The sequence below is a fragment of the Schistocerca nitens genome, chromosome 8 (genome assembly GCF_023898315.1).
Source record: "Schistocerca nitens isolate TAMUIC-IGC-003100 chromosome 8, iqSchNite1.1, whole genome shotgun sequence".
Taxonomy (NCBI): Eukaryota; Metazoa; Arthropoda; class Insecta; order Orthoptera; family Acrididae; genus Schistocerca; species Schistocerca nitens.
This window is the reverse complement of record NC_064621.1, coordinates 358,126,171-359,279,603: the sequence shown is the minus strand read 5'-3', so window position 1 is coordinate 359,279,603 and position 1,153,433 is coordinate 358,126,171. Positions and strand designations below refer to the sequence as shown.

General features: G+C 44.2%; 3 protein-coding genes, 1 non-coding gene and 2 pseudogenes across 4 annotated transcripts; 4 read left to right on the top strand and 2 right to left on the bottom strand.

The window, feature by feature from the left end:
- Positions 1-169,003: 169,003 nt before the first annotated feature.
- LOC126199891 (5S ribosomal RNA) lies at positions 169,004-169,121 on the top strand (annotated as a pseudogene).
- Positions 169,122-195,663: 26,542 nt separating this feature from the next.
- On the top strand, positions 195,664-565,903 carry LOC126199567 (paired box protein Pax-6). Its single transcript, XM_049936489.1, has 9 exons — positions 195,664-195,744; positions 300,246-300,411; positions 305,358-305,538; positions 401,182-401,401; positions 492,347-492,502; positions 509,433-509,515; positions 529,828-530,009; positions 535,023-535,183; positions 565,815-565,903. Exons 1-9 carry the CDS (start codon positions 195,732-195,734, stop codon positions 565,901-565,903), a joined length of 1,251 nt encoding a protein of 416 aa, XP_049792446.1. The 5' UTR covers positions 195,664-195,731.
- Positions 565,904-569,583: 3,680 nt separating this feature from the next.
- LOC126199254 (transmembrane 7 superfamily member 3-like) lies at positions 569,584-574,590 on the bottom strand. Its single transcript, XM_049936052.1, has 8 exons — positions 574,258-574,590; positions 573,725-574,069; positions 573,104-573,366; positions 572,788-572,959; positions 572,542-572,709; positions 572,312-572,464; positions 571,964-572,233; positions 569,584-570,622 (listed from the first exon to the last, which is right to left on the bottom strand). Exons 1-8 carry the CDS (start codon positions 574,385-574,387, stop codon positions 570,351-570,353), a joined length of 1,773 nt encoding a protein of 590 aa, XP_049792009.1. The 5' UTR covers positions 574,388-574,590; the 3' UTR covers positions 569,584-570,350.
- Positions 574,591-574,651: 61 nt separating this feature from the next.
- On the top strand, positions 574,652-1,151,407 carry LOC126199566 (ankyrin repeat and SAM domain-containing protein 1A-like). Its single transcript, XM_049936488.1, has 12 exons — positions 574,652-574,856; positions 706,270-706,350; positions 803,094-803,250; positions 882,710-882,855; positions 885,387-885,503; positions 969,442-969,668; positions 974,805-975,063; positions 1,028,089-1,028,248; positions 1,051,761-1,052,120; positions 1,052,220-1,052,459; positions 1,146,573-1,146,816; positions 1,151,388-1,151,407. Exons 1-12 carry the CDS (start codon positions 574,753-574,755, stop codon positions 1,151,405-1,151,407), a joined length of 2,115 nt encoding a protein of 704 aa, XP_049792445.1. The 5' UTR covers positions 574,652-574,752.
- Positions 970,759-970,833, bottom strand: Trnas-cga (transfer RNA serine (anticodon CGA)). The gene has a single exon. It is a non-coding gene; the product is annotated as a tRNA-Ser (tRNA).
- On the top strand, positions 1,077,782-1,077,899 carry LOC126199771 (5S ribosomal RNA; annotated as a pseudogene).
- Positions 1,151,408-1,153,433: the final 2,026 nt, after the last annotated feature.

Here is a 1,153,433-nt window from a genome sequence, read left to right as displayed (position 1 = left end):
TTTTGTTCGGAGAGCTTATCATTATTTAAGTGAGGATTTAGCCCTTCGACCAGTCAGAATCGGGCACTTTCATTGGGCATTTTCTGCTCCCACTGATAGAGATTCTGTGAGGCGCTTTTCCTGCCAAGACTTTCAGAAGTTTCTCAGCAAATGGTATTGGAAAAAACCGGGTTCGTCGGTGCCAACCACCATACATGCAGGAAAATTAAGGAAAGATCGACTCGTCATCTTCAGGACGACAAAAACTCCCTTCCCCCTGCAACAGGAAAGTGGACCCAGTAATCCTCCATTTAGAAAGTGATTTCTGCATCTTACATGCCTGACTAAGAGGCGATTGACGCTGCTCCAGATTTTTCTTGGCAGCTGAATGCCAATAGGATGTACGGCTGACTCACTTTATTTCTCCACATCTCGTCCACCAAACAGTATCCATTTACCCCTCTAACAGAAGAAGTAAGTTGATGGTCATTGTTCAAATATCAAACAGGTTTCCTGTATTGAAGCAAGGTATAGAGAAGGAGAGAGAGAAATGAATTTCTAGAAACTGATTTGTTGCAAATTTTGCTCCATTCTCCAAAAAAAAAAAAAAAAAAAAAAATGGCTCTGAGCACTATGGGACTTAACATATGTGGTCATCAGTCCCCTAGAACTTAGAACTACTTAAACCTAACTAACCCAAGGACATCACACACATCCATGCCCGAGGCAGGATTCGAACCTGCGACCGGAGCGGTCACGCGGTTCCAGACTGAAGCGCCTAGACCGCACGGCCACACCGGCCGGCGCTCCATTCTCCGTTCAGTGCTTATTTTCACCTATATTTGATGGTACTGCATGAGACAAGATAAGAAGCCAGTGAGCTGGCGTTAAGGCTAGCATATCTGTGTAAATTCTAGTTTTAATTTTTTGACCAGTTATTGTTTCCTAAGCGATACAGAGTGATCAAGTATTACGCCTAGATGCCTGTAAGTACGATATTGGTCGCGTTTTAAATGTTTTCCGCAGATGTCGATTTTATGTCGTGGATCTTCTTACTTACGTGAAATACGCACATTTCCATCTTAAAGAGGCTGGGACTGCCTATAATATTTTATCAAATTCTTCCAAGAATAAAATAGCTTATATTACTGTTCTGGAAATTTGCAGTAGGTCTTCGTCTTTCTCATATAGTTGGCGTTAGCAGTCTCACGGCCCAGCTCAGTCCCTGTTCTGATGTATTCTTCTTTGTCGTATAAAACTGGCGTATTGGCCAACTGCTAATTTATCTTTCAACGTTTTGTGGTTGTGGACATTGTCTTGCTCATGTGAGAAACTTTCTACACGACTTCATTTTGGGGTTACTTTGGCCTAGGCTAAAGCAACCCCACATTTTGGAAAAATTTATGCCATTGTACAGACAAGTTACGTGGCCGAAAGAACAGACACCACATATACACCGAAGCGCCAAACAAAATGGTATAGGCATGCTTATTCAAATACAGAGATATTTAAACAGGCAACGCCTGTGTAAGGCAACAAGTGTCTGGCACGGCTGTTAGATCGGTTGCTGCTGCTGCAATCGAGATTCTCAAGAGTTAAATGAGTTTGAACGTGGTGTTATAGTCGGCACACGCCCGATGGGACACAGCATTTAGGAGGTAGTGATGAAGTGAAGATTTTCCCGTACGACCATTTCACGCGTGTACCGTGAATGTCAGGAATCTGGTAAAACATCAGATCTCCGACATCGCTGCGCCTGGAAAAAGATCCTGCAAGAACGGGACCAACGACAACTGAAGAGAATCGTTCAACGTGACAGAAGTGCAACATTTCCGCAAATTGTTGCAGATTTCAATGCTGGACCATCAACAAGTGTCAGCGTGTGAATCATTCAATGAAACATCATCTATATGGGATTTCGGAGCCGAAGAACCACTCGTGTACCCTTAATGACTGCTCGAAACAAGGCTTCACGCCTCACTTGGTCCCATCAACACCGACATTGGACTGCTGCCTGGTCAGACGGGTCTCGTTTCAAATTTTATCGGGCGGACGGAGGTGTACAGACATGGAGACAATCTCATAAGGCCATGTCAGCATGTCATCAAGGGCTGTTCAGGCTGGTGGAGATTGGAGTGATACGGGACCCCTGATACGTCTAGATACGACTCTGACAGGTGACACGTACGTAAGCATCCTATGTGATCACCTGCATCAATTTATGTCCCGTATGCATTCCGACGGACTTGGGCCATTCCAGCAGGACAATGCGACAGCCCACACGTCCAGAATTGCTGCAGAGTGGCACTCTCCTGAGTGTAAACACCTCCGCTGGCCGCCAGACTCCCCAGACATGAACATTATTGAGCACATCTGGGATGCCTTGCAGCGTGCTGTTCAGAAGAGATCTCCACCCCGCCGTACTCTTACGACCGGTGATTGCAAATGCACACCAGGCTCGAACCCTAACGAGAATCGGCGAAATTTCGCGAATAATGACGATGCCGGGCGAGGGATACTATATTAGTAGTGTGTGGATAAGCTGAGAATTTGGGTCTGACAGGATTCGTACTGGGGTAGTCCACAACAGCAATGACCACTGTGTCCGGCTAGCGCGGTGGTCAGCGCATCTGTCTAGTATGATGGAGACCTGGTTTCTAACCCGGTCCAGTACAAATTTTCTACTTTCCCCATTTATTTAAACCAATGCCAGCTCAAAGCCGATTCTTGTAATTTCTTCGTATCTAAACTGAATTTCACACAAACGACAGTACCTCGCCTTATTACCTGATACTTACAGAAGCAAAAGTACACTCACTGTATTTTTAGCTTAACTTACGTGATTTCTCCAGGCAGAGGTTATTGGGTGTAGCAACTGTTAAAATATTTACGAACAACATTGATTCCAGTGGTGCCGACACAATGTTGATTCATAGAACTAACACCCTTCTAGACTGTACTTCGCACGTTGTGGATGCATACTGCCCTATTTACTCCATGCTAATGTGGTAATTTTTGCGGGAAAAACTTCCGAACTTTTTCTGACCAGTGGGCCAAAGCTACCTGCGAAGGGCCAGAATCACTCCATCTTACGTTAGCAAACATATGAGTTCAGATGCTAGAAAATCCAGAACCATTGGCATCGAGTGTAACTCAAAATAGGGTCCTGGATAGATTGGAAGGGAACTGAGCTGAAGCTGCTGGAAGATGGATACGGTAGAAAATGATAAGAACGGGATGGACGGCATGAGAAACGAATCTTAAAGGGTTAACAGATGTCAACAAAGCAAAAAAATTAAATAAAATGGAAAAGAGGAAAAAAAGTGTTGGTGGACATGTCATGAGGCAGAAACCTTCATCATTAAGATTCTTGAAGGGCAAGTATTGGGAAAGAAATAAGACGACATAGGTAGACGTATGTGGAAGTCATCGAGGAAAGGATAGGATGTGACAATTACGTGGAACTGAAACGGAAAAGAGTGACTGAATCGACAACTCATTAGCCTTTAGAATATGTAAGTACCCTTTCCAGTTTCGAGATTCTTAGATTTCATGCTACTTTAGTCTAGGAAAGTTTGCTGAGAGATTAGGAAATTGATATACGTAAACAACAAGCTGAGTGGAGGAGATGTTTTGTGGAAGTCTGAGTTGTGTGAAAGTGGTAAATAAAAGAGAGATTGGTTCGAGTAAACAGGTAGTGTCAAAGAAAGCATTGCGTTGTCACACCTGCTTTTCGTTGTGATGTTGGGTAATGACTAAGGTAGCAGTAAAAACTGGAGAAGACAAGATGGAAGCAATGATGTTCGTGAATGTCTTGATGATTGGGGAACAGGAAGGAGGAGAGTCAGGAACAGCTGGATGCTTGGGAAGAAACAGTGAGACAATATAGAATGAAACTTAATGTAAGCAAATGAGAGATCCTGGTTGCAACTAGAAAGAAAGGTAGACAGTACAATGGAGTAATGTTTGGAGATTTACAACTGAGGAAGGTGGAAAGTCTTCAGCACTCGAGAAATGTGATAGAGGAAAATGGAAGAAATGAGAAAGAGATCAGTGAAAGTAGCAAGCAGGCGGAAGCATTCGTGTAAAGTGTTAGGAGCCTGGTTGGAATAAAGACGTCACACAAAAAAAGCAAAGAAGTTATATACAGAAGTTACTACATCCTAATACAGACCTTTGCATCTGAAACACCGCTGATGAAGAAAGCAGACTACAGATATGTGAAAATTTCCTCAGAAGTGGGATAGGAGTAACAAGGAGATATAGGATGAGGAATGACAGAGCGAGGGAAATAGTGAAAGAGAAACTCTTGCAGAGCAGCACAAAAACACCAATGCTAAAATGGAGCTGGCACTTAAAGAGGAGGGAAAACAATAGGATTCCCAAGCAGATACATAAATGGAGATGAGAAAGAAACTATAAAGGGGAAAACCACGGATAGACGGCTGAAAGGTGCGGTGGAGTCTGTTGAAAAAAGGAGCGAACGCTGGAAAACAATGATCACAGAAAGACAGTGAGAAAACAGGACCAGATGGCGAGGCTTATTTTCCAAACAAATCCAGCCTGGGGCTGGAAACTGTTCAAGATAATGATGATGATCTTTTTATCTATCGTTATTTCACTCCCCTGCATTCCACATGGGCGAGGGGGGTGGGGGGGTGTCTGTCAGTGGTAAAGGAAACCCGCTCTTCAAGTGACACTAAAAATTAAAAGGAATTGATTGAATTTAAAACCTTTCTGAGGCGAAAAACAAAAAGGAAATTTTTAGATATACGCGAGATATGACATCTTGCACTGGTAGTTAAAAACAGCAATAATTAAAAGTAAAACAAAACTCAATAAGCGCACGTTTAAAAACACTCAAAACTTGAAGCCGAAGTACTGCTATTTAAAAGAAGCACTTTCCTGCCATTAAGAACCAGAAGGACCTCTCCTGGGATTGGGAGTCTGTCGTTGACAGAAGAAAGCTTGGCTGGTGAGGAGGGTAGGGATGTGGTGGTATAAGAATGGCTGACTGGTGCGTAGCAGCGATGAGTAGGAATGTCTGTTGGAACAGAAGAAGGGGTGAAGCAGTGGGGGGAATTGGTGACACTAATAGTTGTTGGGATAAAAGGGGGGGGCGGGGGGAAGAAAGGCAGATGAGGGAAGAAGGGGATGATTAAGGGGTTAGAGAAATGTGAGGAGGGGAGGGACAGAAAGCCCTGATGAGGCGGTAGCTGGTAGGATGTGTATATACAGGGGTGGAGTTCATGACATGAGAGGCTGAGGTGGTGGGGGAATATGTGAAGGTTGTGTAGGTGTAGGTTTGCTGGAATCTGTTGGTAATGGCGCGATAGGATATGAGGACTCGGAAGTAGAGAGAAAACGATAGGATTATTGGAGTCGAATTTCCGTATGATGTGGATTGTACAGATGTGTTCAATGTGATTCAGGAGAGGTGGGAATTCGAAGAGTTGGTAAAGGATCCTTGTGGGGGAAGGTAAACGGATGCAGAAAGTGAGACGGAGTGCATGGCTTTCCAGGATCTGGAAGGACTGATAGAACTTGGGTGGGATAGAGGCCCACGCAACATTCGCACAGCAAAGGATGGATCAGATCAAAGATTTATTGGTGTAGAGAACAGTAGAAGGCTGTAATCTCCAAGTCCGGCCAGTTAGTAGTTTTAGTCGATGGTGGGCTTTCTGTTGGATGGGTAGTAGGTGATGTTTACACGTTAGTTGTCTGTCAGACGTTAGTCCAAGGTATTTTAGAGTGTTATTTCATAACGACGATGATATATGTAAACATAAAAACGCTTTAGTAAAGTTTCGTGGGTCCGCAGCTGGCCAGAGAACGCCTGCCACCGCGTGTGCGTGTGCGGCGCTACCTCGTGATTAGGCTGTGAGCGCTGCAGCGAGGGGCAGAGCGATCCATGCCCGCAGCCGGCCAGTGCAGCGGCTGGGATCTGGGCGCAGCGAGATGGGTGTCGGCGGCCTTTGATGGCGCGCCTGCCCGGAATCCCGTATTGTGTTACAGGGGCCGGACCGGTTCCAGCCGCTAGACGCCGAGATGCCGCCCACGCCGCCGCTTCTTTGTTTTGTGAACGCTGGCAGCGGCCGTCCTGTCACCTGCCGCCATAGCCCCGCCTGCCGCCCAGGAATGTCGCCACAAAACAAACAGCCGGCCGGTTCGCGACGCTGCGCCGCGGAAGGGGTGTGGCGTCTCAGCTGCGACACGAACTTGTGTGAGCGTCCTGGTTCGAGCAGACTGCAGGCGTCTCGAGATACGTGCAGCTCCTACCACAAACCAAAAGAAAGTTGCATAGGAAGTTCTGGCATCAAAAATTAATATTTAAAAATCGCTGAGAGCTCTTGTTTAAAGCCGGCCGTGGTGGCCGAGCGGTTCTAGGCGCTTCAGTCCGGAACCGCGCGACTGCTACGGTCGCAGGTTCGAATTCTGCCTCGGGCATGGATCTGTGTGATGTCCTTAGGTTAGTTGGGTGTAAGTAGTTCTAAGTTCTAGGGGACTGATGCCCTCAGAAGTTAAGTCCCATAGTGCTCAGAGCCATTTGAACCATTTTCTTGTTTAAATACACTGTCACAAAAGTCATGGCATAGCGATATGCGGATATACAGATGGCGGTGGTGACACGTACACAAGATATAAAAGGGCAGTGCAACGGCGGAACTGTCATTTGCTCTCACGTGATTCGTCTGAAAAGGTTTCCGACGTAATTGGGCCTCACGACGGATACCAACTTTGGACGCGGAGTGATGATTCGAGCTACGTACATGAGCCATTCCATTTCGGAAATCGTTACGGAATTCAATATTCCGACATCCACAGTGTCAACAGTGTACAAAAATACCAAATTTCAGGCATTATCTCTCATCACGGACAACGCAGAGGCCGACAGCCTTCACTTAACGACCGAGAACAGCAGCGTTTGCGGATTTGTCAGTGCTAACAGACGTGCAAAACTGCGTGAAGTAAGCGCAGAAATCAATGACAGACGTACGACGAAGATATTCGTTAGGACAGTGCGGCGAAATCTAGCGTTAATGGGCTATGGCAGTCGACGACCGACGCGAGTGCCTTTGCTCAAAGCCGGCCGTGGTGGCCGAGCGGTTCTAGGCGCTTCAGTCCGGAACCGCGCGACTGCTACAGTCGCAGTTTCGAATTCTGCCTCGGGTATGTGTGTGATGTCCTTAGGTTAGTTAGGTTTAAGTAGTTCGAACTTCTAGGGGACTGATTGACCGCAGATTTTAAGTCCCATAGTCCTCAAAAAATGTTCAAATGTGTGTGAAATCTTATGGGACTTAACTGCTAAGGTCATCAGTCCCTAAGCTTACACACTACTTAACCTAAAGTATGCTAAGGACAAACACACACACCCATACCCGAGGGAGGACCAGCACAGTCCGCTCGGCTAATCCCGCGCGGTCCCAGAGTGCTCAGAGCCATTTTGCTAAAAGCATGACCTTACGTGCAGGGTCTTTCCTGGGCTCGTGACCACATCAGTTGAACCCTAGATGATTGAAAAACGGTGGGCTGGTTAGAAGAGGCCCGATTTCAGTTACTAAAAGTTGATTGTAGCGTCCGAGTTTGGCGCATACGCCAAGAAACCACAGAGCCAAGATTGTTAACAAAGCACTGTACAAGCTAATGTTGGTTGCATAATGGTGCGAGCTGTGTTTGCAAGGACTGGACTTGGTCCTTCGGTCCAACTCAAACAATTGACCCCATTTGTATTTTTATGGATGATAATGCGTCATGTCACCGGGCCACGATTGTTCGTGATTGGTTTCAAGAACATTCTGGACAATTCGAGCGAATGATTTGGCTACCCACGTCGCCCAACATGAATGCCGCTGAGCGAGGCTGGCGCGCAGTTCGAATCGTGGCGGGCGTTTGCATCCGGGCAACACGGGCCCTAGTATTACTAGGCCCATGTTGCAGAAAAATTAACATCCGGTTGCGCAATGGCGCAGATAAGGCGCGCTGGCACCGACTTGGCGCGCCGAGACCGGAAGTTGTGGTCGCGATAAGCGCTACTGGGGTCCAGCTGCGCCGCAGCACGGAGTGTCATTCGCTCTGCGAACGTCGAGGAGTGCGGACGCATAGCTCTGGGTGTCTCGCTGGGCGTTGGCTTGCTACGTTCACTTGTGTTAACGTGCCACAGCAATGCCTCGGCGGCGTGCATGGCGTCGTCGCTCGCGGCGCAGCGTTCCTGTGTATCGCAGTTTGAAGGCTATTGACATTGATTTGGCTGGACAGTTTAATAAACAAGAATTAATTGGATTGATATAGTTATTGATTGTGGTGGTTATTGGTCGCGCCAGACCGCTCGTGAAATTTTTTTTAAAATCAATTGAAATCGTTGTTCTGTTTGTACTGTTATAGCCTCAATATAATAAAACCTCAAAGTCCTTCTCAGACACACAGCCGAAGGCCTTCCTAGAGAATGGCCTCACGGTAAGTGAGGTCTCCTTGTCAGGGTGATTCATATAGGTTTCACTGTTAAAAAACTATTTCATTGTTAAATCATTTCATTGTTGAATGATTTCATTGTTAAATGATTTCATTGTTAAATGATTGTTGCCCGTCCGGACAAAATCCTGCGCCGACAACTCGTTCGCAATAAGGGATGTCTATAGGTGCAGCATTGCTCAGTGTTTCTGCAGGGGACTTCCATCGACTTGTTGACTACATTCCACATTGAGCTGCTGCACTACGCCCGGGAAAAAGGAGGTCCAACAACTCTGTGTAATTATTTATTATAGGTTTATATTTTCTGTTATCGTAAAAGTATTTATAACAGGCCACGTGACAAGGATTTTCCTGTGGCTTCTTTAGTGTGGTAAAATATTGCAATGTAGGTTGTCGTAATTTACGTTTATAGATTACGCCGCCGGTACTTGGAGGAACTTAGGCATATTAAAAGGAGAAACACATATTATTTGTGTTCCACAATAATATTAATTTTATATTTTGTTGTGAACTGACCAAAGTCATCTAGCTGTAAAAAGACAGTTATCTGCAAAGGTGTTTGTTGACAGTAAGATCATGCATCCACAGGAAAAACATATTACAACGCTTCAGTTTGACATGAGTAAAAAGCAAGAAATGCTGAAACTTTCCTGGCAGATTAAAACTGTATGCCGGACGGAGACTCGAACTCGGGACCTTTGCCTTTCTCAGGCAAGTGCTCTATCATCTAAGGTACCCAGGCACGACTCAGACGCCGTCCGCCCAGTACCTCGTCTCCTACTTTCCAAATTTCACACAAGCTCACTGCGAATCTTGTAGAACTAGCACTCCTGGAAGAAAGGATATTGCAGAGACATGGCTTAGCCACAGCCTGGGGGATGTTTCCAGAATGAGATTTTCACTCTGCGGTGGAGTGTGCGATGTTATGAAACTTTCCTGTCAGATTAAAACTGTGTGAGTCGTGCTTGGGTAGCTTAGTTCGTAGAGCACTTGCCCGTGAAAGGCAAAGGTCCCGAGTTCCAGTCTCGGTATTGCACGCAATTTTAATTTGCCAGGAAAGTTTCATAACAGCGCACACACCGCTGCAGAGTGAAAATCTCATTCACCAAGAAATGTTATTTATTTGTTTTTCCTGCTACCAATCACATTTATTTGTTTTATGTTTAATTTAAAGTACTGCAACACGTTTCGAGCATGTTCTGCTCATCTTTAGACATCTATACATACAGAAAACTGTTACTTAAAAATAAACTGTCTTAAACTAAATTAACAAAGAATTTTTCATTTACTGTTTGCTGCAGGAGTGTCTGTTGCGATATTTGGAGGTGGGTGGGACGGGCAGTGGTTGACCAGAAAATGATGTCCAGTGATGTCTTGTGTTGGTATGGAGATGTGTCTCGTGTTTCATTGTGATTAACAGCACAGCCTGTATGAGATGAGGGAACATTGAATCGGTTATTCCGTTGCGAAAGTGTGATGCACTTTTTTATTTGACAGTTGTTGACTTGCGAGTTTGGCGTCCCAAGGCTTCGTTTTTGATCTTTGCTATACTGGTGGAGCTACAGTGTAACATTACACTACTGCACTATTTATTCCGTCACTGTTTTTTGGCGTAATTGACTGCACAAATTTTTCTACGCACATGTAAACACTGTATACTTAATAGAATATACGGTCCTGCAGCGTGTGGATGAGTATCGATTATCGCATTTTACAGCGATATTCACGATACTTCAGTCTGGTAGTCGTTTGATTTACATCGGCATGGCTTAAGTCCGTTGCATTAGAACCGACTTTAGGCTACTGAAGAATTTTCAGTTTTTGAATTCGGCTATATCAGTAAGAATACTATCTACATATTTTGTATTATGAATGAAAAGTTCCGTTTCTTCCCTGATACTCATTTTTCGCCTTTCCCAGATTCTGTGTAGAACTACAAGGTTGTCTTCGATTCTACTTACACATAAACAGCTTCTGCGGTAACTACAATTTTTTTGCTTTAACAACAATAATTCGTGAGCCTCAGTGGGGTCGTGAAAGTCCCTAACCTATCCCAGTTATCCAACCGGGGAAAGGGAACCTACAGTTTAAGATGGACATTTGAGGTCATCAGTCCAGTAGAATTAGAACAACTTAAACCTAACTAACCTAAGGACATCTACCTCTCATACATCCATGCCCGAGGCAGGATTTGAACCTGCAACCGTAGCAGCAGCGCCTCTTTCATATAATTGGACTTGTAATATCAGTGTGGTTTCCGTACATGTTGTACAAACCTTTTGCATCCTTCTTTCACCCAGCCATATTCAGAATTTCAGAGATTGTATTCCAGTTTGCGGTGTCGAAAGCTTCCTCTAAACCAACAAATGCCATAAACGTTGAAAAGTTCCTTTCGTCAGTCATCGAACCATCCGTGACGTCACGTGAAAACACGCTCGCAGCCGCAGGCAGAACCCTTACATTTTGGCGATGTGCGATGCGCGACACCAGTTAAGCGACGTACTGCTCTGCAGATATCAGCGGCATAGTTTACTGACGGATCCGAATTGATTCTCTGCGTTGCTACACACGTAAAAATAACAGTCGCCACCCTCGCTTTCACCAGCGAGACAGCGTTAAACTTCTTAAGCCTAGTTTACACGACGACATTGGGCTGCGCCACTCGTTGGGTGGAATGAGTTGCACGCAAATGGTTTCATATTTGACTGTAGACACGGGGCCACCAGTATACACTTAAGTTTCGTCGATTTGAGGGTCTCTGAGTCGCGTCTGAAATGAAAGTTTTGGCAGCTTCACGCCGCACGAGTTGTGATGGAGTTAAAGCTTGTTTCGTGGAATCGCTGCATAAGAAAAAAAAAATAAGAAACGTGTTTCGATTCGTGAATGTATGAAGAACACATGTCAGCTCGGCTGCACAGCATCCTTGCTGAAATAATTTATAATGGAACACCAGAGAAGTTCTTTCAGTTGTCTTAGAATGTCACCAGAACTGTTCACGTTTCTTCTAAATAGAGTTCATTATGCGATAAGGAATGAAGATACTGTAATGCACGAAGCACTGCCGCCAGAACTGAAATTACATATCATATTGCGTGCATTACAATCGAGAAAACTCGGCACGTTGTAAGATGCGGTTTTTGGTTGGTGATAGCACTGTTTCATTAACACCAATAATTATTAATATTAACAGCAATAATTATTCGAAGCAGGGTACATTAAGAAGAGAATGGTTTGCAAACTACTCTCTTGCAGATAGGTCTGTACAGTGACAATATTTCAAAACTCTTAACATATGTGAATGGGGATCACCGCTGGGACGTTTTAAATAGATGAGTATTGTATAAAGAATGCAGCTTCTTGATTTGTGTAGCCTCCCCTCCTGTCAACAGTATTCCGTAAGGGGGATAGGACGTCAAACGGGTCGACTTGGAGCAGGAGAGGCACCAGAGGACATTTTAATTTCCACTGTCTATACTTTTACGAATAAATTCATAAAACTTTGTCAAAGCGGCCAGAAAAGATTCAGGATTTACACTCATAGCAGTGGAAGTTCAAAAATATAAGAAAATAATCTATTTTTACATTTGAAATTTGGCCTCTTTTCACTTACCATTGGCTGCATTTGTTGCTATAGGTACATTTTTCTTCATAAGTAAGGGAGATTCTTCGATGAATTTTGCACAGCATACAAACTATAATTAGAGGTGTATGAAACTCTAGAATTTTCCAAATCTATTGAAAACTGTGGTAGAAATTGAGATAATTAACGATAAAATTTGAGTTTTTTCTAAACATGAAGTTTAAAATGTAACAGCACGTTCATTTTTTCATAAATTAAGTAATTTATAGAGTTTCATACACCTGTAAGTATGGTTTGTATGGTGTGAAAAATTCATCGAAGAATCTCTCTTACTTATGGAGAAACGTGTACCTATAGCAACAAACGCATCCAATAGAAGTGAAAAAATGATGAACTTTCACGTGCAAAAAAATTGTTTTGTTATTTTTTTGAACTTCCACTGCTATGATTGTGAATCCTGAATCCTTCCTGGTCATGCTGACAAAGTTTTATGAATTTATTCGTAAAAGTATAGACAGTGGAAATTAAAAAGTCCTGTGGTGCCTCTCCTGCTCCAAGACGGCCCGTTTGACGTCCTACCCCCCTCAACAAAGAGTCGGCCAACTCTAACGATGAGATTTTAGTCTTGTAGATGAGAGCATTGCCACATCTAGAAATACTCGCTTGAATTTTTCTTGATTCAGTTGTATATGTGCTCCTAACCCTATAAGTTTTTCCCTGCAGCTCAGACACTGTCAAACCATCTGTGTTCTGATCGCACATGACGGTCTCAGGAGCAGCAATATGTTACTTATTTTTGTAATCGGCATCACTGAAATCCCACAAATACATATGCAAAGCATAGATGTCCAAAAAGCGAACATTATTCTCCGTTCCCCAATTCATATCTCAGTTTGTCTACACTCTTCGAACACACATAACCTCAAAACTCATGCAACTAGTGTCGCCAAAGTTGGAACACGCCGAAAGTGTTTAGTTTCACCAACGAGTTGCGCAAAGGCGCGGCGCGCATGCGCAGTGGCCAGTAACATAGTTGCCTGCAACCTAGTGTCGTCGTGTAAACTAGGCTTTACACGATCAAAGTCAACAATTTAAAGTTCTACATCTACATCTACATCCATACTCCGCAAGCCACCTGACGGTGTGTGGCGGAGGGTACCCTGAGTACCTCTATCGGTTCTCCCTTCTATTCCAGTCTCGTATCGTTCGTGGGAAGAAGGATTGTCGGTATGCTCCTGTGTGGGCTCTAATCTCTCTGATTTTATCCTCATGGTCTCTTCGCGAGATATACGTAGGAGGGAGCAATATACTGCTTGACTCTTCGGTGAAGGTATGTTCTCGAAACTTTAACAAAAGCCCGTACCGAGCTACTGAGCGTCTCTCCCGCAGAGTCTTCCACTGGAGTTTATCTATCATCTCCGTAATGCTTTCGCGATTACTAAATGATCCTGTAACGAAGCGCGTTGCTCTCCGTTGGATCTTCTCTATCTCTTCTATCAACCCTATCTGGTACGGATCCCACACTGCTGAGCAGTATTCAAGCAGTGGGCGAACAAGCGTACTGCAACCTACTTCCTTTGTTTTCGGATTGCATTTCCTTAGGATTCTTCCAATGAATCTCAGTCTGGCATCTGCTTTACCGACGATCAACTTTATATGATCATTCCATTTTAAATCACTCCTAATGCGTACTCCCAGATAATTTATGGAATTAACTGCTTCCAGTTGCTGACCTGCTATTTTGTAGCTAAATGATATTCTATGTATTCGCAGCACATTACACTTGTCTACATAGAGATTGAATTGCCATTCCCTGCACCATGCGTCAATTCGCTGCAGATCCTCCTGCATTTCAGTACAATTTTCCATTGTTACAACCTCTCGATACACCACAGCATCATCTGCAAAAAGCCTCAGTGAAATTCCGATGTCATCCACAAGGTCATTTATGTATATTGTGAATAGCAACGGTCCTATGACACTACCCTGCGGCACACCTGAAATCACTCTTATTTCGGAAGACTTCTCTCCATTGAGAATGACATGCTGCGTTCTGTTATCTAGGAACTCTTCAATCCAATCACACAATTGGTCTGATAGTCCATATGCTCTTACTTTGTTCATTAAACGACTGTGGGGAACTGTATCGAACGCCTTGCGGAAGTCAAGAAACACAGCATCTACCTGTGAACCCGTGTCAATGGCCCTCTGAGTCTCGTGGACGAATAGCGCGAGCTGGGTTTCGCACGACCGTCTTTTTCGAAACCCATGCTGATTCCTACAGAGTAGATTTCTAGTCTCCAGAAAAGTCATTATACTCGAACATAATACGTGTTCCAAAATTCTACAACTGATCGACGTTAGAGATATAGTTCTGCACATCTGTTCGACGTCCCTTCTTGAAAACGGGGATGACCTGTGCCGTTTTCCAATCCTTTGGAACGCTATGCTCTTCTAGAGACCTATGGTACACCGCTGCAAGAAGGGGGGGCAAGTTCCTTCGCGTACTCTGTGTAAAATCGAACTGGTATCCCATCAGGTCCAGCGGCCTTTCCTCTTTTGAGCGATTTTAATTGTTTCTCTATCCCTGTGTCGTCTATTTCGATATCTACCATTTTGTCATCTGTGTGACAATCTAGAGAAGGAACTACAGTGCACTCTTCCTCTGTGAAACAGCTTTGGAAAAAGACATTTAGTATTTCGGCCATTAGTCTGTCATCTATAGGTATCCATTTACTTTCAAGAAAGATTCCAACCATAGAAATATGGTTACACGACAACCTAATCAACCGCAACAGTGGCTACCATCTCAGCACGGCCTGGGAGCCTGTAATCAGGAAAATAAGAGAAGAACGTTCCGTTCCACCAAGGGCCGCGGACGGAGCAGACAGAGACGGACGCCGGGACTCGAACCCCGTGCACGCGTCCCCCTCACCACCGGCCGATCCAGGCGCATCGGGCGATTCCGCGGGCGCTTGATTGGCCGGCCACGGGAAGCGGAGAGCGGTCCAGCAGAGATATAAGCCCGCGACCGACGATATCCCGGGCTCTTGAACTTTTGAACACTACACCACAATCAAAACACTTCTTAATAACAAAAACATACACCACTACACATTCACCACCACAAAGACACGAAACAAAAACATTGTGATCCGAGACCTCCCGAGGCGACTGTCCCCCCAGGCGATCAAAACAGACTTGACTGCCCAGGGGTATGTCGTCAAGGCGGTCCAGCAGATGGGCAACATAGGGAGCAAATGGCCACTATATCAGGTCACACTGCCAGATATTGCGCAAAACAAGAGGGAAATAAAGACGATCCTGGCTGTCCCTGTGACCACTGAACCACTGCACTGCGAAAAACAAGACGGTGCAGTGCTTCAGGTGCCAGGGCCTTAATCATATTGCAGCACACTGCACCATGGCAGTAAGGTGCAGAGAATGCGCCGACGCCCATGACACAAGGACATGCACACTAAAACACACGGACCCACAAATAAGGTGCGAGCTGTGTGGTAAAAACCACACAGTGGGTTACCAAGGTTGTGAGGATCACAAAACACACTGACAGCAGGCAAAGGGCGCCAAGGCCGCCCCCCATGCACGCGAACAAAACACTACCAACCCAACCAGTCACACAAGGAAACAAAACACAACACACACAGACAAGGCCTGGGTAAAACCAAGACTGGACACACCAAGGGCAACATACGCGGAAGTGGTTTCTCCTTCGAGAAGACATGGAAACGTAGCCCCATCACTACAACACCAGACACCATCACAAGAACAACACCGGGAAACACATAGCAACAACGACCAGGTCCACCATGACAGAGAAAGCTCTAGGGAACCCCACACGCTGCCCACACCCTCGGATCAGATGTTAGGCATTATGGTGCAGACCATGAACCTCGTCATGGATATGATGAAGGAATTCAGGGAGGCTAAGAGGCAGAACACACAGATCCTCGTTGCCCTTCAGGCAGCAGTCCAGCAGTCGCTCCCCTCTGCGACTTCCTCAGTAGTTTCAAAACCCCATCATGGATGAACGCCCCAACATCCAAGGCCTGACAATGTGCGCCTTTAACGCAGACGGCATTGTTAATCAAGAGGTCGAGTTCAGAGAACTCATGAAGGAGTTCTCCATCGACATATGCATGATGGGGGAAACCGCCTAAAACTGGGAATAAAAGCGACAGTTCCCAACTACGTTAGCTACCGTAAAGACAGGCCAACCCAAGGCGGAGGAGTGGCCATATACATAAAAAGAGGGATCCCACACCACCAAGTATTCTTACCAGTTACCAAAAAAATCGAAGCAGTGGCATTGGAAGTAACCACTACCACCGGACCCCTAACAACTGTTGCAATTTACCGACCCCCACAAGACCAGATAGACGAGGGAGACATAGCTGCTCTAAGGCAAACTGAAGGCAAACTCATAATATGGGGCGACTTCAATGCCAAACACCCTGATTGGAATTCTAGAGTAACCTCCAGAGCAGGCGCCAAATTGCAACAACTAGGGCGCATCCACCACTTCGAAACATGGGGTCCGGTCGAGCCCACACATTTTACAAAAAATGGAGGCAGGCCTGACGTGTTAGACATAGCTCTCACTAGGAGGATCGCAGGATTTGTGACCGGAAGGACAATCAACAGAAAGTCCTCCGACCACAACCCAGTGATCCTAGAAGTCGATGTGGGAGAATGGGTAGCACTCCCACGGTACCGGACGTCTTACAAACGTACAGACTGGTAGCGATACCGAGAAACTGTCGCCTCTGATATCGCTCGCGCTCCGCCACTTACTGCCAAAACAGAACAAGCTCTACAAGACTTAACAGGCACCATCTTGCAGGCAGCGGAAGAGGCCACCCCTCCACAAAGGGATGGCCCACCGCCGCAAATACAGCTCCCGGAACACTTGCTAGCTCAAATTCGACATAAGAACAGAGTGAAAAAAGAGTGGAAGATCACCAGAAATCAGGCCACCAGGAGGCTGCTCAATCGTCTACAGAGAGAACTGAAGGTAGCGCTCAATGAGCACAGAAACCAGCAATGGCAAAACCGCCTCACAGCTCTCAAAGTAGATGATCATGCACTATGGCAAGGAACCAAACAGTTCACAAAAAGACGCGCTAGGATGCCGCCACTGCACGGCGAGCGGGGTCTGGTCTACAGCCAGCTGGGAAGTCGAACGCCCTCGCCGACTCCTTCGAGAAGCAGTTTCAAGCGGCTGAACCCCAGGATGAAGAGCATGAAGAGGTAGTCAGTCGTCAACTGGCTGTCTTCCTCCATGCTGAGGAGGACCCGAGGACGAACCCATACTTTTTGCCCCCGAGGACGTGGCAAGAGTAATTAGGTCCCTCCCTACAAAAAAGGCGCCAGGACACGACAGTGTCACCAATCAGTTAGTCAAAAATCTCCCACCCATAGCGATCACACACCTCGCGAACGTCCTTAACGAGATCACGCGAGTTCCCAGCTTGCTGGAAACACGCGGAAGTGGTCGCGATACACAAACCAGGGAAGACCCTCTATTCCCGCAGCACTACAGGCCGATTAGCCTCTTGCCAACTCTCAGCAAGATCTATGAGCGCCTCCTGCTAAGACCCATACAAGAACATATTACCACTAGAGCAAATTCTGCCGGATTTCCAATTCGGGTTCCAGCAGAACCACTCTGCCCCACAGCAGGTCATGAGAATGGTTGAAGCAGCCACAGAGGCCTTCAACCACAGAGGCTACTGCGGGATAGTGCTACTAAACGTAGCCAAAGCCTTTGACTCAGTATGGCATAGAGAGCTACTCTACAAGTTGTACACAGAAGGGTTTCCCGGGAGTATAGTTCATCTGATCAAAAGCTATCTCACGAACAGAACTTTATCCATCAAAGTAGAAACTGCCACCTCCACCAAAAGGCGTATTTGTGCTGGGGTGCCAAAGGGATCGGTCCTTGGGCCCGTCTTGTACAGGGTTTTAGACGACACAGAAACCTGGGCCCGTCGTTGGCGCATCACCATCAACTCTGAAAAGACGCAGGCTGTGCTGATTACCCGCAGGCTCGGAAGGCGTGAACCTCCTCAATGTCCCCCCCTCCCCCTCCACCTTCACCTAAACGGAACCCAACTCCCCTGGCGCAGAAACGCCAAGTATCTTGGCGTAACCTTGGACTCTCGTCTTACGTGGAAACCCCACATAGATGAGATCCACTGGAAGGTCTGCGCCAGAATGTCCATCCTATACCCAATCCTGAACTCAACCAGCTCCCTTCCTTGCCCAGTAGGAGTAAATGTGTACCAGGCCCTGATCAGGCCAGTAATGGAATATGCGTGCCCTGTCTGGGGATACGTGGCAAAGCAGCGCCTGGACATACTCCAGAGGCTGCAAAACCGCGCCCTCAGGAGGGCATTGCATTTACTTCTTGGATTCCCCATAGATGATCTGCACGCCGCAGCCGAAATCCCACTCTTGAGAGAGCGTTTCCAAGGTCTGGCAAGGGCCTTCTATGAGGGTTCTTCCAAATCAGGAAACGCCCTCATCCACTCCCTAGGTCGGTATGACGTGTCCCGCGACAGGCACAAGCGCCCCATGACGATCTTCGACGATTAAGTCGAAGAGAAAATCCCAATATCCAATCCCTAATCCTGCTCCTTCCCATATAACACCAAACACCTCGCCAACCTCAGGCAAATACCAGACACAAACAGAACAGTCATCACATTTCACAGGCACCAAAAAACTACAGATATAATCACACACACACGCACACAGGGGAGTAAAAGCCGAAAGGCTACAAACTCCCCCTCACACTTCCACAAAGAGGGGAAAGTAACAGATGAGAGCAGCAGCGATATCCCCACACTTTGCCTGAAGATGATGGAGACGCATTCCATCGAAACGTTGCTACGAGACGACGATGCTACTCGGCTGACAACCCGTGAAGACTTCATATATTAAATTTTCGTCTACCTTCACTATCTGAATAATTTCTTTTATCGCACGCATCATACGCGTCTTCAATCTCTTCATCCTCTGAGGAGCTAGTTGGCATATAAACTTGTACTACAATGGTAGGCCTGGGCATCATGTCTATCTTGGCTACTATAATTCGTTCACTATGCTGTTCGTAGGAGCTTACCCACGCTCCTATTTTTTTATTCATTATTAAACCTACTCCTGCATTATCCCTATTTGATTTTGTATTTATAACCCTGTATTCACCTGACCAGAAGTCTTATTCCTCCTGCCAACACCGGCCGCGGTGGTCTAGCGGTTCTAGGCGCTCAGTCCGGAGCCGCGCGACCGCTACGGTCGCAGGTTCGAATCCTGCCTCGGGTATGGATGTGTGTGATGTCCTTAGGTTAGTTAGGTTTAAGTAGTTCTAAGTTCTAGGGGACTAATGACCACAGATCTTAAGTCCCATAGTGCTCAGAGCCATTTGAACCATTTGAATCTCCTGTCAACGGATTTCACTAATTCCCACTCTATCTAACTTTAACCTATCCATTTCCCTTTTTAAATTTTCTAACCTACCTGCCCGGTTAAGGGATCTGACATTCCACGCTCCCATAAGTAGAACGCCAGTTTTCTTTCTCCTGATAACGACGTCCTCCTGAGAAGTCCCCACCCGGAGGAATATTTCACCCATCATCATTTAACCATACAGCAAAGCTGCAATGCCCTCGGAAAAAATTACGGCTGTAATTTCTCCTTGCTTTCAGCCTTTCGCAGTAACAGCACAGCAAGGCCGTTTTGGTTAATGTTACGACGCCAGATCAGTCAATCATCCAAACCGTCGCCCCTGCAACTACTGAGAAGGCTACTGTCCCTCTTCAGGAACCATTCGTTTGTCTGGCCTCTCAACAGATACCCCTGCGTCGTGATTGCAGCTACGGTGCGGCTATCTATATCGTCGAGGCACGCAAGCCTCCCCACCAACGGCAAGGTTCATGGTTCATGAGGGGGATCATAGGCCTCTTATATTTTCCTTCAATATTTCAGATTTCTCTTCTACGATTACTACTTCCTTGCCGTCTGAGCTATTGCTGTTTACACACCTGGTTCTCTTTTCTCTGAAGCCTCTCAAAAGTTCGTATAGCTAACACTCCTCTCCCCCTACTTATGCAAGCTCTTGCAGCCTTGTATTTATCTTCTAGCCATTATTTCTTAGCCATTTTACATTCTCCGTCGATATCGTTTATCAGGCATCGTTATTCTCTTTTGCTTACTCTATTTTCTGCATTTTTGTATTTTCTTCTTTGTTCAGTTGGATTAAATATTTTCTGTGTTATCCAAGAATTTCTGCTAGGCCTGGTCTTGTTAGTCATTTGACCTTCTGCTGCCTTCACTACATCATTTCTCAAATTACCCATTTGTCCTCTATTGTAAGTTCAAATGGTTCAAATGGCTCTGAGCACTATGGGACTTAACATCTGTGGTCATCAGTCCCCTAGAACTTAGAACTACTTAAACCTAACTAACCTAAGGACATCACACACATCCATGCCCGAGGCAGGATTCGAACCTGCGACCGTAGCAGTCGCGCGGTTCCGGACTGAGCGCCTTAACCGCGAGACCACCGCGGCCGGCTCTATTGTAAGTCTTTCCCTGTTTCCGTCAATTATAGCGTGATATTCCCTTTGTAACTTTTAACAACCACCGGTTCTTTCTTTTTATCCAGATGCCAGCTCCTTAATTTCTTACATTTTTGTCATTTATTCAGTTAATAATCTGCAGTTCAAAAGCAATAAATTTTGGTCAGATTACACGTCTGCCCTGGAAATGTCTTACAGTTTGCAATCTCATTCTGAAATCTCTCTCTCTCTCTCTCTCTCCCTCTCCCTCCCTGTCTGTTGGCCTGTGTGTGTGTGTGTGTGTGTGTGTGTGTGTGTGTGTGTGTGTCTTACCATTCGAAACTTTTCAGTGATTTCTAGTCAGCTACTACCCCTTTCATTCCCGTCCCCCTAGTCATGTTCTCTTACCTTTTATCCTTCTCTTCCTTTTGCTGCTATCGAATGCCAACCCACCAAAATTAAATGTTCGCCTCCCTTAACTAACTGAATAACTTCTTTTATCTGACCAAACATTCTTTCAATCTCATCATTATCAGTGAAGCCAGCTGGCATGCAAACTTTTACTACTGTGATGGGTACTGGTTTCGAGTCCGTCTTGGCTGCAATAATGGATTCACTACGCTGTTCATAGTAGCTTATGCATATCCCTATTTTCTTATTCATTTTAACACTTACTCCTGCAATATCCCTATTTGATTTTGTATGTCGTGCGTTTGATCCTGTCCCTACACGTAGGTAATCCAAAGGCCAGTTTGGGTCCAAAATCGTCGCTGCATTCCAACTTATGGGATTTAAATAAAGGTAAGAAAAAAAACTGCATTACCTAAATTCAAACCTTCAACATTATGACTAGAAGACTTAAGTTCACAAAGGTACATGTATCACATTGGAACAACCGAAATAAATGTTCAAACGTACCTATGTTCTGTATTTTAATTTAAAAAACCTACCTGTTACCAACTGTTCGTCTAAAATTGTGAGCCATATGTTTGTGACTATTACAGCGCCATCTATCACAAAGCGAAAAAAGTGGTCCAACTAAAACATTCATATGTCTTTATTTCTTTACGTACTACACGAATATGTAATAAAAATGGGGGTTCCTATTTTAAAAAAAACGCAGTTGATATCCGTTTGACCTACGGCAGCGCCATCTAGCGGGCCAACCATAGCGCCATCTGGTTTTCCCCTTCAAACTAAACAAGTTTCGTTCTTTGTAGTTTCTTCGTTTGATGCTTATTTCGTGAGATATTTGGCCCGGTCACTATCAATGGACCACCCTGTATATCAGTAAATTAATGTAACGAGAAATGTGCCGTTTTCGGCAAAAAGCCCTGAACGGTGTCAGTTACAAACTCCATAGTAGACACATCACACGGCCTGTATGTTTTTTGTCAAGGTAATGCCATCAACACTGATAGAGCAAGGATCTGTTTGATCTGAAAATAAGCATTTTACAAACATGTGCCCCAAATTCGTTTTTCATGCAACGCTTCATAATTCCTCAAACATTAATTACTGACCAGTATATATTAATCACACTGTAAGGTGACCATATCCTCGGACATCTCAGATGCCGGCCAGTGTGCCCTGCGGTTCTAGGCGCTTCAGTCTGAAACCGCGTGACCGCTACGGTCGCAGGTTCGAATCCTGCCTCGGGCATGGATGTGTGTGATGTCCTTAGGTTAGTTAGGTTTAAGTAGTTCTAAGTTCTAGGGGACTGATGACCACAGCAGTTGAGTCCCATAGTGCTCAGAGCCATTTGAACCATTTTGAACATCTCAGATGTCATCTGGCATCCTTATTAATTCATATTTCTTTAATCTTTAATTTGTACATTATTATCTACATTTGCCCCAGGACTCAGGGCCTCTTTGGTTACTATTTTGTTCACAAAAGTATTCTGCAAAAACGAATCATTCAGAAAAATACTGTGTTCGTCAGATACCACATGAGAGACGCATGTTTTGCTACTGGGAACCCGTTGCGTGGTGTTCACGTGATCAGAGTGTGAAAGGCAGGTGGACACACCTCTGTAATGGATACTAGCGGTGCAGACGCAATGTGGTGCTGGTCGCAGAGGTATGGGCGAGAGAGGTAGGCTGGCGTGGCGTCAGTGAATGGCGTGTGGCCACGGTCGCGATTTGAGTGCGAAACTGACGAATGTTAACGATTGTAAATATCATGTCAAGGCTGTAAAACGGCGTAAGTATCGTGATGGAATAATAGGCGAAGTACTACATTCTTTTCAGTGTTCGCCAAAGTGTCTGACGTGGTTGAAAAACATGTTAACTGGTTCTAGATTTGAACAGTAACAGCTACTGCCAAGAATCTAAGTGATTAATAATAATTTGTAACGCAAAAGCAAATACAACTGTGGGCTTCTCATTTAAAATCTACATCTACTTCTACATACATACTCCGCAATCCACCATACGGTGCGTGGCGGAGGGTACCTCGTACCACTACTAGCATCTTCTCTCCCTGTTCCACTCCCAAACAGAACGAGGGAAAAATGACTGCCTATATGCCTCTGTACGAGCCCTAATCTCTCTTATCTTATCTTTGTGGTCTTTCCGCGAAATGTAAGTTGGCGGCAGTAAAATTGTACTGCAGTCAGCCTCAAACGCTGGTTCTCTAAATTTCCTCAGTAGCGATTCACGAAAATAACACCTCCTTTCCTCTAGAGACTCCCACCCGAGTTCCTGAAGCATTTCCGTAACACTCGCGTGATGATCAAACCTACCAGTCACAAATCTAGCAGCCCGCCTCTGAATTGCTTCTATGTCCTCCCTCAATCCGACCTGATAGGGATCCCAAATGCTCGAGCAGTACTATAGAATAGGTCGTATTAGTGTTTCATAAGCGGTCTCCTTTACAGATGAACCACATCTTCCCAAAATTCTACTAATGAACCGAAGACGACTATCCGCCTTCCTTACAACTACCATTAAATGCTTGTCCCACTTCATATCGCTCTGCAATGTTACGCCCAAATATTTAATCGACGTGGCTGTGTCAATCGCTACACTACTAATAGAGTATTCAAACATTACGGGATTCTTTTTCCTATTCATCTGCATTAATTTACATTTATCTATATTTAGAGTTAGCTGTCATCCTTTACACCAATCATAAATCCTGTCCAAGTCATCTTGTATCCTCCTACAGTCACTCAACGACGACACCTTCCCGTACACCACAGCATCATCAGCAAACAGCCGCACATTGCTATCAACCCTATCCAAAAGATCATTTATGTAGATAGAAAACAACAGCGGACCTACCACACTTCCCTGGGGCACTCCAGATAATACCCTCACCTCCGATGAACACTCACCATCGAGGACAACGCACTGGGTTCTATTACTTAAGAAGTCTTCGAGCCACTCACATATTTGGGAACCAATCCCATATGCTCGTACCTTAGTTAGAAGTCTGCAGTGGGGCACCGAGTCAAACGCTTTCCGGAAGTCAAGGAATATGGCATCAGTCTGACACCCTTCATCCATGTTTCGCAAGATATCATGAGAAAAAAGGGCGAGTTGCGTTTCGCAGGAGCGATGCTTTCTAAAGCCGTGCTGATGCATGGACAACAGCCTCTCTGTCTCAAGGAAATTCGTTATATTCGAACTGAGAATGTGTTCGAGAATCCTGCAACAAACCGATGTTAAGGATATTGGTCTGTAATTTTGAGGATCCGTCCTTCTACCCTTCTTATATACAGGCATCACCTGCGCTTCTTTCCTGTCGCTCGGGACTTTACGTTGGGCAAGAGATTCGCGATAAATGCAAGCTAAGTAAGGAGCCAATGCAGTAGAGTACTCTCTGTAAAACCGAATTGGAATTATCTTACCACGAATAGCAAGATGAATATTTACAGTGACATCATTGTGATGGGAGCAATGCTCTCAACCGGAATTCACCACCATGGTACAGGTGAAACAGAGCACATTATTGGCATGGTCCTGAAATAATCACTTTGTGCATAGACAGATCAAGGCTCACTTCAAATATGTTTCTCTGCAGTTATGTTTCTCTGATAAATACGTGCTTCTTCTTACAAATTCTTAGATTGTCAAGAGCCCACAAAATTTTTATCACCTACTAAGTAATATCACAATGGCTATTTTGTCAGACCCAGTAAAGGTGCTGAAACGTTTACGCTTCCCGGCTGGCGGATGGATACACTTCCGCATGACTGAGTAACATCGGCAGTTAGAGCTTGGAAACATTTTTACGCTCACGCTCCCCTACTAGTTTTGTCGCGTGACAGTGTTTTGACGCCATAAGAAAGTGAACCAAACGACTGTGCACTAGCTTGGGGGGGCGGAGGGGGGGGATAGTTGTTCCTTTTTTTGTGGGGTTTACGGCTCTGAGCAGGCGGCGTTTCCCGAGACTGCTGCTGAGAGTCGCAATTAAGGCGACGAATGCGGCAATGTAGGAAAACTAAAGTAGGTTTAAATGTACCGAAAAATTCGGAGTGAAGAACCAGATCGGTCAGGGATGATGATAGGATCCCTGTTGGTACGTCAGAGAGGCTTTAACACGAGTCAAAAGAAAAACATACTAAGTGTCAGTGGATAGAGTGGTGGAACCATAGCTTAACTAACAGAATACTGACATGTGATCACGACGACAGAAAACGGAAGGACTCGTCACTGTGCGTGCACACCTGATACGATTAACACCAAGTAGCTGTAAATAAAATACAGACACGCACGGAGGTGTGCCAAAGACCTTGCCGCAGTGCTTACACCGCTACCCGTCAGATCCACAAAGTTAAGCGTTGTTAGGCTTGGTCATTTCTTGGATGAGTCACCGTCCGTGTCTGCTGAGCGCTGTTGGCAGGTGGGATACACTGGTGCTGTGAATGCAAGTAAGATGTATAAAAGGAGGACTGAGTTTAACGTCCCGTCGACGTCGAGGTTTTAGAGACGGAGCACAAGCTCGGACTCTGTCAAGGATGGGGAAGGAAATCAACCGTGCCTTTTCAAAGGAACCATTCCGGCATTCTCATAGAGCGATTTAGGGAAATCACGGAAAACCTAAATCTGGATGGTCGGAGGCGGGTTTTGACCGTCCTCCTCCCGAATGCGAGAAAGAAAGACGTGTAGAAATGTTTCCATATGTAATGGATTAGAAACGGGACGTGGGCAGAATGGATCAAACAAGTGAGAAAGGCATAACGTTCATTTTATTATTAACCGTCCCGCATGAAAATAGTGGTTTCTGCACAGTTGCGCAAGGAGGTCCTGATGACGTGTAGACGTCACGGTATCCTTGACAAGCTCTCTGGGAGTATTCACTTCAAAGAAGAACGGCCCAGGAATAAAGGTGCCTGTGAATCCACACCTTACAGTCACATACAACGAGTGCACTGGCTTTCCGAGCGCAACAAGCGGTTTAACAGTACCCCAAATTCGGAGGTCCTATGTATTCACTATGCACCCAGTAATGTAACAAGTGCCTCGTCACTCCACAGAATATTGCCCGGACACATATCATCAACTACGATCCGTGCCAGAAACCGAAGAGCAAGTTCTGATCGTTGTTGCTGACAAGGGAACCTCCCCATCGCACCCCCCTCAGATTTAGTTATAAATTGACACAGTGGATAGGCCTTGAAAAACTGAACACAGATCAATCGAGAAAACAGGAAGAAGTTGTGTGGAACTATGAAAAAATAAGCAAAATATACAAACTGAGTAGTCCAAGTGTAAGATATCCAACATCAAGGACTCTGTAAGCTGAAGAGCGCCGTGGTCCCGTGGTTAGCGTGAGCAACTGCGAAAAGAGAGGTCTTTGGTTCGAGTCCTCCCTCGAGTAAAAATTTTACTTACTTTATTTTCGCAAAGTTACGATCTGACCGTTCATTCATTGACGTCTCTGTTCACTGTAATAAGTTTAGTGTCTGTGTTTTGCGACCGCACCACAAAACCGTGCGATTAGTAGACGAATGGACGTGCCTCTCCAATAGGAACCGAAAACATTTGATCGCAAATTCATAGGTCAACCGATTACTCCACAGGAAAACACGTCTGAAATATTCTATAGGACACTGGTGGGGGCATGTGCGTCACATGACAGGAATATGTTGTCGACCCACCTAACTTGCACACTTGGCGAATGGGTAAAAAGATTCTTCTACCTTGCCCGATTTAGGTTTTCTTGTGGATGTGATAATCACTCCCAAAAAAGTGATGAAAACATAAGAGTTTGTCACATAAACGGCAACAAATGAATGCAACAGTTTCACAGTCGCACAGTTTTCCCTGTGCTCTGTCAAAACATACGTTTTTAACGTTTTCAAGTTTTTCCGTGTGTAGACCGTCAAATCCTGCATGTGTCCAAGCAAATCTGAACATGTCCTGGAATTTTGGAGAGCAAAGTTGATCATGTCTGAGTGCGTGAACTTTGATAATTGTCTGAAAATAAAAAATTAAAACTTTTCACTCGAGGGAGCGTTGAACCAGGGACCTTCCGTTCCGTAGCTGCTCACGATAACCACGGGACCACGGTGCTCCTCAGTGAACAGGTACCTTAATGTGACATATCTTGCACACGGACTACTCAGTTTGTATATTTTGCTTATTTTTTTCATAGTTCCATACAACTTCTTCCTGTTTTCTCGATTGATCTGTGTACAGTTTTTCATGGCCTATCCCTGTGCCAACTTATAACTAAATCTGGGGGGGGGGGGGGGGGGGTGCGATGGGGAGGTTCCCTTGTGAGGATTCATGTACCGCCTGGGCCTTGTACGGGTACCTGCATAATACAGACCCCAAAACTTGCCGTACCGTTGGCCACTGCATGAACAGTTCTCGTGACGCTGCAGAAGCACTACAACTACCCGGCGCACGCGCTGCATGTTCAGTTATAGCGACAGCAACCTCGTCAATAATTTTCGCCGAGATACGACGTCTCTCTCTTCCCGGTGCCACACCGACCTCAACCGTCTTTGCGAATTTTATTATCATCATCTTTAAACCACTTAATGACATCGGGCCTCTCCTCTGACCTTCCGGTCGGCTACACTCTCTCAATGCGGAACTGTAATTGCTGCCGTTGAAATAATACAGTTTCACCAACAGCGCACGATCTCTCTTCTAACTCACACTGTGGCCTGTCAAATGACAGTGTGGATGTGATGCTGTCATACAAACAGTCTAAAAAGGTGTGTGAAATCTTATGGAACTTAACTGCTAAGGTCATCAGTCCCTAAGCTTACACACTACTTAACCTAAATCATCCTAAGGACAAACACACACACCCATGCCCGAGGGAGGGCTCGAACTTCCGACGGGACTAGCCGCACACAAAGTCTACAGCGCCAGATTTGCACCTGGTGTTCAAAACTGGAACTAATTTTTTTCCTGTGTAAATCCGTTCCGCATTGCCTCATTACCATATCTACAAAGTTTCGCTGTCATACGATAATTACAGCCCATACTGGATCTCCGTGAGCGACTGCACTTTAATTATAATCACAGGGTACATTATGACTGCCTCTTGCTATTTACTCGGCTTTATCAACAGGCTACACGATTTTGTTTTCGATCCTCTGGCGGTGTGCTATTGTACAGTAATGTGGTGTACTGTAGTGAGAATTTCAGGTGTACCAGTGCTGCAAATATGTACATGAAAACGAACACAAAAATTGATTTCGTAACCTTATTTTGCCGAGCTAGTAACTGAAACTTTATGACTACCGTCGTAGATTTTTTATACTAGTTGACAATTTTTTTTTGACCTCTCTTTGCATTTGATAATCTGCTTCGCGTGTCCTCCGCACTACGTGCGCTATCAGTTATTTTGCTTCTGAGGTATCAGAATTCTTTCACTTCGTCTATTACAATCTGTAGTTTACTGAGACTACTTACGTTTTTCAAAAAGTCAGTATAAATTTGAAAACTTAATAAACCACGGAATAATGTAGGTAGAGAGGTAAAAATTGACACACATGCTTGGAATGACATGGGGTTTTATTAGAACTAAAAAAAAAACAAAGTTCACTAAATGTCCCACAGATGGCGCTGGACAACGTGACTGCGCATGACAATCGTGTATAAAAGGAGCTGTAATGAGAGAGAGAATCGCTGATGACACCGCCTTCCTTGCCCTTGCCCCCACCCTGCAGCGCTCCCAACACCTTCTCCAATCCCATCTTGACCAGTTCACCGCTTGGTGCAACCAGTGGTTGCTCAAGGTCAATCCCTCCAAAACCCAGGCGATCATTGTAAGCAAAACCACCCCTTCCTTCCGCCTCCTTGATTTCTATCTCACCATCTATGGCTGTCCTATCGCCCTCACCCCCACCCTCAAGTACCTTGGCGTCACCCTCGACCGTCGCCTCTCCTGGACCCCCCATCTCCGGACAATCCAAGCCAAGGCACGCTCCCGACTCCGTCTCCTCAAGCTCCTTTCCGGCCGTACATGGGGTCTGGACTCCTCCACCATCCTCCACACCTATAAATCCCTCATCCGCCCTATCCTTTGTTACACCCATCCGGCCTGGATCTCCGGCCCCCTACCTTTTATAAATCCCTTCAAATCCTTGAACGCCATGCTCTCCACCTCGCCTATCGCATCCGTCTCCCCTCCCCCACGCGGATCCTGTACGATCTCATTCTGTTCCCCCACCTCCTCCCTTTTCTTGAAAGGATACGGATCCTGTACACCTCCCGCAAACTCGATCATCCTCACCCGCTTGTCTCGCCCATCCTCTTCCACCCCCGCCTGCTGCCGCACCTGTATTCCACGTCCCACCTGGTCTCCATCTCTCCACCCTCCTTACCCTCTGCCAAGGTGGCTTCCGCCAGCTCCCCCTCCATGATGATGTCCTCCTCCCCTCCATCTACCCCTCCTATCAACTTTGATCATCCCCCCCACTTCCTGTGTCCTTTCCTTTAGGCACCCTCCCTCCCTTCACTTTCCTTTTCCCCTGTCCCCTCCTCCACACCTCTTCCCTCGGGATTCCCCTCCCCCTTCCTCCCTTCCCCTATCTCCCCTGCCCATGGCATCTGCTCTCCCCTCTCCCTCTCCCCCCACCCCTTCTTCTCTCTTGGCAGGTCCCTGGACTCGTACACGGTTAGTGAACATTCGCGCGCCGGAGATCAACGCCTCGTGTTTCTGTGTGTGCCGTCATTTTGTGCTTAAGTGGTTCAGTGTTATTCGTTTTGTGCACCTACGTTTGCGTGTGACAATTTTCGTCTATCTATGTGTCCAAGTGTCTGAACAAATTTTATCTTGGACTCTACACCCGTGAACGGCTCCATGTATTTTAAAAAGTGTTTGTCTCCGTTTATATGTCCACCGTATTTTTATCTCACGTTGTTTTCATTTGTATCTTTTGTGTTTCTCTGAGGCCAAAGAGCGGCGTAGTATGCTGCTGCTGGCCTGCCTGTAAACAGGTTTAAAAATAACAATAAAGAAAAAAAAAAGGAGAGAGAATCAGATGCGCCAGCAGTCGCAGCATATTGACGTTACCTGAAAAGGCGCTTTTAGTGAAGCTGTATTATGAGAATGGGAAATGTGCTAGTTCAGCGTTACGATCCTATCGCCATAGGAAGGGGATTCGAACGGGTAAAGGTCCGTTGACAAATGTAGCTGTGGCGAGAATGATTTCGAAGTTCGAAACCACGGGTTGTTTAGACGATAGACCCCGTAGTGGCCGACTGAGCACAAGGCGTAATGCTGCTGAGACAGTTCAGGAAGAAATGGAGACTGTAGCGGGTTCGCCTATGCACGGGGAAGTCAGCTCTCGTGCAGTCGCACCGGCATTCCATACACTACTGTTTGGTTGACACTGAGGCGTACCCTACGATGCTATCCGTACAAAATCCATCGGCATCATGAACTGTTACCTGGCAATTTAGTGGAGCGGAGGGCATTTGCGGTGTGGGCGTTTCAAAAGATAGTGGAAGATGACGATTGGTTGAGTAACGTGTTGTGGACCGACGAAGCTCATTTCACGCTCCGAGGGTACAGTACACCTGAATAAACTTTCTTCCTTGCCAGACTGAGTCCATTATCAACACTAGCATCTAAAAAATGGGACTCACAGGAACTGCGAAATTGGTAAGCAGGAATGGCTACAGGACAAATGCAAGGTCGTAGAAGCTTACGTGACTAGGGGAAAGATAGACGCTTTCTAGAGGAAAATTTAGAGAGTGCTTCAGAGAAAAGGCAGGAAGGTGAGAAGTGTAGATAAACAAGTATGAGCACAGCCCGCATTTTTGCCAGTGTTCTGATGTCATCATTGATGACGTCACCACGCACTCCCGCACCCCTCTGGCATAGCAGGTCAACTGGCCACGTAAAAATTGGCACAAAATTCAAAATAGCCAGTTGTGCTACGGGCTTTTCCCCCACTTCTATGATGTCGTAGCTCAACCACAATTGTAATAAGTGTAAATTATCAGGAAAGTCAAAAATGGACTGCTGGCGTATTGTTCGGAATTAAAAACAGGTCACTTATGCTAAATGCAGAACTGAAGATGGTTGACCTGATTATACAGGAGACATAAGCACACCCTGAATGGTTGCCAGGTCAGTTGGGGTAAGTTTAAAATGGTGGTAGCCCACTCCTCTGACGTCCCAGTTCACTAGTGATGCTTAAAAATTTATCCTGAAATGGGATACAAAACCAAAAAATGGGGGAGGGCCACCACGTCACCATACCCAAGTGCTGCCACCAGGTCCCACTTTCGTACAACACGCCCACCAGCACCAACCATCTTGGCCACACAGACCGTTGACTGGGCAGGGTAGACTCGTGTGCAATGACTCACGCTGTTCGACTTTCTGATGAGAAGTTTGAATGATCACATTTCGACAAATCAACACTTTAAATGAAGTGTAAATCGATTTTTACCTATAGAAAAGATACGAGGTGTGGCTAGAAAAAAACCGGACTAGTACTGGTGAAACAATAAAACGAATGCAATAAGGCTGAAAGTCGCGTGGCCTGTCACGTGACTCTCGCTCCGCCTACTGCTCGAGTTTCATCTGCCTCCTGCACTCAGTCTGCCCGTGGCGTCTGTTTTAAGTAGTTGACGTTTTGTCTGTGCGTCGGAAAATGTTGAGTGTACAGAAAGAACAGCGTGTTAACATCAAATTTTGTTTCAAACTAGGAAAATCTGCAAGTGAAACGTTTGTAATGTTACAACAAGTGTACGGCGATGATTGTTTATCGCGAACACAAGTGTTTGAGTGGTTTAAACGATTTAAAGATGGCCGCGAAGACACCAGTGATGACACTCGCACTGGCAGACCATTGTCAGCAAAAACTGATGCAAACATTGAAAAAATCGGTAAACTTGTTCGACAAGATCGCCGTTTAACAATCAGAGCAGTGTCTGAGTTAACAGGAGTTGACAAGGAAAGTTTTAGGCAGATTCTTCATGAAAGTTTCAACATGAACAAAGTGTGTTCAAAAATGGTTCCAAAGTGTCTCACAATTGAACAGAAGGAACGCCGAAGAATGATTTGTTCTGACATCCTGGAAAACATTGAAAGTGATCCCACCTTCTTACAAAATGTTATTACTTGCGATGAATCGTGGTTTTTTACTTACGATCCCGAAACTAAACGCCAATCGATGCATTGGAAAACTCCTGGTTCTCCACGACAAAAAAAGCACGAATGTCAGAATCGAAATTCAAGGCAATGATGATTGTTTTTTTTGACATCAAAGGGATTGTGCAAACAGTGAATCAGCATTACTACATTAGCGTCCTGGCTACCCTACGTGAGCGAGTACGGAGAAAACGGAACGATTTGTGGAGAAAAAAGTCATGGATCCTTCACCAAGACAATGCCCCAGCTCACAGTGCGTTGTCAGTGAAGACGTTTTTGGCAAAACACAACATTCCCATCTTAGATCATCCACCCTACTCACCTGATTTGGCCCCCTGTGACTTTTTTCTTTTCCCTAAAGTCAAGTCAGCTTTGAAAGGAACTAGATTTGAGACTGTTGAAGCAGTAAAAGAAAAAGCGACGGAAGTATTGTATGGACTTACCGAAAATGATCTGCAGCATTGCTATGAACAGTGGAAAATTCGTATGGAGCGGTGTAGAGACCGAGGAGGAGAGTACATTGAAAGAGATAATATGAAATTGTAAATAATTGTAAATAAATGTTTTTTCCAGCATCAGTCCGGTTTTTTTCTAGCCGCACCTCGTATGTGCAATGTAAATGTGTCTACTTACTGTATTCAGTGAAACTGAACGCTATTAATGAAGTGTAAATGTGACCATTTATATAGAAAAGACATGCAGGTGTAACTGCGCGTTATCAACAATTACTGGCGGGTTTGAGGCAGAAAGAAAGAAAACGAATGATTAGAGTTTAACAAAACAGACTTACCTCTAATATGTTTACTTTCTTCTAAATAGAATTTTACATTTTGGATAACAATTGTGGTTTTTTTTAATGTATACATCCCACAAGTTGGATAAATTCATGTACACCACACAGCAAAATATATGTCCCACAAGTTGGATCAGTCCATATAAATTTTGCAGTTCTGATAATATGTTTTTTTACAGAAAAATAAGGTATAAAAACTGTGTACACAATATTATTAACAAATAACTAGACAGAGTCTCAAGGTTGGAACAATTTCACACACTGATGCAATTACACTTCTTTATCATACTCTTGGAATACACGTTAAGTTGACATTGATTCACTCAGAAATGTTTTCACTAGTTTGGAATACACTCTAACTGCAGTATCGAAGTTTGCAGATTGACAGAATTATATGTTTTTCACACTGACTGAAATACACTTTACAGTTGACATTGCAATACATGAACAGAACATTTACAGTTCACCTGTGGGACATACCATTACTAAGCTAAATATAGATATGCTTAACACCATCACCGGGAAAGGAACTACATTAACTCACACAAATAGTGTGCAAAAAATATATACAGTATGCAATCTAATTCACACACAGTGTGCAAAATACACTAACTCACACACATAATGCGCTCTCTATCTCACATGCATAGCATTCACATATAGTGTGCATCCTATCCATTGTACAGGGTGGTCCATTGATAGTGACCGGGCCAAATATCTCACGAAATAAGCATCAAACGAAAAAACAAAAAAGAACGAAACTCGTCTAGCTTGAAGGGGGAAACCAGATGGCGCTATGGTTGGCCCGCTAGATGGCGCTGCTATAGGTCAAACGGATATCAACTGCGTTCAACCGTGGTGAACATCCATAAATAGTTGGTGCGCTGTACGGCTATGCTGCAGTTGATAGGAGTACAGTTGGGCGATGGGTAAGGAAAGTTACAGCCCCAGGAAATGCAGAAACAGTGCTTCAAGGTAAGCCACGCTCGGGACGACCTGTCACAGCCACTGCTTCACACATGTGGAATCGTGCGGATGCCATTATTCGTACCGACCGGCGCATCACAACTCGACAATTGGCTCTACAGTTGTCCGTCAGCAATGGAAGTGCGTCTGCAATGATCGAGACTCCCGGATATTCAAAGAGCTGCTCACGATGGGTTCCACGAATGCTCATAGCTGACCACAAGATTCAAAGAAAGGTCATTTCATCTGAATTGTTGGAGCTTTCTGAGACCGACGGAGAGGCCTTTCTGTCACCGATCGTTACGGGGCACGAAAGCTGGGTGCACCACTTTGCGCCGGAAACATGGCTATGCTTATAGGACAAAAGCTTTTACCAGCAGGGAATGCACACTCTTCCACAACGTTGGCTTACGGCCATAGAACGTGACGGAGACTACGTAGATAAATGGGACATGGACAAGACATGTTGATGTACATTGTCACCAAATTTTGACTCTTAATAATAAATGTGTTAGCCCGCATCTCGTGGTCGTGCGGTAGCGTTCTCGCTTCCCACGCCCGGGTTCCCGGGTTCGATTCCCGGCGGGGTCAGGGATTTTCTCTGCCTCGAGATGGCTGGGTGTTGTGTGCTGTCCTTAGGTTAGTTAGGTTTAAGTAGTTCTAAGTTCTAGGGGACTTATGACCACAGCAGTTGAGTCCCATAGTGCTCAGAGCCATTTGAACCATTTTTGAATAAATGTGTTCTGAGAAAAAAATGTGGGGCATTACTTATTGGTGCTGAGCAATTACGTTTTTCATGCAACACGAAAAACTACCATTTCTCGGAGAGCACCTAATAATACTGGAGAGGAAATTTAGATTAGTTATTGTCTGGAGTAATGACGGATGTTCAGCTCCAATGGACATATACTGCAAGTACAAGTGGCTACAAAGTACGTAACCCCCTGGCTCTGTTCTACCCCAGTGGCAGATCCTGTAAGCCGGCTAGGAGAGGCGTATTGTCCACGGGCAATGGTGCACACGCGAGTACCAGCACCGCGCGCGCAGTGAGTGCCGATAAAGAACCGGGCGTCCCAACCACGGAAGCGCCCACAGCGTTGCACAGTTTTTCAATTGCGTCTGGTGACATCCTTGAGCGTCTCGATATCCGACAGATAATCACTGCTAGTCGTCCATAGATCTGCGAGCTCTAGCTCAATGAAGTGGAGGCCATAAACGCTTAAATGATGTCGAACAAAGGACAAGTGATGCACTGGCGAGCCGCGGTGCACCGCAGAGGACGCATTAAGTGGGGAGCCCGCAGCTACGCAGCGCCGGTTGCTCGGAATACTAGCGCAAATTACCCGCGCCAGCAACAAGTGCCTCTCGTCTATGTTACCGAGAGCGCTCACCACTCGCCGCTTGCAAGCAGCCACTAGCCGCTCTCCACATTCCTGTCTCGAGTATCTCCACGATATTCCATACAATCAGCGCTATGTCGATCGCGACTATTGCCGCGTGGCGGCACACAAGAAAGGGATAAGTACCGGGTGTTCAAAAAGTCAGTATAAATTTGAAAACTGAATAAATCACAGAATAATGTAGATAGAGAGGTAAAAACTGACACAAATGCTTGGGATGACATGGGGTTTTATTAGAACCAAAACAATACAAAAGTTCAAAAAAATTCCGACAGATGGTGCTTCATCTGATCAGAATAGCAATAATTAGCATAACAAAGTAAGACAACGCAAAAATGTTCTTTACAGGAAATGCTCAATATATCCACCACCATTCCTCAGCAATAGCTATAGTCGAGGAATAATGTTGTGAACAGCACTGTAAAGCATGTCCGGAGTTATGGTGAGGCATTGGCGTCGGATGTTGTCTTTCAGCATCCCTAGAGATGTCGGTCGATCACGATACACTTGCGACTTCAGGTAACCCCAAAGCCAATAATCGCACGGACTGAGATCTGGGGACTTGGGAGGCCAAGCATGACGAAAGTGGCGGCTGAGCACACGATCATCACCAAACGACGCACGGAAGAGATCTTTCACGCGTCTAGCAATATGGGGTGGAGCGCCATCGTGCATAAACATCATACGTTCCAGCAGGTGTTCATCACCCAGGCTGAGGATGATGCGATTCTGTAACATATCGGCGTACCTCTCATCCGTCACGGTAGCAGTTACAAAACCAGAATCACGCATTTCCTCGAAGAAAAAAAAAAGGCCCGATAACGGTAGATGTGGTAAATCCAATCCATACCGTGACTTTCTCGTCGTGCAATGGAGTTTCCACGACAGTTCTAGGATTTTCGGTAACCCAAATTGTGCAGTTGTGGGCGTTGACAGACCCTCGGAGCGTGAAATGAGCTTCGTCGGTCCACAACACGTTACTCAACCAATCGTCATCTTCCACTATCTTTTGAAACGCCCACACCGCAAATGCCCTCCGCTCCACTAAATTGCCAGGTAACAGTTCATGATGCCGATGGATTTTGTACGGATAGCATCGTAGGGTACGCCTCAGTGTCAACCAAACAGTAGTGTATGGAATGCCGGTGCGACTGCACGAGAGCTGACTTCCCCGTGCATAGGCGAACCCGCTACAGTCTCCATTTCTTCCTGAACTGTCTCAGCAGCATTACGCCTTGTGAGTGACCCTGATAATTAGAGCCTGTACAGCTACCAAACTGTATGTATGAAGAAGGCTAGGATACTTGCTGTTCCGAATAGTCCCACACATTTTCTGTGGGATAAAGATCAGGTTATTTAGCGGGCAAGTCGTGGTGTGATGCGGTATCTTAGTACTCATCAAACCATGAACATACAAGTACTGTCCTGTGATCGCGACTGTAGTGATCTTGGAAGACTAAATTTTCCACAGCGTACCAATCGTGAAGATGTAGTAGAAAAGGCAATAACTGATCATTGATAATGTTGAAATTAACATCTTGGTTCATGTTCATGATAGCGTGAATAATTGGAGTCTTTCAATATCGTTTGATCCATTGAAGAGGAGCATTTTCATGTGTGAACAATGGCCTTTTGTGAGGAATCTGACTCCAAATATCTATCGCATGCAGTTTCCTCATATTCGCTGGGAAACTGGTTGAGATGGACCTGTATATAACATATTTCCTTAGGGGAGAAAACGTCTGTCACAAACCAGCGCGGTTTTAGAAAGCATCGGTCGCGCGAAATTAAGTTTGCTCTTTTCTCACATGAGATCCTGAAAACCACGGATGAAAAGCAACAGGCGAATTCCACATTCCTAGCGTTTGACACGGTACCACACTACCAACTGTGAACGAATAGGTTCCCAGGTATGTGAGTGGCTCGAAGACTTCTGAAGTAACAGAACCCCGTACGTTGTCCTCGAGTGCGACTGTGCATCAGACAGAAAGGCATCGTCAGGGGTGCCCCAGGGAGGTGCGATAGAGCAGCTGTTATTTACTATATACATATGATCTGGCGGATACGGTAAGCAGCAGTCTGGGATACTAGATGAGTTAGACAAATTTTCTAGTTGATGTGATAATTGACAGATAGCTCTAAATGTAGAAAAATGTAAGTTAATGCAGATGAGTAGAAAAACAGATACATAATGTTCGAGGGATAGCGTCTTTTATCAGTAATTAAACCGTCTTCAGTCCCGAGTTCGAACCCTGAAACTACTAAGACCTTTAAATAAATTTCATCAACAGTGGTGAACAAAGACTTCCGGCATAAGAAGTTACCTTCATTCTGCCAACGGCCTTGCCAATAAGGAAGGAGTAGCGGTCAGAGATTCAGGGCACTCTGTTGCCCTTCGGGTGGGAAACTGTCCCTAAAAGGCGGAAGAATCAGCAACGATCAACGACATGACGGTGCAGAAGGCAATGGAAACTACTGGATTAAAGACACTTGACGTGTGTGGTGTCACCGCCAGACACCACACTTGCTAGGTGGTAGCCTTTAAATCGGCCGCGGTCCGTTAGTATACGTCGGACCCGCGTGTCGCCACTGTCAGTGATTGCAGACCGAGCGCCACCACACGGCAGGTCTAGAGAGACTTCCTGGCACTCGCCCCAGTTGTACAGCCGACTTTGCTAGCGATGCTACACTGACAAATACGCTCTCATTTGCCGAGACGATAGTTAGCATAGCCTTCAGCTACGTCATTTGCTACGACCTAGCAAGGCGCCATTACCAATTTATATTAAGCTTCTTATTACTGTACCGTCAGACCGATGTTCTACAGTTATGGATTAAAGTTAAGTATTACATCAACTACGTACTTTATTTGCTACTAAAAATTCCCTTAACTGTTCCAGACCTCACGCCAGTCTGCGTGTAATTAAACGCGTGCATTTCTGCCTCCTCTAGCGACACGGTGTTGGCTCTTCTCCCAACACAGCAACGTGGATCCACAGGACGTATAGCCTTTAATTGAAGCAGTGTGATGATGATGTCTCCATTGGATAAAGATTCCGTACAAGTCCCTTGTTCAGATCTCCGGGAGGTGTCTTCCAAGGGGTAGGCGACAGTGAGGAAAAGAGTGAATAACCAGTGACAGTGCAAGGTTTTGCAAATTGGGACAAGCAATGTCAGAAGTTTGAACATGGCGGGGAAGCTAGAAAATCTGAAAAACAGAAGTGCTAAGGTTCAAATCTTGATGTAGTGGGCGCCAGTGAAGTGAAATTCAAAGAAGACAAGAATTTATGGTCATACGAGTATAGGGTAATATCAACAGCAACACAAAATGGCATAACAGGAGTAGGATTAGTTACGAATAGGAAAGCAAGACAGAGAGTGCGTTACAGAGATCACTTCAGTGGTAGGGTTTCTCTTATCAAAATCTACGGCAAATCAACACAACATTAATTCAGGTGTAAATGCCGACATCACAAACAGAAAATGAAGATATATGGAAAAAGTCTATGAGGATAATTAACGGGTGATTCAGTACGTAAAGGGAGATGAAAATGTAATAGTCATGGTGGATTTTAATACGTTTGTATTGAAAGAAATAAGAGAAAGGGTAACTGGAGAATATGATCATGATAGTAGGAATAAGAGAGGAGAAAGAAAAATGGTTCAAATGGCTCTAAGCACTATATGACTTAACATCTGAGGTCATCAGTCCCCTAGACTTACAACTACTTAAACCCGACTAATCTAAGCACATCACACACATCCGTGCCCGAGGCAGGATTCTAGCCCGCGACCGTAGCACCAGCGCGGTTCCGGACAGAAGCACCTAGAACCGCGGCCGGCGAGGAAAAAGACTAATCGAGTTTTTCAATAAATTTCATATGGTAATAACGAATACTCTACTCAAGAATCACAATAAAGAAGGATATACTTCGAAACGGCTGGGAGATACGGGAAAATATCTGTTACATTACATCATAGGCAAAGCAAACACTGGGGCAGATATAGACTCATACTCAATTTGGTAATGATGAAGAGTAGGCTGAAGATTAAGAAAATAGTCAAGAAGCATAAATCGCAAGGCAGTGGGATGCGAAAGTACTAAGGAATGGAGAGATACGCTTGAAGTTCTCTGACACTAAGGATGCTGCGATAATGAATAGCTCAGTAGGCAGGTCAGTTGAAGAGGAATGGACATATCTGAAATGGGCAATCACTGAAGCTGGAGAGAAAGACATAGGTACAAGGAAGGTAACTATGAAGAAACTATGAATAACAGAAGAAATACTTCAGATGGTCGAAGAAAGAAGGAAATACAAAAAGGTCACGGAAATTCACGAATACAGAATACAAGTCACTTAGCTATAAAATAAACAAGAAACGCAGGGAAGTTAAGTCGAAATGATTATATGAAAAATGTGAAGAAACCTAAAACGAAATGATCATCGGCAGGAATGACTCAGCAAACAGAAAACTAAAAAACAAAAACTTCGGTAAAATTAATAGCAAGGGCTGTAGCATGGAGAATACAAGGGGAATTTCTCTGTTAAATGCAGTGGGGAGAGCGGATAGGTGGATAGACTACATTGAGGATCTCTATGATGAGAAGGACTTATCTGGTGACGTGATACAAGAAAAATAAGAGTCGATAGGGAAAAGATAGGGGATCCAGTATTAATATCGGAATTTAGAAGAACTTTGGAAGACCCAAACTCAGGTAAGGCAGAAGAGATAGATAACATCGGAATTTCTAAAATCATTGCGGGAAGTGGCAACAAAACGATTATTCACGTTGGTGTGTAGTATATATTCGACTGGGGATATACCATCAGACTTTCGGAAAAGCATCATCCACACAATTCCCAAGATTGTAAGACACGACAAGCGCGAGGATTATCACTCAATCAGCTTAACAGCTGACGCATCTAAGTTGCTGACAACAATGATATACGGAAGATAGAGAAAGAAAATTAAGGATGTGTTGGATGACGATCAGTTTGGTTTTAGGAAAGGTAAAGGCACCAGAGAAGCAGTTCCGACGTTGCGATTGACAGTGGAAACAAGACTAAAGAAAAATAAGGTCACTTTCAAAGGATTTTCTATTTGTTCTTTGAGTTTTTTCTTTGTTTTTTTTTCAAGAACTATGATCTTTATTTTAGGTATCTATTGTTTAATAATTGATTATAGAGTTTTTGTTTAATGAGAACTTTTTAATTTGAATGGTTCTATGGTTGTTATGAAACTGTGAAATGGAGCACGATGTTCGGAATCCTGACAAAAAGAGGGATAAGCTATAGGAGAAGATGGGTAATATACAATATGTACAAAACCCAAGAGGGAACAGTATGACTGGAAGACCAAGAACGAAGTGCATAGATTAAAAATGGTGTCAGACAGGGATGTAGTCTTTCGTCCCTGCTGTTCAATCTCCACATCGAAGAAACAATGACGGAAATAAAAAAAGGTTCAGAAGTAGAAATAAAAATTCAACGTGAAACGATATCAGTGTTAACACTCGCTGATGACATTCGTATCATCAGTTAAAGTGAAGAATTTCAGGGTCTGTTGAACGGAATGAACCGCCTAATAAGTACAGAATATGGACCGACAGTAAACCGGAAAAAGACGAAAGTAATGAGAAGTAGCAGAAATGAGAATAGTGAGAAACTTAACATCAGAATTGGGGATCACGAAATAGATGAAGTTAAGGAATTCTGCTGTCTATGCAGCAAAATAACTCACGACGGACGGAGCAAGGAGGATATAAAAAGCTGACTAGTACTGGCAAAAACGGCATTCCCGACCAAGAGAAGTCGACTAGTATCAAACATAGGCCGTAATTTGAAGAAAAATTTCTGAGAATGTACGTTTGGAGCACAGTATTCTATGGCTATGAAACATGGATTGTGAGAAAAAAGGAACCGAAGAGAATAGAAGCATTTGAGATGCGGTGCTACAGAAGAATGTTGAAAATTAGGTGGACTGATAGGGTAAGGAATGATGATTAAATGAAACAACAAGTTTACTTTAAAGGAATGATGAGGTTTTCGGCATAATATGCGAGGAAAGGAATAACGGAAGACACCGAGTAGAAGAAGGGACAGGGTGTTAGGTTACATGATAAGATCAGGGAATAACTTCCATGGTAATAGAGGGAGCAGTAGAGGGTAATAACTCAGGGATTGGGATACATCCAGCAAATAACTGAGGAAGCAGGTTGCAAGTGCTACTCTGAGATGAAATCGTGGTGAGTTGAATCAAACCAGTTAGAGGACTAACGGCAAAAACAGTTCGGATATAGCATTCCTAGTGTGCTGCTTGACGGTCGCGTGATTAAATACCTAGGCGTAACTTTTCAAAGTAATATGAAATGAAATCAGCATGCAAGGAATGTAATAAGGAAGGCCAATTGTCGCCTTCGGTTGAGAATTTTAGGAAAGTGTGGTACATCTGTAAAGCAGAACGCATATAGGATACTAGTGCGACTCATTGTTGAGTAATGTTCGAGTGTTTGGGATCCGCTCCAGGTCTTGTTAAAGGAAGACATCGAAGCAATTCAGAGGTGCGCTGTTAGATTTGTTATTCGTAGATTCTAAATATGTGCAAATCCTACAGAAATGCTTCGGGTACTCAAATGGGAATCACTGGAGGGAAGGTGACGTCCTTTTTTTTTTTTTTTTTTTTTTTTGGTTTTTCAAGGCGCACTATTGGCAAAATCCAGAGAACCGGCATTCGAGGCCGACTGCTGAACGATTCTACTGCGGCTTAAATACATTTCGCCGAAGGACCATGAAAGATTTAGAGAGATTAGGGCTCTAACGGAGGCATATAAAAAGTCATTTTTCACTCGCCCTATTTGCTAGTGGAACAGAACAGAAAATGCGATTCTTGAGTTTCTCCCGGCGTATTTGATAATCAAAATATCCACGGCTGTACTGCCGGTCTACAGTGTCCAACGGGCACAATATTTCGGCGATCATACATGTCGCCATCATCAGGTGAACTGACGGGCTGAGCTCCTGTGTACGTGCCGGCACGAAGATCCGAACGCTATGGCTGCTCATAGGGAACTGGGTTCAGTCGCGGCGGCGGTAGATTTAAATACCCTCTGCCCGCGGCGCGCTCCCTCCGCTGTCCGCGCCACGGTCGCGCGGTGGAACAGATTGCGAAGGCGTCTGAGATGACGTCGCTGTGATGGCTCTGTCCGCCGTGGTCGTCACAACTATACGTTTGCTCGATTTACTCTTGATTAACCCAATCGCTGGTTCCCAAGCCTTGCTAAGATTATAGCCACAGTCACGGTTTATGAGGTCGTCATTGGTGCGAATTTCGATGGCCTCTCTAACAACGCTGTCCCAGTATCTCGACGTCTGTACCACAATCCTCGTGCGTTCATACTCCATAGCGTGATTTTCCAACAAACAATGTTCAGCGACCGCCGTCTTGCTCGGATACATCAGTCGAGTGTGCCTCTGGTGTTCACGGGATCGATCCTCGACGGTACGTATCGTCTGACCAATATACGACCTGCCACATTGACACGGAATCTGGTACACGCCAGCCTTCCTCAAACCGAGGTCATCTTTGGCGCTCCCCACCAGTGCACGAGTTTTATTCGGAGGACAAAACACAGTTCCGAACCGATGTTTCTTCAAAATGCGGGCGGTTTTCACCGAGAGTGCGCCTGTACATGGAATAAACGCAGTGCCTACCTCCTCCCTCGTGGTTTCATCCATCTCCACAGGTTGTGCTGTAGTGGTTGGGCGGAGTGCACATTGAATCTGCCACTCTGAGTACCCATTTATTCGAAATACAGTTCTCAGATGTTCCAATTCCTGGGGTATACTCTCTGCATCAGAGATAGTGCGCGCCCGATGTATTAGAGTTTTAAGTACCCCATTCCTCTGTGAAGGGTGGTGGCAGCTGTCTATGTGCAAATACAGATCAGTGTGCGTTGTCTTCCGATACACCCCATGACCTAGTGTGCCGTCAGCCCTTCTCTTGACCAAGAGACGTTTCAGTCTCCATAGTGAATTTGATGTTGGGGTGTACGGAGTTTAGATGTGTAAGGAAGTCAAGGAGTTTATCCATACCATGTGGCCAGATGACGAACGTGTCGTCCATGTAACGGAAAAAGCAAGTAGGTTTCCATTCGGATGACGACAGGGCTTCCTCCTCGAAGTTCTCCATGTACAAATTCGCTACCACCGGTGAGAGTGGGCTACCCATGGCTACTCATGGGGTGTATCGGAAGACAACGTACACTGATCTGTATTTGCACGTAGTCAGCTGCCACCACCCTTCACAGAGGAATGGGGTACTTAAAACTCTAGTACATAGGGCGCGCACTATCTCTGACGCAGAGAGTCTACCCCAGGAATTGGAGCATCTGAGAACTGTATTTCGAATAAATGGGTACTCAGAGTGGCAGATTCAACGTGCTCTCCGCCCAACCACTACAGCACAACCTGTGGAGATGGATGAAATCACGGGCGAGGAGGTAGGCACTGCGTTTATTCCATATACAGGCGCACTCTCCGGGAAAATCTCCCGCATTTTGAAGAAACACCGGTTCGGAACTGTGTTTTGTCCTCCGAATAAAACTCGTGCACTGGTGAGAAGCGCCAAAGATGACCTCGGTTTGAGGAAGGCCGGCGTGTACCAGATTCCGTGTCAATGTGGCAGGTCGTATATTGGTCAGACGATGCGTACCGTCGAGGATCGATGCCGTGAACACCAGAGGCACACTCGACTGATGTATCCGAGCAAGACGGCGGTCGCTGAACATTGTTTGTCGGAAAATCACGCTATGGAGTATGAACGCACGAGGTTTCTGGTACAGACGTCGAGATACTGGGACAGCGTTGTTAGAGAGGCCATCGAAATTCGCACCAATGACGACCTCATAAACCGTGACTGAGGCTATAATCTTAGCAAGGCTTGGGAACCAGCGATTGGGTTAATCAAGAGTAAATCGAGCAAACGTATAGTTGTGACGACCACGGCGGACAGAGCCATCACAGCGACGTCATCTCAGACGCCGTCGCAATCTGTTCCACCGCGCGACCGTGGCGCGGACAGCGGAGGGAGCGCGCTGCGGGCGAAGGGTATTTAAATCTACCGCCGCCGCGACCGAACCCAGTTCCCTCTGAGCAGCCATAGCATACGGATCTCCGTGCCGGCACGTTCACAGGAGCTCAGTCCGTCAGTTCACCTGATGATGGCGACATGTATGATCGCCGAAATATTGTGCCCGTTGGACACTGTAGACCGGCAGTACACCCGTGGATATTTTGAGAACAGGAAATGACTAGTAGAGGTAAAGGGTACCCACCGCCGTGCACCATATGGAAGCTTGCGGTGTTTTTATGTAGTGAGACGCCCTGCTAAACCCGCAAGACAGGTCACGTACTTGGAATTGTGGAAATGGGCCAAATGAGCGGCTGTCGGTTAAACTCGAACACATATAACTTTATTTATTTGACCAAACATTACAGTACAAATTCCTGAACTTAGTTATCGGCTGAATACGCAATGCTATCTTATGCCTTAAGGGCACAACCACTTTAATAAAAAAAAACGGTTAAAAGCCATTAACTCAATATTCAGACGGCCCAAAAATCTAACTCTTGAAAAGCAACAATCTTAATTTAAAGACGGCTGAAGGCCGATGATTTAAGGTAAAATTAAACAAAAAAAAAACATAAGGCAGAAGGCCTTATCTTCAATTAGGCGGAAAGACAAAAATCCTTAATTTAAAAAGGCTGAAGGCCTCAAGACTTAAAACTCAAGGTAAAATAAATTTAAACAACAAAGTCTTATCTTAAATGAGGCTGAGGACCCCAAACAATCTAACACTTGACAAGCACGGAATTTTAATTTTAAAACGGCTGAAGGCCCATGACATAAAACACAACTAAAATAATTTTTAGTAGGCGGAAGGCCCAAGGCTTTATCTTAAAACAATATTTTAATAAGGCTGAAGGCCCAAACAATGTAACACTTGAAAAACAAGGAACTTTAATTTTAAAGCGGCTGAAGGCCAATGACTTAAAACACCACTAAAAACAATTCAACTTTAATTTAAAACCATCGGCTATGAGTCATACAAATACACACAACAGAAAATAAGAAAAGGCGGCGCAGCCAACGGCGCTCAGAAGTTTCGGGGGTCGGCCAGCACTTGAAATACTAACGTTCACTTAGGTGAGACAGGCAGTCGGCCCAACCATTCTCGTTCTGACGACAACCCAACCAACAGACAGTCAACGGACCCACCGACAAGGTAACTTGCTCTCCACTCGACCAGCACACAACTGGGATTTCAATGCAAAACGTAAAAGGCATGGACGCCCACAACCAAGCATACATTAAGCTGTCAGACTACACACCATGCTGGACAGCGACAACACGGTGAGGAAAGGACACTGCCTAAATTTACGTCAACGACGATGGCAGGTAAACGGAACGTCAACGGCCACAAGGCAGAAAATTCCGCTGGTGAACTTCAGTTCCAAATAACCAAATCCAGTTAGACTCCACCAGATGGTGGCTAAACTTTCGCCAACTCGAACACACACGTTGTTGCTCGCAGGAATGTCCCAAAAGCCAACAACGAGAACCAGACGGCACAATATGAACAGTCTTGACTTGCTGATAAATTAAATCCAAACTCAACTTTCGTGTCCAGTGTCGGTGAGCCACGGACCTCGAAGCAATGGGAACAGACTCACACACTCCGACACTGCGTAGAGACCGCCAGTGGGCCTGACCAAACTACGTTCCACGGAGATTTCCTCGCTGCTTCACGCCAACCGACCGACTACCACACATCAGCACGGAGACAGCACTAAAATAACTGAGCAGTCGACATCACAAGCTACACACAGTTTCATGAACACTTGCACGAAGGACTAGGCAATTCTAACGGCAGCAACTGTGTAATAACAAGGACGAATCACGAGTCGGCACACGCAGGGACCCCATAAGCGATCACTGGCTAACATACACGTCGTCCGAGAAGACGACCGACCGGCGACCAACCAAGGTAGTCCGCACTCAAGTGATGTATCGGCAACCGTCGGGCGAGTCGTGGCTGTCCGGTCCTTACTGCAGCTGCGCCCCGACTGAACTTCTGCTGCGTCCTACGTCAAACGCTGCCAGGTCCGAACTGCACTGCTAGCGCCTCCCAACTCACTGGCAGATCCGAACTAACTCCGAACACTCGAGAACCGGGAAGTAATAGCAGTCAGCAAAGATAATACGCCGGGGTTTATATCGGTAAGCGCCGATGCTGCCGCTCACAGGGAGGCAAAGCAGCAACTCAGTGACAACAGAAATTGAAACTAACATATCGAGTTGGCAGTATGGTAAAAAAGAAAAAAAAAGAGAATGTAAAATAAGAGATACGCGAACACGAGCCACGCACGGCTCACACTCAGTGACAGCAGTAATTCACGTGAAACAGATTGTCACTGACAAGGCATGTCGCCTGTTTCCGGTCCCTGCCTGTCAGGACCTTTGTACGATCATTGTTGGCTCAAATGGCTCTGAGCAGTATGCGACTTAACTTCTGAGGTCATCAGTCGACGATCATTGCTCCTACGCCGTGGAGTCTAGTTGTACACGGTTTACTGTGGACACGTTAGTGTGCCGACATAAATCCACGTCGGTACAGTAACATATTAAACAGAGCAAACATGATAGTTCCTTTCTGCCATTCTATCAAGTCTTCAAGTCGACCCATTCTGCTGCACTGATTCGATACAACCGACTGACAAATAGGTATTATTTCACTGACGGGACTTAATGTCAACGGTTGAGGGTCACATGACCGCCTAGTACCAGTTCTATACCATCTACACCTGAATTGAGCGACCAGTACGCTCTTTTGAGGGAGTATCCGCTGAGCCTACTGTGTCAATTGATTCTAGTACGAAGTTAGTCATTGGAGTAGACCATCAACTAATCTTTAGTGTCCTTGTGGTGTCACTGCCAGACACCACACTTGCTAGGTGGTAGCTTAAATCGGCCGCGGTCCATTAGTACATGTCGGACCCGCGTGTCGCCACTGTGTGATCGCAGACCGAGCGCCACCACACGGCAGGTCTCGAGAGACGTACGAGAAATCGCCCCAGTTGTACGACGACGTTGCTAGCGACCATACTGACGAAGCCTTTGCTCTCATTTGCCGAGAGACAGTTAGAATAGCCTTCAGCTAAGTTAATGGCTACGACTTAGCAAGGCGCCAATTGTATCAGTGCATGTATCTTACGAGTCTCATTTGTACAGTCAAGAGAGATTTACCAAAGGAAGCATTAAAAGTTAAGTATATTCCACAGCTAAGTATTTTCTTTATAGCAGTCATAACTTATCCTGTTCCAGACTTGACGCCAGTCGGCGTGTGTGTATGCGTGCCTTTCGGCTTCCTCCTCAGTGTGGCGTGACTAGCTTGTTACGCCACAACAGATTGGCGACGAGGATGGGATCAGGTTCTTTCTACTTGCTTTGCTCTGAATTATTTGTGTCATGGCTTCGCCACATTCTCCAGATGTACTGTCCGACTTTTATCGCTTGCAGAATCAGCAGACGCAGGCGTTATTGGATGCCCTGGGACAGCTCGTCCAGGGTCAACGTGCGCTGCAAAACGATGCGGCCGCCGCCGCTTCATCGCTACCGCAGCCACAACACGCCGTTGCACCACCGTTTTGTCCGTATAACGCGGACGACGAAACGTGGCCGGAATGGTCCCGACAGTTTGGCTTCCATCTAGCCGCCTACAGAATTCAAGGTAATGAGCGGCAGCCATTTTTGCTTTCTTGTGTCGGTGTGTCCACCTACCGTGTGATAGTGAAATTGTTTCCCCGATGCGACATAGCAACTCTGTCCTATGAAGAAATTTTGTCTGCTTTAGATGCCTATTTCAAAGAAACGGTTAATGTCGTTGCAAAACGGTATACGTTCTTTCGTACCAAACGCACGGCCGGTCAGACTAATAGGGAGTGGGTTGCAACATTGCAAGGACTTACTAGGGATTGTGATTTTGCATGTGAATGTGGACTTCCGTATTCAGATACTATGGTGCGTGATGCAATAGCACAGAACGTTTCTGATGTTCGCATACGAGAACAGATTTTGAAACTAGTTCATCCCTCCCTTCAACAAGTGATAGACATATTGGATAGGCAAGACACACTTGACTTTGCTCAGGAATCATTTGAAACTTCGCCAGCAGTGTGTCGCATTGACCGGCCCGCCGGGCGCGCAGCTTGGGACGCTAAACGGCCCTCGCGCACGTCCGCGCAGCTGCAGCCTAGCTCGCAAACACGTGTGCCGCGTAAGCATGCCAATGCCGTTCTAAAATCATGCCCGCGGTGTGCCACTCGACATTCGCATGACAATTGCCCGTCACGCCAAGCTATTTGCTTTTACTGTCATAAGAAAGGACATGTTCAAAGTGTTTGCCACAAAAAGCTAAGATCAGACAATCAAAACCATTCCAGGCCCTTTGCTTCGCGCCGGAATCGAACCAGGGACAATCAGGCTCGTGGACCTTCGCCCATGGACATTCATGTCGTTAATTCCACCCCGTCCAGTGCTACTTTATCTAACAGTGCCTGTGTTCGTCCCACAAAAAGTGTGCGTCGACGTCGCCAGAACTCCTGTAAAGTCGCAAGTGCTTCTGTACCTGTATCAGTTCAAATTGCACGTGAAAGTCGCTCTTGTCGTCAGCAGGACAATAAACTTTTTGTAGACTTAGACTTTGGAGGCAAAGTAATACCATTCCAGCTCGATACCGGAGCTGCAGTTTCATTGCTCAATCAAGACACGTACAAACAACTGGGCCAACCTCCGTTGCGTGCCGCAAATGTTCAGCTCCATAGTTATTTAGGACAGCAGATACCTGTGTTAGGACAGTGCAGCCTTCCTGCCACATACAAGGGACAAACAAAACTTGTGTCCTTTTACGTTCTTCGTTCTTCTACGGCAGTGAACTTGTTTGGTTTAGATTTATTTCAGTTGTTTAACTTGTCTATCGTAAATCAGGTCCTATCAGTGAATCAGACTGTGCCTTCTGCCAGTGTTTCTCGTCTTTGTGAAGAATTTGCAGACATTTTTGCACCGGATCTTGGTTGCGCTAAGAACTATGAAGCGCAATTGGAACTGAAAGTGGACGCGCAACCGAAATTTTTCAGGGCGCGCAATGTTCCCCACGCATTGCGTGATGAGGTCGCACGAACATTAAACGATTTAGAATCTCAGGGTGTAATTGAACGTGTGCAGGCTTCTCTCTGGGCCTCACCCTTAGTAATTTTGCCAAAACCATCCGGAAAATTGAGACTTTGTGTGGACTTCAAGGCAACTGTAAATCCACAACTTGTGACTGCAACTTTTCCTTTGCCCCGCCCGGAAGATCTTTTTGATAAACTGTGCCCGGGTAAATACTTTTCGAAATTGGACCTAGCAGATGTGTACTTGCCAATACCAGTGGACGAAGAATCCCAGCGAGTCTTGGTGGTTAACACGCATCTTGGATTGTACCGATTCAAAAGACTGCCATTCAGGTGTGCATCCGCCCCTGCATTGTTTCAGCAATATCTACAAACTGTTTGTGCGTCGGTCCCTACTGCTGCGACCTATCTGGACGATATTGTGATCTCCGGAAAGACAGACGACGAACATTTAGCCAACCTACGAACGTTATTTCAGGTCTTGCGACAAAATGGTCTTCGCTTGAGGAAGGACAAATGTGTGTTTTTTGCTCGTGACTTACCATATCTGGGCCATGTCATAAATGCACAAGGCATACATCCGAGTCCAGAGCACCTCCGTGCCATACAGGAGTTGCCTTCGCCACAGAACTTGAAACAGCTCCAGAGTGTGTTGGGTAAAATTAACTACTATGCCAGGTTTGTGCCGCGCGCTTCTTCCATTTCAGCTCCGCTTCATCGCTTACGCCGTAAAGGTGTTCCGTTCGTCTGGACGACGGAATGCGAACGCGTCTTTCGCCGGTTGAAATCGGCGTTGCTTTCAAATACTTGCCTTACGCCATTCGATCCCCGGAAACCCCTTTTGTTGATGGTCGATGCATCGGAATTCAGGATCGGTGCTGTGCTTGCGCACAAAGATGGATCGCATGATCGTCCTCTTGCCTTTGCTTCAAAATTACTCTCGTCTGCGCAACGCAATTATTCCCAGATAGAGAAAGAAGCTTTAGCTCTCGTGTTTGGTGTTACTAAGTTCCATGATTTCTTGTATGGTCGTCACTTTACCATCATCACAGACCACAAACCTTTGACATCGCTTTTTCATCCGAACAAGCCTGTACCTCCACGTACAGCGCAGAAATTCATTCGCTGGTCTCTTTTCCTCTCGCAGTACTGCTACGATATCTTGTATCGGTCCACTGCTAAGCACGGAAACGCTGATGTGTTGTCCCGTTTGCCTGTTGCTGAGGATACAGCATTCGATTCTTCCGAACTTGCTTGCATGTTCATTGATGCGGAAACCGATGACGTGGTCGAATCGTTTCCGATTGATTTTCGTCGTGTCGCTACAGCCACAGCTGCTGACCCTGTCCTTGCTCCCGTTTTGCGTTTTGTTGCTACGCAATGGCCCTTGTCCAAGTCACGGATCGAGGATCCGTTGGTTCGCCGATTTTTTGCTCACAAGGAGAGACTTTTTGTACGACGTGGTGTTTTGTTGTTGCGTTCGGATAATAATCAATCCAGAGTCGTGGTCCCACGTTTGTTACAGTCCTCTGTCTTACGGCTTCTTCACCAAGGACATTGGGGTATAGTGCGCACGAAACAACTTGCTCGTCAGCACTGTACTTGGTTCGGAATCGATGCTGCGATTACGAAAATGTGCTCTTCTTGCGTGGCGTGTGCCGAATTACAATCCGCCCCGCCGCGGAAATTCTTTGCATGGCCGACAGCCACTTCCCCTTGGCAACGCTTGCACATCGATTTTGCTGGTCCATTCTGGAATGCTCGATGGTTGGTTGTGGTGGATTCCTTCAGTAATTTTCTATTTGTTGTCCGGATGTCTTCCACGACGTCATCTGCCACCATCCCAGCGTTGTCCGCTATTTTTTGCATTGAAGGTCTTCCCCAGACTATTGTTTCCGACAATGGCCCACAATTCATGTCCACAGAATTTCAGTCATTCTGCAAGGCCAATGGTATTCAACATCTGACATCCACGCCGTTTTCGCCTCAGTTAAACGGTGCCGCTGAACGGTTGGTCCAGACTTTCAAGTCACAGATGTTGAAGTTGAAAGAGTCGCATTCTAGGGAGGACGCATTGTTGCTCTTTTTGTCTTCGTATCGCTCTCAGCCCCGCGATGGTCGTTCGCTGGCTGAGTTGCTCCATGGTCGTCCTCATCGAACCTTGATGTCTTTGCTGCATCCGCCGCATCAGGTTCCAGTGCAGCGGCAGACTACTGCTTTTGCTCCTGGCGACGTTGTTTTCTATCGCAACTATCGCGGTTCACGGCGTTGGCTCGCAGGGCGCATTCTTCGCTGCCTCGGCCGCGCGATGTATTTGGTTTTGGGGGCCTCTGGTGAGGTGCGTCGGCATCTCAATCAGCTGCGCCTCTGTCGTCGCCTGGGTTCTGCCGCTCCCCGTCTGCTTTCAGCGACGGTGCCGTCCGGTCAGCGCCCTGGGGACCCATCTACTGGCTCACCTCATCCCCAGGTGTTACCGACGCTGCCTTCCATTTTGCCTCATGGCGACGCGCCGCCGCCGCCGCCGCCTGTTCTCCCGCCGGCGCCGCCCGCAGTGGACGCGTCGCTGCAACCGCCTGGCGCCTCCCTGGGTCACGCGCCGCCGCTCGCTTCCCGTGACCGGCTGTCCTCCACCATGGACCTCTTGCCCGCTCCGGACCAGATGTCGTCTTCGCCCGTCGGGTGCCCCGACCACATGGAGGTCGACCCTTCGGCCCCTCCTGTCTCTCTCCGGGCGCATACACCGCATGTTGACGTGCACCCTGGACTAGGTTTTCAGGCGTTTCCTAGCTCCCCTCGGACCGAATGGCCGGGTGCGGGTGGCACAGCCTCGCCTGTTGTTAGGCTCCCCACCTCATCGCATACGTCAACATGGGGTCCTCCCCACGGCGGGCGGAAGCCTTATAACACGATCGTTCGCCGATTTGCGGGGGAGGAATGTGGTGTCACTGCCAGACACCACACTTGCTAGGTGGTAGCTTAAATCGGCCGCGGTCCATTAGTACATGTCGGACCCGCGTGTCGCCACTGTGCGATCGCAGACCGAGCGCCACCACACGGCAGGTCTCGAGAGACGTACGAGAAATCGCCCCAGTTGTACGACGACGTTGCTAGCGACCATACTGACGAAGCCTTTGCTCTCATTTGCCGAGAGACAGTTAGAATAGCCTTCAGCTAAGTTAATGGCTACGACTTAGCAAGGCGCCAATTGTATCAGTGCCCTGTTCCAGACTTGACGTCGGCGTGTGTGTACGCGTGCCTTTCGGCTTCCTCCTCAGTGTGGCGTGACTAGCTTGTTACGCCACAACAGTCCTCTTAAACTGAACCATATTAGCCGTTAAAGTTTTTATGGCTGTTGGCAAGTTATTAAAAATGGTACTCTCGAAAAACTGAGACCTCTCTGGACCAAACTACGTGACTTTAGTTAGTTAGTTAGTTACGTGTTCCATTGATCAATAGCACGGAAAACCGTTACGACGTGGAACTGTCAAATGCACAAGAAATGCGCACAGTAAACAAGTTTTTTTTCTTTTTTTTGTTTACATTATAGTGTTATACATAAATATTTCTATTATCTATCCCATTCCCTTAAATGGCACAAAATGCATATATTATATCTCCAGATTTATTTACTCATATCCAAGAATTCATCTATGGTATAGAAGGAGTTGTCAAGGAGGTATGATTTCAATTTGTTTTTGAAACTATTACTGCTGTCTGTCTGATATTTTATTTCATCTGGTAATTTATCAAAAAGTTTTATAGCAGTGTATATTACCCCTTTCTGTGCCAAAGATAGGCTAAGTAAAGGATAGTGTAGGTCTTTCTTTTTTCTGGTATTGGAATCATGAATGTCGCTGTTGTTGAGAAAAAATTTCATTACTGAGTAAATGTACTGTGAAGCAGTTGTAAGAATTCCTAACCTTTTAAACAGATGCCTACAAGATGTGCGACTATGAACCCCACACATTATTCTAACTACTTTCTTTTGAGCAGTGAATACCTTTTGCCTAAGTGTTGAGTTGTCCCAGAATATTATTCCGTATGACATCAGAGAGTGGAAGTATGCAAAGTATGTTAGCTTACTAATTTCTATACCCTCAAAATTGGCAATTATTCTGATTACAAAAGTTGCTGAACCTAGTCGCTTTAGGATATCCAAAATATGAATTTTCCAATTAAGATTCTCATTTATATGTACACCCAAAAACTTAGTATGCTCTACCGTGGCTACTGACTTCTTTTGATGTGTTATGTTTATTGAAGAAATTATACTTTTTGCAGCAGAAAATTGAATGTTCTGTGTTTTTTCAAAGTTCCGAGCAAGCCCATTCGCAGAAAAGCAATAAATAACTTTTCCAAAGACCTTATTTGTATCATTTTCTATCGGACTTTCTTTTACTGTATTAATAATTATGCTTGTATCATCAGCAAACAGTGTCAATTCAGCGTCTTGTTTCACATAAGAAGGGAGGTCATTCACATATATATTAAGAACAGGAGCGGACCCATGATCGAACCTTCTGGAACACCTAATGTAATTTCACCCCATTTAGATGAAGTGGCAAACTCTTTTGAAGCACTTGAAACATATAAGAGACTTTTTGCTTCCTGTTCTGTAGATATGACTTAAACCACTCACATGCTGTTCCATTTATACCATAGAATTGTAATTTCTCTTAATGGTTCACACAATCAAATGCTTTGGATGAGTCACAGAATATTCCTACTGGTGACATTTTACTATTTGAAGACTCTGTTATGTGGACAGTGAAATTGTATATTGCTGTTTCAGTGGAACAGCATTTCTGAAATCCGAAATGTGATTTACTAAGTATCCCATTACTGTTGAGATGGCTAACCACTACTGAGTACATTACTTTCTCAAAGATTTTTGAAAATCCTGTAAGCAAGGATATTGGCCGGTAATTATTGACATCTGTGGTTTCCCCTTTTTTGTAGAGAGGCCTGACAGTGGCATATTTTAACCTGTCTGGAAAATTCCCTGAGTCAGTGATGCATTACATATGTGACTCAAAATATCAGCTGTAATTGCTCCACATTGTTTTAATAACTTGTTAGAGATGTCATCTAATCCAACAGAACATTTATTTTTCAAAGATTTAATAATTTTCCTTATTTCACAAGAGGTTGTTAGATGAAACTCAATCTGAGCAAAATTTTTCAAAACTGACTCTTCCATGTACTGCCTGGCTTTTTCTTTTGAACTATTCTCACCAATTTTTCTCCTACACTTGAGAAGTGATTGTTAAATACATTAACATCTTAATTCTTGCTCCTAGCATTAATTCCATGAACTGAGCTTTTGGATTGAAAATGAGGTACATTATCTACGATAAATTTCTTTAAATTCCCTGTTACTTGAACAGCCCTTTGCAACAAGTTCTTGAGTTGACACCACAAATAATTCGTATTACATACTTTTGGGTCCGGAAAGCGTATATCGACTTGGTAAGTTACGCAAAAAAAAAAAAAAAATAATGTTCCCATATGACATTATGGAACAAAATTATGCGATGTGTATCAGTTTTTTCATATCACTAACGTGTGACAACACACGCATTACAAATAAAGATTTGTTCAGCTGCTTTAGCTGTTTTGTGATATGTTCTTGCCAATGAATTCATTATGAACTTCTAATCCCCAGAATTTGACTGTACTAGCCTATTCTACATGCTTGTCCTATTTTACACATGTAGGGAGAAAGAGTTTTACATGTTCTGAAATGATCATTTCCACTGATGGATATCTGAGTCGTTTACTCTCCTAAATTAGAAAAAAAGTTATTAAATGTGTACTACAGGGTATTTTTATTACATTCGTAGCGAGACCTTTGCTACAATTTTTCTTCATCCGCAGTCTCCCTTGACCGCGGAACGCGGAACTGTAGCTTCAGCGATTTTGTTTTTCATCTGTCGGTGCCTCTTCACCTGGGAAAGCAATCAAAGTGAGATGGGAACTGTCACAAACTCTTTGGATAATGAAATGATCGTATGCCATTATTGGTTGGGCGACCCTATGTCAGGGTCTATGGGGATGAAATGATGAAGACAACCCAGCAGCCTGTCCCCGAGAGGATAAAAACTCTGACCCTGCTGGTAATCGAACGCGGGCCCCCCGTATGTTCAAAATGTGTGTTAATTCCTAAGGGACCAAAGTGCTGAGGTCATCGGTCCCTAGACTTACACACTACTGAAAGTAACTTACACTAACTTACGCTAAGGACAACATATACGCGCATGCCCGAGGGAGGTCTCGAACCTCCGACCGGAGGGGCCGCGCAATTCGTCGCGGCCACTCCGCCCAGCCAACCCCCCCCCCTCCCCTCCCCGTCTGCCCCCTTGCATGGCAGGCAGCTACGGAGACGGACACTCTTTAGATAACAGAGATATATTCAGGTATCGACCTGACAACGTTTTCAACTTGCGTCCATCTAGTTCCTTCTCACATTCATTGGAGAAACTATCATGGCATAGCGAGGTACACATAGGTAATAGAGAATAATATATCAGCGAACAATTCAATTACACTATTCATCTCGGATAAAAGCATTTGTCGAACTCAGAAACTCTGTTGAACTTTTACTTAAACCAAATACAATGTGATTACAAATTACTGGACGTTTATTAACGATTCTATAAATAGTTTCAGTATTTACTTAGTGTGAGGTCATCCACATGAGAGCTATAAGAAACCCGTTAAACTTCGGTTACACCATTAATCAGTCAAAACTAAAGGCCGTAAATTCAACTAAATACCTAGGAATTATAATTACGAACAACTTGAATTGGAAAGAACGCATAGAAAATGTTGTAAGGAAGGCAAACTACAGTCTGCTTTAATTGGCAGAACACTTATAAAGTATACCAGATTTACTAAAGAGACTGCCTACACTACAGTTGTCCGTCCTCTTTTGGAGTACTGCTGCGCGGTCTGGGATCCACATCAGATAGGATTAACGAAGTACATCGACAATGTTCAAAGGAGAGCAACACTTCCTCTATGTAGGGGAGAGAGTGTCACGGACATGATACAGGATTTGGGGTGGACATCATTAAAACAAACGCGTTTTTCGTTGCGGCGGAATCTTCTCACGAAATTTCGACCTCCATCTTGCTCTTCCGAATGTGAAAACATGTTGTTGATCCGGCCTACATAGGGAGAAACGATCATCATAATAACATAAGGGAAACCAGAGTTCGCACGGAGAGATATAGGCGTTCGTTTTTTCCGCGTGCTGTTCGACACTGGAACAACAGAGAATTATTGTGAAATAATCATCTTGGGGTCGAAGCTCTTTTCTTCCGTGTTTGCTTTAACAATACACATGTTTTTGGATAGGGTCCGCCTTTAGCAAAACACAATTTTGTTTTTTAACCCAAACATGTTTCACTGCAGTTGCAGCATCTTCAGTGGGCTTTTATTTTATGGCTGTTAAAGATAAAGAATGTTCTTTACTGTTTGTATACATGTAACTATTAGTTTTTAAATCGTAATTACAGATATTTGAAAAAACACATAAAATTACGAATACATATCTTTTTACCACACGATATGATTTTTCTGATGTATTGTATTTCTACAGTGACTGTTTTGTTCCACAGTTTGTCATCTGCAACCACTTACACCATAAGGTAGATAAATTGTTTAAGGCAAAATTACGATTTGAAAATTATTATTTCTATGCCTGAAGTTAATTAGTTCTATGTGTGTGTGTGTGTGTGTGTGTATTTACATCATGTTTCACTTACGTTTTCTTTTTCCTCATCCTCATCACTGTCAAACTCTATATATTGAGCTGTCTTCCATTAATCCGACCTGGTGAAGATCCAAAACACTCGAGCCAGTTGAGTAGTACTCAAGAATGGGTCACACTAATGTTCTACAAAAGGTCTCCTTTATAAATAAGCTCCATTTTCCTGAAATAGTCCCAGCAGACCGAAGTTGACATTCGCCTTCCCTTCTACCAATTTTACGTGCTCGATCCATTTCACATCGCATTACTACCTTACGCCCAGATGTATTTCTTTATTCGTATGCCTCACGTGCAGTGTAAAAACACAGGGATGGTGACATTAGTATATGAATATAACAAGAATACAGAACGACAAAGCTACATATGAAACTAACTAAATGTCAGTATCTAAGATTCTAATCCATGTAAGAGCTCCAACTTCCCTGAAATGAACGCAAGGGGCATTCATTTCTAATGTGCTTGATTGTCTGGTTCGGAGCCCCACAGTCACAAACCGGAGACTGTGTAGCACACCATTCGTAAAGTAAGTCTGGGAATCGACCGTGTCATGTGAGAGCTCTGTTCAGTTTGACCCATAGCTTCCTGTCGAATTCCGTGCCAGCAGCATCACTGCTATATTTTCGGAACCACTCACGCTCTTCAGGATTTTCAATAAGTTGACAGCTTCGATATAACTGGCATCTAGCTGTTTTTCTTCCCGTAAGCCGGATGGAGTGGCCGAGCGGTTCTAGGCGCTTCAGTCTGGAACTGCGCGACCGCTAAGGTCGCAGGTTCTTATTCTGCCTCGGTCATGAATGTATGTAATGTCCTTAGGTTCGTTAGGTTTAAGTAGTTCTAAGTTCTAGGGGACTGATGACCATAGATGTTAAGTCCCATAGTGCTCAGAGCCATCTGAACCATTTTTCTTGCCGTAACGATGGGTTTCCTGAATGGAGTCTATATCGTCGTAGGCTTGGTACGTCTTTCTGTACGGGTAATACCATGTTCTCCTGTAGCTTGCGCTGTTCCCCAAGCAAAGCATCGCTTCTACGAATTGTTCAGCGGAGGAAGCCAATAAATGGATGTCTGTCAAATTGTCCCAATTATTAACCGCATAGCGTGGTTCAATTGTTCGTTAATCAAGTTGGTGTGACAGCTGTTTATCCACACCGGGGCACTATACTTGACTACTGAGAAGACTTGCGCAAATGATGATGTGCGAAAGATACCTACTGAAGCTCCCTCTCATTCCACACAGTTTTTGAATAATATTGTTACCAGTTTTTATCTTGGCAGCGGTATTTTCAATATATTTTTTACATGAATGTGTGCGGTCAAGTCCGCATCTCGTGGTCGTGCGGTAGCGTTGTCGCTTCCCACGCCCGGGTTCCCGGGTTCGATTCCCGGCGAGGTCGGGGATTTTTTCTGCCTCGTGATGACTGGGTGTTGTGTGATGTCCTTAGGTTAGTTAGGTTTAAGTAGTTCTAAGTTCCAGGGGACTGATGACCTCAGATGTTAAGTCCCATAGTGCTCAGAGCCATTTGAACCATTTGGTGCGGTCAAGGGTAACACCAAGGCACCTAGGGTACTTGTTATGGCAAAGATTGTTTCCGTCAAGTTTCATTCGGAACTCCCAGTTAGCTTGTTTGTCGTTCAGATGGAATGTACATACGTCAGTTTTACTTGTCCTGGGTTTAAGTCTCCACTTTCTAAAATAGAAGCTCATAACTGCTAGATGATCTGTGAGAATTGTCTCCGCTTGTCTGAGATCTTCGGTTCTACTACTAAGAGCTATATCGGCCGCGTAGCAGAATTCTGTTGACCTGGTATTGGGGAGATCGGAGATACATAGACTGAATAATGGAGGAGCTAAGACGGAGTCTCGTGGTAAACCATTACCTAATTTTCTCTCCTTGCACTCGTTTGCTCCCTAGTTCACGCGGAAATATCAGTAGTTTGTCATGGTGTTGATGAGAGTTACAGTTTTTCGTCATCGGATTGTTTTAGTAACTTCTATATCATTCCTGCTCTCCAGACTGTGTGATATGCCGCGGTTAAGTCTACGAACGCGACAGATGTCTTCTTGTTTTCTTGGAAACCAGCCTCAATTAAAGTTCTTGGGACTAGTACCTGATCCCAACATCTCCTCTGCGGTCTGAAATCTGCTTGCTCAGCTGGGATACGTTCCAGAACGAAACCATTAATTCAGTTATAAATGATCCTCTCCAAGAGTTTATAAGTATAGTTCAAAAGGGAAACTGGTCTGAAACTTTGAGGGTGGTCAGCTGGTTTACCTGGTTTCAAAACTGCCACTATTTTTGTTCTCTTTAGTTCGTGGGTCAGTGGTACATTATACAGGATGTTGGAGAAGAAGCGGACCAGCCATTTTTTTCCGCCATTCCCAATGTTTATCAGACATTTTGGGTGTATATTATCCAGATCAGGTGGTTTACCATGTTTAGTTTGTTTCAAGGCCTCGTCCGTATACATGGCGAAGAAAATTGGATTCGTTTGGACACTGAGCTTATAGAGAGGTAAGTTCTCGCTTTATTTTGTCGTATGTTTGTCACGGGACAATCTAGATGATTCCACTACACGATTAGCGATATGGTTACCTGAAATACCAGCTTGCTGACTGGATTTATTGGATGCCCCGCCAAACTTACACAGAAGCCTCCATTCCTTTCTACTTGAATATTTGAAGTTCACATTTTCTACCGTCTAGCACCATCGTACTCTTCTAGCAGCTTCAAGACTTTGCAGGAGGTCGTCTGCAATATCGCTGTCGCCATTTTCACTATATTCTTCATAAAGTTGTTTGCTGTGTTCATTCCACCCAGGTATGTATTCCTTTCGGTTTCCACGAGGTGGAAACTTCTTAGCAGCAGTAAGAACGGTCCCGGCAAATTGAGGGTAATTTTTAGGTTCTGGTGGAATAAAATAGATATATAAATGGTCGGCAAAACTCCGACAGTCAGCCCTGCAGAAATTCCATCTGTGTCGCAGTACACGTCTCGCTACTGGGACAGAGGGCTCATATCGAGGATTACTGGCCTGTGTTGGCGGTATGGGAAATTAGGTATGACCTCTCTGGATATAGGCACTGGGTGCCCTCTGCAGTCCTGGGTCGCAAGTTAGAGACAATTCCAATGACCACGGTGACTGTTAAAATCTCCAGCATAAATTGATGGATGGGCAGTAATCGGCAGATCATCCATTGGGCACGGCACATTTGGCGGCTTGTAAATATTATTCATAATGGTCTCCTTCATTTGTATCGAGACATAATGGATCTCATTTTCTGTATTAGTTGAAATGAGGCGAACATGCTCGATATTGCTCCTTACATAGGTGGCAACACCGTACACACTGTGCTACGTAGCACCCTTAAGATCTAGCCATGGATCCTACCTCTTTTACGTTGGCCTTCCATAGTTGGAGCGTGTTTCCTGGCTTAGAACTACGTCAATATCATTATCTACAAGGAGCTTAGATAAGTACTTGCTTTTAGTTCGGCTAATGTCTTTTATGTTTAAAAGGCATACTGGGAGTGAAGGGCCAAGGCATTAGATCAGTTAGACCTGAAAAGGTTCATTTTTAAGGAATTTTGATTTGTCTGCACGTTAATAGCCAGGAAATCCAATATTTGGTCTGGCTGCAGATTCGCCCAGATATATAATCGACGTGACTATGCCATGCAGCGCACTACTAATCCCTTATTCGAAAATTACAAGATTGTTTTTCCTACTTATCTTCATTAACTTACATTTTTCTACATAACAGAAAGCAGAATTTCTCTCTAAACCATCCTGTATTCTTCTACAGTCACTCAACGACTATATTACTCGTATACTACAATCTCATCAGCAGTCACAGACTACTGCACCCTATCTGTCAGATGGTTTATGTATATACAGGTTGATGACGTAATGATGTTACAAACTTTCAGGGACGATGGAGAAGGGTAAGTATATCAATTTGAGGTACGGAACCCTAGTCCGGAAGCGACCTAGTGGAAAGGTATAAGCGAAAATCTACTCATGTTCCGCATTAGCCTCGTGCTAAGCTGAAACTAAGGGCCTCAAGATCCGAACTCTGATCATGGCGTATAGATAATTTCCCTTATTGATGAACTAGTAACGGCGCGTGTAACTTGCTGCCAGACAGACCGAAGATTGTAAGTCTGCGGTTCAGTGATAAGGAACTCCCTTTACCATCAATGGTTTTACAGGTGGCTACATTCACAATAGTTGATAAAAATGCCGTCCACCAGCGGCAATGCGGGCACTGCATCATCGCACAAAATTCTGACATACCCGCTCAAACTCCCCGGTGTCGTTTGAACAGTGTCGGAAGAAGGGAGAAATCTTGGTAAGATATACCCTTCAGTCTCGAAACGCGTCTCGTACACAAGACTTTTAGCATGAGCCCACAAGAAGGACTCAAGTGGTGTGAGATAAGCTGAACGTGCTGGCCACGACATAGGATCTCCTGTGCCTAACCGCTTTTCAGGGAATGTGTGAGCCAGGTGCTCACGAACTATTAGTCGAAAGTGAGGCGGGGCTCCGCCATATTGGAATCACACGCGTCGAAAAAGAACAAGTGGGACATGTTTCACAAACATACCCCATCCCACTGTCTTAACAACAGTACCGGTACACATATTCCACTTCAGAGCTGTCAGAACGACTTTCGCTTATAAATTTCAAACCCGTCGTTTCCGGACCAGGGTCCCTCATCTCAGATTGATACATTTAGGTAAATCCCTGCATTACGAAATCATCCTGCAGAGAATAAGAGCGGCCTTATCGCACTTGCAGCGCCGAGGGCAACGTGTTGGGCCTATTACTTAAAAATTCTGCGAGCCACTCACATATCTGGGAAAAACTGAAGATGACGAGCGTCTTGGGTGCCTCGGAATATTATCAGCTGATGAAATCATGGAAAACGGAGAGAACTGAATATGAACGATGGCCGAATGGCACTCAGAGAAGTCGCTGATGATGCTGACGTACCAATGAGCGCATTTTTCGCATATTTTTGGTATGAAACTTATGAGTGCAAAATTTGTTCCAAAGGCAGCGGCGAATGCAAATTTCACAGGAGTTGCTAGAGTGATTCAGAAGCAATACGGAAGTGAAATGGGTCATAACAGGCGATGAAACATGGGCTTACGGATATGACGTCGAAACTATGGCTCGAACGTCCCAGTGGAAACATTCTAGATCGTCAAAGTTATTAACACCATATTGCACCGTGATTTGTAGCCACAAGATCTATCAATAAAGATGATGATGAGGTCCCATACTCCGAGGAGCTTAGGGAACGATGCGGGAGACCCGCACCGCCTACTGGCAAGGTACTAGCGGAGGGGGTCTGCCATTGCCTTCCTCCGACCGTAATGGGGATGAATGATGATGATGACACAACAACACCCAGTCATCTCGAAGCAGGGAAAATCCCTGAACGCCCGGGAATCGAACCCGGGAGGCGAGAACGCTACCGCAAGACCACGAGCTGCGCACATCAATAAAGAAATAACATACTAATTCAACGCATTTAGCACGAAGAAATCTGAAAAAAAACTACGTCCGTATTTATGATGAGATGTTTCATTGTTTTGCCCCCTGCAAATGCCCTTGCTCACACTTCGTTGCTTGTTCGTGAATTTTTATCCAAAAACAATTCTGTAATGATGCCTTTGGCTCCATATTTGCCAGACGTGGTACCATGTGACTTTTTTCACATTCGCAAAATTAAAGCAAACCTTAAAATACCATCGTTTTACAAGCCTAGATGCGATTCAAAGCGCATCTCCGTGAGAACTAAAAACTGTCCCTAAGATCGAGTTCCATCAATGTTTGCCGGCCGGCGCGCCTACCCGAATCCAGGAAGAAGCGGGTTAGCGCTCTCGGCTATCCTGGCGGGTCACAAAAGTCATGGGACACCTCCCAAATATCGTGTCGGACCTCCTTTTGCAAGGCGTAGTGCAGTAACTCGACGTGGCTTGAACTCAATAAGTTGTTGGAAGTCCCCTGCAGAAATATTGAGCCATGCCGCCTCTACAGCGGTCCATAACTGAAAGCGTTGCCGATTCAGAATTTTGTGAACGGACTGACCTCTCGATTATATCTCATAAATGTTGGATGGAATTCGTGTCGGGCGACCGGGTGGCCAAGTCACTCGCTCAAACTGTCCAGAATGTTCTTCAAATCAATTATGAACAGTTGTGGCCCAGAGACATTTTCATCCTTGTTTGGGAACACAAAGTCCATGAACAGCTGCAAATGGTTTTCAAGCAGCAGAACATAACAATTTCCAGTCGATGGTCGGTTCAGTTAGAACAGAGGACAGTGTCCATTACATATAAGCACAGCCCACACCATTATGGAGCTACCACCAGCTTGCACAGGGTCTTGTTTACAACTTGGGTTCATGTAGAGATAGAGAAGATGCAACGGAGAGCAGTGCGCTTCGTTACAGGATCATTTAGTAATCGCGAAAGCGTTACGGAGATGATAGATAAACTCCAGTGGAAGACTCTGCAGGAGAGACGCTCAGTAGCCGGCCGCGGTGGTCTAGCGGTTCTGGCGCTGCAGTCCGGCACCGCGGGACTGCTACGGTCGCAGGTTCGAATCCTGCCTCGGGCATGGGTGTGTGTGATGTCCTTAGGTTAGTTAGGTTTAAGTAGTTCTAAGTTCTAGGGGACTGATGACCTCAGAAGTTTAGTCCCATAGTGCTCAGAGCCATTTGAACCATTTGAAAACCATGAGGATAAAATCAGAGAGATTAGAGCCCACACAGAGGCATATCGACAATCTTCCTTTCCACGAACAATACGAGACTGGAATAGAAGGGAGAACCGATAGAGGTACTCAAAGTACCCTCCGCCACACATCGTCAGGTGGCTTGCGGATTATGAGTGTAGATGTAGATGTAGATAGCTTCGTGGGGTCTGCACCACACTGCAACGACACCATCAGTTCTTACCAAATGAAATCGGAACTCATGTGATCACACCACGGTTTTCCAGTCATCTATGGTCACGAGCCCAGGAGAGGCGCTGCAAGCGATGTCGTGCTCTTAGCAAAGGCGCTCGCGTCGGAGGCCTGCTGCCGTAGCCCATTAAGGGAAAATTTCACCGCACTGTCCTAACCGATACGTTCGTGGTGCGTCATACATAGATTTCTGCGGTTGTTTCACGCAGTGGTGCTTGTCTGCTAGCTCCGACAACTCCACGCAAACGCATCTGTTCTCGTTGGTATAGTGAAGAATGTCGGCTACTGCCCTCTCCGTGGTGAGCGGTAATGCCTCAAATGTGGTATTCTCGGCACATCCTTGACACTGTAGATATCGGAATACTGAATTCCCTAACGATTTCGGAAATGGAACGTCCCATGCGTCCAGCTCCAACTATCACTCCGCGTTCAAACTCTGTTGATTATCATCACGCATGCTTCGGAAAAAGGTTTACATGTATCACCTGAGTACCTATGACATCTCCACCAATGCACTGCCCTTTGAAACCTTGTGTACGCAATACTACCGCTATCTGTATAAATGCCTATTACTGTCCCTTCGCTTTTGTCATCACAGTGTATACTCTGTAAGGTAAAGTTACTTTACTAGATTATAAATCACCTTTACTGAGAAAACTTCTACATGTACATCTACATCTACATGGTTACTATGCAATTCACACTTAAGTGCCTGGCAGAGGGTTCCTCGAACCATTTTCATACTATTTCTCTATCATTCCACTCTCGAATGGCGCGTGGGAAGAAGAAACACCTAAATCTTTCCATTCGACCTCTGATTTCTCTTATTTTATTATGATGATCATTTCTCCCTACATAGGGAAAGTTGGTGATTGAAATTTCGTAAATATATCTCGCAGCAAAGAAAACCGCTTTTGTTTCAGTGACTGCCACCCCAACTCGCATATCATATCAGTGACACTCTCACCCCTATTGCGCGATAACACGAAACGGGCTGCCCTTCTTTGCGCTTTTTCGATGTCTTCCGTCAATCCTACCTGGTAAGGATCCCACACTGCGCAGCAATATTCCAGCAGAGGGCGGACAAGTGTAATGTAGGCTGTCTCTGTAGTGGTTTTGTCGCATCTTCAAAGTGTTCTGCCAACAAAGTGCAGTCTTTGTTTCGACTTTCCCACAATATTATCTATGTGATCTTTCCAATTTAAGTTGCTCGTAATTGTAATTCCTAGGTATTTAGCCAAACTGACAGCCCTTTAGATTTGTGCGATTTATCGGATACCCAAAATTTATCAAAAAATGGATCAAATGGCTCTAAGCACTATCGGACTTAACATCTGTCATTAGTCCCCTAGACTTAGAACTACTTAAACCTATCTAACCTAAGGACATCACATACATCCATGCCCGAGGCAGGATTCGAACCTGCGACCCTAGCAGCAGTGCCGTTCCGGACTGAAGTGCCTAAAACCGATCAGCCACAGCGGCCGGCCCAAAATTTATCGGATTTCTTTTAGTACCCATGTGGATGACCTCGCACTTTCTTTTGTTTAGTGCTAATTGCCACTTTTCGCACCATACACAAATTCTCTCTAGACAATTTTGTAATTGGAATTGATCGTCTGATGATATTACTAGACGGTAAATTATAGCGTCACTTGCAAACAATCTAAGGGGGCTGCTCACATTATCACCTAGATCATTTATATAAATCAAGAACAGCAGAGGGCCTATCACACTACCTTGCGGAACGCCAGATATCACTTCTGTTCTACTCGATGATTTACCGTCTACCGCTACGAACTGTGACCTCTCTGAGAGTAGGGTTAGAAAATTTTACACCTAACAGAGCGACAAACGAGAGTACAGGTGAAAAATGTTGAGTATCCATGCTCTAGATGAATAATTAAAAATACGAGGGGGGACCCAAAAGTAACCGGAATCGTAATGAAGCACATCGTGTACTTGTAGTAGCGGGTTGCGCCGCCAGAGGGTTGTAGTAGGAGCTCTGCTGAGTCATTCTGCCACGCGGCGTCACCCAACAGTGTGAGAAGCGTGGTTTCTTTGGCAGTTCTTTGAGTGTGCATACAGTGCAGACGTGACACGAGGAAATGGAGAGTTCTTACGAACAACGTGCGGCAGTGAAGTTTTGTTTCTTGCTCGGCAAGAACGCAGCAGAAACTGTTGCGATGACTCAGACAGGCTACAAAGACCATGCTCTCAGTAAATCGCAAGTGTACGAATGGTGTTCTCGGTTTAAAAAGGGAGAAATGGTGGTTGAAGATCAGCCCCATTCCGGTCGACCTCCAACTGCTCGAAGAGAAGACAACAGCGACAAAATCCGTGATCTCATCAGTGAAGATCGACGCAGGACAATCGACCAACTCGAGAACTTGCCCGGGTTCTCCTGCAGCTCAGTTCAGCGTATCTTGACCATCGATTTGGGGATGCGAAGAGTGGCAGAAAAATTCGTGCCGAAGTTTATCAAAGGGATCGTCGCGTTCAAGCCTGCCTCGAAATGAAGGACGCGTTTAAAGATGATCCACATTTTTTCAACAAAATCATTGCAGGTGATGAGTCATGGTGCTATGGGTACGATCCAGAAAGTAAACAACAGTCATCACCATGGAAGTCACCTGTCTCACCTCGACCAAAAAAAGCTCGACAAGTGAAATCGAATGTGAAAACGATGTTGATCTGTCTTTTTGACATCAAAGGGATCGTACACTCTGAATTTGTCCCTGAAAACCAGACAGAAAACCAACAATTCTATTTGGAGGTTATGAAACGGCTTCGCAGAAGTTTGTCACGAAAACGTCCGGCTTTGTGGGATTCTGGCGTGTGGTTCCTGCATCACGACAACGCTCCCGCGCACACGGCTCTCAGCGTTCGCCAGTTTTTGGCCTCAACGAAGACGACTAGCTTGACCCACGCGCCCTATTCACCGGATTTAGCATCCTCGGACTTCTTCCAATTCCCGAGGATTAAAATGTGACTTGAGAGGGAAGCGTTTTGCGTATGTGGAAGACGTAAAACGCAATGTCATGAAAGTGCTAGCAGGTATCAAAGAGTACGAATTTAAAAGGTGCTTCAAACACTGGAATGAACGTTTGAACAAGTGTATTAATGCTAATGGAGAGTACTTCGAAGGAGATTAAGATTGTATTTGAAAACAGTGAAGTATATGCTTTTTAGAAAGAAATTCCGGTTATTTTTGGGTCCCCCCTCGTATAGCTCTTCCCAAAAAGCAAAAATTCCCTATTTATTTTGAACAGACTTCATACATATTATGCCTATAGTTTCGTGAACGTTGTACCCTCCATCATTCACCGTTCGAATGCAGAAATGCCGGGATGCGCAGTGTTTAGCTGTTCGTGGACGAGCGTGGCTGCAGCGGCGGGGAGGTGGGCGCGCGGAGCAGTTAGCTGTCGAGGGGAGCGGCGTGGCGGCGTGTGGGGATGCGCCGCCAGGGGGAGCTGCCCTCTGCGAGCCGGCACCCGCTCTCGCCAGCCACTCACCGCTGCGGTCGATTCGTTTTTCATTATTTAAGACGTCCATTCACTGCTGGGTACAGCCTCGACGTGATTATACAACACTAGAGACGAGCGCCGCCAATTTAATAAGGGCGATACTTTTCCAAGCAGAGCTCCGAGGCAGCAAACCTAGAAAAAATCTCCACCACAACAACAATTACTCTCAGAAACAAGCACTATTACTTTCTGAGCGTTGTTAACAGGAAATATACACTATGTTATCAAACGTACCCGGACACCTGGCTGAAAATGACTTACAAGTTCGTGGCGCCCTCCACCGGTAATGCTGGAATTCAATATGCTGTTGACCCACTCTTAGCCTTGATGACACCTTCCACTCTCGCAGGCATACGTTCAATCAGGTGCTCGAAGGTTTCTTGGGGAATGGCAGCCCGTTCTTTACGGAGTGCTGCACTGAGGAGAGGTATCGATATCGGTCGGTGAGGCCTGGCACGAAGTCGGTGTTCCAAAACACCCGAAAGGTGTTCTATCGAATTCAGGTCAGGAATCTGTGCAGGCCAGTCCATTACAGGCATGTTATTTCTCGAGTAACCACTCCGCCACAGGCCGTACATTACGAACAGGTGTTCGATTGTGTTGAAAGATGCAATCGCCATCCCCGAATTGCTCCTCATAGGTGGGAAGCAAAAAGGTGCTTAAAACATCAACGGAGGCCTGCGTTGTTATAGTGCCACGCAAAACAACAAGGGGTGCAAGCCCCTACATGAAAAACACGACCACAAAGTAACACCACCGTCTCGGAATTTTACTGTTGGCACTACACAAGCTGGCAGATGACGTTCACCGGGCATTTGCCATACCCACACCCTGCCATCGGATCGCCATAGTGTACAGTGATTCGTTACTCCACACAACGTTTTTCAACTGTTCAGTCGTCCAATGTTTACGCTCCTTACACCAAGCGAGGCGTCGTTTGGTATTTACCGGCGTGATGTGTGGCTTATGAGCAGCCGCTCGACAATGACATCCAACTTTTCACACCTCCTGCCTAACTGTCATAGTACTCGGAGTGGATAGTGATGCAGTTTGGAATTCCTGTGTGATAGTCTGGATAGATGGCTGCCTATTACACATTACGATCCTCTTCAGCTGTTGGCGGTCTCTGTCAGTCACCAGACAAGGTCGGCCTGTACGCTTTTCTGTTGTACGTGTCCCTTCACGTTTCCACTTCACTATCACATCGGGAACAGTGGACCCAGGGATGTTTAGGAGTGTGGAAATCTTGCGTACAGACGTATGACACAAGTGACACCCAATCACCTGACCACGTTCGAAGTACGTGAGTTCCGCGGAGCACCCATTCTATGTCTAATAACTACTGAGGTTCCTGATATGGAGAACCCGGCAGTAGGTGGCAGCACAATGCACCTAATATGAAAAACGTATGTTTTTGGGTGTGTCCGGATACTTTTGATCACATAGTGTATCAGTAACTCGTCTCAGCTAATGTAAACCAGTAACTGGACATGTAGACAGCGTTATGAGACACTGTTGAGTCACATTAATAGACGATCTGTCAGAAACCTGAAAAACCACCTTTCGTAGCCCGGACTGTTGCGAAACGTGCAGGAAGTGCGTCACTGAGTTTGTGGAATTCTGAACATAGCGGGAGTAAACACGACAGGGAGCGAAAGATGAAACTAGTCTGTAGATGTAGGAATGTAAGGATATGAAAGGGAAGCAGTAATTGAGAAGGGAGTGAGACAGGATAGCAGCTCTTATGTTATTCAATCTGTAGATTGAGCAAGCAGTAAAATAAAACAAGGTGAAATTTGGAAAGAGAAATGAAGTTCACGGAGCAGAAGTTAAAAACTTTCAGATTTGCCAATGATACAGTAAAAATGTAAATATCGTGTGACTAGGGCCTCGCGTTGGGTAGACCGTTCGCCGGGTGCAAGTCTTTTGATTTGACGCCACTTCGGCGTCTTGCGCGTCGGTGGGTATGAAATGACGATGATTAGGACAACACAACACCCAGTCCCTGAGTGGAGAAAATCTCCGACCCAGCCGGGAATCCAACTCGGGCCCTTATGATTGACATTCTACACGCTGACCACTCTTTTTTTTTTTTAGTATCACAGAATTTGCACTCGTACTACAAAAACGAACATTTAAGCGGAAGTCAAACTGTAGCCTCCAACAGTTTCATCTTATGAAGCTCAAACGGTAACCACTTTTTTTTTAGTAGAGTGGTCAGTTACGAGCAGGTGGAGACAAGGCGGGCAGGGGTTGGTACCCGAGGCCTGGCCGCGATACCTCCCCCCTCCCATCCCTGAATCACTCCCTCGCCACTCAGCTACCGGGGGCGGACAATGAAACAGGAATTCTGCTAGAGACGGCAAAGGACTCGGTAGAGCAGCTAAACAGAATGGATAATTTGTAGAAAATAGATTATAAGATGAGTATCAATAAAAGTGAAACAGCAGTAATGGAACGTATTCGATGGTGAGGGCATTAGATTAGGAAATGAGAAACTACATGTTGTCAACAAATTTGGCTATTCGGGTAGCAATATAAATGACCACCGACGAAATAGAGACCAGACAAAATGCAGAATGGCAATAGCAAGAAAGAACGTTCGGAAAAGAGGTATCTAACATGGAATAGAAGTGTAAGTCGGTAATGTTTTCTGATGGCATTTGTCTGATTTGTAGCCTTGTACGGAAGTGAAACCTGGACTGCAAATAGTTCAGACAAGAAGATCATAAATGTTAAAAAAAGTACAAAAATCCAATTGCCGAGTGGTCTCCCTCCAAATTTGGAAATATTCTTCGAGGTATGCTGACAGACCGAATAGTATGCACAAGGTACCCTGTCCGGTTAACGGTTGGAGACAATGCACTCTGCTGAGCTGGACTGGGAAAAAAGGTTTGTCTTTAACGACACCACACAGGTGGTTGTATGCAGCATATTCGACTCAGAAGAGGGGCTATTGAGAAAAAGATTATTCGGATAAAAGCGCACACACAACGATGAGAGTGGAGCCGACCGGATTGGCCGTGCGGTTCTGGGCGTTACAGTCTGGAGCCGAGCGACCGCTACGGTCGCAGGTTCGAATCCTGCCTCGGGCATGGATGTGTGTGATGTCCTTAGGTTAGTTAGGTTTAATTAGTTCTAAGTTCTAGGCGACTGATGACCTCTGCAGTTGAGTCGCATAGTGCTCAGAGCCATTTGAATCATTTGGTGAGAGTGGGGCAAAACGTTCCTGAGCACGAATGCGAAACAGCGATGCCTATATTATTAAGAAGTACGATATGCGTGGCTGTCTGAAGCAGGATTGCCACATGCTTCCTAATAACACAGGCGCTGCTATTTTGCATTTATTCGGCAGTACCAGGCCCTCGGCTCTCAATAAAAATGTCCTTCCTGGACGGGAATATACGTAATCTACGAGTGCAGATTGTGACACATGGACGACGACAAACTGAAATTTGGGTCCGGCCATCATTCGTGTACGGATAGCCGAAGCGGATAAGGCGACCGCTCGCGTAAAGTCGAAAAAAATGGTTCAAATGGCTCTGAGCACTATGGGACTTAACATCTGTGGTCATCAGTCACCTAGAACTTAGAACTACTTAAACCTAACTAACCTAAGGACATCACACACATCCATGCCCGAGGCAGGATTCGAACCTGCGACCGTAGCGGTCACGCGGTTCCAGACTGTAGCGCCTAGAACCGCACGGCCACACCGGCCGGCGCGTAAAGTCGAAAATCCCGGTTCGACTCACGGTCTGGAACAAATTTTTGTTGTGTCATTCCAATATTCACCCCATGGTGGTTCACATTTGTAACTGCGAATACATTTCCTGTTATTCGAGCAGTTTATATAGTGACGAGCTAACACACCCCAGCATCCTCTAATGTGGTAACTATAAGACTAGGTGTGCGGCTGATCCCGGCAGAGCTTCGAGTCCTCCCTCAGGCATGGATGTGTGTGTTTGTGCTTAGGATAATTTAGGTTAAGCAGTGTGTAAGCTTATGGACTGATGACCTTAGTAGTTAAGTCCCATAAGGTTGACACACATCTGAATATTTTTTTATAAGACTAGGTTGCAATAACAGGATACACTTTCAGTATTATACCAGGTGGATAACAATGGAAGAGTGCTCCAAGATGAAGACGTAGTTGCTTCGAGTTCGACTACAAATAAATTAAAAAAATAAAAACAGCTAAGTGGAGGAAAGCGGTTTCTACTGCTACGCTCCACAGTCAGTTTGGAACTCCAGTGTGTCACATACAAAACTTTTCGAATAACTTTACGTGATTTACGGACTTGGTAAATTGGTATGACAAGATACCAGTGGTTATCTTCTATCCCTTCACGAACGTACTTCGTTGAATCGATATACCAGGGTATGCTGAAAAGTAATGCCTCCTAATATTTTACGTGTATCTCTTAAAGCTTTTTAAACAAAACAAAATTACTGACATTCTACAACTTTAATCTTCACGTCTACATACTTATTTCTCAACATAATCACATTTCTCCCAAAGAGAGACCAGTTTGTCGATACCGCCACTGTTGAATGTTTGACTTCATTGACAGAACCACGACCTAAGCTCCGTTTGCACCGCTTTATCACTGTCAAAGTGAAGTCTTCGAAGGCGTTCTTTAAGTTTTGTAAACAGATGTAAATCGGATGGGGTGAAATTGGGACTGTATGAAGGGATGATCGAAGATAGAGAACCGAAGGTGTCGGATGTCGCAGCGCTCGTCTGTGATCTGCCCTTGTCATGCTGAAGGAAAGGGTGCCACATATGAGGACGAACTCTCTGAAATCGAAATTCGATTACAACACACTGTTTCTGATGGTAACGTTACACCTCGCCAAGTTACACGCTGAAGTTCGAAGGCCTCTGGTGACAGCTGCAAATATGTAGACATGAAGAATAAAGATGAAAAATGATAGTAACATTAGTTTTATTTAAAGACCTTTAAGAGTTTTCACATAAAAAGTTCGAAGGCATTACTTTTCAGCATACTCTCATAGATGTGGCACGTTTCCCCAGTATGCTAATGAATGTATATTCTGGAATGTGCGTTACATCAATGACGAATATGACTAAATTAGAGCATTAGGAAATTTGCAATCTTCCATATAATAAAATTTATTACGGCTGGCTATCTCCGTGATGCCATAGCAGACGACGATAGAGAGATTAAATATAAATGATAACTCGATGTGGACATCGAGGTATATCAACAACACCTGTCGGCAGCTGAGGTTTTCAGTTAGTCATCATTTATTCCAGGGAAAAGCTACATGGTCATCAACAGTAACTGTTCTTTCGAGAACAAATTACTGTCTTCGTATATATGATTAAATATAAGACAACATAAATTGTTGTCCATAGCAAGATATATGTATTTTCGTAGGAAAGAATGTCATGCGAGTTGAGCCATCGAAGAAGATATATTGAAATCCAAGAGAAGTCAACTTTAATTTTCTTTATGCCCAGAACATGATCGGCAACGGCCTTGCCGCAGTGGATATACCGGTGCCCGTGAGATCACCGTAGTTAAGCACTGTCGGGCGTGGTCGGCACTTGGATGGGTGACCATCCTGGCCGCCATGCGCTGTTGCCATTTTTCGGGGTGCACTCTGCCTCGTGATGCCAATTGAGGGGCTACTCGACCGATTAGTAGCGGCTTCGGTCAAGAATACAATCACAACGACCGGGAGAGCGGGGTGCTGACCCCACGCCCCTCCTATCCGCATACTCCACTGAGGATGACACGGCGGTCGGATGGTCCCGGTAGGCCACTCGTGGCCTGAAGAGGAGCACTTTTTTAAGAGTTTTCACATAAAAAAATTCGGAGGCATTACTTTTCAGCATACTTTCGTAGAAGTGGCACGTTTCCCCAGTATGCTTACGAATGTATATGCTGGAATGTGTGTTACATCAATGACGAACATGACTACATTAGAGTATTAGGAAATTTGCAATCTTCCACATAATAAAATTTATTACAGCTGGCTATCTCCGTGATGCCCTAGCAAACGACGATAGAGAGATTAAATAGAAGACAATATAAATTGCTGTCCATAGCAAGATATGTCTATTTTCATAGGAAGGAATGTCATACGAGTTGAGCCATCGAAGAAGAGATACTGAAATCCCAGAAAAGTCAACTTTAATTTTCTTTACGCCCAGAGCATGATCGCAAACATAGATGAGTTTATTATCAATTTCAGATCTGAACATTGACGTATAAAAACAGTCCATGGAATACAAACAGTTACTCCAATATGGAGGAGTCAATTACGCATTTGATTTTAACTGATGTCGCCATAATGGATTTATTCTACATACTTTTCTACATAGTGCCATATCAAAATGGATAGTAAAATGTTGTACCGCTGCGATCAAATACGAGGATTAAAATGAATTAAAATTAGATAAGAATATGTTGTGATGTTTCTTCCCTAATGGTTTTCTCCTCGGCGTGACGATGGTATCTGAGCAGGAAAGAAGACGCGTTCGACACAGTTCTCATTTAAGGGAGGATGAAGGAGGGGTGGTACTCCTTGGGAAGGGGAAGGGGCAAAGTATGAGAGGGGTTGGGGGGAGGGGAGAGATCTGGGGACAGGGAGGGGAACCCCACGTTCTGACTGTGCCCAGGTTCTGCGCGCCGTAGGCATCGGCGATTGTGTACCGAGAGGATAGGTTTGTTTACTCCAGAATGTACGGTTGCGGCAAGAGGCGAGCGGGCAGCGCGGAGAGGTGGCGCAGCGCCGGCGGCGACGCGCTGTCCGCTTATCGGGTATATCGGCGGCCGTGGTCGACCGGAGCGATGCGCGCGGCGCCGCCAATCGATAGCAATCCGCGCCGCCCGCCATTCCGGCCGACGCGCCGCCCGGAACCAATCCCGCTCGGCCGGCGCCCGCGCTGAGGCGCGACGCCAGCGCCGCGTCGCGACGCTTCACCACGCCGCGCCGCGCGACGCCGCTGGCCGGACGCCGCCGCCGCCTGGGCCGGCGACGCCGCGGCTGCGGCTTTACGACGCGCGGCCGCCGCCAACAAAAGAAGGCGACGCGACGCCGGGCCGGCGCTGGCGGCCGGTTCTGTCATCTTCCCGCCCTGCCATCCCCTCCCCCGGTCCTCGGGCGCACCCCCTCCACTTCCCCCCACCACCACCGCCGCCGGCGGCGTCGCCACGCCCACCGGCGCGCCACGGGGAGGAACTGGAGTCGGGCCGCGCGCAGTACACCGTTGATACCGGCGCGGCCTCGTGAACGCTGGCCGCGAACAGATGCCGCACGGCGGTGGTCAGACGGCTAACCATCTGAGCGGGGAGCGCGCCTCACTGCCCTACGACACCCCTCTCCGCTTCATTAAGTGGCGCGGCGCGGCGCATGCCCAGCGGCCGTAGCGCGCAAGTGTGCCTGACGCCACAACAAAGCCCGCCCGACCCCGCCGTCTCTTGATTACCGCAAGCACTGGTTTCTTCTTTCGATTCTAAACGCCGCTCCGTGCTTCTTTTTTTCGCATTTAACGTCCCGTGAACAATCACGTCGTTATATGTGTACCACCAGCCAGCTTTGCGGATGACGGGTGAAAGAGGGGATGCGATGAGGAGAGCATGGGGGTGGGGGTGCGGGGGAGGGGATTCCACATCTACATACTTATTCTACAAGCCACCAGGGGAGGATTCAGGGTTCGGTTCTGGGGCAGGGGGACAGTATTTTACTGTATCCCTGCCACAATCCTACCCACCCACATGTAATTTACGGTTACACCCACAACTAACATACACAGGCCTCTAGAATATAATAAAAATAAACTATTGGGCTGGTGCATAGGTTAGTAGCGTTTTTCTATAAGTTTAATAAACACAAAAGAGACCTTATCATTAATAACATATACTTCTTCACTATTTACAGCAGTTTGCTTTTCGATCCCGCGACTGGGGAGAAATCACGTGGTTTTAAGGCGAAAACTCGTCGAGCACTGTTAGGGTCTCATTTTAATCTGGAAGGAAGTTCCTTGAAGGTAGTTCGATAGAGAGTGGACAAGGTGAAAATCTGTGGGCGCTAGATCAGGTGAATAATCCAACTCCGATATAGTATTTTTTGTCATACTAACAGAACACAGGCAGCAGTTATTGTGGAGCAGTATCACTTTACTCAGTTTTACTGGTCGTTGTTCTTGGACTGCGTCTGCAAGATGTCTCAGTTGTTGACAATAAATGTCAACAGAGGTGGTTACACCTCGGGGAAGCAATTCGTAGTTCACCACATAGTCGCTGTTCCACTAGGTTGCACAACATTATCTTTCGTGGATCGCAGAGGTCTTTGTAGGGAGAGTCGCTGCTTCTCTTCCTTATATTAGCATAAAGACACCACATGTTAGCATAAAGACACGCCAACGATACGGATAGGAACGGTCAGTGTTGTTCATGAGTCACCTGACGGCGACCAAGCTGAGACGCACTTATGACCAGCCACTGATTTTTTGTGATATTGGCTTAGAGCAAGCGATACCTATACATCCTCTTTCTGAACCTTCCCCGTTGCGTGCAAATGTCGCACGATGGTAGAATGATCACATTTGCGAGTTCTCCAGTACAGTGACATGCATAATCGGAGGTTAGTGCCTTTAAACATATATCTGTCAAGCCCCGAAGTTCTTCCTGAACACGGAGAGTCACTAATGTCAAAACGATCCTCCTTAAAACGAGAAAAACTTTTTCTTGCCGTGCTCTGTACAATGGCAGTATCCTCATGCGCGGCGCAAACGTTCTGGTTGCCTCGGCTGCTGTCACTCCTCTACTGAACTCTGAGAAGAATACGTCGGAAATGTTTCGATTTCTCCACTTTCTTCCGACTCCATTTTCCAGCGTCCAGAGCTCCACTCACTGTCTCCGAATGACAAAAGCACAATATGCAAACAGAAATAGCAACAGTGAACTACAAATAAAAAATGGCAATCGATAAATAAACCAATAGCAACTGGATTACTACCAAACAAAACAAAAACGCTACGGAACTATGCACTTATCTTATACATAAAATGTTTCAATATAATCGTAACGATTTGTTGACAGCGTGGTGTTACTCCCCCCACCCCCTCCCCCTCCTCTAGGATCGGCACCTGTAAGCCACTGTACTGTGCATGTCAGACGGTACATCGTACCTGTATTATTAGCTTTCTTTCCCTAATAGTGTGGTCTCGGGTGTGCTGCTAAGTAGTTGTTTAGTTCTTACGCATACTAATTCGAAGACCGACACAGGCGTCTTTTTCAGGTGCCATGGAGTTTTCTTTTATGTGTAGGACTATTGTTGGTCTCGCGCCGCTATTTGATAACCGAGTTCGAATGCAGACGCCCTCTACGTCTTTTGATCCTCTTTTGTGTTTCATATTTCGTGAACCACAGATTCTCTCAGCGTCTTCCAGTTCCAGTGGACGTGGTGGCCAGCGAGATTTAAAAAGGAAAGGTACATACTTTGAGTGCTGATACTGATTTTGAACAGAAAACTTCGTATGCATATGCCTTATCTGAATGTTTTACGAGATACAACAAATTTAGTATCATTTTTGTACGTTTTCGTCGAATAACTCGAAAGCTGCACACTCCACCAAAAACGTGTCGAAATACAAAATTAAACTAAATTAAATTTCCTACAAAAAAGGTCCTGCTCATTTTTTTCTCTAGGACTGATAGCTTGCGCGTAGAGAGCGTGGGAATACTGAAAACCTCGGGCGGCGCGCATGCGCTGTAGCTTGGGAAGGTGTTTGTAGACTAATTTGAGGTAACTTTCCGACTCGATGGATCACAAGTGTTCTGCACCAAATTGTTCGTCTCACCGTCCGATTTACTACTGTGGTACATTGTAAACAATGGTAGCGTTTGAATAATGCAGAAAATAAATAGTAATGTACATTAAATGTTTTCTCTCTCGGAAACCATTCGCAGTATGGCATATGTCCTTTCGAAGCTTGTTTCGAATCAATGACACTATCATCCCTAAAGCATGTGTCTTTCCTCCTGACTCACCCTGTTTACTGAATGCCGGACCCCAAGCGTTATTTAAATTGAAAGCCGCGTCCCCGTTTATTAAGTTTTCTGACAACCTTTTTTCGATAGACTCCTTAATTATGCTACCCCACAAGCTTGGTGTTTGCACCACAATACAGGTCTCGTTGTGCGATACACATAGATCGTCTTCAACATTAAAAATAAATTTTTTTATTTTAGTTGAAGGGATCGAAACACACTGGATGTCATGTTTCTGTAGGAGTCTGTCGAACTATTGTTCAGTAAATGGCTAATAGTTAAGTTAGTTCTAATGGACAAGGAAACATTTTATTTGCTATCGACATATTACATGCTGTAACGATGACATTCGCATTTTTTACGTTTGATTACGATTTCATTGCTATTGGTGTAGAACCAGTCTCTTTTTTGTGCAGTTACAAACAAAATTTTTCATTGGACTTGCCTCTCACACAAGTGCAAGTTATTGCATTGTGTGACTGTCACTGGCACATCCAGTCCTTGTTCAAATGAACTTTCCATACGGGCATGGTCTGAGGATGGTAGTGTTGACAAATGAAATTATTTTATTTCTATATATGTATGCGATGTAGGCAATTAAAAGACTTTAAATTTTTTTTTTTAATTTTAAGAAATTACGTGTGATCGGTTTCTCCTTCCCTCAAAATGTCAGGCATTACTTCTTCCTCTTTATTAAAGATATTATCTTACACAAGCGACTCTGGCAGTGTTTCGCAAGAGCTAAAAAGGTATGTGAATTTGATGTACGTCGTAATGTGTAGTATTCCTGGGAATGGCGTCAGCACGCGAACTTCGGCTCCTTGTTGTGACTTCGTAGACTTTGATGGTATGTAACTCGAAATCAAAATAAATCATAAAGAATGTGAACAAAAAACTCCATTGTTTTGGTTTTCGGTTGTTATTGTTTTGAGGGATTTTTAAATTTTTGTTCACAACACAATTACAAAACTTCAGAATACCCAACATTTTTCGTGTTTTGGATACTCTATGGTAACAGCATGAACTGCATTTGTGAACTACCAATTCTGGAAAGGGCAATGTACAACTGACAATAAGAAAAATTTGTCTAATTTTTAAATTGCCCTACTTTCATTGCTAAAACTGACTGCGAGGAAGAAAACAAAGCAGCACGTTAATATGTATAAATTTTTGGTTAAAATTATGTACGCCGAGAAACTATATGTATGGGAGAAACAAATTGTCTAATGGTTTAAATGTCGTGCTATTGTAGTCTAAACCGACTGTGGGAAAGAAAAATAAACCACTCTTTTTCTCAACACTGCATAGCATTTTAACAGAAGAGTTGTATATTCATTTTATTTCTTTATATTTCACGCCCGTGTCAGTCCAAATGTTTAATAGAATATCCTATAAAATTTGAAATATATCGGTCAAGAACTTCTCGAAATTTTTGCTAACAACGTTTCCGCTTTAGATATTATATTTAATTATTATGTAACAGGGTGATCCAGAAATGTTGTGACAATCTTCGAGGGGCTGTAGATGTCTTGAGGAACAAATAGAGATAGGGACTTCTGTCCGGACACGACATCCAGCAACGCTACAGAACGTCGAAGTTATAGGCCACCTCTTCAGCAGCAAATATGTCTTTGTACGTTGACAGACCGTAGGCGAAGTGTCTCGCAATGTTGTTTGTTATTCAGTAATCACGACTGATTTCTATAATGACCAATGGAGAAGACGGAGCTAGCTGATGTGCAGACAGGCCCAATGCACTGTTGCCTCCGTGGATGACGATTTCGGACACAGATTTCCATACCCAATTTATTTTTCTCCTGTACACCGAAAAACATTGAGGGTTCCAAGAGAAAAATAAACTGCGAATGTACCAGGGGCGTTTGAGAAGTCCGTGCAAAGCCCGAGAGATGGCACGAGCGGCACGTATCGAGGTCATGTTTAGTTAGTAGCATCTTTGGAAAGAATGCACACCACGTTTCAGCCATATTAGTCTATTTCTTTGTGTTTGGCACTCGTGTCAATTAAGGAAGTCGATTGATTGTCAAAAAATGGACGAAAAAGAATTTCATGTGGTGATAAACATTACTTTATGAAAGGCAAACGCCTCAAGGGAGTAAAGAGAAGCTTGATAAACATTACGGTGACCCTCCACCTTCGATTAGAACAGTTTATAAGTGGTTTCAAAATTTTCGGAGTGGCCATATGGGCACAAGTGATGCTGAACGTTCTGGAGGCCCTGTGGAGGTTACGACTTCAGAAATCATTGATAAAATCCATGATATGGTGATGCATCACAAAAGAGTTAAGGTGCGTGAGATTGCTAGTGCTGTGGGCATCTCGAATGAAGGGTACATAATATTTTGCATAAACATTTGGACATGAGAAAGCTATCCGCAAGATGGGTTCCGCGATTGCTTACGCTTGACTAAAAACGGAATCGTGTGAAGTGCTGAAAGGATGGTTTGCAACTGCTCAGGAAGAACCCGCAGTACTTTAAGCGTCGTTTCGTCACTGTGGATGAAACATGGATACACTAATATACTCCTGAGACCAAACAGCAATCTAAACAATGGATTACCAAGGGAGAATGTGCACCAAAAAAGGCGAAAACCATTCCTTCGGTCGGAAAGGTTATGGAGATTGTCTTTTGGGATTCGCGAGGGATAATACTCATCGTCTATCTGGAAAAGGGTAAAACTATTACCGGTGCATATTATTCATTGTTTCTGGACTGTTTGAAAATCGAGCTGCAAGAAAAACGCCGGCGATTGGACTGCAAAAAATGTCATTTTCCATCACGACAATGCACCAGCACACACCTCAGCAGTTGTGGTCGCAAAATTATTGGAAATAGGATTCCAACTCGTTTCACATTCCCCCTATTCTCCAGACTTGGCTCCCTCGGACTACTATTCGTTCCCCAATTTGAACAAATGGCTGGCGGGACAAAGATTTTATTCAAACGAGGAGGTGATTGGAGCAACTAATAGCTATTTTGCAGACTTGGACAATTCCTATTATTCGGAAGGGATCAACAAATTAGATCAGCGTTGGACGAAGTGTATAAGTCTAAAAGGAGACTATGTCGTAAAATATAAAATGTTTACACCAAACACGTATAACAGACTTTTCAAACGCCCCTCGTAAACTTGTGCCCGAAACCGTCATTCACCGAGGCAACAGAGCATAGCATTCAGGGGAGACTATGCCGTTCTGCGCAGTAGCTAGCTCCATATTCACCACTGGCGATCGTGGCAATTAGTAGCGATCATTGCCAGACGTTTGCCACGTTTGCTGCTGACGGGGTAGCCTAGTGGCAGGCGCTAGCGCCCGTGATTTCAAAGTTCTGTAGCGCCATTGGATGACGTTAACTGATACGGTTTTCCCATCCACTGCTTGTTCCTCAAAACACCCTCTAAAACCCCTCGAAGTTCGTCGCAACATTTCTAGGACACTCTGTGTTAAAAAGTATACAAGGTGTTTCCATAAGGGCGTACAAAAATTTAACGGTACATAGAGGATGCTCCACTGAACAATTTGACGTAGGAAATCTGGTGTCATTGAAGCCAGCTTAAGCAGAAAATAGGAATAAAATAAAATTACTGTGTCCTTTTTTATTTACATTAATTACATTTTAATGCAAATACCATCACTGACACAATGAATGTACCATTTGTACTGTATCTTAAAAATGTGCTGAAACTGACGGCCATCAACCTCAATGCAAGCATGACATCGACGAACAAGATTCTGACGCACCCTGACAAATACCCCTGGTGTGTTTCGAATCACATCACGGGCAGCTACAACTCTGGCAACTAATTCCATCTCCGTATTCACTGGGGTCTCATACACAAGTGAGTTTAGATATCCACAAAGGAAATTGTTGTGTCTTGTTTACAGCATAGACACAATGAGGTAGCTAGGTGCACGCTAAACTAACGCAGACGGGCTTGAAGTTCTGGAACATGAGACTTATTAATGAATAAGAAGAAAAGTACGTAGCTGGAATAATATACTTATCTTTATTCTCTTGTTGGAATACATCTCTCTTGAATTTTAGTACGCTATAAGCACTGATACAAATGGCGCCTTGCTAGGTAGTAGCTATGGACTAAGCTGAAGGCTATTCTATCTGTCTCTCGGCAAATGAGAGGAAGACTTGGTACGTCTGGTCGCAAGCTATGTAGTCCGTACAACTGGGGCGAGGTCATGTCCGTGTCTTGTGACCTGCCATGTGGTGGCGCTAGGTTTGCGATCGTACAGTGGCGACACGCGGGTCCGACATGTACTAAGGACCGCGGCCGATTTAAGTTACCACCTAGCAAGTGTGGTGTCTAACGGTGACACCACAGAAATAATCAAGGGGATTGAGGCCAGGTGACCTCGCAGGCCACGGAATAGGACCTCGCCTTCCAGTCCAGCGACCAGGAAATACAGCATTGAGATGGCTGCGAACATCCACGTTGAAGTGAGGCGGTGCTCCATCAGTTGTATCCACATCCTCACGTTCTCCAACAACTCAGGTAGAACTCTGCACGAATCTGAAGTTCAGGTGGCCGTTCAGACGCCAGGTAGAAGATAATGCCTAATGAGATTGTCGCTTACAATGCCGGCCCGGGTAAAATAAAATTTTGAAATTATGACAAGTTCTATGGGACCAAACTGCTGAGGTCATCGCTCCCTAGACTTACACACTACTTAATCTAACTTCAACCAACTTACCCCGCGCGGACGGCCCGGATTTGACAGCAAAACGTACTTGATGGTATGACTCTACTGCAGCGTGAGGGTTTTCCTAATCCCACACATGGCTGTTTCTGCTGTTCGAAACACCATCACGGTCAAATTAGGCCTCGTCAGTGAACAGCACGATCTGGAGGAAATCTGGTCGATCAAGCCGTTGTTAGAGCAACCACTGACATAATGCGACCCTTGGTGCAAAGTCATTGCATGGACTCGTTGTGGGTGATATGGGCGTAATTGTTGGTGGAGCACTCGCCACACACTTGTATGTGCAGCGCACATTCACGTGCAATACGACGAGTACTTGTAGTGGTGCCTGCTGCAACACGCTCCAAAACCTCCCCTTCAAAATCGGGTGTGTAGGCGGTCCTCTTTTTGCCAACTCCTTCGTTTCTTCTTTCCAACGAACCAGTCTCCCGTGTTCGTCGATCGAGAGAAATAAATAATCGTCGTGACGGATGATGCTTGTTAGGAAATCGTTCCCTGCACAGCCTTTCAGTAGCGAGAGCACTGCAACGTACTTTCACATACACATGTGCATGTCAGTGAGTTCTGGGAATCTGTACCGATACTGCTCTGTCATATTGTACTGTACATCTGTGAACGGGTCTGTCGATTCGTAGCACGTTCTGTCACGGTAAATATAAATGCGATACAACAGGGCAACCTAATGCACAAGTTAAGTAAACAGAACCTGCATCATGAGTTCCTAGTAATCAGGCCTGGTTCCCTTGTTTCCTTGCAGGAAATAAAGAATGTACATGTAAATAAACAGCACAGCACGTGTGCTAGGCAAAGCGGTAATAGTAGGCAAAGCGGTAGATAAGTTTACTTCCATATCTCCTTACGATAGCTTCTCCAATCCCAGATTCCCTACCTCAAATTATTGAGTGGAGCATCCTCTATGTCCCGTTACAGTTTTGCACGTTCTTACGGAATCATCCTGTATAGACTATGCTCGTCAGAACGTTTATTAGAATATCACGTAAAAATGTAAAGTAAATTGGCCAATATCTCTTCGCGATCTTTGGAAAGAACATTTCCCCTTTATACAGGGTGTCCCAGAAGGAATGGACAATATTAAGGGATGTGGCAGGAACGATCACTCGAAACAAAGAAGTCTAGTACACACGGCCTCTAAAATGCGTACATTAACAGCTAGGAGCACTTGTTTATCTTCGCTACTGCGAAACACATCTCCTCTTCTGAACAAGGGCTCAGAGCTGTTAATGTAAGCATTTTTATAGCTCTTGCTTACTAGACTTTTTTGCATCGAATGATCGTTTCTGTCACATCCCTGAAAACTGACCATTCCTCTTGGGACGCTCTATATGTTAGTATAAATTCCCACATTTAAAGAGAGCTACTAAGCATTACACCAAGTGGAAATGCGGTACTAGTCTTTCTGTGGTTTCTTATGCACAACAGGATCGTCAGCGAACAATCTTATAGAGCTGATGACCCTGTCTGAGGAGTCATTTATGTATACTGAGAACATTAGAACTCCTACGCAGCTTCCTTGAGGAACACACACATGTTGCTTTCGTTTCTATGCAGCTTTTGCTACCCATATAATGCTCTGGATAAGTTACTGAAACATCTCGAGCCAACCACGCACTTCCGAAAACACACCTTGTGACCGTGTCTTGGTCAAAAGACAAGATGTGGTGAAGTGTCCAATGCCGTCTGCAAATCTTAGAAAACGGAATCTGTACGGTCTCCTTCATCTGTTGTTTGCAAGATATCGTGTATGAATAAAGCAAGGTGTGTTTCACGCGAGTGGTTTCGTGTGTGTGTGTGTGTACGATTAGTGCAGCCTCGTTAAAATTATTCGTTTGAATTCACCCGTAAAACAATAGGAACGATAATTATGAAATGTAATGTCGTAATTATGATTTGATTCCTTATGGATACAAGACAATGTCATACCTTAATCAGAAAGCTGTTGAGATATATTGTCAGCTTAAATACGTAGGGTGCTCAGAAAAAGTATCAGAAGCTCATCAGGATGTTAAAGGTTACATTGTGCTGAGAAATAGTTGTTAAGAAAAAAAATTCGACACATTGCGCCGTTTCCGAGTTAATTAGTACTGAAGTTAGCCAATCACGCTAATTCAAGCATGCGCCACAGACGGCGTCACCAAACGTGTACTTCATTTGGTTTCCTAAAAGCGAACAAGAGAGCAGTACAGAAAATGGGCGTGGGACGGTAGTAAGGATCGAACCGGAGCCAAAGGCAGGGCAGTTTCGTGCGCTATCGTCTACGCTATGAGAACAACTGTCACTACTTGTGTCTGACGGGGCACTAGAAACCGCGCGCGATGGCTCGAGTGGCTAAATTCAACGCTAATTATGGCAGAAACGGCACAACTTATCGAATTTTTTTCTTAGGAGTCATTTCTCAGCACAATGTACCCTACAACACCCGAACGAGATTTTCATACTGCTGCTGAACACCCCGCATATAGTGGACCGACACTTGAACCCTGCCTCTTGCCTTTCACGGGTCTTACGAATGTAACTGCTGCAGTCTGGTGTAGAAACTTCTTCCTGCCAGTAAAGCTATGGTCTGTCTGGAAACATAAGATCGAGCAGCACTAGTGATGGTGGAAATGGCTGTTCCAGAACAACGCTGCAATTGGCATATGAGGGCCTGAAAATCAGTTTCCTCTCTGGCAGTGTACTGCTGTGTGGTGAAAGCAAAGTCAGTTCGTTACATTATTGCATTAGTTACTAAGTTCTGTGTTAATGCATTTACTGAAAAACAAACACTCCTAGCGTGTGTCTGATCAGTTTCGCCGCTGGGCACGTTGCGAAGGCCGTTTATAGCCTTCTGAAACAGTCTGTAGTTTCTTCCGGTTTTACTCGATCTACTGTCTCAGTCTATAGTGTGATACTGACCCTCTCCACCTCACCTCCCGCGCCATTATCCTCCCACTTGAAATCTTCGTTGTGGCGACAGACAGTTCTGTAGCGTAGAGCAAGGTGTAGATTAGGTTGAAAATTGACAAACTGGGAGTCAGTTGTCACAGTCAACGAATTTGTGTGCGAGACGATTTTTTTATTTTAATTTTTTACGTTCGAACATTACCAACTCAGTGATCCTCTAAATAAAGGTTCTGGTAACAGTTCGCATTGCAGTGTAGTCCGATAACCACGTTCGCGCTTTATTCAATACATCTTTCGTTACGAAGGGCAAAACTCCGAGGTAAATCCAGAAGAGCTGTATTAGATAATATATCAATATGTGACGAGTGTTTTGGTGTATGACATGTGCATCTGTCGTACATAAACTACGAAAAACACAAGGATGGCTTCTACGTAGCTCTTATCTTCACTTACGGGTCCTGATACGAAATAAAACTTTACAGTGTCAGGAAAACGCATAACGCGTGTAAGGGTATCAGGGCTGTGACAGATATACGTGACGCGTGACATACTGGCAGAAACGAGCTACCGTATGCACGTGCTCGTGACGTCAGAAAAAAACGTTCCCAATTAGGTGGCTGAACCTGCCCTTCGCAGTTTTCTAGATAATCATGCCATACAACTTTACTGTTTTGTTTGTTTCCCTAAATCTCTTGTCACAAATGCCGGAATGGTTCCTGTGAAAAGGGCGCGGCCGATTTCCTACCCCACACTCCCCCAATTCGGGCATTATCAGCTGACAGCAGAACGAATCTACCGTCACCAACATACATGTCCGCACCCGGTAGCTGAGTGGTCAGCGTGACAGAATATCAATCCTAAGGGCCCGGGTTCGATTCTCGGCTGGGTCGAAGATTTTCTCAGCTAAAGGACTGGGTGTTGTGTTCTCCTAATCATCATCATTTCATCCTCATCGACGCGCAAGTCGCCGAAGTTGCGTCAAATCGAAAGACTTGCACCCAGCGAACCGTCTGCCCGACGGGAGGCCCTAGTCACTTGACATTTACATTTATTTACCAACGTACATATCGCGTAAGCACCCTGAAGCAAGACAAGAGAAATTAGGGATTGTACGGAAGCATACAGACAGTCGTTTCTCCCCGGTACATTTGCGAGCGAAACAAGAAATAGTGGAAAAAGATACACTCATTATCGTGGCTTGCGAAGCATGAATGTAGATGTGGATGTACTCCGCCTCTAATGAATTCGTCGTCGACGGGATTTGGATTCCCTGTCTTTCTTCTTTTCGCATACAAAGAAATTGTAAGCACCCAGTTTCATGAACGCGCATATCTGAGTTTGCCAGATGGCGAAGAAACAGGCCTAATGCACCTGAATACACGCTCCGCTATGCGGTGGGTCCGTAGTGTGCACGCTCTGGCTTCGAGGCCCGGGCGCAGTCCGCGTGGACGGCGAACCACCAAAGGCGCATTACGCCGGGAATTACGTCATTATCCCGGCCGTGAGCCAGTTAAGCAATTCCAATTAAAATCTAATTTCCAGAATGAGGCCCGCGGCCGCGATTCATACAGACGGGCAAATGGGCCGCAGTGGCGCGCGCTCGTTAACTTTCACCGCCCCCGCCCCCACCCCCACCCCCACCACCGCACACGTGCGACCCACGTGCTGCCTCCTGCCCTTTGCCGCTGCAGCGCTCCCTTCGTCCCGACTCAACTGCAACTGCAACAGTTTATAGCTTCTCGCGGGCGAGTGATAGCACAGAATGGAGGTAAGTGATCGCGGGACGGAAAATAAACTCACTGGTGGCCATTAAGACTGCAACAACATGAAGGCGGAATGAAACAGTCGTCAGACTGGCGTGAGGGGTTCTACATGTGTGGATATGCACAAAGTACACTCATGCTTATAAATTAAGGATAATGCTGATACATGGTGAAACAACGCTCTGGTGGGCGGTTTGCGGGTTTAAATCACCTCGGGGTATGACCATGCGGTGCATTTGACCTGCGGTCGTCCCACGTTGGCGCTGGCAGCAGTCCACATATGCACAGGTGTGTTGGTGCATGTCAGAGTACGGTGCAGCGAGTAAGTGTGCAGACGTTTCCAGACGTGCTAATTGTGGCTGTGTGTTGAAAATAGCTCAAAGAACACATATTGATGACGTTTTGATGGGTAGAATACTAGGGCGACTGGAGACTGGTCAAACACAGAAGGTCGTAGCACGGGCCCTCCGTGTGCCACATAGTGTGATCTCAAGATCATGGCAATGATTCCAGCAGACAGGAAACGTGTCCAGGCGCTACAGTAGGGGACGTCCACAGCGTACAACACCAAAAGAAGACGGATATCTCAGTATCAGTGCCCGCAGACGGCCACGGAGTACAGCAGGTAGCCTTGCTCTGGACCTTACCGCAGCCACTGGAACAGTTCTCTCCAGACACACAGTCTACAGACGACTGAACAGACATGGTTTATTCGTCCGGAGACCTGCAAGGTGCATTCCACTGACCCCTGGTCACAGGAGAGCCCGTAAATCCTGGTGTCAAGAACACAGTACATGGTCATTGGAACATTGGTCCCAGGTTATGTTCACGGACGACTCCAGGCATAATCTGAACAGTGATTCTCGCCGGGTTTCCATCTGGGGTGAACTAAGAACAAGACACCAACCCCTAAATGTCCTTGAAAGGAGGTATGGAGGTCGTGGTGTGATGGTGTGGGGTGGGATCAGGATTGGTGCACGTACACACTTGCATGTCTTTGGATAAGGAATTGTAGGAGGTCAGGTCTATCGGGACGTCATTTTGCACCAGTATGTCCGCCTTTTCAGAAGTGCAGTGGGTCCCATCTTCTTCCTCATGGATGATAACGCATGGCCCCACCGATCTGACATCGTAGAGGAGTACCTTGAAGCAGAAGATATCAGGCGAATGGAGCGGCCTGACTGTTCTCCAGACCTAAACTCCATCGAGCACGTCTGGGATGACGTCTTCAAACCCCTATGACACTTCAGGAGCTCCGACAAGCACTGGTGCAAGAATGGGAGACTATACCCGAGCAGCTGCTCGACCACCTGACCCAGAGTACGCCAACCCGTTGTGCGGTCTGTGTACGAGTGCATGGTGATCATATCCCATACTGATGTCGGGGAACATGCGCAGGAAACAGTGGCCTTTTGTAGCACATGTGTTTCGGGACGGTTTTCTTGACTTATCACCAATACCGTGGACTTAAATATCTGTGTCGTGTGTGTTCCCTATGTGCCTATGCTATTGGCGCCAGTTTTGTGCAGTGTCACGTTGTGTGGCACCACATTCTGCAATTAGCCTTAATTTATGAGCATGAATGTAGATAACAGTAATGTCATCTACAGGGTATCCCGGAAATAATGCGATGAACATCGAGGGGTTATAGAGGGTGTCTTGAGAAAAAAATAAGTTAGGAAGCCGTGTCCGGAAACGTCATCGAACGACGCTACAGGGCGTCGAAGTTATAGGCGCCGGCGCCTGCCACTGAGCCACCCGTACGGCAGCAAATGTGGCTTTGTACTCTGACAGACCGTAGGTGGAACGTTTCGCACTGTTGTTTGTTAATCAGTGATCGCGGATGACTGCCACGATCGCCAATGGAAAACGATCTTGTATCCTGTGAATGAGACGCTTTGTTGCCTCGGTGGATGACTGTTTCGTACACGGGTTTACACCCTTAGTTTATTTTTCTTCTGAACCCTCTAAAACCTATGTTTTTTGGTATACAGGAGTAAAATGAACAGCAAATGGAAACAAGTGTCAAAACAGTCATCCACCAAAGCAACAGAGCGTCGTATTTAAATGAGACAAGGCCTGTCTACGTAACAGCTAACTGCATCCAGTGGCCTTCACGGCAATCGGTCACGATCAGTAAATAACAAACAGCATTATAAGACGCTCCGCCTACGCACGAAGTTACGATTTCTGCCGAAAGGGTGGCCTAGTAGCAGACTCCGGGCCCTACAGGGCTAACTGCTCTATAGCGTCGTTGGATGGAGTTTCCGGATATGGGTCCTCACCCTGGATATATTCCTTGACATCCTCGACAACCCCACGGATTTTGTCGCAACATTTATGAGACAACCTGTATATTGTGTATATAAGAAAACATTACGTATTGGGTTTCTTATCAAGAAATCGCATTTAAACGTTGTTTCTGAGCACGTCCTATTATGCCTCGTGTAAGGAGAATAACCTATCAGCAGGTCTAGAACGTCAATAGCGGTTGGATCGAGGCTTATAAACGATGCGAGTTATCTTACGGTGACATTCCTGGTTCAGATGGTTCAAATGGCTCTGAGCACTATGGGACTTAACATCTGAGGTCATCAGTCTCGCCGGCCGGGGTGGCCGAGCTGTTCTAGGCGCTACAGTCTGGAACCGCGTGACTGCTACGGTCGCAGGTTCAAATGCTGCCTCGGGCATGGATGTGTGTGATGTCCTTAGGTTAGTTAGGTTTAAGTAGTTCTAAGTTCTAGGGGACTGATGACCTCAGAAGTTAAGACCAATAGTGCTCAGAGCCATTTGAACCATTTCATCAGTCTCCTGGAAATTAGAACTACTTAAACCTAACCTAAGGGCATCACACACATCCATGCCCGAGGCAGGATTCGAACCTGAGACCGTAGCGGTCGAGCGGTTCCAGAATGAAGCGCCTAGAACCGCTCGGCCACAGCGGACGACGACATTCCTGGTCGCATTGAACGGGATCCCCTAACTGTCATGCAAATGTGGATTTCAAGAGAGTCATACTTAACGCTATGGACGAGCTCAGTGGCGTGACTAGCGCCCGAGAGGACAAATTGTCCGCTCTGTTGTGCAGGTTCTTACAACCACGCCACGTACCTTGTATCAGGAAATGGGCTATTTTGCGGCGATACAATTATACACTTGGACAATGCGATGGCGCCTGCAGCATCAAGGACCATCAGCACTGCGACCAATGTTGCGGATTGCCTTAACCCGGCAGGAGGAAGAAGCGCACCGACAGCAGTGCGTTCGATGAGCTCACTGCGCGTGCAAGTGACACCATGCCGTCTTTCCAGACGAATTCAGCCTCTGCAGGCGGCGCTGCGATGGACGTATTCACGTCTGCAGGGTCCGAAAATAATGGACATAGCTAGACTGCGTTCGTCGTTTTCATAAGGATCCAGTAGTTGGTGTGATAGTATGGAGTGTCATGAGGTACACTACTCGACTACCCCTGGTTCGCGCAGTCGGTAATTTGGACGGTACCCGTTACAATATGACGGGTTAAGACTAGCGGCAGTGCCACCCAGGCCTGTGCAGAAGTCGACTGCCTCCCCTGCGGATCCACTTCAGTTGGTGTCAGAAGAGACAACTTCCATACAGCACGGTGTCACAACCACAACTTGCAGTGTCATCACACTGAGAGGTGACTACGTTTGTGATTTTACTTTCATATACGGAGGAGATGCAGTCTAGGTGGGAGATACACTGAAACTCGAACGTTGTGTTTGTCAAACTATCTGGCCGACTTGCTGCATCTTCATGGTAACTACAACGAGTATTATTTTTAACCAGTAAGATGTGCTCATGCAGCCTGTTGGGGCATAGTACACCATGTGCAAAATCAGTGTCAGTAGAATGTTTTACATGTCACCATTATAGCCATACTCCTAGGTAGTGTACTAAGACTAGGTGGTTGATAAAAATGCTATAAGGTGGCAGTAATTTCGCACTTTACAAGCACCCATCCACATACTTTGCGGTGAGCTACAAACACAATTAGGTGTCATGTGATAGGATGTACATCGTATATATGAATATACAGGGTGATTCAAAAAGAATACCACAACTTTAGGAATTTAAAACTCTGCAACGACAAAAGGCAGAGCTAAGCAATATCTGTCGGTGAATTAAGGGAGCTATAAAGTTTCATTTAGTTGTACATTTGTTCGCTTGAGGCGCTGTTGACTAGGCGTCAGCGTCAGTTGATGCTAAGTTGGCGACCGCTCAACAGAAAGCTTTTTGTGTTATTGAGTACGGCAGAAGTGACTCGACGACAGTTGTTCAGCGTGCATTTCGAACGAAGTATGGTGTTAAACCTCCTGATAGGTGGTGTATTAAACGTTGGTATAAACAGTTTACAGAGAATCGGTGTTTGTGCAGAGGGAAAAGTTCTGGACGGCCGAGAACGAGTGATGAAAATTTAGCACGCATCCAGCAAGCATTTGTTCGCAGCCCAGGAAAATCGACTCGCAGAGCTAGCAGAGAGCTGCAAATTCCACAATCAACTGTATGGAGAGTCCTACGAAAAAGGTTAGTTATGAAACCTTATCGTCTGAAATTGGTTCAAGCACTGTCTGCAGCTGATAAGATTAAAAGAATCGATTTCTGTGATTTTATCCTTGCTCAAATGGAAACAGATGAATCTTTCGTTTCAAAGATTGTGTTTAGTGATGAAGCAACTTTCCACACTAACGGGAAAGTCAACCGTCACAATGTCTGTCCTAAGGTGAACGTTTTCTGTGCCACTTCAGCCAATAAAGTTTTTGGTCCCTTTTTCTTCGAAGGTGCTACTGTAACTGGACTACAGTATCTGGAGATGTTAGAGAATTGGCTGTTCCCTCAGCTCGAACAAGAAGCACAACAATTCATATTTCAGCAGGATGGTGCGCCACCACATTGGCACTTATCTGTCCGTAACTACCTGAACGTCAACTACCCGAGGCGATGGATCGGCCGCCAGGCAGCCCGTGACAGAGCACTTCATCACTGGCCTCCAAGAAGCCCTGATCTTACCCCCTGCGATTTTTTCTTATGGGGGTATGTTAAGGATATGGTGTTTCGGCCACCTCTCCCAGCCACCATTGATGATTTGAAACGAGATATAACAGCAGCTATCCAAACTGTTACGCCTGATATGCTACAGAGAGTGTGGAACGAGTTGGAGTATCGGGTTGATATTGCTCGTGTGTCTGGAGGGGGCCATATTGAACATCTCTGAACTTGTTTTTGAGTGAAAAAAAACCTTTTTAAATACTCTTTGTACTGATGAATAACAGAAGGTTATATTATGTTTCTTTCATTAAATACACATTTTTAAAGTTGTGGTATTCTTTTTGAATCACCCTGTGTAAAGGAGACTGACATTGTCACTTATGCCTTGTAAATAATAGTTAACGCTTATTGCATGAAAGGTGACGGAGTGACTTTATTATCATACTAGTAGAGGTTCGAACGACAGTGGAAATGAAATGGCAGGCAGAACTCAAGCCCTGGATGGAAGGCCTGCACAGGTGTTGGTCCTACTGAAACACAGGAAGTGGCTAGACGGACGTCTTGACACCTGACACCTGGGGCACAATAGAGTCGCAACCGGCCGTTTTTGTAGCCGGTAGGGAAGGATTATACTTCGGAAACTACGAAACCCTTGGATGCAGCTGAGAGCAACGACGAAGCGTCACCTCGGATACCACGCAGGCTGTGTTATTTCCAAGCATATTTACTCAGAAGCGTACCATTGTATGAATATAGGTTTTTCCTCGCAAACTTTCCGCGCTGGACGACAAAAGACTAAAATACGGTTGGTCGGCGTTCGGAAGAATCTTTAGAGAGGGAGAATATTTCGTGGTATTGGAAAATGATTCGTTTTCGGAATTACGAGGGTGGGGAGCCGAGCCTTGCTGGGAGGCCAGCGCTGGAGAGACGAGGTCTTCTGTTGTGAGCGACCGTGTGTGACGGTCGCTCGATATCAGTTTTGTTGGTACAGATGGACATGGTGTCTTTGCTCTCAGAAGAGTTTATAGTTAGAACAGTTAGGCACTGTACTGTTGCGAACCTATATGATTCTGGACTTCACCTCTGGGTTGGAAGTCGTCGTTGAGTACGCAGCGTTCAGTAATTGAGAGCACTTCCTCTGCCTATACTTACGTTGAGACGTTACCTGAAGTCCGTCCTTGTGGCTGGGAGTTCACGTTTCTCGTCTGTAGAACACAGAGAGGAGAAGACAGTATTAGAGTATATTAGTCAGAGGACCGCTTTCTGCCGTCCTAGTGTTTGAAAGAGTTTATTTGTGGCTGGAGTTCTTCCATCGTCGCAGACAAGTACGAGAACCACCACTTCGATGCACTGGACGCAGTAGATACGGTGATATCGCAAATTGCTTCGGCTTATTAGGACTATAAAAGTTAAACAGCTGTGATCACGTTAGTTTATTTCCACTGAGATTCCACACCATCGTAGATCATCTTTGAAAGTAGTGTCTTCTAGTGTCTGGTACATAGATGATGTCAGTCATTCCGCGTTATTGATATTAGACCGCGCAGTCATAATAAGGGGCAGAGTTGGACAATTGATCAGTAATTTTACTTAGGAAATGTAAACTTTGTAATATAAAGGTTTTTTTTAAATCTACAATAAATGTATAAGCAGGAACAACGTTTATCATTTAGTAGGATTAGTTGCCTTCATTATTCATTTATGTTTAGATTGTAATTTACAGAATTAAGAGATCCTAAAATCTGCTTCAGGGGGTAGTCAGACAGGGCCAAATCTTCGCTTTAGTGTTTATTACCTTCCGTTGCGCACATTCATTTTACATCCACCTGGAGTAAAATCTTGGAAGGCATACAGTATAAGTTGATTGTAATATTGATTGTGTGGGTTTTTGTTAATTAATACTGTGTTTTATTTGCTTGTTTCACAGTGGCAGAGCCTGGGACAAATGGTGTTTCCTAGTGAGAGACAAAGCAGGTGTCACTATACAGGGTGAGTCACCTAACGTTACCGCTGGATATATTTCGTAAACCACATCAAATACTGACGAATCGATTCCACAGACCGAACGTGAGGAGAGGGGCTAGTGTACTTGTTTAATACAAACCATACAAAAATGCACGGAAGTATGTTTTTTAACACAAACCTACGTTTTTCTAAATGGAACCACGTTAGTTTTGTTAACACATCTGAACATATAAACAAATACGTAATCAGTGCCGTTTGTTGCATTGTAAAATGTTAATTACATCCGGAGATATTGTAATCTAAAGTTGACGCTTGAAACCTCCGACGTTCAGTTGCGTGTTGTAACAAACACGAGCCAAGGTCGGCGAGCAGCATCTGCAGGGACATGTTTACGATGACGACCGTGTTTACGAGTGTGGCTGTAGTGCACTGTTGTGGTTTGGTCTAGCTGTCGCAGTGTCCGCATGTAGCACTTGCTGCTATTGTTATTCTGCATTCGTCTCCGCCCGCAGACCAACTGTAGTACACCGTGTTACCAGACGTTTGTGATAGTGTAGTGTTGTAGGAACTGTGACCATGGTGTATTCGAACTCTGAAAAGGCGGAGATAATACTCATCTATGGCGAGTGTCGAAGAAATGCAGCTGAAGCCTGCAGGGTGTATGCAGAACGGTACCCGGACAGAGAGCATCCAACGTGCCGCACATTGCAAAACATCTACCGCCAACTGTATGCAACAGGTATGGTCGCAGCACGCAAACGAGTCCGTAACAGGCCCGCCACAGGTGAAGCGGGTGCAGTTGGTCTGTTAGCTGCTGTTGCCATGACCTCACACATGAGTACACGGGACAAAAAAATGGTTCAAATGGCTCTGAGCACTATGGGACTTAACATCTATGGTCATCAGTCCCCCAGAACTTAGAACTACTTAAACCTAACTAACCTAAGGACAGCACACAACACCCAGTCATCACGAGGCAGAGAAAATCCCTGACCCCGCCGGGAATCGAACCCGGGAACCCGGGCGCGGGAAGCGAGAACGCTACCGCACGACCACGAGCTGCGGACATACACCGGGCATTGCGAGAGCCGGTGGACTGAGTCAAAGTAGTGTCATGCGCATACTGCACCGTCACCGCTTTCACCCGTTTCATGTGTCGCTACATCAGCAATTACATGGTGATGACTTTAATCATAGAGTGCAATTCTGTCAATGGGCATTAACAGAGAATGCGTTGCAGTTCTACCTGTTTACCGATGAAGCGGGTTTCACAAACCACGCGGCAGTGAATCTACGGAACATGCATTACTGGTCCGTGGACAATCCTCGCTGGCTCATACAGGTAGAGCGACAGCGACCGTGGACTGTAAATGTATGGTGCGGAATCATTGGGGATCACCTCATTGGTCCTCAGTTCATTGCAGGGCCCAAACAGCTGCAACATACATCGCGTTTCTACAGAATGATCTGCCAACGTTGCTCGAAAATGTCCCACTGGAAACGCGTCGACGTATGTGGTATCAGCATGATGGTGCACCTGCACATTCCGCAATTAACACTAGGCTGACCCTTGACAGGATGTTCGACGGGCGTTTCATAGGACGTGGAGGACGCATAAATTGGCCAGCCCGTTCTCCTGATCTTACACCTCTGGACTTCTTTCTGTGGGGTACGTTAAAGGAGAATGTGTACCGTGATGTGCCTACGACCCCAGAAGATATGAAACAACGTATTGTGGCAGCCTGCGGCGATATTACACCAGATGTACTGCGGCGTGTACGACATTCATTACGCCAGAGATTGCAATTGTGCGCAGCAAATGATGGCCACCACATTGAACATCTATTGGCCTGACATGTCGGGACACACTCTATTCCACTCCGTAATTGAAAACGGAAACCACGCGTGTACGTGTACCTCACCCCTCGTGGTAATGTACATGTGCGTCAGTGAGAAAGACCAATAAAAAGGTGTTAGCATGTGGACGTAATGTGCTGTTCCAGTCTCTTCTGTACCTAAGGTCCATCACCGTTCCCTTTGGATCCCTACGTCATTCGGTGCTCCCCGATACACACGATCGAACAGCGGAGGAGTGGTACTCAAGCGTCAACTTTAGGTTACAATATCTCCGGATGTAATTAACATTTTACAATGCAACAAACGGCACTGATTACGTATTTGTTTATATGTTCAGATGTGCTAACAAAACTAAAGGGGTTCCATTTAAAAAAACGTAGGTTTGTGTTAAAAAACATACTTCCGTGCATTTTTTTATGGTTTGTATTAACCAATGACACTAGCCCCTCTCCTCACGTTCGGTCTGTGGAATCGATTCGTCACTATTTGATGTGGTTTACAAAATATATCCAGCGGTAATGTTAGGTGACTCATCCTGTATAAGGTAAAGCAGTTGACACAGCCTAAAAGAGAGTTTCTAGGATAAATTGTAATTAAAGGTGAGCAGTTAGCAAGATTCCAGTAGCCAGAGCCCCAGACACATCCAGCTACCAGCTGTTTATTAACTCCCTTTTCTGGTAGGTCAAATGAGGATGTGATGTCTTTCTTGGAGGACCTGAAATCTTTGGCAGGGCGGGATTTTGGTTGTTACAGGTGACGAAGTTACAGTTGGTAGCAAAGGCAAAAATTTCTGTTTGGTGCACAGAGGAACTGAGAATCGCACAGGCACTTGAGCATTTGGGGGAGGGCCTCAACACAGTGATATAAGAAACAAAACGATGAAAGGGTTTTCGTGAGCAGTCAAATGAAGTGACAAATAACGTCATACTTCAGGAAACCGAGCATAAGCACTTCAAGCTTATTCGAGAGACCCATCACAAGATAATTTGAGAAGGGCTTGGACATGTACCCAAAAGATCTGTTCTCTGTTGTTACCTTGGCCATAGAATATGAGGTCATTGATATGGCAACAAGGATATGGGATAAAGGCAGTGTGTCCTCCACTAACGTGAAACGCTATAGAAGTGGATGAATAGAGTATGACCAAAGGCAGTGTCAACAATCTCAGTGGGATAAAACATGTGGATACCAGCAACGGGATGGTGGAAGAACGAAGACTAAGGTCAAATGGACAAGTGTTAAACGCAGGAGGAAACCCTACGTCCGCCGAGCGGTGTTCCCATTAAATATTGATGCAGTGATGCATGTGTAGGTGGAATGTGCTATATTAGAGATTGTGAGAGGCAGGAAACATATTTTTTGTTGGAAATAGCGGCGCATGTGTCAATGGCAACCATGGACGTCGTGGGTCAGAAGCGATTGAACTGACCATACTATGGATTGCTTGGAGCGGAAGAAAGTATTTTGAGGTCACTGGAGTCAGTAGGCTAAATTTTCAGTTTTGAGTGGTTCATATTGAACAATATGTGGAAGTAGTATCTCACGGAAGCGAAGGTTACTGTGTGATTCTGAGGTTATACTTTTTACATGAACAGCATGCTAATACTGATCTTCAGCAATGTGTGACGGAACTTAGTGGAACAAACTTCCAACTATGGGAAGCTGTCACCTCTGAAGTACAGTCAGAAGCGTCATCATGTTAAGAGACAACTCAAAGAAACTGCATACAAAAACACTAAGTCTTTATTCACATGTACTGGAGGACACCATTCAGTTGCTTTGGGTGCGTGTGGAACTGGAGTGCCTGTAGTATGTTGCCACTAGACGAAAATGATGTATTGGATACAACACGTTGTTTTGTTAACAGAAGCATTGTACACATACAGGAGAGAGATTGAAGGAAAGTGACATTCTTGTATTTGGATAATTTTGGCACCGATGAAGTAAGGCTGACAAAGGAACTGCTAGTAGCAAATTTGGACATCCTGGAGGTGGGAGATCGGGACACATCGAGTGTGAACCGTGGTCAGCCATAGGCCACTGCTAAAACTGCATTAAATGAAATCCAGACCATTATAGCTGCTTACAGGTATTGATAAATAGCAACAGGGACAGTCTAAAATGTGTGCCCCTACCGGGATCTCCCGCTTACATGGCAAACGCTCTATCCGACTGAACCATCGAGCACCAACCTCCGATTGCAGGAACTTATCTCTGACACGCTCCCCATGAGATCCACATTTACAACTTACTGTCCACACACTACATTTGTAGTGCCCCTGCCCACTATACTCATTACTCGCGGCAGTCAATCTACCGAATCCCGTAAGAGTTTGAGCAATGTGAGTGCATCCACACTGAAGATGATCATTGGGCGGTAATCTTCATCTATATGAAGATGGCATATGTTCTTTCGGGCATGTTCAAAAGAACAGGCACCATTGGTGATCTTGCAGCTGTCGAAGAATGAAATTACAATGGAACCCAGACCATTCTGTCACAGAGAATTGTATCTCTAAATATTTACAAGTGTTCAACACACCTACTGTGTACCGAGCGAGGTGGCGCAGTGGTTTGCACACTGGACTCGCATTCGGGAGGACCGCGGTTCAAACCCGCATCCGACCATCCAGATTTAGGTTTTCCGCGAATTCCCTAAATCGCTTCGGGCAAAAGCCGGCCGATTTCCATCCACCATCCTTCCCTAACACGAGCCTTTGCTCCGTCTCTAATGATCTCGTTGTCGACGGGAGCCGGCCGCTGTAGACGAGCGCTTCTAGGCGCTTCAGTCCGGAACCGTGCTGCTGCTACAGTCGCAGGTTCGAATTCTGCCTCGGGCATGGATGTGTGTGATATCCTTAGGTTAGTTAGGTTTAAGTAGTTCTAAGTTATAGGGGACTGATGACCTCAGCTGTTAAGTCCCACAGTGCTCAGAGCCATTTGAACATTTGTCGACGGGACGGTAAACACTATTCTCCTCCTCCATTCTGAAGCGTAGCCGTAGGTTTAGATATGCTGATGCACGTTAGCTCAGCGCTGTGCTCTTTAGAAGATAAATCTCACAACAACATAAAATCCGCCCATCCGAACTTTAGAAGCGAAGACCAATCAAACGGCGAATACTCCCCTAGGGAGCGTCGTCACATCTTTATCTGGGAGAATGTTTGCTAAAGTATTGGCCTTAAAATTTTTCTGCGAGGTTTGTGCTATGCACCCAGCTCTCAGCAAAGCCACGGGAAGTACCTAGGCTGATTAAGCCTGGCTATGTTACCAGATCTGATGACGCATTTTTGTTCATTTGTAGTACAAAATAGCCAATCACCCAGTGATCTTCAATAGACTGTATTTTCTCGTTACGATTCTGTTGCCACTACAACTACGAGCGAATCTGCTACAGTTACAACTGTGTACCTTTTGCATTAATATTCTTGCTTCAAAAACTACCACTACTGATAACCACAGGTCTGTCCCTGCCTACTACACTTCTAAAATTTATCGTATATTCTGCGGTACTAGTTTAACACATGATTTTTATCGTTTCACTTAACTTTTTTCTAGAATTTAAGAGTTTTTACTTAGTATTCTTAAAACAGACCCTACATTTTACAATCTTGACCTATAATAATGCAAACTGAGTCTTATAAAAACATAAATCCTTTTTAGCGAGGAGTATTAAAATACAGAAATACTAACAAACTAAAAAGAACGTGGAGTAAATTAGTATTAAAAATACGGAAATACTAACAAATTAAAAAGAACGTCGAATAATTTCTAAATTTTAATTAGTTGTACAGGACGCGAAAGGTATTACATGAGAACATTTCGGTAGTATAGGACAGGGTAGGTGAGGAATGGAGCAAATTCCACCAATATTACCGCTCCATGGCTGGAAGCCCCTGAAAGAATTGACGCCTGTGCAGTACGCCCGTTGTTACACGTGTCTCTTGATATTCTGTGATGTGCCATTCAAGCAGATCATTGTACATTAGCAGGAATATTTTATACTACATTCTACCAGTATACTATGTTGTACTACGGTGGACGTCTTCTGCTAAGTTTCTATGTGCAGGTTTTACATGCCCACATGGCACAATTTCTGGACGTAATCTATATTTAGCTTTAGACATGTGACTGACACTTTACTGCCCTGCAAACCAAATTTACTATTGCTCGTTTCGATGTTTGCGCAATCACTGGAGAGCTTGCACTATTGTAGTTCTTCATTCATCTTGGAACGGGGCCTTTAGTAATCTTCCGCAGCTGCTGGTCAACTTCTGTTTTTCTTAGCCCAGATAGGTTTTACATGCCTCTCGTTAGGAAATGATGTTTGTGAAGCCGTTTCTTGCTAGATGGTTCAGTCCGTTATTCTCATGCCAATTTTACGTTCCTTTCTTTGTGGACTCTGGTTTTGCGTGCCTGCTTGTAAGTAAGGCCGCATTTGTCTCTGAACGTTGCATTGTGCTTTCGGATTTAAATCCGTATATATTTTTTAGATTCTCCCATTTATCGGCTTGTCTAATTGATGGGTTGTGATGATACAGCAGTTACGGTGGCTAGGACAGTTGCAAAGTCTAAGAGAAAGAAGAAGGTTCTGCTGTTAGGTAGCTCTCATGGTAGAGGTGTAGGCCAGCAGTTGCAGGAAGTTTTGGGGAGTGAGTACCAGGTCACCAGCATTGTGAAGCCTAATGCAGGATTGGCTCAGGTGACTGTTAACATAGGGGGGTTATGTAGGGATTTTACTAAAGAGGATCAGGTAGTGATTGTGGGTGGGGCTGGTAATAGTATTGATAGGGATGGGGAGTATGACATAGATGGTGACCTGGAAAAGATAGCCACTCAGACTGGCAACACGAATGTGCATTTCGTGGAACTGTTTCAGCGTCACGATCGGCCTCATCTTAATACAGCCGTCAGGCGTAATAACATGAGACTTGGGGGTGCGCTGATGACAGAAGGCATGAGTCACATTTCAGTGGTGTCGGTGGAGTCTATCAGCAGGACGGGTTTCACTAGACATGGCCTGCACCTCAACAGATATGGAAAGGGGAGGTTGGCAAAGCTTATAGGTGACAGCATAGGTGGGGGTGGTGGGATCATTCATGGGAAAATTCCTGCAGTAGTGGGTGTTAGAGCTGTACCTTTTTTAGAATGAAGTCAGCTGATAGGTATTCCTACTTAAGGGAAGTCTCTCTAACAAAGAAACCACTTTCGACAAAGCTTAGGTATCCGATTAATGAGGGAATTAGTATATTTCATCAAAATATACAAGGTATTAGAGATAAAGTTAGTGAACTGCTTATAGATGTTGACTCTGAAATTATTGGTATATCTGAACACTTCTTAAATAAGGAGATAATTCAGAGGCTTCCTTTACCAGGATACAGGTTGGCTGGCAGCTTTTCTAGGAGCTCTTTGCGGTGTGGGGGAGCAGCCATGTATGTGAAAAACGGTATCCCATTTGAGTCAATTGATGTTTCAAAGTACTGCACTGAAAAGGTGTTTGAATGTTGTGCAGGTGTGGTTGAATTTAGTGGAGCTAAACTTCTTACTGTTGTTGTTTATAGATCCCCAGACTCCGATTTCACAACATTTTTGCTGAAGCTAGAGGAGGTTCTTGGTTCACTTTATAGGAAATACAAAAAGTTAGTTATATGTGGTGACTTCAATATTAATTGTACAAGTGAATGTGCAAGGAAAAGGATGCTGGTAGACCTCCTTAATTCATATAATCTTATGCAAACCGTATTCTTTCCAACGAGAGTGCAAGGGAACAGTAGAACAACCATAGACAACATTTTTGTTCATTCCTCATTACTAGAAGGGCATTCTGTTAGCAAAAAGGTGAATGGCCTTTCAGATCTAGATGCACAAATTTTAACTCTAAAAGATTTTTGTGCTGCAACACATGTTAAATATAGTTATCAACTGTGTAGGAAAGCTGATCCAGTTGCTGTACAGACCTTTGTATACCTTGTCAAAGAACAAGAGTGGCAAGATGTTTATAGCGCTGATACAGTAGACGATAAATATAATGCTTTTCTCAAGAGTTTTCTCGTGCTCTTTGAAAGTTGCTTTCCGTCAGAACGTTCAAAACAGGGTACTAGCACAAACAGGCAGCCTGGGTGGCTGACTAAAGGGATAAGAATATCTTGTAGAACAAAGTGGCAATTATATCAAAACGTTAGAAAACAGTCACAATCTAAATGCAGCAGCCCATTACAAACAGTATTGTAAGGTGCTTAAAAAAGTTATTAGGAAGGCAAAAAGTATGTGGTATGCAGATAGAATAGCTGTCTCAGGATAAAATTAAAACCATATGGTCAGTCGTAAAGGAAGTGGCTGGTCTGCAGAGACAGGTCGAGGATATAGAATCAGTGCGTAGTGGGAATATCCGTGTTACTGATAAGTCGCATATATGTACAGTATTTAATAATCACTTTCTGAATACAGCAGGTGAACTAAATAGAAACCTAGTCCCAACAGGGAATCATATAGCGCTCGTAGAAAAAAGTGTTCAGAGACTGTTACCTGAAATGCTCCTCTATGATACTGACAAGAGGGAGTTTGAGTTAATAATTAAATCACTAAAGACCAAGAACTCTCATGGATATGACGGGGTATCTAGCAGAATACTGAAGTATTGTTCCATGTATGTTAGCCCAGTACTTAGCCACATCTGTAACTTTTCCTTTAGGAGTGGTCGGTTTCCTGACCGATTAAAGTACTCGGTAGTGAAGCCACTTTATAAAAAGGGAGACAGGGATAATGTTGACAATTATTTACCTATTTCTATGCCATCTGTGTTTGCTAAAGTTATCGAGAGGGTTGTATATACAAGGTTACTGGAACATTTAAATTCACATAATTTGCTGTCAAATGTACAGTTTGGTTTTAGAAATGGCTTAACAACTGAAAAGGCTATAGTCTCTTTTCTCTGTGAGGTTTTGGACGGATTAAATAAAAGGTTGCGAAAGTTAGGTGTTTTCTTTGATTTAACGAAGGCTTTTGACTGTGTTGACCACAAAATATTACTGCAGAAGTTGGACCATTATGGAGTAAGGGGATTAGCTTACAATTGGTTCGCCTCTTACTTTAAGAACAGAAAGCAGAAGGTAATTCTCCGCAATATTGAGAGTGGTAGTGATGTTCAGTCCCAATGGTGCACTGTTAAGTGGGGCGTTCCCCAAGGGTCGGTGCTGGGGCCACTGCTGTTTCTTATTTATATAAATGATATGCCTTCTAGTATTACAGGTGATTCAAAAATATTTCTGTTTGCTGATGACACCAGCTTGGTAGTGAAGGATCTTGTGTGTAATATTGAAACATTATCAAATAATGTAGTTCATGAAATAAGTTCGTGGCTTGTGGAAAATAATTTGATGCTAAATCACAGTAAGACGCAGTTTTTACAGTTTCTAACTCACAATTCAACAAGAACTGATATTTTAATCAGACAGAATGGGCATATTATAAGCGAGACGGAACAGTTCAAGTTCCTAGGCGTTCGGATAGATAGTAAGCTGTTGTGGAAAGCCCATGTTCAGGATCTTGTTCAGAAACTAAATGCCGCTTTATTTACCATTAGAACAGTATCTGAAATAAGTGACATTTCAACACGAAAAGTAGTCTACTTCGCATATTTTCATACGCTTATGTCATATGGTATTATTTTTTGGGGTAATTCTTCTGATTCAAAAAGGGTATTTTGGGATCAAAAACGGGCTGTTCGAGCTATGTGTGGTGTAAGTTCGAAAAGCTCTTGTCGACCCCTATTCAATAGTCTGGGAATTTTGACATTGCCCTCACAGTATATATTTTCTTTAATGTCGTTTGTTGTTAGCAATATTAGCTTATTCTCAAGAGTTAGCAGCTTTCACTCAGTTAATACTAGGCAGAAATCAAATCTGCATGTGGAATGCACTTCCTTGACTCTTGTGCAGAAAGGAGTGCAGTATTCTGCTGCATCCATTTTCAATAAGCTACCACAAGAACTCAAAAATCTTAGCAGTAGCCCAAACACTTTTAAGTCTAAACTGAAGAGCTTCCTCATGGCTCACTCCTTCTATTCTGTCGAGGAGCTCCTGGAAGAGTGTTACATTCTTGATTTTCTTTATTTAAACTAACGACTTGTCGCCTGAATATGTTTCTTATATTTCATTTTATCTGTTTCTACAATCTACAACTGAATATGTTTCTTATATTTCATTTTATCTGTTTCTACAATCGTGTTATAATTTCATGTATTGACTCGTTCCATGACCATGGAGACTTCTTAATGTGGTCCCACGAAAAAATAAATAAATAAATAAAAAAAGATCGTCCCGACGGATGCTGCAGACACTTCGGACGAAAGTCGATCCCTTTGTACAACATCCTTCTAGAAAGGATCGGCCGAACGTTACGCTGACACTGAGAGTCGTTTTACACATAGAATTCATAACTTTCATAAAATTAGTAAAGCAATAAAAGTCACCTGGTGTTATAAAAGTTATAAGAAGAGTTATAAGAATTCAGGGACATTATTTTTAAAATCTCAGTATTGTATGTTCCCACCGTGCATCACCTAGTACCGCATTGTACACTAGCTAATGGCTGTTATGAAACGAACTCGATATCGAACCGGTTGACAAGGTCTGTCCTCCTTTCCCGCTATTGTTCTGTGAATGTTTTCCTCGTGGCACTCGTTTACCCTGCAGTCTATTTCAGTCGCTGGCTGGTGCTCCTGTTACAATTTCTCCTCACCGGATTGGCTTTGTCTAAAAACAAATCCGACTTCCTATATTCGAAGAATCACATAAGTGTGCCAGTCACCCATATTAAAAGAACGTTTTACAAGTCACTTAGGAATGAAATAAATAAGAAGTGCAGGGAAGCTAAGGCGAAATGGCTACATGAAAATGTGAAAAAATCGAAAAAAAAAGATTGTTGGAAGGACTGACTCAGCAAACAGAAAAGCCAAAGCAACATACGGTGAACTTAAAAGCAAGAGTTGCAAAAATAAGAAAGCAGTGGGAATTACTCCTTTAAATTCAGAGGAGACAGCGGGAAGGTGAATAGAGCAGACCGTGGGCCACTATGAGGGGGAGGAAGTATCTGATGACGTGAAAGAAGAAGAAACAGGAGTCAATAGGGAAGAGATAGAGATTACAGTATTAGAACCAGAATTTAGAAGAGCTTTGGAAGGTTCACCGGGAGAAGTGGCAAAAAAACGATTATTCACGTTGGTGTGTAGAATGTATGAGACTGGCGATATACCATCAGACTTTGGAAAACATCATCCACATAATTCCCAAGATTGTTAAGAGCCGAAAAGTGCGAGAATTATCGCACAATCAGCTTAACAACTCATGCAGCCAACTTGCTTACAAGGATAATATACAGAAGAATGGAAAAGAAAAGTGAGGACGTCTTAGATGATGATCAGCTTGGCTTTAGGAAAGGTAAAGGCACCAGAGAGACAATTCTGACGTTGCGGTTGATAATGGAAGCAAGATTAAAGAAAAATAAAGACACATTCATAAGATTTTTCGACCTGGAAAAGGCGTTCGACAATGTCGAATGGTGAAAGATGTTTGAAATTCCGAGAGAAACAGGGAGAGCTATAAGGAGGGACAGGTAATAAACAATGTGTTAAAGAGCCAAGAGAGAACAATAAGATTAGAAGACCAAGAACGAAGTATACCGACTACAAAGGTGTAAGACAGGGATGTGGTCTTTGGCCCCTGCTGTTCAGTCTGTACTGCGAAGAACCAATTATGGAAATAAAAGGAAGGTTCAAGAGTGGGATTAAAATTCAACGTGAAAGGGTATCAATTTTAGGATTCGTTGATAACATTGCTATCGTCAGTGAGAGTGAATAAGAATTCGGGATCTGTTGAATGGAATGAACAGTGTAATGAGTACAAATATGAACTAGGAGTAAATCGGAGAAAGACGAAAGTAATGAGGAGTGGCAGAAATGAGAACAGCGGGAAGCAACATCATAACTGGTTATCACGAAGTAGATGAAGTTAAGGAATTCTGCTACCTAGGCACAAAATAACCCATGACGGACGGAGCAAGAAGGACATAAAAAGCAGACTAGCTCTGGAAAAAAGAGCATTTCTGGCCAAGATAGGTCTACTAGCATAAAAAATAGGCCTTAATTTGAGGAAGAAATTTCTGAGAATGTTCGTTTGCAACACAGCACTGAATGGCAGTGAGACATGGACTTTAGCAAAACCGGAACCGAAGAGAATAGAAGCTTCTGAAATGTGGTGCTACAGAAGAATGTTGAAAATTAGGTGGATCGGTAAAGTAAGAAATGAGGAGTTTTTCAGCAGAATCAGCGAAGAATGGAACGTATGAAAAATAGAAGAAGAGGGGACAGGACGATAGGACACATGTTAAGACATGAGGAAATGACTTCCATGGTACTAGAGGGAGCTGTAGAGGGCAAAAACTGTAGAGGAAGGTAGAGATTGGAACACATCCAGCAAATAACTGAGGACGTAAGTCTCAAGTGCTACTCTGAGAGGTTGCAGTGGTTGGCAGAGGAAAGGAATTCGTGGCGTGCCAGTCACAAGTCTGAAACTAACTAGCTCTACATTACAAATTCACGAGCCTGCCTTAGCCTCGACTAGTCCAACTTACCCCTAACAGTGCGACTTCCATACCTGCTGTTGATGGCAGTTCTCACATAGTAGAGTTACCTGACTTTGAAGTTTCGTGTTTCACTTTAAATCAAACAGGGATACCACTACAGTAATCTATTGTGGCCTTTGTTGTCACTGCAGCACTCTTTGTCCGTGGTACATAAAAGCCCATAATTACAGGAAAAATCTTACACTTCACTAGCATACACGGTTTGGGTGGTGTTACTGAATCACGTTGGCTGACAGCACATTCTATACAATTATGAAAGGTCGTGCACGTTCGGACTCTGCCGGAAAACACTTCACACACCACCTGATCAAATGTATTTGGATACCTGCTAATAGACATTAATATGGGGTGTGTACACCCTTCGCCTTTATGGCGGATAGAACACTGATGTCTCTCAATGTATGTGGAGATGCGGCAGCCCATTGTTCCTCAAGAGCGGAAACTAGAGATTATAATGCTGGTGGACGCGGGTGTCTGGAGCCAAGTCGACGTTCTAACTCATCCCACTGATTTCAGGCAGGGACTCTGGGCAGGCAATGTTGTTGTCCACAAGCCGTTGATGATGTGTCGGCAGCTGGGCCAACACCTTGTAAATAGAGGTGGCTTAAAGGGCACGCGAGACTAACGCAGACGGGCGTGAAGTACTGGAACAGGATACGTAATTAATGCTATGAAGAAAAGAACGGAGCTTCTCATATACTTATCTTTAATGTCTTCTTGTACATCTCTATGGAGAACACAAGTGAGACTCTAATTACAATCACTGTAAGGCTAATGGCGCCTTGCTAGTTCGTAGCCATTAACTTAGCTGAAGGCTATTCTGTCTCTCGGCTAATGAGAGAGAAAGGCTTCGTACGTCTAGTCGCTAGCTCTGTCGTCCGTACAACTGGGCTGAGTTCGAGTCAGTCTCTCGAAACCTGCCTTGTGGTGGCGCTAGGTTTGCGATCACACAGTGGCGACACGCGGGTCCGACATGTACTACAGGACCGCGGCCGATTTAAGCTACCACCTAGCACGTGTGGTGTCTGGCTGTGACACCACAGTTGATGCCTCGGGCATGGATGTGTGTGATGTCCTTAGGTTAGTTAGGTTTAAGTAGTTCTAAGTCTAGGGGACTGATGACCACAGATGTTAAGTCCCATAGTGCTCAGAGCCATTTGACACAAGCCGTTGCCTCACAGGTGCTGCTCTAAGACAGGGTGCGCTGTTATAGTGATACTAACAATCGTCTCCGAACTATTCCTCTGCTGTACGTAATACACGATGCTGTAAAAGGTCTTCTCATTCTCCCTCATTTAGGTTTCCTTGAGCGCAATAAGGTAACCATACCCTAACCACGAAAACCACTTCCACATGGCGACACCACCTCTCAGCACTTCATTGTTGGCACTACACGTCATTGCAGATAAAGTTTTCCGGACATTCGCCAAATCCATCCCTTCCAATGGATTGCAACAGCGTATTGCCTGATTCGCCGCTACAAATCACTCTTTTCCTTGCATCCTCTGTCCTGTAGCCTCGCTCTTTGCATCACCTCGAGCGTCGCTTAGCACTGAATTCAGAAATGTGCGGCTTGTGAGGAGCTTCCAGACCATTGTAACTCTTAATTCCCTACGTACAATCATTGTGTTAGCTGGACTACTAGCAGCACTTTTGGAACTCGCGAGTGATGCTTTCTGCTGATTTCACGTGAATTTTTGCAAGCATCTTCCGCAATGCTCGACAGTCCCTGCCGGAAATATGTGAGGCCTGCCTCGTCTTAACTTTGGTGTGTTTGTTCCTCTATGTTTCCACTTCACAACCACGTTACCAACATTGAACTTGGGCAACTTTAGAAGGATTGAACGGTCCCTGACGGACTTGTTACTCAAGTCCTACGACGAGTGCTCGTTCGGAGTTACTCAGTTCTCCCAGCCGACCCATTTTGGTGTTACTGATACACTGGAGCTACACAGTATTCACCGTCTCCTTTTATACTGGTAGATCCACATCTCGTGACATCTAGTGGCCAACTGCGCACTACATAGGGATATCCGGATCCTTCTGATCAGTGTATTTTGCTGATTTTATAACTGGATATTGTGCAGAATTATTATTCAATTTAGGGACGGCTAGACACTTCAACAATAACAACAAACAACAGGATTAGCGTTGCCACAACTTAACAAATAGCCTCTAGTTCCCTAATGTTACATCCACGCCCGTTCCCAACTGGCCATGGTTGATTGGCTAATGGAGATGGGCGCCTTCAATAACTGCGTACACAAAATTACTAATTTACGTAATAGTAATAGTTCACCAAAACAACAAGTCTTAAAACACTTCATAAAAGACTGATTAAAAAACTGTTCCTTTGGGTAATAAATTCTCAACCAAAAACAGTAGCAAACAACATCACTTCCGAATAAAAACTTACAGAATCGTAATGTTAGAAAGGTAGCTTTCAAACTTCAAAATTTTCATTTAACATGCAGATGTAAAAACATATACAAAACTCACAGTTAGCAGATATGGCAAATTCCAGCATTTATAACCCGCTGAGGCACAGCGCAGAATTGGATTTCAAATCTATCCAATGAGTAATCCTGATAACAAAATTATGTTCACAAATGAGAAATATAATAACTTTATGACAACGCCCATCCGGCATTGGCCACACTTTTACACACTCGTCAGTTCCTTTGGAAAGTGACAGTTACTGCTCAATCTCCACACAGTTAAGCAAACTAACACCGCAAAAGTCACTGAAGGTTAATACACGTACCGTATTCTACTACTTTCTTCTCCAATATCATGACATCCTTATTGTAGGCGAACATGCTACAGCGCAGAGTATTCAGGTTGGGCTCACGCTGTCTTGTTTATCTGCCGTGGCAAAACACCCACAAACGACATCGGCCACCGCTCGCAGTAATAGCGTCCATACAACTGCAGAGCCCACGGCGTATCGTTCCACAGCAGCGTTGAATTCCCAAGCGTCTCGATTTCACCATCAGTCCACAACCACAGACTGCCAAAATTATTAAATGCACAATTCGGACCAGCCGGACCCCAACACTCTGCCGTTCTGTACTTCTCGCTCGGTACTGTTTAATCCTCCACTCCTCGTCGCCAGAGGGCCACTCGCCGCCAACTCGCCCCCCCCCCCCCACCCCAGTATCTCTGGCGAGGCCAATATCGACCTTAACACTCGCGGCTGGAACACAATCGTGCCGAAAATCGGCACAATACGACTTACTTTACAAAAGACATTATCTGACTTTCTGTATTGGCTGGCTCTGAGCACTATGGGACTCAACTGCTGCGGTTATCAGTCCCCTAGAACTTAGAACTACTTAAACCTAACTAACCTAAGGACATCACACACATCCATGCCCGAGGCAGGATTCGAACCTGCGACCGTAGCAGTCCCACGGTTCCGGACTGCGCGCCTAGAACCGTGACTTTCTGTATCTAATCAGGTTCTCCCTTGTCCCTCCTTAGAATTTTAACCATGTTACAACAACCTAATTATTATTTACTATGTGGGCAATTGAGGAAACGGCCTTGCCGCAGCGGATACGCCGGTTCCCGTCAGATCACCGAAGCTAAGCGTGGCCGGCACTTGGATGGGTGACCTTCCGGACCGCCATGCGCTGTTACCTTTTTTCGGGGTGTACTAAGCCTCGTGATCCCAATTGAGGAGTTACTTAACCGAATAGTAGCGGTTCTGGTCAAAGGAAACCATTATAAAGACCGACAGAGCGGTGTGCTCACCATACCCCCCTCCTATCCGCATTCTCAGCTGAGAATGACACGGCGGCCGGATGGCACCGAACGACGGCATGAGTGAGTATGTGGACAGTTCACCGCTCGAACTTGGCCCTACTTCCGGTGTTCTAGAACTCAAGCGCCTCTCTACGAATGGGGCGCTTGTACAACTAGGCCTACACCAAGCAATCTCCGCAATGGGAACAAGTGCGTTCAGGAAGCACTCACCAGCAACGGCTTAGCTCAAAGCATATCTGTAGAAACGATGCATATCGATCAGCGGTGACTATTTTCAGACTGGTAAGATGATGTACGAATCACCGCATACAAATGACAAAATTGCCCTACTGTCTTCATTTACGAACTTAAGATGCAAACGACGACGACCCAGCTAATAAAACAGTGATACTGTACTGAAGGTATACACTACGTTATCTTTGTACTGCATGGTGATAATTAAAGTGCATCTGATCACGGAGTTCCACTGTGGGCTGTAATTATCGTACGGAAGCCAAACTTGCTAATGCGTCAATGCGAAACCGACTCACGCTGGAAAACAAATTTGTTCCATTTGTGACCACCAGGTGAAACTCTGGCGCTGTACGCTGTTTGTATGACAGTATCGCATCCACGATGTCATTTGACAAACCACAACATGAGTTAGAATAGAGATCGTGCGCTGTTAGTAAAACTGTTTTATGTGAACGGCAGAAATTAAAACGCTGCACTGAGAGAGTATCGCCGACCGAAAGGTCAGAGGAGAGATGCGATATCATTAAATGGTTTAAAGAAGATGATAATGAAATTCGAAACCACAGGTGATCTTGAGGTGGCACCAGGAAGAGAAAGGTGAAAATTATTGAGAAGGTTGCTGTTGCTGTAACTGACTATGGAGCACGTGCAGTTACACTTGTACCCATATTAGAGCCAGACGGTACAGCAACTGAACCCTCCCGATCCGCAGCAATGTTCTTAATTTGCTCTTCGGTTTCTGGCACGGATTAAAGTTGATGACATGTGGCAGGGTAATATTCAGTGGAGTGACGAAGCATATTTTACACTACATGGTAAAGTGAAAACACAAAACTATCGAATTTGGGGCACTGTTAAAGCACGTATAGTGCCGCATGTTACTGTATGGTGTGCATTCGTAAGCATCCTTATTCTCGGTCCGTTCTTGTTTGAAGAGAATACTGAGAGGGCCTGTCAGGGGTACCATGACGTCTGCACTTCATAGGGACCTTCTTTTGCAGCATATGATTTCCGCTTTGGAAGAACGCAACTGTTTTGAAACCAATATTCTTATGTAAGATGGTTAATAATAAAATGAACGTCATGCGTTTCTCTCTTGTTTGACTTTTCTGCTAACGTCCCATTCCTAAGCCACTATACCCGTATATGGAAACATTTTTATACGAAATTAGAATTATATTCATACCTTCAGCTGCTGACGAGTGTTGATATATATCAACGGGGACAGGTGAAAATGTGTGCCCCGACCGGGACTCGAACCCGGGATCTCCTGCTTACATGGCAGACGGTCTATCCTTCTGAGTCACCGAGGGCACAGATAATACTGCGACTGCAGGAATTATCTCGCGCACGCCTCCCGCGAGACCCACATTCTCACCTTGTATGCCCACACACTACATTCGTAGTGTCCCACCCCAACACACTCATTACTCGTGGAAGACCAAGTCCTGTAAGAGTTCGGGGAATATGTGTGCATCCACACAGAAGAAGAAGGTCATGGCCGGTATTGCCAGAACTATATACTTATATATAGTACATATAAGTACATTTCTATACGTCTTTAGTGCATTCACAGCGTTATATTTTCAGCTTTTGGCCGAAATTACAACTATATTCCACATTAACGCATTAGAATACCTACCAAGTACGCCGTACGATAAATACAGCCCACAATAGACCTACTTGAGTAGCTGCACTTTAACTTCCCTGTATTCACCCTACCCAGCCCCACATTACACGACGGCCAGAAGGGCAGCCAAAGTTTCATACTGCCTCGCTACGTTTTAGCTATGGAAATTTCCTCCAGCACCATTACCACCCTACTCGTAACTGCGACGGTAATATAACTGAAGGTCATAATCGTCATTTCTTTTGATGCCTTTTTTGACACTCTTTGACTTCTTACTGGAAGCTGTGAAATTGTCTTACGCCCTTCCCAGAAGTGTCACAACTTGGTTTACAACTAATGATATTATTGTATACAGGTACTCGTATTTATGAGATCTTTTAATAATAAAAATATATGTACGAAGGTAGTGAACTATATTACATCTTAAGAACTGACATAAAACGTACAGTTGTCTACTAGATGAAAATGATGGTGTAACGTTTCCTTGTTATGCCGTTCGTCTCTATAACGTAATGGGGGACTGTTTTGTTTGCACGATTATAAGGCGTGCTGAAAAACACTGGTTTCTCAGTACTCTAGCACAAACCGGCGCCTACTATTTGCCTCTATGGATGCCTGAAAATGAGCCATCGCTTCATTCCTTACCCTCATTCGTTGCTGCACCCAGCTATTTGTATTGACACTGATTCGGGTGTCTTTATATTTCTCTTTTTTTAAACTCGAGTGACACCCTTTGCTCCAAGCTGACTGCTGGAAGGGCCGTGATAGACTCCTTTAATGCACGAGTAATCTTTGTGATTCACATATGTCTGCTCGACTCAGCGTTATCGATCTTCTACTTAGTAATCTAATGTTTCGATAATTCTGCAATTTGTTGTTTCTACCGTTTCTTTCAGTGTCGTGATTATTATTTCTGGTGCAACGACTTGCGTTGTGCCTCACGTCTCACGAATGTTGCCTTGACCAGTTTTAACACTTTCGCAAGTCATTGTCTGGCGATTTGACTGCATTATGCAGTAGCTTGTCAAAGTACAACCGACCAGGTCAAGAGTGGTGCCTCTCGTGAAGCCGAAAAATATAATAAAAAGTTATTTTGCAGCGTAAGCAATATGTTCCCCTAAGGTGGTGTGCCTAGGCTCAGTATTTTTCTAGCTTACTTGCCTTTTTCTCTAGAAAGAAACCGCCTTAGGGATTTCTCCTCACTTGTTCTTCTAATAACTGTCCGTTTCATATTACTGGTGTATAAAGTAGTTGTTATCAGGAGGTTTGTTGCACGCGGCCACTATACAGCCACGTCACAGGGCCAAATAGGGCTAGGCAAACTATGACAAGGGTAACACAAATTAACAACAACTTACAATAATTTATTGAAATAAATTTCATAAAAGTCACCTAAAATGTGGAGATGATGCATGGCATTGTAATTCCTAATTTTTCAAAGATATGTAAACACTTCGATTTTATACTGTAGATAGATTTCATTTATTTATAGGATTTGAAGAAGAACGACGAAAAAAATTGCAGCACCAAAAAATAATTAATGTAGGGTGATGAAATTTCGGGAATACATTTGCCTAGGCAACATATTGAAGTAATTAACATTGCAAGATCCCAGGTTAATGTAAGCGCGAGATAAGCCATCGCAAATGTGAAATGCTTGTGCATAAATAACCGGTGTAGCCGCCAGATTGTTGAATGCAAGCATGCAAATGTGTATGCATCGTATTGTACCGTTGGCGGTTGTCAGGTTGCGAGATGGAGTTCTATGACTGTTGCACTTGGGTCGGGCAATACAGAACGGATAGTGCTGTTTCTGGATGACCCTGTAGTAATCGTCCGAAGATATCCCATATGTTTTCGATTGGATACAGGTCTGGTGATCGTGCAGGCCAAGGCAACATGAAGACACTCTGTGGAGCATGTTGGGCTATAGCAGCAGTATGTAGGGAATGTTATCCTGTTGATACACACCACCTGGAACGCTGTTCATAAATGGCAGCACAACAGGTCAAATCACCAGTTTCACGCAGTTTTGCAGTCATGGTGCGTGGGATAACTATGAGATTATACAATGAAGGCTTTCACGACCGGATGTTTCAGCTGCCGAGAATTCTTCCGGGTTGTATGGCCGTGGTCCATGGAAGTCTTCTTTCCCTGACGTTTCGTCCAAAGCTACGTTGGACATCTTCGGAGGTGCTCCTGGTTGTGCTGAGTCTTGCCGACTGACGAGTCGGACATCGAAGAACGGCCTATATACCGTGGAAAGTGGGCGTGGTCTGGATTTCACGTGATAGCAGAGATAAACTTTGTCAAGGATAAAATATAACTATCGATCATAGTACGTCAAAGATAAAAACTTCTCATCGATTTTGTAGCGCCACCGTCCATATATCGCTGAGTTTCATAGCTTCAACGTCCGACACATCAGTCGGCAAGACTCAGCACAACCAGGAGTACCTCCGAAGATGTCCAACGTAGCTTTGGACGAAACGTCAGGGATAGAAGAGTTCCATGGACCACGGCCATACAACCGGGAAGATTCTCGGCAGCTGAACTATGAGATTGCTCCTGCTGTTTTACGAAATCGCACCCCAGACCATAGCTCCGAATGTAAATCCATTGTGTCCAGCACGCAGACATATTGGCCGTCAGTTGGCTTCCTTCTAAACAACACAAGGCCATCAGTGGCACCGAAGCAGAACCAGCTTCCATCACAAAACATAACAGACCGCCCTGCCCTCCAGTGAGCTCTCACTTGACACCACTTAAGTCGCAAATGGCGATGATTTGAGATCAGTGGAATGCACGGTACAAAGCATCTGGCTCGGAGCTGTCCTTGAAGTAACCGATTTGTCACAGTTCGTTGTGGTGCCAACTGCTGCTCAGATCGCTACTGCAAATAACGTACGATGCGCCAGAGCCATGCGCCGAACACAATGATCTTCTCTCTCGGTGGTACCACATGGCCAGTCTTCTTGTGACCGTACCGTCTCGTAACCACCGCCGCCAGCATTCATGTACAGTGGGTACATTCCTGACAAGTCTTTATTCACTATCACAGAAGGAACGTTCAGCTTCTCGTAGCCGCCTTTCACAACCTCGTTCAGACTCAGTCAGATGTTGATAATGGCGTCTTTGTCGCCTTAAAAGCGTTCTTCATTATCATCAACTCACGACGTCAAATCTCAAACGTAACTAACACTAACGACGGTTACAGCGTGTGTTTAAAGCAAACCTGATTCGCATTCTTACAGTGACACTGCTAGCGCCACTCGTAAGCGGCTGGCGTGAAATTTTAATAGACATTATGTAGTGTCGGCAGACTTGCCAACACTACGCACACTAATTGAAAGAGGCGGCCAAGATGCACGCGCTAACTCACGAAGGATGGAGTGAGGTCTGAAACAGGAGACTTAATGAATGCTATAAAGAAAAGTACGTATCTTCTGGACTACTTAACTTTTAATCCTTCCTTTGTATACATCGTTCTTGATGAGACATCTGGAGATTGTGGCGATACAAGTGAGACTCTTTAGATACAAGCTATCTAAGGCTAATGGCGCCTTGCTAGGTCGTAGCCATGGACTTAGCTGAAGGCTATTCTAACTGTCTCTCGGCAAATGAGAGAAAGGCTTCGTCAGTGTAGTCGCTAGCAACGTCGTCGTACAACTGGGGTGAGTGCTAGTCAGTCTCTCGAGACCTGCCGTGTGGTGGCGCTCGATCTGCGATCCTGACAGTGGCGACACGCGGGTCCGACATGTACTAATGGACCGCGGCCGATTTAAAGCTACCACCTAGCAAGTGTGGTGTCTGGCGGTGACACCACATTATCTTGATGTAGAAACACGCGTAACAGCATTAGTTTGTCGCACGACTCCTTCTTGGTGTTGCTATTTTTTCCGTCAGTGTAAATGTTGTGGCGTAACAAGCGAGCTACGCCACACTGAGAAGGAAGCCGAAAGGCACGCGTACACACACGCCGACTGGCGTCAAGTCTGGAACAGGATACGTTATGACTGCTATAAAGAAAATACGTAGCTCTGGAATATACTTAACTTTTAATCACTCCTTGTGATACATCTCTCTTGACTATACAAATGAGACTCGTAAGATACATGCACTGATACAATTGGCGCCTTGCTAAGTCGTAGCCATTAACTTAGCTGAAGGCTATTCTAACTGTCTCTCGGCAAATGAGAGCAAAGGCTTCGTCAGTATAGTCGCTAGCAACGTCGTCGTACAACTGGGGCGAGTTCTCGTACGTCTCTCGAGACCTGCCGTGTGGTGGCGCTCGGTCTGCGATCACACAGTGGCGACACGCGGGTCCGACATGTACTAATAGACCGCGGCCGATTTAAGCTACCACCTAGCAAGTGTGGTGTCTGGCGGTGACACCACAGTAAATAACTAGGTAATAAGAATGAGATATTCGCTCTGCAGCGGAGTGTGCGCTGATATGAAACTTCCTGGCAGATTGGGACTTTGTGCGTGACCGAGACTCGAACTCGGGACCAGGTCGGGACCCGGTAACTAGTTCGAGTCTCGGTCCGGCACAGTTGTAATCTTCCTGGAAATTTCAACTGCGCAATCAGCTAGTTATCTGTGAATCATACTTGTATTAGGACTCAGGATTCTATTCATATAAATGCAGCAGAGTCCCGCTAATCCGAGCCCCTGTAACCCGAACGTCCGGTTAATCCGAACATGAAAAATGTTAGTCTAAGTATGGAAAACTGTGCGGTAAACTGCTGTACATACACACTTCTTTAATTTACACAATACAGTAAAAACGTATTAGAAAAATTGGCAAGAAAACATTAGATTCAAACAATGCATAGCAATGAAAGAAAAGCTGTCAAACTTACTAAAATACGCTAATAGTCACACGATCTTTGCACATTTTTAAGCCAGGAGCATGATCTTCTGCTTTTGATGCCAGGCTTTTTGTTGGAAATGCCCTAAAATTAAGGCCAGTCTCGTCAGCGTTATAAATTTGTTGGGGAGAATACTTTCCCTCTCTTATCATTTTTTTCAAACTCACCCAAGTATTCCTTCGCTGCATCACGGTCAGAAGAAAGCTTCTCTCCAGTAATTGTTAGCTGACGGATTCCATGATGTTTCTTGAATCTGTCCAACCAACCAGTACCCGCACGAAAAGACTCATCACCATTCATTAACTTGTTCAGGTAAACAGCCTTCTCCGGAACCAGTCCTCCTCTCAAAGGAGTTCCCCTTTCTCTTTCCTACGTAAACCAAAGGAAAAGAGCTTCATCCAATTTATCGTACTGGGACTGTTTCAAAGTCTGCCGAATTTCGAGTGTTTTTCCCGAAGACGTTGCACAGAACTGTTCAAGCTTCGCTCCGTTCTTCTTCCAATCACAGATGGTTACTTTACCAACATCCAGTCCCGTGCTGCTTTAGGTACATTCTCACCATTGTCTATACGCTTCAAAGCATTCAGTTTTTCTTAGAGAGTTAGCGTTATATGTTTCTGTTTACTCATAACGAAAATACGTACACCACTACACCTGAACGAATATAATACAACTGTTACGCGTGCCAGCGATCGAATGATAACTAACATAACCATGCGTTTTGCGAGCCAACTGGCAGTGCACTGACCTCAGACACTACAGAGGTCTCAACAATGCACAACAACAAGGGCAGGGAGTGAGAGTGAGCCATTGTTCCCACACTTGTTCCCATTTGTTACCATGTTGTACCTCCTTATGTGCTCGGTATACTTCATTCTAGAAACTAGTCACTGAATTCCGGCTAATCCGAACAAATCGGTAATCCGAACAAGGTCCGGTCCCAATTAGTTTGGATTAACATAACCGTATGGCATTGTTGGCCGGGAGGCCCCATGCGGGGGAATTCAGCCGCCGAATTGTAAGTCCTTTTTAGGTGACGCCACATAGGCGACTTGCGAGTCAATGATGATGAAGGACACACAACACCCAGTCGCCTGCCGGGAATCGAAACCAGGCCCCCTGCTTAGCAGGCGGGTAACGCTACCGCTACGCTACGGAGGCGGACTTCTATTCATAAACAAGTCTCGAAAAAAATGCACTTGAAGCGTATTGTGCTTCTCAAGTGCTGAGTAATAAGTTTGTTCTTGTCTATCATGGCTAGTATATCAGTGTTTTATTCCACCGTAGCTAACGGCCATGTGATCATCTTCAGGTGACAGGCGTGCATTGCAATATACCCTCTTATTTGGCTTCAACATCGTATATATGCTGCATATGGATTAGGTTTGATGTTTTATAAGATCCACGATGAAAATTTGAGTTGTAGCGTGATATAAAATTAAAACGTGTGCCTCCCCCTGAATATGGTCATGCGATATAGTCGGTAGTGAAACTAATGCACTTACTGTGGAAGTGAATTTAGAAATGCTGGTAAGGTGCAAAAGTAACATGATATAGATGGTATTGAATCGTTTATTGGGCTCGTGACTCGTTTCGGGCACAGACTATCATCAGATGACTGGTAACAAATACCAAAGAGAAGGGCGAGTAATGATATCGTACAGTACAGCTTTACCAGAGAAATGAGGTTATATAAATCTCAAATGAAATTCATTGAGCAAAATTTTGAAGAACATAAGCACATACCATCCAAGATCGTTATATGCATTGACAAGGGCGCTGGATAATGTCCGTACAAATATCAAGCAAAAGACGTGTTGTATTCAAGAAGTAGATCTAACCGGTAGCTGACTACAGTTACGGCGTCAAGAAACCGCTAACAGAGTCATAACGTAAGCACGTTCCGCTAGAGGGCAGCACTTTTGCTGACGTGTAAAATCGCAATGTTAAGAGAAAAAAACAGAAGCTCAGTCAGCACTGGCGTGCAAGAAGGTCAATTGTGAAAACAGTATAAGAGTAACAGACATTCCATTCACAGCAACGTCATATAGAACCACATTCGGTACTATTTGTTCATAATTTCAGTAGAGGGCGTCACATCCGATATAAAGATAATTAAAATAATTATCTTTAAATAAAACCAAATTAATTAAAATAATTATTTCGTTTTTACTAGCACGGTTGTGCAAGAAAGTCAACATTAAAAGACAACGCAATAGTGCGGGTGTCATAAAACATAGTTACATATCATTTCGACGTTTCCTGTATGACTTGCGAAAAACAGGTCGCTAATAAAATTACATGTGGTCATTAAGGATTCCATAAAACCTAGAGAAAGTTTTTTAAAAAAAGAGGAGCCAAATGTGGACCCTTTTTTTTCCTGTCCACGAATAAATCATTGAAAAAATAAAAAATACCACAGCGCATGTTTTGCTTGACATTTGTATGGACATTATTCACCGTTCTTGTCAATACATATAAGATGGTATGTACTTATCTTCTTCAAGACTGCATAATTAATTTTATTTCAGATTTATGTAACCTCATTTTTTTGGTGAAGCTGTATTGTGTGATATCACTATTATTACTTGTCGCTACATCTTCTGATGATAGGGTATGCCCGAAAGCGTCGTGAACACAGTAAAAGATTCTGTGTCATCTCGATCTGTATAGCTTATGCGATTTACCAGCATTTTTAAATTCACTTCCTCTACAAGGAACAACAAATGCACTTATCTTGTAGCTGTGTTGGACAAAACTGAGTTTATTTATGGAAAAAAATTATACCAGCTTTACGTAGTAGTTCTGTGTATGAACACATCATTTGTACGCACGACTGCAGGTTATGCATCGGATGTGACGGCTCGTTAGCTAGGGGTAGCCTATAATCTTCAGGAGGCCTCATTTCGTTACATACTCAGTCGCAAGTCAAAACATTTCATTCTACTGTTATACAACACAAAAAATATAAGATATCCATTTTAATTAATTCCAAAATACGTTAGGGTATCAACGTTGGGACTTGTGTACTCTGTAGCAGAAGCAGCAGCGGCTAAAGAATTCATACTGGTCAATTCCCATAAATCAACGAAAAGAAGAAATGGATAAAGATTCGCAACGTGTCAAGACTAATGCGCGGAGCTGTCTCGGTTTCAAATAGTGAATTAACTTCCTTCCATAATTAGTTTACGAAACTATTCCAGAAATATTTCGTTATCGCCCGCCCTCAATTGGTGGATGTCTGTGCAGATTCTCTTAGCACTTCTGAAGATGTTGCATCTACAAAACGAGTGAAGTTCTAACAACAAGAGAAGAAGCAACGGCGAAACCACGTAATAAACCCATATGACTACTTTCTGACCAAAGGTTGCAGTTTTCGAAATGCTTCCTGATCCATTAAAAAGAGGTAAGAACATTTTGGTCAAGATTTGTCCTTTCCGTACTATCAAAAAATTCGTTGTTTAATTGTAGTAGTACATAAAATGTATGGATTAAAAATCGTAGGTCAAGATTGCAAAAATGTAACTGTCAACCGCTTTCTACATTCTATTTCGTCGTAGTTATTTGATAGATAGTAATACAGTTCTTATGCCATTTTCGCAGTTCATTTCGTTGCAGATATGTACGTCATAATACAGTCCTTAAACCATTTGCGCATTTTATTTTGTCATAGCGGTACTTAATTCATTTTTACGTTTTGTCTCGTTCCTGTTGTATCTAATAGTACCTTTGCAGGAATGAAATTGCTACTGACACCTTCAGTGGCTGAATTAAACAACTTTATTCAGCACAAGTTTCAGTCTGCATGACCATCTTCAGGTACAAAAGTTGAAATTCATAATTTGTGTCAGCAGTATACAGTGGTCAAAGACTGCTTTACAATCCGTTTGCAAGATTTCAAGCTTCAGATTCCACTGCAGACAGCCACATAGTGTTACTTCAGCCATCATGTGCTTGTACTAATTTGATTATAACTGATTGTTTACGTCCACTTAATCCACAAATTACAGTACATTCGATTGTCCGCATTTGAAGGTTCGCACGCGTATGAAATAGTACGTCGAAAAAATTCGTTATTGTATAATACAGGTACAACAAGGATTGAAATATCTTAATGCATTAGTCGTACCCTTTGTGTTTGCTACCATTGTCCGAACAGCTGCAATATACGAGTGTCACGGTTGTGGAACGCTACATATCAAAAATCTCCAGTACCTACATTTATTTTGGTCAAGAGTGAAGTTCACCTTGAGGACATGCACATGCTTCCATCCAACTTAATACAGCCCTTTATAGTATGTGCCATTATGGTATGTGGATGAGAAAATCACTGAATGCAGCTGTAAAGCAAGTACAGCTTACGTGTGCTGTCGACTTCAAATATGTATATTCTCAGAAGCGGAATACCTACATAATTATTATTTTTTCACAGGACAACTGCAATAATTAAATTGCAACAGATGGGAAAGAACGATCAGTATAAACATCCCAAGATGGACATAAGACCCAATCGCGATATGACAGATTAAAATGGAAATAGATGACTGCATTCAGTGTTCCTTTAATTTATTGAATCCGTGGGCACTGTTCTCAACCATCAATATAATAGATGAGACACTTCATAAACTTGTCCATCTTAAGAAAATGAAAGGGTGACGACCATGTGTGCCTAAGAATGAGACAGTGATAAAATAAATGTTCAACCCGTGCCACTGCGGAATGCTTTATTCAGCACACTTTCAGAGGCTGGGTGATGTGGCGTAAAGTGAATAATTAAACTGTTGCACAACCTGGTTAAGTCAGCAGTCCAGAAGTTGTCGCTTGTGGCCTATCTTGGTCCTGTGTTTCTGGAAATAGTTAGTAAGCTTTAGGGTGTTGTAGATTTTCTTACTTTCCGTGCTCTCATAGAAAACTGGAGAGAATTCTCGTCTTAAGGAAGACACAGCTTGAAACTTCCTGGCAGATTAAAACTGTGTGCCGGACCGAGACTCGAACTTGGGACCTTTGCCTTTCGCAGGTAAGTGCTCTACCATCTGAGCTACCCGTCCTCACAGCTTCAATTCTGCCAGTACCTCTTCTCCTAATTTCCAAACTTCACATAGACACAGTTTATTTATTTTTGTTCTACCCAAACATGTTTCAGCATTTTCGGCGCTGTCGCCAGTGAATTTTTGCATCTTACTCGGCTTCATAAAACGCTAACAGTTGTTTTCTGTTGCTAGTGCTGTATGTGCCATATTTTACACAGCTTGCCATGGTTTCTGGTACTTTTACCTTGTTTGCCGTTGTATTAATCGAGTTAGGCCATTTATTTTGTTCACTATTTATTATGTCTAGAACTTCTGCACTTTTGCAATACATGGCAGTAGCGGCAAAAAAAAAAATGGTGGTGCATAAAATAAGTTTAGACGTTTGTAAACATAACGCCAACAAAATATTAGTCGATTTCTGATTGCACCATAACGTTATTCACGACTGCATATGTCAGCTTATGAGCCCAGTTCTCGTCACCTCCGGGGCATTTTAATTTTCTGCTTAAACGTGAAGAAATCTGCGGTTGAGGCTCATAAAAAGCTGGGTAAGACCTACGGTAAGGTACATGTTAGTGAAAGAACGTGCAGAGAATGGTTCCAACGCTTCAAGAATGGTGATTTTGACGTCGGAGATTAGCATATCAGTGGATGAGCTACTGAAAGCGACGGAAACAATCACATAGATCGTTATCGAAAGCAGTTGATGCGTTTGTGCCAAGCTCTGAAAGACAAGCGGCCACAATACGGCGATAGGATTGAAAAGGTGATTTTACAGCACGACACTGCTCGATCCCATGTAGCAAAACATTGCTCCATGTAACTACCAACTTTTCGATCAGCGCTTCCGGTCACACGCAAAATTTGATCGATTGATGGATCTCCTCGAAATACGCCCAGTTCTTCCGTCTAGGGAGTCGTATGCTATCCGAAAGATGAGAGAAACTAATGGCCAGCGATGGCCAGTACCATGACTAGTAATTTTATGTAAGTTATTCACAATAAAGCCTCGAAAAACGGCGGAAGCAAACTTGTAGACTTAATGGTTACAAGAACACATAAGCTGACGGCAGTAACGTTGTGTTTCCGTTTTAAAATAAAATCGTGTGTAACTGTTAAAACATCGACAATGAACAAAATTAAGTACTTTAACACGTCTATTACAATGGTAAGTAAGAGAAAAGCTTTAGAAACTACGAAAATCTGTGTAAAGTACGGCACATTTTTTTATTATTTACTGCTTCTTGCGTGTTATGAACCGCTCCCGGAACCTCTATGACATGCGGCCACTTGCGCTCACAGGTTGCGCCTGATCGGCCAACACTAGCAGTTTGGACCGGTTGCATATCTGTCTGCGTGGTGCCAACGTGGACGTGTTCAGTGGCCCATTATATGGGCTTCCTCTGCAACATGTGTTATAAATGAAAAATCGTTAATAACAGGAAAGCAAAGGAAACTTCAGTACAAAAAGGGCGTTGCTAAAGATATTAAAGAAAGAAACATTTGATATATTAGGAGTGGTACATACAACAATATCGACACAGAATAATTGATATCTTTATGTGAGAAAGAATAATACTATAAGTAACAGTCCACTCAAGACAGCTAGCACATGCAGAGCTGAAAGATGCAAGGTTAAAATTAAAACAAATATTTTTTTAGATGACTTCATATTCATCACCGACTGTGCTGTTACTTAATGTTGTAAGTAACTATTGCAGTTTTGACCTTAGGTTCGACCTTATGCCATTTTTAGATCGTTACAGGCGCTGAAAACACAGCAGCAGCCAACATTAACAAAATGCGTGAAAACTATGTCAGCCTCTACGGCTCCTGGCAGCCTTTGTGAAATATACCATCGGTATTGACAAATGGGACAAAAGCTCGTGAAACTAGATTCGTGCTTGTTGATTAAAAGCAATATAGTGTTTGTTATTGCCGTGTGCAGTAAGCACAAATCTAGTTTCATAAATTTTTATCCTATCTGTCAGTACTGACGGTATGTTTGACAAAAGCTATCGCGAGCCATAGAGGCTCACGTAATTTTTATGCATTTTATTAATGCCGGCTACTGCCGTGTTTTCAGCAATTGTAACCACTTGAAAATGACCTAAGCTCCAAATAGCAGTACCTAGTGGATATTGCAATAAATAGTACGGTCGACGGTGGATATGTAGGCATTAAAAAAATATACGAGGCTATGATAGCGCAACGAATACAGTTGTATAAGAATAAATAATCTTTCATGAATCGGGAATTCTGTCCAATAATAGCTTAATTCTTCACCCTACCACAGCTGTTGGAGTAAGCTCTCATAGTACACGTTGAACGTTCCTTTTTTCAGTGGATAAAAATTATTTCTGTATCTAGTTCTATGTTATCGTTGTTTATCTTTAAATCTCTAACCGCAGACTAGTTTGCAGACCAAATTATCGGAAACCAGGTCCGTCTCTTACGGAAATGATTTATCTTTCTACTGCCCAAACATATTTCGGCACAATTAGGTCATAACCAACGGATACTATACTCAAGTAAATATAATACAAACCGTTTATTAAATAGAGCTATTTTTCGCTCCAGTATCAGAATTATTTGATTTTATTGCACACTTTTTAACTGCTTATGTTTCCAGTAATTTCAGCTAACTACTTTAAGTGTTGAACCTGAGTGATGTTGGCTATTTCGTCGTGGTGGACCCCTAGTCAGCGGGTTTGGAGTCGATATACTGAGTCTTCCCGTAAGTGATGCGGAGGACAGTTTTGACAATGATCTCATGAACTTTTTCTACGAAAAATGCGGCTTCCTTGCAATAATTATTATTTAATACACGTAATAGATTCCAGATTAGGACCTGTCCGGATCATTGCGGATGCGAGACTGCGTGGATGACCGGAAAATAGGGATAATAATAATAATAAAAAAATTAAAACCCACTGCATTACTCACGTGTTACTCGGCGAATTTGACAACTTATTTACAAAATTACATTTAAGACTCCCTGTATTTCTTGTCACTTGCTTTCAGTTCACTTTCAAGAATCAATCTTCCACTTTTCCTGCCTCTGTTTTGCATTCATTTATTTTCTGAAGATGGTTCTCGTTCCCAGGAAATCAAAACAATGGTAGTCACGCGACTTCTCTTCTACATACTTGAATAGCATATCAACGCATTTCATTGCCTCGGAGTGCGTGTTAACAGGCTCCTCGATACCCTTGTCTTCGTTCTCTTTTTCTACCGAACACACTTTTTTCACTACACCCGTGTCGCTTGGCTGCCTAATGCCGGTTCATAGGGACTGCTATTTAACCATTATCACTATTTTCGCAAACTATGTCTTCACATCCAGATTTGTATCCCCAACAAAGTATCCGTTATAATTACAGCAGAATTAGTTTTAACCGCCGACTTACGCACAGACGAGCCATAAGCCAGATAATTCTTGCTGGGACAATCGGGAACTTGATGCACTTTTTTGTGTACCTTAAGGATCCTAATAAAATTTCCCATTGTTGACACATATTTGTCGAAGGATACTTGGACAATAAAGAGACTGGCTGTTTGCGTAATAGGCAGATCTGATTCACCTTGACTCTTATATCAGTTCGCTTCCCACGCCCGGGTTCGATTCCCGGCGGGGTCGGGGATTTTCTCTGCCTCGTGATGGCTGGGTGTTGTGAGATGTCCTTAGGTTAGTTAGGTTTAAGTAGTTCTAAGTTCTAGGGGACTGATGACCATAGATGTTAAGTCCCATAGTGCTCAGAGCCATTTGAACCATTTTATCAGTGAATGTCAAATTGTTTATCGTGATGCTTTCCTATAATTTGCAGTTTCACTGCCCTCTTTATTTCAGGAACGCGAGAACACGCGGGCATTGACACGAGGGGAGGCGATGCGTCAGGATTCAGTCAGCAGTCGGGATCTAGCTAGCTACGCGCTTTCAAGAGCGGCCCTCGAGTTATTTCGGACAAGGCAATTGGGCGTGCTTGGCCACGGTCAAGGCTGGCAGGTACCGCTCAGCTTCGCAAACGATTTCACGGCCCCGCTGTGTGTCGGAGTAGAAGGAAAGTTGTCGGCGGCGGGTTACGGGATGAGCCGGCGACCTGCCGGCAGCTGCTCGTACGATCATCCCCTTCCTTCTGCCCCAGATGCGCCCCGGCGCGGCGCGGCGACACGGAAGGCCTGCCGGCGCCGACTCCGCTTCCGCCCCTGCAACCCGCCCCGCCCCCCGCCGGCGTGGCGCGCGGCCGTCACGCGGAGCGGCCGCCGGAGGGGAGGGGCGAGCGGCGGGCCTCGCGGATAAGCCCCGCCCAGCGCTAACCCCGGCCTAAAACTACACGGCTCACTGCCGCCGTCATTCAGTCATCAGCTGGAAAGCACGACGGGCATAAATATTTGCACGTGTCCGGACGGGAAGCGACGGCACGGAAAGAATAGGATCTGCGCCGGAGTAGCGTGGGCGGGAGCGTGGCGGGCGCGCGCGACCCGGCCTGTGGCTTCGACCTGCTGTGGCGGCCGGCTGCGCTTCTCGGCCCGCCGCTAGCGAGCCACGCCGCCTCCGCCAGCCCCCTGGGCGACTCGGCGCGGCCAGCGTCGCCACAGCAGCGCTGCCTCGGCTCGCACGCGGTAAGTACGCGACGCCGTCACCCAGCGAGTGCTGCGAGCCGACTGTGTAGTGCCCAAAGCAGCCCGGCTACTGCCGTCTCGACGAGTGTTCCGAGACCCGCTACTTGGTAGAAAACTCGTCGATTGCCTGAAATACTCGTGCCTGACTGCACTAGGCGTACCTTGCAGTGCAGAGGGAAGAGTATATCATGTAGCGTGTGACAGAAAATTTATAAATAGTCCGGGTACCGATGTATCTTCCACTGTGCCGGTAGGTCTTTGACAGAAAATCTGTAGGCTGCCCAAAATGCCTATCAGACCATAACACGTAATATATCAGCTAGTATGTATTAGAAACTGTAACGTCTATAAATAGTCCTGATATCCATGTTCCAACAAATGTTTCGGGAGCTCGTTGTTTGGCAAAAAAAAAAAAAAAAAAAAAAAAATGACTATCTGAAACGCCGGTGGCTGACTACTAAATGTCCCCAGTAGTTCAGAGGGCGTGATATATCATCTAGCGTGTGACACATAAACAATTAATAGTTCATCCAGCGATGACTCAAGTATTTCCCAAGCTCATTATTTGACGGAAATTTCATTGAATGCTCAAAATGTTTTGCAAGTAATAGCGCTTAACATAGCATCTAGCGTGGTTTAGAAATAGTATAATGTTCTAGATTGTCTTGACAAGTATTCCAAAGAGCTCGGTGTTTGACAGAACCAATGTTAGTTGCTTGAAATGCTTGTACCCCATTGCATTACCTGTGCCTGTCAGTTGACATTACCTAGCGTCTGCTAGAAACGGTATAACAATCCAGATACCAATGTCTCGTCAAATGTTCTGGTAGCTCGGTGTCTGACAGAAAATTCGTTTGGTGCTCAAAATGCCTAGAAGATCATAGCGCGTAATAAATCATCTAGCTTGTGTCAGAAATGATAAAATAGTACAAATACCGACCCCGTGACATGTGTTCCGGAAGATCGCTATTTGACAGAAAAGTATTTTGCTGCCTGAAATGCATAGCAGTTCAGAACGTGTAATATATCATTTAGTGTATGTAAAAATGATAAAATAAGACTGACCCTCTTGACAAATGTTCCGCAAGCGTGGTATTCGACAGAAAACACCTGGGCCGCTTGAAATGCTCATGCCTGATTTCCCTAGCCGTCACCAGCAGTTTATATCACGCAGTGTATCATCTGGCACACTATCTGGCATGTCCTTGCAGAAGATCGTAAAATAGTTGAGATCGTCTCGACAAGTGTTGGGCAGTCACGATACTTGACGCAAAACTCGTTGGCTGCATTAAATGCCAATGTGTCTCATTGCTGATCGTGTTTAGAAGTTCAGAGAGCATAATGTATCATTTTGCTCGTGACAGAAAATGTAGACATAGTCAACACACCGACGTGTCGACTAATGTTGCGGACGTTTTCTGACCAGCAAAAGTTACGTTGCCGGGCTAGAGTGCCGACACTATCTTCCAACGAACCTCCTTGCAGAAGGTCAGTAGACATTCCATGGCACTTTACTGACAAATAGCTGCGGAGCAGATTTGCTGTGTAATCGCAAGTGCTAGGGACACTAGTCAGAAAATTTTCGCAATAATAGAAAATCTTGATTAAAGACACTGGCGCTATTTTTAACAGCCGCAATATTTACCAACCACTACCATCAGTGGATAAATCTGTTTTAACATAACGAAATCGAGGTGATTTCGTAGGCCTGTTGTTGCCTGTATTGCAACTACGCGAATTCCATACTAGAAATGTTACATTACTTGAGAACAGTGTGTGCCGTGCTGCTAAATACTCCCTCAACAACGCAAAACTTGGCAGTCATTACCTTTTCTCGAAAAGAGCCTGTGACAAGAAAATGAGTGACGTTTGTTGTAACTTGACAGACGAGAATCCAACAATAATTCATTTGGCTCGCTTGTTATTACTTGTTGGTTTTTATTTTAGTTTTCATAGAGTTGTTACCGTTTCACCAAGACGAATAAAAGACATTCAGTTGTTGGTCAAAGCCGTATTGTGCTGTATGAGAAATAGTGACTGACGAATTCTTGTCGAATACGTTCGTGGCTGGATTTCGTGAGTATGATCCAATGATCTGAATAATGTAAAACTGCAGATAACGACGATAAAATGCCGTTACGCGATGAAATTATAGGAAGTTAATCGTCAAAGAAAGAAACAGGCAGACGTATGGAGTCAAGGTGTCGCTCTTTCTTCCATAATCTGTCGCTGAAAGTAATAAATGAAGATAAAAATTGCGAAGCTAGGGCGGTGAATTCGAAAGTGCGTGTACGTGTGTGCAAACGCAGCTGCGGCGTTGCACGTGCCCCCGGCAGGGAACCGTAAACGCCCGTAACACATCTATTCTCGGAGCACACTCAGCCTTCCGCGCCTTGATCACGTCCATAAGGTTTGTAAAGCCGTAGCTATGATCTTCACGCAACCACTGCAGCAATTCGCCGTCAACGGCGAACGCAGTTTTAGGCTAGAAAGCTTTTGGCACCATCGAGAAAAATGCTGTCTACTTCTGCTTTACATCACTAATCTATGCGCCGACAATGAGAACTTCAGTTAGGAAATGCGTCATTCCCATGTTTAGTTCTCAAAAGAAACAGACTACTGCAGTCACCAAAAGAAAAAGGGATCAGCCTAGTGTTAATATTGGTTCTTAGTTCTTAATCATGAGAAACATTAAAGCCTGTGCTTCTGGAGTTAAAAATATTGCAGCTTTTGACTATGGGACTGATGAGTCAGTAATTTCATCAAAGAAATGTGAGCGTAAAAGTGAGTGAGGATATGCAGTGGAACGATCGCGTAAGTCAGTCGTTGGTGAAACGAATAGTAGACTTAGAATTTCAATTTGTCTAATAAGCAATATTGATTTAAAGCTCTTGTACGGTCTACTTAAAAACATTATTACAGTTAGTAGGATCCATGTCGGGCTGAACTAAAGGAAAATCATGGAACGTACGGAGAGAGATCCCGAATGTTCTGTAGCACATTTAACTGCCAGAAAAGTTGTCTCTAAAATGCTCGAAAATCTTATTTTACCAACATCCGAAGACTGAGACTTTATACCTAGGGCAAGTCTTATAAGAAACGAGAAACCAGAATCGTGCGTGGATAAAATTAGATTGACAGTTCGCACAAAGACTCGCTGGCAATCCTACGCTCCATATTTGTACGAACAGCTAAAGATACTCAATATTTGATAGAAAGAAACGTCCTCTCAGCAACACATGTCTTCAGTGATCTGTTACGCGAAGTTGCAGCTGCTCAAAGTATACTGATTGGTGGCCTAGTGCAACACAGTTACGGAATTTCAGGCTACATCACATGGATTTAAAACCAAACAAAATGTAATTAGGAGTGCTGGTTCGACTGCGCAAACAGTCTGTGCTAACTAGGCTTTCAGTTATCTCAGGTGTTGTATCTGTTCTCAAAAAACACGCGTTTACGCTCCATGTATCACATTGCCTCTAAAAGTGCTAAACTCGAGAACACACTCAAAGCTGTACTCTTAACCAACGTTGCATCACCAATTAACTGGAACTGGCAATAATTATTGAGGTTTACTTTACCTGAACGAACGGCACTCTTCAGACAGCTGGTGACAGAAAACGCTCCTTTCAACTGCGGAGTGCTTATTTTCTAGGTACAATTCGGGACGAACTGTGGATACCCAGAAATGCAAATGGAAAAATATGAAGAATTTATGGTAGTAAAATTTGTACTGTTCTGTCCACAATTCTTTCAAAGCTCTTCACCAGGTGGATTAACAGCTACAAGAATAATCGAGTTTTGCATAATGCTTCCGTAAAAAGTGGTTTGTTTGTTCGTGTTGTCTTACAGTTTCTCGATATGACTCGGCTTTCTACCAGTTCCATTGTTTTATTCAGAATAATAAATTTTCCCTAGTCTTCAACTTTAACAAAATACAAATCGCCTTCTGCACTAAATTTGGCGATAGTCTGCCATTACAAGAAGCCGAATTTACTTGTCGTAAACGTACTAAAAATCATAACAGTACCAACCAAATATCCAGACTCTCATAGTTTATTAAAGTTATTCACCCAGGTTTTAACGTCTAACGAATTAAAAAAAAAATGCTGGAGTGTTAGTCACGTGATATTAGGCGGTGGCCTAGTGCCTAACATTTGCTAGCGCGCAATCCGTGAGCTGAAGTTGAAGATGTGCATAAGCAAGGTTTTAATGGAAAACATCGAGATATTATAGATGGGTGGCTGTGAAGACAGATTTTTGTATTCCAACTGCTGATCTAGGAAATGTTCGCCTAAGCGGTTTTAGTCACAGGAAATACGCCGAGCGTTTATTTACAATAACTAAATCACTATCGTAACGTAGCAATAGAGAAACTGTCTTACTTTTTTGTATGACGTTAATATGACGTGTTAAAAATTATAGTTGGAACGCTCATAGTGGTCTCGACGTTCGTACGGGGACGTAGGTTTTCACCGCTCGTCACTAAAACGCCCAAATAACGGCAGACAGACATGGCATTAAGCGGCATATGTATGTCAAGAGTACGTGAGGGTAAGAGTTTGGCAGCGCAGATGCATTATACTGAACTGTTATTGTTACATGTGTCTGGCCGCGATGTTTTGTTCGTTTTCCTTCTAAACGGATTGTGTTATGCAGCTACTGTTGTACGCAGCTCCACAAGCCAACGAGGATTGCGGTCAGTTGACGTATTTACGCCTACTTTGCGTTCAGTCGGACAGCGCAATACATGCGAATATTAATTCCCAGCTTTAACTTCTTTATTCCGTATTTGCTACAATTAATTGTGTTGCTCCTCGAACTCGATGCTCTATGTTGTCGCTCATCTATTCTCCCCTAATTGCTACAGATGCGTATATCCACTGCTATACAGAGCAAATGCTCGCTGCTCGAAGTGTCGCATGTTATTTTACTACGGTACACATATGCGAAATAAAATAATTTTTATGCCTGGCAAACATATCGTTGAACAGCTGCTGAGATTTAGACTCACGCTCCACCACATGCTGTTTGGCGGAAGGTATCAGCTCATTCGTCTTCTTTTCTACTCTATTCATGGAAGGTATAAGCAAGAATCGCTACCTATATGCTGGCAAATGTCCTCCACCTTCCTTAACTCTTCCAATGTGGGAATTGTTAGTTGTCTTTGCAAGAAGTACTAATGTATCTTTCGGGACCTACTCATCGCGAGGTACAATGCCCGGCTGTGCGCTTTCAGAGTGAAGTTTGTTGGTGACTACTCCAAGTTCTTGTTATGACTAAATGAGCAAGACCCCAACGACGGGCGACAGCGCAGAGATGCAAGCGAAAACTTCCGTACCTATCTCCGCCCTCTCGTATTTGCTGTTCTTCATTTACTTTCTCCACTATTAGATTGACGTAGGGGCTCCATCTCATTTCGCCTCGAGTGGACTACTCTAAATATTACCCACAGTGATCGACTCCAGTGGCAATATCCAAAATCAATATCTGATGGTTCTGTCTGTTTACGCTCGTTATGTTAATTTACTTGTGTACACCGCTTACTGTTTAAATCCCGGTAGCATCAACTTCACTATTCAACTGTGTTATCCAACTATTACAGAGAAAATATTTATTTTATTTGTATTGCCTTCTCAGTGTTTTATTATTACGTAGGTGATGAACTGTCGCGTTCTTGCAATTTTTGACTTACAAACACTTTCTACTTTGTTTTTTCGCAATAAGCTATCGTTTTCTTGCTGTTACTCGGCCTACAAACACTTTCTATTTTGATTTTAGAAACTGACATTTTCTGTTCAATCGATATGTTTCGTATTCCTTGCAGAGTCTCAAGCGAGATCTCGTCTCCTCCAGATATAATTAATTTTGAGGTGACTGATTTATTACACTGCGGATGTCTGCTTGTAAAGGACGAAGCAAACAGACGTTAACAGCGCATACAGATGTATTTCAGTTTTAATTTTTCCCATCCTCCATATAAGAATGGAGCAGGAAGGAACCATAATATTGTGTGATATAGTAGGAAATATTCTCTGCTATGCACTTCACAGTAGTTTGCAAAGAATAGCTGTAACTTACCTGTAGAACTACAGAGTGATATTTGAACGGCAGTGTTGGTGGCTACTGTATGGTATGCAGGAAAATCAAAACGATTTTGAACGAAGTGAAAAAGACCAGATGAAAAAAGTTTCGTAGTCAAAATTACACCAGTGAATAAGAGTGACTACTCGAAACAGAAAGAAAGAAGAGCTAGAAGGAGAGACAGAATTCGAAATTTTCTCCTAGACGCTACACAACTGCAAGAACAATAGTTTTATTCAAATACACTCAGTTACTTTTGTAAATTAACGCAATTTTTCCACGTCAAGTGTTACCTTTCTCTTTTTATGTATCTATCTGAACATGACCTGATTGAATCTCCCTACATTCCTTGACTGGTTTTAAATTACACTAAGCATTCAGTCAATTACACTTAAATTTATCCGTTACGTGTTTGATAATTCTTATTGAAAATATCATGCAAGCAGGAAGTACTTTGTATTTGCGTTCAGTCATAGCAGAAAAATAAATACAAATGTGTTTTTAAACCAACGAGGAGAAATTTGTCAGAAACAGCTTGTAACTACAAATTATAAGGATAGACAGGTTCGCGCTACAAAGTAACGGCAATGAATTACTCGGTCTCAGAGTATAAAGCAGATGTTGACGTATTTTTTACTGTCCACTCATCTTTCCTTGTTTTTATATGTGCTGTTCCATTTTCTTTAAATTATTATGTTCACATTAAAAATGGCTCGAATACTAAAAAAAAGTCGTTATATATGTCATAAAACGGTAAACCACTGGTAGCTACCGAACTATGGTTTACCAGCATTAAAATTTAAAAGGAAATGTTTTAACAAGATATTAACTTAGTTCCTGATCAAACATCAAATAGAAACAGAGAAAAAAATGTTTATCCACTTCTAGTTTAACATCGATTGTCAGTTAGATTTGAGGGAAGTACTTTTTTCATCATTCTCAGACGTATTCCTCGTTCGTAGTGATTTGCTATAGTGTGCTATGTATTTCTGAATACCTTTACCAGACTACGTGATAGTATATGGGTAGTAGGCATTGTCGCCAGCACGCTTGAGAAAATTGGTAATTCCTCCTTATTCAGGCTTCGTGAATCTTCGAATTTACTGTGACACTAGTGACTTCCGACCCATCGATGAGCAATCACAACACTATTTAATTTTACCTCAGTCACGTACACATACCGAATAAGGTTAGTGCTGTGTTTTTTTTTTTTTTTTTTAATATACAATGACCCACACAGCTCGCAGTTTGCTCCTGATTTCTTAATCTTTATTGATTATTACTTAAACTACTAAGTATAAAGTTTGTCAGTTTTCACTAGTGTTATCGACTGCAAATGATACAGCGAAAAGTTGCATTTCTAAGGTTCCGGTTCAAAAGTCAACATGATAATGCTGTCAGTACTGAACAAAGGTAAGGTTGTAATCTTTTCAGTACGGCTCCCGCTTTTTCTGTTTAAAGAACCAGATCGTACTTTTATTTCTGAATATAATCTCACAAGTTTCATACCTATCAGTATTTTAGGGAATGTGAGAGCATTACCAGGTGCTGCTATAAAGAAATTTATCCATTACGTGCATCAGAGTTTAAGTGCCTCGCTGAACATGCAAAGCTACTTTGTTCCTCTGACACTGAGAGTTTGTCGCTAGTTTGTTCTAGTTTCTAGCCGAGATAAATAAATTTACCAGTTTAATTACTTTACATCTAACTAGAAGTTTCTGCAAAGTCATACGCTAGGAACGCAAATAGGCAAATAGGCCTCAGTATGTTAGCTGTACTAAGGACCAAACAAAGGAGTTTGTGAAAGAGATTAAGTATAGTAAAACGACATAATATTGGCAGTCACTGGTGGTAATATTTTTCCTCAAGACAAGCTAAACGCTGTCGTCATAGGCAAACTTGCGCGGCTCTCCATCCACGCAGCATTTCCCGCGCATGCTGCTTGCACGTGCCGCTAACAACACGCTTCTGTTTGCTGGAGCCTCTTCGCAAACAAATGCACGGTGACGGGCCAGAACGCTTCATGGTAATTTGCGCAGTGTGAGAGCCTGGTATACATGTTCACTACCCACCCTTCCTCGCGCAAAGAGTCCGTGTATACACAGGCGAGAGTTGGTAACCTATACGGAGGACCGCAACGGCTGTGACAATAGATTATGAGTGTCCTACGCACGCGTGAAAACGTCCAGAGAAGGGAATTGCACAATGGTTATCGCACTGACATAGAAACTGTCTTTTCTAGTAAGCTGCTGAAGAATCTCGCTTCGTCGGCCATAATTACAAAAACGTGGCATGTAGGTATACAGGAAGCGTAGAGCATATTAACGCTCCGAGCTAGACAGCAAATAATAATGGAGGAATTTATCGAGCCGCAGACTTCCTCCGATATCTCACTTCTTATTTCTCTTCATCAGCGGGGCAGTCATAAAGTTATAATTACCGCCTGGAAAAGAAATAGAACTGAGACAGTAATAGTATGAGTCCATCTCTATACATTCACTCTGCAATGCAACACATTTTTCGCAACGACGGGGGACTTTGCAGAAACCTTATTTGTAGAAGTCAGCGTTTTTTCTGTTCAGGAAATGTTAGACCTCGAAGATTACTTCACCGTCATTCTGTAAATGTTGGCCCCGTAATGGTTTCTTAATCGGAGAACAGAGGAAGAAAGTCGCCGAATGCTATGTGATGAGAATACGGAGGTGAGAGACAAAATTTTATTGTCCAATGTGTCGCACTGGGCGGTGAATATGTGGAGGAGGTCGTATACATTCACGACTTTTCTTGGCCGCAGTTTGATGTTTTCCAAGTGATAAGTAAAACGTTATAACCGGCTCTCGCCTAATTACGTGGTATTCTGTTCCTGTTTCCACCAACGTGTTCTTTGTGGTCTTTCTACGAGACAACGTTAATCATACCTGATAAGCCAAGTATTTTTTTAATATTGGCGGACCTTGTATGTTAACTGTTGTTCTACCTTACCGGAAACCTTTGCACACGTGGTTCATAAAATGCATATTATGAACATCATTTCTTTTAATTATTTCTATTCGTCTCAGCAAACATTTTGAGTACCAAGTAATAAAATTTCCGACGTCATCAACTATACAGTTAATGCTGAGAACGGTCCACCTACTCCCGCACTGACAATAATTTCAGTAGACGATTTCTGCAACTAGAGAAGTAACGGGTACGTTGACAAGAGCAGATTCGGACGAGCCAAAAAATGGTTCAAATGTCTCTGAGCACTATGGGACTTAACTTCTAACGTCATCAGTCCCCTAGAACTTACAACTACTTAAACCTAACTAACCTAAGGACGACACACACATCCATGCCCGAGGCAGGATTCGAACCTGCGACTGTAGCGGTCGTGCGGTTCCAGACTGTAGCGCCTAGAACCGCTAGGCCGGCTCGGACGAGCCAAGAAATAATTTTTGAGAATGTACGTTTTGAGCACAGCACTGTATGGTAGTGAATCATGGACATTGGGAGGCTGGGAAGGGAAGGGAATTTAAACGTTTTTGACGTTCGTCTTGAAAATCAGGTGGACCGCTAGGATAAGAAATGAGGTTCTCGGCAGAATTGGAGAATATGGAATACAGGGAAAATGTAAACAGCGGGACAGGATGATAGGACTACGTTATGAAACCAGGGAATAATCTGCATCGTACTTAGAAGAACAGTAGAGGATAAAAACTGTAGGGAAGGGCAAATAATGGACACATCCAGCAAATAATTAAGGACGTAGCATGCAAATGCTACTGCGAGATAAAGAGATCAGCAAACGAGAGGAGTCAGTGGCGAGCCGCATCAAACCAGTCAGATGGCTGAGACAATAAATAAATAAATAAATAAAATACCTTTAATCCCAGAGGTGAGGGCCGGCCGTTGTGGCCGAGCGGTTCTAGGCACTTCAGTCCGGAACCGCGCTGCTGTTACGGTTGCAGGTTCGTATCCTGCCTCGGGCATAGATGTATGTGCTGTCCTTAGGTTAGTTAGCTTTAAGTAGTTCTAAGTGTAGGGGACTGATGACCTCAGATGTTAAGTCCCTTAGTGCTTAGAGCCATTTGAACAATTTTTGAACCAGAGGTTAGGTATAGTCCCACGAAAGTGCATTCAGAAACAGATAACAAACAGAGGAAATGTCAGGGTTCTACTTGATGACTTTCCTAAAACGTGGAGATATAGGACTTGCGTATACAACAAAGTTGTTTTGTGTTAATTTCTGTTAGGTTGAGAGTCAAATCATTAAGCAACTCGTACGTCCACACATACACACACAGGCGCGCGCACACACACACACACACACACACACACACACACACACACACACGCACCCTCAAACACCTCCACATTAACTATTTGTGTGGTTTATTTCTTAGTGAAGCCCACCGCATGTACCTTTTTCCAGCAAACAAATAATTCAAACCATTGTACTGATTTATTTGCGCGTAGAAATTCATCTCAGTTGTCTGTCTTCATTGATAACGATTTTTAGTGCGTCCTTAGTTAAAGCGGAAAATCCTCAATTCGGTAAGCAAGTTTCAAACCTGTTGCACAATGAGTGTCATTCACCAGTATTGGCTTGCCAAAACGGTAGTGATTACTTGTCGGATAGCGACCTGGCTACTCTATTTTTTCCTGAAGTCATTACGGGGCCTTTATGCTGTAACACATAACGCTATGAAATTTTTCTGTACTCTCCTCGTTACGGATCTTATAACACAGCTATTTTGGGAAATATCTGTAGTGGACCTTCAATTTCCTTCTTCTAGGATTAACCTATTTAACAGCACGACTCCATACTACTTGTCGTACATCACTCAACAATCACCATTTACAATTATTAGAATTTGCGCTGTGTCTGGTGCTACTTTGGAGATTGCGTCAGAATGTAACTTTTCGTATAAAACTTCCAGCTAATGACAAGAGCTACTAAAAGTCGATGAAGCCAATATATTACCTAAGAAAGACTGAGAAACCTATGAAATGAGAATAATACAGAAAACGGTATTTAATACCGAAAAGAACATGTGTAAAGAGAAAGCGAGAAGTAAGAGGAACTTCACATGATTGGATTCCAATACAAAATGTACCAACCAGTAAGGAAATCTTATGAGTAGTATGATTTTCGTAGAAAATTAGTGGATGTGAGGAAGGGAGAACGGATATATTTAATGTCCCCTTGATGAGTTCATCGAAAACAGAGTCTCAGGCTCGGTTTGGAAGAAGCATAGGTAACAAAATCGGCCACGTTATTTTCAAAGGAACCATTCCCGCATTTGTCTTAAATCATTTAGGAAAACCATGGAAAAATTTGGATGCATGGACGAAGATTTGAACGACTGCCCTCGAAAATGCGAGACCAGTGTCACTGCGCCACATCGCTCGCTATTAACGAATGTAACATAGAAATGAATAATAGAGGAAAATAGACATAGGCTTAGCTAGCGGCTTGGCTGCAGGTAATGGCCATTTGAATGTTAGTTAATGTTGACTCTCCGGTCCACGAAGTGACCTGCTTCCCAATGATTCTTGTCGTGGTCGCCTTAGATCTTGGATGTGGTCCACACACAGACTAAACGAGATGAACAGCAAATGCAGAGATGGTTTAGCAGAGGAAATAATTTCTTCTTGATAATGTCTTTAATAGCGAGCCCTTGACTGAAATATGTGTGAAAGGTGGTACTCGTGTACGACGCTGCGTTTAAATGGCAATTGGGCCAATAGTGTTGTTTCTATGAGCAAATTCCCGCTTGTTTGAATGAGGACCGTATAAATAACAATAGAATATTGGAAGAGCTTTACAAAACGCAACACGAATCGCGGATATAAAAAAGCTCTAGTGACCTTACTTTCCCTAAATCGTCATTTACAAAACAAAAGCGGGAACACAAAGTTTATAGTTTCCTGACACCTGATTTGCGGTTACAAAATTGATTCCCTGATTCAACCACCTACTTGTATATTGTAAAAGTTGTGCCTTCATTATATTGGCAAATATATGGCCGGTACAGAAGCCCCTTATTCTCGGCAAGGTCACCTGTAAATTACAAATAAATGGATCTAAGCACTATGGGACTTAACATCTAAGGTCATCAGTCCCCTAGACTTAGAACTGCTTAAACGTTACTAACCTAAGGACATCACACACATCCATGCCCGAGGCAGGATTCGAACCTGCGACCGTAGCAGCAGCTCGGTTCCGGACTGAAGCGCCTAGAACCGCTCAGCCGCAAGGTCGGCTGTTAATTACAGTAAATGAGTAGATTTCCCTGGGAAATCCCTACAACATTTAAAGATTGGTATATGTGATAGAAAGTAAAAACTGGTTACACTTAATCCTGCAATCATTTTTCTATTATTTAAAAGCAAGCTGTGTTAAGACAGGAGGTGTGCGTGAACCATGCAACGGCAGCCTCGAAAAAGAACGAGAGAGTTCTGATAGGCGAATGTCTCGAACACAGTTTTTCAGCAGATATGGTTACTAATTGTTATTCGCGCTCTGGTATAAAAGAGAATAAGAAAAAATGAAATAAAATTAGCACTTTCATATTATACCATCATCCATTTTGATTCAGACTTCTGATATAGGTCTCATTCGAACTTCATGCGTAGATTATTATAACCTTCATTTTGTGATTGAAGCTCGTTTTTTGTCTGTGTTTGCTTTAAAATATTTCTACATTTAGGTATTGTTATCACTGGATTTACTTCCCCTTGTATCCTAACGTTTTCTGCCCGTCTTGCATTAGACTGTTATTGATGCGGTTTCTTATTACATGGACGGTAGTCCATAGACCATTTTCCGCCGGCCGCAGTGGCCGTGCGGTTAAAGGCGCTGCAGTCTGGAACCGCGAGACCGCTACGGTCGCAGGTTCGAATCCTGCCTCGGGCATGGATGTTTGTGATGTCCTTAGGTTAGTTAGGTTTAACTAGTTCTAAGTTCTAGGGGACTAATGACCTCAGCAGTTGAGTCCCATAGTGCTCAGAGCCACCATTTTCCGACTGTTTGGCCATATGCCCAGCGTAGTTCCATTTAGATTTCATCACATACACTCTGCATTCTCAACTTCTATACGTTTGCTTACGTTTTTATTTGCCTTCCTGTCTCTTCTGCTATTCACAATATGCCTCTTTGCACTGCCTGTAGTACACATTGGGTATACGAATTCCGTTTCAGTCACATTTGAAATTCAGATTCTATGAAGCCATTCAGTTTATAAAATGGACTGCCAAACATTTTTATTGGCCCATTTCCGCTTTAATGTTTCCAGTTGTAACGTGTACACAAGTTTGTTAATTTACTTAAAAACTACGTCATTAGCCACCGATGTAATCAATCTGACGCAGATTATTTACAGTAATCTTAAGTCGCGCAAACAACAATGATTATAGTTTACATCAACGCCGAGATCTTTAGTGACGGTAGGATAGCTAATTTGGAAAAGGTGGAGGTAAGAAAGGTGCCTTGGCGAAATTTGCAGGCAATCATTTATAGAAACTACAGTAAATCGGTATGGCCGGATAGGTCAGATGCAGACATCCTCATTTGATCGTCTCACAGTTCAGTGCAACAGCAATGGCTACAATGGTTAGAGACTGTCGCCCAGTTAGAGTCTGACATTGAGAGGTGCAATAACATCTGTACACTTTTTTACGCTCGTCGCATGTGGGTGGGATGCTAGCATTAACATAGAAATATATGATAAAGGAAAATTTCTAATGTCATAAACATATATAACAGGGATAAATAATTAAATTATATTAACATAGGTTTAATTTAAAGTGTGTTTCTACGTTAACTATTTCTATTACTAAATGGCTAACCCGGTGCATGGTGTATGGTCGCAGTTGCAGGTTGTCTAACTTCATCCAAGGCAACAAAAAATAGGTTTTCAGTATTTTGTCTAATTATTGACTGAATATAAAAATTTAAAATGCTGATATAATCTCCTCATTATGAGGGGTAATATCATGTGAAGGTTTTAACACAGTAAGGCAAATAGTCTACTATAGTTAGAAACTCTGTGCGTGTCTCGAGCCAATGTAATAACTCACGGCGTGCGACTTAGCCAGATTATATTCATCCGTTATTTGAAAATGGGAGCGACTTCCATAAAATTTTACACATAATTTAAAACCTTTACGAACTTTGTCCTCGCTGATAGCCCCCACAAAATCACGAAAGACTAAAAGTTTACCGCTTACTACACTTTCGCTCTTCATGCAGCAACCTACAGCGTCAGGCATAATGTCTTAATTTATTATTTCTTTACTAGTAACTCTGTTCGCAACACATTTTGCAGACAGTATTCACATATACTAGTTAATGTACCTGCCACATTATATCACTGTACGACACATACTTCAAGAGACACTGAGAGCCGGGAAAAACTAGCTTCTGTTTAAAATGGAGAGCTAATTAGCCAGGCTTAACTGATCCTGTATTAGGCGATTAGAGCACTTAGCGATTTCCAACAACGTTTAAACGTAACTTCGAACGTTGTCTAAACTTTTTCTCGCTTACATGCTTAAAGTCAAATATTAAACACATTAACCCATTTTTAAAGCAGTCACACGTTTGAAGATGTTCTGTACATGGGAGTCTCGATTATTTATAGAAGCGGGAGGGGTAGGATGGTTGTCATGTAATGGACTAACGCGTAACACATTACCATTAGAAACGTAGTCGTAGTTCACTAACACATTAACGAAACCTAGCCTGATAGTATACTTATTTTGTTGAACGGAATACGTGTGAAATCAGTTAAAAATTTATAAGTATAGCTGTAACAAGAACTGCTTTACTATCTAGGCACCAAGTCAGTATTTCATTATAAAAAGACCTAAGTCCTCCCGAACAGGCCATGAAGGCCCAGCGGCACCGACCGGCCGCCGTGTCATCCTCAGCCCATAGGCGTCAAAAAAAAAGGTTCAAATGCCTCTGAGCACTATGGGACTTGACATCTTAGGTCATCAGTCCCCTAGAACTTAGAACTACTTAAACCTAACTAACCTAAGGACATCACACACATCCATGCCCGAGGCAGGATTCGAACCTGCGACCGTAGCAGTCGCGCGGTTCCGGACTGAAGCGCCTAGAACCGCACGGCCACCTCGGCCGGTGTCATAGGCGTCACTGGATGCGGATATGGAGGAGTGTATGGTCAGTACACCGCTGTCCCGGCCGTATTTCAGTTTCCGAGACCGGAGCCGCTGCTTCTCAATCAAGTAGCTCCTCAGTTTGCCTCACAAGGGCTGAGTGCACCTCGCTTGCCAACAGTGCTCGGTAGACCGGATGGTCACGCAAGTGCTAGCTCAGCCTGACAGCGCTTAACTTCGGTGGTCTGACGGGAACCGTTGTTACCACTGCGGCAAGCCCGATTTCATTATTATTATTTCAATTTGTTGGCTTTCGGTACCTGCTCAAGCAGCCATCTCAATAATGATAAGACGATACGAAAGTGTGTTTAAGGCGACTTTATTATCTGTAATGCCGATAAGAATGTAAGGACAACACAAGAGCCAGTCGGCGAGCGGAGAAAAGTCTCCGACCCGCCCGGGAATCGAACCCGGGCCCTTTTGGCAACCCATAGCCACCGCAGCAGACGTGTGTCAATGTTAAGCGTCAGTAAATAAATAATTACTGTGTCCGGATGGGGATTTGAAGCCGGTCCCTTCCCTACGCAGGCCCCGCGCCTTGATCAGTGGGCGCTTCGCCCGGTTTGCGCCGTGTGTACGCGCCACGGAGCGCAAGGTATTCGGAAACTCTATCCGCCCGGCCGGCCAGCCACTGCTCTATTTCTCCGCTCAGACCGCAGCCGCAAGCCCGTAGCCCCCCGGACCTCTTATACGACTCTCGCATTCGGTCCCAGCCGCTGTTTCGCCTAATGGCTCGAAACCGACCCGTAATGTCTGCTACCAGATTACCATACGCTATCGCCTTTCATTGGCGGGCACCAGCACCGTCTAAAGCTCGTCTCAGCAAAAAACGGTAGTTATGCCGCTCAGGTTTTCTCGGAGTGATTTATTACTGGTGTACTTTCGGGAATTAGGCCGACTTGTGGTCGCTGATCGACCCAGTCTTCGTCTCTGGGTGATGCGAGCAGTGTTGTCATGTGTAACGTTGACGGCAACCTAGATCTTTGAAAGCGGGATGTGTACTGTATACTAAGCGAATGTGGCATGTCTTGTGTGGGACAGTAAATAAGAGAGCTGTTCGAAAAATGAGGCCTGGTAGGTCGCGAAATGGAAACGACAATGAAAATCCGATGGAAGCTCTGAATACATGTGTTGGACAGTACGCCCGCCTATCGCATCACGTCGCTCTTTTCAGTTCTGAGCGCACAGTTAGCACGTAAAAAGATGCCTAGAGAAAAAAGCGTGAGTGTCTGTGAGAGATTTTGCCTGATTTTATGCAACGCCACACAACATAACTCGTATGTATCTCTTCCTTCATGACAATTATCGGCCGCACACTCCAAGGGCAATGAGGACCTCCTACAGCGTTTTCGATGAGAAATGTTTGATCACCCACAATACAGCCAATAATTCTCTCCTTCTGAGTACCTCCTCTGCTCACATGAACCGCTGGCTATGAAGACATTTTGGCAAAGACAATGAACTGCAGACCAGGGTAGAGGAGTGGCGGAAAGAGCAGGCGCCTGCCTTCTATGAAGAGGGTATCGGAAATTTGGTACAGTGCTACGATATATTTCTAAGTCAGAGCGGCGACTATGTAGCGACGTAGCTGGAAGGTGTAGCAAACTGTCACAGATAAAACAGTTTTCATTTTCACTGTGGTTCCGGTTAGCGACCAATCGGACCTTTCTTTCCGAATAGCCCTCGTAATTTTGTACATCTTCTGCACTGTGCTGCCACAGCTCTCTTAATAATGTAAGGTACGTGTAAAATATAACCTCAGCTGCTGTTAAGAAATATTTTGATTTCCACTACCAGCTACTTTCATTGAACACCTTCAAGTGATCAGCATCATAACAGAGACGGGGTCAGTAAAAGTAGCTATCGTTACAAGATAAGAACGTTTAAGAAATCGGTACATTACAATACTTACTACAGTTTAGGAGCTTGCCGAGTGCTTTGGTATATACGAAAACAGCTTAAGTTGCTTGTGGTTTTATGCCAAGCCTCGTAAGAGAATAAACTATAGATGCCGATGCATTATAATGAGGAAAGCCAAGCCGAGGTAGCCGGGTATACATCGTACCAAGTGAAGGAACAACAATTCGTGCTGATGTACGCCGTCCGCCGTAAAGTTCAGAGACTGATGTGGTTTCAACCAGTCAGTTCTCAACAGGCAGCCTCAAGCAGTGGACCTACGACCCCACTATGCCAACGTTGCTGTGTCAGCAGTCGCAACGGAGCTACGAACTCAACATCTGCAAACCAATAGTTCAAGACATTCTCCAGAACGCATTTAAGGAGAGAAAACTGTGTGCAAAGTTTGTCCCGCTAAAGTTGACTTCCGAACAAAAACAAAGACGCGTGGACACCTGCCATGACTTGATAAAAATGAGAAACATGGGCGCTTCTTTCGTGGAAAAAATCGTCACTGGTGACGAGATTTGGCGTTGCCAATAAGAAAGTACCGAAAAAGGGCAACCCGTAGAATGGGCCTCTTATGGTTCGCCAAGACCGAAGAAGGTGCGCATTTGGTGCGCGAGAACTTTCCTAACAGTTTCACATAATTGTATGGACAGTGGTGAGACCGGGGGGGGGGGGTGGAGTTGATGTGTGACACCATAAGCTTTAAACTACCATTTTAAATTTTCTCTTTGTCTTATTAATCAAGTCTCGCAACCGTTTGGACTGTCGGAGTATGTACGTTTATTAGAGCAATGGAGAAGAGGTACGAGGGACATCAGCGACACACCAAACTGAAAAAACTAAGCAAATCAGTCATTGTGAGCACTACCTCACCTATAATACTGAAATGAAATACGGTGAGACCAGTATCAAGGTACAAATATCGAGTTTCTGGGAGAGCATAACTAAGAAGTGTATTGAAGCAAAGATGCCGGAAAACTGAAAAAAAGTTTCACTTGAATCAAGGCTTGGGATCCGGCACTCAGTTTCTTAAGATCTTGACGGTCACCTCATCCACCAAAGCTGGTAAACGCTGTGAGAATGTGCGTTTCGTGGAATAACAGTGCAGGCTCCGAATAAGGAATAAGCGTCAAAGGTTGTAACTGGCGCTGGGAGTCGAACTCGGCTACAATAAAGCGACGTGACACAACAATACTTCGTAGTGTGGTTAGAGTCCAGGCAGGGAGTGCTCGCAGCACCTGAAGGACTAGGTCGCTCGTCCACATATCGTACAGAAAAAAATGGTATCGCTTCCCGGCTGACCGCCTCCAGGAGTACTCTGATGAGTGCGCGAGGAAGTGTCGTAGGCAGTCTGCGCCGATTAAAGTTAACGAAAAGCTTGTGCTGAACTTTGCAGAAAGTTGGCGCGCCCGTAACAGATCTCTCTGGCGCCAGGTTGCAGGCGGCGGTAAAACGCTTGCGTATCGCTTTGAGTGTTCTCTGCCGTCCTGTGCGCTCCACATCCACGCCGCAGCCTGCAGCAGGCGCGTGAACTTTCGGCGGCGGTAATTGGCGGCGCGTCTGCGGCTTGCAGACATCCGAGCGCTGCCGCTGACGCTCCAGCGCGAGAAATGTTCGGAAACCCCGCAATCGACCAGCGCCTGGCGCGGCGTCAAAGAGCTCGGTTAATCTCAGAGCGGCTGCATACGGCACGCGCCAACTGACAAGTCGCTGCTGCAGTCGCCGACACAAACGTTTCACAAACTCTGCTCTCTTAGATGACAGATGGTTTCGCTTCTCGCGCTAAGGATGCTGTAGGAAAATCTAGTGGAAAACACGGCAGTAGAAACCTACAGTAGCGTAAGAAAGACCATAAATTGCTGGAAAAACTCTCCGCAACTGACTTCCTTAAGGGGGGTAGGACGTCAAACGGGCCGACTTGGAGCAGGAGAGGCACCACAGGACATTTTAATTTCCACTGTCTATACGTTTACAAATAAATTCATAAAACTTTAACAGCATGACCAGGAAGGATTCAGGATTCGTACTCAGCAGTGGAAGCTCGAAAACGTAAAAAACACTTTTTTTTACATTTGAAATTTCATAATTTTTTCACTTACTACTGGCTGCATTTGTTGCTAAAGGTACACTTTTCTTCCTAAGTAAGAGAGATTCTTCGATGAATTTTGCACAGCATACAAACCATAGTTACAGGTGTATGAAACTCTAGAAGGTATTTAATTTATGAAAAAATGAATGAACTGTTACATTTTAAACTTCATGTTTAGAAAAAACTCAAGTTTTATAGTTAATTATCTCAATTTTTTCCACAGTAGTTTAATAGATTTGGAAAATCCTAGAGTTTCATACACCTCTAACTACTTTTTGTATGCTATAAAAAATTCATCGAAGAATCTCTCTCACTTAGGAAGAAAAGTGTACCTGTAGCAACAAATGCAGCCAGTAATAGGTGAAAAAATGACGAAATTTCACATGTAAAAAAAAGGTATTTTGCTACGTTTTTGAACTTCCACTGCGATAAGTGTGAGTCCTCAATCCTTCAGGTGTCAAAGTTTTATGAATTTATTTGTAAAAGTGTAGACAGTAGAAATTAAAATGTCCTGTGGTGACTCTCCTGCTCCAAGTCGGCCCGTTTGTCGTCCTACTCCCCCTTAACCTGCACGCCGTTGATTGGTGGTGAAAGGCATTGGGAAGGGTTTCCGACTCGTCGAAAACACTATCACTAGTGACGTTTTGTCGTGTGGAACGCGCATAATGCCCACGGACAACATCTGTTAAATATCACAGTTTGTTAGACTGGCGCATAAATTCATAGCGTTCTCCCAGAAGTACAGTAAACACAGCAGGTACACAACAACAGTGACTTTACTCATCAACAATATATTCTCCATCACTACTGACATCACTGGCAACGCTGTCGTAACTTTTCGATTCCGCGACTGTAGAAATTTCCTCGTTTTGAGGCGAAGAACTCGACGAGCAGTGCTCGCAGAGCATTTTCATACGGAAAGGAAGATCCTTGAAGGTTGTTCGATAGAGAGTGGAAAAAGTAAAAATCTGAGGGTGCAAGGTCTAACAATACCACCACTTGCAAAGTTGGTTAGAAATCAGATTAATAATGTTGCTCGCGCAGCATATGTTCGCTTTATCCGGCAACAACAAAGTTATTGACTGTGGATGGTATCGTCAGACTGGAAATAATGAAGTCACTGTAAAAAAGTCATTAATTTTGGCACTTATCTTGAATGGATTCCCACGTAGATTTCGTCGAAGTTGTTATGGCTCATCTTGTTGATTCTAGGGTGATTCCACTTTGACTGCTAGAAGGTCCAGATCTGTATTTTAGCAATATTTGAAGACCTAACAAATGCGTTTTTCAGGAAATTCTTAATGATCAAACAATCCCAGATCTGATGGTAGAAATAATTTTTGACTTGGTGTTCACGATCCACATTTTTATTAAACTTCTTGTAAATTCACATATACTTCTTCTTAACTGTCACATCATCAAGAAAACAGTTTTGTATCAATCTTCATTTGTTTAATTTCCACTTTAACCAAACTCAAGACTTGACTGTTCTTTTACGAAGCGAAATAACAACTTAACTTCTGCAAAGTGAAACAAAGACTGCTCTGTGCGCATTCGCGCCAAAACGGTTACAAGCAAGTCAAAGATTATGACAGTCTCACAGAAATGAATCCACACAAGAACCATATCACTGTAATATATCGATACATCGGAGTACCTATACATTAATAAAGCCAAATGTGAATATTGTCACAAAAATATGTCTGTTACTTCTCAGAAAAGTAGTACGATATTACTGGTATCGAGAACTGGGGTTGGAGTGCTGTAATGGTCACGTAAATAAAGAACCATTACAAAGGTTAGGTGAATAAGGTGGGTACAGAATGACTTCCCAGTCAAATACCTGTAGAGAGCTTCTTGTGCGTAGCAGATAGCGTGCTGGCGTTATTATGCAGTAGCATCGCTTCATGCAGTCTTCCAGTCGTTGTTCTAGGATTGCGTCTGTAAGACGTTTAAGATGTTGACAATGAATATCAGCGGTAATGGTCACACCTCGGGGAAGCAATTCGTAGTGCACCATACCGCCGCTGTTCGACCAGATGTATAACATCGTCTTTTCTGGATGCGCGCAGGTCTTTGTACGGGGCGTTACTGCTTTGTTTTGGCTCAACCATTCATTTCTTTTCCCTGTCTTAAAATACATACGCGATTTATCGTCACCAGTAACGATACATGATAGGAATGGTCGGGGTCATTAACGAACCAATTTATGGTAAGTTAGCAGAAATGCACATATGGCCACGCACTGATTTTTCTGATTTTGGCTCAGAGCAGGCGGTAACCACACACCCGATTTTTGAACATTCCCCATTGCATGCAAATGCCGCACGATGGTGAACTGATCGAGAAAACCATTTTCTTGTCGTGCTCTGTCCGATGTCATTATGCGCACTCATAACGCAAATATTTCTGGGCGCCTCCGCTCCATAACAACCGGATTATCAACACGCAAAACAAAAACGCTACGAACTTATGCACCCACCTAATGCATTATTCATGTTACGCTTCCTTTCCCTCATAAATTTAGAAACAAGTTTTTTTAATGAAATGAGCACTCACACTGATATCATTCGCCAACATTGCTGCGAACTTAAATTTCAAATGGCAGAATCTGTTCGTATTGCGATATGTATTATTTTCTTTATTAGCATGATATAGAAAAACATGATTACTCAAGCTGTCCGTTAGCAGATAACTAACAAGCGACTATAGATCGGCGTGTTTAATGAACATTTTACAAGCTTCAACGTTTCTCGATATAAATATTCCCTCATCATCCGCCCCCCCCCCCCCTTTACTTGGAAGAAAGGACACAGAGTATATTCACAGCTATTCACTGCTTCACCCATAAACTTTCAGTTTCTATATATCTAACAAAATCAGTGTTTCCGCTCCTTCAAGCTCAGTTAACGATTTGCAATTTTCGTCGCCATACTTGTCGTGATTTGCACTGCAATACTACAGTATTAGCATGCCTACGCAGGCGTGATAGCACTAAATACAACTGTTACACATGTCTAAAAGAGAATCTTGCGTTATACCTTTCTGTTGCTATGATAATTTCCGAAAACGAACACCGGTTTTATGTTAATGCTAACTGATGGGTCCCGTATATTTGTCAGTAGTTAGGCTAAATCCCATGTGTTCATGGTTAACAAGATGTAACCTACTTGAAACATATCTTGATATAAACTTGACGAGGAAGTTTCTCTTAAAACTGGTTGAATATTTAAAACATCAAATTCGAGAAACTTCCATTACAAGGCGTTCCAGTGTTCATGGACATGCTTTGAAAATTATTTTCATTTGTTGTATTTCGATTGCAGTCAGTGTATGTTCTTGATTCATGTTGTCGTCCCGTTGTTGTTAACATTATCCAAAAAAAGTTAGTTTTAAAATACAGCCAATGTATTGGCATACATTTCAATGAAAGATGCTACAAATGTATCTCACACCTGCTAATACAACGGATAGGGAAGTCCGTAACGAACAGACGACGAAAGAAAATTCGAGAGAGCAAGTTGGACTGCGTAAGAATATTTCCTTAAGAACGGGAAATGTAACAGCAGGGTTTTTTAATTTTTTAAAAAGTAAGCACCGCAGTTTTTCCTTCGGCTTGACAATGCCCACATTATTTATTAATCACTAACGTTACTGTTTATCTGCAACTAGGTACGACGTCGCTTCTGACAAGCAGGTGTTACGAAAGAGTTCGGGGAAACAGCGCTTGACGACCCGTAGAAGGGCAAATCGTGGAAATTCTAGAAGGCTGAAGAACACGTGCCTTAAACAGCAGGCAGTATTACAACGAGGCTATACATATGGGGAATACAATCTACTGCCACGCTGGTCTTAGTGTCTACTCTAAGGTAACAGGAAAATTGTTGATAACATTCATGGATATCACACTCCTATATAAGTGCACCGGAAACTTATCGACACCTACTAATTGCCGCCTCTGTTGTCGTTAAGCATGCATCAGTATTTTCCCGAAGTATTGTTTGAATTCTTTAAATTATATCATTCGCGTGGTTTCGCTAATCGATTGGTCCATATGCATTACCACTGTCAGACCTTTCCAGACACTCAGTGACTTTTGGACAAACGTGTACTGCACGCAACATTTCTTCAGACCAGAACATTATTACGTCGAGACGTATCAGAAATTGGAAATGGTAAATTCCACTGATACTAAACAGCTATAGATACTAACTACTGTGTCTGTGTAGTTAGCGACTAAAATAGTAGGCTATACGGTACACGGGGAGAGGGAGTCTGCTGCTGGTATTGTTTTCTGTTTTCTTATCCCTCACGCGGGGAATAAGTAGATTATTTGCTCGTAGCAAGTTGGAGAATCTTTCATTTTGTACTGAGGAGTTTTCGTAATTGAACCCCATTCTGATGGTTAACATTAGGTGCCGTCTACCGCGTTTCCGATCCGTGATGACTCTCTTCCAGTTGCAGCAGGAGGATAGAATGTTGAGATAAATTTAGACTTACGCAAGAGACTGCAAAGTTTTTAATTTGTAAAGAACGATCCGCTTACATTCCTGCAGATACATTCTTGAGGTACTTTTTTACAGTTATAAGGACAGTCTAATGAAAACGAGACGGGTGGAAAAAATTAAGTAAACTGTTGTTGTATCAGGAGCAATCGCCATAGCTGTTAATATCATTATCTCACTATAAGACAAGACGACCACTGCCGTCATGGAAGAAAGTTTGCGGTTGCCTACGGCCATGTTTCCTAACCTTTTTCTCCTTTTGGGCACATCAAAATACGGTTGAAATTTCGTGACACCACTACATGTGATTTTTTCCTTTGCAAACAAAAAAACAATCACATAAAATACGCACAATACATTCTTTCATAATGGAACTACTATGAGATAAAGGTTTTAAAATTATTAGGCAAAACTCTTGAATAGGAACAAATTTTTATGTTCTAGATATTTTATCTGTAACGTTAAAAATCTCGCGACACACCTGACATGTATCCGCGACAAACAAATCTGCCGCGACACGACGGTTAAGTAAAACTGGCCTATGGAACTATGACGGTACCCATGCGTGCATCTCTTCGTCCGAAGCAAATCGACGTCCACGATTCTCTTCAGGACACATGAAACATGAAACTACGAGTACGCTCTAGAAGATTCACTGGGAACCTCTTGCACATCAGTCCCGATCTCTCCCCATGCGATTTACATATTTTTGGAGCCCTGAAAAAAGACATTCGCGGCATTAATTTACTTCGGATGAAGAGGTTCACGCCTGGGTGCAATCATGGTTACGCAAGTAACCGCAAACATTTTTACGTGAACGCAATAACAGTTTTGTCTCACAGTGGGATGAATCTAGTAACAGCTATGGCGTCTCATTAAAGTTTCTAAGTCAACGCTGTCAAAAGATACGGCCATTTATGCCACACATTTCGGTACCCGCAGACTCACTAATGACTACTATAGGGTACTTCTCGTTGACCTATAACCATGAAATATGACAAGAAGCAAGGTTTTACAGTACAAGTTCGGAAAAAATTCGAAAATTCTTAACTTGTGATTACATCACTTTTTTTTTTACATTTTTTGTCCGTTTGGATTTCTCTCCGCACGTCAGGATCCCTTTTCCTCAGGAACGGGTAGGGGTATGAGTTGAAATTCATATCAAATATTAAGGTCTACGGCCCATTGATGGTTTAAATAATTTAAGCTTCTAAGCCAGTACAATCAAAACACACAGTCATATATTTTGATACCCGGAAACTCAAGCGTCGAAGCCTACAGATAAACTACGTTCATACAGCTCGAGCCTGGTTGACTAGAGGCGAAGCGCGTGCTTGGAAACCGGAGTCACGAGATCGAATCTCGGCTGGACCACGGATCTTTCAGGTTTGATTTGTCCTAGCCTTCACTTCCCAACGATGTGAAGAAGCAAGACGTTTGGATTCCATGTTAAACTGTAGTTCCCCTTTCCCCGGTTGGATAAGTGGGATAGCCGGCCGGAGTGGCCGAGAGGTTCTAGGCGCTACAGTCTGGAACCGCGCTACCGCTACGGTCGCAGGTTCGAATCCTGCCTCAGGCATGGATGTGTGTGATGTCCTTATGTTAGTTAGGTTTAAGTAGTTGTGAGTTCTAGGGGACTGGTGACCTCAGAAGCTATGTCCCATAGTGCTCAGAGCCATTTGAACCATTTTGATAAGTGGAATAGGTAAGGGATACACGGGGTCGCTGATGTAGTGCCCAATTAGGAGAGTTGCATCAGCACACTGAGTCATACGAAACGATTGCTGTTATTATTACCATCTACATACATAATTAAGCTTTAGGGAACCCTCAGAGCGCGGGTCCAACTAGCGCCTGTGTGGTTTCTTTCCATCTGTCTTGTTTTCATTTGACTACCCCTCAGACGTTTAGAACCAAAATTTTCATTAACCTTCCAAAAATTTTCCCTATCAGACTCATGTCAAATGTCGAGAAGATAATAAAATTCGTTCGATGCTTTCGTAACCATGTCTCGAGTTATTGCATTCTCTGCAGCGGCTATGAGTCTCGCTGTTTTCTCAAAGTTGTCGGAAGGAGTGGCATGTGGACGGAGTCTTCACAAATCCGCACAAAAGAAGTCTCATATGGTGAGATCAGGCAAGCATGGAGGGCAACGGTACAATGTGACATCTGTACACTTCTTACACTGTAGGAGCGGCAGTGTCCTACTCTCGACTGAAATCAAACCGCTTTGTTGTAGCTGAATTCCACATGTCGAAACATAGAACGCTGTTGTCATCTCCACCCGACGCTCAATGGGTAACGAAAGAGCGAGCTAGCTTATCAAAGGGGACCCCTACCAGCTACCACATGAAATGGGAGCTTACAATTGGCACCTACGTTAACTTTTACGGTACCGTCGGTGCTTAAGCTAAAATTTACCCCAAGTTCTGTCATCATACATCTGGAAGATATGGTATTTTAAAATAGTGAATCTCTTTGAAACACTCTGTAGTACTGGCGGTCGCTCCAAGGTGTGCTACTTTCCACTCGTCTTTCCACGTAAAATACCCACGTTTTAAGTCCACGGATGTGTATCAGATGTAATGAGACTGGGGATACTGTTGTCCATCGTGAGCTGCGTCCTTGGCGAGGATACGCATATAGCCATTTCGTTGGATGCCTTGGTGTGATGTTATCCATAGAAAGACAACGAAATTCCGTATCTTTTGTGGCTCAGCCACCGGAAAAAGCGTACGAGGAAACTTCCAAACAAAACTGATTACATGATAATCTTGACAACCGGTAAAGACACACGAGAATATTTGAAGAAACATGCGATTTTGAAAGCGAAGTCAAAGAGCATTAAACCATTACATGTTCAAGAAATCCTATCTGTAAGTAAGAAGGGAATTTCAAATAATGTATGTCTGCTATGTGACTGAATGTGGACGTGAAGCACAGATTACGGAAAAAAAAACAGAAAAAGGCTAGCGAAAGGGTACGGAATGTGTATGAGATTTAAAAAAATATTTAAGTAGAATAACAGAGTACTAAAGACGGAATAGAGGAAGAAAGAAATGCAATTTTTCTGGAAAAAAATTAAGATAACCGCCTTCATTTTTCCCATCTACGACTCTTTTGCGAAGATAATGGAAGCGACACAAAATCAAACGTAGGATTATTCACAAATAGACGACAATCTGATGACATCGAAGGGTCTGCTGAGTACGGAGAAGCGGGAAGGTGTCCAGTCATATGCGGGAATGGAGGATCACATCAAACCACATGAAAGATACAAAAAAAGGTCTGAAATAAAAAAGTCTGTGTCTGACCGAGCTACGTCTCTTGCGCGTCTTGTTAAGTGCCAAAGAAAATGTCGTTTCACGAAAGAAGGCTCTAAGACGAAGCGGAAGACGGGAATCCACTCGAAACTATCGGAAGAATACAAATAAACTTGAAAAAGTGGCCCATTGCAGTTGCTCGCTTGAAACTGTGTTCTGTTTCCTGTTCCTGGTGACGACTGCGACCAGCCGTTAATTTACTCGAATTTGCTGCCACTTATTAGTGGAAACCATTTTGGTTCACAAACTTCAGCTTAACCAAGCGTACCAAATAAACGAAGTTAAAATTAATTGCAAGTATATTGACATTGATTCGGTTCGATACTGAGTAAACAATGAATTGTAATGGTTGTACAGTGCTTATTTCTAATTACGGCGCTTATATCGCGTAATTAAAGGCTTAAACTGATCGGCTTTTGGATAATCAACGCTGAAATCTTTCTGTTTCCATATTTAAGTTTATCTCGTATTATCGTGTCACTGGGCCCAGCTGATGAGAATGCTTAATTCAAAGCGTATGGTAATAAGTTTTCCATTTATTTTCAACTTATTTACACGATGATGCCTTTTTTTATTTGGAAAGGACTGATTTCATGTTAAAAAAAGTTATCTGGTTTGCTGCTATACAGTCTTTTCCCTTGCTTATTTCGGCCGTAGGGAAGCGTCAGACACGTTCACGTTTGCCTACGCAAGTAACCAATACTAGCCACAAATACATTTTGCCAACTGTATAGTTACTGCTTGCTGTCATTTTGCTACAAGTTCTTCCCAATGGCAGCGAACTTCTCTACTCTGAATCTACATCTATATCTGCATCTGCATCCACACTGTGAAAATCACTGAGAAGTGCGTGGCAGAGGGTATGTCCCATTGTACCAGTTATTAGGGTTCCTATCCGTTCCATTCACATATGGAGCGCGGGAAGAATGATTGTTTGAATGGCTCTGTGAGTGCTGTAATTATTCTAATCTTGTCCCCACGATCCCTATGTGAGCGATACATAGGGGGCTGTAGGACATTCGTAGGATCATAATTTAAAGCCGGTTTTTGAAACTTCAGTTCCTTTTGTATCTCTGTAACACTTTCCCATAGGTCAGACAAACCTCTGACCGTTCCTGCTTTCATACTCTGTATCAGTTCAATATCCCCTGTTATTCCTATATGCTACGGGTGCCACACTTGAACACTACTCTAGGACAGGTCGCCTTGTAAGCAATCTCCTTTGTAGACTGATAGCACTTCCTCTGTTTTCTACCGATAACCTGAAGTCAACCAGCTTCTCTACCCACAACTGAACCTATGTGATCATTCCATTTAATATCCCTGCAAAGTGTTACAACCAGGTACAAAGGGCGTTCAAAAAGTTTTGCACAGTCATCTCTAATGTTTTTCATTTTTTGCAGGAGGAGAATGAATTTTTTTGTGAACATACTTGGAACATTTAGCTATACATTGAGCCTACTCAATGTAGCCTCCATCAGCTGTGACGCATCTGGCCCAACGTTCTTTCCATGATGTAAATGCACTTTGGTAAAATTCTGGGGATTGACTTTTACATCATCGCTTGACACAGGAAATAAGGTCTTTCTCACTATCAAATGTTTTACCGAATAGGTGGGCCTTCAGACGACTAAAGAGGTAAAAATCAGACCGAGCCAATCCGGACCGTAGGGAGGATGAGGAACAATTTTCCAAACCATTTTCCTGATTTTCTCCTGCGTCATAAGGGCTGCATGGGGTTTGGCACTGTCATGGAGTGGTCTGATGAGCTGACCCTGAAACTGTGGTCTGTGGGTATTAATGGCACGTCGCAGCTTGTCCAATGACAAACAGTAACTGTCGTGTCGTCACACATCTGTCATTTTGGATGATTTGATCAATGGTCTCCTTATTCACATCACTCACTGCCATCGATGGTCTACCGCATCGTGGATTGTTCAGTAGAGGGAAATTACCTTTTTTAAACCTCTGCAACCACCGCTGGACACTGCTGATATCCACTGTGTCCTCCCCATCAACAGGGAGCAACTTCCTGTGAATCGATGTGGCAGAGTCATCGCCGGTCTTGAAGAGGAATTCCATCACCGACCGTTGCCGCAACCTAACATCTACTTCACGGACCATAGTGGCTCACCTGTAAAGAAAACACTTTTCTATTCCAACTTATAGCTAAATAGTCAAAGTATGTTCACAAAAAATTTCATTTTCTGCCAGCAAAAATTAAAAAAAAATTAGAGACGACTGTGCAAAACTTTTTGAACGCCCTTTGTATTTGTATGAGTTGGCCGACTCCAACTGGCAATGACTGATAATATAGTTATAAAACACTACGTTTTTTTCGTTTTGTGAAGTGCACAATTTTACATTTCCGGACATGCAAAGCAAGTTGCCAAGCTTTGCACCACTTTGAAATCTTATCTAGATCTTACTGAATATTTATGCAGCCACTTTCAGGCAGTACTTCGTTATAGATAAGTGCATCACTGTAAACAGTCTGAGGTTACTATTAATATTGCCTGCAAGGCCGTTAATATAGAACATGACCATTAAGGGTCCCAACACAGTTCCCTGAGGAACACCCGAAGTTACTTCTACATCTGATGATGACTCTCCATCCAAGATAACATACTGCGTTCTCCCTCCCCCCCCCTCCTCCGAAAATTCGCCAATCCAGTCACAAATTTCACATGATAGCCGATATTATGGAATATCTGACAACAAGCGTAGGCTTGGTGCTGAGTCCAATGCTTTTTGGAAATCAAGAAATACTGCCTCTACTTGACTCCCTTGATCCACAACCTTTAGTGTGTCATGTGAGTAAAGTACGAGATGAGTTTCACGTGATCGATGTTTTCGAAATCCATGCTGGTTGGCATGTAGGAGGTCTTTGCGTTCAAGATACTTTATTATGTTTGAGCTCACAATACGTTCTAAGATTTTATACGTGTGTACAGCTTTTCTTTCCTCTGCGATAGTCATTAGGATCCATGTAACAGCAGTTTCTTAATTAAACTCGTTAGAGATATCTTCACTAAAAATAGCGAGTGTAACTGACTGAACAGAGAGTAGCGACGAAATAAGTGGAAGCAGTCAGCACGCAGACAATTCTTATGCGGGAGGAAAACTTCCAGCTGCTCTGGGCAGCTGTCCCTGCCTTGCCTTGTACGACTCACACAACTTCCGGCTTTCTTGTAATCCCCTTGCTTTTCTCTTAGAGGAGAAAGTGAAGAAAAGCTTTGTCGTGTACGCCGATAAAGTCATTATAAGGAAATGATGCAGAGCTAATGGTGTTGAGAACAGTATTTTTCTCTTATTAATTTACTTTTCTCAGTCTAACGAGCTAATGGAAAAGCCTGTAACATTTGTAACGCTCTGCAGTTCTTTGCAGCTTGAATATTCAATACCTGTTAACTCTCCAAGTGGGTAAGTGCTAAATATTTTTACAATGTAGCGCATATCTCGGGCATAGTAAAATGTATGTGCCACTCAGACATCATCATACCTAGAAGCTGTCTTTATACGGTATTAGCCTAATTTTCTCTGGAGATGACTAATTTCCCCCCCCCCCCCCTCGCGTGTGCTTGGTCAACCACTACTACTGGAATAATTTCGGTTACTCAAAAGTTTTATGGGTCATCCTCTGTTTCAGCATTAATGACTCTAGGTCATTAATAGTTTCACTTAGCACACAGTTAATGGAAATGGTGCACGGAAAATAAATTCTTTCAATGCTCAAAACTTGCACTTGTTCGTTAGAACCTTTTCTCTGGCAATAATTTTCTCTTCTCCATTGAAATACTGCAGTAATTAAATCTCTCTCCCTCTGCGTGGCCAGCACGATATTTTTTTTTCTTTTCGTCTTGTTAGTAAATTGAGTCAGTAAACAATTATCATACATAGAAGTTTCCACTTTATTTTTTCAGCTTTTAGTATGTAAAAATCTAACTGAATGATATTTAGTTGATTCTCAGCAATATAAATAACATATTCCCTAACTAAATTCTTACCTGGTCTGTACGAGTTGAGGTGTGTATATTGGTGAATCTCCACCTGCATGATCAAGACCACGTTCTCAAATTTTACTATGCTATCAGTTCCTTGTCGAAGAACTTGGGGCCGGCCGCTGGTGGCCGAGCGGTTCTGGCGCTACAGTCTAGAACCGCGCGACCGCTACGGTCGCAGGTTCGAATCCTGCCTCGGGCATGGATGTGTGTGTTGTCCTTAGGTTAGTTAGGTTTAAGTAGTTCTAAGTTCTAGGGGACTTATGACCTCAGTAGTTGAGTCCCGTAGTGCTCAGAGCCATTTGAACCATTTGAAGAACTTGGGAAGTCCTCTGTGGCTTGTGACTGGGAGTAGGTTTCTATCCAAGGCGGTAAGATTTTCCAGCTAGGATGTCATCTATTAGAAAACTTTTTCTGTACATTCATTATGCTTTATAGTCACTACACCTTGTTGAGCATACATTAAAGAAATATCTGCAACTTCTAGTAACGCGTTATGCTCCATCTTCAACAACCAGTCACCTGGAAAGAAAGTATTGATTGCACAATAGCGACAGTAAGAGTAATACGTGGTGTTCACCTGTGGTTGTCACGTAGGCAGCTCTTCCAACAATTCATGCATTCGGTCGTGAAATTCGTCTTAAATAGTCCACCACAATTTGATGAGAGTAGTGATGTCCATACCTACAACACTAAAGGAAAAAATTAGCTCAGTATGTACCAGTAAAAAGGTTTCAGTACTTGTACAATAACGTAAAATCTGTAACAGGTAGAAAACCAAGTGTCAAAGCTAAGCTAAAAACATTCATCCTGGATAACTCCTTCTATTGCACAATCGAATTCTGTTAAAAAAATGCTAGTTTTTTTGTATAGTAGCGTGAGTAGGACTAAAAATGATATGTTGATAAATATTAATTACGTGTATATGTCCTGTAAACTGACTCGTTCCACATCATTTCGAATCGTTCTAATGATCTGCGTAACATGTAACCAACTAAGTGAACTGCAAACAGTGATAAACTCCACCCTGAACTTATCACAGACGATTGTGTTTTGTTTTCCAACATAACACACCTAACGTCAGTACGGTAGACAGCTGTTTGTTTTGAAATGTAAGTGGTTTGGCAACACGTGTCTTACAAACATTGCTCACTGAAGAGCTCGTAACACCCAAAATATTTCTTTACTTAAAAATACACAGTTTGGGATCTTGTATTTTTCAGTGGAAGATTGCAAAAGTCTGAATAATTTTGATCGTGGAAACAACTACCTGAATAGACGAATGGGGATTACCAAATACGCGTACTCTCGATGACGCTGTCATGTGGACCGGTTTGCTGGAATGCTACACGCCCATCCGCCCAGAAGTAGCCGCTACGTTAGAGTCTGCAGGCCGCCCGTTATCATTCATGCTTGGTAATACTCCTGCAGAACTCCGCAGTGCTGTTTTACCGCGTTAAGTCGAGGCACGAAAGAGGAATTGCTCCTCAGACGTATTTATTAAAATCATTAACGCAGCGGAGCTGTGCGACCTGTTGCGTGGGCGTAGGAGTGTCGACAGGTAGCGGCGACGCGACAGCAAGCGTGAACAGACGCCGCATGCAGCCGCAGCCGACCGAAGCGAGATGCAGCCCCGCCGAGGGTCGGCAAACATTTTAATAAGGCTGCCAGCTACCAGTCACTGCGGGCCATTGCGTGTCGTATGAAACACAAGTATTTCTGCAGGCATTTATACTCAAAATGCAGTAGTGAATAAAGCGTAAGGGCTTTGATCTTTAGCTATTGGTGCATCTGCTAACTTGCAAGTAATACGTATTCTGGATACGATACTGCGTGGCAGCGTTTTTTATATCTGCATCTATACACGTGTCCGCCTCCGTAGATGAGTTGTCACTGCGGAGCACTGCCATTCGGGAAACCCGGGTTCTATTCTCAGTACTGTCGTTGATTTTTTCTTAATAGAAGGATTGGCACAGCGTGCACCGAACGTTGTGACGTCTGCTGCGGATCGAAGCAGACGAAATGAATTAAAATTTGTGCTGTAGCCGGAACTCGAACCCGGGTCTTCTTGCCTGGGAGGCAGAAATGATAACCATTACACCATCGCAGTACGATAGTCAACATTACTGTACGAACTACCTAAGTTGAGTGCTGGGAAGGGCATCATCAGGAATCCAGGAGCGATTGCTGCACTGAGAAATGGCTTCTCAACTTGTATGTGAAACAAACATTCACAGACTAGTTCTGTTTGCGTGCAATACAATATGTGACATAAATGGCCATTCTTTTGACTGCATTGACTCGGAAGCTTCAGTTTCTGACACCTCCAAGAGAGCGTTAGCATTAGTTCAAAATGTTCAAATGTGTGTGAAACCCTATGGGACTTAAATGCTAATGTCATCAGTCCCTAAGCTTACACACTACTTAACCTAAATTATCCTAAGGACAAACACACACACCCATGTCCGAGGGAGGACTCGAACCTCCGCCGGGACCAGCCGCACAGTCCGCGACTGCAGCGCCCCAGACCGCTCGGTTAATCCCGCGCGGCATTAGCATTAGTATGTATGGTAAGTTTGGACGTGGGTATGTCCACCACTTCCTAAGAAAAATGGGTCTTAACGGACGGGCGAACAGTTAGTCAGACAAGAAATTACAAATAAATTATTTTTCGTGTGATATAATTTACAGTTTCCGAATTTTTACCTTTAGTTTTAATACGAAATCTTCCTTTAAGCCAAATTTCATGATTCTAGGCCGAAGGAAATTGCCCTACAGGTTTCGATGAGTGAGTTTGCGAGCATCAAATCGCGTCACATAAATGGTCGTATATTTTGTTTTCATTGATTTGGGGCTTCAACTTTTTACACTGTCAAAGGATCGTTGACCTTGGTATGTGACGTAAGTTTCAACTTGATATATCTACTCAGTCTTGAGAAAAATGGTTTATAACAGTTCGACAGACAGGCAGACAGACAGACGGACAACACAGTTATACTATAAGACTTCCGTTTTATACGGATTGAGGTATGGAATCCTAAAAATTGAGAGAGAAGTTAATTGGTCCCGAAAAGAACGAGTTAGAAATACAAGAAACTAGGAAAGAACTGCACGCAAGTGTGAGGACAATAACAGGAGAAATCAGACTGAAAAGGGACAGATTGCATAGGTAGAACGACAAATAGAATATGGGAAAAAATGAGGGCGGGAGGGGGGGGGGGAGAGAGAAAAGCGGAAAAACAAGAACCAAATGGATTGTTGAACTTAGAAACGACTGATTGGAATTGGGTATTATGGGGGAACGGACGGAAAATTGGAGAAGCAAGAGATCAACGGCAGACAAGGGTACACGTTAGAGAGTCACCATTGGAACAAATAAGAGAACAGATACTGGTGATCTCACAAGAGGAGAGAGACAGAAGAGAAAGGACGATAAGGTTCTATGAGGCGAAGAAGTGAATGCAACACATTAAGGGGCTATCCGTGGTCCTATAGAGATCGTAAAGGAAGAAGAAGAAAGACTTAAGGCATTCTGTTCGTATTCAGAAGGAGTGGGTTCGAAACCCGTCGGTTTCCCGCGCCCCCCGCGGCCCAGTTGGCAGCGTGTGCGTGGCGCGTAGCAGCCACGGTAGTGCTGAGCGGCGCGTCGACGCCTGCGATGGACAAAAAAATGGTTCAAATGGCTCTGAGCACTACGGGACTTAACATCTAAGGTCATCAGTCCCCTAGAACTTAGAACTACTTAAACCTAACTAACCTAAGGCCTTCACACACATCCATGCCCGAGGCAGGATTCTAACCTGCGACCGTAGCGGTCGCGCAGTTCCAGACTGTAGTGCCTAGAACCTCTCGGCCACCCCGACCGGCTGCGATGGACACAGCCCGTGGCCGCGGCCTCCGATGCCCGCATGTCGCTCTGCATAACTGAATTTAAACAACTGTTTGTAATAAATATACCTCAAAACAGCCTGTTTGATGTTTGCAGTTCTTTTCAATTAGCGAGAGCAAACAAAAGAGAATGAACGTGGCAGTCGCAAATAATTTTGTTTTCAGGTGTAAACAACAGGTATAATTTAGTTCTGTTTGAATTGCGCTGAATCGCGCTCGTGTTGTTGCGCCTGAAAGCTAAATGTTTAAACGTGATGCTTAACATCACCAAACAAGGACGGGGGAGAAAAAGTGACGCGAAAATTGCCGAGTTCTGTCCCCGTTGAAAGAAAATCGGCACGACATTAGCATTCGTTGCGGTTTTTCGTCGGAGGCTTAGTCTTGGGTATATTTTTGCGTGCCTCGCTCTGTTACGTCGGAGCTGCTGGACTAAGTAACGCTCGCTCTGACAGATATACGACCTGCATGGAAACATACAACGGGGAGGCTCTATAATAAACGTACAAGTCGCAATTTAATAAGTTAGTACGTCAACAGTTATTTTCTGCAAAATATATCGAGCCACACAGAGCGGCATTTTGCATTCAGCTGCTTAGTGTACACCCAGCTTACTGAGGAACTCCCTTTGTAGCTTCGTTGGACGTATACACTGATGAGATAAAGCATTCTGACCGCTGTTCATCACGAGACTGAATGCGACGTTGCAGTTACGGGGAACTTACACGGTAGGGAAAGTACATATACTGAGGTGACAAAAATCATGGGATAGATATATGTACATACGCAGATGGCGGTGATTTCGGGCGCACAAGGTATAAAACGGCAGTGCATTAACGGAGATGTCATTCGTACTCTGGTGATTCATGTGAAAAGGTTTCCGACGTCATCATGGCTCCACGACGAGCATTAACAGACTCTGAACGCGGAATGGATGCTGGAGTTAGATGCATGGGACATTCTATATCGGAAATCGTTAGCAAATTCAATACTCTGAGGTCCACAGTCCCAAGAGTGTGAAGAGAATATCAAATTTCAGGCATTACTTCTCATCACGGAAGCGCGGTAACCGACGGCCTTCACTTAACGACCGAGCTCAGCGGCGTTTGCGTGGAGTTGTCAGTGCTAACAGACAAGCAAGGCTGCGTGTAATAACCACCGAAATCAACGTGGGATGTACGACGAACGAATCCGTTAGGACAGCGCGGCGAAATTTAGCGTTAATGGACTAAGGCAGCAGATGATCCAGGTGACTGCCTTTGCTCCTAGCACGACATCGCCTGCAGCGACTCTCCTGGGCTCGTAACCATATCAGTTGGACCCTAGACTGGAAAACAGTGGCCTTGTCAAATGACTCCCGATTTCAGTTGGTAAGAGCTGATGGTAGGGTCCGACTGTGGCGCAAATCTCTGACCCAAGTTGTCACTCACCGGGTCTTCGATGGGACTAACAGTAATCGAAGACAATATCACAGCTGTTGCGTACGTGATTGTTGTTGAGGACCATCCGCATCCCCTTCCCCGATGGCGACGGCGTCTTCCAGTAGGATAAGTGTCCATGTCACAAGGCTAGAATGGTGCTGCTACAGTGCTTCGAGGAGCATGAGAATGAAATAATTTTGATGATATGGCCACCAAAATCACCTCATCTGAACCCGATAGAATATATCAGGAACGTTACTGAGCGCCAGCCCCACGCCGACTAACCACCGGTCCGTTGTCTAAGGAACGTGCGTAATCAGTGGTTTGGCTTCTGGTGCGAAACAGCTCCGGAGACCTACCAAGGAGTTGTCAAATCCATGTCACACAGAATCACTGCTGTATTGCGTTCTAAATGTGGGCCAACGCGCAGTTAAACAGTGATCATGACCTTTAGGCTTCTCAGAATATATATCCTATCCTAGCTCCAGGGAGATTCCGAAGCAGTCGTTTAAATAGTCTGAGGAGGATGGTACCGGCAGAATGAAATTTCGTACAGAGTGTCGAAGCACTCTCTAACAGAAAACCGACAAGCTTGAATCGCTATGTTCATATTATTAGCTGTCCAATTTGCATCTGACGGTTAGTTTTACGTCAGATTAAATGCCCATATGATACAGTCATCGCCAAGATTGATTCGGTGTGTAGCATACAACCTGAATAACCACAGTCGTAAATCCTAATATTTAACGATCTCTCTTAGATACACTTTGAGGTTTATCACAAATTATAGTATATGATTTGTATTTTTCTATATGAGTGACCCAATTTTTTTTTCTTGACGACATATAAAAGCACCTACAGGTCTTTTTATGGAGATATGTGTTTTTACAGCATTCGATACTTCGTGTAAAGAGGTGAACCATAATAGAACATAATTTAATGCTCGTAGTAATACGTTTCGCAAGTACGAAAATAAATCCGGAAACTATGCTTAATGTCAGTCCATGTCTATAAAAACAGCCTTTTTTCAGCACGATTTTCTTGAACATACAGCCGATCAGTCCAAAACCTGCGATGTGCCAGCGTACATTCAGTACTGCACCAAGTATTCTCTCTCTCTCTCTCTCTCTCTCTCTCTCTCTCTCACACACACACACACACACACAAACACACACACACGTGAACTATTTTTACAATTTTTTCCCGCGAACATTATCATATGGTATGTGACCGTACTCATTTCTTCACGTGATACATTGCGATTCGTTGCAATAGTCTTAAGGAAGTGTAATCCAGCCACGAAAGAAGAGGTCTACAAAACACTTGTTCGACCGATTCTTGAGTATTGCTCACTTGTTTGGTACTCTTACCAAGCTGGATTAATATTACAGCTAGAGAAGATCCTGCAAAGAGCGTCACGTTTTGTGACATATATGCCCGAGGGCGTTACGGAGAAGCTTAATAAACACCGGTCGCAGACTCTACAAGAGAGGCGTTGAGCATTATTAAGAGGTTTACTGCTGAAATTCCGAGAGCTTTATAGGAAGAGTCGGACAACATATTACTTTTTCGGATACTTGTCCCGTGAAGTGATCGCGACGAAAAAAGTGAGAGCTCATACAGAAATTTATCGACAATCATTGTTCCTACACACTAATTGTGGGTGTAACACGGCAGTGCTAGCAGAAGTAGGCCTACTTTCAGCCACACAGTGTAAGGTGGCTTGCGGAGTATGCATGTAGATTTAGATGTATTTTTATTTTTTTAAATTTATTGTCTATTTTGTATGTGGACAGATAAAAAAATGGAGCATAAATCATTGAGAAAAAATTCGCACCTTTCAGTACTGGAACGCCAAGAATCTAGTTTTGATATCTTGAATTGAAGACGAAATAGTTAGTGTCAGACTACAAGCACACTGGTCCAGCGTTAAATTACCGATCATCCAAAGCGTTTTTTCTGTCCGTTGTCATTTCTTTTGCCTCTCCCAATGAGTTATGCATGTCAAATTGTGTCAAACAGTTTCACGATTCTCAGTTCACATTAAACTGTAGGCTGGCTGGCTGAGATATTTCGAAGATTGGAGGAAAGCAGCGGGATAATGTCTCCAATTATTAAGAAATTTTATTGTGCAAATGTGTGTGAAATCTTATGGGACTTAACTGCTAAGGTCATCAGTCCCTAAGCTTACACACTACTTAACCTAAATTATCCTATGGACAAACACACGCACCCATGCCCGAGGGAGGACTCGAACCTCTGCCGGGACCAGCCGCACAGTCCATGACTGCAGCGCCCTAGACCGCTCGGCTAATCCCGCGCGGCAAAATTTTATTAAAAGATGTCTTAATCGTAAGGGTTTCTTCATTAGCATCATTATCTTATCTTACGGATAGATCCACAAAAACGATATTTACTAAAGCAACTGCTCTGTTCAAATCAGCTTTATGCTAGAGGACTGGTTTAGTTTACAGATGCTGTTACCAGGGCTACTGATTCCGTGTGCCTATCTCGTGGTTCGAGGTTTATGAGCAAAAATTTTGTATACTGTAACAGAGGGGGATACTGTATAAGCAATAAGAGCAGAATTCTCACATTTAACCTAGAGAGAGTTTCCGAAGGCAAATTCGAATCAACATCTAGCTTATCCCTGCCGGCAAAGCGTTCGAATTGCGGTCCAACGCAGAGTAGGGCATCAGGGGAGCTGGAGCCGAGCCTATCGTCGCTCGCAGACAGCCAGAGATGGGGGAGCGGCGGCCAACGGTATCTGGCGGCGTCCATCCGCCCATCCACTGAGTGCTGCAGGCCGCTTATCTGAGGCCCGCTACTCAGAGCCGGCATTTCCAGCGTCGCTGGCACACATTTCCATGGCCCCTGTCTACGCCATCCAAAGAAACGATATCCACGTTACGGCCGAAAATCCCTTTTGCAAGTAGTTGCCATTCCCATTACATATTGAGGCACATCTCCTAATATCGTGTCGGACCTCCTATTGCCTGGCGTAGTGCGGCAACCCGAAATGGCATCGACTCAACAAGTCGTTCGAAGTCTCCTGCAGAAATATTGAGCCATGCTGCATCTACAACAGTCAATAATTGCGAAAGTATTGGCGGTGCAGGAATTCGTGCACGAATTGACCTCTCGATTACGTCCGTAAATGTGGGACGGGGTTCATGTCGGGCGATCTGGATGGGCAAAGCATTCGTTCGAGATGTCCAGAATGTTCTTCAAACCAACTGCGAACAATTATGGCCCGGTGATATGGCACACTGTCATCCACAAAAACTCTGTCCTTGAATGGCTGCGAATGATTACCAAGTAGCCGAACATAACCATTTCCAGACAGTGATCTGTTCATTGGACCAGAGGACCCAATCCATTCCACGTAAACGCAGCTCACACCATTATGTAGCCACCACCAGCCTGCACAGTGTCCTGTTATCAACTTGGGTCCACTCTCGAACCATGCCATCAGCTCTTACGAACTGAAATCGGGACACATCTCACAGGACCACAGTTCTCCAGTTGTCTAGGGTCGAACCGATATGGTGACGGGCCCAGAAGAGGCGCTGCAAGCTATGTCGTGCTATTAGTAAAAGCACTCGCGTCGGTCAGCTGATGCCATAGCACGTTAACGTCAGATTTCACCATTGTGATACATTCGTTGTGCGTCCCACACTGATTCCTGCGATTATTTCATTCAGTGTTGCTTGCCTTTTAGCACTGACAACTCTAGCCACTGCTCTCGGTCGGTAAGTGAAGGTCGTCGACCACTGCGTTGTTCGTGGTGAAACTAATGCTTGAAATTTGGTATTCGCTGTACACTATTGACACTGTGGATCTCGGGATACTGAAGTCCCTAACGATTTCCTAGATGGAATGTTCCATGCGTCTAACTGCAACTACTATTCCCCGTTCAGAATCTGTTAATTCCCGTCGTGGGGCCATAATCAGGTCTGAAATCTTTTCATATGAATCGCCTGAGTACAAAGGACAGCTCCGCCAATGCACTGCCCTTTTACACCTTCTGTACGCCATACTATCAGCATCTGTGTATGTACATATCGTTATCCCATGACTTCTGTCAACTCTTTGTATCTTTTAAACCTGTAAGTCATATGTAAAGAACTAATAAATAAAATAGAAGTTAGTAATCACGAATTAATCCACTTCTACGAGGTGCATTCAAGTTCTAAGGCCTCCGATTTGTTTTGCTTCGGACTGGAAAGAGATAGAAACATGCGCATTGTTTTAAAATGAGGCCGCATTCATTGTCAATACGTCCCAGAGATGGCAGCACCGTACGGCAGATGGAATTTTACCGCCAGCGGCGAGAATGAGAACTGTTTTAAATACTTAAAATGGCGACGTTTTCCTTACTTGAACAGCGTGCAATCATTCGTTTTCTGAATTTTCGTGGTGTGAAACCAATTGAAATTCATCGACAGTTGAAGGAGACATGTGGTGATGGAGTTATGGATGTGTCGAAAGTGCATTCGTGGGTGCGACAGTTTAATGAAGGCAGAACATCGTGTGACAACAAACCGAAACAACCTCGGGCTCGCACAAGCCGGTCTGACAACATGATCGAGAAAGTGGAGAGAATTGTTTTGGGGGATCGCCGAATGACTGTTGAACAGATCGCCTCCAGAGTTGGCATTTCTGTTGGTTCTGTGCACACAATCCTGCATGACGACCTGAAAATGCGAAAAGTGTCATCCAGGTGGGTGCCACGAATGCTGACGGACGACCACATGGCTGCCCGTGTGTCATGTTGCCAAGCAATGTTGACGCACAACGACAGCACGAATGGGACTTTCTTTTCGTCGGTTGTGACAATGGAGGAGACGTGGATGCCATTTTTCAATCCAGAAACAAAGCGCCAGTCAGCTCAATGGAAGCACACAGATTCACCGCCACCAAAAAAATTTCGGGTAACCGCCAGTGCTGAAAAAATGATGGTGTCCATGTTCTGGGACAGCGAGGGCGTAATCCTTACCCATTGCGTTCCAAAGGGCACTACGGTAACAGGTGCATCCTACGAAAATGTTTTGAAGAACAAATTCCTTCCTGCACTGCAACAGAAACGTCCGGGAAGGGCTGCGCGTGTGCTGTTTCACCAAGACAACGCACCCGCACATCGAGCTAACGTTACGCAACAGTTTCTTCGTGATAACAACTTTGAAGTGATTACTCATGCTCCCTACTCACCTGACCTGGCTCCTAGTGGTTTTTGGCTTTTTCCAACAATGAAAGACACTCTCCGTGGCCGCACATTCACCAGCCGTGCTGCTATTGCCTCAGCGATTTTCCAGTGGTCAAAACAGAAGCCTTCGCCGCTGCCATGGAATCATGGCGTCAGCGTTGTGAAAAGTGTGTACGTCTGCAGGGCGATTATGTCGAGAAGTAACGCCAGTTTCATCGATTTCGGGTGAGTAGTTAATTAGAAAAAAAATCGGAGGCCTTAGAACTTGAATGCACCTCGTAGAAGTCTTGCTCATCTCGCGATCTAGTGACGTCTATCTTCACGACGGGTAATTTTTTTCTAACTATCTAGATTGCCTTCAGTTTAATATAATTTCATTTGTTAGTTGGGCATTTACTTTTTAATTACTTTCTTCCTTACTTCACCTGAATTTTACCATCTCGTTTTCAAGCTGATTAATTAGTGTTAAGTTTTTTACCTGTCATTCTAATACGTGAGCCAACGGCCTTTCCGCAGTGGTAACACCGGTTCCCGTCAGATCACCGAAATTAAGCGCTGTCGGGCTGGGCTAGCACTTGGATGGGTGACCATCCGGTCTGGCGAGCGTTGTTGGCAAATGGGTGCACTCAGCCCTTCGGAGGCAAACTGAGAAGTTACCTCCTACCTACATCCAACATAATCAAACTCGAACACCCTCACGAAAGTTCCTACGTTATCCACCACAGCATTTATACACTGTTTAATGAAAAGCATCCGGACACGCCCGTATAATGTGGAATTTACCATTGGATGTCACGAGACTCGCGTCCGCCAATATGACACCAGGTGGGAACTCTTGCGTTATGAGTAGAGAAGCAGTATCAGCAGAATGTGTGGGTCAGGAGAGATCAGTCACTTGGGACGTGGACGAGGCATTCGATGTGACCTGAGTAGCAAATACATTTGAGGCATTTCAACCATTCTGAAGTTGACCAAGACTACTATTGGTGATCTGATTGTAAAATGGAAACGCGAAGGAACAACCGCAGCTAATCCAACCCTCTGCTAACGGACAAGGACCGTCCAGCATTGCGGAGAGTGGTTGTAAGAAATCGCATGAAATCAATGGAAGGAATCACTCGTGAGTTCCAAAGTGCTATCAGCGGTCCAGCTACCACACTGGCTGTGTGTAGGGAGGTACGAAATATGGGGTACAGTGGTCGAACAGCTGGTCGTAAACCATACTTTCCTGCAATCAGTGCTATGGGATGCTTGAGTGGTGTAAAGAGCGACAACAGTGGACAGTGGATGAACGGAAACGAGTTATTTAGAGTGACGAATGACGCTGTAGCCTGCAGCAATCCGATGAAAGGTTTGGCCCTGGCGAATGCCCGGAGCACGTTACGAGCTAGCAGTGGTGAAAATTCTAAATTCGGAAGAACATGAACGCATTGTGTACGGCGTACTGAAGAGGAACACAGACTTCTTAACGCTTTCGTGGGCACTTGTTGACAAACTGCCCGTTGGATTCTGGCTCGCGTTCTTCGGCCGACATATAGTTGATAATTTTTCTGACTTTTCGCCAGCGCGAGTGACGGGCATTGTCAAAGTTTCACCCTCCATTCCTGGTGGTGGATTGGAGTTGAGCTCCAAGGCGTTCCATGTAGATAGAATCTGCGGTCGCGAGCTCGACTCCAGTACACCAGAAGCAATGGAGGGTGAAGCTTTGACAATGTCAGCCTCTCGTGCTGGCGAAACGGCACAAAAATTATCAAATAAACGTCGACCGAAGAAGCAGTGACAGAAGCTAACAGGCAATTTGTTAGTAGAGGAACAGTTCAGATAGTATGACTGTATCAGCTTGACTCTGCATCCAGTCATAAAGCAGCATCTGCGAGGTAACGGTTTGTGGACAACATTCCTGAAATATACTCGTCCATACAGCGTCCCGTCCTGAACGAAATGGAAGACCTTTGGGATGGATTAGAACATCGAACTGGCTACAGGCCCCAGCGTCCAACATCACTAGGTTGTCTAGTTTCGGCTCTTGGGTATGAATGGTCTGCTGTTCCTCCACAGACATTCAGACACTTCACTGGAAATTTCTCCAACGGACTTGAAGCCGTCAAAGAGGCGAAAGTGGACGTACCCGATATTGGCGTCCAGGTACTTTATATCAGGTACTGTATATCGGTTGAGGCAAGATTTAAGAGGATTAAATATATAACAACATTACGTGGCCCTCTGTCCATTGTCGTTTACCGAAAACATCTTGAGTAGGTCACGAAAGAACAATCATGTTACGACTCAAAGTGTGTAGCGGACGGTAATGGCCGTAGAATATACCCCTGTGGTACTGCCAAGGTTACTTTTAAATCTTACCATTTCAACCTTTACCGTGTATGTGGCTATTACGAGTCTACAATGCTCCACAATATTCGCATTCTTGTAGTCTTGCAGCGACGATTTTTTTTTCGCGATTTCAAGCGTCGACATTTGACCACAGCTTCAAAAAAACGCATAGGGGGGGGGGGGGGGGGGGGGGGGGACATCCTCTCGCAGCGCAACAGCTGAAGAGCGAATCTTGAGGCGTGACACAGCCGCAGCCAACGGCACTCGGCCCGTTCCCGTTGCTGCCCCCCTGCCTAGCCGAACATTTCCCTAAATATACCATTAGGCTCGCCGGGGTGGGCCCGCCAAGGGGTGGGCCCTCGTACTTCAAAGGCAACAATTATGACGGTGTACATAAAGATGTTAACACTCGTGTTACGGACCGCCTCTTCATCATCGGACGCGAATAGTGAGGTAAGGGTAACGCGCGAGAGAGACCGGGGACGGGCATATGTGTGTGTGTGTGTTTGTGTGTGTGTGTGTGTGTGTGTGTGTGTGTGTGTATGACGAGGGGTGGCGCAAAAAGCGATACGGCGGCAAGGGCCGTGTCGGCTCCTTCAGCAGTTAGATACGCCCTCTGGCGGCATTCATCTCCCTCTGCGACGTCAATTTGAGCGGTAAAAATATACTTTCGTCACTTGCGCCCCTGTTTGTACTGCGTATGATTTATACGGAGCTCGCTGCAACCCTCCCCCCTCCCCCGTTCTCTCCCCACCCCCCGGCCGTTGTAATTAATCTCGCCATCTCGGGCGGCTGAGTTCTTCCTAGTGCTTTGTCCTGTCGCGCAGAGATTGATGACGCCCGGCGCGCAAGAGGGACGGGCCAGAGGTGATTCTGCCAAATAAAGTGCACGGCGTGGGGGCGGCAAAAAGCGCGGCGCCGCGGCGCGGCCGGCAGATTACTCGCGGCGCAGATGCACGCGTACCCACGTCGGCGCCGGGCGCTCGCTCGCGGAGCGTGCGATTCGCGGCGTAACGCGCTGGCGTTGCGCGGCCGGCGAGAAGCAAATCGCAAATCTGCTACCGCAGCAAGAAAGCGGCGTCGCTCTGTCCGTCACATGTTCAGCTCTTCTAATCTGCATTACACACGTATTCCGCAAGCCACTGTGCTGTACGCGGCGGGCAGTACATCGTACCCATATTGTCCATTTTCTGTCCTGTGTCACTCACAACACCAGAATATCAGAGGTGCAAGGCCCATGTTACGACAAGCAAACACAGAACGAAAGCAGCGCTCCAAGTGGCGTAGCTGAGAACTTTGCATACATCAAATATGGCGCGGAAATCCGTATTGTTGCTTTTCGAAATACGAGTACTAGATGATAAAATTTTTCATATATACTTTATGGGTGGGTCTGGCAGTTCAAATGGTTCAAATGGCTCAGAGCACTACGGGACTTAACTTCTGAGGTCATCAGTCCCCTAGAACTTAGAACTACTTAAACCTAACTAACGTAAGGATATGACTCACATCCATGCCCGAGGCAGGATTCGAACCTGCGACCATAGCGGTCGCGCGGTTCCAGACTGTAGCGCCTAGAACCTCTTGGCCACTCCAGCAGGCGGTCTGGCAGTCCGATAGTAAAGTGTCTGTATTTGTAAAATCTAATATTGCAATTTTGACCGTTTGGTTGGTACCAAATTGAAATTATATTCCTGATTACGACCTTCTTGTGCGTATGCCACTCTTCGAACTACAAAGTAAATATGTTGCTCATATTCTGCTTAATTTTTGTCTCATCCGTAATACTGGATAAAGTAAATGATGCCATATTTGTTTTTTTCTTTATATGAAATAGAAACTGGTTTCGTCACACGGTATTCTGTGGACTCATATCTATTTGTTACTGCTTACGAATTTGTGTGTGAACTGTCCAATTTAAATCCACTGTAAGTATACTCCTCAAATTGTACGTTATTTTTGTAACCATCTGTTTCTCGTACTCTCGTTTTTAATGGAGGTCATCGAAATTTCCATTAAACCGGTAGCTGTTAATAACGCGTGAAAACAGTTGCATAACTATTGTCGAGATTTTAACACTTGCAAGGAAGAATGCACTAGTCATCAGGACTACTTATATTTTTGATCCAAAACAAATTATTCATTCACCTCTTTTCATCAACAATCATCTCCCCTCTCACATACGGCAGGTTATCGTAATTTCGTACTATGAAAGCGAATATTCACATATTTCCTTTTCTTTTCGCATACAGTAAATAATCTTCATGAAAAGAGGAACAGAATTTTTCTTTATATAAGCAAGTTTGTCTGTTGCTTTAACCCCCAGAAACAGGCAACAGAGCTTTTTCTTTGATACATTTTCCAGTATATTTCTTTAACCTAGCAACCGCCACAAGAGATGAGGCAAAGCTTACGATGGGCATCCTTCTGCGCTGGTCGACCATCGACTAAACAGGACACCGTATACGGCCACAGATCACCAAGCACCACGCTTAATAGGCGTCGGCAATCTCCAGAGCCCCGCGGCGTAGATGCAACAAAACAAACACACTCTTCGTACTCATATAACTACGTAGGCTTCCGCGGCCGGCGTAATGATGAGTAAAATTCTTCGGAGCGTTGATTATAAACTGAAAACCCACGTTTACACCATTTCACAACTACCTTCTCAGGACAAGACTGGTTTGGGTACCTTTCTTGGTACCTTTCCGCCACCAAGAACATTCTTGCCCTGAGGAAGGCCGCTGTAATACTGTTGAAACGTTGGTTCTGAATTTGTCATCAACGTATTTTACACTATGATGCGATACAACACCCAGAAGAATTTTAATCATCACACTCTTCGTAGTTTTAAATTTAAAAAAATAGAAAATGATAAACTCAGAGTATTAATTCTGGACGTTACCATTCATCGCGTACGTGGCCAGGTCTTCTGTGATAGCCTACTGGTTCAGTTATGTAACACAACACTACTGATCCATTGCACAGTGCGTGGTGGTAGGTACATTGTCCGACTGCGTAGCGTAGCGGTAGCGTTTCCGCCTACCACGCAAGGGGCTCGAGTTCGATTCCCGGCAGCGGACTGGGTGTTGTGTGTCCTTCACCATCATTTTCATTATCATTGACCCGCAAGACACCGAAGTGTCGTCAACTGCAAAAAAAAAAAGGATTTGCAATGCGGCGGCCCAACTCCCACGCATGGGGTTTTACTGCCAACAATGCCATACGATCATTTCATTTTTAACTATTTTCTGTCCTATTCCATTTAGCTTCTCTACAGTGCATGGTGTAGGGTAAATCATACTAACATTGTGGATTTTATTCCTGTTCCACTCGTGTACTGAACGAGAGAAAAATGACTGTCACGGCCCGCATCTCGTGGTCGTGCGGTAGCGTTCTCGCTTTCCACGCCCGGGTTCCCGGGTTCGATTCCCGGCGGGGTCAGGGATTTTCTCTGCCTCGTGATGGCTGGGTGTTGTGTGCTGTCCTTAGGTTAGTTAGGTTTAAGTAGTTCTAAGTTCTGGGGGACTGATGACCATAGCTGTTAAGTCCCATAGTGCTCAGAGCCATTTTTGACTGTCACGGTACGTGCACTATAAATCTGATTTAAATTTGTTGGCGTCTGACGTCTAACGGCCAAAGTTGTGACGGTCCCCACTCTTCTCTTTTATGACGACTTGAACTCTGATGGGGGCTCTTACTATGAGATGTCTGAATATATCTGCCCTCAAGAGCCGAAGCTAGAAGAGACAGTGAGGGTGTGGAGCGAAGTCCACGTTCTAGCTCGTCACAAAGGCGCTCCAGTGTTCAGGTGGACACCCCGAGAATTCCAATTCATATATTGTCCACAAACCATTGCCTCATAGATGCTGCTCTGTAACAAGGTGCATGGTCATGCTGATACGAACAGTCACCGTCTCCGACTGCTCCTCTGCTGCAGGCAGCAAACAGTGCTGTAAAATGTCTTCATATCCTTCCCCGTTTAACGGGACCACACCCTAAATATGAGAAAAATCTATCACTACCTCCTCCGTACTACACGGTCGTCAATACGTATGATGGCAGGTAACTTCTTCCAGGCATCCGCCAAACTCAAATTCTTCCGTCGAACTGCCATAGGCTATAGCATAACGATTCATCGCTTCAAAACACTCATATCGGGTCATCCACTGTCCGGTGACGTCACTCTGTATATCACCTAAAGCGTTGCTTAGTGCTGAGTACAGGAACGTGAGGCTGATGAGGGACCGCTCGACCACTGTACCCAATATTTTTAATTTCCTACGCAGAGTCATTTTCCTAGCTGAACTACCGGTAGCACTATGGAACTTACGAGTGATTCCTTCCGTTGAATTCATGAGATTATTTACAGCCACTCTCCTCAATGTTCGACGGTCCCTGTCCGTTAGTAGACGAGGTTCGCCTCTCTTGTTTTAGTCGTGATTGTTCCTTCAAGTTTTCACTTTCCAATCGCATCTTCAACAGTCGTCTTGCGCAGCCTTAGAAGCGCTGAAATGGTTCAAATGGCTCTGAGCACTATGGGAGTCAACTGCTGAGGTCATTAGTCCCCTAGAACTTAGAACTAGTTAAACCTAACTAACCCAAGGACATCACAAACATCCATGCCCGAGGCAGGATTCGAACCTGCGATCGTAGCGGTCTTGCGGTTCCAGACTGCAGCGCCTTTAACCGCACGGCCACTTCGGCCGGCAAAGCGCTGAAATGCAGCTGATGGATTCGTTACTCAGGTGACATCGAATGACTAATCCACGTTCGAAGTCAATGAGCTCTCCTAACCTACCCATTCTTGTGTTAGTGCTTCTGTATAGACAAAACAATACTCCACGCATCCCTTTTACCAGCGGATCCCCCTCTCATGACATTAGTATTCATTTCCACATTACGTAAGAGTTTTTCTGTTACTTTCGTTCAGATGGTGTATTATTAGTTCCTAACTATGTTATTGCAGTGTTTTATTTTCATTTTACTGTGGCATATGGTCTGTATTTCAAAATTCTAAAGTAGCCCTGTGATTTTCTCTTCTTTTTTGTAACAATGGACACTTACGAGTAAAAACTGCATTTTGAAAACTTGTATGGTCCTGAGGACTACATTGGAAACAGTTCCAAATTACTGATTATCGACATTACTCCCTCTGCATCCAGGGGAAACTTGGCATACCGTGTCTAGTTACTTTAGTCACCGCGAGAATGGAAGCAAATTAATCGTTTGACTATTAGAAGAGGTCAGATGACGAAGCAATAGCCAAAAATAAATCACCAGATGACAAAGATAGCAATAAAGGTATCCTAAACATAAAATAATACATAAATATAATAAAAGTAACTTCTAGTAGAGAAAGTACTTCAGACAGAGCCATTACGGTAGTACAGGAGTTATTGTCCTTTGTGTGTCGTTCAAAAGCCATAATATTTAAATAAGGAGTAAATGCCTTTAGGAAAGATAAAGACACCAAAGAGGAAATCCTGACGTTGCGCTTGATAATGGAAGTAAGTCTGAAGGAAAATCAACACATACTCGTAGGATTTATTCACCTCGAAAAAGCGTTCCACAATGAAAAGTGGTGCAAGATGTTCGAAACTGTGAGAAAAATTGGGGCAAGTTTCAGATAAAGACGAGTATTATACAGTATGTACAAGAACCACTGGGATTGGAAGAACAAGAACGAAGTGGGTAAGGGGGTAAGAGAGGGATGTAGTCTTTTACTTCTACTGCTGAATCTAAACATCGAAGAAGCGATGGTGGAAATAAAAACAAGGTTGAAGAGAAGCACTAAAATTCAGGGTGACAGCACATCAATGATAAAAATTCACTGATGATCATTACTGAGGGTGAAGAAATATTATGGGGTCGGTCGAAAGAAATGAAGAATCTAACGAGTACTGAATATGGATTGAAAGTAAACCGAATAAAGGCGATGATGCTGTTAAGTGCAGGAATGAGAACAGCGAGAAATATTGAGAATCACGAAGTAGACGAAGATAAGGAGTTCTGCTGCTTTGGAAGCAAAGTAACCCATGAGGGACAAAGCAAGGAGGACAAAAAAAGCAGACTAGCACAGGCAAAGAGGGCGCTGTTGACCAAGAGAAGTCTACTAGTATCAAACACAGGCCTTAATTTGAGGAAGAACTTTCGGAGGACTTACGTCTGGAGCACACCAGTGTATTTTAGTGAATCATGCACCGTAGGAAAACCGGGACAGTAGAAATCTGAAGTGTTTGAGATGTGGTCCTTCAGAAGAATGTTGAAAAATGGTTCAAATGGCTCTGAGCACTATGGGACTCAACTGCTGTGGTCATAAGTCCCCTAGAACTTAGAACTACTTAAACCTAACTAACCTAAGGACATCACACACATCCATGCCCGAGGCAGGATTCGAACCTGCGACCGTAGTGGTCGTGCGGTTCCAGACTGTAGCGCCTTTAACCGCTCGGCCACTCCGGGCGGCAGAATGTTGAAAATTAGGTGGGTTGATAAGGAAAGGAATGAGGAGATTCTCCGCAGAATCGTCGAGGAAAGGAACATACATAAAACACTGACAAATTGTAAGGACAGGATTATAGGACATGTGTTAAGACATCAGGTAATAGCTTCCATGGTACTAGAGGGAGCTGCAGAGGGTAAAAACTGCGGAGGGAAACAGATAATTGAATACATCAAGCGAATAACTGAGGGAGGTAGGGTGTAGGTGCTAGTGTGAGATGAAGAGGTTGACACAGGACACAGGAGAGGAATTCGTGGAGGACAGCACCAAACCAGTCAGAAGACTGATGACGATGCTATAATATTAACCCCAGTGCACATGTTACGGCAACGTAGGAGCACGTTCTAACTTTCAAAAAACTTGCTTAGTCAGTACACAGTCACGTCATTACACATCGCAAGGATGATCATCTCAGGGTAGGTTGCTGTATTGGGTGGCTGGAAGAGTTGTTCATTACCATTGGCATTCGCCTGACACACTATTGTCGTAGCTTAGTTTTGGTATAGCCTATATAGGAGTAGTAATTACTTTAAAAATAAGAAATAATGGCCATAACTGTTGTGACTTTAAGTTTCCTCGCGTTTAAAATTTTGGAAAAAATAGTTGGTATAAAATGAAACATTATGTTCCCGTCATGAGACTGAGAAAGGAGGAAAAGGAAACGCAATCAAACTTCCATGGACGGGGCGGAGGGAGGGAGGGACGAGGGGTACAGTCTTCGTGTTGCGTCATGTCGATGTTGGCACAAATAAGAAAAACATCCAGACGCCGGATGGCTGAGCTAATTGAATTATTAGAGAGGGAACAGAAAAGCATCCAGCGATGAGTTATTTACAGCAGCAGTCCGCTGAAAGCCCAGCGTAAGCTGCGTGAAAACCGAAAATTCGTAACATCTTTGACGAGCCACGTGGCAGAAGCGCATGAAAATAATCGCATTTCGGGCCGGGCCGAGGCCGGGGCTGGTCGAGGGATAAAACGCGTTTTATCAGGTGTAGCGCAGGCAATAGAGCGCACGTAATGATTCGTTTAATTTCATCCGATTAAATTAATTCGGGGTTTAATATATGGAATAGGGAGTGCAGATGAATGATAGAGCGAGCGCCGCACGCCAGAGGTAATTAGCCGCTTATCTCCGCGCAGCGCGGCCGCATCCGCACCGGCGCGCCGCCGCACCGTCCATTCGATACCCGTCCGCGGTCTTCTCTCTGCCAAACCAGCAACCCCCAGCCGCTCTCTTCTTCATGGCTTCTGTCATATGCACCTAAGAAGCGGGGCGCTTGATGCGCACGGCGCAGAGGACGAGACGGACGACATTTTGCGCTGTCGTTAATACACTGAGGTGACAAAAATCATGAGATACTTCCTAACATCGTGTCGGGACTCCTTCCACCAGGGGTAGTGCAGCAACTCTATGTGGCATGAACTCAACAAGTCGCTGGAAGTCCCCCGAAGAAATATTGAACCATACTGCCTCTACAGCCATCCATAATTGCGAAAGTGTTGCCGGTGGAGGTTTTGGTGCACAAACTACCTCTCGATTATGTCCCATAAATGTGCGATGGGAATCATGTCGCACGGTCTGGGTGGCGAAATATTCACTCGAATTGTCCAGAATGTTCTTCAAACAAATTGCGAACAAAGGGAGCCCGGTGGTATGGCGCATTATTATCCATAAAAATTCTATCGTTGAAAGGCTGCAAATGGTCACCCAGTAGCCGAACATAACCATTTCTAGTCAATGATCGGTTCAGTTGGACCAGAGAATCTAGACCATTATGGAGCCACAACCAGCATGCAGAATGGCTTTTTAACAAGTTGGGTCCGTAGCTTCGTCTGGACTCCGTCACACTCGAATCTGCCGATCTGCTCTCACCGACTGCAGTCGGGAGTCATCTGACCAGGCCACAGTTCTCCAGTCGTCTAGGGTCCAAACGATATGGTCACTAGCCCAGGAGAAGCACTGAGCCGGCTGGGGTGGCCGAGCGGTTCTAGGTGCTACAGTCTGGAACCACGCGACCGCTACGGTCGCGGGTTCGAATCCTGCCTCGGGCATGGATGTGTGTGATGTCCTTAGGTTAGTTAGGTTTAAGTAGTTCTAAGTTCTAGGGGACTGATGACCTTAGAAGTTAAGTCCCATAGTGCTCAGAGCCATTTGAGACGCACTGCAGGCCATGCCGTGCTATTAGCAAAGGAACTCGCGTCGGTCGTCTGATGCCATAGCCCATCGCGTGATTCTCTGTGATCGTGGAACTACTCATTTATTACTGCTCGAAGCACGTCAGTAAGCATACTGTAGTACTTTATCAGCTATTCTACTTTCATTATGAATTTTTTAAAAAAGATAATTATTATCTTAAATACGCCGACCAACAGAAAGACGACGAAAAATGTTTATACATTACAAAGTATATAAAGAGCTTCAATTGCAAGTGCTTTTATTCGTAAGGTATGCTTAAGCTAACGACAACATTTAAACTTTGTAAGAGACACATTTTAATAAGTGCAGTCTGTCCTTTTCACCGTTGTATTCTTTATTCTGGATTAATATTTGTCTTTCTTCAGTTTTTTGCCAGGTTTTGGTAAGGAACCAGAGCCAACACTATCTAGCTGGTTAAGAGAGTTGTAATTTTCTCAAGGTACTCAAAAAAAGGGTGTTTTAGTTTAAGCCATCCAAACATGGAGATTAAAGGGGAGTGAAAACTATCACACACATCTGTCATTCTCCAAAGCTCATACGACTCGTCTGGCCAAATACACTAATGGGCAAAACTTAAGGACGAAAGTAACTTTCACATGATGTATCACTGCCAAGTAACACAACTCGATGAAACTTGGTCAATACACAGAAAGAACTCCCACTATATAGTACGGAAAGTAACTGAAAGAAATGCGCAATGAGACGAACAGAAACGGCACTTTTTTATTCTAAGACAATAATTAGACTGCTGTCGTCGCCATTTATGATGGTCCCCTGGATATTACAGAAGGCGGGACGTGGTTCTTTACAGGGTGTGTGATCGCCACGGACGGCAAAGCGTGATCTACAACGTGCTCCCATGCTGGCCACAATTTTGGTAAGGAGATCCTGAGGTAGGGCATTCCATTCCTCCATCAACGCGGTTGACGCCTGCTGTACGGTCGTTGGTGCAAGTGTACTTACTGCAATACATCTCCACACCGCATCTCACACGTGCTCGATGGGATTTAAGACGCGGAAGTCCATTCGCTGTCCGATTCTGTCGCTCGCCGTCATCTACAAAAATGTAGCGAGAGCCTAGTGCACCCCTGAAATGACACTCGCGCAGGACACATTGTCACAATAACGTTGACCGGTATGCGCGCCGTGTTCAAGGGTTTGGAGACCTCGCAAGCCTATGAAACAATATGCATCATACACCATAACACCTTTATTGTGTCTCCCTGTTTAGAGGCACAAAACGCGTGGGTGTTTTCAGCTCGTTACTAAATGCAAATAAGTAGGAGGCCGAGTTGATAGGAGCTGAAGGAGTCCAGGTTGCAATAATGTGCGGTACGGCACACTGTTATAGAGAAGGATTATTATTCAGGAATCACATAGTACAATGAAAATTACTTATCTTCAGTAGCTTGTAGGACTGCAGCTGCGGCTATGAACTAACAATCTCGAAACATGGAATACCATGAACTAATACTACATATTCTCAGGGACTAGGCCTGATGGGCCCTCCTCAGACAATCAATGCCAACATTACAGAACTGGCTGAGGGCCGATTATGAAAGTGCGTCTGCCTGGGTTGAAATCTAGTTAACAAGTGAACGAGGCACACTCCAGTTCCGTCGAGCTGCACAGCCCGCTAGAGTGAGCTGTGCTCGGCAGACAACGGACTGCCAACCTTGTGTTGGCGTGGCGTTGTAGTAGTATCTGTGGCAATGATACTACAACGTGGAACACCAAAATAATAACGTTCTACAATGCTTGACTTACCATCGTATGCCAAGAAGTGGGAACACGTAATGTATCAAGGAACATTGTCGAACACGACCGTAAATTTTTAGACGTAAGTTAAAACTCACCCAACGTTTCTAACTCTATTGAGGTATAAGATATAGTCTCCAATGAATCTTTTTGCAATTCGCTCTATACAAATGTTCAGCTAGTAGCCGTTGTCACATTTATTAGAACTACAGCTTGCGGATTTGTTTCTTCGAGGGCTCGTTTCTCACTAACAATCCGAGATTATTCGTTTAATATCTGAAACCGACTGAAATGTGGTACTATAGACGGATGTTGGAAATTAAGTGGACTGAAAAGGTAAGAAATCAAGACGTCCCCACAGAATCAGTGAAGAATAGAACATGTGGCAAATGTTGACAACAATAGGGGACAAAATGATAGCACGCATGTTCAGGCATCAGGGAATAATTTCCATGGTTCTAGACGGAGCTGTAATGGAAGGAAACTGTAGACGAAGACAGAGACTGGAATACATCCTGCAAATAACTGACGACGTAGGGCGCAACTGAAAAGTTTGCACAAAAGAGAAAGTCGTGGCAACCTGCATCAATCCTGTCAGCAGACTAACGACTTAAAAACCTGGAAGGATTTAAAATAACTCTCTGCTTAAAATGCTTTTTTATTCCGGTCACTGATCACAATATGAATTCTTTAGACGATGACCGGTTTCAGTCTGTAATGACCATCCTCAGATATTTTTTACACCATGTCCTAAAGTGATACGGCCATAATGGCATTGTCAAAACATATGATCATGGTGTAAAAAAGATCTGAGGATGGTCGTTACAGACTGAAACCGGTCATCGTCTTAAGAATTCATATTGTGATCAGTGACTGGAATAAAAAAGCATTTTACAGTATTGGATCACTGTTTGTATATGTCGCAGTTGGTGAAACTCTCTGCTTGTTAGTTTGGATTTCACTCCCAGCAGTGAAAATTTCAAGTTCCCTCGTTAAACTTTAGATCTTCCTATAATTGTGGAAGTTAGCTCAAAGGTCGGAAGAGAGCATTCGATCTCATCTTCAGTAGGACCATCTCTAATAAGATAGCGTTTTTCAGTCCAATCTTCTTGCTTATATTCATCCAACTTGTATTTCGTCACCACCGAACAGTGTATGAGGCAGGTCTTACGCCTCAGAAACTACGTAATTTTAGCAACAACATAAGAATATGAGTTATCGCCCCATTCACGTCGAATTCAGTAGAGACTGATCATACATTTCGATTGGGGAAACGATAGGAATGGAAATCTGAAGTCCCGACACATTATTTTCGAGGCAGATTTTTTATCTCTCTTATTCCCTATCCTTAATGGTATAAAGGACTGTTAGACATTCATTTCATTGTACAGCCTTGTTCTTATTCACCAAATATCCAGACGAGCTGGTTGTTCAGCAGAGGGGATGCCAGTTGACGGGGGATTTCGAGATCGGCATTGCTGACAATCACGCGAAATGTCTTTGAAACCTTGGTCAGATCTAGAGAACTGGAGCTATTTAAACGAAAATGTGAAGGCGTAGTGCATGTTCAGGTGTCAGTTTCTACGAAACTTTGTAAAGTCGATGACGTACCCGCCATGAACAGAGAGCCAACACAGGATGAATGCTCGTCTACCAGACGCGATTCGTACTAATATCTGTTATATAATGCCTTACGCCACGAAGCGTTCTATGATGAAGATACTAAGGAATTATTGCTCCATCCTAAATTAATAAAAACGAAAAATCATCTTGAGGTTGATGCTTTTCTGTCCGTGTTTGCTTGCAAATACAAGTGGCCGGGGGCATAATTACAGAAACCAGTACCTGTATGTTAGAAGTACTGACCCTGGCCGATGAGGCACTTGTCCCACTGTGACACAAGGCGATTAATGGCAGTCTCATAAAAACACCGGGGCTGCGATGTTAACCAGTTCCGCACGTACAGCTGGACGCCATCGTCCGAGGTGAATCGTTTGCCCCTCAGAGCCTTTTTAAGAGGACCAAAAGATGGCTCTGAGCGGCAGACGATTCACCTCGGACGACGACGTCCAGCTGTACGTGCGAAACTCGTTAACATCGCAGCCCCAGGAATTTTATGAGACAGCCATTCATCGCCTTGCGTCACAGTGAGACAAGTGTCTCAATAGCCAGGGTCAATACCTCTAACAAAAAATGGTTCAAATGGCTCTAAGCACTATGGGACTTAACATCTGAGGTCATCAGTTCCGTAGACTTAGAACTACTTAAGCCTAACTAACCTAAGGACATCACACACATCCATGCGACCGTAGCAGCAGCGCGGTTCCGGACTGAATCGCCTAGAACCGCTCGGCCACATCGGCCGGCTACCTCTAACATACAGGTACTGATTTCTGTAATTATGCCTCCAGCTCGTTTCCTTTTGAACGCCCCTTATACATTTGTTTTGTACAGGGTTCGCCTTGAGCAAAACACAAGAAAAACATAATAAATCATCTTGAGGTTGAAGCTTTTCTGTCTGTATTTGCTTTTGTTTTTGAAGAGGGGTCCGCCTTGAGCAAAACACGTGGAAAGATAAAAGTTGTGCTTTCCTCAAGGCGGACACTCTCCAAAAACAAAAAAAAAATCATAAACTTAACTCTAATAAACGCCAAATCTAAAGCAGAGTTCAGAGAAGAAATATCTGAGCCATTTACGATCAACATAGGGTTAAGACAGCGGGGATGGTTTCTCGTCATTACTTTTGAATTGTGCTCTGTAGTACGTGATGAGGGAATGGTACAAGGAAACTTTTAAAACCATAAAAGGCGGAACCAAGAAAGGTCAAATAATCTGAAATTGCTTGGGATTCGCAGGTGACTTGGTGTTACTAGTTGCTAACATTCAAGAAGCTAGAAAACAAATAAGCTTACAAAATACTTAGGACTCCAGATATCATTCGAAAAAACTGAGATAATGGTAGCAGATCCACTAATGATCAACCTCATTTCAGTAAATAACAGGAGGGGAAAAATAGTGAAACAATTTAAATGCCTAGGAGAAATTATTGCAATAAAAAAGTGTGTCATTCAAAACCAAATGCAAACATTACAAGACGGTGGTTCGACGAGAAGTGACATACGAAAGTGAAACTCTCTTCAGAGATACCCAGAGAAACAGAAACGAAAAAAAGTAGAGATAAGAACAATTAGAACATGCGTAAATAAGAAATATCAAAAAGATGGACGATCGCGGATCGTGCAAATGAAGTCGTGTATAGCGGACTGGAACCCATTATAGATATTATACGAAAAAAAAGATCTTTTTTTGGTCTCATTATGAGGACACCAGATTACTAAGAAAAATAACAGAGAATCTTTGGAACATGAAGCAGAAGGTAGGATGAAGAAGGAATGATATGAAAGAGCTACAGCTATAGAATTAACTCTGGAAGATTTGAAAAAAAAAATCTGAACGAATGAAAAGATACTGGGCAATTTGGAAAGAAAACCTGCTGAAGATGACGACCAGAAAATGGTTGACTGAAGTGGTCCAACAAGGTCTTAAAAGCAGCAGCAGAATAAGATGAAGTTAAAAATTTCCCGCGCTTCGAAGTCAGGAATGTCTGAAAGTCAGGAATGTTTGAAAGTCGGGAGCAGGAGGAACCGTACGCGAAGAACGAGACGAAACTTCGGGCGTGGAGGTGGAGGGACGCGATCTACTGCTCGTGGAGGCCGCAGAGGAAGCAGCGGGTTGGCTGGTCGTTAAAGACGTCGGCCCCCGCACTGGCGGACCACCACTCTGGCAACTTGCCCTCTCTCGGAATAAGCACGTCATCGCCCCGCTTTTGCTTTCTTGCTTTACGTGTTCCTTTATGTCTTTGCTCTCTTGTCGCAATATTACCGAGATTAATGCTGTTCCATATTCTGTCTATTGTGTTTACGTGTATGTGTGTGTGTGTGTGTGTGTGTGTGTGTGAGTGACGAGCACGTAGCGTACATCACTCGAAACCACTATCGGGTCTACCAGAGGCTTCTGTATCGCTCTTTCTCACGTTAAATCTCCTACAAGCAATATAGGATTGAGTACCTTTCAGAAATACGGGATGTTTTATTCGTAGACGCAATGCTAGCCCTTTGTTATTACCTGTCAAGTAATTACCGACTTCTACTAACGTGATAATGCTGTATACATTCCTGGATGCCATCTTGTTCCATTTTCTTCCAAAGACAAGCATCTGATATCAGTCAGTCTATCTGCTTCTGGGTTTTCCATGTCTAACTTGACCAGTTGTATTTTAATCAATACAGATTTCTCTACTGGGCCTTATGCTCACATGACATGCCAATAGATAATTAAATTTCGTCTCCAGTATTCTGCTCTCTATAGGCAGCTTTTGTTTTATTTTCTCCAAGGCTACCCTAGATTCTGCTTATACAGTCCAAGAAACCCTTATGATCCTTCCCCAAAGCCATTTTTCAAAACAATCGATTTTCCTAGAATCTAGGAATAGATCGGCTTTTTTCTCTTTTGTCTTTGACTCGCATCCATACTAGATTAATTGGAGGATTAAACTGTCTCCCATTTCGATTCTGGTTAGTAGTGAAAAATTCATTTACTTTAAGAAGCTGCTTAATTTCAAAGAACGGGAGGAAGATTAGAGATTAACATCCGTCGACATCGAGGTCATTAGAGATGGGTCTAATTTCGATGCAATTTCTGTTACAAGATGGATCCTCCAGTCCCAAGACAGGATGAGAAACAAACATGGGAAAGCGTAAGAATAGGCGATGAGTTCATAAGGGACAGAGCATAAGCTTGAGTGACGAATTATTGAGACAGATATATGCCGCGTTTCTATTCACCGAGTAAGTAGCTTTCTACTGGTTTCGTATACCACAACTGTCGCTGTACTGCATGCCTGAAATGAGTGTGAGGGACCAGTTCTGTATACGTTGTGTTTACACATTTACTTCCCTATTTGCTTGTGCGCTTGACCGTAGTGTGAATTAGATCGTTGTCTCGAGTGTTGTATAAATATGCGCACCTGGTGGTATCTAAGACCAAAGGTATTCGCCTGGTGTGTTTAACATACGTAAAGCGAATTATGTTGAACTAAGTACCTTCTTACGCTTTTGTTGCTACCTGAATCCGAAATGAGTGGTTTCTGATTCCCCGTAAGAAGATCTTACGCCAGGAATATCATGTGAATTTTAGGTTTCCATCAGGTAAACTGTAGGCATCGGAAGTTGCTGTTCTGTCATCAGGCTCTGGAGTCGTTTCCCTTTTTTTCGCTTCAGTCTCTAACAAGTTTGATCCATAATATCCCCCCCCCCAAAAAAAAAAAAAAATCTGACATCTCGGATTATTTACTTGTAAATAAGAATTTTCGTTATCACTTAATCTGGAGCTTTCATCGTTTGTTTAATATTTAAAATGTACTTTGATTTAGCATGAAACTGTACATATCTAGAGCAACCGATATTTTATTTACATTTGAAGGAGAGCGTGTGACATGTCCTGTGGTCTCTCACAAACTGTTACGGCAGAAGGCGGCACTAGGTCATCGGTCCCTAATCCTACACACTACTTTATCTAACTTACGCTATAGGCAACACACACACCTATGCCCGAGGGAGGACCTATGCCCGAGGAGGCGCACGGACCGTGACAAGGCGCCCCTTAGACCGCGCGGCTACCCAGTGCGGCAGTTTCTGTTGTAAAATTAATTGCAGAGAGTATGTTTTCTCAAATTTAATATGTGTACTACAGATATATCATTTCACCATGTGTATAGCATTTTTCCGATTAAATGATCTCTGATATGAAATTGATGGAAGTAAACAAAAAATTCAAGATACGTCCACATGAAACGAAATCAATGAAGAACTCTCCGAAATTGTGAATTCTAATGCATGAAATATGTCGTGATTAATGAAAATTTGTGCCAAACCGAGACTCGAAACAAGATTCCCCGCTATTCAAGAGAAATCTCCGTAGCACAACTTTACATCTGAGCAAGCTTCCAGATCTGACTGGCTATTCATTCTCACTATTTGTTCCTGTTTTTTAAAAAACAAAGCAGGGAATCCGAGTCCCAGTTTGACACAAATTCTCGTTATTCATAATACTCACTACAATGCAGTTGGGATTTCTGAGCTTGAGTTATTGCTTCATGTGATTGCATTTTCATTGAATTCATCTCCAAGGCCTCGCTGCCATCTCCATATATACGCCACGGGCCTCCATCACATCCGTTCCTCTGATGGGCCTGTTCCTGAGCAGAGAACCATTTACATTATCTGATCAAAACTACCCGGGCCGCGCGGGATTAGCCGAGCGGTCTCGGGCGCTGCAGTCGTGGACTGTGCGGCTGGTCCCGGCGGAGGTTCGAGTCCTCCCTCGGGCATGGGTGTATGTGTTTGTCCTTAGGATAATTTAGGTTAAGTAGTGTGTAAGCTTAAGGACAGTTAAGTTCCATAAGATTTCACACACATTTGAACATTTTTGAAAAGTACCCGGACACCTACTAGTGGACGTTAATATGGGGTGTGTCTACCCACCACTTTATGACTGCCTGACATCTGTTGGGGACACTTTAACTTGATATCTGCGGGGACACTTTTGTTTGGGGCACTTTAAATGAGGTTTCTGAATATCTGTGGACAAAAGAGAGCCCAGTTTTCATCGGGAGAGGAAACAGGAGAAGGTTAGATGCTGGGATCTGGAGCGAAGTCAACCTTATAACTCAACCCAGAGGAGTCCCATCGCGTTCAGTTCAGGACTCTGGGTAGGCCAGTCCATTTCAGGAATATTATTGCCCCAAATCATTGCTGCCTTATGACACAGCACATTGTCATGCTGATCCAAAAAATCGTCTTCTCCGGATGGTTCCTCTACTGCACACAGAACACAGTGCCATAAGATCAGTGAGGGACCCCACCTAAACCACCTTCTTCGTATTTCATTGTTGACACTATACATGGTGGCAGGTAACGATCTCCAAACATTCACCAGTCTAAACCCTTCCATCCGATCGTTACAGGATACAACGTGATTCATGGCTCCAAATCACTCGTTCCGGTTATCCATTATCCAGTAGCGTCGCTCTTTACAGCGCCTCAAGCGTCGCTTAGCAGTGAAATGTGTGGATTGGAGGAAGTGCTCGACCAGTGTGCCCCATTCCTTTTAACTCCCTACGCTCAGTCACTGTGCGAGTTGGACTGCTGATAGCACTTTGGGACTCAAGAGTGATTTCTTACGCTGATTTTATGCGATTTTTTACAACCACTTTCCGCAATGTTTGCAGACTCCTGTTTGCCAATGCATGAGGTATACCTGGTCATGGTTTAGCTATCTGGTCTTGGTTTAGTTGTGGCTGTTCCTTCGCATTTCCACTTCACAGTCGTAGTCGAACAGGGCAGGTTTAGAAGGGTTGGATTTGTTATTCGGGTGATATCCAGTGACCAGTACACGTTCGAAGTCACTGTGAGGCTCCTGACCAACACACTCTGCTGTTACTGTTTCTCTAATGACAACGTGATCCTTCACCTCCCCCCCCCCCCTGCCCCAAACCCCCCACCCCTCGCAGACTTTACGTAGAGGTACTGGGATACTTTTGATCAGCTAGTGCATTTTTATTGGGAACTAATAGAAGGAAGAGTGACAATGAAGATCTGAACGAGGTTCAGCCAGCGTAATAGTCAATGCTCGAGAAAGGCAGGAAAGCCGGATTCGAAATCCGACCTGGGACAACTTTTGGTCGTGATTTCGTATCACATTTTCAAATGTGCTGTGCTTTTTAGCTGTCAGAGTAGTGTCCGGAGCTGAGTCATGAGCGAAACATTTAAAGAGCGGTGGGTGCTTGGCTCACGTTCGCATTCAGCGTGCTGCGCCGTCTCGGCAGGTGGTTGGTGCAGCAGACGGCGCACGCTGGGCCCAGCGGAGGGCGCAACTGCCGGCAGCCCAGCGAGCTCGGTGCGCTCTCGACAGATCAAAGGCCACCGCACAGCGGGCGCACCATTCATTCTGTACCTCCGAATGCCTGCCTCCCTCCCAGAAGTCCCGCGTCGCTGCGGAAAAGCTTTGCCGGGTGTGGTCCCACACGTCGACTACGTATTCGTGTTAAGCTAGCCTACCGCAGTACGCTCATCATCTTGGAAATAATACGTCTCAAGCTCTATTAAACCACCGATGTTTTTTTGTGTAAACATTCTTCAATATCTACATCTACATGGATACTCCGCAATTCACAATTAAATGCCTGGCAGTGGGTTCATCGAACCACCTTCAAGTTATTTCTCTACAGTTCCACTCTCGAACAGCGCACGGTAAACGAACACTTCAGTCTTTCCGTTCGAACTCTAATTTCTCTTATTTTATTATTATGATAATTCCTCCCTATTCAATAGACGCTAATAAAATATTTTCGCACTCTTAGGGGAAAGTTGGTGATTGAAATATCATGAGAAGATCCTCCTGCAACGAAAATGGCCTTTGCTTTAATGATTGTCACCCCCATTCGCGTATTACTCTCCCCTACAAAACGAGCAGCCCTTCTTTGAACTTTTTCGATGTCCTCCGTCAATCTTATCTGATGCGGGTACCACAACGCACAGCGGTATTCCAGAAGAGGGCAGACAAGAGTAGTGTAGTCCCTTACTAGAGCTGTTACATTTTTAAGCGTTCTGCCAGTAAATCGCAGTCTTTTGTTTGCTTTCGCCACATCTACGTGATCGTTCCCGTTTAAGAGTTCTTCATGGTTATAATACCTAAGTATTTAGTTGGATTTACAGCCTTTAGATTTTTGTGTTTTATCCTATAACCGAAATTTGGCGTATTGCATTTACTACCATGATGATGAGTTCACACTTTTCATTACTTAGGGGCAAATGATTCAAATGGCTCTGAGCACTTCGGAGGTCATCAGTCCCATAGAACGTAGAACTACTTAAACCTAACTAACCTAAGGAGATCACACACATCCATGCCCGAGGCAGGATTCGAACCTGCGACCGTAGCAGTCGCGCGGTTCCATACTGAAGCGCCTAGAACCGCTCGGCCACTCCGGCCGGCTTCCTGTAGGTCCGCACCGACTCCGTTCCCCCAGTGGGACATTCCCATATACCCTGAGGGGCAGCCTTTTGGTATCAGTGTTGGAAGTTCGGTGGCGTTCTCACATAGCCTAATGGTTGAGACGACCGCCCGGGAAAAGCAGGAAGTCCCAGTCTTACATGAGTTTTCATATCCGAGTGTTTGCACTAACATCTTTTCAACTCACCAAATTTTCGCGGTTTTCATCTCCGACGATACGTTCTTTTCATTTCAGTGAATTTAATTTGAGAGCCGTCACTATCTTCTATATTTAACCTGCAAGTACAGGGTTGCGCAGGGGAACGGGAAATTTTGAACGTTACAGTTGGCAGCACTGTAGCGCCGACAGATGTTCGAAACTTTGCACAATTGATGTGAACACATTGTCATTTAGTAATCATGGAGAATTGGACTGGTGCGGAACGTGCAGTAGCTGTGAGAGCGTTTTACAAAAATGGTGATAGTGCGACTGCCGCGCAGAGAACATTTCGACAGCATTACCAGCTTGGACGTCATGGACGTGTTCCATCTGCGCATGCGATTACAACGTGGGTGCGTAATTTTGAAGAAACAAGATCTGCCTTGAGAAAGAAACCTCCAGGTGGCATTCCAACGGTACGTACCCCAGAGAACATTGCAGCTGCTAGAGCTGCAATCGAGATAAGTCCTCGCCGCTCCGTTCGACAGCATGCATCTTCGCTAGGGATTACGCTTACCAAGAATACTGCACGAATTAGACTTCCATCCCTATAAGTTGCAGATTGTGCAACACTTACATGAACGAGACCCAGCGTCACGTATGGAGTTTAGTAGCCAGATATTGGCTAAAATCAACGAGGACGCGAATTTCCTTTGTAACTTATAAATATCAGACGAAACCCATTTCCACTTGAACGGATTCGTGAACAAACAGAATTTTCGTTATTGGGCACAGGACAATCCTTGTGAGTTTCACCAGCGACCACTACATAGCGCCAAGGTCACAATATGGTGTGCTGTATCATGTCATTGTGTTATCGGCCCTTATTTTTTTGAACGTGAGGATGGTAGTGCAGTGACAGTAACATCCGCTCGATATGTTGAAATGCTTCAAACATTCTTTATACCGAGACTGTACGAGCTTAATCTTAACGTCGAAAACATGTGGTTTCAGCAGGACGGAGTCACGTCACACACTGCTCGACAATCGATGGCAGCAGTTCGTAAATTGTTTGGAAGACTCATTATTTCACGTAACGGTGACATTGCATGGCCTGTGAGATCCCCTGATCTTAGTGTGTGCGACTTCTTCCTGTGGGGATATCTTAAAGGCAAGGTGTACCGTACACGTCCTGCAACAATCCATGAACTGAAGGAGAACATTGAAAACGAAATCACTGCCATTCCCCAAGATTTGCTACACCACGCATTCCAGAGTTTTCATAACAGGCTGTTAGAGTGTGAACGCCGAATGGGAGCACATCTTTCCGATGTCATCTTTAAAAAGTAAAGAGACACTTTTGGGCATTTTGATTGTAAAGACATACTGAATAATGGCATACTGAATACATTCACTTTCGTTAATAAATTACTAGTTTTATGAATTTATTCATGTAAATGACGTTATTTCGAAATTTCCAGTTTCCCTGCGCCACGCTGTACATCGCATTTAATGTCTGCGGTTTTTGGGCCCTGAAACTAATCCCATCTGCATATAATTTGACCCATAAATGAACAACACAATACTCCCTGCTCCTTTTATATTCGCGGTTGCGTCTCGTGGTCAGTTCCGCATTACATTGGGATATCCAGATACTTTTGACTAAACAGTGTATAGACAGTTGCCTTGCATGTGGAAAAGAAATGGAATGCCTAGCAGTGGTACAAGATACTCTCCCTATGCACGTATGGTGTGTGTATGTAGATGAACAGCGTGTGGACAAGAACATGGAAACACTGCGAGAAATGTCTGCTTGGACATTAATTCAGACGCTAGCCAAGGTTGCAGGTTGCACTTTTGTATTTGACCACAAATGGCACCTGTGCAATGTCTTCAATATGTTGCAAGTGTCAGTCATGATCGGAACACTAATCTGTAGCTGTGAGTGCTTTATTTCGGTGGTTATTGCATTCGAACGTGGGCAGCTTGTTGGTGCTCGTATGTCGGGTGCTGTCGTAATCGAGGTAACCGAAATGTTTGGCGTTTCGGGGGGCGCGGTATCTAAGACTTACGCCGCACACAGGGATATCGGAAAAACATCACTGGTTAAGTCATAATGCGAAAGAAAGTGTGTTTTGAATAATCATTACAGACTGTCGTTGAAGAGGATTGTAACAAAAAATAAGCGGGCGACAGCTACAAAAGTCACTGTAGAACCGAAAGTCGCACTCTCGAACCCTGTCAACACCAAAACATCGCGGAATGAGCTGCAAAAGCTGGGAATTTCAGGATGAGATGGAAATCCAAAGCCACTCACTAGTATTGCAAATGCCCTTAACAGGAAAACGTGCACTGTAGAACTGAACGTCGCACTCGCGAACCGTGCCAACACCAAAATATTCCGGAATGATCTACAAAAGCTGGAAATTTCAGGGTGAGCTGGAAATCCAAATGCACTCATCAGTGATGCAAATGCCCATAACAGGAAAACGTGATGCGGAAGCCATAAAACCAAGACTGTGGCGCAATGGCAGAAAGCAATTTGGTCGGAAGAGTCTTGTTTCACGCTGTTTCCAGTTTCCAGCCGAGTTTACTTCCAAGAGTCAAGCACGGTGGGTGTTCGTCGATGATTTGGTCAACCATATAGTGGTATTCCATGGGCCCGATGGCTGCTCTGCAGGATCGAATTACTGCCATGGATAATGTGACCATTTTGGCGGATCAGGTCCATTCCATAGTACAAATCTGTTCCCCAATGTTGATTCTGTGTTCCAGGACTACAAGACCCCTGCTCACAGATGATGATGATGATGATGATGATGATGTTTGGTTTGTGGGGCGCTCAACTGCGCGGCCATCAGCGTCCGTCCCAAGTCCCAATCTTTATAAAGTCCAATCTAGCCACTGTCACGAGTGATGATGAAATGATGAGGACAACCCAAACACCCAGTCCCCGGACAAAGAAAATCCCCAACGCGGCCGGGAATCGAACACTAGGCCACGACTGTGGACCTGCTCACAGAGCCTGCTTCATACAGGACTGGTTTTGTGAGCTCAGCGATGCATTATGGCCTCTCTCCTGGCCACGACAGCCACTCGATCTCAATATTATTGAATGCTTGTAGACTAGTTTCAAAAGAAGTGTGCTTGATCGCTATACAACACCATCTTCGCAACGCAAACTTTCCTCTATTTTGCGGGAAGAATAGTACCTAGGTGGATAGAATTAAAGTGCAGCTATTCAAAGTGGTCCAGTGTGGGCTGTAGTTACCGTATGGCAGCGAAACTTTGCAGGTATTCCAATGCGTTAACGTGGAACCGATTTACGTTGGAAAAAGTAGTTCCAATTTTGGCCACTAGTTGCAGATCTGGCGCTGTGAATGCAAGAAAGAGGTCAAGAAATGTTTCCATATGTCATGGATTAGGATCAGAACACGGCCAGAAAAGGATAAAGAAGTGAGAAAGGCATAATGGTGGCTTTATTATTAACCGCCGCTTACACAATTTGTTCAATGCGAAAACCGAAGATGCTGTAAAGCACCTGGTAGCCAAAACTGGAAGTAATTTTTTTCCTGTGTAAATCGGTTCTGCATTAACACATTAGCCTAACTACCAAGTTCCGTTGCCATACGATAGTTACAGCCCACACTTAACCTCTGTGAATAAGTGTACTTTTTACACTCAGACGACAAAAGTCATGGGATGTCTCTTAATATCCGTGTCGGACATCCTTTTGCACGGTGCGATGGAGCAACTCGACGTGGAATCGACTCAACAAGTCGTTGGAAGTCCTCTGCAGTTATATGGAACCACGCTGCCTCTACAGCCATTCATAATTGTGAAAATGTGGCCGATGCAGGATTTTGTGCATGAACTGATTTCCCGAGCATGTCCCATAAATGTCTGATGGGCTTCATGCTGTACGATCTTCAAACCAATTGCGAACAGTTGTGGCCCGGTGGCATGGCGCATTGTCATCCATAGAAATACCTTCGTTTTTTGTGAATACGAAGTCCGTGAATGGCCGCAGATGGTTTCCAAGTAGACGAACATAACCAGTGGATACAGTTCATTCCATGTAAATACAGCCCACAGCATTGTGGAGCCACCACCATCTTCCGCAGTGCCTTGTCGACAACTTGTATCCATGACTCACTCGAATCTGCATCATACTCGAACCCAACCATCAGCTCTTACCAACTAAAATCGGGACTCATCTGAGCAGGTCACGGTTTTACAGTAGTCTACATCAACTGATGTCACGAGCTCAGGAGAGGCGCTGCAGGCGATGTCTTGCTGCTGGCAAAGGCACTCCCATCGGTCATCTGATGTCATAGCCCATTAACGCCAAATTTCGCCGCAATGTGATAACGGATATGTTCTTCGTTCGTCCCACATTGATTTCTGCAGTTATTTCACGCAGCGTTGCTTGTCTGTTAGTTATGACAACTATGTACACTGCTCTCGGTTGTCAAGTGAAGGGCGTCGGCCACTGCGTTGTTCAAAAAAAAAAAAAAAAAAAAAAAAGTGTGTGTGAAATCTTATGGGACTTAGCTGCTACGGTCATCAGTTCCTAAGCTTATACGAGTACACTACTTAACCTAAATTATCCTAAGGACAAACACACGCACCCATGCCCGAGGGCGGACTCGAACCTCCGCCGGGACCAGCCGCACAGTCCATGACTGCAGCGCCTAAGACTGCGTTGTCCGTGGTGAGATGTAATGCCTGAAATTTGGTATTCTGCACACACTCTTGAAAGTGTGGATCTGAGGATATTGAATTCCCTAAAGATTTCCGAAACAGATGTCCCGTTGTGCTTGTCGCTATACCGTGACTCTCGTCTCCTCAGTGTATAGTCACCCGGTATAAGATTCTTCTACGAACTATAAAGGATACTGGAAGCTATTTTGAGTGCCAACGGTTTCCATACATCGTATTAGGCATGGCAGTGTGTTGTATTTTTGGTATTTTCGTGCTTTTGTCCACTCCCTGTTAGTGTAGAGATTTTTGTACCGCACACAGGGCGCGGCAGCCGGGACCGTCAGGCTGGGCGGAGCCAGCGAGCTGCAGCCGCAGCTGGAGACGTCGGCGTCGGCGTCGGCGTCGGCGCAGGCCGGCCACAGCCACTTCCCGCCGCAGGCGTCGCCGCTCGCCGGCAAGACGCTGCTAGGCGCCAGCCTCGTGGGGGCGTCCCGCGACGCCAGCGACGCCTTCTGGAAGATGCCGCACAAAGGTGAGCCGCTCTGGCCAGCGTCCGCCCGCTGCGCGCCTCCAGGGGCGCCGATGCTGCTTCACGCCCCGGGCACGTTGCGCGCTGTAGCCGCAGGGAATGCGAGGTATCTCCTCAGGGGCGGCGTTTGCAGATTCGGAACGACTCGCCCTCTGGCGTTGCAGGTATTTCCCGCCTCGTCCCCGAGGAGACACCGCGTCTGGTACTGGGCAAACGCTATGCGCCACGTATCCTCAGCTGAAAATTCTCCTATATACGAAGTGTGCTTGAGAAGTAACGGGAATTTTGTAGAATTAAAAGTATTCTAAGTATCGTACTGCGTCATAATGTAAAAATTCTTACTGGAGTAATCAACGTTTAGGCACTATTACAGTACCCTTCCATGAAGCGATTCGATACTCGGAAACCTTTTATGTCAACTAACTATGGCCTCGGAAGCCTACGAAATTACAACGATGAGCCAAAACATTATGAGCACCTGCTTAACAGTTTGTTTGTTGAAACACTTCCTTATATCCCACCGTTATTGACTAGGGGATTTTAGTCTAACAATTTAGAATAGGTACGCAGGAGAGCTTCTGTGAAGTTTGGAGGGTAGGAGACGAGATACTTGCAGAAGTAAAACTGTGAGGACGGGACGTGAGTCGTGCTTGGGTAGCTCAGATCGTACAGGACTTGCCCGCGAAAGGCAAAGGTCCCGAGTTCGAGTTTCGGTCCGGCGCACAGTTTTAATCTGCCAGGAAGTTTCATATCAGCGCGCACTCCGCTGCAGAGTGAAAATCTCATTCTGGAAACGTCCCCCAGGCTGTGACTAAGCCATGTCTCCGCAATATCCTTCCTTCCAGGAGTGCTAGTTCTGCAAGGTACGCAGGAGAGCTTCTGTGAAGTTTAGAGAGTAGGAGACGAGATACTGGCAGAAGTAAAGCTGTGAGGACGGGGCATGAGTCGTGCTTGGGTAGCTCAGATGGTAGAACACTTGCCCGCGAAAGGCAAATGTCCCGAGTTCGAGTCTCAGTCCGGCACACAGTTTTAATCTGCCAGGAAGTTACATATCAGCGCACACTCCGCTGCAGAGTCAATATGTCATTTTGGAATTTAGAATACTTTGACCATGTGCAACTGATAAAGGCTGATCGGTTAATATTTGCACTGGAGTTGTTTCGTATCAAATCCAACAAAGCTAATTAGGATGTCCGGTACATACTTTGTTGTTAATGTTCTATATCTATTGTCTAAGCAGCACAATGAGGCAGTTGCTCCCTTCGTCTGGCAAAGTAATAACGGTGAACTCATCACAGGACGTCCACTAATGTCGTCACACACCAATATTCTTCATGTGGCACTGAATACTGAATCCTCACTGCAATCCAAATCGTGGGTGTCCGGCGCGGTTGTCGCGTAATCGCGGTGCACAATGAACACTTAAACACACCAAACAAATCACTCAGTTAATGCCATTTACGTCCATCCTGGAGGTCAGGCCCACGGCGTTGTGTGATACACACAGCCGTTAACCAATTGTAACCGCGGTCGCAATCCTTATTGCTCTCTGGCGCACTGGGCGTTCGACTATCAATAGCACCTATTGCGACCTGCGTGAGGGGCGGTTGACTCCTTACAGTGTCCGTCTTTGAAACGAAATACATCACTGACCCTGCGTATCAGGGTTGTTGGCACGTTTGTGGTGGTATATGGCATTAGATGTCTGCACAAGTCATGTAATTCACGCAAATAATGGGCTGCGGTGATGGCGTCAGATGGAGACCCATACGGGTTCCGTAGCATTTACATAAAATGAATTTGGTCGTCGAGACATCAGTGTGATGTCCTCAAACCACGGTAGCCCGGTTGTGGCTCCGAGACACGGACAACTATACCGCTGAAAGATGACATCGCCATCGGAGAAGGCATAAAGCATGCAGGGATGCAAGGTGGTTCGCAGCCGTTTGTCAGCGTGTCATCGATTACTACCACAGGTCCCATGCAAGCTGAGGAGAATGTCTCCCGTAGCATACGTAATACTGCTCCCTACAGCCTGTGTCCGTGGCGCGCAGCACGTTTGGGGCCGCCGTTCACCTTGATGACAGCGTTTGCGGGATCGACCATCGACGTAGTGTAGCAAAAACGTGATTCGCCCGAAGAGTCGACACATTTCCATTGATCGACGGTAGAATCCCGGTGGTCCCGTGCCCACTGCAATCGTAACTGATGATGCCGTTGGATCCACATGCGAACACTTAACCGGCCGCTGTGGCCGAGCGGTTCTAGGCACTTCAGTCCGGAACTGCGCTGCTGCTAAAGTCGCAGGTTCGAATCCTGCCTCGGGCAAGGATGTGTATGATGTCTTTAGGTTACTTAGGTTTAAGTAGATCTAAGTCTAGGGGACTGATGACAGATGTTAAGTCCCATAGTGCTCAGCGCCATTTGAACCATTTTGCGAACACATAGGGGTGGTCTGAAGCCTGTATGTTCGCTAGGGTGGTCCCCCGTCCGTGTCTCCTCCGCCTACAGACTTCTGTTACAGCGTTACACGCCTGGAACGTCACCAGGCGCGTCCAACGTCACTGTGGGCTGTGGTCATAATGTTTTGGCTTATCAGTGTATATGAGATTTTTTAAATTCTCTCCTCGCATAAGTCCACTTCTGGGGATTTTCTCGTGTCTGCTCTTTTCTGTAGCAGCCTTTACTACACCAAAGTAAATCTGTCTTGCCCTGACAACAAGAAACTGCGTCTTACAATGAACGCAGTAATGCCCAACGTTGAGTCTAATAAACGCTGATGGTTACTTGCGTAGAACACACGTATATGGAACGGTGCTGAGTAAAGAAAGCAGGCACAGTATCATTAACTCAACTTCAGTAAGCTGAGTAATCATTGATAAGATGTTAGCAAAGTTAAATATCCATAGTTTCTCAAGATTAGTTAGCAAGCACAGCGGAAATGTTATGAACGTGACTGGGTATGCAGCTATGGCTAAATATATTACTGCACAGAACTGCTACAGCGTCTCTGAGAGGAGAAAACACGTCAAACTTATCTTTCTGGCTGTATATTTCATCCGCAGGACGGGAATATATAATATGTAAAGGAAGGGTGAAACTTCCTCTTTGGAAAATTATGTATTACTGTGCTGGTAAACTCTTATGTTATTTGATACAGAAACAGCTGAGTAAAACAGAACGTATTCAGACATTTCTCTCTTTACTTATTCTCATCATCACTGAACTGACACACAATATTTTTAGCGCAACGCAATCTGACTTTCAATAATCCCCACTAAAGAATGGCCATGAATCACTTACCTCACAAAAATCTTCGTTACTCTAACAACTGCAATACAGCGAGCGCCAATACTGCCTGCTAAATAAAAGATTCTAACTACTGAAGGCACTAACTACTGATGGGCATAGTTAGCAAATGAAAGATTTTGATGGAGAACAAACAATGTATTTACCTTAATAGTGTTCAAATGTCATAATGTATATAGCAGTTCGTGACATCCAGTCTTACAAATTTCCTTTTTCTGACGGACACACGACCAGATCGTCCGCTCTCAAAATTCTGCCATCTCTCTCCCCACATCCACCACTGCTGGCGGCTCACCTCCAACTGCGCAACGCTACGCGCTGTTCACATCCAACTGCCCAACACTACAATAGCAAATATTCCAACAATGCAAACCAGCCACAGACTGCACACAGCACAGTCGGTGATTTTCATACAGAGCGCTACGTGGCGTTACCAACATAAAAACCTAAACAGCCAACTTACAAGGGAAGCCATGTGAGATGTGAAATATGACCTAAGGGTTAGCAATAGCATCTGTTATCTGGGACAAGTCTGCGTTTTGCAAGACGCGCTGAGTTAACACCGATAGAATCAAAGTTATCTCGTACAGCAAATATAAACTTAATGGCCATTGGCATGTAAATAAAAGAAATTATTTGCTTTCCACATAGTTCAATTACTTCAGAAGTACACGGACAAGTTGTCAGAAAGTTGTGGCATGGAAATGAGAGATGCCCACAGGAAATTAACCGACTGTACACGCGATGCAAAACATCTGAACGTTCATTAGAAAGAGAGAGTGACTCATTTAATTGACCTGCGCTTTGGATCGAATAACTGAAGACGCATTCTGTACCACACTTCCTAATCAACGTCACAATTAAATGGCGTTTAATGTGAATATCACACGCACGCCTCGTCGAAAACGCTTTGTGAAAAGGCAGTGCCTAGAGATAACTTCGATATTTTGAACCGTAAACATAAACTCCGTCCACAGTCCCTGACGACCCATCGGTACCAACCGACTGCCATGTCATCTTACGCCATTGGCGTCATTAGATGCACTATGAAGGGGCGTGGGGTGAGCACACCTCTGTCCTGGTTGTTGTCAGGTTTCTTTATCTTGCAACCGCTGCTCTGAGCACTATGGGACTTAACGTCTGAGGTCATCAGTCCCCTAGAACTTAGAACTACTTAAACCTAACTAACCTAAGAACATCACACACATACATGCCCGAGGCAGGGTTCGAACCTGCGACCGTAGCAGTCGCGCGGTTCCGGACTGAAGCGCCTAGAACCGCTCGGCCACCGCGGCCGGCTGCCATCACGAGGCTGAGTGCACCCTGTTCCAGTCCTCCCATTAAGGACGAATCTCTGACAGTACCGGGCACCGAAAAGACTCTCTGACGGTACCGGGAACCGAAAAAGAGTCCTCCGCACGGCAGTCAACTGTGCTGATAACTACGGAGGCAGACCAATACTTTGAAACGTCTCAGCAAAACAGCCAGCCTGCAACGGTGCAATTAACGCATGCTGCCGGTATCAAAACAAAGTGTCCACACCACACGAAGCCACAAACCAGAATACATTTGACACTAATAGGCAGCGTGGATAAAGACCGGGCCGCGCTGTGCTTTGTGCATAATCACTCGACTTCGCACAGACTACAAAGACCTACTCAGTTAACCAAAGTGCCTGATGCCGATCTTTGGTTCAGAATACTAGCTTTGCACAACTTCGGCAACAGCTGACTCGCAAGATAAGGCCAAAATGTAATTGAAAAATTGAAACTGGCTACTTAACGTGCAACTTTCATATTGTATTGGTAAACTTGTCCTAAAAGTATATGTACAATATTAGTCATATAGGAAATGCAGTCTTTTGTTAGCTATCAGAAAGAATAAGTGTGGTCTGGTAGCATCGACGATTATTTATTTTGTATAAAAATGGATCAGAGAATTTGTACTGAATTTTGCTATAACAACAGAACATAGCCCAACAAAGTTTTAGAAACGTTAAATATTGCTTCTAGTGAGTCTGCTGTGACTAAAACAAGGGCTCTAAGGAGGCCTTGCAGATGTTGAAGATGATAGCACCCTGGACGGCCCAGGATATCTCCAACCGATGAAGTTATTGAATAAGTAAAAAATGTTTATGAACGACCGACGAATCATCATCGGAGAAGTAGCTGATAATGTCAGCATATCAGATGGCTCATGGCATGAATATTTCGTATGTTTTGACGTGAAACTTGCGACAGAGTAGTTATTTCAATTGCGAACAAAAACAGCAGTGAGTGTAAGATGCACAGGAGTCGCTAGATGAAGTCAACAACGGTGTAAAACTAATGAAACGTGTCCGCCGGAGATTAAGCACGGATTTATGGATATGACGTCGAGACTGAAGTTCATTCGTCCCGATGCAAGCATTGATTATCAAGAAGGAAGAAACCTCGATAAATCTGTCAGATGTGACGGTTATGCTCTCCGTATTCTTAATTTTAACGGCATACGGCACCATGACTTCTTGAAGTACGACTTACAAGTTCAACGCGTTTCAGTGAAGCAATCCGATAAAAAGGCTGGTGTTCTGGCGAAGCAGTTCATGCCTTACGCATCTCAAAAATGAACTTGCTCACACTTCGTTGCTTATTCGTGACTTTTTGCAACAAACAATACTGTTTTGATGCCCCAGCCTCCATACTCGCTAGACATGACCCAATGTGACTTTCTTGTGTTCCCAAAAATAAAGAAAACCTTAAAGGGCCGTCGTTCCACAATCACAGATGAGATTAAAAATGCACCAATGAGTGAGCTAAAAGCTCAGACACATAAGTAGCAGACACATAAGTAACATTCTTTCCAAAAAGGATAAGCTCCCGTTATTTTTTGAACACACCTCATAAAACAGTAGATTTTTATGGCAGACCTCGGATGCATTGCATTTGTAGACCTAGTTATCGGCTTTACTCTGTTAACACTTTCACAAGCATTAGGCTTTAAGATTCTTCTGAAAATATTGACCCATATTAAATTAAAAATGCCAGTACGGAGATTATGATGCACCAGTCATTGAAATGTGTAAGTTATTTGATTTGAAAAAGACTACTTTTTTCGGAAAAGACTCATTCTTTCACTTACCATTACAAGCATATTGTGTCCAGTCAGTAAACGTGTCATACTAGTCGTACTCCATTAGGCACAGCCAAAAATTTCCAAGCTGCCAACATTCATTGCCAAAAGTATACAAGACTCTCTACTTTAAAAGTAACATGGTATAACGATCGGAATTACTGGTGACATTTAACAGCCACACCAACTTCTACTCATTGGTTTACGGAAATCCACAGCCAATAATTTACCATTTAAGATTATAACACTCTTTTACTGATACATCAGAGTGAACAAACGATGTAGTTGTTGACTCAATTATCTTTGATCATTAATGCCTTTGTTATAGCAGAAACAAAAACAATTCTTTCTCCAGTATTACAATCCTTTCCATGTATTGAAATTAATTAATAATTGGGCATGGTTGTCTCCCCAACCCTGGCTTTGATTTTAAAAATTTTTCACGTATTTTAAGAAATAGTAATGACTCCTTTGCAGCAAGCCAAAATTAACAGTCGAAGGAGAATTGTGTGCAGACCACATGCCTTTTCCACACAGCCATCCAATGACGACTTTCGCAGTCGATGGAGCCACAAAGACACTCACAGTTGGTAGGCCAGTTTCCTACTGTACAGGAGCGCTGCGAAATTGAGTTTCTTTCGTTACAGTTCCGCGTCATGGAACATAGTTTTTTTAACGCAGCGGTAAACTGTAAGGGCGATCAAAAAGTTTCCGCTTGACAGCGTTGCTGCACCGTATATGCAACGTAGCGCGACTGCGTTGTGGGTATATAAGCACCAACATGTAGGTAAGAGAACAGTGCGGCATTCGTGTCTTTCCGTGCGGTAAATACGGAAAAGTGAACTACGGCAACTTTATTACCAGATGCGTCCAAACATCCTGTGACCATATCTTGACTTTCCTTAAATTTGCTACTGTTATCAATCGCGACGTCACAAGTTCCTCTCTAGTGTCTTTACCTTTCCTAAAGCCAAATGATGGCCATCTAAGAGATGCTCAAGCTTCTATTCCATTCTGTATGTTGGTATGAGAGAAACAGTATAGACCAATCAGAGGCCATCTCGAGAATTTATGCAAGGAAAGTTTATAGAACGTTGCTTGTGTTCATGAGGGTACTGTTTTCAGCCCTCCTCTACACTGAAACGCCAAAAAAACTGGTATAGAAGTGCGTATTCAAATACAGAGATATGTAACCAGGCAGTATACAGCGCTGCGGTCGGCAAATATAAGACAACAAGTGTCTGGCGCAGTTGTTAGATTGGTTACTGAAGCTACAATGGCAGTTTATCACGATTTGAGTGACTTTGAACGTGGTATTATAGTCAGCCCACGAGCGATGGGACACAGCATCTCCGAGACAGCGATGAAGAGGGGATTTTCCAGTACGACCATTCCACGAGGGTACTGTGAATATCAGGAATCCGGTAAAACATCAAATCTCCGACATCGCTTCGGCAGGAAAAAGATCCTGCAAGAAAGGGACCAACGACGACTGAAGAGAATCGTACGACGTGACAGAAGTGCAATGCTTTCGCAGATTGTTGCAGATTTCAATGCTGGGCCACTACAAGTGTCAGCGTGCGAACCATTCAGCGAAACATCATCGATATGGGCTTTCGGAGCTGAAGGTTTAGTCGCGTACCCTTGATGACTGCACGATACAAAGCTTTACGCCTCGCCTAGGTCCGTCAACACCGACAATGGAATGTTGATGACTGGAAACATGTTACCTGGTCGAACGAGTCTCGTTTCAAATTGTACCAAGCGGATGGAGGGGTATGGTTATGGAGACAACCTCATGTCAACAGGGGACTGTCCAAGCTGGTGGAGGCCCTGTAATGGTGTGAGGCGTATGCAGTTGGAGTGATATGGGACCCCTGATACGTATAGATACGACTCTGACATGTGGCACGTACGTAAGCATCCTGTCTGATCACCTGCATCCGTTCATATCCACTGTGGATTCCGGCGGACTTGGACAATTTCAGCAGAAAATGCGACATCCCACACGTCTAGAATTGCTACAGAGTGGCTCCAGAAACATTCTTATGTGTTTAAACACTTCCGCTGGCCACCAAACACCCTGACATGAACATTATTGAGCATATCTGGGATGCCTTACAGCATGTTGTTCAGAAGCGATCTCCATCCCTCGTACTCTTAGGGATTTATGGGTAGCCCTGCAGGATTCATGGTGTCAGTTCCCTCCAGCACTACTTCAGACATTAGTCGAGGTCATGCCACGTCGTGTTGCGGCATTTTTGCGTGCTCGCGGGGATCCTACACGATATTAGGCAGGTGCACCAGTTTCTTTGGTTCTTCAGTGTAGAATGTTGCTTGTGTTCATGATGGTACTGTTTTCAGACGCTCCTTTTTAGATGACCTTAAAAAGGTACATTTTATTATAGAGCAATAAAATGATGTACAAATATCTATGGTAAATTTAGAAGACGGTGCTTCGTGACGAAGGAAAACAGCGGTGTTTCATCTGAAGCCGTTTCATAAATGCATGTTCCCCTGACTCGTATTGGAGCAGTCCATACGTGTAGCAGAAAATGAAATCGAATCTTGATGGTCGCAAGAGTGACTGAATCTTGGACTCAAAGCCAAGTTTATCTTCAGAGAAGATACGCTGCAGCCACAGAGTATGAGAAACTCAGGAAATTCGTGGTGATTGACAGGTGATATCGGCGTCACAAGATTTTACTGCAGGCAATACTGGACTGCGTAATGTACTGAAAAAAAATCCATAGGAAATAATTAAGAAACTGTAAATGAAGAGAAGAAGAATTACAGGATCTGTTGAATGTAATGAGCAATGTAATGAGTACAGAATATGGGCTGAGGGTGAAACGTCCCCTTAGAAAAATTATAAATGACTGTGCTGATAAACTTCTTCCGTTATTTGATTTTCAAACAGATGAGCAAAACTGGACGTACTCAGACATTTCTCTCTTTACTTATTCTGATCATCACTAAACTGACACACAATATTTTTAGCGCAGCGCAGTCTGATTTTCAATAATCCCTACAAAAGAATGGCCCTGACTAACAATAACCTCATGCGGTAGCGTTCTCGCTTCCCACGCCCGGGTTCCCGGGGGGGTCAGGGATTTTCTCTGCCTCGTGATGGCTGGGTGTTGTGTGCTGTCCTTAGGTTAGTTAGGTTTAAGTAGTTCTAAGTTCTAGGGGACTTATGACCACAGCAGTTGAGTCCCATAGTGCTCAGAGCCATTTGAACCTAACAATAACCTATACCTTTCGTGAATCACTTACCTCACAAAAATCTTCGTTACTCGAACCACTGCAATACAGCGAGCGCCAATACTGCCAGCTAAATAAAAGATTCTAACTACTGAAGACACTAACTACTGATAGGCATAGTTAGCAAATGAAAGATTTTGATAGAGAACAGAGCCGCCAGCAGTGGTGGATGTGGGGAGAGAGATGGCGGAGTTTCGAGAGCGGATGATCTGGACGTGTGTCCGTCAGAAAGACTAAATTTGTAAGACTGGATGTCATGAACTGATATATATATATATATATATATATATATATATCCGCTCTCGAAACTCCGCCATCTCTCTCCCCACATCCACCACTGCTGGCGGCTCACCTCCAACTGCGCAACGCTACGCGCTGTTCACATCCAACTGCCCAACACTACAATAGCAAATATTCGAACAATGCAAACCATCCACAGACTGCACACAGCACAGTCAGTGATTTTCATACAGAGCGCTACGTGGCGTTACCAACATATAAACCTAAACAGCCTACTTACAAGGGTAAATCGAAGAAAGACGAAAGTGATGAGAAGTAGCAGAAACGAGAACAGCGAGAAACTTAAAATCAGATTGTGGGTCAAGAGGTAGGCGGAGTTAGGGAATTGTGGTACCTATGAAGCAAAATAACCCATGATGTACGGAGCAACACGGACATAAGAAGCGGAGAAGCGGTTGGTTGGTGCTTGCGGCGGCTCAACGGCGAGATTATCAGCGAGCGGACTAGCACTGGCAAAACAGGTATCCTGGTCAATAGAAGTCTGCTAGTGTTTAATACATATCTTAATTAGAGTAAGAAATTTCTGAAAATGTGTGTTTGGAGCACACATTGTATGGTAGTGAGGCATGGAGTGTGGGAAAACCGGAACAGAAGAGATTCGAATCATTTGTGACGTGGTGGTACAAAGAATGTGGAAAATAAGGTGGACTGATAAGATAAAGAACGAGGAGGGCCTCCGCAGAATCGGTAACGAAATGATGGAAAACACTGACAAGAAGAACGGACAGATAATACATGTGTTAAGACATCAGGGAATTACCTCCATGGTACAAGAGGGAGCTGTAGAGGGTAAAAACTGTAGGAGAAGACGGAGATTGGAATGCATCCAGCAAATAATTGAGGACGTAGGTTGCAAGTGCTACTCTGAAATGAAGAGATTGGCACAAGAGAGGCATTCGTGGCAGACCGCATCAAACCAGTCAGAAGACTGATGACTCAAACAAGTAACCTTCCCGAGACGGATCGCAGTGTTATCTCCAGCTAAACAAGGTCCACCGCAGAATTCACTATCCTCGTTCAGGGTATTACATCAGTTTGATACCTGTGCGCACTTTTAGTTTTTGTGAGGCGCAAAATTTCTTTGTAAAATAAGATTGCTTTGTTTCAATAGTCGTTCTAAATACTGATTTCATTACAATCTCGAGGACGCCTCCATGCTCTGTTGATCGCAACTGCTGGTTACTGATGTGAAGGTCGTGAGTTCGATTTCTGGAGACTGTTTAGGAATTTATGCGGCAAAAATACACTCTGACCATTAAAATTGCTACACCACGAAGATGACGTGCTACAGACGCAAAATTTAACCGACAGGAAGAACATGCTGTGACATGCAAATGATTAGCTTTTCAGAGCAGTCACACAAGGTTGGCGCCAGTGGCGACACCTACAACGTCCTGACATGAGGAAAGTTTCCAACCGATTTCTCATGCACAAACAGCAGTTGCCTGGTGAAACGTTATTGTGATGCCTCGTGTAAGGAAGAGAAATGCGTACCATCACGTTTCCGACTTTGATAAAGGTCGGATTGTAGCCTATCGCGATTGCGGTTTATCGTATCGCGACATTGCTGCTCGCGTTGGTCGAGATCCAATGACTGTTAGCAGAACATGGAATCGGTGGGTTCAGGAGGGTAATACGGAACGCCGTGCTGGATCTCAACGGCCTCGTATCACTAGCAGTCGAGATGATAGGCATCTTATACGCATGGCTGTAACGGATCGTGCAACCACGTCTCGATCCCTGAGTCAACAGATGGGGACGTTTGCAAGACAACAACCATCTGCACCATGGACTATCAGCTCGGAGATCACGACTGCTGTTACCCTTAACGCTGCATCAGAGACAGGAGCGCCTGCGATGGTGTACTCAACGACGAACCTGGATGCGCGAATGACAAAACGTCATTTTTTCGGATGAATCCAGGTTCTGTTTACAGCATCATGATGGTCGCATCTGTGTTTGGCGACTCGCGGTGAACGCACATTGGAAGCGTGTATTCGTCATCGCCATACTGGCGTATCACGCGGCGTGATGGAATGGGGTGACATTGGTTACACGTCTCGATCAGCTCTTGTTCGCACTGACGGCACTTTGAACAGTGGACGTTACATTTCAGATGTGTTACGACCCGTGGCTCTACCCCTCATTCGATCCCTGAGAAACCCTACATGTCAGCAGGATAATCCACGACCGCATGTTTAGGTCTTGTACGGGCCTTTCTGGATACAGAAAACGTTCGACTGCTGCCCTGGCCAGCACATTCTCTAGATCTCTCACCAACTGAAAACGTCTGGTCAATGGTGGCCGAGAAACTGGCTCGTCACAATACGTCATCACTCCTCTTGAGTGGGCAGCTGTACCTGTACGCTCCATCCAAGCTCTGTTTGACTCAATGCCCAAGCGTATCAAGACCGTTATTACGGCCAGAGGTGGTTGTTCTGGGTACTGATTTCTCAGGATCTATGCACCCAAATTGCGTGAAAATGTAATCACATGTCAGTTCTAGTATAATGTATTTGTACAATGAATACTCGTTTATCATCTGCATTTCTTCTTGGTGTAGCAATTTTAATGGCCAGTAGTGTTTATGGAATAGGATCTATTCAGCCTTTTGAGGCCAAACGAGAAGTAAAACTAACGGGCAAGCCGCCGAAGTGGCGACAAATCGAAAGCCTTGCACCAGGATCCATGCAGCAATGAATTAGACTTTTAATGTGAAAAATACTGGCGTTCTGAAGAGTTCTAAGTCCCTCTTTAAAAACACCGTCTGCGCTTACACTGTAGTCAGGATGTCAAAAAGGGCTTTTGTTTTTTCCGTTTCTCGGAAATTAAATAGACTACTGTTTGGTTTGGGGATAGAAATTTAATTCCACTCAGACGGCTTGAATTATAGTCCCGTCAATTAATTAAACTCATCTGTGCTTAAAGCTCCGAAGACGCAGCGGTTCTGACGCGTTACCGATTTTTGTTTTCCAGTCACAGGTTTTTTTTTCCATTGTCGTTCCCCGCAGAGGTGTGTGAGAGCTGCAGACAATAGAGGCAACAGTTAGCAGAGCCTCACATATCCGACACCCTCTGTGCTGTTCCCAGCGCGGACGGATAGGATGGTAATGGAGAGAGAAGAGGCTGCAGCCGAGAGGGGGCACTCGAGCTGGTGGTGGAGAAGTCCCCGCGGTGTGAACTGTGGGCCGCTGTAGCCGGGGAGGATCCGTTCCCACGCCGGGGCGTCCGCTGGTCACAGTCCTCGCCCCGCTGGCCCGGGGGCTACCACCCGCACGCTGATAACACCTGCTTACTGGTCCCCGCATCTCCCACCACGTAGCCATAGTTTTCAACTGTGAAAGCGTTTCCGGTGTTGCAGAAATACCAGCGGGACGCAACGTAGAAAGCCAACGTGGAAGTTTCCGTGACGTGTGGAAATGGCTCTGAATAAAGCGTAATTGTAGTCGCACACTCATCTACAATACTTTGCACAAGTCATCATGGCCATTCCTGCAACTCGGCAGTAACATAAAATTCAGGAGACAAAATACCTGTTTTGCGAAAAAGATGACAGTAATTCAGAATGGTGTGAGTCTAGGTTGTTGCCGATACCGCAAGTTATTCAGTCTTTACGTAGGACATGGATATGTTACGTAACACGTAGAGATTCAAAATTTACATCTATCTACATCTACATCTACATGGTTACTCTGCAATTCACCCTTAAGTGCCTGGCAGTGGGTTCATCGAACCATTTTCGTACTACTTCTCTACCATTCCACTCTCGAAAGGCGCGTGGGAAAAAAGAACACCTAAATCTTTCCGTTCGAGCTCTGATTTCTCTTATTTTATTATGATGATCATTTCTCCATAGGTAGGTGGGTGTCAACAAAATATTTACGCATTCGGCAGAGAAAGTTGGTGATTGAAATTTCGTAAATAGATCTCGCCGCAAAGAAAATCGCCTTTTTTCAGTGACTGGCTCCCCAACTCGTGTATCACATCAGTGACACACTCACCCCTATTGCGCGATAACACGAAACGAGCTGCCCTTCTTTGCACTTTTTGTTATATGTGGAGCCTGTGACATGAGCCCGGATTGGCGAGCGTGTTAACTCGCCGCTTTCGGGATTACTGGAGAAGCGCAGCTCTCGGAGAAAATCCGACCGGCGAATTAACTACGAGGGTCGATGTGCCAACCAGCCTCGATGTGGTTCATAAACGTTTTCCCACATCAACTAGGTGAATATCGGGCTGGTTCCCATTTCTCGCTTCTGATACTTGATGCGCAAACATTTAGAAAATGGTCTCACACTTGATCACGTGCTCCGCTCTAGACGCAGACAAATGAGATACACGAATTCCTTTCACCGGCACCGAGCGAGGTGGCGCAGTGGCAAGCACACTGGACTCGCATTCGGGAGGACGACGGTTCAATCCTGCGTCCGGCCATCCTGATTTAGGTTTTCCGTGATTTCCCTAAATCGCTCCAGATAAATGCTGGGATGGTTCCTTTGAAAGGGCACGGCCGACTTCCTTTCCTGTCCTTCCCTAATCCGATGAGACCGATGACCTTGCTGTCTGGTCTCTTCACCCGAACAACCCATCCCTTTCCCGGGCAGGGGGGGGGGGGGGGCGGGGGCGTCACAAACGGCATCCTAACCTGCCATGCACTGTCCCTAACGTTCCTTCAAACCATATAACAATACCGACCCCCTACTATAAAAGGTTGAAGTAATGACAAAAACAAGAAGAAACAACGTAAGGTCTTTGGGCAGTTGCAGCAGTAGACATGCCTCTAGGGTTGTTCCAGGCGTGTTGAGAGCTTACATTGGAACAGAGAAGCACAAGTTACACCAACTGGAACATTTCAAAGTGTAGATTAACTATGCAATTGTGAAATGCAAGTCAAATACGTTGCTTGCAAATATCTTCTTTGTATAATTGGCACTGTATATAATCAGTTGTATATTCTAAAGAAAAGGTCTTATGAAGCGCTGTCTACAGTCAACGCTAGCCGTTGTGGCCGAGCGGTTCTAGGCGCTTCAGTCTAGAACCGCGCGACCGCTACGCTCGCAGGTTCGAATCCTGCCTCGGGCATGGATGTGTGTGATGTCCTTAGATTTGTTAGGTTTAAGTAGTTCTAAGTTCTAGGGGACTGATGACCTCAGATGTTAAGTCCAATAGTGCTCAGAGCCATTTGAACCATATTAGTTAACGCATACACTTCATATACAGTTGTTCTCCTTTCGTACACATGATACAAGGAGGTTCTGATTGTAGCCCAAACTGATCATATAAATAAAAATAAGTACAGGTGTATCCTCTATGATACAGTGCCTAACCGAAATTTTATTCGAGTCCTGTGTTTTAGAAGTGGTATCTTGTTTGTGTCTTCAAAATGAGCTGTGTTTGATATTTTGAAGACCAGTCGCAGTTGTTGTGTCAGACTTTAACAAAATATTAAAGGCTATATCTTGGCAAGGTAGACCCAGAAGGCAATTTTGGAGAGACATAGGATAAAAATGCAGTAACAGTATCGCCTGCGTAAAGCACAGATTCGGTTTGAGTCCCGGTCCGGCAGCCAGTTTTAATCAGCCAGGAAGTTTTATTTAATATATAATATATACTTCTTCACTCCGGTATTCACTTTATGGTGTGTGGTGGAGGATACTTGATGTATGAGTCCGCCTCCTTACCTGAGCGGTCAGCGAGTCTGACTGCCGAGCAGCGGCGCCGATTCTATTACCGGCCGGGTGGAGATTCTCTCAGCTCGGGGACTGGGTGTTGTGCTGCCCTCATCATCTTTTCATCATTATCGTCACACAAGATGCCCAATGAGACGTCGCCTGAAAAGACTTGCAACTTGGCAGCCAAACTTCCCCAGGTGGGCAATCAGTGTCCTACGATCATTTCTTGTGTGTGTGGTTGTGTGTGTGTGTGTGTGTGTGTGTGTAGCAGTGTCACGTCCTCCCTTTCCTATTCTTGTCAAGAATGGTTCGTAGGAACAACGATTGCCGATAGGCCGCCGTGTAAGCTAGAATATCTCTAATTTTACCTTCATGGTCTTTTTTCGAGATATACGCAGGAGGAAGCAGTAAATTGGTTGAGTCTTGAAGCACTCCTTGATGTAGGGTGACTCTCTTGCAGCATCTGACACTGGAAATGACTGAGCATCTTATTAACACTTTCGCACTTACTAAATGAACCTATAACGAAACACACCGTTCTTCTTTAAACTTTTGTATTTCCCCTATCAAGCCCAGTTAGGTCCGCATTCGGGAGGACGACGGTTCAATCCCGTCTCCGGCCATCCTGATTTAGGTTTTCCGTGATTTCCCTAAATCCTTTCAGGCAAATGCCGGGATGGTTCCTTTCAAAGGGCACGGCCGATTTCCTTCCCCATCCTTCTCTAACCCGAGCTTGCGCTCCGTCTCTAATGACCTCGTTGTCGACCGGACGTTAAACACTAATCTCCTCCTCCTCTCCAATTAGGTCGGATCCCATACTGATGACAAATATTCAACGATTTTTGTCAGCTACCTACTTTGTGGGTGGACTAAATTTCGTGAGCAGTCTTCCAATGAATCTCAGTCCGGCATCTGCGTTACCTTCGATTAGTTTGATACGGTCGTTCCAGTCTGAATCGCTCTTTACGCATTCTCCTTGATATTTTATGGAAATGATTGCTTCCAATGATTGTTCTGCGATACCGTAATCATCCAGTAGTTGGATGTTTCTACCTATATATGCGCATTCCGTTACATCTGTTATTGTTGAGAGTCAACTACCAATGCATGTACCAAATATCGACCCTGTACAGGTCTTCCTGCATTTCGCTACAGTTTTGTAGCGTTGCGCCTTCTCTCTGTACAACAGCGTCATTCGCGATAAGCCTCACGGAACTTTCTATGTTATCGACAAGACTATTTACATGTACTGCGAAAAGTAGTGGACGCTTGGGGATATGGCCTTAGTTACTTTTACATCTAAAAATATGTCACTGTTCAGAATAATACACTGTGTTCTGTTTTCTGGAAACTCTTAAATCCAATAACATAGCAGCTCCGTAGGCCCGTATACTTTTCTCAGTCCCACAACACAGTCGATTTGCAGATATATAGTCAGATGAAACATTCCCGGAAATAAATGGGCCGGGGTTCCAGATATCGATCCCACATCCCCGCACCAGCGGCGAGCTGCGCCAAGAATAGGAGTGGGTCAGGCACTGTGACGCGCTTCTCTGCTAAACACGGAGAAGCCGCGACCTCCGGGTCCGCTGAGCGCTGAGCGGCAGTGACGGAAGTCAGACCGAGGTCCGCAGTTAGGCCGCGGGCAAAACTCATAAACCTCATATTGCGCTCTTTGTCACGGAAGACGATATCGCGGATGAGGCCGGCTCTCCCTTTTGTCGCGGAACCTCATTCCGGCGAGCTCTCCTTTCCTCCGGCCGTGAATAGAGAGACAGGCGGAGGATACGGCCGCTTTGTGCGGTGCGGCGATAAAAGTAGGCGTTACATGTGGCTTATTTGTGTGTAAGCAAAGGAATTCTATACGGCGCTGGCCCTTCTGAAATATGATACGTTCTCTCTCTGTCCTTCGGGGCGGCCACTCCCCACTTACTATTATCTCGACCTTTCAAAAGGATACACACAGACGCACTCACACACACGCGGAGCGACACAACGGGCGCGGCCGAAAGGGACACAAAAAAGGGAGAGCGAGCTGAGGTGAGGCGCGTTGTGTAGCGCGCTCGAGCTTTTTTATTGTGTTCTGCGCGGCCGCTCTTAGCCGCGGGCACCAGAACAAAAGGCGGCATCGGGATCGAGAGGTCCGCCCTGCGCCTGGAATTGCCAGGCCCCGACCCTTGCTTTCATTGGGAGTTAAATCGCTCGCCGAGTCGGGAAGTCAGCCGAGTGTAAAATCGGGCGGCTGATCGCTGCCGCGGTGACAGGGGACCGGCCGGCCGGCGCGGGGCGCCTGCCAGCCGCAGCCCTACCTACGACCTAGCCGCAGGTACCGCCGCCCCCTCCGCCCCCGCCAGGCCGCCGTCTGCCGACGTCAACGCCTGTCACACGCGCGTCTCACCAGCTCCTCTGACAACGCGCCTCGCGTGCGCCGCTCCCGCAGATGACGACGTAGCGATAGCAACGAGTACTGGGGGGGGGGGGGGGGGGATGGGGGAGGGTGGTACTGGAATCGAATCTCGGGCAGCTCATTCTGACTCGGTTGCCTCTAGAGTTAGATGAACAGCTGGTAAGGTATTAGAAAAGTCTGCTACACGGTCGAGTCACTGCCTATGTCCGATGTCTGCGGGCAATGACCACTCACAGACGGCAAGTGGCAGCACTAGCAGTGGAGGAGATGCAGGGTCCGGCAAAAGAAAGGAAGATTGGATTTAATGTCCCGTCGACATCGAGGTCATTAGAAATGGAGCACAAGCTCGGACTGCGTCAAGGGTGGGGAAGGCAATAGACCGTGCCCTATCAAAGGAACCATCCCGGCATTCCTGAAGCGATTTAGGGAAATCGCGGAAAACCTGAGCCTGGATGGCCGAAAGCGGGTTCGAACCGTCGTCCTCCCGAATGTGAGTCAGTGTGCTAACCACTGCACCCCCACGCTCGTTTGAGGCAAAATGTCCCGCTTATTTCAAACGATAGTTACAAACAAATAGAGACAAAGTCCGAGAAAACACTTTTATTTATGAACAACAAATACTATATCATTTTACCCCAAGCTGGTTTTAAAAATTGTCTGCTAAATGGCGTCCTCCATTGTTGACACATTGATGAAGCCTTTCCTCGAATGTGTACATAGTATTTAGTGTCATTTCCGGTAGAATGACAGCTGGCTAACTGCCTCCTTACGTGCTTGCAGTGTTGTGGGGAGAGCTTTGTACACTTAGGCCTCTAAATGTCATGAAAGAAAAAACAAAAACCACAAGGTGATAAACTGGGTGACCTTGTGGGACAGGCGATGTCTCCTCGCGTAGGGAGAAGATGCTCAGGAACAACTTTCTCAAAATTTCTGGGGAATGCCCAGAAGTGTGAGTTGTGGCTCGGTCTTCTTGGAACCAGACTTGCCCTCTTCGTGGTCCCAACGAACTGGTTTAATACAGATCTCTATCATATGACAGTAGTAATATGAATTATCCGTTACCGGTACGCCATCTTCGAAAAAAATTTGGATCCCACAAGCCAAATTCAGTAACAGTGCACCATTCTGTCAAGCGATGGCTGTGAAGCAGTCGTTGGTGAAATTTCTGAGGGTTTTCTGCTGCACAGTAACGGAAATTTTGTTTATTTGCAATATCTGACAAGTGGAAATAGGTCTCACCAAAAAATAAAAACATAAAAACGTCGCAACGGGGAATGTTCTGAAGTATTTCCTCACACACAGATATGCGAAGTTCTCACGTAGCTCTTGGGTAACTATCATTTTGTAGGGGTGCATTTGGAGATCTCTGCACAGACGGTCCTGTCAGACAGTCCCAGCGCAGCTGCAGTTTTACGTGCTGAACGTTTTGGAAATTGCTCGACGATCGCTCTCACAAGCGCCACATTTTCCGGCGTTGTTACAGTCCAACGTCTGTCAGCAGATATTCTTTTTAGGACAGAACCTGGTTCTCTAAAGTAAGATAACCAACTCGAACAGCTTTTCTACCAGGAAGAGAATCATGAGAATTATCTCGGCCAAGTTCGAACCAAATGTGAAATGCTCGCTCTGTAGTAATCACAGGACTACCATTACGAATATACTCTTCCACGACAAACGCACGATGCTCATCTAGCCAAGCCATTGCGCCTGCTGAAAATAGCATTTACACCACTATCGATCGGTACCTCCTCCACATCACTAACTCAATCACAACTCACAAAGCGGCTTCTTCAAACACAGGAGGTCTTTTAGCCGGACCCGTGAAAAACGTGTCGCGCGGACGCGGAAAAAAGTGCGGACGTTGTCGTAATGTGGAAACGGAGCGATTTTTCTGACGTCCAAATGGGCATGATCATAGGCTTTCGAACTAAGGGTAGAAGCATTTCAGAAGCATCTAAGTTTCTGAACTGTTCGCATGCCGCCGTGGTTGAAGTATACCCTCCATGGCAAAACGGCGCTACCCAAAACCGGCGGCGAGGCAGCGATGGTGGATCACAGGCCGCAGACGACAAGGGCGACCGACTTCTGCGGATATGTGTGTGCGGGCGAACAGACGTGCAACTGTTGAGCAAGTGGTTGCCCAGATGAACCAAGGGGCTATCAACGGTGTCTTCTCAACGACTGTTCAACGAACGTTGCTGTGAATGGGCCTCTCCAGCAGGTGCCTGGTAGCTGACTTCTGTTCGTCGGCTACGAAGACTGAAATTTGCACGCCAGTACCGCAACTGGACTACCATTGATTGGCGACAGGTGGTCTTTTCAAAAGCATCACGTTTTATACGGGCGGATGGAAAACAAACTATCGTCGGAAGGCGAGACCGAAGGGCTTACCCGGGTGATGTCGTCATTCTGGAAGGCACAGTGGATTAACACAAGTATGCCCCAAACCTCTGTGCCTATGTCTAGCCCTACATAGTGTTTGTTTCTTCTCGGCAGGATGGCATCTTCCAGCAGGACACGCAACGCGTCAGTCTGCTCGCAGAGTATGTGCGCTTTTCGACGAGCACCAGATTGGGTTTACCGTACTCCTCTGATTGCCAGATTCTTCGGGTTTAAACTTAGACGAGAATCTGTGGGACCCACTCGATTGGGCTCTTCGCGACACGGATCCCCAAATGAGAAACGTAGCGCAGCTGACCAAGGTACTGGAGTTGGCTTGGCTCGACATCCTTGTTAGTACTGTAAGTAGGCTGCTTACGTTTTTATGTTGGTAACGCCACGTAGCGCTCTGTATGAAAATCACTGACTGTGCTGTGTGAAGGCTGTGGTTGGTTTGCATTTTTGGAGTATATGCTATTGTAGTGTTGGGCAGTTGGCTGTTACCAGCGCGTAGCGTTGCGCAGTTGGTGAGGCGCCAGCAGTAATGGATGTGGGGAGAGAAATGGCGGAGTTTTGAGAGTGGATGATCTGGACGTGTGTCCACCAGAGACAGTAAATTTGTAAGACTGGATGCCATGAACTGCTATATATATTATGACTTTTGAACACTATTAAGGTAAATACATTGTTTGTTCTCTATCAAAATCTTTCATTTGCTAACTATGCCTATCAGTAGTTAGTGCCTTCAGTAGTTTGAATCTTTTATTTAGCTGGCAGTAGTGGCGCTCGCTGTATTGCAGTGGTTCGAGTAACGAAGATTTTTGTGAGGTAAGTGATTTGTGAAACGTGTAGGTTAATGTTAGTCAGGGCCATTCTTTTGTACGGATTTTTGGAAGTCAGATTGCGTTGCGCTAAAAATATTGTGTGTCAGTTTAGTGTTGACCAGAATACGTAAGGAGCGAAATGTCTGAGTACGATCAGTTCTGCTCAGCTGTTTGAAAATCAAATAATGTAAGAAGTTTATCAGCACAGTAATTCATTAATTTTTCTAAGGGGACGTTTCACTACCTTCCAAAACCTCATTGATTCCCCTCCTGCAAGTCTCGCAGCGGTCGGTGCGTTATTCATGTTTTTGACAGGTGGTCACATCAACCTAGGAAAACTATGTGGATAACACACGCAATATTCTATTTAACTGACGGAAGAACTCCTCAGAACAAAGATGCAAAAACTTATTAGTCGAGATACAAAAGGGAATACCCGCGTTAACTGCAGAGAGGGTTACGCCGAATTGGAAGTACTGCTGGAAATTAAATTTTGCTTTAGATAAACCTATTCCGAGCAGATATGCCAAAAGCTGCACATGGGAGAAACTCAGGAAGACGTATTTGCAACACAGTGCAACTACCTACAACTTTTACAAACAGTATTTTAACAAATGTGTTCGTTTGCAACTTTTTTTATTAATGCCGAAGTCATAACTTTTATTACTTAAGTAGATACACTAAGCGTGGCAACACGGTGAGTAGAACTACAAAAACCTTTAGATGCATCTAATCAAATTAAGTTCAGATTTTTTTAAATTTATTTTTCATTTTTTTACTTTTTTGTTTTATTTGTTTACTTATTTTTGGAAGTGGAAAAAGCCTTGGGGGTACCTCGTAATATCGTGTGCAGCATCTCAACATAGCATGGACTCAACAAGTCGTTCGAAGTCCCTTGCAGATTTATTGAGCCATGCCGCCTCTACAGCCGTCCATAATAGCGAAAGTGTTGCCGGTGCAGGATTTTGTGCACGGATTGACCTCTAGATTATATCCCCTAAATGTTCGATGGGATTCATGACGGATGTTCAAATGTGTGCGAATTCCTAAGGGACCAAACTGCTTAGATCATCGGTCCCTAGACTTACACACTACTTAAACTGTAACTTATACTAAGATCAACACACATGCCCGAGGGAGGACTCGTACCTCCGGCGGGAGGCATGAGGGATGATCTGGATGGCTACATCATTCGCTCGGATTGTTGAGAACGTTATTCAAACCAATCAAGAATAATTCTGGTGCGTTGACATGGCACACTGTCATTCATAAAAATTGCATAGTTGTTTGGGAACTTCAAGTCCATGAATGGCTACAAATGGTCTTCCATTAGCCGAACATAACTGTTTCCAGTCAAGATCGGCTCAGTTGGAGCAGAGGATCCACTCCATTCCGTGTAAACACAGCCCACACCATTATGGAGCCACCGTCAACTTGCACAGTGCCGTGTTGACACCTTGGGTCCATGGTTTCTGCGCCACATTTGAACCTACCATCAGCTCTTACCAACTAAAATCGGGGCTCATCTGACTACACCACCGTTTTCCGCTCGTCTAGGGTCCAACCGATATTGTCACGAACCCAGGAGAGGCACTGCAGGCAATGTCGTGCTCTTAGCAAAGGCACTAGCGTCGGTCGTCGTCTGCCATAGCCCATTAACGCCAAATTTCAACACACTGTCCCCTGTTATATTTAACCTACACATTGAATAGGCGCTGAAAAAAGTAAGGGAAAATTCACAGACAGGTGTAGTAATTCATGGCCAACGAATAGATACGATAAGATATGCCGATGATATGGCTGTCCTAGCTGAAAGTGAAGAAGATCTTGTAGTCCTACTGAATAGAATGGGTAAAGTTATGGGGGAAGAATATAATATGAGAATTAATAAAGCAAAACAAAAGTAATGGCATGCGACAAAAAAGATCAAGTGAAAGTCCAAGTTCATGTAGGCAATGAACTGCTTGAACAAGTTGATAAATTTACTTATCTGGACAGTAATATTACCAGTGATGGAAGGAGCAAGGCAGAAGTGAGAAGTAGAATTGCTCAAGCAAAGGCTACTTTAAACAAGAAGAAAAACATCTTAACATCTAAGAGCATCAGCCTTGAAATCAGGAAGATTTTTGATATCATATGTGTGGAGTGTGGCATGCTAAGGGTGTGAAACATGGACTCTCGGGACAGAGGAAGACCAGAAGCTAAATTCTTTTGAAATGTGGTGCTATAGACGCATGCTCAAAATAAAATGTATCGACAAGGTCACAAACGAAGTGGTTCTGGAAAGAGCAGGTGAGAAGAGAAGCTTCAGGAGTTTCATTGTTAAAAGAAGAGTGCAATTTACAGGCCATCTATTAAGACATAAAGGACTCCTGAACACAATCATAGACGGATATGTCGAGGGAAAAAGACCAAGAGGAAGACCACGCCTGAGGTACATGGGTCAAATCGTGAAAGATGTGGGATGTAACACCTATACAGAAATGAAGAGAAAAGCTGAAAGACGCACAGAATGGAGACAAGCTGCCATTGTAGTTGTTACAAACCAATCCTTGGATTGACCACAACAGAAGAAGAAGAAGAAGTCCTAACGGATGCGTTCGTCGTACGTCCCACAGAAATTTCTGCTGTTACATCACGCGGTGTTGCTTGTCTGTTAGCACTGACAAATCTAATCAAACCCTACTGCTCTCGATCGTTAAGGGAAGGCCGTCGGCCACTGCCTTGTCCGTAGTGAGAGGTAATGCCTGAAATGTCGTATCCTCGGCACACTCTTGACTTGTGGTTCGCCGAGTGTTGAATTATTTAACCATTTCCGAAACGGAATGTCCCATGCGCCAAGTTCCAATTAGCAATCCGCGTTCAAAGTCTGTTAATTAACGTCGTGATGTCATAATCACTTCGGAAACCGTTGCACCTGAATCACCTGAGTACAAGAGACAGCGCCGCCATTGCACTACCACCATCTGTTCAAATGGTTCAAATGGCTCTAAGCACTATGGGGCTTAACATCTGCGGTCATCAAACCCCTAGACTTAGAACTACGTAAACCTAACAAACCTAACGACATCACACACATCCATGCCCGAGGCAGGGTTCGAACCTGCGACCGTAGCAGCAGCGCGGTTCCAGAGTGAAGCGCCTAGAACCAACCGCTCGCCCTCAGCGGCTGGCCCAGCATCTATATATGTGCATATCGCTATACCTCAGTGTGTTACCTAGACAAATGTATTCACAGAAGTTCATCGCTCTACATTAATTATATCATGGTGTTGGTTTTTTTTTTCGTCATTGTATGATTCCGGAGAGCAACTTGAATGCTTGAGGTGTCTTGCTATCTGTTGCTCGTTGTCGTGTCTGTCTGCCCAAGCTATCTTGGGGTTGTGTAGCACTTGCGTGATAAAACCCGTAGCCGCACGGACGTGTTCGTGACGAAGCTGTGACGTGGCAATTGGCGACAGGGTTGCGACACGCAGCGCCCCCGTCTGGAGGCGGCAGGGGACGAGGACCCGCGGGTGCGATCTGTGGCCAATTTGTGTCGGCGCCTCAAAGAGCGGCCTCCCTCCTCCCTCCCTCCCTCCCGTGCGCCTGCCCCGCCGCCGCACTGTAATTAAAGAATATCGTTAACAGTCGAGTGGCGACGCGCCTCCACCGCCGCCACGCGCCGGTAAATAGGCGGCGCTTTGAGGCGGGGCCGCCGCCCGCGTCTGACGCTGCCGGCGAGTGGGCGGCGCCGGCCCCCTGCTTGGCTCGCCCCCCCCCCCCCTTCCTCTCCCCGCCCCTTTCCTTTTTTCACCTTTTCCGCGTAATTGAGATGTGCGGCGGAGCGGGGCTCGCAGTTTGAATCGCACGCGTGCGCCGCTCCCCGTTAACGAAGCCTCTTCCTGCTGCGGGGCGGCAGAGGTTAAGACCGGGGTTCGCGACTCGAGTGTCCGTGTCGCAATAAACGCCCCTGCGGTGAGCCGAAGGCAAAGCCAAAGGCAGCCGCCTGCGACGCCTCTGCCTCCACTTGGCCAGACACACGCCGGCCTCTAGTTAAAGTTGCCGCCACAGACAGTCGCGCAGCAAAGGCCAGCCGTGCCGAGTCGACATTAATCGCTTTGATCTGGCCGCACGTGACTCTTTTCAAAATTCAACAAAGATGTACGATCGTCCTCTCAGAAGTGCACAGAAAGACACACACACACACACACACACACATACACACACACACACACACACACATACACACACACACACACACAGGCGCACGCGCACTAAAAAAGAAACACATAGATGCCTATAATATTTTGCAAATGGTTCAAATGGCTCTGAGCACTATGCGACTTAACTTCTGAGGTCATCAGTTGCCTAGAACTTAGAAGTACTTAATCCTAACTAACCTAAGGACATCACACATCCATGCCCGAGGCAGGATTCGAACCTGCGACCGGAGCGGTCTCTCGGTTCCAGACTGTAGCGCCTAGAACCACAAGGCCACTCCCGCCGGCCAATATTTTGCAGACTGCTCAAAATTTCCAAGTAGGGTGTTCGACACGTAATAGTAACCAGAAGAGAAAGTACTCTACTGGATAGTTCACACTCGTAAAGTTATTTCCTTTCGGTATACAGGGTGTCCTGGTAGAGACGAACAGTATTGAGGGATATGGCAGGAACGATCATTCGAAACAAAAACGTCTACTAAGGCTCTAAAATGCATACGTTAGGAGCTGTAAGCGCTTCTTCATCTTCGATACTGTGAAACAAATGTCATCTGCTGCACACTCTTTGCTTTCCATTTGTTGGAAGGAGGTAGTGTGGACCAAAAAAAGAAAAAAATATCTCTAGTAAACCGGAACTCTAAAATGCATACCTTCAGAGCTATGAACACTTACTGAGTGGAATAGATGTGCTTCACAGAAGTGAAGTTGAAGAACTGGTCATAGCTCATAAGGTATGCATTTTAGAGCCCATGTCTACTAAACGTTTTTGCTTCGAATGATCGCTCCTTTCATATCCCTATATATTGACCATTCCTCCTGGTACACCATGTATTTATACGCTACTCTTTTTTTAAAATGGAACTACAGAATTTCATAGTCGAGTAGATTTGTCTTCGAATTATTTGAGGGTTCAGAGGTGAGTGTACAGTCTAATGCGAGAATGCTGGCAGGTGCTCCCAGGGGGAGCAGCTTCTATCATCAATTTCATCTTGCCGGTTCCTTTTCTTTTCTACGCTGCCTCTTGGCATTTGCTACTTTTAGGCGGTTTTCTGGTTCAAATGGCTCTGAGCACTATGGGACCTAACTGCTGAGGTCATCAGTCCCCTAGAACTTATAACTACTGAAACCTTACTAACCTAAGGACATCACACATATCCATGCCCGAGACAGGATTCGAAACAGCGACCGTAGTGGTCGCGCGGTTCCAGACTGAAGCACATACGAGCCGCTCGGCCACACCTGCCGGCGGCGGTTTTCTCAAAAAAAAAAAAAAAAAAAAATGTCCAAGATGAACATGGACGTCTGAGGTCTCCCAGTTAATAACATCCTTAAATCGTTTTCTCTGACCTCCCATACAGCGCTTGCCTGTCGTTAACGCTGAGTAAAACATTTGTTTGGGGATGCGATAACTGGGCCTGTGGGCTATCGCAGTAGCGAAAACTGACATTAGTCAAAGCATGCCATAATGTAAGCAGAAACAGTCCAGCTAACATGGACCCACAAACGATGTATTTGCGAGGCAACTGCGAATCCATTGTTGTGCGCACTAGGTGATCATCTCATTGGGCCACACATTCTTCTAAGAAGACTTAATTTGGTTTCTACGACGGAATTTTCCAGGTCTCCCTGAGGATGTCACCCTTGCGCAGCTTTCAGAAATAATGCACATGCATGATGGGCACATTTCGCCGCTGGTGTAGACGTCTCACGCGCTAATACGATCGTCAAAGGATAGGTCGAGCAGGGTCTTTATCTTAGCCTCAAAGATCGCTTGGCAACACTCTGGATTTTTCTGTGTGTGGTCATCTCAAAAGTGAAGCATACAGCACTCCTGTCCATAAGGTTGAAGAGCTAGAGCCATGACATTTATATTACTGTTAAGGTTTATGATATTTTTCCGGATGTTAGGAAGATTTAGTACTCTCCTCATAGGCGAATGCCGGTACTGCATACAATGCGACGACGACACGTGGAACATCTCCGTTAACGAGTACTTGTGTGCAGTAAACTGTAACATGAACGTGCTCAAGTAGTAAACAGATTTCTGCTAAGGTAGGCCATATGTGAAACTTGAGTCCAATCAGATGAGGACTTAGTCAGAAAGCCTACATTTCAAATACATTTCTAATAATTAGGACATAATTTCATACTGCGTTTTTAAGTGGCCGCTTGTAATCAAACATCGAAAATTTCTCGCAGACGTGACGTTTGCAGACCTACGAGGTGCGACAATAAAGTAATGAGACTGGTGTGAAAAAAAAGTTGCCTACCGTTTTAGTCAAGTTTAGTGTTGTCTCCTTCAAAGTAGTTCCCTTCTGATAGCACACACTTTTTCCAGCGCTTCTGCCATTTATGGTAACATTTCTGGAACTCACCTTCTGTAATATTCTCCAAGACCCTCGTCACAGCTATTTGGACATCTTGTGTTGTTTGAAAATGGTGTCCCTTGATAGCCGTTTCGACTCTTGGAAATAGAAAAAAGTCTCACGGAGCGATATCTGGTGAATAAGGTGGCTGCGGTGGTACTGAAATTTGTTTTGAGGTTAAAAATTGCTGTACTGACAGAGCAGTATGGGATGGTGCATTATCGTGATGCAGAATCCAATTATCAGCAATGTTGGCACGGACACGAAGAACTCTTTTACGAAGTCTTTCTAAAATTTCTTTGTAATAATATTAGTTAACTGTTTGTCCAGCAGGCACCCACTCTTTATGAACAATTCCCTTGGAATCAAAGAAGCACAGAAGCACGCATGGTCGTCCACTGCGGTCGTCATCTTCAACATTAGTTCTGCCTTCAAATGGTTCAAATGCCTCTGACCACTATGGGACTTAACGTCTGAGGTCATCAGTCCCCTAGAACTTAGAACTACTTAAAACTAACTAACCTAAGGTCATCACAAACATCCGTGCCCGAGGCAGGATTCGAACCTGCGACCGTAGCGGTCGCGCGGTTCCAGACTGAAGCGCCTAGAAGCGCTCTACCACAACGGCCGGCCGTTCTGCCTTCACTAAACATTTTATGCCAACGAAAAACTCTTGACATAACCTCCTCTCCAAAAGCTTTCTGAAGCTTACCATAAGTTGTCGTCGCGTTTTTACTCAATTTAACGCAAAAAGAAATGGCATACCATTGCGCAACATTACGCGGTTCTATTTCCATGACGAGAGACACAAACACGTGTTAACTTATTACAGCACAACTCACGACTGAGTAGTTGCATCGATGTGCCGCTTGGACTAGAAGCAGGTTATAGACCAAGGTCAAAGATATTGTGCCTACGCAAGCCTGCAGGGTTGCCACATCTTGCAAAGAAAAACAGTCTCGTTACTTTATTATCGCACATCGTATGTTTACTGCAATGTCTTTGCTTCTACACTGTCCAGTCACACTGTGACCACCTGTCAATCGCCCGAATAACCACCTTTTGCAGCGCAGACCGCTGCGAGAGGTGCCGGAAGGGAGTCAGTGAGGTTCTGGAAGGTACCGACAGGGATGTGGAGCCATACCGAGCCCAGCGCCATGCCTGGCTGCGCTAGGGTTCTCGGCCATACGGCGCCAATAGCCCGATCGAAGTGGTTCCTTCGATTCTCGATTGGGTTTGAACTCGGGTAGTTCGGTGACAGTGGAATACGGTAAACGCATCCTGGTGTTCTTCGAACCACGCAAATTCAGTGTGAGCTGTGCGACACGTTACATTGTCCTGCTGGTAGATGCCAATTTGCCGAGGAAAAACAAGATGTATGCAGGGGGTGAACATGGCTCCAAGGATAGATGCATGCTTGTGTTGATCCACTGCGAATTCCAGAATGACGAGATCACTCAGGAAATGTCACGAAAACATTCCCCAGGCCATAACGTCCCCTCCTGGTTGCAGGGTGTTTTCCTTCATGTCGAAGATGCCAACGGCTGTCTACCCGATTGAGCATAAAACTTGACTCCTCCAAAAAGGTCACCTGTCGCCACTCAGTGGACGTCCAGTTACGGTACAGGCGTGCAAATTCCAGCCTTTGTCGCCGATGAAGTGCAGTCAGCATGGGTGGATGAACCAGGCGCCCACACGCAGCAACGTTCACTGAACGGTCGTTGAGGAGACACTGTTGATAACGCCCTTGGTTCATGTGGATGGTCGCTAGCCCACATCTCCGCAGCTGTCACTGAGCCCTGCATCTATAGCCTTTGGTGAACCATATCTCCTCGACGCCGGCTTTGGGTAGCGCTATTTTGTCGTGCACGTTATACTTTTAACCACGCCGGCACGCGAAAGGTTTACAAACTTAGTCATTTCGGAAATGCTTCCACCACTGGCCCGAAATCGAATAATCATGCCCTTTTGAACGTCAGATTAATCGCTCCGTTTCCCCATTACGACAACTGCATCATGTCCTGCGTGTCCCCCCCCCCACCCCCCCACCCCCCGCCCTCGCCCCCCCCCCCCCTCGGGCACCCTTTGTATACCTTCCACTAACTGTCCTGACATCTGCCGTGTGTGAGTGGTTATTATTGCATGGTTGACGTCGAACGTAGATGGCGGTCTCATTAATGTTACTGGATCGTTTATTTTCAGGTTTGTCAGTTTTCGCTATGTGATTGAAACTTCGCTTAAAAGACGCTGGGAAATATTGCACGATTGAAGGTCGAGGCGGTCGGAAGCGGATGCAGACTGTAAACACGCCTCGCGCGACCCGCAGGCCGAGTTGGCTTGCTCTATGCAGCATGCACGGCCTACGCTACGTAGGTACATCCTCATCCGCCCTCTTTTAAGCAAAGTTTGAATCACAATAGCAACATGCGTTACATCACTATACGCGTCTTTCCCAGAGCGTTCGAATGATGGTAAAAAAAAGTATAGCTTCCCATTTAAAAACATGTACATGCCTCATTAGCTCGGTTAATATAAACGTTGTAATTATTGTGCATGTACCAACGTATGTGCCCCATAATCCGCTATTATTCGCCGAAAACAGCATGCCGATACGTGCAAACGCCCCCGGAATAAAGGGGGTGCTACGTCTTACGTGACTCACGTTACATATATATATATATACTACTGGCCATTAAAATTGCTACACCACGAAGATGACGTGCTACAGACGCGAAAGGTAACAGACAGGAAGGAGATGCCGCGATCTGCAAATGATTAGCTTCTCAGAGCATTCACACAAAGCTGGCGCCAGTGGCGACACCTACAACGTGCTGACATGACGAAAGTTTCCAACCGATTTCTCATACACAAACAGCAGTTGACCGGCGTTGTCTGGTGAAACTTTGTTGTGACGCCTCGTATATGGAGGAGAAATGCGTACCATCACGTTTACGACTTTGATAAAGTTCGGATTGTAGCCTATCGCAACTGCGGTTTATCGTAGCGCGACACTGCTGTTCGCGTTGGTCGAAGTCCAATGACTGTTAGCAGAATATGGAATCGGTCGATTCACGAGGGTAATACGGAACGCCGTGCTGGATCCCAACGGCCTCGTATCACTAGCAGTCGAGATGACAGGCATCTTATCCGCATGGCTGTAACGGATCGTGCAGCCACGTCTCGATCCCTGAGTCAACAGATGGGGACGTTTGCAAGCCAACATCCATCTGCACGAACAGTTCGACGACGTTTGTAGCAGCATGGACTATCAGGCTCGGAGACCGTGGCTGCGGTTACCCTTGACGCTGCATCACAGACAGAAGCGCCTGCGATGGTGAACTCAACGACGAACCTGGGTGCACGAATGGCAAAACGTCATTTTCTCGGATGAATCCCGGTTCTGTTTACAGCACCATGATGGTCGCATCCGTGTTTGGCCTCATCGCGGTGAACGCACATTGGAAGCGCGTATTCTTCATCGCCATACTGGCATATCACCCGGCGTGATGGTATGGGGTGCCATTGGTTACACGTCTCGGTCACCTCTTGTTCGCATTGACGGCACTTTGAACAATGGACGTTACATTTCGGACGTGTTACGACCCGTGGCTCCACCCTTCATTCGATCCCTGCGAAACCCTACATTTCGGCAGGATAATGCACGACCGCATGTTGCAGGTCCTGTACAGGCCTTTCTGGGTACAGAAAGTGTTGGACTGCTGGCCTGGCCAGCACATTCTACAGATCTCTCACCAATTGAAAACGTCTGGTCAATGGTGGCCGAGAAACTGGCTCGTCACAATACGCAAGTCACTACTCTTGGTGAACTGTGGTAACGTGTTGAAGCTGCATGGGCAGCTGTACCTGTACATGCCATCCAAGCTCTGTTTGACTCAATGGTTCAAATGGCTCTGAGCACTATGGGACTCAACTGCTAAGGTCATTAGTCCCCTAGAACTTAGAACTAGTTAAACCTAACTAACCTAAGGACATCACAAACATCCATGCCCGAGGCAGGATTCGAACCTGCGACCGTAGCGGTCTTGCGGTTCCAGACTGCAGCGCCTTTAACCGCACGGCCACTTCGGCCGGCCTTGACTCAATGCCCAGACGTATCAAGGCTATTATTACGGCCAGAGGTGGTTGTTCTGGGTACTGATTTCTCGGGATCTATGCACCCAAATTGCGTGAAAATGTAATCACATGTCAGTTCTAAATTAGTATATTTGTCTAATGAATACCTGTTTATCATCTGCATTTCTTCTTGGTGTAGCTATTTTAATGGCCAGTAGTATATATATTACAAGACGGTCGCTGCGTTTCCCTAGACTAATATGCCTTAGTTTCTGTAACATTATAATTGCTGACGGCTGGTAACTATTGCGTGTGTCACAGTACGACATACCTACGTCGTCTTTTGTGAAAGTCGATTTTTGTTGCAGAAACGTCAGGGAACAAGCTCGGGCAATGTGAGGTTTATACCGGGGTGTTTTCCTGAAGGAGAAGGGGCGGACGTGTGGGCTGGAGTCACGAGAGGGAGAAAGCAGCTGAGCACCGGGGGTGGCGCCATCCGAATAGGTTGGGCGTCGCCGTGGGAGGATCGGGATTATTGCGGCGTGTCGGCCGCAGAGGCGCGACCCGGTCTGCGGGCGCAAAAAGCGCCAGGGGAAAGAGAGGGGGGGGGGGGGGAGGATAGGGGGCGGCGCCGTGGGAGCGGCCGCAGGTGGCGGCGATCGCGCGACAATGCGGGTAGCGGCGACGCCGGCGCTGGCGCCAGGGCGCGGTGGCGCCGGCCTCGCCTCGCACAATGCGGCGGCGCCAGCGCCGGCCAAAGCGCCTTAGCGGCCGCAGACGTGCCACACACTCCCTAACCTCCTCCCTGAAAACTCTGCGGCCACCACAAATACAGCTCGCTCTCCCCACACACTGCCCGCAGGGCGGGCCGCCTAAGACGTAACATCCATTGTACTTCGTACCCGGTTCAAAAAGTCAAAACGAGGTTTTTGGAAAATGATAGTAGGATTGGATTGGATTAGATTGTTTGGAGGAAGAGACCAAACAGCGAGGTCGTCGGTCTCATCAGATTAGGGAAGGAAGGGGAAGGAAATCAGCCGTGCCCTTTCAAAGGAACCATCCCGGCATTTGCCTAGAGCGATTTAGGGAAATCACGGAAAACCCAAATCAGGATGGCCGGACGAGGGATTGAACCGTCGTCCTCCCGAATGCGAGTCCTGTGTGCTAACCACTGCGCCACCTCGCTCGGTGAAAAAAAAATGATAGTATGTCGTAATTTTTTGCATGGTTAATACTCCTAAGTCTTTTATCAGGCGATATTCTCTTTTTGTAAGCTCCCAAGTACACGCGAAAGAAAAGAACGGTGCAAAACGAAAGAGTGGGACGGAAATCGGCAGATGTGATTTACATGTACAGACAAACAAATGATTACAGTTTCACAAAAATTAGACAATTTATTCGGGAGGGCCGCGCGGGACTAGCCGAGCGGTCTCAGGCGCTGCAGTCATGGACTGTGCGGCTGATCCCGGCGGAGGTTCGAGTCCTCCTTCGGGCATGGGTGTGTGTGTTTGTCCTTAGGATAATTTAGGTTAAGTAGTGTGTAAGCTTAGAGACTGATGACCTTAGCAGTTAAGTCCCATAAGATTTCTCACACATTATTCGGGAGAAATAGCTTCACAAATTGTGCAACTCAATAATGCTGGGCCTTATGCAAGCAGTTATTCAGCTTGCCGTTGATGAACAAAGTTGTTGGATGTCCTGAGGGATATTGTGACAAATTCTGTCCAATTGGCGCGTTAGATCGTCAAAGCTCCATTTAAAACAGCTTTACTTTAGCAACACTCAGTTGATACGAAAGTTAAGAAGGGTGGAACATGTAACAAAATTATGTTCGCCTCTGCAACTTCCTGGCAGATTTAAACTGTGTGCCGAACCGAGACTCGAACTTGGGACCTTTGCCTTTCACCAGCCTTGTGACCTAGCGGTTCTAGGCGCTTCAGTCCGGAACCGCGCTGCTGCTACGGTCACAGGTTCGAATCCTGCCTCGGGCATGGATGTGTGTGATGTCCTTCGGTTAGTTAGGTTTAAGTAGTTCTAAGTCTAGTGGACTGATGACCTTAGATGTTAAAGTCCCATAGTGCTTGCAGACATTTGAACCTTTGCCTTTCGCGGGCAAGTGCTCTACAAACTGAGCTATCCAAGCACCACTCGCGCCTCGTCCTCACAACTTTACTTCTGCCAGTACCTCGTCTCCTACCTTCCAAACTTTACAGAAGCTCTCCTGCGGACTTCGCAGAACTAGCACTCCTGAAAGAAAGGATATTGCGGAGACATGGCAGAAGTAAAGCTGTGAGGACCGGGCGTCAGTCGTGTTTGGGTAGCTCAGTTGGAACCGGGTTCGATTCCCGGCGGGGTCAGGGATTTTCTCTGCCTCGTGATGACTGGGTGTTGTGTGCTGTCCTTAGGTTAGTTAGGTTTAAGTAGTTCTAAGTTCTAGGGGACTGATAACCATAGATGAGAAGTCCCATAGTGCTCAGACCCATTTGAACCATTTTTGCCGGCACGGTAGCTCAGCGTGTTCGGTCAGAGGGTTAGCTGTCCTCTGCAATAAAAAAACTGAGTTCGTGGATGAACGATGAACTCGAACAAGAATCTTGGAACATCCGCCTCGAACAAATACAACGAACACTAACGAACAAAATGAGATCAACCAAAAAAAAAGGAGAATATTTCCTCTGGTAGTTGCATAAGCTTCTAGGCCGTTAAACCCACCACAGAAAAGTGCATTGTTACTCTATAATGTTGTACCAAATCATATGAAAAAAAAAATTTGGAAAAGCAGTTGCTCGCGAAAGGCAAAGGTCCGGAGTTCGAGTCTCGGTCCGGCACACAGTTTTAATCTGCCAGGAAGTTTCACATCAGCGCACACTCCGCTGTAGAGTGAAAATCTCATTCATGTTCGCCTCTGTCTGCTATCATTTCCTTAAAACATAGTTTCGATACCTTGAACCCTTTACCCACCTGTATAATGTGAACACGGTTAGGCACATAGCCTTTTAACCCCAAATAACATCTGACTCGTTAATAATATTTGTTAAAGACGTATTCCCACTAGGGGCTCATGACACAAAGATCTGTGTGTTTATGTAGCTCTGTTAATCCCCACACCACATGAATCAAATTAGTTTTTTATTTAACTGAAACATGTAATTTCTCCGCAAAAAGCATGGAAGTTAAGTGTTTTGTGGAATTACACTGTTCCAGAAAATAGGCTGTAGACGCGCATGGTAACTGTGGACGTATCGCACACATGTACAGCAATTCTATATTGTACATGAAATGTATTCGCAGCTGCCAGTACGAACAATTAGCTGTACAAGGGAATGACGACAATGAAGATTTGTGCCGGTCCGGGACTCGAACCGGACTCCCCCCTTAACGCGAGTGGTCGCCTTAACCGCTTTGGCTATCCGTGCGCGACTCATGGCCAGAACCAAACTCCCACATATCGTCGTCCTTGCGCCACTACCTGTACTCGTACACAGATTATGTAATTCATGTACAGGGGAGGACATTTCAATTGAAAGTCGCTTGGACTTGCGTTCGGGAGGACGACGGTTTGAACCTGCGTCCGGCCAGCCTGATTTACGTTTCCCGTGATTTCCCTAAATCGCTTAAGGCAAATGCCAGGATGCTTCACTGGAAAGGAGGCGACCGCTTTCCTTCTCCATACTCTACTAATTCCTGCTTGTGCTTCTTCTCTAATGACCCTGTTGTCGACGAGACGTCAAACACTAACCTACTTCTCCTCTTAAAAGTCACCGCCTGTTATCGACAGATAAATACGATATTGCACTGTCTGTATTATTAAGGAGAACGAAGTAACTAACGTTCCTTCGGCCGAAGAAACATTGCATCGTTCGTCCTAACAACAAAGGCACTGCAGTATCATAATTCTATACAGGCAGTACTAGTAAGATTAAAGTGAGAAATTTATTTTACTAGCCATTGTTAGTCACCAAAGGATTGCGACAAGAATACTCAACGATGACAATCCCATTTAAGATCTACTTAGAGGAAGCCCTTAAGAAATGGATAAAAACTAATAGTCACGGACGATAATATTTCGTAAACACTTCTTTTCACTGACAATCAGGTTATAGTAGCTAGGGATAAGGACGAAGCAAGCTACAGGCTGCGAAACAGGAAGGAAGAAAACGAGTAGAGAGTAGTGACAATGAAATTGAGGAAAAGTATACTTAGATGAAGGAGGAAAAATTTAGAAGACTAGATTTTGAACTGATAAAAATCAAAGTGTGTGTCGCTTTCAGGTACGTCATAGTATCGCTGTGGTCCAATAGCGGGAGCACAGTTGACTGTAGTAACTATATAGGCCTAGGGAAAAGAGCAACAAGACAGATCAGCTCTAGCCGGCCTCGGTGGCCGAGCGATTCTAGGCGCTTCAGTCCGGAACCGTGTGACTGCTACGGTCGCAGGTTCGAATCCTGCCTCGGACATGGATGTGTGTGATGTCCTTAGGTTAGTTAGGTTTAAGTAGCCATTTGAACCATTTATCTCTATTCTCTGGAATAGCAATTAACAGAAAGTACGAAGTAAACAATTATAAATCCATTGTTGACAGAAATGTTATATACGTGAAGAGACATGGGAGCTGAATAAGAGGCAGAGAGAGTGAGGGGGCACAGACGCTGGGGACGGATTTCTGGAGAAGAATTTGTGGCATTTCGAGGCTGGATCAAGTCAATAATAATATAATAACACTGCTTAAGGGAGCCAGCAAGCAATAACTGATGCAAATAGAAACAGTTATAGTGACTCGGCAATCTGGAAAAGATGGGTGGCAGCAGTTGGCCGAAACGAATTTGGAAATAGAATCCACACTGGAGATCTCCAGCAAGGAACAACATTCCCGTTATGATGCTGAACTATGGCTTCTTTTTACGCCAGAAGATCAGATACGTATGAAACAAATTCAGGGTTTTAACTCACTTATAAGTGTGCTATGAAATTACGGAATAAATATACATGGAAGAGGCGGATCTTTGTGTCGTGATCGCGGCCATTTGTGGAATATGAGATCCCTCGTACACAGTCAATTGCATTTAGCACGAGAACATGGATGGCCAGTTCTTGTTTCGGTTGAAGTTAGATATAGACGCCACTGAAAACGTCCAGAAATTTGAACTGTGCCTCTCGAATGCTTTTCATTAGCAGTATATCATGGGAGATTCACACAGAAGCAACACAGTCCTGGAATGGAGCATTCTTGTACATCCAGATGTTGTTATCGTAAGCTGAGGACTTTCATAGTTTCATTGTGTCTTGCAGATAATTGTGCGAATCGGATATAACGATTTTATGACTGTCTTCGCAATTATTTCTAATTCGTAACACGTCCCAATAACGTTCAGGTGTTCTTATGTATGAACGACGTAGGATGCTTCGGTTAACATCAAAAGCATTACCTTTTTAAAAGATCCTTTTCGCTGTTGCCTGTAGAAAGTATTTATTTTCAAAACTTCAATTACAGCATTAAGGGCATTATCAAGTGATATAGTGTAAACGACTGTGTTTCAAACATGTCAGACATTAAAAAACCCTCCGACATGTACACATGTCATTGTTGTATCTGAACTTTCAACAATGTTAACATCCTTAACATAAATCCCAATAAACCACTGTCTTTGTACACTTTTTATATATGAACTGAGGCTGTCGGCGAGAAGAAATACCACTTGATAACGGTCTTAAGGCTGAAATTGCAACTGTGCAAATGAATACTGTTTGCAGTCAGTAGTGGAAATGATGTCTTTTATTATAAAAGTTCTATACGAATGTGAACACCAGTGATGGAAAGTTAAAACATTTATCATGATCGTCGTGATTTTAAGCCACTGCTTAATTATAAATTATAGCTGTTTTCGTGGTTTGCCCTTAATTGGTTGTTTAGTAAGTACGTATCGAAAATATAACGCTTAAAAAAACAGAAATAATGGTACAATCTGTTAACAGCCTTGCAGCTGCAAGAGAGGTCATTGTTTAGAACACCATACCCTTCTGTAGGAAAATTGCGTTTTATTTCGTTTTTAAACCTGTAATATCATTTTTTGGGCGAAAACCTCTTGCATGAATAATTGATTGAGATAACGTCTATACACCTTAAGAGTCTTTATTTAATATGAATGCAAACTGTAGTAAGAAACAGCTTTTACTTACTACCAGTCAGCATTGCAAAATTCAAACAAATGAAACAAATATCCTGAGACAGACCGTATTTCACGCACGCAGATTATGAAGTAATCTTTTATTCACCTTAGTGAAGTTCACATGCTACATTGTATTCACTAATAACAATTCGCCACTTGTGAAAGAGTGAAATGCTGAATTCACCAGTGTTCTCATACTTGAAATCAGTCATTTGATATTAGAACAAGAGCAGTAGATATCTGGAAAGCGTGCGTTACAGGCAAGAAAAGATGGTGATTATAGTAAGCACGGACTAATAAAACTAGCGTCCTCCCGTCTAAATTGCGAAACTGGTAGAAATTCTTTGGAAAATTGTGGGCAAAAATGGAAAAAATGTAAATAAAAAAAATGAAACACAGACCATTGACCATATTTTTAATATTTCTTTCCGTGCCATATTAAACTATTATGTTTTTTTAAGTACTTGTACTGCTGTGCAAAAATGCAATTGGAGCCACAGTTACCTTACTAGAAATGAACGTTATATACGCAGCAGTTCGTCATTATGTCACGATGTTTCCCTTTCAACTTTAATCCTGTAGCCTCAATCATAGATTGATGACATTTCTGTTTTCCATAAACTGAGTAAAAATATTCTAGGACATATTTTTGCTTGTTGTTGTTGTGGTCTTCAGGCCAGAGAGTGGTTTGATGCAGCTGTCCATGCTACTGTATCCTGTGCAAGCTTCTTCATCTCCCAGTACCTACTGCAACCTACATCCTTCTGAATCTGTTTAGTGTACTCATTTCTTGGTCTCCCTCTACGATTTTGACCCTCCACGCTGCCCTCCAATGCTAAATTGGTGATCCCTTGATGCCTCGGAATATGCCCTACCAACCGATCCCTTCTTCCAGTCAAGTTGTGCCACAAATTTTTCTTCTCTCCAGTTCTATTCAATACCTCCTCACTAGTTATGTGATCTACCAATACACGATAATAAAGATCGGTAGTATTTTTTGAGACATAATGATTTTTCACTTAACTGTATCTTCTGCAAGTTGCGTCCATATCGCTTGTTTTCACATAACATTTTCATCATAATTGCTTGACAGTCTAAAAACGCAAGGATTATTTTCCTTTCTAACCTATAATCACTAGCAAAAATTGAAACTTAAAAATAAGCGGTGCCATAAGATGTACAATGCTGAATGTTGTGTCTTCGCATGAAGTACGGAAAAGTTTCTGCGCTGTGTCTTGTCAGAGAAAAGGTTATAAGCGTCGGAGCTAGAACTCAGCTGAATAAGGACTACCGCCGGAGTACTATTCCGACATTTGCCCATTGTAATTTTGGGGAAAAAACGAACACTGAAATAAAGCTTTTCGAGCGGATATTTGAACCTCACTCTTCCCAGGTACAAGTCCAAATTAACAACTGCACCACCTCTGTCGGTGAGATGCAACCATTCTTACGGAATTTCGGTATTTGTTCCTACCTTACTGGTACTTAACTAAATTCGCTTCGAGAGATACACAAAACTGCACCGCCAGCCTATAGATGCATTATGTTTTAGTCTGTTTGCACATTTTTTTCTGTTAATATTCTTTGAAAGTCACACGTACAACATCATACATTCAGTAACTGGTTTCCGCATCGCTTTAATTCACCACTATTACAGCGGAGCGCTTGTAAATATTTTACTTTCTTCTTATATATTCTTGATAAACGTTTTGCAATTCCAATTGTTTATAATGTATTTGATGCGTGTCACGTAACCGCCACCATTGTTTAGCTGCACGTTCCTGCAATGTTTATACTTTAATCAGATACCGTGTACTTTCAATACGCCGTGTTTACAGAACATGCTGCATTTGCAACACAAATTAAACGTTTTTATTTTTGGCTCTGAACTGTTGGGTCACTCATCTATGAAGCTAAATTCAATTTTCATCCCCTGTGTATTTACTGTGGGATTTTCATTTGGCAAAAGTGTGCAGCTTAGCTCTTAGGTAGCAGCGGGGGAAACGAGAGTGTTTTTAATATAGACGTAAAAATGAAAATGATAAAATGTAAGAGAAATTTTTACGAAGTTGGTAGAAAAATAACAGCAAATTCGATCTTGAATGTAACATGCACCCCAAAACTTACTGTTTGTGTCTGCAATATATCGATTCTAAAACAGATGCTGTTCAGAATAGATAGTTAATTTACAGCCCTGATGATATTTCAAAAGAAGTACTGAAACACTTTAGAGGTAGTTCTATGTTTTTAACATAAAATACATATTTTATGCTGATACGTTACTATTACCACTGAAACACATCTGTTTTCAGAAGTGTTAGTTCACACGTATGAAAGATAATCAGCCGTATGAAGAACCCATCTCTGCAGGGCCGATTTATGATAGTGTATGTATGCAACACCAAAGTTTAGCTGCTTTTGATGAAAGGAAGAAGTATGCATCAAGTGATGCAGTTGTCGGTACGTGTTGGAAGGAGGCCGTAGCGAAAGTAGCCTTATTCCGGACTAACCGGTCAAAAGCAGCAAGTAATTTCTCCTTAATCTTTTTGTTTCTGTTTTTTTCCATTAGGCTCAATTTGGAATTCCTCTACTCGATTAGGCACTGGTAACTTGCGTGGAGATGGACACATGCAGCGATAAGACCGCCTCTTCATCTTGCGCTCTTGTGTCTGTGTTTGCTTACAAATAAATTTGTTTTTGGACTGGATCAGCTTCGAGCAAAATATTTTTTTCATCTTTTGCCCAGGACATGCTTCGTTGAAGTTACAGCATCATCGGCTTCTTATTTTTTTCTGTTGAACAACAAGAAAAATATAAGTAATCTTGAAACTTCCTGACAGATTAAACCTTTGTGCCGGACCGAGACTCGAACTCGGAACTTTGCCTTCGGCGGGCAAGTGCTCTACCATCTGAGCTGCCAAGTGTCTGTTTACAAATTCTTAAAAACTATGTACAAAATCTCGCCTCTTTTCAAATCTGTGAATCCCTTCTTAAAAACTCAAATTTATACATGCACAGAGACTACAGGGCATTTTCCTCGTCCTTTAATAGAAATAAAATTGAAAAAAGGCAGCACTGATGATGCTGTAATTTGAGCTAAGCATGTCGTGGGTAAAAGAAGGAAAACAGAGTGTTTGTTCAAAGCGGATCCCATCTGAAAACAGAAGGAATCTCTCATAGTAACCTAAATAAATGAACATATGAAAACATACGGAGGGTCCCTCATCTGGATTATATCCAGAGCTTGAGCGATACAAGGCGCTGTATCATTAAGTTTATCTGGACGTAAGGAATAATATCAGAGCATTGTGTTCAAAATGTGTGTGAAATCCTATGGGACTTAACTGCTAAGGTCATCAGTCCCTAAGCTTACACACTACTTAACCTAAATTATCCTAAGGACAAACACACACACCCATGCCCGAGGGAGGACTCGAACCTCCTCCGAGACCAACCGCACAGTCCGTGACTGCAGCGCCTTCAGACCGCTCGCCCAATCCCGCGCGGCCATCAGGGCATTAAACCGTCGCATCGTTGAAGCTTCGTACTGTATAAGTAAACACGCACGGTATCACATTATGTTCTTGCTGACACGCGGGAGCTTTCCTTTAGTTGGTATAACCGTTGTCAAGCATCGGTGATAGTTAAACCTGCACAAACCATTATTTTCCAAAGTGTGACAAACAAATTAGCCCTGAACCTGCTTCTTCCTACCTACATTTCCCAACTCAGTTCCTCGTACGTGGTATTCATACTCCCACATTGCTTATGAACTATTATGAGATATTTGATATTACTATTTGTAATGCCACAACTTCTAAGCTTCTTGTTGTTGTGTCCCATACCGGTCCAGAAATCCTGATACTTAAATTTAAATTGTAATAGCCCCACAGTCACTAGTATGTGGGAGAATAAGCATTTGGTGACAGCATGAGACAGTAAAGCCAATAGAATGACCATATCAAAGAAAGCAAAAGTTTAGTCTATCTACAGAAAATTCAGTCCTAAAAAATAAATAAATAAACAAATAAAATAAAAAAAATCTACAGAGTTTGAGAAGCAACGAAGCATGAGATACAAGAAACAGAATGGTGCGGGCGAAGAAATTTTACTTCAACAAAGAAGCTCCACTGGTGCCAGACATTGACTTGCAACTGTTTATAACGCTGCACGTAGTCTTTGAATGTTGAATGTACTCAGTGGAATAACGAGAGAAAAATAGCCGAATGACCTATATAAGCAGCGCTACAGAACGACTGTAAACTTAAATAAACAGGTAAGACGTGAAAAAAAGGTACACTAGAAAATATATCACGTGGAATAAGTCTATGAAAATATGCACCAGGAAAAGGGAGACTATAATGTAGCGTGTGGAAAACCGTCCAGGAAAAAGTAAATTGAGCATTGGAAATAGGAGAGGGGAATAAGGTTAGGACCAGCTACGAAATACAGAATACTGTAACAGGCAATCTTAGATGTTGCTATAATAGGCAAAAGAGGTGTAGAAGTAAATATACGTTTAGAAAATACGAACGAGTGCCTCAGACCATTAGACGGAATTTTATCCGACGACACTCAATAGGACTCGGCTGTAACTGAAGAGATGGATAGTGTTTTGGTCTTTACTTGCTAAATATCCTATAGGTTGATAGCTCATCAGTGAGGTAATTTACAGAAGGAACATCTCAGAGTATTAAGCCGCGTCGTTACGAAATAAGTATAAAACCGACGTTTCGACCACCTTCGCAACAGTCCTCTCCAGGTTGACTGAAATGCAGCATATTAGTCACGCTGAAGAAAATGGTTCAAATGGCTCTGAGCACTACGGGACTCAACTGCTGAGGTCATTAGTCCCCCACGCTGAAGAGGACTGCTGGAAAGAAACTGCGGCTTTGTCGTAGAGTTGCTTCATTGTTTCACAGTGGCATGACCTGATACCCAAGGGTACACTATCTGATCAAAAGAATCCAGACAAGCAGTTCGTGGACATTAACATGGGATGTGTCGACTCTTCGCCTTCGTGGTGGCTTTAATTATGCTAGAGACACATTCAGTGTGGTGTCTGAATGTCTGTGGAGGAATGCAGCCCACTCTCCGTCAAGAGCCTAAGTCAGAGAGGGTACTTCGGTTGGACACAGGTCTGGAGCGAAGAACCCGTTATAATTCATCCTAGACGCGTTCCAGGGGTTCAGATCGCGACTCTGGGCAGGCCAGCCGATTTAAGGAAATTACTCCACAAACCATTGCCTCACAAATACTGCCTTACGACAGAGTGCATTGTCATGCTGATAAGACAATCATCGTCTCCCAACTGTTCCTCTTCGGTGTGCAGTACACAATGCAGCAAAATTTATTCATATCCTTCTGCATTTAGCGTTTCTTGTGTGCGATAAGGAGAACACACCCTAACCACGAGAAATACCCCCAAACTGTAATACCATCAGCTCCACACTTCACTGTTAGCGATATGATGGCAGATAACGTTCTCCAGGTATTCGCCAAAACCAAATGCTTCCATAAGATTGTCGCAGGGCGTAGCGTCAGTCATCACTGCAAATCACTCGTGACCAGTCATAGACCATCCAGTTGCGTCGCTCTTTAACCATCTCATGAGTCGCTTGACTGTAGAAACCTGTGGCTTACGTGGAGCTGCTCGACAATTACACACCACTCTTTTTAGCTCCTTACCCACAGACATTGTGCCAGCTGGACAGCTGGTGGCACTTTGGAACTCACGAGTGATTCCTTCAGTTGATTTCATGAGACTTTTTACACCCACCATTCGCGATGCTCGACGGTTCCTGTCCGGCAGTACATCAGGTTCGCCTAGTCTTGGTTTAACTGTAGTTGTTCCTACGCGGTTCCGTTTCACAGTCATGTCAGCAACAGTCGACTTTGGCAGCTTTAGTAGGGTTGAAATGCCCCTGCTGTATTTGTTACTCAATGATTTTTTAGTTCACGCTCGAAGTCAATGGGCCCTCCTTTTTCTACTGACGTGTCTGCCTCTCGAGGCATGTAGTGGTCAATTCCGATTTCACAGCAGTGTCTGAATACGTTTGATCAGATAATGTATTTTATTAAAATTGACATGACCGTAGAAATCACTGGTCGTGGAAGTGTACGCACAAATATCTAAGGGATATGTCTGTAATTTGATGCCTATGTGGCTACGTATCTCTTGGGCACATTTATTTGCGTGGAGATTGTCACTGACAGCGACGAATGTGATTTATTACACTGTAACCGCCAATCGAGATCTGAAGATCGCCTCTAACGGCCTGAAACCAGTTGTGTATACTGAACTGTGAGTGAAGTAAACAGCCTGTTATTAAAAGTTTCTGTATCTCTCGAAGACAACGTATTTGCCCTTCTGTTTAGGATTTGCCGCCGCCAGCTATTTTTACTTACAACTTTTGGCTACAACTTTTGAAGAATTCCTTTCTTCTTTAGCGATTTCCATGGTACTTCAGTGCCAACGGCCTTGCTGCTGTGGTAATACCGGTTCCCATCAGATCACCGAAGTTAAACGCTGTCGGGCTTGGCTATCACTTGTATGGGCCACCGTCCGGGTCTGCCGAGTGCTGTTAAGAGGGTGCACGCTGCCCATGTAAGACCAATTGAAAAGCTACTTGAATGAGAAGTAGCCGCACCGGTCACGAAAACTGACAATGGCCAGGAGAGCAGTGTGCTGACCACATGCCCCTTCGTGTCTGCATCTGGTGACGCGGTGAGGGGGACGCGGCGGCCGGTCGGTGCCGTTGAGCCTTCAAGGCCTGTCGGATGGTGTTTGTTTGGTTTATGTGCTTCTTCACCACTTCTGGAGTTTATCGCTTCACGACGGAAACGTATAATCGGACACAGACAAATACAATATGAAATCTCAAATAGGAATTTGTGGTAAGGTCTTAAGGGACCAAACTGCTGAGGGCATCGATCCCTAAGCTTGCACACTACTTAATCTATCGTAAACTAACTTACGCTAAGGACGACACACACACCCATGCCCGAGGGAGGACTCGAGCCTCCCACGGGGGGTACCAAGCAGACCGTGACAAGACGCCTAACCGCTCGGCACGAAATCTCATCCCCCCTCCCCCCCCCCCCCCTCCATTGACGATATACAAATTACTTGCACATCAAGTTTAATGCTTGTACATTCCGGTAAGCGCATTCGATCTTTGATTACACAACCATAAAACGTTTTGCGAATGTGCTTTTAAAAAGAAGATATTACACTATATACGGCTCGAAGTATTCGTTTATGAATCACTGACTTAGTTTTTACACCGTGTCTCTTTACATACAAAACGTTAAATACCACCCTCAGAAACTGGGTTTGTATTTAGCATAACCACGAATCGGAAAATGATAAAATAAAAGAATAAAAAATATCACGTTTTCTACTGATCCAACGTTGACAAAGCAGCAGCTTATGAGACTCTGAATAAATGAATGATATATATGGGTGGACGCATATAAAGCAACTGTATTTCATCAGAAAGAGATAAATATGGAAAGAGACTGGCGCGGCTACAAAGAGGAAAGCTGTTTGGGAATTGTGTGCGACATTCGAAGCTTTGCCAGAAACGAATCATAGCGAACTAGAAAGGGGTGATGTAGTGCCTGCGCAGGGCCTACACAATTGCGATCAGTGATCTGCATCCAGACAATGGAACAGAAGCGTTCAGTTGACATGCAGCTCTCGGAATCATTTATTGATTGGCAGTCTTAAGCGATACGGGTTTGATGGACGCAAATCGTGTGTCCGCAGATATGACTTTGCAAACGCAGACCTTGCGTCTGCTATCCAGTGTACCCACCTGCATAAAGAGAGAAAATTTAACAAAGTATCGAACACAAACCACCGGCACAAATTTCTGTAAAAACTTTCCTCTCAATTTTTGGCATATTAGTCAGTCTAAATAGTACGTATATTGCTTCAGAGGACGAGTATCGGCATGTCATTCGAAAATTTCGTTTTTCTTAATTCTTTATGGACCATTTCTTACTCTGCCGCTTAATTTCAGAAAATCATCCTGGATTTTAAGCTCCCTTTAAATTATTAAAGATATTTAGAATCCACCTGTACAACTAGCAGACAGAGTGTATTGTAATACCATACGTCTTCCGGTTTCTTGGTATAAACGTCATCAGTGCTGACATTTTATGTCCGGTTTTCGCTTACACAGACTGTGTCGTCTGCTTGCGTATTTTGAGGTACCCCTTCGTTCGGTACGGCTGTTTTCTTGCTTAATTTCCCACTTACTTACATCAGTACATACTTTCTGACATGAAATACAGCACAGTATATAACATCTCTACTGTTTCTTTGTCTACTTCTGACAGAGAGATACGTTTCTTTGTCTACTTCTGACAGAGAGATACGTTTAGCCAGAATTATGCAAACAACAGTGGTGGTGCTACACTGTGTCGTATTCCATGTCAAAAAATATAAGGTATCAGTGCGACATTATGCATAAAACAGCAGAGCCATGCGAAGGAATACCTCACAAATGTACAGACAATCGACACTTCGTAATGTACTCGAAAATCATACATGAAATACAACCATGATAATGTTTTATATCAACAAAACGTAACGCATATGGCGACATAGATAGGCACTTTTTTGAAGTTGCACAAACGATTTTTAAATTTCTTTAATAACTGCAAAGCGTCTGTGGACGCTATTGGACACTATGACCACACATTTAAACAATTTAGTGACGCCTTCTCCGGCATTCCCTTTGAGTATTTAGAGAAAATATGATTAACCGGGCCCACTTTCTTATAATAATATAATTGTATTTTAAACACTCACATGTTGTATTTATAACTATCTGCTTAAAATAAATTAAAAACCCGACTTACTCAGTCACTATATTGTAATGCTTTTTTTTTTGTTATAACGCATTACGAAAGCAGTACTCTATTGTCAGCTCGTAGTTCCAGTGTTTACCTCAAGGGCATTTCTCCTTTGAAATCTACGATGTCATAATATCTGCAGTCGTTTGCGTCTTCGTTGTGTAATTTGCTTTGGTAAAAACTGTAAACAGCGAATGTATTAAGCTCAAATGCAGTCCTGTGCAAAGGACTGCTGACATTTTGACGTTGTTAATTTCCCAGGAACAATGCACCGGAACTTTCACATGATGATGGATCAAAGTCTACGACAAAAACTTAAAATTTAATGTCTGGCTACCATGTGTTCTTATTGATTTTTTACATAGTTATATTTTTCATTTTGCCCGAACACAGTTCATCGAAGTTGTGCTATCATCAGTGGGCGTTTACTTATTTCCCCTGAAAATATAGCGGCAGAAATTCTGTGAATTTGGAATCTGTGAGCACTAGGTTATCGCTGCTGTTTTCATTATGATTGTATCTATCGTATGTTACTTCATGTAACATTTCCTGGCTACTTTGACTGCCTACCGTTTCAGCCAAAGGTATATAGCAAATGTAGCTTCTCATTTGCAATACAGTGATGCTCACACAGTATTTCTATTAGAAAGTATGCTAAAAGGGTAATACAGAATAGATAGATTTCAAATTCACGGAGTTTCTACCATTGCATTTTCAGAAGAAGTAAAGAAACAGCAACTTATGACGTCAAAATTGTGCTGAAATAGTTTTGGGTCAAGACAAACTTATAATTAAGACAGCTCTACCAGGCAGTCACTATTAAATGGAGGATGGGTCAGGAGGAAAGGTACATGCTTTGAGGGGTGATAGCATTAGTGATTCTGAACAAAAAACGTTATATGAACTTATATCCTGTTCTACCGGTTTCCGAGGAAACTAATGAAAACAATGGGGAACAGGACAAATGCAGGTGGTAGTACATGAAATATTTTGATCTAATGTTTGGGTTAGCTGTGTAGATTTCCTCGCAAATGTTCAAAACGTCCACCGTCAACTGCACTGCATTTTGCAGCTCTTATAGGCAGCTGCTGTTTTTCTGATCTGAGATCATTCGTACGAAACACTGTAATCCACATATTCCGTTCATTGATGAATCAATATTTATTCACAACGGTATAAGTAACACGATCAACTCTCACGTGTGGGCAGATGAAAATCTGCACGCTATCGTGAAAAAAAATTTCCTACGACTATTCTCAATGAAGTATGGGGCAGTATTATTGATGATCAACTCATCGGTCCGGTTGTTTTAGACAAGCGTCTTAATGGAGTACAGTATGTTGATTTCTTTTAAAAGATGTTACCAGAATACTTGGATGACATTCTTTTGGCACAAGATGACGTCGTATGTACTTTCAGCGCAACTGACGCCCGTCGGATAGGTTAAGAAAAGGTCATATGTTCATTTGAAGCTTTCTATTCAGTACCACGAATACCATCACTTCTCAAGACATGTACCTTTCCTCCGGACACCCTGTATAACATCGAATAAATACTGCTTTTCTTCATATGATTGCTTTTCGATGTCTAAAAACATCAAAATTATAGGACATCGCCGGACGTGGTGGCCGAGCGGTTCTAGGCGCTACAGTCTGGAACCGCGCGACCACTACGGTCGCAGGTTCAAATCCTGCCTCGGGCATGGATGTGTGTGATGTTCTTAGGTTAGTTAGGTTTAAGTAGTTCTAAGTTCTAGGGGACGGATGACCTCAGAAGTTAAGTACCATAGTGCTCAGAGCCATTTGAACCATTTTATAGGACACCATATATCCTACAAACAAGCAAAGAAGTCCGAATTGTTTGAGCAAAGGATAAATTGTATGACCATTCTCTTTACGTTTGCACCAATCATCACAATACCAAGAAATGGGGGGGGGGGGGGGGGGGGGGTACTTTATGCCTAACTTTGAAAAAAGCGTAATCTAGTCATCATGAACTTTGTCTTTCAAAATTCTGAAAAACATATTTATTGTTTTTAATTATTCCATATACCAGATTCTGTAACTGATTTAAATTATTCTGTGAAACTTAATGCAAAAATTTAAAGATTAGTAGTGAAAGTGACTTTTCACAAGAAATGTCATCTTCATATAGTCAGGTTCAGACCCCGTCTTACGTATCGGTATATCTTTGAAAAGATACTTTAAAAATTATGCTGTGTAAAAAGACAACGACAGTTAACGAAATTTGTATTTGGTAACAATTTTTGTAGTGGTCGTAAAGACCCCCCCCCGACATTATAGAAAATGCGTTGGTGTTGTTAACATTGTACTAAAAGATACTTTCGGCTCCTGGGCGATACTTATACATTACTACCTATTTAAAAATTATGTTGTTAAAAAAAGTTAACAACAGTTAACGAAATGTTTTTCTGTAGTGGGCCTAAAGTACCCCTCCACCCCCCGCTCTGCCCCCCCCCCCCAACCCAATTACTCGTTATACAAAATGTATTGGTATTCCTAGGGTTAATTTAACACGTATAGCGACAGTTCCCAGAATAAAATTCCCCCCCCCCCCCCCCCTCACAGCCTCACCCCAGCTACCGCCATCCGCTCACCTCCACGTTACCGAGCATAATGGAAGAAGTCTGCCGTATATCCAGAGATTGAAACGTAAAACTTCTTTCGAAGATACTAACACCTTAAGTACAGTTCTTTACCGGAGTCGAGCTACTAATTATTCATAGCGTAAATCATAAATGCTCGGTTTTGTCGTATGTCTTCAGAAGCAATGAGAAGTCCTTGCGGTTGGAAATCTTTGATCTTTCATCCAAGATGATCTTTTATGATTATGTTTGTCCTTAGGTATTATATTATAATCGTACTTGTTGCCTTGTCCACCTGGAATGGTGAGGTGTACAATCGATCTATCAGATGCTCCAGCATATTCAGTTTAACGGACAGCGCAGAACTGGAGTTAGTGGAATATGCTACACACTATGGGCAGAAACCATAAAAGAGCGCTCGGAGTTATGTCTTATGCTAAAATTTTAAGCTTTTGCTTTTGTACACGTTGATTTTTGCCGTATCTGTTTTATCGGCTCTTTCATAATGACATCCTGTTTATGCTGACAGTGTTCCTCTTTTGTCCAACAATAAATGCACTAAATTTTGCACCAACTAGATTCCACTCCTAATGAACAATATGGGACGTGGTTTGCATCTATGAGTAATATCCATGAGAATGTTTGGGTGCTCCGCTACTGCAATGTTCTACCCTTTCAGCATTATAGGAGAGTTTCTCAGACGCTTAGAACATATGGAAAGCTCAACTTCGAGTAACTATGTCAGCAGTGTTAGCGAACGTAACTCGAGTAACTTGGTTCGAGACCCGGTGTGGCATGCAGCTTGTACTTCGTTACAACACAAAATTATATCATGTCAGCACTTCAAATGTTCAAATGTGTGTGAATTCCTAAGGGACCCAACTGCTTAGGTCGTCAGTCCCTAGACTTACACACTGCTTAAACTAACTTATGCTAGGAACAACACACAGACCCATGCTCAAGGGAGGACTCGAACCTCCGGCGGGAGGGGCCGCACAGTCCGTGACATGACGCCTCAAATCACGCGGCCACTCCTCGCGGCTGTCAACACTTGTCATACTTCGAATGGTTTGACCACAACGATCTGTAACAATCAGATATACAAAAACGGTCACACTCAGTTTAACATCCACATCCGGCGAAGGAAAGGTCGACGTAGGGAAATTTTCTGTTAGGTGGCTGAACCGACCCTCGAGATCTCCCGTACAAATTTCCCTCTCTGCGTGACATCAGTAGGAATTGTGGAGAAAAGTGAGGAGAGACGAAGAGTCGAAGGAGCAGCCAGCAGGCGACTGTCAGGTGCCGCTCGCCGTGTTTTCTGCTTACTGCTGGCGCTTCTGCCACCACCGCTGCTGCCGCTGCTGATGTAAAATTATTTTCCATTTTCAAACGGCGGGAATTGGATTTAATCTGTGTCCCGTTTCACGCTCGGCCGAGTGGAAGCTTTTGCTGCTGATGCAGATTAACGCAGAATTACAAAAAGCCGACAAGCACACACAGCCGCTGCCCCCACCCGCGCCCGCCCCGCCCCCGCCCCCGCCCCTGCCTCCGCGCCACCTCCTCCTCCTCCTGCCTCCTCCTCCACCGCCCCCACATCCCGCCCCCACACTACGCCAGGAGCGCCCCCGCTGCCCGCCGGGCCACCGCTGTCGACGCCACGCGCTGCCGCCAACAACGCCGCCTCCGACGCCGCCTCCGACGCCGCCGCCGCCTCCTTACAAATCAACTTGCCGGGACAGCCGGCCCACCACGTTTGCATTTAGCGCGGCCTGGCCTCTATTTTTTGTTCATTGCGGATTCGGTTTGAATACGAAATTGCGCCTCCACTGATGCTCTTAAAACGCTTTTTGCCGCGTCGTGCCGGCGCTGGCTAATTGTTTGCTGTGCCCGGGTCGCGTGTGGCGCCTTTGTGGCTGTAACCTGATGAAAGGCGTCGCGTTTGCTCGTCAAGTATTAAAGCCGCGTTTGAAACAATCCGCCACGTTGCCGCTTTCAGCCCGTCGCGTCGACACTCTCCTGTTTCAAATCGCGCCACAGCCTCCTGGCGGAACTCCTCGCTCGGAGCGTGTCGCCGCACGTTGCTGGCTGTGGTTTGCGCACCAATGCGCATGCGCTACACCGAGCGGGCGCTTCCCCTCCCTTCGTTTCCCTTTCACTGACTTCCCCAGCCACCTTCTGTAGACTCAGTGTAGCAACGAATACGCACCATACCAGGATGAAGGGCAAAAGACACTGTTGCCTCAAATCACGTTCTAAATGTTGTGTGAACTGTTGTCGATACTCTTGCCGCTTCAATCGACGGATAAAACTGAAACATATTTACACAAATAAAAAATAAAGGAAAAAAGGGGTCCGTTGTGGGTTGTAATGTAAATGATATTCCTTTCTATGGTGCGATTAACTACATTACACGACTCGCATTAACATACTACCTTACCGAGCAATATCCCACTTACATGTTTGATATTACGTATTATACACTGTGATTATCAAATTATTTTTCGTTACACATACAAGTTAGATGTCATATTCCAACATTACAATGCGAATGGAACCTTATCAACGTCACAACCTCACATGTCGTATTGGTGCTCTAAGTACTACAGCATGACAACTAACAGCAGCTGATATTATGATGTCAAAGACACACATCCAAATATTGCAGAACTATCGACAAAAAATGTAAGAGGCACATTACAAATATTTCTGGTGAGCCAGACTTAGCTGATACGTTGTATAGCAGATAATCAGCGACCAAAGATTGCTTATGGCATACAAACAAAAGTAATAAAATATTTTATACAATACATTAAAAATAGTACAAGAAATAAGTATAAATTTCATAAAATACTGAAATATGAAAAATCAATTAATTGCTGGAGTGTCAGACTTAACGTATGTATTGTATCATAGGACATCAGTTCCTGAAGACCATATATAAACACACAGAAGCCAACCCATTGATATTTTTAACAGACGAGTAATCCATAAAAATATAGATTTCATAAGATTTCAAAGAATTGTATTATCACTGATGAGCGATCAGAATCTTCTTATACTGGACCATTTATGTACACAGCCATATGCCTATACGTCTATATGGAAAATGTTATGCTAGCCGTCAACTTTGACCAGTCAATATGCGTAAAATGACGTAACAACATTTTGACCACAACGTCATATCCTCGGCTGCATTTTGAAACCCAAATAAAACAGTTGTATTTGGTTGTGAGAATATGTTGAATAGGGAAAAGAAACGTTTCGAGCTACAACTATGATTCTCAGTCACAGATTAACAAGAAAAACATTTATGGTAAGAAACGAATAGAATTTTGCAAAAAAAAAAAAAAAGTTCGAGAGATGTAGCTGATACCATGACATACACACAGTAGGAACTTTAAAAAAATCATATATCGTTATCATATTTCTCAAGCAGAAATTGGGGAACATAGTTATATTTCTCCATCTACACCCATGTTCGGAAAGAACAGAACACCTTAAACGACTAGAGATAGGACGTTCATATTCACAGGGCACGTACAGTAATATGTTCTGCAGAAATGATTAGCATTTCACTCACCTCGGTTCAGCATGTGTCTTTTTGCCTAGTAGACAAACGGTCCGTCATGGGCCTTGATAACTTTTTCCATGCGTGATAGCATCGACACGTATCAGAAGCGAATGGTGTCCTGTGTTACAGCCATCCATGCTGCATTCGCCTGGTTCCAAAGTTCATCTGTGGTAGTTGGTATTGGGTCACAGTGCTGCAACCTTTGTTTCACCATATCCAACAAATTTTCGGTTGGCGACAAGTCTGGTGATTTGGCGGGCCAGGGCAAAAGGCTGACATCCTGTGACACCAAGAAGGCACGTGTTCGTGTAGCGTCATGTGGTCGTGCGTTGTCTTGCTGAAAAATGGCGTCTGTGGTGTTGTGCAGAAAGGGCACGGCTACGGGACGCAGGATGTCATTCACGCAGGTCACACTGGTGGACACGCACCAACTGTGATTTGTGGTTTTACCCAATAGCACCCCACACCGTAAGGCCTTAAGTTGGCGCTGTATGTCTTATGCCAATGCAGTCACTGTAATGCCGCTCCCCGAACCTAAATGCGGCCATCATTTTCAAGCAAATAGAACCTGGCTTGTTCAAAAACACTATCTGATACAATTTCTGAATCCAGTGACGTCCTTCCATACACCATTGCCATTAGCATGTTTCTCCCATTTGTTAAAGGTAAGCAGAGAAATGGACGACGCGTGTGTAATCCATGCCATAATAAACGGCGACGGACTGTCACTCTGTCACTACTGAAAATCTGAAATACTTTTAGGGACGAAACTCTTCTATTTTTACTTTAATCGTAGTTCAGCCTTATGGAAGTTAAAATACACTCCTGGAAATTGAAATAAGAACACCGTGAATTCATTGTCCCAGGAAGGGGAAACTTTATTGACACATTCCTGGGGTCAGATACATCACATGATCACACTGACAGAACCACAGGCACATAGACACAGGCAACAGAGCATGCACAATGTCGGCACTAGTACAGTGTATATCCACCTTTCGCAGCAATGCAGGCTGCTATTCTCCCATGGAGACGATCGTAGAGATGCTGGATGTAGTCCTGTGGAACGGCTTGCCATGCCATTTCCACCTGGCGCCTAAGTTGGACCAGCGTTCGTGCCGGACGTGCAGACCGCGTGAGACGACGCTTCATCCAGTCCCAAACATGCTCAATGGGGGACAGATCCGGAGATCTTGCTGGCCAGGGTAGTTGACTTACACCTTCTAGAGCACGTTGGGTGGCACGGGATACATGCGGACGTGCATTGTCCTGTTGGAACAGCAAGTTCCCTTGCCGGTCTAGGAATGGTAGAACGATGGGTTCGATGACGGTTTGGATGTACCGTGCACTATTCAGTGTCCCCTCGACGATCACCAGTGGTGTACGGCCAGTGTAGGAGATCGCTCGCCACACCATGATGCCGGGTGTTGGCCCTGTGTGCCTCGGTCGTATGCAGTCCTGATTGTGGCGCTCACCTGCACGGCGCCAAACACGCATACGACCATCATTGGCACCAAGGCAGAAGCGACTCTCATCGCTGAAGACGACACGTCTCCATTCGTCCCTCCATTCACGCCTGTCGCGACACCACTGGAGGCGGGCTGCACAATGTTGTGGCGTGAGCGGAAGACGGCCTAACGGTGTGCGGGACCGTAGCCCAGCTTCATGGAGACGGTTGCGAATGGTCCTCGCCGATACCCCAGGAGCAACAGTGTCCCTAATTTGCTGGGAAGTGGCGGTGCGGTCCCCTACGGCACTGCGTAGGATCCTACGGTCTTGGCGTGCATCCGTGCGTCGCTGCGGTCCGGTACCAGGTCGACGGGCACGTGCACCTTCCGCCGACCACTGGCGACAACATCGATGTACTGTGGAGACCTCACGCCCCACGTGTTGAGCAATTCGGCGGTACGTCCACCCGGCCTCCCGCATGCCCACTATACGCCCTCGCTCAAAGTCCGTCAACTGCACATACGGTTAACGTCCACGCTGTCGCGGCATGCTACCAGTGTTAAAGACTGCGATGGAGCTCCGTATGCCACGGCAAACTGGCTGACACTGACGGCGGCGGTGCACAACTGCTGCGCAGCTAGCGCCATTCGACGGCCAACACCGCGGTTCCTGGTGTGTCCGCTGTGCCGTGCGTGTGATCATTGCTTGTACAGCCCTCTCGCAGTGTCCGGAGCAAGTATGGTGGGTCTGACACACCGGTGTCAATGTGTTCTTTTTTCCATTTCCAGGAGTGTATTAATCGCACATAATCGTTCCTCGCGTCATAGATAGGACTATCGCTTTAGTGCTGTTGCCAGCTTTCAACTGCGAAGTGCAAACCGCTACAGGCGAATACGAGTAAGCGTAATGGCTTGGAGATACGTATAGTGCAGTGAAAATGATTCACACTGTCAAATATAAAGCATATCTGTAGGTGAACATTGCTCGTAATGTGTATACATTCAACGACTGGCAGCACACTTCCAGAATGTCGAATTTACCGATATCTTGTCTTCCAGATATGTGGCCATACAGTCATATAACATAGCCCCATGGTATTAACTTTTTATTACAGTGTGTCTTAATATTTTTCCGCAAACAAAGAGCCTCTTACTAGTATGATAACAATACATAGTACTTTGTGATACTTACCTACGAAAAGTAACTTATCCTCCTTTGGTGTATGGCGGTTTATTGTGGAGCAGCGACAGTTAGACACCATTGTTGTTATAAATTAGTAAATGTGTAAAAACCGTATAATATTAAAACATGATGTAAAATGTAAACAAACAGCACTATACCAGAATTACGTAGAAATGTTTACTCTGTGATTGCGATCAGAGGTAACATTGCCGCCAACGATATGATGGAGACAAAAATGCTGCGAGTGAAGTTTTATCCTTGGTGTCAATGTTACCCCTGGGCATAACCATAGAGTAAAAATCTCTGGAGTGAGCATTGCGTTCTGCGCATGTTGTCAACATTAAACCAGGATTGTCACGTGATCTCGGGACTTCGCTGTGCCTGTGTGCTTTCTGCAGCGTTTGAAGTTTATAATACCAAGAGTTTTTGTTGTGTTTCGCCGTTTGTTGATAGTGTAATAGCGATGGTGAATTACGTTGTTGCTACGGATGGAAAGAAAGCTATGTGAAAGGAGGGATAGTAACTTTTCATGGGTACATTCCATATAGCTCTAATTATAGTTTTCATTTTAGTAAGAGACACTGTATACGTTTCAAAATTTCGAGACGCATTATAATTAAGACTTGATTCTGTAGACCTATTTTTCTACGATTTTATGACTATATAATAGATATTACGGCTCGTACAAAAGCTTACAAACAATCGCTTCCTCTCGTAAATTTGCTAGTGGAACGGGAAAGGGAAAGGTTAGTTGTTTCAGTAAATACTATCCTCCATGCATTTATCAGTGACTTGTCAATTATGTATATAGATTACTCCGTCTACTATTTATTTAATGAACTGGGAGCAAGTACTTAAAATGCGTTAAATAATTACCTCAAAGTGCCACCAGTAAGAAAAATTGTGCTTTAGGTCGCAAAAACGAGAAAATAAATACGCAGAAATACAAGAAAAAAGGACGAATTAGCAGGGATATAATCGCTAATGTGTGGTAAATTCGGTGTTTTTCGGACACTTGCGAAAGTACTAACGTACTGTCAAGTCGTTTTGCAGGACTATCACTGCAAAAATGTACTTCAGGCTCTGTAATACTATAAAGTGCGGTATCATACCAAAAACTACCAAAACTCGAGTGCATCTGAACTATGACACCTATCGCAAAGAAGCTGAATGTAATATCACTTGCCCTTAAAAGTTACGTAGCTGGTTTATTCCCGGTATCAAATGGATACTGTTAAAATGTCTTCGCAACATATATAAATAATCCACGACACGTACGAAAAGAATCAAAAGAATCCGTCTGTACTAGGGATGTAGTGACATTCTAAATATACAGGGCGCTATACGAACAAACACACGACGTCCCGAGATCTCGTGACCAGGCCGGCAATGTATGTTGACAACACAAAATCTGTTCTGCGCATGTGAGTGCTCACTCCAGAGATATTTATTCTATGGGCATAACCATAAAGTATGTATATCTATGGAGTGAGAATAGTCTACTGCGCGTGTTATCGACACCAAGCTGGTTAGTCACCCGATTTTGGGAAACGCTGATTGTCTACAATTTACAGTAGTAGCGAAACTTGAATATTATCCGTATTCGCTTTGTTTTATATGAGTTTCTGCACATTTGAGTTTTAGTAACAGCTATGGTGCAGAACTATTGTGTTGACATTGATACGGGTTAAAAACAAGTATGTGAACGGAGGAGCAGTTACTTATCATTGGTTTGTAAGACAAATGCACAGTTATACACGTCGTATTGCTATGAGGCACTTTATCTGTTGAAAAATATCGAAACACGGTATTATTAAGTTTTGTGTTGTAGAAATAATTTCTGCTATTTTATTGCCATGTGTTTACGACACAAGTGTTAGATAAATTTTCAAGTGTGATTGAGCAAACTGCCAGTCAGTGTACACATACTGGTGCTATGTTCACACGCAAACAACATTTATACACGACAGTCTGGTTAACTTCCTCCAATTGGAAGAGGGTCTCAAACCTTGTGTGTATCTAAGCGATTCTGCATAAGACAGTTTCCCATACACAGCCACTTTAACGTAGTTAATTAGAACAGATTAGACAATGTGAATCAGTACAATAGCAAATCAAAAAAATATTGTTGGCTGTCGCTTTTTTATCACTCCAAAAGTCCAGCACTAATCTTACATTTTTTAATTTTTTTTGTGTGCAGTGTATGGTTTACCTTTCTCATGTAATAGCCAAAAAATGTGGGAGTCTTCTTCTATGGTATCCATATGTGCAAGAGTCTTCCTCTATCTCTTCTTCCGTGGCACTTACAATGTTTAACCCTTAGGTAGAGTCTCTTACTTTGCAGTCTTTTTGGGCGTTCATTCCATTTCCTTCTACGGCCTAGAATTTTATCATTTAGATTAGAATTTTTCCGTTGTTTTCTAATACCTTGACTCCTCATCTGTCTTCTATGGGCATCTTTTAACTCTTCCTACGAATTTAATTTTTCGAGCCTGATTATCGCTTTCTTACATTTTGGTAATCACTCTGGTGTCCCTACCATACGGCAGTGTGGCGACTGCAACAGTTTTGAAGAAATTTAATTCGAATATCTTTTCTAGTTTTGCTTTTAATGTTTCTGTTAATGGTTCCACGTACACGACTGAATTTACTAAGCTTAATATATCTTAGCTGTAGCCATATGTCACAACACATCGTAGGTAACTGAAGTGTTTTAGTCGTTCTAAAATCTTACTTTTCTTTTGAGATCTCCATGTCAAAATTAGCACTGACTTGCTTCAGTAAATAAATCCCTTTCTGAAGGTCCATTTCTTTATCTACTACGATCACTGCACCGCCAGCATATAGTAAGTCAATTAAAGGAGTTGTCCTGTCTAGGTATGAACCTTTTCGAAAGTCTGTTTTCCACATAAGCATTACTTCATGAATCTTAATGTTGAACAAAGTTGGGGAGATACCGCGGCATTATTGTACTCCTTTGTTCGTGGGTACCTCATAAGTCAGTTTTCCGTTGATATCTAGCGTGACAGTAGTGTTCTAGTACAAACATTTTATCACGTTTATTAGATGTTTCGGATATCCGCAATGGCAAGATTTGATAAGTGAGATATATAGAAAATTTAAACGTGCTTTAAATTTCATCGAATGACTGTAATACATTTTACGAGGAAACAATCCATATGGATTCTGTTATTCGTGATTCATTATATATACCGCACATGACATGGCTAATTTAAAGATTGCACGAGATAAGTGCTCGTTAAATTGTGTACAATGATTCTGATCGTTTCTTGCTTCTTTTTTCATAAAGTCAGTCATTGCAAAAGATTTCAAGATTAAAATTAAATACGAGTGGATTTAACTGTATCGATAAATTGATCGTCATAAGAGACTGGATATCGTTGAAACGTGTACGAATAGACAGAGTTTATGTCAAAATTCAACGAATAGCTTTGACACGTCAAGTTATAAACGGATGGACGTAACAGTGAGAATTTAAACGTTTTGCGTAAATCACACTTTGACAAATGAATTAAATACTCTTCACGACCACATATCAAAAGCAACACCCGATGAACTTTTCAGTATCTAAAGATTGTCAACAGCTCCATTACAGTTTAAATGGGACGGCACGGTTCCATCTAGAATCTAATTTTTCAAGAACGACTAATGCTACATACACTGTATTTCATTCACTCGCATGACATCACCACTCAGTTGACGACTTTTATCGGAGTGCATTTGACTATCTCCTTAAGAACATTTACGCGATGTGACTTGTAGGCGAACCAGTGTTAAGCTGTTTATACATATTCACATTAACGAAATCTGCATTTATCTATATCTACGTGATTACTCTACTATTCACAGTAAAGTGCCTGGCAGAGGGTTCAGTGAATCACCTTCAAGCTGTCTCTCTACCGTTGCACTCTCGAACAGCGCGCGGGAGAAACGAGCACTTAAATTTTTCTGTGAGAGCCCTGAATTCTCTTATCGTGATGATCATTTCTTTTTATGTAGATGGGTGCCAACAGAATGTTTTCTCAATCGGAGGAGAAAACTGGTGATTGAAATTTCATGAGAAGATCCCGTCGTAACGAAAAACGCTTTTGTTTTAATAATTGCCACTCCAATTCACGTATCATGTCTGTGGCACTGTCTCCCCTATTTCGCGATAATACAAAGCGAGCTGCCCTTCTTTGAACTTTTTCGATGTCATACGTCAGTCCCACCTGATGCGGATCCCACACCGCACAGCAGTACTTCAGCATAGGGCGGACAAGCATGGTGTAAGCAGTCTCTTTAGTGGACCAGTTGCACCTTCTAGGTGCTCTGCCAATGAATCTCAGTCACTGGTTTGCTCTACCCAAAACATTATCTACATGATCGTTCCAATTTAGGTTATTTGAAATTGTAATCCCTAATTATTTAGTTGAATTTACTGTCTTCAGATTTGTGTGACTTATTGCGTAATCGAAATTTAGTGTATTTACTTTAGTACGTACTCATGTGAATAACTTCACACTTTTCTTTATTCAGGGTCTGAAACTTCTTTGAATTAGTTAGTTACGTGTTTCATGGATCATTTGAACGATTCTCTTATCGAAATGATGTGGAACTAGTCAGTTTACAGGATATGTATACATGATTACAGTTAGGAATGTAATTATAATTTCCTTGTTAACAAGGAAATTATAATTACATTCCTAATGCTTAAAATAGTTTTTTTTTAATTTTTTACTGGCTACCAGCTTTTAAGTAGAAATTTTTCAATGAAGTTGGAGGAGTTGTCAGGAGACCTGATTTTAAATTATATTTAAAACTTGCTTCAGTGTCTATCAGACATCTTATGTCATTGGGCAAATGATCAAAAGTTTTTATTGCTGCGTATTGAACTTCTCTCTGAGCCACTGATAGCTTTAACAGTGACTAATAAAGGTCATTTTTCCCTATAGTGTTGGAGGTATGTACATCACCGTTCTCCAAAAATAGTGATGGCTTATTTATGACGAATTTCATTAGCGAAAATACGTACTGCGAGAGCACAGTTAAAATGCCTAGCTCCTTGAAGAGGTGCCTACACAACGTCCGTGGGTGAACACCACATATCATTCTTACTCCTCGCTTTTGTGCAATCAATACTTTCTTTATAGTTATTGAGTTACCTCACAAAATTATTCCGTACGACGTTACTGAGTGGAAATACTGAAAATATGGGAAGAGATTAATAGTTCGTTTCCAAGGTTAGTAATTATACGAAGAGGAAAAGTAGCTTAACTTAGTTGTTTGAAAAGTTCAGAAATTTGCTTCTTCCAATTCAGGTTTCCATTAATATGTACAGCCAAAAATTTGCAGCATTCTACCCTATTTACTGACTTCTGCCCAGGGTTACATCAATTGTTGGTATGACTATTTGTTGGAAAGAACTGAATGTAGCGTGTTTTTATTTTTTTACCAAATTTAGGGAGCTTCGATTTTCAAAGAACCACTTCACAATTTTTTGGAACATATGATTAACTAACTCTTCTGTTACCTTCCCTCCAAAGGGTTTCATTATAAAACTAGTATCGCTTGTAAAAAGTACCAATTTTTCTTGTTTAATGTTAAATGGGAGGTCATTCATGTACATATAAGGAATACAAGAGGACTCATAGTTGAACCCTGTGGGACTCCCCTTGCGAAAACTGAGAATGTGATCAGGTATACGTTCTTATCATTGAGGCGACACACTTAGACGTTAAACTGGTGGAGGTGAATACCTTGCAACTGAATCTGTTGCCCCCAGTGTAAGTCGTTGTACGGGTAGTGAAAAAGAGTACTTTTCATTAGACGTCATAGTAGCTGTTCTACCTGCTCCTCTAAGACGTAGAACTTGGAAAAATCGGTTCTTAGAAGCATCCGTCCAACCTGCTATTATTTCCATCTCATTCCCTCTACATTACATGCATTTCCGAACTTAAAAGTACTTCCTGGAACTTTATAAATATATTTTCCATCCGGGCGAAAATCATAGCAATCTGTATACAACTCACAGAATCAGTATTAATAATAATAAATAAAACACAAATACGGATACACAGTCTGTTGTAAAGATAGCGTCAGCGATACTTTTACGGTTCCGCTGTTGTTAAAACTTCGAGGCCCTCACTTTTCCTACGAAACTAATTGAAAGGGCACCTTCACGTTACTGTTTCTTGTCTCATAATGTTTGTGGGGGGATCAGTTCACCCATCCGCGCAAGGAATAGAAAAATCTTGCAACGGATGTACCTTTATAAGTCTCTTTGCTTTTGTTCGCAATGTGACGTTAAATTTATGCTGGGAAATGTATCCTTGCCGCTGCGACGCTCTAATCGAATTAACGATTTTAAGTGCACTGCGCGCAATGTGTTCCACATTAAGCCTCTTAGTGACTAATCCTTGCCGAGTGACAATCGAAAACAAGTGGAAATGTGTCATTTTTCGAACAGGATTCACTGGACCCGTTCACATTTCCGTGCTGCTGACTGACGCCGTATATCATATACCTTAGTAATTTGAAGTAGAGGTGGTACACAGTTTTAAGGAGGAAAACTAAATAAATGAGTATTAGCTGTCATTCTACTTGACAGTAACAAAAATATGAGGGGAAAAAATCCACCAGATCTGCTTCACTGAAACTCAACGTATAGCCATTTGTAAGTGATTCACGTTAGTTCTTGTTATTCATTACTTCGCTGAAATGATTATCCGACAATTCACAAAGAATATTTCAAAGAGACCTTCACTGGTATTCAATGAAATACTTTTTGTAATTCAAAACAAATCTAACTCCACCTTATCGTATGTTACATGTTACGCCCCGTAATTTTAGTCATAATTACAAACGTTGTTTCAAATGGCTCTGAGCACTATGGGACTCAACTGCTGTGGTCATAAGTCCCCTAGAACTTAGAACTAATTAAACCTAACTAACCTAAGGACATCACACACATCCATGCCCGAGGCAGGATTCGAACCTGCGACCGTAGCAGTCGCACGGTTCCGGACTGCGCGCCTAGAACCGCGAGACCACCGCGGCCGGCCAAACGTTGTTTACTATAATGAATTGAAATACAGCTATATAATTTGTTCACATGAATTTGTTTTTAGGAACTTTTATCTTTTTAATATAAACACTTTTGCAAACAGCACAATGATACTTTACTCCCCAAATGCACGAATCAACAAAAGCATCTTCGGAAAATTGGAATACCAACAAATGTTCGATACACCGTGTGCGAGATTTGTGGTGGTTTATCCAGAGCGACTGCTGAGTATAGTTTCATGTATCTCTGGTTATGGGAATGAACATGTTTCTCCGATTGAATTCTCTTCCTTCTGGCGAAATATTTGCTGCAGTAAACATCCAAGATGGGTTAAAACCGTGTACCAGACCGCGACTCTAAACAGAAGTCTTGTCTTTCGTGAACACTGCTTTCATATTTCTCCAGCTACGAGTCCTGGTCTGAGTCACAGTTTTATGCGAACTGATTTTTTGTTACACTGTCCACCAGTTTATACTTTAGATCACTATTATTGAAAGTAAACGTTTCTACTTTGACTGAGTTCCCGATAAAGAGTATGCCTGACGTAGATACATTCATCCAGTTTTTTTTTTTTAACTTCTGAACAGTTTAGACATGCCGTTTTCTTGATATGATACTTCACTGTTTTCAGTTGTACAACTGTGAAAGGATAAACATACTGATTTCTCTAATAGCAGAAAAATGATAGCTCTTATCTCAGAAACTACCGTTCATCAGGGAAAAAACAGAGGTTTTTTCAACATATATATGGCGTGGATACCTGTAATAGATATTGGCTCTAATTGTTCCTAAATTTTAGAAATATGCTCCTCATAAGCAACTGTCCAAAGATTTCTGTTAAGCCCGACTTTCAGGTCCTCTGTTGTACTGTTCTTATCTCTGAGGAACAATTGCTTGCTAATACTCCGCAATGATGTAGTCGTCTTTAGGAAGTTCCGCAAGAGATGGAGTTAATAGGTAACACAGTGTAGCAATGATGACGAAGTTCTGAATGATTTATACTGTTTCCAGTTAGGTGACTGAAAGAACGCGCTGGATGGTGTCTCAGCTGGAAACGTGTAACAAAGGAGTTACGTAACGTAGGAGGTAAAAACAGTTCAGAAAGCCGGCTGCGTCCTTAACGAACTAGAAATTTTCTAGACAAGGGCAACATGAGGTGTCACAGGCAATTTTCCATTGCAGTCGAGGTAATTCCAGTACGCATTGATATGATCTTTTGGTGAAGCATTTTTTAGCCTCCCTATTTCTTTCTTCTTCGCTTCATGTAGTGTTCATATCGCTCTGTGACAGTTCCTCAATAAAGATAAAGGCTACGAAAGATAGTTCATTTCATGTAGCAAAAATGGTTCTGAGCACTATGGGACTTAACTGCTGAGGTCATCAGTCCCCTAGAACTTAGAACTACTTCAACCTAACTAACCTAAGGACATCACACAGGATTCGAACCTGCGACCGTAGTGGTCGCGCTGTTCCAGACTGTAGCGCCTATAACCCCTTTGCCACTCCGAGCGGCTTTCATGTAGCTTCGAAAGCCATCTTACTTGACCCTAATTAGATGCGTCAGTCAAATAAAGTTTTTCACTGAATAATCAGTATCAGTCATAGTGGTATGGGTGAACAGGAAGGGCCACACCCCAGTCACAACACACGGAACAGCATAAATTTTACTCTATAATTTAAGTATATTGTGAATCAATTATTTACATGTACTTAACCAAACAAAATTTTTGAATGGAAAGCAGAGAACATGGGTTCACAAGTTAACAGAAAAGGTTGTCATTTTAAAGAAGGTTACAAAATAAATTGTTTCTGACACTTATAATTGCGCTTGAGGGATTATGATGAGCGAGAGAGAGAAACTGCGAGCACCGAGAAGTGACAGTAACACACGATGGCATTTTACTCAGCATGCTAGACGGTAGCATCTCCACGTTTATTTACAGACTGAAAGCTAGCGGTTTATCTTCCGTGTAAATGTTGAGGCTAGTTTAGGACTCTAGGGTGGTAAACACCACACTCAATATGAGAGTCTCCTACAAGTCCCCTGAGAGGGTAAACTTAGGTGAACTGTCGGCACTAGACTCTCCCCAACTCGGCGCCTAGAATGAGGTGCAGTGTGCTAACACTGGACGTGCTGCTCCAGAAAGTATACGAGAGTGACGTGCTAGCTCCCATTACACGATTCCAGCTAGGGAGCACCATACTGTCGTGCTTGGTAGCTTTTTTTCGCCAACTGTATAATCATTAAAAAGAAAAGGACGAAGAGTAGGTACCTTTTACAAGCGAGTGTTGAGGGAACTGTACAGATCTGTTAGGTTGCTGTTACCTAGATCAACTACCAACTACTTCCAAGTAGAGGAATCCTCGTCTCGTGGCGTCCTCTTCATACACGTTAATCTAACCTTCATCGTCATCTTGGTGGAAAGTAATAATTGTAAATTGAAAGATGATTCCTTATGTAATGACCCACATTATCTAATTTTCAATTCTCTGTCTCTTCTTGGGAAGACATGGAGTTTCGTTATGCAAGTTTTAGCACTTATCAACTAATAACTTATACGCTGAAGAATTATCATGCCCCAGTTTAATTAAGTGTTCTTGAATTTTGGACATACAGTTATATTTAAACGCCCATCCTATTGTGTGTAACAAGTTCAAACTATTTTTCGGGCCAAGAGTGAAAGCTTGGTACCCGTCCTTCGCAGGCAGAGCTCTACGAAGAGAGAGAGCGACTACCCCATAGACCTTACCTTGCCTTCAACTTCTCACCACTCTTTCTCTATTCTGCCTGAGACAATAGCCCCACAGCATCGTGGAAGAATCAGTGCAATATGTGGTCAGATGTGGATCTAGGGTTCGGTTCTGGGGGGTTACAATTTGTTACTATCTCTGCCTCTCTGTCTCTTCCCCCTCCCTCCCCCTCTCTGCCTTCTAAAAATACAGAGAGGGCAAACTTAATACAGAGAGGGCAAAAGAAACTGGCTCGGAAAAGTTTTCACGCCCTTCAAAATGGGCACCAACCGTAAAATATATAAAATGTATAAATACAGGGTATTTCAAAATGAATATCCAGGTTTGAAGGCTTTGTAGCATTTATTACATTCAACTTACAATTGTAAATAATACATCAAATGGAAGTGCAACTCAAACAGATTTTCTTATGTTTCCAATGTGAGCACCATTCGCCACACATCACACATCGAGCCAATACATGCCAACTTTGCAAACGAAATGTTACTGCATGAGGATGAAGATTTTCGGATCGTGTCGCCTTCAGTGATGAATCGACACTTCACTTAAGTGGAAATATGAACACACCTAATGTGCTCTTCTGGGGATCAGCAAATAAATCACCACGATACGTTAAAGTTGTAATGAGACTCTACTAAATCGGATGTTTTTTGTGCAATATCTCGGCGTAAAGTTGGTGTTTCTTATCTTGATGTGCTATAACTATGGCTCTTTTCTCAACTAGAAGAAGCTGATCCACAGATCTTTATTTGCAAGCAAGATGGCGTGCGGCCCCACTAGCATAACTCAGTTCGCGATTGGTTAAATGTCGTTGTACCCGATCACTGGACTGTCTGCAGGGTGACAGATGACAGAGCTCATTTTCCATGGCCTCCATGTTCATCCTGTCTGATGCCATGCGATTTTACCTTTGGGGGTTCATAAAGGATCATGTGTATGTACCTCCGCTACCAGCTGATCTATCCGACATAAGAAACAGGATTCAAGCTGTTGTTGCAATAATTACTCCAAATACATTGATTAAGGTTTGGGAAGAACTCGCCTATAGACTCGATGTTTTATTTATAATTGTAAGCTGACTGTAATTAACGCTACAAAGCCTAAAAAACCGGATATTCATTTTGAAACACCCTGTATAATAATAATGAATTCCTTAATTACAATGGAATATGTAAAATCTTTTCATTGAATAGTAAAATGGCTCTGAGCACTATGGGACTCAACTGCTGTGGTCATAAGTCCCCTAGAACTTAGAACTACTTAAACCTAACTAACCTAAGGACAGCACACAACACCCAGCCATCACGAGGCAGAGAAAATCCCTGACCCCGCCGGGAATCGAACCCGGGAACCCGGGCGTGGGAAGCGAGAACGCTACCGCACGACCACGAGATGCGGACATTGAATAGTACATGTAATAGTAACTGTTTATTTACATCAATGAACAGCATATTGCTTTAGCATAACAACTAGGAAACAGTATTTTAGAAAACTATAGTGTCTGGAAAGCATACTTTCGAAAATTTGAGAGGTAGCTACACGTGTCATGCAATTAATTGAATACATATAACAACAGCAAACTCTCACGACTATGATAACGTCATAATTCGCAAAATACAAAATCGAAGTATACTCTCACAATTATAAGTATTTTAGTGAACACGACTGTGAAGACCAGTCCGCAAATGATGGCGTAGGAGAGTGTAAATGAGAGAAATGCTGCTTCTTTTTTTTAGTCGTTTCCACCAATGTTCGGGAAATCAGTTTTGCTTTTGTTTTCTTTTTTATTTTTCTTAGTGGAAGGTGTTTCCCTTTATGTCTTGCCTTACTCAGCTTCCTCGTGTTTGCCTGTTGTACCTGTGGACTCACGGGTCGTGTCGGATTTGCTGCTGGTAGCGAATGAGGTGAGCCTCTGCGTCTTGGCATTTCCTTGCCTGGAACGCTTCCGGCCACAATTTTAATCCATTCAAGTGGGCAGAATCTGATGCAAGCAGCTGAACACTATCCTCTGCGAAGCGTAGCTTGTGTGTTCTCAAATTCCTTGTCATTTTCCAGATGGTTCAAATGCCTCTGAGCACTATGGGACTTAACATCTGAGGTCATCAATCCCCTAGAACTTCGAACTACTTAAACCTAACTAACCTAAGGACATCACACACATCCTTGCCCGAGGCAGGATTCGAACCTGCGACCGTAGCAGCAGCGCGGTTCCGGACTGAATCGCCTAGAACCGCTCGGCTACAACGGCCGGCAATTTTCGAGACTCCTGTTTTTCACGTTACTTCATTCTTCAATATTTAGTTCTGAAATTTGAAACCTGGCGTATGTAAATATACCGGGTCCCAGGAGGCATGGTCAATATTTAGGGATTTGAGAAGCAAAAACTTCTGTAGAAGAGACGTGTTTCGCAGTAGGAAAGACGAGCAAGTGCTTATAGTTCCTAAGGTATGCACTGTAACGTCACTGTTTACTGCACATTTTTTTATTATCTCTCAAAATATGGAGAGCGAAGAGCTTGCATTGGAAGAGAATTGTTTCACAGTATCGAAGATGAAGAAGTGCTCATAGCTATTAAGGCACGCATTTTTGAGCCCATGTTTACTAAACTTTTTCGGGAATCATCATTCCTGTCATGTCCCTGAATACTGACCATTTCTGCTGAGACACCCTTTCTTTTGGAGGGGGGGGGGAGATAATGAACAACGCTCCCCCCCCCCCTCACCGACTCACAAACATACACACACACACACACACACACACACACACACACACACAAACAAACTGAAACTACGAGTCGGTCGGTAAGGCAGGGTCGTGATTGGGACGTGCTTCTTTCCTGAAAGAAAGTATTGGCTCATAACGCATCAAATATAATTTTAACAAGTTATACGTCAACAATGTAGGCTTCTTCACCAACGAGACGATTAATACTATCGCGAGTGACGAACGATGAACTCTTGAGATATCTAACGTGACTCTTCTTTCTGAGGGACATGGGTTCGTGGCTTTGACTTAATTTTGATTTACGTAAATGTTTGTTAGAGCGTCCATATACTAGCTAGTTTTTTCAAACTCTTCGGAATTTAAAACTTTGTAGCCCTAACCAAGTTTTCGGGTTCGATTCCCAGTGCGGCGTCCAGTTAAAATCTGTTAGGAAGTTTCAAAACAGTGTACACTCCTGAGAGTGAAAGGTTCTTTCCGCAGAATTTGTTTCATCCTAACGATTTTGACAACATATCGTAATCTACAGGTTAACATATTTCTGAGGACATACGTTTAGGAATTTTGTGTTCAGGCCTTAGATTTTTTTTTTTTTTTTTTTTTTTTTTTTTACAGGACTTTAGCTTTGCCAATGTGAGAAGAATCAAGTTTTACCATGATTCGAGTTCCATGTTAAACTTCTTATATGATAATGTGTAGCGAGGCACAATCGTTTTCACGTCAGCATTCAGTTTCGTTATTGCTGTACTTTAATTTAGACTTTCAGTATTTATGGGATGACTGCCTCCGCAGCCGAATTGATGCTGGCACGGCAGCTCAGCCGGCCGGAGAGGCCGAGCGGTTCTAGTCGCTACAGTCTGGAAACGGCGCGACCGCTACGGTCGCAGGTTCGAATCCTGCCTCGGGCATGGATGTGTGTGATGTCCTTAGGTTGGTTAGGTTTAAGTAGTTCTACGTTCTAGGGGACTGATGACCTCAGAAGTTAAGTCCCATAGTGCTGAGAGCCATTTTTTTCGATTCCCGACACGTCCACAGATTTTTTAATGAGGTGTGGAGGTGTGGAATCGAATTCACTCAGCCTCGTGGCGGTAAATGAGGATCTGTATGAATAAAAAACAGCGCCATCACCAGGATTCATCTACCGGCAATAACGGCTGGGGTGACAGGCGACATGCTGATCACATGTCCCACGAGCATATATCACTCCTTGTATAGACTTGCAGGCAGCAGTCGGTAAGTCGGTGCATGCGTAAGATCTTATCCGTGTGTGCTGTTTACAATTATTTATGGTATGTATTTCGTTTTAGGTAAATGGTTCAAAATGGCTCAAATGGTTCTGAGCACTACGGGACTTAACATCTGAGGTCATCAGTCTCCTAGAACTTAGAACTACTTAAACCTAACTAACCTAAGGACATCACACACATCCTTGCCCGAGGCAGGATTCGAACCTGCGACCGTAGTGGTCGCGCGGTTCCAGACTGAAGCGCCTAGAACCGCTCGGCCAGCCCGGCCGGCCTTTAGGTAAATACGTGAAAGTGTCTAATGGAGCCGACCGTGAGTGTTCCTGGTTGGAGGCGACTCGCTTATATTTATCAGAGGTGATTCTAGCACTTATAAGCGGCAAAAGCGGGCACAAAATGGTATTTCGTGCGGGGCAGCTCCAGTGTCAAGTCGCGCTTTTTTCTCGACACGAGATTTACTGAAGCTTTTCAACACCGCGTAAAGGAAGAACGAGAGGGCCGCACAGTATTGTGATCTCGGAGGCGGCGTGAATCATCAAGGCTCACTCTGCGGAATCCGTTTTCGAATGACGGCGCGCCAAGTAGGCGTCAGCCGGCAGCGGAGCAGACGTTTACGGCTTTAATTAAATTCGCAACTCTAAGGCGAGCGGCGCGCTGCCAGACTTCATTCTGGTGGCTCTTTTTTTTTTTTTTAAGGGGCCCGTGCGGGGCAGAGCGGCTTTCACCTGCCGGAAGTGGCACGCGCCCTCTTCCGCTTTTATTCCCGCCGCTAGCCGGGGTCTCCTAGGCGGGCGAGCACGCCTGCGCCTGCCCCGCAATTAGGATCGGCTCACACCCGCCTGCCAGTCGGCGACGAACCGTCTTTATTTACGGCAAGCGAGCGAGCCCGCGCCCGCTCCCCCCCCCCTCCCCCCCCCCCCTAGCGCCAGCCTGCAGGGTGCGCCGCCCACGCAACCCTTTCGCTCCGCCGCGGCACGTACCCCTTCCCCTCCCGGCGCTTACCCCCCTCCGCCCCCCTCCCCCTGCCACAACCACCTCCGCGCCTCCACCGCGGCGGCGGCCGAGTCTGATTGGTTGTCTACCTCCTTGCGTGCGCCGAGCGGCTCTTTGTTGACACGGTAACCCCTTCAGTTTCCACCGCCTCGCACCTCAAATTGCATTAGCTTTAACATTACATGGAGAATTGAAGGCGTAGCCAGTCGTGAAGAGCGTTTGGAAAAGCGGGAGCGAGGAACGCCGGAGAGACAGAGAGTGAGGAGGAGGACGAGGAGGTGGAGGCGGAGAAGGAGTAGGAGGAGTAGGAGGCGTGGAAGGGGGTAGGGGGAGGGAGCGGGCGACAAGGCGGCGAAGCGCGTGCGGGGAGCGCCGTAAGACGCGTCGCCTCGGGTTGCGGGCCCCGGGCCCGGCGTCGCGCGGAGCGGCGACAACTCGTTAACCCACTTCCCGGCGAGAGATACGTTTATTACGCCAGCGCTACTTGTGGGTGCTCTTTGTGTACGTGTGGGGCCCTCTCGCTGTCTTCGCGGCAGTTTTAATGACGCTGCGCAAATTACTTCAGCGGTTTCTCGCCTCGCGCACCCGCACACATTTCCTGGCGCTGAATGCGACGTCCTTCAGCGTTACTTTGCATGGCTTAGAGATGGTGCCTATGACACTGTCCTCCCCCCCCCCCCCCTTCCTCCTCCTCCACTGGTTTCTTTCCTGAGTCTATATCCAGCGCAGTGCCGTATCTGATTTTTCTTTCTCTCCAGTCCTACCGTCGGCGTGATTAATGCGATCTTCAACGCCGAGTTACGGAACAGCTCGTGAGAATCCTGTACGCGTGTGCGTGCGTGTTGTGTGTAGTATGTGAGTGTACGTCTGGCGTCATTAATGCGATAGTCATATCAGCTACAAAAGGGACTTTTCCAATATACAGCTTCGAACTTCTGCCTCACTTTGCTGTCATTAACGCTGAATTACCGAAGAGCTTGTAAGGATCTTATTTGTCAGTTGCTTTATGCGTATGCGTATGCGTGTGCGTGTGTGTGTGTGTGTGTGTGTGTGTGTGTGTGTGTGTGTGTGTGTATGTGTATGTGTATGTGGGTGGTCGGGTGGGTGGGTGGGTGGGTGGGTGTTGGGAAGGGGAGGAGGCTTTGATTCCTCATCTTGTCGTCCATACAAGTAACGGCAAATGTTAACAAAACAAATAAAAAGCCAGTGCAAGTAAATATATAAAACAAAGGATATGACATGTCAATAACCATACAAAAACGAGAGTCATGGCTTTCTGTGAGGTAAAGGTTTTAAGTACAAAACTAGGAATAGAAAACAGGACCGTAAAGCAAGTAGGAAAAAAAAGGTATTGAGAGAGAGACGTGTGTGTGTGAGAGAGAGAGAGAGACAGAAGTTCAACTACCTAAACGGTAACATTAGAAGATCTCTACAAAATAAAAGAAGAACAAAACTTATATTAAATTTTATAAAGGTATGTCGGGTCCAACACTACTGTATGGAAGTGAACATTGGGTTGTAAAAAGAAAAAAAAATTAGATTACAGATCAACGAAATTAAATTCCCAACGAACATAACAGGACTCTCACAAACAGTTGTAAAAAAAATTTAGACATTAGGGAGGAATTGAAAATATTTGATGTAAACGAAAAAGTTAAAGAAAATAGTGACAATTGGATATCCCATCTGGTGCTGATTGAAGTGTCAAGATTAGTACTACATTTTTGGCAATATATTTCGTAAGGTAAAAGATGCATTGGAATGCCAGCAAAAAAAAAAAAAAAATGGAAGGATCAACTGCAGCTCCAACAGACTGAACAAAGGCTAATGCATGGCAGAACAAGAAGAAGAAGAAGGAGAAGGAGAAGGAGAAGAAGAAAGTAGAATAACAGAGGAGAAAAGGAATGTATTTGATATCAAAAGGAGAGCTGAAATAACTAAACAAGCCTTCAGAAATAAGAGTAATTTACTAACACACAACCACGGAAAGAAATTCACGAAGACATTTATTTGCAGCATTTTAAGTTCTGCTTCTGTTGAGTTTTCTGGGAAAACAAAACTTGAAAAAAAAAAATAGAAGCAACAGAGATATGGACGTGGAGAAGAGCCTAAAAACCACCCTGGATTGAAAGGAAATCTAACAAGCAAATACTAAAAGAAATTAAAGAGAAAAGACGTCGATTAACATGGAACAGGGAAGGAAAACTAAGTTGTTTGGACACCTAATCGCTGTAACACCTTCATAAAGAACAACTTCGAAGACAGTCTCCGTAAAAAGAAATCACGACGCAAGCTAGAAAAATCATATTACAGAGCCATTATCATTGAAATGAACTGCAGCAACTGCAACCAAATATCTCAACTACTGACAGCTGCTGTTAAATAATTCTTCATTTATTGAAGTTTCTATCTTCAGATCATTTTCAGGTATCGTGTTACAAAGTGATTCACAACGTCTCACATGACAACAGTATTACTGTATTGTGGAGTCAAGTAAAAGCTATCCTATATCACGGTCGGCATTAGAAAAAATACAGGGTGATTCAAAAAGAATACCACAACTTTAGGAATTTAAAACTCTGCAACGACAAAAGGCAGAGCTAAGCACTATCTGTCGGCGAATTAAGGGAGCTATAAAGTTTTATTTAGTTGTACATTTGTTCGCTTGAGGCGCTGTTGACTAGGCGTCAGCGTCAGTTGATGCTAAGATGGCGACCGCTCAACAGAAAGCTTTTTGTGTTATTGAGTACGGCAGAAGTGAATCGACGACAGTTGTTCAGCGTGCATTTCGAACGAAGTATGGTGTTAAACATCCTGATAGGTGGTGTATTAAACGTTGGTATAAACAGTTTACAGAGAATGGGTGTTTGTGCAAAAGGAAAAGTTCCGGACGGCCGAGAACGAGTGATGAAAATGTAGCACGCATCCAGCAAGCATTTGTTCGCAGCCCAGGAAAATCGACTCGCAGAGCTAGCAGAGAGCTGCAAATTCCACAATCAACTGTATGGAGAGTCCTACGAAAAAGGTTAGTTATGAAACCTGAACGTCAACTACCCGAGGCGATGGATCGGCCGCCAGGCAGCCCGTGACAGAGCACTTCATCACTGGCCTCCAAGAAGCCCTGATCTTACCCCCTGCGATTTTTTCTTATGGGGGTATGTTAAGGATATGGTGTTTCGGCCACCTCTCCCAGCCACCATTGATGATTTGAAACGAGAATTAACAGCAGCTATCCAAACTGTTACGCCTGATATGCTACAGAGAGTGTGGAACGAGTTGGAGTATCGGGTTCATATTGCTTGTGTGTCTGGAGGGGGCCATATTGAACATCTCTGAACTTGTTTTTGAGTGAAAAAAAACCTTTTTAAATACTCTTTGTAATGATGTATAACAGAAGGTTATATTGTGTTTCTTTCATTAAATACACATTTTTAAAGTTGTGGTATTCTTTTTGAATCACCCTGTATAACTATGTTATGTAGGGTACAGTGGGACTTTAAGAATAATTTCAACTTGCATAATTTTTTTTCTAGAAAATTATTAACTAAATTATCTTTTTAGGCATGTAGCTGTTGTTCCGTTTACCTCTCGATTGGGCAAAAATGTATTTGAGTGCGGCGATTCGGTTAGTGGTCAGAGCATTTCAATAAGGTTGATTATGGGAGATATCAGATAAATTACGTGGATGTTAAGCTGAAAGCAATGCTAATGTCTATGTAATACTGAATAGGCGTAATGATTCAATAATAATTTCACATTAATAGAAATTAACTTTCGTGAAATATCCCTGTTCTCATATAAACCACCTGCAGCATCCACATTAAGATGGTTCCTTTTGGACAATGAAGCACAACATTCTTTTCCAGCTATGTCTTTTCCGGGATGTTTAATATTGTTCTTGACAGCCTGTTTGAAGTCAGCAATACCCACATCTTTCTATGTGAGTCCAGATCCTCTTTTTTCCGGATGTTTTATTGTATTGGCAAGAGAGGTTTCCAATTCCTTAGAAGATATATTTGGATGTCCATAAGGGTTACCACATGCATACTTTTTGGTAAAAGGGTATTAGTTCCCGTAATGTTATGTTTTACCTTATACTAACGTCGGTACAAAATCGTAAATGGCACTCCAAACGTTTTACAGGCTTCTAATATTGATGTACCTTTCATTGCTGCTTCAACTGCCTTCTGCGTCGTCCGAATGCCTCCTTACCTTTTATAGGTTCCCACCATCCGAAATAGATGAAGTAATAATTACAATGGTATTACAAAATAGAAAATATTTCATAAATGCACTTTAGGTCATGTTCATTCTGTTTACCACTAATTATTCTTAAGGCCCCGTTTTCAGTGATTCATGTAATCCCAACGTACATTTAAACGCTATCGTGACGTAGTTTCCCAATACAATAACAGATGGCAGCACAAGTCACCAGCGCGGCGTACGAAGGATAAAGTATCGTGTCTCAACGAACTTAATGGTTTTCATTTCTCGCAAACTGCAGTAAAACCCTAGCAAATACCGAGTCAGTTTTACAAATCGTACAATGACATGTTGTCAGTCACTTACCAATTTTGACTACGTATCTGATGTCACAAGATTAGACTTGTTTACTGGACAGACAAGACTACCGACAACTGCAGGCACTTGCATAACGGCGTTTCATTGCTAATGATGACACGGCGCATATGTAAAAGCTTACATTTATTAAAACACCCTTTCTGTACAAGTAGTCCCTTTCGGTCCTATGAAATTGCAGAGCGAAAACTGAAGACGGAACAAGCAAGTCCCCACTTTCTCTACCAGTTACGTCGAAAGGAGCACCTATAGCTGTTTCATAATTTTATATCAATCCTTTTATTATACGGATAGTATATCGCGGCAGTCGGCCGCGACCGTAAACAAACGATAATTGGAATTATGCGGGGGTACAAGTCTCGCCTCCTTCTCGAAGGGCTCCCTCTTACAACCACGTTCTGTGCTTCCACGAAAGCAGAACTGTCATAACGATAATAGAGATCGCTTATTCCTTCTCTTGTGAGAGTCTCATTCGAATTTCTTCACGCACCAGGATTACTCTCTCCACTCCTTTCAAAATAAGAAGACAAAACAAATAATCCACGAAGCAAAGTAAAGTGGAGCACACGAGGCTTCGGTAGCGGTTACAGCACAGTTGTTTGCAGCGGTTGGCAGTGGTAGTTTCGGCCCGACCTCTACCGGTATCTTAAGCAATCTTAGTTCAAAACACTCCACGCCTAAAATAGCCACGACATATTGTCCGCATGATAAGACATTGGCTATTCACCGTGCAGGTATGTGTCAGCAATGTCTGTTTTTTACTAAATGCGTTACGCGCTAAACGAAACTACCAAGCCCGCATCTCGTGGTCGTGCGGTAGTGTTCTCGCTTCCCACGCCCGGGTTCCCGGGTTCGATTCCCGGCGGGGTCAGGGATTTTCTCTGCCTCGTGATGGCTGGGTGTTGTGTGATGTCCTTAGGTTAGTTGGGTTTAAGTAGTTCTAAGTTCTAGGGGACTGATGACCATAGATGTTAAGTCCCATAGTGCTCAGAGGCATTTGAACCATTTTTGAAACTACCAAATGGTTAAAATGGTCATCCAGTCCCAATTGTAGGCTGTCTATCTAACGGCTTCCAGGGACAAGAAAAATTTATTGTCAATATATCATATGTATAAAAAGCATATTTGAACCATCAGCTGTTTTTATTGTTAACCCAAATATCTACCTGTTTCGGTTTTGGACCATCCTCACAGATGAGAGTTAAAATGGCTTAAGCCACCATATTGCGTTAGTTGCTACTTAAAATGTGTAGTGCATGCCATGAATGTAAATATGTGACACAGGACTTTAAAGGCAAACATACGAATACTAAATGTATACAGAGCAGTAGCATATTTCTTACGCCTAGTTATCGGTCGAATATAAAAATTTTAAATGCCTTCGTAATCTACTCATTAAGAGTTAAAACATTACATTAAACGCTATGATTGGAACAGTGCGCGGGATCGATAATTTCTCTTAGTCTATCTTTGCCTAAATCGCGGGAACATGTTTACTTTCCACGCCTGCAGGGGGCAGTTGGCGCTTCGTCGACTTAGTGGGTCAGTCACGTTCACGGACCAGTTGTATGGTGGGGTTTGTCCGGAGTAGAATTGTAAAATTACCGTTGGCTGTCGTAGATTATCATGGGTAAACACAGAAACTGGTAGTTTTCCTAGTAGCTTTGGTTGGCTAAGATCGTAACCACGTCACCTATAGTTAGGTGTGCTGCGTTCCAGTCGGGTGTTACTCATTTCGAGCCCTTCGTTTCCGTATGTAGATAACGTCTTAGTAGATTCCCCTAGAAACTAGAAACAGTGGACTGTCTAGAAAATGAGTGATGATATATAAAGTGTCGCATAACCCATGGAACATTTTTGTTCAACATAGTTATTTTTGTGTCTGTTACTTGAAACTAAACAGCACTTATACGACAATTAAAATTGCCAATGTTTAACTCAGGTTTATTCGACAGTTGATCTGTAATATGAAACAGAGGGACATTGTAGTAAAAATAAAAAAAAAATAAAAAACAGAATTGTCAGTAGCGCTAGCAAACACTATTTTCTGAAAAAAAGGTAAACTTAAAAAGCAAAACAAAAACATATCAAACATCACTGCAATAATTGGGCAAGTTACGTAAAACATGTTTCTGTTATTCACAATCAACTTTCGCACTTATCAATAAAAACATGATCATGATGAAGAACTTCTGTTGAGTGCGAAATAACAACAATAATTATATAATACACGTGCAAAATGTAGTTGCATCCAAAGTAAATGCTTAATTACGTAACAGCGCCGAAGTTACGTGTTTTTATTACTTGATTAGTTATAATATGCAATTTGTATTTTGTAAGGATATAAAATTCACAATCGACTAACGCTGAACAATGTGCGGTTCTAATTATGTGCAAAACAAACAAACAAACAAAAAATAACGAGAAGTTGTCGCTGCCAGTTACTCTCTCTCGCATTTATTTATTTCCCGGACAATACTACCAATAGTACCGGTAATCCTACTATTTACTACGTCATTTGTGTATTGTGCCAAAACTACCGAACCATAGTTTTGGTTCGTACTTTACTGCTGACGGCAGTGTACAGTTTTTGACGCTTCTTTAATAATGTTGCCGTGTAGGCTGTTGTCAATAACTTTAATAAACCATAGAATGCCGGCCGCTGTGACCGAGCGGTTCGAGGCGCTTCAGTCCGGAACCGCGCTGTTGCTACGGTCGCAGGTTCGAATCCTGCCTCGGGCATGGATGTGTGTGATGTCCTTAGGTTAGTTAGTTTAAGTCGTTCTAACAAGGGGAGGCCGCCAATTGTGAAATTCAGATTCTATTCATATTGCGCATAATAAAAGCTCATGGCCAGAAGTGTAATGTGGCAAAGCACCAAGATGCACTTCTCATACCGTTGTCGAGAAAATCGACAGTTAAAAGAAACCGTTGCGGTGAAATACTCTCTACGATTAATAACCTTCTCCAGCGTCGTGGTGCAGCGGTAAGCGCTCGTGTTCGTAATCCGAAGGTCGCCGGATCGAATCTCGCGCCATGCAACCTTTTTTTTTAGTATTTGTTTTTTGTAATTCAATATATATATATATATATATATATATATATATATATATATATATATATATATATATATATATAATTCCCGGCAATCAGTTGCAACAATTATGCATATAATAAGTTGTTGAAAGTCGTTTGTCTTGGAAAAACTGGCGACTTCGAACATCATTATGTTTTCCGTAAACAAAGTTGTATTTCACAAATGTTATTAATTGTCTTCATAATGTTAGCCACGTATAGTTAACGGAAGACGTAGAAACGATATTCCGAAACGAATACGTATAGCCTAAGTCAAACGTTCGAATTAGAATAGAGACCCCACTAATACAAATCTGCTGTGGCATGTATGAAATATAAACTCCGTTACTCGCTCGTTACACTTGAAGAACAGACGTTGAATGGGCCGAAACGAGCCGCCGCGTAGTTGCCTGCTAACTTCGAAAGAAGGTAGATGCGGTCCCTAGCGCAACTTATAACATCGTCGAAAATCAGTGCGGACGGGAGAGCTTTGGTACACCCTGTTAAACAAACGGAAAAATGGAGGCGGTACAATTGGAGAGCGATCCGCCTTCACCAACATGCATAAGCAATTCATTAATAGTATATATATATATATATATATATATATATATATATATATATATATTACAAAAAACTAATTATAAAAAAAAATTGCATGGCGCGAGATTCGATCCGGCGACCTTTGGATTACGAACCCGAGCGCTTACCGTTGCGCCACGACGCTGGAGAAAATTATTAATCGTAGAGATATTTCACCGCAACGGTTTAACTGTCGATTTTCTCGACGACGGCTGAGAAGTGCATCTTGGTGCTTTGCCACATTACACCTCTGGCCATGAGCTTTTTTTATGCGCAGTATGAATCGAATCTGAATTTCACAATTGGCGGCCTCCCCTTGTAAGTCTAGGGGACTGATGATCTCAAATGTTAAGTCCCATAGTGCGTAGAGCAATTTGAACCATTTTTTGAAACCTTAGAATGATCTGAAGATCGAAAATGGTAGTAAATAAAGAATTATACATCAGCGGATCTTGGGGATTGAAATACGACTTTTATCCAAATACATAGGGGCCGTGAGATACCAGCGGCGCCAGTTTTCTAGAATTCTTTATCTTTGGCTAGGCCCTTTGGTTTTCATGCTGTTTATCTCCGAAATTTAGCTGAAAAATTTGGCATACATAAAATATAAAGGTATTTTACTATTGAAGGCAGTTTGCATTATTTGATGATACAGTAATAATGTTTCCATGGAGGTTGTTGTCAATAACTTTAAGAAAACTTGAAATGATCTGAAGATCGCAATGGTAGTGAATACAGAATTATAAATCAGCAATCTTGGAGGTTAAATTATTAATTTTTTTCAAATATAATATACGACTACGAGACAACAACTGCGTCAGTTTTCTAGAATTCATTACCATTGGCGAAGCCCCTTGGTTTTCGTGCTTAGTTTCCGAAATTTAGCTGAAAAAATTTGGCGTCTGATATATTTAAAAACATAAATCTCCTCTTTGTATCGATTGCCTATCTTTCGGTTGGTCGGCAGCTGTCAGTTAGGATCTATTAGGATGATTTATGCATAATTAGACACTTCTGTATTATGGACAGCGAACGGCCTTTCCGCAGTGATAGCACCGGTTCCCTTCGTATCACCGAAATTAGGCGCTTTCGGGCTTGCCTAGCACTTGGATCGGTCACCGCCCGAATCTGCCGAGTACACTTAGCAAGCGGGGTGCACCCAGTCCTTGTGAGGCCAATTGAGGAGGTACTTGGCTGCACCGGTCACGAAACTGACAACGGCCTGGAGAGCGGTGTGATGACCACAAGCCCCTCCGTGTTTACATCTGGTGACGCCTAAGGGCTGAGGATGACACGGCGGCCGATCGGTACCGTTGGGCTTTCAAGGTCTGACCAGAGAGTGTTTGGTTTTTATTGTAGAACATCTAGAAGGAACTACTTGTTCCTATTATCTGATCAATTCACTCGTGTCTTCTTCGCCATATTGCTTTCCTAAATGACCTTTCTTCACCAGTTCTTTGCAGCATGTCCTGGTTTACGGTTCTATATGCCCAATTTAAAATGCATCTCAATCATTATACGTTAGATACTTGAAGATATTTCATTTAATTTTTGCCTGTTCGCCGTGTTTTACAGCCATAAAGTGCTACGCTCCAAATGTGGCTCCCACTTTTTACCTCACTTCAGTATTAATGTTATTTGAACAAAGCATTTCTCTTTTATCATGAACATTGCTTTGCTTGTCCAATTATTTGTTTCGTCTCTTCTTCTTTTCTTCCGTCTTATGTTCTCGTAATTCCTTTGAACAAAGAATATTTCTTTTATTCATGAACATTGTTTTGCTTCTCCAGTTATTTGTTTCGTCTCTTCTTCTTCCGTCTTATGTTATCCTACTTCCTAAATACGTGTTTTTTTTTCATTTTGTTTCCTCTAATTTTAATGTTTACTTCCTCTTATTCCTTAAGGCGAGCAAGTATTTCTGTCTTCTTTGAGTTAATTTCCATACATACAGAACCTTATCAAAAGTATCCAGACACTGATATGCCATGCAGAAATGACCATTACATGGCAAGAGAGACGGCCCCACCGGTATAACAGGAGCGGGGAGTACTGTGTTATCGGAAGAGAAGCAATAACAGCGAAGTGGATTAAGTAGGAGCGCTCATGTCGTCTAACCTAGATTAGTCACTGCATGTCACAAGTACATCAGAGGCTTTTCTACCACTCTAAAGTCGTCCAAGTCAACTGTTGGAGGTGTGACTCTGAAGTAGAAACGTGAAGGTATAACCACAGCTAAAGCAATACTGGACATACTTCGTGTATTGACGGACATCGACCGTCGAGCGTTGTGGAGGGTGGTTGTAAAAAATCGCACGAAACTGGCGGAGGAATCCGGTTTGGCTAATACAGTGACTGTGCGTGGAGAGTTAAAAAGAATGGGCTACAACGGTCGAGCAGCTCCTCATAAGCCACACATTTCTGTAATATGTGCTAAGCTACAATTAAAGTGGTGCAAGCAGCGACGCCACTGGGCAATGGATGAGTGGAAACGAGTGCTCTGGAGTGATGAATCACGATGCGTTCCAGACAATCCGATGGGAGGGTTTGGATTTGGCGAATGCCTGGAGAACGTTACCTGTCATCACGTCGAATGCCAACAGTGAAGTATGAAGAAGGTGGTGGTGTAGTACGGGTGTGTTTTGCTTGTTTATGGTGTGGTACTCTTGTTCTGCCTAAGAAAACTGCAAAATTCGGAAGCGTATCTACACATTTTATAGCACTGTGTACTGCGTACAGTATAGGAAAACTTCAGAGAAAATATCACCGAAGTTAAGCGCTGTAGGGGTGGGCTAGCACTTGGATGGTTGACCATCCTGTCTGCCGGGCGCTGTTGGCAAGCGGAATGCACTGAGCCCTTGTACCGCAAAGTGGGAAGGTACTTGGCAATTGAATCTCAATGTAGACAAGTGTAATGTGCTGCGAATACATAGAAAGAAAGATCCCTTATCATTTAGCTACAATATAGCAGGTCAGCAACTGGAAGCAGTTAATTCCAGAAATTATCTGGGACTACGCATTAGGAGTGATTTAAAATGGAATGATCATATAAAGTTGATCGTCGGTAAAGCAGATGCCAGACTGAGATTCATTGGAAGAATCCTAAGGAAATGCAATCCGAAAACAAAGGAAGTAGGTTACAGTACGCTTGTTCGCCCACTGCTTGAATACTGCTCAGCAGTTTGTGATCCGTACCAGATAGGGTCGATAGAAGAGATAGAGAAGATCCAACGGAGAGCAGCGCGCTTCGTTACAGGATGATTTAGTAATCGCGAAAGCGTTACGGAGATGATAGATAAACTCCAGTGGAAGACTCTGCAGGAGAGAGGTTCAGTAGCTCGGTACGGGCTTTTGTTGAAGTTTCGAGAACATACCTTCACCGAGGAGTCAAGCAGTATATTGCTCCCTCCTACGTATATCTCGCGAAAAGACCATGAGGATAAAATCAGAGAGATTAGAGCCCACACAGAGGCATACCGACAATCCTTCTTTCCACGAACAATACCAGACTGGAATAGAAGGGAAAACCGATAGAGGTACTCAAGGTACCCTCCGCCACACACCGTCAGGTGGCTTGCGGAGTATGGATGTAGATGTAGATGTAGAAGCAGCGGCTCCGGTCTCATAAACTGACATACGGCCGGGAGAGTGGCGTGCTGACGGCATGCCCCTCCATATCCGCCTCCAGTGACGTCTATGTGCTAAGGATGACACGGCGGCCGGTCGGTACCGTTGGGCCTTCATGGCCTGTTTGGCCCATTATGATCCGTCCGGGCGGAGTTTCTTAGCAGGTGTTAGGATACTTCTGGTCAAAATGCTTTTAGTAAAGTGTTGTGTGAGTAGTGGATTGCGAGAGAGGCGAGGTCATGATACCCATAAGCCTTTTCCCCCAGTTCTCCACCCCCTCAGAATCCACGCCTATATCGGTAGCGAAGTATATAGGATACAGTAATCAGAGCATGAATGGATGGGTGCGGCGTAACGCCCTACTCGAAACAGTTACGAAATAAAAGGGAAGAAACGGCAACACGTGTCGTTAGGGCGCCACGATACTAAAGCCGGACGAGTATCGGCTGTGGCGAAGGGAGCGGGTGCGGAGCTCGACACGTCAGTTAATAAACTTCGAAATGAGATTTAATTTTCGTAGTCTTAGGCTAGGCGGTGCTGCGCCCTCAGAGACCGGACGTGGGAGGCCGGGAGCGTACAAAAGCGGCTGCGTGCGCGCACGTGCCCCACACGGGCGGGGGCAGTTTGTATACGGGGCTTTGTGAGCGCTAGTTTAGGGCGGGGATTGCCCGTAATCCCACGACGCCCCCAACTGTAGGAGGAAGCGCTAAGCAGCAGCAAGTTAGACCTCGGGCGCCACTTGGCGCGTCTGGAGCACTTCTCCGCGCCCGGCGAGGGGGGAGCGTGTTGTGTGGCTTCTCCGTAGCGCCGCTGCCCGCGTAAGCCATATGTGCGGGGAGCCGCGCAACGTGGCGTTGTGGCGCGTCTATCACTCGACTGAGGCATTGCACACAAGGCTGAGTGTGTCTGCCCTTTTGTCGAACTCGAGTGGCTCACCGGCACATCTGGCACAGCGAGTCGCAGGCCAATTATTCTGAGGATATACGCTTTTGGAACACGAACGAGGGCTTCCTGTTAACCAGTTCTTGATGCAACTGCATACAGTTGTTCGCCTCGGTAGTTGACAGGCGGATTACTAACCGATTGACTTTCGGATGGCGTTTGATACAGTTCTGCACTGTCGCTTGATAGGCAAAGTAAGAGCCTCGGAATATCAGACCAGCTGTGTGGCTGGATTGAAGAGTTTTTAGCAAACAGAACACAGCATGTTGTTCCCAATGGAGAGACGTCTACGGACGTTAAAGTAACCTCTGGCGTGCCACAGGGGAGTGTTATGGGGCCATTCACAATATATATAAATGTCCTAGTAGATAGTGTCCGAAGTTCCATGCGGCTTTTCGCGGATGCTATAGTATACAGAGAAGTTGCAGCATTAGGAAATTGCAGCGAAATGCAGCAATTTCTGCAGCAGATAGGCACTTCGTGCAGGGAGTGGCAACTGACCCTTAACATAGACAAATGTAATGTATTGCGAATACATAGAAAGAAGGATCCTTTATTGTATGATTATATGATAGCTGAACAAACACTGGTAGCAGCTACTTCTGTAAAATATCTGTGAGTATGCGTACGGAACGATTTGAAGTGGAATAATCATATAAAATTAATTGTTGGTAAGGCGGGTGCCAGGGGGAGATTCATTGCGAGAGTCCTTAGAAAATGCAGTCCATCAACAAAGGAGGTGGCTTACAAAACACTCGTTCAAGCTATACTTGAGTATTGCTCATCAGTGTGGGATCCGTACCAGGTCGGGTTGGCGGAGGAGATAGAGAAGATCCAAAGAAGAGCGGCGCGTTTCGTCACAGGGTTATTTGGTAAGCGTGATATCGTTACGGAGATGTTTAGCAAACTCAAGTGGCAGACTCTGCAAGAGAGGCGCTCTGCATCGCGGTGTAGCTTGCTGTACAGGTTTCGAGATGGTGCGTTTCTGGATGAGATATCGAATATATTGCTTCCCCCTACTTATACCTCCCGAGGAGATCACGAATGTAAAATTAGAGAGATTCGAGCGCGCACGGAGGCTTTCCGGCAGTCGTTCTTCCCCCGAACCATACGCGACTGGAACAGGAAAGGGAGGTAATGCGGTGGCACGTAAAGTTCCCTCCGCTACACACCATTGGGTGGCTTGTGGAGTATAAATGTAGATGTAGATGTAGGTAGAAGAGGCCAGGGTTCGATTCCCGGCCGGGTCGGAGATTTTCTCCACTCGGGGACTAGATCCTGTGTTGTCCTCACGCTCGTATCGTCAAAATGGATATTCTATTGTGGACGGTTGTATGGACTCGACACGAAAGCCAACAGATAAAAAAAACTGCATACAGTTAGAGCACAACCTCTGTCAATGAAGTTTAGTGAGTGAGTCTATATTGCGTATGGCTTGATACCTAACCTTAAGCAGCAGGTACTGTCTATCGAAGTAATCCCCTTCGATGGTAAAGCACTTCTGGAAATATCTTCACAAGTCCTGGAAACTCCTGGTGAAGCATTTATAGGTAGCCTTCATTTGGGTCTAAACATTAAGTTGCGTGTCCGAAATGTCTTTAAACCTCTGGCCCTTCAGTGCTGATTTCAATTTGGGGAAGAACAAAATGTTCGGGGGAGATGGGTCTGGGGAGTAGGGTGGATGAGACAACTTCCCAACGAATCGCTGCAACACAAAGGCAGTGTGTGGCAGCGCGTTGTCGTGCAGCAAGATCCAGGCGCCTTGTTCGGCGTACTGGGGGCGTACCCGCTTGATCAGTCTCAACACCAATTCCCCCTTCCTCAGTTATCACTTACGCAGTCACACGATGGTCCTGGGGCGAAAGTTCCTTCATTTTCTGTCCAGAGTGCATGCAGTTGCAGTTTGGCGGGGGGGGAGGGGGGGAGGAGGGGAGGCGGAGACGGGTGATGGAAAGGGGTTGGCACATTGTTCCAACTTTCTTGGAAGCATAAACTCACTTCAGTATGTCAGCAATGTTGTCAGCGTTTCACAAGTCTCTTTCCCTAATTTTACGTGTTTGAACAGCATATTTATTCATTAATCCATTTTGGGTTTCGACCGCGTGTACTACACCCTCACTCTCAATATGCTGTCTACACACGAGACGCAAAATCGCAGTGCCACCGCTCAGGAACTTCTTCAGACGTGCCATGAGCTGTCTAGCATGGGATTTGGCGGTAGTACACTCTTATTGTTGTATAGGTGATGCATGGGTTCTGAAGGCAGAGAGCAGAGAATGGAAGACACAGCAACAATTACCTAAAAATCGTTTACTTAATTTCAGTGGGTTGCGGAACACAGATGCTGTCAGATTCCATGTACAATCCATATAATTCAATTGTCATGTCTTTAACACAGTGTAATCACGCACACACACACACACACACACACACACACACACACACACAAACAAACGCACTCATAACAAGGCAGCACAAACACACACTGAGGGAGAGAGGGAGGGGCGGAGGGGCGCTGACTATCCGCAGGTGTATAACAAAGCACTGAAGGGGCACCTGATGGCTTGCAGTGGCTTCTCGTACACTATGATATCAGCGCTTCCTGCGCCGGTCGAGTAGGTCGTGTCCATAGAGCGGCTGTCGGTTGACGGCCGTGGTTGGTGACTGGCTCCCCCTGGCGACAGGACTTGGAATATCTGGTGCCAACGCATGAATAGGGTAGTAACACACCCGGCGTCGTGTCTGTGGCGAAAGACACCACCCTTACGACCGAGAGCAGCATGATGTCATTCATCGAACTTTCTGGACAGAGTCTATAGAAAAGAATGATCACGCAACGGTTTCTCATTCAGAAACCACATACGAACGTTGCTTGTTTATGAACAGATCATGTTACACCCCATTGAAGAAGAAGAAACATCTAAAAACACTCGTCAAAGCTTGACAGCTGCAAGATAGTTGCCTATCAAAACTGTGTTCAATCGCTCCGCGATATTGCTGCTCACGTTGGTCGCATTGCACGATTGTCATGCGAATATGGAATCGATGGGTTCAGGAGCGCCGTACTCGATGCCACGCAGGTTCTCAACGGACCCCAAAACTAGCGCCCGAGAGGAGAAGTAATATTCATTCAGCTGCGCAGAATCATACAGTTCTGTCATATACATTATACCAGGAAATCACTTGATAGCAGCAAGATCCACACGCATAATGCGACGTCTGAACCACTATGGTCTGTCAGTAGGGAGATCATTGTTGCAAGTTTCCTTGCTGCGGCAAAAGAAAGAGGCAGTCCGACAGTGGTGCGCCAGACGACAAGGATGGACACAGTAATGCCACCATGTCGCCTTATTTAAGTCCTAGTTCTGTGTACACAATGACCACGGAGGCACCCACGTGTTGAGGCAACGAGGATAACGAACGCTGCCAGATTCCATTGGTCATTGTGTTATGGGCGTGAAGGTATGTGGTGGCATTGCGTACACAGCACGATCACCTCTGTTCTCGTAGCTGGAAATTGGGCAAGAGCTATTGGTTTCTGATGTCTTAAGACTGCTGGCTGGGCCCTATCTTTGAGGTCTCAGTGACGTTACCTTTCAGCAAGATAACACAGGACCACAAGTTCCCTGTCTGGCCCTGACCGACCTCGATACCGAGTGTGTCGATTGTTGGTCAAGCCGAATCCGTCATCTGAGCTCAATTCGGCTCGATGCCTTGTCGAGTTAGTCCCATTGTTGCTTCCAGAGGAGACAGCTATGGGTACTAAATTTCGCACCCTGTATACCTCGAAATCACCAACAAATATACAGTGTAAGAAAAAAAGATACACCATGAAGGAATTATCCGAATGGTAACGAAATCGGCAGATGTACATGTGTAGAAAACCACATGATTACAAATTCAGAAAAATGTGACGATTTGTGCAAGAGAAAAAGCTTCACAAATTGAGCAAGCCAATAACTCGTTGGTCTACATCTGGTCCTTATGCAAGCAGTTATTCGGCCCGGCAATGGCAGACGTTCTCTTTTAGGCATAGATCAGGCAGGTTGAGGGGGGTGGGGGGGGGTTAGTTGACATCACATTCCTTTGACGCGGCACATACACTCCTGGAAATTGAAATAAGAACACCGTGAATTCATTGTCCCAGGAAGGGGAAACTTTATTGACACATTCCTGGGGTCAGATACATCACATGATCACACTGACAGAACCACAGGCACATAGACACAGGCAACAGAGCATGCACAATGTCGGCACTAGTACAGTGTATATCCACCTTTCGCAGCAATGCAGACTGCTATTCTCCCATGGAGACGATCGTAGAGATGCTGGATGTAGTCCTGTGGAACGGCTTGCCATGCCATTTCCACCTGGCGCCTCAGTTGGACCAGCGTTCGTGCTGGACGAGCAGACCGCGTGAGACGACGCTTCATCCAGCCCCTAACATGCTCAATGGGGGACAGATCCGGAGATCTTGCTGGCCAGGGTAGTTGACTTACACCTTCTAGAGCACGTTGGGTGGCACGGGATATATGCGGACGTGCATTGTCCTGTTGGAACAGCAAGTTCCCTTGCCGGTCTAGGAATGGTAGAACGATGGGTTCGATGACGGTTTGGATGTACCGTGCACTATTCAGTGTCCCCTCGACGATCACCAGTGGTGTACGGCCAGTGTAGGAGATCGCTCCCCACACCATGATGCCGGGTGTTGGCCCTGTGTGCCTCGGTCGTATGCAGTCCTGATTGTGGCGCTCACCTGCACGGCGCCAAACACGCATACGACCATCATTGGCACCAAGGCAGAAGCGACTCTCATCGCTGAAGACGACACGTCTCCATTCGTCCCTCCATTCACGCCTGTCGCGACACCACTGGAGGCGGGCTGCACGATGTTGGGGCGTGAGCGGAAGACGGCCTAACGGTGTGCGGGACCGTAGCCCAGCTTCATGGAGACGGTTGCGAATGGTCCTCGCCGATACCCCAGGAGCAACAGTGTCCCTAATTTGTTGGGAAGTGGCGGTGCGGTCCCCTACGGCACTGCGTAGGATCCTACGGTCTTGGCGTGCATCCGTGCGTCGCTGCGGTCCGGTCCCAGGTCGACGGGCACGTGCACCTTCCGCCGACCACTGGTGACAACATCGATGTACTGTGGAGACCTCACGCCCCACGTGTTGAGCAATTCGGCGGTACGTCCACCCGGCCTCCCGCATGCCCGGTATACGCCCTCGCTCAAAGTCCGTCAACTGCACATACGGTTCACGTCCACGCTGTCGCGGCGTGCTACCAGTGTTAGAGACTGCGATGGAGCTCCGTATGCCACGGCAAACTGGCTGACACTGACGGCGGCGGTGCACAAATGCTGCGCAGCTAGCGCCATTCGACGGCCAACACCGCGGTTCCTGGTGTGTCCGCTGTGCCGTGCGTGTGATCATTGCTTGTACAGCCCTCTCGCAGTGTCCGGAGCAAGTATGGTGGGTCTGACACACCGGTGTCAATGTGTTCTTTTTTCCATTTCCAGGAGTGTATCACAGTCAGTCACAGGCCACATGTTCTGCGGACACATACTATGTGTCACTAAGGCAGTGGCTTTAATTGCCTTTTACATTCTTACGCCGTCGATCGTTGCCCATTGTTGGGCCTTTAGGGTCAGTTCCACCAGAAGGGTGGGAAAGAGTGCATTGAATCTCTGTCTGTTCCTACGGATGTCTTTGGCCGTTAACAGAATGAAGGTGACTCTTTACACTGGAAGTCATTAGCCACAATAGGTAATGACTTTTATTCAAAATCTAAACGGTGGCTCGGATCTTACCGGGGACTAGAGAAGGATATCAATGGTAAAGAACTGGAGGCACCACAAGTTACTTAACGAATTAAGACCTGCGTTCAGTGAAGATACGCCAAACGTTCGGAGAGTAGCGAAAGAACTGAGGAGGCTTGCACCGAAGGGAAAAATGGACATAAGTTGTTTATCAAGGACGAAGTCAGTCTCACAAGTGGGGAATTCTTTTTATAACGAAAAGACCGTCTCTCCTTTGTAATGGATAATTATCTGCTCTACTATCAACGGACTGAAAGACTTGCTGATTCTGAAATAGCTTCCAGCACAAAATACAACTACTCCACGATAGTTGATACTAAACCGCCCGCAGTGCTGTCTCATTTGACTCGTTCTCCTGGATTTTAAATCCATCAGACAAGTCTCACAAGGATCGTCCACGAACAACCATCGAAGACAATGTCGTAACGACTATGAATAAATGCTTCAGACGAGCCTAACAATATATCTATAACAGTAATAGAAGGGCGCATGCCGGGTTTATTGCCAGCTGGATGACGACAACGAAATGACTGGCGTGTAGATCTTGATTTTGCTATATTAATGAAGTACTGACTGTATAGTCGAATTGGACAAATACATAGAAACACCAGCTTACGAAATGAATTTCCTACTTATTGCTACACCAAAGTAGCAGTTGCAGTTGGGTCTACCGGTAAACTTAGTTGCCAAAAATCGACAAAAACAAACCCTGCTCAGGCGACATAAAATTTGCACCACTTTTAGTGAAAAATTATGGGATAACGAATAGAAGATGATAACGAAAGTGAATCCTCTTCTCAAACCAGACCGAAAGGTTTATGGTCTCCAGAAAAAAATAATCTTCGCTATAAGAGTCTAGGCAAAGACCCGCAGTTGTTACTTGATAATGGAGCAAATGGTGAGCAGGAACCAGGTATTGTGCTCAAACGCTTACCAAAATTAGTGTGGAAACGATTGTCAGCAATTAAGCCTAGTGCTCTTCAGCACTGTGGATGAATATTCACTTTCTAGGCAACGATGGAGCCACGGGTTATTTCTTATTGCAGAACTGGGAACGTAAATCCGAATGTACTGAAACGTTTTCATTTACTTCGATAGTCGTGATCAGCTGTAATTTGTTGTCCTGACGTGGCTCGTGTAGCGTTAAATCAACAAATAATTACACACAGGTCCCACTTGTCAAACCTCACGTATATCTGTCAGCGTGACCTCTTACATCACTTTTAAAATGGAATAGGTATATATTTCGGTCGGATTTGGCGTAACGCGCAACCAGATTTCGTATATTTGTTTCGATTTAAAAAGCTTTCTTTACTTTTTATTACACTTGATACACATTCTAAGCTCCGCCAATACGTTCGTGTTTAACGATTTCGTGGAATAATTTGACGCGGTGATACCGTCTACGGCGGACGGAGTCCACAGAATGCTCACGGCAAACAATAACTTGAAAGCGAAAGGTACGTAGCTGAATAACAAATACCAAATGTTCAGAATTGACCGTATCAAAAGCTGTATCAGTTAAAAGAAAAAAGATTGGCTATAAAAATCGCAGCTTGTATGGTGATACGTATAGAGGCAGACATCTTTCCAGGAATAAAAAGGTCAACATCAGTTTTAATACATACAAGGAATGATCCCCTACGCCAAATAATACCCCACGTCATACAAAGCACGAGCAAAAACAGGCGTGTAGAGAGCATCGACAAGCGAATGTTCATACAGTGTCAGCAGACAAACAAACGCCACTTTTAAAATACCATGTTAAAATTTCTACGAACGTCGCCAAAGCTAATACACCTGCAATATTAAGTTACCGAACAGTTTTCACCCCTGACATGGGGAGAACGTGACGCATAAGCGCACTGTTGTTTAAGAAAAGCAGTCTGCTTTATTCGATTTTCTGATAGAGATCCTGATTGGAAGACCCAGATTTAGTGTAGAAAAAAAAATGAAAGCTACTGTATAGCATCCAAACAACGACGACAACAAAACTATGACAGCTAAATGTAAGTGTATTTCATAAACTAACAAAATTAAGAGTTATCAGCATTGACGTGAAACAAGATTTCTTCAGTGAAATTTTAATAAATTTATTCCTGAGCACTTTCTTTTAGATTCCTAGATTTTGGTAGTTGTTACAAGTGGGAGAAAGTGAAGACATAAGGGCGTACATACGAGGCACGACGCAAATTTGTGTTTCCGGAACCGTTCAAACACCCGCAAAGCCGTGAAAAGCTCCAGAAGCAATTTTTCCTGCCTTGGTTCGTGTAGTATCTTATCAAATTTGGTGGTTGTAGCTGAATTACAATCGCTTTTGTACGTGTTTTTGAATGCCATTGAAGACGTCGGATTTCCAGTATTTACATTAAGTGGAATTATGAGGGATATTCAAAAGAAAAGGTACGAAACAACACGGGGGTATAACTGCAATATTTATTCAAGAGTATTCACCATACACTTGAGCACAACTAGCCCATTGTTTCACGAGTCGAAGTACTTCCTGCTCCCTGAATTCCTGTAGCTGTGACAGGAGTCAGTCCTCATCGTCCAAGACGAAGCGCCTTCCTTTGTCATGTTTTCTTAACGAACCAAACACCTGGAAGTCCAGGGTGACATGCCCAGGCTGTAGGATGCTCAAAGTGCTCCCATTTGAATTTGGCCACTACACTCTGCGTGGCCTTGGAGACGTGTGAACGCACGTTATCGGGGAGCAGAATCACTCCATCTGTGAACAGCACAGGCCGTTAGCCCTTGAGAGACTTGTGCAGGCCCGGAGTGTCTCACAGTTCACATCACTATTAATAGTTTTCTCGTGATTGAGGAATTCGATGAGTGTCGGTCTCGGATGTCGAAAATGACGACGAGCATCACCTTGCCTGCTAAGGGCAAAGCTTTGAATGTCTCATTACGTTATCCCAAAGCGACATATGCAGGTTTCAACTGTTTGGTGCTACGACGATTCGTACCTTTGACTGTTCAGAGATGTCACTAAACCCGCCCAAAGATGTAAACAACCATGCGTGAGCAGCGTCTATTAGACGGAGGGGATCCGACAGGCGATCAGTTCCAGTCATTCCACCAGGGAGAAGTTACACGGCTCGTGTTGTCTGTAGTTCAACCGTGCCTAGACGGTCAATATCGCGGTTCGATCGCGTCCGCATTGTTACTTTGTGCCAGGAAGGGCTCTCAACAAAGGATGTGTCCAGGAGTCTAGGAGTGAACCAAAGCGATGTGGTCCTGACATGGAGGAGATACAGACACGAACTGTCGATGACATGCCTCGCTCAGGACGCCCAAGGGCTACTACTGCAGTGGATGACCGCTACCTACGGATTATGGCTCGGAGGAATCCTGACAGCAACGCCACCATGTTGAATAATGCTTTTCGTGCCGCCACAGGACGTCGTGTTACGACTCAGATTGTGCGAATAGGCTGCATAATGCACAATTTCACTCCCGACGATCATGGCGAGGTCCATCTTTGAAACCACGACAACATACCCAACAACATGCCGAATGGACCGCACAGGATTGTCATCACATTCTCTTCACCGATGAGTGTCGCTTATGCCTTCAACCAGACAATCGTCGGAGACGTGTTTGGAGGCAACCCGGTCAGGCTGTACACCTTTGACACACTGTCCAGCGAGTGCAGAAAGGTGGAGGTGCCCTGCTGTTTTGGGGTGGCATTATGTGGGGCCGACGTACGCCGCTGGTGGTCATGGAAGGCGCCGTAACGGCTGTAAGATACGTGAATACCATCCTCTGACCGATAGTTCAACCATATCGGTAGCATATTGGCGAGGCATTCGTTTTCATGGACGACAATTCTCGCCCCCATCGTTCACATCTTGTGAATGACTTCCTTCAGGATAACGACTTCGCTCGACTAGAGTGGCCAGCATGTTCTCCAGACATGAACCCTATCGAACATTCCTGGGATAGATTGAAAAGGGCTGTTTATGGACGACATGACCCACCAACCACTGTGAGGGATCAATGCCGAATCACCGTGAGGAGTGGGACAATCTGGACCAACAGTCCCTTGATGAACTTGTGGATAGTATTCCGCGACGAAGTCAAGCATGCATCAGTGCAAGAGGACATGCCACTGGGTATTAGAGGTACCGGTGGGTACAGCAATCTGGACCAACACCTCTGAAGGTCTCGCTGTATGGTGGTACAACATGGAGTGTGTGGTTTTCATGAGCAGTAGAAAGGGTGGAAATTAGTTTTGTATTAATCTCTATTCCAATTATCTGTACAGGTTCCGGAACTCTCGGAACCGAGGTGATGCAAAACGTGTTTTGATGTCTATAAAAGTTTTCAAAAGTGTTTAATGCAAAATGAGAACTACGCAGAAATTTCGGTTTACTTTAGCCAATGTGTCTTTGTTGGGACTACATGCTTTGTCTGCTTATACATTGGAAATGTAGAATATTTCGAATTAAAACTTGGACGTACTCGAACAAGCATTATCATTTTTTAAACTATTGTTACATCCAGCATCCTTAGATGTGCGGTACTGAAACTATGTGTGGTGTGTGTAATGCTTTCACATGATTGACTGTAGTGGAGTACTGTCTATGTTTTGGGTTTGTAATTGTAATACTGTGTCTCCACCATGTGAATAAGGACAGTTTATAAATTTCCTTTGAGCACGGTTTAGTGCAATCAATATTTAGTGAGTAGAGGTGCACACTATCAAAAATAATCCTTGTTACAAAATTTCTGAAAGCTTTCTAACTCCCTCCTTGTATATTCTCCGTTCTCCATAATCACCTTTGGTGTACTCTCCGTAATGCAACCAGAACCGAAACCGCTACTTCTTTATGTAACGCCTTAGTACTTCTCGGAAGATAACTAACTGTGCGACTCTGCTTTCCCGTGCCGATCCGTCTGAAAGCTTCAGTCTGCCGGATACCATATGTGTGCACTGATATAGAATTCCACTATCTTAAAAGGAGTATGTGCTACGTAGCATCTTAAGACTTTATATGTGGGGAAAATTCTGTAGTAAAAAGTTAACAGAGAGATACTAGCACAGTGAATCTGTGGTTGTTGTAGGCAAAAGTTCCGGTACAGAGCGTTTTTTTTTTTTCCACCAGTTAAGTTGTAGAGGATACTTTCCACTGTAGAACGAAAATTTTATTTGTTTGTTCTTTTTCAATGATTGTATGAGCTTCAGTATCAGTAACTGTCATTGGAATACTTTATTTTTATCCATTGCTAATGGGGTTGCCAACCTAAGCATAATTAATAATAATACAGTAATGTTTAAGAATGCTCAGTAGTCTGTCATTTCTGCTGTGTGCTACTTGATTAAGTCTTATTATTTTATGCAATTACCACCAAATATTATCATATAATTCTGCGACAGACTTGGTAACACAACAGCAGTAATGACTGCCATGCTCCGCTGAATGGGTAAGTATGGAAAAATTTGGTATAAAACTTACAGAAAAATCTCATAAATATTAAGAACTGCCGCTCATAAGTGCCGAAAGAAAATATTATCTAATGTCGAGGTAGAAAGAGAAGACCCACAAATTTTCTCAAAATTGTTTCTTTATCTTTCTACCTAAAGCGAAATTGTTCAAATTTACATTGTTGTGTGCATCGCAGCTTGGCCTCACTGCTCTATGTGCAAGCTAGCGCATCGCCCGTCCTTACGCTGTCGCTTCGTTGGTGGCGCCTATCACATCCGATTGAAGCCGTTTTACACATTCCTGCAGCCCAGCAAATAACACGAGTATAGTGTGCTGCAACCAAAACTATTTCTAAAAAGGTGGGATGACAACAATCAAAATACGAGAACATAAAATGTCCTCGATCAGGCATCAGAAATTATTTGTGTGACTGTTGTATTTGACAACATCCGCCATTGACAGACAGAACAACTGATTGCGAAATAAAGAGCATATCACATACGTATATCATTGAAACGAGGTGTATTTTTTTTATTTTACTAAACTACGTCCGCATGCAAAGTTGTGCACCGGTGTGTGTCTGAATGTTGCACCATTTCGTGTGTTAAATTATTTGTTTCGTCTGACTTTCCAAGTTAATTGGTAGAGAAATAGAAAGACAGTTTAATACCAAATCCAGTGGCATCACTTGCCAACGAGAAACTTTGCGAACTCTAGCACTCTTACGGAAATGAGCAGAAACGACATTTATTTATTAAAGCCCCATCGACATTAGAGTCGGAACACTAGGTTATATTTAATGGTGATCGGATATGCCCAACCGTGGTTTCTCTGCTGCAACAAACACAACTGCTAAACTGTTTTCGAGGTATCCTGAAAGTCTTAAAACGTGTCGGTCTGACTCAGAGTTGAACCACGTATCACCCAAAATAGGACGTCGAACGAAGGGGCTCAAAGATAAATTATTGGACTCCTCGGGAGACCGGTGATTCAGATCCCAGGCCGGCCATTGAAAATTATGTTTCCTACAGTGTCCAAAAAGCACAAAAACAAATGCCGAGACGGGTCCATTATAAGTACGCGACCCATCTCCTTCAACAGCCTTCACTGAGCTTTCTTTCAGTGGTCCTAGAACTATTGCGCCACCCTATTCTATGATACATTGCGTGTAAGTATCCAACTAGCACACCAAAATGCCTTGATTGTAGGGACGAGAGGTTACGTCATTTGCCCAGAAGCCGTGTTCAGGTCTAGTGCAACTGGACATCGCTTTGGGGTTTCCCCTCATTTGCACAAATCACGTACCAAAGGAGGCCACGCATTGTTTAATTTACCAGTAGCTCTGTAAATTTTGCTAAGGGCTATTAAAGGGCTTAAGCCCGTATTCTTCCCGTAACTCCTTTCAAAGCAACCGTAGCCCAATTCTGATACGGCAAAGGTTTTTCCGTCCTCTGTCATCAGAGAGAAATAGTTAGTTCACTGATGAGGTGTCCGGATGTATTTCTGCATCTAGCCACCTTACAGAGTGTGAGCGAGGCCACTCCAGCAATCTCTACCATCCCTCTCACATCTCTACTCCAGACCGTTCTACTTCCGAAGATCAAATGTCCATAAGCCTCCATATGAGATCTCATTTGTCCTGTTCTCATCTCGTGGTCACTGCGTGAAATGTACACTATCTGATCCAAAGTATCCAGACGCCTATTTTTGGACATTACCGAGGGGGGGGACTTGCCCACGCTTCGCCTTTATGGCAGCTTGGACTCTGCTGGGGACACTTTCAATGAGGCGTCTGAATGTCTGTGGAGGACTGGCAGTCCACAGTCCATTCTTCCTCAAGGGTCGAAATCAGAGAAGTATTGACGTTGGACACTGGGGTCTGTAGCGAAATCGACGTTCCAACCCATTCCAAAACTGTCCATTTGGTTCAGGTCAGGACTCTGGGCAGAACAGTAAATTTCAAAAATGTTTTGGTTCCAAACCAATGCCTCACAAATGCTGTCTCATGAGAGAGTGCAATGTCGTGCTGATATAAACGCTCATCGTCTCCGAACTGTCACTCTACTGTACACAGTACACAATGCAGCAAAATGTGTACACATCATTCCGCATTTAGTATTTTGTTGCGTGCAGTAAGAATACCATATCTCAACGACGAAAAATACCCCTATATCGTAACACCACCTCCTCCTTAACAGATCGTTGACATTGCACATGATGACAGATAATGTTCTTCAGGCATTTGCCATATCCAAACATTTCCATCGCATTGCCACAGGCTGTGGCGTGATTCATCACTCCACTCGTTTCCAGTCTTCAGCTGTCCAGTGGCGTCTCTCTTTACGCCATCCCAAGCGTAGCTGAGTATTGACTGCGGAAATGTGTGGCTTATGAGGATCTGCTGGAGCAATGTACACGTTATTTTTAACTCCCTACGCACAGTGATTGTGCCAGCTAGAGTGCTGGTAGCACTTTGGAATCAGGAGTGACTCTTTCCGCTGATTTCATGCGATTTTTTACAACCATACTCCGCAGTACTGACTATCCGTCAGTACAGGAGGTCTGTCTGGTATAAGGTTAGCACTTTCCAGTTCACAGTCTCGTCACCAACAGTCGATTCTGCAGCTTTACAAAGCTTGAAATGTAGCTGTTGGATATGTTACTCATGTAACATCCAGTGACTAGTCCACATTCGAAGTAACTGAGCACTCCTGCCGACCTATTCTGCTGTTGCTGTTCCTCGGCTAACAACAGGCTATACTGGTTGGTCAGTCTCTCACGACGTCTGGTGGTGAATTCCTCGTCACCTGTGGTTGTTCGGATATATCTGATAATATGGTTTATAGGGAAACATATAGGACCCTTCCCCGAAATGCTAACAATAAATGTCGTCCGCCACTGGAGCACCTTCCTTACGCTCTCATCCCCTCACACGCTCGAAGGCATGACTATTTTTCCTGTAAACTTACTTGGTAAGCCTCAGTACCCGTGGTCTAGGGGTAGCGTCTTTGATTCATAATCAAAAGCGTCATCGGTCCCGGGTTCGATCCCCGCCACTGTCTAAATTTTGATAAATAATCAGCATTGGCGGCCGAAGACTTCCGACATAAGAAGTCAGCCTCATTCTGCCAACGGCCTTGTCAAAGAGGGCGGAGGAGCGGATAGAGGTTCAGTGCACTCTCTTGTCCTAGGGGTGGGAAATTGCCCCTAAAGGCGGAAGAATCAGCAATGATCAACGACATGAGGATGCAGAAGGCAATGGAAACCACTGCATTAAAGACACGTAACGTGTATCCACAGGACATGTGGCCTGTAATTGAAGAAGTGTCATGATGATCTCTCCATTGGCAAAAGATTCCGGAATAGTCCCCCATTCGGATCTCCGGGAGGGTACTGCCAAGGGGGAGGTTACCATGAGAAAAAGATTGAATAATCAACGAAAGGATAACGTTCTGCGAGTCGGGGCGTGGAATGTCAGAAGCTTGAACGTGGTAGGGAAACTAGAAAATCTGGAAAGGGAAATGCCAAGGCTCAATCTAGATATAGTAGGGGTCAGTGAAGTGAAGTGGAAAGAAGACAAGGATTTCTGGTCAGATGAGTATCGGGTAATATCAACAGCAGCAGGAAATGGTATAACAGGTGTAGGATTCGTTATGAATAGGAAGGTAGGGCAGAGGGTGTGTTACTGTGAACAGTTCAGTGACCGGGTTGTTCTAATCAGAATCGACAGCAGACCAACACCGACAACGATAGTTCAGGTATACATGCCGACGTCGCAAGCTGAAGATGAACAGATAGAGAAAGTGTATGAGGATATTGAAAGGGTAATGCAGTATGTAAAGGGGAACGAAAATCTAATAGTCATGGGCGACTGGAATGCAGTTGCAGGGGAAGGAGTAAAAGAAAAGGTTACAGGAGAATATGGGCTTGGGACAAAGAATGAAAGAGGAGAAAGACTAATTGAGTTCTGTAACAAGTTTCAGCTAGTAATAGCGAATACCCTGTTCAAGAATCACAAGAAGAGGAGGTATACTTGGAAAAGGCCGGGAGATACGGGAAGATTTCAATTAGATTACATCATGGTCAGACAGAGATTCCGAAATCAGATACTGGATTCTAAGGCGTACCCAGGAGCAGATATAGACTCAGATCACAATATAGTAGTGATGAAGAGTAGGCTGAAGTTCAAGACATTAGTCACGAAGAATCAATACGCAAAGAAGTGGGTTACGGAAGTACTAAGGAATGACGAGATACGTTTGAAGTTCTCTAACGCTATAGATACAGCAATAAGGAATAGCGCAGTAGGCAGTACAGTTGAAGAGGAATGGACATCTCTAAAAAGGGCCATCACAGAAGTTGGGAAGGAAAACATAGGTACAAATAAGGTAGCTGCGAAGAAACCATGGGTAACAGAATAAATACTTCAGTTGATTGATGAAAGGAGGAAGTACAAACATGTTCCGGGAAAATCAGGAATACAGAAATACAAGTCGCTGAGGAATGAAATAAATAGGAAGTGCAGAGAAGCTAAGACGAAATGGCTGTAGGAAAAATGTGAAGACATCGAAAAAGATATGATTGTCGGAAGGACAGACTCAGCATACAGGAAAGTCAAAACAACCTTTGGTGACATTAAAAGCAACGGTGGTAACATTAAGAGTGCAACGGGAATTCCACTGTTAAATGCAGAGGAGAGAGCAGATAGGTGGAAAGAATACATTGAAAACCTCTATGAGGGTGAAGATTTGTCTGATGTGATAGAAGAAGAAACAGGAGTCGATTTAGAAGAGATAGGGGACCCAGTATTAGAATCTGAATTTAAAAGAGCTTTGGAGGACTTACGGTCAAATAAGGCAGAAGGGATAGATAACATTCCATCAGAATTTCTAAAATCATTGGGGGAAGTGGCAACAAAACGACTATTCACGTTGGTGTGTAGAATATATGAGTCTGGCGACATACCATCTGACTTTCGGAAAAGCATCATCCACACAATTCCGAAGACGGCAAGAGCTGACAAGTGCGAGAACTATCGCACAATCAGCTTAACAGCTCATGCATCGAAGCTGCTTACAAGAATAATATACAGAAGAATGGAAAAGAAAATTGAGAATGCGCTAGGTGACGATCAGTTTGGCTTTAGGAAAAGTAAAGGGACGAGAGAGGCAATTCTGACGTTACGGCTGATAATGGAAGCAAGGCTAAAGAAAAATCAAGACACTTTCATAGGATTTGTCGACCTGGAAAAAGCGTTCGACAATATAAAATGGTGCAAGCTGTTCGAGATTCTGAAAAAAGTAGGGGTAAGCTATAGGGAGAGACGGGTCATATACAATATGTACAACAACCAAGAGGGAATAATAAGGGTGGACGATCAACCACGAAGTGCTCGTATTAAGAAGGGTGTAAGACAAGGCTGTAGCCTTTCGCCCCTACTCTTCAATCTGTACATCGAGGAAGCAATGATGGAAATAAAAGAAAGGTTCAGGAGTGGAAATAAATGCAAGGTGAAAGGATATCAATGATACGATTCGCTGATGACATTGCTATCCTGAATGAAAGTGAAGAAGAATTAAATGATCTGCTGAACGGAATGAACAGTCTAATGAGTACAGAGTATGGTTTGAGAGTAAATCGGAGAAAGACGAAGGTAATGAGAAGTAGTAGAAATGAGAACAGCGAGAAACTTAACATCAGGATTGATGGTCACGAAGTCAATGAAGTTAAGGAATTCTGCTACCTAGGCAGTAAAATAACCAATGACGGACGGAGCAAGGACATCAAAAGCAGACTCACTATGGCGAAAAAGGCATTTCTGGCCAAGAGAAGTCTACTAATATCAAATACCGGCCTTAATTTGAGGAAGAAATTTCTGAGGATGTACGTCTGGAGTACAGCATTATATGGTAGTGAAACATGGACTGTGGGAAAACCGGAACAGAAGAGAATCGAAGCATTTGAAATGTGGTGCTATAGACGAATGTTGCAAATTAGGTGGACTGATAAGGTAAGGAATGAGGAGGTTCTACGCAGAATCGGAGAGGAAAGGAATATGTGGAAAACACTGATAAGGAGAAGGGACAGGATGATAGGACATCTGTTAAGACATGAGGGAATGACTTCCATGGTACTAGAGGGAGCTGTAGAGGGCAAAAACTGTAGAGGAAGACAGAGATTGGAATACGTCAAGCAAATAATTGAGGACGTAGGTTGCAAGTGCTACTCTGAGATGAAGAGGTTAGCACAGGAAAGAAATTCGTGGCGGGCCGCATCAAACCAGTCAGTAGACTGATGACAAAAAAAAAAGCCTCACAAAATGACGAGCAGCAGGTACAAATCGTCCACATGAGCCACTTCTTTCGTGGATGAATATGATTGGGCATTTGTTGACTGATCGGCTGTACTATGAGATATGAAGAAAGGAAAGAAGATGGGGGTTTAACTTTCCTTCGTCGTCAGTAGTGCCGAAGCCAAGGCTCGGACTGGTGAATGATGAGGAATAAAATGGGTCGTGTTCTTTTCCAGGCCTCAAGCTATTTAAGCGGATCTCAGTCTCGATGCCTGCCGTTGTGGCCGAGCGGTTCTAGGCGCTTCAATCTGGAACCGCGCGACCGCTACGGTCGCAGGTTCGAATCCTGCCTCTGGTATAGATGTGTGTGATGTCCTCAGGTTAGTTAGGTTTAAGAAGTCCTAAGTTCTAGGGGACTGATGACCTCAGATGTTAAATCCCATAGTGCTCAGAGCCATTTGAACCATCAGTCTCGATGGTCAGTTGTGGATTCGAATCACCGTCCTCCCGAATGCGAGTCTAGTCTCTTGCCGTTACACTATCTCGCTCATTATTTGAACTGTCGGGCCTGTGGGTCTGGCAGTGCAACACGTGCCTGGAAGCCGAGAGGTTACGGGATCAAATCCCGGTGGGTCAAAGGATTTTTCAGTTTGCACTTTAACCTAGCCTTCAAGTCTCATCAATGTAAGCATGCGCCAGAAAAGAAACTTGGTTCGGATTCCACGTTAAACTGTAGGTCCCCCTCCCCCAGTTGGATAACTGCTATAGGTTACTGAAACGCAAGTCGCTGAAGTGGTGTCCAATTGAAAGACTTGCACCAGACCAATGATCCACATGGAACTATCTTTACCTTATATGAAGTCATAACGCCCCGATAGCTGAATGGTCAGCGTGACAGACTGCCGTCCTAAGGGGCCCGGGCTCGATTCCCGGCTGGGTCGGGGATTTTCTCCGCTCAGGGACTGGATGTTGTGTTGCCTTCATCATCATTTCATCCCCATCCGGCGTGCAGGTCGCCCAATGTGGTGTCGAATATAATAAGACCTGCACCAAGGCGGCCGGACCTGCACCGCAAGGGGCCTCCTGGCCAATTACGCCAAACGCTCATTTCCATAGGGTTTTTAGCATATTATTACGTAAGAGGTAGGAATTTTAAATGTGGACATTTTAGGTTAGGCTATACCCAGGCCCGTTATCAGCATCACTTAGAAATAGAAATTGCTGTAACTAGTCACTTTTCTTGTGACAGTTTAAAGAAATTTGTACACTCTTAGACTAAATAAATGACGAACCACGAAGGAATTATACGAATGTGACGGAAGTAGGTAGTTGTGATGAACCTGAGGCGACAAAAAACTGTTACAATTCCAGAAAAAAATGGATGATTTATTCAAGAGAAAGAGCATCAAGAACTGAGCAAGTCAATATCGCGTTGGTCCACCTCTGGCCATTATGCAAGCAGTTATTCGGTTTGGCATTAATTGATGGATGTCCTCCTGAGGGATACCGTACCAAATTGTGTTCAATTGGAGAGTTACATCTTCAAAATCCCGAGCTATTTGGAGGGCCCTCCCCATAATGCTCCAAATGTTCTCAGCTGATGAGAAATCTGGTGGCGTTGCTGGACATGGCAGGGTTTGACAAGTACGAAAACAAGGAGTAGAAACTCCCACCGTGTGCGGACGCGAATTATCCTCCTGAAAAGTAAGCCCACGATCGCTTGCCGTGAAGGGCAACAAAACGGGGCATAGAATATCGTCGATGTACTGCCAATGAAGGGAGTCGTATTATGAAATGAAATGGCACCCCAGACCATCACTCCTGGTCGTTGGGCGGTATGGAGGCGACAGTCAGATCGGTATCACACCGCTATCCAGAGAGTCTCCGTACAACCCTGGATCTCACTGACTGGAGTAGAATTGCTTTCAGTGATGAATCCCGCTTGGAATTGAGTCTCGGAGACCAGCGGAGACGTGCCTGGAGAGGCTCGGACAGCTGTGGCATACCATTCTGACTGTCGACCGCCATACGTCCGACAACCAGGGGTGATGGTGTGGGAAGCAATTCCATTTCATAATACGACTCCTTTGATTGGCAGTACATCGACGATATTCTACGCCCCGTTTTGTTGCCCTTCATGTCAAACCATCGCGAGCTTACATTTCACCAAAATAATGACCGTCCGTATCTGGCGAGAGTTTCTACTCCTTGTCTTCGTGCTTGCCCAACTCGACCTTGGCCGGCAAGATCGCCAGATGTCTACCCAAATGAGCACGTTTCGTGCATAATTGGCAGGGCCCTTCAACCAGCTCAGGATTTTGATGATCCAAGGCGCCAATTGGACAAAATTTGGCACGATATCCTCAAGGAGCCGGCCGTTGTCGCCGAGCGGCTCTAGGCACTACAGTCCGGAACCGCGCTGCTGCTACGGTCGCAGGTTCGAATCCTGGCTCGGGCATGGATGTGTGTGATGTCCATAGGTTAGTTAGGTTTAAGTAGTTCTAAGTCTAGGGGACTGATGACCTCAGATGTTAAGTCCCATAGTGCTTAGAGCCATTTGAACCATTTTATCCCCGAGGAGGACAAATAACAATTGTGTCAATCAATGCCAATCCGAAAAACTTCTTACATAAGAGGTAGAGGTGGGCCACCACGTTACTGACCTGCTCAGTTTGTGAAGCTGTTTCTCATCAAAACCCCATCCAATTTTTCTGAAATTGTAATTATTTGTTTGTCTGTACATGCACATAACATCCATCTAGTTCCGTCTCGTTTGGGTAAATCCTACGTGGTGCGTCTTTTTTTTTTTTTTTTTTTTTTTTTGAGGGGATGGGGTTGTTTGGAGGAAGAGACCAAACGGCGAGGTTATCTGTCTCATCGGAGTAGGGAAGGAAGTCGGCCGTGCCCTTTCAAAGGAACCATCCCAGCATTTGCCTGGAATGATTTAGGGAAATCACGGAAAACCTAAATCAGGATGGCCGGACGCGGGATTGAACCGTCGTCCTCCCGAATGCGAGTCCCGTGTGCTACCACTGCATCACCTCGCTCGGTGTCTTAGAGGGATATTATTATTATATGAAATCACAGAGCGGTGAGCATACTAGTGCATAAGAGGTAGTAATATTAGATGCGAACGTTGTAGCTTAGGCTAAACCCGGACCCTTTATCAACATCACTTACAAATAGAAACTGATGTAACTAGTCACATTTCTGCGAGCGTTTAAGGCAATTTGTATTTTAGAGTGGGAGCAATGATGTCCATGTTTGCAGAAAGCTTTTAACGCTAAGGGAATACGAACTGTTTGTGCTGTTGTGCGAGCAGTCGGGACAGGTGACAGGTGAGAGGTGAGAGGCGTCACCGACGAAGAGGCGTCGCGGCGCGGCGGCGGCGGTGGCGGCTGCGCCGGCCGGCGGGGCTAACGCGCGCTCTCGCCTTTTTGTCTGCCGCAGAGGAGGAGCCGGCGGCGCTGCAGGGCGTGGGCGGCGGCCCCGGCGCGGGGGCGGCGCCGGGCGTGAGCGCGGCCGCCGTGTCGGCAGCCGCCGCCGCCGCCGCCGCCGCAGCCGCCGCCGCCGCCGCCGCGTCGCACCACCAGCACCCGCACCACCACCATACTGCCATGTTTGGCTGCTCTGCTGCAGGGCACAGTGGCATCAACCAGCTGGGCGGCGTCTACGTCAACGGCCGCCCCCTGCCGGACTCGACGCGCCAGAAGATCGTCGAGCTGGCGCACTCAGGCGCGCGCCCCTGCGACATCTCCAGGATCCTGCAGGTCTCCAACGGATGCGTCTCCAAGATCCTGGGCAGGTCAGTGCCCCCTCCGCTCTCCTTCCTAGCTCAGGACATCTCTCCTTCTCGATCCACTGTCCTTCCTTGAGAGCCAATAAAATACACACCGGATTTCAAGTGACTATAACTGGAAATATGCTAACGGACGAATCACAAGACCTAGCAGTGGGTTCTCTTACTCTGGTCACATTCTAGTTTAATTCAATTGTTATATCTTAGATGTGTTTCAAGTTAAATCTCTAATTAGCGTACTTCGCAATGTCTATTACATTGTATGGCAGCACGACTTTGCTACCATACATTTAATATTCCTGTAAATGTGTATTATATTAGATCACTGTTTGCACTGCACAATCGGATTATTAATCATTTCGTTGGATGATGATGCCTAGCACCCTGTACTAACGATTACTGTAATACTGCATGTCAGAGAGTTTATTAGGGCAGAGCACTACCAAAAAAACGTTCAAATGTGTGTGAAATCTTATGGGACTTAACTGCTAAGGTCACCAGTCACTAAGTTTACACACTACTTAACCTAAATTATCCTAAGGACAAACACACACACATCCATGCCCGAGGGAGGACTCGAACTTCCGCCGGAACCAGCCGCACAGTTCGTAACTGCAGCACCATATAGAGGGACGTAATGTTTTTGTAATGGCGACTGGGATTCGTAGACGCCACAAGTCGTAGAGGGAGTGGAGTATGACATGAGCAAGGACTGCCCTCCGCGTATCGATCGAGGGCACTCGCTGCCCGGAGTAAATTTTGGAAATTTGTGGTAAGGTCTTATGGGACCAAACTTCTAAGGTCATCGGTCCCTAAGCTTACGCACTGCTTAATCTAACTTAAACTAACTTACGCGAAGGACAACACACACCCTCATGCCCGAGGGAGGACTTGAATCTCCGACGCGGGGAGCCGCGCGGACCGTGACAAGGCGCCTGTGACCGCTCGGCTACCCCGCGCGGCCCTTCCGGGAGTTCAAAAATGGTTCAAATTGCTCTGAGCACTATGGGACTTTACATCTGAGGTCATCAGTCCCCTAGAACTTAGAACTACTTAAACCTAACTAACCTAAGGACATGACACACATCCTTGCCCAAGGCAGGATTCGAACCTGCGACAGTAGCAGTCTCGCGGTTCCGGACTGAAGCGTCTAGAACCGCTTGGCCACCACGGCCGGCCCTGCGGGAGTGATCGAAGACAGTTCCCTCTGGGGATCGAGCTAGAGATTTCGCTGGCGAGGACCACAGTGCAGAATCTGGCGGTTAGATATTGAGAAATGTTGCTTTTGACACAAGGAGCACCTGAAGTCTTTTCGCCGTGACAGAGTTGTTATTCTGTTTTTTCGAGTGACGGTTCTTAAGCTCTTTGTGGATTATGACACATTGAGGTGCTTTTCTGCAGGAGAATACTTGTGTCGAATTTCTGTTCCTGGCTAGAGAGCAAACATAAATCTTAACTCATGTTCTGTCTTGCACTGACGTATCTTTAAGAGTTTGCGGACGGCATATTGCGTCCGCTGTCTAGGCAGGGAATTGCAGATAAGCCAAGTACGGCATCTGCACAACGGTCAAGCGCAGTGCAACTGCTGTCCGTACTTCCATTTGTGAGATGCACGTCGTGGTTCAGGGGATAGAGAAACACTTACAGTAAATATGTTGAGTTCCATTCGCTTGTCCACTGAGCGTTTTCTGAAAGTGCCACTCAGGGTAAAGGTCTTCTGTTTCTCACTGCTAAGCAGAATCAGCTAACTTTGTGTCTGTCCAATAATGGGGGGTGGGCTACTTTAAGTACTAGTACTATTATTGCAAGTATTAGTAATAATAGTAATGATAGCAGATCATACAGCTGCTGCCCGCACCACCATTACTACTACTATTACCACTACTACTAATACTACCACTACTATTGCTACTGCCATTACTACAGCAAGTGACTGTAGTAATGAACTCATACTACCACTACTACTGCTACTACTATTACAACGACGACGACAATGACAACAACAACAGCTACTACTACTACTACTACTACTACTACCACTACCACCACCACCAGCACCAGCAACATCACCGCCAACGTTGCTTGCACTAGTATTAGTAGTAGCAGTAGCAGTACTAATGGATGTGGGGCCAGCTCAACTGCTACTACTATTATTGCAAGTAATGTTAATGAAAGTATCTTTATCTCTACTCATTCAGCTGACACCACCACCACCACTACTACTACTAATACTACTACCACTACTAGTACTATTGCTACTACAGCTGCAAATAACTGTAGTCACGAAACTTCCTGGCAGATTAAAATTGTGTGCCCGACCGAGACTCGAACTCGGGACCTTTGCCTTTCGCGGGCAAGTGCTCTACCAACTGAGCTACCGAAGCACGACTCACGCCCGGTGCTCACAGCTTTACTTCTGCCAGTACCTCGTCTCCTACCTTCCAAACGTTACAGAAGCGTGAGTCGTGCTTCGGTAGCTCAGTTGGTAGAGCACTTGCCCGCGAAAGGCAAAGGTCCCGAGTTCGAGTCTCGGTCGGGCACACAGTTTTAATCTGCCAGGAAGTTTCATATCAGCGCACACTCCGCTGCAGAGTGAAAATCTCATTCTGGAAACATCCCCCAGGCTGTGGCTAAGCCATGTCTCCGCAATATCCTTTCTTTCAGGAGTGCTAGTTCTGCAAGATTCGCAGGAGAGCTTCTGTAAAGTTTGGAAGGTAGGAGACGAGGTACTGGCAGAAGTAAAGCTGTGAGTACCGGGCGTGAGCCGTGCTTCGGTAGCTCAGATGGTAGAGCACTTGCCCGCGAAAGGCAAAGGTCCCGAGTTCGAGTCTCGGTCGGGCACACAGTTTGAATCTGCCAGGAAGTTTCATATCAGCGCACATTCCGCTGCAGAGTGAAAATCTCATTCTGGAAACATCCCCCAGGCTGTGGCTAAGCCATGTCTCCGCAATATCCTTTCTTTCAGGAGTGCTAGTTCTGCAAGATTCGCAGGAGAGCTTCTGTAAAGTTTGGAAGGTAGGAGACGAGGTACTGGCAGAAGTAAAGCTGTGAGTACCGGGCGTGAGTCGTGCTTCGGTAGCTCAGTTGGTAGAGCACTTGCCCGCGAAAGGCAAAGGTCCCGAGTTCGAGTCTCGGTCGGGCACACAGTTTGAATCTGCCAGGAAGTTTCATATCAGCGCACACTCCGCTGCAGAGTGAAAATCTCATTCTGGAACTGTAGTCACGAAAGTACTTGTATGAGGTTCTTCGGAAAGTAAGGAACCATCGGTCGCGAAATGGAAACCACAGTGAAAATCAAAACTGTTTTCTTTGCACATTTATCTACACCTTCCAGGTACTTCCCTACATAGTCGCCACTCCGACTTAGACATTTTTCGGAGCGTTATACTAAATTTCCAACACCATCGTCATAGAAGGCAGTCGCCTGTGCTTTCCGATAATTCTCTATGCTGATCTATAGCGCGTAGCCTGCGCCCAAGTGTTGTCTTCGTATCCAGCGTTTCATGTGAACAGAGATGATACTCATGACGAGCCAATTAGGGCTGTGTTGTGGGTGATCGAACACTTCCCATCGAAAAGGCTGCTGGAGCTTCTTCACTGCCCCTGCAGAGTGCGGCTGAGAATTGCCATGAAGAAGGAAGTGCGTGGCAGCTGTGTTAGGTGGGCTGCATTCATTAAGGCGAAGCCTCTCACCGGCCCTCCTACGTGGCGGGAGACATCGTAGTTCTAGGCACCTTTAGTCGCTCACAGTGCACTCACAACTGAAAAGAGCGTCTTGATGCGATCGACGGGCATATTAGAGACACTGCCAAAAATGTCTGTGAAAAGCCTCGTCGGATTTTCACAGTGGTTTCCATTTCGAGACCAATCGTTCCTCACTTTCTGTATAGTGCTCGTACATCTACTAATGCTACTATTACTTAAACAGTCACCACTATCATCTGCTCCACCACTAATGCTTGTAATAATAGCAGTAATAGTATGTAGAATGTATAAGGTAGAAAATCTTTACTAGTACTATATTGACAGTAGTAGTAGACAATCAGTATAATTCTTATAGGAGTTTACTGCCTCGTGCCAGCTATACAGTACTTCATCTTCTTCTTCCACTACTACAACTACTACTGCTACTACTACTACTACTACTACTACTACTACTACTACTACCACTACTGTTAGTACTATTACGAGAAGACTATAACACAACAAATTTGCCAATTTCAACTAGTGGCAGTTCATGTACCATATATACAAGCGATAGAAGTTTTGTACTAAGGCTCTTTCCATCGACTGAACTTCATTCTACAGATAGGCAGTATTTTAAAGTAGTTTTGGGAACTTGCATTATGTGACACAGTGAATAAGTGAGTACCTAAATAACACTTCATAGTATGACCTACCATTAAGTTCAGATGTTCCCGATTTTCTTACAAAATGCGATTCTTCGGCTGACCGTCATATCTCTTTCGTCTTAATTCAAAAATTCACCACAATGAAACGTGGAAACAATTATCCACCGGTTCTGTGCGGTACGCTTTCAATCTCAACGTTCAAACTGAGTCATGTTCCCATCCTTGCAGTCTTCGACCTAGATAATAAAATAAGTCTGTTTTTGAACTTAGTGAAGTGGGAAATGGGATGGTAGAGATGTTTCAGTTTAACGCCGTCGACGTTGAGGTCATTAGATAAGTGAATTTAGTTCAGATGAAGACTGATCAGAGAGCAGATGTTGCTTTTTGGGCATGAGAAAACAAGAAAAACCGATGCACATGCCATCCCTAAATCACACCTTGCGAATAGCAGGCGACGGCCGATTATTTCTACAACACTTTCTTGCCTGTCTCTAATGATCTCGACGTCGGCGGGACGTGGAGCTCATAGTTCCGCCTTTGTAACTGGTCAGTACAGCTGTGTGTAGCGCCCGGCTGCAGCGCCTCTGGTTTGCACGGCAGGTACTACGAGACGGGCTCCATCAAGCCGCGAGCGATCGGCGGTTCCAAGCCGCGAGTCGCCACCTCCAACGTGGTCAACAAGATCGCCGAGTACAAGCGTGAGTGCCCGTCCATCTTCGCCTGGGAGATCCGCGACCGGCTCCTCTCCGAGGGCGTCTGCACCAACGACAACATCCCGAGCGTGAGTACTCGACTTTGGCCTGCATTTCCGTGCTCTTTTAGTGTCTTCTACGACTGACTACGAAATGTCACCGTCCAACAGCAGAGTATGCTCACCGCACTCTAATGTATGTAACATAACATTTGCTGGCCGCGCGTGTTTGCTCCTCCTGCTTGCTATTGTGAACACCAGAGCCAGTTTCTGGTAGGCAGGAAAAGGAAAGATTGTTCAGCCTGCTGATGACGGGCTAGTCTTCCCCTAATCCTCCTAAAGGGGTAGTGGTCTGGGCATATAGTCTGTCAATTCCCGTAAGAATGCCTCACCTGCCACATAGAATGACTAAGAATCTAGAGTTCGTGACAGTTGTCGGAGAGTCCCTTGTGCGGATAAACAAAACAAGCCAGGTAGTATTTTTGTTTTCACCTGTCACACTCAAACCTAACCTAGACCTTGGGCTAAGCCACGGATTAGTCTATCATCACAACCAGAATATTTGCTTTCACATTCATTAGCTTCACCAACCCACAGACTGTCACCTTCCAATCTAATCTTGACCTCAGGCTAAGTTACGGATCAGTCTGTCATCACAACGACGTTTTTTTGCTTTCCCATTCGTTGACTTCGCCAAATCTCAACCAGACTGTCACATTACAACCTAACCTAGCCCTTGTCTGAAGATGGGCAAACCAGTCTGGTAAAGGCAAACAAAATTATCATAAAAAGTGAATGGTCGCAGTTTTTCAGTGTTTCATCATATATTAAACCTACATCTACGTGATTACTCTGCTATTCACAATCAAGTGCCTGGCAGAGGGTTCAATGAACCACCTTCATGCTGTCTCTCAACCGTTCCACTCTCGAACGGCACGCGGGAAAAATGAGCACTTAAAATTTTCCGTGTGAGCCCTAATTTCTCTTATTTTATCGTGATGATCATTTCTCCTTATGTAGGTGGGTGCCAACAGAATGTTTTCGCAATCGGAGGAGAAAACTGGTGATTGAAATTTCATGAGAAGATCCCATCGCAACGAAAAACGCCTTTGTTTTAATGATTGGCACTCCAATTCACGTGTCATGTCTGTGACACTATCTCTCCTATTTCGCGATAATATAAAACGAGCTGCCCTTCTTTGTACTTTTTCGATGTCATCCGTCAGCCCCACACCACACAGCAGTATTCCAGAATAGTGCGGACAAGCGTAGTGTAAGCAGTCTCTTGGGTAGACCTGTTGCACCTTCTAAGTGTTCTGCCCATTAATCGCAGTCTTTAGTTTTCTCTACCCACAATATTATCCATGCGATCGTTCCAATTTAGGTTACTTGTAATTGTAATCCTTAAGTATTTAGTTGAATTTACAGCCCTAATCCCTAGTATCACATGTCATACACTACAGCACGCCGCCCTGCACTGCTGGATAGAAAGAACGTTTTTAGTGTGTCTGTATGCTTCTGCGGAAAGCCGCTTGTCTCAGCAGGAGCCCCAGGCTCTGGAAAAGTTACACTCCGCAAGAGCGTCCCGACCACAGAGTCGGTTTCCCTTCTAGTAGGATACTACAGCGTGTGGTGACTTACGTAGGTTCTGTTGGTGTACGTTTCTTGCGTTAGTTATACTAGTAACTAACTTCTGTATTTCTGACATTGTGGAAAATAAACATTCCGTTGTGTCTGAACTCTTCGTCACGTCATTTAAAAGAGTGCGCAGCATGGTCTGGTATAACAATGGTAAACAGCCTCTACGTGCTTCTTGCGATGTAGTCGAGTACAGAGAGTAGGGACTCACATACTCGCTCTTAATTTATTGACTTCAACGGCGAGTATTTTTATCATGGCGACCGTGTTTTTCAGCATCTGATAGGAATAAATTTCTAGAGGTCCTAGTAGGAGGCAGTACCTTCTAGAGAAGTTATATTTGCGTCCATCTGGAGTCATTAACTCCGGCCTTAACCATTTAATTTTTTTCAAATATGCGGAAATCGTCTTTTTTCGATAATGCCATCTCTCTCTATATATTTAGATATATTGTGCCCTAAATACTTTTTATGTTCTGCCCTCATATGCTTATCGACCAAGGGATATGCTGCACTCACATGTATGTAACAGATGTATCTCGGTATGAGCTCAGAGATAATATGAGAGCCGTACTGTAGGCTCTTTGGGCAGTCGACCAGCTCCAAGTTACTATTTCGTGATGGAAGTGACCACTGAAACCAAGAATTGTGATCGCGTAGCGTCTGGTATCTGTAACACGTACGTATGACGACCTGTGTCCTGTGATGTGGCATAGATATTGGATCCTATGGTGATTACACGGAAATTTTAATCAGATTTTAAATATTCATGAAGTTCTGTGGCTTATGGATCCACATCGATTTTCACATCATAGAGATTTTATAACTAACACGCACATAATTTTATAAGGCTGTGAATAATATGTAAGTTTTTATGGCCCGAAAAACTACGTTGTCCGGTCATAACTGTGGGTTCTTTGATTGCTCTGGAAGGTAGCGCATCTGAACTACAAAGGATAAATATTTGTTCATTTAATTACATGAATAATAAAAAGGTTTACTTAGCTTATACAATAATTCTTCATAGGAGTACCTGATACACTACTGGCCATTAAAATTGCTACACCACGAAGATGACGTGCTACAGACACGAAATGTAACCGACAGGAAGAAGATGCTGTGATATGCAAATGCCTAGCTTTTTAGAGCATTCACACAATATTGGCGCCGGTGGTGACACCTACAACGTGTTGACATGAGGAAAGTTTCCAACCGATTTCTCATACACAAACAGCGGTTGACCGGCGTTGCCTGGTGAAACGTTGTTGTGATGCCTCGTGTAAGGAGGAGAAATGCGTACCATCACGTTTCCGACTTTGATAAAGGTCGGATTGTAGCCTATCGCGATTGCGGTTTATCGTGTCGCGACATTGCTGCTTGCGTTGGTCGAGAACAAATGACTGTTAGCAGAATATGGAATCGGTGGGTTCAGGAGGGTAACACGGAACGCCGTGCTGGATCCCAACGGCCTCGTATCACTAGCAGTCGAGATGACACGCATCTTATCCGCATGGCTGTAACGGATCGTGCAGCCACGTCTCGATCCCTGAGTCAACAGATGGGGACGTTTGCAAGACAACAACCATCTGCACGAACAGTTCGACGACGTTTGCAACAGCATGGACTATCAGCTCGGAGACAATTGCTGTGGTTACCCTTGACGCTGCATCACAGACAGGAGCGCCTGCGCGACGAACCTGGGTGCACGAATGGCAAAACGTCATCTTTTCGGATGAATCCAGGTTCTGCTTGCAGCATCATGATGGTCGCATCCGTGTATGGCGACATCGCGGTGAACGCACATTGGAAGCGTGTATTCGCCATCGCCATACTGGCGTATCACCCGGCGTGAAGGTATGGGGTACCATTGTTTACACGTCTCGGTCACCTCTTGTTCGCATTGACGGCACTTTGAACCCTGGACGCTACATTTCAGATGTGTTACGACCCGTAGCTCTACCCTTCATTCGATACCTGCTAAACCCTACATTTCAGCAGGATAATGCACGACCGCATTTTGCAGGTCCTGTACGGGCCTTCCTGGATACAGAAAACGTTCGACTGCTGCCGTGGCCAGCACATTCTCCAGATCTCTCACCAATTGAAAACGTCTGGTCAGTGGTGGCGGAGCAACTGGCTCTTCACAATACGCCAGTCACTACTCTTGATGAACTGTGGTATCGTGTTGAAGATGCATGGGCAGCTGTACCTGTACACGCCATCCAAGCTGTGTTTGACTCAATGCCCAGGCGTATTAAGGCCCTTACGACTGCCAGAGGTGGTTTTTCTGGATACTGATTTCTCAGGATCTATGCACCCAAATCGCGTGAAAATGTAATCACATGTCAGTTCTAGTATAATATATTTGTCCAATGAATACCCGTTTATCATCTGCTTTTCTTCTTGGTGCAGCAATTTTAATGACCAGTAGTGTAATTTACAACTATCATTGACTATTAAAGCATCACTTGATGCAGTAATTAACAAACTTATCTCTAGTAGGAAAATGTTCAACATTTACGAAAGTACGTTTCCTTCTGAGAGTTGAATAACTCTTTAATCCTATTCGATGATGTAGACTGCCTTAGCTGTGGTCACGAAGTGGGGCACAGGGCTTTCATGCTCGATTCTATATTGACCTCTGTGTGAGGGCACTGATGTGCTGAGAGAGAGGGCGTATCTTCTTCAGCCTCTACCATACGTCGTTGTGGATTGCAGCGAGACATCGTTCATGTCTATGGCATCGATGTGCGTTGCTGACTTTTGGTACGGCGCCGCGATATTTGGACGATACCACATAAGTAACGTTACGTTCCTACTGTCATGTGTGCAAATGTTGTTACATTTCAGATATCGATATGCACCGCATACATTTGCTTGCAGCAGCTACGCGAGGCCACTGCGCTGACTTAATGTGAGGCGCATTCCTGGGGGCAGCTCACGGCAGTGCGTGGCGGCGACATTCCGGCTCGCCCCCGCGCTGGTCACTTAACGGCGATGAACACGGAGCTGCTTGGGAGCGGGGGACGGCAAAGTATGTAGGCGTGGGCGGAAGGGGCGGGCCGGGCAGCAGCAAGTGGCTGGCGACCGGAAGCTCGCGAAGCGGAGGCAATCAAAGACGCATCCGTCTCGCCCTCCTAATGCGTCCCCGGGGACCCTCGCTCTTTATCGTCGCATAATGTCAACAGAGGGGCCGCGCCCGGCCGATGGACGCTTGTAATGAGCGCCAGATCGCCGCCATACGTCTGCCGGCCCAAGCGACGGGGGTGGACCCTGGTCGAACTCACCCGCGGCATCCATAGTCGTACGACACTTTCTCGCTGTTCACGTTACACGTACAAACATAAAACTGAGTAAACTTGTAAATTATCAATACTGATGATTTACTGGCTGTACATGACAGTGCTTGGCTTAATAAATGTGGAAAAAGAAAAATCGCTTTACAACTAGTATAGCGTTTTCTATCGTCACGATAGAAACACTAGTGTCTGGTGGCTTCCGTAGAGTAGAGAAACTGCCGAGCCATAAGTCACAAGCCGAAGTGGTAAAAAACCGCAGTAGCACAAAATACCGAATCTGCAGGCAGTCCAACCAGCAAGTGGAATGATGATGTAGATCGGTAGGATAACCAAATCAGAATCGAGCCAAATCCCTCGTGGGCCAAGTACCGAGAGAAAGTCACATGAGTGTACTCCAAAATAAGAATGCTCGATCGTTGTACTGGAAGGATAATGGTGCTAAAGCGATCGTGAACCAAGCACCGAGAGAAAATCCCATAAGCGTACTCCACAATAAGAATGTTGAGTCGTTGTGCTGCCATGATAACGGTGCGTGATCGAAGGCTTCGTTGTACAGATAACAAGTGTTGGCTTGACGAGCTGCGCCGGATCTCAGACATTGCGCCGCCCTCCCACAATCCCAGACCGGATAGAGATTTGATGCGACTTCTCGTCTTGTAAGAATCTTCCTGATGATGAATTTCTGGCGCCACGTGGCAATCCATTTCCGAGCATGTTGCCTCCCCCATCCTCTGCCCGACATGGGAGGAGAGTGGCTGGCAGTTAAAAGAATACAGATTGTGTTCTCTCCAGCTTCAAAATATTGAAATGACGTGTTTGAAATACAGCAAAGGCGATTTTCTCAAAAATAAATAAATAAAAAACCCGGATACATGTTCATCAAGTCCCTCAAGATCAGCTACCAGAACATTCTGTGTAGGCAGGAGGAGAGGACCTGATGGAAAGATGAGAGGAAAATACAGATAAATGGGTTGCCATGTCTGGGAGGGGGGGGGGGAGTGATGTTGGATTGGGAAATGGTACAGATAAATGGAGGCCGGAGCATGGAGAAGATGGAGCGGGAGCCTGGGAGAGGACTGGAGCCATGATCTAAGGAGAGGATGTGGGAACTAGGACTATTTCTAGTAGCATGGGTAGATATCAGGCCAGTTTCCCTGAAGAGAAAGAGAGACCCCCTTTAAGCTGCGACAGGACGTGAAGTTGCGATTGAACATTTTGGCTACCCGCGGCAGCATCCTATGATTGATGAGGACTGGAGACAACGGGATTGTGATTTTGAGTTTGTGAGATGTGTAAAATTTGCAATGTACGAGGAATTTAAGTAAGGGAGAATTTAATCAAGTAGTTGAGGCTAAGTGTTAGAGAAAGGAGGTGGATACGGAAGGGGATGTCGAGTGCTATGTTGTTCTTGGACTTATAGTAAGTTGAAAAATTTTGGAGGTGCGTAGATCAAGACTGCGTTGGCATTGACAAGTAAGTATTTTTAAGTGTACAGGACTGTTAAAGGATGTAAGCCACTTGTACGGCCTGTTAATAGTTTTATATTCAGTCTATTAAGGCCACTTTTTTGAATGGTTAGTAAAAGGGGATGACATGTTAGTTTGCATAGTTCGTGGTTGAAAGACAGTCCAAGATATTTTAGTGAGTTAGTGAGATGAATAGCACGATCATGAATGGTGAAGTGGAGGTCAGGGTGACAGGCGTGTCAGGAAGTACGTACAGTGATTATCGCCTGGGTTTTGACGAGATCAGTTTTCATGTACCAGAGGCTACACCAGGAGGAAAAATTATTAAGGCGCATCTGGAGGGGCGACGAGAAGGAAGACAGTGTCGTAGGCATACGGACGTAAGATGGATGGAGGCAGATGGCTGCAGCATGTTAGCTGTGTAGAGGATGTTGCCTCATCTCCCGAAACTTCTTATATCTCGCGTTTGCTGATCACCCGGTATGCCCACATGATACGCTCCGGACGCATTCTATTGGTGACTGTACGATCTAGTCGCTTGGGGCTATTGATACTTACACCATAGCTGCTGCTATCTTTGCAAGATACAGGATGCCATCTGATGGTGATCCCGCGAACTAATAGCTGCAGCATACAGATGTCTCAATCGGAGCATTAACACCGTCTCAATTGCAAGTCAATATCTCATCGAGCAGATTAAAGTATCGCGTCGGCGACATGTGACATCTCCTACATCGAAAAGAGTAGATACTCAAAGTGAATACCTGTTAGTGGGAAAATATGTGCGAATCTCGATGTTGTTCTAATTTCGATTGGTTTGATGCCGTCCTGCATCTATTCTAACCATCTAATCTTTACAACATTGTATACCTCTCGCAATAGCATCTACGCCTATAATTCACAAGCGGCTTAACGGGTGTGCGTGGTAGAGTCTCCTTCTAATACTGCTAATACTCCCCCTTTTTCTTCTTCAATTTGTCAACATTTTCGACATTCTGTGTTACGTAAAATGATGTGTTCAAGCCACTACAATTATTCTCATCTCCTTCTCCTTTCCAAAACCGTTTTGGCTATTTATAAATGTCTTATGTAAGGTCTTCAAATGGTTCAAATGGCTCTGAGCACTATGGGACTTAACATCTGAGGTGATCAGTCCCCTAGACTTAGAACTACTTAAACCTAACTAACCTAAGGACATCCCACACATCCATGCCCGAAGCAGGATTCGAACCTGTGACCGCAGCGGTCGCGCGATTCCCGACTGAAGCGCCTAGAACTGCTCGGTCAAAACGGCCGGCATGTAAGGTCTACGCAGTGAAGAAAGATTTCTGCCTGGCTACGATTCGAATCTGCTGCTTATCTGAAATGCTCGTCTTTTTATGAGAACATATTCCTTCTTCGTGGAGTGGTTTTCCATATTTTCTTAATACCGTTGGTTTTTCTCAACAATTCATACTACTTCTAGGTTCTTCTTTTCCGTTGTTTCTCCAAATATAACGATTGTGCTGTTGACGTACGGTTTCAAAATCTATCCCTCATTTCTACAAGAATACTGTGAATCGGAACAGAAGAAAGCTTTCTTTGCCTGCAGCAGTGTTCATTCTAATGCCTCGCTCGTATCAAATATTTTAGCTTCATCTCTCAAATATTGTAGCAAGCTGAGAGCTAGAAATGGTAAGGTGCTACGACGCAACAATACAGCATATCATCCAATAATTTAAATTAATTTTATTAAACAAGTTAGTACGGAAGTAAGTTTTCTTTCTCTTTTAAACACGGAAAAATTTACAATCCCCAAAGAACGCAAGAAGCACACACCAAGTGTAATAACTGCTAACTGAGCAACTTTCAGTTGATGTTCGATAATGTGAACTTTCGTAGAGCCTTTATGAAAATTATCTCAATAAAGCACAGTGTGGAACTCAGCCCTCACTAGGGCTACAAGAAGAAATTTCAGTTATTAAAATAAAAGACAAAATGAAATTCAGGCGCTACTAGAAAAGGACAAAATGGAACGCTTTCAGTTACCCTTGTTCCAAAGAAGGAACATCATTAAACACTTAATCAAAACATAAATTGAAACTTGCAAGCCCAGCAATTCAAAACAACCAGTGAGCAATTATTAAATAATGAGCAAAATCGGCTTTACCTAAATCATAAAAATCACTTAAATTCTCAGCCTAGTTCTGTAAAAGAATATAGGCTATAATTAAAATTTAAAAACAGAGAGACAGAAACAGTCAACACTGCTTGAGTCTGATTGCAACTACTCAGGCTAGTTATATAAACGAATGTACAAATGTAATTTAAACGAGAACATCTACCAGGTTTCAACTAAAACAGCAAGGATAAATTTTATCCTAAGTGGAAAATTTACACAAGGCGAACGCCAGTAACAGTCACAAGTGAGAAACCAGGCTCAAAAGCGACAGAGGCGAATTACAATGAAATGAACAGACATAAACCTTTACCAATGTAAAGGCACTGGTAAACTCGTGGAATACTCTGAGGTTTAGCTCAGATCCGAAACACGCAATACAAGGATCCCTACGGCATAGCGGGTAGTACAAATAGCAGTTGACACTGTCTCCACACTATGTGCTCATCCAACATGTCCAACCAGGCCTCAGTAATTCCATTTTGCTCGTGAATTCTGTAGCAACAAATAGCCACTCACATTCCGTTAAGTCAGCTCAGGAGAGACGGCTCATTCCTCTTGGTGGGACGCGAAGGAGGCCGTTGCTTGGCCACAGATGCAAAGAGGTAAAAATCACGCTTTCGATTTATACTGAAGCGCCGCACAGGTGAATCTCTTTTGTCGGTGCCTATTTACTCTTACACGAAATTCTGTGCTACGTAGGCAGTCAGTCTTAATTTCAGCCAGAAGGAATACACACTGTTCAATAGAATTAGGGCAACACGTGTGTCAGCGTGCGGTCTGCTAAATCTGTTTTCATTCAGGTGATACGTGTGATCTTATTGCATAGCTTGAGATCTTCGCTTTCTCGGTATGCAATAAATAAAGTCGTTCGCCATCTGTCGACTCTGTTACCCGTTACATTTCAGGTGATCCACTCAGAAAAAGGCGGGTACCTGTGTCCCAGCGTTCTCTAGTGAGGTTCACTGGCGGTAGTTATCATTTGTGGACGTTGTATCCAACCAAGCACTTGAAGTGCGACATCTCAATGCAGTGCAAGTTGCAATGGCGGCCTGTTTGTTCCAAGAAGGATGGACTTTGGGTCGTGTTGTTGCAGATGCTAATGAATCTCCATGTGTCATCCAGGGTTGTGGACACGCAACATGGAGACAGGTCGCTGATGCATTACAACCCCGCATTAAGAACGATAACAGGCCATCTCTGCTCTGTGGCTTCGTACAGCTGTCGCCAGAGTACAACAAGACGATATCAGAAGGAGCCGCTGTGTCCGATCAGACTATAAGGAACAGGTTGCGAGAAACGACCTTACGACTCAGACCCTCCCCTCCTCCCCTTCCCCCGTACCTTGACAAGACAACACTTCGCAGCTCACGTTCAGTTCTGCAGTTCCGATGTCAACTAGCAACTTCGTCAGTGGCAAAATGTGTTGTTACACAGACTAGTCCAGATTTACAAAATTGTTAAGGCTTTCGTGGCCACTTGAGGCACAAACTGCCTATTGGCTTCTGTCTCGGGTTCTTCGGCCGACGTTCATCTAATGATTTTTCTGACGTTTCGCCAGCACGAGTGGCTGGCATTGTCAAAGCTTCACCCTCCATTGCCGGTGGTGAACTGGAGCCGAGCTCGCGGCCGCAGACTATATGTACCTGGCGCGCCAACGTCCGAGGGCTTCTCCGCGGTCATTTCCGGTGCGGTTGCATGGAAGAGCTTTTTGATGTCTTGCGGGAACAGCATGTCTCACCACGAGCTATTTCACGTGGAATGGCGATTTCTACGAACAGCTGGAAGGCGTCGCCATGGGTAGTCCTCTCAGTCCAGTGGTGGCCAACTTCTTCATGGAACAATTCGAAGCACAGGCACTGGACTCGGCGACTTGCAAACCTAAGGTGTGGTACAGGTACGTCGATGATACTTTCGTCGTGTGGAGCCATGGTGAAGAACAGCTCGGTGACTTCCTAAGACACTTAAACAGCCTCCATGCCAACATAACATTTACCATGGAAGTAGAAAAGGACAAGAAACTGCCATTTCTAGATGTGCTGGTCATAAGGGAAGGCGAATAACCTGGGACACAGCGTGTATCGAAAGCTGACACACACGGACCGATCCTGCACAAACTGTCAAACCACCACCCGAGCCAGAAAAGAGGCATGATTAGTACGGTCGTAACGAGAGCAGGACGAATATGTGAGCCGCAAAACCTCAAACGAGAAATGCAACACCTGGAAACTGTTCTGATGAGCAATGGGTACTCCACAAATTACATTAGAAGTGCAACAGAGCCAAACACTCGGCGAAGTAAGGAACCAGAAAAAGAAATGTCGGGTACGGCCTTTCCGCCTTACATTCCCAGAGTGACGGACAGAATCGGCCGTATATTGCGCAAACATGGCGTAAAGACGATTTTCAAACCGACAAGGAAGATCAAAGAGTGTCTGAGATCGGCGAAGGAGAAAAGAGACCCACTTGCAATGTCGGGAATATACCGTATACCATGCACATGCGGAAAAATTTATGTCGGAATGACTGGACGATCAATTAACACCAGGATCAAAGAGCATAAGCGACATTGCAGGTTGGGGCAGGTGGAGAAATCGGCCGTGGCAGAGCACGCACTGAATGAGACCGACCATGTAATAAAATTCGCCGACACGGAAGTTCTGGCTGTAGAGAAGCACTATCACACGCGCTTGTTCAGAGAAGCTGTAGAAATACAAAAACACGCGAACAGCTTCAACAAGAAAGAGGAAAGCCTTAAGGTAAACGGATCCTGGCTTCCCGTACTGCAGCGAACGACCGTCGCAGGTAGAAAGAGGAGAACCGCACCGGAAATGACCGCGGAGAAGCCCTCGGACGTTGGCGCGCCAGGTACATATAGTCTGCGGCCGCGAGCTCGGCTCCAGTTCACCACCGGCAATGGAGGGTGAAGCTTTGACAATGCCAGCCACTCGTGCTGGCGAAACGTCAGAAAAATCATTAGATGAACGTCGGCCGAAGAACCCGAGACAGAAACCAATAGGCAGTTAGTCCAGATTTCCTCAGAAGGTCGTGTTCATGTGTGGGGACGCTGTGGCGAGTGGTACCTACCAAATGTTGTCCAGGAAATCGACAGGTTCGGTCAAGGTTCTGTGATGATGTGGGGAGGAATCAGTGTTGACTGCCGTTCAGATTGCGTTCTTGTCCATGGTCGCCTTACTGCCAGGCAGTACGTCGAACAGGTCCTGATCACCATGTAGTGGCTGCCCGCCCGGTTGGCCGCACGGCTTTCCGGGCGGGAAGGAGCGCCTGGTCCCCGGCACAAATCCGCCCGGCGGATTAGTGTCGAGGTCCGGTGAACCGGCCAGTCTGTGGATGGTTTTAGGCGGTTTTCCATCTGCCTCGGCGAATGCGGGCTGGTTCCCCTTATTCCGCTTTAGTTAACTATGTCGGCGATTGCTGCGCAAACAAGTTCTCCACGTACGCGTACACCACCATTACTCTACCACGCAAACATAGGGGTTACACTCGTTTGGTGTGAGACGTTCCCTGGGGAGTCCACCGCGGCCGAACCGCACAATAACCCTGGTTTCGATGTGGGGCGGCGGAGGGGTGAAGTGGACTGCGGTAGTCGTCTTGGGGTTGTGGACCACTGCGGCTGCGGCGGGGATGGAGCCTCTCCGCCGTTTCTAGGTCCCCGGTTAACATACAATACATACAATACATTGTAGTGGCTGCTCCATATAGTGGTGGCACTGGATGCGTTCTCATGCACGATAACGCCAGGGCCCATATGGCGGGCGTCACCAGTCAAGTCTTGCAAAGCCTGACCATCGAAGAAATGGAATGGCCAGTGGTGAGTCCCAATCTGAACCCTGTCAAGCATGTATGGTCATGCTTGACAGACGTGACATGGTTGTCCTGTTCCATCACAGACTCTTTAAGAACTCCCAAGGCCTTTCATTGAAGAATGGGAATGGGTACTGCAGTGTGTCCTCTACAGACTTATACAGAGCATGTCACTTAGGCGTCAGGTGGTGATAAATGCTCAAGGAGGGCATACACATTACTGAAGCTCTCAAAGTCCAACGAAAAGTTCCCAGGATGGCTGGGAAATGATTCTTTCTACTTTATTTTCAGTACTTACCAGACTTTTCAATGTGATAAGTAAATGAATAACAATGTAATGGTGTTTTGTTACATACTATCCTGGTGAAATATAAAGATTAATTTGGTAACATATCCAGTTCTTAATTATTGCTCAGTGGAGTACGGCAGAAACCCAAAGTCATGTTCCCGTTTTGAGCAGTGTATTATTATTTGTTCTTGGCCCTAGCAGTTTTATATATGCCCTGTAATCTCCCAAAGACGACTTTCACATGCAGTGGTCTTCGGTCAGTCGAATATTCTTGTGTGACGACCATCGAGAATAATGTTACCCAGAACGGCTCAGAGGTAGAGAGGGACAACAACCTTACTATCTGAACTGCCGATGACTAAAACGCTGAAACAAGAGCGCAGCGCCTGCCCAGGTGGGAGACGAGGCCCGGAGGGCGTGGGGCTGGCGTGCTCGCAGCGCCCACACACGCCGCCTTATCCGACGCGGGCAACACCTGTCCCAGCCGGCACTCGCCACTCGCCACTCGCCCAGAACCCAATTATAGCCGAGCCGGGGGAGCGCGGCCGCATCAATCAGTGTATCGCCGCCATCTTTATTCGCTGTCCTTATCGCGGCATGTCCTCGGTTCTCCCAGCCTTGACAGCCCCCTCTCCCTCGGAAGAGCCGTGTAGCAGCGGCTGGAAAAGGCCGACGCGACGTCACCCTACAGAGACAGCGCCGTCACCACTGTTCCTTGAAATACGAGAACTAAGGCACCAAAGTAGCTATGAGAACAGCTGCGGCTGGTGGGAAACGCCCTTGTCTTATTTCAAAGCACCGTTTCGTCATTCTTCCGATGTAACGTTACTTAGCTTGAATTTATCGCGAATCTCTTGCCTAGGGCAGAACTCCAAACACCTGGAAAAAAAAGCACATGTGACTCCTGTATATAAGAAATGTAACAGAACGGGCTCGCTTGATTGAAGACCATTACCCTTAACATCCGTTTGCTGCAGAATTCTTGAACGCATTCCAAGTTCGGATATAACAAATTTTCTTGAGATAGAAAAACTTTTGCTCACGAATCAGCACGGATTTAGAGAGCATCGCTCGTGTGAAACTCAGCTTGGACTTATCTCACATGGCATCCTGCAAACCTTGCATGGATGGCAACAGGCAGATTCCATATCCCTAGATTTACGGAAAGCGTTTGACGCGGTGCCCCAGTGCTCACTATTGACAAAAGTCCAAGCGTACTGAATAGGTTCCCAGATATGTGAATGGCTCAAAGGCTTTATAAGTACTAGAACCTAGTTCGTGGTCTTCAACCGCTAATGTTCATCGGAGACAACATACTGATAATACTGATAATTTAAATTTACTATATCTTTTAAACACATAAAGCTACGGAGTTGATATTTACAACGTTTGTCATTTTAATGATGCGCTTCTATATGAAATGTCGATCGTTAATATCGTCCGAAGTGTTTAGATTTTAGGATTCAGGTCTTTGTTACAAAACTTGTTAATTTCACTCTAAAAGTAAATCCTAAACCATTATAGACATCATCAATATTCAAGTTTTATTGGGATCACCATGAAAATTTATGGAGGATGGCAGATTAAAATTACTGTGGTTTGATAACGCCCAAGTGTATGAAGTTAGCTAGTTATTAAATTATGAAACACAGTGTTCACTTCAAAATAAAACAGTAAAATGACTTCATCTTCCCTTCAAGGATTGGGTCTGTGATCCGTTGCGACCTCCTTCCGTCTTTTCCTCGGTCGATCGGCATCTCTTCTTGCCAGTGTGGGTAGTCGGATTTTCCTCTATCCTATCCATATGATTTTCCCCATTTTTCATTGTAGTCCGTTATCTTGTCATTCAGGGCAAAGATGTTTAGCTCCTGACGAATGCATTCATTCCTTATTCTATCCTGTCTTGCACATCCCTTTCCCGATCTCTAAAATCTCATTTCTGCTGCTTGTATTTGTTGATGTTCTTTTTCACTTGTTACCCATGCTTCGCTACCATATTTAAAAGTAGAGACTGCCACTACTCTATAAAACTTCACTGAAGTCTGTTTACGAAATTTATTCTTTTATGTTGTTTGTATTGTTTCACGCATTAGTCGGTACTTTTTGAGCATTTCCTTAACTTAAACATTAGCATCATATAATATATCACAGCCTAGATACTTAAAATGACTTGTCTGCGCCGGCCGTAGTGGCCGTGCGGTTCTAGGCGCTTCAGTCCGGAATCGCGCTGCTGCTACGGTCGCAGCTTCGAATCCTGCCTCGGGCATGGGTGTGTGTGATGTCCTTAGGTTAGTTAGGTTTAAGTAGTTCTAAGTCTAGGGGACTGATGACCTCAGATGTTAAGTCTCATAGTGCTCGGAGCCATTTGAACCATTTTTTTTTTTTACTTGTGTGCTCCACTATTTTTCCACGTATGACAATTTTAGTTCTTAAAGAATGTTTTTCCCCGAATGCTATTTCCTTGGCATTGCTTGTGGAGATCTTCAAATTATGCTAATTGACAAATTCGGCAAATATGTGTTCCGAAATTCGCAGTTCATCTTCTGACTTCCTTCACGTAATTTAGGGAAGTTGCAGAAATTCTGGCCCAGGAAGACAGCAAAAATACACTCGTCACTCCCAAGAATAGCTCCAGTGTCTCGATGACTTACCTGCTTTACTCGGTCAAACTATCGAAGTAGAGGTTTCTAACAAATTATCGCTATGGTATCCAGATAATTCATAAGCAAAGTAATTAAGGATACGCAAACAACGTGATGCAGGCGAATCAGGGAGTACTACAAGTGCTCTGCGGAATGCACTTTTCTTTGTCCTCGCCCCTGGGAGCGAGGCGCCGCAGCGAGCGTGTGGGGTGGTCGCTGTGGCCACGGCTGCGGCTTACCCCCCCCCCCCCCCCCTATCACCCTACCCCTACACTCCTCCTCCCTCCAACTCCTCCTCCTTTTAATCTAAAGTTGTCGGCAGCTGACGCCACCCACCTGCTCTCAACAGCAGAGCGTCCCCACCGCGACGCCACCCCGCCTGGGCCGAAAAGTCTCAAACTGGTGGTCTACAGCCTGTCTCAACGAGCAAATAAAGGTCGTACCTCTGCGATACAGTCCGTGCTCTGAAACGCTCTTTCCATAGAAGAAACGGAGTGTCTCACTCCTAACATTATGTGGCGGGAACATGTATAACTACTCCGATGAGATGTTAACAAGGTAGGCGTACTTAAGTACTCTGCGCTGGAAAGTTAAAAATTAAACTCTGCACGCGGATGAACCAAAGCATTGTGACCACTCGCTGCATACCACCTTAGGAACACAACAACAGTAATGGTTCGGTATGGTATGGATTCGACGAGTGCTTTGCAGGTTTCGGAAGGTATGTAACACACAGGTCACGTGATTTCCGTAAATTATGGGCCGGTGGTTTGTCGGGGCCTAAAATGTCCAAGATATGCTTTATCTAGTACAGGTTAGGCGTATTTGGTACCCAAGGCATAACGTGTGTTATAACCGCAGTAGGACGATTCTGGCTTCAAATGGCGCTTAGCACTATGGGACTTAACATCTTTGGTCATCAGTCCCCTAGAACTTACAACTACTTAAACCTAACTAACCTAAGGACAGCACACAACACCCAGTCATCACGAGGCAGCACAGTACTCTGACCCCGCCGGGAATCGAACCCGGGAACCCGGGCGTGGGAAGCGAGAATGCTACCGCACGACCACGGGCTGCGGACAGGACGATTCTGATTGGGTTAATTATACTGTTGGAAGACGTCAATGCTGCCGGGGATAAAATCAGACACGAAGGGATGCATGTTGACCGCAATAATGTTCACGTAGTCCTCATCCGTCATGGTGCGCTCTATTACTACCACAGGTGCCATGGAAGCCCAAGCGTCCTCCATAGCGTAATGCTATTCCCAATGGCGTGCGTCAGTGGCTCGATGTATGTTTCCCGCAGCCGTTCGCCTGGATGACGGTGAATCTCGAAACGACCGTCAGCTTGGTGTAACAAGATAGGTGATTCGTCTTACCAGGCGACACGTTTCCATTCGTCCACATCGGTGGCCGTCCGATGCGGAGCCCCTTGTTCAACAATGTGCGATGAACAGCTTGCTATGAAACACTTGTCCCTGGATCAGCACAGTACTCTGTCACGAAACCTCTCACAGATTGCCTCGTATATTACTCTACAGAGCATGCAAGCTACCGACCTCCACATTCAGTGATACGACGTGGACATCCAGTAACATGTCAGGAACTCGTTGTTTCGGCGCCCTTCAGCTATTTTTTTTACATGTTCACGACAGTAGCACGTGAACAGCCGACCAGCTTCGCCGTTTCCGAGATTCTCGTTCCCAGACGCCAGACCGTAACAATATTCCCTTTGCCAAATTCACGTACGGCAGTGGATTTCCCCAAATGCCATCCATATCTGTAAAATTATTCCCTATTTCTTTCTACTCCGTTTATACATTTTCTTTGCCGCGTCATGTGCCCACAAGATACCAGGCAGCGTTCAATCTGAGTGTGGGAAGTTCTCATTCGGATTGGCCTCATTAATGCTCCACTCTGGAGTAGAGTGTGTGTTGTTTCGATACTTCCTGGAAGATTATAATTGTGTGCCAGTCTGAGCGAAGAGCTCAGAAACAAAAATTTATACTGTTCGATTCGTAGTGACTACTACATAGTGAAACAACCCGTAACGATAACATATATTAACACCAAAAGTGCAAGCACCGGCAAGCATTGATCCAGAGAGAGTAATCCAAACCAAAGGGTGGTAGTAGATTCAAGATAGACGTAGCGCAAAGTACAAGAACACTATTGTTAGGGAGCAGGCAGCTGGGAGCTCGGTCCGCGGCTAAGTAAACCAGCGTTACTCAAATTCAAACGGGCGCTATTTGGCGCGCTGTGAGCATCGGCGCTTGCATATTTGTAGCAGACTCGGTATAGGGAAGCATGTACTGTTCTTAGCGGCCGTTTCTGGAACGGACGCCATGGTTAGCGGGTGAGCCTCGATGATGTAGCGTGATGAGGCGGAACGCGGAAATAGTATGATGCTGTATGCGGGCCACACGTCAGCCGCTTCGACTTGCGGCCGGACGAGAGGCGGTAGCCACCGCAAGGTGAGTCGCCGCCGGTGATGAAGGCGTCTGTGAGTTGCCTCGTGATTCAGAAGAGATTCGAGTTTATTTCTGTTTTTTATGTGTGTCTGCGCTGATTCCAACTTGACTGGCGGGAGGGAAGAGACTACTGCAGTCTGTCGAGAAGCCGAAGATCACAAACGAGAATGCCCACTACCCTTACCCAGCTACATCTCTGGGTGTGGTATCACATATCAGTACCACCCCATGGTCGTCAATGTTGGCAACGGAATTGTAAGTTTATAGAAAGCGTATATAGCGCAAATACGACTGAAAGGCTGTGCCCAAGTAGCCCAGATAAATCATATGTACCTATGCCTGTGTCTTATTAATTTCAATAAATCCTCCGAAACATTTTGTGAAGATATTAACAAATGTGTCTGTGAAGCATCTCCATTGTAAAACAAACATTCTATCGTTGCTTTTTTTCACTACGGGTGCTTTATCAGAAATCGTAAAGTCACGCCTTAAGCGCTGCAGATCCAGTGTCGTTAAAGAAGTCTAATACGATGGCTTTTTACCAGCAAAAATCCGTTCGCTCATAGGGAATCTCATACGACTCAATTCATCCATGGGTTTTTAACTGGAGCTAGGGTGTGGTACAGTCGAAATGAGAACGAACGTCAACTATGCTACGGCGGGAAAGGACTAAACGTGTAGACGCCAAAAGGTCAATACTTATTGTTAATTATTAACACTAAAAGTCAATAACCATTAAAGATGTGGGTCTCAGGGGAACACCGTTTGTTATGTGACAATAATAATCGATCATTAATGTATTATTAACGAAAACGACTTACATCTGTAACATGAAATGATCGTCCCCGAAAGCTCTCGAAAAATACGCGCTATTAGAGTCTGAAACATGGGCAAGATTAAGAGTTGCGGGCAGTCACTGCTGAGACATGATCCTGCAAACACGTCAGTGCCGGGTCGAGCTTTCTGTAGTATGGTTATCCATTGCGGTACCTACGCTGAGTTTACATATCACTTAGAATTTATGTATCAGTGTGAGCCCTCGTCATCCTTTCAGTTATTTATGATATGGAGAATTACGTATTGTGGGTGGAGTGTTACGACAAATGGTTGAATATTTATAGATACGAGTAAAGGATGCGATGCCGAATAAATACAACTTCCAGTAATCAGTTTACAGCATTTGTGCCACAAAACCCATCGAAAGGTTCCTATTTGGTTATTTTTCATGAATAACCAGGCTGCCAAGAGCAGCTGAGCTAACACATACTGTTGAGTGGGAAGAAACTGTTTGTGATGTGTGCTGAGTACAGTAATTAGGAGGGACATCAAAACTGCATACAGTTACTTTTATTTTTATTTCAAGTGATATTCGTTTACAGTTAGCACTAACCTAAAAAGTTCGCATTGAAAGCTTATTGGCATTTATCCGGAAAGAATTCGTGCAAGTACTGAACTTTATGTAACTTTGTGTCCCAGTTATACGAAAGAGTTTTGTTCCTGTTATGTGACAGGGTCAAGCGATATTCTGCACTTATAGTTAATTGGCATTATTTTGGAGAAGAATTATTGCAAGTATCGAACTCTGCGGTAAACTTCAAGTTACAGAACCTCATTTACATGCGAATGCAGGTGCTGTTATGTTATAATGTCAAGCGACATCCTGCATCTGTTTAGAAAAGAATTGGCGTAAGTACTGGACCCTAAGGTAAACGCCAAATCACAGTGCTCCTATTACTGTATGACAGTGTCAAGCAACATTTTGCATTTAAATTTAACTGATACTCATTAGGAAATGAGTTGGTGTAAATATCGAATGTACAGTAAATTTCAATTATAGAGCGCCAATTATGTGCGAATCCAGTTCTTGATATGTTACTGTGTCAAGCGAGAGTCTTAATTTGAATTTAATTTATAATTCGTTGGAAAAGAACTGGTGCAAGTATTGAACCTTGAGGTAAATCTCAAGTTAGTGCCCCAATTATATGCGTGTTCAGTTCCTGTTATGTGTCAGTGTCAAGTGTCATTCTGCCTCCTAATATATGGTCAATTAAAACATTTTAAGGCCTCTAATTGGGAAGTTTCCTTAAGTAAGGATTGTGAGTGGCGAGGTGGCAGTGAAGTTTGTGCCGCTGCTCGGCGTGCAAGCAGCAGGGCGGGTCAGAGCGCAGCGGCAGCGGGAAGCGGCTGTACTCGGCGCTTCCCCCCAGCCTCGCCACTGCGGGAATTCTGTTTTGCGCGTGTAATATGGCCAGAAATTCCTCTCCCCGCGCGCCAGAACTCGAGCAGGCAGGAAGAGGGCGGCCCTCGACTCGAAGGAGAGAAGAGGGAGACGCATCAGGGACACGGCGACGGCCGAGGGCGCGGAAGGAAGCGGGCGAGGATTCCTCATCCTGAGGGCCGAGGGCTGAGGGCGGCCGGCGAATATTGTCGGGTGGGGGGGGGGGGGGGAGGCGGGTGGCTGCGTGAGAACGCGAGCGGGAGGGAAATAACCTCGCGGATTGAATGAGGGTTGGCCGGATACGAGATAGCGGCGAGGAGAGGTGCCGATCGGCGCGCAGCATGGCTGCCGCGGCCGCAGCGCCGCCCCTCCGAAAAGAACGCCGGGGGGAGCCCGCCTCGCGCCCTGCTCACTATGCACCCCTCTGGAAACAAACACGCGTTAAAATCGCATATATCTGCGTCCCCACCTTAACGGATCCGCCGTTGTTGCGACGCTGCCGCAGTTGTGCCCGCGCCCGCCGCCATTGTGCCGGAGCTAGCTGGGGTTCCGTGTAGCACGTAAGGTTTGTGCCTCGGGTCTGTTCCCCGCTTTCTGGTCGAGTAACAGGGCTATAAGAAAAAGCGTGTGAAGTAGGTCGTCGTGCCCGTCAACTTACAAAACTAGCATTGTCTAAAACTAATCTTGAAATAGTCCAAGAAGCCTTTTTCTTTATTCTCGGTGACCTTTTTTGGTTACATCATTTTCAGAGCGGCTGTTGGAGGAATGGAATGGGACATACGAATACAGTGCTTCTACAACTACATATGCAGTTTGCTCGAAATGAAACTGGCCCATAAACTGCACTACCGTGTGGAAAAGTGAAGCACCAAGACCGAGAGATGTAATTACAGTGAAATTTATTCCAGCAATTTAGGACACGACACTACGCAAATGATTAACATTACTGACATATGTATGCACTGTCTTCCTCACTGGCGCCTTGTCCTGCGGTTGCGCAGGGTCGGCGTCGTTATATCGGCTGGGTTAGTGTTTAAGGGGTGGCTGGATGCCCTTCTTGCTATATGTACAGCCTACACTGCTGCACTTGGAACACCGTCAGTTTAAATATACCTCGTAGAATGGTAGTGACTGTTCCTTATGATAACTTGCCAACTCTGTAATCACACAATAATGGGTCTTTCCTTCCTGATGTGCATCTATATGTTACATCTGTCATGTTAAGCATCAATTGTCAGTCTACATGTTAATAGTAGATCTTCTGCCATCTTCCCATATTTAAGGGGTGGCTGGATCCTCTTCCTGCCGCCACCCCGTACCCCCCCCCCCCCCCCGGGACGGAAATAGTGTATCACAGCTGTCTGTGTCTAGTATTACTCATGGAATAGTGCGAACGTGTTCAGATGTCTACGAGCCGTGTAACTGAGGCGGAACGTGGGGACCTGCCAGGTATTCACCTAGCGGGATGTCGAAAACCGCCTAAAAACCACATCCAGGCTGGCCGGCACACCGGCCGACGTCTTTAATCCGCCAGGCGGATCCGGGGCCTGCGCGCCTGTCAGAGTCCAGGAAGCAGCTCATTAGCGCTCTCGGCTAACCTGGCGGTCTGACGTATGTATGCACTGTGGCTATGAAAACTCCGTACGGAGTAGTAGCACTGTTTTCTGCACTCAGGGTCGCTGGGCGTCGCAGCGTGGAATCACAGAGGTCCTGAATATACTGCTGGAGCATACTCCTCCACGGGGTCTGTAGGCGCGTCCACAAGGCAACAACTGTGGCGACGGACGCGTATGCGGCCGTCACTGTGGGGCAAGTTGGTTGGTTCAAATGGCTCTGAGCACTATGGGACTTAACATCTATGGTCATCAGTCCCCTAGAACTTAGAACTACTTAAACCTAACTAACCTAAGGACATCACAAAAACCCAGTCATCACGAGGCAGGGAAAATCCCTGACCCCGCCGGGAATCGAACCCGGGAACCCGGGCGCGGGAAGCGAGAACGCTACCGCACGACCACGAGCTGCGGACTGTGGGACAAGTTGAAGCGAGACTCAACCGAAAACATCACATTTTGCAATTCAGCACGCCATTGTCGGAGCTCACGCACCTATTGCAGTCTGTGGCGTTCGTGGGTTCTGGTCAGTGAAAGCCAACGTGGCATGCGTGCCACCGATACAGCCCACAGAAGACGACGCCGAACCGTCCACACTTTTTGCAGAGCTCCAACGTCGCGCCAACTCTGTGGGCGAAGCTGTTCTGTCCGTTACCGTCAAGCGGACAAAATGGCGGTCAACTCGCTCAGTGGTCACGTTGTGTCGTCAATGTAAATGGTCCTCTTCTCTCCACTGGTTCCACATCAGCTTCACTGTTTAAGCAGCGTGCCCTGCATGAGCCGCAAAGCCGTGGAACACCAGACCCAACTCCTGGAGATTAAACATGCTGCCTCGTTCGATGCACTCACATGCCGAAATTCCACCTTGCGATGTCGGCGAGGTATGGTGGCACCTGGTTACACGTTTACACTTCGTATGATGCCTCCACATGTACTTAGCACTACGTAACACTGACCTGTCCGGTCTCACAAAAGAGGGCGATTTTGGACCTACGTGCACGCCACCTCTCTTATTACGGTTCCGCTATTCTATGCGTCCTCTTACGGCGTGTTGCAGACCGTTGCTTATGACTGTTCCACTTTTTACAAACATAAGTGTATTTCATGCACCTTCAGGCAAGGGTTTGGCTAGCGCTCGCATAGGTGACATCTGGGTGTACTGAAGCTGTTGTGAGGGCAGTTCAGGAGCTACTTGACTGAGAAGCAGCGGCTACGGTCACGAAACGTGACAACGATGGGAATGCGGTGTTCTGATCACATGCCTCTCCATATCCGCATCCAATGACGCCTATTGGCTGAGAATGACACGGCGATCGGTCGGTACCGATGGGCCTTTCGAGGCCTGTTCTGTCAGAGTTTAGTTTTAGTTTTCAGTTAGGCAACCCAACTTACAGCCATCCACATCCGGGGTGGATGATGTAAGTTGTGTTGGGTACATTATAGGGTCATGAAATATTTCATCGGTCTACTTTTATTTTCCCCACCCTGCTTCAGTGAAGTTTAGTCAACAGTACATGTCTAAAGCCGGGTTTTCCACATGCAACTAAAGTGACGCCAATGCAAAGGCGTCATCGAAGCTTTGTATGGAAACACCCGGACTCTTGTGGCGTCACTCGAGCGATACTACTTTTAGCCACGCCACTAAAAGTTTAAGTCGCCACTTTGCTTCCCCTGCCACAGGGGAGCCTCATACGACTGCCAGTCTCGTAGCTGAATTTCGAAGATGTATTCTGGTTTCCGTGTTATTTAAACAGTTGTCCAGTGAATTTGAGAGAGTAAGTAACAAGGTTTCTGGTGGCAGTTAATTTCAGCTTCCGTCTACGGTTTAATAAAGAACTTGAATATCCAACCAGCAGCTATGTTACAGTGTCTTTTAGTGCACTTGTATGAAGAGTAACTCCAAAGTAATTTACAGAACAGCTTCAATATTTACAATACTTGTGACGTCTTATTTGATTAACTGACGTCGGGTGCAAGAATGATAATATTAGTTTTTCAAATGAATCTTTAAGGCACTGTAAATAGTATCCAACACAGTACACAAGGAATTTGAAGTTGTACTTTTGGCACGTGGGAGATAACAGATAATCGCCAGATGTCAAATAGCGTTTCACTAGAGCCAGTACTCGAGCCGAGTATCGGATTTTTTAAATAGTGCCCTACACCCATGTCAACAATGAGACGAAATTATATTTTGTCATTCGAAAGTGGTTTACAAATGGATCTTCGTTTACAAGTGTTACTTCCTTTATAAGTGTGTTTGATGCAGCCATGCTGTTTCCGCGCAAAATCTACTTCAAAATCCCAAATTTCTGCTTTGTTTTCTTCTTATAGCGTTATTGGTTCAATTCCACGGCCATAATTTGAGTCACGACCACAATGGACTCCTATTCGGGAGGACGATGGTTCATAGCCGCGTCCGGCCATCCTGATTAAGTTTTCCGTGATTTCCCTAAGCCGCTTCAGGCAAATGCAGGGATGGTTCCTTTGAAAGGGCAAGGCTGATTTCCTTCCATACTCCGAGCTTGCACTCCGTCTCTAATGACCCCTTTGTCGACGGAACGTTAAACACTAATCTCCTCCTTCTTGAGTCAAGAGGTCAAAGTCCGTCAGAATAATCTCAGTTGGCGTCATACTGAAAACAGTGTCACTATAATTTCACGGGAGCGGGTGGAAACAGAAACTCACGGCGCCAACGCCGTATCAGTCGTCATGCCACTTGCTGTGGCGTCATTTTAGTTGCGCATGAAAAGCCTGTTTCGGAGTGCGTACTTCACGTTTTTCTGTGTTGTTTGCACTTGGCAGGAAACTGGCACTGACTAAACATTGTAGCAGAGCGTAGTGACATTAAGAAAGACGTTCGCTGCTGCTGTTCTATCCTTTCTTGGTATTCTGCAAGAAAGCTTTTTTGTTGGCATGGGACTTAAAATAAGCACCTCCAAATTTAAGCGATTTTAATCATTCACCGCAGTCTGATTTACGTCGTTAGCTATTACACGGTTTCGCTCCCTTGTCCTGTGGTAGCAGCTGTATGTTTGTAATGAGGTGGGCCGGCCGCGGTGGCCGTGCGGTTCTAGGCGCTCAGTCTGGAACCGCGCGACTGCTACGGTCGCAGGTTCGAATCCTGCCTCGGGCATGGATATGTGTGATGTCCTTAGGTTAGTTAGATTTAAGTAGTTCTAAGTTCTAGGGGACTGATGACCTCAGAAGTTAAGTCCCATAGTGCTCAGAGCCATTTGAACCATTTTTTTGTAATGAGGTGGGATCTAACGATACACTAGCCGACTAGTGAAATTCCGGACAAGAGTAGGCTACTCGCCACTGCAGTGGTTTATTCAAAAATGCCTACTTTCGGACAGCAACAGCAGAGAGGGTGGAAAAAACATTTGAAGTATAATCTCATACAATCCTAATGTTTATTCGGCGGATGATTGTGCTCCTTCTCGTGTAACGGCAGGAGACAAAACTGCAGTTCAGCTCTTCGAGGATAATAATACGACTCGAGACAGTAATCTAGCGAAAGAAACCCAGGTTGCAACTTATATGGGAGTGCTAGCATTCAGTGCTGCAAGTGAACAAACGGTCAGTGCAGCTTCTGACAAGATCTCTGCCAAAATTGTCTCCAGTTTAAGAAATGAAGCGGACGGATCCCAAAATCGGAAGTCTTCTTTTCATCACTGGCGACGAAGATTCTCAAGCAGAGGAACGAGGAGAAGAAACATCGAAGAGAAGAGGAGAAAAACAGAATGGGATGTTCTAGAACAGAAAAATACCTCGTTATGCAACACGTGAGAACTGTTTTATCCTGGCGCAGGTGTGGGTTGCTAATGGTTTTACTGAGTTCAATTAATGATAGGTGCTCTAGTGAATTTACGTAATCAGATAATTACCCGATATTCCAGCCGGATAATGCTGCCTCTTACAGTGCATTGATGAGAATGGTGGAGACTTCCAAAACTTTGACTGGATCACGATGTTCCCCCAGCATGAACACACTCCAGAATTAATGAAAATTTGTGAAGAGTTCTGTTCACGTTATAGAATATGGAAATAGTGCGAAACAGTTCTAATGCACCCATTCAGGCCAAATAATTTCGAGATTGAGCTAACGAAAACATAGACGAAAGTTAAGATGGTGGTTTTAAGGCTTCATGTGTTCTACATAGCCTCCCACTACCTGAAGACAACGCACCATATTTTCATATTATTATGTGAAACTGTCAGAAAAGTTCTTCTCTGGGATCTTGTTCAACTGACGCGTCACATTGACTTGAATCTCGGTGACATCGTCAAAGCGTTGACCCTTCGGGTGAAACTATGCACTCTGCCGTTTTGTGGTAGGTTCTTATTGATAACACCAAGTCTAGTCACCCATTAAGATTTTTTCCAAAAAAGAATTATCTGCGTTTTGCATATCCGTCAAGTCCACGATCTTTGCTTTTGGTCGGGAGTCAGAGTGTGCCGGATAAAGTTTGCACACACTTTTCGCTTTTTTCAAAACCCTCTGAAGAAAGCCTTGTACATCTGATTTAGAGATGTTGCTCCATTATGAGTTATGACACAAAAACGTTAACAGCACGCCCACTACGTTGCACTGGCTGCTGCGGTCGAATGCGCGTCTGTTGTCTACAGCTGTTGGTTCAAGCTGCCGCCATAGCTAATGCGCTGATGTCGCTTATACACCAGGAATAAAACCAGACCCGTAACTTTTTTTGACAGGCGGTGTGTTGTACTGATCTCATACTGTATTTCTCCATAAGTCTTCTGCGTATTTCTTTAGTCTATTCTAAATCTAGATCGATTACAACGGGTTCTGAATAGGTTAAATAGCTACTTCGTGACTTTAAACCCATCAAAATAGGAAACAGTATGTCACATATGCAATTCTGTAAGAAAAAAAGAACTTGCGGTTCACAGTACAGCAACCATTAAAATGATTACATAAATAAGTTTCAAACGATAGTACCATTCTTAATTTACTTATTACTTTCTTAGTCAGTCCTGCTCTAGATCTTAATCTAACAATCGAAGTGGTCGTCGGAAGAAAGTGCTAAATCTCAATTTAGTAAGGGTTAATTGGATCGTGGTATCTGATCCGATTTCATGTATACTACACGCTAATAGAAGTAGATCCATATTTTTCGCTAGAATCTGCTCCTACTATACAAATTGAATTGCCTTACTGTACTTATGTTTTTGTCTTCGAATTTAGCCGAAAATATGAGCCGAGCGGGATTAGCCGAGCGGTCTCAGGCGCTGCAGTCATGGACTGTGCGGCTGTTCCCGGCGGAGGTTCGAGTCCTCCCTCAGGCATGGGTGTGTGTATCCGTCCTTAGGATAATTTAGGTTAAGTAGTGTGTAAGCTTAGGGAGTGATGACCTTAGCAGTTAAATCCCATAAGATTTCACACATATTTGAATTTTTTTTAACAAATGACATGCAACAGTGTAAAATATATGTTTGTGGGTTAGCAATTTTATTCTGCTCACCCCGTCAGTTACAGGCAGCAGTCTCAACACTATCTTGTTAGTTCCTCGTGTTTACTGACAGCCTTACCGCCAGAAAGTATACTCAGGAGAGCAGTCAGGAGTATCATGGATAACAATCCTTCAATCAGGGTTAAGCATTAAAAGACAATAATATCAATAATATTTGTATTCGAGAGGATGGCATTTATAATTCCCTTCTGGCCATCCAGCTTCATGTTTTCCGTGGGTTCTGTACACTTATTATGCCATATTTCGAGATGGTTCCTTTCGCAGCGCACGGGTGATTTCCTTCCCCTGTGTGACTTCGTGTTCCATCTGTAATGACCTCGTCGTTGGCGGGATCTTAAATCCTAAGCTTCATCCTTTTATTCTTATCAGCAATAACCAAAGACTAAACATTTGTTGATGAAATAAAGGCATACCACGCTCACATCTGTAAAAAACTGAAGCTCGAATCTGTAAAGGACTGAAAGAGGTGCGAGATATACGAAAACGAAAATAGAAATGTAGCAAAAGCTGATGAGCGATAAAGCCGTTGATGGTGAGAGAGCGCTTCGCGCCGTTTGGATGCTGTCGGTCAAGCTGGGATGGATTTCCTCGCATCAGGCGTCTCTCCGTCGAAACCCGCAGTAAGAGAGGGCACGTGCGGTCCACGTGGCCCAGAGTAGGCCACCTTCCACTCGAGAAGCGTCAGTGTTCTCAAGCACCGGCCCTCAGCCCGATTATTACGAGTGCATTCTATCGAGAGCTCTCTGTTTCACTCCCGTGAGTAATGGCCTGCAGGCAACTTTGAATAGCATTTCTTAACAATACCGCAGCCCGATGCAAGCTGTCCCCGGTGAAAAGATTTGTCCAGTCTGCTACGCCCAAACAACAGTTATCGTACTTTCCGTTCGGAAAAATGCCCGAATATCTTCCGGTCCTGTTAACAGACGTTGCAGATGGTATATACCGTCGGGTAGGTAGGAGTCACGCTTAGCGCAAGGCTTTAATGGAAAGAGTTGTAGAGCAACTTCTGTCGCCATTCACATATACATTGTGTACAACTGTTGTAGACACCTAAGAATATTTCCCAAAAACAGAAGTAATTTAGCAACATTGCAAAGCAAATGTCGGAATCAAGTATTCATCATTTCACTTTTTCCAAGAATGTGGTTCTTCATTATTATTTATTAGGTAATGTTATCCATTGCGTAAAGGGTGATTTACAATGTTAAAAAACATGTTTGGCGCACAATGTAAATGAAGAGTGCTCAGTTTGACAGTTTCTCAACCAATGTCACGACCTCACAAATTTTAACATTATCACCATATAACCTGTCATGCGATAATATTGTGCAGTATAATTATTTATTCCGTCTAATATTGTCCATTGCATAAAGTGTGATTTACAAAGTTTGAAAACAACTTTTACGCACTACATTCTGTGCAAATGGATTGTACATTTGTTTATAATTTTTGGTTACCTAAGAACTAGTGTAACTTGCGAACGACAGTTAATTGTTTCCTGAGGCTGGCCCAATAAGCAGTAAACTAATTGGTTCAAATGGCTCTGAGCACTATGGGACTCAACTGCTGAGGTTATTAGTCCCCTAGAACTTAGAACTAGTTAAACCTAACTAACCTAAGGACATCACAAACATCCATGCCCGAGGCAGGATTCGAACCTGCGACCGTAGCGGTCACGCGGTTCCAGACTGCAGCGCCTTTAACCGCACGGCCACTTCGGCCGGCAGTAAACTAATTAGAAGTAAACAAAAATCAATAGAACAAAAACAGTTTACTTGTTTCTCAACCTTAAAAATGGAACTGTTCTAGCAGGAAGTGATGGAAGAATTCATAAAAAATATATGTTTATAGTATAATTGCCTCATCGTGGCTGGAAAAGAAGGAGGGAGGTAAGTATGTAAATTCCTTGATGAGATTTGAAACGGATCTATAGAAAGGTATTCTGCTACTGAATAGACAAATCTTTGATTATAAATCAAAACGACAGGCTTTGTGCGTGACTTTAGCCTCTGGCATTCGATTCCAGTTCGGTCCTGCAGTATTATCTCAGAATGACTGAGCGAAAATTCTGCTGCCATCTTCGCCTGTTTTGCGTAGGAGTGATAATAGTAAGACATGAGGGTTTGGTGCGTCTACAGAGGTAATTATGTTATTTTTCACTCGGTCAACGTATGAATGTAATCGCATGGAATATCACTGGAATTGGTGCTAAGAACTCTCCTCCAACCAATGTACAAAGGCTTGCGGACTATATACATCGATTTATATGCATTTGCACTCGGTTCGTCTTCTATAAGTACATCCGGAAAAATCCTAAAATAAAATGGTATACTGTGTTTTGGAGCTCACGTTAAAGTGGAGGTCCCGTAACTGGTTGTACGATCCTACGCAGTTTGGAGGAAAGCAAAGGGCACGGTTTGTATAGCATTTCGTGTTCGAACCAATGTCGGGATGTTCTTAATTATATTAAAAGTCATATGGAAATAAACACAAATGAGAGTGGGATTAAAAAGTCTCTTCCTTACTTCTCTCTTGATGTATCTGTATTGCGCTCAGAAACACACACACACGCACTCGGACGTGCGCGCGCACACACACTCGCGCGGCGTGCGCGCGCGCGCACGCAGAAAGAGAGGAGGGGAACCCGTTGGGTAGGAAATCTGGACGGTGGAGTTGGAGGAGGGGGAGAGGGGGGAGGGAGAGAGACTGGTTGCTATTCCAGTACGTAGTCATGTATCTCCGCCAGTTGATAAAGCTAGTAGGCCTTCCACGAAGATCAACAAAGTGTACTGAAAAAATACACAAACAAATGTGAATAGAAACACAATAGCATTTTTGATTATTTTTGTTTTATGGTCATCAGGTCACGTTCCAAGGCATATTTCTGTGCGTAACGTTTCGTTTTCCGTTAATGGAGACATTTATCAGATGCCCTAATGACTCAGAAAGCAATTACAATCTCAGTCAAGTTCAGCAAGGCGAACTGTTTACACGTAACCGCGCAACGTTCTGTTCTTGACGTCGTCGTCCCGCTGCCTAAGATCGCGGAGACTTGCTGACGTGTCTTATGGAGCTCAAAAAAATGGCTGTGAGCACTACGGGACTAAACTGCTGAGATCATAAGTCCCCTAGAACTTAGAACTACTTAAACCTAACTAACCTAAGGACAACACACACATCCATGCCCAAGGCAGGATTCGAACCTGCGACCGTAGCGGTCGCGCGGTTCCAGACTGCAGCGCCAGAACCGCTCGGCCACCAGCGGCCGGCTTATGGAGCTCGTAATGATTAAGAGTTGGCGCTGTTTGCTTTATTTAGCACTAAGGCCAACAACTTGTCTAATTTTGTTTCTGTTGTAGTTTTTTTGTTGCTTTTTAATTTCTGTGGCCTGTCTGTTCGCTCTCGTGTTAATAATGAAACTTCCTGGCAGATTAAAACAGTTCGAACCTGGTGTGCTTACATTTCGTCGGCAGGTACTCCAATGACTGAGCAATCCAAGTAAGACTGCCTACCCACCCTCAGAGCTTTATTTCCGCCAGTACCTCGTCTTCCGCCATCCAAACTCTTTCGGTAGAGCACTTGTCTGCGAAGGGCGAGGGTACGAGATACGAGTTCCGGTCTGACAACCAATTTTAATCTGCCAAGAAGTTTCAAATCAGTGCACACTCCGCTGCAGAGTGAAAATTCATTCTTGAAACAAACCCTCAGTCTGTGGCTAAACCATGTCTCCGAAATAACCTTTGTCCCAGGAATGCTACTCCTGCAATGTGTACAAGAGATCTTCTGTGAAGTTAGGAAGTTTAGGAGATGAGGTACTGGTGGAAGTTAAGCTAAGAGTACAGGTCGTGAGTCGTGCTTGTATAGCTCAGTCGGTAGAGCATTTGTCCGCGAAACGTAAAATCCTGGGTTCGAGTTCCGGTCCGGCAGCCGGGACGTTTCACATCTTCGCTGGGTGGAGAGTGAAAATCCATTTTGGAAACAACCGCCCGGACTGTGGCTAAGCCATGTCTCTGAAATAATCTTTCTCCCACGACTGTCCGCCATATCCTTTCTTCCAGGACTGCCAGTCTCGCAAGGTATGCAGGAGAGCTTTTGCGAAGTTTCGCATAAAGGGGATGACGTTTTACAAAAGTAAAGCTCTGAGAGTGACTCCTGAGTCATGTTCGAACGGTTCAGTCACTTGAGCACCTGGCCCCGAAAGGCAAGGGTACCAGGTTCGAATCTCGGTCTGGCAGAGTTTTAATCTGCCACGAAGTTTCAAATCAGCACACATCCCGCTGCCGAGTGAAAATTCATTCTAGTAGCATAGTAATGACTGGATCTTGATAAGGCCATAGTATCGGAGAAACGAATAAGTGAAATAAAACAATACCTGGAATGACTGAGAAATGAACGGTAGACGTGTGAATTTATAGTCCTGTATCCGAGGTACCAAACAAATTGTTATTATACAAATCAGTTATGAGGAATCGGCTCAGAGTGACTATTATTCACGAGAAGGAATTTTGGTGCACATACGTCTGGGTACTTCCTTGCTTAAAAATACATTCCGGAAAGAAATTGGTCCACTCTTTAAGAGGTTTCCAATTCACTCAAGATCTGTTGTTGGAACAGCCCACAGCTAGAAGAAATAATTACATTTACAGATCAATAGCAGAAGCGGTTCTGAGGGACAACGTACCAACCCATGGTGAAACACGCATATTAGTACGTGGTGTAGCTCCCATGCGCGGCAGTGCAGGCGCTGACTCTCGCATCCAGTCGATCGTTCAGATGGCGAATACTACCTGGGATACATTATACCGCGTCTTCTCGACCTGTTCACTTTGTTCCGTAAGTGTAGTAGGTTGAGGAATCGCACGAATCAATTGTCGTCGTATCATATCCCACACGTGCTCGGCTGGAGATAAGACCGGAGATCGTACTGGCCAGGGAAGTAGCTGCACGTCTTACAGAGCACGTTGAGTTTCACACCGGCGTGTGGGCGAGCATTATGCTGTTGGAACAACACATTACCTTCCCATTACAAGAAGGGAAAAGAAACGATCTAGCAACTTTCTGCTTGTGGTCGAGCGGTTCTAGGCGCTTCATTTCGGAACCTCGCGGCTGCTGCGGTCGCAAATTCGAATCCTGCCTCGCTCATGGATGTTTGTGATGTCCTTAGGTTAGTTAGGTTTAAGTAGTTCTAAGTCTAGGGAACTGATGACCTCAAATGTTAAGTCCCATAGTGCTTAGAGCCATTTGAACCATTTTGAACTTTCTCCAAGTACCGAGCACCGGTTAGAATCATCCCCCCCCCCCCCCCCCCGCCCTCCAATAAAGGTGAAGGAGAGCTGTAGCTTACCGCACCCCAGGCCATGAGACTTGGTTTGGGGTCGGTGTGCAGTGTGTCTTGGATGAATGCACGCTACGGTACAGCGCTTACCAGGTCTACGTCTAACGTGCAAACGACAGGCACTTGCGTGGGGGCAGAATCTTCTTTCATCGCTGAAGACCACGGCATGCCATTTCGTCTACCAAGTGGTCCCCTGAGGCACCACTCGAGCCGTGCGCCTCGATGCTGTGGCGTGATCGGACGACGGGCTAGAAGTTTGGTGCTAATAGCCGGTTCGCAACCGTGTTGACACGTGTGGGCTCACAAGCCTCTCACTTGTGGTAAGTTAGCCGTACGATCTGTCACTGCTTCCGTTACAACACGATGATCATGGCAGGCGTCTGTGTAGTGTGGTCATCCAGAACCTCGTCTACAGGTGTGAGAGTGTTCACGTGACCACTGAGCATTGTTGCATAACTGACATAGCACGTCCAACTTGTGCGGCAGTTCCGCGATAGAGCTATCCCTCCACTCGGAAGGCCACAATTTCACCCCTTTCAAACTCGTTCAGTCGGCTGTAGAAGCACGAGTACTTGTCAGTGGCATGTTTGCTTGCTTGCTTCACATATTTGCACTACACTATACCTTCTGGCTGTAAGCTTTCCCTATTAACGGGTTGGGTTGGGTTGGGTTGTTTGGGGGGAAGAGACCAAACAGCGAGGTCATCGGTCTCATCGGATTAGGGAATGACGGGGAAGGAAGTCGGCCGTGCTCTTTCAAAGGAGCCATCCCGGCATTTGCCTGGAGCGATTTAGGGAAATCACGGAAAACCTAAATCAGGATGGCCGGACGCGGGATTGAACCGTCGTCCTCCCGAATGCGAGACTAGTGTGCTAACCACTGCGCCACTTCGCTCGGTTATTAATGGCTAGACACAGATGACGGTCTGGTAGCTACGCCACTACGCTATCTTTTGCTGGACGACGCTGAAACCATTATCAGTACACCTACTATCCCCCCAGGTGGCATATGCCGTCATCGGATCAAAATCGACATCGTCTTTCCAGATGTACTAATTTTCGTGCCAGTAGTGCGGAAAAATAAAGAAGGAGGTATGTTAAGCAGCGCAGTTGTGGAGCGACAGTGAACTGGTGAACCTCAGAGCGCAGTGGCGCCGAAAGTGGTTTCAGTTAGTGTGGCAGTGGGCGACGGGCTCAATTAGTAGCAGGGGGTGTGCGCCGGACACGGAGCCGGCTGGGCGGCGGTGGCGGCGGCGGCCGGTTTTTGAAGAGGGTCCGGGGTGGGGGTGGGGCGCTCAGGCCGCCCCCCGCCTGTCGGGGATGGAGATGGGAGTTTGGCACGCACGGCTGGAGCGAAATTTTCAATGGGATCAGTTAAGCGTGTTGTACAATTCATGTCCGGTCATATGTGAAATAACGTAGGGTTCATGGACAGAGGGTCCCTCTCTGCGTGTGCGCGTGTGTGTGCGCGCGGCGAGGGGACGGCCGCATCTCGTATGGACAGCAGCGGCGGCAGCAGGCGCAGGCCGGGGTGGCTTTGGCAGCGATGACGACGATAGACGCGCAACGCGCCGCGGTCGATCACCGACCCCGCGCAAGATAGTCCCCGGGGAAAATTGGGCGCCGGAAATATTGTTGTGGAAATTAAAGGAATTTAAGCGGGGGGCGCACTGCTGATTGGTTAGTTTGCCGTGCGGTGTTCCGGGCCGTTGAGACGGCTGCCGCACTGAGCGCGCGACGAGTTAATTTGCAGGCGAGGGTTGCGGGGTACGCGGAGTGCAGGGCGCGGCGTCTCACTGCATGCGCAAGTGACAACGTGGAGCGCCGTTACGTAGCCGGCTGGGACGCCCACTCGCGTCTCGCAGCAACGATTTCCTCACAGCGTCGCTTACTAGTCAAGATACCATCATACGGACTGTCTTCACCAATACGTCGCTGCCTCCAGGAATCTACACTGCCGGAAAAAAATTAATACACCTTGAAAGACGACGTCGATTTTTACCCAATGACAGCTTATTCCACCTGGGAGATAGTAGATGTTCCGATGATGGTTCCAGCGTCGTCCGCCAACACATAGCGTAGCGGCATAGCTCATCAGAGCGCCATCTGTGTCTACTCTTTAATAGGGAATTCTTACAGCCACAAGGCAAACGTGTTAAGCAAGCAGGCAACCATGTCACGGAGATGCACTCTTGCGTACTAGAGCCAAGTGAGTGAGGTTGAAGGGGTAACATTGTGGCGGGATTGTCCTTTCGGAGAACTGTTACACACGGTGGGTATGCTGCGTCAGTTGTGCAACTAGTGGTTTCGGTGGTCATATGGACATTTTCACACCTGTAGACGAGGTTCTGGACGACCACTCTGCACAGACTCCCGCCAGGATCGTCGTATTGCATGGGCAGCAGTGGCAGATCCTACAGCTACCACAAAACAGGTAAGAGACCTTACGAGCCCAGACGTGTAAACACGAGCTGTTGGTAACGATTATTAGCAACGGGACTACAGTAACGCACATCTCTGGCTCTTCGTCCGCTCACAGCCACAGCATCGACGTGGAAGGCTCCACTGGTGTCGTCAGAGCATTACTTGGAAGACGCAATGGCGTGCCGTGGTCTTCAGCGATGAAAGCGGATTCTGTCTGCACGCTGCTGGTGGTCGCTTGCGCCTAAAACTTAGGCTTGGTGAGCGCTGTCTCGTACAGTGCGTTCGTCCAAAACACAATGGCCCCATCCCAGGCCTTATGGTCTGGCGTGCGATAATCTAAAGCTCTCGTTCACCTTCAGTGTTTCTGTAATGGACGCTAATCAGCGCTCGATACGTGCAAAATGTTGTTACATTCTTTCTTTTCCCGCACTTGCGACAGGAAGGTGATGTGTCGTTCCAACAGGATAATGCTCGCCCGCACATTGCCTGTGAGACCCAACATGCTCTGCAACTTTCCTGGCCAGCACAATCTCCGGATATGTCTCCAGTCGAGCACGTGTGGTATATGACGGGACACGAAGTGAGTCTTGCTAGCTGTTAATCAACACTTCTTACAGAGTTACGTGGAAGGTCGATCAGGCGTGGAATAACATATCTCAGGACAGTATTCGCCATCTGTACGATCAGCTGGGTGCCAGAGTCAGCATCTGCATCCCATAGTGCAGGTTAAACTACATACAGCGTATGTCGATATCTTGTACCTCAGAACCGCTTTTGCTATTGATCTGTAAAAGTAATCACTTCATGTGCTCCACAAGCACTTTTGCAACAATACACCTTGAGTGAACTAGAAACATCTGGAAGCTGTACTAATTCTTTTTCGGACACTGTATATTACTAATCAGCTGAAACGGTGTTCAATCCCAGTAGCAGGTTACCTAACTTACAGCGTCTTCCAAGGACATCAAAAATTTTATTTCCAGTACTTCATACAGTCATTTACCGAATTCAAAATTTTAAAATTCTGTTATAATCTGCTGATGTAGTTTTACGTTAAGGGCTTAATACAGTAAGACAAGTATTAAAGTTAGAAACTGTGTTAATGTCTTGAGGCAGCACTGCGTGCACATTATCAGACAATATTCATCCAGTATTTGAGATTGAGAGCACCTAGAAACTTTCAACAAATATCAAACATAATTTCAAACATTTTCAAAACTTCTTCTCGTCGAAAATCTCCACAAAACAATGAAAGGGAAAGACGTTTGCCGCTTGCTACATTTTCGCTTTTCACGCAGTAACACTTTAGCATCATCCATCTTTTAACTTGTTACTTCTTTGCTACTAACTCTATTCGGAACACAGTTTGCAGACTATAACCACATATATTACTGAATGTACCTGCAAAATTACATCACTGTACGACACATACTTCACGGGATATACTGTACTTCATGAGATACATCAAAAAAATGGTTCAAATGGCTCTGAGCACTATGGGACTCAACTGCTGAGGTCATTAGTCCCCTAGAACTTAGAACTAGTTAAACCTAACTAACCTAAGGACATCACAAACGTCACCGAGCGGGGTGGCGCAGTGGTTAGACACTGGACTCGCATTCGGGAGGACGACGGTTCAATCCCGCGTCCGGCCATCCTGATTTAGGTTTTCCGTGATTTCCCTAAATCACTCCAGGCAAATGTTGGGATGGTTCCTCTGAAAGGGCACGGCCGACTTGCTTCCCAATCCTTCCCTAACCCGATGAGACCGATGACCACGCTGTCTGGTCTCCTTCCCCAAACCAACCAACCATCACAAACATCCATGCCCGAGGCAGGATTCGAACCTGCGACCGTAGCTGTCTCGCGGTTCCAGACTGCAGCGCCTTTAACCGCACGGCCACTGCGGCCGGCAGATACATCAAAAACTAGCTTTTTTTCACTTCACAATTACATCACCAACAGTCATGATGTTCTTTTGTCGGTCAGACATAGAGTATTGTGGAGTTTTCTTTGGAACAAATCGCTCTAAGCACTGTGGCACTTAACATCTGAGGTCATCAGTCCCCTAGAACTTAGAACTACTTAAAACTACTTAACCTTAGGACATCACACACATCCATGCCCGAGGCAGGATTCGAACCTGCAACCGTAGCAGCAGCGCGGTTCCGGACTGAAGCGCCTAGAAACGCTCGGCCGTCATTGGAATAGAAACAGCGGCGAAAAGAAATAGTTCCTTCATTTCTACCCCATTCTGAACTGTTCCTCTGAAGATAAGTCTGTAGTAATTTTTCTTTTCCATTCTCATCTACATTGCGCTGTATTTCTCAATTCGGACATTAAAGATCTTCTCTTCCCGTCTCCTCCAGTTTTATCAGGTCACAACCGTAAAGAAGACGATTTTTCTGCCATTGTCAGAAATTTATAAGGTGGTAGCATCTGTTCGAAGGAATGTAAGAAAGTCAAAAGACTCAAAAAACTTTCTCAATCTCAAGTTGACGGTATCTGAAGTGAAGACATTGTTCTTTCATATTTTTATAGCTCAGGATAGTGGTGGAATAATGATCTGGCGTCCACATTTTGAGTGCACACTATGTTCAGTGAGAAAACACATAGTACCCAGAAACTTACCGAAGAAGCCAGACGGGGCTCTCTATTGTAACTAATAATTCATGGAATGCTCGGACGGCGCTAGCGGTTTGCAGGTAGCAGTGTTTATTTGATCCGCTCTCCATCTAATTATTTGAGTCTCGCGACATACCCAAACGAGAGTTTTTAACGGGAACGGATGTTCTCAAGGCATCTCGGCGCGAGTCTTCCGCGTCGGCGGGTCCAACTTGATCAAACGGATGTCTAAGGAAGGCGGGCGCGGTTTGCTGAGCGCAAGATGCGACGCCGAATGAGCAAAGCATTCCGCAGGCGAACCGTTCTTCGCTGCACAGCAAACCCGACGCGGTCTTTGCTCTGGCCTCAATGGCGTACATTCAGGAGGGAGTCTGCCGCCGAAGAAGACGTCGTGAGGGCCTTTCACCTTTCCGCGTTCTCGGCAAACGATATAGCAAAGAGAGAGGCGTTAGCGACGAACCAGTGTGAAGACGAACCCAATTCAGCGGGAAAACAAGGGAGTAAAAGGCTAAGACAAGAATGCTATCTCGCGTGACGAAACGGGTTACTTTCCGATTTTCTTAGGGTGAAGTTACTAATTGGATTTTTTTAATTTTTTTTAAGAGAACGATGTTTTTGAGGCGACGCTCTCTAACTCCACGACATTTCTGTACACAAAAGTTAGGTGTTTTTTCGATTATTTCTAACAAAGTCCACCTCCGTAGCTGTGTTCAGAGACTTTCACTGCCATGTGGAGCACGCGGGTTCGATTCACGGAACTGCCAAGGATAATTCCTTAGTGTAAGGACAGGAGCGCAGTCCACACAGCTGCGGAATGTCATTTAAGGAACTACCTGAAAGAAGAGAATCGACTCTAAGGGTTGGAAACCTATAAAGGGCGGAACACTGCCTTCCTGAACCAATGCCCCTCAATATTGCATGCCAATGACTCCATAGCACGGCAGCCGGTTGGCATGACGGGGTCCTTTGGGTCTGAAGTATTTTTTATTTTTTTCATCTGTAAGTCAATTTTCCCAGGACGGTCAGCCGTCCAACTACTAGCCGGGCCCAATGTTGCTTAACTCTGGTGATCAGGCGGGAACCGGTGTTTCCGACGTGGCAAGGCCGTCGGCTTTCTCTGTAAGTGACGATGAAACATCACCAACTTTACCTCACATTTTAGGGAGAAAAAAGAGCACTTGAAAGATATCAACCGCAGCAATCGATCCTGCGCAAACATTTGGGGCGTAATTCTGACAGAACACAGCTGTGACCTCCTGAAGGTACAGCTTTTAAACATACGCGCGCACCGACTTGTCACTCGCTTCTACCCACTGTAGCTGCTTAATGACCGAGCTCGAAATACCGTACAGTGGAGTAAGACGTTTGTGAAACGCTATTTTGACATTGGTAGCATGCGCCAAAGTGCGCTGTTTGTAATCTGTAGCTGCCGGAGAACTCTTTGCTTTGGACATTGTTGTGTTGCGATACATAAATGCAGTGTAAAAGAATGAAACGAATAGGTGTCTCATTAAGAACTAGCATATCGCTACTTAATTATTAACATCACGGTTGTACGTTATTTGCTTTGGATTTTATAAATGGTTCAAATGGCTCTGATCACTATGGGACTTAACTTCTGAGGTCACCAGTCCCCTAGAACTTAGAACTACTTAAACCTAACTAACCTAAGGACATCACACACATCCATGCCCGAGGCAGGATTCGAACCTGCGACCGTAGCTGTCACGCGGCTCCAGACTGTAGCGCCTAGAACCGCTCGGCCACCCCGGCCGGCCTGGATTTTATAGCTGGCACTGTTAAAGTGAAGTACATTTGCAGGATCACATTCTTCAACGTGATTGGCATGATTAAGATGTAAATCGAAAATTATCAGCTTCGTTTCACAATAATTCTTCAGTTGTTTAGGTTTTCAGTTTTGATTTTGAGGCTTGTTTGTATCTGGAGAATATCAGTACGAGAAAATTACTAAAATAATGTTGAACATATATTTGCGTGCCATTAACATATTACCTAATCACATTAACCACGTTACTTACTACTGTTCGCGTAGGTTAAGTTGTACTCCAGAACAAGATTTCTACACTCGTTGGACAGATGTATTCACCTCCTCCTCCTCTTCTCTCACCTTCAACATTCCATGAATAGGAGGACTCTGGTTTTCACCCCGCTGTGCAATATTTGGCTTTCGGGCATTTTTACAAATCTTTTAGCATAAGACCTTAGCTAAACGCCCATTAGTATTCGTTTTACGGAATGCCGTTATCTCTACCCTCGAAGCTAACCTAGTGATTGCTAACTGTTATAGGAATGCGAAATTAGTTCAGGTTGATGAAACAAAACACGTAATTATTTCTTTTCTGATTTGATATTTTATAATCCAAAAACGTACGGAACGCGGCAGCTGCATCAGGCCATCCTAATTAAATTAGGCTATCTGATCAAAAGTATCCGGATAAATGTCAGTGGACATTAAAATCGATTGTGCACTCTGATCAACCAAAACGTGATGACGCTGCCCACCACAAGGTTGGATGTCCCCTGGTGGGGACGTGACAGGGTAAGGAAAGTGTACAAGCGGATCAAAGACGGATAGGGAATGATTCTAGCGACGACATGGGGCGTGAATGGGGAAACCTACTGACATAAGCGATTTCGACAAAAGTAATATTATTATTACCCAGAGCCTGTGAACGGGCATCTCTAAAACGGCGTAGGTGGGCGAATATTCATGTGCTGTTGTGGTGAGCGTCTATGGAATGTGACAGGAGGACTGCCATTGGGCGATAAGGGGTTGGACGTCCACGACTCTTACAGAACGTGGAGTTTGGAGGCTTGCCTGCTCTGTAAAGCAACATAGGTGACGATCTGTGGCATCTCTGCCGAAAGAGCACAAGGCTGGTGCACGCATAAGTGTTTGAGAGCATACCGCTCATCGCACAGTGTTGAACATGGGGTCTCGCAGCAGACAAGCCCTACGTGTTCACATGTTGGCCCAAAGAAATCGCCAGCTACGATTGCAGTGGCCACGGGATCGTCGAGATTGGACCGTGGATCAATGAAAACGTGTCACCCCGTTAGATTAATCACGTTTTTGCTACATCAGGTCGATGGTCGTCTCCACAACAGCCGTCATTCGCACGAACGGCGCTTCGAAATGTGGACCACACCAAGGATGCAGGCTGGTGTGAGCAGTATTACGCTATGGGAGACATTCCGCTGCGCTCGCATGGGACCTTCGGTAGTTATGGGAGATATGCTGACAGCTGTGGAACACATACACCTCTTCAGGCTTGATGTCTTCCCCGCCCGTTATGTCATCCTCCGGCGCGATAATTATCCTTCCCTCGAAGCCAGAACCGTGCGACAGTGGTCTGCGGAGCATGGTAGTGTACTCACGTTGATGTCTTGGACACGAAATTCGCTTGATGTGACACCAATGGAGTCTATTTGTGTCGCTATCAGGCGCCATCACCGCGTACACAAACCAGCGACCCGCTGTTTAAGGAAATTTCATGACCTTCTCGTGGACATCTGGTGCAAAATACCTCCAGAAACTTACCAACAAAGTGTCGAATGCATGCTTCTCAGAATCGGTGACGTATCGCGATCCAGAGATGGACCAACAAATTATGAAGCAGGTGGTCATGATGTTTTGGCTCGTCAGTCTTTTTGACGGCTTGAACTCTGCTGAGACACTTTCAGTAAGGTATGTGAACGTCTGTGGACGAATGGCAGCCCATTCTTCCGCAGCAGCCGAAACCAGAGAAGGTAGTCATGTTGGAAGCTTGGGTCTCGGGCAAAGTCGACGATCTAAATCATGCCAGACGGTTCGGTTGGGTTCAGATCTGGCCTCTCGGCAGGCCAGACCTCTTCAGGAATATTATTGCCCACAAACGATTGTCTCATAGATGCTGCTTTATGACGGGGTGCATTGTCATACCGACACAATCATCGTCTCCGAACGGTTCCTCTACTGTACTCAGTACACAATGCTACAAAATGAGTACATATTCTTCCGCATTTAGCGTTTTCTTAAGCACAATTACAGGATCATACCCTAACCACGAAAAGAAATCTCCGTATGGTAACGCCACCTCCTCTGTACTCCAGTGTTGGCGATCAGTCTTCAGGCTGCCAGAAGTGTCGTTTACATTGACTACAGAAATGCGTGACATATGCGGACCTGCTCCATCGTTGTGTCCCATTGCTTTTACCAGCCTACACACAATTTGTTAGGTAGACTGCTGGTAGCATTCCTTCCGCTGATTTCATATTTATTACAGCTACCGTTCGCTATACTGGACGGTCCTCGTCCGTCTGTACGTGAGGTCTGCCTGGACTGGGTTTGGGGTGTTTGTATCGCGATCCAAAGATGGGCCAACAAATTATTAAGCAGGTGGTCATAATGTTTTTGCTCGTCAGTCTTTTTGACGGCTTGAACTCTACTGAGACACTTTCAATAAGGTATGTCAACGTCTATGGACGAATGGAAGCCCATTCTTCCCTAGCAGCCGAAGTCAGAGGAGGTATTCATGTTGGACGCTGGGGTCTCGGGCAAAGTCGACGTTCTAAATCATGCCAGACGGTTTGGTTGGGTTCAGATTGGGCCTGTTTGCAGTTCAGCTTCATAGTCACATCACCAGTTGTCGATTTGGGCAGCTTCAGAAAGTTGAAATGTCGCCGATGGATTTGTTACTCAAGTAGCATTCAATGAATAGTCCACGATCAAAGTCACTGAGCTCATTTGACTTAATGTTTCTCTAGTGGCAGCACAACTCTACACCTCTGCTTTCGCAGTGGCGGCTCCGCCTCTGGTGACATCTGTTTGTCAATTCCGCATTACGTCAGTCATCACACTGCCAGACGGGGAATTATTTGTTTGTGTTTCTGTATGGCCGTTGTGGCATTCTTCCGAGACAGACCACTTCCCTCGCGACTATCGTTGCTCCTCCGTCATTTCTCAGACCGATAATACCTTAAATCTAAAGCTACGAAGTGCTTTGATTACGTATCCCGTGATCGTTCGATCATGTCGAGGAAGTCTGCGAGGAATGAGTGGCAGGAAGGAAGTACGTAATGAGAAGACGGTGGCTGCCAGTGGGTCGCGGCAAAATGCGACGGTAATCCGAGGCCCGAGCTGTGAAGCGGCGGCTCCTCTTTGCGTGGGCCGGACGAGAGGTCAGGAGCAGAGGCCCGCCTCTTGGCCCGCTCTCAGACCTGCGGACGGCTTGTTTGCAGCGAGAGGCGCGCCCGGCTGACATTACAATTGCCGGAGATGAAAAGCGTGCGCGGCAACTCGAGGAGCCGGCAGCGTCCGCGGCCGCAGCCAATAATCCGGGACAGATGCTCGGGGTAGTTTCCCCCGAAAGCAGAAAGGGACAACTTGAAAGTGGCCATTGAGGTCCTGCCTGCGCGCCAACAATGAAAGCGAGCCGGCGCGGCGAGCCGCCTTAACAGGATTACTCGAGTGCTCCGGCCGCGGCGGGCAAATTGCGACGCCCTGCCGGATGGGAGAAACGGTGGGGGGGGGGGGGGGGGGCAGCTGGCTGCGACCTGGGCGCGCCGCCTCTGCTACCCGGCAGTACGCCGTCGTCTGCAGTCCTCCCAGCGTCTCTGGAAACATCACAGCGCGCCGAGCCGTTCCCGGGGTTGTGCGGCAGTCGGGAGAAACCGTGAGCTCCAATAATTCGTTTGGGACGTACATCGTTAGGCGAGTGGCGGAGAGTTTTATTGACAGTAACTGCTGGAACACTGCTCGACAGCGAAGATCGATTTGTGTTAACTACCGTATCATTGGTCTTACGATTATGATACGGTGCTGAAATGTAGCGGCAGCCATTCCACGTCTACGACGAACAGTCATAAAGGAGTAATTATAACTGGGAAAAAATTTGCAACCCTGAAACTTGGTGATGCTGTTAGTCCTCTTCTGTATATTCATCCTTCAATGCGATACATTTTTCCCAACAATGGATGGCTTGGGGGGAGAATTTTGGGTTGGGTTGCTTTGTTTGGGGGAAGAGACCAAACTGCGAGGTCATCGGTCTCATCGGATTCGGGAAGGACGGGGAAGGAAGCTGGCCGTACCCTTTCAGAGGAACCATGCCGGCATTTGCCTGGAGCGATTTAGGGAAATCACGGAAAACCTAAATCAGGATGGCCGGACGCGGGATTGAACCGTCGACCTCCCGAATGCGAGTCCAGTGTGCTAGCCACTGCGCCACCTCGCTCGGTGGAGACTTTGGTTTTATATGTTTACATTGTAGCAGTTCAGGAAACATTCCATCCCGAAAATAACTTCGTCGTCATTCTGGAAATGGCTGCCATGTCAAGAGAACACAAGCGCAGATTCATAATTCGATAGTATGGTCCTGTGACTATTTGTCCTGTATGAGCATAATCTGTGAGCACAACACCACTGCCTGATGATGGTTGGGACTTATCTTTTTCCGGCGGTTGTGATTCGACGTGTTTGTGAAGTGAAGCTGTTCCGACCTACGGCAGAAACCTTTTACCTTTTTACTGAAACCTAGCATATTATAAGCGTTATATACAGATTCCGTATCTCCTCCTAAGCCACTGGATAAATTTCAACCAAACTTGGTACACAAACTACTTATTGTCTGGAAAGGAGTACTGAGGGTGTAAGAACCATCTAGCTGCGATAGGGGAATGGTGGACGTGGGGGTAGTATTGGGATGCGTTCCAGATGGTATACGTGTGGGCGGAATACAGATGCCGGCCGGTGTGGCTGAGCGGTTCTAGGCGCTTCATTCTGGAACCGCGCGACCGCTACGGTAACAGGTTCGAATTCTGCCTCGGGCATGGATGTGTGTGATGTCCTTTGGTTAGTTAGGTTTAAGAAGTTCTACGTTCTAGGGGACTGTTGACCTCAGATGTTAAGTCCCATAGTGCTCAGAGCCATTTGGAATAGAGATGAGCAGAGAGAAGGGCGAGGAGAAGATGAACAGTGAGAGCGGAAAGGAGGATATGGACAGAGAGAGAGAGAAAGGACGAGGGGATGGACAGAGAGAGGGGGGACGAGAAGATGAAGAAAAAGAGTGGACAGGAGGAGATGAACAGAGAGAGGGTTCAAATGGTTCAAATGGCTGTGAGCACTATGGGACTTAACATCTGAGGTCATCAGTCGCCTAGAACGTAGAACTACTTAAACCTAACTAACCTAAGGACATCACACACATCCATGCCCGAGGCAGGATTCCAACCTGCGACCGTAGCAGTCACGCGGTTCCGGACTGAAGCGCCTAGAACCGCTCGGCTACCGTGGCCGGCAGAGAGAGGGAAACGAGCAGATGAGTAGAAAGGAGGGGGGGAGGGCGAGGAGGGGGGGAGGGCGAGGAGGGGGCGGGGTGCAGTGTGTATGACATACACGTACACTGCTGAAGCCACAGGTACAAAGCTATTAGGTCGCAGGTTCGAATCCGCTACTTTATCAAAACTGATTACCTGTTTCGGCTTTGCAGGCATCGTCAGACCTAATGGTTACATCAGCATCGTGTAGGCTCATAGTCATTAACTATACTGCTGTATTCGTTAGTTCTCATGATGGCCACAAATCCGAAGCTGGCAATCAGTTTCAGTAATTAAAACATCCTTTGTATCGGGTCGTAGTGATGCACCTATCACTCGTCTATAATGATTAGTTGGCTATAGAAGCCATCTGGACTGGCCCAATACAGTTGCAACATTTTTGTTGCAGCGTCGTTTCGGAGAGCATTTTGAATGGGTCTGGTCGCTGATTCCAGCAGGCGGCCACATTTGTCATATTCAAAATGACGGAAAAGATATTGAAAACTAATTCATGGCAGCTCTCCACATCTTCCACTATCGCCTCGAATGGATACACTAGAGCACCAGCGCCTCCTCATACGATTCTCGGATCTTCATAGAGAGATGATCTGTCACTTCGTTCTTCGACAATCAGACTCGTTTGACCACAGTGGGATCGTCCGCTCTACCTAACCACAGTGTCATTATGAGGGTGTAGTGTTGCCAGGTCAACATGGATTCTTGCAGCGTTGTTCCTCATCAAATGCAGAAAACGAATTACCGCACGGTATTCCACTTTACGTCCGCTGAACGGTCCTGACTGCTATGCAGAGGACCCGTGTTTGATTCTCGGTACCGTCACGGAGTTTGCCTTGGTGTGTGGACTGGTACTGGGATGCACGCAGCCCCTGAGGCCAACTGAGAAGGTGCTCGGCTGATTAGTAACGGTTCCAAAGAAAATAGTGGAAATATGAGCAGTAGAACTTACCGCATAATCCAAGATAATGAACCCACAGGGTCCGAAATGCATCGTGTACTTAATAAAACACGGAAAGTTGTGACTGAAGTTTTTTAATTCATACCTCCAGTGTATTGAATGCAGTCACGTTTGAAGCTGCGAAATATGTTTCTAATCAAAGTACAATCGTACAAGTTTATACTCATGTATGAATGGAAATGCTTCTTAACAGTCTGGAGATATGTAATAGACGGTCGATCTGGAATACACAGCGATGGCACACAAACACGTTCTAGAAATGGAGGCAGCACGTAAGCCGCTACCTGAAGTAACTTAGCAGCTGTCGGCGGCTGCGGTCCCTGATTGGTTAATACCGCCTGCCGAGAATTACCGCCTTCCTACAGCGAGCGGTACGAACTGGTATAGCGAGTCGCGGTCCCGGATTATTCTCAATGGGGACTTGTTAGTATGTGAGTGGTGCGTGGAAGAACATGGAGGGCAGTTTGCAGCTATGGCGCTGAGGCTCCAGGGGACGGGGGGGAGAGGGGGGAGGGGAACTGTCCCCCAAAACAGTCTGCACAATCACAGCCTCGTTCGTTTAGCGACGGATTACTGTCCTTACAACATCTACTTCTGTAACGACAGTATGCTTGGTTGATTGGTTGGTTGGTTGGTTTGGGGAAGGAGACCAGACAGCGAGGTCATCGGTCTCATCGGATTAGGGAAGGACGGGGAAGGAAGTCGGCCGTGCCCTTTGAAAGGAACCATCCCGGCATTTCCCTGGAGCGATTTAGGGAAATCACGGAAAACCTAAATCAGGATGGCCGGACGCGGGATTGAACCGTCGTCCTCCCGAATGCGAATCCAGTGTCTAACCACTGCGCCACCTCGCTCGGTGACAGTATGCTTCACTATACGCAAGCACATCTCTAGTTTTCGCCGAAATGGTTAGCAAACGAGATGTGATGCTTGTTAAAGTTGGTAAGGGCTCCAGCTTGTGTAATACGATAACTGTCACCATCCGCTCAGTTAATCCTTATAAGTAAAATGCATTGTAAAGGTTCTTAGTGCTCGACAATGCCTGTTGGATGTCAGTGTTCCTTAGCAGCCACATTTTCAATTGAAGGGTTAAAAGAGCATATTTAAGGATGTTTGGGTGGATGAAAAGTAGAATAAATAACTCTCATCTTCACTCCTACATCCTAACAGCGTGTCATCCTCTAATTTACACGAAGATCTCGTAACATTCTTGTCTGTGTGAACTAGTATGTCATCTCTAGTGACATGAAGTACATAACAGGTTATTATAACGAAGAGACTTCTAACATTTTAATTGCGCTACCACTGTACTAACAGTGGTGACACCCTGCGTTCGTGCATCATATTATATGAGTAATATTTTTCCAATGCTGTTTTCAAATATTACAAGTTCTTTGACGACTCTTTGTCCCTTAACGTCTGATGATGGTCTTGTAAGCCGAAAACCATGTTGTTGTTGTTGTGGTCCTCAGTCCTGAGACTGGTTTGATACAGCTCTCCATGCTACTCTATCCTGTGCAAGCTTCTTCATCTCCCAGTACCTACTGCAACCTACATCCTTCTGAATCTGCTTAGTGTATTGATCTCTTGGTCTCCCTCTACGATTTTTACCCTCCACGCTGCCCTCCAATGCTAAATTTGTGATCCCTTGATGCCTCAAAACATGTCCTACCAACCGATCCCTTCTTCTAGTCAAGTTGTGCCACAAACTTCTCTTCTCCCCAATCCTATTCAATACCTCCTCATTAGTTACGTGATCTACCCACCTTATCTTCAGCATTCTTCTGTAGCACCACATTTCGAAAGCTTCTGTTCTCTTCTTGTCCAAACTGGTTATCGTCCATGTTTCACTTCCATACATGGCTACACTCCATACAAACACTTTCAGAAACGACTTCCTGACACTTAAGTCTATACTAGATGTTAACAATCGTGTAGAATGAACACAATGTTGTACTTTTCATTTACAGTTTTTATTATTATTTGAATTCTATGTTCATTATCAAATGAAAATGTTACTTAAAAATATTAAGTCATAATTTTGTAACAATGAAGTCTTTTTATTTTTAATAACTGCGCGAATATTTACTGCAAATTAGAACTATTTGCTGCAAATTAAAACTTGCTGAAAAAATAACATACGAGAAATAGAAAATAAAGTACTTTTTATGTGAAGAGATTGAACAGTGTTATTGATATACACAATTTTTTCAGTTTTCAGTAAGTCATTTCGGAATTCTGTATCAAATTTTACTTTCAGGTGATAAGTAATTAAAAATTTATGTTTTCCTTATTAAATAATCGGTTGAATTAATAATTAATATTTCCGTTTGATAATATATATACGGTGTGCGCAAAATAAATGTCCCAGAAAATATTTCATAAACATTAAAATAGGCAAACCAGCGTATATACTCCGCCCCATTGCAGATGACGTCTAAGTTGGGTTGCTTGTCTTAAGATACACGGAATATTTCCCGGGCTAGGTTTATTTTGCACACCCTGTAGAATTCAAATAAAAGTTTAAAAAGTTATTAGTAACAAGAATTCAGCCATCTACTTTGCAAATACACGGCTTACACGCTGCGCCCTGTTTTTTTTAGCTCCCAGCACGCGTGTTAAAATGATAGAAATGTTTTACGTTTCTCTAGCCAAAAACAGTCATATCTTCAAAGGGAACTGATGCCCTGTCACTAATCTTCAAATTCTGTAGGTACGTAGAAAATCGAAAAAGCCAGTCCATAACGTCCCCTCGCGAGTTATCTTCCCTTCCACTTCAGAGTTTCTCATCCACCTCTCATGTTACTGTAATGACCCATTCAAACGACAAGTCGCTGTCTACATGCACATCTATACTCAACAAACTACTTTACCGTTTGCGGTGGAGGGTACTAACGGCATTACTAACGTTTGCGCCTTTTCCTGCTCCCCTAGCGAGTGGCAAGTGGGAGGAAAGACTGGCAGTAAGGCTCCGTTTGACATTTAATTTCACTCATTTTCTCGTTGTGGTCTTGCGCAAGAGATATGTGAGAGGATATCTTGCCCAATTCTTCTTGGAACTTACGCTGTCGAAATTGCAACAGTGAACCCTCCGAGAAGCGCAACATCTCTCTTGCAGCTTCTATCACTGAAGTTTCTTGAGCATCTCCGTAACACTCTCTTGCCGAGTAAACGATTCCGTGACGAAACGCGCCATTCTTCACTGCACCTTCTCTATCTGTTCTATTGCTCCTACTTGGTAAGGGTGCCAGATTCCTGAAGAGTACTCAACAATCGGTCGGATGAGTGTTTTGTAAGCCTCTTCTTCCGAGGCTGAATTATATTTCCGCAAGACTCTCCTAATGAATCTTAGTTTGGCGTACACTTTTCCCATTACATATTTTGTGCGTAAATCCCACTTTATGTCGCTCCGGATGGTTGCTGCTGTATCGGGAAAGATGTCTGTACTTTGGAACAGACTGCCATCTGTAGCCACCCTGTAACACAAGTTCAGTATTTTTTTATTTCGTCGTTACATGGGATCATTCACTTTTTTTACACTCCAGTCTTTTCCTGAAATTATGAAAATTACTCCGGAAAAGTGAGGTTTATACAGATGTGAAAAAATGTTCCAACCTACAATACCATCATGTATTTTGGACCATATACTCTACTGAAATTTAAAAGTTTTGCGATCGACAAAATCTTATCAATATTGTATTTAATTGTCTGTCTGTTACATTATTTGTAAATTAATTTGTAAATCAATCAAATTAAGGTTAGGTATTATGAAAAAAGCAGTTACTAGTTTAAATCATTTTGAAAATGGACATGTTGAAAACTAACACAAATTTCTATTTTTGATACAGGGAAAATTGTGTAGAAATTAAAGAAACTCGGTTCACTAATAAATATCACGTCCTGAATGGTAAAAAGGCCTTCTACTTCAAGTGCGCACACCTGACGAAGTATTGCTTGAAAGTCCAAATAATATGTAACTCGTTTAAAAATATACATATGGCATTTTACTAACTACAAAATCCTGCAACTTAAGAATAACAATATCTTCCAAATAGATATATTATGCAACTCTTAAATATACCGAAGCCAACGGCCCTGCCGCAATGGTAACATCCATTCCCGTCAGATCACCGAAGTTAAGCGCTGTCGGGCTTGGCTAACACTTGGATGGGTGACCGTCCGGTCTGCCGAGCGCTATTGGCAAGCGGGGTGCACTCAGCCCCTATGAGGCCAATTGAGGACCTGCTTGATTGGGAAGTAGCGGTTCCGGTAGCGAAAGCTGACAACGGCCGGGAGAGCGGTGTGCTGACCACATGACCCTCCATATCCGCATCCAGCATCACCTCTGAGCTGAGGATGACACAGCGGTCGGTCGGTACCGTTGGGCCTTCGCGGCCTGTTCGGACGGAGTTTAGTTTTTAAATACACTGGTGAGCCAAAACATTATGATCACCTGTTTAAGGACATGTTGGTCCAATTTTCGAGCACAGTACAGCAGCGATTCTCCTTGGCATGGATTCTACAGGTCCTTCATAGGTTTCCAGAAGTATGTGGCAGCAGATGTCTATTCACAGGTCACTAAATTCCTGCAAACCATGCGACAATGGTTTGTAGGCACGCAGCCGGCGTCCGATATGTTTTCAAATGGGTACAGATCAGAGGCATTTGCTGGCTAAGACACCAATGTGAGTTCACTGTCGTGCTCATCAGACCACTGCAGCACGATTCTGGCCTTGTGTCGGGGGGGAGTTACCCCGCTGGAAGATATCATTGCGATGTGAGAAGGCTTCAGCCATGAATGGATGCAGATGGTCCGCAACCGATGTCGTTGGGTCAACACAGGTCGTGTGATTGGAGCTTCATGTTCAACAATGGCCTTTGAACGGTGTGCTCCGTAACACTTACGCGTGCAGCAATACTGAGTGCGTCATCGGGTCCCGACCTCTGCGTTTGTAATGAATCGTCGACGTTCAGTATCATACGGTTTACGCGTTATTCCACCATCCTTCAACCACTTTTTATAAATGCTCACAACAGTAGTACGAAAACACTCGACCAGCTTCGCCGTTTCAGAGATTCTCGTTTCCATCTGCAGAGCCACAACAATGTCAAAACCACTTATATCATTGGATTTCCACATTTGCGGCCCGTATCTTCGCTATAATGACTGAAGACTCATCTCTCTTCCGTTTACATTCTTTCCTTACTGGGTCAGGTGCCCGCAACACCATCTTTAGGCAATCAACCTTGCGGTGGGCAGTGGTCATAATGTTTTGGTTCATCAGTATGTAGGCGGTCGCTGTGGCCGAGCGGTTCTCGGCGACTCAGTCCGGAACCGCACTGCTACTAAAGGTCGCAGGTTCGAATCCTGCCTCGGGCATGGATGTGTGTGATGTCCTTAGGTTTGTTAGGTTTAAGTAGTTCTAAGTCTAGCGGACTGATGACCTAAGGTGTTAAGCCCCATACTGCTTAGAGCCATTTGTTGATAATGGCGTCTTTGTCGCCCTAAAGGCACTGTTGACTAACATCACCTCAGCACTCCCAATGTCAAAGGTAACTAAAGCTCACGACGGTTACAGCATGCATATAAAGCAAACCTGATTAGCACACTCACAGTAGCGGTGCTAGTCCGCAGCTCGTGGTCTTGCGGTAGCGTTCTAGCTTCCCGTGCACGGGATGCCGGGTTCGATTCCCGGCGGGGTCAGGGATTTTCTCTGCCTCGTGATGTCTGGGTGTTGTGTGTCTCTCATCATCATTGACTCGCAAGTCGCCGAAGTGCAATTCCGGCGGCCGAACACCCCGCATGGGGTTTCCCGGCCAACTATGCCGTACGATCATTTCATTTCAGTGGCGCTACTAGCATCGCTTTTATGCGACCGGCGCGAAATTAGAATAGACATCATCTTTCAGATTTCGAAACACGCCTATCAACTTTCGTTTATGTTGTACAAATGCCTCTTGGTGTTGCGATTTTTTTCCTTCAGTGTATTTCAAGAGTATATTTTCCTCATATGTGAAAGTAAAAGTTTTCATCATGGGATGTTTTGTTATTTTAAGGTGTAGACTCTCTGGTAGCTGTATTTGGTTTTTCCCATGTTTTGCTGCAGATCTGAGGATGTCATCGCTAACCGAAACCTTTAGCCAAAGGACCATTTTTTTCTGAATATAGAGGGAAGTAAAAGAAACTTATTCGTTACACTTACGTTCAGGGTAAACTGTCAGTCCCTGCTATATTCGTCGATCCTCGGCCGGTCATCCTGCATTTGTGGCTTTGCAACCTCCTGTTACGTCACGGAGGACGTTGCTCCTGTGGACTAGACGACGACATGCTTGGGGCAAACCCGAAATTATCTCTGCCCGTGTTGGTGCATGTTCAAATGGCTCTGAGCACTATGGGACTCAACATCTTAGGTCATAAGTCCCCTAGAACTTAGAACTACTTAAACCTAACTAACCTAAGGACATCACACACACCCATGCCCGAGGCAGGATTCGAACCTGCGACCGTAGCAGTCCCGCGGTTCCGGACTGCAGCGCCAGAACCGCTAGACCACCGCGGCCGGCTTGGTGCATGTGCCACTGCGCCTAGCGTGCGTACTCGAGGCGGAACCAGAGCGTGCTTCATGAGCCGTGAAACGGCAGGTCTGCCGAGCGTACCGCGTCTGAGGAGATTTGCGACTCGGGCTCGTAAAGATGAGGCCGCCTGCAGACGGAAGGAGCGCACACGGTGAGTGACTCGCCGTCCAGACGGGCAGCCGCGCGGAACACGGGAGCCCGGGATAGGATAGGAGAGCAGAGGATAGGCGCTCGCAGATTAGCGCCGCAGCCGGGACCGCAAATTAAATGTTGCGGCGCCAGCTGCGAGGCAGCGGCGAGACGGCGACGCCGGCGCCGCTTCTTTGTGCGAAATAATTTAAAGTGTGCGCGCATGCACGCCGCCGGCTGGGAAATGAGGGCCGCAAGATACAAAAGCTGCCAGATGCAAGTCGCGCCCCCTAGCCCGGCCCGTGGCAGCCATTACGGCGGTATTCTTCGCGAGTAGCCGAGCGGAAGTTCAACAGTGCGGTCGGCGCGCCAGCCGCGCGCTCCCAGCACGGCCCGGCTCGGCCACAGCTGCTGGGCTGCCGGCTCGTGGCCGGCGCTACCCACTCACTCGCTCGCTAGCGTTTTCCGCCCTTTTCCTCAAGTATTACTTCTCCATACGCATAATGACGAAAACTCTAGACTATTCCAACTGGCCACGAACGCTTGTGAGCGTTACATCTCCGGCCACGTCCTGTTGACATTTTACCGTGTTTACAAATTAAATTTGGAACTACTTAGCTGGCCGGGGTGGTCGAGCGGTTCTAGGCGCTACAGTCTGGAACCGCGCGAGCGCTGCGGCCTCAGGTTCGAATCCTGCCTCGGGCATGGATGTGTGTGATATCCTTAGGTTAGTTAGGTTTAAGTAGTTCTAAGTTGTAGGGGAAAATCTGGAAAAGGGCTAATGTAATAATTATTCAAAAAGGGAAGGATAACGACCCCACAGAACCCAAATCTTACAGGCCAATCTGCCTCCTAGACATCCTAGGAAAGCTGCTGGAGAAGCTATTGGCTGACAGACTGACAGCGCACAGGATACTGCGCGGGATGAGCGACAGACAGTTCGGCTTTACGCCGGGCGATCGGCGTCTGACGCAATCGTCCTGGCAGCTGAGGTCTGCAGCTCAACCCCGCGCAAGTATGTGGTAGGCATCATGGTGGACATCAGTGGCGCCTTTGACAACCTGTGATGGCCCCCGCTCTTCTCCCACCTGCGTGAGAAGGAGTTCCCAGGGCCCCTCTGTGGCTGTCTAAGGAGCTATTGCATGGACAGGGAGGTCTGGCTATCGTCGCCTAGCGGAAGAACAAGTAAAACCATCACGAAGGGGTGCCCCCAGGGATCGGTTCTGGGGCCACTCTTTTGGGATATAAACATAGAACCCCTCCTAGACAAACTACAACTGAGGACGTGTTAGACGTGATAGCCTACGCTGACGACCTCCTCCTGCTGGTAGGCGGCCGCAGCCGATAGAAACTCGAGCCTAAGGTAGAGCAAGCAATGATAGTGCTTCAGGAATGGTGCCAAAAGGCAAAAATGAAAACAGCACCACACAAATCCACATATCTGTTAATGAAAGGCAGTCTAGTCAGAAATCCAACTGTTAGAATTGAAGGAACCCCAGTTCTTCGGCGTCGCGAGGCCAGATACCTAGGAGTCACAATAGACGAAAAATGGAACTATAACACACACATAGAAAACATAACGCAGCGAGCACTAGAAGTTCTGAACAATTTCATCAGTATAGGCCATAGAAGATTCCACCTACATCCCAACTTGATCAAACTATACCACAATAGTATCCTAACGTCCTTAGTAGGATATGCGAGCGGGGTCTGGGCACACAGGCTCACGAGGGTGGTGCCCGCAATGACCGTGAGAAGGGTGCAGCGGAACATGCTGTTGCGTTCTGTCGGGGCATACCGAACAACACCTGGCGGGGCCTTACTGATAATAATAGGATTATGTCCACTAGACATAAAAATTAGAGAACAGGGAGCGTGGTACTGGGTCTCCAAAGGAAAAATAGATAAGACCAGGGAAATCATGGGGGTACAAGTTGGGGATAAATATGCAATAAAGAGAAGGGGCGAAGAGTTGTGGCAACAGCAATGGGAACTCGAGGAAACGGGAAGAAGGGTTTTCCAGCTTTGAGCCGAGCAGAGGTCTGCTGCACTTTCTTACAGGTCATGGGCCATATCCAACATATTTATGTCGATTTGGAAAACTGGCAACACCAGCGTGCGACTGTGGTGCTCCGGATGCACGTTATATGACGATGTGGCGCTCGAACTCAGAAACCAATTACCAAACAGAGACACATATACACTACTACGACGTGCCGAGACCTTCAAAGTCCTCAACAATTTGGCAAACGAAATATCCAACAAGATCTTGAGGGATTTTATTAGTAACCAACATGGTTAGAGACCAAAAAATAACCCGATGAAGACACAGGTACACCTGCAATTGCCGCCGAGCGCGGTACTGGCTGGCTGTTTCACGACCGGAATCCGCCGCGCTGCCGGACCAGGAGATCAGGTGTACCATTCCCGGACTTGACTTATGCACTAGATTCCTTAGAAAGTAGTTACGCTAGAATAATGTAGATTTAGAACACTAACATTACTAACATAGGTAGGGACTGCAGCGATTTCAAAAGTGGATGGCCAGCCCAGTGCCAGGGGCACGCTCACTGGGATTAGCTCAGTGAGCAGGCCTTATTAGTAGGTTTGTATATCATCTGGCACACCTGTAACGCTGCGGGGTAGTTAGTCTCAGAATAACCAGCGTAGTCAAGTAGTTAGATTAACCCTGTCTATAGCAAGTGCCATTAATCAATTAGTATAAGCTGCTTGTTAAGTATAATAATTGGACCCACTAATTATATAAGGTGGTGGGTTAGTGTGTATAATACAATGTTTGTTGTTTATGAATCATCTGTATCACAATACTTGTTTTTTCAATCGTGTTATAATGTTGTGTTGTATCAATAAAGATTTTAAAAAAAAAGTTCTAGGGGACTGATGACCTCAGAAGTTAAGTCCCATAGTGCTCAGAGCTTTTGGAAGTACGTAGCGGTAGGAAGCTCTCCATGGTCCTTGTTTCAAGGAAATACACTTACATTCCGACTGTCGATCACCGGTTTCGGACAGTGAAGCCCATCTTCAAGCCATTTGTCCCAGTTTCAGAGTAACCAATCTTAGCGGAACACCATTCGTATATGATAGTGAAACTAACAGTGTTCAATCAAGACTGGTTACTCTGCAGCTACGAGAAATGATCTGAGATGACTGGCATTGCCCGAAACCGATCGGTTTGAGATAATTAAAGAGCTATCAACAGATGGAAAATAAGAAACTTCCTGGCAGATTAAAACTGTGTGCCCGACCGAGACTTGAACTCGGGACCTTTGCCTTTCGCGGGCAAGTGCTCTACCATCTGAGCTACCGAAGCACGACTCACGCCCGGTACTCACAGCTTTACTTCTGCCAGTATCTCGTCTCCTACCTTCCAAACTTTACAGAAGCTCTCCTGCGAACCTTGCAGAACTAGCACTCCTGAAAGAAAGGATACAGCGGAGACATGGCTTAGCCACAGCCTGGGGGATGTTTGCAGAATGAGATTTTCACTCTGCAGCGGAGTGTGCGCTGATATGAAACTTCCTGGCAGATTAAGCTGTGAGTACCGGGCCTGAGTCGTGCTCCGGTAGCTCAGTCAGCCTTCGGCGGCGCAGCGGTTCGGACGGTGTTTACGTCCCTGCCGCACGTCTGCGCGAGAGGTGTTTACGTTACGTGTGTAGCGGTGTGTCGCGGTAATACATAGAACGAATCATGGCCTTGTCGTTCCGCAAATCGACACTAAAATTTAGTTTTGCTAACGAATATGCTCGACCGAAGGCTTACGAGATCGAACGTTATTTACGGGACGAGGTGAAAATCGAACCTGACGTTCTAGTTGGTATACACTTATCTATAGTCAGCAGCGTGGTTTATGTCAAGCTTATAAATGAAGCGGCATGTGACGAACTACTACTTCGACACCGACAAGGACTTCGTTTCTGTCATTCGGACGGGAATGTTGGAGCGGTAACAGTTGAACACGCCGGCATGGGACTCCGAACGATCCGCGTCTTTGAGCTTCCATTCGAAGTGCCAGAAGAATTGGTGACAGACGCCCTGCGTCCTTACGGAACGGTCCTATCCCACGTGGCTGAAAAATGGGCGAGTTTCAAGACGTATCCTGTCCTCAATGGCGTCAGACAAATACGGATTGAACTCCGAAAACACGTCCCGTCATACTTGTACATCGCCGGTTGTAGGGCGATTGTCATTTACGACGGACAACCAAGGACGTGCTCTGGATGTGGGAAGGAGGGACACATACGTTCTGAGTGTGCGCAACGAAGATTATTACAGCTGCCACGGGATGATCCACCCCTCACGCCGCATCCGACTGTGCTCCCCATGACTTACGTCGCCGCATTACGCGATGACGTGGGCCGCGAGACAGACGCGTCCCAGAACACACAGACAGCGGCGGATCGTGACGAGCCACAGAGAGACGACGTTGCGCTGGACCGCCTGCAGCAGTCACAGGACGCCCTCTCTTCGGTTCCGCTTGCGGCCCCTTCCGATAAGGCACTTGGAGACGTCGATAATACGACGGCACACGATTCTGACGTCCCCCACGAACAACTGGAGACCATGCTGACCTCTGATTCCGAGGCCCGGCAACGTAAACAACGCTCACCAAAACGCCGGAAGAAGCGCCGCCTCACGGTGGAGAACGACCACTCTGATCTGGCAGATACTTCTGAGCAGTTTACGGGTACAGAACAGACGACCATGGATACAGAAGAACTGCCTAGCGTGGATGCAACGGTGGCCAGCGGGACGGCGACACGACCTACCGCTGATGATGCTCCAGACACAGCGAAGGAGCTCAATAGACGGCAACAGGCTACTGAGGAGGCTACGTCGCCTGCACCGCACGACAACGATGGGACACTAGGGGACTGGTCAGAAGAGCCACCACCGTGGGGGTCAGATGATGCCGGAGGAACTGCTCCCACGCACTCTCCCGGTGTTAGATCGGCAGAGTGCACGGAATAATGGCAGACCATATGAGGGGACGGCGGGGGACGTTAGTCCGACAGCAGCCTATGTACGGCAAAATTAGCGACCGTACGGTACCCTATCTACGTAGACCGCCATGCAACAAGCTTATCGGATAGGGTCTGTTAACATCAATAGCATTGGGACGCCGGTCAAAATCAAGATGCTCAGTGACATGATAAAGGCTGCGGATTTAGACATCGCACTATTACAAGAAGTTCGGGTACTTCCCCCCTCGGACTTTTACGGTTACGACGTTTACTGTTCCCCGTGTGACGAGAGAGGCGTTGGCACAGCTATATTATTAAAGGAAGGGATACGTGCAGACGACGTAGAGTATTTGCCTTCTGCCCGTGGTACGGCCGTGACCATAGGAGGAATACGTTTGATCAACATATACGCACCGTCAGGCTCGGATAAGAGAAGGGACAGAGCAGATTTTTACGCACATGAGGTTGCACCGTTGTTCCAGGGACGATACGATGGTTGCATACTCGGCGGAGATTTTAATTGTGTGCTTGACAGAAAGGACCAACAACCTAACTATACTACTAGCCCAGAACTTAGGGAGCTGGTCAACGGGATGGAATTAGTCGATACATGGGACCTGAAGTATCGCAACCAACCAGGATATACATTTTTTACTAGCCACTCCGCGGGCCGTTTGGACCGAATATACGTTTCAAGGGCGTTAGCAGTGTCGACGGTGGACGCAGAAATATGGCCGACAGCTTTTACGGACCACGAGGCATATATTTGTACGGTTAACCTTGATAGACAGCAGGTATGGAGACGGAGGGGTAATTGGAAGATGAACGTCTCCCACCTGCGAGATGCAGAATGCCGACGCATGGTGGAGGACGCGTGGCATGGCTGTCTCCGTCACCGAAATTCTTTCGGTTCTATCCTGCAGTGGTGGATCGAGTGCGCGAAGCCAGCTTTACGGCGGACGTTAATAGGTTACGGGAAGGAGGTTTCTCAATGGCAGCGCACGACCACTGAGTTTTACTTTACGGCTCTCCGGGAACTGTTAGCTCAACCACCTACACCAGAACGCCAGACGGCCGTCCACCGAGTTAAGGCGAAGCTGGTACAACTTGCGAAGCAGAGGATGGCAGGTACGATGATACGCGCGAGGTCGCAGGATTTCCTGCCCAACGAGGTTCCCTCGATGCATTACGTGATAAAGGAAAGACGAAGAAGACGCAGGAATTTAATACATGAGATCGATCTCGGCGATGGCCGTCGTTTTACAACACAAAGGGGCATAGCACAGGCGTTCACGGATCATTTTAGCAGATTCTATGCGAGCAACGGGGAGGGTCAGAGGGAGCTGGGGAACGTCCTGGAAGAGATCCCAGACGCGACGAGTGTGAACGGGGAAGCAGACGGGTTGTCTGAAATTACGTGTGAAGAGCTGGAGGAAGCGATTACACGAGGTGCTTGCAACAAGTCCCCAGGTCCAGATGGATTCCCTTTGGAATTTTACCGTGCCTTCGTGACCATTATGACACCGATGTGGCTATGTATGTTTAATGAGCTTCTGCGGCAAGAAGTACCGGTTCACATTCAATTCACGGAAGGGCTCATGATACCGATACCGAAGCCCCGTGGTGGCAAACGGCCTTGTGATTATCGCCCCTTGACCCTCCTTAATAGTGACTACAAGATCTTCATGCGCATCCTGGGAAGTCGTATCAAAAAGTCGCTGGAGCATCGAATACATGCCGATCAGACTTGTCTTGGCGGCATCAGTAATATCCACACAGCCTTGGGAGACTATCGTGACGTCGTCGCCCTCGCGGCTGCATGCCGCCTCCGGGGGGCGATGGTTGTTGTAGATTTCGATCATGCTTTTGATCGCGTGGATCATGTGTACCTCGCGGCGGTGATGAACAGGATGGGTGTCTCGCCATTACTGACCCATGCTGTGATGCGGCTGTTGCACGGCGCCAGATCAGCGATGGTGGTCAACGGAGGGAGAACTGAGTATTTTCAGATCTTAAGATCAGTGAGACAGGGTTGCCCCTCGTCGATCCTCCTTTATGCGATCGCCTTAGAACCGTGCCTCGCAGGCCTTCGCCGCCGTCTTACCGGGATCTCCCTACGGCATTTATCATTCAAATGCAGAGCATACGCGGATGATATTGTGTTCCTCGTGCGGAATGAGAGGGAGACTCAAACAGCACTGGATTGGCTACAGACGTATGGGATGGCAGCTGGAAGTGTGGTCAACTACCGAAAATCACAATTCATGCATGTGGGGCGTGGACTAGAACCGGGAACGGAAGGGCCCTTACCTGCGGTGGAAACCCTCCGCTGTTTGGGTATCACCTTTCATAAAGCGACAGCGGGAACGGCTGCGGACAACTACCGAAGACTGTTACTCAGAGTCCGCACGGCAGTACGACTAAACGCCCTACGGTCGATGGATATGCTGCAGCGAGTGTTACTCGTCAACCTTTATCTCGCGCCCATGATGTGCCACCTGACACACCTTCTCCCCTTGACGCGTACGATGGCTATGAGGATTCAGGCGGCTTTTGGGTACTATGTGTGCCTGGGACAACTCTTTAAGGTACAGTACAACACGCTTACCCTCCCAGCGCGGGAGGGGGGCGTTGGTTTAGTGAACGTGCACGAGAAGGCGCGTGCCATGTTTATTAATACTATGCTCAAACGGTGGCGCAACAGGAACCACTCGCTTACGGGGACGATCATCGAAGAACTCGTACCAACATCGCATCTTCCTCCAGTCAGTGTCGGCCATATATCGCCCCCTTTAACGTATGTGCGCACGTTCATCGTGGAACACAGTTACGTTGGAGAGCGTTTACCGACGACCCGACAGTCGACATCGAAGGACGTGTACCATCTGCTTCTTCGACAGATCGCCCGGAATAGGGTGGAACGCAAACATCCAGATGTTAATTGGCACGTGGTGTGGCGCACGGTCCACCACCCCCACCTACCTACATCAGTCAGATCAACATGGTACATTGTCGTCAACCGAAAATACCCTACAAACGATAAAAAGTACGCAATACATTTGGCGGATTCGCCCTTGTGTCAGCAATGCGGCGTGCTGGATACGGACGACCATCGGCTGGTCTGCGGCGAGGCATTGGCTGTCTGGACTCTCGCAAGAAAGATAATAGCGTTCATGCGGCGCACTATCTATACAGCAGTCTCTTCTGACATAGTATTTTTTCCAGAGGCAACGTATTTTCCGCGTCATAAGACGAACGCGGTGGCGTGGATCACAGGTATGACGGTCCATTACATCTATAGAGACTCACGTACGAACTTACTGCACGTCCTGGATTACTGGCAATACTTGCAAGATGGACACACAACACTATTACGGCTACGAAAGTACAAGGATTGGTATGCCAATTTCCTAGTAACGGTTTTTGCGGACCCGCCATATACCTGGGGTGTGCCGGGTGCGCAAAGATGAGCGGCGGTGCTGTCGTTGTGAAACCGACCAAGTTAAAGTGACTAAGACACTATGCGAGTATGCGACCTACGAAAAACTTACGCTTGAACAGTTATCACATGAATGTATTTCAAATATTGTTTTCATATCCAACATACTTTTCTTTAGGGTGCCGGAGGTGGCCCCACTTCGATTTCGTTGTTATTTCATGCTGCATGGTAGGACGGCAGCGAGGATCCTTCCAGAACAGTTATCATGTGGCAGGACGTACTATGTTTATTTTGTGAATAATAAAGGTTTCTGTTTCTCCTACCTTCCTTCATATTAAATAAATAAATAAAACTCCTAAAAAAAAAAAAAAAAAAAAAAAAAAAAAAGATGGTAGAGCACTTGTCCGCGAAAGGCAAAGGTCCCCAGTTCGAGTCTCGGTCGGGCACACAGTTTTAATCTGCCTGGAAGTTTCATATCAGCGCACACTCCGCTGCAGAGTGAAAATCTCATTCTGGAAAGATGGAAAATAATTGTATTTTATTAATTAAAATTGGTATGAAAGCAGTAACTGTTCTCGAAAGAACAGATAACATTGATGACCGTGCAGCTTCTCCAGAATAAATGATAATTAATTGAAACCCTCAAGTGCCGACATGTGTTGTTGTTATACCTCGATGGGTTTTTAAAATTTCACCGTCTGTAAAACATAACGCATTTCTTTTTCTGTTCCTCACCCAAATATGTTTCCACTCCTATGTGACATTATAAGTGGGTCTCGTTTCATTTATATAAAAATTACACAAATTTTGTAGTTGATTTTCCATTTTCGGTTCAAAAATTCCAAGGTATTCACTTTTATTTCGTTATAGTTGCTCACGTGAAACTCTGTTAATTGTGAAGATGCATCTGCTTTAATACTTTTTATAGCTTCACAGCGTCTCTACGTGTACATCTACATACATGACTGCTATGTAATTCACATTCCAGTTTTTGCCAGAGGTTTCATAGAACCATTTTCAGACCGTTTCTCGTCCATTCAACTCTCGAACAGCACGTCGGAAAAACGACCATCGAAATCTTTCAGTGCGACCTCTGATTTCTCTTATTTTATTACGCTTCTTCTTTCTCCCTATGTGCAATGCCGGAAAAAAATTAATACACCAGGAAAGACGGCGTCGATTTTGATCCGATGACGGCATATGCCACCTGGGGGTAGTAGATGTACTGGTAATGTGGCGTAGCTACCAGAGCACCAGTGTGGTGCAAATGTGTGAAGCAAGCAAGTAAACATGCCACAGAGAAGCACTCGTGTTTTCTACAGCCGACTGAACGAGTTTGAAAGGGGTCAAATTGTGGCCATCCAAGGGCAGGATGGTCCTTTTGGAGAATTGCCACACAAGCTGCACGTGCTGCGTCAGTTGAGCTACGATGCTGGTATCAGAGGTCAAGAGAACACTCCCACTCCTGTAGACGAGGTTCTAGACGTTCACGCAGCACAGACGCCCGCCAGTATCGTCGTGTTGCGTGGGCGGGAATGGCAGATCGTGTAGCACAGATAAGAGGCCTTGTGAGCCTGGACGTCTACACACGGACTGGTGTGAACTGTTTATTAACTGTGTGACTACGGGCACGCACACCTATAGCCTGTCTTCCACTCACGCCACAGCATCGATGTGTACGCCTCGCCTGGAGCCGTCAGTGGATCACTTGGAAGGTGGAATGGCGCGCCGTGATCTTCAGCGTTGATTTCATACACTTCAGAGAGAGAGAGAGAGAGAGAAAGGGGGGGGGGGGTTAACTCTGTTATTGTGGCTGTCTTCAGTCTGAATCCCTCGGGCATGGATGTGTGTAACGTCCTTAGGTTAGTTAGGTTTAAGTAGTTCTAAGGCTAGGGGACTGATGACCTCAGATGTTAAGTCCCATAGTGCTCACAGCCATTTGAACCATTTTTCAGTCTGAAGACTGTTTTGATGCACTTCTCCTCGCTAGACTATCATGTGCAAGTATCCACTTTTCTACATAGTAACTGCACCCAACATTCATTTGGACATGCCCATTTTAATCAAGCCTTGTTCTCTGTCTACAGTTACCTGCATTACCAAATTGACTATTCCTTGATCCCTAAGAACATGCCCCATCAACCCATCCCTTCTTTCGATTAAGTTATGACATAAACGTCTTTTCTCTTCGTCTCTGTTCAGTGCTTACTCGATCTACCCACCCAGTTGTAATGTTGTTGCATTAATTTGTTATGAAAACGGTGCCGTGCCGTAGACAATAAAAGCGGTTTAAAAGCTGTGAGCTGTCTGGTGAAGTTAACCTTCCATTACTGCGCAACTGTTTCACCAGGTATCCAGTCTAGCTTACCAAATTCCCAACCAGACTAACATTAATCATTAATTATAATCTTTTAATAGTCATACGACAACCGGTGATATATATATATATATATAAGAGAATTTAAATAAAAAGAAATAAATCGGTTTGTATTTGGAAATTTATTTTAACATTGATCATTGAAATTTCAGCATATTAATCTTGATTCATAACTAAACTGGTGCCTTATTTAGGATTGTGAAAATGTGAGTTTGTAATCTTACGGAACACATCAAATATGGAGCCAAGATTGGGAGACTACATACAACACTGCATTCATAAAAAAAAACACACAAAAAACGTTGAGACATGTGCAAGAGGAAATTAACCACAACCAACCGATTCAATTTTCACCCAAAGAAGTTACGTTCGTAGCGCAATCCTGTCCGTCATGAAATTACCACACACTGGTATACTAAATTCATACTAACTCTCTGTGAAATCTTCCCGAAAAGAATAGCTGAGGGCTACTTTGGTGCTTACACCACATGCTTCACGTGGTCAACTTGGTTTACACAAAGAGTGTAACTCCACAATAATTTTGATAATTAAAATAAATTACATCGAAACGCAATTTACTAAAGACAAAACTCGAACTGCTTACTATCGTCTTATTATTTATTAACCTGATGGGTCAAACAATTGTATAAGCACGTGGTACTGGTCTCACAAAGTACACCCCACGTGGGTTGAACATAAAGAAAAGTTGCTATATTGAAAAATATTGTCAAGACGAGACGTTATAATCTCACGCACATTCGCATTTAAGATTGATGATCTTAGTTAGAGTTACTGATCAACACGTGGTTCCACCTTACTCACAAAGTAGTGACAAAGCAACTACTGGAAGATATTCTGAACTTCACACTCGAAATACACTGCGTTGCAATTTAAGATAACATTAGATATTTTAGAGCTAAACCTGAAATAAAGGTGATTAAATTTTCAGTTAGGCTGAACTTATCCATTGTCCTACGGACTTAGCAGAGACGCGCTTAGCCGGAGATCTTACCACTTCAGACGCTCGCCCCGGACAGACTGCCCTGGGCTCCTACCAAGGGTGCTTCCGTATACAAAACGTAAGTGACCAGAGAGGCAGCTTCCTATACCAACATGACAAGGGACGGCCAGGACCGTACTAAGGATAGAAACCTCTTTGCTTTTAGAAAGCGTAGCTACCTGTTCCGACGTTGGTCCTACTGTTCTCTAGCAGACAGGCTTGTCTGCTACCATCCAGCATGCAACTAGAAATACATTTGCTCATTCATCCTCTCACACAGAAGGGAAGGGGGATGACAGTATCTTATCATATACAGTATATAAAAGAAAGCGGATGTAGGTTCCGTATGAGACTGTGTGACATGAATTACATATAAACTGTGTTTTAAAGCGTAGTAGTGTGACAGATCGTTCTTGTTTATGTGTAAAAGTAACACGTTTCACTGCTCAGTCTCCTCCCAGATAGTCAGAAACACCACAGCAAATTTAGAAGATGAATTTATGCCGTAAATGACAACAGAGTTAAGAAATTAACATGAAAGGAATCCAACAGAGACCTTTTACAGTCTTCAGCGTTCTTGGGCACCACCACATTTCAGACCCTGCTGTAGTATCCTTGCATTTGCTGTTTATCGTCCATTTCATTAAAAAATTATGACACATTTATATTGAATGCTGAGACTTCCCTCTTTTTCAAAGTCTCTTTTTTCTAGTCAACAGTTTGTTAAATAGCAAATCGCGTCTATCACTTTCAGTGTCTTATTTCCCACCCATTTCCCTTAGTACCGAGACAGGTTAGGAACGGTCTGTGGTGTTCACGAGCCAATTCATGACGATCAAGCAGCACATATGGCCACCCGCTGGTTCTGTGATTTTGGCTTAGAGCATTCGGTACCCATAAACTCAATTTTTTAACCTTTCCCTTTGCATGCAAATGTCGCACGATGGTGGAATGATAACAGTTCATCACTTTTGTCCATTCTCCAGTACACTGACATGGATCACTGTGGATTAATGCGTTTAAACGATGTTCTTCAAACCCCGAAGACCTTCCTGAACGAGTAAAGCACTAATGTCAAAACGATCCTCCTCGAAACGAGAAAACAATTTGCTTGCTGTGCTCTATTCAATATCATTGCCCCATTACAAGACTCTAGTTGCCTCCGCTGCTGTCACCCCTCAAGGAAACTCAGTCAGAAGAATACGTCGGAAATGTTCCGATTTCTCCAATAGGAACTCGATTTTCTAGCGTCTACAGCTCCACTCGCTATCTCAAAGTGACGAAACGACAGTATGCAAACTCAAGTAACAACAGTGAACTACAAATAAAATATGGCACTTAATCACCAACCTAATACATTTTTACACAACCGAAAAGAATCTTCTCCGAGGTGGACTCCTACTAGTCCTCCCATCCTTCTATAAACAACTAGTATTACACTACTGGCCATTAAAATTGCTACACCACGAAGATGACGTGCTACAGACGCGAAATTTAACCGACAGGAAGAAGAGGCTGTGATAAGGAAATGATTAGCTTTTCACAGCATTCACACAAGGTAGGCGCCGGTGCCGACACCTACAACGTGCTGACATGAGAAAAGTTTCCAACCGATTTCCCATACACAAACAGCAGTTGACCGGCGTTGCCGGTGAAACGTTGTTGTGATGCCTCGTGCAAGGAGGAGAAATGCGTACCATCACGTTTCCGACTTTGATAAAGGTTGGACTGTAGCCTATCGCAATTGCGGTTTAGCCGGCTGGAGTGGTCGAGCGGTTCTAGGCGCTACAGTCTGGAACCGCGCGACCGCTACGTCGCAGGTTCGAATCCTGCCTCGGGCATGGATGTGTGTGATGTCCTTAGGTTAGTTAGGTTTAAGTAGTTCTAAGTTCTAGGGGACTGATGACCTCAGCAGTTAAGTCCCATAATGCTCAGAGCCATTTGAACCAATTGCGGTTTACCGTATGGCGACATTCCTGCTCGCGTTGGTCGAGATCCAATGACTGTTAGCAGAATATGGAATCGGTGGGTCCAAGAGGGTAATAGGGAACACCGTGCTGGGTCCCAACGGCCTCGTATCACAAGTAGTCGAGATGACAGGCATCTTATCCGCATGGCTGTAACGGATCGTGCAGCCACGTCTCGATCCCTGAGTCAACAGATGGGGACGTTCGCAAGACAACAACCATCTGCACGAAGAGTTCGATGACGTTTGCAACAGCATGGACTATCAGCTCGGAGACCATGGCTGCGGTTACCGTTGACGCTGCATCACAGAGAGGAGCGCCTGTGATGGTGTACTCAACGACGAACCTGTGTGCACGAATGGCAAAACGTCATTTTTTCGGATGAATCCAGGCTCTGTTTACAGCATCATGATGGTCGCATCCGTGTTTGGCGACATCGCGGTGAACGCACATTGGAAGCGTGTATTCGTCATCGCCATACTGGCGTATCACCCAGCGTGATGGTATGGGGTGCCATTGGTTACACGTCTCGGTCACCTCTTGTTCGCATTGACGGCACTTTGAACAGTGGACGTTACATTTCAGATGTGTTACGACCCGTGGCTCTACCCTTCATTCGATCCCTGCGAAACGCTACATTTCAGCAGGATAATGCACGAGCGCATGTTGCAGGTCCTGTACGGGCCTTTCTGGATACAGAAAATGTTTGACTGCTGCAGGTCAGCACATCCTCCAGATCCCTGACCAATTGAAAACGTCTGGTCAGTGGTGGCCGAGCAACTGGCTCGTCACAATACGCCAGTCACTACTATTGATGAACTGTGGTACCGTGTTGAATCTGCATGGGCAGCTGTACCTGTACACGCCATCGAAGCTCTGTTTGACTCAATGCCTAGGCGTATCAAGGCTGTTATTACGGCCAGAGGTGGTTGTTCTGGGTACTGATTTCTCAGGATCTATGCACCCAAATTACGTGAAAATGTAATCACATGTCAGTTCTAGTATAATATATTTGTCCAATGAATACCCGCTTATCATCTGCATTTCTTCTTGGTGTAGCAATTTTAATGGCCAGTAGTGTATTATTTTTCAATCTCGTCATATGTAACTGTCGGTCTGGTACTGTACACGCCTGTTAGCAAGCTGACTTCTTTGGAATTGGAAGCACCGTAATAAATTTAAACTAAGGCGATGAAAGGGGCACGTCAGACGAAGAGTGAAATGAGACGGACTGCTGTCGCTCGGGACGCCAATCTCCTGTGGCGGAGAGCGCTGTGAGGAAGCAGCGGCAGCGGCCGCGGTCCGGTCTCGGCCGGAATGCGGCGCGGCTCGGCGCGGCCGCCGGCGCGTGCGCCCTGAGCCCGCGCCCTGAGCTGCTGGGGTGTCGCCGGCTGAGCCGGTAATCCTATTGCTGATGAGAGCCCCGTCTGGGCCGGCGCGCCGCGGCGAGGCGCGGGGTTGCCTGGCGCCGGGGTCAGATTACGAACAGGGGCTTCCGTGCATTCCGCCAGCTACCGCGCCAAAAACATCTCGCTACCCGTCCACTGCTCGCAGTTGCAATGACTACTCTGTACTGCAAAAGCCACATCCCTACTGGCGCCCCGACATTAATAGACTAATCTTTTTGTCATCGACGGGAACATTGTATAGACACCAGAGTCTAAATTAGACAGGGTCCTGGCGGAAGAAAGAGGTTATTATAGAATGAGCGCAAACCACCTTCCCGCGGGTGGGCAAACGGAGAAGAATGGTGGGACGACCCCGAAGCAAAGCGGCTGGTGACCTCACCAAGAAAACAAGTAGAATTTAACAAGTAAATGAAACAATATATCTCCAATCACTTAACTCCTAATAAACTGCGATTTCTGGCGAAGACGTGGCGCAGCACCCCCAACACTCTCCCGAACCGTCCGCTGCCAGCCGCTTCAACGGACGCAGGAAGGCGCGCCGTTCTCCCGTCTCACGGCGTCACAGCTTGCCCCGGCCAGCCCGATGTCGTGGTTTCACTCCTGTTGCTCTCGTGTCAACCGCGAAGCCACTACCCCTCGCTATACGGCGCGGCCCACTGGACTCACGTGGGGACCTCACATGCGTCGACGCTCAAGGCGGACAAGTCCTCTCGTGTCTCAGTGCCCGACCGACCGATCCAACCGCCAATGACCGTTGCCCGAGCAGACTGGCGGCCTAACGCGCAGACTCAGATGCAGGAACTCAGCCCCGACCGGGCGACCACTAGCTGAGTTCTGTTACTGGCGGAGTGGCAAGACTCTAATTTTCTGCCTTAAAGTTTGATCCAAACGACAGACATAGTCGCACTCCGACGACAGACAGACAGACACTAACTGCCGCACAAATGCGAACGAGAGACAGACCAGCGACTGGTGACGCGAGACTGACCTAGCCTCACTCCGACTAACCAACTGCCGAGCTGATAGCGCCCCTTAAATGCACGTGAACAGGCAACCTTTCCGCTTTCCCACCAGAGGGAGACACCAAAGCTGAAAATGCCACAGCGGCGCCACCTCCAAAAACGGAGGGCGACTGCTTCACACAACGCGCTGCGGCGCGCTCTTCAAAACAGAATTTTTTTTACCACGGCTCAACTTTTTTCAATTTTATTTTTTAAGAATGGGAAAGAAAATCGGGCGTCCCCCTGTCATAGGAATCGTCCCAGCACTTGCCTGGAGCGATCTAGAGAAGTCAAAATAGCCCTATATCTGGACGGTTATGATGCATTTTGGAACCATCGTCTTCCATTATGCAATTCCAGTGTGATAACCTTGCTCCATCTCGTTCTGTGGTCCTAGTGGAGGTTGTATGCCCTGGTAGAAGTCGACCTCGGGGAAGATAAGTTTGGATTTCGGGGAAATGTTGGAACACGCGAGGCAATACTGACCCTATGATTAATCTCAGAATATGGGTTAAACAAAGCCAATACCACGTTCGTAGCAGTTGTAGATTTGGAAATAACTTCTGACGTTGTTGACTGGAATACACTCTTGAAATTCTGAAGGTAGCAGGGATAAAATACAAGGAGCGAAGGCTATCTACAAGTTGTACAGTAAAAAGGCTGTAGTTATAAAATTTGAAGAACCTGAAACAGAAACAGTGTCTGAGAAGGAAATTAGATAGGGTTGTAGCCTATCACCACTGTTATTCAATCCGTACATTGACCGAGCGGTATCCAGTGAAGGAAACCAAGAAAAAATTGTAAAGCTATTAAAATTCAGGGACGAGAAATAAAACCTTTGAGGTTTGCCGAGGACATTGTTGTTCTGACAAGAGACAGAAAACGACATGGCAGAGCAGTCAAATGAAATGGATTGTGCATTGAAAAGCGTTGATAAGATGAACATCAACGAAAATAAAATAACGGAATGTGGTCGAATTAAATGAGGAGGTACTGGGGTTGCAAGGAACAGAGACACTAAAAGTAGTAGATGAAGTCGGAAGCAAAATAACTGACGACGAGCGTAACAGAGAGCATATAAAATACCACTGGCAACAGCAAGAAAAGTATTTCTGAAATAGATAAATTTGCTAACACTGAATATAAATTTAACTGTTACGAAGCCTTTTAAGGAGGAATTTGTCTGGAGCGTAGCTTTGATGGTTGTTAAACGTGGATGATATGCAGTTCAAACAAGAAAAGAATAGAAGCTTCTGAAATGTATTACAGGAGAATGCTGAAAATTAGATGCAGTAACTAATGAGGCGTTACTGAATCTAATTGGGGAAAAACAAATTTAAGGCACAAGTTGACGAGAAAAAGTGTTCGGTTCACAAGAAACATCCTGAGGTGTCAAGAAATTGTCGGTTGGTAATGGAGTGAAGTGTAGGCGGTAACAATGGTCGAGGGGGACCAAGAGGAGAATACAGTAAGTAGGTTCAAATGGATGTAGGTTGAAGTAGTTATTCAGAGATAATGAGGCCTGCACAGGATAGACTTGCATGGAGGGCTGCTGAATCAAACCACATCACATGTAAACCACATCACATGTAAACTCTCAGTTTACATGTAATGGGTTGCTGCGTGAAAGACACACACATGTCATATTAACAAATGTAAATCCACTTGATTTAAACCTTCAAAACGCATTGTGGGGATAAATAAACAGTGACTGGTAACAGTAAACTTGTTCTTTCATTCGATTCTTTTGTCTTACATCAACCTTTGACTCAATTTATGTTGATGCTGGAGCCGTGATAGAAGGTAAGAGAGTAAAAGAGGGCAGTCTCAGCCTCTATGAGACGTTTTTCTCGGAGTTTTAACATGAGTACTGAGCGCCATATTTATTTCTTATATTTCTTTCAATTGAAGCCAAGATATTCCTTAATTTATCGCGAAAGTTTTCCGTTTAGTACGTACTGGATTTGCTGGAACACAGAACGGTGTACGAGTCACAATACTCTGCTCTTGAAAGACACATTTCATAACAATAAATGTATAACAAATTGAAAAAATACCTGTGTTCTGCTAAATTCAGACCCTTATCTTAGTCACTCCATTTCCAGTCTTATCAGGTTACCTTTTTATTTTCGAGTTGGAATTGCAACTGTTGCGAAATTCAGAGGTAACTAAAGTGAAGCCGGCCGGAGTAGCCGAGCGGTTCTAGGCTCTACAGTCTGGAACCGCGCGACCGCTACGGTCGCAGGTTCGAATCCTGCCTCGGGCATGGATGTGTGTGATGTCCTTAGGTTAGTTAGGTTTAAGTAGTTCTAAGTCTAGGGGACTGATGACCTCAGATGTTAAGTCCCATAGTGCTCAGAGCCATTTTTAACTAAAGTGATACATCAAATTGAGGAAAATGAAATTCGCAGACGTCTATGAGTTTTGAAAATTATTGGATGACTCCTACAATATTTGGATTTGTCTAAGTGCTTAGGAAATTTAGATGGAAAACGTATTCGAATTATTTGCGCTACCCATTGTAGGTCTATTCTGTTATAAGACTGATGAATGCTAATTTTAAGTTCGTAAGTATTGATTTACAGGATGGAAGGCATGTTAGATGCTGAAAATGAATATTTTAGCATTACGTTGTCACTAACACAAAATTGTAAATGGAGAATATTACCCAAAGGTTTGCAAAATTCTGTGCTTGTGGCCGACGATATCGTTAAATGCGTTTGTTTACTGCATAATTTAATAATTAACAGAAAGGTGTTGAAAATTATCTTAGAGTGAAAACAACTTACATCCAATAACTGTGTCGCCTAAACGAGCTTCCAACGGAAGACCAAATCAAACGACCGTAGCTGTTTGCGATATGTTTGAAACGTATCTTTGTCGGAATCCTGTGTTATTTATTACACCTATTTCCGAGGAAATAAACTTCTTTACATATATGCTGTTTTCAATTAACTGTCACTTCAGTGTAAAATTTGTCCGAAAGGAGTTTAGTTATGGTAGTTTGTGTCTTCCTGAACCGGCAATGTCGGTCTGGTCAGCGTATCACCGTTAAGAATTTCCGACAACCACTGTCGACACTAGCGAAAAAAACGTAAATAGGCATTATCAACGACCTTATCGCTGTTTAGCTACTAAGCATGCCTCAGAGCTATGCCCCAGCACAAATACTGCTGTGGGAATGCCGTCCACATTTTTTGCCGCTATGCTAGCTTCTTCTCTCTTGTCATTTATGGCAGCTCGAACGCGAAATGTACCAAACACACAGTGGCATAACTAGGGTATTTCACAGTAGCTGTACTATCTATTCTTGCCTAATCTGTTACAGTGATATAAAAGGAGAACTAGATAATAAACTCTGTCTACTGACCTCCTTTAGCAATGCTATGCCAATGTGCATTGTGAACTCACAGCTTAATATCAGGCTTCGGACGTTATATAAGGATCTTCATTTCGATGTCAGTATGCCAGAATCGCATATCTATGGACGCTGTTGTTTTCTTTTGCATATGAGATCACAGCTCAACTATGTATGTTGAAGTAACAGTGTATATAAGGTGTGGTAGTTACCTAAGTATAATTTTATTTAAAAAATAAATCAACTACAGTGGCACATACGCGTTTCTGGCTATTGGCATCGCACTGTAGGTCTTTACGTAACATCTGAAGCCCTGTTGATGAAGCCGCCACACTGGCACAGGGAAAACGCTATTGAAAACACAGTATGAGGATTTTATTATTAATTATGCAGTGTAATTGGGGCTCAGCTCGAACTTCGACTTTGCACCCCTTCCTCATTCCACCCCCTTTCCAAACGACATCTTCTCGCCTTTTGCTTAATCCTGACCACCACTTAGACAGTACAGTCTTCATTGAGATCAAAACGCCTTTCCACTAAAGTAAACGGTAAAAACTGCGGTAATTCTTTTTTGTACGAAGTTCACAATATTGGGAAAACTGAGTATACAAAATCGCATTGCTTGCAGCAATAATTCGGTTCCTGCTACGCCGATCAATGCAGAGCCGTAAAAATAGTACAAATGTTTAATCCAGAATGAAAGTTTCACTCTGCAGCGGAGTGTGGGCTGATATGAAACTTCCTGGCAGAGTAAAACTGTGTGCCGGACCGAGACTCGAACTCAGGACCTTTGCCTTTCGCGGGCAAAAGCTCTACAATCTGAGCTACTCAAGCACGACTCACGACCCGTCCTCACAGCTTTCTTCCGCCAATGAGGTCCTGAGTTCGACTCTCGGTCCGGCACACAGTTTTAATCTACCAGGAAGTTTCATATCAGCGCACACTCCGCTGCAGAGTGAAAATTTCGCACTGGAAACATCACCCAGGCTGTGGAAAAGCCATGTCTCCGCTATGTCCTTTCCTCCAGGAGTGCTAGTTCTGTGAGTTTCACAGGAGAGGTTCTGTGAAGTTTTTAAGGTAGGAGACGAGGTACAGGCGGAATAAGCTGTGAGGACGGATAGTGGTTCAAATGGTTCAAATGGCTCTGAGCACTATGGGACTCAACTGCTGATGTCATTAGTCCCCTAGAACTTAGAACTAGTTAAACCTAACTAACCTAAGGACATCACACACATCCATGCCCGAGGCAGGATTCGAACCTGCGACCGTAGCGGTCTCGCACGGATAGTGAGTCGCGCTTGTGTAGCTCAGTTGGTAGAGCGCTTGCCCGTAAAAGGCAAAGGTCCTGAGTTCGAGTCTTGGTCCGTCACACAGTTTTAACCTGCCAGGAAGTTTCAAATGTTCATTCACTTGGCATAACGAGAGTGGCTCCTTGTAGTAGCCGAAAGCAAGAAACATGCACGTCTTATGGAATTGCAGCTCAGCATCATCAGTCCGACTCTCCTCAAGATTCGTTTCATGTAATTCCGACATGTTTCTATTTTAGTGTTCACCTTGATCTTTCCCTTTTCTTCGCGCTTTTTCATTTTCTTCGTCTCTCCAAAAAAAATAAAAAAATAAAAAATAAAATAAAAAAAACCTGCGGAACCAGCGCCCAGAGCAAGTATCCGGCCTGACACAGGTGGTTACACATGGTCTTGCAGTTGTTTTTTTTTCGAATAACGTTCAAACTCGTCATTTTTCACATACTTTCAATAGGTGGTGCACCAGTTTTTAGAAGCGAAGTCTGTGGCACAAGCTTGTGACCGGGCTATCGGCGTGACTGTAAGTACACTATACCCTCACAAGGAGGGGGAGGGTGGTTGACACATCGCCCCGTTCTTCTTTTACCATCAGAAAAAATCCCCGGCACTCATTCGATAGCAGGTTGAATGGACCTGGGACCGTCTTGCACTGAAAGACCGAGGAAAATTCCCGTCCGGGATTGAACCCTGGACCTCCACAGCCGCAGTGTAGTGCTCTACGCGCTCGACCACTCAGTTTGTAGATACTCGTACTTAGGAAAAACTATAATGTACAATCATAAACTGCTATGAAAGGCCTGAATTATTGCTACCAGATTCGTTTATCACAGATCATCATCAAGCAAAGGAATTTTTTCAATCACATCATTTGTAACGTTCAGCAACACTCTACATTCCGTCAGAAACGCAAACTGAACATCCGAATTTGATACATTTTAAGCATTATTCGACGTGGCATGGGGACAAGTCGTCGGAAGTCCCCCGCAGAAAGATTGAGCCATGCTGCCTCTATAGCCGTCGATAATTGCGAAAGTGTTGCCGGGGCAGGATTTTTTGTACGAACTGACCTCTAGATTATGTTGATGGGATTCATGTCGGGCGATATGGGTGGCCAAATCATTCACTCGAATTGACCAGAATCTAACAATTGTGGTTCGGTGACATACCACATCGTAGTTTGGGAACGTGAAGCCGCGCGGTGTGAGGCGCTTTGTCACGGTGCGCGCAGCTTCCCTCGTCGAAGGTTCGAGTCCTCCCTTGGGTATGGCTGTGTGTGTTGTCCTTAGGGTAAGTTAGTTTAGTTCAGATTAAGTAGTGCGTAAGCTTAGGGACAGATGACCTCAGCAGTTTGGTCCCATAAGACCTTACCACAAATTTCCAAAATTGGGAACGTGAAATCCATGGATGGCTACAAATGGTCTCCAAGTAATCGGACATAACCATTTCCAGTCAATTATCGGTCCAGTTGGACTAGAGGAACCAGTCAGTTACAGCCCACATATGGAGCCAACACCAGCTTGCACAGTGACTTGCTGACAACTTGGGTCCATGGCTTTATGGAGTGTGTGCCACACTCAAACCCTACCATCAGCTCTTACCAACTGAAATCGGGAGTCATATGATGAGGCCGCGTTTTTCCAGCCGTCTAGGGTCCAACCGATATGGTGACGAGCCCAGGAGAGACTGTGCAAACGATGTCGTAGTGTTAGCAAAGTGATTCGGGTCGGTCGTCTGCTTCCTTTGCCCATTAACGTCAAATTCCGCCGCACTGTCCTAATGAACGCGTTCGTCGGACATCCCACATGGATTTCTAAGGGTTATTTCACGCAGTATTGCTTGTCTGTTAGCACTACACAAACGGCGCTGCTCTCGGTCGTTAAGTGAAGACCGTCGGCCGCTGTGTAGCCCGTGCTGAGAAGTAATGCCTGAAATTTCGTATTCTAGGCCCATCTTTGACACTGAGGATCTAGGAAACATTGAATTCTCTAACGATTTCCGTAACTGAATGTCCCATGCGGCCAGCTCCAAGTCTGTTAATTCCCGTCGTGTAGCCATAATCACGTCGCAAACCTCTTCACATGAATCACCTGAGTACAAATGACAGCTCTGCTAATGCACTGCCCTTTTATACCTTGTGTATGCGATTCTACCGCCATCTGTATGTGTGCATACTTTTTGACACCTCAGTGTGAGTCACCTTCTAGATATGTATGATTATATGATAGGGAAAGAAACATTGGTAGCAGTTACTTCTGTAAAATACCTGGCTGTATGCGTGCGGAATGATTTGAAGTGGAATGATCATATAAAATTAATTGTTGGTAAGGCGGGTACCAGGTTGAGATTCATTTGGAGAGTCCTTAGAAAATGTAGTCCATCAACAAAGGAGGTGGCTTCCAAAACACTCGTTCGACCTATACTTGAGTATTGCTCTTCAGTGTGGGATCCGTACCAGATCGGGTTGACGGAGGAGATAGAGAAGATCCAAAGAAGAGCGGCGCGTTTCGTCACAGGGTTATTTGGTAAGCGTGATAGCGTTACGGAGATGTTTAGCAAACTCAAGTGGCAGACTCTGCAAGAGAGGCGCTCTGAATCGCGGAGTAGCTTGCTGTCCAGGTTTCGAGAAGGTGCGTTTCTGGATGAGGTATCGAATATATTGCTTCCCCCTACTTATACCTCCCGAGGAGATCACGAATGTAAAATTAGAGAGATTCGAGCGCGTACGGAAGCTTTCCGACCGTCGTTCTTCCCGCGAACCATACGCGACTGGAACAGGAAAGGGAGGTAATGACAGCGGCACGTAAAGTTCCCTCCGCCACACACCATTGGATGACTTGCGGAGTATAAATGTAGATGTAGATATACAGAGATTTCTATACTGTACGAAATCGGAGAACAATACCATTGCAGCACGATCATAAAATGTACGTGCCGTCTAAGCTGCAGGTGTTTGGAAATGATATGTGCGAACAGTACACGGAAGCTGTAATGCCCTGGTTAGGTGCGGAGCAGCAGCGAGACCGGGGCTGCAGCGTTCAGCCGAGAGGAGCGACGCGTCGCGTGTACGCTCGTCAGCCGTCAACGTCAACCGTCGGCCGTCCGCCGTCAGCTGCCACGCTTCGGGCGATGCGTCGCTCAGTCCCCCTCCCTCCCCCCGCCCCCGCCTTCCACCCCCTTCCCCTTTACCGATTCAGTATTTGCGCGGCCGCGTGCGACCGACCCTGTTTGCGTTTGGTCACGCATGCGCACTGCAGCCGGGGGCGTGATGGCTAATCCCCACGGGCGTCCCATGTGTTATGGTAATGCGGCTCATTTCATTACGTGATACGATTTCACGCAATACTTTGTTTTGCTTATTGCCGGCCATTCTTGTTACAATACGGCTTTAACGAATACCTTCCGCCTGATTAAACCTTTTTCCGGGAATCGGGAGGATAACTGTAATCCATTTCACTGATTAAAAAAGAGGGACAGAGTGCGCGAGACGCGGACGGCTCGCCGCGCTGCGGGACATCTTTTGTCGGCGAATCAGCGGCCTGTTTACCGCGCCCGTCTTCCCAGGGGACGGTCCTATTGTGCAGCAGAAGTCGCCGATCGGCATTATAAATTTGCGGCTGCGCGCGTAATTCAATCCCTTCACCCAATCTGCACTGATAGAGCTGTGCGGTCCCGTCCGACACCCTTACGACCGTCGCCCTTGTAACCGTCCACTGCTTCCCTTCTTCTTCTCCTTTTTCTTCTTATTATTATTTGCGTCGAAATCCTGTAGGATCACGCAAAGCATTCTGCCTCATTTCAGCATTCTTTCTTATCTTCCACGATTCTCTCACTTTTTCTTCTCGATGGAGTCTAACGTCAGTCAACTTCAGTCCACTTTGTCCATGGTCTTTTTGGGACTTCATTCTCTGACCTAACATTACACTTGTGTATCTTGTCTCTTATATACGTTTCTGCGTCCAAATTCTATTTGTGCTTTTTCTAGGTCAAGTTCGATTTGTGTGGTCTACGGTACTTTTGACTTGATCCCTTGCATGTGAGAATTGTCTTGTTGGTGATACGCTCCTGATGGGCTAGTAAGAACTTAACCTTCTTTTTTTTGACATCTGTTGCTAGGTTTGACATCGTCTCTGTGGTTTTCATTCAGTGTAATCTGTATCTCTCTGCTGGAAGCTTTGTACCGAGAATTTTTCTCATGCTTTTTCGTTCTTCCTTCGGTATGCTTTTTATGTTGCTTTTCGTGAGGAGTATTAGTGTCTCACCTGCATACAGTATTTCAGGCTTGGTTAGTGTGTTGTAGTCTTTGATATTTGTTTGAATGGACATGCATTCCTTATTATATATGTCTTCTGTTTTGCCGTAATCTGTCCTCATTTTTTGTTGTCGAGTCTTCTATGCAGTCTTCTCTCCATCTGTAGCTTCGAGGATTTCACGTAGAAATTTGAAATTTGTACCTCTGTTTATCTTGCCATATTTTATGTCAAATTTTTTATCTTTAATTTTGAGCAAACGAATTCAGACTTCTGGAAAGAGATTGGTTGGCTAAATTTTTCTGTACTTTCTTTTAATATTTGTGTTTTTTTGGTTGCTGTTGCTTCGTTATCCGAGAGAACGGCCAGGTCGTCTGCGAAAGCCAGGTTTGAGATTTCTATCTTGTTACGGAATCGTCTTGGTCGTGTTGGTTTCCAGTATCCTTGGATTTTCAGTTCCTTATCCCATTCCCTCATTACTTTGTCCAGGATTAGGTTGAACAAGAGAATAATCCATCGCCTGCCGTATTCCAGTTCTGATCATGAAGGGATCATAGATCTCACCCATGAATTTAACTTTCGATATTGTGCCAGCCAACGGTTGTTTGATTAGTAGTTGTGTTTTTAGCTCGAGTCCCTGTTCTTCTAAGATCTTGAACAAGAATTGCCAATCAACAGGATCGTATGCTTTCTTCAAATCTATAACAGAGCATTATTATTATAAATATTACATTATTTTTCCAGCGTGTTGTGACATGAACCTGAACAAAAGCGGCATTGCAGCAAATATTATGGCGTAGTGCACAAAGAAAATTCTTTCTTTTTTAAGAAACAATATTTGTTTTAATTTTAAGCAAAAGTATTTGATGTTCTGTTGTAGTGACCTTCAGTCCGAAGATCGTTTCATACAACTCAGGCCTCAAGACGTGTCCTAATTGATCTTTCATTTAGTCAAGTTGTGTCATATACTGTAGGCTATAATAGGCGATCAAAGAGTTTTTATTTGAGGGCGTTGCTGCAACGTGTATGCAACCCAGCGCGACTCCATGAGTGTGTTATTCATTTATTCAACCTCATCTCTTAGGGTCATCAAGCCCTCTCTTACATCAAACCAGGGTTTCACACAGTGCCTTCTTTATATCGTAGTTACCTAAGATACAACAACGGTCATATGACAATTAGTATGAAAATTATTTGAGTGTCTACAGTAACAATGTGAGTAATATTGACCATGAATTAATCAAGTTAATACGAGCAGTACTTGTTCTATTGCTGCTGCTGCCACTAATACTCGTAATAGTAATATTAATAATAATAATGACAGTCATAACGACAGTAAAAACAATAATAATAGTGGCAAATATAAAAAAAATTCATAGGTGTACAAAATAGATATTTTCTGATCTAACGAGTTTCGGGGAAATGAAATTTAAGGAGACTGCATCAGTTAAGAATATTGGGAAATAAGAAAGATCTATCTGGAAATAAGGATGTACAAGGGTAACGAATGCTACAGGAACAATAGTAACCATTATTGTTACTTTAGTAGATTTGTCATTAACTGTCTTCTGAAGATGGAGATGCTATTTAGTTCTTTAACACAATGCGGGAGTTATTGCAGAGTCGGATTCCTGCTGCTGAGAAAGACTTCGGGGAAGTGGCTGAACATTGGAGAGAGACAGAAAAGATTTTGCACCGATGGGAAACGGTGTTTCTGAAGTGTTGTTCAGACAAGAGCGTTAGGGTCGAGGAGAGATATTGCGGACACTGTACGTTGATAAGACAGAGGACAGAGGCTACGGAAATCTCAGCATGGATAGCTGTGCATCGGATGGTGAAATATGCTCAGAAAGTCGAACATTACAGATATAACCAACACAAGTATTCATAAACAGTTTCAGCGCCGCACGCTTTCCAAAAAAGTCATTGCAGAATAACATCGCTCAAAACAATAAATGGAAATGGAAGTGTTTGTACAAAGTTTCTTTTTCAGATAAAAGGAAAGAGCTTTTTATGTTTTTGTGTATAAGCACCGACATGTAGGCAAACATTTTGACCGCCCCTTATATTCACCACCTCCCCACTAGTTTTTAGACCTACCCACCGAATTCTCAGCATTCTCCTGTACCACAACATTTCAAAAAACTTCTACACTCGTTTAGGCTGAACTGATTATCGTCCAAGTTTCACTTCCGTACAAGGCTACACTCCATACAGACACCCTCAGAAAAGGCTTTCCAACAATGAAATTTATAGTCGACGTTATCAGTTTACTCTGTTTCAGAAATACTTTTCTTGCTATTGCCAGCGGATACTACATCCTCACAATTCCATCACTTACCTTCCTGTCCAAATAACAACCCATACGCTACTTTCAGTTTTTTTTTTATTTCCTAATCTTACACTCATAGCATAGTGTGATTTAGTTCGACTACGTTCCATTTCCTGTGCTTTACGTCTGTTGATGACGTTCATTTTATAACCAGTTTTTAAGACTTTATCTATTCCGTTCAACTGCTCTCCCAAATTCTTTACCGTCTCTGACAGAATTACAATGTCATCAGCAAACTTTAGAGTATTAATTTAATCTCCCTGAACTTAAATACACTTTCCATATTACTCCTTGGTTTGCATTACAGTTTGTTCAATGTCTAGACTGAATAAAATTGAGGATATGCCACAGTTACTGCTTCTCTTTCATGTGTTAGAGTTACGCACGTGACATAAGGTAATTGCGTAGACAGCTAGTTGCAGCTGGATAGATGAGCGCCTTCTCACGTTGAAGGAAGGAAATAAATTCTCTCGATAGATGTGTGCTTTTTCAATGAATGTGTCAAATTAAATGAAGCTGGGACGAATTGTACGTTTTACTTCGGTATCATTAACCACTGAAATGAACAAAATTTTAACACTTCTCACTACACTTCATTCCTTAAATTGCAATGAAAAGTAAGTGTAAGGTTAACATTAATCAAGACACATTTCATGTGTTTGTGTAGCTGTCTACGGATATTCGCTGTTTCATGAGGACACTAACGAGTTCGTAAACTGTTGAAGCGATCGGCTTGCTTTAATGAACTTACTTTTTTACGAAAAGAAACAATATAGTTTTCTCAATCACCACAGTGCAGTAAAGCATTAGACGTTGCAACGAAATGTACAGCGTAGTTAAAAGAGGTTATAAAATGAACAGAAATAAAATGAAAACAACGATAATGTGTGTGTTTATCCAAATTTAACCAGGTGATGCTGACGGAATTAGATTAGGAAACGAGACATTAAAACTAGTGGACCAGTTTTGTTGTTTCCGCAGAAAAATAACTGCAGTGGCAGAAGATAATACAGAATCCAGAGCGGTAACAGCAAGCAAAACTTTACTGAAAACGAGAAATATGATAATCTCTAGCACATTTTAATAGTTACTGGTCGTACCTGAAACAATTTGTCAGGAGTGAAGCTTTATATAGAAGAGAATCGTGGACAATAAGGAGAGAATAAATGGACTTAAAATGTGGTGTTACGGAAGAATACCTAGGTTAACGTGAATACATCAAATACGTAATGAAGAAGGCTTAGATATAATCGTGGAGAAAAGAAAGTTGTATGTGCTGTCTGTAAAATGCTGAATAGGTTGCTAAGGTAAAAGTCATTGACTGGAAGCTATCTGACTTTATTATGTATTCCAATATTACGCGTTTCGGACATTGCCATCTACAGATATCCTGGAGCGTCGAGTTGCACATGATACAGAAGTTAAATGCTGTACCAGTAACGATCACAAGAAGACTTAGTGTCGCAGCTAAGCTAAAGAAAGTTGTGGCAGAGCTAGACTAAAATAAGGGGTATGTTAATAGGATGAATCTTGTGACCTCAAGGAATAATTGTATTACGTGTTTTCTTTTTAATACTTTGCTGTGCCTTTCGAGCATGTTCGGCACATCATCAAGCGTTTTTATTAAAAAATGGTTCAAATGGCTCTAAGCACTATGGGACTTAACATCTGAGGTCAGGCCCCTAGACTTAGAACTACTTAAACAAACCTAACTAACCTAAGGACATCACACACATACATGCCCGAGGCAGGATTCGAACCTGCGACCGTAGCAGCAGCGCGGTTCCGGACTGAAGCGCCTAGAACCGCTCGGCCACAGAAGCCGGGAAGCGTTTTTATTGAATGAGTAGGAAACCAAATTTACTGGAAGAATCTATCCATGCCACAAAGTCACCCAGTGCTGAGTAAAACTTGCTTGAAACTCGTTGCATTGTATTGAATTATCAAATAAATTATGTGACTGGTAGCGGAATAAAACACGTAATCTAGTCATAAGAGGCAAGATACATAACAGCCACTATAGCCATAGTTAAGGAACAGTTAATTTGATAAAGGAGAGGGGGAAGGGTTTTAAGTTGTCAAGCCTTGATATCCCTCTATAACCTATGGTGATGTAGGCTGCAGTTAGTATGCAGAGATGAAGAGACTTGCACAGGATCGTCTAGCGTGGAGAGCTGCATCGAATCAGTCTTCGTACAGCCGAGCACACTAATAAAAAGAAGATTTTGATGAGATAACGACCATGTTTAGTATGTAGTTCGGTAGCACATCGTCGAATACCGTAATGTACCGAGCTGTGGGTACCAAATGGCTGATGATATGCTGATGGTGGAGGAGGACGTGATAGCTACTTAGGCTTCCATTACCACTGAATTCATGGTGCTGCCACATCTCGCTAACGTACCAATCAGTACGGCTGCAGCTCATCGGAAGGGATCGTGGAAGGCGCGAGCGATGAGAATGCGTCAGCTGTCGGCGCGGGGTGGTCTTGGCAGCACTGTAAGGGGAATCCCCGCGCGGAGGCTGGCGCGCCGTGCTGACGGCGGCGTTGCGTTGCGTTACGTTGCGTGGCGCGGTGTGGCGTGGCGAGCGGACAAGCAAATCCGTGCCGGCGCTGGCTGTGCCGGCGATGCATATTCAGCGGGCGCGCCGCCGTCCCCGCCTCCAATTAGGCTGAAAGTCGGCGGCCGCAGCCACAATGCGCCCTCTGCCTGCCGCCGCCCGCCGTATGTCGTATGCCTACGCCCTCGACAGTCACGAATTAGCTGATTGGCTGTCCGACGACTCTTCTCTGACAGCTCGCCGCTGGCGTCCGCGCCTAATCTCGTCCGATACGTTCCACATTTACGTAGTACCCGAACTTAGCGTTTATCATTCGTAACAAAGGAGGTAAATGAAATGATCATATATGGCATTACTGGCCGGACCTGGTCCCAGTCCTTCTATTTGACGACAATTCGGCGACTTGGGCGTCGATGAAAATCTGAAATGATTAGAGCGAAGAAAAATCTTAGACTCGGAGGGGAATCGAACCCGGGACCCTACAACTTAGAGGCAGCGACGCTAACCTCTTTTTCTTTTTTTTTTCCCCTCCTGCCTCCCCTTCAGTCCTTCCTTGTGCCAGCCAATATTTTGCTGGAAACGTAAACTAAAAGATAAAATTCTAGTATTTAAACGAAAAAATATTTTTATGAAGGTGGTTTCTGATACCATCTTCATATACTCTACTGGCTATTAAAATTGCTACACCCGAAAATGACGTGCTACAGACGCGAAATTTAACCGACAGGAAGAAGATGCTCTGATACGCAAATGATTAGCTTTTCAGAGCATTCACACATGGTTGGCGCCGGTGCCGACACCTGCAACGTGCTGACATGAGGAAAGTTTCCAACCAAATTCTCATACACAAACAGCAGTTGACCGGCGTTGCCTGGTGAAACGTTGTTGTGATGCCTCGTGTAAGGAGGAGAAATGCGCACCATCACGTTTCCGACTTTGATAAAGGTCGGATTGTAGCCTATCGCGATTGCGGTTTATCGTATCGCGACATTGCTGCACGCTTAGCTCGAGATCCAATGACTCTTAGCAGACTATGGAATCGGTGGGTTCAGGAGGGTAATACGGAACACCGTGCTGGACTAGCAGTCCAGATGACCGGCATCTTATCCGCATGGCTGTAACGGATCGTGCAGCCACGTCTCGATCCCTGAGTCAACAGATGGGGACGTTCGCAAGACAACAACCATCTGCACGAACAGTTCGACGACGTTTCCAGCAGCATGGACTATCAGCTCGGAGACCGTGGCTACTGTTACCCTTGACGCTGCATCACAGACAGGAGCGCCTCCGATGGTGTACTCAGCGACGAACCTGGGTGCACGAATGGCAAAACGTCATTTTTTGGGAAGAATCCAGGTTCTGTTTACAGCATCATGATGGTCGCAACCGTGTTTGGCGACATCGCGGTGAACGCACTTTGGAAGCGTGTATTCGTCATCACCATAATGGCGTATCACCCAGCGTGCTATTGGTTACACGTCTCGGTCACGTCTTGTTCGCATTGACGGTACTTTGAACAGTGGACGTTACGTTTCTGATGTGGTACGACCCGTGGCTCTATCCTTCATTCGATCCCTGAGAAATCCTACATTTCAGCAGGATAATGCACGACCGCATGTTGCAGGTGCTGTACGGGTCTTTATGGATACAGAAAATGTTCGACTGCTGCCCTGGCTAGCACATTCTCCAGATTTCTCACCAATTGAAAACGTCTGGTCAATGGTGGCCGAGCAACTGGATCGTCACAATACGCCAGTCACTACTCTTGATGAACTGTGGTACCGTGTTGAAGCTGCATGGGCAGCTGTACTTGTACACGCCATCCAAGCTCTGTTTGACTAAATGCCCAGGCGTATCAAGGCCGTTATTACGGCCAGAGATGGTTGTTCTGGGTACTTATTTCTCAGGATCTATGCACCGAAATTGCGTGAAAATGTAATCACATGTCAGTTCTAGTATAATATATTTGTCCAATGAATACCCGTTTATCATCTGCATTTCTTCTTGGTGTAGCAATTTTAATAGCCAGCAGTTATATATATAAGGCTCATCGGCCATTTGACCATCTTCTTCTGTGCGATTGCCCGAACTATTACGGGAATCAGCAAAAAGTCGCGAGTAATGAGTATAATGGGCAAGGGCACTATGAATATAAGTTGGGAATGTGGGTTCAATTGTTCAGATCAGTGTGAAATCTTATGGGACTGAACTGCTAAGGTCATCAGTCCCTAAGCTTACACACTACTTAACCTAAACTGTCCTAAGGACAAACACACACACCCGTGCCTGAGGGAGGACTCGAACCTCCGCCGGGACCAGCCGCACAGTCCACGAATGCCGCGCCCTAGGGGAATGTGGGTCTCACGGGAGGCGTGCCAGAGATAAGTCCCTCCAGTCCCACTATCCTCTGTGTCATCGGTTTCTCAGATGGATCGTGCTGTACAGATGGGGCAGTGAACAGCGTTTTGTCTTAGCATGCAGGAGGTATACGGTTCGATCTTGCGTTTGGGCGCATTTTAATGCCGGCACGGTTGCTCAGCGTGTTCGGTCAGAGAGCTGGTTGGCCTGTGTAATAAAATACTGAGTAAAAGAATCAACAACGGACTTGGACGGATGTGTGACGTACGCAACGACCAAAACACAGGGTTCGAGCCCCGGTTGGGGCACACATTTTCAACTGTTCACTTTAATTTACACTCCTGGAAATTGAAATAAGAACACCGTGAATTGATTGTCCCAGGAAGGGGAAACTTTATTGACACATTCCTGGGGTCAGATACATCACATGATCACACTGACAGAACCACAGGCACATAGACACAGGCAACAGAGCATGCACAATGTCGGCACTAGTACAGTGTATATCCACCTTTCGCAGCAATGCAGGCTGCTATTCTCCCATGGAGACGATCGTAGAGATGCTGGATGTAGTCCTGTGGAACGGCTTGCCATGCCATTTCCACCTGGCGCCTCAGTTGGACCAGCGTTCGTGCTGGACGTGCAGACCGCGTGAGACGACGCTTCATCCAGTCCCAAACATGCTCAATGGGGGACAGATCCGGAGATCTTGCTGGCCAGGGTAGTTGACTTACACCTTCTAGAGCACGTTGGGTGGCACGGGGTACATGCGGACGTGCATTGTCCTGTTGGAACAGCAAGTTCCCTTGCCGGTCTAGGAATGGTAGAACGATGGGTTCGATGACGGTTTGGATGTACCGTGCACTATTCAGCGGCCCCTCGACGATCACCAGTGGTGTACGGCCAGTGTAGGAGATCGCTTCCCACACCATGATGCCGGGTGTTGGCCCTGTGTGCCTCGGTCGTATGCAGTCCTGATGGTGGCGCTCACCTGCACGGCGCCAAACACGCATACGACCATCATTGGCACCAAGGCAGAAGCGACTCTCATCGCTGAAGACGACACGTCTCCATTCGTCCCTCCATTCACGCCTGTCGCGACACCACTGGAGGCGGGCTGCACGATGTTGGGGCGTGAGCGGAAGACGGCCTAACGGTGTGCGGGACCGTAGCCCAGCTTCATGGAGACGGTTGCGAATGGTCCTCGCCGATACCCCAGGAGCAACAGTGTCCCTAATTTGCTGGGAAGTGGCGGTGCGGTCCCCTACGGCACTGCGTAGGATCCTACGGTCTTGGCGTGCATCCGTGCGTCGCTGCGGTCCGGTCCCAGGTCGACGGGCACGTACACCTTCCGCCGACCACTGGCGACAACATCGATGTACTGTGGAGACCTCACGCCCCACGTGTTGAGGAATTCGGCGGTACGTCCACCCGGCCTCCCGCATGCCCACTATACGCCCTCGCTCAAAGTCCGTCAACTGCACATACGGTTCACGTCCACGCTGTCGCGGCATGCTACCAGTGTTAAAGACTGCGATGGAGCTCCGTATGCCACGGCAAACTGGCTGACACTGACGGCGGCGGTGCACAAATGCTGCGCAGCTAGCGCCATTCGACGGCCAACACCGCGGTTCCTGGTGTGTCCGCTGTGCCGTGCGTGTGATCATTGCTTGTACAGCCCTCTCGCAGTGTCCGGAGCAAGTATGGTGGGTCTGACACACCGGTGTCAATGTGTTCTTTTTTCCATTTCCAGGAGTGTATATCAACGCCTGTATGCAGCTAGGGGTATTAATCTCATTGAAACAATATTGTTTCCCTAGCAAAGGACCAAATATTTTACTTGAACCTTCTCCATCGACAAAACTGACCGAGTGAGTTGCGATAAACCTTCTGGAAGTAATTAAAATGGACTGTCCAGTAAAAGAGGAAGCTGCAGAATTATTGGAAGACAAATTGAAGTCAAGTTCATGAACATAAAGTTAGGTCTTCCGCAGGTGTATGTAAGCCGATTCCGTGGTCGTGTTACGAACTTTGAGGGATGATAGAGAAGGGTAAGTATATAAGCCTGACGTAAGGTACCCTGGTCTGCAAATGTCTAAGTCGAAAGTTATCAGCGAAAATCGTTCTGATGCAGCTGACAGTCCAACACATCTACCGATACTGTTGTTGCTATAGCTGTACGGTTGGCATCTTTCAGAGGTGACAGTATGGACCGCCGGCCGGTGTGGCCGTGCGGCTCTAGGCGCTTCAGTCTGGAGCCGCGTGACCGCTACGGTCGCAGGTTCGAATCCTGCCTCGGGCATGGATGTGTGTGATGTCCTTAGGTTGGTTAGGTTTAAGTAGTTCTAAGTTCTAGGGGACTGATGACCACAGATGTTAAGTCCCATAGTGCTCAGGGCCATTTTTGATAGTATGGACCAAAAAACGACTTGTTGATCTCCGATACTGTGAAACTCTTCTATTCTGCTGCAAGGTCATTGGTTTCCATATTTTTGGAGGAGACAGTGTGGACCAAAACAATAAAAAATGTCCAGTAAAAATGGGCTCTAAAATGCACATCTTAAGAGTTGTGAGCACTTGCTCATCTTTGCTATTGTGAAACACTCCTACTGAACTAGTGCTCACAGCTTTTCAGGAATGCATTTTGAAGCCATAATTACTACTTTTTTCTTCTCTTGGCGCATACTACGTCCTCCCAAACTATTGAAACGAAGGAGCTTGCAATAGAAGAGGTCCACTGTCAGAGGTATCAGAACGATTTTCGCTTATAACTTTCGACTCAGACGATTGCGGACCAGGGTACGTTACGTCAAGTTGATACATTTACCCTTATCCATCACCCCTGAAAGTTTGTAACGTCATCGCGGAATCGCCCTGTATGTGGTATAACCAAATGAAATTGAATAGATAAAGGTAATCCACTCGCAAGCAGAGTGAATGTCTCGCCAGTCTGTTATTTTCTTCAACATTGCCTCCGCATGATTGTTTTTAAACTCTTAAAAAATTTAAAGAAATAAAAAAATTGTAGAATTACTGCTGTTAACATCTGTTTCCATGGATTATAAATTCAAAACCTTGTTTTTGTCGATCACTTTTAGGAGAATCGTTGTTCTTCAGATATCGACTACAATACGAGTGTGAATACTCGGTTCAGTAATGCCATGTCAGGACTCGTTTCGCTTGATCTAGGTGTCCCCATTTACGATAAGTGCAATCTTTAAGAAATTTTGAAAGTGAGTCTTGCAACTGGGATGGTTCTGCAGCTTTCCATGCTTTCCAGTAGTACAGAATATAAAGCTCTGTAGGGTGGGTAATGTGTGGACTATGACGAAGTGAACAAAATGTCCCATTAGCCAAGTTTAGCTATACTACTTTGCACTTAGGTGAAGTTTCCACGCGTGATAGCCTTAGGTCACGAGGTGTGAGCACGAACCGAGGTGTGTCATGTACATACCGCGCACCAGTTATTTTTTCTAGCCGCGCGGGATTAGCCGAGTGGTCTCAGGCGCTGCAGTCAAAGACTGTGCGGCTGGTCCCGGCAGGGGTTCGAGTCCTCCCTCGGGCATGAGTGTGTGTGTTTGTCCTTAGGATAATTTAGGTTAAGCAGTGTGTAAGCTTAGGGACTGACGACCTTAGCAGTTAAGTCCCGTACGATTTCACACACATCTGAACAACACATTTTTCTAGTCGAGAGTTCTTTAAAGGAGAGATATACCCACTGCCAGTCCGGCAAAAGATTCAACTTCTTAGAAACTATCTACGACCACATTAGTGCCCAATTAGGAACCTTACCGTATATGGACGGAACTTCCCGTACTGGTATTTTTTTGGCCCTGCTTGAACCATTCAAATGAAAAGAGGTTACCTGCTGACTTCCAGAAATGCCGCAGTGTTTTTGGCTGGCATCGAACGTGGGTGCCTGTTTTTTGAGGGCGGCTGTCTTTCAGTTCAACCACCCGCCGCGCCTCTCACGGAACGTGTCAATCTGTCACTAGCTGCTCTCCGTTGGGTCTTGAGGACATTTCCCAGGCTCACGGAGCGGCTGAAAAATCGATAGACAAGGCACGCGAGGGCATACTGCTCTGTTAAGCATTCGAGGACACGGATAGAGACGGATACCTGCGCATCCCAGCTGGCAGTTTTGCTACAGACGGCTACTGGCAGCTGCGGGTGCCTGAATAGCGGCAGCAGCCTCGAGTAGCGGCAGAGGATCCGCCATATGGGAGCCGCTACAATGCGGGGCTGCAATTACCTCTGGGCGGGCGGCGGTCGAGCCGAGGGCCAACAGGGATCCGGCGCGGCTAGCAGGCCGGCGCTGTTTACCGCGGCCTGCCCCCACACAGATAAGCATCGCCATCAACCGAGGGGCAGAGGACACCGACTGTCGGGACATCGCAGCTCCTTTCACGCTGCCCACGGTTGTCGCTAGTCCTCACGACAACAGTAGACGATCCGGAGTCCCCGAAGCCGTCGGCGTGGACACCCGCTTTAACGCGGCGCCGGTCAAAACTTGACATACATAGAATTCCGGAGGCTGAACACAGGTATATTGCCGTGGTTCTGCTTCCCACATCTGCTCACAAGGTCATCCTCAAATGGAGGCCTGTTCACACTACATGGAAGACCAACACAGTGGTCACCTCAAGTATACGATACCGAACGGTAAAATAAGGTTATGAGATACTATGACAAAAAAAAAAAAATCGGATTATACACTGATGGAAAGAAAAGATCGCAACACCAAGAAGGAGTAAGTTGATACGTGTGTTTCTACATCTGGAACATGATATCTATTGAAATTACGCACTAGTCGCTTAAGAGTGGCGCCAATACTGCCACTATGAGGATGCAAATCAGATTTGCTTTAAATACACCCTGTAACCCTAGTTACCTTTCAGACTGGACGTGGTGAATTGATGTAAGACTGCCTTTAAGGTACAAATGGCTCTGAGCACTATGGGACTCAACTTCTGACGTCATCACTCCCCTAGAACTTAGAACTACTTAAACCTAACTAACCAACGGACATCACACACATCCATGCCCGAGGCAGGGTTCGAACCTGCGACTGTAGCGATCGCGCGGTTCCAGACTGTAGCGCCTAGAACCGCTGGGCCACCCCGGCCGGCCTGCCTTTAACGGGGGACGTTGATAAAATTGACCAAAAATGTCAATTTTCGATTTATTGTTTGTTAGAAGAACAAATGGACAATAAGTTCCCAAAGTTTCAATGTTGAAATTGCATCCGAAGTGCCTGAAAATTAATTAAATGTGTGACGCTGCCTCCCTGTCACGCCAACGTTTTGAAGCAGCACCTCAATACCAGCCCAGTGAACGATTATGTGTATTACTTTTAGCCAAACGTGTCCGGGATACATCTAGAAGGCCGTGATACATACTCTTTGGTTTTATGGATCATCTTTGACCCCGTCTTGAATCCAAATGAATCTCTAAAGTCACTCATATGGAAACGATGCCCTAAAAACACATTTGCTTCTGCTACAATTGTCAGAATTGCAACTTATGATGCAGTTATTGTATTTAATGATGGGAACGTCGGGAGGATGAAGGTATTAGAACGTATGGGCTTCAAGAGAGGACATTTTACACGAGACATCCTGAGAAAAATAGATTTACAGCGCGTCTCTGCAGCTGAAAAGTCAGTTGAAGCCCTGGTAAAGGAAAGAAGACAGACAACAAGAAACCAGAAGAGAATCCTTGAAGGGAAAGAGGACCCAGAGTACAAATGTGGTGCCTTCTGAAGAAGTGACATACGGAAAAAAGTTAGGTTGAACTTTAAATTGCGCTTCCTGAAAAGTTTGTTTTTTAAAGTTTATGTACCTTTTCCTCAGATTCTATGAATGCTACAGTTATGAAATTTTGTACACATATTTGTGTAAACCTAATAAACGTTTTCTCAAGAGCAAATTTTGAAATTCTGATTGCAAGCTGAGATATGGGCCAAAATGCTTGGAAGTTTGCATGAATTTAAAGTTGTACTTGTGGAGTTGTAATTAAAAAATTATGAAATTCTCCTATTCGACCTATTCCAAAAACCTCATGAGAGAAGCTTACAACATAAAAAGAGGTGAAACAGAGAAATTTTTCTGGAAATCTCTTGAATACTTTCTGAGAAAAAGGAACATAGATTATTTATTGAAAATAAAACTTCAAATTTCATTCAAAAAATGTTGAATATATATAATCAAAGGATTTTATATGTAAATGTGTTACTTTCATGAAAAGCGTGGTACAAAATTTCATTGCCATATCTCCAAAACTGTGGATTTGTTGCGTTTTTTAAATAGTGTGTGTTTTTCATCAACGTTCCCCCTTCAGGTGACAACAAAGAAGCCATTATCAACACCTCACTGAGTTTGAACGAGGGCATGTGATAGGGCTACGAGAAGCTGGATGCTCCTTCTGCGACATTACTAGGTGACTTGGCAGGAATGTAGCCACTGTATCCGATTGCTAGCAGCGATGCGTCACGTGAGTGTACGGTCGCAAGGAGACCGGACTCTGGCCGGCCATGTGGTACTACCGAGAGTAAAGACCATCGTGTTCGGTGTATGGCTCTGGCGCATCGGACTGCATCTGCAGCAGCAATTTGAGCAGCCGTTGGCACCATAGTGACATAACGAACTGTTACAAATCGGTTACAGCAAGAACTGCTCCGAGCAAGACGCACTGTAGTGTCGAGTCCATTGACCCCAAACCACTGCCCTTTGCGGCTTCAGTAGTGTTAAGCGAGAGCTGGGGGTAGGATGGAGATCTGTCGTGTTTATGATGAAAGATGGTTCAGCGTCGGTGCCAGTGATGGCCATGTGTTGCTTAGAAGGAGGATAGGTGAGGACCTGCAACCAGTCTGTCTTCATGCTAGACACGCTGAACTTACACCTGGAGCTATGGTCTGGGGTGCAATTTCGTACGACAGCAGGAACACTCTCGTGGTTATCCCACGCACCTTGATTGCAAATTTGCACGTCAGTCTGTTGATTCGACCAGCTTGGTTGAGGGTGGGGGTGTTTTCCAACAGGATAACGCTCGCCGGCGTCCTGGTGTTGTAACGCAATATGCTCTTCAGAGTGTCGTGGCCTGCTCGATCACCAGATCTGTCTCAAATCGAGCACATATGGGAGATTATCGGACAACTCCAGTGTCATCCACAAACAGCATTAACCGTCCCTGTACTGACTCATCAAGTGCAACATGCGTGCTCCATTCCACAGACTGTGGGAGGTAACATCAACGAGATGAGAGGGTACAGGTATGTCACAAGGACGACGACTTGCGGAAGTCTGTGTTTCGCCGTGAGTCGTTCTGGGATAGACGAATAGGTTAAGGCGCCGCTCGCGTAAAGCGTGAAATAGGGATCAAGTAAATTTTCATTGTTGTCTTTTCATTACACAGCTGGAGGTGGTTCATATTCTAAGATTACATTTCATGAAGTAATACGCTGTCCTAGTCTTCCTGGAAAGTGCTCTCTCGAAATTTCAATTCTAAGCCTCTCCGTGGCGGACAACGCCTCTCTTGAGACATCTGCCACCGGAGTTTGTTGAGCACTTCTGTAACGCTCTCTCGCCGACTAAACGATCCCGCGACGAAACGCACCGCTTTTCGTTGGATCTCCTCTGTCTCTTCTATCAGTGCTACCAGTTAAGGATTCCAAATAGATGAGCAATATTCATGAATCGGTGGAACAATTTGTTTGTAAACCTCTTCCTTCATGGAAAAGTTATATTTTCTTCATATTTTTCCCGTGATTCTCAGTTTCGCATCCACTTCTCCTACTTTTTGCTTTATGTGGTCATTCCACTTAATCATTAAGTCTGCAGCGGAGTGTGCACTGATTGAAACTTTCTGGCAGACAGTGTGTCGGACTGGGACTCAAAAAACTGCAACCTTTACTTTTGCGGGTAATGCTTGTACCGATTGAGCTAGTCACGAATCACAGACCCTTCCCCACAGCTCTATGTCCGGTAGTACCTCTCTCCTACTATGTGAGTCGTGTCTGCATAGATCAGTTTGGAAAGAACTTGCTCACAAAAGAAAAGCATCCGCGATTCCTGGTCTGTCATACATTTTCAATCTACAAGGAAGTTTTATCAATTCTGAATTTTTGGGAGGGACATTAATTTAGATCTTCCAGGCTTGGTTCACGGATACCGATATACCTAATACAGGGTTTTTCATTTATCTGATGACCGCATACAAGACGAAGTAGATGGTGGACAGCGAGCACTCTGTTACACGGTCAATTAGATGCCGTGTCGCCCGCCTACTACCACAGTGTTAAATTTGAAATATATTTCAAATAAATTTTGTACTCACCCATGTCACGCAAGAAAGTACTCGTACTGGAAGTGCCTGCCATTGTTTTCCATGCATTTCTTTCATCTACTCAAGAAAGTATTGACAACACGATGTGATTCTCTTTCGGAGATTGAATTAATTGACTCGTAGGTATTACCCTTGAGTTCCTATAACGTGTGCGGATTTGTTATGTACACTTTGGCCTTAAAAATAGAGATCCCCACAAACAGAAATCTCTTGGGGTTAAAATGGGACTTCAAGCAGGCCGACATTCAAAATGGTTCAAATGGCTCTGAGCACTATGCGACTCAACTGCTGAGGTCATTAGTCCCCTAGAACTTAGAACTAGTTAAACCTAACTAACCTAAGGACATCACACACATCCATGCCCGAGGCAGGATTCGAACCTGCGACCGTAGCAGTCTCGCGGTTCCAGACTGCAGCGCCAGAACCGCGCGGCCACTTCGGCCGGCTCAGGCCGACATTGTAGCTGACGACTCTGTCATGGAACACATCGTGAACTGCATGCAAAGAAACATTGATTGTATGAGGCCTTACCGAACCCTGTTGAAAAAACGAGAAGCTTCAATGTCTTTCACATAATTTACTAAAAAACGGTTGCAAAGTGTTTTTCACGTATCTTTCACTGTTAACTGTGAGACTTAAAAAAAATTGTACTACTATTCTGTCACCACTAAGTGCACGCTACACTTCTATATTCTGATCGTGAAGGGAGTCCTCATGTAGCCGATTAGGTGTATCGATCCTGAGCCGTGGTAAAAATTGCTGTTTTGAAGAGCGCGCCGCAGCGCGTTGTGTGAAGCAGTCGCCCTCCTTTTCTGGCGGTGGCGCCGCTGTGGCAATCGCAGCTTTTAGGAATAAAATTCCCATTTGTTAAAAGCAATTTCATTTTGATTTCATCAGTTACTCCCTGGCAACTGCTTCCACGCTCACATAGTGTGATTAAATGTGTTAATGTTCTTGATGAATCGCTAGTAAATTAAGTAAATTCTTAAGAAAAGGTATAGTCCCACACTATGGAGTCGCCAATCAATTCTTAAGAAAAGGTTTTGAAAGTAAATTCACGGTTCAGACCCTGAAATGTTGTCAGTTTTGCGAATCAGCATACCCGTGTAAATCGAACCAAGCCTCGTCTGAAAACAGAATGAGGTAAGGATCCATTCCACTGCTACACGCCGGCCGCGGTGGCCGTGCGGTTCTGGCGCTGCAGTCCGGAACCGCGGGACTGCTACGGTCGCAGGTTCGAATCCTGCCTTGGGCATGGGTGTGTGTGATGTCCTTAGGTTAGTTAGGTTTAAGTAGTTATAAGTTATAGGGGACTTATGACCTAAGATGTTGAGTCCCATAGTGCTCAGAGCCATTTGAACCATTTTGAAATGCTACACACTTATTTCAAAATCCATTTGCAAAACCTAAACCTTTGTGCAGGATCACCAGGTTTAAATCCTTGCACTATTGTCACTCTATAGGACCTTAGCAGCTCTTTGTGCAGAGGAGGAAGAAATTAGTGTTAGCAGTGAAAGACTTAAGAGACCGCCGGCCGGAGTGGCCGAGCGGTTAAAGGCACTACAGTCTGGAACCGCACGACCGCTACGGTCGCAGGTTCGAATCCTGCCTCGGGCATGGATGTGTGTGATGTCCTTAGGTTAGTTAGGTTTAAGTAGTTCTAAGTTCTAGGGGACTTATGACCACAACAGTTGAGTCCCATAGTGCTCAGAGCCATTTGGACTTAAGAGACATTTTAGGGGAATTTTCGGGGCAGTCAGCAATGTCTTTGAGATGAGTTTTAAATTTCGTTACTAATTTGTGAATTACATCACGACTCGGAACTCGAACACCCGGAAACTACTGTTGAAACAGCTCCGGACGATACGCGCGGACTCTGTACACACATACGAATCATAAATAAACACTCATTTTCGCCGCGCGGGATTAGCCGAGGGGTCTTGGGCGCTGCAGTCATGGACTGTGCGGCTGGTCCCGGCGGAGGTTCGAGTCCTCCCTTGGGCATGGGTGTGTGTGTATGTCCTTAGGATAATTTAGGTTAAGTAGTGTGTAAGCTTAGGGACTGATGACCTAAGCAGTTAAGTCCCATAGGATTTCACACACATTTTGAACATTTTGAAACACTCATTTTGGAATGGAATAATTCGGTCTTGCCATTGTTAGTTCGCAAACTTCACTGTCACAAATTTGATGTTTGTTTCACTGTTCGAATGACACTGGACGAAAAGGAGCCTCGTTCGGAATTAACAGGGAGACGCGGGTCGCATTTGACCAATCTGCGCCGCTCTGGTGACGAACAAACACAACCCCACGCGTGCGCTCATCAGATAAACGGAAAACCCTGTAGATTGATAATGATTGTCTGTGATAAAACCTGCGCAGTCACATTACTTCTTTCAGGACGACAATGCCGCATCAGCAGCTGCCTCTTAAGATTCGGCGTCTTCTCTTTTCTTTTTGTGCTGCAATACTCTGCAAGCCGGCCTAGCAGCTGGTCCCAGCCAAGCCTTGCTCGTGGAGTCGCCTAGTGCAACGGACTGTGTGTGTGGGTGCAGGTGTCGTCCATCAACCGCGTGCTGCGCAACCTGGCGGCGCAGAAGGAGCAGCAGGTGACGGCGCAGAGCGAGTCTGTGTACGACAAGCTGCGCATGTTCAACGGCCAGGCGGCCGGTTGGGCATGGTACCCGGGGGCGCCGCCTACGCCGCACCTAGGCTTGGCGCCCGCGGCGGGCATGCTGCCCGGACAGGCGGCGCGCGATGACCTCCACAAGAGGGGTGAGTACCCAGCTCTCAGTACCTAGTATCCAGTACTCAGTATCCAATATGCATTACTTAGTGCGCAGTACCTGTTACCTAGTACCCAGTACCTACTACCTAGAATCTTGTACATGGTATTCTGTACCCAGTACCAAGTATCTCGTACCCTGTACCTCTATAGAGACTTCAACACCCATTCAGCTGACGAGGAGAACACGGCAAATGCTATCACCCGATTTCCCAGGTACTTCGCGCGTTGGAAGAGGAATAAGCAACTCGTGTCTCGGTTTATCCATAGATGCTGAAAAAATTCGACGGTCAAAATTTTCGGCGAATTTTCGAGGCACTTCATGTGCCTTTTACCTCAGTGGTTAGCGCCGCGGCTTCTTAATTTTGCGCCCCATGTTCGAACAGATTGCTATCTATTTATTACTATTATTATAACGATTGTTCCCCTTTATGAGAGCGTTTGAACTTGAATTCCGTTCTTCTGTCCATTATTTACCAGGCTGGCGCGATGTTCTTTCCCCAATCTTCACACTTGTGATTTTATTCCGGCACTCAGTGCGGTCTTCGAGATTTTTTTATGTTGATCTCTCGCAGATCCCTCTGGACTTCTTTCAGCCTTTCTGTGCCGCATTTACGCTTTGTTACAATATTGAAAATTTTTCATGCTGTTCTGGAGTCTTCCATCCTGTAGCTAGGTGTATAAAATTCGGCTCGGCGTTTTCTGATTTCGTCTGTTACTGTATTGGGCTTTATATAGAGCTCTCTTCATCCAAATGCCGTTTTTGTTGATTGCCCCGTAAATCTTCCTGAGAATTTTTCTTTCTTGCTTTTCTATTTACCTAATTTTTGAGTGACCGTCAGTCACCATTGTTTCAGCTGTGTAGTTTGCTTCGGGAAGAATCACTGTTCTATAGTGCCTTAATTTTGCGTCTGTCGAAATGCAGGTCCTCTGGTATTTGCTCCGTCATCCATATGTCTGATATTATGTAATGTAGTTTCTGCATAAGTATAGGATCATTTGGTTTCCAGAATTCAACAATGATCCCATCTTCTCCTGGTGCTTTGTTATTTTTCAACTGTTTCACTATCTCTATAATTTCCTCGAGAGCCGGGGCATGTGAGTCTGGGTGTGTGAATACTGGAGAAGACAAGCTTTTCTTGGGGCGGTTCGCAGTTGAGCAGGGATCTGAAATATTGGGCTAAGATTTTGCAGTTATTTTTCGTATTACTTTCCAAAGAACCATCGGGCATTTTAAAGCACAAGCTAGGCGCTTAGTATCCCTGTAAGTTTTCTCTGAAAGTCTTATAGAAATTTCTTGTGTTATTTTTGTTGAAATCTTGCTGGATTTCGGAAAGTCTGTTGTTCTCATATTCCCGTTTTTTTCTCTAATTTTTGTGCTCTGTTTATGGGTTTTAAAAAAGTTCTCCCAGTTTTCTTCATTTTTGTGACTGCTAAATTGCTGTTTATATTTATTTTGTTTTTATTGTTTCAATTTATCTACCCATGTCCGTTGAAGGTTCAGATGGTTCAAATGGCTCTGAGCACTATGGGACTTAACATCTGAGGTCATCAGTCGCCTAGAACTTAGAATTACTTAAATCTAAATAACTTAAGGACATCTCACACATCTCCCGAGGCAAGATTCGAACATGCGGCCGCACCAGTCGCCCGTTTCCAGACTGAAGCGCGTAGAACCGCTCGGCCACACGTGCCGGCGTGTCCGTTGAAGGCTACTACACGAATGTTTCTTATCAAATTTAGGAATACAAGGGTATTATATTAATCGTAAAAGTACAACTAGATTTCATAATGTCACACATTTATTATGCAATATATGTGTGTGTGACCTGTTGAAGGTTTACAATCTCTTTAAATTCTCCTATCTAATACTTCATCTCATACCAATTGTTATATTAATTCTTATATTTTATTCATATGTTTATCCTTCAGGAAGATTTAATGCATTTCCTTGGATGTTTCTGATCGTAGAAACATTCGCAAGGCAGACATTGCGAGTACCACAAGTTTCGTGCAAATGCAGGTTCACCACAGTGCCATTACTTTTTATGAATCTCAAAAATGGTTCAAATGGCTCTGAGCACTATGGTACTCAACTTCTGAGGTCATCAGTCCCCTAGAACTTAGAACTACTTAAACCTAACTAACCTAAGGACATCACACACATCCATGCCCGAGACAGGATTCGAAACTGCGACCGTTGCGGTCACGCTGTTCCAGACTGTAGCGCCTAGAATCGCTCGGCCACCGAAGCCGGCTTAAGAATCTCACTCGGGAAAGAAACGTAGTTAATACTGGTGAAGATTTCGTGCGTTGGTAATAATTTCGGGGCAAACAATGCGTTTGAAATTGATGATGGAGCCACTTACACAAATATTTCATTTTTCTTAAATTCATTCAGCAGATATATGAAAAAGGACAACGTTATATCAATACACACTGGAAAACATTCGTTTAGTAGTCTTCTACAGAATGGATGTATAAATGAAAAACAAAAATAAAAGTACTAACGGACTTCGAGCAAGGAGCCCAAAATTAAGTAGCCACGACGCTAACTACTGTGCCACCGTTGAGTTCTGAGTGACGGTGTGTCTGAAATAATTCCTTCCGCCACGCTTAAGACAACCGCGTGCTTTCAACACTGAAATTCGCGGTTGTGACCTCCATGACAGAGGCGTCAAAATAAGGCCTGAAATGCGCGTAAGAGGGGGTGTGAAGACATTCCAATCGCGTGACACTTCCACGGTGGCGTTGGGCAGAATTGTTGTGACGTTTGGTGCCAATGTGACGTCATTAGCCCACCTTACACCACACATGAACTTCTGAACTCTAGCCTTTTTTTCGAATATATCCATACCTCGCTATCTGAAGCGCCGCCGAGCCCGAACATAACGTCGCAGTACGCCACGCTTTTCACAATTAAAGAGAAAGTTCATTTTATTTTATTTATTTATTCTTCACAATTACAGCCTGTTATCTGAAAAGGTAAAATGGACCACAGGAATGATATTTTCTTGGATAACAGTAAAGTTGTATATTAACTATTTATTTGTAATACTTAGTCTTTTTTATTACTGCGGAGGGAAGGTAGCAGGCATCTCTGAGCCAAGTTCCAAACCTCTGCGTCGCAACGGGAGACCATTACGTGGTTTCGAAAAAGTGAACCTTTAATTTTGTCACTCAGTGTACTTGGCTGATCTCGACAATCTACACACTCACCACATTCCCGCGGTTGATTTTTTACTATACAACTCTAGAAAATTGTAGCATAAAGGAGGAAGACCTGCAGAGGACAACGCTTGGTTCTGGGACAGACAGCTGACCGTCAGCATCAACAAAGACCCGTCACTGATTGTTAACACAATTGCCGAACAACAACCGATACGTGGTTTCTTTAGTAAGAACAGACGACTGATAAGCTTATCTCGTTTTGTGCATAGGGGCCTGAGGATGATGTGAATGATGCACCGAACTGCTCCAGAGATTCGACAGGCCGTAGACCGCTCCATTCGCACCACCAATATAACAGGCTCTGCTAACGGCATATCACGCCTTCCACATCACTGGTAACGGGTTCTACACAACGCTGGTGACTACTTTGAAGGACAGTAACAGGTGCAAACATGTAACTCCTTTGTATCGGTTGTGAATCAACAGTTGCCACTATTTAAGTTCCAATCCTCGTATCTTGAGTTCGACTGCAGGCCGCCGCCGTCGTCAAGACTTCCAGACGACCGGCCAGGTGGTTGAATGGTCTTTCCGGTTCGTTTCCTGCGCGCGAGGTGTGCGTCCAGCGCTGCGCACAGTATGAGGAGAGTCATCCCAGCCGACGTGGCGCTGTCGCCCGTACAGGGCGCTGCGCCGCCAAAACGGCCGTGAAAAGCCCATAAATTATCGTAAAAATGCAGTTCATTAACGCCATCCGCGGTGGCGGCTATTCATCAGGCGCGTCCGCAATCTGGCCAGCGACAACGGCAATTAACAACCCAGCCGCCGCGGCACCGCCTGTCCGGTCTCCCCACTGCATCGGCCGGCGCCTCGCTCCACTGACGGCAGTCAACGGCATGGGGGACAGCCCCACGTTTAGCGTACTTCTCTCATATCACATCTAAGGACTAGTGCACAAAAAAAAGGTTTGTACCATCTACACATCTGCGAAGGTGCGTAGGCTTAGATTCAGTGGGGGCAGGGAAAGAAAAACGAGCGTTACCAAACCACACAGTCTGACTTACCCAGAAGACATAGCCAGATGTCAGTGTAACTTCATACACCTGCACGCCATCGACGGGTATGTAAATAACTAAAGTTTCATTTCTCCATGATAGACTGGCCACCAGAGTGCATTACCGTTAATCATTTTCAGTGTTGTTACCAGGTGTTGTAGAGTATGTAAGGAGCGTAGCAGCGTCAGATGCTGACAGACCACTATGAGGAACATGGAGATCCCACATACTCGTGTGACACAGCATTGTCAGCAACTAACAGAATTTAAAACGGGCCTCATTTTGGATCTCCATTTGGCCAGCTGGACAAATCATGGAATATCTACATTTGTGGGGCTTTAGATTGCACCACTGGCCCGATGTTGGACTGCATGTGAACGTGAGGGCAGGCTTACTCTTCGTCAAGGTAGATCACATCTGATCACCACAAGAGAGGTTCGCTCCATTGTGCACCAGCCGTATAGTGACCAGTTCACATCTGCGAATGCCAACCGAGAACAAGTAATTGACTCTCTGGAATATTTTGTGGCATCCTTCAGCTTTGGCCAGAGACTAGCACAAATAGTCCTCGGAATTATCGTCGCATCCGTAGGCTGTCGTTAACACCGTAGAACAAACAGCTGTGGATGGTTCTACAACCAGGAAGCGTGGACCGCTGATGAAATGTGTCGCATTGTGTCCAGCGTTGAATCACACACACACACACACACACACACACACTCACACATACGCCAATGTCCCTACACGGTGCCTCATTGTCAAAGGATAACTCTGAAAGCTAGCAAGTTTCCCTTCTTATCTTCAACTCAACACTTCTGCTTTTCGGTGAGTGGTCTACTTTAATCCTGAAGTACTGACATAGTTGTATGAACGTCCTGTGCTCTGTACTCAAGAGGGGGGAGGCTATGAAGAACAACGAAGCATTAAAACCACAATCCTAATGTTACTATGAGTTTTATTAGACCAGTCCCGAAACTTTATGAACTGATGTGAAATCAGAGGAACCTCATTGAAACGTTCCTTGTACCTCTATTACCCGTGCAAAGACGTTATTGTAACTTCCCGTTCGTCGCCGTTTGTCGGGAGTGCTTCGAATGCGCACTGGTTTAGTTCGAAACTCGATGTACAAGGTAGTTGGCCAGGTGGTTGAGCTGTGATCGTCGTATTAGAACAGTGCTGTATTAGCTGATTTCGTCATCGTCTAGGGTGTACTTAACACGGTTCATAGGTGGCGGCCCCCCGCGGTCTAGGAGCACGCCGTTTCTTGTGCAGCAGGTCTGGTGCGGGCACGAACGCGCATCCGACGCGCCCATTTTCCGCGCGGGCGAGCACGCCGCCACCGCCTCCCCCTAGCCCTGCTAAGTACCTGTTACGTTGCGATGACGGCCATTGGCGCAGCCGGCGGAATGTTTGTTTGCGCAGGCCAATGGCTGCTTGCCGCCCGCGGCGGCCTTGTTTCGATAATTGTGTTCGGACCATCGTGATTGATGGCTACAGACGGGAACGCGTAATTATTTCGCGGGGGTGAGGCGGGACGTGGGGGACGCGGCTGCGTTAGGGAGATGGCCGGGCGGGGGCGGTGGTCGGTGGGTGGGGGGGAGAAGGGGAGGGGGGAGGATGGCGGCGTTGCGTGCGGGCGCGGGTGGCGTAGATTAGAATGGGCCGAGGGTGGCCGCATTCCGCCGGCGCCATCGGCCTGCGGACGTGTGGACGCGACGCGGCCGCTGATTGGGTTCCGGTAACAGTGGTCCGCTGGCGCTCGCCGGCTAACGGCTCTCTGATCCAGCGCACAGTGGCCCGCGTTTGTCGTGCCTCTTTCGGCGCGCTCCGCCAGAAATCGAGCGTGGCGCACTCGCGATCGTTAGGTCTCTCCATTTATTACCCCCTCGAGCTTTCGTGCCCTGTCACACTCTCTTACATCCTGCGCCGCGGTCGCTCTCAATCCGCTGCTGATCGGATCGGAGCCAGCGTCAGTAACTCCCAGTGAAATTTTACCGTTTTCATCGAGCTGGGAAACCTATGATCAGATTCCGCCTGAAACTTTTCGACCCGTTCATCATATCTCACAGACCAATCGTGGGAACTGCTTCGGCCTCTGATCTTCCTTCCCTTTCCTATTCCATTAACAAGTGAAGAGAACGAAAAGTACCAATTATGGGAGTTAGTCATAACGTTTCAATTATTTTAAAATCCGGCTCCGCAAACAGCGGTGCGAAGGTCCTGCCTGTCTTTAACACACAGTCTCTTGCATATCCTTCGAAAAGTTTCTCTCCAACCACCGATGGAAATAGTACATACCTCCCCTTTATACCCTACTGGCCATTAAAATTGCTACACGCCGAGGATGACGTGCTACAGACGCGAAATTTAACCGACAGGAAGAAGATGTTGTAATATGCAAATGATTAGCTTTTCAGAGCATTCACACAAGGTTGGCGCCGGTGGCGACACCTACAACGTGCTGACATGAGGTAAGTTTCAAACCGATTTCTCATACACAAAAAACAGTTGACCGGCGTTGCCTGGTGAAACGTTGTTGTGATGTCTCGTGTAAGGAAGAGAAATGCGTACCATCACGTTTCCGACTTTGATAAAGGTCGAATTGTAGCCTATCGCGATTGACGTTTATCGTATCGCGACATTGCTGCTCGCGTTGTTCGAGATCCAATGACTGTTAGCAGAATATGGAATCGGTGGGTTCAGGAGGGTAATACGGAACGCCGTGCTGGATCCCAACGGCCTCGTATCACTAGCAGTCGAGATGACAGGCAGGTTATCCCCATGGCTGTAACGGATGATGTAGCCACGTCTCGATCCTTGAGTCAACAGATGGGGACGTTTGCAAGACAACAACCATCCGCACGAACAGTTCGACGTCGTTTGCAGCAGCATGGATTATGAGCTCGGAGACCATGGCTGCAATTACCCTTGACGCTGCATCACAGACAGGAGCGCCTGCGATGGTGTACTCAACGATGAACCTGGGTGCACGAATGGTAAAGCATCATTTTTTCGGATGAATCTAGGTTCTGTTTACAGCATCATGATGGTCGCATCCGTGTTTGGTGTCATCGCGGTGAACGCACATTGGAAGCGTGTATTCGTCATCGCCATACTGGCGTATCGCCCGGCGTGATGGTATGGGGTGCCATTGGTTACACGTCTCGGTCACCTCTTGTTCGCATTGACGGCACTTTGAACAGTGGACGTTACATTTCAGATGTGTTACGACCCGTGGCTCTACCCTTCATTCGATCCCTGCGAAACCTTACATTTCAGCAGGATAATGCACGACCGCATGTTGCAGGTCCTGTACGCGCCTTTCTGCATACAGAAAATGTTCGACTGATGCCCTGGCCAGCACATTCTCCAGCTCTCTGAGCGATTGAAAACGTCTGGTCAATGGTGTCCGAGCAACTTGCGTGTCACAATACGCCACTTACTATTCTTGATGAACTGTGGTATCGTGTTGAAGCTGCAAGGGCAGCTGTACCTGTATACGCCATCCAAGCTCTGTTTGACTAAATGCCCAGGCGGGTCAAGGCCGTTATTACGGCCAGAGGTGGTTGTTCTAGGTATTGATTTTTCAGGATCTTTGCACCCAAATCGCGTGAAAATGTAATCACATGTCAGTTCTAGTATAATATATTTGTCCAATGAATACCCGATTATCATCTGCATTTCTTATTTGTGTAGCAATTTTAATGGCCAGTAGTGTAGTACCATATCGTAAATTAATCTTCCGGTCGCCCGCCTTCCCCGCGCGAAGAACTTTTATCCTTTGTTTACATCGTTCACCCCCCGCAACCCCACGGACGTACAGCAGACAGACTTTAACTGGCGAACAGTTCGGGGACGCGTCCAGGCACCCTTTTTACCATCGGACACCTGTGCATTTTGGTATGTCGTTGTCGGCGGTATACTCCTGACCAATCTTCAGCTTCATCATATAGGAGTGACTACTTCGCCACTTTCCCTTGACTGCCAACTCGACGACATCGACGAGCATCGTCTTACATGCCCCTTGAAACGGGATGTTTGGCTCCTCATCCAACACATCGAGAGCTGCTACCTCCGCACACTGCCAATGACGGTTACCCCGGAGTTCCTGCTGTCGCCGCAGACTTCACGCTATCGTCTTGCAAAACAACACCCTGTCATCTGGTTTCGAGGACAGGCCTTATAATATCTGTTTCACACAGTCCACATACAGCTCTCAGCTCCTGGGTTCAGGTCGTAATCGCGCACATACGCTCACTTGGTCGCCCCATTGCCGCCGGACGTTCACAGCATATCTCCACAGCGTCTTTCTTGCTCCACCCCCCCCCCCCTTCCCCTCCACCAGCCACAGGTGGTGTGTGTCCTGTCTACACATTTCATGACGCATCCGTGATCACCTTCCACAGTACGTTGCACATACACGTGCATGGCAACGAACAGATAAAATTTAAAAAAAGATCCTTTTGTTTCGTGGTTATTGAGATCTCCCGCCGCTCACTCGCACAGCCCTTAAGAATCGGCGCTCGACCAATGGCCCATTTTAGCTATCAAAGTTTCTTTAGGTGGTGGTGTGTGCCTGTGTGTGTGCGTGGGGGGGGGGGGGGGAGGGGGGGGGGAAGGTTTAAATGTAGTTAGTATGATGGCAACGCCTGAAGAGGTATCAGTTTATTTTTGTTTGATTGGGTCACAAGTGGTGGTGCCCCGTAGGATTCGTCCTGCTTTTTGTTTCATTTTGCTAGGTACCCTTAATGCGCCAGTCAAATAGAAAAAGAAGTCGTCAGCGCGGTGGAATGCCACGCGAGGGGCTCGGGTTCGATTCCCGGCCGAGACGGAGATTTTCTCCGCTCGGTGGCAGGGCGTTGTGTTGTCGTCAGCATCATTTCATAATCATCGATACATAAGATCTAGTTCTAGATGTAGAAGTCGCCGAAGTCAAGAAGAAGAAAAAAAAAAGACTTGCATTGCAGCAGGAGGCAGGGCTCCCCACAGGTGCAGCACCCTGCCTACCCACACGCATTATCAGTTATCATAACTGTTGTGTACATAGTTCCGCGTAGTCAGCGCGTACACAACTTTCCCACTAGAGCGCGCCCCGCTAAGCACAGCAGCGCAGGCGCAGCGCTCGTCCGTCTCCGCACTACGAGATGGCCCTGCCTTAGAGACGGACCAAATTCTGCTTCCGCCGATCCGCGTATTAATATGTAACGGAGCCAATGAGGTTGCTGCTAACGTAGAACCTTTTCTCCTCACGGATCACACTCGCGCAGTGACACCTTAACGGGCGAGGTATTATAAGGATTGCACAGACCTCCGATTAGTCAGTCTGCATTTGTCTGCACCAGTCTGTACTAGTATGCATTAGTCTGTACCAGTCTATAGTCAAGTTTCAGTCTGCGCCTAATAAGATTATCATATTCCTGTACATAGCCATGAAGATAAATGTATAGACACTTTGTCAAGTATCAGAGATATGTGAGAATAAGATTAACGTACCAAGACCAAAGAAACTTCAGATTGTCAATTTTGGTCACCGTCAATCTGCTACTCTAAGCGTGCAAGTGGCATTTCTATCGTCTGACCTAACGGCAGAAGATAAACACGCCACGATAAGACCACGAGACATATTGCCGACACTCGCCTACTTCGTTAGAGCGACAAGTCAAATAATCTGATGGTGTGTATACCGAAGGTCTTACAGTACGCACACCACAATAACGCTATTTTAAGCTCTGCTCCCTTGCTTACACAAACTAATAATGAGTTGGAGAGAGTCCGCTTCCTTGAAACAACGCTATTTTTGTTTTGTTTTGTTTAATCCCCAAAGATGTCACACCGCAGCTGTGGCATCTTCAATACGTTTTCTGTTTTACTCTTTCTGAAATGTGTACATTCAGATTTTATGTAGGATATTAAGACGTTGGCATCAGATTTATTTGTTGTTCGAATTACGTATGTAGCGTACTTTTACTTCTTTTTTTTTAACATTATTTGTGTTCTGTGGCTTCCAACAGAAATCAGCCACAAATCTGAATTAATACGATTTTTTGTTTCTGTGGGTATCGACAGCTTCTAAATGCTTAATAAAAGAAAACATGGTACATAGTAGGCTGTAATGTAAAAGGTCTTCTTTTAAATCGTGCTACTAGCTAATTTCGACAACTTGTAATTTTCAGGCACCTTGGTATCACCTTCTTTTGCGACAATTCTTATTAACCGTATACATTCGTTCAACTTCAGCATCTTTATTCAAATAGGATGGTATTTAATTACAGTATCCCTTGCCGTAGTAGGCAAAGACTTTAAAATTTTGTTTATTAAGCATTTAGAGGCCGTGTATCACCACAGAAAGAAAATTTTAAAGACTTTGCCAAGTACAGCATGGGATACTGAAATAAAATACCAGGGTATTTGCATAAAGATGCTGAAGTTGAGCGGAAGTTTTCAGGGTGTAAATTTTAAGTTGAAAAACCAAAATACCTCGAGAAATAAGCTTCACACGAAAAATGTGTAGAATCCAAAGCTGATTATTTTCGAGGGGGCCATCTGCTGGTGCCAAAATTAGCCCTCCTCCCCAGCCCCCTGGAGGTGGGGCGGGAGGCAACTTTATAATTTCAAATAGGAACCCCCATTTTTTATTGCAGAATCGGATTCTACATAAAAAAAACTACTTACATTTTGTCTTAAAAATTTGTTTTGATTCTTGGCAGTGGGCGCTGTAATTCAAGAAAATCCATGTCCTCATTTCTGCATGGAAAGTGGTCACGGATAAATAAAAAATACTTATTTATTTCGTAAATTTTGATTCACTAAAACTAAAACTCTCTTTCTCTCCCCATAGGGTGGGGTTTGAGAGAGAGAAATTAGAGTTTTACAAATGTTGACCCAAATATTTGGGTTCGTGAGTCAGTTTTTTAGTTAATGAGTTTACTCGTTAGTAAGTAGGATGTTTGGTTAGTTAGTTAGTTAGTCAGATGATTTGTTTGATAATTAAATTTGTGTGGCCTCATGACCACGAAACAAACAAAACTTATCCGAATCTGCGGAAAAAATTAATATTTGGGTCAACATTTGTAAAACTCTAATGTACGTAATGTACAAACATTGTTCGAACAACGATGTACATCACTGATTCACTGGCTAGAAAGTTCACTTTACATGAAATCTATCGAAAATTCCTTTGATGCAGTTGGTCGGCAGTTTATGCCATCCTCTTCAGCAACACGTATACCCAAAGTCTTCAGTTATTTGTAGGAAGTGCTTCCATTTCAGTATTGCCCTACAGTTTTTATCTTCTACAGCGCGCTTAAGTAACACAGAAACTACTCTGATGCCTTAACACAAGTCCTGCCATCGTGTCCCTTCTTATATTCAGCCTTTTTCCACTTTTTACCGTTCTTAACTTATCGCTCCATTTCATTTTCAGCGTCCTGCTGTAGCACCACGTTTCATCGCATCGATTTTCTTCTGGTATAGTTTTCTCGCAGTCCATGACTCATCCACGCAATGCTGCAGTTGGGACGTACATTCTCAGAAATTTCTTCGTCAAATTATCGCCTCTTTTTGATGCTAATAAACTTCATCTGCTAAGCAAAACCGTCTTTGTCTGTGCTGGTCTGTTTCTTACATCATCTTTGCATTGTCCATCAAGCATTATTTTACTTATAAGGTTCCATAAATCTTTTAACTCATCCACTATGTGGTGTCAAATTTTAGTAAGTTCATCACTAATCTCATTTCTGATCCTCCTCGTTGCTATCGTTCTTCTTTGGTGTCATTTCGATACCCAATAGACTGTTCATTCCCCATTGAACAGCTACTGTAATTTTTACTCACTTCCTTTGAGAATAGCAGTTTCATTAGCAAATCTCATCATTGACATTTCTTCGAATCTTACCAATGAAATCTTTCCATCCTGAATTTTAGTGCTACATATGATGAGCTCTTTTATTTCTGTCATTAGTTCTTCAATGTACTGCTTGAAAAGAAGGGGAGAAAGACTGTATCACCCGCTTAGGTCCTTTTTGATCCGAGCACTTGTCTTTTGATCTTACACTCTGCTGTACCCTCATCGTGCTTATTCTTTTTATTTTCTTTGTTCATTTGTCCCGGATCGGTGCAGGGTCGGGTTGGTTATTAACAGATCTGACATGGTTACTTTAAGAGGTGGCCGGAGGCCCTCTCTGTCGACGTTCCGTTACCACAGGGAGGACACATGTTCCCCTACTGTCTGGATACGGTGTTAAGCATGTGAAAGGGAACGAAAGTTGTCTAAATGTTTAGAATTGTGTAGCGGAGGCGGGCAGATTCGATCCGTAAAGAAAGATGGATGAAAGGAGAGAGAGAGAGAGAGAGAGAGAGTTAAGCTATATACTACACTGAAAGTTTTCGTTCTAGTCTTATGTGTATTGTATTGCACGTAAATCGTGGTATGAAGTACATGTCTGTCTTCTACCATATTGAGTACTACGGATTTCACAAACGCTAGTGAATAATGTACGTCCCTTTCTGGTGACCGGAAAGTTTAATTTTACTTCGAAAGAAATAGTACCTCTCAAGTTTGTAAGATTATTATAATTTTAACACAAATGAAATACCCCTTTGTTATGAGTTGCTGCCACTTCTTTTCATTTCAACGGACAAATTACGGCGCGCTTCTTTCAACACGGAAGCCTAGCATTTGTATCGCGCAAAAGTGATGAGAATATCTGCGCCTTTCATGAGAATCCCCGCGAATAGTCGCGTGTATATTCTAAGATTAAGCGTACAAACGTGTCCTCGCAGCGTCCTTTGTCAGGCGTGTCTTTCATCTTCCGCGAAACGAGGACAAAGCGCCAGCGAAGGCACGGCTGCGCACGCAGGCCGGCAAGCTGGAGGTGGGAGTTTAATATCTCCGGAAGAGAGCGCCCAGATACTTATTGCTCACTCCGGAAGCCTTTTTTGTGCTCGCAGAGATGATTAAAACGCCGAGTTCCGTCGCCGAGCCCGCTGTTTTTGCGTCCGTGCGCCCGCGCGCTCGCGGGAACTAGAAGCGGCATGTACATGCGTTGTCGCGGATGACACTGTACACCTCTCATCTCGCTAACTGTTCACTGGTCGGCGGTCACATCATAACAGGTTCAAGGGTTCCAGAATGAGATTTTCACTCTGCAGCGGAGTGTGCGCTGATATGAAACTTCCAGGCAGATTAAAACTGTATGCCCGACCGAGACTCGAACTCGGGACCTTTGCCTTTCGCGGGCAAGTGCTCTACCATCTGAGCTACCGAAGCACGACTCACGCCCGGTCCTCACAGCTTTACTTCTGACAGTATCTCGTCTCCGTAAAGTTTGGAAGGTAGGAGACGAGATACTGGCAGAAGTAAAGCTGTGAGGACCGGGCGTGAGTCGTGCTTCGGTAGCTCAGATGGTAGAGCACTTGCCCGCGAAAGGCAAAGGTCCCGAGTTCGAGTCTCGGTCGGGCACACAGTTTTAATCTGCCAGGAAGTTTCAGGTTCAAGGGGTACTTGCAGCCCTTCGAGTTCACTGACCCACATTGCTCCTTCGTACTCCGATCTCCATTCATATACACTGAAGTGAAAAAAATCATAGGATACTGCCTAATATCGTCTCAGATACTCTTTTGTCCCGATTAGTGCAGCAGTTCGACGTGGCGTCGTTGGAAGTCTCCTACAGAAGTATTGAGTGATTCTGCCTCGCCGGCCGCGGTGGCCGAGCGATTCTAGGCGGTTAAGTCCGGAACCGCGCGACTGCTACGGTCGCAGGTTCGAATCCTGCCTCGGGCATGGGTGTGTGTGATGTCCTTAGGTTAGTTGGGTTTAAGTAGTACTAAGTTCTAGGGGACTGATGACCTCAGATGTTAAGTCCCATAGTGCTCAGAGCCATTTGAACCATTTTTGATTCTGCCTCTATAATTGCGAAAGTGTTGCCGATGCAGGTATCTGTGCACGAACTGACATCTCGAATATGTCCCATAAAAGTTCGGAATTTTGTTTGTAGATGATACAAGTATTGCAATAAATAGTATGTCGAGTGTAGTTCTAGAAAGATCTGCTAATGATATTTTCATGGATATTAATAAATGGTTTAAAGCCAACTCACTGACATTAAACTTCGAAAAGACTCACTACATGCAATTCAGAACCTCTTAGACGCTTCCACCCAACATAAGCATAAAGTATGAAGAAAAGCAGATAGAAGAGGTTGACAGTCTTAAATTCCTAGGATTACAAAAATTCAAATGGCTCTGAGCACTTTGCGACTTAAATTCTGAGGTCATCAGTCGCCTGGAACTTAGAGCTAATTAAACCTAACTAACCTAAGGACATCACACACATGCATGCCCGAGGCAGGATTCGAACCTGCGACCGTACGGTCGCTCGGCTCCAGACTGTAGCGCCTAGAACCGCACGGCCACTCTGGCCGGCTCCTGGGATTACAACTTGATAATAAATTCAGTTGGGAGTAGCACACCACAGAACTGCAGAAACGCTTTAACAAATCCGTATTTGCAATTCGAGTGGTAGCTCACATAGGCGACATAAAAATGAAAAAGCTTGAATACTTTGCCTACTTTCATTCCATAATGTCATATGGTATAATATTTTGGGGTAACTCTTCAAGTCAAACAAAAGTTTTCAGAGTCCAATAGCGTGTAATACGTATTATTTGTGGAGTAAATTCACGGAGATCCTGTAGAATCCTCTTCAAAGAACTGGGTATACTAACTACTGCCTCTCAGTATATTTACTCCTTAATGAAATTTGTCCTAAATAATATATCTCTTTTTCCAAGAAACAGCTCAGTTCATACATACAATACCAGGAACAAAAATCACCTGCAAAAGGATTTAAAAGCACTTACTTTAGTTCAAAAAGAGGTCCACCACTCAGGAACACTCATCTTCAATAATTTGCCAGCAAACATAAAAAATTTAGTTACAAATAAAGATCAGTTTAAAAGGAGCCTGAAAGACTTACTAGTGGCCAACTCCTTCTACTCCATTGACGAATTTTTTAATAGAAACAAATGATGTATTGTATATATTCATACTATTAGTATTGTTATTTCAGCTTAAAAATAAAAAAAAAGACTGACATGTTCCACATCCACGTGGATCTCCTTAGCACGGAGCTATGGAAAGAAAAACTACTCTAATCTAATCATGTAGGGTCATCTGCGTGGCCATATAATTCGCTCGAACTGTCCAGTATGTTATTTAAACCAGTCGTGAACAATTTCGGGCCAACGACATGGCGCGTTGTGATGCCAGAAGGGAGAACCGATAGAGGGACTCAAGGTACCCTCCGCCTCCGCTTGCGGAGTATGGATGTAGATGTAGATGTAAAAAAATTGCATCGTCGTTTGGGAAACTGAAGTCCATGAAAGGCTGCAAATGGTCTTCAAGTAGTCGAACATAACCATTTCCAGTTAATAATCGGTTCCGTTGGACCAGATGATCTAGCCCATTCCATGTAAACACAGCCCACACAGTTACTGACCCACCATCTGCTTGCACAGTGCCTTTTTGACAACTGGTGTCGATGGCTTCGTGGGGTTTGCACCATACTCGAACCCTACCAACAGCCGTCGCCAACTGAAATCGGGTCTCACCTGACCACGCCACGGTTTCTAGGACGTTTAGGGTCCGACTGATATCGTCACGATTCCGAGAGAGGTGCTGTAGGTGACGTCGTACTGTTAGCAAAGGTACTCGCCGGCTGTCTGATGCTGTAGCCCATTAACGCCAAATTCCGCCTCACTGTCCTAATACATACGTCCCACATTGATTTCTGAGGTTATTTCACGCAGTGTTGCTTGTCTGTTAGCACTGACTACTCGACGCAAAGGGCCGCTGCTCTCGGTCGGTAAGTAAAGGCCGTCGGCCACTGCGTTGTCCGCCTGAAATGTGGTATTATCTGCATACTCTCGGCACTGTGGATCTCGGAATATTAAATTCCCTACCGATTTCTGACATGTAATGTCCCTTTCGTCTAGCTTCAACTACCATTACGCGATCAAAATCTGTTAATTCCCTTCGTGTGGCTATAATCACCTCGCACACCTTTTCACATGACTCACCTGATTCCAATGACAGCTCAGCCAATGAACTGCCCTTTTATACGCTTGTGTACGCTGCACTACAGCCATCTGAATATGTGCACATAGTTATCTCATGACTTTTGTCACTTCAGTCTATGGAGCGATCGAAAAGTTTCTTTTTGAGAGCATTTCTGTAGCACATAAGCACTGTAGTGGGACTCCGCTGCGGGTATATAAGCACCGACATGTAGTAAAAGGATTAATGTGGCATTCGTGTCTCTCCGATGTGCGTGTGGTAAATGAGGAAGCGTGAATCACAGCGACGTTATTTCCAAATGCGTCCAAGCAGGACCAACATGCTGTTATGTTTTTCTTTGTCGCCGGATGACAAACACAGGTAGACATCAATCGGAGAATGAATTTATATGGGCAGCAAGCCTGCCGAAAATCACCGTTGGGGAATGGTGAACCAAGCTCTGTTCTAGTCGCGCTTCGACACAAAACGCCGTTCGATCTGGGAGGCCTGACTCATCCACTGACTGCAAAGAACCTGGTGTCTCTATACTGATGAAAGGTACTGCACAACGATGTAGAAATTACGGCGTGAAATTATGTCGAAACGTCCGAGAAAAATGCGTAGAGGGATGCTGTTGCTTCATCATAGAGCACTTCACCGTATTATAAATGTCGTAAAAGCGTAAGATGCGCCAACTGAAGTAAGAGACACTCGAGCATCTGCCTTATATTCCTGAGCACTCCCCAGGCGATTATCACACTTTCGGTCGCTTGAAAAGGACTTTGAAGGGTCGACGATACCTGTTGGACGAGCATGTCCAGCAGGCAGTTACGGAATTCTTCGTGCAGCAGGACACGCTGTTTTACCAAACAGACATCTTCAACCTCGTGGGTCGGTGGGATGCACCCATATAGACAAATGTAATGTATTGCGAATACATAGAAAGAAGGATCCTTTATTGTATGATTATATGATAGCGGGACAAACACTGGTAGCAGTTACTTCTGTAAAATCTCTGGGAGTATGCGTACGGAACGATTTGAAGTGGAATGATCATATAAAATTAATTGTTGGTTAGGCGGGTGCCAGGTTGAGATTCATTGGGAGAGTCCTTAAAAACTGTAGTCCATCAATAAAGAGGTGGCTTGCAAAACACTCGTTCGACCTATACTTCAGTATTGCTCATCAGTGTGGGATCCGTACCAGGTCGGGTTGACAGAGAAGAGTGGCACGTTTCGTCACAGGGTTATTTGATAAGCGTGATAGCGTTACGGAGATGTTTAGCAAACTCAGGTGGTGGACTCTGCAAGAGAGGCGCTCTGCATCGCGGTGTAGCTTGCTGTCCAGGTTTCGAGAAGGTGCGTTTCTGGATGAGATATCGAAAATATTGCTTCCCCCTACTTATACCCGAGGAGATCACGAATGTAAAATTAGAGAGATTCGAGCGCGCACGGATGCTTTCCGGCAGTCGTTCTCCCCCCGAACCATACGCGACTGGAACAGGAAAGGAAGGTAATGACAGTGGCACGTAAAGTGCCCTCCGCCACACACCATTGTGTGGCTTGCGGAGTATAAATGTAGATGTAGATATCCGAAGGAACAGGTGCTGCGGCGACTACTGCCGTTATGAGATACATAAAATGTATTTGCAGCTGCGAATAAGGACAACGAGCAGCTGTATAATGGATGGATGGATGTCCGAAGCAACTTTGTATCGCAGCTATGAACAACAAAGGCACTGCATTGTCGTAAAACTTCCAATGCAGAAGAGTGCCACGGGGTAGTGTTATTGTTTAGTTATGTACGCTGCCTTAAGTAAAACTAGCTGTGGTCGTTAGGTAGCGTTAGTGTAGAGACGCTTTCGAATGTAGGGTCAAATGTTTTAGTATTAGGCATACAGTCACTTCCTATAAAGTCAATTAAAGTTATAAGCGTAATGAAATGTTCGGCGGATTAATGTAACGATGGAACCACTTAAATATATGACACACTGTTGTAGAAACAAGCAGAAATATTTCTTAAAATTATATACAGGCTAAATTATGTAAAATAGGAATGATGGAACAAATGGTGACTCTGTTGTCACAATTTAGAGCAATGGCGTGAGAATATTAAAATTAAAACGGAATGTTGGGCATTAGTATCAACGATATCTCGCAGCTATCGTATTTACTTGAGGTGTCGATACTGGAGTCGAGGCCTGATAAGCCACGGCTAGCACCCGCTGGAGGACAGGTACGCATCGACTACGTCACGGCCAGCCGCGAATGCCATATTGCTACGTCAGCAGATCTCGAAAGATGTCAAAATACCAGTTTAGTCTGAAGTCGGTTTGTTCGTCAACAAGTGTTGTGGCTCCCTCTCTCATGTTGCGAACAAATATTTTCATTTCTTCCAGTATGTTTGAAGTGTAGCTTTTCATCGCCATTTGTAAAATTTCTAAATTGTCATTTATGTCTTTTTATGCGACAGATAGTGAAGGTGGCTTTAAACTGAAAACCGTGAAACTGTAAGGATTATACAATGAAAATCGATCAAGACAAAGTATCACACTGACTAAAAACAAACTTGATACAAAGTTGGTAGTCATGCACTGGATTAGGCATAGTTAAGTCTACATGTTTAACCTGTACACTCTGTTTCACTTTCGGAACTACAGGACTGTTGATGAAAATTCTCCTATAGTCTGCTTAAAATTATTTTATAGTTGACACTTTACGCGTTGGGACTGATTTTCTCCAATTAAAGCGCTGAGCGTCTCGCCCCAACTGTTCGCCATTGCCAAACTACCACAACAATTGATCACTTCGCTTCCTATTCCTCCTCCAGCTTTATTTCTTTCTGTGTCTGGGTCCCGAATCTTGGGTCTGGCCCTTTTATTTCGTATTTCTTCACATATGACAACCACACGAAAAACAATACACACACACACACAGCGATGCTAATGAAATACACACTACTGGATAAGTCCGCACAAGACGCCATTCAGCGTCACAGTTAACATAATCACAGAAGTCAGCTTACGTTAGACATGCCTCGCACGACATTACGTGAACTCGAATTGTTGAAGGGTGCAATTCATCGTTGCGACTGGGTCAACACAGCTATAAATATAACCATTTAAGCCGACGCTCTTCAGTCTGGAACCGCGCGACCGCTACGATCGCATATTTGAATGCTGCCTCGGGCATGGATGTGTGTGATGTCCTTAGGTTCGTTAGGTTTAAGTAGTTCTAAGTTCTAGGGGACTGATGACCTGAGATGTTAAGTCCCACAGTGCTCAGAGCCATTTGCACCAATTTCAAAAATGGTTCAAATGGCTCTGAGCACTATGGGACTTAACATCTCAGGTCATCAGTCCCCTAGAACTTAGAACTACTTAAACCTAACGAACCTAAGGACATCACACACATCCATGCCCGAGGCAGGATTCGAACCTGCGACGGCAGCGGTCGCGCCGTTCCAGACTGAAGCGCCTAGAACCGCTCGGCCACCAGCGGCCGGCTTGCACCAATTTAATCCGGCGTTGGTGTTAGTAATGCTTAGCACATAAACCTCCGTATTAAGGGCGTAGGTTCGAATCTCGTCAAATGTAGCAACATTTTTTTTATTTCTACTTCTAACCAAAAGAGTTTCATTATTATTTCCTTCAGTAAACTGATTTAAATGTAATCTTTTCATTTCCAGTACTTTGCCGCGTCATTTTCGTCATCGTATTGACTTTTTTATTTGCCTTCATTTTTCTTCCTATGTCTGTTATTCGTTGGGAATCTCCCTGTGTCGCCTGTAATCTGCAAACACATGCCAACGAGGCCTGCTCATCGGTTGGTAACGCGGCAGCTCGTGTAGCCAGTGCGAGAAAAGTTTCAGGTAGCAAATGATAGCGAGACGTTACAGTTTGCTTTTAGCGCTGAAACTGCATTTCTTCTGTCTTGAGTTTGCTCGTAGAGGTTCGCTTTTATCGCCGTGAACAAAGCGATCGCGATTTTAGTTCTGCTGTTTTCTCGGATATATTTCGCAGCACGAGGTTGTGGCTAGCTTAGAATGTGAGTTTAAATTCAGGGCTACAAAACGCGTCGTCTTCCGCAGTTTAGTAATTGGTCATTTAAAATCAGGTGTCGACAGAGCATCTCGCACTTGCAACATTCCCCTCGGCGGCCACTTCTACTATTGCTCCGCGTTACACATTAACGGCACCTGTGAAGAGACCTGCCGTCTTTGTGTGTCATCTGTAATCGAATCGTAGCCGGCAGCCGATGCGGACACACTGTAGCAGGAAGTGACAGATATCAGCTATCAAGTAATTTTAAGTGGACTGTAGTTTCTAGTGGATCCAAAGTCCATCAAACAAAAAGTTTATGGAATGAGATTTTCACTCTGCAGCAGAGCGTGCGCTGATATGAAACTTCCTGGCAGATTAAAACAGTGTGCGGGACCGAGACTCGAACTCGGGACCTTTGCCGTTCGCGGGCAAGTGCTCTACCAACTGAGCTACCCAAGCACGACTCACGCCCCCTCCTCACTGCTTTACTTCTGCCAGTATCTTGTCTCCTACCTTCCAAACTTTACAGAAGCTCTCCTGCGAACCTTGCACAACTAGCACTCCTGAAAGAAAGGATATTGTGGAGACATGGCTTAGCCACAGCCCAAGGGATGTTTCCAAAATGAGATTTTCTCTCTGCAGCGGAGTGTGCGCTGATATAAAACTTCCTGGCAGATTAAAACTGTGTGCGGACCGAGAGTCGAACTCGGGACCTTTGCCGTTCGCGGGCAAGTGCTCTACCAACTGAGCTACCCAAGCACGAATCACGCCCCCTCCTCACTGCTTTACTTCTGCCAGTACCTCGTCTCCTACCTTCCAAACTTTACAGAAGCTCTCCTGCTTGCCCGCGAAAGGCAAAGGTCCCGAGTTCGACTCTCGGTCCGGCACACAGTTTTAATCTGCCAGGAAGTTTCAAAAAGTTTCTTGCTACTGTACGCTCTGTAAACGACCATTCATAATGAACTGGGTGGCATGTCCTTCATGGCGGACGGTAACGGCTGCAGTACTATATCGTTTTCAGTAACAAAATTATTTTGCTGACATTCTCCTGGGAGACGTCGCGTCGGTACCGAAGTCGGCGTCAGTAGGTAGGTGAGCGGCCGGCGCGCTCGGTGCCGAGGCGTGCGTCTGCGAGCGCCGGCGGGACGGGTCTGCTTTAACGAGCGGACGCGCATGCGCCGGCAGACACCAACCGTGTCCGCTCCAGCGAGCAAAATGGCTCCGCGCTCGCCGGCCCCTCCGGATTAAAGCCGAGCAATGGACGCCGACGGTCGCCGCTCGCGAGACGGTCTGCAGGCGCCGTATCTGACGCGGCCAGGTGCTCCCCCGTCTCCGGGCCAGTGTCCGACAACCTCTACACGAGAACTTCCTGCTGCAACGCCGTTCCGTCAAGCAGGGCGTCTCTTTGATTCTACATTCACCTTTGTTAATAGCTTTCCGAAGTTCAAATTTTTGTACAGGGTGAGTCAGAATTCCACCAACGAACTTTCAGATGTGGTAGTACGGCCCAAAACAAGAAAAAATAAATGTTTATAGTCCGGTTAAAATTACTTGACAGTTGACTTGCCGCTACAGTGTTGCCACATCCGCTGCCGGCTACCTCTCGCATATAGGCGACACACAAACAAGCAGGTCATACAAAACTGATTTTAAGTGATGAAGACTGGACTGCGGTGGACGATGCGTTTTGTAGCACTGAATTTGAACTCGTGTTCTAACCTAATCACAGCCGGCCGTAGTGGCCGAACGGTTCTAGGCGCTACAGTCTGGATCCGCACGATCGCTACGGTCGCAGGTTCGAATCCTGCCTCGGGCATGGATGTGCGTGATGTCCTTAGGTTAGGTTTAAGTAGTTCTAAGTTCTAGGGGCCTGATGACCACAGAAGTTAAGGCCCATAGTGCTCAGAGCCATTTGAACCATAACCTAACCACAACATTGTGATGTGCAATATGTCCTTCAAAACGGCGATCAACACTCTGCGACAGAACTGAAACAACGATCACTTTGTTTTCGACATTTAAGGCTATCCTCTACGAGTAAACTCAAAACTGAAAAGTTTCATAATATGTCTGTTTGCATAGCCATCTTCCACAGCAAACTTTCAGTTTCAGCGGTAAAAGCAAACTGTTATTTCTCTCTGTCATAGCGTACCTGCAACTACCCTCACACTGGCTACATGGGATGCCGTGTTACCAACCTATGAGGAATCCTAGTTGGCACCTGGGTGCTGATTATAGGCGACATCAGCAGATTCCAAACGAAAAATGAATCATAGGAAGAAAGATAATCGAAAATAAAGTCAATACGATTATGCAAATGACGAAGCAGAGTATAACAAATTAAAAAAAATACATTTAAACAAATCAATTAAATAAAAATGATAATCTAAATCTTTTGATCAGATTTAGAAAATTTAAAAAGTTTGCTGTGGTTGAGCAGACTCGAACCTATGACCTCCCACACGTTAGGTTTATACGCCAATCTTTTCTTTTCTTTTAATCTAATTTTGTTCTATATTGTTCGTTGAATTTGTTTGGGGCGGACGTACGATGACACCCGTTAAGGTTCTTTGTTGATCCGTTCACTCAGTTTTTTATTACAGAGGGTAGCTGGGCCCTCTGACCGAGCACGCTTTTTTTTTGTGTTTGGTCGTTGCGGACGTCAAAAGACATCCGCTCAAATTCGTTGTTGATCCTTTCACCCTGTTTTTTTAATTACAGAGGCCAACCAGCTCTCTGACCGAACACGCTGAGCTACCGTGCCGGCGTACTCTGAGTTAGCGTGCTGGCGCTCAGACGTTACGTGACTTTACAGTTCAGAACGTCGTAGTACTTACGACTACCGTTGCCCAGCCTTCAAACTTTCGGCTTCGCGCTGTGTCGTGCGAAGCTCACCTAATATAAGTCGATTTCTGTGAATATGCAAACTGTATATGTGAGGCAGTATCGCGTCTTGTCCGAAGGATGTAATAGTATTTGGTTAATGCTATGTGTGGAACATGAGTATTTCGTTAATATTGTTGTTTGTGTGCATGTACAGTGCGGCGTGGTGTGCTTTGGCTATCGTGTGTGATGAAATACGAAATATAAGAACCAGACCCAGGATTCGGAGCCAAATACATCAAGAAAGAAAACCGGACCAGGAACTGGAAGTGAACTAATTTCTGTGGCTGTCTGGCAGCGGCGGACGCTTTGTGCGTCACGTTGAGCGCTCTGTTTGGAGAAAAGCAGCCACAACGCGTGAAGTGGCAAATATCGAGTACTTTTAATGGGACTATAGTAAGCAAGGGGTCTAAAATGTGTACCTTAAGAATTATTAGCATTTGTTCGTCTTCCAGTACTGTGAAACACATCTCTTCTAGTGGAAGCTCTTGGCTTACCATATTTTGGGAGGAGGAAGTATGTACCAAAAGAAGAAAATGTCAAGTAAACATGGGCATAAGCACTTTTGCAGTAGAGGAGATGTGTTTCAGAGCAGACTGTCTGTTTGTTCATTCTCTATCTAAAGCTTGACTTGGCGACAGTAACGGACGGTCACATAGTTAGTACATCGAAATAAGCCTAGCATCTTCTAAAACTAGAGTTGTATCCTTGGAAAACTAAGTACTCAAAGTGAAATTAAAAAAAAAAAGTGTAATCAGGTATAGTTGCATTGGAGTACGCATTTGTTTTATTATTATTGTTGTTATTATTATTATTTACAAGCTTTTGAAACGTGTCTATACAGCCATCCCAACATTGGAAATATACTGCAGTTTGTTTTGACAATTCAGGCTATACGTTAGTTTAAGTCATACCCTGGTACGAAGTTACATAGGCTTAACAGAGGACAGATTCCTACATAAAATAAATTTTTCACCCACAGTATACTGAAACGAGTAAACAAGCTGAAACTAGAACACTGGATACAGACTGGATTTTTCTCACGACGTAACAATTGCCTCGATAAGCTAGTTATAGGGCACGTATGATTTAATGTGCAAACCCAACTACGTTGTAACTTTCCACGTTTCCCACATACTATGTATATTAGATTACGTGACTGAAGAAATTTTACTATCCATCGGGAGTAGAGACCGCAATTTTTGTATTTGTCGAACGAATCAGCGCATCTGCTGATCAGATGCCTTCTGAAAAACTAAAGCTACTACTTTGCTGCTTTGCCCTGTCCGTTGACAGCGAATTCGTCAGATACCCAGATGGTTCAGGAGTCAGTTTTGAATAGTTTAAGAAATTACTGAAGTGCCTAAGAATTTCATAGACAGAAAGGAGAAATGGGAAATATCGGGATCATGAAGACGTTCCAAATGTTATCCCATTGTTTCACAACTAACGTAGGTTATACATAAAGAATCGTTAAAGGAGCAAGTGAGGCTAAGCGCTAGAAAAAGCGTATTAACTGTCGTTTCAACTATAAACCTTGTAATTGATTGTCTATTAACAAAGCCACTGTGAGACCATGCTCTTTACCGTGTTTTTATATATTTACTATATCTCTTTTGTTATTTATCTCGTTTCCGAATATAATAGCAGATTCGTACTTTACAATTCTTGAATTTTCTGAAAAAATAACGCGTTAGAATGAAAATGAAAACAACAAATGTGTGGTTAGTTTATTCTTACCGCCTTTAACATAAATATAACGGCAGAAGCAGACATAGAAGGTGTGTCTATTAAAACACTTTATCCCTCTTTAACAGACGTGGAAGTTTAAAAAGGCAGCGAAAACAAAACGTGCAGAGCTTCGCGCGTTACGGTGCTCCAAAGCAAACAACGGCCCGTATTCACTGCAATGCAGCTGTTGTTGATTCTGCAGGAAGATTACGAGACCTCAGGAGGGAGGTATTTATTAAATTCGCAGCTATCGGTCATCCTAATAATTCAGTCGATTTTCTCGGTAACAGGACACAACAGAACCGAACGGGACGATGGTTTTTTTTTTTTTTTTTTTTTTTCTGAGCACTGTACCGTTATCATGAAGCTTACCTTTTCATATCCCTGGCGCGATACACCCACGACTGCTTGTGTGGTCTTAACGGTGGCAAAATACGGCCTTTTTTAGGGTTCAGAGTAATCAGAAACAAAGGGCACTTGCAACAAATCGAGCTACGTGGGATAAGGAGTTTTAATGCCGTATCTGGTGCAGCGTAAATAATTTAAAAAAATGTATATCACTTACTTTAAAATCGTCGTGACGTGTGATAAAAGGCAAGGGTACCTAGAAGCAATGTCAACAGATTCAGTTTCGTGCAGTCCTTTTACTTATTTTTGTGTTTACAATTTGTTCCTTTCCGACAGTGCAAATTAAAAACAATATTTTCTTAGCGGGACTCGAAAGAACCAATAATAGTAGTGCAGAGCTGTGTGATTTACTGAATAAAAAATACGATAAAGGTATAATTATGTCACCAGATCACCTTGCAACGGTCCATACGCCTACAAAATTTTGATGATAGATTACGACTTTGTCACTGTCAGCACAAAGCTAGAGTCATTTTGAGTTCGACATACGATATTATATTGAACGAAGTGCTAGTTTTGTTTAATACTACGAAAACCTACCATACACTTCCGCAACAGTACTCGGTAAATCAAACAATTCCTGCTATAACACCTAAATCTTAACTTACATTCACTATAGATGAGTTGTACTTCTATCTTCTCTTCGTTGGTCTACATCGAAATCACGCAGATCTTCAACTTAAGTTGGTTGACTGAAGGACCGGTGTATATTTTCATTGCGTTTCCATTTTTCTTACTGTCAACTCCAGCAAATAGACGAGTTACATTACTTCGCATACCTTCACTGTGTGCCAGTACAGAAAAGTCAAAGTCAGTTTTCCGTTATGTTTTTTGTAATAACTTCCTGTTTACGTGAACCGTACACTTCATGTTTACGTAAATGATACACTGTGATACATTTTTGGAACAGATCTTGTGGACAGGAATTGAATCATCGTATAAAAGAATTGGGGTTGTATATAAAAAAGACATATTGCATCTCTTAATTCGTGACGGACAAAGTTACAAGACGCGTCCATGCTGCTTAATGCCCCACTGGCAGCTAAATAATATTTTCTTGAAATATTTTTTTTTTATTTTGGGTTTGGACGAAAGTTATTTGAGGTAGTCAAGATAAATAGGGCATCCTGTTTATAAAATTGTAATAATCATATAAAATTCTCAAGTACTTTACAAATTGTAATGTTGACTCAATAAAAACACATGGCTAGATCTAAGAGAGGGCCAGAGGACCTAATATTACCAGCTCATATAAATGCTTACAATAAATAAAATGCTTCCTAAGATACTTTGGTAAAAATAGTTTGCTTCTAGTTTCCTCCAACTTGTCAGAACATAACCTGTTAGACGGTGGGGGGGGGGGGGGGGGGGGGGGGGTTGGATGGTGGATGGAGGCAGAGCAACAATTTAACGTGATTATTAGACATACAAACCTTTATCGCAGGTGAAAGTAAAGCGCCAGCAGAAAAATATATCTAGCACCGAGAATCGATGGATGCATGAAATCTTCAGACGTAAAAACTGCGGGTGTACCTTAAGGCAGGGTTAAAGGACCATTACTTTTCACGATATGTAACGGGTATAAGTGCAATTATTTCTATCTACTGAATAACATTACATCATTATTTACTTCATTTGCAGACTAATAATTATAGCTATTTGGAGTAGTACGGTTCTAGGTTGGTTAGTACCTCCTAACACATGTAGCACGAGCAAGCCATTAACGCTTATGGGCAGCACACGCAGTGTTGTAAGTGTGGACATGTGGACACAAGACGTTGTGTGTATACTGACAGGCGTAGTCCACTTGTTAGTGGTGCAGTAACGGCTGCAACAGTAAAAAATGTTCCTTAATGTACCGCGCAGAAAGACCCCTTACTGTTTGGTTACAGGATTGCAGAACAGTCACTGGAAGTAATCACATTTATGAGATACCTGTGAGTGTGCATTTGGAACGATTAAAATTGCAACGACCACATAAAACCACCATAAAAAGTAAGGCAGATGCCAGGCAGTTTCACTGGAAGAATCTTCAGGAAGCTTAGACCACCCACAAAGGTGGTTGCTTATAAAACCCTCATTCGATCAATGTTGGCGAAGATCCAAAGAAGAGCATCGTTTTTCGGTACAGTTTCATTTAGTAAATGTAAAAGCGTCACGGAGATGTTCAGCCAACGCCAGTGCCAGGCACTACAAAAGAGGCGTTCTGCATCATAGTATGGTTTACTGTTAACATTCCGAGTGTTTACGATCATAGAAGAGTCGACCAATATACTGGGTATTAGGGGTATAGGTACAGATATTGTGATAATGTGTACCCACTTCAGTGCGTTAGTTTATTTTCCTTTGCATCTAACAGTCTTCCCACAAACACATCAACAGTGGCCGAGCGGATCTAGGCGCTACAGCCTGCAACCGCGCGATCGCTACAGTCGCAAGTTCGAATCCTGCCTCGGGCATGGCTGTGTGTGATGTCTTTAGATTAGTTAGGTTTAAGTAGTTCTAAGTTCTAGGGGACTGATGACCTTAGAAGTTAAGTCCCATAGTGCTCAGAGCCATTTGAACCAACACATCACATAATTTACTACCTGGCGTTTTCTACGTGGTCGTAACTGCGCCATGAAGGGGACTATGCCTGCAAGTATAGACAGTCCGTTTGCGTCCACGCATCTACACTTACCTCTGCCCAGGGGAAATAAACATAAATGGCTTGCTTGTACCACGTGTACGTGGTGGTAACCTTCAACCTAAAAACATACTACTCTTAATAGCTATAATTATTACCCTGCAAATGAAGTAAATACTGATGTGTTATTGTTCAGCCGGCCGCGGTGGTCTAGCGGTTCTGGCGCTGCAGTCCGGAACCGCGGGACTGCTACGGTCGCAGGTTCGAATCCTGCCTCGGGCATGGGTGTGTGTGATGTCCTTAGGTTAGTTAGGTTTAAGTAGTTCTAAGTTCTACGGGACTTATGACCTAAGATGTTGAGTCCCATAGTGCTCAGAGCCATTTGAACCATTTTGTTATTGTTCAGTATATTGTCCTTGGTCATCAACAGACTTATTTGCACTTATACCCGTAACGCTTTGTATTGGTTCCTCCAACGCATATCTTGCGAAAGACCAGGAACGTAAAAAAGAAGATTCAAGTTCACTCAGAGACTTACAAAAATTTACTAAAAACATTCAACAGCCAAGATTGCATGAATATTTCTTTATTTAACACAACCGATTTGGACAGGCGTTTCTACCACATTCAGGTCTGTAACAAACCGCATACGCATATACATGGAATATGTCTCATAAAACGAACTAAGACGCAATATTTCAGATAAAAGTTTTAGTTTGCCGTTACAAAATACGGAGCTGGAATCGTACCTTTACATACCTTAGAGGTCCAACGTAAAATGAACACGTTTCATAACAAAAAGATTTTTTAAGGTATATAAATGTATAGTTCGAGTTCCGTGCTTTGTAATGCCAAAAAAAACTTTTATCTGAAATATTAGGTCTTAACTCGTGTTATGAGACATATCCACGCATATGCACTTTGTTATAGACCTGAAGATGACAGCAAAGTCTGGCGAAACCGGTTGTTTTAAATAAAGCACTCCGTATTCAGGCCATAAGTGGCCCATGGGGACCATCCGACCGCCGTATCATCCTCAGCTGAAGATGCGGAGAGGAGGGGCGTGTGGTCACCACACCGCTCTCCCGGTCGTTATGATGGTTCTCTTTGAACGGAGCCGCTACTATTCGGTCGAGTAGCTCCTCAGTTGCCATCAGAAGGCTGAGTGCGCCCCGATAAATAGCAACAGCGCATTGCGGCCCGGATGGTCACCCATCCAAACGCCGGCCACGTCCGACGGCGCTTAACTTCGGTGATCTGACGGAACCGGTATATCCACTGCGGCAAGGCCGTTGCCCTTGTTTTAAATAAATAAATATTTATGCGGACTTGGCCGTTGAATGTTTTTAGCACGTAAAACAGATCGCTCCTTCGGTCTTCTCAAAATAAGAAAATACGTCTTACAAACATTTGTTCTTTCCGCGCACGATTCGAGACTGAAAAAAAAAAAAAAAAAACGGTGGAAATGGTACAAACCGTAAGGTTGTTTGCGGAGTATAGATGAGCACTGTAGCTGTGCAGCTAGTGGACCAAACAGTCTTAAGGCGCCAGAAGTTGGATTGTTTGAGCGAGGGCGATAATCGATTCCTTGCGTCTGGTGTAAACATCATACGTACAGGTTAACAGCTGCGGACGATGAATCGTTGAACAGCCGGGCGACGTGGCGTCGGCTCCATAATTTGTGCAGCGTGCATCATCGGCCGCGGCGCAAACTAATGTGCGCTGATGGACCGCGTGGTGTGTGGCGCGTGCAGGTTAATTAAGCGGCCCGCGCAACTATAAATATTTGTGAGCAATCTCAAATGCCATCCAGCCGCACTTGCCGCTTCGCCGAGAGACGCAGATGGGGGACGCACTCAGCACATGACGGCTGCCGGGCTGTATGAACCGCTCTGCAATTACCGCCCGCCGTACGCGCGTAATATCCAGCCTGAAAGAGAATTCTGACGACATTTGAAAGCTCCCCCGGGTGTGCGAGTTAAGCGAGCCATTCCAACATTTCACGACTTTTCGTAGCGACGACAGTGAGATATTCTTGCGATGACGTCCGGGTTACCGTGTCCATCAGAAAGTAGGCGCACTGACAGAAACAGTAATCGGCAGCGCAAGAATTTATAGGTTCTACCAAAAAGGAAAGAGACTGTAGGCTTTTTCTGTAATCGGACGTACAGCATGGTAAAATATGACTGTCTATGGCCAAGTGGCTGGTGTCATGTGACACGTCTGTATAACAGAATTCAATAAGTAATCTCTATTTCCTTTCTTATACAGGCCCCACACTCACGAACAATATCCAAGAATCGGTCAAACGAAGGTTTTATTAGCTAACTCCTTCGTAGGTAGACGAACTTTCTGAAGATTCATACAATGAATCTCAGTCTCCTATCTACCTTTTCTACGATTACTTTTTTGTGGTAGTTGCAATTTAAATCGGTCTGTAGGTATACTCTCAGATATTTTAAGGGCTGTGTTGCTTCCAGTGCATGTACGGCAATGTGTAATCATACAGTAATGTGTCTCTCAGACTATGTAAACGCAAAACGTTACATTAGCTTGTGTTGAATTACAACTGCTAATCCCTGCACAAACCGTCGATCTTTTGCAGCTTTTTCCGCCTTTCGTTAGAATTTAATATCGTTATGGCTTATCTGTGTGCAATAGGATTATCAGCAGGGATTTTCTCTGCCTCGTGATGGCTGGGTGTTGTGTGCTGTCCTTAGGTTAGTTAGGTTTAAGTAGTTCTAAGTTCTAGGGGACTTATGACCACAGCAGTTGAGTCCCATAGTGCTCAGAGCCATTTGAACCAAGGATTATCAGCGAAGAACCTCATGGGGCTTCCGACGTTATCCCTGGGGTCATTTACACTGAAAAGCCAAAGAAACTGGTGCACCTGCCTGATATCGTCTTGGAACCCCGCGAGCACGCAGAAGGAGTCGACTAGTGTCTAAAGTAGTGCTGGAGGGAACTGGCACCATGAATCCTGCAAGGCTGTCCATAGATCCGTAAGAGAACGAGTGTGTCGAGATCTCTTCTGGACAGCACGTTGCAAAGCATTCCCGATATGCTCAATAATATTAAAGTTTTGAGAGTTTGTTGGCCAGCGGAAATGTTTCAACTCAGAAGAATCTTCCTGGAGCCACTCTGTAGCAAATTGTGCACGTGCGGGGTATTGTCCTACTGGAATTGCGCAAGTCCGTCGGATACACAATAGACATGAATGGATGCAGGTGATCAGACAGGGTGGCCGGCCGTATTGGTCGAGCGGTTCTAGGCGCTACAGTCTGGAACCGCGCGACCGCTACGGTCGCTGGTTGGAATCCTGCCTCGGGCATGGAAGTGTGTGATGTCCTTAGGTTAGTTAGGTTTAAGTAGTTGTAAGTTCTAGGGGACTGATGACCTCAGAAATTAAGCCCCATAGTGCTCAGAGCCATTTGCAGAGCCAAGACAGGGTGCTTACGTACGTGTCACCTGTCAGTGTCGTATCTAAACGTATCAGGGGTCGCATATCACTCCAACTGCACACGCCCCACACCATTACAGACCCTCCACCAACTTGAACAGTCCCCTGCTAACATGCCGCGTCCATGGGTTGATGCGGTTTTCTCCATACTTGTAGACGTCCATACGTTCGATACATCTTGAAACGAGACTCGTCCGATCAGGGAACATATTTCCAGTTACCAGTGAAACTTCCCCTTTGAATAATTTTACAGGACTGTGCTTAACCTGACGCACAATATTTTTTAGCGCAACGCAATCTGACTTTCCACACACAATATTTTGTTAACGCAACGCAATCTGACTTTCAAAATTCTCTACAAGAGAATGGCCCTGACTAACATTAAACTATACGTCTCACAAATCACTTACCTCACCAAAAATCTTCGCTGCTCAAGCTACTGCAATACAGCGAGCGCCACTACTGCCAGCTAAATAAAAGATTCAAACTATGGAAGGCACTAACTACTGATAGGGATAGTTAGCAAATGAAAGATATTAATAGAGAACAAACAATGTATTTACCTTGATATCATGACAAATTACAAAACTCCGCCATCTCTCTCCCCACATCCACCACTGCTGGCGGCTCACCTCCAACTGCGCAACGCTACGCGCTGTTCACAGCCAGCTGCCTAACACTACAATGGTTGAGTATTACAACAATGCAAAGCAGCCACAGACTGCACACGGCACAGCCGGTGATTTTCATACTGAGGTGGCGTTACCAATAAAAAAAACTAAACAGCCTACTTACATAGCCCCCATGCTCCCCACAAAAAATTTTACAAATTGGGTTGGGCAGTGCCCAATACAGATTTGAAAAAAATTTTCATAATTACAATAACTAAGAAATCAAATGCACACACTTATTGATACAATGTTGGTCAAAAGCTAAAATTTTCTCACAGTCCATAAAGACAGTCTTGATCATTCATCACATTGCAGTGTTTTTCTCAAAGTCTGAGCAGTAAAAGAAAATGCACACGGAAGTAGTGGAATTTCATGCAGTCTTGAAGAAGTATCGTTGTCCTTCCAACGGAAAGACAGTGCTGACTCTTGACATGCTGACAGGTAATGGGCCACAACAGAGCAAACCCACAGCGGAGCCAATCGAAGTTTTGAAGAATATCGTTTGGTAGGTCATCACAGAGCAGACCCACTGTAGTCCTGGTAGAGATTACGGTATTGGTGGGCCACCAGAGGCGCAGACCCACTGCAGTCCTTGTAGAAATAATGGTATTGATGGATCATCAAAGATGCAGACCCACTGTAGTCCTTGTAGAGATGGCCAGCAGCCATCCGTTGTGACTGTGCAGGTGCACAATCACCATTAAAGAGTCTTGCGGATAATATAGCAAGTCCATAACCACCACTTGTGCACTCACAAAGTTTTTGGAATGTCCTTAGAACCAGCAATGCTGTTATCCAGTCCCTTGCTGAATTATTAACACACGTGCAAACACTAACAGTCCCTACTTCTCACATATTGTCCATATACTATGACCAACAGAAACGTGTGCAGTGAAATGTAACTTAGAAGTTACTTAATTTGATGAACTGGTGTCAATTACAATTTTATAACATAAGAATACAATTACAAAGATACAAAATACATCATTAAAGAACATAACAATACAAATAACATTTGCGGTAATAGGGGCTTTACAAAAGAATAGAAATAAACATATACATCAATGTTACAAAAATAATGACATAAGTACATACATAAAGATCAGAATAATTATTCAAACATCAACTTCACACATGAGCATTAAAACAAAATAAAATAAATAAAGTCTAAGCATATTTACAAGGTAAATAACATATTATTAATACCAATTATATTTGAGGATAACAGTATTCCTCATCATAGTGAATAGTGTTAGAAAAGAAAAAATTCAATGAAACTACACAGAGACAGGAAGAAAAGAAATACACAAGGGTACACAAACACATAGTGGGATAACACAAGGAAAGGACAGGGTTTCTTTTACTGCAGTATGTTGCAAACAAAAACTTTCTTTACTTCTCGGAGATCTCCCTTCATTCCTCATTATTTCCAAAAGTCCTATCTATACCTGCTTTCTGTATTCTATTCATATTTCTTTCAAAAATAATTATTTCTCAGTGCACAATACTCATTTTTGCCAAATCTGTTTCTTATAGCTTTCAAAGCATTCTTTCCCTATTCTCCATAGTTAGTCTCTTATATAGTCTACCCCCTCTTAAGCTAACTTAAATCTACTGAGCTCAGATATTAAACTAAGGGACGAGGCAATGCAGCAGCACATAAAACAATTAATATAAACAGCAATAAAAAAATATACAAAAGGCAAAGCAAGCAGCATTATTACAACTAATATAACGCAATGAGCAGCAAACAAGAAATAAATCATTAGTAAAACTGGCTTAACAGAATAATACAAAATCAAATTCAATAACACTATGCCTGGCAAACAGCAGCAACTTATACCTAAATATGACATAGCTCAAGCAGAAAAAATAGTACACTAAAGATAACAATGCAGATAAGGGAAATGTATAATCACATCTTAATGTCTAAGTAATTAAAGTGGTGCACCACAAAAACTAATTCTACAAAAGATTCCTAAGTACTAGAAAAGAAAATTATGTATGCAGTTCCTGTTATTAGTCCCTTCTTATTGTTCTTTCCATTCCAAGAGCTCCTATTTCGAAGAATATGGGTCATAAAATAATTATTTAATAGATCTGTTGACAGAAAGTGTTCACATTAGCAAATAATTTTTTTTATATATATATATAAAACCCATGCTGCAAAACAGCTGGAAACTAAATATCAAATGAAATAAGCAACTATGAAAGGCAAAGCATAAAAATATCATTCAATAGTCATGTGACATTTCATAAGTTAACTCTCGTAGAAAGACGCTTGTCGTAATCAGGTGTGCAGGTGTAAAAATATTTCTCGTCATTTCATTAGGCATTTCTGTCGCCATATGGCATTTCTCTCAACTAGCACGACAATAGCCGTGAAATGTTGCGATGCTTTCTACAAAGGAACGTCAATAGCGATTATAATGGCCTCTTTTTTCTTCTACCTGTGCCGCTGGAAGGCTAATGGCTTTTTTTTGTTCGGGCGGCTGTCGCCCAGGTGTCTGACACAGCTGTGTGCCCACGACGTATTACGTGCAGGTGGTCACTTAACTTTCGTACGGAAATATTTACGACAGCAGTTTCCACTACAATGGCAGTCTTAAATATTTCACAGGTCAAGAATTAGCGTTGCAAATCTGTAAAAACAAAATCCTATGAATATAACAGTGTCCAAAAATTTTCGTCGGCATTGTGATACATTCACGCATTTACACACATTTCATAATTCTAAAAGTACGATTCTCGGTTTCCAACATACGTCTTCACAAGGCAGAGTTCCTAACCATTACTCATTACTCCTTACCTTATTATACATATATATATTCGTCGACGCTTCTTTAATATTTCATTACATGAAATACGTAGCATAATCAAATTCCTCATATAGCATCAGCTTCTTGACCATAAACATACCTCAGCAGCATAAAACACATCGTCGTCGTCAAAATAACATCATAACACCTCAGTCAAATCTCAAAAACGTCGTAGCTTTCTGCAATAATTTCAAAACCTAAAAAAATTCTCTGCTCATGTCAGTAGTGTCATTTACCTCAAACGTACTTTAAAAATCATGCTCCCTTACCAAATACATCATTCAAAGCTCTCATAGTATCACAATGGTTCTGAAAAAATATGAAGAGTTCACAAGGTACATACAAAATACAATTTCGTAAGAGTGAAGTTATTCAACTGTGTAATTACGTAAACATCTGTCACTAATGCAGTAAAAAAAAATGTTTATCTCTCAGTTAAATGATCAGATAGCTGTGTAATTTGTGTGTTAGAGAAATATGGTACCGATGTGTAAAGTTGTATAAGCAAATACCATATTAGCTAGGGTTCCTTGTGGTTGCCACACACATGGTACACAAAGTAAGCGTGTACCCCCCTGAGGATTAATGTAATTATACCCTCAGGTGTTACAAATTACAGCAATGAAATGAAATGTATCACGGAAAACTTTCTTTGTAATTCAAAAATCTTAAAAAATAAATGTTTTAAGTACAAAATTAATCACTCAAATACGTGTCCTGTAGCGCTAAATGTGCGTCTTGTTGCAACATAATCTCTGTGGCAGTGTCGTAGTTATCGTCTTCCGAAAGCTAAGTTCTGCAGAAGTCAATGTACTTACCTCATGATAAACAAAAGTGAAATGCTTTGCGTATAGATATCTTAGTTATTACGCTTATTGCCGTGATGAGGAAAGTACTGTACTGTAACGTATTGTTGTGCTACGAAAAAGGCTGTCTCATTGTTGCTATACCACAAAAGTTACTACTAAAACATGTTTTAATTTCTTGAATAATGCCGAAAAAGTGTGCAGATATAAAACAGATACACCGCAAAAGCAACATTGTAAATTGTCACTCATTAGTAATGTCGTGATAAAATCCTGTAGCTGTCACATAAACTAACCACTGTGTCATCTAGTATCTCTCAGAAAGCACTTTAAATCCAGAATGTATTTTCAAATAAACCAAAATGTTGCATTAAAATCTCAAGTTAAAAAAGCACATTATCTCTCAATAAACGGTGTTACATGTGAAATGTGGTGTAAACCTTTGCTCTTCCTAGTACGCAGAGTTTCAACTTTAACGCAATTATCAAGTGGTATACGTCGGTAAAGAATACTGGAATTTTTCTCAAGGTTAGCGTCTGTGTTATTTTTCTCGGAGCCAGCGGGCGCACGCGGCTGCCTGCTGTGCGAGTCATTGTCTGTTTCTTTGCTGGTGCGCGTCGTTATTCGGATTAGGAGACCGAACTTCTACAAATTCGCCTTGCCGAGAGGGCCCAGCTCTGTTTGAATCCCGCCAGTTCTGATGCAATTCAGGTCTGTCGTTACGATCACATCGTCTGTCGTCATGTCGGTAGTTTCTGTGGTTTCTTTCTTGTCGGTTAAGTGGTGGAGAATTTCTCCCTGAATCGTAACTGCGCGCTGGACCGTTGCGTCTAAAGTTATTCTGTCCCTCGTAATAATAATTGTTTTGGTTCCCATATTGTCTGTTTCTCTGATTGTCTCTGTGATAGTCATTACCGCGGAGAGGTGATCTTTCCCTGTAATTATTACTACTCTGCCAACGGTTGTTATACGGGTGGTGTCTGTTTCGGTCACGATTTGTGTTGTGAGAATAGCCTTGTCGCGTCCAGTTATTATTTCTTTCATCGCGGAATTGCGACGGATGTAATCTGTAATTGTTGTGTTCCTGCGTTCCGCGATTGTCAGTGTCAATTTCCAGTTCTTGTAAGAGTCCCTGAAAAGCTTCAATGTCGTCTTTGCAACGTCCTGCCAAAATAATATGTCGCAAATGTTCAGGCAGTTTGATTAAGCAAATGCGGATGAGTTCTGAGGGGCTGTATGGGTTTGACAGGTACTGATTCTTGTGCAACATGTCTTCAAAATATTTCACAAGACTGGAGAATTCAGATTGTTCGAAATGTTTCATCATTATGATGCCATGTTTTACTCGGTCTTGTGTGGCTTGAGACCAATATGCTGAGAGGAAGGCATGGTAAAATTCTCCTTCACTATGACAATCGTGAATGACCGAACGCATTCTTACAGCTGGTTCATTCTCTAAATAGCCACACATAAATTCTAATCTGTGTTCTAATGACCAGTTAGGGGGAAAACAATGAGAGAATTGATGGAGCCATGCTTGTGGATGAATGTCGTTGGCAGAATTCTTAAATGTTTTAAATTTACGTGTAGTAATGAACAGCTTATAGTCAAAATCATCGTGTCGGCGAGTAGCATACCGGTCATTGTTACGTCGTGTCGGCGGTTCCATCTCAAAATTCGGTGTGCCTTGCCAATTTCTTTCATAATTTCCGAAGTGTCTTGTGTTATTATTTTGTGGTTGTTCCGTATTTCTATGTCCCTCTTCCCGTGTTGGGGCGCGAGTGTCCTCTGAAATACGTAATTCTTGTATTACCTGTGTCACCTGATCTTGTACTTCGCGGATTTCTCTTTGGTGTTGCGTATTAATTTGATTTTGATTTTGTTTGAATTTTCTAATTTGTTCATACTCTTCTGTGTCAGTGAAGGCTACAGGTGTTGTGTCATTCAGATCATCATCTACCCTCGTAGATAAGTTAGTGAACTGATCTGAAAGTTCGGCTACTTTATCCGATAATGTACTTATTTCCTCAGTGTGTTTTTCTGCTGTGTCTTTTAAGTTTTCCTGGGTTTTTGCAAGTTGCGTAACCGAATCGGTAGATGCAACTGAGTCAAATTTAGCTTGCAAGGTCTCATGATTTTCATGAACAGTAGTTTGCAGTTCTTTTATGGCTGCTTCGTGATTCTGCAGTGCATTTTCATGCCGCGAAAAAATAGGTTGGAAATGTTCACAAATTTGTGTTTTTACGTCATTACAGACTTTTTGACATTTCGATTCAATGTGATGTAACTCATTAGTTAAATCCTCACGTGTTTGTTCAAGTGTGGTATCTAACTTTTTAAGATTTTGTTCCACTGTGTCTAACTTTTGAAGATTTTGTTCCATTGTGTCTAACTTTTGAAGATTTTGTTCCATTGTGTCTAACTTTTGAAGATTTTGTCCCATTTGTTTCATTTCTCTCTGATTTTGTTCCATTTGTTGCATTAATTGCAATAATAATGTATTAGTGTCTGGAATCTGTTTCTCTATGCTTTTTGGCAGTGCATTTTCACCGGCAACATTCACATTTTGACAAGCAGAAAATGTGTCTTGACTTATTTGAGAAAACGGTGAGGATCCAAAACCTGAATCTACAGTATTTGTGAGATCGTCTCGTGTCATTTCGGATTCCTGAGCCGAGCTATTGCCGACCGATCGATCGATAATGCTTCCCTGTTCTCTAATTGTTTCGCTGTCTACACCATTGTTTGCAACCCGCTCCATCTCCCTATGCGCAATTACCAAATTACTACTTTTAACATTAGTTAATTCATTACTCTGCGGCGCTAACATACTGCTTTCGTCTTCGCTGTCGTTTCTCAATTTACTTTGGAGCCTAGTGTTACGCTTTTCACACGCCATTATTGTCACAGTATTTCACACGACAACACAGAAAAAACACAATTTTAAGAGCAAAAATAAGAGAACACATTAACATAACACTGAAAATAATATCTAGTTAATTGCAGCTGCGAAATACTTGGTGCAAATCTACATGCATGCCACAACTATTTTACTATACAACACTGAAAAACTACAACTACAATGGAGATTCTCTCTACAATTACGCGCTAGCAATAAACAAAATCTACACTAATTATACAAACTACAAGAAAAAATCAGAAGATTCCAGTGAGGTATCCTAGGCTAAGGGTCGACATATGAAACTTCCCCTTTGAAAATTTTACAAGACTGGGCTTAACCTGACGCACAATATTTTTTAGCGCAACGCAATCTGACTTTCCACACACAATATTTTGTTAACGCAACGCAATCTGACTTTCAAAATTCTCTACAAGAGAATGGCCCTGACTAACATTAAACTATACGTCTCACAAATCACTTACCTCACCAAAAATCTTCGCTGCTCAAGCTACTGCAATACAGCGAGCGCCACTACTGCCAGCTAAATAAAAGATTCAAACTATGGAAGGCACTAACTACTGATAGGGATAGTTAGCAAATGAAAGATATTAATAGAGAACAAACAATGTATTTACCTTGATATCATGACAAATTACAAAACTCCGCCATCTCTCTCCCCACATCCACCACTGCTGGCGGCTCACCTCCAACTGCGCAACGCTACGCGCTGTTCACAGCCAGCTGCCTAACACTACAATGGTTGAGTATTACAACAATGCAAAGCAGCCACAGACTGCACACGGCACAGCCGGTGATTTTCATACTGAGGTGGCGTTACCAATAAAAAAAACTAAACAGCCTACTTACACCAGTAGTCCAATGTTGGTGTTGATGGGCCCAGGCGAGGCGTAAAGATTTGTGTCGTGCAGTCACCAAGGGTACACGAATGGGCCTTTGGCCCTGAAAGCCCATATCGATGATGTTCCGTTGAACGGTTCGCACGGTGACATAAACGTATAAACCTGGGACGAAGCCTATGCACGGATTCGACAGTTCATTCAGTGCGCTGTTTGATGAAAGTAGTTGTGGAACCGAACAGTGTGCTGCTGCAGCATGTCGCAAGACATCATTTGAGTGTTTACGATCGTGGAGGAGCAGTTGGATGGTTCGAAGCGGGTCAAAGTGTCACTATTGTGGCGGCAGTAATGGGTGTGTCCAAAAGTGCCGTTTCGCGATTAAAAGGGCCGAAGAAAGTGGAAACGCTATTCAAAATCATTTCGATAGACATAGGCGGAACACCACACCGACAGAGGATCGATACGTGGCGAAAAGAAAGAGACGTGTCAATCCCATACATATCACTGCACACTTCACAACCGCTACTGGTACGCGTGTCTCTGCCAGAACCATTTAGCAGCGACTAATTCAACCATGACATCGTCGAGAAAGAGTTCGCTGGTTTAAAGGAGCGTGTTGGTTGGGATCAGCAACAGTGGTTCAGAGTAAACAATAAAGTCATGTGGCATGAATGACTGAGACACCCCGAAGGGTAGGTTCAGCCGCCGAACGGTTAACGTTTTCTCTATCCTTCTCGCCAGCAGACACCTCTCCCTCGCGAAGTATGAGAACTGTATGCGTAAGTATATCTGTTTAGTGTAGGTGACTGTACTGGGTGTGTCTACAGGGTGTTACAAAAAAGGTACGGCCAAACTTTCAGGAAACATTCCTCACACACAAAGAAAGAAAATATGTTATGTGGACATGTGTCCGGAAACGCTTACTTTACATGTTAGAGCTCATTTTATTACTCCTCTTCAAATCACATTAATCATGGAATGGAAACACACAGCAACAGAACGTACCAACGTGACTTCAAACACTTTGTTACAGGAAATGTTCAAAATGTCCTCCGTTAGCGAGGATACATGCATCCACACTCCGTCGCATGGAATCCCTGATGCGCTGATGCAGCCCTGGAGAATGGCGTATTGTATCACAGCCGTCCACAATACGAGCACGAAGAGTCTCTACATTTGGTACCGGGGTTGCGTAGACAAGAGCTTTCAAATGCCCCCATAAATGAAAGTCAAGAGGGTTGAGGTCAGGAGAACGTGGAGGCCATGGAATTGGTCCGCCTCTACCAATCCATCGGTCACCCAATCTGTTGTTGAGAAGCGTACGAACACTTCGACCGAAATGTGCAGGAGCTCCATCGTGCATGAACCACATGTTGTGTCGTACTTGTAAAGGCACATGTTCTAGCAGCACAGGTAGAATATCCCGTATCAAATCTTGGCGGTGAATCGAGGAAGTACAGTGCATACTGACGAAACTAAAATGAGCTCTAACATGGAGATCAAGAGTTTCCGGACACATGTACACATAACATCTTTTCTTTATTTGTGTGTGAGGAATGTTTTCTGAAAGTTTGGCCGTACCTTTTTGTAACACCCTGTATAGTGTAGCATCACATGTTGGACGTGATGAGAGAAGGGAGAGGAAGAAATCCGGTGCAGGCGCATGGACTACACCTCTAAAAGAGCACCAAAGGGACCGCCGAGCTTAATGTCCTCATTCGACCAACGGATCACCATCAACAGTATTACATGCCCTCACTTAAAGAGACACTGCAGAGAGGTTTGGTATTTAAACCAGTACATTGGTGCAAAGTCTGGTGATCAGAAACTTCACGCTATCACCTGTCCTCCCCCTGTAGGCCAAATACTGGGAGTGAAAATGTTTTCCACCATCAGGATTCGAACCGGCTTACCTCCGACTTGAGCGTAACCGCAAAGACGTACATTATCGTCCGCGGCCAAGGAGGCGGGAGTGGCCCAGACCTTCTAACGAATTCCGCTTGGCTGGCGCAAGTGATTTTGGCCACCAGTTAGTGCGGAGAGAGAGAGAGAGAGAGAGAGGAGAACACTTTACACACAGCAGAAAGTTCATGAACGTCATGGGAATGGCATAGGCGTTATGGTGTGGCAGGTATTACGCGCAACGGCCGAACACCTCTCCATATCTTTGCGCGAGGTATCATTATAGCACAGCAGCATCTCCATACACCTTTTTCAACCTCTTGTGGATGTTTCCCACTGTCTCGTTTTCACAACACAGGATTTCTGTGACAGCACGTTGCTTCTAACGAACGTCAAATGTGGCAGCCATCTTGAAGAAATGCTGTGTCGGCGCCACTCACGGGAACAGGTTGAACTAAGTTTGAAAACAAGCGGCATGGATGTATCTACACACTGTAAAACTTTCACACATGCAGAATGAAAACTGTATTTTTAGAAAAATAGTGTGCATTTCTTTTGGAGTGACCCTCGTACATGAACGGTAGTTATGTCTGTTACCCTGCTTTCCCCTATTCTGAAAAATGGTTCAAATGGCTCTGAGCACTATGGGACTTAACATCTGAGGTCATCAGTCCCCTAGAACTTAGAACTACTTAAACCTAACTAACCTAAGGATATCACACACATCCATGCCCGAGGCAGTATTTGAACCTGCGACTGTTGCGGTCACGCGGTTCCAGACTGAAGCGCCTAGAACCGCGCGGCCACTCCTGCCGGCCCCCTATTCTGAAATCTGTGCCATTTTTCGTCATAAATATACCACTCCACCTTTTTTCCGTACGTAATGTGTTTCGCCGGCCGAAGTGGCCGAGCGGTTAAAGGCGCTACATCTGGAACCGCACGATCGCTACTGTCGCAGGTTCGAATCCTGCCTCGGGCGTGGATGTGTGTGATGTCCTTAGGTTAGTTAGGTTTAAGTAGTTCTAAGTTCTAGGGGACTTATGAGCACAGCAGTTGAGTCCCATAGTGCTCAGAGCCATTTGAACCATTTGAACGTAATGTGTTTCATGTCGTTCTTCATTGCCCTTGATTGTCCAGCAATGTCTCTGTTCCTTAGCAATTGTCAAACAGTGTAGCAGTCTGGGTCGGTTTTACGGTCTTTCTTGAAGCCGCGATCATTACGACTAAGCCTTTTACGTGCCACGACAGCTAGGGAGTGTGACAGTGACAGAAGACAGGGGTAGATCGATTATAGAGCGCACGCCGTGGCCGACACGGGACCTGTGTGGAGCGGTCGCTCTGTGGAGGAATAAGAAACGGCGAGAGGAGCCGGGGCCACGGCCACGCCTGTCGCCAGCCGGGCGACGGCGCAGCAGGGTAAACAGCCGGCCTCTCCTCTCCCGTCTCTCTCCTCTCTCCTCTCCTCTCCTCTCCTCTCCCTGCGGCCGTCTCGCTCCGTTGGTCGATATCTGCACGCTCCATCCGTTCTGCTCGGCGGGCCTCACGCACCGCCGCCCACCGCAGCGCCGTATAAATAATCGCGCCTCCTGTCGCCGCGGCCTACAACCAGAGTACGCGCCGACGCCGACTGCGCCAGATCTCAAATGCAACTCGCGTTTCTTCGAAAAGAAAATCAGTATCCCTTGTTGTTTAGTCGCTAACGAGATCTAAATACTGCTGCTTCTCGGTAAGCAAAGAGAGCTGGTTGATAACCTGCATTCATTACTGAGATTTGCGAAACTCGAACCAGCGCCCCGCAAGGATTAGGCGACACCAGTAAACACCGAGCGCTGATTATTTAAAGAATCGAACTACCGTGTATAAAACAGCTTTAAAAGTCTGCTTTACTTTACGAATCAGATAATCTCTTACAAGAGGAGACTACGACGTTTGGAACGCGGATTTACTGCAAACTTCGTATACTCGTAGTACTCCATTAGGACAACAAAAATTTTGTAACCAGTAGCGCGTACTTCTCAAGCGTTATTGAGAAAATCGTAAGATAATTTTGTCGTTAAATATATACCTGTGCGTGGCCATCTTTACCATGAAGCGCCGGCAGCTCAGTAGTTGCCGGCACGGTAGCTCAGCGTGTTCGGTCAGAGGGTTAGCTGCCTTCTGTAATAAAAAAACTGAGTTAATCGATCAACAACGAACTTAAACGGATGTCTCACGACGTCCGCCCCGAGCAGATTCAACGAACAGAAACGAACAAAATGATATTTTTAAAAAAAAGAAAAAAAAGAAAGAAAAAGCGTGTTCGGTCAGAGGGTTAGCTGCCCTCTGTAACAAAACAAAACTGAGTTAATCGATCAACAGCGAACTTAAACGGAAGTCTTACGACGTCCGCCCAGAATAGATTCAACGAACAAAAGCGAACAAAACGAGATAAAAAAAAAGTGGTTAGCGTTCAAGTCTCGTAATCGCTGGGTCGCTGGATCGAGTCCCGCTCGTCTTTTTTTTATTTCTAACACAGTCACTTTCTTTACTATTTATATTACAATTGATGTAATGGCAAAAATACGTGTAATCGGGTGAACTTTTATTAAATTTACAATGTTCTTTGGCAGTCTACAAATTTTTATCATCACAAATAATATAATATTTATAACTACCGACTAGTAAACGACCAAACGCATAAAGTGTTACTGAAAATGCCTGCTTGTTCGTGTCTTCAAAATTGTTCGTATTTAATCGAAAGAGAACGAGAAATTGCTTCTCGTGAAGACGCTATTAAAATACGCTCGATACTGCATGACCAATGATCAGCGCCGAGATTTAAGGAAATGCTGCGTTATGCATGGTTTGCTTCTAAATTATCGGCTGAAAGAAAGGTTTTTGAAAATGTTAACGAGGTTTGTTTTTCCACGGAAAACCTCAAGAGACCTTGCGTGTGCGGAAACACAGCATTTATTCAATACAGCTGGTGCCGTTTAACTTTGTTTTTCATGTTTCTACGAAAAATACCACCCTGAAACTTGTGCTCGTAACGTCGAAAGCGACAGTTAATTGTACTTCCTTCGAAAGCCGTCTGTGCCGGTCAAAAATTGGAGGTAACAAGTCGTTTCGGGCTCCTTCCAGGTATAAGGGATTTCTCAGATCACAGACAAGCATACATCTTCAGTATCACTTTATGCGTTTGGTCGTTTAATAGTCAGTAGTTACATTATTTGTGATAATAAAATTTTGTAGACTGCCAAATAACATTGTAAATTTAATAAAAGTTCATCCAATTACACGTATTTTTCCCATTACATCAATTGTAATATAAATAGTAAAGAAAACGACTGTGTTAGAAATAAAAAGAAAAACTAATGAATGGGACTCGATCCAGCGACCCAGCGCTCACGGGGCTTTAACGCTAACCACTCGGCTGTCGGCGCTTTATTGTAAAAAAAGTCCACGCACAGGTATTTATTTGACGTCCGAAATTATTTTGCGATTTTCTCAATAACGCTTGAGTAGTACGCGCTACTGCTTACGCATTTTGTTGTCCTAATGGAGTACTACGAGTGTACGAAGTTTGCAGTAAATCCGCGTTCCAAACGTCGTGGCCTCCCCTTGTTAGATGTAACGAAGCGCCAAAGAAACTGGTGTACGCATGCGTATTCAAATACAAAGATATGTAAACAGGCAGTATACGACGCTACGGTCGGCAAATACAAGATAACAAGTGTCTGGCGCAGTTGTTAGATCGGTTACTGCTGCTAAAATGGCAGGTTATCAAGATTTAAGTGAGTTTGAACATAGTGTTATAGTCGACGCACAAGCGATGGGACAGCATCTCCGAGGTAGCGATGAAGTGGGGATTTTCCCGTACGACCATTTCACGAGTGTACCGTGAATATCAGGAATCCGGTAAAACATCAAATCTCCGACATCGCTGCGGCCGGAGAAAGATCCTGCAAGAACGGACCATCGACTGAAGAGAATCGTTCAATGTGACACAAGTGCAACCCTTCCGTAAATTGCTGCAAATTTCAGTGCTGGGTCATCAACAAATGTTAGCGTGCGAACCATTCAACGAAACATCATCGATATGGGCTTTCTCAGCCCAAGACCTACTCGTGTACCCTTGATGACAGCACGACACAAATGTTTACGCCACGCCTGGTCCACCAACACCAACAATGGACTGTTGATGACTGGAAACATGTTGCCTGGTCGGACGAATCTCGTTTCAAATTGTATAGAGTCGTGGGCGCTTACGGATATGGAGACAACAGCATGAATTCATGAATCCTGCATGTCAGCAGGGTACTTTTCAAGCTGGTGGAGGACATGTAATGGTGTGAGGCGTGTGCAATTGGAGTTGATTTTTTGTTGTGGGTATTCATCAGACGCATAGTATTTGTACCACTCTTATCGACTTTTCTAGCAGAGCTCAGGAGAGGAGTCAACGTCGCAGTTCAACAAGTTACGCCCGACGCGCTGCAGCGAATATGAAAAGAAATTAATCTCGGATGGTGTCGCATAACTGGCGGAAGTCGTATACAACTTGTTTAGGTGTGAGGTAAAACAAGGATATTTTGCTAAAAATGACACCAAAACCAGTTTTGAAAATCATATGAATAAATTTATGTGAACTTTCGTAGTTCTTAAGTTCTTTTAGGAACACCGGGGCCGGCCGAAGTGGCCGTGCGGTTAAAGGCGCTGCAGTCTGGAACCGCAAGACCGCTACGGTCGCAGGTTCGAATCCTGCCTCGGGCATGGATGTTTGTGATGCCCTTAGGTTAGTTAGGTTTAACTAGTTCTAAGTTCTAGGGGACTAATGACCTCAGCAGTTGAGTCCCATAGTGCTCAGAGCCATTTGAACCATTTTGAACACCGGGTATTGTGTTCTGATCTATCTCTGTTTGCGCGCTTACAAAGTCACACATAACAACATCACTACTTCGCAGGTCAAAGCCGAAATCCAGTGTCATTAAATTTTACTGATTCTCTTGTTTTATGGAGGGCCGACATTTTTAGCAACTTTGTTTCATTCGCTCCGGTCGTCTGTGTCAAACTCCATCGCTTGTGTTTCCCGCGGGTCCACACCGACTTCCTGTCCATTCTCGTAAGTTCGGACATCCATCTAATCACCTTCGTCTGAGCTATATCTAGCCCCATGCACTGGGTTTTAGTAATTTTCCACGTCTCCTCTCAGTTCAGCAATAGCCTACTCCAATCTCGGTTATCTTATACGTTTTTACTTCATCTTTGACGTTTATTTTTCTTTGAAAGAGATTCCAGATATTCTTTAGCATTTATCCTTTCAGCTTTCGTCCTCTGACCTATCTCGGGATTCATATTAGTAGGAGCAGTTTTTAACTCATGTATTCCTTACTTGCCACAATCGACTTACACGTTAATGGTAAAGCTGATATAACTTTCGTTCATTAAGATTGTTTAACCTTCATCGATCAACACTCGTATGACTTCACTGGTGAAAGGGGATTTCTTCAATTAGGCCCTCACCTCTTTCTTTTCTATCCACAGTAGCTCAGTGACTGGTCCATCTCCAATGATCTCTATGTCGACCAACACGTCGACCAGCCGTTTAGTTCTAATATCGTTTTCTTCCTTCAGCGCTGATCTCACGAACTGTTACTACTACTCATTTAACTTTGTGTTCACTAAGTGAATGAACTTTGTTCATCTATATTGCTCTCGGTTGTTTTCTAGAGTCATCTTCCCACTGTCCACTAGTTCTTCGTCTCGATTTGGTCTTATCTCTTCGATCAAACAAGGAACTTCCTTGGACCATCTACTATTCCTGTCCCAACCGTCTCGATTTCCTTCGTATTAGTCACAATTACGTCTTCCACTCCAGTCTGCTTCATAATTGATTTATTTGTTTTCCTGTCTACTGTCTCGCCTATTTGTTCCAAACTCCCGCCTGACCTTTGCTTTGCGAGCAACTCGCCGGTGTTTGAATGCGTTATGACGTTCGTCTCTCTATCATGTCTTCAGAGAAGAGAAAAAAAATTCAGAAAGAAATAAAGCAAAATTAAATGCTTCTAATTGACTCACTATGGAAGTGAAATGATCATGATAACGGTGATGCTGGGCAACATTCCGTCCATATCTAGATTATTAGAGTCGAAGCAGCGAATGTGGTATAATCTACTGCCCGTTGTCCAACTCCCTTAACACTGCGTCCATAAGGATCGTCACCTCGATGCATCGGGCAGATGATGAACTCACTAATTTCCTCTTTTCCCGGTGCACAAGTTCGTAAAGCAGGGGTATTGTTATGATATCCTTAACTTGGTATGGTGTATTTCCTCCTCTGAATCAGCGAAACGTGCGGCAATAAAACCGAAACACCTGTTCGCTTTCTGCTGAAAACAAAAGCCACTCGGATATTTATATCGAGAGGCATTGATCGTAAAAAGAGTTTTCGGACAAAAGATGCGAAGCGTCGGAATAGAATAAAGCGAAAATGAAATGCGGCCATCGGTTCGTGCAGAGCGAGATGGGAGAGCAAGGACATATGCGTTAAACGTCCTGTGTACGTCGATGTGATTAGTGTCGGCCACCTGTGTCAGGCGGGCAACTGTGAGAGACGCAGTTTCCCTATCATTCACTCGCTGCGTATTGACGGCTCTTGGGAAATGAACGTCTCATGGAAAAATGAGTTCCATGAAACTGCGTAAGTTTCACAAGCTGCTACGTTTTCAACATATCTTAAAAATGGCCTCCCCCAGCGTCAATGCAGGTGTGGCAATGTCGCACAAAGTTCTGTCGTACTCCTTGTAATATCCCTGGTGTCACTTGAACAGTGTCATAGGCAGCGAGAATCCTTATCATGAGATCCTGTTCATTCTCGACAGGCGTCTCGTACACAACACTCCCCAAGAAGAAATCAAGTGGGGTGAGAACAGGAGAAAAGATGAATGTGCTGGTCACGAAACAGGACCTCCTCTACTTACCCACTTTTGAGAGAATGCCTGATCCAGGTGTTCACGAACTCTTAGTCCAAAGTGAGGTGGGGATCCATCATGTAGGTACAACATCCGTTGAGAATAAGTGGGATGTGTTACAGGAACCTTGGCAGTGTGCCTCTGATAAACACTGCGTACACTGGTGCATTTAAGCGGGAAGGAAGAAGAAACGGGCCTAGTACTTAATCATTGATTGTGCCTTCGTTGACAGCTAACCTGTGTTGACAGCTATTCACAACTGCTCCGTGCGGTTAAAGGCGCTGCAGTCTGGAACCGCAAGACCGCTACGGTCGCAGGTTCGAATCCTGCCTCGGGCATGGATGTTTGTGATGTCCTTAGGTTAGTTAGGTTTAACTAGTTCTAAGTTCTAGGGGACTAATGACCTCAGCAGTTGAGTCCCATAGTGCTCAGAGTCATTTGAACCATTTTTTCACAACTGCTCATGGGGATTCTCATCGGTCCAAACATGACTGTTGCGACCGTTTACCATTCAGTCTCGCGACCGTTTACCATTCAGTCTCCGATGAAATAGGTTTCGTTCATGAAAAAGCATATTCGTGGGAAAGTGAGGATCGACTTTAAGATGCTGTAAGAACCATGACACGAGGTCCGGTAAGAGCAGCAGTCAAAGCGTGCACTTTCTGTGGCTGGTACGGACGTAGCTCCATTTCCCGAAATACTCGCCACACAGTACTCTGCGAAACATTCATTTCAAGTGCAACTGATCGAGTGTTGGTGGCAGGTGCCTCATCCACTCGAGCAAGCTCTGCGTCTTCAGAGTGGGGAGTCCGCATAGTTCGTCGTCTTCGTCGGTGGCTGTACTGTGGTGCCAGTTGCCCTGTTTCACTTAATCGTTGGAAGAGTCTTGGGAACATGGTGGGCGCTGGACGTCTTCTTCGTGGATATTTGGCCATATAAGATCTTCCCACTTCTCTGTTGCTTATTTGCTTACCCATGCTCGAAAATCATGTCTGCAAGTTTGTCACCGAGTTCAACTGTATTTGGTTAGGACGGCAGTCTACTACCAAATAGACATTGTACACCAGGACAGCTCATCAAAGTACACAGTACGTCCCCCTGCATTATATTAGTTTAGTTATCATCCCATCCTCTGTACTTACATGCTCATCGGATCTGCCTAACCTGCAATCTTAGCAACAACAGTAACCGGTATATGTAGTTCAATATTGTTTGTAACATCATCGCGAAATCACCGTGTATATAACTTACTTTATCAAGTCCCTTCGTATTAGTCTCTCCCAGTCGTGGTTTGTTCATGCAGCTTTATACCAGCATCATACATACCGTTCCAGGTGGGGTCAAGGGCTTGGGAATTTCCCCGTAATCACTAATAATCAGCGGACAGTCACAGTACATCGTTTTTCGAGATGATGATCTCTGATGACGTCACTTGTGTCATCTTTATAACTTTTTTTAAATTACGACGGCTATTATTCTTTGCTGAAGCTTTCTTGTTGGGTTACTACGCGCCATCAACACCTTTGAGTCGTTGATGCCCTAGATATACAACAGTATTTCGCTGAAAGACGGTAAAGCCACATATTTTACTCCATATAGATGTGAAAAAAGTGAGACTAGATCGAAGGTAACCTGAAAGAAGCGCATGGGTCATTGCCTGTGACACCTGAATGATGATCATTATGAGGAGGAGGATGGGGTGAAGATGAGAATGACGAATAGGACTACTCAGAAACAATTATACACAATGCAGCTGCTGTTGTCTTAAGACATTAGTTGTTTGTTTTTATTTTCGGGATTGAGCATGTAATAGGTTCGTAACTTGTAACGCAAATACCTAGTTTTTTCATCCAAATGGAGCTGCCATTACTAAAACTGATAACGAAAGCCGTGGATTTCTTATGCCGGAGTTAAAAGGGTTGTTGAACAAAATTACTTATAATACTTCGCCTATCGAGCACTGGACAATTTCTTTCATTGTAATAACAAAGGAGAAACGGTATAGACGAATGATCAGTATAGCAGAAAGATGCTGTGCTTCTAAAGGTAACTTTTTCATTTGTTTTGATAACTAACTTCTCAGTCTCTTCGAGTTAAAGCAAAGGTAGGCAATTGTAATCGCGTGTGCTGGTAACGAAGTCTCGTATGTTATTTTGGCGACGCCGTTACTCGGAGAATCATTATCTTACAACTGCATTTACTGCGTCCAACACTGCTCTTACAAAAAAGTCCACATCGAACGCAAAGGATTCTGTGATGCACGTGTATGGGGCGTTGCGCAACTTCAGCACTAAATCACACTGGTTGTTTGTCGCAGCGGTCAATACCGGTCTCTGATGTACGGACTACTGGAGCTGAAATGTTCTCTCCGCGTATTATGGTACGTCGCGTCGTAAAATACCTCCAGCTTTTCTGCGAGTGTACCTCGGACAAGTTTCACCGATTATGTTACTAAAGCACCTGTGCGTTTGCGAAGCAGTTATTCCTGTTACTAAAGAAATTGTGCGTTGCGAAGCAGTTATTCCAGTGGTACTACTGTGGCCCTGCAGTTTTCTTCTACGGCGCATTGACTACGTACCATTCCAGCACTACAATTTCTTATTTCATATCCACTTACAAATCTCAGCTGTGATGATAAGACTTTTCTCTCAAAGTCATTACTATCCCCACTACATTTCACGCCAATTATTGTTTCTTATTTCAACAGTTATTGTGGAATTAGGCCAATAAATTTGTTTTCTAGGATCAACATATTGTTAGTATTAATTCGAAGAATTATTTTACGTGCAGCCTTTGTCGTCAATGAATAGCAGTCAGTTTAGGTGCATGAACCAGTTGCCTACTGTGAAGGCCTATATGCAGCAACGTTCGCTGAACGGTCGTCGAGGGAAAACTGTTGGTAATCCGTTGGTTCATCTGGGTGGTCAGTTGCTCAACAGTTGCATGTCTATTCGCCCTAAAGCCGTCGTTCGTCCCTGTCACCTACGGCCCACGGTGCACCACATTTGACTTGGCGCCGGTTTAGGGTAGTGTTAGTTTGTCATATTGGCGACTCCATGGAGTGTTGTGTGCACCACGACCAGATAATGGATACAATTGGAAGGAGACACAACATTGGTCGTATTTTTTTGTTTTATTATCCGCAAAATCGATTTTCAGTCACTTAGTGACCATCCTCAGTGCTGTAATATACAGTTAAAATTGGTAGGCACTGGTATCAACAAGCTTAGAGCGATCATATAAACTATGTGATCGCTCTAAGCTTGTTGATACCAGTGCCTACCAATTTTAATTGTATATTACAGCACTGAGGATGGTCACTAAGTGACCGAAAATCGATTTTGCGGATAATAAAACAAAAACAAAAAATACGACCAATGCTGTGCCTTCTTCCAATTTTAGCCATTTCGGAAACGCTTCCACGCTTGGCCGGAAAGCCAATGAATATACCCTTTTGACGTAGGATAAATCGCTCCACATCCACATTACGACAACGACTGCACTGTTTTCCGTGCCCCCCTGACACGCTTTATATATCCACCACTGCTAGTGCTGCCACATGTCGTCTGTTAGTGGTTATTGCACGTTGAGTCGAACATAGCCGGTGGTCACATTAATGTGTCTGGATCGTGCATAGACGCGTCAACACGTTGCGAACTTTCCGCTAAGAGTAAAATAGGAAGATTTCTTTTTATCAACAGGAACCAAATTTAGCATTTGTGAGTATTGTGATTAATGAAAGACTTCCAGGTTATGTGAAAATTGAATATATATTGTAATTTGGAGGGAAAATATTATCAGTATTGGGGCTTTGGAATAAGCGCAGGGTTTAGACGGAATCAGTCTCATATTTACACAGGCAGCTGCCTAAGCTTTGAAGTCGTCAGCTAACGCAGTAACTGACACTGCCGAGTGGTGAAATACCGAACATTATATAATCTTCTACTCAATATGAATTGTGACTTTTTTATTTTATTTCGCAGCTACCAACGCCAGATAGCATCATAATTGTCTTCAGATTAGTAAATGACTAAGTCAAATAATTTAAAATGTAGAAATTGAGAGCCGGCCGCGGTGGCCGAGCGGTTCTAGGCGCTACAGTCTGGAACCGCGCGACCGCTACGGTCGCAGGTTCGAATCCTGCCTCGGGCATGGATGTGTTTGATGTCCCTATGTTAGATTTAAATAGTTCTGAGTTATAGGCGACTGACGACCTCAAATGTTAAGCCTCATAGTGCTCAGAGCCATTTGAACCATTTCTACTAGACATTCCTTTCTTGTTTTGGTCCATATTACCCCTTTAATAGGATACTACCACCTTTGAAACTTGCCTACACTTCAGTCTTAACAATAACAGTACCGGTATACTTACTCTACTGTCAGAGATATCAGAACAGTTTACGCTTAAGACTTCTAACTCAGTTATTTTCGGATCATGTTGTTTCTTATCTCAAGTTGATACATTTACTCTTCTCTATAATCTGTGAAAATTTGTAACATCATCACCGAATCAATATGCATAACATTGTGATCATATAATAAGGGTATTAGGGTGCAGGCTTTCTTCTCATCCTAAATTGTCTTACAAGATGTTCCAAGAGTGCGGCATCATAGGCTTTACATACCGGGTGATCAAGAAGTCAGTATAAATTTGAAAACTGAATAAATCACGGAATAATGTAGATAGAGAGGTACAAATTGACACACATGCTTGGAATGACATGGGGTTTTATTAGAACCAAATAAATACAAAAGTTCAAAAACTGTCCGACAGATGCCGCTTCATCTGACCAGAATAGCAATAATTAGCATAACAAAGTAAGACAAAGCAAATATGATGTTCTTTACAGGAAATGCTCAATATGTTCACCATCATTCCTCAACAATAGCTGTAGTCGAGGAATAATGTTGTGAACAGCACTGTAAAGCATGTCCGGAGTTACGGTGAGGCACTGGCGTCGGATGTTGTCTTTCAGCATCCCTAGAGATGTCGGTCGATCACGATACACTTGCGACTTCAGGTAACCCCAAAGCCAATAATCGCACGGACTGAGGTCTGGGGACCTAGGAGGCCAAGCATGACGAAAGTGGCGGCTGAGCACACGATCATCACCAAACGACGCGCGCAAGAGATCTTTCACGCGTCCAGCAATATGGGGTGGAGCGCCATCCTGCATAAACATCGTACCTTCCAGAAGGTGTTTATCAGCCAGGCTGGGGATGATGCGATTCTGTAGCATATCGGCGTACCTCTCACCCGTCACGGTAGCAGTTACAAAACCAGAATCACTCATTTCCTCGAAGAAAAGAGGCCCGATAACGATAGATGTGGTAAATCCAACCCATACCGTGACTTTCTCGTCGTGCAATGGAGTTTCCACGACAGTTATAGGATTTTCTGTAGCCCAAATTCTGCAGTTGTGGGTGTTGACAGACCCTCGGAGCGTGAAATGAGCTTCGTCGGTCCACAACACGTTACTCAACCAATCGTCATCTTCCGCCATCTTTTCAAACGCTCACCCCGCAAATGCCCTCCGCTTCACTAAATCGCCAGGAACAGTTTATGATGCCGATGGATTTTGTACGGGTAGCATCGTAGCGTACGCCTCAGTGCCAACCAAACAGTAGTGCGACTGCACGAGCGCTGACTTCCCCGTGCATAGACGAACCCGCTACTGTCTCCATTTCTTCCTGAACTGTCTCAGCAGCATTACGTCTTGTGCTCGGTCGGCCACTACGGGGTCTATCGTCTAAACAACCCGTGGCTTCGAACTTCGAAATCATTCTCGCCACAGCTGCATTTGTCAACGGACCTTTACCCGTTCGAATCCCTTTCTTATGGCGATAGGATCGTAACGCTGAACCAGCACATTCCCCATTCTCATAAGCCATTCTCATAAGCGCCTTTTCAGGTAACGTCAACATGCTGCGACTGCTAGCGCATCTGATTCTCTCTCTCATTACAGCTCCTTTTATATACGGTTGTCATGACCAGTCACGGACGTTTTGCTGTCGAGCGCCATTTGTCGGACATTTTGTGAACTTTGTTTTTTTTTTTTTTTTTTTTTTTTTTTTTTTTTTTTTTTTGTTCTAATAAAACCCCATGTCATTCCAAGCTGTGTGTCAATTTTTACCTCTCTATCTACATTATTCCGTGGTTTATTAAGTTTTCCAATTTCTACTGACTTTTTGATCACCCAGTATTTGAATTGATGAATACCAGTTAATTGCAAGTGAATTGTTCTAAGTGCAGTGGACGGAAGGGTCCCACGCAAGCTGGACTTGAATTTGATGGATTGGGTTTTCTAGAGGCGTATTAAATACACTGTGTACAGTGTGTAGATTAACAGTATGGTTCTTCCCCGCATATCAGTCAAGGTCGTACGCGAAACGGTTGCTTCAGATTACGTGCCCCGCTTCCTCAATGGTTTCCAGTTGCACGTGCAAACGGAAATAGAACTCAACGGAGAGCACGTTCAAGCGACGCTGCAACTTTGCAAACGATGCGAGACTTTCCGGACACCCTGTAGGCGTAGTTCCTTGGGCTAGGTTATGGCGGAGCCCTTCCTCCTCCCCCCCCCCCCCCCTGGCCAACGCCGCGCAGGTGCTACGCCCTTAATGACTCCCCTGCGGAGCGATGTGTCCCAAAATGAACTTTCAACGAAATTTGCGATCGGCGGAAAGTGCCGGTCGGAGTTGCGGTATGTGGATGGCTGCGGTGACAGTGTAGTGTCGTAGCGACGGGGGAGGACTCGGCTGTATCGACAGCAGGCGGCGTCGGCGGCGGAGGCGTCGGCGGCGGAGGAGGAGCCCTGCAGACATCGATCGGCTCGGGAAGCTGCAGCCGAGGAACCCCTTTCCGCGGCACGCTTGGCCGGAGTTCTCCTTGCAGAAACTAATTTCCTCCATCTTTTTTACTTCTTCGCCCCTCCGCAGGCTCTGGTTCCCTCGCCGTCGTTGCCCCCCCCCCCCCCCTGCTTCCCCCCGTTCTGCCTCGCTCGGCGGCGGCCGCACCGCGCCGTCTGTTGTAAACGAGGTACTCCCTCCCTCCCTCCGCCCCCACCCTGCCGCTGCTTCTTCCCTCGCCGCCGAGCTGCCGGCAACTGTACCTTTCTTCGCGAGGGATCGGCAGCGCGCGCCCCCTAAGAACACAGTTACGCTCCCACGCGACTTGTTTGTAGACATCGACATAGACACTTCCAAAGCAGAGTCGAGATTCTCTGCAGTAAGTTCAGAACGAAACGGCTGTAGATATATTTACTAGAATCCCACAGTGTCTACGATTCGATTTTTATCTTAACATTTGTACTAATTATCAAGCTTTCTTCGTCAGATACTGCGAACAACGATATTAGATATTTTTTAAATTTTAATAGTCTTGATAGCAATAAAACAAGATTGAGACTTGCTGATTATCGGTTACGCGACAGAATGTCAATCCCATTTGCCTGAAGTGTTTTAGGGAAATCACGGAAACCCTAAATCAGGATACCCGGACACGGGTTTGAACGGTCGTCCTCTCGGATGCGAGTCTAGTGTGATAACCACTGCGCCATCTCGGTCGGTCTTATTTTTGTTCAAATGTTCGAATGTGCGTGAAATCTTATGGGACTTAACTGCTAAGGTCATCAGTCCCTAAGCTTACACACTGCTTAACCTAAATTATCCTAAGGACAAACACACACACCCATGCCGGAGGAAGGACTCGAACCTCCGCCGGGACGAGCCGCACAGTCCATGACTGCAGCGCTTAAGACCGCTCGGCTAATCCCGCGCGGCTCATATTTTTGACCACCCCCTGTATATGTACAGGGTGTTTCCATAAGAGCGTGCAAAAATGTAACAGGACATAGAGAATGCTCCACTGTACAATCTGAGGTAGGGAACCTGGGGTCGGAGAAGCCAGTTTAAGGAGATATGGAAGTAAACTTGTCTACCGCTTTCTCTAGCATTACTGTTTTCCATCTTATTTACAACTAACACGCGTACAAGTTTACACGAACTGTACTGTTTATTTACATGTACAATTTTTATTTCCTCCAAGGAAACAAGGAGGATGAGCCTGATTATTAGGAAATCGTGATGCACGTTTTGTTTACTTTACTTGTCCGTAAGGTAGATATGTTGAATCGTATTTACATTGTCCCATGCCTTTGAGAGGATGTGGATACAATATGACGGTGCACCACCTCACTGCAGTGAGGATGTCCGCGACCATCTCAGTGCTGTGTGTCATGGTTCTGGATTGTAAGGGAAGGTCTTATTCCATGGCCCGCGAGGTCACCTGACCTGAATGGCTCTGAACACTATGGGACTTAACTTCTGAGGTCATCAGTTCCCTAGAACTTAGAACTACTTAAACCTAACTAACCTAAGGACATCACACACATCCATGAACGAGGCAGGATTCAAACCTGCGACCGTAGCGGTCGCGCGGTTCCAGGCTGTAGCGCCTAGAACCGCTCGGCTACCCCGGCCGGCTCCTGACCTGAATCTGCTTGACTATTTCATATGCAGATATCTTAAGTCACTTTTGTATGAGTCTCCAGTGGATACGGAGATGGAATTAGAAGCCAGAATTGTAGCTACCTGAGATGTGATTCAAAATATACCACTGATATTTGTCAGCGTGCGTCAGAATCTTGTTCGCCGATTTCGTGCTTGCATTGAGGTTGATGGCAGTCAGTTTAAGCCAATATCGAAAGATACAGTACAAATGGTATGTTCATTGCGTCAGTGTTGGTGTTTGCAGTTAACTGTACCTAATGTAGATAAAAGAGTACGCAGTATTCTGATTTTATTTTTATTACCTGCTTAAGCTGGCTTCTCTGATCCCAGGTTCCCTACCTTTAAGTGTTCGGTGGCGCATCCTCAATGTCCTTTAAATTTTTGCACACTGATGTAGAAACACCCTGGAAATTTAGTAATCATAGTGCGTCGTATGTATTAATAAACAGAACTTTAAATCCCAAGTTTCTTTCTGCTCTTCTTTGTGCTTTACTGAATTGAGATGCAGGATAGAAGAAGGTAATACTTCACGTTTAGCCTGCGTTTTGTCAGTTTAAATGATTGTTGACGAGGCTAAGGAAAAAAAAAAAAACTTCGCGTCTCGTTTTTGGGAAGTGTAATTTGTGGCGGCGCCGCCTGCACGTACGCACAGGTGCGGTTCGTGCAGGGGGAGGAGGCGAGGCGAGAACAAAGCAGTGGGAGCGCGGGGGCGCCCAAGTGGCAGTTGTCGCGCGAGCATCCTCGGGCTCTGCTGCCGCCGCCGCTGCCGGCAGGTGGCTGACACCGCCCAATCAATGTGGGTTCGCGCTTGCGCGCACACGCCGCCGACGCCGCCCCCACAGCCGCCGCCGCCGCCGAGCGCCACAAATAATGCAGCGCCGGACGCAAACAGCGCGTCGCCTCTACAACTTTCTCCGCACGCACTTCCACACTAGCACGTGCTGCTTTCCGCGCTCAGCTCGACCGCCACGGACTGGCAGCCCATCAGACACTCGTAGCTTTCTCAACTGGACATCGATTATGTTAAAATACGAGCGTAAGGAATATTAAAGCGGCAGTGACTGTATCGTAGATGTCCTGGTAAATGAAAGGAGTCTTCAGATGAAAAGTAACTTCAGGCACACCCCAGTAGTGTGTTATAAGACCAATACTGTTCGCAGAACATTGGTAGGAATAACTTAATGACGAAAGAAGCTCTCCTCCGATACGTCACTGTCATGTAACATAGCTCGATGAAACTTGTACTCTGTCTTCAGGCCACGAGTGGCCTACCGGGACCATCCGACCGCCGTGTCATCCTCAGTGGAGGGTAGGGATAGGAGGGGCGTGGGGTCTTCACATCGCTCTCCCGGCCGTTACGATGGTATTCTTGACCGAAGCCGCTACTATTCGGTCGAGTAGCCCCTCAATTGGCATCACGAGGCTGAGTGCACCCCGAAACATGGCAACAGCGCATGGCGGCCTGGATGGTCACCCATCCAAGTGCCGACCACGCCCGACAGCGCTTAACTTCGGTGATCTCACGAGAATCGGTGTATCCACTGCAGCAAGGCCGTTGCCACCGATGAAACTTTTACATGCATAAAACTCACTGCTACAGTGTAGTACAAAAAGTAACTGGAAAAAACACCCAATGAGACGACTAGAAACGATACTTTTATTCAAAGACAATCTTACAATGAAGACATCGCCGTTGATGACAGTACCCTGGATATTACGATAGGCGGGACATGGTTCTCAATAGGACGTGTGATCACTACGAAGGGCAGCGCATGCTGCGTAACGTGCTAACTTGCTGACTACAAAGCCGCTAGACAGTTAATATGGTAGGGCATTCCGTTCCTGCACCGGCAATGTTGACAGCTGCTGGGTGGTCGGTCCTTGGTGCTTCTGCACGTACGGCACTACAATGTATGTCACAAACGCACCCCACGTGTACCCGTTGGCATATACGTCGGGGAAACGGGCAAGCCAGTCATTCGCCTAATATCCTGTAGTTCCAAGAGCCTCCACCGTTCTGTGCGGTCGTGCATTGTCATCCATAAAAATGAAGTCAGAGCCGAATGCACCCCCCAGAAAGACGCGCATGGGGAGGGAGTACAGTGTCACGGTGAGTTACTATGTTCAGATATGTGAAGCTCAGTACGCCCATGCAACACTATGTCTCTCCACGCCATGTCACCTGTTCGACTAAGTTCCTGAGTGCGTTATGTGTTTCCACCTTTCCTATATCAAATACGTGCAGCATATTCGAATACTGGCGATGGGATAAATTTTCCTAATCAGTACTATAAGCTGATATGTCTGTCCTATGGGAAACCTTGCGTTCTCTCTCCATCTCTCCTGTCTCCCTCTCTCTCTCCATCTCCTTCCCTCATTCTTTCTATCTCTCCATCTCTCTTTCTGTCTCTCTCTCTCTCTCTCTCTGTCTCTCTCCCTCCTTCTCTCTCTCCCCCTCCCTCTCTCTTTCTGTCTCTCTTCCTCTCTCTCTCCCCCTCCCTTTCTCTCTCCCTCCCTCTCTCCCTTTCTCATCCCTCTCTTTCTCCCCCCTCCTCTCCACCTCTCTCTCCCCCCTTTTCCCCTATCTCTCTCTCTCTCTCTCTCTCTCTCTCTCTCTCTCTCTCTCTCTCACACACACACACACACACACACACACACACCACACACACACACACACACACACACTCTTTTCGTAATCAGCAACACAGTCATTCCACAGCGTTCAGGGCGCACCCATACAGTCACCATCTGTAAGAAACAGTTACACGTAAGTAGCAGAACTTAAGCGTAGGGAATGGTTGCGAATGAGTTGTACCCCACAGTTTTCACAAAAGATATATACCCCTAAAAACTGCTATAAGGGTTTATTTAGCAGCAACTCCTTTTTATTACTGTCTGGCAAACTAGAGTTTAAGACAGTATATTCCACAAGTCCATTATTACAAAATATGTTATCAAGACAGAATTAACTATAAATAAGGTATTTCACCATTAAAGGTACAAATGAAAGAGACAAGAAGAGGAGAATGAAATAAGAAACTAATCCTAATAAATATAGGTCCTAAAACCAGTTCTTTTCACGACACGTATTACGACTGAGTATATTAACATTTTGAAACAGAGTTCCCGATGATCTAAACTGCAGATAGGCATTTGGGCCGAACACACTACAGCAAGTGTTCCACATGGCCAAAGTTCGTGTAAAGCCATTCTTCAGCAAGTCTCCTCATCGATGCTTGCCGGCCGGAGTGGCCGAGCGGTTCAAGGCGCTTCAGTATGGAACCCCGCGACCGCTACGGTCGCAGGTTCGAATCCTGCCTTGGGCATGGGTGTGTGTGATGTCCTTAGGTTAGTTAGGTTTAAGTAGTTCTAAGTTCTAGGGGACTGATGACCTCAGATGTTAAGTCCCATAGCGCTCAGAGCCATTTGAACCATTTGAACCCATCGATGCTTGTATACATTCAAAAATCCCAGGGATATTCCGAATGCATTGACAGTCATTCACAATGTGTTCCCGGAGATCATCGACGCTATCAACAGGATTGGAATACATCAAACTCTTTAAGTACCCCCACACTAAAACCAATCCAAGGGGTTCAAATCGGGGGACCTAGGAGGCCAATGTATTGGCGAGCGACTTGTCTAAGATTCGTGCTACGTATTCGCGAATAGCTACATGAAAGTGTGCCGGTGCATTGTCACAGAAGTATCACATAACACGCTTTCACCATAAGGAATATAATCCAAACATCAGTGGTGCAACATTGCCATGCCTGCACTTGTGCATACTGTACGTCCTAGCGGGGAATCCATTTGTTTCCGGATCTGTGTTCATTGGTACTATCTGCTTTTTTCATTGCCCTCTTTTCGTTTGTATCTATAACAGTCGAACACCCAGTATATTTTTGGTTGTGTATATAAAAGTAACTTCACAGCCTGAAGTATTATATGCGTTTTCTTGTTGTTATTGTAGTGGACTGTTAAGGCAGCCAGTCCACAGTGAAGTAGCCGAAAGGGCACGCGTCAACTCACGCCGTCTGGCGTTAAGTCTGGAACAGGATTCGTAATGAATGAGATAAAGAAAAGAACGTAGCTACTAGAACACTTAACTTTTATATTGTCCTTTGGTATACAGCATTCTGGATGATACAAGTGAGACTCTATCTTGAGGTACATGCAACGTTACAAATGGTTAATGGCGCCTTGCTAGGTCGTAGCCATTAACTTAGCTGAAGGCTATTCTAACTGTCTCTCGGCAAATGAGAGAAAGGCTTCGTCAGTGTAGTCGCTAGCAAAGTCGTCGTACAACTGGGGCGAGTGCTAGTCCGTCTCTCTAGACCTGCCGTGTGGTGGCGCTCGGTCTACGATCACACAGTGGCGACACGCGGGTCCGACATGTACTAATGGACCGCGGCCGATTTAAAGCTACCACCTAGCAAGTGTGGTGTCTGGCGGTGACACCACAGTTATCATACGTTCTTCTACTACATCAATTACAGTTGCTGTTTTTTTAAAGCATGCTGCAGTGTACAGTATCGTCTAGTTAATGCATGACGCTCTAAATCTGGCGCACCGCTGCGTTATTTGCATCCGTTGCGATGTTTTCTATGATTTTATAGCCATCACAAGTAAACGAAAAAGAACAGTACAGTTGTATTTTTATGTCATCTGTACTTGTGACACCAAACTCAATATTGCAAGCAGCCTAATATGTAATCGAAATGTGTTGATTCTGACAACAGCGGTCCTGCTTCAAGTTGAAAGGCGTGTGGACGTCACAGCAAGATAGCCACTGCGAACACCAAGCAGTATGTACCGTTCTTGTTTAATATGTTTCCTTTACTCACGCTCGTTTCTTTCTGAAATTTTTTTCTTATTTCAAGCAACAAATCACATTTCTGGGAACTGAAAAGCTTGAATTTCTATGTAAGATAGGGGAAGTGAATACTTCGAAACTGCAATCTAGCAAAACTGTGTTACCTGCGGCCGCACCCATGTGCCTAAAAATCTAGCTCTTACTAACAGACCGAAAAGATAAGGCAGTTCTGTTGAGTGTTAGCATTGTTCAAGTGTGGACAACAAACTGCGTAATCCAGTCTTGACATGTCGTGATACGAGCGCGAGACGAAAAGCTTCTGTGTGTGACCGTCAAAAGTTATCTCTTTCGCTATCGGGTCAGCTTTGAGGTCAATGCAGTCCGTTTTCCCGGTGACTAGCTTTCATCACGAAAATACGTATCTGGAATGGCTATTCATTGGAGCCAATAGGTTTTCCAGACAAGAATTTCTTTGTTCCTAAATGCTTCCGTTTTTCCCAATGTCAAAGCAACTTTCCTTTATTTCTCCTGTGAAAAGTTTGCTTTTATCTTTTGTAATCTTGGAGTCGTCTCAAGTAATTTTGCCGGTCACATGACGCAGAACACATACACCAGTTATTGTTTTAACCTTTCATGTAATCAATGTGAAGAATCTCTTTTGCGCCGGCCGCGGTGGTCTCGCGGTTCTAGGCGCGCAGTCCGGAACCGCGCGACTGCTACGGTCGCAGGTTCGAATCCTGCCTCGGGCATGGATGTGTGTGATGTCCTTAGGTTAGTTAGTTTTAAGTAGTTCTAAGTTCTAGGGGACTGATGACCACAGCTGTTGAGTCCCATAGTGCTCAGAGCCATTTGAACCATTTTTGAGCCAATCTCTTTTGCTTCCCAAAATACACCGGCCATCCATTCCGGAAGATAAAATCTTCTCCGCCCTCTTCTGAGTTTCCACCCTCCACTCTGACTGCCGTTTTTCCTGGCATGAAACGGTATCCATGTCTCGTCGAAAGAAGCAAATCAGTTGGATTCTTTTCAAAACGGCAGAAATGTTGTTGGGATTTTCTTTTGCGCATTTGTTTGAGCTCAGCGTTCGATTAATGCGCCACTAATATGAACGAAAGCTTTCTCGTAATTCATTCTTCATTTATATAATTCGTCACTTTTCCTTCTGAAAAAGCACATAACAGCCTTACCCACCTGGGACCTAAATCTTCCATTCCCCTTTCCTAATACTTAGTTTACGTATTGGGCCCAGTTCATATCGCCTATTAATATTACCTCTCCATATTTAAATGGTGTAACGTGCTCGGTAAGTTTACCACTACATTTTTAATCTGATACTATGTAGTTGTAAATGATTAAGGAAGCTCATTATGAATCTTCACCATTTTGTGTGATCTTTTGTTGAAATTTAGCGGAGAAAAATTTCTTGATGACACACAGCATTTCAGTTTATCCATTTGGAATAAATTCAAACAACATCACGTAAGCAGTTTAAGTAAAACTATCTCAACTATCAGATTGAAACCCTAATGCACAAGACTTACCAACATATCGAAAACAATTTTTCATTGACATCGACGCCACAGTTGAGCCGAAATGTAAAACGTGGAGAGTGCAAAGCCAAAATTTTTCCAAAGTGCTTTATAGCGCTACCAGCTTTCCCGCTCCTGTACAGCTGAGCCCTCCTCTTGAAATTATATCCAGCGGAGAGTGGGAAGCGGCAAGTTTTCTTCGCGAATGGTGCGCTGGTCTCGGAAGAGCCACGGCAGAAAGCTGTCCGCCGTTATATGCATAGTTAGGTGTGTGTGTGCGAGCGTTTCTCGCAGTGTGCGCCTCGGAAATGCGGCTGGCGCATTCTTGCAGCGGAGAAATAGCTGTCAGCAGAACGGTTATACTCCACTGTGGCGCTCTACTTCTGGCTCTCCCTGCTGCGCTTTTTTTAAAGAACAAAAGCGCAAATAAACGAATGACAACCATTTCCTACAAGACCCGCCCCATAAATAATGTCGTAAAGACTTACATAGATCATATATATTCCATAAATTGTAGGTACCGAGAACATAGCACATTGCAGTTTATTGTTTGGTTTAAGATACTTGATTTACGACAGATGGCTGGGAGAAACAGAGGTATTTGGTTTCTACGAGGGCCGTTTAGTAAGTAATGCAATACACACTACTGGCCGTTAAAATTGCTACACCACGTATATGTGCTACAGACCCGAAATTTAACCGACAGCAAGAAGATGCTGTGATATGCAAATGATTAGCTTTTCACAGCATTCACACAAGGTTGGCGCAGGTGGCGACACCTACAACGTGCTGACATGAGGAAAGCTTCCAACCGATTTCTCATACACAAACAGCAGTTGACCGGCGTTGCCTGGTGAAACGTTGTTGTGATGCCTCGTGTAAGGAGGAGAAAAACATACCATCACGTTTCCGACTTTGATAAAGGTCTGATTGTAGCCTATCGCGATTGCGGTTTATCGTATCGCGACATTGCTGCTCGCGTTGGTCGAGATCCAATGACTGTTGGCAGAATATGGAATCGGTGGGTTCAGGGGGGTAATAAGGAACGCCGTGCTGGATCCCAACGGCCTCGTATCACTAGCAGTCGAGATGATAGGCATCTTATCCGCATGGCTGTAACGGATCGTGCAGCCACATCTCGATCCCTGAGTCAACAGATGGGGACGTCTGCAAGATAACAACCATTTACACGAACAGTTCGACGACGTTTGCAGCAGCATGGACTATCAACTCGGAGACCATGGCTGCCGTCACCCTTGATGCTGTATCACAGACAGGAGCGCCTGAGATGGTATACTCAACGACGAACCTGGATGCACGAATGACAAAACGTCATTGTTTTCGGATGAATCCAGGTTCTATTTACAGCATCATGATGGTCGCACCCGTGTGTGGAGACATCGCGGTGAACGCACATTGGAAGCGTGTATTCGTCATCGCCATACTGGCGTATCACCAGGCGTGATGGTATGGGGTGCCATTGGTTACACTTCTCGGTCACCTCTTGTTCGCATTGTTGGCACTCTAAACTGTGAACGTTACATTTCATGTGTGTTACGACACGTGGCTCTACCCTTGATTCGATCCCTGCGAAACCCTACATTTCAGCAGGATAATGCACGACCGCATGTTGCAGGTCCTGTACGGGCCTTTTCTGGATACAGAAAATGTTCGACTGCTGCCCAGGCCAGCACATTCTCCACATCTCTCACCAATTGAAAACGTCTGGTCAATGGTGGCCGAGCAGCTGGCTCGTCACAATACGCCAGTCACTACTCTTGATGAACTGTGGTATCGTGTTGAAGCTGCATGGGCAGCTGTACCTGTACGCGCCATCCAGGCTCTGTTTGACACAATTCCCAGGCGTATCAAGGCCGTTATTACGGCCAGAGGTGGTTGTTCTGGGTACTGATTTCTCACGATCTATGCACCGAAATTGCGTGAAAATGTAATCACATGTCAGTTCTAGTATAATATATTTGTTCAATGAATACCCGTTTATCATCGGCATTTCTTCTTGGTTTGGCAATTTTAATGGCCAATAGCGTATTTTATATCTGAAAGCAGATTGTTTTTTTTTTTTTCAAGATTCCAATAAATTATATCATTACCTACTCTTTTGGCTACAGAACCCTATTTTGCAACACAGTTTCCGTTCAGTGCCTTACGCCACCTTACGGGGAGGGCCTGTATGTCCGCATGGTACCTCCCTACTGGTCGACTTTAGAGCCATCGTGTTGCTGCATCAATAACCTCCACCTCATCCCCATACTGCTTCCCGCAGAATGAATCCTTCTTTGGACCAAACAGATGGAAGTCGAAATGTGCGAGATCTGGGCTGCACGGTAGCTGAGGAAGAACAGTTCAGTGAAGTTTTGTGGACTCCACTCGGGTGCGCAGGATTGTGTGAGGCTTTGCACTGTCGTGGAGAAGGAGTGTTTAATTGCGATCCATTGATCACTTCGATTGAGAGTATCCGCACGTTCAAAGATCGCAGGAGTCACAGCTGTGTACAACCGTCAGGCACATGCGAGATCGGAAGGGTTTGCGCAACCTTATCGTGATGATGACGGACGCCTCTGCCAATAACTTACCTTCCTTTTCTTTGTGTGTGTCTATGCTTTTGACTGCAGGTGTGGAGGACTACGGCCATTCACTACTGTAAAAAAATGAAACGCCTACAGCCGTCCATACGGTCTCATTTATTGTGTAGCTACCAGTTTCGGCGCTTCAGTGCACCATCTTCAGGCCTTAGTTGATGCTGAAGTGGTTGTCACGATCCATAAATACGATGCATCAGAGGCCAACATAACTGGTTTACGTAGACTATCTGTAACTGTGATGTCGTCTCTCCAACCATCAACTGGCAATAGTTGGTGGTTGGAGGGGGACATCACAGTAACAGGTAGTTTGCGTAAACCACTTATGTTGGCCGCTGATGCATCGTATATGTGGATCGTGATAATCGCTTCAGCATCAACTAAGGCCTGAAGATGGTACATTGAAGCGCTGAAACTGGTAGCTACGCAATAAATGACAACTTAAGTACGACTGTAGGTGTTTCATTTTCTTACAATACCATGCTTTTGTTCACTGCCAGGTCTCTGCAGACATTCTACAGGCATCTATGAATGTCTGCGTTTTTCTGGTTTTCCGACAAGAGGAACTCAATGGCAGCTCTCTACCTGGAACACAACTCTGTAACAGACGTCCCTTTGAAAGCTACGTTTAACGCCGCCGTCTGTCGGAACGTCATGAAACTAAAGTGTCTGAAGCGGGAACATTCCTCGATGACCCACGTCGAATTCTGCGTTTTTCAACCGAAACTGGCCGAGAAAAAAAATGTGTTGCTTTATTTATTGAGCGTCCCTCATAGATGCAGCAGTACCTTCATCAACGTTCACCGAATAAATTTCAGTAATTTTGTTAATAATAGACGTTCTAAACATATTGATTAACTGTTAAAAATCTTTACTACGGTCGGCCTTTCAGACAGTGTTCAGGACAGCCTGGCTTGCCTATGTCACAGCCTGGCTTGCCTACGTGCTCGTGCGCCTTCGATTGGGCATTTTGGATTTTAAAAGTGCTGCCATTCAACATATGTATAAATGAGGGCTGTTCGGAAAGTAAGAAACGATTGGTCGCGAAATGGAATTCACAGTGAAAATCGCAATTGTTTCATTGTGTGTTATGCTCATCCAGGCAGTTTCTCCTCAAAGAAATCCGTGGTTGATTCCTCAACCACAACTGCCCGTTAGAGTCAGCGTCCGGTGTCAACTGACGCAGCAGTGGCCGGGCGCTGAGCAGTAACTAAAGGACATAACCATTTCAGGCAGGAGCGCTCGCTCCAGCAGTGATTAACTCGATCGCTACGGCTGCCGTGTTATTCGATACCGGCCGGACGCGCACGTCTCGCTCGCTGCGGTAAATGTGAGAGCGACAGCGGCGAACTCTGTCTCTCTCCCGTGCAAGCCGTAGATGCGTATTTCCATACTAACGAGCGGGAGTAATGTTTTGAAAAGTGCCGAATTAATGGAGGGAATAAAGTGGCCTTAAAAACGAGCGGGGGCGGAGGCGGGGCGGCAGTAAGCACTGCGCAGCGATCGTTAACAGCGCGGGCCCTTGAATCTGGCGCCACGTGCGCTGCGCCGCCGTAAACACGCGCAGCGTGGGCGGAACGCCCTCTGTCCCACTCTGCCGTGGCCCGCCCCGAATGTCCAAAACATCGATGTAACGATAATCACCTGTAGATGGACAACCGAGTCAGTTTCGACAAAACTGACAAGGACACTAAGGTTTTCTTGGCCGTTTTCAGTTAAGGTAAAATCCTCAACACTGAGGTGACAGAAGTCGTGGGATAGCGATATGCACATATACAGATGACGGTATCATCGCGTACACAAGGTATTAAAGGCAGTGCATTAGCGGAGCTGTCATTTGTACTCATGCGATTCATGTGAAAAGGTTTCCGACGTCATTATGACCGCACGACGGGAGTTAACAGACCTTGAAGGCGGAATGGTAAATACAGATAGACGCATGGGACATTCCATTTCGGAAATCGTCAGGGAATTCAATATTCTGAGATCCACAGTGTCAAGAGTGTGCCGAGAATACTAAATTTCAGTCGTTACCTCCAACCACCGTCAACACAGTGGCCGACGGCGTTCGCTTAACGACCGAGAGCAGCAGCGTTTGCGAGGAGTTGTCAGTGCTAGCAGACGAGCAACACCGCATCAAATAACCAGAGAAATAAATGTGGGACCTAATATGAACGTGTCCGTTAGCACAGTGCAGTGAAATTTGATGTTAATGGGCTATGGCAGCAGACGACGGACGCGAGTGCCGTTTCTAACTGCAAGACATCGCTTGCATATCCTCTCATGGGGTCGTAATCGTATCGATTGAACGCTAGACGACTCGAAAACGGCCGGCCGAAGTGGCCGTGCGGTTAAAAGCGCTGCAGTCTGGAACCGCAAGACCGCTACGGTCGCAGGTTCGAATCCTGCCTCGGGCATGGATGTTTGTAATGTCCTTAGGTTAGTTAGGTTTAACTAGTTCTAAGTTCTAGGGGACTAATGACCTCGGCAGTTGAGTCCCATAGTGCTCAGAGCCATTTTTTGACTCGAAAACGGTGGCCTGGCCAGATGAGTCCCGATTTCAGTTGGTAAGAGCTGATGGTGCGGTTCGAGTGTGGCGTAGACACCATTAAGCCATGGACCCAAGTTGTCAGCAAGACACTGTGCAAGCTAGTAGTGGCTCCATAATGATGTGTGCCGTGTTTACATGGAATGGGTTGGGTCCTCTGGTCCAGCTGACACGAAATGGTTATGTTCGGCTACCTGGAGGCCATTTTCAGCCATTCATGAATTTCGTGTTCCCGAACAGCGATGGAATTTTTGTGAATGACATTGCGCCATGTCAACGAGGCACAATTGTTCGCTATTGGTTTGAAGAACATTCTGCAGAATTCGAGCAAATGATTTCAAATGTTCAAATGTGTGTGAATTCCTGATGGACCAAGCTGCTGAGGTCATCGGTCCCTAGACTTACACACTACTTAAACTAACTTATGCCAAGAACAACACACACACCCATGCCCGAGGGAGGTCTGGAACCTCCGGCGGCAGCGGCCGCGCAATCTGTAAGATGGAGCCTCAAACCGCGAGGCCACTCCGCGCGGCGCCCAGATTGCCCGACAAGAATCCCATCGAACATTTATGCAAAATAATCGAGATGTCAGTTCGTGCACAAAATTCTATACCGGCGACACTTTCGCAATTAGGGACGGTTATAGAAGCAGCATAACTAAATATTTCTGCGTGGACCTCCAACGTCTTATTGAGTCCATGCCACGCCGAGTTGCTGTACTACGCCTGGAGAAAGGAAATGTGACAGGATGTTAGGAGGTATCCCTTGACTTTTGTCACCTCAGTTTAGTTTGTTAGACTCTGCCATGCCCCTCTTTAAATTCTTCGTACTAAAGGGACATTTCGAACTTTATACGGATCATCTTCAGGATCTTCTAGTGTTCCCGGTTAGCTCTACAAAGACCTGTGTCACGTCCACTTATAAAGGGAATTTTTCTCGCTCTTTTTCTGAAAAATGGGGTTATTAGGTGAAATTCTTCCTGGTACTCCTCGTGGGCCATCCTTATTGGATTGGTAGCGAAACAGGCAGAGGAAGAGAGTAGAAGTGTCCGTCAAAATACACGATAATTCAAAATGAATGAGACAAAAAGGGAATACAGTAATGACTGTTTCACAAATACACTTATAGACTGAAACGTTAACTCTCACAGTTTAGTTGGTAATAATGTAACACTGGAAAGTCGATGTTATTGTTATTCGCTGGCGTTATTAGGCGAAATGGTGGCACCTGCGATAGAAAAGGCGTATTGTACCACAGAATACGCAAAAACATCAGCAATAATCGTTGTTCAAAGATGTTGTTGAACCAAATTCGGTAAAGCGCTTCTCACAGTCACAACACAGCTGGTTGGCAATGGAATTCGGAGAGGCAGGATGCATATGCAAGAAGGGAATCATAGGATGGCTGTCCGTCGATACTGAAGTAGTGAAGGTTTCGAGAGCAATAGTACGATATACGACAGAACCTGTTGGAAACGAACGTATTGTGCCATCAGAGAAGTGAATGTGTCGCAATGTTAGTTGTCGCGTACGTTGTGCAAGCGTCTGCAGTTCAAGGGTTACAGGATTCAAGTGTTGCCGGCGCTAAAACCAGCCGATAAACTAAAAACGGGGACGATGATGCGCTGATTTTCAAGCGCGGATGGAGGTGGATCGTTTCACAGAGAGACTTGTTTTCTCTGACGAAGCGACATTTTACTTCAGTGGCACAGTGAACATGCATAATTTGAAAGTATGTGGTAGACAAAACCCGCATGCCCCTCTGGAACACGATCGTGATTCTCCGAAACCTGATTTTACCTGCATCATAATCAACTGCACAGACTTTGGTCCTTTCTTCTTCACAGAATCTTACAGGCATAACCTATCTCTATATGCTTTCTTTCTGGTTGTTGACTCAGGTGACGGAAAATGTTCCCGGCTTCATTTCGCTGTGGGACGGAGCCTAGCCACAGAGCCCCGCCAGATTGGCATAATTTCATACATAACGTACGAGGTGCGACAATAAAGTAATGAGACTGATTTTCTTTGCAACATGTGGCAACCCTGCAGGCTTGCGTAGGCACAACATCTTTGACCTTGGTCTATAAGCTGCTTCTAGTCCAAGTGGCACATCGCTGCAACTGCTCAGTCGTGAGTAGTGCTGTAATATGTTAACACTTGTTTGTGTCTCTCGTCACGGAAATGGAACAACATAATATTGAGCAACGGTATGCCATTTCTTTCTGCGTGCATTTGGGTGAAAACGTGACGACAACTTACGGTAAGCTTCAGAAGGCTTTTGGAGAGGAGGTTATGTCAAGAGCTCAAGTTTTTCGTTGGCATAAAATATTTAGTGAAGGCAGAACGAATGTTGAAGATGAAGACCGCTGTGGACGACCATCAACCTCACTGACGGATGTCAACTTGGCCAGGGTGCGTGAACTTGTACGATCTGATCGAAGATTATCCGTGAAAATAATTGCCGTAGAACTGAACATCAATCGCGAAACGATTCGTCTAATAATAACTGAAGTTCTTGGTATGAGAAAGATTTGTGCAAAAATGGTCCCCAAAAATGTCACACCACAACAGCGAGAAACACGGAAAAACGTGGCAGCCGATCTGTTAGAGCAAACAGAAATCAATCCAGAATTGTTGAGGCGTTCAAATGGGTCAAATGGCTCTGGGCACTATGGGCCTTAACATCTAACCTAAGGACATCACACACATCCATGCCCCAGGCAGGATTCGAACCTGCGACCGTAGCGGTCGCGCGGTTCCAGACTGAAGCACCTAGAACCGCTCGGCCACACCGACCGGCTGTTGAGCCGTGCTGTCACTGGTGATGAAAGTTGGTTTTTTCAGTACGATCCAGAGACGAAACGCCAAAGTTCGCAGTGGTGATCAAAGGGATCACCCAGACCAAAAAAGGTCGCATGTCAAAGTCAAAAGTGAAATGCATGCTTGTGTACTTCTTTGATTCCAAGGGAATTGTTCATAAAGAGTGAATGCCTCCTGGACGAACAGTTAACCAATATTACTACAAAGAAATTTTAGAAAGACTTCGTAAAAGAGTTCTTCGCGTCCGTGCCAACATTGCTGATAATTGGATTCTGCATCACGATAATGCGCCATCCCATACTGCTCTGTCAGTACAAAAATTTTTAACTTCAAAACAAGTTTCAGTATTACCACAGCCACCTTATTCACCAGATATCGCTCCGTGCGACTTTTTTCTATTTCCAAGAGTCAGACGGCGGTCAAGGGTCACCATTTTCGAACAAGACAAAATGTCCAAAAAGCTATGACGAGGGTCTTGGAGGATACCACAGAAGATGAGTTCCAGAAATGTTACCATCAATGGCAGAAGCGCTGGAAAAAGTGTGTGCAATCCGAAGGGAATTACTGTGAAGGAGACAACACTAAACTTGACTAAAACGGTAAGCAACATTTTTTTTCACATCAGTCTCATTACTTTACTGTCGCACCTTGTAGATAGTTATCCCAGTGAATATCCTCCATAGCTCCGGGTTGGTCGTGCTCGGTCGAATTATGTGCCGTTCATAGTATGCTGCCCCCCCTCCCCCCCCCCTTCCCTGATCGCCCGAACTTAGCACCAAGGCAGCTAAAGCACCGGAGAGTCAGCGCGTTTTAGCTCCACTCATCGGACCACGCTGGAACGGGTCTGGCAGGAAATTCAGTGTTAGATAGACATCTGCTGTGTCACAAACAGAGCCCGCTCGCATCATACATTTGTGGATGGCCATAGGAACTATGAGAGTTAATCCTCAGTCAGTATGTGTATTTGTGTAATTACGTCATTTCTGTACTCACAGGAATACTTTTTTTGTATCATTCATTTTAATCATCCTGTATCTACATCTACATTTATACTCCGCAAGCCACCCAACGGTGTGTGGCGGAGGACACTTTACGTGCCACAGTCATTACTTCCCTTTCCTGTTCCAGTCGCGTATGGTTCGCGGGAAGAACGACTGCCGGAAAGCCTCCGTGCGCGTTCGAATCCCTCTAATTTTACATTCGTGATCTCCTCGGGAGGTATAAGTAGGGGGAAGCAATATATTCGATACCTCATCCAGAAACGCACCCTCTCGAAACCTGGACAGCAAGCTACACCGCAATGCAGAGCGCCTCTCTTGCAGAGTCTGCCACTTGAGTTTGCTAAACATCTCCGTAACGCTACCACGCTTACCAGATAACCCTGTGACGAAACGCGCCGCTCTTCTTTGGATCTTCTCTATCTCCTCTGTCAATCCGACCTGGTACGGATCCCACACTGATGAGCAATACTCAAGTAGAGGTCGAACGAGTGTTTTGTAAGCCACCTGCTTTGTTGATGGACTACATTTTCTAAGGACTCTCCCAATGAATCTCAATCTGGCACCCGCTTGACAATGACTGGATACGAATCTTGCGCCTGACAATCGGTTTGAAACTCGACAGATCAGTGAATGCCGATCTATCCTAACTACGCTCATGCTCTTAAATTAAGGATAATCGCAGAATGTGATGCCACACAACGTAGCACTACTCAAAACTGGCGCTAATAGCATAGGCACATAGGGAACACACACAACACAGATCTGTAAGTCCACGGTATTGGTGATAAGTTGAGAAAACCTTCCCGAAACACATGTGCTACAAAACGCCACTGTACCCTGGGCATGTACCCCGACGTCAATATGGGATATGATCACCATTCACACGTACACAGGCCGCACAACGGGTTGGCCTACTCTGGATCAGGTGGTCGAGCAGCTGCTGTGGTATAGCCTCCCATTCTTGCACCAGTGCCTGGCAGAGCTCCTGAAGTGTCGTAATGGGTTCGAAGACGTGCAGTGATACGTCGACGGAGAGCATCCCAGACGTGCTCGATGGGCTTTAGGTCTGGAGAACAGGCTGGCCACTCCATTCGTCCGATATCTTCTGTTTCAAGGTACTCCTGCACGATGGCAGCTCGGTGGGGCCGTGTGTTATCATCCATCAGGAGGAAGGTGGGACCAAATGCACCCCTGAAAAGGCGGACATAGTGGTGCAAAATGACGTCCCGATACACCTGACCTGTTACAGTTCCTCTGTCAAAGGCATGCAGGGGTGTACGTGCACCAATCATAATCCCACCCAACACCATCAAACCATGACTTCCATACAGGCCCCTTTCAAGGACATTAAGGGGTTGCTATCTGGTTCCTGGTTCCCACCACATGAAAACGCGGCGAGAATCAGTGTTCAGACTATACCTGGACTCGTCCGTGAACATAACCTGGGACCACTGTTCCAATGACCATGTACTGTGTTCTTGACACCAGGCTTTACGGGCTCTCCTGTGACCAGGGATGAGTGGAATGCACCTTGAAGGTCTACGGGCGAGTAAACCATGTCTGTTCAGTTGTCTGTAGACTGTGTGTCTGGAGAGAACTGTTCCAGTGGCTGCGGTAAGGTCCAGAGCAAGGCTACCTGCTGTACTCCGTGGCCGTCTGCGGGCACTGATACTGAGATATCCGTCTTCTTGTGGTGTTGTACACTGTGGACGTCCCCTACTGTAGCGCCTGGACACGTTTACTGTCTGTTGGAATCATTGCCATAATCGTGAGATCACACTTTGTGGCACACGGTGGGCCCATGCGACGATGCTGTGCATAACGTCATCAATATCCGTTCTTTGAGCCATTTTCAACACACAGTCACCATTACCATATCTGAAAACGTCTGCGCACTTGAGTACTGCACCGTACTCTGACATGCACCAACACACGTTTGCGTATGTGGACTGCTCCCAGCGCCACCGTGCGTCGACTGCAGGTCAAATGCACCGCCTGGTCATACCCAGAGTTGATTCAGACCCGCAAACCGTCCACCAGAGCGTTGTTTCACCATGTATCAGCATTATCCTTAATTTATGAGCATGAGTGTACAGGGTGATTCAAAAAGAATACCACAACTTTAAAAATGTGTATTTAATGAAAGAAACATAATATAACCTTCTGTTATACATCATTACAAAGAGTATTTAAAAACGTTTTTTTTTTCACTCAAAAACAAGTTCAGAGATGTTCAATATGGCCCCCTCCAGACACTCGAGCAATATCAACCCTATACTCCAACTCGTTCCACACTCTCTGTAGCATATCAGGCGTAACAGTTTGGATAGCTGCGGTTATTTCTCGTTTCAAATCATCAATGGTGGCTGGGAGAGGTGGCCGAAACACCATATCCTTAACATACCCCCATAAGAAAAAATCGCAGGGGGTAAGATCAGGGCTTCTTGGAGGCCAGTGATGAAGTGCTCTGTCACGGGCTGCCTGGCGGCCGATCCATCGCCTCGGATAGTTGACATTCAGGTAGTTACGGACAGATAAGTGCCAATGTGGTGGCGCTCCATCCTGCTGAAATATGAATTGTTGTGCTTCTTGTTCGAGCTGAGGGAACAGCCAATTCTCTAACATCTCCAGATACTGTAGTCCAGTTACAGTAGCACCTTCGAAGAAAAAGGGACCAAAAACTTTATTGGCTGAAATGGCACGGAAAACGTTCACCTTAGGCGAGTCACGTTCATACTGAGTTGTTTCCCGCGGATTCTCAGTGCCCCATATACAGACATTGTGATGGTTGACTTTCCCGTTAGTGTGGAAAGTTGCTTCATCACTAAACACAATCTTTGAAACGAAAGATTCATCTGTTTCCATTTGAGCAAGGATAAAATCACATAAATCGATTCTTTTAATCTTATCAGCTGCAGACAGTGCTTGAACCAATTTCAGACGATAAGGTTTCATAACTAACCTTTTTCGTAGGACTCTCCATACAGTTGATTGTGGAATTTGCAGCTCTCTGCTAGCTCTGCGAGTCGATTTTCCTGGGCTGCGAACAAATGCTTGCTGGATGCGTGCTACATTTTCATCACTCGTTCTCGGCCGTCCAGAACTTTTCCCTTTGCACAAACACCCATCCTCTGTAAACTGTTTATACCAACGTTTAATACACCACCTATCAGGAGGTTTAACACCATACTTCGTTCGAAATGCACGCTGAACAACTGTCGTCGATTCACTTCTGCCGTACTCAATAACACAAAAAGCTTTCTGTTGAGCGGTCGCCATCTTAGCATCAACTGACGCTGACGCCTAGTCAACAGCGCCTCAAGCGAACAAATGTACAACTAAATGAAACTTTATAGCTCCCTTAATTCGCCGACAGATAGTGCTTAGCTCTGCCTTTTGTCGTTGCAGAATTTTAAATTCCTAAAGTTGTGGTATTCTTTATGAATCACCCTGTAGTTTCCGAACAAACACTGCAAAGGAGAATGCAGGCGATAAGACATTTGGAACCGGGTCCACAGCTACGGAGCGTCTCGTGCGCTGCTGGCACCGACGTGTCTCGGAATTTTCCCCGATTCACTGTTCAGCCCGGAGCACTCAAACGTTTTTTGGAAGAAAGCGCTCTTCTAGTGTAGCGGTACGTGTCACAGTCTTCCGCCACGCGTATCGGAACGGCACCCGCCGTCCATTAGCCGGTATAGGCAGTAATGCGGCTCACGGCCAGACACTATCCACTCGGCGATTCTTATCGCGGCGGCCGCAGAACAATCTAATTGTTGGGCGGCGTGGCGTTTAATTGCGGCGGCAGCGGCCCACAAAAACGGCTCGGCCGCCTCAGTCGTAGCCCCGGGCCGGGCATTAATTAAAGCAGCTGTCGCCGGGAAGACGGATGGCCTCCCCAGGTACCGCCGAGGTCAGCCCCGCCACCAGAGCCCTCTCAGGAAATTACTCCTAGGCTACAAGTGACAGCTCCGAGTGGCGCACAAATGGGGTCAGCTACAACCACCACATTTTTACCTCACGAGCCGCGCTGTCTTGTATGCGCCGCAGTACTTCCGATCGCGTTCACGGATGACATGTAGAAAATACGACTGTACGCTTCCGGATGCGCCGTGTTTCTAAATTCGTCGCTCTTCTCTTCTCGTGAGACGCGCTATCCGGACAGTTTTCTTTTGCCATTTACATAGTGGTTTAACTGGAAGCTAGTGAAGCGGGAACTACCACGTATGATGGAAAAAAACTAACGGTCCGAATAGGCCTAGGAAGACCCTATGGGGCCGACCGACAGCCATGTCATCCTCACCCGCGTCACAGAATGCGGATGTGGAGGGGCATGCGCTCAGCACACCGCTCTACCGGCCGTTGTCAGCTTTCATCACCGAAGCCACTGCTTCTCAAACAAGCAGCTCCTCGATTGGTCTCACAAGGGCTGAGTATTACTCGCGCGCCAGCCGGTGTGGCCGAGCGGTTCTAGGCGCTTCAGTCTGGTACCGCACGACCGCTAGGTCGCAGGTTCGAATCCTGCCTCGGGCATGGGTGTCTGTGATGTCTTGTGACAGCCAGAGCGAGAGCACCAGCAGCAGCGAGTACTGTTTGTATAAAGCGTTTATTTTGCATTTTGTTTACGACCTTCCACTAAGGAAGGGATTCTATTAGTGTTTATCTGCTCTGCATAGTAACTAACAGTTCTTGATAAAACTTTACGTAGTTTTCGTGTTAGATTTCTTAGTGTTTTCTTGATCGTTTAGAACAGAAAGCGCCCTAAAACCGTCTTTTGTTTGTTTCGCGGCCGTTAGCCACTAGTCACTTGAATCAGCAGTTGTCTTGTGACAGCCAGAGCGAGAGCACCAGCAGCAGCGAGTACTGTTTGTATAAAGCGTTTATTTTGCATTTTGTTTACGACCTTCCACTAAGGAAGGGATTCTATTAGTGTTTATCTGCTCTGCATAGTAACTAACAGTTCTTGATAAAACTTTACGTAGTTTTCGTGTTAGATTTCTTAGTGTTTTCTTGATCGTTTAGAACAGAAAGCGCCCTAAAACCGTCTTTTGTTTGTTTCGCGGCCGTTAGCCACTAGTCACTTGAATCAGCAGTTGTCTTGTGACAGCCAGAGCGAGAGCACCAGCAGCAGCGAGTACTGTTTGTATAAAGCGTTTATTTTGCATTTTGTTTACGACCTTCCACTAAGGAAGGGATTCTATTTGTGTTTATCTGCTCTGCATAGAAACTAACAGTTCTTGATCGTTAGGAGAGAAATGCATTTTGTACTTATTTGCTGCGCTTAGCTTTTAAATAGTTTTTCTGGGAAAACCTAGCGTAGTTTTCGCGTCTCGTATTTCAGTGAGTGTTTCTTGATTATCAGAGTAGCTCATCAGAAGATTATCTTGGGAATTTGTCACCGTATAGAGTAGGGTAAACATAGTCATGTGTAGGGACTGTGGTTGTTGTGAGCGGACGCAAGGAGAATTGGCCACTCTTCGGGGGCAGGTGGAGGCTTTGTCTGTTAGGCTCATCGAGCTCGAGGCGCAGGCGTCGGCTCGTAGTGGCGTTGGGGCAACTGTGGTGAGACCTATGCCTACTTCGGTGGCCTTGGAATCACGTGGAACCCCTGATGTCGCTGCGTCTTCCGGCAGTGAGCATCTTACCGGTAAGCCATCACTCTAGGGTGAATGGCGGACAGTGGTGGGCTCGCGTGTGCCTGGCCGAAAGGCGAAGGTGGGATCTGGCCGCGTGGCAGCTGCCTTACCCCTTTCCAACAGGTACGGGGTGCTTCCTAGTGGTGATGACATCGTTTCCGAGCCACCACAGGATGCCTCGCCTGTTGGGCCAGTGGCCGATTCTCCGGCAAGGTCCCGACAGTCACAGAGGGCGGGCCTATTAGTTATAGGGAGCTCCAACGTTAGGCGGGTTATGGAGCCCCTCAGGAAAATAGCGGGTAGGTCGGGGAAGAATGCCAGTGTGCACTCGGTGTGCTTGCCGGGGGGTCTCGTCCGTAATGTGGAGGAGGCCCTTCCGGCAGCTATTGAACGCACTGGGTGTGACCGGCTGCAGATAGTAGTACATGTCGGAACGAATGACGCCTGCCGCTTGGGTTCTGAGGCCATCCTTGGTTCCTTCCGGCGGCTGGCTGATTTGGTGAAGACAACCAGCATCGCACGCGGAGTGCAAGCTGAGCTTAATATCTGCAGCATAGTGCCCAGAGTCGATCGCGGTCCTCTGGTTTGGAGCCGTGTGGAGGGTCTAAACCAGAGGCTCAGACGACTCTGCGACTATAATGGTTGCAAATTCATCGACCTCCGTTATTGGGTGGAGAACTGTAGGGCCCCCCTAGACAGGTCAGGCGTGCACTACACACCGGAAGCAGCTACTAGGGTAGCAGAGTACGTGTGGCGTGCACACGGGGTTTTTTTTTAGGTTAGAGGGACCCCCCCTTGGGCGAAACGATAAAATACCTGACGGCTTACCAGAGAGAACATCAGCATCGTTGATAAAGAACGTCCGTCCTCAGAGACCAAAAACAGGAAAAGTTAACGTAATATTGGTAAACTGCAGGAGTATCCAGGGCAAGGTTCCTGAATTAGTAACGCTTATTGAAGGAAATAGTGCGCATATAGTATTAGGAACGGAAAGTTGGTTAAAACCGGAAGTGAACAGTAACGAAATCCTAGACACAGAATGGAATATATACCGCAAGGATAGGATAAACGCCAATGGTGGAGGAGTATTTATAGCAGTAAAGAATTCAATAATATCCAGTGAAGTTATTAGCGAATGCGAATGTGAAATAATCTGGGTTAAGTTAAGTATCAAACGTGGGTCAGATATGATAGTCGGATGCTTCTATAGACCACCTGCATCAGCAACCGTAGTAGTTGAGCGCCTCAGAGAGAACCTGCAGAACGTCGTGAAGAAGTTTCGTGATCGTACTATTGTAATAGGGGGAGACTTCAATCTACCAGGTATAGAATGGGATAGTCACACAATCAGAACTGGAGCCAGGGACAGAGACTCTTGTGACATTATCCTGACTGCCTTGTCCGAGAATTACTTCGAGCAGATAGTTAGAGAACCAACTCGTGAAGCTAACGTTTTAGACCTCATAGCAACAAATAGACCGGAACTTTTCGACTCCGTGAATGTAGAAGAGGGTATCAGTGATCATAAGTCAGTGGTTGCATCAATGACTACAAGTGTAATAAGATATGCTAAGAAAGGAAGGAAAATATATTTGCTTAACAAGAGTGATAGGGCACAAATCGCAGAATATCTGAGTGACCACCATCAAACGTTCATTTCTGAGGAAGAGGATGTGGAACAAAAATGGAAAAAATTCAGAAACATCGTCCAGTACGCCTTAGATAAGTTCGTACCGACTAAGGTCCAAAGCGAGGGGAAAGATCCACCGTGGTATAACAATCATGTACGAAAGGTACTACGGAAACAAAGAAAGCTTCATCATAGGTTTAAGAGTAGTCGCATCATAGCTGATAAGGAAAAGCTGAACGAAGCGAAAAAGAGCGTAAAGAGAGCAATGAGAGAAGCATTCAACGAATTCGAACATAAAACATTGGCAAACAATCTAAACAAGAACCCTAAAAAGTTTTGGTCATATGTAAAATCGGTAAGCGGATCTAAATCCCCTATTCAGTCACTCGTTGACCACGATGGCACCGAAACAGAGGACGACCGAAGAAAGGCAGAAATACTGAATTCAGTGTTCCGAAACTGTTTCACTGCGGAAAATCGTAACACGGTCCCTGACTTCAGCCGTCGCACGGACGCCAAAATGGAAAATATTGAAATAAACGATATCGGAATTGAAAAACAACTGCTATCACTTAGTAGCGGAAAAGCATCCGGACCAGACGAGATACCCGTAAGATTCTACAGTGAGTATGCTAAAGAACTTGCCCCCTTTCTATCAGCAATTTATCGTAGATCTCTGGAAGAACGTAAAGTACCTAGCGACTGGAAGAAAGCGCAGGTCGTTCCCATTTTCAAGAAGGGTCATAAATCAGATGCGAATAATTATAGGCCTATTTCGCTTACGTCAATCTGTTGTAGAATAATGGAACATGTTTTATGTTCTCGTATTATGACGTTCTTAGATAATACAAATCTCCTTCATCATAACCAACATGGATTCCGCAAACAGAGATCATGTGAAACTCAGCTCGCCCTATTTGTCCAAGAAATTCACAGTGCCGTAGACACTGGCGAGCAGATTGATGCCGTATTCCTGGACTTCAGGAAGGCGTTTGATACGGTTCCGCACTTACGTTTAGTGAAAAAAATACGAGCTTACGGAATATCGGACCAGGTTTGTGATTGGATTCAGGATTTCCTAGAAGAAAGAACACAACATGTCATTCTTAACGGTTCAAAATCTGCAGATGTAGAGGTAATTTCGGGAGTACCGCAAGGAAGCGTGATAGGACCTTTATTGTTTACAATATACATAAATGACTTAGTTGACAACATCGGTAGCTCCGTGAGGCTATTTGCAGATGACACAGTTGTCTACAAGAAAGTAGCAACATCAGAAGACTCGTACGTACTCCAGGAAGACCTGCAGAGGATTAATGAATGGTGCGACAGCTGGCAGCTTTCCCTATACGTAGATAAATGTAATATAATGCGCATACATAGGGGCAGAAATCCATTCCAGTACGATTATGCCATAGGTGGTAAATCATTGGAAGCGGTAACGACCGTAAAATACTTAGGAGTTACTATCCGGAGCGATCTGAAGTGGAATGATCACATAAAACAAATAGTGGGAAAAGCAGGCGCCAGGTTGAGATTCATAGGAAGAATTCTAAGAAAATGTGACTCATCGACGAAAGAAGTAGCTTACAAAACGCTTGTTCGTCCGATTCTTGAGTATTGCTCATCAGTATGGGACCCTTACCAGGTTGGATTAATAGAAGAGATAGACATGATCCAGCGAAAAGCAGCGCGATTCGTCATGGGGACATTTAGTCAGCGCGAGAGCGTTACGGAGATGCTGAACAAGCTCCAGTGGCGGACACTTCAAGAAAGGCGTTACGCAATACGGAGAGGTTTATTATCGAAATTACGAGAGAGCACATTCCGGGAAGAGATGGGCAACATATTACTACCGCCCACATATATCTCGCGTAATGATCACAACGAAAATATCCGAGAAATCAGAGCAAATACGGAGACTTACAAGCAGTCGTTCTTCCCACGCACAATTCGTGAATGGAACAGGGAAGGGGGGATCAGATAGTGGTACAATAAGTACCCTCCGCCACACACCGTAAGGTGGCTCGCTTAGTATAGATGTAGATGTAGATGTAGGTTAGTTAGGTTTAAGTAGTTCAAAGTACTAGGGGACTGATGACCTCAGATCTTAAGTCCCATAGTGCTCAGGTGGTGGTGGTGGTGGTGGTTAGTGTTTAACGTCCCGTCGACAACGAGGTCATTAGAGACGGAGCGCAGGCTCGGGTTAGGGAAGTATTGGGAAGGAAATCGGCCGTGCCCTTTCAAAGGAACCATCCCGTCATTTGCCTGAAACGATTTTAGGGAAATCATGGAAAACCTAAAGCAGGATGGCCGGAAACGGGATTGAACCGTCGTCCTCCCGAATGCGAGTCCAGTGTGCTAACCACTGCGCCACCTCGCTCGGTCATAGTGCTCAGAGCCATTTGAATCATTACTCGCGCAAACGAAATTGACACCCGGCGCGATGGCTGATGGGAGCGACCGTAAATGGGAAATGATTTTACGGTCGCTCCCATCAGCCACCGCGACTGAGTGTCAACTTTATTTGCGCGTGTAATACACCCCTCTTCCCAGTAGCGCTCGACAGACCCGGATGTCACCCATCCTTGTGCTATCTATGGCTGATAGTCTTTGGTGATCTGACGGGAACCGTCCGCAGCTCGTGGTCTCGCGGTTGTGTTCTCGCTTCCCGAGCACGGGGTCCCGGGTTCGATTCCCGGCGGGATCAGGGATTTTCACCTGCCTCGAGATGACTGGGTGTTTGTGCTGTCCTCATCATTTCATCATCATCCAGGAAAGTGGCGAAATTCGACTGAGCAAAGGTTGGGAACTTGTACGCGCGCTGATAACCGCGCAGTCGAGCGCCCCACAAACCAATCATCATCATCATCTGACGGGAACCGGTGTTGCCACTGCGGCAAGACCGTTGGCATCGATGAGAGGGCTTCCCCTTTCTCATTCTACTCTTACATCTCAGTACAAATTCCGCAAGCAGCCGTTAGGTGCATGGCGGTGGGTACCTTAAACAAGTCATTTCCTTTCCTATTCCACTCATAAATAGAGTACGGGGAAAATCGCTCTCTATATCCCTCCGTACGGGCACTAATTTTTCTTATCTTCGTGGTCCTTACAAGAAATATACGTTAGCAACAGTCGAACGGGTCTGCAGTCACCTTCAGACGCCAGCTCTATAAATTTGCTCAGTAGTCATCTTCCCTCCAGGGACCCCCATTTGAGCTCACGAAGCATCCCTTAACACTCGCGTTATGTTCGAATCTGTGAGGCCGCGCGGGGTAGACGTGCGGTCTAGGGGTCTTGTCAAGGTTCGCGCGGCTTTGAGTTTTCACACAAAAAATCGGAGGCATTACTTTCCAGCACGCTCTTGTACAAACAAAGAATTAGTTACGCATATTTATTTTGTTTTAGGTGATCCACCACCAATGAAATATCCCAAGCAGTACCTGGATTGGAACCCGGCTCTCCGCACGGCAGTCATCAACACTAACACTCAGCTAAGGAGGCGAACAGATACATAAAAGAAAGGAAGGAAGATTAGCGTTTAAAGTCCGGTCGACAACGAGATCCTTAGAGACGGAGCACTACGTCGGACTGTGTCAAGGATAGGGGACGAAATCGGTCGTCCCCTTTCAAAGGCATTAGCATGGAGTGATTTAGGGAAAGCCGGCCGCTGTGGCCGAGCGGTTCTAGGGGCTTCAGTCCGGAACCGCGCTGCTGCTACGGTCGCAGGTTCGAATCCTGCCTCGGGCATGGATGTGTGTGATGTCCTTAGGTTAGTTAGGCTTAATTAGTTTTAAGTCCAGGGGACTGATGACCTCAGCTCTTAAGTCCCATAGTGGTTAGAGCTATTTGATTTAGGAAAATCATAGAAAATCTAAATTAGGATGGTCGAACGCAGATACGTAGAGGCTTCAAGAATTTCTTCTAGTGTCCGCCCTGAAAGGTGTTACCCGAAGTTTTCTGAGCAACTATTCATGTGGTGGCACGGCATAACGTGGCGTCATTTGAGTGGCGCCATCCGAATCGGGAGGTTTCCCCCTGTGCAGCTTCGCTGGCGTCTGTTGAGTGGCGTGACTTTAGTTGCGGGTGGGGATCCAGCTTAATTCATCGCGGTGGTCCGTGCTCACGAAAGCCCGCCGCCTGAAGACGTGTGTCGGCGGCGCGGTCAACGCCCCCCACCACTACCCCTCGCCGCCCAGCCCCGCCCCCTCGCGGCGGCTGCTGAAGGCATCAGGGTGGTCCAGCACAGCGCACGCGCCACGCCGTGCCAGCGGCGATCGGCGAATTGCTGCCACCCCTGCCGCCATCTGCACTCTTCGGTGCGGCCTTCCCGTTCTATTGTGATACCGAGCACAGTAGAGATCAAAAATGAGCGGCGTGTACTCGCTTTAAGCTTGCCGGTGAGTCCTGTGACGTCATCTCCGAACTGGGGCCATCTCCGTGACTCAACTCTTGAGTCTCTGCGACTGCCCACTCGTCACTCGAGTGTGTCGTCGAGTACAAGTGGACTCCTCCCACGTAGAAAGGAGAACGAGTACACGAGTTCGCGAGTACAACCGCGGACTTCCTTCATTCCCGCTACACACGCAACCTTTTCGAGAAAAATTTCCGCCATTTGACTGTAAATTACTGTTCATTTATTTCACTTTTATGAGTTCGTCCTCGTAACCACCCTCAAGTCGAAATGTCACAATATGTCCGTCCAGACTAAATGACATTAGCAACCACTGCGCATAGCCGTTATTATTTACTAGTATAATGACTGATTGGTTAGCAGTGAATATTGTTGTATTTAGACATACATTTATGTAGGTGTGTGTTTATATATATTACACTATTGGCCATTAAAATTGCTACACCACGAAGATGACGTGATACAGACGCGAAATTTAACCGACAGGAAGAAGATGCTGTGATGTGCAAATGATTAGCTTTTCACAGCATTCACACAAGGTTGGCGCAGGTGGCGACACCTACAACGTGCTGACATGAGGAAAGCTTCCAACCGATTTCTCATACACAAACAGCAGTTGACCGGCGTTGCCTGGTGAAACGTTGTTGTGATGCCCTCGTGTAAGGAGGAGAAAAACATACCATCACGTTTCCGACTTTGATAAAGGTCGGATTGTAGCCTATCGCGATTGCGGTTTATCGTATCGCGACATTGCTGCTCGAGGGGTCGAGATCCAATGACTGTTAGCAGAATATGGAATCGGTGGGTTCAGGAGGGTAATACGGAACGCCGTTCTGGATTCCAACGGCCTCGTATCACTAGCAGTCGAGATGACAGGCATCTTATCCGCATGGCTGTAACGGATCGTGCAGCCACGTCTCGATCCCTGAGTCAACAAATGGGGACGTTTGCAAGGCAACAACTATCTGCACGAACAGTTCGACGACGTTTGCAGCAGCATGGACTATCAGCTCGGAGACCACGGCTGCGGTTACCCTTGACGCTGCATCAGAGACAGGACCGCCTGCAATGGTGTACTCAACGACGAACCTGGGTGCACGAATGACAAAACGTCATTTTTTCGGATGAATCCAGGTTCTGTTGACAGGATCATGATGGTCGCATCCGTGTTTGGCGACATCGTGGTGAACGCACATTGGAAGCGTGTATTCTTCATCGCTATACTGGCGTATCACCCGGCGTGATGGTATGGGGTGCCATTGGTTACACGTCTCTGTCACCTCTTATTCGCATTGACGGCACTTTGAACAGTGGATGCTACATTTCAGATGTGTTACGACCCGTGGCTCTGCCCTTCATTCGATCCCTGCGAATTCCTACATTTCAGCAGGATAATGCACGACCGCATGTTGCAGGTCCTGTACGGGCCTTTCTGGATACAGAAAATGTTCGACTGCTGCCCAGGCCAGCACATTCTCCAGATCTCTCTCCAATTGCAAACGTCTGCTTAATGGTAGCCGAGCAACTGGCTCGTCACAATACGCCAGTCACTACTCTTGATGAACTGTGGTACCGTGTTGAAGCTGCATGGGCAGCTGTACTTGTACACGCCACCCAAGCTCTGTTTGACTCAATGCCGAGGCGTATCAAGGCCGTTATTGCGGCCAGAGGTGGTTGTTCTGGGTACTGACTTCTCACGATCTATGCACCGAAATTGCGTGAAAATGTAATCACATGTCAGTTCTAGTATAATATATTTGTCCACTGAATATCCGTTTATCTTCTGCATTTCGTCTTGGAGTAGCAATTTTAATGGCCAGTGGTGTAAGCGCCGTAATTGTTAATACACTTATCCCCCTGCGAGACAAGACGGTCAAATACTTCATAGAATAATGTTTTCGTCGGCCTACGGAACCATGATTGTATCCAAGCGTGCACCTCTTCGTATAAAGGAAGTCTACAGCCATGAATGTCTTTCCTCAGGTATCCAAACGTATGACAGTCGCATAGGGAGGGATCGGAACATGTGGGCCTGTCTATGTGTTGCAAAGGCTGTTTCGAATACGCTGCAGAAGTCTCGCTGGGAAGCCCTAACACTTCCTCCACGCAGTCCAAACCTCTACCCAAGCGATTTTCAAATTTCTGGAGCATTCGTGGCCGTCGATTTGTTTCGGACGAAGAGATGCGAGGCTGGATGCATTCATGATTCCGCATGCAACCGCAAAGGATTTTCCATGAAGGCATTGACCATACTGTCTCGCAGTGGGTAAATACGAGGGTTGTCATGGCTCTGAGCTCTATAGGAGTTACCTTATGAGGTCATCAGTCCCCTAGACTTACAACTACTTAAACCTAACTAACCTAATGACATCACATACATCCATTCCCGAGGCAGGATTCGAACCCGCGACCGTAGCGGTCGCGCGGTTCCAGACTGAGGCGCCTAGAACCGCTCGGCCACACCGGCCGGCCAGAAAGTAAGTTCCGATCGTTCACGAAATAGAAAATCCGGTAAAATTTTGCATAGATGTGTTGGGCAGTGTCTCTAGTATGCCCATCGATCGTGTCGCGTCGCTCTTTTCAGTTTTGAGTGAGCAGTGAGCACGTAAAGATACGTAGGGTATAGCGTCTCCCGCCAAGTATGAGGGCCTGGTTAGAGATTTCGCCTGTGTCATGCAGCCCACAATACACAACTGTCGAGCAGTTCCTTCTTCATGCCAATTCTCGGCCGCACACTGCAGGGGCAATGAGGACGCTCCTGCAGCGTTTCCGAAGGGAAGTGTTTGATCACCCACAATACAGTCCGTAATTGGCTCGCCCTGAATCTCATCTCTGCTCACAAGAACCGCCGGCAATGGAGACGAAATGTTTCCGCAGACAACGAGCTGCAGACCAGTGCAGATAACTTTCTGAAAGCACAGGCGGCTGCTTTCTATGACGAGGATATTGGAAAGCTGATACAACACTTCAACAACACTCGAAGTTGGAGCCGCAACTATGTAGAGAAGAAGGTGGAAGGTGTACCTAACTGTTGCAAATACGAGTAAAACGTTTCCGGTTTTCACTGTGGTTTCCATTTCATGACCGGTCGGGACTTACTTTCTGTACAACCCTCGTATATCAACACTTACGACGAATACTTTGAAATAATAAACAGTTTACTTACTTTTTTCGATCTGACTCGTTTTCAGTTGTCTTTCCCCTATAGTTGAGAAGATATGCTGAGGCTTCACTTCAAAATATTCAAATCTTATGGGACTTAACTGCTAAGGTCATCAGTCCCTAAGCTTACACACTACTTAACCTAAATTATCCTAAGCACAAACACACACACCCATGCCCGAGGGAGGACTCGAACCTCCGCCGGGACCAGCCGCACAGTCCATGACTGCAGCGCCTGAGACCATTCGGCTAATCCCGCACGGCGGGTTTCACTTAGAAAGAAATTACGCATTTACAATCTTTCTGTATAACGACAGCTCTCTGTACCTACGAATGTTAAGGAGCGCCATTTGTGATTCGTATGGAATTTTTCCGAATGTAAACGATCTGTACTGACGTTACCGTAAAAATAGTTCTTGCCGGCCGCTGTGGCCGAGCGGTTCTAGGCGCTTCAGTCCGGAACCACGCGGCTGCTACGGCCGCAGCTTCGAATCCGGCCTCGGACATGGATGTGTGTGATGTCCTTAGGTTAGTTAGGTTTAAGTAATTCTAAGTCTAGAGGACTGATGACCTCAGATGTTAAGTCCCATAGTGCTCAGAGCCATTTGAACCACTTTTGAATAGTTCTTGAATTAAGTATACAGTGACTGGCAGGCTGAAAATTAGAACAGACCTGTATTAGACGTGCGCTCTTGCATCTTCATTTGCCATTTGCCGAAAATTATTCGGACTGTAAACGATAAGGTGAACGATTGTGTTAATTTCCTTATTGGGGAACATTGCACATAGTTTCGCTTTAGAATGTTTCGACTGCAGTGCATAACTGCATAATTCTTACGAGTCGTACAGGAAAGGTAAGGTTTTGTTCTGACAGAGAGACTTTTTAGTTCACATTCTGACAATCTCTGACTTTGTATCGGACCTCCGTTATGTCTAAATATTGGGGTAAATCTAAATAAGTGAGAGGTAGTAGACCAGTTCCTTTCATACAGGTCCACTGATTTTGTGATTCTCCAAGATTGTCATCTTTCCTACCAGTTTTCATACTAGGTTGTTGGGGAAGCCATCTAAGATATTATTCATGCACCAGGTGCTTATTACTTTCATTTAGAGTATCATTTAAACATATTTTAAAATTCGATACATACAGCTCCCAGGTACGGTTGAATCTACCACATACTCAGTCCGAATACAATCGTTTTTAGTGTTAGACCGCGTTATTATGAAACAGTAAATCAGCTATTAAGCTGAAGTTCTTCAATGATGCGGCCAAATTTTATTCAAATCGACGCTGGTTGTGGAAGCCTATTATTCACTTCATTGAATTCGTTTATATTTCCTCTGCAAACAATAATGCTTTTAAAACTATTTTGTCTTTTGAAGTCTCAGTGCGTGATCAGTGAAACTTGTAAATCTGTCCTGTAAACTCGGTACCATTTACCTACATCGGATCTTGATATCAATATCACATGGAACATCGAAAGCTGTTATACCCTTGTGCGGTTTTCTGTGTGTCGAAGTAAAATAACATTGCCGTCTGTTTGTAGATATCGTTACGCCTTTCTAAAGGAGAAAAGTTATCACTGAGAAACTCCGAGACGTGTCTTTATCGAAAAAGGTTGCCCCTTGCATTCGCAGAGACGGAAGCAGTTTCTGTTCCACGACAATCGTTTTAATCACGCCATATCCTGAATGAAAAATAAACCACCGTCCTCTATTTGTTCCAATATAGCGAGCACGGAAAAGAGTCCATTAATAATTGCGGTAGCAAAACAAAAAGCCGTGGCCAATATTATGAGCGACTGGAGCGGACGCGCACGCGGCCGCGAGCGTGACGAAGCGAGTCTGCAAGTTTTAATTACGCGGGGCGGCTGGATCGGAGCAGCGCCTGAAGGCAGGCAGCCGAGCGTACAGGCGCGTGTGTGTGTATCGCGCTGCTGCAGGCGCAGCCACGCGAGTGGCGCGCGGTGGAAGAGTGGGGTAGAGTAGAGAAGGCAGCGCAGGCCACGAGTAAACATGAGGCTCGCTGCCAGTCGCGGGGAGGGTGGTGGGGGTGGGGGCGAGGGATGGGGCGGCAGGTCCTCCCTCATCGTAAACTCGCTGCTCATTCGCTCTACATGGGCCTTCGTAGCACACATCTTCCGCCATTGTCCAGCCTAATACACTCAGTCAGAGAGTCACTTAGTCACGGAGTCAGAGAAGAGTAGGGAATGAGGAATCGAATAAAATTTTCAGGATCAATATAGGTCGGAAGTTCTCCATTATGGAGCTCCCAACTAGCGATGAGCGCATGGGAATTTGTGCATTTTAACCAACTTGCCCCACCTAACACCTGATAACAGCCCAGCAGCTATGAGCAATTCCATCGAAAGGAAGGTTCCGGGTTCGAGTTACGAAAAACTGTTCAGATGTGTGTGAATTCCTAAGGGACCAAACTGCTGAGGTCGTCGGTCCCTGGAGTTACTAACACTACGTAAACAAACTTATGTTAAGAACAACACAAACACTCATGCCCGAGGGAGGACTCGAACTTCCGGCGGGAGGGGTCACTCAATCCGTGAAATGACGCCTCAAACCGCGCGGCCACTCCGCACGGCCAAGTTCCGATCTGGCGTTTGGGGTTCGTTTCCAAAGCTGACTGACCAGCTCAGCATACTTTCACGCGAGGGGCCAGGAGATCTAATCTCGAATGACCGAAAAATCTAATTTAAAAATTTAAATTTAAAATATTTCTCTTCGTTGCTTAGCCGGCCGGTGTGGCCGTGCGGTTAAAGGCGCTTTAGTCCTGAACCGGGCTGCTGCTACGGTCGCAGGTTCGAATCCTGCCTCGGGCATGGATGTGTGTGATGTCCTTAGGTTAGTTAGGTTTAATTAGTTCTAAGTTCTAGGCGACTGATGACCTCAGAAGTTAAGTCGCATAGTGCTCAGAACCATTTGAACCATTTTCTTCGTTGCTTTTTAAATAGCTTTGTGTAGACTTAATACGTAAATAGATAAAATAGTACACCATTTCAAACGGTCAAACAGACACTACCATACAGTGTCAATCAGGTTGTGCGACCAAATCTATAATAACAATATCTCAGAACATTAACTTGTCCATACTATACCACGAAAAGAAGTTTGCGTTCTTTTCCATATATGTGTGCAACAAATTGACGAGATGGCAGTGGTTCTTCAAAACTCAGAAACGTGAATCCATCTAATCCAGTGAAAGTGCTGTGTGCTACAATCTAACGCATACACTTAGAGAACAGAAAGAATGAAGTAAACAATAGAAAATCTTACGCTGAAGATACTTAAGGAATAAAGCGAAACGTATTTGGTCGTAACAAGACTTTCATTACTGTTGAAAAACACGATGATTATTCTGTACAACTTATATTAATATTTAATTAATTAATACACAGTCCTACACTGTCCATGAATAAAAATATATTTTGTGAGTACTGTATTCTTACTCCGTAGTCAAAATTCATGTTGCCCCAATACTGAGAAAGACGACATTTTTGCATTAGATTTTGAAACTGACAAATTAAGTGTGATTGCATTACAATAACAAGTATACAATTAGATGCAAGAGGTTATTTTTTAAGACGTGCAAAGACAAACTATCTCCAGCCTGAAAACAAAAAAATTAATTTGCATAATTCAGTTTTTTCGGTGAGGTAATTAAAACTTTATGACCACTTTTCGTAATATTATCTGTGCTATATATAGTAGAGGCAATGCTCCTATCTCAGATTAAGCTCGAGATCCACGATTAATGGAGGAGTGAACCAGTGGTCAGACCATATTCATCACACGAGATGTTCCATATTCAGGTTCGTGTGGCACAGTATGCAGTGGCGAGGCCTGACCTCTGGTTCTCTGCTAGTGTACTGCCAACTGAACAACCTCGCTCCTGCGCTGAGCACGTTGTGTGGTTTGTGCCGCAGTGACGGGGGAGCTGTCACACGAGACGACGTCTGACGGCAACTCGGAGCACAACTCGTCGGGCGACGAGGACTCTCAGTTGCGCCTGCGCCTCAAGCGGAAGCTGCAGCGCAATCGCACGTCCTTCACCAACGAGCAGATCGACTCCCTCGAGAAAGGTACGTCTACGCGCCGCCTTGCTCTCTAATTGCAGCTTCTCTGCCATCACTCACGACTTCTAAACACACTGATGAACCAAAACATTACGACCACCTAGTTAACAGCGTGATGGTCCACCTTTGAAATGCAGTACAGCATCGATTCTGCATGTCATGGATTCTACAAGCGCTTAGTAGGTTTCCGGAGCTATGCGGTACCAAATGCCTACGCACAGATCACGCAATTACGGACCTGTGATTTGTGGGCACGGAGGTGATGGCACTCGAGAGCGTACCAGTTATCTTCCGTCGGGATCAGATCAAGCATCAACGTGAATTCACTCTGATCCTCCTCAAACCACTGTGGCACCGTTTTGGCCTTGTGACACGGGCAGTTATCGTGCTGGAAGCTGTCTTCGTCGTCGATGACGACATCAAGAATGAAAGGATGCGTGTGACCCTAATAATGTTGACCTAGTCCACAGCTATTGTAGAGCCTTCGTTTACCTCCACAGAAGCCCTGGTGAACACCCCCATAAGTGACACTGTCCCCACCAGGCTGCGTTCGTGGCATGTTGAATATTTCGAGCAGCAGTTCGCTTGTATGACGGTCCGACACTACCATCGACCTGGTGTAACTATAAACGTCATTGATCCGACCAGGCTACACACTTCAATTGCTCCATAGTCCAATGTCGATGTTCCCGTGCCCACTGCAAACGTAATTGGCGGTGCCGTTGGGTAAACATGGAAATACATGGGCATCATCCGCTGCGAAGCCCCATGCTCAACAATGTGCGTTAACCTGTGAGCTCCGAATACTTATGGGTGCACCAGCATTGCAATCCGTCATCAGTTCTGCCACAGATCGCCCTCTGTCCTGCTTCACAGAGCGGGGAAGCTTCTCACTTCAATATCAAGAGCCTTGTCAACTGCTGATGGTCTCAATGCCCTTCATCCATTTTCCATTGGCACCCAAGACAGTAGCAAGCGAATAGTACGCCAGCTTCACTGTTACCGAAAAGCTTCTTCCAAGTGCTTGGCCGTAACAATCAGCCCTTTCTGAAAGTCGCTTATGTCAGTGAATTTCTCCATTTGAGGTCCTTATCGTCGTTAGAATCAGTCCTATTCGTCTCAGCTCTACTTATACAGGGTGATTCAGCTGCCCCTACCGATGGCTCTTTATGCAACCCGCAATGTTATCTCTGATCTTCAGAAGCCGCATGCAAAATCTGCAAATGCTCTCTCTCGCAAGGCACAAACTATTAGTATTACAGAAAAAATGAACAGGGAGCTTTTGTAGGAAATTTAATGTGGTTAATTTTTGTCTTGGGATATATTTTGGCTGGAGTCCACGGTTCTCAATTTATTCAAGAAAAGTGTACAAAAGTGACCTTCAAAAGCACCTCCAGCGCCGCACTCATCCCTCACCATCAAGATTTGTGATATTTTGTTCGTGGCTCTCCCTCTGAAGCCTGACAGTTCATGAAAGAAACTGCTCAAAGATTCACAACTACTATCGTTGCGGGGATTGCGCGCTAAAGAGTTTCTTGCTGTCCAGCTGGACTTCACTTCACTTCAAGTACTTTTTGAATCACATTTACATTTATGGTATTTGCATACATTACTGAGCTTCTCAGAGTAAAATCAGGCACAAATCAGTTAAAAAAAAGCAGTGAGGTACACACAACGTTACACCTCCTACCATTGTATAATAATTCCTGCAAACACGAACTATCCCAGATATTCGACCTTTTTTTTTTTTTTAGTCTCTATTGATTGCTCTATTACGCTACTAGCATAGTCGGCTACTTCAATAACACTATTAATTTAAACGCCCCGTTGATGACAATGAAAGAAAAGCGACTTTTGCAAATGCTATGCTAAAACTAATTACATTGACAACTTGATCCAAACTTAAACCATAAAAGCACAGCAGTTTCGTAGTCAGAAGGCCTAACGAATACAACGATAGTTCATTTTATGCAGTTAAAATTCACAAAATAGATAAAACTTACACAAAAGTCAGTTTTACAATATGTAATTGCTCTACTAAGCCAGGGGCGTTAGAGCAAATAAGATCAAATGTGTGAAATAATTCGCGCAGTCGCTAATTTTTCTGCGGTGGTGGAAGCGAGTGCCATGAAGAAATACAGACCGGTGAGGGCAGATTGGCAGAGTGGAGGTGCGTTTGGAGGTCACTTTTGTAAGTTTTTCTTGAATAATTCTAAAACAATGGCCTCCATCGAAAACGCATCCCAGTATGAAATTTAACTACATTAACTTTCCTACAATAGAGTCTTGATCATTTTTTCTGTAGGACGAATAGTTTGCGCGTAGTGAGCGAGAGAACATGAAAATGTCGCTTGTGGTTCACGAACGGCAGGTAATTATAACATTGCGGGTTGCATAAAACGACATCGGTAGGGGCAACTAAATCACCCCATATACTTTCCTCACCGCGTCATGTTACCGCAACGCCATCAGGTGGCAGTCAGTCTCGCCGTGGGCAACGATAGTAAGTTTTTATGTTAATAAGAAACCGTCACAGTTGTACAGACACTCATTTATAAAGTGTAACCGGTTTTATTCAAAAGAACAGTCTTCATAATAAATCATCGCACATCATTGCCCAATATCATGACTAAAGAAGTCTGACTACTTTACTAACTGGTAACTTTAGAGCTAAATAATGGAACGTAGAAGCATGTCGAGCATTGAATGCATGCAACTTGGCCTGCTGTGTACAATATACTAGACTGGAGACATCTCAGAATTGCAGTAGTAGTATAAGACGTGGATTTAGCAATAGATGAGCTTTAACTTCGAAGCCCGTGTACTGTTACAGAGATGTACGGGCCTCACCATGCAATACCAACAATATCTAGCCCATAACAGTTTTCAGGCATTTCAAAGTAGGCATCAGCAGTGATCATACGTTCTCGAGAAATAAAATCGACGAACTGCGATCATTTTAACTGAAAAATTCAATTTTGGGCGCTTTATAGTTTCTCTGTGATGAGCTATTAGCACGTCTGAAGCGAGCTACTAAACATTCATATCCCATCACAAAATAGTCCAGATTATTGTATCCATGATGTGCCACAGCACAAACTTTGTTCATTAACGAGAATTGTGCAGATGACAGCACTTGTGTGATGATAACGGAGTGTACGTGCTCAACCAATTTTAATCCCTGCATTTATGCTTGATATCACCAGATGTTAGTTAAAAGATGGCATCTGGGGACTGTAAGAAAATCGGTGGCCGGAAAGGACGATTTCAGAAAAATTGGCATCGTTGTTCAGCAATGAATAATGGTCTGACGTACTATTTCCACTTCAAAATTGTTTTCTGTGCCTTAACAGCGGAAGGAATTGAGGTCCTGTCGATTCTTGTACGACGAATGAGAATATTATAGTCTGTTATGTGGAGGCAATGACCGATCAAGGACGTCGTTTTAATTTCTTGTTTATTTACATAACAATAATTAGTATCATCAGTCTGTTCCTTAATTATTCACGACATATTTTTGCAGCAGATTTGCGGTCTACAGGTATGACCCGTACATAATGTTTGACTATAAATATTTTAACAAATATGGTCTTTCACCTGTGTACTTAGCTAAGACGAAGAGAAAATTTTAGCTTTTCACTTAAGTCGTAACTGTAATAACACATTCTTCATAATATTGGGCAGTGTACGCATTTTCCGAAAACGCTTTTCCTCTCCGTGACTTATTTTTCAATTAAGACTGACACTTGGAATACACGAAACGATAAAAAATAAACCACGAAGCCAGACCCAGCAGTAACATTGTCCAATGCAGGAAATTCTTCATTTTATGTACGTAGATATTCAAATTAACCGAGACACAATTAAATTCATTCAGTCCTTTACAGCCTTTTTATTTTTGAAAATAAAACATGTACCTTTTTCACATCGGTGTCATACGTGTTTTATTGTCATAATTATGATATCGCGTTTGAAAGCAGATACAATACCGCAACGCGATAACCCATAATAAATTAGCACGTTCGCTCCTCGCCGGTTTCGATTCTCGCCCGCACTCTAACGAATTGTAATGAAATGGGACCAAACGGGAAATTGATTTTAAAATTTCGAAATGAATTCATTGTGCAGAGCTTTGCTGCAACCGAAACTATACACCGGTATTTTCTGAACCCACATGTTCAAAATTATGTCTTAGTGGTAATAAATATTCTGTATACGTCTGGTGAATGGTATAACAGAAACGTTACGCGTTAGTATTTCCTCCTATTGTATCCGTACAATAAATTTTTTTGCACGAAAAAATGTTAATAGGAGCTAGACGCTGGCATAAATCATGCTTTTGACGTTAAAAAAACTGTCACTAAAACTCATTCCAGTCCGCCGGTTGGGAAACCAAAAACAGGGGAATAGGAGCAGTAAAAATAAGAGATTTTCATATTCAAACGTAACTTCATTAAACTAGGAAATAGCGGGACATATGAATATAGTGTTTCAGAATATATTTTATGCACTTTCTGAGTTTATATTTTGTTTAACCATTCATTCTGAGTCAACTCTCTCTTGCGATATGTTTATTGCATACCACTGGAAGGTTATTTTTGTCTATGGAAACAATAGAGCTTATTTTTGTCTATGGAAAGAAGATTTCTTTCTTTGTGCATTCATTTGGAGACATGTGATTGAATAACACTAGTATATAGTGTGAAATTGTTAAAAAATACCACCAGTTGTTATAAGGTAATGACGAAGAATATTGTCAAGTGGAAATTGTACAGCGTGCCCGAGAAAGCTCCATACCTCAGAAATGAGCAGTCTCCACTGACATCTATTTGCAAAATAGCAGATGAACATTCAAGTACCGCGATCAACAACGCACGACCACATTAAAAACTACTTCAAAATGGAACGATTTAGACTGATTTTTATGGCTGAATTGCCTGAAAATGAACTGAAGCACAAAGCTGCAGCCTGCTGTCCTTTGTTGACACAATTTCCAAATCCAATGTCTCGCTCATGATTGTCATTTTCTGATGAGAAGGAATGTGATTTTCTGATCTAAGGAAGTTCACCATTATATCCAAGAGCCGAAAGGAACCTGTCTCATGTTATAATATGGACTTGGTTGTTATCACTGTGGCTGTTTGGGCAATATTTGTCTGAAGGGTACGTGAATGGAAATTCTTTTCTGGACATGTTGCAAATATGCTCAAGCCCTCAGCTCAATAACGAGGGAACTATGGATTATGTGTGCTTACAGCAGGTCGGAAGCCTAGTCCACCTTGCTATTCAGGTGCGTGATTTGATGAACGATTTCGAAGCTTCTGTACTGGGTGTGGTTCAGCAACATCTCCAGCCTCATTGAAACGGCCATCCCAAATATGGGTCATTATCAAGACAAACAACTTCCTATGGGGAATAATTAAGTCTCATGTGCCTCAATATCGGTACGAGATTAGTGAAGAATTGCGCAAACGTTATGAGAAAAACTTTCGAAGGATAGCTACAGACAAAGCTACGAAGACTTCATTGTACAAAATACTATAATTAAAACCAACGTTTCGACCGTATTACAACGGTCTTTCCCTGAGGGAGGCCGTTGCAATGCGATCGGAATATTGGTTTTGATTGTAGTATTTTATACAATGAAGCGTTGCAGTACCCAAAAGAATTTTATTCTTGGTCACCACAGAGGTGCTCCGCACGATGTCAAAGGTGACATGGAGACGCATATAGCTGTATGTACACTACCTGACAAAACGTATGTGAACATCTATTAGTGGGCATTAATATGGGTGTGCCCCCGTCTTTATAAGGGCTACAGCTCTGCTGGGGACACTCCCAAAGAGATGTCTGGATGTCTGCAGAGGAATGGGAGCCCATTCTTCCTCAAGGGAGCGAAATCGACGTTCTCATCCTAAAGGTTTTCCGTAGGACCCAGGTCAGGACTTAAGGCAAGTCAGTCCATTTCAGGACTGTTATTATCCACAAGCCATTGCCTCACTGATACTGCTTTATGACAGGCTGCAAAGCTTGCTGATAGAAACAGTCGTCGTCTCTGAAGTGTCCGAATTATTCCTCTAGCGTACACAGTACACAATGATGTAACATGTATTCATATACTTACGCATTTAGAGCTTACTTAATCACAGTAAGGGAACCACTTTCTAACAACGAAAAACAACACCGTACGGTAATACTAACTCCGCTGTACTTCATTGTTAGCAGTACACATGATGGCGGGCAGGTAACGTTCTGCAGGCATTCGCCAAACCCTAACCTTTCCATCGGATTCCCGCAGGATACAGCGTCATTCATCACTCCAAATTACTCGTTTCAAATCATTCACTGTGCAATGGCGTCGCTCTTTACAGTAACTGAAGGTTATCTTTCCAGTGACTACGGTAAGGTATGTCATTTGAGGAGCTGTTCGAAAATGTAGACCATAGTTTTTGATTTCCTACGCATAGCCATAGTGCCAACTGGCCAACTGGCAGAATTTTGGAACTCAGGAGTGACTCCTACCGCTGATTTCATGTGACTTTTACCACCATCCTACACAATTCTCGACAGGGCCTGTCTGTCAGTGCCTTAGGTTTGACTTGTCTTGGTTTATCTGTTGTTGCTCCTTCGCGTTTACACTTCACGATCATTTTACCAAAAGTCGAATTCGGCAGCTTTACAATGGTTGAAATGTCCCCGATGGATTTGTTGCTCAGGTGACATCCAATGACTAGTCCACTTTCGAGGTCACTGATCCTTCAGCCGGCCGCTGTGGGCGAGTGGTTCTAGGCGCTTCAGTCTGGAACCGCGCGACGGCTACGGTCGCAGGTTCGAATCCTGCCTCGGGCATAGATGTGTGTGATGTCCTTAGGTTAGTTAGGTTTAAGTAGTTCTAAGTTCTAGGGGACTGATGACCTCAGATGTTAAGTCCCATAGTGCTCAGAGGCGTTTGAACCATTTTTGAACTGAGCCCTCCTGACTGACCCATTCTGCTGATACTGTTTCTCATTTGATAACACAGTACTCTGTGGCTCCGTGTCCGTTTCTCGTGACATCTAGTGATCAGTTCCAATTTACATACGACTTTCAGGATACTTTTCATGAGACAGTGTTCATGTAAGTTACAATGTTACGACCTAGGAGTACGGATCTCAGACACACTGTATACTCGTAGGTCATAGGTCATAGGCCATGTGGCTACATTTCTTCGGCGTATGTTGTGGTGCCGTACTTTCCACATTTCTACTCTAGAGGAAAGGCTTTTGCAGGGAATTGCGAAATTCGCGAGCCAGAGTTTTAAAAGGGAAGAAACTTGCGCCTCTGCTCACCAAATGCCGCGCGGAAATAGCCGAGCGGTCTGGGGCGGTGCAGTCATGGACTGTGCGGCTGGTCCCGGCGGAGGGTCGAGTCCTCCCTCGGGCATGGGTGTGTGTGTTTGTCCTTAGGATAATTTAGGTTAAGTAGTGTGTAAGCTTAGGGACTGATCACCTTAACTGTTAAGTCCCATTAGGTTTCACACACATTTGAACATTTTGCTCACAAAAAAAAAAGAAATATTCAGATGTGTGTGAATTCCTAAGGGACCAAACTGCTGAGGTCATCGGTCCCTAGACTTACACACTACTTAAACTAAGTTATGCTAAGAACAACACACACACACACACCCATGCCCGAGGCAGGACTCGAACCTCCGGCGGGAGGGACCGCGCAGTCCGTGACATGGCGCCTCGAACCGCGTGGCCACTCCGAGCGGATGCTCACCAAAGTATCGTCATCCGTAGGGTATGGAAGGGTAACGGGAGTTACGTTTAAGATACCTGACGTTAATATGGAGACACAGCGTTTCCGTTATATTTTCTCCTGTGTATTCTTACTTACTGAATGACGAACAACTGCACGTATCCGCTCCTGTTTTCTACAGAAGAGCCAACTTGCAGATAGAGCAGAATCAAAAATGCGTGTGAAATCTTATGGGACTTAACTGCTAAGGTCATCAGTCCCTAAGCTTACACACTACTTAACCTAAATTATCCTAAGGACAAACACACATACCCATGTCCGAGGGAGGACTCGAACCTCCGCCCGGATCAGCCGCACAGTACATGACTGCAGCGCCTAAGACCGCTCGGCTAATCCCGCGCGGCACAGCATAATCATTCACATACCTTGCGCGAAGATGCTTTCATTAAACTTCGTTTATTTGACGTAAAGCATGGGATGGAAAATCTGGATTAGGAAGGTAATGTTGTCGTGAGAAGAGACAGAGCGGGCGTAAGTCTGCGTGTCTGGGACTAAGGCGCCCTGCGGTTGTCTCGGTAGAAGAGCGAGCACCAAGGCGATTAGGGCCGGAGGAATGAAAATCAAATTGAGAGACACGGGCCGCCTCCCCCTATCACGGTCGCCCGCAGCCGGCAGCCGGGGCAGATCTCGTTTAATTTCTTTGGCCCGGGGCGCCCTTAAAGAGAACTGCTGCGCCGGATGGCACGGCGGCCCGCCGAAGAACACAACGGGGAGCGTCGCGCGCCGGCAGCCGCCATCGATCGGCGTCGGTGGGCGCCGTGGCGGCGGCAGCGGCTGGCGCCCAAGACGCCACGCGTCGGCAAACATGGCGGCTCGCAAATCGCACCTGCCGGAAGACAGCGCCGCGCACTGGAGCGGCAAACTCTGCAACTACTGCTGACGGCGCGCGAGTACCGTCCGCTAGCGCTGGGAATTCTCCACACAACACAGGCTGGCAGCACAGTCTACAAGCAGACCTCTACCGTACAGCGTGTCGCAACCAGACGTGAACAAATCTAACTCTTTAATAACTGTTCAGCTCTCCGAATAAAGTTTCCCACAAGTAAGAGTAAACGACTGAGCAAGTATTCCACTGTTTCATAATACCCGTAACTTTTTTATTGGCCGAAATACGAAAGCATGTACCCCGTCAGCCAAACAATTTCGAGACAGGCTTAATAAAAAATAGAGAAACTTTAGGATGGTGTTGTAATACTATCCAGCTTAACGACTGGAAATGGTGGTTGCGAAGATACTTGGTTACAGAACAAGCTGGTGTAGGGGAGGACATCTGGTGTACCAGATGTGTACCAGGTGTGTAGGAAAAGAGCACTTTAGGGAGTGGGCGGTAGTACAGAGAAGCGAAACAGGGCATCAGGTGGTGCCGATTTTAAAGTAAGACAAGGTACCAAATGGCTAATGGTTCAAATGGCTCTCAGCACTATGGGACTTAACGTCTGAGGTCATCAGTCCCCTAGAACTTAGAACTACTTAAACCCAACTAACCTAAGGACATCACACACATCCATGCCCGAGGCAGGATTCGAACCTGCGACCGTAGCGGTCGCGCAGTTCCAGACTGAAGCGCCTAGAACCGCTCGGCCACAGAGGCCGCGGGAGCACACTCTAACCACGAAAAACATGCCGATACCGTAACACCACCTCCTCCATATTTCACTGATGGCACTAGGCACGATCGCAGGTAAAATTCTCCAGGCACTTACCATACCCAAACTCTTCCTTCGCATTTTGACAAGGTATAGATACATTCAACAGTCCAAATCACTTGTTTCTAGTCATCCACGATACAGTGTCAAGCGCCGCTTAACATTGACTGTAGAAATGTGTGTTTATGAGGTGCTGTTCGACCCCTGTACCATTTTTTTAACTCTCTACGGCTAGCTGGTCTGCTGATAGCACTTTGGAACTCATGGGTGATACTCTTCGCTGATTTCACGCGATTTTTTTACAATCATCCTTCGCAATATTCAACGGTCCTTGTCCGTCAGTACATGTCTGGTTTTGGTTTACTGCGGTTGTTCCTTCCGTTTTCCATTTCACAATCACGTCGCCAAGGGCCTACTTGGCCACCTTCAAAGGGTTGGAATGTCCTTGGATTTCTTACTCAGGCGACATTCCAAGAACACCCCCCCCCCCCCCCACTCCTACTAAACCTCCAGAAACGTCTCAGTTTAGCTGGTGAGTCGGTAGATGGTGGCATTAGGGGCGTACACTATAATCTAGCCACGCTTTCCCACCTGAGTTTTGTGATAATTAGCCAGTCCGTCCTTGAACTGGCTCAGTGAGCCACCGCGTAGGAATTCTTCCTACTTGTTACGTGGAGATGCTCTCGTAGTTTTATGTGCCCTTCCGGAGCCGCAGCAGCATCGTCGCATTCTGAAAGTGCAATTCTGCTGTTTTACGTAATGTAGCGGGAAGAAGCTTTTTGGTGCAAATAACTTTTACACAGGATGCCATTATGGTGCGTTTATTTAAGAAGCCGACCTCGGGGAAGATCAGTTTGGATTCCGTAGAAATGTTGGAACACGTGAGGCAATACTGACCTTACGACTTATCTTAGAAGAAAGATTAAGGAAAGGCAAACCTGCGTTTCTAGCATTTGTAGACTTAGAGAAAGCTTTTGACAATGTTGATTGGAATACTCTCTTTCAAATTCTAAAGGTGGCAGGGGTAAAATACAGGGAGTGAAAGGCTATTTACAATTTGTACAGAAACCAGATGTCAGTTATAAGAGTCGAGGGGCATGAAAGGGAAGCAGTGGTTGGGAAGGGAGTGAGACAGAGCTGTAGCCTCTCCCCGATGTTATTCAATCTGTATATTGAGCAAGCAGTAAAGGAAACAAAAGAAAAATTCGGATTAGGTATTAAAATCCATGGGGAAGAAAAAAAACTTTGAGGTTCGCCGATGACATTGTAATTCTATCAGAGACAGCAAAGGACTTGGAAGAGCAGTTGAACGGAATGGACAGTGTCTTGAAAGGAGGATATAAGATGAACATCAACAAAAGCAAAACGAGGATAATGGAATGTGGTCGAATTAAGTCGGGTGATGCTGAGGGGATTAGATTAGGAAATGAGACACTTAAAGTAAAGGAGTTTTGCTATTTGGGGAGCAAAATAACTGATGATGGTCAAAGTAGAGAAGATATAAAATGTAGACTGTCAATGGCAAGGAAAGCGTTTCTGAAGAAGAGAAATTTGTTAACATCGAGTATTGATTTAAGTGTCAGGAAGTCGTTTCTGAAAGTATTTGTATGGAGTGTAGCCATGTATGGAAGTGAAACATGGACGATAAATAGTTTGGACAAGAAGAGAATAGAAGCTTTCGAAATGTGGTGCTACAGAAGAATGCTGATGATTAGATGGGTAGATCACATAACTAATGATGAAGTATTGAATAGAATTGGGGAGAAGAGGAGTTTGTGGCACAACTTGACAAGAAGAAGGGACCAGTTGGTAGAACATGCTCTGAGGCATCAAGGAATAACAAATTCAGCATTGGAGGGCAGCGTGGAGGGTAAAAATCGTAGAGGGAGACCAAGAGATGAATACACTAAGCAGATTCAGAAGGATGTGGGTTGCAGTAAGTACTGGGAGATGAAGAAGCTTGCACAGGATAGGGTAGTATGGAGAGCTGCATCCAACCAGTCTCAGGACTGAAGACCACAACAACAACAACATTTAAGAAACGTCGTAAACTGAACTTGTTCATACTGATCATTAGTTAACTGCTAACGGCAGGAGAGCATGGTCTATTGCATGACTAGATCGAAGGGCATCCTGTCGACGAGTGCCTACTACGGCGCACAGTCTGTAAGTTGCGCGTACAATCGGTATAGTTCGTATAATATCGTATATCTTCGGTTTTGTCATAGTTATTCAATTATTTATTAATATCAACGTTTCCTGGCACTGTAAAATTACTGAAAGATAGTGTTTATGACCCGTAGACTTCTCCTAATGTCTGAGTGCAAAAGGCAACTTTCGTCAGCAAGTATTTACTAAGATTAGATTAAATTAACACTTGTTCCATAGATCATGAATACGACACTTCGTAATGATGTGGAACGTGTCGGTTAATAAAAGATGTCTGCACAAGATATTACATTACACAAAATATTGCATGACACTAATGTTTAAGTTCTTTTTTTTTTTGCCCCCCTTAATTTATATCTAAAAATTCAGCCAATGAGTAGAAGGAGTTGTCATCTAGAAATTCTTTTAACTTATTTTTAAATGTTAGTTGGCTATCTGTCAGGCTTTTGATGCTGTTTGGTAGGTGACCAAAGACTTTTGTTACCCCTTTCTGTGCCAAAGTCAGATTTAACCCTGCATAGTGAAGATCATCCTTTCTACCGGTGTTATAGCTGTGCACACTGCTATTACTTTTGGACTGGGCTGGATTATTAACAACAAATTTCATAAGTGAATATATATACTGTGAGGTTACTGTGAGGATACCTAGATCCTTAAATAGATGTCTGCAGGATGACCGTGGGTGGGCTCCAGCAATTATTCTGATTACACGTTTTTGAGCAATGAATACTTTTCTACTCAACGATGAATTACCCCAGAATATGATGCCATACGAAAGCAGTGAATGAAAGTAGGCATAGTAAGCTAATTTACTGAGATTCTTAGCACCAAAATTTGCAATAACCCTAATAGCATACGTAGCTGAACTCAGACGTTTCAGCAGACCCTCAATGTGTTGCTTCCAGTTTAACCTCTCCTCAATGGACACACCTAAAAATTTTGAAAATTCTACCTTAGCTACAGACTTCTGTTCAAAGTCTATATTTATTACTGGAGTTGTACCATTTACTGTACGGAACTGTATATACTGTGTTTTATCAAAATTTAAAGAGTGTCCGTTTGCTGAGAACCACTGAATAATTTTGTGAAAAACATCATTTACAATTACATCACTTAGTTCTTGGTTTTTGGATGTTATTACTATACTTGTATCATCTGCAAAAAGAACTAACTTTGCATCTTCATCAATGTGGAATGGTAAGTCATTAATGTATATCAAGAACAGTAAAGGACCTAAGACCGAACCCTGTGGGACCCCGTACTTGATAGCCCCCAGGAATCAGCTGTTGTTTTAACATTACATGAACCACTTATTTCAACTTTCTGCATTCTTCCAGTTAAGTATGAATGAAACCATTTGTGCACTGCCACCCTCAAACCATAATGATTTAGCTTATCTAAAAGAATTCCATGATTTACACAATCAAAGGCCTTTGAGAGATCACAAAGATACCAATGGGTGACGTCCTGTTATTCAGAGCATTTAATATTTGATCAGTGAAAGCGTATATAGCATTTTCTGTTGAAAAGCCTTTCTGAAAACCGAACTGACATTTTGTTAGTACTTTATTTTTACAAATATGGGAGGCTACTCTTGAATACATTACTTTCTCAAAATTTTTTGTTAGAGCTGTCAGAAGAGAGATTGGGCGGTAGTTGTTCACATCCGACGTATCCCCCTTTCTATGCAATGGTTTTACAATGGCATATTTCAGTCTATCGGGGAAAACACCCTGCTGCAAAGAGCTATTACATACGTGGCTGAGAATCCTACTTATCTGTACCTTGCTGGAAATGCCATCAATTCCGTAAGAGCTTTTACTTTTCAGTGAGTTTATTATTTTACTGATTTCAGAGGGAGAGGTTGGTGGAATTACAGTTGTTTCAAACTGCACAGGTATGGCCTCTTCTATTAGTAGCCTTGCCTCTTCTAGTGAAGATCTAGATCGTAATAACAGTCCGCCTGCTTAGCTGGCTGATAACCGTGCTTACCTCCCATGCAGCGGACCCGGGTTCGATTCCCGGCCGGGTTGGACATTTTCTCCACTCTTGGACTGGGTGTTGTTCTCATCATCGTTTCATCCTCATCACCGGCACGCAAGTCGCCCAATGTGGCGTCGACTGAAATATGACTTGCACTCGGCGGTCGAACTTCCCCGAATGAGGTGTCCCGGCCAACAATGCCATACGCTCATTTCATTTCCACTTATTAAAGCAACTACTTGATTCGCATCAGAATGAATGTACTTCCCCTAGGTATCTCTTTGCTGACGTCACGAGCGATTTCTGCATCGGCACCTCATCTCTCTGGCTCCGAAAGCGTCGGATGGCCAACTGCCTCTGTTAGCCAGTGTGCGAACCTACTACGCGCTCCTTACTCTGTACGTGATGCAGCGCTGATACATACACTTCACGTCTGAGAAATAGCAAGAGTGGAAATAAAGTAAAGATGCGCTCTTATCTGCAAATAAGGGTTACCTGGCAACATTCAAGTGAGTAGTCTACGTCCGCAGTCAGTGAGCTCTCCAAACACACCAGTTCTGCTGTTCCTGCTTCTGTGCTGACAACAGGGTACTCCCTGACTCCTATTACACTGGCGGGGCGGTCTCTCGTTACATCTAACGTTCAGTTCCATACTATACAGCAGCGTCCGCATGCTTTTGATCAGATATTGTATCTCTTCTCCTACGGTTCACGTTCGTATTGGGGTAAGAAATTCCAGTGTTCGCCTAGAAATCGAAAGACAAGTGCTGACAGATGAATAAATTCCTTTTGCTTTTCGTACAAATATCATGCCATTTAGTAAATACATGTGCGAGGCAAACAACGGGAGAAAATCGTTTTATTCAAAACATTAAACAGAAGCTCTATAATGCAGACGTGCAATGACTGTTGAAAGTACGGTACAACTGAATTTTTATGAGCAGCGAAGCAGAGATGGACAACGCAGCCTCATATACGGTATTGTACCAATATTTTCCTGCTACAAGGTGTCAGATGAAGGCGACGGGACAAGGATGGACACGGTCACGTAAAATTTTCGCGTAATTCTCGCTGAAAGAGAATTCCCCAGCGTGACGATAACGACATATCACGGCATGGTAAGCGTGGTCCATGGCAGAATCTCTTTCATGCTTTTCTTAATAGCCATTAATACGACTTTCCTGGGCGTCTTTCGAATTATTAAACATTTGTTCGTTGCAATAAATTCTTTTAGGTTAATTACAATGCTCTTAGATCCTATTTATGCTGTAACAACTCTGTTACGAACTTTTTCTGCCATTTTCACCATTCCACGTGGAAGATCTGTAAATGTAACCATATAGCGCGCTGCAAAGCATTTCGTTAACAGTGAAACGCTACTCCTGCCTCCTTATAGAAATATTCTTGGGCTAGCACTGTTGAGGTAAAGTACGTCACTGCTGATAGTAAAACAAAGGTACAATACTACATTATTATTGGACCAATCTTATTTTTTTACAAAAGTGCAGGAGGCAGTTTTTTTCATTATTTTTCTTTTTTTCTTGCCCGTTCTACAGATAGAGGCTTTCGTTTTACTCGTTCCACTTTGATTGACAAACAAACGTTAGCTGTTCTAAGCGTATAGCTTCTTGCCACCTAGGATACTTTGCCATTGAAAAGCGTTTCATGAAAAACTGTTGCAGTCTGTTGCATTGTTATGGCGGAAGAAACGATGATCATTATTATTTTCAACAGCAGCTGCAGGAGTCATTCACGTGAACGTATGAACAAATCCTACTCTTTTCCTTGGCGGAATGATGAAACTGGTTCCGTCAGGAGTGACTGTCATTAACAGGTGAAAATGTGGAAGTCGCTAAAACATATTCGCCTGATTCAAAACAGCAAGAGTTACGACAATGGACCCAACGCGTGCTCGATAAACGAGCTTAAACAGTTTCATGCAAGGCTCTGTGCAAATGCAACTGCCTCATTAAAACTGGCCCAAAAAAGTCATTAGAAGCCGTTCTTACTCTCTAATTTTAACATGAAAATTTCTGGAAACTTTTTTGCTGAATATCAGATTGTTTGCTTAGGCGGAAAATACTCAGAATGAAATGACCCGACTGACGACGCCCAAGCTTTACACAGGGGCAACACCCAGTTAAAGAGCACTGACCTTGGCTCAAAGATAAACAATAGCTTCTTGAGACTGTGGGTGTCAGGAGTTTGAGCACGCAGTTTACTTTTCTCGTTTTACGACAGAGAGGTCGTTGATCCAGTCAGACTGTAATAAATTACCAAAATAAACGTTAGTAATGAAGTGAAGCAGTGATCGTTGAAAACCGCATTGTTTGCTTCCGTACACATGATGTTCCACACGTTCAGGTTCAAAATTATATACATTGTAGAGTATCCTAAACTGAGTACTTTCAGATGAACGTACCGTTGAAAACGTATGCCCGCAGATAGTATTTTCAGTAACATAAACAGTTTACGCCCTGTACCAACAACTTAAACTTATAGCAACGGTTCAGAGTGAACAACTCAATATTAATACTTGCATTGCAACGGCTTCATCTTCTTCTTCTGTGCGGATGTACAAACAGTGCCCGAACTCTTACGGGAATCGGCAACGCGCCGCGAGTAATGAGTATAATGAGTGGGGGCACTACGAATGTAGTGCGGGACAATACGTTGAGAATGTGGTTTCGCGGGAGGCGTGCCAGAGATAAATCCCCGCAGTCGCACTATCCTCTGTGTCCTCAGTGGCTTAGATGGATAGAGCGTCTGCCATGTAAGCAGGAAATCCCGGGTTCGAGTCCCGGTCGGGGCACACATTTTCATCTGTCCCCGTTGACGTATGTCAACGCCTGTAAGCAGCTAAGGGTTTTCATTTCATTGTAATTTCATTCTAACGAGCTGCATGGTCACCGATGGTATCTGTTCTTTCGGACAAGAACAGATACCATCTTAGTGTATGTATAATTAACAGCTGTTTGCAGTTTTGTTCAAGTCCTGTTTACCATGAATTTCAAGGGCTGTGGCTGCCCATGTTATAAAGCTATTTGTGACCATCAAGTTCGTTACAAATAATGCACATTAACAACCAATGCAGCCTTTGCCAGAAGTCGCTACACAAGTCGAGTAGTAGTAAAGAGGGGATAATTACTGGAGCTCGCACTTGCCCCTTTGCTCAAGGACTTTTGTAATAACCCCCCCCCCCCCGCCTATGCCATCTGCCACGTCGATTCCAAAGACAAGTGAGAGTGGAGCGGCTATGGCGCTGTTGGAAGGTTATTGCTGAGGCGTGAATGTATGGTCCCGGCTCTAGGCTGATCCGCCCCGTTCTTGTGTTGCAGAGTTCGAGCGCACGCACTACCCGGACGTGTTCGCGCGAGAACGCCTAGCGGAGAAGATCGGTCTGCCCGAAGCCCGCATACAGGTGAGTCTTCCACATCACGCACTTGTGTTTCGTAGAACCTTGCAACAGCCTAAGGACACAGTTCGAGGTCAGAAAACAGTCTCTCACCTAAAAGCTCCTTGATTCTTTCCTGTTTATGTAGTATCAAACGATCGTCAGCATCATTGAACTTATTTGTTTTTTTGAATTCTGGTTTCAGATTGATCGTGAATTTAATGATAATATTATACATAAAGTTAAGTAGAGAGAAGGCAGACACTCTGCTGGCGAGGCCGGCAGAGCAGGATGGGGCACGTATGATAGAGTGAAGCTTTCCCAAAAAACCACAGATCGAAAACGAAACGTTGCCTGTAAAAAAATGTAATATCAGAAAACAAGAATGAACATTGTACGTTTCAGTACCGCATGTTGACTATGTTACTGTAGTGCTGTTTTCGCAGTCCACCTTATTTTCTTAACGTATTAATGGCACCGCGATACTTTTGGTGCAGTTGATTTAACTGCCAAATTTTATCCAGTACACATCGCAGAACATTCGCTTCTAACATACCAAGCCCAGGATACGAATTTAAAACTTCGCAGACACTCTCTCGCTCGCTTTCTTTTTCTTGCGTATTTCAGTATTTGTTGTGTGTGATTTTCTCCCGCTGACCGTATAGTGACTGCCGGTCCAGTAATGTGTAAAATCTGAAAACGTTAAAATAATTTTCGTCACTCATTTCGAGATGTCACATTAAACGATTAAATGACGTTCTTGTATTTGTATTGAGGGCTTATTCAAAATCTCTGTTTATTTAAGTCCGTCTACGACCGGTGTTTACGTAATTTAGTAATCTCCCACGCCTGTCCTTAATTTCTGTTAACAAAAGAAATGGCTCTGAGCACTATGGGACTCAACAGCTGTGGTCATAAGTCCCCAAGAACTTAGAACTACTTAAACCTAACTAACCTAAGGACATCACACACATCCATGCCCGAGGCAGGATTCGAACCTGCGACCGTTCTGTTAACATTCTGATCATATTCACACTTATTAAGGATGGAACATTAAATTTCGGAAATCGTTAGGGAATTCAATATTCCGAGATACACAGAGTCAACAGTCCGCCGAGAACACCAAATTTCAGGGACGGACGATGCAGTAGCCGACGGCCTTCACTTAACGACGGGAGTAGCGATGTTTCGTAGAGCTGTCAATGCCAATAGATAAGCAGCACTGCGCGTTAATGTGCTATGAAAGCAGATGGGCTACGCGAGTGCCTTTGCTAACAGCACGACAGCAACTGCAGCGCCCCTCCTGGGCTCGTGACAATATCAGTTGGACCCCAAGCGACTGGAAGATTGTGGCTCGGTCAGATGAGTCCCGACATCAGTTGGTAAGAGCTGATGGTGGAGTTCGAGTGTTGCGCATGCCCCTCGAAGCCATGGACTCAAGTTATCAATAAGGCACTGTGCAAGCTGGTGGTGGTTCATTAATGGTGTGTACTGCGTTTACGTGGAATGTGCTGGCGGTGGAATGCTTATGGATGACAATGCGCCTTTTCAGCGATCCACAGTTGTTCGTGATTGAGTTGGAGAACATTCTGAAGAAACCTTCACCTCTCGCATAGAGAGGTGAAGGTTAATTAGCCAGGAATATGAGATGTAGCTAATTGCTGGATCACGGTCAGGGTAGGAAGCTGTAAGCCGAGTGCCCATTTTAACAAGTTAATTCACTCTTTCCGCACCCCCATAGAAATAAAACACCGTTTCCGCTTGGATAAATGTAAATTTTATGTGTGAGAGTGTTATAGCTTCGAGTGGTCATATATGAGAAATTCCACCGATCGCTGTTTACATCCATCTCATCTGTGCACTGACGTATGACTTCATCATCTAGTCAACTTATACTACCTGATCAGAATATAATATACACTGAAGCGCCAAAGAAACTGTTACACCCGCCTTATAAGAATATATATAGAAATGCCGCAACACGACGTGGCATGCCTTCGACTAATGTCTCAAGTAGTGCTAGAGGGAATTGACACAATTAATACTGCAGGGCTGTCCATAAATCCGTAAGACTACGACGAGATGAAGATCTCTTCTGAACAGCACGTTGCAAGACATCCCCGATATGCTCAATAATGTTCATGTCTGGGGTATTTGGTGGCCAGCGCAAGTGTTTAAACTGAGAAGAGTGTTCCTGGAGTCACTCTTTAGCAATTCTGGACATGTGGGATTTCGCATCGTCCTGCTGGAATTTCCAAGTCCGTCGGAATGCACAATGGACATGAATGGATGCAGGTGATCAGACAGGATGCTTACGTACGTGTCACCCGTCAGAGTCGTATCTAGACATATCAAGGGTCCCATGTCACTCCAACTGCACACGACCCACACCATTGCAGAGCCTCCAGCACCTTGAACAGTCCCCTGCTGACATGCAGTGTCCATGGATTCATGAGGTTGTTTCCATACACGTGCTCGTCCAGCAGCGCAATATAATTTGAAACCGAGACTCGTCCGACTAGGCAGCATGTTTCCAGTCATCAATAGTCCAATGTCGGTGTCGGCTCGCCCAGGCGAGGCGTAAAGCTTTGTGTCGTGTAGTCATGAAAAGTACAAGAGCGAGCCTTCGGCTCCAAAAGCTCTTATCGATGATGCCCAGGACTGAAATCTGCAGCAATTTGCGAAAGGGTTGCAGTTCTGTGACGCTGAACGATTCTCTTCAGCCGTTCTTGCAGGATCTTTTTCCGGCCCCAACGATGTCGTAGATTTGATGTTTTACCAGATCCCTCATATTCACGGTCGTGAAATGGTCGTACGGAAAATTCTAAAATGCTGAAGGATATGAACAAATATTACAGGGCTGTGAACTGCGTACAGCAGAGGGACAGTTCTGAGGCGATGATTCTTTGTATCAGGTTGACCATTCACAACGTCTGTAAGGGAACAGTTCGTGAATAACATTCCTGAAATGGACTGGCCTGCCTAGTGTCCCAACCTGAACTCAATGGAACACCTTTTGGACGAGTTAGAGCTTCGACTTCGCTGGTGACTCCACCGTCCGACATCTGTACGTTCTCCGGTTTCAGACCACGAGTCATAATCGGCTGCCATTCCTCCAGAAACATTCACAGAGCTCACTGATAGTGTCCACAGCAAAGTTCAAGCCGTCATACAGTGAGGTAACAGAATTCATGGGATACCTACTACTGTCGTTGGTTGGTTGTTTGGAGGAAGGGACCAGACGGCGAGGTCATCGGTCCCTTCGGATTAGGGAAGGCTAGGGAAGGAAGTCGGCCGTGCCCTTTCAAAGGAACCATGCTGGCATTTGCCTGAAGCGATTTAGGGAAATTTCGGAAAACCTAAATCAAGATGGCCAGTCGTGGGTTTGAACTGTTGTCCTCCCGAATGTGAGTTCAGTGTGCTAACCACAGCACCACCTTCTAATATCGTATTGGGCATCCTTTCGCTCAGCGTAGTGCAGCATCTCCGCGTGGCATGGACTCTGCAACGCGTTGGAAGACCCCTGCGGAAGTATTGAGCCATGCTGCCTCTACAGCCGCCCATAACTGCGAAAGAGTTGCCGGTGCAGTATATTGTGCACGAAGTGACCTGTGGATTATGTCCCAAAAATGTTCGGTGGATTCACGTCGCGCGGTGTGGGTGGCCAAATCGTTCCCTCTGTTTGTCCAATATGTTCTTAAACCCAATCGCGAAAAGTTGTGGCGCATTGTCATTCTTAAATATTCCACCGTTGTTTGGGAACATGAGAACCACGAATGGCTGCAAATGGTCTCCAAGTAGCCGAACATAACCATTTCCAGTCAGTGATCCGTTCAGCTAGACCAGAGGCTGCAGCCCATTCCACGTAAACACAGCCACCATCAGCTTACACAGTGCCTTGTTCACAACTCGGGTCCATGGCTTCGTAGAGTCTGCGACACACAAGGAGTCTACAATCAGCTCCTACCAACTGAAATCGAAACTCATCTGACCAGGCCACGGTTTTCCGATCTTCTAGGGTCCAACTGCCCGGGAGAAGCGCCGCAGTTGATGTGCAGTTAGCAGAGGCACTCACGTCGGTCGCCAGCTGCCGTAGCACATTAACACCAAATGCGCCGCACTGTCATAACGTATACGTTCGTCGTATGTCCCACATTGATTTCTGTGGTTATTTCACGCAGTGTTGCTTGTCTGTTAGCACCGAGGCCGGACGTAGTGACCGAGCGGTTCTAGACGCTGCAGCATGGAACCGCGCGACCGCTACGGTCGCAGGTTCGAATCCTGCCTCAGGCCTGGATGTGTGTGATGTCCTTAGGTTAGTTAGGTTTAAGTAGTTCTAAGTTCTAGGGGAGTGATGACCTCCGCTGTTAAGTCCCATAGTGCTCAGAGCCATTTGAACCATTTTTTTGTTAGCACCGACAGCTCTACGAAACACTACTGCTCTCGGCCTTTAAGTGAAGGTTGTCGGCCACAGCATCGTCCGCGGTGAGAGGTAATGCCTGAAATCTGGTATTCTCGGTACGCTGTTGACAATGCGAATCCCAGACTATTGAATACCCTGACGAATGCCGAAATGAAATGTTCTATGCGTTCAGAATCTGTTAATTCCCGTCGCGCGATCATGACCAGGTAGGAAACCTGGAAACATGAATCTCCTGAGTACAAATGACAGTTTTGCCAATGCAGTGCCCTATATACCTAATGTACGTGCTATCTGTATACGTACATGCCTCTTTCGCATTACAATTGTCACCTCACTGTAACTGTCCACTAAGAGGTGTCGAGATTCTTTTGATTAGACAGTGTATATCTCAAAGTCTGACAAAGAAGTGCATCCTTTTTTGCTTCATGTAACATGCCACATACATTCCAAGCAGGAAGGTGGGCCTAAAAATGAGAAATTAAAAGACATTTATGATGAGAGACAGCTAGTCCGTTTCTCTCCCGCTCGTTTCCTCTTCAGTTTTTCTGCAAGCCGTGCTAAATGTTTGCATTAACTAAAAAAATATCCTCACTTAAAATTCGTATACGTTGCAATCTATTTTATTCTCAGATTTAAGGAAATTTATGATAGGAGATTTAGAATGAGGAGTGGGGCCATTAGCGGAGGGATATGAAACTGGATGAACGAAACAGCACACAAAAGAGATGGGAGAGGTGGTACGATTCTAAAATTTACAATATATTTAGTGTTTTAGGTCTTCTGTTTTTCAAAAAAAAAAAATATTAGAAACGAACTTTGTATAGGTTGTGCGCCACTGGTGCTGCGTGTGTGTATATCACAACGTTTCTCAGCGGTAAAAATGTTCCGCTACGTGAGACGAGTGATCTCGAGCGTCGCTTTGAAAGTGACGAGATGTGCTGTGGGTGGGAGGTGGGTGGGGGGAAGGGGAGGGTGAGCCGGAGGTACAAAAGCGCCGGCCAGAGCAAAGGCGGCGCCGCTACTTGCGCGGTGTCTGAAATATCAAATGAGATGGCGCAGCGGCCGGGCAGCTAGGAAAACTGCGGGGGAGCACGCTGAAAGGCGGCCGCCGCTCACCAACTTTTGAAAAGAGCATCGTGCGCAACTACTTTGGCGGGTGGGCGCCAGTATCTAAATGTGAATACAGCGCGGCACTCCCTGCGGGCACTCGTGTTCTGCGGTGGCTCACCGGCCCTTCCTCTGCCGTGGCCCGGCTAACTCATCCCCCCCCCCCACCCCCCCACACACACACACACAGAGCGAGAGAGAGAGAGAGATACGTGCAGGGACGCACAAGGCAGGCGGCCCCGCGCCGGCTGGCAAAAGCGCAGAAATTAAACTAATGGCCGGGCCGAGAGCCTCCTGAAAAGGAAGAGCCGACGCCGCCATCGATAATGACTGCGATGGCTGCGGCAAAGCGGCCGCGCAGTGCCGCTCAGCCCCGGCAGAACGCGGCTATTCACCTGCCTGCCGCCACTGTCTTCCTAGTTTACACAAAGCGTTATTCAGCGGCGCGCCTCCCATCAGGCCCGGGGCTTACTGCGCGGCTGTGTACCGAAATAAACTCCCGGCCCGGCAGCGCGCGCGTCTTTGAAGTGCGCCGTCAGCCCAAGGGGGCGCTTTCAGAGCGCGCGCGCAGTCGCGAACCACCTCCAGCTGCGACTTCTGTTGCAGTCATTCATTAGTGTCCCGCCGACTGCCATAGGTCTTCGTACCGCAGCCGACGTGCGACAGAACGCTGCCACTGCGTGGTTGACATTATTTTCTCTGCCCCCGGCCGTTTAACGATCACACAAAAAGATAAGAAAAAAAGAAGAGGGGAAACCATTTACTAAAGCCAAAATACAGTTGTGAGTCAAAAAGGACTATACAGCTTTGGTACGATACAGATATTTATTGAGATAACTCACAAAATCCGTAGATTTTTCATTTTGTGGCAAACAGCCTCAGCTTTCACATAACAGTGTCAAGTGGCATTTTGGTTCGATGTGAGTGCACTACTGGCCATTAAAATTGCTACACCAAGTAGAAATGCAGATGATAAACGGGTATTCAATGGACAAATATATTATACTAGAACTGACATTTGATTACATTTTCACGCAATTTAGGTGCACAGATCCTGAAAAATCAGTACTCAGAACAACCACCTCTGGCCGTTAATAACGGACTTGATACGCCTGGGCATTGAGTCAAATAGAGCTTGGATGGCGTGTACAACTACAGCTCCCCATGCAGCTACAACACGATACCACACTTCATCGAGAGTAGTGACTGGTGTATTGTGACGAGCCAGTTGCTCGGCCACCACTGACCAGACGTTTTCAATTGGTGAGAGATCTGGAGAATGTGCTGGCCTGGGCAGCAGTCGAACATTTTCTGCATCCAGAAAGTCCCGTACAGGACCTGCAACATACAGTCGTGCATTATCCTGCTGAAATGTAGGTTTCGCAGGCATCGAATGAAAGATGGACCCACGGGTCGTAACACATCTGAAATGTAGCGTCCACTGTTCAAAGTGCTGTCAATGCGTACAAGACGTGACCGAGACGTGTAACCAATGGCACCCCATACCATCACGCCGGGTGATACGCCAGTATGGCAGTGACGAATACATGCTTCCAGTGTGCGTTCACCGCGATGTCGTCAAACACGGATGCGACCATCATGATGCTGTAAACAGAACCTGCATTCATCCGAAAAAATGACGTTATGCCATTCGTGGACCCAGGTTCGTCGTTGAGTACACCATCGCAGGCGCTCCTGTCTGTGATGCAGCGTCAAGGGTAACCGCAGCCACGGTCTCCGAGCTGACAGTCCATGCTGCTGTAAACGTCGTCGAACTGTTCGTGCAGATGGTTGTTCTCTTGCAAACGTCCCCATCTGCTAACTCAGGGATCGAGACGTGGCTGCACGATCCGTTACAGCTATGCAGATAAGATGCCTGTCATCTCGACTGCTAGTGATACGAGGCCGCTCGCATCCAGCACGGCGTTCCGTATTACCCTCCTGAACCCACCGATTCCATATTCTGCTAAAAGTTATTGGATCTCGATCAAGGCGAGTAGCAATGTCGCGATACGATAAACCGCAATCACGATTGGCTACAATCCGCCCTTTATGAAAGTCGGAAACGTGCTGGTACTCATTTCTCCTCCTCACACGAGGCATCACAACAACGTTTCACCAGGCGACGCCGGTCAACTGCTGTTTGTGTATGAGAAATCGGTTGGAAACTTTCCTCATGTCAGCACGCCACCGGCGCCAACCTTGTGTGAATGCTCTGAAAAGCTAATCATTTGCGTATCACAGCATCTTCTTCCTGTCTGTTAAATTTCACGTCTGTAGCACGTCATCTTCGTGGTGTAGCAATTTTAATGGCCAGCTGTGTACCATTTGTGATGCGGCAAACATCCTACCGGTATTCAGTCTCTTCCCATACCGCGTAGTCCCATAACCCTTCTCAATAAATCAATCCTCCAACACTTGTTGCAACAAATCGGGCATAACATTTGCAGTGCCAGACTAGATTCGATTTTTCAGGTCGACTAAATTGTTTGGTAAGGAGGAATATACACACGGCCATTAATGAAACCCCAGAGAAGAAACTCCAGTGGTGCCAAGAATTGGGAACGAGGTGGCCATGTGACAGGCCCTTCACGGCCAATCCACCGACCTTGGAAGTGATTGTCGAGGGAATCTCGAACTTCAGTGACGAAATGAGGTGGTGCACCGTCTTGCTGGTAGTAAACCATCCCATCTCGGTCATCTTCGTCGATCTGTGGAATTAAAACGTTTTCAAGCCTACCCAAAACACACGGCGAGCACGCTCCGCACCAGGGAAGTAGCCATTTTAAAGTGTGCGCTACCGTGGCGCTCCTGGTGGCGGAATGGAGTACTCGCGTACTGATACACAGTGTGAATCAAACTGGAGGCTGCGCGCTACAAAATGATACATCGATTCTGTAAGTTGTCTCAGTAAAATTCTGTATCATTCCAAAATTGTAAAGTTCTTTTTGACTACCCTGTATTGCTACCTGTTAGGCTTTACATTGCTCTGCAACAGGAGCACAGGTGTTCACGTACTCAGTCAAATTTACACCCCTCATGTGCCATAAATATAACGTAATATCGAAACAAAGTTCTCGGTAAATGGTAATATGGAGTAGGTTTGGCGGCTATCGCTGACACAACCGGTTTTCGGTTATATCGTGTTTTTAATGCTAGTTTAACCTGATTGTTAAAACCGCTCTATATCGTGTTTTTAATGCTAGTTTAACCTGATTGTTAAAACCGCTCTATATAACCGGTCTCTGAAGTAACCGATTTTCGGTTTTTATTCCTGTAATAAACGTAGAAATCAGAGATTGAAAAATTTTGCCTCCCTCCGTTTCAAGACACATAGAATCAAAATATTAAATTAAATAGGTAAATAAAAGAAAACTTAGTTCTTCCACCGGTTGCTGCCTCCCTCGAAAATTGATAAGCTGTTGAATACTACAAAAAATCACTAGTATCCTCGTATTTACTCTAATTTTCGAAAACCAGTGCTGAAATATCACGTTTTAATCGAGGATGACACTACTGTTTCGTTATTATGAATAGTCACCGCTAAAGGGTGAAAACTGAGCTTGAAAAACTCTATTTCTCGTGTTAATTTGTCCGTTTTGAAGGGCTACAAGCCTCTATCTCCTTGTTATGAAGAGATACAGACAGTAGATCAGCTACGTTCTGTTTTTGTTGTTAACTATGAATGATTTGTTAAGTTTTAACTTTTTTCGTCATATGATGTCGTAAGTTTGATGTGGCTCCTCCCCTTATTCTTCAATGATAAAAATAGTTCAAATGGCTCTGAGCACTATGGGACTCAACTGCTGAGGTCATTAGTCCCCTAGAACTTAGAACTAGTTAAACCTAACTAACCTAAGGACATCACAAACATCCATGCCCGAGGCAGGATTCGAACCTGCGACCGTAGCGGTCTTGCGGTTCCAGACTGCAGCGCCTTTAACCGCACGGCCACTTCGGCCGGCCTTCAATGATAACGCGCTTCATAAAATACTTCCAGACTATGGTGCAATTCTGTACCACAACTGATGTCTGAAGACAACAGAGAGAATTTACGTACCATAGAGACCAGATGGGACAAGTCTTGCACACGGCATGCATAAGCGTACCAGCTAGCAGGTTTCTCGCATTTTCTGTTATAACACAATATTCCAAAGCAATGGGAATTACAGAAATAAAAATTACTCCGTTTGTAAAAAGGGTTTGTTTAAAAACCTCAAATTTAGCGCTGTTGCTATGCCTAACTGATTTTTCGGTTTTTACCCGTTTATCACTAAAAACTAAAATAATCAGTTCTAACCGAAACAAAACAAGCACCGAAAAATAGTGGTTATTCAGAACTAAAATACCGATATCGGTTTTACTGGTCGGTTTCTGCTATCCCTAATATGGATCTGCTACAAGTTGCGATGTGACGGGTTCAAGAACCATTTTGTCAAAGAACTGGGACAGCAAAGGTCTGCGCTTTACACCTATGAAACAGACACGCAAGAAGAAAATTGAAGGTGACTTAAGAAGGCATCGAGCTGGAAGATCTTTTTACACACGAATACCTTGGAGTTACCAGCTAAAGCAATAGATCTATGCTTAACAAACATATGCAACCACTTGCTCGACGAAAAATACGTTCCCAAACACTAGAAAGTTGCACAGGTCACACCAATATTCAAGAAAGGCAATAAGAGTAATCCACTAAATTATAGGCCCATATCATTAACGTCGACCTGCAACAGAGTTTTGGAACAGAATTGTGTTCGAACATTATGGAAACTTGTGGTAAATTCCTATGGGACCAAACTGCTGGGGTCATCAGTCCCTAGGCTTACACACTACTTAATGTAACTGAAACTAACTTACACTAAGGACAACACACACCTATGCCCGAGGGAGGACTCGAACCTCCGACGGGGGAAGTCGCGCGAACCGTGGCAAGACGCCTTTGACCACGATGTTAACCACTGCGGCGAACATTAAGAATTACCCCGAAGAGAACGTCTATCGACACATCGTCAACACGGACTTAGAAAACAACATTCTAGTGAAACACAACTAACTCTTTGCTCACACGATGTGTTCAGTACTATCGCAAAGGAATTCAAATTGATTCCGTATTTTCAGATTTCCAGAACGCTTTTGACACCGTCCCTGAAAAGCGGCTTGTAATCAGATTGCGTGCTTATGGGATGTAGTCACAGTTATGCGACTGGATTCGTGATTTCCTGCTACAGAGGTCTTACTTCGTGGTAATTGACGGAAAGTCATCGAGTAAAACTGAAGTGATTTCTGGCGTTCCCCAAGGTAGTGTTCTCTGCTATTATCTATTTAAACGATTTACGAGACAATCTGGGCAACTGTCTTAGGTTGTTTGCAGATGATGCTGTCGTTTATCGTCTAGTAAAGTAATCAGAGGATCACAACCAATTGCAAAACTATTTAGATACGATATATGGATGGTGCGAATATTTGCAATTGACCCTAAATAATAAAAAGTGCGAGGTCATCCAAATGAGTGCTAAAAGGAATTCGATAAACGTCGCCGGCTTATGTGGCCGAGCAGTTCTAGGTGCTTCGGTCCGGAACCGTGCTGCTGCTGCGGTCGCAGTTCGAATCCTGTCACGGGCATGGATGTGTGTGATGTCCTTAGGTTAGTTAGGTTTAAGTAGTTCTAAGTTCTAGCGGGCTGATGACCTCAGATGTTAAGTCCCATAGTGCTCAGAGCCATTTGAACCATTTTAGTACGAAAAACAACCACGAAGCATGGCAGAATCGCCTCCACACATTGCTGGTTTAATGACTCATTCCTCCGTCGGCGCACCCAACTAGGTACCCGGAAACGGTCCTTCAGTATAGGTGATGTTCAACAACCAAGCATTGCTACACTGTGCTCCAAAGCCCAAATCGCTGGTGAAATGCTTATAAACGGATGGCAAAACTATAATATTTGCATTCTTTACAAGACCGATAGGGCCAAGTTATGTTGTGTCGAAGAACAGTGTATCCTATACGCGCTCCTCAACGTTGTCAAATGGTTCAAATGGCTCTGAGCACAATGGGACTCAACTGCTGGGGTCATCAGTCCCCTAGAACTTAGAACTACTTAAACCTAACTAACCTAAGGACATCACACACATCCATGCCCGAGGCAGGATTCGAACCTGCGACCGTAGCGGTCTCGCGGTTCCAGACTGTAGCGCCTAGAACTCAACGTTGTCAAAATATCAGTATTCCACGAAAAGCGTTCTGAGCACACTAGCGGTATGCTCGTAGATGTGACTCGCTGTTGGAGTAGGAGTCGTAAGAGAGTAAATGGAAAGCACACACGCCGTAGGTGAATTGCGAAATACAGTTGTAGAAAGCAGATGAAAGGCAAGAGTTTTACGGTGAACAGCTGTGCGAGTAAAATCGACAGTATCCTATCGTACGTAGCAGGCCGTTCAGTGAGGCTGAGCTCCAAGTGGCACCTCCGAACCGTTTGGGAGAGGGTCGTGGAGCCCTCATCAAGACTGAAAGCTCTTGCTGCCGGTTTGTTTAAGCAGAAGCGTGGAAACACCTCTGATGCAGTCGCTCTTTCACGGCGGCAGTTGCCAGCAGAGAGCAATTTTCCAAATTGCGAGTTACAGAGGAGCTTCAGAAGGGGGTGATTACTGAGTGCCCATGTCGGCCAACTGAATGGCCGATGTCCGTTATTCACTTTCGGCCAAACCGTAGTTGCCGATCCTTTGAGAGTTTCGGAAATTTTAACCAAACTTGTCCTCCTCCCAGCAGTAGGCTTGTTTCGGCAAATCCTAATATCCGTATCCTGATATGCCATAGGAGCCAGCTCATTACATACCACACTCTGAGGAAAAAAGGACCAGTTACAATTCATACAACTGCCTGTTTGTTGTCCCACGGAATTTACACAGACGCTTGGTGCAACTGCAGTCGCAGAATGGCTGAAGTGCTTGTAGAATTGCCACAGCATGAGGCACGTGCCATCACCTGTTTTTTACTGACAGTAAACGCAGAACCTGTCGATATTAACAGGATCAATGAGAATATATACGAAAACGTAAAGTTGTTCGTCCAAAATACTGAGAACTGAGTATAATGCTGGTACCATTTGTGCTACTAGTGAATAATATGCACCTTACTACAGGTCAGCATTTGTCGCCTTCATTCCGTGTGTAACAATTAGTAGGATGCATGATATCTGGACTCCCAAAGGTCGCGAAACGTCTTAAAATTGTCCGTGCAGAAGGAATTTTTTTCGTATATATAGGACAGGTAATTATGTGGCTATTATTTTGTTCTACAACAATGCGCGGCCGCCCCGCATCGAATGGACCCGGTGGATAAATGACAAGGTTCAGTGAGTCGGACAGTCTGGATGTGGTTTTAGGTGGTTTTCCACATCCACCTAGGTAAATACAGGGCTGATTCCCATGTCCCACCTCAGAGACACGAAGCGCGAACATTAAGTAAATAATCTCACACTTGAACATGTGCTTTACTCTAGAAGATGCAGACAGTGGGGTAAACCAATGCCGCCCTGGGGTGAGGGTTGCGTCAGGAAGGAAGTCAGGTCACCAAGTATCACTACATGGTTATAGACAAGGAAGAGATGGAGGAAGGACTGACATAAAAATAGGCAATGAATGACTCGAGGAAGTACCCTACTTTCACTACCTCGGTAGCATTGTAGAGGTAAACGTTAAACGTCTTAAGGAAGTCAACAGAACAATGGCACTGGCCAAGCGTGTGCGCCAAAATAAGGAGAACTTTCCGCTGAACAAGCACAACAACTTCCACGCTAAGAACAGATTTTTAAAGACCTTTGTGTAGAATCTCCTGACACACGGGTGTGAAATCTGGACGACAGCAAAGCAGAAGAAAACTCGCCTCTAAGCCGCGTAAAAAGTCATTCTGGAGACGAATTACAAGGACTAATTGGACAGGCAGGAAAACGAAAGAGTTCGTTCTACGACAAATAGGAGAGAAAAAAATAATTACTGAAAGTTATAGGTCAACGCAAAGAAAATTTATTTATTTATTGTCAAATTGTAGACCTATTACCTGATGTTTAAAACAGGTCGTAAATCTTACGATTTTCGTTTTTCATCTTTTTACAGTTTTCTTTTCTTTTGCTTTATCTACAACATTTACAAAGAATGGTGCTTTTCAAAATAACAATAATTTAAGGTTGAAATATAAATAAAATTTTGTTGTTTTTTTAAGAAGAATATAAAAAGAAGATAGGATAGAGGAGAGATTTGTTAGTACCATCACCGAATGTGACTGACGGTTAATACCTCGGAATGGTTTCTTCAAGCCGTTGACCGCCAGTCACACACACACACACAAATAGTTATTAGTAGAGAAATAATGTTGCTTATCCTATTTATTACTAACCCTATGTATTAACTACTCTAGGTGCCCATCCATGTACAGCATTTGGTGATTTCTTGGCTGGATCGCCAGAACCTTATGCTTATTTACTGTCATATCTCAGCTTCCTCCACCTGTTCCTCCTCATTGTCACTATTTTCGCTGTCACTGTGGGTATCGCTGTCCACCCTCTGGAGATTGTTGTTACGCTGCACATAGGCATGTCTGTAATGTCGTGTCCGCATGTAGTCTTCATGTGTTGTTTTTGAAATACTGTTTGTCATTCCGTTTAATTGTGCCCATTGTAGTTCGTCTCTTTTTGCTATATATATATATATATATATATATATATATATATATATATATATATATATATATATATATATGTTATCTGTGTAGTCTAAGTGTAGTGTATGTCTATTGTTCGCGTATTGCCTGCGGAAAAAGACAGTGTGTTCTGGGGAACCTTCTTCCCCGCATGTGCATGTAGGTGTCTGCCTCACACTCACGCGGTTTAAGTGCGTGGGATAAGGTCCGTGTCCGGTTAAGAAATGTACCATACGCATAACGCATACCATAACGCAAAGCAAAACTCTATGGGCACTTAACTATACATGATGCTTTTCTAAAAAAGAATTTTGAAGCCAGGATCGTAGGAACGGCCGAATTGAACAAGACTGCTGAAGAGGGAAGCAGTGGCTGCAGAGGCTTAGTCTTTGGAAAGCAAAATAATCTTAAATAAAAACCCACCCAAGTTTATATCTTCACTCATGTAGGTATTATAATCTTGTGATGTCCGGCGAATCTTTCTGAAACACTGTGTTTTATAACAAAAATAAATGTGATAGGCACTCTGATCAAACCTGCACGCAGTAACAGCTGAAAAGCGGATTTCAGTTACGCGATGATGGAATCACGTATACAAATGAATTTCGCCGAATAAGATGGTGCGGTGGTGATACGGTGGCTCCGAAAACAGCGCGACGGCGAACGTAGGACACGGCGATAAGGTTATCGGCGCTGCGAGATTGGCTCCGGTCGTCGAACACGCATATGCCGGGCCACCTGTACGGGCGGCTAATGGATAAAGCGGCAGCTCATGCATAGCATTACGTGGAGCGTCGCCCGGAGCCACACGCAAACCGCCAGAGTTGCTCATAACCTCCCCCCGCTTTTTCCCCTCTCCGCTCTCAGTCCGGCACCGCGACGGCCTTTTCTGTTCGTTTCCGTCACAGAGCTGTCTATAAATCAATTGTGTTTTCCAGTGGCGGGCGCGAGCCACTGTGAATGGGAGATGTGCGCGAGGCGCCAGAATCACGGCGATGCCTATCAACACGTGTCGCTGTTTGGTTTGCATGGCGGGACTCAATTTCCTCGCACATATCTTTTGTTCTGGCGCTTCGCAAACCTCAGCGGCAATTTTGCGACCTCCGCCAGGAGCAGAGCTCTCTGTTGTGCACGCACGCGCGCCGACACGTTAGCGGGGTGGGAAAGTGGGGGGGGGGGGGGGGAGGGAACTGACACCCACAGCAAGTGAGGGGCGGGACTCAACACACAAAAGGAAGCCGCCAACGAGACTAATGCGTGCACGCGAGTCCTTTCTCGACGCGCCCGAACAATGCCGGAGCGCTCTCGCTGCATTTGCTTCGCGGTTTTTCGGCCGCCGTGATTTCTGTTTGTTTTTCGCGCAGCTGTACAGAAAGGGGAGAGGGAGCAGCGTCGACGTTGTTTGCCAAACTTTGCCGATATTGATTACAGCGCGCAGCGATCCGGCCACCAGAAGGCTGAGCAATCGGCCAGAAACCATTTACGTTTTTGGAGACAAAGAACGCAAAAGAATACACTCGCAAAGCTCTCTGGTTGCAGATACCAGTCTGCAGGAGATACAGTACCGCCTAATACGCTGTGCGTTTCGTGAAGCTTCCCTGTCTGCCACCGTAGACTACACCATCTGCTCTGTAATGATAATGGCGATTATCACAATTTCGAACATGGCTGACAGCAGCAATTGTAAATAAATTTTCAATATATAAAGCATACACCGCACCGTTTAGCGTAAGTTTAATGTAGGAATCTTGACCCGGTTTCTATACCGCTAAGCGACCGCTACGGTCGCAGGTTCGAATCTTGCCTCGGGCATGGATGTGTGTGATGTCCTTAGGTTAGTTAGGTTTAAGTAGTTCTAAGTTCTAGGGGACTGATGATCTCATAAGTTAAGTCCCATAGTGCTCAGAGCCATTTGAACCATTTTATACCGCTAAGGGTATTTCCTTCAGAAGGAAGTCGCCTATAATGCTTAAACGAACCATAAAATAAAAGCCTAAAATGATTAACACTTTACCAAACTGTGAAATGGAGAACGTGGAATAAAAACTGGTACTTTCATAAATTACAAGACGTCAAAATTGTAAATATTCGTGGTGAAATGAAGACTCTGCATAGAGAGAAGAAAGGGTACTAACTTGATGTCTTAGAAGTGCTTGACATCTTTAGACGTACTTTCGCTAACGAGGGCCTCGTCTTAAACGAACAACTGCAACTTTATGATGCTTTGATTCATGTTCCCATTCACTTCCATTTCGGAACCGTTACTTCTCCCTATCCTTTATGGACTCTGTACTTGCTTACTGATTGTACGCCAAGAGGGCTGTATAGGACATTCTGTTTTGAAGAGTTTGTGGTTCAGAGACATGATGGCCATTTAGAAAAGTTCGTTAACGCCTGTATCCATCCTCTTAGAATGGGCCAAAATGTACCACGTGGTGCTTGCTTATTCTACTGCAGAGAAAGTGACGGCAAGAGATGAGGTCCTTACTAGTTGATGAGCTCCCAGTTTATGCCGGCTTTTGCTCGGGTGGGGGTACTAGATTTGGGTCCACTAAAACAAAAGTAAACGCAAAGTATGTAGCATAAATAGTCTGAAAGGGACTTTTTATTAGATGATTCTCAGACAATTACTGGAACTGGTGAAAACCAGTCGATAATTATCTAGGAGTATGCCTACAGAGCGACTTAAAATGAAACCATTACATAAAACTACTCATAGAGAAGGCCCGCATCTCGTGGTCGTGCGGTAGCGTTCTCGCTTCCCACGCCCGGGTTCCCGGGTTCGATTCCCGGCGGGGTCAGGGATTTTCTCTGCCTCGTGATGGCTGGGTGTTGTGTGCTGTCCTTGGGTTAGTTAGGTTTAAGTAGTTCTAAGTTCTAGGGGACTTATGACCACAGCAGTTGAGTCCCATAGTGCTCAGAGCCATTTGAACCATTTTACTCACAGAGAAGGTAGAAGCAAGAGTGAATTCACTGGAAAATATGAAAGTGTAGCCCTCTATCCATCCGATATTTTTAATGAGTTTGTAAAGAATACTTTGCACCCCTTAAATTATAATCGCTCTTCATTGTGAAAGGCGTTTTCACGGCGAGAATCCACTGTGGCAGGTACATACGAGCACGACTTAGGAAAACACATATCACATAAAAAAATGTGCTGTCTGAGTGCTGGTCGAAATTCGCTAAACTAGGAAATGAATTATATAAGTATTGTTGATTATGAAGCTCAAATTTCAGATAACAGCATGAATCAAGCTTAGGGTTTTTTCCCCTCTTCCCCTTTCGCATGTTTCGTCAACACTTCTTTCCATTCCGGACTCGTCGCCTTCCGCTTCAAAGCCCATTTACGTTAGTGGTATCAGGAGATGCTTTCGATGTAACCTAACCACACTTGATGTCTGCACGGTATCAGTTCTAATATCGTCTGGAACAGACGATAAAACAATTGGTAAATCACCCATTCTTGAACTCTCAAGCTGTCTGGATGAGCTGGTTTAATTTTCCGAACTTCAGTTCCAAGGAGCTCTACAACGGAGAGGTGTTACATGTTTATGTCCTTCAGCGTCATTCACATTAACAAACCACATCACGCTAGCTACGTCTGCACAATTCTTACCTGACAGTTCAGCTTTTACAATACGCTATTTCGTAGTGTAGTACGTTGCATTTACAGGATGACATTTATTGAACTATATGAAATAAAATCGTTATAACTTTTGAACGGTTTGCGTTAGGATGTTCAAACTGCACGTTTAGCCGCGGGGCCTAATGGGAATTAGTATGCGCTGTATGGTTTGGTTTAGGGACGAAGCCCACCTTCATTTGAATGGGTTTGTCAATAAGCAAAATTGGTGCATTTGGGGGACTGGGAATCCGCATTTCGCGATGGAGAAGTGTCTTCACCCTCAACGGTTGACGGTGTGGTGTACAATGTCTAGTCACTTAATAATCGGTGCGATATTCCTTGATGGCACGGTGACTACCGAATGGTACGTGAAGGTCCCCATTGTTCAAAGTGACCCTGATTTCGCCAAGATGTGGTTCATGGAAGATGGAGCTCGACCCCTTCGAAGTGGGAGAGTGGATGTCCTGGAGAAGCACTTTGGGGACCACATTGTGGCTCTGTGGTACCCAGAGGCCACTGGCATGGGCCTCGATTGGCCGCCATATTCTACGGATCTGAATATATGCGACTCCTTTTCGTGGTGCTGTATTAACGAAAAGGTGTACAGAATTAACCCCAAATTCATTGCAGAGCTGAAAACAGCCATTCAGAAGGTTTACGACAGCATCGATGTTCCGACATTTCAGTGGCTCATGCAGAATTTCGCTGTTCGTCTGCGCCACATCATCGTCAATGATGGAAAGCGTATCTAACATGTCATAACCTAAATCTGAACACCTGCAGTGACGTTTACATGTTGAATAAAGTGTGTCCACGCCGTAGTTTGTAACTAATTTACGTTGTTTTTTTTCATTTAGTTCAATAATTGTCGCCCTGTAAACACTTGCTAGACGGTTAGAGTCGAAATATGCCGACCACATCAGCCATCACTTCATTTATAAAACCGCTATAGTGGTCCTGAGACGCATCGTGGTACGATTCATGAACTGCCAGTCCTAAGTAACACCTCCAAGCATATACACACTTCGATACTGGTCTACACAGACGGGGCCAGTTTTGCGCCCTGTAACGGAACAAACTGATTAGAGCTCACATATCTGTTTGTAGCCTGTATGTTTGCAAAGCTTATGGCGCTTCTAGCACCACGTAATTTTTGTCCCATCTTTCATGAGTCCGCAGAGCATGTGACAATATAAAAATGTATCATTATCTAATAGTTCCAGCTGGTTCTCATCGTGAAACATGGTACCACGCGCACATTAAAGACGTTCAGTGTTTACACCAGCGGAAAATGCTCCCATCGGCGCACAAAAAAGGCGAATATGCTCCTATTTATTAAAAGACTGACTGAAACTTGGGGTACCAGCTACCTCATTCTACCTTTCTGAGCACATTGAAATAATTTCCCAAAGTTTTTGACATGCTATCATATTCGCCCTGTTTGTAACATGCACTTCACTTCTCATTACCATAAGCAAGTGACCGAAAACCAGGTTTTTGGGGTGTTTCTCGATAACGGATAATGATTTTTGAAATCTGGAAGAAGGTACTTCTAGATAAGTATCTAAAGAATATACCGTTAAATTGTGAGCAATTTGCTGAGGTTATTTATTTTTTATATTTCTCCTCACATCATACTTGACCTGAATATTTTTACGTGTACAAGGGGGTTGGGAAGGATTAGTGTTTAACGTCCCGTCGACAACGAAGTCATTACAGACGAAGCACAAGCTCGGATAAGGGAAGGACGGGGAGAGAAATCGGCCGTGCCCTTTCAAAGGAAGCATCCCGGCATTTGCCTGAAGCGATTTAGGGAAATCACGGAAAACCTAAATCAGGATGACCGGACGCGGGTTCGAACCGTCCTCCTCCGGAATGGGAGTCCAGTGTGCTAACCACTGTGCGACCTCGCTCGGTTTTACGTGTACAAGTAGGGCAACATCTCGGAAATGGATAAAGATATCAAAAAATGTTCAGTGTTATTCGAGATCGGAATCGCAGGAATATATCATAAAAATTTCAGCCATTTGTTGTGCGTAGCCGTCTTGGAATCCGCGGCTCGGTTTTGTTACCCAAAAAACATGTTTTCCAGATTTCCGCAGAGACTGACCATGAAGTAAATGGTGCCTCCATAAGACCCTTAAGGCGCATCGTAGACCTCATCAAATGCAAAAAATACCAACCGATTTGCTCCATTTGCCTAAGCTGGAGGAAGTCTATAATATTCAAACTTTTGCCCTGTGCTTTAAGATAGTTACATGAAGATTCTTCTGTTGGATGTACAAATGGTCCATAGTTTAGTGGCTACCCTAAACACTTGACCCACCAATAACACCCGAGCAACCCAAACAATTCTGTTTTTGAGCACGGTGTGTTGGAACATATTAGGTAGCGCATGCTGTCGCATGAGAACCGATTGCCTGCTCGTAGTTTCAGATAGTAGTCTTAATTGAACTGGTAGCAGTAAGAGGCTTTGTGTGTCTGTCACAGGTGTGGTTCTCGAACCGGCGCGCCAAGTGGAGGCGAGAGGAGAAGCTGCGCAACCAGCGACGCGCCGTCGAGCAGGCGGGGGCGCCCACCGCGCCCGCGGGCCGCCTACCGCTCAACTCCGGCTTCAACTCCATGTACTCCTCCATCCCGCAGCCCATCGCCACCATGGCTGACTCCTACAGGTAGGCCCACTGTGCTTCAACTCCATGTACTCCTCCTATATCACAACTCATCGCCTCCATGGTTCACTCCTGCAGGTATGCTCACTCTGCTTTAACTCCATGTATATCTCCATACTGTTACCCATCGTCACTATTGCTGACTGCTAGGGTATGCTCACAGAGCATCAACTCTATGTACCCCACCACATTACAGCACATTGCCACTGTGGAACCCGCCGCTGTGGCCGAGCGGTTCTAGGCGCTTCAGTCTGGAACCGCACGACCGCTACGGTCGCAGGTTCGAATACTGCCTCGGGAATGGATGTGTGTGATGTCCTTAGGTTAGATAGGTTTAAGTAGTTCTGAGTTCTATGAGACTGATGACCTCAGATGTTAAGTCCCATAGTACTCAGAGCCATTAGACCAATTTTTTGTCGCTGTGGCTGAGTTCTTTCGGTATAATCACCTCCTTCAACCAGCTATCCTGCAGGCCATCACCACAATCGCTGACTATTACATACATGCTCGCTGTGCTTAACTCCACGTCCTGATACATCCTGTAGCCCATTGCCACTAAGGCTCATTACAATAGGTTTGCTCACTGAGCTTCAACTCCACATACCCCTCCATCCTAGAGCCCATCGCCACCATGGTTAACTCCTACACAATATTCACCTACTTCAACTACACATACTCCTCCATCTCATAACCTGTCGCCATGGTGTCTGACTTGTCGAGGTATTTTCACTACACTTCATCTCCACATAATCCTCCATATCCTAACCCATCGCTACATGTCTATATATATCCACTGAACCTCATCTTCACATAATATTCCATTCTGTAACCCGCCGCCACCACAATGGCTGACTGCTACAGGCATTCTCACTGTGCTTCAACGCCGTGTATTACACCCTGTAGCTCATTACCAAAACGTTTGACTAATCTAGATGTGTCCAGTGTGCTTCAGCTCTACAAACTCCTCCATACCATACTCATCGCCACAGTTAGTGACTGCTACAGGTATGCTGACTGCACTTCGGTTTCATTTAATACTTTGTCCTACAATGCATCACCACCATGCTAACATCTACAAGTCTACTAGCTTTGCTCCAATTCCTCCATACCACATTCCATAAGCACCGATTCCTCTACCCATTGCCACTGTCATCCACTGCTAGATGTACGTGAGCCAGTGAGCCATACTTCAACTGCACGGAATCCTCCTCTCCATAGCCGTTTGGTCTTATGAGAGACTCCAATATATATGTGTCCAACAACCCATATATAACCAAGAGTGACTCCATGTACTTACTGTACCACCGCACTGCCCATGAATACCAGAGTTGGCTCCTACAGATGAGTATGGTACTTTTCGTCTCCATTCCACAGCACGTTCACACCTCCAACTGTCACTGTGTTACAACAGTTACTAATTACTGTCGATTCACAGTCGATGGTTCAGACCATTTGTTTCCTAAATCTGCTTTACAGCACTACTGTCACTGAATGCTACAGGTATTTTAGCTACACATTACTACTTGCACCTTTCAGCCCTAAAGACCAAGCACCTCCCTCCCAGAGATTGTCGCCACCATTGTTGGTTTTTATGTTTGTGTTTGCTTTTAATGGACCTGTGTATTACTCTGTCCCCATAATATATTTGTAATAAATACACCACTCTCTAGATTCAGAACATTGAATACCTTACCTTTTTGTTTATACACAATGCCTTATTGTTTCAAAGTAATTCACGAACCTCCAGTGCTACCCCACAGTGGAAAGTGATGTATTGGTAGCATACAGTGTGTGTATATGTGATGGCTGTCAGTGTTCTGTTCACAGTGGAGTGTTCGCACCTAAAAGTAAATTAAACTAGCCCTGTCACTGACAACCTGGAACTCATGATAAAATGTGAATTAGTTCCTCAAGTTGTGATGATACTCTACTCTAATTGAATCAGGATGGGTAATTGGTATCCAATCCAATATTTATTGTAAAAGCAGAACTCAGGGTGAACCATGAAAACTTAACAAGTGTTGGCTTAGAATGTTAATTCTTATTCATTGATCTAAATTTGAGATCGACAGCCGAGCGGGATTAGCCGAGGGGTCTATAGCGCTGCAGTCATGGACTGTGCGGCTGGTCCCGGGGGAGGTTCGAGTCCTCCCTCGGGCATGGGTGTGTGTGTTTGTCCTTAGGATAATTTAGGTTAAATAGTGTGTAAGCTTAGGGACTGATGACCTTAGCAGTTAAGTCCCATAAGATTTCACACACACGTGAACATTTTGAGATCGACAAAACATCTGTAACTTAAATCGAAATCGCGCCCCTGTTTATTCAATGGTAACACTAAATGGTTGACACTGATTAGCATCGAAGTTATTAAAACTTCCACCCCGAATGGCACTGACAGCAAAGAGCCCTGCGATCAAATCAATGGAACTTAACACATTTACTGTTAAAGATTCCCATCTGGTGCGCATATCACCAAATTCAGTGCCGGGAAGGGCAGTTCTGCAGTGCCAATCTGCGCCGAGCGAGGTGGCGCAGTGGTTAGCACACTGGACTCGCATTCGGGAGGACGACGGTTCAATCCCGTCTCCGGCCATCCTGATTTAGGTTTTCCGTGATTTCCCTAAATCGTTTCAGGGAAATAACGGGATGGTTCCTTTGAAAGGGCACGGCCTATTTCCTTCCCAATCCTTCCCTAACCCGAGCTTGCGCTCCGTCTCTAATGACCTCGTTGTCGACGGGACGTTAAACACTAATCACCACCACCACCACCAATCTGCGCACTGCAGCCAGTCGTCGTCCAGATGAAGTGCGTCCCGTAGCTGTAAATTCTGTCCACGCAGAGGACGTCAAATGGCATCCGCCAACTCCTAGGGTCGAAACTACTCCAGGACAACGATGGACGCGAATGAAGGGTTCTGCTGGCTCATAAGCCAGGGGCAGAAATTTGACTCAAATGTGCGGTCGTAAAGAAGCACCTTGAAGTGCATTAGTCTCCACAAAGAAGCACAGATTGGTTTATTTGTCTCGCAACGCTGTCCAGCGATGTGTGTCCTCTCGATACCCGCCAGAGTGTGTTATCGCCGCGCCGTGCCTTGTTTAGAGAAAACCTGCCTCGTTAGCATGCACGGTCTATGCAACCAACCATTGCAACCGTTACGAACGGTATACCCTTCACTCTACGAGTCTTGAAGCTGGCAGCCAACCTCCTTCTGCTCAATTCGGTAGAAAATTCTAGAACGAATTTTAGCTTCTACTCCTACTACAAATTCAGCCAACCAGATTCGTTGCACTGCCTTGTGTCAGGAATTCTCCTTGGCGTCTGGCGTTAGAACTTCTCCAACCAATTAGCTCGCGTGTGCAGCAGGCGTTTCTCGCACGTACCTCCGTGCTAAAAAGGCTGTTCGTTGTGCATGTAAGCTGCTGTCTCTACGATCTTAAGCTTTCAGCATCGCCTCATCCCCGACTCTTTCATAGCAGGGCACGGCTGCCTAGAGGAGCCCGTTCCACCGGCTTCTGGAAGGGGCGGCAGTTCTAGGCAGTTAACGCCCCCGTCGTCCGATTCTTTTCAGAGCTATAAAAGCTGGCCTGCCTCCAGTCCTCGGCAGATCACAGAGGCCCTCGTTCTCCCCCTGTCAGAGCCAGTGCGATGTTATCCACAAAGCGTGCACCTGTACAGAAATGTTAGTATGAGACTACCCAGCATCAACCAATAAATCGTTAATAATTCGATAGCCCCACCTAAAAATGTGATCCCATACAAAGTAAACATGAAATATTATTATTCTCGTGTTAGAAACATACATAAAACACAATTTATGCAATTGTTGACATATCAACGTAGTTTATATAATCTTTTACCAAAATTTGGCCACTTCCACTGCATTTTCCGTTGGCTGGTGAAGGTCATCTTCTGCGCACAGTCGATACTGGAGCATATGCTGAAGAGTCTGTTCTTCCTCGCAGACCCACTGGGTTTTGTTTTCTTCAGTGTATCCCCATTTTGCCAGGTTAACCCGTGATGCGCCTCTCCTGACCTCAGTCTATTCAAGGCCTTCCAGATTGGCCAATTCTCACCGTGACCAGGGGTAAAGATCCTGAAAATATTTACCAATCAGAAGGGTGAGACGTCTTAGCCATCCACAGTTACAGCCTGCCTTCTTCATCAGTGGTTGCTAATTTCTTCAATGTTCTGAGGAAACTTTTCCCTGGTCTTAGTCATTGTGGATGGGGTTGTTGCCCATGCATGGGACGCGTTTTTTCCTGCTCCAGTTTAGTTCTGTCCCTGTTTGCTTCTATTTCTCTTCGAACAAGAGGTGGTGCAATTCCTGCAAGATAGTAGAGCCATTCGAAGTTAACCTCACGCAGCCTGTTCTAATTCTGCACGTGTCAAAATGGCTCTGAGCACTATGGGATTTGAACTTCTGAGGTCATCAGTCCCCTAGAACTTAGAACTACTTAAACCTAACAAACCTAAGGACATCACACGCACCCATGCACGAGGCAGGATTCGAACCTGCGACCGTGGCGGTCGCGCGGCTCCAGACTGTAGCGCCTAGACTCGCTCGGCCACCCCGGCCGGCTCTGCAAGTGTTGTTTACGGCAATATCCACCTTTTTGGCATGTGTTGATTTATACCAAACAGGACACGTACTCTTCAGCGGAGTAGCATAATGCCACTGCAGACGTTCGGATGGTTTCAGCTTGACTGTACCACTGGATCCGGCCAGTTTTCTCAGTAGATGGTTTCTGGTGGGGACTTCTCATTTGAAATTCATGCAGTGTTTTTTGAACGTTAGAGATCTGTCAAGTGTTATCCCTAGGTATTTTAGAGTGTCACAGTGTTCCAATTTAACCCCTAACCATTCTGTCTTTAACTTGAAATACGAAACGGCATTCATGCTTGGTGGCAAAATCTTGCTGTCTTACAAACCAGACGTTATTATAGTGCTGTGTACCTGCGGGTTTTGTTACTGCCCTGCGAGGCGCCGTACAGTGTGGTGTGTCCTGGTGCCGCAGCTCCATGTCGACGAGCCTGAGCAGCATGGGCGCGGGCAGCTGCCTGCAGCAGCGCGACCACGGCTACCCGTACATGTTCCACCACCACGACCCGCTGCACTCGCTCAGCTCGTCGTACGCCAGCCACTCGCGCGCCGCCGCCGCCGTCTCGGCCGCCTGCAACCCGGCCGCCGCACACGCGCAGAGCGCAGCCGCCGCCGCCGCCGCCGCCCCCGGACACGCGACGCCGTACGCCGCCGCTGCCGCCGCCGCCGCCGCCGTCTCCTCCGCCTCCACGCCGGCCACCGCGGGCACAGGTCAGTAACGCCGGCGCCACCACTCCCTCCCTCTTTTTTTTTTTAAAGGATGGGGACCCTCCACGCCCACACCAACGTGGTGCCCAAACCAAAAGTTCTACTGTCACCTCCGTATAATATGTTAGTTTTTGAATCAGGAGTCTCAGGATGCGGGCTGTGATGTTATCCATGCGTCTGGGTAAGATTCCTCATTAACATGGTCCATCAGGACGAAAGCGATCGAAGGGTAGCGGTTGTAAGGGCAGACGAAAATAAGTGCCAAGGCAAGCGCCAAGGCAAAAAAACCTCTGCGACAGTAGGGCGGGTAGTACATGCAGTAGCGGCTTTCTGTCTGCGACAGTGCATGCAAGGTGTGGTTATGTTAGTGCGAGGTATCGTGCATCGTTACCTTCGTCGTTGCGGAAGCTCGTTGTGGGGCTTGCTGCAGTTGGTGCGTCCCTGTAACAGTTCAGAGTCGTCATACATTAGTGGGCGATCGGTCATAGATCGGCTCACAGTGTAGGGGGTGTGTGTGGCTGGTTTGCGTGCTGTGTACAGTACGGTTTCCCTGCGGTTGCCTGTTTTTCGGCGGGTCGAGCATCTGGGGTTACCAGTAGTAGCTGTGTTACAGGGGTTCGCCAGTACGTCGTGTTAGCGTGCTATGGACCATAGATGTTTACTTCCTAGCCAGTTGTGTCTTTGGTCTATTATGTTTCCATCTATGGTTGTGGTCGTAGTTACCCAGAGAAAGGATAACCGGTTGCGCGAGTGTCTCGTGTTATTGTACAGTCGTGTGGAGAGTTTTTGGAATACCTGCAAGATGGTATCTAGCCGATATTCCCGGTGAAGGTCCGCGGTGCGTGTGTAGCGCGGAGCGTTGCTTTTGATTCTGAGCACTTTGTTCTGTATGAGCTGCAGACGGCGCAGGCGTGTGGGTGCAACGTATTCCTAGACAGGGGCTGCATACGTCATCAGGGGTCGAATAAGTGTCGTATACATGGACCTAGACACCCTCCTATTCAGTGTGCTACGCCTGTTAAGCAGAGGGTAGAGTTGTTTGAGCCTCGCGTTTGCTTTGTTGGTCACGTGATCGGATTGTAGAAGAAGTTGCAGCGCTCATTTTTGGAACACAACCTACGACCAGCTTAGAGACAAAATTGATGACACTTTCTGCAGGACCTGACCATCATTTTGCAGGACAATGCTCAAGCACCTACAGTGCAAACTGTTACTGATTTGTTTGACTGATGGGGCTGCTAAGTGCATTACCACCTATTGCACTCCCCTGACTTAAGCCCTTGTGAGTTAAACTCGATTTCTAAGCTGAAGGAAACACTTCACGGCATTCTCTTCAGAACTGCCACAAATTCGTCGAGCAATAGGCCACGCCGGTCGAACTTTCAACACAACTGACACTGCTAAGAGTATCCTATGACTTCCACATCGCTGGCAACGGGTTATACACAATGCTGGTGACTACTTTGAATGCCAGTAAAGCTTTGAAACATGTATTTATTTTGTTCGAGCTGTAAATAAATAGTTGCCACTATTAAGCTACTACAGTACAATACAGAAAGTAACTGAAAGAAATACCCATCGAGACGAAAACCGCGCTGCTGCTACGGTCGCAGGTTCGAATCCTCCATCGGGCATGGATGTGTGTGATGTCCTTAGGTTAGTTAGGTTTAAGTAGTTCTAAGTTCTAGGCGACTGATGACCTCAGCAATTAAGTCCCATAGTGCTCAGAGCCATTTGAAACATTTTGACTGGTCTGCCCGTTCCCCCGATTTAAACCCCATCGAGCACTAGTGGGGTGCGTTGGGTAGTGCAGCATGTCCACATACAACGACCATACAGCAATTGTAAACCACGCTGGTGGAAGACTGGAACGTCCTGCCACAAGATTTCCGTACCAACCATGAGGCAAACGTCGGAGCACGGCTATCATTGCCGTCAGGGGTGATCGCACACTCCATTAATACGCAAACCCCTCCTTTTGTAATGTTCAGGAGTCCATCATGATCCACGGTGACATTAGCATATGTACTGTAATTGAATAAAGGTATCATTTCTATTCGCTTCATTGCGTATTTACTTCAACTGACTACTATACTATAATGTAACAGTTCTTTCAGTGTCCGATCCCAGTTTCATTGAGCTATGTTACTAGTCAATCACACATCAAACGAAAATTATTTTCGTCCTTAAGTTCGCACACCAGTGTACATTAATTGTTAACTGCGAGATCAGCTAGTCACCTCTCCAAACTGTCTCCGTTTCTGCTATAGTCGTATGAAGTCCGACATCGATAGTAACTGACTAACTACTACGAACTAACTACCACGAAAGCTTTACGCCAGTAAAAAGGTCGCCAATTTCGGCCGTTTAGTGGAGTAATACTGTATAGTCCCCACAGCATGACCTAAGGGACCCGAACACACACACCTCTGTTGCCTTCGGCACTACACAGCCACCTTCTGCTAAATCTGGGAGGTGCTCGACGTTGGCGTAGGCTAGGGAAGAGTCAGGGGCGGCTCTTTCGGGTTACTCCGAAGAAAGTGGTAGTCGGAGCCAGAAAGTGGGTGGACGGCGATTCTATAAAACCGCCAGCTTCGAACTGTTAGTTCTCAGTTTTTCGCTTTCTTCACTTACGCAACGTGGCCGTCCGCAATCTCCACTGATGCCGGTGCGTATATTAAGCTGTGCCGTCATTGCTCTCCCCTGCGGCACACACTATAGTTTCCTCTCGGCTTAGGCCCTTTTTAAATTGGCTACAGTAGAGCAATGTGTCTGGAAATTTGTGGTAAGGTCTTATGGGACCAAACTGCTTAGGTCATCGGTCCCTGAGCTTACACACTACTTAATCTAACTTAAACTAACTTACGCTAAGCACAACACACACTCCCATACCCGAGGCAGGACTCGAACCTCCGACGGAGGGAAGCCGCGCGGACCGTGACAAGGCACCCTAGACCGCGCGGACCGTGATAAGGCGCCTTAGGCCGGCGGCTACCCAGCGCGGTTAGCAATGTATTGTAACTTGGTTTCCCGTATAATGTGTGTATGCGTTCGTGTGTGTGTGTCTGTCTGTGTGTGTGTGTGTGTGTGTGTGTGTGTGTGTGTGTATGTGTGTAGTGTGTAGTGTGTCCTTTGTATTGTTTCATTCGACTTCAGAGCACTCTTCACCCACAGCTAGGTGCTAACGTAAAATATTGAACCTACTTGTGATTCTCCAACGATGTATTCTTTGCTAAACTCCGTGATAAACTGAGGGTATATGTATTTCAATGACAAATATATCTAATTATTGTGTTGTCTAACAGTGGTAGGCTGGCTCTGAGCACTATGGGACTCAACTTCTGAGGTCATTAGTCCCCTAGAACTTAGAACTAGTTAAACCTAACTAACCTAAGGACATCACAAACATCCATGCCCGAGGCAGGATTCGAACCTACGACCGTAGCGGTCTTGCGGTTCCAGACTGCAGCGCCTTTAACCGCACGGCCACTTCGGCCGGCTAACAGTGGTAGGGAGAGTTACCTTATTTGTTATTTTATTCGTGGCTGTGGGTGCAGTCACTATCACTAAAAGTACAGGACACGACATCTTCACCCAACAGCAAAACAAACTCCACATTGCCTGTGCGAGGGATAAATTATTTAATCACCTTAGTTGCGGGTGAATAATTTCGTTTCCACGACAGCGGCTTCACCATCCCCGCCATACTGCAGTCTAGTTCTTGCATTTACAGATTGTAAAATTAACTTTTCCTGTAAATTTTGCCTCAAACTTTTGTGAATTTTAACAGCGGGAAATTAACGATAAAATCGTTTTGTTTCACTGCCTTTACTACGAGACTGCTGCGCTTGTAAGGGCTCAGTTTAGACAGAGTTCTGAATGCAGTTAATTTTTGCATAACGTTTACACTCGTTATCCTCGTGCGAAAGTTCAAAGTAGTAATGTTAACGAAATAAGGAAAATAAAACATCTGACTGACTTAGACGATGGCGTAAGATGGCGAGAGGATATTCATAATCTCTTGCGGCGAACATGCCTTGTAGCTTAAATGACTTTTGTAGGCCAGCTTGAGCTTGTTTCCCTGCTTGATAGATGATAAGTGTGCTACATCAAATTACTCGTCTCGGCTTCCCCTACACCAGTGTGGTACCTTATAAACAGTTATCATTCACATCCGCTTTTCCGAAATGAAAGTTTTATGGTGTGCTGCACGTTTGTTAACGTCTCATCGTACGACAGCACACAGCTTATCTTACAAACGGACCTTATGGAGTGGCCGTTTTCGACTTTCTCTGTACTTATAGAATTTAATTTGGAGGTTTTTAGAGGATGTAGAACTGGTACAAGTGGTCGCGTGGCCCTGCGCAGGTGACATAAGTTACGGCGCTGATGAGGTTTGTATCTACCAGACGATTGTATGGGACCAGCACAGTAAGGTTTGTCTGCTTGGAGGCGTAACGGAATGGCAGAAAGGAGCTATCGTGTTTCAACGTGTCCATGACTACACCGTGATGATATTGGCCGATTTGTTGATGTATCAACGCTGGCCGTCCAACATGTCTGCAAGGAACAGTGCTAACGACACGAGTTACAGAGTATCCTCTCAACCAACAGCGCCACGCAACTGTATAGTACGTTACCTACCTTGCTCTCTTTACTACCTGTGACAGGGATGATGCAATGGTGAAGGCACTACACTCGTATTCGGAAGGACTGGGTTCCATTCGCCATCAGACCTCAAGCGTTTCTTTGACGCGGATATTTGTATAGTATCTACAAATGGACTATGTGCTATTTCTGCATCTGTTCTCCTTCAGTTGACTTGGATCGCCATCTCTGATGATACCTTGTGAATGGAGCACCAGACTCTGGACTTCCTTCTTTCAGTGCTTCATTGTCACTCATGACAGAGCTAACTATGGAACGGTGTGTTTCCCTCTCTGGCTTCACCCATGAGAAATGAAAAACTCTTGATTGACTTCACTGAAAACTGTGGCGCACTAAAACTCCACAATTCTCAGTGTCATTAAATTACATTTAAAGTTCGTACACTGTCCAGTATCGCCGATAGCCTACCACTTATTTGATAAGAAGCATAGAACTTACTCCATCTAGCAATAATGGTACCTACAGTACCCCAACAACCCACCTACTTGTACAACTATTGACCACGTCAACTACTCGCTACTATACTCGTCAGAAGCATAATTGACCTGCAATGTACGTTGATTAGTCCTCAGAGACGGTGTTCTACGTTGTTTATTGTATATAAATTTCTGGTAATGGACCGAACGAGGTCTTGCAGTTTCTGAGAAACTGAACTAGTATTCGCGAAGAATGCGGTCTATATCCTCATATGGTGTCCTGATTTAGGTAGATTGCGGTTTTTCTTGATCACGCCAGACAGGTGCCTGGACGGTTCTTTCAACAAAACCGCAGCCTGTTAAACTCCCAGCACTTCTCCAATAGAACTGATGATTTGTCTCCTGTCACCACGATACCTAAGAAGTGTTGAACTTCGGAGGAGGAGGAAATTAGTATTTAACAGCCCGTCGACAACGAGGTCACTAGAGACGGAGCACAAGCTCAGATTATAGAAAGATGGTGAAGGAAATCGGCCGTGCCCTTTCAAATGAGCCATCGCGGCATTTGTCTGAACCGCTTCAGGGAAATCACGGAAAAGCTCGCTCAGTTGGCTTTAGGAAGCACGAGTGTGTCGCCGTGGCACATCTCTTAGCGTTTTCCGGGACGGAAAATTAAATGAGACTAGCGTTTTGCCGTAGACAGTGCATTATCGTCCCCGCAGGTATAGAAAAAGCATAAAATGTATAATCATTTTAACAGAAAAAAAGAAGATGTTAAGTGAGATAAAATATGAATCTCGCCTTCTCACCAACAGAATGACAGTCGATTATTTTTAATCGAGAACGGTGGCCCTATCCGGAGATAATCACGAAACTGGTATCACGAGACGAAGATGGTGCCCTTTATAATGCTCTGTGAAAAGGGAGACCGTCGAGCCCTTGATGTAGTTGCCGCTTTACCTCCAAAGATGACTCTACAAAATGGTTCAAATGGCTCTGAGCACTATGGGACTCAACTGCTGAGATTATTAGTCCCCTAGAACTTAGAACTAGTTAAACCTAACTAACCTAAGGACATCACAAACATCCATGCCCGAGGCAGGATTCGAACCTGCGACCGTAGCGGTCTTGCGGTTCCAGACTGCAGCGCCTTTAACCGCACGGCCACTTCGGCCGGCGATGACTCTACAGTCGGAGACGAAACGTTAGGGAATATTATTATACCGGATGGTCAGAATCAGTCTGAAAAGCTTGTAAGGGTGTAGTAGGGTACACTATGCTGAGAAATAACTGTTAAGAAAAAAATCCCGTATGTTGGACCGTTTCCGACGTAATTAGCATTGAAGTTAGCCAATCAGGTCGCTGTACGCGGAAATTCAAGCAGCCTGCGGGAGACAGTGTCCCAGAAAGCGTTCTTCGTTTGGTTCCCTCAAACCGAACAAATGTAGCTTTTGCTCACTTAGCTTAAATTTATCACTTCCAAAAAAAGGGACATCTTAATTATTAATGAGCATCTGAACAAGTGAAAATTCACGGACCCACAGATGTCTGTCCGTTATCGTATTTTAGCGGGGGCAAGTGCTTGAATTTGCGCGCTCAACGACCTGATTGGCTAACATCAATACTAATTAAATCGGCAACGACGCAACGTATCGAATTTTTTTTCTTAACAATTATTTCTCAGCACAATCTATCCTATAACACTCTTAACAGTTTTACAAGCTCTTCAGACTGGTTCTAATCATGACCACTTCCTTGCAGCCCAGAAGTTTTAACCGGAGAAAATTGTTTAGACGAAAACAAAGCTTGCGTCTAAAACAGCAATGTATGTCTACTGCTGCGGCAAAGAGTCTTCTTAAGAGTTGTGTCATAGGTAGGAAGAGAAAACTTCAGAGACGCGTATTTGTCCTGAGTTCTTTTTTATGCTGCATCAGCAGGACAACAATAGGAAAAAGGTGTATTACTGAGCGAAATGCGTTTATAGCTGTGAGGAAATAAAACGGAACTGTTGCGAAAAAGTGCGCAGCAAATACAGATTTTCAGTGTTATTCCGTTCTATCTGCCAGCCAGTTAACAGTTCAATAGCGAAACAACATGCAGAATCGCTAATTGCGGCGAATTATGTTTTCATTAAACGTTTTGCCATAATGCGACAATTTTATTAAAACAAATTGCCGTGAACTGAAAGCGACTAGAAATGCGACAAAACGGATTTTCAGAGCGCCGAGTAGTATTTTAATTGCGTCAGTCCAGTAATGCAGATATTTCTATTTTCATAATAATTTCCTGTATCATCACACTCATAACAGACAGGCGGGCGGTTTGTGCCGCAATTTCAGCATTAGGTTTGTTTACACAGGTGTCAGTCCGTACGAATTACATTAAAAAAGTTCCAGCTCACGTGGAGCGTGAGATACAAACCGTTGTCAAAACTTGATTTACCGGCGTTTTGATACCCACTGCAAACGAAACAAAAAGTAAATAATGAGGTAATCGATGCAATTTATAAATAACCAATATCGAAGAGCAACCGTTAGAAAGTGTTCTTAAATGTTCGTATTGACATTTTTTTTTGTAAACGTCAAACATGAATTTATCGACACTTAGAACCATCAAAATTAAATTCCTAATTTTTAAAACTATTATTTACACAGCATAGAGTTGAACTATAGGTAGGGAAAGAGAACTGGTAAAGATTTTTTTCGATACTCGATAACTCAAAAGTTTTAACTGAGGCCTCTCTTGAGATGAAAGTGTAGTTATAGTCCTTCGGTATTTTCTTACCTTCAAAGACCGACATAAATGTCATTGCGCACCCGACGACATCGTAATGTAACTGTCTGAGGTTAAAAAACAGACTCACACCCTAGCGGCACTAACGCACGAACGTGACATACAATGTACCCCAAAAACGTTTGCAAGTTTCAGGTTTTGGTTGAAGGCAACTCTATTCATATTTTGAAACAAATCTGTACGCTCACAAGAATACGTCAGCCCAAAAAAAGGTGGTCAGACAGAACGGAGGTATCAGTTGGCGAACTTTATGTTCTTCAGGCATCTCGGAATTGTAACCCTGCCATCACCGAACGTGTACACCATTACGGAATTTGTTACTGAGAGCATTGACTCACTGAGGAGAAACTGGAACATTGATACAGTGAACACTAAACGGAAACACGACTCGCACTTGGACAACGATTCATTAACCACTGTATAGAGAGATGTGTACTATTAGCAGGTTTCGTTTTCAGTAGACTCCCAACAGAATTGCAAAGAAAGATAAACTCTAAATCTTCAAATCTAAATTGAAACATTTCCTTGTGACAAATTCCTTCTGTTCTGTGAAGGAGTTCCCCCAGTAACAGAACTTTTCTCCGTAAGGTGTTACTTATTCGTATGCCCTCTCACAACTTTTGTGTTTTCTCTGTTCTCCAATTACTTCTGTTCGCAAATTTTCTAATCGCCGTTTTGTATACTATATACTAACTCGTTCCACGATGTAGCTTTGGCTTGCTTGGTCCTTCGGAACCTTATAACTAATGATTAAAAAAAATTAAACAGGCTTTCTCTTTCACATCGTGCAGTTAAAACCGTCTGATATCACGATTACCTAGTGGCTCTTCTGACCGCACGTGTACCTGGACGACATATCAGGTGGTTATAATTAAACTTTCTCTATTTAACACGTTATAGCACGGAAACTAATTACCGCACGAGTACCAGACTTGATAGCATTAATGTCAAGGACACTGGGAAAAGAAATAATGCAGAATCAATGAAATTGAAACACTTTTAACGTACTACTACGTTACATCATATGCCAACGACCTTGCCGCAGTGGTAACACCGGTTCCCGTCAAATCACCGAAGTTAAGTGCTGTCGTGCTGGGCTAGCACTTGGATAGGTGACCATTCGGTCTGCCGAGCGCTGTTGGCAAGCGGGGTGCACTCAGCCCTTGTGAGGCAAGCTGAGGAGCTACTTGATTGAGCAGTAGCGGCTTCGGTCTCGTAAACTGACATACGGCTGGGATAGAGGGGTGTTGACCGCTTGCCCCTCCTTATCCGCGTCCAGTGACGCCTGAGGGCTGAGGTTGACACGGCGGCCGATCGGTACCGTTGGGCCTTCGTCGCCTATTTGGGCGACGGTAAATCATACAGTTACATACCGCTACTACTACAAAAGGTGGTCAATATGGTGCCTATCAGTGTCCGGAATAGTCTGAAACCGCAGGATTGCACTCTGCAGAGCAGAACGAAGCATGTCCGTAGGCTGGCTACCTCTCTTGATATGCTGCGCTTCAGATCAGCACATATGTGAATGTTCCCCTGGTAACTCGTGTCCTTTAGGTAGCCCCAAAACCAGAAATCACAGGGAGTGATATCAGGTGCTCATGCCGGCTGATAATTCGATCGTTTCCAAATCTGTTCCGAAGAAGCAGGTGACTTCACGAGCGATGTGCTGTGGGGCCCCATCTTGCATTAAAACTGTTGCGTTTGATCCGTCTCTCTCCTGTAGGGAGGGTATGACATGCTGGCGAAGCATACAGCAATAACGCTGGCCAATCACACTGCACATCTTTGGTCCTTGAGTGGCAAATTGTTAAAAAAAGAATGGACCAATGATGAACATAGCCGTGAAGCCACATCACACAGTGACGCGTTCACCATACAGAGGAACTTCATCCACAGAGACTGGAGGTGAAGAGCCCCATACTCGGCAATTCTGTGTGTTTACCTCACCCGTCAGAGAAAACTGAGCTTCGTCTGTCCACAGGATGGTCCAGGACCAGTCGTCTTCAACTTCAGTCCTTGCGAGAAAGTGGAGAGCGAAGTCAACACTTCGTTGTGCGTTCTGCGGTGCAAGCTGCTGTACGATATGGATCTTGTACGGATACCATTTGAGAATGGTTCGAAGCACCTTCCGTACAGTGGACTACAAGATGTTCAACTGTCGTGACACACCACACGCACTGCCTGACGATCGGGAATTGCCCGCAGCGTTGTCTGCCGTAGCAACAGCGATTTCATCAACCACCTGTGGTGCAACCAGTCTTCGACCTCTCCAGTTGACTCGAACTTCTTCATCATGCTTCAGACAGCAGGTGGAGAAAGAGGACCCTTCCGTAACCCTTTCAGCTGGGGATATTCTCGAAGTGCAGTTGTTGAATTACTGTTGTTTTGATAACAGAGCTTGCCCAGTAATACCCTGCTGCTTTTGTCAAAGCTCATGTTGACATGTCAACAAGTGCACTGCGACTGGTCAGGTGTGTTACACTATGAATCACAATGACTGATCACGGCACCTGGTGGCCACAGTTGGAACTGTACGGTGGTGCTGTGATGCATGGAAATCATACACCCTATACTCTGGGTATTAGTGCTGCCAAGTTTGGTAATTAGTTTCCGTGTTATAACGCTTTAAATACGGAAAGTTTAATAATAGCCACCAGGCTAGTTTGTATGAAGCTTTATTAACTAATTTCCGCAGAATTGGGGAGCCAGCACATCAACTGCAATTCGGCGCTGAGTTCCTCGAACTACTCCATCACACTCCTGGCCTTGGGTTGAAAAATGCCATTGCCGTCGGGAATCATGATCGTCATGGCCTGTAACCAGTGTACGATACTCCCTGGCCGTAATGGTGCCTCGCTCGAGCTCTACTGGACCCGTGGATGCCCATGTGAAAGTTCCCCGGAGCATAATGCAGCCCCCGTCAGCTTGTTTCCGTCCTGCAGTACAGGTGTCGAGGAGCTGTTCCGCTGGAAGACGACGCATCCGCGTCCCCCCGTCGGCATGATGAAGAAGGTGTCGGGATTGATGAAATCATGCAACGCCCCTCCACAGCGCCAACGTCCAGTGCCGACGGTCACGTGACATTTCATTCGTGGTTGCCGATATTGTGGTATTAACATCAGTGCACGCATGGGTCGTCGGCTGTAGACCCTTCACTATGACTGTTCAGTGCACTGTGTTCAGATACACTTGTATTCTGCCCAGCATTACAGTTTGGTGTTAGTTCCACCACAGTTCGCTGCCTGTCTTGTTTTACCAGCCTGCCCAGCCTACGGCGTCCGCCATCTGACTGGCCGCACAACCCCACGATGTTCTGACATGGTTTCGCCTTGCTTTCGTCACGAGTTGAAGACACTAACCATAGCAGTCCTCGAACACCCGACTAGTCGTGCAGTTTCCATCACAATCTGCCCTGGACCTAATTCAGGTAGATCGCGCGACTTCCCCGTTCTACACACGGAGAGCATGGTCGCTGGCACTACATGCTCCGTGCGTTTGTCTGGCTAGCATTCATTCCCCGCCAGGTTATGCTGCTATCATCTGGACGGGTTTATGTCGATTTTAGGTCGATGGTCATAAAGTTCTAGATGATCAGTGAACGTTGTTGTTGTTGTGGTCTTCAGTCCTGAGACTGGTTTGATGCAGCTCTCCATGCTACTCTATCCTGTGCAAGCTTCTTCATCTCCCAGCACTTACTGCAACCTACATCGTTCATAATATGCTTAGTGTATTCATCTCTTGGTCTCCCTCTACGATTTTTACCCTCCATGCTGCCCTCCAATGCTAAATTTGTGAGCCCTTGATGCCTCAGAACATGTCCTACCAACCGGTCCCTTCTTCTTGTCAAGTTGTGCCACAAACTCCTCTTCTCCCCAATTCTATTCGATACCTCCTCATTAGTTATGTGATCTACCCATCTAATCTTCAGCATTCTTCTGTAGCACCACATTTCGAAAGCTTCTATTCTCTTCCTGTCCAAACTATTTATCGTACATGTTTCACTTCCATACATGGCTACACTCCATACAAATACTTTCAGAAACGACTTCCTGACACTTAAATCTATACTCGATGTTAACAAATTTCTCTTCTTCAGAAACGCTTTCCTTGCCATTGCCAGTCTACATTTTATATCCTCTCTACTTCGACATTCATCAGTTATTTTGCTTCCCAAATAGCAAAACTCCTTTACTACTTTAAGTGCCTCATTTCCTAATCTAATTCCCTGAGCATCACCCGACTTAATTCGATCACATTCCATTATCCTCGTTTTGCTTTTGTTGATGTCCATCTTATATGCTCCTTTCGAGACACTGTCCATTCCGTTCAACTGCTCTTCCAGGTCCTTTGCTGTCTCTGACAGAATTACAGTGTCATCGGCGAACCTCAAAGTTTTTATTTCTTCTCCATGGATTTTAATACCTACTCCGAATTTTTCTTTTGTTTCCTTTACTGCTTGCTCAATATACAGACTGAATAACATCTGGGATAGGCAACAACCCTGTTTCACTCCCTTCCCAACCACTGCTTCCCTTTCAAGCCCCTCGACTCTTATAAATGCCATCTGCTTTCTGTACAAATTGTAAATAGCATTTCGCTCCCTGTATTTTACCGCTGCCACCTTTAGAATTTCAAAGAGAGTATTCCAGTCAACATTATCAAAAGCTTTCTCTAAGTCTACAAATGCTAGAAACGTAGGTTTGCCTTTCCTTAATCTTCTTTCTAAGATAAGTCGTAGGGTCAGTATTGCCTCACGTGTTCCAATATTTCTACGGAATCGAAACTGATCTCCCCCGAGGTCGGCTTCTACCAGTTTTTCCCTTCGTCTGTAAAGAATTCGCGTTAGTATTTTGCAGCTGTGACTAATTAAACTGATAGTTCGGTGATTTTCACATCTGTCAACACCTGCTTTCTTTGGAATTGGAATTATTATATTCTTCTTGAAGTCTGAGGGTATTTCGCCTGCCTCATAAATCTTGCTCAGCAGATGGTAGAGTTTTGTCAGGACTGGCTCTCCCAAGGCTGTCAGTAGTTCTAATGGAATGTTGTCTACTCCTGGGGCCTTGTTTCGATTCAGGACTTTCAGTGCTCTGTCAAACTCTTCACGCAGTATCGTATCTCCCATTTGATCTTCATCTACATCCTCTTCCATTTCCGTAATAATGTTCTGAAGTACATCGCCCTTGTATAGACCCTCTATATACTCCTTCCACCTTTCTGCTTTCCCTTCTTTGCTTAGAACTGGGTTGCCATCTGAGCTCTTGAACGTAGAAATAGGGATATTCATAGTAAAATTGAGTATTTTTTTTTTGGGGGGGGGGGGCGGTGCGGCGACCTAATCTACAATACATTTCTCCTCTCCCCTCCTACCCGCCCCCTTTGATTTGCGCGTGGGTGGCCGAAGGTACGTTGCACAGACGGTGTGGCGTGGTGTCGGTTCAGAGCGGGTTGCGCGCCCAGTGGCAGGGAGCAGGTGTCGCCCGCGGCCTCTGGCGGCGGTGCCTCGGCGCGCCTCACAGATGTCTCTGGCGCGGCCAGCGCTCGATAATGCGGCCCGGCCGGCGGGACGCGCGCGGCCGACTCTTAACGCGCCTCGTCCGGATTAGACCAGGGGTTTCCTTCATCAAGTGCTCCGGCCGCCCGTATTGACAAAACAGGCAACGCGATACATCTGCCCCCGCTCTGCGCCGGTGGGGCTTCGCCCTCCGCCGGCAGGTGACGGCCGCGCGTGTTCCCCGCCGTACGCCGTCAGCAGAGTGTGGACCACCCGCGCTGCTTTGTTCTCCACGCTCCAACGGTGGCAGAGTTCACCAAGGGGGCGGACTTGCACTCGGGGCTATCGGATAAAAACAGGAAGGGGGACGTGGTGGGGGGACCCAACAGGTATCACTTCAAATCGAATACGAAAAAAAAAAAAATTATTTGGTGGTAGTTGAAGAACTGCCACCTGACTAGCCACCAGCACATGTAGTTCCTGGCGACGCCACAACAGCTGGAAAACATTGAGGACCCCGAACTGCGTAAGAATACGGGCAGGCCGTTGTGACCGAGCGGTTCTAGGCGCTGCAGTCCGGAGTCGCTCTGCTGCGACGGGTGCAGGTTCGAATGTTGCATCGGGCATAGATGTGTGTGATGTCCTTAGCTTAGTTAGGTTTAAGTAGTTCTAAGTCTAGGGGACTGATAACCTCAGATGTTAGGTCCCATAGTTCTCAGAGCCATTTGAACCATTTTGAAGAACACGGATGGTCCCGGTGAATACAAACATGATCACGTTGGGTCATGGTAACAAGGATGACAGTAAGCGCGATTGTAGTGATTTGCAACCTCGATGATTTGTGGCTGGACAAGAAAGACGCCCCGGATTTGGCCCGCTACTGAGCTGAAAGAGTATTATTGGTTTTCGCACAAGAAAAAGCATCGGAAGTGCTGATACGTGTCTGCAGTAGGGATGCGAAATACCGACCGGCTAAAACCGATACTTGTGTGTTAGTTCTGAATAATCAGTATTCTTCGGTATTTGTTTGAGCTCAGTAATTACAGGAATTTTTATTTTTTGTTGATAACCGTGTATAAACCGCTATCATTTTGCCATAAAAGTACTGCTAAAATGTTGGCTTTTAAAATATAACACTTCTTCTTTTTTAAAAAAATAAAAAATAAAAAAAGAGGGGGGGGGGATGTTGGTAGCACGTACTGTGGCTTCTGACAGGTTGGTATAGTCTTAAAGTGATATTGTATCCGATGAAAGGAGTCAATTTAGAGATCAAAACAATACAGAACGAGCATTTATGAAACGATTGGACAATGAATACTGGCCAGTTGATCAATTCATTACTGGAACTTTAACTTGGGTTGGGCTGTTTTGGCGAAGGAGACCAGACAGCGAGGTCATCGGTCTCATTGGATTAGAGAAGGATGGGGAAGGAAGTCGGCCGTGACCTTTCACAGGAACATCTCGGGATTTGCCTGGACCGATTTAGGGAAATCACGGAAAACCTAAATCAGAATGGCCAGATGCGGGATTTAATCGTCGTCCTCCCGAATGCGGGTCCAGTGTCTAACCACTGCGCCACCTCACTCGGTGAACTTTAACTATTGGCATATAATTCTTCCCGGTAAATGTCTTACTTTGCCTACTATCTAAACTGTTCATTTGAATTTTTCCAAAGAATATTTTTGCTTTTGTCAGCAAAATCAGCTCTATCCAAATTCCCGTCAAAAACTAAAGATACACATCTGACTAAAAAACGATTTTCCATTCGACGTGATTAAAGAAAGAGAGCGATACAAATGTTACACAAAAAGTTTTTATTTGCCTGACATTTCTACTAAATAATGAAAGAGAAAGGAAGTTATAACAACGTAATAAATTAAAAACTTAACAATTCACTCATATTTCTAATAAAAATAAAAATAGCTGATGTGCTGTCTGTGTCATACTCTTATCTGCTTGTACCCTTGCAAACGGACATTGTAACACGAAAAATATGGGTCTCCAAATTCAGTTCTCATCTTTTAGTAATGGCTATTTGTAATTCCTAAAGAGTGGTGTGATAGTCTATTACAATACGATTTTTGAACAGATATTTAAAAAATTAGAATCAGTAGGAGAGTGCTGGTGAATTTTCTGTAGTATTCAAGCTCTCACTGCTTTTCTAAAAAAGCAGCGGACTGTGTACTAACTAAGTTTTCTTTTATTTACCTATTTTATTTGATAATTTGGTTCTATGTATCTTGAAACGTATAATGCAAAAGTCTGATGGAGTCTTAGAACTGACAATCTTTGTTCGATGTCTCCGGTTACCGCTGCGAATTACAGCAATAAGAAACCGACGATCCATTATTTCAAAAATCGGTTATTTTGAGCGGTTTTAATAGCCAGGTGAAACTGGAGGTGAAAAAACTGGTATAACCGAAAACCGGTTGATTGGCTGGTTGGTTGATGTTGGGGGGGGGGGGAGGGGAGGGGAGGGGACCAGACAGCGAGGTCATCGGTCCCATCGGATTAGTGAAGGATGGAGAAGGAAGTCGGCCATCCCCTTCCAAAGAAATTATCCCGGCACTTGCCTGAAGCTATTGAGAGAAATCACGGAAAACCTAAACCAGGATGGCCGGACGCGGGTTTGAACAGTCGTCCTCCCGATGCGAGTCCAGTGTGCTAACTTCACTGCTCCACCTCGCTGGGTAAAACCGGTTGTGTCAACGATAACCGCCAACCCAACTCTGCAGTCTTGGTAAACATTGAAATCTCCGCCCCACAATACGCTAGTACAGGAGCTGAAACAAAATCGCACAGCCCTTTGACAAAATGGGGGTAAGTTACAGGAGGGAGAGAGGGACACAGTTTAACGTTAACTCTGAGGAACGGTGTTTCTCGGCACATTTGACATTAGCAAATATTGCCAGAAGTCGTGCGGTGCTTCATTTCCGGTAACAGCAGTAATGTTTCAGCCGTATGACGCCAATCCAAGTGTCTTCTTTAGCCTTCTTGATGGCGTGCGCCATTTTGCCTCCAGTAGCATGGGGATATGTACAGGGTGTCTCTCGTAAAAGTCGTCAGGCGCATTTTCTGTGCTGTTTCGGCAGACATTTTCGTTTATACAATGAATAGCTGGAATCAGCCCAAACAAGTACTTTCATCATGGTTTTCACGCGGCGTCCATTGTCGACGGAAAGCGTCACTTTGTTTCCCGTTACAAACAAAATTATTTTTAAAGCGGTATTTCACGTGCCCATTCGTTAGGGCGGCCCCAAATTAGTCTAGTACGATGTTCGCTTTATCGATATGTACAAACAGGGACAATAAAACTCGAAGAATAACCATTAGCTAACGCCATGCAGCAGCGCTGCTCATTCCCTGCTGGAATACAAATTATTCTTCGGTTTTTACTGGCCCTGTTCATACATATCGATAAAACGAACATCGCATTAGACTAATTTGGGACGCTCTACTGATTGGGCATGTAAATTTCCACTTTAAAGATTACCGTTTTCGTAACGGGGAACAAATCGACGCTTTCCAGCAACAATGAGACTCGCGTGAAAGACATGATGAACGGACGGGTTTGAGTTGGTTACAGCTACACAATTCACAAACAAAGTTGAAAATATGTTCCGAAAAACCACAGAAAATGCGCTTGACGATTCTTAAGAGCGACGCCCTGTATATTCCCAGTTTGTGTTTCCTGTGCTGCACTACCATGTCGCTTAGTATCTTATTCAACAGTACCAAACACTTCATGGGGGTGTACCTCAAATAGTCCGCCCTGAATCTGACCGGGGAAGGAAAAGCATTAAAATTATTGTTTTCTAAGTGAAGGTGTAGTTTTAGAGAACGGAGTTTATACTAACAACGATGTATGGCTTAAAATTCCCTGTTTTCACAAAGCAGTTCGCTGACAGCTCCGTGGTCGATGTCGTCTCACGCGCAAGCTGTCCCAGATACTAGACCAAACATCGTAAATATGGAGCGCAGATTCGATGCCGGGTTGTCCCCTCCCTGTGCGATAGCGAACTATCCGTTAATGCATATGGGCAAAACGTTCTCAACGTACAACAGAAAATACTGTTTGAACACACCACGTACAAAAATGTCGCTGCGACTTCAAAGAACATTACATGTTGTAGTGGTACGAACATATTTATACTTCGATACTACTAATATGATATAGCGAAAAGAGTGAGAGGAATGTACATTTTTACAGCGGGTGTAAAAAAATGTAAATACCAAAAACGAGGCATATTACCTTGTCTAATACGGCGTGGGGAAACCGTTGGCACTCAAAACAGCTTTCGGTCGTCGCGGAATAGAAAAATACAGGTGCTATATAGTTTTCAGCGGACTCTTGTACAATATTTCCTCCAAAATAGCGTCAAATGTAGGTAACACTGATGGAAGTGGACAGCGATCATGTACACTTTTCTCCAAAGTGTACCAGAAAGGCTCAATAATATTGCGAGCAGTTGACCGTAGTGGCCAGGGGAGAAGCGAAAATTCATCCTCATGCTCACAAAACTTTTCCTGAACGAAGAAAGCAATGTGAACAGTGGTCTTGTCATCTTGGAATGCAGCATCGCCATTCGGTAACAATTATTGTACCATGGGTGTCTGGTTGGTTGGTTCTGAGAAGAACCGTTGTGAAGTAATTTCGCGTTCATGTTTAAGCCGGGAGATCTGTAGATGCTGAATACTGTGCCCCAGTGTGGCTCAATAGCACACATGTGAGAAAAATTGACGTGGAGCTAAATGCAGCAATGAGGACAATAACAGGCTGCATAAAATCTACTCCTCTATACTGGTTACCACCTCCAAGCAACATTGCGCTAACAGGCCTCCGAAGACAGAACGCCATCCTCAAGGAATACAAAAAATTACTTAAAATCCCCGAGCTTCCAATGCACTCTGACGTTCCTGCACTCCGAATGAACCGGTTAAAATCTAGGCAGCCATCTGTCCTACTGGCAGAACCACTACAGGCAGCTACTTTCAGTATCAACAAAAAGTGAACTATTGCCCATGAGGAAAATCAGACCCTCCAAAGACCTGACACAAGACTAGCCGGTATGGAACTAACGCGACGTGCCAGGAAAACAATTAATCGGATCCGCACAGGCCACGGCATCTGTGCTGAAAACCTCTACCGATGGGGAAGGGCTTCATCTTTTCAGTGTGACTGTGGAAATGAACACCAGACGATCCATCACATTATAACAAAAAATGGCTCTGAGCACACTGGGACTCAACTGCTGAGGTCATTAGTCCCCTAGAACTTAGAACTAGTTAAACCTAACTAACCTAAGGGCATCATAAACATCCATGCGCGAGGCAGGATTCGAACCTGCGACCGTAGCGGTCCTGCGGTTTCAGACTGCAGCGCCTTTAACCGCACGGCCACTTCGGCCGGCATATTATAACAAGCTGTAGCATAAGAGCCTACCATGGGAACTTGGAAGATTTCTTTGAAGTGACAGAGGCAGCCCTTGAATGGATCGACAAATTAGATATTAATTTATAGTCGTTGACCGAGTAAGTTTAAGGATGTTGAGGCGGGAACATCTGACCTGCGTGACAAACTTGGACGTCCTGTGACAGCAACTACCGAGTTTCAGAAGCAAAATGTTGACAGTTTGATTCAAGACGATCGTCGTATCACTCAGAGAGGAAATTGCAAGCCAATCCGCATTTCACAAGAACGTGTGGGTCACATTATTGCTTTGCTTGGCTATCGGAAGATCTGTGCCACCACAGCAGAACTTCAGAGACTGAATCTCACCACTGTACAGCATCCTCCATACAGTCCAGATTTAGCACTTCCATCTGCTCCCGATAATGGAACACGATCTGCGTGGACATCATTATGCTTCTGATGAAGACGTTGAGAGAACAGTGAGACTGTGGTAGCGGAAACAGTGTCGACTTCTTCCATGACGGCTTCAGAAAACCTGTTAATCGTAGGCAGAAATGTATCCAATTGGCTCGCGATTATGTGGAAAAGTGAATATTGGTAATTAAAGATCACATTCTAAGGATTATTTCTGGCCGGCCAGAGTGGCCGAGCGGTTCTAGGCGCTATAGTCTGGAACCGCGCGACCACTACGATCGCAGGTTCGAATCCCGCCTCGGGCATGGATGTGTGTGATGTCCATAGGTCAGTTACGTTTAAGTAGTTCTAAGCTATAGGGGACTGATGACCTCAGAAGTTAAGTCCCATAGTTATCAGAGCCATTTTTGATTATTTCTGCGTTTGATTTATTAAAATATTCCCATTCAAAAACAATTAACGAAGGTGGAGGCATTACTTTTCATTCAATCCTCGTACCTGACTGCTGGCAGCAGAGATCATGAGAATGTACGATCGCAAAAAGACCAGGTTCTGGACGGACACGTTGCACTACCGAGAGGGAAGATAGTCGTTTTCGCCATGTCGCTCTTGTGCATCGTATTGCATATGCTGCAGCAATTTGAGCAACAGTTGGCACCACAGTGACACAACGAAATGTTAGAAACTGATTACTTCAAGGACAGCTCCGAGGCAGACGCCCTGTAGCGTGCATTCAACTGACCCCAAACCACCACTGTCTGCGATTTCAGTGGTGTCAAGCGAGAGCTCACTGGAGGGCAGGATGAAGGTCTGTTGAGGTTTTCTGATGGAAGCTGGTTCTGACTTGGTACCAGTGATGGCTGTGTGTTGCTTAGACGGAGGCCAGCTGAGAACCAGCACACAAACTGTCTGCGTGCTAGACATACTGGATCTACACCTCAAATTATGGTCTCGGGTGCGATTTCGTATGAGAGCAAGAGCACTCACGTGGTTCTCCCACGTACCTTGCCACAAATTTGTACGTCAGTCTGGAGATTCAACCTGTTGCGCTTCCATTTATGAACAGCGTTCCAGGGGGTGTTTTCCAACAGGATAACGCTCGACTATATACTAGTGTTGTAACCCGACATGCTCTACATGCTGTCGACACGTTGCCTTGGCCTGCTCCATCACCAGATCTGTCTCCAGTCGAGCTCATATGGGACATCATCGGACGACAACACCTGTATGACCCACAAACAGCATTAACTGTCCCTGTACTGACAGACCGAGAGCAACAGGCATGGAACTCAATTCCACAAACTGACATCAGGCACCTGTACAACAAAGTGCATGCACGACAGCATGCCTACACTCGACATTCTGACGGTTGCATCGATTATTAATTTAGCACCACATGACATTTACAGTGTCTATGACCTTACAATGTTAGTTACTTAAATATGTTACCTAGACAAATGTATTTTCGAAATTGTGTTATGGTTCGAATAGTTCAAATGGCTCTGAGCACTATGGGACTCAACTTCTGAGGTCATCAGTCCCCTAGAACTTAGAACTACTTAAACCTAACTAACCTAAGGACATCACAAACATCCATGACCGAGGCGGGATTCGAACCTGCGACCGTAGTGGTCGCGCGGTTCCAGACTGTAGCGCCTAGAACCGCTCGGCCACCCCAGCCGGCGAAATTGTGTTACTCTACATTAGTTATATTTTGGTGTTACGATTTTTTGTCCGACAGTGTACGTGTCATGCGGGACACCTCTGGGGCGGCCTTCGTATCTCATCTGGTTCAGATATATTTTGTCGTTGGTGGCACCAGCCTCGAGGCACAGATTCAGCAATCGGAGTGCTTACGTTACGTAACTACTTGGTGAAGTAAGAGTATCCATGGGTACAGGTAGCACCCGCCACATAGATGCCACTTACGCAAGTAATAATAATAATCATCATCATCATCGGGGTTGGTGGGATTTGGCGATCGGCGGCTGGCCCTCGACGAGGTAATGGCACATCGATTGGAGTGCGGAGGGGCCGCCCGGCTGGGCCTAATGGCCCGCCTCCTGGGCCGCATTGTCGCCGCCGCCGCCGCCGCCCCCTGATAGGTCCCGCCCCCGCGACCTCTTCCTCGCGTAATCGCGGCGTCGTCATTAACGGCGAAGGCGGCGCGCCTCGGCTCGCCGGCTAACGATCGCGGCGATGTCGTTAAAATGAGACGCATGGGCTCCCCGGTAGCTCGTTTGGCCCGCGGCGCGGCCACTCGAGGGAAAACATCCGCCCGCTCGCCGGTAATTGAAAAGCTTAGGAGGAACACGGCGCCGCCTTTGTGGTGCGTCCGCGCTGTCTCCGGCAGGTGGCGAGCCAGCCGCCACAAAGCTGAGCAAGCGCCGCACCTGTCCGTCCGTGGGGGTCACTCCCTCTCCCTGCACTCCCGTGTCAGCAGTTCAGGGGGCTAATGGTGAGATTTCAGAAGCACGCGAGGATGGCCGACGTATAAGGTCAGAGGCGACCTGAGTAGGTTGATGAGGATGTGGGCATCTGAAGGGATTTGTACACTGCCTGATAAAAAAGTATAGCGCCCAAAAGAGGAGAAGGAAACAGAATGAAATTTTACGAGTTGAGAGGATATATGATGTTTTTTCGATGATAAAAGAATCTAGTCAGCTTAAAAAAGAACTTGGGAACAGATTATGTTCGAGTATAATGACTTTTCTGGAGACTAGAAATCTACTCTGTAGCAATCAGCATGGGTTTCGAAAAAGACGATCGTGTAAAACCCAGCTCGTGCTATTCGTCCACGAGACTCAGAGGGCCATAGACACGGGTTCCCAGGTAGATGCCGTGTTTCTTGACTTCCGTAAGGCGTTCGATACAGTTCCCCACAGTCGTTTAATGAATAAAGTAAGAGCATACGGACTATCAGACCAATTGTGTGATTGGATTGAAGAGTTCCTAGATAACAAAACGCAGTATGTCATTCTCAATGGAGAGAAGTCTTCTGAAGTAAGAGTGATTTCAGGTGTGCCGCAGGGGAGTGTCGTAGGACCGTTGCTATTCACAATATGCATAAATGACCTTGTGGATAACATCGGAAGTTCACTCAGGCTTTTTGCGGTTGATGCTTTGGTATATGGGGAGGTTGTATCAATGGAAAATTGTACTGAAATGCAGGAGGATGTGCAACGAATTGACGCACGGTGCAGGGAATGGCAATTGAATCTCAATGTAGACAAGTGTAATGTGCTGCGAATACATAGAAAGAAAGATCCTTAATCATTTAGCTACAACATAGCAGGTCAGCAACTGGAAGCAGTTAATTCCATAAATTACCTGGGAGTAGCCATTAGGAGTGATTTAAAATGGAATGATCATATAAAGTTGATAGTTGATCGTCGGTAAAGCAAATGCCACACTGAGATAGAGAAGATCCAACGGAGAGCAGCGCGCTTCGTTACAGGATCATTCAATAGCCGCGAAAGCGTTACGGAGATGATAGACAAACTCCAGTGGAAGGCTCAGTAACTCGGTACGGGCTTTTGTTGAAGTTTCGAGAACATACCTTCACCGAGGAGACAAGCAGAATATTGCTCCCTCCTACGTATATCTCGCGAAGAGACCATGAGCCGGCCGCGGTGGTATCGCGGTTCTAGGCGCTTAGTCCGGAACCGCGCGACTGCTACGGTCGCAGGTTCGAATCCTGCCTTGGGCATGGATGTGTGTGATGTCCTTAGATTAGTTAGGTTTAAGTAGTTCTAAGTTCTAGGGGACTGATGACCGCAGATGTTAAGTCCCATAGTGCACAGAGCCATTTGAACCATTTTTGAAGAGACCATGAGAATAAAATCAGAGAGATTAGAGCCCACGCAGAGGCATACCGACAATCTTTGTTTCCACGAACAGTACGAGACTGGAACTGAAGGGAGAACCGATAGAGGTACTCAAAGTACCCTCCGCCACACACCGTCAGGTGGCTTGCGGAGTATGGATGTAGATGTAGATATAGATTCCACTTCTCTGTACGACCTCTAGCCTGGATCCATGCGCTCATTCCACTGAGAAAGGTGTCATAAACTCCTCTCTACTGAACCAAGCTGACCATAACTGTTGTAACTGGTCCTTGATGTCCTGGATAATGGTTCAAATGGCTCTGAGCACTATGAGACATAACATCTATGGTCATCAGTCCCCTAGAACTTAGAACTACTTAAACCTAACTAACCTAAGGACATCACACAACACCCAGTCATCACGAGGCAGAGACAATCCCTGACCCCGCCGGGAATCGAACCCGGGCGTGGGAAGCGAGAACGCTACCGCACGGCCACGAGCTGCGGACCCTGGATAATGGTACTGTGACAGAGTTGAGGTCCAAACTGGTCCCACACAAGTCCTATTGGGAACAAATGTGGGGATCTTTTTAACCTCTGGAGTATCTCGCATTACGCTGCCAGTTCATAGAGACGAGTGCCACGTCTGGACGAATGTTGTTCTGTTGAAAATTGCCACTGCAATACTGTCGCATGAAAGATAACAAATGAGTGTGTGGTATGCCAATGAAATACTGTTGTGACGTCAGATTTCCCCCAATCACCGCCGGCCGAAGTGGCCGTGCGGTTCTAGGCGCTGCAGTCTGGAACCGCGAGACCGCTGCGGTCGCAGGTTCGAATCCTGCCTCGGGCATTGATGTGTGTGATGTCCTTAGGTTAGTTATGTTTAACTAGTTCTAAGTTCTAGGGGACTAATAACCTCAGAAGTTGAGTCCCATAGTGCTCAGAGCCTTTTTAACCATTTGAACTCAATCACTACCAGCCGTGACGTGGAGCTATATATCCGATGGCTCCACACACTTGATGCCAGGAGTAACGCTGCTGTGCCCCTCCAAAACGCTGGAACACAGGGATCTGTCCTCACGTCCACCCGCCTCCATCCCCCGTCCTCCTCTTCCCGGTACTCGCGGATGATGGTTATCAGGGGTAGTGCAGAACTGCGGTTCATCGCTGAACACAGTGTATTGCCAGCTATCAGCAGTCCCTGCTTTCCGATCATGGCACCGTTTGTGTTGCGGTGTTAATGGCAGCCTGCTTATAGGGAGGCAGTTCCAATGGTGCGGGATCACACAGAATGCTACAAGGAGTCACTTGTTTTCGGATGGCAGGCGCAGATATGAAGAGGTTACAACATGCTTGGTGCCCAATACGGCTATCCTCCCATGTGGGTCTAAGATACGGTCAACCAGAACCTTGATAACAAGTTCCCATTCAGTTCAACATCGGGGCCGGCAGTGGTGGCCGTGCGGTTCTAGGCGCTTCAGTCCGGAACCGCGTCACTGCTACGGTCGCAGGTTCGAATCCTGCCTCGGGCATGGATGTGTGTGGTGTCCTTAGGTTGGTTAGGTTTAAGTAGTTCTAAGTTCTAGGGGACTGATGACCTCAGATGTTGAGTCCCATATGCTCAGAGCCAACATCGGGCCAGTGTCACATCTGAACGCCACACAAATCTGAAAATTACACCATTCGACCAGCTAGCCAAATGGATTCCCACAGTGAGGCCCCCAACAGACTATGCCATGTGCTGATAACGCTGCCTTACACGATTACGTGGCATCTCTGTGTCCTTCAAAGTGATCATTCAGCATCTGATGCTCTCCTATCCCCTTATGCACACTACTAGACCTGGTAACAACGCTAAACACGAACAAGTCTAATACACTCTGGTGGCCGTTCCACCTGTCACAGAGAATTGCAATTCTCATCATTTACATACCCGCCGATGATGTGTACGTGTCTGAAGTCACATTGATATCTGACCATGTCTTCTGGGTGCTTCACATTTTTGGGTAGGCAGTCTAAATGAAAAAAGTTTATTATGAAGTAACACACAAAGGAGGTGCAACGTAGGGAATACAGATGGACGCAATCAGTTCATCTGTGAGGCCAGTAGCCAGTTGTGGTGGGCCGTGAAATGAAGTTAATTTTTATTTTGGAAGAAAGTTCGAGAAAAGTATGTAGGAAAGGAATAATGTCTTTGTTAGCCGGAAGCTGGGGCTAGAGAGAGTGAGCTTGTGGCTTGGAGCCTACGGTCTTCGGTAGTGGTCAGCCGTTATATCTCGATTTTCTCAAGCCCTTCCTACTGGCTAACCACAATGGGTGCATAATGGGCAGGTTGTCGGTAAATCAAGTTCCGCTGGCACAAACAACCTCTGCTGAAGTAACAATCCTATACAGAGCACAGACTACATACTTGAACATTACAGGAAAATATTAAAATGAAAAATTCGAAATGACTGTCAGACTGGCTAGGCAATCTACATACCAGAACTGAAAAGGATGAAACCAAGTGAAAATTCTCCGCAGCAGTGAACGGTGGACTAAATAAAAGTTCCGCAGAAGAGGAACAGAGAATACAATACTCAGCTTGGATTGTAATAAATTTTAGAGGCTGATGACTGGCCACTTCAGGTATATGGAGACTGCTTCACAGCCAGCCATGAGTGAAGAAATGGCAAAGCAGTTACGTGGCTGTACGAAGGCTCATGGCGAGGTCAGGTTTGTCAGAGCTGACGTTCAAGCAGAAGAGCTTATCGACTACATAAATAATTTTATGGAAAATGGGTCGCTGTATAGAAGAAAGAAAGGAATAATTTTTTGTATAGGCTTCACAACGTTTGTGTTATCTGTGTATTTCCTAATCAGTTATCTGTTCCTTTTGATACGCACCTTATGTGTGATACAATGCGACATCCCTCTCCGTTGGTATGTAAACCACTTCAAAAATGTTTTACATCGCCTTCATAACGTGGATTTCCGCACGTGATTTTACTCGCCGTATTCGATACGGCAATAGTTCTTGTATGATAAGTGTTTCGATTTACTATTCATAGATAGATTTGTAACCTTGCATTATAGTCGCCACTTGAGCTATAGAGCTAAAGTATATTTTCCAATATTAGCTTCGATTTCTCCACATTACATATTTTATTTTTAAGTGGTGCTGCGTATCGTGGTCTCCACTAAGCTCTAGAGCTGTTTTTACATTATTCAATCCTGTTTCTTTAGGACAAATTGTTAAGTTCTTCTTTTAACCAGTGAAAAGTTCCAAACTACGTATCGCGGTCTCCACTAGAACTATGTTACTACAGTGTATTTTCCGCAAACAGTCAAAATTTGTTTCTGATAAATATTCTTCCTGTCTAACACTTTTATGATTTGCTATTGATAAGTACATATATTCGCCACTACGTATCGCAATCTACGCTTGAGCTATATAGATAATGTGCATATTTCGATACTAGCCAAAATTTATTTGTGATAAATATTTCTTTTTAATTCGTTCAGAGCATCGAAATGCCCTTTACGGCTGTAGAACTTGTTTTTCCAATGCTCGATTAGTTTTTTTTCCCCAAGATATGTTCCTCTTATTTATAAATGACTGGTCGTTATGGTTGTAATGCAAACTATATTTTACACATGTAGCAACTTTTGATGTTTATTTTTCAGTATCGCAATTTCCTCTTTATCCAGGAAATACGCTTTCGATCAGTGGTTATCAGCCTGAGGGTAGTTACCGCATGAGAGACAAAATAAAATTTTCTGGGCGGTAAAAACAAAAGGGTTCCATTGTGTTTCTGTCGCGAAACTAAATTATTTTTTCAAGCTATTGCTGTTATCACTATTTCATAAGACTGTAATACTTATTTCCTGTGTTACAAACAATTAATTCTCTTTCAAATACTAGCATTAACATGTAACACAGCCTGGTGGAGATTATAGTTTGTGTTACGAATAAATGAATAACATGTTCCTCACATCAAAAACCCACTAGACAAATACTTTCTACTTCGTACCATGGATCTATGAAAGTAAAAGTGAGACATATCTGTAACACATGATTAAATATTTCTTCAAAATGGCTTCTTCGAGTTGTAGATAGTTCCCACAATGGAGCAGATATTGCTTCAGTATTCGCTTCACAACAGATAAACGAGCTAATTGGCAACGCAACACAACAGTAACAACGTAATGACTATTATGCCACTGTATGGCCTAGGCTGTATTATAATAATAATCAGTAGTAGTAGCAGCAGTAAGCATTATTTTCTGTGGAGGAGTTGTTGGTAGCACTCACGATGCCATGAGAACTGTTTCATCATTCCAAGAGCAAAGATTGCTTAAAAAAATAAAAAAAGTAACAGTTGTCTCATTAGTTCGAGGTTTAATAAAACACCTACAAAAGTCAAATAATCATTTACTTTTCATCATTTTAAAAGTGAAAGTGTTCAAAGACAATTATTTTTCATTCCAAACTTCAGTAAAGTGCTGATGTACATGTTAATAAAGGGGGGAGAGAGTACCAGCCAATCAATACCTGATGACACTGAAGGATAATAGTTATAGGAAGGTTGAAATCCACTGTCTTACATCATAGACCGCTCTATCTCTGCCGTGTTCACGTTTGAAACCAACATCTAAATCACGCCACGGAGGGCTACAAGCCAAGTGTTTTTCATTATGCACTATGTAAAGTGGAGCCAACAGTTTTTTTCATTCGCATCTGAAATCAAGCACTGATTTTAACAGTCGGACGACTTCTCGTATTGCTACAGCTAACCTAATTTCTCCGAAATTCCCGATGTTAATGGGATGTTTATCAAAAATGGCTCTGAGCACTATGGGACTCAACTGCTGTGGTCATCAGTCCCCTAGAACTTAGAACTACTTAAACCTAACTAACCTAAGGACATCACACACATCCATGCCCGAGGCAGGATTCGAACCTGCGACCGCAGCAGTCGCACGGTTCCGGACTGCTTGGCGCACTTCATTTTCACAAGCGACAGAATTTCAGCTTCTCTGTGCCTGCATTTGTTGCATTGTGAGGCATTTACTTCACTGCTCCCACACGAGTATATTAGACGAAATTGGCGTTTATGTTTTATGTCTTTTGCTTAATCGAGTACAAATACTGAAACATTGTCAAGCTAATAATAATATGTTAGAAAACGTTAATTACAGAGAAGATACTTATAGTGAAATAGAATTTACCATTTTGTCGTCTCAGACTTCGTCATTCATTGAGTTTCATATCTGAGGACCAACGTATTTTTTACGAGATATGATTCAGTTCGTAATATGTAGACACAGATCACAACTCTCAAATAGTAGACTATTGGCGTCTGCTGGGAAACGATATCACTCCACAGCTGCAGCTTCAGCTGCAAATTCATTGACTTTGTCCGGACAAATATGTTCGCAAGTTTATGTTTTTAAAGTAAATTTTCCTATGGAACGAAATATTACTTCCTTTCACATATATTTCGGTGCAGCCAAATATTGCATAAGGTTTCACCATTGTAATACAAAGAACGTTGACTGAAAGTACTACAATTAGAGTTGCACTCTACCAAAACTACAGTTCGGAAGTTTTGATACATAACATAAACGACGTACTAAATGGTAGGATTACCGATAGTATATACATAAATGATCGTGTAACAGCGAAATTGGGAGCCGACGACTACTCTATCTTTTAATTAGAACGGCACATCATTCAGTGTTAGTCCATTGGGTATTTTATATTCTTACAGAATATAAATAGCATTTTGTAAGTATAAGAATTATTTGATTGTGTAACTTCTACACTTCTAAGTAACCAAAGCAGTTACTTTTGATGCAAAAATAGCTTTCATGTACAAACATAATATATGTAGTTATTTTGTCATCAGAACATTCATTATCATAATGAAAGGCAAGAGATTCAAAAATGGTTCACATGGCTCTGAGCACTATGGGACTCAACTGCTGTGGTTATCAGTCCCCTAGAACTTAGAACTACTTAAACCTAACTAACCTAAGGACATCACACACACCCATGCCCGAGGCAGGATTCGAACCTGCGACCGTAGCAGTCCCACGGTTCCGGACTGCGCGCCTAGAACCGCGAGACCACCGCGGCCGGCGCAAGATTCCTGTTGCTACTGATAAATGCGAAAGTTATTTACGAATTACAGAACCGTGTTCTATATAAGTTCGATGAAGTGAAGCAATGTTTGATATATTTTTGTTTTGCGGGTTTTCTTTACCTTTTTGGTCAGGAAATTGCGTTTCCTAGCGCTAGATGGTAAATCAGTATTGTTTTCTTTATTTTTACCAAAACGTCCCTCTGTTCCACGTTAGAAACCAACGATTTTGGAATAAAGCCTGAATTAAATATTGATAATTTCAATTCCGCTATAAATACTTTTAAGTAGCACACAGAATGATAACTATGCAAAAGAAAAGGGTTTCGTAGGTTGCTCAGCCCTGTATACAGCGTGTTTCACGATTCAAGTAACACGCTTAGAGAGGTTGAAGAGGGGACATAGTAGATCAAGTTTTACATAAGAACCCATGTCCGGAAAACTCGTCCAACGACGCTACATAGCGTCTAAGTTATACGCGCCTGTAACTGTATGTATATACAGGGTGATTCCACGAAGATATTACAAACTTTGAAGGATGATGGAAACGGATAAATACGAGTATATTAAATTGAGGTCAGGGTTCCTGGTTGTGGAACGACCCAGTCGAACGTCACAAGCAAAAAATACTGATACCTCGGACAGTGGACTACTTGTACTGTTACTGCTGTTGCTAAGAATTTAGGGTAGGCAACTTTCAGAGGTGGTTGTATGGACTAAGACAAGAAGTAATGTCTAATAAACATGGGCTCTAAAATGGGTCTATTGAACGAGATAGATTTATTATTCTCCATCATCCTTAAAAGTTTGTAACATCATTACGGAATCACCCTGCATATACATAAAGGCGCCGGCGCCTGTGACTTTGATGCTGTGTAATCTCTAAGGTTCCCAGACATGTGACCCTGCGTAAGACTTGATCTACTAAGTCCCCTCTACAATCTCTAGATGTATAATATGAATTGTGAAACACCCTGTTTATGCTTCACTCATTTTCTACACCGCTCATCGCTTCCGGTTTATAGTGGAACCTAGTAAAATACTGCTCGGTAACACAAAGAAAAAGATAAAGTAAAGCCCGTATGGTATGCAACACACCTAATGTACACGTAACACGGGTACGACCTTAACTGACCAAAGCTACTTGGAAAATTACCGTACTCTACTCTTACTTTGGTAGTCTACTGGCGTTTTACAACTCTAACTGCAATGAAGACACATTGGACAGTAATCCAGAAGCCCCTTCAATATGAAGGCATTATGTTCGTTCTTTCTAGTTTTGAGCAGCTTATGCGCAAGCAGATGCTGTGGTAGCAGGTGAGACTGAGTTGTTATTCTCCCGGCAGGTGTGATCTCGGCGGGCGTGTCGGTGCCGGTGCAGATCCCCAGCCAGGGGCCGGACCTGACGTCCAACTACTGGCCGCGGATCCAGTGATCGCAGCTGTTCGGGTTCCCACCGGCGCGCCTGCTGCTGCAGCCGCCGGAGGACCCGCTGCCGCCGCCCCCGGGGCCCGCCACCGCCGCCGTCGCCGCCCCCGCCGCCTCCACCTCGACGGGCACGGGCGAGGACACGCCGCAGAGCTGCTCGCCGCAGTCCCCGCTGTCGCAGGCGCTGCGCGACGCCTCCTCGCTGGACGCGCTCAGCCTCGCAGCCGCCGCCGCTTCCGCACACCACCACCACCACCAGCAGCGCTGAGCGCGCCAGGATCACACCACACGCACACGACATCGGGCACCACGAACCACAGCTTCCCTCCGCAACGCGTCTCAAAATAAACGATAAAACACGTTGGTCACTAGACGCGGCGGATCACCAGCACGGCCAAAGCAGTCCGTGGGCGTCGTGATTCCTTGCTGCCTCGTCGTCTGAAAGTGAGACTCTTCCTCTCTTTTCGACAAAAGTCTATGAAAGAAACTGCAGAGGTGGGTTCTCTCACCACCAGTCAACAAGGCTTACAAAAAGCTATTACTACAGAACGAATGTGGGCAATAAAGATTGTTGTATTTCCACATCCTCCTCACCATCTGGTGCATGTAATTTTCACTGAAGTGCTTCGTTAAATTTGCAGTCGGCAGAGAGATTTGTAACTGGGCTTCTACATACGGACTGGAAGGAAAATGTGATTGCTGATCACCTGAACATGCAAAACTAGCACATTTTTCAACTTTCCCAGTAACCTTTTTTCCCCATTTCAGCATATTAAATATGACACATGAAGGACACATTCTTGTCCTTTTCTTTCAGTAACATTTTGCTTTGTTATATTGTTAAAGAACCACTAACTAATGCCAAAGAACTGAATGTCACTATTTTGAGAAGCTAACTCACTGTTGAGAAGTCTTTTACTTTCCACAAAGTATAGAGAAAAGAACAATTACCGCGAAAGAAACAGTACCGAATAACTTCCCATTACACTTCCTTAACAGTAATACAGAGCAAAATAGTGCCCTTGTAGTCTGCAGACAGGGTCAGTGGGTGCAGAGGGGAAGGGGGGGGGGTGAATTTACTTTTGTACTTCTATCTGTGCGACATCTGTCACAAAATTAAAAAGACATACAGTCTTCTGTGACAGATTAAACATAATTAAATAATTTCTACACAAATAGTATTCATTATTATTTCCCACTGTGCAACACTTAACTGTTATAAATTGCAAAACTGGTGTCTTCAGCAGTGAAGAATATTCAACAGAAGAACAATTTGAACCGGATCACAGGGTACTTGTGAATGATAGAACTCACAGTAAATACAATGTAACCCACATACAACTGTTCTTTCAGCAATTGTTGGGTTAATACCAGCAAGAAAATGTGCCAAAAAGTTTTGCACACAGAAATTTTAAAATTTTGAAACAGTGGTTTGAGTATCCTTAACAGTATTAATTTCATTTCTGTGCAGTGATGTACTGTATAGTCATTAATTTCGTAATTGTACAAATGCTTACACAAAAGTGTGTGTTAACTGTGTGCTCGGCAAATATATTAGGATGCAGTGTGTGATTAAAATAGGCTTAATTTTAAGTGAACATAAATCGAGAAAACTTGACGATAATAAAACAATCTGATTAAAGTGAAATAGGTAAATGCATACATTAAACTCATGTTCAGTCTTGGCAATTTGAATAAATTGTAAAGATAAGTATTATTTCAATGTTTAACTAAATAATTTCTGTAGAATCTTGACACGTTTCAACAGACATGGTACAGTTAGCCTACACACATCACAATATCACCTCTTTTTACAATGTGAAATGTAGGACAATATTGACCATTTAACTCACTACAGAATTTAAACCCATTATGAATTATATTACAATTCTGAAGAACTACAGAAACTCTGTGAAACTTTTGGGTCCAAACCACAAATGTAGATAGTGCACTTGTACATAAAGTTTCTGAAAGGACTTTTTGTTTATTCTACATTCTGAAATATTGTTGAGGATTAATGTTAGCTTCACAAGGTTTTGTATGCAGTAATAGCTTCCACAAATTTCAAACTTCATGTTCAATGGCAACTGTGTTGGGAAAACTGTACCAAAAATATTTACTGGTAGTTTCTTGTAATACACTGACCCACCATATCCTGAACATATGGTGAACACAGAGATCTTACCTATCTGTACAGTGTTTTAATGTAGCAGGGAGGCTAAGATGAAAACAATACATGCAAGACTACTGTATTTAAGAACCAATCATAAAGTAGTACACCTGTAATGAATTTCAGTTTGGGTTCTGCACCATGAATCTGAAAGGTGTGCCTTATGAAAAGTCAGAAAACTGGAAGTATAAATTTACATCACTTAGTAGTTTTTAGATTAACAACATTCAATTCTCAACCCTCCTTGCTGCATTTATTTTCTGGTTCTTGAATTATTTAATTCATACAATAGATGTAAATGTTTATCTAAATGTAAGAAAACATTTTTCTAGTTCCTAATGCAGTTTTGGTCAAAGTCCAGAAAGGTTTTAAACTGTTTTATTTAGGAACAAATTTTAAGAAATATGTTCAGTGACAACAATGTAACAATAATGAATGTCATGTATATTGACTTTGTTGCTGTGATTATATAATATTTAAATGGAGTAAGCAAAACATTGCATATCTGTCAGTGTGTAGATCTTATGTGGATAAAGTAATAAAAAAAGAATACAAATCTCAAATGACTTTTAATAAGTAAAACGTATTGTACCAGAATGTGAAATGCTTTACCCATTTCCTCAGAAATTTGCATTATTAATATAGCCGGTTGTAATTCCTCTTGAAGTGAAGGTTTTTAATTCACATGCAGTAAATAATTCCTATTGTCACATAACAGTGTGTTACGTACACTCATCAGTCTCTTACACACAAATATTTATAAGAAAAAGCAGACTGTATTAAGACACTGCATATACAGTCTAAATAAAAACAACTTTCATTGAGTCACACTCGTTTTCTCACCACAGTTTCTTCATATGGGCTATAGAGGTGAAAAGGTATGGGAAAAAGATGAAAGGTTAATCCACAGCTCCAGAATCAAACATAAAGAAGCATTATAGACACAAAGTTACCACACTGTTTTCTCAGTTCTCAATACAGTACACTACCCATCAAGCAAAACATAATACTATTTCCATTGCACTTTTCCCAGTATACTTGTAGCCCCATAATTTTTGTACCTCTTCTTGAACTGTTAACATAGTTCTATATTAACATTTCAGACACATGGTGGCCATGTTTTGGAGTTTAAAAAATTTCATGAGAAAAGAGATCCACTGCAATATAGAATGATGTGTAACACTACAGCTCAATTGTCAAACACACATTCCTCTTAAACAGCACACAGACAAATGTGTATGGGGAGATGGAGGAACAGAGATTTTACAACTGGTATTTCAAGCCCTTCCCATGTCTGAATGGTTAAGTACTGACAAATTTGCAAATTCATTACCTGACCTGTTTCAAAATAACAAATACAACATTGCATAAAACTGAAACAACACTTTAAGGCTACATAGCAATGTGTATTATTCTTTTCTTTTCACTGCATCATACTCCATACAATTTACGATAGGTAGCAAACAAATATTTAAGGATGGGTGGTCACGATGAAAAATATATTTGTATGAGACATGAAAGTTGAAAAAGTTTTATTTAACTGAATTCAAAAACATCAATAAAATGTATGATACATTGAACACAGTGACTGGTATAATTTAAATAAAACGTGTTAAACAGCTAAAAATTTGTACATGAGAATAGCACCCACTTGTCTGACAGCTGGTAGCAAATATGTTAAAAATGTGCGCGCACACACACACACACACACACACACACACACACACACACATATTGATTAAGGTGCTGTTCTAGACTAAGCACTAAGTGTTAATGCTGAAGGAAGATATTGTCACCATCTTTCAAAATGGTCCTACATAAGAACTGAAACAGTAAACCAATGGAATGGTATTGCTACATTCTCATAAGCTGTCAACACACACAACATAAGTTACAAACAGGGCAAAGCATCACCCACCACCCTTTAAAATCATAGCAAATCCTACCATGAAATAAAATACTGAGTTTCAGTCATCACCACAGTGATACAGCTCTAATCATCACTGCCATTCGCATGCAGAGCAACCAACAGAAGCCAGCCAAAGTCTAGATCAGGGCCAGTGCCAATCATGGCAGTGTTTCTCTATTGTTCACAGATTGGCAATGTTGCTCCATGAAACACTTAGAAACACCACTGGGCCCAAACTATACTTTTACTACTGAAGCCATATTTCACTCGAGCTTCTTTCAACAGTTTGTGTCATACTTAGAATAAGTATTAATGCTGTCAACACACAGAATCAAAGAAGATAATTAGAAATGTGGAGCATCAGTCTTCTCCATATCACAGTTTCCCAATAGGCAGAGAGATGCGAGGCATTTTTGGCAAAAATGTGAAGCGTTGCTCTGCAGATGCTGGGGTTTCTGGTACAGTACCATATGGGATACGAGCATCTATCATAAGCGGAGTTTGGCTAGAAAGTGTTCTATCTATTAGTCTTCCATAACGAGATCTGTATGGTGGCGGTGGGAATGGCGGTTTTCCTTTCTGTTGCCATATCTGTGCACAACTGCCAAGCACTGTCAATGAAATCCACACCGCAACAAGAATGACATCTGAAACATAGAATTCAAATACCAGAGCAGCAAATTTAATGACAATTTCAGTATGATAACGCATGAAAGCTAATAGCATTCCCTAAAGTATTTCATGAATTTCAGTTAATTCATGAAGAATTCAATGAGAGGTATGGTTACATTAATTAAAAATATAAAAAATTAATGCCACAAACCTAGACAGGAAACTGTAATATAAGATGCACTAGAAGTTTAAAAGCAAACTGAACAGCAGCAAAATACAAAAACACACAGAATTTTTGAACCTGGGGTCCCTCTATTCAGGGGTAGAGGAGGCTGAACAGGTGAGGAAAGCATAAAAGAAAACTAAGTTGAGCTTTCAGACAGAACCACTGCACAAATAGGAACAAGTAAACAACAGCATAAATAATTAGTTCAATTGTTGCTGTCATCGTGACCTTCCGTCTGAAGACTGGTCCGGTGCAGCTCTCACGTTAATCTGCCTGTGCAATTCTTTTCATCTTTGCATAACTTCTACAACCTGCATCCCTTTGAACCTGCTTACTGTGTTCATCCTTTGGTCTCACTACACAATTTTTATCCCCCCCCCCTTCCATCGTCACTAACCAACACTTCCCTCCATTACCATATTGATGATTCCTTGATGTCTTAAGATAAGTCCTCTCAAGCGATAACTTCTTTTAGTCACATAGTGCCATAAATTTCTTTTTCCTCCAATTCAAATCAGTATCTCTTCATAAGTTACTCAGTATCCACCCTTAAAATATCCAGCATTCTTCTGTAGCACCACATTTCAAAAGCACCTATTCCCCTCTCATGTTTGAACTGTTTATTGCTGATGTTTCACTTCCATACAGGATTACACATCAGGCAAATATTTCAGAAAAGATGACAAAAAATGGCAGTTATTAATTTGCTGTCTCTTGTCTGTTTTGTCCCTAACCCCCATTTAAAATTAAAGCAGTTCTTATAACACTATTATGTTATATCATAATCTATCTCCTTCTTTCTGGTTTAAAAGTGCACCTAATTCTAAGAGCCTACATGTTAGTAATATTTCTGAAACTGCTTTAACGCAAACACAAAAATGTAGGAATGATCAGCAGAGTCATTTTTATTTATTGCTAAATAAATCTAAAAAAATATGGCACAAGAGTGGATAATATGAATTTGCACACGTCCCAAAAAATTGATGCACATGAATAATCAGAAATAATAAGGGATCACCTTGATAATGGATCCTCTCTGTCAGTATGCATTATATAATAGGTAACTGTTGAAGTATATAAAATAGAAAACAGTAGAAATTGTTTATATTTAATGATCTCCCATACACAATGGACAAATTTAGGTACTTACCTCGAAACTGGAATGGAGGATTAATAACAGCAGCATTATAGCCACTAACTGTTGCTCTCCTTATCGTGTTCACCAATACATATTTTAGATTTGAGCCTATGTAATAATCAATGGGAATTATAGTGGCATATGCACCTAGTACTGCACAACTGATAATGTTACTCTTGCTCATTAGTGGTGGGCAGAGAAGTACCACAAGTACTACTAGCAACATTATACACACAAATGCAGCCCAGAAATTTGTATCACTCCTCAACACAGGGATGTCAGCTGTAAATAACAATTCATAAGATCATCTGATGCTTTCCACAACATAATAATTCACAAACACTGAGGTTGTGATCTTACCCAGTGTTGCATACATTGAGGTAGATGCAATTAAAAATCCAAAAGTCATGGAAGGTAAAAGTATTGATATCAAAGGTACTCCACAGCAACGCCACAACAACAGCCACACTATTCCAAATAGCATGCCCAATATCACAGAAACTGTCTCTAAAACTGAAAATAAAAGTTGCAAGTGAATTGAAATGCATTTAAAACATACTGACCTGCTGTCACAATAATCTAATATTTACCTGTTGTACTGAGTGAATCTTGGAGTGTTAAAATTATGTAGGTCACAATTCCACCAGATAAAAATCCTGCCAGAAACAATCCTGTTCTAAAAAACCTGTGCCCAAAAAAGCACTGGAAGATACCCAGAAAGAAAGCTGTAGCACACAAAACTTTTGAGAATGCCGTATCTGAAAAGAAAATTTAATAATAATTCATATAAGAATGACTTCACTATTTCTGTTGGCACGTAAGTCAATATCACTTACGTAATACTTCACACGAGTCAATTGCTATTTCACCACTACATCCATATGTAATAGCAGGAACATAAGCAGAACCTGAGAAACCTGATGTAGCAATTGCCCCATATACTGTTCCAGTTCCACGATATGCATTGTAAGTCCGTCTCAACGAGGAGCCAATTAAACTTGGTTCAATCTGTAACATTGTTTCATTAATCTTTAAATACAGACTTAGTTTTATTTTACTAATGGATATACCATCTTTCTTGAATTGGCATTAACAGAAGTTACTGTTTCTATCAAGCAAAATATTGGTTTTGACTGTAGAAAGTACACTAACCAGCAGTCCATGATCCTTTATACCTTGCACTGTCATCATGGCTCTCAGTGCTCTGAAGTATGTCTCTCTTGAAAAATCCATTTCTGGTAGATACATATGGTACATCAATACTTCAGATGGAGGTGAAAATTCACAACTGCTAGGCAGGGTTGACACTCCTGGTGGCTGGCTGTCCACAATAATAACTGCCTCTGTCTCTGTTATTCTCAGATACGGTGCAATCTCCACACTGAACTCCATGTTACATCCTCCAGGTATTGGTGCTGTGAATAAAAAATTTTAAATGCTGTACTTTACATAGCAGAGTAAGAATTTCAACAGATTTATTTCAGAGACAATTGACTGACTTAGCATAATTTACATTATTTGTTATCACTGTGTGCCACATTACTTAGTCTGTAGAGGAAACTAGCTCCACACAGCATGCGATATTTTATTCCACAGTAATAATTATAAGTGGGCTATTATTTCCATCCAAGTCTGAATACTTATAATACAAATGAATGAATCAGAAATAATGACCCGGTTTGTTACATTAGCACAACTAATTAGCCTACTGTCTACAAACGTCTGATAAGATAAAAATATGACAACAGAGACAAAAATAAAAACTATACCAACCTTCATCGCTGTACGCCTGTGCTGCTACCATAACAGTAATGTTTCTCACAGGATTTGTGTTATGAACAAAGAACTGTGCATGCGGTTGTCCTTTAATTTCTCGTATCAAGCCAATATTGCTTCCGTTCACATACGTATGTGGTGTAAGAACCTTATTGTAAGATAGAGTAATCTCATACTGATATGCGTGTGTTTGCAATAATACAAATCCACCATCAGGCGGAATATGTGTGACATTTACTGCTATGATACTGGACGGTGCAATGTCTATAAACTGATCTACTATCGCTCCAGGTGAAGCAAGAATGTTGTAGTTAAGAAGAGATAGATTGATCGTGTCACCATCTGTAAATGAAAAACAGAAAGCATAGCTACAACTGTAATTTTGGGCTAATCTTTTACGCATGACACTCTTCAAAACTCCGGATAACAATATGCTGTGAAACTTTAACTCTTCCCGAGCGTCACATCAAAAATCGGTCAACGTAAAATTCTACACACAGGTTGCATGCTTAAGGTTAACGTTTACTAACCTTCTACAAATGTATTAATATCTGCTGTTTGAGCGCTAACCGGCAAAAACACTGAACAACACAGTACCGTAAGGATAAGCAAGGAATTGCGCTTGGACTTCGTACACTGAATCAACATTAAATACGACATTCTCACTAGTTGGAATTACACTCATTCTACGTCATGAAATGCAATCGTAATCGAAGTACGGTGACACTTAGTTGTTGTATATTTGCCGGGTAAACTGTCACATTATTGACACACGTACAGATATTTATAAGCCACTGTACCACTCATTCCCTGCGTACACTCACTAACACTCGTTACGAAACTTTCTCCACACCTCGCGTCGTCTGTTTTCTTACTCACTCACGCGACGCCGCTAGAGGCGCTCGTAGCGCTTCAACATGGCAGCGCTCGATCAATGAAGTTTTGTAATCTTGTAAATGTAGTGTCAGTTGTATATTTTCAAAGTTAATTCTGTGTCATGTGCGTAGTGGAAAAATAAATGGGACATGGGCAAGGATCAAGAGCTGTTGGAAGCAGCACGCAATGGGAACATCTCTGTGGTGGAGAAAATACTCAGCCAGAGAGCGAAAAGGAGCGGCCCATTGGCAAGGTGGGTATTTTAATATTAATTCGTTTATTTCGTTAGTTATTGTTATCACACTGCATTAATTATTGATCCCATAAACCGACAATTCCTTAATGCCATGGTAAGTTCGGTTTTTAGAACTATTATTGCTATAACTAACCACTTCTTACCGTAACGTCAGGAAACACGACATAAACCTGTTGTAAGTTTAGTAAACAAAGTTCGGAAACCCTTGTTAAGCATTAGGAAGCGTTAAGTCTTGAGTGAAGGCACGTAGATCTTTTCTTTTAGCGTAACCTGTCTGTTAATAAGTGTGTGTGTGTTTTTTGAGAGCCATCTCAGTTATTTAGACATCTCTTGAACTTTTTACGGTTCGATAGCGATTTTGTGATGTGTTGACAGTCTGCTTCGAAATTACTGATTGTCGGCATCGGTACATATTTACTGTCTATATATGTGGTAATTATGTAGTAGTGGCAAGGTAGCTTTTAATTATTAGTTTTGTGCTGCAGTAAAAAAAAAAAAGTTACATTTTAGTGGTAGGTTCTAGGATAGCAGAAGTCTGAGTAAAATGTTGCCAATAAACCACTTGCTTTTGCCTATCATCTATCGTCATGTCACATAGAGCATTAGCGAATACAGTAAATATGAAAGACATTCTAAGAGTAAAATTGCCACGTTTAGGTATAAGGTGTAAAAGTTTTTTTCCAATATTATTATTGGTTATTTGCTAGTACACTCGTGGACGTGTGGCAGTTCATGATTTTGTTTCCACATGCTACTGTGATACCTAGATTAGATTATCATAGTACAGTATTTTTTCTAATTCATCTTATTGGGGAGAGGTAACCAATTATTAAGTCTTAAAGTATCAGAAATATGCGTGAAGTTGACATTACCGTTATCAGTTAACAGTAGCCTAAATTTCCATTGATTTGCGTCTAGTCAGCAACATACAAGGAAGCTTATTTCATCACAGTTAGCGTACTATACTACCACGACTGTGAAGTGTCGGTAATCTCTCCGTAAAGTGACAAATGTAGGCGTCTTTGGCGACATAGCAGGGCTGTTGTCATAAACACACACACACACACACAATTAATTTTAGGTTAGATGAGGTACAAATCAATTGTGCACAGGAAATTTCTCTTGCTTCCTATCTAAGTTACCTCTAGTTTCATTGTGTTTTCTGGCCACGGATCTTAATGTTTGGGACACTGTTTTTGCCAAGTAAACTGTTTCATGTTTTTGCTACACTGGAAGAGGATGAGAATAATGCTTGTGCAGGACTGTATAGTACTCTTGGTACTACTTTGACCTAAATATTTGCCATGTAGCAATGAATTAATTTTTAAACTTTTCCTTAGATTAGTACTAGGGGGTGCCGCGTTGAAGGGTGTGGCGCCAGGGTGGCTTGTACTGATCGATAGATGCTGAGAAGCGAGGTCGACGCCCTCCACATATATGTGAAAATAAAATCTCTTCTGGTTCTTATAAAATTGGGCCAGGGATTGGCCAATGAAGCTAATTTACACCTTCAATTATCACTATGACTTGAACATAGGGAAACACACTTGACGCCTGTGCTACATCTGTTATTTTGGCATGTCGGCGACGGAGATCGAAATTAAGCATCTCGGCACATGTGGCGATCGTATCGACCACATTACTCATTTCTTAATACATTGAAGATAGTTTTTTTGTGGTTAAATAGATTCTAAACGTGCCATTGTAGTAAACATATTACGTAATAATTTCGAAAGATCCTTTTTATTGTTGTGATCAAAGGGGTCTTCATTCTCTTTTATTGCTCTAGTAGCAGATAAAGACGATCAGCGCATGTTACGAAGGATTAATACCTAAACTCTAATATTATGTCATTAGATTGCTACAGGACTCTATGAAAATCTGTTTACAAGTCAGCTATCACTAGTGAATCTTCTAGAGCAATCGATACGTTATTTAGCAGTATACCGTGAGCTCGAGAAATATTATATAAATTTATTCCAATACATTCTAATTAATTGTTAATGAAACTGTTTAAGTTTGATTGATATCGTGCTCCCTAAATGTACACCACAGATGAACAGAGTTGTTTTTATTCCAATATTTCATCATCTCTTAAGTATTTGACTTCCAGTTGGAAAGCTCTATTTCTGCTCAAGGAAAATAAATTGATTTTTATTTGTAACAATTAGAATTAGGTTTATTTTTCCATTAATTGTTAGATTACCTGCAACAGTCCTGTCAAAATATTAATTAATTGATGAAAAAGATGACCTTTGTTTGGGAATTCAATCCAGAAAGATTTGCCATAGTACCAATCTCGCTTTGATTCTCCCTAATAGCAGTAATATTTGTAGTCAAGGATGCAGGAATGTCACTTGTTCTCCCCACTGGACCCTCACAAAAACTTCAAATACGAGTATTTGAACGGCATCAAAAATATTAATCATAGTTCTTTTAGCAGGACAGTATAAGCACGGAACCCAAGGAGCTTATTAGTGAGCAAAACTAAGTTTGTTGTGAAGTATAACACTTCTGTTTATGTAGAAAGAATTAATACGCGTCAGTCACCCTTAAAATGAATAACACTAGAAACTAGTCGGTTAAAATTCTAACGGTACATCTCAGAATTGGTACTTTTACTCCAAGAAAATTGGTTGAAGGAAATTTTATATTTGAATTCCGTTTCAATTGCACTATCCTTGCTCAGAAGTCTGCAAAAAGATTGAACTGTTGACATATTCCATTGAAACGTTATGAATGAAATTCTTAAACGTTGGTCCACGTGTATTAAGTTTTTTTGTCACCTATTTTTCAGGCTCTACACTGTATGAGCTCATCCATCTACATTGCAATCCACAACTCCACCGACAAAATTTGTGAGGTTGTTCAGGGCTGTTTTTCCACGAGCATTTTGCTACAAGGAACCCATAGTTACCAGTGGCTCGTTAAAGAGATGTCGCATTTTGTTTGTTTACTTACGTTCACCCTATCCTACCCGCCCCTGCCCCATAATTTATCTTTGTATCAGGTTTGTACTGAAAATGTGTGCGCGGCTGTGTAAGTATCGGAGTGAGATGTATCTCTTGTTTGAAAGCAAACTTGTTCCATTCAATCAGCTATTGACAACGACAATACCCACTTTACCCATCGCCCTCATACTTGCATCAAGTTCTGGTTAGTTCTGTATTGCTTTTGTTTTTCTGTCAGTATTAGTCGTACTTCAACAGCGATACAGGGTAATATGCCTAGGAGTGCGCACTCTTCCCCCCCCTCCCCCCTCCTCCTCCTCCTCCTGCGCACTTTTCCCTCCCCCCTCCTCCTCCTCCTCCTCCTCCTCTCCCCCATCCTCCTCCTCACTCTACCGCTCAGCGACGGTAACACCATCAGTGATTTTGCATCTCCATTACTGTGTTTTTTGCTGTATGTTCTGATAATTGCATACACAGGCTTTACAAATGTAAATGGGGTGACTAAGAAAACAAATCAGAATTGCAAATGGTTCAAATGCCTCTGAGCACTATGGGACTTAACAGCTGTGGTCATCGGTCCCCTAGAACTTAGAACTACTTAAACCTAACTAGCCTAAGGACATCACACTCATCCATGCCCGAGGCCGGATTCGAACCTGCGACCGCAGCAGTCGCGCGGTTCCGGACTGCGCGCCTAGATCAGAATTGCAGTTTTATTCTGAATCCTCAGGCCTCTTATACCAAATTACACAGAAAATATCCTTGAACAACCTCCGAAGTTTCATTGGTGGAGTTTGGATTCACTACTTGTGTTTAGATTGTCCTTGACGCCAGTTTCATTATGTTGACTCCTGTAGCTGCAGTGGAATCCTGCGCTGGTGCATATAAATGATCACAGGCTTGCCAAACGTCATATGAGCACATTCTGTACCATTCTACATCCACCTGTTGCCAAATCTTCTCTCTTGGGCTGGTCGATGTTTCGAATGTATCTTGCACTGTTCGCTGAAGATCATAAATGTAATCTATGGCTGCCCCCACTACGATGCCCGGTTTTGGTCTCATATACTGCAATGTAAGACGCTTCTGTAGCTGCCTCTCTACTGGTCTACCCAAGACAGGACCTGTCCTTAACAACTTACATGGTGTCCCAGGAGGAATGGAAGGATATGACAGGAAATATCATTCGAATGATCGTTCCTGTCAAATCCCTGAATATTCACCGTTCTTTCGGGAACAACCATTACCGTATAGATTAACACTTTAAACCCGTCAGTTGCGTCTGTCACTGCACGATCTGGGTTGGACTGCGCAGTTACGATGCGGAAGATGAAGTCCTCTCGAGTAACTCACTTGCTCACTGCTCAGGGTCCAGCGAACGTTTCCTGATGATCCTGCCTGGCTTTCTAGTTGCAACAATTTTTCCAATTCGTGCCACTGTCGACGTCTGGTCATCAGTGTCTTCTCGTCTTTTACGCCCGATACAGGCGTGAATCTGTATGGCGCTACGTCCAGAGCAGAAGACGACCAGGTACACATTCTGTGGACCGCTGGCGCCCGATTTTCATACGGAAGGTTGCACCTGATGGACAAACATCGACTGGACGCCACCAGAAGGAACCTCAAAACATTTCACACTGCGTTTCAGATAGCGGTAATCACACTGAGCGTCAGCGGAACGTCACGTCACGTTACTGTCCAGTTTTCCTGGGAGGAAACTTTTGGCTTTGACTTCTGCTAACAAAGAAGGTTAACATATTCTCGCCACGGTCACTGCTGTTAAAGTAGTGGATTTTGTGCGTTTGGGTCTCCTTAATTTTATTGGTGGCTTTGTTTTCGTAACACATTACAAAGTTTGGATGAGGACTTGTTACTTTTGTTATAGGTGTTGTAACACGAAAGAAACCAGAGACCTGTTAAAGGGGAAAAAAAAAGATTTAATTCAGTTGTAAAACCTGGACCAATTGAAAGCTTAGACTGTGCTTAACTAAGAACATAAAGAGAAAAACAGTTTTTTTAATGAAAATTGTTTCAACATCTCAACTCTGTTGCGAGAAAAAAAATAGTTTTCTTCAATGTTATTTGACATTTAGCCGGCCGCGGTGGTCTCGCGGTTCTAGGCGCGCAGTCCGGAACCGTGCGACTACTACGGTCGCAGGTTCGAATCCTGCCTCGGGCATGGATGTGTGTGATGTCCTTAGGTTAGTTAGGTTTAACTAGTTCTAAGTTCTAGGGGACTGATGACCACAGCAGTTGAGTCCCATAGTGCTCAGAGCCATTTGAACCATTTGACATTTAGGAAGAAAATAAGGCGCAAAGAATAAAGCAAAAGGCGCTATGACCGCCTTGTAAATGTGTTTCGATGTGTTTGCAACTATTTATTTTCGTGACCAAATAAATGTTTGGCGAAGTTTACTGTCAGTTAAGCATTTTTCTTTGGCCATTAATAAACTGTGCCACCACTTGTAGTTCCTTAATGCTGATGATTCATTCAGGCTTTTTGTAAGACAGAGCGTTCATAATGTCACTTTGACAGTTCAGTTCAGGGGCGGGCGACACGTGGTTATACACTCCTGGAAATTGAAATAAGAACACCGTGAATTCATTGTCCCAGGAAGGGGAAACTTTATTGACACATTCCTGGGGTCAGATACATCACATGATCACACTGACAGAACCACAGGCACATAGACACAGGCAACAGAGCATGCACAATGTCGGCACTAGTACAGTGTATATCCACCTTTCGCAGCAATGCAGGCTGCTATTCTCCCATGGAGACGATCGTAGAGATGCTGGATGTCGTCCTGTGGAACGGCTTGCCATGCCATTTCCACCTGGCGCCTCAGTTGGACCAGCGTTCGTGCTGGACGTGCAGACCGCGTGAGACGACGCTTCATCCAGTCCCAAACATGCTCAATGGGGGACAGATCCGGAGATCTTGCTGGCCAGGGTAGTTGACTTACACCTTCTAGAGCACGTTGGGTGGCACGGGATACATGCGGACGTGCATTGTCCTGTTGGAACAGCAAGTTCCCTTGCCGGTCTAGGAATGGTAGAACGATGGGTTCGATGACGGTTTGGATGTACCGTGCACTATTCAGTGTCCCCTCGACGATCACCAGTGGTGTACGGCCAGTGTAGGAGATCGCTCCCCACACCATGATGCCGGGTGTTGGCCCTGTGTGCCTCGGTCGTATGCAGTCCTGATTGTGGCGCTCACCTGCACGGCGCCAAACACGCATACGACCATCATTGGCACCAAGGCAGAAGCGACTCTCATCGCTGAAGACGACACGTCTCCATTCGTCCCTCCATTCACGCCTGTCGCGACACCACTGGAGGCGGGCTGCACGATGTTGGGGCGTGAGCGGAAGACGGCCTAACGGTGTGCGGGACCGTAGCCCAGCTTCATGGAGACGGTTGCGAATGGTCCTCGCCGATACCCCAGGAGCAACAGTGTCCCTAATTTGCTGGGAAGTGGCGGTGCGGTCCCCTACGGCACTGCGTAGGATCCTACGGTCTTGGCGTGCATCCGTGCGTCGCTGCGGTCCGGTCCCAGGTCGACGGGCACGTGCACCTTCCGCCGACCACTGGCGACAACATCGATGTACTGTGGAGACCTCACGCCCCACGTGTTGAGCAATTCGGTGGTACGTCCACCCGGCCTCCCGCATGCCCACTATACGCCCTCGCTCAAAGTCCGTCAACTGCACATACGGTTCACGTCCACGCTGTCGCGGCATGCTACCAGTGTTAAAGACTGCAATGGAGCTCCGTATGCCACGGCAAACTGGCTGACACTGACGGCGGCGGTGCACAAATGCTGCGCAGCTAGCGCCATTCGACGGCCAACACCGCGGTTCCTGGTGTGTCCGCTGTGCCGTGCGTGTGATCATTGCTTGTACAGCCCTCTCGCAGTGTCCGGAGCAAGTATGGTGGGTCTGACACACCGGTGTCAATGTGTTCTTTTTTCCATTTCCAGGAGTGTATAAGCGTTCCGTCTAGTGTTAACACACCATCAACTGACCGTGTGGTCACGAGTCTTTGCAAGGACCATCCAAATTGCTACCAGCCCCCAACGAGACGGCGGACAAATTCAATGGTTCTGCAGTTCTAACAAGGGGAAGGCCTCCGACACGGCCAACGGATTCCTCTCAAATTTGGCAGGTCGCTTGTGTACAACCTGAAACGAAGGAATCTAAGTTATTTTGGGTCAAAGCCCCCGAGTTTTTGAGAAAATCACCCCTAAAGGTTGTGAAGAGCAATCGACTCAGAGTTGGAGGGATCGATAGATAATTGTAAATAGAGCATTTTTCATTATCTTGTATGGGGTCCGCAAACGCAAACTTTTCCAGAAATCGAAGAAAGAAACTTGTATAACTGCCGCTTCTGTACCCACATGGTAAACGCTATTCGGTGACAGCGCTGATAGCGCACCGGTCAAGGTAACTGGCTGGGAGTCGAAGAACCCGTGTTCGAATCTTGAAATATATAACACAACCAACAATAACTAGTTACTACAGCATAAAAAGACGAGCTAATTACTACAAACTACATACAGTACTCGTCATATGTTACTTGCGAAAGGACACTGTATTCATTCACAAAACGTATTTCATTCGGCGCATTAACGATGGAAAAATCACTACATGTATCCGCGAGGTTCGCGGCAGCCTAATGACTGAAAACAACTCTTTCCGATTGACTTCTATAAGGCTCGTGCTGGACACCTTCACTCTTCCAGGTTCACAACTATGATATGACGAAGAGGCAACCGGGACAACATAACTCTCCGCGAGTGCATACTGTCCCGTGCCTCGCTATAAACAAGCGTCGCGCGGTTGGCTGTCTGTGATCCCTTGTGAGGAATTCGCAGCACTCTTACTCGGAGTTGTTTTCATGTGACAAGGCTTAAAAGTTTAATACTTTACTAACTCACGGCGGTTGGGAAATTAGTTTGCCTACCTTATTATTATCATTCCTTATTGATTTACTTACCTTATTAACCCTCCTATCCCTATCAATTGAGATATGGAAAAATACAGACGAAAAGAATAACATCCGCTTGGTTTCTTCGAGATTCGAACCCGGGTTCTCCCATGCCGAGCCAATTACCTTGGCCATTGCGCTCTCGGCGCTGCCGGCGAAAAGCGTTTTGCATGTCGGTACAGAAGCGGCAGTTGTAGAAGTTTCTTACCCCAATTTCTGGGAAATTATGCGGTTTCGAACCCCATACCAGATGATGAAAAATGCTCTACTTACAATTATATATCGATCCTGCCAATTTTGAGTTGATTGCTCGTCATAACCTTTATGGGCGATTTTCTCAAGAATGTGAGGGGGTGTTGACCCAAAATATCTTAGATTCCTTCGTTTTAGGTTGTACACAAACGACCTGCCAAATCTGAGCCGAATCGGTTGGCCGTGTCTGAAGCCTTCCCCTTGTAAGTGCAACGATCATCGTCTTCAGTTCTTCTGTTGAGTATGTTTCCGCACATTTCTTCAGTTGGTCGTCGAAAGTGAATCAGAGGCTTCCTTGATGCGTCTCCCTTTAATGAGCTTAGAATGGCGTGTGAGAGAAGGCGATTTTGTAAGTATCTAGGAAATAAGCAACACAAAGACCAAAGTGGTGATTGTACATCGCCCTAACGACAAAGTACCTGACAACACAAGAATTGCTTTCCCTCCCTCCCTCCCTCCCTCCCTCCAAAAAGTTGTAATGAATCATATTGCAAATATAATAAACAAACAGGACCTCGAACAAATGAATCGATCCTGAGGCAGCTCGGCATCAGAACAAGACTGTCGACTCTTGTCAACCAAGATGAAATGGTTCAAATGGCTCTGAGCACTATGTGACTCAACTGCTGAGGTCATTAGTCCCCTAGAACTTAGAACTAGTTAAACCTAACTAACCTAAGTACATCACAAACATCCATGCCCGAGGCAGGATTCGAACCTGCGACCGTAGCGGTCTTGCGGTTCCAGACTGCAGCGCCTTTAACCGCACGGCCACTTCGGCCGGCCAACCAAGATCAGTTGAAATATTTTGGTGACATTGTCAGAAGCTGAAAGGCTAAGGAAACAACAATCATTATTTATATGACTGTTAACTCCATCTTTCATCTGTAACATTTTCTTCATCGATACGTTATCGGTGTATGAGCAGTTTGGCACTTGGGTCCGTAGGTCTGACAGTCTTATTTCAGTGACTCGTGTGCTCACTTCCTTGAGCTTTGAGGTGTGTTTTATTGTTAGTAAAAATTGTTGTATTATGGATGAAAAAATATTTTGATTAGTATTTCTTATAATGTATTTCTTGTTTTCGTCACAGATATTTTGTGATGATGTATCGAAACGCGTAACGATGAGTAAACTAAATTGCGACCAAGACGTTTCTAAAATTGTATTCTGTGCCATAGAGGGAAAAGTCGACAGACGAAGACCTAGAAGACGCGGCCCATTGCGGTGGTTCGACCAGATTACGAGCCTGACCAGGATGGGCTTTCAGCAAACATGTCATGATACCTGAGACAGGCGGGTCGTCGCCGGCCGTTGTGGCCGTGCGGTTCTAGGCGCTTTAGTCAGGAACCGCGTGACCGCTACGGTCGCAGGTTCGAATCCTGCCTCGGGCATGGATGTGTGTGATGTCCTTAGGTTAGTTCGGTTTAAGTAGTTTTAAGTTCTAGGGGACTGCTGACCGCAGCAGTTAAGTCCCATAGTGCTCAGAGCCATTTGAACCATTTTGAACAGGCGGGTCGTAAAGAGGCTGATAACGTGATGCCACTACACTCTTGCGTAGGGTTAGACCAAAGAGAGAACTAGTAAGCTATAAAGTGAATGAATTTTGCGATCTGGGAAGCAAAATAACCCATGACGGACGAAGCAAGGAAATAAAACGCAGACCAGCACGGTCAAAGATGGAATTCCTTGCCAAATGAAATCTACTAGTGTCAAACATCGGCCATAATTTGACGTTGAAATTTCTGAGAATGTACGTTTGGAACACAACATAGTATTGAAGTGAATCATGGACTGTGGTAAAATTGCAAAAGAAGAGAAGCGTTTGAAATGTGGTGCAGTAGAAGGATGTTGAAAATTAGGTGGACTGATGTGAAATTGGAAGGTTCTCCGCAGAATCGGCTAGGAGAGAAACATAAGAATATTGGAGCACAGGATGATAGGACATGTGTTAAAACATCAGGGAATAACTGTCATTGTAGTAGAGGGATCTGTAGAGGGTAACATCTGTAGAGGAAAACAGTGATGAGAATATGTCAAGCAAATAATAGAAAACTTTGGATGCAAATGTTAATGCAAATGTTACTCTGAGATGAAGAGGTTGACGCAGGAGAGGAACTAGTGATGGGCCGCATCAAACCAGTTAGAAAACTGACGTAAAAAAAAAAAAATAAGTTAATTGCAACTGAGGGTGTTAATTTGTTTTCGTTGGCGAGGAACCGAAGAGTTCTGCATGTAAACAGTGTTACAAACAAAATCATTTTCTGTCTAGAGAAGCACAGTTTGGACAGCAAGTAAATAGAACACAAATATCTAGAGTAAAATTTAGCGCAGTTTGTTTCCCTGGCCGGCCGCTGTGGCCGAGCGGTTTTAGGCACTTCAATCCGGAACCGCGCTGCTGTTACGGTCGCAGGTTCGAACCCTGCCTCGGGCATGGATGTGTGTGATGTCCTTAGATTAGTTAGGTTTAAGGAGTTCTAAGTCCAGGGGACTGATGACCTCAGATGTTAAGTCCCACAGAGTTTAGAGCCTTTTTTTGTTTTGTTTTCCTGGTTGATTACTGAGACCAAAGATTAGACATACAGTGCTCAGTACCCGCAACGTGGTGCAGCTACCGGTAACGTCCTAGCAAGGTCGGACGTTGGAGCGAGGCGGGCAGGAAAGTGTGCCGCTGAACAGGTTCTGGGTAGCACCGTCCTTCGCTGCGAGCCGCGCAGTGACGTAACCAGACGCAGCCAGTGTTGTATAGCACACTGCAGACATAAACGCTGACTTGCGTCTTAGCTGGGATTCCTACCCGACTGATGGTTTCGGAACACTGAAAGCACGTGTATTGCTTACGAAACTCTAGCTGTTCAAGTCGTAAGCCGTACGTATACGAGGAAACACGGGTCCTGATCTTGGTCCCCTGTCTGATGTCCTCATTGGAGTTCTCCGGAGTTCTCTGTCGGTCAAGATAATGCACGACCTACCTCCTTGAAGAGATGCGTACCGCATGTTCCCCCTCATCATTGTCTTTCGTGACGCAGTAACCTATAAGACAATGAAGAAGTACTCGTCGAGCTAGATATTGGATTGACAACACATGGTGGTTTTTTACCGGTTACTTACGGGGACCTTTCCCCGATTTTGGAACTATGTGTATTTCTACATGGAATACGAACTGTTGCACAACTTAGCATTTTTCATCTACGTAGACTGTCCGAAAGTGAAATCATAAATGGCAGAAGGAAGTGGAACAAATTAAAAATATAGCCTTGGACGATTATTATAGACTCTTACAGTTAGCAACGCAACCACCAAATTTCATTGCATAGTCAACGCAAAGAGGTAAGAAAATGAAATAGCCACTTTATTGAACCTACCGCTTTTAGAAATAATAATAAAAAAATACCCTGTATACTAAGAGGTAAGGTCAAGTGACGTCGTATCAACTGGAAAGGCGAGACTTGCTGAAGGGAACGTCATGGAATGTGAATGAAAATTTCACCATCGGATTTTGTATGTGAGCCTAGTGTTTAAAGTACTGCAACGCATATAGTACTCATAAAGAAAGTTCTACGAGAACTCCAAGCGCCTCAGAGAATTGCCCAGGTTGAAACTGGTTTTCATGACTTCCGGAAGCCGTTCCATATTACATCGCACTGTCACCTTATGAACAACATATGGGCTTACTGAATATCAAACTTCGTGTTTCACTGAGCAGGTCTTAGCTCATAAAGCACTGCGTGTCGTTCTTGACGGTAAGAAATTTGCAGACATGAAAGCAGCTTCGTGGCTACCACAAGAGAGTGTGTGAATAACACAGAGGATGACGTTCCGATCCTTGATGCTGGACACAGATAATACTATTAAGACCTGCAAAGCATCGAAGCATAGTGCAAAGATCGGTAGTTAAGTATTATTGCACGTAAATGTGCGGAAATACCAATTGTTTCTTAACTACACAAATGCTGAATAATCACTGCAGGCTGTCACATCCATTAAATACCTAAACGATTTAAAATAGAACGAACGCACAAAACAAATAGTAGGCAACGCAAATGCTAGACTGAGATTCATTGGAAGAATCCTTAGAAAGCGTAGCCGAGCAAAGATGGAGGTAGCTTACAAAACCCTCGGTCGTCTCGTGCTTGAGTACTCCTCTTTTTTTGTGGCATGCTTACAGGGTACGTTTCGCAAAGGAAATACAGAATATCCAAAGAAGAGTAGCGCATTTCGTCACGAGTTCGTTTAGTAACCGCGAAAGCGTCACGGAGGTGCTCATCCAACTCCATTGGCAGACGCGACAAGAAGCACACTATACATTACGCCGTGATTTCGGTTAAAATTATGGAAGCGCAAGTTCCTAGAAGTGTCAACCAATATACTGCTTCGTGGTACATCAATTTCTCGAGATGGTCGAGAAGGTAAACTTAGAGAGATTCTAGCTTATACGGAGGCTTACAAACAGTAGTTAGATGTGTAGATTTAGAATAAAACTAAACGCGGAGAATGCGTAGAACAGGATGCTAAAAGTACGTGACTTAAGATTGGAAAGACTACAGAGAGCGTACACATAGGTTCAGTAATGCAAGATGTTGTATGATCGGGCAAGTCAGTTGCATGTCATGGCCGTTACGTCAAGTGCCTTGAAACGAAATGGGAACCTGAAAGCAACTATCTGTGCCCTGTCCACGCTAAACGGTGTGATAGTAGCATGTGCGTTGTATCTGGTGCACAATAATCAATCTATGGGCAGTAGTTTTCTCATATTGCAATGTTTCAGGCTGACAGTGTATCCTCCTATGACAGTTACGCATGGTTGGAACCATTGGTCGGATTAGAGCGGTACTCAGCGGCGACTGGGCGCTAGAGCAGACAATATGACCGCGCCATTGTGGCAGTTGGATTTTGCCTGTTTATACAAAACCACGAAAATCTTGTTTTCAATATACTGAGATTTAATTTGTAGTTGTTAAACTTTATAGGGCAGTCGTTAAATAGTCTTGGTTTAGGCGTTGCAGAGAGATGCCGATCCCTCTGTCTTTGTGCGCTTACCTTCTAGGGGTGAAAGCCATCGAGACTGTCACTTACGAGCCTAGCGAACCCAATAATACTGGGTTCGATATTGAGATGGGACGTTATGGAGTATTTTTACATGTCAAGATTTCTACGGCCCCCCTCCCTCTCCCTGTAAACCACTCCGCCCAGCCCAACACTAAGGATGGTATAGGCACTATCACAGAGCATTTTTATAGAAGTATTACAAATACTGGGTCATGTATGTACAAAATTTAGTTGAAATTACTCCAGACATTTCGGTCACCACGTTCTTATCCCCATCCCAACCCCTGTTGAAGATAGGTGTAATCATCAGTGTGCTTCTTCCCAGGTAGTAAGTCTTAAGTGTATGAAGGTCGGATGAAATCGATCTATTGCTTTAGGAGGAGATGTAGAACATACATACAAACAAACGTTGTACATACATACGAGGGTGAGTCAAATGAAAATCTTAACTATTTTTTAAATATTATTTATTCTGCAGAAGTGGTACAAACCTGTATCGCTTTTCAACATAATCTCCCCCACGCTCAATGCAAGTCCTCCAGCGCTTACCACCAAAGTGCATAAATTCCTTTAGAAAAAAAATTCTTTTGTTAGTCCGCGCAACCACTCATGCTCCGCGTGGCGTACCTCTTTATCAGAACGGAACTTCTTTCCTCCCATTGCGACTTTGAGTGGTCCAAACATATGGAAATCACTTGGGGGCAAGGTCTGGTGAGTGTGGTGGATGAGAAAGACACTCAAAATGCTGGTCTGTGGTTGTTGGAACTGTTGTACGGGCAATGTGGGGCCTTGCATTGTCATGTTGAAAAAGGACACATGCTGACAGCAATCCACGTCACTTTAATTTGATTGCAGGCCGCAGATGATTTTTTTTTGGGAGATCTGTGTATGATGCACTGATGACAGTGGTCCCTATAGGCATGTAATGCTCCAAAATTACGCCTTTTTCGTCCCAAAAGAGTGTCAGCATAACCTTCCCTGCTGATGGTTCTGTTCGAAACTTCTTCGGTTTTGGTGATGAGGAATGGCGCCATTCCTTGCTCGCTCTCTTCGTTTCCGGTTGGTGGAAGTGAACCCAGGTTTCGTCCCCAGTAACGATTCTTGCAAGGAAGCCATCACCTTCTCGTTCAAAGCGCCGAAGAAGTTCTTCACAAGCATCAACACGTCGTTCTTTCATTTCAGGAGTCAGTTGCTGTGGCACCCATCTTGCAGACACTTTGTGAAACTGGAGCACATCATGCACAATGTGGTATGCTGACCCATGACTAATCTGTAACCATGCTGCAATGTCATTCAGTGTTACTCGGCGGTTTTCCTTCACTTGGCTTCAACTGCTGCAATGTTCTGTGGAGTCACAACTCGTTGTGCCTGACCTGGACGAGGAGCATCTTCCACTGAAGTCACACCATTTGCGAACTTCCTGCTCCATTCGTAGACTTGCTGCTGTGACAAACATGCATCACCGTACTGAACCTTTATTCGTCGATGAATTTCAATAGGTTTCACACATTCACTGCGCAAAATTCGAATAACAGAACGCTGTTCTTCCCTGGTGCAAGTCGCATGTGGGGCGGCCATCTCTATACTGATACTGCGACGGTATGTGTGCATCTGCATTATGCTGCCACGTATAGTCCATTCTGCACGCTGTTTGTAGCACGCTTACCAACTTACAGGATAACGGCGCGAAATTTCGATTTGTTATTACAAATTTAAGGTTTTCATTTGACTTTTGTCAATACAATGCTCTGCAGTACTTAAGGACAAGATAGACAAAGTAACGTAACATTTTAACTACTCGGTGAAAATAAATGAAAATGCTGGAGCATGTTGCCAGAGGTCTTCCAGTCGTGCTGAGAAAGTTGCACGTCACATGGCGTGAGGTTAGCTTGACTAAAGCGCCAACTGAGGCTGGGCCTGCAACACGAGGCAGTTAAATAAACGGAGAATGAGTTCGTCAATCAGCAAGAAGTTGCGGTGCACTGTGGTGGTTTTGGTCATTATAACATGGTCCGCAGACAACATTTGGGTGACTTTACACTTTGAAGAGACATTTGGAAACTGAAAGGAGAACAGTGTGTGACGAATGTACCCAAAAGTTTGCTATTGCTCACGGCATTATCTACGTGCATGGGGAGCTTTCCGAACCACAGGCACTGCTGCGTGAAGGAGAGGAGATGGTCGATGACCATCAGCTACAGCAACCGATGAATGATTAGATTGTGCAACAGGCAAGAAGGGATCCCCGCCAACAGTGGATACAATTGCAACCACGCTTAACAAGACTGCAAGTTTCGCAGTCTCATGCCCTATAGTTGCACGGCGACTGCATGTAGGTGGCCTCTTCGCTCGACGACCAGTACGTTGTGTTTCGGTGAGACACCTGCATGTCGTCGGCACCGTCTGCGATAGTGCGAAGAGCATAGGAACTGGACCAACGAGGAGTGAGATCCACGAGCTCTTCCCTGAAGAGAGCAGATTCAATCTCAGTGACGATTCTAGACGTACCGTCGTGTGGTGAGAGATGAGAACACGTAATGCACCCACAAACATTGTCGAGCGTAATCGTTTTGGTGGTCCAGGTGCTATGGTGGGGGGAACCATAATTTTGCATGGGCGTACTGACCTCCACATCATTGAACAGGGTACACTCAGAGGTCAACGTTATTGTGACACTGTATTCCTTTCCCATGTGCATCATTTCGGGGGTGCATTCGGCCGAGACTTCATTTTTATGGTTGACAATGCGCGACCTAACGGGAAGCAGCTCTTGGTTCAAATGGCTCTGAGCACTATGGGACTTAACATCTGAGGTCATCAGTCCCGTAGAACTTAGAACTAATTAAACCTATCTCACCTAAGGACGTCACACACATCCATGCCCGTGGCAGGATTCGAACGTGCGACCGTAACGGTCGCGCGGTTCCAGACTGAAGCGCCTAGAACCGATCGGTCACTGGGGCCGCCGCAGCTCTTGGAACGAGAGGATATTCGGCGAATGGACTGGTCTGCCCGTTCCCCAGACTTAATTTCCGTCGAGCACGTGTGGCACGCGTTGAGGAAACGTATTGCAGCACGCGCAACTACTACTATCCAGTAACTGTCAAATGAGCCTGTAGAGGAATGGAACGTTCCACCACAAGAGCTTCGTACCGAACTTACGGCGAGCATGGGAGCACGTTGCAGAACATGCACTGCAATCCGCGGTGATCTGACAACCTCTTACAACAAACTAAGCCGCGCGTTTTGTAATATTCAGGGGACCAACATAAATCGCGGTGACTTCACTGTAATTATTGTGCTTCAGTGAAAGTGTCATTTCTGCTCGCTTCATTGCGTATTTCTCTGTTACCTTCTGTACTGTAGTGTACTGTACTGTACTGCTGTAGTTCTTTCTGTGTACAGGCAAAGTTTCATCGAGCTGTGCTCAGTTCATTCCAGGGTTCAGAAGTGATTTATACTGATGGCTCCATGGTTTCTGGCCGCACTGGTTTTGCTTTCACCTATGCGCGACGCACAGAACTGCGTTCCTTGCCCGATGGCTGTAGGGTTTTTACTGCAGAATTGGTAGCCATCTTGCGCGCACTGGACCATATCCGCTCGTGCTGAGGTATATTCTTCACTATCTGTAGTGACTCATTGAGCGGTTTGCACGTTATCGGCCAGTGCTTCCCTCGCCACCCGTTGGTCATCGCTATCTAGGACTCCCTTTCTCTACTTGCTCAACTTGGATGCTCGGTGGTTTTCATTTGGACTCCAGGCCATGTTGGGATTCCTGGCAATGAACTTGGCGATCGACTGGCTAAGTTAGCTACTGCCAGGCCATCTCTTGCTATTGGCATTCCGGAAATAGACCTTCGCTCGGCATTACGTCGTCAGGTTTTGGGCCTATGGGATACGGAATGGCACACTCTTTCTTCGCCGAATAAGCTCAGGGCACTTAAGGATTCTACAACGCCGTTGCGGCCCTCCTTACGGGCCTCTCGTAAGGCTCCTGTCGTCCTATGCCGGCTCCGCATCGGCCATACTTTTTTGACTGACGGTTATTTCCTCCGGTGTGAGGACCCCCTCTCTGTCCCGGATCGATGTTGACTGTGGATCACACCTTATTGGACTGCCCCAACTTAGCCAACCTGCGACGGACTTTTAGCTTTCCAGACTCGCTGCCCCTGGTGTTGGCTGACAATGCCCCAACGGCGGATCTCGTTTTACGTTTTATTCGTGATGGGTGATTTTATCACTTTATTTTAGGGAGGGACCTTCCACCTTATCGGTGAGTGGAGGGGATGGCAGGCCCTCTTGCTCCCCCCTTCGCACCGGCTGGATTGGGCTTGGTGGTACACCCCGGCCCTCTGCCATCCCACTCCTTTCCTTATGGGGTCTGTTATGTCTTGAGCATCTCTCTTGTCTCCTGTGCATCTTCCTTCACGCCCCTGTCATTAGTCACTTTCTTTCCCTCACCTCTTCTTCTGTCCTTGTCCTTCCTTCCCTGTCAATAGTTTATCGTTTTATGGATATTGTAGTTCCCTCTTTTAATGTGGGATTTTATCGGTTTTAGTTAATCTAAGGTCGGAGGGACTGAAGACCGCGTAGTTTGGTCCCTTCTCCGCCCAACCAACCAATCATCAGGCTGTGTTAGGTGGCAGTGACGTTACTTTCGCCCTCAAGTTTCGCACACCAGTCTATATTTAGATCCACAGGTTTAACCACTTAAAGCAAAGGTGTACAGACTCTATAGTGCCACGGGTGCTAACCGCCTCACTGTGACTACATTAAAGTCAAGGTGGAAAAAATCACTTTATTTTTTTCCAAATATTCACTTTATTTAACTAACATAATTACAAGTATATACTCTCAAAAGAACCAAGTTCTGCAAGGGCCCTACCTCTCTTTTGCGTGACGGAATGAAGAAGTGGAAAAAAAAATAGAGAGCGAATGGTGAGGGCTGGGCCGCCATCAGATCAGGCAGGCCGCATGTCTGTGCATCCCTTACTTGGATAGTTGGTGATGGATGGATAGAAAGAGGGAAGATAAGGGTTTAACGTTCCGTTGGTGATAAGGTCGTTAGAGGCGGAGCACAAGCTCGGATTCTGCATTTCCCTGTACACTCCGCAAGCCATTGTACAGAGCGTGGCGGAGGGTACATTGTACCACTAGTGTCGATTGTGTTTCCTGCTCCATTCTCATTTTAAAATGGGGACAAAGGCCGCCTCTGTTCCCACGTACGCGCTCTAATCTATTTTATTCTGATCATCTCTACACGAAATAGGCTGGTGGTAGCGTAATAGTCGTAGGGTATTTCTTGAATACAGGCTATCTAAATGACCCAAGAGGGCTCCGCGAGTCTTAAGACGTCTTTCTTGCAGCAATTCTCATTAACGTCCCTGGAGTGTTTCTGTTAGTCTTTCGTCTGAGCTGTACTGACAGGTCACGACACTAGGAGCGTATACTGGTTATTTTGTCTACTGAGGAGGACTTAAAACATTGGGACAGTCTCTCCAATTGGAAGTATTAGTATCACACATGCGAATACCTTTAAAGATTGAAAGAGTTTCCAGGTTCCTTCCAACAAATCTAAGTCTTCGTTCCCCATTCCTAATGTTAATTTAAAGTAATCGTTTCATTTCATGACGCTTATTACTATTATCCTCAGAAAGGGGAAGGGGTTCGAGCATGTTCGCTTCAAAGGGACCAACCCTGGATTTACCTTAAGCGATGTAGAGAAGCCAGGCGAAACCTAAATCTGGATAGCCGGACTAGTATTTTATCCGTCGTCTTCCCGAATACAAGTCCACTGCGGCACCCCTCTCGATATTAGTCATCTAGGTATAGTGGACAGGATGAAGAAGGCTCCCCACAGGCTGATTCCGTTGTGCGAGGTCTACCAGAGGTAATTTTTTGTGCTAAATAATAAAAACGTAAATGCATGATCTGATCAAACATATTCCATTATTGGACATTAATGTGGGTTGTGCCACCTTCCGTCTTTATGATGGCCTGAACTCTGATGGAGGCACTTTTAATGAGGTCTCTGAATGTTTGGGAACGAATGGTAGCCCATTATTTCTCAAGAGCCGCAACCGGAGAATGTAGTGACTTTGGACACTTGTGCCTGGAGCTAAGGCGTCATTCTCATCCAGAGGTGTTCTATTTTGTTCAGGTCGGGACTCTGTGCAAGGTAGTACATTTCAGGAACGCTATTGTCCTCAAAACATTGCCTCAAAGATGACAGGGTGCATTGTCAGGCTGATACAGTCACCGTCTCCCAACTATTCCTCTTCTGTAGGTAATACACAATGCTGTAAAATGTGTGTATATTTCCGCGCGTAGCGTTTTCTTATGAACAGTAAGGGGACTACAACCTAACCACGAAAAACACACCTCCAATCACCACTGTTGACACTACACATGATGCATACCCTTCCTTCGGATTGCCACAAGATGTAGGGGGATTCATCTGCAATCGTCCACTGTCCAGATGCGTCGCTCTTTACACCATCTCGAGTGTTGTTTACCACTGACCACAGGCAAGTGTGGCTTGTGAGGAGCTGCTCGACCCTTGTATCCCATTACCTTTAACTCCCTATGTTCAGTCATTGTGCTATCTGACCTATTGTTAGCACTTCGGAACACGAGAGTGATCCGTTCCGCTGATTTCAGGAAACTTTTTACAACCTCCCTCCGCAGTGCTCTGTCAGCACTTGTCTACCTGGCCTTGGTTTAGCTATGGTTGTTCCTGCGCGTGTTCAGTCACATCACCAACAGTCGTCTTCTGCATCTTTCGAAGGATTGAAATGTACTTTATCCGTTTGTTATTCAGGTGGCATCCAACGACTACTCTATTTTCGAAGTTACTGTGGTGTACTGAGCGACTCATTCTGCTGTTACTCCTTCTCTGCTGACAGCACATTACTCCCAAACTCCTTTTATACTGCCAGGTCCGCCTCCTGTGACACCTTATGGTCAATCACGCATTTTATAGGGTTGTTCGGATACTTTTGGTCAAATAATGTATGTCATTTTAAAGCTACATTCGGCTCAAAAGCCTCTAACGCAGCATTTAATGTGATTTAATGAGATTGAAAAATGTAAAAATTCAGATATTCAACATAATTCATTAATATCTTTAAAAACTATAATTTAAAAAAGGAGAAAGAAATGAAAAGTCTTGACTCATGTCCATGGAAAAATCCGTTTTCCAGTTTTAAAAATAATGTGTTATAACCGTCAGCAAACATGTTTGTTGCGCACATGCAAGATAACAAAGGAGTGTAACAACCACCAAATTTTACTTTCATTTAGTCCAAAGGCAATACTTTCCCAAATCTAATTGGTTTGCGCCTACATGCCATAGTGATAAAGATTCTCGTACTTTCTTCACAACGTAACACAGTGTTCTCTTGAACTTGCTATGACATCAGGAGTCAGTAAGCTATCCGTCAGGCGTTATGGATTTTAAGACAAGTTTCCCGCAATACCTCTGTAATGAATAAAGTTCTTCGAAAATGGTTTTCTCCAGCCTGACGAGCTCAACAACCCGTGCATACTGTCAGCAAGTAAATAAAGTACTAGGGTACTGCTTTGGATGAAATGAGGTATGGAAAAAAATCGGCGTTTCGCGTGATAGGACTGCAAACTGCCAAAATTTCGTTAAGCAATGTTTTGAAATTCTTTGTGATGTTGCCAACTCTGGTACCAAGCGTTCGCATTTGACCGGGTGCCAGTGGGACATTGACGTGAGGAATGGTTCAAATGGCTCTAATCACTACGGGACTCAACATCTGAGGTCATCAGTCCCCTAGACTTAGAACTACTTAAACCTAACTAACCTAAGGATATCACACCCATCCATACCCGAGGCAGGATTTGAACTTGCGACCGTAGCAGCAGCGCGGTTCCGGACTGAAGCGCCTAGAACCGCTCGGCCACAGCGGCCGGCGACGTGAGGGAGGTCGAGGTTTCATACGTCTGCTGACTCAATTTATGCCAGCTGTCCCCTGAAAAATTCAGCCGAACAAGCACATTCAAAATATAATTACGTCAAGCACCAGTCGGGACGCATTAGAGACGTCTGAGGAGCCGTCGAGTGAATATCCGTCACGCAGCAAAGGACAGTCATGTCCAATGATTGGGTCCGCTTTATCACGCTACTCGCGTAAGCTTTGTCAACCAGGGAAGTTGCTCAACATGTGCACCGGAGTCAAAAGGATGTAGTGAGGACATGGAATCGGTTCCAATTCGTGCAGTATTGAGGAATACCGCGCGGGCCGTGCACTTACGACAGGCACACAGAATGATCGATATAAACGACTTGACAAAGGAGCTGTCGGCAGGGTGTTCCAGAATTCGACGGTCGAAGTGGCAACTGGACGTCGTATATCGCATCAAACTGTTAGGACATGATTACATAATGCGAATCTCCATTCTCGTGGTCCATGGCGAGCACCATGTCGTACACAGCAACACCATGGGTCCGTTACAGATGAACAAGAAATCATGCGGAATTGACGCCACAGGATTGGCACTGGGTGGTGTTTACGGACAAAACTCGGATCTGTTTGTACCCTGACAATCGCAGACAACGTGTTTCGAGACAACCTAACATAGAAAGCCTCCAACAATGTCCCCCACATGATCAACAAGGTGCTGGATGAGTGGAGTTCTGGGGAGGCATTACATGGTGAAACCATGCACCTCTTCTGGTTGTCGAGGGCAATCGCACTGCTCTACGGTACAGCGATGAGATTCTGGAACCGATTGTGGGACAATATCACCAACATTTCGGTGACAATTCTACCATGATGGATGATAACTCTCGTGTTTAGCATTCTGTCTCGAGAATACGTTCTATCAGCATTCTAAGATCACCAGAATGCAGTGGCTTGCCTGTTCCACAGATATGAATCCACTCGAACATGTATAGGATTGATTGAGCCCAGCTTTTTTTGGACATTTATAACGACCACGTACTCTGCTCCACTTACGTAGAATCGTCATTGAAGAGTGAGACAATTTGAACCAGGACTGGCTTGATGATCTCATCGATGTTATGCCGCGACGGAGTCAAACCTCCATTCGAGCAAGGGGACTGTCCAACACGTATTGACGTTGGCCAGCAGTGATGTGAAAAACCTCGCATGAGAAACAGGCGATTGTATAGTTACACAGATGTTCATTTTTTTGATTTGGTCACACTGCGAATGAGTGTATACTCAAGCATCAGAGATAGTGGTGTAAATTGCCGGGCGTTTATAATTTGGGGCAAGTGCCCAGTATAAATGTCTGGGGAAACGCCCAAAATTATTCATAAACGCCCAGGCATTTCTACATTTTGAAGATTAATTGATATGCGGTGTTTATAAAAAAAAATTGAATCTGATATTTGGTATTGGAAAGGGTGTTTTACAATACTTCTTTTGTTGTTGGCTGATAAATTTGAAAAAGCTGCTTAAGAGATAGGGGAGAGCTATTAGATGAAATAAATTGAACCTTAAATATAACTTTCTACATCTGTAATGAAGTTAATTTTATCTTCACAGCGGCCGGCCGGTGTGGCCGAGCCGAGCGATTCTAGACGCTACAGTCTGGAACAGCGCGACCGCTACGGTCGCAGGTTCGAACCCTGCCTCGGGCATGGATGTGTGTGATGTCCTTAGGTTGATTAGGTTTCAGTAGTTCTAAGTTCTAGGGGACTGATGACCACAGATGTTAAGTCCCACAGTGCTCAGAGCCATTTTTATCTTCACAGCAGTGCAGTCGTACGGAAGGAGATACAGAAATGCGAGTCTGACTCAAAAGTTGCTACATCAGGCAATAAAGTATTTTTTTTTTTTTTTTTGCCTACTGAAAAAATTTTAACATTTAAGAATGCATTTACTATGAAGAACACATTCCAGCTGTTTAATACATTCAGTAATTTGTTATCAACAGTCAATAATCGTTCTTCAATAATAGTCAAAGATTTGACAACGGATTATGAAGTGTGCTAAATTATAAAGCGATGACTTAAGGACCTGTTTTTACTGGCTATCACTACACAGCTGTTTAAGTGTGTGTGTGTGTGTGTGAGAGAGAGAGAGAGAGAGAGAGAGAGAGAGAGAGAGAGAGAGAGAGTAACCGACCGACTGAAAAGTACAACTGGTAAAAAGGAAGCAGCTCTCAGCAACACGCGTCCTTCCTTGGTACTGCAAGTTGGAATGCTAGTACAAAAAAAAAAAAGGCTTCACTGTTTTTTCCTTTCGTTCTTAGTAATAAAGGCATATGTAGGTTTAAGTGTAAATATCCTAACTTCAAATTTCGGGACAGTCCCATCCCTTATATACATTCTAGCAGTAAAAGCTTTAACAAGTATTTTTATATAAATATCCAGATTTTGGGCATTTAAAATTGCTCCGGGCAAATTCCTGAGCAAATGCCCATTTAAGAATGTCCTGTCCACTGGGCATTTGCCCGGCCCACATTACTAATCACACCCAATTTTTAATTTCTGTACTGTAAATTTCAACATACAGGAGGGGGGGGGGGGCGGCGATGCAGAAACTTTTGTTGATGTGTGTATTTTAAATTTTTGCGGTAGGGGCCTATTCGTGGTGCCTAAATACTGTGCACGTAAATGCTTCCCTGCATCTGTGCATGTTTGCGTACATGCTGCATGTGTGACAATGTGGCTGCACAGTGCGCCGTGCGAGCAGACTCGGAGGGGGATGAGCCAGAGCCAGCACGTGTCTCGCATCGAGCCGTGCGCTCCTAAAAGGTGGCCCCTGTTGTGTGCGCCTGACAGATGGCCGAACACGCTCCCAGGCTGCGACGCGCGGGCAGTGTGCGCTTCCGCCGCGGATCTCGCAGATGGGCTCGTCTTCCGGGACGGGGCGCCCGGCACCGCATCTCCTGTGCTGCCCCGTTCCGGCGGTGCCCCAGGAAGCCAGCGCTGTTCGCCTGCCCAGAGAGCGACATGACGCGATTTCATGTCAGGATCGGGCGAATGTTTTATTTGTGTAGTATCTGACGTGACGCCGACGAGAAATTATCTGGGTCAGTTCTAGTGTGCGATTAAAATTCTCGGCTTTGTCCCACGACGTCATGTGTGACTTCAAGAGTTTACGATGTGAAGGGTGTAAACGAACTGTTATTAAATTTTATCTGCGGTTGTCCTAGTGGTGGGTTATGCAGGAACCTAGAGCACGGATTAAATTGCTGCGAGATGGCGGTGTATCGCGTATACAAAGTATAAAAGAGCAGTGCATTGGCGGAGCTGTTATTTGGATTCAAATCATTCATGTGAAAAGGTTTTCGACGTGATTATGGCCGGACGACGGGAATTAACAGATTTTGAACGGGGAATGGTAGTTGAAGCTAGACGCATGGGACAAATCCATTTCGGAAATCGTTAGGGGGTTCAACATTCCGAGATCCACGGTATCAAGAGTGTGTCGAGAATACCAAATTTCAGACATTACATTTCACCACGGACAACGCAGTGGCTGACAGCCTTCACTTAACGACCGAGAGCAGCGGCGTTTGCGTGGAGTTGTCATTGCTACACTGCGTGAAGTAACCGCAGAAAACAATTGGGACGTATGACGAACGATCCGTCAGGGTAGTGCGGCGAACTTTGGCGTTAATGGACTATAGCAGCAGGTGACTGGCACGAGTGCCTTTGCTAACAGCACATCATCGCCTGCAGCCGCTCTCCTGGACTCGTGACTGTATCAGTTGGACCCTAAACGACTGGAAAACCGTGACTGGTCAGATGGGTCCAGATTTTCAGTTGGTAAGAACTGACGGTTGTGTTTCGTTGTGGCCCTGACCCCACGAAGCAATGGAGGCAAGTTGTGCACGAGGCACTGTGTAAGCTGGTGGTGGCTCCATAACGGTGTGGGCTGTGTTTACACGGAATGGACGGGCTCCTGTGGTCCAACCGAAGCGATCGTTGACTGGAAATGGTTATGTTCGGCTGCTTGGAGACTATTTGCAGCCATTCACGGACTTCAGGTTCCCAAACAACCATGGAATTTTTATGGTGACAATGCACTGTGTCAGAACATTCTAGACGATTCGGGCGAATGATTTTGCCACCCAGATCTCGCGACATGAATCCCATCAAACATTTATGGGACATAGAGATGTCAGTTCGTGCACAAAATGTTGCACCGGCAACTCTCGCAGTTATGGATGGCCTTAGAGTCAGCGTGGCTCAGTATTTCTTCAGGGGACTTCCAACGACTTGTTGAGTCCACGCCACATCGAGTTGCTGCATTACGTCGGGCAATAGGAGGTCCGACTGAATGTTAGCAGCTATGCCATGGTTTTTGTCACTTCAGGGTATATTGCTTTTTTTCCGAATGTCGCGCGGCTTCTGAGGGTGAGGTTAGGCAGGAACCTAAGAGGACATAGAATGATACCAAAACTAATATCTCAAAAGAAAGTTCTGTGCACATCTACTGCAGTAACGCGAAAAATAACAAATCTTGTAATTTTTAACTAGAATTGATCTACACAGTATAGTTGAATTCTAGTTTGGATCCCACATTTCGTTATTTATCATGAATTTTCGTTATGTATGTAGTGCAATTTTTTAAAAGAATTTCTGTGTTAATTTCCCGCAGTTTGCTGTTAATGTCGTTTTTGCGTTTTGTATGTTTTACTGTTTTTTTATTTTTCGGTTGTTGCATTAGATTTTAGTTTATCACCGCCCAAAACCCTCAGTTTCTCGCGGTAATCCTTTTATATTCAATATTAAATATTAAGAATTAACGTGATTCTCCGTCATAAGTTTACGATGCGGAGTATTGTAGTAGACGTTGCAGGTTGTCTGTGTTTGTTTTGGTTACTGGCGTAATTATGTTTCTAGTTCATTTGACGTATATATATTTTCTTTTCGTTCTGTGGTATTTTTTATTATATTTTGTTTGCGTCATGATTTGTGGTTAAATAGTTACTCGGGGATATTTGATTTTAATTTATGCTATGTACATGTATTATATTTTGTTTACGTGATATATTCGTTTGTTTAAGAATAATCTTCTGTTTTGAAATCTTGTCTCTGCGTAACATCTTTGGGTCCCGGGGCCAACGAGATATACAGGCCCTGCAACGAACTCGTGACGTCACACCAGTTGGTTTATCAGCAACATTTCGTGAATGCATGCAGAGTCCACGGAAGTCAGTATTTAATTGAAAAGGTAACCATTAAATGTCTTAACTTTGTCGTGTGCTATCGAGAACTTACATGCATTTAAACATGCTGTCAAGAATTATTAAATTCGTCTGAAACAGTTACTAGCTTCCCGCTTGAGACGGTTGCTGGCACTCGTAAGACCTGCAGTATCACGTGCTGTGACGTATGCACCACTGCTTGACTCTCCTGGGCCTCGTTTGGGTCTGATATGACGTCATGTGTCAAAGCTGACGGGCAGAACCATCCACTAGAATTTATCCAATTATTTGCCAGAAAACGTTTTGCACCATCTGCGTATCGGCTAACCCCTATGGACTTGGATTCAAGGGGAGCAGCGAATGAATAATTCTTATAAAGCTAAAAGTAACTTTGCTGTGGAATGGAAACAAAACAACTAAAATAGATGATTGTGAACACAAAGTCGATTCACACCTATAGTAGAAAATTAATTCGATGCTTGAGAACTGGGAGCGTGGTTTCACTTCTTCACAGTGGCAAGGACAACCCAAGCGTTTTACCACGCACGACGTTAAGTAACAAAGTAAAGTATTCACCGTTACCCAGTAACAGATTTAAATTTTACAGACGTATAAAAATATGAACTTCTCAGCAGACTGTGTTTATTTTAATTAAGACAGAAAGGAGTTACAGACCTTGGCATCGAGCGGCCATTGATTGAAATCAATGGGGTAAATTGAAAATTTTTGCCGGACTGGGATTCGAACAAAGGTCTCTTGCGTACTATGGAGATGCTCTGACCACTGAGCCAGTTGGACACAGTCGTCATCAAACCTGCACGGACTACCCTAGTACGCCTCCCGCCAGACCCAAATTCATCCACACATTGCGAGACAGCCAATGATTTCTTGGGTAAAGATGCGCACCATGCTGAACTCTTACGGGAATTGGCGAAATGCTGTGAATAATGAGGATAGTGGGCAAGTGGCACTACGTCAGTAGTGTGTGGATAAGTTGAGAATTTGGGTTTGACTGGAGGCGTGGCAGGGCAGTCTTCGCAGTTGTGATGACCATTGTGTCCAGAGGGCTTAGCTGTCGGAGCATCTTCCTATTAAGCAGGAGACACGGGTTCGAATCTCAGTCGGGCACAAATTTTCTCCTCTCTCAATTGATTTCAACCAGTGCCCGCCTTCAGTCAAGGTCTGTACTTCCTTTGTGTCCTAACTAAAATAAACGCAGTCTGCTCAGTAGTTCACATTTTTATACACCTGTACAAACAAAATCTGTTGCTCGGTAACGGTCAATACTTTGTTGCTTCACCTCGTGTGTCGTAATATGCTTGGGTCGTCCTTAGCACTGTGAAGGGGTGAGACCGTGTTCCCAGTTCCGCTGGTCAGAAAAGAGGACCCACTACCCTACTTCTTGCCCTCACCCTACCTAAAGCATCCAATTCATTTTCTATCAGCCGTGAATCGACCATGTGTTATAATAACTATGAATAGATAAAGAACGGAAGGGGATAGCACAAATCTATTTAAAGTGTCGACTACAGACTCACTTAAATATGTAAAATGTTGATATTTTTGAAACTCACATGAGTGAACGAGGTAAAAAGCCCTGAAATACATGGTAGAAAAGTCTGGATACAGGAAAGTTATTACTGGGCCAGGAATCAACGGCGGGTCAACAAGAAAAAACAATGCACACAAGTAATCAGAAGACACGAGCTTAGAAATAAAACACTTAATAGAGGACGAACGAGAGACATACTGTCTAAATGATGGCACATGATAGTAAAACAGGCCATACTGTCAGAGCGGCGACATGGAAGCATTGGTGGTCGTCATGCATTCGTAATTACTAGTGGCCATTTTAATTTCGGATGATCTGATTATTGCAAAGGTCAACAAGATTATTAACCATTTCTCCGACTAACCGGCAATCTTTTACGGAACAGCGTAATACATAGTCATTTTCTGTCATCTTGCAACAACGTCCAGTGATGTATTCATTTTTATTTTCTATGGATTATGAATATTTTCTTGTTCTTTGTGTTTCAAATTGATTCTCATATTGCCCGGTTGGTGATGCGAAATAGCGCTGTTAGAAAACTGCTCAATGACAAATCATTTCACTCGGGCATGTGTGTACTTGCTGGCTAGAGGTAGACACAAATGAGATGGCAGCTTTCAAAAATACAGTAGTGTCAGTTCTATGGAAATCTAGTCCGTCACACGAAAGAAACGGATTTACTGCGCATGCTTTTAACAAGCACAGAATTCAGAGAAGCTATTGGTTACGGAGCTAGAGGAGTGATGCAATCTATTTGCGGGCGCATATTCGAAGTCCAGACGTAAAATATTTGAAAACAGTTACGATCGTACGAACTCGGATCGGATTAAAATCAGTTTTGACGAATTATTTTGGAACTGTTTGGGTAGGCTCTGCCTTTGAGCCTTAATGGTCGCTTCACCACTGAATACATGTCATCATGGACCAGAATTTCACCAGCTTTCACACAGTGTCTAAATTTGTGCAGGGTCCTTAGTTTTGTAATTATCTACAATTAACTCAGTGGAGTTGTTTATGTACACTAATTTGCTATTAATTATTATGGAACATAATAAAATTTGAATTATAGTAGGTAACTACTGTAATCTACTTTCTCAAAGTGCCGCCACTGTAACAGTTTATTTTACGTTAAAATTCAGTTTTGCATCTCGGAATGAACGTTCTGGCTTATAATTCAAAATATGTAACGTATATAAAAATCTGAGACTACATTTCTATAGAGCTCCGCAAACACTATGAACACTTGGTTTGTTAAAATCATTTAAGGCATTTAGGAGTCGTTAGCTTCCTGCCCATAGGTATTAACAAATCTTCTGTCATTAATAATTTAAGTTCGTTTGGGTGTATCGAGAGAGCGTACAGATGTGCACCCTTGCCTCACCTTTCTCTCTCATTTGGCGTACTAGCCTAATTTTTTGCTACTTCAGTTTAGATGTTACTGATTTTTCGTCCATGAAATGATTCTAAACATGCTCAAGTTCCCACCTAGTAGCAATCACTGTACCTGGGTCCCTCAGCTGTCAACCAACCGTGTTGTGTTTATTTATTTATTTATTTTTTGAGTGGCAGGAATCCACCAGGTTGCTTGCTCCCCTTCCACTACCTGTGTTATTTCACCTCTTGTTTCTGTTAATAGCACGTGAGCAAACTTTGCTCGCCTGTCATAAGACTCTTCTGTGGTGCACGCCTTTAACTGTCAAACATAACATGGGCTCATCTACACCTGTCTGTTAAGTCTCAGCATTTAGCCACCTCTGTATGTAACTCCTCCATCATCCCCAGTTGCTGCTCTATGAACGCAATAAGTGGAGTTGCAAGTAGCACCAAAATCATTTTCAGTGTAGGCCTTTTGCATACCAAAAAAGGCATTATTTCATGTAAACAAATTTTTTTGACTTGTTATACCATAGTCCTGTGGCAGTATGTTACCTAACCTATGTATGTATGTATGGTATTCTGCCTTATGGCATGTCTTGTCATGGGTTAAGCCTCTTTCACTTTTGTCTGTCCATAGCCAGCCTTTTCATTTCTGAATATTTGCCTCCTTTGATATTGTCCAGCATTTTATATCTTCTTTTTCCTCTTCCACTTTTTCCTTCCACCATTCCTTCTATTCCTTCCTTCAATAAACAGTCCCTCCTCAAACAATGTCCAATCCAGTTCCGTTTTCTCTTTCTGATGACTTTCAGCATGTTTCTTTCTTCTCCAACTCTTCTTAATACTTCTTCATTCCTTACTCGGTCTTCCCATTTCACTTTTTCCATTCTTCTCCATATCCACATCTCTAGTGCCTCCAATCTTCTTTCATCTTCCTTCCTCAGTGTCCAGGTCTTCGCGCCATATAGTGCAATGCTCCAGATGTAGCATTTGGCAAGTCTTTTCCTCAGATCTTTTTTTAGTGGTCCACAAAGTAATTTCTGTTTCCTATTGAATCCGTCTTTTGCCATTCCAATTCATTTCCTAATTTCTGTTGAGCAATACATATCATCCTTTATTGCACTTCCCAAGTAATTGGAGTTATTCATTTGCTCTATTTCCTCTCCCCCTATTTTCATATGGCATTTTCTCCCCTTTCCTCCAATTACCATGCTTTTCGATTTCTTCTTGGTAATCTTCATTCCATATTCTTCTAATTTTGTGTTTAGATCATCTAACATTTGTTCCATCTCTCTTGCACTCTTTGCCGTCACAACCATGTTGTTTGCAGATCTCATACAATCCACTCTCTGACCCCCCTATACAAATTCCTCTCCTTCCATCAAAACTTTCACTAATAATATCCTCCAGATATATATTGAACAGTATTGGTGATAAACAACAACCTTGGCTTACACCTCTTGCCAGTTCAGTTTCTTCACTCATCACACCTCCTATTCTTACTCTTGCTCTCTGGTTCAAATATAAATTTCTAATTAGCCGTCTATCCCTCCAGTCATCTCCATGTTTCCTTAAGATTTCCATCAGTTTGTCCTATCTGACACAGTCAAAAGCCTTCTCAAGATCAATGAATGCAACATACACCTTCCTTTTCTTCTCCATGTACCTCTCCCCTATCAGTCTCAGCAGCCCAGTGACATCTCTAGTTCCCACTAGAGGGAACCAAATTGTTCATCTCCTATTATGCAATTCAGCTTTCCATATAGCCTTCTGTTGAGTGTCCTCAGCAAGACTTGGGCTGCATGCGATATCAGGCTCACTGTTCTATGTTCCTCACATTTTTTGCTGTCCTTTTTCTTTTCTATAGGTATTAAGATACTTTCTGTAAAGTCCTTTGGCCATTTTCCTGTCACATACATTTGATTACACAATTCAATCAACTCCCTTTTCCCTCCTTTCTCCAATGACTTTAACAGTTCTGCAGGAATCTCATCAATTCCCATTGCCTTTCCGTTTTTCATCTCCTTCATAGATTCTTCAATCTCACTAGTTAGTATTGCATATCCTTTGTCATCATCTGCAACTTTATCTTCTTCTTCTATCCCAAGGTCTCCTTCACTTGGTCGGCTGTCTGCTGTGATTAGGCATCCTATATGTTCTTCCCATCTTCTCATTATTTCTTGGGGTTCACTCACCATTTTACCGTCCACTGCCTCTACTTCCTTTAGTCCATTGTTGTTTCTCTTTCCCATGAATGTCAAATCCATTGCTTCTTTGTACATCAAATCATATTTTCGTTCTTTCTCTAATTTCTCTATCTTGCGCACTTTTCTGTCAGCAATTTCTCCTTTGCTTTTTCTGTCTCCCTTCTTAATTTATTATTTCACTTCCTGTAGTTACGCTTCCCTTCTTCTGTGTTTACAGTTTTCCATTTCCTGCAATCATCCATCTCGGTTATCATATCTGGTGTTACCCATTCTTTCTTTACTTTTTTCCTCTCCTTGATTCCAAGCGTTTCCTTAGCTGCCTTTTTGATCCCATTTTTAAAATGTTCCCATCTTCCTTCTGTGCATTCCGTTTCCTGTACTTTCATTATGATTTCACAATATGCATTCTCTAATTTTACACAACTGCCTTTGTCTTTCAGTTTTTCTAAGTCAATGTGCTCTCTCTTCTGCCCTTTCCAGGTTCTTTTCAATTTAACTAGAATCTCAGCTATTACTAATATATGATATGAATAAATCTCTGCCTCTGGATAGCTTTTCACACTCTTTAGGCAATTTTGCTATCTTTGTTGTATCATTATTTAATCAGTTTGATATCTTTTGTTGTCAAATTGAGATATCCAAGTATACTGTCGTCTTTTGTGGTTATCAAATAGAGTATTTCCAACTACCATGAAATTTTCATTGCAGTATTCCAACAATCTTTACACTCTCTCATTTCTTTCTCCCAGTCCAAAATTTCCCAGAGCTATTCCTTCTGGTCCTTCGCTAACTACGGCATTCCAATCACCCATTATAATAATACATGCATTTCTTTTCTCTGTCTCTCTCTCTCCTAAGTTTTCTATCGTCTCATAACTTTCTTCTACCTCTTAATCTGAAAGATTACTTGTTGGCATATAGACCTGGATGATAACTAAGTCTCTCTTTTTCCCTTTCAGTCTCATCATCATTATTCTTCCACTAACATATTCAACTTTGATAACCTTGTCCTTCAGTCTTTTACCTATCAAAATTCCAACCCCATACATTCCATTTCTATCTTCACGTGAATAGTACAATTGGAAGTCGTCACTTTCCAGTTCTCCAGAACCACCCCATCTCACCTCGCACATTCCGAGTACATCCAATTTGTTTCTTGTCATTTCATGTTTGGCGTTTTCTAATTTCCCTTCTTGGAGAAGGGTTAAAACGTTCCAAGTCCCAATCCTCAATAAGTCTTCCTTCTTCTTCTCCTTCCTTCCTTTTCCATTTGCCATAATCTCTGGAATCCTCGTTGCATTCCCCTCTCAGAGATCTGATTGAGGGGAAGCTTTACCTCCAGAATATTATACAAAGAGGTCTAGCCTATGAACATGTAGGGAAATAATTACAGTGGTGGTTTCCTGTTGCCTTCCACTCTGGCTAAAAATGGGGGTGAGATACGAGTACAAGAACTCAACAAGAGAGTTCTCTTAGCCTCTCTCACTTCAATTCTCTATAATCCTACCTACATGTGGTGCCCCCGTTAAGCTGAGCAACCCAATGGAAGGTTGGGTAACCAACCCCAGCGGGAAACTGGGTCAGCGAGCCGACATAATGTGGAGGACAGTGGAAGGCACCTAACCTAACAGCTATAAAAAAAATATTCATATTACTCTGTGTGTTGCAGTGGAAACCTAAAAGTCAGATCACAGCTGTAAATAAACTTAGAATAATAAACAAACACGCACAGTAAATTATTATTTCTAAACTCCTGTTATTCTCTCTCTCTCTCTCTCTCTCTCTCTCTCTCTCTCTCTGTGTGCGTGTGCGTGTGTGTGTGTGTGTGTGTGTGTGTGTGTGTGTGTGTGTGTGTGTGTGTGTTTTGCCATTTCTGCTGCCAAGCAGGCATTGGACGCTAACAAGAAGCAAAGAAATATTCCAGTGAGTCACCTATCAAATACACAGATCTGAAAACTCAAGGACTATTTGGATGGAAAGCATCCCCCTTTGCCATACAGACTTGCTACAATCAAAACTAAGTTATAGATAAAAACTGACATGAACAAACAGATTGATATTGTTCACATGAGATACCCCTATTATTATTCATGAAAGTTTTCTGATGTACCACAAAATATGGTACTATCAGTGTCGACCAAAGCAACTTCACTTAAATTACCAAGTAATCCTGCCCAATTCCTCTCTGCAATATCTTGTTCAACACTGTCGGAGCTAAAAGATTTTCCTCTACATTGTGGATGCAATCTTTAACCATAGTAAAAAACGGTTTCTCTCTAAATAATTCAATATATTTATCCTCAGAAAATATTACATCAAACGCATCTCAAAATTCAGAATTCTCTGCACTTAACCCCAGTAGCTTTCTTGAAAAGGCAAACTTTTTCCATCTTAATCTTTAGAACTGAACAACTGATACCATTTTGCATGTTACACAGTCACAGACCTCATACTTACTTTCATCTTTGCCCATCCAGTCACTGCTCAGTTCTTTATCCTTAACCATATGCTGTTCACCATCAACTAATAAATGTTCTTGTACGTCATCTTCTTCAAGAGAACTTATAATATTATTATCATTAGATTCCCTTGCACCATTACTGTATCCATATCATTATCAACTACAGCCACACTCTGTGCATCACACACGTATACTACCCACCCACTTCCTGTACATGCCCAACCATTAAAACAACTGCTATAGATTCCACTACAAGCACACAACTAACCTCATTACTGGAACATAAACCTTCCAGTGCATTTCTCCTGACAAAATTACCTGACCATCCTGCAAACAAAAAACATCAATTATAAGTGAGGATGATCTCACTTGCACCTAATCCAATATCATTACTGCTGGTTTACACACATTCATTCAACTCACTACACCACATATTTATTTCCTCTGGTACCACAGCTGATTCAGACTGAATTTTCACACAACATCAAAACCACTAATCCCACATTATTATCGTCAGTGCCAGCAGCCATACTACTATCCATGTTAAATAAACTTCCAATATTAAATTATTCATCTTACTTATTCTTCAGTTCTCTGCAGATTCTACCTTTATTTAATTTTCTCTCATTGTGTTTAAATTACAGCCCCCACTCCTTAAATTACTGTTTCCCAAGGTTGCATTCATCTTATATATCCTTTCTCCTGTTTGCTCTTTACAATTACTATTCAGTGGACAGTGTATTAAGACTGCAGTCACATTCCACCAAGATCAATGGATTCCACTGACAACCAGTTTTGACTGCAGATGGCTGGTCCTTGCAAATCACTATGCCATTACATGCACAGTCACAATGCAGCCGATCCCTGTATCTGATGTACTGAGTTTTGATTACAGTTGCTGGTATTCAGTTTGTTTTCTTTGATTGTATCGGCCGACATTCTCACACATTAAATGTGGAGTGTAAGAAAGTGATAGGTTTAGTTCAAGAAATGAGTAGCTTTTACCATCCTAAGGATGAAAAATAGCAATGGAATACAGCTCAGAATATGTGGATTGAAATAGCAGCTTCATTGGAAACCACAATTAGGCAAAACTTTTATTGCAGATGCTGGGTGTAAATTATAAGCTCAAAAATAATATATGTTCATGTGAGAAGGGTGGCATATCTTATGCTTAAAAGTTACTGTTGTGGAGCTTTTTTGGGTTGTGGTAGATGGGTATTAGCTGCTTAAAAATTGTTGTTATTGCTTGCTGGCATTTTTGTACCTACAACTCTGTGCCTTTGTTGCAAACTTCTCCTTGGCTTTGAGATGAGGTGTGCTGCTGTGTGTGTAATACCTGGTTAACTACTACCACACAGGATGCTTGCCATTGCATGATGGTGTTGTTCAGCTGGGTGCCCCCAGGAAAGGTTGAATGCTACCACCTGCTGGATCCCCACAAACCACTGAATGCTCTGTAGTCTTTTGGTTGCTCAGAAACTACTGAATGCTGCCATCATTTACTGGCTGCTTCAGAACTGTTGCTTGTTGATGACTAATATGTTGCTGCCTGTTGGTTTCATTTAATCCTACACTGCCTGATGAGTCAGTTTGCAGAATAAACAAATCCTGGACAAGCCACCATGGATGACTTACTAGTGTCCAGCTGCTACTATCAAAGTCCTTGAAAGTCAAGGCTTTGTCAGGTGAATGATCTTAATGTTCATTGGCTGTGTTGTTAGCGAGGAGATGATCACACATCTGTCACATCACCCAATAAAAGCACTGTTCAGAAGAATTAGGAGAACATGACTTTGGGTGTCTGCTATACTCCATTAAGCAATAATGGAGAGTTGGGTGTATTACCAAATTATACCTTTATCAATCCAAAATTAAGTGCAACAAAACACATTTATATCCTTGATCATTCACATCAAAAGAAGTGAAAAGTCATACGGCTGTCGGAAAAAAAATGGAAACAGTCATTCATCCCATCATCATGGGTGCCGTTCAAAGGACTTCGAGAGCTGCATAAAGCGTATGCTCTCCGTGACAGTTCATCATTTCATGACAACTATGTGACATGCTTCATAGAAGTCTACAGAGGTCACAGTGTGGTATCTGTTCCCATTCTTGAATGAGAGCCCGTGTTAGTTTTTTGGGGAGTCTGTTGTGGAACAGAACAACCACAAACGTGTCTGTCAAGCATGTCCCACATATAAATTATGGGCTTTAGGTTGGGACTCACCACTGGCCATTCCATTACTTCAGTGTCCAGGCTTTGCAAGACATCCCTACTGATGACCGTCACATAGACCTGGGATTACAAGGAATTCTGGGCCATCCCCGTATGCAGCAGCTACTGCATCTTCCAACGGGATCTGTTTGCTTTACTGTAAGGCAACCATGGGTAATGACAGGATCATCCACTTGGCTGTGGAAACTGAAACCTCTCCACAACACCACAGAACCTTGGAAATTGATCAATTTCCTGGAGAACATTTAGGAGTTACTGCTCACTGTGGGTCTCCGCAGACTTAATATGGCCATCACCCTGTGTCAGAGGATTTCTAGAGAGGTCTGTGAATAACACATTTTGCCAGTGATGAAGTTGCTATTTGACATGGGAATGGCAGAACTGAAGGCAAGCTGCAACATATTGTCACATCAAGCAGGGTACTTAAATAGGACATCTGGATTGTAAAGTCCTTTTTCATGACCAGTTCATTAGTCTAATTGGACACAGAAACTCCAATGGCCCTTCTGAGATCATCTTGCAGTGGTCTGGTGGGAGCCATATGCTGCCACTATGCAGAGATGCCCAGACATCAGTCTTTGAATGGGGTTGTAATGCATAAGTGACATTGTCCAACTCATCTTGTGTACTGTGTTTTCTCCCAGTGGCATATCCACAACCTGTAGATGACACATGGAGAGGCATTGGCATCTGCAGCAACATGAGCGAAAGCCCATCCTTTTTGGATCAGATCAAACTGCCTTTCCAACTTTTACCGCATTAAGATGTCACATTGCATATGTTTTCTTAAATAAAACCTCCATAAATGACAACTGCCATCAGTGATCCTCATTAGAAATCACCCCTTCTGAGGGGTTATCTGACACTGTAGTGCATAGCACAGCCAATGGATGGTGAATTATTTTAATTGTTTCCTACCCTAAAAGCTAAGCTCTTAAGTCATGCAGTAAGACCACAGGTACTGCCTGTATTAAAATAGATGTGACATACTGGATGTTGGTAAACATGTTTCCCTAACCTTTTAGACACTGTAGTTTTACTGCCTTCTTTATATAGGGTGGATATAATTAAAATTTCACTATATGAGCCAGTGTAGATGGAAAATTATTTACCGTATAGGTACCCAACTATATAGGAATGATGTTTAAACTGTACACTACAGGATTTGTGTTGCTGGTGGAGTTAATGTCATGACTTGCTATTAGTTGCAGTTCTTAACAGCTATGGTCATCAGTCCCCTAGAACTTAGAACTACTTGAACCTAACTAACCTAAGGACATCACACAACACCCAGCCATCACGAGGCAGAGAAAATCCCTGACCCCCGCCGGGAATCGAACCCGGGAACCCGGGCGTGGGAAGCGAGAACGCTACCGCACGACCACGAGATGCGGGCTTTTCATCAAAACAACAGCTGTAGTGCTGCTGTTCTTCACAAGTATCGATGCAGTAAAGGAATACAGAGAGGTCCTCTTTCCACACACAGTTTGCGGAACATGATTTGGAACTTTAAATTAACTGATGATTTGGGAATTGTTCCTGGGAGAGGCCGACAACCAGTTGCACCACAAATTGTTGAAGAAGTTACTGTTGCCATGGCTGAGAATGCTGGGTGCAGTGTGTCATCACAACTGAACATTCCATTGTCCACCATTCAAAAAGTGCTGCGAACAATTGTGAAATGGTATCTGTACAAATTTCACATTACTCACCTACTTTTGCCAAGTTACACAGACATTCAAGTAGACTTTACTCTTAGTTTCCTGTAGAGATTGAAGTGGATGACGTGTGACCTTAGAACATTTTGTGAAGTGATAAAATGTAGTTTGTTATTTCTCTTGTGCATGTCCTTTAAAATGTTTCCACGAAGTTTCATTGTCTAACGATCACTAGTCTGTCCTGGAGGCCGTCTCAAATACTGGAAGTTTAATTATAACTTCCCTGTAAATCAATGATTTCAGGCAGGATTATGGGTAGTGGTGAAAATTAATAATGTCCTAAAGACTTGCTGGTTTGCATTCAAAGTAAACAATGTTTATTGAATCTTCATGGTTGTGTACTAACACAGCAGCGTAGTGCATTTCGTATGAAAAATCTCTATGTAAGGCATACTATTCCCTCAATTTTCTATTTAATTTGGTGTACTCATCTAATTTTTAGCTGTATTGGTTTAGATGTTATGAAGTTTACAGCCACTCTGTTCCCACCATGGTGGCATTCACGGTGTCAACTGGCTGTGTTTTACCCAGTGTCGAAACCACATCACTTCACCTCCTCCTCTTCTGCTAGCCAGGTTATTTTGCCTATTGTTTCTGCCAATAGCTGCAGCAAGATGCTTGTCTGTGATTTGACTTGTGTGTCATAGATGCCTGTCGCTAAAGTCTTGGCCTTCATAGCCGTTTCTCTACGTCATATCTCATAGCTTTGCATTACAAAGCCTGTCTCACCCAGAGTAAGATTGACTGGTAGCTTGCTGGCAGGGGAGATGGCTAGCTCACCTGTCGAACTTCTCAAATGGTGTGGTGTTTGACATGGAAGCTTGATGGCTCTGTTGACTGCAAACAGTGATGTGCACATGCCGGCTGTTCTGCAATCATTTTGAAATCATATTAAAGGAACTAATTGCTAAAGAAAATTATTCTAACATAACTCGTAGCTTCATTTGTCAAGTGTCATGCTGAACGGCCTATCATGCAAAATAGGGGTTGCTATGAATTTGTGTTTGGTAGATATTGGGTCATATATTGCAGTGTACAAAATGGAACTAAATTATTGAATTATTTTTTAAATTTAGGAGGAGATCCTCATTTCCAATCTTAAGAAAATGAGTTGTATGTAATGCATTCAGTTCCACCAGAGATAAAACCAGAACAAAATTTTGATAACATTTTTCTTATCTGATAAATGGTTTGAGATATGCAAATGAGATTTTGGCAAAAGATAGTGCTCAAAGAAGAAGTATTTTGCCATATGGTTAATATATGGAACTTTTTTCATCTGTCATGTTATTCAAGTAACTACAGGTGTTTTCAGTTAAATGATGTAATTTTTAAGGACCATCAACAGCTTGTGAAATGAGAGCTATTGTGAGTTTTGCATCAACATAAGTGAAGAAACTACACATTCGTTTGCATACTGAGAAAGAGCGTTTTCGTAAACTATTGACTTTCCTTGTCATCAGTTGCTAGTTTAATAGTACACCGTTTTAGGATTCCGTCACAATCTCTTCTATATTTGAAGGCCACTGGTATGGGTCCTTGTAAACTCTGCTCCATTTTGGCAAAAAGAGGAAAATTTTATCATTACTCAAAATTCCTGATTGATAATGTTTCTCTGAAGAAACAGGAAAAAACAAGTCTACAGAAAATAAATTGCTACTTTTGTTGAATATACTGCAGAATCCTATATTCCAGTGTACTTTTAATAGTGAATTATTGTGGCTGAAACTACCCAGAGGATTTTATTTCTGTATGTCACTTATATGAGAAACATGAAAACAATACACAACACATAGTATACCATTGACAGTTCGTATGTCTATACAGGATGAAGAATTACACTTTTTAATACAAATTAACCTCTAGTTCATCACATATTTTGATCATGTGTTTACACTTTGATGAGTAATTGGAGGGCTCCTTAAAACTGAATTGTGTTCATATTTCCCAGATCATTGAGATATAGAAATAAAATCCTGTGTCCAGTTTGTCCCAATCATTAATTATTCAAAATAAACTGGGGTGTAAGATTCTGCTGAATACTGAACAGAAGGAGCTATATATTTTCCCCGGACTTTTTACACTTTCTATTTTTTTCCCAGAGAAACATGACCACTGACGAGTCCAACATAATTACCTTCTTTGGTTTCGACAATTGAGGAAGAATGACCTGCCATTCCTCTACAGACATTCAGATACCTCATTGAAAGCGTCCTCAGCAGAATTCAAGTCTTCATAAAGGCAAAAGGTGGCCACACTCATATTAATGTCCACTAATAGGTGTCCAGATATTTGTGATCAGATGCTGCACAGTGGTTGGTTTTCTGTTTTCATCACTGGTGTTGAATATTTTTAATAACACTCTTGCCACCGCGCGAGGTAGCCGCGCGTTCTGGGGCACATTGTCACGGCTCGCGTGGCTTCCCCCCGTCTGAAGTTCGAGTCCTCCCTCGGACATGGGTGTGTGTGTTGTCCCTAGCATAAGTTAGTTTAAGTAGTGTGTAAGCTTAGGGACCGATGACATAAGCAGTTTGGTCTCATAACATATTACCACAAATTTCCAAAACACTCTTGCCAGTAAGCTACCGTTCTGTCTCCTGGTGGCATCGTCGTATGCGAAATGTTAACTTGCAAGGAAATGGGACTGTTCGTCCGTGTGCTAGCGTCCAACAGTGGCGAACGATATATGGGCCTTTTGAAGGACAGTTTCTTTGCCTAATGCCATCTCTGGACTACTTACACCGTCGTAAAAAAAGACCAATCACCTGGATAGACAGTGGTCCAAACGTAGACTGAATTAAAGAAACATGTTCCTCGGAACATCAGAATGGCTCTGCTTTCGCGGAAGTCAAGATCAAGCTTATTACTGAGAAAGATTGGGTAACTCGAAGGATAGGGTGACGTACGACAAGGAACATGTCAAGTGTGTGGCGTGTAGAAAACTAAGGCCAGGACACATTTTAAAGAATTGCAAGTGATGAGACCTGCGTGTCCGCTGTTATGAACACAAGAAGCCCGTAACAAGTAGTCTGATTTTGCGCACAGATTCAGCGTTTTTTTCGTTACCGTCGTTAGTAAAGTTCTTGACGTCAGACCAAAGTAATGGTGTCGCAGGAGCTGGCACGATAATAAATAATTATTTCAATGTCATGCCATAAGTTTGAAAGGAAATTAAAGTTCTAGCAGCAATTAAGTGAACAATTGAGAGAGAGAGAGAGAGAGAGAGAGAGAGAGGAGGGGGGGAGGGAGGGAGAGGGGGGGGAGAGGATAGGGGAAGAGGAGGAAGAGGGATAGCTAGGCAGTAACACAGGATTCGAATTGTATCCAGGCTGTGCGACAGTAGTTGTCTGTGTCGGCGGGCCGGGAGTCCAAAGGTGAGGCACATGTAATTACCCACATCCACATAATTCATTTTTTCAGAGAGCAGCTGCCGGCAGAATTTCTGGCAGGCTGAATGTCCAGTTCCTGACACCAAAGACGACACTGCCCGCAGTACACACACCAAGTAACGAACTAGTATCCCCTAACCATTATGGAATACTGTGAATGTAGGGGAAACTAAAAAATATACATATAAGGAAACGTTATCTCCAACAACTCTCGAGTGATGTAGTATTTACGGAGTCCATAAACGTAACCTGAGGAGTCTGCCCTCACTCTTATTTCTGCTACACAGAGATATGAAGAACACGGGGAAAATAAGCGCGCCTCGCGGGATTAGCCGAGAGGTCTAGGGCTCTGCAGTCATGGACTGTGCGGCTGGTCCCGGCGGAGGTTCGAGTCCTCCCTCGGGCATGGGTGCGTGTGTTTGTCCTTACGATAATTTAGGTTAAGTAGTGTGTGAGCTTAGGGACTGATGACCTTAGCAGTTAAGTCTCATAAGATTTCACACACATTTGAACATTTGAAAATAAGCGCAGTAGTAGAAAGTGGACCCAGGAAATTTCTCTGGAGGATTTAGGCCTGCATGGTGACGTCCGCTTTTCGTCACACGACATCGGTGATTGAAGGACAAAGTAAACAAGTTAGACAGCAGGTTGTGCGGCTTAAAATTTAGGCCAACGAGGCGATTAAAGAAGCTGATAGACTTAAGATCGTCTGACGGGTTGACTTGAGAATTATTGGAAACAAGGCAAGCCTCTGTATCTACCATGAAAGGGCAATCACTAAAGAGGTGGCGCAAAGGAAGACATTGTAGCAGGAATACAGAAAGATGGTGGTGCATTTATCCAAATAAACCGTCGTTTCCAGCTAAACACGTACATAAGGCGATTCCGAAGAAGAGCTGTTGAAGGTTGCTGAGGCAGTCTGTCAATAAAAACAAGAAAATCAATGTTTGTGGGGCATCAGATTGTGTTTTCGCTCTTGTTGTTGTTGTTGTTGTTGTTGTTGGTGGTGGTGGTTAGTGCACATCAGACAATTATTATATCGAAGGTAACGATTACTTACGAACGAATGTAATACACTGAGGTACAACAGCTATACCATCTGATCAAAGTTAGCAGCAGTGCAGCTGGCACATTGACACTGCATACGGAGTTAAAAAAAAAAATGGGGTGCGGTGGTCGAGCCGTTCCTCGGAAGCCTCACATTTCTGTAGTCGGTGCTAAGCGACGTTTTAGGCTGAGTAAAGAGCGGCTTCACTGGACAGTGGGTGACTGGAAGCGAGTGATTTGGGGTGATGCGTCACTCTGTACCTTGCGGCAGTTAGAAGGAAGGGCTTGTGTTTGGCGAATCTCTGGAGAATGTGACTTGCCATCGTGTTTAATGACAACAGTCAAGAACGGAAGAGTTGTTGTTACGGTAGGGGGCATTTTTTTTTTTTTTTTTTTTTTTTTTCCTCTCGAGGTTAGGGCGTGGTTCCCATACTGCGCTGAAGAAAACGCTAAATGCGGAAGGATATGAGAACATTTTACAGCATTGTTACTACCTAGAGTAGACGAACAGTTCAGGAACGATGACTTTGTGTATCAGAATGGTAGTGTAGCTTGTCACAAAGTAGATCTACGAGACAATGGTTTGTGTATAGTAACATCTCTGAAACGCAGTGGCCTGCCTAGAGTCTCAACCTGAACCCAGTAGAGCCCCTCTGGGATGACATCGCAGCGTCGAACATTACTGTCTTCTCTGGTTTCGGCTGCTGGGGAAGAAAGAGTTGCCATTCCTCCGCAGACATTAGGACACGTCATTGAAAATTTCCCCATGAGTGTTCAAGCCGTCATGAAGACGAAGGGTGTACTCACAGCATATAGGAGCTGGGATATTTTTGATCAGATAATGTGTAGCTTGCATCAGATGGGTTACTCCCATCGCTTCAACTACGTATCGAACTGATTCCGTGATAGAAAGTGGTACACTATTTTCTTAACACCAAATCAAAGAAAAAGAAGAATTGTGAAATACTGTTTCGCCGGATTTTGGTTTGGTACGAGCCGCCTTTTCAGAATATGAAGCTTACAGCTTAGATTACTTCTTTAACAAGCGAATGCTCAGAACACTGTAAAATGTAAACGTTCATGGCCAGCATTGTCAAAATTAATAATATATTTCGGGCTATTATGCCTTGGTCAAATGGATTTCGCGTTTTAAAGTGAAATCTATTCGACCACGGCATAATAGCCCGGAATAGTTTTATTAATTGTGGCTCTGAACACTGTAATAATCGGGGTAGAAGAGTGTCTCACCCTTCATTTACAACTGCGCAAGTGTTAACGTGTAGTGCTATCATCAGAATATTATTGAAGGTCTCAGAGTTGAGCCGAAATATGCGCTGGACCTCGTCCGACAGACGATTTAGCACTGTTTTGCTTTATTCAACAGGTTTACAATGTGGATCAGTTGGTAAGTGCCAGACCGCAAATCCAAGGTCCGAGATTAGGTCCAGAGTCATATATGTCTTTCTTCCCTGTGACAATGATTTGTGTATGAAAAATATAAATTTGCACCATTGTTAAGAATACATATTAAAATCTTGCACCCCCAACAACTGGATGGCTAAGTCCTTACCAACATAGCAGAAAGGCAAATACATACCCTCTCAAGTACGACCCATTTAGCGGGGTAGCGCAGTGGTTAGCATACTGGACTCGCATTCGGCAGGACGACTGTTCAAACCATCGTCCGGCCGTCCTGATTTAGGTTTTCCGTGATTCGCCTAAATCGCTCAAGGCAAATGCAGGGATGGTTCTTTGGAAAGGGCGCGGGTGCTTTCCTTCTCCGCCCTTTCCTGACCAGAGCTTGTGCTCCGTCTCTAATGACGTCGCTGTCGAAGGGACGTTAAACACCAATATCCTCCTCCGGTGTGATCATGCCGAGTAAAGCACTGTTGCTAACGTACGGCGTGAGGAGAGATTTACCTTTTTTTAATTTTTAATGTGTACAACACGTCTAAATTGAGTCGTCTTCCTTTCCTGGAAAAATATTTCTAATGTGCTTGAAAGAAGCGGTCATTCAAACTAAAAACTGAAGATACAGAAAAACTTTAACAGTAAAGAAGGATCTCCAATTCTGTATTGTGTGTATGAAAGGGAGGTCGATGAAACAGAAACGTATTCGCTAAAGTGTAAAGACCGGTCAAGACGCAACGATATACTGCTCTTGGAGCAGATCGCAACAAATCTTGTGCTCCCACGCGGCACAGTTTGTCCTCTTTGGTCTGTGTTCTTGGGGCAGCCCACCCGTGAGAGAGAGAGAGACACAGAGAGAGAGAGATGCGTGAGGGAGGAAAGAATGATCTAAAAGGTTAATGCAATGATTCATTAAGCGGCTTAAGTTTTCACATATAAATTTACTTCGCAAATTACAGGCCGAACGTGACGACTGGCGAAATTATTTGCGAATGGACTTCTAGATGTACAATTATCAATTGACACATATAACTTCTCACATTCCATTTTCTCTGAGATTTCTTCTCTAATTTCGCCCTCAGTTGCGTCCGTGTTGGACCTCAGTACTTTCTGATCAACCAAGAAGCATAAGAGTTCAAAATAGCACTCACTTGGCTTATGTATTTTGGCGTCCCCGGCTCGACTGGAATAGATTTCATTACCTCGCTTTACTCTTTGCCCTAAGCAGTCCCCAAACCACTTACTTATTTATCTAGCGAACCTGGTAATGCTTCGTAGTTCTAAATGTGTACGGAGATAGGATATACGTCATAATCTCCTTCTCCTCCCCCCCCCCCTCTGTTCATCTCCTCCTTCCCCCTCTCTACATCAATGTTCTCTCTCATTTCCCCTCCCCCCTCTCCCCGTCGACATTCCCTTCTCCCCTTTCTCTGACTTTGAGCTTTGTTTATTATTATTACCAACGAATCCATGAAAGCGATTTGAAGTCGTTTAAAATGAATGAGTAAATCTTACACGGTGTATTCAGAATGAGATTTTCACTCTGCAGCGGAGTGAGCGCTAATATGAAACTTCCTGGAAGATTAAAACTGTGTGCCGGACCTAGGCTCGAAAGAGACGAGGTACTGGCAGAAGTGAAGCTGTGGGACCGGGGCGTGAGTCGTGCTTGGGTACCTCAGTTGGTAGAGCACTTGCCCGCGTAAGGCAAAGGTCCCGAGTTCGAGTCTCGGTCCGGCACACAGTTTTAATCTGCCAGGAAGTTTCTTACACGGGGTATAACAGAAGTCTCCTGGTACTGCATCTGTGGGGATAAAAACTTCAGTGACATTATTTCGCATAGTTTTAATCTGCGAACGGGTGGGGTTACGAAGTTGCGAACGATTCTGGTTCCATAGAAGTGTTCTAAACGTAAGCCATAAATACAGGTTACCTGTTTTCTGTTAAAAAGCGTCTGCGAGGAAGAAAACAAAACAGCACTTAGCTGTGTCTCCAATTATTCTTGAAAACTGTGTGTAATGAGTAATAATATGTATGGGAGAAACAATTTGTATTATTTGAAAAATGCCACATGACGCCTTGATCTGCTGAGAAAATACTTCCTTTATACAACCAGTTTCAGTCGTCTGAACATCATCAGGTTCATAAAGGTACTCGAAGCATCATATTAGGCAAAATATAAAATCGTTATCGTTAGGTGATAAAACCGTGAATAATACACTGCCATCATATCGTAATATGAATAACGTCGTCAACTTGGAAATATTTATATTTCGATATGATGACAGTGTATTATTCAAGGTTTTATCAGCGACGATAATATTTTATATTTTGCCTAACATACTGCTTGTGAATACCTTTACGAAACTGATGGTCTTCAGATGACTCGAACAGGTTGTATAAATAAAGCACTTTACCAGCAGCTCAAGATGGTATATCACAAAAATTCAAATGGATTCAAATGGCTCTAAGCACTATGGGACTTAACATCTGAGGTCATCAGTCCCCTAGACTTAGAACTACTAACTAATGTAAAGACGTCACACACATCCATGCCCGAGGCAGGATTCGAACCTGCGACCGTAGCAGCAGCGCGGTTCCGGACTGAAGCGCCTAGAACCGCTCGGCCGCAGCGGCCGACCGGTATATCACATTTTTGAAATATATATAAGAGCTGTGGTGCACCACTTACTGAAAATATAATTTGTCTAATGTTTAATGCTCTGCTGTTGTAGCTAAACGTGACTGCGCGAAAGAAAACGAAACTGCATATTTTCACAGCACAACGTAGCACAACATTTTGTTTCTCGCAGTCTGTAGCGTACATTGCTTTTGAATATCGACTTGGCTTTATATGATCCGAACCATTATGCTTTTTTTCCGTCTTCGGAACGAAATACATAATTGATTCTGCGTATCAGGTATCCCATAATTTCTGGTAATTTTCTGGACATATGTGGCATTAGAGGTGTACGCACAGGTCTCTGTGGCCGAGCGGTTCTAGGGGCTTCAGTCTGGAACCGCGCGACCACTACGGTCGCAGGTTCGAATCCTGCCTAGGGCATGGATGTATGTGATGTCCTTAGGTTAGTTAGGTTTAAGTAGTTCTAAGTTCTAGGGGACTGATGATCTCGGATGTTAAGTCCCATAGTGCTCAGAGTCATTTGAACCATTTGATAACGAACCGCTGATTTGATTTAGACCATGCGAATCTGGTCGCTGAGACATCAACGTGAGTATAATGCTCCCAAAACCACAGTAGCACGGCTCTCGCTCCGAGACACTGAGAATTATACTGTTGAAAAATGACATCGCTTTCCGAGAAGACATCAAGCATGAAGGGATCCAAGTGGTTTACAACTGTCAGCGTGTCTTCGATTACTACCACAGGTCCATGCAAGCGTAGGAGAATGTCTCCCTCAGCATGATACTGCTCCCACCAGCCTGTATCCGTGGCACGCTGCGCGTTTCGAGGCACGGTCATGGACCTAATGTAGAAAAAATGATTCGCTCGAAGAGCCGACACGTTTCCATTGATCGACGGTCGAATCCCGATGGTCCCGTGCTCACTGCAATAGTAATTGAAGATGTCGTTGGATCAACATGACAACACGTAGGAGTGTTCTGCTGCGGAGCTCTCATGTTCAGCAATATACGATGAACGGTGTGCTCTGACACACTTGTGCGTGCACCAGCGTTGTGTTCTTTTGGCAGAGATGCCGCAAATAACTATCTATCATACTTTACAGAGCAGACAAGCTTCCAAACACAACGTTATGTGAAGAGTCGTGGACGTCCATGCATTTAGCGCTTAGAGGTAGTTTCACTTTTCGTCTTTGCATGGACGCTCACGGAAGCAGCACGTGAACATTCGACCAGCTTCGCCGTTTTCGAGATATTCGTTCTCAGGCTCTGCGCAGTAGTAATCTGCCTTTTGTCATTGTCTCTTATCTCAGTGTATTTCCCATTTGCAGCACATATCTTCGCAAGGGTGATGCGCCGTCCGTGTCTGCTCCGCGTACATACTTTCGTTACCGCGTCACTTGTCCGTAACGCCACCAGACGGCATCTAACGTTGCGGTGGGCAGTGGCATAATGTTTTGGCTGATCATTCTGTATATAAAGCCAAGTCGTTCTTAAGTATTGTTATTAAAAATCTCGAAAAGTTCAGCAGCCTATATCCATCCGAAGGTTTATTAGACTATCGAGGAAAAAATTGAAGTAAAACGTTCAAGAACTTTCCGAGATTTTCTGTAACTTGTCCGTATACAGTACTAACAGATTACTGTTTCCTGCTTGCCGAAGGGTCGTCTCCTCCTATTTCTTAAATAATATATTATAATAAGCTGCGTTGCTATCCCGATCGCTGTATTCTTTGCTCCCAACTTTCCACAAATTTGGTGGACTCCTATACATTTCAATAAATTCAGCATGAACTCTATGCATCATTAATGGATGTCTGCCACTTTAGAAGTCAGTGTGCGCGCAAAGACGAGAAACACGAGACTGAACATATCAGCTGACTAAAACGCGGTTGAGACGCCAGATTTTTGGGGTCATTTGCGGTCCGCAAGCTACGATTTGTGCGCGCAGACAGACAGTTGCGTGTGGACCAACCTTAAAATGTAGGTTAACTTGAACTACTTTGGCCCCATCCCGGTCGTGAATGATAAAGAGCGTGCTGTGTGGGCCCAGGCTCGTTGCAGTCGACGCAGAGAGAATACGTCTGTGAAGCACCGGACTCGTGTGCCGGTGACTTTAGAAAGATGCGTGTCCTTTCGAGTGGAACAGCCGCGGCCCCTCTGGACGGGAACAGCCGGCAGGCTGCCTTTGTGACGGTCGGGGGTGATGGAGCTGCAGGTGGCCGGTCTGAGGCATCCAAGCGGATCAATAGGGCGGAGGAGGCCTGCATCCAGCCAGAGGAAAACTGCGGACGTGGGGTGGGCTGGCCTCTCCAGATGTTTCAGTAGTGCAGCCATTGTTATTATACCTTACGAGATATGTACATTTTCTTCACTCCATGTAGTGTACATCCTGTGATCTGATTAGATTCCTACCATAGCTTTATTTCTCCGAAACCTATTGCCCAGCTGGCTTGCGAGTGAGCTACGGGACTATGCAGTATATAACAATCAGCGGAAAAATACTCCTACGGGAGCACAAAAAACGTGAATATGCTCCTGTTCATTGAAAGATGCTGAGTGAAAAGTGGAATCTAGCTGCCTCATTCTACCTTCCTCAGAATCTTTAAGAATTTTCCCAACAATTTATACGATCTTAAGGCATTAGTAAATAAAAATTTCGTTTCTTACCATTAGTTCGTTGCCTCAAAGTACTCATTTTAGGATCCTCTACAAACTGTTTAACTTCAACCCCGGAAGTTCGGGACAGCCTGTATTTTTAGCGCACCTCTTCAGGAATCCGTCCGGTATGCTATAGTCTTTTCATTTTGGGACCTTATAAGCTTTGGCTAAAATATTCATAGATATACTCTCAAGTTTCTGATCACTCATGCGTAGTTGGAGAGGTCACCTGTCTGCTAAACAGGGATCCGGAATCGTTCCCCTACATCCACAGCTACTCTACATGTCTGTTCTGAAAATCACACATAAGTGCCTGACAGAGGGTTCATCGAACCACCTACACCATAACTCTCTGTTATTCAATTAATGAACAGCGCGCGGAAAAAGACGAACACTTACATCTTTCCGTGCGATCTGTGATTTCCCTTATTTTATTATGATCGTTTCTCCCTATGTAGATCGGCGTCAACAAAATATTTGCGCATTCGGACGAGAAAGTTGTTGATTGAAACTTCGTGAGAAGATCCCGCCGCAACGATAAATGACTTTTGTTTTAATTATCTCCACCCCAAATCCCGTATCATTTCTGTGACACTCTCTCCCCTATTTCTCGGTAATACAAAACGTGCTGTACTTCTTTGGACTTCCTCGATGTATTCCATTAACCCTGAGACCTGAGTTTCTCCAGGCGTATACAATTTTCGAACAGCTTACGGGAATTCAGCCAGGTAGTATTAACAGCGACCGCCGATATTGCGGCGGGAGCACACCCCGGCATTTTCAAGGGAAACTGCAACGGACGGCGATGTACAGGCAAATTTCAAACCTAAGTTCTTGGACAAATTCAGGGAGATAACACACACACTGAACACTAGTGCCACCAAAGCTGACCAGTCAGAGATATCGATAGTGAGACTAAGAACTAGCAGGTGAGGTAACATTGACTCTGTCGCTCCGTTTTTTGACAAGGGAGAGAGCAGGATTACAAACAGAGTTTAAACAAAAACCTCCATCCCTGTTTACAAGGTTGCTCGCTAATTTAATCTCAACTGCCTCCTTAATAACACTGTTTCAATAGCTGGACGTGCATGCCAATATCTCGGTGTTGTTGTTGTATAACATAGGGTGACCAGTATCCAAGCAATGTTCGGCAATAGCAGTTCTACTTGGCTGCTGTAATCTTGTGTGCCGTTTATGCTCAGTACATCGGTCCTCCACGGTCCTGATAGTTTGAACAATATATGCCACGCCACAGCTACAAGGAATGCGATATAGACCCGCTTTACGCAAACCAAGATCATCCTTAACGGAACTCAAAAGCACTCTAATTTTAGTATTGTGATTAGTTGAAATGGAGTTACGACGAACTCTTCTTCGTGAAGATTGTACTGGTCTAGATGATGACTCATTCGCATGTTTTTCTTTTCTTTTTGTACCTGTTATAGTTCAAAATACGATGAGATTAACATGCAGTTATGATGCTAGTGATGATAATAGCGAACTCCTCACTGCAAGCAGTAGTGATACGGCAAGTTCGAGAATAGGCTTTGTAAGCAGTGAAAGTGAATTCCAACCTTCTCTTGATAAGTTTAGAGTCTAAAGTGTTATAACGTAGTTTGATGACAACTCACTAGAGGACATATACGATGATTATCACGTCAACTGTCTCGACACACATGACAAGCTCCTGAAAAGATATCATAAACTGAAGGCTACAAGCAATACTAAAAGCGCGCTATGCTGTGTGGCGAGGAAAAGAGAAAACAGTACAGTTTTCAGAGGAAATCGTACGGTGCTGTTCAATTTCATCAAGCAGCGTGAAATGGCTGTTTGATGAAGCGCTAGAATGTGCTTCTTCCGTTCGTTATTGACTTCTACAACATTGCGCATTGGACGTAGCCAGAAAACGTGGGTATACCAACTTCGCGGCGTCACTGGAATGTATTACTAATATGAAAAAAGAGTGTAGGGTAACATCACGCCGTTTTACTATGCTCCAAGCACCAAAAGACAAAGACGATGAAGGATTAATTAATAGAGCTCAAACATACGTTGCTGAAGTCTATAAGCATATCACGACAGAAAACATCCAGATATGTTCTGTATGGAAGAACGCTATTTATGAAAAGCGAGAGCAAAACTGTCTGGACGTTGCACAGTCAGTTATCAATGCAACACGTAGCTACACGATCGATGCTGCATCAATCGACGAACGACTGACAGGTAACTCCTGTATATGCTTCCAAGAATCAAATCGAAACTTTGGAGCCCATGTGTCAAGGGAAACAGAGAAACAGTGCCCTCCAAATGTCGTCGTAGATGGAAATGTGATCGGGAATATTATGAAAGAACGTCTGAAGAGGTTTTTTCTGTCAGTTTTGAACCGCCATTGTCTTGCCGACAAAGTCAGTAGTTCTAAAATATAAACTTTCGCTGCCGGGATTGTCACAGTTAATAAAATACTCCGGTCGGTTATGTCGTGATCGAAGGGATTTCACTTTAAAACCCGACGTCTCGTCCCCATCTGCGGAGGACCTTTACAAAGCGAATCGTAGCTTTTTTGAATGTCCGCATTCACATCCTGGCTCGCTACTGACTGCAGCAAAATTCCGCTTCCTCGAGCTTCCGCGCAGCGGCGTGACGTCACATGTTTTGAATACGCGAGCGCAACTGACCGTTGTCGACAGTCGTCGTCCCATGGTTCATCTTCTTCAGTGGTACTCATCTTCTTCAGCACCGGAATCCAAATTTAATTCAGTTTCACGCCCTCCTCCTTCCTATTAAAATTCATGGGGAATTTGGCAATCTGAATGGCCTTTCTGTATGGCCTTTCGTGGTATTTGTTTGTGGCTGCCAGCACTTGAGTCCGGTCAAAATGAATGTGGTTGTCTCCTGGCCGTAAAGCATGTTCCGCAACAACTGATGTGTCAGTCTCCCCTCTTCTGCAATTACCCTTGTGCTCTTCGAGTCGGTCTTTTTTTCCCTTTTGACAGTTCTTTTTGTAGTAGCCGCGTACACCTCTCCACAACTATACGGAATCCTACAAATTACAGCTTTTTCCAGCGGTTGGCGAGCATCTTTGGCCGGTTTTAGGCGATCTGGTATCTTCCGTCTGGGTGTGTAAATTACCGCGATGTTCCACTTCTTCAAGATTTTTCCTATGCGGTCACTCATTTCCTTAATGAATGGCAGGAAAACTTTCGATTTCACCGGCGCTTGAGCATCACTATGATTTCTATGCGGTGGTCATAACACTCTTTTCACCTCAGCGACCGAATAGCTATTCTTGAGCAATGCGGAAGTGAGATATTTTAATTCTGCGTCAAGCTGCTCTGGTTCACAGATTTTCCTGGTTCTATCCGCTCGCTTTTGTTGTGGGCGGTGGTTCGAATCTCGGTGTAGGTAACGGCCTGTGTGCGTGGGTTTTCGGTAAACTGTGTGGCCCAAGCTACCATCTTCTTGCTTGAAAACTAGTACATCAAGAAAATTTACTCTTCTGCCCTCCTCCTCCTCGGTAAACTGAATCTTCGGACTGATTCATTTCAGATGTTTGTGAAAGCGATCCAGTTCCTCCCTGCCATGCCGCCACAAAACAAACGTCTCATCCACATAACAGAACCAAATCTTCGGTTTCTTGTGCGCAGTTTCCAGTGCCTGCTCCTCGAATTTTCCTTAAAGAAGTTCGCCATAACCAGGCTTACGGTGTTCCCCATAGCGACACCGTCCATCTTTTCATAGAACTCTTCGTTCCATTTGAAATATTTGGCTGTGAGGCAATATTTAAACAGTTCTGCAACATCGAGAGGAAAAAATCCGATCCCACTGTTGCAACACTTCATTGAGTGGAACCATAAAGCATAGCGACACCACATCAAAACTAACTAATATGACCTCCGGCTGTATCACTATGCCATCTATTACTGATAAAATGTGCCGAATTCTTGATGCAGGAGTCCGATCGGCCTACATATGTCTACATCTACATCTACGTGTATATTCTGCAAATCACATTTAAGTGCCTGGCAGAGGCTTCATCGAACCACCTTCACAATTCTCTAATACTCCAATCCCGTATAGCGCGGAAATAATGAACACCTATATCTTTCCGTACGAGCTCTGATTTCCCTTATTTTATCTTGGTGATCGTTCCTCCGTATGTAGATCGGTGTCAACAAAATATTTTCGCATTCGGAGGAGAAAATTGGTGACTGGAATTTCGTGAGAAAATTCCGTCGCAACGAAAAACGCCTTTCTTTTAATGATGTCCAGCCCAAATCCTGTATCATTTCTGTGACACTCTCTACCATATTTCGCAATAATACAAAACATTCTGCCTTTCTTTGAACTTTTTCGATGTTCTCCGTCAGTCCTATCTGGTAAGGATCCCACACCGCGCAGCAGTATTCTAAAAGAGGACGGACAAGCGTAGTGTAGGCAGTCTACTTAGTAGATCTGTTACATTTTCTAAGTGTCCTGCCAATAATACGCAGTCTTCGGTTAGCCTTCCCCACAACATTTTCTATGAGTTCCTTCCAATTTAAATTGTTTGTAATAGTAATTCCTTGGTATTTAGTTGAATTTACGCAGTCTTCGGTTTTCTATGAGTTCCTTCCAATTTAAATTGTTTGTAATAGTAATTCCTTGGTATTTAGTTGAATTTGACTGATTTATCGTGTAACCGAAGTTTAACGAATTTCTTTTAGGACTCATGTGGATGACCTCACACTTTTCGTTATTTAGGATCAACTGCTACTTTTCGCACCATTCAGATATTTTTTCTAAATCGTTTTGCAGTTTGTTTTGATCTTCTGATGACTTTATTAGTCGATAAACGACAGCGTCATCTGCAAACAACCGAAGACGGCTGCTCAGATTGTCTTCCAAATAGTTTATATAGATAAGGAACAGCAAAGGGCCCATAACACTACCTTGCGGAAAGCCAGAAATCACTTATGTTTTACTCGATGACTTTCCGTCAATTACTACGAACTGTGACCCCTCTGACAGGAAATCACAAATCCCGTCACATCACTGATACGATATTCCATAAGCACGCAATTTCACTTCGAGCCGCTTGTGTGGTACAGTGTCAAAAGCCTTCCAGAAATCCAGAATCGATCTGAAATCCCTTGTTAATAGCACTCAACACTTCATGTGAATAAAGAGATAATTGTGTTTCACAGGAACGATGTTTTCTAAACCCATGTTGACTGTGTGTCAATAGAGCTTTTTCTTCGAGGTAATTCATAATGTTCGAACACAATATATGTTCTAAAATCCTGCTGAATATCGACGTTAACGATATTGGCCTGTAATTTAGTGGATTACTCCTACTTACCTGTCTTGAATATTGGTGTGACCTGTGCAACTTACCAGTCTTTGGGTACGGATCTTTCGTCGAGCGAACGGTTGTATATGATAGTTAAGTATGGAGCTAATGTTTCAGCATACTCCGAAAGGAACCTAATTGGTATACAGTCTGGACTAGAAGACTTGCTTTTATTAAGTGATTTAAGTTGCTTCACTACTCCGAGGATATTTACTTCTACTTTACTCATGTTGGCAGCTGTTCTTGATTTGAATTCTGGAATATTTACTTCGTCTTCTTTTGTGAAGGCATTTCGGAAGGCTGTGTTTAGTAACTCTGCTTTGGCAGCATTGTCTTCGATAGTATCTCCTCCATTGCTATTGTGCAGATAAGGCATTGATTGTTTCTTGCCGCTAACATGCTTCACATACGACCAGAATCTCTTTGGATTTTCTGCCAGGTTTCGAGACAAACTTTTGTTGTGGAAACTGTTATAAGCATCTCGCATTGAAGTCCGCGCTAAATTTCGAGCTTCTGTAAAAGATCGCCAATCTTGGGGACTTGACATTAAAATGACAGAACCCTCCTGGGACAGCCTTAGCTCGAACTGAAATTGAGAGCTTCTGATCGAACTATCTGCACATTTCCCTGTAATTAAAGGCGCCTAAAAACACACATCTCTAGCTACTCTTAACTCTCTTTTATCTCGACAGTTCCCCCTACCCTCTGAAGAAACTGCTGAGAAACTTTATCGCCTTTGACTAAAACTATTCGTTGAAAATACATTAACGAATTTAAATTTGCACAACTTACGCCGCAACACCTTGCCATTTCGTAACATTTTCCCCAAACAAGCTCCACAAGACCCTTGGGATTTCTCCTCTGTCTTAACTCCTCTATACCAGTTTTATCCTTCCAAGATCTTACGACAACCAAAATCAGCCATCAATCTCGGGAGAAAGGTTTCAAACGAAAGTGCCTAGTTTACAGAGTGTCTGAGAAATCCTCGAGCCGCTATTGTCCGCAAAAAAGCTGACATTCTAGTGCTGTTGTCTGCTATAGATTACCGCATAAAAATATTTGAAAATGAAAGGATTTAGACCTGTTTTTGGGAATGAATTATGTGGCAAGGGCATGATGCAGCCTGGCGTGTTTGTTGGCACAATAGCCATACGATGTGACCGGATCTAGCATGTTGTTTGCTAATGAATGTGCAGATATATCGCAGTCACACGGAGAGATGCGGTTTTCAGGTCTAAGGAAAAATCTTCATTATGAGCAAGAGTTTGAAAGAACCACACCAGTGTTGTCACGGTATCTGTTCGTATTTTTTTGATGAGTACATGAACTGATTTGTGGGACATTTTGTAAATACTGTTAATACCTCAGATCAAAGATGGGGGAATCGTGGACCACGTGTCCCTACAGCAGAACCTTCCTCCAGCATACTTTGATATTCAGGTGTGTAAATTACTTGACGAACAGTTACAGGCCACTGAGGTGCTCGTGGTTCAGAATCTTCCCAAGCCCCCTTAAATGGCACCACGAAGCATGGACTTCACCACACCAGTCAGCTCATTATGGGGAATAATCAAGTTCCATATAGCTGAACGTCAGAACAGGACTTGTGAAGAATGGCATAAAAGTGTTAAAGTCGTTCGAAGTATAGCTGCTGATATACTCCATAAGCTGTCAAGGACGACTTGGAGACACACAACTCTCATTGTAAGGCACGACGATACACATATTGCTCTTAGAAGGCTATAGTTTCTATAAGTGCTCCAATATATGATACCATGTTTCGACCTGGGGTACAGGAACTTTTTGGATACGCTGCGTAAAGAAATAACAGCATTTTTTTAAATACTTATTCATGCGAGCTACAATTATACAAAGCATCGTAACATTTCATTTCCGGCCATGGTGTGGGCTCATCCTCTTGGCTGTTAGGGACACAGTAGCTGACTTCAAATCTCTATTGGATTTGGGATTTGCCTAGCTTGAGAATTATGATTTTATATTTTCCTAATCTGCCTTAAATTGATTGGAAGGGCTTGCTGAGCAGACTTAACAGGATAACGACTTCTCCATGATGGCATGTATTTTCCAGCTCCTGCTGGAAATAAACTTGGGAAAAAACCCGGCAGGAAGCAGCACTTTTCAGAGCAGTGGTATTGACAGGAAAAGGAAGTAACCGATGAGACTGCTAGCTAGCATTCTGCTCCTGAGAATCGTTATCTGAAAGGGCAGAATCTTTAAACATTTTTCTGACAATAAACTGACAGTGGTGTTTATTTTCCAGTGCATTCACAGTACGTGGGACTGTTACAGAAAAATAGATTGATAAGGACCAGTATTTGAGTAGTGGCAGTTTTCAGTACTGCCTCGCGAGACAGAGTGAGCCGGCCGCGGTCGTCTCGTGGTTCTAGGCGCGCAGTCCGGAACCGTGCGACTGCTACGGTCGCAGGTTCGAATCCTGCCTCGGGCATGGATGTGTGTGATGTCCTTAGGTTAGTTAGGTTTAAGTAGTTCTAAGTTCTAGGGGACTGATGACCACAGCAGTTGAGTCCCATAGTGCTCAGAGCCATCTGAACCATTTTTTTTTTATAGAGTGAGACTATCAACCCTTAAGACGAGTTTTTTGAAGTGTAGCAGTGCTGAAAATTTATCCGGATATGACGACAAATCCTCCTTGTTTAATCAATCCGTATATAGATGGTGGATCCTAGCTGCGGACCCAAGTGCAACTGAGCGATGCGCTATGAAACTCTGAGTAGGAGAGGGAAGAACTTTTGAGCATTATTCTGCATAATTTGTCAGTAATCGTAAACATCCGCACACTGTACACACATCATTTGCTGACCTTGGTAAAGGCGACAACTGAAGATACACCCGGAAAGTGCTACAATTCTAGCTCTGTTACCGCTTGCTATAAGCCATCACATGACCTGTGATGTCAGTTGGTCGTAAACAAAGCCTCCAGTATCATATAAATAGCTCTGCACTCTATCCTAATCAGATGTCGATAATTTTGTATTAAAACAATAACATGCACCCAAACTATTCTAAATGATATGGAACAATTTTTACACGATAAAAGCTTAACTGGTGTCACTTTTACACTCACGTGGTAATGTCCCTCTTTCTCTCATACTGTACAGTCACATTGTGGCACCTGTCAAAAGCCTGATAATCGCCCTTTGTATGCCGGACTGCTGCGAGACGTGTAGGAAGAGATTTTGGAAGGTACTGACAGGGATGTGGAGCTCTACTGACTCCAGCTATGCTAGATTTCTCATTTGAGGATCCATGGAGTGAACAGCCCAATTGAGGTGGTCCCACAGATTGCTGATTGCATTTGAATCCTGGGAGTTGGTGGCCAGGGGAGTACAGTGAACTCATCGTGATGCTTATTAAACCATGCACATACACTACCAGCTGTGTGACACATCCATTTTCCTGCTGGAGGATGGCATCGTGGTCAGGAAAAATAATCTGCACGTAGGGATGGACATGGTCCCCAAGGATAGATACATATTTGCTTTGATCCATTGTTTTTTCCTGAATGCCGAGATCATCCACGGAAACTACCCAGACCGTAGAGCTCTGTCATCCTGCTTTAACCCTTGCAGGGTGTTTGCTTTCAGGGGCTTCAATTCTGGTGGAGTGTAACACATTATTGATCTGAAAAGGCCACTCCGTGGACGTCCAGTTGCGGAACTGGCGTGTAGATTCCAGCCTTTGTCTTTAATGGACAGCAGCAGTCACCATGGTTGCATGAACGACGCACCTGCTGTGGAAGCCCACATGGCAGCAACGTTCGCCGAACAGTCGTGAGAAGACACTGTTGGTAGCCCCTTGGTTCATCTGGGTAGACAGTTGCCCAACAGTTGCACATCTGTTCACCCATACACATCTCAGAAGCCGTCGTTCACCTCTTCTATGTTTGGTCTGTAATGCACCATAGTTGATTGGGTGCTGGTTTTGGATAGCGCAGTTGTGACATGCACAGTATACTTTAACCGTGTTGGTACACGCACAGTTCACAAACGTGGCTGTTTCGGAAATACTTCCACCCTTGGCGCAAAAACCAATGATCATGACCCTTTGAAAGTTTAGATAAATCGCTCTGTTTATGACAAATATTGCACTATTTTCCACGTCACTGCAACTCGCGTCAGGTACCCTTCACTACTAGTGCTGCCACCTGTCGTCTTTAAGTGCTTATTGCATGTTGACATTGAAGACAGGTGGTGATCATGTTAATGTAGCTGGACCGTGTATTACGTTTCAACATTGAAGCTGTACTTACAATCTCTAGGAACATTCGTTTTGTTTCTGTGCTGCGACTTCTGTTACTTTAATTTGTCTAGTTTGCATGTCAGGTGGAGTGAACGCTGCTGTGCTCCACTTCGCATTGTAGCGCCACCACTAATTTGTGGAGCGTTATTGCGAAAACTGGCAGCTCAGCCACAGCTGTTGAAAGAGCCATAAGCATCCAGAGGGGAATAAAGTGTCAGGATGCCGTTTGCAGCTTGCAGCAACAGCGTTGTTTATGCATTGTGACGTGGGCCAAGCCAAGCTCCACAATTCTGCCAATATAGCGGCCAAGACGGGACTTTTCCATGATGTGATGTGCTAAGCAGTTTCTACGTCGCCAGGACACAGAAAAAGTGGTTCAAATGGCTCTGAGCACTATGGGACTTAACATCTGTGGTCATTAGTCCCCTAGAACTTAGAACTACTTAAACCTAACTAACCTAAGGACATCACACACATCCATGCCCGAGGCAGGATTCGAACCTGCGACCGTAGCGGTCACGCGGTTCCAGACTGAAGCGCCTAGAACCGCACGGCCACACCGGCCGGCGTCAGGATACAGGTTTGTTCCTCTGAATGTGGCTGTAAGCAGTGTTTTGATACAAATGAGCTGCAACGTGTATAAATAACTGTCAGTTATAGCAGAGGTATCAGCAGTCTGGCAGTGCCTACTGCAGCGAGAGGTCTACGCTAAGCACTGTAGCAATATGGATGAGCAAGCAGTCGCCACAAGTTTCATCCTCCACCACTGCACCACCTAACACCAAGTCTTGGATTTGGTGCCGCTCCATTGATGGGTTGCCTCCAAACTCACACTCTCAGAAGCCAGCTTCTGCTCCGTAGGGCAACAGATGAAAACTGTGGTGATACAGCTGCTCATCCTGCTGCACTGGCACAGGCTCTGTCACATGGAGGCCGAGAGCCGTCACTGGAAGCTTCCATCCATGAAATGTAGGTTCCCAATGTATTGGGTGTAAAAAGTTTAACCGACATGCTATTAAGCAGCTGGTCAGTGGCTCATCGGTATTGATGCTCTTCAAGTGTGGATTTTAATCTTGACTGCATGTTAATAAGCCATACTTTCAGATTCTTTAGCTGTCTCCCAAATCACGTAACTATAATATAAAGTCAACTTTGTCCGTAAACGTCGTGCAGATTTTAACCTAACCTCACTAGTTACTACAAAGTGTATCATACATATTGTAGGCATCGTTCGTAGGAAATACACTGTAAGACAAAAAGGAAAATAAAAAATGCACGACAAATGAATCATCCATTTGGGGCAGGAATCGGTAGATGTGATGTACATTGGAATTGAAAAAAAAACTGGATGATTTTCTCAAGATAAGGAACTTCAAAAATTGAGCAAGTTGATGACGCATTGGTCCACTGCATGCCCTTATGCAAGCAGTTATTCGGCTGGGCGATTGATACAGGTGTTGGATATCTTCATGAGGGATTTTGCGCCGGATTTTGTCCAACTGTTGTGTTAAATCGTCCAGTTTGGGTTTCTAACTCGCCAGTTGGACAGAATATGGCACGATGTTTCTCAGGAGGCCATCCAATAACTCTGACAGTCAGTACCAAGCGGACTAACTGCTTGCATTAGGGTTAAAAGTGAACCAACACGTTATTAACTTGCCCAGTTTGTGAAGCTCTTACTCTTCAATAAATAAATCACTTTTTCTGAAATTTTAATTGTTTGTTTGTCTGTACAGGTACATCACTTCTACCAGTTTTTGTCCCATTCGGATAAATCTTTCATAGTGCGTCTTTTTTTTCACGTAGTGTATTCCGCTACATTTGTCGACAACGTCTTTGAGGCAGTAATGTTTCCATCGTATTGTATTTACATGACTGGAAGTGAGGGGTCCAAAATACTTCATATAGTTTATTAAATCAAGAAAAAGTTGCGACTGAAGTCGTTTTTCTTCACACTTACCCTTTGTAAATGACAAACTGTCACCGCCATGTGATGCTCCATTCAATGTTCCAGCCTTTACATTGACATAGCTCTGGGACCCTACTACATCCACAGCCAGATACTGAAACACCTATCGGTGGATACCCAATGTCGCATCTTTATCATTTTCGACCATATCTGGAGCGAGGGTGAGTTCCCATCTCATTGGCGAGAAAACGTGACTGCCTCAGAACAGAAACTGGGTAAACACCCCCCTTGAGATGGGCAGCTATCACCCAATTAGTGTTACTAATGTTCTCTGCAAATTTCTTGAACACGTTTTGAGCTGGCAGCTGTGTTGATACCTTGAGTCTTGGGGTCTTTTGACTCCATCCCAGGGAAATCTACTGCTGATAATTTGGTCTGTCTGGAGTCTGCGATCCAGTCAGCTTTTGCCCAGGCTCAACACCTTATCACTGTCCTCTCCAAACCACATAGCATCGTCTCATCCTCGTGCCCTACATGAGGGAGGTCTCCAGGGCCTACTTCTATTTTTTTTTTTTCAGAACTTCTTCTCACATTGTATATTATATTCCTGGCTCAAGTTGGTACTCTCTACAGTACTCCCTCTCCCATCCCAGATATAGTAGTGGATTGGTTCCTGCATGGCTCTGTATTTTCTAGTGGCAGTCATTGTTTTAGTTGCAGCAGTGGGGTCTAAAGTGTCACCCTCCCTGTATGCTGACGAATTTAGCATTTTCGTTTGCTTGTCCACTGTAGGTGTTGCTGAATGCTGACTGTAGGGTGCCATATGGTAGGCAGGCACAGTCCTGGACTCTCACCCTTGGCTTCCAGTTTCCAGACACTAAGACATGGTTCATGCACTTCTATCACTGTCGTACTGTCCATCCGAAACCTGAACTCAACCACAACAACCAAATGCTCAATGTGGTGGAATTTTTTAATTTTCTGGGACTGGTCCTCTATGCCTGATTTATGTGGCTTCCCCATCTTTGCCAACTTAAGTGTATGTGCTGATCGCACTTTAATGCTCTTCACTGCCTCAGTAACTGGGGCACAGATCGTGCTATACTTTTCATGTATGCCACCCATGGTGTGTACCCCATCCTCAGATCTGCCTCGACCTATCATTGAAAGTGATGACCCCATGTTCCTGGCTGTCTTTGATGCATTTCCAGGTTTGGAAGTGGTATACATTGACAACTTTGCGGTCATTGGATGAACTGGTTTTGCCTACACATATGCAAAGTGCAGTGAACAGTGTTTCCTGCTAAATGGATGCAATGTATTCACTATAGAAATGGTAGCCATCATTCGTTCTTGCACAGGCGAGACATTCTTCGTCAGCAGTGACCCACTAAGTAGTCTTCTGGCTATCAGCTAGTGGTATCCTTGACACCCACTGGACCTGACTATCCAGGATATCCTTTCTGACTACCATCAACATGGATGGTTGGTTGTCTGTGTCTGGACCCCCAGGTCACTCTGGGATCCCAGAGAATGAACATGCTACTGGTTGGCCTAGTTTGCTAGTAGGATGCTGACTGCAGAGGTGGGGGTACCAGAACAGGACCGTCAATGGTTAGAGGCTTGGTACACGGACTGTGTGCTTTGGTTTCTCCAAACAACCTGTAAGCAGTAAATGGTATCACGCAACATGACAGCGTTTTCTTTGTGCTTCTTGCAGCGAATCTACTGTTCTGTTTCGACTTTGTGTTGGCTGACTCATGTCCACATCGTCCGACGCGAGGATACACCCCACTGTCGGTGTGGTGCCCCTTGACAGTGGCCTACATCCTTCTGGACTCCCCTAATTAGGCCACCTTACTGCGAAATCTTAAACTTGCTGACATGCTGCCTCTGGTGCTAGCAAACGACTGCAAAATGGATGATGTTGCTTTTACTCCATGTAGTGAGATAGGGCACATTGGCCTAATCGGCCGCTTGAGGCCACTGGAGCAGTGCCCGTCGCCTGCGCCGATCCAGGGGGCCCATTGCTGCCCGTGATTGGTGATCCAGTGGGGTTCCTGCCCTTCCCACCTTTTTAATTCTTCTTATTCTTTTACATCTGTCATTGGTTTACTGTCTCTTCGTAATTGTTCTCTCTCCTGAGATTTTATCAACTTGTCTGAATTGCTAATTTTTAGTGGTAATAGACAGTAGGAAACAGTGGATGCAGAGGGTGTGTCTTCCATTGTGTAACATGTTCTGGGGGTCTTCAGTTGCTTTCAACCCACCCACCTCTTCTCTCTTACCGCTGCCTCGTTTCTGTTCGTTTCTGCCTTTTGATTTTATTGATTCCCAGTTACAAAGAGCTCTTCAGAATTTTGTCTTCTGTGTCCTTCCTCTCTAATGACTCTGCCCAGCGTGACACTTATCGATTGGACTGATGACCTAGTTTCGTCCCTTTAACCCTATGAATCCCTCCATGAAAGAGAAGGCTAATGTGTGTGGAGCTACTTTCATTGAATCTTTCTGGGAACAGTGATATACGAAAAGAATAAAGAACATAGACTAGGATCACATTTCCTTGTCAGAAGTGCATGAATAACAGCCTGAGAGATGATAAAGCAAATGGGTTGACCGTTTCATCTACATCTACCTCTACACTCTTTCCTGGTGAATTCGCGAATGATACGTGACAAGAATGGCTCTCGATAAACCTTTATATTAACTCTAATTTCTCTGATTTTCTTGCTCATTTTACGAGACGAGTGACAGGAAGTAATATATTGCCCAACTGTTGTTGGAACGTACGCTCTCGGGATTTGAGCAAACCTCAGGGGGACACAGAGTCTCTGGAGTTGAGCATCTCAGTAACACTCTCACAATTATTAAACGATCCCCTGGTGAAACCTGCTGTTCTTCATTGGTATTTCTCTCTGTCTCCCCTACTACTCCAACTCCGCAAGGGTCTCAGAGTGATGAATAATAGCCAAGAAGAGCAGACCGAGAAAGTGTTTTGTAAGCCATTCCTTTCGGTGATGAATTACATTTCCTTAAGGTGCTTCCAGTGAATCTCAGGCTAGTTTCTGTTTTTTCTACAATTTTGTATGGTCATTCACTTGAGGCAGTGTGGATGATTACTCGTTTACGTGTACTGTACACAATAAGTTACATTTATTTACGTTCAGGGCAATTGGCAATTCTTCCATTAATCATCGATCCTGTTCAGTGCTTGAAGTATTTCGGGACAATTTTCTAGCATTGCGACTGCTCTGTACACAATATTACAATCCGCGAACAGTCTCATGGAGCTTCTGACGTCATCCACTAGATCAGTGAAATATGTTGTAAACATTAATTGTCGTATAACATTTCCTTGGACACTCCCGTAATTACGTTTATTTCGTCGATTTTCTCCCGGTAAGAACGGGCCTGAATGAGGATGGCCAGATGTCAAACACTTTAGACTTTCTGTGTGTTAGTCAACTCATGCTCTGCCTGTACGTGAGAGGATTTTTCTGTCCGCAACAGAAATCTGAGTTTCAATGGCGGTGTCGAGATATGATGAAGTGCGTAGCTCGCTGGAACGGCTAATGATGATGATCAGTTTGTGGGGTGCTCAACTGCGCGGCCATCAGCGCCCGTACAAAGTCCCAATGTTTACACAGTCCAATTTTTACACAGTCCAATCTAGCCACTGTCACGAATAATGATGATGAGAATGAAATGATGAGGTTAACACAACCGCCCAGTCCCCGAACAGAGAAAATCCCCAACCCGGCCGGGAATCGAACCCGGAACCCCGTGATCCAGAGGCAGCAACACTAGCCACTAGACTACGAGTTGCGGACTGGTACGGCTAAAGTGTTGACAGGCAGTGGTTCGAACACCTGTCTTCATTTGGAGTCGACGTTCATCATCTGATCTCATATGTTAAATGACAAAGCATTGGAAATGCATGAAGTGGAAATTTCATTTTTTTTAAACTATTTTAACGGCAGACCTAAGTTTTTTATATTTATTTGATATTAGATACCGCCTGAGTGAAAATATACAGACGTAAATGTATTTGTCGGTAGCAGTGTGAGAAACGCAGCTCATGGAATGGAGAACACCGCACCTACTGTGTCGGTGGTGCGTGCGGTCGTGTTGTGTGGGAGAGAGTGCGTTCCCATGAGACGAGTTTGGTCCTGGGTGCGTGACGGCAGTCGCCGGTGTCACTTCCCCGAGCTACTTTCCAGTCCGGTCTGCCACCCAAAGTTAGCAGTGGCGAACGGCACGGGAGGCAAGTTCGCAGCGGACAACGAGACTACACTGTGTGGAAGACAATGTCAGCACGATGCAGAGACCAGTTTGTTCCGCTGCCTGTACTGCTGCCTCGTTAATGATTATAAAATACTTCGTCCATGATAGACTGTTTTTCAATTGATAAGATACTGTTCAGGTGTCATTTTCTTCATGATTCCGCCACTTTTTACGTCCACCCTTCGTTTCAGTGATCATGACGTAATTTTCTGGTAGAGTTCATTTTCAGCTGATGGCAAAAGGTTTTAGACGCCAGAATGTCTACGGCAGGTGTCTTTGTTTCAAGGGACGCTGGGAATGAAAATGAAACTAAAAAGCCGGGTAGGTGCTGGCAGGACTCGCGCTCTCCAGGTTACGTACAAACTTAGTTATGAATGTAGCTCTATAGATAATATTAATAATAATTTATTATTATTACTGTTATATTGTGTGTCTCAATGTCCAGGTACAAGCCACTTCTTCGCTTTGCGTATTCCTAACCTATTCGATTTATCCACCGGGAGAAAGGGGACTTACAGTTTAACGTAGAAATCGAACCACACTTTGTTTCTGTCGAGTCGCACAGCGTTGAGAGGTGAAGGTTAGGTTAAAAAGAAACTGATAAACCCGCGACCTCTCGATTTCAAGGCACGCGCTTTATTGCGAGACCACCAGGCTCGACACTTGTATACACAGTTTATTTATAGGTTTTGATGACTGAGTTTTGCGAGTATCAGAATATGTGACACATATTGCCACACCTTTTGATTGCTTTGACTTTGAAGCTTAAATAATGATTCACACCGCCAAGAGATGGTAAATTTCAACTTAATACTTCTAACCGTTACTGAAGGGAAGAAAAGATAGACAGAAATATGAGCGTGCATCAAAGTGACCTATAAGAGTTCCGTTTTTAACGATTGAGTTACGGAAACGTAAAAAGTACCTGCTCTGTGAAATAAAAACAAAATACTAGGCTTAACCAAACTAATGGCATTCTGTACGAAAATGCACATATTTCTGTAAGTTCAAAATCTGCTGCTGGTAAATGTTTTGCCCTGCCCCAAACACTGTCACATGCTTGGATCTTCCTTGACATGCAGTCTACAAGGTGGTAGACGGCTTGTCACCCCAAGTTACTGGCGGCACTCCGAGGTTTCCAGTGTGTGGGGCGGAGTCCTGTGTCGACATTGGACGCAGACTGGACAGACACCTCCAGTATACGTGATATGAAGGCGTGGACGCGTTGGAGTGTTTAGGAGTGTGGCCTTCTTATCTCCTTCTTTTTCTTTGTTGTTGTGATTTAACGTGTCATCGACTGCGTGTTCATTGGAAGCACACGTTAAAGGCAGTTGGCTTATGGAACGGGAAAGAAATCGGCTATGAGCTGTCTTCTGGACACACAGCTTTCTAATGTGTCAGAGAGTATGGCACCCCGAATCAAGACACTTCCTGCATCCTCCATGGGTAACACGACATCAGCCGGCCGAAGTGGCCGCGCGGTTCTGGCGCTGCAGTCTGGAACCGCGAGACCGCAACGGTCGAAGGTTCGAATCCTGCCTCGGGCATGGATGTGTGTGATGTCCTTAGGTTAGTTAGGTTTAACTAGTTCTAAGTTCTAGGGGACTAATGACCTCAGCAGTTGAGTCCCATAGTGCTCAGAGCCATTTGAACCAGCCACGACATCTTTACCCACTTTTAACGGTGTGGGTGCTCAGGCAATTGTTGTTTTGGGGGAGAAAGTAGCCCGTGCAAAATTGTAAACACCGTCGAGCAAAACATTTCTGTACTAATCGAATGGTGCTGGCAGGCAAACACTGCAGGCTTCGCCGAGCCCCATCTGACGTGTGTTGCGGTGCTGGGCGCCACGTAACCGAGACTGGAGAAAGACGAAACCGCGTGCGCGCTTGTGGGGTTTGGCGGCCGTATCGCATGTCTGCCGCGCGCCGCTCGCTTGACTCCGTCCACAGATGGCAGGGCGCGGACAGGCCTGGCAGACGCGGTGTCCAGGTGTCCTCCAGGCAGGAGACACTGGAGACCGCGCCCATAACAGGTGTTATCACCGTCATCTGCCACTTGGCCACTAATGCTGGATAGATACCTCCAATACACTTTTCCATGCCTTAAATCGTCCTCTCACGCCACGTGAAAATGTACTTGGACGAGCAGGTGGTGACGTCACAGTGTGGAATTCCACGTTCCACTAAAATGAAGAATCTAACATGTCAAATTTTTGCCTCGCGGAGAGGAATGTGGCCAGTGAGATGAGTGATTGGTTTTGCGTCAGAAGAACAACTTAGGAGAAGCTGTTTTGTGTGGAGTTCAACTTCATGTTTGGTGCTTTTTTTACGTTACAATACTTTCATGAATATAAGTTGTTTCACAGCTCTCAAAAACACAATTTTTTGCAATAAAAATACAGGAAACTACATATCGGCAGTTAAAGGCATCCTGTATTTGAAGCTTTTAGTATTATGTTTTGCCATAAAAGTGTACTGTTTCAATATTACGGTACAATAATAATCTATCAAAAGAGCAGGTTTGCTTTTAGCTATCTCCAGTTTTTTTTTCACTTTTTGTTTTAGAGAAGGTTCTTGGTCTTTGCTGTTGCTTAAATAGAAGTATTATTTGCAATACTTGATGGTGTTATTTGTTATAAATAAACTAGTGGCTGCAATTCTTGTTGCATACGCCAAGAACTGGAATGTTTCCCCAGTGGTCAGAAATATTAAAGTGACTGCCAGCCAATATCAGAATTTAAACAATAGTCACGTACTGGTAGATTCTGTGCCATTACGAAACTTTGTGTAAAATATATACAGAGTAATGCAGCTGCTCCTACGTTTTATGCCACCCGCAATTCTATATCCTGCCTTCAAAAACCTTTTCATATTCTCTCGCTCGCTACGCGCGAGTAAAAAATGAACAGGTCCTTTTTGTAGGAAATATGAAGTAGTTAAATTTTTAGTGGTATACGTTACGAATGGAAAAACTAGTAGAAGCGGACCTCGGGGAAGATCAGTTTGGATTCCGTAGAAATGTTGGAACACGTGAGGCAATACTGACCTTACGACTTATCTTAGAAGAAAGATTAAGAAAAGGCAAACCTACGTTTCTAGCATTTGTAGACTTAGAGAAAGCTTTTGACAGCGATAAATGCCATACTATCTTTCAAATTCTAAAGGTGGCAGGGGTAAAATACAGGGAGCGAACGGCTATTTACAATTTGTACAGAAACCAGATGGCAGTTGTAAGAGTCGAGGGACATGAAAGGGAAGCAGTGGTTGGGAAGGGAGTGAGACAGGGTTGTAGCCTCTCCCCGATGTTATTCAATCTGTATATTGAGCAAGCAGTAAAGGAAACAAAAGAAAAATTCGGAGTAGGTATTAAATCCATGGAGAAGAAATAAAAACTTCGAGGTTCGCCGATGACATTGTAATTCTGTCAGAGACAGCAAAGGACTTGGAAGAGCAGTTGAACGGAATGGACAGTGTCTTGAAAGGAGGATATAAGATGAACATCAACAAAAGCAAAACAAGGATAATGGAATGTAGTCGAATTAAGTCTGGTGATGGTGAGGGAATTAGATTAGGAAATGAGACACTTAAAGTAGTAAAGGAGTTTTGCTATTTGGGGAGCAAAATAACTGATGATGGTCGAAGTAGAGAGGATATAAAATGTAGACTGGCAATGGCAAGGGAAGCGTTTCTGAACAGAAATTTGTTAACATTGAGTATAGATTTAAGTGTCAGGAAGTCGTTTCTGAAAGTATTTGTATGGAGTGTAGCCATGTATGGAAGTGAAACATGGACGATAAATAGTTTGGACAAGAAGAGAATAGAAGCTTTCGAAATGTGGTGCTACAGAAGAATGCTGAAGATTAGATGGGTAGATCACATAACTAATGAGGAGGTATTGAATAGGATTGGGGAGAAGAGAAGTTTGTGGCACAACTTGACTAGAAGAAGGGATCGGTTGGTAGGACACGTCCTGAGGCATCAAGGGATCACAAATTTAGCATTGGAGGGCAGCGTGGATGGTAAAAATCGTAGAGGGAGACCAAGAGATGAATACACTAAGCAGATTCAGAAGGATCTAGGTTGCAGTAGGTACTGGGAGATGAAGGAGCTTGCACAGGATAGATTAGCATGGAGAGCTGCATCAAACCAGTCTCAGGACTAAAGACCACAACAACAACAACAACAACAACAACAACAACAACGTTGTCAAGGCCAAGGATTTCCGAGTCATTCAAGAAAAGCGTACAAAAGTAACCTTCAAACACACCACCGTACCCACACTCATCCCTCAGCAATGAGGATTTCTGTTACGTTGTTCGTGGTACTTTGTCCTACCATTGTGCAAAAATTTCCAACTACACTAACTACTCGCGATATTCGATGCTTTTTTGTCTCTATTGATAGAGCTACTACGCTACCTGCATAGTCGGCTGTTTTTATCTTGTTACTAAATTTCCTTTTCAAAGATGGTGTGTGCAGCTTCGAAAAAATCTCTCCCATTCGAATGAAATTGTTGTGGGTTGGCAGGGAGCCGAAAGGCACGCGTTTTAGCTCACGCAGGCTGGCGTGAGGTCTGGAACAGGACAAGGAAATTAGAATTTAGAAAAACGGACGTAGCTGGTGGAATACTTAACTTTAATCCATTAATGCTGAACGTAGGTCTGACGGTACATGCATCACAAGATCAATAGCAACTGATAATGGCGCCTTGCTAGGTCGTAGCAAATGACGTAGCTGAAGGCTATGCTAACTATCGTCTCGGCAAATGAGAGCGTATTTTGTCAGTGAACCATCGCTAGCAAGGTCGGTTGTACAACTGGGGCGAGTGCTAGGAAGTCTCTAGAGCTGCCGTGTGGCGGCGCTCGGTCTGCAATCACTGATAGTGGCGACACGCGGGTCCGACGTATACTAACGGGCCGCGGCCGATTTAAAGGCTACCACCTAGCAAGTGTGGTGTCTGGCGGTGACACCACAGAAATAACTAAACGAATGCCGATTTTGAAACCTTTGCGAAGTACGTTACTTCATATTGAGGGTAGTCAATACAACATGGAGAAAACCGATGTTATGTATGCGCAAACTGACATTAGGCACTGTACTTTAACTATATTTACTTTTAAACCGAAAATGAGGAGGAGATTAAATTCAGTTAACTAATAACTTTTAGCTGATAATTTCTACATCATCTCAGATCGTTGTACAGCATTATGCAGTGTACTTTTAGCTGTTGAAACGATCGGCGAATCCAGGGTTCTCTTCACGATTTTCTCGGCTAAAAAAGTTAAAGCAGTTTTTTTCGCTCTTCTATTTTCGTAAAGAAACTGTGAGATTTGCGCGCTAGATGTAGCCGAGATCTGCCGCTGTAGAGCGCTGCGGTCGCAAATGACGACGAGGAGCACGTTCCGTGAGATGAAGCGTATTGTGTCAGACCACGTAGCAACCACGACGGACAGACACCATGTCTGGCGTGCTTCGCGATGAGAAACACGTCCCGTCTGAAGACGGCTTTATGGTCATCAGTTGTAGGCTGGCGCGGTAGTCCTCCATACTTTATAATTACATCCACGCGCCTTTTATTAGGTAGCCTAGGGATTTTCGTGTGTTTAGAAATCCAGCTAACGGCTTCCTTGATCCTTGTACTACCCGTTCAACTCGCTGCATGCCCTGCCCATTTCTTTTTCAATGTGTTATGTTAACTTCATGTTCGGTGACCGTTTTAAAAAACATGCAAACTTGGAAAAATAAATTTAATTTTGTTATCATATTGACATAAAACAGAGCCCACATAGTTCGAAGCAGTCCACACAAGAAGAGAATAGAAACTTTTGAAATGAGGTTGTACAGGAGATTGAAGATAAGATGAGTAGGTCTAAGGTCACCATGAGTCGCGTTTTTATTTATTTATTTATTTATTTATTTATCTTCGCGACAGTCACGTTTTTTTGGCTCTCTTCCGAATTTTTTCATAGGTAATTCCGGACACATGTTTATCCGGTATTAATCGATTACGAAACTGTTTATTCCGAATTAGATATTTATGTCACCTGTGTCGACGTATTTTATTATTGATTTCAGTTAAACTGGCGAAACTGTGACGAAAAGATTCTATTCTTACCAAAGAGTGCCGACTTATATTGTTGCGCAAGCCACAGTGTCATCTGTACGAGCGAACGTATGTCAGACTGTATTGTGTACTGTAGCATGCATTACGCTGTATTACATTAGTTTCGTTGTTTTCCATCATCAGTAACTGTACTTCCGGCAAGAATGAGTTCAAAGAAGCGCAAGTGCTCCTTCAATGAAAAACTGCCAAAAGAATTTCCATTCGTCAGTGACCTTAATTCTTCTAATTCTGTGGGGAAAAGTGACATGCAACACGTGTCTCTCTAATTTCTCAATAAGTCACAGTGGACGTAGAGATACACAAATCCACTTAAACATATAAGTGCAGTCCCCGCAACAAGTCTAGTAATCTCATGCAACATTAAAGTCATTCTTCAAATCTGATAGAATTAGTTGCAAGTGAAGGTGTCATCGCGTATCATACAGTCCAGCACAATCATACACTATGTGATCAAAGGTCTCCAGACACCTGGCTGAAAATGACTTAAAAGTTCATGGCGTCCTCTATCGGTAATGCTGCAATTCAATATAGTGTTGGCCCACCCTTAGCCTTGATGATAGCTTCCGCTCTCGCAGACATACGTTCAATCATGTGCTGAGGAGAGGTATCGATGTCGGCCGGTGAGGAATGGCACAAAGTCGGCGTTCCAAACATCCCAAAGGTATTATATAGGATTCAGGTCAGGACTCTGTGCAGGCCAGTCCATTACAGGGATGTTACTGTCGTGTGACCACTCTGCCACAGGCCGTACAAAATGAACAGGTGCTCGATCGTGCTGAAAGATGCAATCGCCATACCCGAAATGCTCTTCAGCAGTGGAAATCAAGAAGGTCCTTAAAATGTAAGCCTGTGCTCTGATGGTGGCACGCAAAACAACAAGGGGTTGAAGCCCCCTTCAAACTATAACACCACCGCCTCCGAATTTTACTGTTGGCACTACACACTCTGGCAGATGACGTTCACCGGGCATTCGCCATACCCATACCCGGCCATCGGATTGCCACATTGTGTATCGTGATTCGTGACTCCACACAACGTTCTTCCACTGTTCAATCGTCCAATGTTTACGCTCCTTACACCAAGCGCGGCGTCGTTTGGCATTTGCCGGCGTGATGTGTGGCGTATGAGCAGCCGCTCGACCGTGAAATCCAAGTTTTCTCACCTCCTGCCTAATTGTCATAGTACTTGCAGTGGATCCTGATGCAGTTTGGAATTCCTGTGTGATGGTCTGGATAGATGTCTGCCTATTACACATTACGACCCTCTTCAATTGGCTGCGGTCTCTGTCAGTCAACAGACAAGGTGAGCGTGTACGCTTTTGTACTGTACGTGTCCCTTCACGTTTCCAATACATTAGCACATCGGAAACAGTAGACCTAGGGATGTTCGAGAGTGTGGAAATCTCGCGTGCATACGTATGACACAAGTGACATCCAATCACTTGACCTCGTACGAAGTCCGTGAGTTCCTCGGAGCGCCCTATTCAGCTCTCTCACGATGTCTAACAACTATTGAGGTCGCTGATAAGGAGTACCTGGCAGTAGGTGGCAGCACAATGCACCTAATTCGAAAAAAGTATGTTTTTGGAGGATGTACGGATACTTTTGATTACATAGTGTAGCTTCAGATCTGTGGAGTGTACATCGAAGCTTCTTCAGGCAACATTAGAGAGTAAACTTGCATGTGCACGTACAAAAGCAGAGACCATATACATGAATGTGTTATTTCTTCATGCTTTAGATATGTTGCGATGTGATTTGGAAAAGTGCAGTTTATTTCACTTCTGTGTGGATGCGTCTAACCACGAGAGATATTTTGATTACAAAAATGGTGCACAAGAAATAATATTACAACTCAAATCATGTCTTGAGAAGCATCTACTATTGTGTGTCACTATTTAACAGACTGCTTCAGAGAAAATGGTCTGCTGTTGGACTGTGTGCTGATAATACTAACTGCAGTTTTGGAGGAACTGAAAGAAAAGATCGGAAAATTGTTTTTATCAAATTACAAATGCCGTTGACTGATGAGGGTCGACTATGCTGCCCTTATATTGCATAATGCACTTGAACAGCTTCTGATTTTTCCCTGTAGATACAGAAATGGCAGTTTCCAAAATATTTCTGTACTTGAAATCATACACTGTGAGAGCTGAAACTGCGACGGACTTTTGCAATTTTGAATTTTGTGGAAACAGATTTTGCCAAGATTTTTTGTTTTGTTCACCCAAGGTGATTCGGTGCTTGCTATTGAAATAGTTATCAAAATGTTTACTCTACTAAAATCATAATTCCAATGTGAAAAGAAGGGCCCATTGTTCCTTCAGAACTTTTTTGAGAGCCCCTTTTCTGAAGTATGGCCACACTTCGTTCACATCCAGGCTTCACCATTTCATGAAACAGTGAAAAAAAGTTGGAGATCCGACAGTCTCTCTGTTTGATGTGATTGATTGTCTTAGTAAGTTGAAAACTACTTTGGAAACAATTCAAAATGAACCTGCAACAGAGCAATGTTCGTTTCCAGCAGAGGTAAAATGTTTTCATAGTGTTGTACTATTTTTCGATGAAACTTCCATAACCTACTTAAAAAAGAGTACTCAAGGAAGTTTCCAGAACTTGGAGTCCTACTTGATTCATCATTTCAGGAGAATTATGTGCAATTGTCAATGTACTCCAGTTAGTCGTGATTCTTTATAGCCTTCCTGGCTCTGATGCAGCTCCTCCAATGGTATTGGTTCAAATGGCTCTGAGCACTATGGGACTCAACTGCTGTGGTCATAAGTCCCCTAGAACTTAGAACTACTTAAACCTAACTAACCTAAGGACAGCACACAACACCCAGCCATCACGAGGCAGAGAAAATCCCTGACCCCGCCGGGAATCGAACCCGGGAACCCGGGCGTGGGAAGCGAGAACGCTACCGCACGACCACGAGATGCGGGCTCCAATGGTATTTTCTCATATGAAAAATATATGGACCAGTGACAAATTACAGCTTGCTGTAGAAGCTGTGAAACCAGTCATAGTGGCTATAGCGAATTATGTTGAAACTTGTGCTGCAACAAAAACAAAAAATACAGCTGCAGGATTGCAACGACAGTACGGTACATTGACTTTCACGTATTCACTTTGATTTTAGACATATTTCTTAGCTGAAGGTATAGTACTATACTTGGTGTTCAACGGAATATGTAAATAATCTCAAGTGAGCTACGAATGCACTGTCGCAATAAGATAGATAAAAACATTTTTCTTGTTAATGTCTCGTCCTTGTCTAGGATTCATGGCAGCGTTCTTCATTCCAGCGACAAAATATTTTAAAAGTCTGCAGATAAGGACAGAAAATAAGGTATTCTTACAAATTCAGGATTGCATTTAAAACGTGCCTAACCAAGCAGACTCGTAAGAGTGCTTGAGCATTGGGAATTTTGTATTGCAAATTCATGTTAATCTTGTAGGGAGCAATCTCAAGACGGAAAATAACATGCATATTTAATAACTTTCCGTGGAGGAGTAAAGACAGGTTATCAATGAACTGGTTAGGTAAGGTACACTACTGGCCATTAAAATTGCTACACCACGAAGATGACGTGCTACAGACGCGAAATTTAACCGACAGGAAGAAGATGCTGTGATATGCAAATGATTAGCTTTCCAGAGCATTCACACAAAGTTGGCGCTGGTGGCGACACCTACAACGTGCTAACATGAGGAAAGTTTCCAACCGATTTCTCATACACAAACAGCAGTTGTCCGGCGGTGCCTGGTGAAACGTTGTTGTGATGCCTCGTGTAAGGAGGAGAAATGCGTACCATCACGTTTCCGACTTTGATAAAGGTCGGATTGTAGCCTATCGCGATTGTGTTTTATCGAATCGCAACATTGCTGCTCGCGTTGGTCTAGATCCAATGATTGTTAGCAGAATATGGAATCGGTGGGTTCAGCAGGGTAATACGGAACGCCGTACTGGATCTCAACGGCCTCGCATCACTAGCAGCCGCATGGTTGTAACGGATCGTGGAACCACGTCTCGATCCCTGAATCAACAGACGGGGACGTTTGCAAGACAACAACAATCTGCACGAACAGTTCGTCGACGTTTGCAGCAGCATGAACTATCAGCTCGGAGACCATGGCTGCGGTTACCCGTGACGCTGCATCACAGACAGGAGCACCTGCGATGGTGTACTCAGCGACTAACCTGAGTGCACGAATGGCTAAACGTCATTTTTTTCTGTTTACAGCATCATGATGGTCGCATATGTGTTTGGCGACATCGCGGTGAACGCACATTGTAAGCGTGTATTCGTCATCGCCATAGTAGCGCATTACCCGGCATGATGGTATGGGGTGTCATTGGTTACACGTCTCGGTCACCTCTTGTTCGCATTGACGGCTCTTTGAACAGTGGACGTTACGTTTCAGATGTGTTACGACCCGTGGCTCTACCCTTCATTCGATCCCTGCGAAACCCTACATTTCAGCAGGATAATGCACGACCGCATGTTGCAGGTCCTGTACGGGCCTTTCTGGATACAGGAAAGGTTCGGCTGCTGCCCTGGCCAGCACGTTCTCCAGATCTCTCACCAATGGAAAACGTCAGGTCAATGGTGGCCGAGCAACTGGCTCGTCACAATACGCCAGTCACTACTCTTGATGAACTGTGGTATCGTGTTGAAGCTGCATGGGCAGCTGTACCTGTACACGCCATCCAAGCTCTGTTTGACTCAATGTCGAGGCGTATCAAGTCCGTTATTACGGCCAGAGGTGGTTGTTCTGGGTACAGATTTCTCAGGATCTATGCACCCAAATTGCGTGAGGATCTATGCACCCAAATTGCGTGAAAATGTAATCACATGTCCGTTCTAGTATAATATATTTGTCCAATGAATACCCATTTATCATCTGCATTTCTTCTTGCTGTAGCAACTTTAATGGCCAGTAGTGTATATAAACACACATCCGTCACCCGTAAACTGGAACAGTTATTATCTTTGTCCTTCATCGCATAAGGTAAAGTATGACTAATTCCAGTTGAGAATAAGTGTCACACGAATAGCTAATTTTGGTGTACTGATACCCGTAATTTGGATCGTTCATGTCGCTGAAGTTTGTGCTACGTTTTCGAATCACGGAACATTAAATATGAACGAGATCACAATCCTCATTTAGAACAGAATTATAATACAAATGCGTGACAGGATGTAAGGTTAGTCGCACACACTTAGTGAACTGATGCAATTGTTTGTTTATTTTTGTACGTGATACATAATTACTTTACAAGAATTTTCATTTTTAACATTTTGCTTAGAGGAAGGAAAAAAAATTACAAGTACTTAGTTCCGCACTGATGTAAAAGTAATTTCCTATAAAAACGTGACCATTGATAACTAATTTCCTCGTTTTTTCTATTTCAATTTTCATTTCGAATCACACTGCCGGTAATAAAAGGACCAGCCACTTTGTTCAACACATCCGCGTAACAGATTACATCGATAAGCAAATTGAATCGTACGCGAGTAAACTGTTTTGATTGTTGCCACCAGGTGTCTTCACGATTCAGCGCACGCAGTCGTACTCACCAAAACACACATTGAGGACGAAAGCTAATATTACACTTTTTTATTTGCGATCGGTGCGTTATACCACTTATGTGAATAAATAAATATTTCACGATGTTTAATTGTTACCACGCACGTTTCGGTGTTTTAACTTTCCACACAAATTACGTTCGCTAACAAGTGAAAACAAAACAAGCTTACGAAGGAAAATGCATAGTAATTAACACGAAATGCACCAAAGAAGAGATTTTGGTTTGAAAAAAAGTATGTTAATGTTTTAGATAAGCTCACTGATTAATCTTCAAGACAGCATCTACGATACGCTATGGACTTCGTTATCTGCCTTACTAATTGCGAGCTACACAACATGGAAAGAGATGGAGAGTGATCTCTAACTAGCCAAAAGTCTGATGACTTAAAATGTAGCTGCTGTGCTCAGCGACATCGTAGCCTTTTGATTTTTGCGGCAGTTGCTTGTAAAACGTTATTACTGAAGTGTTTCCGGCAAACCAGAATGAAGAACGACAGGTCCATAACGTCAGCACTACAAATTTCAGGATATTTTGGCGTTACTCTGCTGAGATTGCTCACCTATATCCGTAAAATAACTGATCGTAATACGTTCTGACACACACGCTACGTGTTAGTGAACAGAAGGCTGTATGAGTGAGCCCGACACTCTGTTGGTAAAATTTGCCTCGAAAGATATTGTGACGTAGTGACACAGTTGTTAACGAACATTTGAAGCGTTCCACTTCTGGCCGAGTGGTTCTAGGCGCTTCAGTCTGGAACCGCGCGACCGCTACGGCCGCAGGTTCGAATCCTGACTCGGGCATGGATGTGTGTGCTGTCCTTAGGTTAGTTAGGTTTAAGTAGTTCTAAGTTCTAGGGGACTGATGACCTCAGGTGTTAAGTCCCAGAGTGCTCGGAGCCATTTGAACCATTTCGTTCCCCTTCCTCGTCGTCGTCTCTGAGTTTCTGATGGGGTCCGTTACGGTCGCGGCCGATTTCACTCTTAGCACCGATAAATCACGTGACGTATTGCTCCGTAGACTACATCCTAAACGTTTGTTGGCGGAACTGGATTATCTCTAGGCCCTGCTGCACGTACGATATAAAGCCAAATAAGATCACCAGCCTCACTTAGACCTGCAAGACAATCTCGTCTTGTCTTAGTCCTTCCGTTATACCACTGATCAGTGCTCTGAAGTCATCTGACTATCTTCAAAAGCTCCCAGGTCTGACCACTGTATTGGATAACAAACACCGTAATCAATCAGTACACCGTCACCAACCGGTCTGTCCCATCTCTTCTGTAAGGAACATACAAAAACAGTCTAAAGTCCGAGAAGGTAAGTAAATACACGAGAACTCCACACATATGTTGGAGCAAAAACTCACTTTATTGTTCTTTTTATAACCTCGCCAAGTTCGCTTTGTTCGTTATACAACGCGTCCAGCTACCAGTTCCTCCACATTCTGTTATCCGCCCTCATACTTAAAGTCTGTGTACGCTCGCTGGCAACTCCACCTACCTCAAAAACCAGCAAGTGTAAGACGTTTCCCACGGGCTTGAAAGGGAACGCACTTCCGAACACTTGCGAACCATCCACATCTAGAGAACTACCTTACTGCTTCCTGACTACGAACTTTTGAAATACTCCTCCACAACACCTCCACCCCAGAGGGCTCCAAATCTCCTGCTGCACCGTACCAGGGTCACAGACCGACTCGTCGATTTCGTGAGGTGCCCATCGCTTCATGGCACTCCTTTCACATGTTGACGTTTCGACCAAGCGGCCTCGGGGCAGAAAGTAGGCACTACGGTTCGATATTTGCTGCTCACGCTACTGTAAACTGCTGCCTGCCGAGACTTTCAGGAGTTTGTTTCCAGAGAGTACTAGGAAATGCCAGCCATTCTGTGGGAAACACACACGCCTTTCGAAACATCCCGGTCAGGCCAGTTTAAGCAAAGACTGCCCACTTCGTTCAGTGCGTGAAAACAATTCCCGTCCCCTGAAGACCGGGAAACACATTCGCTCGCCCACAAAAGCGACCTACATTCGCGGTTCGTAAATGATACGTTATACATTACTGTCAAATTTACGTCGTTCGACTGTCGCTTAAGCACCCAGGACAATGTATAAGTCTGATTGGCTTCAGAAGATAAGAGCTGTCATAACCTATACAGCCTTACATCAGATCACGTACCCAGTAGCTAGCTGGACGGCAATGTTCTAGTGAATGAGGCGGATTTAGCGAGATTTGATTGAAGATGATACATTGACTTTGTTTCCTTGGAAATTTGAGAGGAATGTTGTTTCAAGGCCTTTTTATTTTATTGACACTGAACTGCATTTCTGTTTTGTTGTGTGGAAACTATCTGCGGAAGGTTCTAGTAGCCAGTTGCAGGCGGTGTACTGAATTTTTAGCGGTGGACATAATCTGGTCCAGTGGTCTTACGTCGGAATCTTTCTTGATAGTAGTGAGGTAAATACAAGGCCTTAAATTGTTGACTTTGGTCTTGGGTGAAGTGTAATCCTGTGACACAATGCGCGTCCTCTAATTTGCCTCGCGCGCCGCTCAATGCCAGAAGCGTAAGGGTTCGGGCCGCGGCGGCTAGTGTGACATTGCATGGAAACTCCGAGGCACGGACAAGCAGTTGTTGTATGCCACTAGTGCTCAACGAAATATATCACCTCAGGTAAACGAAAAGAATACTGCATTCGGTTCATCTCGTTCTCCTCCCTCCCTATCCGTGTAGAGGTCACTAAAGCATCACGCCGCCCGACCAATATGATATGTAAAATAACAACATATTTAGTTAAGGAGACCGAAACAAACAACGTGCCTACGTTGATAATGGTTGAATTTGTCAGGAAGAGTCGTATGTTCTGATGTTTATGATTTTCTTTTTTCTGAGTTTTCAGATTTTGAAGGTATTGGGAATCCGTTCGTCTGATCGGATTGAACCTAAATTTCACGCAGCTCATTTTTAGATTGAGCGGGAGCAAACTGGTATGTAGGCCAAGAAAAATTATGAAAACTTTAAACAAAAAGTGCCAAATAAGAGCCACCCTAGGCCTGCTCCCTAAAAAAGTACCTACCATTTCACCTCTTACCCACCTGGTGATGAAAGCCTACTGTAAAGAGCAGAAGTTGGCAAAAGTTTGTCGGAAAAGAAATCTATATGTAACGGCACTCTTCGCGATTATTTTCGTAAAAGTATTAGTCGTGTATTGTTGAGAGTTGCTCCTGTCCGAGAAGTGAAGGCTGATAAAATACGGCTTCCACCGCACAAATAAAACGTACGATGTGACAACTGTGCGCTTCTCAAACTGATCAATCTAACACTCTGTCTTGGTTGCAGTTACAGGCAGTCGACAGAAGTAAATATCACAGTAATATTAGTGATACTGCAACATGTGTTTTATTTGGGTATATTATTGTGTTTTTCCTCCAGTTTAGGGGGACTGCAAACATGGTCTAAGGCTGCATCGACATATTTATGCAGGAGGCGTAGCAAATTGTCACGGATTGAAATCAGATGTCAATATAACAGTGAGGTTGCTACAGGCGCCAGAGACCCATTCTGAGGCATCAGTTGACGGCCGTTTGGAGCAGATGAGCGCCGACATTTCCAGATGATGTCCAGAGGAACACAGCGGCAGTGTGTGCCGTACAGCGGGGCTGTTTATCAGTCTTCCAACTCGCTGGGATGTGCATTTCTCGATTGGTCCCTTGGCAGTGCGGCCCCCGCTACAAACGCGCGGCAGTTATTTATTGTAAATGGAGTTTTGTCAGCGGAGGCAGGCAGGCCGCCAGTTGACGCCGCCCCCGGCGGCAGATCCAGGTCAGCCGTGGCTCTGGCGCCGCCGCTATCGCCGAGATTGGACGCCGGGGCCGCCCCCGCCTCCCGCCCCCCAGCCGTATTTATTGCGCCGATACGGCGGCCCCCGCCGTTATGCGCATCTGTTTCAATCAGCATAAAGCGCGCTCTTTACGGGCGCGACCCATTCGATATTACTTTTAAATGGTCGCGGCCCGAGATGGCCTCGGGCGGGCGCACGAGCGGACGACAGTTCCTGGACACGTGGCGTCGCGCCGTTCCGAAATGAAGGGCCAGCCGGCGCCCGGCTTCCGGCCTAACTGAACAGAAATTGGCACCGCCACCACGCGATACGCTGCCTACTACGGCAATAGCGAGCTCCGCAGCCTACTAGGCACATGCTGTCATCTCGCGAGTCCATTCAGAACGAAGCCCACTTGCCGAGATCCGACTTGGTTTGCTTACACACACTAAAATAGAATAAAACAAAATAAAAAAAAATACAACTCACCACAATGGAATTATTCGAATGGGGTGGAAGTCAGTAGTTGTGTTGTAAATGTGCAGCAAGCAAATGATTACCGTTTCAGAAAAAAATTGATGATTTTTTCAAGAGAGAGTTTCACAAATTGAGGAAGTCAATAAGGCCTTAGTCCACTAGTGGCCCTTTCGCAAGCAGTTGTTCGACTTGGCATTGATTAACGTTGGATGTCCTTCTGAGGTACATCGTGCCAGTTCTGTCCATTAGGACCTTATACCGTTAAAATCCCGAGATGGTTGGAGTGTTCTGCCGATAAAGCTTCAAACTATGGAGAGATTCATCGACCTTACTGGCCAAGGTAGGGTTTGGCTAGCACAAAGACAGGCACTAGAAACTCTCCCCGTGTGCGGACGAATATTATCTTGCTGAAATGTAAGCCCAGGATGGCTTGTCATGAAGGGCAACAAAACGGGACGTAGAATATCGTGGCCGTACCGCTGTGCTGTAATGATACCACGGACGACAACCAAAGTGCCGGCCGGAGTGGCCGAGCGGTTAAAGGCGCTACAGTCTGGAACCGCACGACCACTACGGTCGCAGGTTCGAATCCTGCCTCGGGCATGGATGTGTGTGATGTCCTTAGGTTAGTTAGGTTTAAGTAGTTCTAAGTTCTAGGGGACTTATGACCACAGCAGTTGAGTCCCATAGTACTCAGAGCCATTTTTGACAACCAAAGTGGTGCTGCTATCAAAAGAAATGACACCCCAGACCATCAGTACTGATTGTTGTTTCATATGGCGGGCGACAGTCATATTGGTATCTCACAGGGGAGTCTCCAGACACGCCCTTGGCCTTGAATCTGATTGGGTAGAGTAGAATCGTTTTCACTTATAAGCCCCACTTCGAATTGAGCCCCGATGAGCAGCGAAGACGTCTTCGTCTTAGAGTGTGTTTCGTTGGTACTGGCCGTCGTAGCGACGGTTGCAGGCTGCAGGTAGTCGTCTACTACTCCCAGCCAGACCGACGCGCTAATTGTTGCTGGAGAAGCATTATGCTTCACGGTATGGTTTATGCTTAAAGTTCCAAAAGCGTTGGTCTCTAAATGAGTCAGCGTGTAAAATTGAAAGGTGAAATGTAAAAAGCGCCAAACTTGCATGAAATATACATGGTTGGGAATGCAAATGGTAAGCATTTCATTTCAGTGGCACAAAGTAGGTAAGCATAACGCCATTCGTATTGTGTAAATACAGAAAGATTTCACTTTGGTTTCTATGCTGGCGTAAGCTAGCAAACCGGTCGGCAAAGATGAAGCGCAAAGATCGAGTAGTAGGCGCTGGATCAAGCGTACCTATCACATGCTGTGCCAACGCCCTCTCGACAGCATGTACTTACGCCGCCGACGCCGCCGCCGCTGACCGGAGGGCCTCACCCACTCAATTCAATCACCCAATTGTTGTCTGTCAGTTTACTCGGCAGAGCTGGTTTAGTTAGTCACAGACTATGACACTACGTAGCAACCAGATTAGTGACTATAGCGGGACTAGTACTTAACATCAATCTGCAAGAGGACTGTTACTGATGACCCTGTACCACAAAACATGGATTATGTTAAAGTTAATAGAAACTTCCAGTTCCTGTAAATAAAAAACCGTATTAATCCACGTGTGTATTTATGTTATAGAAAGAGGATGCCGGCCACCCATAACAACATCTTCTTCCTTGCGGTACAAAACTCTACAGTTTCGTATTCAGATATATATGAGGATAGTAACTGTTCTCGAAAGAACACATACCATTGATCACCATGCAGCTTCTCTAGAACAGCATCCGCTGAGAAGAGAATGAGACGGAAGCAGTGAACCAGCATTCGCTGGTAGGAGGAAACCGGAACTCAATCGCTGGTTTAGCGACTCGGTTGTGCAGCAGGCGACAGTGTACACAACCTGCTTGGTGATGTTATTTGGTTGGTTCAAATGGCTCTGAGCACTATGGAACTCAACTTCTGAGGTCATCAGTCCCCTAGAACTTAGAACTACTTAAACCTAACTAACCTAAGGATATCACACACATCCATGCCCGAGGCAGGGTTCGAACCTGCGACCGCAGCGGTCGCGCGGCTCCAGACTGTAGCGCCTAGAACCGCGGGCCACTACGGCCGGCTATGTTATTTGGTGTACTTGCCCAAATATGATGCATCCTTTAATTACTGCATTGCACCTTATTTCTTTGTGATGATTTTATCAGCTCAGAGCGTGAAATGGTTCTTTAGTTGTGTATGGGAGTTCTACCGGGTGATTAAAGTGCAGCTACTGAGGAAGATTAAGTGTGGGCTGTAATTATCGTATGCTAATTGTTAATGAGAAACAGATTTACGATGGAAAACAAATTAGCTCCAATTTCGGCCACCAGGTGCAAATCTGGTGCTGTACGGCATCTCGTAGACATTTCCGGTACTCATTTGAACAAACTGTGTAAGCGGCGGTTAATAATGAAAACTACAGTATGCTTATGTTGCTTATTTGACCTTTTCTGCCCACGTCCTGTTCCTAATCCATTATGTACGGAAACATTTCTATACGTCTTTCTTGCAGTCACATCGCTAGATTTGCTCCTGGTGGCCAAAATTGCAACTAATTTTTTCTAGTATGATCTGGTTCCACATTAACGCATTAGAATATCTATCAGCTTTTGCTGCCGTACGATAATTACAGTCCTACACCGGAACTCTGTGAGTTTCTACGTTTTAGTTATAACCACCTGGTAGAATACGTCCACATATCATCATCATCATCATCATCATCAAGTTCTGTGACAAGACATTTTTTCACATGGTAGTTCTCCAGGCTGTCCGGTCTTCTGCCATGCCCTTCAGGTCCGCATAATTTCATCTTACCGTTATGTCGTCTGCCATCTTGTTTCTCCTTCTTCCTCTCAGTCTTCTCCCACAAACCAGTCCTTCCAAAGCATCTGCTAGCAAGCACTCCGTTCTCAATGAATGTTCCACCTAGTTCTTTTTCCTTTCTCTTATAACCTTCAGCAGACATCTTCTCTCACCAACCCTTTCCAATACTCTTCATCAGTAATGAAAGAGTAACATTGTCAACAATACAATATTGTCTCCGAACTCGTGTGTGTGGCGCTTGCAATACACATGGTATCTATTTACTCTATACTATCCCTTCGTGTCACCTATTCATCTCTATGCCTCACTGTCCGTTTTTTTGTTGGTATCTAGTGGCCTATTTCATGTTTTACACGCAAAATGTTGTGCTGCTGAAATCTTAGTAGACAAGACAGTGATTTTACATCAGATTTTATTGTTACCGTACTATACGTTTACAAAGACGCGCGAGAAAACTGGTACAATTTCTGAGTAAATGTGGCTGACATGCATTTCTTCCAGCATTTACCTTGCGAATGCCAGCATGCTACATTATCAACTCCGATTTTCATTTACTTAAAATTCTCATTGACCTCATGGCACTATAGAATTAAAATCAGACTACTTAGTATCCGTGGTTTCTTTTCGTTCTTTTAAAGGCGTCCTGAACACCAGTTGTGACTGAACAGTGAATCGATTTAAACATTACATCGGTTTGATGACTGGCAACTCGTTTACAATCACCTCGCATCATTTTTGTATTTTACGCGCTGTTAAATCGCTATTTTGTTGTACAGTTCTGTGATGAAATTTTGGAAAACAATGATGTACTGTCAGTGGAAATGACTGACTACAGCAGGAATAACAACTCTCTTCGACCAACTGCTGCTGTCAATATTTCTAGGAATTTTGGCGGCACGAGCCTTATAAACGAAAGCCACTTTGACTATAAGACAAAGTTAAATGAACACATGTGCAGAATTCATTAAAGAACTGCCTGATCACATTTTTAATAAACAGACATAGATTACACAAACCAACGATGGAAAAACTTTTTTGCTGAAAATACCTTATTCTTATGTTTTTTAGGGTGGGAATCCAAATATGATACTTAAAAAACTGTATCACCCACCATTTCTTCACAGTTTACAGATAATTTATTAAATCAAGCGATTTTTAAAGAATTTAACAGCTTTTATACAGTCAAAATAACATAAAAAGGAGGTGTAATGAATGTAGATGACGTTGGTAGCACTGCTGAAAAACATTTGCTCGCAAAAAAATGTCGATTCTATTTTTGTGTTAACAGATTGTGTTTTGTTTACTGTCAATCTAACCTCACTTTCCCGTTTCCTGTACATGCGCCCTCAGTACAACGTCTAATCGTGGTTTATACATGCGCCCTCAGTACAATGTCTAATCGTGGTTTAAAAACTCTGCTGACTTATTGTTATATTTATGGTGAATTTGTGATAAAAAAAACACCAAAGAAACATTACAGACTTTGTGAAAAAGGTTTATCTATCATACTTTGAATATAAACTTGGTGATCAAGATAAATCTTGGGCGCCGCATAAGGTATGTTAAGTGTGTGGTGAAGATCGGAGAAAATGGTCCAAAAAGGAGAAAAAAGCCTTTATATTTGCTGTTCCTATGATATGGAGGGAGCCAAGAAATCATTCTGATGATTGCTACTTTTGCAGTGTCGATATTACTGGTCACAATTCGAAAAAGAAGAAGGTAATAAGTTACCCTAGCATTCCGTCCGCCATCCGACCAGTAGGGCATGGTGTAGATTTGCCCGTTCCTGAACCACCAGATGATTTAAATTCTATTCCAACAGAAGTATATTGTGATGTACAATGTGATTTAGATGAAACAGATGATGATGAATTCCATTGTAACACAGAAAGCCTAGAGCCCAAATTGTTTACTCAGACCAAGCTTAACGATTTGGTTAGGGATCTGGGCTTAACGAAAGAAAAAGCTCTAGATTAAAAGAAGAGAAAAGAACTTATTGGCAGTTGTAACCAGCATATACATCTATCGAAAGAGAGAGAGCAGCAATTTTCCAGGTTTTTTCAAAAAGAAGGTGATTTTGTGTACTGCTCAGACATTCCTAGTCTGACGAATTAGTTTGATACTGAATACAAAAAGGAAGACTGGAGGCTGATTATTGATTCACCCAAAACTAGTTTAAAGGCTGTTTTATTACAGAATGTTAACATGTAAGCATCTATACCTGTTGGACATTCTGTACATATGAAATAAAGCTATGAAAGCCTAGAAATAGTGCTAAATAAAATAGGCTATTCTGCTCATGGTTGGATGATATGTGGCTATCTAAAAATAACATGCATGCTCCTTGGTCAGCAAGGTGGCTTTACCAAATTTCCACGTTTCTTGTATGAATGGTAGGGATCGACACTGTTGCAGAAAGAACTGGCCTGTGAGGGAGTCTTTAAAACATGATGAGAAGAACATTCTACGCAAAATCCTTGTAGATCGTAAAAACATACTCCTACCACCTCTACGTATAAAGGTAGGCCTAATGAAACAGTTTGTAAAGGCTTTGCCTAAAGATGGACCATGTTTTAAGTAACTCTGCCAAAAGTTTCCACACCTTTCAGAAGCTAAACTAAAAGAAGGTGTCTTTGTCGGACCTGACATTAGAAAAGTGATGTTTGATATTAACTTTGAATCCACAATGACCTTAAATGAGAAAGAAGCATGGGTATCATTCAAGCAAGTCTTTACAAAATTCTTAGGACATGAAAAAGACCCAGAATATATTTCTGTTATAGCCACAATGTTAAAGAAGTTTAAAACTTTAGGATGTTTAATGAGCCTGAAAGTTCACTTTTTGAAAAGTCACCTTAATTACTTCCGGTACAATATGGGAGATGTTAGTGAGGAGCAAGGAGTGCCTTTTCACCAGGACATTAAAGTGATGGGAAAACGCTACTAAGGCCGCTATAACACCAACATGATGGGGGAATACCGTTGGTCACTTTACCGAGAAGTTCAGCAAGCGACTCATTGTAGAAAAAGCTATGCAAGAAACTTCAAAGAAAAAAGAGAAAGAAAATACAAACCAATTCCACCTGACAAATGAAACCTCTCTTAACACACATCATTGTTTTAAGTAGCTTACTGTAAATACAAACCATGCTTATGTTGTAACAAAGCGTTTCATTAATTCCCTATTAACCGTATAACATAGGATTTTTATACTATATACTAAAAAGAATATTGCTCGAAGACTGTGAGCGATACAAAAAGACTAAGGCTAATTTGGATTCAGCTTATAAAAATCTATAAAGATCAGCTATCAAAGTAAAAAAACTTTTCCAAAAAAATTTTTCGTTGGCATGTGTTATTTTTGACTGTCGAGGTCGATAATGCACTCCTACGCGGTGGCGTTCGACTCGGAGGAGGTAAGCCGGTTGAATCCTCGTGGTTGAAAATTTTTACTGCAAGTACTTGGCCGGCAAGGGGAGGAGAGGTGGAGGCGTGAAGTTCCTGATCACTAGTCTTCACGACAATGCCCTGGATTAAATTCTAAGACTCTCCGCAGTTTCTTGTGAGGTGAGGACATGCGACGCTGTTGTCGGTGATCGGTCGATCGGATGGTAACGTTAAGAGAATACCAAATCTCAGGCATTACATCTCACCATGGACAACGCATGGCCGACGGACTTGACTTAACGACCGAGAGCAGCGACGTTTGCGTAGAGATGTCAGTGCTAACAGACAAGCAATCCAGCGTAAAATAACAGCACGTATCAACGCGGGACGCATTATTGACGACAGTGCGGCGAAATTTGGCGTTCATGGGCTGTGTCAGTAGACGACCGACGCGAGTGCTTCTGTTAACAGCACGACATCGCCTGCAGCACGACATCGCCTGCTGCGCGCCTCGTGGGTCCGTGACGATATCGGTTGGACCGTAAACCAATGGAGAACCGCGGCCTGGTCATACGGGTCTGGATTTTAATTGGTAAGAGCTGATGGTAGGGTTAGAGGGTGGCGCAGATCCCCCGAAGCCATGGACGCAAATTATCAGAACACGGCGCTTTGTAAGTTGATGGAGGCTTCATAATGGCTTGGGCTGTGTTTGAATGATAATGGACGAGGTCCTCTGTTGCAACTCAATCGATCATTGACTGGAAATGGTTATATTTGGCTACTTGGAGCCCATCTGCAGCCATTCATGGACTTCATGACAATGGGCCATGTCGCCTGGCCATAATTGTTCTCGATTGATTTGAAGAAAATTCTGGGCAGTTAGAGTGAATGATTTGGCCACCCAGATTGCCCGACATGAATTCCAGGAAACATAATCGTTAGGTCAGGTCGTGCACAAAATCCTGCACCGCAACACTTCCGCAATGACGGTCGGCTATGGAGGCAGCAAGGCTCAATATTCCTGCAGAGGACTTCCAATGACTTGGTGAGTCCTTGTCACGTCGAGTTGCTGCACTACGCCGGGCAAACGGGAAGTCCAAATGACATTAAGAGGCATCCCATAACTATTAGGAGGCATCCCACGACTTTTGATGGCTCAGGTCACAGGAAGGAAGCGGCGAAACACCTTACTTAGAACGACGGTGCAAGATTTCTGCACCTGTGCTACTGCGCATATTCCCTGAGCGTAGGAGTATTTTGACTTTGATGGACGAATGAGCAATTGAATTAAAGACGGCTGCTGTGCTGGGGTGAGGTGTTCCTGTTGCCAGGGCGAATGGAATATTTCGGCGGGTCACGTTGTAACGTATCTTTCCAGGCCGCCTATGCCAGCTTATTCTCTGACATTTGTGGACGCTATGTGCTGTTATAGTATATGCGGAATGAGGAGCCAATCTTTCCTTGGGTTTGAGACTTTCCCATGGTGGCAGCTGTCTTCCATCATCCATTTTGAATGAAACTTTCAGAGTCATGGCAGAAAGCACCACCTAGTGCCACTAGTGGGAGCAGAAAATCGGAAACTGGAAAGCATGCATTCGGTTTCTGAAGCTGATTGCCAGGACGGCCACAGGTCTGTTGTCTCAAAATACTCAGCAAATATTCCTCAACAACCTCCGACTTTCGGTGGATTTTGGGTTCAAATAGCATATTTGCAGCCGATTTGCTTACAGGCAGTGTTAGCTCTACATCAGGAAAAACATGTTGCAACGCAGACATGTACTGTATCAGTCGCTAAATGCGAAGCCTTTAACAAAGCAATTACTAATCGTCTGTACTGATTGGCTAGTGTGTAAATAAAGTGTGAGACCTTAGTTTGTCCCGGTGTTCAGATAACTTACGGGAATGCAGCCAGGTGATGTCGTCGACAGCCACGATGTTTCGACAGAAGCACCACGTGCCACGTTCAAGGCATAACTGCCTCGAGTAAGCTCTGTGCAACAAGCGAATTTAAAACGTTGGTCTGCAGGGAAACTCCAGAAAGGTAACTCCCTCTCTCTCTCTCTCTCTCTCTCTCCCTCCCCCTCTCCCTCTCCCCCTCTCTCCATCTCTCTCTCGACTAGTGCCATCGCAAACCAAAAATGATCGACGTCAGAAATAATCGATTGTGAAATTAATAATCAACGGGTGAGATAGCATACACTAAGTCCTTCTGTTTTTTGACAAGTGAGAGAGCAGGATTCCATGCAGAATTTAAACAAAAACCACCATCTCTATTTAAGGTTACTTGTACTTGCTAATTTAATGTCAACGGCTTCCTTAATAACATTATCCCAATAGCTGGAAGTGCATGTTGTTGTATTCCATAGAATGACCGGTGCCAAGTAAATATTCTTCATTGGTGGATTTGCTCGGCTATTGTAAGCTTGTATGCCGCTGAAGCTCCGTACACCGTCTTCCACAGTCCTGATAATCTGACCAATATATGACATGCCGTGTGGCTAAGGCCTCCCATCGGGTAGACGGTGCTCCTGGTGCAAGTCTTTCGAGTTTACGCCACTTCGGTGACTTGCGAGTCGATGGGAATGAAATGATGATGATAAGGACAACACAACACCCAGTCGCTGAGCGGAGAAAATCTGCGACGCAGCCGGGAATCGAACCCGGGCCGTTAGGTATGAAATTCCGTCGCGCTGACCATTCAGCTACCAGGGGTGGAGCTCGTGGTCTTGCGATAGCTTTCTCGTCTCCCGCACATGGGATACCGGGTTCGATTCCCGGCAGAGTCAAGGATTTTCCCTGCTGCATTTTCCCTGTCTCCAGATGACTGGGTGGTGGTGTGTCGTCGTCATCATCATCATCATCATCATCATCATCATCATCATCCATCCCAATTATGGTTGGAGGAATGCAATGGCAAACCATCTCCGGTAGGACCTTGCCTAGTAGGCGGTGCGGGTCTCCCGCATCGTCCCCTACGATCCTCGGAGTGTGTGACTTCATCATCTCATAACATGCCACAACTGGAAAGAATACGGTAGAAAACCGCTCTACGCAAACCATAATAATCGTTTACTGAACCTAAAAGTACCCTGATCTTAGATGGTGGTCGAAAAGCACACTTCAGATCATATTTCCGCAAAATACGACCAATGCTGTTCGAAATGCTCCCTGCGTCAGGCAAAAAGGCCGTACACTTTGGTGTCACCTCGGTATTATCACCACTCACCCGGTACACAGTTGCTCAATAGCGCAACGCACGTCTAATTTGTCTTTCACTATAACAGTTCTGACGAAAAGTGGGTTCGAAACGGGGTAACTCAGCTGACAAACTCTGAGGGTCTGAGATAACATGGATTCTGTGAACGAAGGTACGAAATACCCCTTCGCGTTGAGCCGGATGGTGACAACTGTCAGTCTGCAGATACAAGTTAGTGTGAATAGGCAACCAGACGCTTCCCATCGCAACATCCGTCTGCTCGTAGTACTGGTCAAAGAATAACAAGCAAGTGGAAGTCAACATGTGTCGAAATAAGTTCGTTAATTCATCACCAAACCTAACCACAATCAACCGAAATCGTTTACTTGCAGCAGTTATGACTTGAAAATGGCAGGATGTGCTCCTCGACGAAATATCGGCGGTTGTCAATGACGTCACCCGGCTGCATTCTCGTAAGTTATTTTAATATAAATAAAGTGACTTAAGCATACCGCAATGATATGCCAAGCTCCTTTTAGTTCTCAAAATTACACAGTATTAAAACGGCGGCACGTTATTCTGGCGTCCCAGCTTGTTGCTGGTTTTGCAGATTCTTCTGTGGAATCATATTTCCGGACTCTATAGTCTGTGTGATTACTGAAACGGTCCTGGCAGTGGACTTCCCTGTGTAAATTTCACTGAGGTATGACCACGGATGATGTGACAAAAGAGGAAGAAAATAAAGAGGACGGCCGTAGCTCCAGCCGTGTTTACGGCGGACGCGCACTCAACGAAGCGAAACAGAGTTCCCTCACTGACTGACCTCTACTGCTGCAGCTGTTTGAGCCGTACATTAACGCGTGTTAAGGCCTCCTGCAAACATGGCAGAAACAGGTGACATTCTCAGCTATTGTGACGCGCGCGCGAGAGAGAAAGAGAGAGAGAGAGAGAGAGAGAGAGAGAGAGAGAGAGAGAGAAACGTTACTAAGTTAGGTAAATGTACAGACAGAAATTTCAATGTCTTCCTAATTTGGTTTGCGATGTTTAATGCTCTAGTGTACCTCGGTGAGTATACCAGAAGATAATACCATCGGTGTCAAAAAAAGCACTGTTTAACTCGCTAATGTACTTCGGTCTATATACCAGAAGACAATACCATAAGCATAAACAAACTCTAAATTTCTTGCTCTCTTTCCTTTTTTACAGTGACGAGGTGGACTTACAGGTCTTCCATTGCCCTTCAGCACTCTTTGCGTAGTGTTATGTATGCGCTGAGGCTATCGTACGAGCGTTACACGTGGCTCCATAAAGACAGCGTGTGAGTCGCACCGTGAAACAGGTCTCCTTTTACTGAGGGAAAATAAATTCGTTCCTACCGGCCGACTGGTGGTCACACAGACGATACGAGGCCTTGGGGCGAGACCGCCTTGTTGCCTCTGGTAAGGTAAACGGTTGTAGAGCAACCGAGCGAGGTGGCGCAGTGGTTAGCACACTGGACTCGCATTCGGGAGGACGACGGTTCAATCCCGTCTCCGGCCATCCTGATTTAGGTTTTCCGTGATTTCCCTAAATCGTTTCAGGCAAATGCCGGGATGGTTCCTTTGAAAGGGCACGGCCGATTTCCTTCCCAATCCTTCCCTAACCCGAGCTTGCGCTCCGTCTCTAATGACCTCGTTGTCGACGAGACGTTAAACACTAACCACCACCACCACCACCACCACCACCACGGTTGTAGAGCACTTGCCCGCGAAAGACAAAGGTCCCGAGTTTGAGTGTCTGTGTGGCACACAGTTTCAATATACGAGGAAGATTCATATCAGCGCACACTCTGCGGCAGAACGAAAATTTCATTTTCATAAGTCAGCGATTGGTTCCCGATGTTAGTTTTGCATCATTACATAGTTTCGGTCGATGTTTACGCAATAAAAATTCAAAAGTAGAACAAATTGTGATTAGAAAGGCAAGCAACTTGATAGATCGTTACTCAGTTCCTACACATGCAAATCGCACTCCAAATTGTCTTTACTAAGGCGCTTTGGTCAGTTAATAGCAAGAGACATGTGTATTAAAGTCTGTGCTGGACGCTTATCACAGATTTACTGTTTCTCTGCTTGAATATTTTCCCACTCACGCAGAAGGGACATTTTGTCAAATAGACTTCCTACATCTGTTCATGCATTCAGGTAGTTCTTGCTTGTTGTTGTGCACGAACATTTTGTCAGATTGTCCAATCTCGACACTATTTACGATCCTTACAACCTTTTCTGAAACGAGTGTACAAGTAAAGGTGCACTACGAAAGCAACGTGACTGGGTATTTCTGTCGAGCCTTCCTTTCCATAGTGCCTCTTCTTTGATGCTTCCGATGAATTTCAGTTTGACATATGCTTTCTCCAATTACTTTAATGTGGCTGTTGTTCCACATTAGCTTGCACTGGACACAAACACTTACATTTTTATATTGATCGACTACCGTGTAAGCCGGCCGCTGTGGCCGAGCGGTTCTAGGCGCTTCAGTCGGGAACCGTGCTGCTGCTACGGTCGCTACATTTATGTGAAGTACCTTGCATTTATTTATGCTGAGGACCAGTCCCAGCACCATAGGATCAGTCCCAGTATCAAGTGTCGATCCACTGCAGGGCTTCCTGCATTTCACTGCTGATTCTTACGTTGTCGGTGTGCACTCAACCCTTGTGAGGTCAGGTGGGGAGCTATTTGTTTGAGCAGTGGCGGCTCCTGTGACGAAAAATGACAATGGCCGGGAGAGCGTGTGTTGGCCACATACCCCTCCATATCAAACTATGTCCACCAGGTTCCGTGATCAGTCATCGTGATCCATAGTCTCTCACAACTGACCAGTCGCTGTGCTCGTGTTGATGTGTCAACTTGGACAAAAGGAGCAGGACATTATTGGTGAAGCTGTATTATCAAAACAACAGTAATGCAGCAGTTGCACTTCGAGAATATCGCCGGCTGAAAGTTGACGGAAGGGTCCTCTTTCTCGATCTGCTGTGCGTAGCATGATTAAAAAGTTTGAATCAACTGGAGAACTGGGCGTCGCTCCGGGAAGAGGCCGACGACCGGTTCCTACGCAGGTGGTTGATGAAATCGCGGTTGCTATGGCAGACAACGCTGCGCGCAATTCCCGATCATCAGGCAGTGCGCGTGGTGTGTCACGACACTTGAACATTCCCTGAGTGGACTGCCTAAGTTCTAATAAATGTTCACCAAACTGCAGTCTTCTATAGTTGTTGCCCCTTGTGAAGAAAACAGCTCATAGGTCGTGAATTCGTTATCCTGAGGCTGTAAGAAACTCTTAGCGAGGAATTGATATTATGTGAATAATTAAATTTCCAATTACTTCGTTTATATTGGATGCCACTCGCCTTTTATTAACAGAAAACAAGACACTGCAGAACTACATTCCAATTTAGAGTCACAGATAATTTCTATTCTTCAGCAAAATAATGAACTGCGTATTTCCGTAATTACTACCACACCGTTCTCAGCTACATGTCCAAATAACCAGAAATTGTTAATATAGTCTTAACTGACACCGACCGCGGCAGACAGAGACTGCCGAACCAGCTATGATGTTATAGCCGAACCACGTCGCCCGCATCCAAGTTAGGCACGATCCGAAGATCACCGAAGTGGTTCGTCTGCCTTTTCGTTTAGCAGTTAGTTTATTATTCTTCTGGCTATTGACAGTTATGAAATAATGGAACGATAGCACGCTGTTGTGAGATGCTTTAATATGAAATCCAAGTAAATACACTGTTTAGTTTTTCTAATATTAATAACAGAAGATTATCATTTTGGCGCGCAACTTCCGAATGCAGCAGCTAATCGAAGAGAAGGACCATCTCTCATCGGTACCTCACACTACATTACATCACCTTGCCACTGCTGCCTTCTCAACTTTTGTAACAAGAGTTCCTTGTACCTGAATTTGACGGCTGCAAAGCCAGAAATACTACAAGATGTGATATTTCTTCCAGGGAGAAAAAAGTTAAGATTCTTTCCTTGAACTGTTTATTTTTCCGTTGGCTTGATTTTAATTTCCTGTATTCACGATCTCGTGGCCAGCTAATTAATGGCCAATTAACGTGTCAAGGAACGTATAATAAGTTGGCTATCACTTTTAGATTGGGTTGTTTGAGGGAGGAGACCAGACAGCGAGGTCATCGGTCTCATAGGATTAGGGAAGGAAGTCAGCCGTGCCCTTTCAAAGGAACCATCTCGGAATTTTCCTGGAGCGATTTAGGGACATCACGTAAAACTCAAATCAGAATGGCCGGACGCGGGGTTGAACCGTCGTCCTCCCGAATGCGAGTCCAGTGTCATTTTCAGAGCTCACACGTTTTAATTAATAAGTGAACTATTAAGCATGAACTTCTCTTTCGTCTTACATTGGTACTCGTTCTCCTCCACACTTTAGATGTTGACAGGTGGACTCATAGTTTCTTCTTCTCAGACGCCAGTCCCGTCGGCTTCTAATACCGTCTACTATATTTGATCCACTGCGTTCATGGTTATCCGCTTTGTTTTACCTTGCCACCATTCCCTCAATCAGGCCGATAAATTGGCTTGCGTAGCGTAACAGAAGGCTTACTCTGTTTACCTTACTTTCAAGCTGGGTTCTGACATGACCAGACGAAACTACAGTCGTCCGGCTATAATTGTGGGCTCTTTTATTGCTCTGGGAGACGGCTCACCAGAACTACAACTTTGGAAATATTAGTTCCCTTAGTTACATGAAAGAATAAAAATGATTTACTTATCTCGATAACACCCTTTGCCATAGGAGTGCTTGATAATTTAAAACTGACACTGACTGTTAAATCATTACTTGATGAACTACTTAACAAGCTATTCTCTTGGAGTACAATGTTCAACATGTACAGAAGTATATTTCCGCCTGAGACTTGAGTAACTCTTTAGGCCTCTTCAGTGATGTTGATTGCATCAGCTGAGGTGCTTGTTCTGTCCATGGTATCTGGCTCACAGTTTGTTCACATGCTACAAATAGAAATTGCCGTCAACCTCGCTCTTGACGAGCCACATATGCCTAAGATTTTAAAAAATAGCAATGTTGTTGTTTTTGTATTAAAAGATTTTATACACTATGTCATTAAATGTATCCGGACACACCCAAAAACGTACGTTTTTCATATTAGGTGCACTGCTACTGCCAGGTACTCCACATCAGCGACCTCAGTAGTCATTAGTAGGGCCCGGATTTTAATGACAAGTCATTTTTTCTGAACTATACGTTGAATTTTAGAACAATTTATACACAAATCTGGGCATTTTAGTGTCGAAAAATGTATTTTGATTGTGCATATAAAGTCATATTTCAACGAATTTTCGTAATAGGTCATATTGCGGCTAACATTTAATATAAAAGGTCATATTTCCGCCAACTTTTGCCAAAAATGCATATACCGTTTTTCTCGTACCTTACGGGACACACGAATAAGAAAATGAATATGTTGCTCACGAGACAATATTTAACGTGCTGTTATGAAAGATACAGATAAATTAGTACACAGCTTTATTTCTCAGGACTGTAGCAGAAAATCGGTGTGTCCGCAGCTCGTGGTCGTGCGGTAGCGTTCTCGCTTCCCACGCCCGGGTTCCCGGGTTCGATTCCCGGCGGGGACAGGGATTTTCTCTGCCTCGTGATGACTGGGTGTTGTGTGATGTCCTTAGGTTAGATAGGTTTAAGTAGTTCTAAGTTCTAGGGGACTGATGACCATGGATGTTAAGTCCCATAGTGCTCAGAGCCATTTGAACCATTTTTGAGAAAATCGGTGTACCACAACAGTCGTTTCACGAACATAAAACGTTGTTGCGCAGAGTCGACAATACGCTCTCAGAGCCAACAAAGGCGGCCTCTGCCGTAATAATCATCGCTGTCGCACAGGTGTTCTCAGTAACCAGTTTGAGTACAGCCTTTGCCTTGTTCAACATGCCTAAATCAGAGTGCTCCGACAGCGCGAAGTTGCGAGGATATGTTCGAGAATTTGGAGAGAAGTTCTTTAGTGCTGATGGGAAAATATTATTTTGTAAACTGTGTGAAGTTAAAGTTAGTGCGGAAAAGCGCTTTAATGTGCAACAACACTGTAATACCGCTCAACACAGCAGCTGTGTGAAACGAAGTGCTGAAAATAACAACAGGAAAACGCTGTTATTTGAACAGACATGTCAATCGTCAACCGTGTAATCATTCTGCAAGGATTTGTGTGAGATTGTGGTGTCCTGCAACATCCCATTGGAAAAGCTGAGGAATCCACGCTTCAGACGGTTCTTGGAGAAGTACACAACACATCCAGTTCCACATGAATCTACACTGAGAATGAATTTTGTATCCATATGCTACAATGATGTGCTCAACAAAATACGAATTACTATTGCTGAGCAAAAATCTGGCTGTCGATAGATGAAACTACCGATATTAGTGGGCGATATATTGCAAAAGTTGTTGTTGGTGTTCTAAAAGTTGATGGCCCTGGAGATATGTTCCTACTAACGTGTGAAGCTCTCGATAGAGTAAACAATTCGACGATTGCTATTTTATTTGACAACTCTCTGAAGCTACTGTGGCCAGATGGTGTGAAAAGAGACAACGTTTTGCTGCTCGTAACAGATATGGATAAAGCAGCCAAAAGGCTTCAGATTCTCTACCCGAGTATGGTGTACGCCACTTGCCTTGCACATGCGTTGCACAGAGTTGCCGAAGAGGTGCGATCAGATTACCCTGACGTGGACAAATTAATTTCCTATGGCAAGAAAATCTATGTGAAGGCTCCGCTACGGGTGCAGAAATTAAAGGAACGAACACCTTCAACGCCCCTCACACCTAAACCTGTTCTTGGCTTAATGCTGCTGAGTATTACTGCACCAACTACACCCAAATAAAGACAGTCTTCTGTGAGCTTGATAGCGATGAATCAAGTGCTATCAGAATTGTGAAAGAAGTTTTTACATATACATTGTCTCGAAACTTGGCATACATCAACGCCAATTTTTCAATGATATCAAAAGCCATCAAACGACTGGAAGATGTTGGACCTCAGCTATGTGAGGCCTTGAGTATTGTGCAACATGTGCAGAGTGAGTTGGGTCGAGGTCGTGGTCATGTGGCTGACAATGTGAAAACCAAATTGCAAAGTGTTCTCCAACGCAATCCTGGATATTCAACACTGTGCAAAATTAGTGACAGTCTTCCAGGAAATGCCGCAACATTTGAAGATACTGAAACAAAGCTGAACTCGAGTGACCTGGCTGCCTTCAAATACGCTCCAGTGACGTCTTGTGAAGTGGAGAGGAGCATTTCTAGGTACAAAACTATCCTCAGCGACAACCGTAGAACTTTGACAATGGAAAACCTGATCCAGAGCAACTTTGCAGATACTGAAGAGTGACATACGGTATTAAATAATGCGAAACACTTTAAATACTATGTAGAAATAAAACATTGTTTTACTGTTTCGATAGATAATCTTTTCATTGTACTTTGTTTTTAGCAAATAAAACGTTCAGACATTCAGAAACTACGTGCAAATTAGCCACAAACCCTACAGAAAGAAAGAACTACACTTACAATATTTTGAGAAGTGAATTTTGTATGACTTTATGGTGAATAAAAAATTAAACACACAAACAAGAATGCTTTAAATAAACTTCTATTAAGCCATATTTTATTTCTTAACGTCATATTTATGTAAGTTTTAGGTCATAAATGCTTGCATGTTGCACTGTTTTTTAGGTAATTAAAATCCGGGCCCTAGTCATAAGACATCTTGAGAGACCAGAATGGGGCGCTCCGCGGAACTCTGCGACTTCGAACGTGCTCAGGTGATTGGGTGTCACTTGCGTCATACATTTGTACGCGTGATTTCCTTGCTCCAAAGTGGAAGCGTGCACCACAAAAGCTTACAGGCTGACCTCTTCTGTTTACTGACAGAGACTGCCGAGAGGGTCGTAATGTGTAATAGGTAGACATCTATCCAGACCATCACACAGGAATTCCAAACTGCATCAGGATCCACTGCAAGTACTATGACAGTTAGGCAGGAGGTGAGAAAACTTGGATTTCATGGTCGAGCGGCTGCTCATAGGTCACACATCAGGCCGCTAAATGCCAAACGACGCTTCGCTTGGTGTAAGGAGCGTAAACACTGGACGATTGAACGTTGTGTGGAGTGACGAATCACAGTACACAATGTGGCGATCCGATGGCAGAGTGTGGATATGGCGAATGCCCGGTGAACGTCATCTGCCAGCGTGTGTAGAGCCAACAGTAAAATTCGAAGGCAGTGGTTGTATAGTGTGGATGGGGCTCGAACGCCTTGTTGTTTTGCGTGGCACTATGACAGCACAAGCCTACATTGATGATTCAAACACCTTCTTGCTTCCCACTGTTGAAGAGCAATTCGGGGATAGCGATTGCATCTTCCAACAAGATCGAGCACCTGTCCATAATGCACGGCCTGTGGCGGAGTGATTACACGACAATAACATCCCTGAAATGGACTGACCTGCACAGAGTCCTGACCTGAGTTCTACAGACCACCTTTGGGATGTTTTAGAATGCTGACTTCACGACCGACATCGATACCTCTCTTCAGTGCAGCACTCCGTGAAGAATGGGCTGCAATGGGCTTTCAGCATCTGATTGAACGTATGCCTGCGAGAGTGGAAGCTATCATGAAGGCTAAGGGTGGGCCAACACCGAATTGAATTCCAGCATTACCGATGGAGGGCACCACCAACTTGTAAGTCATTTTCAGCCAGGTGTCCGGATACTTTTGATCACGCTGTGTATACGTTGTCTAAATCAGTGCTTAGTACATAACTTTCAAGAAACTGTAATTCAGATAAATATGACTTCATGTGAAAAGCTTGTGTCCAAAAAATTTGAGAAGTTCCTTCATCTTGCAATTGTTTAATGACTGTAATAGCAATAAACGTTCATAACTTAATTCCTATAGTACAAAACCCAAGTGTGACACACCATTATCAGATTTTCAGTTGGCTATAAGATTTTCAACACGTGTCAGCAGACTAAGACTATGTGAGCATATAAACTGCCTGGCAAAAAATTTGAAGCACGCAGAAGACAAGGTCGGATATTAATGTAATTCGTATATGTATGCACCTTCACCGGTATTTAAATGATTCGAGTTACAATTCTCTTTTGACGTGTAGAACGACCACCAGGGGCTATTAGTATATTTCGTGTTTAATTTAGTTACAGGTCTGGTAGGGTATATGAGGATCGGGAACAGTATCAGATGTTGAATGATCACTGTAAAGTATACGGAGATGCCGCGTGCTCGTGTCATGGTGCGTATCAGCATTTGAAGCAGTTTGAAAGGGGTCTCATTTTGCGTGTGGGTTTGGCCAGCTGGTCAGATCGTGCAATATCTAGATTTATGGGGCATTCGTTTGTGACAATGACCCCATGTTGGAGTGCATGGGAACGTGAACGCAGGCAAAGTCGTCGGCAAGGTTCCAGTGGACCACTTCCGACCGCAACAAGGGACGGTCGACGTATTGTGCACCAAGCATATTTTAACACCTTCACATCTGCGCCTGCCATACTCGCCTACTTGCACAGTAGTGAGCCGCTTCACAAGCTTCTTTATAGCCTCCTCGAAGAACTCTCCCTCCAGTTCCTTCCCCCACTTCAGAACATCTTCCTGCACCTGCTCGTCGGTTGAAAATTTAAGTCCACACATTTGTGCCTTCAGCCGTTTGTGTCATCCGGTAACGGGTAAGAGACTGCTTGCAAGATTCTGTGTCGTCCCGCGCCATTGGTCGAAGACTAGCAGCTACCGGAGTACGGAATTAACGTCGTGGAATGAGCGGCGTGTGAACGATGTCTCGATCGTCTTCACGCATCGAGCCTAGACAATGGATTTCGCTTTTTCACATTTTTATGTCCTTCCACATGTCTTTCCTGGCCACCCGCTGTATGCGCTCCCTCATTGCCCTACATGTCCTCAACAGTACTTCCTGAGGAGCGAATCGGACCACCCTCCTCCGTTTGTGTCAGTCCTTTGTGCGTTAAAAACTAGACTATGGGTGTTTCGTTTATGCATATGCATGTGCGTCCCTTTTACGCCATCTCAGTGCTATCCACCATCGTGGTATCCGTTTGACCACTGACGCCTTTTACACTAGCCCGGTTGAGAGTCTGTATGCAGAAGCTGCCGAGGTACCACTGCCATACCGCCATGACTTTCTCCTCAGCGGGTACGCATGCCGTTTGTCTGCCATGGCTGGCCACCCATCCTATGCTTCCTTCTTCAATGACTCCTTTGATTGCCAGTATGGGGCGCGTCCCTCTTCTCTGCCTCTGTTACCTCCTGGATATCGCTTTCGGCTCTTGCTCCGGCAGCTGAATTTAAAACTAACTGCCACTTTCTCAATGAATGTGAAACCTTCACCACTTTGGCTTCGTGCGGCGGCCCATGCGCTTCCTACGAACACTACTCCAGCCTCGCTCTGTCGCCGTAAGTTTCACGACCTTCGCGCAAAACTTAGTGATAGTTCCTTTATGTGCACTGATGGCTCTCGGACTGACTGTAGTATCGAGTATGCCTTTGTCTTTGCCACCGACGATTTTCGGTATCGGTTTCCGGAACACTGTTCAGTATTTGCAGCAGAGCTCTTCGCCCTGTATCAGGCCATGCAGTGCATCCGGAGACCCAGGCTTTTCAATTACGTCATCTGCTCCGATTCTCTCATCGCCCTTCAGAGCCCCGTCCATCCATAAGTGCAACGGGTCCAAGGAAGCTCTCACTTACACTCTTGATGGAGCCACTGTGATGTTCATCGGGATTCCTGGCCACGACGGTCTGACGGGAAACGAGGACGCCGTCGTTGCTACCAAGGCTCGGCCGGCTAGTTCTTCCATTCCCTCAGACGATCTCTGTGTTGCCGTCTGTCAGCAGATAGTGTCACTTTGACATCACCACTGGTCCGCCCTTCATGGATTCAAGCTCAGGCGAATTAAGCCTCTCCCACCGGCTTGGTTGACGTCCTCTCGGCTCTCTCGCCATGAGTAGATCGTTTTAGCCAGGTTGCGCCTTGGGCAGTGTCTTTTTTGGCATGCCATTTGTTACGTGGTGCTCCCCCACCACTTTGTGCTCATTGCCCTCAAGCTTTGACGGTTTGCCATTTCCTGACGGAATGCCCTTTTCTATAACCACTTACGTTCGCATTTATGTTTGCAGTCTGCGGTATCGGCCGTTTTTAGCGAATGGCGCGCCGGCTGTCGACCGCGTTTTACTTTCATCAGTCGTAGCAATGTGACGAAGGATATTTAATCTTCAGTTTAGCACCTCCGTTGTGTCTGTGGCGTATTTTTTGGACCTCTCTCAAAGTCTGTGGTTTTAGCTGTCTTTCCTTCCGTCGATTGAGCTTAAAATGTAGTAGTTTTTAACTCTTTTTGTCTGCGTATTCTACGGTTCTGACATGGGAACATGCGACCCGAGTTGTTTTCGCGCCCTCAAACAAAACTAGATTTTGATGAGTTAATTTTCGATTATCAAAATATGAGACATAAATTGCCGAATCTTTTGATTACATTGACTTATAAGCTTATTTTTTACGACGCCAAGGGCCATAGACCTAGAAGTGTGACAAAAAACTGAGATTGATAGACTGCCCGTTTCTAAGAAAAAGGTTCTTAATAGTCGGACAGACATATAATAAAGCGATCCTATAAGGGTTCTGTTTTTACAGACTGGGGCATGGAATCCTAAAAATTGGAGGATCTGTTGAAGAGAAAAAGCTTCACAAATTGAGCAAGTCAGTAACGTGATGGTCTGTCTCTGGTCCTTGCGGAAGCAGTTATTCGGCTTCACACTGATCGAAAGAGTTGTTGGATTTCCTGAGGGATATAGTGTCGGATTCTATCGTACTGGCGCGTTAGATCGCCAAAATACTGAGCTGGTTTGCTCCAAACGTTCTTTTGCTGAAATGTAAGCCCAGGATGGCGTGCCATGAAGAGCAACAAAACAGGGTGTCGACATATCGTTGTGCTGTAAGGGTGCCACGGACGACAACCAAAGGGAACATGCTACTGTCCTGGGCACCTCTAGAGACATCTTCGCTGTTTTTTGTGGCTCAAGACAATTCTACTCCAGTGAGTGAGAGTCCAGGCCGAAGACGAGTTGTTGCCCTTCTTGCCATGCCATATTGGACTTGGACTGATGTGACGAAAGTCGTGGGATCGCTCCTAATATGTTGCTGGACCTGCATTAGCGCAGGACTGAACAAGTCGTTGGAAGTCTCCTGTGGAAATATTGAGCCACTGTGCTACCTCTATTAGCTCTCCATATTTACGAATGTGTTGCCATTGCAGGATATTGTGCACGAACTGATCTCTCAATTATGTGCCATAAACGTGAGGTGGGATTCATGTCGGGCGATTTGGTGGCCAAATCATTTGCTCGAACTGTCCAGAATATTTTTGAAACCAAAGGCGAACAGCTATGACCTGGTTGTCATTCATAAAAATTCCATCGTTGTTTGTGAATATGAAGTCCATGAATGGCAATGGCTGCAAATGGTATCCAATTAGTCGAACATAATTATTTCCATTTAATTATCGGTACAGTTGGACCAGAGGACATTCCATTCCATGTGAACGCAGCCCACACAGTTATGGAGCCATCATTAGCTTGCATAGTGCCGTGTTGGCAACTTGGATCCATGGCTTCGTAGGGTCCGCACCATAGTCGAACTCTACTATCATCTCTTGCCAACTGAACTCCGAACTCATCAAACCAGGAAGCGGTTTTCCAGTCGTCTAGGGTCCAACCAATATGTTCACGAGCCCAGGAGAGGCGGTGCAGGCGATGTCGCGCTGTGCAACGGCAATCGTGTCAGCCGTCTGCTGCCATAGCCCATTAACGCCAACCCACATAGATGTGTGTGGTTACTTCAGCAGTATTGCTTGTCTGTTATCACTCACAACTCTACACAAACTCCGCTGCTCTCGTTCATGTGAAGGCCGTCGGCCAGTGGTGAGAGGTAATGCTTGAAATCTGGTATTCTCGGCACACTCTTGCTGCTGTGGCTCTCAGAATATTGAATTCCCTAACGATTACCGAAAATGAATGTCCCATAAGTCCAGCTCCAACTACCATTCCGCGTTCAGAGCCTATTGATTGCCGTCGTATGGCCACAATCACGTCGGAAACACAAGTCACCCGAGTAGAAATGACAGATTCACCAGTGCGCTGCTCTTTTAGGCTTTTTTACGCGATAGTGCTGCCATATGTATTCGTACATATCGCTATCCCATGAGTTTTGGCACCTCAGTGTACATTTCAGCAAGATAATGCTGGCCCGCATGCAACGAGAGTTCCTTCTGCTTGTTTTCGTGCTTGTCAAATCCTCCTTTGGCCTGCAAAGTCTCCTGATCTCTCTCCAATTGAGAATGTTCTGAGCATTATGTGTTGTTGTTGTTGTTGTGGTCTTCAGTCCTAAGACTGGTTTGATGCAGCTCTCCATGCTACTCTATCCTGTGCAAGCTTCATCATCTCCCAGTACCTACTGCAGCCTACATCTCTCTGAATCTGCTTAGTGTATTCATCTCTTGGTCTCCCTCTACGATTTTTACCCTCCACGCTGCCCTCCAATGCTAAATTTGTGATCCATTGATGCCTCAGAACATGTCCTACCAACCGGTCCCTTCTTTTTGTCAAGTTGTGCTACATACTCCTCTTCTCCCCAATTCCATTCAATACTTGATCATTAGTTATGTGATCTACCCATCTAATCTTCAGCATTCTTCTGTAGCATCACATTTCGAAAGCTTCTATTCTCTTCTTGCCCAGACTATTTATCGTCCACGTTTCACTTCCATACATGGCTACACTCCATACAAATACTTTCAGAAACGACTTCCTGACACTTAAATCTATACTCGATGATAACAAATTTCTCTTTTTCAAAAACGCTTTCCTTGCCATTGCCAGTCTACATTTTATATCCTCAGGACTCTCCAACTATCTCGGGTTTTTGACGATCTAATGCACAAGTTGTACAGAATTAGAAGAGAATCCAACAACTGAACAACATCACTGCCACACCGAATAACTGCTTGTATGGGGTCCAGAAGTGGACCAACGCGTTACTGACTTCCCCAATTTGTGATAATTTTTCTCTTGAATGCATCTTCCAAATTTTTTTTTCGAAATAGTCATTTGTTTGACTGTACATGTACATGACATCTACCGATTTCCGTCCCATTCGGATAATTCCTTCGTGGTGCGTCTTTTTCTTTGTCTTCGAATGTAATAATAGGTGGCCAGAGAATGCTTGTCTTGCCAGTAGCCAACAGGTACTCAGAGTGTGAGCTGTGTAGGCTTTCAGTGTTCATGCGCTGCGGAGTATTTCTGCCGCTGTTCCACGAAGAAGAGTTGCTGTTGTAAGGCGAGGTAAGGTGCGTGTGGGCCACAGAGGCTGGCTGGCTCGCGAGACATTGACGTGCGCTGAGGCGGCGCGGCAGCAGCTAAGCGGGCGCTGCTCCTAATTGTCTGGCCGGCCCTTGTGCTGCTAATGGCGCCGGCGGGCCTACTCTGCCCGCCCCCGCCCACCCACCTGCCAGGCTCGCCTTCCCAGCCTCTCTGTCTCCGCCCGCTCCTTACCTGCTCCACCTCTGTATGTAGGGCATCCTTTACAGCTTGCCCTTTCAACCAGTACCAAACACTGCTTAATGAAACCTCGGAGATGGTCGGGGATACCATTGTATTTTATTTTATAAACAACACTCTGGTGCTTCAGTCACTTTTAATAGCAATATTTACTTCACACTAAGCGTTTCGGCAACAGCATTGTGTTCAGGCGAACATTTACGATGCATTTTGAGAAAATATGTTAGATTTTATATTTTTTTTTTAGAAAAAGTGTACTTCGAAAAAAGTTACGGGATATTGTTGATATAATTGTTTATTATTTTTCCACATAATCGCCATCCCGTTCAGTGCAAGTAGTGAGCCGTTTCACAGGCTTCTTTATAGCCTCCTCGAAGAACTCGTCCTCCAGCTCCTTCCCCCATTTCAGAACGTCTTTCTGCACCTGCTCGTCGGTTGAAAATTTAAGTCCACTCATTTGTGCCTTCAGCGACGTGAAAAGATGATAATCTGAAGGCGCTAAATCAGGTGTTTCAAAATACCACAACCAAATGACTGCACGAGCGCCTTGTTGGCTAAGGCTATGTGCAACAGGCACACTCCTTTCGTCAGCATGCCCCTCCTTTTGCTGTCAATGGTCATTTTAAGTTTTTTTAGGCTCTCGCAATTTTGTTGTCCATTGATGGTTTCCTCCTGAGGCAGAAATTCGACCAAAATGATGCCTTTTCGGTCCCAAAACACTGAAGCCATGTTTTTTTTTTGTTTTTTTTTGCCCCAAATGTTGGTTTAGAATTTTTTTGGCGGACGGGGAATTGGTGTGACGCTATTGTGACGACTGTCTTTTTGTCTCAGACGTGTAAAGACCCACTCACGTTTCATCTCCAAGTACCTCAGAGCTCAGAAAATCCTCACCTTCCAATTGAAATGGCCCAAGAAACTCGCGGGCGCTATTGACCCCGATTTCTCTTGTGCTGCTCCAGCTTTTTTGCGACCCATTTTGCGCACAGTTGTCGGTATCGTAGCGGCTCTTTGAGTCTCTCGTAGTAGATAATTTTGGAGAGTTGTGGAAACATCGCGGAAATTTCATCCATTGTCAATCGGCGATCTTCACGAACAGTTTCGTCGCTTCTTTGCACCAAGTCGTACGCCAAATGGGAGGTCTTCCACTCCTCTGTTGTTCTGCCTCCACTAAAATCCCTACACCAGTTAACCACACTCGTGCACACCTTTGGCGTGAACCGTTTTGATTCACGAAAAAATTCCCCAAGTAGGAAGCGTACCACAGCACCTGGCTTGCACTTGGTGGTATTTCTTACCGACATCTTCACGAAACTCGTCACTGCAACGTGTGCGTACATATTGCCACATTCCTGCGATGCTCGATCCAATCAGGGGATCGCCCTCTACCGGTCAGTTTTGCCAACTGTAATAATTCGAGCCAACAAACCTAACAAATCATAATTGCTTTATTACTTCGTAACGAGCTCCCGTACACGACAACTTTCAGTAAATATCCCTGAACAACTTCAGGAAACTTGTCGGTGAAGTTACAGTTCACCTTGAAGACTGCGCTTTAGCCATGTAAAATCTTTGCTCCTTATGGAATACACTGAAACTCCAAAGAAACTGGTATAGGCAGGCTGCCTTCTCAAGTACAGAGATGTGTGAACAGGCAAAATATGGCGTTACGGTCGGCAACACCTATGTAAGACAGCTACTGTCTGGCGCAGTTACATCGGTTACCGCAGCTACAATAGTAGGTTCTCAAGATTCAAGTGAGTTTGAACGTAGTGTTGCGCACGAGCGATGGGACACTGCATCCCCGAGGTTCCTCAGTAGAAAACACGATATGTAAATAGTTAAAAGACGAGAACACACAGAACGAGGTTTATGCAATTTGCTGAAGCTAGCGGACATGAATACCTTTCGTTTAGCTGGCTATTGTGGCGATGAGAATGCATCCAGCCACATACCGTATTTTACGAACTATGAGATGCACATTTTTCTTTGAAAAATTGCCTCCAAAATTAAGTTGCGTCTTATACTCGAAATTAATATAAAAATGTCCAGCGTGTCATTTAAAATTCCCGCCAGTCTTAAAAATTGCCATACATTCGATGCCGCGGTAAACCTCTCACTATCGGACAACATTGGATTCAACTGGCAGCAGCAGTGCACAGATATGCGACGAACATCAGTAGTAGGGATTCACAAGCTTGCTCTCACTGTCTACATCTACATTTACATCGATACTCCGCAACCCCGTCATCACAAACCCAGAACACTGTGTTGCCTATGATGCATCATAGCAGTCAAAGGTGCTTGTGTATCTGAACTGAAAGTGATTTGTGTCATCGGTAACAGTACAATAATTTTGTTGGTAGCTAGTTTCGTAATGGAGGAAAAATAAAAGGTACTCATATGGCGAGGGCCGCATGTTGAAAGTAATATCACATGCAGAAGAACTTGGAAACAGAGCAACTGAGCAGCGTTTCGGCCCTCCGCGAACAGAGGAAAAAGGAGGAAAAAAAATTGTGATTGGTGAGTTAGTAAAGAAGACCTGAAAAAAATGAAGACTATATGTGCAAATAGAGGACTGAATGCAAAATTGCCCAAACTAAAGGTGAAGTGGAACCGTCAAAATGGCATTGGATTTAATACAAAAATGATTCAAATACACACTCGTAAGCTATCTCTACAGGAAACTTAGCAGACTTCAAGGGTGTTGGTTGGTGCTAGAGGTTTATGAAGCGTCATGGACTTCGCACGCGAGCCACAAGCAGAATATATCAGAAAATGCCACAAGAGTATGAAGAGAAAATATTATCTTCCCTTCGCTTTATTATTCAGCATCGAAAGAAAACCAGTGTAGAATTAAACCAAATAGCGAATATAGACGCAACTCCTCTGTCATTTGATGTGCCGAGTAACAGAACTGTTGCCATGAAAGGTGCTTATTTATTTATTCTTTTATTTGCAGGTCTAGTTTCATATGACCAAATGGAGGAGCGAATCTCCAAGGTCGTGGAACGTGTCAGTACAAGAGATTAAAACATAGAAGTAACAACCCAAAAAAAGTCATGCCATTAGTTGTTAAGTAAACGCAGTCAGCAAAATAACATAAGTATCAGCTTTATTTTCCAAGGAACTCCTCAACAGTATACAAGGAGTGGGCCATGACGAAACTCTCCAGTTTCGATTTGAAAGCGCGTGGATTACTGCGAAGATTTTCGAATTCTTGTGGCAGATTAATGAAAATGGATGCAGCACTATACTGCACACCTTTCTGCACAGGAGTTAAGGAAGTGCGATCCAAATGCAGATTGGATTTCTGCCGAGTATTAACTGAGTGAAAGTTACTAATTCTTGGGAATAAGCTGATAAACTGTAACTATAAAAATAAGTGGACATGGAAAAATACACGAGATCGTTGTCCTTTCATGTTGTGATGACGGTACTAAACTTAATCCAGTGAACATTTTCAAGCGGAAAACAATGCTAAAAGCCTCTGAAATACCGCCAAGTGGTGTTGTTCACGTACTTGACAAGGGTTGGATGGACGAGGCTGGTATGAAATAATGGATCAACAGAATGTGGGAGAGAAGTAAAGAAGCTTTATTGAAGAAAATTTCTCTTCTTGTGCTAGATCAGTTCAGTAGTCTTTTGGAAAATTGTGTGAAAGAGAAACTGAGGCTGGCTGTTACCCGGGAGGGCTTACTTCACAACTGCAACCTCTTGATGTCTCGATAAATACCTTAAACCATTGGAAGTGTATATGGGAGAGATATGGAACAAACGGATAAAACCCGACGTAAATCCACACCGAAGGAACATTTAGAAGCAAGTGTGTCAGTGGATAAAACAGTTGTGGTCTAGAGTGAGAGAAGACATTATTGTGAAATCTTTTAAGAAATGCGGCTTAAGTAACGTTCTCGATGGCAGTGAAGACCATCTCATATATATGAAGAGGACAACGATGACGCGAAGCGGAAGAAGTAGAAAGTTCAGATGACAATTTTCAGGGATTTTAAAGGTCAGTTCGGTTTTATAAACAAAGAACTTTCTTGGTCTGTCTTTGCAGCCTAATAATGAAAATGGTATAAATGTTATTTTTTAAAATAATTGCTTGAAAATTAAGGCGCATCTTACAGTCCGTAAAATACGGTAGTTAAAATAAAATTGTGATTCTGCCAAGTAAAGAGAAGCAGTGGAACCCATTCGTCAGGGTAAACCCCAGGAAAGAGGCTTCAAAAGTCTAAAGAAATACACCCATCCGTTTAGGAGGAGATAGTGGTCTGAAGGACAGATATTGTGTTCTACATATGTATGTAGGGCATGCACAAAATTAAAGTTACATTCAGTAAGGATTATGACTCTGTACTTTCAAAGAAGGCGGTCTCAGTATGTATTTTGTATAGCTTGAAAGCATTTAACGGAAAATAAAGCAATCCCTGGCCGGTATAAATTTGTGGAACAGCCTATGAGCGCTCTTCGTCACTCAGGTGGGTGGACAGAATGAGGACTTAACTGCTCACGCTTCAGTTTGTTGACAGACTAATTATTGTTTTATAATACTTCTTCCTTATTTAGGCCATAAACAGTTTCCAACAGCTATACCAATATTGAGATGTGTCTCATTTCATGCATTATGTCATCACTGCTGTGCATTTTGAGAAATGTTATTGCGGTTAGTGTCTGCTCTGAAGCTTAAAAACCGATCAAAGCTATTAAACATTGAATGTTAACAATTCAACTACAGTAAGTCAACACTTGAAATACTGTAAGAAACTGAAAAACAGTTTTTAACAATCAGTATTATTTGATGAAAATTAATTTTTTGTGCAAATAAAAAATAATTTTATAACAGATCGACAGCAGAATCCATAACATGGGAATACCACGATTATATTTGGACGTCACAGCGTAGACCCATCTACAACCAGTAAGGGAGTCTGATTAGCTGGTTGAATCAGTTTTAAATGCGCTCATTTTAGGCTAAGCTAGACCATGAGCGTTGTAAATATGATTTGGAACTACCGATAGTTATATCCAGTCCCATTTCTTATACTTTCTACTACGCGTATTGGATGATTACACGTCCATCATCTGGTGGATGTATTGCCTGTACAACCTATAGGTAACCTATTCAATTTCTGGATGTAGAAAAATGTTTTGATTGCTTAGATGAACAGCGATATAGATATAAGCTGACAAAAAAAAATCTCAACACCAAAAGAATTAATGTAGAGTAATTAAATTTCGGGAATACATTTGTCTTGGTGACATATTTTAAGAGATTAACATTGCAAGATCACAGGTTAACCCACCCCCAGAATGTTGAATGCATGCCTGAATGCAGGCATGTAAACGTGCATGCACTGCGTTTTACAGGTGTCGGATGTCAGTTTGTGGGAGTTCGACACCTGTTGCACTTGGTTGGTCAATACAGGGCTGGTTGTGGATGACGATGGAGTTGTCGTCCTATGATGTCCCATATGTGCTGGATTGGAAATCGATGTGGTGATCGAGCAGGCCAAGGAAACATGTCAACACTCTGGAGAGTGGAAAACATCCCTTGGAATACTGTTCATTAGTGCCAGAACAATAGGTCGAATCATCAGACTGACACAGTCCGTAGCTCGTGGTCGTGCGGTAGCGTTCTCGCTTCCCGCGCCCGTGTTCCCGGGTTCGATTTCACGGCGGGGTCAGGGATTTTCTCTGCCTCGTGATGACTGGGTGTTGTGTGATGTCCTTAGGTTAGTTAGGTTTAAGTAGTTCTAAGTTCTAGGGGACTGATGACCATAGATGTTAAGTCCCATAGTACTCAGAGCCTTCAGACTGACACACAAATTTCCAGAGTGCGTGGGTTAACCACAAGTGTGGTTCTGCTATCTTTCGAAATCGCCCACCAAAACATAACTCTAGATGTAGGTCCAGTGTTTCTAGCACGCAGACAGTTTGGTTGTAAGCCTACAGCAATCACACGACCAGCACTGGCACCGCGGCACGGCCGGTTTTCATCAGAACACGCAACAGACGTCGACCCTGTCCTCCAGTGAGCTCTCGTCTGACACTAATGAAGTTGAAAATGGCTGTGGGTGGGAGTCAGTGGGACGCACGCTACAGGGCGTCTGACTCGGAGCTGTCTGTGAAGTAACCGATTTGTGACAGTTCGTTGTGTCACTGTGCTGCGAGATGCTTCTCGAATTCCTATTGCAGATGTAGTACGATGCGCCATAGCCATACGCCAAAAACGGTGGTTTTCCCTCTCGGTAGTGCCACGTGGCCGTCCGGCGCTCTGTCTTCTTGCGACCGTACATTTTCGTTTCCACCGCTACGAGCAATCATGTACAGTGGCTACATTCCCGCCAAGCCTATCTGCAATATCACAGAAGAAACATCCAAGTTCACGTAGCCCTACTGTATAACCTCGTTCGAAGTCAGTGAAGTGTTGATAATGGTGTCTGTGTGGCCTTAAAAGCATCCTGACTAAATCAACTCACCACGTCCAATCCCAAAGGTAACTAATCATATATGTATATATATATAATTGATATTAACATAAATGCATTAGATGACGGAGGTAAAAATAATCTGAAACGTGTATGAAAAGTATTATAAATGTGACTTGTTAAAGTACTCTGTAGTTTCATGTGATTTGTGGAAAGTAGTGGCACACTATCTTCCGTATCTCATAAAGTGTTACGGATATCAGACTTCATGCAGATAACGGCAATGTATATTTGTGTTCTGGGAGTGGTATAGCTATGGTCCACAGAGTACTTTGACCTCGAACCGTCGGCTGAAGATCATGCAGGACAAGTTACTGAGTCAGCTGTAAAATCATACACAGCTTCAGCAGAAATTCCGCATCGCTGGAAAAAGGTTTGCCTCGCCGGCAACAACTCTGCCTCGTTGGCAAAAATTCTCACCGTTTTCAAAAGTATCAGAACGATCAAAATTATTTATAAAAATAATTATATAAAGCATGTAACATTCATCATTTCTACGTTTAAAATGCGTAACCTTTGTTGTCAGCAAAAACCACACACACACACACACACACACACACACACACACACACACACACACATACATACATACACACACCTGTCCAAATTCATGCCTAAAACATGGCTGTGGATCCTTAAATGAAGAACTCCCATCCTATTTGCATATCTTCATTGCTACAAAACAAGTGCGGCTAAAAAATGAAATACTAAGCAGGTAGTTGACATTCAATTTTTAGGCTTGAATGAGGCTATGTACAAAACACGCATGACCATGCCTATAACTGCATAGAATACATATTGGATAAAATACTATGATAAGCAACCAAGATCAAAAAGAGAGAGGCAGTTTTAATTCCTGTCGGCTACTGGAAGCATGCAGTTAAATGTGTGACAGTTAAAGAATAGCAACTGTCTGCGTAGCATGTTATTTTTTGACAACATTGCCCACAGTGGTACACAAACCTGCACGCCTTCAATGGGCCACTCTGGTATTGGTATTGTAATAGCGGGTAAAATGTGACAATCAATGTCTCTGCAGTTTTGTAGCTTTATGGGATTTAGTCATCGTCGAGTGGCTTCGGCTGGCAACTAGGGCATATCGGAAAAAAAATGTACCCTCTCCTCCTCGCCAAATTGACGATAGTGGCGGCATTACACGGTATTAGCGTAATGTCTCAAAGAGGATGACGACTTCTTTGTCTGGTGTGCTCATCAATAATATGAGGATTTTATGCATGTCATTTAATTATTATAATTATCTTCATGTTCATGATGTGCTGCCGTGATGTGCGAGGGCTGATCAACAAAGATTGTATTTTTTTCTTCTTCTCTGATGTTTATTACTCCTTTGCATGATCTTTTTCAAAGTACTGCCGCCATACTTGAATGCACTTTTCATAGCGTCTCTGGCAGTCCTCCATTCGTTGTTAGGTCCTTGACAATCGTCTCGACCGATCGAGGTGGCGCAGTGGTTAACACACTGGACTCGTCCTCGGGAGGACGACGGTTCAATCCCGCGTGCGGCCATCCTGATTTAGGTTTTCCGTGATTTCCCTAAATCGCTCCAGGCAAATGCCAGGATGGTTCCTTCGAAAGGACACGGCCTACTTCCTTCCCCACTCTTCCGTAATCCGATGAGACAGATGACCTCTTAGTGTGGTCTCCTCTCCCAAATAACCCCACCCAGTCGTCTCACTTATCTTCAGCAGTGCTTCAGAGTTTTCAAATCGAATGCTCGGAAGCGTTGCCTTTAGTGGTGGGAATAAAAACAAGTCACAGAGTGCAAGATCGGCGCTGTAAGGCAGATGCGGTAATGTGTTGAACTGAACCAGAAATTGCATGACTTGATTTGCAAGTTGTTGTTGCGCTTTGTCGTGATGAAGTCGCCATCCATTCCGAGAAAGGTCGTTTCCTCGCAACGTGTTCCTCACTTTACCACGTACTGACGTGTAGTATGCTGCTGTAACAGTAGTGTGAGGGAGAACTGCGTGCTGGTAAATCTTTCTATGTCAGTCCAAAAATGTTATCACCAGCACTTCCCCTGCAACAACTTTCACCTTTCTTTGTTGTTGGAGGACCTGGAGATTTCCACGCTGTGTTGGCTCGCTTTCCTTCAGGATCATAAGAATGCAGCCATTACTTATCACCGGTGATAATCGATTCAAGAAACGCATTCCCTCCGTCAGCAAAGAAATTTTGTCTGTATTCGCACAGCCTTTTTTGTTCGGGAATCAACAGACTTGCATGCAGCGGGCACAAACACGGGACGTATTGAGATGAACATGCATAATCATAAAGACATTGCTATATGGAACTCTTCAACACTCCACTGAGGTTACGTAGCTATCCGCCGATCCTCACCGTACGCTTGCTGCAGCTTTTCGTAAATTTCTGTAGCTATATGGTTTAAACGAACACAGAATTTTATTGCGCCATATTGCTCCTCTCGCGTCTTCAAAATGAAGAATTACTACCATCCTACCGATACGAGAGTGCTGTCGCCTACAGGCATCATACATAAAAACGCGCTCTTTTAAAATATTACATATAGGAAACAATCAACGAAGCTATAGGAAATAGTGAGTCTAGGGCTTCGTTGATCAACCCTCGCGCGTCTGCACTGAAACAATGAAATATCTGGTTTTTGTTTTCGTTTTTCACACTGTGCAGTAGGGAGGATAGGAATGCCAGATTAAATATTCTGAGCAACGTCACAGTTTTTTCTAACGGTGTTGTTACTGCACCAAACTTTGAACACAGTTCCACTAAACTGCTGACATGAATCCATGTGCAACTGTCAACAAGCAAATTTTGAAGACGCCGTATTAAACTCTTTTACTATTGCCTAATGATGATCATTTCAAGTTCGAAAACTCTTACGTACGTTTTTTGTTAAAACAGTGTAAATAATAGTAACATTCATAAATGTTACACTAGAAACAGGAATGGCCTACACTGTCCTTTACACAGCCTTAGTGTACGAGAGGAAGAAGTGAAGTATTCACCCATAAAGATCTTTGACTACCTAAACACTGATGTAAGTAATTTAATAGACAATGAAATTAATTTCAAACACAAACTGAAATCGTATCTGGTTGATCGTTCCTTGTACTACTCCATAGAAGCATTTGGCTTGGGCGCGCTAACGCGTGCACGTGTGTGTGTGTGTGTGTGTGTGTGTGTGTGTGTGTGTGTGTGTGTGTGTGTGAACAGATGTTAGTACAATCGTGTCCTGCACAGAAGATGGCATTCCGGTGAATTGACAACCATGTCAACGATGACGTCAAAAAAATGGTTCAAATGGCTCTGAGCACTATGGGACTCAACTGCTGTGGTCATTAGTCGCCTAGAACTTAGAACTAATTAAACCTAACTAACCTAAGGACATCACACACATCCATGCCCGAGGCAGGATTCGAACCTGCGACCGTAGCGGTCGTGCGGTTCCAGACTGTAGCGCCTTTAACCGCTCGGCCACTCCGGCCGGCAACGATGACGTCAGGGCACCTATTAAACGGGGTAGTGTTTGCCGGTTGGTCCCACATCCACAGCCGCTGTGTATACAGTCACACACGGTGCAGTACGCCACAGAGAAGATGCCTACCAGACTCTCTGTGGTGGAAGGCCATTGGAAAAATGGAAGCAGGACAGTCGCAAGCTGATATTTCCCGATGGCTTAAAGTGAATCGTTCTTTGGTTTCTCGGATGTAGCGACAATTTATAGAGACCGAAACTGCATCCCGAGACCAGAGCAGGGCCGACTGTGTGTGATATCAGAAAGAGAGGACCCTTATCTAGCCGTAAGGACAAGACGGTACCGCCTTATTACTGCACGGCAACTGTCATTTGACCTCGCAGCATGAACTGGGCGTGTTGTATCGAGACACGGTGTACAGAAGGCTTCGGCAGAGTTGCCTTTATTGGCGGAGACATTCTGCATGTGTACCTCTGATGCGTCTTCACTGAAGGGAACGTCTAGTGGAGTCGTTAACGTGTGGACGGTCGAACAGTGGGCCAATGTTCTTTTCTCAGATGAGTACCGATTTGGTCTGGAGAGTGATTCTCGATGGATTCGCTTCTGGAAGGAACGTGAAACACAATTTCGAAATCCAAAGGTTGTGGAGAGAGACGGATATCGAGGAGGATCGTTAATGGTGTGGGCAGAGATTGTATTGACCATTCGAACACCTCTTCATAAAAGTGAAAGTGTACAGGTGAATCGGCGAGTTGTAACTGCTCTCAGGTATGGAGACGAGATCTTGGGGCCTCATGTGCGGTTGTTGCGAGGTGGGCCCACACTTCATATTGAGGAACGATAATGCTCAACCTCATAGAGCGCGGGTGGTTGATGTTTTCTTGGAAACGGAAGCTACTGCATGCATGGCATGGGTGTTCGCTCTCCCGATTTGAATCCAATGGAGCATGTGTGGAAAGCGCTAGGAAGATAGGTTGCATCACGTCTGCATCCACCAAACTTTCCAAGACCTGCGAGCTGCTCTGCAGGAAGAATGGGCTTTATTATGTCAACATGAAACTGATACCACTCACAGCACGCCCCGTCGTTGTCAGCCCTTTATTGCTGCCAGAGGTGGTAATATCCTATGCTGAGCACATTAACCTGTTGTCGGAATGTATGTGCAAAACCGTTAAGTTGAAAAAAGAACAACATTTTTGTCCATGTATGTTGTATTCTGTTGACACTGTTTTGTGGCAAAATGAGCGCAAACTTACAAGATATCCGTTTGTTGCTTTAATTTTGGACATCAGTACAGAATTGTAATACTGACTCCTTTCACAAGGTAGTGAGATGTCAAATTTATGGTTTACGAAACATGAGAATATCTTAACTATCTAATTTAAGTTTTTTTTTACTGCAGTATGAAATTAGCTGTAGACTCTTTTTTTTAATTTGTGGTAATCGATGTCCAGCTGCTCTCAAGCCGAAAGTTGGCATGAATACTGCGATATTTTACAACAGATATTCCTGTTTGAGGTGTTATCCATTGCCTATACCCAAACTTCGAACTGTCTTAGCTGTCAGTTGTAGGGGGACGTAAAATGTAGCGTGGGCTCCGATCCACGGCGCATCTCAGCATTCGTTACATACGCAAATCATTGCCAGACGTAAAATAACTGGTGGCAGAAAAAAAAGCCTAGGATCAGTTAAGGGTAGAACGCCGAGTCTTTACCATTTGAAGCTTACCCTCTTTTTATTCAAATTACTTATTTTTACAAATGCACTATTCAGTAACTGCTCAATCAGTATTAAATTAAGAGTAGTAAACTTGTTACCTAGTTATAGCGAGAAGACATATGTAATTAGATTTGTAATTACAGTAGGGAGTTTTATCTTTGATGGAATAAAGACTTGTAAACCACCTTGTCTATTATTTACTTATACGGATAAGGTGTCTGTTCTTTCGGACATGTTCGAAAGAACAGACACCATTGATAACCTGCAGCCGTTTAGAAAGAAATTAGAATTATATTTTAATACCTTCAGCTGCTACCGGGCGTTGATGTATATCAACGGGGACAGGTGAAAATGTATGCCCCGACCGGAACTCGAACCCGGGATCTCCTGCTTACATGGCAGACGCTCTATCCATCTGAGCCACCGAGGGCACTGCAGGGACTATCTCGCGCACGCCTCCCGCGAGACCTACATTCTCACCTTGTATGTCCACACACTACATTCGTAGTGCCCCACCCCAACACACTCATTACTCGTGGAAGACAGTCTTACCAAGTCCCGTAAAACGGACACCATGTCCGTATAAGTACATAGTTCAGGCAACACCGGCCAGGACCTTCTTCTGTGCGGATGCACACATATTCCCCGAACTCTTACGGGACTTCGTAAGAATGTCTTCCACGAGTAACGGAGGCTGAGATGGATAGTGCGTCTGCCATGTAAGTTCGAGTCCCGCTCGGGGCACATATTTTCACCTGTCCCCGTTAATATACATATAATTCTAATTTCTCCATTATTCGTGGAAATGGATTTAATTCAACTTCTTTCATTTGACTGACATCTTCATGATCACTCTTCAGGTGTGGCACTTCTGTATCTCCGTTAGGTTACTCTTCATGAGTATCCAAGCCATAAGTAATCATTTTGTAGATTTTGATGTTTTCACCTTTGGTGTTTCTGCGAAAGATTCCTACAGAAATAGCATCGAATAGAAATATTCAGTCTTATCTTTCGTACGTGATTGAGCCTTTAGCGTCGTCTTACCCACCATTGAGCTACTGGGTAATACCGTAACTGGCAAATTAAATGGCTGCCAAGTTGCATGTCTGGCCTTGATTTTTGTTACAGACAAGTTGAAGCCGTCGTTAGAACTGGAGAGACAAGTACTGGCCGCTATTCTGTGTAAACACACGTCAAGGTAGTTACGAAACGTTTCAGGTTCTCGCTAAACGACATGTACGTTATTCCTCATCTGGATAATTTTTTGGCGCGGAAAAGCTTCATCTGCGAAACGGCTGTCAAGAGTGACAAATGGCTTGTAGTGTGATGTTTAATTAGAGACTCGAGCTGGTGGAAGATAGTTTAGAAAAAAAGAGCCCATGGCAAAATGGAATCAATTCCTGATTGAGAAAATTCATCCAAAGGTGAGAGCACTTGCCAACGCTGCACACGAAGTTAGTTCATTTACTAAAAGTGCGTGTGAAAGATGTAATCTTACGTAGTAATGTCATTATATGCTGCGCTACAGGCAACAGTAGACTGTAATTACCCAGTGACTTATCTGTCGAGTGGTTGTCGCTCTTGGTGTTGACGTGTGTGCCAGGGAAGGCATCATTGTTCGTAAGTGACTTTTTACTGTTTGGAAGTGTGTGTGTGTGGGGGGGGGGGCGGGGGAGGGGGGGGCTAGCGAGGGAACTCAATACCCCAGACAACGAAACACAATAACTACTACTGGCGTCGCTATACTCGAGCGTCTTTTGGGGACGCATATGCTTGCGCGTTCGAAATGCATAAAGCAGTGGAACTCCCTCTGACGTTCCAAGTGACCCTTTGCGGAAAAGTCAGCGTTTCCTCAGATCTTTAAGATCCTTGAGTGTTGGTGCCACACAAAAAGTCGCTGTGATCGTCTTAGTCGGGTTACTTAACCTATATCACAGAATTAGATCCGAGATTTTATGCAACTCCATCTCCTTTAGTATCTTCGCCAACTCAGAGCTTTAGTTTTCAGTTCTTATGGTGAGGTACATCTTTGTAAAGTTCTTGTCCACTTAACTGTGTTATGTTGCATTATAATTCACGTTTCTTTTATAAAAAATTATAGTGCTACTTAAATCTTGAGTTAATTATCACAACAGGTTCCGTTAAATGATAAATATTATGTCAGTTTCTCACCTTCAGATTCATTGTTACAGCCAATAAATTGAAGTGTCAGTAATTCCGTTGCGTACATTGAATTCAGCACCGGATCTCAAGATTGTGCCTGTTTCTTGAGGAACTTCAGATTCAATCGGAATTCACAGTACGGTGTATGCTGGCTAGAGGCGTATAGTTCTATTTGTTTTTATTTCAGGCCTTATAAACTTAAAAGTTTCTTTGTTCAACAAAGCTCAGACAGTTTTATGTATATTGGTACAGTTCAATCTGGATAGCTGTACAGGTTTCGAAATGGTGCTAAACTTCTCGCCACATGTTCATAAGCCTCTGCTGCAGCCCTAGATCCTTTGTATCAAATCTATCAGATCTCGAACCTTTGTTCTGTGAACAATGTCCCTGATAAACCCAGCTGCACTGAAATCCAGCGGAGTCATATCGAGAGAGTGGGTAGGCCAGGCATAGGAGCCTCCCTTCCGGTCAAACGCTCAGGAAACATGTTATGGAGAAATGTGGCAGCCTCCCAATGATAGGGGGGGGAGTGAGAAAGGGGCACCATCCTGCTGGGAAATAACGTCGGGAGGTACGTGTGGAACTGCATAGTTCGTCAACATGTCGAGACAGGTCAGCTCTGTCAGCTCTGTCAGTGCTGTTCATGAAAATAACACCTTGGAGAATGTCTCCATAACTGCGTATTTACCCAACACAATAAAATGACCCTCTTTCGTTTCTTTATGTGCACCTCTAGCCCGGACACGATGTTTCGAACATTAAAGACGTTTGAACTTAACATCTACCAAATCTCGAACCCTTGGTATGTAAACAGTGTGCTTGATAAACCTCGATGCACTGAAGCACAGCGGAGTCAGATCAGTAGATCGAGGGGCCGAGAACCTGAATCTTTAACCTTTTGACGTCCACTGTTTGATACAGGCTTCGTGTAGTCTAATGGATTTAGCATTCAGCCATTTGCTTCCATTGTGCTATGCATGTTTTCCAATGTAGACTAACCACCTTTCATTTGGTCATCGCCGCGGTCTTTTCCTCTCTCTTCAAACTCAGCAGTGAAATATCTTGATTCATTTGCCATCTGTTCGCTTTCTCCGTGTCCCATCCACTACCATTTCGTTTTCGCTATGGTCTGAATTACGTATTCTTCTCCAGTCTGTTCCCTGATGCATTGTTGTTTTTCCTGTCTCTGCCAGCAATTCAAAACATACATTTCTCCATTGTTCGCTTAAGTCTTTTTTGATAATACACATTGATTTTTAACTTTACTTTTCAGAGATATAGGAAGCTTAGTTTTGAAAAACCTATTTAGTATACCATAAGCTTTCCAAGTAAGTTTTATTCGTCGTTTTATGTCTTTTGCAGCCCATTTAGTCTTTGTCTTCAAGTGACCCAAAAACAAAACCAATGAACTTAGTCGATGACTTCATTGTTAAATTATACTGTTTTATTGTCAGTATACTGGTTATACATTATTTTGGTTGTGTTATAGGTAATTTACAGGTCTATTTTCAAACCTTCTTTATTGAATTCTTCCGTGCAATATTGCTTGTTTACGCTAGAACGTAATAGTGTAATGTGATGTGCGAATCGAAGATGGTTCAGATTCCTTCTTGGTTTTCGCATTTTAATGATCTGAAAAAAAACGTTCATACAACATTAATAAAAAAGTATATAACATTACTTCCCTATTTAGTGTCCTAGGCTGTTTCGAAGTACGAAGATTGTCAGCTGGCTGCGATCGTTATAATGTCGACCTCATTCCAGTCGCAGAAACACGAATCTGGTCACTAATTTACGAATGCATAGAAACATTTTAGACTTTCCGGAAGCATGTTGTCCACGAAGCCAGTGGAAAAAAAAATTGAAAATCATTCTTTTAGTTGTGAAATAAAAATCGGAGGATACGAAGAGATGAGATTGTTTTGTAATCAGCCCTCGGGTCCTGTACGAAGTTGACTTAGTTTGTGTCTCACTTCTGAAGTGTTTCATTAAAACACCGTCCCTTCTTTCTGCGCTTATAATAGCGGCACTGTGTTAAACGTGATGATTTTCACTTTAGTGATGTCAGCGCCGCCTTTTGTAGGTGATGGTTGATGAATCAGAACTATTGGAACTCTGGTTTACTGTAGAAGAATGTCTTTACCGTACACGTCCGATTTCTGCAGACGAAAGAAAAATTTCAAAGCTGTATGCTGCGTAATACCAACTGACTCTGTTCTGTAGGCAACTATTTACCCGCCGTGCTTTTTTGCCGACACTGTTGTCACGAACACGCGCACACGCATTTCATTTTCTTCTCATGAAACGTGTCATCACCGAATGTGTGTGCACGGAAGGAGAAAGTGTTGCTCTTTATTTACGTATTCTCGTTTGTTCCATACTTGCGTTTGGCATCATCAGCAAGTATATTTTCATTCGACACATATTCTTAATGGGAAAACAGAGAAAGAATAAATGCAGTTTAATCTAGTGGAAATCACTGAAAGGAGCCAATAAGAAGATCAACTGTTTTGTGACCAACGTTGACAGTATAATATGAAAATTACTGAATAGCTCTTAACCTCTTCATCTCTTAGACATGTAGCGGCAATGAATTATATTGTAAAGAAATTACGGATTCCAGAAAGAAATTTTCACTGTACAGCGGAGTGTGCGCTGATATGAAACTTCCTGGCAGATTAAAACTGTGTGCCGGACCGAGACTCGAACTCGGGACCTATGCCTTTCGCGGGCAAGTTCTCTACCATCTGAGCTACCCAAGCACGACTCACGACCCGTCCTCACAACTTCAATTCTTCCAGTACCTCGTCTCCTAGTTTCCAAACTTCACAGAAGCTCTTCTGCGAACCTGATGCTAGAGCACTTGCCCGCGAAAGGCAAAGGTCCTGAGTTTGAGTCTCTGTCCGGCACACAGTTTTAATCTGGCAGGAAGTTTCAAATTACAGACTATTTGAGGTTGTTCATATTTATGTTTATTATTCATACTACTTAATTGCCGATTTCGGAATACTCATTCTATCATCATATGTATCTGGGAACCAGTTACATCTCTACCTGTTAAATGAAACACGTCCATTTATGTACAGTCGCTAACTACATGTATCCTGCCATAACATTTTACTGCGTAGATACAATTACTTTACGATATTCGAAAACTTTATTTTATTTTATGACACATACGAAACCCAACCTTACCTAGGAATGTACCAATCGAAACTCAAAGCTTCAAGAAGTCTGTAATCTTTTACACTGTAAAATTGCTAATTAGCAGGGTTTAGACTTGACATCGTCACCTGTCCACAAATATGGCGTCACTAAAGCTTTTTAACGGCACTACACCTAAAGTTATGGCCCTACAACGGAATGTGACAAAGGTACAATTACGTTCGGATGCCGTATTGTTCCGCTCGTATAAACTAATTTTTCACACACACGATGAACAAGAAAGCACAGGGTAAAATGATCTGTGTGTGGACCACATCAGCTGCTTGGAACACGGTCAGGTACACAAGGTCCACTCTTGTGTCAATATTACTAATATTAATTGGTCCGTGCACCGTGTTTCTCTAACCGTTTGTTTACCAGTGGCTGCTATGCGAAACCACTTTCTTTACAACTACCTAGTTTACCAGTGGTGGTACGGTGGAACAGTGACATTCACTGCTTACTGCTGAACTCTGAATGCGACCTTCAGTGCTGTGTGTTGAATAGCACATATTTCCCAACTTCCATGGCATTGAGATTACCGCTGTAGCCCATGTTTCATTTTTGCACTGCTGTCTGTAAGCTGTTTTTCTCTAATCGTACAGTTGAGAGAACGTCAGTCTTTTTATCGATACTAAATGTTGGGTATATTTTCAAAACAAAGCTTTGTGTGCAGCAAGTCATTACTAAGGGTCAACTTTCATACTACAAAAGATAGTGTCGTTTCAGTCTGTAACCATTGTCAAGTATGGGTTGAATTATCTCTTCTTCTCAGCAGTCTAATAATGGACTTCGTTTGCTTCTAACCAGACCATTGACCTACTACATCAGCTACAGAATTGCCGAGTGACCAGATGTCAGAAAACTCCGACAGTGACAGTGAATGTAAAATGGTGATACTGCGTAGTGCGGCGTTTTCTTTGTGTGTCTGTTGACAATGCCAGCATAATTAGCGAAATCAATGTAGAAGAAATAATGATTTTTAGTTTTGGAGTTGCTGTCATTGCAGTGGTTGTGGGAGCATCTGTTTGTTCTTCACCAACAAGAGCAAATAAAGCCCTGCGAGTCAGCTGTTACAAACCAGGCATTCCACAAGCTAAACGACTAAATGATGCAGCACTTACACGACTGCAAAGGGAACATCAAGGCGGTGTGCAGTTGTAAAGCGTAGTGAGACGGCCCCATCTTAGTAATTGGATTAGCCACACATGTGATGTTTTACTCTGATGGAGTAATAATAATAATAATAATAATAATAATAATAATAATAAATCCCGTGGAGGCCCGGGAAAAGAATAGGCCTCCGGTATGTTCTGCCAGTCGTAAAAGGCGACGAAAAGAACAAACCACTAATAGGGCTAACCCCCCTTTTAGTGTGATGAGTTGGTTCAGGACAGAACTAAAGAAGCCTCGGACAAGCGCCGTCATGGTCGGGGACGACGCTTGAACCCTATGCCCGCCCACAATGGTAACGATACTGCTAGCCAACTGGAAAATGATTTAAATCCAAATAGAGGTGTTTTGCAGGATATGCTTCCTACAACCACCCTAGAAGGAAAACAAAGGCAGAGGATGAGATGGTCAGATGAAGTTAATCGACACCTCATGTTCTGTTATTACCAAGCAACAAACTTAGGAACCAACACAACTGGATACAGATCACAAGTATACAGAACATTTATTACCAGATACCCAGAATTAAAATTTTTAACAAAACAACGACTAGCTGATCAGATCCGTGTAATAATCAATAATAACAGGATACCCCAGTCAGAATTAGAAAACATCAAACAACAAGTACAACAAATACTGGAACAAAATAATGTGCAAACAGAAGAAGAAGAAAATAGAGTAATGGACGCAAACGTCCCAGAGCAAACAAACAAAGAACAACACGCATCAATTAAACAATCAGAGGAAAACGAAATCTTGCGACAGCCACCAGAACAAGCACAAATAGAACACGAAGTGACACACATGTTAGATATAGAAGAAAAATTTCAGCTGACATACATAGAATACAAAGACACAAATACAGACATTAGACCATTCTTGCATAGACTGCCAAGTAACCCACAAGTCGAAACAACAATAAAAACTATCAACACAATCATACACAACAAAATAAATGAATATAGAACTATGGAAGAGTTACAACTACTTGTTTATATAGGAGCACTCACTACAATAAATATTCACACTAGGCAGAGATCAGAACCAACCAACACACAGAAGAAACCCACAAAACCAGCATGGCAACACAGGCTACAGATCAGAATAGAAAAACTGAGAAAGGACATCGGACAGCTAACACAATTTATAAGAAATGAAATGTCAGAAAAAAAACGAAAAACGTTAGGTAAAATCTCACAACAAGAAGCGATAGAGCAATTAGATGAGAAGAAGCAGAAATTACAAGCATTGGCCAAACGACTTAGAAGATACAAAAAAAGTGAAAATAGAAGGAAACAAAACCTAACATTCAACGCAAACCAAAAGAAATTTTACCAGACAATAGATAACACACACATTAAAATAGACAATCCACCAAACATAACAGACATGGAACACTTCTGGAGCAACATATGGTCAAACCCGGTACAACATAACAGGCATGCACGGTGGATACAAGCAGAAACAGACACATACAAGATGATACCACAAATGCCTGAAGTGATAATTTTGCAACATGAAGTCACCCAAGCAATTACTTCTACTCACAATTGGAAAGCCCCTGGAAAAGATAAAATAGCAAATTTCTGGCTAAAGAAGTTCACCTCAACACATTCACATCTAACTAAATTATTTAACAGTTACATTGCAGACCCATACACATTCCCTGATACACTTACACATGGAATAACTTATCTGAAACCTAAAGATCAAGCAGACACACCAAACCCAGCTAAATATCGCCCCATAACATGCCTACCAACAATATACAAAATATTAACTTCAGTCATTACACAGAAATTGATGACACATACAACACAGAACAAAATTATAAATGAAGAACAAAAAGGCTGTTGCAAAGGAGCACGAGGATGTAAAGAGCAACTGATAATAGATGCAGAGGTGACATATCAAGCTAAAACTAAACAAAGGTCACTACACTGCATACATTGATTACCAAAAAGCTTTTGATAGTGTACACCACTCATGGTTACTACAAATATTGGAAATATACAAAGTAGATCCTAAATTGATACAGTTCCTAAACATAGTAATGAAAAATTGGAAAACCACACTTAATATCCAAACAAATTCAAATAATATCACATCACAGCCAATACAGATTAAGCGTGGAATATACCAAGGAGACTCATTAAGTCCTTTCTGGTTCTGCCTTGCTCTGAACCCACTATCCAACATGCTAAATAATACAAATTATGGATACAATATTACTGGAACATACCCACACAAAATCACACATTTGCTATACATGGATGATCTAATACTACTGGCAGCAACAACTCAACCAATTACTAAAGATAACAAAAGTATTCAGCAATGATATAAGTATGGCTTTTGGAACAGACAAATGTAAGAAAAATAGCATAGTCAAGGGAAAACACACGAAACAAGAAGATTACATACTGGATAACCACAGCGACTGCATAGAAGCGATGGAAAAAACAGATGCCTATAAATATCTAGGATACAGACAAAAAATAGGAATAGATAATACAAATACACTCCTGGAAATTGAAATAAGAACACCGTGAATTCATTGTCCCAGGAAGGGGAAACTTTATTGACACATTCCTGGGGTCAGATACATCACATGATCACACTGACAGAACCACAGGCATATAGACACAGGCAACAGAGCATGCACAATGTCGGCACTAGTACAGTGTATATCCACCTTTCGCAGCAATGCAGGCTGCTATTCTCCCATGGAGACGATCGTAGAGATGCTGGATGTAGTCCTGTGGAACGGCTTGCCATTACATTTCCACCTGGCGCCTCAGTTGGACCAGCGTTCGTGCTGGACGTGCAGACCGCGTGAGACGACGCTTCATCCAGTCCCAAACATGCTCAATGGGGGACAGATCCGGAGATCTTGCTGGCCAGGGTAGTTGACTTACACCTTCTAGGGCACGTTGGGTGGCACGGGATACATGCGGAAGTGCATTGTCCTGTTGGAACAGCAAGTTCCCTTGCCGATCTAGGAATGGTAGAACGATGCGTTCGATGACGGTTTGGATGTACCGTGCACTATTCAGTGTCCCCTCGACGATCACCAGTGGTGTACGGCCAGTGTAGGAGATCGCTCCCCACACCATGATGCCGGGTGTTGGCCCTGTGTGCCTCGGTCGTATGCAGTCCTGATTGTGGCGCTCACCTGCACGGCGCCAAACACGCATACGACCATCATTGGCACCAAGGCAGAAGCGACTCTCATCGCTGAAGACGACACGTCTCCATTCGTCCCTCCATTCACGCCTGTCGCGACACCACTGGAGGCGGGCTGCACGATGTTGGGGCGTGAGCGGAAGACGGCCTAACGGTGTGCGGGACCGTAGCCCAGCTTCATGGAGACGGTTGCGAATGGTCCTCGCCGATACCCCAGGAGCAACAGTGTCCCTAATTTGCTGGGAAGTGGCGGTGCGGTCCCCTACGGCACTGCGTAGGATCCTACGGTCTTGGCGTGCATCCGTGCGTCGCTGCGGTCCGGTCCCAGGTCGACGGGCACGTGCACCTTCCGCCGACCACTGGCGACAACATCGATGTACTGTGGAGACCTCACGCCCCACGTGTTGAGCAATTCGGCGGTACGTCCACCCGGCCTCCCGCATGCCCACTATACGCCCTCGCTCAAAGTCCGTCAACTGCACATTCGGTTCACGTCCACGCTGTCGCGGCATGTTACCAGTGTTAAAGACTGCGATGGAGCTCCGTATGCCACGGCAAACTGGCTGACACTGACGGCGGCGGTGCACAAATGCTGCGCAGCTAGCGCCATTCGACGGCCAACACCGTAGTTCCTGGTGTGTCCGCTGTGCCGTGCGTGTGATCATTGCTTGTACAGCCCTCTCGCAGTGTCCGGAGCAAGTATGGTGGGTCTGACACACCGGTGTCAATGTGTTCTTTTTTCCATTTCCAGGAGTGTATTAAAGAAGAACTAAAAGAAAAATATAGACAAAGACTAACAAAAATACTGAAAACAGAATTGACAGCAAGAAACAAGACAAAAGCTATAAATACTTATGCTATACCAATATTGACCTACTCATTTGGAGTAGTGAAATGGAGTAACACAGACCTAGAAGCACTCAATACACTTACACGATCACAATGCCACAAATATAGAATACATCACATACATTCAGCAACAGAAAGATTCACATTAAGCAGAAAGGAAGGAGGAAGGGGATTTATCGACATAAAAAACCTACATTATGGACAGGTAGACAATTTAAGAAAATTCTTTATAGAACGAGCAGAAATCAGCAAAATACACAAAGCAATCACTGATATAAATACATCTGCTACACCACTGCAATTTCATAACCACTTCTACAACCCTTTAGATCACACAACATCAACAGATACGAAGAAAGTAAATTGGAAAAAGAAAACACTACATGGCAAACACCCGTATCATTTAACACAGCCACACATCGATCAAGACGCATCCAACACATGGCTAAGAAAAGGCAATATATACAGTGAGACGGAAGGATTCATGATTGCAATACAGGATCAAACAATAAACACCAGATATTACAGCAAGCATATTATTAAAGATCCCAATACCACAACAGATAAATGCAGACTTTGCAAACAACAAATAGAAACAGTAGATCACATCACAAGCGGATGTACAATACTAGCAAATACAGAATACCCCAGAATACATGACAATGTTGCAAAAATAATTCATCAACAGCTTGCCTTACAACATAAACTTATAAAACAACACGTTCCCACATACAAGTATGAACCACAAAGTGTACTGGAGAATGATGAATTCAAATTATACTGGAACAGAACCATTATAACAGATAAAACAACACCACATAACAAACCTGACAGCATACTCACCAATAAAAAGAAGAAATTAACACAACTAATCGAAATATCCATACCCAATACAACAAATATACAAAAGAAAACAGGAGAAAAAATTGAAAAATACATCCAACTGGCTGAGGAAGTCAAGGACATGTGGCATCAGGATAAAGTTGACATTATACCAATTATACTATCAACTACAGGAGTCATACCACACAATATCCACCAGTACATCAACGCAATACAGCTACATCCAAACATATATATACAACTACAGAAATCCGTAATTATTGATACATGTTCAATTACCCGAAAGTTCCTAAACGCAATGTAACATATACCGTACAGTTAAAAGGATGTCACGCTTGATCAAGGTCCGCGTCACCTTCCATTTTTAACCAGACATAACGTCTGAGACAAGAAAGAAATAATAATAATAATAATAATAATAATAATAATAATGTTGCAAAGTACCAGAAACTTGAATAATCCATACTTAAGCGCTGATTTATTGGAAATGTACCTGATCGTACCTATGTTCAAGAAATTAAAATTCTAACAGAGATTTAGTGCTGGTAAAAACATCGTTAAAGTCACTTTGAAAAGGCAGCTTGCGGTAACGATCGTTATGGTCTGGCATAGTTCCGTTTTGTTTTTGAATTTAATCAAAGTAAAAGTTTGTGTATGTGAGCGCAAGCTGCACATATACCACAGTTCTCACGAACGGAACCAGTGGCGCTGCTGGTTACAGCGAAGCGCGAATAGTGTTAAAGAAACAAGCCTCACATTTTTACCTACCTCTTGCAAGGACGTATACGCAGACCATTCAGATTAAAAGGGTTAATTTCCTGTCGGAAAAATAAAAGTTAATTAACGTTGATAAATGAAACATTTCAGCACATTTTTTCCCCTTGTCAACGAATGGATTTTACGCTAAAAGTGTGGAAAGAGATGTATACTTGATGCCGTTGGGACGACTGCAAGTGCGTACGTAATTACATTTTCATTGCTAAAAGCTTTTTTCTTTTAATTTCATTTTTATATGATTGTTGTACCGTAATTCTCTTGTTCCTTGGTGAAATTAGTGTTCTTTTGCTACCAGTTAACTTGTTTGGTAGCTTCTTTCCAGTACTGGTAGAATAGTTAGCTTTAGACTAGTAGATCATCGTTTGCGACAGTTCACTGCGTAGTAGCTGTGGACGGATTTTCATCTCGACGTCAAGTCGTCGAACTGGTTTGCTTCAGAGTTGTCCTCCTTCGATTATTTTTATATCTTCTAATTTAAATTTTTGTGTGAATAAAGCGGTCTACATCGTTTATCAAAATTTCTTTACTTATTACGTCGTTTAGACTATTGTCCTCAAGTATCAAAATGCTATAAACGAAGGTTGTGTGTCAGTAGTAAAAACAGTGCCTCTGAAACTGAACCTTTTACGTTGTAAGCTTTCTGATAACTGATAATGGTAGTAGTCGACACGTCGTAATAAACAAAGAAATTTTAATATGCGACCTAGAAAGTTTTATTCGCAGAATATTCGCAGTGATTGCAACTTCATACAGGAAATTCATTTCCTGTATTAATAAAACGAATTAATTGTGCAGGAGCATCTTAAGCGTATTCAGGTGGCTAATATCAAAAGAAAATTGTTATGTGCCACTAATTGTAGTGTAGAGAATTCTCCGCCTTCCGCTATGTTTTCAAAACTTGTCATCAGATTTGACGCGCAGGAGGTAAGACAGAGAAAGTGAGTTGTTACAACTTCGTTGTGTAGCACCATAGCGATTCCGCAGTTGCCGATGTAAATACACAGATGCAAGAAATAGCAAGACCAAGAAGAACTCGTGTGACATAAGTGAATATCAGTATGCATTTTTCTAAATCTGAAAAATTATGATTTCTCGAATTTCGCACCAGTCGCATAAGAATATCGCTAATAGCGCCGCTATGAAAAATGCAGATCGGGTTTGCTTTAAATACACGCTGTAACGGTCGTCAGCGTCAGATACCTTTGTGAGATTGGACATGGTGAGCTGATGTTAGTCAATAACGCCTTTAAGGCGATAAAGACGTCATTATCAACACCTCATCAAGTTTGAATGGGGACGTGTAGTAGGGTTACGAGAAGCTAAATGTTCCTTCTGTGATATTGCAGAAAGACTTTGCAGGAATGTAGCCACTGTACATAATTGCTTGCAGCGATGGTCGCCGAAAGGTACGGTTGGAAGACGACCAGGCTCCTGACGGCCATATGGCGGCACTACCGACAGGGAAGACCATCGTGTTCGGCTTGTGGCTCTGGCGCATCGTACTGCATCTGCAGCAGCAATTTGAGCAGCAGTTGGCACCATAATGACACAACGAACTGTTACAAATCGGTTACGTCACCGACAGCTCCGAGCCACAAGCCCTGTAGCGTGCATTCCACTGACCCCAAACCACCACCATGGTGTCAAATGAGAGCTCATTGACGGGCGGGGTGGAGGTCTTTTGTGTTTTATGATGAAATCTGGACTGCCTCGGTGCCAGTGATTGTCGTATGTTGGTTAGGAGGAGGCCAGTTGAGGACCTGCAACCAACCTGTGTGGGTACTAGACACGCTGGACCTACACTTGGAGTTATGTTCTGGAGTACGATTTCGGATGACAGCAGGACCACATTCGTGGGTATGCCAACCACCCTGACTGCAAAATTGTACGTAAGATCGGTTATTCGAGTTGTACTGCCATTTGTGAACGAAATTCCATTGGGTATTTTCCAAGAGGATAAGCCTCGCCCACAAACCGCTGTTGTAACCCAACATGCTCTCCAGAGTGTCGACATGTTGCTTTGGCGTGCTGCATCACCAGATCTGTCTCCAATCGAGCACATATGACACATCATCGGACGACAACTCCAACGTAATGTACAACCAGCTTTAACCGTCGTTGTATTGACCGATCAAGTGCAACAGGCATGGAACTCCATCCCACAGACGGACACCCAGCACTTGTACAACGTAATACATACACGTTTACATGCTTGCATTCAATAAAGATTTCGCCGCTAGAATGTTGATGTACCAACATTTCACATTTGCAACGGCTTATGTCGCGCTTACATTAACCTGTGATCCTGCAGTGTTAATCAATTAGTTATGTTATCTAGACAGTTGTATACCCATAATTTCATTTTCTACGTTAATTACTTTTTGGTGTTGCGGTTTTTTTCCCGTCAGTATATTTCTCGGTTCGTAGACGAATTCATGGTTGTGACAGCTTGTTATCCGTTGTGTTACAGCCTGCGGAGGGGGCCAGGCGCCAACGTACAGGATGCCAGCGGTTACTCGGCGTTGCACCACGCCGCCCTCAACGGACACAGGTACGTCACGTGCTGTACTGCTCTCTTCTCCCGCGCTGCTGCTTCTCGGTGTTAGATAACAGCGTTCTAATGATGAACCCTCATGAAACTCATTACGAGGGCCAAACAGTTACCAATTATTAGCGTCTTCAACACAAGACTGTTGTATCACTTGTTCAAGAAAAAATTATATAGTTTACACGTTTGTGTTACCTGAAATGACTAGATGTAATCAAAAATTATAAGAACGATGTATCGAAACCTCTCTGTAAACATATCAAATAGTTGTATGTGAATAACAATGTTATTGTTGTGGTCTTCAGTCCTGAGACTGGTTTGATGCAGCTCTCCATTCTACTCTATCCTGTGCAAGCTTCTTCATCTCCCAGTACCTACTGCAACCTACATCCTTCTGAATCTGCTTAGTGTATTCATCTCTTGGTCTCCCTCTACGATTTTTACCCTCCACGCTTCCCTCCAATACTAAAGTAGTGATCCCTTGATGCCTCAGAACATGTCCTACTAACCGGTCCCTTCTTTTTGTCAAGTTGTGCCACAAACTTCTCCCCAATCCTATTCAATACTTCCTCATTAGTTATGTGATCTACCCATCTGATCTTCAGCATTCTTCTGTAGCACCACATTTCAAAAGCTTCTATTCTCTTCTTGTCCAAACTATTTATCATCCATGTTTCACTTCCATACATGGCTACACTCCATACAAATACTTTCAGAAACTACTTCCTGACACTTAAACCTATACTCGATGTTAACAAATTTCTCTTCTTCAGAAATTCTTTGCTTGCCATTGCCAGTCTACATTTTATATCCTCTCTACTTCGTCCATCATCAGCGATTTTGCTCCCCAAATAGCATAACTCCTTTACTACTTTAAGTGTCTCATTTCCTGATCTAATTCCCTCAGCATCACCCGACTTAATTCGACTACATTCCATTATACCCGTTGTGCTTTTGTTGATGTTCATCTTATATCCGCCTTTCAAGACAGTATCCATTCCGTTCAACTGCTCTTCCAGGTTCTTTGCTGTTTCTGACAGAATTAAAATGTCATCGGCGAACCTCAAAGTTTTTATTTCTTCTCCATGGATTTTAATACCTACTCCGAATTTTTCTTTTGTTTCCGTCACTGCTTGCTCAATGTACAGATTGAATAACATCGGGGAGAGGCTACAACCCTGTCTCACTCCCTTCCCAATCACTGCTTCCCTTTCATGCCCCTCGACTCTTATACCTGCCATCTGGTTTCTGTACAAATTGTAAATAGCTTTTTGCTCCCTGTATTTTACCCCTGCCACCTTCAGAATTTGAAGGAGAGTATTCCAGTCAACATTGTCAAAAGCTTTCTCTAAGTCAACAAATGCTAGGAATGTAGGTTTGCCTTTTCTTAATCTAGCTTCTAAGATATGTCGTAGGGTAACAATACAATTGGCTAATTAGTTGCGCAGATAGTTGCTATGGAAAAATCAGTTAAAAACAGCGATCCAAGGCCAGTTTACCGGTTTTCTAGTTCAAAATCAAAGTAAATTTGCTATTGAGTTCGACCATACATTTCCGGAACCTACCTGGCTCAACCAGCGTTTTTCCGAACACATATTGCATAGGCCTTTTTTTTCGGGGGGGGGGGGAGGCGGCATCAGCTTTGTGGCTGGTTTGATCCGATCCTGTGCCAATCTCTTCACCCCAGGGTGATATTTGCACCAACATGCTGAATTATGTGGTAGGTATGTCCCCATACCTCCCTTCCTTTACAGTAGCTATCCGTTACAGCTTCCTCATGTACAAGTTATTGTCTTATGTCTTAATACATGTCCTATCATACTGTCCGTTCTTCTTATGAACGCTTTCGGCATCTTCCTTTCCTAACCAATTTTATAGAGTACATCTTCATTCCTTATTTTATGAGTCAACAAAATTTTCAGCATCTCATATCCTCGATCCTTTTCTTTTTCAGTTTTCTCACAGTTCATGATTCACTCCCATACAATGTTTTTCCAAGAGTGCAATTGAAAACTTTTCTTCTTCAATTTAAGGCCGACGCTTGATACTAGTAGACTTCCGTTGACAAGGAATGCTTTCTTTGCCTTTACTAGTCTGCTTTTTATTTCCTCCTTGCTTTGTCCGTCATGTGTTATTTGGCTTCAAAAATAGCGGAATTCCTTCACTTCGTCTAACTCATAGTCCCTAATTTTGAGAAGTTTATAGTTTCTGCTGCTCGTCATTATTTTCATCCTTCTTCGTGTTACTTTCAGTCCACAGTGTGTGTTCATCAGACAGTGCATTCAGTTCAACAAGTAATGTAATTTCCTCTCATTTGACATCAACGAATGTTATCCTTGACTAGCGACCCGGCACAGTTTCGAACGTATAGCATTAAGTATGTGCTGCCAGACGGCTTGACTGGCTTAGCGTATTTTGTCTGCGGTGCACGAATAAAATTATTCGGAGAGAACGTTAAGTAAGTGAATACTATGTCATCACCTTCGTATAACTTACGCTATGTAAGAAGCACGGCAGGAAAGTTGTTTGGAGGCATGAACGTTGTGTGTTCCATATTAAACTGGTTTTCCGAGTGGCATCTCGTGAAATGATGGGATGTGAGTAATGTGTTTACAGAAAACGTCAATATTGTATGCGAATCGTGAATGTAAGCGTGTGTGAGTGATTCAATAGTAGGTGTCGGAGGCCGTGTTTCAGCAGTGATGCGTCGTTGAGACTCATTCCCGCAGTTGTTTGTTGTGGACTTTTTATGGCAGACTTCTTTGCCGTGCTAAGATTCGTGTGTCCACATGTAGGTTTGATTCAAGGAAAGCACAAAGCTGAACGTTGAGTCATATGCTAGGCTGCTGTTAAACTTTCTTTAAATAAACGAAGTAAAGCAAATCTGCATCCTGTATATGAAGGTAATATCTGTTCCCGAAAGAACGGATACCATTGATGACCGTGCAGCTTCTCTAGAATGAAATGATAATTAAATCGACACCCTAGCTGCAAACAGGCGTTGATTACATCATTGGGGACATGATGAAAATGTGTGCCCCAACCGGGACTCGAACCTGAGATCTCCTGCTTAATGGCAGATGCTCTATCCGAGCCACCGAGGACACAGAGGATAGAGCGACAGCAGGGATTTATCCCTTGCACGCTCCCCGTGAGACCCACATTCCCAACTTAATGTCAACACAGATGGATAGAGCGTCTGCCATGTAAGCAGGAGATGCCAGGTTCGAGTTCCGGTTGTGGCACACATTTTCAACATGCCCCCAACAATGTATATCAACGCCTGTCTGCAGCTAGGGTGTCGAGTTAACTATCATTTAAATCTGCATCCCATGCTGCATTTTACTATATGCGTAAATAATTGAAAACCACCGGTTTTGGATTCGCGTGTCATGTTTTTTATGCAATGAACTTAGGCCACTTGCATGTCCTTAACCAGTTATCCGACCGGAAAAAAGGGCCACAGTGTAACATGGAATACGAACCACATTTTGCTTATGTCGAATCTCCAGATGATGGAGAAGTGAATGCTAGGTTAAAAGGCAGTGAGAAAAGAAGTGACGCAGCGGATATTCGATCGTGCAACTTCTCGGTTTCTGTCCAAACGCTTTACCGCTAGACCGCAATAATAGATGCAAATTGTTTCCGCTCTCTCAGGTAACTGTATCCCTCTCGAATTATGGTGGCTGCTCGCTTGGTGGCAATGGCGTCACTTTCACAAGTAAACTTCAAGTCATCATAATCCAGACAATTTGTACGAACTATTTGTAAATTTTATACAGAAGCCTTCCTCTTGAATCGGTGTGTCCATGAGTCAAAACCGGATCAAAATCCCTTCAGCAGTTACTGAAATTATTCTGCAGATAAACCGACGGAGGCGAGGAGGTGAGTTCACTTTATATATGTAGGGATACTCATTCACCATGAACTTCAGTTCCACTGCTGATCCTTTCCCTTTTTTTTATTTCTGCCATTGCTTCTTCGTTGTATAAATTGAACAGTAGGGGCGAAGACTACATTCCTGTCTTGTACCATTTCTAATCATAATACTTCGTCTTCCGTTCTTATTGTTCCCTTTTGGTTCTTGTATATATCGTGTATTAGCCGTCTTTTCCGATAGATTAAGCCTGTTTTCCTGAGAATTTCGAACATCTTGCATTTTTCTACGTTCCCTAACGTACGATGTTTCTCCCCTTATTACTGCTAAAACTGCTCCCAAGCCCCAAACGACACATTAAACATGATGCTTGTACTTACTCAAGATAGATTCCAAATATGTTGGCCTCCAGTCCCTCGTGATTCTTCGGTTGTTCTTCGTTGTTTAGGGGGAGGCTAGACACTTGTTCACTTGAAACATACTGGACTGTGGTCAGCTGCTGTGTACAGATACTCCACTGACACATGGTTCAAATGGCTCTGTGCACTATGGGACTTAACATCTGAGCTCATCAGTTCCCTAGAACTTACAACTACTTAAACCTAACTAACCTAAGGACATCACACACATCCAAGCACGAGGCAGGATTCGAACCTGCGGCCGTAGCGGTCGCGCGGTTCCAGACCGCAGCGCATAGAACCGTTCGGCAACCCCGGCCGGCGCTCTACTGACAACTAGTCTGCGTATGAGATGGCTGATTTGAGAAACCACCAGTGAGATGGTATACACTTAAATATTAAAGCTTAAACTTGCATTTATTCTTGTTTGAGACACATGCCAGTTATAGCAGCACTGCAAGCCAATGGTAAAAATCACTGAATGGACTGCTCTGATTCATTACTATTAATCGCGATTCGTGTTCTGTGAATAGTTCTAACAAGGGAACCTCCCCATCGCACCCCCATCAGATTTAGTTATAAGTTGGCACAGTGGATAAGCCTTGATAAACTGAACACAGATCAATTGAGAAAACAGGAAGAAGTTGTGTGGAACTGTGAAGAAATAAGAAAAGTATACAAACTGAGTAGTCCACGGGTCACATAGGCAACATCATGGACAATGTTGGCTCAGGAGCGCCGTGGTCCCGTGGTAGCGTGAGCAGCTGCTGAACGAGAGGTCCTTGGTTCAAGTCTTCCCTGGAGTGAAAATTTTATTTTCTTTATTTTTGCATAGTTATTATCTGTCCGTTCGTTCATTGACGTCTCTGTTCACTGTAATAAGTTTAGTGTCTATGTTTTGCGACCACATCGCAAAACCGTGCGATTAGTAGACGAAAGGACGTGCCTCTCCAATGGGAACCGAAAACGTTTGATCGCAAGGTCATAGGTCAACCGATTCCTCCACAGGAAAACACGTCTGATATATTCTATACGGCACTGGTGACGGCATGTGCGACACATGACAGGAATATGTTGTCGACCCACCTAACTTGTACACTTGGCGAATGGGTAAAAAGATTCTTCTACTTTGCCCAATTTAGGTTTTCTTGTGGATGTGATAATCACTCCCAAAAAAGTGATGAAAACATAAGAGTTTGTCACATAAACTGAAAATAAAAAATTAAACTTTTCACTCGATGGAAGATTTGAACCAAGGACATTTCGTTCCGCAGCTGCTCACGTTACCACGAGACCACGGCGCTCCTGCGTTCCCAGTGTCCTTGATGTTGCCTATCTTCCCATGAACTACTCAGTTTGTATATTTTGCTTATTTTTTCACAGTTTCACACAACTTCTTCCTATTTTCTCAATTGATCTGTTTTCAGTTTTTCAAGGCCTATCCACTGTGCCAACTCATAACTAAATCTAAGGGGGGTGCGACGGGGAGGTTCCCTTGTAAGTACGGCAACCAGTGAACAAGGTCAGTAACACTTAGACAGCACTGAAACTGGCCAAGAGACAACCGTATCATGTCTGAACTCTGAAAAACTACAGAGCTACCGCCGAAAAACTTCTCCCAACATAAATGCCACCTCACGAAAGCGCAGCACTGCGCTCCACTCCAACCGGTCCAGCCAGCGAGTACACGTAACGGCAAAACTCGCAGCTCCTGAAGACGACGGATGTGTAGGTCTCCGAAATAATATTCATAAAGTGGAAACAATAATTCGGCAGAACAACTGGAATCACATTATTAATTAATCGCGCCGAAAAACTTCACACATCACACAAAAGTAAGAATTCGTATAGCTTGTCTTTCACCTTTTCCGTTTTCGTCATTCGTTTCAGTTGGTTCATTTGAGCTCAGAATTCAGCATATAACAGTGCAATGTTTTATGATATTAAAGGGAACATCGACGTTGTGTTAAGACACTCGTATATGCTGGAAGTCGCTCGGCGTTTTGAGGCCCACACTGGTGTTGCTAGTTTTTATTTTAATGTCTTAACCGCACCGCTTCTTGAATAGAACGACCAGTTTCGGCTGTGCAATAACCATCTCCAGACTCTAGAATATAAGTAAAAGAAAGTGCATTACTAAATACTACATTAAGAGATTAGAAATAAATGACAAAGGTATAACAAAAACGCAATATACCTCTCATTCTGCGCCACTGGAACAAGTCATAACATGTACAACAACACGCATCAAAACTGTCATGCAGTCTTCAACCAGTCATTCATAGGATGCAAAGTGATCATAAAAGACGTAGATGCATGCATAACGTACAAATAAATACACAAAGTAATTAAAAGGTAGTTTACTTAAAAGTTCGTTGCAGAAACGTCTGATGCCTCCAGTCTTATAACAAGAACTGTACCCAAGAGAAAGTAACATGCAACTATGAGTAACCTGTGCCGTCGTAGCGACCGCTGCACTTCACTACACTCTCCCACTATAAACTATGCTATCTGTTATTTATCTTGTTGAAATACTTTTGTAATTTACTTCTTTCCGTTACTCTACATACGTTCCCATTTCATGTTCATCTTTATTACTTACTGTCGTAATCAAAATATAAACTAGAATGTAAGAAACGGGACGTTATGCATGTTCTCGAAGTTCATTCCGTCTTCTTCCTTTATAAGACTCATCTTATAGCCCTCACTCAATTTTGAAATGAATTCTGCAACCAGTTTTTATTTTTTGAACATTTTGTTAAATTATAACCAGTTTAAACTATCAGAATACACTTTTATAAAATAATTTGCTTTCTTGTTAAACCGAAAATATTTTAAAGAATTGTACTTTGAAATAAACTTCCTTTTTATTAGTTTTTGTATTTATTTGTACGTTACGTATGCATCAACGACCTCTGGGATGGCTTTGCATCCTATATATGACTGGCTACAGCATACATACAATTTTGGTTGCGTTATTTTACGTTTTATGAAATGTTGGCGTGCAGCGGAATGAGAGGTATATCGTGTTTTTGTTGTAGCTTCTATCATGTGTTTTTAATTTCTCAGTGTATTACCTAGTATTGCATTCTTTTAGTACTGTTAGAGAGTCCGAAGATGGGTGCTGCATAGCCGAAACCGACAATTCTGTTCAAAAATAGATACTGCCGGACAAATAAAAACCATGTACATAATGATCGCTCTCCAAATGGCCACGTTATGCCAAATTCTTCGGTGTTATTAGAACTGTGTTGTATGTATCTTCATCTGACACTTGGTAACGTGTTTCACGCAATCGCATTAAAATTTCGTTATCGTCATATTTGGCTGCCGTTAGGGAAGGAAACCTATTTTGCACGAACGGTTGATTAGTCAGAATATTCTCTCTGACATGACTGAGAGAATCCACTTCACCTAATGTACGGGACGCGATGTCGTTTCGTATAATTTTGTATGTACCGCACACATATATTCTCATAAATCGGTACCTTCCAATAACTATTACGTAATACTAGATCCGAACTATCACTAGATTGTAAACGTCATCTCATACTGTTTTCAGTTATTTGTAAATCCCAAACCACAATACAGAAGGTGTTCGTATGTTATGGTGGAGGATGGTCGGTCGGGGTGACTCAGAAGCTCTTCGGAGGCTGTATAATTCTTTTATTACAACCAGTAGTTCGTAGTACAACTCGAATACTCATTAGGCGGAGGACCTTGACCCTCGGATACCGGCAATGAAGCGTTGTCAAAGGATCCTTGTGCTGTTGTGCTTAGCGTGAGTTTACACCTGTTCACCTTGCGGCTAGTCGTCGTGTGGTTGTGCTTGCCCCACACCCACGTAAAGGCACGTGTGGGGAGAATACTGCGCCCCCGTGCGCACAATACAGATGCATGCGCGACTTTGTATCAGTGGATTTGCCTCTTCGCACAACAGCTGCTTGCGCCTAGTGCGCACGGAAAGTCGCACAGGTATAAACACACTTGGCGCGGCCAAGGCGTTACGCGACCTTGTGTAGTGAACGGACCCGGCCGTGGCCGATCAGCATCAGGGCTGACACGGGCGGCTCGCACAGCGCACTGAGTGTGGGACGGTGGTTACCGCCGGCCGTGGCAACTGACGAGCACAGATGTCCAGGAAGCGAACCCCGGGCGGCTGGTTCGTAGTGACTGGTGCTGACGAGCGTCCTCAGTGACTCGGTTGCTGGGACGGCCTCAGTTAGACCCTCGGTCCATTAGGCGGCGACTGGATACCCTTGGAAGGCGGTCCTGTCTGGGTGATGGTAGACGGCAGAACAGCGGAGGCCGACGCTATGAAGGCTGAAGAGTCGACGACTCGGTGCTTCGATGCGTGCCCAACCTGACCGGACAACCGGTATTTACAAGGGTGATTTGATACATCTGGTAAAAAAGCAAGATAAACTCTTTCTTTGGTAAACAACTCCCCCTTAACTCTTGAAATAGGCATATTTAAGGGATAAACACTTGGTCCAGGCATCCTCCAGCCTTTTCATGCCATCGGAAGAATAGATTCTGTCTAACGCTGCAAAATAAGCGTTGACTGCAACTGTCACTTCCTCATTTGACGGAGCTTTCTTTCCAGCAAGCCAAATTTTCAAGTTACGAAACAGGGAGAACTCACTTGGGGCTAGGTCTGGTGAACAGAGCGAATGAGGAACCACTTCAGAGCCCAGTTCATGAAGTTTCACAGTTGTTATGGCTTAATGGCCGGCGTGATGCATTATCCTGGTGAAAGAGCACTTTTTTGTGTGCAAGTTCCAGACGATCCAACTATCAGGCACGAGAGGGACCAGTTATGGTTGTGCCTTTTTCCGAGTAATTTATGAGCATTATTCCTTGGGAATCCTCCTAAAAAAAGTCATCACCTTACCAGTCGACAAAATGGTCTTTGACGTCTCAGCTGCACTTCCAGCAGCCTTTGTCAGTTGTTTTGATTGCTGTTTTGACTCGTGTTGAATGATCAACCCAGGTTACATCAAAAGTCACAAATCGGTTCAGGAGATATTGCGTATTCGATTAAACATCGCCAGACATTGTGTTGAAATGATGTGCCAGATGCACTTCTGGTCGACTGAGCAATCGCGGCACCCATCTCGCACACAGCTTCGTCACAGCCAACTCTCCATGCAGGCTGTTATGCACCCTCTCAGTTGAGACGCCTTCAGTCTCAGCAATTTCACATCTTGGAATTTGCCAGTGGTTTCCTTCGTGGTAACCTGAACTGGACGGCTGGAGCGCACTTCGTCCTCGATGTTTGTCCGACCACGTTTAAATTCATTAATCCAAAATTAAATGGTCCTCAGTGATGGTGGAGAGCCCACGTGAACGTCGTCCAATCCTTTTTTTACTTGTCCCCAGTCCAACCTTCCAAATGAAAATGTTTAATAACCGCATGAAACTCAGTTTTCTCCATTTTCAGTCGCAGTCGACACACCGACCAATTCAGAAGGCTGGCTAGCGTTGCTGCCTCTGGATCACGGGGTCCCGGGTTGGATTCCCGACTGGGTTGGGGATTTTGTCTGCCCGGAGACTGGGTGTTTGTGTTGTCCTCATCTTTCACCCTCATCATCATCATTCGTGACAGTGGCTAGATTTGATTGTGTAAAAATTGGACTGTGTACAAATTAGGACTTTGTACGGGTACTGATGACTGCACAGTTGAGCCCCCACAAACTAAACGTCATCATCAATTCAGACGGCTTCAACAACGAACTGTACACTGTTGAAATTCTTTATACGATCTTTGGAATAATCAAGCTTACCAACCATGAAGGCCCAACAAAAATGCTTCATTGTTTCATGGAAGTTTACCAGACTTATCACATACACACCAAAACGGGTTTGTTGTGCTCTTGCGGTTCAGGAGTCACGTACGCCGGAGTGTCCCTGGTGACGGTAACTGGGCGGCAGGCGGTTGACGACGCCCAGTGAGCACCGTGGCGCACCGCTGGGTGTAGGTATTGCCATAAGTGGCCCGCTTTACGGTGTGCATCCCATCTTCTTAGGCTCGTGTTGTTCAACAATTTCGAAAATTTTATTTCTCCATTTCACATTATACTCTATTGTATTGCCACTGTGACAACCTTTCTGTTCTGTGTCCTCCATAACGGCTGCAATAGTCAGCTGTTTCCTCACAGAACATATTACTTTCGTTTACGAGCTGCGGCAACAACAGTTGGCGAATAAGCGAATGGATGTATATAAAAGACTAATTACATCCACTAGCTTTTTTAGCGTTCGACTACAGTTTGAGGAGACCAATTACCCATTTCAAAGAAGGAGGGAAAACGTTACCTTTAGATAGTTCAAATGGCTCTGAGCACTAAGGGACTTAACATTTGAGCTCATCAGTCCCCTAGAACGTAGAACTGCTTAAACCTAACTAACCCAAGGACATCAGACACATCCATGCCCGAGGCAGGATTCGAACCTGCGACCGTAGCGGTCGCGCGATTCCACTCTGAAGCGCCTAGAACCGCTCGGCCACAGCGGCCGACGCTACCTTTAGATTTATTGGCAATAGCTGCCAAACGAAATGGCACTGTCCTAAAAGCATTTGTCAGTTGCACAACATCCTTCTAAAAATGTGATAGTACACTGAAGCGCCAAAGAAAATGATATAGGCATGCGTATTCAAACTGAGAGATATGTAAACAGGCAGAATACGGCACTGCGGTCGGTAACGTTTATATAAGACAGCAAGTGTCTGGCGTAGTTGTTAGATTGGTTACTGCTGCTACAGTGGCAGGTTATCAAGATTTAAGTGAGTTTGAACGTTGTGATATAGTCGGCGCACGACCGATGAGACACAGCATCTCTGAGGTAGCGATAAAGTGGGGCTTTTCCCGTAAGACCATTCACGAGTGTGTGCCGATAATATAAGGAATCCGGTAAAACATCAAATTTCCGTCATCGCTGCGACCGGAAAAAGATCCTGCACGAACGGGACCAACGAGGACCGAAGAGAATCTTTCAACGTGACAGAAGTGCAAGCTAAGCGTTCGCAACTGGGCAGAGATCCAGCGATCTTGCTGGCCAAGGTAGGGCTCGTCAAGCACAACGACAAGCAATAGAAACCCTCGCCGTGTCCGGGCCGCAGTTATCTTGCTTAACTGTAAGCCATGAATGGCTTGCCATGAAGGGCAACAAAATCATCGACGTACCGCTGTGCTGTAACGGTGCCGCGGATGACAACCAAAGGGGTCCTGCTATTATATGAAATGGCACCGCAGATCACCATAAATAACTCCTGGTTTTCAGGCCTTGGGGAGGTCAACGATCAGTTTGGTATCCCAATGCAGTCCGGGGCATCTCCAGATAAGTCTTCGCTGGTCACTGGGGGCTCAATTCGAAGCGAAACTAATCACTGAAGACAAATCTATTCCAGTCAATGAGACTCCAGGCCGATGAGGTGTCTGGAGACGCCCCAGACAGCGGTGGGATACCAACTTGTCTGTCACCCGCCATACGGCCCTATAGTCAGGGATGGTCAGGAGTACAATTTTTTTTTCCATAGCAGAACAACTTTGGTTGTCATCTGCCTCGCCCTTAAAACACCGCGGTACGTCGACGATACCCCTCTACACCCCCTGTTATTGATATTCATGGTAAGCCGTCCTGGTCTCACATTTTGGCAAGATAATGCCCCCCCGCACTCGGTGAGAATTTCTACTGCTTGTCTTTGCGTTTGCCAAATTCTGCCTTGGCCAGCAGGTTTGGCAGCGCCCACCAATTAGCTCTAGATTTTGACAATCTACCGCACCAAATGGACAAAATTTGGCACGGTATTCCGCAGGAAGACATAAAAAAATTCTGTCAATCAATGCAAAGCCTAGTAACTGCTTGGATAAGGGCCAGAGGTGGACCAACGCGTTATCCTCTTTTGAAGCTCTTTCTCTTGAATAAATCATCCATATTTTTCTGAAATTATAATCATTTGTTTGTCTGAACGTGTGCATCTTATCTACCGATTTCCGTCCCATTCGGATAATTCCTTCGTGGTGCCTCTCTCTCTCACACACACACACACACACACACACACACACACACAGTTTGTATATGGAACACGGATGTAACTAGAAATTTGCCAACTGAATTATGTCCCCTTATTCATGTACATACTCTTCATTTTCACGTTCACGTGAAACAGTATTGCTGGACATTACATCAGTCTCATGCGGTTTAGTGAAAGCATGATTAAATACTCTTGAATGGGATAACCTTCGGTTGGGAAATCGTTCACTCCCACTTTTACAAGTAGCAGCAGCAGCAGCAGAATTTCCATTACAAAACCCTTACACAAATATCACATGGGCACACACAACATTTGCGAATGCGTGCAGCATGCTTGAAAGAGAACAGTCGAACTGGCCAACAAACCATAATAACGGTTCAAAATTTAATTATTTTCTCTCAAGCTTAACTTCACAACTTGAACTTCTAAACAAAGCTTGTTTCTGTAACCACCTACATCTCTGTAAGAAATTAAAATTGGAAACATATTTAATGTCTTGTTCGAATTAACCTACACTACTATCGCCTGAAATATTTGTTACTGCTTCTGAAACACCCTGCACATCTTATAGACTAGACTGTTCTTTCATACCGTGTAAAATGTAATCAGTTTGGCGAATTTTTTAAGTAGCTGATGATCAACGTCTTTCGTACAACTGTATTCGATTTACTGTCTGCCTCTACATTAGAAAGCAACTCTAGGATTCGATTTAAATAAAATTACCAAACAAAAAATAAACTCCGTCCGAACAAGCCTCGGAAAGCCCAACAGTACCAACAGACCGCTATGTTATCCTCAGCCGATAAGCATCACTGGATGCGGATATGGAGGAGAATTTAGTCGAGCACACCGTTGTCAGCGTTCGTAACCGGCGCCGCTACTTCTTAGTCAAGTAGCTGCTCAATTGGCTTCGCAAGGGCTGAGTGTATCCAACTTGACTAGAGCGCTCGGCAGATCCGGACGGTTAAATTAAATCACTCTTTCTTTTTAAACTGCAAATCAGTGAAAGTGCTTAAAGTTGTGAAAACGAGGCATTTGACGTGAATTCCAGCTGCCGAATTACTTTGACGTGTAACCTTCTTTGGCTGCTAAGCTACCATTGACAATAAATTTTAGGTACACTGTATGTACACAGAAGAACCAAAGAAACTGGTACAGCTGCCTAATATCGTGTAGGCCTCCACGAGCACGCAGAAATGCTGGAACACTACTTGGCATGGACTCGACTAATGTCTGAAGTAGTGCTGGAGGGAACTGACATCATGAGTCCTGTTGGGCTGTCCATAAATCCGTAAGAACACGAGCCGGTGGGAGATCTCTTTTGAACAGCACGTTGCAAGTCATCTGAAATATGCTCAGTAATGCTCATCTTCGGGAAGTTTGTTGGCCAGCGGAAGTGTTCAAACTCAGAAGAGTGTTCGTGGAGCCATCCTAGCAAATATGGTCGTGTGGGGTGTCGCATTGTCCTGCTGGAAATGCCTAAGTCTGTCGGAATGCACAGTGAATTGATGGAGGCGTTAAGACAGAATACTTAGCTACGTGTCAGAGTCGTTGCTAGGCGTATTAGGGGTCCCACGTCACTCCAACTGCACACACCCCACACAGTTACAGTGTCTCCACCAGCTTGAACAGTCCCTTGCTGACATGCAGGGTCCATGGATTCATGAAGTTGACTCCATACCCATACCCTCCCATCCGCTTGATACAATTTAAAACGAGAATCGTCCGATGAGGCAACATGTTTCCAGTGATCAGCAGTCTAATGTTGGTGTTGATGGGCCCAGGCGAGACGTAAAGCTTTGTGTTGTGCAGTCATCAAGAGTACACGAGTAGCCTTCGGCTCCGAAAACCCACATCGATGATGTTTCGTTGAATGGTTTATCACGCTGACACTTGTTAATGGCCTGGCATTGAAATTTGCAAAAGTTTGCAGAAGGGTTGCACTTGGAACGGTTCTCTTCAATCGTTGTTGGTCCAATTCTTGGAGGATCTGTTTCTGGCCGCAGCGATGACGGAGATTTGTTTTATCGGATTCCTCATATTCACGGTACACTCGTGAAATTGTCGGAAAGGAAAATCCCCACTTTTTCGCTACTTCGCTCGTGCGTCAGCTGTATCACAACATTCAAACTCACTTAAATCTTGATAACCTGCCATTTTAGCAGTAGTAACCGATGTAACAATTGCGCCAGACACCTGGTGTTTTATATAGGCGGTGCCAACGGCAGCGCCGTCTTCTACCTGTTTACGTATCTCTGTGTTTGAATACGCATGCCTGTACCATTTTCTTAGGCGCGTAAGTGTATAATAATAATAATAATAATAATAATAATAATAATAATAATCATCCCCGTGGAGGCCCGGGAAAAGAATAGGCGTCCGGTATGTTCTGCCAGTCGTAAAAGGCGACGAAAAGAACAAACCACTAATAGGGCTAACCCCCCTTTTAGTGTGATTAGTTGGTTCAGGACAGAACTAAAGAAGCCTCGGACAAGCGCCGTCATGGTCGGGGACGACGCTTGAACCCTATGCCCGCCCACAATGGTAACGACACTGCTAGCCAACTGGAAAATGATTTAAATCCAAATAGAGGTGTTTTGCAGGATATGCTTCCTGCAACCACCTTAGAAGGAAAACAAAGACAGAGGATGAGATGGTCAGATGAAGTTAATCGACACCTCATGTTCTGTTATTACCAAGCAACAAACCTAGGAACCAACACAACTGGATACAGATCACAAGTATACACAACATTTATTACCAGATACCCAGAATTAAAATTTTTAACAGAACAACGACTAGCTGATCAGATCCGTGTAATAATCAAAAATAACAGGATACCCCAGTCAGAATTAGAAAACATCAAACAAGAAGTACAACAAATACTGGAACAAAATAATGTGCAATCAGAAGAAGAAGAAAATACAGTAATGGACTCAAACATCCCAGAGCAAACAAACAAAGAACAACACGCACCAATTAAACAATCAGAGAAAAACGAAATCTTAAGACAGCCACCAGAACAAGCACAAATAGAACACGAAGTGACACAGATGCTAGATATAGAAGAAAAATTTCAGCTAACATATATAGAATACAAAGACACAAATACAGACATTAGACCATTCTTGCATAGACCACCAAATAACCCACAAGTCGAAACAACAATAAAAACTATCAACACAATCATACACAACAAAATAAATGAAAACACAACTATGGAAGAGTTACAGCTACTGGTTTATATAGGAGCACTCACTACACTAAATATACACACTAGACAGAGATCAGAACCAATCAACACACAGAAGAAACCCACAAAACCAGCATGGCAACACAGGCTACAGATCAGAATAGAAAAACTGAGAAAAGACATCGGACAGCTAACACAATTTATAAGAAATGAAATCTCGGAAAAAAAACGAAAAAGGTTAGGTAAAATCTCACAACAAGAAGCGACAGAGCAATTAGACGAAAAGAAGCAGAAATTACAAGCATTAGCCAAACGACTCAGAAGATACAAAAAAAGTGAAAATAGAAGGAAACAAAACCAAACATTCAACACAAACCAAAAGAAATTTTACCAGACAATAGATAACACACACATTAAAATAAACAATCCACCAAACATAACAGACATGGAACACTTCTGGAGCAACATATGGTCAAACCCGGTACAACATAACAGGCATGCACGGTGGATACAAACAGAAACAGACACATACAAGATGATACCACAAATGCCTGAAGTGATAATTTTGCAACATGAAGTCACCCAAGCAATTAATTCTACTCACAATTGGAAAGCCCCTGGAAATGATAAAATAGCAAATTTCTGGTTAAAGAAGTTCACCTCAACACATTCACATCTAACTAAATTATTTAACAGTTACATTGCAGACCCATACACATTCCCTGATACACTTACACATGGAATAACTTATCTGAAACCTAAAGATCAAGCAGACACAGCGAACCCAGCTAAATATCGCCCCATAACATGCCTACCAACAATATACAAAATATTAACTTCAGTCATTACACAGAAATTAATGACACATACAACACAGAACAAAATTATAAATGAAGAACAAAAAGGCTGTTGCAAAGGAGCACGAGGATGTAAAGAGCAACTGATAATAGATGCAGAGGTGACATATCAAGCTAAAACTAAACAAAGGTCGCTACACTACGCATACATTGATTACCAAAAAGCTTTTGATAGTGTACCCCACTCATGGTTACTACAAATATTGGAAATATACAAAGTAGATCCTAAATTGATACAGTTCCTAAACGTAGTAATGAAAAATTGGAAAACCACACTTAATATCCAAACAAATTCAAATAATATCACATCACAGCCAATACAGATTAAGCGTGGAATATACCAAGGAGACTCATTAAGTCCTTTCTGGTTCTGCCTTGCTCTGAACCCACTATCCAACATGCTAAATAATACAAATTATGGATACAATATTACTGGAACATACCCACACAAAATCACACATTTGCTATACATGGATGATCTAAAACTACTGGCAGCAACAAATCAACAACTCAACCAATTACTAAAGATAACAGAAGTATTCAGCAATGATATAAGTATGGCTTTTGGAACAGACAAATGTAAGAAAAATAGCATAGTCAAGGGAAAACACACTAAACACGAAGATTACATACTGGATAACCACAGCGACTGCATAGAAGCGATGGAAAAAACAGATGCCTATAAATATCTAGGATACAGACAAAAAATAGGAATAGATAATACAAATATTAAAGAAGAACTAAAAGAAAAATATAGACAAAGACTAACAAAAATACTGAAAACAGAATTGACAGCAAGAAACAAGACAAAAGCTATAAATACTTGACCTACTCATTTGGAGTAGTGAAATGGAGTAACACAGACCTAGAAGCACTCAATACACTTACACGATCACAATGCCACAAATATAGAATACATCACATACATTCAGCAACAGAAAGATTCACAGTAAGCAGAAAGGAAGGAGGAAGGGGATTTATCGACATAAAAAACCTACATTATGGACAGGTAGACAATTTAAGAAAATTCTTTATAGAACGAGCCGAAACTAGCAAAATACACAAAGCAATCACTCATATAAATACATCGGCTACACCATTGCAATTTCATAACCACTTCTACAACCCTTTAGATCACATAACATCAACAGACACGAAGAAAATAAATTGGAAAAAGAAAACACTACATGGCAAGCACCCGTATCATTTAACACAGCCACACATCGATCAAGACGCATCCAACACATGGCTAAGAAAAGGCAATATATACAGTGAGACGGAAGGATTCATGATTGCAGTACAGGATCAAACAATAAACACCAGATATTACAGCAAGCATATTATTAAAGATCCCAATACCACAACAGATAAATGCAGACTTTGCAAACAACAAATAGAAACAGTAGATCACATCACAAGCGGATGTACAATACTAGCAAATACTGAATACCCCAGAAGACATGACACTGTAGCAAAAATAATACATCAACAGCTTGCCTTACAACATAAACTTATAAAACAACACGTTCCCACATACAAGTATGAACCACAAAGTGTACTGGAGAATGATGAATTCAAATTATACTTGAACAGAACCATTATAACAGATAAAACAACACCACATAACAAACCTGACATCATACTCACCAATAAAAAGAAGAAATTAACACAAATAATCGAAATATCCATACCCAATACAACAAATATACAGTAGAAAACAGGAGAAAAAATTGAAAAATACATCCAACTGGCTGAGGAAGTCAAGGATATGTGGCATCAGGATAAAGTTGACATTATACCAATTATACTATCAACTACAGGAGTCATACCACACAATATCCACCAGTACATCAATGCAATACAGCTACATCCAAACTTATATATACAACTACAGAAATCAGTAATTATTGATACATGTTCAATTACCCGAAAGTTCCTAAATGCAATATAACATATACCGTACTGTTAAAAGGAAGTGACGCTTGATCAAGGTCCGTGTCACTCCGTTTTTAACCAGACTTAACGTCTGAGAAAGTGAAGAAATAATAATAATTATAATATCCTCTAACCTAGAGAAAGGTTTATTATAACCACCCTGTATTTATTACTGTAAACATCATCTTTGACCTGATTTTTACATAATTTTAGGTATTCCACCCGAGAAAAGTTGCCTCGTTGGAGCATCAACCTCGCTTTTCTTAGTTTTTCATCTTTTGTGCCTCCTTCCCACGGCTGTCAGCCATTCAGCCGGACTGTGTGACTGCAAGTCGCAGCCCGCGGGCTGTTCGCGGACGCTCGGAGCGGAGCGGCTGGGCCCGCGGCCGCGCCAGCGCGCAGCGAATCAAATTTTTGTGTCAACATTTCACAATTGGAAACCGCTGTTAGGGCGCCGCGTGCGGCCTGCCCTCGTAATGGCGGTCCATTTGGATTACTGTGAGAGAAATGACATTTGGATCGTAGTGATGCGTGAAGCTATTTAGTTTTAGTCTGGGAGTGGAATTTTAGCCGTAAACATGTAATGGTGTTGGTTTTGCCGATTACATATTCCGACTCACATGAACTGTGTACATGTAGTGAATTAAATTTCGCCTAATCTAGATAGGTGTGCAATTCCAACTCCTACCGCCGCGCCAGTTAATGCGTCCATTTCCGCATTATCTGCTGCTGGTGCCGGTTTCGGTATTCCGACAGGGGCTCGCTACGAGGCGGGAATTTTGCTTACGGGCTCTTGAATAGTTCCAAATTGTTTTTGTTTCGGTTTGAGTTTGACAAATGCTTTTTGAAAAACTATGATGTCTCTCTTTTCGTCCGATGTTGAAGACTACAGTTTTTTTTTTCACGATCTGAGCAAGCTGCCAATGACGACGACGATCGGTGTCTCCTTTCCTACTATGAACAAAAGGTTTTTTACACTGAACGTATACTAAACAACCTCTGCGGCCATAAATAAATAAATAAATAAATAAATATATATGACGTATTCGCAGTTCCGAATGTGGAGAACCATTAGCTTAATAATGGAAATGTGTGCCGGACTGCGACTTGAACCCGGATTTCCCGCTTATCGCGAGTCGTCGCCTTACCATTAGGCTCTCGAGCTCGCTTCACGACGAGACCGAAACTTCCATATGTCGTCACCCACGTGTCTACAACCTGCACTTGTCCATCCAATATGTACATTCCAGTGCACTTGAAGACATTTTAATTGAAAGTCCCGGATTGCATGTTGTTGACACATTGTTGACGACATATGGAAGAGTCGGTCTGGCAGTGAAGCATGCTCTATAGCCTAATGGTAAGGCTACAGCTCGCGATAAGTGGAAGTCTGGATTTGAGTTGTGGTCCTGCACAAATTTTCACTGTCGTCATCCATTATACAGCTGGTTATTCTCAATATTAGCAACTGCGAAGTCGAAGGAACATAGCATCGTACTTCTGAGCAACACGGGCACTGCAATATCGTATAATATTAAAATTTATGTTTCATTGTGCTACACTGTACAATCACGTCCGCAACTGTAAAACATGGATCAAATGTATAAAAGAATTTTGCAACCCATCTGCCCTTATATGATTTTACATACCCTTCTTTTTAAATTTTATTGTAAGTACAATGAAATAATGTATGGTAAAACTACGTTTTTCTAAAATCTCGTGAATAGTAACGATTTCAGAAAACAAAAACTTCTCGAAGGCATTTATGAAATCATCTATCGCTGCTTTTTAACGCTTTCTCGCCTATATTTCGCCACAGAACACGAAACTTCTCACATTTTCCCAGCGCATACGAGAAAGGCGACGTGTTCTCGACTGACGGGCAGAGAAAACGTCTGTCAGGTGAGATCTGAAACAAGAACTACAAGAGTTAAAGATGTAAGCTCGGTGATTGGTGAAAAGAATGAAGACTTTCCATGCTTATGCGTGCTGCATTGTGTCATTCAGGCTAGAATAACAAATAAATAACTGGTAAATTAGTAGAGCCTATTTCCGATGGCATTACATCATCTGCTGTCGGTGCACTTGAACTGCTCCCTGCGTCCCTGATATGGCCTTTGTTTACATTAGGGTTGAACTTGTAGCGGTACCACCGACCACCTTTAAACGGCAATCGATGCTAACGTTATACCTCTGCGAGGAATTTTTTAGTCGTTGTGACCGTGAGAGAACCTAATGGAAACAGAACAATCAAACTAGGAATCGTTTCCGAAACACTCCAGCAGAGTACAGACAACAGTAATCAGGTCGGTTAGGAACAGACGTTCTCCCATCGCAAAAGCAACTTGTAACATTACATATTAAAACATGTCGCCAGCCTAATTAGGCATTCTTGCGTCAAGCAAAATGATAAAGCAGAAGGAAGTGCAAGGCTTGCCTAACCTTCCATGACACACACACACACACACACACACACACACACACACACACACACACACACACACCAAACTATTTACTTATGTATGTTCATACTACAACACAGTAACCTAAGCTTGCAGATAAATGTACTACCAACAAACAAATGCCCAATGAGATAGTAAACAGTAACATATGTCTCTCAACAACACGTAACTTCAATGAACTAGGTGTAACAGTTTATAAAACCAATTACCGACACACATGAAACTAGTAGCAATACTGATAAGAGAAAGCTTGAAATGATTTTGAATTTAAATCAGGGGGTCTGATAATGATCATTATCTATAACTACATTGTTTAGTGCAGGATCTCTATGCCTGTGCATTAACCAACTTTTAGTAGAAGAGATAACACAGTAAACAGTTCTTTCTTAAACTCGGTTTGAAGCAGCTAAAAAGAATGAAAATCTAACTACCCTGGCTCTGAAGGAGCCTTTGCATTGCTTCATTAACTAACTAGCCAAGTACATGAGGACCCTTAAACTTTCATGGTTTGAAGAACCTTGCTCATTAACAAAATTATGCCAGTATGTATGAGAAATTATAAGTATTCTTATAATTAATTATTAATGAAGTACAACAAACTATAACTCTTTAAATAACAAATGTTCTTTCATAAGAAGTCTTTTGGCCTACTCAAAAGTATAATTGGCTGTGTAAATCACAACACAACATTAAATTCAAGTTCAACTACTTTCTCATAATAAATTAGGACACTCTGAATTAAATTCACTAGGATAGGATTCTGGTCCAGGTTTGTGACTTGGGGTAATCACAGGTGTAAGATAAAGTTTTTAGCAACACCGCAATTATCATTATAAAATCAACCAAATTTCACAAATGCCTGGTCCATTTACAGAGTGCCAAATACAAACAATTTAGTGGAAGGCTGGTGGCGCAGTTTCCAGTGGCTATTAACCTGGAGGCGATGCAGTGATAGCAATACTGTTAGCCTCGCCCTGTTACATATCTTCATGGCGTTGGAATTATACTTTTACAGGGCCAAAAACCAGGCCATGATAATGGTATCACCACATGCAGCATCCGATGCCCATAGATATTGCCCTTAAGGGTGTTCGATGAAAAAATCGATTTTTGGGTAAATGCATTTTCGAAAAATTTAGATTCTCACATTTAATACCATGTGTAAAATATTTGGATCACGTGAATAGAACTATTTTAAATAATTTTTTAAAATAATTTCGACAGACGATGTTCCGCACCTTGTATATGAGACGCGAAATATACCTGATATAGACAGCCTTGCCAGAGATATAATTGAGCACAAGAGAGTTAGCTTTTCTGTTGGCTACACTGGTAGACAGTTGACAATAGATTCTGCACCATTTGTATTGTTTCCTTTGTGAGTACATCCATGTCATTGTTGTGAAAGTCGTATGTGGAGAAGTCATTGAGTTTTCTTTCCTTCAACATGCCAAGACCTAGTCTGAAGGTATTTAGAAAGCGTGTACATTGGCGCAAGAAAGTAAAGTGTACTAAAAATTCGTCTGATTCATCTTCATCAGTATCTGATGTCCCAGTAGCGACTAACCTCAACACTGGTAGTGATACATAGAGTGATGCTGCTGCCACTACACCGGAAAGTGCTTCAAGAAGAAAACTAGCTGGAATTGAAGAAGAATACAAGAAACTGAGTGCTGGGACTACAAAATATGAGGTAATTAACGTCTCTTTATTATCAGACGTTTTGGAGAACAATGTGTGCTGCAAACAATGTGGAAAATGTGGTGCTTCATTGAAAACAAACTTACATGTAGGACTTGCTTGTGAATTAGAGTTGATGTGCAGTTATTGCAAACACAGTGTTACTTTCTTCAATTCCTCACATGTTACTGCAGATACAGGTAAACTGTACGATATAAACATTAGACTGATTTATGGATTACGGTGTATAGGAAAGGGCAGGGCTGCAGGTGCCATGTTGTGTGGTGTGATGAACCTCCCTCCTCCACCTTCAAAATTTAACAAACACATAATTGCAATAGGCTCAGCTGTAGAAGTTGTGGCACACGAAAACATGAAAAATACTGTTGAGGAAGCAGTTGTTGAAAATAATAATAGCAGAGACTTGTCCATAGCTTTTGATGGAAGCTGGCAGAAGAGAGGCCACACATCTCTGAATGGTGTAGTAACAGCTACAAGTGTGGACACTGGTAAGGTAGTTGATGTGGCAATACTTTCCAAGAATTGCAGATGCAAGGAGAAAATGAAAAATAAACATGAAAAGGAGTGCATGGCAAATTACTATGGGTCAAGTGGTGGTATGGAAGTTGCTGGTGTAAGAAGTATTTATCAACGCTCAGTAAAATGGTACAACGTTAGATACATAAATTATCTTGGAGATGGTGACTCAAATACTTTCAAAGAAATTGAGGAACTGAGACCCTATGGTAACGATGTGAAAATTTCCAAACTGGAGTGTGTTGGCCGTGTTCAGAAAAAGATGGGATCAAGACTTCGACGGCTCAAGGCTAGCATGAAAGGCACGAAATAGAGCGATGGAAAAACTTTAGATGGGAAAAATAGACTGACAGATGCTACAATAGATCATATTCAGAAGTGCTATGGTCTAGCAATAAGACAGAATACAGCAGATGCAGAATTAATGAGAAGAGCAGTCTGGGCTCTGTTTTTTCATACAGCTTCAAACAACGAGAATCCCCAACATGGGCTATGTCCAGAAGGAGACGATAGTTGGTGCAAGTACAACAGAGGCAAGGTAACTAAGAAACAATACAATCACCCTCATCACTTGCCACCTGCCATAATGGATGAAATAAAACCAATATTCTGAGACCTCGCAGATATTAGTCTACTAAAGAAATGTCTTCATGGCCGGACTCAAAATCTAAATGAGTGTGTGAACCATGTGATATGGAATAGACTACCTAAAACTGTGTTTGTGGGTATAAACACACTTCACTTTGGCGTTTATGATGCTGTTTCATCATTCAATCAGGGCAATATAACAAAGTGCAAAGTTCTGCAGAAGTTGGGGCTCTGTGTAGGACTACGAACTGCCGCAGCTATGCTTTGTTTGGACAAGGAACGGCTCAGGTCTTCAGATAATGCCATAAAAGTATATTCAAAGATGGCTAGACAGCATAGCAGAGCCATCAAGAGGAAGCTGTTGGACGATTCTGATGATACAAGCTATAGAGCAGGCTTGTACTAAAGTAAAAACTTTGAAGCTAATTTCCCGTAACTTTAGTTTTATTGTGTATAAGGTACATTTTCTCAGGGCCTATTTATAGTAGAAAGATGACATTTTCTGTAGTTGTTCCTTAAGACCTTCTAATATATCTGAATTAAAAGATATGTGGAATTATTTTGTATTAATGGATGTAAATTTTAAAATACTTGTTAAAATGTATAACTTTTTTAACATTTACAAAAAATAAAATATCTGAAAAACTATACATCATTTTTTCAAAATTAATAATTCAGCACAAAATCAGAACATATCTCTGCGTTCTGTGAAAAAATTAAGAGTATCGTCCAAATAACAAATGAGAAAATGTTCCTAACTTTTAGCTCAATTTAACACTGTAAGCATAGGGCGTTCCGTATACCCTTAAGATCTTCTGACCTCAAAACTCCAGGAATATGAGCCACAATGATCTGCTACTGCTAGCGAGGGGTTAACCACAGCACTGCTCAGTCCAGACTCCTTGCACGTCACAAAGGACGAGTTGCCACTTGAGCTATAGCCACACCTTTTCCACTCCGCCAGGCTACTTCTGTAGCTGCGGGGCTTCCCCACATCTTTTACGTTCAACACTACATTCTCTAACTATTTACAAAGTCATTTCAGTAGTTATTTAAATCCACAAGCATAATTTCAACGCCGGCCGGAGTGGCCGTGCAGTTCTGGGCGCTACAGTCTAGAACCGAGCAACCGCTACGGTCGCAGGTTCGAATCCTCCCTCGGGCATGGATGTGTGTGATGTCCTTAGGTTAGTTAGGTTTAATTAGTTCTAAGTTCTAGGCGACTGATGACCTCAGAAGTTAAGTCGCATAGTGCTCAGAGCCTTTTGAACCATAATTTCAACAATATAGTTCAAAAGTTTCACGTAACTGAAACCTGTATCCATAGTCAAAGAATTTCCATTACAGATACAACATAACACATAAACAGTACTACAAATTGACATAGAAATATCGATACAGTTGCAAAACAGGTTAAATTTGTGTGTTACAAACTTCAGGTTATTAAAACAGGAGGGCCTTCCGGACGGTACCGTCTGTAAGACTAAAAACGCTGGAATAGTTAAGGATTATAGATTAGATTAATCTTAATACACATCTTTTAAATACTTCTCCGTGTTATCACCATTGAGATTTAAGTGTTCATCATCTTTCTTAACAAGTTGATAAATTCCCGCTGTATAACATTGTGCCACCTACAACCCCACTGTGACAGCATCTTCATCCAAAATTACGTGATTGCGCTCTACTGTTCACAGGTAAGTGCCTAGCAGATGGTTCACCGAACCGAGCTCTTTCTCTACCATCTCACTCATGAACAACGCCCGGTAAAACGAACGCTTAAATGTTTCCGTGCGAGCTCTGATTTCTCTTATTTTATTATGATCATCATTTGACCCTGTGTAAGTGGGCGCCAACAAAATATGTTCGCATTCGGAGGAGAAAGTTAGCGACTGATATTTCACGAGAAGATCCCGCCGCAACGAAAAACGGCTTTGTTTTAATGATTGCCACCCTAATTCGTGCGTCATATCCGTCTCACACTAGTTTGCGATAATACAAAACGGACTGCTCTTCCATGAACTTTCCCGATGTCCTCCGTCAGCTCCCTCTGATGAGAATCCCACACCGCTTAGCAGTACTCCTAAAGAGGGCGTACAAGCGTAGCATAGAAAGTCTCTTTAGTAGACATGTTGATTATTTAAGTGTTCTGCTAGTAAATTGCAGTCTTTGGGTCGTTTTCCCCACAACATTATCTGTGCGATCGTTCCAAGTTGTAGTGATCCCTAAGTCTTTAGCTGAAATGGCAGCCTTAAGATTTGTGTGACGTACCGTGTAACCGAAATTTAACGGATTCGTGTTAGTAATGATGTGAATGACTTCATATTTCTCGTTGCTTTCAGTCAAATGCCACTCTTCGCAACACACAGATATCTTGTCTAGAACCATTTTGCAATTCGTTTTTGTCATTTGATGACTTTACAAGACAGCAGATCACACCTTCATCTGCAAACAATCTAAGATGGCTGCTAAATCTCTTATGTTTACCAGGTACAGCAGAGGGCCTACAACATGTCCTTGGCAACGCCAGATATTACCTTTGTTTTACTTGATGACTTTCGTCAGTTACTACTAACTGTGACATTCATTATTAGAAATAAAGAATCCAGTCTCACAACTGAGACGATACTCAGCAGGCAAGCAATTTGATTGAAAGTTGCTTATGAGGAACGATGTCAAAGGCTTCTGGTAACTTAAAAATATGGAATGAGTTTGACATCCCCTGTCAATAGCACTCATTACTTCTTCAGAATAAAGAGCTAGTTCTGTTTCACAAGAACTATATACATTATCTGAATCCGTGCTACGCGTTAATTGACCGTTTTCTTCGAGGTAACACATAATATTCGTACAAAGTATGTGTTATCAAATTGTAGTGCATGTCGACGTCAGTGATGTGTTTCAGTAAGACATTGGATTATTTCTATTTTCATTCTGCAGCATTGATTGACTCGTACAACTTTCCAGTCTTTAGGTACGGATCTTTCGTCGCGTGAGCGGTTCTATATTATTAGTAAATATGGAATGGAACTACTGTATCAGCATACTCTGAAAGGAACCTAACTGGTATAAAATTCGGAGCGGAGTGACTGCCTTTAAGTGAGATAAGGTACTTCGCTACACTGAGGGCATCTACGTCTCAGTTACTCATGTTGGCAGTTGTTCTTGATTTGAATTCTACTTCGTCTTCTTTGGCGTTGGAATTTGGGAAATCCGTGTTTAGTAACTCCGCTGTAGTGACATCGCGCAGCGAAGGTATTGATTGCGTCTTGCCGCTGGTGTACTTCACGTACGACTGGAATGTCTTTGGATTTTCTACCAAATTTTGAGACAGTCTCGTTGTGGCAACTATTAAAAGCATTTTGCATTGAAGTTGGCGCTAGGAGTTTAAGTTCATTGATGGAGTTAGTGTTGAGTTCCAGACCATTTTTTTAAGTACATGAAGAGACGGAAATCAGTTGGGACCAAGTCTGAGGTGTGAGGTCGAGCTTAAAAATTGTCCAGTTTGAACTGAACTGATGCAACGCGCATTTGCTTATCTGGCAGAGTGGCCGAGAATAGTACAAAAATATGACTGCGGTAGTCAAAAGATTGCGTGCTTGTTTTAAACGAGTCTTCTTAAGGTCTCACATTAGGTTTCAGAATTCATTATCCTTCCGTTTTCCATAACGAGATTCGCTTAATGTTCCAAAAAACGTTGCCGTAGTGTTCTTGACTGTCGGAATTTGAAACGCTTTTCTTTGTTTGTTGGACGATGAAATACGAACCCACATCAGTGAACGCTGTTTCGTCTCTGCGTTAGCGCACGAAACTCATATTCCGCAACATAGCGAACACAGAAGTTGTAGTACCGTAAGTAGTTACGATCTTATGCAGTGAGTGAAATCAGGATGTGCAAAAGAATTTTTAAACAGGTGAATCGAAAAGAGTCTGACTGATTCAACTAACTACAAGATATCAAAAGTTATCTGAAAGAGATGAAGATTGAACGGCGAAATTTTGTCATTGAAACATGTCCCAGTCGCCTGGTCGTATTTCCCATTTGAGACCTTTAGTATAATCGCTTTCATGTAACGGAAAATAGTGTTATTTAACTAGCAACGATAAGCGTTCTACACAACAGGAAAAGAAGCGTCTGAGTCGACTAGCGGCTGGACAGATTGACCGTCGATGCGACCGATGCTTGGTTGTCGTTTGACGTTTGTGGCGTAAACCCGAGTTTGCCGAATCCGTTCTTCATAGTGAGTCCTACTGTTGCCGCAGATTGGTGCTAAAGATCAGTAGATGAAATTCTGAAGATATGAGTTTTTAAAGAAGGCTTTAGACCGTATTTCCAGAGAAAACTAAGCGAGAGAACTGGAGGGACATGGTAAAAAGTTCGGAAACAGCAAGACTGTGTCTAAATTAAAATTTGTTGGAAAAACCAGCCTCCCTTAAATTTCTCTTGAAGCGGTGGGAGGGCGGGGTGAGCTCTGATGCCACGTTCAATCACATTCCAGATGTGTTCGAAGATGTGGCGAGTTGGGGGGCCAACACATCAATTGGAACTCGCCACTGTGTTCCTCAAACCACTCCATCACACTCCTGGCCTTGTGACATGGTGCGTTAACTTGTAGAAAAATGCCTGTACCTTCGGGAAACATCATCGTCATAAATAGATGAGCGTGGTCTACAACCAGCGTACGATACTCCTTGGCCGTCACGGTTCCTTGCACGAGGTCCACCGGACCCATGGATGCGCTCGTTAATGTTCCCTAGACAATAATGGAGCCGCCGGCTTGTCTCCATCCCACAGTACAGACGTCAAGGAGCTGTTCTCCGGGAAGAGGACGGATTCCGTAGGTCGATCATTAGGAATGTTCGGTGCACTGTGTGTTCAGACACACTTGCACTCTGCGCAGCATTAAAGTTTGATGTTAGTTCTGATACAGATCGCCACCTGTCTTGTTTTACCAGTCTGCCCAGCCTGCGACGTCAGACATCTGCAATGAGAGTTAGCCGCCCAACCCAACGACGTTTGGACGTGGTTTCACCACTTGTTGAGGAAACTCACCACAGCACTCTTCGAACACCCGAGTCATTCAGTTTCCGAAATGCTCGACCCGAGCCTCCAGGCCATTACATTCTGCCCTCGGTCAGACTCAGATATGTTGCGCGCCTTCCCTATTCTACGTACGGACAGCACGCTCGCTGATACCAAATGCACTGTGCGTGTGTCTGTCAGTCATTCCTTGCTATGTCACGCTACTATCGCCTGGACGGGTTTATATCCTTAGTAGGTTGGTGATCATAATGTTCTGGCGGATCATACGATCCCCAAATCGAGTGAATAATAAATATGCACTAAAATTTTATACGTGACATACATCCGCATAGGCACAAATCCGCCCTATAGTAACAAGATTAAACATTGCCATGTGTAGTTGTAAATTAAAGGGAACAGCAAACTGCGCCACGGTGTCTTACATGTGCGCAACGTTGGCTCTTCTGCCAGGTTGCTAAATCACATGGATTCCCAAATGCGCAGATACCCAGCAGGCTGCGACCGCCTTGCAGTGCATATGGAGGGAAAAATAGGGATTCTTGTAACCTCTGAACCGGTACTTTCACTTTGGGAATATACATGGTGTAAATTTTAAGTTGACAAACCAGAAATGGTTCAAATGGCTCTGAGCACTATGCGACTTAACTTCTGAGGTCATCAGTCGCCTAGAACTTAGAACTAATTAAACCTAACCAACCTAAGGACATCACACACATCCATGCCCGAGGCAGGATTCGAACCTGCGACCGTAGCGGTCGCCCGGCTCCAGAGTGCAGCGCCTAAAACCGCACAGCCACTCCGGCAGGCGACAAACCAGAATAACTCGTAAAATAAGCTTCACACGAAAAAATGTGTAGAATCCAAAGTTGATTATTTTCGAGGGGGACATCTGCTGGTGCTAAAATTAGCCTGCCACCCCAGCCCTCTGGGGTGGAGCGATAGGCAACTTTAAAATTTCGAATGGGAAACCCTTCCAGAATCAGATTCTACATAAAAATCTGTGTACATTTCGTCTTCAGTTTTAGCGAATCAAAATTTACGAAGTAAATAAGTATTTTTTATTTATCCGTTACCATTTTCCAAGCAAAAATGGGAACATGGATTTTTTTGAATTACAGCAAGCATCAAAACAAATGTTTAAGACAAAATGTACGTAGATTTTTATGTAGAATCTGATTTTGCAATAAAAAATGGGGGTTCCCATTTGAAATTTAAAGTTGCCTCCCGCCCCACCCCCACGGGGCTGGGGTGGCGGAGGGCTAATTTTAGCACCAGCAGATGTCCCCCTCGAAAATAATCCACTTTGGATTCTACGCATGTTTTCCTGTGAAGCTTATTTTTCGAGTTATTCTGGTTTGTCATCTTAAAATTTACACCCTGAATACTGACGGAAAAAAATCGCAACACCAGGAAGTAATCGCTGGAGAGTAATGAAATTTCTGGAATAAATTTGTCTAAATGACATATTGAAGTGATTAACGTTGCATGATGACAGGTTAATGTAAGCGCGAGAAAGATCATTGCAAATGTTACATGCTGATACATTAATAATCGGTATAACAGCCAGAGTGTTGAATGCAAGCATGCAAACATTCAAGCATTGGGTCCTACAGGTGTTGGATGCCAGTTTCAGGTTGGAGTTCCACGCCTGTTGCACTTAGTCGGTCAGTACAGGGACACTAGACGTGTCGTCCGATGATGTCCCATACATGCTCGATTGGAGACAGATCTGGTGATCGAACAGGCCAACGCAACATCTCGACACTCTTTAGAGCATGTTGGGTTACAACAGCTATATGTGTGCGAAAGTTATTCTGTTCGGAACACCACCCTCTGGGATGTTGTTCATGAATGGCAGCACAACAGAGCGAATCACCAGAATGACGTCCAGATTTGCAATCAGTGTGCGTGGGATAACCGCTAAAGTGCTCCTGCTGTCATACGAAATTCCACCCCAGATCATAACTCCAGGTGTAGGTCCAGTGTGTCTATGGCACAGACAGGTTGGTTTCAGACGCTCACCTGGCTTCGTCCTAACAAACACAGGGCCGTTACTGGTTAAAGGCGCTGCAGTCTGGAACCGCAAGACCGCTACGGTCGCAGGTTCGAATCCTGCCTCGGGCATGGATGTTTGTGATGTCCGTAGGTTAGTTAGGTTTAACTAGTTCTAAGTTCTAGGGGACTAATGACCACAGAAGTTGAGTCCCATAGTGCTCAGAGCCATTTGAGCCGTTACTGGTACCGAGACAGAATGGGCTTTCATCGGGAAACACAGCAGACTTCCAATCCACCCTCCAATGAGCTGTCGGTTGACACCACTGAAGTAGCAAACGGTGGTGCATTGGGGTCAGTGGAAAGGACGCTACAGGGAGTCGAGCTCAAAGCTGTCCTTGAAGTAACCAATTTTTATCGGTTCGTTGTGTCGCTCTTGTGCCAGTTCGTGCTCGAATTGCTACTGCAGACGCAATACGAGCAATATGATTCATCACAGCCGTACGCCATAAACTACGAACTTCTTTCTTGTAGTGCCACACGACCGTCCGGAGCCCGGTCTTCGTGAGACCGTACCTTTCCGTGACCACCGCAGCTATCAGTCATTTACAGTGGCTACATTCCTGGTGAAGTCTTTCTGCAGTATTACGGAAGTAATGTGCAGCTTCTCGCAGCTCCATTACACGACCTCGTTCAAACTCAGTGAGCTGTTGGTAATGACGTCTTCGTCGTCTTAAAGGCATTCTTGACTAACATCGACTCACTACATCCAATGTCGAAGGTAACTAACGCTCATGGCTATTGCAGCGTGTATTTAAAGCTAACCTGACTCGCATCTTCATAGATGCGCTACTAGCGCCACTCTTAAGCTACTGGCGTGAAATGAAATACGAATAGACGCCACTTTTCGGATGCAGAAACACACCTACCTCCTTTCACCTTTCATTGATCTCACAAAGCTCCGTCTTGGTGTTGCAATTTTTTTCGTCAGTGTACGTGGAGTACGTTGAAGAGAAAGCAGTAGCTTACATTCTTTGTTTTTCATTTTTGCTACTGTTATCGCTACGGCCGGAGCGAATGTCATGCGGCGCTGTTGGGCGTGTGGCAAACGCAGCAGTTGCTGCAGTTCCGCTGCAGGTGACGTGAAGTGACGCGGCGTGGTGTGGCGCGTTCATTGCGGCCGGAGGTCAACAGATCTCGTTTCGCGATGGCGATGTGTTGGTCCCGCCGACACGGTCCACTGTTTTTGCCTTCTTTTCGTACGCCGGAAGCGCTGTATTGGGTTCCGCTGTACAAAATTACATTGGTTTTACGGACGCGTGCTATTGGGCGGATGCATTGGCGCGTTCGGCTCATGGCGATCGGCGTATTGCGATACCGTGAAAACGGGAAGTCGATTGTGGCCCGGATTCCGGTTTGTGAATGAAATTACGGCGCTCGCTGCGCCCCTGTTGCCGCTGCCTTCCACCGCCGTTAATTCCTCCTCTAGCTGTATTGCACCCGGGTCGTGTTCCGTGTAATTGGGTGATGCACGAGTTCTCCGTACCTCGCACCAGAGGCGCTCTAAGAGACACATACCGTGCTGCACATCCACCTCTGTACTCCGCAAGCCGCTGTACGAAGAGTGGTGGAGTTTGTTGCCATGCCTGAAACATGCTGTGTCAGCACGCGAAGATTACTCCCTGGAGGCTTGTGTGATAGTAAAGTCTTGTCATCGCATACAATACGTTTTTTGTGGGGACCAGGCAGACCAGTGAAGAATCCACACATTCTCCGTGGCGCTTGTGATGTGAACTGTTTTTGGGGCCGTATATTGTTCTGCTGGAACATGCCTTTGATACCACGGTCATGAAGGATCTGACATGAGGGTTTGTCGTTCTTCCTACATACTGGCGATTGTTCAGCCCCCCTTCAACAATTATGAAATCAGTCTTGTGGTCATGTCCAGTAGCTGCCCGCACCATGATTCCAGGAGTTGAAAAGGTATAAGTCTGTGACGGTTCACCAGGTCGTCTACGAACACGTTGACATTGATCCCAGTCGCCACAAACAGAAGCGAGACTCATCGCTAAACATCACTGAGTGTCATTCAGGGTTAGTTGACTGACTCACCAGGCAAGTCTCTTCCGTCTGCAGTGTGGTCTCAACAATAAACTTGAAATCTAACCCAGATTACTGTTATCTGTTCCCGACGGGTCGTGGTGACACACTGTAACCTTTGCTCCGTTTTCAGCTGTTGCCATTCGTCTATTCATCAGAGCCAGTCGAACGGGCCTACGACGTTCTCGTAGTGAAATCCTCCTGCAAGAATCCGTTCCGCCTTATCACACGCTTTTCGTAAGTCCATCTCGCCGCCGCTTCTTCTGAAATGGGTGCACGACAGCAGACTGTGTATATGACATGTCCATGTGATATTACCATTTCCGTCATGTCAGTGATGGCGATAAACAGTACGCGAACGTCCTACGGGCATGCTTTGTTGCGGTCGCCTGTGAAAAGTTGAAATACCGTTCGACATACAACCAAGAACCATCATGTACACTCATCATTCTTCATCTGTAGAAATGGCGTTTTTCTTTATTGAAAATAAACTCGCATAAGGATGAAATTTTAATAAACATATCCCACAGGAATGAAAATGCTGAAATATCATGGTAATAGTTAGACAAGGTGTTCATGGTGTAAGACCTTTTATTTCCGTCAGTGTAACATAATGAGACGGGCGACGAGCGAAATCGCTAGGCGTGGCATAGGAACTCGTTACAGGAGACGGGGAAATAGGATCTGATGAACAGCATAAATTTTAAATGGCCAGAAACAAATATGTTGCCGCGGTTTTCAAACCACTTGTTGCTGAATGCAGCAGGTATTACACACCATGCTGGAAGTAAGGAAACGGCGCCTGGTGCGTGACAGTCGTTCGGAATAATCCCGCCGACTTTGCGTTGAAGTGTCTGCTGCATCTACAGTCTTGTAGTGTTGGGACACATACAGGTTACAGGATGTGAGTGTAGGATTAACTGGAAGAATAACCCACAACTCGTCTGCAACAACTGACTGCCCGTCAGATCTAATTGCTCCAAATCTACATTCTTATTAGTACCCCGTAAGCCGTAGCAAGTCGTATGGCAGCTTGTGCAACGTATACCAGTATTATCCGCCTTCTTCTTGTATGGAATTTGTAGAGTATACATCGGGGAGAACAATTATCGGTATATCTCCATATACTGCCGAATATCCATTTAGATAATTTCATGGTCACGGCACGAGATGTATCTAAGAATAACTAAAATGGTACATAAAACATTTGGATCATCATCTTTCGTATACCTTTTGGTAATACGCGAACTCTGAATACCAGCATCTCTCACAGCGGTCTTTCGAACATTTCTTTCACTGTCTGCCACTGACTAAACAAGCGCATGCCGATTTCTAGAGTATTTCTGAATTTTCTGCATCTCATTAATCGAACTTTGTAAGAATCATAGATCGGCAAACAATATTGAAAAATAGGTAGACAGCAGTTTTATCCTCTCCCAACCTAGTGGGTGAATTACTGTTCCTTACCATTCGTCTAGCGGATCTGAATGGCGTCCTCATTCCTCCACGACCTTGCTAATGTGACCGTTCCATCTCTGCTGTCTCTAGAACAGGGTTCCGCGGGGAGTGAGTTAGTCCTCCGCGATAAACTATTAACAACATGACGGTTCTTTTCCGACATTTTGACGATATTAGCTTTTTTAATTTTAGTGTAATTTCTGTGTTATTATTTATGATTTAAAATTGAAGTAATCACTGAATAAAACAAATTTTTCTAATTTTTCAAATTTTATTAACCTTCAAAGCAAACAAGTATTCAGTGAAAGCACAAGGATTGTCAAAGTGCTACGTCAGAGGAAAAGTTTGGGAATCCATGCTCCAGCGGGTTATCCTTTTCATTTGACTGTTGTGGCTGATTCCATTGATTCGCGGCTTTTGTGTAGTCAAACAATACCGTCTCTTACCGACAATTTGAGAATGAGGGTGCCATTGAAGTAACTGAACAGTGAAAACGGAAAGGTACAGGCGATTCTCGCCACTAGAAGTATACTGATCAGCCAGAACATTTTGTCCTTTGCTCACCGCGAGACTGGTGCTGCTTGGTGGCGTTGTGGGCCCACTGTAAGGAAAGTATATACGCGGAGCAGACACGAATGGGTAATCGTTCTAGCTACGTTACGGGCCGCAAATGGGAAAATCCACTGACGTAAGCGACGTTGACAGAGGGCAGACTGTAATGGCTCCGCGTTTGGGAATGAGTATCTTGGAAACGTGGAAAATGGTCGAAGGATAGTGACATTACGAATACGGGAAAAAGTGTTGGATGTCCACACCACGTAACAAACGTGTCGATAGGAGGCTTACCCGCTCTGTAAAGCAGTATAGGCGTCGCTCTGTGGTGGATATGGCGAGAGAGTGCAGTGCTGGTGCAGGCATAAGTTTTTCGGAGCACGCCGTTCAGCGCCTGTTGTTGAAAGCATACTTCCCCAGCAGATGACTCCAATGTGTTCAGACGTTGAGCCAATGTCAACGCCTTTCACGTTTGTAAATTTACATTTGATCATCGAGATATCAACAAGTAGCAGAAGAAAGGTGTCGCCTTGCCGAATGACTCACGTTTCTTATTACTCTTGCCTTCACAGTCCTTACGGGGAGGTTTACTGTCTTTGGCCCGAAGAAAGCATGTTCTTTAAGAATTTTTTTCTCGGAATGTGTTATAGATATCAATGTTAAATGTGGTCAAAATGTTTATTGATAGTTCCTCTACAAACTGGAATTTTTTCGACCGGAAATGTCGAAGAGGAAAGACGGAAGTGCCGTCGGAACGAAACAAAATTTCGATGTAGACCTCCACGCGCGGTATGTCACAGGTCAGCCGGCTCGTCTGAAATCAAAATTGAGTTGACGTTAGCGAAGTATATAAAATTCTTTAGGAGTTGTACCTCGCTTAAGTTATTTGGACCATAGGAAACAAAATGGCGGCCATTTGGAAAAATAGGGTTTTTTCATAGATTTTTCGACTTCGTCGCCCAAGTAAAAATATTTATAGTTGATGGATCGGAATAAAAGTGGTACAACTCGTAGGCAATTTAGTTAGCTTCGCCGAAAACAAAGAATCATGCCAATCGGTTCAGCAGAACTAGTCCTCCCTCTTCCTCATAGAGGGCGTTCTTCTCGATCTGGGCCATCCTGCGGTGCTCCAGAGCCGCTCGTACGGCCGGTGACAAGCGGTTTTCGGCCGCTTGAATCCGGTGGTCGTCCGAATGCATGGCAAACTGCGTCGAATAGAATCCCAGGGTGACGTCCATCGTTGTCATGATCTTCAGAATTGATGAATACCCTTCGTTGAAGCTGCTCACTGCCAGAAAAGTCGCAATCTCCACAGTCTTCGCACCAGAATGCAAATGCTTGGGGGCTAACTTCCAAAAACACACGTTCAAACTTTCATTTGAATTTTGTGTGTTTCCTCCCAAGCACCGGTACAATAACTCGTCTTCCGAAAGAAAAACATTAGTGCGTGAAAAAAGCCGATTTCAGGCAGGTGCATTTTTTGTTCAACCGCGAATAACAAACATTTCCGTTCCGTATTCAGAAAAACCGTTTCAGGGGTGGATTCTAAACACTTTTGTGGATCCAAAAATGCAGTTTAAAAAAATCGATTTTTTGAACCAAAATATAGTAAACCTCCCCTTAAGCGAAATGTACGTTGGCAGCAGTAGAATCGTTCTGCAATCAGCCGCAAATGTCGCTTCTCTAAATTTTCTAAGTAGTTCATCACAGAAAGAACGTCGTCTTCGCTCGGGTACGCTCATACCAGTTTACGGAGTAATTCCTTAACACTCGCGCGTTGATCAAATCTTTCAGGAACGAATCCATCAGCATGCCTTTGAATTGCTTCCATCTCTTCCCTTAGTCGACTTGGTGGTGATCTTAAATACTTGAGCAGTTCTCAGGAATGGGTCGCACTAGTGTTCTATACGCGGTCTGCTTTATAAATGAACTAAGATTTCGTACAAAATTTCCCAGTAAACCGAAGTTGACCATTCGATTTCCGTACTCTCGTCCTTAAGTGCTCGTTCCATTTCGTATCGCTTTGCAAAGCTACACCGAGCTATGTAATCGACGTGCTACAACAGTACATCACTAATTACAGCATTGTTTTTCCTACTGACCTGCATCAATTACATCTTTCCACATTTAGAGCAAGCTACATGATTTAAAAAAAGTCCTTTATCCTGCTACACTCTCTCAAAGACGACTCTTTCCTGTACACTGCAACGTCAGCAGCAGACAGTCGCAGATTGCTGCTCTGCCTATCCGTCGGATAGTTAAGAGCGATCCTGTCAAATCCGACCGAGTTGGCGCAGTGGTTTGCATGCTGGACTCTCATTCAGGAGGACATAGGTTCAGTTCCTCTTCAGGCTATCCATATTTAGGTTTTCCGTGATTTCCCTAAATTGCGTGGCCGATTTCTTTCCCCATCCTTTATTAATCTGAGCTTGCTCTCCTTCTCTGAAGACCGCGCTGTCGATGGGACTTTAAACTGTAATCTTCCTTCTGTTTTGTCATACTTCCCTGGCCCACCAGGGGACTAAGAACTCTCTTGTGAGTACGTTCTTGGCACATATGCGCCCCCTGCCTGTGCAGTACTCCTTCCTTTCCCATGCTGAATGTCTATCCTCCTACTAGTCTTTCACAACTCCTTTGGCGACCATGACTTGTGCACAATGGGGAAACCAAAACTGGTGCAAGTGTCGGTTGGCTTAGATGGATTTCAGCTTAGATGGATTTCATTTTTGTTTTTCTCTCCTTTCTTGTTCTGACTTCTCGTGTCATTCCTGTGCTTTGGAGTTTGAGGTCTCCCTTTTTGTCTTTCTTCCTCCTTGTGAGCGCCGGAAGGGTAGCTCGTATGTTTGATGTGTGAAGTGCTACTGGGTAATGCGTAACTCCTAGCAACCGGGTCGAAAGGTAGGGCTTGCATATATCACACCGTAAACGCCAGACCCAGGGAGGGATGACTGCCTGAGCTTCTACCTTCCCAACTGCCGGTTGGTCCGTCTGCCTGGAGTTCAGGAGGTTTGACTTGAGGTGTGAACAATCACCTGAGGCAGGTATGCTCTTACTTCCTCCCCAACCCCTTTGGGAGACCCCAGAAGGCAGGAGCGAGCCATCGGAGACGCTGGCAGTCATGGGGATTCCCCTATGATTAGTATATAAGCTCCATCGACGCAACCTCCGCCAAATAAACGGAAATGGAATGAGGCCAAAGAGGCGACAAATCTTCCAGTTGCATCCCACTACCTCGTGCGAGGTGGTCAGAACTTTTCTACGGTGAACCCGTTCATCATTCAGAGAGATGTGGATACAATTGCAGGCCCACTAAAGTCCAGCACTCGCTTGCCAATAGATTTTTGCTTCTAGAGACAGACAGTCCTTTCAAGCCCAAGAAGTGCTTAACACTACACTCCTCCACGGATACCGTATTCGTGTACAGGGTCATTAAACACTGAATTCTTCGCGTGGCGTCATACACACTCTGCTGCTTGATGGTATGACTGACGGAGATCTACAACATTATCTCTCCGATCAGGGTGTAACCACAGTCCATCAGTTTATGAAGAGGATTAATGCAGATTTAGTGCCTACCCGTACCCTTTTCTAAACGCTTGATCGAGTGGAGCTCCTGTTGGAGATCAAGACGAGCTATGACGTCATCAACATTAGACCCTGCATGCTGAACCCAATGCGTTGCTGCCAATGTCAGGTTTATAACCATACTCGCACGTTCTGTAAAAATGCAGCCAAATGTGTAACTTGTGGCAATCGTGTTCATGAGGGAGATGGACCACCTTCTTCTCGCTGTTGCATCAACTGCTCTGGCAGCCATGCTGCTTCATTCTGCGAATGCTCTGTGTACTTCAGTGAGCGAGCTATTCAGGAAATCTGGGTGCAGGAAAGGGTACCCCTCAATGTTGCTCACAAATCTTAGCTAGCCAAAAGTCTTGCATACCGCTATCCGGCAGTTACAGTACCGTTGTTGCTATGTCACGACTCAGAAAAGATAGGACCACGCTGACCTGCTACCTCCAGTTCGATGCTACGGTTGTGAAATTATGTAGTGCTAAGGTGATGTCCACACCTGCGCCCACCACGGTTAGACCAGAATTTTAAAAAGGAATACTTCGGAGATGACTTTTTGTGCACCTCAAGTCAGCAAACGTCTGGTTCCACGTCTGTAAACGTAAAGGTACTAAGAATTCGACCAAAGACAAACATCAGTGAATGAAAAGCGCTAGTTTGCTTTTGTTCTACCGTATTACCTTTATTGTGTTAACAGGCTTTCGGCTTAAAAGGCCATAAAAAAGGGGGTTCAAATGGCTCTGAGCACTATGGGATATGGGACGTAACTTCTGAGGTCATCAGTCCCCTAGAACTTAGAACTACTTAAACCTAACTAACCTAAGGGCATCACACACATCCAAGCCCGAGGCAGGATTCGAACCCGCGACCGTAGCGGTTACGCGGTTTCAGATTGATGCGAAAAGGCCATCTTCAGACATTTACTGACTATTGTCGCCTAATAAGTTACAATGTTTGTAAACGACATTGGAAAAGAAATTACACATATAGGTTGAAGCAGAAACGTACAGTAAATGACATGATTGACAGTGTGGTGGTAATGCAATGTAAAAAGTAAGAAACTTCCTGGCAGATTAAAACTGTGTGCCGGACCGAGACTCGAACTCGGGACCTTTGCCTTTCGCGGGCATGTACTGGCAGAAGTAAAGCTGTGAGGACGGGGCGTGAGTCTTGTTCGGGTAGCTCAGTTGGTAGAGCACATGCCAGCGAAAGGCAAAGGTCACGAGTTCGAGTCTCGGTCGGGCACACAGTTTTAATCTGCCAGGAAGTTTCACATCAGCGCACACTCCGCTGCAGAGTGAAAATCTCATTCTAAAAAGTAAGAAGTTGAACAGTAAATAAATTTAAATGGAGTAAGCAGGAAAAAACTCTAACACAAAACTGGAGCAGCAAGGGTACATAAGTCTATATTAATAAACAAAACCAATAAAATAGAATAAAATTAGCACTTGACAAGGCTACTTCAGGAGGTAAAAAGATTGTTTAAAAACATTGTTACTTCTTTGGTGGCAGTAGTCAATAAATATCTGAAGATGGCCTTGTAAGCCGAAAGCCTGTTAACAAAATAAAAGTAGTACTGTAGAACGAAAGCAAACTAGCGCTTTTCATTTCCTATAATGTTGCTCTACCAATAACCGACGGTTCAGTTAACATGACAAACAAGCTTCCCGTCCTCCCATTCGGAGATCCTCTACAACAGTGACAACGCGCGTCATCTCTGTCCGGCTGACCTTCATTTCACCACTGCGAATCACCAACCGATTCTACATCCTGGAGGTAGCTTACTGACGCAGGGTGGTTATTGGTACCTCCGAAGATATAATAGAACAGGATCCTCTAGCCTCAGAACCCTCTAGTGGGATGCAGCCAAAATCTGGCACATGGCAGCCACCGAAGTAATTGCCCCTTACAAGAGAAATATCTCCTATCATCTAATGTGGCTGTTCTTCAGTGGAACATACGTGGTATCTAATCACACAGGACAGACTTACAGCTGCTGTTGCGATCCCAGTTACCAATTGTTTTATGCCTCTAAGAAACGAAATTACGCCCACAAGACCGCTTTGACCTCTTACACTTCACTCCAGTATGTCTCGACTATCCTTTCGAGGAAGGAACTCCAGCTCATGGTACAATCATGACGCTCATTTGAGACGACATCTGGCCAGACCATTGCATTGAACACCCATCTAAAAGTTGATGCTTGTCCATCCTCTCCACTCCCCCCCCCCCCCGCCCCCCCCTCCCCCGATTATTGGTTTTCTCTTTGTAATGTATCTACATACCCCTGTCATCTGATCTAACCAGGGCAGACATACTGCAGCTTATCGTTCAGCTCCCTCAACTCCTGTTGTTACTCAGCGACTTCAATGCCCACCATCCCATTTGGGGTTCTCTTGAGAACATGCCCGAGAGGCTCTCTCCAGGCAGATATTGTCAACCTGCTTGGTCTCATTTCTCTCAACATTGGTGAACCCACATTTCTTTCAGATTCCACACACACTTACTCGCATGTGGATCTCTCGTTTTGTAATGCACAGCTTGTCTCGGGTGGTCCGCTCCCGCGGACACATACCTGAGCGACCATAGCGTAATTCTTCTGCTAACTCACGTCCCATCTGTGTGCAAGACCAACTGGCAGCTTTCTAAAGCTGTCTGGAGTCTCTGCTGTTCGCTGGAAAACTCCTACGAACGACATTTCCACAGCAGTGATGATCAGGTAGAGTACTTTAGGAATGTTTTCGTTACCGCCACATAATCTTCAATGCCTGGAACCTCTTCCATACTGCGATGTCTCCAAGACCCCAGTGGGCTGGGAAATGCCGTGAGGCGGTTCGCGTGCGGAGACTTGCTCTCCATATCTTTGGATGCCATCACACTGCGAGGTGCCGGGGCTAGCAGTGTATTTAACACTAAATTCTAGAAGCTACATATGTAAATGATGCTCTAAGCCCCCCCTATTCTAACTCAGACCTTTGCTGTTGCACAAGGATTAAAAAATATACGCGAACTGACTGTACTCAATCCTGCAAGTGGAGTAGAAAAGAGTTTGGCACCTGCAATAATTTAATTTGATAAATAAGTTAAATAAAGGAAGGTTTCATAAACGTAGTGAGAAATGATGGGTTGCTCTACCGATTAACAGAATGAAAGTTCTGTCCAAAATAACAATATGGTTTATTAAGACTAAACACAAAATGATAAACAAAAACACATGGATTCTAATTTATAATACATCAAATTGGCTCAAATTGGAGACTCATACAAACACTGTAAAGGTGAAGTTGTCCCTAAACTAGATCGTGAGGTTTAAGACGAAGTGGTATGTGGAGCCAATTCCTTGCCACTCAAATCTCAAGAGAGACACACAGCTAACCCAACAGTAATTGCTGCTACTCAAGACAGAACAAAGTTAGAAAAAAGACGAACAGGCGCACTCTGCTGAGCTCTGATTATCACCTAGGAAAATCCCTATCTGCCGGTGCTGCGGACATACATTACCAAACTGTCTTCTTAACTGCCAGAACACGATCTGGCGTACAGGAAGCGATGGCTGGTTGCTTCGACGTCCTCGACCGAAAGGCGAGAGCCGACTACCCACAAGAGCACCCGTACAGGCCGAACACAGAACCTTCCCGCCCCCCACGACAGTGGCCGTGGTTAAACGTTCCAATCAGCAACTCGAAAACCGGCGGAAAATTCCACTCCATTGCTGGAGCACTACCATTCCACCAATGGAGATTCTTGGCGCCAATTTCTGTGCTGATTTTGCTACGTCACGGAGCTATGCCCTGAGCAAGCCAATCACAGTTACTATTTTGCAGAAAGCGCGGGAATTTTCCCGCCACAACTGCCTGGGTACACAAGTCATTCCCACGCCTCGCTGGTAGCCCGCCAGAAAGTGTTTTCGCTAAGATTCTGCGAAGTAACGGAACCTCAAGCCCAGCCGCTACTTCAAACCCCTCCGGGCATGTCTTTTGACAATGTCGGCGTCTGCAAAGCCTTCACTCGACATCCTCACACCTGTCGGCTTAACCCTCTCCAGTTCAACAGAGCCCGCCTGTCACCGGACCACCCGGGTGACGAGAGACGCTGCGTGGGAAGTCCGCGTGTGGAGGAATAGCAACTTTCCACCGCATGTAATTAGGGAGGAGAATCGTAAGATAGAAATATGAGAGGGGGCTCATGCCACCTCTCAACACTGTATTCGTTATAAACAGTTGTGCCAAGTGTTGTCGCATTATCAGAGATGGCAGAAAAAGCTAGTTGGATCTCTTTTGCTAATTTTTTTAACCTTTTTATTCCCTCTTCTGTTGCTTGAAGTAACCTACATCGGATTTCTGGAAACAAGGTACATATCCCGATTCCTGACCCGACAGTAGTGGACGTTGTGATTATGTACCCTATTGATAATTTGTACACCTTAGGTGGATACTTTGCAGAGATTTCGATCCGTCAGTTACCATCCCGCCTTCCTACCTCGGAAACTAACGTAGGCGGCTCGGGAGATATCTCCTACCCCCCACCCCCACCCCCGCCCACCCCGCACCACAGAATCAGAATCATGACTGCCGCAATACTGTTTTTACTATGAGGAGGGAGCTCGAACATGCTCTCACCTCGTCACGATCCTCCGCTCCTGGTCAGGACTATACGAGGTGTGGCTAGAAAAAAACCGGACTAGTACTGGTGAAACAATAAAACGAATGCAATAAGGCTGAAAGTCGCGTGGCCTGTCACGTGACTCTCGCTCCGCCTACTGCTCGAGTTTCATCTGCCTCCTGCACTCAGTCTGCCCGTGGCGTCTGTTTTAAGTAGTTGACGTTTTGTCTGTGCGTCGGAAAATGTTGAGTGTACGGAAAGAACAGCGTGTTAACATCAAATTTTGTTTCAAACTAGGAAAATCTGCAAGTGAAACGTTTGTAATGTTACAACAAGTGTACGGCGATGATTGTTTATCGCGAACACAAGTGTTTGAGTGGTTTAAACGATTTAAAGATGGCCGCGAAGACACCAGTGATGACACTCGCACTGGCAGACCATTGTCAGCAAAAACTGATGCAAACATTGAAAAAATCGGTAAACTTGTTCGACAAGATCGCCGTTTAACAATCAGAGCAGTGTCTGAGTTAACAGGAGTTGACAAGGAAAGTGTTAGGCAGATTCTTCATGAAAGTTTCAACATGAACAAAGTGTGTTAAAAAATGGTTCCAAAGTGTCTCGCAATTGAACAGAAGGAACGCCGAAGAATGATTTGTTCTGACATCCTGGAAAACATTGAAAGTGATCCGACCTTCTTACAAAATGTTATTACTTGCGATGAATCATGGTTTTTTACTTACGATCCCGAAACTAAACGCCAATCGATGCATTGGGGGAAAACTCCTGGTTCTCCACGACAAAAAAAGCACGAATGTCAAAATCGAAATTCAAGGCAATGATGATTGTTTTTTTTTTTTTGACATCAAAGGGATTGTGCACATTGATTGGGTACCAGAGGGACAAACAGTGAATCAGCATTACTACATTAGCGTCCTGGCTACCCTACGTGAGCGAGTACGGAGAAAACGGAACGATTTGTGGAGAAAAAAGTCATGGATCCTTCACCAAGACAATGCCCCAGCTCACAGTGCGTTGTCAGTGAAGACGTTTTTGGCAAAACACAACATTCCCATCTTAGATCATCCACCCTACTCACCTGATTTGGCCCCCTGTGACTTTTTTCTTTTCCCTAAAGTCAAGTCAGCTTTGAAAGGAACTAGATTTGAGACTGTTGAAGCAGTAAAAGAAAAAGCGACGGAAGTAATGTATGGACTTACCGAAAATGATCTGCAGCATTGCTATGAACAGTGGAAAATTCGTATGGAGCGATGTAGAGACCGAGGAGGAGAGTACATTGAAGGAGATAACATGAAATTGTAAATAATTGTAAATAAATGTTTTTTCCAGCATCAGTCCGGTTTTTTTCTAGCCGCACCTCGTATTCACCAGTTGTATCAGCACCTATCTCTTGATGGCAAGCGCTGTCTCCTTCGTACATATAATCGCGTCTGGACGGACGACGCGTTGATGCTGTCACAAATTTTTATCTCGATTGCTTCTTTTGTGACGCTGTCTCATAAATTGTTATTCTGTGTAATAACAGGTGTCTCGGTAAATGCAATATTGTGCCCGTTTTCTAGAGCATGTTCAGCTTCCGCTTATTTCTGAGAAAACCATAGTTGAAAACGTCTCTCGTGCTGTACACGGCGCTGTTTGGTAGTACGTCCAGTCTGTCCCACATAAAATTGTCCACACCCATACGGTGTTTTATATAATCTTTGCATTCTGGGACCTACATCGTCTTTCAAAGGAGTCATTAGTTGTCGGATTTTAGGCGGAGCCCTTAAGACCCAAGCGGTAGCGGAACGTGCTATAGACAACGGACACCGTAATTGAATGTGCCGAGACACATGTTATTACGCGAACTAATACTTGGTGGAACAGCGTTACAAAAGAAGCAATCGAAATAAAAATTTCGGACAACGTCCTCAATAAAGACGGCTGCCTGCAGCTAAGTGCATCCTGGAGCCCGGTCATCGGAAGGTTGTTTGTCTGCAGCTCGTGGTCTAGTGGCTAGCGTTGCTGCCTCAGGATCACGGGGTTCCGCGTTCGACTCCCGGCCGGGTAGCGATTTTCTCTGCCCGGGGACTGGGTGTTTGTGTTGTCACCACCACCACCACCACCACCATTCGTGACAATGGTTAGATTGGATTGTGTAAAAAACTGGACTATTTAAACTTTGGGACTTTGTACGGACGATGATGACCGCGCAGTTCATCGCCCCACAAACCAAACATCACCACCATAATCATCGGAAGGTTGAAGGGGCGCGGCGAGTGCGCAACGAAAACGTTACCATACATTACCATATGTGGCGCTGGAACGAGCACCAGTGTCATCACTGCATAAGGACGGCAGCACCCATCATTCGACGATCACCACTTGACAATGGCCTAGGAGCACTTGGCCGAAAGCTCGTGGATTTTAAACCAATTGAAGCGGCTGGAAGCCCGAGAGAATTTTATCGGCATATACTTTAGTATTTTACGGCGATCTGACCGAATCAGAAAATAAATAACAATTCGAGCGGAGTTGTGAATTTGTGTGAACGGTAATGTACTGTGAATGGACTTCAGACATATTAGGTGCGTTTTATAGAAACTTCTGTCAGTGATATAGTGGGGCCATATTGACTCCAGCAACCATTGTTTTTATATAGTTCAAATGGCTCTGAGCACTATGGTACTCAACTTCTGAGGTCATCAGTCCCCTAGAACTTAGAACTACTTAAACCTAACTAACCTAAGGACATCACACACATCCATGCCCGATGCAGGATCCTAACCTGCGACCGTATCAGTCCCGCGGTGCCGGACTGCAGTGCCTAGAACCGCACGGTGTTTTTATATGGTTTGAATGTTTGTAACAGTGCAGCGCTGCAGGTCTCAGTACTGTTCAGTGTTCTCTTCGCTATTGAACAGAGTGGTTGTGTTTACAACAGGTAAAGTTGTAATCGCAGACCAATTTTTCTTTCAGTTGGGATCAGGCTATCCGCACAATACCGAGGACGAGATTTTTCTAACCAAGTATTTTCTGCTATTTTAGACTGAATGGCGTTATCTTCTCGTAATTAAATGAAAGTAAGTGACCGTAAACCCCACGAGTGGGTACAGTCAATCCTTGATGAGGTGTCGAGTGAATTCAGCTGCAACGACTCAGATCTTGATCCAGGCCGTAGAAGTTAACATGACAGGTGAGGAAGAGGAAAACGAAAATGAGGTTGAAGATGAAGAGGTTTTAGAAGCAGCTAGATGAAAAGACAGGAAAACAAAAGTTCGCTGTAATACCTGCAGCACACCAATATGCAGGGACAGTGGAAAACGTATTTGTAATTAGTGTGTTGCAAAACTATACTTGGCTTTCTTTCCTGCTTGTGTGATTTCATTGCTAAGGTTTCTGTTGTTATAATCCATTAATAATTTCTGAATGGTAACAGTTTTGTGATGGTAAAATACATCAATACTTTGTACACTGAATTTTTGTTACTTTAAAATATTCATTTATCAATAAAATGCTTGCTATTCATTTCATTAACATTTTAAGTAGATTCACCTTAAAGTATTAATAACTACTAAGAGTAATGTGATTATAACAGTTTATTTTCATTCTCCTAGTTTTGAAATTAAAAAAAAATTGGGGTCCTGATAACCTGACCATACCAGCAGTGCAACGAAAGCTTTATCATACTAGTTCTGGGTTAAAGTACAATATATGCAGTATCTAGTACAAACTGTTTTGGTTTCAATAGACTTTTCTTCTCATTTTTCGTGTTACTGAGTTAGTTATATACTGAATAAGTTATACAGTGAGAGCAGCTGTTTGATAGGACATGCTTCATCTAGGCATGCCGTTAGAAACTTTTTTTACCGTGATAAGTGTGGCTTGGGAGTAAAGATACACCACACCGCCGTCTCAAGAGTCAGATGCCAAACCAATACGACAGCAAACTAAAGAAGGTTGTATTTAAGAACCGACGTTAACGTGATACCAGCAACTCCCGCCTTTGGTGAGAGAAATGACCATCGTGGTAAAGTGAAAGAAATCAGAGGTCGACGATAAGATTTAGGTGTTCATTTTTCCCACGTGCTATTCGAGAGTGGGACACTAGAAAATAGTCTGAACGTGTTCCACGAATCCTACGGCAAACACGCGTAAATTGCAGAGTAGTGATGTGGGTGGAGATAACATACTATTGAAGCACAGAATAAAAACCCATGTTTCAACAAGAGTCTAGGAACCCGCGCACAGCTCAGTCTTAATGCACAGCAGTTTTGACAGACTCTTGTTGAAACATGGTTTCTCGGAATTTCGTCACTGAAGCTCTGTACGAGATTGGTGGTCTTTCTTCTAGCTTTAGGTGTAAATTCAATAGGTCGGACTCTGTAGCCGCCTAAGAGACATGCGGCATGAACCTAATGGTCCAAACGTCTGACCCCACGAAAAGAAAAATGAAGTAAAGTAAATGGAATTAGCCGTGTATCCAGTAGGCAACGACAGGATTAGAATAGAGGCGTTCCACAGATACTTGTAGAAGCGCCACTTCAAAACATTTTCACGTCTGCTAGAAGAAAAAGTAGCCACTTCAAGGTACCTGTTACGCCCTGACGTGTAGCAGAATAATTTTCTGCCACGCGCAGCGAGCAGCGAACCGAGCCGGAATGCTAGCGTTTGCATCTAAATGACGCTTTCATAGTGCGATCGTCAGTGGCAGAGGGCGCCGTCATGAATATTAATGCCGCTTGTATAATCAAATTATCATGTCATTGTTTCCTAGTGAAAGTTATCCTAGTTTATAATCCGTTTAATAGATGATTTGTTTAACAAATAATGCCATTAATTTGCGTCCGCGCGCTGCCGATATTCACGCCACTTTGTATTCATTGTTGGCATTGTTGCGCGGCCTGTCGGCGAGTTGCAGCGTCAGGGCGCTCGCCGTGATGGACATGTATTGTGAAATGACGCGCCCTGGCTCGACACACTGGAGCAATCGGTTTTGGTGCACGTCGCCTTCTGAACGATAAAAAAATGCCGCTTTTCAGAGCAAAGTGGAAGATAAATCCTCCTCTTTCTGCGTGGACAGGATTCAACATCCAGTTAATAGAGAAGCTATCAGAGACGGAAGTAAGCCGCGCTCAGTGGCCGTGCGGTTTGAGGCGTCATGTCGCGGACTGCGCGGTCCCTCCCGCCGGAGGTTCGACTCCTCCCTCGGGCATGGGTGTATGTGTTGTTCTTAGCATAAGTTAGTTTAAGTAGTGTGTAAGTCTAGGGGCTGATGCCCTAAGCAGTTTGGTCCCGTAGGAATTCACACGCATTTGAACTTTTTTTTTTTACGGAAGTAATGGATAGCGTTAGTATTTACAGATTGTTAGGAAATTCCCTTTAAATACTCTTGTTATTTTTGGCATTTACTTTACCGCAGATATAAGGAACAGTCACATGGAAAGAGACAGATGGAGAAAAGTAAGTAAACTTTATTGAGAACGAAGTCTTTCGCGACCACACTGTTATACAAACCATTCTCGACTTATTGCAGCATCAGTTCAGGGTAAAACCTCGGGCTATTGATGATTACTTCCGTCGTCTCTGTCTAAACTGCTATTTTTTTTTCTTTATTGTTATTTCATTGCCCCGCTCCCCGTATGGGCGGGGGGCTGTCAGCGGTACAGTCGTCTCGGTCTTCAGCCAATTGACAAGAAAAACTAAATGAAACTAAAAAAAAATAAACAGGGATATTTACATTGAATTTAAAACTTTTTAAAAGTGAAAATAAAATGGAAGTTTTTATGTATACGAGAGGTAGTCAAAAAACAGTAATAGTAAAAGGTATAACGAAACAAAATAAGAGCATATTTTAGAAAGTTGAAACATGGTGCCGAAACACTGATATTTAAAAGAAGCAGTTTCCTGGCACTAAAACTTGAAGGCCCTTCCATGACATAGGGAGTGTATTGCTGAAGGGGAAAAGGTTGAGCAGTGAGGACGGTAGGATTGTGGTGGTAATAAGGATGGACGACTGGGGAGCATGGTATCTATGGGCTATAAGTGGCTGATGGGACAGAAGAAGGGTGGAAAAGAGGGGGGAGGGGATATTAGTGAGGCTAATACTTGTTGGAGAAAGGGGGTGGAGAAAGAAAGGCAAACGGCGAAGAAAAAAAGGGGGTAAGGAAATATGGGGCGGGAAGGGAAAGGTAGCTATGATGAGGTGGAATCTATAGAGTGAACTTAAAGCTGGTAGGATATGTGAATGTTGGGCCCGAATTCATGATCTGGGAGGGAGAGATGGTTGAAGTTCCTCTGCGAGAGTGTGTGGAGGGTGAGGTCTGTAGGCGTAGGGTTGGTGGGATGTGTTGGTAAAGGCGCGGCAGCGTACGGTGAATGGAAACTAGAGGGGAAACTATAGGATTATTGGAATCCAGTCTGCAGATGGTGTAGGTTGTTCAGAGGTTTTCAGTTTGAGTGAGGAGAGGTGGGAATTCGATATGTCGGTAAAGGATCCTTGTGGGGGAAAATTCATGGATGCGGAAAGCAAGGCGGAGTACACAGCGTTCCAGGATCTGGAGGGACTTAACAGAAATTGGGTGGGGCGCTCCAAACTGTTGTTGTCGCGACCTTGTATAGCCCATAAATAGTTTGTGATTGGTCGGCTAAGCGGATATAATCTTATCGTTGCATAGAACGAGCCTTATATGCAGATAAGCGGCACGTAATGTTTACGCGACTACGGGAGCGGTTGCACGACCAGCGCAGACGTTGACACCATCTGCAGGATCGTTACGCAATTACCCACCAATCATGAGTCGTCTGTGGGCTATATAAGGCCGCCACAGCAGCGGTTTAGACATTTGGCTGAAGAGTGTTTTTTATCCGCTACCAGCCCGCCCCAGTTGTGAGGAATTTAAATAACAACGAAGAAAAAAAAAGCAGTTTAGACAGTCAGTTGCTCCTGTTGAAGACGACGAAGGCAATCGTCGGAAGCTCGAGGTTTTACCCTGAACCGACGTGCCAAGGGGTCCGAGACAGTGCCCTCGGGAAAGAACGTTGTACGCAGTGGGTGGAAGCAAACACAATCGAAATTCAATGGTACTTATTCAAGGAATATTCACTTCATCAAACTTATTGACTCCGGCTTATCATTGTCAGCTTCTTAAATTCAATCAGTAAAACCTATTACTGAGAGATAAAGCTGTTCCAAATAGCATGTGTTCATTACTGAGTACCGAGATTCTACGAGACTCCAAGTACGGTTCCGTTACTGCCTGAAACCATCACATGTTTTTCCCCCAGCTCGCAGCTAATGCCCGAGTCGGATCGTATGGCTAGTTTCAGTTTTCAGAAATGGTTCAAAGGGCTCTGGGCACTATGGGACTTAACTTCTGAGGTCAATAGCCCCCTAGAACTTAGAACTACTTAAACCTAAGTAACCTAAGGACATCACACACATCCACGCCCGAGGCAGGATTCGAACCAGCGACCGTAGTGGCCGCACGGTTCCAGACTGTAGCGCCTAGAACCGCTCGGCCACCTCGGCCGGTAGTTTCCGTTTTCCCTCAGTTCGTTACCCCCAGCGGCACCCCAAGTAACGGAAAAATTTCATTACCCGCCTGTCTTCTTTCTCGCATGTTCGCACCAACTACTTAGTTTTCGTGTTCCTCCAGTTTCTTGTTCTCAGCTGACCAGGTCGCGAGTGTATGGAGTACCGAATACATCTTGTCACCCCTCAAGTTGTGACACTATTATCGATGTTACCTATAATGGTCTTCTCTAACATCTTTGTCTGTTTTTACTTGTTGTTGTTGTGGTTTCCGCGCCCGGGTTCCCGGGTTCGATTCCCGGCGGGGTCAGGAATTTTCTCTGCCTCGTGATGACTGGGTGTTGTGTGATGTCCTTAGGTTAGTTAGGTTTAAGTAGTTCTAAGTTCTCGGGGACTGATGACCATAGATGTTAAGTCCCATAGTGCTCAGCGCCATTTGAACCATTTTTGTTGTTGTTGTGGTCTTCAGTCCTGAGACTGGTTTGATGCAGCTCTCCACGCTACTCTGTCCTGTGCAAGCTTCTTCGTCTCGCAGTACGTTTTGCAGCCTACATCCCTCTGAATCTGCTTAGTGTATTCATCTCTTGGTCTCCCTCTACGATATTTACCCTCCACGCTCCCCTCCAATACTAAATTGGTGATCCCTTGATGCCTCAGAACATGTCCTATCAACCAATCCCTTCTCCTAGTCAAGTTGTGCCACAAACTCCTGTTCTCCCCAATCCTATTTACTACCTCCTCATTAGTTATGTGATCTACCCATCTAATCTTCAGCATTCTTCTGTAGCACCACATTTCGAATGCTTCTATTCTTTTCTTGTCCAAACTATTTATCGTCCATGTTTCACTTCCATAAATGGCTACACTCCATACATACACTTTCAGAAACGACTTCCTGACACTTAAATCTATACTCGATATTAACAAATTTCTCTTCTTCAGAAACGCTTTCCTTGCCATTGCCAGTCTACATTTTATATCATCTCTACTTCGACCATCATCAGTTATTTTGCTCCCCAAATAGCAAAACTCCTTTACTACTTTAAGTGTCTCATTTTCTAACCTAATTCCCTCAGCATCACCCGACTTAATTCGACTACATTCCATTATCCTCGTTTTGCTTTTGTTGATGTTCATCTTATATCCTCCTTTCAAGACACTATCCATTCCGTTCACCTGCTCTTCAAGGTCCTTTGCTGTCTCTGACAGAATTACAGTGTCATCGGCGATCCTCAAAGTTTTTATTTCTTCTCCATGGATTTTAATACCTACTCCAAATTTTTCTTTTGTTTCCTTTACTGCTTGCTCAATATACAGATTGAACAACATCGGGGAGAGGTTACAACCCTGTCTCACTCCCTTCCCAACCGCTGCTTCCCTTTCATGTCCCTCGACTCTTATAACTGCCATCTGCTTTCTGTACAAATTGTAAATAGCCTTTCGCTCCCTGTATTTTACCCCTGCTACCTTCAGAATTTGAAAGAGAGTATTCCAGTCAACATTGTCAAAAGCTTTCTCTAAGTCTACAAATGTTACAAACGTAGGTTTGCCTTTTCTTAGTCTTTCTTCTAAGATAAGTCGTAAGGTTAGTATTGCCTCACGTGTTCCAACATTTCTACGGAATCCAAACTGATCTTCCCCGAGGTCCGCTTGTACCAGTTTTGCCATTCGTCTGTAAAGAATTCGCGTTAGTATTTTGCAGCTGCGACTTATTAAACTGATAGTTCGGTAATTTTCACATCTGTCAACACCGGCTTTCTTTGGGATTGGAATTATTATATTCTTCTTGAAGTCTGTGGGTATTTCGCCTGTCTCATACATCTTGCTCACCAGATGGTAGAGTTTTGTCATGACTGGCTCTCCCAAGGCCGTCAGTAGTTCTAATGGAATGTTGTCTACTCCCGGGGCCTTGTTTCGACTCAGGTCTTTCAGTGCTCTGTCAAACTCTTCGCGCAGTATCATATCTCCCATTTCATCTTCATCTACATCCTCTTCCATTTCCATAATATTGTCAAGTACATCGCCCTTGTATAGACCCTCTATATACTCCTTCCGATTCTCTACTTTCCCTTCTTTGCTTAGAACTGGGTTTCCATCTGAGCTCTTGATATTCATACAAGTGGTTCTCTTTTCTCCAAAGGTCTCTTTAATTTTCCTGTAGGCAGTATCTATCTTACCCCTAGTGAGATAAGCCTCTACATCTTTACATTTGTCCTCTAGCCATGCCTGCTTAGCCATTTTGGACTTCCTGTCGATCTCATTTTTGAGACGTTTGTATTCCTTTTTGCCTGCTTCATTTACTGCATTTTTATATTTTCTCCTTTCGTCAGTTAAATTCAATATTTCTTCTGTCACCCAAGGATTTCTACTAGCCCTCGTCTTTCTACCTACTTGATCCTCTGCTGCCTTCACTACTTCATCCCTCAAAGCTACCCATTCTTCTTCTACTGTATTTCTTTCCCCAATTCTTGTCAATTGTTCCCTTATGCTCTCCCTGAAACTCTGTACAACCTCAGGTTTAGTCAGTTTATCCAGGTCCCATCTCCTTAAATTCCCACCTTTTTGCAGTTTCTTCAGTTTTAATCTACAGTTCATAACCAATAGATTGTGGTCAGAGTCCCCATTTACCCCTGAAATGTCTTACAATTTAAAACCTGGTTCTTAAATCTCTGTCTTGACATTATATAATCTATCTGATACCTTTTAGTATCTCCAGGCTTCTTCCATGTATAAAACCTTCTTTCATGATTCTTGAACCAAGTGTTAGCTATGATTAAGTTATGCTCTGTGCAAAATTCTACAAGGCGGCTTCCTCTTTCATTTCTTCCCCCCAATCCATATTCACCTACTATGTTTCCTTCTCTCCCTTTTCCCGCTGACGAATTCCAGTCGCCCATGACTATTAAATTTTCGTCTCCCTTCACTTCCTGAATAATTTCTTTTATCTCGTCATACATTTCATCTATTTCTTCATCATCTGCAGAGCTAGTTGGCATATAAACTTGTACTACTGTAGTAGGCATGGGCTTTGTGTCTATCTTGGCCACAATAACGCGTTCACTATGCTGTTTGTAGTAGCTAACCCGCACTCCTATTTTTTTATTCATTATTAAACCTACTCCTGCATTACCCCTATTTGATTTTGTATTTATAACCCTGTAATTACCTGACCAAAAGTCTTGTTCCTCCTGCCACCGAACTTCACTAATTCCCACTATATTTAACTTTATCCTATCCATTTCCCTTTTTAAATTTTCTAACCTACCTGCCCGATTAAGGGATCTGACATTCCACGCTCCGATCCGTAGAACGCCAGTTTTCTTTCTCCTGATAACGACGTCCTCTTGAGTAGTCCCCGCCCGGAGATCCGAATGGGGGACTATTTTACCTCCGGAATATTTTACCCAAGAGGACGCCATCATCATTTAATCATACAGTAAAGCTGCATGCCCTCGGGAAAAATTTTCATCATACATTTCTTCAATTTCTTCGTCATCTGCAGAGCTAGTTGGCATATTGACTTGTACTACTGTCGTAAGCGTGGGCTTCGTGTCTATCTTGGTCACAATAATGCGTTCGCTGTCCTGTTTGTAGTAGTTTACCCGCTTTCCTATTTTTTTATTCATGATTAAACCTACTCCTGCGTTACCCCTATTTGATTTTGTATTTATAACCCTGTATTGACCTGACAAAAAGTCTTGTTCCTCCTGCCACCGAACTTGACTAATTCCTACTATATCCAACTTTAACCTATCCATTTCCCTTTTTAATTTTCTAACCTACCAGCCCGATTAAGGGATCAGACATTCCACGCTCCGATCCGTAGAACGCCAGTTTTCTTTCTCCTGATAACGACGTCCTCCTGAGTAGTCCCCGCCCGGAGATCGGAATGGGGGACTATTTTACCTCCGGAATATTTTACCCAAGAGGACGCCATTATCATTTATCCATACAATAAAGCTGCATGCCCTCGGGAAAAATTACGGCCGTAGTTTCCCCTTGCTTTCAGCCGTTCGTAGTACCAGCACAGCAAGGCCGTTTTTGTTAGTGTTAGAAGGCCAGATCAGTCAATCATCCAACTACTGAAAAGGCTGCTGCCCCTCTTCAGGAACCATACGTTTGTCTGGCCTCTCAACAGATACCCCTCCGTTGTGGTTGCACCTACGGTACGGCTATCTGTATCGCTGAGGCACGCAAGCCTCCCCACCAACGGCAAGGTCTATGGTTCGTGGGTGGGGGGTGGGGGGGGGAGGGGAGGTTTACTTAATGTGACATTTGTATAATCATGCTCTTTGATGAAACATGGATGTAAATATTTTATTCTCTATTTATGATAATTTATGTAGTTGTAATTTAACTATGGATATAATTTTAAAAGTAACGTGCTGCAAAAGAATGTAAAAGCTAAAACTTTAATTGTAGTACTGGTTCACGCATAGTGAAAGCTCCTTTGTGGCATGAGTCAGTCGGTGGGTAACAGGCAAACGACGCGCATCTTGTAAACTGAGAGAGGCGAGAAGTACAGCAATATAGCCTCGGATGCGGAAATAATTCGGCTTATTATTCGTGGCGTAATTTGGTTAGCTTTGCACTATGAAAATCTGACGCTAAGATGAGAATTTCAGAGCTAGTTACACAGAAAGAGACATGGATGCTTTTTCCTGCCCTTCCCCCCCCCCCCTCCCCCCCCACACACACCTTTTTTTTTTTTTCTTCATCTCAAACTATCAGTTCACTGCTGTATAACTGCATGAACCAGTTACGTGTCTTCGTTTTCGATAATAATTTTATGTTGTGTAAACTTTGTGTTGAGGCACCGTATTTTATCCTTAGTCATTTACCTAGACAGGGTCGTATCGCAAGTGCTACGGCGAATCCGAGTATCCGATTTTACTGAACTGAAAAAGCAATTATCTTCCTTAACAAAAGTTAACAAATGTTGTGAAGGTGTAAAGTATATAATTATTCAGTGAGCATAAGTTTTGAAATACTCAACGTAGTTTTCATGAATGGACAGTTAAAGCTTCACGAAAGTACAATTATTAAGAGAATATTTGAAGTATTTAGTTCAAAGGTTTTTCTTATTGAAATTACAAATTCATGTGTTATGTTGTTAACACCATTCAGCCTTGACCTGAGTCTACCGATAGATTAGTTTCTGGGTCCTTATGCCAATAGTTGAGCAAGATTTAAATGTCATCTTACAATATCTGCGATCAAGAATAAGCACTTAGCTACAAATATTAAAACTATAATAGATTTAGGTATCGCATGTTCCACTTGAGTTAAATAACATAAGGAAGTGAATGTTCCGTGAGAATGCAAATAGTAATCGGTACGAAAGATGCAATTACTTAGTAAATATTTCAATAGTAGTAATTTCCAATAGTTAAACTGACAAAGGAATCTATTGTCCAAGTCAGTAGTGCTCCACCATTGGTAGGCATTTAGCTATAATTATCATTATTTTCATACTGTAATATACAGTTAGTTTTATTGGAGCCAGTTTTTGCGTAAACGTATTAATACTCCTCCAGTGTAGTTCAAGTCAAATCACTGGTACATTACTTGCTAAACTGTGCTACTGTCTTGTATGTTATAAGCGAAACAGAAGTTAAGTAGCATGTAAAGTCAACCCCAGTAGTTAACTTTCTTCAGTAACGATACTAGTGCTGGGTGCAACTGTGTCTAGTGAGGCTGTCGACCGTTTCCTTTTATATAATTACAGCAGAGTAATCACGTAGGTGAAGACGTAGTGGTTTTCCATCCTCAAGTACTTCACCTTTCTTCTCTTTCAGCAAGCGACGAAGCCTACCACCAAGCCTCTTTTAGATGTGACCAACACATTCCAACGTTTCTATTGTTGTATTGTACGGATTTTTGTCTGTTACAGCTTTGAACGAAGAGGAGACCCCATCACTAAGGTCCTCAGATCTGGAGAACATCCTCACAACTGCAGCAGCCTCCATGCCCCCACTTGAGCCACTATAATCTTTACAGCATCTACGGCAATCTTTTCTTGCCACAATTTCTCACTGTCTTCATTGTTGGACATTTTCCTTGTTACATACTGGTGGCAGTATTTAGACATAATTTCTACATCTAAAACTTTACCTCAGTCGATACCAATAACAAATGCAACTCCATACAGAGGTGTATGACCCCTTTTCATCCAGGTCCCATCTACAGACACACACAGGTCAGTACCATTTGTAGGAGATTCACTGTCATGAATATCTATCCCAGGATGTATCTTTTTGGTTTATTTCCACCAATTCCTCTACTGCTTTCTTCATAGAAATTTTGGCAGTGTCACATACAGCATCAGACATTCCTATATTTATTTTTTCAAACCTTGCACAAGGTAGAGGCATGTTCAGAAAACCACACAATAAATTACCTCCTTCCCTGCCCTGTCCAAGGCATCTCAGAGCAAATGCTAACCTAAAAATGCTTTCATAGGTACCGGTGTCAGTTTTCTTCCGGAGGAGGAGAATGAAAATTCATAGCCCCACGAAATATAAATTAATTTAAAATCACAAGCTATGCCCGCTCGTCTTTCTTCAACAACAATCATGCATTCCGTATTTTTACAGCTAACACAAGAACATGAAAACTTTATAGCTGGCAGAGAATCTCTAAATCAGTAAGTCTGAATGCAGTGGAATCCATATCAACATCATTCACGCACCTGTACAATTCTCCTGTCGCAAGTGTCGATGCTGAAGCAGAGAGCTTATGTTATTCATTTTGAGTTGCTTCCTCATTTTTGTTGGTAAACCGATTTCCATGAAATCTCCGTTTCCTAAAAACAGTTTTTCCACCGTCCATTATGCATAAATCGTGACTTCCACGTAAAGTTTGCGAATTGAACCTTCCACTTACTAATATGTGTTAATATTGTGAAAACGTAAATAAACCACATGAAAGACAGTTTTCAGGCAAAGATATAGATGTCATCCAGAGATATAATGTCAGCCAAAGATATCGAAATAAAATAGCCTTCACACTGATAAAAATTCCGCTGAAGCAAGCAGTTTCCCAAAAGTGGAAAAGGTGGGGGTGGCCGTCAGTGCAGAGTTAATCAGTTTAACAATTTAAAGGCATTTCTAAGTCTGCTATCACGATAAAATCCACACACAACATAGATTAAACTGTGTAGATCAAGAAAATAATATTTTTGAAAAATCGATTTTTTGGACCAAAACCTATTACATCTCCTTTTAAGGGGACCACATCGTGGTTCAGGTCGAAAAAAATCGATTTTCAATTTTCATCATATTATTTATTTAAGTACCCTGAAAAGGATTTTGCTGAAAAAAAATTTTTTTCCGAGTATTTAAAGAGCATTTTCGTATCTCGTGTGTTTATGTGCCACGCCCACTTTTATGTCACCCACTTTTCTGCATATATTTTAGATCTTTACATCCCCTAAGTTGCCCGTTAAGGATTTTTTGTACTCCCGAGTGTGTTGGCTATCTTTGGAATGCAACGGTCGGTATTCTTTTATTTCTGCTGTTTGTAAACACCACGCTTTCAAACACACGATTTGTTTTGTTCAAGTGTGATTGCGAGTAGTTGTTATAGAGAACTTGCAGGTATGCTATGGGCAGGCAATTAGGAGAAATAAAGAAAATCTGGAGGCAATGAAGAGATACGTTTGGGCCATATTCTTCCATAAGCCCTCGACTGATGATAAGCCATGTCATGGATTGTGTCCATCAAGAGAAAATTCGTGGTGCAAATACAATAGGGCTCAGGCAACTGGAGAATCTTATTCTCACCAGCATTCTCTTCCTGCTGCTGTTCTTACAGTAATTAAACCTATTTTCAGAGACTTGGTTCATCCTGACCTTCTAAGGAAATGTCTGCATGGGCAGACACAGACCCTAAATGAATGTTTCAACAGCATAATTTGGAACCGCTTTCCTAAAACTGTATTAGTAGGCATGCATGCAATGAAACTAGGAGTTTACGATGCTGTTATTACATTCAGTTGTGGTAATATTGGAAAGCGTTGGGTACTGAAAAAGCTGGGAATTAATCCTGGTGAAAATCTGATCACTGGGCTGCAACGTTGCAATAAAATGAGGATAGCCGATGCAGACAGGTCTGCATCTAATATGGCCAAGAAAGCAAGACAAACATCCAGGAAGGTGAAAAAGAAGCTGGAAGACCTGTTAGAGGCCAAAGAAGTGCCATCATACGCAGCAGGACAGTTTTAATTAACTGTAAGTAACAAATTTCAAAAGCTTTTCTTTAAAGTCAGTTTCCTGCAAACTAAATTTTTCAGTACATATGCCCCATTGTATCAGAAACTGTCATAGATAAATGAATGAAATTTTCAGAGTCTGCATAACATAAAAAGCCACCTGTGGTACTACATTCATTAATATTCCCCATTAGGGAGTTCACAAAATATATTTTCTGCAGAAAAACTTATATTTTTTGTTAATACATTTTAAAAATGTATTTCTTATAAACTATAGATTCTAGTACAGTTGACTCTATTAGCATCATTAGTATCATACAGTAAAAATATTAAGGTTCTGCATCAAATAGTTTTTTCAGAAATGGATCAAAAATTTGCCTAAATTAACATGGGTTAGATAGGCAGGGTGTGGTCCCCTTAAGCTGCTACCATTAATGCCACTACGATCGTCGTAACTGTTCATCAGTATGTAGAAGAGGAAAATCTGTGCAGGAAAGGCAACAGATACCACATACATACATACATACATACATTGGTGGCCAAAATTAAAGCAACAATCGGAAATTTTGCAAAGTCGCGTTTATTTTGCCACAGAACAGTACAAACATGTGATAGTACAGTAGAAACAGTGTAAGAAATACAGAATGTAAGCAACGCTCAACATGCAAAACGATAGACAAAAACGTTCTTCATTTTTCTCCAACTTAACGGATATCTATACAGATTGTGACAAATGGTGAATGTGCTCAGTATGGGTTGTGACCACCTCTGGCAGCAACACAGGCTCGGCAACGACGTGGCATACTGTGAATGATGTCATGAGTCTGATGTTGAGGCAATAACGCCATTCTTCCTGCAGAGCTGCTCGCTAGTTTCAGAGAATGGTTGGTGAATGATGACGTGATGGAACCAGTCTCCTTTATACATCCCAGACATGCTCTATGGTATCCAAATTGGGATAGCGAGCAGGCCACGCCACGCGTGCAGCATCTTCCGTTTCCAAGAAAACATCAACCACCTGTGTCCTATGAGGCCGAGCATTATCGTCCATCATTACGAAGTCTGGGCCCGCAGCACCTCGTGGCAACCTCACATGACGTCCGAAGATCTCATCTCGTCACAATAGCTGACTGCAGTTAAACCTTGCGATTCACCCGTACAATTTCACGAAGAGGTGTTGCGAGCTGTCAACAGAATCCCTGCCCACACCATTAGGGATCCTCCTTAACGTCGGTCTCTTTCCACAATATTTGGGTCACGATTTCGAGTTCCTTCACATGTGAATCAGTCGAGAATCACTCTGCAGACGAAACTGGACTCATCTGTGAAAGAACATTGGCCCGCTGTTCGACCGTCCACGTGGCATATTGACAACTCCACTCTAGACGTTCCCTTCTGTGAAGACGCGTTGGAGGTAAACAAACAGCAGGTCTTCGACAATGAAGGCCACTCTGCCGAAGCTTTGTACACCATTTGCTTCGATACAGCATGTTCAGTGGATGCTGCGGTCAGATGCCAGTTGCATTGAAGTACTACGGCGGTACCGTCGTGCCCTGACGGCCAAGAACGGTCCTCTGTTTCTGATATAAGACGTGGTTGGCCTTGCCCTGGCCTTCGGGATACAGCTTCGGTTTCTGTAAAACGTCGCAACATCCGAGAAACAACAGAACGATCCGCATTAAGCCTTCGGACCACATCAGTTTGCGACTGTCCTATTTCCACTCTTCCTCTTTCCTTCCACTACAGAGCGCCACGTAGGTGTCTTCTCTGTCCCAAACTGCACCGTCTGTGACAGAATATACAGCGATAGCGGATGTGGGCCTGCCAGGCAAACACTCTCCTGTTTGATACATACCCTGACGTCATCGTCAGCATGGTTTTCCGTTGACCGGATTGCCATCTTCCGTGCAGAACACGATCGTACTGACTTCTGTTGATAGTTTGTATGATTATATCGTGAAGTAGACACAGAACGATTAAATAGCGGTTTGTTGCTTTAATATTGGACACCAGTGTAACTACGACGATGACAGCCAATGATCCCTCGGTGTAAATGCACACCTAACTGGAACTCTTACGGAAATCGGCGAGATGCCACGAGTAATGAGGCTGAGTAGGAACAGTGCATCAGAAGAGTGTGGTGTAAGATGAGAATTTGTGGCGTGCTGAGGTAGTGCGTGCGATTGTGGTGACCACGGTTTCCGGACAGTGTTGTGGTCAGCGCATCTGCCTAGTAAGCAGGAGACCTACGTTCGAATCCCTGACAGGCGCAAATTTTCATTAGGCCCCTTTATGTAAATCACTGCTCACTGGTAGGTAATGTCTTTAATTACCTTGTGTTTTCATTCATAGCGGCCGTGGGATCAAAATGGTGTCTTACAGAGCAGACACCACATGGACGTACAACCTAGGTAAATGTGGCATTCTGTTGCACGGTAATACCTACAACTTGTTAGGCTCACAAAATCGTATTTATGTTTGATGACTCCATCAGTAATGGCGGTCATAAGCGAAAGTAACGAGTAACGGTAATACTTTTTAACGGCTATACCGCTCGGCAGTACTGCTGTAGCTCTAACGAGTGACAGATGCCCTGGAATATAAGAACAGTTGGTGCATTCGGAAAATAAGCAAGTAAATCCTTTTACATAAACAGAAGAGCCTGAAATTTCCGTGATGTTTGTAGTATTACAATGTTCACGAAGTGCAAGTTCGCAGTGCCGGCGCTTGCAGTTTTGTGTATACTTCGGCAGCTTTTAGGGAGACCCTATCTACGTGAGCTGATAAGTTTCCTTTGTCGTTAAAGAAAACTCCTAAATACATGCATTGTAATACTTCTCGTAATTGAACTGTTACATAAACTAAAAGTTTAGGGCTAATTTGCCCTTAATAAGTATGTATGTAGTTTTATTTTCAGCTATTGTTAATTTGTTGCTCCTGCACCACCGCTGCATCTTTCAGAGCACTTGATCCGCATTTTCTTCGGGCTTCCGTCTGGAATCTCCAGAGACCACCTCTAAGATACCATCAGCGTAAGCCCCAACTCTATTCGCTTCACCAGTTGCATCCAGCAGTTCCAGAGACATTGTTATTCATCTTATGGCACTAATGAAGCTCCGTCAGTTTTCTTCGTGTTCCCCAAAGTGAAAGAAATTTCAGTCTCTAGAAACAGTCGACACTGCGTACAAAATGTACCGTGAAACGTAGCCTGAACCCTGCTATTCGAACCCGGCTGTTGTGGCCGAGCGGTTCTAGGGGCTACAGTCCGGAACCGCGCTGCTGCTACGGTCACAGGTTCGAATCCTGCCTCGGGCATGGATGTATGTGATGTCCTTAGGTTAGTTAGGCTGAAGTAGTTCTAAGTCTAGGGGACTGATGACCTCAGATGTTAAGTCCCATAGTGCTCAGAGCCATTTGAAACTGTTATTCGAATGGATGTTGCAAACACGGAACGACGGGGAGTCTACTTCGATAAGACGTACTACTTTGAAAAGTTCAGAATAAGCGTAACTCTCTAAACTTTCAGCATGTCTCTCGTACATTACAACGGTCCTGCGCCCCTTGTGTCGTCTCTAACAATAAAACATTTTAGTTTCAAAAATTCTAAATGTGCGCATACATTGCAGAATTTATGCGATGTGGTGTCACACAAAATGATAACCGTGTTAAATGCGCGTAAAGACAAAAATCGCAAATTTTGTTGTTGATGCCGTCTCTTCACCAAGCGTTGTAGCTGTACTTAGTCCTTGCATTTTTCTGATAAATGACGGAGAATGAACACTCGCAAATGAGTTTGATCTATTAGCAAATCACAAAGGGAGGAATAGATCTTATATCGTGTGCGGAGGAAGGCACTACCTTAGTTACTGCGTTTTTTGCAAGTTGCGGTAGGAACAGAAAGAGCGAGCACGACGTGAAACGACGTCGTTAAAACACCGCCACTGTGTCATAAAAGTACGACATTAAGAAGGCTCGGTGCCTGTATCCGAATTTTTAAACGCAAAGCATTCACAGAAGTCAGTTGGAGTTTTATGATCTTCAGTCTCAAGCACCTACAACACAATGCCTTTATTTCTTTGCCATAGGTAACAACACTTGCTGGGGTAACGACTGTCAAGGAACGCCAGAGTTTCTCCCGGCGTATAAAATGTTAAAATAGCTTACTCTGTTGCTGTTCAAGCAACTTAAGAAGATGCAGGCAGCTGACTTCTGTCACTTTCAAGACAAATGCAACGACAGAGCTTTGTTGGTCCACCAGTAGGAGGCCGAGTCCACTATTACCTCGGTGGTGTTTAGCACGCCGACGTTAACATCTGGGAATTACGAATTGTTTCTGGGAGTAACGATACCATTCTTAGTGTCACGTAGAATACTCGATATTCAGTTATATGAGCACTTATGATATGCTACAGCTTTATCTGTCAGTAATATATTTTACTGAATGAATGTAAATACTTAGCAACAGTAAGCCGGATGTTTGATGAACAGAATATTCCCTGAATAATTACCACTGAATTTTGACTGAGTTCGCTTCCGTGCCCTGTGTATAAGGGGCAGTCAAATGAAAACGAGACAGACGGAAAAAGTAATTAAACTTTATTAAGAACAAAGTCTGTCGCGACAGCACTGTTGTATCAAACGTTCTCGGACTGCTTGCCGCGTCTATTCAGGGTAAAACCTCGTTCTCCGACCATTACCTCTGTCGCCTTCGCCAGGAGGAACTGATTTTGTGACCTGCTGGTGTGGCGGCTCATGATTGGTCAGTAATTACGTAATGCTGTCGCTGATTTTTTCAACGTCTGAGCTAGTGGCGCCATCGCTCCCTTAGTCGCGTAAACATTGCGATGAAAATCTCTGCCCCTTCTGTGCATCAAGAGCTCACTTCTAAGCACCGATAAGCTTATATCCTCTTAGCCGACCAGTCACAAGCCGTTTATGGGCTACATAAGGCCTCCACAGCAGCAATTTAGATCGGCCCCAGCCAAGTTCTTATTCGTAGCTCCTAATAAATGATTTTACAAAAGTCACATGTTTACGTTTAATAAGCATTGTGTTCTTGAACCTAAAGTTTTCAATTGGATTTTTGTGCCAATGATGTTCTTTAGGCTCTAAAAAATTGTATTCAAAAATTTTTGTGAACATAAAAATGGAAATTGTTGACCATTGACTTTTGTCCATCGATAGAATTAATACCTTGTGTCCTGTACATAACTGGAACATAAGAAGTCATGACAGGTTACTTAAGCTGGGAAAATGTGGTTTTGTTCGTGTCGAATTTGTTTTTGCTGATGACAACATCGTCCTGACAGGGGAAACTACGCATCGCACCCGCCTCAGATTTAATGGTAAACTGACCAAGTGGATAGCCCTTCAGAAACTAGACACGGGTCAAGCATGAAAACAGGAAGAACGTGCACTGAATTGTGATGAAAGAACAACTCCCCCTTCGCAGTCCTACAGCTTGAACACGTAACGACGACGCCGTGGTTACTCAGATTCTCTCGATGTAGCGTATCTCGAGCTTGACCGTTCGCTGTTTCTATTTTGCTTCTTTTTTCACACAACAGTACACTTCCACTCTGTATTCATGCTAGATCCGTGTTCAATTGGGACCGATGACCGTAGCAGTCTGGTCCCTTTAATCCCACAAACCAACCAACCAACCAACCGTGTTCAATTTTTGACAGACTAGCCACTGGGCTATCTTAACACTAAATCAGAGGGTGGTGCGATGGGGATTTCCCTTGTAAGTAACTGCCTCTCGGAGACCCGAATGGAAGACTATTTCACTTACAAAAGGATGCCATCATCGTAATTATTATGTCGTATTGTAGAACTCCCTGCTCTCAGGAAACAGGAAGGAAGACAAGACGTTCAAGTCCCGTCGAATGCGAGATCATTAAAGACATCGCACAAACTCGGATTACTTGAAGGCTGGAGAAGGAAACCAGTCGTGTCCTTTCAAAGGAACGATCCTGGCTTTCCTGTACCGATGTAGGGAACTTACGGAAAACTTAAATCTGCATGGTTGGGCGCGGATTTAAACCGTCGCCCTCCCTAATGCGAGTCCACTGTGCTCCCTTTGCTTTTAGCCTTTCGCAGCACCAGCATAGTAAGATCATAGCTAACAATTGGTTCAAGAATCATGAAAGAAGGTTGTATACATGGAAGAACCCTGGAGATACTAAAAGGTATCAGATAGATTATATAATGGTAAGACAGAGATTTAGGAACCAGGTTTTAAATTGTAAGACATTTCCAGGGGCAGATGTGGACTCTGACCACAATCTATTGGTTATGAACTGTAGATTAAAACTGAAGAAACTGCAAAAAGGTGGGAATTTAAGGAGATGGGACCTGGATAAACTGATTAAACCAGAGGTTGTACAGAGTTTCAGGGAGAGCGTAAGGGAACAAATGGCAGGAATGGGGGAAAGAAATACAGTAGAAGAAGAATGGGTAGCTCTGGTGGATGAAGTAGTGAAGGCAGCAGAGGATCAAGTAGGTAAAAAGACGAGGGCTAGTAGAAATCCTTGGGTAACAGAAGAAATATTGAATTTAATTGATGAAAGGAGAAAATATAAAAATGCAGTAAATGAAGCAGGCAAAAAGGAATACAAACGTCTCAAAAATGAGATCGACAGGAAGTCCAAAATGGCTAAGCAGGGATGGCTAGAGGACAAATGTAAGGATGTAGAGACTTATCTCACTAGGGGTAAGATAGATACTGCCTACAGGAAAATTAAAGAGACCTTTGGAGAGAAGAGAACCACTTGTATGAATATCAAGAGCTCAGATGGAAACCCAGTTCTAAACAAAGAAGGGAAAGCAGAAAGGTGGAAGGAGTATATAGAGGGTCTATACAAGGGCGATGTACTTGACAATATTATGGAAATGGAAGAGGATGTAGATGAAGATGAAATGGGAGATATGATACTGCGCGAAGAGTTCGACAGAGCACTGAAAGACCTGAGTCGAAACAAGGCCCCCGGAGTAGACAACATTCCATTAGAACTACTGACGGCCTTGGGAGAGCCAGTCCTGACAAAACTCTACCATCTGGTGAGCAAGATGTATGAGACAGGCGAAATACCCTCAGACCTCAAGAAGAATATAATAATCCCAATCCCAAAGAAAGTAGGTGTTGACAGATGTGAAAATTACCGAACTATCAGTTTAATAAGTCACGGCTGCAAAATACTAACGCGAATTCTTTACAGACGAATGGAAAAACTAGTAGAAGCCGACCTTGGGGAAGATCAGTTTGGATTCCGTAGAAATATGAGAACACGTAAGGCAATACTGACCCTACGGCTTATCTTAGAAGCTAGATTAAGAAAAGGCAAACCTACGTTTCTAGCATTTGTAGACTTAGAGAAAGCTTTTGACAATGTTGACTGGAATACTCTCTTTCAAATTCTAAAGGTGGCAGGGGTAAAATACAGGGAGCGAAAGGCTATTTACAATTTGTATAGAAACCAAATGGCAGTTACAAGAGTCGAGGGACATGAAAGGGAAGCAGTGGTTGGGAAGGGAGTGAGACAGGGTTGTAACCTCTCCCCGATGTTGTTCAATCTGTATATTGAGCAAGCAGTAAAGGAAACAAAAGAAAAATTCGGAGTAGGTATTAAAATCCATGGAGAAGAAATAAACTTTGAGGTTCGCCGATGACATTGTAATTTTGTCAGAGACAGCAAAGGACTTGGAAGAGCAGTTGAACGGAATGGATAGTGTCTTGATAGGAGGATATAAGATGAACATTAACAAAAGCAAAACGAGGATAATGGAATGTAGTCGAATTAAGTCGGGTGATGCTGAGGGAATTAGGTTAGAAAATGAGACACTTAAAGTAGTAAAGGAGTTTTCCTATTTGGGGAGCAAAATAACTGATGATGTTCGAAGTAGAGAGGATATAAAATGTAGACTGGCAATGGCAAGGAAAGCGTTTCTGAAGAAGAGAAATTTGTTAACATCGGGTATAGATTTAAGTGTCAGGAAGTCGTTTCTGAGAGTATATGTATGGAGTGTTTCCATGTATGGAAGTGAAACATGGACGATAAATAGTTTAGACAAGAAGAGAATAGAAGCTTTCGAAATGTGGTGCTACAGCAGACTGCTGAAGATTAGATGGGTAGATCACATAACTAATGAGGAGGTGTTGAATAGGATTGGAGAGAAGTTTGTGGCACAACTTGACCAGAAGAAGGGATCACCAATTTAGTATTGGAGGGGAGCGTGGAGGGTAAATATCGTAGAGGGAGACCAAGAGATGAATACACCATGCAGATCAGAAGGATGTAGGTTGCAGTAGGTACTGGGAGATGAAGAAGCTTTCACAGGATAGAGTAGCATGGAGAGCTGCATCAAACCAGTCTCAGGACTGAAGACAACAACAACATAGGAAGGCCATGTTGGCTAATCTTACGAGGCCACATTAGTCAATCATCCAAACTGTTTCCCTTGCAACTACTGAAAAGGCTGCTACTCCTTATCAGGAACCATTTCTTAGTCTGACGTCTCCATAGATACTCTACAGGTATGGTCGCGCCTACGGTACGGTTTTCCAGTAAGCCACCCCATAGCGATAAGATTCATGGCTCGTGGGGATTAGAAATGTGGAAGGCACCGCAGAATGTATTGTTACACGAAACCATCGTGCGTTTTTGACCTTGCACCTTGAAATTCGTGTTTCTGGCGTAGTTAACGGCTCCGGTGCTTTATAAAAATAATAGAAAGAGATACTTGCGACAGATATAGGTCAACGTCTTTTCTTCCGGTGTCTTCGAAAGTTTATTGAGAAAGCAATGTATAACAGAATAATGACACTACTCAGTACACGCAGTTTTCTGTCAGGTTCGTCGTTTGGCTTCAAGAAAAGATTATCCACAAAAATGCAGTTTATTTCTTGTGTGCATGAGGCACTAACAGATCCAAACATATTTCCCTTGGTTTGATTGTGTGGGTCATGTAATATTCTTGCGTAACTGGGAACATTATCAGATTATGAGAACAATCTTATCAATGGTACACTGCGGTTCTGAAAAGTAGGAAGCAAACACGAAATATATCAGAACCTGAATGGAACCATGTAAACTGGAGCTGCAGAGAGTTCCATTTTGGGTCTGTTGCTGTTCTTGATGTATAGCAATGATCTGTCTCTAAACATGACAGATAAGTAACAAAAAGTTCTCTTTACATGTGACATGTATTATTGTGAGAGATGTGGAACGTAATATAAAATTAAATTATTAATTTTCTAGTTCTATTGTTTATAAATATTCTAATCAGCGTTCTGTAAACTATTATTGACTCAATCAGCGTCCCAGTAGATTTGGGTCACACGGTCTGACCGTACCCCATACAATAAATAAAAACGTCTTTGACAGATGAGGAGATGTAGAGACAATGGATGAACTTCGCATCTCTTGTCTAACAAGTGATAAGGTGATCGGCGATTGACGGAAAGCTGTATCTGAGTATAGTCGAGAAAGAAAAGATAGCGGCCTGACAAAGAAAGTATCGCGGCACTATGACTGAACGAAACCTTCTCGAACTTGCATTTATTTTGTAATGTGGTTTATTTGTAGAGTAGTAGTTTGACGTCTCAGTGGACCATCAAGTGTCCTGTACAAGTGCCAGAGGCAAGGACGTAAGTAGGGCTGCCGTGTCAGTAAGTCGCGTGCAGAACAACTGCTGAGAAAAATAAATACTGGTGGAACAGAAAGACGAGATCTAGTGTTTGACCATACAGTTAGTCTACACAAATGATTGCCAAAGTGGTCTATATCGACTCCCAGGGGACAACTCCAATCTGCAACTGGTCCATGTCAGCGAAAAAACAAACTTGGGGGTGCATTAAATGTAAATGAGGGCCCATCAAATTGGGTCCCAGGCCGAAACAAACTATTAGCCAGTGGCGCTATGAAATCGTCCAAGATGGAGGATCATTCGAGAAGGTGTCACCCTGGAGAAAGAGGTAAAGAGTTGAAATGCTTCCAGTACATAAAGGAAAACTTCAAAAGAGAACCACGATGGACAGTATTTTTGATTCGACGTGAGAAAAATATGATGATGGTTTGCAGGCGGCTTTAAAATATCTTGCCACTTACAGAAAAATCTGGAAAATCGCATCCTGTCGGGGGAACATTTAATTTTGTCAGCCATTGAACAGGTTTTAAATGTTCAAATGCGTGTAAATTCCTAAGAGACCAAACTGCGTAGGTCACCAGTCCCTAGACTTACACACTACGTACACTGACTTATGTTAAGAACAACACACGCACACCAATGCCCGACGGAGGACGCGAAGCCGGCGTGTGTGGCCACGCGGTTCTAGGCGCTTCAGTCTGGAACCGCGCGACCGCTACGGTCGCAGGTTCGAATCCTGCCTCGGGCATGGATGTGTGTGATGTCCTTAGGTTAGTTAGGTTTAAGTAGTTCTAAGTTCTATGGGACTGATGACCTCAGATGTTAAGTCCCATAGTGCTCAGAGCCATTTTTGTGGACGCGAACATCCGGCGGGAGGGGCTGCGCAGTCCGTGACGTGACGCATCAAACCGCGCAGCCACTCCGCGCGGTCGAACTGGTTTTTAAAATAGTTCTACACAAACCTGCCTATGATATACTCAAATGAATTTCTTTGAACAACAACATAGTTCAAAGAAATATTGATGAAATAAGCTATGGTATTGAAACCATATTGTGTAATTATCTGCAAACGACACATTTCCCCATGCAACCGATAAGTCTGCTTAACATAGTGCTGCATTTTTGTTAACGCTTTCGTTCAGTTCACCTACCTCGATAGGATTCTTGCCGGTGTCCCTTCACTCTGTGGTACCAGATACGTGCTAAACAGTGTAAAGCAGCATTGATGAAACCACCATCTAATACCTACCACACAGAGGCCGCATAACTCTAGCTGAAAGTCAGTTCCTGAAAGTTCATGATTAAAAAATCGGGTGGTCGGGATCTTCAGTCTACTTGCAGGAAAGCCTTTAAAATTAGATTAATTCTGCATTTTATTCATATTGAAACATATGAAACGGCTATCAAGTCCGTATTTAGTATGGGAAAACATTATCATTCAAAGTTCACTGTCTGTGTAACGAAAAATATTCACTCGAAAAGCAGCCACAATTTTAGTAAGTCCGACCCGACTAATTTTCACGTTCTGCCAGTCACAGACCCACAACTATTCGCGAGTTAAACATTCGGTCGTTTCAATGGTCTTCTTCGTAAAAGGTGCTCGCCTAAATATTCCGTACAGAGCACGAAACACGCCACACGGAGTTGTTACTACGACGAGAAGGTTCACACACTCATATATCAAACTATTTAATTTAGAAACACCAAACTTTCATACAAAAGTTCGTAACTCCAGTCGCTTCAGTCACGATATGTTCGAATTGAAATTAGCTCACAATTTCCCCATCTTAGAGAGTATTTTTAAGGAGCGATCTAACATCGTGTTATTCTTAGACCGGCTAGCAAGCGAGTCCTCTCGAGGTACTCTCCTCTATGCCCACTCCTCTTTTCGCGTGGGAACAGCTTAATTCTGATTGGCTGTTAATCTAAACGACCAATCAGAACGTTCCTTCCAGTTCATTCTGGCGGCAAACCTTGTTTTATCCAATCACTAATTTGTCAGCAAAACTTAAATTTTTTTGTATTTTGTTTAATCAAAATAAACTAAGCGCAAAATATTCTTCAATTTGATAAATAAATTTATTCCGCCTGTAACTTCCATTCTGGCTACTTTTATTCAAAAGCTAGCACACACCGACATACGTAACCTGAATCGTGGTTGCAACATAAATTTTCCACGGTTCGTTTGTACAAGGTTTTACGTAAAATGAAATATTAAATTTTAACGTATGTCCCACATACTCTCTTAATCATTCTAACGCACTCATAGGGCAAAATATAATCAAATAATAATTTTGACCGATTTTTGTATTACGTAAGGCACAGTGACTAAAGTTTTAAAAAGAAATTTCTAAGTAATTGATTTTATGTACTGATAACTTCGGAACGGCTTCAAATGATGAAAGTCAATCTGTTACTATTCCTAACTTGTTTTTAAAAATCAAGCGTAGGTTTTAGGACTTTCAGGTAATTCTCTTTATCTCCAGAACTATACTAAAAAAATCTGAAATTTTGACAGCAACATTCCATTAATAACAAAAGGCTGTTTACCAAATTTGAACAAAATCGGATAACAACTAATATGGATTATTTAGATTCGTAGAGCGTATGAATCTTCGTATCGACAGAATGTTAGGCTATGCAGTTGTCACGGCGGGCAGCGTCAGCTGTGCTGTGTACAAAGCGAAAAAAAAAGAAAAAAAAACCATGGCCATCCTGCAGCCACCTTACTAGACGGCTGCTTGCCTTACTGCAACGAATCCCCCTGCGGGTTCGGGGGTAAGAATAGGCCCGCGGTATTCCTGCCTGTCGTAAGAGGCGACTAAAAGGAGTCTCAAACGTTTCGGCCTTTATGTGATGGTCCCCATTAGGGTTTGACCTCCATTTTTCCAAATTCCACAGAAGTACGAGCCTTTTGGGGAAGGACACCTTACGTGGTGCACCATCAGTCCTCTGTGCCCTAAGGCCTTGGCACTCTTGATCGTGTTGGCGTCGTCACTGCACCCTCCATCCGTCATTTTGGGCATACACACCTGATGGATTGTGTCCGTCACGCCCTTAGTGCGTCACCATCTGCACCCACGATCACTATGGACTACCCATGGCACCTAAAATCCAGCACGGTAGCCAGCCCGTTGTGGTGGGGTCGTCATGTACCCTCTAGGTTGTAGCCCCCTGACAACACAGGGATCGTACTGCCGATGCCTGAGCTGACACCTCCCCACATAAGCCAAGGAGTCGATGCTCATCTCTCTGGGGCATCAGGACTCCCGGCAACGGCCATCCTGCCAGGTGGCCTTTGCTGTGGCTGGGTGGCGCCCGTGGGGAGAGCCCCTGGTCGGAGTGGGTGGCATCGGGGCGGATGCCCCGCAATGAAGCGGGTGAAGTCTCAATCCGGTGGTCGCACGACCGCCAACGTCTCTAAGCGCGGTAAGACTGAATTTAATGCTGTGACATACAACCCCAAATCGTTCCCTTCCCTAGCCACGCCATGGGAGGAACGTAGGGCTGCGGACAGGCAGGAGCCGTATTCACCGCGATACCTTGTGTGCAGCAGAACCGATGGGGATTCGTTTTTGGGGACTAAGCCTCTCTTCTTTGTTCACCATCTTGAAGATAAGTTTGGGGAAGTGGCATCTGTTTCCAAAATGAGGAGCGGGGCTATTTTGATACAAGCAGTTTCATCTGCACAGTCACGAGCGTTACTCGCCTGTGAGAAGCTCGGTGACATCCCCGTTCATGTCACTCCCCATAAGTCCTTAAATTTGGTCCAGGGGATTATTTTTCATAAAGATCTTCTGCTACAGTCTGATGACGAGCTACGGGAGAACCTGGCACGACGAGGTGTGCACTTTGTCCGTCGTGTCTTTAGGGGGCCCAAGGATAATAGGGTCGCTACCGGTGCCTTCATCCTGGCCTTTGAGGGTGACTGCTTGCCTGAGAAGGTCAAGGTCATGATCTACCGGTGCGATGTCAAGCCCTATGTCCCACCCCCTATGCGATGCTTCCAGTGCTGGAAGTTCGGACATATGTCCTCCAGATGCACTGCCAGCCCCACGTGCCGTGATTGTGGACGACCTTCACATCCTAATGCTCCATGTGCTCCGCCTCCCACCTGCGTTAACTGTGGGGAGCATCATTCTCCCTGCTCGCCAGACTGTGCAGTCTACCAAAGAGAGCGGAAGATACAAGAAATTAAGACCCTGGACCGTTTAACTTATCAAGAGGCAAGGAAGAAGCTAGACCGGCTCAACCCCACATCTATGTTGAGGAGTTATGCTGCTGCAACTCTGCCGCCACCAGTTCCTGCAAAGACTCCCTTCTCAGTTGGCCCACAGAACAGTACAGTTATGCCTGCCCCACCGCTGGTAGGGGCCACACTCTCTTGCACTGCTCCCAAAACACCTGGTTTGGGGGCAGTGGGCCCCGAACAACTGGGGATATCCATCCCCACCTCTCAGCCGGAGAGGCACCAGCCTCCTCTGGCTGCTCAGCCGGGGAGGAAAGAGCCTCTTCCGGCTCCTCAGCTGGAGAGGCAACCGCCTCCTCCGGCTGCTCAGCCGGGGAGGCAACAGCCTCCTCCGGCCTCACTCGTTCGGAAGGGATCCCTTGGGGGAGTCCCTTCCAAGGACTTCCCCAGTGTCTCTCAAGACACTAGCCAGTGGCTGAAGAAGCCACCAGCTGCTGGTCGAAGGGCTTCACGCTCTTCCTCTGTTCCTGATACTGCGTCAGGGAAGCCCTCCCAGCATGCCAACCCTCCTCCCAAAGACAAGAGAGAGAAGAGGAAGCTCTCTAAGAAGCCTAAGGACCCAGTGGTTCCCGCGCCAACGCTTCCTGTCAGCTCAGCCTCTGAGGATGAGGTCGAGCTCTTTGCGTCCCCAGATGACCTCGATCTCGCCGTCTCAGAAACGATGGCAGTTGCGGCGTCAGTCACTCAGTCGGTGGCAGCATGTGACTCTGTGACGTAATTTGCTTTTTCTGTACCTTCATGCCCTTCCAGGACACGCTTTGTACGATTCTCCAGTGGAATTGTGGCGGTTATTTTAGCCATCTCCCTGAGCTACGACAGCTTCTAAGCCTAACACCTGCTTTCTGCATTGCCCTCCAGGAAACCTGGTTCCCGGCTATGCGGACCCCTGTCCTTCGTGGATACAGGGGTTATTACTGCAACCGTAGCACCTACAATTGTGTGTCAGGTGGTGCCTGCGTGTATGTCCTTACCTCTGTATATAGTGCTCCTGTGCCCCTTCAAACATCATTGGAAGCTGTGGCTGTCCGCGTCAGGACTACCCAGGACATAACCGTCTGCAGTATCTATCTCCCTCCAGGTGGTACAGTCTCCCTGACCGAATTGGCTGCACTTGTCGCCCAACTCCCCACGCCTTTTCTTCTCCTGGGGGATTTTAACGCCCACAATCCCCTGTGGGGTGGATCGAAGATTACTGGCCGAGGCAGAGATGTCGAGAATCTCATCTCCCAACTCGACCTCTGCCTTTTAAACACTGGCGCCGCCACACATTTCAGTGTGGCGCATGGCACGTTCTCGGCCATAGATCTGTCATTGTGCAGCCCAGGGCTTGTACCATCGGTCCACTGGAGAGTCCATGACGACTTGTGTGGTAGTGACCATTTTCCCATCTTCCTTTCACTACCCCAACCTCGCTCCCATGAACGCTTGCCTCGATGGGCATTTAGCAAGGCAAACTGGGAAACGTTCTCCTCTGCTGCCGCTGTTGACTCTCTCCCCCACGGTACCATCGATGTGGCGGTTGAGACACTGACTGCAGCTATTGCTTCCGCTGCGGAACGTACCATTCCTCGTTCATTAGGGTGCCCCCGGCGAAAGTCAGTGCCTTGGTGGTCTCCAGAGGTCGCTGAAGCCATTAAAGAACGTCGGCGGGCTCTTCAGCGACATAAGCGGCACCCGTCTTTGGAGAACCTCATTGTCTTCAAACGTCTCCGTGCACTGGCACGGCGGCTCATCAAGAGGCGGAAACAGGAGTGCTGGGAGAGGTACGTTTCCACCATTGGTTCCCGTACTTCACCCTCCCAGGTGTGGATGAAGATTCGGCGCCTCTTTGGATTGCAGCACTCTACAGGTGTCGCAGGGCTTATCATCAACGGGGCGGTATCCACCGATGCCGATGCAATCGCCGAGCATTTCGCTCAGCACTATGTTCGGGCCTCTGCGTCGGGGAATTACCCGCCCGCGTTTCGCGCGCTCAAACGCCGAGAGGAAGGCAAACGGCTTTCCTTTGCTTCTCGCCACCCTGAGGCGTATAACGCCCCATTTAGTTTGTGGGAACTCCAGAGCGCCCTGGCACAGTGCCCTGATACAGCCTCTGGGCCGGATGGCATCCACAATCAGATGCTCAAACACCTTTCCCCGGACTGTCAGCAGTGTGTTCTTGCCCTCTTCAACCGCATGTGGGGCGATGGTGTCTTTCCGTCGCAGTGGCGGGAGAGTACCGTCATTCCGGTGCTGAAGCCTGGTAAGGACCCGCTTCATGTAGATAGCTATCGGCCCATCAGCTTGACAAATACTCTGTGCAAGCTATTGGAACGTATGGTGAGTCGTCGGCTGTGTTGGCTGCTCGAGTCTCGGGGTCTTCTGGCTCCATGCCAGAGCGGCTTCCGTCAGGGCCGTTCTGCCGCCGATACTTTGGTCTTTCTTGAGTCTGCAATCCGCACTGCTTTTTCCAGGCGCCAACACCTCGTCTCCGTCTTTTTCGATCTCTCCCGAGCATATGACACGACGTGGCGGCACCATATTCTCGCCACATTGCACGGGTGGGGTCTCCGGGGCTCTCTCCCCATTTTTATTCAGAATTTTTTATCTGTTCGGACATTCCGCGTTTTAATTGGCACATCCCATAGTTCGCTTCATATCCAGGAGAACGGAGTTCCACAGGGCTCTGTATTGAGCGTGCCCCTTTTCCTTGTGGCCATTAATGGCCTTGCAGCAGCAGTAGGGTCGTCTGTCTCACCCACGTTATATGCTGACGATTTCTGCATCTTTTTCAGCTCCTCCACCATTGGTGTTGCAGAACGTCGGTTGCAGGGAGCCATACGCAAGGCGCAGGCGTGGGCCCTAGCCCATGGGTTTCAGTTTTCCCCTGCGAAGACTTGTGTTATGCACTTTTGTCGGCGTCGAACTGTCCATCCCCACCCTGAGCTCTATCTTCAGGATGCCATGCTCAGGGTTGTTGACACTTACCGTTTTCTGGGATTGCTGTTCGATGCCCGGCTTACTTGGCTTCCACATATTCGTCAGCTCAAGCGTCAGTGCTGGCAGCATCTGAATGCCCTCCGCTGCCTCAGCAACACCACTTGGGGTGCAGATCGTAACACGCTGCTGCAGCTCTACAAAGCCCTTGTGCTGTCCCGGCTTGATTATGGGAGTGTGGCGTATGGCTCAGCGTCGCCCTCAGCGTTGCAACTGCTGGACCCCATTCACCACTGTGGGGTTCGACAGGCGACAGGGGCATTCCGCACCAGTCCTGTCAATAGCCTACTTGCTGAGGCTGGGGTTCCTCCGCTCCACATTCGGCGTCTACAACTCTTAGCCAACTATGCTGCCCACGTCCGTTGTTCTCCCCGTCACCCTAACTACCGTCTCCTTTTCGCCGATGCGGCAGTCCATATTCCACGCCGGCGGCCGCGATCAGGCCACGCAATTGGGATCCGTGTTCGGTCACTCCTTAGTGAACTCGAGTCTTTGCCTCTTCCATCTGCTTTTCAGGTCCGCCCACATACACCACCTTGGTGTCTTCGTCGGCCGCAGCTTCGGCTGGAACTTTCCCGATGGTCAAAAGATTCAGTTCCTCCTGCAGTCTTGCGCCGCCAATTCCTTGCTCTCCTTGGCGCATTCCATGACTCGGAGGTTCTCTATACCGATGGCTCGATGGTTGATGGCCGTGTGGGGTACGCTTATGCTCATGCGGACTATGTAGACCAGCGCTCCTTGCCGGAAGGCTGCAGTGTTTACACCGCAGAGCTAACAGCCATTTTTCGTGCCCTTGAGCATATTCGTACCAGCACTGGCGAGTCTTTTGTCATTTGCAGTGACTCACTCAGTAGTCTCCAGGCTCTTGACCAGTGCTACCCACGCCATCCCATTGTTGTTGCCATCCAGGAGTCCGTTCATGGTCTTGAACAGCGTGGACGTTCAGTGGTGTTCATATGGACCCCGGGACACGTTGGGATAGCGGGAAACGAACACGCCGACAAGTTAGCTAAAGAAGCCACCCGCAAACTGCCGTTGGAGATCGGCCTCCCGGCAACTGATCTCCGCTCGGTGTTATGCCGTCGGGTCCTTGGGATGTGGGCAGACGAATGGCGCACTCTGTCTGCCCCCAACAAGTTGCGGCAGGTCAAGGAGACAACGACTGTGTGGGGTTCCTCAATGCGGGCCTCTCGCAGGGATTCTGTTGTTCTGTGTAGGCTCCGCATTGGCCACTCTTGGCTGACGCATGGTCATCTGCTGCGTCGAGAGGACCCCCCTCATTGTCGCTGTGGTGCAAATATGACGGTGGCCCACATATTGTTGGACTGTCCTCTTTTAACCGCCATCAGGCGATCTTTTAACCTCCTGGGTGATTTAACATCTCTTTTGGGTGATGATGTCTCTATGGCAGATCGTGTTTTAAGTTTTATTCGAGCAAGTGGCTTTTATAGGTCCCTCTAATTTTATTGCGTCACCCTCTTGTGTACTGTATCTTTTACTTCGTTTTGTGTTTTAATTTGACTCCACCCTAATCTTTTAGGCTGGTGGTTTTAACGTGTTGCAGAGTGGCTGGCTCATCCTATTATTTTCGTGATCAGCCAGCCACAGTCCTCTGCTGTGCAGTTTTAATTCCTTCTGCCTTTCTTCTCTATGTTGTTTTTGTTGCTGTGCTCCGTTTTCCATGGTTCTTTATTATTGACCTTGGGGATTTTCTTCCCCTGGGATTTTTATCTTCTGCTTCGAATGCTTATGGATGGTTTCCCTGTGCTCTGTGTGTTTGTGAAACAAGGGACCGACGACCTTTGTAGTTTGGTCCCTTTAATCCTCAAACCAACCAACCAACCAACTGCAACGAATGTCATCTCGTAATAACTTGCTGCGTTACACTGGTAATGAAGCTTTGTTATTGGCCTACGTACGTTTTGTTGTGGACCAAGAAATCCATGAAGAACGGCTGTTCGCAAGAACTGTGACAACAAATACCAAAGGTGAATCAATACTTAATGTTCTGGAAGATTATTTCATGAGAAAAGCGATCACATTATCAAATATATCATCAACGGCAGTACCTGCTATGTACGGACGCTACCGTGGATTTACACACTGTAAGAAAAAAAAAAAGACGCACTACGAAGAAATTATCCGAATTATACGAAAATCGGTAGATGTGATGTGCATGCACAGACAAACAAATGATTACAATTTCAGAAAAAATGTATGATTTATTCAAGAGATAGAGCTTCACAAATTTGAGTAAGTCAACAACGCGGTGGTCCACCTCTTTCCCGTACGAGAGCAGTTATTCAGCTTGTCATTGATTGACAGAGTTGTGGGATGTCCTTCCGAGGGATATTGTGCTAAATTCTGCCCTACTGGCGCGTTAGATCATTAAATCCCAATCTGGTAAGAGGACCCTGTCCATAATGCTCCTTACTTTGTCAGTTGGGGAGAGATCCGCCGACATTGGTGACTTGAGTAGTGTTTGGTAAACGCGAAGACAAGTAGTAGAAACTCTCGTCGTGTACAGGCGGGCATTATCTTGCTGAAACGAAAGCCCAGGATGGCTTTCCATCAAGGACAACAAAACGGGGCGTAAAAAATTGTCGACGCACCGCTGTGCGATTAAGTGTTCCGCGGATGACAACCGAAGCGGTCCTGCTATGAAAAGAAATGACATCGTAGACCTTCATTCCTGATCGTCGGCTGTATGGCGGGCAACAGTCAGGCTGGTATCACACCGCTGTCCGGGTCCTCTCTAGACACGTCTTTGGCCTGGAATCTCATTGACTTACGTAGAGCTGTCTTCATTGATGAGTCCCGCTTCGAACTGAGCCTCGATAACAAGCGAAGGCCCGTCTGGAGACAACCAGGACAGCGATGGTATACAAATCCGACTGTCACCCGGCATACGGCTCGACAACCGGAAGTGATGGTCTAGGGTGGCATTTCTTTTCACAGTAGGACCCATGTGGTTGTCATCCGCGGCACACGTATAGCACAGCGGTACGTCGACCATATTCTAGGCCCCGATTTGTTGTCCTTCATGGCAACCCATCTTGGGCTTATATTTCGGCAAGACAATGCCGGCCTGCACACAGGAAATTTCTACTGCTTGTCGTCGTGCTTGCCTCGCCGGATCTCTCCCCAATTGAGAACGTTTGGAGAATTATAGGCAGGGCCCTCCAACCGTCATGGGATTTTAACGATATAATGCACAAATCGGGCAAAATTTGGCACGATATCTTCCTGGAGGACATCCAATAACTCTACCGATCAACGTTAAGCCAAATAACTACTTGCTTAAGGGCCAAAGGTGGACCAACGTATTATTGACTTGAACAATTTGTGAAGCTCTTTCTCTTGAGTATATCATCCAATTTTTCTCAAATTGTAATCATTTGTTTGTCTGGTACGTCGTTTCTGTCGCCTCAGAGTGTATCGGGTATGTTTGCACTACACTGCGTCATCCATTGACAACATTTAGTTGCTAAAAATCTGAGGGGTAGATTGCATGAATCTCTTCAATTTGTCGTTAACACAGAAACAAAATTTCCAAGCAAAGCGTTCAGTTCCAGCATATTTGCGCAGCTATACGAAAAAAAAGACGAGAACTTCGATCGGTTACTCCTATATACTGAAGTATGCTGGCTATCAAAAGACGTATGTTTGACAAGAGACTGTTTAAGAGATTGTGGATGCCAGACATCCAAATCTGAAAGAAAATTTTGTCACTTGGAAATCGAACGTTGCTTATTTAACAGGATTTTTTTTCTAAATTTAATGAGATTAACTTGGAGTTACAAGATGACAGTCTACATTTAGAAAATACGAAGCTTATCATTTCTGCTTTCCTTGCCAGAATTAAATTAATGAAGCAAAACATCGGACGGCACGAATTTTCCCGGTGTCCCAGTCAGTCACAGACAAAGGTCAGGATTATGACGTTACAGCCTACGTTCAACATTTAAATGTCCTCTAGACAGACTTTGAAACTGGGTTTGATGATGTTTTACCTATGGAAATACCATACTGGATTACCAGTCCATACTGTGATACTGGAGAAACGGATGTCTTATTTCAAGAAGAACTGATCCTAACGTAAGTTACAGTTTAGAAGGGATATGAGCATGTCTGGATTCAAAGAGACATACCTGTTACTTTTCCTGTTTTATGGGCTATCGTGAGAAAGTTTTTGACAGCTTTTGCTTCTTTATATACCATGCAAAAGGAGTTTCAGTGCAGTTGCCAAACTTCTTGGATGAAGAAAAAAAAAAAAAAAAAGGAAAGAAAGAAAGAAACAGGTTGGAAAACACCGACTGAAGAGATTTAAGGGTAAATCTAACTAAAGGAACCCAAATATTGAAAATCTGCTTATAACGCATCTGGCCCGTCCATCCCATTAAAAGTATTTAGATAAATTTTGCTTGTCTGCATTTTGTGTTGTTTAAATTAGTAAATATGTAATATTCTACATGATTTTTTAAAGTTTTTAACTGTTCATTTCTACAGGTCAACTTTTCATGGTGAGTAGCCCTGTATCAGCTGTCAAAAACACGACTGACGTTACGAATTTGTAAAAATATAGTATATGGAAGACAAGAGGTCTGCCTTTTTATGTCATCGTTTGCACACTGTGCGGTTCTTTAGTGGATACAGCATCAAGGAACAGATGCCGTTCATGAACGGGGAATTGTGATGTTAATTTATTCTTCATCTAATATCAAATAGTAAAAATAATAGCAGCGTCAGTTTCTAACCGTAGATTTGAATGTAGAAATATATACAGATGCAAAAGATAAATAAATTTGTCACTCCTCGATTCAATTCTGTTCACAAGATGGCGAGCCATGGCCACCGCGAAAGTCTGTAAATGTTGTTCAACTGGCAAACAAGGAAAATGGGGTCAGTGCATGAAAGTTTGAACGTTGGATCTTCGGAGAGGGGTTGCTTGCATCTCATTGGCAGCGGCGTAATCGTCCGTGGCAGCGCCTTCCTGCCACTTTGGCGGCTGCAGGTAACGCGGCGCGCGTGTTAGGAAATGCGGCCAACTTGATCACGGCCGATACCACAACCCAAAACAGAAAAAAATTGGCATGTGATCTAAGAGACAAAGTTTGGGGACGTCTGGTCTACATCAATACAACCGAGGAGGAGACACGAAAGAGGCTCGCCTGTTTGCTGCAATGGCACAAACAAAAATTTTTTCTGCCACTAGAGAATCGGATGTCTGCCGATATAGTACCTGGAATCGTGTCATTGTCATTAATGAGGAACAACAGCGCGACCTAATTGTGGTAATGGTTTGTCATTCTTGAAGACGCAACTTTCTAAAAGAAAATATGGCCTATTGAAAGGAATAACAGGAAATACGGCTGTGAAGATTTAAGTTGTACCTACCAGGGTGTCATTCATAGGATGCATGAATTCAACCGACTACCAAAAATATTTCCCCACTACCTTGTGCCATCTGCTGAGAATATTGCAACCGAACCGTGAATAGTGAAGTAAGCACTGCAGTCATCCGCGCCATCAGGTTCATTAAGCAGTGGGTTCTTCAGAAATTACATGTAATGGGCAAACAGTTGCCTGCAATCTTGACCTGATTGAGAACCTATGAGGAAGGCTGTGCAAAACTGTTTATGAAGACGGCAAATAGAGGCTAGACGAACTCTCTTTCCATTTTCTGTGAGTAGCTTGTCATCTAGGAACCACAAATACTGAGACTGCTATGGAATTTATGAGCAGGATGAGTTTCGCCTGGCTGAGATATGTAACCGCATATAATCCGCCACCCTGAGAAGCATAGGACCTTTTCCATCACGTCATCAATAGTGCCCACGTTTATTGCGCTGGAGACGCGTTCCTTGGCCCCTCTCGCTTGCATTAGGACTGTATCAGTCTGCATTAAGAATGTAATGACAATTTAAAAAAAAACGCAGGGTGGATGCTGGCAGATGGTACGCCTTGCAATAGTCACATGAGTTTGGAGTCTATGTATGTTGACGACAAAAGTTCAGTTCCGCGCATCTGAATGGCCACTCAATAACTATTCCTACTACACGGACTGTTATGCAATTCTTAATATCGAGTAGCGTCCACGGCATTACTTACCCAAGCTTTCTAGCTAAAGGTACGGCTGGTTGTTGCTGTGGTCTTCATCCTGCTTACCTTATTCAAGTCTTGATCTCCATCCACGATTTTTACCCTCGCCCCCTCCCTCCCACACTTCCTTCTATCATCAAATTGACAATTCCTTTATGCCTGAGGCTGTGTCCTATCGAACCGACCCCTTCTTTTAGTCAAGTTCTACCAAAAATTTCCTTTTTCCTCAGTTCGATTCAGTACCACCTCATCTGTTCGATGTGTGCACCTGATCTTCAGCATTCTTCTGTGACATCACATTTCAGATGCTTATGTAATCTTCTTGTCTGAAATCCCTGTTGTCCACGTTTCGCTTCAATATAAGGCAGTACTCCAGGCCTTCAGAAAAGACTAATACTTAAATTCACATCAAATCTTAGCAAATTCCTCATTTTCACAAAAGCTTTTCTTGCTATTGGAAGTATGCATTTCAAATGTTTCCTACTTCGCTCATCGTTAGTTATTTCGCTGCCCAAACAGCAAAGATCGTCTACTACTACTAGCATCCCATTTCCGAATCTCATTCCGTAAGCATCGCCCGATTTAATTCGATTACATCCCATTACCCTTGTTTTACTTTTGTCATCTTATAACCTATTTTCGAGAAACTATGTATTCCACTCAGTTGCTCCTCCAACTCCTTAGCCGTCTCTACAGAATTACAATGTCATCAGCCGGCCTTTGATGGCCGAGCGGTTCTAGGCGCTACAGTCTGGAACCGCGTGACCGCTACGGTCGCAGGTTCGAATCCTGCCTCGGGCGTGGATGTGTGTGATGTCCTTAGGTTAGTTAGGTTTCAGTAGTTCTAAGTTGTCTAGGTGACTGATGACCTCAGAAGTTAAGTCGCATAGCGCTCAGAGCCATTTGAACCATTTTTTACAAGGTCATCAGCAAATTTCGAAATCTTTATTTCTTCTCGCTAAACTTTAATTCCCTATCCAGATGTCTCCTTGTTTCCTTCACAGTATGCTCGATGTAGAGTTTCAATAACATCGGGGATATGATACAACTGTGTCTAACTCCTTTCTTAACCACTGCTTACCTTTCATGTCTTTCGGTTCATAACTGCAGTCTGATGTCTCTACAAGTTGTAAAAACCTTTCGCTCTATGAACTTTATTCCTACTAAGGGCAAAATTTCAGAGTGTGTAGTCCAGTCAACACTTTCAAAAACCTTTCTCCAAACCTACAAATACTATAAACGCAGATTTGCCTTTCTACAGCCTATCTTCTAAGGTAAGTCGTAGGGTCAGTACTGCCTCGCGTGTTCTACAGTTCAGCTGGTATACTGTCTTACTTTCAAATTAAAAGGTGGCGTTGGTCTTTGTCACCATTAAGTTCTAGAGTTACCTGGGCTACGTTCCAGGAACAGTCTATGATCGATGTGGCTTTCTGTCAGCAGTGCAGGGAAATAATACAGCCATCGGTGCTCCCGTTTTCTAGAGATTTAAATATGTAGAAGCCGTAGAGACCGTGTGTGGTTTGCGTTGTAATTTGGCAGTTTACGTAACAGACGCTATACTTGTAAGAAAGTGCCGCTTTCAGACCAGACGTTGGAGGTCAAGCGCATTACGTATATCCTTGATGATGCTCACCTTGAGGAAAGCCGTGTTTTCAGCAGTGTTTACGTAACGTCGATCTATGAACTGATCTCGCCAAGCCCATTTAGTCGATAGTACTTCACAAATATATCTGGTTTACCGAATTTAATTATCAATACATGATGTGGATGTCGCTTATAAAAACACAAATAACGGTAATTTTAATCCTGTATCAGAACGGAATGGCCGAGCGGTTCTAGACGCTACAGTGTGGAACTGCGCAACCGCTACGGTTGCAGGTTCGAATCCTTCCTCGGGCATGGATGTGTGTGATGTCCTTAGGTTAGTTAGGTTTAAGTAGTTCTAAGTTCTAGGGGACTGATGACCTCAGCAGTTAAGTCCCATAGTGCTCAGAGCCATGTGAACCAATCAGAACGGAAACGAGAGCCTTAGAGGAAAGTCATTGAGTGACACACACACACACACACACACACACACACACACACACACACACACACACACACACACGCGTTGAGAGAGAGAGAGAGAGAGAGAGAGAGAGAGAGAGAGATATCAGAGGAGGCAGAGGAGACGACAGACTATCTAGCTAGATGTAGCAGCGGCTGAGAGGCTAGTATGTACGCCTTTCCAGCCACAGAAAAAGGAAATATCTTTTTTTATTTTTGCGCTAATTATTTGCCAGAATTTTCTCCGTTTTTTAAATATAATTGTATATTTTTCCTGCCGTTAAAAAGATTTTTCTACCCTGGCACTAGAGCCCCGAGTGATAGAAACCAGGGGAAACTCGTATAGCTTATCAACGGCGCAAGAGAGAGCAGACAGCACGCGCTTAACGCTTGAACGGGCAGGTGGTCAGGCGGGGCGAAAACAGCGGAGCAGAACTCGGAGCAGCATTCCACGGGAAGTCGACCGCCGGGCGGCTCGTGTTGCTTATGTAACGCGCGGTCCCTTCTGTAGAGCTGGTCTGGCACTCCACACACACACACACACACACACACACACACACACACACACACACACACGCTTGTCCAACGCAATACAACTACTAATGGTCAGTGCATGTACACATGTTTCCATCTTTTATTCATTTCTGAATGTGTTTTACCCAGAGGTGTACAAATTTTTATTCTAACCTGCCTGGCTCTATCTCCGTCGCAATGATTAAAGCAGATCAGCTTGCTGCAACGGGGACACAGGAGTATACGTATAATGAAACACAGTGGTTAAAGCAGGTCAGCCGGCCGCGGTGGTCTCGCGGTTCTAGGCGCGCAGTCCGGAACCGTGGGACTGCTACGGTCGCAGGTTCGAATCCTGCCTCGGGCATGGATGTGTGTGATGTCCTTAGGTTAGTTAGGTTTAAGTAGTTCTAAGTTCTAGGGGACTGATAACCACAGCAGTTGAGTCCCATAGTGCTCAGAGCCGTTTGAACATTTGAAAGCAGGTCAGAATGGATTTCTGCAAACCTAACGAGCTTCACGGGACACATTCAGCTTGCTGCACCAGACAACAGGTTTCGGTGTTACTGCAACGTCACTAATCAGGTATATGTTTGCGTAGGTAGTTTCAATGCAGCTCATTTATCATAAAGGTGGGAGCACCAAAATGAACAAACCAAAGTTAAACGATATCGATGGAAAAAAAAAAATCATGTGTGTGTGAATTCCTACTAAGGGACCAAACTGCTGAGGTCATCGGCCCCTAGACTTACACGCTGCTTAAACTAAATGAAACTAACTTATGCTAAGCACAACACACAACCCATGCCCGAGGGAGGACTCGAACCTCCGGCGGGAGGAGCCGCGGAATCCGTGACATGGCGCCTCTATCCGCGCAGCCACACGACGAGATCAAGGATAAATAAGAATTGCATAATATATACCATTCTCGAAACAGAGCCCAAGTCCAGCAGGGGAAAAGTGTTCATGTGTTTATGGGGAAGTTTGAAATAACTCGGTAGGTATCTCGCAGTGCGAATTGTGTAAAAAGTTACTAGACACTGATTAGGTAACTTCGAGATGTTACATGTTTCTAAATTTGACCAGAAATTTCCCTCACTAATAAATATTTTGAAAGAGGACAAAGTGTCTGACAAGTGTGTGGAAATGTGTGCTACAGTCTTGAGACTAATCAGCAGTATATATGCTTTCTAAATTTAGGGAAACATTGATTGAAATAGGGAAAAAAATATGGCTCAAGCAAGTACGGTAACATTAAGTATGCAATTGGCATCCAACTGCTAAATGCAGAGGAGAGAGCGGATAGGTGGAAAAAGTACATTGATATCCTCTGTGAGGGGAGAAGACTTGGCTGATAATGTGATAGAAGAAGAAACAGGGAAGAGATGGGGGATCCAGTATTAGAATCAGAATTTAAGAGAGCTATGGGAGACTTTAGATCAAGGATAGATAACATCCCATGAAATTTCTAAAATCATTAGGGGAAGTACCAACAAAACGACTACTCACGTTGGTGCGTAGAACGTATACGAGACAGGAGATATACCATCAGAATTTCGGGAAAACATCATCCACACCATTCCGAAGATAGCAAGAGCCGACAAGTGCGAAAATTATCGCAGCTCGTGCATCCATCTTGCAGACAATTGTAATATATAGAAGAAAGGAAAAGAAAATTGAGGATCCCTTAGAAGACGATTATTTTGGCGTTAAGAAAGGTAAAGACACCAGGGAGGCAGTTCTGACGTTGTGGTTGATAGTGGAAGCGAGACTGAAGAAAAATCGAGACACGTCAGTTGGATTTGTCTACCTGCAACAAGCGTTCGACTGTGTAGAATGGTGCAAGACGTTCGAAATTCTGAGAAAGATAGGGGTAAGCTGTAGGGGTAGGGAAAGACGAGTATTAATACAATATGTACAAGAACCAAGAGGAAATAATAAGACTGCAAGACCAAGAACGAAGTGCTTGGATTAAAAACAGTATAAGACAGGGATGTAGTTTTCAATCTATACATCAAAGAAGCAGTGAAGGAAATAAGACAGATACAATAGTGAGGTTGAAATTCACTGTCAAAGGATATCAACGACAAGATTCGCTGATGACATTGCTCTCTTCGTTGAAAGTGAAGAAGAATTACAGGATCTGCGGAATGGAATGAACAGTCTGTTGAGTACAGAATATAGATTGGGAGTACATCGAAGAAAGACGAAAGTAATGAGAAGTAGCAGAAATGGGGCCATCGAGAAACTTTTCAGAACTGGGCATCACGAAATAGACGAAGTTAAGGAATTCTGCTACCTAGGCAGCAAAATAACCCGTGATGGACGGAACAAGGATGACGTAAAGAGTGGATTAGCACTGGCAGAAAGGGCATTCCTGACAAAGACAAGTATACTAGTATCAAACATAAGACTTGAGGAAAAATTTCTGAAAAATGTACATGTGCTGCACAGCATTGTATGATAGTGAGACTTGAATTGTGGGAAAATCTGAACAGAGGAGAATCGAAGCATTTGAGATGTGGTGCTACAGAAGAATGTTGAAAATTAGATGTACTGTTAAGGTAAGAAATGATGAGGTTCTCCTGAGAATTGGCGAGAAAAGGAATAGGTCGAGAACACGGACAAGAAGAAGGGAGAGCATGGTTGGACAACCGTTAAGACATAACGGAATAACTTCCATGGTACTAGAGGGAGCCGTAGAGGGTAAGAACTTTAGAGGAAGAGAGAGGTTGAAGTACATGCGGCAACTAATTGGGGAAGTACGTTGCAGTCGATACTGTGAGGTGAAAAGGATGGCACAGGGTAGGAATCTGTGGCGGGACACATCAAACCAGTCAGGAGACTGATGACACAAAAAAAGCCACTCGAAAAAAATATTGGTATTGTCGTTTGTTATCCGACTTCAGACTTGAAATATTCTCGAAAGTCTGGGAGTTCTCGGGACCGATATCCTGCCATTATCAGTGTTGATAAAAGGCAAAAATCGTCGAGGTTCTATGTTCCCGGGATGGCTGAGCTGGCTATACAGGGTGTTACAAAAAGGTACGGCCAAACTTTCAGGAAACATTCCTCACACACAAAGAAAGAAAATATGTTATGTGGACATGTGTCCGGAAACGCTTATTTTCCATGTTAGAGCTGATTTTACTACTTCTCTTCAAATCACATTAATCATGGAATGGAAACACACAGCAACAGAACGTACCAGCGTGACTTCAAACACTTTGTAACAGGAAATGTTCAAAATGTCCTCCGTTAGCGAGGATACATGCATCCATCCACCCTCCGTCGCATGGAATCCCTGATGCGCTGATGCAGCCCTGGAGAATGGCGTATTGTATCACAGCCGTCCACAACACGAGCACGAAGAGTCTCTACATTTGGTACCGGGGTTGCGTAGACAAGAGCTTTCAAATGCCCCCATAAATGAAAGTCAAGAGGGTTGAGGTCAGGAGAGCGTGGAGGCCACGGAATTGGTCCGCCTCTACCAATCCATTGGTCACCGAATCTGTTGTTGAGAAGCCTACGAACACTTCGACTGAAATGTGCAGGAGCTCCATCGTGCATGAACCAGATGTTGTGTCGTACTTGTAAAGGCACATGTTCTAGCAGCACAGGTAGAGTATCCCGTATGAAATCATGATAACGTGCTCCATTGAGCGTAGGTGGACGAAACTAAAATGAGCTCTAACATGGAAATTAAGCGTTTCCGGACCATGTGCACATAACATCTTTTCTTTATTTGTGTGTGAGGAATGTTTCCTGAAAATTTGGCCGTACGTTTTTGTAACACCCTGTATACACAATGAAGTTTGTACGGAACCCTCAGAGCGCGAGTTCTACCCGCGCTGGCGAATTTTTTGTAATCTTAAAATAGTAACAGAATTAATTTTCCAGTTGTATCAGTGGTTACTTGCACTCAGGTTCAAAAGGAACGGGGCCCAAACGCCTGTTCGACCGGCCAGATTCCCAAGAATTCGTTTTACAAGGCCACGGCAGGTTGGTTCCCTTGCCCCTTTCTTCCAAGTCGAGCTTTTGCTCTGAATCTAATGATATCACTGTCGGCGGAAAATTATTGATTAATACCCGTTCCTTCCTTCTCCAACGAGAAGTAGTCCCGAAGTAGTGTGTTTTTACTCGCAAAAGTAGGCGCCAACACTAAGTCAGTATCCCGGGTTCGATTCCCGGTGTGGTCAGGGATTTTCTCTGCCTCGTGATGACTGGGTGTTGTGTGATGTCCTTAGGTTAGTTAGGTTTAACTCGTCGTAAGTTCTAGGGGACTGATGACCATAGATGTTAAGTCCCATAGTGCTCAGAGCCGAGCCACTAAATCAGTATGTTCGTTTTGAATACTTTTGTGATGGTTGTCAATGAATGCGCCATAAAATATATTCCACAGTCAGTTTCTCTGCATTAATAAACTTTTATTGGGCTTATATTGGCATGTGTTATGCCATTAATAGCATATTTCCTGCTGAGGATTTTTAATGGTTTTAATGGAATAGTGTACCTGCGATCAATGGAATAGTGTACCTGCGATCTCCGTTTCTCGATAGTGCAGTAAGTGCAAATACTTGCTCTCACTTCTGTAGGATAAGCAGGGTGTCGTACAAGGAAAGAAACTTACTTCAACGCTCTGTTTACGAATAATGTTTGAAATTGTTACTGAATGACAAGTGGCATTATGGCGAATAATATATTATTTCTCCTCTGGTAATACCTCTCACGAGGAAGCGCAGAAGGTTAACGAAAACATACTGTTATGTTGTAAACAGACGGAACGTAATTGATAATTATCAACTGAAGAAAACGAATTTTACGTACTATTCGCGTTTCACCTTTATAATTTGTAGGCAGTGGATTTTTATGTGCTGAAAATTTTTAAAATATTTTATTTTTTATACAGGAAAAATATAAAAAATACGCATGAAAAATGCGAAAATATTTTGTTTCATTATTACAAAACTGTAAACACCTGTGTTTAAAAATCACCGACAAATAATGCTGAAGCATTGACGGATTGAAACAATTCGCTGTTGCAGTGAACAAAAAAACTTTCTCCAATTTTTCCAACACAGACCGTTATCGCTTGTCTCAAAACAAAGCACGAGAGCGGGAGAAAGACCTTCCAATCTCACGTGGTGATTGTCTTCCACATTTCATCAAAAGAATGTCACTGGCACAAACATTTTTAGTTTTGCGAACTTCCACTTCCAAAACCTTGGCAATTTAACACCTGATGTGAACACCACTATTTTTTTCCGAACACAGTTGTAAATTTTTGTTCAGTAGGTTGCACTTTTGGACCTTTGAGTGAATTAATTTTTTATCAGTGTTATACCCTTCATTTACTGTCTCAATTAACAAGCTGGTTGATGTTTCTAATTCTTTGATACTGGGAAAGAAAAACCTCAAAATTGCAGATATCTAAGACAATTCATTTTTTAGTAAAGTGTCTTTAAGCCCTGAAGAATTTCAATTGAAGAATCGTCATCCTTACCAAGTTCATCAATCACCAATTTAAAATTTTCGGAATTGCGTGCGTAATATACTACTTCTTTTAACCGTGTCCCGCAACGAGTAACAGTGGGTGTAGGTGGAAGTGGAAGATAAATTTTTCGCTCTGACCAAATAATTTCTTGTTGGCGTTTCCACGTCATCTTCTCGCCATTTGAAATTAATTTGTCCAATTTACGATACAATATACGCCTGCGCTCACGTGCTCTGTGTAAAACAGGCCGGCCGGTGTGGCTGTGCGGTTCTAGACGCTTAAGTGTGGAAACGCGTGACCGCTACGGTCGCAGGTTCGAATCCTGCCTCGGGCATGGATGTGTGTGATGTCCTTAGGTTAGTTAGGTTTAAGTAGTTCTGAGTTCTAGGGGACTAATGACCTCAGATGTTAAGTCCCATAGTGCTCAGTGCCATTTTTGTGTAAAACATGTACTATACATGTTACATGTATCACGTGTGGGACGCATACAGAAAGGCCTGCGGCCGCCTTCTTCATATATGAAACACCATCCGTCACTAGGAGTAAAACACTATCAAATTTCACCCCATTCGGCCATAACAACTGCAGAGATTCATTGAATAAAGGAGCGATTCTAATATTATTCGATGCCGATACTTCTTTATATGCAGATAGAAAATACGAGGGCAACAATCAAACACTGTTGTGTACTTTGCATCAGCCGTCCATATCGTAAAGAAGAGATTCCCCTTTCAAATAGCAATACGTCTACGAATAATCTTCATTCAAATCGCGGTCTCATAATATGACAGTGCACGAGATTTTTTGTTAAACTAAAACATTATAACAAAGAAAATGACATTATGCGTTTTTAGCAAAATAAGTTAGAATATTTATTTATGTAAAACATTGAAAAATGTGTGTTTTTATGTGAAATAGTATTTCGTATACCATTGAAATGCGCCGCGGCAGGGAATTTCTTTCTTAATTACAGTTTTTATCTGTAAGAAAAACGAAAAGTGTTTACTTAGAAACCCGTTTCTTAATTATTTGAAAGGCATCACAGTGCCTTTAAACATATACGTACGTGTTCATACGATTTCATTTTACTTGTTGGACACTGTAAATTGAGGTTATAAGTAGTTTTGCCATGTACTGATTTTCTATGACGTAATGATAGTTTCAATTTCTACTTACGTAATTCGTTGACGCCGCATTACACGTATTGTTGTCCCGGTATTAGGGGTTCATGTGCTTACTGCCATTCGAAATTTCATTTGCACAGTACTAGTAAATGAACAGCCCATTTTACTTCACCTTATGTTTTGAAAATTGTTGCCAGCTGTTGAATGTCATTGCCAGCTATCGAATTTGTTTTTGTGATCCCAGTGACCTGTGGGTACGTGCATTTGTATATTTATTTATTTATTTATTTTAGTATGTGTGGTTTAGCCGGCCGGGGTGGCCGAGCGGTTCTAGGCGCTACAGTCTGGAACCGCGTGACCGCTACGGTCGCAGGTTCGAATCCTGCCTCGGGCATGGATGTGTGTGATGTCCTTAGGTTAGTTAGGTTTAAGTAGCCCTAAGTTCTAGGGGACTGATGACCTCAGATGTGAAGTCCCAGAGTGCTCAGAGCCATTTTAACCATTTTTTTGTGTGGTTTAGTATGTATGTATGTATGTATTTATTTATTTATTTTGGATACCGTTTGTCTGCCTTACTTATTTTATTAGGTATAGCAGAGAGTTTGTGTTGATGTGTGTCTGGTTATCACCTGTTCGTCGTTTATGATCTGTTTGTTCTCGGCAGTGGGTTTCTGGGTGTGTAGTTTTCCTGCATTGCGATAAGGCATTTGTTGTGGTTGTATATCCCCATGATTTTCGCGTCTTATTCTAAGTTGGTAGGTTGATGGTTATTTGCTCCTATGTTGTCAAGCCTACTTACAGGTTTTCTGCCAATACTGAACTTCTAATGAAGTATGTTCATAGCAAAAGCCAGAATCCAAATGAGTCTCTGAATTAGCTCATATAGAAATCATACTCAAAAAACACATTTTCATCTGCTACAATGGTCATAATTGCAGCTTATGCTACAGGTCTCGAATTTAATGATTGGAACGTAGGGAGGATGAAGGTATTGGAGAGGATGGGCTTTAAGATACGAAATTTCACGGAAGACAGCTTGAGAAAAATAGATGTACAGTTCCTCTCTGCAGTTCAAAAGTCCGCTGAAGACGTGACAAAGGAAAGACTGCAGAAAATAAGAAAACAGAACAGAAGCCTTGAAGGGACAGACAATCCTGAGTACAAACCTAGGGCCTTCTGAAGAGCTGACTTAAGAATAAACGTTAGGTTGAACTTTAAATTCCATTTACTGAAAAATTATGTTTTTTAAAGTATATGTTTCTTTTTCTCAGAGACTATGAAGGCTAGAATTATGAAATATGGTACACATGTTTCTATAAAATCATTAAATTTGGAAATTTGTGTAAGCTGGAATTTTGCATGAATTTTATTTGTACTTACAGAATTATAGTTAAAAATAGTAAATTCTCCTATTCGATATATTTTTAAAAAACCTCATGTGAGATGCTTACTATATGCAGAGAGATTAAACAGTGAAAACATTGTAGAAATTTCTTGGATACTTTCTGAGAAAAATTGACATATGTTATTTTTTGAAAATAAAATTTTTGAATTCCATAAAAAGTTAGAGATATAGCCCAAGAAACATAGCAGTAAATGTGTTAATTCCATGTAAAACTTGGTGCAAAATTTCATTGCCGTACCTTCAAAATTGTGGATTAGGTGCATCTTTCAAATAGTGTGTATTTTTTTTTGAACTTCTCCCCTAAAGCAGTGAAGGACAATCGGCCGAAAAATCGCAGTAGTAGTTCAAGAGTTCAGTTTTGTAAACTGAAGGAGAACTTTACAAGCTTAACTTCGGAACGAAAATAGCACTTAATAAATGAACCCATAGCAACTGCGGTACCAATACATGGCATGAATACTTGTCTGTCACCAGCTGTATCTCTGTAATAATAAAAGTTGTACACGTGTCATATGGAATGTTTCATTCAAATAGACTGTACCGCCACCTCATAAAATAATTACGTCTCTCTTGAAACGCACTATATTAATTTATTCATTAATGAAAGTTGTGATAGGTAATGTTGTTCTTTTTTTTCTTTTTAGAAGTATTAGCTCAGTTCAAGAAATCGATACTGGTTAAAAGGAAACACATTTTTTTTTGCGGAAATGTGTCCGTAATTCATGAACACTTATGCTCAATGACTTCTCACCTTCTATAATAAAAAGCTAGTAAAGAAGTACATTTTGAGAAAAACGTAAAGAATTTATTGGTGATTCTCCTTGCTCCATTGCTAATTTCTTGTCAGAAGCAAATGGTGTATGTATTGTCAAGTATATCACAAAACATGAACAATGTCTACTGACTTTGGTACAGCTTTAATGTAGTAGTGCGATCTGTGTAAGTAAACCTTGTGATCTCTCTTTAGTTTGTCGGTACCTGGATTCACAAGCGTAGGAAGTGTCTGTTGCATGTTACCAGGTATACATTCGAATATTGGTCATCAGCTTTTCAATTAATGTGTAAATGAAAGAAACCAGACAAACTTAATCAAATTTAATTTTTATATAGATAATAATAATAATTTCGTGTGGCTCAAATGTCTTTGTGTTGGGCGCCACTTGGGAGACTTGGGTACCCCTGACCTACCGCAGCTATCCAACCTCGGAAGGGGGACGTACAGTTTAACGTGGAATCTGAACCACATATTGTTTCTGACGCCTTCTCACGTCGTTGAGAGGTGAAGGGTAAGTTAACCAAGACTTGGTCCGACCGAGTTTCGATCCCGCACCTTTCGGTTTCCAAGAATGCTCTTTACCGCTACACCACCAGGCCCGACATCTATGTAGATACTTCCTCTATAGGTTTGACTAGTGACTTACGAGAGTCAAAATATGTGACCTAAATGGTCGCATCTTTCGGTTGCATTGACTTAGAAAAGTAAATTTTTTGCACTGCCAAGGGACCGCAGACCTTAGTATTTGACATAAATTTGAACTTGGACCTCTATCCGTCCCTGGTAAAAAGGGATCTTGACAGACGGACTGATAGACAACAAAGCGATCCCATATGGATTCCGTTTTTAGCGATTGAGATACGGAACCCTAAAAATCAAAATATGAAATCAGAGTATGATCCTTGTTAACAAGTAAAAGATGTATGTATACATCAATAATTTGGTTAATATTTTCCCCATTACACAAACAGGCCTAAGAATATGAGTTAATATGACACTAATGTGTTAATTATAATCCCATGTCTTATCACATACATATTGTAAGGTGGTAGAATAAATGGTCAGTTTCGCACCTTACATAAGAGTCTTATACATCGTAACGAGAAGGTGAATATGATACGTAACTTACTGCGGCGGTAATGAGCAGATTTGCCTACAAGTATGTGATACAAAAGGGATGACACTCAATCGACGGTATTAACACACCGCTCCTATATAATGCATGTCAATGAGCATAAGGTGAAACAAGTAGTGAGAGGAAACGTTTTGTGTGGAAGCAAGCGCGGGCGGAAGCAGAGGCCGCACCACGGAAGACACCGCGAAAAGCTCCTAGGGGGTGTCCCATGGCGAGAGTCAGCGACCGGACAGGTGACGCATACTGAAGAGCAAGTAACGGGCCACCAGAAGTGGGACAGAAAGAAGCTTTAGAAACCTGCGTTTCGGAATTCCAAATGGATACGAACAAAACCAGTGACGCAGTTGATCACGTGAACAGCGAATGGTACACACGTGATTGTACGCATGTAACTTTTAGGCGTCTGGAGAGGGGACAAAACGTCCGATTGGCGGAAACGAACTAGGAAAGAGTAAAGTGACGAGATTTCGACGCAGTTCAATGGTCGGGCCCTTGCGATTGGCAGAGAGTGTTTCCACAAAATAAGAGGAACGCTCCTATTGGTCGAAAAAAGTCGTGATGTGGAGAACGAAAGAACCCATGTGGGGAAACAAATAGGATACGAGAAAGACAAGAGCGAAATTTTTCGTGGACTCTTCTCTTAACTGGCGTCAAGTGCAGAATGGAGCGCATAAGGCTCTAGACGACACAGAGGAGAAATTTGAGTGAACACTGGTTCACTGCAGCTAACATTAAGCTAGAAACTAGCTGTAGCATCGTTGAGCTCCAACTGTGGAGGAACGAACCATCCAGTTAGTTAATTGTCCTTGCGAGGACTGAGAGGGCATTTTAATATGCATGCTGCTCCAGCCATGCGCGTGCATATCGACATATTCCAAGACTAGGGATGAGTACCTGTTTTTGGACAACATGGTTGTGGACATGAAGCAGCGATTAGTATGATTAATCAGTTATTCAAAAACAATCTTAATCGCATTTATTATTATTATACCGCCAACCGGTTTCAACCCGACGTAGGGGTCATCTTCTGGGCGTTTACACCATTGGTCGACTGCTGGTGTAAACGCGCAGAAGATGACCCTACGTCGGGTTGAAACCGGTTGGCGGTATAATAATAATAAATGCGATTAAGACTGTTTTTGAATAATTGATGAGTACATGTTATCTCGCATAAAGAGAAACGTAGGGAGAGTGTCTCCCGAAAAATCAGCAAAACCTTAATTAGTTTTATAGAAATTTCAGAGGGCGAGAGCAGCCATGCAGACTACAGCTGATCGCAGCTAAGGTAAATACCGCGAGCAGAGGCGTTAACTTGTTGGTTCACCAGCTTGCGTGCACTGTAAACTCGAGCGACCTTGGGCAGTCTTTCGCTCAACTTGTCACAAAACTAACGATCCACCGTACACTTGATTGTCATCCTAAATAGTACCGAACTGTAACCGGAATCGGATGATTTATCGAAGTACTGGCCACCATCATGAAGTAGTCGTAAGAATAATTTTGTAAAGAAACTTATACTTAAAGTTTACAATTGTTGTATTTAGGATTATTTCACTTTCAGAGGACGAGATGGGTTCATTTGACAACTGTCGTAACATTGTCACCTTGTAAACTGTGCAAATGCGTGCATTTCTGTGATAAGATTGGAACGTTAAACCAAAATTATTTACAGCTTACACAGTTGTTGTTCTGACCCGAAAACCTTACAATATAAAAGTATGTCAGAAAAACTCCTAGAAAATCTATAGGTTCAGTAAATTTATGTAGTAGCTTTGTATGTGTTTCTCATTTTTTTTCTTTCTTTTTCCATCGCCATCTGTAAGTTCTAAATTTCTCATTCAGATCATGCTCTCCTAAATAACGTAACTTTCACTCTCACTTTTACTTTCATCGCTGTTGTGATTTCCTGAAGTGATATTTATCATTGGGTTCATTTCCAGTAGAACTTGTGTTTAACTAAGTTTCTACAATAACTTTTGGTCGTGAAAAAGGTTGTTTATAAATGCCTCCAGAGTTTCAGAAGAAGGCCGCACGGAAACTACAAGACTAGGGAGAAATGACACACATCATTGGATAGAGTATCTCTCAAAGCTTCAATTCGTAATGCACGCCATGGCGTAGTTGCACTAGAGGGTAGACACGTCAGAACATACAGGCAACCGCTCCGTACTGTGCCATCGAAATATTTCGCACCTGCAGGTAGCAATCCAATAATCAGTTTTCCAAAAGTGAGCCTCATCACAAACGGTGTCCGTATTGAACACCTGAAATATGGGTTAAGAACTTTGAGAGATGCACTATCCACTGAAATGTCTATTTTCTGTATGCTTTACAGTTTTCGTGCAGTAGTTCTTTGAGACCGTAGAGATGCTTATGAATAATCCTGTATTTCTTTCCATTTCTTTGCATTTTCGGGATTTGCAAACGTCATCGCCAACAGTCCTTTCTTCATTTAACGATTTGCAAATTCACCGATCTTACAAAAAAAAAAAAAAAAAAAAAAACCTTTGACTTTTTAAACAGCGAGCACGGAGTTGGGAAGTCGGGATGTAGAGCTAAATACCCCCACAGTGATTACGGTAATCAGTGTGTTTCTTTCGAATAGGAAGAGCCCGAAGTGTGTGTCTACAGGTGGAGACGTGTTCACCTGTTGCAGAGAGGTGGTGCAGCTGCTGCTGGCGCACGAGGCGTCGACAAACATCGTGGACGGCAAGGGCTCGTCGCCGCTGCACCTGGCCGCGTGGGCGGGCAACGTGGACATCGTGCGGCTGCTGCTCTGCCACGGACCCTCCGTGCCCAACGTTAACCTCACCGTGAGTACCGCCCGCTGTCGCCAGGCGGACTGCACTTGTACAGCGGGCCACCCGCGCATCTTCACTTACGATGCTCTCCACTCATGAACTTCTCAAGAACAGTTTTGCACATCCTTATCTGCGAACGTATGAGGGTTTCGATTCAAGGGAAACAGCAAATGAAATAAAAAGCTATATTTTTAAAAAACGACAGTAATTACTTGAGGCAGCACAGCAGCCCAGGAATAGATTTTATACCGGCAGAGCTTAACCACTGTTAGCGCGGGAAAATCAGAAAAATAGCAACTTTCCACTAAATATAATTATGTTGGTGTTGCTCCACACCGTGCAATGTAATAAGCCTGGATCGTCCTTAGCATAATGTCCACAGGTTGAGACGTTGATCCTCAAGCACGTCCACTCTTTAACAGCTGCCCCGGGCCTATACAGTGTATGAGGCGGCTTCCTGCGAGTATACATTGCAAGCCTCAACTGATGTCAACTATGCTTAAAAAAGAATGGTCCAATCCGATATGTCGGAACCCCCCCCCCCAAAAAAAAAAATGTTTTATACAGGAAGAATACGCACAAAAAAAGTAAAAATTTTCGTTTCTAAGATACACTACAAGTATTTTAAAAAATGTTGAAAATTGCCAAATTCATAGCTCGCTAGGCGGCTGGAGTAATGTACACCACTACCGTAGCTGTGGCATACAGGACATGCGCAACACAGAAAACGCATATTCTTCATTGACGACACATCGGTAAACAGATAATACGGTCGTAATTTGTCAAGCGAATTTCCGTTTCCATTGATATTTTCACTGTTGTTCGCAGTTAGTACTCACTCGAATTTGTATCTCGTCTAATATCATAATAATTAGCTGTTGCTTCTGCGGTATCGCTTAAGTATTAACAGTGGATGTGAAACTGAATTAATTTTTTTTCCCCCTTTCGGATATCCTTGCGAACAGCATGTGTCATGGTGCATCTTCCAGAGTTTCACAGTAATGTGGGATCCAATGAATGTTTTCAACCTCGCAAAGATAAAGTATCCAGAACAAAAAATGGTTCAAATGACTCTGAGCACTATGGGACTTGGAAGTTAAGGACATCACACACATCCATGCCCGAGGCAGGATTCGAACCTGCGACCGTAGCGGTCGCGCGGTTCCAGACTGTAGCGCCTAGAACCGCTCGGCCATCCCGGCCGGCTATATCCAGAACATGGTGTGCAATTCAAATCAGCTACATCTCCTGAAGACGTACATGTGTATTACTTCTTATTAATTTCTTCGATATTCGTTTGAATGATGTCGACATTTTGTTGGAAATCACAGAAACATTATATGAAGAGGAAGCAACTCGGACGATTCCGTGAATTGTGGTTCGAACAACGATTGTTGTAGTAATCAAAGTACAGAGCAAAAATATAATAGCTTTCTAGCCCACAGAACACATTCAGAGTAATAGCTTTCAGTGAAAAAGAAAGGCCTGTAAATTTTTTGATTGAACAAAGGAGGAGAATACGCTTGAAGTTACATTGCCTGCAAAGCCGGTTTCGTTTCGCAAAATCTGAAGAGGAATTGTATAAATATAAGAAAGATTTACACGCAGTACTAAATACGCGCCGAAATGGAACTCACTGAACTGTAAAAGAAAAACTGTTCAAAGGATTTACAGCTGTTGGAGTCAGTGCGCCGTCAGCGAGAAAGACCTCAAAGACTAGAGACCTTCTGAATTGCAAGTGATATGGACTTTACTGATTTCCAGAATTCTTGGACCTGCTTAAATACAGTCAGAAAATTAAACGGAAAAGGAAGTCGCAAAATTACGGAGCAGACAACGCTTTTGTATCAAAATGGAGGTAACCTCTGCATTACTACTATTTACAGTGTGAAGACATCCAGGATCTTCAACGGAATAGGGTGGGACAGTGTTGTTTCTGTACTTTTGTAAACTCAGACACCACATCATAGTATGCATTCATGGACAAGAATAGATTCCCATGGACAACATGATGGAGTGGAGGATGAAATGTTGCTGATGCCTCGGATTGGTGGGGCAGCACGGCTTTGTGATGCACAAGTTGGGAGACAAGTCTTGGCGCCTGGCGCTTGTTCCCAGACCGCGGGAGGAATTACTGCCTCTGCACGTCACCGTGGCTCCGACATAATGGCCCTGAATTTTGCAGGTTTTTGCCATCGTTTGTGCTTTATAAATTACTTAAATAGTGAATGTGAAAAGTACTTCGCTTCCGTCAATCGATGGGCTTCTATGCAGGCGAGCCATTGTTGGTATCTGTTCGCCAGAGGAAATTAAACTTATTATATAAAATGGTTGACTTTTTAATTAAATGACAGTCTGGTACATGGTTTCAATCAGTGAACTCGGACATTTGCAAGCACTCGAATTTGTGATTAGTATTGCAAAATTAATTTCAATCAACTCTTTCTCTTTGAGCTGGGAACTAGACTGGACAGCGGTTGCGGCTTCGCCGCTTGCGTTTTGTGCCTCCGAAAAGTCTCCACGGTACGCATGCACAACATATGCAGTGGTATCTCGTTCTCCACATTCTTGTATGATAATAGATGATAGACAAATCTTGCACTCACTGGCAAAGAATACCCGACGTCATTGAAACGTGTTCCACTCCACGTGTTACCTTGCCAACCTTCTCCGTGAACCATCCTGTTGGAGGGCGTCTACTTTTTATCGTAGTGGAAGCCCGAAGACGAAATTGTTACTAAGAAGATGTTTGCGCACTCTGTGAGACCACATAGCCGCCCTAGCTGTCTCCAAAGCGGCAGCGCGCAATTCTGTTGCATTGTGTTCAAGGTAGCTACGAGGTAGTCAACATCATCTAGTGTTTTGACCACAGCGACCACAAGAAGGCAGATCTTCCATTTTTTGTGTCACGAAAGTGGTTGAATGTTCGAAAGGCGTGGCTGTGGTGTACTCAGTTTAGCAGGAAATTTACCGTACTGACAGCCCTTCGTACCACAGAAGTACAGCCGAACAGGGGGACTGTTCCTACCCGTCATCATCGACTTCGTCCAAATTTTTTGTTTTTGGGTGCTTTAGTCAGAAATGAAAGTGATAAAAGTGGCAACACGGCCAAGCGTGTAGAAAAAGTAGCATTCTAAAGTGGATCGGGAGAGACACGAGTCATTTATATTGGCGCAGTCTCCAGGCAGTTGTTGGCTTAGCGGACTAAATTCAGAACGATTATCTGAGGGTCATGGAGTCGAGAGAAAACCGTTTTATTTTTAGTTTTTACGTTACTTATACTCCAAATACACGTAAATAATGCTCAGTATATTGTACTGTATTAATTAATATTTTCGTAAAGGGTATGAAAAGGGAAGTTTCGAATTACAAATAAATTTCCCGGAAGAGGTTATTAGGCGTACACGAGAACTTCGTGTATAAAATTAGATTCTTTTATTATTTTACAGTTGATGATCTGCACGTACTGGAGTGATATTCATCGTAAAAGCAGGGGAACCTATTGCTCGCGCGCAGCTGCCGAGGGCTGCTCGAAGGTCAGTGTAAAACTAACGCGATACGAAGTCCTGTACGCTTTAATTACAGGCTGTTCTCGAAAAGTTATTTGCAGAGTTCTCGTGGACACTTCAGCACAATCATTTCTTGGAAATTAATTGCAATCACAAATTTTCTTTTGCGTTTCATTTCATGACTCTTACGAAAATATTAAGAAGTACAGTATATTCACTATTATTTCGGTTTATTTGAAGTTTAAATAACGTAAAAATTGAAAATAAAAGCCTTTTCGCGTATGGAGTCGAATTCACGACTCTCGTATTACTGTTCCGTACACTTTCCACTGCGCCAAGAACTGCTTTGAATCTACGTTAACATAAATGCCTCTGGCCTGGCTGACCCGCGCCGAGAATGCTATTGCTTCTAAACGATAAGGCGTTTGGAGCTCCCACGTCTACGACTTTCATTTCTGGCCAAGTCCTGCATACACCATAAATTTGTGCGAAATTGATGTTGGTGGTTAGGCGCGGTCCTTTGTAATCTTGAAATGGCCCACAGAGTCGTCTTGACAGGACATTTATGAGGCATAAACGAATAATTAATTTGGTAATGGAGTAAAGTGTGAGTGGTAAAAACTGTTGATGGTGTCCAAGGCTTGACTACGTTAACAAGGTTGAAGAGTATATTGCTCGTAGTAGCTATACAGAAACGAAGGCAGTTGCACTGGATTGACTAGCATGTAGAATTAAAGTCCACAACAAATACAGCTGGTAGACTGTTCTAAATATCCGTGTATTATTTCGCGCTATTCTTTTAGTATAGAGTAGTTTTCATAAACGCTAGACGACTTGTAATTTTGTTTTTGGAGATACTGAATCTCGTAAAGAAATAATTGGTTTGGTCTGACTGACGATTTGTTAAGCATCTAAAAATGCATAATTGGTATAGTGAGATTCTGCAGGCGAGCTGCTGATGTCTTTTATATGGGTCGTCTCAAACCTTTCGGGTGAAATCGAAGCAGGTGATAGTGGATTCATAACCGATTATATTGAGATAGGGAACCAGTTGTCAGAAGTGCAAATTTATTGTGTTATGGACATACACAGTGTAGGCCGCATACACAGTGTACAACGTAGCTTATGGCAATTGTTCAAAGCGACGGCCGCCAGTCTCAATGCATGTGTCGCAACGGCGCATGCAGTTCTGCCGCACACGTCTCGGGTGTCTATTGTACAATGGAACAAACAACGAGTAATAAACAGCCGCAACAGGCATTTCTGGAGTGAGGACAATCTCCACAACACCCTCATCGGTGGCCACCAGCAATGGTTCTCTCTCAGCGTATGGGCGGGCATTGTCCAAGGTTACCTAGTAGGACCTATTTGCCCCCTCCCCCCAACTCCCTCCCTCCTTTGCCCGGACCAATTTACGTGGTTTTCGTGTGAGATGTGCTGCCATAGTTCTTGGAGACTTTACTCCTTGTTGTCTGCGAAATGATGCGGTTTCAACGCAACAGTGCACCAGCCCCTCGCATTGTTAATGTCCGTGAGCACATAAACAACACGTATCCTCATCGTTGAATTGAAAGAGTAGATCCTGTCCTATGGCCAGCGGGATCGCTCTGGCCTTTTTTCTCTGGGGTTACGTCAAGACGTTGGCGTATAAAATATCCATAGTAACGGATGGAGACCTGCTTGCCAGGATCCAAGCTGCCCGTCTCCTGGTACAACAGACACCGTGCTCCATTGCCACGCATCCGTTGAGACTGGCAGTCGTCAGTTTGAACAGTTGCTGTGAGTTACGTTTTTATGCGGCATATTCTGTGTTTGTGCATTTCTGACCATTGGTTCCCTATCTCAATATAATCGGTTGTGGACGTATTATCACCTGTTCCAATTTGATTCAAAATGTTTGTAACACAGCTCCCGCTTCCTTCTTACATGGTATTTCAGTGTCAGTAGAATTTCAAACAGGTTGTGTATTCATGCTGTATTTTTCAACTGCGGTGTTTAATTGAAGTGCCGTCGAGGTAAGCGCCGATAATTTGTAAAAAGTGTTGTATAGCTTAATTATCACTTATTAGCAGCGAAAAGACTTCCGAAGATACTAATGACCGTTCATTTGTTGGGCAATTATGCTCCCTTCCCTCCCTCCCTCCGTGACAAAACGCTACAGCAGCATGAATGAAAGAAAACATGAATGAAAGAAAAGTAATACTGAGAGAGAGAGAGAGAGAGAGAGAGAGAGAGAGAGAGTTAGGCTTACGAAAGAGAGTGATTGCCTTATACCTAAGGGTATAATGACGGTTCATGTAAAGATCTTATATATCCATTGTACTCGCCTTTGAGTCCGTAGGAAGTTGCTCTCTCGATCTTTCGTGATTGAAATAGAGGCTACCAAGTTTTTTGCGTAGTTAATGAATCATTTTGCTTCCGTAGTTGGGCAGAAGTTTCGTTTAATCGCCTCGGTACGGTTTTTGTTTACATTGTAGCATGCAGCGCGTTAACAACTTCCTTACTGCATTTTATGCCATAACATTGTTCTGTATTCATGATGCCATTGGTCGTTGTAAGCTATATTATATTCGTTTGTTTGTGGGGCATTATAAACTGCACAGTGTAACGTAATGGTCCTTTTCTGCTCAGGCTTTCTTTGCGAATTTCATAATGTGGTTAACAATTAGCATTGTGATGCCTGCTGTGCAATTTCTGCAACTATAAAAAGAAAAAAAAAGTGAACCTAAATTCCATTTGTTTGGAAACGGTACAGTTAACTAGCTAGCAAGCAATACACTTCGGTTTCATTCTTTCTGGTAATGATTCTTTTTCATTTTTCTGTTTCCTGAAAGGACTTGTTTTTTTTATGTAGTTACTCTGATCTGTTGTTTGCGGTGCGGCAGGGGCACGCGTACAACAGCTTTCATTTCATACAGCCGCTGTTTACCTGATTGTGTGAAATGTTTAGCAACGTGAATCTAGGGTAGTTTGGAATTTGAGCGCAATGTACATACATCGCCGTTAAATGCATCACAGCAGAATGCGGAGAGTAGTTTTTAGTGAGGTATTGCTTGCTAAACGAAGGAATTAGAATTTAAATGGAGACGGACTAGCTGAACTCTGCCACGATGGTTAGTCTGGACCTCTGTTCCATCCAACATGCGTTGACGGTGTGAAGGTCATAATATACTGAGAACGTGTACGTTCTAGAGCAGATGTGTCCAACCCGCGGCGCGCATGCTGCTCAAAGGAAGTACCAATGCGACCCAAGAAGTGAGCAACCATCAAGCGATCGGTAAATAAAACGTTCCATAAAATTCCGTTTTTGTAAAGTTACGATAAATTGAATATTTTCTGGCAACACGATGCTATTCTCTCATTCATCCACCCGTTTATTTATTTTTTATTTTTAAATTTGCTCATATCTTATTGTTATTGTTAGCTATATTATGTACGGCCCAAAAATGCTCGTCTTCTTCCAGTGTGGCCCAGGGGAGCTAAAATGTTGCGCATTCCTTTTAGTCATGTGAAGTGCTACGCACCAAACATCAGTTTAGGCACTGTAGCCAGTGGACCAATTCAAATGTCTAACAACTTCTATGCCGTTGGTTATATGCTTTCGTAGTCACGTTTCTTCGTACTGTATTATGTCTTTTTACATTGTGCCAGTCTTTTCATTTACCATGCATAACTTTTCTCTCCACTGTTACTTCAAAAGCTAAGTTAACTGTTCCTGTCTAAGAATGTATACCATTACCATCTACTCATTTTTCTGATGAGTGATTTTATTAGAAATATATTCTTCTTTTTACCTCTTCATTTCGTATTTTAGTCACCTCCTTATTGATAACAAACTTCTGGACCATCGCATATTAAAATCCTTGAAATTTCCTCTTTTCTACTTATGTGCAGTTTAGGTTCGCTACCACTATCTTAAACTCGAAACGTATTGTTGCAGAAACTTTTACTCTGCTCCACATCGACATTTATTTATTTACTAGCTGACCCGTGCGGACAATTCGCACTCTGTGCTTATGTCACCAATAGGTAACATAGTAATGGGGAAATAAGGGAGCCGCGCGGGATTAGCCGAGCGGTCTCAGGCGCTACAGTCACTGGCTGTGCGGCTGGTCCTGGCGGAGGTTAGAGTTCTCCCTCGGGCATGGGTGTGTGTGTGTGTTTGTCCTTAGGATAATTTAGGCTAAGTAATGTATAAGCTTAAGGACTGATGACCTTAGCAGGTAAGTTCCATAAGATTTCACACACATTTGAACATTTTTTGAAATAAGGAAATGCAAGTATTTGTTAATGAAAGGTATTATATTTTGAATATGGTAACATATATTAGTCTCATTGTAAAAAAATCGATAACATTATGTACAGTATATTTAACTGAAAAACATATAGAAGCAGATATTGTTGTCTCGGATTAATTTATTCTTTTAAAAATTCTGTACGTTAGAAAACTTCTTCGAAAACATCGTTAACAGTTGTAATGTGGTCGTCGTTTGCTTTTTGGCTGTGTGTGTCTTTAGAACAAACAGAAATGTCACTGCTTTTGCCAACTCGTGAAAAAGTCGCGTACAACTGTCCATGCGAAGAAACAGGTTCTGGTAAATACAGTCCTGCCCTTTGAACCATCTGACCTTGTGCTTTATTAATTGTCAGAGCGAAGGCTACTTTTATTGGGTACTGTTTCGTTGTCATTTGGAATGGCGTGGTTGAATCAGAAGGTATTGCCGGGTAAGAGCACAGTTTTCACGGAGTTCAAAAATTCTATGAGGTACGATTGAAAGTTGTTTACTTGTTCAAGCTGGTTAGAATCAGAAATGAGGTAAAGCTTTGCCTCTGCAGGTAACAAATGGAAGTGACATATTCGTTAATTTTTGTACGTTCAACCATAATTTTTTGGGCATAGGATCGCCGCTGGACGGATCTGCAAAACATTTTGTTCATAGATTTCTGTGGCACTGAATGTGATGGTAATAAAACTGTCGTAACTACGATAACAATGTTTAGGAATTTTGATCTCCTCATTGAAATAATCTGTTTCGATTTGTGTATCAACATTATCCTGTTTAAGTAACTTTACGGGGGAAATGGGATCACCATTTGCCCTCATACACTCCTGGAAATTGAAATAAGAACACCGTGAATTCATTGTCCCAGGAAGGGGAAACTTTATTGACACATTCCTGGGGTCAGATACATCACATGATCACACTGACAGAACCACAGGCACATAGACACAGGCAACAGAGCATGCACAATGTCGGCACTAGTACAGTGTATATCCACCTTTCGCAGCAATGCAGGCTGCTATTCTCCCATGGAGACGATCGTAGAGATGCTGGATGTAGTCCTGTGGAACGGCTTGCCATGCCATTTCCACCTGGCGCCTCAGTTGGACCAGCGTTCGTGCTGGACGTGCAGACCGCGTGAGACGACGCTTCATCCAGTCCCAAACATGCTCAATGGGGGACAGATCCGGAGATCTTGCTGGCCAGGGTAGTTGACTTACACCTTCTAGAGCACGTTGGGTGGCACGGGATACATGCGGACGTGCATTGTCCTGTTGGAACAGCAAGTTCCCTTGCCGGTCTAGGAATGGTAGAACGATGGGTTCGATGACGGTTTGGATGTACCGTGCACTATTCAGTGTCCCCTCGACGATCACCAGTGGTGTACGGCCAGTGTAGGAGATCGCTCCCCACACCATGATGCCGGGTGTTGGCCCTGTGTGCCTCGGTCGTATGCAGTGCTGATTGTGGCGCTCACCTGCACGGCGCCAAACACGTATACGACCATCATTGGCACCAAGGCAGAAGCGACTCTCATCGCTGAAGACGACACGCCTCCATTCGTCCCTCCATTCACGCCTGTCGCGACACCACTGGAGGCGGGCTGCACGATGTTGGGGCGTGAGCGGAAGACGGCCTAACGGTGTGCGGGACCGTAGCCCAGCTTCATGGAGACGGTTGCGAATGGTCCTCGCCGATACCCCAGGAGCAACAGTGTCCCTAATTTGCTGGGAAGTGGCGGTGCGGTCCCCTACGGCACTGCGTAGGATCCTACGGTCTTGGCGTGCATCCGTGCGTCGCTGCGGTCCGGTCCCAGGTCGACGGGCACGTGCACCTTCCGCCGACCACTGGCGACAACATCGATGTACTGTGGAGACCTCACGCCCCACGTGTTGAGCAATTCGGCGGTACGTCCACCCGGCCTCCCGCATGCCCACTATACGCCCTCGCTCAAAGTCCGTCAACTGCACATACGGTTCATGTCCACGCTGTCGCGGCATGCTACCAGTGTTAAAAGACTGCGGATGGAGCTCCGTATGCCACGGCAAACTGGCTGACACTGACGGCGGCGGTGCACAAATGCTGCGCAGCTAGCGCCATTCGACGGCCAACACCGCGGTTCCTGGTGTGTCCGCTGTGCCGTGCGTGTGATCATTGCTTGTACAGCCCTCTCGCAGTGTCCGGAGCAAGTATGGTGGGTCTGACACACCGGTGTCAATGTGTTCTTTTTTCCATTTCCAGGAGTGTATTTTGAGTTCACTTGACAAATTGTAACATGGAACCATAAGGATGATTGTTTGACTGTAGTTTTCGACAATGGCACTTCTATTTGCATGTCCAACCGTAAGTAATACTTAATGGAAAGCTCCGCCAACAGAATAATTAAACCTCAGCAAGGGATATTATTATTCATGATGTCCCTTAAAAATTTATAGACAGCTACTAGCGCGTCTTTGGGAACAACTGAAATCTCGTCCCAAATGATGAGATCAGAATCTCAGGAAAGCTGTGCATCCTTATGTGAGTGCGAATAGATAAGACATGTGTGTTCAAGATGGGTACAGGTAGTTTGAAAGTCAAATGTGACATAAGTCCCCCTGGTAGGAGCTTCGCAGCAATGCCTATCCATGCAGCTGTTCAAACAAACTTGTTTTCACCTCGTAAACTGTGACACTTGTAGACAAATGGTTAACCGGAGCCTCTGGGCCCGTCAGTGAAGTAAAAATTGGAAATCTGATTTCTCACTGAGTGGAAGACTTCCTCAGTTATTGCGTTCTGTTCTTTATTTAGCTTCTCGCTAGGTGTCTTGCCGTTCTTACGTTCTTCTTCTACTTTGTAGGCTTCTGTTATGCGTTGTGCCACGAACAGGGGGCGACAGGTTGACTTTTTGGCAAGATTTGGCATGACATTTGAAAACATTCTCACATTTCAGCGGTGTGAGATTGTAGGCTTCGGTTGGCGCGTGCTGTCTGAAAATCTTGTGAATGTGTGTCCTGAAATGTTGTCCACAACTCAGGTATATAGGCAGAAGAATGGAACATCCAGATAAAAAGCTATAATGCATTCAAAATAAGGTTTTTTAACAAAACAATAACTTTTAACTACAGAATCCGCCAAAAAATGTATACACACTTTAAGGAACGAAAAGTATTACTTATGTGTGTATTTTACATGTAATAATTGATCACACATGTTGTACAACCTTCAGTTTTGCACATGGTTGCTTTAAATGTTCAAAATGTTCACCGTTGGCGGCTATACGCATAACAGAACGACGAGCGGTCGCCGGAACTACGTCAGTCAGTGTTACAGTGGAGATCGCCGCACATGTCGCTGTAATCTCCTGGCGAAGTTCTTCCAGCATGTGTGGTTTACTACGTCGATCGACGTTATCTTATACGGTTCCCCAGAAGTAAAAGTCCATAGGTGTTAGATCTGGCGACCGTTCTAGCAACCGTACCACAATAAAGGTCAGCATTTAATAACGATTGTGGTGTTGCTCACGCTGCTAAATACTGCATTTTCGGGCAACAACAGTCATATTATGTGGCAGGTGTCATTAGAGTACAGTTAATAGTCATTTCATGTAATAATCAAAAAACTAGGCACTCATCTTTTTGTGTTTCCCACGCTGGTCTCGTCGTAAAATCATGGCTCAATCGTTGAAAATCTAGGTGGATATGATTCCAAGCTCGGATGCAAAGAGGCCTAGGTTTTATTCTGCTATATTCAAAAGTTTTGTAGATGCGCTTCACAAACCATCCTTGAAGATTACACTTTTGCGGGACAATGGTGATGTAAAAAAAGCAATCAGCACTCCGAATTTAAGTTACACTTCCTTTTAATTGCAATATCACGTAAACACAAAACATCACTTCACAATACAAAACATACTTGAAAACATCTTCCTCACAGTCACTGTTAAAGTTCACATTTTATAAGTTGACTACAATATGTGTCTTTCTTACATTACTTCCAAGACGTCCGACTCTCTAACAAATCAACAACTAACTAATAATCGCTTACGCGCCCAAAAATCAGTTACAAGTACGTGAAAGATCATAGTGACAAAAGAAAGAACACACATAAGAATAATATCATTGCGATATAAACATATCGATGTATCAAAAGTGAAATCAAATCTGAATGTTGTCTCAGAAATATGTCAACTACTTTGCAGAAACGCAGTAGAATATAGCTGGTATCGAGAGGTTCAAGTGAGCTGCCGTAATGGGTACGTAATTCAAGTACCATTACACCGTGGAGGGAACTCAATGGGCCCTCTTCGTCCAATCCAATGCCCCGGAAAATTGCCATCCAGGAAAGCTAGTACGGCTAGGTGGTAATGTGGTGGCGTCCCGTCCTCTTGGGAGAAGACCTCTTCATCAGCTTGATAAAGCGCAAGTATACCTGGCAAAACTGATGTGCATAACATTTCACTTCTCCAGTGACAGTAGCATCAAAGAAAGAGGGTCCTACTAAGCCCCTAGATGATGGTCCACACAACACATGAACCCCTGGTATATTTCCCTATGCCCAGTGCACGCTGTTACGCCGATTCACGGTTCTATCAAGTTTAAATTGAGCCTCGTCACTCCACGTTACCTTCGTCACAAATTGTTCGCCATCAGTTACCATTTGCTGACACCATTCGCAAAATTCCATTCGGCGATCAGGATCGTCATAATTAATCGCGTGCAGTAATCGTAGAATGTAAACTTTGCACTTAGCAGCTTTCAGAATTTTTAGTACACTTGTACTGCTAACCCCCACTTCATGTGCACATTACGTAGCAGACGTCCGTGAAGAAGTAACAAACGTTTCCAACACGATAGCTGACGAAGCAGGACTTGCAGCTGTATGCTGTCTTCCTGATTTTCTTTTTTGAATATCACAAATCGTTCAATGCAATTCAAACTTGTCAATGATGCGCTTAATTGTTAGGTGGGTTGGCGGTTCTGTTTCAAACACACACCTCCACTGACGTTGCACTTCAACAGCATTATCAAACTCGAAAATCCACTTCACAATACATTTTCGCTGCTCGAATGTCAAGCCTGCTCCAGTCATCTTGTTTACTCAATACTGGGGTGAAAGTACTAACATCTGTTGACCAAAGGCGATACTACAACACACTCATAACTCAAATCCAATGATAATTTAGATATCTCGACAGAGCCTGACAAAGGGTGTTAAGTTTTTCTGGCGGACTTTGTATTTATGTATTTTTCGTCGTTAGTGCTAAACGAAATCTTGAAAATGACGTATCAATCACTATTTTTGATTAAGTAATAAGGGAGATATGGCGTACCGACAAAAAAAAGCTATTGAGAAATAATACATACGATTGCTTATTTAGCCTGACCGTATTAGTCTTAAGCACCTCTCTTACATCTAGCCGGAAACAACGCATACCAGAACTGGTACAAAACATTCACAATAATAATAATAGTCATTATGATATGGATTGGTCTAGAACAGCCGACGCTGTCTTTAATATTATCAGATTTGGAAGGAATAATGAAAGAGAATATTGAAATGAACGTGACAAATGCTGTTAAAAAAGAAGGAAGAATGGCGGGCAAGAAGGGTTGACGAGAGTGAGGTGCTATCGAGAATATGGGAGAAGTAGCTATTGTGACAGAAGGTGGACCATTAGCAGTCTTTTGAAATTTGAAAGGAGTTAATTTCTCTTGATATTTTGAGGAAGATTATTCGGAAGTGGGATTTAGAGAACCTGACAGTGTTATGTAGTGATGCGGAGAGGATTTTACTTTGTTGGGAACGAATACTTCTGTTGTTTTCTTCAGATAGTAGTATAAGAGGTGAAGACAAATAAGAGGGAGTGTAGTGATTGAGAAGACGTTAGAACAAACGCAAAGCACAATAATTTCTACTCACATGGGCATGTAGCCGTGATAATTGTTCGTAGGCAGCAGTAGTATGGTCGGAATAGCGAATGTCACAAATATTTTCTTCACAAGCATTCATCGCTAGTTCCAGCTGGCGTGAGCCATCATACGAGAGTTCTAGGAGATCTTTGGGAGTATTGGTGAGTCTACGAGCTTCCTTTTAAGCCCGAGAGAAAGTATTTTTCATATTTCTGTTGTAAGTGAAGTGACGCTGACGCCTTATTGGAGACTGAAGTTATAGGTTCAATCCAGTCTAAGTGACGGTTCAGAATTATCCCCAGTTCCTTTGCAGACGAAGCAAACGTTATTTCTGTGCTGTTTAGAATTAAAAAGTGGAAGAGATACTGTCACTTGAAGGCTAACAAGTCTATTCGTCAGCGACGAGGCTTGCTTGCGTTTTAGGTGGCGTAAATTTCAATCCTATGTTCTGTGTCCATTCTGATAAAAGAAGTCAGTCAGAATTTACACTGTAGATGACTGTGAACGGGCTTATTCAAAAAATGGTTCAAATGGCTCTGAGCACTATGGGACTTAACTGCTGAGGTCATCAGTCCTCTAGAACTTGGAACTACTTAAACCTAACTAACCTAAGGACATCACACACATTCATGCCCGAGGCAGGATTCGAACCTGCGACCGTAGCGGTCGCGCGGCCCCAGACTGTAGCGCCTAGAACCGCTCGGCCACAACGGCCGGTGAACGGGCTTATTGAGCATACACTCACGTATAACTGAAATTTATCACCGTATAAGTGATATTTGCATTTGGAAAGAATAATCGAATGTAATGAGAAAGGTGAGGGATCCACTGCTAATCCTTGTGGGACGCCTGGTACTGCAGTCTTCCATTGCAACGTATTTGTTCCTATCATTACACACTTGGCGAAACGTGAGGTACGAGTGGAACCATTGTACAGCTCTTGGAGAGAAATCTTGACTTGTGAGTTCAGTAAGTGGAATGTCAAAGTCGACAGTGTCGACAGCTTTGCTGAAATCACAAAAGCTCATAATAGTCGCCCCTTTTTTTCCATAGCTTGTTGCAGATCGTCAGTCCCTTTTATAAGAGCGCTCGTCGTAGTGCGACATTTCCGAAAACCCGACGAGATTCATTTAAAGGGTTATTTTTGACGTTAAGTAATATCACATATGACATCTTGAGGACACTTTTCGTGCAAATTTCGATGTCAGCTTTGTTTCGGCCATCAATGTAACTTGTTTCCTGCATAGAAGACCACTGTGCCAGAAAGCAGCTCAGTGATATTCCATGCTGTTCGAAATGTCTAGTTAATGTATGCCAATTGTATAATAATTACTGTGACAGAGATCGTATAATGGGTAGTTTGAAGACCCGTTGAGTGTCGGTGGCCTGAAACACAAAACCAAGCTTATCTTCCAAAGTGTGAAACTTAGAATGGACTGAGAACGTCACAAATGAAACAGAAGTCAATAGCTGATGCTAGTCCTCCCCTGAAATATTTCCGTGGCCCGTGCAGTCGAACCGTGAAAGGGAGACAGTGACGCAGCCTATCTCATTTAGGAATGAGTGTTAGAAACAAGATGGATTCTGATCAACCGCAGCTGTTGAAAGGCATGATGTTAGGAAGAACTCCACTTAGAGCTGGTATATTGCTGGATATTAAAACACAACTGGTTTCGCGGCTTAAAGCCGCGTCATCAGGTGCAACGACGTTAAAAGATCAAAGGCATACCCATCGCTCTTTGTCAAAATTTACCGGATCGATGGGTATGCCTATGATTTTTTAACGTTGTTGCACCTGATGACGCGGCTTCAAGCCACGAAAGGGGTTGCGTTTTAATAAACAATGATTATACCAGCCGTAAGAGGATTTCTTCCTAACATCTAAATTATATCTGGTTGGCCATAGGGCAACTAGACACCCGCGCGCGAAAATCTCTAGGATGAATCTTAGAAGTCTGATCTGCCTTTCAGATTGGGTAACACTCTCTACTATACCTGATTTCGAGCTCCTGTCTTTGACTTTCGCGGGTGATGTTCCACCAACAGAGCCATCCGAGAATGTCTCACGAAAAAACGCAAAACATCGTTGTACAACTATAGTTCCTCTCTATCATACTTTTCCAAATCTGGCTGGTCCAGGAACTGAAACCCACGCGGCAGACCTACAAGAAGGTTCGTACCCGAATGTCTCTTCTCTGCTCCGTATTTTTAAGTACACGGTGTTTTTTCTGTTTAATCCGAATAATTCTTCATTGAATCTGGCTTTTTTTCGGTAGTTGTTTGGTAGTGCGTCCAGCTACGAAGTGGCTGTTCCGGTGACTTACGATCGTTGTATTCTTAAAGAGTTTTTCGCATTCTACTATCAACGTAAACTTTTAACGGTCGTTGTGAGCCACAACAGAGTCTGTTGAATGTACATCGTCCGAAAAAATACGGGACATGACCTGCAGCACCAGAAGAGTGCTTTTCCCATTTTTCTTTTGTGCGAGTTTTTCATCCAGGTTTAAATTTCATCCAATAACTTAAAAACTTCTAATGTTACTGTGTAGAACACTCTAGGTAGAGTAATATGTGTGTATGGTACAGTATTCAACAGCGATGATTGAACATTTTTGTAAGGTATGATGTGGAGAATCATGGTCAGTTTTCGAGGTGGACGAAACAGAACAAGTGAGATGTAACGATGCGAAGAAAGAGAAGGTGTTGTCAGCACGTCATCTTTGAATTTGTAAAAGGGCTACAGCGACGTCCGATATTACACGCAGCTTCATTCTGTGTCAGTACACCTGTACTAAGCCATTCGATCCTTTGTTTTCTATTGCACACAACGCACTACGAAGTGTATACAATACGTTTGTAATATTTTAGTTTTGTTTCACATATTTCCGTCACACTTCTCGCATTTTCATTATACATAACCAGTATCGTACCATGGTCACTGTCATAGGTTCACATCTACAAGTTTTTTTCTTTTTTATCAGAGGCAAACTCACGTATGTTAGTCGAGTCTTGACTTGCAGATGCTGGGTAAAGGGATGATAAATAATGCCAATTTAATGGAGAAGGTGATAAAGGCCTTTGATGCAGTCTGCTATTAATTAGTCAGCGTGAATTTTTCGCTGTGTGCTGGAAGGCTATTTTGATAAGAAAACTAACCGTCGGAACCCGATTTTTTTTGCACTTTATGAGTGTACATCTTGCGGGCAGTTTTCCTTTACAGTGGAATACTTCAATTTACAGTATTACTGTAAAATATCAGCCACTACTTTTGATTTCCTTGGATACCGTAGGGGCACTCTTATCATCGAAAGACAACCTATTGCATCTTCCTGCCAGTGTGCCGGAACGTTCTCTTGAACCCCAACCCTTGCCTTTTGCGGCCTATGCAAAAGAGAGATAATGGCAGATAGAATCTTTGAGCCACAACGTAAGGCTTACCTCGATAGTGCATTGGGAAAGAACGTTTCCCGTGAAACATGTGATGACCTCAACCCACAGGAAAAATAATTATCAAAATCTGAACTGTGAAGTCATCCAAAATTCTAGTTGGAAAATCACACTCTTTGTTATACTTCTCAATTGGTCACGATCCCACTTTGTTTATGAACTGAAAACTCTAATATTCACGAGAAACTGCTCTGAAATTAACCTGAACCGACGACATTGTGTATATATTCTCTGAAACTTCAAAATAATTAGAAAAAGTGACAAAATTTCGTGAATCACACACAATACTGTTACGGGGGGTTTCACCATACATCTACCCACTTTTGAGTATAACCAGTGTCTCTTAATACTACGACTCGTAGCAATACAATATCAAAAAACTTTTATTACTGGGTAAAGAGTCACTACGTGATTTGACAGCTGACATTTGTAATTCCCGCTCACGTCAGGAAAAGCACCAATACGGGAATAGCAGCTTTTACATTATTGGTCAGAACGCAAGCAATTATGGCAGTCGCCGTAATTTTCGCGCGAAGCCATATTTCCCGACAAAATACTCTTATTAGTTAATGTCATATATCTAGTCTCATATCAATACATAAAACTACATAAAATAACTACAATAATTTTGACATGCAAGGAGATTTAGTCCTAATGAGTGGAAGAAGTTTATATTTAGTGGTGTTTCAACAATGACTACCAGGCAACTTTTAATTCACTGATTGTAATTTTATTTTCGTTAGCAGAAAGCAAACAAACTAAACAAAGAATTTAATTAAACAGAGTCTGTAATTCTTATACTTTTAATAGAGAAAAAAAGTTTCTAGGTCAGGGGATAGCTTTCAGCGAAATCCCTTAACTTTTTGTTGCATACGAAGCGTTGCGTTAGGCAGCACGATGTCGGCGGGTTACGATGATGAGAGCAGGATACATACAGTTCCGCTGGTTAATCTTCTCCGGCGAAACGCAAATAAAGTTCCGGCACAGCTGTATCATTAACCCCGTGGTGATTAAGAAACCACAAGACGTCAGTATACGAACGTTGTTGACATGTCCTCTCTTTCATAGTACATGACGTAGACATCGCTCGTTTTTACACTTTATGCACTGTCCGTGACGCTATCGTCCATAATTACACGGTTCGTCACATTCATATAGTCTTAGCCACAAATACACAGTTCATAGAATTGTTCATGTATGTGAAGCACACCGTAAACAATGTCCACTCTGTTCTCGCATTTCAAACTTCGACAACGTCACTGAAAGCCATTTATATTGCACTGTTAATTAGTCTTCACTTTCATGGCTTGATAGAATGTGATATACAACAGTTCCACCACCCAAAACCAGTACCAGCAAAGTTCATTCGAATAAAGGCACAGTTCGTGTCGGCCACAACAAAGTAATGTTAGCGGCACTTTCACAGTCCGGTTTATTTGCTCTTAAAGTTCGCTGGCGATGGCATTACATACCGCAGTGGTAAAGAGAATTAACAATCTGATAGTTCGGTATCACTGTCCATACAATTACGTATGCTTTTCATGAAACACAGTACTATTTTTCCCGCGCACGCTTCACAGACACGCCATCCAGAATCCCCTCTACTATGCAACAACCTTTCAACTCTCGATATCACTATCGCTGTCCCCTGTCTATAGATGTTATATCGTTAACATAAATTACATAAACCTTTATAAATGTTATTGACTGCATTTTTCACAATTAATAATATTCCAAAAGAGAACTTTAGAAACTTTACCACAGGTACAAAGCAAGAAACATGTTTATCCATTGGCAAACGAAATAATCACAATTACATCTTTACATTTAAAAACCACAGTAGAATGTTACATAATCACAATTAGAAATACCCATATGAACAAAAGAAAAAGAATAGAAATCCAAAGAAAATCGCGAAAATTAATTTTATATGCATAATTAGCAATGCCTTCACAAACACAAGGGCACGATTTTAGTGCCTTTTCGGTAAAGTTGAAATACACTGACGGAAAAAAGTTGCTACGGCAAGGAGGAGTTGTGTGATACAGCCGAAAGTTCGTAGGCTTGTTTCTACATCTAAAATGGTTCAAATGGCTCTGAGCACTATGGGACTCAACATCTTAGGTCATAAGTCCCCTAGAACTTAGAACTACTTAAACCTAACTAACCTAAGGACATACACACACCCATGCCCGAGGCAGGATTCGAACCTGCGACCGTAGCAGTCCCGCGGTTCCGGACTGCAGCGCCAGAACCGCTAGACCACCGCGGCCGGCTGTTTCTACATCTGAAAGATGATATGTACTCTAGTTTCGCGCCAGTTGCGTAAGAGTGGAGCTAGTAGCGCAACAGTGAGGATGCAAGTCAGGTTTGTTTTAAATACACGCTGTAATGGTCATGAGCGTTAGTCAGTTACCTTCTAGGTTCGACGTGGGGAGTTGATGTTCGGCGAGAATGCCTTTAAGGCGACAAAGAAGCCGCTTTCAACACCCCTCTGAGTTTGCGCGAGGTCGTGTAATAGGCCTACGAGAAGCTGGATGTTCCTTCTGCGACACTGCAGAAAGACTTGGCATGATTGCTGGCAGTGCCTATTACGCGATTGTGCGGTCGCAAGAAGACCGGGCTCCGGACGACCACGTGGCAGAGGGGAAACGATCGTGTTCGGCGTACGGCTCTGGCGCATCGTTTGCACTTGCAGCAGCGGTTGGCACCACAGTGAAATCTGTTACTTGAACGACAGCTCCGACGCAGACACCGTGTAGCGTGCATTCCAATGAGCCCAAACCACCGCTACTTGGGACTTCAGTGGTGTCAAGCGAGAGCTCATTGGAGAGCAGGGTGGAGGTGTAATGTGTTTTCTGATGAAAGCTGTTACCGCCACGGTGCCACTGATGGCCGTGTGTTTATTAGGAGGAGGCCAGTGAGGGCCTGCAACCAACCTGTCCGCGTGCTAAAGACACTGGACCTACACCTGGAGTTATGATCTTGGGTGAGATTTCCTATGACAGCAAGAGCATTCTACTGGTTATCTCACGCACCTCGACAGCAAATCTGTGCTTCAGTCTGGTGATTCTGCCTGTTGTGCTGCCATCGATGGACAGTGTTCCACGGAGTGTTTTCCACTGCCTTCTCGATCACCAGATCTTTCTCCAGTCGTTCACTTATGGGATATCATCGGACGACAACTCCAGCGTCATCCACAGCCGTCATTAGCCGTTCCTGTATTGACCGACGAAGTGCAACAGGCATGGAATTTCATCCCACAAGCCGACTTCCGGCACCTATACAACACAATGCATGCACATCTGCATACTTGTATTCAACATTCTGGCCTTTACACCGGTTATTGCTGTACCAACATCTCACATTTGAAATGGCTTATCTCGCGCTTACATTAACCTGTGATCTTGCAGTGTTAATCGCCAAATTATGTTACCTAGACAGTTGTATTACTGATATTTGATTACTCTGTATTAATTATTTTTTGGTGTTCCGATCCTTTTTCTTCAGTGTGTACCAGGTTGTTTAAAGGCAGCGGACCTAACTCTCCAGAAGGAACGATGAATTCCACGAATCCATAACTATTTCGCTACCTATTGGAATAGCGAAACAGTCTTATAGGAGTTCAATTGCACAGAAGGACAAGATACGTAGCGTGTTCTTCTGTTAATGAATGGGATACCTACAACGAACAAGGCCTCTTCATATATTTATTTATTTATTAATGAAGCTTGCCTTGTCGACAACTTATCCTGCGGCAGCGATGCTGAATATAGTACTGCAAAAGTGTTTGCCATTGTTCATTCTGCCACTGGGTCATGTTTGGCATCTCACTATTTTAATCCTCGTGGACCTATCGGATGTTGTATGTCTTTGCCTTCTTCCAATGACCTTTCAACGGCGACAAAGTCGAAGTTTGCCCTCGGTGGCCGTTACCCTATTTACGATACCCATTAGACGTTTTTCCGAACGTCCTTGCTTCTTATCTCTATCATTGTAATTTTTTCAAAGTTTATGCCACGTCTCTTACGGGTACGTATGCACATTATATTACTGTCATGATATTTACCTAGCCACGACACTTACTTTCCTGTGTGCTCAGCCGGTAAATTAGTTGTACTATTGTCTTGTGTGAGGACTGAATTTCTATCAAAATAGAATCACGTTATGACTGGTTGCAGACTGTTGATTCACACCAATACATGCGGCCTTATGCTCGAGTTCTGTATCTTTTTCATGTAACCTGTTGAATTGCACGGTGAAAATTAATCCTTCGTGAAGATGATGGTTGTGGTGGTGTAAGGCGGTTATGATGTTTGTGGTGGGAATTTTCTTCTTCTTCTTCTTCTTCTTCTTCTTCTTGTTCGCCTTCTTCGGTCGAAGTACAGGTTTGCTACAGCTCTCCACACCAGACTATCCTGTGCAAGACGCTTCCTTTGAAGTAACTGCTACAACCTACATCCATTTGACTTCTTGATTGTAGTCTAGCTTTGCTATTTTTATACTTCATACATACATCATAAACAGTTTTGCATCACCTCTGTTCCGAGAGTTCCGGAACCTGTACAGAAAACTGGAATAGAAGTCAACATAAACATCATTTCCGCCATTTTTATTGCTCATGAAAACCACACATTGCATGTTGTACCACCGTACAGCGAGACTTTCAGACGTGGTGGTCCAGATTTCTGTACACACCGGTACCTGTAATACCCAGTAGCACGTCCTCTTGCATTGATGCACGCTCGTATTCGTCGTGGCATGCTATCCACAAGTTCATCAAGGCACTGTTGGTCCAGATTGTCCCAGTCCTCAACATCGGTTCGGCGTAGATCCCTCCGAGTGGTTGGTGGGTCACGTCATCGATAAACAGCCCTTACCAATCTATACCAGGCATGTTCGATAGGATTCATGTCTGGAGAACATGCTGGCCACTCTAGTCGATCGATGTCGTTATCCTGAAGGAAGTCATTCACAAGATGTGCACGATGGGGGCGCGAATTATCGTTCATGAAGACGAATGCCTCGCTAATATGCTTCCGATACGGTTGCATTATCGGTCGTAAGATGGCATTCACGTATCGTACAGCCGTTACGGTGCCTTCCACGACCACCAGCGGCGTACGCCGGCCCCACATGATGCCACACCAAAACAGCAGGGAACCTCCACCTTGCTGCACTCGTTGGAGAGCGTGTCTAAGGCATTCAGCCTGATCGGGTTGCCTCCAAAGACGTCTCCGACGATTGTTTGGTTGAAGGCATATGCGACACTCATCGGTAAAGAGAACGTGATGCCAATCCTGAGCGGTCAATTCGGCATGTTGTTTGGAACATCTGTCCTGCGCTGCATGTTGTCGTGGTTGCAAAGATAGACCTCGCCATGGACATCGGGAGTGAAGCTGCGCATCATGCAGCCTATTGCGCACAATTTGAGTCGTAACACGACGTCCTGTGGCTGCACGAAAAGCATTATTCAACGTGGTGCCGTTGCTGTCAGGGTCCCTGCGAGCCATAATAGGTAGGTAGCGGTCATCCACTGCAGTAGTAGCCCTTGGGCGGCCTGAGCGAGGCATGGCATCGACAGTTCCTGTCTCTCTGTATCTCATCCATGTCGGAAAAAACATCGCTTTGCTTCACTCCGAGACGCTTGGACACTTCCCTCGTTGATAGCCCTTCCTGGCACAAAATAACAATGCGGACGCGATCGAACGGCTTTATTGACCATCTAGGCATGGTTGAACTACAGACAACACGAGCCGTGTACCTCCTTAATGGTGGAATGACTGGAACTGATCGGCTGTCGGACCCCCTCCGTCTGTTAGGCGCTGTTCATGCATAGTTGTTTACATCTTTGGGCGGGTTTAGTGACATCTCTGAACAGTAAAAGGGGCTGTGTCTGTGATCCAATATCCACAGTCAACGTCTTATCTTTAGGATGTCTGGGAACCCGGGTGATACAAAACTTTTTTTGATGTGTGTATTTCTCTGTATTCTTTGTTGGCTCGGACTGGGTGATATCATTCTGTCCGTTCTTATAGTCAATTTGTGGCACAAGGCTCTTCTCTCAACTTATTTAACGTTTTATCATCAAACCTTCATTATCCTTCTGTATTACTACATTTCAAAACCTAATGTCTTCCTCTTATCTCCATTGTAAATCGCCCACGTTTCATTCCGTACAAGACCAATCTTCAGGCAAATGCTTCCAAAAAAGAGCTCTTACATTTAAATTTATATGCGATCTAAACAAGTATATCTTTTTTTTTTTCAGAAATATTTGGTTTGCCACTGCCAGTCTGCGTATTATATAGTCCCTACTTTGACCATCGTCAGTAATTTTGCTGCCTATATAGCAAAACACGAGTACTACTTTTAGTAGGGGAAGTAGTGGTATAATCGGGGCAGCTAAGGAGAAAGCTAGGTAACACTGACAGTTTTCATTTTTGGACTTCAAATTTATTTCAGTGGAAGATAAATGAGGCATGAAGAGCAGATATGAACTATGAAGACTTATTTTTGATAGTTTAAATTATATTTTATATGACTCAGCACTGTGAAATATTCATTATACCCCATACATGTGAGGCAGAAAGGGCAATGTTGTATTTTCCATCTGAGGCGTGGGACACACCGACGCTCATACAAGTCATCCTCAGTCCACCCTGTACAGTCCTCGTGGTGTCACTTCTCACACTTTAAGTACTTTACCCAATCACCTAATTTTCTTGTTGACGAGTAGGTCCCTTTTTAGAAAGAAGACAAGGCGTTACGTTCTCATCTTTCAAAAGAGCTGCTTGACTGACACGTCTTCAGACTCTTTCGACTGTGTATGGTGTAGACCTGGAGTCCTAAAATAATTTATTTAATCCGCTGGGAAAATGCTTTCCTTGCTATGAGTTCATTTTTGCAGGGAGACTCCGTGATCACGGCGCATTTTCCTCTTCTCCTACTCGACGACTGACTCTCGTAATGAGAAACTGGGTTTACTTTTTCCGGTGATACACTGAATGAAGATAGTGTTTACACAGCAATCGACGGACCAAGATGTGAAGAAGCAGCAACTGACTGTGTTGTATTCTGGGAATCTGGCATTATTCTTTCTATCTGATGGTGAAAATTATTCGTCGCTAAATGCATTTGAATAACCGAAAACATACCCGTGCTTTGTTGCTGTACTAGTATATGCAAGTCCGAACAACTGAACTATTTGGTACTGGGTTGTCACTCTTTCCTGATGACCGTTAAGCCATGTCTTAATTTACTGACTGTATAAAGTGCTTATCGCTTCCATTTCAAATGAAAATATACCCCTTCAATAGGGGATAATTAATAAAATTATTAGTGACAAAAATAGTGAGAAAATTGGCGTTAAATAATTGTAAATCTCATATGTAATTATTAAATTGTAGTTATTAGAAGGTGTCTACACAAGTAGTGTACCGTTAAGAGCGTATAAGTTATATGTAATGAACTCATGGGGTAATATCAGGTAGTTCCGACTTCACCCATAGTGTACCGAATCTGTAAAAACGTTTAATATGGCACGTGTTCATAAAGCCTATTAAAAGTATTATTCATTGTATCAGTAGTTTCCGCTTGTAATACGACGGTGTAAGTTTCTTATTCAACATGAAATAACACAAAATAAGGCACACAACCACAAAAGACTAATAAGTTATTTTGCTCAACAACAACGCGCCAGACGCTACTAAGCCTGATGGCGGTACAGAAGTTGCCGGAAAAAAAAAAAAAATTATCGATTCGTAAAGAGAAATATGAGGGTTCACAGTTTCAACCCAAACTCGATTGTAGCCCAATTTCCCCTATCTCGTATCCTAATCTAATTCAGCATCACCTGATTGAATTCGAAAACATTAAATTACCCTTGTTTTACTTTCGTTGATCTTCATCTTACAACCTCTTTTGAAGACACTGTCCATGCTGTTGAGCAGATCTTCCAAGCTATTTTCCAATTGATAGAATTACACTGTCTTTGGCAAACCTTAGACTTTTACTTCTCTCTGAACTTTTCAAATTTCTTCTATGCAGGCTTGCCAGAATACCCCGATATAGGCTGGATTGTCCCGATGTTTCTGCTGAAAACCCGACTACCGGTTAAACTTTGCCGGGACATACAAAAATCGCGGTAGCACCAGAATAGATAATGTTTCACAGAATTTAGGCTGTTCATTATACGAGTTAATAATGTTGTGAAAGTAACTGAACATCAAATTGCAGATCTTAGTCCTAAAGAACTTTCGCTCTGCAGCCGTGTAGAGTCTCAACTTTAAGTTGGACAATCAGCTCCCTTGCACTGAGTCGCTTGTGACGATTATCACAAGCCAATTTCGGGAAAAAAGGCCCCCCCAATCGGTAGAAGTCGATAAGCTTCGGTCGACAGTCATTTGTTTTTGGCAGGAGCCAACGTTACCTTTATAACAGTCCTGTGTGTGGTAGTCATTGTCTGTTTTGTTACTGCGTGTTGCGCTTCAGTCTACTTTTAGTGCTTCCTTTCCTTGCGATAAGTGTACGTAAATGTTATTAAAAATTTCAGTAAATATGACGAAATCAGTTTCGGCTGCGAACATCATTTAATCGATTTTTTTTCCCTCTGACTTCTGCTTGCAGAAGCGGATGTGTCTTGTTCACCCTGCACGGTGGCTGTGAATGTTGGGGGGAGAGAGGGGGGGGCCAGAGCTTGCAGTAGGCTAAGTTACATAGAACTTAGCACCGATTCAGAAATCGATCGAAACGGCTGGTTTCTGTTACTCCTGGCGAAACATTTTTACTGGCCGTCAACGAAACTGATGAAGAACCAGCATTGCAAAAGAAGCAAAAAGTGAAACTGAAAATCAATTTTAGTGTCGAATGGTGTAAGGTTTACTTATGGCTTCACAAATGTATAGATTAGCTGTAGCGCTCACTGTATTGTATGCCTCTCCTAGTTTAGCATGTATCACTGAGGTGAAACGGCGGAACTGCAAAACTGACCTGAAAGATGCGCTTTAAAAATCCCGATTATGTTTTGTTTAAGAGTGTCATATTCGACCAAAAAAAAAAAAAATCCCGACTTCGGTTTAGAAAAAATTGTCAAACCTGCTCCAATGCTGTGTTCCTCAAAAGAATAAACCTGATGTAAACATTACACCATGTGTTCTTCCACGTTGGCTGGTATCTCATTGGATTTCGTTTCACTTGGAGCGGAAGCCATGCTGTCTGGAGTAAAGACAAGTACGATACTGAGGATACGTTCTATGCTGTGCGTTTCGCGCACATCGACTGAGCAATAATACGGGTCAACAGCTCCACCGATGCACGGCCAGACAGCTGGTCCAGCAAATCAGCAATGATGTAATTTCTAAACAGAATAATATTCGGCGAAACTCCAGCAATAACGCACGCTTCTTAGGGAACCAGACGGAAAGCATGACATGCTCTCATTCTTAGTTAACATAGAATGGTAATTTATCTGCGCGAGATACGTGTGACGCAAAGAGTAGTGCAGGGATTTCACCGTATAGTTAAATAGTGAAGCCACCGAAGGTATTTCTTACAGTCAGCCGTCTGGTAATCTCGGAACTCTTTTCGTTTCAGAATTCGAGTAAAAAATTTCAGTACTGAAACTGTTGTCAGCTACATTGATAACGAGTGGATAAACAACAGAATCGTCAAAGCCATCCACTCGCCACATTTTCTCCTTTTCTGGCGTATCTTTATGTATTCCGCCAGCTTAAATGGCTTGTTATTTCTCTCGGCAAATACCTTAATTTGGCTCCAGATCAGTTTCGCGTTCATATTGCATTGGTACGGTGGCAACTGTAAAAATACACCGTTTGTATGGCGTGCTTAATGCTGTGAAAATTGTTTTCATGTTTCCACCACGTATGTTGTGTGTGACAACATCTGTGGTGTAAAAAAATGGAGACAGTCCATATAAAAAGTATTGATACGAGTTCATTAACATGTATTTAATCCGTTTTACATTTAAAAGACGTTGGAATTCCAAAATGAGCGAAAAAAAAGAAATACCAAGAGAGATTTGAACCATAGAGAAATGATTTGTATCATTCTACTACCTACGGATTCAGCTGTAGAGTTGAACCATCGATCCATGGCTTGTACCGCTTTACCATTTACCGATTCAGCTATGCATCCCGTTGCCACGGAGCCATAACTTTAGCAAATTCAGTTAGTCGGAAAACATCAAAGCTGATTTTTCTTTGTAAACTTGTGAAAAACATTAAGAACAACCTGACCGTCGCCACTTTTTAACGGTGTTCCACGCGCGCGTTTCACTACTGAGCAGGAAGCGGTGTCAGTCGTCTTCACATATTAAAAGCGCGACATTCAGAGCGCAGCAGTACAAAGACAGAGACTGTAAACTATTTTTGAAATAAAAACTACATAGCTAAGGTGTGTTTAAGAAAAACGTTGATGGCTGTCAATACATTAGAATATTTTAAAGCTTCATTTAGCGTTGCATATTAATAAGGTATCTAGTACATAAGCAGGATCTACCTCCAAGAGCGTAGCAACACCATTGCTGAACGTGTGCTACGGCTGCTGACCAATCATCGCGTATGTGTTCGTTTACATCAGGTTTATTCTTATGATGAACAGAGTATAGGTGTTTTTTTTTTTTTCTTCACAGTATGTTGAGCATACCGACTGAATAACATTGGGAATGGGCTACAACACTGTCGCCGTTCCAGCCACTGCTTTCGTTTCATGACCTTTGAGCCTAGTTACAACTGTAGTATGGTTTCTGTACTAGTTGTAAGTAACCTTTGACTCCCTGCATTTTTATTCATTCAGGATTTTGAAGAACGTGTTCTGGTTAAGATTGTGAAGAGTTTTATCTAAAGTAAATACGAAGTGTATACATATGTAGATACCGCCGCTGTTTGATGCGCCGAATGCTACAGAGAAGGATAACTATACGCATGGATGGAGGGCTTTCCGCTGCAACGGCCAGCCGCTGCAGGTCAAGGCGGCGCGCGGCGTTCGGCAACGTTCGGCCGCGTTCGCGGGCGCTCGGCCGCGCCGCGGATTGCGAACTAGCGGTGCGTTATGATGGCATTGGCGGTCCCCATGGCGACGCGTAACGCATGACCAGCCAGCGCGCGCGCTTATGTGATTAACTTTAGACAACCATTCCACATGCTGATGCTCAGCTCTTCCTCGCAGCGCAGCGCGGCGCGGCAACGGCATTAACGGATTACCCATTATGCGGCGACACACACGGGGGGCGGCAGAGAGGCTGTCAGGAAAAAGGGGGCGGGGTGGGTGGGGGTGTAGGCGGCAGGAAAAAGCCTGCGGGGGCGGGAGGGATGGAGCGAGCGAGCTGCAGCGTCAAGGTGGGCGCCCTCCCGAGAGCTGCTAACGAGATTTGCCGCCGGAAAAAGAAACAAAAGTATATTTAAAAGGAAGCCCGCGCCGCACGAGGATGGGGTTTTAAATGCCTATACGTGTACATTGTCGTCGTCGCAAGAGGATCTCCGGCTCTTTTTCGCTCGTTGGAAATATCGCCAGCGGAGGTGCGCCGCAGCCGTGGAAAGCGATGGCGTCGAGGGTTGGATGCTGAAAGGTGGGGAGGGGGTGGGGTGGGGGCAGGAGAACAAAAAGCCGTGACCGTCCCCGCGGAGCGCGCTCAAAAGGAGCGCGCCGCCTGTTAAGTTGTAGAGGACTGTGGCGCCGCTAACAGGATTCCCTGTCGTTAGCTAACCGAAAAGCACGGTTCGTTTAGCACTGATCTCTTATTTGCGGCTAATCTAATACAGGCGACTGAAAAATGCCTCAGGAAAAATACTGTTATGCATTTTAAAAACCCGCCCACTCGGACGTGGCCGGCGTGTAGCGGCGGATGCCTTCAGCTTTTTTTCCGCTGACGCTTGGTCGTGCTAGCAATGAGAAAAGCCCGACAGCAGCGACGGCGGCGGCATCTGAGCGCTTACTGGAGGGCTCTGCGCAGGATGTCGCACCGGAGCGTGGGCGTGCGGGAAGCTGCGCTGCGCCGCCCAATTGTTCCCCAGCGGTTTCACGATGTAGGCTCCTCTCAGCTGCGTCATCTCAAAGGCGCCAAGATAGAGCGCAGTGGGCATAACAGCAAGTACCGAAGCTCTGCTTCTTTGTACGTACTTTGAGAAGGAAAAAAAAGAAAAAAAAAAAAACAGCTCGCGAGGAGCTGTGCGTTCCTTACGTTAACATTTAGGCAGGAGTTACGTGGTTTAATAGTGTGCAGTTTGAGAACATTACTAATCTACAGTTGACTCTCATACACAAGAACATCAACGTCAAAAGTTGCAGATTACGATGATTAAGTCCCACGGTCCTCATTTGAGGACAGCAGCATTTTTAGTGTTACAACAATTAGTTTTGGACTCTGACTTTCCTCCATGAATGGGTCTGCAGCAATAAAAAATTATGCCAATAACGTACAAACCGAATATAGTCTGAAAAATTGCTTCGGTTCATGAGAAGTGTGTACTGAAGTTAATTGGTTAGTGCCCAGTGTATAGTAATCATTTAATTTTATTGCTCTTTAATATGTATTCGTACATGTCGTAATTGTATGTAAAATTGTATTATAAATTTGTACTTAAACAGATGTATTTTTTTCAGTTGCCGAGTCGCAGATAGGCTCAACAAAAAGACTGTCACAAATAAATAAAGCTTTAGTCCCGTAAGACCTTAGTGAACAACACACACACGCAAACGGAACCCTTGTGTGTGTGTGTGTGTGTGTGTGTGTGTGTGTACGTTTACGTCTATAGTTGACGAATGCCTTACGGGCAGAAAGCTTCATTTATTTGTCACAGTCTTTTTGTTGTGCCTATCTGCGACTCAGCATCGCCGCTACGTGGTGAGTAGCAACTTACATTCGATTCTCCATTGTTTGATTTTTTAAGTTGGATTTTTCTTCTACTCAACAGCAATTTCTTACCAGTGTCCTCGAATAAGGTTCCTGGAACATGGTTTAACAGTTTACGCTCCTGAGAATAACTATGCTAGGATATAGTTTTTAAAATTTCAAGGTGCGCGAATAGTTCAGTTGTATCGGTGGATAGGGAAAGGAAGTAGAGAAATGATCAGTTTAGAAGAAGCATCAGAATATCTCGTGTCAGGGGGTAAACTGATGGTTACATACTAGCTCTACAACCCGATGTAGACCACCCAGTTGATGAAGAAGAGTTTGGTGGTAAACATACTGAAATACCTCCCATTCTTTACAGACGAATGGAAAAACTGGTAGAAGCCGACCTCGGCGAAGACCACTTTGGATTCCGTAGAAATAATGGAACATGTGAGGCAATACTGACCCTACGACTTATCTTAGAAGTTAGATCAAGGAAAGGCAAACCTACGTTTCTAGCATTTGTGGACTTAGAGAAAGCTTTTGACAATGTTGACTGGAATACTCTCTTTCAAAATCTAAAGGTGTCAGGGGTAAAATACAGGGAGCGAAAGGCTATTTACAATTTGTACAGAAAGCAGATGGCAGTTATAAGAGTCGAGGGGCATGAAAGGGAAGCAGTGGTTGGGAAGGGAGTGAGACAGGGTTGTAGCCTCTCCCCGAAGTTATTCAATCTGTATATTGAGCAAGCAGTAAAGGAAACAAAAGAAAAATTCGGAGTAGGTATTAAAATCCATGGAGAAGAAATAAAAACTATGAGGTTTGCCGAAGACATTGTAATTCTGTCAGAGACAGCAAAGCACTTGGAAGAGCTGTTGAACGGAATGGACAGTGTCTTGGGGGGGGGGGGGGGGCCTTATGGACAGTGTCTTGAAAGGAGGATATAAGATGAACATCAACATAAGCAAAACGAGGATAATGGAATGTAGTCGAATTAAATCGGGCGCTGCGGGTATTAGATTAGGAAATGAGACACTTAAAGTAGCAAAGGAGTTTTGCTATTAAGGGAGCAAACTAACTGATGATGGTCGAAGTAGAGAGGATATAAAATGTAGACTGGCAATGGCAAGGAAAGCGTTTCTGAAGAAGAGAAATTTGTTAACATCGAGTATAAATTTAAGTGTCAGGAAGTCGTTTCTGAAAGTATTTGTATGGAGTGTAGCCATGTATGGAAGTGAAACATGGACGATAAATAGTTTGGACAAGAAGAGAATAGAAGCTTTAGAAATGTGGTGCTACAGAAGAATGCTGAAGATTAGATGGGTAGATCACATAACTAATGAGGTGGTTTTGAATAGAATTGGGGAGAAGAGGAGTTTGTGGCACAACTTGACAAGAAGAAGGGACCAGTTGGTAGGACATGTTCTGAGGCATCAAGGGATCACAAATTTAGCATTGGAGGGCAGCGTGGATGGTAAAAATCGCAGAGGGAGACAAAGAGATGAATACACTAAGCAGATTCAGAAGGATCTAGGTTGCAGTAAGTACTGGGAGATGGAGCAGCTTGCACTGGATAGAGTAGCATAGAGAGCTGCATCAAACCAGTCTCAGGACTGCAGACAACAACAACCTCTCTATCGGGATATTGCAGGTGCTTTCGAAATGCAAAGACACGTGGATGAAAATGTTAAAAACATGTGTGTTTAGATGTTCCAGGCTGGCCCACCGATGGACCGTCCTTTATCAAGGAACCAAAGAAAGAGAAACGAAATCAGAATATTTTATTATAAGGATTGTTGGAACATTTGTTCGCAGATAACGTTAATAATCGTAAAATGAGGAGAAAGTGCCTTATGCAACAGAATCTGAAACAAAATACGCGTTTACTTTAAATCCTAATGAAATAAAAGTGCCCATCGGTTTTCTAATTTCAAGTGGGTACCACATTTCACCGCGCCGGGAAGATCAATGGAAGAAGATGACTTGGAAATATAATTCTTAAAACAGCTGTAAACAGAAACTGTTGTTTTGAACTGAAGCCGGTAATCTGTTTTTAAAACGACAAGAAAGTAAAAGACAACACTCATGACAAGTCTTTCAAAATCAGTCCGTTATTTGATAAGGTAAACGAAAATTAAAACTGTGGGATAAATTTCATGGTAACTTAACTATAGACGAAACGGTAGTAAGGTATTATAGGTCTCACAGCCGAAAGCAATTCGTAAAAGGATAGCTTATACGTTTTGAATTTAAGCTTTGGCCTTACTGTGGAACTGACTGTTATTAGTGTAACGTCTCCCTTTAATGCGGGAAACGAAATATGTCTCATGTTTTAGAAGATATTCCTGTTGTTGAACAAGTTGTGCTTGGTAGTTTAGTTACAGCAATTAACTTTCCATCAAATCGTATCGTATTCTTCGATAACTTTTTTACAAGCTGGTTCTTGCTGAGGGTGTTGAAAAAGAGTGGTTTCAGAGCTAACAGAACAGTAACGGAGAAATAGACCGGAAAGTGTCCTGTGAAGCCAAACAAACAGTAAGTATAGCGAAATAGGGGCTGTCAGGAAAATAAATAAATAAATTTAACAAGGAGAATGAAATTGCCATTGTCAAGTTAATGACGACAGGTGTCTTCCACTGGACACAAATTCTGACGATATTCAACCTACAGTAAAAGTTAAAGGATTTCGCAAGAAAAAGAAGTGGTTTAAATCGAGTAGCCAGCAAGCTTTCATAACTGCAATAAGTACGTATCAGGGGTTGACCTTGAGGACTGGCTCCCAGATAAAATACTGTTATGATAGGGGGAAAGAAATGGTAGTAGTGCTTGTATACGAGAGCTATTGACATGATTGTTGTGAATACACTTTGTCTTTATAACCTGGTTCATGAAAAAGACCCATTATAATGATAGGCTATAGAAGACAGATTGCAGTCACTATGTGAAGAAAGGGCTTGATGACCGAACTGCAGAAGGGAGACCTAAGACATACGTCGCTGTAACTCAAATGAATGTACTACGGAACTTAAGATACGATGGAAGGGAACACCTTACAAGTAGGGTATCAGTGGGCATACGAGGACAGACCGATCTTATCGTAAGGTCACTGATAATAGTTCCGGCAGCCGGCACCCTCGCACCTCTCCCCGGCATGTGGTGAGATGACTCCTAAAACTGGTGGGAAGATGAGGTGGACACAAGCCGTCCCCAACCTCCTTGACGTCCACAACTAAAATTGGTGGCAAATTAAAAGTGACGCGTGTCGAGGTCATAGGATGGTGGGGAACCTCTTCACTCCCCACCTTTTCTCCCTGGGCCACAATAAAATGGCGAAAAATCGTCCCCCTTCCTTCTCTCTCTCTCTCTCTCTCTCCACACACACACACGTGTGTTATTTGTACTCACTCCGTAGCGAGAGGAAGGATCATCAACAGCAACAGTTATCCTACGTAGAAAAATTCAGTAATGTAATTTACTGGATAATTTGCTTTGACAGCCCAATATGTGAGTGAATTCCGGTAAGTTAATGACGTCATGAGATTTACTGCAAGCACTCTCACCTTCCATTGCTTTTGTTCGACAGTTTTACCGATTTTCCCCAAATAACCACTCTTCTATTCTATGATGTGTATGTAAATGCGTGATTTTAAATGTTTAACAACCAGTACAGTGCTCTATTTAAATAAAATACACCGATGAACCAAAGTAAACAATTAGCTCATCATTGTATTTTAACGAGTACACTAATGTGCCAAGTTAAACAATTTTCCTCCCCATAGGATAGGAATGGTAGAGGAAATGCATTTTATCTAATGTCACGCAAAAAATTCGGGAGGTGAACGAAGTGTAATTATCCTATTGCTCAGGCACAGTGTGTAGTACTGCCAAAGGCAGCCACGGCCACCGCCTCCAGTTTCGCCTCCAACCCGTGATCCAAGGACCGCTGCCTGACTGCTTTGCTCCCAAAATTCTGCCGCCAGCTCTAAGGCGCTGCTCATCATCCGTGGTGTTCGCCAACTGCCAGGCACTGCTCTCCAACCATAGGTTGAGAGTTAGGTTCTGGACAGGCAGCTACCACGTGTCGATAGAGGGTCTGCAGCAGTGTTCGGCCGCCACTGTCGACTCATTTCGGAGAGCCTACGATGCCAGCTCAGTGCGCCGCTCCCCTGATGTTTCCGTGATGGATCCGTACCCCCATAAAGTATACAAAGCCTCCCCACAGTTGGAAGCCAGGAGAACCACTGTCTGTGCATCAGGAAGTGACCAGTGCTTGGCCACCACCGTCGAGTCAACTTGGAGAGCTTGTGTAGCCGCCTTAGTGTACCGCTCAGTTGCCGCCGCTGTGATAGTTCCATCCCTACATATGGGAGGCACAGCGCCGCCGTGGTTGAAAACCAGAGAAAGCACTGCCAGTGTATCTACAGGTGATCAGTGCATGGCTGCTGCCGTCGTCTCGGTTCAGAGAGTGCCACAAACCCAGCTCAGGGTGCCGCTCCCCTGCTGTCACCATCTTGGTCGCGTCCCTCCATACAGGAGGCACAGCCTGTCCACAGGTGGAACCCAGGGGAAGCATTGCCGGCGTATTATCTTGCGGTGGTCAGTGCTTGGCCGCCGCCGCCGCCGCCGCCGTCGTCTCAGTTCGGAGGGCATGCGATGCCAGCTCATCAGTCCCCTAGAACTTAGAACTACTTAAACCTAACTAACCTAAGGAAATCACACACATCCATGCCCGAGGCAGGATTCGAACCTGCGACCGTAGCAGGCTGCAGTGGACTGTAGGTAGTCGATTGAAGCAGTTGTGATGGGCGTGTTGTGTAAATCGGAAAAAATCGAGCAGTGATTAAATTCTTCGTAAAAGAATGTTTAACACCGACCGAAATTAATTTTCATCATGTAAATGTGTACGGCGGCTTGTCATCTTCAATTTCCACCGTGAAGAAATGGGCAACCGAGTTCAAAATTGGTCCACGCGAAGGACGTCCAAAGAGTGGAATCACACCGGAAATCATCGACTGACTGCGCGATATGATTTTGGAAGATCGTCGTGTAAAGGTAAGTGAAATTTCTAATTGTCTAGGAATATGATAGGAATGTCTTGGTCACATCTTGCACGAGGAACTGAACATGAGAAAGCCTTGCGCAAGATGGGTGTCAGTGAGCACACTGCGGATCACAAACACATTCGCACGATACTTTCCGAAAACTGTTTGGTGCATTAAAAAAAAAAAGTTAATTTTGCGTCGATACGTGTCAGTGGATGAAATTTACGTTATCACTACATACCCGAATCCAAAGCAGACAGGAACACTGCCATTGGCGGGAACGATAGGTCGTTGTTTTGGGATGCGAAAGGAGTTTTGTGTATTGACTGTTGTGAAAAAGGTGAAACCATATTGAAGAATACTTCTCTCAACATGTAACTGGACGCAATCTTTCATGAAAACGGACCCAGCTTAAAGAAGAAAAAAATCATCTTTAATCAGGACAATGAACCTGCCCACAAAAATATTGTGGCAATGTGGAAATTGAGGGATTTGCAATGTGAAGTACTGGAACATTCACCCTGTTCCCAAATTTGGCTCCCTTGGAGTTCAATTTATTCTCAGAAGTGAATAAATTAGTCGCTGGTCAGCACTGTTCTTCCAGTCAAGAAGCCAAGTGCGGCTATGCAGCACTTTCGGAGGGAGACAACAGGTAAAGGATAATGGCATTGGAACACCGCTGGATGAAATGTATTGATATTAAATGAAATTGCGTTAAAAAAACGAAACATCTTTGAAAGCATAATTGTTGTTTTCACTACCCAAGCAGAGAACTTTTCAGACTCTTAAGTGGGAAACCCCGTGGGCTCGGTGGCTCTCCACGTTAAGCGGTGCCACCCCTCTGTACCTCGACTGCTCTGAGGTTAGCGGCAGCCCGCTTCGACTGTTCCAGGCGATCGGTTGCCGCCTCCCCTGAATAAATATTAGAGCCCGCGATTTGCGTGCATACACCGCTTGTTTTATGATCCGGAGCGAGAAATGTGCTAACCGGCGCAGACTTGTTTGTCCGCGGCAAACGGGGCTTTTAACCTGCGCCACGCTACTAATTCGTGTATAACTTTCAGCATGTTTTCCCGCGTGGCACCTGTGTACTGACCGACAAACAATAACATTTAACATGCACAGACGTTTTTTCCTCAGTAAATGTGATCAGTTGTTTCACTTTCGCGTACTGTGATAAAAAACCGTTAAAGTGCTGGAACGTAAAGTCAATATTTTTTCAGTGTTAAGTTCTGTACACTCCGAGCCTATCCTATCACTTCCATTATCGAATGACAGTTGTTCGAAAGCACACCATCGGCGTGGCGGCAAATTGTTTTCCTGGATGCGACGTGTCTACTGACGTATTGGGCGCAGCTGGTTCGTGTGCGTGGCGTGTTATATCACCTTCCCTCGCGTGTTTTATTTCAACAGCATTAAAAGCTCTTGCTGTTATTACTCCATTCTGAAGGCGGCGTCAGTAGCTGTCTTACGAAACGTGTGCTGTGCTTTGCACCTCCTTGCATTTTGTCTGCGATGCGTGAGCACTGACTAAATAAAACAAGAACATGTAAATGTAGTGGAGACATTACTTGGCGCGCTTGTATTTAGTTTGTATGCCTTCCAGATAAAACATCGTGATGAACTATAGGCGTAAGCTCCAAAGAAACGCTAGAAGAATAAAGGCTTTCGTCTTTTGCGAGCAGCGCTCTAACGAGCTGATGAATTCGAATACTTCTCGCAACACGACTTAGTTCACTATCTGACAGTGTTCCACTCCAATCTCGTTTACATACCTCGGTAGACCAGCATTTGCAGTGGAACTGACTTGCCGGAAAGTCTTAGAATATGGGTTATTTCCAGGGTGAAAGACTCATTCTGCATTAGAGTGTGAGGTGCATTGAAACTTACCAACGGATTGAAACTAATGAAACAGTTCTCAGTCATTCTCAAATCGAGAAAAGTGAGATCCTGTACGGTTTCCATCAGCAATCATATAGCGATCTTTGACATATGATGAAAGATTTCTGAAAACATAAAAAGCATCGGTAAGGATTTTGTCAGCGCGTACTAGAAACAAAATTGTGAAAATTCGTTATTAGCGTAAGAACTATAGCAATAATACTGCAGCTCCACGAAGATCTCGTAGTTCAGGGAAGAGTACACGTCAAGATTTCGAAAGATGTAAGATATCTATAACTAAGCCCCTCTAATATTCAGTACCAGTTGGCAAACCTGGTTTTTACCGGATATTCATTTCGCCAATTTTGTATAAGAAAGGAAAACAGAAAATAAATTGTTTTTATAGTGAAGTATCGAAAAAAATTTCATTTCCATGTATTAATGACAACACATTTGAAATTATGAAACAGTCGTACAAAGAAATATGCATATTTCACAAATGTATAATAAGTACAGAACCCATATTAAGAAACGTCATCCTACACAGTTTCTGGGCGCAGCTGCTTCGCATGTCTACGGCGCGATTTCGTAAACGTACCTCTGTAGACATCTATCGTTTTCGACTACAGCCGCTTGCGCTTCGTAGTTGAAAGTTGTCAAAAGCGCTGCGGGTAGGAGAGATTTCCTTAAAGTTGGTACGACACCAGGAGCGTCTTACGCTAGTAGTAAACAATAAATGTATTAAAAATTCATGCATACTCTGTCAGTGTTTATGACGTCGTATCTCTTGACCTTTGCTTCGTACATTGATACATTTCTGTAGGTACATATGTTGATACCGTCAGCGAAAAATGTTTTAAACAGAGTTAGTAGCAAAGAAGGAATAAATTTAAACGTCATGCATAACGCGCCATTTGTTCCCCCATCTCAGTGTTATAGATGTCACGTCTCCTAAAATGTGTGTGGTACCATGATATACTTCTGTAATGACTTTTGCGGCATTTGTGGATACTGCCTGCGAAATTTATTGTGAATACAGTTATTAGCACAGAAGTAATACACTGAAGCGCTAAAGAAACTGGTATAGGCACACGTGTCCAAATATAGAGATATGTAAATAGGCAGAATGCGGCGCTGCGGACGGCAAAGCCTATATAAAACAACTGCCTGGCGCAGTTGTTAGATCGGTTACTGCTGCTACAATGGCAGGTTATCAAGATTTGAGTGAGTTTGAACACGGTGTTATAGTCACCACACGAGCGATGGAACACACAATCTCCGAGGTACCGATTAAGTGGGGATTTTCCCAATTACGACCATTTCACGAGTGTACTGTGAATATCAGGAATCCGTTAGAGCATCAAATATCCGGCATCGCTGCGTCCCTGCAAGAACGGGACCAACGACAAATGAAGAGAATCGTTCAACATGACAGAAGTGCAACCCTCCCGCTGATCGCTGCAGATATCAGTGCTGGGCAATCAACAAGTGTCTGCGTGCGAACCATTCAACGAAACATCATCGATATGGGCTTTCGGAGTCCTTTATGACTGCACGACACAAAGCGTTGCTTCACGCCTGGGCCCGTCAACACCGACATTGGGCAGACTTAGACTGGAAACATGTTGCCTGGTCGGACGAGTCTCGTTTCAAATTGTAACTAGCGGATGGACATGTACGGATATGGAGACAACATGAGTCCATGGACCCTGCATGTCAGCAGGGGACTGTTCAAGCTGGTGGAGACTCTGTAATGGTTTGGAGCGTGTGTAGTTGGAGTGGTATGGGACCCCTGGTACGTCTAGATACGACACGTCCAGAAAGACACGACACGTACGTAAGCGTCCTGTGAGATCACCTGCATCCATCCATGTCCATTGTGCATTCCGACGGCCTTGAGCAATTCCAACAGGACAGTGCGACATCCCACATCCAGAACTGGTACAGAGTGGCTCCAGGAACACTCTTCTGAGTTTAAACACTTCCGCTGGCCACCAAACTCCCTAGACATGAACATTATTGAGCATATCTAGAATGCCTTGCAACGTGCTATTCAGAAGAGATCTGCATCCCCTCGTACTCATACCGTTTTATGGACAGTCCTGCAGGATTCGTGGTGTCAGTTCCCTCCTCCACAACTTCAGTCATTAGTCGAGTTCATGCCATGTCGTGTTGCGGCACTTCTGCGTGCTCGAGTGGCCCCACACGATATTAGGCAGGTGTACCGTTTCTTTGGCTCTTCGGTGTACGTTTAAACGTCAACGCGCTGCAGCATTTTTCACGCATCCCATTGTTTATGCCATCATATCTCCTGAAGTATGATAGGTGTGTGGTTCTTACTCCCCCCCCCCCCTCCTCCACCGATTTTTGCCTGACTGTAAGGGATGTTCAAAATGGTTCAAATGGTTCTGAGCACTAAGGGACTCAACTTCTGAAGTCATCAGTCCCCTAGAACTTCGAACTACTTAAACCTAACTAACCTAAGGACATCACACACATCTATGCCCGAGGCAGGATTCGAACTTGCGACCGTAGCGGTCGCGTAGTTTCAGACTGTAGCGCCTAGAACCGCTCGGCCACTCCGGCCGGCTGTAAGCGATGTGTCTGCCAAGTTTGGTTGAAATCGGTCCAATGGTTCAGGAGTAGATGTAGAACACACACACACACACACACACACACACACACACATATATATATATATATATATATAAAATGGACAGGCGTTAATCGCATATGCTGTTAAAGACAGCAGCTATGAAGATGTCGTTGCAAACGACTTCGAATATATGGCAGTTGGTACACTGAATGCAAAGCTAAGTGAAGAATATATCATCGGAAAAAATGCATATATAACTCATTCGCTATGCGGCACATATTTCTGCAGTATCTTTTGACGGGGGAAGATGATTGCAGATAAATGGTTTTATCCACTTCTGTGAAATCGAATGTCAAATGTACAACATATACAAAGTAAAATAACGTGAACATAGAAAGCAGTTTAAAGACATCATGTTAGCGTGAATGTGCCGGCCGAAGTGGCCGCGCGGTTCTGGCGCTGCAGTCTGGAACCGCGAGACCGCTACGGTCGCAGGTTCGAATCCTGCCTCGGGCATGGATGTGTGTGATGTTCCTAGGTTAGTTAGGTTTAACTAGTTCTAAGTTCTAGGGGACTAATGACCTCAGCAGTTGAGTCCCATAGTGCTCAGAGCCATTTAGCGTGAATGTGAGATAATACCGCACGAATATGGTGACATTCCTTTATGTGGCTTAATTAGAACAATTCAAAAAGAATTTGTTCATGATTTTCGGCATGTGGTCGTAGAGGAAATTCCTAAAGGTACCACAGTCACGAAAGAAAGAGGATGTACTTTAAAAAATGGTAGAAAGACATCACTGCTTGAGGAGAATGGACTGATTACTCAGATCGTCAGATGGTACGCATAGAGGAACGTAGTGCCGAAAGAAGAGAAGTCTAAAAAAGTAAAATTTACTTATTTTATAGGGGTTAACTAAGTATTGCTTCTTTACGTAACGTGTGACTGGATACAAATAATTTCGTCACCGAAACACACAAATGATGCAGTAAATTTCCCCTCTAATAAAATACCTTAGGTTTTCAGCAGTGACCAGGTAAGTAAATTCGATTTAGAGCTACGTTAACTAAACTGACAATGGGGTATCTCCTGGCCAGTTTCGCAACCACATTCTGCCGACTGTTTGATTTTAGTAGTTGGTGTCGTAGAGGAGCTCGCGGCAGTGATACTCCAGTTCAAGGAAAAACCAGAAATAGTCGGACGCCGAGTTAGGACTTCAAGCTAGATACATTTCTGTACTGTTTCAGTTTCTCTGTAAGGCCGCCAGTGGCAGTGCTTCAAGTGGAAACAGGTTATGTCTGAGCTTAGCATTCTCCTTAGCTGCGCACTCAGACGTCAGAGTAAGTCTGTGTAGTAAGCTGAGTTTATTTTTGATAACCGTATTCATATTCTGGAAGAGAGAAGACCTTTTTGAGGATAAAAACGATAATTATCACGTGCTTGAGTGGTGTGGAGGAATTCGCGGCCAGCACTTTGATATAGGACACTTGGGGGCAAACTACCGCACACTGGCCTACAAACTACAGCGCATACACGTCGCGTGAATTTTAAATATTCTCTCGCACTCTTCTCGCTAACTATTAGTCCAAGAGAAAACATGAAGAGGACCTTCTTTTTAGGAAATTAAATCTACGAAGGCGTGCTGAAAAGTAATGCCGCCGAATTTTTTATGTGAAAATTCTTAAAGCTTTTTAAATAAAACCAACTTTATTAATATTCTGCATATTTATTCTTCATATTTACACATTTATTTCTCAGCGTAGTCACCCTGGCGACGGACACATTTAGAGACGAGTTTGTTGGTCCCGCAACTGCAGAATGTTTGACATTGTTTACGGAGCCACAATCGCACACACCTCTACTTGCACCGCTTCATCACTGCCTACGAGGTCTGTTCATAAAACTTCGGAACTGTGTCCACAAAATTTTTCTAATCTTACCTTTTACTTATTGTGCATGACCTGCTTCGAAATCTCTCCTCCACAGTTGATACACCGCTCCCAACGCCATTTCCACTTCCGGAAGCAGTCTTGGTACGCCTGTTGCTGGATCGCTCGAAGCCCCGTCTGCGAATTTTCTTTTATCTCGTCTACCATTGCAAATCTTCGTCCTTGCAACGCTGTTTTCCGCTGTGGAAATAAGAAGAAGAAAAAAAAAGTCCGCAGTGGCCACATCTGGAGAGTACGGGGGATGAGACAGCACAGTGATTTCACTTTTTGTGCCGTGGTCACGCACCAACAGGGATGAATGTGCGGGTGCGTTATGGTGATGCAAGAGCCATAAACTGTCTCGCCACACCTCAGGCCGTTACCTTCTCACATTTTCTCGCGGGCGCCGCAACACGTCCCTGTAACACCATCGATTAACAGTGGTCCCTGTGGCAAGTATTCATGGTGAACTAATCCTTCAAAGCCAAAGAAAACTATCAGGATGGTTTTGAGATTTGACCTGACATGATGAGCTTTTTCCCAACCCATTGTGAAGATTGAACCTCCATCTCAACATTCATAACCTTAGACGCACGTCTCATCACCAATTATGATTCTCTTAAGGAACACCTCGTTCTCATTTGCGCGATCCAAAAGCTCTTCATAGATAGCGAGGTGAATGTCTTTCTGGTCATGACTCATGAGCCGTGGGACGAATTTGGCGGCAGCATGATGCAATCCAAGATGCTGTGTCAGGATTTCATGACATGATTCAACTGAAATGTTACATTCTTCTGCAATCTCTCCGACAGTAAGTCTTAGATTGGCACACACAATTTCGTTGACTTCCTGACATGAGCGCCGTCGATAGAGTCGAAGGGCGTCATGAATGAGGGTTATCTTTAACTTCCGCCCGGGCATTTTTAAACCATGTGGACCATTCGTAACACCGAGTACGGCTTAAGAACTCATCAGCGTAGGCTTCTTGCATCATTTGGTGTGTGTCGAAAGGTTTTCTCGAGGTTCACATAAGATCTAATGCAGACGCGTCGCTCCTCTAATTCTGCCATTTGGAAGTTGGCAAACTGTGCGACACAACGTTCTACTTAATACAGCACTGAACAGTAACTAACAGGCATGTAACATTGAGGTTCCCGGCATTTACACATTAAACACAGGCATGTGCAGGGATGCGAAGTTTATGTCGCTCCAACACACCATTGGCGCGAAATCACGAATGTTCCGTAATTTTTTGAACAGACCTCTAAGCAAAGCCCACGAAGATATCTTTAAGTTCTGGAACCAGATGAAAATCTGACGGGGCCTTGTTGGGACCCCATCGAGGATGATCGATGACAGTGAACCCAAGGCGTCGGATTCTTACAGACGTTGAAGCGCTCGTGTTTCGTCTGGTATTGTCATGGTGAAGGATAGGGTGCTTCATAGGTGGACGAACTCTTCGAATTCGGAATTCGATTATACCACGCTGTTTCTCATGCACTGACATACCTACATCTCCATCGATACTCCACAAGCCACCGTATGGTGCGTAGCGGAGGGTACCCAGTACCAATACTAGTCGCATCCTTTCCAGCTTCACACGCAAATAGAGCGAGGGAAAAACGACTGCCTATATGCTTCCGTATGAGCCGTAATTTCTCGTATCTTACCTTCGTGTTCCTTCGCGCAGTATATGTTGGCGGTAGTAGAATCGTTCGGCAATCAGCTTCAAATACCGGTTCTCTAATTTTTTTCAATCGTGCTCGTCGAAAACGTCACCTTCTTTCCAGGGATTCTCAGTTGAGGTCCCAAGCCTCTCCACAACACTTACGTGTTGTTCGAATCGACCGCCAACAAATCTAGCAGATCGCCTCTCAGTTACTCCTGTGTCTTCCTTTAATCCGACCTGGTACTGATCCCAAACACTCCAGCAGAACTCAAGAATAGGTCGCCCAGCGTCCTTCATGCTGTCTCCTGTAGAGATGAAACACACTTTCTTAAATTCTCCCAATAAACCGAAATCGACCATTCACCCTCTTTACCAGATTCCTCACATGCTCATTCCATTTCATTTCACTGTGCAACGTTACGCCCAGACATTTAAACGACGTGACTGCGTCAAGCAGGACACTACTATGCTATATCCGAAAATTATGGGTTTTTTCCCTACTCATTCGCATTAACTTAGATTTTTCTACATTTAGCGCTAGCTGCCATTCATCACACCAACTCGAAATTTTTGTCTAAGTTGTCTTCTATCTTCCTACAGTCACTCAACTTTGACACTTCCAATACACCACTGTATCATCAGCAAACGACCGCAGATTGCTGCCCACCCTGTCCGCCACATAATTTATGTGTATAGAGAGCAGCAGCTGTCTTATACATCCCTGGAGCACTCCTGACGGTACCCTTGTCTCTGAGGAACACTCGCTGTTGAAGACAACATGCTGTGTTCTGTAACTTTAACAGTCTTCGAGCCACTCTCATAGCTGTGAACCTATTTCATATGCTCGTACTTTCGTTAACAGCCTGCATTGCGGCACTGTTTCAAACGCTTCCCGAAAGTGTAGAAAAGTGGAGTCTGCCTGTTGCCCTTCATCCGTAGTTTGTTGTATATGATGTGGGAAAAGGGCAAGTACAGTTTCGCACGAGCGATGCTTTCTAAAATCGTGCTGATTCATGAACATAAGTTTCTGGTTCTCAATAAAATTTATTATTTTCGGACTGAGAATATATTCGCCGGCCGTGGTGGCCGAGCGGTTCTAGACGCTAAAGTCTGGAACCGCGCGACCGCTATGGTCGCAGTTTCGAATCCTGCCTTGGGCATGGATGTGTGTGATGCCTTTAGGTTAGTTAAGTTTAAGTAGTTATAGGGGACTGATGACCTCAGAAGTCCCATAGTGCTCAGAGCCATTTGAACCACTTTCTTGAGAATATATTAAAGGATTCTGCAGCAAATCGAAGTTAGAGATATTGGTCTGTAATTTTGCGAGTCCGTTCTTTTACTTTTCTTATGTAAAGGAGTCACATGCGCTTTTTTTCAGTCGTTTGGGACTTGGGGCGAAAGATTCACGATAAATGCAAGCTAGATAAGGAGTCGGTGCCGTAGAGTACGCTTTGGAAAACCGAATTGTGATTTCATCAGGACTTGGCGACTTTCGTGCTTTCAACTCTTTCAGTTCTAGGTCAGGGGTGCTTATTACTATGTCGTCCATATGGTAGTCTGCCCGATTCTCCTGCGTAAACGATTTCTTGAATGCGAAATTTAAAACCTCGGCTTCCATTCTGCTATCCTCAACTGCCACACCAGACTGGTCAACAAGGGACTGGATGGAAGCCTTAGACCCGCTTAGCGACTTTAGAAAGGACCAGAATTTTCTCATGTTTTTTGCCAGATCTTTTGCTGAGGTATAAAGGTGGTAGTTGCATGCTTCGCGCATAGATCTTTTCACAGACGCACAAATCTCTACTAGCCGTTGCTTGTCGTCATTTGTGCGGTCTCTTTTGAAGCGAGAGAGTAACAGTTTCTGCTTCCTCAAAATTTTCCGAATTTCGTTATTAAACCATGGTGGGTACTTTCCATCCTTAATCCACTTATTAAGCACATAACTCTCCAGACCACGATTTACAATCTGCTTAAACTTGGCCCATAATTTCTATACGTCCATCTAAGTGATGTCAATTCACTGTCTAAGTGAGATGCTAACAACTGCTTATCTGCTCTTTCTAGCAAAACACTTTCCTAGCTTTCTTCATTGATTTATTGATTTTCGTAACGATAGTTGCTATAATGACATGATCGCTAATCCCTGTTTCTATACCGCCTTTTTCTATACGATCTGGCGTATTTGTAGCTACAAAGTCTGAGATATTTCCATTAGTTACCATAGTTACGTTACACAGTGGTATGTTACACACTACAATTTGGAGCCCTCTAGCAGCAGAGGGCTGTAAATATGTGGCCCTGAAGAATTAAGACGTAGAACGTCGATAAATATCGGTTTATTTAAAAAGTTTTGAGTTTTCACACAAAGATCTGAAGACATTAACTTTTCAGCACGCCTTCGTAATCAAATTTTGTAATACGTTTTCGCTAGAGGCCACAGTTTTTCGAGTTATTCGAGTTAAACGTAGAAAAGTGCCCTTCTGATGTACCCCCATCCCCACACTCAAGCCACTACCGGTCAGGACTTTTAGTATGTTGTTTATGGCAAACTCTCCTGCCACTGTACAAAAATAAGCGACAGTACGTGTTATTTTCCGTATTCGACCTGTTTTGGTCTTCATTGACTGGGCTATTTCGCCACCAGTTTAGTGGACTATTTCTTTAACATTATTAAAGTTTCTCGTGAGGGTAATGAAAGGCAAATCACTTTTGTAAACGTTATGCAAAAAGTAATTACGTTTACGACTCGGTCTAAACTTAACACTTACAAGCACAATAGTTTAGTATTAAGAAAGGGAGACAAACAAAACGAATTATTGTTAACTTTTACCCGCTCAGTGAAGACCACAAGAGGTCGAATGTGGGACATAATCCGTGTAGTCGCAAATATTTGTACAGCAAAAGATAAATTAAAACAGTTACCTGTGTGAATCATTTTTTATTTTGCGATATTGCAGTAACTGTATGATTCCGAATTAACGATGCAAAGTTCCTTCTGACATGCTAACGCCATGATCCACCTGAGGATGAGGTTTCAAGCACTCTAAACGCGTCGTGGGAGAAAATTGTAGATGTTTCAATTTATTTTTTATTGTCATAGTCACAGTTCCCTACCCAAAGTCCAACATGATCGACATAAGGTTATTTGTACAACTTCATGGGGGAGTGGCATGGGCAACAATCCAGACCGGGGGGGGGGGGGGGTTTGGAGGAGTGTTTGAAAGCTACTTTCGTACAATTTCCGTGAATAATTCGAAAACCTCGGTTTCTAGCGGAAACGTATCCCAGTGCAAAATTAAACTACATTAAATTTCTTACGAAAAATGTCCAATTCATTCTTATATAGAACTAACAGTTTGCGCAAAGAGAGCGAGAGAATATTGAAAATCTCACGTGACGCGAATTCGCTGTAGCGTAAGTGATTTTTTGTAGGCCTATTTGATGTAGTTTGCCCACAAGTGCCCTGTATCGAAATGTTCATCCCGACTTCCTCGACACCAGTGTGGTGCGTTGTAAACTGTTATCATCTCCAGCCTGCGCACCTGACACAAAATAAGATTCTAGCCAGTGGCATCGTATTTAACTGTTTGTTATTGTATCTATCTCGATATTCCGTAGAGTGATTTTTTGATAGAGTCCTAAAGGTGTACCTATATTTGATTTGCAATGAAAACGTTTTCTAACAAAACACAAGCTTACGACGTTTCAACTTATGATATTTCAGGCAGGAGCACACGGGTAATCCAGCGAGATGAAATGTTTTAATAGTCATGAAAAACACTACTGTGACCCATCTAGTCTTGTGAAGTTTGTAAGTTGGGAATAATTCGCAATAGAATGTTGAAGTGGTTCGCACGGATCATATCATCACGACTGTTGCGGAAGTCGTAGATAACAAATATTGTTGATTATAAGCTCACCGGACAAAATATTGGTCACCTCTCTTTGAAGAGCACTCTTGTCTCTTTAGACCACTGTATGTGTTGTACAACCGGTACTAAACGGGCATGTGACCTTACACGGCTGACGTAAGTCATGACAGTGAAGTTATCTGTATATGCAAACCGTTTCTATGGAGTCAGTGTTGTTTCTAGGGATGGCAATTATCACTGGAACAACCGGTTTACTGTTATAACGTTTTTTTCGTCTCCAATTTAACCTGACTTACAAAACCGCTCAAAATAACCGTTTCTGACGTAACTGGTTGTCATTTTCTGATTGCTTTATTTACAGTAATGAACGTAGATTTGAAAAAAAAGGATTGAAAAATTCTAATGAAAGTTGAAGAGTAGGGCTTGGGCAGAAATAGGTCGCAGCGTCTCCAGAATAGAAGGCGAAGATGAGGGATTCGGGCGCCGCGACAGCGAGAGTGAAAGTGTGGTGTCACTGCCAGACACCACACTTGCTAGGTGGTAGCTTAAATCGGCCGCGGTCCATTAGTACATGTCGGACCCGCGTGTCGCCACTGTGTGATCGCAGACCGAGCGCCACCACACGGCAGGTCTCGAGAGACGTACGAGAACTCGCCCCAGTTGTACGACGACGTTGCTAGCGACTATACTGACGAAGCCTTTGCTCTCATTGGCCGAGAGACAGAATAGCCTTCAGCTAAAGTTAATGGCTACGACTTAGCAAGGCGCCAATTGTATCAGTGCATGTATCTTAAGAGTCTCATTTGTATAGTCAAGAGAGATGTACCACAAGGAGTGATTAAAAGTTAAGTATATTCCACAGACGTATTTTCTTTATAGCAGTCATAACTTATCCTGTTCCAGACTTGACGCCAGTCGGCGTGTGTGTACGCGTGCCTTTCGGCTTCCTCCTCAGTGTGGCGTGACTAGCTTGTTACGCCACAACAGAAAGGTCACAAGCTGATGACTTTCCTGCAGCGACACTTTTGGATGGAATAAATTTTTCAGCTTGAAGCAACCACAAAGATAGGGTTCAATTATTATCGCAGGTTTATAGTACGTCGGTAAAATAATAATAATTATATCAATGAAATTTGCTCTCTCTTCCAAGGAACATTGTGGATGTTTTCTCCTTGTATGATGTCCCAAGTTTCTTGTGCCTCCTACCGTTTTTAATCTTTTAAAGAAAATGGAGCATTGTATTTCATTCCTACCACACTTAGTAAAGTAATTCCAAACTAGGGATGACGCCATTCTGGAATACAACCGGTGTCCGAGGACTACAGTAAAAAACTACTTCACAGACCAGAAGTGGGCAACTGTTGCACATTGCATGTGCAGGTGGACCGTCTGAAGGCCACGCCACACGGCAAAATGTACATTATTGCCTCAATAGTGCTGTACGTATTCGTATGTTGTATGTTCGTTTCTCCTTTTGTCTCTGTTATTAAAACAGCATTGATTGCTTTCCCCATTTGATGTGGCAACCCAATTTTTCAAAGCAAGGGTAACTTTACGAATGAACATTACTCATTTTTAAAAAGTTTGATTTAAAAACAAAAATTTTAGAACTGCTGGTACGGAAAATTGATATGGCGGATTTGTATCCAGTTACTAGTAAGTAAAAAATTTGGTCACGTGCATGTAAGACTCGCGCAGTACGGGTTCCTTGTTCTTGGGGTCTTCAGTTAGAAGACTTATTTGATGCAGCTCTACGTGCTACTCTGCCCTGTAAAAGCCTCTTCATCTCCGAATAACTACTGGAACCTACATCCTTCCGAATCTGCGTACTGCATTCATCTCTTTGTTTCCCTCTATGATTTTTACCCTCCACATTTTTCTCCAAAATTAAATGGGTGATCCCTTGATGTTTCAGAATGTGATCTATCAGCCTGTCCCTTCTTTCGGTCAAGTTACTTGACGTACCAGTCTAATATTCAATGTTCTATTGTAGACCACATTCCGAAAGCTTCTATTCTCTTCTTGTGTAAACTGCTTACCGTCCATGTTTTACTTCCATACATGACTACATCCAGACAAATACCTTCAGAAAAGACATCCTAACACTTAAATCTGTTTTCGATGTTAACAAATTTCTCTTATTCAGAAATACTTTTCTCGCCATTTGCCAGTCTACATTTTGTATCTTCTCTACATTGGGCACCATCAGTTATTTGATGCCCAAATAGCAAAATTCATCTACTACGTTAAATGTCTTGTTTCCTACTCTAATTCCCTTAGCATCTCCTGATTTAATTCAACCACATTTCATTATTCTTGTTTTGTTTTTGTTGTTGTTCATCATATATCCTCCTGTCAAGACACTCTCCATTCCGTTCAACTGCTGTTCCAAGTCCTGTGCTGTCTCTGACGCAACTACTGTGTGTCGGCAAACTTCAAAGTTTTTATTTCTTCTCCCTGAACTTTAACTGCTACTTCAAATTTTTCTTCTGTATCCTTCACTGCTTGTTCAGTGTACAGAATAACACCGAGGATAGGCTACAAACCTATTCACTCCCTTCTCAACCATAGTTTCTCTTTCATGCCCCCTTGACTCTTGTAAGTGTCGTCTGGTTTCTGTGAAAGTTGTAAATAGACTTTCGCTCCCTGTATTTTATCCCTGCTACCTTAGGAATTTCAAAGAGAGTATTCCAGTCGACATTGTCAAAAGCTTTCCCGTACAAACTCAGTTATGTATGTAAGATAGTTCATCCATTCAAGGAATCGAAAATGTCGACCATTGTTGCCTATTATCGACATTGATACTGGCAAGATATCAGTCCCAAGATTTTCGAGGTAGTTTTAATTTCAATAATATAAATGTGACATAAAATAATGCAGGAGTCAGGCGACCATGATAACTACAATCAGCAGCTCTGCATATAGGCTGACTGGGTCGCTATGATAAAAATCAAACATTAGGCAAGGAGTGTCGTGATAGCTCATAAGACGTGTTTCGGAATTTAGCCATCATCAGATGTCCAGGAGTGATTACTACACGTAGATTTGGCATTTCAAGTGGTATGTGATATAAACATTCACAGCCTAGAATGATGATCGATACATTCCGTAACGCGTCGTGTGAGCAGTAAAGTCATTACTTCCGTGATGTTTGACTTTTACCGTTACGAGCTGGTCAGCCTGAATTGGTAACTACTGTTTGTTTTAATTGCAAGTTCGATGTGGGATAGCAAGTGACCAATGAATTATTCTTCGTGTGGTACAATTATAAATTAAAAGTTATCGGACCTTTTTCCTTTACTTGTACTGTGAAACTTCGCGTCTTGCCAAATTTTACGATTCTGGTCCAATGGGAAGTACCCCACAGGTTTTGATGAGTGCGATAAAAAGTATCTGGACACTTTGCTGAAAATGACTTAAAAGTACGTTGCGCCCTCCATCGGTAATGCTGGAATTCAGTATGGTGTTGGCCCACCCTTAGCCTTGATGACAGCTTCCACTCTCGCAGGAATACGTTCAATCAGACGCTGGAAGGTTTCCTGGGTAGAGGTCTGCATTATCTCCTATTTTTACCGGCGAGTCCCTCTCGCCCCTCTGGCTCTCGGGAGTATGCGGCCGAGGGTCCTCTTCCGCCGGCTGTGGGCAGCCGATCGCCAGCGCTCGGCCGAGTGCGCCACACGCTCGGCCGGTCGCCAGTAACCGGTGGACTCAGTGCCTGCGAGCGGCGCTTCGTCACACTCCTTGAGATCAGAGGCCACCACTTCACATTAACCACTCACTTATTTCTTTTACAAATGTCTATGTTGTTTACTACCAGTTCTATGACCTGAATAATAAACTTGTATATGTTACATTTGATGTTTGTTAATATGTTGCAGACTACTGGAGTTTCGCCTTTGAGGTTATCATGTATTCCAGTAATTGTAACGTTAAAAACTGTAATGTCTGTATTTAGTATTTTGTTCCGTTCTGTAGACAAACGGGAACACAGTAGTATAATCATGGACTATGTGTAGCTTATTCCAAACTCGGCCACGTATACGTTGTACTAATATTGAATGCAGGATCGGGAAGGAATGACGGAGTTAAAAGTAATACGAAATTTTGTTGCACAACCGTTAATTTATGAACAAATTATGACCTGTAAATAACGTTACAAGTCAATCATGGCTATACAATTCGTTTTTCGTCATTGGTGCTCCCTGATACACAGACGTCATTTGTGTTCCTGGAGCTATTACTACAGCTGGCGGTTTGAACTTCTTCTTGTGAAGTAAGTGAAAGTGGAATGTTTCCTTCCTTGTGATTATGCCGGCCGCGGTGGCCGTGCGGTTCTGGCGCTGCAGTCCGGAACCGCGGGACTGCTACGGTCGCAGGTTCGAATCCTGCCTCGGCATGGGTGTGTGTGATGTCTTTAGGTTAGTTAGGTTTAAGTAGTTCTAAGGTCTAGGGGACTTATGACCTAAGATGTTGAGTCCCATAGTGCTCAGAGCCATTTTCCTTGTGATTACGTGGTATGTCGTGAGTAAAATTACGTAATTGTGATGGATCATTAAGAGATCATCCACCTTGTCTGATTACAGGCACGATCTTTCGCTGGACAGCAGGTGACCGGCCAGGCTCCAATTTCTCTCGCTGGCAGCACTAGTGGCAGGAATACAGAGAACTCTTCTGGCTACTACCGACAGCCTTGGAAATAACCCCGCGTGCGTTTTCCACCACTGCAAAATTTGTCCTTCGGCACAGCTACAGTCGGATTTGGAGAGCGAAAGGTACCTATCTTGTTCATTGGTAGTAACTGCGTGTCCATCTTCGTCGTCCTCATCCGAACTGCAGTCCTTCCTGGACTTTTTCATGGGAAAAACTTGGTCACTGTTTGCTTGAATGGACTCTAAACATGAATGAAAACATCCGTAAGATATTCCTGTCACCTTCAAATATGTATACACCGTAGTTAGAATTACTGGTTACTAAACGACTATATTTACGGTGACATTTTGTATATATCGCACAAATGACATCAAACCGCATTGTGGAATTTTTAAGGTGCGAAACCTTTCCCAAATATCACATTGTAGACGTAATAAATGTTGATCTAACGAAGGATGGCAGATTAGACAAACAAACATTCGTTTACTAATTGGTTCAAAAATGGTTCAAATGGCGCTGAGCACTATGGGACTCAACTGCTGTGGTCATAAGTCCCCTAGAACTTAGAACTACTTAAACCTAACTAACCTAAGGACAGCACACAACACCCAGCCATCACGAGGCAGAGAAAATCCCTGACCCCGCCGGGAATCGAACCCGGGAACCCGGGCGTGGGAAGCGAGAACGCTACCGCACGACCACGAGATGCGGGCTACTAATTGGTTTCAGTGAATGAACCTTACCATTTACGGGCAGTTCCGAGTACAATCGTCGAACTTCAGCATACGCGGCTTGCTTTTTGTCTTCTGTGAGTTTCTTCAAATGACGCCGTGATGGCCATAGAACCGTGGCAACGTAATGGATAACCTCAATTTTGCACTTCTCTGTGATGAAGTATGCTGCTCTCATTTTTATTTTCGCCATGAGCTGAAAAGGAAACCCAATATACGTAACTGCACTCTGATAATTCAACAGTTCTATAAAGTATCGTAACCTATAGAAAGTGTTCTTACCTCGTTGATGTAACAGACTCTTGTACCACGGCAGCACACGTTCCAGCGTCGTTATCTTTGCAGTTTCCAAATCCAAACTCGCTTCTTTAAAGGGGGTTAGAAAAGCGACAACGTGTCGTACGCTCCCGTCTTGGAAGGTTTCTAAGAGTGTCGATTGTCACCGGGATTCTAGTAGATCTCGAATATCGTCGATTTGACTTACGACGGAATTGAGCATTAACAGTATACTGTTCCACCGAGTTACAGCTTCTTGCTTCACAGACTGCCGCAGACGCCCCGAGTGACCCGATCTCTTCAAATAGCCTGCTATAGCTCTTGCTCATAGTAGACACGACAGGTTTTCAGGGGTTTCGTCTTCTAAAAACGTCTCTTGAAATGTGTGACGAAGCGCAGTCATCAAGCAGTGATCAAAGCAAGGCAAACGGTCGTAAGATTCAAGTGCCTTCTTCATATTAGCTCCTTGGTCGGTGACTAAGTAACATTTCGTAAGATCATTCTTGTTAATTCCTAAGCCAAGCATCCGCTCTTCGATTTCGTGCCGTATGTTCTCTCCTGTTTTAGGTACGTCCGGAAACTCGGTTGTTATCAAAACAAGCGTTTCTAGCTGCCACTCGTCATTCACATAATCCGACGTCACAGTCAAAAAATTTCTCTTGTTGTAGTTATCAGACCCCAGATCAGCGTCTAAAGCGCACATTTTGTTCTTTAAGGCACATATTAGCTTGGGCACCATTGTCACCCGTATTTTGTGTGCCTTTTCTTTAATATGCCGCGATACAGTGGTAGGGTGCGGAAGAACATCTTCTATACTGACTTTGCTGTAAGTGGCGTCAACATTGATGAGCTCCTGCGAATACTTCTTGAAGCCAATCTTACTACAAGTATTTAACGGTAGCAAATCTATTCCACTCATATCGACCAACCTGTCAACAACAACTTTCTTTGTGCTGCTTAGTACTGCAAGTGGCCGGTGGACTTCTGCTCCGCATTTACTTTTGCAGTACCTGTTGTGCTTGACTGGTACGAAAGTATGGTATTACATGTGGTACATTGCACGAAACCAGCAGAAGCCTGCGTGACAGTATCCAGTACAAGTGCAAACGATTTCCAAGCTTCACTTTTCGCCTCCTCTTCCGACATGTCTTTCTTCTTCAGGGCTAATGAGCCGCTCCTAATTCTCTCCATAATACTTCTCTTCGTTTCATGAATGGAACGTTTACTACCTATACTTGGTTTATCCATAACGCTGTCTGTGTTGCTCAAAGCCAGGTCGTCAACTGCGTTTACACACGGTTTCTAATGCGATTCGGCACTGTGGAGCGCGCGGCGGTTGAACTGTCACCGGCCGAGATTGTTAGTACGCTCGAACGCCCGGCAGTGCTCGACAGTCCAACCGATAACAGAGAGGTGGAGGACAACCGGCCACATGGTGCATTAGAAGGCCACAGCCGTATCGCAGCGTGGGCCTTTCCCAGCCGTCGAGCAGCGGCACGAAATGGGAAATGTTCAAATGTGTGTGAAATCTTATGGGACTTAACTGCTAAGGTCATCAGTCCCTAAGCTTATACACTACTTAACCTAAACTATCCTAAGGACAAACACACACACCCATGCCTGTGGGAGGACTCGAACCTCCGCCGGGACCAGCCACAGAGTCCATGACTGCAGCGCCTCAGACCACACGACTAATCCCGCGCAGCAAATGGGAAATGCTCGAGCGGTTGTTTTCATCTAAATGCAGAGCTCTATTCCTGGGGAACTGCAGCCATTCTTCGCGGAGTGCTGCACTGAGGAGAGGTATCGATGCCGGTCGGTGACGTCTGGCACGAAGTCGGCGTTCCAAAACATCCCAAAGGTGTTCTGCAGGACTCAGGTCAGGACTCAGTGTAGACCAGTCCATCACAGGGATGTTATTGAATCGCCATCCCCTATTTGCCCTTCAACAGTGGGGAGCAAGAAGGTGCTTAAAACATCAATGTAGACCTGTGCTGTGATAGTGCAACAAGGGGTGCAAGCCCGCCCCCCCCCCCCTCCATGAAAAAAACGTCCACACCATTACACCACCGCCTCCGAATTTTACTGTTGGCACTACACACGCTGACAGATGATGTTCACCGGGCATTCGCCATACCCACAACCTGCCATTGGATTGCCACATTGTGTACCGTGATGCGTCACTCCACACAACTTTTTTCCGCTGTTCAATCTTCCAATGTTTGCGCTCCTTACACCAAGCGAGGCATCGTTTGGCATTAACTGTCGTGATGTGTGGCTTATGAGCAGCCGCTCGACCATGAAATGCAAGTTTTCTTACCTCCCACCTGATTGTCGTAGTACTTGCAGTTTCGAATTCCTGTGTGATGGTCTGGATAGATGTCTGCATATTACACATTCAACTGTCGGCAGTCTGTGTCAGTCAACGGACGAGGTCGGCCTGTACGCTTTTGTGTTGTACGTGTACCTTCACGTTACCACTTCCTTATCACATCGGAAACAGTGGACCTATGGATGTTTCGGAGTGTGGAAACGTCCCATACACACGTATAACACAAGGGACACCCAATCACCTGACTACGTCCGAAGTCCGTGCGTTCCACGGAGCGCCCAGTTCTGCTCTCTCACGATGTCAAATGACTACTGAGGTCGCTAATATGGAGTACCTGGCAGTAGGTAGTAGCACAATGCACCTAATATCAAAAACGTATGTTTTTGGGGGTGTCCGAATATTTTTGATTACATAGTGTATATGTGACCTAAATGGCCGTAGCTTTTCATTACATTGACTGAGAAGCTTGCTTTTATTACACCGCCAAAGTCCTACGTATGTGACATACATCGCAACTTGATACGTTAACCCATTCCTGAGAAAAAGTGGTCTTAACAGACGGACGATTAGATAGATAAGAAATGAAAAAAACCTTTTTCTCATGTGATATACGGTTAGAAATTCAGTTTTCTGAATTTTACTTTGTTGTACTGTGTAATCTTCCGTTTTTCCAAATTTCATTTTTCTAAGCCAACAGGAAGTACGCTAGAGATTTTGATGAGTGAGTTTGCGATTATTAAAATATGTAGCATAAATCGCGGTATCTTCTGATTGCACTGACCGAGACGCGTCAGCTTTTTACCCCGCCAGGGAACCATAGACCTCAGTATCTACCATAAATATCAAGCTGATTCGTCTGCCTGTTCCTGAGAAAAAGGATTTTTAACAGTGGGACAAAAGAAATGGTTCAAATGGCTCTGGGCACTATGGGACTTAACATCTGAGGTCATCAGTCCCCTAGAACTTAGAACTACTCAAACCTAAGTAACCTAAGGACATCACACACATCCATGCCCGAGGCAGGATTCGATCCTGCGAACGTAGCGGTCGCTCGGTTCCAGACTGATGCGCCTAGAACCGCTCGGTCACAAAGGTCGGTCAACAGTGGGACAAACACACGTACAACAAAACGGTCCTATATGGTTTCCATTTTTACCGACTGAGGCACTGAACACTAAAGGTGAAAAAAGACGTTTATAACCGAAACCAAAGACGTACCGAAAAATACCGGTTATTGAGAACTGAAATACCGATATCGATTTTACCCGGCAGGTATTTCCCATCCCTAGTTGTAAGATGGATCAACGTGGACACATGACAGAATGGCAAAGGACCCACTGTGTTTGGACCACACACTGAACGAACTTGTCCGATTTGGTGGTGTATCTACACGGACGGTCCAACGTGTACCACTCGTAACCATGTAGATAAGATCCTAACCAACAGGGAGTAGAGATGAGTGTTACATCTTGTCATTGACAGTTGGTTGAAACTGGAGAGGAATAGCTGCTTTCATTATATTCCCTTCTATCACAAGCAGCTTCCGACCAAACTCTGGGAATGAAATTACACGCAGTCGTTATTTGCAGGCGAGTATTTTGCAAAAGACCACCAACCCGCACATCTTCAGTGGGCCAAACAACACAGGAACTGGACATTAGCTAACTGGAGGCGCGTAGTGTGGTCCGACGAGACGTGATTTTGACTCTTTTAAAACGATACAATCGAAAACCCAACGCGCCTTTCAGTCCGCAGTGTGTTTCAGGCTAGAGTTTGTTCCGTGATGTTTTGAAGGTGTTACGCAGACCAGGACCTGGGCGCACTCATTCTTTCAGGCTGTCGTGGACATGAATCTGGACATCTTTTTGAATATTGTTCGTGGCCAGATAGTGCATCTTCATCTTCATGATAAGTATGCTGTGTACACACCCTCCCCGCTTCCACGATGACAACAGCCAGTGTTCATAAGGCTGTTGTTATATCCTAGCCAGTAATGCCAACCGAGCCCGCTGCCAAAACGGTTGGCAGCATCAAAGTCCGGACGCCGTCCGCATAAGCAGCGCCAGCGATACAGGAAATCGCCGCAAGTCTGCGCGCGCCACCGCTGGCTTCTGGCTTCTTAAGCGCTGGAGTCGCGAGCGCTAGGACAGTTCTGGATTCGCCGCTCAGTTGTAGACTCGCCACCGAATTGTGTTCTTGCTAGTCAGTTGTGTGTTCATCGCAGCAGAGTTGTTGTTTGTCGTCAGCCGACGCTGACCTAGCCGCTCCGACTGGAACTAGACAGATTTCTGTAGACCATGTTCACCACTGTGTTCTGTATCGTCGTTAATAAAGATAAGTACCGACTTTCATTTAATCCGAGTGTTTTCATCTTTCTGTTCACTGTTCCAGCGGACCGGTCGGCCCGCTATTTAAAGTGTGGCGGTGACTTCGTAGGCCGTTTCTACAGCGAAGTGTTGTCGCTACGAAGGCCGTCACAAAAGCTGTATCTATGCGTTCCTGGTTTGAGGAACATTCAGTCACGCTATCGCACCTCGACTGTCCCGCCAAATCTGTCTCATAGAAAATGTCTGGAACTATTTTGGACAGCAGATGAATCTTAATAATCACCATCCCCCTCAGTTCCGTAGCTCTACGAGACATAACAAAAATGAGAGGCTTCATCAGGATGTGTCGTACCTAAAAAAAAAACTCGTGGATAATTTTCCTCGACGAGTTGAGCCCTTTATCAAGACCAGAGGCGGCATTAGCTTAGTGTGCTGGGGTGACTAATGTGGTACGGTGTGGATATTTTCGTCGCGCAATTTGACCTCATAAAGTCAATATACTGGTTACTAGAATAGCTTACATTTTCGATTATCAAATGGATCAACATGTTTAAATATCAAAAATTCACTGGCTGAACGTTATTTAACTGGTGGTGATGAACTTTGCTTACTCGTTTCCATTCTTGGTCGCAGCAACGAAACAACCGTTCATTATGAAGACTTGCGGGTAGGTGGAATTGTGAATATGTCAACCTTTTATTATTCCAGTGCTGCCTGTTGTAGACTCGTATTCTGCCGGAGTCCTTACATTTTATGAAATGCGATAACAAACTGCTGCCATACTTGTTGTTTTCCACGTCGCTAGCGCGCGCAATGTCAATGCGTTAGAGAGCCGGACAAGTAAATGTCAGCTGTTGTTTGTGAGATATCTTCACACTATTTTTGCACACAAGGATATGCAACGGTTCATAAATCAGATTTAGCTGTGTCCATCTATTTGGGATCAGAGGTTGGCTGGATAACCGCAATGCAGTTTCCAGAGTGTGGAATAAAATGGCAAAGTAGTGTGGTGCAGACAGTAAGCATGAACATTATTAATATCGTTTACAGTATAGTGTAGTAAATGGTTATGTATCTTGAATTTTATAACTGTCTTCAAAGGTTATTGAATATTTTATAATTTGAGTATGTAATTAAACATTCAAGAAAAGAGTTTCTGACAGTTTTCCACCGTAATTTGGAATTGCTGTTGGATGTTGTACACGCTGTTTGCATTTCAGAATTGTTACAAAACTGTTCAGCTTCAACATTGCATCCTTCCTTGTGTACCAGAGGCCGGTAATGGAAGCCATAACTTGGTTAATAGGTGCAGAATGACTACTTAACATTTATTTATGAGAATCAAAATTTAAATTATATTCTGCTACAAACATATCATAGACAGTTAGCATTAAATGCAATAAGTAGCTTCCTTCACTCCTTGTGAATGAAAGATCCTCCACAGGTTAGAAGTAGCTAGACTTACCGTGCTTGCCCGCATCTCGTGGTCGTGCGGTAGCGTTCTCGCTTCCCACGCCCGGGTTCCCGGTTTCGATTCCCGGCGGGGTCAGGGATTTTCTCTGCCTCGTGATGGCTGGGTGTTGTGTGTGATGTCCTTAGGTTAGTTAGGTTTAAGTAGTTCTAAGTTCTAGGGGACTGATGACCATAGAAGTTAAGTCCCATAGTGCTCAGAGCCATTTGAACCATTTTTTTTACCGTGCTTCTTGGCCACTGACTTAAATGTTATATACTATGGATACTCTGTTGATCTGGAAGTAAAGCACATCAGAATCTGGCCAAGACATAAGATTACAACCTCTGCACTCCTGTAGTTGTTAAATTCTTTCTACTCAATTAATTCTTATTTTAATAACACACACCCAGCTCGAAGTTTAAAGTTTAACAGCCCAGTTAAGAAACAACACAACTTTAACCCTTCGTAAAATAACCAGCATGCTAAGCCCACTAACTTTCGAATCAAGACGACGTCGTACTTCATATAACCTGTAACACATACTTACTAACAACAACATAGTTTTTGTTTAATTAAGAGTTACGTTAATATTTAATGACCTACCGCGTGGTTCAGAATTTTAAGTAAGTTTAATACAGCACGCACAGCATGAATCGTTGGTCTATATAACACTTCTTAAAAATGAGCCATATAGCATTCATGCATAACACCAACCGTGGCAACAAGCTCTTACAGCGCTGACCCAGTGCCTAACTAGCTACATCCGTATTGACTGTAACCAATCCAGAGTGGCGCCGCATGCGAGCTCTGTTCTAAGCCACGTGTACATGTAAAACACCACGAGTCTGGAAAATAACTCTCTGAACCGCACTGGCAGTTCCAAGTCCATAAGCAATAAAGTGAGAGGTCACACCTGTAACACAGCCTACAGTTAAACGCACCTTTGTAGATAAGTCAGAATGTACCGGTGCGTGACTGGGTGTTGTGTGATGTCCTTAGGTTAGATAGGTTTAAGTAGTTCTAAGTTCTAGGGGACTGATGACCATAGATGTTAAGTCCCATAGTGCTCAGAGCCATTTGAACCATTTTTGTACCGGTGCGTTTTATATTTCGTTGAATGGAATGCACATATCCAAAACATATTCCCTCCTGGAAATTCAACTATTCTCAAGCAGATGCGCCAAGGCTTCGTTGAGAAGCTCGATTCCGTACATCCACCGCGCCAGGCGCCAACCAAATTCCAGGACAGAAGGAAATCGACGATATGCTACAGATGCCATCGCAAACAGTGACAGCGCTACGCCGCCGTGCTCATACAGTGCAATGGCACACGGAGCTCACAGTGCTAACTCCAGCAGTCAGTTTATTACCAATCCAGGCTACCTTCCTGTTCGTAGGCTCACACTTGACTGCCTTAGACCCGCTTCGGCCTCGAGTCAAAGATCCCAAGCGCTCACGTCAACGACTGTGTGTCGAGAAACGACACACTTATCGATGAGAGTATCAAGAAGGAGGCAAATGGACTCAACTATTTGACCATACATGTCAGTGGCTGTTTCCATTTCCTCAGTAGTTTTCATTGATTCGTCATTACACCAAATGCCCATTCAACAAGCGTTCTTGCTCTGGAATGCTTATCATCGTGGAGACTCTTCTCGTTGTCCAAAAATCTGAAAGGGTCTCATCAGATTCTCTAACAAGGGATGAACTTCATCCCCCAGACTGATTCATTCCTTGAAATTGTATTGATAGTTACCAGTTCATCATCACTAAGCTTCTTGTAAAACGCACTTCGTTTGAGCAGCCCATCAGATTTTTAACTATAGACACCAACATCAATGAGAACAAATTTGTTGTTGCCAACTGCTTGGAGTACAACAGGGTTCTACTTCTGGTAATTGTAGAACATGCTCCCGGTGTTTCAGGACACTGGGTGTGTGGATGCTTTCGTCTGTCTATACATCCTTTACAGTTGGGGAAACCGCCTCTTGCATGCATTTCATCGGTAATTTCTGTAATTTGAGAAGCAGTCGACGTTGATAAATGGATTGGAGCAACTGAAGTCCAAATGGCCAAACAAATGCCCTTATCACCAATGATATAGGACCTCCCTCCTATTTTAAATGAAGGTGCTACTACATAATAATAGGCTATGACAGTAGAATGATACCCGAATAAAGAATTGTTTGCGCTACTACTTCAATACGGAGACATGCAAGTTTTTTAAAAGCTTCGTTAGTGCAATAGACATTCGTTTAGTCCATCTGTTTTCATACTTTGGTAGCACTAGAGCACTGTGTTTTTCACATCCTTTTATTATTCACTCCGTTGAAACGGTGAAATCGAAATGGAAAAACCGTAAGAGACAGTTACAGAGAATATTTTGAAAAACTTGGCAAGTGAGGTCAGGTGATCAAGGGGAAAGTCCATCGAAACGCAGTTCCATTTGGCCCGTATTTCAGTACATGAATTCATGAGAAGATATTCTGATTCCAGGACCTACTCACAGTTCCTTGTCAGTAGAAACAGAATCAGCGAGCCAAATGAAATTAGCTCAAGAATTATCACTTTTCAATCTGTGTGTATCACAAGATGAAGATCGGTCTGAGAGGTCATCATTAGCTTCAGACGATGAGCCATCGGCACTGCTAAGTATCGTATCAGTTTTTCAGGTCGAAAAATACAAATTGGGTTTGATGAAGACACACCTAGATTCCATCCAAGATGCCGACACTTACTACTTCCTGAGGAGCCTCAGGAGTGCAATAAATATCTTCTTCTTCACAGGCAAATGTTTAGGAAAGTTAAAATGCAGATGCGTTTATATAATGAATTGGACACAGTAAGTTCTGTGCAAAGTTTTTATTCTGTGATTATGCACTAATTTAATTGATCGTCTGTTTAGAAATTGTTTTTGAATGTTCTGCAGCCGATACTAAAGTCTGTTAAGTTTCATTCTTTAACATGAATAACTTTTCTCAGAAAGGTTTTTTAGTTCGAGTAAGAAAAAAAAATTCTTAATTGCCGGTCGATGTTCTTGGGACCAGTCCGTAACCTATTTACTCTGTGCTTCTCTCACGTGTCATTGTACTGTGAAAACAATACCAATAAAACAATGAAGCTATTGTTTTACAAGATGTTTCAGTCTGGCTGGAGGTGAGCAACTGGTTCTTGCACCTGTGTAATCTAAGACCTTCTATGTCAACTGTCGAAGGGTTGGAATTCTTTTGCCGGTGCCGAGCAGCCAGAAAAGAAGAAAAGAACCACGATCTTCTCGTGGTTGAAACTGGTTTGAACTGTACAAGGATACAACATATGTCTGCTTCGGATGATAGTAATTCTTTTACCTACCCTGCAGTCTTTGAGTCTATGCTGAAACTAGCCGTTATTCTTCAGAAGAATCGAAATGGAAACATCTTACAGCCAGAGAGAAGAATTTAAAAATTGTCAAGCTTAGGTCAGGTGACCCAAGGAAAAGTCAATTGAAAAGGAGTTCCACTTGACTTTGGTTTCATTACTGATATTTTCTAAAATAAATCTTATTCCTAACAGCTGTGCACAATTTTTTGAAAGAGGTGGTAAGGTAATTGTTTACAGCTTCTGGTGGTGCTAAACACTCCCAGAAATACTGCAGATAAAATTTCAAACAGTAATATTTTGTGTTGCAACCATGTTAGACGTAGAAAAATCTATGGACGTACCTATGTTTTCTATTGTCCGCTTTTTTTCATCTCTAACTAGAAAGCAGTTAAACAGAATATCTCAAGATTTTATTACAGTCGATGCGCAGCAAAATGTCTTCTTATATTACTTAATTCTCGTTTTCTAGATTCAGATACGAAATGTACGTACTACATAATAATAAGATACAGACAAGAATTGATTGCTTGCCATTTATGATGTAACGTGTGGACTACTATAATGCGATAGCAGATGACTGCCCAGTGTAATCGGCCGTCCCCGAGGAAAAAATTCTTATGTATCTGTCTTCTGAAGATGGATGATTAGCAGCACACAAGGATCCGATACTAGACTTCGTCTGCCGGCTAGTAATTCGATTTTCTATTCTGCAGTGTTTGATAAGCTAAGCCCACGCGAACTCCGTGATAGTGTGATAGTGATCTTGGCGCCAAAATGCTCGATAGAGGATAATTTCTTCAATATTTATTGAGAAACATTACGAAACTAAAAACTTGCGCTAAATGAAATCAGACATTTTCTTTTTGACAAAGTAAATATTTTGAAGGAAAATTGAGTACATAAAACAATTTGCCCTAGTCTTACATATCTTAAAGTGTTTTTTAAGTGTGAAAATCGGAAAAGCAGATTTTCCCGTGTAAGGTTCCTCAGTCCTCTTTATTAATGTGTTTTGAAGTTTATCTTTTTGCGCCTATCGGACTAAAGTATGGTAGCTTAACATAAAGATCACGCTTCGTTATGAAAACGACCAGACCATGTGCCTGATACGAATACGTTTCTGTTATACGGTGCGAATACTGAAGTTCTTTAATTAAAGAATGAAAAAACGTCAGTTTTAAATTGTAACAGAACCAGTCAAATTAATTTGGCTTATTTTTGCACTAAACACATTGCTCTGCCAATGTCTGCGCTCATCCAGTCTCGCTTAACGCTTACGATTGTTTTACATTCACACTTTAGTAACCACTGCTACATCGCGTTTCCACATTAATTAAACAGGTATCCTCTGATCACGGAAGCCTATGTATTAACATTTTACTGTCAATGCTGCTCCGCGATAAGTAATTATTTTCAAACACGACACTGCATCAACCATAAGTCTCTTAATTAATCCCACGCGCCTTCCCGCGAAATAACTATAATATTTTTCTTCTATTAACCGACGTAATACTTTTGATCGTTAATTCCACTTTCTGCTAAGCAGTGCGCAACCGCTCTGTACGGAAGCTCAACACCGAATCTTGTCCAGTGTTGCCAACTCATATTCGACTATGTCTGTACACGACGTGTGAAAAGTCTCTTATCTTCACCTACGAAGTCTCTATGGACGCAAAAAAATTGTAGACCGACGACAGAAAAAAGAGATCACGTGTTGGGTACTAACATTTCCCCTTTATGAACAATTTTGTACAATGAACGGTCACTGTTTTCAAACAACATTCACGATGTTATTTGGGAATCTTGCTGCTGTGCCGCGCGGTGTAGCCATGCGGTCTAGGGCGCCATGCCACGGTTCGTGCGGCTCCCCCGGTCGGAGGTTCGAGTCCTCCCTCGGGCATGGGTGTGTATGTTGTCCTTAGATTAAGTAGTCCGTAAGCTTAGAGACCGATGACCTCAGCAGTTTGGTCCCATAGTCGTTACCACAAATTTCCAAATTTTTCTTGCTGCTGTTATTGTTTTGGGGAATTTTAGAATAGACAAAAATAGCTTTTTTGAGCTCAATTATGTGATCAGCTGTTCACAAGGATAGCGACTGCTCAGCAAATGCTGTCGCTTATCTTATTTCATCGGTTTTGTGGTCCTCTTCGAGCTCAAGACTTCCGGTAGGTTGAAGCACCCACGATGAAAGCATGTACTTGTTTATTTGTGACACAAGACTTTTGTGCGAATCGCGAGTTGCTTGTATCAAAAGTTCGCTTCTTATAGCACACGCCCTGCATGACCACGATAATTGGTGACTGCAGTTAACAAACCCTCCAAACTGTTCCTCCTCTTGCCACACTTCCCTAAATTTCTGTTTTCGTCTTTGAGTATCACTCTTTTGTAACTGTTTCCTTATTCGTTTCTGAAGCAGTAATACAAAAGTACTAATACCAGAGTTACACATCCCAAGAAAAAAAACTTCAGAAGCTTATGTTAAGGCTAAAGAAACTGATCTACGCGAGCTATTTTTCCTTTATTTCCAGCATGTGAACACACGACAAAGTCAGAAAAACAGTCACCGCGGAAGTTAGGAATGTAACTGTAGAAGTAACGATGGTACAGAGATTACAGTAGACTTGATAAAAGTTGCCCGATGGTCTCCTTGTTTCGGCCGTCGCATGCGGTCACATTCGGAGCACTTCGTGATTGTTCTAGCGTCAGAGGTTCCTCAACTGTGACCATTTTTCTTCTAATCTCTGCGCAGTATTACAGCAACTTTAGTTTAATTTACGTTATTTGCTATAAATAAGTACTGTATTTGAAAATGGTTGCCTCGTAATGCGCATTCCCCAACCTGTGTTACATCCGTGCGATATTTGTACGTTTCAGGCAGCAGCTCATCGGCAAAAGAAGTGCTAAGCAACAAACACTTCAGTATTTCTCCCGTCACGTACCCTATCCAGATAGTGACTAAAATACAGTGTGTCCGAAAAGTCTTTCCCTGAGTACATAAATTGATAACTCAGGCTAGAAGTAAGATACAAATATGAAACTGGTGTCTAATTGTTTACAATCTATCAAAGTTTTTTTCACACATCAGTAAACTTCCACATGAGCACCCTTGGTAGCACGTAGCTTATCTCGGCGATATTCAGTTTCCGTCCACACATTAGCCAACATCACTGGAGGGATCGATTCAACGACTGTGGTTATCCGTTGCCGCAGGGTTTTAAGATCTGATACACGTGTTCGGTAGACCTCGTCTTTGACATAACCCCATAAAAAGAAGTCTAATGGGGTTAAGTAAGGAGAGCGTGGAGGTCAAACCGTTGGCCCATCATGACCAATCCATCTCCCAGGAAAGGTCATATCGAGATAGGCACGGACGTCCAAACCCCAACGAGGCGGTGCACCGTCTTGCTGAAACAAGACATCGGGGAGATACTGAAGCAGCTGAGGAACAGCATACAGTTGCAACATGTCCAGATACACTTCAGATGTGATGGTACCCTCAGCGAAGAAGAATGGCCAGATAATTCGATCGTGCAATTGCGCGCACCAAAAATTCACCTTTGGCCTGCCTCTGGTGCACTCCATGACCTCGCCAGGGGGTTGTGAACGCCAAATGCGCACATTATGGCGATTCACTACTCCACTGACAAAAAAGGTCGCTTCGTCGGAAAAGGCAATTCGTCTGAGATAACCATTATCGTCCTCGATACGTGATAGCATTTCGACCGCAAAGTCATATCGATGTTTACTGTCATTGGGCAACAAGGCCTGAACGATTCGCATTTTGTATGCGCGAAACAATAAACGGTTGTGTAAAATGTCATGGAGAGAGCTTTTTGGCATCTGTAATTCACGTGAGGCCCTGCGCACCGATTTCTTCGGACTTCGCAGAAAAGACTGCCTTACAGCTTCCACCCTCGGAACGTCAGCAACCGATCCTGTGTTCTTGAACTTCTCATACCAGGATTAAATGCTCTTGACATCAGGTGGATTCCTTCCAAATGTTGTCTGGAAATGTCTGCACTGTGGTTGGTGATCGTGTCTCATAGTACCGCAGGACACACTGTGCCTTCTCCTGATTGGTTAACATGGCTTTTTGGGCACTGCACCTCATCCACTACTTACGTACTGCGAACCTAAAACAGAAAAAAACTTTGATAGTTGCAAACAGTTCGACACAAGTTTCATATTTGTATCTTACTTCTAGCCTGAGTTATTAATTTATGTAACCAGGAAAAGACTTTTCGGACACCCTGTACTTTTCTTCCGCACCTCGTTTCGTCCCTGATGTAGGCCTTTATAGGCTGTTATGGTACTTCTCGCAGTTAGTTTGCCCGACAAGCTCTGTTTATATCAAAAGACACCACCAGTACACAGTATTTCAGATATACAGCTGCATGGTTCCTTGCGTTAAATAGTATTTGTAAAACTGACTACTATTACTGCTTCAAAAGAAGAACCGATAATCAAGAGTAATCTCCTACATTCACATTTATTTTGTTATTTGTCAAAATTAGCAAATATTAACATATTTATTACGACTCTGGGCCGTTATTATTTATCACAATGGCGTTGACCTCTGCGCCAATGTTCCCCTTTAAAATATGCAAAAATTAATCAAGTAATTTACTTCATGAATGTAGGAGTTGTTACAGTAAAACATTAGCGACACTTTTATGTAATATTTAATTATATTTAGACTAAATATTACATGAAATGTACAAGTTTTCGTGCCACGTCACAAAATGGTTTCTTACACAACTAGGAAACAAAAGGAAAGTGTGTCCATCCTTTTTCAAAAGGAATAGAGATTACAATAACAATCACAGATCATATTAGTTGATTACATAGTCTTTTCGATTTTTCTGCGATAATATTTATTTCGTTACGACGTCAGTTTTGTTATATTTGCGAAGTTCTTCAATGTTATTTTTTCACGTTACGTGGCGTACCGCAACAAAGTGTCTAAAATTTGTACACTTCCCTACGCTTGGCAGCTATGCCCTTCTCCCCTAGCAAAGATGGCGCGTGACCACTAGCACAAGAGCATTATTGTCATTACATGGCAATACTATGCTTTCACAGAGGAAAGGCGCGCTCGGATCCCAAACTTGCAGAAGCCAGCGATTTGATAAGGAGTACAATACCGATACGTTATGATATCAAAGATAACAGTACTCATTACACCCGTTCTTCAGCAGTCTAGCGCCTCGAACCGACGTGGCGGCATGAGCTGGTTAAAAAGCGCGGGGTAGTCCATTACATCCAGACCCCGTGTGCAGTCTGAATGCAGCTTTTATGATAGCTTTGGTTGCACATTATGTCGTAGCTTTAACTAAACTTAGACAATAAGTGGTGTGGAGTGTAATTATCCCCAGTTTGCCTTCATTTTCATGCCTCCCCGTCAGAAGCGGATAAAATAAAGAAGACCGCTCCGTGTCTGTCAAGCAGATGAGGCGGATAGCGGCGCAGAAGTTACTTATATCAGAGGTCACGAAACACTGTCCTCGCTTTCGGGAGGACGGAAATTGACTTTTCCTTCCGGCCTTGTGAATTTATATTTCTTGCCAAAGGCAGATGCTGTAATAGTTCCTTTGAAACGGATACGGCCGACCTCCGTGCCTATCTCCCCAGCTTGTAGTCTGTCTCTAAAAACTTCGTCGTAAATGGGCCGTTAAACCCTAATCTTTCAACACGTTAAGGAGTATGTGGAGCATTCGCTAACCACCAGGTCCACCATTGATATACTTCTGATACATAATGCCCTGCATATAGGGAAATTCTTCGGTAAAACAGCCATTCTCCCGTAGAGACACAATATGACCTCGCCAAAAGTCCGGTAGCTGTTTCTCAACGCTGTTTCTGAATGTCTGCAATCTATCCAGTACTTTTCTACAAACTGCGCATTGCAGTGCACGAACGAACTGACCAGACTTCCATCAAGCCAAATATAATTCTTTGAGTTTTGCATTTTCTTGGCGTAGTACGCCGTTTCTATTTCGACGACAGCACTATGGTGTGAATCATTGCATTGACGCGGCCCTCTGTGAGTAAGTGTTGCAAATGTGGTGGTCCTACATGATGAGCTAAAGGTGATATTTTTTCTGATTCCACCTGCTTTTTTCGACGCTGTTACTAGTAACGTGATTTAGGTTTGCCGAAATACAGGTAATGTGTCACCAGGAAATTGCGGAGGTGACTCGTGTTTTCAAAAAGGATAAAAGGAAGTTGCACACGATCACATACTTAAATTTGTTTCGGTTCCTTTTTGTTAGCATTAATATCCGTACGATTACTCTTGAGTAACATATGGTTTCTCTGTCGAATATAGTAGTTCTTATTTATTTGATTATATAAAAAATGATGGTTTTTTCGGTCCAGTTTCAGTAATTTTCTTTTCGTTTATTAGTACTGATAATATATGCTTGTCGTGTTACCCACTTGACCCCCCTATTTTTGCTTCTTCGTCTTCATGCTCCTCGTCCTCCCTCCGTTTCCCAGTCCTCTATCCTCCATTTATCAGATGTGACTCAACAGCACAATCATGGGTTCGCTGACGAGCCTGTTATCTACAGGGAAGTGGCACCGTTGAACAATCGTAAAGAAGTGCAGCAAGACTGACAGGAGACAATTTCCAAGTGGTTTAATGAATGGAAGCTCTCTGTAACTGCTGATAAAAGTAAGATGACTCCCATGACTAATTTTGTATCGGATGAATACATGCTAATGGCATACTTCGACAGACAGTCACATCGTTTAAACACTTCCGGGTAATACTAACAAGGGAACCTCCCCATCGCACCCCCCTCAGATTTAGTTAAAGTTGGCACAGTGGATAGGCCTTGAAAAACTGAACACAGATCAATCGAGAAAACAGGAAGAAGTTGTGTGGTACTATGAAAAAAATAAGCAAAATATACAAACTGAGTAGTCCATGCGCAAGATAGGCAACATCAAGGATAGTACGAACTCAGGAGCGCCGTGGTCCCGTGGTTAGCGTGAGCAGTTGCGGAACGAGAGATCCTTGGTTCAAGTTTTCCCTCGAGTGAACAGTTTACTTTTTTTATTTTAGCAAAGTTATGATCTGTCCGTTCGTTCATTGACGTCTCTGTTCACTGTAATAAGTTTAGTGTCTGTGTTTTGCGACCGCACCGCGAAACCGTGCGATTAGTAGACGAAAGGACGTGCCTCTCCAATGGGAACCGAAAACATTTGATCGCAAGGTTATAGGTCAACCGATTCCTCCACAGGAAAACACGTCTGATATATTCTATACATTGGTGACGGCAAGTGCGTCACATGACAGGAATATGTTGTCGACGCACCTAACTTGTACACTTGGCGAATGGGTGAAAAGATTCTTCTGCCTTGCCCGATTTAGGTTTTCTTGTGGATGGATGTGATAATCACTCCCAAAAAAGTGATGAAAACATAAGAGTTTGTCACATACACTGCAACAAATGAATGCAACAGTTTCACAGTCGCACAGTTTTCCCTGTGCTCTGTCAAAACGTATGTTTGTAACGTTTTCAAATTTTTCCGCGTGTAGACCGTCAAATCCTGCATATGTCCAAGCAAATCTGAACATGTCCTGGAATTTTGGAAAGAGAAGTTGATTATGTGTGAGTGCCTGAACTTTGATAATTGACACACGATCACGTAAACAGTACTGCTCTGTGTACCTGTGCAGCTTCGAAAAATCATAGAATCTTTTCACAAAGTATTTCACTTTGTTTAGGTGTAGCGTCCCCATACTACGGCGCAGTTACCTCGCATCGAACTGACGGACGGACAGACAATAATTGTCTGAAAATAAAAAATTAATCTTTTCACTCAAGGGAAGACTTGAACCAAGGACCTCTCTTTTCGCAGCTGCTCACGCTAACCACGGGACCATGGCGCTCCTGAGCTCACACTGTCCTTGATGTTGCCTATCTTGTGCATGGACAACTCAGTTTGTATATTTTGCTGATTTTTTTTTTCATAGTTCCACACAACTTCTTCCTGTTTTCTCGATTGATCTGTGTTCAGTTTTTCAAGGACTATCCACTGTGCCAGCTTATAACTAAATCTGAGGGGGATGCGATGGGGAGGTTCCCTTGTAAGGAACCATATGAAATAGGAAGACCATGCAAAATCTGTATGGGGAAGGCAAATGGAAGACTTCGATTTTTAGAAGGAATTTGGGAAAGTTCAGTGCTTCTACACAAATGAAGCTGCATACAAGATGTCAGTGCGACCTACTCCAGCGTTTGGAGTCCTCATCAAGTAGACACAACAGCAGACACCGAACTAATTCAGAGGAGCACAGGTCGGGTGGTAATAGGTCAGTGTAGCCCATACGAAAGAGTTAACACAGACGACTGGGGAAGTTAAATGGGAATAGTCGGAAGAATGAGAACGTTGTTATCTCAAAATCCTGTTAGACAAATTTAGAGAATATACAAGGAAGACCTAACAACGATGCTATCTCAGTCGTAATATCGCATGTCTTGCAAAATGACCATGAAAATAGGATCGAGACAGATCGTGACGCTTTCAGAGACTTAGCCCTCCATCGTCCTCTATCCCCCTTAGTACGTCAATGGAACAGAACAGTAAACAGTTAATATTGATACGAAGCACACTGCGCTATGCTGATTACGCTAGCTTGCTGCGTATTTATGAACCTGCAGATGTCGAAAAGCGGGCAGAAACTACGGCACGATCACATGCAGCGTACGTTTTCAACAGCGAGCACTCGCGGACGATCTTCGAGACGTAATGGTATTAAATTCGTCATTCTTATTTGCTTAAGATACAGTATATACATCACAGATTCTCGTTATGAAATGACACTATACTGTAAGGTGTATGTGTGGGGCAAAATCTGATTTCTCCTCCTCTCCTTTCAGATGTGCTTGTTATTCCACGTCCCCCTTAATGGCTCATTGCCTTATACTTTGTTGACAGAACTCTTGTTTTTCTTTCTTGTACTACTAATCTTTTATTTTTGTCGTGTTTGTGTCTTCTCAGTTACTGGCAGATATGAAATACTTTGTTACGCGCAGTAGGACCGTTAGGATTAAAGGATGGAAATGATTCATGGAGTTCGGGTTAAAAGTACTGCATTTAATGTCCACTTGCGCAGGAAGTACATATTTATTTGAACAAACAAACTGCCCAAATAACGGAATCCAAAATTCAACAGAGCAATGAATTGTAAATAAAATTCAAATCCAATAAAATTTTAATTAATTTGTTTCTATTATAAAGCCACAAACAACTTGAAACATGAAACAATCTACTTCCAATGCACACTGAGTTTAAAAATGAAATATTTAAAACATACTACGAGGGCGTGCTGAAAAATAATGGCTCCGAATTCTTTATTCTGTTCTCAAAATCGATTGAGGTGTCGCATCTCGTGGTCGTGCGGTAGCGTTCTCGCTTCCCACGCCCGGGTTCCCGGGTTCGATTCCCGGCGGGGTCAGGGATTTTCTCTGCCTCGTGATGGCTGGGTGTTGTGTGCTGTCCTTAGGTTAGTTAGGTTTAAGTAGTTCTAAGTTCTAGGGGACTGATGACCATAGATGTTAAGTCCCATAGTGCTCAGAGCCATTTGATTGAGGTGTTTCATGGCACGCATCTTACTAAGTCGAATTTCCTGCTTCGGTGACGAAAGTTGCAACCGTCTGTCGCTAGAGGGCTCCGGATTGTAGCGTGTAACATGGCCGTGTGTATAACTTACATCTGTACGTGAGGAACAGCGCGCTGCAATCCCCCAGAAAACTGAACGCAATTCGAAGCGTTCGCCCGCTTATGAAGCACCATCTTCTTCACCATGACAGTTGCCAACATATGCAAGAATCCGACGACTTGCGTTCACTGTCTTCGATCATTCAAAATGGTTCAAATGGCTCTGAGCGCTGTGGGACTTACCATCTGAGGTCAACAGTTCCTTAGAACTTAGAACTACTTAAACGTAACTACATCTACATTTACATTTATACTCCGCAAGCCACCCAACGGTGTGTGGCGGAGGGCACTTTACGTGCCACTGTCATTACCTCCCTTTCCTGTTCCAGTCGCGTATGGTTCGCGGGAAGAACGACTGTCTGAAAGCCTCCGTGCGCGCTCTAATCTCTCTAATTTTACATTCGTGATCTCCTCGGGAGGTATAAGTAGGGGGAAGCAATATATTCGATACCTCATCCAGAAACGCACCCTCTCGAAACCTGACGAGCAAGCTACACCGCGATGCAGAGCGCCTCTCTTGCAGAGTCTGCCACTTGAGTTTATTAAACATCTCCGTAACGCTATCACGGTTACCAAGTAACCATGTGATGAAACGCGCCGCTCTTCTTTGGATCTTCTCTATCTCCTCCGTCAACCCGATCTGGTACGGATCCCACACTGATGAGCAATACTCAAGTATAGGTCGAACGAGTGTTTTGTAAGCCATCTCCTTTGTTGATGGACTACATTTTCTAAGCACTCTCCCAATGAATCTCAACCTGGTACCCGCCTTACCAACAATTAATTTTATATGATCATTCCACTTCAAATCGTTCCGCACGCATACTCCCAGATATTTTACAGAAGTAACTGCTACCATTGTTTGTTCCGCTATCATATAATCATACAATAAAGGATCCTTCTTTCTATGTGTTCGCAATACATTACATTTGTCTATGTTAAGGGACAGTTGCCTAAGGACATCACACACATCCAAGCCCGAGGCAGGATTCGAACCTGCGACCGTAGCGGACGCGCGGTTCCAGACTGTAGCCCCTAGATCCGCACGGCCACACCGCGGCCGGCTTTCGATCATTCTCCATACGGTCCCGACATGTCCCAATATTCATAGTATCTAAAACTTCAATAATACCTTCGAGTGCTCCACTTAGTGATGAAGCGGTGCAAGCAGAGGAGTGATTGTGGCTCCGCGAACAAAGTCAAACGTTCTACAGCGACGCGATCGACTAACTGATCCCTCGTTGGGAGGAATGTGTTCGCCTCCAGGGTGATTATTCTAGCAAATAAATGTGAAGAACAAAGATGTAGAATGTTAAAAACGTTTGTTTTATCTATCAAGCTTTCCGGCTTTTCACATAAAAATTCGGAACCATTACTTTTCAGCACGCCCTCCTTTGAAATGATACTTACCCAAGACTCAAATTAATTACAATTTAAATAAATTTAAGTCAATACAATTAAGAAACACTATAAAAAAACAAGTCGGTGAAAGAAGTTTCTACAAAGTCTGAATTTATATGAACTTGGATGATCAAGACAACTTTAGTGTCCCTTGTGTTCTTCATGGGTCTCAGTCGTTGCATTCTCCCATAACATGTGTCTTCGTATTTAATCATCTGTCCACGTCAGCAATACAGATACAAGGAAATACCCCAGATTAATCGGAAACAGTTCAGTATTGGAAATGGACAATATTTTTTTTGTTCTCTTGACAAACATGTGCTACTTCTATTGCCCACGTCCAATCATACAGCGCCATTAATCAGAATGTACAGAAACATCTCGGCAACCGTCTGTCCGGTTAATCATACACCAACAGAACTTATATGTGTAGTATACAGCAAGACAACACACTACAGGCAGCCAACTTAACGTGCTCAGTTCAGACACAATCTGACGATGCACTGTTCATGGATAGCAATCGGAAAACGCCGATTTAGCAAGAAGCAGATTTCAATACCTGTTCGGGAGAGAATACTCACTAGCACAGGTGGCCACATACACAACGTACGCCCCATGCCTTCGGCGTGTCTGACACAGGAGCATTGACACACTAAACTGGTCCCAACGGCTCAAGTCTGTTCAAGCGAGCCAGCGCACAATCACTGCTGTACTACGGCTACCACTAACAAGGAGGCCCAGCTCTAGGTTTACGGCTACGCTCCCGTCTTCGATCAGCGTGCCTTCCTCATTGCTGTCCGCGCGCGCCGCCAGGTAAATACTCTCCCAACCAGTGTGTTTCTGCACACAAGGCAGCCGAAAGTACTCTCAACCTAAAAACCTAGGCCAGGTAGTGCCAGACTTGGCGTAACATTCGCAAGCAGTCCCTTTCTTCGCCGAATTTCACAAGATGGCAACAAAATTTGCTTTGGACGGCAAATAATTATGTACCGAACATCAGAACAGAGACACAAAACTCGGCCGTCGTAGTAGTCATATCTTTTAACCTTTATTAGTGTTAATCATCATTTAGGATCATTTTGGGTCATCTTAGGATCATGCAAAGTAATTGCCGTAGCAACTTGTTTTGCTAGTATTGGAACATTCGTGATGTAGTAGCTTCTGTAAATTACCTTGATAAGCTTTTCCCTGTATGGAAGTTACTTACCGCAAACCCTCGGTTGATCAAGTTCTGTCGATAAATTGTTTTTCCCATCTTTCGTGTGCCAACGGCCTTGCCGCAATGGTAACACCGGTTCCCGTCAATTCACCGAAGTTAAGCGCTGTCGGGCTGGGTGACCATCCGGTCTCCCAAGCGCTGTTAGCAAGCGGGGTGCTCTCAGCCCTTGTGAGGCAAACAGAGGATCTACGTGATTCAGAATTTGCGGCTCCGATCTCGTAAACTGTCATACGGCCGGGAGAGCGATGTGCTGACCACATGTCCCTCCATATTCGCATCCAGTGGAGCCTGTGGGCTGAGGATGACACGGCGGCCGGTCGGTACCGTTGGGCCTTCCAAGGCCTGTTTGGACGGAGTAAGTAGTAAATCTTTCGTTTACTTAACTTACTGCGCGAGATGGTGCAGTTGTTACAGCACTTGTAGTACGGCCGTCGGATTTTTCAATTTAAATGCCCTTCAAAGTAAGGAAGGTTACTAAAGCAAATCCGACGTCGTGTAAACAACCCACAAAATTCAAACAGATATTTTACGAGTGCTGTATTGTAACGTGTGTTGTACTGAAAGGAAATTGTTCCGATTAGAAAATATAATTTAACCCAAGTTGATGGAAGTGTGATCACTGATTTACAATAAGTCTTATCAATACTGTTCATTTGCTTAATCATTTTATGCTGCATAACAAATAACGTGGCAGTGCTACGAAACCACATTGACACACATCTACAGTACGTTATCATGCACAAAAATACATAAATTCAGAGTTTGTTAGGAAAATGATAAGATTTTTTTGGATTTAACGATGACCTCCAGAATCGAATTGTTATAATATCTGTTACGTGATTGTTTAAAATTAATTTTAAATGGCTTAAAATGAATTGTAGTACCAGCAGATGTATTTACCAAGGAACACAAGCGTCTCTACTAGAAATTCTTATCTGTGCTTTTGCAAAACTCAAATGAATTCTGTTCAGAACTTTCAGCAGTTAAAGCCACACAGTTATTCAGTGATGTGTTAATTAATTCCACTTGAACTGACTCCACTCAAAAGTACGATCACTTTAAGCCAACTTCGGTGCACGGGCATTCCTTTTGTCTGAATGCAAAGTATACCAAAGAAATAGAAAGGAAAAAATGTGTGTGCCAGCAATGAGTATTTACTGTGTTGTCACTCGCTGGATTCGTATTAGGGACACAACAGGATTGAAATTCCGCCAACTTAATCATATTTAGTTCCTTAGTAGATTCCCTAGATTTACTACTGCGAATGCCTGGATGGTACTTCTGGAAAGAGTACGACCTAGTTCCACATCCATTCTTGTTCTAACCGATGTTGTGCTTTATCTAATGACCTCGTGGTCGACAATGCCTTAAATCCCAGTTTTTTTGGCCGGCCGGTTTGGCCGTGCGGTTCTAGGCGCTTCAGTCTGGAACTGCGTGACCGCTACGTTCGCAGGTTCGAATGCTGCCTCGGGCATGGATGTGTGTGATGTCCTTAGGTTGGTTAGGCTTAAGTAGTTCTAAGTTCTAGGGGACTGATGACTACAGATGTTAAGTCCCATAGTGCTCAGAGCCATTTGAACCAATTTTTTTTGTGAACAGTGGGATAGAGGTGGCTTTTGACAAAAGAGATTAAGAAAAATTAAAGGAAGTGATTTCTGTTTTATGTTTCGAAATACATTTCTTCATGCATTAAGACACTTATACTGATTGGCTTGAACTAATTGTTATTTGGTTTCAGAATTTATAAACATTTTATGTTTCGACGACTTTGATTAACACTTTTTAGTAAAGAAATTATTTCTATTTATCGAGGAACTATTCATACTTCAGCACAGTGGTGATCATAGGTTCCGGGCATTGGCAATGGCGTCCGCACCTACCTCACCCCATTTTTTAAGATGGTTCAAATGGCTCTGAGCACTATGGGACTTAATATCTGAGGTCATCAGTCCCCCAGAACTTAGAACTACTTAAACCTAACTAACCTAAGGACATCACACACATCCATGCCCGAGGCAGGATTCGAACCTGCGACCGTAGCAGTTGCGCGGTTCCTGACTGAGCGCCTAGAACCGCTAGACCACCGCGGCAGGCTCTACTATCATTAAAAATCTTTAAAATTGTACCAAACACAGTGGCGGTGACTTGATAGTCTATTTAACCTGACTTGTTCACATCATCATTGCTCGAGCGGTGAAGAAACCGCTTCGCAATCACCTGGATGAAATAAAACAATGCCCCAACCAACCTCAAGTCACCATATTTTTATGGCGTTGTTAATTATGGATATACTGTTCGCAACTCCGTAGCGATTCACAGTAAGATGAATTAAATAGTGAACTACTTTCGTAAGTGTTTAATGTAAATTTAGATAAATCTAGTGTTCAGTAAATATCTTTATCGTGTGTTGTATTCGTCGAATTCCATGTCATTCTCGATATTCTTCAGAAAACGCTCCACACAGCTGCCGTGTCGAAGGGTTACCCGTCAGAATACACCCGTAATAATTCTAATTGGTCTTTTGCCCGAGCCTTCGCCGCATACGCGTACGACACCCGTATTGCTCGTATACCATCCTCCCCTCGCTTTGTGATGTGAGAGCCGGCCGAAGTGGCCGTGCGGTTAAAGGCGCTGCAGTCTGGAACCGCAAGACCGCTACGGTCGCAGGTTCGAATCCTGCCTCGGGCATGGATGTTTGTGATGTCCTTAGGTTAGTTAGGTTTAACTAGTTCTAAGTTCTAGGGGACTAATGACCTCAGCAGTTGAGTCCCATAGTGCTCAGAGCCATTTGAACCATTTTCTTTTTTTTTTTTTTTGTGATGTGAGGGGTTACCATTTCCTAAGGGAGATAGGTGGTTCTGAATCCCACAGTACTGTTTCCCAGGAAATTAGTGGTAAGTGTGTATTATTGGGTTGAAATCGATCCAGTAGTTCAGGAGATTAGACACACACACACACACACACACACACACACACACACACACACAAAAGCATTCGTTTTTATATATGTATATGATATTAATTATAAAGTCTCAGATTAAGGGGTCTTTAAAGTTAGTATAATTAACTCTTGGGTGCATCATACTATAGAGAGGTCACTGCGAGGCGTCGATTAATTCTCAACATTGATAGTTATCAACAAAGTGAAGTTCGTATACTCATGTCTTTATATACTATCCTTTCACACCATTGCGTGTAGCGCAGTAATAGTTATTGAGCATCAGTACTGCAACATTTTTGACCTAAAAATCAACCAGTCTTGATGTTAGTAAATCCATGGTTAACATGATGATGTTTATTCGGGTTTTGTGGATCAGTATGTATTGGAGACACTCGTCTCGAACCAGTGAATCTCTCTGGACACAGGAATTACACACACACAGTCACATACACAAACAAAAATAAATACTTCGGAAGGTAGCCTATTTATTATATTTATTACCAGTATAAATTAATACCAGAGTAGGTATATATTTTAATGACATGTAAAGCTGTAGCGTTTCTGTCAGTACTCCAGGTGATTTACTCGGTGGTTCTAAAGGAAAGTAATAAAGAATGGCTGGTAAAATGACGCGTGGATGGACGGGGAATACTTGCCACTTGATATGACCTACGTAACATCAGCATATTTATTGCTGACTGTCGGCGGAAAACTAGTATAACAGTTAAACTTTATCGCTATTAACAAGAAATACCTTGCTAAAAATACGTGTTCCTCTTTGCAGTACTTTCCTAATAAGAGGTTTAATCTTCGGCTATGTAAAACACACACACACTGAATACTGTACGCTATTTGATCAAACCTATTCGGACACCGTGTAAAATGCGCAGTCGACCACTAGATGCCATGAGAGGCTGGCCTGCTAGAATAAAAAACTGTATTGTCAGTAGGGAACCATTCACAGCAGGATCGGTCGCTGAGAAGAGCTCATTAACTTTTAGCGTGACTGGTCCTTCGATGTTTCCTGAGTAACAATTGGATCAGGGACATTTCAAATCTTCTAAAGCTGCCCAAGTAGAATGTTGGTGATCGTGAAGTGGAAACTCGAAGCAGAAATCACAGTTGTACCAGACGAGACAGGACGAGACGGACAGGGATCACCGAGCACTGTGGAGAGTGGTCGAAAAAAATCCCATTAAATCAGCGGAAGCCTTCAATCGTGAGTTCCGAAATGCCACCAGTAGTCCAGCTAGCATGAGGACTTTGCATAGGGAGTTCTAGAGAGTTAGAACGAATGGGGCACAGTGATGGAGCAATTCCTTATAACCCACATATTTTGTAGTGAGTGTTAAGCAATGATTGAAGTGGTGTAAAGAGCAATACCACTGGACAGTGAATGATTGGAAGCAAGTGATTTGGAGTGACGAATCACACTTTACTTTGTGGCAAACCGATGGAAGTGATTGGGTTTGGCGAATGCCTGCAGAACTTCGCCTGTCATCATGTGTAGTGCCAATATTGAAATACGGAGTGGGTAGTGTTACGCTGTGGAGGTGTTTTAGTGGTTACTGTGTGGTACCCTTAGTGCACTTAAGAAAACGTTAAATGCAGAAAAATATGAACTCATTTTACAGCATTCTATATTGCATACAGTAGAGGGTCGGTTCTAACACGAATATTGTTTGTATCAGCATGACACTGCATCTTGTCATAAAGCAGCATCTGGGAGGCAGTGGTTTGTGGCTAACAACATTCCTGAACTGGACTGATTTGCCCAACGTCCCGACCTGAACCCAGTGGAACACCTTGGAATAAGTTAGAATGTCTGTTTCTCTCCAGACCCTAGCATGCAACATCACTTCTCTGGTTTCGGCGCTTGAGGGAGAATGAGCTGCCAGTCCTCCACATTTAGACTCTGACTGAAAGTGTCTTCTGCAGATGTCATGCGGTTATAAAGGCGGGGGTGGACTACTCTGTATTAGTGTGACTGGATTCTTTTGATCAGATGTTGTACGGTTTGCTGTTCTTCACCACACGGTTTTGTTTATGGGAGAGATGAGCGAGAACTGCCCTTTTGTTGCAGACGAAGGACAACGAGACGGCGTTGCACTGCGCAGCGCAGTACGGGCACACGGCGGTCGTTGGGCAGCTACTGGAGCACGGCTGTGACCCCGCCATCCGGAACAGCCGCGAGGAGACCGCGCTCGACTTGGCCGCGCAGTACGGCAGGTAATATAGCACCTACCTGTGCGCTCACCGCCGCAGGCAGTGCCCTTCGACTATCCTGTACCCCCAGCGCTGCTGGCAAAACGTTTCAACGTACCTGTGCTCTCGGCACGGCAGGCAATACATCAACGGTACCTGGATAGTCAAGACTGCAGGTTTATTTGTACACTAACAATGGAAACTACCCATAGCATCCCCATCAGATTTATTGGTAAGAGGGCCCCGTGGACAGCAGGTCAAAAACTGAACACAAATCAGGCATGAGAACAGGAAAAATGTGTACTGAATCGTAAAAAAGAAAGAAAAATAGAAACAGCCGAAAAGACCAATGGCGTCATGGTCCAGTGGTCACCGTTTTGGACTGTCAAGCGGGCGAGTCGTGTTCAGACTCCCTCCGTGCCAATTTTTTTTTTCTCCTCCGTTGTTCACCGTATTTAAATTTGTGTCTGTGGTGTTGTGTAACGTCCGTTTGCAACAACGTGTAAGGAAGGGACCTGTGACACACTATTAGCAGCTAAAAGGAAGTTGTATTCGAATGGCAACCGCAAAATTTTGATGATAAGTCAACCGAATCCTCCACCGGGAAACACGTCTGGTGTGTCATACACGGCATTATCGACAGTACGTGTGTCATATGACACTAATCTCTTACTGACTCACTTAATTTGTACGCCTGGTAAGTGAATGAGAGATGCCGCCTTGCCCGATATAGGTATTCATATGAATGTGAACACTCCCAAGAAAACGATGAAAACATGTTAGTTTGTCACATAAGCTGCAACAAACGAACACAACAGTTTCACAATCACACAGTTTTTCTATGCTGTGTCAGAACATTTGTTTTTAACATTTTTGAAGCTGTGTTCCGTTTTGGAAGTTTTGACTTTTGAATTCCTTTGTTGTAACATAGTTCACACCCGTTTATTTATTGTTTTCATTTCTGTGAAAAGTCTGTGTGGTACCTAGCCTATTCTCATTATTCATCACGTTTGCTCGCTTCAGTACCGTATTCTTACTCTTACCACTTGACTCACATTCTGTAACCAATCTATAGTATGACAACTGCCAAGACTACAAAAAGAGAACAAACATTTCAATTACCGGAAGGACGGCTCATAATGTTGTGGGAAAAATAAAAAAGTGACACGAAGTAGTTTTGAACGACTCGCACGCTTCACCGTCCAACACTTTCAGGCTGCTCTATATTGAACTTCTTGCCCTTGGACCATTTCACTGTTTCTATTTTGCCTTTTTCTCACAGTTCAGTACACCTTCTTCCTGTTTCATGCTTGATTTGTGTTCAGTTTTCGACGGGCTATCCACTGGGCCATCTTACCACTGAATCTAAGAGCGGGGGGTGCGATAGGGAGCTTCCCTTATAAGTATGGAAGGCAATTGAATTCAAAATATCTGGACACTCAGCGGGACAAGCAGTTCACTTCAGCGTGTCAGTGCCATTAATAAGGCAGACAATGCAGTTCATTCTACCGGGACTCTCAGTACGGCGATCGATGGAATTCAGCGTACCTCTGTACTCAGGTGATAAAAATTTACACTGGACCAGTACAGAACAAAGCGTGCTTGTTTAGAGGCTGGTGACGACCCACCCGTAATTGATCTAACCATATACACGTTCAGTAGAGTACATGGCGTATGTCTTTGCAGGTTGTAGAAGAAAGTGGAGTTACTGTGAAGGACCCACCCAGAGTAGATGTAGCCATGTAGGTAGGCAAAACAGTAACGGCGTAAGAAACTTCCTGGCAGATTAAAACTGTGTGCCAGACGGAGACTCGAACTCGGGACCTTTACCTTTGTTGGGCAAAGCACGACTCACGCCCCGTCCTCACAGCTTTACATCTGCCAGTACCTCGTCTCCTACTTTCCAAACTTCACAGAAGCTCTCCTGCGTACCTTGCAGAACTAACACTCCTGAAAGAAAGGATATTGCGGTGACATGGCTTAGCCACAGCCTAGGGGATGTTTCCAGAATGAGAATTTTCACACTGCAGCGGAGGATGCGCTGATCTGGTAGAGCACTTGCCCGCGAAAGGCAAAGGTCCCGAGTTCGAGTCTTGGTCCAGCACATAGGTTTAATCTGCCAGGAAGTTTCATATCAGCGCACCTCCGCTGCAGTGTGAAAATCTCATTCTGAAGCAACGGCGTATGTTTCCAGAATGAATCTCACTTTGCTACGGGGCGTGCGCTGTTATGAAACGTCCTTGCATATTAAAACTGTGTGCTCGACTGGGTTCCTGTCCCTCACATGACAGATGTGTTTGCAAGCTGGATAAATGAGCTACTGCTGCCCACCTATCCAGGTCTGATTCATCTGTGTAAATGTTCAGACATTGCATGACATGTGTTCGCAGGTTGGAGACGATGGTGTGACATAAGGATACAGCTTTACACTTGTCCAAAACAGTTAATATGTGTGGTTACAGGCTGAAGGTGTTAGAGATGTTGCGGCGGTCGCACCAGGAGCTTACCCAGTCATACATTTATCCGGTGTACACACATGTCATACGTGTTTGCAGACTGGAGACTGTGGAGCTGCTGGTGAGGACGCACCCGGAGCTGATCCAACCGTACACGTGTCCAGGCGCCGTGTTCCCACACACGCCGCTCCACCTCGCCAGCAGGAACGGCCACAGGTGAGCAGGCGTTTACTTGCCAAGGCTTGGTTACGCTTATTCGTAGTTTTCACGCCGATGCTTATGGCTTTTTTTCCCCAAAAGTGTTGCTGACCAGGCGAAACTACGTTACAGTGTGTAGATACATCCTTCCCGCTTGTTTTCAAACTTAGTTCAACCTGTTCCCGTGAGTGACGCCGTCACAGCATGTCTTCAAGATGGCTGTTACACTTGACGTTCGTCAGAAACAACGTGCTGTCATATAATTCCTGTGTTGTGAAAACGAGACAGTGGGAAACATCTACAAGAGGTTGAAAAAGGTGTATGGAGATGCTGTTGTCGATCGTAGTACAGTTAGTCGGTGGGCAAGCAGGTTACGTGATGAAAGGGGGCACGGCAATATTGAGGACTGTCCTCGCAGCGGCAGGCCTCGTACTGCACACACTCCAGACAATGTGCAGAGAGTTAACGAATTGGTGACTGCTGACAGACGTATCACAGTGAACGAAGTGTCACGCTACGTTGGAATAGGGGAAGGAAGTGTTTGCAGAATACTGAAAGTGTTGGCGTTAAAAAAGGTTTGTGCCAGGTGGGTTCCCAGGATGCTGATAGTGGCTCACAAAGAAACAAGCAAAACGATATGCAGCAAACTTTCGGAACAGTACGAGAATGGTGGAGATGAATTTCTTGCAAGAATTGTGACAGGTGATGAAACATGGCTCCATCATTTTTAACCAGAGACAAAGAGGCAATCAATGGAGTGGCATCACGCAAATTCACCCAAGAAAAAAACAATTCAAAACCACACCTTCTGATGGAAAAGTTATGGCTACAGTGTTTTTCGATTCCGAAGGACTCTTGCTTGTGAACATCATGCCAAGTGGAACCACCATAAATTCTGACACTGAAGAAACTTCAAGCTCGACTGAGTCGTGTTCGACACATCGGCAAAAGCAGGATGTTTAGCTGTTGCATGACAATGCACGGCCACATGTCAGTCAAAAAACCATGGAAGCGATCACAAAACTCGGATGGACAACACTGAAACACCTGCCTTACAGTCCTGACCTGGCTCCATGTGACTATCATCTCTTTGGGAAACTGAAAGACCCTCTTCGTGGAACAAGGTTTGAAGATGATGACTCCCTTGTGCACGCTGCCAAACAATAGCTCCAACAGGTTGGTCCAGAATTTTACCGTGCGGGTATACAGGCGCTGGTTCCAAGATGGCGTAAGGCAGTTGAGAGGGATGGAAATTATGTGAAGAAATGTAAATATTGTTCCTAAAGGATGTATCTACACACTGTAAATCTTTCAAACATGTAGAATAAAAGATGGATTTAAAAAAAATAGTGTGCATTTCTTTTGGAGTGACCCTCGTACTTTCATCTGGCCACAACCGTGGGTTCTTGGATTGCTCTGGGAGAAGGCTCAACAAACTATAGTTCAATTCTTTTATCTTGGCGGCTCGCGCATGCCCGCCCAGACGCGGGAGATTGCTGCGTTGCCAGTTGCACACGACGCACGCGTCAAGAGAAGCAGCGACATAATATAGCATAGTTCGCAAGCTTACGTTTAGGGGGGAGCGCGCAGTAAAGTCATCACGGCCGCATTAACCCTTTCGCTGCTACAAAGACGTGATCCCTGCATTCCGCACTGTGCGCGATTTTGTCACTGCACTGCTCGCCTGTGGAGACACATGGTGTTCCAACTGCTTTGACACTCTTATCATTCGATTCCACAAAAACTATTCGGCCCAAAAATTTGATTTTTACACATCTTCTTGACTGATACTTTCCCCCAATAAATGACTTAATTTTGTTTCGATGTTCAATGCAGTTATTATGCAGCATTAAATATAGTAAACCATTGCACGAAATTTTGAAGAGTTTGCAGAGGTAAAAGTCCATAGAGTATACTTTCCGTATGGTCGATTTTAGTTGCCACAATGTTGAGAACGAATGTGGACAAGATACCTAAATTTCATATAACATTTACTGTATAACAATACCTCATTTAAGTACCACATAGGTGTCGTATGTAATATTGAGAAATATTCCATCTTTCGCGACTGTAACAATAGTTTTGTTTACACTGGGCACGTTTGGCTTTATTTTAAAGCACTTCAATCAATCAAAAGGAAGTAGACAAAATACATTAAACAAAACTGTGGACTTACAAAAACATTAGGACTTGAATATACCGTCTATCAGTGAAGTGCTCTGAGCTATGTCAAATATAATTTTTGAGTGTGGCACACACAAACAGCATTTATTTGCTAAATCATTGATCAGCCGACACAAACGTTGAATATTGTTACCGCAGCACAAAACTACGAAAGGTGACTTGGCAATGGAGGAGACAAAATACTGTCCACTGAAGATGCTTCAAAAGAGAGAAACGCGTCTGGTCTAAATAAGTCGCAGTTGCAGAAGAGGAATATATTTCAATACCATTGGTAAAACTGCGACTGTGGAACAAAAACAAGAAAGAGAACGTGAGTACCATTGTGTATGTGCCATACCTTTCATTGATTGAAGTGCTTTAAAATAAACAACACTGTGGCAACTAAAATCGACCATACGGAAAGTATACGCTATGGACTTTTACCTCTGTAAACTCTTCAAAATTTCGTGCAATGGTTTACTACATTTAATGCTGCACAATAACTGCGTTGAAAAAAAAAAATGGTTCAAATGGTTCTGAGCACTATGGGACTTAACATCTATGGTCATCAGTCCCCTAGAACTTAGAACTACTTAAACCTAACTAACCTAAGGACATCACACAACACCCAGTCATCACGAGGCAGAGAAATTCCCTGGCCCCGCCGAACTGCGTTGAACATCGAAACAAAATTTAGTCATTTATGGGGGGAAGGTATCAGTAAAGAAGATGTGTAAAAATCAAATTTTTGGGCCAAATAGTTTTTGTGAAATCGAATGATAAGTGTGTCAAAGTAGTGGGAACACCATGTGTCTGCACAGGTGAGCAGTACAGTGATGACAAAATCGCGCGGAATGCGGGGACACGTGTCTGCAGCAGCGAAAGGATTAATGAAGAGACAAAGCACTAGAAATTTCAAAAAGCTGCATTCAAACGAACAAAATTCGTGAAGTAAGACACTTCGATATTGTCTTTAAATAAAGAAAATATTACGCACGGCACAAGGTTTGAACTCATAACCTTTCGCTTAGTAGCTGAACACCTTAACCGTTACGCTAACGCAACCCGTCTGTCAATAAGACTCCATGAGGACTCTAGCATGTCACGCAAAATACTGACAAACACTATTGGTATGACTATGAATTACTCATGCTTCGTCGAAGTCAATAGGAAATAAACAATTACCGCTGTTCTTTATTGTGAAAAAGCGGTTCGTGAGATTGATACAAACACCTTTCCTTGCTATCGCCTGAATTAGGGGTCTTATTGCTTGTTTGGTTTAATTAAGAGAATATGAAGCAATTGGTCTAAAGAATGCTTTTTCCAAACTTTCTATAAAAGAAAGTCTGCTATCAAGACATTGATTTTGTTCTATTACTTTTTTTATAACTGAACGTTTCTAAAACTGGAGACACTCTTCCGTGCTCTGCACTGCAGTCGAGATCTGCCAACGTCGTTCTCTGTTCATTGGCTGACTGTGTTTTGTGACGTCAGATGCGCAGAACGAACCTAAACTCGGCCGCCAACATAAATGACGCGCACTTTAGAACACATGAAATATTAGTTCACTTTATCACATTAATGAATAAAAGATTTACTTAACTTAATCACACTTCTTTGCCACACTTCTTTGCCACACTGTCATGTACCAGCAAAGAATCACTTTAACAAACTTTTCTCTTGCAGTACAAAATACATTACAAAGTACATGTCATCAGAAACTTTTAACTGACACTGTCCTACATGATACTGACTGCTGTAGGTGAGCTCTCAAACTGGCCAGAGCGCTTGCATACCCGACACTACATTGACCTCAGTGTGACGGCGCTGCTGCTGCTGCTGAGAGGGGAGGCGGGTCTTTAGGAGCGCCTCCCATATGTCGTTGCGGATTGCAGCGAGCCCTCGCTAATGTCTGTGGTAGAGAGTCGCGTTGCGAACTTTGGTTTGGCAATACAATCTCTGTACGATACCACAGTATTCGTGATAGGTACGTGTAGGACATAAATCGACTGTTGGGTCGAACTCATGCCAATATGCCGCGCCAGTCACTCGTCAAATGAGTTGCATGTGATGATGATGATGATGATGATGATGATGATCAGGAGCTATTCTGTCAAATAATGTGATGAGGCATGTACTTGTAAATACACTCCGGGAAATTGAAATAAGAACACCGTGAATTCATTGTCCCAGGAAGGGGAAACTTTATTGACACATTCCTGGGGTCAGATACATCACATGATCACACTGACACAACCACAGGCACATAGACACAGGCAACAGAGCATGCACAATGTCGGCACTAGTACAGTGTATATCCACCTTTCGCAGCAATGCAGGCTGCTATTCTCCCATGGAGACGATCGTAGAGATGCTGGATGTAGTCCTGTGGAACGGCTTGCCATGCCATTTCCACCTGGCGCCTCAGTTGGACCAGCGTTCGTGCTGGACGTGCAGACCGCGTGAGACGACGCTTCATCCAGTCCCAAACATGCTCAATGGGGGACAGATCCGGAGATCTTGCTGGCCAGGGTAGTTGACTTACACCTTCTAGAGCACGTTGGGTGGCACGGGATACATGCGGACGTGCATTGTCCTGTTGGAACAGCAAGTTCCCTTGCCGGTCTAGGAATGGTAGAACGATGGGTTCGATGACGGTTTGGATGTACCGTGCACTATTCAGTGTCCCCTCGACGATCACCAGTGGTGTACGGCCAGTGTAGGAGATCGCTCCCCACACCAAGATGCCGGGTGTTGGCCCTGTGTGTCTCGGTCGTATGCAGTCCTGATTGTGGCGCTCACCTGCACGGCGCCAAACACGCATACGACCATCATTGGCACCAAGGCAGAAGCGACTCCCATCGCTGAAGACGACACGTCTCCATTCGTCCCTCCATTCACGCCTGTCGCGACACCACTGGAGGCGGGCTGCACGATGTTGGGGCGTGAGCGGAAGACGGCCTAACGGTGTGCGGGACCGTAGCCCAGCTTCATGGAGACGGTTGCGAATGGTCCTCGCCGATACCCCAGGAGCAACAGTGTCCCTAATTTGCTGGGAAGTGGCGGTGCGGTCCCCTACGGCACTGCGTAGGATCCTATGGTCTTGGCGTGCATCCGTGCGTCGCTGCGGTCCGGTCCCAGGTCGACGGGCACGTGCACCTTCCGCCGACCACTGGCGACAACTTCGATGTACTGTGGAGACCTCACGCCCCACGTGTTGAGCAATTCGGCGGTACGTCCACCCGGCCTCCCGCATGCCCACTATACGCCCTCGCTCAAAGTCCGTCAACTGCACATACGGTTCACGCCCACGCTGTCGCGGCATGCTACCAGTGTTAAAGACTGCGATGGAGCTCCGTATGCCACGGCAAACTGGCTGACACTGACGGCGGCGGTGCACAAATGCTGCGCAGCTAGCGCCATTCGACGGCCAACACCGCGGTTCCTGGTGTGTCCGCTGTGCCGTGCGTGTGATCATTGCTTGTACAGCCCTCTCGCAGTGTCCGGAGCAAGTATGGTGGGTCTGACACACCGGTGTCAATGTGTTCTTTTTTCCATTTCCAGGAGTGTAGATGCAACTGTAAACAGGATACCTGTTTTCATTATATTGCAGTTAGTCTGAATTTGAATGCCCCTTGTTTTTTGGGGACAGATTCACAGTGGAGATACATGTCTCTCCACGTTTCACTGTTTTGCTTATATATTCGTGGTAACACTTCCTGCTGTGGCCCAGTGAGCTACCGCTGTGAATAAGAATAAACTCATATTTAGGAGGAATGGGAATAGAAGCTCTGCTTGATCATATTGATGTAAGTAGGGCATTACTTCCCTCAATTACCTCAGGCGATTTCCGGGAAGAGCAAGACCTAGGCCATATTCCTCTCCATCGCTGTCCATTCGAGCTAGAACTCTGTCAATAATCATCTTTTAAGTCTGTAGTACTCCAAGCTAGAACTTCCTGTCTTTTACATTGTGTTTCGTTTGTTATGACCAAACTACTCGTAATATTGCAGATAAAGAGTGCAATAAGACAAAGAATGATCCGAAGTTCCCACTCGTCGGGACCTTGTAGGTTGGTTCAAATGGCTCTGAGCACTATGGGACTTAACATCTGTGGACATCAATCCCCTAGAACTTAGAACTACTTAAACCTAACTAACCTAAGGACGTCACACACATCCATGCCCGAGGTAGGATTCGAACCTGCGACCGTAGCGGTCACGCGGTTCCAGACTGAAGCGCCTAGAACCGCACAGCCACACGAGCCGGCGACCTTGTAGGAAATAAGCGATAAATGCAGGCTTCCTCTATTTGAAACAGCATAAGCACTATTGAACCAAAAGTAAGATATATGTTTGACATTGTGTCAACTGGTGGGGGCAATCTGAATTGTTATATTATTCTGAAATATCAGGTTTGTGAAGATCGTTTGTAAATCCACAAGCGATCTTTGCACACCTGATATTTCGGTCTAATATACCAGAATTAATAACTGAAATTCCGGAACACATTTAGATTTGTGATTAAACGAGTGACACAGAAGTCTCTGCTCTCTAGAAACAACCTGAGTGTGTCACTGAGTGAGTGCCACACTATGTAACATATGGATCTAGTATATCAACCTGGTGGTGTCCGATCTAAGCAGCAACTATTCAAATGCAATATACCTACATTAACCTTCTAGTGGTGTAATGGACTTGCACAGTTTGTTCTTATGTATCGCTTGACTAAAGAAAATCTGTGATGTAGGACTTCCAAATTATTTTCATTTTTTCTTTTTGTAACACGTATTGTGTATGAGACATGTTTATCCCTTGTAGTGCCAAATAAATGACTTTTTGGAAAAAGATACATTGAGTGAGACTTCATGCTAAATGGAAACTACATAACAGAATTTCACGTAAAAGATTGACATTCTTTCGAACCCTACCTTAAATAAATGTAGAAGTCTGCCGTAAGAACGAGGCATTATCATCAGAGCTGCAATGTCGATGAGTACGGCATCACACCTTTCCGTTCCGGGAAACTGGAACTTCTTCGTCCATTCAATCTTCTATACATCGCGTCTTAAGCAGCTGAAGTCTGGTACGAGTAGAATTTTGTCACTTTGATGGACAAAAGACATGGTCCGTGGCGTGGCTTCAGTATTCAGGTAAGATGATCTGATGACGAGTAACTTTCTTAAAATTGCTGCATGAACCGAGGGGGAGGGGGGGGGGGGGCAGCTATAAAACGCTGGATTCGCATGCGGGTTTCTCTACCCTCCCACAATATGACGATATAGCCCTCATCACCCACGGGTCGTTAAACTCTATTATTGCTACATGGTTCAGGAATCAGAATGAAATCAAGCGGTTGCTCAGTAGTAATGAACGTAAAAGAAACAGAAACTCTCCCATCTATGTATATGCTTGAGCGCGTTATTAATGTTGCTTACATGTAATGTGATTTACCTAGCGAAAGAGAACGAAAGAGTGAGAGTGGAGTAGTTGTTAAGTACACCGTTAATGGTATGAAGTGGTTCGCTTGATTTCACATGAGTCGTGTTTCCTGCAACTCGTAGTCGTAATTTTCAAACCAGCCTGTTGCTAGAGCAACTTGCTTCATGTGGGAACACACTGACAACCGGAACGGGTGGCGAGGTGACCTGCTGCTATTCCGTTGCTCTTTTTCGTCACTCCGTTTACCTTGGACGGCTCCACGCAACCGACCGGCCTTCCCCGAAAGGCCTTGCAGTCAACAGACTCTTCGTAATGAAAAGGATAAGTGTCCATCACAGAAAATGCTGGAAATCGTGATTTCGATACACTGATCGGTTGTCGTCACATATCTGTGAATCTCCAGCATGCTCTGTCCCGAGTACTTCACTGCGTCATTACGTTTGATTGAGTGAGAGGAGCTGACGTGTTTAGTGACCAGTTGAAGGCAACTCAAAGTGCTGCTCACTATAAAACAGCGCGTGTTCGTTGTCGAGAGTTACGTGAAGCAGAATTTGTAGAAAACTTGCGGACGTGTTTCAAATGACTCTGAGCACTATGGGACTTAACTTCTGAGGTCATCAGTCCCCTTGAACTCAGAACTACTTAAACCTAACTAACCTAAGGACATCACACACATCCATGCCCGAAGCAGGATTCGAACCTGCGACCGTAGTGGCCGTGCGGGTCCAGACTGTAGCGCCTAGAACCGTTCGGCCACCCCGGCCGGCGCGGACGTGTTTGTGCAAGTGTTCAACCCTGCAAGTGTTCTGACACAACCTCCAACAAAGTTAGTGCCAGAATGGCGCAAAACTGGCTCTGCAACGAATAAAAGCCGAAACTATCCGAAAATAGCGTCAGTCCTACGTCGGTCTCATTGTAATTATTTTCTGATCCAGTTTTAATTTTCCCAGCCTATATAACAGCTGTTATCTTTGAGCGTTGTTACCAAGTCAGTTAGTTCACTACAAATGTAGAAATGACGACTGCTGCAAAAAGTAATTAAGTTGTTCCATCACCCAGCAGTCTGTCCCGGGACTTGGAATGCTTGTGTAACCTTTGTTCACCCAGATTTTAGGTGGCGGTACGTCTGATTGGGAGCTTCTCAGCAAGCGCTGCTGTCTCGTCGAAATCACTTCACACGAAAGGCAGGATTGTCGCTTCAGTAAGTTCGTGGCCGATTCCCCCCCCCCCCCCTCTCTCTCTCTCTCGCTCCCTCCCTCCCCCCCTCCTTCCCCGCCCGCCCCGCCACACCGTCACTTCATCAGCGCACCTGGTGAATGGCAACGTGGTCGCTTGCTTAAATATTGTGCTCGGTGGACGCAAACGTCAGTTGCACATCTATTCGCCTGTACACCTCTCTGCAGCCGTCGTTCACCTGTCACGCGTGGCCCGTGGTGCTCCACGGTTGCCTCGGCGCCAGTAGTGGATAGCGCCACTGTATACTTAACTACGGCGCTATGCGAACAGTGTACAAACTTAGCCGTTTCGGAAGTGTTTCCTCCCGTGGCCTAAAAGCCAATGATCATGCCCGTTTGGACGTCAGATAAATCACTCAGCTTCCGCAGTACGACAACAACTCCATTGTTTTCCGCTTCCCGCTGACACTCTTTATATGTTCGCCACTGCTAGTGCTGCCAGCCGCCATCTGTGAGTGGTGATTGCACATTGACGTCGAACATAGGTGGTGATCACCGTGTATATCCAGTTCTACATTTGTCTATGACGTACTTATTTAGCCCGCATCTCGTGGTCGTGCGGTAGCTTTCTCGCTTCCCATGCCCGGGTTCCCGGGTTCGATTCCCGGCGGGGTCAGGGATTTTCTCTGCCTCGTGATGGCTGGGTGTTGTGTGCTGTCCTTAGGTTAGTTAGGTTTAAGTAGTTCTAAGTTCTAGGGGACTGATGACCATAGATGTTAAGTCCCATAGTGCTCAGAGCCATTTGAACCATTTTGAACATACTTATTTCATCTTGTTGTCTGCAGTGACCTGTTTAAAAATGTTCAACACATGAAATCTGTAATCTGAAAGTTAAAAGTAATTTTAAAAGTGAGTAATATGTAACACAGTTTCCTTTATTTACGTCGTTTATGTAGCACCTGTCAGTTTGCGACTAAGTGATTGAATAGAAATTAAGTGTTACGATAAAGGAGCTGTTTCTGTGGGATTGTTTAGGGTAGAGAGGGGTGGGAGTGGCGGCAGAGATGTACAAATACTGTTTCCAGTTTGCCTGCCCCCAATCTCCGCCACCACTATGTAAGCAGCTCAACCTTCCGCAGCGGAAAAAAAGGTACATGTGCACTGAAGCTCAGTGGTTAAAGCAGGCCACTTTGAGTTTCTGCAAGTCTGACAACATTCACGGGGCACTTCCAGCCTGCTGCGCGTGGCAACAGGTTGTGCTGTCAATCCAGCGTGACTAGCTGAGTGTATGTTTGCCTAGGTACACTATGTGATCAAAAGTATCCGGACACCACAGAAACGTAAGTTTCTCTTATTAGGTGCATTGTGCTGTCACCTACTCCCGGGTGCTCCATATCAGCGATCTCAGGAGTCATTAGACATCGTGAGAGAGAGGAATGAGGCGCTCCGCGGAACTCAGACTTCGAACGTGGTCAGGTGACTGGGTGTTACTTGTGTCATACGTCCGTAAGCGAGATTTCCACACGTTCCCGATGTGATGTGATAGGGAAGTGGAAACGTGAAAAGACACGTACAGCACAAAAGCGTACAGGTCGATCTCTCCTGTTGAATGACAGAGGCCGCCGACAGTTGAAGACGATCGTAATGTGTAATAGGCAGACGCCTATCCAGACCATCACACAGGAATTCCAGACTGCAAGTACTATGACAGTTAGGCGTGAGGTGAGAAAACGTGGATTTTATCGTCGAGCGGCTGCTCATAAGCCACACATGACGCCGGTAAATGCCAAACGACGCCTCGCTTGGTGTACGGAGCTGATTCCCGTAGGAGTTCGGGCACTGTTTGTGCATCTGCACAGAAGAAAATGGTCAGATGGCCGGTGAGCCTTAAGGCTGCACTAAGGATGCACAAACAGTGCCCGAACTCTTACGAGAATCGGCAAAAAAGCCGCGAGTAATGAGTATAATGGGCAGGGGTACTATGAATATAGTGCGGGACAATAAGTTAGGAATGTGGGTCTCACGGGAGACATGCCAGAGAGAAGTCCCTGCAGTCGCACTATCCTCTGTGTCCTCGGTGGCTCAGATGGGTAAAGCATCTTCCATGTAAGCAGGAGATCACGGGTTCGAGTCTCGGTCGGGGCACACATTTTCAACTGTCCCCGTTGACTTACATCAACGCCTATATGCAGCTAGGGGTATTCATTTCATTGTAAAATCAGGATATTACAATGAGTTTTTGTTTATTTGTTTTTTAGGTGGACGAAAATCTTTTTGTGAGACGGAGGTAATTTATAGTGAGATCCAATCGTTTTCTCCAAATCATGGTATAAGCAAAGAATGTGTGACATGGTCCTTTTAAACAGACAGTCATAGTGTAACGTGGCCAACACCGTATATATATGGGGGGGAGGGAGGATAACTTTTTCCTTGGAGATTCGGCTCTCCACAGTTGTAAAATATTTTAAAAAATGTGCTATGTACGTAGCATTTGAACATGTCTAATCATCAATGTTTCTCAAACTCCATCAATTCCTGGAGACGAAATTCCGAACTGAAGGACGTGTACAAGGATTCCTTGTACATAAGACGATTAGTTTTCAACGGTTACATATACAAATAATTAAGTACAGCCGAATAACCAGAGTGCGCCGTATTCGAGGATTTCACTAGGTAGATATCGCAAGAAAACAGTGTGTCAAATAAGCAGAGACTAGTTTCATTTTCAAATACGGGAGCCACAACTCCGCTAACAAATGTTATCCACATTCTTTGTGACAGAAATGCTGTAGAACATTGTAACAGGGGACATCGTTCTTTGTGAGACGACGTATGGTAACGACTGCCGAGGGTATTTCGCTGTGGCATGACAGAGTCTTCAAGCTCCACTGCCGCTGCGGCAAATTTCGCTCTTGTGTGGACCACCTGACAAACAGCATGGAACTCCAAAAGCGTCGGTTTATTCGCAGCAGCTGCAGAAGTGCTGTTTGTCGTGAGAGAAATCGCCTGTTAAAAATTGTTTGGCATAAACCTGTATATCGTCGAAGCGTATTGTACTAACAAGGGACGTCGCACATACCTAAATAAATACGGCGCGAATTATCACAGGTTTATTTGGCTGAGTGAAGAGTGCAGTAAATTACGTATTATCGACATACTGCCGGTTGGAACAGCTACAAGTATATCAGAAAAAATTGTTATTGCCTGTAGTCGTACTTTTTATTTTTGTCCACTGGATCCTGATCCTCCTTCCATTCACTGGCAGCTAGTCGTCTTGCTTGCTTGGGAAGTCAGCAGGATGACAAGAAGATGAAACCGTGTACCGAAACAGTTATCCAGCAGGCGTGAATAAAGAAAAAGTGCGACTATAGACCACAACAAAAATTTAGTATAGTAAATAACCCCAAAAAATGTTAATTGAAATTCACTCTAATAAAGGCGTGCATACTTCGCGGAAAACCAGTTAAGCAGTGTGGAAACTAAGAATACTTTCCAGACTGCTACCTATCGATCCCATAGAGCTACGTAAGACGAAATTATACTAATAATAGCTCGCATAGCGATTTAAAAGCAGTCGCTCTTGGCGTGCTCTGCCCGTGAGTGGAACATCAAGAAGTACTGAAAATTGCCCTATGCGATACGCTTTTAAGTGTCACAGCATATATATGCAGATATAGAAAGCGGGGCACTGATTAAATTAGCGAACAGGCATCCCGGTGGAGCGGTGCTCAATTCGTTCGACGATTCTGGCTTAGGCTTCTTTTGATTCGCCTGAGTGACAGTCATACTGGTTTGGTTCCGTAACTAAATCCACGGTCGATTTTCTTGTTTCTCCGTGGCATCGAGTATTGCTACCCCGCTCTTTATGCCCTCGACGACGTCGGTACTTTAAACTCTGAGGATTCTCTTTCTTGCACTCCACGCCATAAAGAATTGAAATCTTCTGGCACCTGTTGTTTACAAAAGGTAGTGACTTTCATTTTAGTGTATGCGGTTTAATGCATGTTTAGATGCTTTTTAATATGTTTCTTCAGTATGCAGTGATCGTTAAAACCCACTTCTGAATAGCGCTTTCCAGACTCTACCAGCTACACTGGCGTTCTCACAAAAACCTTGGGTAGTTCTCAAGTGTAACAGACGTTTTCGATGTCATCAAAGTGTGGAAAGAAAGCAGGAATAAGCTTCTATCTCTGAACGCTTACCTAATTAAAAATACAACGTAGAAGATCACAAGGATTGATTTTCCTCGTGGTGAATTGTCGAGGCGTAACGGGAACCGAATGGGATAAAGGAGATACGGCAACAGTTTGAAGAAGTAGGATTAATTTGAAAGAGGCTGACGTGGCTCTATTGCGAAGGAACAGATAATAAGACATGTTGTGGAGACCAACTCATTCGATGCATTTTTGTTACCTGAAAGTCGTGCCTATAGTGCCAGTGTGTGCTGCCAGCTGCCTGTCAAATGTAAACATTAATTTAGAAATACATTGTGTAGATATTTGGCATGTAGCGTCATATAAAATAAAATAATAATAATAATAATAATAATAATAATAATAATAATAATAATAATCCCCGTGGAGGCCCGGGAAAAGAATAGGCCTCCGGTATGTTCTGCCAGTCGTAAAAGGCGACGAAAAGAACAAACCACTAATAGGGCTAACCCCCATTTAGTGTGATTAGTTGGTTCAGGACAGAACTAAAGAAGCCTCGGACAAGCGCCGTCATGGTCGGGGACGACGCTTGAACCCTATGCCCGCCCACAATGGTAACGACACTGCTAGCCAACTGGAAAATGATTTAAATCCAAATAGAGGTGTTTTGCAGGATATGCTTCCTGCAACCACCCTAGAAGGAAAACAAAGACAGAGGATGAGATGGTCAGATGAAGTTAATCGACACCTCATGTTCTGTTATTACCAAGCAACAAACCTAGGAACCAACACAACTGGATACAGATCACAAGTATACACAACATTTATTACCAGATACCCAGAATTAAAATTTTTAACAGAACAACGACTAGCTGATCAGATCCGTGTAATAATCAAAAATAACAGGATACCCCAGTCAGAATTAGAAAACATCAAACAACAAGTACAACAAATACTGGAACAAAATAATGTGCAATCAGAAGAAGAAGAAAATACAGTAATGGACTCAAACATCCCAGAGCAAACAAACAAAGAACAACACGCACCAATTAAACAATCAGAGGAAAACGAAATCTTAAGACAGCCACCAGAACAAGCACAAATAGAACACGAAGTGACACACATGTTAGATATAGAAGAAAAATTTCAGCTGACATATATAGAATACAAAGACACAAATACAGACATAAGACCATTCTTGCATAGACCACCAAATAACCCACAAGTCGAAACAACAATAAAAACTATCAACACAATCATACACAACAAAATAAATGAAAACACAACTATGGAAGAGTTACAACTACTGGTTTATATAGGAGCACTCACTACACTAAATATACACACTAGACAGAGATCAGAACCAACCAACACACAGAAGAAACCCACAAAACCAGCATGGCAACACAGGCTACAGATCAGAATAGGAAAACTGAGAAAAGACATCGGACAGCTAACACAATTTATAAGAAATGAAATCTCGGAAAAAAAACGAAAAACGTTAGGTAAAATCTCACAACAAGAAGCGACAGAGCAATTAGACGAAAAGAAGCAGAAATTACAAGCATTAGCCAAACGACTCAGAAGATACAAAAAAAGTGAAAATAGAAGGAAACAAAACCAATCATTCAACACAAACCAAAAGAAATTTTACCAGACAATAGATAACACACACATTAAAATAAACAATCCACCAAACATAACAGACATGGAACACTTCTGGAGCAACATATGGTCTAACCCGGTACAACATAACAGGCATGCACGGTGGATACAAGCAGAAACAGACACATACAAGATGATACCACAAATGCCTGAAGTGATAATTTTGCAACATGAAGTCACCCAATAATTAATTCTACTCACAATTGGAAAGCCGCTGGAAATGATAAAATAGCAAATTTCTGGTTAAAGAAGTTCACCTCAACACATTCACATCTAACTAAATTATTTAACAGTTACATTGCAGACCCATACACATTCCCTGATACACTTACACATGGAATAACTTATCTGAAACCTAAAGATCAAGCAGACACAGCAAACCCAGCAAAATATCGCCCCATAACATGCCTACCAACAATATACAAAATATTAACTTCAGTCATTACACAGAAATTAATGACACATACAACACAGAACAAAATTATAAATGAAGAACAAGAAGGCTGTTGCAAAGGAGCACGAGGATGTAAAGAGCAACTGATAATAGATGCAGAGGTGACATATCAAGCTAAAACTAAACAAAGGTCGCTACACTACGCATACATTGATTACCAAAAAGCTTTTGATAGTGTACCCCACTCATGGTTACTACAAATATTGGAAATATACAAAGTAGATCCTAAATTGATACAGTTCCTAAACATACTAATGAAAAATTGGAAAACCACACTTAATATCCAAACAAATTCAAATAATATCACATCACAGCCAATACAGATTAAGCGTGGAATATACCAAGGAGATTCATTAAGTCCTTTCTGGTTCTGCCTTGCTCTGAACCCACTATCCAACATGCTAAATAATACAAATTATGGATACAATATCACTGGAACATACCCACACAAAATAACACATTTGCTATACATGGATGATCTAAAACTACTGGCAGCAACAAATCAACAACTCAACCAATTACTAAAGATAACAGAAGTATTCAGCAATGATATAAGTATGGCTTTTGGAACAGACAAATGTAAGAAAAATAGCATAGTCAAGGGAAAACACACTAAACAAGAAGATTACATATTGGATAACCACAGCGACTGCATAGAAGCGATGGAAAAAACGGATGCCTATAAATATCTAGGATACAGACAAAAAATAGGAATAGATAATACAAATATTAAAGAAGAACTAAAAGAAAAATATAGACAAAGACTAACAAAAATACTGAAAACAGAATTGACAGCAAGAAACAAGACCAAAGCTATAAATACTTATGCCATACCAATATTGACCTACTCATTTGGAGTAGTGAAATGGAGTAACACAGACCTAGAAGCACTCAATACACTTACACGATCACAATGTCATAAATATAGAATACATCACATACATTCAGCAACAGAAAGATTCACATTAAGCAGAAAGGAAGGAGGAAGGGGATTTATCGATATAAAAAACCTACATTATGGACAGGTAGACAATTTAAGAAAATTCTTTATAGAACGAGCAGAAACTAGCAAAATACACAAAGCAATCACTCATATAAATACATCGGCTACACCACTACAATTTCATAACCACCTCTACAACCCTTTAGACCACATAACATCAACAGATACGAAGAAAGTAAATTGGAAAAAGAAAACACTTCATGGCAAGCATCCGTATCATCTAACACAGCCACACATCGATCAAGACGCATCCAACACATGGCTAAGAAAAGGCAATATATACAGTGAGACGGAAGGATTCATCATTGCAATACAGGATCAAACAATAAACACCAGGTATTACAGCAAGCATATTATTAAAGATCCCAATACCACAACAGATAAATGCAGACTTTGTAAACAACAAATAGAATCAGTAGATCACATCACAAGCGGATGTACAATACTAGCAAATACAGAATACCCCAGAAGACATGACAATGTAGCAAAAATAATACATCAACAGCTTGCCTTACAACATAAACTTTTAAAACAACAAGTTCCTACATACAAGTATGCACCAAAAAATGTACTGGAGAATGGTGAATACAAATTATACTGGAACATAACCATTATAACAGATAAAACAACGCCACATAACAAACCTGACATCATACTCACCAATAAAAAGATGAAATTAACACAACTAATCGAAATATCCATACCCAATACAACAAATATACAAAAGAAAACAGGAGAAAAAATTGAAAAATACATCCAACTGGCTGAGGAAGTCAAAGACATGTGGCATCAGGATAAAGTTGACATCATACCAATTATAGTATCAACTACAGGAGTCATACCACACAATATCCACCAGTACATCAATGCAATACAGCTACATCCAAACACATATATACAACTACAGAAATCCGTAATTATTGATACATGTTCAATTACCCGAAAGTTCCTAAATGCAATATAACACATACCGTACAGTTAATAGGAAGTGACGCTTGATCAAGGTCCGCGTCACTTTCCATTCTCAACCAGACTTAACGTCTGAGAAAGTAGAGAAATATTATTATTATTATTATTATTATTATTATTATTATTCGTACCAGAAATTACAATACTGGCCAGTAAAATTGCTACACCACGAAGATGACGTGCTAAAGGCGCGAAATTTAACCGACAGGAAGAAGATGCTGTGATATGCAAATGATTTGCTTTTCTGAGCATTCACACAAGGTTGACGCCTGTGGCGACACCTACAACGTGCTGACATGAGGATAGTTTCCAACCGATTTCTCATACACAAACAGCAATTGACCGGCGTTGCCTGGTGAAACGTTGTTGTGATGCCTCAGGTAAGGAGGAGAAATGCGTACCATCACGTTTCCGACTTTGATAAAGGTAGGATTGTAGCCTATCGCGATTGCGGGTTATCGTATCGTGACATTGCTGCTCGCGTTGGTCGAGATCCAATGACTGTTAGCAGAATATGGAATCAGTGGGTTCAGGAGGGTAATACGGAACGCCGTGTTGGATCCCAATGGCCTCGTATCACTAGCAGTCGAGATGACAGGCAGCTTATCCGCATGACTGTAACGGATCGTGCAGCCACGTCTCGATCCTGGAGTCAACATATGGGGACGTTTGCAAGACGACAACCATCTGCACGAACAGTTCGACGACGTTTACAGCAGCATGGACTATCAGCCCGGAGACCATGGCTGCGGTTACCCTTGACGCTGCATCACAGACAGGAGCGCCTGCGATGGTGTACTCAACGACGAACCTGGGTGCAGGAATGGCAAAACGTCATTTTTTCGGATGAATCCAGGTTCTGTTTACAGCATCATGATGGTCGCATCCGTGTTTGGCGACATCGGTGTGAACGCACGTTGGAAGCGTGTATTCGCCATCGTCGCACTGTCGTATCACCTGGCGTGATGGTATGGGGTGCCATTGGTTACACGTCTCGGTCACCTCTTGTTCGCATTGACGGCACTTTGATCAGTGGACGTTACATTTCAGATGTGTTACGATCCGTGGCTCTACCGTTCATTCGATCCCTGCGAAGCCCTACATTTCAGCAGGATAATGCACGACCGCATGTTACAGGTCCTGTGCGGGTCTTTCTGGATACGGAAAATGTTTGACTGCTTCCCTGGGGAGCACATTCTCCAGATCTCTCACCATATGAAAACGTCTGGTTGATGGTGGCCGAGCATCTGGCTCGTCACAATACGGCAGTCACTACTCTTGATGGACTGTGGTATCGTGTTGAAGCTGCATGGTCAACAGTACCTGTACACGCCATCCAAGCTCTGTTTGACTCAATGCGAACAAAAGGTGACCGAGGCGTGTACCCAATGGCGCCCCATAGCATCACGCCGGGTGATACGACAGTACGGCGATGACGAATACACGCTACCAATGTGCGTTCACCGCGATGTCGCAAAATACGGATGCGACCATCATGATGCTGTAAACAGAACGTGGATTCATCCGAAAAAATGACATTTTGCCGTCCGTGCACCCAGGTTCGTCGTTTAGTACACCATCGCAGGCGCTCCTGTCTGTGATGCAGCGTCAAGGGTAACCGCAGACATGGTCTCCGAGTTGATAGTCCATGCTCCTGCAAACGACGTCGAACTGTTCGTGCAGATGGTTGTTGCTTGCAAACGTCCCCATCTGTTGATTCATGGATCGAGACGTGGCTGCGCGATCCGTTACAGCCGTGCGGATAAGATGCCTGTCATCTCGATTGCTAGTGATACGAGGCCGTTGGGATCCAGCACGGCGTTCCGTATTACCCTCCTGAACCCACAGATTCCATATTCTGCTAACAGTCATTGGATCTCGACCAACGCGAGCAGCAATGCCACGATACAATAAACCGCAATCGCGATAGGCCACAATCCGACCTTTATCAAAGTAGGAAACATGATGGTACGTATTTCTCCTCCTTACACGAGGCATCACAACAACGTTTCACCAGGCAACGCCGGTCAACTGCTGTTTGTGTATGAGAAATCGGTTGGAAACTTCCTTCATGTCAGCACGTTGTAGGTGTCGCCACCGGCGCCAACCTTGTGTGAATGCTCTGAAAAGCTAATTATTTGCGTATCACAGCATCTTCTTCCTGTCGGTTAAAATTCGCGTCTGTAGCACCTCATCTTCGTGGTGTAGAAATTTCAATGGCCAGTAGTGTATTTAAATTTCTTTTGAGCCGCCTTATCATTAAAGTTTGCATCACACGGGACTGATTCATCAATTACGTATGTTTTCGATACAGTGTGTTAAGCCTTACGTATATGAGGGTTGCTGAGTGAGTCCTGCTCAGGTGCCAAATATACAAAAAGGAAAGGAAAGAAGATTAAGACGCGCAATATTTTATCTGGCTGTGTACAACAATGTCAGACTTCACAGCTGCAACTGTTCAGCCGCTATGTATTTTTTGTCGTACAAGATAGTGTTACATCCAGCTGTCGAGAGCGCCTTAGGTGTGTGGTCGTACCGTTTGTTGGGAGAGGTCTGGTAGTCAGTCCTAGAGCTCTTCATCTTTGTTAATGAAGGTATTATCATACGTTATTCTGCCTCTTGAGCTATTCATTATCTGCCAATATAGGACAGCGTGACATTGCGAGTATGTGTATCTTCCTTTCAGAGTGGACTACACAAAGGGGACGTCTGTTGTCTTTGAGTTATTTTCGTTATAACATTTTCAGTTATTTGTCCTCAAGACCTTATCACGTGTAGCCTCTGTTAGATCTATTAGAGCGTCTGACTATTGCTCTTATTCTTCCTTTTTTAAGCTAGGGATCAGTCTTACCTCAGTCAGCATTTAAGTTCTGTCCACTAGTTTATTCCAGCTTGATCTACGTGTTTTATTATGTTACATTTTACGATATTTAGTACACTTAGCTCGCTTGGGTTTAAGAAAATGTAGATTCGAGGATCGCTCCTGAGAGATGATCTTGATAACAGAGGACGAAGAGAATCCAACTGGAATGGCGCCCTTCCAGCGGCAGAGAATCCCCGGGAAATCTGCGGCGCTAATCAGATGCTCGGTGTGCAGCCACGGCCGCTAATCTGGTTAATTTTTAAGCAGAGCGCACTGGCCATATTTAAAAACGGGCGCGGCTTAGCGGACGCGGGCTTTTATGCGGCAATCGGGTGGAGGACGAGGGAGCGAGCGACCGGGAAACATGCGGAAAACAGTTAATGCTAATACGGACGCGCGGCGAGCAGCCGGCGCCCCGTGAAACGCAGTTTAACGCTCGCTCGGCCGCCAGACATTCGCTGCTCGGCCATGTTTACGACCTGTCTGAGTGGCCGAAAAAATGTTCCAGCTGGTGCCCTCGTGCTCTACCGTAATCTCTATATCGCATTTGTTTGCAGCCGCCATGAGAGGTCTTGATTCGGAATATTTAATGTCGTGAACGCGCAATATTTTCCATCGTAATTTGCTGGCAAATCCTGGACAAAGGTACAGCTGTAACAACTTTCGCGAGATATGCTGATGATGAAGTAGCTTGCTTACTTTTCACCCGGCATTGCGCGGTTACTTATTTTTTGCTTCACGGTATTTCCAAACTTCCCTATACCACGTTATCCATAGCCTGTATCGGCCCCACTTCAGAACTTCTCTTGCATATATGTCACTGAGAAAGTTTGTGTTGCAACGTTTTTGTGCCTTCTCCATGGATTTTAATACCTACTCCGAATTTTTCTTTTGTTTTCTTCACTGCTTGCTCAATGTACAGTTTGAATAACATCGGGGAGAGGCTACAACCCTGTCTCACTCCCTTCCCAACCACTGCTTCCCTTTCATGTCCCTCGACTCTTATAACTGCCATCTGGTTTCTGTACAAATTGTAAATAGCCTTTCGCTTCCTGTATTTTACCCCTGCCACCTTCAGAATTGGAAAGAGAGTATTCCACTCAACATTGTGTAAAGCTTTCTCTAAGTTTACAAATGCTAGAAACGTAGATTTGCCTTTCCTTAATCTATCTTCTAACTCGTAGGGTCAGTATTACCTCTCGTGTTTCAACATTTCTACGGAATCCAAACTGATTTTCCCCGAGGTCGGTTTCTAACAATTTTTTCATTCGCGTTAGTATTTTGCAGCTCGACTTATTAAACTGATAGTTCGGTAATTTTCACATCTGTCAACACCTGCTTCCTTTGGGATTGGAATTGTTATATTCTTCTTGAAGTCTGAGGGTATTTCGCCTGACTCATACATCTTGCTCACCAGATGGTAGAGTTTTGTCAGGACTGGCTCTCCCAAGGCCGTCAGTAGTTCTAATGGAATGTTGTCTACTCCCGGGGCCTTGTTTCGACTCAGGTCTTTCAGTGCTCTGTCGAACTCTTCGCGCAGTATCGTATCTCCTATTTCATCTTCATCTACATCCTCTTCCATTTCCACAATATTGTCCTCAGGTACATCGTCCTTGTGTAGACCCTCTAGATACTCCTTCTACCTCTGCTGCTGTCTCCTCATGGAATTTTCAGACTAACCGATCAAGTAAGTGAGGAAAACTACGAAAGCGACTTTCTAGCGCGATTTAGGAGAATACCAATGGGAAGCAAAGTGGCCCATCAAGTTGTTGAAGTGAGCTGTGTGCTTACAACAGCTCTGGTGAAGCTACAAAACGTATATCTCGAATTTCGTTCGGTTTTAGTGAAACATTACTTAGTAGTGAAGCAGGCGAGCAGGATTTGGTGACAGAAAATGCGTTATGGAGAATTCTACAGCAGACAATCGAGGATTTTGCTGCATAGCCTTCAGAAGTAAAAGAAGATTTGCCAGTGCAGGGTATGAATCTACAACAAAAACGGTATGAGACTCTGAGACAGTTCGTATAGGAAACAAAGACGTTTTACAGAGAAGTAAACAGTAGAGCGTAGACTGGAATAGATCCGCGACAGTTTTATAAAATCATAAAGTTAGAATAGCCGATTACGCTTGCTACAGCATTTAGAAATCTGGTAAGGAATATGCACCCAAAAGGTGAGCATATTACGTTTCCTGTTCCTGATTTCGACGGTAGACACCAATTCAAAATGAGTAATTTGACAACAGAAGTAGAAAAACTAGAGAATTTATTGAAACACGTTCCTCCCAGAAGAAATCAATTATTTTTCTTAGACACGTTGTACAAGTACTTGTGATGGCGCAGAGTCTTGTATGGGACTACAGACGAGAATGTCTCATATGTGCACATTATCCCTAATTGATGAATCGGGCAGCTTAAAGCCATGAGAAATCCTGGGGCTTTAGAAGTGTGGCAGAACACTTGAAGTTAGATGTATTGTGTTCAAAGAACCATATTCTAAAACAGAAAGGTCCTCAGCATGCCAGTATCTGCCCAGATCGTCACCAAAGGGCAAGGTCCTATGGGGTATTCAATAAGACCGTAACATTGAGAAAAATATTACAGTATTGTTCACAACACGTAATGTGTGTAGAAATGTCAACCAAAAAGGACTGTTGGACTCTTGTTTCCATTTAGTGACAGCATCGACCAGTATTTGCTAAGGCTACAGGATATTGGTGACATAGGACGTATTAAGCATCTTGTGTGCGGCATTAATGCAAAGACGAAGTCTGTATTATGGCACAGCCACCGGACTGATGACCGTGGAAGGCAGCTAGAAGCAGCCTCCATGGAACTCAGCCTACAGTTATTGAATACAGCTTGCAATCCGCCAGTCCACGAAGGGAGGGTCGGAGCAATGTCAAGCATAGACGTACCTTTGGCAAATACGGCAGCGGTTCGCTGTGTGAAAGGCTGGAAGTTTGAGACTGGAATGAGATCAGGTGACCGCAATATCGTACACTGTATCAACACTGGAAGGGAAAACCAAGGCATCACAGAAAACGTACGCAGAAGACCTAAATACAACACCAAGGAAGCCAACACGGACGAACTGAGAACGTGTTTCATTGTACGGGAAGTCCGTCGCTGGGTGATCGTACGAAATTGCTGTACATAGATCATTGGAGGCGCCGATATCTGTCAGTAGAGACCCTTCTAGAGGAGTACCTTGCAGTCGGACCGAGACGCTGCAGAAATTAAGAACAACCGGGAAGCAGTATCACAGCAGTATAACCTAAGAAGAAAAGAACCGAAGGCTGCGTAGGTACAGGTATGCTAAAAAGCTTTTTAAAGAAGAGTTACGGACAATAAAAGTGGAACTATGGAAGTAATTCTTGGAGACTAGCTTAGAAACGGATCCTTGGGGAACACCATGCATAGAGTGCCAGAAAATACAATCACCAACAACCTTGCCCACGTTGAAAAGAAGTGATTGGACGGTAACAGAAAGTTGGAAACAAAGTCAGCTGTCGTGCAAATGGGAGCACTTCTCCCTGATGGCAAAGAAGACGAGACGAAAGGTCGCCATAGATTAAAAACAGTGGTTTGGAAAGACTATATAAATAATAAACTTGTGCATCCCTTCGCACAAGAAGAAATGAGCCAAATAATTTTAAGACTGAAAAAAAAAAAAAAAACCTACAGGACTGTATGGGATCTCCTGCGGAAATAATACAGGCCGCATGTGGTGGTTCAAATGGCTCTGAGCACTATGGGACTCAACATCTTAGGTCATAAGTCCCCTAGAACTTAGAACTACTGAAACCTAACTAACCTAAAGACATAACACACACCCATGCCCGAGGCAGGATTCGAACCTGCGACCGTAGCAGTCCCGAGGCCGCATGTGTCTAGTTAGATATCTACTTGCGTGGACTGTAGGAGCGTGTTCTGTAAGGAAGGGCCTCTGCAGCGCGAAGAGAGCAGAGGTGGTGATTATTAATGAAGGTTAATACAAGGGTCCATTGAAACCCAAATCCTACAGACCGAACATTCTTGGTAAGATAAGTGAACTGTTACGCAGCAGACTGCTACAAGGGACGAGGCCTCACCAGTACGGGTTTAGCAGAGGCAGGTCAGCACAGGACGTAATTAATAAGGGTTTCTCATTAGCGCCAGACACGCATTCTACATACACTCCAGCGATGATATCGATATTACTGTCGCTTTCAATAACCCATGGTGGCTGTTTCTTTTGTTGCCGCAGGTAGTTGTAGTGTCCAGAGGTGCTATTAAACTGCCTGAGACACTTTCGCCGCGGGAGAAATGCATATTAAATTCACGCAGGAAAGCAAATGACGAAGACCATATCAGAAGGCTGTCTGCAAGGATCAGTGTGTGGTCCACTGTTTTGAGCCTATACTAAAGAAATTACTTGACAGCGATGACGAAAGAGGATTGGTAGCATTTGCAGATGACGTGTTATTCACCGTAAGTGGTGACAGCAAAAGAATTATCGAAGACAAAAGTAATGCAGGGCTCCATGAACATGAAGGATGGTATCAAAGTTTCACATTGTCTCTAGCACCGCACAAAACTACGTAGCTCCTGTTAAAAGTGATCCTAGCAAGGAACACTAAAGTTAAATGATGTAACGATCAGAAGCAACGTAGTAAGGAGATACCTAGGGGTATTCCTGAACGAACATCGTAATTTTGTACATCATATCGAACAGGGATGCAAAAAAGATAAAAAAGTGATGAACAAAATTATAACCGTTACAAATATGCAATTTCGAATTCCCTTGAAAACAATCATAGGGTGCCACCAATCTATATTAGCATATGGTGCAATAAGGTGCGGGAGTCTGGGTTCATAGACGGCAGCTTGTGAAGACAGCTTCATTAGTCAGAAGAGTTCTTTGAGGAGTATTACCAAGATTAACGGTCGCCTACTCACTACCTGAATTATGAATTGTCAGTAATTACAAGAATATGCCCATTGGACTCGGAAACCAGGAGAAGGCGAGCCCTTCATTGGTTAATTACAAGTGTGGCAAAGTGAATAGGACACTTCAGGTACATATAGGAGAGCGTACATATTTCTCCTTAACACTACAGAAAAAACGAGATTTCTGAACCCGTCGAATGGACTGATACGTTACCTGACAGGTCATGGATCGTATGCTACCTCTGTGTACAAAATCAAAAGACAGGTGAATGATAGTTGCGCCTACGACGGCACGCACACACCAGAGCACACATTGTGGGACTGCACACTCTACGAAGACGCAGCGGGTTATCTCCATCAGGCATTAGGGATGCTGGATTCCAAAGAAGCTGTGAGGAACAAGTCAACCTGCTGCATCTCTGACGATACTGCAGCCACAGTATCCTGGAACGCCGAGTAAGACATCAGTAGTCTTTCAGCCACGGCTGAGTATGCTGCCATTCTTGTTGGACAATAGACAATATCTCGAGAGAAGGCAGCTGAGTCGGCGACCAGTGAATTAAATGGTTTTTCAAGAATTTACATTGCGTTGATGCGAGTGCTAAAGGATGTGTGGATCTGATGTTACAGTGAATTGTGGAATCGTTTGTTACGGTAAAAACGGTTCTGAGCTTGTTACCCTCTCCCCAAGGAATCTAACTGATAATGACTGTTGACGGCGTATTATGAGGGCGAATCCAGAACCGGAAACAACCTTTTACAGTTTAGATGCACCCTAATAAATGAACAAAAACAGAACAGAATATGTAGTACTAAGAGTAGTATTAGTAGTTGGGTAGTCGTTTAAGGGATTTGATGCTAATTCTGTACTGGTAGAAAGTAGATGTAGTATTAGCATTTTTGTAGTATTATAAAAAAATGGAAATGCTAGTAGTAGTTTCGCTGAGGTCCTAATGAAGCACCACATTCGCCATGTGCAAGACTTCAGCGTTTGTTTCTTCACTGTAAATGTAATTGCCGATAAAAGCGCATCAGTTGGCCACGAGCCTAGTGCTGCGCTACATCAGTACATCATTGAAGATAAAAATGTAAAGTTGTACAATAAAAGTAAGTGAACAGATTATTGGATTGGTGCAAATGTTTGCCGCGTTTTCCCGTGAGAGATACACGAAACAGTCTGTAGTCATCGATAATATATTCTTCAGTGTGTACAAGAGCCCGCCAACACTGGGGCAACTTTTCGATTCCACGACTGTAGAAATCATGTGTTGCTGAGGGAAGGGACTCATCGAGCCATGTTCGGAGCGGATTTTCGTCCGGAAAGGAGGTTGTTCGAAAGAGAGAACGTGAAAATCTGAGGGGGCAAGATCAGGTGAATAAGGTGGATGCGGAATGACATCCCAACGCAACTCCTGTAAAGTGCTTTTTGTCAGTCTAGCAGATTGCAGGCGTGCGTTTTCTTTGAGTAGCATCACTTCACGCAGTCTTCCTAGTCGTCGCTCGTGGATTGTGTCTGCAAGACGACTCAGTCGTCGGCAGTAAATGTCAGCTGTGATGGTTAAACCCCGAGGAATCAGTTCGTAATACACCACGGAGGCAGTTCGACCAGATGGATAACATAATCTACTTTGGATAAATGCAGGTCTTTGTACAGGGAACTACTGCTTCGTTCGGGCTCAACAGTTCCTTTCCTTTCTTTTCTTTATGTTAGCACAAAGACACCATTTCTCGTCACCAGTAACGACTCAGGTTAGGAATTGCCGTTGTTGTTCAGGAACCAACTGATGACGAGCAAGCCTGCTGGTTTTTGTGATTTTGTCGTAGTGCATGCGGTACCCATAGCCCGATCACAGTTATTCGCGTTTGCCTGTTCTCGACTGTAGTGACGTGGATCATTGTGGATTAATGCGCTTAAACGATTCCCATAAAGCCACGGAGGTCTTCCTGAACGTGGAGAGTCACTGATTTCAAAACGATACTCCTTAAAACAAGAAAATTAGTTTCTTAGCGTGCTCGGACCAACGGCGTTATCCCCATACACAGTCGATAATTCCACTCAGTATCTCCACATGACCAAAGGACAATACTTAAACTCAAGTAGCAACGGTGAATTACAAATAAAAAATACCAATCGATAAATTAACCCATAGCAACCGAAATTCGAAAATGATGAACGAAAGCGTTACGAATTGATGCAGCAACGTAGTAGTTAGAGGTAAACTCAGAATTCGGGAAAGATGGTAGAATTGCTATTTTGCACAGAGCAACGTTCAAAATGCAGCTGTCAGGAAAGGGTAGCAGTGATGAAAATGTAACGTGTTTATGGCAAGCTGAAAGCACAAAATGCGTCTTTGCATAAATAAAATTGTATAGAAAGTCGTTGGTTACAGCATTTTTTCAAGTAATTGTAGAGGATATACCAGCTTGGAGTGTTGCTTTACACCAGTCTTCGGATTGAAGACAACAACAAAGCATGTAAGTGGATGTGCGCCGTGGGGAAACGGAAACGTAGTACGACCTTATTAAGGAAATATATAATTCCATAATTCTGGATTTAGCGTATCTTGTTTGACAAATTTTCATCCACTAAATTGATTCGATGCGGGGTTAGAAGTTGGCGCGAGTGTGTGAAATATCTTTAGGGGAGGCATCCCACAGAGTGGAGATTTCAGCAGCGCCACCACACGCAGACACACTGCCGCCGCCACCGCTGACAGGCAGCCGGGCTCCTCCGCGACCGATCACGAGTCGATATATCGGCGGCTGGCGCGGCGCTGCGCTGCGTGCCGCCCCCCCCCCCCCCCCCTGCGCTTTCCCCCTACCCTCGCCACCACCCCTGCCTCCTATCACCGGCCACCCTCTGTCCAATAGGGGCCGCGATTCGGGCCATCCCCAGGCCCTCCCACGCACGCACACGGGCGCGCGCATACGCTCGCGCGCGCGCACGCACGCACGCACGCACGCAGCCCCGAGGGCGCCGGCTCCTGCGCGCGTCGCGACCGCCTATCCCTGTCTCCCTCTCTCTCTGTGTCCGAGCGCGTGTGTGCGTGTCTGTTAATACATGTGACCGTGCATGCATGCAATCACGGATGGATGTGCTTGTATACCAGACATAACACAGAAACCTTGCAGCAATATCCATATACTCGGGGCGGTGACGGCGGCCCGGCGTCCCTCCCGGCCCGGCCCGGCTGCTGCTTATATACATAGAGGCCCTGTAATTCGCATGAGCTCATCACGATTCATTCGACCGGCACTAAATCGGCGGGCACATACGCCGCTGCCGCCGCCGCCGCCGTGCCGACTTGCTCGCGCTTTAATCCCGCAGCGCACGGGTCGCGACTCGCATCCCGACGCCGACAAAGTGCCACCCTGCGGGACCGCTCGACTCACCTGCCGCGCGTAACGAGCCGGGCGCACCCGCCTCCCGTCCTCAAGGCGTGTCCGCTGACTCGCGAAACAGCACTGTTGCTCGCTTCCCTCGGATCTCGCTTTGTCTGTAGTCGTACACCGAACTGCGGCGCATTTCATAGTGTGCACGAGGATTATAACTAGGAAGGTTTCCTATCAGTGGCTACCTCACTCAGATTATCCATAATCATCGGTCTATCAACATACCTACTGTCAAAACGTTTCTGACGTGGTACGCAACACGTTTAACGTTGTCCACAGTACTGAATTCGGTGACTGTTGCAGTGTAACTCAGGTCACATAAGTCATGGGGTACCTGGTAATATCTTACTGGACCTCCTTTTACCTGGCGTAGCGCACAATTGGACGTTGCAGGGACACAAGAAGTCATGCGAAGTCTCCTGCAGAAATACTGGTCCATGCTGCCGCTATAGCCGTCCACAATGGCGAAAGTGTTGCAGGTGCAGGATGTTGTGTGTGATTCTTGTAGTGCCATCTGGGTGGTCAAATCATTCGTTCGGATTGTCCAGTATGTTCCTCAGATCTATCGCGCTTGCCGGCCGTAGTGGCCAAGCGGTTCTAGGTGCTACAGTCTGGAACCGCGCGACCGCCACGGTAGCAGGTTCGAATCCTGCCTCTGGCATGGATGTGTGTCATGTCCTTAGGTTAGTTAGGTTTAAGTAGTTCTAAGTTCTAGGGGACTGATGATCTCAGATGTTAAGTCCCATAGTGCTCAGAGCCATTTAGATCTATCGCGAACGGTTGTGGTCTGGTGACATGACATCCTTGTTTGGGAGCATGAAGGCCATGAATGGCTGCAAATGGTCTCCAAGTAGCCGAACATAACCATTTCCAGTCAATGATCGGTTCACTTGGACCAGACGATCCTCATCATTATGGAGCCATCGCCAGCTTGCACAGTGCATTGTTGATAGCTTCGATCCATGGCTTCGTGGAGTCCGCGCCACACCCGAATCCTACCATCAGCTCTTACCAACTGAAATCTGGACCCATCTGAACAGGCCACGTGTTTCCAGTCCTTCAGGGTCCAACCGATATGTTTACGAGTCCAGGACAGGCACTGGAGGCGACGTCGTGCTGTTAGCAAATGCACTCGCGTCGTTCGTCTGCTGCCGTAGCCAATTAACGCAAAGTTTCGCCGCACTGCCCTAACGCATACGTTCGACGTATATCCCACATTGATTTCTGCGATTATATCACGCATTGTTGATGGGGGTTACACTGACATTGATACACAGACGCCGCTGCTCTCGGTCATTAAGTGAAGGCCGTCAGCCAGTGCATTGTCCGGTGAGGAGTAATGCCTGAAAAGTAAAGGGGCGTAATGTCTGGAGAGGGGAGTTATGTCCGGATCTGTGGATTGGAAGGAACGGTCCAACATCCTGGCCACCCCGCTCTCCAGACATTACGCCCCTTGACTTTTTTTTTCTGGGACTTTATCAAGGACAGAGTCTTCGTCACACCAGTTGCTGACGTCGACGAACTGAAGGCTACGATACAAGCTGCTGTGGGTACTGTGGCAGAACACATGTTACGAACCTCCTGCCGAGAACTGGAATACCGCCTCGCCACCAATGGAGCACACGTTGAGGTTTACTAAAGTAAGTGGTCTTAAAAAAAATAGTAATAATAACCTGTGTAACGACATCGAATGTGGATAGCTGATGCCAGTAGTAACCAAAATTACTAATGTTGTGTAGGTCGACAACACACCATTTTTAAACTACGAAAACTTGGCGACACACGCTCCGATTGGTCGCTGGATTGCTATGTTCCGGATGCTCTGGACAGCGCATGACTGCGAATGCTTTGCATGCCGGAGATCGCGATGTATCCAGGGCAGCCCGCCGCTCGGTGGTGGCACGTCAGCCTTTCACTCTGGGCCGAATCCGCCGAGCTCCCGACACATCCATTGTAGTTTCATGATAAGACGTGACAGGAACCAAACCCAATAGTTGTTAGCGCACAGGGGAACATCTTCCATCAGGCCGGGAACAGTCTCTTGCAAAAAGTAAAGGTAATTTGCACCGGTAAGTCGAGGAGGTAGATGGACCGGCCCCATCAGATGGTTCCCACTATGCCTGCCCAAATGTTGAGCGAAAATTTCTCCTGGTGTCCGTATACTTACGTAACGTGAGGATTTCCTCAGGCCCATTCGAGTGTTGTAGAGGCCATCCTGATGGAAGGTGCACACGTCGGTAAACAACACGATGCCGGGGAAGTCGGGATCTCTCGCAACACGTCGCAGAAACCACCGGCAAAACCCTAGCCTGTGCTCATAGTCCACCACAGGATTTAGGTCTTGGACAGGGTGGAAACTAATTGGATGCTGGCCGTTATCCCTCCAAACCTCCCAGACTAACCGATGAGTGACGCCCATGTCGTGTCCAACTGCTCAAGTACTTGTAGTAGGTGCTTTCTCGAAGCGCTCGAGAACAGTCTCTTCAAATGCAGCACCCCGTCGTGTTCGAGATCTTCCAACATCACCGTCATATCCCGCTAACTAGCATGTTCGCCAAGTCGCCAGTGAATTGCTGTAAACGTTTGCTGGTATGGATGGCGTCTTGCTGGATACCGTTCCTCATACAATCCCCGAGCTTCATGCGCATTACCGTTGGCTGGTCCATAAACAAAAACCATAACTCGTTGTTCTTCAAACGAATACTGTGCTGCCATGCATACTGTAAGACTAAATCGCGGGTGACGTGTGTGTGCACCGAAGCGAAGCTTACGTGAGGTGGAGACAAACAGCCAGGCCTATACGACATGTGTGCGTATCATGTTGGCAGGGACGGGATGGGGGACGTTTTTATGTGTAAACTGACAACCACGGCGCTGCCCGTCAACAGACGAATGGCAACAGGGCAATCCCATGGCCAATCGGAGCGCGTGGCGCCAAGTTTGCATCGACCCATGCAACATTAGTTGTTGAACACAATTTTTTTGTTACTAGAGGAACTATTCACGGCGAGCACGCTCGGCGACAAGTTTTCAGCCACCTCCACGCGTGTGCCATCTGGAGATTCGTACTTGATTCCGTACATGGATTCAAACAAGATCTGTCGGCTTCGTGTTCTGTAGTGACCAGCCTAGCAGTACTGTATGTGTCTCGTCACATCACATGGTTAGGACGTTGGTAGCCACTTCGTGCGTGAGCGACCTACACATATGAATTATCGGCTGCCCGAATTCTGGGAAGGTATGCGAGAAACTTTCAGTAGACGTCTCTCTTCCGTGTCTCGGAAAATGCAATTACTCGGCAAATGACCACGGAGAACTATGGTTCCTGATGTATGTTTGCATTTTCAGTTGTTTGGAATATTTATAGTTGACACTCCAAAAGGTTATAAGTGTTTTCGAGTGCTCGACGAATTTTTACTTTCGAAAAACATGGATCAAAGAATGTGAATTAAATTCTGCTTGAAAAATGGAATAATGTGCAGCAACGCATTCGAAATGTTGACAGTGCGTTTTGGCGAATCGACTGTGTATAAGAGAAGACTTTAAAAGTAGTATACACGCTTCAAAAAGGGTCTAGAAGACGACGGCTGCCCTGGACGCCCTAGCACATCAATTACTGACGACAATGTGGAAGAAGTAAAGAAAGTAGTTCTAGAAAATCGCCGAATCATCATCAGAGACGTTGCTAATGTTGTCGGCATATACTTTGGCTCATGTCAAGCAATTTTTTTTCGGACGTTTTTGGCGTGAAACATGTAGCAGCCAAATTTGTCCCGAAATGATTGATTTTGGCGATAAAGGACGTCGCGTAGACATCGCCCAGGAATTGCTGAATGAAGCTGCCAACGATCCAGAAATCCTGAAGAAGGTTCAAACTGGAGACGAAACATGGTTATATGGGTGTGACGTCAAAACCAACGCCAAATCGTCCCAATGGAAACTGCCTGAAAAGCGAAGACAGATAAAAATTCGACAAGTTCAATCACATGTCAAGGTTCTTCTCATTGTTTTCTTCGTCTGAAACGAGATAGTGCTTCATGAGCTCCTGCCTTACAGACCGACGATAAGTAAGGAATATTAGCTGGAAGTTATGCGCCTTCGTGTGAAGTAGTTCAAAGAAAACTGCCAGAATTGTGGCAAAACCACTCCTGGAAATTGCATCACGATAATGCTCCCACTCACACCTCAATGCTTGTTCGTGATTTTTCAGGAAAAAAAAAACAAGACCGGTATGTTGTCTAAGCTACCGCAGCCGTGTAGTCGTTTTAACGCCTTTTTCGTATTCGTGTTCTAAGGTCCTGACATGGGCGCATATGACCTTAATTGTTTATGCGACCTAAAACAAAACAAAACAGTCAATTACCGTATCCGCTTGACATGGTCCCTGCGACTTCTTTCTATGCCCGAGGCTGAAGAGAACTATAAAAGGACGTCCTTTTGCCAGCATTGAATGGATAAAGACAGAATAGCTGAAGGGGCTGAACACCATAACGAAAAGTGAGTTCCAGAATTGCTTCCAAGATTGTCAAAAGCGTTGACACTAGTGTATTATATCTGGAGGGGGGGGGGGGGATTACTTTGAAGCGGACGAAGTTGATGTTGATGAATAAATCAAGATTCTATTAGAATTGTGCAACACGCTGATTATATGCAGTCATGTTGACACTTAGAGGGCAGTATCATTGCAGTAGAACTCTGAAGAAATCAATGAAGACATGCAAAATAATTGTGTATGGAATGGCAGTTGGTTTTACATGTAAATAAGTGAAACACACTGCCCGTAAGCATGAAGGAGAAAAGTTCACTTACGCGCTCGGATCATCTGCTGTTGGTACCACACTTCACCGCTAGTCGTGGCGCACGCTGTTATTGCAGCCAATCTCCGACTTGCCGCAGGCTCGTTACCCCCTACATCTCTGGCTCTCTCTGGCCTCCCCCTTACGTTTCACCAGCAGCATTTATATTAATGTGATTCATCGTGTGCTAACGCAAACACGTGTTCTCATTCTCCACGTTCGGAGAGCGGCGCAAGGCCGGAACGACGGAAGAGCAAATATTTCCGCCAGCTTTCTCTCTGCCAGCCGCGTGACGCACAATGAAAAAGGAAAATGCAAACATTGTTACTCCGTATCACTCGCATATGAATAATAAAACACATCGCCTTCCTTCTGCTCGCGCGCGGAATGCAAGACGCGGCGATAAAAAGAAAAAGGCGTATGTACGAGTTAACAGAGAAACACCAGCAGTTTGAAGGAAATTAAATGTGTTTCCTTTTACCACTTCCATCACTGTATATTGACTGTTAAATAAAATTTTATTTTCTACGTGTGCTCCTGTGGTCACTACGGAAGGATAAGCTTTGCATTATTTTGCTTGGTTGCAGGCTACTTCTGAGTAACGGGAATTGAATTGGCAGATACCACAGCCAACGAGTCTTATAATTTGTACTATATATAGTTCCCTGGGCTTGCTATAGTATGCTTTTGAACATATATCATAATTCGATGGCCGACACAGTAACTGAAAGTGGCTGTTAAAACGCTGTTGTTCGTGAAGTCAGTATCACGGCAGTGCCGTATTGTTCTAATTAGACAGTCGTGAATAAGAAATTTGGAACGGTATCCATTTACGTCCTGAGACCATCAACTAGTTTTCGGCCCTTTTGGGATACAGGAGCCTCATAGCCTCACAACGCTTCTGTGTAACGCTAACGTCAGGTTCTTAAAACTGCGAATTTCTTCACTGCAGAGTTTGTGGAGATTAACAGTTGACATATAAAAGCTCTGATATACACGGTAAGACAGAAAAAGGCTCATCACGGACGAATTAACTGAATGGTACGGAAATCGGCAAATGTGATGTACAGGTACAGACAAACAAATGATTATAATTTCAGAAAAATTAGATGACTTATTCAAATGAAAAAGCTTCACAAAGTGGATAAGTCAATAACACGATGGTTCTCCTCTGGCCTTTATGCAAGCAGTCATTCGGCTTGACGCTGATTGAGATATGGTGCCAAATTCTGACCATTTGCCATGTTAGATCGTCTAAATCTGTAGCTGGTTGGGCCCCTGCCCATATTGCTCCAAACCTTCAAATCGGGTAGTGGTCTCAAAATGGTTCAAATGGCTCTGAGCACTATGGGACTTAACATCTGTGGTCATCAGTCCCCTGGAACTTAGAACTACTTAAACCTAACTAACCTAAGGACATCACACATGTCCATGCCCGAGGCAGGATTCGAACCTGCGACCGTAGCGGTCACGCGGTTCTAGACTGAAGCGCCTAGAAACGCTCGGCCACACCGGCCGGCAAATCGGGTAGTGACCGGGGACCTTGCTGACCAAGGTACTGTTTGGCAAGCACGAAGACAAGCAGTAGGGAGGCCAAGGTACAATTGCTGCTCAACCTATTCTTAGACCTTTAGCTGTCGTCTTTCATCTTCAGCCGAATGTGCCGTTAGGTCCCATCATACAAATACTTTGTTCCACGACTTTGGACTGTGAGTGAAATTCTAGTCAGTTACATGATGACTTATTCGATCAGTTTATTTTTGAAGTTCATTTGTTCCGTCTGGGGTGATGTTTCATACTGGAGTCAGTGCTGCCTGGTAACCACACATTAGCTCGCAAACGGACCGTTTGTGGGGCATGTTTACTGGCACGTTAATGTTATGTCGTCGTGTGCTTTTATTTGTGTTGGTTTTCGCTTTTAATTATGACACACTACATATAGTATAAACAGTAGCCATAATTTCATAATATGTGAAAATATCGTATGATTGACAAGTTAGTGCTAGTGCATCATTGTAGCATAGGGTGTGGGTTGAGTTTGTCCTGGGGTTGTGCAGGCGTTGTCTCTATTTAAGAACGAAATTATTAAACATAAAATTTTCTTGACGAAATTATTAAACATAAAATTTTCTAAAAGTAACAGTTAAAGAGAAATAAACTTCCAGCACAAAGTAATTCTACAAAGCAGGGCTGAAGCAAGAGGATAACAATTAAAATGTCTCCAGTATAATGAAACAGAATTCAGGGAGAATTAAAATCATTCAGCACACAGAATAGGGCAACCACCATAATAATTACAATATTTGGCCCTTGGCACCACACGGGAAAAGAGAATAAATAGAGCTTTATAGCTTCTGCAACTAACTACAGGCTACTAAGACAATTCTAAGACTTAATTAAGATCATCCACATAGCATGCACCTCTAAACATTAGTCTACGGCTACGCCCATCTACGAAAAGCTACTGTCAACAATGTACCGGGCTATCTACGCGTATATCTCAGTAGAAGCTTCTGTGCAACGTGAATGACTCACTTTCACACGAGCCGCGCGAGATTAGCCGAGCGTCCGCAGCTCGTGGTCGTGCGGTAGCGTTCTCGCTTCCCACGCCCGAGTTCCCGGGTTCGATTCCCGGCGGGGTCAGGGATTTTCTCTGCCTCGTGATGACTGGGTGTTGTGTGATGTCCTTAGGTTAGTTAGGTTTAAGTAGTTCTAAGTTCTAGGGGACTGATGACCATAGATGTTAAGTCCCACAGTGCTCAGAGCCATTTGAACCATTTGATTAGCCGAGCGGTCTAGGTGCTGCAGTCATAGACTGTGCGGCTGTCCCGGCGGAGGTTCGTATCCTCCTTCGTGTGTGTGTGTGTGTGTGTGTGTGTGTGTGTGTGTGTGTGTGTGTGTGTGTGTGTGTGTGTGTCCTTAGGATAATTTAGGTTAAGTAGTGTGTAAGCTTAGGGACTGATGACCTTAGCAGTTAAGTGCCATAAGATTTCACACACATTTGAACGACTTTCACAGGATAAATAATACGCTGACTTTCTCCACGCGGAGTGGCCGCGCGGTTTGAGGCGTTATGTCACGGACTGTGCGGTCCCTCCCGTCGGAAGTTCGACTCCTCCCTCGGGCATGGGTGTGTGTGTTGTTCTTCGCATAAGTTTTAGTAGTATGTCAGTCTAGGAACTGATGATCTAAGCAGTTTTGTCCCTTAGGAATTGACACACACAACGCTAACTTTCTTTGTACAAATGGCATAAACCAAATCAGCTACGCTCACGAATTAATAAAAACGCTATCACCTCCTTTCAACAAAACAAGCAGATCAGCCATGCTTGCTGCTTGTAATTAACAAGATCCAAATGTCTCTCACCTTTGGAGAACATATTGGCACGCCCTGCTTGCCATAACACATCGCACTGTAACAACGGACTTCGTGCGTAATACTGTTTGTTAATCAGTACACTCAGTGCCCCGGTTGTAGTCTGCACTGTACACTGCGTTGGATTACTCAACCGCCAAGATGCTGTCGTCATCCACTGAAGCACGTAAGAAGCGGTCCGTTTGAAATGCGGAAGCCCTTTTTCTCTGCGTCCGCTGGAATCGCCGTCCTCTGGCACGGGAAGAGACACCAACCGCTTCATTGCGTTGTTTGTGTCAACATAGTGATCACGCCCCATAGATGACTCATTGAGAAGCCTTCTTCAAGCTGGTACGCCAGTCTTCGCCGTTTTAATTTAGCGTGACACACAAATGTGAAAGGGTATGTATTTTGCGCCTTCTAAGAAAGTTGAATCCTGATATTTAGATAGCCATCCTAATTTCGTATGGGTGTGTGCGTGTGGCAAGTGGTCTCCCTCTAGAAACTAAAATGATCATAATGCTTTCTGCAATTATTATATTCGGGAAAAATCCTGCTGCTCGCTGCTTATTGATGTTTAAATAGCTATTCAGTCTATGATTTTAGTTGTAATTATATAGTGTGTTAACTTGATGGATGTGAATAGAATAGAATACAACCTTCATGCAGATAACTTACTTAGATCTTCTGTGAACCTCTCCGTGGCCCTGATAGCTGTTATATATAATTGCAGCCATGATTTTCAGTCGTGAATCGGACTCACAGCTTTCATTATGTATGAAGATAACAAGAAAGAGTAAGGTGTTTTTATATAGTCCTTTGAGAAGCGGATCATAGGCGTTGTAAGGAGGTAACTTTCGTAGAAAATGTATGTACTTCTTCAACAGAATACAGTTTGGTTGCATGTTCTGACCACCATCCATTCAGTCGCCGACCCTTGCGATCTTCTCAAATACCGAGCATGGAGACATGCCTTTCTTAAATAATATATATTGCCGAAGAACGCATGGTCTGTCCCTCATACTCTTGATGAAAATTCAACGTTAAAAACTGTGCAAAGTAAGAGTGACATACGTAAACAGATTAACACCGTGCAGCAACTAACCGTCGCTCCAAGCCTTCAGCGACGCTCGTCGTTGCGAACACATTGGCCGCTGCGACAGTTCCCCCTCACCCTCCTCCGGAGATGAGGTGCATGTATGTCCGCCGCTTCCAACGCAGCGACGGCGCTGGCCACCAAACCATGTTGTCGCCCACGGCCCCAGCAGTAACATGCGCTTGCTGCCCACCTCCTGTACTGTGTTCATCATAAGAATAAACCTGATGTAAACATTACCCCATGTATTCTTCCGCGTTTGCTTGAATCCCATTAGGTTCCGTTTCACGTGGAGCGAAGCCAAGCTGTATCCAGTACAGTCAAGTACGATTATAAGGATACGATTTATGCTATGTTACACACACGTAGGCCGAGCGGTAATGCGGGACAACAGCTTTGCCGGAGCATTTATCTAGGGCAGCACTGGCCAGTCAGCTGATCCAACTAACCTGCAATGAAGTGAGCAGTTGCACTTCAGACTTAAAGAGAGACGATCAGGGAAATAATATAGCTTCGAAAGTCATTTAATTTTTGAAGGAGAATGAAATAATATACGGCAAAACTCCTGCACTGTCGCACGCTTCTTAGGTGACCAGACGGAAAGCATAAAAAGCGCTCGTTCTCACCTAACATAGTAATATAATTACAAACAAGAGTGATACATTTCAGTTCTGGAACTGTCATCTGATACGTTGAAGTGGAGTCGGTTCACAACAGAATCCACGAAGACACTCAGGCGCCGCATTTTCTCCTCTTCTTTTATGACGTGCCGTTATATACCCCGCCAGCGTTCGGCAGTGACGTGAAAAAGCTGCTTGCGTTAGTTCCAGTACGACTGGAAGCTTAACAGTCTTGTAATTTGTCGCGACAGATCAGTTCTGTTGGGTTCATATTTTAATGGTACAGTGGCAAATGTCAAAATTCAGCATTTGTATGGCGTGCTCGACGCTATGAAAATGATTGTTTTTTATGTTTCTACGACACTTACCACTCTGGTTCGTGTGAGACTACATCTGTGGTATCCAAATAAAGAGTATTTGGAGTAAGCCAGCGATCCGTGAATGCACCAGCTTATCAGTCTACTACTCCACCGATTCCGCTATACATGCACTGTTTATTTGAATCTCAACTGCACCAGATACAGGCCATCGGAAAACTTCAAAGCCGATTTTTTCTGTACATTTATGAAAAACATTAAGAACAACCTATTTCTCGGCACTTTTTAACCGTGTTGTACGTGCGTGCTTAACTACGCAGCAAGAAGCAGCTTCAGACATTTTCATACTGCGTATTAATAGCGCAACAGTACAGACTGTGACCGTGCACGATCTTTGAAATAAAAACTAGGTAACTAAAGCGTGATTAAGAAAATCGTTGATGGCAGTTAATACGTTATAATATCTTGAAGTTTCATTTAACGTAACTTAGTAATAAGATATCTAACACAGAAATAGGACCTACTTCCAAGAGCGAAACAACACTACTGTAGGTGTGTTACGGCTTCTGACAAATCGTTGCGTTTGTGACTGTTTGCATCACATTTATTCGTATAGCGAACAGAGTACAGCGTGATTCTCTGCTTGCGCAAAAGACACACAAAGACTTTTCAGTGTGCGTTGTATTTTATTTATTGAAAATTGTGTGTTCACACAATTATCTAGGCATTTGCGGTATTTTTCTGGAGACAGGTGCAGGCAGACGCCGTGCATTTTTCCATCTCGCCTCTTCAGGAAGGGAGAGGCTCACATCCAGATACATAATATATTCCAAGAGACACCGTTAACACATTTGGAATTTAATTCTGATACTCAGGAACTTTACGCCACCACGTCTTCCCCTCTTGCTGGCCAAGCAGAGGTAGTGAAAATTTCTACCAGCACCAGGATTGGAATGGCTGTATCAGAGTAGAGGTGCCAACGCACAATCACGCAACTGTTGGTCGATGTATGTGCATGCAGCGTTTCATTCACACCGAGATGGAATTGCATGCACTTAGTTTCAGTCATCAGTATGTCTGGTTTCGTAACATTTTACTTTGCATAAAACGCCAAGTCGAAGAAAGAATCAGAAGATCTAAGTGAATGAATACCTTTTGCATCTTAAAGAATGTGTAACGCAGCTGAAGAGATAAATATAGCAAAATGTGTTCTTTTAAAAAACTTTACCTGTCTGTTGGTGAGTGATGTGAAAATGCTACTTAACCCTGGTGCGCCGTTGATAGCAAAAGAAACTACGACACACAAATACACTATACTAGTAATGAAAAACTTAGCTCTCATTTCTTATTACTAGAGTCCCTACTGCACAGGTCTGAATGCTGACAAAAGAGATAAAATTGTCAATAACTGCAATGTTGTTTTGAACACCACAGTGCGTTGCTAGGAACTGTCCTATTGGAGGTGGTATACCGTTGCCTTCCTCTAACCTTTCAACTAACATTACTTGGCCCATTATAGGGGGACCTACATTTAATCCGCAGTCCGAACCATGTTGTATCTCAGCATTTTTCCCTTTAAGAAATAGAGCCATAGGTGAAAGAAGGTGTAAATGACAGATAAAAATCCTAGAATTGATTGGCGGACGGTCGGTGTGGCCGAGCGGTTCTAGGCGCTTCAGTCTGGAACCGCGCGACGGCTACGCTCGCAGGTCCGAATCCTGCCTCGGTCATGGATGTGTGTGATGTCCTTAGGTTAGTTAGGTTTAAGTAGTTCTACGTTGTGGGGGACTGATCTCAGATGTCATGTCTCATAGTGCTCAGAGCCATTTGAACCATTGATTGGCGATAGGTCCCAAGACCTTTGGATAGGCTAACACTTTCCCATTTTCTTACTAGAATTTTCCTAAATTTGTCATATTTCAAAGAAACTGACCCAGTTACAGTAAAAACTTTTGGGAAATCTTCGGCAAGATTATCGACATAATATACATCACTTGGAGTATGGAGTGGTAGGAAACACATTCACTTCCAAGGAACAAGCGAAGTAGAAATGAAAACGATTTACAGCCATGAGACAACAGCACTAGAAATCAACATAAAAACTATATACATGTTGTTCTGACTAATACTTTCCAAATTTAATATTTCTCTGCAGTCTTTATTAAAATGCACTTAAATAAGCTGTATCTGTAAAAGTCCTCAAATAATTAACTATTTTGTAATCCCACCTAACTGAAAACTGTACCTGACTTGCTATTAGAACCTTGCTTAGGAGGCTTTTTGGCAGGGGATTTCACACTTTTACCAGATTTTATTCTTTTTTTTTCAATTTCTTCTTTTGGAACCTTATCAGGGGTTTGTCCGGAACTGATAGTTTCTTTTACTGATTCTGTTTGCATTTCACTCGACTCTTCGGTTTTTAGAAGATACCGATAATATGGCGTGGATGCAAAGTTCGTAGCGTTTTTCCAAAAGTATAATAAAAGGAGATACACATAATAGAGACTAGTCATCAATAATATTTTCTCCTTCACTATTTACAACAGGCTGTCAACGATGGGGTAACTTTCGATTCTGCGACTGTGACTCACGTGGTTTTGTAGCGAAGAACTCGTCGGGCCATTTTTGGAGCACATTTTCATCCGGAAAGGAAGTTCCTTGAAGGTTGATCGACAGACGATAGACGGTGGAAAAGGTGAAAATCTGAAGGCAAAAGATCAGGTGAAAAGGTGGACGTGGAATGACTTCCCAAACCAACTCCTGTACAGTGTTTTTTTGCCAGTCGGGCGTGCGTTATCGTGGAGCAGCAGCAATTCGCGCAGTCTTCTGGACTTGTTCTTGGATTGCGTCTGCAGGACGTCACAACTGATGACTATGTGACCAGTGATGGTTATACCTCGAGGAAGCAATTCGTAGTACACCATACCACCGCTGTTGCACCAGATGCATAAATAACATTATTATCGTTAATGGATGCGCGCAGGTCTTTGTACCGGAGTTGTTGCTTTGTTTGGGCTGAACCATTCCTATATTTTCCTTATGTCAGTATGAAGACACAATTTCTTATAACCAGTTAACGATACAGAATAGGAATGGTCGGTGTTTTTCACGAATCAATTGATTTGCTAGCGGAGGTGCTCATATGGCCACCCACTGATTTTTGTGATTTTGGCTTAGTGCATGCGGTACTCATACACTCGATTTTTGAACTTTCCCCATTGCATGCAAGTTCCGCACGATGGTGGAATGATCACATTTGGTTACATTTGCCAATTCTCGAGAACACTTACGTGGATCGTGGTGGATTAATATGTTTAAATGATCATCAAACCCCGAAGGTCTTCCTGATCGTGGAGGGTCAGTAAAGTCAAAACAATCCTCCTCAAAACGAGAAAACCATTTTCTTGACGTGCTCTGTGCAATGGCACAAATGTTTCTGGCTGCCTCCGCTGCTGTCGGCCTTCTGATGAACTCAGCCAGGTCCGCCTGCTTAGCTGGGTGGTAACGTGCTTTCCTTCCATGCACTGGGCCCCGGTTCGATTCCCGGCCGGGTCGGATTTTTTCTCCGCTCGATGGACTGTGTGTTGCGTTATCCTCATCATTTTGCATCTTCATCATCGACCGCAAGTCGCCCAGTGTGGCTCCGAATGAAATAAGACTTACATTTGGCGGCCGAACCCGAATGGGACATCCCGGCCAATTATGCCACACGATCATTTCATTTTATTTTCAACTCAAACAGAAGAATATGTCGGATATGTTCGATTTCTCCACTTGATACGCCGTTTTCTAGCGTACACAGCTCCTCTCACTATCTGCAAACGACAAAACGACAGTATGTAAACTCAAATAACAACAGTAAACTAAAAGTAAAAAATGACAATCGATAAATAAACACATAGCAATCAGAATACCAATATGCAGAACAAAAACGCTATGAAGTTATGCACCAACCTAATACATTAAATTGAGGAGTATGTTGATAAACATTGTTCATGCTTCTGAACTGCAAGTTCATGTACTTCAGTGATTCATGAAACACTTCATCTTGTACTTCCCTTGCGAAACATGGATTTGTAACAGGTTACCGAAATCTTTGTTGTTGTTGTTCGTTTTGTTGACCTGTTCATAGAACTCTGTCGTAGTGTAGCGTATTTGAGCCACGGAGCTCCACAATTATCGATTCGGATACCGAGATTTGTTATTTGAGCAACTGGAAAATGGACAAATGGGTGAAAGTACCCAGTGAAATGTAAGACTACAGCGAAAATGAAATGTGTAACGGATCGAATCCTGGGATTTTTTTCCACCATTCACAATACCGAGTTCGTTATATTATATCGAGCCATTCACAGCACTATCGTGCTTTCTATTTACATTATGTATATTTAGTAAGCACGTTTTCTTATCCACAGGATCGGTATTGTGAGTGAGTAATATATTCAGGGGGCCAAACCGCAATACGTGGTGAGCGATTTTGCTGGGTCCAGAAAGTGTCTTCTAGCGTAATGCGATCGTCGCTGTATAATATTGTTTAAAGAATTCTTGAAAGTCCTGAGCCTACAAAAGCGTCATTCAAAAAGTTTTGTAAAATATAATAGGATTACCGCTGCAAAGAGGTCAGAGATGGAGTAAAAAGTAGAAATTCATAAAAAATTCGTTATTAGATATTTGATATCGACAAATTGGAATTGAAACCTGTGATAGAGGTTGTAGAATATGGATTGTCAATGAAATCTAATGCGATATTAGTGTTTCGGCAGATCGAGTGAATCAGTTGGTGGGGCAATGTGTTTTTAGATGTCTTTTTTTTTTTCTTTCTAAAAATGGTGTTCATCCACACAAGAAGATCCTGTAAATAACTTAAATGAGCAATCTAAAAATCGCCCTAAACGTGCTACTCGCAATTTGCAGTCCTCTTGTCCGCATTACAACACGGTGTGGTTGAAAAATATATTCGTACTAACTATTTTAAGGGAGCGAATGTGGTTGCTTCACCACCCCACAAGTTGCTAGGGGTAATAAAGAATCTAGAACAAAGTCTTAGAAAAAGAATTGGAAATAGGGTGGAAGAAAATGAAAATACTGAAAGATAAAATTTAATCTCGGGTAAAACATTTTACGGAAGGATTGAAGAGACTTAAGCAGAGTATTGTGTTGAGTATTGTGAAACTAGATCTGGGTGTGGAAGAAATGGTTCACAGTACAATTTCTGAGTCCAGAGAAAAAATATATTTGGAACCTTTCAGTTATAAATACGAGAGGACTTCAGAAAGTAAGTTACGCATTATTATGGCAGACCAGGTAACTTTAATTGAATACTGCACTGCAGTATAAAAGTGACAAAGGTACTATCTTTCAACATAGTGACCAAGTCTCGGTAAAAAAACATTCGAAACTGTCCCGCTGGTTCAAGGGCGTCGCGCAGAATAATGTTGCGGAAGCTGCCCAGTATTTCAACGAGACAGCTGCTCATCATCTTCAGGTGCTTTCTGACATGTTATTGCAGCTCCTGAACATCTTAAAAAGAGGTTAAGAGTACAAGCGCCAGTTCCACGATGACTTTATGGGCTGCATCCCATTGTGAGCAAAATAGGAGCCCCAACATATTACCTAGCGTCCGCCCCCGGTAACTGAGTGGTCAGCGCGTCAGAATGTCAATCCTAAGGGCCCGGGTCCGATTCCCGGCTGGGTCGGAGATTTTCTCCGCTCAGGGACTGGGTGTTGTATTGTCCTAATCATCATTATTTCATCCCCATCGACGCGCAAGTCGCCGAAGTGGCGTCAAATCGAAAGACTTGCACCCGACGGGAGGCTGTAGTCACACGACATTTTTTTTATATTACCTAGCGAAACATACGGCTTGACTTCTGAGCCCTGTGGTAGGAAAATGTCAACATCACATTCTAAACTCGAAAGACTTTATACGGAATGAAGACTTTGCGTCTCGAACCAGCTGACGTTTTAGTGATTTTCGATGTGGTCTGTTTCTTCACACGAGTATCTCTGGTTGATTCGTTACACCTTATAGGAGCTAAGTTCGAGGAGGACATTTTTCAGCTATTCAGACATGTGCTTACTTCCACTTTTTATTTGATGAATAATATTTTGAGCAGACGACGGTGTTGTCTCTCATAGTAGCTAACCTTTTTGGAGGACTTTGAGAAAAAAGCATTTCAGTCAGCGATGTTGACACTAAATGTTTCTGGGGATATGTAGAGGACACCTTTGTACTTGGCCACATGAGGCAGCAGCGCTTCCTGCATTTTGGATCATCTTAACTCCATCCGAGAATTTGCTTCACCCTGGAAGTGGAGAAAAATGGAGGCCTCCAGTTCTTAGATCACAGTTCCTTGTGTCACAGTGTGTTTGGTAAACCAACACACGCTGGTCTGTATGTGCGAGCTAAGAGCTGACAGCACACATCTCAACTCAGTGGCGTATTATGGACTCTAGTTCATAGGGCTAAAGTTATTTCAGATGCAGGGAGCTTATCAGCATAGCTGAACTATCTTCGCTCACTGTCTATACAAAACGGAAACTCTGTTAAAAAGATTCGTAATGCATTTCAAACTGCACACACTAAAGCTCTAGAAGACCCAGAAGAAACGGAGAACTCCACGAGGATGGTTTTTCTACCAGTGTTGGTGGCGTGTTGTTTAAGATCGGCAGGCTGTTCAAAAGCTTGAGTGCAAACGATGCTGGTTTCTGTTAAAAGCAACCTAGGTCTAAGGAGACGAGTTATATATAAAATCCCGTGCCAGCGTGGGAAATCATTCATTGGCCAGACGTGTCGCACTGTTAAGGGTAGATGCGTTGAACATAGACGTCACACCAGACTGGGCCAGCCAGAAAGTCTGCTGTGGCTGAACACTGTCTCAACACCGACGTAGCATGAACTACGGACAGACAAAGATCCTTTATTCCGCTTCCACATACTGGGACTCCATCAACAAAGAAGCAGTCGAAATACGTATAAGTAACGATCTAATTAACAGAAACACGGTATTTCAACGCAGCAAGGCATGGGAATCAGCATTGGCGGTACTAAGGCATCGTCGACCGCAGACGAACAAATGCGAGTCGACACAGACGGCGAATCTGAAACCGCACACTTGGACGCCAGCCCTCAGCGCGCGCGCTCTTTTCCCGCATCGTGCTTGCGAAGACAGTGGCCCTACTCTCCGGCAGGGGACATTGTATGTCGCCGTGCTTTATGATTCGTCTACGATGATGATACAGCTCCACCCCTTCGCGCTTGCGCTCTTTTAGCGAGGCAGCCTGTATATTGCCGAGCCATTGCAAGAATAGATCAGTAAACACTTGAAGATGACGAGGAGCTGTCTCTTTGAAATATTGTGCAGCTTCCATCAAATTATCGAACGCGACGTTCGTGAACCATTGAAGCAGTTACGTTGGGAAAGTCTCAAACAGCCGAACATTCGAAACGTTCTACCAATCGTTTAGTTCCTCGACAATAGAAATCCGCCCCTTGATCATAGAACATTTTCAGAACCGCTGTATAGACGTCCTCATCATCAAACAATCTCCTTCCCTCCAGGTGTCCTCGAAGCTTGCCGAAAAATGGATATCGCATAGTGCAACATGTGGACTTCACAGTCAGCATTACGCACGTCCTTGCGGCAAGAATTTCACTGTGAATCTGTGTAATATGCAGATGCCCACAACAAGCGTACTATCTCACGTACTTCAACATGCAAGTACGTTCCGAGGTGCCGCCCCGTTTCACTCCCACACTGTGATGCGCCAGTTATCCTTACCGCTACACAACTGTCTCTGCAGGAAACGCAGAACGAGTACGCTCTTCTGATAATGCTCCACTGCTGTTGCACAATGGTCTTACCATGGACGACATGTGTAACTTACTTTCTGAAGTCCTTTTGTTAGATGGGAAATTTAGCCAAGAGAATTAATGAGAGATTGACAAAGGAAATTATTTATTGGGTTCCAAGAGATAAGAAAAGGCTGAGATGTTGGCCTAATGTACAGTGAATAGATGTATCAGAAAAACATGGTACAGTAAGCAGTAAGAGTGCGTGTTGCTAAAAACAGTGATGCATCGTGTTAATTCGTAGGAGATATTTGGCTGGTGGTAGATTATTGGCTTTTTCTGTTCAGCTGTTTCTCTTTTAAATGAGAAGTATTTTATTTCACAATTATTATAGTTTTATGAAAGGAATTTGCCGCCCCGTGCGAAGTTTCAAACACCGCTCCCCTCTTCTCCCCTCCTCGCATTTTCAGGCATAGTCGACCTTTTCCACAATGTCTTTCATCCATGGCGCTCTATTTTCACATATCAGATTTACTCACACGCCTTTTTGACGTGAATACGTCTTTAAGACAAGAGACAGGTATGCAGCAGCAGTCAATGAAACAGTGACCGTAATACAATTTGAGTTATAACTCTAACATTAATGATGTCAGTTAGAATTATGTTATGTCACACGCAGAATATACTAGGGACGGTCGAAAAGTATCTAGCCCGAGATAGTTACCGTAATGTCTCGTACAACCACCACCACCTACTTTTATGGTGACCCTTTGTGGGTATGCGGTTCAGATTTCGCGGCTCGAGTTTCTTTAGTTTTGCCGCTAGGATACGTTGTATACCGTAGTGTAAGCAAAATGGCGAATATCGAGAGAATCAAGAATCGTGCTGTGATTGAATATCTTCATTTGAAGGGAATGACGCCCAAGGAAATTGCGGAGGAGATGCGGAATACACTTACGGGCAGTGCTCCGTCTCATGCAATAGTAGGGAGTCCGACTTCAAACGTGGAAGAACGAGTGTGGAAGATGCGCCAAGGAGCGTAAGGCCTGTCACCGTTGCCACTGATGAAACACTGACTCAAATTCACGATACGATTTTGCAGGATCGTCGAAGAACGTTGCAGCACATTGAAACCACGTTTGGAATCTCCCGTGGGCGTGCTCATTATATTGTTATGTATGTTTTGGAAATGCGGAAAGTTTCATCTCGATGGGTCCCGAAAGACGTGAATGCAGATCAGAGACGGGAGTGCGTGCAGTGTTGTGCAGAAATCGTCCGCCAGTTTGAAGCGGATGAAGACGGCTTTCTTGCAAGGTATGTGACAGTGGACGAAACGTGGGTTCACCACTTTCATCCTGAGACAAAACAACTGTCACAATAATGGAAACATCCTCCATCCCCTACCCCAAAAAGAATTCCGCGTACAAAAATCAGCCGGTAAGGTCTTCTGGGATGCAGAAGTAATAATGGTGGATTACTTGCAAAAGGGCGTAACTATCAATGCATCATACTATTGCACTCTCCTGCGCCGTTTGAGAGAAGAGATAGCCGCCCGGAGTGGCCGAGCGGTTCTAGTCGCTTCAGTCTGGAACTGCGCGACCGCTACGGTCGCAGGTTTGAATCCTGCTTCGGGCATGGATGTGTGTGCTGTCCTTAGGTTAGTTAGGTTTAAGTAGTTCTAAGTTCTAGGGGACTGATGACCTAAGATGTTAAGTCCCATAGTGGTCAGAGCCATTTGAACCATTTGAGAGAAGAGATAAAGAAAAAAAGGCACAGAAAATTGGCGCGCGGAGTTCTTCCGCATCAGGATAACGCACCGGCGCACAAAGCCCTCGCAACACTGGAAAAACTGCGTGACTGCGGTCGTAATGTCATCCGCCATAATCTCCAGATTGTGCTCCATCAGACTTCATTTCTCCCAAACCTAACAAAAGAACTCAAAGGACGACTATTTGACAATGGTGACGCAGTGAACGTGTAACGCCGGAAATGCATATCCTCGTATTTCCATCTATTGTACTATAATTTTTTTTTCCTTATTTTGTTACCTGAATATATGACGTTTCTGTGTCTTTGTATATTGTAATTGTTTTACTATTTGTATATATATGCATTTATGTCGATGTATAATTGGTTTGTTGTGTAAAGATTATTTGTATTTTTACGCTGGGTCTGGCCTAGGGAAAACTATGCTATCGAACGAATACATCGATAGGTCGTGTGGAGAACCAAAGTGTTTAGGATCTTTAGTAGTGTTAACTCTGCCGCGTGGAGCGCGGGCAGAGCATGAGAGAGTCTGGCTGGAGTAGCGAGTGGAGCAGGTGTGTGGTGTGAAGCTCCCGCGAGTTGCCGCGCTTTCGGGGTTTGGCAGCATGTAATTGCACTCGACTTGCGATGATAGTTTCTGACATGGTGTCGCGGACGGGAAGCATTAGCTGGCGCACATCAAGAGCCCGTTTCGTCTGGTGACCGTGTCGAGAAGAAGGCGCGCCAACATCCAGCTTCTGCAACAGCGACGGCCGACAATGAGTGACTGTCGCCACATCCTCGATCGACGGCTTCAAACCTTCAATCAACCAACAAGGAAGACTGGAAGCACGTAAAGTTTTAGAACTGTATGGCAGACCTCAGCTTTTCAAACTTTTAAAATTGTGCATCACAAAATTACAGCTACTTAGCATGAACCTTTGTTGCTCATTGTCCCAATTGCATTACCAAGCAGGGTCCCTTCCTTTTCCGAAATGAACCCGAGTGTCGTTGAAATTCAAAGGCCAGCATAATTCCATTTCACTGCTTTAATTTCAAAGTTCAGTTAAAGTATTCATAGCTGGCTACAATACTTCGATTACACAAGCACAAATTAAGAGTGCTAGTTTTGTTACCATATTTTAGCTTACCTGTGACTGCAGCTCAGCTTGGTACGTACTAAATTTTGCTATTGTTAATTGTTCAGAATCATTTAATTCAAGTTCAAAGTTAAATCTCTTATTTCTAAATTGCGTAGATTCAAGTAGCTTTTGAAATGATTGTTGAGGTAGTCCAAGACTAACCGTATTTTACTGAATTTCGATGTGCTTCAGAAAGAAAGCTCACTATTAACTTCAGTCACTAAATTAACTTTCGATTTTCCGGTTTTATTAATTCTTTTGCTAAATTAAGTGTAGCGAAATTTATTACTTCTGACAGACTTTCAGTTTTCACACTACACTTGTCAACCTTCAGTTGCCATGCTTCTAGTGCTAATTATATGTGTAATAATCTTTCTTTTTCAGTTGCTATAGTAATTGTCCTTAGGACTGGCGACCGTAATTTCCCCCAAATCTCAAATATCTAATTACCGCTAGTTGACTGTTAACGTAACGGCCGCACATTTACTTTCTTTATTAACTTTACCCCTATTTCAAAATTAATTTCCACCAGTTTCATTAGCATTTTTCCTTTCATTTAGATGTAACCCTTTCCTCCCTCTTTACCGACAAATTAACCTCGGTGACGATTGATTTTCCCAAATTTCCATTAGGTACACGCGGTTTAATTTTTCACTGTCATTAAGGTCGATAAGTGAGGGGGAGGTTACAAACGCTTGGTAGGACTCGAAATCGAAGACCTTCTGTTTCAGTGGTTTGCAGAAGTTATGAGCTTGCCTGCAAGTGTATTAGTGTACCTGGGTATTATATTGAAAAATGAATTGGTGTTATGAAATTTCTGTATTCTTTATTTGTTAGGCTAGAAACTTTTCCAGCCCCCACCCCTCGTATAACTAAACCCTGTTTAGTTTTTCTTGTTACCTGCCTAGAGGGAAGCGTGGGGTGCGGAGGGAGGAACATCGTGACCGTCACGGGGAGAGTAACAAGCGGTAAGTAGAGGGGCGAGGAGACGTCTCCAGTACTTTCAAAGCTCATGGTTTGCTCTTCTAGCCGATTGCTTGCCGTGCTGTAAATGAGGAGCGGTAACGACACGTTTCGTGAAAGCGCCTATTTACATCCATGGACCTTTATCTTTACATGCGACACATACTCGTAGCAGACAACAAAAACAAACAAACAAACGTACAGCTGTCCACTGCGTACTGAACGACTGTTTACTGCAGCGCTGAACATAGGTAGATCGCGCGGTTTAGCAGAAGCTGCAAAAGGCACGGAACATTCCGAATTATGTCAGTGTTCCGAGCAGAAAAGGGTCTCAGGGAATAAAAAAGGTGAATAGAGTATATTATGTGCAACAGCCCCTCTTGCTAGGGGTTTGCACAGGCGGGTGACATTTGGCAGCCTACACACATCAATAAAAGTTTTGCATCACCCCGGTTCCCAGAACTCCTGAAGATAGACGTTCACTATGGATATTGTATCACAGACACAGTCCCTTTGACTGCTCAGAGATGTCACTAAACCCGCCCAAAGATGTAAACAACCATGCATCAGCAGCGCCTATTAGATGGAGGGGGACCGACAGCCCGTCAGTTCCAGTCATTCCACCAGGAAGGAGGTACACGGCTAGTGTTGTCTGTAGTTCAACCATACCGAGGTTCGATCGCGTCCGCATTGTACTTTGTGCCAGGAAGGATTCTCAGCAAGGGAAGTGTCCAGGCGTCTCGGAGTGAACCAAACCCATGTTAAACTTCCTGGCAGATTAAAACTGTATGCCCGACCGAGACTCGAACTCGGGACCTTTGCCTTTCGCGGGCAAGTGCTCTACCATCTAAACTACCGAAGCAGCACGACTCACCCCCGGTCCTCACAGCTTTACTTCTGCCAGTATTTCGTCTTCTACCTTCCAAACTTTACAGAAGCTCTCCTGCGAACCGGTTCGCAGAAGAGCTTCTGTAAAGTTTGGAAGGTAGGAGACGAGATACTGGCAGAAGTAAAGCTGTGAGACCGGGCGTGAGTCGTGCTTCGGTAGCTCACATGGTAGAGCACTTGCCCGCGAAAGGCAAAGGTCCCGCGTTCGAGTCTCGGTCGGGCACACAGTTTTAATCTGCCAGGAAGTTTCATGTCAGCGCACACTCCGCTGCAGAGTGAAAATCTCATTCTGCAAAACCATGTTGTTCGTACATGGAGGAGATACAGAGAGACCGGAACTGTCGATGACATGCCTCGCTCAGGCCGCCCAAGGCCTACTACTGCAGTGGATGACCGCTACTAACGGATTATGGCTCGGAGGAACCATGACAGCAACGTCACCGTGTTGAATGATGCTTTTCGTGCAGCCACAGGACGACATGTTAAGACTCAAACTGTATACAATAGGCTGCATGATGCGCGACTTCACTCCCGACGTCCATGGCGAGGTCTACCTTTGCAATAGACACCATGCAGCGCGGCACAAATGGGCTAAACAACATGCCACTGGAGCGCTCAGGATTGGCATCACGTTCTCTTCACCGATGAATGTCGCATATCCTTCAACCAGACAATCATCGGAGACGTGTTCGGGGGCAACCTGGTCAGGCTGAACGCCTTAGACACTCTGTCCAGCGAGTGCACCAAGATGGAGGTTCCCTGCTGTTTTGGGGTGGCATTATGTGGGGCCGACATACTTCGCTGGCGGTCATGGAAGGCGCCGTAATGGCTGTACGATACGTGAATGTCATCTTCCGACCGATAGTGCAACCATATCGGCAGCATATAGGTGGGGCATTCGCCTTCTTGGACGACAGATTCCCCCCACCCCCCCCCCCACCCCCCACCCATCGTGCACATCTTGTGGATGACTGAACGACTTCCTTCAGGATAATTACGTCGCATGACTACAGTGGCCAGCATGTTCTCCAGACATAAACCCTATCGAACATGTCTTGGATAGATTGAAAAGGACTGTTTATGGACGACGTGACGCACCAACCATTCTGAGGGATCTATGGCGAATCATTGTTTTAGAGTGGGACAATCTGGACCAAAAGTGCTTTGATGAACTTGTGGATAGTATGCCACGACCAATACAGGCATGCATCAATGCATGAGGACGTGCTACTGGCTATTAGGGGTACTGGTGTGTACAGCAGTCTGGACAACCACCTCTGAAGGTCTCGCAGTATGGCGGTACAATGTGCAGTGTGTGGTTTTCATGAGGAATAAAAAGGGCGGAAATGATGTTTATGTTGATCTGTATTCCAATTTTCTGTACTGGTTCCGTAACTCTCGGAACCGAGGTGATGCAAAATTTTTTTGATGTGTGTGTTTCGTTGTGAGGAAAAACGAACATAAGCCTACCCTACAAAATAATCTTCAGTGAGTAAATGTATGGAGAAGCAATACATACATAAATAGATTAAAACTGAAATTAATTATGACCATATGTTTACACACGTACCTTGCATACAGATATTTTTCTTGCTGTGGCATCAGCGAACTCCTTTATGACTTTGTTTAAATCCAAACATTCGGGCTAGCTCATGTTCAGTCGACACCGTTGCCAACCCACATAGTTGTCCCAGATCTATTGTTGACTTCAGGTACTTTTTAATCAGTTGGGCACAATGCCACACTCATGTTTGTGTTTGGAAGTAACAGAACTACAGTAGCTGCCAGCACAGCTGCGTACTGCATTGTCGGCGATATTTCGCCGCATCTGCTGTTCTAAGCGGAAGGTCTCAAGGCAGCGAGTTACTGTTGAAGAAGAAAAAAACTGCGTAAATTGCCAGTGACTGTTTAATGTGTCAGTAGTACATAATTGAAAAATGGCTGCGGTCGGATATGGAGAAGGCGTTCTTTCCAACAAGCGACGACCATGGTTTACGGTTGAAAGCAAGGACTTTTGAAAGCACTATCATATATTGTAGTGAAAGGTAATACTTAATTCGTAAATAAAGTTGTTGGAACGCAAACAATGTAATACGTGGAAACTGGATAAACAGTTCGTGCTGTGCAGTTTCGTTTGCTTCAGCTCCAGAATAAGGTTTGGCAGGTTTTACGTCTTGCCATGTGTAAACGCCGCATAGTCACAATGACTCGATTCAAAAGACTACGTCATCTGACTGGCAGTGCATGTTTTACTTGTTCTGTATTTATTTACGGCAAAGTTCCTTTGCTCAGGCCGGCCACGGTGGCCGAGCGGCTCTAGGCGCTCAATCCGGAACCGCGCGACTGCTACGGTCGCGGGTTCGAAACCTGCCTCGGATATGGATGTGTGTGATGTCCTTATGTTAGTTAGGTTCAAGTAGTTCTAAGTTCTATGGGACTGATGACCACAGACGTTAAGTGCGATAGTGCTCAGAGCCATTTGAACCTTTGCTCAGCATTGCTGCTATAGGCATTGAAGGTTGCCGTATTAGAACTGTTAGGCCATCATACGTTAACATATAGCTTTATTGAAAATTCCTAGGAGATTAAAACTGTGTGCCGGACCGAGACTCGAACTCGGGACCTTTGCCTTTCGGGCTTCAGTCGAAGCCTTTCGGGCTTCAGTCTATTTGTCTCTAATTATGCGCACGCCTAACAAAAGATATTTTAGAATGAGATTTTCACTCTGCAGTGGAGTGTGCGCTGATATGAAACTTCCTGGCAGATTAAAACTGTGTGCCGGACCGAAACTCGAACGCGGGACCTTTGCCTTTCGCGGGCAAGTGCTCTACCAACTGAGCTATCCAAGTACGACTCACGTCCCGTTCTCACAGCTTTAATTCCGCCAGTACCTAGTCTCTTACCTTCCCAACTTCACAGAAGCTCTCCTGCGAACCTCCAAGAACTAGCACTCCTGGAAGAAAGGATATTGCGGAGACATGGCTTAGCCACAGCCTGGGTGATGTTTCTAGAATGAAATTTTTACTTGCCCGCGAAAGGCAAAGGTCCCGAGTTCGAGTCTCGGTCCAACACACAGTTTTAATCTGCTACGAAGTTTCATATCAGCGCACACTCCGCTGTAGAGTGAAAATTTCATTCTATAGCTTTATTTCTTAATTACAGAGATTTTGACTGCTGTAAGGGCTTTGAAGCTGACGTAGGTACATTTGAAGTATTGTGTAGACACGTGGCAGAAATTGAGTTGCCAACATTGCAGTTAGCAAGCGTAGCTATTTTGGAAGGCGCACTGGCAACTCCAGCGCTGTGTCAGCTGTTTCATTGTGTCGTAGACAATTTCCAGTAAGACATTAGATTTAATGTATTATTTGTATTTCCAAGCTACTCTCACACTTTTTCATTTACGCAAAGCTTTTATTGTCGTATGTAATTCATCCTTTTGGAACAATAGTAAAATTAAAGAACCTGCCGCTGTCGGCGTTCGTACGGTTGTCCTCCTCCGCCACCCCTTGGGTCCGGCCCTGGGGCCCTGACTATGTGTGGACAAGCAAAAGACCATTTGGGTTTTCATTGTATAATTTCATGGAGGGTGTTACTCACATGTCAAATAGAGATTTCCCAACTGAGGGAAAGAATACCCCCAGTCTAAAGCTAACCCATGTTTTATTTTTCCTCTGTTTAGCTTTTGTTTCATTTAGTTTTCGTTTTGTTACATTATGGTATATGCAGCACCCGAGGCTGTCATTCCTGACGGCCTAGCATGACATCTGTCCATCGCGTCCGCGAGTACGGTTTTCCATCATTTAGTCGTCAGTAAGCAGCGGCATTCGGCAGTCTAGCCATGCGATTTCTGGCTGTTAGTTGGCAAGACACTGGAGCGTACAATTAAATCGCACGTAACAGTAGCGCTTTCTGTTTTCGGAACTGGCGGGCTATAGCTTGACAACACGGCATGTGCCCGCGCGGGACCGTTGGCGACCCCCCGAGGTAGGGCGGCCGCGCCTGTTTTCGTATTTAGCCGCGCGTGTACTCTTCCGCTGCGGCACGCCACGGCGCTCTCTTCAAAGCACGCTGGTTTGGCCACCGGGAAAGGGAAACCTCATTGTTGGCTCAATGTCTTTCTGAACTGGCGATGTGCAGTCGCATTGTGCAGACCTCTCACGCGAGCCGTAGTACAGTCGCCTGAGCTCCCCAGCTGGCATGAGCGTTCAAACTCGATCATCAGCTAGAACAGCGGCACAGTTCCAAAAGTCTGACTGTGATTTAAGCACATTGAAGCTACGTTTAGTATTTCACAAGGAGAGGTACCCAGCAGTGGGATCGACTTTTTGAAATCGCCTAAACGGTGATGCAGCTAAAGGTGCCAAGTTTCACACACTGCGGCCACCCTTCTAGGTGGGCCCTCGTTTGCGAGTAATCTACGAAAAAAATTTTTGAATTTTGCATGATGCTCTTCCGCTATAAAAAAAAGGAATGTAAAATAGATTGGTTGCACATTATAACAATAAGGTTCGCTCCTTACGTACGTGAGGTTGTGGGTTCGAATTTCGTTAGGTTCTTTCAATTTTTTTGTTTTTTAAAATCTTTATCGAAATGTCTTTCTTCATTATTTTTACTCTCTTATTTGGGTTAAATGTATTTTTAAAATTTTTATTGCTATGTCACATTATTTTAAGCAAAGCATTACCATTTTCATATTGCTGTCATTGTTTCTTCCTATCCTTCTTTTTTCACATGAGATCTTTGTGCATGTGATTTAAATTATTTTATGTTCTAACTTCGATTTAATTCCTTCCGATTTACCATTTTACATTTTTGTCCGTGTTATTTCATTCATTATTTTCGTTCCTCATTTTTTTTTAAATTTCGTTTTATTTATAATCCTTTCTTTCATTTAAATCTCACGTGCGTTACTTTGTCCATACTGGAATAAGAATTAATGTTTTAAATGTTTTATTGAAATTAACCATGCAAAAAAATGTACATCTTGTAACGAGAAATACATTTTTGACACAACTGCTCAGTCAATGTAAATAGAGTATTGCCTGTTTTGGTTTTCAGCTGATACAACAGCAGTTTCAAATGTTTAAATATTATGATAGATACCCGAGCGTGCTAGCTGTGTGTTTTGGATTGAAGAATCGAAGTCGGCGACGACAGTTCAGCGTGATGTCCGTGCCAAGTACGCTAAAGATCATCGTAGTAAGCCTTCAGTTTATGAGTGGCATAAGTGTTCTGTAGAAACAGAGTGCTCGGTAAGACATGGGAAATCATCATCAGGTCGTCCAACCACATCTGACGACGACGTTGAGCCAGTGAGACAACATTTTGTCAACAGCCTTATGAAACCGGCCCGGCGTGCACTCGCGAATTCAAAATCCCACATACGACTGCTTGGTGTGTGTTGAGAAACCATTTCCGTTTGAAACCGTACAGATTGACGATCGTACAAGCGATAAAAGACACTGATAAAATTTCTCGCGAGAACTTCTGCGCGGATATGTAAAATCGATTGCATGAGGATGAAAATTCCTTGAACAAAATCAAAATCGATTACATGAGGATGAAAATTTCTTGAACAAAATCATCTTCTCTGACGAGTCGACATTTCACTTAAGTGGCAAGGTTAACACACACACACAAGTGTAGGATTTGGGGCGGTGAAAATCCACATCAAACATTGCAACATGTTCGTGATAGCCCTAAACTGAACGTTTTTTTGTGCATTGAGCAAGAACAAAGTATCCGCTTCTTTTTTTTCTGTGAAAGAGCCATCGACGGGATCCCTGAATATGTTACAACAATTTTTGATACCACAGATCGATGAGGTTGACCAAGGACGAATTGTTTACTTCATGCAAGATAGTGCACCACCCCACTACCTGACTGACGTCCGGAATTTTCTCAGTGACCGCTTTCCAGGTCCATGGATTGTCCGTGATGAGCCAATTGCGTGGCACGCACGTTCCCCAGACGTGACACAACTCGAGTTTTTTTTTTGGTGCCTCCTGTGCCGGCTTCTCTACCTGAACTTCAAACAAGAATTTACGCCGCCACAGAGCAAGTTAAACCTGCAATGCTACAGCGAGTTTGGGACGAAAATTTTCTGATGGGATGTGTGCAGGATAACCATCGGAAGACACATACAACATCTTTAGTTTAAGTTAAACTTGATGTGTTTCCCTACAAAATAACACTAAACCCAGCTGTATGTCTTCTTTCATAAAATTTATATGAATTTTTAAAGTTCTAAAGCCATTTTTGAAACATCCTGTATAAATAAAAAATTACATTTAATCTATTTACTCGAATGAGAATAAGGATCAAAGTCATTTCGAAAAAGATTTAAAAATAAAGCAACTCTCGAGATTTGAACCAACAAGCTCTCGAACATGAAGCCTGTGCCTTAACCATTACACTCCACAACCTTTTGTTGAACACCTCTGTTTTAAAACTGAACAGCATCTTGCGAAATTTTCAAATTTTTTTTCGTCGATTACTCACAAATGAGGGCCCACTGTGGTGAATGGTAGCAGGGTTTGATACCTTGGACATTAACCTGTATTATTGTACAGATCATTTCCAGAAAGTCGACCACACGGCTGGGGATCTCTCCTTGTCAGTCGCACTTTAAGCCGTACTAAAAAGCCCTCAATGTATTTTTGTTACCTTAACGTAGCAGGAACTGTGATGGCATTTAATCAGTAAAATAATCGTATAATCCGTTAGTGTAACTAAAGCATGGAAAGCTTTTGGGGCCATAAATAGCATAGAATTTCCTATTTGTTAATGAGAGGTTAATTCTTGTCACTGATTTTGTGTGTGTGATGCGAGGTACAACGATCCTAGGCAGATGTGCTGTGGCCTCTATTGAACCTATCGATGCCTGATTTCTAAACGAAGACTCCGGTACGGCTTTTTGTGAACTTACGCGTCGTTTAACTTTGGCATGGGAGCCCATTATTTCTGCTCGACTTTGTTACTTGGAGATTCGTTTCTTATTTAAAACTTATGTATTTTTTATATATATTCAGAAGACGTAAATGCTGTCGCTGCGAGAAGAATATACATCTAGGAACGTTACATTTGATTCAAAGCGGATTTGAATAAGAACAATAATTTAATATAGTAACACAAATCATATTTAGAAATAACGCATAAATTTCTACTTTTTGATGTACAAAAATTTGTCATAGTATATTTTCGTAAAAATATAACGTTAGGGAAGCATATCTGTGGCAAATGAGTGTCTTGGGTTTTGGGAAGCATGGCCAATCCGATATGTATATAATGGAGTGTGAGCAGGAAGCTGTGTTAGAGTACTTGTTACTCTGGAGTAGCTGATTATCGGCTGTGGATAGTTGTTGGTTATTTGGATTATACAGAAGAAAGTTTGATTCCATTGTTATTATGATGAAAACGGAATGTATCGTCTGTGTCAAAGTACACGAAGTGATATTTTTGTACTGAATAAAAACCTAAAACGGAAGTTTATGCATTATTCAAGCAGGTGATAAAAATCCGGAGCATGGTTAACAGAAGAAATCATCCTCGAGACAACACCGCTGAGGTTATCTGCAATTATTATTTGAATGTACTCCTCTCAAAATTAATTCAAAGCGCAAAATAAAAGCTCTAAAACGTCCTCATTAACTACCTGTTCTCAATTCAATCGTTACGGGAGCTGGGTGCATTTCAAAGGGCAGATGATAAATACTAAATAGCTGGTGATGATACGTAAGTAAAGAGCTATTTTTCCATAATTTTTGCTGATCGATTATTCCTTTCTGTTAAGAAGTTAGTAATTTTCAGCAAGATGGCTATTTCCGTTAAAAACAAACCCTTGTGAGGACCTGGACGATGCCTCGCACAGGGATACACCTGAGACTATTTCAAGCTACCCTTATTTCCAGAGGCGTCAGTGTGGCAACGTAACGGATCCGAACAGCCTTTCCAAAGCTGTCAAAATCGACACAGTTGGCATGGCTGTAAAAGTAACCTTTCTGTGGACAGTTTTCATTGAGTGCGGAGACCTCATCTGCCGGTTTCACTTGCAGGCAATGTAGGCTTAATTTCTCCACGGCTAATACAGGCAGCCTCGAAGTCACATAGACTTACAGCTTTCTGAACGTGAGTGCCTGAGCTTAAGGTCTCAGAATTTCAGGAAAGGCCGCCGGTTTTGTCGAACAAAGCAGTTCACTGTCTTGTTTCCCGCTAGCCGCGACGATTAGGTACATCGGAATAATTATGGTAACCCACAATTACGGGCATATTCGGAGCACAGACGCCTCTGTGCCACCGTGAAGGTGATCTTCAACGTCTACTGCCGTGTACCATTACTACCCCGTCTCTCTCTCTCTCTCTCTCTCTCTCTCTCTCTCTCCCCCCCTCTCTCGCTCGCCCTCCCTCATTTTCATGTTTAATTAATGTGTTCCTTGAGTTTCCGTGTGCGATTTTTCTCTACTGACAGAGCACTGTCTGCTGGCCCTTGAACCATTGATTCTCCACAGTAAAAGCGCTTTTACCACTAATTTCAGTGGTTTCTAAATTATTAAATGGGTGACCCTTCGTATGAATGTCTTTTATGTATGTATTAAAGAATGTAAAAGTTTAACTGAAACTCTAGTATTATTGTGCTATTACCTCTTTAATTTTAGTGCCTGGTCAATGTTGCCATGATCAGGTGTGAGACCAAGGCGATATAAGCCTGCAGTAGGAAAAGAATCCGATACTGAGGCGCCCTTTTTAATCCTCCGCCAATGGGCACAAACGCCATGTTCACAAAACTTCTGACAACTTAGAACTGCGTGCTGGACCAAGACTGAACACTGAACCTCGGCTTTCGCGGGTGTAACGGTTACCGAATAAGCTGTCCAGCCACGATTTTCGTTATTCCCTCACAGATTCTATTCTACCAGCTTTCAAGTTGTTCTAGTTGAGTTGATTGTTACACCAACATGTAGTAAACTTGACGCTGGCTGAGAAGCAACGTGCAACTGCGGAAAGTTTCAACTATCTGCGCTGTGTAAGACAGGAAAGTGGAAGAAATGACTGGGAGATAAGTGAGAGTGATGATATGGAACAAAGAACGCCACCAGAAAACTGAGAACGTGATATACCATACATATTGTATATAAGTTGTGCTGTTCGCTGCCGAAAAGTCGTTCATGAAGTAAAGGAAAACAAGTAAGGCGCGAACAGATGAAACTTCCTGGCAGGTTAAACCCCCAGGCTGTGGCTAACCCATGTTTCCGCCATATCCTTTCTTCCGGGAGTGCTAGTTCTGCAAGGTTCGCAGGAGAGCTTCTGTGAAGTTTGGAAGGTAGGAGACGAGGTACTGGCAGAAGTAAAGCTGTGAGGACGGGTCGTGAGTCGTGCTTGGGTAGTTCAGATGGTAGAGCACTTGCCCGCGAAAGGCAAAGGTCCCGAGTTCGAGTCTCGGTCCGGCACACAGTTTTAATCTGCCAGGAAATTTCATACCAGCGCACACTCTGCTGCAGAGCTGAAATCTCATTCTAGGTGAAACGATGTTTTTCAAGAAGTCAAATGATGTAACAAAAAAAGGCAAAGAACGAGAAATGGAAGTGTTAGGGAGATAACACACGAGAAACCCTTACAACAGAGGATTAAGGAAAAACACTAAAATATAAGGGGTATGTGAAGAGAATGGGTGAGAAGTGAATGTGTAGGAAGACGTACGAGATGAAGATAAGACACCAAGAAACCAAGGGAAGGCCAATAGAAAAGTAGCTAAAAGGAATTATTTTGTCCATAGTGCATTAGGATTTTAGACTATGAATTAAATAAATGTTTGTATGACGATTGCCATAAAAAATGCACATCTTGTAACGAAAAATACATTTTTGACACCATTGCAAATTTAATAGAAATAGATTATTTCGTCTTTCTGTTTTTCACCTGATTGATTGGTATTATCAACTAATTTAATATTATAATAGAAAAAATATAATTAAATTCACATTCATAAAAATTCCGAATGGGAAAACAATAATATAAAGAAAAAAAATGAGAACGAACGAAAAAGTACATACAGTGATTAAAATGATGGGACGAAGGAGTAGAAATAAAAAATAATTAAACTAGTTAATTGAATAAAAATAATGATCAAAGTCATTTCGACAGAGATTTAAAACTAAATCTAAAGCATCCGACAAGTTTCGATATCTCAAGATTGCACATGTGAAGACCTCACCCTACCTAGTACACACGCAGCCATTCTATACAATACTACTTTTTTAACGCTATTGAGTATCCCGTTTTTTTTTCCCAAACGAGGCTCTATCAATGTGAGTGACTACGGGTTATGGTACCAGGGATCTTATCTTACATCACCGTATAGATTATTTCAAAAAGTCTATTCCACCGCTGGAGACTTCTCCTTGTAAGTGAGAACAGAAATGGGCTAGAGTAGCAGCAGAGAGATGCTGGGTTCGCCCGCATCTCGTGGTCGTGCGGTAGCGTTCTCGCTTCCCACGCCCGGGTTCCCGGGTTCGATTCCCGGCGGGGTCAGGGATTTTCTCTGCCTCGTGATGGCTGGGTGTTGTGTGCTGTCCTTAGGTTAGTTAGGTTTAAGTAGTTCTAAGTTCTAGGGGACTTATGACCACAGCAGTTGAGTCCCATAGTGCTCAGAGCCATTTGAACCATTTGAAGATGCTGGGTTCAAAGAAGATGGAGTGGCTTGTGTCCCCGTTGTTGTTGTTGTCGTCGACGTTGTGGATGGCGGCAGCAGTGGCTGTTGTTCTTGTTGTGGTGGTGGACTTCAGCACGAAGACTGGTTTGACGTAACTGTCCACGCTAGTCTATTTCTTGCAGGCCTGTTCATCTGTGCATAATCACTGCAAACAGCATCCATTTGAACCTGCTGCGCACGCCTTGCTCTCCCTCAAGATTATAACTTTGGCGATGATGACGATGTCGGTGTTGTTGTTGATGATGATTATTATTATGATATGTTTCTTCTGTGCGTGATATTTCTGCGTATTTTGAGAAGTAGATCAGAGGTAGTGGCAGAACTGAATTTGTGATGGCAGATCGTGAGTCGTGCATAGTGAGCTCAGTATGAAAATTGCACGTGAACAGGCTGCGTTTCAGGTTCTAGCCCCTGTCTGGCAAACAGTTACAAATCGTCAGGAAGTGTCAAAACAGCGTGCAGTCCTACGACAGATTCCTTCTGGAATATTGTGCCATTTTAGTCTCAATCACTTGCTCTCAATAAATTTATTGATTATGTTTCTGTGGCAGCAGTTTTGCGACATTATTTCGGGCATTGTATTTTCATTTTGTTAGGATTACTGTCTCACAATTATGCAATCTACTGTTGAGCATAAACAGAAACTTACGAAAGAAAAGCCATGACGCCGGCCGGGGTGGCCGAGCGGTTCTAGGCGCTTCAGTCCGGAACCGCGCGACCGCTACGGTCGCAAGTTCGAATCCTGCCTCGGGCATGGATGTGTGTAATGTCCTTAGGTTAGTTAGGTTTAAGTAGTTCTAAGTTCTGGGGACTGATGACCTCAGAAGTTAAGTCTCATAGTGCTCAGAGCCATTTGAACCATTTGAAAAGCCATGACAATGATGATGAAACATTACTCATTTCGGAGTAGCGGAAGTCATTAGAAAGGGCCTACTTTATTCCTTCTTTTCTATGCATGAACAGTAGATACTGAATTGTAGGGCTAATAGATGTGGAAAATTTATTGAATGTCGTGGATCAGCTGACTTCTTACGACATACTAGTGCAACACTTACAACAAGAAGTGAATTAAGCATGAAAGTACGTTAGAAAGATTAGCGTAAAAGCTTTAACTACGTGCTTTTTTTTTCTTTCTTCGGCGAAATTTACTGATTAAATGTTTGTATGTTATCGACTGGGTAACAGCATCAGCGTGATACAACGCTTCTTACTTTTATGGCGAATATGAAAGCAGGAAACTTGACAAAAACGTTTTATCAGATTAAGTATACTGTCCACTAATAACTGCCAGGATACTTGTAATCATGTAGTGTATATCTCACTGAACTAATAAAGGTACTGACGGTATAACTTAACATGTAGTGTCCGCGAATGATACTGTGAATCCTCCGCCACAGCCCGCATCTCGTGGTCGTGCGGTAGCGTTGTCGCTTCCCACGCTCGGGTTCCCGGGTTCGATTCCCGGCGGGGTCAGGGATTTTCTTTGCCTCGTGATGGCTGGGTGTTGTGTGATGTCCTTAGGTTAGTTAGGTTTAAGTAGTTCTAAGTTCTAAAGGACTGATGACCATAGATGTTTAGTCCCATAGTGCTCAGAGCCATTTGAACCATTTGAACCTCCGCCACAAACACAGTACGCTGGCTTACGCGGTAAAAGTGCGGATGTACTCGCCGCCACCACCACTAGGAGAAGAATCACTTTTCAGAATTCTGTTTCGCTCACCTGAACATTCCGTACCGTACTTCGTTGCACTACAACTCTTTTTGTGTGTTAATTTACTGTGCATGTTTTCTCTAGGTATTGAATAAGATCTTCTTTGTTATTGGACTAAGGAATTTCTTGCAAACAGAACACAGAATACAATAATACAATTTGGGTAACTCTTCCCATTCTAAAAGGATATTTTTGGCTCAGAAACGGGCGGTTCGGGCAATACGTGGTATACAATGTGTTGAACTGGGATCCTAAAACCGACGGAGAGGCTTCGTCCCGCCGTAGCCCTCAATGGTTGACAATCCCACAGTAGTCCACCCACCTCACCGCCGTCCCACACCGAACCCAGCGTTATTGTGCGGTCCGGTCCCCAGTGGACGCCCCTACCCCCGGGAAAGTCTCACACCAGACGAGCGTAATTTCAAATGTTAGCGTGGTACAGTAATTATGGCGTACGCGTACGCGTACGTGGAAACAGTGTTTGCGCAGCATAAAAGTAACTTCCGGCATTTGCGTGAGTTTTCCGTTTCTGCTTGGCAGAACAACTTCATAATTACAAATGAGACACAGTAGATAACGTCGGAAGTCCCATAAGTTGGTCGTTGCATATAGAGAAGCTGCAACGCTAGAAAGTTGTAACGAAATGCAGGAAAACAAGCAGAGAATCGATGCTTGGTTCAGGGATCGGCAGTAAGGTTGCCGAACAATCATTGGAGACAGTCACATCAAGTAGATATTTGAGAGTGTGCGTTTGGAACTCTCGCATGAAACCAATCGTAGGAAAGGCAGATGCCAGACAGATTCATATGTAGAATACGCGTGAGGTGTAGCCCACCCACGAAGGAGATAGCTACAAAAATCTCGCTCGACCAGTACCTGAACATTGCTCATGAGTCTGGGACACGTACCACAAAATATTGATCAAGCGTGAATGTGTCGCGGAGATTCTCACTCAGTTCCAGTGACACTTGTTAAAAGAAAGGCACTGTCATCAAATGTGGTTTACTGTTAAAGTTCCGAGAACATATACTCATAGATGAGTCAGTCAGTATCTTACTTCCTCGTATGTATATTCTTGAAGGCAAGATAAGAGCGATTCGAGATCGCAGCAACTGTCGTTTTCCCCGCACATCTTTTGCGATTGGAACAGAAAAAGGATTAAGTGACAGTGGTTCACTATGACGCTCACCTACACCGCTTAAGATGACTTGCGTTGTGTAAATGCAAATTTAGAACTCCGAAGTCTTTAATTTGGTCTTTGTAGTACTGTAAGCCAGTTCCTGTCCTTCAGTTTTTTATTCACATTATTTTGTGTTTGTGTAGGTAGCGTTCACAGAAACCAAAAAGAAATTAAGAGGAAATAAATTGTAGGGGATTACGTTATGTTCTATAGTGGTGTTGAACAACATAAAAGAGCAAGCAAAGGTGTAGCACTACTCCTGCATAAAAAATAGGAAAAAAATATTCAAGATTGTACATACGTAAGTGAAAGAATACGTACTGTCAGGCTGAAACTGATAAGGGGTAATGTCACCTTTATAAGTGTGTATGCACCTGAAGAAGGGAAAAAAGACGAGTCTGAAAGCTTGAAGAACTACAGAAGACTCTGGGTAAATGCAGTGTTACTGATCAGATTATTATGATGGGAGATTTCAATGCCAGAATGGGAAATATCCCAGTAACAAACGCTATAGATCCGTTTGGAGAAACAATATGTAATGAAAATGGAAAATTACTAAGAGATTTTGCCACTTAGAACAATTTAAAAATCGCAAATTCACTTTTTTAGAAAAAGGATATCCACAAGTATACTTGGGCCGGCAGAGGTCTTAGATCAATAATTGACTACATCTTAGTAAATGATAAGCTAGCGGGCCGAGTAAGGGATACAAGAGTTTATAGAGGACAAGATATAGAATCAGATCATTTCTTACTAATCTCCAGAATAGACCTTTTTACAAAACTGAAGAAAATAAAAATGAAACAAGTTATAAACCAACAAGATCAATGCGCTTATAAGGTATACTTGTTTGAGGAGGACAGTATCAGACACCTGTATCAAGACACCTGTACCAAAGGAGGTTAAATGAAGAACTAGCAAACTTACAAATTAAAGACAATATAGAAGATGAATGGCAAACTCTGAAGAATACTAAATGCAGAGTCGCAGGAGAAGCTCTCGGAAATAAATAAATAAAAGCGGAAAAGAAAAGGCCTAAAAATTTGGATTGAGGATATAATGAAAGCTCTCAAAGAAAAACAGGATGCATATATAAAATACTTAAGCAACCCCACTATTGAGAACAAACAATACTACAAGGAGAAAAGGTATAACGCTGAATGCGTAGTAATGAAAGCACATCAGGAGCACTGGTATAGGTTTATTTATAATATCGAACATGATATCCACTGAAGACAACAAATGGCATATAAGGTTTTAAAAACTTTAAACACCACAGAAAGAGAGAAGATACAAATAAATAATACTGAAGAAGAACAGTGGATAAATCATTACAGCGAATTGTGGTATGATCATACAGCACAAGAAACTGAAATTGAACAACTAGACGAGAAAGGATTAGATGAAATACAGTCTGACGAATTAACATCTGCACTAACATCACTTAAGAACAGAAAAGCAACAGGAAAAGACGGCATTAATGCTGAATTATTAAAATATGGAAAAATGATGCTAAACCAACGACTGCTACATCTCTTCAACGAATGTTGGAAGAAGAAGAGTATTCCCAGGGAAAACAGCTAGAGTAATACCAATTTTAAAAAAGGGGATAAAAGCCTATGCAGTAATTACAGAGGAATAAGTTTACTGGACTCAGCGTGCAAGGTATATGCTAAGATTATAAATACAAGACTTAAAAACATAGCAGACGCAGTACTGCATGAGGAACAAATGGGTTTTAGGAAAGGACGCTCCACAATAGATGCAGTTTTTATTCTACAGCAAATAATAGAAAAACGGAGAGAGTATAATAAGGAAACACACACTGCTTTTATTGACTTAAAAAAGTTTTTAACAATGTCAATAGACAGAAACTTTGGAAAATAATGATGAATCGCAGATATCCAAAGCATTTAGTAAATGGGATAAAAAGTTTATTTCAAGACACAAATATCACTCTAGATCTCAGTGGTAAAACTGCTAATGAGATACCAACTAGCAAAGGTGTACGACATGGCTGGTGCATGTCTCCAACTTTGTTCAACATTTACATTAATGAAATAATACATGTATGGAAATCAGAATTTCAGAAAGGCATATACCTAGACAGGAACATTCTTTTAAATAATTTACTATATTCTGATGATTCAGTGATCCTAGCAGATAAGGAAGATGACCTTCAGAAGGGAATCTACGTACTAAAATAAGTGCAAAATTTAACATGGAAATTTCAAAAGAAAAAACTAAGACAATGGAGTTCATGGGGAAAGAAACAATCAGAACCAAAATAGTGATAGATCAGAAGGTTTTAGAGCAAGTAAACCATTTCATGAACCTCGAATGGGAAATGACATATGGCTACAGCAGAGATATTGAAATTAAGCTTAGTAAATTCAGCCAGGTATGTGGACCAATTAACAGAATCATAAAAAACAAAACCAGGAAAGACACTCAAATTAAATTTTACAAAACTGTTGCATTTCACACAGTGCTCTATGAAAGTGAGACCTGGGTGATACCCAGAAGCAAGAAAGCCGGATTTCGGCACAATAAATGAAATTCCTTAGAGGTGTTAAAGGTTGACAGGCTAAGAGAAGACAGGCCAAGAAATCAAGATATCAGAGAACTGCAAATCCTTAGCCTCAATGATAAAATTAGAGATTACAGAAGAAAATGGAACGAACATCTACAAAGAATGGAAAGTCAGAGACTTACCTTAAAGGCAAGAGATTATAAGTGCCATGGGAGAAGAGACAGAGGAAGACCCTGACTGAGATGGGTACCGTAACAGGCGATTCCTGCCGAATACCTGAAGAGATGAAGATTTTGTGTTTTTTGAGCCTCGTCGGAATATTTATTTTTGTGTCGCGCATTGATAATGTTCTGCTTTCGCGCAAGTTCATAGGAAATTATGTAGACATTCACGAATAGTAATACGAAAAACGCTTGTTATTTGTATGGTGTCCGCATTTGTCCAGAAGCTTACACGAACGACATTTTCGCAGCGAAGCCTTTGAAGTTCAGCACGACGTGTTATGCACGGGTATTAAGCTTTACTTGTAGCATCAGCCAGCCAATTGCCGCAGGTACTGCCATTCGGGGAAAAAGCAATCTCGTGAGCTGTTTAACGGCAGCAGTTGACCGTGTCAGCCCAAGGTACACATTGAGGAAATGATTAACGGGATGGCTGATGGAAATTGGCTTCCCACACACCGTCACCAGCAGGAGGGTAAACGAACGCGGGCAGTCACGCGACTTGCGGGCCCGCGTTAGCTACTCTCGCCGTATTCTGGGAATCAGAACATGGTTCAGGTGGACTGGGTACTTTTTATTATCTGTGCAATGACCAGTTTCAACCGTGAGTCATTTTCAGGCACACATTTTAAGCGTCACGTTTCATTTCACATGCTAATACATCGTTGGTACATGTGGACAGGTATGTATCGTATTTCTGTGCGTATGCGGCACAAAAATAAACAATAGTGAACATGATTACGTCGATTAGCCGACAGAAACGGCGAACTGCAATATCATAGTATCAATACGTCGGCCAAAGGACGTAATCGTGTTGTTTTATTTTTGTGCCAAATGCGCACAGAAATACGATTTATACCTGCCCACATGTACCAGCGATGTATTAGAGTGTGAAAGGAAGCGTGATGCTAAAAATACATGCTTGAAAATGACACACGGTTGAAATTGGCCAATTGCACAGATAATAAAAAGAATAGTCTACTTGGACCACGTTTTCTTTATCAATACTTGTTGAGGCTGTGAACGCCCACATAAACAAAATTTTAATAACTCATGCCATACCTTTGCGCCTGCAGAGAGCCCAGGAATGTGACTGCTTCCTCCTAACAAAACACACACGTCAGCTGATACCTGTGGTCGGGCTTCAATCTGTTTGTCTCGAATTATGCGTACGCCTAACAAAACATATTTTTTTTATTTTTTATTTCTGAAGTCGCAATCACGATAGTGGCTTTGCCCGCATCACAATAGACCATTTCGTTTCGCTTTTCTGAAGTGTACGACAGACTTACAAAGGGATCTCCAAAGTGTCTGTTGCAGTGGATACGTAACCCGAAATAAAATCGTTCTCGAGAAGCTCCACAACCTTGCCAATTGCTATCCAGAATGAGTTTTCTCTCTGCAGCGGAATGTATATCAAGTTGATATTTCCTGGCAGGCTTGCAAATTTTGTTCTTCGAGGACAAATTTTCTACCAGCTGAAAGGTCCGGGACCTCTCAGTTTTACTGCCGTCAGTACGTCTCTTCTGCTCTCCAAACTTAAATGATAATTCATTCTGGAAACATTGCCCAGTCTATGGCTAAGTCATTTCTCAACAACATCCTTTCTTCCATGAGGCATGCAAGAGAACTTCTTTTATAGTTGAAAACTGAGAGTTAGGCACTGGCGAAACTAAAGCCGTAAGGGCGGTTTCTTAGTCGTATCCGGATAGCTCAGTAGGTAGCTCATATGCTCGCGAAAGTCAGAGGTTCAGAGCCCGATTTCTGGTCCGACTCACCGTTTTAATCTGCCAGGAAGTTTCGTAATATAAGTTGTAGCAGAAAAAAACATGCTTCTTATTATTGGTTTGCACGGAATCCAGTCAGATATCAAGGATCTCCTCTTTTTATACCCTTTAGCAGGTATTGTGGGGGTGGAAGGGGTATTGTGGGGGTGGAAGGGGGTTGGTACGTATCTCTGTTTCTCTTAATAAGATGTTCCCTACTTCATGTCTAAGAGTTTTTCGTCGATTTGGACTCTTAAGATGTCGACATCGGAAATAGAAGACTGTCACCATAGCAGTTACTTTTTTTTTATGAGGGTGATGGTACTCCAATTGTCAACTGTCAATTTCGTGGAGACTTGATTTCAGAGGTGGTCATCTTCGTAAGAAATCGCATGATGTATGCTGTGTCTTGGTTAGTGGTCTGGTGATCACAGAGAAGATACCTTGGGTCTGTCTCTTGTGCCTTCATTTCTGCTTCCGCAACGACTTTCCTTGTAGCATTATGGCTTGAGATAGCCTGGAAAGATTGGCTTTGTCTGATTAAGAGTTACGTGTATCAGTTTGCCAAGAGACGATTCTCCCTCCAACAAAATCGATTATCGAGTTACCCAGCAACGGAGTGCCAAGGCAGATGTCCAAAGACAAGTTTTGAACAGGTTCTAATGTTTCTCTCGAAACTTTAATTGATACCTGAAATTTATCATTCATTGTGCTCCATATCACTAGTAGTAGTTTCATCTCATAGAACGTGTTTTGGCATGAAAAATTTTCCGTGCACACAATAGAGCAAGCATGAAGTGCCCGCTGTTCATCATATGCTAAAATTAATGACATGTATTATGCACAATTTCGTGAGCAATCAGTAAAACGTTTGTTGAGCCACGCTTCACATCAAGATTTATGTGAAAAAAATATAGTTAATAACGTAACAAGACAGGGATTTTCAACTAACATTCGACACAGTTTTAAAACTGCAGCCAAAAGGGAAAATTACGATCATCATGTATGTGAAATTAGTGCAAAAGTACGAAAGCTATTACTAGGGTCAAAACGGTTACATATTGAGCACAGTTACGTCTACGTGAGTTTTAGATTATAGTGTTGTATTGTTTTGGTGGTGGTACACTTGGATTATTAGATTATTGGATTATCACGTAGAAAAGATGAAGATGAGCTGCGCCATATTTTTCAGATGAACATAATGTTAGTTACGTAACTTTATTTTTTAAAGCTGACTGTAAAAACTTTGACTCTCCTGATAAGATTAACAGAAGCGACGCAGAGGACACACGGACAGGGATGTTCTGTGGCATCAGTTGCCTAGCGAACAGGACGTGGAACCTGTTGTTGCTACACCTCCAGTCTGTATGCCTTACTTCCGTCACCGTGTCGTGACATGAAATTTTATTATAGTGGTAAAGCGAGTTTACGTTATCGTGGCGGGCTGTAACTACGACATGAAGAAAAGTGCTTCTTAAAATATGTTTTGTGTATTGCCACTTCGTACTTTGCTACAACTTCCGTTGAGCACACAATCCCAGAAAAGGAAGTACGAAAACAAACAGTTTGTGTTAATCCTTTCACAGTTACAGCGCAATCTCTCGTTCTAGTAGACACCTTAATGTTTAATTGAGACCTGTTACTGATACAACCGCACTTTTCATCAGCCAATAATCAGTTTGATTATACAAACTTTTTCGGTGCAAGTTAAGAATGCTCGTTCAAGTACCATGCACATTTGGATTCTGAATGTTCACCGCTATGTCTGCACTGCAAGAAAATTTCAGTTGTCACTAAAATGTACAAAATTTCCGTAGTCGTCGTCCATGATTGGTCATGAAATTCTACCAAATAACCAAATTCTTCAAAAAAAAAATATTACTCAGTCTTGACGTAAAGCTCCAGGATACGTGACTTCTCGTCACAAAAGGTGACCGCTGTCTCTCGACTTACTCACGAAATTCCTCTCCCAGTCCCAAGCGTGCGAAATATCTCTTCACTGATTGGCCGATTAACACAGTAGCCAACAGCTTCGTATTTTGATTCACATAACCCGGTATTTTACCTCTTTGGACCTGTCGTATTTCCAAAACCAGCTTCACGATATTGCAAAATAAAACCTCTCAGAAAGCAAATGAATTCAAATTGACCCCTTCTTTAATCATCTGAAGGACTGTCCGTGTACGTTCTTTCTTTCTTTTTTTCACAGAATATCATTAAATTGCCATGAAAAATTATTCAAAAATAGTAATTTTCGTCACAGTGATTTCGGTAGTAAACCAATCATTACAGCAAAATTTCTTCGAATCTGTAATCCTTTTGTTACAAAATAGATTCCGCAATCGTCTGCTCGCTATCTCTTGCACCTCTTCCTGCGCTGGAACGGAATTCCGGATGATATTTGTCGTAGAAGCAACCGAAACACAAAATTGCAGAGCAACAATCACATTTAATGGAGGCCGCCGCTTGTGGGCACACGGATTTTTCAGAACCAATTGGCTACCTCCAGTTCATCACGGAGGTGCTTTGCCAACATTCACTCTGTACCCCGAAAAAGCGTGATGCGAGGACGGCCCATTGTAAAGTTTAGACTAACATGAAACTGGGAGTTGACATTGTAATGATCGCTGCTTGACAGATCTGATTTTCCTTCCTTTCCTAATCTTGCTCAGTCTTCTTGCAGATCGAAACTGTACGTCTGTTCATAAGGGGTGCTTCCGCTTCAGTTTTTTTGGAAATTCGTGGTAAGGTCTTATGGGACCAAACTGCTGAGGTCATCGGTCCCTAAGCTTACACACTACGTAATCCAACTTAAACTAACTTACGCTAAGGACCACACACACACACACACACACACACACACACACACACACACACACACACACACACACACACTCTCATGCCCGAGGGAGGACTCGAACCTCCGACGGGGGGAGCCCAGGGGGAGCCACGTGGAACGGGTCAAGGTGCCTTAGATCGCTGGGCTACCCCGCGCGGCCGATGGCTCAATTGATAAGTGCGCCACCTGTGAAATATAGAGAACTGGGTTCAGTCTGCTCACCACATGATTTTAACCTGTCGTCCTCATGTTTTTTTTTTTTTTTTTAATCACAGCCTGCGTTCCCACACGTGCTACAAATATTCAGCATAATTGCTTTGTCATCTTTACAATCCACTACATATGCTACAAATGACGTTTCAGGAGTGGTTCACTTCTTCGATATAAACGGCTTATAGTTCTAAACCGATCAGTACTTTGCTTATAAGTAGTAAATATAAGTTATGTTGTCAAAGTTTCTTGCCTGAACGATTTTCGTGGGAACCCTGTATGTAATGTTCAAGTGACAACGTCCTACGCTATTCCGTTTGAAGCGGGCTTCAGTTGTATTGCAAGCTGAAAACCACTGACTGAATCCGTAGTGGCTCAAAGAACGCAGACTTACGTTGCCTTTGTTAACTTGAATATAATCCTGTTTTGTGTATCACCGATACATACTGAAGGAAAATAGACTAGCAGGAAAGCATCGCTCGTGTAGCGAGTGCCGGTTCGTTGCGCCTGTTAGTCAGGCCTATGCTGTCTTAGAACTTTAAGTTGTTACGTGAAACTGAAAAGGCCCACCACATATAGCTGATTCACACTTTTACTGTTAGCTCCAAGTATTCACTGTAAACATCTTTTGCTGCTTGAGGAGTTGTAAGTCAGTCTGTCAGTTGCTGATATGCCTTTGTGGATTTATAGCATTAAGCTATCTGCACAGGTGGCATTAGATGTTGACTGCGTAGAGTAAGATTAACCGACGAACACAACGATTCTCGCAGTGAAGTCTAAGTAGATACTCCTTGCGAATTGGTATGGGTGGAGGTTATACTTAACAACCGAACTAAGTTAATAATTGGCTCCTTCTACCGACCCCCAGACTCCGATGATATAGTTGCTGAACAGTTCAGAGAAAATTTGAGTCTAGTAACAAATAAATACCCCACTCATACGGCTATAGTTGGTGGGGACTTCAACCTTCCCTCTATATGTTGGCAAAAATACTTGTTCAAAACCGGTGGTAGGCAGAAAACATCTTCCGAGATTGTCCTAAATTCTTTCTCCGAAAATTATTTCGAGTAGTTAGTCCACGAACCCACGCGAATTGTAAATGGTTGCGAAAACACACTTGACCTCTTAGCCACAAACAATCCAGAGATAATAGAGAGCATCATGACTGATACAGGGATTAGTGATCACAGGGTCGTTGTAGCTAAGCTCAATACCGTTTCTTCCAAATCCACCAAAAACAAACACAAAATAATTTTATTTAAAAAAGCGGATAAAGTGTCACTAGAAGCCTTCCTAAGAGAAAATCTCCATTCCTTCCGAACTGACTATGCAAATGTAGACGAGATGTGGCTCAAATTCAAAGATATAGTAGCTACAGCAATTGAGAGATTCATACCTCATAAACTGGTAAGAGATGGAACTGATCCCCCCATGGTACACAAAACAGATCCGAACGCTGTTGCAGAGGCAACGGAAAAAGCATGCAAAGTTCAGAAGAACGCGAAATCCCGAAGATTGGCTAAAATTTATAGACGCGCGAAATTTGGCACGGACTTCAATGCGAGATGCCTTTAATAGGTTCCACAACGAAACATTGTCTCGAAATTTGGTAGAAAATCCGAAGAAATTCTGGTCGTATGCAAAGTACACAAGCGGCAAGGCGCAGTCAATACCTTCACTGCGCAGTGCCGATGGTACTGTTACCGACGACTGTGCCGCTAAAGCGGAGTTATTGAACGCAGTTTTCCGAAATTCCTTCACCAGGGAAGACGAATGGAATATTCCAGAATTTGAAAAACGAACAGCTGCTAGCGTGAGTTTCTTAGAAGTAGATACCTTAGGGGTTGCGAAGCAACTCAAATCGCTTGATACGGGCAAGTCTTCAGGTCCAGATTGTATACCGATTAGGTTCCTTTCAGATTGCGCTGATACAATAGCTCCCTACTTAGCAATCATATACAACGATTCCGTATTTCTAGATTTCCGGAAAGCTTTTGACACCGTTCATCACAAGCGACTTCTAATCAAGTTGCGGGCCTACGGGGTATTGTCTCAGTTGTGCGACTGAATTTGTGATTTCCTGTCAGGAAGGTCGCAGTTCGTAGTAACAGATGGCAAATCATCGAGTAAAACTGAAGTGATATCAGGTGTTCCCCAGGGAAGCGTCCTGGGACCTCTGCTGTTCCTGGTCTATATAAATGACCTGGATGACAGTCTGAGCAGTTCTCTTAGGTTGTTCGCAGATGATGCTGTAATTTACCGTCTAGTAAGGTCATCCGAAGACCAGTATCAGTTGCAAAGCGATTTAGAAAAGATTGCTGTATGGTGTGGCAGTTGGCAGTTGACGCTAAATAACGAAAAGTGTGAGGTGATCCACATGAGTTCCAAAAGAAATCCGTTGGAATTCGATTACTCGATAAATAGTACAATTCTCAAGGCTGTCAATTCAACTAAGTACCTGGGTGTTAAAATTACGAACAACTTCAGTTGGAAAGACCACATAGATAATATTGTGGGGAAGGCGAGCCAAAGGTTGCGTTTCATTGGCAGGACACTTAGAAGATGCAACAAGTCCACTAAAGAGACAGCTTACACTACACTCGTTCGTCCTCTGTTAGAATATTGCTGCGCGGTGTGGGATCCTTACGAGGTGGAATTGACGGAGGACATCGAAAGGGTGCAAAAAAGGGCAGCTCGTTTTGTATTATCACGTAATAGGGGAGAGTGTGTGGCAGATGTGATACGCGAGTTAGGATGGAAGTCATTAAAGCAGAGACGTTTTTCGTCGCGGCGAGATCTATTTACGAAGTTTCAGTCACCAACTTTCTCTTCCGAATGCGAAAATATTTTGTTGAGCCCAACCTACGTAGGTAGGAATGATCATCAAAATAAAATAAGAGAAATCAGAGCTCGAACAGAAAGGTTTAGGTGTTCGTTTTTCACGCGCGCTGTTCGGGAGTGGAGTGGTAGAGAGATAGTATGATTGTGGTTCGATGAACCCTCTGCCAAGCACTTAAATGTGAATTGCGGAGTAGTCATGTAGATGTAGATGTTCAGTTAGGTTAAAATGGGAATGGGGAGACAGTGTATTATCATGTCATAGTCTTTTCATAAACTGCTGGACGACATAATCATCCCCATGGAAGACAATCGTCGCATACGAGTGAACGTTCCCTCAGAATAGGAACTTGTAGCCAAGTCGATCACAAGCGGGACCTGCATGTCCTGATGGTCCAAAAGAAAGCTACCATGGGGCCCAGAACTTGCAACTGTTTTAGCGGTGGTACCATTAATCCACGAGTGATTTTCGTAGGTCAGAGAGTTAAAGGAGCTAAACTTATTGCTAACTTTTTCTCTGTATATTATCCTTTATTTGCAGTCCAACTAAATTGTTTGTTATACCGATGACGGCAGCGTGCGAAATTTAATTAGCGTGTTGGTCCCACTTAGGGCCTTATTTCAACGCTTTACATCACATGATATACACGTAGGCCGTGAGGTAAGCACTGTAGGCGTCACACCTCGGAGGTGGTCATAATTATCTTAGTCAAAAATTGATACACAGGATGTCGCAACCTGTTGGATAAACATTATGCAGATGATAGACGATCCGTTTTGAGATAAGGAACCAGAAGTCCTACTCGTACATAAGTATTTCGGGCGGGACAAGGACTTGAATGAGCTCTGCTTGTGAGGTATGTGTTTGTAAACTGTATGTTTTACAGCAGTCAACATCCTCTGTATCGTCGTTGGTGGCACTACTTTGAGAAACATACATAGTCGTTTGTCCTGCGTCAAAGGTTGAGTTTACCACCGTATACAATTCATGACTGGTCATCGAAGGCGGAGCATTACTTGTTAAAGAGCGTTGCAGTCTTACCTCTAACGTATGGAGCATCATCATGCAGTGTGCGAAAGCTGATCTGATTACAGAGAAAAGTTTCACCGCAGGCCATATCGCAATTTGAAGAAATTTATCGCTGGGGATAGTAAGTTGCGAGAAACAGCGTAATTCGACAAAAAATGTTGGCAGTGTACTCAACCACCAGAACTGTATAAAAAGCAGAATTTTAGGAGATGACAGTGTGCGCTGTCGGAGAAGGTTCACCAATGATCATCCGTCAACTTGCCTGTGAAATTCGTCTTTTAATGAATACAGTGTGGAAAGGAGGGTGGATGAACAATCACACTCATATCATAATGTGTGCAAACGATGTGGCCAGATGCTTTGAACTAAATTTGACTTCTGTCAATGGATTATGTTGTAATGGCTATTGTCACTTTGGACAGTTGTTGTGAGCTTCTGTTCTTGCTATAAGAGCTAAAATCTCCGTGTCAATAAAAAGCTATTTATTTACGACCATCATTTTCTTATCTCAAAGCACACAGTCTAGAATTATCTACTATCTATGTAATTATAATCCTAAAGATTTGGGACATCTGGTAGAGAAGCCCCCTCGCTCTTAATCAGATGATTCAGTGTCCTGAAGAGAACAGTAAAAGTTGCATCGAATGTCGGCTCTTACTTTAAAAAGAGATGACCAACTCCCAGTTTTGGACACAAAGAATTCAAAAAGGTGTTCATGTGTTATTTAGAATCAAACCAGCTCTCGCAATATGTCCCACTTCTTTAATATAATCAAAATGATGCCCCTTCACGTATATCTTCAGGTTGAGATACAGCTGCTAAACTGAAGCGACCAGGTTAAGGGAACAGGAAAGATGGTTGCCTAACCGAAGACAGGGTTTTCAATTTTTCAGACTCTACTTGGGATTTGTGGGGAAAATACATTGTCGTTGAATAAAAGTATCGCTTTCCTCAACTTTCCACTACGTTTCATGTTAATTATTTCTTTGAGGTGGTCGAGGAGCATGGGATAATGGTCACCTATTATGCTACAGCCCCAACGTAGTCCACCAACAGCGTAATGTAATCATCATAAAAAAAACTGTTGCCATTAATTGTTGGGCTGATTCCTGGACGCGGAATTTCTTCAGGCACGGAGACACTTTGTGGTGCCATTCCTTGTACTGCTCCGTGGACACCAGATCATTAATGAGGAGTCAGGTTTCATCCTCAGCCTTACAAGCATGAAGTCCTTGTAGCATCAAAAGGAGTTAAAACAGTTCTTCATGTTTCAACTGTTGCATTCATCTCTTCACTGTTCAGCATTTCCACACTCATTTCGTTTAATAATGAAATCAGCACGCCCGTGGATTGTGTCCATTATCGCTGCTATATTTTTGGAAGATATTCGCTGGCCAAAAGTCAGCTTACCGACATCATCACTTCTTGACGGCGCTGCTTACGTTGCTGGCCGCCCATTTCTGGATTCATCTCCAACAGTGAAGCACGCACTCTTAAAACTAGCCGGCCGTTGTGACCGAGCGGTTCTAGGCAGTTCAGTCCGGAACCGCGCTGCTGCTGCGGTCGCAGGTTCGAATCCTGCCTCGGGCATGGATGTGTGTGATGTCCTTAGGTTAGTTGTAGTTCTAAGTTCTAGGGGACTGATGACCTCAGATGTTAAGTCCCATAGTGCTTATAGCCATCGGAACCATTTTCTTAAAACTAAACACCCAGGTTTTGACAGGTTTTCCCCTGGTATTCGTAATGGGACGAAATCGATAGATGTGTGTGCAGTTTTGAGAGTATCCCTATGGTGTGCTACAAGATCATTATTGCTCACAATGTATGTAAATGATGCATGAGGTTGTTCCAGACGATACTGTTGTTTAGGAGGAGGCTCCAGCGCCGGATGACTGTAGCTGTTAACTGTACACGTAAATAAATGTAAAGTATTTTATAAACAGGCGACGAGTACCATTACTGTTCACTTAAGTTATTAGCGAAGGAGTAACAATCCAGAGCGATGTGAAGCGGAATGACAATATCAAACTAACTAGGGTTTGCCTCGGTAGCTTCGCTGTCAGCGTGGCGGATTGCCAAGCGGAGGGGCCTGAGTACGATTCCCAGCCGTGTCGGAGATTTTCCGTGATCGGCGACTTGATGTGCTTTCCTTACGTTCATATCGTTACAATTTACATTCTATTAATGAGTTGGATGAATAGGCACGTTCCGAAAGCTAGTAAATGAAACTAAGAGCGGCGCGTGTCGTCTGGCGATCGTTCAGTAAGCGCGAGAGCGTTTCGGAAATGTGCAACAAAATCGGGTGGCAGTTACAAGAGAGGCTTAGTTAATTACGACGTGGTTTGGTGATGAAATTCCGAGAGCGTACATCCTAAGAAGAGTCATGCAACAGATTACTTCCTCCAGTATGCATATTGAGAAATGACGACGAGGACAAAATCAGAAAAATTAGAGCTCATAGGGAATTTTATCGGCAGTTATTCTTTCCATGCATCATTCTAGAATAATACAGAGGAGGAGGAGGAGGAGGAGGAAAATGATAAAGGTACCAGAAGTAAGATCGCTACTCATCGTAAGGTGACTCTAGGACTACAGCTATAGATCTGGAGGTAGTGTTTGTGGTCTCTCATTGTGAATGTTCTTGGAAAACGGTTTATTTCCGTACAATGTCATAAAAAGTTCATGTTGTTTTCTGCTTTAGGTGCCGAAACGTGTTCGAATACGTAGAAGAAGATATACATTGTGTTTTTCAGAAGGCAGAGTTTAAAAACATTAATTTAATTCTCAAACACGGGAAACCAACGTCAACAGGAGCTTCCAACACCTGCAAGATGATTATTCTCTCGGGTTACTCTCATCAGTTCTGTTTTCTAAATTTTACGATCCCAAGAAATTGTAACCATCATTTTGATGTTTGACGGCATCTGCTTGAATGTTTGGCCTTATTGGGAGAATGATCATACATTCCCTGTTTGAGTTGTTCATTAGATGCAGTGTTCACGTACCGCATCCACAACTCACCCTCAGTCACTGTTATGTTCAGATATTCCTTTTTTTCTTCATGTAATGCTGAAGGAATGTGAAGGCGGAACTCAATCTTTTTGTTTTTTGAACGTAGATTAGACATTCTGATATCCACCATGTATAGCATTTATGGTAACCTAATCTCTTTGTGACAGTGTTAAAAAGGCTTGACCTTCGAACCTTAGAAACATTTTCATGAAGTTCGGAAATCGTGAACATAATTCTCGGACGCACAATTTTGTCAGCATGTTGTACATATTCATCAGTCACATGTAAATGTCTTCTTCGGCCACTTTCATTACGCACATTTGTGTGACTAGCCTTGAATTTTGTGCATTATTCCCTCGCAGCACCATCACTCATAACCCCATCCGTAAACACATGGTGTAATCGATTTTGAATGTCGGCGGAATTGACTCCAGCTTGCAGTAGGCGATTGACACAACGTATCTTGTAACTGGTGAGAGAGACAATTAATTTGTTCATTTCATTCGCTTGCTGCGTAAGGAGTGATATTATACGAGTATATACACTACTGGCCATTAAAATTGCTACACCAAGAAGAAATGCAGGTGATAAACGGGTATTCGTTGGACAAATATATCATAATAGAACTGACATATGATTACATTTTCACGCAATTTGGGTGCATAGATCCTGAGAAATCAGTGCCCAGAACAACCACCTCTGGCCGTAATAGCGGCCTTGATACGCCTGGGCATTGAGTCAAACAGAGCTTGGATGGCGTGTACAGGTAGAGCTGCCCATGCAGCTTCAACACGATACCACAGTTCATCAAGAGTAGGGACTGGCGTATTGTAACGAGCCATTTGCTCAGCCACCATTGACCAGACGTTTTCAATTGGTGACAGATCTGGAGAATGTGCTGGCCAGTGCAGCAATCGAACATTTTCTGTATCTAGAAAGGTCCGTACAGGACCTGCAACATGCGGTCGTGCATTATCCTGCTGAAATGTAGTGTTTCGCAGGGATCGAATGAAAGGCAGAGCCACGGGTCGTAACACATCTGAAATGTAACGTCCACTGTTCAAAGTGCCGTCAGTACAAACAAGAGGTGACCGAGACGTGTAACCAATGGCACCCCATACCATCACGCCGGGTGATACGCTAGTATAGCGATGACGAATACACGCTTCCAATGTGCGTTCACCGCGATGTTGCCAAATACGGTTGCGACCATCATGATGCTGTAAACAGAACCTGGAATCATCCGAAAAAATGACGTTTTGCCATTCCTGCACCCAGGTTCGTCGTTGAGTAACCATCGCAGGCGCTCCTGTCTGTGATGCAGCGTCAAGGGTAACCGCAGCCATGGTCCCCAAGCTGATAGTCCATACTGCTGCAAACGTTGTCGAACTGTTCGTGTAGATGGTTGTTTTCTTGCAAACGTCCCCATCTGTTGACTCAGGGATCGAGATGTCGCTGCACGATCCGTTACAGCCATGCGGATAAGATGCCTGTCATTTCGACTGCTAGTGATACGACGCCGTTGCAATCCAGCACGGCGTTCCTTATTACCCTCCTGAACCCACCGATTCCATATTCTGCTAACAGTCATTGGATCTCGACCAACGCGAGCAGCAATGTCGCGATACGATAAACCGCAATCGCGATAGGCTACAATGCGACCTTTATCAAAGTCGGAAACGAGATGGTACGCATTTCTCCTCCTTACACGAGGCATCACAACAACGTTTCACCAGGCAACGCCGGTCAACTACTGTTTGTGTATAAGAAATCGGTTGGAAACTTTTCTCATGTCAGCACGTTGTAGGTGTCGCCACCGGCGCCCCCCTTGTGCGAATGCTCTTAAAAGCTAATCATTTGGATATCACAGCATCTTCTTCCTGTTGCTTAAATTTCGCGTCTATAGCACGTCGTCTTCGTGGTGTAGCATTTTTAATGGCCAGTAGTGTATATATAACTTCCTAAGTCCTACCCACCACCTTCTACACACTACAGTAACAGAAATTCTTTTATGTAGAAAAGAAGTTGTTAAGCAGAAATTTCGTCAGTTTGTTTTCAAATTTTACTTTACTTTGCTGTCTTCCCGATTTTATGTCACTGGGTAAGTAATCAAAAATTTTTGTTGCGGCATAGTGCATCGTTTTTGTGCTAAAGACAATCTTACTGTGGAGTAATAAATGCCATTTTTCCTTGTGGTAATGTGATTATGTGAATCAGCGTTTCTTTTGAACTGTAATGGATTATTTACAACAAACTTTCTGAGCGAGTAAATATACTATGAAGCAGTAGTCACAATGGCCAACTCCGTAAACGTATGTGTACAAGTTGATCGTAGGTGCACCACATTTTATTCTCACAGCACGTTTTTGCGCCATGAAAACTTTCTTTCTTAATGATGGTTATCCCAGAGCATTATTCCATATCGCCGGCCGCGGTGGTCTAGCGGTTCTGGCGCTGCAGTCCGGAACCGCGGGACTGCTACGGTCGCAGGTTCGAATCCTGCCTCGGGCATGGGTGTGTGTGATGTCCTTAGGTTAGTTAGGTTTAAGTAGTTCTAAGTTCTAGGGGACTTATGACCTAAGATGTTGAGTCCCATAGTGCTCAGAGCCATTTGAACCATTATTCCATATCATATTACTGAACGAAACTATGCAAAATACGTCGACCTACTAATTTGTATCCCCTCAAGATTTGCAGTGGTTTTAAGTGCAAATGTGGCTGAAGTGTGTTGTTTTAGGAGTTCCAAATTGTGTTTTTTCCAGTTTAAATTGCCATCAGTGTTGTTGTTTCATGATTGTGAAGTCTGTGGAGTGAACATGTTAATGGTATTCTCAGTAGAGCAACCTTATAAAACCCAGACTGTGATTTGCTAAGGATATTATTGTTGCTAAGGCGGGATACTGTTATAGAATACATAAGCTTCTCAAAAATTTTGGAAAATGACATCAGCGGTGATACTGGTCGGTAGTTACTGACATCTTTCTTATCACCTGATTAAGGCAATGTCACGTTCCAAGTGTCTTTTTTCAGCTGCCCAGAAGCAACATGAAGGTTAATAGGATCTGTAATAGGCAATCGCAGATAATGTATGTGTAGAAATATGAAACCGGAATTTCCTTATAGATGGTGCTAGCCGTCAGTGTAGGGCCCGTGAGACCGCGTCTGCAGCGCCATCTTCTTCCTGTAACGACTTTTTAAACCCGTAAACATAACGAGTTTTGTGCCTACGAACTACGATTTGCAGACAGCATTGGTTTTCTGTTATCATTTGAAGAAAGATGCTGCAGAATCGCACCGAAGGCTTGTCGGAGCTTTCAGCGAACATGCTCTTTGGGAATCACAGTGTTTCGAGTGGTTCAAAAAATTCAAAAGAGGTGATTTTTGCGTGAGAAACGAGGAGCGCGGGAAACCCTGAAAAAGTTCGAAGAGAACGAAATTCAGGCGTTATTGGATGAAGATGACACTCAAACTCAACAGGAACTCACGGAAAATTTGAATGTGACGCAGAAAGCCATTTCTCTTCGGTTGAAAGCTACGGGAAAGATGCAGAAAGAGGGAAAATGGGTTCCGCGTGAACTGAGTGACAGGCGGCAAGGAAATCGAAAGAGAAGTTGTGAAATGCTGCTCGTCAGATACAAAAGAAAGTCGTTTTTCCATCGAATAGTGACAGGCGATGAAAAATGAATATATTTTGAGAATGCTAAGCATCCGAAATCATGGGTGAATGCAGGCAAACCATCGACATCCATTGCAAGACCAAATTGGTTTGGAAAGAAGACATGTTCTGTGTTCGTGTCATCTATTATGAGCTGCTAACATCTGGTGAAACCTTTAACACTGATCGCTACCAACATCGGATGATCGATTTAAATCGAGCATTACGTGAAAATTGATCGGATTATGGAAAAAGGCAACAGAATCATATTGCTCCGTGACAACGCCCCATCACACACAGCAAAACGGTCAGGGAAACGATCGGGGCGTTCAGTTGAGAAATACTAGGGTATGCGACTTATTCTCCAGACACGGCTCCGTCCGATTATCATGCTGTCGTTGAACAACGCTTCACATTGTATGGAAATGTACGAAAATGGCTCGCTTGACTGGTTCGCTTTAAAAGGAGGATTTTTTTTTTTTTTTTTTTGGCGTGGCGTTTGTAGACTGCCGGAGAGGCGGGATAAATGTAGAAACAGCAATGGAGATCAGAATGAGATTTTCACTCTGCAGCGGAGTGTGCGCTGATATGAAACTTCCTGACAGATTAACCTGTGTGCCGGACCGAGACTCGAACTCGGGACCTTTACCTTTCGCGGGCGAGTGCTCTACCAACTGAGCTACTTGAGCACGATTCACGACCCGTCCTCACAGCTTCAGTTCTGTCAGTACCTCGTCTCCTACTTTCGAAACTTCACTGAAGGTTCGCAGAAGAGCTTCTGTGAAGTGAAATTTGGAAAGTAGGAGACGAGGTACAGGCGGAATTGAAGCTGTGAGGACGGGTCGTGAGTCGTGCTTGGGTAGCTCAGTTGGTAGAGCACTTGCCCGCGAAAGGCAAAGGTCCCGAGTTCGAGTCTCGGTCCGGCACACAGTTTTAATCTGTCAGGAAGTTACAGCAATGGAGATCATTTTGAATGAAATATTGTTTATCGGTTTGTAACAACAGACGTGTAATTATTGCAAGCAAATGCCGGTTTCATACTTCTACAGCTGGTATATATTTGCCCTGGTTACATAGCAAGATATTAGGTACTCGTATTCCTTTTTTCAGTTTTAATTCGAAGCGGTCAAAGCCAGGAACTTTTGAACCCCTGTTTTTGAGTAAGTATTTTTGTAGTCTTAGGGAGGCGACAAGAGTGTAATTGCTGCCGCTTTACGTCGGAGGCGCGGTGGAAGCCGCTTGTAGATGCGAGCTGCTGCTGCTATGGTATGGTATGGTACGGTGTGGTGTGCTGTAGCGAGGCGGCGGGTGCCGGTGTGGTGTGCAGGGCGGTGGTGGGCGTGCTGCTGGCGGCGGGCATGGCGGTGAACGCGCGCACCGCGGCGGGCACGGCGCTGCACGAGGCCGCCATGTACGGCAAGCTGGAGGTGGTGCGCGCGCTGCTCGCCGCCGGCGTCGACGTCTGCGCCCGCGACCAGCGCCGCCACACCGTCATGGAGCTGCTGGGACAGTTCCCCGCGCACGTCACGCACGACATCGCCGCCATCATCAGCCGTGAGTCTCTCTCACTCTGTCTGTGTGTGTTTTTTATTTCCCAGGTGCGGATCCAACGGGTTATTGTGACAATTCCGGGCATGGAAGCTTACATTTTACATTTATATGTTTATATACACTATATGTGAAAAAGTATTCGGACACCTGTTAGTGGACATGTATATGGAATGTGTCCACCCTTCACCTTCGTGAAGGCTTGAACCCTGCAGGGAACGCTTTCAATGACGTGTCTGAATGTCTGTGGTGGAATAGCAAGCTCATTCTTCCTGAAGACCCGACAGCCGAAAACAGAGAACGCGTAAGTGTCGAGCGAAGACGACATTCTAACTCATCTCAAAGGTTTTCCATTGGAATCAAGTCGGGAATCTTAAGAGGGCAGTCTATTTCAGGAATGTTGTTGTCCACAAACCATTACCTCGCAGAGGCTCCTTTATGGCTGGGTCAATTGTTGTGATGATACAATCATTCATCGTAGCCGCACAGTTCGTCTAATGTATGCGGTACAGAATGGTGCTAAATATGTTCATATCTATCCGCACTGAAAACACCCCTGTCTCGTTCCTATTTTGCTACCGACGCTGCACATGAAGACAGGTAACGTTCTTCAAGTATGTGCCAAAAGCAAACCCTTCAGTCGGGTATAGCGTGATTCGTGCCTCCAAATCACTCATTTCAGTCATCCACTGCCCATCAGCGCATCTCTTTAGACCAACGCCAGCGTCGCTTAGCAATGAGAACAGAAATGAGAGGCTCATGAGAAGCTGCTCGATCTTTGTGCCTCATCCTTCATGATTCCTTACGCACAGTCATTATGCTAGTTGGATTGTTGGTAGAAAATCGCAGCTCACGAGTGATTTCTTCCGGTAGTTCATTCGATTTTAGCAACCATCGTCGGCAATCTCCAAGGCCCCTACCCGCCAGTACTTGAGGCCACGTGATCTTGGTCGAGTTGTAGATGCTCCTAGCGTTTCCTGTTCAGTAATATCATGAAAAGCTGATTTGGGCAGCTTTAGAAGGGCTTCCAGAATGAGATTTTCACTCTGCAGCGGAGTGTGCGCTGATATGAAACTTCCTGCCAGATTAAAACTGTGTGCCGGACCGAGACTCGAACTCGGGACCTTTACCTTTCGAGGGCAAGTGCTCTACCAACTGAGCTATCCAAGCACGTCTCACGCCCCGTTCTCACAGCTTTAATTCCGCCAGTACCTCGTCTCCTACCTTCCAAACTTCATAGAAGCTCTCCTGCGAACCTTGCAGAACTACCACCCCTGTCAGAAAGGATATTGCAGAGACTGGCTTAGCCACAGCCTCGAAAGGCAAAGGTCCCGAGTTCGAGTCTCGGTCCGGCACACAGTTTTAATCTGCGGGAAAGTTTCGTTTTAGAAGGGCTTGTGTACCCTGATAGACTCATGTGAAACGTTAGAAATCAACGACCTTTCATGAGTCTCACATATTCCCGTGTTGCTGGGTCTTTTTTTTTTACACTGGCGTGCCCGACCCTCGTCACATGTAGTGATTGATTCTGGATAACATAGGGGTGTACGTATACTTTTGATCAAGTAATTTATGTAAATTTCACAGGAAGTTACCTTGAAAGTGGAAGAGAATTCTTGAAATTACAAGCTACATTTGACGCAGCATACTTCGCAGTTGCTTGACTGAGGACCAGCCCTGACCAGTAACACATTCAGCCAGGAAGCACGCACTTTCACAGACTGACGGTACCTGCTGTCTACATAAAGCCGACACGATGCAGTAGCCCACACGTAGAACCGGCAAACCACAGGAAGTTGAATAAGGGAAGACGGGGGTGAGACACTCCACCAAGAAGAAGAAAAACGAACAGAAAGACTGACTCCTCAAAAGTAGGCAAAACGACGGAAAGAAACAGCATTCCACTCACTTAAACCTTGGCATAAGAATAATTTGCAGATCAGTGATGATAATCGTAGTGCTTAGTGAAATGCTGAAAATGGTAAGTCCAGCTTAGATTTTACATTGTGTAAATTATGGCTTTGTCATTACTGTAAGTCTTTGTGCTACAGTGATATGCAGAACGTAAGAACGAAAGTAACTTTCGCATGACGTTCACTGCCAATTAACATAGCTCGATGAAACTTGGACTGTACATAGAAAAAAAATCTGCCACAGTATAGTACAGAACGTAACTGAAGAAATGTGCAGTGCGACGAACAGAAATGACAGTTTTATTAAAAGACGTGATTAAAGTGGTATTCATGATCGTCGCCTGGACGTTAAAAAGGCTGGGCATTGTTCTTAATAGAGCGTGTGAACGCCACGGACGAGGTGCATTCTCTGCAACGCGCTCCCATGCTGGCCACAAGGTTCGAAATCAGCTCTCGTGGTAGGCGTTGCATTTCTCCACCAGCGCGGTTGACAACTGCCTGATGGTCGTTGCTACCTGTTTGTTGCTGTGGTCTTCAGTCCAGAGACTGGTTTGATGCAGCTGTCCATGCTACTCTATCCTGTGCAAGATTCTTCATCTCCCAATATCTACTGCAACCTACATCCTTCTGAGTCTGTTTAGTGTATTCATCTCTTGGTCTCCCTCTACGATTTTTACCCTCCACGCTGCCCTCCAATACTAAATTGGTGATCCCTTGATGCGTCAGAACATGTCCTACCAACCGATCCCTTCTTCTAGTCAAGTTGTGCCACAAATTTCTCTTCTCTCCAATTCCCTTCCATACCTCCTCATTAGTTATGTGATCTACCCATCTAATCTTCACTATTCTTCTGTAGCTACTTATTTATATGCTGCAATACCTCTCTCCAACGCATCCCACACGTTCTCGGTGCATCTGAAGTTGGGGGAAAGGGCAGCCCAGTCCATTCGCCGAATACCCTCTCGTTCCAAGAGCTCCTACACCTGCACAGTTCGATGCGGTCTTGAATTGTCATCCATCGGTGCGGTCGCGAATTGTCATCCATAAAAAATGAAGGCTGGGCCGAATGCACCCCTGAAAAGACTCATGTGGAAGGACTAGACCCTCACAGTAACGTTCAACACTTAGTGTATCGTGTACAAAAAATTTTGAGTTCAGTACGCCCATGCAACATTTTAGCTATCTACGCCATAACCCCTGGACTACCAAAACGATCGTGTCCGACAGTGCAGGACGTACCGCCATATGGCGAGAGAGGGGAACACTTAATGCACCGGGGAGCATGGTCGAACATGATCCTTGGGCACTGGAACGCCCTACTACAAGAGCTGCTTACCAACTTTGTGGGTAGCATGCAAGTACGTTGCAGAGGATGTACTGCTTCCATATTAAGAACCATGTCCCGTTTTTTGTAATGTTTATGGGACTATCATGAATCGCTGTGATACCAACGTAATTATTGTCTTTGATTACGATAATGATTGTTATCATGTCACTACGAGACATATTTTGGACTGCTGGCCTCACAAAACAAAAATTATTATCTTTGAGTAAAAGTGTCATTTTTGTTCGTCTCATTGCGTATTTCTTTCATTTACCTTCTGTATTATACTGTAGCTGTCCTTTCTATGTACGGCCCAAATTTCATCGCGTTATATTACTTGGCAGTGACCCAAAATTACTTTTATCCTTACATTTTGTTCACCAGTATATCAAGTTCCTTAAGTAAATTGCGTGACATATATCCTTCTCAGATTCTCGTAAGAATGGCTTTCAAACGTTATATTTCTTGGATGTAATGATAAAGCAATATACTAAGAACTTAGGTAAATGTACGTTAAAATTGAGTGTAACCGTAAATTACACTTGTTGGGTGGTGGAGAGAGACGACAACAGAACCGAAATATGGGCCCATGGCTGTAATAGTGCTTCAAACATCTTAACTGTCCCCTCATACTCCACACTCCTGTTGATTTCGTACTTCATTCCCCACTCCCTTCATGCCATAATAAACGGTAACCGACTGTCACCCCTGATAGTGTATGATTTGTTACACTTTTCCACTGTTGCTCCAGATCCGAGGAGGACGCAGATCTGTTCGGGGGGGGGGGGGGGGTAGCCTGGGTGGTGCGACTTGGCCCATCTCGTCGTGTTGTACGGCCCTCCGTGAACCATTCAGCACACACCCGTTGCGCTGCCGAAACCCTTCGTCTCACACGAGCAGCAATTTCCCGGATGGATGCATCACATTCTCTCATGCCAATAATGCACCCTTTTTCAAAGTCACTAATTTGATGGTAAGCTTCGCGAATACGTCTGCGAGGCATCCTGCACGTCTGCTCAAGCAAATAGATTCATTACCTTCGGTTTGTAGCGACGACAGCCGCAGGCACATTTTACCGATAGATGGTTCAAATGCTAATCATTTTTGCAGAATTACTTTTGAATACATCGTGGGAGCAGACAGTGATCAATGTTAATACTAATAGTTGCTATTAAAATCAGTCTTGATCACAAATTTATTTATTTTGGTAACCGATTTCGACCACGCCTGTGGTCATCTTCAAACCAAAATGCTGTAGGAGCAGGAGCCTCCTTCTGGTGGTAAATCACTGTTGTGAGCAGTGATTTACCACCAGAAGGAGGCTCCTGCTCCTACAGCATTTTGGTCTGAAGATAACCACAGGCTTGGTCGAAATCGGTTACCAAAATAAATAAATTTGTGATCAAGACTGACTTTAATAGTACCTATTTCTGCAGGACATACGAATGTACATGTCCTGTGAATACGAACGTCCTATCTTTAGTCGTTCAAAGTGTTCTGTATATTCCGAACATGAGTGCAGTTTCGTTTGATTATAGCATCTATGCCTGGATTTCATGCAGGATCCCACGTTTCGTTCGATGCTGAAATGCTGTTCCAGTACAGTTGGAGAGCCTGTGCAACGGTGTTAGAGGTTAGGGGGAATACCGTGTGGGCCGAGTCATGAATGGGAATTTCTAATGAGAAGGGTGGTGTGCTAGGGTAGTCCGTGCAGGTGGGAAAAACCGCTGTGCCAGGACGGCGTAGTGGTTAGCGCATCTGCCTAGTGACCAGGAGACCCTGGTTCTAAGCCCGGCCTTGGCAGAAACTTTCATTCATCATTTCAGAATCTACTTCTTAATGCTGAGCAGCGTCATGTTTTCCCCTGACACGACGTGACTCCGCTTGTGTGCTGTTGTGCGCCAGGACACCGCGAAACCGGGGGCGGCAGATCGGTCAGCGACGACCTGCCGCCCATCCCTGTGCCGGACACGTCGCTGGGCAGTCCCTACGAGAACGTGCGCACGCCGGGCCGCGGAGGAGGCGGCGGTGGGGGCGGTCTGCGGGGGCAGTCGCCCGCCTCCTCTCCCGGCACGTCGCCCACGCACTGGCACTACTACCGCGACGCCGACGGCGCGCCCCCGGAGCGCGAGCGCCGCGTCTCCGGCCTGTCCAGCGCCTCCGCGTGAGTATAGCTTATTAGCCCGAGCTTGCGTGCGGGAGCCGTTCTGCTCGCTGACACACTTACTTACAGTGCTGCCCAATGTAATTGCAACTGAAAGAAGGTAACGAAATATTTATTGTGTGTATACAGTGTAACAGGGAGAATACACGCTAAAATTTGTAGATGATGATGATGATGATGATGAGGAGACCTCCATTATCTTTTAAAATTCGATCACCATATTTAACCACACTACGCAGTCTTATGTGCTAGCTAACATGCGGCCATATATTGTAGTACAGATGAACCCATAGGGCTGTAATTATCGCATGGCGGCGAACCTTGATAGATATGCTAATTCTTTAATGCGGAACCAATTTACGCTGGATAAAACTTAGTTCCAGTTTTGGCCACCAGACACAAAATCGGCGCTATGAATGCAAGAAAGACGTGTGGAAATGTTTCCATATTTAATGTATTAGGATCGGGACGTGGACTGAGTAAGTAAAAAAGGCATAATGATGTTTTTATTATTAACCGTTATGGCGTGTCAAATGGGTGGATGTCATATCGTTATACAAACAGTGTACATCTCCAGATTTGCACCTGGTGGCCAAAATTAGAACTAACTCTTTGTCAGCGTATGTCGATTCCGCATTAACGTATTAGCATATCTACAAAGTTTCACTGCCCAGCCCACCCTGGTCCTCCGTGAGTAGCTACTTTTTGATTACAACACACCTGGTGTGTTTATGAGGTATGTTTAGTTCATCGTAGGACCAGTGCTGGAACATGTATTCTCTTTATTCACTGTTAATGTTAGTCGCCCTTTCTCAGGCGTGGTGGCGCATATTTTAGTGTGTTTTTGTTCTTGTCCCGTGCCTTGCTGATAATAGAACTTGCTGTTGATTTCACCAGTACAACTTGTCATTCTCATATTCATTTAGTTTCTTGTGATTCCCCCCACCCAGATTAAACTGATTGGACTACGGCGCGACTCTTCCAGAAACTCTTCGCGTCCTGATAGGAGCGAGAATTGTGCCTCCAGCCGGCATTAATTCGGAATGCTTGTTTTATTTTAGTTCTCTTCTGGCGCATCTGCACTTGGTGATGTTCTTCCATTACTGTACAGAGGTTCTAGAACATGCGAGGGAGCGCAGTTGGTGCCCTTTACCTCTGACAGCTCCAGATAAACAAAAGTATTTGCCAGAGAGCACGTGCGAGCGTTTTAGAAGACAACTACAGATATTTATTTTGCCGTTGAGTCAACACTCTTATCTTGAGGAAAAGATAACCCACGTCTGTGTTCCAGGCACAATCTCTGCTTGTTTAAACACATGTCACCAGCCTTCCAGAAACAAAAGAAATTGCTAGCTGGTTGCAAAACTTAAGGTACAGAGAGGAAGGTTTCCACTTTGCAGTGGTGTGTATCCTATGGAAATAATAAAGCCTTGTGCCGAACTAGAATCTGAACACTGCCTATTCCTTCCGCACAATGCTTGCTCTCTCTCTCTCTCTCTCTCTCTCTCTCTCTCTCTCTCTCTCTCTCTCTCTCTCTCTCCCCCACGGAAAGCTAATTCAGAAGGGCGTGCTGGAGGATTTCTTTTCTTTTCTTGTTTGAATCATCAGTTCTCTAACTGGTTTGATACGGCCCGCCACGAACTCTTTTCCTGTGCCAACCTTTTCATCTCAGAGTAGCGCTTGCAACCTACATCCTCAATTATTTGCTGGATATATCCAAGTTTGTGTTTTACTCTATACTTTTTACCCTCCTCCGCTCTATTTAGTGCCATGAAAGTTATTACCTGATATCTTAAAAGCTGTCGTATCATCCTGCCTCTCCTTCTTGTCAAGTGTTTTCCACATATTCGTTTCCTCGAGGATTCTGCGAAGAACATCCTCATTACTTATCTTATCAGCCCATATAATTTTCAGCATTCTTATGTAGCACCAGTATCTCAAACGCTTCTATTCTCTTCTGTTCCAGTTTCCCCACACTCCATGTCTCATTGCCATTCAATGCTGTGCTCCAAATGTACATTTTCAGAAATTTCTTCCTAAAATTAAGGCCTATGTTTGATACTAGTAAACCTTCATTGGCCAGGAATGCTCTTGATGCCAGTGCTAATCTGCATTTTATGTCCCCTTTGCTCCGTCCGTCACCCGTTGTTTTGCTGCCCACGTAGCACAATTCCTTCACTTCTTCCACATCGTGATCGCCAGTTATGATGATGATAAGTTTAACGCTGTTCTCATTCTCCTACATCTCACTACTTCATTCATTCTTCAATTTACTCACAGTCCATATTCTGTAAACATTAGACTGTTCATTCCGTTCAGCAGATCCTGTAATTGTTTTTCGCTTTCTCTGAGGATAGCAATGTCATAAGCGAATATTAACATTGTTATCCTTTCGCCCTGAATTTTTATCCTATTCTTGATCCATTCTTTTATTTCTGTATGTTTCTTCGACGCATAATTGAACAGTAGGAGCGAAAGGTTACATAGCTGTCTTAGACACTTATTAATCCGTGCACGTCATTCTTGGTCTTATATCCGTAACGTTCCCTTTTTTTCCTATATCTTACCCATGTTTTTCTCAGGATTTCGAACACCGTTTTACATTGTCATACGCTTTTCCAGATCAACCTATCCTATGTATGTGTTTCCTTGTTTCTTCACTCTGGCTTCAATTATCAGTCGCAGAGTCAGAACTCCCTCTCTGGTGCCTTTACGGAATCTCATTGACTGGAACAGAGTTGTCTTCTGTGATGAGTCCTGCTTCGAATTCAGCCCTGATGACAAGCGTTTTGGCGAATAAGATGGGCGGCAATCTGCCCTTGTTTGCTGCTTATTGCTGTTGAGTACGGAAGGGGTTCGAAGTGGAATACGAGAGGACACAAGATGGCTTAAACAAAATTGCTACACCACGAAGATGACGTGCTACAGACGCGAAATTTAACCGACAGGAAGAAGATGCTGTGATATGCAAATGATTAGCTTTTCAGAGCATTCACACAAGGTTGGCGCCGGTGGCGACATCTACAACTTTCTGACATGAGGATAGTTTCCAACCGATTTCTCATACACAAACAGCGGTTGACCGGCGTTGCCTGGTGAAACGTTGTGATGCTTCGTGTAAGGAGGAGAAATGCATACCATCACGTTTCCGTCTTTGATAAAGGTCGGATTGTAGCCTATCGTGATTGCGGTTTATCGTATCGCGACACTGCTGCTCGCGTTGGTCGAGATCCAGTGACTGTTAGCAGAATATGGAATCGGTGGACTCAAGAGGGTAACACGGAACGGCGTGCTGGATCCCAACGGCCTCGTATCACTAGGAGTTGAGATGACAGGCATCTTATCCGCATGGGTGTAATGGATCGTGCAGCCACGTCTCGATCCGTGAGTCAACGGATGGGGACGTTTGCAAGACAACAACCATCTGCACGAACAGTTCGACGACGTTTACAGCAGCATGGACTATCAGCTCGGAGACCATGGCTGCGGTTACCCGTGACGCTGCATCACAGACAGGAGCGCCTGCGATGGTGTACTCAACGACGAACCTTGGTGCACGAATGGCAAAACGTCATTTTTTCGGATGAATCCAGGTTCTGTTTACAGCATCATGATGGTCGCATCTGTGTTTTGGGGTGCCATTGTTACACGTCTCGGTCACCGCTTGTTCCCGTTGACGGCACTTTGAACAGTGGACGTTACATTTCAGATGTGTTACGACCCGTGGCTCTACCCTTCATTCGATCCCTGCCAAACCCTACATTTCAGCAGGATAATGCACGACCGCATGATGCAGGTCCTATACGGGCCTTTCTGGATACAGAAGATGTTCGACTGCTGTGCTGGCGAGCACATTCTCCAGATCTCTCACCAGCTGAAAACGTCTGGTCAATGGTGGCCGAGCAACTGGCTCGTCACAATACCTCCAGTCACTAGTCTTGATGAACTGTGATATCGTGTTGAAGCTGCATGGGCAGCCGTACCTGTACAACCCATTGACTCAATGACCAGTCGTATCAAGGCCGGAGGTGGTTGAAAATGTAATCACATGTCAGTTCTAGTATAATATATTTGTCCAATGAATACTCGTTTATCATGTGCATTTCTTCTTGGTGTAGCAATTTAATGGCCAGTAGTGTAGTTTCTGTGCTGAAAGGCAGGTAGCTCTAAATGTAGACAAATGTAAGATAATGCGGATGAGTAGGAAGAATAAACCCGTTAATGATCGGATTAGAAGTGTCCTGCTTGACGCAGTCACGTTGTTTATATGTCTGGTTGTAACGTTCCAAAGGATTATGAAACGACTGAGAATGGGCGGTTAGTTCTAGGGAAGGCGAATGGTCGACTTCGGTTTATTGGGAGAATTTTAGGAAAGTGTTGTTCATGTGTAAAGGACATCGGATATAGGACGATAGTGCGACCTATTGCAGAGTACTTCTGGTGTGTTTGGGATTTGGGCCATGTCGCATTACAGTAAGAAATCGAAGCAGTCCAGAGGCGGACTGCCGGATTTGTTGCCGGTAGGTCGAAGAGCACGCAAATATTACGGAGATGATTCGGGAACTCAAATGGAAATCTCTGGAGAGAAGGCGTAGTTCTTTTCGTGGAACAGTACTGAGAAAATTTAGAGAACCAGCATTTGAACCAGACTGCTAAACAATTCTACTGCCGCCAACATACATTTCGCATAAGGACCACGAAGATAAGATACGTGAAATTAGGTCTCATATGGAGGCATATAGATAGTTGTTTTTCCCTCGGTCTATTTCAAAGTGGAACAGGAAGGGAAATAACTAGTAGAGGTACATGCCATGCACCGTTCGGTAGCTTCCGGGGTATGTATGTAGATATGGACATAAGCGGCTTTAACAGTGGTTAGAGTGATACAGCCAACGAAGTAGTGGTAGGGGTGCAGTTCACTTTTTTACGTTTGTCATGAATATCTCGAAAACCGTGATATGTAGCGAAAACGTTTCTCATTACAAATTTAATCTACATTAAATTTCCTACGAAAAATTCGTACTCATTTTTCCTCAAGGACTAACAGTTTTGGTTTGCAGGGGCCGGATTAATTTCAAAATAGTTCAAATGGCTCTGAGCACTATGGGACTTAACATCTGAGGTCATCAGTCCCCTAGAACTTAGAACTACTTAAACCTAACTAACCTAAGGACATCACACACATCCACGCCCGAGGCAGGATTCGAACCTGCGACCGTAGCAGTAGCGCGGTTCCGGACTGAAGCGCCTAGAACCGCTCGTCCACCGCGGCCGTCTTCAAAATAGTGTTTTAATGGAACAAAATTGATTTTTATCGTTACATGAAGTGGCTTAAGAACAAATACTAAATGTGTTTACCACATAAAAGTGCAGTACAGCCGTATTAACGGATAAATTTTGTTCTGGTGGTGTAACAGGTTGGAATGGCAGAGGTCGAGGTTAAAAGCGTGAGGCAAGATGGGTCGCCGGATTGTGGTCTTGCATTTCCGTCCTTTATAGTCCTGCCGAATAGGCAGTTTCTCATTCTCTCTACCACATTACGTCACAAAGAGCAACTACAGGTATTTCACAGAGGTATACTAACCCCTCTGCAGATCGCCTTATGAACCCTGCAGAGGCAGTGCGCACACTCCCAGTAGCGCAGTCGACGAAGACTCAGATAGGTTGAATAGGGGTAAAAAAAAATTGTAGACTGATAAGATAGAGTGCCATGAACAACGTGATAAAAATCCTCTCCAGTGGGGTGTGGGCGTGAGTGAGAGAGGGGTGAGAGGGGCAGGAGGGAGTTATGAGCGCTTAAAGGCCATTCTCATGTTTCTCTTGAATATGGAAATGGCCATCGGTACAAAATGAAACAACGTTAAATTTCCTACGAAAATGATCCAATTAATGGTTTTTCTAGAATTAATAGTTTCTGCATTGCAGGGTATGGAAAAATCGCAGATTGTTAAAAATAGTGTTTTAATGGTGTATAATTATTGTTTTCTCTTAAATGAAATGGGTTAATAACAGTTATTAAATGTATGTACACGTCTAAGTGCGGTAGAGCCGTAAAAAATAAAGGATATATTGCGTTCTGGTAGCCGGCCGAAGTGGCCGTGCGGTTAAAGGCGCTGCGGTCTGGAACCGCAAGACCGCTACGGTCGCAGGTTCGAATCCTGCCTCGGGCATGGATGTTTGTGATGTCCTTAGGTTAGTTTGGTTTAACTAGTTCTAACTTCTAGGGGACTAATGACCTCAGCAGTTGAGTCCCATAGTGCACAGAGCCATTTGAACCATTTTTGCGTTCTGGTGGTATAACAGCGTAGAGGGGGTTGGGACGGTGGGTGGAATCACGAGAGAAGGAACGTCGCCAGATTTTGTTCATTCAGTTCTGTAAACTGTTCAGGTGATGCTCCTCTATGTGTACTTCATTATGCCACGAGAAGCAACATCCGGGTGCTCCACAAAGTTGTACCGACCTTCCGCAGTGCGCCTTGTGAATCACAGGCGGTACAGTGCGCAGTGGGTGTTTCTTTTCCACAAATTTTGTTAATACTACATGACATACAGATAGGAGCTACTAATAATAATGATACACCAAACACATATGGATTGAATGAACGTAAATCTATGCTCACTGTTCTACCCTGCTAGAGAGGAAATTTATTCTTAGTTATCCTGTATGGCTTTCTTTCGGAAAAGACTACTTCCTCCACTACGAGTGCTGCTCACTTTTCATTTTGCAAACATTATGCCTCCCCAGCATTTCCTGTCGAATTCTCGTATTTAAGTAGGCAAAATAACGTCACTGAGGTCGTGTTTATATAGTGGAGCTATTTTTAGTTTATTAAGGAAGTGCTTCCTCACGCTTCTATCCTCCACCCCCGCCTTTCCTTCCTGTTACACTACCAGAACACAATATGTCCCTTAATACGGTCCTACTGCAATTAGATATGGTACACATATTTAACGTGTTCTTGAAACACTTCATTTAATAATAAACATCTGTTACATATGATGTAAACACTATATTTAGTAGGATCTTTTTTGTAGAACATTGTCCGCCTCCATAGTGTAGCGGTTGCGTTTCCGCTTACCATGCAGAGGGGCCCGGATTCAGTTCGCGGCAGGGGACTGGGTGTTGTGTGTCCATCATCATTTTCATCATGATCGACCCGCAAGTCGCCGAAGTGGCGTCAACTAAAGAGGACTTGCAATACGGCAGCCGAACTCCCCCGCATGGGGCCTCACGGCCAACAATACCATACGATCATTTTTTTTTTTTTTGAACATTTAATGTAGATTAATTTTATACTGAGAAACATTTTCGCTACATGCCGTACTTCTCGAGATATTCAAGAAAAGCCTAAAAAGGTGACCACTAAACCCCCCACCCCCCTCCATGCTCACACCCCACCATTCATGATTTTCAATACATTGTTCATGACACTCCCCACTAGCGATGGACAGAAATTTGCGACTACACGAATTTTTCCTCTCAGTCTAGATTTTTGGTCTTCGTTGGCTGGGCTATAGTTTTGCGGTCAGGCGCCAACAAACGAGCATCTCATCAGCAGTGGTCCAGCTGGTTGGCTGTTTTGTTGGTGCTACTGTCGTGGCGTTGAAGGACGGTGCAGAAGCGTGCAGAAGCCAAGGCACTGAACGTCCACTCCACATTAGAGAACGCTGAAGTCGTAGACTTACCCTCTCGGTATAATAGAACAGGCGACGGTCTGTGGCAGATTTGACGATAGAGTACACTACTGATGCAGGCACAAGTGTTCCGTAGCACAGCGTTCAGCTCCGCAGCAGACGACACCTATGTGTTGACCCGACGTCATCGTCAGTTACGAATGCAGTGAGCGCGGGATTATCAAGGTCGGATCATGAATCAATGCAAACGGGTCGCGCTGGAGAATGAATAACAGTTTCTTGTTAAACCAGGTCTATGGTCGTCTTCATGCAGGCAAACCTCTGCTCGAAACATGCGCTGGGCTACGGACGCAAGTTGTTACGGACAGTGTTAAGCTTTGAGGAACATTGCATCTACGGGACCTATGATAGTAGTAGAAGGCACCACGACAGCTGTGAGCTGTATGAACATTATTACTCACCAACTGCATCCTTTCATGCTTGATGTCTTCCCAGAAGGTGATGGCATCTTCCAGCAGGATAACAGTGTCACAAGGCCAGAATTGTACTATAGTGCTTCAGGGGCACGGTAGTGAACTCACGTTGAGGTCTTTATCACCATATGCACCTGATATGAGCCAATGGAACACATCAGGAACGATATCGGGCACCAGTTCGGGGACTACAAATTATCGGCTCGTTATTTATGGAATGGTGTGACCTGTACGCAGACTGGTGCTACATACCTCTAGGAATCTACGAAGAACATGTCGAATCCATGCCACGAAGAATCGCTGTTAAGGAGATGCTCATGATATTTTGGCTCATCCGTGTATAGGTATTAGACTGGTGTATAAGTTTCTAACATTTTTCATTGCCTGTTGGTATGTCGGTTCCTATGGGTTTAATAATTGATTGTCGTTTTTTATTTGTAGTTCACTGCTGATTCGTGAGTTTGCGTATTCTCATTTGGAGATAGTGAGTGCAGCTGTGGCCGCTAGAAAATACAGTGCCAAGTGGAGAAATCGGAACATTTGCGACCTATCCTTCTGTTTGAATTCAATAGATGTGTGACAGCAGCCAGAAAGCGAGTCACATTTAAGCCCTGTGTGGGTATAATGTCATTAGACAGAGTAGGGAAAGAAAATGGTTTTCTCGTTTTAAGGAGGATTGTTTTGACATTAGTGACTTTCCATGGTCCTTCGGGGTTTGAACTGAAGAACTGGCAAAGATAATGGACTGCAATCATACCATCATCGTGCAACATTTGCTTGCCATAGGGAAGGCTCAGAAATCGGATGTGTGGCTACCGCGTTCTTTAAGTCAGCATCGCAAAAATCAGCGGTTGGCCATATGTGCAGCTCTGCTTGCTCGTCCTCGGTAGGTACGTGAACAACATCGACCATTTCCATCCTGTATCGTTACTGGTGACGAGAAATTGTGTCTTCGTGCTCCAGCGTTGGCAGACTGTAGTAAATAGTGAAGGAGAATATGTTATTTATCACTAAAGTCTCTTTTACGTGTATCTGTTGTGTTTATTAAATGTACGGAAAAACGCTACGAACTTATACACCAACCCAATATTGTCGTTGTCAGCTTAGCCTACAACTGAGTCCCATGCTCAGACGTATACCTCTGTTAACGCGGAGAGAATGTGTCAAGTGTGCCGGACGGTATGGTTCGCCTTTTGAGTTCAGAAGCTTTGTACCGTTATGAAAAAATGAATGGCCGCGCTGCATGATTCCTTACTAATCGAATTAGAGCGACCTGCTTAACACCTGGAGTAGATGAGCGAGCGAAACTGTTTTAACACCGGGCACGTTATGCAACCACGTAACGCAACAGCACAGGTGCGAATTAGTGTGTGACGCGCAAGGCGCCAAGGTTTCGTCAAGTGTTGCGCGACGCAACTGCAGTGCACAATGCAGAAGGAGTAGTAGTGTAGTCACGAGGCACAGGTGTGCTTCTGACTCGTCGTTTCCCAATCTTAGATACTAAATAGCGGCCCATCGCCAACACCTTGTTGCCGCAGACCCGCTTCTGATTTAATGCAATTTCAAATGATGTTTTACAGTCAGCGTATTCACTTGTTGTTACTGACAATGCGCATAAATTTGTCTGTTTTACTGCTGCGAGAGAACGTTTTTAATGGCTGTTGAGACACTTGTCCCACTGTGACACAAGTCGGTGAATGGCTGTCTCATAAAATTCCCGGGGCTGCAATGTTAACCAGTTCCACACGTACACCTGGACGACGTCGTCCGAGGTGAACAGTTTGCCCCTCAGAGCCTTTTTAAGGGCCCCCTTCTGATACACTTCCTGCAGCACGGATCAACAATGAATGCCCAGCCTTACTCGCAAACCTTGACCACCTTTCGCCAAGCTATCAAATCAAAACGACCAGGCGGTCTCACCCATGGGGTCATTCTGCTCCAACACAATGCAAAGCCTCATACGGCCAACACAGTCGCGGCACTCCTGCAGAAATTCAAATGGGAGGTTCTCCGCATCATCCATACAGTCCGGACTCCTCTCAAGCCATTTTTGGTCCCCTTAAAAAGGCTCTGAGGGGGCAAACGATTCACCTCTGATGACGACGTCCAGCTGTACATGCCGAACTGGTTAACATCGCAGCCCCGGGAATTTTATGAGACAGCCATTCACCGCAATGTTTCACAGTGGGCCAAGTGTCTCATCAGACAGGGTCAATACTTCTAACATACAGATACTGGTTTCTGTAATTATGCCTCTGGTTCGTTTCTTTTTGAACGCCCCCTTGTGTACTGAACGATACTCTTTCTTGAATGAATGCGCACATCATGTATCACTGTCTAATTGTTTCCTCTCTTGTGTTTCTTTTTGAAGTTACTCTTTTTAATAGACATGTCTCTATTCCTTTATGAAATAATAGTGTGATTTTATTTTCTTTTATGTTCTACACTTAATATAATTTTAAATAATGGCAATGCTTTGTTAAGTGATTTGATATTGTAAAAGTGCAGATTGTAGTTTTAGTATATCAGTATTCGAAATAGCAAAGGACTCCGTGCTAATATTTCATCAGAAGAAAGAGCACAAGAAATGTAGCGCTGAGTCACAAATATCTTCAGTTTATATGCTATAAAATTTCTGACCCTGTGGATTAATCTGTCGGTATTGCAATGTCTAAACCGCAATCATAGCCAGTTCCGAGATAGGTGGTGCACTGTCTCGTCGTGGTTTGTAATACAGGTAGCATGGGACAGGGGCGTCCTTACGTAATGTTAGCCGCGCTGTTAATGCTCGAGACTAGATGATGGGTTGCAGTGTTCTGTGCTTATTTCGTGCATGTGCTTGGAATGTTATCCTTAGTGTTTGAAGAGGTGAAGACCTGCTAAGTAGAAAGTAAGGCTAAACATTTCTTAACCATCCAAAAACCAAAGTAGAATTTCTAAAAGGGATAAGAGGAATTCGCCGATAAGACAGGTCCCTAACTTGAAACTGTTCTTCTATGAGCCTGACGTTCGGTAGAACAACTTACAACAAAAGTAGATTTGTTTATCGTCGATGGTAAACGAATTGATATTACAAGACAAACCTGATAACTAAGAACATAAGCTGTTCCTCTTTTTTTCTTTGTTTACTGAAATTTCTATTCATAATATTACTGAAAGAAATTGTCAGTAAACCGTTACAAAAAGAGAATTTGTGGCAGAGAAAAGGGACAACCAAAACAAGCTGCTATATCAGCCAGTATTTCATTTGTTCAAGAAAATAGACGGAACACATCTGCACCAGAAACAGTAATAATTTCATTAGAAAGACCATTGAAATGCGAGAAACTAGATGTTGTACGATTACGAAATAAACTGAGAATAGCCAGTGACGAAATAAATCTAATGAAAAAGCAGCTTGCAGATGCAATGAGTAAGATGACGCATTTATATGCCCTAAACCATTCCAAGCTCAATAAGGAAACAAATGATAACTGAAAACAATGTTAAACAGATGCCAGTTGAAAAATAATAAGGGAATGCGGTACGACAACGAGTTGCTCCTCCTAAAAATTACATCGACCAAAGGATACAGACACGGTTTGAACCATGGACCGTTGCCACTTTCCTCGCAAAAACATCGTTAGCAAAGATCTGTAGTGCACATGAGGCAACTATAAGATCACAACATAATTATAGGTGTTCTGATTTTTGACGAAGTTCAAGAAAAATTTTAGTGATTCAGCGAAATTATTCACAAAGATTATGAACAACTTCGTTGATGTGTTAAATCGCTTTTTTCGTGATGACATTTTGTATACAAACGTTAATGAAATGGTGAAACATTCTTGCCGATGCAAGTAACACCTTTGCTTCTGAAAGAACTGACCACTCCGTAATAATAGCTATTGCATGTTCCTTACGAATATGTGAATATTTGTGGAAAAGAGGATTCAGCAAAATTTAATCAGGATTAGATCATTTCGACATCGTAAATCGTTCATTAGTAATAGACTTCCTCGGCTTGGACTTGGTACAGTAGACTTACATTATTGCAAAACTGTCATTAACTTCCGATGGTAATTTTCGTGGACATAATAGGCCTACGTTAGCCAAATGCGGACATAACATATGGGACAAAAGAACAGAGTTAAGGAACTGGAAAATATAACAAAGAACGCGCGGTGGTGCACATTGTCTCCATAGAAGCACAGTCCGATTTACAATATATGCGGGAAATTCTTGAAAACGGCTCACCAAGGAAATGTTTGGTTTACCATCTTGTGAACTGGCTCATTTCACATCATTTGGATAAGAGAATCGTTCGTATGATGTATGGAATGTTGTGGATCATTAAGCAAGAATATTTACAGAATGTGCTACATGTTTGGGTCTTTGGCGTTGGAATTTGTCTGTCATGTCACTTAGATCTACAAAACAAAGTGGTTCTGCTACAGGAGAGATGTTACGCATCTTTCGAAAGGCGTCTTCAGTGTACTTAATCTTTCGGAAAATATATTCTTGGTAAAACTCCGTGTTGACGTTTTATAGGATTCCGTATTATATGAATCTGTATACAGTTGGGATCAAATTAGTGTTGAAATTTCCAGCATAGGATGCTGCGAAACTCTTACAATGGACATCGTTCTTAAGCGGATTCTTCATTACATTAAATGTCGGTTTTTCGCGTGCATTAAACAAATTCGGAAGAACCTGAAGTCCTTAGAAACATCGGAATCTGCCTGGAAACTGTCTAAAGTAACTGACAACTGTTACACGACGAGGTAAATTCGTTAAACTCACATATTTTTTTACTTCATATATGTTCATTGAATGAAGGAATGCGATCGTGTGTCGTTATAGGCATGGTAACGTATGATTCCTCGAGTCACAAGCGAAGCAGCTGACATCTCGTGGCGGAACCAGTGAACTTGCGGATTGAGCACATTTACTCTTCTACTCAAAAACGTTAGTTGCAATAAGAATTACACGGTGCTAAGGTATAAAGCATCGTCAGAAACGGTACTAAATGCTTTCTCCGAAAATTAATTTGAACAATTAGTTCAGGAGCCCTCTCTAAGTATAAATCGTAGCGAAAACACTTGATCTCTCAGCAACAAATAATCTTGCAGAAATAGGGAACGTCATGACGGATGCGGGGCAATCCAAGCCAAGGCACGCTCCCGACTCAGTCTCCTCAAGCTCCTCTCCTGCCGTACGTGGGGTCTGGATCCCTCCACCATCCTCCACACCTATAAATCCCTCATCCGCCCTATCCTTTGTTATGCCAATCCGGCTTGGATCTCCGCCCCCCCTCCCTTTTATAAATCCCTCCAAATCCTAGAACGCCATGCTCTCCGCCTCGCCTATCGCATCCGTCTCCCCTCCCCCACGCGGATCCTGTATGATCTCATCCCCTTCCCCCACCTCCTCCTTTTCCTTGAAAGGATACGTATCCTGTACACCTCCCGTAAACTCGACCCTCCTCACCCGCTCGTCTCCCCGATCCTCTCCCACCCCCGCCCACTGCCGCGCCTGTATTCCCACGTCCCGCCCGGTCTCCATCTGTCCACCCTCCTTACCCTCTCCCAAGGTGGCTTCCGCCAGCTCCCCCTCCCTGATGATGTCCTCCTCCCTTGCATCTACCCCTCCTATCAACTTTGACCCTGCCTCACCCCCCACTTCCGGTGTCCTTTCCCTTAGGCACCCTCCCTCCCTTCTCTTCCCTTCCCTTCTCTTCCCTTCCCTTCTCTTTCCTTCCCTTCTCTTTCCTTTTCCCACGTCCCCTCCCTCCACCGCTCTTCCCCCGGGCTTCCCCTCCCCCTTCCTCCCTCCCCCCTTTCCTCCCTCCCCCCTTTCTCCCCTGCCCGTGGCGTCTCTGCTCTCCCCTCTCGCTCTCCCACTCCCCTTCCTCCTCCTCCTCTCTTGGCAGGTCCCCGGACTCGCACACGCATAGTGAACATTCGCGCGCCGGAGGTCATCGCCATTAGTGTCTCGTGTGTGTGTCTTCGTTTGTGTTTAGTGTTTGTTCGCCGGAACGCCGCCACTGTTCACGTGTACCATCGCCATCGTCCCTGTTTTGTGCGCCGTGTCCACTAGTGTCAGTGATTTTTTCTCATCAGGCGTGAACGGCTCCGTGTTTTTTGTTTTTTTGGTGTCTACCTTGTTTTGCCCACCATTTTTGATTGTATTCTCTGTGTCCCCTCTATTTCTTACTTATTGTAAATCTCAAGGCTGAAGAGCGGCGTACTCAGCTGCTGCCAGCCCGCCTTGTGTAAGGTGATAAAAATTACAATAAAGAAAAAAAAAAAACGGATGCGGGGATTAGTGACCACAGGATCACTCTAGCAGATTGCCCACAGCAGCGTCCAGACCCACCAAAAGTAAACGCAAAATATTTCTAAAAAAATCAAATGAAAACTTGTTTGAGGCCTTCCTAGGAGGCAGTCTCGACCTTTTCCTAACTATGTAAGTGTAGATGAGATACGGCTTAAATTCAAATAAATAATATCTGAGACATTTGCGATATTTATTCAAAATTAATAAATAAAATATAGAGCTGATCCCCCATGGTACACAAAGCAGGTCAGAACACTGTTGCAGAAACAATGGGAAAACAGTATGCCAAATTTGAAAGAACACAAAATCTCCAACAATGGCGGTGTTTTAATGAAGCTCGAAACTTCGCGGACTTCGATGTGAGATGCTTTTAATAAGTTCCGCAATGGAAATCTGTCTCGAAATCAGAAAAGAGAATGTCGTCGTACATAAAGTACACCCGTGGCAAGATGCAGTCAGTAACTTACACCGCGATAGCAGTGGGTAATATTTCTGCCGACAGCGCCATTAAATCGGAGTTACTAAACACAGCTTTCCGAAAATCCTTCATCGAAAAAGACGAAGTAAATATTCCAGAATTCGAATCGAGAACAACTGCTAACATTAGCAACTAGAAGTAGACATCCTCGGGAATAGCGAAGTAGCTTAAATCAATAAAGGCAAGTCTTACGGTTCATATAGCATACTAGTACAGTCCCTTTCAGAGCACGCTAATACAATAGCCCCATACTTAGCAGTCATATACAACTGCTCGCTTGACGAGAGATACGTGCCAAAAGGTTGGAAAGCTGCACATCATACCATTAGTCAAGAAAGGAAATAGGAGCAATCCGCTGAATCACAGACCCATATCACTAACGTCGATTTGAAATAGAATTTTGGAACATATCCTGTGTTCGGACAGTATGAATATTCTCGAAGATAACGGTCTTTTGACAAATAGTGAACACTGATTCAGAAAGTGTAGTTCTTGTGAAACACAACTAGCTGATTATTCTCACGAAGTAAAAAGTTCTGTCGACTGGGGATTTCAAGTTGATTCCGTATTTGTAGATTTCCAGAAAGCTTTCGACACTTCCTCACAAGAGACTGTTAAATAAAATCGCTTGCCTTTTGAAGTATGACTTCAGTCGTGCGACTAGGTCCGTGATTACTCCTTAGAGAGGTCACATTACATGGTAATCAACGGAAAGTCGTCGATTAAAAGAGAAGTGATATTCAGCGTTCCGCATTGAAGTGATATAGAATATCTGCTGTTCCTGATCTTCATAACGGTTTGGTAGATAACCTGAGCAGCCCTATTAAATCGACTGCAGACTATGCTGTCAGTTAGCGTCTAGTAAAGCCATCAGAAGATCAAAACTAATTGCAAAATGACAAACACGATATCCCAATGGTGCGAAAAGGGGCAGTTGTCTCTCAATAAGGAAACGTGTGAGGTCATTCACGTGAGTACAGAAGAAATCCGTTAAATTTTGATTACACGATAAATCATACAAATTCAAACGCTGTCAATCCGACTAAATATCTAGGAATTAAAATTACGAACAACTTAAATTGGGACGAACACATTGATAATATTTTAGGTAAACCTATGTTTTATTGGCAGAACTCTTACGAAGATGCAACAGGTCTACTGAAGACACTGCCTACACTACGCTTGTTCGTCCTCTGCTAGAGTACAGCTGTGCTGTATGGGGTCCTTAGCAGATAGGATTGTTGGAGTACATCGAAAAAGTTCAAAGCTCGTTTTTATTTTGCGAAATAGGAGAAAGAGTGTCACGGATACGATAAACGAGCTGGGGTGGCAATTGTTAAAACAAAGCAGTTTTTCGTTTTCACAAAATTTCAATCACAAACTTTCTCCTGTGTGAAAGTATTTAACTGTCGCCAACCTACATAGAGGGGAATGGTCATCATACCAAAATAAGAGAAATCAAAGCTATTACGGAAGGATTTAAGTGTTAATTTTTCCCACACACTGTTAATGTGTGGAACGGCAAAGAATTAGTCTAAAGGTGGTTCGAAGAACCCTCTGCCAGGCACTTACCTGTGAACTGCAGAGTAGTCATGTAGGTGCAAGAGTCGTTAGAAATCACAAAAATGAATTTGTGCTTATAGTTTGTACGCGATCTGCGCTGCACCGGTCTAAGAATTCATACAGAAGAACATACGGGTACTGCAGAAATACATTAAAAGAGCTGTGCTGAAGATTTGTGAATTTCTTTTCACAGTTCCAGTGTGTGATATATGCAAACAGTTCATTGTGACAGGAAATAGTGAGCATCGAACCCCAGCGCCGACTAAGCTATTAAAGAAGGCAACAGTGGTTACTGATCATTTCACGAATAGCTTCGGCAATGCACTGTAGATGTGTTGCATACTAGTGCAGAGGGTGTAGTTTTGCGTTAGGATACTAGAATTACGGAGTTTGTTTCTGGCTATTACAAATGATTGAAGCGATTTCATAAATTCACTGTAGCTCCATTCATTGACATATGGTCACGACACACTACAGATACGTAGAAAAACTCAAAGTTTTGTTCGGCTGAAGCCGCACTTCAGGTTTCTGCCGCCAGAGCGCTCGAGAGCGCAGTGAGACAAACTGGCGACAGGAGCCGAGAAAGCGTATGTCGTGCTTGAAATGCACTCACATCAGTCAGTCATAACAGTGCAACGACACTTCAGGACGAAGTTCAACAAAGATCCACCAACTGCTAACTCCATTCGGCGATGGTATGCGCAGTTTAAAGCTTCTGGATGCCTCTGTAAGGGGAAATCAACGGGTCGGCCTGCAGTGAGCGAAGAAACGGTTGAAAGCGTGCGGGCAAGTTTCACGCGTAGCCCGCGGAAGTCGACGAATAAAGCAAGCAGGAAGCTAAACGTACCACAGCCGACGGTTTGGAAAATCTTACGGAAAAGGCTAAAGCAGAAGCCTTACCGTTTACAATTGCTACAAGCCCTGACACCCGATGACAAAGTCAAACGCTTTGAATTTTCGGCGCGGTTGCAACAGCTCATGGAAGAGGATGCGTTCAGTGCGAAACTTGTTTTCAGTGATGAAGCATCATTTTTTCTTAATGGTGAAGTGAACAGACACAATGTGCGAATCTGGGCGGTAGAGAATCCTCACGCATTCGTGCAGCAAATTCGCAATTCACCAAAAGTTAACGTGTTTTGTGCAATCTCGCGGTTTAAAGTTTACGGCCCCTTTTTCTTCTGCGAAAAAAACGTTACAGGACACGTGTATCTGGACATGCTGGAAAATTGGCTCATGCCACAACTGGAGACCGACAGCGCCGACTTCATCTTTCAACAGGATGGTGCTCCACCGCACTTCCATCATGATGTTCGGCATTTCTTAAACAGGAGATTGGAAAACCGATGGATCGGTCGTGGTGGAGATCATGATCAGCAATTCATGTCATGGCCTCCACGCTCTCCCGACTTAACTCCATGCGATTTCTTTCTGTGGGGTTATGTGAAAGATTCAGTGTTTAAACCACCTCTACCAAGAAACGTGCCAGAACTGCGAGCTCGTATCAACGATGCTTTCGAACTCATTGATGGGGACATGCTGCGCCGAGTGTGGGAGGAACTTGATTATCGGCTTGATGTCTGCCGAATCACTAAATGGGCACATATCGAACATTTGTGAATGCCTAAAAAAACTTTTTGAGTTTTTGTATGTGTGTGCAAAGCATTGTGAAAATATCTCAAATAATAAAGTTATTGTAGAGCTGTGAAATCGCTTCAATCATTTGTAATAACCCTGTATATAATTTCCAATTTTGAACTGCTCAGGAATGTTGTACTGTATTCAGTAAGAATTGCTCTCCTTTCATTTTCTATTTTGTTTAATGGCGTAGTACGTGGGAGAGAATAGAGTAAACATTAAAAAGAAAAATACTTCTTTAAAAGTTAGTAAAAAGTGGATTCTACCGTCATTGGTGTCTCAGTATTAAATAATTGAATGTGCTTTGTGTAAGACCTATGGTAATTGCTGTGTAACAACTAGCAAGACATATACTATATTACGCAGTCTAAAATTAAAGAATTACACCTACACGCGGAATCGAACTAGAGTATTCTAGCACAATACTGTACCAACTGTTCTATATTGGCAGCACAGTTACAGATTATTGAATGGAAATACTTATCACACATGTAATCACACTGTTTTAAAAATTGACCTTCTTTGACGTCGGTTTCTACCAGAAATATGCACGAAACAAAATTTTGTCAACAGACTTTTTGTGCCCTTCGCACACAAGGAATCGACCTATGGCGTCCTGCAGCGCGTGTTTTGGTTCGCCCTGTGTGTGTTAAAATGGTAGTGAACATACAGTGAAAATTGTAGAACTACGAATCGGCTAACCGTGACTGTTGTGATCAGTGACAAAAGAGTTATTAAGCAGCCTCTCTGACGCACACTAAAATAACCTGCCCAGTAATTTGGGCAGCAAATCGGAAACACACACAACCTTAACTTTTCCACACATGGGTCATTGTTGTTTAAAGAAGTGGACAAATCTATATCAAGAATAATTGATATCTTCTTGTCAGAATATAAGTTGCAATCAAGTAAAGTATGGCGCAGCGACACGGGCACGCCAAAAGCGGCGCGCTCCGGTGACTTGAAAGATATTCGCCATGGCAAAACAGTGGGACTCCATTCGTCATTTTTCTACGTCCAGGCACTCATTCTCCCTCTGACACACAACTCTCCTTCTCAGTAATGATGTAATAACAACCAAAGGAAGAGCAGGGTGCAGCGCATTTTTTCGTTGCAAGCCGTGGTCAGGCACTGGAGTCGCATTCGGTAGGACCGGAGCTGAGGTCCGTGTCCGATCATCCGGATTTAGGTTTCTCGTGATTTCAGTAAAGCATGTAGCTGAGTGGTCAACGTGCTCGGGGACCTGGGCGGAGCACCCTACTGCCCTGATACTGCCAGGGATTTTTTCTTTGGTGGGGGGGACTAGAATCGGGTGCACTCAGCCTCGCGATGGTAACTGAGGAGCTTCCTGAGAGAGAAGTAACGGTTCCCAAGGTAAACGAAGCTGACAGCGACCTGGAGAGCGGTGTGCTTGATCGCATGTCCTTCCAAATCGCAAACGAATAACGGCGTTCGCGGTGGATGACACGGCGGCCGGTCCGTCCATCTGGGCCAGAACACTTAGCTTTGCTTTTCTTGCTTACTTTACGTGCATGCGGGTCTAGTTCGTTTGAAAAGGACACGCAGTCGTCCTGTTTCACCGACCAGAACTTTTGATCCGTCTCTAATGACATCCACGTGACATTATTCCATAATCTTCTTTTCTTCTTCCTACCAATTTTGTGCAGTATGCGTTTCACTGGGGCTGTAAGGAAGAGACAATTTCTTCAATACTTTTTTCTTAATTTTTAAATCGTGAAATTGATAGTTTTCGTAACATTTTATTTTATTTTGCGCAGAAATGAGATACCCAATAGAAAAATTACAAAATTAGTGTAACATGAAGATGAATCTAATACAAATGGATGCATAAGATAGTTTATAACCTTCTACGGCAACGACACAGACACGTAGTCACTAACTAAACTGACTAACACTGCACGGGATACATAAGTAGATAGGCTGCCAGCACCACTGCTCGTTCTGCAGCTATTCCACGCTGATGGACTGCCCGAGCAGCGAGACGAGTACTGACGCCAGCGTGGACAGCCACCTACTCATCATACCCATGTTTCTTTTACGCATGATTTATTTCTTATCAGTAGTACTTTCAGGTGTATTTTACGTCACTCATACTCTGTTTAAAAATTTATTTTTACATGCAATTAATTCACACTCTTTTATACTCGGAACTTAACCACTGCAATATATGTTTATATTAGTTTACTACACTCATGCTCATAAATTAAGGATAATTGCAGAATGTGGTGCCACACAACGTGGCACTACACAAAACTGTCGCCAATAGCATAGGCACATAGGGAACACACACGACACAGATCTGTAAGTCCACGGTTTTGGTGATAAGTTGAGAAAAACGGCCCGAAACACATGTGCTGCAAAACGCCACTGTTTCCTGCGCATGCACCCCGACATCAGTATGGGATATGATCACCATGCACACGTACACAGGTCGCACAACGGGTTGGCATACTCTGGATCAGATGGTCGAGCAGCTTCTGGGGTATAGCCTCCCATTCATGCACCAGTGCCTGTCGGAGCTCCTGAAATGTCGTAGGGGTTTGAAGACGTGCAGCGATACGTCTACCGAGAGCATCCCAGACGTGCTCTATGGGCTTTAGGTCTGGAGAACAGTCAGGCCACTCCATTCGCCTGATATCTTCTGTTTCAAGGTAGGCTACTCCTCCGCGATGGCGGCTCGGTGGGGCCACGCGTTATCATCCATGAGGAGGAAGGTGGGACACACTTCACCCCTGAAAAGGCGGACATACTGGTGCAAAATGACGTTCCGATACACCTGACATGTTACACCTCCTCTGTCAAAGACACGCAGGGGTGTACGTGCACCAATCATAATCCCACCCCACGCCATCAAACCACGATCTCCATGCAGATCCCTTTCAAGGACATTAAGGGGTTAGTGTCTGGTTCCTGGTTCACGCCGGATGAAACCCGACGAGAATCACTGTTCACACTATATCTGGACTCGTCCGTGAACATAACCTGGGACCACTGTTCCAATGACCGTGTACTGTGTTCTTGACACCAGGCTTTACGGGCTCTCCTGTGAACAAGGGTCAGTGGAATGCACCTTGCAGGTCTCCGGGCGAATAAACCATGTCTGTTCAGTCGTCTGTAGACGGTGTATGTGGAGACAACTGTTCCATTGGCCGTCTGCGGGCATTAATGTTAAGATATCGGTCTTTTGTGGTGTTGTACACTGTGGACGTCCCGTACTGTAGCCCCTGGACACGTTTCCTGTCTGCTGGAATCTTTGCCATAATCTTGAGATCACACTTTGTGGCACACGGTGGGCCGTGCTACGACCTGCTGTGTTCGACCAGCCTCCAGTCACCCTAGTATTCTATCCCTCATAACGTCATCAATATGTGTTCTTTGAGCCATTTTCAACACACAGTCACCATTAGCACGTCTGAAAACGTCTGCACACTTACTCGCTCCACCGTACTCAGACATGCACCAACACACCTCTGCATATGTGGACTGCTGCCAGTGCCCCCGTGCGACGACCCCAGGTCAAATGCACCGCACGGTCATACTCCGAGGTGATTTAAACCCGCAAACCGCCCATCAGAGCGTTGTTTCACCATGTATCAGCATTATCCTTATTTTATGAGCATGAGTGTAAAATAACTGGTATATGTAATTGCCAAATGTGTTCCTCACTTTACGACCATATGTTTTGACATTTAATTGCTCTAAGTATTTGCTTTTTCATTTTAGTTTCCGCCCCTTCTACAAGCGCCAAGATTTGTAACTTTTACCCATTATTTAAGCATCACGTATAGTTATTAGTCAGTTCGGTTAGCACGTACTGTCTTCTGTGTACCTGACTTATGAGCTAATACGCTTCATTACTTTTCCTTTTCTATTAATAGCTTCATGTTCATGTCCAGATCACGAATTCCGAAGTACATTTACTTTTCCTTGTATAGACCTGATAATGGCTGTAAGAACAAAATAGGTCATCTGCGCAAGTAAAATAAAATGGGAAAAGGGGCGAAGAATTCTACAGTTTATTTAGATTAGAGGTCACAAATTTTCTCCAAAGATCAAAGCGACTTCGTTTGGCAATTAATTTTTATTCAGTTGAACATCTACCTGTGTCGATAACGCATGACAAAGAATCGTCATAACATACAAAGATCTCGCTGATCGCAAACAAAATGGTTGAAGATGAAACCACTAAATGTCTGAATAAAAATTACACGCAAAATAATAAACCTATCTCACTGATTATTCACTTCGAAGACGATGATCCTTCAGCTACAGTCTGTCAGTCAGGTATATTCCTGGAAATGGAAAAAAGAACACATTGACACCGGTGTGTCAGACCCACCATACTTGCTCCGGACACTGCGAGAGGGCTGTACAAGCAATGATCACACGCACGGCACAGCGGACACACCAGGAACCGCGGTGTTGGCCGTCGAATGGCGCTAGCTGCGCAGCATTTGTGCACCGCCGCCGTCAGTGTCAGGCAGTTTGCCGTGGCATACGGAGCTCCATCGCAGTCTTTAACACTGGTAGCATGCCGCGACAGCGTGGACGTGAACCGTATGTGCAGTTGACTGACTTTGAGCGAGGGCGTATAGTGGGCATGCGGGAGGCCGGGTGGACGTACCGCCGAATTGCTCAACACGTGGGGCGTGAGGTCTCCACAGTACATCGATGTTGTCGCCAGTGGTCGGCGGAAGGTGCACGTGCCCGTCGACCTGGGACCGGACCACAGCGACGCACGGATGCACGCCAAGACCGTAGGATCCTACGCAGTGCCGTAGGGGACCGCACCGCCACTTCCCAGCAAATTAGGGACACTGTTGCTCCTGGGGTATCGGCGAGGACCATTCGCAACCGTCTCCATGAAGCTGGGCTACGGTCCCGCACACCGTTAGGCCGTCTTCCGCTCACGCCCCAACATCGTGCAGCCCGCCTCCAGTGGTGTCGCGACAGGCGTGAATGGAGGAACGAATGGAGACGTGTCGTCTTCAGCGATGAGAGTCGCTTCTGCCTTGGTGCCAATGATGGTCGTATGCGTGTTTGGCGCCGTGCAGGTGAGCGCCACAATCAGGACTGCATACGACCGAGGCACACAGGGCCAACACCCGGCATCATGGTGTGGGGAGCGATCTCCTACACTGGCCGTACACCACTGGTGATCGTCGAGGGGACACTGAATAGTGCACGGTACATCCAAACCGTCATCGAACCCATCGTTCTACCATTCCTAGACCGGCAAGGGAACTTGCTGTTCCAACAGGACAATGCACGTCCGCATGTATCCCGTGCCACCCAACGTGCTCTAGAAGGTGTAAGTCAACTACCCTGGCCAGCAAGATCTCCGGATCTGTCCCCCATTGAGCATGTTTGGGACTGGATGAAGCGTCGTCTCACGCGGTCTGCACGTCCAGCACGAACGCTGGTCCAACTGAGGCGCCAGGTGGAAATGGCATGGCAAGCCGTTCCACAGGACTACATCCAGCATCTCTACGATCGTCTCCATGGGAGAATAGCAGCCTGCATTGCTGCGAAAGGTGGATATACACTGTACTAGTGCCGACATTGTGCATGCTCTGTTGCCTGTGTCTATGTGCCTGTGGTTCTGTCAGTGTGATCATGTGATGTATCTGACCCCAGGAATGTGTCAATAAAGTTTCCCCTTCCTGGGACAATGAATTCACGGTGTTCTTATTTCAATTTCCAGGAGTGTATATTACGCTATTTTTTTCTGCAGCCGTAGATGGTTAAAAAATATATCAATTCCTCATAAATCTTCTTTTTATGTAGCAACTGGCAGGAATTCTTTTGTAATTGAAGAACTTTGCGCCAGCAGCGACACGTTTTGTGTAAGTGCATTCTAAAATTGTCTCATGTATTCACTATAACAGGAATCTGATCGCATGTGATCACAGTTCCACCGCCATAACCTGGTTTATCATCTCAAACAGCCTCCGTTCGGCGGACCAATTTAGTCGTAGGCCATGACTCGTAGAATTGCACCTATTTTGTGTTCTGACTGGTCAGCTCAGTGTTGGGCGGACGGAACGTCATCACATCCATTCCAACCGCGACATATTGTACTAAAAGTAGGTCTTCCATTAAATACACTTCAGAATTTTAAAAAAGAAGGATATGTAGATTTAGCGCCAGTCCAAATCAAAACACGGTGATTCAGTAACATTGTGATTATTGTCTTCCTACATCAACGGACGACAGCGAATGCACGCTATTGCTAGCGACTTCTGGATGAATCAAAAATCAGCTACCACAATAAATTATGTTATGTACAATCCTTAATGGCAGATTGAAGCTCCATAATGCTCCCGAAGTCTATGGATGTGGATTCGAGTCAGGTCCGGTACACAGTTTTAATCTCTCTCTCTCTCTCTCTCTCTCTCTCTCTCTCTCTCTCACACACACACACACACACTCACACTCACTGGTTATCTAGGCTAATCAAGCTGCGACCACAATTTCCTCCGAGTGCCTAAAGACGAGCACAATAAGAGAAAAGAATGCCCGTTTTTGATCTGGACGAGACCATCCCCTGGTTTCATTGAAAGAGGGAATGAAGATTTTTTTTTACCAGTTCAATGGAAAAAATGTTTTTTCATTGGGAGATGATTTGGGAAATGGATATGGGCTGATGATTTTCATTATGCTTAATAGATTATCCAAAAAAGTACATATTGTAAAACTTCATTCAATCATTCGAAGAACTTTCGAAATTGGATTAATGAAAATTAGAGCAACGTTAAGGTGGTAATTTTAATTCTTCAAGTGTTCTTCATAGTCTCATAGCCTCCCTTCACCCCTCTCTTTGAGTGCAACACCCAGAACGTCGATGCAGTTATATGAAACTGTCAAAAAAGTCTTTCTTTGTGATCATGTTCAACCCGCGCTTCATATTGGTTTGAATGTCAGATTTGTTGTCAAAAGCCTTGCCCTTTATTTTAATTCATGTACTTCGTTGTTTTGTAATAGGTTCGTATTGATAACACAAAGTCGCATCAGCTATGGTGAGTTTTCCAGAGAAAAATTGTCCACGTGTTGCAATTCAGTGAAGTGGATGTAGGTTTCCACACATCGTTGTTCTTGTTCGGGAGTCAGGGTGCGCGGAACAAACATTCTCCAAAACATTCTGGAGGGTCTCTTGAACACTGGATTTAGAGACGATGTTATTCCGATTTGTGACAGTAGACCACACTGCAGTCGCAGTTCATTCCTTATCACTTCCTGCTCATGACTGACTAGCCCAACGCTCATCTGTTGTTCACAGTTGTTAGTAGTTACTGCGCTAACGTCGCTTATTCGCCAGCCTCTGAACTTTCTGGAGGGATGGTGTATATATATAATACATGTAACTTATCATTAAAATATTTATTTATGGGTCCTGAAAATCATGAAGTTACTGGTTGCTGAAGTCACTTAGGCACACATTTGCAATCATGCTCGAGCGTTACCCTGTACCTGTAGTTACGTGTTTGTTTTGGGAGACGTCTGGCAATTGGTGGTAAGCAACAATATGTTTAGTGCAGTGGTTCTTAAACTTACTAAGGCAGTTACGCCTGAGTGCAATGAGATATTAGATAGTAGTCCCCTCCCCATCCCCCACCATCATAAACAGTAGCACCTAACTAAACTTAGGAATTAAAAACAGTTTTCTTTGAACACTTTCATTTTTAAAGTGACGGAAGGTAAATGATATTTAGCTTTTGTAGGTGTTTTATTAAACCTTCCTAACGAGCCTTTTTTTATAGAATGATGAATCAGTTTGCAGTACATTGTTAGTGTTACATAAAACACATTTACAAAAGAAAGAAGGAACTACCCCCATAGAGGTGGCACACTTGTAAAAAAAAAAAAACATGTTTCCTCTCCACCATTCCTCTTCCTAGCGACACTTGGTTCACCAGAACCTTGCACACCCGTTTAAAATCAAATAAATTAAAATGCGTGTACCGTACTTGGCTTACTGTCTATGGAACACTCGATGGTGGGCTCCTTTCTTCTGAGCTGGCCGAAATTGCAAGACTTCAGATTGCCATTGCTTTATGTCTGACAACTGCTAAGAGTTAACTACAAAATACTCTTATTTCCTAGAGAACACAAGAATAGCTAGAACTGGTGAATACCATGAAAGCTTTCGCCCTGGTCGTTGATGCACAGAAAAAACATTGTCTGTAAACAAGCCTAACATATAAGACCAACAGAACTGCTCCAGTCCTTTGGATTTTCATAGCTTTCAAGAAGCAGTACGATTCTGTGACTGACACTCCTTGCTCAACATCTTAGAAGAACAGTGACTCGACCCAAAAACACTACGGCTAATCAAGCGGACAGTGGCTGACACGAGATCGAGAGCTAAATAAAGTCCAAGGACACTGGAAACCAACACGACGAGGACGATCCCGGCACAAAGTAGAAATCCCAAACCTAGATCTTTCAGACGACCTGTGATATTCTCAGCAACAGCATCCAAACAGATAGAAAGACTAAAAGAATGCTCAGAATAACTTTATTTCTCTTTCCAGAACTCTGAATTTTTCTACTCAAAATTAAACAGAACAAAGTTACACGCAAAATACGGCACTATAAAAACAGACGACGAGAGTACAAAAAATGAAGAGAGCGTACGTCAAAACACAGGGATAATATAATAAGAAATGCCTGCACATTCTCACAAACTTCAAGACACTACAACACAGTAATCAAGCCTGAAATGCTCTATGCAAGTGAGATATTAACACTCCATGCGAAAAGCGCCATGGGAAGCGTATTGAAGGAAGAACGCAAAATTGTGAGAGGGATTCTCGACTCAAAGCTGAAGGAAGAATGATGCAGATTACACTCTAGCAACCCATAGAGAAGATGTCAAACCTAGCTGCAATGTCAGATAAAAAAGTCAAGGTCCTAGTAGGACATCAAGAGGCTACCACCAACAAGAGGCACCAACATAATTTTGACATAAATTCAAGGGGCCTAGTAACATGTCCATGATCACATAACAAACTTGACTTAGAAAAAGCACAAATTGATCCAATAGAAACTGAAGACAGAGACGTATGCAGAGACAAGATACAAAGGAGGATGTGAGGTCAGAGAACAAAGTCCAAAAGAAACCACGGGACAAAGTGGGCTGAAGATAGGGACTCGGCGAAGAACAAAAACGAGAAATTCATGGAAGATCATAAATAGTGTTCAAGTGAAGCAGAATGTCCCTACAGGGCCTCGGCGCAGGTAGTAATAATAATAATAATAATAATAATAATAATAATATATTTCCCGTGGAGGCCCGGGAAAAGAATAGGCCTCCGGTATGTCCTGCCAGTCGTAAAAGGCAACGAAAAGAACAAACCACTAATAGGGCTAACCCCCCTTTTAGTGTGATGAGTTGGTTCAGGACAGAACTAAAGAAGCCTCGGACAAGCGCCGTCATGGTCGGGGACGACGCTTGAACCCTATGCCCGCCCACAATGGTAACGACACTGCTAGCCAACTAGAAAATGATTCAAATCCAAATAGAGGTGTTTTGCAGGATATGCTTCCTGCAACCACCCTAGAAGGAAAACAAAGACAGAGGATGAGATGGTCAGATGAAGTTAATCGACACCTCATGTTCTGTTATTACCAAGCAACAAACCTAGGAACCAACACAACTGGATACAGATCACAAGTATACACAACATTTATTACCATATACCCAGAATTAAAATTTTTAACAGAACAACGACTAGCTGATCAGATCCGTGTAATAATCAAAAATAACAGGATACCCCAGTCAGAATTAGAAAACATCAAACAACAAGTACAACAAATACTAGAACAAAATAATGTGCAATCAGAAGAAGAAGAAAATACAGTAATGGACTCAAACATCCCAGAGCAAACAAACAAAGAACAACACACATCAATTAAACAATCAGAGGAAAACGACATCTTAAGACAGCCACCAGAACAAGCACAAATAGAACACGAAGTGACACACATGTTAGATATAGAAGAGAAATTCCAGCTGACATATATAGAATACAAAGACACAAATACAGACATTAGACCATTCTTGCATAGACCACCAAATAACCCACAAGTCGAAACAACAATAACAACTATCAACACAATCATACACAACAAAATAAATGAAAATACAACAATGGAAGAGTTACAACTACTGGTTTATGTAGGAGCACTCACTACACTAAATATACACACTAGGCAGAGATCAGAACCAACCAACACACAGAAGAAACCCACAAAACCAGCATGGCAACACAGGCTACAGATCAGAATAGAAAAACTGAGAAAAGACATCGGACAGCTAACACAATTTATAAGAAATGAAATCTCGGAAAAAAAACGAAAAAGGTTAGGTAAAATCTCACAACAAGAAGCGACAGAGCAATTAGACGAAAAGAATCAGAAATTACAAGCATTAGCCAAACGACTCAGAAGATACAAAAAAGTGAAAATAGAAGGAAACAAAACCAAACATTCAACACAAACCAAAAGAAATTTTACCAGACAATAGATAACACACACATTAAAATAAACAATCCACCGAACATAACAGACATGGAACACTTCTGGAGCAACATATGGTCAAACCCGGTACAACATAACAGGCATGCACGGTGGATACAAGCAGAAACAGACACATACAAGATGATACCACAAATGCCTGAAGTGATAATTTTGCAACATGAAGTCACCCAAGCAATTAATTCTACTCACAATTGGAAAGCCCCTGGAAAAGATAAAATAGCAAATTTCTGGTTAAAGAAGTTCACCTCAACACATTCACATCTAACTAAATTATTTAAGTTACATTGCAAACCCATACACATTCCCTGATACACTTACACATGGAATAACTTATCTGAAACCTAAAGATCAAGCAGACACAGCGAACCCAGCTAAATATCGCCCCATAACATGCCTACCAACAATATACAAAATATTAACGTCAGTCATTAAACAGAAATTGATGACACATACAACACAGAACAAAATTATAAATGAAGAACAAAAAGGCTGTTGCAAAGGAGCACGAGGATGTAAAGAGCAACTGATAATAGATGCAGAGGTGACATATCAAGCTAAAACTAAACAAAGGTCGCTACACTACGCATACATTGATTACCAAAAAGCTTTTGATAGTGTACCCCACTCATGGTTACTACAAATATTGGAAATATACAAAGTAGATCCTAAATTGATACAGTTCCTAAACATAGTAATGAAAAACTGGAAAACCACACTTAATATCCAAACAAATTCAAATAATATCACATCACAGCCAATACAGATTAAGCGTGGAATATACCAAGGAGACTCATTAAGTCCTTTCTGGTTCTGCCTTGCTCTGAACCCACTATCCAACATGCTAAATAATACAAATTATGGATACAATATTACTGGAACATACCCACACAAAATCACACATTTGCTATACATGGATGATCTAAAACTACTGGCAGCAACAAATCAACAACTCAACCAATTACTAAAGATAACAGAAGTGTTCAGCAATGATATAAGTATGGCTTTTGGAACAGACAAATGTAAGAAAAATATCATAGTCAAGGGAAAACACACTAAACAAGAAGATTACATATTGGATAACCACAGCGACTGCATAGAAGCGATGGAAAAAACGGATGCCTATAAATATCTAGGATACAGACAAAAAATAAGAATAGATAATACAAATATTAAAGAAGAACTAAAAGAAAAATATAGACAAAGACTAACAAAAATACTGAAAACAGAATTGACAGCAAGAAACAAGACAAAAGCTATAAATACTTATGCCATACCAATATTGACCTACTCATTTGGAGTAGTGAAATGGAGTAACACAGACCTGGAAGCATTCAATACACTTACACGATCACAATGCCGCAAATATAGAATACATCATATACGTTCAGCAACAGAAAGATTCACATTAACTAGAAATGAAGGAGGAAGGGGATTTATCGACATAAAAAACCTACATTATGGACAGGTAGACAATTTAAGAAAATTCTTTATAGAACGAGCAGAAATCAGCAAAATACACAAAGCAATCACTGATATAAATACATCTGCTACACCACTGCAATTTCATAACCACTTCTACAACCCTTTAGATCACATAACATCAACAGATACGAAGAAAGTAAATTGGAAAAAGAAAACACTTCATGGCAAGCACCCGTATCATCTAACACAGCCACACATCGATCAAGACGCATCCAACACATGGCTAAGAAAAGGCAATATATACAGTGAGACGGAAGGATTCATGATTGCAATACAGGATCAAACAATAAACACCAGGTATTACAGCAAGCATATTATTAAAGATCCCAATACCACAACAGATAAATGCAGACTTTGCAAACAACAAATAGAAACAGTAGATCACATCACAAGTGGATGTACAATACTAGCAAATACAGAATACCCCAGAAGACATGACAATGTCGCAAAAATAATACATCAACAGCTTGCCTTACAACATAAACTTTTAAAACAACAAGTTCCTACATACAAGTATGCACCACAAAATGTACTGGAGAATGATGAATACAAATTATACTGGAACAGAACCATTATAACATATAAAACAACGCCACATAACAATCCTGACATCATACTCACCAATAAAAAGAAGAAATTAACACAACTAGTCGAAATATCCATACCCAATACAACAAATATACAAAAGAAAACAGGAGAAAAAATTGAAAAATACATCCAACTGGCTGAGGAAGTCAAAGACATGTGGCATCAGGATAAAGTTGACATCATACCAATTATACTATCAACTACAGGAGTCATACCAAACAATATCCACCAGTACATCAATGCAATACAGCTACATCCAAACATATATATACAACTACAGAAATCCGTAATTATTGATATATGTTCAATTACCCGAAAGTTCCTAAATGCAATATAACACATACCGTACAGTTAATAGGAAGTGACGCTTGATCAAGGTCCGCGTCACTTTCCATTCTTAACCAGACTTAACGTCTGAGAAAGTAAAGAAATAATAATAATAATACCACCACCGGTAGGCCTTGCGGTAGTGTAGTAGCCATTACATAATTAGTGTTGTGATGTCAGTTAGTTCGTTTATTGTTGCTAAATGAATATTGAAACATTTTCCGGTCAGCTGTGGCAACTACCAACAACTCTAAGGAGGCATTTCCATGAGATATGTCTCAACTTTGCTGTCATAAATGTGGGGTATAAAGTACAAAGTATGTGTGTAGTGGACAGTGGGAGAAAAAGTATGTTCATACATTCGTTTCTCAAGCTTGTAACCCGCTACTTACTCGTAATTTCTGAAGTCAGTATTGCTGTGCTACGAAATTTTAATAATAGTAATGATATTTTAAAAATAATTTAGTTTCGTGACCGAAACACAACTACCCCTAGGTTGGGAAATGCTGGTTTAGTACTTAAAGTATTCCAGTCCTAAACCACAGGTCCCTTGCCAAATACATTTAAAAATCAACAACATTAAAAACTCAATATAGTAATTTAAACACAGTTATAATTTGTACACATGTTTTACTTTCTTAATGTGTGATCTGTTAATAGCGGGGAAGTATGTCTTGTTCTACAGCCGACGAATACGTTTTAGTGGCATTGTTGCTGGTTTTTTGGTGTTGCTGATTAAGTTTTACAAAACTCTGGACATTTCATTGTGTGAATCGCGTAGTTAATTTTTATGTTCTTTGTCGTTGCGTATGTGCCTTGGCAGAAACTGTTCAGTGGATACGTACATATATACATACATAAAAACGCATGTACGTCAGATATCATCAGTGATCAGCTTCTAAAAGGAACGCGTTGTCCCTTTAACCGTTCTATGTTTTGGGCTGTCCTCGTATTTTGGCTTCCCCCTGGCTTTTTTTCTCAATTTTTCTCTCAGTATGTTAATTAAAAACTTGTTGTGTCTAAATAAGTGCCCAAAAAGTTCCATTTTCCTTCCATCAGTAACTTTTGTCGAAACGATTTTCAGATAGACATTGGTGACAGGAAGGGGGGATCGTGGTGCTGAAGGCTTCGGGTTGGATGCACCTACAAAGCGTCTTATATTCGTTGGTGAACGAACAGATAATGTTATCGCCCAGAGGTACTGCATCGACTGATGAATCTTCTCAGGTTTCTAATTTGTCCAGACTTCTTTATGGACGATAACGGCCTCCCAAACGGAACTGCTGTGATGGGTGGATTTGTCGTTGGTGAAATCATTTAGTTCTATAGAGCTTAGCTTCTGTGGAATACACTGCATACGTAGAATTCAATCCTTCGCCGCCAAGGTTTCTTCCACATCACCACGAAACCACTCTCCCCCCCCCCCCACCTCCTCCCTTTTCACTCCGCTGTTGTTCTACAGGCGTGGGTTCGATTGTCCACAGCGTGGGAGGTGGCACAATGGTTAAGATAAAATACAGGATGACGGCAGTTCAGATCCCTGTGAGACCACTGAGATATAGATTTCCCTAAATCAATCAAGGCGAATTCCTGAGTGGCTCTTTCGTAAAGGACATTGCAGAGTTCCTTCACCATCGTTACCCCAGTCCGATATTGTGCTTCGTCTGTAATGATGTCATAGACGAAACTTCAATCCCTAATCTACCTTTTTTTCTGTCTAAGGAATTCAGAGTAATTTGTTACAAAAGAGCTAACCCTGCAACGTACGACGATGTATTATTTTGAAGAAAGAACTACCATCGAGCTTCAGACTAGTCCGAGTAGCGCTAAACTGACCACCCACCCTCCCACACACGAAGGCGGTAGAACAACCCCACGTTTCATCTGTCAAATCTGAAAAGTAGCGTGTAAACTACCCTTTTCGTGCGTCCTGGGAGCTTCTGTGACGTCAAGCGAAGTAGAGCTCCGCAGCTTTACAGAGAAAATGGAAAAACGCCGTCCGCTAAGTTACAAAGCGGACTTAAGTGTGTATTGAGTGAATGTGAGAGACGGTTATTGAGGGGGATTGTGACGAAAAGTAAGAGGACGACAGCTGCAAAAGTCACTACAGAACTGAATGTCAGCCGGCCGGTGTGGCCGAGCGGTTCTAGGCACTTCCGTCTGGAACCGCGCGACCGCAACGGTCACAGGCTCGAATCCTGCCTCGGGCATGGATTTGTGTGTCCTTAGGTTAGTTAGGTGTAAGTAGTTCTAAGTTCTATGGGACTGATGACCTCAGCTGTTACGTCCCATAGTGCTCAGAGCCATCTGAACCATTTGAATTTGAACTGAATGTCTCACTTGCGAAACTATCAGCACCAATATAATACGAAGAGAGTATCATAAGCAGGGAACTGCAGGGCGAGATGAGTTTCCAAAACGACTCATCGGTGATGCAAATGCTCATAACAGGAAAACATTTTGCCGAAGTCGTAAAGCCTGGACTATTGGGCAATGGAAGAAAGTCGTTCGGTCGGATGAGTCTTGTTTCGTATTGTTTCCAACTGCTGGCCGACTTTACCCCCCAAGAGTGAAACATGGCGGGGATTCGATGATGATTTGGGCAGCCGTGTTGTGGTATTCCATGGGCCCATGTTACTCTGAAAGGTCGCATTACTACCAAGAATTATGTAATTCTGGCCGATCAAGTCAATACCATGATACAGTGTTTGTTTTCCAGTGGTGATGCTGTGTTCCAAGACGAGAGAGCAACTGTTGACACAGCTCGCATGTTCCAGGACTGGTTTTGTGACCCCGAGGATGAGTTACTGCATCTCCTCTGACTACCTCAGTCACCAGATCTCAATTTTTGATCCTTTACGGTCTACTTCGGAGAGAAGGGTGCGTGATCGCTGTCCACCTCCATCATCGTTACCCGTATTTACCATTAATTTGAAGGAAGAATGGTACCAAAATCACTTGAAAACCATATATGAATTGTTTTTCTCGCCGGCCGCTGGTGGCCGAGCGGTTCTAGGCGCTTCAGTCTGGAACCGCGCGACCGCTGCGGTCGCAGGTTCGAGTCCTGCCTCGGGCATGGATGTGTGTGATGTCCTTAGGTTAGTTAGGTTTAAGTAGTTCTAAGTTCTAGGGGACTGATGACCTGAGATGTTAAGTCCCATAGTGCTCAGAGCCATTTGAACCAATTGTTTTTATCCATTTAGAGACGACTGGAACACAAGGGTATTGCTACATGTTATGAGAATTGGTAATGTGTGTTATTTTTGGTGTTTCCATATTTGTGTTAACCCTTGTACTTCTAGAAAGATTCTGAGATCCGAAGGCTGGACTGCAAAGTGCACATTGCTAATAGTTCATACATCGCGTTCAGCTGACTCCTACTACTTCTACGTCAATCGATAATCAGGGCAATTAAAAAAAGCCAGAAGTACATCCAAAGTCAAAAGGGAAAAGTCACACAATTACACTATGCTTAAATTTTATACTGAAACAAATGTTTGTTTTCCTCTCTCTTTACAGTCAAACCTGCCAGGCCCCTCACTTCATCAGCCTCGCCCCCCCCCCCCCCCCCGTCCTCCCAATTAGCTACAAGCTACTAACTCTGTGAACTGTTTCGGCTCTGCTTACGGAGGACGGGAACACACTCATTAAAATCAGGAAAACAACCATAAATTCATGCCCACACCCGGGAGCGCATTTTCACATCTCTTCAGTTTTCTGTACTGCAAGAAACAACGGAGGTCCACTTACTCCCGACTTCAGAATTATACTACGAGAACACCACCATCACTGGTCCAGTGCAAATAAAGATTTCGACACCGCTCGAGAGCTTCTGGCCGATTCCCGGATATCCCTAATTCGAAACCGCGTCATTAAATTGTTCGACATTTAACCGTTCACACTCAGGAACATAATGTAGACATGTTAATTGACCACCTTCCGCTGTCATTAGGTGCTATATGACACCAGCCGTAGTAGAAAGCCACAACTCATTAAGTCAGTTTAGTATGTCGGATCACAAGCCATTTAGAAGTAGCAGGGAAACACAGACCGCCGTGCGGGATTAGCCGAGCGGTCTCAGGCGCTGCAGTCCTGGACTGTGAGGCTGGTCCCGGCGGAGGTTAGAGTCCTCCCTCGGGCATGGGTGTGTGTGTTTATCCTTAGGATGATTTAGGTTAAGTAGTGTGTACGCTTAGGGACTGATGACCTTAACAGTGAAGTTCCATAAGATTTCACACACATTTGAACATTTTTGAAAGACAGACCATCACTTCTAGGCTGAAGAATGAGTCCTATTCTCAAAATACCAAAAGTGGCTCTGGTGTCCAAAATTGCGAACAGGGCGAGGACAGAGACGCGGCCAGCAGCAAATGACACGTTACAGCGCCTGGGAGGGAATCGCTGTCATGGCTGCAGCGAACGGACTGGTGTTAGGTGTAGTTTGATTAGAATTAAGATGAGCTAGCAGAGCAGTGCGACTAACGGCGTTCCGGCCCGATAGTCGCTGCTCGGTAATTGAACTGCGCCTCGGGGACAGGACAGGCGCCACTCGGCGGAAAGCTGTTATAACGAGCGCCTTGCGCCCGCGGGCGGACAACTCACACAGAAAGAAAACTGCTCGCTCCGACCCGTTCGGCGCCGCCACCGCTGCCGCCGCCTGCGGCAATATTTAACTAATTATTCACAAACCGCTGACATAACCCGGCGCGCCCTCGAGCCAACACGCCTCCGCTCGAAAGGTTACCCAGACGAGAAATAAGTTGTACAAATGCGCGCGCGCGCGCAGGTTAACGCGGCAGAATATTTACGTTCTGGGCGCTGCCGCCCGCCTAGGAGCCGGCGGCGGCCTTTCTGCGTCCGCGGGCCACGCGGCATTAAGGAGTAAATACGAGCTACTCAGGCGCGCCGCAAGGATATTTAAAAAATATACCCGGCGGATCTCGCGATTCTTAACTAACCAAGGTGGAAAAAGTTTGCTTCCTGAGCAATTTTTTAATGAGTGCGCCTCCAGTTTAAGATGGGCAAACATTGACTTTAGATTACAGAAGAGGTAGCGGGAGGTGGGCCGTCCGTGAATAAGGTTTCTTTAGCGGCCGGCGCTGAAAGGGCACCCCCAGTGAATGTAGCCGTCCCGTGAATGCCGGCGCGCCGCCAGATTAGTATGTAATTAAAAATGCAAAGTAAGATTTCTCATTCGGGGCCGGCCCGCTAAGGGACGCCCTCTCACGGATGTCGTTTTCAACCGCCGCCGACGCCCCCCTTATTAATTTGAGGCGTCTGGAGCAAAGCAAGGAGGCTAGGTTCTTACGAACAAAAGAGTACAAGTGTCTGCTTTTGTTGATGTCGGGGGTTCGTTAGTAAACCTCCTCTCGATTTATACCATTTTTTCTTCGGTCCCCCCCGCCCCCCACTTTTTTTTTATAATCGCAGCGAGCTACAAAGTTTCTCCCCCTCTCTGCATGGTGACTTAATCTTCAAGTTGGTGACCTGCCGTTCACAATTCAAACAATACACCCTAGCGATTCCGGAACACCTGGCAAATATTGTCTTTCACCTTTCGAGCCGAAAGCTCCGCGAACGAACTACAAACTGTAGCCGTCCGGCAGAACTAATATATTCTTGCCTCGTCGGCGTAGCTTGTTAACGTGGAGTACCCGGAGGCAGCCGTTAATACGCCTGTCCTCCCGTTACAGGAGACTGCAAACTGGTAAGTTATTCAAATGTTTTGCGAAGTTCAGCGAGCGCGTTGACGGGTGCAAACAACAGTAAATTAAGTGGAGTGACCTTCCTCGGCAGCAGCCAGCCAGCCAGCCAGCCAGCCAGCCATCCAGCGAGCAGCCCAAAGTGTTTGGTTTTCCGAGCGCATGCGTCGACCTTTTTAACAGCGACGACTTGTGGCCGTGCAGACAGTGGCTCGCTGTGCCGCGCTGCCTTAGCGCCATCTGCCTGGTAGCTCTCTTGCGTCAATCCGCTAGAAAACTGATTTGCTTCCGAGTACTACGCGGTAAACACGAGATCTGCGCACAAACTTTTGTGCCTGAACTGTGCAGACCACTTCGCTTCCTTTCGTGTTGCAATCACACGAGTGGTGGACCAGAATAACGACTGTTGGAAAACCTCCGTATAAACTAAGATGTCTCTAATTCTACCTTCATGTTCCTTGCGTGAATCATACAGGGTGACAATTATTGAACTATATGAAATAAAATCGTCATAACTTACGAACGGTTTGCATCAGGACGTTCAAACTGCACGGTTGGGCGCGGATCACGATGGGAATTAGTATGCGCCTTGTTGTTTGGTTTAGGGACCAAGTCCACATTCATTTGAAGGGTTCGTCAAAAAACAAAATTGGCGCATTTGAGTGACTGAGAATCGGCGTCTCGCGACCGAGAAGTCTCTTCAACCGGTCACTTTGTGGTGTGCAGTGTCCACTCATGGATAATCGGTGCGATTTTCCTTGATGGCACGGTGATTACCGAACGGTACGTGAAGGTTTTGGAAGATGATTTTATGCCCATTATACAACGTGACTCTGATTTCGAAAAAATGTGTGGTTCATGCAAAATGAGAAGCAGGAGAGTGATGTCCTGGAGAAGCACTTTGGAGACCACATTCTGGTTCTGGGGTACCCAGAGGCACTGTTGTGGGCTTCAGTTGCCGCCATATTCTCCCGATCTGAATGCATGCGACTGCTTTTGGTGGGGCTATATTAAAGACAAGGTGTACAGCAATAACCCCAAAACCATTGCTGAGTTGAAAACAGCAATTCTGGAGGTCATCGACAGCATCGATTTTCCGACACTTCTGCGGGTCATGCAGAATTTCGCTGTTCGTCTGCGCCACATCATCGTCAATGGTAGCAGATATATCTAACATGACATAAGCTAAATCCGAATATCTCTAGTAACGTTTATATGTTGAATAAAGTATGTGCACACCGTAGTTTACAATTAATTTACATTTCTTTCATATAGTTCAATAATTGTCACCCTGTATATAAAAAGGAAGCGATTTTAACCACTTATTTGGCTTTGTTGCCCTCAGGCTACATCAAAGTCCCCACTTGTTTACTGCAAAACGTCTTAAGTTCCGTCTTTGGATTGGTAGTGGTGCTCGCAGGCAACAAAAAATGGTTCAAATGGCTCTGAGCACTATGGGACTCAACTTCTGAGGTCATTAGTCCCCTAGAACTTAGAACTAGTTAAACCTAACTAACCTAAGGACATCACAAACATCCATGCCCGAGGCAGGATTCGAACCTGCGACCGTAGCGGTCTTGCGGTTCCAGACTGCAGCGCCTTTAACCGCACGGCCACTTCGGCCGGCTCGCAGGCAACAGTTAAGCACGCATGTAGAGCGGTATTCTGTACTATTTGATGAAAAGTCGCTGATACTGTGCAACTTTAGCAGACGCCGTGCAAGGTTATGTAAGCGTCAGTTACCGGTGTATTAGTGTCTTCCTATTTTGTGGCTCTCTTGTTTTCTAATGCAACGAAAACTGCTTGTAAACGAAAGTATTGAACGTGAGTTATACTATACTAATGTTAGTGATTTCTTACCTGGGACTTTACAAATGGAATTATCTTTGTTGGAAATAGGGAACCGTGCTTGAGTACCGGATGGACAGCAGGACCTGAATAAGGAGGAAACAGCACGTCCTGATCCAGAGAAAAATGTACGATACGACAGATTTGGTCACTGGCCAGAGTAACGGCTAAAAGGGGTGGTGTAGGCTTCGCCCTCAGGGGCACTGGATTGAGAAATGTGGAAAATATGGAATCATTCTGTGCTTTGTACCAAAATCGAATTGTTTTAAGACATTTCACATGAAATGCTGCAAAATGCAACGATTTTTGCAGCCATAGAACAACATTGAAGCATTTACGTTATAGTATCAGTGCTTCTTTTGTGGTCGATGTTACTTACAGTCAAAACACTATATTTTCCAAAAAATGCGTGTAAAATTGTTCACGTGATCGTATGCATATGATATAAGTAACTTAATAGTTTTCCTTCACAATATTTCTGCGTGTGCCAAATAAAGGATTAAGATCGTATACTCTCCAAGTTTAGACAGTAAATCACACCGTGGTACACAACTCCTCCTCTATAGCGTTTCCCACTGGAGTGGGATAAACACCTTCGGTGTCCGTCCCTGGCAGCTGAGTGGTCAGCGCGACTGAATGTCATACCTAACGGCCCGGGTTCGATTCCCGGCTGGGCCGGAGATTTTCTCCGCTCAGGGACTGGGTGTTTTGTTGTCCTAATCATCATCATCATCATCATGTCATTCCCATCGAACGCAAGTCGCCGAAGTAGCGTCAATTGGAAAGACTTCCACCAAGCGAACGGTCTACCCGACGGGACGCCCTAGCCACATGGCATATTTCCATTTCCAGCACCTTCAGTAGGTTTTCGTGCGTATTAAGCAAACCCTTGACGAAACGCGCTGCTCTTCTTTCAGTGTTATCGGTTTGATGTATCACTCCTACTTGGTGAAGGTCTTAGAACGAAGTGCAGCAATCAAATATCTCTCTCATTTGCTTCATGTAGGGTACCATAGCCGTAAATTTGTTGAACACCATTGTAATGATTTCGCCTTGGCTGTTGCTTAATAAACAAGTATTTGCTTTATTACGTTTCGCACGATTGAGCAACTACGACCTTACCGGCCATTCTAAGGTGCCAACAACATGACGTAATATGCTCGACTACTATCCGCGGACATGGCAGTTCAGAAAGCGAGAACATACGCGAGTAAGCGTCAAGATTAAAATAGAATATTTGCTGACTGCAGTAACGGTCATCATCGACTCCGTTGGCACTTTATGTGTTCACTTCCGTGGCCCTTGAGAATGGCCTGTTAACTCCAAATAGGCCGGTTGTGTGAAATGTAACAAAGTATATACTTGTTAATTAAGTAACTGCAGAAGTGGGACCATTACCGTGTCCTTCAATGAAATACGAGTATCCGTTCAACGATGGTTTTGCGAGCTACCTGCTTCGTGGGAGGGACCACACTTCCTGAGCATTCTTTCCATGAATATGTCTGGAATGTCCCTTTCCTGACACTAGTTTTATGTTGTCTTTATACTATAATTCGCTCGGTACGCAAGATACGAGGGCTATTTGAAAAGTAACGTCCGATAGATCGCGAAATGGAAACCACAGTGAAATGATTTTTTTTTTTATTTGGAATACAACTTCCAGCTACTTCTCTGCATAGTCACCGCTTTAACTGAGACATTTCTCGTAGCATTGTACCAACTTGCCAATACGCTCGTCATAAAAGGCAGCCGTCTGTGCTTTCCGCCAATTCGCTACCCTGATCTGCAGCTTATAGTCCGTTCCAAAATGTTGTCTTCGTAGCCAGCAGTGGGGAAGCGTACGTTAAGGATCTAAGGCTGAGCCTACCCAAAAATTCCCAAAATAATTCGTCCAAACTGAATTTAATCCGATCTGATCACGTAATCTCCCAAATGTTTTCAAATATTTTGCCTTTGAACTTCGTATATGCATGCACCGGTATAATGCATCACTCCTCTCGCTTTGCAACCAGTAGCCACTCGGAATTGCTTGTTTGTAGCGAGCATGCCTATTTCTTTCACTTGCCTGACGGTTTTCTGCAGAGTGGATACGGCTTTTAAAAGTTGGCGTTTGATTGGTTTCTGCTTCTCGCCAGCAGGTGGATACACACCTAAGTGGAATAATAAATCATTCAGCAGTTACCTAACAGATGGCGCTACTTCGCATCGTCTAACACGTTAGCAGCAAGCTGGGCAGAATATAACTCTCAATTTAAGTGTTTGTTTAAAACACAAAGAACTAGAAGACATTCATAATTCATAGAAAATAAATGTGAATGCGTCATTGGATGTTGTTACAAGATGATTGGGAATAGCATATGTATTTCCATTGTTCCTCAGATTAAAATTTAGTAGCCTTACTTACGTATTTTGTTGTGGTTGTTGTGGCTGAGCACCTGAAGGATAATTTGGAAAATATTTCGAGTAGATTTCCCCACCATGTTATACTTCTGGGTGGAGATTTTAATTTACCGGATATAGACTGGGAGACTCAAACGTTCATAACGGGTGGCAGGGACAAAGAATCCAGTGAAATTTTTTTAAGTGCTTCATCTGAAAACTACCTTGAGCAGTTAAACAGAGAACTGGCTCGTGGCGATAACATATTAGACCTTCTGGTGACAAACAGACCCGAACTATTTGAAACAGTTAACGCAGAACAGGGAATCAGCGATCATAAAGCGGTTACGGCATCGATGATTTCAGCCGTAAATAGAAATATTAAAAAAGGTAGGAAGATTTTTCTGTTTAGCAAAAGTGACAAAAAGCAGATTACAGAGTACCTGACGGCTCAACAGAAAAGTTTTGTCTCAAGTACAGATAGTGTTGAGGATCAGTGGACAAAGTTCAAAACCATCGACAATATGCGTTAGATGAGTATGTGCCAAGCAAGATCGTAAGAGATGGAAAAGAGCCACCGTGGTACAACAACCGAGTTAGAAAACTGCTGCGGAAGCAAAGGGAACTTCACAGCAAACATAAACATAGCCAAAGCCTTACAGACAAACAAAAATTACGCGAAGCGAAATGTAGTGTGAGGAGGGCTATGCGAGAGGCGTTCAATGAATTCGAAAGTAAAGTTCTATGTACAGACTTGGCAGAAAATCCTAAGAAATTTTGGTCTTATGTCAAAGCGGTAGGTGGATCAAAACAAAATGTCCAGACACTCTGTGACCAAAATGGTACTGAAACAGAGGATGACAGACTAAAGGCCGAAATACTAAATGTCTTTTTCCAAAGCTGTTTCACAGAGGAAGACTGCACTGTAGTTCCTTCTCTAGATTGTCGTACAGATGACAGAATGGTAGATATCGAAATAGACGACAGGGGGATAGAGAAACAATTAAAATCGCTCAAAAGAGGAAAGGCCGCTGGACCTGATGGGATACCAGTTCGATTTTACACAGAGTACGCGAAGGAACTTGCCCCCCCTTCTTGCAGCGGTGTACCGTAGGTCTCTGGAAGTGCGTAGCGTTCCAAAGGATTGGAGAAGGGCACAGGTCATCCCCGTTTTCAAGAAGGGACGTCGAACAGATGTGCAGAACTATAGATCTCTAACGTCGATCAGTTGTAGAATTTTGGAACACGTATTATGTTCGAGTATAATGACTTTTCTGGAGACTAGAAATCTACTCTGTAGGAATCAGCATGGGTTTCGAAAAAGACGGTCGTGTGAAACCCAGCTCGCGCTATTCGTCCACGATACTCAGAGGGCTATAGACACGGGTTCACAGGTAGATGCCGTGTTTCTTGACTTCCGCAAGGCGTTCGATACAGTTCCCCACAGTCGTTTAATGAACAAAGTAAGAGCATATGGACTATCAGACCAATTGTGTGATTGGATTGAAGAGCTCCTAGATAACAGAACGCAGCATGTTATTCTCAATGGAGAGAAGTCTTCCGAAGTAAGAGTGATTTCAGGTGTGCCGCAGGGGAGTGTCATAGGACCGTTGCTATTCACAATATACATAAATGACCTTGTGGATGAGATCGGAAGTTCACTGAGGCTTTTTGCAGATGATGCTGTGGTGTATCGAGAGGTTGCAACAATGGAAAATTGTACTGAAATGCAGGAGGATCTGCAGCGAATTGACGCATGGTGCAGGGAATGGTAATTGAATCTCAATTTAGACAAGTGTAATGTGCTGCGAATACATAGAAAGATAGATCCCTTATCATTTAGCTACAAAATAGCAGGTCAGCAACTGGAAGCAGTTAATTCCATAAATTATCTGGGAGTACGCATTAGGAGTGATTTAAAATGGAATGATCATATAAAGTTGATGTCGGTAAAGCAGATGCCAGACGAGATTCATTGGAAGAATCCTAAAGAAATGCAATCCGAAAACAAAGGAAGTAGGTTACTGTACGCTTGTCCGCCCACTGCTTGAATACTGCTCAGCAGTGTGGGATCCGTACCAGATAGGGTTGATAGAAGACATAGAGAAGATCCAACGGAGAGCAGCGCGCTTCGTTACAGGATCATTTAGTAATCGCGAAAGCGTTGCGGAGATGATAGATAAACTCCAGTGGAAGACTCTGCAGGAGAGACGCTCAGTAGCTCGGAACGGGCTTTTGTTAAAGTTTCGAGAACATACCTTCACCGAAGAGTCAAGCAGTATATTGCTCCCTCCTACGTATATCTCGCGAAGAGACCATGAGGATAAAATCAGAGAGATTAGAGCCCACACAGAAGCATACCAACAATCCTTCTTTCCACGAACAATACGAGACTGGAATAGAAGGGAGAACCGATAGAGGTACTCAGGGTACCCTCCGCCACACACCGCCAGGTGGCCTGCGGAGTATGGATGTAGATGTATTTCAAACGTTGGTAGTTCCGTAGCGTGTCTGTAGGTTTTCATATGAACTGTACTAGATGCGCTTACGGTGAAACTTGGAATATGAATTTTGTAGTTGAAATGTAATAAGTTGTGGTAGTGATTAACTGATTAGTGAAGTATATTTCGGTGTGCTCTGTCACATATGAAATGTCATTTTCAATTTGTCAAGTCATTGTGTTGTAGAAAGGTAAACTGTGAGTTGTCTAATATTCAAATCATTGTCTTGCAACACGAGGTGTTGCTGACTACCTCAAACTGCCATGGACGCGTTTATTTGATTACAAGGTCCACTGAAATTTTTAACTGAAAACTCTTGCGTTCGTCCCCCGATTTTTTAAAATAAACTCCTGGTGAAAGAACGGAAGTCGATGCCCAATCTGTGTATTGTCTATTAAAAATATCATATGAAAAATTTGTAAGATATTTCCAAACGGAATGGTACCGTTCAAAACCATGGTTAAGTGGCAGCGTAGCAACAAACTTTTTTGTTTTTGCTGCGTTCTGTTTGGAATGGGTAATGACAGTTTTGAATGGCGTAAGTGGGAGTAGGCGCAGAGTGTCTTCAAAATTTCCTTTCGAAAGCTAAAAAGCATAAATGTTCCATTTCACATATCACATCACATCAGCTGTTAAATGCAATCAGCTAGGTGCAGTAAGTACTGATCATATTTTTTCAGAAGCAACACGCCTGGAAGCTTTGAAACCTAACGAGAAGGTTGATCGACAAAGTAGAGTAATGAAGAGACTTACTTAGACTGACTGCTTTTTAGCACGGCAAGAATCAGCTCTTCTGGGTCATGACGAATTTGTAGGGTCAGTAAATATAGGAAATTATTTAGAACGTTCGGATTTGGTGGTCAAAGAAGAACCATACGTGAAAGATCATTTATCATACTATGGAGTACTTAAAGGGACTTCCTCTGACTCACGCATTTAATTAATAGCTCGTATTACGGATGTTGTTAAGGAGCAATTTCATATGAAGTTTAAAATAGTCCATTTATGTCAGCAAAAGCCGACGAAACAACAGATGTGTCGACTAGAATTCAAATGAGTGTAATTTTTCGTTCTGCAAATAACGAATCAGGAGAAATATGAGAGAGATTCGTAGGGTTTTATGACGCACCCAAAGACCGAAGTGCACAAGGCATAGCCGCTATTTTGTCGCAAGTCCTAAGCAGTTGGAATATTGATGAAAAGAAACTAGTATCGCAAACATACGACGGCTGCAGTGCAGTGGCAGGGAAGTATTATGGTGTGCATTTTGAAACAAGCATATCATCGTGCTCTCTTTATACATTGCTACGCACATCAGTTGAACCTAGTTCTCCTCTATGCTTGTAAAAAACCTACGTACTGTATGTAAATTTTTTTGTGGCAAATCTATCAGGATTTCATGCTTTTTTTAGCCTTTTCAGTAAAAGAAGTGAACTTCTGAGGGAAAGAGGATTTAATCTAACAAGTTCTTGTGAAACAAGTGGAATTTTCATTCACTCGTTGGACAAACCATTATTCTTCACTATACAGAACTAAGAGCGGCAGTTAATGATGTGACAAACAACTAAGGGCGGAATGATAATTCCGTACATCAAGTAATTGGGCTAAATGGTGTACATAAGGCTGTTGAAAGACTAAGACGAGAGGGAATCATTCTGAAATACATAGTGGAAGCTAAGAGCCTTATAAATTCAGCGGAGTATCTGAAACTGATTTTAACGAAACAGAAGGAAGTACTCGAAAATTGAGAGGACTGGCATTCGAAATAGTTGACACATTGGTAGTAAACATGAAAACTAGATTCCAGGACTTTCACGAAACAGATTTTACAGAGCTCGTAAAGGAGAAAAGTTCTCAGGTTACAGTAGCCCAACACTTTCCCGATATGTAAAGAAAAACCACATAAGATATATCCTTTCCTTGACAGTGAAAAACTGGAAGGAGAACTTTTGTTTATTTACAGCAGCGAGCATAAACGACAAAGCTCTGTCCCTCCTTAAATCCATTACAAACAACGATGTAAAAGACGTCTTTTCTGAGTGAGTGAAATTATTTTGTCGTTGGGTCTTGCAATTCTAGCAACCACCGCGTCTTGCGAAAGAAGATTGAATACATTAAAAAACGTTAAAGCCTACCTTCGCAACGCAGTGACAGACGACAGACTATCTAATTTGATTTTGGCTATAGAGAAGGGAACTGTGAAATCTTCATCGAAACGCCAGGAGTTCATATTTCGTGTTGTCAGTGTTTACAGCAAGAAAAAGGACGGGAAGGATAAAACTAATGTATAAAAAGATCTAACGGTAAGTTTACGAGTTTTTGTTTTAAGTTTTTTTCTTTTTTCGAAATTCGTAATTCCCATCCTACCCTATAGAATATACCACGCTTCGCCGCTGATAGCCAGGTATCTTTACATGATGATAGTGCACTCAGATCTGAAAAGAGTGATGCGATCGACGAGCATACTAGAGACACTGCCAACACATCTGTGCGAAGCTTCATCGGATTTTCACTGCGGTTGCCATCTCGCTATCGATCGGACCTTACTTTCCGAATTGCTCTTGTATCTCATGGATACGACTGTTTCGAACGATTGTTCGGCAATTGTGTACTAAGAAAATAGGAGGCGTCTTCGGTAATTAATGGTCAGTATGTTACATTAGATCATGTTGAGGGCTGGTTACCAACCCCTGCAGCATGCGTCGATCCTCCGCAGGTGTTCCTGCTTATCGTTCCAATTTTTTAGTGTTGGACTTTTCTGATGGAGGACTACTTCCCTTTTAGCGAGAGGCGGACATTTTTCTATACTTGACAACGAAACAACCCATAGCGATATTTTGTCGCAATATTTACGTTTCTCTTCCATGTAGACGATAAGCATTCCGGAAATCCACGTCATTGCTGACTTTGTTTTTTTAAAATTCACACTATTGCAAATGCTTTTTTGTATCTCAAAAATGTCGTCCGTGGCCCAGAAGTGTCCTCGAAATTCATTCAACATTTTGGCTGTATCCTCTCTCCCTTCGAAATCGTCCATTTTGCATTCTTTTTATGCGGTGTCCAAACTGTGCCTCAAATCTTATTTCCTTACCTCGCGAGGAGTGACCTTTAAGGCAGACTGAAAAAAGTATTTACAAATGGGAATTTGCTACTGTGGGATGCATGCTGAGAGTGTTGCAGGTTTCTTCAGGTATTTCATGTCAATATCACTTACATGCGGCGATCAGCCCAGTAAAGTGTACAGAGAAGAACAGCAAGCCTGCCGGCAGGAGTGGCCGAGCGGTTCTAGGCGATTCAATCTGGAACCGCGCGACCGCTACGGTCGCAGGTTCGAATCCTGCCTCGGGCATGGATGTATGTGATGTTCTTAGGTTAGTTAGGTTTAAGTAGTTCTTAGTTCTAGGGGACTGATGACCTCAGCTATTAAGTCTCATAGTGCTCAGAGCTATTTGAACAGCAAGCCTACTTATACGCTGCGTTAACTGACGTTTTATTCTAATAATAGTGGCATATTCGCAAATATGAAGGTTTGCTTTAATGTGGAAAAATTACATTTAAAACATAACGGGATCAATAGTAGAACAAGTACTTTTTAGTGTTTCGTTAAGAGTCTATACCCTGTAGAAATATTGCAAAGAGCTGTCAATTGCAGTACATAATCCATAGCCCGCATCTCGTGGTCGTGCGGTAGCGTTCTCGCTTCCCACGCCCGGGTTCCCGGGTTCGATTCCCGGCGGGGTCAGGGATTTTCTCTGCCTCGTGATGGCTGGGTGTTGTGTGCTGTCCTTAGGTTAGTTAGGTTTAAGTAGTTCTAAGTTCTAGGGGACTGATGACCATAGATGTTAAGTCCCATAGTGCTCAGAGCCATTTGAGCCATAATCCATAAAAAAAATTTGCATCACTTTCTTGGTTTGCAAAATTTGTTTTTGTTAGTAGATCGCGCAGTGTTTTCGATCGTGAGCGGAACAAAGCGACTTGTTCACCGTGTTAGGTCTGTGAAGATGCCACGAAGGGTTGTCAGATTGGGAAGTGATCCACCGAATTTGTGTACGCCATAGTGATGTTATTCCAACGTTTAACCTCCATTATGAGACAGACAACACTGAAGAGCTGCCTGTTAAGAGTCACCCGCAGTCAACAGCACCAGTTTACGACCGCGATCTACAAGTAGGATACCGCGTAGGTATCCCGAAGAGAATGCAACAGAACTGCCCACTGCCTTTTTGTTGGTATCTGGAAGGTATGTGTTAACTCAAACAGTGTGCAACCGCTCCTGCGTCATCAGTTTTTCCCTTAGGCGTCCGTACAACAATACAAACCTCTCATTACCGTTGAGCGCGAGAAAGGTGGGCCAAGGAACACTTGGAAAGAAACCCTGATCAATGGTGTCGCGTTCTCTTCACCGTCGAGAGCAGCGTTTGTCTGACTTCCGATTATCTTTATTGTCCAGGTACCAATGCACATCTCAAGTAGCAGATCCGTCGGTTCAACAGGGAGGTAGGTCCGTCAGGTTTTGGCCCTCTTCTCTGAAGCCTCTCATCACTACTCCTACCTTTTCTTAAGTTCTACAATAAACATTTGGGCGACTGTTTCGTCTGTCAGCACGCTAGTGCACCAGTACAACATACCCACCTCGCAAACGCCTTTTTCCAGCTTGCAGGAATCATCCGAATGGACAGCTCTGCGCTAACCTTTGATATGAACCCGAGTGAACAACCTTAAAACCAGCTGAAACTTGCAGTGTGACGTCGCAGGAACCCTTGTCATAGACAGGATGACGTCAAGAGAGCTGCCGTCGAAGTGTGTGACGTGCTTTAACAGCAACGTCTCGACAATCTTGTGTACAGCAGGCCAAGTGTAAATGAAACATGTTACGAAATACACTGAACTGATAAAGGTCATGGGATACCTTCAAATATTGTGTCCAACCTCCTTTTGCCCGGCGGGGAATTGTCGTTGGAAGTGTCCCCTGCAGAAACAGTGAGCAATGTTACCTCTGTAGTCGCCTATAATCGCGAAAGTGTTGCCGGCGCAGTATTTTGTGCACGAACTCACCCCACGATTATCTCCCATAAATGTTCGATGAGATTAATGCCGGACGATGTATAGCCATATCATTCGCTCGAATTGTCCAAAATGTTCATCAAACCAATCGTGAACAGTTGTGACATGGCGCATTGTCATCTATAAAACTTCCGTCGTTGTATGGGAACATGAAGTCCACGAATAGTTGCAAATGGTCTCCAAGTAGCCGAATGTAACATTTTCTAGACAACGCTAGCCACTGTGCCTTCATTTCGACTGGGAATATCGCAAGCTAAAAGGCGTCTAAAGTACGTCGAAATCTTTGACCATGGTCTTCTCAGAAACGGCGGAGTATCTACGGATATCTGATATACGTCTTTGCTAATTCTGGCTCCTCTTCCACTGGGCGAAATTTCTGGGAAATCAGATTATGGCACTTGCTATGTTCTCCTCGTCAGTTTTATACAGTATAATTGTACACAGTAGGAAAAACTAAATATTATACCCAGAAACACTGTATGTCCCATAACAAGATATATACCGTTAACCAGTTATCTTGTTTTATACTTCAGTGATGTTACCTAGTACGAATAGGTGAAACACGTGTAGTTGGAAACAAAATAAACGTTCGTTTGTTAAAAACTGATAATGTTTATTCTTATATGTGCATATGATACACATAAATCGGATACACTTTAATCGTCGTGATCGTTCACTTTTTTTTTTAATTCTGTTGCTGTTAACGACAATAATTATTTCATGTGACTTGGTGGCCTGATGCGAGTCTTTCAACTGGACGCCGCTTCGGCGACTTGCGTGTCCCTAACCTTCCCCAGTTATCCAACCGGAGAAAGGGGATCTATAGTTTAATGTGGAATTCGAACCACTAGTCGTTCCTAGGGACTCTTCGCATCGTTCAGAGATGTAGGTTACGTTAAAGGCAGACTGAAAATCTGCTTAGCCCGACCGGAATTCAATCCCGCGACCTCTCTGATACCAGGCACGCGCTTTACAAACTAGACAACAACTAGACCACCAGGCCCGAATCCGCTGAAGATAGGCATTGTTCTAGAACGCTTTGTGAGTGTTCATCAATAAATATTTATACGGTGGGTGGTTAGTACGTGGATGTACTTCCCCTCCTTTCCCGTTCCAGTCGCTAATGGTGCACGGGAACAAACCTCCGTGTGAAATCTAATCTCTAATGTTACTTTCACGGACGTTCCGCGAGATATATGCAGGAGGAACCAATATGTTAGCGGACTCGCCCAGGAACGTACACTCTCAGAACTGCAATAGTAAACCACTTCTTAATTATGCCTCTCTTGTAGCGTGTGCTTCTGGAGTTGGGTGAGTGAGTACCTTAGCGACGATTTCGCGTTTACTAAAAGAGGACGTGACAAAACGCTCTGCTTTTTTTTCTGTTTTGCCTTGATCAGTCCTACGTGGTTGCGGGACAAGGCTGAGGAGCGACAAACAAGTATCGTTATTTATTTCAAGTTCCTGCTACCAGTCACTTTTTATTTTATGCTTAATCTAACATAATGCAACGCGTTTCGAACATGTTCTGTTCGTCTTCAGGCGTTTATACATACATACATAGAGAAATGTTATTTAAAAATAAACAGTCTTAAACTAGATTAATCTAGAACACTTTGTCCATTGTTTTTTACTGTAGCTGCTGGTGTGGCATTCGGGGGGAAGGAGGGGAACAGTGTATGGCTAGAAATCGAAATCAGTGATGTCTTCTGCTGGTATTCTTCTTTGTGGCTGACTATGAGCGTGAAAGGCTTTTATATGACAATTGATCACTTACAATTTCAAGATGATGAAATTGTAACCAGTAGAAGACATCACTGATTTCGATTTCTAGCCACACACTGCCCCCCTGCTTCCCCCCAAATGCCACACCAGCAGCTACAGTAAAAAAACAATGGACAAAGTGTTTTAGATTAATCTAGTTTAAGACTGTTTATTTTTAAGTAACATTTCTGTATGTATGTATGTATAAACGCCTGAAGACGAACAGAACATGTTCGAAACGCGTTGCATTATGTTAGATTAAGCATAAAATAAAAAGTAAATGGTAGCAGAAACTTGAAATAAATAATTAGCCCACACAGTCACGGTTCACAAACATAGCCATTATGGCTGAAAATAATAAACAAGTATCGGCCGAATGAAGTTTTTTTTTTTTAAGGCAATTTCTTCGTGGGTGGACTACACTTCATGGAGATCCTTGCAACTAATCTCGTTCTATGACTAGGTTTATGTAGTCGTTCCATTTTATTTCGCTCCGCGCATACACACTCAGATATTTAATGGGCGACTGTTTCCAGCGGTTTTTGAGTAATCAAAGAAATAACAAGTCTTTGCAACTATTAATGTACAACTGTTATATTTGTCTAGGATGACGGTCAGGTGCCAAACCCTGCACCAGGTGTCGATTCTCTGCAGGTCTTCCTGCGTGGCGCCTCAGTGTACGAGTACTGAGCGTTACGACTTCCTTGTACAGAACAGCATCATCCTTGCACAACCTTATGGAGCTTTAAATATTGTCCACTATGTCATTTGTATACATATTCAGAACCATAACGGTCATAAAATACTCATTGGTGTATGTCCGAAGGGAGCTTAGGTACAAAGCTTCGTCTTCACTAAGAATAATATGCTGCATTCCATTTGCTTCTTATTTTAGTGTTCAACCCTGAGGTTGGTTTGCAGCAGATCGCCATTCCTCTCTTCTGTCTGCCTTCCTCTTCATTTCCACGTATGTGTTACATCCAACGTCATTCATGATCTGTTGCATGTATGATATCCTTGGTCGCCCCCGGCGATTCCTTCCCTCAGTAGCTCCTTCTGCTATTGTTCCAATGATGATGTTGGGTCGTAGGATGTGCCCTACAAGTTTAAATTTGTCTATTCTTGTTTGGATGTGCCTCCACAGAGATCTGGTTTCCTGTACTCTTCTAAGCACACTTCATTTGTTACTTTGTCTCTCCAGCTGATCATCGTCATCCTTCCATTTGCTAAGTACTCCTAAATATAATGACGAATTTGGCCAGATGTTTCGTGAGCTTCTATCGAACGCTTTCCGAAAACCGACAGTATGTTATTTCCGTCCATGTAAAGAGCGTGGTGTAGTTTTTCTCACGCCGTTAACAGTTAGAGGTATTAATTATTAATGAAAACCAGCTGTATTGTTTCACATTCATTGTGACACGACCGTTTTCGTTTCTTCGAACATCTTCAGGTTGCCTGAGTTAAACAAAATAGGAGAATGTGCTAAAGCTACGGCGTCGTAAAGACTTTCACTGATTACATCCTTACCTCACCGAAATGGTTCAAATGGCTCTGAGCACTATGGGACTTAACATCTTAAGTCCTTAGTCCCCTTAGGTTAGTTACGTTTAAGTAGTTCTAAGGACATCACATACATCCATGCCCGAGGCAGGATTCGAACCTGCGACCGTAGCAGTCGCGCAGTTCCGGTTTGAAGTGTCTAGAACCGCTCGGCCACTGCGGCTGGCAATCCTTCTAAGTCAACATATAAATGGTCTGGTTGTCGCATGTAATGTTAAAAACCAAATAAAAGAACATTGATCGTAAACATTCTGCCAACCGCTTGGTGTAATTATGGTGAATAGACACGGCTTGCTGCATACAAGATAATAATAATAATAATAATAATAATAATAATAATAATAATATAGAAAGAAATAATAATAATACTGGGACAGAACCATTATAACAGATAAAACAACAACACATAACAAACCTGACATCATACTCACCAATAAAAAGATGAAATTAACACAACTAATCGAAATATCCATACCCAATACAACAAATATACAGAAGAAAACAGGAAAAAAATTGAAAAATACATCCAACTGGCTGAGGAAGTCAAGGACATGTGGCATCAGGATAAAGTTGACATTATACCAATTATACTATCAACTACCGTAGTCATACCACACAATATCCACCAGTATATCAACGCAATACAGCTACATCCAAACATATATCTACAACTACAGAAATCTGTAATTATTGATAAATGTTCAATTACCCGAAAGTTCCTAAATGCAATGTAACATATACCGTACAGTTAAAAGGAAGTCACGCTTGATCAAGGTCCGCGTCACTTTCCATTTTTAACCAGACATAATGTCTGAGACAGGAAAGAAAAATAATAATAAAAACAAACAGCTGCCCAGACAGAGCCGCTCCACGACGAGAGTAAACCTGTAAACTGAGTATCTGGCCGTTGTCGAGTGTGATAGTCGACTGTGGGATCACAATCGTTACAAGCAACGACAAAACTTTAAGTACAGAACTAATGTGAAAGAGTGTAGAATTACTGCACGCAATTCAGAAGCAGAACCGAACGAAAGTTAACAACACAATTATGCACAATAACGAGGGAACAGGCGACAGTGCTTACACCAAAGTACATGGTCATTAAGTGAATAACTATGAAGTTAGAGGTATCGCTCGTGTTGCAGGGCCAGCGACGGGGGGATGTACCAGACGCCGCCACCGCCGCCCAAGTCGCTGCCGGACAGCTTCCTGTCTGCTGAGGAGGGCGACCGGATCAGCGTGTCTTCGTCCAGCAGCCTCTACATGCCTATGTGCGGCTCCGGCGGCGGACACGCCAAGGTCTCGGTGAGTACCGGCTGCAGCGGCACGTTTCGCATTGCGTCAAACCCATGCCAGCTATCGTTCGTGTATCGAGGCAGCCGTCAATTTCAGGAGTCATGGACGAAGTGTCTTAAGACATAGATGGTCTTTGTTTTACGAGGGGAAGATCAATAACTAATGCAAAACATTTTTTTCCGGGCCGTTTGAGTTGAAAAAATGCGGAATCTTTTGTGGGACATCGTGGAATATTCGCGCTTCAGCCCCTGTAGTTCCATGAAGTTCCGATATGTGGCGGCGCTCAAAATATCGTCTGTAATGGTGCTGCTCTCCAAGCAGAGAGCTATCAGTGAGTTTCTTTTGGTGGAAAATCAGAGCATCGCATATATTCGTAGGCGTTTGCAGAATGTCTACGGAGACCTGGCAGTGAACGAAAACACGGTGAGTTGTTGGGCGAGGCGTCTGTCATCATTGCAACAGGGTCGCGAAAACCTGTCCGATCTCGCGCGTGCCGCCCGGCCGCACGCAGCTGTGACTCCTACAATGTTGGAACGTGCGGACAGTCTCGTTCAAAGTGATTAACGGGTCACAAAAATCTTGGTGCACCACAGGACATAGTAGTGTTGACTCGTTCCTCTACTAGTTGCGGTAATCAAAGGTTTGTGCCCACTGGGTTACTCGCCGCCTAACAGAAGACCATGAAGAGCAACGAAGGACCACCTGTACATAGTTGCTTGTGCATTACGAGGCTGATCGCGATAAATTTTTGTCGAACATCGTCACAGGTGATGAAACATGGGGTGATCACTTCGAACCGGTAACAAAACGGCAGTGCATGGAGTGCCTCCACATCACATCTTGTCCGAAGAGAAAGTTCAAAGCTGCACCCTCAACCTCAATCTTGGCGACGGTCTTCTGGGACTCTGAATGGTTTATTCTGTTTGATGTTCTCCGTCATGGTGCAACGATCTACTCTGATGCGTATTGTGCTACCTCAGGCAATTGAAGAAAGGGCTTCAGCGTGTTCATCGCCGCAAAATTGCAAACGAACTTCTCCTTTTCCATGACGATGCAAGACCTCACACAAGTCTGCGCACCTGAGAAGAGCTCACAAAACTTCATTGGACTGTTTCTCCTCGTCCACCCTACAGCCCGGATCTCGCATCTCGCCTACTTCCGTTTGCCTAATGAAGGGTACACTCCGCGGGAAGCAGCACGTGGATGATGGGGAGGTTATTGATGTAGCAAGATGTTGGCTCCGATATCGACCAGTAGAGTGTTGTCATGTCGGTACACAGGCTCTCCGAGTAAGGTGGCGTAAGGGCGTCGCATTGAACGCAGATTATGTTGCTAAATAGGATTTCGTAACCAAAAGAGTGGGGGAATATATGGTGTATATGGTGTATTGGAATCATGAATTTAACCAACCTGTTTTCAGAAAAAAAGTGCTGCATTACTTATTGAACTCCCCAAGTATAAATAGCAGCAGTTGAAACAGTTTCCTATAATGAAGTACAAACATTCAGACAACTCTTCGTAAGATTTCAAAGTGGTGCAAAGATTCCAACTTACTTTCCTTTCAAAAATGCAAAATTTTCTACTTCGCAAAAATGGAATAAAAGTGGTACCCTCTGATTCCAGTATGGACAAGTGACAGTTACAGTCGCTCAGTTCTTACAAACATCAGGTTATAACAAATTATCGTGATATGAAATGGAGCGATAACATAGCCTCAGTAGGAGATAAAGCAGATGGCAGCCTCTGTTCACTGGCAGAACACTAGGGAAATGGAATCAGTGTACAAATAAGATTGCTTACAAAACAGTCCGAATGGTCACATGTTTGTGTGATGGTAGAGCGTCACGGAGATGCCGGAGGGACTGAACTAACAAAAGTTTTATGAAATGCACAAACTATCCCTTGAAAGCCTGCTTAGTAAGTTTCAAGAACTAACTTAAGTAATGAATCTAAGAGAATACTACAATTCCCTACGTATCGCTCCCGTAGGGATTGCGATGATACGATTAGATTAAATACGAGGCATGTTCAGAAAGTAAGTTGACTAGATTTCCATATTTGTCTAGAAAAAGTGTACTTGAAAAAAATTACAGGGTATTGTTTACTGTTTTTCCACATAATCGCAATCCCGTTCACTGCAAATAGTGAGCTGTGACACAAACTTCTTTATGCCCTCCTCGAAGAACTCTCCCGCCAGCTCCTTCCCCCACATCTGAACCACTGTCTGCTTCTGCTCGTCGGTTGTAAATTTAATTCCACCCATGTGTGCCTTCAGGGAGGCGCAAAGATGATAATCCTAAGGAGCTAAGTTAGGCGAGTACGGGAAGGGGATTCAAAACTCCCAACCAAATGAGACCATAACCTCCTCCTTGGCTAAGGCTGTGCAACAAGCACGATCCTGTGGTGAGCATTCCCCTCCTTTCGATTTGAATGCTCCTTTTGATTTTTTAGGGTCTTACAATATCGATGTGCACTGATGGTCTCCCCCCAAGGCAAAATGATGCCTATTCGGATCCAAAACACTAAGGTCCCGATTTTTTTGCCAGAAATTGTGGTTTTGAATATTTTGACAGATAGGGAATTGGTGTGATGCCACTGTGACGTCTGTCGTTTTGCATCAGTCGTCTAATGAGGCGTCCTCGTAAGAATCTCCGGTCACAATACGTAGAGCCAAGGAAACCCTCATTTTCCAATTAAAGTCGCTCAAGAAACTCGTGGATGCTAGTAACCAGATTTTTCGCATGTTGCTCTATTAGCTGTTTTCAATCCTATCTTGTGCACAGTTTCCGGTATCCCCGCGTTTCTGTGACAGTCTTGTATAAGAGAGTTCTGGAGAGTTGTGGAAACGTCGCAGAAATTTCATCCACTTCCAATCGGCGGGCTTCATGAATAGTTTCCACGATTGTTTGCACCAACTCATCAGTCAAAACGGAAGGTCTTTCAATCCTTTGTTCGTCATGAACATTTATTCTGCCTCCAATAAACCCCTTACACCACAGACACAGACTCGTTCTTTTCACAATAAGTTCCCCGTAAAGCGTTTTCATTTGCGAAAAACATTAGGTAGATGTTATTCCTTGCGCGAATAGGAAGCGGTTCACAGCACGTGGTTCACACTTGGCGGGATTTCGTACCGGTATCCTTCACCCCCAACTGTACGATGCAATGTGAGTTCAAATACTAACGTGTTCGTGCGATGCTAATTTCGGTCAGTGTTGTCAGCCTTCAAAACAATAGCAGAAACCTTAGCCCGTTGTAGTCACAGTAATTTACTTTCTGGACTTGTCTCATACAGCCCACACAGAGGCGTTTAAGCAGTCTGTCGTTTCGCGCTACATAACGTGAGTGGCACAGGAAGAGGCCCTGGTAACTGATAGAATGGGAAGTATCCTCTGTCTTGCACTTCAGTGATCTGCAGAGTATGGCTGTAGATACCGATTGGAAACCGGCAATATTAACTCAGTTCCAGTCAAACAAGAGTATACTAATACGTTGTCTATCCCCAGCGGGCACTAAAGTTTACTTAATAAACTGTAGAATGTGATGGAACACAGCAGTGACAGCAACACCTTCTTGCTGAAGCTGTGGTTCCAAGAATCGCTCTTCGACACTGAGGGTTATCTTGAGGTGTGTCGTTACTCCATATGGGGCAGTTATGTTCCTAAACTGTTCCGCAGATGTGATATGTGGCTTCATCAGTGTACAAAATATGATGCATGAGGTGTTCGTTGTGTGCAGCCACTATCAGATCATAACATGCAGCTTGCCGAGGTATGAAATCTGTCTGGTCTAATTTGTGAAGCACTGATTGTGGTACAGTTTTCTTTAGTGTACAGTGTAATTCTTTATAATCGTTTATTTCGGGCAGTCAAACTTGGTAAAACGACGAGTTGATGCATGAGACTTTTTCGATCGCTTTTCTGATTAGCTGAACAGCCTCTTGTGGAATAGGTGGTCCTCCTGCGCGTGATTTGTCGGCAACGTTTCCAGTTCTGTGGATCTTATTAACAAGTAACAAAATGACTTGTCTTGTTGTTGCTGGAGTTTGAAATTTCCCAGTTGACTCCTGCTGCACCTCCATATAACAAAAATATCATGCAGTCGCTCACAAACAAAAGTCACACGTCCTGATATCGTATGCATTCCTATTGATTATTCCGAAAAATAATAGACCCACGTTATCACAGAAATTGATTATGATGATGTATTATGTAAGTGATCCATTAGTTTTTGGAAATGCATGACCACCCTGTATGTGTCGAGCCAATTACATATTTGCGGAAATACTTCATATGATCGTATTTTGATTATTAGTTGATGGTGTCAGACGCCTTTCGCAAAATCTAGGAAAACAGAGTTTATCGTTGCAAGATGTCGTTTTATCAATGAAGCGAGCTGTTTTTCCACATAGACTTCTTTCATAAATCCGTGCTGATTTTTTGAGAGAAACTTGCTTTCCTCCAGGAACGACATCATGCTTCAGGGTAGCTTTCGTATGAACAAAAAGGTATTAATTGGAACATTTGTAAAACATACGAACCCTACGAATCACATGTCGCATTTCCATTGATGTAGAACGTGTTATGTTCCACGATGAGAGAAGTGCTGAATTTTTAGAAGTACAGGACGATCCATATAAGCCTGAACTGCTTCAGTGGGTCATAATTCCCCTCCAGAAGCTCGTAGAAACGGGAAAGTAGTTTTAATGGCCTCAGTAGCTCTGGAGGAATCAGAATGAGGTACTACTTCGTTCGATATAATGCCGCGCTTGCTCGGCTCGTGTTCGTTCGTTGTCTCGTCTGTTGCGGTTTGTGAAGTCTGAGTGTGTAGTTGGGGCCGCGTGACAATAGCGAACAAATTAGTGATTGGTTCACAGTCTTTAGCTGGCAGAAACAAACGGTACACACTTCGAGAGCTGCTTTTCATCGTGAAAACATATTGGAAGGCAGACTCATTGGCTACGACACAATAGGCGTTTCGGAAAGAATTCAGTGTGCGCAGTGTTCCAACAGGCAACAATTTGATCCATTGTAAGGAAGCTGGGGCAAACTGTGACAATGGTAAGCATAGACCAAGAGTGGATGCACAGGTTATTAATAATGTTCGAAGACGCTGGGCGAACTCTCCAGGGAAATCGCTGCGTCGGTTGAGCCATGAGACAGGCACTTCATGTGGCACATTTCAGAGAGCTGCGAAGATATTGGTATTACAACCACACAGAGTGCACATGATGCAAGCATTGCAAGAAACAGATAATGAGAAAAGAACTCGTTACTGTCGATGGTATCAGAGGTTTCTTATTCAACGTCCAGACATTCTCCTTACAACTTGATTTACAAGTGAGGAATTGTTCCATATGTCAGGTGACATCAACACACAAAACAGCAGATACTGAGATGTAAACCACCATATCGTCCACGTAACACCACTGCATGATGAAAAGGTTGGAGTGTGGTGCGCGGTGTCAGCTTCCGGGATTGTTGGCCCCGTTTTCTTTCGTACAACGGTAGACACTACAATGTATACGGGCGTCTTCAAACATTTCTGGAGCAGCTGGCTGATGCCAAATATCTACAAGGTTATATCCAACAAGCAGCAACATGACGCACCTCTGAGGCTTCCATGCAACTTGTAACAAGTTTCCGATAATCTCAAAAAATTTGTGCTCCTATCCCCGCGATAACCTGACATAACACCCTCGGGTTTTTTATCTTGTGAGGGTATCTTAAAAGCTGAGTGTACAAGAATAGACCAAGGACAAGTGCAAAACTCCGTGAGGTCATTACACACGAAATTAGCAACATTAGCGAGGATACACTTCAGGAATATGCTGAAACAGTGCAGCTGTGCATTGTTGTTGGTAGAGGGGACTTACAAATTTCATTTGAGGACTGTGTGTGTGTGTGTGTGTGTGTGTGTGTGTGTGTGTGTGCGTGCGCGTAATCTTCCAATAGTGTATTATAACCGCCCAGAATTGCGGATGTGTCCCATTACTGGTTCAAATGTCGTGATTTACTGAAGTATCCAGGTTTGTATGGATCGCGTTATAGTTTTCCACTGCAGCAATCACTTCGTCATCACTGGCGAATTGTTGTTCTCTCAAGGTTTCCTTCAGTTTTCGGAAGAGGAAGAAATCGTCTAGTGCCAAATGTTATGAATAAGGTGGTTGTGAAAAGATTTCATAGCTTTGCAAGACAATGATCCACAATTTCATGAGCGGCCGGCCGCGGTGGTCTCGCGGTTAAGGCGCTCAGTTCGGAAGCGCGCGACTGCTACGGTCGCAGGTTCGAATCCTGCCTCGGGCATGGATGTGTGTGATGTCCTTAGGTTAGTTAGGTTTAAGTAGTTCTAAGTTCTAGGGGACTGATGACCACAGATGTTAAGTCCCATAGTGCTCAGGGCCATTTTTTCGTGAGCGGTGGAAAAGTGCGCATTTCCCTCCTGGAGTTAGAGCACTCGCACTCGCAATCGCTCTTCGCCTCTTCTGCTTTTTATCACGCCTCTAATTAGGTAGAACATTCCGTAGTACTGCGCCATAATTGTGTGGCAATTTATTGCATAGTCATCGATTCCGTGACAGTCCGAGATAGATAGCATAACTTCTCAGAAGAGGACTGCGCCCTTGTCTCCGTTACCAGAGGTGATTTTGTAGGTTTTCATTCTTTGCTTGTAACTTTCGTTTCTGTTCCTTCTGTGAATATAACTATGTAGATCGCTTAATGTCTGTATTTATAATGCTCTTTCGGTTACTAACATACTCAGCCAAAACCTTAGAGCTTGTGACAGAATCGGGGTCAGTACCAATAAAACTGATAGGTTTTACTGATACTGATGCCGAACCTTGTTTTACAGTTTCAGAGTTTCATCTGATGAGAGAAGTAGCCGGAATGACATTATAAATAAACACATATATTAAGCGATCTAGTTGGTTTTATTTACAGTGATCGTACACTCGTGCAGAAAATTTGTTTCCTTAATTAATAAATGACAATATGAAAGCTAGCGATCGTCGTTGGTTCGTCCGTCAGAAATGGTCTGCCACTCCTTAGTGAGACTTCCAGACAACCTTTCCTGCATTCAGAATTTCGTATGCTGACGCTTTATACCGACACACAGTCACAATTTCATCGGGTATTTCCTACTACGCTTTTCCTTGCAAATTCAAGTGACGAATCAGTGCACGCGCCACCACGTTACTCACCACTGCAACCATCGTGCTTCTTTCCGCTACAGCTACTCGAAAATAATACCACGAATAACAGAAACGGAAACTGCACTACCAGTGCTAATACACACGTTCAGATTCTCACTTTATTTGAAGCCTACTTCTGTGTGTTGCTGTTCGACTATACGTATACTGAGTGACATCCAAACGCAATTTTGTGAAACTGCCCGTGAACTGTATGACTTAGTTGTTTTCGAGTTTACAAGGATTGACCTAGCCTTTTATTGTACTCCCTAAAATTGTATTGTCCATCTAATAAAATACTGAACCTCATCAGTATCGCGAAAATAACTGCTGACACGAAAGCGTCTTTGCGTATAGCTTAGGTACCTTCCTCTTTCTCCGTTTCTTTCACGAACAGTAATATTTATTTTTGTCACCTTTATTTATAAGGCAACTTATCGGCCATGGTCACGCGAGCTGGACACCTTTTGGGTAACTGAACATGCGAATTTCAGTTTCAGTTTTGTTTCAAAATCTAAAAAGAGTAATAGTGTTCATTACTGCATTCCAAATCTGAACATATTAGGAAATTATGCGCCTTCTGCTGCAGACCGTAGCTCGTTAATATTGCCGTTACCTTTACTACCGTAGGGAATGGTTTTGTGAACAACTGTTCATTGTTTTCCGTATTTCAATTTCCTTTGCATGTTTTGAAGAAAATGTCAGACTCAATTTCTCCGCACTGAAACCATCAACAGTTTCGAAGCTATTACATGTTTGTGAATGGAAATAGATCGTATATTCTTAAGTAGCGCAAATGATGAGTTACACGAGAGGTTCGACGTACCTCTGTATTTGGGATACACTTGTTTTAATCAGGTAGATACGGAAGTGACAATTCGATGTTGTTTGTTTGTAGTTTTCACAAACGGTGATACCATATATTTTAACCAGTATGTGTAGTCAAGGTCGATAACGGACGCTCACTCCCTCCGTAGGTAAATTATCATTTACGGCAAAAATATTCAGTTCTTGTCTAATATTTTCCTGTCCAACTTAGTGCAACTTTTGACTGCCCGTAAAATTTCATTTCAGCCGCCTGAACATGGCAAAAATCTCCCCTCTTCGCAACACAGAATTCATTTCCATGCAGTAGAACAGGCACAACAATCACATGATGGAATTTAATTTTTCTCTCTCTTCTTCTACTTTTTAATTTTCTGTTGTAGTGCCACGTATACTCTGGTATCTATTTCTCAGTAATTTAAAATCTGCATGCTTATATTCGTTAAAAGTAATGTAGCTCCATAGGTAATTGACCTGTTTCCAAATCTGATAGTCAGTTACAGTTTTGTTTCTTACTGGGCATTTCTTGTGCAACGCCGAATCATTCATACGGCGACCAGATTTTTGTAATTTTTTGTATTCATGGTACGTGAAGTTCAGAAATCAAGTATCACTCACACGAAGCAAATCATGAAACTCTGATAAATTGTCGAGAATATGGAAGTTGAAGTTTTCCAACAGTCCTGTATATTCCAAGTAAAGACCAATTACTTCAACAGGCACGGGACCCCATGGTAGAGTGCTTACCCACCACGTCAGGATACTGGTTTCGATTCCTAGCCGATTCTAATTTTTAAACAAAGGATTTTTTTACAATCATTTCCGTCAAGCGTAAAATACACGAAGATGGAAAGAAGTCAGTACTGACTGAGACTGTTAATTGCTGGATCGCTGGGTTTAAGTCTCGTTTCCATCATTCCTTTTTTCCGTTTAGTTCGAATACCTAAAATATAATAAAATTCATCAAATAGAAGCTAATTGCCATATATCTAATTGTCTTTTTAAGAAAAAAGCACGTCTTCGTATTTCTAATTACACGTCTCTCACAAAATTCTTATTTTATATGCAGATATAAATTCTTAATTACCTATATTTTATCATAGACTGTTAGTGAAGGTTGTTTAACTTAAAAATTAGTACCAATTAATTTTTTTTCAGTCTTAGGTGTTTTATGCGTCAAGGAAATGCTCATGGAACAGGCAGCTTTGTTTCAAAGACTGTTACAACGGGTAATCCAACCCAGGTCTACCACGTTGTAGACAGACATTTCACCACGGTGCCCGGTGAAGAAAAGAGTTTGTTTTGGGGTTCTGAAGACGCCCAGAAATCTTCAGTGTCGATTTTCTCGAGACGTTTTGAGAGATGCAGCGAACTGCTTTGGGATATTGATATTTGAGTTCTGAACTTCACATACCAGAAATGCGTATAAAAAAACACAAAATCCGATTACCGTGTGGTCTTCTTGTTACATTTATTGCTATCTCATAATCCTTCCCAAGTAAGAATAAAAGATGGATTGGCTTTTGTAGATCGTCGTCAGCATTTGCCATTAATACGTAATCAGTCAATAATAATAGCATATTATATATTTATTATGGCCTATATGGATCATTTACGGCGTTCTTTCTTTCAAATTTCTGATGGTGTCGTCTATATAAATTTTAAAAAGAGTGAATTCCTCCAGTGAATCTCTGTCGCATGATCCTCTCCTGCACATACCAGTTAGGTTCCTTTCAGAGTATGCTGGTGCAACAGCCCTACTTAACAATCATATAAAAGTGCTCGCTCAACGAAAGATCCGTACCCAAAGACTGTAAAGCTGCATAGGTCACACCAGTATTCTAGAAAGGCACTCTCACTCTGGCGTCTTCCTCCTCTGCGGTTAGTTTTGTGTGTCCATTCTACTTTCAGTGGAACTGTACGCATACTTCCAAATATTTAATGGGTGCAACTGCTTCCAGTAATTATTCTGGAATCATGTAATCATACAATAACGGGTCTTTCCGTCTGCTTAGCGCAGTACGTTACATTTGTTAATGTTGAGGGTCTACTGACAACATCTGTATAAAGCGTCCGTCTGCTGCATTTCTATACAATGTGCTACCGTTGTCACTTTTATATTACCAATAGCAACATCCGCGAACCGCTTCATCTGAATTACGACGTTCTTCACTATTTCGATAGTATAAGGGCTGGAGAAAAACCGCAATAAGATCAGAGTAGGGTAGGGTAAAAATAACTATAGGTCTGAAATGCAGCGTTATGGAGCTACAGCCACAAAAAGACAGTCAGTCATCTTCCACCATCAAAGAAGAGGAAGTAAATGTTACAAAATTCGAACCAAGATGCTGCCAACATCATTTACTTAAGAGGAGTATCATCGGTGTAGTAAAGCAGCTTACATTACTAAGACTAGGCATTCCGTATAGATTATATAGGCCTACAAGTTAGATCGCTTTTAGAGCATGCTGATATAGCTCCGTACTGAACAATCGTATACAACAGCTCGTTCGACGAAAGGTGCGTACCTAAAGACTGGAAAGTTGCACAGGTTACAGAAATAATAAAGATAGGAAGCAAGAATAATCCGACGAACAACAGACCCTGATTACTGACGTCAGTTTGCAGTAGTATTTTGGTACATATGCCGTGTTTGAACATATAAATTACCTCTAAGACAACGATCTGCTGACACACAAACAGCACCGATTCACAAAATGTCGTTCGTGTAAAACACAAGTTGCTATTTATTCTTGCGAAGTAATTGGTGCTATCGACTGACGATCTCAAATTGATTCCATATTTCTAGATTTCCGGAAGGCTTTCGATACCTTTCCTCTGAAGTGGCAGACTTCTAATCAGACAGCGTGCCTATGGGATACAGCGCCAGTTGTGGGACTGGATTCGTGGTTTCCTGTCAGACGTACAGTCCGCGGTAACTGACTGAAAGTCATACAGTAAAACGTAAGTGATATTTGGCGTTCCCCAAGGTAGTGTTATGTAACCACTGCTCTTTCTAATCTATATGAATGATTTAGGAGATAATCTGCGCAGCCATCTTAGATTGTGTGCAGGTGATGCTTTCATTTACCGTCTAGTAAAATCATCAGAAAATCAAAACCAAACCAACTTCAAAATGATTTAGACAAGATATCTGTGAGATGCGAAAAGTGGCAATTGACGCCAAATAAAGAAAGTGAGGTACCAAGAAGAAATCCTTTAAATGTTCAAATGTACGTGAATTCCTAAGGGACAAAACTCCTGAGGTCATCGATCCGCAGACTTGCACACTACTAAACTAATTTATGCTAAGAACAACACGCACCCACCCATGTCCCAGGGAGGACTCGAACCTCCGGCAGGAGGGTCCGCGCAATCCGTGACATGGCGCCTCAAACCGCGCGGCCACTCCGCGTGGCAAGAAAACCGTTAAATTTAAGTTACTCCCTAGGGGGTCCACAACTCTTTTGTGGATACGTGCGTGGCGAGCACGGGGCCCCGAGCCATTGCAGCCTTCTTTCTCTCCAGGGCTGCATTTCCTTTCCCTTCCCCTCCTTGCTCCTTTCCCCTCGCCCTCTCCTCTCCCTCTCTTGGTGTCCTTGCTTATGGCTGGCTCGGAGCACTATGGGACTTAACAGCTATGGTCAGAAGTCCCCTAGAACTTAGAACTACTTAAACCTAACTAACCTAAGGACAACACCCAACACCCAGTCATCACGAGGCAGAGAAAATCCCTGACCCTGCCGGAAATCGAACCCGGGAACCCGGGCATGGGAAGCGAGAACGCTACCGCACGACCACGAGCTGCGGACATCCTTGCTTATGTTGGCCCCCGCTATCCTCCTGGTTCTGTTGGTTTTACAATTCGGCTTTGTTGCATAATCATCTCCTCCTTTTGGCATTCCTTGGTCCCCCTCTGGGGTTTGACCTCCATTACAAAATTTCTCCTCCCTAGTGTGAGCCATTTGGGGAAGAGCACCTTACCTAGTGTCTCCGACGTGCGCCCTCCTAGTACATTCCACCTTTTCTTTCACGTCGTTGCCTGATACTAGGGTGTATAGCCAGCACGGTAGCCAGCCCGTGTGGTGGGGTCGCTATGTACCCTTTTGGTTGAGCCCCATGAACACACAGGGATCACACTTCTGATACCTGAGCTGTGACCTCCTCATGCATGCCTTGGAGTGGTTGCTCGTCATCCTGGAGCATCTGAACTCCCGGCAATGGCCGCCGTGCCAGACTGCCCTTGCTGTGGCTGGGTGGCGCCCGTGAGGAGAGCCCCTGATCGGAGTGGGTGGTATCAGGGCGGACGCTATGCAAATGAAACGCATACGGGTCCAGAACTCTGGCCATTCTTCTGCGGCCGTCTCTCTGCGTGGAACTGATTCCTCAAGTACTGCTTCTCTTGCCCCTTCGGCCTTCCCTTCCATGGCTACCCCCTGGGAAGAGGACCAGGCCCGTCGGCTAGGGGCGAAACCTTTCCCCCGTTATCTAGTTTGCACCAGGACTGATGGAGATACTTTCACCAATACCAAACCTTTATTCTTTGTGGAACACATTGAAGACAAGTTTGGCGAAGTGGACTCCCTGAGCAAGATGCGGTCGGGTTCGTTGCTGATAAAAACTGCTTCAGCTGCCCAATCTGCGGCCCTTCGTGCCTGTACCCATCTTGGCACAATTCCTGTGTCCATTACCCCCCACCAGTCTCTAAATATGGTACAAGATGTGATTTTTCACAGGGACCTCATCCTTCAAACTGATGAGGAACTTCGAGACAATCTCGGACGGCGGGGTGTTCACTTTGTTCGGCGTGTTCAGAAGGGTCCTAAAGACGATCGTATTGATACTGGTGCCTTTATTCTGGCCTTTGAAGGGGATACCCTCCATGAGAAAGTTAAGATTATGGTCTATCGATGTGATGTGAAGCCGTACATCCCACCTCCTATGAGGTGTTTTAAGTGCTTGCGCTTTGGACACATGTCTTCCCACTGTTCCCAGGCCCCTCTCTCTGGTGACTGTGGACGTCCACTCCGTGAGGGGAGTCCCTGTGTTCCCCCTCCTGTGTGTGTAAATTGTCATGGTAGTCATTCTCCACGTTCACCAGATTGCCCAGTATATAAGAAGGAAAAAAAAGATACAGGAGTATAAGTCCCTCGATCGTTTAACCTACACAGAGGCCCGTAAGAAATATACTCGACTTCACCCTGTGTCCATGACATCTAGTTACGCCTTGGTTACATCTACACCCCTTCCTCCCCCTTCCTTACCCCCATCCCGGACCCCTCTCCTCCCCCCCCCCCTCCTCTGCGGCTCCCACACCTTCTCCTCTGGGCGCTGCTCCCCCTCCCCAGCCGGAGAAGTGTCCCACTCCTTCGGCGTCTGCCGGTCAAGGGCGCCTCTCCCGGGATGCCCCTTCCCGGCACCTTCCAGGCCAAAGGTCTGCTGCCGCGCGACGACCGCGAGAGCCGCGGTCTGTCGGCCCCCAGGTCGCCCGGTCTCTTTCTGTTCCTGATCTTGCTGCAGCTGGCTTCTTTATGCCACACAGCCCTCCTCGATCTCAGCCTGAAAAGAAGAAGAAACATATGTCCCGGGACAAAGAGCCTCTGGTGTCACCGGAGGTCCCTTCCCCGACTTCACAACCGGATTCTGACCTGTCGTTCATGGATGTCGCCCCCTCCTTGTCGGTGACGGGTGGGGACCCGGCGGTATGACTGGATTTAGCGTGTTCAGCCCCCATTTAAACCATCGTTCTGTGGTTCTCCAATGGAATTGTAATGGATACTATCGTCACCTTCCGTAATTGAAATCCCTTCTTTCGTCCTACTCTGCAGCTTGTGTGGTTCTCCAGGAATCTCATTTTACTGCTGCTCACTCACCGACCCTCTGTGGGTTCCGTGTTTTCTGTCGAAATCGGGTCGGACCCCTGCGGGCTTCTGGTGGCGTTTGTACGTTGGTCCATACAGACATTGCTAGCACGTGGATTCCTCTTCAAACTACATTGGAAGCGGTTGCTGTTAGGGTCCACTTAGACTCTGCGGTCACAGTTTGCAATCTTTATCTCCCTCCTGACAGGACTCTTATACCTGCTGCCTTAACTGCCCTTCTTCAGCAACTTCCTCCTCCCTTCCTCCTCCTTGGGGATTTTAATGCTCATCATCCTTTGTGGGGCAGTGCCTTTCCATCTAGACGAGGTCTTCTTATAGACCAATTTATTGCAGACCACGACCTGTTCCTTCTTAATGATGGCTCCCCTACTCATTTCAGTGCCGGTCGTGGTACCTCTTCTGCCATTGATCTTTCTCTTTCTTCTCCCTCTCTCCTCCCTTCATTACACTGGTCGCCACACGACGACCTTTGTGATAGTGACCATTTCCCTTTGATTATCACGCTCCCTTCGCGCTCCCCGATGGACAGGTTACCTCGCTGGTCTTTCCAACACGCCGATTGGCCTCTATACACTGCAAAGGTCGTGTTTTCTCCCTCTTTGTCTGGTTGTATTGATGACGTCCTGGCCCAGATTCCATTCATAACCAACTGCTTCAACATCTCAGTGCTCCACAACGGCAACATCTTCTTCGGGTGTTTAACCGTATCTGGCTCCTGGGTGACTTCCCTTCTCAGTGGAGGGATAGAATCGTGGTTCCTGTCCTTAAGCCTGGTATGAACCCCGTATCTGTCGACAGCTATCGGCCAATTAGCTTGACTAATGTTGTTTGTAAGTTACTGGAAGGGATGGTAGCCCGTCGGCTTAATTGGGTCCTCGAATCTCGGGATCTATTGTCCCCTTACCAGTGTGGCTTTCGAGAGGGACGGTCTTCAATCGATCATTTACTTCGCTTGGAATCCGCAGTTCGGCAGGCTTTTTCCCAGCGCCGCCATGGGTTGCAGTGTTTTTTGACCTTCGCAAGGCCTATGACACGGCCTGGCGCCATCACATCTTACTTACTCTACATCAGTGGGGTCTTCGGGGCCCACTCTCGATTTTTATCCGCCAGTTCCTGTTCCATCGGTCATTCAGAGTTCGAGTTGGTACTGTTTTTAGTTCTCCACGGACCCAGGAGACGGGCATCCCATAGGGTTCTGTCTTGAGTGTCCTTCTTTTCTTCATTGCTATCGATGGACTTGTGGCCTCTGTCGGTCCCTTGGTCGCCCCTGCCTTGTATGTGGATGTTTTCTGCATTTGGGTTAGTTCCTCCTCGATGGCATCTGCAGAACGGCAGCTCCAGGTAGCTATACGGCGTGCCTCTGCATGGACCCTCTCACACGGGTTTCAATTCTCTCCTTTAAAATCGCGGGTGGTCCACTTCTGTCGCCGTACTACGATCCACCCTGATCCAGAGCTCTACCTCGCTGCACAACGATTGCCTGTGGTCCCACAGTTTCGTTTCCTGGGTCTTCTTTTCGACAACAAGCTCACTTGGCTGCCCCATATCAGACTCCTGAAGGTAGGACGTTTCCGTAAACTCAATGTCAAATGGTTCAAATGGCTCTGAGCATATGGGACTCAACTGCTGAGGTCATAAGTCCCCTAGAACTTAGAACTACTTAAACCTAACTAACCTAAGGACAGCACACACATCCATGCCTGAGGCAGGATTCGAACCTGCGACCGTAGCGGTCGCGCGGTTCCAGACTGTAGCACCAGAACCGCTCGGCCACCAGCGGCCGGCAAACTCAATGTCCTTCGCTTCCTTGTCCACTCCTCTTGGGGTACGGACTAGTTCTGTCTCGCTTGGACTATGGTTGTCAAGTTTATGGTTCAGCTGCTCCTTCCACACTGCACGTGCTGGATCCAGTCCACCATCGTGGTATCCGTTTGGCCACCGGTGCCTTCCGTACTAGCCGGCCGCGGTGGCCGTGCGGTTCTAGGCGCTCCAGTCCGGAGCCGCGCTGCTGCTACGGTCGCAGGTTCGAATCCTGCCTCGGGCATGGATGTGTGTGATGTCCTTAGGTTAGTTAGGTTTAAGTAGTTCTAAGTTCTAGGGGACTGATGACCACAGCAGTTGAGTCCCATAATGCTCAGAGTCATTTGAACCATTTGAGCCTTCCGTACTAGCCCTGTTGATAGTCTCCTGGTTGAAGCTGGGATCCCACCCCTTTCTGTTCGGCGGTCCCAGCTTCTGGTGTCTTATGCACTCGCTATCCGTTCCTCTCCCACTCATCCTTCCTATTCTATCCTGTTCCCAGATCATGGACGTCGCCCACCCGACTCCCGCCCACGGGTGGGTTTACCGGTTGGGCTCCGCCTTGCGTCTCTTTGCCGTGATTTTCAGCTTCCTTCTTTGTCCTGTCTTCCTCGCTCCCTCCCCTCCACCCCCCCACCCCCCCCTGGTTAGTTCCTCGGCCTCGAATTCGGATGGATCTCCGCCGAGGTCCGAAAGATTCCATCCCCCCGGTGGTGTTCCGTTCCTTTTTCCACCAAATTTTATGGGAGTTTCGGGATGCTGTTGTTTTTTACACTGATGGCTCTAAATCTGCTGATCATGTTGGGTATGCCTTCACGTCCTCTGTTGGAACGGAAAATCATCTGCTGCCACCTACATGTGGGGTGTTTACTGCGGAATTGATGGCAATTTCCCAGGCCCTTACCTTTATTAAACAGTCCCAACACAACCGCGTTTTGTTATGTACGGACTCGATGAGTGGCCTTCTTGCTATTGACCGGTGTTTTTCGCGCCATCCCTTGGTCTCTGCCATCCATGACCATCTCGCTGATATTCACCGTGCTGCTTGTTCCATTGACTTCCTTTGGGTCCCTGGCCATTTGGGTATCCCGGGTAATGAGCTCGCTGATCGTTTGGCTGGGGGAGCAGTCACTTACCCCCGTTTTCTGTAACCCCTCCTGCAGCGGATTTACGGCTTCACATCAAATCCCACTTCGCACAGTCATGGGCCAATTATTGGGAGGCTACTCCCCTGTCTAATAAACTTCGTGCGATTAAGGTGACATCAGGCCCGTGGCGTTCTTCCTTTCGCCTCTCCCGAAAGGACTCGACCACTCTGTGTCGTCTTCGCATTGGCCATACCAGGCTGACCCATGGTTTTCTTTTGCGTGATGAGCCACCCCCACTTTGTCGTGGAGCCTTCCAGTCAGTAGCCCACATTTTGGTTGAATGCCCCCTTCTTTTGGCTCTGCGTGCTAAGTACAGACTCCCCCACACTTTACCTTTGATGTTGGCTGACGATTCCCGGCTGGTCTCTCTGGTTCTCGGTTTCCTCCGGGAAAGTAGTTTTTATCCTCAGTTTTAAGGTTTTTAAATCTCTCTCTGATGTTGGGGCAGGGCGGTGAGTGTTTGGGTGTCTCCCACTGTAAGCCGTATTTGGAGATTCCCGATTCACCTCCCTGACCGAGATCCTCTTTTCTTCCCCTTTTACTCTGTTTTTACCTTTTTTTTTAAGGATTGGTTAGTCTCCTTTTTCCATACGTATTTCTACATTCTAGCGGTTGCACCTTTTAAGTCACAGGTGGTCTTGCCTATGGTGCTTCAGCATAGCGTTGGGTTCGTTCTCTTGCCGACTTCCCACATTTTGTTTTTTACCATTGACAACATGACTGCCCTTTTACGTTTTTACCTTTTTCCCTTTTATTGTTCTGACTTTCCTGAGATGTCCCATTAGCGGAATGGACTGATGACCTTGCTGTTTGGTCCCTTCAACCTCAAACAACCAACCAACCAACAAACCAAATTTAAGTTACATGATAATCACACAAATCTAAAGGCTGTCAGTTCAACTAAATACCTTGGACTTACAATGACGAACAACTAAAATTGGAACTGTCATATAGATAATGTTATGGGGAAGACAAACAGAAGACTGCTTTTTGTTGGCAGAACACACAAAAGATGCAACTGGTGTACTAAAGAGACTATAATACTACGCTTGTTTGTCCTCTGCTGGTGTGTTTCTGTACGACTTGGGATCTGTATTAGATAGGACTGACGGAGGGCATCGAAAAAGTTTAAAGAAGGGGAGCTCGTTTTTTATTATCGCGAAATATGGGAGAGAGTGTCACGGAAGTGATAGGCGAATTGGTGTGACAATCATTAAAACAAAGGCGTTTTTCATTACGGCGAAACCTTTTCACGAATTTTCGATCACCGATGTTCTCTTCCGAATGCGAAAATACTTCGTTGACGCCCACCTCTATAGGGAGAAATTATCATTGTAATAAAATAGTATAAAGCAGAGCTCGGGCGGTAAGATTTAATTGTTCGTTTTTCCCACGCGCTGTCCTAGAGTGGAACAGCAGAGAAACATTCTGAAGGTGGGTCGATGAGCCCACTGCCAGGCACTTCATTGTGAATTGCAGAGTAGTCATGTAGATGTGGATGTAGCGCGTAGAAATTTATCTGGTAAGCGAAAGTGTTTTGAAACATCGTCAATCATTCACAAGACGTCAGGAATTTTCGAGAGTGTGTGCCACTCACTTCTTCCTCAACGTCAACATTGATGTTGAAGGCAGGAATTTTGAGGATTTTCTGTAAGAAAATGTTACTTTAGAGAAAAGGTGGTGTAAAATCTTAATTGCTTTTTTCTTCTTCTTATTTTTCTTCTTCTTCTTCAACGTTGTCTTAATGCACACTTACTGATCTTCTGTACTTTTATTAGAAAAAGTTTATTCATGTTTTCTGTACATTAACAAAAATTGATACTGTGGCCTTTACATTTATAACATTCCACCTAAGAATACAGTATGCCGACTATCTTACTGTAACACTGTTCCTGCAGTACAGCGTATTATCTTGACAAATTAATGGCATTAAGGTGTTTCTAGAGCATTCGATTTAATAGTCAAGCTGTACCAGCAGACAAAACACAAACTTGGCCAGTGATGGATTGGAATTAAAAGTTCAAAATAACTTACGGGAATGCAGCAGAGTGACGTAGTCGAGCACCGCCAATACTTTGATAGAAGCACACACTTACCGAGCGAGGTAGCACAGTGGTTAGCACACTGGCTCGTGTTCTGGAGGACAACGGTTCAAACTCGCGTCCGGCCGTCCAGGTTTAGGTTTTCCGTGATTTCCTTATATCGCTTAAGGCAAACGCCTGGATGGATCCTTTGAAAGGGCACGGCCGATTTCCTTCTCCATCCTTCCCTGATCGGAGCTTGTGCTTCGCCTCTAATGACCTCGTTGTCGATGGTACGTTAAAGACCAATCTCCTCCTCCTCCACAATCATACCGTGATATTTTCATGCAAAATCACAGCACGTAAGCGCCATGCAAGAGAGAATTTCAAGCCTCGGTTTTCAGAGAAACTCCATAAGGATCAGGTACACACACACACACACACACACACACACACACACACAGAGAGAGAGAGAGAGAGAGAGAGAGAGAGAGAGAGAGAGGAAACGCTAGCGCCATCGCAAACGACAGATGACTAACGTCGTAAGTTATCAGTAGTGAAATTAATAATCAGTAGTTGGGGTAGCATAAACTGAGGCAAGTTTGTTCAATTTCACACATCACCGTTGGCTGGTTTATGGCCGTATCTCACAACGGTGCATCTGAGACTAGCGGTTATTTTTCTGGATTCGACGCCCTCTAACCTGCTCTGCCCGTAATATCAATTTGTTTTCCTCCATCCTGTAATTTGTGAGCAATATCGGTTCAACAACAATTCCTTGGTGTAAGCCCATAGTTACATTGCGTAAAAAACCGATTGCTGGATTCTGTTTGCTCTAAACTAATTATTTGTGTATTTTTAATTCATTTTTCACAATAAAACGGCGTTTCATGATATATTAGCTGCTGAACAAGATTCCGCTGATTTCTAAATCTATATCTGCATGTATACTCAGCAAGTCATCTTGTGATGTGTGGCGGAGGGTACATCGTGTACCACTGCCACTTTCATCCTTTCCTGTACCGCTAGCGTATGCGTCGCGGGAAGAATGATTGCTGGTAAGCCTCCGTGCCGGCTCAAATCTCTAATTTTATCTTCATTGGCGTTTCGCAAGTTATATTGCCCCACCTAGGTGCAGTAAAATTTCGCTTTTACAACTGTTGGCCGTCAGGAACTGAGTGCATTGCGTTTAGTTACAGTTAAGTGTTATTCTGCTCTTTGAAAGTTGTGTACTGTTGTTATTGACTATCCTATTAGCTGCATCAGTGCTATTACGTTGCTCGTGTTTCACAAAAACACTTGTCGTCTGCAAAGAGAAAATTCTTTCTGTCATCTGCCGTGTTTAGTGGTAGGTCATTGAAATATCTCAGGAAAAGCAATGATCCAACACAAGACATTGTGGTACTCCTCTCTCTCTCTCTCTCTCTCTCTCTCTCTCTCTCTCTCTCACTCCCTCCCCCCCCCCCCTTTCTCGCAAATTTACATGACCCTAGTCAGATTTCGACCTCTTCCCTGTTTGTTGAGACTGGAGGGCAACCTTTTGCTTCCCAATTTCCATATGTGAAGTGAACCATTGTGGAGCTCTTCTTTCATCCCACAATGTTCTAATTTATCGAAAAGTATTCAATGGTCCACACAGTCAATGACTCTATTAAATCGAAGAAAATGCTTACATTCATCAGCCTATCGTTCAGGCTTGCTAGTACCTCGCACATAAAAGAATAAATAGCAATAGAGAAGAATGTGTGGTGATATAGTTTATGATCATGCAGCTGTTTCCATGAACTAGTAGGGAAGAATACTGTCTGTACCACGCTGTAAGATTCAAGTAAATCCATTAACATCCTTTTGTCTGGGGAATTAGTCATACACTTTGTATTGAAGTCCCTATACAGAATGAACCTCTTGCCTGTCTTAAGAATCGAGCGTAGCATAATGTTAAGTCGGGAGAGGAAGGGCCTGCCCTCTGAACTGGGGGACCTGTAGAGGCCCCCAATAAAACGGTTTTTTCCTCAGAAATTAAAAATCTTCTGTACAGTCTACAGTTATTTGACCATTTCAGTGTTTTGATCTTTCATCTCTCTCAGATGAGACATTACAATTGACATAAGGGGCACTCCTCCCTTCTGCAACGAACTTCGTGCTGGAAACCAGATTAGCTGTACCCCTCCAAGGGAAGCTTAGTACTTCATCCCTATGTAAATAACGCTCTGAGATATAAATAATGTTAGTGTCCCAAAGAATTTATATTCCCACGTCATACGTGTCTACTACTGTCGCCAGAAAGCAGGATGATCACATGAAGTGAAGATGGCAACTTCACCACAGTGAGCGCGAGTAGTAGTGTCGTCTGCAGAAACAAAATCAACGATTACTGTACAAAGACATTATCGTAGGTTTTCTGAAACATTCTGGGGTGCAGATAATAGTGTTCTGGAAGAGACAGCGGAGGACATCCGACAAGCGTTTCTCAGAAGCCCACATAAGTCAATTCTGCAGACAATTAGGCAACTTCATGTAACCTGGCAACGTTGCATTGTATAGTATACAAGCGTCTTCGTGTGTGTACAAAAGTGCAAATTCTGTAACATCTAATCCTGAATGACAAACCATGCTAACAACAATTTGCTACAGATATGGTGCAGCATTTGACATGGCTGCCAGCTTCCTGGAATGAAATTTATTATCAGGCGCGGCAACCTCTCATGTTTCAGGAAAGTTTAATGTGCATAATGTTCAGATTTTGGGCTCACAACATCCGCATGCTATCATTGAACATGTTCATGATAGCTCTATACTGAATGTCTGGTGTGGACTAACTGTTCTTCTTTCCAGAAAACACAGTGAATTGGTCATTGTGTCTCGACATGTTGGAGAAGATTTTTTAATCCTCAGATGCAAGACATGCACTTGACATCATCTTTTAACAAGATGGAGGTCCACTGGATTCGACAACAACTGTTTATGAGATCCTGCATACGAAATTCCCCATTTGCGGTTCAGATGCAGAGGACCCAGTGCCTGGCCTCCATAATCTCCTGACACTAATCCACTGGATTGCTTATTGTGGGGAGTCATGAAGGACTGTGAATCCTACCAAAGAGGATAATATTTCTGTGTTAAGACATCACACCACTGATGCGATTGCAACAGTGACAGATGACATTTTATGAAGAACATGGTAAGAAATTTAATACAGAGTCAATATTCTTCATGTTACAGGTGGTTCACAGCAGAGTGTACTGATGATAATTAAATAAACTATCCTTTTTCCCCATAGCTTTGCCTGTATATTAGCCTGACTCATGCACAGTCCCCTCCTCCACTCTCTCTGTCCATTCCCTGCTCTATCCATCTCAACCTGTCCCCAACCATACTCATTGGCACATGTAGCCCCTGCAGTACAGTTCAGTAAATCAGGCTGATACTACTCCCCCAACACACCTGTCATGCAGGGCAGGCTAGACATCAGTGGCACGAAAATAATTTATGTGTGCATGATGTACGGGCTGCCACATGAAGCAGATCAATAAAGCAGGCAAATACTACTCCAACAGGGCAGCCTACATTTCGGGCCTCGAAAACATTTTCATGCCCGTGACATGTAGGCTGCCCTGCAGAGCAGTTTGGTTAGGCAGGCTAATACTGTTCCCACCTAACATGCCTGTTTTGCATGGTAGCCTTTATGCCAGGGGCGGGAAAAACACGATTTTGCCCATGTCGCTGCCCTTATTGGAACTAGGATGCTATAAACTTTGCAGTGCTGACGCTCGTGAGGCCTGCTGTTTCTGTGCCAGATGTGGCTGAAATCGATCCAGAGGTTTGGGGGGAGATCCTCAGTGTACATGCAAATACTCTGCTTTATACTTATAGGCATTTAAAAACACCCAAAACGATGAAATATTACGCTGAGACAAGTAACTGAAGACACAGGGGTAGCAAATGTCAGGAAATACCCCTACAGTGGATGACAAATGTTGAGTGTGTGACAACACCAGATCCCGTATCTCACTTTGTGAGCAATGGTTGGGGTTGACGTCCCTGTCCTCGCCTATAGGGGGCAGTGCTAGACATTGTTGCAGTAGAGTACTCTGTTTTCGTTCTTGCATTGTCCAGTGTGATACAGTAGTGCTCGTGGTAGTGGTAATACAATACTATGGTGAAATGGTTTACATTTACAAAAAGAGAGTAGCCCAGTGGAGAGATGTGTAGCACTCCCCCCTACTAGCAAAAATAGGATAGACAAGCCCAACTTCTGTACGTGCGACGAGGTACGACATAAGGTGACATAACATTTTCAGCATGTGATCCAATTTTAGGGCATTTCCCAACCTCTTCGGCCCCACATGGCTGATATTAAATTACTTGCCTCAGTGTCATATATGCCTCTTCGGGGTTTTTTAAATGTTAATGTGAACTACCCTGTAAATGTAACATTTTTGACATGCCCTTGCATATCGTGCAATTTCATTATCATATCTACCGCATTTTTCTTTTTTTCCGGCTCTTTAAAATGTGGGAGGGTTGAAAAGGACACCATGTATTATGAGCAGTCGTGGCCTTATAATACTACGTCTGAAAAACGATCTCCGTCGAGAACACTGAGCAGTGTAGTGTTTGCTATAAAATGGCTGTTACGCTTTTCGTGATCCGCAGCCGACGCCCCCGAAGAAGCCGCCGCGGCGCAACCTGTCGGTGTCGCCGACGCACGCGACGCCGCCGGCGCTGATGAGCCTGTCTGCGGACAGCGGCGGGTGCCGCGCGCCGCAGGGCCACAACTACGAGTACCTGTACCTGGCGCGCAGCGGCCGCAGCCACGGCGACCTGCGGCGCGGCCGCTCGGCCGACCAGTACGTCGACATGCGGCCGCCGGTGGCGCTGCTCGCCACCTCGGCGCATGAGGCGGGCGCCGGCGGGCTGCCGCTGCTGCGCGCCCAGAACCCGCGCCGCAAGCTGCGCCGCAGCCACCACTACGAGAACTACGAGCCGCCCGCGACAGCGACGGCGGCCGCGCCCGTCACCGTGTACGCGGGCGGCGGCCGCGGGCGGCTGGCCGTGGCGGCGGCGGCGGCGCGGGACCGCGAGGCGGAGGACGGCAGCCTGGCCGACGCCGAGGACGCGGCCGCGGCCGCCGACGAGCCGGCCGGCTCCACGTTCGTGTCCAACGCCTACATCACGCTGCGGCCGTCGCAGGAGAGCCTGGCGGACGCGGGGACGGAGGCGGCGGGCGCGCGGCCCCTACAGACGCCGCTCAGCCCCACGCACTACCAGCAGCCGCCCACGCCCGACCACCCGCCGCCGTCGGCGCTGCAGGCCGAGCGCAGCATACACGAACGCATCCGGCCGCTCTCCCAGGTATCGCTCGAGTTCCTCTGCGACGTCTGACGACCCCCTCTGTCCGCCCCCCACTATCCCCACTTTTCCTAGGCGCCACAGCCACCCAACTGTTCCTTACCGCGCTGCTGTCAAGTAACGTGCTGGCGAAACCGAGTACTTCACACTACCTTAAGGAAAGGCAGAGACCGTCTTGTAAAGTTACTTTAATGTGTTTATGGATTCTTTCGTCACGTATTGCTACGAGGGAACTACAAATATTAAGTTACACATTATTATGGCAAGCCAAGTAATCTTCATTGAATGCTGCACTGCACTTCAAAGTGACACGGATACGTAATACTATTTTTCAGCATAGTCACAAAGTCTCTGTGACAGTCGGTCGGTCTCACAGTCATTCGAGCTATTTGAACGTCCTCCTAGTCGAAAAACTGTAACTGCTGCGAATAAGCTCCACGATGCCTTGACAATATCATTAAGGCTCACCGACCACTTGACCATCTTCTTCTTCTGTGCGAATGCACAAACAGTGCCCGAACTCTTACGGGAATCGGCAACGCGCCGCGAGTAATGAGTATAATGGGCGGGGGCACTACGAATGTAGTGCGGGACAATACGTTGAGAATGTGGGTTTCGCGGGAGGCGTGCCGGAGATAAATCCCTGCAGTCGCGATATCCTCTGTGTCCTCGGTGGCTCAGATGGATAGAGCGTCTGCCATGTAAGCAGGAGATCCCGGGTTCGAGTCCCGGTCGGGGCACACATTTTCATTTGTCCCTGTTGACGTATGTCAACGCCTATAAGCAGCTAAGGGTGTTCATTTCATTGTAATATCATTTGTGTTCGATGCCGATGGCCTTCCTTCCCGACCATCCTCAGCCACTTCTACATCTATATCTACATCTATTCTCTGCCAACCACTGTGGAGTATGTGGCATAGGATACTGAACGCGAGAAAAATGATTGTTTAAATGCTCCTGTGCCTGCTGTAATTAATCTAATCTTATCCTCACGATCCCTGTGAGAGCTATATGTGAGGAATGTAGTACATTCCTAGAGCCATCATTTAAAGCCTGCTCTTCAAACGTTGTTAGTAGACTTTCTCTGTATAGTTTCAGTCCATCTTAAAGAGTCTGCCAGTTCAGTTTTGTATTGGGCTTGGTCAAATTGTTGGCACCTTGTCACTACGACTGAACTAGATGTTCGATTTGGTCCCGCCATAATTTCGTGGTGATTCCACATGGTATTCCGACGTTTAACCCTCAACAATCGTCTTGTTCCGCGTACTTCAACTTTGGAGTACGTTTCCGGCTGCATGAATGAGGGGTGTGAAACGAATGGAAAGGAAACGGAATGGGAAAGAGAAAGGAAAGAAAGAATGACCTCCAACCGCACAGTGTATTGCGCCAATGCAATGGCAAGACTTAAAAATTTGTCCCCCACCGGGCGCAGAACAGCTGTCTTGAGCGCCTCGGCCATCTGAACACGCTTTCCGTCACAACAAAATTCCCAGCTTACCGCTCGCTACATTGCAACGACGTCTGCCCATTAGCCCCTACTTCCAGATTTCTTATTCCCGTAGTTCAGGCGTTAGTTGTGCATCCACACTGATACTTGCTCATCAAGCAGCCGTCGCGCCCATAGAATTATAGATTTGAGTGGTGTCTGTCCTGTCGGTCATGTCCTACAGAACACACACCGCTCATGTATACATTTCCAGTTGCCGCACACTTTGATGCACCTGTTATCAGTACCACAGCAGAACTGTATGTGCAGGAAACGAAGAACATGTACTCTCTTCCGACAATGCGCCACTCTCGTTGCTCAGTGGTCTTATTGTGAAACGACGTGTGTAACCTTCTTTCTGAAGTCCCCTCGTAGAACAATTTCATATTTAAGGTGCAAAAAGAAGTAACCGCGTTTTGGTTTCGCTTCGGATTCCGGCCGACTGGACCGCCATCAGGAAGCAACTGACTAGCATCAACTAGAGACACAAGTGTTAAGGACACCAGATATTAAAGATACTATCAACTCACAGAATCTGTGGTCATGACATTACTTGTGGAATCTCAAATCGATAGCTCACTTTGATCATGCACCCAACTGTTAAATTACAGAGTGAATATTCACTTAGCAGCGGTGTGTGCTCTGATTTGAACGTTGACAGATTAAAACTGTGTCCAGGACCGGGACGCTTAACTTGAGATCTTTGCCTTTCACGTGCAAGGGCTCAATCCACCGAGCTCTGAGCTAACCAAGCACAACTCACGCCCTCCCCACAGATTTAGTTCCGTCAGTACCCCAATAGTCATTAGTCGTGCCTTGAATGGCTGTCAGCAGAGCATTTGCCCGCGAGAGGCAAAGGCCCCAGGTTGGAGACCACGTTGTGCATATAGTTTTAATCTGCCAGGAAGTTTAATATTTAATTACAATTTATAATACGAGTAAAATCAAATATCATAGCTAAAGAAACCACGCAAAATTAAAACATACAACTTATATCAATGTTATATAGTCCGTCTGCTAACTGAAGTGTGAGCAGTCGACTCCCCACGCTTCCCCTACAACACTATATCACAAGGAGCGAACTACACTCTATTTCCAAAGGCTATACTGACCTTCTGGAGCGCCCCTTCCAAACCAGTGGCGACGCAGTGCACAGACGTGGCTAGATAGTATTTATTTTCCATAAATCATCAAACGCTGCACTGCAATATTAGAGGGCAAACTGAGTCTTAGAGGTCCTGTACGTCAGTTGTAGGTTCTTCTGGGAAAGACCATTTTTCTTCCAAAAGAGCTGCTCGCTCTTCTGTTTACAGACACACCATTCTAAGGGTTGTAAGGAAAAACAAAGTAAAGTATAATGACAATTCTTTTGTGGTACACGTTTGCGGAGATGAATGTGATAATTGAACTTACAACCTTCTGTATTGTGTGTATTGAACCGGGGACCTAGAAACGACGGAGAGGCTTCGTCCCGCCGTAGCCCTCAGTGGTTGACAATCCTACAACAGGCCACAGTAGTCCACCCACCTCAACGCCGCCCCACAACGAACCCAGGGTTATTGTGCGGATCGGCCCCCAGTGGACGCCCCCACCCCTGGGAACGTCTCATACCAGACGAGTGTAACCCGAAATGTTTGCGTGGTAGAGTAATTATGGTGTACGCGTATGCGGAGAGAGTGCGCAGCAATCGCCGACATAGTGTAACTGAGGCGGAATAAGGGGAACTAACCCGCATTCGCCGAGGCAGATGGAACACCGCCGTAAGAACCATCCACAGGCTGACCGGCACACCGGACCTCGACACAATTCCGCCGGGTGGGTTCGTGCCGGGGACCGGCACGCCTTCCCGCTCGGGAAGCAGCGCGTTAAACCGCGCGGCTAGCCGGGCGGGCACTTACAACCTTATTATTACATTCATACAACGAGTATCTTTTAATTTTTTGTGTTCATTATGCTCTGTGTTTGACATTACCCATCTTGAAAATAGTAATTTAAAATACATGGTGCATAAGAGGAGCGACGAGTGCTCGATTTGACATTTCTCACGTAATTTCTTGGCCAAATACTCTGTGTCTTGCTAGTATCTTTGTTTCTAATGTTTGATTTTCTACACTTTATTGTCCCTTGTGGACACTGGTCAGTTGTTTCCTGTCAATGATCCAATAAGCCAAAAACAGGTCCTAAGGAAACAAGTATTAGTGGTAGAAGAGAAGTCTGTTTTTTGACATATTTCACCCTTGGGTCACAAAAATATCATAACCGGTTTCGACTTATTAGCATGTTACCATCAGATGTTCTGTTAAAAACGAAAGAAAAGGAGGTATAGTAAACTACTACGACTCTACATTATGTTATGGGCCACTCTTAAATTGAGGAATTACTTACATAATGTATTCATTTACATACGCTTGAGTGTTTTCTAGTTTTTTACAACTCCTCTTTATTTCTTGTTACACAGATCACCTAATAATGATTTGATAATAAGTCGAAACCTATAGTGATACCGTGATCTGAGACCAAAATATTAAATAAAAAAACCTTGATGTTGCTTCTCAGGTACCTCCCGACACATCTAAAGCTATACTCCGCTCATGTAGGCGATGCATATCGTTGATTTGTAGCGTTTCGGGCTGAATCCCCACCAAGGTTTCGTTTCTGTTGTCGCTCGTTTGTTAATGCCAAACATTTGCGGCAAAAATGTTGAAAATGTGAAGGACGAAGAAGAAAGAGTTTTTCACCTGTCTGATGACAGTGGACAAATGTTAGGTTCACTGTTACGGCTCAGAAACGAAAGAAAGAAATGCACAATGGAAAGCACGTTCCCCCACCACCAAAGAAGATTAGATTCATCGTCGCTGACGATAGAAGACAGTATTTCGCCTGACTTTGATTGTGATCTCCATGTGATTTCTGGACGTTTTCCCGGCGTTGTAGATACGAAGTCATTTTATTTGATGATGCGGAAATTGCTTGTGTAGTACCGCTTTATTCTTGTAAAATCTTCTGATCCGGCCGTCTTCCTGAGGCCTTCTTCCAGCAGTGGCTGCACACTGTGCCACACAATCAAAATTTCGCTAATTTGAGGACAATATTTTCCGCGTTTATCGGCTTAGCTGTCGGTGAACGACTATTGAATTACTTCCACGTGATTGGTGGAAGCGATCAGCGATGTCCAAGTGGCTGGAGGGCGTGAAATAGTGACCATCAGTTGGTGTAAGTTTTACGTACGCCAATAGTGCGGCCAGTTCTTGGAATAAGACCTCAGCAAGAAGGCAGGATCGGATGAGTCAACAAGAATTGTGCGGTAGCAGTACCCAAAAACATTTAACATCATCTATAATCGGTGCGAAGCCTACGTTTTCCCATTCTTTATGTGCAACAAGCATAACAGTTCCATATTCCTGGACACTGCTTCAAAGAGTAGACTTGTCTTTGTCAAAGGCTGCGTACTAGGGCGTTGAAAGTTCTCGTTTCGTGTACACTGGCCAGATGGGCTTTTAGCACGTTCGAGATATTATCTTCTGCACTTGTCGAGTACAAGTAGTCTGCTCGCTGAAATATTCTGCAAAAGAATCTTCTACGGAGATGGTGAAACCAGCAATATCAGGCGACATCATGACTCGACCCTTTCGCGTCGCTTTTTTTTTTATTTTCTCCCTCTGAGCTACATTCTTTTGGTATTTCAGCATCGACTATGTTACTTACGTCACTGGTGGATAGAAGTCAGCCCTTGCCTCTTGGTGACTGCCAAGATAACCTGAGACCGATGCAAAATGAATAGGCACTTCTATAAGAACACGAGTACCAAACATTATTCAGAACATAATTTTTAACCGTTAAACGCGCTGTTTGAATCCTGCAAATAGTGTTCATAAAGTCAGCACCACCTCTCTCTTTTTTTTAACCGTTAAACGCGCTGTTTGAATCCTGCAAATAGTGTTCATAAAGTCAGCACCACCTCTCTCTTTTTTTTAACCGTTAAACACGCTGTTTGAATCCTGCAAATAGTGTTCATAAAGTCAGCACCACCTCTCTCTTTGTGACACTCCCTTTGCACAGCAATGCACTGGCATTGGTCTTAAGCTTCATAAACAATTCGTAGCTGATTGGCGCTGATGAGTTGAGAGGCGCCTCTCTCTTCGTGAAATAACGGCTCTGCTCTGAATGCACCAATCCTCCGTCATTTCTTCAAACTAACATCAAGTGCGTGCCTTCATTATTTTGTTCTCGTAAGCAATCAGCAAGTGTCCACAGGTGTGAGACAGGTGCCACATTGTCATTCATTCCCAGTTATGCACTTATTTATCGCCCTTAAACATATTGATGGAATATAGCAAATTACGAGGTATTGTTTCTTGACCTTCCTCTAGTTATCTTGAAGTTATGTCTCATAAATTAACGAAGATCTTATTAGTCCTAATGCCAATCTTTGTTTCTCTGTAACAGTCTTGTTTTAAGAAGCCATCTTGGCCCAGCACCTATCCCTCAAGTTCTTCTGCACAAATTATGTTACTCATTAGGCTCTGTAATGTTAGAGAAAGGGATATTGATGAGAAATACTCGGCAGGAAGCTAGATGTAAAGTAAATGAAATGGCCATCCAAATTCACCAAAAAATCTTAGGCTGCTTGGACGTAAAAAGTATGCATGAAAAATTGCAGAGCGATAGAACTCCAAGGTGACGAAGACGAGACAGTCGAACGGTGAATTGCGTTGTTGCAGTCTGAACTTACTCTGGAAACAGTCTTTCGAATCCCAGCAGAAGTAATCCATCAAAAACGCCGTCAGTACCGATAAGATCTTTCATATGGAGCCTAGCGCTATTGCTATTGCCAGCCATTCTTATTGCGTATTATTAAAATTTTAACTGAAAATTAGTCGTAAGTTTCAATTACGTTGTTCAGTGAATAGCAGTGCATGTGAATGAAACACATGATTTTTCACTACAGTTGTTAACACTCGGTATTAAATTCTGTGATAGCGCAGCGGCTCTTGTCTCCATGGTGTTTACATTCTGCGTTCGACGGATCTGCCTTGTTGGTATGCTGACATTGGACATACACGTTACAAAATTGTCTTCTTTGTGGCACAATACGGTGTCCGAAACTAGCTTTATGACTTCTAAATGTGCCGCGAACTAAAATAACATTGACTCAAGGCAGATTTTCATTTGACATTTTGTGGATGTTCTTGAGCGTGACTCAGCAGCAGTAGTGGTAAAAATTGAAATTGTACACACATACTTCCACAAGCCATTTAATTAACCATCAAACTTAACGACAAAATGAAAAAAATACTAGATTTGTAACTCTTTTCTATGTCAGCGAGTGTGGTTGTGAAATGGTTAGGATAATAGTGATGTATGAATGCATTGTCTCATAACGATATAAATTAATGAAATTTTCTCCAGCTTAGAGCCACGTCATTTGGTTAAATTTAAACGAGCTTTCGGATGATTGAATGCTCCGGCTCCACCGTCAAGTCACCACTTGACAACTGCCAAGGAACAGTCGTCTGGAAGCTCTTCCTACAGTCTTCTAACCATACGGGGGATTCAGTTCACAGTGCAGCCACAGATTTAGTCCTTGCGTGGTTTCTCCCGGTCACTTTTTTTGACGAGGCCAGGCCACAGTTGCACCCCGTCCCCCATCCTCCTCGCCTCACTCGCCCCATTCTCCTTCACCTTCCTCCCATCGTTCCCGCTTCCTTGCCCTACTGTTTCTCCCCTCCCTTCCTTCCCCCATTATTTGTCCTATCCGGACGTCACCGTCGAACTCAATGTGGACGAGACGATAAACCGTAGCCTTTATCTTTTCCTACCTTCACTCCTCTACCGACTAACAGATCTTTTTCTGCCTTAACTGCAGAGCGTGATTACTAACGAAAACCTGCTAAAGTTGACAAGTGGTCTTCTGTAATTACTCTAAGAAATTTGTAACATTTCTTCTGTTTAATTTAACTTCTGTGACAAGGAATTTTCTTGTGGAACTATAATGTTTCTTGAATGTCGGAACATAGAAGAACTAACTCCGGTCTTGCGATTTTTTCAGAAAACATGTAACAGTGATGAAGAAGTTCATAATTTGGATCCCAAAAGACAGCATGATTTTCGAAGGCTGTCGATCTGATCACCGCGTCCGACACCGCTCCTCAGCCGTTGTCAAGCAGACGAGAAACATGTTTCGGATGTAGTTTTAAATTTTAGGCAGTTTCGTTAGCATGGTAGAACGTCGTCGACAGCTGATATACAAGCGAACTGGTTTGTGCAGCAAGATGCTATTCTTAACTGTTCGTCATGCAGTTGCCACAGAGATGGGGCAAACCGTCGTCTGTCTGTCTCTAATTTAGTAGCTGCCAAGGCTAAAAGAGATTTACTTGCTTAACTCACTACTTCCTGTAAGATACTTTGCTTACTGGTTACTGTCACTAGCAGACCAATTCGCAGTTGAGGAATCTATTTCTCTTTGTCTCTTTTAAGTATCAGGTTACTTTCGAATAACAAAGTAGATTGTTAGAAACACCAAAAGACAACCCAAGCTACAATATTTATTGAATCTCTATTTTTCTAAAAAGGTGCTTGCTAACCAGTTTCGATAACTACCATCATTTCAGTAGCCAACCACTAAAAACGCCAAAAATAAAGGCGTATTTTTGCATATAACAAACAGTCTTCGGGCTCCTTATTAACTTATATAAAGTATAACAAAATAATCGATGTAACTTAGAAAATGCAGCGGAAGGTGACCCAAACCTGAAAAGGTGCTTCTGGAATGAAACGAAATACCGTGTTGTGCAGAAGACTGCACCTTTCCTTGTTCCGTCAAATCATCGTAAACTATAATGTTTCTTTAGGAAATCCAACTTAAATCTGTGTTGATTAATGTCCATTTCAGAGAGTGTAGCATGAGTATTCGACACTTAACGTGCTTTATGGAAGAGAAATATGTTTTTTTTTTAGTATATAGACAGCTGAAGACAGTACGATTATCCTGGACAAAATGTAAAATGCATTCTAGAAGGAATAGGACGGCAAGTAAATGTAGGAGTACCTGAATCGAGAAAAAAATTGTTGGCGATCACTTCGTGACTCTCGGGAAGTACGGGAAAAATAGCAGTTTATCAAATTAATGTACCTGCGACATATTGATTTCACGTGTATGATATTTTAGGGTTTATTCGAGACAGCAATACAAATCACGGCAGAGGAGGCATAATTTAAAATATACGCTGGCATGAATTTTATTTGCCGTTTCTTGTACGGTAGTATGCTCAGAAGTTGCCGTTATTGTTAGACTTGTCGCGTAGATTCCAATATCGCGGCATGAATTTATTACAAAACACTGTTTTCTCATATTTCATAACTGATGACTGTATTTCACTGAAAAGAGAAAACGCCGATGACATATTTCTTCTCTCTTGCTTTCTTTCTACCTTTCGAGAAATCGATGTGAGTGTCGAGATTGTGGAATTTCGACACAAACTGTTCTCTACTATTTCGATGTAATTACAAACCCAAACTATGAAGGGAACGTTAATCTGGTTCCCCGTCCACTATAAGGAATGCCTGACACCGTTGTCCACACTAACTAACGCATAAATTTTTCCTTCCCCCAAATTCGCTTAATTAGTGTATCTTCGTCGCCGTTACTTAAGACTGCAATAAGCGGCAGCTAACTAAACGAAGTACTAAAAGGAGCAGATAATCATTTCCCAGTTAACCTGAAGAAGATAAATTCTTAAACGTTAATGCAACTACTTTAGGTAATATTTCCTTTTCATTCGTGAGGAGGTTTTCACACCTCGGTTTTCAGCACCTGCGCAAATCATTAGTGTACAGATTTCTTACTTCGCATGCTTTCATTTGTTTTTGGCTTGTACAGTGGGGTTATGAAATTTTACTAATAATTTGGCACGCTATTCTATTCTGTTTATTTGCTGTAATTTGTATCGGTACACGAATGCTCCTAATCTGCATGAGATGCTTTGTTTCACTCAATCAAGGCACTTTCGATCGACTCAATCTTAAGCTTGAACACCATAAACCTTATATTACGTGTTACCGTGTATTTGTGTAGGATATTTTACAATTTCGCGCGATCTCTCGCAAGATACTATAGTCCGTTCCATGAACGATGGCGGTTCTCGCATATCGAGGCACAGACGGGGATTGTACTGTTGACGATTCCTAGCGAAAGTTGTGATACGCGCATGCGCGTTCTTTCCGCTTGAGGAAAGTGTATATCCTGCAGATTATCTCTCTCGCTTGCTAATGTGGCATGTATTACAACCACCATCAGCGATGACAACTCGCAAAATATGGAATAAAAATTCACTAAACAATTCGCTACGATCACGTTTAATGCTTGCATTAGCGACGGCATTCAGAGCAGAGTGCGCAGAACACTTCTGATCGCTATTGGCTGTCGGGAAGGCGTGACGTAGGTGCACAGAACGAGCCTAAACTCGACCGCCATCGTCCGTGACTCCAACTACAACGTTCCAAGCGACAAGGGTACCTTCAATTTCCATCCATCCATCTAACCATCCATCCATCCATCCATATTCATGTTTTTCGTGGCTTCCCTAAATTGATCAGGATAGGACCCGAAATGGCTTCTTTGAAGAGGACACTGTCTATTTCCTTCCCCACTCAGAAATTCAGCTCTGATAACCTAGTCGTCGACAGGACGTTAGACCCTAACCTTCCTTTCAGTCATGTGCCTCTCAGATTGGTGCAAGCCTTTCGATTTGACGCCACTTCCTCCCCTTGCGGTGACCTTTAGTGCTTATTTCATTTAGCAGACTTCCATGTGGAATGTGGAGTTGGAGCGGACTCTTTCTACACTTTTCCACGAAAGCCCTCTATGGTGATCACAGAGAATCAAACCTCGTATCACCACTTCAGTAGCTGTGAACGCTAACCGCTGAATCACCAACTTAGTCAGTACTTTAAATGTCCACCGAAGGGCAAAACAGAGTACGACATAAACGCACCCAGATTCGGTTCAGACTTCGAACGTTCGACGTTTTGGTTGGCGGCAAATCATCTAAGCTAGTACAGCTAAACGTCGATGAATCGGTCATTGACGAGATTTTTAAGTTCATGCACACCCTTCTGTCGTGTAACTGAGGGTCTACTTTGATGTTCACACGTGTTCTACTTAATCTTTGTTAACCGTAGAAGAGGCAAGAAACGGTAATACTCGTATATTTCATTTGGCACGCACCGTGAACGAAAACAATGCATGAGAATATTTAAGCCCGTGTGCCGTATTAGGCGGATAAGTTCCACAACTGTTTACAATACAGAGTAACAAAGGCAATAAATGATATCACAGTCAGGCACTTCACATGCATATTTGTTTGAAGCGTCGCTGTCCATAAGGCATCATTCATGGCCGGGTTTCATACGCACGTCATACAAAATTTCGAAGGTGCCTTCACGATTTTGTCTTCACTGCATAAAAATTAGTCATGGTTGCATTCAGCACCTCATAAATCAAGTCTCGCAGCCTAGTGTGCATTTGGGGTGACATATTTCCGCATTCCGGTTCAGACGACAATTCGGGAGAGCTCCCATCACAAAATCCAGAATTTATTTATGGATACCAAATCATTTCATTATCGTCGTTACACGTTTTCATGCCTGTATGTTGTCAAATGAAAAGTTGATTTGAAGTGCCTTTTTTGTGCTTCCAAGTGACATTACTAATTTTATTTACATTCATCTAAGCATTGCATCTGCAGACTAAAACGGAACTTGCAGAATTTGTGATACAATTTGTTTTTATAATTAATGACAGTTACACGAGGATTTTTATCTGCTTATCAGTAACAGGATTGATACAGTCTCCCAGTGTTCTTATCCTGTCATCTTACCTTCTTTGTGCTAAAATTAAGAAACTTTTCCAACATTTTTTTAACGATTGTGAACTACAGCTATTAATTGTGTGTTTTGTAGTAGAAATCTTGAGTCACTTGCTTTGTTGCTGATGTTCTATGTATAAATGAAGTATGTGTGTTTGTATCTTTAATTTTTTTTTTTTCCCCCGCACGTTTTGTGTAACTTTGATCGATGTATTGCAGTCAGAAGTACCAGTTTCTTAGTCAGTACACTTGATATATTGTATTTAGTTCAAATTATTAGTTTTATAGCTTTAAACCTTGTGTTTTGTTTTGCACTATGTAATTGTTATCTAATTTTAAGATTACTTTTCTTGAGTTCCTGTTTTTAAAAGTTTGATAATCTAAAATGTTTTCAGAATGCTCAAATGATGGTTTATAGCATGAGAATTGCTTGTTTGCATGTACTGTTTTGCATTTTTTGTTGACTGTTTGTTAAATTGTTAACAGTTATAATTAATAAACAGTATTATATTTTTTCCTATTTTATGATTCACTCCTATCCCCAAACATAACCATTGCTGAAGATGAGAATTTTTTTTTGTAAATTTGTGAGCTAGATAATCAAAAATAGGAAACAGGGGGTACATCACATCTCAGTTTTTCAGAATATCTTTAGTTTGTTTACATTTGCTGATGTAGTAACATAGATGACGACTCCAGCTTTACTGTTTGGCATAATTGATTATTTCTTTATTTTTGCTTACGTGACAAACAGACTCATGTATTCTACAGTGAAAGATTGTTTTTGGTATTGTGTTTACACTTTTAACAGTATCTTCAGTGATAAGTAATTTGTATTTCATACAAAATTTCGAAGATGCCTTCACGATTTTGTCTTCACTGCATAAAAGTTAGTCATGGTTGCATTCAGCACCTCATAAATCGAAAATTAAGTAAATTTCTTGCAAAATGCAAATGAATGAATTGCTATATACTGAATTCAATACTGCAATAGGTTAATGTTTCTTATTTTCAAGACACAGGGGCAGGAGCTAGACAAATCCATTATGTTTCATGTAATCTGTTATGTTTCATGTGGATGAATTTTAACAGCAACAAAACATTAAAATAGAAATACCTGGTGTATAAAGGGCATTTCACAATTCTTGTTACAGGTTTATAGACATTGTAGAGGGGACGTTGAGGTCATAGGTGGTGGGATTGACTTTTTGAAACCTTTTATACGGTTATGAAGGTTAAGATCCCAGACATCACTCACTCCAGCCGTTCACCCTGGTGGACCCTCATTTGCAAGTAATAAGTGGAACAAAATTTTTGGTCTTTTGTGTGATCCTCAGTACTGTTAAAAAAGTTGCATTATGTTGCCTAGTATGTGGTGTAATAGGTAGGATTATAGCTTCATGTATACAAGGTCATGGGTTCGAGTCTTTTTAGGCACAATATTATTTTTTATTTAAAATCTTTAATGAAATGACTCTGATCATCATATTTATTCCTTTAATTGATTTAAATGTAATTTTTGTATTTCCATTCCTTTGTCACATCATTTTAATCATAATACCAACTCCTTCATTTGCTCTTATTTTTCTTCCTATCAATCTTTTTCCACTTGAAATCTTCATTCATAAGTTTTTAATTAATTTTATGTATTAGTTTTGATTCCATCTCTTCCATTTTATCATTCTGTTTTTTCTCCATGTTATTGTGTTCATTACATCTATTTCTCATTTTGCTTGAATTTCATTTTAATTACAAACCCTTCTTTCATTGAAATGTTCACCTGCATTATTTTGTCCCTATTGCAATAGAAACTTAGACTATGTTTTAAATGTTTGTATAACAGTTACCATGCAAAACAAATTGCACATCTGGTAAAGAAAAATACATTTTTCACACCATTGCACAGTCAATGTAAATAGATTATTTCGTCTTTATCAAACAATGGAAACTCCAGGTAGGGACTGAACAATGTGGGAAAGGATAGATTGCTACTTACCATAAAGAAGACACATTAAGTTGCAGACAGGCATAATTAAAAGACACTTACACAAAGCTTTTTGGCACAGTCTTCACCAGCAAAAGTGGAACAGACACCACTGACTCATAAAGCAAGCACACCTCACGCACACATAACTGCCAACTTGGGCAGCTCGGGGCCAGAATGCATGGGCTTGCTTATGTGCGTGAGTGGTGTGTTTCTCTTTTGATGGTGAAGGCTGTGGCTGAAAGCTTTATGTAAGTTTTTAATTGTGCCTGTCTGCAACTTAACGTGTCTTCCTTACAGTTAGTAGCAATATATCTTTCCCTACATTGTTGTTATTTTATCTTTTGTTTTCCTTACTGGTAGATCATAATTTTCAAATAATTGAATATTATAATAAGTAAATATAATTAAATTCACATTCACAAAAATCTGACTGGAGAAAGAATGATACAAAGAAAAATGAAAACGATCATGTGGTGATTAAAATGATGTGTGATGTGGGACAGGAATAGAAATAGAACATTTCATTGAAACCTATTAACTGAATAAAAATAATGATCAAAGTCATTTTGATAAAGATTTAAAAATGGCTGGCTCTGAGCACTATGGGACTTAACATCTGAGGTCATCAGTCCCCCAGAACTTAGAACTACTTAAACCTAACTAACCTAAGGACATCACACACATCCATACCCGAGGCAGGATTCGAATCTGCGACCGTAGTTGTCGTGGGGTTCCAGACTGAAGCGCCTAGAACTGCTCGGCCACTATGGCCGGCCATTTAAAAATAAACATAAAATAGTGAAAGCACCTGACAAGATTCAAACCCACAACTTCCTGCATGTGAAGCTGATAACCTACCGATTACACCATGCAGTCAGACAATGAAATACGACTATTTTAATGGTATTCAGTATCGCCCAAAGTTCCGAAATTTTTTTCGGCAGTTACAAACGAGAGTGCCTACCAGGGTGAATGGCTGCAGGGTGTAATACCTAGTATCTTAACCTACATCACCATGTATTTGGTTTCAAAAAGTCAATTCCACCTCTGGGGATCTCTCCTTGTTAGTAAATAAAGCTTAGATAAGGAATCTATATTAAGAAATGTACCATTTGGATATAAAATAATTTTGAAGATTGAATCACTTGCAGATGTATTGTGGAGAGGGAACCATCTTCAGTGCTAGTTGTAATTACGACACCACATAGAGTTTTCATTTGACTACTACGACAACTGCAAGAAACTCGTACATGCACAACTAGGAGGATTGCCATTGACACACAATGTTTTCGACTTTGAAGAGGACATCATTTGTCATGTAGAGGAGAACCCTATGACAAGAACTCGAAACAGTGCCCGTATCATGAACTCTTGTAGAACCCAGAGGCCACAACTCATTGTCCCCTCTGTGTGTGTACCATGAAGTAGGAAATTTGAAAGTGAACTGTACTTCAAACTTAATTTTACGTCCAAACCATAAATTAGCAGACATGAGTTCCTTATACAAATATGGTCTAATTATGTAAGTCACCTTTTAGAACACAATTTGTTGTTCATATAAAATAGCGACCTCATGGGCAAGCACCATGAACTTCAGTGTGGGGAATATTAGTGCACTGTTTGCAGGTAGATTTTGTAGTTAAATAAAAATTTTAAAAACAGGATGCAGACGCGAGTTAAACGCAAATTTGCCCATCTCCTCCGCAAAGAGCCCTCTATAAATGCCTGAAGCCAATTGGTTTACACTGTGGATTGTCCATTTATGTAGACATTATGTGTTAACAATGATTTCAGTTTGGCCTAATCCTGGCAAAAGGCAATTTTTTACATTCAAGACATTATACAGTTTAAGTTAAGTCAGTCATATACAGTCTTAGCATTTACAAACATGAAACTTATCATGTAATTCTCACTTATCAGATAGGTTTACCAAAGACCACTGTGATTTCACCATTCAGTTAAGGGTTCTTGGTCCGGACCACAGTTTCAAGCAAAGCTAACCTATAAAAGTCTAAAAAGTCATGTGTGCACAGATATGTATGACATGTATTTTATTGTAACATTTTATTTGAAACAATACACTGTTGTTCTCTTCTCCTCCTGCTTTTATGATTTGCTTGGCACTTTTTCACTTTATAACTGTAACTTGTAGTTTGGATCTTCAGGATCAATTTAAGATACACCAACTCTTGTGGCAAAACTGTTGTAATGTTTCATCCCAGCCAACTGGAGCAGGAATGCAGGCCATGTTGTTCTGTTCCCTTTCGGCAGGAGCTTATCGCTTGTAGGCAGTAAGGGCATCCAGAACTTTACGTAATACTTTAGATAATCTGCAAGAATATGTCGTAAGTTTCTGGTAAGAAAATTTCAAATTCATGGTTAGACACACAGCAGAAGATATATGGCAATACAAATATTTTATAAGGATACTAGGATGTATGAAGTAACTATGACTTATGTCAAGTCACTCCAAATACCCATGATTAAAGGAAGGCAAATATCTAACCATATTTACAGCAAATAAATGGTACCGTTAAATAAAGAGCAATGTTAGTGGCTCAGTCTTGATAAGATTTCTGATCAAGTCAGTTCTAATTTGATACCTGTGCCTTGCACATCATCATTAATTATAAACAGAAGTGCAATATTAGATTAGCAGTAACTTCCTGTTTACTGGATTATTTGTTCCAAAGTTATGTTTAATTATAAAACCAGCTTACAGATGGAAAAATAGGGAAATTAATTTCAAAAGTGAGTAAAAAGTCATGGGTAAGAAGTGCGTATCCCAGAGTACCAAGTGAATATTTTTGCAGGTAAGTACAACGTTGTCCAGTCATACCCCACTGTCAAAATCAAAATCATCATCCCATGATAAGCTGATAAAGTGATGTTATTAATAGATAAAAAAGAAATCCAAGTTACTAAACAATAGAAGGAAACCATAGAGGATGCTGATGTTAAACCTTAATCGTTCTTTTATGCCCAATCCCATTTACTTATTAAATGAGAAAAAAGTGACGGACCACATGGCTCTTTACATGGCTTAATCCGTCTGATGTTCTTCTCAAGATCTGTATGAAATGAAATGATCATATGGCATTGTTGGTTGGGATGTCCCATTCGGGTTTGGCTGCCAAATGCAAGTCTTATTTCATTTGGCACCACATTGAACAACTTGCGGCTGATGATGTGGATGAAATAATGATGAGGACAACACAACACCCAGTCCACTATCGGAGAAAATCTCCGAATCTGCCGGGAATCAAACCTGGGCCCAGTGCATGGGTGGCAACATGTTACCATCCAACTAAGCAGGCGGATGATTCGTATGAGAATTGTACCGATGGTGGCAACAGAATGGCCGCACAGAATTTTCCCATTAAGGTTCACTATGTACCTCATTGCCTTTCTTTCAATGACCTCCACTTAAATTCTCAAGCACCTTTTTGTCACATTCATATGGTCTGTTCTGACCTCTTATGATCCTATCAACATGTTTCTAAATTTGATTGATGACTGTTTTCATGCATACATGATAAAGACTCCAGATGCGAATAAGTCATACTAATTCTTGCGTGCAGTTTCCTAATACTGATAATACATATTGGTACCATGTCACAGCACTTTGTAGTATTATCCTTAATCACTTTGAAAGCCTCCTACTTCTGTTTCAAACTTAAATTGAGCACAAAAAGATATAACTTTAGCCAAAATACCCAACAAATATCCTCTTTTTTTATACAGGATTTCCACCCAAGAATAATCATTAACACCATAACTATGATTGTGACCTCCGCTACAGCCAGATCATGTGCAGTGAGGATGCGAAAGCTCACCTTGAAAGCCTAACAGGAACACTAAATACGACAGTCACAACGAAAATAATCTCAAAAGACATGAAGACTCGAAATCTCCCCAGCGCTGACTTACCTTACTGGTTGTAATTTCCATGCAAAGAATTCAACATATTTCTTCTGATGGAGTTCGGTTTTTCCTTTTTTTAATAATAACAATAATGATTATTATTATTCCACTGAAGGCAGAGTGTATGTGATAACTTGCCCTCAGATCAAATACTGCTTCATGTAAGAATATAACAACATATGGAAACAGCATAGAACTTGAGTATCTGCATGACGGGATGTGAATAAATCGAAAGTACTTAAGCCATTATTATTAATCACAACTACGCAGTGTAACAACAAGATTACATTTGTCTTGTTATAGACATATTGGGATAAAATTCCACATAAAATGAGCAAGACAAGGAAAGGAAACACCATACGCTAGAATATCGGAGCAATATCAAAATGGCAGGAAAGTAATGACCACCATATTCAGATATTACGGATGAACGCTCGAAATACCGATATGGTTTTGTGACCATGCAACAGGAGCTCTTTCCTCAAACAACGGTTATTAAGTCTGTACACGACCAAAGGTTGATTTGTAGCCCTTAAAACGTTGCGAACGATATATTAAGCCAAGCTACACTAGCAAAGCAACAATCTCACAGTAATTGTTGTGGTTACAGAACTGGAATGATCATTGCGATGTAAAATGAGCGTAGTGCACATAGCGACCTCAACCCAGCCCTGAAAAGAGTATAGGTCCAGCAAGCAAGAAACGGTATGCTCTCTGTCTAGCATTTACAGGAGCACGCTTCCACGGAACGCTTCTGTGCAGACACATGATTTGTTAGTCAGACTTCGAAAGGCATCGACTACAGATATACTTTCACTTCGTCAGCCAAAGACTGTAGGATGCGTGGTGGTCGAGATCCTGGGTATAGAATGTCTTGGAACTACTCTAGCGATGCACAACTCGCATAAAAATCAACAACTTGAAAGGAGACTTTTGAGGTTTGGCTTTGAACTTAAACGTTATGACGCGCTCGAGATGTTCACCACTTATCGTATAATGGAATACTGTGTTCTTTCTCAATACAGGTATTATTTTGCATTTATCAATACTTGAAGAGAGCTGTCATTCATTACACCAAGTGAAAAATTAGGCAAAATCCTTCAGCATTTCCTTACGATCGATTAGCGATAAACTTTACCGCAGACAACTGCATTGTCAGCGAACAATCTTATAATGTGGCAGCTCCTGCCAGATACTCGTAAATCGTTTATGTAAGTGATATTGGGGATGTTATCTTCGCTTATACTGAACATTCGCCATCAGTTATTACGTATTAGGTTCTGTTAGTAAAATATTCAATGAGCCAGACATGTATATCCGAAAAGAATTGCTTGTGATTGTATCGAGATCAACAGTCGAGGATGTGGTACAGTGTCGAACGCCTTTCGGGAGTCTAGGAAAATAGAACACACATCTTCAGCATGTACGTTTCGCAGTATGTTGTGTGTGAATAAAGCAAACTGTGTTCCACATGAGTGGTCTTCCCCAAATCTGTGCGGACTGGGTGAGAGGGACTTCTTTCCTCCAGAAATATAACCAAATTTGAGCTTATAATATCTAGGCGCGCAGTCCGGAACCTTGCGACTGCTACGGTCGCAGGTTCGAATCCTGCCTCGGGCATGGATGTGTGTGATGTCCTTAGGTTAGTTAGGTTTAAGTAGTTGTAAGTTCTAGGGGACTTATGACCACAGCTGTTGAGTCCCATAGTGCTCAGAGCCATTTGAACCATTTGAGCTTATAATATATTCTAGGATCCTGCAATAGTTGTACGTCATCGCTGTTGGTATGTAACTCTTTGCATACCATCTTTTACCATTTTTATCAACAGTAATGATCCCCGCTCTTTCTCACTGATACAGGACTACACGCTGGCTAAGAGATTATTAATAAATGTGATCTACGAAAATGGCTAATTCTGTAGGTAAGGTGGATAAATGCTGTCGTAATGTCCGCTATTCTGTGAATTTTGTGAAGCGTCTCAATAAATTCAGGCTGAAGAATTCAGACATTATGGTGAGCTATGGTGACGTTTCGCTATTCACCAGGGTGCCACCACAAGAATCAATAGAACTCATTTGTCAGAACTTTGACCTGGAGACTTAAGACCTTCGTAGGCATGTCCTGACCTTAACCTATTTTCTGTTTAATGGAGAACGCTATCAACACACGGAGGGAGTCGCAATGGACGACCCACTTTTGCTTGTAGTTGCCAGTCTTTATTTAGGGCACTTATAGGACGAACCCCTGAAGTCATTGAGATGGAAACTTAATTACGTAGTTACATGACCCAATGGAAGAGACAAACTTTGTATATCAAGATATGAGATTCATTATAGGGACCGAGGCAGAGGGAAGACGTATTCCTGGACACCAAAGTCATGAGAAGTGCGCTCTAATGACCTCGATGTCTACGAGACGTTAGACGAGAAGTGCGGATGGTACCTTGGGCCACAGTGCATACCTCAAGAAATGCACACTGACCTGTGCTTGCACGGGGACAGCTGCCACCAACCTGCGCAGAGGAATGGGGCTCTCAGAACGTTAGTACACATCCCAGACGTAGTATGTCTTCCCCAGGAACTGGATCACCTCAGAACAGTGGTCCGGAGAAACGGTTATTCGGAATGGCAGATTAAGCGCGCTCTGCGCCCTACAAATAAAGTACGACTTGTGGAGGCGGAGCAAGTATGCAAAAAGAGACAACGATACAGTGAAGTGTTACCAACTCATTTCGCATCCGCACACAGCAGACAAAGCCCGTATCCATACAAAGACCGTGGAAAACTACACTACACAGAAAAGCAAACGACTATCGACATGCAGTACGATACTCTAATGTAGACACTGACGAAAACGTAGGAACTGTCTCTACTAAATTTGAAAACTATCGAAGCATACAGGTGACATTAAATAATTCACGCCTGGTTACGAACTTGTAAAATATCCTAAAATCGGTTACTTTTCGATACAAACGAAAACGTTAGAACTGTGTCTATTAAGTAGAAATTCAAAAACTAAACCACCAAAGCACGCAGATGAAACTACGTAATTCGCTCCTGGTTAGGAAGTCGTAAAATGTCACAGAATCAGTTACTTCCCTGTCGCTGCTTGCGTCTCGGCCGGCTGTTGCTGCACGACGGTTTTACATCTGACATATTCAGTAAATTGCTCACTTTTCGTAAAGTCTGTGCGAGATATGTCCCAAAAAAGCTCAATGAAGACCACTAATGCAGTGGTGTGGTAATGTGTCGGCAGCTAGCGGTCCATGGCCTGTCATGCTGATAAAACAGAAATTGTTTGGAAACCGGTTCATCACTGGAGATGAAACATACGTTCTTCACTCTGAAGCAGCGGGCAAATGGCACAGCACGGACTGGAAACACCCCTGATCTCAAACCAAAAAGGAATTAAAGAGTCACTCCTCCTCAGGAAGGATGTTGCTCACTGTTCTTTATAAGTATTGTACAAGGGCCAGTTCTTGTGCATTACCTGTAAAGATAGTTAATGTTACAGTGATATGCTCTGCAACGACTTGATAGCTGCAATTGCAAATTAACGCCGAGGTGTGTTGTCAAATTAAGTTCTTTATTTATTTGGCTACACGCGTCCTTATATCGCCACTCACACTGTTCAAACTCTCCAGAAATTGAATTTCGAGGTGTAGGAACATCCTGCACACGTTCCTGATCTGTCTGATTTCCATTTTTTGGTTGACTTACAAATGGTTTAAGGGGACATCGAGTCACCTCCGATGGAGAGGAAAAGGGAGCGGTGTATGCATAGCTTGCTGCTCATCTCTAAAACATTTTACGAGGGTAGTGGAAAGCATATGTGACGATGCAGAAAGTGCTTTGAAAAGCAGAGTGATTGATAAAAAATGTCGTTTATAGTCAAAGGCATAGCAGTCCTTGGCTGCGAATGGGCACTGATTGAAATCAATGGTGAAAGTTAAAAATTTGTGCCCGACCGGGATTCGAACTCAGTTCTTCTGCTTACTATACCGCTGTTCTGAGCATTGAGACATCTGGACACAGCAGTCATTACGACTGCAGGGACCACTCTAGCACGCTTCCCATCATACCCAAATTCTCAGATTACCCGCACATTACAAATAAAGTGCCCCTTACCCATTATGCTCATTAGTCGCGGCATTTCGCCGATTCCAGTAAGAGTTCGAGCGTGGTGTGCATCTCCCCTGAAGAGATCATTAGTCACATCGCTTTAATATGTATGATGTCTGTTCTTTCGGACAACTTCGACCCAGCAGCCCAGTGTGAATTGAGACACAAAGGTATTACAGAACTTGGTTTGGAGCGGGCATTGATTGAAAGCAATGGTAAACAGGAGACCCAGATTCGAATCCCAGTCTGGCACAAATTTTCAACTTTCCCCGTTGATTTCAAATAATGCCCATTCGCAGCAGAGATCTGTAGCGCCTATGTGTCTTAATTCATATTGGTTGTTGGATAAGAAATGTCGCTTATTCCTTTGGACATGTCCTAAAGGAGGACAGGCGCATATATATATATATATATATATATATATATATATATATATATATATAATGTGTGTGTGTGATTTGTACTGTTGTAATAAATAAGAAAAATATTCTGGAGATGCTTTCCGATTTACTCTCGTGTGCTTAGAGGTCTTGCGCCTTGCACATCCCCTCCCCCCTCCCTCCACCGCCCAATACACACTCAGATACGCAGTACCTAGTTTGCTTAACACTGCTTCTCAGGATGAGAAAGGCCAGACACAGTTCGCTTTCGAGCTGCACTAGTGAATAAACTGTATACTTCCTCATCAAAGCGCGGTAATGTAAACTTAATTGCAAAGGCGGATGGTGGTCGCAGAGAGAGTTGTCGCGGACCGGATTGCGCCTTGGTACCGGCGCACCGCTAGCAAGACGAGCCTTGTCAACAGGGGGCGCGCAGCAGGTTATAGCCGACTGTGACCCGAGGCTGTTTGCCGGCGCGCATCGCGCATTCAATTTCATCCCGTGGCAGGTGTACCAACCTCTGTTTACGTCTCTGCCAGAGTAAACAAGCTGCGACTGGTGACAGCGGCTCTTAGCTACGCGGGCGCGCCGTTGCCCATTGAGCTACATCACATCTTAGTGCGCGGCTGGAACAACAGCGAGCATGACCAGACAATCATTTCGTCGTGGCTGCTTTTGCAAATTCCCTGATTACTTTACCCTTACTAGACAAAGCTAAACGTGGCCCCCGCTATGGCAAGAAGTAACTTCAAGTGTCGAGGTGCGGCTACGTTCCCGTTCGTAGTGCGTGTTGTCCTGCAAAGCGACCACGAAAAGTACCTTCGCAGGCAGCCACTATGGCTTCTTGTTAACATTGTAAGCTTGCCATTCGTTTTGAAACTTGCCCGAGTGTTCATAAAAGATTATGAAACCAGATTGAAATACACCCCCAGATACTAATCATGACTTCAAAGTTTAAGTTCAGAGAGGGCAATGGTCAAGCAAGCGAAAGGTGGAGTTCTCGGAGGTGTTGTGTACGACTTCATACACAACGGTAAGGAGAACTGGGCTACAGAGTTGTGCGACAACTGTCGTCGTAGAAAAGCTGGACAGGAGCAGCAACGATTAGCGAACAAGGTAACATAGTAAACATAAGATTTGCTTTACTTATATTTCTCCAAGCGAAAGAAGACTCATTACAAAAACTGCAGCAAGAAGTAAAGTCCCGGTATCCCAGTGTCAACAAGAAAGAGGATCGCCGTACTAAACGCGAACGATGGTCTCTTAGCGAAGAGGCTCCAAGTGCAAGTCGGGCGTCTGGCTGCCGTCTTATATTGCGGCGGCAGGGGGCGCGTAGTCCAGGGCCACTGGAGCCGTGGCTAGAAGGCATCCTTCATTGGGTCTGCCGGATCCCGCACGATCACTGTCGTCGTCTGGCGGAAACTTGCAATTCCGTTGTCAACTTCGCGACGCCTGTGTGTTGGTACTGGTACGTGATACCACAGGAAGTAACACACTTAATTACTGAATTAGAAATTTAAATGTATTTTCATATTACACAAAGTGTCCTAGAAAACTATCTATCGTAAAACACCTAGCGTTAAATATCCAGAGCGACCTTAAGTGGAATTATCACATAAAACAATTAGTGGGAAGCCCGAATGGCTAACCACGTGGTCTAACGCGCTGCTTCCCGAGCGGGAAGGCGTGCCGGTCCCCGGGACGAATCCGCCCGGCAAGTTAGTGTCGAGGTCCGGTGTGCCAGCCAGTCTGAGGATGGTTTTTAAGGCGGGTTTCCATCTACCTCGGCGAATGCGGGCTGGTTCCCCCTCAGTTACACTGTGTCGGCGATTGCTGTTCAAATACTGTTCCCACGTATGCGTACACCATAATTACTCTACCACGCAAACATTTGGGGTACATTCGTCTGGTATGAGACTTTCAGGGGGAGGGGGATGGGGAGGGGGGGGGGGGGTGGTCCACTGGCGGCCGAACCGCACAATAACCCTGGGTTCAGTTTGAGGCAGCTGTGGGGTAGGTGGACTGCTGCGGCCTGTTGTGGGGTTGTGAACCACTGAAGCCTACGGTGGGAGGATGGGACGAAGCCTCTCTGTCGTTTCTAGGTCTCCAGTTTAATACAATATAATACAACACAGTTAGTGGGAAAAGCGGATACCAGACTTAGATTAATAGGAAGAATTTAACGGAAATGTAACTCATTCAAGGGGTAAGTAGCTTACAAGACGCTTGTTCGACGATTCTTGGGTATTGTTTATCAATGTGGGACCCTTACTATGTATGTATGTATTTATTAAACCAAGAAGGATCTGTCCGAAGAAAGTTGGTAGATGTGTTTCTACACCTGGAAGATGATCTCTGTTCAAATTTCGAACCACTCGCATAAGAATGGCACTAGAAGCGAAACTATGAGGATGCAAATCAGGTTTGCTTTAAATGCATGCTGTAACGGACGTGATCGTTAGTTATCTTTGAGACTGGACGTTTTGAGTTGATATTAATCACAATCGTTTAAGGCGACAAGACACTATTACCATACAACACCTCATTGACTTTGACTGTGGTCGTGCAATTGGGCCCGAGAAGATGGACGTTCTTTCGGCGATATTACAGAAAGACTTGGGAGGAATGTAGCCACTGTACATGATTGCTTACGGCGAAGGTCTCCGAAAGTTATGGTTGCATTACGACTAGGCTCCGGACGGCCATGTGGCACTACCGACAGGGAAGGCCATCGTGTTCGGTGTATGGCTCTGGTGCGTTGTACTGCATCTGCAGCAGCAATCTGGACAGCAGTTGGGCCACAGTGACATAACGAACTGTTACAAATCGGTTACTACATGGACAGCTCCGAGGCAGACTCTCTATGCAGTGGATTCCAGTGATCCCAAACGACCTCCATTTGCCACTTCAACGATGTCAAGCGACAGCTCATGGGAGAGCAGGGTGGGATCTGTTGTGTTTTCTGATGAACGTTGGTTCAGTCTCGGTGCCAGTGATGGCAGTGAGTTGGTTAGAAGGAGGCCAGTTTAGGGCTTTGCAACCAACCTGTCTGTATGCTAGACACACTGGGTCCACACCAGGAGTTATGGTCTGGAGGGCGATCTCGTATGACACCAAGAGCACTCTCATTGTTACCCACGCACCCTGACTGGAAATTATATGTCAGTCTGGTGATGCTACCTGTTGTGCTGCCAGTCATCAACAGCATTCCAGAGGGTGCTTTCCAACAGGATAACGCTTGCCGACATACCGCTGTTGTAACCAAGCTTGCAGTACAGTGTGTTAACATGTTGCCTTGACCTTCTCGATCACCAGATTTGTCTCCAATCGACCACATATGGGACACCATCGGATGACAATTCCAGCGGCATCCACAAACAGTATTAGCTTTCGCTGTATTGACCAACGAAGTGCAACACGCAACTCTATCCCACGAACTGACGTCCAGCACCTGCAAAACACAATGCATGCACGTTTCCATGCTTGCACTCAACATTCTGGCGGTTACACTGGTTGTTACTGTACCAGCATTTTATTTTTGCAATGGCTTATCTCCTGCTTGCCAACGGCCTTGCCGCAGTGGTAATACCGTTTCCCGTCAGATCAACGAAGTTAAGCGCTGTCGGGCTGGGCTAGCACTTGGATGGGTGACCATCTGGTCTGCTGAGCGCTGTTGGCAAGCGGGGTGCACTCAGCCCTTGTGAGGCAAGCTGAGGAGCTACTTGATTGAGAAGTAGCGGCTCCGATCTCGTAAACTGACATACGGCCGGGAGAGCGGTGTGCTGACCACATGCCCCTCCATATCCGCATCCAGTGTCGCCTGTGGGCTAAGGATGACACGGTGGCCGTCGGTACCTTTGGACCTTCATGGCCTGTTCGGGAGGAGTTTTTTATCACCTGCTTATTAACTTGTGATCTTTCAATGCTTTCACTTAAATATGTCATCTAGACAAATGTATCCCGAAATTTCATGATTTTTTTTTAGTGTTGCCATTTTTTTCTGTCAGTGCATATGAAAAATCCAGTAAAGTACACGAACATGTCTGATATACAAAGTTAGCCATTAAGAATGAGGACAAAAGTCGAATCAGTACATTCAATATCCCTACCGAACGTTACTGCGAAAATTTATGTAAAAGCAATTTTACAGAATGCGCAGAAAGAGTCCTGAGAGTGGGAGAACCGGTTCATAAGTCACTTGAATCCACAGGTGGTTAACTCAGAGACGGATACCTATCACAACGTTTCCTGCTGCAACTGGAAACGAGAACCAAAGTATAACATTAATCACGGCAAGTCCACGTGTGAAATGCAGCGCAGAAAGGAAACGGTTTTACCGAATTTCAACACTCACGCGTTTTCCAGTCATGAGAATGAAACCCGAATGCTGGGAGCTTGGTGCTTCGTTTAAAATTTCTTGTCGAATGCGCCTATAACAAAGACACAAGAGAAGGGTATCAGACACTTTTGCTCCAGTAATGGCGCCCATGTCGAGGGGCAAGGCGAAAAGGCTTTGCATTTCAGACCGCTCGAGACGAGGGCACTGATTGGTCGCCACCGATCAAAACCCTGGCATTGCAGCAAGACACACCTGCTCCTCCCTGTTTGTCGAAGACGTACTGCTCCTATTGAAAGGAACGATTGGTGATTGATGGTCTGTGAGGTGCGGAAAAAAACCGACCGGTTAAAACCGTTACCGCTATTTCATTTATGAATAACAGGTACTTTTCAGTTTTTGTATGACGTCGGTTACAACAGGTGTTTTTCATTTTTTACCAGTGACCAAGTAAGCAAACCGAAATATCAGTTAGCCATACCAGCAGTGGTAAAATTTTTCGCTTTTACGTAAATCTTTCTTTAAAAAGGAGTAATTGTTATTCGTAAAATATTTATTGGTTTGAAATATAGCCTTATTATAGAAAATAAGAAAAGCGATCAGTGGAATTTTAATAACAATGTCGACAGAAACTTGCAACAAACACATTGCATAAGAACTGGTGCTTCACTGGTGAGAAAATAACGTCCCTGTTGCCGAGTGTCGTGGCATAATGTATGCGTGTACGTGCGGTGTGCAATATTTGCTGCCACCTGGTTCAAATGGCTCTGAGCACTATGGGACTTAACATCTGAGGTCATCAGTCCCCTAGACTTAGAACTACTTAAACCTAACTAACCTAAGGACGTCACACACATCCATACCCGAGGCAAGATTCGAACCTGCGACGTAGCGGTCGCGCGGCTCCAGACTGTAGCGCCTAGAACCGCTCGGCCACTCCGGCCCGCACGACTTGCGTCTACAACGCTACGGATGACAATAGTAGAATTGTTCCTAACACTGTAACTTACTTCTTTGCATATTATCTTTTCCAGATTCTGCTTTCTACATCTTGAACCTGAAATAGTAAATTCGTTCTACTTGCGTGGGGAAACCTTCATCCCAAATTTGATCATAAAAGAAAAAAATAGGACTTTTGGGCTGTGCCACAGGTACACCAGGCAAAACTGATTCAGTTATTTGAAAAATAAAGGAAAGATTTTCCTTAAAATATGTGGAATTGTGCGCTGTTGTGGAGAAAAGTGTGTTGCACAGTTGGCTAGGAAATAATCTTGGAGTATAATTGTCTAACTGAAACAAAATATTTATATTATTTCGGCCAACTAGTTCATCATTTAGCATTTAAACACGTGTCCATATTTCTCTGAACTCAGTACACTTTCGAGAAATCATGTGTGTGTAGCACGGTGTTCTTCTGTGTGTCTCGCACCAGTTGTCATCTGGCGAAGTCCAAAAGTCACGACAAAAGCATCTTCTGGTCTATGCCAATTTCGTCACGACATTATTTGATACTCTCGCATCAGGGAAGTTTTTTATCTCTCAAGTCAAAGATATTAAAGATTCCTTTAGTTCACTGGACTCCGTCCATTCCTCTTGTCTGCGTTTGTGCATTGGGTCTGTCATCTCCTTTGTTCTGAAGTATACTTGTATGTTCTCTTTAGACTGCGGTACATAGATCTCATTTTTGGAGTGTCCACCAAGACAGTAGTGTGACATCGTAATCTGTTTTCATTCAAATGTATTTCTAGTCTTTTTTCGTAGAAGGCAAACCATTCAGATCATATATAGGAACTTGCCTGATGACAGTACAACATTAGTGAATTTCTGCATTTATAGAAAAGTGTTTCCTTTTCGTATATGTCCTGTTGGTCTGGAACTCCGTTTGCATTTTCCTGGCTCTTGACGTTAAAACTATTCTATATGGACAATTCCACTATATACCTTCATCAAAATATTCACATTTTTACTTTACTACTACTACTACTATTACTATGTTGTTGTTGTTGTTGTTGTTGTTGTTGTTGTTGTGGTGGTGGTGGTCTTCAGTCCTGAGATTGGTTTGATGCAGCTCTCCATGCTACTCTATCCTGTGCAAGCTTCTTCATTTCCCAGTACCTACTGCAACCTACATCATCCTGAATCCGCTTAGTGTATTCATCTCTTGGTCTCCCTCTACGATTTTTACCCTCCACGCTGCCCTCCAATGCTAAATTTCTGATCCCTTGATGCCTCAAAACATGTCCTACCAACCGATCCCTTCTTCTAGTCAAGTTGTGCCCTAAACTTCTCCCCAATCCTATTCAATACCTCCTCATTAGTTACGTGATCTACCCACCTTATCTTCAGCATTCTTCTGTAGCACCACATTTCGAAAGCTTCTATTTTCTTCTTGTCCACACTAGTTATCGTCCATGTTTCACTTCCATACATGGCTACACTCCATACAAATACTTTCAGAAACGACTTCCTGACACTTATTCTCTGCCTCGTGATGGCTGGGTGTTGTGTGCTGTCCTTAGGTTAGTTGGGTTTAAGTAGTTCTAAGTTCTAGGGGACTGATGACCATAGATGTTAAGTCCCATAGTACTCAGAGCCATTTGAACCATTTTGACACTTAAATCTATACTCGATGTTAACAAATTTCTCTTCTTCAGAAACGATTTCCTTTCCATTGCCAGTCTACATTTTATATCCTCTCTACTTCGACCATCATCAGTTATTTTACTCCCTAAATAGCAAAACTCCTTTACTACTGTAACTGTCTCATTTCCTAATCTAATTCCCTCAGCATCACCCGATTTAATTTGACTACATTCCATTATCCTCGTTTTGCTTTTGTTGATGTTCATCTTATATCCTCCTTTCAAGACACTGTCCATTCCGTTCAACTGCTCTTCCAAGTCTTTTGCTGTCTCTGACAGAATTACAATGTCATCGGCGAACCTCAAAGTTTTTACTCATTCTACATGAATTTTAATGCCTCCTCCGAATTTTTCTTTTGTTTCCTTTACTGCTTGCTCAATATACAGATTGAATAACATCGGGGAGAGGCTACAACCCTGTCTCACTCCTTTCCCAACCACTGCTTCCATTTCATGTCCCTCGACTCTTACAACTGCCATCTGGTTTCTGTACAAATTGTAAATAGCCTTTCGCTCCCTGTATTTTCCCCTGCCACCTTCAGAATTTGAAAGAGAGTATTCCAGTTAACATTGTCAAAAGCTTTCTCTAAGTCTACAAATGCTAGAAACGTAGGTTTGCCTTTTCTTAATCTTTCTTCTAAGGTAAGTCGTAAGGTTAGTATTGCCTCACGTGTTCCAACATTTCTACGGAATCCAAACTGATCTTCCCCGAGGTCCGCTTCTACCAGTTTTTCCATTCGTCTGTAAAGAATTCGCGTTAGTATTTTGCAGCTGTGACTTATTAAACTGATAGTTCGGTAATTTTCACATCTGTCAACACCTGCTTTCTTTGGGATTGGAATTATTATATTCTTCTTGAAGTCTGAGGGTATTTCGCCTGTCTCATACATCTTGCCCACCAGATGGTAGAGTTTTGTCATGACTGGCTCTCCCAAGGCCATCAGTAGTTCTAATGGAATGTTGTCTACTCCCGGGGCCTTGTTTCGACTCAGGTCTTTCAGTGCTCTGTCAAACTCTTCATGAAGTATCTTATCTCCTATTTCGTCCTCATCTACATCCTCTTCCATTTCCATAATATTGTCCTCAAGTACTTCGCCCTTGTATAGACCCTCTATATACTCCTTCCACCTTTCTGCTTTCCCTTCTTTGCTTAGAACTGGGTTTCCATCTGAGCTCTTGATATTCATACAAGTGGTTCTCTTTTCTCCAAAGGTCTCTTTAATTTTCCTGTAGGCAGTATCTATCTTACCCCTAGTGAGACAAGCTTCTACATCCTTACATTTGTCCTCTAGCCATCCCTGCTTAGCCATTTTGCACTTCCTGTCGATTTCATTTTTGAGACGTTTGTATTCCTTTTTGCCTGCTTCATTTACTGCATTTTTATATTTTCTCCTTTCATCAATTAAATTCAATATTTCTTCTGTTACCCAAGGATTTCTATTAGCCCTTGTCTTTTTACCTACTTGATCCTCTGCTGCCTTCACTACTTCATCCCTCAGAGCTACCCATTCTTCTTCTACTGTATTTATTTCCCCCATTCACTACTACTATTACTATTATTATTAGTATTTGCATTATTATACACACAGGTTATTTGCGAATATGAGTCTTTTAGTGGTTTACCTGTTTCATGTTGGTAGCTGTTATTAAGACTGGCACAATGAAGTGACGTGATGATGATGACGAAGACAGAGAGAAGAAAAAGAACGAAACCTTTGCTCAGCATGTAGCCTCCTCTCCACTAATTGCTTCCCCAAGCGATGTGCTGCAATTTTAAGACACTGAAACTACACTCCTGGAAATGGAAAAAAGAACACATTGACACCGGTGTGTCAGACCCACCATACTTGCTCCGGACACTGTGAGAGGGCTGTACAAGCAATGATCACGCGCACGGCACAGCGGACACACCAGGAACCGCGGTGTTGGCCGTCGAATGGCGCTAGCTGCGCAGCATTTGTGCACCACCGCCGTCAGTGTCAGGCAGTTTGCCGTGGCATACGGAGCTCCATCGCAGTCTTTAACACTGGTAGCATGCCGCGACAGCGTGGACGTGAACCGTATGTGCAGTTGACGGACTTTGAGCGAGGGCGTATAGTGGGCATGCGGGAGGCCGGGTGGACGTACCGCCGAATTGCTCAACACGTGGGGCGTGAGGTCTCCACAGTACATCGATGTTGTCGCCAGTGGTCGGCGGAAGGTGCACGTGCCCGTCGACCTGGGACCGGACCGCAGCGACGCACGGATGCACGCCAAGACCGTAGGATCCTACGCAGTGCCGTAGGGGACCGCACCGCCACTTCCCAGCAAATTAGGGACACTGTTGCTCCTGGGGTATCGGCGAGGACCATTCGCAACCGTCTCCATGAACCTGGGCTACGGTCCCGCACACCGTTAGGCCGTCTTCCGCTCACGCCCCAACATCGTGCAGCCCGCCTCCAGTGGTGTCGCGACAGGCGTGAATGGAGGGACGAATGGAGACGTGTCGTCTTCAGCGATGAGAGTCGCTTCTGCCTTGGTGCCAATGATGGTCGTATGCGTGTTTGGCGCCGTGCAGGTGAGCGCCACTATCAGGACTGCATACGACCGAGGCACACAGGGCCAACACCCGGCATCATGGTGTGGGGAGCGATCTCCTACACTGGCCGTACACCACTGGTGATCGTCGAGGGGACACTGAATAGTGCACGGTACATCCAAACCGTCATCGAACCCATCGTTCTACCATTCCTAGACCGGCAAGGGAACTTGCTGTTCCAACAGGACAATGCACGTCCGCATGTATCCCGTGCCACCCAACGTGCTCTAGAAGGTGTAAGTCAACTACCCTGGCCAGCAAGATCTCCGGATCTGTCCCCCATTGAGCATGTTTGGGACTGGATGAAGCGTCGTCTCACGCGGTCTGCACGTCCAGCACGAACGCTGGTCCAACTGAGGCGCCAGGTGGAAATGGCATGGCAAGCCGTTCCACAGGACTACATCCAGCATCTCTACGATCGTCTCCATGGGAGAATAGCAGCCTGCATTGCTGCGAAAGGTGGATATACACTGTACTAGTGCCGACATTGTGCATGCTCTGTTTCCTGTGTCTATGTGCCTGTGGTTCTGTCAGTGTGATCATGTGATGTATCTGACCCCAGGAATGTGTCAATAAAGTTTCCCCTTCCTGGGACAATGAATTCACGTTGTTCTTATTTCAATTCCCAGGAGTGTATATATGGTGGTCCATTGATCGTGACCGGGCCAAATATCTCACGAAATAAACATCAAATGAAAAAACTACAAAGAACAAAACTTGCCTAGCTTGAAGGTAGAAACCAGATGGCGCTATGGATGGCCCGCTAGAAGGCGCTGTCCAAACGGATATCAACTGCGTTTTTTTTAAATAGGAACCCCCATTTTTATTACATATCCGTGTAGTACGTAAAGAAACATGAATGTTTTAATTGGACCACTTTTTTCGCTTTGTGATAGATGGCGCTGTAATAGTCACAAACATATGGCTCACAAATTTAGACCAACAGTTGGTAACACGTAGGCTTTTTAAATTAAAATACAGAACGTAGGTACGTTTGAACATTTTATTTCGGTTGTGCCAATGTGATACATGTACCTTTGCGAACTTATCATTTCTGAGAACGCATGGTGTTAGAGCGTGTTTACCTGTAAATACCACATTAATGCAATAAGTGCTCAAAATGATGTCCGTCAACCTCAATGCATTTGGCCATACATGTAACGACATTCCTCTCAACGGCGAGTAGTTCGCCTTCTGTAATGTTCGCACATGCATTGACAATGCACTGACGCATGTTGTCGGGCGTTGTCGGTGGATCACGATGGCAAATATCCTTCAACTTTCCCCACAGAAAGAAATCCGGGGACGTCAGATCCGGTGAACGTGCGGGCCATGGTATGGTGCTTCGATGACCAATCCACCTGTCATGAAATATGCTACTCAATACCGCTTCAACCGCACGCGAGCTATGTGCCGGACATCCATCATGTTGGAAGTAAATCGCCATTCTGTCATGGAGTGAAACATCTGGGAGTAACATCGGTAGAATATTACGTAGGAAATCAGCATACATTGCACCATTTAGATTGTCATCGATAAAATGGGGGCCAATTATCCTTCCTCCCATAATTCCGCACCATGCATTAACCCGCCAAGGTCGCTGATGTTACACTTGTCGCAGCTATCGTGGATTTTCCGTTGCCCAATAGTGCATATTATGCCGGCTTACGTTACCGCTGTTGGTGAATGACGCTTCGTCGCTAAATAGAACGCGTGCAAAAAATCTGTCATCGTCCCGTAATTTCTCTTGTACCCAGTGGCAGAACTGTGGATGACTTTCAAAGTCATCGACATGTAATTCCTGGTGCATAGAAATATGGTACGGGTGCAATCGATGTTGATGTAGCGCTCTCAATACCGACGTATTGGGGATTTCCGATTCTCGCGCACTTCAGCATCACCATTTGTTGCCGGTCGTGGTTGACGTTTCACATGTGGCTGAACACTTCCTGCTTCCTTAAATAAAGTAATTGTCCGACGAACGGTCCGGACACTTGGATGTTGTCGTCCAGGATACCGAGCAGCATACATAGCACACGCCCGTTGGGCATTTTGATCACAATAGCCGTACATCAACACGATATCGACCTTTCCCGCATTTGGTAAACGCTCAATTTTAACACGGGTAATGTGTCACGAAGCAAATACCGTCCGCACTGGCGGAATGTTACGTGATACCACGTACTTATACGTTTGTGACTATTACAGCGTCATCTGTCACAAAGCGAAAAAAGTGGTCCAACTAAAACATTCATATTTCTTTACGTACTACACGAATATGTCATAACAAATGGGGGTTCCTATTTAAAAAAAAAAACGCAGTTGATATCCGTTTGACGTATGGCAGCGCCATCTAGCGGGCCAACCATAGCGCCATCTGGTTTCCCCCTTCAAGCTAGATAAGTTTGTTCTTTGTAGTTGTTTCGTTTGACGCTTATTTCGTGAGATATTTGGCCCGGTGACGATCAGTGGACCACCCTGTATATAAATTAGACTGGTACAGATTCCACAAATATGCTAAAATGTATTGTGTGTTGCACAAGGGTTTCGTAAGTAATCTTCCTTGATAGCGTGTTCCCAGTACCCCACCAATTAATCAAAGTCTGGCACCTGATTTAGCTACGACTGAGCCTTTGAGAACATTCCGTTTCATTTCTCTATAAACTGATACAGCAAAGTATTTGTGCGAGAGCACTGATTCAAGTCGTGAGTAACTGATGTGTGAGAGCACTGATTAAAGTCGTGACTCACTGATATTGTAGTCATAGGATAATATGGCTCTGCTTCTTGTGAAGTGCACAACTTCACATTTCCGAACATTTGAAGCCGATTTTGACAGTCTGTACACTATTTCGATATTTTATCATGATTTCACTGGATAATAGCGCAGTTGTTTTTTAAGTTAGTACTTAACCAGTAAACCCCGAATTCTTTAAAGTATCGCACTCTCATGTATAAAACAGCTTCAAACGTGGGTTTACTTTAGAAATGAGATAAGGTGTTAAATATTTGATGTTAAGCAAATAAACGGGAAAAAGTTTAGAAAAACTTTGAAATTTTGCTTGAAGTTTGTTGCTCTTATTATGAAATAGTGAATGAATAAAAACCCGACAATTTGCGCTCCATTTTACCCAGACGCTAGTTGTTAAGGAATCTCAATGATTATTACTCTATATTTCCTGAGCTACGTGTCACACAATGATATAATTTTGCAAGTAAATTCAGTGGTGTATGTGGATACTGTTTGCAAAATGTATTGTGAATCCAGTCGGTAGTAAGGAAGTAATAAATTAAAACGTCATATCTGATTTCTTCTTCTTCTTCCGTATCCGGATGCACCAATTATATCTTCCCTTCCCAGTACTTAGCAACGTAGTTTGCTTTGTCATTGACTTTCAAAATATTATCTTTAGTGCATGTTATAGACATATCTGGGCAAATCAGAAGGTGGTCCAAGTCCTGTATTGCTCCGCATTCACACCTATCGCTATCACTGTAACCCCATTTAAATAGGTTTGATTTGCACCCAGTTACTCCAGTGCGCAGCCGGTTTAATGACCTCCAAGTTGTAAAAGGTAGTTGAAATCCTGCAGATCCCTCCTCAAGTAGTTCCATTGTGGAGTGTGGCACCATTGGTTTTGGTGCTCCGGTGTTTGCAGGATTGGCCGACTAGGTCGTTTCCAGGGGACGCCCGATTGCTTGTTGTTCGAGTGGTGAACGCAATCTTCGTGGAGGCTCCTGCAGTGTCCCCCGTCATATCTGATGATGTTTTACTGCGTGAACAGCGAAAACTTACAAAGCGAATAAACTTTCTTCCTTTCCTCATTTTGATGAGCGAGTCAGCGAGAAGAAGTTTCGCAAAGGTTTCGACTTACGTATATAGTTTGTTCTAAGTCTCCCTCGTTCTCAGATACTGAATGAATAAAATTGGATATTTGCACACAGTCAGTTATGCTGTCTCAAGGTAAAAACACTATTGGTAACTGTAATATGTACTTGTCTTCCTATATTAAACTTTAACCTCTCAATGAGTGGATTTTGCTGGAATCTGAAATTTTACATTCAGTCAATAATCACGCTAAATGTTGAAAATCATATTTTGTTGCCCCTGAAAATTGTTAGATAGGCAACCTGCAAATGGTGCTGTATTCTAGGGAGTAGCTAAGTAATTAATATACAGGGTGCTACAAAATGATCCCGAAACAAATTTCTAGGAGCTGTAGAGTGTGACGTGAGGAATAATTGAGGACAGGAACCCACATCCGGAAACGTCATCCAACTACACAGCAGAGCGTCGATTTTATAGGCACCGGCGCCTGCTGCTAGGTCACCCCTTCAGCAACAAACGTGACTTTGTAAGCTGTCGGACCGTACACGGAACGTCTCGCAATGTTGTTTGTTATTCACTTATCGCGACGACCGCCAATGGAGAAAATGGAGATAACTGCTGCGTAGACGGGCCTAGTCCCCTACGAATGTGATGCCTCGTTGCCTCGGTGCACGACAGTTTCGGACACGGGTTTCCATCGGCAGTTTGTTTTTCTCCTGAACACCGAGAAACAGTGGAGGTTTTCGTGGGTTCCAGGAGGAAAATAAACTGCGGATGGAAACCTTTGTGGGAACCGTCATTCACAGACGCAACAGAGCATTTCATTCATACACTGAATGACAAAAGTCATGGGTAGCGATATTCACATATAGATATGGCGGTAATAACGCGTACGCAAGGTATAAAAGGCAGTGCGTTGGAAGAGCTGCGTTTGTACCCAGGCGACTAATGTGGAAAGGTCTCCGACATGATTATTGCCACACTACAGAAATTACAATATTTTGAATATGGAATAGTAGTTGGAACTAGACGCGTGGGACATTTTATTTCGGAAATAATTAGAAAATTCGGTATTCCGTGATCCATAGTGTCGAGAGTGTGCCGAGGTACCAAATTTCAGCCATTATCTCTAACCTAACCACGGACAACGCAGTGGCCGATGGCCTTCTTTTGACGACCGAGAGCAGCCGCATTTGTGCAGAGTTTTCAGAGCTAACAGACGAGTAACAATGCATGAAATAACCGCGTAAATTAATTGGGACGCACGACGAACGTATCCGTTAGGAGAGTGCGGCGAAATTTGGTGTTTATCTGCTATGGCGGCAGACGACGGGTGCGAGTTGCGTTTGCTAACAGCGCGATATCGCCTTTCCTGGATTCGGTTGGACTGTAGGTGACTGCAAAACCGTGACTGGGTCAGGTGAGTCCCGATTCCTGTTGGTAAGAGTTGATGGTAGGGTTCGAGTGTGGCGCAGACTCCACGAAGTCACAGACCTAAGTTGTCAACAACACAACGTGCAAGCTGATGGTGGCTCCATAATGGTGTGGTCTTTGTTTACGTGGAATGGACTGGGACCTCTGGACCGCCTGAACCGATTATTAACCGGAAATGGTTGTGTTCGTCTACTTGGATACCATCTGTAGCCACTCATGGACATGTTCCCATGCAAAAATGGAAGTTTTGTGGATGACAATGCAGCGTGTCACCGGGCCACAATTGTTCGTGGTTCGTTTGGGGGACATTCTGGACAATCCGAGAGGATGATTTGGCCTCCCAAATCGCCTGACATAAATGCTGTCGACGATTTGGAGGACATAATCGAGGCGTCAATTCGTGCGCAAAATCCTGCAACGACAATATTTTCGCACTTATGGTCGGTTATAGCGGCAGCATGCCTCGGTTTTTCTTCAAGGGACTTCCAGCGACTTGTAGAGTCCATGCCACGTTGTTTTGCTGCGCTACGCCAGGCAAAGGCGTCTGACACTATATTAGGAGGTGTCGTTTGAGTGTCACCTCCGTGTGGGAGAGAAGGCCAGTGTACGCAGCTACCACCTCCACATTTCCACTGGCGATCGTGGCAATCATTTGTAGTCACTGAACTACAAACAACATTGCGAGACGTTCCGCCTATGATGTTTCAGTGTAAAAAGTCGTGTTTGCTGCCGAAGGTGTGCCCTAGCGACAGGCGACAGTGACTATAACATTGACACTCTGTAGCGTCGTTGAACACGTTTGTGTGGTAACGGGCGAGTTGTGGCGCCCTGGAAATATTATATATTCGGAATTGTGGCGGCCACACAGGACGCTCGTCAAAGCCGGGGCCCGGCTGCAAACACGTGGTGCCAAACGTTAGCCGGAGGAGAGGGGTAGACACAGCGCATGGTGCAGCCGCGTGGCTGGGAATTCCGCTGTGACGAGGACGGTGCTTTGTGTCGATGAAGGAGATGTCTATGCCGGGAGTGCCAAAGATGGCGGACTTTGTGAAACCTTAATGGCAGACATTTCTCAGTTCGTATAGAAATTAATAGTAGCCAGATGAATCATGATATAAATGGTTCAAATGGCTCTGAGCACTATGCGACTTAACTTCTGAGGTCATCAGTCGCCTAGAACTTAGAACTAATTAAACCTAACTAACCTAAGGACATCACACACATCCATGCCCGAGGCAGGATTCGAACCTGCGACCGTAGCGGTCACTCGGCTGAATCATGATACCTCAAAAAGAAACGTGTACATTACTATTATTTGCACGACGATTCTGATGGTGTAATCAGATTTTCAATGTCTTTATTAGTTTAAAGTTTAGTATCTGACGGTAAATTATACAAGTAACACCCAGCAACGAATTCCCAAAATATAAACGCTTCATCCGATTTTGCCGATCGCCGTGTCTTTAGAAAGCTATTAGTGTAAACCTAAATTGGTATGAATTACAGGCATGGAACTTGAATAGTACATGCGTTATTGGAGATCAAAGTGGCCGATTACTATCGATCGCGTCAGGCCATAAGTGCTCCACTGTTACACGATAAAACGGTAGCAGCATGCTTATAAATATATTTATTCATCTATGCCTTAGTTTATATCCGATAAGTACTATTCATGAAGAAATTGGCTAAATATTTACTGTGTTTTAGAAAGCACAGAGACATTAGGCTCCTGGCCTACCTTTTTCTTCTTTTCTTTTGATATATTTGTGTTTAATTGTTTGTGTATTTAATAATGTATGTTAGAGCATGTTTATGGTCCAGCCATAGGAATATTTATGTAATTTCAAGTCATTTAAATGTAAATCCGGTATTTCGAATGTGTTACAATATGTTTGTGACTGTGCGTTGGCATGAAGACATGGCGCGAGCGCTCTAGCCAATCACAGCGCTCGTGAATGGTGAGACTGGATGGAAGCGAGTTTCCGGAGAGGACACGGGGTAGTTCTGGCAGTGCGGTAGTGCTGGACAGTACGGGACAGGACACGGAAAATGCTGGACGCGATGGCGCGAGGGACGCACAGTCGGCGGAGGGTCTAGGAGTGTGGAGCGAGTTTTGCGAGTCGTGACGAATTGTGCACATGTGTGATTTCCGTGGCTTCTGCAGTGAAGTCATAGTATGCGTTCAGTAGTGAATATCTCGTGAGCTATGTTGTTCACAACTAATTACCTGAAGTAGGAATCTATTGTTTCCGTTATCAACTTATATGTTATTTAACTGCTGGACCATCGACACAAATAAGTGTTTTGCAGACATATACCGGATTCTCAACAGTACTACTAGTATCGTACTCATCATTTAAAGTCGTTATGATAGTACCTGCGGACTTTATTTAATCGCAATCTTTCATTTATAAATTTATATGTTACTTTCATAATTCGCAATTGCCGAGTGATAGAAAGCTTCGACCATTCGATTCATGTGTGTATTCGTATCGTATGCTGTAGAATCACAAGGGACCATCCCCATCGCACCCCCCTCAGATTTAGTTATAAGTTGGCACAGTGGATAGGCCTTTAAAAACTGAACACAGATCAAATGAGAAAACAGGAGGAATTTGTGTGGAACTATGAAAAAAATAAGCAAAATATACAAACTGAGTAGTCCATGCGCACGATAGGCAACATCAAGGATAGTGTGAGCTCAGGAGCGCCGTGGTCCTGTGGTTAGCGTGAGCAGCTGCGGAACGAGAGGTCCTTGGTTCAAGTCTTCGCTCGGGTGAAAGTTTACTTTCTTTATTTTCGCAAAATTGTGATCTGTCCATTCGTTCATTGACGCCTCTGTTCACTGTAATAAGTTTAGTGTCAGTGTTTTGCGACCGCACCGCAAAACCGTGCGATTAGTAGACGAAAGGACGTGCCTCTCCAGAGGGAACCGAAAACATTTGATCGCAAGGTCATAGGTCAACCGATTCCTCCACAGGAAAACACGTCTGATATATTCTATACGATACTGGTGACGGCATGTGCGTCACATGACAGGAGTATGTTGTCGACCCATCTAACTTGTACACTTGGCGAATGGGTAAAAAGATTCTTCTACCTTGCCCGATTTAGGTTTTCTTGTGGATGTGATAATCACTCCCAAAAAATTGATGGAAACAAAAGAGTTAGTCACATAAACTGCAAGAAATGAATGCAACAGTTTCACAGTCGCACAGTTTTCCCTGTGCTCTGTCAAAACATATGATTTTAACGTTTTCAAATTTTTCCGTGTGTAGACCGTCAAATCCTGCATATGTCCAAGCAAATCTGAACATGTCCTGGAATTTTGGACAGCGAAGTTGATTATGTGTGAGTGTCTGAACTTTGATAATTGTCTGAAAATAAAAAATTGATCTTTTCGCTCGAAGGAAGACTTGAACCAAGGACCTATCGTTCCGCAGCTGCTCACGCTTACCGCGGGAGCACGGCACTCCTGAGATCACACTATCCTTAATGTTGCCTACGGTGCGTATGGACTACTCAGTTCGTATATTTTGCTTATTTTTTTCATAGCTCCACACAACTTCTTCCTGTTTTCTCGATTGATCTGTGTTCAGTTTTTCAAGGCCTATCCACTGTGCCAACTTATAACTAAATCTGAGGGGGGTGCGATGGGGACGTTCCCTTGTCAGCAGTATTTGGCCTGTAATCTGGCAACTACGTATCTCAGCCCCTAGACAACGAAACCAGCCAAAACTTTTAATATTGCAACGTCGATTCGGAGGGTGCGTAGTTACTGGGAAGCCCGCACGTTTCTGCACACGGGTTCCTATCCCGAATTTGTTCCCCTCTCAATTTATCGGTACCGTTTTGAAGCACCCTTTAGGTAACTCCATTATCTGCCAAAGATCTGACGTTACTGTTAGAATTATCTGCCCGAGTAACTGTCGTATTTGTACTATCAGCCCGTCTCAGAAAACACTTGTTAAGTTATGCGAACAAGTGGCTGGTGGAACGCTAATCTACTCGAAGCACTTTTGTATTATGTTATGCCGAGTCTTCATTCTCTTCTTGCAAGCAGCGGCGTGGAAATGAACGCGCCGGTGTATAGCTGGTGTTCAGCCGGTGTTTGCGACAGTTCTCGGTGACGCGAGCGGAAAGCACACAGAGCGGGGCCCGTTGTTTGCCAGGCAGGTGGCGGCAAGACCATTGGCTCTGCGGACAAACGGTACACTGGCGGAGCGTACAGGAGGTGTTTATTCAATTTTTAATCCGTTCGCAGCCACGAGGTCGAGCGGGGGCGCCCTCAGAGGAAAATTATGCGGAAGCTCGCGTCGCCAAAACACGGCATTACGTGCGCGCCGGTGCGTTCCCAAAGACAATTAGCGCAGACTTTCGGCCAGGAGCGCGGAAACCGGGCGACAGTGACAAACAGAGCAGCCGTGTTTACCGCGCGAGTCGCCGGCCGGAAGAGCAACACGCGACCGCGGCCGACGTCGATCTGCAACAGGTGCGCCGGCCGCGCGTAAGACGGCTCCGGGCCGCCACGGTCAACAGCGCGCGGCCTGCGCAAACAATCAGGTGGCGCGGGCTGTGTACCGTGCGGTACAGTCAGCACCTGCCGGCGCCACGGGCCACCGGCCGCCACTGCCCGATAGCGCGATACGTGTGGCTCTACGCGCCGCGCCGCGTCGCCGTCACACGAAACGCTCGTATTACCCGTGTAGGCCAGTTCTGTTCACGCGGCCACTGTGCTAGCGAGTCGTGCTTACGTCTGACAAGGGAAGCGTCCATCCAACCGGTCACACATATGACTCGTGTTTCACTCGATCATACACCTGTGTGCACTGGAAAAAATACATTTTTAGCTCCTAACTGGTGGATGAATGTGTCAGCATTACCATCAAAAGACGCCCAGTTGCGCAGCGAGGCGTTTGACTGTGATCCGTCGATCACCTCGAATGAGAGTGTCCGCACGTTCCAACATTGGAGGAGCCACAGGTGTGTGCGGCTGGCTGACACGCAGGGGATTAGACAGGTTTAGGCGACGTTCTTACGATGATGACACACGCCTTGCCCAACGACTTACCGTTATTTTGTCCACTGCCAAGTTTCCGTAGACATTCTCCAAGCGCCTATGAATCTTTGCCGTGCTCTGGTTGTCTGCCAAAATAAACTTAGTGACAGCTCTTTGCTTGGAACACAGTTACGTTTACAGACGCCATTTGAAGACTACGGATAGCGCCGCCAACCATCGGAGCTTCATGGAACTATAAGGGCTAAAGCGACAATATTCCACAATGTCCCACAGCAAATTCCGCATTTTTTCAATCGAAATTGGCTGAGACAAAACGCATTGCATTGCTTATTGACCGTCCCTGGTATTTATGTTACATGAGCTACAGCAATCAAATATCAAATGCCCAAAGAAATGCGACACAACTGTTCAAAAATATTCAAATGTGTGTGAAATCTTATGGGACTTAACTGCTAAGATCATCATTCCCTAAGCTTACACACTACTTAACCTAAATTATCCGAAGGACAAACACACATACCCATGCCCGAGGGAGGACTCGAACCTCCGCCGGGACCAGCCGCACAGTCCACGACTGCAGCGCCTAAGACCGTTCGGCTAATCCCGCGCGCGACACAACTCTCAAATTCTCCAGAAAATCGATTTTGATGTTTTCCGACTGTCAATAATTCTCTTAAAGCTAAGACAATTTTTGGATTAGTGGCGTGGCTCTGTGGCAGGACGGTCGCCTGCCACGCTCTTGTCACGGGTTCACTTCGTAGCTTTTAAACAAAGCTGTATGTTGTTCGAGCATTTGCTCGAACCGCAAGGCCGGCCGGAGTGGCCGAGCGGTTCTAGGCGCTTCAGGCTGGAACCGCGCTACCGCTACGGTCGCAGGTTCGAATCCTGCCTCGGGCATGGATGTCTGTGATGTCCTTAGGTTAGTTAGATTTAAGTAGTTCTAAGTTCTAGGGGACTGATGACCTCAGAAGTTAAGTCCCATAGTGCTCAGGGCCATTTGAACCATTTGAACCGAACCGCAAAATACATAAGGATGAGGAAAAAAATCGGTAGCACTCTTTACCGGTAAACGCTGGATCACTGGTCCGAGTCTCGTTTCAGTCCTTAGGTTTTCTCGTTTTTTTCCGTTCAGTCCTAGTATCTGCGCCACTTAGAAATAAGGTTAATCAAACATGAGCTAATTAAACCCATAAAGGTTGTCTAAACAAAAAAAAAGTAATTAAATTTTTGGAGCAAAAGTGAAAAATCAACCATAAAAACACAGAAAACAGTTTTCATGGCACTGAGAATATGATGCAAATGCTGTATTTCTGTCACATTTTCCCTCAAATCACACGCAATTTTCGTAAAACTATAATTAAATATTTGTTAGTTAGCATATATTTGATAAATTTTATATTTAAAATACGTACGTATTCTATCTACATAAATGAAAAAAAAATTATGACAGAAACATGACTCGTAGACGATTATGAGTCTCAAGGGTTGCCGACTTTTCTTTCATCTTTACGTACCTTACGCTTCATGTAAATGCTCGTAGAACATGCACCTTTGTTTAAAAATTTGTGTCTGCCAGAAACCGAACCCTCGCCGTCCACGTGGTAGATAAGTATTCGAGAAGAGAGCCACGTGGCCCATCCAAAAATTGTTCCAACTTTAATGAATTAAAGACACTCGGAAAACTTCTCAGCCGCTTTTCTCGAGGGTTTTTGGACAGTTGCATCGAACTGCTGTGGAGGATTTATATTTGAGCTCCGTACTTCACGTATAATAAATGTACGACTGCTGAGTGGTCTCCTTGTCAGTTTAGCCACATCTGCACTTCGACTCATTGGAAATCTTGGGTAGGGACAAATCAGTAACTCAACATACACTCGTGCTCAAAAAATTAAGCATAATTACAGAATGTGGTGCCACACAACATGGCATTACACAAAACTGGCGCTAATAGCATACGCACATAGGGAACACACACGACACAGATCTGTAAGTCCACGGTACTGGTGATAAGTTGAGAAAACCGTCCTGAAACTTATGTGCTTCAAAACGCCACTGTTTCCTGCGCATGTACCCCGACATCAATATGGGATATGATCATCGTGCATATGTACGCAGGCCGCACAACAGGTTGGCATACTCTGGACCAGGTGGTCGAGCAGCTGCTGGGATATAGACTCCCATTCTTCCACCAGTGCCTGTCGGAGCTCCTGAAATGTCCTAGGGGTTTGAAGCCGTGCAGTGATACTTCGACCAAGAGCATCCCAGACGTGCTCGATGGGGTTTAGGTCTGGAGAACAGGTAGGCCACTCCATTCGCCTGATACCTTCTGTTTCAAGGTACTCCTCCACAATGGCAGCTCGATGGTGCCGTGCGTTATCATCCATCAGGATGAAGGTGGGACCCACTGCACTCGTACAAAGCCGGACATACTGGTGCAAAATGACGTCCCGATACACCTGACCTGTTACAGTTCCTCTGTCAAAGACATGCAGGGGTGTACGTGCACCAATCATAATCCCACCCCACACCATCAAACCATGACCTCCATACAGGTCCCCTTCAAGGACATTGAGGGGTTGGTATCTGGTTCTTGGTTCACGCCAAATGGAAACACAGCGAGAATCACTGTTCAGACTATACCTGGACTCGTCCGTGAACATAACCTGAGACTCTTGTTCCAATGACCATGTACTATGTTCTAGAAACCAGGCTTTAAGGGCTCTCCTGCGACCAGGGGGCAGTGGAATGCACCTTTTAGGTCTCCGGGCGAATAAACCATGTCTGTTCAGTCGTCTGTAGACTGTGTGTCTGGAGACAACTGTTCCAGTGGCTGCTGTAAGGTCCCGAGCAAGGCTACCTGCAGTACTCCGTGGCCGTCTGCGGGCACTGATGGTGAAATATCGGTCTTCTTGTGGTGTTGTGCACTGTGGGCGTCCCGTACTATATAGTGCCTGGACACGTTTCCTGTCTGCTGGAATCGCTGCCGTAATATTGGGATCACACTTTGTGGCACACGGTGGGCCGTGCTACGACCTGCTGTGTTTGACCAGTGTCCAGTCGCTGTAGTATTTTACCCCTCATAACGTCATCAATATGTGTTCTTTGAGCCATTTTCAACACACAGTCACCATTAGCACGTCTGAAAACGTGTGCACACTTACTCGCTCCACCGTACTCTGACATGCACCAACACACCTGCCAGCGCCACCGTGCGATGACCGCAGGTCAAATGCACCGCATGGTCATACCCCGAGGCGATTTAAACCCGCAAACCGCCCACCAGAGCGTTGTTTCACCATGTATTAGCACAATCCTTAACTTATGAGCATGTGTGTATTTTACGTATTTTCATTCAGTAATGTAATGTGCACTGGGGAAACTCATCTTGAAGAAAGAAACTTTTAATTGCTCAAAAATTTACCGTAAAAATAATAAATGTGTTTACTCACGAACATCTCCTAGACATCTGTTTAAGAGGTAAGGCATTTTGGATACTGCTGCACAGTACATACGGTATATTTCGTCATAAAGTTCGTTGTAAATTATTGCTTACAGGAGCAACAAAAATGCAATTTTCAGTATTCAGTATATTTATTGATCTAACTTAAAAATTTAAAGCCGGCCGTGGTGGCGGAGCAGCTCTAGGCGCTTCAGTCTGGAACCGCGTGACTGCTACGGTCGCAGGTTCGAATCCTGCCTCGGGCATGGATGTGTGTGATGTCCTTAGGTTAGTTAGGTTTAAGTAGTTCTAAGTTCTAGAGGACTGATGACCTCAGATGTTAAGTCCCATAGTGCTCAGAGCCATTTGAGCCATTTGAACCAAAAATTTAAAATGCTGTCATAATATACTCATTAAGAGCTATAACTTAATGTCAGTGGTTTCACTCAGAAGGATAACCATCAGCTGTATAAGGGAATGATGGCAATGAAAATGTGTGCCGGGCCGGACACAAACCAGGTTTTCAGCTTTAAGTGAGCGGACTCCTTAATCGGTTTGGATACCCATGCACGACTCAGGCCAGTCCAAAACTTCCATTCGTCATCGTTCCTACGTCACAACCTCTACTTGTACAGCAATTATGTATATTCTCGTACAAGGGAGACATCTTAATTCAAAGGCGCTTGCCCGGTATCGACGAATAAATACGATATTTCAGTGCCTGTGTTGTTAAGAAGAACGATGCATTGTTCCTTCTGACCGGGCAGCAACTTTCATTAAAATGTCGCCCCCCCCCTTCCCCCCCGTATGGGAAATACCGAATGTGTATACGAGTGCAGGTTGTAGGAACGGTGACATATCGAAGTTTGGGCCTAGGTCTGAGTCGTGCACGGATAGCCAATGCGGTGAAGGCGGCCGCCCGTGTAAAGCTGAAAACCCGGGTTCGGGTCCCGGACGCGGTCCTGCACACATTTTCATTGACGTTATACAGTTGATGGTTGTTCGTATACGCAACTATGAATACATTCCAAGAGCCGCCGCAGTGTCGGTTTCTTTCAGCACGCATGCACACGTTTTGCTATCTAGTGTGCACATTTTCAGTGCCGAATCAATCGAAATGGATTTGTTTCTGAGCAAAATATCTGGAGATGGCATTTTGTATACCATCCACATGTTCACATTTTTGGCCGCTTAGAAAATATTGTAGCGATCGGAATAAATGGAAATCCGAGGGCGCAACATAGCACGAGGATGGTGGATGAGGCAATACACCCCCCCCCACCCCCACCCCCACCCCCGCCGTAATACATTCATTTTTTTCCAGCGTGTGTCTTGGTGTCTTGCACAGTTTTTGTGCAGCGATATTAGTGTGCTGAAGATGGACTTCGAATTGTAAATGAGGGCAAGAGTATAAGAATACCTAATGTCAAGACCAAAATCTGTACAGTTGTTTATATCTTTAGTTTTCAAGACTTTTACGCATGCTAGTCATTTATTACTTGGTGATATCTAAAAGCTGAAAAGTAATTGTTAATAAGCAAATATTAATGGAAGGAAAAGCAGTTTATTTTGATTTTTTATCCTTAAGCCGTCGGCATATGGGAAGAGGCAGCTAACATTGACCTGCACGGGTCACAGCGCTGTCGGCACACGGGACGAGCTAGTTAACGAGTTGTCTGCTTTCTCTGGCTCACGAACAGTAAGTTTGTTCAGAGAAATTGACGCGCGTAAGATTCCTACTTTAGCACTTTTAAGCTGCCTCTACATGCACATCTAAGTGGCTACTCTGCAAATCACACTTAATTGCCTGGCAGACACTTCATCCAACAACCTTCACAATAATTCTCTGTTGTTCCACTCTCAAACAGCGCGGAAAAAAACAACACCAAATATTTCCGTGCAAATTTTGTTTTCCGTTATTTTATTATGTTGGTCGTTACTCTCTATGTAGGTCGGCGTCAAGAAAGTAATTTCACATTTGCAGCAGGAAGTTGGTGATTGAAATTTCGTGATAAGATGCCGCCGTAACGAGAAAATCCTTTGTTTTAATTATGTCCGCCCCAAAATCCTGTATCATGTCCGTGACACTCTCTCCCCTATTTCTGATAACAAAAAACGTCGTGCCCTTCTTTGAACTTCCTCAAAGTACTCCGTTAATACTACGTGGTAAGGATTCCACACTGCGCAACAGTACTCCAAAAGAGGACAGACAAGCGCAGTGTAGACAGTCTCTTTTGCAGACAGTCTCTTTAGTAGATCTCTTGCATCTTCTAAGTGTTCTGTCAATAAAACGAAGTTTTGGTTCGCCTTCCCCACAACATTCTGTATGTGTTCCTTAGAACTTAAGTTGTTCGTAATTGTAATTCCTTTTGGGTTCCTGTTGTCATGTCCTGGTTCCTGAACCACGGGCAACGTATGAGTGGCGAAGTAAGTGGTCCTGACAGTCGGGATACCAGTTACTTTGGAATAAGGCTGGGCATCTCGGACATATTCTGAGTCGTGGTCACCTTTGTGCTCAGACGGCAAAGACTACCAAATCCACCGGTTAGTCCCTCAACCGTTAGGGGTAAAACTTCATGGGATCCGGGGCAAGTAAGGCTAACAACCTGCTTCCCTGGTACTTTAAATATGATGCTGGCAACAATCAGAGCAAAATACCTCGGACCTTTGGAGGCGACGGAGTCCCACCTCTAATTGACAAACCAGGGACTCCTAAGATACGATTCAGCAAATGAATGGTAACGAGATAGAGATCTATTAATATCAATGGGGGCTACTCCGGGAAGAAGGTAGAGCTGGCAGAGGCTGCAAGTAACATGGGGTTGGACGTTTTAGCTGTTAGTGACATTCTGGTAAGGGGTGAGAAAGAAGAGGAAGTGGGAGAATACAAGGTCTACCTGTCAGGAGTCAAAGCAGGAACAGCACAATGGGGTGTAAGGCTTTACATCAGGAAAGAAATGGAACCCAGCGTAGTTGCAATAACGTATGTAAACGAGCGACTGATGTAGATAGATTTGACAGTGTCGAGCAAGAAAATTAGGATTGTGTCAGTATATTCGCATTGTGAAGGGACAGATCAAGATAAGATGGATAGTTTTTATGATGCACTGAGTGATGTAGTTGTTAGAGTAAAGGACAAGGACAGTGTTCTGCTCATGGGTGATTTTAATGCCAGGATTGGAAATCGAACAGAAGGGTATGAAAAGGTACTAGGCAAATTTGGAGAGGATATGGAGGCCAACAGGAACGGGAAACAACTCTTGGATTGCTGTGCCAGTATGGGCTTAGTAATCACAAACTCCTTTTTTAAACATAAGAACATTCACCAGTATACTTGAGAAGGCAGGGGAACCAGATCTGTCATTGACTATATAATAACAGATCAGGAATTCAGGAAGGCTGTGATGGACACACTTGTATTCAGGGGATTCTTTGATGACACTGATCACTATTTAATCTGCAGTGAAATTGGTATTGTGAGGCCGAAAGTGCAGGAGGTCAGGTCCACATGTAGGAGGATAAGAGTGGAGAAACTTCACGATAAGGAAATCAGGCACAAGTACATAACAGTGATCTCAGAAAGGTACCAGTTAGTTGAATGCAGTCAATTACAGTCATTGGAAAAGGAGTGGACAAGGTACAGGGACACAGCACTAGAAGTGGCTAAAGAATGCCTTGGAACAGTAGTGTGTAAAGGGAGGATGAAGCAAACGGCTTGGTGGAATGACAGTCAAGGCAGCCTGTAAAAGGAAAAAGAAGGCGTATCAAAAATAGGCTACATACTAGAACTCAGGTAGACAGAGGAAGTTATGTTGAAGAAAGAAACAAAGCCAAACAGATAATTGCAGCATCCAAGAAGAAATCTTGGGAAGACCTTGGAAACAGGTTGGAGACTTTGGGCCAAGCTGCTGGAAAACCATTCTGAAGTGTAATTAGCAGTCTTCGAAAGGGAGGTAAGAAGGAAATGACAAGTATTTTGGACAGGTCAGGAAAACTGCTGGTGAATTCTGTTGATGTCTTGGGCAGATGGAGGGAATATTTTGAAGAGTTGCTCAATGTAGGTGAAAATACGATCAGTAATGTTTCAGATTTCGATGTACAATGGGATAGGAATGATGATGGAAATAGGATCACATTTGAGGAAGTGGAGAAAATGGTCAATAGATTGCAGTGCAATAAAGCGGCTGGGGTGGATGAAATTAAGTCGGAACTCATCAAATACAGTAGAACGTCTGGTGTTAAGTGGATACACAGGATAATTGAAATGGCGTGGGAGCCGGGACAGGTTCCATCAGACTGGACGAAAGCAGTAATCACACCAATCTTTAAACATGGAAACAGAAGACTGTAACAACTACAGAGCTCTCTTTGATCAGCGTTGTGGGTAAAATCTTCTCAGGTATTGTTGAAAGGAAAGTGCGAGTATTAGTTGAGGACACATTGGATGAAAGTCAGTGTGGGTTTAGGCCTCTTAGAGGTTGTCAGGACCAGATCTTTAGCTTACGGCAAATAATGGAGAAGTGTTACGAGCGGAACAGGGAATTGTATCTATGCTTTATGGATCTAGAAGAGACATATGACCGGGTTCCTAGGAGGAAGTTATTGTCTGTTCTACGAGATTATGGAATAGGAGGCAAACTTCTGCAAGCAATGAAAGGTCTTTACACAGATAGTCAGGCAGCAGTTAGAGTTGACGGTAAATTGAGTTCATGATTCAGAGTAGTTTCAGGGTTAAGACAAGGCTGCAACCTGTCTCCACTGTTGTTCATATTATTTATGGATCATATGTTGAAAACAACAGACTGGCTGGGTGAGATTAAGATATGTGAACACAAAATAAGCAGGCTTGCATATGCGGATGACTTAGTTGTGATGGCAGATTCGATTGAAAGTTTGCAAAGTAATATTTCAGAGCTAGATCAGAAATGTAAGGTTCCTTTAAAAGGGCACGGCCGATTTCCTTTCCCATCCTTTCCTAATCCGAGCTTGCGCTCCGTCTCTAATGACCTCGTTGTCGACGGGACGTTAAACAACACTAACCTAACCAGAAATGTAAGGACTATGGTATGAAGATTAGCGTCTCCAAAACGAAAGTAATGTCAGTGGGAAAGAGATATAAACGGATTGAGTGCCAAATAGGAGGAACAAAGTTAGAACAGGTGGACGGTTTCAAGTACTTAGGATGCATATTCTCACAGGATGGCAATATAGTGAAAGAACTGGAAGCGAGGTGTAGGAAAGCTAATGCAGTGAGTGCTCAGCTACGATCTACTCTCTTCTGCAGGAAGGAAGTCAGTACCAAGACTAAGTTATTTGTGCACCGTTCAATCTTTCGACCAACCTTGTTGTATGGAAGCGAAAGCAGGGTGGATTCAGGTTACCTTATCAATAATGTTGAGGTTACGGATATGAAAGTAGCTAGGATGATTGCAGGTACTAGTAGATGGGAACAATGGCAGGAGAGTGTTCACAATGAGGAAATCAAAGAAAAACTAGGAAGGAACTCTATAGATGTAGCAGTCAGGGCGAACAGGCTTAGATGGTGGGGTCATGTTACAAGCATGGGAGAAGCAAGGTTACCCGAGAGACTCATGGGTTCAGCAGTAGAGGGTAGGAGGAGTCGGGGTAGACCAAGGAGAAGATACCTGGATTCGGTTAAGAATGATTTTGAAGTAATAGGCTTAACATCAGAAGAGGCACCAATTTTAGCACTGAATAGGGAATCGTGGAGGAATTTTATAAGGGGGAATATGCTCCAGGCTGAACGCTGAAAGGCGTAAACGGTCTTAAATGATGATGATGAGGTATTTTGTTGAATCTAAAGTCTTTAGATTTTATTGATTTTTCGTTTAACTGAAGTTTAACGAATTCCTTTTATCACTCATGTGGATGTCTCACACTTTTCGTTATTTAGGGTCAATTGCCAATTTTCGCACCATATTGCATCGGTTTATTCTAAAAGGAGCCTCATTGGTATACAATCTCGTACTGAATTCCGTTTTAAATTTCGAGCTTTTATAAAAGATCATCAGTCTTAGCGGTTTTGCCTTTGTTTGAAACTGGTACGCTTTTATGTTGTTTCTGCAACAGTGTTCTGACCTGTTTTGTGTACCATGGGGGTTCAGCTCCGTCATTTGTTAATTTATTTGGTATAAGTCTCTTAACTGCTGTCGATATTATTTTTTTGAATTCAAGCCACATCTGGTCTACAATTGCATTGTTAATTTGGAAGGAGTGGAGACTGTCTCTCAGGAAGAAGTCAAGCGAATTTTTATCTGCCTTTATGAGAAGATATGTTGTTGTATATTTTTGGTGCAGTTGGCAGTCACGGTATTCAGTCTCGGTACGATAACCCTGTGTTTACTAATCCTTATATCCGTTTTGGTGCTTGTTATTAGCACAGAATTATTTGTTGCTAAGAGGTCAAGTGTGTTTTCAAAGCCGTTTACTATTCGAGTGGGCTCATGAACTAACTGCTCGAAATAATGTTCAGAGAAAGCGTTTAGTACAATTTCGGATGACGTTTTATGTGTACCTCCGCATGTAAACATGTATTTTTGCCGACATATCGAGGGTAAACTGAAGTCGCCACCAACTGTGGTTCTATGAGTCTGGTATGTGCTCGAACTACTCAAGTTTTCTTTGAACCTTTCAGCAGTTGTATCATCTGAGTTGGGAGGTCGGTAAAAGATTCTAATTGTTATTTTATTTCGGTTGCCAAGAATGGCCTCTACCCATACTAACTCACATGAACTATCTGCCTCAATTTGTCTACAAGATGAACGACTTCCAACAGCAAATAAACTACTTCCAACAGCAACAAACACGCCACCGGCAGCCGTATTTAGCCTATCCTTTCTGAATATCGTTAGGTTCTCGAAAAATTTTTGGCTAAGCTTATCTCCGCCTTTAGCCAGCGTTCAGTGTCTATAACGATTTGAGCATCAGTGCTTTCTACACTCCTGGAAATTGAAATAAGAACACCGTGAATTCATTGTCCCAGGAAGGGGAAACTTTATTGACACATTCCTGGGGTCAGATACATCACATGATCACACTGACAGAACCACAGGCACATAGACACAGGCAACAGAGCATGCACAATGTCGGCACTAGTACAGTGTATATCCACCTTTCGCAGCAATGCAGGCTGCTATTCTCCCATGGAGACGATCGTAGAGATGCTGGATGTAGTCCTGTGGAACGGCTTGCCATGCCATTTCCACCTGGCGCCTCAGTTGGACCAGCGTTCGTGCTGGACGTGCAGACCGCGTGAGACGACGCTTCATCCAGTCCCAAACATGCTCAATGGGGGACAGATCCGGAGATCTTGCTGGCCAGGGTAGTTGACTTACACCTTCTAGAGCACGTTGGGTGGCACGGGATACATGCGGACGTGCATTGTCCTGTTGGAACAGCAAGTTCCCTTGCCGGTCTAGGAATGGTAGAACGATGGGTTCGATGACGGTTTGGATGTACCGTGCACTATTCAGTGTCCCCTCGACGATCACCAGTGGTGTACGGCCAGTGTAGGAGATCGCTCCCCACACCATGATGCCGGGTGTTGGCCCTGTGTGCCTCGGTCGTATGCAGTCCTGATTGTGGCGCTCACCTGCACGGCGCCAAACACGCATACGACCATCATTGGCACCAAGGCAGAAGCGACTCTCATCGCTGAAGACGACACGTCTCCATTCGTCCCTCCATTCACTCCTGTCGCGACACCACTGGAGGCGGGCTGCACGATGTTGGGGCGTGAGCGGAAGACGGCCTAACGGTGTGCGGGACCGTAGCCCAGCTTCATGGAGACGGTTGCGAATGGTCCTCGCCGATACCCCAGGAGCAACAGTGTCCCTAATTTGCTGGGAAGTGGCGGTGCGGTCCCCTACGGCACAGCGTAGGATCCTACGGTCTTGGCGTGCATCCGTACGTCGCTGCGGTCCGGTCCCCGGTCGACGGGCACGTGCACCTTCCGCCGACCACTGGCGACAACATCGATGTACTGTGGAGACCTCACGCCCCACGTGTTGAGCAATTCGGCGGTACGTCCACCCGGCCTCCCGCATGCCCACTATACGCCCTCGCTCAAAGTCCGTCAACTGCACATACGGTTCACGTCCACGCTGTCGCGGCATGCTACCAGTGTTAAAGACTGCGATGGAGCTCCGTATGCCACGGCAAACTGGCTGACACTGACGGCGGCGGTGCACAAATGCTGCGCAGCTAGCGCCATTCGACGGCCAACACCGCGGTTCCTGGTGTGTCCGCTGTGCCGTGCGTGTGATCATTGCTTGTACAGCCCTCTCGCAGTGTCCGGAGCAAGTATGGTGGGTCTGACACACCGGTGTCAATGTGTTCTTTTTTCCATTTCCAGGAGTGTATTAGCGCTTGGAGCTCTGCTACTTTCCTAACACAGCTACAACAATTTACAACCGTTATACCAATAGTTCCTAGATCTACGTCCTTCCTGTGTTCGACCTGCACCCTTTGACAGCCCTTACTTTGTTTCCCCGAAACACTCTAACCGAAAAAACCGCCCAGTCCACGTAACACAGCCCCCGCTACTCTACCCGTGTAGCCACCTCCTGCACGTAACGAACTCCTGACCTCTTTAGCGAAACCCGAAACCCCAGCAGCCTACGGCGCAAGTCGAGGAATCTGCAGCCTACACGGTCGCCGAACCGTCTCAGCCTCTACTTCAGACGCTCCACTTGGCTCTGTACCAGAGATCCGCAATCGGTCTTGTCGACTATGATGAAAATGGAGAGCTCTACAAGCAAGACTGTCATCTGGACTCACTTTTCATAGCTGCTCGAAACCAGAGAGCGCCTCTTCTGATCCAAAGTGACACACATCATTGGTACCAACGTTAGCCACCACCTCCAGCTGGCTGTGTCCTGTGCTCTTTATTGCACGCGGAAGAACCCGTACCACGTCTGGAGAGACTCCGTCCGGTATGCACACGGACTCCACATTGGCTTCATTCTCCTCCTCGGTAGCTATGTCCCTATGGGGCCCCAGTTACCAAAAAACCCACCCTCTGTGTTTGCCCAGATCTTGCAGGCTGAGAAGTTTCCTCTGAAACAGGACAAGCGATTGCATCTGGCTGAGGGACATTCAGAGGTACAGATGGCACCTGGAACCTGTTTGTCAGATTGACTGGGGAGGTCGTACGTTCGGACCCCCGGGAAGTCTTTCGGAGCTTGCCACTCCCTGATGCGACATCCCACTTGACCACAGGTGAAGTGTCAACCTCAATGCGACCAATAACTGGGCTAGTCACCGTTGCGGACAGATCGGCAGACCCGTGGGTCGTGCTGGACGTCCGTTGGATCCTAAACTGCCAGTCCACAATAGTGATGCCCATCCACTGCAGTCACAGGCTGTATAATCGAAGCCACCACAGCCTGGAGCTGAGTGCGTAATGTCACCAACTCGGCTCGCATCCGCACACAGCAGTCCCAGTCCCAATCCGTACTAAAGACTTTGGAAAACTGCACTACACAGGCAAACAAACGATTATCGACACATGCTACGAAACTCTAATGTAGACACTGACGAAATCGCAAGAACTGTTTCTAGTGTATTTAATGAACACACAGAGATTCAAAAATTAAAGTGTCATGAAAATGCCTTTTCCAAGCTGTAGGTATTTCCCACAACGGACCAAAAGTTGCTTCATCATTCACTTCGGCCGGCCGCGGTGGTCTCGCGGTTCTAGGCGCGCAGTCGGGAACCGTGCGACTGCTACGGTCGCAGGTTCGAATCCTGCCTCGGGCATGGATGTGTGTGATGTCCTTAGGTTTGTTAGGTTTAAGTAGTTCTAAGTTCTAGGGGACTTATGACCACAGCAGTTGAGTCCCATAGTGCTCAGAGCCATTTGAACCATTCACTTCGCAACAGATAAACGAACTAAATGGCAGCAAACCACAGCAGTTACTATGTAATGGCTACTATAGTGCTGTAAGTCTTGTACATTATCTTTCTTATTGGTTTGACCTACTAAAGCAGAGATGACGCAATTTATGTCTTCTTCCTTTTCCTCTTTCTTTCTTTCCAGTAGTTTTTCCTTCTTTCCCTGTGTTTCTCTCTTCTTTCTTTTGTCCATAATGCGCTTGTCTTTTTCTTTGTTTTTCTCCTGGAAGCCCTTGAAAATTTTTACTTTTGCTCTGAACCTATCTCTTTCTCCTGTTTCTTCCTCCGTCATTTCCATTTCCCTCAAACACGCATTAACTTCTTTGTAGCTTGTTGATCTACGTCACTGATGTTTTTCGGTTTCTCTCAAAAAAAAAAAAATTAAAAATTCTTTTTAATTTTTTTTTCTTCGAGCGTTTTCAGGTGCGTAGAATACTACTCTTCTCTTCCTTGTTGTGCCTAATAGTCGTTTTATTATTTCATTAATTGCTTTATTACTTTTTAATTTTAATTTCCCATTGTCATATTTTTCTTCTAAGATTCTCCTCCTTACTTTCCTTTCCTTCTTTCGTAGTTCACCTAATTGTCTGCCTATATTCTGAAGCAGAAAGTCATTCTGGTCTAATGACGGTGCTGTAGTGGCAAAGATTTGCATTTACGGAAATAAATTTTTTGTTATGCAGGTTTTTTGTTAAATGAAAAGCTCCTTCATTTTCCTTGGCCTTGCTAAATTAGCTTCTTTGTCCAAAGCATTTTACCTAGATATTAAAATTTTGTAGCCTTTCTTATCCTTCCATAATCAGTTTCCGTGTATTTCGGTGCCTCCCTCGCGTTTGTCATATACTGTGTCCTTTCTCCAAAAGATGTAAATAGACCTCCTTTGGAAGCTGTCTCTTGTAGGAGCTTTAGCGGCATTGTTGCGTCTTGTACAGATTTAGCTTAAATTACAAGATAGTTTACAGAAGCCAAACGATCAATACTCATATTATCCCCTTTTCTCCCAATTCTGAATTTTAAATTCCTTCTTCTGGTCTATTATTTCATTCCCTGATTACCTTTCCTAATACACAATTGAACACCACTGGAAACAATCCACCTCCTTGTCTTACACCCGCTTTGGCGGTTTCATCTAGAAATTCAATTTTGCATTTATGTTTGTTCGTGTGTCTTTTATGATTGCCACTCCAAACTCTTTTGCGGTATATTATTATTATTATTATTATTATTATTATGGGCAGTGTTCATACACAAAGCATTGGTAGGGTGAAGCCTTCCAATTTCTGCCCGTTAAGAAGTAAGGAGTTCTGCAATCAAGTGGTTTACAAATATTAAGTCTAGCTCACACATTTTAAGTTGAATGATTTTGTATTGCTAGGGAGAAGATTCGTGAAGGAGAAACATGTTTTGTAGCAAGTGCCTTCCCTCAAAGTAGCTTTCTATTCTGAGACGGCGTTATAAGTATAATTTGAGAAGCACTAAGAATTGCTTCATCATTCTATTAAAAGAAAAAAAAAGTTGATAGATATAAGCAGTACCAACTATCTCAATGACTCTTTTGTTAGTAGTTTAATGAGCACCTAAGAAAGCTAAATAACATTTATTTTTCCTTATTTTAAAAATACATTTGTTTACAGAAAATTCTTTTTCATTCTGAAACGAAGCAAGGTGGTGTGATGGTCAGCACATTGGACATGCGTTCGGGTGGACGATGTATCAAATCGCCATCCCACCATGCAGATTTAAGTTTTCCGTGATTTCCGTCGACAACGTCATGCAAATACCGGGACCGTTCTTTCAAAAGGGCATTGGTGATTTTCTTCCTTATTCTTTCAAAATTCGAGTCGCTGTAGACGGAACATCAAACTCTAAGTTTCCTTCTTTTCTTCATTCTAAAGTTTAGTTAGGCGCTATTACTGATAATGGTGGAGGAATGGGGGCTACGCTCCAGCGTTGATAATGGTGGAGGAATGGGAGTTTTACCAAGTATCTAATTGCATCAATCCGTAATGGTCTCAAAAAGGCTGGGAACTACTGCTCTACAGTAGGAAACACAATGCGACTTGATTAGACGTATTAACAAGGAGAGGTCCCCAACGCTGTGATCGACTTTCTGAAACCATCTGTACTGTGATTTAGGTTAAGGTCCCAACTAACATACCTTGGGGCCATTCACCCCGGTGGGCCTTCATTTGCGAAATGAAAAAGTTCGGAATTCCGCGTAGTGATCTACAGCTATAAATGAGGATAATGTGTAGACTGGTTGTGCAGGGTGATGGTTAACGTGTAAGTCTTACAAGCAGAAGGCTGTGGCATTTGAATTTTGTTAGCTACTACCAAAATTGTTTTTTTTTAATTTTTATCGAATTGACTTTGGTCATTGTTTTTATTCATTTAACTGGTTTAAATTGAGTTTTCTAAATTTCTGTTGCTTTTTCGTGTCATTTTAATCACCATATTAAATTTTTTCATTGCTCTCATTTTTTATTCTTATCATTCATTCCCATCTGGAATTTCTGTTCATGTGATTGTAATTATTTTAAAGTAACAATACAGATTTAATTTCTTGCGTTTTATCGTGCTATATTTTTGGCCATGTTATTGCATTCATTACCTCTGTTCCTCAATTGCTTGAACTTCGTCTTGTTTATAATTCCTTTTTTCGTTTAAAGCTTCATCTGCGTTAGTTCGTGCATGGTAGAACAAGAATTTATGTTTTAAACGTTTGTATGATGTTTGCTATGCAAAAAATGTACGTCGTGCAACGAAAAATAAATTTTCGGCACAATAGCAAAAAAATGGCTCTGAGCACTATGGGACTTAACAGCTGAGGTCATCAGTCCCCTAGAAGTTAGAACTAGTTGAACCTAAAGACATCACACACATCCATGCCCGAGGCAGGATTCGAACCTGCGATCGTAGCGGTCGCGCGGTTCCAGACTGAAGCGCCTAGAACCGCTCGGCCACACCGGCGGGCGCACAATAGCACACTCAATATAAATATATTATTTCGCCTTTTGTTTTTTTAACCAATGCTTCGGCACCTTAGAATTTTTAAATATTGTGATAGATTAATAGAAAAAATTAAATTCGCATATACAAAGATTACAAGTGGAAAATGATTGATAGAAAGAAAAAGTGGGCGCAATTGGAAAAGTTAATATAGTGAGTCAAATGACGTAACAAAGCAATGGAAAGTAAAAAGTAATTTAAATCAATTACAAATAACGACCAAAGTCATTACGATAAAGATTAAAAATTTTCAAAGGACCTGACAAGATTCGAACCCAAAAATGTCTTGCACGTTTACTATTACACTGCATAACCTGTCTACGTATTATTCCTTTTTTAAAGCTCTGGAGTAACAGGCGAAATTCTGAAACTTTCGTTCGTCAATTACTTGCAAAAGGAGGGCCCCCCTAGGGTGAATGGCTGCAGGGTGTTGTATCTGGGTCCTTAACCTACATCACCATGAAGATGATTACAAAACGTCGATCTCACCGCTGGTGACCTATCCTTGTAAGTTTCACGGGAGTTAAAATTGATGTTTTACCACGCATAGGGTATTAATAAAATGACAAGACAGGGAGAGAGGTGAAGCAGTGTATGGTGATAGTGACGAAATGATAAATGTAGTGCAGAAGTTATGGGAAATACATGTTTTATGCGTGAAGTAATTGGTAACCGTACAAATAACAAATTAGCCACTGTAAATCTGAATCACTTCATTTACAGAGTTTCAAACGTAGTACTCGTCCGCTGGAAGTTACAGTATTGATAATTCAGGAGTGTATGGCTGTCAAACGCTCCCATAAATTACTCTTATAGCAGCTAGTAGAGACAGTGCAAGCATTACATCTGTCGTCCACTGTTCACCAAAACAATCGCTTGGTGCTAAGAAGTGCTGTCGCCCTAAAAAAAATCATTTACCCATCTGCGCTGTTTAAGGCACATCACTAAAAAAAAAATCTAGCAGGCATAATAAACTTCGCATAGTCCAAGTCCGCCGCAGTGGTCGTCGTATGAAAAAAGAATTGGATCACGGGGTTTGAGCATCGATTGAGATCAACACGCAAGTGCCCTCTGCTAGGAATGCTGAAACGCGGTGATACACTATGTGATAAAAAGTATCCGGACACCCCCAAAAACATACGTTTTTCATATTGGGTGCATTGTGCTACCACCTGCTGTCAGGTACTCCATATCAGCGACCTCAGTAGTCATTAGACATAGTGAGAGAGCCGCGGTGGCCGAGCGGGTCTAGGCACTTCAGTCCGGAATCGCGCGACTGCTACGGTCGCAGGTTCCAATCCTGCCTCGGGCATGGATGTGTGTGATGTCCTTAGGTTAATTAGGTTTAAGTAGTTCTGAGTTTTAGGGGACTGATGACCTCAGCAGTTAAGTCCCATAGTGTTCAGAGCCATTTTTTGATGGCAGGGTGTGGGTGTGGCGAATGGCCGGTGAACGTCATCTGCCGTTATCTGCCGTCATCGGAGGCGATGGTGTTATGGTGGTTTTTTTCTTGGAGGAGGCTTGCACCCCTTGTTGTTTTGCGAGGAACTGTCATAGCACAGACCTACATTGATGTTTTAAGCATCTTCTTGCTTCCCACTATTGAAGAGCAATTCGGGGAAGGCGATTGCATCTTTCAACACGATCGAGCACCTGTTCATAACGCACGGCCTGTGGCGGAGTGGTTACAAGACAATAACACCCCTGTAATAGACTGGCCTGCACAGAGTCTTGACCTGAATCCTATAGATACCGTTTGTAATGTTTTGGAACGCCATCTTCGTGCAATGCCTCAGCGACCGACATCGATACCTTTCCTCAGTGTAGCAGTCTGTGAAGAATCGGCTGCCATTCCCCAAGAAAACTTCCAGCACCTGACAGAACGTATGTCTGCGAGAGTGGAAGCTGTCATCAAGGCTAAGTGTGGGCCAACACCATATTGAATTCCAGCATTACCGAAGGAGGGCGCCACGAACTTGTAAGTCATTTTCAGCCAGGTGTCCGGATACTTTTGATTACATAGTGATACGCGTCGCTGGTGGTGAGAACGAGCAAACCATGTCTCGATATCTGAATCGCTGGATACAGCTGTTGTCAGGGCTTTCTAACTGTATTACTTCGGGCAATACAAGAGGGTCTTGCAATGTTTCTCAACAGTCAATGAGAAATGACACAATCGTATTGGTGATCATGTTTGCGATCGTGTTTATCAAAATCATTACTAATTATCGTTGTATATTTCGGTGGTATCTAGCTGTGATAAGATTATAGAATATTCGCTGTGATTTATTGTTCAATGCAGGGACTCCATAGATATAATTAAAATCTCTTTCCATGGTATTATACAACAAGTAGACAACAAAGATACCGAGCTTTAACTTGGTTCAAATGGCTGTGAGCACTATGGGAGTTGACATGTGAGGTCATCAGTCCCCTAGACTTAGAACTACTTAAACCTAACTAACCTAAGGACATCATACACATCCACGCCCGAGGCAGAATTTGAACCTGCGACCAAAGCAGCAGCGCAGTTCCGGACTGAAGCGCCTAGAACCGCTCGGCCACTCCGGTCGGCGGCGGAGAACGCACTTTGTGAACCCGACCACGTTATAAAATTCGCCGACACGCAGGCTTTCGCTATGGAGAAGGGCTACCATGTCCACTTGTTCGGGGAAAAATATGAAACTCAGAAGCGTGAGAGTAGTCCTTACAAGAAAAAGGAAGCCTCAAGTTAAACTGATCCGGGACTCCCATGCTGCAGCTAAAGACCATTGCGGTTACCAAGGGGAGAAACAGAGGAAGTCAAGTAAGGAAAAACAGAAAGGGAAGTACCCTCATCTACAAGATAAAAAAGAACCAGAAACACTGACTTCCCAAACGTAGGCGAAAATGGTCGAAAGGAACTACAGTGCCGGGCGCTGTGGCCGGGCGCTTGTAGGCGCTTCAGTCCGGAACCACGCGGCTGCTACGGTCGCAGGTTCGAATGCTGCCTCGGGCATGGATGTGTGTGATGTCCTTAGGTTAGTTAGGTTTGCGTAGTTCTAAGCCTAGGGGACTGATGACGTCCGACGTTAAGTCCCATAGTGCTTAGAGCAATTTGACCTATTTTGAACTGCAGTCCCATCATTTACACGCTTGCTTACACATAGTTTGCAGACCCTTGGTGACATCACTTAGTGAAATACTGATAGTGGTGACTGCACCCTTCGATTTTACGTAGTGTAAATTATAGCGTTGTCAAAGTTGTGAGAAGTTGTTGCTCTGATTGTTCTTGAATTAATTGCACGGCACATGAACTTCCCAAATTTCAGGATGAATACGATGCACTAAACACTGCTGCAAACAAAATATCGTTATTATATTGCAACACTTTATACATATTACTGAAGTTAATCATTATATTATGATTATGAAACATCATAAGCCTTTCATTATTATTATTATTATTATTGAAACCTTTGATTTCTGTGATACGTTGAAAGTGGGTTCGACGGCAAGGAAGACTCTAATAAACGCAGACACACACACACAAAGAAACGACGCACCACGAAAGAATAATCGAAATGGGACAAAAATCTGTATACGTGATGTACATGTACAGACAGACAAATAGTTACAATTTCAGAAAAATTCGATGATTTATTCAAGAGAAAGAGCTTCGGAGATTGAGCAAGTCAATAACGCGTTGGTCCACATCTAGTCGTTATGCAATTCGGCTTGGAATTAATTGATAGAGTTGGCTGGCCGCTGAGCCTGAGTGGTTCTAGGCCTTTCAATTCGGAACCGCGCTGCTGCTACGGTCGCAGGTGCGAATCCTGCCTCGGGCGTAGATGTGTGTGATGTCCTTAGATTAGTTGGGTTTAGTAGTTCTAAGTCTAGGGGACTGATGACCTCAGATGTTATGTTCCATACTGCTTAGAGCCATTTCAACCATTTGATAGAGTTTTTGGACGTCTTCCTGAGGAATATCGTGCCAAATACTGTTCAATTCGTGGGTTAGATCGTCAAAATCACGAGCTGGTTGGACGGTACTGCCCATAAATCTCCAAACGTTCTCAGTTGGGGAGAGATCCGGCGACCTTACTTGGCAAACACGAGGACAAACAATAGAAACTATCACCTTTTATGGACAGGTATTATCTTGCTGAAATGTAAGCCCAAGATGGCTTCAGGTCAACAAAACGAGGCGTAGAATATCGTTGAAGTAACGCTATGCTGTTACTTTAGGCGCAAATTGAGACGCGCATAGCGCGTGTGGGGCGGCGCAGGGCAGGGCGCATTTTTGTAACTTATTGGGTTCAAGTGCGACCGCGCAAACTGGGACGCGACGCGATGGTGACGCACACGCGCGTGCAGCAGGTTGCGTGGCGTTGTGGTTGGGGCACAGTTCCTCGCGTCACGCTAGCACAGCGGGAGAGGTGAGGTGGGGAGCGAGGAAGCATCCTTCTCACATACTTTCTTCGGCACCACGCCAGTCGGTAGTGGTAGCACTGGCTGTCCGAAAAATATTGCCTTGCTACTGAACTTTATTGTCATTTTCTCTGTTTATGCTCTAAATCTTTTTGCGTTAGTTCATTATATTTTTCATTTATTTATATCTATATGGTTCTGCTGTTTTGTTTCGATATTCTTTTTCTTTTGTCAAGAACAAACCACCATTCAGTGACTGGTGAATCATTAGCAACTTCTTCAGATAGCAATAAGAGACGTGAGGGTAGTGAAATAGGAAATAATATCATAAAATGATGTGATCGAGAAGAGTGGTAGGCAATTTTAAATATTATACAGTGAAACAAAGTTGGCTACGTGCTTCCTATTGCGCTGGCGTATCTCTATGATCAGTTACAAAAATTCAAAACTGGGATTTTCCACGGATATGAATGTAATAAGAGACATTGTACTACATGTATGTGAACATCACATTTTCAGACGGTTCAAATGGCTCTGAGCACTATGGGACTTAACATCTGAGGTCATCAGTCCCCTAGAGCCTAGAACTACTTAAACCTAACTAATCTAAGGACATCACACATATCCATGTCCGAGGCAAGATTCGAACCTGCGACCGTAGCGGTCGCGCGGTTCCAGACTGAAACGCCTATAACCGCTCGGCCAAAGCGGCCGGCCATCACATTTTCACTGTAAGCTAGAAACAGTCGAGAAATCGCCATGAAAGATAATGTCTTGTTTCGAGAAAAACCGTTTCAGCGGTTGCATACACCATATCAGCATCAATAAACTAATTACGCAACAGGCTACACAAATGAAGAATGTAGTCGGCATTATTCCAAAAGTTTGAGTATTCTAAAAGAGTATGGTGATTTGATATATTTAATTTGCCGAAATTTATTTCTGACAATGCTTTTCGAACGACGTGAACTGTCCCCCCCCCCCCTCCCACAAACACACACACACACACACACACACACACACAAGGCACACCCGGCTAGCCCTCGCATTCCTGACGCGCCCGTTATTCTCAGCTGACGACAGTACACTGACCCTCGTGTTGTGCGATGGATCAGTTGTTTGTGTTCTCAATAATAACTTTTTTATTCGTGAATAACACTGTCAGCTTGGCAAGAGGTAGATGAGTAACCAGCGTCTGGGATATGCGTCACTCCGCCTGAAGAGCTCGACGGTCATTTACGTATTGCTCAGATCAAGAACGGGAAGAATATCCTTTGGTGAGTTTCCATTCCAGTCGTTGACTAATAGAGGTACAAGGGTTAGGGGGTTCTGCTAAAATTGCTACAGAATCAGCGATTTATTTTTGTATGAATTGCTAACCTTTCCTCATTCAAAAAAGCAGTATCATTTATGAGTAACGGCTACATTTCTCTTTTTGAAAGGTTTAATTGTTCTTCTTCTTTTTTCTTTTTTTTTAAATTTCTTTATTCTATCCAATTATTTCATACATCATAACCCACCACCTTATACATTAGTGGGTCTTCAATCTACATTACATTTTATTGGTATTAGCAGCATTTATACTTCTATTTCTAGGTATTAGTAAGCTTACTTGCTACAGGAAATAATGAGTCAGTTTCTTAATGGGTAAGATCTACTGTCTAGGCTTAACTAACTAATCTAGGGGCTACTTCCTGCAGCGTTACAGGCGTGCCAGTTGTTGCATATAAACCTACTATGTGGCCGTGCCCACTGAGCTAATTCCAGTGAGCATGCCCCTGGCACTGGGCTGGCCTTTTAGAAGATCGCTGCAGGTTCTTTTTGGGGTCTTCTTTCTACTATCTACGTGAAGGTTAGATAACTACTAAGTCACTATCTGTGCGCAGTTGTCTGATTTGGGTGTTAGCGCTCCCTCCCCCTGTTCCAGAGCGTGGCGGATTCCTACCGTCACGGCGATTGGCCAGTCCACGCTCCGGCGGAATGGGATGGGTCGCCTTAAGTCATGTCATGTCTGGTAGTTCATATATTTTCCCTTGGATATTCTCGCAGGACCTTTGGTGATACCTCGCTGGCAAGGCGGTTTATTACATTGAATGTGGTAGGGTCTCTGATTAGCTGATATGTGTTGTTGTTAGGTAGCTGGTTTCTTAGATCACTGGCTACGTCATCGAAGACAGGGCACTCATAGATCACGTGATCCGGAGTACCCCGTTCGGCTCCGCAGTCACACGAGGGGGTAGCCCTTTTCCCGAATCGGCAAAGATATGCCGGATACGGTCCATGACCTGTGAGGAAGTGCAACAGTCCCTTACTCGGTTGGAAATGCGAAAGTTGGAGGCGTTCTTTGACGTTTGGGAGCAGTTGGTAAGTCCTTCGGCCTGTTGCCTCTGCGTCCCAGAGTTCTTGCCATAGCTCTTCTCCTCTTCTCTTGATTGCAAACTTGTCCCCCACCCGCACTCCCAAGATGCTCTCTGTCTTTTCTACATCTCCCCTTTTCACCCAATACCAAGCTGCCTGTTCTCGGATTTTAATGTCCAGGGGACACACCCCCATGAGTATTAGTAGTGCCCCTCCCGGAGATGTTCTGTATGCTCCAGTGGAGCGTAGAAGCATGTTGCGTTGCACCCTCCTCACAGACATAGCGGGCACGACCCGCGTGAGCCTGTGTGCCCACACTCCGGATCCGTAACCCAGAATGGAAACAAGAATGGTGTTACGGTACAGCTTTATGAGTTCTGGTGGAAGATGGAATCTGCTGTGTCCTATCATGATTAAACTATTTAGGGCTTCTAGTGATTTTTGTGTAGCTGTTTCAATATGTTTGGCAAAGTTCCACCTTTCATCAATTATTACTCCTAGATACCGGGCCTCACGACGCCGAATCACAGGTGAGCCCTCGATTTTTACCGTTGGATTCCTGGCCAATTGGCCTTTCAGTAATAGATATGTCGACTTGTTAGGCGCAATGGTCATTCTCGTGTTCTGGCACCACTGTGTGAGAATTGCTAGTGTTCTATTGATTTTGGGTTCAAGGTCTTCGCGACTTCGGCCGCCAACCAGCAGAAGGAGGTCGTCAGCGTAAGCTATCGCCTCTAGCACATCCACACTGTTCACCAAGCTCTCCAGGAGAGGCTCCATATTTATATCCCAAAAGAGTGGCCCCAGGACAGAGCCCTGTGGACACCCCTTCGTGATTTTCTTGCCAATTCGCCCGCTAGGGGACGATAACCAGACCTCTCTTTCCATACAATAGCTCCTAAGACAGCCGTATAGCGGCCCTGGACACTCCTCCCGCAGGCAGGAGAAGAGCGAAGGCCACCACAGGTTGTCAAAGGCGCCACTGATGTCCACCATGATTCCAACTATGTACTTGTGCGGAGACGACCCACAGACGTCGGACGCGAGGGCAATTGCGTCACACGCAGATCACCCCTGCCGAAAACCGAATTGTCTGTCACTCATCCCGCACAGCACTCGGTGTGCTGTCAGTCTATCAGCTAGTAACCTCTCCAGCAATTTGCCTAACAGGTCCAACAGACAGATAGGTCTATAGGACTTTGCTTCTTTAGGGTCTTTGTCCTGCCCTTTTTTGATAATTACGACGTTGGCCTGTTTCCAGATTGTGGGGAATGTTCTGAGGCGCAGGGCCTCATTGTAAATTCTTGCTAAAGGTGTCACCAGTTGAGGAGCGAGGTATTGCACCACCTCCGCGATTATGCCGTCTGGTCCCGGGGCCTTTCCTTTCTTTAGTGATTTTATGTGTGCTGACACTTCCTCTTCTGAGAAAGGGTACACCATGATGTTATTCTGGTAGTCTGCCTGCATAGCCTGCCCAATTAGGCGTTGTTCTTCTATGTCCTCTTCCACTTTATCATCAGGGAGGAGTGAGTGGAGGAGGACCTCAGCAGTTTCCTGCCAAGACCCAGTCATCCGGTTTCCGTCCCTGATAGTGGAGAGCACCATTGGCGACCTGATTTTCTCCCTTACTATTTTGTAAGGAGTGCCCCAGGGATCCATAGCCAATTGGCTGTGCACGTATTTTTTCCAACTTTCCAACCTGACTGCTCGCAGTTCCTTCTGAAACTGCTCTTTGGCTTCCCTGTATATTTGTAGCCATCTTTGTTTTTCTTCCCAGACGACACTTCGCTGGTAATACTTCCTCGCCCTCCTGACAGACTGACGCATCTGCCCTAGCTCCGCAGACCATGGTGATGGAGAAGCCGCAACGGCTCTCCTCCTGGTTGGTACAGCAGCCTTTACCGCCCTGGTAAGAGCGCCCACCAGATCTTCGGCGTGTTTATTGATATCGTCGTCATCTTCTGGCCATTTCGGAGGGTCAAACTCTCTTGCAAGGCGCTCCCAGTTGGTCCTGTTGTAGTTTAGTTGTACTTCCCACCCTATGTCCCAGTGGCACTCCCGATCTGAGATTGTAAATGTGATCAAATTGTGATCGCTGGTTGTGTCTCCGTCAGTAACAATCCAATTTTGTACATTGGCAGCGATGTTGGCTGTCATCATCGTAATGTCAATGTTGGTTCCATCTCCTCCCACTCCTGTGTAGGTGGGGGGGTTTCCTGGTCTATTGGCAATGGGAAGTTGTAGAGACATGATAGTCTCTTCCAGCTTGCCTCCTCTTTCATCTCGAGTGCCACTGTGCCACAGGGGGGATTTGGCGTTCACGTCCGCCACCACAACTGCCTTTCTGCCCCTCAGCACCGTTGCCACCTGCGTAAGTTGGTCAAGGTACACGTCAATGTCTGTACCGTACTGAAAGTACATATTTATTAGGTATATGACGCCAATTGGTGACTGAAGTTCAATGACATTGCAATGGTCGTCCGAGAGATGTGAGAGCACTGTTACCCGCAGTGCCTTGTTAGTTATTATGATGGTGGGTTTCGGGTCGTCTCCGAAGCTTACTATTTGCCAACTCATGGCAGCGAAGGCTACTTTCCCCACAAGAGAGTATGGCTCCTGCAAACAGAGCACATCAAGGCTCCTCTCCTCCACCACCCTCCGAAGCTCCTGCATGACCAGCCTACTGTTATGTGCGTTTAGCTGTCCTATCTGTATTTCTGTAGTCATGGGAAATATGTGTGTACGTATGATTCTGGGAAGGTTTTCGTCCAGTCGTAAGCTATTCTCCCATTGGATAGGACAGACTGATTGTATATTTCGTTTAAGTTGAAGGTTTCATTTCTTCTCTCAAACACCTTTTTTACTAGGTCACGTAGGGCGCCGAAGTCGGTGGGAAGATTCATGGTCTTTAGTTGTACCCTGTCAACAGCCTCCATGGCCGAGAAGGTGACATTACGCCCGTACCTATGTCCTACCCGCACTAAATGTCGCAGTGCGGTGGTCAGGACAGCCGGCTCCTCCAGGCGGGATAATTGTAGAGAATGTTCAAGATTGGGGTATATTCTGACCGGATCAACCGCTGTTCTCACAGCTGTTGGTTGTCTCGAGTCAGTACTGACATTGGTGTTATTTATTGTTTCTGTATTTGAGCTCGTAATTGTGTTGACCTGCACCGGTGGTTCCAGTACAGGGCTCCCTTGAACGAATGCTGGTCGGCCCACAGCTACAGGACGCCTGTCTCGAGTTGCCTGATTTCCTGGCGTTCGCGATCCCCAGCAATAGGGAGAGGGTGCTGCCGCTTGTTCTTGTGGGTCCGTTTGGACACACGCATCCTTCATTCCCCTCCTGCCATCTCTTCCTTCTACAAGTGTTGCAAGGAACTGTTTGAACTGGGCTGCTCTTGCCGCGTCCCTTCTCCTCTTGCATGGGGATTTTCTTTTAGGCATCCTGGGTGCCGTAGTAGACTCAGCCATAGTCAGTTCTTGATATTAACCTCTGTTCGAGCATCCTGTACGTTGGGCAGTTGCGACCAGAGGCATTGCAGGTCTTTTTGCCTCTCCTTGTGCAGGGGATACATATTGCAGATCTTGTACAGTTTTTTCTGATGTGATTTTCTTCTCCACACCTGGAGCAAGCCGACTTCCTTTCACAGTATTTATGCACGTGATCAAGATCGCCGCAATTATGGCAGCGAGGTACCACCAAAAAGTCCCGCACATTAATGGCGTGGAAGCCAATGTAGATCTCACCCATTGAGGTTAGTTTCTTCCACATCTGGCCAGAGACTTCCGCCACATGATGCACAACGTCTTTGTCTCTTGGCCCCGTTTTGAATTTAAGTTTGAATTCATTCTTGAAATCGTCTGTACTTACATCGTCAAGGTTCTGGTTTCGGATTGTTTCATGTAGCTCGTTATTATCAAAAGTGACTGGTATATCATACATAATCACAAGTGGATTTCTCTTTTTCGGGGGTTCACATTTTACGGCTTTGCATAATTTCTGATTATTTAATATTTTATTCCTGTCATCTTCTGTTGCCACATCGACTATTACTACGTTCTTTGTAGCTTTCACTTTGTTTACTTTTATTTTGTCCTTGGCAGGATTGATCATTGTTGTGAAGATTTCTTGCACTTTCCTAGTGTCTTGTCTGGGTAATGGTCTCAAAAAGACAGCAGTGTCCGGTCTTTGTGATACTTTAACAATGGTATCTCTTGTAGTTTGTGCTCTTAGGTGCAGTTTGAGCGACTACACTAGCCCATGATTTCGTTGGCTGCTTGCGCAGCCTTTCGTTTTCCTTCTGTAGTTCTTCGACCCGCTCCTCGAGCTTTGCATGAGCAATAGCCCAGGAGGCGAGTTCATTTTTCAAAGTCAAGATCGCAGCTTGGCTTATCTTGCCGTTTTTCACATTGGCTTCCAGGTATTGTGAAATTCTGGCATGCCTCTCACTAATGCTTTCCTCGGTCTGCCCCGTGCCCCCTGATGGGGAGGGAACAGTAAGCAAAGAAGCCCTCGAAGGCGCACATGAATCGCTTGTCTCTGTCTCAGCCATATTGTCGACAAGCGAAAAAGGATTGGGAGCCCGTCTCTTGCCCCGGACCGGCTCCTCTGGCATGCTCTTCGAACTGCAGGGTTCAGCGCGCCGTTGCCAGCGCACTGGTCCCCTTCGGTGGCTCCATCATCGTCGATTTCACCCGACGCTTCTCGGCAAGTGCACCCCGCACTCCGGAGAGGCGGATGCACCTCTCGCCCTTCGCCGCTTACTAGCCCGAGCTTCCACCTCTCGGCCAAGGACCCACTCCTACTCAGGTGGTGGGTCGGTCACCCAGTCGTTCAGCGGTCAGCCCAGGTGATGTCACCACCTCCTGGGTTTGGCAGAACACGCCCCGGTTACCCAGGGGCGCGGCGAAGCACCCTTGCCGAGTCGCGCCGCGATCCCACGCCGACAAACGATGTCTCCGGCATGCAGAGCACCTGATGGTCTGTACCCTGCGAACAGAGAGGGACTGGTGTTCGGTCCCTTGACACAGCTCCCCTGTGCCATGCACCCTTCGCTTTCGCATCGGGTTGGGTCGCAGCTCTCCCTTTTGTCGCAAGGCAGAATGCCGAGCTTAACATCTGGCACCACGGGAAGGCGGAAAGAGCCACTTGGGAAGGAGAGGCTATGAGAGACGCGTCACTTCCCCGAGTGAGGACTGCCGCTGCACATCCGACTGGAAGCGATACGCCCCAGTGCGAGCTTCCGTGCCTTACGGCGCGCCGGCAACGGGCAGGCCCGCGCCGAAACGCGCCGTCAAGCGACTGACCTCACGCCAGACTTTCTTCTTTTGCCAAAACACCGTATAATTTGCACAAACTGCCTTGCTATTGCGACAGAATTCTGAAACAGTGTTTCTCATTAAACAAGCAACTGGCGACGAGAGAGCTTACAGAAAACCTCATTGCGCCAGAGTGCAGTATCATAAGAAAAGAAATTTCATGAAAAAATTTCATACTAGGAAATTCTCTTTTCGCTAGCTGTCGATTACTCAAACAATTACAGTGCCTGATTAACAAAATAAAATAAAAGCTATGACTTCTGCTACATTGCCGTCGCTAAGAAAGTCCCGTGCGTTAACGATTTGCCAAAATACTCTCCTCTTTGCGTGTTACCTTTGCTAAAATCTTGTTTCGATATCTCGGCCGGCTTAGGAGATGTGAGGGATGTTGTGAATATTTCACTCTCGCGCTCGTTTAATTGGGATACATACGATCCATTTTGTTGAGATGGGAGACAGAGACCTCCTCCCAGATCTATAGAAAAAATGAAGGTCTGAGCTAAATTTCATACGCAGCAACATATATGCACCAAACACAAAATTATGGCGACTCCTTATGTTCGTTGCAAACTTTTTGGGTTTTGCGTAGTGTCTTATTTAAATGCGTATAACACAATAAGTATGACCATTAGCGAGATGATGGGCATTTCACCACGGAACTGATATATAAAGCTACAAGTAACGTAAAAATCAAATATTTTTACCGAACGGTTTTTGTAAAAGCGCTTGAGAATGATTACAGGATGAGTGACTCGATTCTGTCAGCGCAGCGCGTCGCCAACCGGCACGAGCAAAGAATATTTACGCGTCTCAATATGCGCAGGACCTGCGTAGCACGTGGGGAACGTGCGCGTCGCGCTGTAATATTGGGCCCGGGTCTATTTGGGAGGCGCAAACCGGGGTACCTGCCCCGGGCAGCATTTTCATGGGGCGCCAAATTCGTATTCTTGAAGGAAAAGAAAACCTTATTTCACAACGCGCCTGTGATTTTGACGCACGTCTCAGTTGGTTTTTTAACATTTTTGGAAACATTCTAAGTTGATTTCTGAACGAATCATAAGTCGATTTTTGGATGCATGCATAGTGTACGTGATATCTCTGCTAGGGGAATCCCCGTCGCATCTACAAATAAAAAAAAAATCCCCGCAGATGCAAGGGACGGGGCTATACAAGCTGAACCGAATAAACCCGAACGGGTGAATGCCTGTTGGTGTTTGTTTATGTGGTTGACCAGCGTTGTTATAATTATTAGCGGAAACCATAGATTCAGATTTCCAGAGTGGAAATAAACGACTAATAGGAAAAAGATGCAAGAAAGATTACATATTATCTTCTTGGTGTATCCAAAAAAATGAAATTTTGATAGATAAATTTTGACATATTGCTACAGTATCTGTTATCCCCGGCTAGCAACCGCTTTAAGTTCTATTCTAGGAACAGAGCGGAAAACGCGTCGTACGAACACATAACAACGCCTAACCGGGGAATAAACGCGGGATAACTGAACTTGTGATTCTTCCAGGGTTAGTGAAGTTAACCGGAGAATAAGTTTTGACAACGGCAGGAATAGTTACAGATTTAGTGATGACAAGATTGTTTGTTAGAACGAGGAAGCACAAGAAACGGGGACATTACACAAAAATTATATGGAAGAATATGAAGATTCCACATTTATATAAAAATTTCGTACTACTACCTCTTTTCGAGCTCATGCTTGAGAAGATGGAGCGTGTGAATGAAATGTCAAACTATTTCCCAACATAAAACCTTTTGCTCGTAATAGGCCTAATAGGTGTCTGATATTTGTATTTTGTGAATTATGTTCTGTCGTGTTATTTGTGTAAATGAGGTACATAAAAATGACCATCTGTGCCAAAACAGTCTCGCTTATTTGGCGTGTGTTACAACTTCTGCAATATTAGAAAGGCCTATTTCTTTCTATCTAGCAGACACTGACAAAATAGACGTATTCAGATCGAGATACCATCCCAGTTTGGGTACTATTCGTATTAATAGCTTTTTCGGTATTAGACAACAACATTTCGATTTTTCGTGTAACAAAGTGTTTGACGAACTTTGAGATAATAGATTATTTCGCAGAAAGGAGAGCGCACTGTACAAAGCTGTAGCTAGATTAGAGAGAAAAAAAAATGCTAGGATCTAAGCTAAGGATTGAAGAAATGTGTACCGTCTTGTTTGTCTCTTACCTTTACTGGCTTTATGTTTCCTATATTTAATTTTATGTCACGCAAGAGAGAAAGTTATTAGCTAACACACAATAAAGAGTGAAATTTTTCTGAAGAGTTCTTATTCTCCCGGTCACAAATAATCCCAAGAAGTATTAATTATGAGTCCTTTCCTAAGCGGGTTAGGGTGTCAAACCGGCCGACTGGGATCAGGAGAGGCACCGCAGGACATTTTACTTTCCACTGTTCTTCTTAATATAGGCTTCATGGCTTCCATTACAAAATATACACGTTTGAATTCCACAGAGCGAAATACAGTGACGTGCGACCGAAGAATTCTGTGGGAAGAGGCTTAGCACTGCACTTTGATAAACTTACGGAGAGGTTTACTATCTTTGGCCCGAAAAAAGCATGTTCTTCGAGAATTTTTTTCTCGGGATGTGTTATAGCTATCAATGTCAAATTTGATCACAATGTTTATTAATATTTTCCTCTACATACTGGAATTTTTTCGATCGGAAATGTCGAGCAAAGGCGGAAGTGCCGCTGGAACGAAACAAACTTTCGATGTAGACCTCCACGCGCAGTATGTCACAGGTCAGCCGGCTCGTCTGAAATCAAAATTGATTTGACGTTAGCGAATTATATAAGATTCTATAGGAGTTGTACCTCGCTTAAGAAATTTTGACCATAGGAAACAAAATGGCTGCCATTTGAAAAAAATAGGGTTTTTTCATCGATTTCTCGACTTTGTTGGCCAAGTAAAAATATTTATAGTTGATGGATCGGAATAAAAGTGGTACAACTCGTAGACAATTTAGTTACGTTCGTGGAAAACAAAGAATCATGCCAATCGGTTCAGTAGATTTGAAGTTACCATACCGCGCAATAAAAAAAAACGTCATTTCGAGAAAAACGCGTTTGAAGTTTTGACTAAATATAAATTCAATATTATGCAACGTACGTTCAATCTGCTATTCCTGGTCCATAAACTAGTCCTTCCTCTTCCTCATAGAGGGCGTTCTGCTCGATCTGGGCCTTCCTGCGCTGCTCCAGAGCCGCTCGTACGGCCAGTGACAAACGGTTTTCGGCCGCTTGAATCCGGTGGTCGTCCGAATGCCAGGCGAACTGCGTCGAACAGAGTTCCAGGGTGACGTCCATCGTTGTCATGGTCTTCAGATTTACTGAATACCCTTCGTTGAAGCTGCTCACTGCCAGGAATGTCGCAATCAACACAGTCTTCGCACCAGAATGCAAATGCTTTGGGGCTAACTTCCAAACACACGCGTTCAAACTTGAATTTTGTGTGTTTCCTCCCAAGCACCGGTAGAATAGCCCGTCCTCCGAAAGAAAAAAAAATTGGTGCGTGAAAAAGGCCGATTTCAGGCAGGTGCATTTTTTTATTCAACCGCGAATAACAAATATTTTCGTTCCGTATTCGGAGAAACCGTTTCAGGGGTGGATTCTAAACACTTTTGTGGATCTAAAAATGCAATTTTAAAAAAATCGATGTTTTGATCCAAAAGATAGTAAACATCCCCTTAAGGTCGAACAACAAGTCTGACATTTCCTCTAACATATATATTTTATATAGCAAACTTTTCAGAAATATATGCGCTACACGATGAACATATTTTAGAAAAACCGTTTTTTTAATTTTTGGCGTACTATTCAAACGCCAGTTTCAAATTTTTGCCCCGGTTCGGAAAAATCGTAGATTCGGGGCTGGTCGTCACTTCACACGCGCTGTTCTCGTCTCAAATTGCGATAAGGCCTTATGGTGCTGCGGTGACAAGAAAAGAAATGGCACCCCAGACCACTAGTCGTGGTTGTCGGGCCGTAATGCAAGCGACAGTTAGATTGGTATCCCACCACTGCCCGGGGTGTCTCCAAACACTCCTTCGCTGGTCATTGAGGTTTGTTCGAAGCAGGATTCATAAGTAAAGACGGTTCCAAAATGGCTCTGAGCACTATGGGACTTAACATCTGAGGTCATCAGTCCCCTAGGACTTAGAACTACTTAAACCTAACCAAACTAAGGACGACACACACATCCATGCCCGAGGCAGGATTCAAACCTGCGACCGTAGCCGTCGCGCGGTTCCAGACTGAAGCGCCTAGAACCGCTCGGCCACATCGCCTGGCGGTTCCATTCTAGTCAGTGTGATTCAAGGCCGAATGTGCCTGACACCACTGCAAATGGGCTTGCTGGCACATGGTAGACAAGGCACGAAACGCCGTAAACTCAGGTCCTTTTCTGTAAGCCGTCTACTAATGGTCCTCGTGGTCACTGAAGCATCAGTTGCACGTAGGAACGACGGTAATGATGATTCAGGGATTCTGAAGATTGCTCGGTCCTCACGTTCTGTCGTCTCCCCTTCCTTCTTGACGCTGTGTTCGGTCACGAGTCACCAATTCCTGCCAGCATCGTCGAGTAATGGCATCGGTATTATTCAAATGTAGAGTGATTTTCCGATTACTCCAACCGGCTTCTTTGAGCCCAACTACACGTCCTCCCTGAAATGCTGCCGGCCGCGGTGGTCTCGCGGTTCTAGGCGCGCAGTCCGGAACCGTGCGACTGCTACGGTCGCAGGTTCGAATCCTGCCTCGGGCATGGATGTGTGTGATGTCCTTAGGTTAGTTAGGTTTAAGTAGTTCTAAGTTCTAGGGGACTTATGACCACAGCAGTTGAGTCCCATAGTGCTCAGAGCCATTTTTGAACCTGAAATGCTGATATCTGCGTATACTGCTCATGTGCCTCTCTGCAAGGCATAGTTACTGTCCAGTTGAGTACACGGAATGAAATTCGCAAAGAATTTATGCCGTGGGATCGACATCTCCCCTGTTTCAAAATGGTTCAAATGGCTCTGAGCACTATGGGACTTAACTTCTGAGGTCATCAGTCCCCTAGAACTTAGAACTACTTAAACCTAACGACCCTATGGACATCACAGACATCCACTCCCAAGGCAGGATTCGAACCTGCGACCGTAGTGGTCGCGCGGTTCCAGACTGTGGCGCTTAGAACCGCTCGGCCACTCCGACCGGCGGTCCACTGTTTACTATCCTCGCCAGCTACGCCTTGAAATTGCGCTGCAACGTCACACATTCATCCATCGTCCGCCAAATGTTTAAAGTTTTACATTTTTCGTCGGTACCTACGTGATTATCACTTTGGGACCAATATGCATAATTTCTTCGTCGTAGGTCGTTTTTTCGTTTTTGAGTGTGTATGTGAGCGAGGGGAGGGACGGAGGGTGATGACAGTAACAAACGGTGACCTCTCCCGGAACTGAACCCTGATTCCGCGACTAGATGTAGAACCTGGTCGGCTCTGCCCACTACGCACCGCGTGGTTAGAGGCGCCATGTCACGGATTGCGCGGCCCCTCTCACCGGAGTTCGAGTCCTCCCTCGGGCATGGGTGTGTGTTGTTCTTAGCATAAGTCAGTTCAAGTAGTGTGGTGCAAGTCTAGGGACCGATGATCTCAGCAGTTTGGTCCGTTAGGAATTCACACACACATTGCTAAATGAAAATTTTTTGATAGCCCTCGCATTTGGAGGAAGCGGGATTTAGACAGCTATCAAGGAAGCTGCGACGGCGACCCAGATGTGTAGGATGCCAGCGACATAGACGCGTCGGGGGGGGGGGGGGGGGCAGCGAGGGGCGACACTTGCGCTGACTCACCGCGGTCTGGGTAATCACCCACCGCCGCTGCCGCCGCCGCCGCCCCCGCAATCCGTTTACACGCAGAGCCCCGCGCGCTCATCATCGACTCAATTACCGCAGCTTTTGATCACTCAAATCGAATTGTTTTTTGTGCGGGTTTAATTGCCCCCCACTCTGGCGCGCCGAACTAGTCAGAAAGGAATTCCGCTTCCCCTCCCTAATTATCCAGAATATCGGCTCCCGCCGTCCATTCGATTACGCGTAATTTGCCCGCTGCCGCTGCCGCAGGAAGGAAGGAAGGAGCCCGATAGTCCGGCACGCGCCGTCTCCGAGCCGCGCGCCGCCGCTGCGTCAAATCCGATATCGCCGCTGTCGCCGCCTCAATTACTCTGCTTAACGTGCGCCTCTCCGACGCCGACGCCTCAACCCTTTAATCCATCCAAATTCCGGGAAACGGCGTTTTCCTGTCGGCGCAAGACTTTCGGTTTTCCCTAATCAGGCGACAACGTGCTCCGCTTCACAGCGCTGTCGACCGCTGGTGCTGCTGTTTTCCGCTTCGGCGTCTCTGTTCCTGTCCACTCTGCGAGAAACTAATTATTTTTCCGCCTCAGTTCTGGAGATTTTTGGATACCAGATCCGCTGCTACAGCTTCCTTGCTAAGATGGGTAGCCACAAACTTTTAATTATCACCCGATCAAAATCAAGGTGTGATAAGAAATTTGATGATGATGTAAGTCATTGTCTTTGTATTTACCCTTCGGTGTGACCAGTACTTTTTTTCTAAAAAAAAAAAGTTTGAGGGTACTCTGACATTGGATATAATGCAACGAAAATTACTTATAACTTAAGCATGGCATACCACCGTCTGCTTTTAGCCATGACGTCATCAACATGACCTACCAAAAAAAAAAAAAAAAAAAAAAAAAAAAAAAAAAAAAAAGGTGTCGGATTCTTCAGTTCACTTTACTAGTGTCAAGTGTTTTATTTGAAACGATCAACCAGTCATTTTTCTCACAAAATGCGATTTCTTGTTCTAAAGTCAAGCATTCTGGACGATCAATTATTTTTCTATCATGCACACGTTCGTTCACTGCATTTTCACACATAGGTTCAGTGCTCAGGTTTACTAGTTTCACTTTCGTCATCCACTGATGTTGAACTTCATGGCTTTTCACTCGGACGTAGATTATTATTATTATTATTATTATTATTATTATTATTATTATTTTTAGATGCATCAACGACATCAGAAGATAGCAAGAGACTTCTACCAGAAGACGACACAATCGACGAACCCCCTGATCAGAAGTTTAGGTGCCCCCCCTCCCCCCCCATGACCCTCACGAACGACACCGACGGCCAGTCACACTGCTAGAAGGATAAGCAGTGCAAACAACGAAAGAAAAAGAAGGAAAATATAGTAACCCCTACAACTGAAGAAATAACACACGTTCCGCTAAAACACAAGCCCTAACTCGAAAAATAAATAAGCACACAAACACTCATACCCATCAGCAGATAGTTTGTTAGTTTTCTGCTCATCTCTCACCTCCAACTTAACTTACAAGTTGCAACGAAAGACAGGACACACTGCAAAACATCACACAACCGACAAGAACGGAACAGGAAACGCAAACGAATAAAGAACAACAAAACAAAGATGGCAATGAATCGCGAAGGATCATGGTAGCGGGACCGTAGAGACATCTATCTGTAGCTCGGCGTTTGAGCATACGCACATCCGTTTAGCACTACCATCGCCCACTATTGGCGGGCGAGGGCACTACATGCTTGTCGAACTGGCTGCCAGCGATTCAGTTGTCGAGAACGCTTGCCGCAGCTTCTAAATGCTTGAAACAGTCAATGACATCGCATTTCCCACCTAAAACTGCACTGATATCGTTCGTATTGCAATTACCAACACGAAAAACTGAAATAAAAAAATTACGTCCGTGAAATAAATCTTTGGCACTCTTCTCAACACCGAAAAAAAAAATACTTTGACGACGAAAAAGTTTAGGGGTACGCGTCCCCCAGCGTTCCCCCAGAAAAACAACACTGAGTGTGACATGTTTTAACCAACGAGGGATGACTTGATGGAGACATTGATTGTATTAGACTGCTGCGTAATTTCGTAGCATTTTTGTTTGTAGGTTGGTATTCCGGTTCCTGTGTGTGTGTGGGGGGGGGGGTATTTATCGATTTTCGTTTGTATTTGTAGTTCACTGTTGCTTAAATACCGCCTAATTTTTTCATTTGAAGACGCTATAAAATGGGCTGCTTAGTAGAGAATTCGGAACATTTCCGACATATTCTTCTGTTTGGGTTCAGTAGAGTGGTGAGAGCAGTGAAGGCAGCCAGAAACATGGTTTTTTTCTTTTTAAGGGTGCTCGTTTTGACATTAGTGACTCTCCACGCTCAGGAAGACCTTCGGAATTTGATGAAGGTCGTTTAAACGCATTAATCCACAATGATTTACGCCAATGTACACGAGAACTAGCAAACGTGGTGAACTTCGATCATTCCACCATCGTGCGCCATTTGCATGCAACTGAGGAAGATTAAAATAATCGGGTGCATGGGTACCGCATGCTCTAATCCGAAAACACAAAAATCAACCGGTGGCCATATGTACATCTCTGCTTCTTCGTCATCAATTGGCCCGTGAACAATATCGGTCACTGCTGTCCTGTATCGTTAGTGGTGAAGAGAAGTGGCATCTGTTTGCTAACATAAGGAAAAGAAAGGAATGGCTGAGCCCAAAAAAGCAGCATCTCTCCGTACAAAGACCTGTGCCGATCCACAAAAGATAATGTTATGCATCCGGTGGAACACCGAAGGTGTGGTGTACTACGAATCGCTTCCCCGAGGTGTAACCATCACTGATGACATTTATTATCAACAAATGAAATGTTTTGCAGACGCGGTCTAAGAACAACGACCAGGAAGACTGCGTGAATCGATGCTACTCCACGAACTCTGGATCAAAAAGGTACGCCAGCTTTGGCAGACTGTTCAAAACAGAGAAAGAGAGTATGTTATTGACGGCTAAAGTCTGTGTTGTGTGAATCTGTTACGTTTATTAAACTTACGGAAAAACGCTACGAACTTATGCACCATCCCAATAGAAGTCTATTTTGACTGGTCGGTAAACGTTTCGATTGGAAAATCACCTCTTCGTCATTCTGGAAATGTGTGCCATAAATAGTTTCTTAATGCGAAGAAAGACGAGGAAGTCAGGGTTGGTTCAAATGGCTCTGAGCACTATGGGACTCAACTGCTGAGGTCATTAGTCCCCTAGAACTTAGAACTAGTTAAACCTAACTAACCTAAGGACATCACAAACATCCATGCCCGAGGCAGGATTCGAACCTGCGACCGTAGCGGTCTTGCGGTTCCAGACTGCAGCGCCTTTAACCGCTCGGCCACTTCGGCCGGCTGTTGCAGACAATCGTAACCTTGTTAAGGGAGAGTTCGATAGTATGCTCGTGCGATAGTTTTCTCCTTAGGAACGTAATATGTGAGCAGCACATCATAGCAGTCCCAAGAAACGCTGAGTGTCACCTTTCTACATGATAACTGTGTCTTCACATTTTTCGGCGACGGTGGAGCCACACGTTTCCACTGCTTACCTCGCTCGTTTGTCTCTGCGTCATAATGACACACCCGGCACTAGCCCATGGTGATCAGGCGGCTATCGAAGTCATCTGGATCGGCCACATACTGGTACAAAGTTACTGCTACGCCGAGGGGACTTCAAAAAGCATGTTAAATATTATTATGGCAGGTCAAGTAACTTTTATTGAATGTTGCACTACACTTGAAAGCGTGGCAAGTACATGACACCATTTTCAAAATAGAGCTGCTATAAATAATTCATTAGTTTTCAGAAATGTATGTTTTTCGAAGTATAACATGTACAAATATGATTGTTATATATGAATAGAACCGAGAACTCACCAAGTCTGTCTTTTGCACTCTACAAAATGGCTCTGAGCACTATGGGACTCAACTGCTGTGGTCATCAGTCCCCTAGAACTTAGAACTACTTAAACCTAACTAACCTAAGGACATCACACACATCCATGCCCGAGGCAGGATTCGAACCTGCGACCGTAGCAGTCGCACGGTTCCGGACTGCGCGCCTAGAACCGCGAGACCACCGCGGCCGGCTTTTGCACTCTACACATGTCCTATGAGTGCCCCTCTGTTTACACGACACTGGTCCAAGCGGCAGTTCAGTTTGTTCCATATCTTACGTTGCAACACCCAGTCACATAGACATTACAGTATTGATGCGTTCTCTGAGCTGTTCCAGTGTCTTTGGCAGTGGGTGTACCTAAACACGATCCTTTATATGCCCTCAAAAGAAAAAGTCACAAAGCGTTAGGTCAAGTTACTTGGGGGAACAGAGCCACTTCATCTTCACCACCACGCCCAATCCAGTGGGGCAGAAGTTCGGCATTTAGGTACCGGCGAACGTCGATGCCACAATGAAGGGGTGCTCCGTATTATTGGAAGATGAAGTTCTCGGAATCAGCAGTCATTTCTAGAAACAACCACAACTGCAACATATCAAGGTACTCGTCACAGTTTTCTCACAAAAGAAGTTCCTGACACTTCGGTCCATCGGCACTTAACTGTTTGCAGACACAACCAGTGTCCCTAAATTGTCGGTACCAAGGCACAACGCTCTTTTTATGCGATGGTTCTTTCCCATAATTCATCCTGATGCGCGCTGCACTGTTATAACAGACAGGAACCTCGCATATTTCAACAAACAAAAACTCTTTTCTTGCTTTGCCGCCATTTTGTCAAGGCACTACATTCCCAACGCCAACCGATGTGCTCAGTGTATGAGCTGTGAGTTTACGGTTCTTCTCAAGTATAAATCAATGTCGTACATGCAATACTTTGCAAAACACTGAACTTTGAATGAATCATTTATAGTAGTTCTGTATTTTTATCTATAAACAGAGGTCTGAACTTTCCATAAATCGTTCAATTCCTCGACAATAGAAATCCGCTCCTTGGTCATGAAACCATTGAAGAACGTATGTGTGAATTTCCTCACCGTCGCAAAATCTGTGATTGCTGCGAATCATTACTCCTTTTCCTGGACAATGTCGTCTGTGGTCGATGTCGATGATTTTCCTTCCTGATCAACACCAACGACGTCTGTGTGGTGTGGCTCAAGTTACTGGCACGGCTGGACGCTACACTGCAGTAGGTCCACATACAGCCCAAATTTCACGGTGGATTTCTGTGGAATTTAGGAGTTTCTCGCACAAGACTCATAATGTCACACGTACTCCAGCTTTGGAGTACATATCTGTTGCCGCACCATTTACCCCCATACACTATGATACAGCATCATATGACACAATGTAGCAGAAGTATGTTTGCAGGAAGCCCAGAACATGTAATCTCTTCTGAAAATGGGCCACTCTTGTTGTACAGTGTTCTTAGCGTGGGATGACATGCGTAAGTTATTTTTTGACGTCCCCTCGTACCTCACTTCAGATGAATTTTTGAATGGGTGTGAACAGTCATCCAAGATGCTGAAAACTGGTCCATAACTGATTTTTAATTTTTTAAATTATCGTTTAGATTGTGATGGACCGGTTTCCAAGACCACGGCCCCCGCTTCTTTTGTGATCCTCGATTCTTCGCAGAGATGTGGTCTACCATTTCGTTCTTGATCTTTCAGACTGGTCTGACCACATGGAAGCGTCGGCGCCACCCAACCATTGTGTCGTATCATGCTGCCCTGTTGACATACATTTCCACCAACTCAACAAGAAATGCTGCATCGTTGCTCTCATTCAGACGCAGAAAATGACGTACCGCACTAAGCTCCACTCCATCAGTGGACTTCATCATCTTGCTTTGGCGGCTCTAGCGGCGTGCTACAGTACTCTAGCGCGGAGATTTTAGCATTTACCAGGACTATAGACATGTAGTTGGAAACAAACACAAAATTAACTACGTAATTTTAATTTATGATGTGGTGATTAAACCTTTATGAATACCCTTGTACTTGCGAGGTAGGTGAAGTCTTCAGCAGGGCCTGTTCGGTCCGTGAACGTAGCACTCATTCACGCGGCAAAGCGGACCTTAGCCCCGCACGTAGCGGGAGCTAACTTGGGTTGCATGACTAAACAGAGCCTGTACAAAGTCACGCGTGTTGCTACCTTGCAGTGTATACGCGGACATTGATCGGGGAAAATTCCTTTGCGCGCAGCTGCTGGTACTTGCTGTTAACGCCGTTTTATTTCTGGACGATGAAAAGAAGTAAGGAGTGATTTTGTAGGCGAAAAAAGTAACGGAACGTGCAGCATGTTGAAGTTATGTAAGTCGATGTGTGCAAATGACAACTTTGGGGGTGCGATGCTGAGTATAGTGACGTTTAATTATTAACCCAAAAAAGGAGAAGCAAAGTGCACGCTATAGTATCCCTAAATGGTAATGTTAAATGTGTAAATAATCGACGATTTTTATGGAATTACGAACAATACAAGGAAATATAAATTTGACTAAACCTGTATAGCTTTTGTCGGAGAGATCTGGACTTCAAGGTTATAAAAGAAACACTGAGAAAATTTTTTCTGCCTATGGGATTTGCTTTAAACAGGTGCCAGAATAAACGAGTCAGTTGAGAACGATATGAAATTTTTTAAAAACAGACGTACTACATTACTAATTGACTTAAAAATTAAGCATCAGAATTAAAGCAATAAGTCGTTTGCTTAGGGGAAGCCTGGATTCATATTTATTGCACTGTAAATAAATGCTGGAATAGTGGTGGTGTCTGAGGCGTAATATCAGACAAATACACCAGTGAAATTTTTAATTGTTGAGCTATGCTTGGCGTTGCTGGACTAACGTGCCGGGCTGCGATAGCCTATTCTGCATGCCGGTATTATCAGTACACGCACACACACACACACACACACACACACACACACACACACACAAAGTATGTGATTTCACTATTATATGTATGGTGTCTGTTCTTTCGGCCTGGCCATGTGGACGAGCGGTTCTAGGCGCTTCAGTCCGGAACCGCGCTGCTGCTGCGGTCGCAGGTTCGACCCTGCCTTGGGCATGGATGTGTGTGATGTCCTTAGGCCGGCCGAAGTGGCCGCGCGGTTCTGGCGCTGCAGTCTGGAACCGCGAGACCGCTACGGTCGCAGGTTCGAATCCTGCCTCGGGCATGGATGTGTGTGATGTCCTTAGGTTAGTTAGGTTTAACTAGTTCTAAGTTCTAGGGGACTAATGACCTCAGCAGTTGAGTCCCATAGTGCTCTGAGCCATTTGAACCATTTTTTGATGTCCTTAGGTTAGTTAAGTTTAAGTAGTTCTAAGTCTAGGGGACTGATGACCACAGATGTTAAGTCCCATAGTGCTTAGAGACATTTGAACCATTTTTTGCACACACAAGTCACCTAATATCCGTAAATTTCGGAAAGAGGTGCGTTGAACCATTTTGTTCTATCGGACATGTCACACAATCAATTCGTGATTCCTCGGACGTATACGAGTATATACAGGATGACCTGAAAGTCCGTTACCATTTGAAAATGCACTGATTCTCGAAATAATGTAGGTAGAGGGGTAACTCTTGACACACATACCTGAAACGACAAGGGGTTTTATTTAACTCAAAAACGAGTGCAAAAAGCGGCCAACAGATGGCGTTGGATAGCAACGCGTTATTCACGATGTATGAGAGAGCTGGACGCCGATACGTTACAGATATCGCATCATCCCTAGCCTGGCTCATAAACATCTGCTGGAAAGTACACCTTTTACGCAAGATGGTGCTCTACTCCATATTGCTTCACGTGTGAAAGATGTCTTGCGCAAGTCGTTTGGCGAGGATCGCGTGCTGAGCCGCCACTGACGTTATGCTTGGCAACCCAGGTCCCCAGACGTCAGTCCGTGCGATTATTTGTTGTGGGGTTATCTAAAGTAGTAAGTCTACCGCGTGCGTCCGTCCTCATTACGAATGCTAAGAGACTAAATCGGATGGCAACTACTCACCGTACGTAGTAATAGATGTTCACATTATTGCCCCTCGATTATAGGTATTGTTGATGAATGACTGCCGATATGTTGAGCATCTGTTGTAAAAACACCCTCTTTGTTAAACATCAATTGTTATGCTAATTACTGCTTTTTTATCATACGAAGCGCTATCCTTTGCTCATTTTGTGTACTTTCTTAGTTTCAATAAAGACCCCTGTCATTTCGTTAACGTGCGCCAATTTTTACATATCTGCCTAGCCAATGTAGACACGGAAAAGGAAGAGAAGGAAAAACTGTAGGGGAATATGGGCTGGGGGAAAGGAATGAAAGAGGAAGCTACCCAGTAAAATTTTGTGCAGAGCACAATTTAATCTTCTCTGACACTTGGTTTAAGAATTTGAGAGAAGGTTGTATACTTGGAAGAGACATCGAGATACCGTAAGGTTTCAGACTGATTATATAATTGTGAAATAGAGATTTCAGAACCCGATTTTAAGTTGTTTCCCGGGGCAGATGTGGACTCTGACCGCAATTTCTTGTTTAAGAACTGCAGATTAAAAGTAAAGGAATTGCAAAATGGTTAGAAATTAAGGAGATGGGACATGGATAAGTAGAAAGATACAGAGCGTTGGGCAACGACTGACTCGTGCAAGGGAAAGGATTACAGTAGAAGATGAATGGTTAGCTTCGAGAGATGAAACACGAAGGCAGCAGAGGATCAAATACGTAACAACACCTAGTAGAAATCCTTGGATAACACAGGAGATATTGAATTTAATTGGGAAAACGTGAAAACATAAAACTGAAGTAGACGAAAGGGAGTACAAACGTCAAAAAATGAGATTGACAGGAAGTGCAAAACGGCTAAACAGGAACGGCTAGACGACAAAAGTAAGGATTTAGAAGCATGTATCACTAGGGGAAACACAGATATTGCCTACAGGCAAATTAAAGAGACCTTTAGAAAAAAGAGAAGCAGGTGTACGAATACCAAGAATCAGATGGAAAACCAGTCTTCAGCAAATAAGGGGAAGGTGATAGGGGGAGGGAGTATATCGAGGGTCTATACAAGGGATATGGACTAGCAGGCAATATTATAGAAATGGAAGAGAACGTAGGTGGAGAGGAAATGAGGGATTTCATGCTGCGAGAAGAATTTGACAGCACACTGAAAGACCTAAGTCGGAACGAGGTCCCGGTAGTAGACGACATTCCATCAGAGTTACTGGACTCGACGCCTTCCACCATTTGAAGAGATGAGAAACCGCGACTCGTCACAGCACATCGCACCCCTCCAGTCAGCCGTTGTGTAGTTCCTGTGTTGTTCGATCCACTGAAGACGTAAAGTGTCATGTGCCGCTGTGATCAGTGCCGTTTTGCAAGGTACAAGACTGTGGGGATGTTTCCTAACTGCCATTCTGTCATGTCTCTGCGTCGACCTCTCTTATGGTGCTGATTCCAAATAACCAGCTAGCATACAGGGTATTCGGAAATTCCCGTTACCAATTGTTAGGACTTGTAGATGGGAGTGAGTACATACTCGTAATATTTTGAATAGGAACCCATAGCCGGAAACGTACCGTTTCCGTTCTACGACGGTTTCAGTTCACATGTGCAATGCATACGCCTCTGCTGAGGGAACGAGAAAATTTATATACATGCATGCCCGATAGAACAAACACAATGTATTCATATAATTGATTCGCTTCGATGAGCAATGACTCCACCACCTCCAGTGCACAATTACGTCCGACCTGCTGTGGGGATCTCAGAGTAGTGAGCATGGAGGACATGGATAGCGACTGCAGATATGTGGCGCTAGGTGGGAATGCGAATCAGCGGAGGGGCGTACCAAGGAGTCTGCGTAGGTGGGATTAACACCGTGTTGCATGGCAGACTGCTCCTCCTACTACGCATCGGACCACCACCCGCCTTCGTATTGCAGCGAGTGATATGCCATTCCTCGTAGAAACATTTGGAGGTCCGCGTTAATACAACGACATATTGGACAACTTCACTGACGGTGTGGACATGAGCATGGGGTGCAAACGCGATGGTTACTTTTCTGCCATTGTATCACGTATCCACACTGAACCAACTTACGACGCTGATTCCGTGTAACCAACTAGCATATATACATTTACGAGCCAGAACATTATGACCATCTACTAATAGGCGGTACGTCTACCTTTGGCAACGAATAACAGCGGCGACGCGTCGTGGCGTGGAAGCAACAGGCCTTGGTAGATCGCTGGAGGGTTGGTTCAAATCGCTCTGAGCACTATGGAACTTAACTGCATGGTCATCAGTCCCCTAGAACTTAGAACTACTTAAACCTAATTAACCTAAGGACATCACACACATCCATGCCCGAGGTAGGATTCGAACCTGCGACCGTAGCGGTTGCGCAGTTCCCGACTGTAGCGCCTAGAACCGCTCGGCCACTTCGGCCAGCCGCTTGAGGGAGTTGGCAACACATCTGCACACACAAGTCACCTAATTTCCGCAAATTTCGGAAAGAGGTGCGTTGACCTCTCACACTAAGTTCAGTCACATCTCAGACGTGTTCGATCAGGTTTAGATCCAGTGAGTTGGGGAGCCAGGACATCAACTGGAACTCGCCGCTGTGTTCCTCGAAACACTCCATCTCACTCCTGGCCTTGTGGCAAGGCGCGTTATCTTGTTGAAAAATGCCACTGCCGTCGGGAAACATGATCGTCATTGTTGTGCAACCACCGTACGACACTCCTTGCCCATCACGGCGCCTTGCACGAGCTCCACTAGAGCCATGGATGCCCACATGAATATTTCCCAGAACATAACGGAGCATCCGGCCGGTGTGGCCGTGCGGTTCTAGTCGCTTCAGTCTGGAACCGCATGACCGCTACGGTCGCAGGTTCGAATCCTGCCTGGGGCATGGATGTGTGTGATGTCCTTAGGTTAGTTAGGTTTAAGTAGTTCTAAGTTCTAGGGGACTGATGACCTCAGATGTTAAGTCCCATAATGCTCAGAGCCATTTGAACCATAAGGGAGCAGCCGCCAGCTTGTCTCAGCACAGGTGTCAAGGAGTTGTTCCCCTGGAAGATGACGGATTCACACCATCTCATCGGCATGATGAGTAAGGTATTGGGATTTATTAGCCCGTGCAGCGCTCCGCCACTGCGCTAACGTCCAGTGCCGATGGTCACGTGCCCATTTCAGTAGTAGTTGCCGATGTCGTGGTGTTAACGTTGGTACATGCATAGAACGTAGGCTGCGGAGACCTGTCGTTAGGAGTGTTTCATGCACTGTGTGTTCAGTCACACTTGTACTCTGCCCAGCATTATAGTTTCTTAACAGTTCGCCGCCTGTCCTATTTTACAAGTCTGCCCAGCCTACGGCGTCCGACTTGAACCCACGACATTTGGACGTGCTTTCACCTTGGCTTCCCCACGTGTTGAAGATACTCATCATAGCAATCCTCGAACACACGACAAATCGTGCAGTTTCCGAACTGCTCGTGCCGAGCCTCCAAGCTATCACAATCTGACCTCGGTGAAACTCAGATCGCGCCCCATGTCCAATCTACACATGGACAGCACGCTCACTGTCACTATATGCACCGTGCGTGTGTCTGACTAGCAGTCATTCCTCGCCAGGTGACGCTGCTATCGCCAGGACAGGTTTATATCGATAGTAGGTCGGTGGTCATAATGTTATGGCTGATCAGTGTACGCCACTTCATTGCCATGCCAAGTCAATGGTTGAGAGCCATATGACCTGACCTACACCACTCCAATGTAACCAATGTGCTCTTTTGAGGGTGCGACAAATAATTCGTTCGGCGAGTTCATTTATGTCGTCCAGTTGCCACTTGTCAACAAAAAAATCTTTTTCTTCAGTTGCAAGAAAAATATACACTGTGTCTGTAAGATGATTTGCATCCGAATCCAGATCTAATTAGGGAACCTTTGTGTCCTCAGTTTTCATGTAATAATAATTTCTGCGAATACTTACAGCAGCCTTTGTGTTATACACACAGACATCATCACATGCTCTCGCAATAAGGCTTCTAAATGTAAAAAATAAATAAAAAGTACAAAAACGAATCAAAGAAATGAGCAACATAAAAGCAAAGAAAATTAATGAATCGAACTTGAAATTGTTTCCTACGCGATATTCCGCAGTACTTTGCCTCGGGCACGTCGTCTCGTAAGGACTAGCAACGGTCGGACAACATTTCTGTATTCCATTTGCCCTGATAACGCTTTATCATTTGAGAAATGTACATGTTCGTTACTAACGGCGCCAACCTTATTCGGGAAGAAATCTAAATGTCCAATGAAGAAACGTAACTTAAGTCACAGGCTGTATGCTACATCTCACAGTCTGTATGCTCTCAGCAGTTCTTGTAAAATATCGTCAATGCTCGCTGCCTGTGGTGGCCTAAAATGTTGTTGCAGACAACTGTGAAAAATAGCCATCCCATTCTTTCAGTATCACTCAATAAGCCCAAGATATGTTCGTTAGATATTAATTCCGTAATTTGGAGTCCTCGGATTACTCACATCACTCCGTTTCATCCAAGCACGTAAACCAATGTTAATCACAGTGAATAAGCTCTAAAAGCCTTCGTGTTGAGATAAAATTATTCGATTCCAAGACTGTGTTAACTGAGGTAGCTGCAATCTCACAATGGTGCACTTGAGTATCAGCCGCGCAAACTTCAGTTGTAGGGCGCGCTCGTACTACTTTCGTAAGAGCGAAAAGCTAACCCTGTACGTATTGATTTACTATTACAACATCACAGAATCTTCTTATCGTTCCTGCAGTCCAAATATTTCAGTGACCGTGGTTACTTTGACTTTAGCCTTTTCTATGCTTCATTTTCAATATTAATTACGCGCTTACAGCGCTTCAGCCATACAGAGTTCGTCTAATGATTTCGTAAGTATTCAACAACAGTAGATACAAGTGAAAACTTAATGTGCCCTAGCTAGTCTTGTTACCAATGACCAAAACACTATGCGGAATACCGCTCGTATAATTATATATTCCAAATAAATCAAACAACAATTTGACAAAACGTAATTTCTTTATGTAGCTTCCCGTCGTCAGATTCATGATAATATGTTGTGTTAATAATATTAATATCCCATATAAAGCCCGTCTTAGAGCTACATATAATTCTTTCCGTTCGTAATTCAGTATAAGTCAAGCTTAAGTGGCGGTCAGTCGCGTACTTTTAAACCTCGTTGTCGACTGACTTCACAGAAATTATCGATACGTGGATTAAAAAGTCACAAAATACTGTACCGTTAAAGAAATGCTCTTCAAATAAGCAAGCCCGATATTTTTATTTCAATGTCACACTGCAGTTCAAGTTTAAATATTCTCGTCTGAAGACTACAGATCTTTTCTCTAAAATCAGTGATGAAAATAACCTTGCCAGACTGATTGTTGATAATCTCTTTCTTTACACTACATAATGTTTCATAACCTTAACTGTTCAAAATCTTATTCGCTTTTCATAATACTCAAATTAATCCTTACCTTTCCTCCAGAATTATTTCGTGTTACTTTTCGGACTCTTACTTGTAAATTATTTTTGTTCGTAAATGACAATCACTTCTTGACATCTTTGTTTATTCCACATGCTTTAAAGCTTCTGACTGTTTCGGCAGACCTCTTTAATTTATTTTTGTAATACTTTTTATTAAGATTATTACTTTCATTAATCACTTATCTTCCTTTCCTTGCATCAACGAACATTAGGTGGGTTTCAATTTATTAATAAGTCGGGATGCGCTTTGTTGTGCTTGAAACAACAATATTTTATTTCTTTTCCACAAAACAGTTGTACGTCTGTGTGTTACAAGGGCTGGCATCTCCCTAGTTATCGGACTGAATATTAATAAAATAAATAAAAATAAACTCTAAGTGCCACCGCCATTTACACTCTGATATTTAACAGGTTAGACTACACAGTCGCTTCAGTCGGTGGACCAATATATCACGCAAGCTAAATACGTTAACTTAGGCCGCTCTTAGCTTTCTATTTGAAGTGGATGGTCCAGCTGCATTTGCTCAGTCACATGCTTCTGTGATTACTTGTTCAGTTCCAGTGAGGACAAAATTAAACCTGGAAACCTGAGTCGCAGAATTAAACACCGACGTCTGTTTACCACACAGCATTCCGTCCACGTGTATTTAGTGTCCCTTAGGAACTCACCTAATCGTGAAATCGAGCTACAGTCTCACACGTTGCCCACAAATTCACAACAGTACCACAGTATACCCATAAGCTTCGACTCGACTAACTTTGAGCGAGCTACACAGACGCACTACTTTTATTACTTCGGAACATTTGGATTTCCGGGAAAAAAGAAAAAAAGCGCCGCGTCACAAATGGTTCAAATGGCTCGGAGCACTATGCGACTTAACTTCTGAGGTCATCAGTCGCCTAGAACTTAGAACTAATTAAACCTAACTAACCTAAAGACACCACACACATCCATGCCCGCGGTAGGATTGGAACCTGCGACCGTAGCGGTCGCTCGGCACCAGACTGTTGCGCCTAGAACCGAACGGCCACTCCGGCCGGCCCGCGCCACGAAGGAATTATCCGAATGGGGCCCAAATCGGTAGATGTGATGCAGTGATGTACATATACAGGCAAACAAATGATAACAGTTTAAGAAAATTGGGTAATTTATTCAAGACAAAGAGCTTCACAAATTGAGCAAGTCAATAACGCGTTGGTCCGCCTCTGGCCCTTATGCAAGCGGGTATTCGGCCTGGCACTGATTGATAAGAATTATTGCATGTCCTCCTGACAGATGTCGTGCAAAATTCTGTCAAACTGGCGCGTTAGATCGTCAAATTCCTGAGCTGGTTGTAGGGTCCTGCTCATAATGCTCCAAACGTTCCCAATTGGGGAGAGATCCGGCGACGTTGCTAGCCAAGACATGGTTTGGCAAGCACGAAGGCAAACAGTAGAAACTCTCGTCGTGTGCAGGCGGACATTATCTTGCTAAAATGTGAGCCCAGGATGGCATGCCATCTCGTACTGATCATCACCGTTACATCGGAAATAAAGTTCGTAGCATTTGTTTACAAGAGGATTCAATCCTCAATTTTGCGATTCCACAGTTAACCCTCCACAGATATAACAAAAAGAAGCTGCATTATTTTCACTTATAGGAGGCATTTCCTCTACTAAATTGACACAAAGCACGTACTACAAATCTTCACGCACTTAATGCGCGGGGTTAGCCGAGCGGTATACGGCGCTGCAGTCATGGAGTGTGCGGCTGGTCCCGGCGGAAGTTCGAGTTCTCCCTCGAGCATGGGTGTGTGTGTTTGTCCTTAGGATAATTTAGGTTACTTAGTCTGTAAGCTTAGGGACTGATGACCTTGGCAGTTAAGTCCCATAAGATTTCACACACATTTGAACACACACACGCACTTAAAAACAGCAAGCAGTCAGTTTTAACAGTTATGAAAACTCTCGGTCCTGAGATGCAAGTGAAAACAAACAGAACATGAGAAGCATGACTCATTGGCAGTGCTGCCAAACACTTTTATTTCCTGTAGTTAGATTTCTGAACTGATGATAATTATTTGTACATATTTCGATGATTTTTCAACAAAGACATCTGAGGCATATTTATGTTAAACCACGGAGGATTAGCCAATAAGCGGTGTTTTCAAGACTTTCGATAGGTAGAGGATATCGTGTCAAATAGAATTGAACCAGATAGGCAAAAACTGGCTTCATTTTAATTCAGCGCCTGTTTTGTAACAAAAACCTTATTGAGCAGTTCTATTGATCTGTATTGTACACACATACAGTTCAAAAAATGGTTCAAATGGCTCTGAGCACTATGGGACTCAACATCGGAGGTCATCAGTCCCCTAGAACTTAGGACTACTTAAACCCAACTAACCTAAGGACATCACACACATCCTGCCCGAGGCAGGATTCGAACCTGCGACCGTAGCGGTCGCGCGGTTCCAGACTGAAGCGCCTAGAACCGCTCGGCCACATCGCCTGGCCACACACACAGTAACGACAAGTTTAAACCTCGTGGCGGGAGACGTAAACACTAGTTTTGCCGGGCGGTACTTTTATCAAATGGTTCAAATGGCTCTAAGCACTATGGGACTTAACATCTGAGGTCATCAGTCCCTTAGAACTTAGAACTACTTAAACCTAACTAACGTAAGGACATCACACACATACATGCCCGAGGCAGGATTCGAACCTGCGACCGTAGCAGTCGCGCGGTTCCGGACTGAAGTGCCTACAACCTCTCGGCCACCGCGGCCGGCTTTACTTTTATCCCGAGGCCACGAAGGCCGCAGCGGTGCCGATACTTGCCCCCTGCAGAAAGGCCGTCGCAACTTCGGCAGAGGTCTTAAATGCCAGACGGGCAGCGCATGGCCTTTCGAAGGGACACGTGCGGTATTTTAAAAATGCCAGCCGTCGTCCCAACTCCTGCTGCCTCCCGTGCCCGTCAGTGTTGTCCCCGTCTGCCGTGAAGAAGCATCAAGGAGGCGGCAGACTGCAGCCATGGCTAGCACTGATTTACAACTGTGCTCTGGCCTCAGCGTTACCAGACTTTCCAGATAAGTAGCCGCAGACCTTACAACAGTAGTCCGTACTCCAACGGGGAGAAACTATCTTGTCAGTCCAGTTTGTTGATAATCCCAATTTCCGAAGCTTGTAATTGTGGAATACTTTCTGTTTAATCTCACTGCTATTACACTTGGGACTGAGCCGCTAGGTGCGGAATCGCCTGTCCCCGCTGCAGGCTTCCGAAAGTCAAGAAGCCCGCCCAGCAAGATACGCTGACCTTTCTTGCATCGATGGCAGCAGCGCACACAGAGCTATTGCACATTGTAATGTGATACACAAAAGTCTTTTTAACCCACGAAGAAAGGGGTTTTATTCGTTTCTTCAGACTCTGACTTTGTTTCCGTTCCAGTAAATTGTGGTGTATTGCGGCGGTAGGTCTCGCCGTTGTGTAACCCTTCCGCGTATTCTGCGGGTGTGAGTAGTATGTTACCGACCTCGCATAACCGGCGACTTTGAGGAAGCTGTCAACCGCACTGCGAGAGGATTTCCTGTTTGCGTGTCGCCGGAACGCGCGGATCCAGTGCGGAACCCTGGCTGAGGCATTCAGTGCTCTTGTAGCCAGGGAGCTTCGCACACCATTCGTTGCTGCAGGTAAGATGAAAAAGTCGCCCTCCATTTATCTCCTGGCTGCGTAAATGAAGCTGGGGAGGCTTTTGGAGGAAAGTGTTCCAGTTTGCATCGGTATGCTTCATTTTTTCCTGCTCATTAACGTCAGAATTGACCGAAGAATCGTGAGGCCAGTTGCTGAACAAGCAGACTGCAGTCTGTATTTTTGTGGCAGTTGTATATGTGTTGCATTGTAAGATACGTGGAGTTGTGTGTGTCCTGCAGACGAAGTCAGTTGCTGCTTGCTTTTCTGTGAGTGCCACTGCATGCTACAGAATCCTTTTCCTCCTGGCGTGTTGCCCTTGTGTGCCGCCGCGTAAGTTCCCTCGCACCGGCTTTAAAGCTTCAGACAGAGCACCCACATCCTATATTCAATATTTTCACCCAATAACGTAGATTCATGTAGCCAGTTGATGAACAAATCCGGTAAAGCTTTTAGTAGTTTCTCCGGCTTCGTATAAGTGTTGAACAGTTACGTTAGTTTTTGTGTGTCCTGGACAGAAAACCAGTTGCTGGATGCTCTTCTGGAACTGTAGCGGAACTGTAAGCTGCAGTATCTTCCTCCTTCTCGAGTGCTGCAGTTTTTGTGCCACCTTGTAAGTCGCCTCACAGTGTTTTTAACAGCCAGTGCACTCTCGGTGCATGTTTGATATTTCCGCCCATTAACGTCTTAATTGGAATCATCTTAGGCTTTCTTATGTGTGTTGGGCCTCCAAATTTTCAGGGTATTCTGTCTCCTGCGAGAGCAAATCAGTTGTCTGACCCTCCTCCCGCTGCGGCCAGTTCGTTTGGAGGTGTCCCGCGCCTAGCCAGACCAGAGCACCCCCTCCCCTGAGCAGCGCAGCGCCCCCTCCCCCCGTCAGCCATGCGGCTGCTGGCTGCGGCGTCTTGGCCGCTGTCGACGCCGGCGTGGCTCGCGCTTACCGCGCCGTGTCGGCGCTGTCCGCAGGAGTACAAGCGGCGGTCGCGCGACATGGAGACGGAGACGGAGGAGGAGCTGCTGCTGTGCCCGTCGCTGGCCGCCTCCTCGGGCAGCCTCTCCAGCAGCGTCTCGCTCTCCGACAAGAGCGTCTCCACCGACAACAACGTCGAGGAGTTCCTCGCCGACGCGCCCTTCGCCGGTAAGTACCGGCAGCGCTCCGGCTCGCTACTCTCGGAACGACCCTCCTCGCTCCCTGATTCATCGCACCGAGGTAAGTACGTTTTGCCTTTACGAGGGCCAGAGCAAAATTTCTCTGACACTCACCGAAAAACACTTCTCTCTACAAACACATATTTTAGAAAGGATGTCCATTTTAATTAAAATGCACGATGCGTTTCAACCCCTGGGGGCTCATCTTCAGATGCTTTGACAGTATACACTCGTGCTCATAAATTAAGGATAACTGCAGAATGTGGTGCTGTAACTAACCTGTTTCTACGGGTTATTACGTTAAGAGTGGGAAAGGAAATGCTTATTGATTGTGAAATTAACGTGAGAAGATTAGGGTCGCCACCGACTCTAACCATACAACTAAACAAAGGTTTGGTCGAGTCGGAAAATAAATTAATTTGATCACAGACCAAAAACTCACAAAAATGCATACGTTCTAATGTCGCTCATAGGGGATACGATGTAATTAATAGTAGTGCCCGTGCACTGTTCACGACAATCAAACATTTAAAAGAAAATAGAAAATGCATGAACACTGCATAAGATCAGCTCCCAGCAACACACCTGATAATAAGACTTCGTCTAAAGCATTTGTTTTAAAATAAAAGGGGAAACTAATTACTGAATCTGTGGGTAAGGAAACGCGTTGGATGTACTAACGGGAAAGCTATGAGGTGAGTGGCTTAGGTGCAAAAACGTAACCTCGGAATACAAGAGATAATTGTGGATAAAATCATTTATTCCTAAGATATGGATGTGAGGCATGTACAAAATTCCTGATAACATTAATTCCTAAACCATTAAAGAAAAGCATCGATACATTCACAGTTATAATCTACACCTAAAAACATTGGTGTGACTCACTCATACAACTGCTGTTGCCTGATAACTGATCGCAATAACTCGTGAAACGGTACACGTTTCGCAGTACACCCGCGTGCCCATGTGGTTTGTGGAGACGCAATTTCTAGGTATTGTGGCCAAATGGCAACAATATCACATCACGCAATCATGAACAGTTAACATTCTTTAAAACAAACATGAGATCGGACAGTTAGTGATGACGGTAGCCCAACAAACTCTAATGTTCAACCACGTTGTTGGCTCCCACGGACGAAAGGCACATAAAGTAACGAAAATTTACGAGAAGACACAGCTATTAATATTTAGAAAAATAAAAGCGTACACAAGCACAGCTGAAGGCAAACAGACATTCATACAGAAGCGAGTGTTCACTTCTTATCGACACCTTTGTGTGACGCTCTTCCGGTGGATCCAAGTCTGCTATAGAAATTTACTAAAAGAAAAATCTGCCAAAGTTTTGCATTCCTGGCTGCGACAAGGCAAAGCAATCTTCCAGAGCTGAAAGGCGAGACAAAAAGCTAACAGTTCTCCTCTCGCCAAGTAACAACGCGCCACGCGGTCAGTCTAACTCACCCTTCTTCGACTGGAGGACAGCTGTGGACGCTCCCCGTGCCGGCGGCAGACTGCCTCCCTTTTTCCTCTCCAGCCTCTTCCACGCTCCGCGTGGCCCGGAAAACCCAAGGATGCCATTTCCGCCACCAACCTAACGCAGGTGGATTTCTCACAAGTAGCTCAAACCTCTTTGCCTACTTGACCACTACGAGAGTTGGCTATTCTGTACAACTGCTGCTGAATCTGTATCACTATCGCAGACTTTCTGCAGCAGACTACGCCACCGTCTAGCAGCGTGACACACAACCACATTCATTCAATCACACCTCTATGAGTTATGATAAAAGATAAACAAGGAAAAGAAAGAGAAATGCTAGTGAAAATGGGCTACCGGACTAATGAAAGGTGGCTACAGGACCCTTTCAGTGCCACATAACGTGTCACTACACGAAACTGCCGCTAATAGCATGGGCACATAGGTAACACACATGACACAGATATGTAAGTCCACGGTATTGGTGGTAAGCTGAGAAAACCGTCCCGAAACACATGTGCTACAAAACACCACTGTTTCCTGCGCATGTACCCCGACATCAATATGGGATATGATCAACTCGTTCAAATGGATCTGAGCACTATCGGACTTAACATCTGAGGTCATCAGTCCATTAGAACTTAGAACTCCTTAAACCTAACTAACCTAAGGACATCACACACATCCATGCCCGAGGCAGGATTCGAACCTCCGACCGTAGCGGACGCGCGGTTCCAGACTGAAGCGCCTACAACCGATTGACGACACTGGCCGGCTGGGATATGATCACCATGCACACTAAAACAAGGCCGCACAACGGGTTGGCATACTCTGGATCAGGTGGTCGAGCAGCTGCTGGGGTGTAGCCACCCATTCTTGCACCAGTGCCTGTTTCGTAGGGGTTTGAAGACGTGCAGCGATACGTCGACCGTGAGCATCCCAGACGTGCTCGATGGGGTTTAGGTCTGGAGAACAAGCAGGCCATTCCATTCGCCTGATATATTCTGTTTCAAGGTACTCCTCCACGATGGCAGCTTGGAGGGGCCGTGCGTTATCATCCATCAGGAGGAAGGTGGGATCCACTGTACCCATGAAAAGGCGGACGTACTGGTGCAAAATGACGTCCCGATACACCTGACCTGTTACAATTCCTCTGTCAAAAACATGCAGAGGTGTATGTGTACGAATCAATATCCCACCCCACACCATCAAACCACGACCTGGATACAGGTCCCTATAAAGGACGTTAAGGGGTTGGTATCTGGTTTCTAGTTCACACCAGATGAAAACCCGGCGAGATTCACTGTTCAGATTATACGAGGACTCGGCCGTGAACATAACCCGGGACCACTGTCCAAATGACCATGTTCTTGACACCAGGCTTTACAGGCTTTCCTGTGACCAGAGGTCAATGGAATGCACCTTGCAGGTCTCTGGGCAAATAAACAATGTCTGTACAGTCGTCTGTAGACTGTGTATCTGGAGACAACTGTTCCAGTGTCTGCGGTAAGGTCCCGAGCAAGGCTACCTGCAGTACTGCCGTCTGCGGGCACTGATGGTGACATATTGGTCTTCTTGTGGTGTTGTACAGTATGAACGGCCCATATTGTAGCTCCTGGACACGTTTCCTGTATGCTGGAATAGTTGCCATAATCTTGAGATCACACTTTGTGGCACACAGAGGGCCCGTGCTACGCCCTGCTGTATTTGACCAGCCTCCAGTCGCCCTAGTATTCTACCCCTCATAACGTCATCAATATGTGTTCTTTGAGCCATTTTTAACAAACAGTCACCATTAGCAATATCTGGAAATGTCTGCACACTTACTCGCTGCACCTTGCTATGATATGCATCAACACACCTCTGCGTATGTGGACTGCTGCCAGCGCCACCGTGCGACGACTGAGGGTCAAATGCAGCGCACAGTCATACGCCGAGGTGATTTAAACCCGCAAACCGCCCACCAGAGCATTGTTTCACCATGTATCACCATTATCCTTAATTGATGAGCATGAGTGTACATCAACTTTACATTTCATCTCATCCTGAACTGTTTCTACGAGGGTTGCCCAGAAAGTAATGCATCGCATTTTTTTTTTTATCAGCGGAAAACAATGCTACCAATGGGAAGCGTTACGTATCTATTTTTTGAAGTCTCCTGTGTGATCACGCCAAGTTTCCGTCACTTCCGACAGATAGCGTCGCTGCAGGGCAGTTTCAATATGGCGTCTGTAGGTGATGCACATTACAAGCAACGTGCCGTCATTGAATTTCTCACTGCAGGAAAAGAAACTCTGGGGAATACTCACAAAAGCTTGCGCAGAGTCTATGGAGCATCTGCTGTCGACGGAAGTACAATTAGTCGCTGGGCGCGGAGGGTGGGGTCATTAGAAGGCGTTCTGGCGGAGCTCCACGATTTGCAGCGGTCGGGGAGACCATTCACGGCTGTCACACTTGACACACCTGACCTAGCCTCTTCGGACTTCCACTTTTTTGGGCCATTAAAGGATGCCATTCGTGGAAGACATTTTGAGGACGATGAAGAGGTGATTCATACAACGAAGTACTGGGTCTGCGCCGCGCGGGGTAGCCGCGCGGTCAAAGGCGCTTTGCCACAGTCCGTGCGGCTTCCCCCGTCGGAGGTTCGAGTCCTCTCTCGGGCATGGGCGTGTGTGTTGTCCATAGCGTAAGTTAGTTTAAGTAGTGTGTAGGCTTAGGAAGCGATGACCTCAGCAGTTTGGTCCCACAAGACCTTACCACAAATTTCCAAAATTTACTGGCTCCGCCACCAGGACAAGGATTGGTACCGACAGGGCATACACGCCCTTGTTTCGCGCTGGAGGAAGGCCATAGAACGGGATGCAGATTACTTGCAAAAATAAGGTGTGTAGATAAAACACCATTCTTTCGTGTGTGTAGTTCTCATTACGTTCAATAAAGAATTGTTGAGGAAAAAAATGCGGTGCATTACTTTCTGGGCAACCCTGGTAGTAGTAGGTGTACGGTTCGGGCGAATCTTTATGTACATTTTCCATTAAACAGCACATTTGCAAAAACCTCTGACACAGCACACACAACTGTTTTGAATTGTGTTCGAAAATGTGCTGCGTCAAAATGCTTCTGCAAATGTGCTTTTTCATTTGCACATATACGTTCTGCAGAACCATACACCTACTACTAGAAACAGCCCAGAATTAAACGAAATGTAAAGTTGATGTAGACTGCCAAAGCATCTGAAGATGAGCTCGAAATGCATCGTGCATTTTAATAAAATCACGATTCGTGGCTGAAGGCGGTTGTTCTTTATTATTACGAAAGTAATACAGTCACGGAAGAAACACTGCGAGCAACAGAGAAAATTAAGAGATGTCCATTTGTTGTAGTACTTGAGAATATATTCTGAACTCAAATTTTAAGAGATATCTCAGAATGGCGACCAGCATCGATTACGAAAATAGCGATCATATGAAACCCAATTCTCATTTTTCTGACATAATTTCCAAAAACCATGGATCAAGGCTGTCAGGTACATGCGCTGTTTCTCCATTTCTGAAAAAAAAAAAAAATGACTCACAAGGGGAAAGCTTCAGACATGGCCAACCGATTCTGCTCATATTTGGCAGATCGCTTGGATATGACCTAAAATGAAAGACTAAGATATTTTGGGGCAGCACACATCCGTTATTTAGAAAACCATCCCTAAAGCTCAATACGCACAATCGTCTCAAAAATGAGGGGATCGATAGGTACTCAAAAACTGAGCGTTTTTCATCATCATATACAACTGTTACAAATGCGTACTTTCCTAGAAACTGTTACGACTGCTGCTTGTGTATGCATGACGTAAACGCTGTCCAACGATAGCGCTGCTGGTGTAGCGAACAAGACATTTGCTGGGGAGCAAAGAACATGTGTTCGACTCCCAAAAAATTGAGAAATTTCTTTGCCTACCTTGTTATTGTTCCTTACTGATTACTTTATTAACCCTCCTACTCCTACTAATTTCGACACGGAACACAATACAAAAAAACTGCTGAAAGCATTTGAGAATCCATCATATGTTCTTTGCTCCCCAGATGCCTTGGTCGCTAAATGACCGGAGCTTTCATTGAACAGCGTTAACCCTATGGATACGTAAGCGGCAGTCTTAAGTGTTTCTTTCCTCGATTTGTAGGAGAATATGCATTTGTGGACCGCATACATGATCGTAAAATTCCGAATTTTCAATTATCTATCGATCCAGCCAATTCTGAATCGATTAACGGTCGTGAACTTTAGGGGTGGTTTTCTCAAAAGCGGACGGGTCCTGACCCAAAATATCTTAGAGTCTCTCATTTTAGGTTGTGCACGAGCGGTCTGACAAATATGAGCCCATTTGGTCGGCCTTGTCCGAGGCCTTCTCCTTACCAGTATCGGAACTACGATCGTGTAGGCCATAAAGCGAAATTTGTCGCTCGATTGAGTATTTCTTCATAGGGAATACACAGCGTGTTATCTTAGATGAAGAGTCATCAACAGATGTAAAAGTAATTTCAGTTATGCCTCAGGGAAAAGTATTGCGACTCTTGCTGTTCATGTTGTATACAAATGACTTCGCAGGCAGTATGAATAGTGGCCTCAGACTTATCGCAGATGATGCAGTAATCTGAAATAAAGTACTGTCTGAAAAAAGGTGCATAAATATTCACTCGCATCTCGATAAGAAATGGTGCAAACATTGGTAACTTGTTTTAAATGTTCAAAAACGTGGAGTTGTACACTTCATAAAACGAAAAAACGGATTTTACAATGAGTACAGAGTACGCAATGGGAATCAGTCAACTCATACAAGTATATGGCTGTAACTCTTCGTACGGATAATAAATCGAACTGTAACATAGACTCAATTGTAGGTAAATCAGGTGGCAGAATACTCGGGAAATGCAGTATATCTGCAAAAAAGATTGCTAACAAATTACTTGTGCTACCCATCCTACAATACTGCTCAGATGTGTGGGACCCGTACCAAATAGAACTAGCGTGGGATACTGAATGCATACAGCGAAGGGCAGCACGAATGCCCACAGGTTTGTTTGATCCGTGGGAGAGTGTCACAGAGATGCTGAAGAAACTGAACTGACAAATACTGGGAGGAAGACGCAAACAATCCCGAGAAATCTGCTTACAAAGTTTCAAAACCTAGCTCTAACTGATAATCTAGGAATATA

What these genes read in the sequence shown, in the direction of transcription:
- LOC126199567 (XM_049936489.1), top strand. An exon ending in CCAACGACAACATCCCGAGC is followed by an intron (nt 305,539 to 401,181) that starts GTGAGTACTCGA and finishes GTGTGGGTGCAG; the next exon opens with GTGTCGTCCATCAACCGCGT. An exon ending in CGCCGTCTCGGCCGCCTGCA is followed by an intron (nt 535,184 to 565,814) that starts ACCCGGCCGCCG and finishes TTCTCCCGGCAG; the next exon opens with GTGTGATCTCGGCGGGCGTG.
- LOC126199254 (XM_049936052.1), bottom strand. Translation starts at nt 574,387, where the DNA reads ATGTCGTATTTAATGTTGATTCAGTGTACGAAGTCCAAGCGCAATTCC. An exon ending in TATTAATACATTTGTAGAAG is followed by an intron (nt 574,070 to 574,257) that starts GTTAGTAAACGT and finishes TTTCATTTACAG; the next exon opens with ATGGTGACACGATCAATCTA. An exon ending in TGACTCGTGTGAAGTATTAC is followed by an intron (nt 572,710 to 572,787) that starts GTAAGTGATATT and finishes TTTTCTTTTCAG; the next exon opens with ATACGGCATTCTCAAAAGTT.
- LOC126199566 (XM_049936488.1), top strand. Translation starts at nt 574,753, where the DNA reads ATGGGCAAGGATCAAGAGCTGTTGGAAGCAGCACGCAATGGGAACATC. An exon ending in GCGGACACGCCAAGGTCTCG is followed by an intron (nt 1,028,249 to 1,051,760) that starts GTGAGTACCGGC and finishes CGTGATCCGCAG; the next exon opens with CCGACGCCCCCGAAGAAGCC. An exon ending in CCCTGATTCATCGCACCGAG is followed by an intron (nt 1,146,817 to 1,151,387) that starts GTAAGTACGTTT and finishes TACGTTCTGCAG; the next exon opens with AACCATACACCTACTACTAG.